The sequence below is a fragment of the Ambystoma mexicanum genome, chromosome 4p (assembly GCF_040938575.1).
Source record: "Ambystoma mexicanum isolate Mex_15411 chromosome 4p, UKY_AmexF1_1, whole genome shotgun sequence".
NCBI classification, from domain to species: domain Eukaryota; kingdom Metazoa; phylum Chordata; class Amphibia; order Caudata; family Ambystomatidae; genus Ambystoma; species Ambystoma mexicanum.
The window spans coordinates 381,655,936-382,681,594 of record NC_090927.1 but is presented as its reverse complement, the minus strand read 5'-3'; the positions used below and the strand labels follow the sequence as shown (position 1 = coordinate 382,681,594).

Genomic DNA, 1,025,659 nt, shown 5'->3' with positions numbered 1-1,025,659 from the left:
CCTTCTCGTGCCAATATTTAGCCTTAGATGGAGTTTACCACATGCTTTGGGATGCATTCCCAAGCAACCTGACTCCAAGAAGACCTGATCCCGGCGTACCAGAGGCTGTCCCCATCAAACCCAAACACGGATGCACCATCCCTCCCTGCAGACCAACACCAATGTGTCCCCATCCATTGCAGACCCCACCAAGATGCAACCATCCCTCCATCCACAAGGCAAGATGCCCCCATCCTGCCCTCCAGACCCACACCTGGATGAACCATCCCTCCCTCAGACACAGACCAATGTTCCCCCACCCCTCCCATCAAACCCACACCAATGTGCCCCCATCCCTCCCTCAGACCCACCACTGTACCCCAACCCTCCCTCCAGACCCACACCACTCTGTCCCTATCCCTCCCAGCCCACACCACCGTTTCCATATCCCTCCCTCCAGACCTACACCACTGTGTCCCTATCCCTCCAGACCCACACCACGGTGAACCTATCCCTCCCTCCAGACCCACACTAGTGTCCCTAACCCTCCCTCCAGACCCACACCAGTGTGTCCCTATCCCTCCCTCCAGACCACACCACTGTGTCTCTATCCCTCCCTCCAGACCACACCAGTGTCCCTATCCCTCCCTCCAGACCCACACCACTGTGTCCCTGTCCCTCTCTCCAGACCCACACCACTGTGTCCTTGTCCCTCCCTCCAGATCCACACCACTGTACCCCAACCCTCCCTCCAGACCCACACCAATGTGCCCCAACCCTCCTGTTGCCCGGATGTGCCCTTAAATAAATAGGCAGGTCTTCTTTATTCAACATTAACTTGGAACTGGCTTGTTCCACTAACCTTCCTCACTATCCCCTTATGTCACTGAACACTCCCCCTCTTACTCAGTGTGCCTGCTGCCTTAAAGAGGCAGAGGCCAGTAACACAACCCCCGGACAAAATGTTCGCACTTCGGGATTAACACTCTTGAAGTGAGCTGGAAGTGAGGTGCTGTTGGGCTGGCGCCCTCATATGCTGTAAGGAGCTGTAAAGAGGAGAGGAAGTGTGGGCTGAATTACAGAGGCAAAACGTCTGGTGGACTTTTGTTTGCATGCTTTGGACTCTGTTAACAAAAATTCTGTGCGCATTTTGGCGACGCCCCTAGGCTCCCAGACTCTCGCCTTGTCCTACTAAGGCTGCAGGTCTCGCGCATGGCGTGCGTGCACGAAGTGAGCTGCAAGTGAGGTGCTGTTGGGCTGGAGGCTCTGCTCTGTGTGTTATTCGCTGGCGCCCTCATATTTTGTGACAAGCTGTAAGGAGCTGTAGGGAGGAGAGGAAGTGTGGGCTGAATTACAGAGGCGAAATGTCTGGTGGACTTTTGTTCGCATGCTTTGGACTCCGTTAACAAGAGTAAATATCCTGGACACGGGGAGCCTTTCTGTCACATTGCTATTGGGAGAGTGTGGTTTGGGCTCTGCACTAGTGGGTTGGGCTCTAGAGAACAGAGGAGGGACTGCCAAAGCAAGTGCCGAACAAGAGCTTTTGTTTCTCTTTCTGTTGCCGCAGATTCTGTGCATGTTTTGGTCACGCCCCCAGGCTCCCGCCTTCTCCTACTAAGGCTGCGGATCTTGCGCATGGCGTGCGTGCACGAAGTGAGCTGCAAGTGAGGTGCTGTTGGGCTGGAGGCTCTGCTCTGTGTGTTATTCGCTGGCGCCCTCATATTTTGTGACAAGCTGTAAGGCGCTCTAAGGAGGAGAGTAAACGAGGGCTGAATTACAGGGGCAAAACGTCTGGTGCACTTTTGTTCGCGTGCTTTGGACTCCGTTAACAAGAGTAAATATCCTGGACACAGGGAGCCTTTCTGTCGCATTGCTATTGGGAGAGTGAGGGTTGGGCTCTGCATGAGTGGGTTGGGCTCTAGAGACCAGAGGAGGGACTGCCAAAGCAAGTGCCTAACAAGGGCTTTTGTTTCTCTTTCTGTTGCCGCAGAGATTGTGTGCATTTTGGCCAAGCCACCAGAACCCCCGCCTTCTACTAAGGCTGCGGGTCTCACGCATGGCGCACGCTCATGAAGTGAGCTGGAAGTGAGGCGCTGTTGGGCTGAGAGGGTGAGTGGGTGTGGGGGGGGGGACCGACTCATAGCTACTTTTGGGGTCTGCTGTACCTATTGTTTCTACATTTTTGAGCTTGAAAGAGGCTGGGAAATATCAGTGATATATACGCAGGAGCCTGTGCTTATATCCGCTGTATTTCTTTCATTCAGTAACGGCGGTAACCATTGCTGTCGCCCCTGTGTTCCCTGTCTCAGATATACTGCGCCATTCACTACTCACTACTGAGTTTAGACCTGCCCCCACCTGTGGATTGAAGAGTTCTTTCCAGGTTTGGGGGAGTCGGGTTGGAAGTTTTGATGTTAAAAACCCGGAGGAACCTGCGATTCTAGGCAAAATGGCAACAGTGCTAAAGAATGGAAAAATTTGCAGATCAACTTCCACCATTGTAAAGCGCTCAGGCGAAGCCCTGAGTGAGGATTTACATTTTCCCTGTCCCAAGAACGTGGTGGGGGTTGAGGTGTCGAAAGAGAACTTAGATGCCCCATGTAGTTTGGATGGGGGCGCTGTAGTCCTGGATGTGAGTGAGGTGGAGAATATAAAAAAATCAGAAATTATACAGGAGCTTGAGTTCTCGCATCTGTACTCCCAAATACACGCAAGGAATAATGGCCATGAGTCGGGCGATGATGACATCTTCTTAACCCCGGTAGGCCTCTCATTGGAATCCCAGGCTCCACCACAGTCCAGTTTTTTGAGTATACGAGTGTCATGTCTCGGCGAGGGTGGCGGATTTGGAACCGCTGGCGCTATGGTCCGCCATAGATCATTCGATCACGTTCTCCCTCTTGAGGGTGGTACAGGTCTAGTTGCCTTGCACGCGCACGTAACCGGAGGTATTTATTCAACCACTTCCGGGTTACGGGCACGTTGCAACGTTGCCTGGTTACCCACCTGTGTTGCTGTCACTCTCACTGTGTTGTTTTTTCCGCTTCGGACCCTGCGGCTGTCACACATCGGGGTCTGAATGACCCGCTCGCCTCCTCATCACGTCAGGCGAAACAGAACACTTTCAAGGCACCTACCAAAGTCGTGACGCTTCGTCACAGTATCTGACGTTTCTCAGCTCCTTACTTCTCTCGGTGGCGGTTACCCAGGAGATTGGGGTCAACAACATCAAAAGTATCAACAACCCAGCCTTTGCCTACAACTCCCAGGAAACCTACCTTTTGCGTGTAGTTCCGACTATGCGGAACGTGAGCTCTGTCGGGTTTACGGTGCTCCGCCTCCTGGGTAATATTAGGCACTGCAGCGGGAAGGACGCAGCTTCTGATTAATGTTGCAACCGGCATCCGAAGTTTCGTCTCCTGTGCCTTTCCTAATCATTGCCCTCCCGTGTACCATTTCCTGTTTTCCATTTACGGACTGCCTTGAGATTTCTCAATTCTTCTGCCTACCTGTGTACCAGACCTTTGCCTGCTTTACGGTTTGCCTTTTGGATTGTGTTACTTCGTTTGTTGTGCCGCCAGTGTACCGAACCCCATCGCTTGTCTACGATTTTCTTGCATCCTGATTCTGTACTGTCTTTTGCCCGCCTGTATACCAGACCCCGCTGCCTGTCTACTGGATTGCCTTTCGTTGTTCTTCCAGTACAGAAACTTCTGTCCTGAATTACTCAACCACTGCCTACACCTGGTTTTCCTCACCTTCCCAGCTGACTCCAACTCCTCTGCTTCAACCTCTCAAAATCGAGGGTGAGTTCTTCCTGTTACTATTCCTATTTGGAACATTTGAGCTACTGAAACATGGCTACCTTATTTTATGTAGCCGCCTGCTATACTTCACCTTAGGTATACTGTGAACTGTACCCTTCTTCAATTCAAGTGTCCTTTTTTGGATTCCGACTCCATACAGTTGTTTTGGATTTATTTCCTCAAGTGTACGCAGGGACGCTTTGCTGATTGTACACAAGGACTCATTGCTGAAAGTGCACACAGGGACGCCTTGCTGAGAAGTGCACCTACCCGTATCTAGTGCGCTCCTCGTGCCGCCCGGGTATAGCATCCCTACTAACCTTCCTGTTTATTGTTTTGTACTTCCGTTGTTTTCTAGCTTGGATTGATTAGGTTATTTCATATCCTGTTCTGGTAAGAACTCCTTAACTCTTATTTATTATATCCTATCTGAAAACATCAAAATAGAATCTAATATCTTTTCTATACTTACAGGGGAAATTCCATTCTTGTTCCTTTCAGTTACAAGGGGAGTGGGTGACCCAGGTACTTCCCGCTTTTGTGAGGGTTTTCTTGTGGTGGTCTTTGCTCTCACCAAGTATTTACCAATTGTTTTTTTCTTTCAGCTGGGTCCGTGGCGGTGTGTTCTCCCCACTCTTTTGGGTGATCGGTCTCTCTGTCTGCGATTAAGCGCAGCAGAGAGTCATATCATCAAAAAGAGCTTATTTCCCTCAACAGAGAGGAGGCTCAGGTGGAGGTTCCATCTCGAGCTCTTCAAGCAACATCCAGTACAACCATCCTGGTCGCTTGCCCAGCTTACTCTCCGGCCGGTGAGTAACAAAATAAGAAGCCATGGAAGAGACGGACCCTCTGAACGCTTTGGTTCGATTCATGTCCGAACTCCGTACGGATATGACGGCAGCACATGATGCATTGAATCACAGGATTGACAGCCTGCAGAGGTTTCCAGCTTCTCAGACTCTGGGCATAGATTCCTCTAGTGCTATGGCTTTGGGTTCTGGCGCTTCTACGGCTGCCGCCTCCGGGTTTTCTGCAACCCCTGTGCTCATGGCTACACAGTTTCCGTTGGCCCCCCGGAGCGCTTCACAGGTGACCCAAAACAATACCGTACGTTCATTAATTAATGTAAACTACACTTTCTTTGCCGCCCAACTGCGTTCCCCAATTCTACGACAAAGGCGGCTTTCATTCTTTCTCATCTGGGGGGGAAGGCAGCTGCTTGGGCTAACCCTTTACTTGAATCTAACAGTTACGTTCTATACGACTGTGATGCTCTTATCACAGCCATGAACAGGGTCTTTGATACCCGCTACAAGTCACAGGCCACAGACATGGAATTTTTGAACCTGCGCCAGGGCACTTCCTCTTTGTTTACCTACCTCACCCGTTTCAACCAATTGGCGGCTGAAACAGATTGGCCTGAGGAGAGGAAATCGGCAGTATTCTATAAAGGGTTGTCTGAGGAATTAAAAGACACCCTAGCTACTGTCCCCGTGGTTCCTACTGTCTTTGGGGAACTTTTGGATTTAGTCTTGCAGATAGACGCCAGAAGGTCCAAAAGGAAGGGGGAACGTAAACCACAAGCAAACATAACTCCCCCCTTTGACCCTGTTCCCACGCACTCTTCTGCTCCAGAGCCAATGCAAGTGGGGGCGGTGCGGGGCCCTCTAACCCCTGCGCAACGTGAGTATCGACGATCTCACAATCTATGCATGTACTGCAGCTCAGCCGAACACCCGCTGAAAGACTGTCCAAAGAAACCCAACAAGAAGGCGGGAAACGCCAAATCCCGGCGATAGACAGAGTCCCTACCCCAGGAATCTTATCATTGGACTCTCATGGTACAGCCTCTGCCCCTGTCACTTTGCCAGTAGTATTTACTGCAACTACTGACAATTCTTTTTCTTCTCTGGCTATCATCGACTCTGGGGCAACGGGGAATTATATGGACTATGATTATGCCATCAGTAACAAGGTTCCTATATTAGATAAGGCCCAACCAGAGGCAGTCCACGCTGTGGACGGTACTTCTCTGGTCTCTGGGTTGGGAACCCAATACACATCTCTTGTCCGCATGCAAACAGAAGACAGACATGTGGAGACAATCTCCTTCGATTTGATCAAAGCACCCCAGTTTCGGGTCATCCTGGGAGTTCCATGGTTACGCTATCACAACCCGGCCATTGATTGGGCTGCTAAAACTGTCAAATCTCCTTCCCCGGTCTGCAATGAGAAATGTTTTCAGGACTCAAACGTGTGTCCGGTGTCTTCTTGTCAGGCATTGGCAGCCTCCAATGCACTTATCGGTGCCATTACTACTGTCAAGGAAGTCCATGTTCCCTCAGAATACAGTGCCTTCCGGGATGTCTTTGACAAAGGGGGTGCAAATGTTCTGCCCCCTCATAGACCCTATGACTGCCCTATCGATTTAGTGCCAGGAGCTAAGATACCAGCAGGAAGGGTGTACTCGCTTACTCTGCCCGAAGACAAGGTACGTAAGGCCTTGAGCACTGGGTTCATCAGACCATCTAGATCTCCTGTGGCATCTCCCCTCTTTTTCGTCCCTAAGAAAGAAGGCGATCTTTGCCCGTGGATTGATTACAGGGCCTTGAACGCTATAACTGTAAAAAACCAATACCCTCTTCCGCTGATATCTGTTCTTTTGGATCAGCTTGGTTCTTCGGTAGTTTTCACTAAACTGGACCTTCGAGGTGCATATAGTCTTGTTCGAATAGGAAAGGGGGATGAGTGGAAGACAGCCTTTAAGACCCGTTATGGACTGTTTGAGTACCTGGTGATGCCCTTTGGGCTGTGTAATGCGCCTGCTACGTTCCAGGCATTCATGAATTATATTTTTCATGACTGTCTGGATCAATATGTCATTGTCTACTTAGACGACATTTTGATATACTCCTCTTCCATAGAGGAACACAGTGACCATGTACGCTTTGTGCTTCAGAGACTACAAGACAATCATTTATTTGTTAAAGCAGAAAAATGCGTGTTAAACTCTACTGAAGTGGAGTTCTTGGGGTACGACCTTACTAATCACGGAATTAGAATGAGCCGTTCTAAAGTTAGAGCTGTTCCTGACTAGCCTGTGCCTACTACGACCAAGGCTTTACAATCCTTTTTTGGGTTTTTCAAACTTTTACAGGCGCTTCATTCACCCATTCTCATCCATTTCAGCTCCTCTGACAGCATTGACCAGCTCTAAACGGGCATTTCAATGGAGTCCGGAGGCGCAACAGTCCTTTGAAGCTTTGAAAGCCGCCTTCTCAACTGCTCCAGTACTGTAGCATCCTAATCCGCTTTTACCATACCTAGTGGAGGCCAATGCCTCAGGCTCCGCCATAGGGGCAGTACTATCCCAGTGTTGTCCCGATTCAGGAGAGATCCATCCGGTTGCTTTTCATTCACGGAAATTGACTCAGTATGAACAGAATTATCCAATTACGGAAAGAGAGCTGTTGGCCATCAAGGACGCCTTTTCTGAATGGAGACATCATTTACTGGGTGCGCGTCATCCTGTCACGGTCTTTTCAGATCATCGGAGTCTCCTTGCGTTCAAATCCATGAAATGTCTTACCGCTAGACAGGCTCGCTGGCTTCTCTTCTTTTCACAATTTAACTTCACCATTACTTATCGGCCAGCCAGGTTCAATACTTGTGCTGACGCCTTGTCCCGTTTGTCTTCCAATCCCGGTGGTAAAACGAACGACCACTCTCTCTCCTGCTACCCTGTAGAGTTGTCTGTGGGTGCACCCCTCAGCCTCCACTACGCTCCCTGATATCTGATTGGATTTCCTCGCACGCAGGGGATTGTGAGGCTCTCAACCTCGATATAGTGCAGGGTTTGCCCTACATTCAGGGCAGATTGTTTCTACCTCCTGGTGATACACGTTTACGCGCACTTGCCTGGTCTCATAATTCACTGATGGCGGCTCACCCAGGACAACAAAAAACCCTTGACTCTTTGCGCCGTTGGGCTTGGTGGCCTTCTATGTCCAGCGACGTAATTGATTACTTGGCCTCCTGTTCTGTATGCTCTCAATCTAAAACCTCTAAATCTAAACCTGTGGGTTTGTTGCAGCCTCTTCCGGTACCACAAACCATGGTATGTGGTCTCTATGGATTTTATAGTCAATCTGCCCTCTGTGGATGGTTTTGATACTATTTGGGTTGTCATCGATTATTATTATTGAACATCGCCCCCCAACCTGATCGGGGGAGGACGAGCAGGCAAACGAGTAGAAGACGGGCACGGCTTTACCAGGGAAACATGAAAAACAGGATGCACTTTCCAAGATGAAGGCAGAGAAAGCCGCACAGCAACCGGACTAATCACCTCAGTGATGGCATACGGACCCACGAACTTGGGAAGGAGCAAGTGCTTTCCAGGGATCTTCAGGTTGCGAGTAGACAACCAAACCTTTGCACCCACTTTATAACTGGGATCAGGAATCCTATGCTGATCCGCATACTTTTTTGCTTTAACCTGAGCATGGAGGAGATGTTCCAGAACAGATTTGCGAACAGATTTGAGATCCCGAATACAAGATCGTGCAGCCGGGTTGTCAATGGGAAGCGTAGGATCCAGCGGCAAAGACCGTGGATTGTAGCCATACAAAGCGAAGAAAGGAGAAACACGAGAAGCCGAATGTTGCGAGTTGTTACAGGCGAATTAGGCGGGTGGCAACATTGCCAACCAAGATGACTGGAAATGAAGACAGAGACAACGCAGGTATTGTTCAAGAGTTGCATTGACCCTCTCGGTTTGCCCGTCTGTCTGCAGATGATAAGCAGAACTGAACCTGTCATCAACACCAAGAGACGATGTCAACACCCTACAGAAGCGGGACGTAAATTGAGGGCCGCGGTCCAAAACCACAATGGAAGGGAGCCCAAAAAAATCGGAAAACATGCTTCAGAAACATGGAGGCCAATATAGGTGCAGAAGGCAGCTCGGAACATGGGATGAACAGTGCCATCTTGGTGAAATAATCAATGACAACCCAAATAGTATCAAAACCATCCACAGAGGGCAGATCGACTATAAAATCCATAGAGACCATATACCATGGTTTGTGGTACCGGAAGAGGCTGCAACAAACCCACAGGTTTAGATCTAGAGGTTTTAGACTAAGAGCATACAGAACAGGAGGCCAAGTAATCAATTACGTCGCTGGACATAGAAGGCCACCAAGCCCAACGGCGCAAAGAGTCAAGGGTTTTTTGTTGTCCCGGGTGAGCCGCCATCAGTGAATCATGAGACCAGGCAAGTGCGCGTAAACGTGCCTCACCAGGAGGTAGAAACAATCTGCCCTGAATGTAGGGCAAACCCTGCACTATATTGAGGTTGAGAGCCTCACAATCCCCTGTGTGCGAGGAAATCCAATCAGATATCAGGGAGCGAAGTGGTGGCTGAGGGGTGCACCCACAGACCACTCTACAGGGTAGCAGGAGAGAGTGGTACACAAGGACTCATTGCTGAAAGTGCACACCGGGACGCCTTGCTGAGAAGTGCACCTACCCGTATCTAGTGCGCTCCTCATGCCGCCCGGGTATAGCATCCCTACTAACCTTCCTGTTTATTGTTTTGAACTTCCGTTGTTTTCTAGCTTGGATTGATTAGGTTATTTCATATCCTGTTCTGGTAAGACCTCCTTAACTCTTATTTATTATATCCTATCTGAAAACATCAAAATAGAATCCAATATATTTTCTATACTTACAGGGGAAATTCCATTCTTGTTCCTTTCAATTACAAGGGGAGTGGGTGACCCAGGTACTTCCCGCTTTTGTGAGGGTTTTCTTGTGGTGGTCTTTGCTCTCACCAAGTATTTAACATTTGTCTTTTTTTTCAGCTGGGTCTGTGGCGGTGTGTTCTCCTCACTCATTTGGGTGATCGGTCTCTCTGTCTGCGATTAAGCGCAGCAGAGAGTCAGATCATCAAAAAGAGTTTATTTCTCTCAACAGACAGGAGGCTCAGGTGGAGGCTCCATCTCGAGCTCTTCAAGCAACATCCAGTACAACCATCCTGGTCGCTTGCCCAGCTTACTCGCCGGCCGGTGAGTAACTGCGTCCGTCCTTCTCCTCCTACTTCCCGTTTTTTCCTCCGGGAGTCCTTCCTAGCCTTTGTTTCCACCCGCTTGCTCCTCCTGCTTTCGCGCTTTCTTTCTCTCCCTCTTCCTCGTACCGCTTCTTCCCTCTCCTCCCACTTCCTTGCCCTGTGTCCCTTCTTCTTTTCTCTTCCTGTTTTCATACCTCTGCCTGCCTTGTGGATTGCCTATACCACTCACCTTGCTTGTACTTATCAGCCAGCCAGTGTACCAGACCTCTGCCTGCCTTTTCGGATTGCCTCTGCCACTCGCCTTGTAGTCAACAGCCCGCCAGTGTACCAGACCTCAGCCTACCTTTTGGATTGCCTTGCCGCCTTCATACCACCGTCTGCTCCACGTTCTTCATCTCGTCTACCTGTCCACTCAAGCCTGCTCCACTAGCACTGTGTGGAAGTCTCTCAGGGTTTTTTTGTGCCGTTGGCTTTTTCCCCTCTCTTGACGCACACGGACGATTAACCCCCTTCACACCTGTTACGGTGGCACAGTGGCATCCTTCCGTGGACGTCCCTATCTCCACAAAAAAAAGGAGAGACCCAGAAGCAAAGAGGAGAGAACCAAGAAGGACGAAGGTGAGGAGCTTGGGGAGGGTGGTGAAACGGAGTCTTCTTGTGAAGAAGAGGATATTACTGACCCTAGTGACAGTTTGCAACGCCACCAAGTAACCACTATGGCAACCCCAGAAGTCCAGGAACTTGTTGCTGCAGTGCAGAGCCTGAACTTGGAAGTACAGAATCACAAGGCCGCAAATACAGCTTTACAGCAACGAATGACGGAGAGAGAACGACCCTCTACGGACCTACCTTCACTCCCTTTAGTGTCGGGCAACTTTGATGGCTCACCAAAGAGAGTTAAAGAATTTTTGGATGCTTGTAACCTTCACTTCTCTTTCCGTTCCCAAACCTTTGCCTCAGACCACGCCAAAGTGGGGTTTATGATTACCCATATGATGGGTAACGCTCTGGCATGGGCCACCCCTCTAGTTAATCAGCACGATCCAGTTCTACAAGATTATAGCACCTTCAAGACCCTCTTACAGCAAACCTTTTTGCGCACAGAAAGTACGTTTCTTGCATCAGAAGACCTTCTAGACATCCGACAGGGAAATTCCGACCTATTGACAAATATATCCGCCTTTAAATAAGTAGCAGCTGAAGCGGGTTGGCAGGAGCAGGCTAAGTATGCCATCTTCCGGCGTGGATAGAGAGAGGATCTCAAGGATGAGCTGGCCCGTATCGCTCGGCCAACAACCTTTGCCGACCTCATCACTGCTACCCTCTGGATAGACTTCCGACTGTCAGAGCGCTGTGCGGAAAAAAAAAGAAGAGCAAGTTCTATGGCCCCCCCTCCCTTGGAAGCCCATCCTCCTACATCTTTGCCTTCCTCACACCAAAGTAAAGAAGAACCAATGCAAATAGGTACAACTCGAGCTCCGCTCACCCCGGAAGAACGTAAGAGATGTAGGGATGGCTGTTTATGTATGTATGTATTGTGAGGCATCCACCCATTTGTTACGGGATTGTCCTGAAGTCCCTCCCAGACGATCGGGAAGCGATCGCCCTCGGTGAGTGTTAGGACTCACTTCCGAGGGGCCATCCCAAGTCCTTACGCAACCCTTTCGGTATCCTTCTCGTAGATACCTGAAGATTCCCACCTTATGGTACTTACAGTAAGCCTTAAACTAGGAGGCACCGAGGTAACCTCCCAAGCCTTACTCGACTGCGGAGCAGCCGGTAACTTTATTGATACCCATTGGGCTGAACAGAAGGGTATTAATCGTGTCGCCAAACAAGAAGACCAGAAGGTGGAAGGTGTCGATGGTGAACCTTTAAGTTCTGGTATGATTACCGACACCACAGAAGAACTCACCCTGTCCATACAGCAGCATTCTGAAAAGATTTGTCTTTGACATCATCCATGCAGCCCACTTTCCCCTCATTTTGGGGATAGGTTGGCTATGAAAGCACAACCCTCACATCGACTGGACTAAGAACCTACTAAGCTTCCAATCTACATTCTGTAAGACGGAATGTCTACCGGAGCCAAGATTTGAAACCGTTAAAACCGCAAGTAGCTGCGAACCCAGAGCCATTCATTGTCTACCGCACCATCTCAAGGAATTTACTGAGGTAGTTACCTAGAAGATTCCCATAGAACTACCTCCACACCGACCGGAGGATTGTTGCATCGACCTCAATCCCAGAGGCCTGTTGCCCTTCTGTAGGATGTTTCCTCTATCTCTGGATGAAAGACGCTATCTCAGAGAGTACCTGGATAACAATTTAGCCAATGGGCTGATCAGGCCTTCGAAGTCCCCAGCCGGGGCCTCATTATTCTTTATCCCTAAGAAAGAATCACAGGAATTGCGACCCTGTATAGACTTATCGGGGCTTGAACAAGGTGACCATTAAGGACCGTTACCTGATGCCCCTGATAACGGAGATTATTCAAGCAGTCAATGGTGCCACCGTGTTCACCAAACTTGATCTACGGAATGCCTATCATCTGCTCCGTATTCAGACAGGAGACGAGTGGAAGACGGCCTTTAGGACTCCATTTGGGCTTTTTGAGTATCAGGTGATGCCCTTTGGATTAGTCAACGGGCCTTTAATCTTCCAACGCTTTATGGACCGTCTTTTTTTGGATTTACTGTGCCATAATACCATTGTATATACCAATGACATTCTGGTGTTTTCTAAACACACCAGAAAAAACACCAAGTTCATGTTAAGGAAGTCTTCCGAAGATTAAGAGACAATCACCTCTCTGTCAAACTCAACAAATGCGTATTCTCAGCCACGTCCATTCCGTATTTGGAATTCATCCTTTCCAGCCAAGGGATTTCTATGGACCCCCGCAAGGTGGCTTCTATATTGGAGTGGCCATCACCTAAGTCTGTCAAGGAGATCCAAAGGTTTCTTGGCTTGTCGAACTTTTATCGAAAGTTCATCTCAAATTTTTCTCAGAAGATCGTACCTATCACGACTCTACTCAAGAAGTTTTCGGTCACGTTCAGATGGTCTGCTGAAGCAGAAGACAGTTTTCGCAGTCTTAAAGTAGCCTTTTGTACAGCTCCCATCCTTCTTCAGCCGGATCAAAGTCGTCCCTTCATCTTAGAGACGGATGCATCTGCTGCTGCTATTGGGGCGGTCTTATTACAGGAACATCAAGGCATAGAGCACCCCATTTCGTATTTTTCTAAAACCCTCAATGCAAGTCAAAGAATTTATTCCGTCATAGAACGCAAATTATTAGCCATGAAATCCGCCTGTCTGGAGTGGCGCCATTTTCTGCAGGGAGGCGAACACCCATTCACAATCCGGACCGATCACAAAAGTCCTAAGGCAGTTTTAATGCTACAATACTCGTCAAGCACGATGGGCCCACTTTTTTGCCCAATTTGATTTTGTCAACACATACATAACCGGAAACCAGAACTTGGTGGCAGATTCCCCTTCTCATCGATGAGACTACATGTCCGAATCAGAAGCCTCTCGAGAACTGACGTTTCCCCTAACCAAGCGTATCGGAGTGCTCTCCACATTTTTGCGGCAAGTGAGAGATGCTTCGGGAGGACAATTTGAAATGGACAAACATCCTAGGGACATCATTTATGACATCAGAGATGGCCTCTATCTAGTAAGAGGTAAGCTTTATTTATCCATGCAAACATTTCAGAAGACGGCTTTAACTTGGTGTCATGATTCCAAGATAGCAGGACATAGAGGCGGCAAGGGCACCTTAGAATATCTACAAAGACATTTCTACTGGCCTGGTATGAGAGAAGATGTCGATCACTATGTACAGTCCTGTGCAGTCTGTTTTCGCAACAAGGTTTCACACCAAAAGCCTGTAGGGTTACTTGAACCCTGTGCTGTTCCTGTCGGTCCTTGGAGTACCATTTCGACCGATTTCATCGTTGAGTTGCCCCTATCACAAGGATGTACATGTACCATGGTGGTGGTAGATTCCTTTACCAAACTGGCTCACTTCTCCCCTTTGCCGGGGGTTCCTTCTGCAGCCGAAATGGCAGAAGTGTTCCTTAAAGACATCTTCCATCTCCACGGGATACCTACGAAAATTATCTCAGATCGGGGAAGTCAATATACTTCCCGGTTTTGGAAAGACTTCTGTGGAAGATTGGGAGTGGAGAGAGCTTTGACATCTGGGTTCCACCCTCAATCCAATGGACAGACTGAATGCCTCAATGGAACCCTTGAGCAATATCTGCAATGCTTTGTAAACCTCCAGCAGGACAATTGGTTCTCACTATTACCCATAGCTGAGTTTTTTTTATAATAACTCTATTCACTCTGCTCCTGGTATCAGTCCTTTTTTCTGCACTTATGGCTATCACCCACGTTCTATTTTGTCCATTTCTGACTTACCCACCAACCTGCCCTCGGTTGATTCTTCTCTCACCCTTCTTCGAGAAATCCATTAGAGGGCTAAGAAAAGTCTCAGTGAGGCACAAGAGCGCTACAAGACACAAGCCGACAAACACCGCCGACCTGTTCCTGGGTGGGAAGTTGGATCTCAGGTTATGCTGTCCACAAGATACTTACCTCGATGGACTCACCCCTCCAAGCTTTCCCATAGGTTCATAGGACCGTACAAGATCACACACATTATCAATCCGGTGGCATTTCGGTTAAAATTTCCCATAGGCCTTCGTAGGGTACACCCCGTCTTTCATGCTTCTCAATTGAAGCCTTTCCACCAGGATACTTGGTCTCGCCATCCATAGAAAACTCCTTTACCCACAGATTCCACCCAGGATGAGTTTGAAGTTGCCCAGATCTGCGATTCTAGATATCGCAGAGGTAGATTGGAGTATCTTGTACGGTGGGAAGGATATCCCTGGTCAGAAAATTCTTGTGAACCTACATCTCATATCAATGTCCCTCCCCTGGTACGCAAATTCCATTACCATCATCCAGGCAAGCCTGGGGGAGGGCACCTTAGGAGGGTACATACTATCATGTCTCGGCGAGGGTGGCGGATTTGGAACCGCTGGTGCTATGGTCCACCATAGATCATTCCATCACATTCTCCCTCTTGCAGGTGGTACAGATCTAGTTGCCTTGCACGCGCACGTATCCAGAGGTATTTATTCAGCCACTTCTGGGTTACGGGCTCTTTGCAACGTTGCCTGGTTACCCACCTGTGTTGCCGTCGCTCTCACTGTGTTGTTTTTTCCGCTTCGGACCCTGTGTCTGTCGTCCTCCTCCTGCCTCTCGTTTTTCCCTCCGGGAGTCGTTCCTAGCCTTTGTTTCCGCCCGCTTGCTCCTCCTGCTTTCGTGCTTTCCTTCTCTCCCTCTTCCTCGTACCGCTTCTTCCCTATCCTCCCGCTTCCTTGCCCTGTGTACCTTCTTTTCTCTTCCTGTTTTCATACCTCTGTCTGCCTTGTGGATTGCCTCTGCCACTCACCTTGTACTCAATAGCCCGCCTGTGTACCAGACCTCAACCTACCTTTTGGATTGCCTTGCCGCCTTGATACCACTGTCTGCTCCACGTTCTTCATCTCGTCTACCTGTCCACTCAAGCCTGCTCCTCTACCACTATGTGGAAGTCTCTCAGGGGTTTTTTGTGCCGTTGGCTTTTTCCCCCTCTCTTGACGCTCACGGAAGATTAACCCCATCACACCTGTTACGGTGGCACGGTGGCATCCTTCCATGGACGTCCCTATCTCCACAAAAAAAAGGAGAGACACAGAAGCAAAGAGGAGAGGAGAACCAAGAAGAAACACGAAGGTGAGGAGCTTGGAGAGGGTGGTGAAAGGGAGTCTTCTTGTGAAGAAGAGGATATTACTGACCCTAGTGACAACGAGAGACACAAAACCAACATGTCAGCGATGAGGTAAATGACATAAATCTGGACGTCTCTATGATGTTGCAAGCTGTGAAGTTGGAACTGGGCAAACGCACCAAACTTTCCCGGGGTCCCTCTACTCTGGTGAATGCTGCGCATAATGGTATAGATAATGTACACCTCTTTAAACACCTTGCCCCGAATGGGGACTTTTTCTCCCCACAGAGTATTTTCTGAAAATGCCAAATTTCCTCTCCCATCGGCCTCACTCTTTACTGAGGCCCAAAATATGTAAGTATGTGATGGGAAATGTGTGCCAGGTCTGCAGGATGGGTCACTGAGTTCTGAGAAACAGGGCGATGTAGATTTACCACTGTCTGTTACTCAGCCCCCTATTCCTCACAGACTAGTTCCCCTATGCCCGAAAATAAGGAATATTTTGAGGAATCACTACCAGAATAGTAAATCTCCTGGACAAGGGGCATGAGCTAACCCACTGGGAAGTGTGAGGGCTCAAACAAATTTCTTTGGATACCCAATCCAAACTCAATAGGGTGGAAGGTTTCCTATTGGGCATGTCATATGGATATGGCCCACAGGAGCCTAGGTCCTCTGCCCCCCAATGCATGATATTAAAATCTCAAGGACCCCAAACACTAGAGGGTGAGGGTCCTAGCTTTGGTGGGGTTCCATCCTTACAAACTATGCCTAATAAGATTGATGGGACAGCTGGGAATAGTGTTCTGAAACTTGAAGGAGAAGGGGAAAAAACAATTCTTGAAGCAATTGAAGAGCTTTCTTTGAAAATTACTCAATTGGAACAGGGGCTTTTCGAGCCTGGTATCAAACTCTTCTTTCTTACCAACCTCTGGGGTGTCGGTGCAGGTGCCCCAAAAAGGAAAATGCCCAGTCAGTCCTTCTGCTTTAACTGACATCATAGAAAAGGCCACTCTTGCAAGGGGACCGTTAATTAGTATCCAAATTCCGGAAGATGAACAAAGCTCCGGCTGTGAAGGCTAGTCACTGTCAAGGCGTCAAAAACGCTTGGCTTTGAAAGCAAAAAATAGGTTGCTAAAGAAAAGCCTGACGTCCAATAAGGCTCAAATAAAAATAAAAGAATCCAAGGCTTTGACAAATGAAGTTGCTTTTTCAGACTTGATTCAATTGAATGAAGAAAGCCGTGTGGCGTCGTAGCTTCATAATACCAACGCCAATACCATTTCACCCTGTGCAACCTTGGCAAACAAAAAAATTAAAAAGTCTAAAAAAACAAAATGTGGGCCTCACTGCATTTTCAGACGTCGATGCAGGAGCAGAGACTGAGAAATGTACTTTACCCCCTAATATGACAGGGTGGGACTGTAAGGAAGTGAGGCAATTACAACTGTCAAACTTCGATAGGGTACTAGAGAAATCGACCTCTCGACAAATTATGTCACGGGTAACCCCGCAGCAGCTGGCGGATGTCCCTATGACATCTACTGAATCAAACAGATTAGGCTTTTCCTTGCACCATGGGATGGAAATCAGGACCCTCTTCTTACAGGGGAACTAAACCATTCTGGCCCTCCTTGTAATGATGGTAAAACACAGTTGAATATAGGGGCGTCTAGTAACAGGGATGCCCTTGTTCATGACTTAGTATTATCTACAAATCCCACACTGCATTTAACTGGGGAGGCGGCGGGGGACCAAAACAAACAGGATCTGTTAAAGATCATTAAAAAAAACTATAATGAAACTTCTGCCAGATATATCTTGGCTTAGACAATCCGTGCACCCTGCCAACTCCCGCAAAATAAATGGAGTCTCTCCTCCGGAGCGGATGGAGTGTCCCCGCAAAACGATCGACCCGGCTGGTAGGAGCCAAATACACCAGGCACAGGCAGGCTCGTTGGGCCCAGGGGACAAATGTGAAAAGGAACAGGAGATGACCACAGTACCTTCCACCAATTCCCGAGTCATTGCCCAAGCAAAGGAACCATTGGACGTGGAGGTTCAGGGGTCTTATGGACCCCTTATGCAAGCTCATATTAAGGACAGTGACTTACGGAATGTAAAGTGGCGGAAAATAGCCTTCCCTGATTATCTCAGAATATTATTGTACAATCTGTGTGATATTGGAGGTCCGCCATCCCTACATAGATCACGTGTCCTGTCACTGTTTAATGAGGTACCAAGATTGAGGTTGATTTCCTCGGCAGACATCTGCTTGGTGGACTTTGTTCACCCAACAAAACTTGATCATTTGCGAATTGTTCCCAAATCTCAGAGGTTTTTTGATCTTATCCTGCAAGAGAGTGAGCAATTCAACAGGATGGGTTACGACATACGTATCTTCAATAATGGGTGGGAGAAAGGAAGGGACATGATGGACCTGCAGAACAATTCTCATCCTGCCAGGCAGGACTTGCAGGAATACAAGGAAGGCAAAGTTTCAATTAAGGGGGAGGACGAACAGGACTGGAGATGGCTTGCGCTATCCCTGAGAGAGTCTATCTCCCAAATTAAAACCATGCATCAGAAACTTTAGTCGCCCAAATACCACTCAATATTGGCGACTTTTATCATGGAACTCCAGGGGCCATTCAAACTTGATGGCCTCTAAAGCTTTGTGTACCAAATTTAAATCTTTGAATCTGATATGCATTTAAGAATCATGGATGACTGCCCCACTCTAACTGGATGGTTTTGATTGCAGACATCAATTTGCCAGGTCAGGGCACCATGGAAGGCCTGCCGGAGGCCTTCTAATTGCAGTTAAAGTAGCGATCGGCACGAGAATTCTGGAATCAATCTCAATATTGTGTGGGGTATTAGCGGTGGTTTTGGAATGTTTTAATGTCCACCACTCGATCCTTATATTGGTGCTTAATATTTATTGGAACCCTCAACTATCCCTGGGTAATGCAATGATGTCTTTGAACACCTGCCTCTCGACCATGTTGCTTAAATACAGAGGATTAAATATATAGTAGCGGGGGATCTCAATACACAAATCAAATATGGATTAGGCCTGAAAAAAAAAGATGGGCTCTTCATCTATTAGATCTATGGGGAATTCCGGGGTGATCGAAGGGGCGCCATTTGCCGCTACAAGTAAATCCACTCATGGGCAGATTTGGCGCAAGTTATTTGATTCATGGGGTCTCACCCACATGAATGTTTATCTTAACTCCTCTGAAAACGAGTTTACATGGTCGAATGGGCTTTATAAATCCACCATTGAGCATATATTTATGTCAAATAGCCTCTCGGCTGCATGTGTTGAAATCTCAGTGAACGACTCTAATATGCGTAATCACAGATTCCTAGAGGCTAAATTAGTGTGGAATTTCAGCACTATCAACCAAGGTAAAATACCCATAGCTTCAACTGTCTCTTGTGGAGGCAACCGCATAAAATGGTATGAAGGTAATATAAGCAAATTGAATGCTATTTTTGTACACGACTACCAGTGCACTGTGCTGCCCATCAGATCACTTATTTACTGTGCCTTTTTTTCAGATTATGTTAGTTGTCTGATTGATAGCTCTGTGAAATGCACAAATAATGGGGTCTTTAGATATCCTCGCACATGTCTATGATCCAATGGTAAGATTAAAAAAAAAAACTCACAAATCGCAGTATCCGTGCAATCTTAAATTCCAATTTAGATCAGGACGCAAAATTGAAGCAAATTCGTTCGATTAAACAAGCAAAAAAAAACTGGCTAAAGAACCATAAGATGGCCATGTTATAAAAAGATAATATCTCCATGTTAACAGCCTTAAGAGATGTTTCTAGCCGTCAGTTCTGGTCTTTAATCAACTCAATGGAGAACTCACAGGTGGAGGTGGAATCAGACTATGTACAGGAGGGTGCCTGGGCAATGCACTTTTTTTCTCTATATGTGGGGAAATTTGCATTGACAAATCCACTTGTTGAAATTAAAAAGAGTCCTTGGAAATGTAATATTACTATCGCTTCTATTGAAAAACAGATTACAGCAGCTAATAATTCAAGGGCAGCAGGCCCAAATGGGCTCACAAATAGTACATTTAAGAGAAACTCAGAATTCTGGGCGAAAGTACCTCATCCTATTCTCTGATATTTTAATGACCCGCACCATTCCGTGTTCTTGGAGGGTCTCATATATCATTCCAGTATATACAAAAGGGGACAGAAGGTGTCCGGATAACTACCGTCCTATATCAATCATGGACGCAGACTCTAGAATATTTGCAGGAATAGTGCAGAGGAGTATAGTGGAATGGACTGAGGCAAATCACATCCTGTCGGATCGACAGTTCGTCTTTCGAAAGGGCATGGGCACGGAAATAGGCGGTCTGCTCTTCACCCTATTACTCGAAAAGGCTGGCAGGAAATCAGCGAGTCCTATCTATCTTGCTTCCATTGACCTCTCCCTTGCCTTTGACAAGGTAGATAGGGTCAGACTTTGGACGAAGTTGGCCCTGATGGGAATACCATCCAGACCTCTGACTATTCTCATACATCTGCATGAGGAATCAGCCATTCAGATCCAGATAAACACGGCTGGCGATCTTTCGCAGCAAATTCAAACTAGTAATGGATTGAGACAAGGGTGTCTATTTGCAACTACACTTTTCAATTTATAAATGTCTGATGTGGTTGCGCCATTGATGGAAGCCTCCTTGATTTCACCAGAGGTAGAGGGGATAAAAATCTGTTGGAGTGCCTATGCCGACGATCTTCTACTCATTAATGGCACCCCGATTGGGCTTCAGCGAAAATTGGTGGCCCTATTAACCTATGTCGGGGTAAATGGTCTAATCATCAATGAAAAGAAATCAGTAGTAATTTGCCTTACAAATAGGAAAAAAGTATCTACCTTTAAATGGAAGGTTAATGCCTGCATTCTAACTAAGGTAAGATCTCTATGCTATTTGGGGTTTCCATTATTTAGTAGACCCTCAACTTATATGTATTGGAATTACTACTTGGACAAAGCGGATAAATTGATCTCACAGATGATAAAGGTGTCTAATGAATATTGTAAACACTCGGTTATTCCACTAATCAGGTTCTACAACTCCAAAATAGTGCAGGAACTTTCTTATGGTTTCGAAATTCTACCGTTTGCCACTCTACGATTGGCAGATAAGTTGGAATCGAAAATATGGCGTAAAATCCTTTACTATTTACCAAAGGGGGTTCCTATTAGTGCCATATGTTTCGAACTGGGCCTTCTATCTCTGAATTGTAGAGTATGCTGGAGAAGACTGGCTCTCTATCGAAACCTAATAATGCCCCGAGAACACTCTTTTTATGCCCTCCCGGGAAATAGATTAAGAAATTGCACCAATGTATCTAAATGGTTGTTGACCCTTCAGATGGACTGTGTGAAATCTCTTGACACTATCTGCCTAACACATGAAACCCTTATATTAAATCCAGAGAGGGTGAAGTCCCGGCTACACTGCATGGATTGGATGAAATCTAGGGAGACTGTTAGGGCATCTAGGATATTTAGTCACCTTTTATATGATGGGAAGAAAATGGGTGCTCCTGAATCATATCTTATTAAATTTCCGGACCAAGTGAGGAGGGCCATATATCTGAGATTTCGCTTTAATGTTCTACTCACGGGTGAAATTCTAGAAATGTGTACTGGAGCGATACAAAAAATCCCATGCTGCTTTTGTCGCTGTAGTAAATCCACAGAGTCATTAAAACATCTATTGCTGGAATCCGATATGCTGATAACTTAACGCTTAGCAGCCTTTGGCAGATTTGTTCATGATCCTTTCAGGGTGGACACTGAGGATCTATGGTGGAACATGCTACATGGGAAACTGATTGCATTAAAATAGGCTGTAGTCAAATTTCTATCTTAAGTGTGTGGGCTACTAGTAACCTGTCACCAATAAAGCCGTAGACCATGGGCAGGCTACGAGGCCAACTTGATGGGAAAAGGACAATAATCTGCTGATTTATGGAAATCTTTCTTGGGGTTGTCAGACTTGTTTCTCTGTAAAAGCATATCCTTGATGAAGTGTTTTTTGTTTGGAATTGTCGAATCCTTTGTCTTTTTCTTTTATGTTTAAATACTAAAATGCTGTCAGGTAAATAATGACTGTGAAATATGTTTTATTGGTATTTTTATCATTCATGAGTTTTATCTGGTCTTCCTTTTATTGTAAAAATTTGTTTTTTTATAAAGGTTTATTATGTGTAAACCAAATACAAATAAATCAATAATTAACACTCTTTGACCAAGTGGGTGGTCTTCCGTGTCACACACTGGGGTCTGGCACTTCCGGCGCATGCTTCTCCTGGCACCGACGTCTCAGCCACCACCAGCCTTCGCTGGTGTGTCTCTCTAGGAGGAACCCATAGGTCATTGTGTGGCTCCTTTGGTTCTGGGTCAGGTACTGGCGGGAGCAGCTCTCTCGGCCCTCTCTTTCCCTTCAGTGTCTCTTCGGATAACCTCTGCATTGTGTTTGTATGCACTGGAGTCTCTCACAATGTGGGTGTGGACATCATACCGTACCATCAGTTCTGCTGGGGCCTTGTTGGTGGCCTCGTGCAGTGTGTTCCGGTAGTCACGCAACAGTCTGCACAGAGCTTGATGGGGGCTGGTGCCCTCTATTCAGGCTCTTTGCATTGTGTTCCGTCATGCCATTGGCCTGTGGCCGCCTGGGGGTTATCTTCAGGTGTTTGAAACCTAGATGCTTTGCGAAAGCCACAAACTCATGGCTGTTGAATGATGGGCCCTTGTCCGATTTGATTACCCTCGGATGCCCCACTCTCTGAGGACTTCGTCAAATGTTTCCACTACGTGGGAGAATGCCTTTGTGGCTACTTTCTTGACAATGAGGAATAGAGAATATGTGTCTATCAATAGCAGGAGATACTCCTCTGACTCCATTGGTCTGTAGAAATCAACAGCCACCCTTTCCCAGGGCAGCTCCAGGATGTGTCTCAGTTGCAACGGTATCAGGGCCTCTGCTCGCGCTGTGCATTGGAACGCTAGACAGTTCTTAACCCAGGTGTCGGCCAGTGTGCCGAGGAAAAGGAACCATAGATTTTTTTTTAGATTTTTTTTCCAAAGTATTTTATTGGTTTTGTGATAAAAGCGAGACAATACAAACTTATGGATTAAAGCAAACAAAGAGAAAAACAACTTAAACAACAATAGTCTTTGTGTGATGTAACATGTAGGGTTCGAGATGGTGGTTCAGTCCAGGTTATGACTTCTCAGGAAGTGGAGGGGAACAGTTGCAGGGGACATCTGCATTGTGCTAATGCAAGGAACCTGTTACTACAGTGGTGTCCCCACTGGATGTAGTTCCTTCCTGCCAGGCTCTGGTTTCTGCAGCTGTCCATCTCGCCATTTCGTTTAACCAACGTTCGTGCCTGGGGCCTGCGGGTGTCTTCCAGGCCATCGCTATGGTCCTTTTAACGAGTATACATGAGATGTCCATTAGCTTCACAAGGTGTTTGAATTTGCATGGTCTGGGGTATGTACCCAGTAGGCATTCTCCGGGTGACCATTCGTATCTCTCCATTCCGGCGTCTCTGCAGGACTGCTTGGCTTTTGACCAGAGTGTCATCGCTTTAGTGCAGGTCCAGAACATGTGAATCATGTCTGCCCTGTCGTTCCCGCACCATGGGCACACCGGTGGGACCTTCGCGTTGAACGAGGCAACTCTGTGGGGAGTCATGTAGGTTCGGTAAAGGACATTCAGCTGTATTTGGCCAAATCTGGAATTTCTTAACACTTTCTTGGGGAATATTAATGCTCTTTCCCATTCCTTATCAGTGAGTGGGGCTACGAGGTCTGCTTCCCATTTTGCCCTCAGCGCCGCTCCCTTAGGGTTAGGTTTGTCGATGAGCTTGTTGTAGAACCTGGAGACCGGTCTCCATCCATCGGAGAGGTCATACATTTCCTGTAGTAGAGGGTCAGAGGTGGGTTCCTCTGGCCAGGAGTGCCACTGCTTCTTAGCGGTTTGTTTGAGCCTATGGTACCAGAGAAACTGGCCTTTGGATAGTCCTTCGATAACTTGTATCGACTCAAAGTCCCTGAACACTCCACCTTCAAACAAGTCTCCCCATGTATATATAGCAGCTTCCTCCCACCTCCTTGCTATGGGAAGGTCTGCCTCCGTTTTGCACACGTCTACCATTATGGGATGGTCTGGAGAGTACGGGTGGTGCACCTTCCTAATGTAGCAAGTCCTGGCCCATATCTGTCTGCCGAGCTCCACAACTAAAGGGATTTCCGGGGAGCGGCAAGGGGGGTTCCATAGGGTTTCTTTAGGAATTAGGTTGGTGTGAGGTTGCTTCAGTAGCCTCAGTTCAGCTGAAGGTTCGTCTGACAGCCACTTCGTGATGTGACTGAGCTGGGCAGCCAGGTAATAGAGCTGGAGATCTGGAAGTTTTATGCCACCTTCTTTATGCGGCAGGGTTAACGTAGCTAGTGACAGAGTTAAGTCCTTAATGATGGCCTCCAATTTCTTGAAGAAGGGAGGCCGTACATAGTGGCAAATGTTCACAAAGAAATACAAGAAACGGGGGAGGATTATCATCTTGACAATCGCCGCTCTCCCCACCATTGCCAGTGGGAGTTTGGACCAGAATTTTATAGATCGCCGGAGGTTGGTGATAGCGACTTCTGTGTTGTGCTCATGTGTGAGCTGTGGGGTGTGGCTGACATCAATCCCCAAATACCTGAACTTCTCGGGTTGCCATTTTATCCCTATATTTGGGAGGTCTTCTGCTAAAACGTCTCTCAATCCAGCTAGGGGGAATGCTGAGGATTTGTGTCTGCTAAATTGGATTCCAGAGTATCTCGCGTAGTTGTCGAGTACCTCCAGTGTTGTCGGTGCGTTGATCTCGGGGTCTTTTAAATACAGGAGAACGTCATCTGCGTACAATGATATTATGTTATAAACGTTGCCCACCTTAATGCCGGCGTCGAAGAGCTGTTGACGGAAGTATATGGCAATCGGTTCCAGTCCCAGTATGTACAGCATGGGCGAAAGTGGGCATCCTTGTCTCGTGCCTCTCTGTATTTCCCAAGGTTCCGAGACTATTCCGCCTGTCTTGACCCTGGCCACTGGAGAGTTGTAGAGAACCTGGACCCATCTGATGAAGCCATTTCCGAAGCCAAAAGCCCGCAAGGCCTCCACTAGCCACTCCCAGTAGATGGAGTCGAAGGCCTTGATGGCGTCAAGCGACAATATCGCTAGGTCTTCCACAGAATCATGAGTTTCAGCCATGATGTGTTGAAGCCTCCTCAAATTAGCTGTGGTGTTGCGCCCTGGAACAAATCCGTTCTGATCTTCGTGTATTATAGACCCTATCACTCTAGCAAGTCTGCCGGCCAGTATTGAGGTGAGGATCTTGCTATCGTAGTTGAGCATGGCCAGGGGTCGGTATGAGTCACAATCAGTGGGCGGTTTGTGGGGCTTAAGCATGGGGCTGATTATAGTTTCTCTCATGGTGTTGGGGAGGATCCCGTTTGCGTAAGCTTCCTGGTAGACTTCGTGTAGGATGGGGATGAGGATGGGCTCGTATGCTTTATAAAATTCCGGCGTAAGTCCGTCGCTGCCAGGGGTCTTGCTGGTAGCAAGCGACCTGATGGCCCATCTTACATCGTCGAGAGTGATTTCCATGTCCAGTTCAGTTCTCCGTTCGCTGGATATTTGGGGTAGACCAATCTCTTCCAGGGTATCTATTATTTCTGTGGTGGGGATCTGGGCTTCATGAGCGTATAGTTTTGAGTAGAACTTAGCAAATGCTTTATTGATCCCCATCTGTGTCCTGTGGGATACACCTTCTGTGTCTATTATTTCCGTTGGTAGGTGTTTAGGGTGCTCTCTTCTGCACAACCAGGCCAACAGCCTACCTGGTTTGTCTGATTCCCTGTGGGATCGGGCGATGTACGTGGCAAAGTCAAATTTTTCCAGCCTGTCCCAGGAGAGCTGACATTTTTCTCGGGCTGCTTTCAGTTTCATTTCGACCTCTGTGGAGGCGTCAGAAGTGGACTCCAGACGAGTGATCTCTGATTCTTGGGCCTCAAGTGACGTCTTTAGTTGCCTGCGGGTGCCACCAGCTCTTGATATGATTTCTCCTCTGGTAACCACCTTCATGGCTTCCCACAGTGTGCTCCAGGTGGACACGGATCCTTTGTTGATTTCGACGTACTCCTCTAGTCTCTCGGCAAGGTCTTCTCTGAACTGTGAGTCCTCTAATGTCGCGGAAGGCATTCTCCACATGGGGATTGGGGGTCTGGGTCCCCTCTGCCGCCATTGCATGGTTAACGGAGAGTGGTCGGAGATAGATCTCCCCAGGTACTCTGTGGCTATCACCAGCGGGACCTGGTCCCGATCAATGAACAAATAATCTATTCTTGTATAGACGCTGTGTGGGGCTCAGTAATGTGAGTAGATCCTGTCAGCTGGGTGTTGTATCCTCCAGATGTCCACTAGATTGAGTTGGTCTAGTGTCTCCGCCATAGTGCGGGTTGCGGGATTGTTCGGTTAGGGGGGAGGGAGTGATCTGTCCATAGCTGTATCCATGACACAATTAAAGTCTCCTCCCCATATGAAGGTTTGGCCTCGGTGGTGTGCCAGCTTGGGGCTCAGTGTACTGAGGTAAGACGGGATTCCATGTTGTGGGAAGTATGTGTTAGCCAAGCAGATCGGGGTCTGTTCTATAGTTCCCCACATTATTACGTATCTTCCGTCCTTATCAGATTCACATCCGTGTAACTGGAAAGGCACATTCAGGTTTACCCATATTAGCACACCCCTCGCGTATTTGGAGTATGGGGATCCTCTCACAGTCCCATCCCATCGGTCTGCCAATTTGGACAGAGCGTCCTCGGTGAGGTGCGTCTCCTGTAGCATCGCAATCGAGACTTTCTTCCTCCTAAGATAAGACTGTATGCGGTTCCTCCTGAGGTACGAGCCCATTCCCCTTACGTTCCATGTCATCACGTTGAGTTGTGATGCCATTGGTTCAGTGTTCTGGGTTTGGCGTGAGGCACAATCACGATGGCCTGGTGCGGCATCAAGGCGTGGTTGGTAGGCTGTAGGCGATGGACCTCTGATTCGTCAATTCCTGGAGCGTATTTTGTGACCATCTCGATTTTTTCAAGCATCAATGGGGCGAAGACTGTAAAACTAACTAAACTAATAACATAACTCAAACTGGTGCGCCCAGCGACTACAACACTGTCGCGGTGCTCAGGCGCTCCCGCGCCGTCTAAACCCATCCGGGAATCGGGCGCGAGTTGGGTCGGGCAAAAAAGACCGAACTAGCCCGGTTGGATTTTTCGCTGGGGGCGGGCTGCTGTGAGGCGGCGAGGCCGAACGAGGGTCGTTTCCATACGATATACTGTTAATTGGATTACCTTCTTGGGTCCGGCTGTTTATGCTTCATGTGTGGGTGGTGAGGAGGGTCCCTGGGGTCCAGTTTTCCTCCCCCGGGGTTCAGTCTTCCTCCCCTAGGTTATCCCCACCGTCGGCGAGGTTATTGTCCTCTAGCCACATGTTGGCTGCTTCCGGGTTTTTGAGAAATATTGCTCGCCCTTTGTGGATGACTTTCAGGCGGGACGGGTACAGCAACCTATATTTAAGGTTCAGTTGGCGAAGCCTTGCTTTAATCGAACAAACGAGTTCCTCTCCCTCTGCACTTTCTGGGTATAGTCAGGGTATATGGAAATCTTAGAGTCGCCCTGTACGATAGGGCCTGTTTCCCTGGAGTATCTTAATATAGTTTCTCTGTCTTGGAAATTCAGTATCTTGGCTATTATTGGCCGTGGATGCGAGCCGGGGGGAGGTCGTTTCTGGAGGGACCTGTGGGCCCGCTCCACCGCAAATCCCTGAGTCAACTTGCCGGCCCCAATCTCCTGTAGCAGCAGGGTTTCGACATAGGACGTAGTATTCAGGCCTTCATTTCCCTCCGGGATACCCAGGATCCTGATGTTCCCCCGTCTAGCCCGACCTTCGGCTTCCTCTGCCCTTTCTTCTAGGAATGCGACCTTCCTTTTCAGGTTCGAGACTTCGGATTGTAGGGCTGTTGTGGCCCCGGACTTTTCCTCTGTAAATTTCTCCATGGCCGTCACCCTCTCCGTTAAGTTGCGGGCATCTTGGCTAATGAGTTGTATGTCTATTTTGAACCCGTCTATCTTGGAGTCTATATGAGTCTTTAATGAGGCAATAGCGTCCATTATCTGGGAGTGATTATCATTGGGCTCCGTCTCATGCGAGCGAATGATTTCAGTGGAGCCGGCCCTGGCTTGGGTGGGAGTCTTTGCCCGGGCTGAGACGAAGGAGTCCATGGTGGCAGCTCTGGTTTTGTTTTTAGCGGCCATGTTATAGGCGCAATAGCGGTTGCCCTGGAGCTCTGAAACTGGTGGGGTGGGAGTCAGGGCCACTCGCTTATGTGGCCTAGAATGGAGTTCTAGAGTGGGCTGTGCCCCAAAAGTATAATATTGTCAGTGGTTAGGAGCTGTCCGGGGCGCAGCTCTCTGGAGTTATGTATTCCACTGTATTCCACTGTGCGTTCGGATGCTTTATCCGCTACCTTGGCGCCTATGTCGCTGCCCCTGGACTCGGGGGTGTTAGTGTTGGAGCGCTCAGGGCTCAGCCGTGTGCCGCAACCAGAGGGCAGGAGTTGTCACCCCTTGGAGTGTGAGTCTTATTGGGTGGCCCAGCCACAGAGTTAATGGAGGCTGTAGCTGGGGGGAGCAACAGGGGCCGCACTCACAGCTGTTCCGTGGTTTGACGCACCTCGTCTCCCAGGGCTCCGCCGTCGCAGCTTTCCGAGTCGTTTCTGGTTTCTGAGCCGGAATCCGATCCTTTGGATAAGGCGGCGGATCGCAGCGACCCAGCGGCTGTTGCTCCTCCGGCGCTGCTTCCCGGCTGCGGCCTCGTTGCAGTTGGATGTGGGCCCGGGGGGCAGAGGCTGGTGGTGCCTCCGCGTGATCCCGTCCTCGGGATGTGTGCCGTGCTTTTTTGTAGGTCGCCGGCGGAGGGGAGGAAGAACGAGAGAGTCTGGTGTGGGCTGTGGTCTGATGTTACGTAGAGACCCTCTCCGCCGTCTCCGGGATGTGTGTTGTGCCGCAGTGGAGCTCCGGGGATACAGCGGCTCTCGCTGTGCGAGGTTCCGGCACGTAGTGTCGACCGGAGCCGTCCGGCGTGGTGAGGGGGGAGAAGGGCGAGGGTCTGGTGCCGACCACAGTCGGATGTTGCGAGGAGGCCAGCACCGCTGTGATACTCCTCCTCAGTGTTCCCAGCCGAGTGTGCTGGTGGGGGTACTCCGCACGGAAGCCCCGCTAAGCTGTGTGGGGCGCCATCTTGGGTCCAGGCACGGCAGGGGGAGGGAGCGCGTTCCAGGACCTGCGCTGCCGTCCAGGGGGCCGGAGATTCCGACCCCTCGAGCAGGTTTTATGCGGGATCGCCTCTCGCACCGCTGCGTGCTTCTCAGCGGGCTGCTGTCCCACTTAAGCCGGAGAAAAAAGATTCGGAAACGGCGTCTCGGCCGGAGCTCGGCGAATCAGCCTCTGCACGCCATCGGCTCCAGGCCACGCCCCCCAAAAGGGAACCATATATGGCACCGTAGTTTTCCGCTCCTCAATGCCCTTCATGTGCTGTTTTGACAACTTCCACTCTGAGCATTGCAAGGATGTCTGCACCCTCTCAACAGGACGGTGTGATCTTTTACAGCCAGCTCGTTGTGAATTCTTGCTAGTCTTTCAAGCTCCTCCTTGCACGCTCCGGGATGGCTTAGCATCGCACGTCGGTAGTCCTTCCACTTGTTATTGGTTGTTAGACTGATGGCCAGTGCCATCATTGGGTCAGCTGCAGATGCTGCAGCAACCGCCTCAAGGGACAGTGCAGAGGGCAATAAGGAGGTGGCAACGTAGGTAATGTATTCGACGTCACCGGCACGGGTAGTAGGGGAGCTCACTGGATGGCGAGACAAGTAGTCAACTGGATTTAGATCGTAGTTGTACTCTTGTAGTCTGATGCCCCATCCCCATTATTACAGGAGATGTGGCTGACCTCTCAGCCGGTGTTGGACAACTATGATATTCATTTAAATCCTGCGCTTAAGGCAATCCGAGGAAGACCATCATCTGGTCTCCTAATTGCCATAAAAACAAACTCTGGGTTAAGTTCGAAATTTTGGGCCAACCCTAATGCATATATGCAAATAATGAAACTTCATACTCAATCTTGTTCACTTGCTGTGATCAATCTTTATTGAAACCCAGTGGGGATATCTACTACCACCTTCCTTAAGGATTTAAGCAGCTTAATGGAACTTATTGTTCTTGATAAATCTATTCTTCAGGTTGTTCTAGCAAGAGACTTGAATCTGAAATGCTTACAAAAAGAGAGTTCATCTGATAGGGTTTGGTTGAAATGATGGAACTACTTTTTCAAATCACGTGGAATGCACATGTTGAATGGAGCATATACATTTGACACTCCTGCCCATCCAACCTGGCGCAGAGGTACAAGTGTAGCCATATTGGAGTTCATCTGTCATGCCTGCCACCCCAGGATCCGTTACTTACCCCAAACGCTCCTATTTTCCGGCATTCTCAGCCTTCAGAACGGCCAGGCCGTTCTATACTCAATGGAAATTGGCCAGGAGACGACACTGAAAGAGCTCGCGTCACATGACCAATGTACGCGTCATTGCGTTGGTCAGGTGTACGTCAGCTGACATCATTTAATGAGGCGGATGCCTTACAGCTGCGCTTCTGATCGTTTTCGGTATCTGCGTTCCAGAGCTTGCTTCTGCTGTTCTTCGCAGAGGCTCATCTTTCCATCGCAAGGAGCGGTTGCCTTCCCCCACGTTCCTACGCAGTTTCAGGCAACGTCCCAGCTCGTCTCAGAGCTACCCTTTCTTCCGTGTTCTTATGCAGCTTTCTACAAACTTTCACTCTATTTTCATACGGAGCCGCGTTGCGTTCCTACGCAACGCTCTTCATCCTGTTGCTTCGTTCCAAGACGGAGTCCCGCCGCTTTCTTACGCGATTCAGCAATTTCCTGGTCTGTTGATTACAGAGGCCCCAGCTGCCCGCCGCGTTCCTACGTGACACAGCAATTTTCCACAGACTGAAATCAACACCCTGCAAAGTCCCGCTCCATATCCATCCAGTTCGGCAAAACTATTAACCTCATTACTCTTTGTCACTCTCTGTAGACATTTACTTCCATTGTGGGTATACACCCTCTGCTAAATCCCATCCTACTTGCAGGAGAGTTTAGTTTGACAGTCTCTGTACTCACCCCTGGTCAGGACTCAACTGGACCTTCAACTTCTGTAAAAGTCTCGTCTTCCTGGATCAAGGTTTTCTTCTTCTCCTACAAAGTGCACAGAACTTTGGACGCTTACCTGTGTGCACCAACCTGACTCTAGTGCAGCCCTCGTTCCGCCCGGGTTAGATTCCTCACTACCCTCTCCTTGTCATTGTTTTCCTTGGATTCATCGGACATTGTTGGGACTTACCTGTGGCTGTAAATCCAGGTTAGTCTATATAACACAGGTTCTTACTGTCCTTTTGTACCAATAGACTTCTAATTAGTCCACTCTCTATTGACAGCCTGGTGAATCTTGGTCCACTCCTGCCCTTTCCACTAATGGCTCTCTTTGACTGTGGTTTTTACTAGTCGGAGAGTGACATTAATTAGAAGATTTCTCTTGACACACTATGTTCTACCTCTGACAACAGTAGATGGGAGAAGACATCGAGTGTATCCTTTGCAACTACCAGTCTGTATCCTTTAAGTGAACCTTAGACATATCCTTCTGTATCTGTTGTGTTTCATTGTCACAAACCTGGTTATAACAACATCTATGTGAATGCCAATATAGTTCCTTATGTTTGTGATTTTCGTATCCTGGAAACTAATATCAGTGATCATGACATGCTTCTAGTGAAATGGGATCAGGGAGCCGAATCTAAAAACAATAATATAGGACATATGCAAGGTCACATGATAGTCAGTAGTCAACAGACTAGACTATGATGGTCTGAGGACACAGTCAAGGCATTTAGCGAGTTTCTCCCTATGGAGCTTTATAAAGAAAAACTGGGTATCACCAAAGATAATATAGTATATAGCGACATGATGCAGATTTTCCAAAATAATACACAATCAATCCAAACACACATTAAAGCTCCATGTGTATGACCATGAGGTTAAGATGAGGAAAGGCTTGTTTAGGTCACAAAAACAAACGCCTTAAAGCAACTTCCTGAGATAAGAGCAAAGCTGCTTACACAATTTCCAACCCAGTATAAAAACTGGCTACGTAGCAAGAAATCTCAATTATATCAGAACGATGGGGCCAAAACGTTAAGTGCCTTACATACTAAGAACACTAACTGCGGATATATGGGCCATATTGAATTACACTACTAATGGTCCCCAAAGTATAATTCAACTAAATAGTGTATCCGAGAAAAATCAGATGGAACATTTTTCCCATTTGTATACAATTCCTGTGGGTGGGGGTGATCTAGCTCTAGTTAATGTTGAAAAAGCATTTTATCTAGATTTCCAATTGGAAGATATTCGATTCTATATTGACAAGAGAAGTCGCTCCAGAGCACCTGGACCAGATGGTCTATCTAATTATACATTTAAACAGCATCTAGAGCACTGGGCAAACATTTTGTTTGACATATTTATGTCTATAAATCATAGACACAAATGTTAAACCGCTCTTGGAAACATTCAATTTTGATACCTCTATACAAAAAGGGAGATCGGCAGCTACCATCTAGCTATCGTCCAATCAGCCTTTTAGAGGCCCCAGGAAAATTTTGCAGTTGTCTCATGTTGAAAGAACATAATGGATGGACTCTTAGAGCTAACTTCCGAGATCCTTTTCATGCCGGATTTGTTGTTGCTCTAGGAACCACGCCTGAAATCATTACCCTGAACATGATTAAGGCTCTATATGCCCATGAGAAACGCCCATTATACCTAGCCTTTGTGGATTTTAGGATGGCATTTGACTCCACTGATCGGCTCCTTTTGTATAATAAGCCAAACATGTATAAATGCCCTCCCTCCTTGCTTGCACTGATTATGCACCTCCATACTAACACTACAATGCAAGTCAGGTTATCACTTGATGGTCACATATCCTCCCCTTTTTGCACCTCGCGTGGCCTTAAGGAGGTGTGCATATTGGCCTCCACTTTGTTTAATTTGTTTATTTTGCATTTAGGAGAATCATTTGTAGATGCTATAAGGGATGAACCTAAGATTGGACACCAAAATGTTACTTGGCTATTGTATGCAGACGATTTGGTCCTCTTGTCCCAGACCCCAAGTGGTCTTCAAAATCTGTTGACTAGACTTGATAATTATGCATGTGAGAACAATTTGGGATTAATACTGATAAAATGTAAATTCTTGTTTGTAGAAATGGTACTGAATCGAAGAAATCCAGATTCAAGTGGCATTTGTACAATACTGAATTATTGTTTGCAACCTATTATAAGTATTTAGGAGTGACTATGACTTGTACCACCACTAATGACACATATAACATGGATTTAGCTAATAAATTGCAGACCCTAAAATCACAAGCAAAAATTCTAGATTTCAAATATGGGAAATGTTTTCATATAAGCATATTATCACTTTTTATCAACAAAACGGACTCCCATTTTACTTTATGGGTCAGAAAGGAGGGTTCCTAGAGACTGTGTATATTGGAAAAGATTGGAGTCTCGATTTTGAAAACAAGTGCTACGTTTACCTAGTTGTACTCCTTTGCCGATTATACGGGTTTGAACTAGGTCTACTGTCAATTCACTCCCACGTTTTGTGGCACGTGTGCACTCTGTTGAGACCAGGTGGAATCAGTTACCTCAAGAGCAAAACTAGTGTCACTTTTGCAAGAACTTATTAGAAAAAGAAACCTTGCAACACGTAATTGTGTCATGTCCAATGCTGGATCTGAAAGGACTCGATTATTTCAAAAAGTATATTTGCAATTTCAATTTGGTTGAAAGTGAGGTAAATGAGTAGCTGGGTTTTGCACCGATTTATGAAATGTACTGTAAAATCTTTCACAAAATTTGTGTGGAGATATGAAATGTTAAATTTAAGTTTTAAGAATATACTTTAATGTAGTTGTATATAATAATTTCTTTGGTATATTGTGTTTTATCTTTGTATTTCCATTTATCATATCAGTACAGTTTTTCTTAATTTTGATGCTTATAAGTTTTTGATATTTGAAAGGTTGATTTTATCAACTAACCAAATAAAAACATTTAAAATATGAAATCTCTCGTAGTCCCTGTTGGGTTCAATCACGAGCTTCCTGTTCAGGGCGTCTCTCAGGGATGTAAAATCTGGCTGGTCAGCTACAGGAATGGTCTTAACAATGGTCTTTATCTTGCTGCCCACTAAATTAATGAACATATCCTTCATGTGGGGGTGAGTCCCCTTCCCCTGGTGCTCTTACAAAGTGGTGGAAGTCTTCCATCCATTCCGTCCACCTGGGACCCTTGTCCGCCTGGGAGGGTCATGGAAAAGGGGAGCTGCATGCGCAGCGTAACTGCCATAACTCTGTGGACAGGAGGAGGCAAGGCCTGGTCGCTCATGTTAGCTGAGGTGTCTTGCGACGCTATGGATTAGGCCTGGTGAGTATGCAGGTACTTGCTTGTGCTTAGAGTTTAAGGCATGGGTACGTGGGCCGATGACTCACCAATGTTAATGGTGTCTTGCTTGTGTGCTTCTTTGCCACAGTCTCCTTGGTGTTGGAAACCAGGGCAGTTCCAGTTTGGAACACACACGCTACGGTGGCTGGTAATCAGAAGAAACACCGTCCAGCACTATCTCCTTGGACAAACCAACACAAAAAGGCAGAATCACTCCCCAGGGACCCACAATAGCCCCTCCAATATCCACGCTTTCTCTCCCTAATCACCCTCTGCACCACCGCCTTAGCCTTCTTATATGCCACCAGATCCACCAACATTCCCGATCTCACTGCCCTCGCCCTAGCCTTCTTCCGCGCCGCCACTGCTCTTGAACATTCCACCGACCACCAAGGAACCTCGACCTTCCCAATCTCCGGAATTGCTGCCACAGATGCTGCCCTCATTCCCTGCACCAGATGTTCATTCCATTCATCCACCCCCCCCATCCCTTGCTCGAGGAACAATCAATTCCCGACACACTCCCTTATACACCTCCTAATCAGCCTTCCTAAAATTCAACCGACTCCCAGACATACGTGGCCTGATCCCTACCTCACCCCTCACAGTCACCAAAACAGCAGAATGATCGCTCCCCATGTTCCCATCCTCACGCACCTCCCAATCACATTCTCCCGCAATCGCAGCAGACACCCAGGTCAAATCCAAACACGACAACTTCCCAGTCCTCACATCCAACCGCGTGTTAGGAATCCACCTACCACTAGGCTCCGTTCACGCACACGGGGTTTAAGGGGCTCTGCTAAGCTACAAGATAGCAGAAAGCAGAAGCTTGCAATATAGCAGAAAACATACGTGAGACCTTGGTGCGAAGAGAGTAACTGCCAAACGCCTCGTTCTGCATAAGAACCTGCGCCGTTTTACACATAGTTCTAACGTACACTACATTTCCCAGAAGGCTCAGCATATGGGACGTTACGGGCATTCCTGGCGGTTGGCCTGGAAACTGTGGCCCCCGTGATGTTTTCGTCATCACGTTCGAATTCCTGTCATGTGACTTGGTCTTATTTAGTCCCCGTTTGCCTTGGATTCAGCACTTCTGATTAACGCGGAAGTGCGCCTTGTTTCCTGCTTCATAAACCGTTTGGATTTCTGCTGCCTTGACCTTGGATTTCGTTTTTTGGATTGTCCCTGCCTTGTCCTTGTCTGCCTTGTTTGCCTGGATTATTTTGGATCTATGGTTCCTCAACCTCGGAACGTTTTCCTGGACTGCCTGGCTACTTCCTTGTCTGCTTCCTGTGCTGCTCGTACTGTGCAGTGTTTTCTGTGTTTCCTACGGATCAAGTGTATTGGACCTGTTTGACCTTCTCTTCACTACGACCTTTCAAGCAAGGTGCCTGTATCCCAGCGTTACTTCAGCCCTTACCGTTTTCCCCCAGACACACACCTTGGACTAGAGACTTCTTTGGGTGTATTTTCTGTGCGTCCTCGTTTCGTCGGGTTCCCAATCTGGAACTAGTGACTCTACGAAGGCGTCCTCGTGTCGTCGGGCACAGTTGGGCTGTTGCTACCTGCGTATGGCATCTCTTGATTAACCGCTCTTGCCGACTTCCAGAGGTCCATGGTAAGGTACATCATACACTATACACACTGTTCTCTCGAAGGTTTAGGATTTCCTCCTCTTATCATATTTGTCTTTGCTTACTTTGTCACAGAATTTTGGAGGATAGATTTCCTTGTACTTCTTACCGGCTCCTGTGTTCCTACCTTATAAGGTTGGTTCTAATACTTAGTACCCATTGTGCTGATAATTAATCGGGGTTTTTTTCTATAGGTTACCAGGTTTTTTTCTATAGGTTACCGGAGTTGGCTGACATCCTTTGCTGTTCAACCCTCGGGCGTCTTCTGGTTTTCCTCCGGATTTTCGTGGATTTCCATCTTTCAAAGAATGTCTCAGTCTGGCTGATATTTGGCGGCCAGTCAGTGACATTGTTGGGAAGATATCCAAATGGAAATCCAAGAGACCCCAGCACAACTCATGCAGCTGGTTGCGGAGTTATGCAATGATATGGCTACAGCTCAAGCTAATACGGAACAGCGTATTAACGCCTTGCAAGCAGGGTTGCAACCCCCTGTCGCTATGCCTTCAGGTTCTGGCCAACCCGCGGCTTCTGGGTTCCAGCCACAGAACCCGGGCCCAGTTATGACCCCGCAATTCCCGCTGGCTCCTCCAGAAAGGTTTACAGGAGATCCGAAGTCATTCAGGTCTTTTCTAAATCAATGTTGATTGCATTTTTTGTGCCGACCCACGTCCTTTCCGGATCCCACAACTAAAGCTGCGTTTCTCCTCTCCCATCTTGGTGGAACGGCAGCATCTTGGGCCAATCCGCTTTTGGAGTCGGGAAGCCCACTCTTGTTTGATTGCGACGCCCTTATCCAGGCCATGAGCAGAGTGTTTGACACAAGGTACAAGACCCAGGACACGGATCTAGAATTATTGGGGTTACAACAAGGAACCTTACCTCTTCTATCATATCTAGCCAAGTTCAATCAGTTAGTTGCTGAGACTGGCTGGCCAGAGGAAAAGAAGGGGGCTCTTTTTTACAAAGGGCTATCTGACTCCCTGAAGGACGTTCTTGCCACTGTGCCAGTTGTGCCGGTTGCCTTTCCAGAACTCGTGGATTTAGTTCTTCAGATCGATGCCAGGAGAGCGGAATGTAAAGGGGAACGCAGAACTCCGTTACCCCCCTTCTACGATTACTTCTGCTTCTCCAATCACGGAAAGCGAGCCTATGCAAATTGGGGCCGTCAGGGGTCCATTATTACAAGAAGAAAGGGAGAACAGGAGAAAAAATAATCTCCGTTTTTATTGTGGCTCCCCCGATCACATTTTGAAAGCCTGTACTAAGAAACCGAAGAAGTCGGGAAATGCCAAAGCTCGGCAGTAGAAGGGGTCCGACTCCCGAGCAATGGCCTTTTGGATCCAGTTATCACAGCTCCTTTCTTGGTATCCACAAGGTGCTCCATACCTTCTGGTGCAAAATGGGATATTACGGCTGTTCTTGAATCAGGTGCTTCTGGCAATTATATTGATGCTGAATATGCCAAGGCCTTGGGTATCCCTGTTGTCTCTAAGTCCCATCCTGAAAAGGTCAATACTGTTGACGGTTCCACACTGGCCTCTGGACTAGTGACCGAACGAACAGTGGACTTACATACGATTATGAATCACGTACATTCTGAGACCATTCATTTTGATTTGATAGCCGCACCTCAATATTTAATGATCTTAGGTCTACCTTGGTTGGTGCGGCATAACCCTATTGTGGACTGGGGGGTTGGGCACCATTGAATTTGTCTTGGTTCATTGTGAAAAATCATGTTTGGGGTTTTCTACCACAGTGAACAGTCCTTGTCGACCCTTGTTGCTTCATGGTTCAGCTATTGGAGCAATCTTGCCTTCTTGTTTACCCCCTGAATATGAATCTTACAGGGACGTGTTTGATGTGAAGGGTGCGGAGACGCTGCCTCCTCACAAGGCTTACGACTGCCCTATCGATCTAGTTCCAGGAGCCAAAATACCTACGGGAAGAATCCGCAGCTATTAACTAACGATGAATTTCAGGTCGTTCACTCCCTTCCTTATGTTCAGGGAAAACTTTATCTTCCGGACACCCCTACAAGACAAAAGGCTCTGGCGTGGCGTCACGATTCCAATCTGGCCGCACACCCGGGTATAAAGAAAACATTTGAGCTCCTCCATTGCTGGTGTTGGTGGCCAGGGATGCTCAAAGATGTTGAACTTCATGTTTCCTCTTGTGCCGTTTGTGCCCAAGTTAAGTGTTTACGCAGTAAACCAGTGGGTCTATTGCATCCACTACCGATCCCTGAACATCCTTGGTCCATGATCTCTATGGATTTTATAGTCGAATTGCCGTCCGTACAAGGCCATGATATCATATGGGTGGTTATTGACTATTTCACGAAATACGCCTTGTTTGTTCCATGTTGTGGTCTCCCGACAGCTCCTGTTTTAGCGGACTTGTTTCTGAAGCACGTATTTCGTCCCTTTGGATTACCGTCCATTATAATGACGGATCGTGGTTCACAGTTCACTTCTCGATTTTGGCGAGCTCTGACAGGTTGTTTTGGAATTGAAGACCGGTACTCGAGCGCCTATCACCCCCAAACGGATGGGCAAACGGAGAGATTGAACGCTACTCTGGAACAGTATCTCCGTTGTTTGATGATTCATCATCAAGATTCCTGGTTGTCGGCCCTACCATTGGCTGAGTTTGCCTACAATAACGCAGTTCATACGGCCACTGGTACCTCTCCTTTCTTCGCTACTTATGGTCGTCATCCTCGGGCCTTTCCAAGTCTTTTGACAATGACACCTTGCAACCCTGCCGCGGCTACTTGTGCCAACGGATTAAAAAGGACCCATGAGCTCATCAAGCAGCATCTTGTGGAAGCTCAGGCTCGTAGCAAGTCTTACGCTGATACTCATCGTTCTGCCTCTCCCTCTTATTCAGTTGGGATGAAAGTTTGGTTGGTTACTAAACATCTCCGCCTACCTGGACGTGCGTCTTTACAACCACGCTACGTCGGTCCTTATGAAATTACCGCCATAATCAATCCTGTGGTCGTTCGGCTTGCTTTGCCTAGTTCCTGGAAAATTCACCCTGTGTTTTATGTGTCCTTGCTCAAACCTGTACATGCTTATCTTCGGCTACTTCCTCGTTCTAGCCCAGTGGCAGTTGGGAATTCTGATGAGTATGAGGTTAGTGGCATTTTGGACACCAAGGTCAAGAGGGGTGTGAGGATGTATTTGGTGGATTGGAAGGGTTATGGGCCGGAGGACCACACATGGGAACCAGCTGGGAATATACATGCATCTGCTCTTCTTTCTGATTTCTGGTCTATCCGTAGAGTGAGGCGCTCTTTGGGAGAGGGTACTGTTAGGAATCCACCTACCACTAGGCTCCGTTCACGCACACAGGGTTTAAGGGGCTCTGCTAAGCTACAAGATACCTCGCAATATAGCAGAAAACATACTCTCTTCGCACCAAGGTCTCACGTAACAGCCAAACGCCTCGTTCTGCATAAGAACCTGTGCCGTTTTACACATAGTGCTAACGTACACTACATTTCCCAGAAGGCTCAGCATATGGGACGTTACGGGCGTTCCTGGCGGTTGGCCTGGAAACTGTGGCGCCCGTGATGTTTTCGTTATCACGCTCGAATTCCTGTCATGCGACTTGGTCTTATTTAGTCCCTGTTTGCCTTGGATTCAGCGCTTCTGATTAACACGGAAGTGCGCCTCGTTTCCTGCTTCGTAAACCGTTTGGATTTCTGCTGCCTTGACCTTGGATTTCGTTTTTTGGATTTGTCCCTGCCTTGTCCTTGTTTGCCTGGATTATTTTGGATCTCTGGTTCCTCGACCTCGGAACGTTTTCCTGGACTGCCTGGCTACTTCCTTGTCTGCTGCTCGTACTGTGCAGTGTTTTCTGTGTTTTCTACAGATCAAGTGTACCGGATCTGTATGACCTTCTCTTCACTACGACCTTTCAAGCAAGGTGCCTGTATCCCAGCGTTACTTCAGCCCCTTACCGTTTTACCCCAGACATACACCTTGGACTAGAGACTTCTTTGGGTGTATTTTCTGTGCGTCCTCGTTTCGTCTGGTTCCCAATCTGGAACTAGTGACTCTACGAAGGCGTCCTTGTGTCGTCAGGCACAGTTGGGCTGTTGCTACCTGGGTATGGCATCTCTGGATTAACCTCTCTTGCTGACTTCCTCGGGTCCATGGTAAGGTACATCATACACTATACACATTGTTCTCTCAAAGGTTTAGGATTTCCTCCTCTTATCATATTTGTCTTTGCTTACTTTGTCACAGAATTTTGGAGGATAGATTTCCTTGTACTTCTTACCGGCTCCTGTGTACCTACCTTATAAGGTTGGTTCTAATACTTAGTACTCTACGACTGTTGCCTTGCATTGTGCTGATAATTAATCAGGTTTTTTTTCTATAGGTTACCGGAGTTGGCTGACATCCCTTGGTGTTCAACCCTCGGGGCGTCTTCTGGTTTTCCTCCGGATTTTCGTGGATTTCCATCTTTCAAAGAATGTCTCAGTCTGTCCGATATTTAGCGGCCAGTCAGTGACATTGTTGGGAAGATATCTTCGGCTACACTACGTGGTCAAGCATTTGCCGAGGATATCTGACACCGCGTACCCGAACCATCGTTCAGCAATACCAGACTCAATTAATCTGCCATGTCCTCCAACAGTTCCCCATTCGCATCTGTCCGATCACTACCCCACAACGTGTTGGCACTGTTAAAATCGCCATACAAAACACTAGGTCCCACATGTCCCCTTATCACTCCAGACAGCACACCCACTTCCACCACCTCACACGGATTATAATAATTCAACACCAATACTTCCGATCCCCCTACCCGAATCCCCGCCCCAATCACCTCCACTGCTCCATCCACCACAATCTCCTTTGCAACCAACCCCTTCCGAAATGCTAGAGCCACACCCCCATCCACCCCCCCCCCCCATCTCCCCTCCAACCTATCCTTACGAAACAACTCAAAACCCGGAATCACAAACCTCAGATCACCCCTTAACCACGTCTCTTGAATACAAACCACGTCAACATTCAATTCCCCACACAACACCGCTTTCAACTCCTGTCCATTCCTCAACAAACCCCTCGCATTCCACTGCAAAATCCTCAAGCCGACACCCCACTCTGCTTCCGCACTTTAGCAACCATACTAAACACATCCTGTTCCACCACATCCACAACACTCAAAAACCTCCTCCCCGCTTCCACCACTCCTTTCGTAAGATCCGACACACTGACAGACAAATTCCCCTGAACCAGCTCCAGCACACTCACTATGAAGCACATAAACTCAGTTTTCGGGACAACCACCATTTCTACGCCTTTCACCTCTCCCACCACTCTCTTCCTTCCCACAGCCTCATCCACCACCGGCTCTTTCACACTCACCTCACTCACTACCCGTACCGGATTCACCTTTGCTACAGCCTCCGCATAAGACAAACCTTCCGCCGCCCTCACTTGCACTACCTCTCTCGCCACCCTGTGACTCTCACACCCCCTAAACGCGGTAGAATGCCCCCCCACAATTCACACACTTCTCCGGGATCTCCACCTTGCATTCCTTAATATCGTGATCTCCACCACACCTCCCACAGTGTCTCTCATTCCTCTCGCCACATGTCCAAACTGCTGACACTTATAACATCTCAAAGGCAACGCTACATAAACTTTCACACGGAACCTCCGGTATCTCAACTCCACCACTTCCGGACACTCCGTCCTCGCAAACCTCACTGCCACAGTCGTAGACACCACATTCCCCTGTGCATCTCTCCTCCCCAACCTCCACGCCTCCACCACCCCCACATCCGCCAATTTCTCTTCCACCTCAGACATATTCACAGACACTGGCACTCTGTTAGGGAGAATTCTCTGGTTAGGCTGAATTTCCCTACCTAGTGAGTCCCCCAGCAGCTTTGCTGGATTTCTGGGGTTTAATTTTTTTTCTCCTGCCAAGAGTGAGACTCTTTTACCCTCACTCTTGGACATGTTGAAGTGTGTTTTCTTGGTTAAACCTTGTGTTGAATGGGCTATGGGGTCTTTTACTCCATAGGGCCTCATGTATTTTTGTGATATGGGTCACACAGCACCCTCTGTGCCGTGACCCAGGGGTGTCCTAGGGACTCCCCAACATAGACTCCATACCCTGGGACTGACTACTGTCTCCCAGGGCATGTAAAGTCACCAAAGACTTTGCTAGTCTTAAATCCTGAACAGAACCAGTACAAACCATCATATTGTGGACGTACTGGCTGGGGCAATTCGATTGCCCCAGGGTCTGTTAGTCGAGGGGGCACGTCTCCGTCCCCCCTGATCGAGTTTTGGCTGGTGGCAGTGGAAACTACTTTTTATATTCGACCGCGAATATTTCCCTATGGGATTTCCCATTGTTTTAGGCTAACACATTTAATTATTTATTTACGGTAGCCTTAAACATACCGCCGGTTTATATATTTATTTTTATAACTCCGGTTGGGACTTTTTGCCAAAACTTGATTCTAAAATGGCGTTGGTGTTCGCCTCTGTAACTCTGACCCAAAGTGGAGCCCTTTGTTCCACTTTTGGCGGGCTTCTCCACAGAAGCCCTCCAAAGTGGTGCCACTCTGTCTGGGGTACTTAGGAGGGGTGGAGGGGGATTTAGGCACCCTGGACTGAGTTACCTTGGTAACTCAAGTCGCACTCCGTCCTGATTGGCCCAAGTGGTGAGCCGCCCGGCTCACCACTTAGCATGTTTGAGTGACAGCTAGGCTGGGTGAATGGGGGTTTGCTGCATAAAAGCAGGGCTTTGGGGACTGGGACTTCAGAAGTCGCCACAGGACCAAGAATCCGACGAGGGAAGAGCTGAGCCGACCTGCTTCGACGACACCACCCGGTGGAGCCCTGCTGAACCGTCTCACCACTTTTTCCCGACGACCGAGGAGAACTCTTAACGGAGTGGCTCCTTCCCTTGACTGGTGGGGACAACCAGTTTTCGCCTTCTTTCCGTTCTTTGAGGTATCTCGTGGCCGCCTTGCCTGTGCCAAGCACCCCGGCAACCGGAATACCACACTTTACCCCCATACCGCGAAAGTCGGTACCAACCCTTTAACCGGAGGACTCCGCGGCTGGTTTCTTCCCGGGCAGTGCAACGACCCTCTTCTTCTGCTCTTCAGCGAGAACTTCTTCTCCCCTGACCGACGTCGAGCCCTGCTGCCACTGCCTGGAACAACTGCCACCGCTGGAGGATCCTTTCCGCTTAAGGTACCGTGTTCTGCCTGGCTTCCCTTGCTACCGACTGTACGGGGTAGATTTAGTCCCCGGCTTTCGAACCTGGGAGTGCCTGGGACACTTTGGCTAAACTTTCTGAGCCACTCTAACCTCTTTTTGACTCTTTGCAAGACTTTGAATCTCTAACTAACCGTGTGATCTTGGGCACATTTTCGCTCCGGCTACTCTAAGAGTGGGCCCTGCCTAGTGACTTTTGCTCACCTGTGACTTTATTCTTCGTTAAGCCTATTGCAAGTGTTCTGGACCTTAGAGTGGTGTGTCTAACCTATTTCTGCTTTTTCTCTCCCTTTCTTGGAAACTACTAGAGTGTCATCTAACGTTAAGCACTCACCTCTGTTTTAATTAAGTGGTGTTAACCTAGAGTTGTCTAGATAGGAGAAAGGATTGAATTTACTTTCAGTATAACTGTGTTGAAGTGCTTTTACTATATTTTTGCTAGAGTGTTTTTAACTTATGTGTATTTTAAATAAATAACTATATACTTTTGAAACCAAGCTCTGGTCAGTGTTTGCTTGTGCTATTGTGTTTTGGTACATATTGTGTATACTTTACATACTGCCTAACTCTTCTTGAGAGAAGTCTGACTGCTCAGCCACAGCTACCAGGTAAATCTGGGTGGTGCGGACTGCTACCAAAGGGGTTTACTGCTCTACCTGTAGTCTTAAATCTTTTGCAGTGTTCCCCAAGGGAACTGCACAGGTTTCTGCCTAACACTGGTGTACAGCGGTGGGATTTGTATTGAGTATACATTTTATTGTGCTTTAGATACCTTAGTGCAACTAACCACAAAGCTTAGCACTGAAAAAGTAAAACCTCTAACATGTCAGTTATAGAAAGCTATAGTCAAGAGTCCCTTGCAGCCAAAACTGCTGATTGTTTAAGAGTGCTCTGTAAACATAAGGATCTCCTGACTAAGGGCAAGAAAATGGAGCTGATTGAAAGATTGTTAGCTAACCAAAGTCTGGGTGATGGTTCAGAGGAGCCTACCACTCCAGCAACTGTAGATGACAGTATTGAAGTTAACATGGAGCAAAATGTTGATGTTTCTGAGGAAGAGTCAGAAGAGGAGGGTGAGGCTGTTGTAACTGTCCCCCCTAGGCCTCTGCCTGCTCTACCTGCTGTGCCTACTGGACCTTTACCAGGTCCCACATTTAGTCCTCAGTACTTTGAACTGGAGAAAATGAAGCTAGAATTGGAGTATAAGAAACTTAATGCTCAAACTGACAAAGAACTAAGGCTAAGGGAAATGGAGCTCAAGTATGACTTAGAAATGAAGAAATTATCTGTTGAGAATGTTTCTCTCTCTGGCTCCTCTAGAAGTTCCAGTCCTAAAAGACCCCGGATGCCTAAAGAATTGGTTGGTATGTATGAGCCTAAGTTGGATGTGTTGGATTGGTTGTCTCTGTTTGAATATAATCATGGGCTCCAGAACATCACAGGAAATGACTTACTCACCTGGTTGTTCTCTAGGCTTCCCCCTGTTGCAACTGATGTGGTAATGGAGATGGGGGAGGAGGATAGGAAGGACTATGAATGTGTGAAACTAGCTTTGATAGCTAGGTTTGGGAAGACCCCTTCCCAGTATCTTAAGAGGTTTAGGAACCTCAAAAAGCATGATGGTACCCCTTGGGCTACCTGGGTGAGTGAATGTTTGAAAAACTTAGAGGGATGGATTAAGGGTTACAAGGTGAACACTTATGAGGGGATGAGAAATCTCTTTATGTTGGAGTCAATTTATGATGCCTGCTCTCCTGAGCTCAGACAGCACTTGGCTGATTCACAGGAATTGGATCCTAGGAAGCTAGCTAAGGCTGCTGACTTGTGGGTTGCCAACAGGGCCACTCACAAGGATTCTGGGGTAACTCAGAAGAAGGATGGGGAGAAACAGCCTAAAAAGGACTCCAAAGAGAATTCTAATAATTCCTATCCCAAAGAGGGCCCCAAACCACAAAATAACCAGGGTAAGCCACATGGGAAACCGAGTCAGACTACTGTACCTTCTGGCCACAAGCCAGAAGGAGGTCAGAACAAGCCACCCTTCCAGAGAGCATTTGGACAATGCTATGTCTGTCAGGGTACTGATCATATCAAAGGAGATCCCAAGTGCAAGGGTAAACCTGCAGGGATCAGCACAGTCTCCTTAGCCTTCACTCCTGAGGATGAAGTACAGATGGCTAGTGCCCACTTTGAACTCTTTGCTGAAGAACCCTTGGGTCTTCAAGCAACTGTAAACTTAGAGCCTATGGGTCTGGTTAGTCCCCAGAATAGGGTTGTGTATAACTCCCTACCTGTTAACTCTAAGGTGTATTATGTGGACAGTGTTCTTGTCAATGGCCAGGATACTCCTGCCAGGAGAGACACTGGGGCCAGCAGAACAGTAGTGGATGAAAGCTTCTTTCAACCTGAGGATGTGGCCAAAGCACCCAAAGGTCCCACTAAAATGTCTGGAGGCCCTGTCCAAATGGTTCCTATTCTACCAGCCCTCATTCAGTGTAACAACATGACAGTGAGGATCCCTGTCAGTGTTCAGACTGAGGTACCTGGGAAGGTCCTGTTGGGGAATGACCTAAGAACTCTAGGAGTAGTGTCACATACCCCCAGGCCTCCCAGTATGGAGAAGCAGAACTTAACCAAATTGGCTAGACAGGCTACCTTGAAGGACCCTTCTAAGCCTGTGGGACCCTCTACTGAGAACCCCACTACAAGCCCTGGTGTTAGTAAGTTGACCTCTAATCCAGGCACATTTCAGGATAGTATGCTAGGAACATGGGAGCCCCAACCAAGCTCCACCCTTGTTCCCCTAGTTTCCGAGTCTCTGACCCCCCCTGCTTCTGAGGAAGAGGTGGATAGACCAACTAGGCCCCTATCTGAACCTGAGAGAACTGGTAATTCTCAGTGCTGGTGGAAAACCAGAAAAGCAAAGTCTAAGGCCAAAAACCTTCAGACTGTTGGACCTTCTACTGAAGACCCCAACTCAAATCCTAATATTAGGGGGGAAACTCCTAAAATAGGGAAGGGTAGATCTAAGAGGAAGGGGAAGCAGGTACATTGCCTAACCCCAACCCCTCCAACCAAGAGGCCTAAGACCCAACCTGCTCCCACAAGAGAGGTGGTGAGGAACCTTGGAGGCCCCTCTAGATCTAAGGGAATCCTTTATAAGGACCCCTTCAAAAAGCCTAACATAGGTTCAGAAGTTGTACCAACTTCTGAGGGACTGGTCAACCAGATCCCCTATAACAAAAAGACTGATGTTCCTCAAAGGGTCTGTAGGTCCGTTAGCTTGCAAAAGAAAACCTTTGAGTTCTCCATTGAACATAGGTCAAGGTGTCACCATCAAAATGCTGATGGACTCTCTAGGATGTATATCATCGACTAGAGGTATGAGGTTCATCCAGGAGTGGATTAAATCCTCCTGTCCCTTAGTCTGGGGGGGGCGAGTGTTAGGGAGAATTCTCTGGTTAGGCTGAATTTCCCTACCTAGTGAGTCCCCCAGCAGCTTTGCTGGATTTCTGGGGTTTAATTTTTTTTCTCCTGCCAAGAGTGAGACTCTTTTACCCTCACTCTTGGACATGTTGAAGTGTGTTTTCTTGGTTAAACCTTGTGTTGAATGGGCTATGGGGTCTTTTACTCCATAGGGCCTCATGTATTTTTGTGATATGGGTCACACAGCACCCTCTGTGCCGTGACCCAGGGGTGTCCTAGGGACTCCCCAACATAGACTCCATACCCTGGGACTGACTACTGTCTCCCAGGGCATGTAAAGTCACCAAAGACTTTGCTAGTCTTAAATCCTGAACAGAACCAGTACAAACCATCATATTGTGGACGTACTGGCTGGGGCAATTCGATTGCCCCAGGGTCTGTTAGTCGAGGGGGCACGTCTCCGTCCCCCCTGATCGAGTTTTGGCTGGTGGCAGTGGAAACTACTTTTTATATTCGACCGCGAATATTTCCCTATGGGATTTCCCATTGTTTTAGGCTAACACATTTAATTATTTATTTACGGTAGCCTTAAACATACCGCCGGTTTATATATTTATTTTTATAACTCCGGTTGGGACTTTTTGCCAAAACTTGATTCTAAAATGGCGTTGGTGTTCGCCTCTGTAACTCTGACCCAAAGTGGAGCCCTTTGTTCCACTTTTGGCGGGCTTCTCCACAGAAGCCCTCCAAAGTGGTGCCACTCTGTCTGGGGTACTTAGGAGGGGTGGAGGGGGATTTAGGCACCCTGGACTGAGTTACCTTGGTAACTCAAGTCGCACTCCGTCCTGATTGGCCCAAGTGGTGAGCCGCCCGGCTCACCACTTAGCATGTTTGAGTGACAGCTAGGCTGGGTGAATGGGGGTTTGCTGCATAAAAGCAGGGCTTTGGGGACTGGGACTTCAGAAGTCGCCACAGGACCAAGAATCCGACGAGGGAAGAGCTGAGCCGACCTGCTTCGACGACACCACCCGGTGGAGCCCTGCTGAACCGTCTCACCACTTTTTCCCGACGACCGAGGAGAACTCTTAACGGAGTGGCTCCTTCCCTTGACTGGTGGGGACAACCAGTTTTCGCCTTCTTTCCGTTCTTTGAGGTATCTCGTGGCCGCCTTGCCTGTGCCAAGCACCCCGGCAACCGGAATACCACACTTTACCCCCATACCGCGAAAGTCGGTACCAACCCTTTAACCGGAGGACTCCGCGGCTGGTTTCTTCCCGGGCAGTGCAACGACCCTCTTCTTCTGCTCTTCAGCGAGAACTTCTTCTCCCCTGACCGACGTCGAGCCCTGCTGCCACTGCCTGGAACAACTGCCACCGCTGGAGGATCCTTTCCGCTTAAGGTACCGTGTTCTGCCTGGCTTCCCTTGCTACCGACTGTACGGGGTAGATTTAGTCCCCGGCTTTCGAACCTGGGAGTGCCTGGGACACTTTGGCTAAACTTTCTGAGCCACTCTAACCTCTTTTTGACTCTTTGCAAGACTTTGAATCTCTAACTAACCGTGTGATCTTGGGCACATTTTCGCTCCGGCTACTCTAAGAGTGGGCCCTGCCTAGTGACTTTTGCTCACCTGTGACTTTATTCTTCGTTAAGCCTATTGCAAGTGTTCTGGACCTTAGAGTGGTGTGTCTAACCTATTTCTGCTTTTTCTCTCCCTTTCTTGGAAACTACTAGAGTGTCATCTAACGTTAAGCACTCACCTCTGTTTTAATTAAGTGGTGTTAACCTAGAGTTGTCTAGATAGGAGAAAGGATTGAATTTACTTTCAGTATAACTGTGTTGAAGTGCTTTTACTATATTTTTGCTAGAGTGTTTTTAACTTATGTGTATTTTAAATAAATAACTATATACTTTTGAAACCAAGCTCTGGTCAGTGTTTGCTTGTGCTATTGTGTTTTGGTACATATTGTGTATACTTTACATACTGCCTAACTCTTCTTGAGAGAAGTCTGACTGCTCAGCCACAGCTACCAGGTAAATCTGGGTGGTGCGGACTGCTACCAAAGGGGTTTACTGCTCTACCTGTAGTCTTAAATCTTTTGCAGTGTTCCCCAAGGGAACTGCACAGGTTTCTGCCTAACACACTCCATACAGCACCCCCTTACACGACACACCACTTTGATCAAACACTCGCACTGCATGCCTACCCAGACAACGCACCTCCAGAATCTTAGCCTTGCTACCAGCATCCGTCCCCTCCACCAACAACCGGCCCCCAGCCACCACTAGCACCCGAGTAACATCCCCCACAGCCGCCTCCACCCATCTAGCAATTTCCAATCGAGTCACCCCCAGAAACGTCTTCTCTCGACTCTCAGGCTTCAACACCACCTTCCACACACTGTCACCCAGCATCTTCTCCTCCCCAGACACACTTCTCCCTGAGGCCCCCAGCCCTTTCAAAACGCACTTTTCCTGAGTTACCGATCCAGAGTTACCCCGGTCCAGCCCCCCCCCCTCCATCATCTCTCTGTGGAGACCTGCTACGATGGCGCTCTTCGCTTTCCTCTTTTCCCCCGTCCACAGGAGTAGACTTCAGTCGGCATCCTCCCCCTCTTCGCCTCCTCCTCCACCCCTCCCTTCTTTCCAACCTTCCCTTTCCCCTTACCCATTCTTACCGCCTCCTCCAAGCACACTCACTCCTTGCATCCGCCTCGAGAATCCGCTCCACCTCCTCGAGCCCAGCACCCTCCTCCCAGTCACCGATCCGCCCTGCCTGGGTCCGCCTCCTCTGCGGGTCTGTAAGCGCATGCGACCGCCGACGCCTTCCTCATGGGGAAGCGCTCAGTCGTCCAAACTTAAACTTTTTGCTAGGGAACCACCTTCTTCTTAATTAACAGATGCGTGGGCGGACCCACGCAGGCGCTTCCCCATCCTAAAGGATGATGTGCACCAGACCCACCAATCAGAACTTAGCTCACATAAACTCATAACTCCTCCCACCTCCCAGTCTGCTTCACAAAATCCAACATCACACTGTTCCTTCTCCTGCCTCTCACCCAGTCACCTCCCAGCAAAGCCTTCCCACTCAGCTCAGCCACAGCCAGCGCAGACAACCGAACCCTCATCAATTCTCTCTCCTCAACATGTCTCTCACACCTAAGCAGAAAATGTCCCACAGTCTCAGGCACATAAACACACCGCACAATCCCTCGACTCACACTTCCCTACTCGAAACAGACAGTCATTCAGCCCCACATGTCCTATCCTCACCCGATTCAGCATCACCTCCTCCCCCCTCCTCCATTCCAGGCTCCCCGCATCCACCTTCACCGACACATTCCCATGAACACCGAACATCCACCTGCCCTTCACCCCACTCTCCCACCTCTCCTGCCACTCTTCCATGACCCGTCTCACCACCACAGCATTTACCTCACCACACTCAAAGGCAGCCTCACATCAATCGCTCCCCTTCTCATACCCTCACCCGCCGCCCGATCCACCAACTCATTACCCAAAATGCCACTGTGACTGGGAACCCACGCCAACTCCAAATCCATTCCCCCATGCACACACCGATCAATCTTCCTCCTGATGTCCATAATCACATCCTTCCTATCACCATCCCCTGCCACAATCGCCTGCAACCCACTCAATGAATCTGAAAACATCACCACCTTCTCTAACCCCAACTCGCACACCCTATCAATCGCCAATGCAATCGCCACCAACTCAGCCGTACAAATCGACACATCATTCGTCCCACTTTATACTCCCCAGTACTTTCCAGATAATACGCCATACCCACTCTCCCAGACACAGGATCCTTCGAACCATCCGTGAACACCTTGCTTCCTTCCTTTCCTGCCACATGCGCCTGACCCAAAGCTTTGATCTCACCCCAAATCCTCTTCTTCGACACCACATTCGCCAACTCCAAACACACCTTTGGAGACCCCATCATCCACCTCGGCCATCTCTCCAAATCTGTACCGTCACAGTCATCAAATCGCCCACACCCCACTGCACTCCTTTCTCCCACATGTGAAACCCAAAAGTGCCCCCCTTCCACCTCCACCGGTCCCTATAATAGTCAAACCTCCAATTATACTTCAAACATTCATGCACCGGATGAGCCACACTCTTCGCACTGCTTTTCACCCACCATCTCATATTCAACTCATCCCTCCTCAACCCCAACGGCATCTCTCCCACAAGCACCTGAACTGCATTCACTGGAGAGGACCTCATCACACTCGAACACACCCTCAATGCCCTCGCCTGTACCCTATCCAACCGCAACTTCTGACTCGCGGTGAAACCCACCGACACCTGGCATCCAAAATCCATCACACTCAAAATCAACCCCTTATACAAAATTCGTAGACACTTCTGCTGCGCACCTCACTCTTTGCCAGTCACCGCCCGCAACAAATTCAATCTACGTTTACACTTATCCACCATGCCATTCACCTGCAAATTCCAATTTAACTTCTTATCCAAAATCACCGCCAAGTACCGAAACTCTTCCACGCTTTTCACCCTCTCACCTTTCAAAACCAAGTCCAACCCTTACTGCACTCTTTTCCTTGAGAAAACCATACTCACACTTTTATCTACAGGCACCGAAAAGTCCCATTTCCCACACCACTCCTCCATACACACTATCGCAGCTTGCAGCCGACTCTGCACCAACAACAAACTCCGCCCTCTTACCCAGACCACACCATCATCTGCAAAGAAATCCACCTGACACCCAAAACCCGCCAAAGCTCGAATCAACCCATCCACCATCACATTAAACAACATTGCACTAATCACACTCCCCTGCGGCGTCCCATTCTCCATCTTCCAAACCTCAGACAACACCCCCCTCACGCTCACCTGAAAGGTCCTGTCAGCCAGAAAGGCCTTAATCCACCGAAACATCCTCCCCTTCACACCCATCTCCAACAGTCTCACCAGCAACCCATTCTTCCACACCATATCATAAGCCTTTTCCAAATCCAAAAAGAACGCCCCCACCATCTCCCCATCACACAACGCCTCCTCCATTCCAGTCACCAACCTCACTAACGGATCTGCCACCGACCGATTCTTCCTGAACCCACTCTGAAAATTACTCAAACACCTATTTGACTCCAAATAAAACCCCAAACACTCAACTACCATCCGTTCCATAACCTTACACATCACAACAGTCAGCGCAATCGGCCTATAAGACTTACACTCTGTCGGGACCTTGCCATTCTTTAGAATCGCTACCACAATCGCTCTCTTCCATAACCTCGGTAAAACTCCACTCTTCCAGATCTCATTGAACAATGCTAACACCTCCAACTTACATTCCACTGACAACTTCTCCAAAAATACATACATGACTCCATCCACCCCTGGGCTAGACCACTTCCCTTTCCGAATCGCCCCATCCAACTCCACCATAGAAAAGGGAACCTCATACTGCTCTTCCCAAGGCCCAACATTCGCCAACAACTCCCGCTTCTCCTCCTCAACCACTCCCATACTTAGTCTCACCGCCTCTGGAAAGTTCTCTGAACTGTGCACTCCCACAAAATGCTCCCCCAACAAATTCGCCTTCCCCCCCCCCCCATCTTCAATGACCACCTCCACCCCTTTCAACAACACAGACATACCACCCTGAGGCCTCATCAACCCAGACATCTGCTTGAACTGCTTCCAAACCTCACCCACACCAGAATTACTCCCCAGAGACCCACAATAGCCCCTCCAATATCCGCGCTTTCTTTCCCTAATCACCCTCTGTACCACCGCCTTCGCCTTCTTATAAGCTAACAAATCCTCCAACCTTGCCGTTCTCACCGCCCTGGCCCTCACTTTCTTACGCGCTGCCACAGCCCTTGAACATTCCACCGACCACCAAGGAACCTCCACCTTCCCACCCTTCCCCTTCTCAACCTCCGGAACTGCTGCCACCGACGCCGCTCTCATTCCCTGCACCAAATGCTCATTCCATTCATCCACCCCCCATCTCTATCTCGAGGAATAATCAATTCCTGACATAATCTTTTATACAACTCCCAATCAGCCTTCCTAAAATTCAATCGACTCCCAAGCATCCGAGATCTGACCCCTACCTCACCCCTCACAGTCACCAAAATGCCAGAATGATCACTCCCCATATCCCCATCTCGCGCACCGTCCAGTCACATTCAACCGCAATCGCAGCAGACACCCAGGTCAAATCTAAACACGACAACTTCCCAGTCCTCACATCCAACCGCGTGCCCGAACCGTCATTCAGCAAAAACAGACTCAATTCATCCGCCATACCCTCCAGCAGTTCCCCATTCGCATCCGTTCGATCACTACCCCACAACGTATTGGCACTGTTGAAATCGCCACATAAAACACAAGGTCCCACATGTCCCCTTATCACTCCAGACAGCACATCCACCTCCACCACCTCACACGGATTATAATAATTCAACACCAAAACTTCCGATCCCCCTACCCGAATCCCCGCCCCGATAACCTCCACAGTTCCATCTACCACAATCTCCCTTGCAACCAACCCCTTCCGAACTGCCAGAGCTACACCGCCCCCTGTCCCCTCCATCCTATCCTTACGAAACAACTCAAAACCCGGAATCACAAACCTCAGATCACCCCTTAACCATGTTTCCTGAATACAAACCACATCAACATTCAATTCCCCACACAACACCGCTTTCAACTCCTGCCCATTCCTCAACAAGCTCCTCGCATTCCACTGCAAAATTCTCAGGCCGACACCACACTCAGTTTCCGCACTTTGGCCACCTTCTTAAACACATCAAGTTCCAACACATCCACAACATTCAAAAACCTTCTCATTGCTTCCACCACTCCTTTCGTAATATCCGACACACTGACAGACAAATTCCCCTGAACCAGCTCCAGCACACTCACTATAAAGCACATAAACTCAGTTTACGGGACAACCACCATTTCTACGCCTTTCACCTCTCCCACCACTCTCTTCCTTCCCGCAGCCTCATCCACCACCGACTCTCTCCCACACACCTCGTTCACTACTCGTACCGGTTTCACCCTTGCCACTGCCTCCGCATATGACAAACCTTCTGCCGCCCTCACCTGCACCACCTCTCTTGCCACCCTGTGACTCTCACACCCCCTAAACGCAGTAGAGTGCCCCCCTCCACAATTCACACACTTCTCCGGGGTCTCCCCCTTGCATTCCTTAATATCATGATCTCCACCACACCTCCCACAGTGCCTCTCATTCCTGCATACTCTCGCCACATGTCCAAACTGCTGACACTTGTAACATCTCAAAGGCAACGCTACATAAGCTTTCACACGGAACCTCTGATAACCCAACACTACTACCTCCGGACACTCCGCCCTCGCAAACCTCACTGCCACAGTTGTTGACACCACATCCCCTTGTGCATCTCTCCTCCCCAGCCTCCACTACCCCCACATCCGCCAGCTGCTCCAACACCTCAGACATATTCACGGACACCGGTACTCCATACAACACCCCCTTACACGGCACACCACTTTGATCAAACACTCGCACCGCATGTCTACCCAGACAACCCACCTCCTTATTGCCAGCATCCATCCCCTCCACCAACAACCGACCCACAGCCACCACTTGCACCCGAGTGACATCCCGCACAGCCTCTTTCACCCATTCAGCAATCACCATCGGATTCACTCCCTGAAACGTCTTTACCCGACTTTCAGGCTTCGATACCACCTTCCACACACTTTTATACTGCATCTGCTCCTCCCCAGACATACCGCTCCCTGAGGCCCCCAGCCCCTCCAAAACGCACTTTTCCTGGATCCCTGACCCTGAGATGTTCGGGACCAGCCCCCTCCATCATTCCTCAGTGGAGATTTGCTGCGATGCAGTCCCTCACTCGCCCCCTTTCCCCCCCCACAGGTGTAGGGTTCACAGACTGTGTCTTCTCCCTCTTCTCCCCTTCCTCCACCCCTCCTTTCTTGTCAGCCTTCCCACCCCCCTTTGCCATCCTTACCTCCTCCTCCAGGCACACTCTCCCCCTGCACCCGCCTAGAGAGACCGCACCGGCTCCTCAAGCCCAGCACCCTCCTCCCAGGCACCGCCCTGCCTGAGTACGCCCGGATCTAGTTCCCATCTGAGGAACGGACCCTACTAACCGGACACCATGCTCACTACACCAGTGCGCATAGCTCTCAACTCACACGCTTTTGGCGGGTGTCACCCGCCTTGCTGACTCACCCGCCAAGCCTCATGCACGCCCATTCGTTTCAATGGGCCTCTCACCCGCCAAAAATAAAATCGGGTGTTTTCACCCGCCTTTGCGACATAAATGGTTGAGAGCTATGAGTGCGTCCAAGCATTGAAGTCTTTCGGTCTGTAGCCGCTAGGGAACCACTTCATTGCTTCGGAGAAATCACAATGATGACGTAGGACGTCACGTAAAAAATATGGGCGGGCCGTTGCTATGGTCAGTTTCTCGGATGGGAACTAGTTGCTACTTACTTGCACAGCACCGGCAGCCGAAGCCGAACCCTTCGCGCTTCCTGCTAACTGAAATTGCTCACGAAAATAACAGTGATGACTTCGGAGGTCACGGAAGAAGAGTAGGCGGACCGTTGCTATGGTCCGTTTCTCGGTGGGAACTAGACACTACCCTACCTAAAGTCTATGGTACGCTTTGAGGAACGTAACGTGAACAGCACGTGATAGGGCCACGTTGCTATGTCCGTTCCTCTCTTTAGGCAACTAATCAAAATTTGAATTCTCAGCGGGACATGCAGGATTTGTGATTGACTTGTGCAATCTCTTCTATGTACTCTACAAAGAAGTTTCGCTCACAACGAGCGTAATCATTGAGCAGACTCGTAGAAGCAGGACTGTGCAGTAGAGAACATCAGATGAAAGATAGTGAAATACGCATTTTCCCAGTGAGAATAGATGCTAGATGGGGATAGTCGAATTGGGTTCAGTCCAATTCTGTTACTAAAATGCTGTGAGGACTGTCACGTTTTTATAGCTAGCCTGGTAAAGGGCGGTGTGGGCTTGCTGACTGGCGTTAGACACGGCATAGACGGGCATATATTATAACTACTTTGCGGGATTGCCATTAGGTGCTGAGAGGGGCATAAATTGATAGCAGAGGGGGCCCCCCAATAGCCCGCATAGAGGTAGGACTGGAAGCGCTCAAAGGATTGAGATCTGCACATCAAAGGACAACTGGACTCAGAATGGTGAAGGCATTCTCTATTGCTTGTCCTTACAGCTTCTAAGTGGCAGTTTAAGGTAAGTACATGATCCATCATATTACCATGTACACCAGATAAACGGGACAACCCCTCCTAGCAAGCATCTGCTTTCATCACTCCTGCAAACATACCTTACACAAACAGGCCGCTCCATACTGCATCACCCGTTCCTTTTATGCAAGCATACTGCTCACCTACAAGCTAGTTATCGCTTAGCGATCTAGGGTTAGTAGAATGAGATCGGGGCATTGTTGGCTTGCAAAGCAAGCTTAAGGGCATCTGGGATGTGGTAATAAGTGATCATAGGGTTAACAATGTCATGTGGGAAATGGCTTGTTAAGACTGGATGTGAGTTCTCAGAGTTTAGCTTATTGCTGGCAGAGGGAATCTGATTGCTGCCAAAGGTGAGCTGAGGTTGGCCTGATGCCAGCAGGGAGGTTAGACCCTCATTGACCCTACTCCACGAAACTCCTCGTGTCTCCCCTTCACCCTTGATTTGCAAATATGATATGATAGGTTATTTATAACGCGCTTAATACCCGTAGGTTTGTCACATTAATATCACGCGTCTGTGACCCCTCCCTCCTACCCAATCGCTAACAAAATGTTATCACTAACCTGATGGAACGAGGTGCACATCTTGTCGAAATACATGTTGACAAGCTCCCATTAAATTCATCCGGACTTCTCCTGTTTGATAACTACATGGAAGCGGTGAGAGGCATAAATGCGCCATTAGTACACTTTTGATGGAAGGCCAGAGGATTGTTGCCATTTTTAAAGAAGTGCCACGCAACCATATGTGAAGTATAAGGTATTCACAAAGAGGCGGAAGGATGAAACGATATATGTATTTATTATATCTTACATGTAGGGCAAATGCTAAGTTAATCTATCGGGCTCTATCGGCTGCCGAGCACTACTGTTAACATTTGAATCCTCGCTCGCTCCCAGCACACGTATGTCATGCATTATGACATCCTCCAGTAGATCGCTTCTCGTGCTTGCTTCACGTGGCGAGCCCTGAAGTCCTGAGATAGGTTAACAATACTACACATCTACCCTTCTTAATTTATTTGATAACACAACTAAACTGACTCTTTATAAATTGTCCTGAGTTTAGTGCTCCCACACAAAGTCTTTCAATCCACAGGGATCATGAATGACTCTTCCTCTTCTTGATGTGCGTGAGATATCTGTTTTAGGTTTTGGCAAGGAAATTATTGATGAGTCTTTCTCATGTACCACTTCTCTCTGACATTTCTCAATATCATTTGATGAGTCTTTCTCATGTACTACATCTCTCTGACATTTCTCAACATCACCAGTACCATTTACATTCATTCCCCTTCTTGACTCACTATGACCATCATGCGTCGGTGCATTCACTAAAGGTGTATCCCACACACATACTCTTTCCATATTCCAGACTCTTCCATCTTCAACCCTCACCGCATGTTTAAACACTTCAATGACCCCAACAGGTTTGGACCATTTACATGGACCATCTCTCAATACAGGTGGGAGTTTGATTCTCACCCGTCCCCCAACCATCAATGGTGATCTTTTTATTTTTAAGTACCTACAGACACATCATGAGCTCTTTTATTTCTCAACTGCATAGTTTTGATGTTCTGACAAGCATCTCCAAAATCCTTCCTTATCACGGTCATTCTTTTCAACCAAGATGGTGTTAACTTAGTGTTTGCTTTCCGGCCTCTACTCATTTCGAATGGCGACAGGCCAGTCGTACAGTGTGTTGTGAAGTGGTGTGCATTAATCTTTTGTCTAACAGCTTCTTCCCATTTCACGCCATTGGCCCAAGCCCATCGCACAGCATCTTTAAGTACCCTGTTAAAACGCTCGACCACTCCGTTTGTTTGCAGGTGATATATGGCGCTTTTCTTGTTTACAATGGAATTTTCCACACAAAACCTTTGCATTTCTTTTGAACGGAATTGAACTCCATTGTCTGTTAGTATATTTTTTGGTAAACCTTCCCTTCCACATACTTCTTTTAAGAAATCAACCACCATTTTTGCAGTCATGCATGGTTTAATCATGACTTCAACCCATCTAGTTAAAAGATCAATGATTACTAGACAATATTGTTGTTTACCCTCACTGTAGATTGGGACTACTATGTCCATACCAAGGTCTTCCCAAATGTTACCTGGGAGTTCAGTAACTACCATGAGGTATTTCTCATCCACACATCCTCTATCACTCTCTTTACAAAGGATACAGTCACGTATGACTCTCTCAGCCTGTAGATCATATCCTGGCCACCAGAATTCATCTCGTATTCTTCTTTTCGTCTTTACAATTCCTTGGTGGCCCTCATGACCTAACGCAATGATCTTTTGGCGCAGACTGACAGGTGGAACAATTCTGTCACTCCTCATAATTCTGTTATTCTCCACCTTCAGTTCATTCGCAACTTTCCAATAGTCCATTTTCTTCATATTTAGTCTTGGTCAAAGAATTACCACTTAAAATGATGTATTTCAACTTATTGAACGTGTCGTCCAACTCCTCTGCTTCTTTCCATTCTTTTTCTGATATAGACAATCCTTCAATATTCAATACAACTTCGGATTCCATATCTTCAACATCATCTACTTCTGAGACATTAGTGAGCCTTGAAAGACAGTCGGCAGCACGATTTTTCTTGCCTGGTACATATTTCAATATACAATTATATTCTTGCATAAGTATGACCCATCTTTTCATGTGATTCGAGACATTGTCCAAACCTTTATTCATTATAACATGGACCAATGGTTTGTGGTCCGTGCGGAACTCCACCTCTGCACCCCAAATGAAATTCCTAAACTTTTCTGCAGCCCATTTAATGGCCAACATTTCTTTTTCAATGGCTGCATATGTTTTTTCAGCTCCTTTCAACAATCTGGACGCAAAGGCTATCAACCTCTCTTTCCCATCAATTTCTTGCGTGACGACTGCACCAAGGCCTACATTACTAGCGTCTGTCGTGACAACGTTTTTTTTTCCACTTTTGAAGTTTCTCAATGACGGTGCTTTGTTTAGTTCATGTTTTATCCATACAAATTCTATTTCACATTCTGTGTCCCATGCAAATATTTTCTTCTTCAGTAACTCTCGGAGAGGAACAGTATGCATAGCAAAATTACGCATGAATTTCGAATAGTACTCTGCCATGCCAATGACAGATTCCTCTTTAGATTTGGGCCTTCGCATATTTTCTATCGCATCTAACAGTTGTTTCTTGGGTCGTACTCCTTCAGCTGATATGGTATGCCCTAAGTATTTTTCCTTACTCCTAGTCATGCCGGTATCAATATATCATCCTGGAAACATATACCACCATGGTCTCCTTCAAACAGTTTATGCATGATCTTCAGAAAGACGGATGTGGCTAAAACAAGCCCAAAAGGTAGTCTCTTATATTGATATAAACCATCTGGCATAATAAATGCTGTCCTGCACCTGGATTTTTTATGTAAATTCACTTGATGGTATGCTGAAGTCAAATCAAGTGTAGAGAACCGCTTCGATGGACCAATCGTGGAAACTATTTCTTGAATATTTGGAAGCGGATGTCTGTCAGGAATTACACATTTATTCAGCTCTCGCATGTCGACACATATTCTCAATTTCCCAGATTTCTTTCTCAGGACAACCAACGGGGATACCCATTCGCTGGCATCAATGCTTTCTAGGACACATTGCTCAACTAAATTTTTTATTTCTTTCTTTACTTCTTCTCTCATAGAAAGAGGGACATTGCGCATTTTCTGCGCCACTGGAACACATCCTGGTTTCATGTGAATATCCACGTAAACATCCAATCTCATTCTTGAAAACTTTCTTCATCACTTCCTCTATTCTTTCATATGTTACATGTTTTATTGCTTCATCATTTTCAATATTCATTACTGACTCATTAGCACTGGCATCCAACTTAACTTTGAGTTTGCTTTGACGACTCCAGCTCAACAAAGGAATTCTCCCAGTTTTTGTAATGTAAATCTTCCCATTTGCTTTTCTGTCTTTAAATTTGAATGTACCCCAAAACCATCCGATGATATCTATTTTAATCCCACCATAGGCTCTGGGTCGAATGTCAGGTTCATGCAAATATTCATGTTTCCTTTTGTCCCAGATCTCTTGTGGTATGAGTGTGTATTTGGCACCAGAATCAACCATCATGTGCATATTCACCCCATCTATACACACTGTGGCTTTGGGGCTCTCCATTTCTTCCTCATGTTCTTCATCAGATATAACAAACACACATTCATCATCATCATCATCACTGTAATTATCGCTGCCGATCCAATTCATGGAGGTATTTGATGCTTTGCAATATCTGGCATAGTGGCCTTTGCCCTTGCATTTACCACATATGATTTTCAAAACTGGACATTATCAGCCCAATGGTCAGTACCGTCACATCTAAAACATTTTCCTTCATTTCTTCTTCTTGGGTTGCCTCTTTGTCTGCGTGGACTCCTTCTCTTCTCATATGTCCTGGGTCCACCTCTGCTCTTTCTATTCTCATTCCAAGATGATCTACGAGACCTTTCTGGTTTGTCTTTGTTGTTAGTTACGTTTATCACTTGGGCTATTGATTCATTGCTTTTATTTGCGTTCATATTGCTATTGCTCTTAGGAGTTTCCTGTTTAATTTCCACGAATTGCATTCTGTTCTCTAGTTCTTGAACACATTTTTCTGTATGTTCAAACTCTTTGGCTATCCTCAGAACTATGTCAAGAGGTGGATCATCTTCAGCCCATAACCTCTCCCTCACTTTACTGCTTCTGCATTCCAACATGAATTGGTCTCGTAGTCTCTCGTCCAATTGTGCATTAAATTTACATGTTCTGGCTAATTTTCTTAGATTAGTTATGTATTGTTCGACGCTTTCGCCTTCGTCTTGAACATTCTTTCCAAATTTGTATCGCTCCAGTATAGTGCTTAATTTCTTTTCATAATGTTTGCCCATTTTTTTTACTGAACATTCATAGTCATTCAAATCTGCACTCTCTTTGGGTGATAGTTCTGGTAAATCTTCACATTTTTCTTGTCCAGATGGTCCTAGGCAGTGCAACAAAAGAGATTTCCTTTTATCTACACTACAATTTTGGCCACACACTACTCCTGCATAGTGCTCGAAGGCTTTGATCCATCTCTTCCATGGTATTGACGGTTCCCGCACATCTGTCAAAAAAAAATATGGGAGGTGGAACACCACTGAATGCCATGGTGAATGGTTCCTTGAAACTTGGCTTTAATTATGGGTGTACACAGCAATGTTGGTGTGCTCTTGTGAATTTGTAAAATTGGGATCCTGTTCACATCCACAATTCAATATTGCTACTCCCATTGAATAGCATTGTACTTCGTGTCATGCATTCTTTGAGACTTGCCACTTAACAACGTGAAATGTAATGAATCCCTTGCACATCTATACTGTGGTACACGGTAGCTATGTTCCTGTATGCAGGAATTATGGGTTGGCTGTACAAAGCAGAGTTCCAGTCTTTTGAGACTTACCAACTTATAACATGTAATGCATCAAGTTCCTTGCACATCTATACTGTGGTATATGGTAGCTGTGTCTCTGTAGACAGGAAATATGGGCTGGCTGTGCAGGGAAGAGTTTTAGCCCGAGACTGTTTCACTGTGACACGACTTAAAAGCACTTACTTGCTTGTTCGTAGGCTCGGCGGCGGTGAGGTTATGTGGTGGCCGCTGCTACGTTCACGGAGCGGCCACAACCATAGATGGGCCACTGCCACGCTCGGGGAAGCACAGCGGAGCTGCCCGTTTTCTCCGGGAATCGTCCTTCGCGAGGCAGCAAAGTGGATGCGCTTCGGGAGGCAGCAAACTGGATGCGCGGGTTGAAGGAGGCGGTGGAGCCCGAAACCTCATCGCCACGTGAAGTATAAGGTATTCACAAAGAGGCGGAAGGATGAAACGATATATGTATTTATTATATCTTACATGTAGAGCAAATGCTAAGTTAATCTATCGGGCTCCACCGGCTGCCGAGCACTACTGTTAACATTTGAATCCTCGCTCGCTCCCAGCACATGTACGTCATATGCATTATGACATCCTCCAGTAGATCTCTTCTCGTGCTTGCTTCACGTGACGAGCCCTGTATTCCTGAGATAGGTTAACAATACTACACATTGCCATTTTTAAAGAAGTGCCACGCAACCATATGCTCAAGACGACAGTCTACGAAGAAACAATGAGGAGCTGGAATAGACAATTTATGGCATGGCAAGGCTGCCATCTCCCCATGTTGAAGTTATACACCTGACCCCAAAGTGTAAAAATCAGATGACTATGCAGTTGGCCTCCCCGAGTTATCTGTTACCATGATCATTTTAAAGATTACACTAATACCATGGTGGGTGACATGCTGTTGGACACAAATTATGTCAAGCACTAGAAGAAAAACCGTACAAACCAAAGATGTATCATTTGTTCACCATTCCTCGAGCAAGTGAAGAAACCAGTGCACCAAAGAAAGTAACAGCAGATTGACAGCATGCTGATTCGTTCAACACAATGTACTGTACTGTGAGACGAAAAACAGAGCGAAAGAAGAAAGTGCCCAGAGCAAAAGGGCTAGAAGATAGGTCTGTCAACAGGAGAGCTTATTTCCTGCGCAACTGTTAATTTCACGTAGGAAATGATTGCTAATTTCCTGCTAGAGCTGCCATGGTTACTTTGCCAAAGTGTGCCGCCGGGGGCCGCTCAAAGTGTGACCACACTGGTGGATGCAGGAGTTGATTGATGAGACAACAAAGAAGCTTGCACCAAAGTGAAGACTAATAACAGTGAGACAACCAAAAGGGTGAAACGACATTGTGTGGTGAGACTTAGCGGGAATGAAGCCCAGTTGATAACGCTCAGACTTCGCTGTGATCCCATTTGACTTGTAAAAGAACATGCTGCATCAATACAAAGGTTAGTGTTCAATCTGTGAGCCTAAAGCGTTTTGTGGTGCCCATGCAAATCGTCTAGGCTACAGGCACAGTGACAGAGTTCAAAAGGCTCATGGAAAAATGTACTATTCAAAGTACAGCCTGGCTGTTCTCGCAAGGCACAAACACAGAAGCCTCAAATTAAAGCTGGATCCCTCCAGCATAGAAAAAGTGACGAGCCCGGGTCAGTGGTGTTTTTTTTAAAAAATGTTCTTTTTTTAAACAAGGGTTGTGTATTTTTCATGGCAAATAGTTACGAGTGATCAAGCGTGTAGCGAGGGATCCTCAGTCAACGGAGCCCCTGCCAATCCAGGAGACAACTGGGAGGTTCTCCTCCCAGGGAAATTATTTTTAAAAAATGGTTCAAAATGGTGTTTTTTGCAGCACACATGTTGTGGAAAATGTGGCTAAAACCCATGTATATAGACTGTTTTGTAGGGTAACTCATGAAAAAGAACCAGAAGATGCTGGTAGGTAGATGCCAAAAGTACAATGGAGTTTTTTTCAACACATTTTATTGATGCCTTTGCCCCTAACGTTTTTTTTGTAGTATGTTCTAAGGCTTTTCTATTGCACCAAATCACAAACAATGTAGTCTCAGAACATCTAGGCGTATTAATGTATGCCAGTATAAGTGGACATTTTCATGCTTGCGGTGTCAATATAAGCCAGCATTGCCACATAAGAACGCACTCATGTTGGCTTCGCTCTGCATGCATTAGTGCCACGGTAGAAGGCAAATCTATGTTGGCTGTGCCAGTGCATCCTAGTGTTCCCATGTTTGCAAGGGCCCCCATATAATAAAGCTTTTTTTTTTTGCTTTGTCCATAATGCCAACAAAATGCACTGAAAGAAACACGGTCTACGCAGGTTGTGCTAATGTTGCAAACCATCTTCTTGAAATCTATGCTAGTCTGCACTTGAGAACATTCATGTTATGCCTAAATAAAAAAAATAAAAAATGATATTGGACATTTGTAAGGTGCCTATACACAGGTGTTTCTAGGCGCCACAAGACAGGATGGGGGAGGAGAACTTGGTAATCATAAGAATACAACCAAGAAACGGTTATATTGGCCTTTTGACAATCCAACCATGCACGTGCATGGCAAAGTGATAAGTGCAAAGGGGTGGGGGAAGAGGGAGAAGTGCAAGAGTGGTGTACCGGCAAGTGCTGGTCAGGACATGGTGACAAGTGCCAGGGGGAAGAGGAGGGGCTGGGGGGGAGAGTGCAGTGGTCAGGAGGACTGGGTTGGGATAGTTCGTGAAAGGGCGCCCGAAGGCAAGTGCTGACAAAGACTGCTGGGAGGGACTGGTGTGGGGTGGTCTGGTTCCTGCATGACTCTGAAGGAACCAGGCCCCAGTCGCAGCGGCAGGTGGAGAGTTTAGCACTGGAGGGGGAGAGTGAAGGAGAAGGAGAATAGGAAGGTCATCAGAAGTTTCCGGAACTTGCAAAGATCCGGTGCACGTTTGAGGGGAGGAGGGAGGCTGTTTGGATGGAGGCACCAGCTGTGGTGGGGCATCCACCTCCCACTCTCTGCTTGGAGAAACGTTTGACCTGCAGAGAGTTGGAGCCAGAAGACCGAAGGGTTCTGGCTAGGAGGTACCCGGAGGGAAAGCTGGATGTAGAGAGGTCCGAGGCCCCAGACAGCCTTGCGGATGATGCAAAGGGTTTTGAATTTTAATACAAATTACAGGCCTTTTCTTCTTTTGCTTTTGATCATAATTTACGTCCCAAGGTAGGAAAATCAAAGATATTAATTTTGTCAGGAGAAAAAAAAAATCCACGCTTCTTCTGGACAATCAACAATATCACGTTGGAAAGAATATCTGTGCTCAAGTATCTAGGCTTTGATTTCACAAATGACTTTTCTAAAAAACACTGGCACGATTCCTTAGTAGCAAAAATGAGACCCTTGATTTCCCAATTAAGGATAGTCTATCTCAAATACTGCAAATTCTCTTTAAGTCCTGCGATTCAATTTTATTTATTTAAGATTGAAGTGGTACTTCTATATAACATAGAAATATGTCTTCATGATATTGACTGTATTCTTAACTCTCTTCAAGCTCGCCTATGGAAGCAAATTTTGGGGTTGGCTAACTCTCTGCCAAACACATGCATACGCAAGGAACTTGGTCTCTCAAGCTTATCAGCTCGATTCTTGTGGCGTCAATTAAATGCATATGCTAAAATGTTGGATCCAATTCTCTAGGATGCTGGCTACACAGAATCCACATTCAGTCAATCTTTTCAAAAAAAGAATGGATTATGCGTTACAACGCATTAACATCATGAAAGAAGATCTGATCACACGTGCGGGGTATTCCAAAAAAAAGTTAGATCAGATGGATTGGGTTGATTCTCAGGAAGAAATTGGCTCTTACTTGTCTTACCAGGAATTTGCTTTACACACGCATAAAAGCTTACCAAGATTGATGTATGTTGAGTGTTTTCCCGATGCAAAAATATGTGACATATACATGCGGTTTCGCATGAATCAGTTACATTGCAAAGAATGCATTAGCCAGTGGCTTTCCTTTAATTTAGAGGGATGTTGCTTTTGCAATATAACGTCACAAAAAGAATCCATGAAGCATTTGGTCATTTATTGCAATCATTTTGAGAATGACAGAATTGCTTTTTTGGGGGACAAAAATGTGATGAATACGGAGACATCACAGGAAATGTTATGGGACAAATGTATGAATAATCCTCACAAATCATTTGTGTTCTTTGCGCCGGCTACTCTTTAAAATCAAAAATGAATTATTACAAAGAATGAACTGTGTTGTAGCTGAGTAAAATTTACATTTTGTCATGTGTCATCCAATCGGGCAAAAAGAGTGGGCTTTTAGTTGTTTAAGAAGCGTGTATACTGATATGACACTTTGTCCATGAATTACACGGGCTGATTTGAAGACTCTTTCCTTTCAATTAAATGTTTCTGTCAAGGTGAATAGCTGCTAAGTGTTTTGCTTAGTGATTCATGTCATGAATGATTTTAAATTGAGATGGTGGACATTTTGTATTGTTTTTTGTTTAGCTGGGTGTATTTGCTTTGTGATAGGTTTTTATTCTGTACGTTATTTTCTTTGATGGTGTGAAACTTTTTTTGTAAACTAACGCACACATTACTAATAAAAAAAAGGGTTTTGAATTTGATTCTTGTAGCCACTGAGTGCCAGTCGAGAGATTATAGGGCTGGAGAGATGCGGTCCGTGGGCTTGAGACCAAGGCTAAGTCTCCCAGTCCTATTCTGGATTAGTTTGAGGGGGCAAAGGGAGGAAAGGGGAAGGTTGAGGAAGTGGCTATTGTAGTAGTCCAGCCTAGAGAGAACCAGGGTGACATTGAGCTTTTGGGGGAAGGTGAGGTAATATGGAATCCCCCTGAGGAGATGAAGCTGAAAAGTGGATTTCGTGGCAAGGTCTGTGATGTGTGGAGAGAAAGAAAGAGAGGAATCCAAATGTCCCAAGACTTTTTGCCCCACAAGTGGATGAGGGGAGGGTACCCAAGAAATCTGGCCAAAGAGTGAGGGGGAAACTAGGAGCAGGCGCCCTGATGAGAAGGATCTCTGTCATGCTGGTGTTGAGGCAGAGCTCATTGGCAGAGCACCGTGCCTGACTGGCAGTCAGTCAGTCGGGTATAAGGCAGGAAGAGGAGTGGAGGTACTAGGGGAAGGCCGCCAGAAAGAGAGCTGTGTGTAGTCTGCGTAACACTGAAAATGAAGGGAGTAGGTGGAGATTAGAGGGGCCAGGTAGATGTTGAAGAGCCATAGTGATAGGCTAGATCCCTGAGGGATGCCACAGGTAGAGAGTGAAATGGAGGAGAGAAAAGGACCAATTTGAACTTGGGAGGGATTGTTAGAGAGGAATGATGTAAGCCACGCCATTGCCCTGTCTGTGATGCCTAGGGTGTCACAGAGACGGTTTATGAGGATGGTGTGGTTGACCTGGTCCAAAGTAGAGGAAAGCTCGAGGAGGATCAGAACAGAAGGACTGTTAGAGGCCAGATTAGAGAGTAGATCTTCTCGAGTATTCAGGAGAGCAGTTTCAGTGCCTCTTGCTGCCCTAAAACCACACTGGTGATCATGGAGGCAGCCAGCCAATTCGGTGTGGAGGGTCAGTTGGGGAATGACAAGCTTCTCCATGAGTTTTCCCAAGAAAGGGGTGATGGAGATGGGTTGATAGTTAGCCGGCCAAGAGGGGTCAGCAGACAGCTTTTTTAGGAGAGGGTGCACACGAGAGTGCTTGAAGGGTTGAGGGTAAGAGCCTGTGGCAAGCGAGTAGTTGCAGAGGTAAGCCAAGGCAGTTGCGAGTGTCAATATTGTCCTTGGTGATTCTGGAGGAGCAGTTTAGCACCTGTTTAGAGGAGACTTTCATAGAGCGGTCAACTCTGGAGATCTCATCTGGTGCAATGGGATAGAGGGATGAGAGTATGGGGGGGGCAGACAGGGGTCCGAAGATGTGAAAGAAGCAGGGAGGTGGGGGGGGCAGATGACAGAGGACAGGATGTCAAGAGTTTTGGAGAAAAAGTGGGAGGCCAGTGCAGAGCATAATGCCTGGGAGGGAGGAGAAGAGGAGTATGTGGTAGGATTGGCAAGTTCCTTGCAGATTTGAGAGTTCAGCTGTGTTATTTGTGGCTCCAGAGATGCGAGGTTCGACATGAGCTGTTTTCTCGGAGCACATCGAAAGTCGGTATTGCCTTTGGAGTAGACGGCAGGCCAGTTTGTCGGGGGGATGAGCTAGATGTCTGCCACTTCCACTCTGCCGCTTTGCACTTTTGGTTTCAAAGCGGCTAAATTGGAGTCATACCAAGAGTTGCATTTGGTGGCAGGCTTCATGTGGATCCTCATGACAGGGGCAAAGATCCAAGATGTCCAGGGTGCTAGTGAGAGATGTAAGTTAGTTAGGGCAGAGTCAGGAGAGCCCGAAGAAGGGGGCAGGGGAGGGATGAATGAGAAAGCAAAGGCAGCGACTGACGCACGCTTCATCGGACAGATGACGGAGAAGGAGACTGGCCGTGCGGGGGAGGGAGACTGGGGCCAGGGGAGGTCAATTAAGGAAAAGAGGAGAGACTGGTCGGACCAGGAGAGAGGGGCAGTGAGGGGGTTGTAGAGAGGGAGGTCTGACGAGATGAGGGCCTCCACGGTGTGCACCGCAGAGTGGGTTGGGCCAGAGGGGCGCATATTGAGGGACAGAGTATTGCAAAGGTCACCAAAGAGAACGGTGGCCACATCAGGGGAGTCGAGATGGATGTTGAAGTCCCCAAGGAAGATACGTTTGGGAGGGGAGGCAAGAAGAGAGGAGGAGAGGTCGCCCCATTCAGAGAGAAAGAGGGAGGAAGGACAGGGGAAATTACAGAAATAATGCCACTGTAAGAAACCGTGTACACACTGGCTGTGCCAATGTAGGTCAGTATCCGTGCACAAAAACAGTCAATGTTGCTGTGCCCTTAATTCAAGCAATAAGGCCTGTGAAATAACTTTAAAAAAAAAAATACAGCAGCCAGCGTTGTTTGTTCTGATATTTTGCCTGTCGTTCAGCTCAATTTCTAAATCCCATGGTAGCCAAGAATTTTGAAATGGGGTTGAATGTAAAGCGAAATATGACGGCGTTCATTCATACACATATGCCTTCACATACACGTGCACACATAATTACATGCTACAGCCATGTGCACATACTCTCTCTCACTCAGAAATGCTCTCTCTGATGCACACAAACATGGATTCAGCCTTCTATACACGTTTTTCATTTTTTAACATTTTTGTTAAGCATTTACCCGGGCCGCAGTGCGGAAATAGTTTTGTTCAACTTTGTTTCCATTTAAGCGCAGACTCCACGTTCATGCAGGGCGCCAAGGGTTATAAGCCTCTTTTCACCTAGCCTTTTTGTCAGGAAGGAGGCTGGGTAAGTATTCTGGACCAGCCCCTATTACGAGATGAGGAGTGCATGTTTGTCCTCTAAGGGTCAGATTGCCGCTCTCTTGGGGGAGAAACAATACAATGATGTATTTTTTATTTATTAATTGATTTGGATTTGTATAGCGCACATCTGCCCAGGGGCATAGTGGCGCTGGTCAGGTAGGCTCACTTAGTACATGTAATTTCAAGATGCATACTTTACAACAGGTAGGTGGTTTCTGCGCATTACATACAATAGTTACAAGTGTAATTGATACATACTATTGTCACAAAAAACAATATGTAAGTTGTTGTACACAGATGTCACATACCATCAATATGGAGAGTACAGATCCGAGTTAGTTGAAGGCAAGTCTTTAGAATGCTTTTTAGAGCACTCTGTATATGATAGGGCCTGGGCTATGGTTACCTTCTCACCCCTGTCCCTATCCCATGGACAACCCTTGGAAGTGTTAGAAATATCACCCGTTTTTGCATTTGCAGTGTTTAGATTATTTGCAGTTCCAAAGACTACATTTGCATTCTAAAGCCAGTGAAAGGCACATGCCCCATGATGCAAAGTAAGTAAAGCTTTTTTTTTTCTTTGTTAAATCCACCACACTCCTTTTCAGAACCAAGATGGTCACAGAAGGAGGAGTGGTGCCCCGGTACTCCACTTTTGACGAGCCTGCACGGAAGGACATTGTAGAATAGCAGAAAAAACTGTGCTATATAAGAGTATGAAGAAAGTTGTTCACAAGATGCAGACACAAAGGAGTTGTGAAACATAAAGTTAGACCTCTGACAACACTGCCAGCAGGCTCCCAAATATCTACCCTATGGCCCGGAGACAGATGGGACAATTAACCAGTTGAAGACAATAAATGGAAGAGCCCAGGGGTTCCTATAAAGAAAGCAGACTCCAACTACAACTGTACGTGGACCTCTGCGGTCTCAACAGAGAAGTTATCAACCAATATCCCTTACTATCTCCTTGTTGGCACTGAAGCTAAGTAATGCCACTGTCTTCCCCAACCTTGAAAAGAAGAATGCATATCGTTAGATTGCATGAACAATTAAAATCACCCGCAGCGTTCATCACTCTGTTTGGAGTATATATATATCTATACATATGTCTTTCAGAGGAAGATTGCCACGTTGCTGACAAATGTCGGAAACGTCCCACACTTATATCTCAACATTCTGATCTACAGAGAGAATGAGCAGAGTAATAATGATGCTTTGAAGGGAATATTGTACAGGTTGCAAGGGGTAGGTGTTAACATTTGAAAGGGAAAGTGTATATTCATGATGTACACAGTGTAATGCTTGGGCTATACCATCTTTAGCAAAGGAACCAGGCCTGTGATTTATCCCTTGCCAGCAGTTACTCATGTCCCACTTTAACACTCTAAAGAAAAGATCAAATCCTTTTAAGGTCTCTGATTACTACACATTTTATCCCAAACCTTTATGAGTAATGCCCGGCTTCTAAAGTAAGTCTAATCCTGATGGGCACAATCTCAAAAAGTTGTTTTTGGAACACACCATGTCTCAGACCATTCATTATCAAGTTGAAGATGTGCTTCACTGTAGTTGCCAGTGCCCAAGGCAGGGATCTGCAACATTTGGCTCTCCAGATGTTTTGGACTAAAACTCACATCAACCCTAGCCAGCATAGTCAATGAAGAGGGATTGTGGGAGTCATAGTTCAAAACATCTTTAAGGCCACAGGTTGCAGACCCCTAGCCAAAGGAATAGGACCAAGCCTAACCCAGGATAAACGGAACAAAAGCAGTCACCTTTGCATCCAAAATTCTGCCTGCCTCAGATAGACAGGTTTTGGCCTGGTCATGGTCAGTTCCATACCTTTGAAGATATACTTGGGGCTTGTGATGGGTCAGGAGAAGGACACAGACTCTGAGGACATTTTTAAGTAAGGTTTATTAAATTAAAGTCAGAAATGCCTAGCCATCCTTATACCTATGGGGTTTTCCCTATCTAAGGAATAACTAAGGTGCTTGTCAGTCCCCTTTTCCTCAGTGTCCAAAATGAAATCTGTCCACTATCCTAAACTATTTCTATCAGACCCTATCACTTATTGTAACTAAAACAAAGGTAGGAGAAGGACTCCCTTCTTCTGCTTTGTGCTTCTAGCACTTGTTTTCTTTTGCAACTCTTTTTCAGTTCAGATAGTTCATTCTTCACACTACCCAATTTGCATTCCACTTTAGGCAAGTCTTTGTTTTGTTCAAATTGTTTGGTTATATAGGCTACGTGGTCCATTAACTCATGATATTCTCTTTCTTCTTTCACACTCTTTTATTTTGGCCGTCTCACGTTTTCCTTTTTTCCAGGATAGAAATATATTCCATGGTTCATCGCCTCTTTTGAGGATGTCTGTATCTATTTCTACTACGCAATATATTCTCATTCAGAAAGGTTGACCTTGGGCTTCTCTCACTTTCATGCACATCCCTCTATGGGAACATATAGTATTTCTACTTTCATCCCCTCTAGGGAACACTCTTGTTCTTTTCCTCATTATCACAGTTCATATGTAACAATGATAATTCACTTGTATTCAACTCTCTCCATCAATGAGCTTTATGGGTTTCATGCTCATTTCATCACAGTTCCAATATGGTAACTCTTCTTTCTTATGCGTTTTACATTGTACTCTTATTTTTCCTGTGAAGCGCCCTTCCGGACCACTACACACAATTAAGACTACAAGTAGTAATACAAGTTCACCTTTGGTACAAGCCTGTACTACTATGTTAAAGTGGTAGCAGTGGCGGAGCAGCCAGGCTTATCTCAAGAGTATACGAGCAGTAGCAGAGATTACACAAAGGCACCACAATTGCTGTGACTCAAGCAAACACTGACTCAAGGTTTCATGTAAAAAATATAAGTACATTTATTTTTAAACCATCCTTTATAAAACACAGCACTTCTATAAATTCAAAACCACACGTAAAATACACTACACACAACCAATTCACCTGGTACAGTATAACTCAAGGTAAGTACCCTATGTTTTAACAGACCGTTATGAAACAAAAGACGTTACCAGGAATACATATGCGGTCACTTTTTGACAGTAATGACAGTTCGGTCTTACTAAAGATACGCGTATCTGTGGCAAGAAATGTTACCGGGGCAAAAACACACTAAACACCTGAGTTAACCACAGAGAGTTGGGGGCAAAAATCATATAACAATACTTTTGTCAGGGCAGACAGAATCGGAGAACACTTGCTGACAGAAATACAAGAGTCAATAGGCCGGGGCCAGTGTCAAGTGGAACCGGGTACCTGTTGTCGAGGATCACACAGTCGGACAGTTCAAGATTCAACATTGCCAGGAGTACTTGGATATTGTCAACAGAGGAAGCAAAAGTTATAAGAAGGAGGGAAGACGAGGGCAAACCTTGGATGAAGAGAAAAGGGATTCACCCTAGCTCCTCAAAGCAGAACACAGTACCTTATTCAAGGAAGAAGCTGGTGCCACGGCAGTTCCTGGTAGTTTCCTGCAGACCCACGGTTCCTGGTACTTCGGTCGTGGTGACGAGAAGGCCCTCTGGAGGGGTCTGCTCTACGCAGGGATGAAGCCAGCAGCAACGACGGTGAATAAAAGGTGCGCTCCTTAAAAACAGGAGAGGCTCTTCAGATGGCAGTGTGCAGCGATTTCAACCCAGAAGAGGATCCTCTGGCTGTGGAAGATGAGCTGGTTGACCCCACCAAGCTCAAGGGAAGAAGACTCCGGACTGGATCTTCTCTGGTTGTCGAAGGGTAGATAGCTCAGTACTGCAGCAGGGCTTCACCGGGACAGGGTAGTTGCAGCAGCCATCTTCTTCTCCGCTTCTCTTCGGTTCCTTGTAGTTCCAGTGGCGACTCTGACTTCCAGCCCAAGAGTCCTGCCTTTTATGCGAAAATCCTCCATTCACAGAGCCTGGCTGTCAATGACGCATCAAGGGGGTTGCCCAACCTGGACAACCACCTCAGCCAATCATGGCAAAGTGCGACTTGGGTTTCCTAGGATACCCTGTGCAGGGGGTGACTACACCCCTCCCTAACATTCAGACCACCTAGACACCCAGGCGCCTAGAGGAGGGCTTCTTGGCAGAAGTCCGCCAAAAGACAGTGAACAAAGAAGGCAAACCTGGTTTGCCGCGCAAAGTAAAACACAAGAAGGACTTTCCCAAAAAGAAATGGCGAATAAACCCGACCGGAGCCAAAAGAAAAAGTATTTGATCAAGCGGGTTTATGTTCGAGGCTAATATAATAGCCTAAAACAGTACCACGTTTATATAGCATAAAAGCGGTAGAAAAGTTAGGGTAGATACCACTGCCACTAGCCAAGTCTAAATGTTAAGAGAGCAAAACAAGGCTTTAGGAGGTACAGATAAAAAGGGCTAAGAAGTAACCCTTTCCAATAGTCCATGTAAGATGGGGTGTACTGAATCTGTGGTTAAATGACTATGTAAAGTTAATGGCAACTTTACCCTTTTCTGGGGGACAGTAGTCAGCGCCAGAAATGGAGTCGGTGGGAAATCTAAAAGACAACCCTGTGTCACTGCACTGAAAATGGTTACTCCAGAGTCCACAATCACAAAAACAGATGAAAACCACATGGCAAAACATGGGTAGGAGTGGGGGAAAAGCTCACACTCTTACCAAGTGAAAAAAATAAACTCCGGAAATCCAGCAAAGCTGCTGGGGGACTCAATAGGTAAGGGAAATTAGCCATTGAATGAGAATTCTCCCTAACACCTCCCCCGTTCCCCGTTACCTTCATTCTTCTTAGGAAATGGTCCTGGGACTCCTACACATTTTGTCACAAGTCTCTCCCCTTCTCACCTGTTTCTCCTTGCTTGCGACTTTCTTGGATGTGTTCTTTCGCACGGTCCCGGATTTGTACAGGCCCGTGTGCAGGTCTTTGGATTCCATTGTGAGGATAGCAGTCCTATGCCAAGTAGCGTTCAGATATCCAGGACTGGGAACCAGGAAGGAAGCAATGTCCGAACTCTGAGGCACGGAACGCTGTGACCCGAGCACAGTAGAAGGTCCAGGAAGAATGCTCGGTAGGGTAAGTTCGAGGAAGGGGAAAAATAGAAAAGGAAGTGAATTCAAGGATTCGGAAAACAGGACTCGGAAGGAATCCCCAAGCGAACTCTGGCGACACACGTCTGACTACACTGAGCAGTAGCGTTGAGACGCGCAGAGCTGTGGGGGCGTGACTGTTTTGTAGGAAGTTGAACATAGCGCGTAAAGGCTGGTAAACTGCGTTCCTCACCAAACGGCCATGTTGGAAGGATCACGGAATTCAGTCCTCTATGGGTCAGGGACCACGATGTCTGGAATAGACGCAATCGGCGGTACATGACAGTATGCCTCCTCTGAAGCCGTCACCTCCGGGTTTGCCTGGGTGGATGAGATGATATCTTCGTATCAGCTGGGGGGCATTCATATTTGAGATTGGTTCCCAAGTGCGTTCACTGGGAGGATACCCTTTCCACTCGACCAAATGCTGCAGTTGACCTCATCGGTACCTAGTCACAAATTCGAGAGACCTCATATTGGAGTTGGTTATCGACAATCACTGGGGTAGATCTTGGAGCAGTTCGAGAGGGCTGCACATATGGTTTTAACAGAGAAGTGTGGAAGACTGGATGGATCCTTTTCCATGACTCTGGTAGTCGGAGTCGAAAGGCCACTGGATTAACAATTTCCTTTATAGAAAAAGGTCTGTAATACCTGGGAGCCAATTTATTTGGTCGTAGGTGACGAAGGAGTTTTGAGGATAACCAGACCTTATCGCCTTTTGAATAGGAAGGACCAGGCCTTCTTTTGGAGTCTGCATATTGTTTAACGTCTCTTTGGGCCTTTTCTAGGTGTTCCTTTGCTTCTTTGTGTACATTGATTAGTGTTTCAATCCAGGAAATAACCGCAGGAACTGGGGTAGGATGTGGGAGAACGGATGGTAGGACTGAAGGATGAAATCCCTGGCTACAGAAGAAAGGACTGGTCTTGATAGCAGAATGATCCGAATTGTTGTATGCGAATTCGGCCACAGGTATCAAGAGTGACCAATCATCCTGGTCTTTGGTGGCGAAGCAGCGAAGATACTGTTTCAGGGTTTGGTTTACTCTTTCAGTAGCTCCATTGGTCTGTGGATGATAGCCGAAGACAAAGCACGTTGAATCCCCAATATCCAACATAGCTGTTTCTAAACCTGGGACATGTATTGGGGTCCTCTGTAGGAAATGATTTTGGAAGGTAGTCCATGAAGCCGGAATATGTGTTCTAGGAAAATCCCAGCAAGTTCAGATGAGGATGGTAGTTTGTATAGAGGTGTAAAATGAACCATATGTGTGAACAAATCAATGGTAACCATTATAGTTGTGTAGCCTCTGGAAGAAGGTAGTTCCACGATAAAATCCGTGGCAATGATTTCCCAGAGTTTTGTTGGTAGTGCTGGTTGGTGTAGGAGACCTGCTGGTTTTTTATTGTCATGTTTATTCTGATTACAGACTGCACAAGTCTGGACATAGGTCTTTACGTCATCCTTCATCCTTGGCCGCCAACATTGTCTTTGTATAAGACGGAGGGTGTTGGTGATGCCACAGTGTCCTGAGTGGAGAGTATCATGGCATAGGTTTGTGATCTTTTGTCTCAACCCTGGAGTGGGAATGACCAGCCGAATATCCTTGAATAGGTATCCGTCTTTTATTTTAAGATTCCACCGATTGTCTCTCTTAAACTCCTTCCAGAGTTCAGGGGACTGAGTTTGGGCTGGAATATCCTCCAGAAGTTACGCTCACCTGGTATCCACGGGGACGCCACCCAGCCAGTTGGTCGTTGGTGCCCTTCCCAATGATTCCCTGGTGTGATCTCTGTGTCGATGGGATTCCGCCTGGAAATGAAGACTATATTAGGACTGGGCGACCAAGCTAAGTTTTCTCCCACCTCCCTTGTGTTTCCAGCCCCTCCAGGTTCTCTTCGCACCTGGTTGTCGGAATCGGTGGGCTTTCCGTCCTGCTCTCTGGGCAGGGGCATGTTGTCTTTTGTGGGCGCGGGTGGTCCAGTTACTTCACTGACTGCTGCCCTTGTAGTGTCTTTCAGGTAGGTCTTATTGCGATTGGTGTCGTAATTCTTGCATACCTTTTCTCTGTTCTAAATGTCTCTTTTTTTATCTCCCTAGGAGCGCGGAGTGTCCGCTTGGAGAACTGTATATGCTGGTTCTCACCGGGAGATGATGGCGCGCTATAGAGCTATGATGCGGTAAGGAGGCGCTTTGCGTAGCGCAGCAATGTCTTGTCCTCACTGACCTGTGCTTTTCTCTTTTCGTAGGTCGCAGTGAGTTCCCAGCGCAGATGGAGTTCCGGAACTATGCCGGCTGAAAAGCAACCAACCAGGTAAGTCTTTAAGCTCTTTGTGGTTGTAATGTCTCCACTACCTCCTTTAATGATGTCTTCCTCCTTTTCTCAGGTCCTTCGATCCGTGCGGTGAACTCCACCAACAGAGCTGCTCAGGAGCTGCGAGCAGTGAAGGATGATGAATGCAGGTAAGATTCTGCTGCTAACGATGTTCTTGGTTTTTCTGCAGGTCCGGAATTCACCAGGCTCGTGAGAAAGCTGGACACGGTGAGCATCACATTGCTAGAAGCAAAGTAACGCGAAGCATGTTGTCTTGTTCGGGTGTGGTTTAAATAGCCACTGTAAAGTAGTCCAGGTAAAGTAGTCCCTAGGCCACCACACCCAAAACACTAGACTGCATAGCTTGCTTCTAGGAATCAAGCTATGTGGATGCCTCCATGTTGGCTGAAAGCCTAAATAAAGTAGTTCCTCAAGCAGATCTCTTTCCTTACTGATGAGCCTGGCGCCAAAGGCGCCAAGACTGGCCCCAAGAGGGCCTGAGAAGTGGATGCCAGGCCTTATTAGTGATCCAAGCCCTGATTCCACCTGGCCAATGGGCTTGCCAGTGAGGATCACGGCTAAGGGTCGTGACTCCAGGAGAGTAACTGCTTGAGCTACGAATATTGTGTTGGGAAACATCTTGGGAAAGGTCAGGTCCTCAAGGGGTTCATAATCAGGACGTCTGGATAAGGCATCGGCTATGATGTTATGTGTTGCAGGAAAATGATGGATTTGAAATTGGTATTGGGCAAAAAAGAAGGCCCAACGGGCTTGGCGGCTGTTTATGCACTCCAGGGATTGTAGGACTTGAAGATTCCGATGGTCCGTACGGACTTGTACCGGGTGTTTGGCTCCCAGAAGGAGATGACGCCAATCAGTGAAGCCTTGACGAATGGCTAACAATTCCTTCTCCAGAACGGAATAATGAGATTCACTGGGAGTCAAGGTGCGGGAGAGATAGGCAATGGGGTGTTCTAACTTGTCGCCAAATTCCTGTTGCAGGACTGCTCCGATGGCGTAGTTTGATGCATCAGTCTCCACAAGGAAGGGATGGTCAGTGTCGGGTTGAGCTAGGATGGGAGCTTGTGTGAACTCCGACTTCAACCGTTGAAAAGTTTTGAGCTGCGGTCCACTGAAAGGGGGTATCTTTCTTTAATAGTGTGACAATGGGATGCACAATCTCAGAAAATGCGGGTATGAATTTCCTGTAGAAGTTAGCAAGCCCCAGGAAGGATTGAATTTGTTTTACAGTGGTTGGAGCAGGCCAAGATAGAATGCAGTCAATCTTGGAAGAATCCATTCCGATCCCCTTTGGGCTAAGAACGAATCTGAGATAGTGAACAGTTGATACATGGAAAAGACATTTCTCAGGTTTGGCTAGGAGCTTATGTTTTCGTAAACGTTGTAAAACTGCCTTAACATGTTCTTCATGTTTCCGATGATACTTGGAGTAAATCAGTATGTCGTCTAGGTATACAATGACGAAGAGGAACAACATGTCAGAAAAGACCCGATCCATGAAACGTTGGAAAATTGCGGGGGCATTAGCAAGTCCAAAGGGCATGACCAGGTATTCAAAATGGCCAAAGGGTGTTATGAAGGCTGTTTTCCATTCATCACCTTCTTTTATACGAATAAGATGGTAGGCACCCATGGGATCTAGTTTTGTGAAGATGACTGCACATCTCACTGCTTCCAGGATGTCCGAGATGAGAGGCAATGGGTAACGGTCCTTGAGAGTGCATTGGTTAAGGCCACGGTAATCCAAACATGGCCTAAGCTCCTTGGAATCCTTCTTAGGAACGAAGAAGAGGGAAGCTCCCGCTGGTGACTTGGATGGTTGAATAGTTCCATTTTCTAAGTTGGTGCCCGGGTATTCCTGGCGGGCCCTTTTTTCAGGTTCGGATAGAATAAACATTCTTCTGAAGGGAATCACTGCTGAAGGCTCAGTGTCAATGGCACAATCATCAGGTCTGTGGGGTGGTAGAGCTTGAACAATAGCTGTTGAGAAACACATCTGAGTATGCCTGGTAGGCCTGGGGAATCCGGATAACGTTAGAGACCGTTACTGGAAATTGCTGGGTTTCTTGGGAGTCTCCGAAGGGACTTGGTAAGGTGGTTGGTGGCAAACAATGGGACATACAATGTTCTGAACCAAGAAACGAGCCTGCTGCCCAATTGAGTAGGTGTTGTGCTTCTGCAGCCAGGGCATGCCTAGAACCATAGGATAGTGGGCAGATCTTATACCACCATATTTAATCCTCTCTTGGTGGTGGTTTATTGAAAGAAGAATCTCTTTGGTTTGAAGGGTTATGGGTCTTGAAGATAAGGGTCTCCCATCAATGGCTTCAGCAGGTTGCATAGTCTCTCGTGTCTCGTGGGGAATGTTATGACTAGTGACCCAATCATGATCTATGAATATGCCCATGACTCCGCAGTCCATTAATGCCAGGATGGGGTAGGATTCTTTCTTAGAAGGCGATAGAAATGCCTGTAGAATCACAAGATTGTTCTGTCCAGGAGAGTTCAAGGAAAGAATTGATGAGGAGCAGACCTCTTTCTCCCGAAACTGTGCCTCACCTAGGATCGGGAGCTGGCGTTTCCCGGACGCCGTGGTGGAGCGATAGGGCACTCTCTCACAAGGTATTTATCGGAGGCACAGTGCATGCACAGTCCAGTATGAATCCGACGCATCCTTTCTTGTGGGGTAATGGGTCCACGGAAGGCCCCTAGTTACATGGGTTCTGGGTCCGAGGTTGGAGATGCAGCGGGCTCTGGTTTGTATGGGTGGTCCATGGCAGCCTTTTGGGATGTTGACTTAGACTTTCTTTTCTCTGCCTTTCTTTCCTGGATCCGAAAATCGATTTGTAGGGAGAGGTTCATGAGGGCTTTGAAGGAGCTTGGGCGAGCTACCCAGGCTAACTCGCCCTTTATTTCTTCATTTAGGCCTCTTCGAAAGAGGGTGGAGCTGGCTTCTTGGGACCAATCAGCCTCTTTTACTAGTTGTTTAAAGCGGGTCACATAAGTAAGCATATCTTGGGATCCTTGTTGAAATTCAAGTAGTCTTTCTTGAGCGCTGTAAACAAACAAGCTCTGGGCGATCGAACATGGCTTTTAGGGCTTCCACGAACCCATCATAATCATCCAGGAGTGCGTCGCCCGTATTGACTAGGGGGGTTGCCCAGGTCAGGGCGTTGCCAGTGAGATGTGAGATCATGAATCCCACCTTTGCTCTTGGGGTGGAAAGTAGTATGGCTTCAAGGTAAAATGCACCAAACATGAATCAAGGAAGGCACGGAGGGTTTTTGAAGAGCCATCGTATTTGTCCACTACTCCTCCCAACAAGACAGTTTCTTTGGCTGCAAAGTCGCGAGACAAGACTAGCTGCTTTAATTCAGCGTTCTCTGGTTCTGGACTTCAGTGGTTAGTTCCTGCATACCTCGCATGAGGTCTTGAACCGCGGCTTCCATCCCTGTATTTGTATCGGTTTTAAGTCTCTCCCCTTCTCACCTGTTTCTCCTTGCTTGCGACTTTCTTGGATGTGTTCTTTCGCACGGTCCGGGATTTGTACAGGCCCGTGTGCAGGTCTTCGGATTCCAGCGTGAGGATAGCAGTCCTACGCCAAGTAGCGTTCAGATATCCAGGACCGGGAACCAGGAAGGAAACAATGTCCGAACTCGAAGGCACGGAATGCTGTGACCCGAGCACAGTAGAAGGTCCAGGAAGAATGCTCGGTAGGGTAAGTTCGAGGAAGGGAAAAATAGTAAAGGAAGTGAATTCAAGGATTTGGAAAACAGGACTCGGAAGGAAGCCCCGAGCGAACTCTGGCGACACATGTCTCTGAGCGGTATCGTTGAGACGCGCAGAGCCGCGGGGGCGTGACTGTTTTGTAGGAAGTTGAACGTAGCGCGTAAAGGCTGGTAAGTTGCGTTCCTCACCAAACGGCCATGATGGAAGGATCACAGAATTCAGTCATCTATCGGTCAGGGACCACGATGTCCAGAATGGACGCAATCGGCAGTTCATGACACATTTAGCATCTGTTCGATTTCTTCGTTGTATCTGCGAGTCGACTGCATCAGCGTCCCTCGAAAGCGATCCTCGCAAGGGAGTCGTGTCACTTGTAGTGGCTTCCCTCGGATGGTCTCAGCGTTTTTGCATGGGCCAGCTGCCCATCCTGACTCTCTCAAGGTCATGCCACCACCAATTCTTATCCTCTCAGGCTCTCTGGTACCCTGACAGTTTGTTCCCTTTCTTCCCAGCAAGTTTGGAATTTGTGAGTTCCGCGTTCCGCAAAAGCTCTGCCTCTTCACAGGCTCACATCCGCAGAGAACCTCCCCTGCGCGAAGATGTACTGCTCTCTCGCTATTCGTTTTCGGCGTCTACATGACGAATGTTCTCCTTTCAATCCTATCGTCTCAATGGATTGGTTCGCTTTCCTTAAAGATATCTTTTCTCTTTCTCTTGAAGAAAAGCATCCCTCAGCCTTTTCTTCGGTGCAGTCTCGATACTTGACAAGGTTTGGTAGTCCCATGTATGCCATTATATTTACTGGTGAATGCAGGGAGTCCTTGTCCCCAAAGAGGTAGTCTCTCCCGTTGAGGTCCCACTTGCCTCGGCCCCCCCTCGGGAGATTGTTGAGGAGTGGGCTAACCTCCCTAGCCTGACGGGGCGGGGGGCTCCCCTCCTTGGGGAGAAGGGATGAATTCCCTCGATTCATTACAGGCTGCAAACTCTGCCTCCTGACTGACACACCTCTAGTGGTAGACATGCCCAGACTAGTAGGCAGGAAATTCTCCATGCAGAGATTGGCAAGACCAAAATTTGTAAGAGTATACTTTTGCCATTGAACACCACCCTGGTTTGAAAAACAACCATACTCAAGGTCACGCCTGCCCTGGAAGGAACCTTCGTCCACTAGGATCCTAAAAGATATATTATCAGACCTGGAAGAAACAGCCGATATAATAGCAGATGGAATTAACATTGACATTATGACATTGCCAACTGACCCTTTAATAATGGCATTGTAGGTTGGCCAGATTAAATATTTCTGCCACAGACGCCACAACCTTGAAGGCAAATCTCTCCTGAAATCGGGGACAGAGTGTGATATTCTGAGGAAACCGAGGCTTTCAGTCAGAGAGACATACTTCTGTCCTCAAATGGATATCGTTCTTGAAAGAGGAATTGGTCAGTACAACGAGTGTCACACTGGTGACAGGAGCTATACAGCAGTCAGGGTTCCCTACAGAGCGACTAAGCTCCCGACATAACCTGGGACAAAATAGGGTAGGATTTTATTTGCCCTTTGGTTTTCAATGAACATGATGACCCCTATGACCTCATTATGCTCGATTACCTGTTCAAATAGATGGAACACAGCAAGGAAAATTCCGGAGACCACATAGTCGGTACACTGTTAAAAGATGATCCAATTTTTAATAAATAACCATACATTATTCAATAACGCTTAATAGAAGTTGATATAAATGTGTTTAAATAATACCCTTTAAACATTGTTGTCACGAACATAAAAAACAAAGTTCAACTGTGCTAACTCGCAGATCACTGTAACATACCACATCTACCAAAACGGAAACACTCGCCATCAGTGACCACTAACTAATAACCACCCCACTACCACCCCAATTAAACAATATGGACACAACCTAGTACACAACAACCCTAAAATTATCTATACTTGTGTAGACCAGTATATATATATATATATATATATATATATATATATATATATATATATATTTTGTTCTACTCCAGAGAAATGCCGCCAACTTTGGCCTTTATGGGAAAGATTTTATACGGCCAGACCATCTTCTAGGCAAAGTGTAGTTGATTAGGGATGTTACTTTCATACAGTTTACTTATCATCCATTCTGTACTGGAGAAACTGCGTCTTGCCCAACAGCACATGCTCTCTAGCAACATGTGTGGCCCCAGTCAACAATGCTTTGCTTCATCATTTTGATAGCTTTTCTGCGGAGACCAATTTGGTTTCAAGTGATTTTTTTCATGCATTCACCTCTTCATCCGCGAGCGCCCGAGCTCGGTGACTCTCAAAAGCTTTCAGGGTATAATGTCAAGCAGGGCGAGAGATATAGACATTTGCTGTATGTTAAAGGCTGCATCAAGCTTTTCGAATAAACCACACGTTTGATTTGCTTTGTGCATACAAAGCAGTACCCTAAAAAGAAAACATAGAGGACTAGTCCATGGTGACTTCTAATTTAAAGGGCAAATCGGTCGTTTTATTGGAGAAGCTAACCATCGTTTTCATAGATTCTTATCTGTTTAACAGCTATACGATAAAACTAAAATGTTAACAAATAACACCACAGTACGATCTGGTGTGGACAATTGTTGCACAAAACTCTTACCTAATTAAGGTTTCTAAACACAATAAGTCCAATAATAACTCAATAGTTTGTTGCTTTCAATTATTATTTAAAGTAAAAAAACAATGTAGAAAATAATGAGAAGTTCTCTAAGAACAACTTTGTTCTTCTTCTTGATGAATTTCACAAAGCCACTTGAAGTTTAATTTTACAAATGATGACATGCAGAATGACTAAGCTTTCGATTCGTTTTGAGTTTATGCAATTCTTATTCAGGAATTACCATTTATATACATATAAATTAAACAACAGAAAAGCCAATAACTGGCCATTAAATACATTAAAACTCGCCAGCCGAGGTCTAAACATGTTAATAGATTATGGCTGTTCTACAGTTCTTCATTTAGGCCAGTAGTATTTGAGTTTAATCTGTGGATCCATGGACACGCTCATTTATGTAGCCTGTTCAGTATGCAAAAAATGATTACTATCTGGTTTTAGGGTATCAGTGATACTCCATTACCTGCACGACCCTCTTCCTCGTCCCATAACTTATCTTTCAGTGCGTTCTGTGCTCACAGGAACTCTTTTTCTTTTCTTTTTTGTTCTCTTTTTTTTCAAGCTGACATCCTATACCCCTTCCCCTCCCAGGAGGTATGACCTCCTACTCACCCACCACACAGCAGTTCTTTTGTTCCTGCCGGAACTGCTGGATCCTCTCTGCGCTGGGCATGTGAGGGGCAATGGCTGGTGGACCCCGCTCGGCGGCTCCACTGCGGGGCTTTGATGCTGGCCGGGGTAAAGATGCCTGCCGGACCCCCTGCAGGGTTGTGGGGTCCTGCGGATGTAATCCGGTGTCCTTGGGCAAGTGGGGTTTGTCTGTTGTCCTCCGGACGTGGGTTCTTCCACGACTGGTCCTGCGGTCGGGGATTTCTGATGGACACAGCACTTCAAGATGGAGACTCTGCAGGGCGTATATTACCATGTCCCAATCTTCCGGATTCATCGGCGCTTCCTGCGTTCACCATGGATCAGGACCATTTTCCATTCCATGTTCTCCCCTTCAGTCTCATATCTGCTCTGCAGGTCTTCACAAAGTTGTTGGCTCCCCTGGTGGCTTCATTGCACCTGGCCAGGATTCAGGTGTACCCCTACTTGGATGATTGACTGATCCTGGCTCAGGTGTTGGCCCATCTTTGCATTGTCTACAGGGCACTGGTCTAATGGGTTTTTTTGCTCAATCTACCGAAGTCCCACGTGTCCCCTTCTCAGACTGTACAGTTCTTCAGTGCCGAAATTCTGAACCTGGGAGGGGAGGATTCGCCTCCTGGTTCTATCGTTCTTGAAGGGTTTTTTGTGCAAGGACTGGACTACGGCCAGGGGACTGTTGTGTCTCCAGGGTCACATGGCTACCTGTGTCTTTTTGGTCCCCTGGGTGCGTCTGCATTTGAGACCATTGTTGTCGCCTTCTGTCCTATTGGCACCCGGCGCCCCTTCAGTACGACTCTTTGATCCTGGTCAAGCCTTCTGTCCGGAAGTCTCTTTGCTGGTGGTTGGTCGGGTCCCAACTCAGGAGGGGTGTGCCCTTGTCCCCGGCCTTGCTGATCATTCTTACTACCAAAGCCAGCTGCCTGGGTTGGGGGCAACTCTCCAGGACTTGTCTCATCAGGCGAGGTGGTGTCTTCAGGACAGGGGAGGTCCTCCAATTGGAAGGAGTTGGCTGCCGTCCTGAGGGCTTTGTTGGTCTTCAGCCCTCGATCCAGGTAAAGGCTGTTCTAGTTTGGATGGACAATAACGCTGCTCTGTCATATATCAACCATCGGGTGGGTACGCAATCCCTCTCTCTGGAGGATCTGGCATTGTCCATCGGGGCCTGGGCTGAAGTTCACCTGATCTCCCTGCGGGCAGTCTATATCTGGGGGTGTGGACAGTGTTCTTGCGGACCGGCTCAGCAGGATGATTACGGTCTCGGGAGAGATGTCCCTTCGCCCCAAGGTTTTTCGGAACGTGTGTCGGTGTGTGCGTCCCTGGATGGACCTCTTTGCCTCCCCCTGCAATGCTCGGCTTCCCTGTTTCTGTTTCCGCACTCCGTCGCCTGGGCAGTGGATGCTCTTATCTTAGCCTGGCCGCTGGAACTTCTTTATGCCTTTGCCCCAGTTACCATGATTCCCTGGGTCATCAGCAGGATCAGGGTTTCTCCGGGGTGTTTATCCTGGTGGTCCCTTCCTTGCTTCGAAGGGGGTGGTTCCTGAGTCTTCGGGAGATGCGGTTGGCACCTCCTTGGGTGTTGCCGAGCTGGCCGTCTCTGTTGCGGAGGGTCGGACTTCCTCCCATCTCTCTCATCCATTGGGGGGGGCGGGGTGTCTGTGAACTGAGAGGAGGGGTGTGCAGGCGTTGGGCCTTTTGGCCACAGTGGCTGGGACGGTCCAGAGGGCGCATCAGTCCTCTACGCTTAAACATATGACCTTCATTGGGCTAATATTCAGGCGTGTTGTTCCCCAAGTGGTGTCCAGGTGCTGGGGTGTGGTCTTACGGACATTTTGCAATTCTTCCATGAAGGGGCTGGCAGTCTCTACTCTCTGTTCTCAATGGGCAACCATTCGGGCATTTCGGGTTTCCTGGTGCCCTGCGGCGGTGGGGGGGAAGGGGTACTGGTCTCGAGGCTGTTGAATGAGGTGGCAGATTCTCATCCTTTGGGCCCGGTTGTGGATATCCTTTGGGACCTTGGTCCTGTCTATGTTGCAGAGGTCTCTCTCTGAGCCCCTTTAGAGTGTGGAGCTAAAATTGTTGACGCTGAAGACTTAACTTGTTGATTGCGATGACTTCAGCTCAGCGTTTGGGGGAAATTGAGGCCCTCTTGTGTCTGCCTCTGTTTCGGGGAGAAGGCTCTGATCCTGCAGTGTGACCCTTGCTTTGTTCCTTAAAATCTCCTCTCAGTTCCATCGGTCCCAGAAAGTGGTTCTTCCGGCTTTCTATTCTGCTCCGTCCTCTCCTGAGGAGTAGGCTTGGCATTGTCTGGATGTCAATCGGGCAGTCTTGCAGTATGTTTCCCAGATGGAGTCCTTTCGTCTCACTGATCATCTCTTGGTCACCATTGGGCAGGGGGTTGTGTCTGCTGGGCTTCTCCTCCTACGATCAGCCGATGGATTAAGTCTTTGATTCTGCAGAGCTATGACGTCTGTGGACCTATGCCCTGTGGGGCGGGTCTAAGGTTGGTCGACGAGAGGGGTGGCTGCTGTGTCGACGTGCTTACGGGGGGGGTCCCTTTATGGACATCTCCCGGGCTGCCACCTGGGCTACTCCTAACACCTTCATTAGACATTACCAACTCAACATGGAGGGGTCCCGGTCTACTTCCTTTGGTGTGGGGGTTCTGGGGCTGTGTCTGGTTGATGTGGTGGCAGGGATCTTTGATCTGCCTGCATCCTTTCTGCAGTACCTTGATGTTACACTTCAGACTTCCCCGCTGGCATCCTTGCAGAATACAACTTCTTTACAGGCTCCTCTATGGTCCAGGTACAAGCTACCATGGCGTCTGTACAAATGTCGACGCACTCCAGGTCACCTGACACGTCTTGTACGTGGAAGACGTACAGCAAGCCACGCCCCTCTTACGACTATAAAACCACCGTCTTCCAAGGGGCTTGTTGCTGCTAATTAGCGTTACCAGCTACACGCGGTTTCATCCGTTTCCTCTTCGTGTCTCCCTACACGAATCCTTATCTGAACTCCTGGTTTTGACCTTTTGCCTGAATTTTGGATTGCTTCGTCTCCTCCCTTATTCTTGTCGTGATCGTCTGGTTGTTGGACTCGGAACACTACTGGATACGGCTCTCTTCTGTGTCTCGCGGTTCTTTCCTGGTTGCCGCTCTGCACATCAATTTGCTGTCTACATCTGGATCATCTGAACAGCTACTCAACTATACTCTTGTACTCAGGTACATACCTATTGTCTTCCATGGATATTGTCTTCTGTTGGATTCTGGGACATTGAGTGACTTTCCTGTGAGATTGCTCTTTAGTGCATACGAACGCTCTCCTGAACTGCACCAACCCGGCACTAGTGCGTCCCTCGTGCCGTTCGGTGTAACTTACCTATACTAACTTCCCTGTTTGTTATTTTCTCCTGTCGTTGTCTTCAGAATCCTGGACTCCTCTTACTCCATTTATCTTTACTGAGGTCAGTTGTTACCAATTCTATAGCTAAAGTGGGAACCGATACTGATTTAGTTCAATTCCACTCATTTGTGTTATTCTTTGTAGATTATCCCGGGGAAACGCAACTCCACTCCAATATCTATATAGGTAGTTGTCCAATCATTTCAACTGTTCTAATCACCTGTATAATATCAACCCTGTCTAATATCTTGGTATTCTTTTTGCAGCATTGGTATTGGCGGTGTGTGTTCTCCCCGCTCTTTTATTCAATTGACATCTCTGTCTGTTCTAACTGAAACAGCAGAGATGTACATTGTGGAAAAGAGCCCCTCCTTGAGGAAGCCTGAGTCTTGTACTCAGGGGAGCTGGGATGGAAGGCTGAATTCGGAATCCTATACCACCAACACCTCCAAGGTCATTTTCTCTGCATCTTCGGCCTATTCGGAGTGGTGAGTAACAGAATTAGCAGCCTTAAAAATGTCCACAGAGGCCAGTGATGCTTTGAATCAAATCGTGCAAATGGTCACGGATCTACGTACCGACTTGACCAATGCACAAGAAGCACTGCGCCAACGCATGGATGTCATTCAGTCTTTGGTTACCACACCAGCGTCGCAGATGGCTGGTGCCGGAGCTACAGCATCCGGTTCAGGGTTTCCACCTCCACAGCAGGAACCAAATCCGATCATGCTTACAACCCAGTTCCCGCTAGCTCCTCCTGAACGCTTCCTAGGCGACCCTAAACAATACCGAACCTTCATCAATCAATGCAAATTGCATTTTCTGTGTCGCCCCGCCTCATTTCCCACATCTACAACCTAGCGGCTTTTGTTTTGTCTCATTTGGGAGGCACTGCAGCCGCATGGGCTAACCCGTTGTTGGAATCTAATAGTCATGTTCTTTACAATTGTGATGCCCTTCTTGCTATGATGAGTAAAGTATTTGATACACGTTATACTGCTCAAGCTACTGATCTGGAACTCTTAAAACATCGACAAGGAAACAATTCTTTATTGGTTTATTTGGCACGATTCAGTCAGTTGGCAGCAGAGACTGACTGGCCTGAAGAAAAGAAGACAGCTGTCTTCTATCAAGGCCTCTCAGATGAACTAAAGGACATCCTCTCCACTGTTCCTGTAGTTCCCGCGGCATTCGGGGAACTGCTAGATTTAGTCCTTCAGATTGATGCTCGTAAGTCCGAAGGACGCGGCGAAAAGAAAACAGCATTGTTCAGCACGGTTTCAGCAGAGGTCTCATCTTCGTCATCTCCTGCGCCTGAACCTATGCAGATTGAGGTGGTTAGGGGACCGCTTACCCCTGCTCAACGAGAATATCGTCGATCACACAATCTCTGCATGTATTGTGGGGCCTCTGATCACTTGTTACCTGAGTGTACCAAAAAACCTAAAAGAAAGGCGGGAAACGCCAAATCCCGACAGTAGACAGAGTCCCTATGTCGGGAAACTCACCCTTGGACTCTACATTACAGAATCCGAGTAATTTAGTTCGCCTACCTGTTACATTTTCTTTAGATCATGGTGTTTCATTCCAGACAACAGCTGTGATCGATTCAGGTGCAACAGGTAATTATGTTGATCAATGTTTTGCCACCATGTCAAGAATACCACTAGTTCGCAAAACTATACCTGAAACAGTGAATGCAGTGGATGGTTCACTTCTTGTCTCAGGAATGGTAACTCACCAAACAGTTCCACTTCATATGAGTACTGATGAAGGCCATACTGAAGACCTATCATTTGATATCATTAAAGCACCATCTTACAAAGTCATTCTGGGCATTCCATGGTTGAAACTTCATAATCCTGCCATCGACTGGTCGACATCTCAGATTCAGTTCCCTTCCAATATGTGCAATACTCGATGTACTACATTACTCGGTATTACCCATGATAGTCCAGTCAGGGCGCTAGTTTCACCTAAGATGCATATCGGAGCTGTCTCTAAAAACGTAACCTCTGTGATACCTTCGCAATATGCAGATTATACAGATGTTTTTGAGAAAGGGATGGCGGAGACTCTACCCCCACATAGAGCTTATGATTGTCCAATAGACCTAATTCCGGGAGTAAAAATGCCATCCGGCAGAGTGTACTCCCTCACTCTCAAAGAAGACGAAGTTCTTAAAGATTACATAGACAAGGCTTTGACCATGGGATTTATTCGTTCTTCCAAATCACCTATTTCATCACCACTTTTCTTTGTCCCTAAGAAGGAAGGGGATCTACGTCCTTGTATAGATTATCGTGCTTTGAATGCAGCAACCATAAAAAAACAGTATCCTCTTCCTCTGATTTCTGTCCTTCTTGATCAATTGGGTTCTTCCAAAATATTCACTAAGCTTGATCTCAGAGGAGCTTATAATCTCGTCCGTATGAGAGAGGGGGACGAATGGAAGACCGCATTTAAAACATGTTACAGTCTATTTGAATATCTTGTCATGCCTTTTGGGTTATGTAATGCCCCGGCCACCTTTCAAGCTTTCATGAACGATCTGTTTTACGACATTCTTGAGCAATTTGTTGTTGTCTACCTGGATGACATTTTGATTTACTCTCAAAACCAGGAAGACCACGAAAAACATGTCAAGACAGTACTCCAACATCTGAGGGAACATAGATTGTTTGTTAAAGCCGAAAAGTGCATATTTCATGCCTCAGAGGTGGAATTTCTGGGATATGACCTTACTAACAATGGTGTGTGCATGAGTCAATCCAAAATGAGTGCGATCCTGGAATGGCCTGTGCCCAATTCAGTCAAATCATCACAATCATTCCTTGGATTTGCAAGCTTTTATAGACGCTTCATCAATGGGTTTTCTGAAATATCTGCACCACTTACCTCTCTGACAAGTGCCAAAGTACCATTCGTATGGTCTTCAGAAGCTCAGAGAGCCTTTGATCAATTAAAATCAGCCTTCACATCCGCTCCTGTCCTCAAACATCCTGATCCCGAGCTTCCTTTTTTTGTTGAAGCTGATGCTTCAGGTTATGCCATTGGGGCGGTATTGTCTCAAACCTGTCCGCATTCGGGAGAGATTCATCCTGTTGCCTATTTTTCTCGTAAATTGACAGTTTACGAAAAGAATTATTCCATCACAGAACGCAAACTTTTAGCCATCAGAGATGCATTCTTGGAATGGAGGCATCATCTTTTGGGGGCCAAACACCTTGTAAATGTACACTCTTGTTAGGGAGAATTCTCTGTTTAGGCTGAATTTCCTAACCTAGTGAGTCCCCCAGCAGCTTTGCTGGATTTCTGGAGTTTGTTTTTTTCCATCCTGCCAAGAGTGAGACTCTTTTCCTCCCACTCTTGGACATGAATGTGTGTAATTCCTTTGAATGTCAATGTGTTCTATGGGCTATGGGGTCTTCTATTCCATAGGGTCTCATATGTTTTTCTATGTGTGTTACACCGCACCCTCCGTGCCGTAACACTGGGGCGTCCTAGCGGACCTCCATCATAGACTCCATACCCGGGGACTGACTACTGTCTTCCCGGGCATGTAAAGTCACCATTGGCTTTACTAGACCTAAATTTACTAACAGAACTAGTACAAACCATCCTATTGTGGACGTACTAGTAGGGGTAATTCGATTACCCCTGGGTCTGTTATTCGAGGGGGCACTATCCCGTCCCCCCTCGTCGAGTTTTGGCTGGTGGCAGTGGAAACTACTTGTTATATTCGACCCCGAATATAACCCTATGGGATTCTTCCCATTGTTGGAGATTAATACCTTTTCTCGTTAATCTCTAACATACCACTGGTTTACTTATCTTAAATAAGTCTATCGAGTGGTATTTTCTGCCAGAACTCGGTTTTTAAAATGGCGTCTGTGTTCGTCTCTGTGACTCCTAAACCAAAGGTTGAGCCCTTTGTTCCACTTTTGGCGGGCTTCTGTACAGAGACCCTCCAAAGTGGTGCCATTCTGTCTGGGTTACCACAGGGGTGTGGGAGGGTGTTTAGGCACGCTAGACTGAGTTGCCTTGCCAACTCACGTCGCACTCTGGTGTGATTGGCCCAAGTGGTGAGCCACCCTGCTCACCACTTAGCGTGTTTTGATTGACAGCTAGGCTGAATGAATGGGGATTCTCTGCATAAAAGCATGGCTTTTGGGACTGGATCTTCAGAAGTCGCCACAGGACCTAAGAATCCGACGAGGGTAAAGCTGAGCCGACCTGCAACGACGACACCTCCGGTGGAGCCCTGCTGAACCGACTCACCACTTCCCGACGACAGAGGAGATCTCCCTGCTGGAGAGTCTCTTCCCCTGACTGGTGGGAACAACCAGTCCCCTTTGCTTTTTCTTCGCTCCAGGACGCAGTGGTCGAATTGCCCGTGCAGGGCACCTCGGCAACCGGATAGCCACTACCCCTGTACCGCGACCAAAAGGTGGTGCCTTGTGACGGAGCACTCCGCGGCTGGTCTCTTCCCTGGTGGTGCAACGATCTTCAACTTTCCTTCGACGACGAGATCATCTCTTCTCTTGGCAAAGACCCGACGTGCATCCACCACCAGGAACAACTGCCCCCGCCGGAGCTGTCTCTCCACAAACAAGGTACCGTGTCCGCCTGGCTTCCCTTTCTGCCGGATAGAGTGAGGTGTCTTAATCCTCGCCTTTCCATTGGGTCGCCTCCAAGCTTTCGTTAACTTTCTGTTCTGAACTGGTCCAATCTTTCCATAACAATTTGCGATAAAGACTTGAAGCGCATTTCCACGGAGACACTTTTTGGGACATATCGCCTTGCCTCTCTCCGAGTGGGCCTGGCCTCTGAACTTTGTGATCTGCAGTAGACCCTGCCTTACTTGCCTTACTTGCCTTGCATTTGTCCGTAAAGTATTGGTACCGAGTTGATTTCATAACCTGCCTTATTTTTCTCTCCCGACCTAACGAATACTAGAGTGCCATCTAGGTTAAAGCATACACCTCTGTCTGCAAATAAGTGATGCCGGTGAACCTAGACTTGTCGAACTATTGTTAGGGGGATTGATCTTTTTCTTCGTATAGTAATTGTGATTGAAGTTGTTTGCCGTATTAGTGCCAGAGTGTTTGCCATAGATGTGTTGTTCTAAATAAATACTTTTATATCTTTACACCGAAGCCTTGTTCCGTGTTTGCTTGTTCTACTGTGTAAAGTGCCCTGTATTGTATACTCCACATACTGCCTAACTCTTCTTGAGGGAAGTCTGACTGCTCAGCCACAGCTACCAAGTGAATCTGTGTGGTACAGACTGCTACCAAGTGGGTTTACTGCCAAACACCTGTAGTCCTAAATCTTCTGTAGTGGTCCCAGAGGGAACTGCACAGGTTTCCGCCTAACAACTCTGATCACCGCAGTCTGTTAGCCTTCAAATCTATGAAATATTTTACGGCTAGACAGGCGCAGTGGCATTTATTCTTTTCACAATACCAATTTGTTATTACATACCATCCTGCTAAAGCTCAAGTTCCGGCTGATACTCTCCCGCTCTTACATGCGTATGGTCAGTCTCAACAGATCGAAGCTCTTCCTCTTCTACCAAACAAGGTTGTTTGTGGTTGTTCGGTTCAGCCCTCTTTGCGTTCAATCATCCTTGATTGGGTTTCAAAACATCCAAAAGAGATCATTGACCTCAATCTGGAAATCATTCAGGGTATGCCATTCATTCAAGGGCGCGTCTATATACCCTCAGGTCAAGCTAGAGATTTAGCTCTTCAGTGGTCTCACGATTCCTTGATTGCTGCACTTTCAGGAAGTCAAAAAACTCTTGAAGCCTTACGGCGTTGGGCTTGGTGGCCTTCTATGGTTTGTGATGTAAAGGATTACATTTTGACTTGTTCTATATGCACTCGGTGTAAAACTTCTAGAGCCAAACCAGTTGGGTTGTTACAACCTCTTCCTGTGCCGTACAAACCTTGGCAGATGCTGTCTATGGATTTCACTGTGGAACTTCCTGACGTTCAGGGCTATGACACTATTTGGGTAATTGTTGATTACTTCACTAAATACGCATTGTTCATACCTTGTTCTGGTTTGCCTGCAGCTCCAGAATTGGCGAAACTGTTCTTGACGAATGTGTTTCGTTTCTTTGGTTTACGCTCGGTTATTGTTTCCGATCGTGGCACGCAATTTACGTCACGATTCTGGAAGGCTCTTACAGCTTCTTTGGGTATTGAGGACAGGTATTCCTCGGCTTACCATCCTCAAACGGATGGGTAGGCTGAGAGAACTAATGCTACCATCGAACAGTATCTACTCTGTTTATGCCTTCAGTACCAACAGTCTTGGTTTACCTCTTTACCTTATGCAGAATTTGCATATAACAACTCTATGCATATACATCAACTGGAGTTTCTCCCTTTTTTGCCCTGTATGGTGGTCATCCTAGGGCACTTCCACTTGATCCGGTATTACCGGCCATTAATCCTGCAGCAAAGGATTGCATCACAGATCTCGATAAGATTCATCGGGATGTACGCTGCCATTTACTCCGAGCTCAAGATCGTGCCAAGAAGTATGCCGATGTGCATCGATCACCTGCTCCAGTCTATCGCAGTGGCATGAAGGTGTGGTTATCGTCCCGCAATTTGCGAATTGCAGGTAAACGCTCCCTTCTGCCCAAATTTGTGGGACCCTATGTCATTACTGATGTCATCAATCCTGTGGCAGTTAAGCTTTCTCTGCCGCGATCATGGCGCATACATCCAGTCTTTCACGTCTCCTTGATCAAGCCTTTCATCCCTGGGACCCGTCTGCCTACTCGTCCTTCGCCGATCTTGGTGGATGGTGAGGAGGAATATGAGGTCTCGCGTATCCTGGACTGCAGGGTGTCTAGGGGTACGTTGTTTTACCTCGTGGATTGGAAGGGGTATGGGCCTGAGGACCGTACTTGGGAGCCACTCTCCAATTTGCATTGTCCGGTTCTTCTGAGGAGCTTCCATTCCGCCAGGGGGTTCCCGGTGTCTTTGGGGGAGGATGCTGTTACACTTCAGACTTCCCCGCCGGCATCCTTGCAGAATGCAACTTCTTTACAGGCTCCTCTATGGTCCAGGTACAAGCTACCATGGCGTCTGTACAAACGTCGACGCACTCCAGGTCACCTGACACGTCTTGTACGTGGAAGACATATAGCAAGCCACGCCCCTCTTACGACTATAAAACCACAGTCTTCCAAGGGGCTCGTTGCTGCTAATTAGCGTTACCAGCTACATGCGGTTTCATCCGTTTCCTCTTCGTGTCTCCCTACACGAATCCTTATCTGAACTCCTGGTTTTGACCTTTTGCCTGAATTTTGGATTGCTTCGTCTCCTCCCTTATTCTTGTTGTGATCATCTGGTTGTTGGACTCGGAACGCTACTGGATACGGCTCTCTTCTGTGTCTCGCGGTTCTTTCCTGGTTGCCGCTCTGCACATTAATTTGCTGTCTACATCCGGATCATCTCAACAACTATTATACTTGTGTACTCAGGTACTCAGGTACATACCTATTGTCTTCTATGGATATTGTCTTCTGTTGGATTCTGGGACATTGAGTGACTTTCCTGTGAGATTGCTCTTTAGTGCATATGAACGCTCTCCTGAACTGCACCAACCCGGCACTAGTGCGTCCCTCTTGCCGTTCAGGGTTACTTACCTATACTAACTTCCCTGTTTGTTCTTTTCTCCTGTCGTCGTCTTCAGAATCCTGGACTCCTCTTACTCCATTTATCTTTACTCAGGTCAGTTGTTACCAATTCTATAGCTAAAGTGGGAACCGATACTGATTTAGTTCAATTCCACTAATTTGTGTTATTCTTTGTAGATTATCCTGGGGAAACGCAACGCAACTCCACTCCAATATCTATATAGGTAGTTGTCCAATCATTTCAACTGTTCTAATCACCTGTATAATATCAACCCCGTCTAATATCTTGATATTCTTTTTGCAGCATTGGTATTGGCGGTGTGTGTTCTCCCCGCTCTTTTATTCAATTGACATCTCTGTCTGTTCTAACTGAAACAGCAGAGCGGTACATTGTGGAAAAGAGCCCCTCTTTGAGGAAGCCTGAGTCTTGTACTCAGGGGAGCTGGGATGGAAGGCTGAATTCGGAATCCTATACCACCAACACCTCCAAGCTCATTTTCTCTGCATCTTCGGCCTATTCGGAGTGGTGAGTAACACTTGAATACATCGGTGTTGGGGTGGTTTTGCATTACCCTTGGTGACTGTGTCTTTTGTGGTGGGCATGGGCATCTTTCTGTTTCTGCTTTGGTACAACTCAAAGGTAAGCACTGGGACGAAGAAGAGGGACTTGGAGGTAATGGTCGGATTACTTACCGGTAATGTTCATTACTCCTACTTTTCCTCGTCCCACTACCGACTTCCCTTCTCTCCTGCCCATGGGCAGAAGGCGTCCATGTTTTGGCTTTGGATTTCCTGCCGTGTGGTGGGTCAGTAGGAGGTTATGCCCCCTGGGAGGGGATGGGCCAGAGCTGGTCAGCTTGAATTTACATTAAAAAGAGAGTTCCTGTGAGCACGGAACGTCCAGATCATTCTTGCTTTACTGAAATTGACTAAATTGTTTAACCACAATGGTGCTTGTGTTGTTTTGTTCCAGATTTTAGATCAATTTTCAGTGGCCCTAGTGGACACTGATCTAGTCATCATGCCAATATGTTTTTTAGTGCATGGACATCATATTGCATATATAGCGGTTTTGGTGTTGTAGTTATAAAAATGATTCAACTGCCAAGTAAATGAACCATGTTGAATCAATGTTTACTTATTAATTATTGGTTTGTCCCCCTTTTCCTGTGGAAGATCATGCAGCACATTTTCAGCACGGGAAATGGCCTACTCTGGAAGGAGTGGTGTTCTGTAGGCTCCAAAAGGTAGTGATTGTTTTACTCTGTTTTGGTGCATAACATTTGGCATAGACCAAGGTTCGTAACCCTTTTGAGCGCAAAAACAGTCACATTTGGAAAGCTATCACATGCTTTTACTGTGGGCCAATACCTTTAAACGTGTTGCTTAATTCTTAGGGTATGTCTAGAGTATGTGGACTTTTTATGGCTGGCTAGTAGCTTGCAACTTGAAATTTTGTACCCTCGTCTTTGTATGTACAATTTAGTCTAATCCTCAGAAATTTGCAGTACAGCAGGTTGTCTCTTAGTGCTTTTGGGTGCTGACTAGAATTTAACAACACATAGTTCTGATCTGTCGGTTTTTGGATTAAAGTTGTTTTTAGTTTGCCTTGTCTATAGTTTATATATGTTATGATATGATAGTTTATTTCTAATGCGCTTCATGCTTCATACCCAGAGGTTTATAAGCGCAGACCCGGGGATCGAACCGGTGTTGCTCCATGTCATCTTGCTTCCAAGGCAAGCACGTTGCCACTGGGCTATCCTCCCGAGACAATGGTATCGTCTAGGAAGACTATCCATTCTCTGTCATAGGTCATAATAATTTGGATCATCTCTTTATGCCAGACATCGCCACTGAAAGAGTGGTTGATATGTTTTATTTTTTTTGTTGGTAAATTTATTTTCAGTTTCCTTATAATACATGTTTTACACACGATAAAAAACAACAAAGCGGTTGGTGCAGCCAATCTCAACAATGTCACAATCATCAATCAATTCCGTGTATCCTAGGCATTTCTCCAGCCGGAATACCCCACCCTCTATTTCCTCTCGCTTCCGAATCCTCCCGCCTCCCCACACATCCCTACGTTCTCATCCCAATTGTTCACATGCAAGGCGGTCGCAAGTCCGGTGTTGACATCAGTTAATTGAGCATCTGACCCCAGTCTAAACCTCTCCCCTCTTCCCCTTCTGTTCCTGCCCCTCCTCTCAGAATTTGTGTCAGCCAGCCCCCAGCGATGTGCATCTCTTACCCAGGATTGTAATGAGGGACCCCCGTACACTTCCAAGATATCGCTATTCTGCTTTTAGCCAATATTAATAAAGATTGTACTGTTGCCTTCCTTGTTTTGACCCCCCCACCCCCACAAGCATACCTCCAGGGAGCACCCATATGCACTATTCGTCCATGAGTTTGATTTCGCCACTGCCTCCTCCCAGAATGTTTTAATCAATGGGCAGTCCCAAGTCATATGTCAGAACCCTGCCGATGCTCCACCACAGCGAGGGCGACTGTGTGGATGCTGTGGGTTTATCATATGCACTTTAGCCAGAGTCATGTATACCCTGTGCAAAATATTATACTGAATTAATCGGAATCTAGCATTCCTAGACACCCTCTTCATCTGCTCCCAGCCCCGTGTCCATTGCTCCTTAGCTAACTTTTGTCCCATGTCTCTCTCCCATTTCTCTTTGATGCCAAGCTCCGGTCTCTGTTTCAATTCCCCTATCTCCGTATAAAGAGTCAAGATCGCTCCTCTACTCCCGCCCACCTCTAACATCCGCTGTGGTAGGGGATTCACCACTGGTTCCTCGGGGGTCTCGCTCGACAACTCCGCCAAGCGTTTCACCAATCGAGCATATCTCAAGAAAACACCTCTTGGCATGTCAATTTACTTACTTATAGTGCATTTCTGAGGTGCTTATACATCAACTAAATTGTTTCAAAGCGCCCACAGGGTAACTGGGAGGGAGCATGGGAATGAAAGGCAAATATAACAATGAAAGAAAGAGGCAGTCCTACTAGGCATTGTGAGCATTCAGAGCGTGCAAGTGCAGAAAAAGAAGGGATGGGGGGGTGGGGTAAGTGCTAGGAGTACCACAGAGAGGTTTTAGGGAGTAAGTTGCAAACAGCTGTTAAGTGACTTGGTAAGAGTGGTCAACTGTCAGTACATAAGTGTAGGACTGTGATGGCACAGGCCAGTGGGCGCCAAGGCAAGTGCTGGTAGTGGGTAGAGGATGAAGGTGATTGGGGGTAGGAGGCCAGGACCCAGGTGGACACATAAGGGCTCTGGTCCCCAATCTCAGCGACCGTGGGGTTTATCGAGGAAGGGAGGGAGGGAGGGAGGGAAAGAGGAGGTGAAAAGGAAGGTCTTGAGGAGCTTTCGGAATTTGGGGAGAGCCGGCTTAAGAGGAAGGGGGAGGCTGTTCCACAGGATGGAGCCAGCCGAGAAAAGAGATCGACCACCAGCTTGCTGTTTAGCGAAGTGCTTGACACACAGAGAGTTGGTGCTGGAGGAAGAGTATTTAGTGAGAGCTAGTTGTAGGTAGCGTGGTCCCCAGACAACTTTATGGATGATGCAGAGGGACCTTGCCAATTAACTCTGCTCCCAACTAATAAATCTGAAATCAGCAAATGCATCTACGCTGTTAGTTGGTCATTTCAACTATTGTAGAGGGACTGGGAAAGATAAAGAAGCTATCGCATTGGAGAATACACAACAAAATTTAGATTTTGGTGTAGTCAACCAAGAGCCCACGACACCACAAGGAAACCAATTGGACTGAGTTTTAACGCAAAACCTTCAGGTCCAGTTGGTAACTACAGAACCCTGTATATGGAGTGACCACTTCTTGGTCTCTTTTCAAGTAATGTTGGAGATTCCCAAACAACAGCATAACCCACACATTAAAGTAGTGAGTAGAAATCTTTTAAATCTGGGTGCCGAACAATTGCAACCCTGCTTAGATAAAATTCTGTTATCTCTGCCGGATCAAGATAGCTGTGAAACAATGCTAAGCAAATATCTAACACAAATCCAAGTCTTGGTGGAACAAGTAGCACCACTGAAAACCAAAACAGCTAGGAAAGATAGTAAGCACCACAAATGGTTTAAAATAGAAAAAAGAGCACTCGAAAGAAAGTCGCATCAAGACCGTACAAAGGAAAACAAGGATAACTGGAAGTTGGCAAATAAAAAATATAGAGATAGCATAAGAGCGGCTAAAGCCAACTTTTACAATAAGGAAATTGAAGCAGCATCTAATGCGACGAGCAAGATATTTGAAATCCTTAAGTGTTGAGAAACCCAAAACTCCTACCCCACCGTTCTCACCTACTAAAGAAGACTGTGATGTAGTGCAAAATGCCTTTGCAGCCAAAATATTAAAGGCTAGGCAAAATTTAATTAAGGCCAGAGAACTCGCAGGTAGATCAACACAGAGGAAAGACGTTGTTAAACAGGGTGGGATTGATACATTTAACTTTACATCTATCTCCGAAATAGAAATGATTGAAGTCTTAAAACACATGAAACCCACCTCACGTGCGGAAAATATTCTGCCATCAAAAATCATTTTGGAAAATCAAGAACTGTTTGCCCCAGTTTTTGTGAAAATAATCAACTCTTTGTTTAAAGAAGGCTCAGTACTGAAAGAAATAAAAAAAAAGTGACTATTGCGCCCCTGGTTAAAAAGGCCAGCCTTGATCCAAAGGATCCTGACAATCTTCGCCCGATCACGAATTCTAATTTTATCCTCCAAAATACTAGATAAAATCACAACCAATCAACTACAGAAACATATAGAAAAACAGGCTTCCCTACACAAACAACAATCAGGCTTCAGGGCTGTTCACAGTATAGAAACAGCAATGTTGGACCATTAAAGCCACATGTTGGAATTAGTTGATAGAGGTAAAGCAGGAATGCTAATGTTGCTGGATCTTAGTGCGGCTTTGGACTTGGTAGAGCACCAACTATTGGTAAATGCGCTGAAATGCACAGCAGGGCGTTCTACGGTAGCACTGGATTGGCTCGTATCATTCTTAACAGAGCGCCAAGCCAGAGTGCACTGGGGGGGGGTTTGTTCTCTGAGGCTATCGCAATCATGTTCGGAGTCCCTCAGGGAGCTAGTCTCTCACCATTGTTATTTTATATATACATGAGAAGCTTATGTGATGTGTTGGATGACGTTGGCGTGTTTTTTACAAATTACGCCGATGACACGCAGCTGATCATTGAAATAGAGGGAAATTACATCAGGGACAGTAATAAGATAGCAAAAGTGTCCAGTAAAATAGAAACATGGATGCAGCAAAATTGGATGGGTCTTAATGACACGAAAACAAAGCTCATGATTTTTTTTAACTAAAGCTAAGCTAGGAGAAGAGTATAAGACATTCTCAATAAATGATGCGAAAATTCAAGTATCAAATCAGTTCAAGACACTGGGGATGATGGTCAATGCCTCAGTTAGTTCAGAGGCGCAGGTGAATTACCTGCATAAAAACACGGTATATTATCTACGGCTCATGAGGGCAATTGGACCATACTTGAAACGAGGCGAACACAGCTACAATCGCAAGGGCAATTGTATTGTCCAGACTGGATTACGGCAATGCACTACTGATAGGAGCCACTAAAAAACATTTCGCAAGGTGCCAAGTCTTAGAAAATGACGCAGTGCAGATTGTGAAGGAATTAAAGAGCAGAGATCATGTAACAATGGCGAGAAGATCTCTGCATTGGCTCAAAGTGGAGGAGAGAATGAATTTCAAAGCTATGACAATTGTCCATAGGTGCCTGTTTGGAGAGACCCCCCCCCAGTACCTCAAGAATCAATTTGTGCTACACATCCCACAGAGACATCTACGCTCAGCTGGAAAAGGTTTGCTCACTGTGCCAAAACAGAAATAAAGGCAGGTTTGGGCAAATCATTTGCAGTATTGGCTGCGCAGCAGTGGAATAGCCTCCCACTCATGCTGAGACTGGAAGAAAACATCCTTCTTTTTAGGAAGAGTTTAAAGCCATATCTCTGTTTAGGTGAAATTTGATAGGTAGAACTTTTTCCGAGCCGCAGTAGGGACTATGGCTGTGTCCTTCTTAGTTATAGTTTGTGTTGTTCTGTGTCAACCGCCCTGAGGCCCGCGGGCTGCCTGCGCTCTACAGGATTACATACATACATACATACATACATTTGAACCTGATCCTTGCAGCAACTGGGAGCCAGTGGAGAGATTATAGGGCTGGAGAGATGCGGTACCTGTGCTTGAGACCAAGGATAAATCCTGCAGCACTATTCTGGATTAGCTGGAGGGGTCGTAGAGATGAAGAGGGTAGATTACGGAAGAGGCAATTGCACTAGTCTAACCTAGAGAGAACCAGAGCCCTAGAGACATTGAGCTTCTGTGGGAAAGTGAGAAAAGGAAGGATTCCTTTGAGGAGGGGGAGTTGAAAGTGGGCCTTCTTGGCAAGGTCCTGGATGTGAGGGAGGAAGGAACGAGAGTAATCGAAGATGACTACAAGGTTTCTGGCTTCAGAAGAAGGGGGTGAGCCCATAGAGGGTGGCCAAAGTGAGGGGAAGAAAGAGGGAGCAGATGTCCCAATGTAAAAGATCTCAGTCTTGCTTGCATTTAGGCAGAGATCATCGGAGGCCTACCAGGACTGGATGGCAGAAAGGCAGTCAGGAATTATGGAGGAAGTACGGAGAGGATCAGAGGGAAGTATGAAGAAGAGTTGTGTGTCATCTGCATAACACTAGAAGTAAGGGGAGAAGGTGGAGGGAGAAAGGGTGAAGCCCTAGGGGACACCGCTGGTGGAGATGGAGCTTGGGGAGGATGAAGAGCCCAGGATAACCTGTGAGGGACGGTCATTGAGGAAGGAGGTCGGCCAGTCCAGTGCCCGCTCTGAGATACCTAGGGTATTGTAGAGCTGTTTTATGAGGATGGAGTGGTTGACCGTGTCAAATGCAGAGGAGAGAGATCAAGTACAATAAGAACAGCGGTAGAGTTAGAATCAAGAGTTGGAAGCAGTTCTTCACGGGTGTTCAGAAGAGCAGTTTCAGTGCCTCTAGATGCTTGGAGTCCAGATCGATGGTCGTGTAGGCAACCAACAAGCTCATTGTGCTGGGTCAGTTGGGGGAATACCAGCTTCTCCAAGAGTTTCCCAAGGAAGGGGCTGATAGAGATGGGGTGGTAGTTAGCCGGCCAAGACTGGTCTGCAGAAGGCTTTTTCAGGAAGGGGCGCACAAGATTGCTTGAAGGAAGGGGGAAATATTTATTAGCAAAAAGAGTGATTGCAAAAATCAGCAAACGCAGGGGCAAGAGAGACAAAATTGTCCTTGATGGTTCTGATAAACCTGGATGATGAGAAGCCTGCCAAGAGTACTTTCCAGCTAGTGCCACCATTAATGGGTGAAGATGTGAGAGGAGAGAGAGTACAGATAAGACGAGGAGTCCAAAGATTTGGAGAAGGGACAGAAAACGGGATATTAGTGAAAATGTGCCTGGGAGCTGGCTGACATAGGTGTCTGCAATGGGTAGTCTGGGGTTATTGGTCAGGATGTCCTTTTTTTTAAAGCTTTTTCCTTCCATTCCAGACTGGAAGTCTGGAGAGAGGGAGGATATGAGATGGTATAGCAGTTAGAGTAGATAGGGGAGATGGTGAGTGGCATAGGGGGTGGCGGAGGAAAGGAAGGAAGATAGCAGGGGTGAAAACATGTACAGAAATGCGTTAAGGAGAGAGGATTTGGTTGTTAGGCAGAAACCTGTGCAGTTCCCTTAGGGACCACTGCAAAAAGTTTAAGACCACAGGAATAAGCAGTAAACCCAATTGGTAGCAGTCTGCAGCACCCAGATTTACCTGGTAGCTGTGGCTGAGCAATCGGACTTCTCTAAAGAAGAGTTAGGCAGTATATAGAGTATACACAATAGGGCTAAAAATACAGTAGAACAAGCAAACACTGACCAGAGCTTTGGTATAAAAGTATATAATTATTTATTTAAAAACACACTTTTGAAAATACACTGGCACTAATATATCAAGCAAGTTCAAACACAGTCACTATAAGTATAGACACCTCCCTAGTTAATTATTCGACAAGTCTAGGTTAAGACACCACTTATTAGCAAAACAGAGGTGAGCGTGTAACCTTAGATGGCACTCCAATAATTTGTTTAAAAAGGGAGATTGCTTGACGGAAGGGGGGAAATATTTATTAGCAAAAAGAGTGATTGCAAAAATCAGCAAACGCAGGGGCAAGAGAGACAAAATTGTCCTTAATGGTTCTGAAAGAACAGGGGGAGACCTGTTTGGAGGAGACCTTCATAGACAACTCTAGTGACCTCATCAGGTGTGATAGGAGAGAAGGAGGAGAGAAAGGAAGAGGGGGGATAGGAGGCCATATGAGGCAGAGGGGTGGGGACAGGGAATGGGTAAAGGGAAGCATGGGTGCTCAGGGTGTCCTAAGTGAGTGTCCATTGTATTTCAGGGGGCCTGGGAGGGAAGAGGTGAGGTGAAGACTGTGGAAGAGTTGACTAGTTCCCTTCAGATTTTAAAGAATTTAATTGATATTTAATTTGTATTGCGCTCGTACACAAGTGTTTCATAGCGCGATAGGACAAGCGAGGGGAACAAGGGAGAACAAAAACAATGATCTTACTAGGTCCAGTGACATTGAAAACGTGCAAGTGCATGGGAGAGGGAAAGGGGAAAAGTGCATGGATGGGGAGGAGAAGTGGAAAGTGCAGAGCAAAGGAAAAACAGATACATAATAAATAAATAATAAAAAGCAACAAAGAGTGGTAGTGCAGCCAGCAAGTGGCAAGTGCTGGGATTAAGGCAACAGACAGGGTGTGTCTGGTAAGTGCAGGGGTGGGGGACTGTATGGTTACAAATACAGACCCCAGTGCAAGGTATTGCCTGGAGGCAGTGCGGGTGTGTGGCAGAGTGAGCAGGTACCTGGACCCGGAAGTCACAGGGTAGGCCAGGTGCACAGTGCAGAGAGAGAGCAGATCAGCAGGGGAGAGGAGGTGCAAAGGCAGAAGCAAAGAGGAAGGTCTTGAGATGCTTCTGGAACCGGAAATGGTTCGCCTCAAGTTTCAGAGTGGGAGGGAGGCCGTTCCAGAGGAAGGCCCAAGCCGAAGACAAAAATCTACCCCAGTTTGTTTCTTTGAAAAACGTCTGACCCTGAGGGAGTTGGAGGTAGAGGAGCGAAGAGTTCGAGAGGGGAGGTATTTACGGAGGGACAGCTGAAGGTATTTTGGACCCAGGCCCCAGAATGCAAAGGGTTTTGAATTTAATCCTTGCATCCACTGTGAGCCAATGGAGAGATTTCAGGGCTGGAGAGATACGATCCCATGGCTTGAGGCCAAGGACAAGTCTCGCAGTCCTGTTCTGGATGAGTTGCAAAGGGCACAGACTAGAGGCAGGTAGATTTAGAAAGAGGCTGTTTACAATAGTCCAACCTAGAGAGAACCAGAGTTCGGGAGACAGTGAGCTTCTGGGGGAAGGAAAGGAATGGCAGAGTACCTCTGAGCAGGTGCAGTAGGAAGTTTGACTTTTTAAAGACATCCGAGATGTGGGCAGAGAAGCAAAGTGTGAAATCAAAGATGACCCTGAGGTTCTTAGCCTCGCAGGTGGGGGTAGGAGGAGGGCCAATGGAGGCCGGCCAGAGAGTGAGGGGAAAGGAGGGTGAAGGTGTGCGATGAGGAGGCTCTCCGTCTTGCTGGCATTCAGGCAGAGATCGTTGATGGCGCACCCGAATGGCAGATAGGCAATCAGAGATGAGAGAAGGAGAGGAGTGTAAGAGGATTCAATTCAACACTACAGCTAAGTCAACGCCTAGTCTATAATACTGAATGAAAACCCTTATTGATATATCTTTATGTCCAGTTCATGCGTTCTGGATGACTACCCCTATATAACACCCCTCTGTTGGAATCCCCCTGACCCCACTGAGCCAAGAAGTAGTTCTGTTTTGCAAGTTAAAAGGTTTATTTGAGACTTTAAACAATATAGATATATATGTCACACTTTATAATAAATTAATAATTGAATATCACACTTAATCTGATATGATAAAGATTAACAACGGAGAATCTGGCACTAGCACACTTCTTTATAATCACTAAGGAGTTGACATGAAATGGATAAGGTAGCACACTGGTAAATAGGGACAGAAGAATAATGTGGTAGAGAATGCTTTATAGATTTCAGATGGATGCAATGTTGAATGAAATGCAGTACAGAAAATACTCAATATGATTTCAACAAAACAATGTAATCACTTTTCTCTGGCAATTCACCCCCCCCCCCCTTTTATGCAATGCAAGGAAATGGATGGAAAAGCACACAGTTCTCAGAAATGCAATCAAATGTGATTCAGTTCACCCCAGCAAGCTTAGACAACAGAAGTTTAAAACACAGCCCAAAATGCTTCTATATGTGCTGGCAATGGAGTGAAAAATATACTAAAATGCTGTAGAGGTTCAGGGTGAGTGGTATCTAGTTAATATTTTTTTTTTTGTTTTTTTTTTTTATTGAAACATCAGTCTGACATGTCTCAATGCAAGCATTGTGACATCAGACTTTTATTACAATGTGGTCCTATGTATCCAAAAAGAAGGAAGAAGAAGAAAAAGAGAAGAGGACTTCTCCAAAACAAGCAAAGGTCCATCAGACTATTACCGTCCGCTCGAGCCACTTCTGAAAATCCTGGATGAAACGTTGTTTCAAATAAAGTTTGTGTCGAGACGTAGAGAGTCCAAGTAGTCAACTACGGCACAGCTTAATTTTATACAGTGTCCGGCTGCCGCATATGACCACCAATCTCGACTAATACAGTCCACAGGAATGAAGTCTCCCAGATGCGTCATCCGTTTGGCGGTGGTATCTTTGCATCTAGTGAGGAGATGTTCAGAAGTTTCGGTTTCACAGTGACAGAAACGACATATATTGTTACTCACTTCTTTAAAGTGACGACTCCACATCATTTCTTTCGTTTTTATGGCATTTAAACGAAACCTTAGAAACTGCTCACGATGATGTCGAGACGGGCAGTGTTTTAGGTAGTTGCTTGTAACATTTAGCTTAAGTGCCCCAACTCCAGCGTCTAAGGTGGTCGGTTTCAAGAGACGTGAATCATTGTTCGAAATCCAGAACCATTGTTCGAACTTTTTTTTTGCTAGTTGTGGTCTCTCTAGTAGATCGTTCAGGTTGAGATCAGAAGTGGCTAAGATTCTCAGCATGATTTGCTTCCACTCATCGAGAAGTTTCGAATTCCCTGTGTTACTTGTCGCAGAGAAAATTTGGAATGCAGGGGCTGTCGAAGACAAATTCATCTTTCGCATTACTGTTAAGGACTTCCACATTACATGCGAATGTAGAGAATTCAGTGAAAGTTCGTATCTGATTTGGGTCATTGATATGTAGGTTGGAAGCTTCAGAACACGCCGCCAGAAGATTCCTTCCAATTTTTGCCAAAACGAGACATCTATGTTCCAACCGGATTCTGATCCAAAGGTGATTGCTGGAACTACCTTTTGGGTATAGAAAATCAAGACCGGTGTTAAAGTGAACTTGCCAAACGTTTTGTTCAGCAACTGTCCCTGAATGCCAAATTGAGTCATACGATTGACCATGTCAACTTTCCAGTGATGTTCATGGACTGAGTTGTTAAAGATGATTCCCAAATATCTGATTGAATTGACTGTTTCAAGACAGATGTCATCAATTTTCCACTTGAAGATTTTTTGTCTTTTCGGACGATTTTGGCTAATAATAATGATCTTAGTTTTTTCAATATTTAGCTCCAGGTCATTTTTGTGCAGGTAGTCATGAAGGTTTGTTAATTGGCGTTGCAAGCCTATCTCGGTTCTGTCCAGTAAAACCACATCATCAGCATATATTATGCATCCTACTTCGATGTTATTCAGTTTTGGTGGAAAACATCGCACATCTTTGCGATGAGCAGGGATGTCAGAAATAAACAATTTAAAGAGTTCAGTAGCTAATGGGCATCCCTGTTTCACACCTATGCTGGTTGGTATCCGCTTGGATAGGGTGCCTTCGTTGTTTAGTCTTATGCTGACGGTGGTTTGCGTATATAGTGCTCTAATTGGCTCGATGAGGTTTCTTGGACAGTTCCAATTTGCCAGTTTTTGCCACAGTTTGTTTCGGTTTACACTGTCGAAAGCACCCCTCAGATCTATGAAGGCGAGAAATAGTCTTGTCTTTGCCTTTTGGCTTTCTAATTTGAGAATGTTTAGGAGCAACAGGTTCACCTCCACCCCCACGCCTTTGGTAAAACCTGTTTGCCGGATATCAGGGATTTGTTCTGACATAGACCACGCAGCCAGCCTTTGACGTAAAAAAGATGCAAAGATTTTACCTATAGTGTCCAGCAGGGCAATCGGGCGATAGTTGATTGGATCTGCCCGATTGCCCTTTTTGTAGATTGGCACTATGATTGCGTCCCGCCAGGAGTCGGGTATCGTTGCTGATGTAAGCACACGGGCGAATAATAGTTCGATGAAGATTGCCCATTGCTCCTCGTTCTTTTTCAACATCATGTTTGATATTAAATCTGGGCCTGCTGCGTGGGAATTTTTCAGGGATCGTATGGCGAGTCTTATGTCTGGTCCTGTTATTCGAGGTTCCCAAGATATTGTCTCTTGTGCAGGTTTTCTAGCGTCCTCATTAGCTGTTTTACAAAAGATGTTGCCATAATGCTGTTCCCATGAGTCGGCATCAATCTCGTTTGATGGTAGTGACTGGTGCTTCGAGTTTCCTGCGTTCAAAATTGCCCAGATTTCTCGGGAATTCTTTTGGACTAAATGCCTCATCAGGTACTCAGCTTGATCTTGCTCAATTATCGATTTTTGCGATTTTAGCCAGTTACGGTATTTTTGGCGACGTATGCGTATGGCGTTGTTGATTGCATTTGTGTCACTGTCCGATTTGTGGGACTTCTTTAGGGTTCTTATATCTCGTCTCATAACTTGTTTTGCTTGTGTCAGGATTGAAGATGAGAGGTGTTTATGTTTGGAGCCCATTGTACGATCAGTGGATTTGACTGTGATGAAATCAAATAGTAACGGTGCGTAGTTTACAGACTGTTCAGAGGTCCGCCGTAATTTCTGGCTTATTTTCTCTATCGTTGGTCTATCCATCTTCAGCCGGTTTCCGCCACTGTTTACGGAAATTACGAGATCGTATTTTCTTTGCTCAATCGTCCATTCTACCATACAGGCCAACCGAAGCAGATTGTGATCACTACTTGACATTGAGCTTATTGGTAGTCTTATGTCACTTTCAAAGAAACTTTTTGATACCCAAAAGTAATCAATTATTGATTGGGCGTATGGGGATGACCAGGTTTTTTGGGGTGGTTTGTCGCCCGGAACTTGTCCATTTACCATATTGCAATTTCTATTGCGTAGCGCCTGCCTCCATTTGGACTCCCGACTTTTTACTTCATCGTATGATGATAATTTGAACTGCTTGGTTGCATGATCGAATTTGAACCAGGAGCAGTTTAAGTCGCCTGCACAGATTATTGATAGATTCTTGTAGTTTAGCAATGTCTGATCAATGCAGGTTGTTATTGAGTCTATGAATTTTTTGGTGCTTATTTTTGCCGGATTCCAGTAACTATTTATAATAAGCAAGTGTTTCCTTGTTTCTTGGTCTTCGTCTGTAGTTCCGAGCAGTGCACTTTGTACGAACGGATGAGGACTGGAGGAATCAACAAGGCGCCACCTGGTGTTTATTTTGATCATAATGACCAAACCAGAAGAGGGTCGCCCCTTTACATTTTTTATTGCAGGATTTAATAGAGTCTGGAATCCGTCCCTCGATGGTGGCTCGCACAACCATGTCTCCTGAAGACAAATGACAAAGACCCTTTCCAGGTCAGTCTCAAATTTGTTGAATAGGTGAGTGAATCCTCTAGTATTCCATGAAATAAATTCACGAGTACACTTTTTACTGCTGATTGATGGCTAACGTCGATCAGAGATGTTAGTGTGGCTGCCATTTTTCACTGGATGATTAAGATTTGTACATGAGGTTACTGAGATTGCCATTTCTCTACGAAGCTCAGCACGTCGTTGTTCTTGGGTCCCTTGAAAGGTGTCTTTTGTATTGGACATTTCGATGTCGGACCTGAAGCTCGTCGGTTCCACCGATATGTCGAACCCAAATGTTAACAATTCCTCTAGTGCATTCAGAATTGTATTTCGAACTGATCCTGAGGAAATGTGTAGCAGTACCTGGTCACAACACTTTTCAGAAGCATACACAACTATTTGAATGTCCTCCGACAAAATCGTTCTGAGGGATGGAATGCAAGAAAATAGTTTCAGTACGTTTTTGCAGTTCAGGTTCAAATCATGGTCTTCTCGATGTAGATTTTGTAGTTTCAATTTGCAGATTAGCGAGTTAGCTCCAGATCTCGAAGATGTGGATGCTTTTGATGAGTATCGGACCTGCTTTTTTTCATGCTGTCGGGGATTTTTTGGGTTAAGGCATATAGGCAGATTTAGACAGTCCTCAGGCTTTGTCCACCTATTATCATAGGTTGCCTCCTGTCCCGCTCTTGGATTTAGCCTATGCGAGGATTCATGTTGGATGTCATCGGTGGCCATATTGGAAGGGACGATTAAGCGATCGGCTGTGCCTTCATCAGAGTAAGTAGAAAAGTTGGATATATCGATTGCTGATCCCGGTGACTTGCACATGGGACTTTCACGGTCTGCATCAACTCTTTGTCTCTTGCTTGTCGGAGAGACATGACGGCCTCCTCTACTGTGGTTTGTGACTTCCTGAACAATTTTTTGGTCATCAATTTTTGGCTGTTCAGCTCTTTCGAATAAGCCAACTCTACAGTCGTGTGTTACGTTTCTGATGAATTTCTGTGACTTTGAATGCTGTACATGTTTTTCAGGGTCTGGCAATTTTTTCCCAGGCTCTGACTGCCTGTCTTTCGGTTTCTGGGTTGTTTGAACTTGCCTCGTGGAAACCTTTAGTGATTTTGCCGGACCTTCGAAGATTCCAAATGAGGCTGTAGATATTTTGGAAGTCCGTTTTGGATTGAAACAGATTGCTTGTTCGTTCGGGAAAGACACAGAACCACACTCGGGGGGGTTGCACGACCTGGACTCTAACTTCTTGCTGGCCGGTCGTAGTTGAAGATTCACTAGCTGCATCAGTGTTGTTCGAAATTAAAACATTTGCATTTGTGTTCTGTGTTTGAACTTGCTGGTTGTGAGGATCTTTGCTCGATCGTGAGGGCACTTGAAGCTTTGTAGTTTCGATGCTTGGGTTCATCATGGCTGAATGTCTCATCCATTTTACGGCTTCAAGCAAACCGTCGGCTAAAGAGTCATTCTGGCAGTGGTGACGCGCTGCGAGCTCACTTAGGCGCTCTTGCCATCTTAATGTTTGTTCTGCTTCTTGTGTCGACCGTAATTGCAGGAAGTGTGTCACAGAGTCGAATTTATCCATTTTTTCTTTTAGAGTTATTATGAGTGACGTCTGGTCTTTGTAGGCCTCGTGGAGTGACTCATACATTTTCAAAAACGGAAGGAGTGCCGCAGACGAGGCTGCTAGAACATTATTGTAGATCTGCATTGCAGCTGCTGAGGACAAACTTGGTTTTGACTCAGTGCTGGTTTTGTCTGACAGACTTAAATGTGAACTGTTTGAATTCTCCAAATTGGGATCTTTTGCCAGCGTCGAGGTAGCGGCCGTGGTAATAGGTAATTCCTGAGAAGATTGTAATGTTGTAGACTTTAAATTCTCATTTCTCGATTTACTGGAGGGGTCCATGTTAAATGTTGGACCTCTTGGCTTGACGTGAGGTGTACTTGAGGTACTTTCTCCTGTACCACCGCCATTTTGTTTGTCACGTATTGGCGAACAAATTTTATTGAAGTTCCCCATCTGCATGTGTCCCATGTTGTCACACAATCTATGAAGGAGATCAGCATGGTCGATGTGATTGCGACTGTATCGTTGGAATGTATGTTGCTGACTGCCTTTTGCAGTTGTGTAGCCATAGAGAGACTGAATGGTGTTAGACGTCGTATATTCCTTGGATTGTAGAAACCGAGGAGCTCTCCGCGGTGTGTCAACAGTTGCCGGAATGGTTCTTACAGTTGCGTGGTCTGTGTCTAAGGTCTGTGTAGTTAATATTATTTCATCAGATTCAAGTAGGCGCCCGTTTCCCTCCTCATCTTGTGAGGCTTCCATTAGTTCTGCATCCGTAAGTTCAAAAGGGGAAAAAAATTCATCAGCTGTTTCTGAGGTGATCTGGTTAGGCGTGGCTTGAGATGTATTGTTGAATGAAAATGTTCTTGACAAGTTTAGGCCAATCGGAAGTAAGTTGTCAAGAGTTAGTAGTGGCCTTTGTTGAGGTACATTTATGTGTGGAACAGCCTTCTCTAATGAATCATTTGTTTCGGCGTCCCAAGGCGTGAGTGCCGGCACAGATCCCTCAGACCCCGCAGCTCCCACTGCCCCCTTTAGGATGGCGTCAGACGTAGTGTGTGCGCCTCCGTCAACTATCTGATTACCAATGGTTTGTAGTGGCGATATGGGCAGCGCAGGAGGTGGCACAGGAGCAGTAGGATTAGCTTGAGCAAAACTTGTCAGGGTAAGAGGATTTTCGGAATTTCCTGGTGACAACCGACAGTCATTTGTTACTCGTTCTGACACCTCTTTGCTGCCTGCTGCGCACGTTGTGTTCGTTGTTGGGGCATCAAAGGATTTATCGTGCGAGGGAGAAGTCATAGAGGGGTCGGAAGGGGACACAGCAATTAACAGTGATTGCTTTGTTCCTGTTAAATCAACCGTTTCAGGTTGCACTTTAGACGCGTGTTTTCGTGAAGCAGTGCTTACCTTTGAAGTGTCTGAAGCTGCTTCTGCCTTCAAGGCTGTCCACGGATTCTGCATCCGTCGTTGTTGAATCGTTTTCCTCCTTGTTTGGGGGCCTCCCTGGCCTGATTGGGCAGTCATTGCAGAGAGTACAATAATGCTAGCCGTAGGCAGACTAGCTGGAACCACCTAAAGTACTCAATATGTGGCCTGTGTGCACTGCACAGAGGGAGTGGGCGCTCAGAAGGGATCAAAGAGGTAGTTCCTCCGCAGTCTCCCTGATTATCGCGCCACCAGCGCCAAACAGCCGCTCAACAGCCGTTGGCCTTTACGCCTGTCGGGCTTAACGCCGCAAGGGTGTGCTGAGCTCCGTTTTATGTGCCTGGATAGGTCAGGTGATCAGTCACGTGACGGCACAGCGCTCCGCCTCCTCCTGGAAGCGAGCGAGCAGGCGAGATGGAAATGCGAAATGCGCGAGTTCTTAGAACTCCCAGCGCACGTTGACAAAATACAGCAGCAGCAGCAGCAAGAAAGTGTCTTCTCCTCACGGGAATTGCATTAATATTAGTCCAGGCTCACACTAGCAATGATTCAGGGATGATTAGCAGGTTAAACTAATTTCTGGCAATGAAACTGCTGTTTTCACACGTGGAGAAATTTGCAAATCGCGGTAAAATTCGCGAATGCGTGTTCCGCGATTGCGGTAAAACTATAAGGGGTAGGAATGTGGTTCTTGGTGCGATTAAAAGCTAAGATTCTAAGCTTTTAGATGAAAGTTACTGCAAGTCTCTAGCCCAAACGGTTACAGAGTTATGACCGATTTAGTAGAGGTCGTTTTGGTTTTGCAAATTTTAAACGCAACACTTTTTCAGCTTTAAAAATGATGGCAGAATAACACAATTTCTAAGCTGCAGTTCTACTTAGATTAAAAATGGATTGAATTATATGATTTTAACTAAGAGATGTGTTCTGAGTTTTGCTGAGTACTCACAAGAGATTTTGAACCGGAAAGCGACTTGGTCACGGACTTCAGTCTGGTCAGGTCTTCCCGAGTTCCGCTCACAGCGCCTGGCCTCTGGAACTGCTCACAGCATCGGGGTCAGCACTCTCTCTCTCTGGGTACAGCACTGCTTCTGGATTCTGGAGATTGAGGGATTTGAAGTCTCTGTTTATCTTGGAGTCTAAGTGTTGGCTCTTTGAAGGTTGATGGAGGTAAGTATGGATTTTTCCGGCAGAGCTTCCAGCTGCAGATGGAAATGAAGGTCTCTACCTAAGTTTCAGTGGTCCATTTATATGTTCTGCAAGTGGGTGTGTGTGTTGGTCATAACTAAACTTGCCCCTCTCACTTGTCATTGGTCCAGCTTTCATTTCTCCCCTGATTGGGGGAGCTAAGTTGTGTCAGAGTGATGTCAGCCATTTATGATCTCTTAAAAAAAAAACTCCCCTGTCATCTGTGCACCCAAATCTATATATGATCAAAATACATATTTCACAGTTACACAGTTGTTTGAAATTACATACCCATGTCACATATCACATGAGGTATACTCTGTCCCAAATCTGCTGTTTCTAAGAGTTTGCATTCAAAAATGGCAACTTTTAGCACTTTTTAATGTGCTAAACAACATTGGATCTTCATTAAATTTTATACAACTGTTCCTCACATATCTACCCACATACCAATGCATTTTCGTTTGTCTAGCTGAAACACAATGTCGGTAATATTAACAATTAGCAGGGTTTTGCCCCAGAACATCACACAAATTGGAGTTTGGGCTTGAATTAAAGGTACATTTTTTAAATTAAGGCTCTCAAAGTTATACATTTCTGTCATTCGATTACAAAGAGTTATCAGTGTTTTTGTAAAATATATATTTTACTTTCAATTCAGTCCTCAGAGTGTTGGAGTCCGCCTCCAAGACTTGGGTGGGTCAGTCACATGTCTTCTGGCAGGCAGGCCTTTGTTGACAGTAAAACAGTCAAAATCAACATATTCCTTTCAGAGGAAAGGGTCCTTTGTGTGGTGTCCGGCAAGCTGACATCAGGAGGCCAGGGAGCCACTTTGCATTTAATTAACAGAACCCTGTGATTTCCTGGCTTCTTGTGTTGAGTTCTGAAGTGTCAAGAGTTCTCAGGACAGGCAACCCCTTTGAACTTTTAATGACATGAGACCCCTTTCTTTGCACTTAGACAGTTTTGCAAGACAGCTCTGCTCTCCTGTCAGAGTTTAGACCGCTAGCGCCACCATCAGGATTTTGTGGTTACTGCATCCATCCTTGGGATTTTTTTTTTAGATTGATTCATTTCAGCAAGTGATATTACATGGAGTATATTGTCCATGTCCAGGACATGGCATTGGTGTGTTTCTGCAGTAAAGTAATTCTGTGCCCATGATTTTGCCATATTTGACATTCAAGAAAAATGAATTCCCAACAGTATGGGTTTGCTTTTGGCAATCAGCATTGCCTCTCTGAGCTCACAACATAGGCGACGTGGGATTTTCCTGTGCATTTTCTGGGAATCTCTGGCCATCATGATGTTTTCCATGTCAGTACTGCACAGTTTTGAGGTAGGGCTCGGATGCATGGGTAAATACATCCCACAGGAGGTGGCAGTGGGAAGCCTGAAAATGAGTTGAGGGTCGTCAGCATAGTACTGGCAATTGGAGCAGAATATGGCAATGCGGTGGGCGAGAGTTGCCAGGTATTGGTTGAAGAGCCAGGGTGAGGGGTTAGACCCCTGGGGAACACTGCAGGTAGACAGGGAGATAGATTAAAGGAAGGACCCATGTTGGACCTGGGAGGGTCGATCAGAGAGGAAAGAGATAAGCCAGACCAGGGCCTGATCGGTGATACCATGTTGTTGAGCAGGATGGTATGGTTGACCGTGTCGAAGGCAGAAGAGAGATCAAGTAGGACGAGGGCAGAGGGGATGTTAGAGTCAAGGATGGAGAGCAGATCTTCACAGATGATCAGGAGAACATTTCAGTCGTGTTGTTGGATGCACCACAGATGCGAGTTTGGATGTGCGCCCTTTTCTTGGTGTGAATTGAAAGTCGGTATTGCCTTTGGAGAAGGTGACAGGCCAGTTTGTCAGAGGGTGAGCCCGAGGTCTGCCACATCCGTTCTGCAGCCCTGCACTTGCATTTCAGGACTGCAAGTTCAGAGTCATACCAGGTGTTAAGCTTGGAGGCATTTTTCAGGCGGATCCTCATGACTGCAGCAAAAATGTTTTTGTGATGGCAAGATGGAGGTTGCTGAGAGCAGAGTCAGAGGTAGAGTCTGGATTGGGTGGAGAGGGGGGGTGAAGGTAGATGAGAAGACTGCAGGTGACACTCGTTTCATCAGACTCAGGTTCCTGAACGAGGTTGACAGGGCTGGGAGAGGTGTGCTCCGACGGCAGAGAGGACCCAGGTGAGAGAAGAGGAGGGAATGGTCTGTCCAGGAGAGTGGGTGGTGAGAGGGGAGGACAGCAAAAGATCAATGTGGATTATGGCATCGAGAGTGAGTCCCGCCAGGTGGGGTAGGACCACAGGGGAGAATGGAGAGGGAGAGCGAGGTGCAGTGGTCCCAGAAGAGAGTGTATTCCATGATTGAGGAGTCAAGGTGTATGTTGAAGTCACCCAGGAGGAGGAGCTTAGAGGTGGGTGTGAGGAGAGAAGAGGAGATATCAGCCCATTCAGAGAGGAACAGGGTGGTCGAGCCAGGTGGCTTGTAGATATTGGCATTGGCCAGGGAGGAAATGGGAGAGATGACCGGCTTGCAGACCAGGCTCTCAAAGGTAGAGTAAGGCTGGGTGGGTCTGAGGGAAGAAGGGGCTCACTCGGGAAAGATCAGGGCAAACCCCACCGCCAGCACGGTTCGGGTGAGGCTTTGATATGCTCTTATAGCCATCAGGGAGGAGGGAGTCAAAAGCAGTGACTGAGCTGGCATTGAACCACGTTGCAGTAATACCGAGGATATTGAGGTCAGGGTCTTCAAGGAGAATGGAGATGTCAGCAGAGTATTTGATAGCAGAGCGGGCATTAAGCGTGGGTAGATGCAAGAGGTCACTGCCTTTGAAGGTTTTTCGAGGAGGGGTACAGGGGCGAGGCACCAGTCAGAGGAGGGGGGGACAGAAAGAGAGGAAGGAGGAGTAGCAGGTGTAGGAAGGAAATTGACGAGGGACCGCAAGCGCTGGTCAAAGAGGAGGAGGTTGGGTTGTGGACCCTGAGCCATGATAGTGCCATTGCGATAGACATTAATGATAAACCTGGATGATGAGAAGGCTAGTGCCACCATTAATGGGTGAAGATGTGAGAGGAGAGAGAGTACAGATAAGACGAGGAGTCCAAAGATTTGGAGAAGGGACAGAAAACAGGATATTAGTGAAAATGTGCCTGGGAGCTGGCTGACATAGGTGTCTGCAATGGGTAGTCTGGGGTTATTGGTCAGGATGTCCTTTTTTTTAAAGCTTTTTCCTTCCATTCCAGACTTCGTGAGAGAGGGAGGATATGAGATGGTATAGCAGTTAGAGTAGATAGGGGAGATGGTGAGTGGCATAGGGGGTGGCGGAGGAAAGGAAGGAAGATAGCAGGGGTGAAAACATGTACAGAAATGCGTTAAGGAGAGAGGATTTGGTTGTTAGGCAGAAACCTGTGCAGTTCCCTTAGGGACCACTGCAAACATTTTAAGACCACAGGAGTAAGCAGTAAACCCAATTGGTAGCAGTCTGCAGCACCCAGATTTACCTGGTAGCTGTGGCTGAGCAGTCGGACTTCTCTAAAGAAGAGTTAGGCAGTATATAGAGTATACACAATAGGGCTAAAAATACAGTAGAACAAGCAAACACTGACCAGAGCTTTGGTATAAAAGTATATAATAATTTATTTAAAAACACACTTTTGAAAATACACTGGCACTAATATATCAAGCAAGTTCAAACACAGTCATTATAAGTATAGACACCTCCCTAGTTAATTATTCGACAAGTCTAGGTTAAGACACCACTTATTAGCAAAACAGAGGTGAGCGTGTAACCTTAGATGGCACTCCAATAATTCATTTAAAAAGGGAGAGAAAAGGCAGAGTATGGACATAACACAGTACCAACCCTTTTAAGAAACCACTGCAAGTAAAGAAAGGCAGGGTCTACTGTGGAGCCAAAGGTTCACAGGCCAGGCCCACTCTTGGAGCGAGCAAGGCAGAATGTGCCCAAGATCACACAATGGAAATGCACTCAAAGTCGTTGCAGAAAAGTCAAAAAGAGGTTGGATCAGTTCAGAAAGGCAAAGTTAGCCGCTCTGAGGTCAAACCAGTTGGAGAGTCAAGGATTTACGGGACACGTTGGACAATCCGTTGCAAGGGAGACCAGGCGGGACACAGTACCTGAAATGGTGAGAAAGCTCCAGTTGTGGCAGTTGTTCCTGGCAGCGCGTGCAAGTCGTGGCTTCGACCAGTGGAAGAGATGATCTCGACGTGGAAGAAAGCTGGAGGTCGTTGCACTGCCAGGGAAGAAACCAGCCGCGGAGTTCCCGATTAAAAGGTACAACCCTTTTATTTGCGGTAGTGGTGAAGCATGGCTATCCGGCTGCCGGGGTGCTTGCCACGGGCGATTCGACCATGAGACGTCCAGGAAGGCGAAAAAAGGCGAACTGGTTGGTCCCACCAGCTCAAAGGGAAGAAGACTCTCCTGGAAGAAGATCTCCTCTGTCGTCGGGGAAGTGGCGAGTTCGTACAGCAGGGCTCCACCAGTGGTGTCGTTGTTGTAGATGGCTCAGCTTCTCCCCTCTTCGGATTCTTTAGGTCCTGTGTCGACTTCTGAAGTTCCAGTCCCCAAAGCCCTGCTTTTATTCAGAAAAACCCCCATTCAACAGCCTAGCTGTCACTCGCACATGCTAAGTGGTGAGCCGGGCGGCTCACCACTGGGCCAATCACACAAGAGTGCGACTTGAGTTGCCAAGGCAACTCAGTCCAGGGTGCCTAATCCCCCTCCCACACATCCTGTAGATTCCAGATAGAATCGCACCAGTTGGAGGGCTTCTGTGCAGAAGCCCGCCAAACAGTGGAACAAAGGGCTCGGCTTGGGTTAGAGTTTCAGAGGCGAACACAAACGCAATTTTAAAACAGAGTCCTGGCAAAAAGACACAACCGCGAAATAAATATTAAATAAATAAACCGGCGGTATCTTTAACATTGCACCAAAAAGTGGTGTGTTAAAAATCAATGGGAAAATCCCATAAGAAATATTCTGGTGGAATATTTCGCGTGGTATCCACTGCCACCAGCCAGAAACTCGACAAGGGGGACTGGACAGTGCCCCCTTGGAAAACAGACCCAGGGGCAATCGAATTATCCCTACCAGTACTTCCACAATATGATGGTTTGTACTGGTTCTGTTCACAATTTGAGACTAGTAAAGCCAATGGTGACTTTACATGCCCTGGGAGACAGTAGTCAGTCCCAGGGTATGGAGTCTATGTTTGGGGGTCACTATGACACCCCTTTGTTACTGCACTGAGGGTGCTGTGTAACACGCACACAAAAAACACATGAAGCCCCATAGAGTAAAAGACCCCATAGCCCATAAAACACAATCACAGTCAAAGGACATTCTCAAATCATGCCTAAGAGTGGGAGAAAAAGTGTCTCACTCTTAGCAGGAGAAAAAAATAAACCCCAAAAATCCAGCAAAGCTGCTGGGGGACCCACTAGGTTTGGGAAATTAGCCTTAGCAGAGAATTCTCCCTAACATTGGTTCAGAATGAAAGCAGAATGGAAAAGACACACCCAGGTTCAGACAACTGTGTGTGTTAGTTAAAAGGCATAACAGTGTCCAGGACAAGACTCACAGGTATTTGTGATGGTAGAACAAAGTTCCAGAGCACAAGTACGTGGGGGAGTAGAATGCATGCTGGCGGGCTGTTCCATGGGGTTGATAAGTCATGGAGCGCGAGGTGTTTTGGTGGAAATGGGTTGGGAGGCCCCGTGCCCTCGCATTGGCCCGAACAGGCACAGGCCTTAGTTGTGGGCCTTGAGTGGGGGCCCGGCATTAGCCTGCCTGCTCCCGTGATGGGTCGAAGTGGGGAAAGGTTCCCAATCACTGCGAGGCTGGTAAGGGAAGGCAGGCACTCTGGTGCAAGCCATCCATTGCGGCCATGTTGGAAAATCCGGCCAGGCCCAGGAAAGTAAAGCGCAACTGGGCTTTGCAATGTGAAAAAGCTCACTATGTGCACTCACAGCTGACACCAGTGCTCAATCGGTAACTTCCCTCCCATGTAGAGATCCCCAACCCTGGAGCAGCATTTGCCAGCCCCCAGATCAGTTAGTATCCCTTTTATGACTGGGTCAAACCCTAGCGGAAGATTCTGGCTGTACATACTCGACTGATGTAGTTTCCCAGGAAGATTCCTCCAAATTTCCCTTGGGACTGCGTGTATTCTGCCCTCTCCTACTTACCATATAGGTCTGACCCTTTGAGTCCCCCTTGGTCATTGCTATCTGTACCTGAAGCTTGTTCTTTATCCAGATCAGTACCTCTCCTGGGTAGGACTAGTATGCAGGTCCCACTACTATGTCCCCGTAGCTACTTCAAATCTCCTCTATGCCCTCTCCTGTCAAATGTGTTTCTTGCAGCAGTGCCACCTGAACACCATGGAGATGCAGAAACCTCTGCACCTTAGCTTTTCTGCCAAGACCTCACACGTTCCACATCCAAATCTTGATCATCCTCATCCGACCACTACTACATTTTGTCTGACTCCGGCCCTAACCCAGGCCTTCTGAGCATCAATCCTTCTACCCCCATCCCTTGTGGTCGAATTCCTACATAAGGACTCCCAGCCCGCCTCCCAACTAGGTGACTGCACCAACAATAATAACTGTGCCCCCCTTGCCCCTTTCTGCCAATTCCTGTCCCATTCCCCCAACTCCCCTGTCCCCCACCCTCCCACCCCCATAGTTCTCATCCTCCTCAACCGTAACTCCCCAACAGTACTTGCATAACATGAGCTTCCCACTTTAAACCGTGGCATACCCCTGCCACCGACACTCGTCAAAAACTGTAACATGTCCATTCGTTCCATCCAGCCTCCCAGCTTTGGTCTCCAGGGCCAATGGACCTGCGGTCCGGTTGTGGTCCCAACATCGGCCCAATTTCCATTTGTCCTACATCTTCACCTCGCGTCTAGCCGTCCAGGCCCATATGTCCAGAGTCCTGTCTCCTCTCAATGTCACCAACTCGGCATAGATTGCTAGTGTCGTACTCCCATCACTCTGGCTGTGTTTCTCCCCCCCTTTTTAAAAACTTTCTTTACTCATTTTTCTTTTTTTTCTTACAACTGTCACTGTGGAACAAAGAAGTGTATATACAGTTCCGCAACCCCCCACGAGCCCACACCCAAACAGACTTACCTTAACACTACAAAACCTGAGAGCATGTCAAAACAGATGTAGTGGTTATGTATATTACAGTACAACTTCTTTATATTGCTTGGAGTACCTTGGGATGCTTGGGTATTGATTGGGTTATTCATTTCATAGTACAACATGATCAATGGGGGACATTCATGGTGTAACTACACAGTCTTGGTTCATATATCCTCTGAAAGGGATCCAATAGTCTGGAGGTCTGCTTCCCTCTGGGAGTGCCATAGCATATTGAGTTTCCCTCTTTTCACACATGCTCATGTTTTTTATCGATTCCTGCAAACATGGTGCCCATGACCTGGGTATTATGGATCTGGATACCACAGAGGCCATCGCCTTTAGGTTCATCTCAACCCTTGATTCCTGCTCTGTTAAGGCTAGTAGCCAAATTTTGGGGTGTATTGTGTTTGAATATCCTGTATCCGGGACACGATATTCTCTATATCACTCCAAAAAGAGCGTATTAATGGGTAGCTCCAGGAGACCTGAAAGAAATAGGTGGAGTCAAATCTGCATCAAACACATTGGGGGGGATCTATCTGGATAGAAATGATGTAGGCAGCTGGGGAGTGGTACATCTGGTGAATGAATTTAAAATGTATCAGACAAAGGTGATTGCACATGGATATTTTGTGTGTGTGAATGCCGATCTTCCTCCACTGTATTCCTGTTAGTTCTTTCCCCAGTGCGGTTTCCCAATTAACCTTAAAGTTATATACATGGGTTGCTTTCCGGGATTGGATACATTTATATAAGGATGAGACAGGTTTCTTTGTAGTAGGGGGAGATATAATATATTGAAGTATTGGTGAGGGGGGTTAGGGGTGCCAGGAAGTTCGGCCATTTACTCCTAAGTACTTCACATAGTCGAAAGTATAACAGCATAGTGACTGCTGTACATTCCCCTCTACACTTCAGGGTTTCCCATGTGATAAAGTTACGTTCCTGAAGAAGTTTGACTAGTGTGTCAATCCCTAGTTTCTCGAAGTGTTGTAGAAAAATGTTCTCATGGGTAAGAGGCATGCAGTTTATCTGGTATAAGGCCAACTCAGGGAAGAACCTAACCTCCTGACCAGTTTCGTGCAGTAGCTTGTCCCACGCTTTGCGGGTGATGCCTACCGGTTGTATCTCAGATTTATCCACCCCAGATACGGAGCCCCAGAGTAGGCCTTTCATGTTATTTTGGTGAGTGTTTACTTTTTCAAGTAGGACATTTTGGAGTTTGGACGATGGAGACCACCACCATATCGAGTACTGGATTTGGGCCGTAAGGTAGTAGGACCACAGGTCAGGGTATTCCAAGCCACCCTGTTCATATGGCAAAGTCAAGGAGTCGTCGGAGTTCCTAGCCTGTCTTCCCGCCCAAACTGGGCGATTCATAGGATTCCTGTTAAGAATTACCATCTTTTCCAGTGACATAGGGGCCGCCTGGGACATGGGCAAGAGAATCCACATGTCCACCCTGGTTTTCTAGGCTTTCCAAGTAATTGACCTTTTACAGTTCCATCAGGGAAGGTGTCACTAGTATGCCCAAACATCAGATGCCACTGGGGCGCCAGCGAAAGGCTTTTCCAATATCGGAGCAGACTACCCTCTGCGTCAGGGGGGAGCGGGAGAGTACCTCTGACTTGGACCAGTTGATCTTTAGACCAGATAGGTCTCCGAACCGGGCTAATTCCTCCCCTAAGGGTGGCAGATTATGTTTGGGATGTTTTACATACAGCATCATATCATCTGCATAGAGGGAGAATATAGAGTGATGGTAGTATATTTTGACCCCTCTGTGAGCGTGGTATTCCCGTATGGCGCAGGCCAGGGGTTCGGTCGCCAAAGCAAATAGAATGGGGGACAAGGGGCAGCCCTGGCAAGTGCCCCGGATTGGATGAATATAATCGGATACCACGCAGTTAGTTTATATTTTTGCCTTTGGGGCTGTGTACAATAATTGTACCCATTGGAGAAATGATTTTCCGATACCCAGACGCCGAAGAACTTCCAAAAGAAATGGCCTTTCTACCACGTCAAAAGCTTTCTCGGTGTCTAATGCTGCTACATCAATTGGTATCTTGGGGTTCACATTATGTATGAGGGAAAATAAATGCAAGTTGTTCTGGGCGGAGTGGCCTGGAATGAAGCCGGCTTGGTCGAGGAGGACCATTGCCGCCATATGTGGTAGAAGCTTGTCGGCCAGGATCTTCGCAAGGATCTTATTGTCCGTGTTGACTAGGGATAATGGCCTATAAGAGGTGCATTTACTGGGATCTTTGGAGGGTTTCAGTAATAAAGTGATGAGGGCCATTCTTGTGAATTCAGGAAGTACACCCATTGATCTGGCAGTTTCATAGATGCGGAATCAAAAGATTGGCATATGCTTTATATAATTCTGCTGTGATCCTGTCTGAACCAGGTACTTTCCCATTAGGGAGTGAGAGAATCACTTTATGGAACTCTTCGTCTATGGGTGGGGGTCATTTAGGGTCATCCTTAGAGCGGGGTCTAGCCAACCCAAGGCTACCCTATCCAGGTATTGCAAAATGATATTGTATTCGGGCTGTGTCTGAGATGTATATAGTCTTTCATAGTAGGCACAGTTTACGTTATTGATTCCCGTGCAGTCTCTAGTTGAGTTTCCCTCTGAGTCTTCGGTTTACATTATGGGTCCCAACTGGTGCTCGTGTTTGATCGTCCAAGCCAGTGTTCGGCTCGGGCGATCACCCTCGGCGTATAAAGCCGCCGCAATGAGGTCGCCTAGGTATCGCTCCTCTCTAGCTGTCAGATTAGACATTTCTTCTCTAGCTATATGGAGTAAGTACCACACCTCCTGGGAGTCATTACAGATTTTTTTATCTCCTGTTCGAGGGAGGATATGGAATTTCGTATGCATTTCAGGACACTTCCCTCTTTTGCTAGGCAGCATCCTCTATCCTCCTAAATATAGTTTAAAGGTTTCCCATCCAACCCTAGTGTCCGATACTGTGCCCACATTTACTTTAAGAAAGGTTGGATATAATGCCTGATTTCGTCACGGAATATTGCATCTTCCAGAGCGCGTGCCCTGAAATGCCATTGCATGTGTCTAGGGGGCCGAGTTGGACCCAGAAATCCTACTAGCACTGGGGAGTGGTTGGATAGGGTTCGGGAGAGTAACTGGGTGCTCATGATATCACGGGCCAAGTCGGAAGTCACCATAACATAGATAATCCTTGAGGAGCTGCTGTGGACCCCTGTGTAGTATGAATATTCCCTGGTTGTGGGGTGCAGTAGTCGCCAGGAGTCGTGGAGGTCATGATATTCGGCTATGGCTGCCCATTTCTGAGCTGCCTTTGGGAGGGAGAGTTGGGCCGATGAGGATCTATCTAGGTCCAGGGAAATGGCTACAAAGTCTCCCGCCCACATGATCTTGTGTGTTGGGAATGTATGTAGAAGAACAGCACAGCGCTGAACAAATTCTTGATTGTCATTATTTGGGGCATATATGTTCATGATGAGAACCCGCCAGCCCGCTATTTCCTGCGGAAGCAGTAGGTAACATCCCTCTTCATCCCCAATCTGAATAGGCAGTTTGAATTCTAGTGATTGATCTAAGTGGCCATGCCACAAGAGTGAGTCGAATAGGATGAGCCGTATCTATGGACACCGCATACTACTAGGGTGGGAACAGTGCTCCAGATAAGATTTCGAGGTGGGAGTATTTTACGCATGATTTTTCAAATTGGAGATTAAATGCAATTTCAAGAGAGTAAAAATTAGTTTTCTCCTCTGCAAGAGAGTAAAACGTATCCAACATACACCCAATGCATACGTAAAATCAAACCCGTAGCCCAAAAGAGTTGTAGATCAAAGTTGTCTGGCTTGGCTTTAACCATTTTATTACACTTGTGGAAAATATTCTGCCATAAAATATCTTACAAGTACCTGGTACTTACACAGCTTCATTTTCAAAACTCTAGAGCCTAGAAACTCTGTTAAGAACTACTATAGATTGAGACTGATGTATTGCCTGCAGAGGGAGTGCGAGTAAGCAATTGTTGGCATATGATTTACTTACAGGAACTTGCACACATAATCTTAGCCGAAGTCACAAACTGCTCATCTACCTTTCCCGCTGTCTGCTGCAGGAAATTAATGTGGATCGCCAGACACTAGTTAAGCAATATCACTTCAAATAACCAAAAAGTGCATGCAAGCTGAATTGCATTATGGTAGGCATATTTATAGTTTTACTGGTTTATTGTTTGTGTACAAAGCCAAAAACATAATTCTGACAATTACAGTTAGGAAGAAATGCAGGCAAGTGCATAAATTGAAGACTGGTCCAAAAGCCCTGCTTCAACACTAAAGTGTGTGATCCCGGACAAATAATTTTGCCACTGTGCCTTTTTAGCAAAAATAGAAATTGCTACTACAAGCGATTTATTTACAACTAGTTACTACTCAAAAAGCCTGACTGGCCCCTGTTCCACTGTTCGACCTGTAGCATTAATAGTAGTGACCATTTATATAATGCACATGACAACGTTTATGTCTCTTGGCTTACTCCTTGCTGCTTGTTTAATATAACTTCACATGAACTCCTCGAGTATTAAAGACTTGTCTGTACCTTCCCCCATCTTCTGCTTCCATCCTAGGAGAGCAGTCTTGATTGCCCGATAGGTTTCCTCCTAGATAGTCAAGAATCTGCATCTTGGACATAACACGCATCACAGCAAATTCAGCCCATGACCGCTAATCACATCACTGGTGGAAGTGGAAAAAAGTAACTAGTGGTCCTCTGGTTGCATCCAAAAAGGAGGGAGTAGGATGGTCGGGCAGATGGGGTGGGAGGCAGGGTGGAGTATGGGGACAGGAGACCAGGATCACAAACCTTGACTGAACAGTGAAGCAGGGATTTTAATCCACTCTGAAAATTTGACGACATACCTTCCAAGAGTTACTCGGTAACAATAGTTTGGATTTCAAGCCCTACAGTAATGATGTCTTAAAGAGTTTACTTCCAAAAACACAAATTGCATAATAACACCACATGGCAACATGTAAATCCTTACATCAACATGTTAAGCCTGAATGGTAAACTAGAAGTCCCAAAAATCTAGTTAACCCCACTGTACTTTCAATGATTTAATAAAAGAAGTTGTGTATTACACTCAGTTATGGAGATTATTGTCCTCTACTGCCATCTAGTGGAGGAAAGTATGCTTTTTAATGAAAATAAATACAGCGTAAACGGTACACAGAAGAAAATTAAATGCTCCGTAATAGCCATAATTGCATGCGTATAAAGGCAAGATACGCACCTTATCTGTAGGGCTGGGTGGGAAGTTTGTTTTCCCGTGCCAGGTGAGTCTCCTGTAGACATAGGATGTTCGCCCTGTGGTTTCTGGCATAGTTTGAGATCAGCCGTACTTTTGTCCCATTAGTAAAACCCTGTATGTTCCATGACAACAATGTCAAATTCATGTTGTGTCCTCGAATTGTATCAGGGGTACCCATGCTGTGAGTTAGTCAGATACTCCTGTGAGTGATCAGGCAAGGTCCCTGAACCACATTGGGATGTATTTAAACGTGGCTTGAACTTCTGCTCCATCGAAGTGCTAACTATAATCGCATACTTCGTAGGTCGGCACAACGTATCCCCCCCCAACCAGAACAAGGAACAAAATTAACTTGCAAATGGTACTCTGATTCCATACTTCTCCCCCTCTCCCACGCCAGAAACTGCAACTTCCCGGACCTGTGGAACGACCACCACCCCATTCATACCCCAAAAAGCACTAACAAAAAACTGTGAGAACATTTGCATCAGGCACAGGGAGCTAGTGTTGGCCGGGATCACTCCATGTGACACAGGCCAAGTACTGTATTTGTTGCTTTATCACCCAATATAGGGTTCTGTGTGTGTTACTTCCGGTATTTAGGATTGTGTGTAACCCCCGGTATTAGTCGCCTTGGGAAGAGAGCATTAGCAAATGTAATCCTTGATGTAGGTCGCTACAGTGGTCTGCAGGGTGAACCTCTTGTGTCTGGGATTTCCCTTGCAAAGCGTACCGCGGCCTCGGGGGATGTAGAGAAGGTCACCCTGCCGTTATGGACAACCCTAGTCTTGGCCGGGAACAGCATAGAGTAGTGCACCTCCTTTTTTCTTAGGATATTTTTCACTGCCTGGAATGTTTTCCTTAGGTCCTGTACTTGCGGGCTACAGTCTGGTAACAGACGAATAGTGGCAGAGCCCCAGCTCAACTCCTTAATTTCTATGGCTGCCCGAAGTAGGATATCTCTGTCCCAGTTGCTGAAGATTCTAGCTATGATTGATCTTTCTGGTGCCCTTGGGGGGGGGGGAAGTTAGCTGCCAGAGATCTGTGAGCCCGTTCCACCATAAACATGTTTGTGACTGGTGGGTTATCCAGGACCTCCATAAGTAGTTTCTCAGTGAATGTCTCCATATTGTCTACGGGGGGTAGATCAGGATATACCTGTTATACAGATATTATTCCTCCTGGATCTTCGTTCAAGATCTTCATTCTTGGCCACTATTTTCTTGACAGTTTGTTGAAGTGTCGACACCTCTCGTTGAAGGGTCTCCACTCGGTCCTCCCCATTACCGATTCTCTGCTCTGCTTCTGACTTTCGGCTGCATAGTTTGTCAATCTGGACTGCAGAGATATCTACCTTGCAGGTCAGTGTTTCTATTTTTGACCCTAGATTGTCAGTAGTGTTCTACGGGGCTAATAGTGTTGGTTTAATGCAGAGACGTCCATTTGGGATGGTCCTGGGATCTCAGCGGGGGGAGGAAGCATCTGATCCGATCTGGCAAATTGGTCAATTTTGGCTTGTCCCTTAGGGTTGCCCATAGCAGGTCATCAGGATGTAGACCCCCTTCTGCGACTCCCAATAGGATTCAGAGTTGGTGTGCGTTGTTCTTTCAGCTGAACCAATGGGGGGACCTTGAGGAGCGTTTAACTCGTGCTGTCCTCGGGGGCTTGAGTGTTTCGCCGCCACAAGTGGATGTATGCAAAGTGCTGAGTAGAGAACCTGCACGACTGTGAGTGTTCAGAGCTATGGGGCTGCTCTCCGACTTGCTGATTGGAATAGTGTGGAGGCCTCCCACTCACCATGCCCAGGTAAAGACCTCGGATGGAGGGAGACTTTAGTCCAGGTGCTGCATGTTATGGCCTGAGATTCCGCTATTTTTGGGAGGGAAGCAATAGTGGTGGCTAGAGTAGGTTCCCAGTGCAGGTGAGGGTGGTGTGAGCTTCGTGATTGGAATGGGGAAGGTCACAGCGCTGAGCGTGAGAGCAGGACACCCCCCCCCCCCCCGCCTGGCGTCATTGAACACAAAAGGTAAGGTGAGCCTAAGCGTTCTTCCCACCATAGGTTAGTGTATGAAGAGCGGGGAGTGGAGGGGGCGCACAACTAAGGGTGCACAGGGCTATGGGGATAACCCTTCATATTCTGTTTGGTGTCTGTTTCTCGCTGATGACCCCCCCCCGCACTGCTCCGCTTGAGGGATGCCTTGTGACCATTCAGTGCAGGGTATGGCATGGAGTACCGCTGTGTTGCCGAGAACGGGAGCGGAGAGTGCAGTCTGTGCTAAAGTTAGGTAGGAAGGTCACAGTCTTCATAGTTGGGGCAGAGTGATGCTCTGCACTGTGTTTGGAGGCAGTCCTCCCCTCCCGCCTGGTGTTGATGGTCACAGGAGACAAAGGAGGGAGAGGGGTTATGGTGCGTTGGAGGTTGTGGAGCTTTGCGAGTAATTAGGAAAGGTCAATATGTCCCACTCAACCCCATGTCTGGCAGGCAGTTGAGGATTCTGCAGCCTGTCCGGTCCCCCAGATCACCCAGATGGGGGAACAGTCCAGCTCGGGGTGCCGGGCCAGGGCAAAGGGTGTCGGCCCGGGTCTGGTAACTTCAGATTGCAGCTATGGTGATCGTTGTTATTAGATGCTGGAGTCGTTGTGATGTCCGGGCCCGGCTAGGCTCCGATGGGCTCAGAGCTGAGCAGGGCAGCGGGGGATGGGTTCCCACATATTTTCATCGAGATAGCAGTTCTCATAGGTGGCCGCTGAAGCCACCGCGAAGTGTGTGGGCCGTTAGGCCAGAGGGGTTGATCGGTGCTTCTAGGAATCTGGAGCAGATCCGGTCTGCAGGCTCTCTCCCACACCCTGGGCAGTCGGGCAGTGTATTTTACCGGGAAGAACAGTCTCTGTGAGGGTGGGTGGGTGAGGGCTAGCGCATCGGAGCCACCCGATGGCGACTCACTGCCACCTCCAATTTGGAGAGCGCTGCAGCCGCGCTATGGGTAGAGACTCGGCCTGCACCGTCGAACAGCAGGGTTGTTGGAGGCTGGGAACCTTGTCACCTCACCAACGCAGCAAGGTGCCCAGTCCTCCAAGTTATATTCGGCGATGAGGTCGCAAAGCAGGATATCACGCAGGATTAATTCAGCCTGTTTCAGAGCTCTCCCGGGCAGCGGCCATGTTCCCAGCCGTGCACCAGCGCCCCCCTGTGTTCCCCTCCTTGTTGCTCTCTTGGCACGCCATTCTGTCCATTTTTAGTTTCCAACCAGGACCCTGCTTCCTTGGCTGAAAGGAAAAAATCAACTTCGCCGGGAAGAACATCATGCATTTCAAATTGCGTTCCTGGAGCTTTCGTTTCACTGAGTCAAAGGATCATCTCTGTTTCTGCACTTCTTGTGTGAAATCAGGAAATATCACGATCTTCGCATTGCCTCTTTGAATACTAGCGATTTTTCTTGCCTCCTGCAGGATAACATCACGGTCCCTGAAATTAAGCCGTCTAGCCACTATTGCTATGGGGGGTGCAGCTGGCGGCAGCGAGTGTCATGATATTCTATGAGCTCTTTCAGGAGTGTGAAGTGTACAGCACCACCCTCTCCACATACAGTTTTGTGCTATCGTCCTCCTCCAGTTCAGGTACCCCTATCAGCCGGATGTTGCATCTCCTAGAGCGATCCTCAGCATCCTCCGCTCTGTCCTCAAGGACCCTTGTCGCCCCAACCAGGCCCTTGATATGGTTCCTCACGGACTCCACAATGTGCTCCAGGTCGCTTACTCGTTGTTCCACCGCCGACACTCTATAATTCACCTTCTTCAGGTCGGCCCGTACCAGCGACACATCTACACCAGCTTCCTGTATTTTGGTCTCCATCACCTTCTGTGAATCTTGTACCGCACCCATAGGATTCTCCATCATAACTCTTCCTGTCTCCGTCGTCATGCCTACATCTCCTCCTTGCTGGTCCAGAGTTTGCTTGGTTGATTTCGGTTTCGCCACCACATACACCTCCATCTTCTGTGGCCCCTTAACCATCGTCCTGCTGTTATTTTATGTATATTTAGGGGGGGACGCATGGCTCTTCCTCTGCCAGCTCGTTGGTTACGCCGTCAATATACAGACTGGATCAACTATGGGAAAGGATTCCAGGGTGATGCTGCAAGGCCAAAGATTGTTGTGGTAGCCCGGCTGTTCCCTCTGCAAGTCGGTGCCTCCTTCCTTTCCACCGTACCTGTGGGAGTGCTATGATTGTCAGTCTCTGTAGCGGGTCCGTTGATGTTCGCCACCCACCCCCACTGTCTCAGGAGAGCAGGAGATGAACCCCTTCACCCGTCTCACTCGCTTCTTGCTAGTGTTCAGGCACAATAGACCTAAGCTAACTGTTCAATAACTCGCTCCACGAGGCTCCGCTGGCTCCTCGTGATGTGCGTCAGGCCCTGCACCGTCCACCAGAAATGATCGGCTTCCAGCAGCCTCTCGTCACGCCCGCCAGCTGCCCCTACTCCTAATCTCTGCTGCTGACCGGTGCTCCGTCAGGTCTTCGGCTCGACATCCAACCTCATCCAAAATGGCACTTCGTTCCACATCGGCACCAACCGGGCAGTCATGCAGGTGATCCCCGACTCCAATTCTGGCCGGCGGCAGACCGGGCTGTAGCAGCTAATTTCCACTGTCGGGGAGTATGATACTTTCAGTAACTTGCAGCCGATAAGGATTTTTCAGCAGGATTTCCTAGGCCACAACGGAGCAGCAGAGGCTTAGGACCTCATCCGCTTGCTGCTCAACAGCGCCCCCCCATGGTTGATATGTTGAGATTTTTCCAGGAGAGGCGGTTTTCCCAAAGAGTTGGTAACCAACAGCAGAGTTTAGTTGGTAGCTTTTATAAGGCAATGCAGTATATAGCGGCTTAAAGCAGATCTCTGTCAACCAAAGGCCAGCAGACAAATGGAAAATGGTAATAGGTATATTAAGTTGGCAGTGTCTCACAAGAACCCCAAAATCTCTGATCTAGAGGTGAATGTGGCACATAGTCTGGCACCCAAAGTAGTCGTGGTAGTGTAATTCCAGTTAAGTGAGCACTTTGAATCTGCCTTGATTGCCTGACTCGGTAGACATACCTTGTTATAAGAAGACAAATCAGATAACACCAAAGCGCTTATATGGCCAAAGCACGATAAAGGCCCCCGACATAGATCTAGGTGATTGGGTCTATGTGAGGTCCTGCTCAAAGAACAGGGATTACTTATCCAAGTAGTCAGCCACTGCAGATGCTCTGCTCAGGTGTTTTGCCGTCCCCAATCTCAATACTTTCGATATATTTTGCACTTATGGGGTTCCACAATGCTCTTAATAAGGTAGGAATGCAATGTTTTTTCTAGAACACAAGAATTCATTCACACTCCATTTAGATTTTGAAATAGGCGCTTATCTGCCCCTTTTTGTTCATTCTTACAAATGTTACAAAAGCAAAATACAGATAGAAATAAAGCAGAATTACTTCACTGTTAACGTTCGTCTAAAACACCTCATCTCTGCCAAGCGCTTCATTGGAAACCCCAGGTTGGAAGAGAGCCCCTTGCCAACAGGAACAGGCTGAAGGAGCAAGTCTGCTTCTGTCACCCCAGCTGAAGTCCAAAAAAAGAGTGACTCGATTTTACTCTGTCTGATGTCTTTCACTCTAATGTTAACCTAGTATTTTTCCAGAGAAGTTAACTGTCCTTAAAATTCCACAGCTGCTCGGCCGGTGCAACCACTGAACCTCACTGATTTTTAAAGAACTCCTGTTTTCTCATGCAAGCCGACAAGACTTGCTTTCGGTTTCTTCTAAAATCCGCAACTAACTTGGTCTGAACACAAAAACAGGCTGTTTCCACGGCTTAAGCAAACGCGCACTGTTCAGAAATGTTCACATGATGCATTTCATCTAGATTCCATATTGGAATCAAAGAAATAACTTTTTTTAAATGCATTACATCAGGGTAGGAATAATGTCCACACAGATGATGGGCGAGTCTGAAACATGGAAAGAGTAGTCGTGTACAAAAGGAGAATGTCTAAAGAACAAACCTATCTAAGTAAACAGGCTAGCATCAACCCCAACAAGAGTCCTCAGTGCTCTGCAGAACTGGAAGAGCAAAGACCTGATAACACTGACCAAGTGTAACAGAGATAAACCTTGCAGCTTCCCAAAAATACTGGAGTTAATGGTTGTGGTAGTCCCACAGTGCAGCATCATTCTTCTGCGATTAGTATGAGAAAGGAGAATACCAGGAGGGTTCAGAGACTATAAACTTTGTGAACTGGACTCACTGTTGTTGATTTATGTGGAATGAACATCCCATGCTGGGGATCCTGCTAGGATTGACACACAGCACCCAGATGTTTCCTTTACATTCCTGCTCGAGAGTGAGAGCTGGCCACATTGCCCTTTTTGGTTTTGGTTCAAAGCTGGCATAATCCACCCAATGAGCTAGAAGCATAGGTGTTGGTGTTCCGGGACCATAGAAGTTGGTTTTGGAGGAGGAGCCGACATTGTGGATGTTCACAGGCGTACTTTAAATGGGACTCCTACCTGCTACATACCCATAGCTATTAAAATGGCCATGAATTGCTCCACCCATGCACGGTATCGGGTAATAATGTCCCCAAACCTAATGTCCCATACATAATGTTGCCAGGGAAAAGCCATTGGCGACATTATATATGGTGACATTATGTATGGGGATGGGTTGCAGGGATGTCCCCTGCTCCCCTTGTTAAAAGAAAAAAAAACTTTTTTTGTCAGGAGACATTTTTGCAGAGACATGATTACATGGTACCCCATGCATTCCCATCCCTGCCCAGAAATCACTCACCAAGGGTTTGCCTTTGCTGGGGTGGTCAGGAAAGGTCCACATGATTACGAGGGGTTCATGTTGCACAAAGTGTATTGCTAACTGTGGGTGGCAGCAAGCTGGGCGCCATGTTGCCATTTCATTTGTATCAAACTGTAGTTAATTATGGATGGGATTTGTTACTTTAGTGCTCCTGTTGGTCTAGAAATTGATACATATTAGCTTGCATGCGTGCATAAAGATAAAATGTTAAACCCACCAAATGTTAAAACCTACATGTACAATAAAACAAACACATGAATATCACAAATGAATCAGAAACACTGTAGCTGGGACCCTTTTTGCAAAATGCTCTTTGACATTTAAACTAACTTTGCCAGGTTTTCAGAAAGCAGAGGGCAGGTGAATGATTAGCTTCCCAAACTTTGCGGTCAGTACAGCTGTAGAAAATAGCCATGAGTGTTTATGGTCTGATACATATCATAGATGACAGAAGCAGTTTGGTTATTTATTTTGGTCAGTAGTAAAATGCAGGGTAAGCCAGTGCCTAAGGCTATTCAGGAGTTTCTATTGTGCGATGAAGTGGGAGTTTTGGAGAGTGGAAAGTTTCAATGGAACGGTGACCTGGGCAATGAGATAGCATCACTAGCTCAAAGAGAAATCATTCACCCAGCCTTTCTCATATTGCGTGGAATATTCATGCAAGCCATGTGCAAATCAAGAGTTTGGGTTTAAAAGGCTAAGACCTACTACGGACAAGCCCTCAGAAGAGGCGTGTTAGGAGTATGATCGGAGGATGACTACTAAGATAAAACTAGCCAATGAAAACATAGGAATTGGGGAAAAAATGGGATTTCTTTAAAGAGAGTTTTGTGGCAGCTTTTTGCATTGTGACAGAATACATCTTTCATTTATTTCACTAAGGTACGGTCGTTTGATCTCTGCTGTATATATTTACATGTTGAAAACACAAAAACCTAGCCAATTACATAGTAAAGCAAGCATTAATTGTATTGTGTGTTTTGAGGTTCGATGGCAGAATTGTCTCTTGAGGTTTAATGAAAGTCCTCGTTTCCTGGAGCTAATTCTATCTAATGGTATGCCAATATTATGATACAAAGCGCTCTACATAGAACATATTTATCACAATTATCACCAAACTACTTTATCAACCTTGAAAGGATGAAAAACTGAGTTGGCCTTGCCGGGATTTGAACCTGCAACCTACAGATCATGCACATATCGCAGCAACTAGTGCTCAACCAGCTGAGCTATCTTATTGGCTAACATCCTTCAGAGGTTGGTTAACTGAGTATCGACTGAGGTATAATAATCACAGTGCCTAGATGTTGGACAAACCATGTATGAAGCGCTCCATAAAGTTAAATACCTATCTGGATTATCACAGGCATAGGTTTTGCTGAGTTTCTATTTCAATTACAAATGTAACTTTCATTTGTTTGTTCTTGAGCAGTGCTTGCACTTCCTGGAGAGTCAGGCTTTGGATGTTTTAATTATAGTCTTGAAGATTTGCGAGGGTATAACACCTGTGATTGGGGTAACTCACCTTTGAGCCAATGCTCTGCTTCCACTGACCATTTATAGTAATGTACCCCATTGACTGCAAGGTTGAATGGATGTAAACTAGATTGTGGATAGTCACCATTTTACACACTGTTTTTATAATTAGAGTGTAAATTAAAATAGAATTGTAAAATGATCTGCCTTAGCATGATTATGCACACAGCACAGGATCTCTGAACAATACAATTGTGCAATATTGGTTTGCTTTCCCTGGGGAAAAAAAGCATAATTTGTTAGAAAATATTAATTATCAATTGCAACTTAGTTTTCCATCTTATTAATTGTACATTCCTAAAATGCTATGAAAATAAACATGCACAGTGCTTCTGGTTGCTCCATGAGCAGCAACACAGCAGAAGCGGAATGGAAACAAACAATTCCTTTGATCAGTGTGGTTTCTTTTTTTGAAAGGCTTCAGAGAAATGCTTTGTTTCAGAGGCTTTTATCCATGGCTTGCAATTACATCCATGTAGATAATCAAAAGAAGCCTTCTGGTTTCTGTCAAGTAACGTGACCTTTGCACTGCCCTCTGCTCTAAACATGTGTGTATATGTACACAGGAAAAGAACAAAGCTGTCGTGTTTACAAGATTTTCATGCCTAAAAAGGCCTAGTGCGCACCTTATCTGGAGGCCTGGCTATAAAACAATCCAATTGAGAGGTGCACTTTCATTCCCTTAAAATCATTTTGCTCCTAACTTCGAGAACACAGAGACAAAATGCTGCTACTTCGATTATTATTTTGGCCTCCTGTAGGTCAGTGTAGTTGATGTTGTGGAAATTAAACAGTTTTTGTGTATCGGGTGGTGAAGAACAGCTTCAAATCTAATACGAAGCCAATATATTTTATATAGTAAATCTATAATTGGGGGATGTAATTTATGGAAATGTCAGAGTGCCAGTTTTGGATGGAAATTTTTCAGGTATTTGAGGCCATTTGAGTTTAGAACCGTGACATTCCACTAGCCCAATCGGTTAGGTAAAAGATAAAATGTCGGCTATTTTACACAGAGGATAAATGTAGTTCGAAATGGTGTACCAATGTGCAAAACATGTGTAGGCCATTTTAGGATTCTCTTTGGTGCTGTGTGAGTGTGACCCAGCCTTGAAACTTTCAGAAAGGTCACAAAATAATATTTAAGTAGTTTGCATTTATAGAGTGAGTCTGCCTCTTTATGGGGGTGATGGAAATGGATGGGTTGGTCGATGTGTCCGAGGTGCTAGGCAGTATGATAAAGTTCCCTATCCAGGGGCATAGGAGACGCATAACATCTGTGGGGACAGGGGACATCTAGGGGACTTTGCGTTTTCTTTTTATTTGTTGTGTAGGACTCGAGGCATCCCCTCGCCTGGCACAGTGTCTATTGGGTGTCGCAGCAGGCCATGCAGAGTGGGCACTCTGGGTGTGTTCTCTGTCCTTGACGACTGTACATTTAGAGTAAGATTACAGCCAGTGTGTACAATTCATTGCTGACTGGTTCACAGTTACAGGTGGAAATTATCTGTGCATTAAATGCAAACACAGGTGTCGCGCTCTATTAGTCAGAGTGAACACAGAACCGAACAAATGCATGGTCCTGAGCGTGACAGAAGCCATTTTGCAAATATAGGGTGGCATGTGAGAGGATAAAGGGAAAGGGAAGATGGTAAGGAGAGGAAGCAAAAAGGGTGAGAAGAATGGTGAGAGAGTGCCATGGCCGCCAGGAGATTATGTTGGGGACTCTGAGTGGGAGAGGCCACAAGAGACACTCTGCACGAGATGTGAATCACTGAAGAGTGGAAGTGGAGCAAGAGAATGTGAAATTAGGAGAACAAATTATGATGAGGATTGAGGAATACTTTTTGATGTAACATTTGCCACATTCTAGAAAATGAAACAAATATGCAAACCTTATAAAGGAAGGCGCCAAAACTATGGGGAAAGGGCAGGGAAAGAAGAAAAAGAGAGGTTAAAAGGGAGATGTTAGGAAGGAAGAGAATGTGGCGCTAGCTCCTACTGCACCTCCAGCCAGCTGTCCCCCAGTGCTGCCTCTGGTGTCCCCAGTGCCCAGGCTGCTGACGACTGAAGCAAGTGGCGCAGTCTACACAGAACACAAAAGAAAAAGCTCCCCAAGCCCACACCAGGCTCCAGAGGGGCTGACTGCCACCGTCAGGCAGCCAAGGGCTCCTGTCACAAGTTTAAGCCTCATACCTATACTCACTGGTAGAGTTTCCTCAGATGACCACTAGAGCCAAACTTGCCTCACATCCCTTCTGTGATGCTGCACAGTGCGCACCTTTTTCAGTCTTCAGCTTGAAAGTCGCTACCTACACTTGATACTGCCAGTGTTGCCTGTTATATTTCTGGACAGTTTGCCACATTGTGAGAGACTTCATGATTGACGTGGAACTGTCTCAAGAGGGCCTGAACATCACAATGTTCACAGTATTTGGTTGAAATGGCTGCAACTGACATCACAAAGAATGTTCTAGTAACCTTGTCTCTGTAAATCTTGCTTTGGTTAAGTTTTTAAGTCTGGGTCATTAGCCCACCCCCCTATCCCGTGTCCAGATCAGTGCATTTGTCTAGGGAGGCTCCTAGTGTTCTCTCCGTATCCTGTGCCCCGGAGATGATGCGATTAGTGACGATGTCGATTGGGTACGCCCAGGAGTAAGGCTCCCGGGTTCAGTGATATGGTGCATCCCAGGACCTTGGTGAGTTCATTACAGCATGCGGTCCAGAAGGATTGTATCCGGGGGCATGTCCATAGGATGTGTATGAAAGTGCCCACTTCCCCCTTACACCTGCATGTCTGCTTCTTTGACAAGCATAAACCATGTTTACTTTTTTGTGTAAATGAAAAGTTTTGCACATTAAGCATATCTGCAAGATACATGTCTGAGCCAAACAATGCTCCCAGGCAAGTGACTTTATCACAGTTCCTTCCAGGGTGTGTATATGTCTTGAAGGTAGGGCAGCTTGCACAGATGCCACGTTGCCCTATGTTAAGTGTAAAATCATAAACATGTCACGTTTTATGTTAACATCGTATTGCATTGTATTAACATCTGAAGTGGCCCTGATTCTGTGGCCTGCCGGGTCGAGAGCGGGTGCATTAAGAAAGCAATGAGACAAGGATTTAAAACCGTCAGTTAACAACAGATCTTTGATGTCGTTACTTAACCCAATGAGGTAGGCTGGGGTAATACACGTGTGGAGTTCTGTTCATTTTGCAAGAGAACATGGGCACGGGAGCCAATGCCTACACCTTTCACTGAGTAGAATTCCCTACCTGACGGACAAGAAGCCGCTTCCTTGGGTGCGTAGACAGGTAGCTTTCAGAACTGGCCTGGGAGGCGCACAAAAAGTACTGCTAGCATATTTGCCAGTCAATTTAGCAGTGAGGCTGTTCGGAGCACCCTCAATGATAAATTGAATGGCAGGCTCGGTTTGCCTATGAGCCAATGCAGCATTGCACTGAAGGACACCTCCACAGGACACACACATATATATATATATCTTTACAAGCCATTACACACAAATAAGTAGTGAATACTGAAATGTGGGCTACTTATTTGCTGTGGCGAGCAGCAAAATAAAAGAAAGTAGGCCTCATTGCACCTACTTTTGTGTGAGTGTACCCTGTGTGAATTGTTTGTTCTGGGGGCCATGACTCTGCTTCATTAGGAGCCGAGTTAGTACTTAAAATGCTACACATACAAGATTTTCTTTGAAGTGTACTTTAAAATGTACTGTTTCCTTCCTATCGGACAAGTGGATAAGTTAATAGTTAATATTAGCAGGTGTGGTAACCTATTTTATTTCCTCATAGGAAAATGGTTGAACTTTCTGAAAATGTATAATATGGGGCCACTTTGAACATTATTTCCAGGGCCTCTTTTGGTTCACAGTCCACCCCTGAATATTATTAAGCCTCCAGTTTTGTCAAAGAATAATAACTTTTTTTTTTTTTTTATTTGCATTTAGTTCATTTACAAGAATAATTTCGAGTAGAACCTTTGCAAAAGAACAAGTTAAAATCCATGTAAAAAGAAAGAAAAATTTAAACATTTGAAATTACATTATTTTACATTAACACACAATACTTAAAATACTATTTAAAATACAGGTGCAAGAGAAAATAAACCAATCAATTTACCAACTAGGCATTTCATTCTCCACTCAAAATAAGTTCTTTTTCTATATGCTTACAAAAACTTACTAATTCATAAATTAAACGGTTGTGAGCTCCTTGCATCATCCGAGACCATGAAAACTCAAGGCAGTCCTCAAATCCTATATCAACAAATTTCATAAATCTTGCTGTACGTATTTTGTTAAAATGGGGACAATAAAGTACGAGATGCTTCAATGTTTCGTGTGGTTCATTGCACTCATCGAATCGACATCCCACAGCAAATGTGGTGGCATTTGTTCGCCAGTTCTTTGTTCTATCTCTAGTATGGTAAAGATTAAATCTAAATCGAATATATGCCTTCCTGGTAGTTTCACAGGGGAATAAAGTGATATGTGCAGAGCGAGGGATGCGCTGTTTAACAAAGGCACCATATTCTTCATAAGATTTGTATGTCATAATCCGATCAATAGTTACACACCAGTCTAAATCAAAAATTTTTATTTTTGCATGGCACGGGCGAAGATGGACATCATTCACTGTAATATTCACTTCACTTAAAAGTTGTTGCATTTTCAGTTGATAATTATAAAAGGAAGGAAGACAGTGGGTACCCAGCATCTTATTCAAATCCGCATATAGTGAATTAGTCGGTGGGTAATTCATTTTTGCAAAATGAGATAACTGTCTCCATTTCCATCTAGACGATAGTGCCACCAACCCCAATTCATGACGTATGATGGCATTTGGAATGGACATAGGCAAGAACATTGCTGCTTTTAAAAGTGAACCTTGTAAACAATCCAACATATTAGACATATCACACAAACAAATATCCAGTGCATAAAGAATGATACTCTCAGTCTTCAAGGACATAAATTCAATTAACGGAGTTAATGAAAATTTGCAGAACCGGGTATAAATCCTTTTCATTTGTGAAAGGAGTGTCCTGGTTTTGCATTTAATAATGTCTGTCCATGCCTTGATGGAATTCTGAATAATAATAAAAACTCCTTGTTTTTTTGGAAACATATTTAACACTTGGATATGTTTGCAGAACCGGATGAAAGCACCCCTTTCCTAGTAAAGTGCATTGCATTTGTAATATTGAAGGTCAACATGATGATATACTGATATCAAATTCCAGTTGAGCTGGCAGCGCTGGTACGCTTGTCTCCCCTTGAGTGGGTGCTGAAGCTGCTCTGGAATCCATTTAAACAAATAGGGGGACTTGAACTAGACCAGGGGAACCCCCAAGACTGTCAGCCCGCAGCTTGGAGAACAAAGAGTAGTTGGCAACTTCAATATGGTAAACGTGCTTCTTGATGCAGCAGTCCGGATCCATCCAGGCTCCGAGAACAACAGCTCCAAAGATTTCTATTCCAACACACTGCACCTGATTCCCCTTCTACCAGAGGGGGCTGAAAGGGGTGGGGGGCAAAGCTCTTTAGAACCTCAAGGACTCAGTTAATAGGTGATGAAGGAAGAACAGCCCATTCAGTCCTGGCTGCAAAGCAGAAGAAAAGAAGCTGAGAAGGAGGTGAAGGCAGCTGATTGGATCAGAACCCCTGGAGCCAAGGGGGAGCTGGGGACAGGCGAATGAAGCAGAGCCTCTGGAGTCAACGGAGATCAGGATACAAGAGAGACACATAAGGCTGGAGTAAGGAGGCAGGTGGCTGCAGGGAGTTCCTAGCAGGCTGGGTAAAGGCAGACCCAAAAGGGGTGAATTAGGAGACCAGTGGGTTGGGCGAAGGAGGACCCAGGAAGCTAGGTAAAGAAAGGCCCATAAAGTGGCAGAAATAGAGGAGAAGTGGAAAATAGTAGTGGATATGATAGAAGTGCCCATTGGAGTGAAGAAGGGGCCCAAAAGCGTTAAGAATGTGAGCGGACAGGCCACCAGGGGGCGCACAGGCAATGGCTGCCTGAGTGCACAGCTCCCGTCTTGACCGGGCTATCTCAGGGGATTGAGCCCCTCCCGACCCCCCCGGCAGGCTCACCTCGACGGATTCGGCTGGCGACCCCCCCCCCCCCCCCCCGGGTACCCACCAGGCGAAAGAGCGGCGTCCCGGGTCCCTGGGGATCCGGAGATCAGGACCCGGGACTCCTGGGCAGCTTGCAGAGCGCGGCCTAGGCGGCCACAGAGCCAGAGGAGAGGCAAACCCCTCCCGCGTCCTTTTGGTCCCGCGACTCGGCCTGCCCCCCCTCACGACCGGCCTCCTTCTCTGGATCGGAGGACCGGCCTGGACGGGGACCGGCCTCCCGACAGCCCGGAGACACCAAAGCGGACCGGGAAATCGCAAGGGGCAGCGGGGGCACGAGCCTCAAGAGGACCTGGCCCATTCGGAGGGGGCAGCCCCGTCCTCGGCTGCAATGGAAAGGGGCTTTGCCTCGATCTTACAGGAAATCAGGGATATGCGGTCCGACATAGCCCAGAAATTTGAGAAAATGGACCAAAGGGTGGACAAGGTCGAGGACAGACTGTTACAGGTTGAGACCAACCAATCGTCAACAGCAGCCCAGGACGTACAAATATACATGAGGCTGGAGGCCCTGGAGAAGAGGGACGAGGAAAGGGTTCGGCAGATGGACGATTTCAAAAACAGGGAGAGGAGAAACAACCTCGGAATTTTTGGTGTGCCCGAAATGGAAGGGGAAACGGAGAGGGACGTCACCCGAGTGGTGCGCGAGATCATCACTCTCTTGTTCGCAGAAGAGATGACAACTGAACCCACCTTCGACAGGGTACATAGAGCGGGGGGCAGGGCGGGAGTCCCCCCTGATCGATTTTGGTCGGGTTTCACTACTACATGGAGAAAATGAAAGTGCTGGAGGAGGCCAGAAAGGCCAGAGAAATCACCTACAATAACGCCCAGGTCTCCATACACCAGGACCTCTCGGCCTACACGCTGGCTAAGCGTAGAATGTGCCACCCCCTCACGCAACTGCTCATGGAGAAGTGCATACGCTACAGATGGGGCTACCCGTTTTCCCTAACTTTTGAATACATGGGTCAACGTTCGACCCTGACCACGGAAGAAGACATAAGGGGGGCTATTCAGGAGTACACAGTGGACTCGAACCCCAGGAGGGGCCCAACGGGGCCGGAGCATGGCAGACCTAATGGCCCTGGCCCGTCCGGTGAAAGAAGGAGCACCGGCGCGAGGAAATTCAGGAAAATGAATACCCCCTCCCCAGCGAAAGACAGAGAACGGAATGACTCGGAGGATTGAAAACGGGGACGACCAGTCGGGTCCTTGACAGATGGGCGCAGATTCTGAGATTTCACTACTTACATCGTCCCACCGAACAGCAAGTATGATGGGTTCACACACGGGACACAGCCGAGGGGGGGTTCTGGGGGGCTCAAGGGGATGAGCTTCTTACGTGGATTTCCTGGCCGAGGCGGGCAGGCTGGTGGTTCGGCCAAAAGCCAGCAATGGCGGAACTAATTGGCTGGACGCCGGGGTGGGGGTGGGGGGTACACAAAAGTTGGGGTTGTTCAGTTAGGGTTTGGGGAAGGGGGGCAGTTGGGGATTGGTTCTAGGCCCACCCGAGGGGTAGCGGAGGGGGCGCAGGGAAACAAAAAGCTATCCAAAGGGAGCATGCAGGGAAGAGCTATGGGAAGAAGTTGACCATGAGAGAGGAAATTCTAGATTATGGCTGATAGTCTTCCCGCCCTGGGGGTAGGCTCCCTTAATGTACGAGGCTTAAACACCCCTACGAAGAGATCCCTGGTTTGCAGGGAATTTAGAAGGGCAAACCTCATTTTTCTCTTCGTGCAAGACACTCACTGGCCACGGGGGAAGGAGCCCAAGATGCGGGGAGGAGGGATCGGGGAGGTCTTCAGTGCTTCCCACAAATGTAAGAAGAGGGGGGTCGCCATCTTAGTAGCGAGGAATGTGGGTTTTGAAAACGAGGCCACGCTGAAAGACCCAGAGGGCCGCTATCTGCTAGTACGGGGGTCCCTGCAGGGGGCCCCACTTACCCTGGCCGTTATCTACGGCCCAAATGAGGGCCAAGCGCAATTTTGGGAGGAGGTGAGTGATAAACTCAAGCATTTCATACAGGGCACGGTAGTGGTGGGGCGGGGGGGACTTCAACATGGTCCTGGACCCTGCCCGAGATAGGAAAAGTGCTGGACCCCAGCCCTCCAGGGCGGCAGACAAGATCATCGCTCGTAGCTTCCAAAGGGTCAACTCAGAAATGGGTCTGATGGACACGATTCCGACCCCCAGAACGGACGCCCCTTCTTTCACATATTACTCAGCTGTCCAGACGTCATTTTCCAGGATAGACTACATTCTGGTGGACGAGATCCTGCACCCATTAATTTCTGGCCACAGGGTTGACCCCGTCCCCTGGTCCGACCATGATCTCGTCCGCGTCATTATAGCGAGGGGAGGGTTAAGCGATCGCAGGGGGAGGTGGAAGTGCAACGACTCACTGTTGAAAGACGAGGTCCTAGCCCAGGAGGTTCTCGAGGCCATCACGGATTTCTTTGAACTCAATGATAATGGGGAGGTAGGTTCGCATACCTTATGGGGACGCCTTCAAGGCAACCCTTCGGGGAGTCCTGATCAAAATGGAAGCCCAGAAAAAAAGGGAAAGGGAGACCAAGGAAAGGGTTTTGAGGGAGAAGATTGCCCAACTCCAACCGGGGGGCCCTCCCACGGCCCCCTTGGACCGTGCTCAGGTGGCCGCTCTGGCTGACTACAGGCTCCAGCTGAGGGATCTCCTCCTCCACAAGACGGAGAGAAGTCTCCAACTGGTCAAACAAAAGTATTACGAAAAGGGGGACAGGGCGGACAGGATCCTGGCTTGGAAACTGAGGGAGGTTCAGAGAAGTAGATTGGTGAAGGCAGTGAAGAACGAGGCGGGTGAGGTAGGCCACGATACTCCCCACATTGGCGAGGCCTTCCGCCGATACTATGAGAAGTTATACTCCTCGGAATACAATGGGGGTGAGGCGGAGATTGAGGGGTTCCTAAACTCTTTACAGATCCCGGCCCTGACCAGAGAGATGGCGGAGGGGTTGGAGGGTCCGGTGAACGAGGATGAGGTGGAACGTGTGATCCGAGGTATGAAAGTGGGCACTTTCAAAGTGGGAAGACGGTTATTCGGTCTACTTCTATAAAAGAGGTTCCGTTCGACCCTTTCCCCCCATTTGGTGAAGGTGTTTAATGCGGTGCTGGAGGGGGGCTCCCTCCCGGATTCCATGATGGAGGCAATCATAGTGGTTCTCCCCAAGGAGGGCAGGGACCCCGTGGAGTGTTCCTCTTACCGCCCAATTTCTCTGTTGAATATTGACGTAAAAATCCTGGCCAAGGTGATTGGGGGGCGAATGGAGGGGATCCTGCCGAAACTGGTCCACGGGGACCAGGTGGGGTTCAGCAGGGGAATACAGGGCTTAGATAACATCCGTAAAACTATTGACCTGCTCCACTATGCCCAGGTGTCTGACCTAGATGCAAGCGTCATGTCCCTCGATTCGGAAAAGGCGTTCGATAGGGTGGAGTGGAGATTCATGGAACTCACCCTCCGGAAAATGGGCTTTGGGACACACATTAGGGAATGGGTGGCGGCGCTATACAGGGCCCCAAAGGCCAGGGTTCAAGTGAACGGCAAGTTGTCAGAACCATTCCCCCCCTCGCGGGGAACAAGGCAGGGTTGTCCATTGTCCCCTTTGATCTAAGTCCTCTCCATGGAACCCCTGGCTTTTGCGGTCAGAGCTCACCCGGACATAAGGGGGATAAGGAGAGGCGAAGTGGAATTCAAACTCTCCCTGTTCGCGGACGATATCCTGGCTTATCTGGTGGACCCGGTATCTTCGCTTCCCCCCCTCCTGTCCCTGATGGCAGCCTTTGGGCGCCTCTCGGGCCTTAAGATTAATGCTTCCAAATCAGTCCTGCTCCCCATGAGATCCCTGGACCCGGTCTTGGACCCCCTGGTCAGCCTGGAAGGGATAACAGTAGGGAAGGTCTCCATCCGATACCTGGGAGTCCTTCTCACCCGGGACCTGTCCAACCTCGCCCAGGCCAATTACGATCCCGTTGTGTCGAGGGTCACTGCAGATCTTAGGAGGTGGGGGGCAATGATTCTGTCATGGTACGGTCGTATGACGGCGGTGAAGATGAACATACTCCCGCGCTTACTTTACCTCTTTACCGCCCTCCCGACTAACGTCCCCGACCAAACCTTCAGGGTCCTTCAGAACGCGGTGCGTGAATTTATATGGCAGGGTAGGACCCCGAGAACCGCAAAGGCTATCTTGACCTTACCGAGGGAGAAGGGAGGTCTTGGGCTGCCAGACTTTCAACTCTACTTCCGCGCTGCCCAGCTGCGCGTACTTCTGGAACACAAGAAAGAGGGAATGGGCACATATTGGTCGTACTTGGAGGACATGGATGCTCACCCGCTTAAGGTTCGGGACCTCCTTTGGGCCCCAAGCAAATTCATCCTGAATAGACTTAAATCTCACCCAACTTTGGGAGTCCTCTGGGCGATCTGGACGGAAAGCCCCCAGACGGCTCACTTAAAGTCATGGCCGTCACTGATGTCCTCGCTGTGGGGTCACCCACTCAAACTGGGAAGCAGGGGGTTCCGCAACGCACAGTCCTGGTCCGACTCGGGGTTGGAGTGGGCGGGGCAAATGTTTAGGGAAGGAGAGTTTCTGCCTTATGAGGATTTGAGAGGGGCCCTGGGGCAGGGGTCCCTCACCATATTTGAATATCTCCGCTTGAAGGGAATACTATGCGACCAATCCTGGGGCCAGAATTTGAAAAGACAGCTGACCCCCTTTGAGAAATTACTGGATTCAGCGACCACCAGGAAGGGGGCGGTATCAGGGATGTATAGAATACTGAACACTGTTAACCTGGGGGAAAGGAGGAGATTCCATACTTTTTGGAATGACTTGGCGGGGGAGGAGATCTCTGTAGACGCCTGGGCAAGGATATTTAAAATAGCCTTCCATGGGAACCTATTTACAGCAGACATGGAACACAACCTCAAGATCCTTCAGGGGTGGCATAGAGATCCCGCGAAGTTGTCGAAGATGTTTACGGGAGTGTCCCCCGCATGCCCGAGGGGTTGCGACCAGGTCGGTACGAGAGGGCACATGTGGTGGCACTGCCCGAAAGCACAGGCGTATTGGGTGGAGGTTAGAGGCTGGATCGCTGAAGTTTCGGAGGAACTACTCCCCCTAAACCCTCTAACAATGCTATTGGGCCTCCCCCCTGAGGACACGGACATAGCCAGATACCCAAGAATGTGGGAAACCATGCTGAGGGCGGGGAGGGTGGCCCTGGCCCAGAAATGGAAGAGCCTGGAGACCCCCACAGAGGAGGACTGGCTAAAAAAGGTTAAAAACATGTTCCTGATGGATAAACTCACGGCAATGATGAACAATGATCTGGGCACATTCCAAGCAAACTGGTACGGGGTACAGCAGACCTGGGGATGGGACGTTCACTGATCCACAAGGTGGTGACATGGAAGGAACGGGCGCCTACGCCCCGGGGGACGGCGGACGTTATACAGCCACACAAGCAGTCAACGCTCAGGCTCTTTCTCAAGCTCCGGACACATTGAGCTTTCTACGCGTCTCCTTAAAAGAAGTAGGCGTAAATGGGACTAAGTTTGTTTGGGGGGGGGTACGTCTGCGGGGGGAGTTGGTGGGGGGGGGTTATTGGGCCTGCCATAAGTATAATTTTTCTGCTGTAAATGTTTCATGCCCGTTTGTTATATTATGAAAATGCCAATAAAACAAAGTTAAAAAAAAAGAATGTTAGCGGTAAGGAGTGATATGGTATTATAGATGGCCCAAAGAATACTCAATTTTCAGAGATGGTTCAAGGGTTTTTATCGAACCTTTGAGCAGGGCACTAAAGCATAAGGCATATGGCTACAAGGCATAAAATAAGCGTTATTGCAGTTTGCGCTGGAATAAAGTAAAGTAAATTGCTTTTGATTTTATTGAATGTGTCGCAGTAACTGTGACCCAAATTTCAATATGGCATTGCCCTGTTAATTATGAGGGTGTATTAATGCACAACAAAAAAACAGTCCATTAACAAAAATAAGGAAGTTCACCAGGTACAAGAAAAAACAGCTTTTTTCTCTTTATTAACAAACAAAGTGTCGGCTGGGAGTGAAGCAAGATACAAAAAACTCAGAAAAGCCCACATTGGGCTAAGGGGGGGGGGGTTATAGGGCAAGAAAGCAAAAGTATGAATAGTTGCAAAAAATAAGACGTGACATTTTCTAAAGTAGTAATTGGCTACACCAATCAAAACCCTATGGTTCCCTATACATTGGAGTCTACCATTGGCTATTCCGTTAACTACAACCCCACCCAGGTCCATCCCTCCAAGTATAGTCGTCATTACAATCACTTCACTAGCACATAATTCGGTTATTTGGCAAACTGCATACACACTGACAGTGATGAGAATACTTCGCTGCCATTGACTGGCACCTCTTAAGTTGGCCTTGAATGGCGCAACTGTCCTAGATAGACCAATTCTTTTTGATTTACTGACCGGGAATAGAGAGACCAGATCCCTGCTTCCAAGAGCAAAAAGATACTCCCATGGGGGGCATGGCCAGCAGCCATGCGGTAAAGACGTGACCGCTTTGCGCTCCGACTGGATCCGTTAAAAGATGAGCTCCACACAACTTTAAATCGAGCAAAGACGTAGAGAACTGCCGAAACTGCTGCCCGGCGTGAGAGGCCAGCCCGGAAAGCTGCGGCTGCTGTGCAGTGGAGAGCGGCCTCAGGCTGATGGGCTCATGAGAAGGGGGATAAGGGTGCCGGTTGCCCTGGGGACCCGGTGCTGATGGAGGCGCTGTAACTATTTAAACCGCACCCAAACAGAAGAACATGCTTTGCGTTATTCTGCTGTGGGCAGCGTAACGCTCACCGTGTCCAGTTCTTTGATGCCAGTTTACCTGAAACCAAGGACCTGCAGAGAAAGAACACTACGAAACATATCTAGAACAGTGTCCTGTCTTCAATCCATCGCCGACTTCAGTTCCACTCACCTGAAGGTACGAACTCCATCATCCGGCACCGCATGCATCCTGGAATACCATAACCTGAAGAGAGGAAAAAGAAAGACTGCATTAGTAAGCGTTTACTCACGTTTCCTGCTGAATGAAGAAAGCTACACAATTCTTACCTGGGTAGTCATCTCCTGGTCAGTATCATTGCTAGAACATTACGGCGCTCGGCAAGGAACATCGCAACCTGCAAGGAGAGAAAAGACACAGGTTAGCAATATAAAAGGCGAAACAGCGCCGCGCTTCGCGCATTACTCACCGGACCGCATCGCATACACCTCGCTTTCGCCTACCGGCCCATGCTCATCTTCAAACTGCATGACAACACCAAAATACCTTTCCATACCTAAAAGGAAAGAAGCAAGACATTATTATTCGAACTAAGAGAAACATAAGAACAGCATGTAAAGACTGTAAAGCGGCAAACCTATGGAGTCGCTGCAGGCCTGGATTCCCACAGGGGGGCTTGCACCAGTGAAGTAACTTGGTCGCTGCTCGCCCCCCACATCTACGCGCCACTGCCACGAGGAGCAGAACGGAGAATCCACCCTTTACAATATTAAGGTAAGGAGAAGGCCCAAGGTGGAGGAAGGAGTTGAGGCCAAGGGAGGTGGGAAACCATAAAGACAATCTGGTATTGAATCCCGCTCTCCTATATTGCAGACCCATCTTTAATCAGAGGCCTTACCAAGGGACCGAGAGAGGATTTGAAAGTGCAAATCATCCAACCAGGGCTACGTTGCGTCCCCGTGGATACCAGGTGAGCGTTACACTAGGGCTGGGGGACATCTGGAGATGGGAGCTGCCTCCAGATGGGGGACATCTGGAGGCAGCTGCAAGGGGATATGCCTACTACTCCAGCCTGCACGGGGTGCACACACGTATTGACTACATGTTTCCTGGCACCGAATCACTTGGCAAATTTGTAGCGGCCGAATACAAAACAAGGGTTCTCTCATTTGCCATTGATTGCGACGTGGCAAAGGATGGCGGGCAGGCCCCCTGTCCCCACATGGAAACTAAGGGTGGAAGCCCTGCTGTATGAGCTGTTCAGAGTGCATATGGGGGACAGGATTGAGGAGTTTTTCCCACTAAATGCTGGCAGCGTGGACAGTACAGGGACCCTGCGGGAAACATTCAAGGTGGTGATGAGGGGCGAGGCCATAGGCAAAATGGGCGGCACAAGGAGAGATCAGTTAAACAGCATCTCCAGAACAGAGTCGGAGATGAAGGAACTGGAAAATGAGGGGAGGGGACAAACTGCGGGACAGGAGAGACAGCTTATTGAGCTTCAGCAGTCATGCATATCTGACTGGGAGCGACTATGATAGGTGTGTGGATAAACTTCATGGAAGGGGTGATAAACCAGAGAGAGTACTGGCCTGGTTAAATCGGGCGGAGGAGAAGAGGGAAATGATTAGCTCGATCAAAGATGAATGCGGGATGGAGTGGCGGGCCCAGAGCGAGATCAACCTAGTCTTTGGCAGGTTTTACCAGCAGCTAAAGCTGGCCCGTTTGGAACAGGAGCAGGTCGAAATGCTTGACGCCCCGCTTACTGAAGAGGAATTGAAGGCGGCATTACTCTCACTGACTTCGGGTAAAACACTGAGGACAGACAGCTTCCCGGCAGAATTCTACAAAGGGTATGCAAATGAGCGTGTCCCCAAACATCTGCAGATGCTAGAGTTGGCATTTGAGGTGAGCCGGCTGCCCGCAAGCCTGAGGGAGTCCATCATAGTAACAATACTTAAGCCTAATAAGCCTGCGCTGGACTGTGTCTCATATAGACTGCTCTCAAAGATTAACCAGGACTGCAAAATACTTGCAGCGCTCCTGGCGAACCGATTACGGAATGTGATAGGAGTCCTTATTCATCCTGACCAAACGTGGTGTGTCCCGGTCAGAAACACGTCCTGGAACCTGCACAGGTTGCACCACATAATAGAGAGGACTAAAATTTCACATTTAGATTACGCTGTGGCTCTGCATGTCACTCCGTGCAGCGGGATTGGCTGTATGCTGTCCTGCAGCGTTTTGGGATGGGTCAGATATTCTCGCAGTGGGTCAAACCAATATACAGAGCTGACGGCCCGAGTACGAACCGGGATTCAGGTCTCAGAGAAGTGGGACTTACGCAAGGGAACCAAGCAGGGGTGCCCACTTTCTCCCATGTTGTTTAATCTGGCACTGGATCCCCTTGCGGCTTTCCTCCGGGCTGACTTTGTGGCGGCAGGCATAACCGTGGGGACTAACACGCACGTGGTCTCTCTATCTACGGACAAAATGTTGCTTTACTTACAAAATACAGAGACCAATTTACCAAATATACTTGAGATTCTAGAGAGCTTCGTACAGCTTTCTGGCATAACTATTAGTGAAGATAAGGCAAGGCTGTTCCCACTGGTGGGTCTGGTAGGGGTGGAGCAACAATGTCTGCCAAACTAATAATTAGTGGTCAGTGGATACTTTCCGGTACTTGGGGTAATCATGACCCCAAGAAGCAGCACAAAATGAACACGCTGAGGGAATACCAGGGGATAGAGAAATCCATGGAACTCTGGCAGAAGGTGCCCCTGTCGATGATGGTTAGAGTAGCGCTACTCAAGATGGTGGTGTTGCTGTGTCTACTGTACCACTTTGCGAATATACCCTATGATCTGTCTAAGCCGTTTTTCTGTGGACTTGATAGCAGAATAAGGGGGTTGATTTGGGGGGGGGGGCAAGATGTGGAGGATATCGCTAGACACATCATGCAGGAATTATGAGGACGGTGGAATGAAGCTGCCGCACTTCGAATCCTACTACCTCTCAGGGCAGTTAAAGTTTGGAGGCCGGCCTATTGCAAGAAGAGATTAGGCAGTATTATCTGAGGGAAGTACTCTGGGCGAGGGACAGTAGCCTACGTGGAAGGCCTAGGGCGTAAGATATCACACAGACTCTGGAAGCTTTTGGGGAAGCCGGACCCGTACTTCACCAACATACCCCTGGCAGCGATATGTGGGAGAAACCAAAGTGAGATCTCTAGCATTAGACTCCACTGGGAACCCACAGGATAATCGCCTTCGGGGGGACTTGTTCTCTTTTTTTTTTTTTTTTTTGATTAAACACTTTTATTGGTTTTGTTGCATGATACACAAAAATCAATGCCCTGAAGGGGTCCAGCAACCAAAAACATCACAAAAGAACATAAGGTCCAGATCTCACCAATGTAAGGTTATGTTAGCGATTACATGTACACTCTTACATTTCATTTACATTCCGGCCACAGGCCTGTGTTGTACAAAGTTCTTATTGTGCGTTCTCCCGCTTTTCCCAGATTTTCCATGCTTTCCCAGGACATCCTCTGGCCGCATATACTCTTCGCTCCATCGCAATGCTTGCATCTACATCATCTATCCATTGTGCATGCTCAGGGGTAACACCCAAACCCCATAGCTTGGCAATGTTGCGTTTGATCAGTGCCGTGGTGGTTGCAAACAGTAGTTTATCAGTGCGAGACATCTCACCCTCGTCCTCGACACCCAGCAACATCAATTTCGGATCTCTGGGCACGATCCGACCCAGTACCTTAGTAAGTGTGTTGCAGCAGTGTTGCCAGTATAGCGTGATGTGCAGACAGTCCCATATGATGTGGAAAAAGGTGTCCTCTTCCTGGCGGCAGCGCAGGCAATTTGGGTCTGTGTTTTTACCCCATCGGTACAATGCGACCCTTGGATAGTAAATTCTATGCAGGATTTTGAGCTGGACAAGGCGTAATCTGGCTGAAATGGCAGTTTCTCTCGGGTACATTAGGATCGTTATCCAGTCTTCAGGCAGTATCTCTCCCACATCTCTTTCCCACTTAGACTTTAGACTCGATAGCTCCGGTGTGGCAAATGAGGTGAGAACATTATGCCTCACTGAGGTGATTTTGGTGTCTATGCTATCTAGGACCAGGTTCCTCTATATAGGGGTGCAGTCTGCCATGTCACGCAGGTCAGGCAAGTGCCGCTGTAGGGCATGACTTAATTGCGTATGTCGGTATCGGTCAGTGACAGGGAGGTTGAACTCATTAACCAACCCCTCAAATGGCACAATTCCCCCATCCCGAATCACATCCCCCACTTTTGTTATTCCCGCAGTTATCCAATTCCGCCATTTTGGGAGCCTGTCTAGCTCAGGGATATGTTTATTTGCCCACAGTGGCTGTACCGGTGTGGTTTTCCCTTCCCAGTTTATATGTTTATGCGCCTCTGCCCAGATTAGTGCCCGGTGAGCAGCCATTGTTTTGGTGGTGTTGGTATTAGTTTTCCGGTATAGGGACGCTAGTGGGGTTATGTTCGCTCCATCTAGGGTGTCGGATTTAATGTGAGGTAGCGAGGGATTGCCGTGTAATAGGTCATTTATTACTGCCATCTGACTCGCCCAATAGTACGTCTGTATACGCGGCAATCCTATGCCTCCCTCCCAGATGGAACGCTGCAGGGTGTGGAGCGCTATTCTCGGCTGTCCATTGTTCCAAAGGAGTTTCCGGAGGATTCTGTCGATTCTGTGAAACTCCCATCTGGGGATGTGTAACGGGACATTTTGGACTATGTACAGGAATCTAGGCAGTGCCATCATTTTAAATAGTGCTGCTCTCCCCAGTAGGGTCAGTGGAAGGGCGTTCCAATGTTTGACGTCCTCTGCAAAGCGATTTATGATTGGGTGGAGTTTTTTCTCTACGTAATCGTTTGTATGTTGTTATCTGAACCCCCAGGTATCGAGATTGGTTAACTTCTATACGAAAGGGGCAATTCTGTATCCCTATGCTACCCATCTCTTTCAATGGAAACAGTATGGATTTCGACCAGTTTACCCTCAAACCACTAAAAGATTTGTATTCCTTCAGTAAGCGTATTACTGTAGGACAAGAGGTTATGGGGTCTGATAGATACAGGAGCAGGTCATCTGCATATAATGAGACCTTATCCTCACAATCATCTGTCCACCGGAAACCCTTCCACATTTGTGATTCTCTTAACAGAATCGCCAATGGTTCTATGGCAAGCGCAAAAGGCATTGCAGACAAGGGGCAGCCCTGTCGTGTCCCCTTGCCCAATCCAAATGGCTGCGAGAGCCACCCATTTACTCTGGTCATGGCCTCTGGGGACTTGTATAGCAGCTGCACCCATCCCAGGAATTGGTCACCGAAACCCATTCAATGCATTATTTCCCACAGTGCTGGCCAGTGCACCGAGTCGAAGGCTTTCTCAAAGTCTATTGTTAATAGCGCCAAGGGACCCTGCAGGAGGGAGGATTTTTCGAGTGCAGCGTGCAGTCTGTGTATATTCATACGCGTAGACCTCTGGGGCATAAAGCCGCACTGGTCTGGATGTATCAGTGACAGGATAACTTTCTGCAATCGATTTGCTAATGCTTTCGCCAGGATCTTGGTTTCAGTGTTGATTAGCGAAATCGGCCTGTACGAACTACATTTCTCTGGGGGCCTATCTGGTTTGGGGATCACTATTTTGGTTGCTCTCCGTAGGTCTGGGGGGAGCTGTCCCTGCTCCCTCGAGTGTGTGTACATCTGCAGGAGATGTGGAAGTATCGCACTTGGTTCTATCCTTTTCCATGTCTCCACCGGGAAATCGTTCGGCCCAGGTGTTTTCCCAGGGTGTAGTTGTGACATGGCCAACCCTAGCTCCTCTTCAGTAATGGTTGCCTCCAGAAGTTCTCTCTGTGCGCCCGTTAGGCTAGGCAGGGTAATCCCATTTAATACGGAGAGGTTGGTGGGGGCTTCCGGTGACCCATAGAGTGTCGCTTAGTAAACTGCGAAACCTTCTGCAATATCCTGATCTGTCCACAGCGGTTCCGAATTATCGGCTTTGATCATCCTGACCTGTTTATGCCCTTCATCCCTGTGCTCCAGCCAGGCTAACATTTTACCCGCCTTATCTCCAGTCTCATATACTCTGGCATGCATCATAGTGTGTGCCTGTTTAGCGTTGTCTAGGGCTACATTGTGCTTTTTTTTTTTTGGGCAAGGACCAGTGCTCGGTTCGTTTCAGGCAGGTCTCGCGCCAGATGTGCGCGCTTTGCGCATTCCACCTGTTCTTCAGCCCCTTTTACTTTTTGTATTTGAGCTTTTTTGTGCGCCGTTGTCCAGGAGATAATCTCTCCCCGCAACACTGGCTTATACGCTTCCCATAACAATCCTGGATTATCGATTGACCCTGTGTTTAGTTCAAAGTAACTGGTTGTAGTTTCTTGAATGCGTTCTACAAGCTCCGGGAAGCCTAAGTAATAGTTGTTAAGGCGCCATGAAGGTGGAGGGATTGGCCTTGTCGTTGATAGTTCTATTAGTAGGGGAGAGTGGTCAGAGATGCCACGCGGGAGTAGGGTGGCGTTAAGTACTCTATGCTCCTCTGTGGTTGGAACAAAAAAGTAGTCCAGTCTAGAGAGGGATGCATGGACGCCCGAGTGGAATGAGTATTCTCGATTCTCGGGTGAAGGTCGCGCCACACATCCTTCAGCCCCAGTGCTGATGTGAAGGGAGCTATCTCTCCTATGAGATTTGGCAACAACGTGGGTGGTGCGTAAATGGCTAGTATTGTTATGGTTTGATTCCATAGGGTTCCTGTCATGTGCATGAATCTGCCTCCTCTGTCCTGTGACACACTGGAAAGTGTGAGCGGCAGCTTCTTGTGGATCAGTATGAGGACCCCTCTTGAGCCTGAAGTAAAACCTGAGTGCAGTGCTGTGCGATAGTTACCACGTTTAAATAGATTGCATGTGGTGCTCGCCAGGTGTGTTTCTGTGAGCAACGCCACATCCGGCGCTTGCCTGTTTAACGCTTGGGTGACCAATCTGCGTTTAATCCCACTACCCAACCCATTGACATTCCATGTCAGGAGACGTAGTGATTTTGTATCAGATCCAGCTCTCGTCATCTCGGTGGGGGGCAGGTTACTGTTGGGCAGTATACGTAGGATTCCGGGAAGAAACTCAGTCTGTTGTTTCGCCGTGTAGTGCGGATTCGTAGGAGTGAGTGTTTAGTGTTGTCGGACCATACATGAACAGAGATAAAAACAAAACCCAAAGCAAAAACAAGAACTCCCTCTCCCCCCAGCTCTGTCCCTCGTTCCCCTGGAGGCATCTACTGCCTGGAGGCATCTACTGCCTCGGTAGTATGTAGTGTTACCTGACCCCCCTCCCTATACTCCCACCAAACCTGGAGTATCTGTTGCCCGAAATTTAAACAAAACAAGTAAACCTTAACTAAGCCACCCTCAGTGGCACATGAACTTCGTAGACTTCACAGCACCTGTCCGTGGTGCCGTCGCAGTCTTCTTAGTTTTAGTCTTAGCTCGTGGGGCGGGTGGCTGTTCGGCCACTGGCCAGATTGTATTCCGAGAGTAGATTGGCGTGGGGAGCGAGAAATTTGTGGTGCTCCTAGGTTTAGTAGCCTTGGCATTCTGCCCAAAACTGCACCCATTTCATATTTCTTCCTGCAGCGGATTTCCTGGTTGTGGCCATTGCTGTTGGCCCTGTTCTGGCGGTCGTTCTGGGCGAGGACTATTGAGTCTATCCCTCCCTCTTCCCTCTGTGTTCCAGTTCCCTTCTATGTGCCGTTCGGGCCAGTTCCACGCCTCTCTGGGGTCGGTGAAGTGCACGGTCATGCCCCCATGGAATATCTTGAGTTGGGCAGGGAAAAGCAGTCCATATTTGACACCCATTGATTGCAGGCATTTCTTGAGCGGGTACCTCCCTGGTGAAATCGGGGAAAAAGGCTATTTTCGATCCGTTGAATGTGACCGTGCCCTTCGATCTTGCCAGTTGGAGTACAGTGTCCCTATCTCTATAGTTCAAAAATCTGGCAATTACTGTATGTGGTGGAGCTACTGGTGTCACATTGCCAGCTGGGATGCGGTGGGCCCGCTCGATAGAGAGGAATTTAGAGAATGACTCTCCGTCATAGATATTCGCCGACCAATCCTCAAGGAAGAGTTCCATGCATTCCCCTTCGGCTTTTTCCGGCAGGCCGATTATGCGGATATTATTGCGCCGGGATCTACCCTCGCTATCGTCCACTCTTGCTTCCATGGTCTTTATCCGTGCTAACATACTCATCACTTGCCGATTTACACCTCGCACGCCATCCTCGGTTTCAGAGATTCGTGTCTCTGCCTCTCCCATACGCGAGGTCATCTTTTGCAGATCATGTCGCAACAGGGACACGTCTGCACCAATACTATCCATCTTTTTTTCCATCGAGGTCCTGGAGTTGGTAATGGCGCTCATAATGTCTCTTCGGGAAATATTGTCCACATGATCTGGGTCGACCGACGGTGGCCTCTCTGATGAGCGGGGTGCTGGCATGGCTGCATATTGCTCGATCCTGCTCTATGTGGATGTTTTCCTGGGCTTATCCTTACCCATTTTCTGCTTGTTGGGGTACTAGTGTAGTATGCTGATGTCTGGTCCCAGAGGAGGGGGGTCCGCCACGCGCTGGGGGTCGATACTATTGGTAAGTTATTGATGGTGGCGCCGGGCAAGTTGCGACCAGCAGGTATTTATGCTCGTGCTAACTTTACAGTTCCCTTGTCCAAACAATGTCTATTAGCCACACATTCAGCAGCTCTGAAGGTCAAGACGGTGTAGGTGCGCATATTTGTGAAATGCGAATCGGTCACAGCTTTATAGCACCCACCGGGGCCCTGTGGTTCTGTCCCTTGGTAGCAGCCACACGCACTGGGCAGCACGCCGCTGTGGCAGGGTGTCGCAGGCTGGGCGCCAGTCTGCGTCGTACTCCGCTGGGTGATCTCTCTAAAGGGAAGGATGGTTTTCAAAGGGGTCGCTTTCAGAGTTCCAGTAGGAGTTTACGACTTTTCCTTCGTTGTCAGTGCTGGGGCACTTGTTCGTAACAATGTGGGGTCGCCTGTTGTGTCCCAGAAGTGAGAGGAGGTTCACAGCCCAGGTTGTCAGCAGGCGCCGGTAGGGATCGCGGCCCCGGCTGGAGGGCCTGGCGCCCATGGGGGGAGGAGGGGCGGGTCGCCAGCACTCTCTATCCCACCTTCCCCACTCCTTACCACATCGCCGAATGTTCCAGGTCTCGAGTAGCGGGTCCGCGTCTCCGGTTGCAGGGGGCACGCTAGTCGGATCGCCCGCCTGTGCGCAGTGGGTCTTCTTCAGCGCCAACACTGACACGCCAAGCGTCCCACTCCGGGCCCGCTCCAGGTCCCCGGATCGAAAGGGTTCCCGTGCAGGCAGAGGCGCTCGCCACGATCTCGCGGCGAGCTGCACCTGCGATCGCCGCACCGCCTTGCCGCCGTGGTCAGGATATTGTCTGCAGAGCCCGCTAGAGCTGTTTCTGGTGTGCGCCCACGCCGGAGGAGATCGTTGTGTCCCTCTCGGCCGTCAGCTAGTGCGCGGTTGCAATTCTGGCGGCCATCTTGGGCTCCGCGCTTGTTACGGTTCCTGTAACTTCCACTCGATCGGGACGGCGATTCCCTTTACGGATTTGCGTCGGAGCACCGCGATTCGGTGCAGGAAAGTCTCACACACCGCTGGAGTGTTTCAGGGTTCATCAAGGATATATATTTAAGCAGGATTTCGGCAGGATAAGGCCAGTGGCGCGGGAGCAGCACGGGCTCACGTCCTCATCGGATGGCTGCTGGCCACCCCCGGGGGGGACTTGTTCAATGAAGGAGAGCTGATGGGTTTCTGTGACTTAACTGAAAGATATGACATCCCTAGTGGTCAGTTTCTAACATACCTTAGGGTATTTCAGGGCAGTCATCAATGCAAGATGGACAGAACTCTGGAGCGGAGGTGAGCACAGTATTGGACTCCCTATATGATTTATCGGGGGCAGGGGAGGTCATGTGGTCTCCAGGCTCTACAAAATGCTAATGGACACATTCAAGACGAAGGAACTCAGGACACTGGCTAAGTGTGAGAAGGACATTCGGTGGAAATTGACCGGCGGGGAGTGGGCTGGAATAGCAGATTTAAATTGACGCTGCTATATATTACACATGGAGCATTTATGACCCCATACGCAATTTCACAGTTCTGGGGAGCGGGGAGAGCAGAAGTGTCCCATATGCGCAAGCATGATGGCGGGCATGTTGCACATGATCTGGTCTTGCCCAGTGATCAGGGTGTTTTGGCAGGACATCATAGGCAGGGTAGCGAGTGCAGGATTGCCATGCATGATTGGCCGCCTGAGGCATGCTTGCCGGAAATGTTCCCCCATAGACAGGCAGTGGCGCACCTCACCAGAATGAAAGACCTTATATGCGTATTGGCCAAGTGCAGGATTGTGCTAGCGTGGAGGTCTGCTGGGGGCCGCCGAATAGGGGCCTGGTGGGGAGACTTTAGGAAATGGGCAGAGACCAAGATGGTGGTTTGGCACCGAGAGTTGTACAGGGGGCAGAGGGCACTGACTTCATGGCCTAGAACGCTTTAACCGAGCCATTGTTTGCCCCCTCAGATGACATTCCTCCTTGAGGTCCTCAGAGCGGCCCATTATTGTGGGCATCAGGACATGATACAGCGTTGGAGGTTATCTGGGAGCAGGCACACTGGGGGGGACGGCGGGTTGGGCAGGCGCATGCAGGAGTTTTTGGTTTGTTTGTTAATAAGTTGAGGTCCCAGGATCAGGTTCTGTTATGTACATGTGGGTTACATAGGGGGGGGACTTGGGGTGGGAGGGGCTCATGCATCAAATGGATGCATCAGACATGAACATCCATGGTTTTAATGTGTTGGGACATTGGGGTTGATCAGGGCAACGATGCAATTTCTGTTTACCTTCATGCAGGAAGTTTGATTTGCTGTAATGTCTCTTGATTTTCATCTCCCTATGGTTGGGAAGACTAAGTACAAGCTCGAGTCCTACGCCCAGATTTTGATATGCACATGAGGTGAGGACAGGTGCTCCGTGGCACAGTAAATTGTGCTCTCTGTCCTATTGTTGTCACCTCCCTTGCTTACTTAAGCACCGACTTGTGCACCCCCTTCTTAAGAAGCCATCTGCCGATCCTTTTTCTCCAGTTAACTATCGCCTCATCTGCATCACTCCTTTCCTGTGCAAACACCTGGAAAAGCTGGTTATCTCCAAGCTTAATCTGCATAATGAATCTGTTGGTTGTCTCCACGACCACCAGTCTGGCAGAGCTGCCAGAAGCACAGGAACTGTTCTATGAACACCCGTGAAGACTTGATCTCTAATCTTCCTTCTGTCCTCATTCTCCTCAATCTATCCTCTGCTTTTGGCATGGTCAAACATGCCATCCTGCTCAATTGCCTCCGTGACAACCTGGGTATCACTAGTCAGTACCTGTCCTGGTTGACCTCCTTTCTCACTCAATGACCCTCCCATGCCCAACTGGGGTCTTTCCTCTCTATCTCTCTCTCTACTTGTGCTGTCCCACAGGGGTCTAACCTTTCAACCACTACCTGGCACCTTTGGCCCACCGCATCGCTACCTTCTGTTCTAACTTTCAGTGTTATGCGGATGGCACCTAGCTCTCCTTCAGGCTCCCCTCAGCCACCTCTGCTCCTTCTCTCATACCTGACTGTTTGGCTGCAATTCAGGAATGGTGTGCTGCCAATGATCTCTGCCTTAATGCCAGTAAGACCGAGATCCTCCTCATCGGGACACCTGCTCCCTCCTTTCCTCTCTCACTCTGGCCGCCCACCCTGGGGCCTCTTCCTGCTCTTTCCTGTGAGGCTAATAACCTTGGTGTCATCTTCAACTCCACCCTCTCCTTCTCTCCTCACATCTCTGACGTCTCTAAGAAGTCACACTTTTTCAGCTGCACCTCCTCAGAGGTATTCTGCCAAATCTCACTTTACCCCAGAAGCTCACTGTCTTTTAGAGCCCTGGTCCTCTCCAGGCTGGACTATTGCAACAGCCTTTTTCTAAATCTGCCTGTCTCTACTCTTCAACCTTTATAACTCATCCAGCATAGGACTGCAAGACTTGTCCTTGGCTTCAAGCCCAGGGATCGTATCTTTACAGCTCTGAAATCTCTGCACTGGCTCCCTGTGGCTGCAAGGATCAAATTCAAGACCCTTTGCACCGTCCACAAGGCTTTCTGGGACCTGGGACCACACTACCTCCAACTTTTTCTTCCCAAACATTTTCCTTCTTGAGCTCTCCGCTCATCCACCTCCAATTCTCTGAGGGTCAGACGCTTTTCCAAGCAGAGAATTGGGAGCAGACCTTTCCTCGGCTGGGGCCTCCCTTGGGAACAGCCTCCCTGACTCTTTTAAACTTGAGCAGAACCAGCTCCGGTTCCGGAAGCAACATGGATTGCCACATCTTGGGGAGTCTATATTTCTCCCTGTTTTTCTCCAGGACCCCCAAGAGTATCTGAAAGGGGTCCAGGCTTAGCTTAACTCCTATGTTTTCCTCCATCCAATGCAGGTATTTCCGCCCAGAACACCTGTACTCTGGGGGAACGCCACCACATATGGCCCAGGGACCCCCTCTGACCACAAAACCTGGGACACATTGGAGAGGCCCCTGCGAACATTCTGGACAGTTTCAGGGGATCTATATGCCAGCCCATCAATAATTTAAAATTGTGCTCTATCGTGGAGGTGATCAAGTTACCTTGGAAGATAACTTTTTATACATTCGCGCCCAGTCCTCTTCCGTGACCACCTCCCCTCCAGATCCACCCAGTACCACTGAAATGTCTGTCTCCCCTCTAGGCAGGACTCATTCAAAACTGTATACAATCTGGACAAGATACCCCTTCTTGTTATAGAAACCTCAATTACCTTCACTACCATTGTTTTTTTTTTTAAATCAAAGATTTTATTGATTTTCAAATTTAAGCAACATTACATTCATCTCTCTACGCTCCTGGTATGGGACATGGGAGGGGAAAAAACAAGGGGGGGGGGAGGGAGGAGGGAAAGGAGGGGGATGGCAGGGGAGAGCGCAGCAGACAAGAAAAAACAATAACATTAACAATTCAGCTTCAGGGATCATGGTACAACATTACGTCGAGATTGACATCGGATGCCGTTGTGATATAGGGTGCATTTAGTAGGTTCAGTATTTCCCCTTTAGTGGACCTCCCACAGTCTTATCAGCTACAGTACTCGCTCATGACTCTCAGTCATCTTCCTCCCACCTTTTCCATATTTTCTCTGCTTTTTTCGGGCAAACTCTTGCTTTGTACTCACGGTGCTCCATTACGGCACATATGTCCACATCCGTAACCCATTGCTCGTAACTGGGTGTTCGTTCCGAGCCCCACAATTGTGCAATGTTCCGCCTGAGGATCGCCATCGCAGTGGACCATAGCAGCTTCTCATAGCGGGAGAGGACAGATTCACCGGAGATCCCTAATAGCAATTGCTTCGGGCACTTCTGTATAGGTTTACCCAAGACTCTGGATAGTTTGTCACAGCATTTCTGCCAGAGCTGCTGGATATTACCACACTCCCATAGTATATGAAAAAAGGTACCTTCCTCTCGCTTGCAGCGCAGGCATCTTGCATCCGAAGCCCTGCCCCAGCGGAAGAGGGCCACTCTCGGGTAGTAGGTGCGGTGCAGGATCTTCAGCTGGACCAATCGGTGCTTTGAGGAGATAGTTGTTTCTCGCGGGTACATCATGGCCTCTACCCAGTCCTCTGGCAGTAGCTGGCCTACATCACATTCCCACTTTGCTTTTAGACTGGAAAGTTCCGATGTCGCGAATGAGGTTATTACATTGTACATTGTGGAGGTAACCTTCCGCTCTACCTGATCTAGGACTATGTTGCGTTCTAGAGGGGAGCTTTCCGGCAGATCTTGTATGGTCTGGCGATGGGCCGACCAAGCATGGCTCAGTTGCATATGGTGGAACCTTTCTGTGTCCGGCAGGGAGAATTTTTCTTGCAATGTCTCGAACGTCGCTAGGTTGTCCTCATGCACGACATCTCTGACATTGGAGACACCGCGTTGGGTCCACTCGGGCCATCTTGGCAGCTTTCTTACTTCAGGGAGATTGCAGTTGTTCCACAACGGTTGGGCCATAGTTATTTTCCCTCCCCAGCCCAAGTATCGAAGCGCTTCCTTCCAAACTCTCACTATGTGGGATGCCATGTCTGGTTTCGGAGGTCGGTCCAGGTCCCTGTAGAGGAGCTCTATTGGTTTCATCGTGGTGTTACAGTGGAGGCCCCTGATGTGTGGTAGGCCCCTGTCGCCATGAAGCATATCATTCACCACTTCCATTTGGCCGGCCCAATAGTATGATTGCAGTCTGGGCAGCCCAATCCCCCCTTCCCAGATGGACCTCTGAAGGGTGGCAAGCGCGATCCTCGGGTGTCCACCCTTCCAGAGCAATTTCCGGAGGATGCATTCAATTTTGTGGAAGTCCTGGTGGTGAATGTACAAAGGTGCGTTTTGCAGAATGTAAAGGAACTTGGGAAGGGCAATCATTTTGAACAGCGCTGCCCTTCCCAGCAGCGTCAGCGGCAAGGAGATCCAGTGGCGAGTGTCATCCGCAAATCTTGTTATCAAGGGAGAGAGGTTCAGTGTTGTGTACTCCGTGATTTGCTTCGTGACACGTACACGCAAGTATTTGAACTGCTCCTTCTCGATCTGGTAGGGGCCCGGCGCTAGATCCTCCACCGGGGTGCCCCCTATAGGGAAAAGAATGGATTTGGACCAGTTCACGCGTAGTCCGCAAAATACCTTGTATTGCCTCAGTAATTGAACAACCTTGGGGCACGATGCGTTCGGGTCCTTCAAGTAGATGAGTAGGTCATCCGCGTAAAGAGATATTCTGTCTTCCCAGCTCTCGGACCATCGGAAGCCCTCCCAGGTTTGAGTGTTTCGCAGCAGGATTGCCAGGGGTTCGATGGCAATGGCGAAGATCATAGCTGATAATGGGCAGCCCTGCCTTGTTCCTCTTCCGAGCCTGAAGGGTTCCGATCTCCAACCGTTGACCCTGGTCCTAGCAATCGGTGCTTCATACAGCAGTCTCACCCAACTCATGAAGGTTTCGCCGAAGCCCATTCGGCGCATTATGGTTCAGACGGCTTCCCATCTCACCGTGTCGAAGGCCTTTTTAAAATCAATTGCTAACAGGGCTAGTGGCCCCTGTATGCTGTTGGCTCTTTCCAGCGCTGAAAATAGCCTGCGGAGGTTCATGCGAGTTGATCTTTGTGGCATGAAGCCGCATTGGTCCGGGTGTATCGGGGTGGGAATTACCTTTTGTAATCGGTCTAATAGTTTTGCAAGTATTTTGGTCTCAGAGTTAATGAGTGAAATGGGCCTGTACGAACTGCATCTCTCTGGGGGCTTGTCTGGTTTGGGTATCACTACTATTGTTGCTTCTCGCAGATCTGGAGGGAGTATGCCCTTTTCTCGTGCATGGAGGTACATTTGCCGCAGTCGGGACGCTACCACATTAGTGCCTACCTTACGCCATATCTCCACCGGGAAGCAATTTGGGCCAGGGGTCTTGCCGGATTGTAGACCGGAGATGGCACCCAAGATCTCATCCTCTGTGATCTCCCGCTCCAGCTGCTGCCGTTGCGCCTCATTTAAGGCAGGGGTGTCGATGTGATCCATGACCGTGGCGTCCATCGGAGTTGTGGGTTCACTGTATAACTCAGCATAGTATTCCGCGAAGCCTTGGGTTATTTCCTGATCTGTTGCTCCTGTATTCAATCCTTTTGCTTCGAGTCTCTGGACATGGTTGCGTCCCGCTCCTTCCTTTCCAGCCACGCCAGCATCTTGCTTGCCTTATCGCCTGTGTCGTAGATCCTTGCTCTCATCGCGGTGTGTGCCTGTCTGGCATTATCCATCGCGATGCTTTGCAATCTTTTTTGTGCTAACAGCAGTGCCCGGTTAGTGGCTGGCGTATTTTCATTTATGTGGTCCTCTTCTGCCTGTTTGACTTGAGTCTCTGCTTCAAGGGTCTTGCTCAAGTGCTGCCTCTTTTGGGCCGCTCTCCATGATATTAACTCGCCTCTTAGGACCGTTTTATAGGCTTCCCACAGCGTTTCAGGGTTTGTTCCTGCCTGTGTGTTCTGCTCGAAATAGTTGTTAGTAGTTTCTTGCAGTTTATCAACCAGCTCAGGGTCTCCCAAATGATAGCTGTTTAGGCGCCAGCACGGCGGAGGGGTCTTCCGGGATGTTGTGAGTAACATTTCAATCGGAGAGTGATCGGAGATGCCTCTAGGCAGTATGTTTATTTCCCGTGCTCTGTAAAGGTCGGTTGCGGGGGTGAAGAAGTAATCCAATCTGGAGAGCGAGGCATGTGCCCCCGAATGGAAGGAGTTCGCTCTAGTGTCTGGGTGGAGTTCTCTCCACACGTCGCAAAGGTCGAGTGCGTTGGCGAACGTGGCCAGTCTGGTGGGGATGTTGGGATTCCTGTTGCGTATGTGTGATCTATCCAGGGTAACATTCATGACTTCGTTAAAATCGCCACCTAGTATCATGCAGTTGGAGGTATCATTAGCGATTAGTGGGGTAATGTCGGTGAGTAGTGGTTCTAGGAGGGTTGGTGGTGCATAGATTGCTATTAGTGCCACGGATTGTCCCCACAACTCACCCGTCGCATATATGTACCTGCCGCCTGTATCATGTGTCACTGTTTAAAGTTGGAGGGGGAGATTTTTCTGCGCCAGGATCATGACGCCTTTTGAGCCCATCGTGAAGCCCGAGTGGAATGCTATCTTGTAATTCGTACGTCTGAATAGGGTACATTCTGTGCCTGCAAGGTGTGTCTCAGATAGGAACACTATATCTGCTCCCCGTCTATTCAGGAATTGGCGCACCAAGCGACGCTTGATGGCATTGCCCAGGCCATTTACGTTCCAAGACATGAGCTTTAGTGTTCTGAGGGCGTCCGCCTTACTATTGTCATCTGCCATGTGCATGTGTATTAGTCTTGGCCCTCATAGCCTCCGGTGGCGATATACGCCTGTTGGAGCCATGCCCATGGGGTCCTAACATCCATTCCAGCCACATGCCCCTATGAGTTCGATTGGTCCCTGTTGAAGCTGTCCTTAACAAACCCTTAACCCCCCACCCCATACTCCTCCCAACTAGAAGCATCGGTCGCCCAAACAACGGAACTATGGTGTCAACCGGACACTTAACATGCACTAAACTGAATGTCAGGTGAAAGTAATCGTCCCCTGGATGGGTGGGGCCTAAAGGGAGGGCGTTACTTCTCTAAAGGTGGTCCCTACGGGGAGTTACCAGTGTGCAACACCTGGGGTTTATTGCACTTTACTTCTACTGTAGGGCTCGGGGCTCCCCGCGGCTGCTACAGGTGGGTGTATGGTGCCTATTGTTACATGTCTGTGTGTGCTGTAGGTAGGATCTATTGCCTGCTTTGGGTATCATAGTGTGGGCAGGGAGTATTGGCAGGCATTGCATGGGAGCGGGGGCTGGAGGGTTCATCCCCCCATGTCTTCCGGCAGGGCCTGCGCTGGTCGTCGTCGGGGTCCTCGCTGTTGGTCTGGCTGAGATCTGCGGTTTCTCCCCCTGTTTTCGCGGGGGGACGACCAGTCCCCATCTATTCACTACCATTGTTAGTTCTGTCACCACTTTTCCTTCCCACGTTTTCTCGGTCATTATGCCTTTGACATGGAGGTACTCGAAAACTGAGACCAAATCCCTCCCCAACATCTCCCGCATGGATTCAAAGTCCAGAAGAACCCTGTTGTTGAACAATTGTCCTGCCCGCTCAAGACCCATGTCTGCCCATTTCTGCGAGAATGTCAGCCCCTGGAGTGCAAAGTCAAATGGGGTCTCCATACTGATGAAAAGGGGGAGGGCCATGTCGAAAATGTCTGGTTACCCTCTGTGTCACGCCAAACAGACAAGAACACCCCGAGGGTGGAGTGCAACATGAGGCGTTGAGGTACGGACCTGAGGGGGGACCAAAGTTAGTCTTGCACTTTCAAAGGATGGGGCGTTCCGTCTGCCCGGTAGGTCCTCAGGTCTTCCGTCATTTGTTTGAGCATCAACCTTAGTTGGGCCACCTTATCATATAGTAGAAAAAGTCCTGGTTACTTTGCAATGAGTGATTGTTAGAATGACCCTTTAATAAAGGTTCTGATGCTTGTTGCTGTGTTGAAAAGGTGTTTATTTTTATTTGTAATGTAGACTTGTCTAGAAAGAGTGGTCAGCCGACACGGGTTTCAACCCATACGGGTCTTTCTCAAGGCAGGTCGGGTATATGGGGAGGGTGATCTCCCATTAAGGGTAATTGCTGCCGAATGGCATGGGGTCTGTATTTACCAGCAAATAGTCCATGAGGCTCCTGCCTGCTCGTAGCGAGTGCTGCAGTGACTGCGCGATTACGAGTAAGGGGGTCCCACCTTTTCAGGTCGGCTGTTAATTGCGCTTGGAAGTGGTTATAGTTCTCTGGAACTAGCTTGTCTAAGTCTCCAGTCACTTGGATACCCAGGTAGCGTATACCCCTATCCTCCACTCTCATGCCCTGGTATCTTGTTCTTGAGTCTAGGGGGTGGCTGGGCCCAGGTATAGGCATAATGCACAATTTCTCAACATTGATCTTCAGCCCCGAGAGGCGGCTGTACTCCAGGATATGTGCCATAAGCAGAGTGAGTGCTGGATGTTAGTGAGGTATCCCAATATGTCTGCAAATAGCGACAGCTTGAACTCTATTCCCCCCGCCCCCAGGTATGCCCCGAATCTGCTTGTTAGCATGCAGACCTCCGACAGCCCCCTGTTGGCACGCACCCTGGGTTTATTGTAAAGCTCTGCCACCCATCCCAGGAAATGTGTATCCAGTCCCATCTTCGTCAGAACCTTCATCATGAAGGGCCATTCAACCCTGTCGAACGCTTTCTCTGAGTCTTGGGATACTAAACAGACCTATTATCCGAACCCTGTATCCCCCTAATGATGCTAACCTGGTCACCATGCACTAGCTTAGGCAGTCCCTCCTTCAGTCTCGTCCCAGGATTTTCACCAGAATTTTTACATCGCTGTTTAAGAGGGAGATAGATCTGTATGAAGAGCACCTTGTGGGGTCTTTCCCCTCCTTCGGGATTGCTACAATCGTTGCTAACAGCATTGTGGGGGGCAAGGCCTCACCCTTACTGAGCATGGGGCAAGCCATGACCTAAACCGTTTATAGAACTTCACAGAGAAACCATCCTCCCCCGGGGCTGTCCCTGATTTCATGCCCTTAATGGCCTGCAGAACCTCTTCAGTCGTAATCGGGCGCTCGGGATTCTCCACCATCTCCTGGGCAAGCCATGGGAGGGGGAGCCCATCCTAAAACATTTCTATCTGACTCTCGACTCCCTTCCAATGCGTAGAGGTTGCTATAGTACTTAACAAACTCCTCTCCAATACCTTTGAGATCAAGACTGACTCACCCTCCCCAGTCACTATACTAGCAATAGTTCTCAGCTTTCTCTCCTCCCTCAGTCTCCATGGAAGGATTTTGACGACCGTACCCTCCTTTTCATGATATTTCTGTTTCAAGAACATACGTTTATTTTCTGTATCCTGAATAAGGATGGCCGTTATGATATGATATTTTATTTAGACCACACTCGTACACAGGTGTTTCAGAGTGTGACCAGGCAAAGGCAGGGGAACAAGGGAGTAAACAAAAACAACGATCTTACTAGGCCCAGTGACATTGAGAACACGCAAGTGCATGGGGAAGGGAAAAGTGGGGAAAGTGCATGGGAAGGGGGAGAAATTGGAAAGTGCAGAGCATAGGAGAGAACAAGATAAATAAAAAGTAAATAAATAAATAAGGTGATCAGACAGTGATAGTGCAGCCTGTGATTGGCAAATTGCAAGGTTAGTCAGATAGGGTGTATCTGATAAGTGCAGAAAGAGAATGGGGGGGGGCTGTATGGGTACAGATACAGGCCTCAGTGCAAGGGGTGGCCAGGAGGCAGTGCAGTAGGGTGGCAGGGTGAGCCCGAAGGACAGAGGGTGGCCAGATGCAACAATGTCGAGAGAGAAAGCAGATCAGCAGGGGAGAAGAGGGGCAAAGGCAGAGGCGAAGAGAAAGGTCTTGCGAAGCTTCCAGAGCCGTTGATGGTTCTCTTCAAGTTTCAAGGTGGCGGGGAGGCAGTTCCAAAGGGAGGCCCCAGCCGAAGACCGAGATCTACCCCCAGCTTGTTTCTTTGAAAAACGACTGACCCTGAGGGAGTTGGAGGTAGAGGAGCGAAGGGCTCGACAGGGGAGGTATTTGCAGAGGGATAGCTGAAGGTATTTTGAACCCAGGCCCCAGAAAGCCTTGTGGACAATGCAAAGGGTTTTTAATTTAATCCTTGCATCCACTGGGAGCCAATAAAGGGATTTCAGAGCTGGAGAAATACGATCCCAGGGCTTGAAGCCAAGGACAAGTCTCGCAATCCTGTTCTGGATTAGTTGCAAAGGGCGGAGAGTGGAGGCAGGTAGATTAAGAACAAGGCTGTTACAGTAGTCCAACCTACAGAGAATCAGAGCTTGGAAAACAGTGAGCTTCTGAGGGAAGGAGAGGAAAGGAAGAGTACCTTTAAGGAGGTGCAGTAAGAAGTTTGACTTTTTAGATATGTCAGAGATGTGTGCGGAGAAGGAAAGTGTGGAATCAAAGATGACCCTGAGGTTCTTAGCTTCACAGGTAGGGGCAGGAGGGGGGCCAAGGGAGGCCGGCCAGAGAGTGAGGGGAAAGTATGGAGAGGATGTACCAATGAGGAGGATCTCAGTCTTGTTGGCATTTAAACAAAGATCATTGGCGGCACACCAATTTTGAATGACGATTAGACAGTCTGAGATGAGGGAAGGAGAGGAGGTGGCTGAAGGAAGCCTGAAAATGAGTTGGGTGTCGTCAGCATAGCACTGGAAACTTGAGCAGAAAATGGAAATGCAGTAGGCAAGAGTTGCCAGGTATTGGTTGAAAAGCCAGGGCGATAGGTTAGACCCCTGGGAAACACCACAGGTCGAGAGGGAGACAGAAGATAGGAAGGACCAAAGTTGTACCTGGGAGGGTTGATCAGAGAGAAAAGAGGTCAGCCAGGCCAGAGCCTAATCAGACCCAGGTTGTCACAGAGACAATTGAGCAGGGTGGTATGGTTGACCGTGTCGAAAGCAGAGGAGAGATCAAGTAGGATGAGGACCGAGGGAATGTTAGAGTCGAGGTTGGAGAGCAGGTCTTCACGGATGTTCAGGAGAGCAGTTTCCGTACTTATGGCAGCTCTGAAGCTGGATTGGTGGTCATGGAGAGAGCCAATAGAGTCAAAATGAAGGTTAAGATGAGAGATGGCAAGCTTTTCCAGGAGCTTACCCAGAAAGGGAGTAATGGAAATTGGGCGATAATTAGCTGGACAAGAAGGATCAGCTGTGGGTTTCTTGAGGAGAGGATGCACAAGCGAGTGCTTCAGAGGTGAGGGGAAAGATCCAGAAGCAAAGTAGAGGTTGCAGAGAGATCGGCAAGGGCCGGAGCGAGGGTATCAATGTGGTCCTTAATGGTTTTAGAGGAACAGGGATAGACCTGTTTTGATGAGGCTTTCATAGATCGGACTTGTCTAGTGACCTCATCCAGGGAGAAAAGAGGAAAGGCAGAGAAAAAGGGGGGGGGGTAGCTGAGGGTGTGTCGACAAGTAGAGAGGAGGAGAGTGTGGACAGGATGTCCTTGGTTTTAGAGATGAAGTAAGAGGCAAGGTCATTGCAAGGAGCCTGAGAGGTGAGAGGAGGGGTGGATACTGCAGCAGGGTTGGCCAGCTCCTTGCAGATTTTAAAGAGTTCAGCCGAGTTGTTCGATGCCGCAGAGACACTGGCTTGAATATGGGCTTGCTTCTTGGTGCGTACAGAGAGTCGGTATTGCCTTTGGAGCAGGCGGCAAGCCAGTTTGTCAGAGGATGAGCAAGAGGCCCTCCATTTCCCCTCAGCCGCCCTACACTTAAATTTAAGTGTAGCTAGGTCAGAGTCATACCAAGAATTGCACTTGACTTTGGGCTTCAAACGGATCCTCATGACAGGGGCAAGAGCATCAAGAGTAGCAGAGGTAGAGGAGTAGAGCAGCGACTGGGCTGTGTCAGGGTTTGAGTCAGCCTCGAGTGAAGGACGGGGTGAGAAGGTGGCAGCGAAAGCCTCGACTGGCACACGCTTCAATGGCCGGATGTCCGAGAAGGTGGATGGAAGTCTTGCGGTACGCTTGGCTTGAGGGGAGGAGATGGGAAGATGAGAGGAGAGGAGGCAGTGATCACTCCAGGAGAGAGTAGTGGTGAGGGGAGTAGATAGGGGGAGGCCAGAGGAGATCAAGACATCAAGTGTGTGGCCAGCAGAGTGAGTCGGGCCAGAGGGGAGGATAGAGAGGGAGAGTGAATCGCAGAGGTCGCGAAAGAGCGCAGGTGAGGAACATGGAGAATCAAGATGGATGGATATTGAGGTCACCAAGGAGGAGGAGTTGAGAGGTAGAGACCACGAGGGCAGAGGTGAGGTCTGCCCACTCAGAGAGAAAAGAGGTGACTTGACCAGGGGGCTGGTAGAGAGTAGCAACAGTAAGGGAGTGGCTAGGAGAGAGGCGGAGCCTACAGACAAGGCATTCGAAAGAGGAGTAAGTCTGAGTGGGGATGATAGAGGCAGGAATCCACTCGGGGAAGATATGGGCTACACTCCTTCTGGGCCGGGTGGATCTGGGGGCGGAGAGGATCTTGTAGCCGTCAGGGAGGGGAGTGTCAAAGCTCGTGACAGAGCTGGCCGTGAACCAAGTCTCGGTAAAACCAAGGATAATCGAGGTCAAGATCTCCAAGGAGGTGGCAGATGTCAGAGGAGTGTTTGACAGCGGAGCGAGGATTGAGGGTGGCAAGATAAAGGTTACCTGCCTTAAAGACCTTCTGGGGAGGGGTGCAAATCAGAGGTACGCCCTGCAAAAGTTTGGAGGGAGTATGAGTTTGGGCAAAGGAGGAATGTGAAAAGGGCACGGTAGCCAAGGGAGGGGAGTAGGGGACAGCTGGAGATGAGAGGAATTTGATGAGGTGAGGGAACCGCCTATCAAAAAGACGGAGATTGGCCTGAGGGCGTTGCACGAAGACAGTGCCATTTAGGTAGATATTAATGGTGACTCTGGAGGAGTCGAAGGAATCCATACAGACTTCCCAGTGTGTGCCACCATTAATGGGAGAGGAGGATACAGGACAGAGCACAGCGATCATATGAGGGGTCCAAAGATCTGGCGAAGGAACAACAAGAGGATGCCGGTGAGGGTTTGTCTGGCAGAAGCGCTGGAATAGGTATCCGCAATGGGGAGACCTGGATGGGAGGCCAAGATATCCTTTTTAAATTTCTTCTTACCAGACTTAGTGAGAAGGGAGGGATAGTTGATAGTGAAGCAGTTTGAGTAGATGGGATAAAACCGATAGCACCACGGTCAGGTAAAGAGGGGGTAGTGGGAGAAATATGCAAGTGCAACGATATGGAACACTCACTGGGCTAGCAGGTTACAATTGAGGGCCAAAGTGAAAAGAGAAAAAAAAAGAAACACACCCAAAATTTGCTTACAGAAACACACCCAAAATTTGCTTACAGAAACGCACCCAAATTTGATTTTCTAAAACACACCCAAAATTAGCGTACAGAAACACACCCAAATTTTAATTGTTTTATATCGGTGAAGTTCTTTTGCTTTTCCTGGAGACATATTTCTTCCCTAATTTGGCCTGGCTGTAGCTGTGCTATCTTTCTGTGGAGGGTGTTTTCTCCCCCCTCCCTCTTTTTCAGCCAGCCTATCTTTATCAGTACCCCCCAAATTGTTGCCTTAAAGCCCTCCCAAAGGGATTGAACTCTCACCTCCCCGGTGTCATTGTAAATGAAGTAGTCTTCGATTCCCGAGATGAGTTCCTGTTGCACCTCGTTTTCCTTCAACAGGAAATCATTACACCTCTAGCTCCCACCCTGGCCCAGGGTTTGTCTCATGCCCACTGAAATCCTCACCATGTTGTGGTCCGACCATGGGATTGGGGCGACCTGTGTGTCTAAAACTGTCTACCAAGATCAGGTCTATGCGTGAGAATGAGTCGTGCACAGTTGAAAAATAAATGAATGGCCTATCCCCCTCCACAGGGGGTGGGGGGGGTCAACCAAGCCCAAAAATGTGTTCACTTGTCCAAAACGTACGGAGTCCCTAGCCCCCCACCCTGGAGGCCAGTCCCTCCCCCATCGTCTTACGGGCTCTCACTGGGTCTAACACCATTTTAAAATCCACCTCCCCAAAAAAACAGTTGATCCTCCATGAACGTAATCAGTGTCCCTCACCTCCTCCCAAAATTCGTATTGGCCCACATTTGGTGCTTAAACAGAGCCCAGGGTGAGTCAGGATCCCTGTAGGTGGCCCCTAACAAACACGTATCTCCCGTTCGGGTCAGACAGAACCGATTCCACCAAAAAACCTACTCTGGCTGAAACCAGGATTGCCACCCCCATCTTTTTCCTCACATAGGATGCCACAAATACCTCCCCCACCTCCTGAGACCGCAGTCAGGGTTCTTTGTTCCTCAGCCAGTGCGCCTCCTGAAGGCACATCCAGTCCAGTTGAGCCTTTTTAAATTTACGAAGCACCATTAACCTCTTGTTTGGTGAGTGGAGGCCTCGTACGTTGAGGGAGCTGATGCACATTTCACCCATTTCGGACATTACTTCGCTGTTTGAGCTCCACATAACTTTCAACTTCACCAAGACTGTTCCATCGATGGGCCTCCATCCCTTGGGCCCACCAGATATTAAACCAATGTTGAATCAGCACACTCTGAACTATGTAAAAAGTTAACTACCCAGAGTCCGCCCAAACCCCACCCTCTGTATGTCGTCTTCCGTAACAGGTCTGTACGGGTAGTCCTCTTGCTCAAAGGAAATGGAGAAGGGGAAGCACCAGCAGTACCGCAATCCTTTATCTGTGAGCCATTTCGTAAGGGGATCACATTGCTTTCTTCTGGCTTGCATGAAAGCCGAGAGATCCTGATAGATTGTTATTTTGGTGGTGCCATAAACCACTGGGCCTACTTTCCTTGCCTTCTGCAGTATCTTCACCTTTTCTGTGAAGTAATGGAACCTCGCCAGCACTGTCCTAGGGCCCCCTGCTTCTCCCCCTGCACTGTTGGTCCTATTGATTGTAGGTTCATAGAGTACATCTGAGCCGAACAGGAGCCTCATTACCTCCATGATTGACGGCTTTATGTCCCCCTTGGTTTCACGTTCTTTCCGGAAGTCCAAAAAAACAAAGATTGTTCTTTTGTTCCCTATTCCCGAAGTCATCAATTTTTAGCTTCACATCAGACTCCCTTATCTCCAATTTCGATAGCCTCATGTCCGTTTACGTCTCAGCGTGTCCAGAGAAGTTTGATTGACTTCCAGGACTTGTACTCTTTCATCTATTGAGTCCATTCTCTGTTCCATTTGTCCAGTCAGAGACCCAGTGCCGAGCGCATGCCCCTGATTTCAGCTATGTCCTTCTTGGTGGACACTGGGTCCTCCTCCATTATTCTAGCAGGGGTGGGTATAGTCGGGCACGCACCCATAAGGGGGGAGGGTAGGAATTGAAATTTCTCAAGTGCTGCCAACTCTATTTCTTGGCTCATCGGGCCCTCCCTGTCCCCCCCCCCCCCCTAGAACACCTGGCTTGGTCTCCCGGGCCAGTAGCTAGGAGCTGCTGTTGCCCACCTCTGTTAGGCCCTCCTGACGGTCTTGTCTTAATTGTGCCTTCCGGGCCGTCAAACCTCTGCGACCCCGCCCCACCTTGTTTGCTGGCCACCCCTTCCACTCTCCAGCTAAGTTAAAGGGATGGGATTCGTCGCTGATTGCTCCTTGCTTTGTCCAGGGAGCTCTATTTTATTTTCGAGGCTCTGAGTGGACGGGCTGCCGTCCCTCAACGTCCAGGAAATCAAGCCCTTTCCCTCATTTTCCCTGCAGCATTCTCCAGTGGTAATTAATCTAGTGGTGTGGCGAGGCGGGCACACTCCCCTGTTCAGTCCAAGGGGCCCCACGCCGCACCACTAGTGTCTTATGTCCTGCACCCACACCAGACTTGCCCAACAAGGCAGCTGTCTCCACCTCCAGTTAGTACTGTGCTTCGGCCCTTTCGGTGGGCCTCTTTTGCCAGGTCAGTGGCCCCCGGTGTGCCCGACCAGCTCATGAGTGACAATCTTGACCCCTACTGGCTTAGCCTCATCAGGGGACTCAAGATGTAAATGAAATATTAGTAAACGTACTAGAGGCAGAGAAAACTTATATGAAAATGCGGACATTATGGCACCACAACACAAGAGAGTCCAAATAAGCAAAACACAATACTAAAGCAACTAATAAGTATTTTTAGTAGCATTGTGTTTTGCTTATTTATATGACATCTGACATCAGGTCTCCTTTTAATAGGATAACGTTGTTTATACCTTAACTAGATCCTGCTATGGTAAGCGTGTCTTGGTTTCTTTATTTTACTACCCACTCTTAATTGGGTTACGTTATTTCACCATATATGGGTGTATTTGCAATTTTGCAATCCTTGAGTCTCTTTCAGACTTTGTGCTTGGAATCTCTTGTGTTGTGGTGCCATAATGTCCGCATTTTCATATAGGGTATCGGTGATGAACTCTACACTATCTTTTTGGTTTTCTCTGCCTCTAGTACGTTTACTAATATTTCATTTACATCTTGATTCTATCCAACTTATCCTCTCGTTTTTACTGGTGGTTGTTTAACATGGTGGAGGTCAGGAGCGTTTTGAGGCATACTCAGTACACCGTTGTGTATTTAATGACATATATGTGCATGCAATTGTATTTATGGACAGTTCACCTAATTTTTTGTACCTTCTGTTGTATGCCTTCATTTCTTCCTTTTCTGCAACTGCTGTTCTTCCCTCCCAACCTGACATGGTATGTCTTTTGATTTTTGGTTTCCTCACACCAAATTGTATTCATCATGTTGCACTTTTTTCATTTTTTGAACACCTATGTGTGATTTATGTCAATGTATGACAATGTTATGTTTCACATTACTGCTACTTTACTTTGTAAATTCGGTTTCATTATTCAGCCTTGAAGACAACCCGAGTGTCGAAACACGTGTCGGCTGTTTTCTACATGATTAAAAATACTATACTTTGAATGTAGTGGCTTACTCTAATGGTGTAAACGCGCAACTCCGCCCCCTCCTTTTATTTAAACATTGTATTTGTACCAACTTGTGTGGGTAGGTTGGTGGGAGCTGGACTGCTGCGTACACCTCCTTTCTTATGTACTTCATTACTCGGCCCATTTTTGATAGTGATAAATAGCGCACAGGCACATAGTTGCGAATCCACAACTCTTGTATACTCATCAGGGGACTCCACAGGCCTCCACCGGGGGGATCTCTCGTACCTCGCTCCTCAACCTCCAAGTGCTGTTCTATTGGGGTTTCTCCAGCTCTACCCCTCTCCACCCCTTACAACCTGGTCACCTTGTGGGAAGCTGCAGCCTCTGCACCCCCACCTGCAGGTCACTGGTGGCCCTCAAGATGGATTTCCAGGGGAGCGGCAGGCTCTATGTTCCCCTGCGTGGCCCACCACACTCACCGCAGGTCTAGCTGGGCCTCTGCTTGTCTCTGGTGGGGCATCAGCTAGGCTCCAGACCCGTTCCTCACTCCGCTCTCCAGGGGGATTCACTGCCTCACAGGGGGTCACTCCCTCTGCGCTGTGGCCCTCATTCAGGGCCTCCTTACTGTGGTGGGGCCTGCACGGGACTCGCATGGTCGGTCTCCCCAGTTCACCGCTCCTTTGTGCTTTCTACGTGTCAACGTGGATAACTCTGCCGTCCCACGTCGCAATTATTCCAAATTTTGCACAGGGGTGACCCCAGGCTTCTCTCCTGTGGTGGGGGCGGGAGTCTAGGGGCAAAAGGGGGGGAGCCGAGGAGACTCAAAGCTGAAGCCACAGCAAACATAAATACAATGTTGAATTTAAATATGCTGCAGTATGCTGCAGTTTTCTTTCTACGTTTCCCGGAGCCGGGGGAAACGTAGAAAGAAAACCGCAGAATTTACAAATACAACAACGTTGTATTTCTGAACGCGGCATCTTCAGCTTTGAGTCTCCTGGGCTCCCCGGCCTCGGGCCGCCCCCGCCTCGGGGGAGCCCAGGAGACTCCAAGCTGAAGCCACAGCAAACCTAAATGTAATGTTGTTGTATTTAAAAATACTGCGGTTTTCTTTCTACATTTCCCAGAGCCCGAGAAACATAGCAAGAAAACCGCAGCATATTTAAACAACAACAAGGTATTTCTGACTGCGGCCGCCTTCGCTTTGTGTCTCCTGGACTCCCCCGACCCGGGGGAGCCCAGGAGACTTGAAGCGAAAGCCAGCACAGTCAGAAATACATAGTTGTATTTGTAAATACTGCAGCATTTACAAATACAACAACATTGTATTTTGAAGGGATTGGTTCCTCCGACGTATTCCACATCTATGACAGGTAATCACCACAGCTGTGCTGCTTCGGAAAAGTTTCGGCTCCTGCGTCGATGACGTCGATACGCCGTCCTCGAGGGCCTCCGTCGAGCCGACGTCACCGGATGTTATAAGTAGGAAGCACAACGCCTGTAGCCTCAGTTCTGTTTTTTCCGTGAACATGTTCGCTTCGGAGATCTCGGCGCCTCGGTTCTTCTGAGTATTCTATCGGTTTTTCAAACTTGTTTGTTTGCGAAGATATCATGTCTTCGTCGTCTTCTTCTCCGCTGCCGGGTTTCAAGAAGTGTACCGACTGCGGTTCCAAGATGTCACTGACGGACCCGCACAACGCCTGCTTCTGGTGCCTCGGTGAGGACCACGTCACGGATGATTGTGATGATTGCCAGTCGTTGACATTGAAGGCCTTGCGGGAGCGGAAGAAGAAGCTTTCTGTCGGTAGGGTGTCCAAGCCCCGAAAGTCGAAATCCGCTGGGGTTTCGACTGACGATTCGAGAGGCGACTCTCCGTGTCGTCGGCGTAAGTCCAGGGGGTCTTGGTCCCGGAGTGGTTCCCGCCATTCCTCTGCCTTTTCGAGGCACTCGCAGAAGCACCGTCACCGTTCACCTTACCCATCGTCGACCAAGGACTCCGCCCTTCTGCGGTTTGCTTGTCCCAACAAGCACTCTTCTCCTGCGGAATGGGATGCATTTCGTACAGAGATGATGGCGATTTTTCAATCGCAGGGCTTCGTTCCGTCCGCGCCTTTGAAAGAAGCCGGCAGGGAATGTGGTAGGGCCACCGCTCGCACGCCTTCGGGCTCAGGTGGTTGGCGCGATCATCGGGAGCCTTCGAGGTCCCGATCGGACAAGGTGGATCGCTCTAGCCATGCCTGCTCCAGGTCCCGGCCCTCGACGCCCTCAAGACCGTCAGAGCCTGTGAGGTCTTCGAAGAAGACGTCAACGCCATTGGCGCCATGTCTGTCGAGGGACTCTCTCGGGGCTCCGCCTCCGAGGAAGTCATCGACGCCATCAGAGCTGAGACCTTCGAAGGACACGCTCGGAGCTTCGCCCTCGAGGACTGTATCGAAGCCATCAACACCACGCTCTACGTCGACGCCGAATCCGTCGATGCCCTCAACGCCTAGGTGCTTGGACTGCTCCGGAGAGTCTCCCGGCAGTGGGTAAGTCGAAAAAGTACCGCCCATCCAGTGGTGACCCCAGCTACTTGTCCATGCACCCTACTCCGGAGAGTTTGGTGGTGCAGACGGCCACGGCCCCAGCAAAACCAGCGTCGTACCCTACCATCCCTCTTGATAGGGATGACAAACGTTTTGATGGTTGGGCAAAGAAAGCCTTTTCTTCAGGGGGTATGGCTTTGAAAGCAGCCAACGCCGTGTGTGTCTTAGCACATTTCGCTCACACTCTGTGGAATTGTGTTTCGTTATCAACTGAACATATTCCCGAAGGGGAGGAACGGGATGGCTTTTTTGCCCTTGTACAGGATGGCAAGGATGCCATGTGTGAACCTGTTCAATCGGGTCTGGACGTGGCAGACTGTGTCAGCCGGTCCATGGCGGCGAGCACCGTGATGCGCAGATTTGCGTGGTTACGGAAGTCGGGGTTTGCTCCTGATGTGCAAGCCCGACTTCTCAACATGCCCCTTGATGGTGAACATCTTTATGGCAGCAAGGCTGACGAGAGCCTTGAGAGGTTGCAGACCTCGATGGCTGCAGCAAAGTCGTTGAGCGCTGCAGTCCGCCAACTTCCGCCTTTTCGTCCTGGGGGACAGCAATGGAGGGGAGGTTCCTTTCGATACTACTCTACCTTTGATAAATCGAGGGGAGCTGCAAGTCAAAGGGGTCAACGTAAGAGTACCAGAGGTGGAAAACAGGGTATTCGAGGTGCCGCAGCCGCCCAAGCAGTTGCCTCTTTGCCCTCCGGCACTGCCGCAGCCGCTTCAGCTCAGTCTTGAGGCTGTATCCCTTGGTTCGCCGGTTGGGGGAAGGCTGGCGCAGCATCTTGTAGAATGGCGTGCCATTACTTCAGATGTGTGGGTTCTGGAGATCATAGCCCACGGCTATTGTCTTCCTTTCTGGCAGAAGCCTCATGGCAATCCACCAGGGAATCTCTCTTTGAAGAGTCCGGATCCGCTCCTTGTGCAGGAAATCGAATCCCTGCCTGGAGAAAGGTGCCATAGAACTGGTGCCTGTAGCAGAGAGGAACAAGGGATGGTATTCCCCATATTTTTTGATCCCAAAAAAAAGACAGTGGATTGAGACCCATCATGGACTTGCGTGCTTTGAACAAGCTCCTCAGGAAGGACAAGTTCTAGATGGTTACTCTCTCTCAAGTCCTCCAGGCCCTTCCACTTCAGGACTGGTTGGTGTCTCTCGACCTCAAGGACGCTTACTTTCATGTGCCGATTCATCCCAAGCACAAGAAGTACCTGAGGTTCGCTGTTGGCGACTCGCACTTTCAGTTTCAGGTCCTGCCGTTCGAATTGACCTCCGCCCCGAGGGTTTTCACCAAGCTCATGGTGGTGGTGGCAGCGTATCTCAGGAAAGTGGGGATTCACATCTACCCCTACCTGGACGATTGGTTGATCAGGGCACGCTCTCCCGAGCAAGTCCTGGATCATCTGTCAGTCACCTGCCACTCCCTTCACAGGCTGGGCTTCTCCCTGAACTTAAAGAAGTCCCACTTGACACCAACCCAGCGGCTCCAGTACATAGGAGCAGTGCTCAACACATCCCTGGGGTAGTGTTTCCCGGTGTTCGAGTTCTAGGCCTCATGGCATCCTGCATTCTTCTGGTGCCAGAGGCCAGGCTGCGGATGAGGTCTCTGCAGTGGGCTCTCAAGATGCTGTGGTCACAGTCCTCCGGCAGGATGTCGGATCCCGTTCAGGTGCTGCCTTCGGTCGCCCAGGATCTCCTGTGGTGGGCTGTCGAAGGCAATCTGATTAAGGGGGCTCCATTTTGGCTACCCTGGCCGGAGGTGACGATCGTGACGGATGCATCCCTGACTGGATGGGGAGCTCATGCCAATGAGTTGACAGTCAGTGGTCGTTGGTCTCCGTCAGAGTCCAGACACCATATCAATCTGTTGGAGCTGAGGGCCATTAGGCTAGCTCTGAAAGCTTTTCTGCCAACTGTGCAAGGGAAAACTGTCCTGATTCTGACGGACAACACAGTGGCCATGCACTACCTCAACAAAAGGGGGAGGCAGGGTCACTTCCTCTGTGCAGAGAGGCGATGCAGCTCTGGTTCTGGGCCATCCAGCAAGAGAAATTTTTATCTCGGCAGTTCATCTGGCCGGAAATGAAAACGTGGCGGCGGACGCTCTGAGCAGGCAGAGCATGTTGTCTTACGAGTGGGGGCTGGCTCAGGAGATTCTCCTGGAGGTCTTCGCCCTCTGGGGGACCGCACAAGTGGATCTCTTCGCCACCAGTGCCAACCGGAAGTGCGAAAGATTCTGCTCGCGGGAATGTCCTCCAAGAGGAGCCTTGGGGGACGCGTTCATAGTGGAGTGGTCCTTCTCACTGCTGTACGCATTTCCTCCAGTCCCCTTCATTCCGCAAGTGCTGCAGAGGTTACGGAGGTTCGGTTCCCGAATGATCCTCATTGCTCCGGCATGGGCCCAGAGAACGTGGTACCGGGACCTTCTCGACATGTCCATCTGCCCTCCACGCCGTCTTCCCTACCGTGACGATCTGCTGTCACGGGAGGGGGGTCAGGTTCTCCATCCAGAGGTCAAGTCCCTCCACCTTCATGCTTGGCTTCTGAACGGTTGAGGTATAAGGATTGGGACCTCCCTGAAGACGTGATGGAGGTGTTGCTTTCGGCCAGAAGGCCTGCAACAAAGTCCCTGTACCGTTGCCATTGGAGAAAGTCCTGCGACTGGTGCAGGGTCAAGAATGTGGATCCTTTTTCATGTGCCATTCCTGTGGTTCTGTCTTTTTTGCTTTCATTAGGCCACAAGGGCCTGCAAGTGGGTACCATTAACGGTTACCTGGCTGCGCTGTCTATATTTAAGCGGTCATCAGAGGAGTGTTCTTATTTTAAAATTCCTTTTTCTTACCTGGTAATGTTCTTTCGATGGGATGTTCCGACGACGTATTCCACATCGTACCCTCACAGCCTGCCCCACTACAGAATTTCTTATGCGATTGCAGCTTACATTTCTGCAAGGCTTTCTGTGGTCATACTGGCAGAAGATTGGTGCCAAACGTTCTGGGAAAAAACTACAACTGAGGCTACGGGCGTTGTGCGTCCTACTTATAACATCCAGTGACGTTGGCTCGACGGAGGCCCTCGAGGACGGTGTATCAACGTCATCGATGCAGGACGCAGAAAATTTTCCAATGCAGCACAGCTGTGGTGATTACCTGTCATAGATGTGGAATACGTCGTCGGAACATCCCATCGAAAGAACGTTACCAGGTAAGAAAGTAACTTGTTCTTGTGACTGCAGCGGCTTTCACTTTGCGTCTCCTGGACTCCGCCCTGGGGGAGCCCAGGAGACTCAAAGCGAAAGCCGCCGCAGTCAGCAATACACCGTTGTATTTGTGATTGCTGTGGTTTTCCAACCACGGCAATCACAAATACAACAACGTTGTATTTATAATTTCTGCGCCTTTGCTTTTTGCCTTTTTACGATTTCTGTGCTTCCCTGGGCTTGGACAGCACCGAAAACGTTAAAGTGAGAGCCTCATCAGCTCATGTACAGCTCTGCTCTGGCTGCAGTAAGCAAAATCTGCCAGAAGCGGGCTTTTGCTGCTTGTTTAGTCCCGCCAGGTCAGAGCTTAACATGAGCTGAGGAGGCTGCCTGAAATGGCAAAATGGATGCTCCCTTGTAAACGCGTTGAGCCTCGTTTGCTCAAATGTTTACTTAGGAACTTACTTTAAAATTATGTTTAATGCATGTTTTTGATTATTGCTCATCTTTTGGGACAATAATATTTTTGAGCCCACTATTCCTTTAACTGTACCACTGGGCATAAGTGAACACTTAAGGAAAGAATGTGTCCATCTGACCCTAACATCCACCCCTCTGACTCTCCCTAAAACAAGAATACAAAGGCGACGTCCAAAAGGGAACTTTTCATTACATAGAGGAGAATCTTCACACCCACGTTTTCATTTTCCATCTCCCCTGCCCCTCATTTGTCATGGGTTACTTATACTCAAAACCCCTCGCTCTCGCCCCAATCACTGGGACGAACAACATCATGCTGGGAATAATGAGGATTACCCATAGGAATCCATGGGCAATGGATTCCTATGGGCATTCTCCATTTTGTCCCTTTAACAAGGACAGGCAGAGTCAGGCTGACTATCCACACATGACTCCAATTAACTTTCAAGGCAGGTATAAAAGATGTGGTTCGACGCAAAGGGTGGAGTGAGTTGGGAAAAAGGTCCAGAGCAGAGAAGCCATGGTGCAGGGAGTTGCTGGAATGACCTCAGGGAGGATTGCATGCTGCAGCATCAATATGGTGAGCGGAGCAAACCGCTATCAGTTGGGGAAGCTTGCGTTCCCAACAGCCAGATCCCTGCTGGCGCTAAAGGGACCAATGTTCCTTCCCTTTGGGCTCGAACCAACCCCAAGGATGTTCGAGGGGCAGGTGGTGAGACCCTGAACCTGGCCTCACACTGTAGCAGGAAGCCGCTGCCTCGCAATGCCACCCAGTGAGTCGTGTGAAAAAGAGAGACTCGGGTAAGCGTGTGAGCAGACCTATCAGTGTTTGAGGAATGGCACTGGCAAGTGAAGACAAGTGAAAGAAAGCGGAGTGTAGCACGAGAGTGGTGCTGAAAGAGGAAACTCAAGGAAGAGTGAAAGATGAAATTGAAACGGGCAAGCAACCTGGATTTGAGAGAAAGAGGAAAGTAAAAGTGAAGAAGCAAAGCGGGTAAGAGGTCCAAGCACCAAGGGAAGAGGAAAGTGGAAAGCCGGACTGGCAAGTGGCCTGGTCCAGCGGAGAAAGGAATACAAAGGTGCAGGAGTGCACGAACAAGTAAAGATGGACAAGTGGCCCGAAAGAAGAAAAAAGATGTAGGAAGCACCGGAGTAAAAACAGGCAAAAGAGAGGTGAATAACCTGGGGCAAGCTGTCACAGTGGTCGTGCAGGAAGGAAAAGAAATGCCCTGCGTTCTCAAAAGTCTTTGACAAGACAATGTCCTCCACGAACTGTATGCTGTATGAATTTGAGTTGAATAAGCTGAGACCTGGGAAAGGGAACCCATGAGACAGTCTGAACTTGTGGCTAATAAAATTTCTTTTAACAACTTTGAATATTTTCTTTATTGAATAAGCTGAGACTTGGGGAAGGGAACCCTGAGGGGTCCAAATATATCATTTAAAACAACAGTGTATTGTTTTGGGAACTTTGGACATATTGCAAAAACCTCGTATACTTAAAGTGAACTGTTATGGTGATATATTTTGGTCAAGAGCTGGAAAGCTAGAGAAAGCTGACCTGGGCGATCTAAGAGCCAACAGCTCGCTGAGACTAGGAGAACCACACCTCAAAAGTAAGACATTGCTGGGCCAGAACTGGTACCTGCCTTGTTTTTGCATCACTATTTTTCTTTTATCAGAGACCCCCCTTTTCACACTTTGTTAGTTTGTGAGGGCAAGCGTAGGTTGAGACACAGACAGACTTTGCTGAGGGACCTTTTCCTATAGAGTTAGGGCCAGGTAGCAGTTCTACCAACCCCAACCTTTTGTTTAATAAAGGTTTTCAAACTTTAGATGACAAGTCTGTGTCTCTCTTGATGCCTGTCTCGCACTTGATCAAGGCTGTGAGGGAACGATTTACTTTCACCCAAGTGTACATCTAAGTCTGAGAGAAACAGGTGGCCTCGGGGAGGGCTGCCTATTGGCCCCCTGCCTATTCAACTTTCTGTGGTATTCCAAAAGTCATACTAGAGATTTGTTGATTGGGGCAAGGGTACACATGGAGAGTTCAGGATCATTGTGGGCTGGTGTCTGGACCTTACAAGGATCGTGGGAGTGCTCCTGTGTGGCACAATAACATGACTTTCTCATTACAATAGTTATCGATGCATTTGTAATCTTCCCCAGCCAGCTACTATTTCTTCTCCCATTATGCACATGCATTATTGTTGCATATGAGGAACTGCGGTTTTACAATATAGTACAGACACATTTCAAACTGTAACATGCAATGGTTGTATCTCCTAGTATGGACATTTTTGTCTCGTAAAGCATTTGTAAGAGTGGTAATGTCTGTTTGCATTTTAGCCATATTGTAAAAGTTTATTTCAATTGTTTTGTATGCTCTTCTGTCATTTTGCCACGACTACTGTGCTCTTTCTCTTGCTGTAATATTGTAAAAGCCTTTATTGTGCTATCTTTCAGTCACTCGTTCCCTTTGGAATATCGATTAAAACATTTGGCTCAATGGGGGTCGCGTATCTATGGCACATCCTGCAACCTGTAAAGCAACATGTCCCTCTGAACAGTCTCAGTGGAAAAACCCTGGCTGTGGATTTGAGTCTATGGGTGTGTGAGGCCCAGATGGTTAAGAACATGATTGGAGTGGTCACTAAACCCCATCTTAGGTAAGACAAAGACATGTTGAATTACGTGTGTACCAAATGTTATCACGATAAATTGAAACCGTAAAATACAATATTCGTTTTTTCTGAAAAATCAATTCCCTCATCTGAACACACAGAGCTCTAGTTTAGTCTCGGAAATGTGTCGAGGGCTCTGCAGGAAAATAATCTTTGTTCTCGGCTTGCCAATGTGTGTATCACTCATAAGGTGGGAGATCAAATGAAAATGTGTCCTTATCAATGGATGAATTCTTTGTATTGCACTTCTAACCCCCCACCCCCCTGTGATCCGTGCTCACTCTCAGTAGTATTTCCTCATCATGAGTTAGTAACAAGTCATGTTACTCAATAGCTTAGGCATTACAACAAACCCAACAGGTAATGCAGTAATGAGTCCAGATCATGGCCACCCCCTAGTTTCGAATCCCCAGCTCATAAGTCAGTAACTAGGAATTCATGAAAATGGGAGGATGGCACTGGTTCTCAGACCATGGCCCTATCTACTTCTTCTTTCCACCAACCCCCGGATCATTAAGAAATTGAGTTTCTGTATCTGTGGTAAGTCAGAAGCAGGAGATGGACAAAGGAACCATGAACCTCACAAGTTTTTGTTTTTGTTTAAAAAAAAAAAACGGGAAAAAAAGACCCATTCTGTCCCTAAACTGGTGCTACTAATCCCTACTCTATACAAAAGAGAGGCAAAACAAATGCTTGTCAGGATGTAAAGGTGGCTAAACAGAAATGCAGTCCTCTTTACCGAATCCTATTCTAGCCTATTTTCTTTCCCTATTTCTTATGAAAACCTAAATCAACCAAGAAAAATCTTCAGCCACTGCCCGGACAAAGGGTGGCTGCAGGTTTCTGACCCCCACTCTTCTGTTTCTTTGCCATAGGTCCTTGCCTGTGAACAGTCCCAAGTGTGCAGTTCTTGTACTGCTGGAGTGCCATTCCGGGGCACCAGCCAGGTCTCTCGCTCTCTCTCGCTCTCTCGCACAAATCAGTCCCTTTCTCCCCACTCCAAGGCTCTTCTCCTTTTGATTCCCCACGCTGGGCCACTGCTCTTTCATTCTACCTACTCTGGGGTTTCTTGTTTGTTTCCCCATTCTGGGGCTTGTCTCACCCTCCCTTCCCACTCTGGGGTTTTGGGGTCTCTTCCCGCTTTGGGGCTTTTCTCACTTCCCTCCCCACTTAATTAGGACAATGTCAGTGCCTGGCCGTTTTCCCTGCAATAACACAAGTCTAACGCACAGGTGCATTAGAGGGGAGGGCCTCCAACTACCATTCACCTAGTTGGTAACTGGGGGTGCCGCCCACATCGTGAAGCGTTCGAGGAGGCACCCCTCAAGGGCATGCCCAAAGGGAAACAGGCAGACATCGTTGTGGCCCCAACTGGCCGCATTGGTCCAAGATCTTCATTGCCGTTCACTGCGGACTGCGGTCTAGTCACTTGCTGCCGGCCAGCTACGGCACCACCAGCAGCGGTCTTAGGGTGCCACCAGAACAGCCTTCGAACGGGAGTGGTCCCACCCACCAGCAGGAGAGGCTACATCAGGTCCCGCTCACCGGGCCACCTCATTAATGTAGGTGGCCAGCGCCATTGCTCCCACCCGCCGCAGCGGTATCATCCGTGACCTGCAGGGGCTCAGGGAGTCCAACTCCAGAGCGGAGGATCTTCGCTCCTTGTTCACCTCAGGTCATGGCCCTCGATGCCAACTGTCCCACCAAGCATGGCAGCAAGGGGAGGGCTCCATCCACCACCTTCCACAGTGTCTGGGTTGTGTAGTGGCTCCACAGTCCGTGCCTCTGCATCCCTCAGAGTGAGGAGACGCTCCACAGGGCCCCACTCACCAGGCCGCCTCAGGGATCTAGTCAGCAGCGCCATGGCCCTGACTAGATGTAGCAGCCCCCTCCACAGCCCATAGGAAGACAAAATCTAGTGCCCCTCACTAAGCCTCGGGAGTGAGAACCACCACTGGCCTCTTGGTCATGAGGCGACGCAGTTCTCAGCCTGCCAAACGTGTTGACGGTATGTGCCCAGGCAGGAATGCAGGGGGCAGACAACAGAACTGCGTGACCCCACTGGGTCTCGGGAGTGCATGCAAGAGCTCTGAGGTGATGCGTGGAGCCTAGAGCCCAGGATTACAGAAATGATTTCTTTTGTCAGAGCTTCGTGATCAAGTGGCCATCTTGGTTGCTGCTCAACAGCGCGCCCCTTTATTGTCTTTTCTGTGGGTTCAAAGCAAGCTAAAAGAATCCGATGTCATTAAGCATTGTGAATTCCTACACAATAATAAACCAGAGACCAGACCCGACCATCCCACTAGTCGTGTGTATAACCATTCAGCACTGCCCTCAAACCACCTAGATGCGGTCCTGAACTTGCCAGGCCTAAAAACCCAAGCTGCACCTCACTGATGATGCCCAGAGAGGCTAAAATATGTGTGTCCTATCATGTGGTCTTGTGGAGAAGGGATGTGACCTGGCAGTTAAGGCTGGACTTCCTCTTTTGTAGTGGGACCAATTTTGATTGGAAATTGTCTTTTCCCTTTCTGTGATCGCTTGGTAGGATTAATAATGATGACCTAAAGCGTTGCCCAGAGCAATCAGTTTCAGAATAATTCAAAGCATTCCAGCATCACCTCTTGTTTTGCCAGTTTCATCTTCTGACGGTAAGAGATATTCCGTTCAATTTTCCTTTCCGTGGTGTAACAGCCAAGAGTGAGCTATCGGGATTAGCATCATCTCTTCAAAATGGATTGTAGGTTTTTTACACTTCTGAGCTTCCATGTGCTACAGATTTCTAAGATTTCTTTTTAAGAGGACCAAACCAAGCAAAGCGACTTTACCGTGGAAGTGCTTTTACTAGTAAACATCTACAAAAGCACTACTTCAACTATGGGGTTATTGCTCCAGCACTTCACCTCAAGAGGTAATACTGTGAAATTGCCAGCCAGTTGAAAAAAGGTTGTAGAATCTCTTCAGTGTGTTAGGCTCCTGAAGTTAACTATGTTTTTGTAACAATACGCCAAAATGTCTTGTGCCTAAGGAATCATGGCATACAACCCACACACCAATCGACTCAAGTGGGAAGAGGCAAGAGGTTCCCTTCCCCTAGACTATATTGGGGTCCAGTATCTTATAGCAGAATGTGGCGTGTAGGTCCTCCGCTATCAAGCCGAGGGCAGACCGGACACATGGGAGTATCCACCTGTTGATGTTCTAGTCTGCCTAAAGGGTATAAAGCAGGCATAGTATGAATTAATATACCAAGGCAGCACCACCAGAACGTTGTTGATGGAGGTGCCTCTTGGAAGCTCCCCTTCAGGCCCGACACCCTCCGGAGTTGTTCATTCAGGGGAGATATGAGAGAGATACTTCAATACAAGTGGCTTTGCCATCTTACTATATAGCTTGTTTCTGTATTGTAAGAGTGTGTAGCGAAAATACCTCGGCGCCTGCAGCGCTTGAGGCTTCGGTTACCACACCAGTGTTTTGCTCACAGTTCAGTCACTCTTGTGTGTGGGTGTGTAGAGTAAGGAATTAAACTTGTTGGCCATATTTTTGGTTAAAGACTTTTATTGAAAATAAAAGGGGTGGGGAAAGGTGCTTTGGCCCTACCTAACCCAAAACTAAGGATCTGTCTGTGTCGGGATGTCAAAATCAAAACTGTCCTCGTGTCCAAAAGTTCTATTCTGACCCTCACACTATAAGTCAATCTAAAAGGTGAAAAAGGGATGATGTATTTTAACTTTTGATGCTTTTTGAAAAAGTGTTCATAAAGGAAGAATAAATAGTTCCAACAAAACAGTTCTCCAAGGCTAAAGAGTCCTTGTTGCAGAGTTGAGCTCCTTTCCCCTGGATTATTCTTGTAATACAAATAGTTATTTATACAACAGTTCCTTGTGTCTTTCTTGGCCCACAATAGCACTGTCGCATACAAAGCGGTTTAGCCTTATGATTCTGTTCCTCTCAGAATTCCTGGTTTTCTATTCTGCAAGGATTTTAATCGTTCTTGTCTAGGTCAACGCATGTCTAATATTCTTTCTTAATATTTCTTGTATCCACACACTTGCAATTGCCTTCTATCCTCTTCTGCCAGGGCTTCTTTCATTGATGCAATTGTAATTGCCTGGAATACTCTTTTGCCAGGACTTCTTGTATTCACCCGGTGCTTCTATCCACTTGCACAGTTGCACATTCACTTGGTTGGGTATTCTATCCTCTTGATATATTATTTGATTTGATGTCCCCATGTATTTACATTCCATGCATTTACATACTGATGAGGGCCTTGATTGCAATTCACGTCCTCTTTTTACAATCAGTCTGCTTTCTCTCTTTCTTCTGTTTTGTTTATTATCATTTGCATTTGGCGCGGTCGCCCAAATGCCCTGGTGTCCCCACTATCCTTGGGTTGACTCACCAGCTCTTGTTCGTGTTCTCGGGCTCGTTCACAGTAAACCGGCTAAGTTACACTGCCTGGTTTCCACTTGTGATTGCTTTCCCTTCGTTCTACCGTCTCCTGCGACTTTTCTTGAGCACGTCCGCTTTGCTTCTGACTCAGGTAAGCAAGGTGCTGTCTTCTGCGGTCGGCAAATGACCAGGAGTCTTTCGTTCACCTTCTCAGGGCGTGTCAAGTTTACTCAGCTCTTGCGCGGAGGTTTTGCGTACACCTGCCTCCCTGTTGGGTCTTTGTGCCTGGAAGATATACTAACACAGGCCTCCATGACCCGCTGGGGAAAGCGGGTTGGGGTCTGCTGGATTGGATAGGTAGGGGAATTTCAGAGCACCGGATTGAGGGGTAGGAAGAGGTAGTGGATAGGTTAGGGGGTTTTGGGAAAAGATGCAGCTTGTTACCTCTTTCTGGGGTTCCTGAGGTTGTAGATGCTCCGCCCACTCACTCTTAACACACATGCATTCATTGCCCCCAAACCCTACCTAATCTGGCCCGCAGGAGCTAAAAGAACCGCCTTGAAATGCTTTTGCACAATTCTCTTATGAACTTCTGGTGCATCAGTTGTACACATAATAACTTGCATGCAATGTGCTAATTAAAGAAAACCTATGCAACGTGCCGGTTGTTGGAGGAACTCGCAACCAGCACATAGTACTAGAAACAAGATGAGGGCACTTAGCCTTGTGTCGTGCAGCAGGGCACTCCTGTCATGAGCTGCTGTCCAAAGTTCTAATCCATGTCGAAACAGCGGAGCGCCGCTACAAAGAAACCAGACATATGTGAGATTACTTAGCAAAACGAATCTGCACATATACACGTGGCAATGACTGATCCGCTCCTTGGCGGGTTATTGCTAATAATGTCCTGCAATCAGTTTATGGTGCCGGTTCTTCGACACCCAATAATGCTCAGTAGCTGCCTTCAGCTGTGAGCTACTTCGCCCCTCAAGCGTCTTCCTGTCCTGTAATCTGTGGAAGAGCCGCGTAGTCTGAACGCTGCCTGCGTTCACTTAACGCCCCTGTTCACAATCTCTTAAAGAGGAGCTGTCTTGCCCGAACGTTCTATCAAAGGTTATGCCCGTAAAACACGCTGTAAGCAAAAGCATTTATCTGTTGGTATACCTGGGACCTGCAGTTGTCACAGGCGGGGAATGACCCCGCGGATGGCAGCCTGCAGGAGCCCTCTGAATACACGTCTTCACTCTCTCGTGTTCTCCAGCACAAGCTGCGTGGTCCGTGCACGTCGCGCGCATGCGCAATGCTTTGTGCGTTGTCCTGGAAGACCCAGTAGTTTCCTGGTATTCCTTAGGCTCAGGAGCGCATTTTTATAGCTCACCAATCTCCTGCCCTGCATGTAACACAAAGAAGTTTCTTGAAATAAAGATCTCATTCTTTTAGTCTTTGTTTTGCCACATACCTGTTTATCCCTGGAATTGTCTGTTTGGGTCTTGCTGCCACAGCCACAAGTGAGTTCCTGACAGTACTCCCCCCCCCCCCCCCTCCCAACTGGTCCTGGATTAGATGGGTAGTTTTCATGGAACATACAGAGAAGACGTGGGGCATGAATGTTCAAAGCTGGTTCCCAAGAACGTTCTTCAGGCCCATACCCCAACCAATCCAAATCCACCAGATAATACATTTGCCCTATTCGGTGATGTGAGTCTAGTATCGCTTTCACCTCAAACTCGGGAACCCCATCCACTAATATGGGTGGCGGTTTTTGTTGGCGTATGGCGGCTGGGGCAGGTTTGAGTAACACCACGTGGAACACTGGATGCATACGCATCTGAAGTGGGAGATGAGTGAGTATACTGCACCACACTCCTTTTAAGTGTTCTTTATGTTTCAAGGCAGCTGGTACAGTGTCTGTTTGCGTGCAGGACAAGCTGGAATCGCGGGTGATAACCATAGGTGCCATAAAAGGTGGTTACTTTAGTGGAAGAATGTAAAACATTGTTGTATGCCAGTTCGGCTAGCCAAATTGTATCTGCCCATGTGGATTCATTATTATATGTCATACAGTGTAAGTACTGGTCTAGGGGTTTGGTTCACTCACCGATTCACAAAAGGCCCGCCAGAAGCATGATGTAAATTGCGAACCCCGGTCTGATATGATGTGTTGGGGAATGCCGTGAAGGTGCACGATGTTCTGAAGGAAGAGATCCACCAATGCTTTGGCTGTTGGGATCTCTTTGCAAGGTATGAAATGCAATAATTTGGTCAGTGAATCAACTACTACGAGAATGGTGGTGAAACCATGACTTGCTGGTAAATCTACTATTAAATCTAAGGACACAGTATGCCAGGGCACCGGTGGTGTGGGAAGGGCTGTAGCATTCCGGCGGCTTATTTCTTAAACAACACTTGCATGTGAGGATATACTGAAGGATATCTTGTTTCATCTGAGGCCATCAAAAATGACGTCTCACCAGTTCACAGGTTTTAGCAACCCCAGGATGACCCACAAATGGTGAGTCATGACAGCACATTATGGCTTGTTCGCGGATGGCCGAGGTAGGGAGGTACAGCGCAGTGCCACGAAAAGGGAGTCTGTCCTTCACAGTTTGTTCCTTACTTGGTTCACTTCATCGGGCTAATTCTTGGGCGGTCATCGCTTTCCTAATATTGTCAAACATGTTGTCTACTGTGTTGCTGCCAATGAAGCACGTAGGTGGTACTATGGGTTTTGGTTCTTCCTCCTTGTTAGACTTGATGTTTGGCTCTGAATAGCGAGATAGTGTGTCGGCTTTTTTGTTCTCCGCTCCCAGACGGTAAGTCACTACGAAATCAAAATCAGATAAAATACATGGCCCATCGCAGCTGTCTGGGACTTAAGGCTTTAGCGGATTTCAAGAATCGTAAATTCTGATGATCCATCAGTATGGTTATACTATGCCGGGCACCCATCAGATAATGGCGCCACTCGCCAAACGCTGCCTTGATGGCCAGAAGCTCCCGATCAGCTATCAGGTAGTAAAGAGTGTGAGTAGTAATGCAACTGGATGCAGCTGCCCAGAGTCATCTCGCTGAGATAGAATTGCCCCAAGGGCATAGCTAGAGGCATCGGTTTCTACAATGTAAGAGCGAGTGGGGTCAGGGTGTAGTAACACAGGAGCCGTTATAAATGCGTTTTTCAAAGCCTGAAAGCCCGCTTCCGCTGCTGCGTCCCACTGGAATGTTACACCCTTTTTAAAAAGGCGAGTGATTGGTTGCACTGTCCTGGCAAACCCTTCTATGAAGCGCCGATAAAAGTTAGCAAAACCTAACGGTTTGTACGTCCTTTACTGATGTGGGCGATGGCCACTCTGTAATGGCTTGCACATTCATTGTGTCCATGGCCACCCTTTCTGGGGAAAGAATGAACCACAAAAACTCTACTGTGGTCTGGTGGAATTTGCACTTTTCGTGTTTGCCGTATAATTGGGGTTCCCTCAGGCGTTGCAAGACCGCTTTCACGTGTTCCTGATGTTCCTCCAGACTCCAAGAATAGATAAGAATTTCATCTATGTAGACAACAGCAAAAACGTCTAGTTAACCTCGTAAAACTTCATCCAGGAAGTGCTGGAAGGCGGCGGGTGCGTTAGAGTCCGAATGGCATTACCTGGTATTCATAAAGTCTGAATTTCGTCCTGAAAGTAGTTTTCCATTCGTCCCCTTTACGCACCCACACCAGATGGTATAGATTTTAGCATCCCGTACCTGATCCAATAGGGTGGGGATTAAGGGTAGAGGATATCGGTTTTTAACTGTTTTGCGGTTGATTGCTCGGTAATCAAAACAGGTTCTCAAGTCCCCTGTCTTCTTTGGGGACGATGAACAACGGCAATGACACCGGTGAGGTGAAATGACGTATAAATCCGTTAGCTAAATTTGTCTCGATATATTCCAGCAATTGTTCGTTCTCCGTAGCTCCAACTGCATGGCAAAACGGCTCTTGGTTCCAAGTCGATTCTGCAATCGAACGTCCTGTGTGGTGGTAAAGTTTCAGCAGCAGCTTTACTGAAAACTAATCTTGGTAATCAGCTGACAGGACCTTCTCCGCACTCCCTACTACGTGTTCGTGCCTTTGTGTTGTCTGTACTTCAAGGCTCCTGTTAGAGACAAGATGTCAACGTTCTGAGCAATGCCTAGAAGAAAAAAACGCAGCGAAGCCTGGGTCCAGTCCACCTCGGTTTTATGAACACCTAGCCAGGGTAGCCCTAAGATCACTCCAAACGCTGCAATAATGTTGAATCTGATGTCCTCATGATGATGTGGGTCGCACTCAAGATGCACACACCGGTTTGTTTTGTGATCTGCCCTGAGATCAATGGTGACCCATCCACAGATCTTACATCTTCATTCTCCAACATTGGGGTCTGGCATGGATTCACATGCTCATGAATATTCCCCGTCAGGCTGGGAATCCTCGGTAAAGAAAAAATCAGTTTCAGTTTCGTTTCTGAACTGTCTTTCTACTAGTAACCAATCGCTGGTCTCTGGGTCATACTGCCCCCAGCCAATGACTGCCCTCTACCCAAGCCCCCTCCTCTGGCAGCCATCTTCAGATTTTACCACACGTTCAAGTGTTGGGAGTCCTCGTGCTATAGCTCTCGCGCTTTTACTGAGTTTTGCGATTTTCAAAGAGTTTACTTGTATTTTTTTTGTTCAATCGAGCCTCGGGCTCCACCGATTCTACTTCTGATCAACGGGGACCCGTTTTGGAATTTTCTATGCCCCTCAAGGGTGAATTTTCATCGAGTTTTCGCTTCTTGGAGGATTCCAGAAGATCTTGGAGGCCTACCCCGCGTGGACATGGCCTAGGACAAAGGAACCACGACACCTGGATCCAAGCTGTTCACGAGCTGCCCTGGATGCGGATTACAGAATGTCTTCAAGGAAGATGAGCACTCTTGGTGCCTCTACTGCCTTCACGACGACAAATCACACGTGGAGAAGGACTGTGCGTTTTGTAAGAACATGTCCGAGTGGACAATGAGGGATCATTGTACCCGACTCATCAACTGGCTGGAGGGGAAAAGCCCAGCAGCAGGTGAGAAGAAGAGGAAATCCGAGCGGTCTTCTAAGACGTCTCCGGCGACGAGGGCCCAACAAAAGGCAAAGCACCGCGAGTCCGCGGGCACTAGGAGTGCCGATGGTTCGGGCTCCTTGGCTGCCAGGCAGGGTGCGATGTCACCGACGCCATCAACCACGAGCCAACGCTCTGGCTCGGTGAAGAGGAATTCGGAGAACCCGGGTAAGCTTCGGGAGAAGCCCCGGTCGATCCCGACGGCGGCAGCGGAGGGGAGCGAGGCAGAGACCCCCCCCCCCCCCAAGGTGAAGGCCTCAGACGCGCCCAAAGTCACGAAGGCCCTGATTCACCCAGCTAAGGCCTTGATCGAAGGCGTTGGAGGCTACCCCAGTGGAGATGACTTCCGGGCCTAGAGTTTCCCTGCCACCCCGGAGGGAATCCTCTTTTCAGCCTATCAATAAGACCCCAGTGAAACACCGGGTGGAGGAAGAGGGGGGGCACGGTAGCCATAAAGGACACAGATACAACCTCTGAAGATGAGCTGGCTAGCATCGCAAATATCCTGGACAAGAGGTTCAAGGAATTCCGGTCTTACGGGAGGGATGCCGACGAGGCGGACGTAGAAAGCGACGGTGGAGCCGACGAGGAGCCGTGGACTGTGGAGGAGACGGAGGACCCTACTCCCCAGCCGTCGCTCCCGTCGCAACCGGTGCCTATGCCACAGGACAACTCGGGAGCAATCTTGATGGCTATCCAGGCCCTGTGTACGGAGATCAGGACAAGGTTGCCCTTAACCCCAGCGGACGATCCAGCGGCGCCTGGACCGTCGAGAATCCCACCGAACAAGCGGAGGCAAATCCATCCTTCACCTCCTTCACCTCCACCAAGGGATGAGACGGGAACGGAGATGGCGACGACGGGTCGGATGACGACGGGACGGATCTCCCATCACCTCCTGCCCGGGCCTCCCCTCCCCACGAAATTGGCTCTTTCCACGCCATTATCGCCAGGGCTTCGGAGCTCTTCCAACTTTGTCCTGAAGAACTGAAGGAGGGTTTCCTCGATCAGCGACGGGAGGCCAAAAGGAAGATGGTCCTCTCAGTACCGTTACTAGACGACATCTGGGACGAAGGACTGTCACTACTCAAGAACTCGTCCATGGCTCCTGCGAAGAGGGACCGGTATGAGAAGTAGTACCGGGTCCCAGATTCCGCCCGATATGCCTCAGAGCTCAGCCGTCCCCGGATTCGGTGATCTCCGCAGCGGCCAAGAAGAAATCGGCAGGGGCGACGGGGATCAACTTTCACTTCCCCATCGGACAGCGAGGGGAAGAAGCTGGATGCCATGGGGCGACGAGTCATCTGTCGGCGGCGACGAGCATCAAAGCGGCCAATGCCCTTGCGATAGTGGCGCGCTGAGACAGGGAGCTATGGTTCAAGATCGCTCCCCTCCTGGATCTCCTCCCAGACGACAAGAGGGCGGAAGCCCTTGAAATCCTGCAGGAAGGCAAGGTGGCTTCGGCCCACGCCATCACGGTGGCCACGGACATCGCTGACACCTTCTTTCGCCAGATGGGCAACAGCGTTTGCCTTTGCCGGCGTGGTTGGCTTAAGGCCACCGATTTCCATCAGGACGTGCAGACCAGGGTACTGGACATGCCTTTTGACGGGAACAACCTGTTCGGCAAGGCAGTGGACGAGTCACTGCAGGCCATCAAGGCGGACACCGAGACGGCCGAGACCTTGGGTTCTCTCCACCAACGACGGCCGCCCTTTCGGACCTCCGGAGGCAAGACTCAAGGTGCCTCCAAAGGATTTGGTGGCGGTTCCTCGTCGTACCGCCAAGCGGCCCGTTCATCGTCGCAGGAGGCGTAGACAGGCCACAGCAAGGCCGGAGGACGTCGTTGTCGCCAAGGCGCCAAGGCCTCGGCGAAGCAGGATTGAACTGGCCGTGGCATCGGGCCCCCACCGAAGCACCCCGGTGGGAGGCCGGCTGGCGAAATTCATCAGCGTGTGGGAGTCCATCTCCACTGACCGTTGGGTGCTGGACACGCTGGCCCACGAGCACACTCTGGAATTCCAAAGAAAGTGTCCCCGTCTACCACCTGTGGCCAGGAAGGAAAACCACATCCCACAGCTAGTTCTGGAGGTACGAGCAATGCTGAAAAAGGGCACGATGGTACCCGTCCCGATGAGGCTCTGGGGCTCCGGAGTGTACTCGCGGTACTTCCTCGTCCGAAAGAAGACTGGTGGTTGGCGACCCATCCTGGACCTTCGTCGTCTAAACAAATAACTTCAAGTCCCAGAAATTCCGGATGGTCGCCCTCTAGCACGTGCTGGGACAGCTGGAGGAAGGCGACTTCCTATCGTCGCTGGACTTGGAGAATGCCTACTTCCACATGCCCATTCTCAAAGGACATTGAAAGTTCCTACGATTCGTGGTCCAAGGGCGACACTATCAGTTCAATGCCCTTCCCTTCGGATTGAAGTCGGCGCTCAGGGTCTTCACCAAGTGCCTGGCACCAGTGGCGGCGTGGCTGCGCCTGCAGGGGATCCACGTTTACCCCTACCTGGACGATTGGCTCATCTGAGCAAAGTCAAGGGAACTCGCCGTCGATCACACACCGAAGACGGTCCAACTGCTCACGGATCTGGGATTCTCGATCAACTTCGTGAAATCACACTTGGTACTGTCGCAAGACGCCCTGTTCCTGGGAGCCAGCCTCGACACAGTGGCGCGATTGGGTTCGCCGTCAGAGGAAAGGACGAAGGCCATCCTGGGCAAGATAGAACGGCTGTTGACCATGGACGTGGCCAGGGTGAGGTCCATCAAGTCCCTACTCGTCATGATGTCCTTGTGCATCTACCTCGTGTGCCTATGCAGGTTGCGGGATGTGACCACTGCAGGTGTTCCTCGACGCCCGTTGGATGCAAGCGGCCGGCAACTTCAAAGACAGGATCTCACTCAACAAGACTTTCCATCAAGCAATCCGGTGGTGGGGCACCCGCACGCATCTAGGCATCTAGCGGTGGGCATGGACTTCCAGACCCCGGCACATCAGGAAACGGTGACGACGGACGCCTCCCTGGAAGGATGGGGAGCGCACACCGGAGATCTCCACACAAGAGGCCTTTGGCTTCCGGAGGAGAGGTCACTACACATCAACGTCCTGGAGCTCCGAGCTGTGTTCTGGGCCCTCAGGTCGTTCCTTCCATCGCTCAAGGGCAAGGTGGTAAGGGTCTTCACCGACAACACCACCACGATGTTCTACATCAGGAAGCAAGGGTGCACCAGATCCTCAGCCCTATCCAAGGAAGCGCAGGATCTGTGGCACTGGGCCATTGCCCAAGGGATGTTCCTGGTGCCCTTTCATCTCGCAGGAATAAAGAACACCATTGCCGACTCACTCAGCAGGGAGCTGCGCTCGTGCCACGAGTGGGAACTTCAGCAGGATCAAGTGGATCTCCTATTCTGACAATGGGGCAATCCCCAGATCGACCTATTCGCGACGGCGACGAACACCAAGTGCCGGAGGTGCGCCAGCAGGTTGCCCCAGCCGGGGAGCATGGGCGATGCCTTCTCATTCCCCTGGGACAGCCTGTTCCTGAATGCGTTACCCCCGCTGCCGTTGCTCCTGCGACTCATCAGTGCAGGATGAGCCTTGTCGCACCGGCGTGACTGAGGCAGATCTGGTTCTCGGACTTCTGGACATGTCAGCGTCCCCCCCCCCCCCCCCCGGTCAAACTACCGACGGACGTGGATCTTCACGCCAGGGAAGGAGGCGCCATCTTCCATCACAACCCAGGATTACTGAACCTGCAGGCCTGGCTCCTGCAGCACTAGAGTTCAGAGGATACGATATCCCGGCAGACTGCAAAGAGGTGCTTGCAAAGGCCAGCATCCTCGACTCTCAAGTGCTATGGACACAAATGGAAGAGGTTCTCTGTCTGGTGCCGTGTATGGCCCCGGCGTGGGAGCTCAACGTGGTGCTGACCAGGCTCATGGGGCCGCCCTTCGAACCTCTGCATTCGGCACCATTGAAGTTCCTGTCGTGGAAGACAGCATTTCTTGTGGCCATCACCTCCGCACGACGAGTGGGAGAGATCAAGGCCCTCTCCTGTAAACCTCCATACCTGACATTCCACAAGACGAGGGTAGTGCTGAGGACGCACCCCTCCTTCATGGCCAAGGTGCCGTCGGACTTCCATCTCAATGAGCCCTTGGTGTTACCTGTTTTCTTCCCGTCGCCTTCGTCGCCGGCTGAGAGGAATTTGCACTCGCTGGATGTGGCTAGAGCGCTGAAGTTCTACGTGGACCGCACAAAGAGTGTTCGGTAGACATCACAGCTGTTTGTAAACTTTGGACCTGTGAACCAAGGGGAGGGCCCTCTCGAAGGCTTCCATTTCCAGATGGCTCTCTGGCTGCAGCATGCAATGTCACTGGTTGGCAAACCAACTGTTGCCCGGTCGTCCGAGAGCCCATTCAACCAGAGCGACCGCTGTTACCACAGCGTTCTTGTCTGGTTTGCCCCTGCTGGACATCTGCAGGGCTGCAACGTGGAGGTCGACGCACACCTTCACGAGATTCTACTACGTCGACCGGGATTCCAGGGAGGAGTCCAGAGTCGGCCAGGCAGTGCTGCGCAACCTGTTCGCTTGAAGGTGAGCCTGGTGAGGAGGTAAGAGATGCTTAATGTTGAGCCTTGCCACCTCCCGTGGTTGTACATGTGTGTACTGCTATGTATTCTTGTATTCATGAGCATGTGAATCCATGTCAGACCCCATGCTGGAGAAGGAACAAGTTACTTGTCAGGATTCCATGGTATATTTCTAGAGTTTCAAAGGTTCACAACCTTAAAAGACACACTGTTATCATTCCAAGATAATTCTCATAGTCATCAATTACTTACACACTTAATTTAGAAATCATCATTTAGCAATAAGACCTTTGGATGTAATTCTATTTAGAAGTGTGATGTTCAAGTTTTATTATAAAAGAATTGTACAAAAAATTCCTTAATAAGATTTCAGGAATCACTTCTTTCCCCAAGGCAAGATGGAGGGTTAGTACTGCAGCAGTGATTGGAGGAAACCATTGATGAGGTAGTTTGGAATGTTGAACAGAGTTCTAAACTGCCTTTCATTTTAGTTGCCTTTGTGGCATGTTGCAGTCTCTTTAGCTCTGAGAGAAGTTTTAAGAAAAATCTATAGTTTATTTAATTTAGAGGAGTTATGAATTCCTGACTTCAGTAAAGAAAGACTATATTCAAGAATTCTTAGAAGATAAGAAGTTACAGAAGAAGTAAGCGAAGTTATTCAAATATTGAAGCATGGGTCTGACATGGATTCACATGCAAACCCTCCCTCCTACCCCTCTGGGGCTCTTCCCTTGGTCCTACTGCCACTTTACATGCTACCAAATCTGAAGATGGCTGCCAGAGGAGGGGTTTAGGTAGAGGGCAGTCATTGGCTGGGGGCAGTCTGACCAAGAGACCAGTGATTGGTCACTAGTAGAAAGATAGTTCAGAAACGAAACTGAAACAGATTTTTTCTTTACCGAGGAGTCCCAGCCTGATGACGGGGAATATTCATGAGCATGTGAATCCATGCCAGACCCATGCAGGAGAACAACAGTTACAGGTAAGTGACTTATTCCTTTACTTTCTTTATCCTCACGGGGTAATCCCAACTGAGATACTAACCCTCTGTCGATATAATTCCCAGTGGCCCCCGAATCTACCATCAAAGACACAGACACCCGCTGGTCTTGCCAACTGATGAAGCCTGAAACTGTTACATGCGCCACCCGCTCCTGTAAAGTGTTTGCCAAATACGTTGGGTGTCTTCTGGTTGCTCGCCCGGGCCACCCTTACTGGCGAGCTTTCGCGCTTCCCGGCTTTTCCCCTTTAGGCTTTACTGGATACTCTTGAATGAAATGTCCACCTTTTTCACAATAGAGGCATAACGTCTCTCGTTGCTTCTTATCCTTCTCTTTTGTCAGGGGCACACAGACGGTCACTATCTGCATAGGTTCTTCTGATGGTTTCTCGTTCTTGCTGGATTTCTGTTGCTGCTGATCTAACTGAACCATCGGCCTTGGGTCCCACTTTCGGCGGTCTTGTCGCTTGTCGCTCTGCATCCGATCCAATCTTAATGCTAAGTCTATCATGGACGAGCAAGTGCTAGGTTGTGGGTCTACCTCCGCTATAAGGTCCTTCATCTCATCTCTTAAACCCTGATAGAATAGGGCCAAGCGTTTCTCCTGCGGCCAGTCCGTCTCGACCGCTAGCCTCCTTGGCCTAAAGTGAGCAGTTCCCTGTCTTTTATCAATGTTGCTGCTCTACGGTTGAAGATCTTGCCAAACTCTTCTAGGAATGTATCCCAGCTGTACAGGAGTGCATCGTTTTTCGCCACCAGAGGCGTGGCCCAAGACGCTGCATCTCCACACAGATAAGAGATCAAAAAGGCGGTGCGTGCTTGGGCTGTATGAAATACCTGTGGTTTTGTTATAAAATGCCGCTGACACTGCATCACGAACTGGTTATACTTTTGTGGGTCCCCATGGTATCTTTAAGGCGGCGCTAATGGATGTGGGGTGTCTGTGGAAACCTGAACCTGTACGGGCGTGGATGGTACATGGTCTCTGGGCAAAGGGGTAGCCTGAGAGGTAGTCTGTACAGTTAGTGTGTGCACCTGACCTGCCAAACTGACATAATCTTGCCTTGTTGCTTGTAACTCTGTTTTGAGTTCCTGTAATGCTGCCAATATATCCTCCATGGTGTCGTGCTACCCTGGCACCTGACAATACTTGGGCTTGTGCTTCTGTCAGGTTTACTCAGATCTTGTGCGGAGGTAGCACGTACACCTGCCTCCTCGTTGGGTCTTGGTGCCTGGAAGATATACTAACACAGGCCTTCGTGACCTGCTGGGGAAAGAGGGTTAGGGTCCGCTGGATTGGATAGGTAGGGGAATTTAGGAACATCGGATTGAGGGGTAGGAAGAGGTAGTGGATAGGTTAGGGGGTTTTGGGAAAAGATGCAGCTTGTTACCCCATTCTGGGGTTCCTGAGGTTGTAGATGCTCCGCCCACTCACTCTAACACACATGCATTCATTGCCCCCAAACCCTACCTAGTCTGTCCTCCAGGAGCTAAAAGAACTGCCTTGAAATGCTTTTGCACAATTCTCTTATGCACTTCTGGTGCATCAGTTGTACACATAATAACTTGCATGCAATGTGCTAATTAAAGAAAACCGGTAGTTGGAGGAACTCACAACCAGCACACAGTACTACAGTACTAGAAACAAGATGAGGGCACTTATCTTTGTGTAGTGCAGCAGGGCACTCCTGTCATGGGCTGCTGTCCAAAGTTCTAATCCGTGTTGAATAGGCGGAGCGCCGCTACAAAGAAACCAAAGACATGTGTGAGATTACTTTGCAAAACAAATCCGCACATATACACGTGGCAATGACTGATCCGCTCTCCGGCGGGTTATTACTTATAACATGCTACAATCAGTTTATGGTGCCGGTTCTCCGACACCCAACAATGCTCAGTAGCTGCCTTCAGATGTGAGCTATTTCGCCCCTCAAGCGTCTTCCTGTCCTGTAATCTGTGGAAGAGCCGCGTAGTCTGAATGCTGCCTGCGTTCACTTAAACACCCCCGTTCACAATTACTTAAAGAGGAGCTGTCTTGTCCGAACGCTACGTGCACGAGCTTTCTATCAAAGGTAATGCCCGTAAAACATGCTGTAAGCGAAGCATTACATGCTGTTGGTATACGCAGGGCCTGCAGTTGTCACAGGCGAGGAATGGTCCGGCGGATGGCGGGCTGCAGGAGCTCTCTGAATACACATCCTCACTCTCTCGTGTTCTTCAGCACAAGCGGCGTAGTCTGTGCACGTCACGCGCATGCGCAATGCTTTGGGCGTTGTCCTGGAGGACCCAGAGAGCTTGTGTCCACGCGAGCCTTCTGGGTAATGTAGTTTCCAGGTCTTCCTTAGGCTCAGGAGCGTTTTTAGAGCTCGCCAAGCTCCTGCACTGCATGTACCGCAAAGTAGTTTCTTGAAATAAAGATGTCTCATTCTTTTAGTCTTTGTTTTGTCACATAATTTTTTATCGCTGGAATTGTCTGTTTGGATGCTGCTGCTCACCCCAGCCACAAGTGAGTTCCTGACATGGCGTTTCTGCAGTGAGTCCCGTTCTCGCAAACGTGTCCCTTCTTCCTGGATGGTGAGCTGCATGGCTCCACTGCACGTGTCTGTGCCTTTCACCTCTACGAGAGGCATGAGGACCTGAAATGTTCACTCTCCAACAGGAGTCTCTATCAATTTGCTTCTGACCTTAACATTTCTCGGGCACAGGTATTTTCGGCAAACAACTACAATGCTCGCTGGGCTTATGGCTTCTTCTGTTCTGCACTGCTCTTTTCCTCTTTCTCGTCACAGTATTCGGGTGATTCTGGGAAAATAATTCCATTGTTGATAGTTGGTTTAGAAATCTTGAATAGCCACATTCAACAGTTCTACATGGTAAATCAGTTTTGGATGATGGATAAACGGAACTGGAGAAGGCGGTCTTGTAATTTCCACACAGTGGACCAAAGATGGAAAGTTTGGTTTCTGTGATTTGGGGAAGGTTTCCCCTATTCTACCTAGGGGGAGGTGTTGCTGTATGACAATAGGCCACGAGGGTATTGGGTATTAGAGGATTATCTTCAAGGGCAAAGGGGGGATACCATGTCTCATCCAATGCAGCCATAGCATCTCCTCCCATGTGATCCTCACTCATATAGCCATCCCCAGAGTCCGGATCAGGTAGCGGCTGCCGTCCCCTGGCAAGATGGGAGGAGGTCACCGCCAGGAGATCAGTGATCACTCCATTGGATTCATCACATGGGGCACACTCCACTGTGTGACCCCAGGTTGGGCTCTCCTGTGCTTCAGCTTGCTCCCCCACCTGGGCATCATGTTAGCACTCTTCGCTGCTATTGAAGATTCATCCTCCCCCATGTGCGGGTTGCCAGCTTCTTTACATTTAAGGGTAGCCAGTGCTCACACTCTAGGCTTCTTTTTGGGATACTGCTGGGTATGTCCCCCTTTCACATTTCATTCTATCCGGGGAACTGACATTCCCCTACACCCTATGCACAAAGCAAAACATGACTGGTTACCTCTTGTAAGAAATACAGGGTAGATGCAAACATAGGAAAACATTGGTCCAATATACGCTACACCTGGTCCAAAGGATACTGATGTAAAACCACAGTATTAGAGACACAGATGCCCCTTCTCATCCCTCCCATTTCCCCCATATCTTCTGTGTTTTGTCGGCTGTGCAGCCCCATGCATTGTACGCTCCCTTTTCCAGGGATATGCATGTCAACCGCAGAGATCCACTTACGCAATCGGGGGCGCTCTACAGTCCCCCATTTAGCTGCAATAATACATTTGATCACACCTATTGCAGTGGATAGTGAGACTTTGGCATCATGGAAGGAGACGCAGACAACAGATTCAATGTAACAAAAATACCTTTATTAACTTAAATGTCAGGATGGTGTAAGTCTTAACTTGCCCTATGGGATTCCCCTACCTAAAGGAACGGAGGATAGTCTGCGTCAGTGAGTTCAACTTAAAAGTCTAAAACCTATGCTTGCCCTCACAACTAACATCCAAACAATGTGTAGGGATGTGAACCATAAATTAAACAGTGTTCCGAAAGTAAAGTTCTGAACTATTTCCAGCTCATGCTTATTCTTTAACTTCTCCTCAAATATCAACAAGTTCACCCCAATGTTCAAGTTCTCTTCTCTTAGATTTAAGGTAGTAGCTCCACTTCTTTTTGAATGTCAGGATTCCTTCCCCAAGTTCAATTTAAGTTTCATGGTAGCAAGTTTTGGGGTTCCCTTCCCTAAGTTCAATATCAAGGTTGTCACAAAAGGAAGTATATTTAGGCTTCGTTGTTAAGCTAAGTTCCAACAATTCTTCAAAAATCCGGCTTCCCTTCGCCAAGCTTTATATGCACCAATAGTAGTTTTCCTTTTGACACAATAGTAGGTTTCTTTTTTTCAATATAGGGGTTCTCTGATCTTGGCGCAGTTGTTGGACCAAACGATCCAGCCATCACAGGTCGCTCAACCAGGAAACTTTAGTTTTCCTTTTAGCAGTTGGATATTCAACAATAGTTTCTCAAAGGCAACTCCAAAAACAAAGTTTCTCAGACTTTACTTCAACTCTGCAGTGATGGTTCTTAATTCATTTGTTTCCCATTTTCTTTCAATGCGTGATTCAACATTAGCAGGTTTGCTATTTGCATTCAGGTCATTATTCAATATTAGCACTTTTCCTGTTTTCATTCAATTTGTTAATCCATATTAGAAGATGTGCTTCTGTCATTCAGTTTGTCATTCAATATTGGCAGATTTGCTGCTTTCATTCAGTGCTTTATTCAGTATTAGCAGTTTTACTGTCTCTCGTGCCACTTGCTTTTCGGTTATTCGGATAACTTCACAGTTCCATTGGTAACTGAAGTATTTACTCCCTCTGTGCTGTTTGAGACTTTCGCAGTCTGCCCGGAGCGCCCCAGACTCTGGGTAAATTCCCCAGCACTCACCGATTTGTAGGCACCTTCCTCCAGCGGTCCTTGCTGCTTTCCTCCATCCCTCTGACTGCTGCTTTGCATTCCGCTGGCACGGCGTGCATGGTGACGGGAGCTTGGCTGGCATAATCGGCTTCAGTACATCTGCAAGGCCGGACATGGCGTCCTCATTGCTCGTGCCTCGCTGCAGCTCCTTTTGCTCCCACTTCACACAGGAGTCTTTCTTCTGCATAAGGGAGGCTTCCCTCAGTTTGGGAATGTCGGCCGATGTTCCGTCTTGTCCTCGGGTCCCACAACGGCTGCCTCGAGACTCCCGGGGTTTTCTGTTGATCTCTGCCCAACTTCCCCAGGTCTCTCTCTCATCACTCCACGGCTTCGCCTTTTATACATCTGTGGTCCTTCAATAGGCTGCAGGTGTATTCCATTATTCAATTCTGCCTGACTCTGATTAAGTGGACATGCCTGTCCTTCATACCTTGCAGGCATCTTCTTCGTCCCAGTACCTAAGTGGTGAAAGTGAATGGTGTTAATCACTCTGTTGCTTCTTCCTCGTCTCAGTACTGTCAGGTGTCCTAAGAGGGGAAAGAAGGGGAGGTGACCTACAATAACCCATAAAGGTTGGGGGAGGGTTAAGTTGGTTGTCATTATGATAAGGGGGATACCCTTTCTCGCCTAAAGGCATTCCACTCTAAATCCCTATGGGCCCTCCACCCAGGTGATTCTCCCTTGCTTGTCCACCCCCAGGGTGAGGATCCAAAAGCGATGGCCTTTCCCGGGCCACCTGCATATAGGATCCAAGGGGAGTAGGAGTGAGAATACCCTTGGGGTTCTCACAATAGGATAACATTTTCGTATCAGTTGTACGCGGTGTCCCCCCAAATCCCCAGCAACAGAAATTTTGGATCTTCAGGAATTAGTATCCAGAAGCATGTCTAACCTGTCCAGACACTTACCCCAAAAGCGACAGACCTGGATACATTCCCACAAAATATGAAAAAAGGTTCCCTCGTTACCCCCACATCTTGCAGGGACAGCCCTCCTCATTTGAATAATAGTGTATGGGGTAATACACTCTCTGGAGTCTCTTGGGTTGTATTAGCCGCAACTTGGCTGGGATTCCTACTTCTCTGGGGAACATCAAAGCTTCTACCCACTCTTCAGCTTCAAGCACACCCACATCCGCCTCCTATCTTGCCTTGAGGCTACACAATTCCCTGGTTCCAAAGGCAGCAATAACGTGATAAAGGGTCGATGTAACCTTAGTAGCAATATGCTCGAATCTAAGTGAGTTTACCAAACCCAAAGGTTCGACTTTCCAAAAGTTCGACTTTTTATTTTTTTTATTTCCAGCAAATATATATGTACGGGGAGACCCCACACAGCCCCCCCACCTTAACCCTATACATTATTTATATACTTTACCCCCCCACATATATATATGCAGGAAATTGGGAGTCGAACTTTTGGGGTTAGGTAAAATTGTTCTAAACCTTATTCTCCAAAGAGGACGTTTGCCTCAAGAGGGGTTTCCTGGAAGTTCTGCATCTATGTAACTAGGTCGTGCGCAAACTGTATGTAGTGGTAACGTTTGGTGTTGAGCAGTCCAAAAGCAAGTTGCAAATCTCAAAAGACGTTAGGCTACCCTCCTTCACCATGTCTGACGGTGCAAAATTATTTCACAGAGCATACCTCTTGAAATTGCCAATCTTTCTTTACCTCTGGCAAGTGTGCATTATCCCACAAGGACTCGACTAGGGTCACCCTGCCCCCCACCCGATGGAGTGGTGTGCTTCCCTCAACACCTGCAAGGTGTGCCGTGTCATGACTGGTAATTTGGTTCCCCTGCCCCCGGTACAACATACAGCGCTAGAGTTGGGGAGTGCCCCTCTACCCAGCCCAATTTGGCTTTCATGTGCGGAAGCCAAGGGTTTCCATGCAACTAGTCATTTGCCGTCGCCATTTGACTTGCCCAATAATATCGCTGCATGCCCCCCTACCACATTGAGCGTTGCAACTTGGCCAGAGCGATAAGAGGTTGTTTCCCCACCGCAAAATAATTCTTTGAGAGCTGTATCGATCTTATCAAATTCCGATTTGCGGATCGGGAGCGAAGCATTCTGAAGTGTGTAGTGATATCTGGGTAATGTTGACATTTTGAACGGGCCGCCCTCCTGAGCAGGTTCAGTGGAAGGGATTCCAGTGTGTCACGTTTTTGTGAAATCTGTCAGTGACAGGGGAGAGATTCCTCTGCAGGAATCCTGTAGGATTTAGTCCAACTTAAATGCCTAGGTATGTGAAACCGACGCTTGACATGTGATAGGGGCATCGAGGCGGGATATCCCCATCCGCCGGTCAATTTGTCTGGCATGAATCCACACTGATCCGGATGAACTAGGAATGATATTGCTTCAATCAGGTGGTTAGTGAGCACCCAGGCCAGAATCTTAACCTCTTTGATGTAACCACTCCTTGCCCTCCACTTCACTACTAACCGCAGTGAAATCTCCAATTGTGCCTTATGAAATTATCGAACTGCGTGCTTGGCAACTGACCACCTAGCAGTACTAATGAGCCACCCAGCTCTTAAAATTGCATGTATTATCGATGTCTTCTTGGGTCCATCAAACTACTTGACTTGTTGCGGCCTGCACTCTAATCCATATGTGCCACACTTGTTGTGGAGCTGTCTCATGTACTCCCATTAATGCAATTTCTTTCTACCTGATTGCTTCGCAACTTCTAAATGCTGAATTAAATTGCTCCCCACTGCATTTTGTGTGCGCCATATTCTATTGCAATACTCAATTGGTCTGAATTGAATTGACCCCACTGTATTCTATATGTGCCATATTCGATTGCACCGCAGTCTCTTGAACTCCCATTTATCGAATTTACATGGCAACCTTTAAACGCCCCTGATCTTGTCACCAACTGCTCTGAATTGAATTGCGCCTACTGCATCTCAGGTTATATGCCCCAGTTAAACTGCTGCTGAATGCACGATTTGTACTACCTGCTCCAAGTGCCCTACACGCCTACTGTCCAACATCTCCCCGCTCAACCATCAGCCTGAGCTCGATATCTCATCGCTAGATTACTAAGACTTCACTATGTACATGCTCTACACAATACGCAATATAATACTTCTATCTGGCAACTTACTATCGCCTACCTTGACCCCTCCCAACACCAGCAGTGACATACCAACTCAGCCCACCATGATACTGAATAATATGCTCAAAATGTCCTGCACAACACTTGCCACTAGCATCAGGCTCCTGCCAGCAGATGGCATTCCTTCTTCAACCTTCCGGCCTTCTTGCCTACAACCCATCACTAGTACCACTCCCACCACTACTTTACTTACCTGCCTTTTGGCTCGAACACTTTGCCACCAAACCCTACCTAATCAACCATGCACTTTGCATCTCAGGAATTCTAGATTAGGCACTAGATTCCCAATTGCAGCCTTGCAACTATACAATCCGACCACCACTACCAAAACACACAATACCTCTATCAAACATGCCCAAGATAATATATACCAAGAATACTCTACCCAAAGTTCTTTCTACCATCACCGATATTAATCACTCCGTTGACAAAGCTACCACTATTAAGGGTGCTTTAATTGATGCAAGGTCACTCCCAGCACATGCATTAGATATTGCAGACTATATCACTGCTCAAGACCTTGATTTCTTAGCCATTACTGAGACCTGGCTACACGCAGCAGCAGGACCATCCCTCTAACTCACCATTCCCAACGACTATACCATTACAAGATGTGATTGAGACTAACTAATCCAAAGGTTGGGGTGTCGCTTTCATTTCCAGAAGCTCCTTAGGCCTTAGACCGATTCCAAGTCAGTATCTTCCATCAGCTGAGCTACTGTCAGTCAAGATTCCTGTCTCAGCTACCCAAACCATTACCATGCTCCTCATTTATAGGCCACTTGGACCAGTTTCCACCTTCGCAGAAGACATTACCACCCTCCTATCAGCCAACACCAAGCCTAGCTCACAAAGCATTCTATTGGGTGACCTTAATCCTGGCTTCCAAGATGCCAAGGATCATAAAGCTCTAGACATCGGCAGCACTATAACCAAACTGGGCTTCACCCATTGCATCCAGGAACCAACCCACATCAAAGGAAGAACCACTGACTGGCTGGTAGAGCTCAGCTGCAGCATCAACATAGTGTCCAATACTCCCTGTGCCTGGTCAGATCACCATATGATAACATTCACTATTAAATCTGATAGCCACTGCTCCAAACAGAACATTGCACCACCCATCAGCACGAGAAACAAAAGGGACATAATTAGCGAGAAACTGCTCGCATTGATATTACCCATTCTAAACATTGCCACTGTGTCGTGCGTTGACCCATGCTGTTAGTTGATAACTACAATCAAACTATACTCATTAATACCATTGCCCCACTTAAGCTATGGAAATCCAAACCATGTGCACACCTTAACTCTTGGTTTACGCCACATCTTAGAACACTACGTAAGGAAAAAAGAAATGCAGAGGCCTGTTGGAAAAGCCTACCTTCGGCCTTAAATAAGGATAGCCTTATATTAGCACACCTCAACTACAAAGAGGCAATCCTGCAAGATAAAAAAAGACACTTATAACAATCGGATCTCGCAAGCTAAGTCGAGTACTAAGAACTCTTTAAGATACTTAAAGAACTAGAATCTCCATCAGCTCCCCCCCCCCGATACCTGTGTTAAAGATAGCACAGGAGTGCTCTAATATTCAAAAAGCACTCCTAGATAAAATGACCATGCTCCAAAACAAAATCAACACCAAAAAAGCAGTCTGTCTCTTGACTCACATCATAGTACACCTATCAAAGTTTCTGACCTGCCTCAACACACCCACAAACCATTTAACTTCTCACCACTCTCCATCAAAGGGGTAGAAAATATCCTCAAACTTAAACCATCTAATTGCCAGGGAGATGGCGCATGTCCAGCCCCCATCATTAAGGAGGCTACTAATGAACTAGCACCATTCATCACCGCCCTAATAAATGCCTCATTCAACACTGGCATCGTGCCTAACAGCCTCAAAGATGCCTGGGTTCTCCCCTGACTTAAGAAACCGTCATTAGACCCGTGCACCCCCACTTATTACAGGCCTATCACCATCGTCCCCTTCATACTCAAAATCCTTGACAGAGCAGATTATCTGCAGATCCAGGTCTATCTAGAATCTAATAACCTCCTTGGTCTTAGACAATCTGGCTTCTGACCTAGGCATGGAACCGAAACGGCCTTAATCGATTTAAAAACCTAAATCGAAGACCTTAAAGATGACGGCAAGCTGGCCCTCCTCCGACTGCTCGATCTATCGCCGGCATTTGATCTGGTCAATCATCAAATACTTTGCAACCATCTCAAATCCGCAGCTCACTTCTCTGACAAAGCCACCACCTGGATCAGATCCTTCCTGGAGAATAGATCAATGATGGTCTTTTCCCCGTCGGCCTCCGCTGAACCGTCACCTGTTCTGTATGGGGACCCCCAAGGATCATGTGTATCACCAACACTCTATAATGTGTTTATGAAGCCCCTCTTAGATATTCTTGACTATTTGCGTATCACCTACACTAATTATGCAGATGACATCCAAATACTCATCCCCATCACTGGAGACCACAAAGCTGACTCCAAAGCACTAAACAACGTCTATCTGGTCATTCAGGCCTGGATGGCCCAACGGGCTCTGTCTTAACGACGATAAGACAGAGCTACTCCTCATTAGATCTCAACTGAGACTCAATAAATTAGATCCTGTCTCAAACTCATTCATCATCGATGGCAACACCATTAAGGAATACGATGACAATAAAACCCTTGGCATATATCTAGATTCTACACTATCATTATCAAGACAAACTAATGCCATAATCTCCTCAACGGCCTACACATGTGAACTCATCAGCGCCGGTTGACAGTTGCTAACCACCGCCGACCGCATTACCCTAGCTAGAACCCTTATCCTGTCGAAACTCGACTATTGCATCGTGCTCTATCTAGGGGCCAGCCAACGGAATTTAAACAAATTACAAGTAACACAAACCAACGCCATCAGGGTAGCACTGAATATTCCTAGAACTCATCATATTTCTGACACTAGACGTAGTTTACAATGGCTATCTGTCATCCAAAGAATCACTCTCAAATCACTGTCAGGCATAAATGCCTTGCCAATCAGGCACCGAAATACCTGTCTAATCGATTCACACACAACACTTCTGATCGCCCTCATAGAGCGGCCCAATTACATTGCCTCCTATTACCAAGGTTCAAGCTTCAGAAAGCAGGGGGCAGCAGTTTCCTGGTGCTTGCTGCTAGTCTATGGAACTCTCTACCCAACCCACTCAGATTCGAACCCCCCGAAACCTGGCTTTTATCGCAGGACCACTAGCTCCGATAGCAGATACCTCGCTCATAACAACTTAAGTCTGTTATGCTTCCTCTGGAACACCATTGTAAATATCTACTGTATTTAAATGTCTATGTATCATTGTGTAAATATATGTAACTGTAACCTTTAAAAAATCTGCCCAGATGCCCCGGGTTCTAGGCGCGCTAAACAAATAAACAAAATACAAATACTCCTCTTCCACACACTCCTGCATTTCTTCTCTTGCTCGTGCATTCCTCCTCTTGCTCCTGCATTCCTCCTCACTCCTGTATTCCTTCTCACACTCCTGCATTCCTCCTTCTACGTCTACACTCCTCCTCCCACTACTACACAGACACCATACTTTCACCCAGTATCAGTCACTTTAAATTCACTCCTTGCACTAACTCCTTCTACTTACACGCAACCCAAACATGCACGCTTTTTACCTCCTTAACCAATACCTCACCTACCCCAACAATCTCCTCAAGCCACTGCTCCTTCCTACCTCCTGTTGGTCTCTTGGTCATCCTCCACTTCTGACCTCACCCGATAAACCCACACACACTTTCTGTTCCTCCTTTAAACCTTCTTTTCGGGTTGGTTTTCTTTCCCAAGTCCTGGTTACTGGTATTGTCACCTCACACTCCCCACATAGGATCGTATTACAGTGAAAGAGAATTTCATTTGAGAAGAAATGGTAGGGACTGGTTGGTAGGGAAGGGTAGAACCTGCCACAGCTCAGTTTAAGTAATCTTTCAAGAGAATCCTCTAGTTACTGGGCTTGGATCGCATCTTCAGTGCATGACATTTTGAGTATGGTACAGACAACTTTTTTCTTTGGTGAAACTGCAGGGATTCCTAAACAAAGTGTATGTTTCCAAATCTTTATCTCCTGCAGGAACCTGTTTTTTAGAGTCTCCTCTTTAATGTTAATGGGTGTGAAACTGGTCTTTGTCATGGAAGGGGAAGCTCCTAAGGTGAAGGCGGAAACTATGAGGATGAGGAATGAGATGAGGTATGGGCCAACGAAGAGCACAGGACCCGCAAGGACTGGAAGATCATATTTCAACTCTGTTCTTAAGGAGGTTAGTGTATTTCAGATGAATATAGTCACAACTCCCATATCCGTTTCACGTTTTCAAAAAGTTGCATTGATGTTTTGCATCTGCATTTTCTGTTTCACTGAATCTTGATTTTCTACATATCTCGGTTTTCAATTTTGCATTTTTTTTTAACCACCCTAAAGATATTCATTCTTTTTTTTTTTTTTTTTTTATTATTTATTGTTTGGCTGTATGGAACAACCTTTCAACAATTACAAAATGAATAAAAACATATCATAAACACATTACAATTCAATTCATCAATATATAACACATTTCAAAATTTTGCACCTGACACCCAATATATAAAAGATCTTAGTAGCAGCAGCATTCTTTTTCTTCCTTTTTTTCTCATTTTTTTTCCTTTCTTTCTTTCCCTTCTATCACCGTTCCCTCATGACAGCATTCACAATCACTTTGGGTATAATTCATTTAAAAAGCCTGTTGTAGCTAATGGTGGTGGACCATATGGCCATTCATATGGATGATTCCGATTCAATTACAGTGTCCGAGCAGAGCGAGCCCTCTGCAGAAAGATATTCATTCTCCTGTCGCCATCCCTAAATTATACCGTCCCCTATGTCCCTTGTAACTTGTACAGTTTTGAAATGGGATTTTGTAATCACATTTCAAAATGCTGGAGTTTTGCTTATTTTACATTGAACCCCATTCTGTGAAAAGACCTATTCTGATCATTAGCTGCTTGGCTTATTTTCCTCTGCCTTCGATTGTGGGCCTGTTTATGAAAATCAAGTGAACAGCACTAATCAGATTATTTTCACATTGCAAAATAGTGATTTTATATGCTGAAAACCGTGAACACCCTGTGAGAAACATACATTCTATTATTGAAGAATACACACCATTTTATTATTCTTAGTATATTATGTTCATCTGTTCATTTCAACTTTAAGCACATTAAATGTATCACAATTTGCCCTTTTTAGTCAGTGATTTGAACACATATGAAACCTTTCTTCTCATCATTATACATAAACCCATTCCTCTTCTAGTCTTCTTAAAAACAGTTACTCACAACTACTCCCGATTTTGTTGCAGCAGAGATGTTTTATGAGTGAATCCCACCAGGAGTCCAGAGTGCCTGTTGGAAACGCTACTCTGTGTACCCAACCCTCACAGGGGATAAAACCCCGAAGTTGAAAGTGAGGCCAGTACAATAGGCAGTACAATGAAGGTATGATTGGTGTTGTAGTCCAAATTGTATGAAACTTTTCCAAAGACAGAGAGATGAATACATCAGTACAAATAGATCTTTGTGGCTTCTGGAGTATGAGCAAACCAGAAGGTATAACACAAGGAAAAGGAATACAGGAAGAACAAGGAGAATGAAGAAAAGTAGGAAGAGCAGTGTTTGAAGCCACGCAAAGGAGACGGAACAGAGCGGAGCGGGTTGACCGTGTAGAGCGTACAAGAGGCGGAGCAAAAAGTGCAGAGCATTAAAGAGGCAGCGCAGAGTCTTGGAATGCTGAACAGAGCTGGCAAGGCAGCGTAGAGGAAAAGACGGCTGAACGGCGAATCTTACGGGTAGTGCAGAGTACGTAAGAACTGCGTGTAACTAATGGGGCACAACCGTCTCAAAGGAAGAAACAGAATTACGTGACACAAGAACAAGGAGCTCCAAGGGAATAGGTCAAGTGGCAGATAACATTAGCCAGGAAGTGACAACTTAGTAACGCACCGCAGTAACCTGTGCCTCAGTAAAAATAGCTGTCGGGAAGAATGCCAGGTGCCATCTTAGAAAATACTAGAACGCTCAGTGAAGATATGAATGGCATGTAGCAGTCGCTATCTTGAATGAAGTCTATAAGAAAGTGGATGGCACTTTCTCCATTTATTCCATTAAGCGCAAGTTGTTTGTTTCCTAACAAGTCTAGTCACGTTTCAATGGGTTACAATGGTAACACTTAAATCTGTTACCCCATCCTCTAGCTTGATCATGACCAATATGTTTAAAAGCCTGTCAGTTCAGTCTTCATGGACCGTCCCTGAAAGAAATAACAAACTAATTGTATTGTTTGCTGAATTCCATCATGTTTCCTCCTTGATTAGTAAAGAATATCAAAATGGCAGAAGAGCCTGGATATTCGCTATTGCTCCACTCGTCCATTTGCAACGGTAGGATGTGTGTGCATTTCGGGATTGCTCCCTTAAACATAGTCTGTCCTCGGCTGCAGAACTTTATTCTGCAATCCCTGTGGTGACAAATGGCCCTCATTATCCACATTATTATTGAAAATTGATTTGTCCTTGCACATTGTGACGAATCATTAGATGCTGTCACTTCTCCGAGAGGGAAACCCCTTCCCATGAAGCCAGGGAGGTAAGTCTGCTACCCAATAGCCCCCCTGGGGGTGGTATAATGCGGGAGCATCTAATGAGGATGAGTGTGACCATATCTGGTGCAGCCCTTGTAACATCAGCACCCCCACACACTCGAACCTCTTTCCTCTATTAACCTCTTCGTAGAGAGTAAATCTATGTACTGTTATCAGGTTGAGAACTATAGGGAACTGTGACGAATCCCGAGGTATCTTCACTGCTTTAGATGGGGAAGCCCTTTCTCATGAGGCCAGGGGGATGAGGCCACTACCCAAAATTCCCCCTGAGGGTGGTGCTCAGCCGGAGGATCTCATAGGGAGGGAGGACCGAGTACTGACCATTCCAGGATAATCTGTACCCCTTTGACCCTCCCACATTCCCTCAAACACCCTCCTATTCCTCAGTACCTAATGCCACCATGTGTTTTTGAAGCATATTCCAGGTAATAACTACTGTGTCAAACCTGGGAGGGAGGTCTGATAACTCCTCCTTAACCACGGAAGCTGAATGGAGTATGACCCTCCAACCGTGGTTGGCACTGGTGCCTGATGTAATGAAAACAGGACACCATGCGGCAACTAGTGGGGGGAAGAGGGTTAGGGAGAAGTTGTGGACGGGTATGGGGGAGATTAGGGAAACCGTAAAGAGGTTTAGGACACATGATTGGTTAGGTAGGGGGTTATGTGGAAAGGTACGAACAAATACATACACTTCTATATCCTATCTATATTCTATATCCTATTACTCCTACCTATTCCCCTAGCTAGAAACGCAACCCTACAGGGCTACCATGTTCTCACTCTACTGCCAACGCAAATTCTCTGCTCCCAGAGATGAAACATAACACATAGGAGGAAGCTTAAACAAACATAAGGCAGCACAATAATGGAAGCTTCATAAACGTAATACAGTGCATGAAATGAAAGCTTAACAAACATAATGTGTTCCCTATGCACCACAGGAATGAGGAAGCATGAACAAACATAATGCACAGCATGTGGCACAAAAGCATGAAGGGAAACACATAAAGTCATGGGTCGTTGAGGAACCTATCTTCCAACCACCAGGTATGACCTAATGGAATTCAAGCAAGTGTACTATTGTCCTGCAACCCTGTTACATCACAGTGTAATGCCCCTACAGTAGTTTGTCATGCTCCATCAGAATTCTTAATCATACTTGAGCGCCATGAAATGGACACACACAGAGATACTTATCTCAGGCCCGGGGCGCCCTTGGCCACCCCAGCGGCTGTAATGCAGGCAAAGAGAAATTGCGGTATCGGCTCTCGAGGCAGCTCTTGGTCACAATGCGCGCTGCTCCAAGCTCCCCGTGGGTATCCTAAGGGGATCCTAAGAACTTCTGTGCAGTAACGCTGGTAACTGCTGCAGCCCCGATGAAAGAAGCCTCACTGCACACGGCGCTCGTCTGGTGCCTCATCGGGAAGAATTATCAGCACCTGGCACAGACGAGTGGTGTCGGTGTGCATGCCCATGCTGTTGCCCAAGTCCTCATGGGATGTTTAGTTTTATGCCAACACGGTCCGGGGCCCCAGCGCAATACACCTAACATACTGGGTTGAGGAAGAGGCCTGGCGTATTGAAGATCACTGACAAGAACGAACACACACGCTCTAGTCTTCTGGATGATTCTATTAGCTGTCATTCAGAAGCAAAGAAGGAAGAGAATGATGGCGTCTTCGTTTTCGGCTCGGCATGGGCCGAGAGTCTGACAACATATGTGCAGACCAGCAAAGCAGAGAAGCAGACGGTGTCCGGGAAAAGGAAGGCAGACCAGAGAAGAGGAAGGATACCCTCTGGTGACGGAGGCTGTAGCAAGGCCGAGAAGCACCATCAGAACCGCAGAGGAGACGTGCAGAAGATCGGGGAAGGCCCCTGTGAGCCCGAGAGGTGGCTGAAGCTGCTGGGAGACCCGCAAATAACTGGAGGGTGGTGGCCGAGACACTGCCAGTACTAGGGCGGCTAATCTCAGGGTTGGGGAGACCAAGAGGGTGCAGAAGGCCTGAAATGAAGAACAGAAGGAATCTTCACAGGGGCAGAGTAACCAAGGGAAGGGGGTACGGGACCCATATTGGGGAAACCCATAACCTAAAAGTAATTAAGAGGAATACAAACTTTGCATATACTCTCAGACCTTGGCAGGGAGTAAATCAAGGATGTGGTTTGAAGAGGGATCAGATAAAGATACATACCTTAAATATACAAGTGATATTCTCAGACCTTGTCAGGGGAGTACACAAGGCTGTGGCTTAAAGAAAGGTCAGATAAAGAGAACTGTGAGAGCAAATAAGTGCTGGGGGTCTGGGACCCAGGCTGGGGAAATGCACCCCACACGGTAATAAAGAGGAATACAAAGCGTACACACACAATTGGCACTCGGAGACATTAGCAGGAGCGTAAACCAAGGCTTTGGGTGGAAGTGAAGACAGTGAGAAAGAACGCTGAGAACGAGAATGTTGTGTACCCTATTTGGCAGGAGAGTGGACCAAAAAGAAGGTATGGATAACACAAGCTAGGACCCATAGCAATTGAGAGGAAGATCCGAGCACAGCTTTGGAGAGAACCAGGCTATTCTTCCTTGTTGCAGCACTTGTGAACTGGGTCTGCTCAGAAAGGGTCTGGACCCTCAGCACAGCTTGCGAAAGAGAGCCAGGCAATTCTTCCTTGTCGCAGTACCTGGGAACTGGTTCTGCTCAGAAAGGGTTGGGAAAGCATCTCGATAAAAATCTCTTTACAAAAAAACGATTTAAAAGACCGCTCCATGACCGCACGGAGCAGTCTTTCTAAATCGAACGGTTACGCCACTGCCGCACACAAGTGCGCACTGGGGCTGATGGGCTCAGCAGGACCGGGAAGCGCAGGAAAAGGAGAACGGGTAAGTGTGTGGGTGGGTGCGTTTGTGTGTGTGTTGTGCGTATGTAGGTGTTTTGGATTAGGGGAGTCTTGGGTGGGGTGGGGGGGCGAGGTAATGTGGGGTATGGAGGGTGGGGTAGAGCAAAGGGGCGCTCCGGGGGTGAAACCCCTCAAATGTATTTTTAAAAAAGGGGTGTTTTGTGTGAAAAGACCTCAATATTAAGGTCTCGGGATCTACGGGCAATAAGAATCTGTCTTTTCCTCATGAGACCTTAATAATGAGGTCTTTTCACATAGAACCTGGGAAAGCGAACCAGACTATTCTTCCTTGTTGCAGTACCTGGAAACCGGGTCTGCTCAGAAAGGGTCAGGGACCCTCTGCACAGCTTGTGGAGCGAGAGCCAGGCTATTCCTCCTCATCACAGTACCTGGGAGCCAGGTCTGCTCAGAAACGATCAGGGTCCCTCAGCACAGCTTGTAGAGCGAGAGCCAGGCTATTCCTCCTCGTCGCAGTACCTGAAAACCAGGTCCACCGCTTGGGAAAGAGAACCAGGCTATTCCGCCTTGTCGCAGGAACTGGGAGCTGGGTCTGTTCAGAAATGGTCAGGGCCCTCAGCACAGTATGGCGAGAGGGAGAGAACCAGGCTATTCCTCCTGGTCGCAGTACCTGGGACTAGGGTCTGCTCAGAAAGGGCCAGGCACCCTCCACCGCTTGGGAAAGAGAACCAGGCTATTCCGCCTTGTCGCAGGAACTGGGAGCTGGGTCTGTTCAGAAAGGGTCAGGGCCCTCAGCGCAGTATGGCGAGAGGGAGAGAACCAGGCTATCCTTCCTTGTTGCAGGGCCTGGGAGCCGGGTCTGCTCACAAAGGGTCTGGGACCTTCAAGACGTCTTGTAAAAGTTGTCCAGGCCATCCTTCCTTGTTGCAGGGCCTGGGAGCCAGGCCTGCCAAGTAAAGTTAAGGGCCTATCGTGTCCACTAAAGACACTGAGACAATTCTGTATAATGTTGGAAAGACTCCAGGGAAAGGGAATCGACCCCTTCAGTATAGTGGAACTTTGTCTTGCTTTTATACACCTTTTTGAAACTTTTGTTTTGAACTGCAAAGCTGGGCTAAAGGCTGACAGCCAAGAGACATTTCCCTTGTCACCTATGTTGAGTTTAGCTTGTGAGGGACAGTTTAGGATTTGGACACAGGACGGCGAACTTTACTTTGGACATTCTGACACCAACTGTTTCATTATCTATTTTTGTTAAGGCAGCGAAACCCCTGTGTTATTTAGAATGTCCTCCAAACCCCCTCTTTGTTTTTATTATTAATAAATGTCTTTGCCAATCAACATACAGCCCTTGTGTCCGAGTATTACTCCTACACCACGAGTGAATAACATTCGGCCCGCGGGCCAAGTGCGGCCTGGCGTGCTGTTGCACCCAGCCCAGCAGGGTTGAATACTTGCTAATGGAGGGCGGCCTGCAAGCAGCAACGGCTGCCCTCCACTAGGAAAGCTTTGTTTCCCTTGCACAATGGCGATCCTGCCTCAAGCGGCTGATTTAAGTCATCAAAAAAGGGAACGTTTTTCTAAGAAGGGATGCCCAAAAGTTTGCAGTTAGGTGATCCCCGCGATTCTGCATGCGTTTGTTGAGCCTCGGGTCGGTTGGCCGGCGATTCTTTCATCGGATTATTACATTGGAAGAAAAATGCATGCATTTTGCATTGTTGTTTTGATAAGATAAATGCTCAAAATAATTGTATTACATTATTGATTTGAGATTTGTCAGTGAGCTATAAAATATTTATATTCGATCATAATAATTTACAACTTAATAATTTATTTGAAATCTCAACTCATAGTTATGATAGTCGACAATAGTTGATTTACTGTAAGCCCCCGAAATCACCATCCTCAAAGCAGCTTTGAGAAAAAAGGATCATATTAAATCCTTTTTAAAGCATTTAGGAGCAGTAAGAAGGAACATATTATGCATTGTAAACTGGGCTCCTGGTGTTGACCAACGGGCTGAGGCAAACGTTTGTGTCCATATTTGCGAAAAAGCAGCACTTATTTTCCGCTCTTGTATAAATGGATTTAAATAAACATGGTGGGTATACAGCAGAAAAGGAGGCCTTCCAGGGCCGCTGTGGGATTCAGACGTCCTCGGGTTAGTTACTGCCACTAGTCCCAAGTATCCCAGAAGGGCTTCTTCTCGGTGGGCCAATCAAAAGTGCACCCAGCAGCGAGGGCCGGGTCTAGGACTAAGTATTTCTGGAAAGAAGTGGGGGCTTGGTGGGGGAAGGGCATACAGAAACTAGTAAAATTAAAAGGGACCCATCATTTCAAGGTGTGCAGTTAGACACCCCTCTAAGCGCTGCCTCCCAAACCTGGGCGAAGACGGGCGTTTAATGAATGTGGCGCTGCCATTAAAGTCCATGGTAGCACATCACTTTTCTCAAAATGATCAAGGAATGCCTATTCAAGCTGACGGAGACCTTTTTCTTTTGAGTTGAATGTGAAACTCCATCTACCAAATGCATAGCGAGTTCAGAAATACACTGGTTTTCGTTAGCAGAAAATAAAAACTGCACAACCAATTCCAAAGGAATATGTGGGGGGACTCATGGGGATGGTGTTTTGGTGGGGGTCCATGGAGATGGCCTTTTGTTTGGGGGGGGCATATTTCAATTTTAAGATCTTCTGTTGATATTGGTTGTTTTCAGTATGCTTTGCATAGTGTTTGCTGTGGGGGACATGGGGCATATTGTTTGCTGTGGGGGACATGGGGCATATTGTTTGCTGTGGGGGACATGGGGCATATTGTTTGCTGTGGGGCTCATGGGGCATAGTATTTGCGTGTGGGGTGGGGGTCATAGGGCATAGTGTTTGCTGGGGTGGTGGTTCATGGGACATAGTGTTTGCTTGGGGGTGGAGGTCATGAGGCATAGTGTTTGCTTGGGGTGGGGTCATGGGGCATAGTGTTTGCTTGGAGTGTGGGGGTCATGGGGATGGCATTTGCATGAGGGGCTAAAACACTACTCAATCTTCATACTCTAAGAGTGTCCCCAATCCTAAAGCTAACCCAACGAAGGCCATACTCTCAAGAGTATGGCCAACCAAAATATCAAAGTATAGCAGTCCAAAATAACGGAATGTCCAATCAAGGGTCTATAAAATATATATACTTTAATCAGACCATATGTAATAACTAAATAGAAAAAACTACAAAAACCCACCCCTGTAGAAAGAACATAGATTATGCAGAATAGCAAGATGCAGCACTCGTGTAATGAGGCAGGGGGAGAAAATGCAATAAAACCACCAATGTTAATGTGAAATACAAAGACTGCTACACCTCAAAAAGGTATTCTTTTCCATGTGTTTAATAAGAATTGTTTAATGAAAAAGCCTCATGCCACCCTTGCCTACCACACCGCCTACCGCCCCTCCCACATTTACGTTTTGGCCCTCTATAGGCATGCATGTAAGGTGCATTCGGCCCTCTTTCAAAATCAGGTGTGCACCCTTGTCCTACACCCTCGCAGAACCTGAAAGTACTATGACGAGGAAGAGTGTAGGAAAGCTGAAGATCACTTACCACACAAGTACTGTTACAAGTTGGCTCTGTGCCAGTATCAAGAACAAAAGAGATGAAGGACTTGTATGACGAGCTAATTGGGAACAAGCAACATTGTATAAATACTAAAGAGGGACAAAGATACTTGTTGACTCCAGCCGAGATAGAGAGCAGCTGTGGAAACTCTGACGTGGGAGTTTCAAAGCCGCTTGGGGGACCAGAGAAGAAGGAGCACTGAGGACACTTAGGAGCCGCTGTAGCCTTTCCTCTTGGGTGCCACAGGAGCGGTCCCGAAGGCCAGAAGAAAGCTCAACCGCGCAATGAAGTACTGCGTTGATGTGACCGACACAGAGAGAAACCCAACAAAGCCTAGCTGTGGAGCGGGAGACTGTGCTTCCGTTGCAGATGCGTAGAGAAGCAGAGCTGCGCAGAGGGAAGCTGCATTGTCGTCATAGACGCGGAGAGAAGCCTGGAGCGGTAGAGCGGCATACCCTTGTCCCTGGAAGCCCCAGCAATGTACTGACATCCCTATAAATTTAAAGGGAGGTACAGGAGACTCTGAGGGCACTTGGGGTTAGAAGGGTGGCAGGTCTTAAATATTCTCCCTTGCCTTAATAGTTGGGACACCCAGATTGGCTCTTTTGTGTGTTAGACCTACCTAAAAGCTCCTCTTCTTCGTGTTAGTGGATGGGGGAATCCCACTGACCATCAGAGACCCATACCCAAGAAGAATTAGAGAAACCAGGGTCGGTAACCCTTACCAAGAGAATAATATGAGTCATCTTCCTTGTCGCAGTACTTGGCAGGGTAGTGGGAGGGGTCAGCAATGCGAGGTGGATAACCGTTTGCTGATGGTTCAAATTCTGCCATTTTTTAATAGATCCATAAAGTAAAAATGCCTCCCTATCCCTACACTGCTGAGGACTTAAAACAGAATGTCTGGCCGTCACACTAAACAACAAATACAAAAGAAAATGTATGGCAATTTCAAAAGGGGCAGCCTCTTTGCCTTGTCTGTCTGCCACAATGATAACCTATGTTTGTCTTTATGACTTGCTACTCTCTTCCTTCCACAGTCTTAGGCAGCATAGGCTGCTTCCACTTAAAATGATCAGTTTCCCCATACACAACTTTGTCTTCACCTTTCTGCCAACTGTGAGCCCAGTACGCGAGTGATCCTACTGGATACATTTGCCTGCCTGTATTCGTGCAAGTGTTCAGAACGCTCAATTTCACTCACTGACTTCTGTGTTACTCCCTTCGCATCACACAGGACAAACTGCTTCAGGCTTCTCTGGGGCATACAGGTGTCCTCTGCAAAGGTGCCTCTGACCCCCACCGTGCAGTCGCAGAGCTTGTCTTGCTTTCAGGACCCTCAGCTGCAAAACTCTTCGCAGTCACAGTCTCCAGCACACCTTCCGCTGTGCAATCTCTGCACCTCGGAGTGGTTATAGGTCAAAGGTTCAAATGAAAAGGATCGAAGGACAAAAGGGTCGAATTAAAAGGACCAAAAACAAAAGGGTCGTTTTTTTTTGTTTTTTTTTTTTGGGGGGGGGGGTCCCTCCCCAAAGCCCCTTTTTGTGGTAAAAAACACTTTTTTTTCCTATATGGAAACCCCCAAAAAATATATATTTTAAAAAAAATACATTCAACCCTTTTGTTTTAGGTCCTATTAACTCGACCCTATGGCATTCAATCCTTTTGGATTCGAACCTTTGACCGGACACCCCTCAGAGTTTGGGGGATCAAGACCCTCTCAGGACAGGCAGCTGAAATCTGTTGGTCAAAGTCCTTCCATCTCTTCTGTTCATCCACTTCTGCCTGGATTGCCAACACTGTGCTCTCTTCTTTCTGCTACAACTGCTGCTGCACTGACTCCAGCTACAGCTCTATTTCCCTGCCCCGAGGGGGCCTTTTAAGGCTCTCAGCTTCCTTCAGGTGTAGGTTGTTAGGATTAATTACCTGACTACTGCTGCAACATTGCTCTTCAACGCTCTTCCTCATCCCAGTATTCATGGGATTATGGGACTTTTAGTCCCAATTAATAACATTTTTTTTTTTTATTTACTTCTTAGTTTTAAATGCAGATCTAGTTTAAAGAAGAAACATTAGGATTTCTTTGGAAAGAGGAAAGCCGTTTGTTCAAATAATTATACGTTTCCTTTCAGTGTACTTTGGGAGAAAGGGGAATGTGCAAAAACGACACCTATCAACTCTTACTCGTCACTACTTGCATACACACATTCATTCTTTTTTTTGTTGTTTAATCATCTTTATTAAGATTATAAGAAGTAAGGACAGTACATATTGATAACATTGCAGAAATTCATGAAGAAAAACATTAATCACAATTCAATCAAGGGGAATATGAAAATATATTCGCAGAATTAGTAGCTAAATGAGTAGGGCCAAAAGAATAGTTAATGAGGGAGGTTCAACAACATTGAGATCTGCAATCGATTTGAGGATCATATACAAAAGACTTACGGGGGGACAAACGAGGGGACAGACTAAATACAAACACGGGAACAGAGGGAAGGAGGGAGGAGATATCTATAGCAATATGATAATTGGCATTTTGATACATCGCAATGGGAAAATCTGATGAAAAGATAAAAGGAATCAGGCGATTCCAAAAGGAAAGAAGATAAAGATCAAATACCAAAGCTCAAGTACCATGTGATGACACATTAAAACAGTCTAGAGCACGAATAAAAAAAAGCCCATTTGGTGTTATACTTGGGAATAGTATCCAGACAAGTGGCCATACATTCTTTGCACATGACAGATGTTGTACCACCAACCCCTGGTGGAAAGGTTGTGCAAGTTTTTCCAGTTGGTGGTGATGAGCTTCAGAGCAAGAGCAATGAACAAATCGTATAGTTTGGCAGAGGTATGTAATTTAATGTTCGTGACTGCCAGGCTTCCCAAAAATAAATATTCAGAAAATATAGTGGACCATCCACTATAAAAATATATTTGAGGAATTTCCAAACTTCCTGCCAGAACTTAAAAACTTATGGACAGTCAAAAAACATGTGTTTACAGGAGGCAGGCGCACCACCACACGACCAACATTTATCATCTGCTTCTTTCTTGGATTTGGATAATTTCAAGGGGGTAATGCATTCTCTGTAAATGAAGAACAGATGTTGTGTTATGCTGGCTGAAGCAGATATGCTGCGGATGCTAGAGTACAATAGAGACCACGTGTGGTCATTCAGAGCGCTGCACAGGTCTTTTTCCCATGTCAAGCGCACAGGCCATACAACAATCTCAGAAGTCAATGCATTATAAAACTTAGAGGCTTTGATATCGGAAACCATGGTTAGCAGCAAAAGTCTAGAGGCATCAGGCGAAAGGATGATGCTCGAGACATGATGGAGTGCATCAAGGCACACATTTACCAAGTTATTATAAACAGAAACAGGGATGGAAAAGAGATTTCTCAGTTGTTGGAAAGAGAGCATGGAAGATCCATTGACATTTTGCTGAACAAATCTGATGCCTCTTTTTAACCAGGATTTGCGATATAAAGCTCTGTTGTTAATACTAATATATTTATTGTGCCAAAGCAACCGGAAGAGGTTCTTGGAAGGGGTCTTAGTATGAGGAAAGAGAACCAGTTTTAGAGCACAAATAGAGGCCTTAATGGGGATAGACAAGGCCGTAGAACAGTAGTTAAATACATAAGTAAGGTTGGCTACATCACAGGAATATATCGGGTGTTTTTCTAACACACACCAGGAGGGAATGTCTGAGGAATTGGGAGGAGCAAACCAGCAGCGGGATTGTCGACGAAGAAATGCTGAATGATATAATTTGAAGTCCGGAAACCTAATCCCTCCCATGTCATATGGGCCTTTTAACTTGGCAACAACAATTGTCTTACATTTATCCGGACCCCATAAGAAATTGAGAAGAATAGAGCAGATAGACTTGAAAAATGAAGGAGACAATGGGACCGGGAGGGGGGGTTGCAGGTAATATAAAACAATGGGGGACATCATCATCTTAATGGTGTCAAGCCGACCCCACCAGGAGAGGGAAAGGGGAGACCACATTGAGGTTAATTTGCGATGTCTGTCTTACAATATGTGCATGTTAAGTTTGACAGTATCACATATTGAGGAGGCAAAATGAATACCAAGATATTTAATTGACTCATTACACCATTTGAAACAGAAGACGTCGAAGACATGCTTGATACAAAAGGAGTTGAGGGGTAAAATCTCAGATTTATCTTTTAGTTTGTAGCCAGACACTAAGCAAATTTGATGGAGTCTATTGAGCAGATGGGGAAGGTGAAGTTTGGGTTTCTTAATAAGCATAAAATCATCTGCATAAGCTGCAATTTTAATAATTGGATTTCCACAGGGGATTCCGGGAATGTTTCTGTCAGATCTGATGAGTTCTAGCAAGGGTTTAAGAGAAAGAATGTAAAGAATGGGGGAGAGGGGACAGCCTTGTCTAGTTCCTCTATGCAAGGGAAAGGATGAGGATTGACCATTAATACTAAAAGATGATTTGGGACAAGACTAGAGAAGTTTAACAAGCGAAATAAACTGCTTGCCAAAGCCATGCCATCGGAGAGATTAAAACAAAGTCCCAGTTGACCCGGTCGTAAGCTTTTTCCGCGTCAAGCGCAACTGCTGTGTGGCCCTGTCTATATTTCTAGTCCTTAGGCATTTGCAGAGATGTTCTGCCCCTTCACATAACCAACTTGGTCGGATTTGATCAACGCGGGAAGAACCGATTCAATTCTGTCGTCGAGAATTTTAGCAAAGATTTTGCTTTCAACATTGAGAGAAATTGGTCTATAGTTGCTGGAAAGTGTGGTGTCTTTATCAGCTTTGGGGAATAAGATGAGGCTCCGAGAAGGAGCCTGAAGATGATTTCTGGGAGATACAGTGGGAGAATAATAATTTAACTTTAGGGCTAAGGGAATGGGCCAAGCTATCGTAAAATTCGGTAGAAAGACCGTCTGGCCTGACGGGATTGATTTTGGGTAGTAAAATATCACCTCTAAATAAGACAGGTCAATTTGGGGATAAGAATGTCTATTGATGTTGCAGAGAAAGGAATCAATATTCTCGGAGGGGACAGTGGTTTCAGGAGTGTATAAGTCTGAATAGAATTGTTTAAAACAGTTTAAGATCTCATCGGGGTGATTAAGGGAGGTGCCAGATTTATCTTTAATGTGTGATATATATGTTTTTTCCATCCTTGTTTTGAGATCAAGAAGCAAGAGACTTCCCAGCTTTGTTGGAAGTCTGGTAAATCTTGGTTTTATAATTTAGTAGAGTCCCAGCAGCTAATTGAGTGAGCTCATTGTTCATTTGGAAGCATAAGGCCATGACCAGACGAAGGTTTGTTGCATTGGAGTCTTCATAGTAATGTTTTTCAGCGTTGGACAGTTGGATATAAAGCTCATCGAGATGTTTTCTACGTAGCCTCTTTTTATTACCAGAATAAGCCATGATATGGCCTCTAAGCGCGGTTTTAAACGCGTCCCAATTGATAACAACTGAAGTATCACAATGGAGGTTTACAGCAAAGAATTGTTGTAGACTAATTGTATGGATTGAATAAACTGCTGGTCTTGTAACAATTAGTTATTGTTTTTCCATCTGGACGATGGCTTTTTGATGTCCTCAAAATTGAAAGAAGTGCAAACAGGGGCGTGATCAGAAATAATAATATTAGAGATCGAAGAGTCAATAATAGTGTCCGTAAGAGATTTGGAAGAGAAAATGTAATCTAGGCGGGAGTGTTTCATGTGGAGGCGAGTGAAATGTGTAATCTAACTGCGTAGGATGGGAGAGCCTCCATGAATCAACTAGGCCAGTCTCGGCAAGACAATTTACAAAGGATTTGTGGGTTTTAGATGTTTTGAACACACATTTAGATTTCCGATATAGGAACGGGTCAAGGTCTTGATTAACATCGCCACACACAATACGATTGGTGAAATCTTTTTTGAGAATCATTTGTTTCATGGAAACCCAGAAGCCAGGATCAGGTAGGGTAGGACCATAGATGTTCAGAATGGAAACATGAACAGACCCAATCAAAAGCTTGACCCCCACCCATCGCCTGTTGGTTTCAGCATCTTGGCCCACAATCTTAAATGATAATTTCTTGTTGAGAAGTATAGCAATTCCATTTTTCTTGCCCTCCGCAGGACTTGCAATAACTTCTTTGATCCAAAGTGATTTGAGTTTCATCGTTTCGGCACTTGATATGCAAGTTTCTTATATGCCAGTGATGGCTTGAGTTTATTGAGATGGGAAATAATCTTGCACCTCTTTATTGGATTATTGCAACCCTTAACGTTCCAAGTAACACACTTAAATACCATGGAAACAATTAGAGAACTGTAGAGTCAGAGTATAAACCTATAATGAGCACAAAATGCGAGCAAACCAGAATAAAATGTGCAATACCAGAAAAATATGAATCAATGAAGTAAAGATACGGTTGGGACCACCCATAACGTGGACAAGACATAAATGTAAAACACAGAAGGATGAGGGGATAGAGAAGTGAAGTTTGATAAAGGACTGCTTTTTTGGAGTCAAAAAGTGAGGAAAAAAAACCTCAGATTCAGGAGGAATAAAATAAATCAACAGCATATATGACTTAGGAACAAAAAGATGATCAGACCGGGAAGCGGGAAAAAAAGGAAGAAAAAGGCAAAAAGGAGTAGATGACACTTACCGAGCCGTCAAAAGAAAAAAGACAACTCACAGCAGGAGAGGGATGCCACAACAGTGCCCGACTCACCAATGTTATAATATAAAGTTAGTAACAGCACTGAATAAAGCCCGAAGTGGGCGAGATAACAAGAACCTCATGTTCCGAAAGAGGTAGTGGCATTAACAGGTGACGATGTGTCCATGCCCTCAATCTTGATGGAACAAATAAATGCTTTCAGGTCAGCAGGATCGTCAAACATAGCAGTACGCCCCTCGTGAGTAAATTTGAAGGAGCATGGGTTATATAAACATATCTAATATTGAGCTGCTTTAATGCAAGGCGGAAGGATAAGAATTATTTTCTGCATAGAGGTGTACTCTGCAACATCCTGTGAAATATGTAATTTACTTCCATGCCAAGTGAGAGAGTTTTTCTCCTTGATTGTTGAGATAATTAGCTGGAGCTGAGTATATTCAAGCAAGTAGAATATAAGAGTTTGGGGAGGAGGGCGAGGGGATGCAGAGTTTCTTAATGGACCAATATGATGAGCTTGCTGCATATTGAAAGATATTTCCATAGGTAGATGAAGTATGGCAGGTAGTACCTTCTGTATAAATGGGATGGGGTCCGAGCCTTCCCAACCTTCAGGCAGGCTTGAGATGTGTAGATTGTTGCTTCTGCTTCTATTCTCCAAATCCTCATTATGTCTCTGGAGGTCTTTAATAGTTTTTTCAAGCTGCGCCACCCTAGCCGAAACATCCTTCACAAGACCTACCCTTCTCTCCACCTCTTCCATTCTATCTTTAAAGCCCTCCATCTATCCAATTGTTTAAGTTTTTGATTAGTTGTCTCGATGAAGGGCTTTAGTGCTCTAATTTCTTGTAGAATGGTCTCAATGGCTGGGTCTACCAAGCTGAGCGGAGGTGGTGAATCAATCTTTGGCATTTTGCAAGGACACGTCGAGAAAACAAACAGGTGAGTTAAAGAAGTGCTGTGATAATTATGAGGCGAGTCGGAGCGGTGGTCTTAGGTAGCCATCTTCCACAGTGCTTGGCCACGCCCCTCACACATTCATTCTTAAAGTGTCTAGTGCACAACAATTGAGGAAAAAGACCCCTTTGATATGAGATATGACTACAATTAAATTACACTCCAGAATATAATCATATCAAAAATGGTTCACAAGTTCAATTAATAAATGTTTGAAAGTCCTCAAGGCATGCCCACCACCCTGCCACCCTTTGTGTCAGTCTCCTTAATCTGCACCCTTATAACATACTTTAACTGATTATTTACTCTTCTTTTTATTTTTTTTACTTTCTTTATTAGTTTTCAAGTAACATACAACCAACAGTTCCTCAACTTGTTCCCTCAGCTCCACTGCCCCCCCCAAACCGCCTGCACGACTCATATTATATTAAGTCCAGGATCTGTTTTTTCCATTGCAGTTGTTGGTATCACGTTGGTAAGTGCGTAGGTTTCTTGTTGGGATGCTTGGTCATGCCCATTTCGCCGCGATTGTCACTTATTGGCTAGTCAAAGTCTAGCATCATGTACTAGCTGCTGGGGACTGAGCTGCCGGGGTGGCATCCCATTGGTATTGACGAAAAGAAGGCCAATAGTCAAATGGGCGGCTAGTGATTGGGAGCGTTGCAGCGTATCTGGTTTCCCCAAGTTCGCGCAAACTCATGTTATCCAACCAATTCTTAAACGTGAGGCGGGGGAGGGGGTTATTCTTACCCCATCTACTTGCAACCAGGTACCTGTCGATCCCTGAGGCCATTCCCAACAGCTTATTTTCAGTGCGGGATCCCTCCTCTATCAGTGCTAGAAGCCATAGAGCGGGTGTACAGACCCATGTCAAGGGCAGCAGCTCAGACATTGCCTTCTCAATGTTCTCCCAGAAGGTTCTCATATGGGGACAGGCCCATGCTATATGACAAAAGTCTGCAAGCTCTGCACCACTTCTTTTGCAAGCCATGGAGCTCTCAGGAAAGATTCTGCGTAGTTTCAGGGGAGAGTAGTAGACTTGATGTATGAATTTGTAATTAATCAATCTGTGTCTAGTGTTTAGTGAGAGGTAGCGGATTTGCATACAGATAAGTTACCATTGACCCTCACTCAGTGAGCTACCCAGCGAGGCCTCCCATATGTTCCTATATGTTTGTCTCTTCACCCCTCTCCCGCTTCTGATCATATTGTAAATGGTTGAAACCAGTTTGCTGGTAGATGGAGGTTTGACCACCTGTTGTTGGTCTGGGTGGAGTGCTGGGGCCCTTGGAAAGTCAGGCCATTTGGTTTTTAGTATCCCTCTGAGTCCATAGTAATGGAGCAGAGTCACTGCGTTGTGGTCACCTCTGAATTGTGTTTCTTCCCATTGTTCCAACCGCCCGTCCTGAACCATGTCACCCAAGGTCTGTACACCTAGTGTTTTGAAGTGTTCCCTAAAGGATCTTTCATGTGTAAGAGGGATGCGAACTACATTGTATATCGGTAAGTCGGGGTGGTAGCGTGGGGCGGGTGTCCAGTAGTTGATTGACCTGTTCCCACGCTTTGCATGTCACAGCTAGGGGTTGGATCTCATTCCTCGGGATAGTGTCTCTATTGCCCCAGATCATACCCATCAGCTCATCCGGGCTGGTGACTGCTTTTGCCATTTGGGAGTCTGATTGTTCATTCTTCAATGGCTGTGTCCGGCGTACATAGTGAAATACTAATTTTCTTCATTTCCCAGACATTGAAAGCAATTAATATGATACCTCCTTCTGTCCTCTGGCATCCAAGTTCCATAACAATGGAGCTTCAGGTAAGACCAGCCAACTGTAGATGGGTCCTCTCTGACTTAACAGCTATTTTCTTGGGTCATGTTTTATTTAGGCAGTCGGACGTGATTGGCGGATCCTTGCTTAAGTATGAGCTGCCATCTTAGTAGAAAAGTGTCAATTATAAGTACCCCCAGGGGAGATAATATCCTGTCACTTAGGCAGTAGACTGATTCACTGCCTTTGGTACCAAAATACTGCTGTGATTAAATTTCACATACAAAACTCTGTTTTGTTCTATTTGGGAAATTCACTTGTTAAGGTCGGACCATGCAGTAACCGTTCCCTCACTCAAGTATGGTTCACGTTTGCTTAGTAAAGAGTCAGAATTCTGTCACATGTCTGGTGGGGGTTGATCTTTTCAATTGCACTCCACAGTAAACCCAAGTGTTTGTAATAAGTGAAATGTGCTACACCTTCTGTAGTGCCCATTCCATTGCAGATCCAGGATCTGTGCTCCCCTATGCGATTGTTGACTTTCTGTGATATTCCACCCACATAAATAAGCCGGCATGGTCAATGCAGATGATAGCTTGCATTTTTCCCTTTTGCAATTTCCCAATTGCAGATTAAAAGTTCTCCACCCATGTCAAATTACAATGCTTGAAATGTTGTAACTAAACGTTAAAGGGCAAACCATACAAGGAAAATGCCACCAATATTTTGTTTAATATTCTTCTGTTTCTTATATGCAAAATATGGTATTGCAGTTGACAGCATTTTGTCTTTAATTAGCGGATAATGTTTCTTTACTTATCCACATAAATTGTTACTCAATGTGTTCAATGGTGTAAAACTCTATTCCTTTTGCAGGAGATTCTAAGACTCCATATAGGGTTCAAGCCATATTGCATACCTTTTCCAGGGTCTCTTTTTCACAAGATATTTAGGGTAATGTCTTCAGCATAGAATTTGTAATTAAAACTACCTTGTTCAAAATCATAACTTTTCTTACAGTTTCTGCAAATGTGCAGGAATTGACCAAAGGGGTGCCCTCTCTTCAATCCTTGTGGATGAAAACTATCTGTAACAATGTGTTCCTGTCCGTGGATTTGGGACTCGAACCTGTGACCTGCAGATGGATATATGTGACACCCAAATTGCAGGAGTGAGTGCTCAACCCGCGGAGCTATTTTACCGGCACGGAATGAATGTCTCTAAATTCATCTTTGGGCAGTGTACAGTAAAGTACCTTGTCACTTAGGTTCTTGTAATCTTAGCCTTATGTTTGGAGGTATCCTGTATTACATCGACAATGTTTGCACCTTTATCGTGCATGTTTTTTTAATTATCTAACGACGGCTAGCTAATTTAATTTTGCTATTGTCTAATATAATCGACAAAAGCCAGCAGACCTCCTTTACCAAACGCCAGCCTGCCGGGAACAGTGCATGGCCGAATTTTCACATGATGGGGCAGACCTGGAATCGTTGGCAGGCTGACACGGTTAAGAGCGGAACAGGGGGCGATGCCAGGTGGTTGGAAAGGACTGGGCACGGTCGGGAGTAAAGGATGGCTAGGGTGTTGAGGCTGGGGAGTTAGGGCGAAGGGGAAAGGGGAGCGGAGACCAGGGGTATACCTCACCTGTGACAAGGGAGTTAGGTGGTGTAGCCATGGTTGCTTGTTGTACTCTCCCTCAGAAAAGGGGGCGGGGAGCAGCATTCCATGTCAAAGTTTTTCCTCTGCTGCGCCAATGCTGGACCAGGGAAACTGGTATTCAGTGAGCCTGGCCTTTGGGTAATAAACACAAAGCCTTCATTTTGTGACATGTTGGACTTCATTCACCTTTTTTTCATAATCTTTCCCTCCCTCCAAAATAACATTTTCTAAAGTTAAAATCTCCAGACTAAAACTATTTTATCAAAAGAATTACAAAGGACTCTTAAAGCCAGACCCAGTATCGTCCCTGCAATCCAGATGTTTTGAGAAAAAGTATTATCTTAACTACTTTTAAAAAAAGTTCTGTGCACATCCAATTTCACATCTTTAATAATTAGCGTCTCCCTTTTCTTCTGTTACATACTGACACTCTCAACTGCCTGAAGTGCAACTTCTTTATGATGTAGCAATCTTTTAATTACTTTGCATAGTTTTCTTCCATACATGATTCTCAAAGCTAAAAACTGGAGCTCACTTATGACCCTTGTGCAAGTGTTTGTGATTCCCATTTGCACATAACCACCGCAACATTGGTTGAGGAGTGTGGTATGAGGTAGCGGCTGCAAATCCACGATGGATCTCCTTTTTTGCTTCAATGCAAGTCTTTTTTCATTAATAAGGACAAAAAGGTTAATTCCTCTCCAACAGGTGTAAAAAGCCATTTCAAGGAAGTCATCCAGCTTAAAACACACCACTGTGTGTCCCCAACTGAAACTTCAAACCCCATTGGAGAGTGGCAGTAGAATGTAGGGGAAGTATCAAACACATAGATACTATATGATAGAGAGATTGCGAAATGAGCCATAGACGATTCTCGAGAAGTTGTCATGGACCGATGAATAGTGAGCATATTTCTAATCATGCTTCCTGTACCAGAGGGCACCTGTATGCTGTCGGTCAGATGGTGTTTGTGGATGATGACTTAAAACTTCTTTGAAGTGAGTGGCTGTTTTGGACCCAGTGTCTAAGAGCCTAGAGTGTATTGATTGCATTCTACGAACCAATGGCACTTCTAGATGACGCTACACGACTATTCTAAAGCAATTGGTTATTTTAACATCGTGCCTGAGAACTCAGAGCTGGTGATTCGGTACCTGATCTTGTAAATATAGATCTTCATTTACCTTGAAACGAGTTGAGGTTATCATGCTGTAACGATATTGCAGACCTCTACAGGAAGTTCAATTTTTGTCATTTATGTTTTGTAAAAATCATGACCTCACCCTTGGAAAACTTTAGTTGGCATTAGAACACGTTTTCTTGAATCACTCATATTAGTCTTTTTGCTGATTTAATATTCGCTGTACTTCGAACATTGATCATTTGATTTGTATTTTGAATTTGTTTACACGAAAAAGATTGCCAATTATTTATTACTGAATTAAACAGTATCATTAATTATCAATGCTTTGTTCTTTGTTTTGGAATATCTGTTTTGAATGTTTGGCGAAGATGCTTGCGTCTCGTACGTGAGTGCAACACTACTCCCTTAGATTTGACTGGAGGTGCTTGTTTATTAAGTGGCATTTTGGGCAGTGAACCAATAAGTGTGTGCACAGATTATTTATAATAAATATCATTCAAATGGATTGAGTCCTCCCACATATTCCTTATCTTATGATATTTCCAATATCCGGCTTAGCTGCTTCAGAAACTTTTTTTCAGCAGAGGGCTCTGCGTCTCGATGCCTGTCGACTCGATGTCCCTCGGAGGCCTCCGTCTCGATGTCAAAGTCAACTAAGGTAATATACTGCGCACTTCGGATATGGTACGCTTCGTTCCTTATTGAAAGAAATCTTCAAAAATGGCTCTGTCATCAGCATCTTCTACTCCAAAGTCGGGTTTGAGAAAATGCTGTGACTGCGGGTCGAAGTTGTCGTTATGGACCCCCACAGAATATGCTTGTGGTGTCTGGGGATCTGCTCATCCTTCATCAGAGTGTGAGGTCTGCCTGTCCATGACTTCGAGAGCGCACTTGCGGCAAGTAGGACCCATAATTCCTCATCGACTCCGTCAAAAAGATAGACTTCAGATGAGTCGAGAACTGTTTTTCCTCACAGTAAAAAAAACAAAAACAATCCTGATCACAAAGTGGTTCCCACCATTCGTCATCGTCAAGGCACTCGAAGAAACGGCACCATAGGTCACCATCTTCGACGTCTTTGAGTTCCTCTCCGAAACCGGTTGTAAGTCCTACAAAAACAGCCTGCCCAGCTGAGGGGGAAGAGTTTAAACTCAATGATGAAAGTAGTTGAGAATGCTGCCTTGCCCCCCCCCCCTCTAGCACTGTCAAAAGCCATGCTCGTGTCGAAAGATCCGATAAGCATAAAAACTGTGCGCCTTTGGGCCCGGCAGGCAAAACTCCTCGAGAGCGGTCTAAGGATCCCTCGAGTCGAGTAAAAGTCCCGTCGAGGACTAAGTCGTTGACGCCATCGGCGCCAAAAGCCCATCAAAAGTCACTGATGCATCGGGCTTCGAGCTCCTCCATGCTACATACGTCGACGTCCTCGCAGGCATCGAAGCCCTCGACATCTTTGGCATCGACAATTTTGTCACCTTTGTCGACGAATATCATGACATCGGGTATTATTGAAAAAACATATACCCTTTTACCTAAGTCTGACTTTTTCAAGTCTCTTTCTTCAATTTATGAGGACGCAGAGCCATCGTCAGATTAATCAAGACCTTTTGGCCTCCAATACGCCATCAGTCCTTGGGGCCCTAATTTCTGATGAATCCAGAATAAAGGATCTCCAAGATTGCCTACATGATGCCAGTGGTTTGGACACCTCACCAGAGGTAGAGTTTGGCAGATCAGATCCATCTGATCATGCAGAAGTTACCCATCAGCAGTTGATGTTGAGGGTAGTTGAGTACATGGGATGGACTAGACCAAGTCCAGTTTTCGAACAGGATAACCTGACCGACACGGGACCTCAGGAAGACCCAATTGTTCCATTCCATGCAGCATTACAAAAGCGCGTAACTACCAATTGGGAGGCGCCTGAATTGAATCCGGCAGTCAACAAGAAGCTGACTTCTAAATATGGGGTGTCAAGCAGTGATCCCTATTATTTGTCTAAACACCCAACTCCGGAGAGTCTGGTGGTAAAAGTACAAGCTGCTACCTCAACCACTAGACAAAATCCTTACCCTACTATCCCTCCTGATAGGGATGATGAGCGTTACTACGCTCTAACAGCAAAATGTTTATTCGGCTGGAAGTGTGGCCCTGAAGTCAGAAAATGCCACGTGCACATTGGCTAGGTTCACTCATACCCATTGGGAGTGTATATCCATGGCGGTTGACCATATCCCTGAAGGGGAAGAACAAGACTGTTTTTTGAACCTAGTCAAGGATGGAAAGGACGCTATATGTGAATCCCTCCATACTGGTCTCGACTCCGCTGACCGTATCAGCAGAACAATGGTGGCTAGTACAGTTATGCACATGTTTGCCTGGTTAAGGAAGTAAGAATTTTCTACAGATGTACAATCCAGACTGCTTAACATGCCCTTTGACGGCACACATTTGTTCGGGAGCAAGGTTGAGGAAAGTCTGGAGAAACTGCAAACTTCAAAGGCAGCAGCCAAATCCCTTGGTGCTGTGATTAGACAACCTCCAAATCGCCCCACAGGTACGCCCTGGAGGGATAGGTACTTTCGTCACTACTGCACATTTGGAAGAGGCTGAGGACAGGCAGCTCAAAGAGGCAAAAGAAGATTCCCCCGTGGTGGACATGGAAGAGGTACTAAGACCGCCTCAGCAGCAGCTACTTTGCCTTAAGCCACTCCGTCAGCCGCCCCGAAACCTCTGAGAACTTAGTTCACAAGACTGCAGTCGGAGGCAGACTGTCACAGCATCTGAAAGAATGGCAGGCTATTACTTCAGATGCATGGGCATTGGAAACAGTTGCCCAGGGATACTGCCTTCCCTTTCTAAAAAGCCTCAGAGTCATCCACCGGGGAACAGCTCTTTCAAAGTTCCAGATCCTCTCCTTATGCAGTAAATATTAACCCTACTAGAGAAAGGTGCTATAGAACCAGTACCTGTAGTGGAGAGGAACAAGGGTTGGTACTCCCCGTACTTTCTAATTCCAAAAAAAGGACGGAGGATTGACACTCATCTTGGACTTAGGAGACTTGAACAATTTACTCAAGACGGACAAGTTCAAGATGGTTACCCTTTCGCAGATATTTCAGGCCCTCCCACCTCAGGACTGGATGGTATCATTGGACCTTCAGGATGCTTACTTTTAGGTGCCAATCCATCTCAAGCACAGAAGGTACTATGGTTCTCCATTGGCAATTCTCAATATCAGTTTCAAGTTCTGCCATTTGGGCTGACCTCGGCCTGAGGGTTTTCACCAAGCTAATGGAGGTGGTGACAGGGAGTCTCAGGAGTGGGGGGGGGGGTATTCACGTGTACACCTACCTGGACGATTGGCTGATCAGGGCCAGTTCCCCCGAACAGATCCTGGAACATCTCAGCTCCACGTGTCACTCCCTTCACAGACTGGGTTTCACCCTCCACTTGAAGTCTCATATGATACCATCTCAAAGGCTCCAATTCATTGGCACAGTCCTGGATGCATCCCTGGGAAAAGCCTCGCCGCCAGAGATGAGGGCTCAAGACATTGTCATGATCACCAGTAAAACAACCCCACAGGCACACACCCCCTCATCCTTCAGGTACAGATTGCTCGGGTATCTCTACATTCATGGCGCTTTCAGGCCTCAGAGGCCTGGGGTTGGGACAAGCTGGGTTCATGCTTGGTGCATTTGGCACTTATCTCATAAACGGTAGACATGGGCAAAGTGGGGAGGTTAGAGACTTCTTGGTTCCCCCCAAGATGGCCGTTCAGTGGGCCATAGAACTCGGTAATCTGCCTTCCTGTTCCTGGGAGTGCCTGGCTATCTAAGCCATGCCCAGACTGCCAGCCGTGCTTAGCGTTATTCTGTCAATGCAGGCAGTGTAACGCTTACCGGCGATCCGACCTGGAAAAGTAAAGGAAAAGCACGTCAGCTGGAGAAGAATGCAGCTGCAGTACGGACATAGAACTCAAACTCCAGACTCAATGCCGAAGTTGCAGCGCTCTATTCAACAGCCAGCTTGTGTGTCTCTGCTTCTTCGCTCCTCCGCTAGTGAAGCTCCGGACCCGCTCTCAGCTGCTCTGGTTCTTCAGCCTTCACCGCGCTCGAACGCCTGGAAGAGAATAGGACAAGTGTTAACAGGAAGTTGCTTACCAAGAGTACAACGCAAACTGTGCGCCCTCATTGGGTCTCACGTACTGCAGATCTCTGCAAACAGCAAAACACATGCAGTGCTCTGAACTAAAGTGAACCCACGAAACTGAATCCACATAAACAAGCATGCAGCGGATCACTTCAGTCAGCAAACCACACGCAGTGCATAGAACTCACACGAGAACAAGCAAACTGCGTGCAGTGTATGCAAACGGTCATACACTGCAAGATCCACCGCAACCCTAGGAAGTGCGAGATCGGTACTCCCAGGCAGCAGCAAGTTTGTCCCCTCATGGACAATACCTCCACCACGTATTGCAGCACAGAGCTGTGAAACCTTTGAGATGCGGTTTAGGACGTTTTCCCCGCATCTAAAGGTTCGCATGAACCAAAAGTTCTAAAAATGCTACGACCAAAGGTTCGAACACCAAAAGATCGAATCATTGGTGGTAGCATTTTTATTTTTTTAAACGGGGGCTGCGGCGGTGTCCCTCGCATCGCCCCGCTCACCATACTTTATGGTATAGTGAGCGGGGGCTGCAGAGGACACCCCCGCAGCCTTCCGTTAGGAAAAAAAAAGATCTTGCAGCCCAGTTCCTGATCACAGAAGTGAAAGGGAACTGGCGCTGCAGGGAACCAGCGTGAAGATGAAAGTAAGTGTGGTTTGTTTATGTGGGGTGTGTGTTGTGGGTGTGGTGTGTGTCTGTGTGGGTGTGAGAATGTATGTGTGTTCGCATGAGAAAGGTGCAAACTTTTGGTAGTTCGACCTTTCTCATGTGAACGATTTGCCTGCGGTACTTTCAGCCGCGGGAATGATTCTTGAGATGCACCTCTAAGTTGCAGCCGGACTGGACGTGAGCACCAGTGAAGAAACTGGTAGAGCATCATATAGCTGCACATATGTTTTGCGCCCCTGCAAGTGTTAGCAGAACGGAGAGCCCATCAATACTAATCTTCATGTGAGCTGAACCCCCAGAAGGACACCAGGGAACCAAGGGAGAACAGGGAGGAGGCAAGAAGTACAGAGGTGCCCAAGGGTAATATCTTTTCTCTCACGCTAGGTGCAGTCCCACAGACAGTGCCAACCCACGCGCCAGCTGTGACACCATTCTTGAGGCAGCAGGCGCTCCTGCAGAGACAAGGTAAGCGTAACAGACATTCTGCAGATGGTCACCAAATTCCAGAGTCCCCAGCATCTCCCAGCCTTCGACTTTCTAAGGTTGCTCGGCCTCATGGCATCCTCCATTTTTTTTGGGTGCCAGAGGCTCGCCTGAGATGGAGATATCTCCAAAGGAGTCAGTGATCCCAATTTTCAAAAAGGATGTCAGACCTTCTACATATTCCGACCAGCGTCTCACAGGACCTTCAGTGGTGGGCCTTCCAGGAGAACATTCTAAAAGGAGAAGCTTTTTGGCAACCGTGGCCAGAGATAAAAAGTAGTGGCGGACACCTCACTCACGGGGTGGGGAGCCCACGCCAATGATCTGACAATCAGCGGTCGTTGGTCTCCATCGGAGTCCAAACTCCACATCATCCTTTTGGAGCTGAGGGCAATCAGAGTAGCGTTGAATGCCTTTCTGCCCTCTATACGGGGAAAGAATGTCCTGATAATGACAGACAACATATGTACTACCTCAACAAAAGAAAGAGGAGGTGTAGGGTCACTACCACTGTGCAGAGAGGCAATGCAGCTCTGGTACTGGGCAATCCGAGAAGGGATCTCCTTATCGGCAGTTCACCTAGCCGGAGTAGAGAATACGTCGGCAGATGCTCTGAGCAGGCAGAGCACAGTCTCCTACGAGTGGGAAATAGTTCAGGAAGTCCTTCGAGAGATCTTTACCCTTTGGGGAACCCCTCAAGTGCATTTGGTCGCGACCAATGTCAACCAGAAGTGCAAACTATTTTGAATTTCCTCCAAGAGGAGATGCATTTGTAGTGGTCTGGGTATTTCCACTCCTGTATGCGTTTCCTCCAGTCCCTGTCATTCCTCAAGTCATCAGGCGGTTCAAAAGGTTTGGGAAATCCATGATCCTAATTGCTCCAGATTGGGCCAGGAGGACATGGTACCCAGACCTTCTGGACATGTCCATCTGCCCTCCAATATATCTTCCACAAGGACCTTTTCTCGCGAGAGGAGGGTTGGTTTCTGTTACGCTCACCTGGTCTCTGCAGAGGCGTTGGGGCATGGTTGCAGCCCTCCCGGGGGTGAGGTTGCTCGGGTCCGTCTTCGCCCTCTGTGCTTCTGTGGTGACTGGTGGTAATAGGTGATGCTGCTCTGTACTGCTCCTGCATGGCGAATAGGGGGCGTGAGTATGCCAGCTTGTGCGCCAGATCCCCTTCCAGACCCTGTCTCCCAATCCGTGGTACCCCGGGGGATGTGCTGTCCCTGGAAAGCTCATCTATTGATTAGTTTTGGCGAGCACTCCGTCCTGCTGCTTCTGGCAGGGGCGGTTGTATGATCTGGACCGAGTTCCTTCACTGGTCCCTTGCACGTGGTAGTCAAGTCCTGCTGCGACTAAACCACTATATTTCAGGTAAGCATTCCTGTTTGCCTTTGTCTTTCCTCGTCTGTTTTCGTTGTATTGTAAAGTTTGTTGTCTTGTATTGCTGTCTGTTCGACTTTTGATGTTTGCTCTTTTGCTTTCTTCCCTTGCAGGTGATGTTGCCGGCTGCTCAGAAGCTCCGGAGCTCGAGGCGACAGCTGGAGGGAATGAGGAACGAATCTGCAGCGGTACAGTAGCTGGTAAGTTGTTAACTAGGGGGCGCACAGGGTTCAAATGCAGCGCGGCCCTAGGATGGATGTTCTAACCTTGTCTTTCTTCTTCTTCACAGGGTCCAAGTTCGTGGATGCGGAGTGCAGTACTGTGGCGTCGGGATCAAGATCACTGGATGTCAGGAGATGAGTCTGCAGATGAATCGATGAAGCACCGGTTTCCTGGAGGTGAGTATGCAGGAGAACGCCTGGTTTTAAAGGTAAGTAAACTGGTCCAAGCAGCGGCGAGCATCACGTTGCACGCGAGTGCACAGTAACGCGAAGCACTGGCCTTAAGGTTGGAGCATATATCTAGCTGAGCTTCTGAAGCCACGCCCACCAGGTTCAGCCTAACTGCCTGCCACACCCGATGAGTCAGCACATGAAGACCAGGCCTAGGGAGCCACACCCGATGAGTCAGCAGATGAGGATGTTCTCTGGAATAAAGGCTTTTAGCTCCTGGAAAGTTCTTAAAAATAAAATAAAAGCACTCGTGCACTGAAATAAGGTGTTCCTGCTCACATCGCTATATGAGCCTGGCGCCAAAGGCGCCAGCACAGAGTCCAACCAGGGCCCCTGTGTTTATAGCTTCCAAAGGGACATAAGTGAGTCAAGTGACCCATTGCCCCCATCACTAGATGGTGTGGTTTTTGTGTTCTGGGGCCTGTGGCCATCACAGTTTCTCCATCCAGAGATCAAGACACTCAGCCTTCACGCATGGTTTCTGAAGACTGCGATACAAGTATTGGGACCTCCCGGATGACGTAATGAAGATTTTGCTTCCGGCCAGAAGGCCAGCAACTAAATCTTTGTACCGGTGCAGTTGGAACACATTGTCTGCATTGTCCACAAGGCCGTCTGGGGCCTTGGGCCAAAATACCTTCAACTCTCTCTTCCTAAATATCTTCCTTCTCGAGCTCTTCGCTCATCAGGGTCAGCCGCTTCTCCAAACGATGAGTTGGGGGCAGATCTCTCTCCGCTGCAGGGGCCTCCCTCTGGAACAGCGTTCCTGCCTCCCTGAAACTTGAGGAGAACCATCTCCGGTTCCGGAAGCACCTCAAAACATTCCTCTTTGCCTCCGCTTTCTATCCCCCTCTCCCCTGGTAATACTACTGAAACTGCACTGAATCTGCAACTGGTCCACTCACCGTTCTCGGTCCTTGGCCCAGCCACTCTCCCCTGCACTGCCTCCCCGGCAACCCCTGCACTGCGGGACTGTGTCTGTATCCCTACAGCCCCTTTTCCCAGCACTTGTCTGCACTTACCTCGCACTTGCCACCAGCTGGCCCTTGTTATTTATCCTGTATGCTGTATGCTAATAACCCTGTACTGCACTTTCCCCTCTCCCTTTCCCCCATGAACTTTTCCCTTCCCCTCTGCCCTTGCACTTGCGCGATCTGAATGACACCTGGCCTAGTAGGATCGTTGTCTGTCTCCCCTTGTTCCCCCCCGCTTCGTCGCGCCTTGAAACACTTGTGTATAGGCGCGTTACAAATGACATATCATATATCATATCATATCATATAATTCTGCAGCTGGTGTAGATATAAGACTGTTGATCCATGTACATGTAATACACCTATGGTGTTATCCTTTTTGTTACACCTAGCTAATCTGGGGCTCCAGATTGGTACTATTAAAGGATATGTTGCAGCGCTTTCTATATTCACGCGCACTTTGGAGGAGGTATCTTACTTCAAAATTCCTCTACTACAATTCCTAAAAGGATTGACACATTTTTTCCCTCCAATCTATTTTCAAGTCCCAGTTTGGGATTTCAACTTGGTGTTGAAATTCATGATGTGTGTTCCTTTTCGAGCCTATACACTCCTGTCCTTTGAGGCTGCTAACCTTAAAAACCATCTTCTTAGTAGCCATTACATCAGCCCGAAGGGTAAGTGAGCTTCAGGCTTTATCCTGCAATCCTCCATACACTATTTTTTTTTAAGGACCTTAAGGTGAAATCCCACCTTTTTACCCAAAATCGTATCTGAATTCCATCTGACTCACAAAATAACATTACCATCATTTTACCCTCCTCCGCACCCTGGGTAGGAAGCGGAGAGGCTACACAGGCTTGATCCTAAATGTGCATTAAGTTTCTCGATCACCAGAATGGCAAAAATAAGACAAGATGACCATCTGTTGATTGGCTACTCAGGCCACAAGTTGGGTATGGCTATCACTAAACAAATATCCAGATGGATAATACTGGCAATATCTAAATGCTACAGACTGGTGGGAAAAGATCCTCCAGCAGGCCTTTGGGCTCATTTGACGAGGGGCATGGCGATTTCCACTGCATTACAGAGGGGAGTACTGGTAAAAGAAATGTGTGCGACTGCCACATGGTCATCCGTACATACTTTCACCAAACATTAGTTTGGATTCTTCTTCGGGCTTGGAAAGCTCATTTGGTAAGGCAGTGTTACATTCTGTGCACACAGACCTTTGAGAACTACTAAATTGTCATGAAAAATTCTGACTCCCTCCTCCACAAATACTAGAAACTGCTTTGGGAGTCTGTCATAGGATAAGGAATACGTGGGAGCACACAATCCAATCGAAGAACACATTTCTTACCCCCCTGGTAATGTTCTTTTGACTGGATGTTCCTCCCACTTCTTCCTTATCGACCCACCCAACCTACCCCGCAGTAGAATTTCCTTTGCTATTGCAGTCTGCGCTCTCTCAGGAGGAGTAACTGTCAGGTATGAGATAGATCCTACATTCGGATAACTGAACTGAAGCCAACGCACGCTGCGCGCTCTGTATATACCTTCAGTGACGTCGATATCGAGACGGGAGCCTCCGAGGGACATCAAGTCGACAGGCACCGATGCGCAGCGCCCTCTGCTGAAATTATTTTCCGAAGCTGGATATTGGAAATATCATAAATTAAGGAATACGTGGGAGGAACAGCCAGTCGAAAGAAAGTTACCAGGGGTAAGTAACTTGTTCTTCTTATGAACATTATATTTATTTTCTAGCTCAAAAAAAGAAACAATTAATTGAATAAATGAGTACAACCCTATATACAGATTTCCTCCTATTTCTAGTCGAGCCATGCTGCTTGCATCGGGTGTCGGTTAGGCCAAAAATGTTCATACAAAGGACTAAGGCCCTGGCTGGCTATGATGGTGCATGAGAGCTCAGGAGCATTCTCTTGAGAGTGGCGTTGAGGACTAAATCAACATGCCTCCTCTCCCTTCCCCCTCACGAGGACCACTAAATATATTCACTCCTAACATTCGGTAAACACTTGATGAAAGAATTCAGTGGAGTCATAATTTGGGCCATTCATATTGAGCTGAGGTAGTCTTGTACCATATAACGAGACCACACTATCATATATCTGTCCCCTGGTTTGGAAACCGCCCTAATGCAATGAAATTGTACATCACAATGTATCGGCATCAAGAACCCTGTAGAATGTGAAGTAAAGCTAGAGTACCAGTGCAATCTACCAAAGCTCTTCACAAAAGAACCTACATTGGATAGGTGCGTCTCTTGTAGAAACGCTATGTTAATGTTGTGTTGATTCAAATAAGCTAGTATTTTTCTGGCTTTAATGGTGTTATTAATGCCTCTCACCTTCCAGGAGATCATACAAATCCTGTTGGGATCCATTTTCAGAGATCACATGTAATTGTGGCTGATAGAGTGGCCCCTCTGCCATATCAAACCCCAACAACGGACAGCTGTTAGTAGCTGCTGCCACATACCTAGATATCGCTTTGTGCTCTGCATATAAAAAATGAAGAAACTCACATGAACTTCCACTCCTACCTACACTGGTAGAACCCCAACTTCCAGTGCATGGGCTGCAACCACCAAATTATTTGGAATTAAGTAAACTCAGAATAATAGTAGTTGTTGCAAAATTTGCGATGGGATTGGCAGTATTGCATGAAGGTCGGCAAAGCCATATTAAAAGATAGATGTCTCCCTTTTCCGCTGTTGCCGGCCAACCCTGTGTATCTCAAGTAGCAGCCCAGTAAACCAGATGCGATCACATCAATGATGAAAGTTTGGAAAAATGCTTAATGGAACAAGTCCCAGGCAATCCGAGATCCCACCATGTGCATGGATGAGCTAGTAATAACTCTTTGGTTAAGATAGAAGAGGCAATGCAATACTCATGTGGTAGAACAGGAACGAGGCAGCTGAAATAAATACATGCAACATTCATTCTTCTTGAAGTTGATATTTATAAAGGTGAACACCTCCTTCGGGAGTCCTGAAATGGCCTTTAGCTCTTTGGACTGTGGGACGGTAGTCGGGGAAAGATCAATATTTTAGTCGGTTGATATTTCAAGTCACCTTTTCCTCTGGCTTCACGCAGTATTATATTCTGATTGCAATAAAGATGTGTGCAATTACTGGCTAGGTAGGAAGACCTGGAGCAGGTCAAGGGCCAAGGGATCTATGTACTCTTTCCGCTTGAAAATGGGATGAGAATATAGGGTTTCCCAGTAATTCAGGGAGCATTTGCTCCAGGAAGATTGCAGTTGGGCTGGTTGGCGTTGATTCTAGCAGTCGCATAATGCGGATGTTGTTTCTCCTGGAACCATTTTTTTGCTGCCTTTTTTATAGCTCGTAGTGTGTTAAGATTCTTACCACACAATGTTCAACAGAGTCTTTGAAAAACTGTACTGAGTACTCAGCTTCATTTAGATGCTTCTCAGGCTCCGTCATCAGCCTACAGGGTTGCTAAACCTTGAGCTATGATGCCTCCACTTTTGAAGTAAGATTGCTTAAGTTGTGGTCAATGCCGGCCATCTTTTGGTGCAGCTGTTGCAGTACAGCCATGTGGCATTCCCTACCTTTGTCAGGTGCTCTTTGATCCTCACATTCACCCGCCTTTGACGATTGATCTGACCATCCAGATGAGTCTTTCTTGGTGAAGCCATCCACCTTTGACAGCCTCTTACAAACTCTCGTCCTCATGGGCAGAACACCAGTAGATTCCTCACAGAGGAACGTCTGTGTAAACCATTATCTGCAGCAAGTCTAGGGGAATGTCACAGGGAACTTGAGATGGAGAGTCTCAAATTAGGATCTTTGTCTCATTCAAGTCTATCTATAGCTTCCAACTAGTCCAGTGTGTACACAACGAGACAGATCTCGCCCTATTGAAGAACACACTGAATAAATACACACCATTTAATTCTGTGCAATTAGGCAAGATTATGTTTCACACTAGGAGATGCTCTTAATAGCCCAAAGTATAAATTAGCAGCACAACCTCAGGATAAAAAGATATCCTACCTGGGAGAAATTGCTCTAAAAAGAAATGGAGCCCTGGCATTTTACATCATGAGCTAGTATGAGGAGGACTGCCCTCTGCTGATTGTCAGCTGCAGTACCACTTCAAATGGATTGTCTCCTCTCACCTTTCGGGAAAACAAATTTCCCAGTGCAGGACGCTGCACGTCGACGCCTGTCGAGTCTGTCCCTCGGAGGCCTCCATCGCGGTGTCGACGTCAGCATGGGTATAATAGCGCGCAAAGTGTCCGTTGCTCAGTTCCGTTTTTCCACGCTTCATGAGCTTCGGGAATGCAAGGCTCGGTTCTGTGAGAAATTCGAAATTCATCAGGTCTTTCTGTCAAAATCTTCTAATCTTCGATACGAAATGGCCACTTCATTGGCTCCATCTACGCCCCGGTGCAGTTTGAAAAAATGTCGTGACTGTGGGGCTAAGATGTCCATGACGGATCCACACAGGGTCTGTCTGTGGTGCCTTGGGGCAGAGCGTCCTTGTCAGAATGTGCCAAGTGTATGTCCATGAGGGAGCGCAGAGGGAAGCTGGAGTGAGGTAAGCCCCAAAAGTCCATTACCCCTTCCAAGCGCACTTCCGATAAGTCAAGACCGTCGTCTCCTCATCGCAAAAAACACTGCCTGCCACGTTCTCAGAGCAGGTCACACCATTCATCTGCTTCAGAACCTAGTAAGAAAAGGCGTCACAGATCGCCATCCACCTCATCCTCCAGTTCAGCGGAGAGAGTAATATGTCCTACCAAATACAGTTCCCCGGCAGAGTGGGCAGAATTCTGCAAAAATATGATAAAGGCGTTCGAGAACACGGCTTGCCCCCCTCGAAGACACGTAGAGGCGATACCCCAGGAGAAAAGCCTGGCAAACATAAAAGCCGTGAGTCTTCAACCTTAGCGAGAGATACTCCCTGAGGGCGTGAAAAACCCTTGAGTTGAGAAAAAGCCTCTGTGACGCCCAAGACGTCGTCACTATCGACTCATTTGTCGTAGCCGTCAAAGCCAAAAACTGCATAATCAACGCCATCAGCAATTCCGTCAAAGGAAAGGTAATTGACGCTGCAAGCGTCAACCCCCTCGATGCCGTTCAGGACATTACCCTCGACAACTTTGTCGAAAACGTCGACATCACAGTCGATTTTGTCGACCATCTCGTAGCCTTTAATGGTTTCATCGAGGCCACTGACGTCTGCGTCGACGATTTTGACTATTTCTGCACCAATAGTGACTTCAGTATCTCCTACTTCATTCGAAAAAACATATGTTCCTAAATCTCGTTCAGGTTTTTTCAAAACTCTATCCTCTATTTATGAGGAAGGTGAAACATCTGATGATGAAAGATCTTTTGGTCTGGAGTATGGAACACCTATCCCAGAAGAACTGGTCTCAGAAGAGTCCAGAATGAAACTTCTGCAGGACTTCTTGCATGATGCTTCCCCGGAGATTGACTTCGGTAAGCCTGATACAGGAGATCATGCAGAAGTCAATTACAGATTGCTTATGAATAGAGTGATGGAATATTTGGGGTGGTCTAGGCCCATACCTGTGTACGAGCAAGATGACCTAACTGTTATACTTGACAAGAGACCACAGGAGGACCCTATTATCCCTTTTCACAAGGCTTTGCATAAAAGGTGTCTTCCAACTGGGAGACACCAGATGTCCTCCCTGCAGACATGTAAAAGACTGACTGCTAAGTGTAAGGCATCAACTGCAAATCCTCTATATCTGTCAAAGCACCCAACTCCAGAGAGTTTGGTTCTACAAGCTGCAACTTTTTCTGGAAAGCACAACACATACCTCACAATCCCGCAGGATCGTGATGATAAAAAGTTTGATGCCATGGCCAAGAAAGTTTTCTTGGCATGCAGAATGGCCTTAAAGTCAGCTAATGCAGCATGCAGGCTGGCAAGGTTTAGCTACACCCTTTGGGATTGTATTTCAATGGCGGCTGACCATATCCCCAAAGGGGAAGAAAGGGACAGTTTCTTGAACCATATCAAGGATGGAAAGGACACCATGTGCGAGTTCCTCGAAACTAGTCTTGACTCTGTTGACAGCATCAGCAGAGCCATGGCGGCTAGTAGAACAATTCGCAGATTTGCGTGGTTGGGGAAGTCTGGATTTTCCCCAGATACACAGTCCAGGCTTCTTAATATGCCTTTTGACGACACTCATCTATTTGGTTAGAAAGCTGGTGACAGTTTGGAGAAGTTGCAAACTTCCAAGGCAGCAGCCAAATCCACTGGAGCTGCGATAAGACAAACTCTGAACCGCCTCACAGGTACGCCCTGGAGGGGCTGGTCCTTTCGCTATTCTGCATTTGGAAAAGGCAGAGGACAACCGTCTCAAAGAGGCCAGAGATGATTTCCCCATGGTGGACGGGGCAGAAGTACTTAAGCCGCAGGGGCTACCTTACCCTCATCCTCTGCGTCAGCCGCCTCAAAACCTCTCTGAGGTCTTATATCACCAAAACAGCAGCGTGAAGCAGATTAACTCAACATCTGACAGAATGGCAGGCTATTAGTTCAGATGCTTGGGCATTGGAGACAATTGCCCAGGGTTACTGCCTGCCTTTTCTACGCACACCTAGAGTCATAAACCGGGGAACAACTTTTTGAAGTTTCCAGACCCGCTTCCTTTGCAGGAGATCCTGGACCTACTAGAGAAAGGTGCTATAGAACCGGTAGCGGAGAGGAACAAGGGTTGGTACTCCTTATTTTCTAATTCCGAAAAAGGACCGAGGAATGAGACCCATCTTGGACTTACGAGAATTGAACAAATTCCTCGGGAAGGACAAGTTCAAGATGGTTACCCTTTCTCAGATTCTTCAGGCCCTCCAGCTTCAGTATTGGTTATCATCTCTGGACCTTCAGGATGCTTACTTTCATATGCCAATCCATCACAAGCACAGAAAGTACCTGAGTTTCGCCATTGACAGCTCTCACTATCCGTTTCGGGTTCCGCCATTTGGACTAACCTCTGCCCGAGGGTTTTCACCAAGCTAATGGCGGTTTTGGCAGCGAGTCTCAGGAGAAGGGGGATTCACGTCTACCCCTACCTGGAACATTGGTTGATCAGGGCCAGTTCTCCGGAACAAGCCCTGGATCATCTAAACCATACCTGCCACTCCCTCCACAGGCTGGGCTTCTCCCTCAACTTCAAGAATTCCCACATGATACCATCACAAAGACTCAAGTTTATCGGAGCAGTCCTGGATGCATCCCTGGGAAAAGCCTCGCCACCAAAGGTGAGGGCTCAAGACATTCTACAGATGGTGACAAAATTCCAAAATGCTCAACATCTCCTGGCCTTCGATTTTCTGACTTTGCTCGGCCTGATGGCATCCTGCATCTTTCTGGTGCCACAGGCTCGCCTGAGAATGAGATCTCTTCAATGAGCTCTCAGGACCCAGTGGTCACAGTTCTCAGGAAGGATGTCTGATCTTTTACAAATCCCAAACAGTCTGACTGGACCTTCAGTGGTGGGCCTGTCGGGAAAACCTCTTGAAAGGAGAACCTTTTTGGCAACCATGGTCGAGATAACGGTAGTGACGGATGTCTCACTCACGGGGTGGGGAGCCCATAACAACGATTTGACCATCAGGTGTCGTTGGTCTCCATCGGAGTCCAAACTACGTATCAACCTTTTAGAGCTGAGAGCAATCAGACTAGCGCTGAAGGCCTTTTCTGCCTTCCGTTCGGGGAAAGAATGTCCTGATAATGACAGACAACACAGTGGCCATGTACTACCTCAACAAAAGAGAGTTGTAAGGTCTCTCTGTGCAAAGAGGCAATGAGCTCTGGTTCTGGACAATACAAGAAGGAATCTTTCTGTTGGCAGTTTACCTAGCCGGAGAGAAGAACACAGCGGCAGACGCTCTGAGCAGGCAGAGCACAGTCTCCCACGAGTGGGAACTAGCTTGGGAAGTCCTTCAAGAGATTTTCACCCTTTGGGGAACCCCTCAAGTGAACCTGTTCGTGACCAGTGTCAACAGAAAATGCGAACTATTCTGCTCAAGGGAATTAACCCCGAGAGGAGCTCTAGGAGACTTGTTTGTGGTGGACTGGAAATTTTCACTCCTGTATGCGTTTCCTCCAGTCCCTGTAATTCCTCACGTAATAAGGAGGTTGAGGAGGTTCAGGAAATCCATGATCTTAATTGCCTCGGATTGGGCCAGGAGAACGTGAGACCCGGACCTTCTACACATTTCCATCTGTCCTCCGATTTGTCTTCCACAAAGAGCGGATCTTCTCTCGCAAGAGGAGGGTCAGCTTCTCCATCCAGATATCAGGACTCTCAGCCTTCACGCATGGTTTCTGAGAGGCTGAGATGCAAAGATTGGGACCTCCCGGACGATGTAATGGAGGCTTTGCTTTCGGCCAGAAGGCCAGCAACCAAATCTTTATACTGCTGCCGTCGGAACAACTTCTGCAGCTGGTGTAGAGATTAGAATGCTGACCCTTTCACATGTAATACACCAATGGTGTTATCCTTCCTTTTGCACTTAGCAAATCTTGGACTCCAGATTGGCACAATAAAAGGTTGCCTAGCAGCACTGTCCATCTTCAAGCGCACTGCTGAGGAACCCTCTTACTTTAAAATACCCTTGGTAATTCAATTTTTGAAGGGGCAAATTAATGTATACCCCCCAATTCCTTTTCAAGTCCCCTTGTGGGACCTAAATTTGGTCTTAAAATGTCTAATGGGTACTCCTTTTAAACCCCTTCATTCGTGCCCATTGAGTCTTCTTACTCTCAAAACTGTCTTTTTGGTGGCAACATCTGCCCGAAGGGTGAGTGAGCTACAGGCTTTATCCTGCAAGCCTCCTCACACTGTCTTTCACAAGGACAAGGTGGTTTTACAAGTCAAACCTAACTTCCTCCCTAAGGTTTTTTCGGAATTTCATTCCACCCAAAAAATAACCTTGCCTTCCTTTTACCCTCCTCCTCATCCGGGGAAAGAGGAAGAAAGGCTGCACAGGCTTGATCCAAGGCACGCCTTGACTTTCTATATTATCAGACTGGCAAAATTAAGGCAAACTGACCAATTATTTGTCGATTACACAGGTCATAAGCTGCGCCTAGCGATCACCAAGCAAAAGATTATTCAAACTATTGTAGAATTGTACAAGTTGGCCGGTAAAGACCCTCCAGAGCACTTAAGGGCTCATTCAACCACGGGTATCGCAGCTTTGTCAGCTCTTCAAAGGGGAGCTCAATTAAAAGACATCTGTGAGGCTGCCACATGGTCGTCTGCACACACCTTTACAAAATGTTATAGGTTGGATTCTTCCAGTAGACAAGAGACTACATTTGGAAAGGCAGTATTGCATTCTGTGCATACTTAAAATAAATTCATTTTTTACTCCCTCCTCAGATATACATTTCTGCTTTGTGAGTCTATCAAAGATAAGGAATACGTGGGAGGACACAATCCATTCGACTAACAAGTTTCTTACCGATTGTAATGTTCTTTCGACTGGATGTGCCTCCCACGTATTCCTTATCGCCCCTCCCATCCTTCCCTGCAATAAACTTCCCTTGTGCTTACATTCTGCTATACCTCAAGAGTAGTAACAATCTTATCCTGGACAGTGCATAATACTTCAGAACGGAACTGAGCAACGGATGCTGGGCACGCTACTTATACCCATGATGACATTGACCATGCGACAGAGTCCTCCGAGGGACATCGACTCGACATGCGTCGACATGCAGCACCCTCTACTGGGATTTATTTTTCCGAAGCAGCAAGCTGGATATTGGAAATATCAAAGATAAGGAATACGTGGGAGGAACATCCAGTCGAAAGAACGTTACCCTGGGTAAGTAACTTGTTCTTCTTATGGACCTCAATTCTGCTGCCAAATCCCATGAAGCAAATGGGAGATGCTGATGACCACTTGAGCAAACAGACGGACCGCGATTGCCAGTCCTGATGGCTGCCTATCCACCTGACTGACCCACTCCGTGGATCATACTGGTAAGATGAGCATGATTGCTCTTTTTAACAGTGATTCGTTGGCTACTTATTTTTCTATTGTAGCTTACCATTATTGTAGCATCTCCCATCTTTGACTTGCACACAATATTGGTTAGGCTGTCAGTTGGTTAGACAGAGGCCTTCCACACACTCGTCCCGCAAAGACCCTTTCCAGAACATCCTCATAGACTTTACGCAGCTCCCAAAAACGTATCCTATAAACACTGGTCATTGTTGATGCATTTTCAGGGTGAGTATAAGTCAACCCCAGCAGAACGGCAGACTCTGCGGCGAAAAGGCCATTGATCAAATGTATTCCCCGCTTTGGTCTCCTAGTTAAAATATAAAGTAATACGGCACTGATTCTACTGGTCAGGTTATTAGGGATATAGAAGGCCCTAAATATCATGCAGAATTTAGACTCTGCGATTCACCCTCACTCCAAGCATATTGTAGAGCAGTGATCACCAAGGTGTAGCTCGCGAGCAACATGTTACTCTCCTGACCCTAAAATGTTGCTCACCAGTTGCTCTGGGCCATTATGTTGAGGCTTAGAAGAAGGGTATTCAGGGATGAGACATCAATGGCAGTGTACACTGAGCCAGAACTGCGCAGGAAGGCTAGCCAATCAGCCTGCTCTATTTGTCAGGCATGGCATACTGTTTGTTGTTGAAGCATTAGCTGTGGAGTCAACATTAGAGTGGTCTGAGTGGTGGGGGGCAGGCCAGATGAGGCAGTTCCCAGTGATTGAAGAGAACCCGAAGCACAGAAACTAGGATGGCCTTGCCATCCATGCGAATACACATTGTACTGCTCTGTAATCAGAAGTAACAATTACTCCCAACTGAACCCACCCTTATTGACACAATCCCTGTTTTACCACTTTTTTTTTCTTTTATTTATTTAGCTTGACAACACCAAGGAGAAGCGAGTGACATCAGAGGTAGGTAAAATCATATACAGTGCATACAGTTCAGGTACAGAAATGTACATATGCTTTGTAATTATAAACATGGGGACAATCAACAGTACGGATGAGGGAACTGGGAACCATGAATTCAAGAAGTGGTTGCAGGGGGGGTTGGGGGAATGGGAGATGCAACATCAGAGTCAGTGTTTGTAGAGGCCATATAGGATCGGAACTTCACCCAAATGGTTCTGGGTCTCGAGTGTGTTGGCTGTTGATTAGACCAGGATTCTTCTGTATCCGAGGCCCATGTAACTGCCCTGAGCCATTGCACGTGTGTGGGTGCTCTGGGCTGGAGCCAGTGTAGTAAGATGCAGCGCACAGCGAGTAGCATGCAGAGGCAAGCTAATTTTTTGGAGTCGCGGCCCAGTTCAGGGAAGTCATGAAGGAGACACCGTGTTGGGGACAGGGCGATAGTGTGATCTAGAATAGTAGACATGGTGGAACATATCTCCCTCCAGAACTGCGTCAGATGAGGACAGGACCAGATCATGTGGATGTATGTAGCACTATCAGAGCCACACCTGGGGCATCTTGGGGAGTGCTCCTTTGACATATGGTGCAGCCTGCTCGGAGTGTAGTGATATTTGTGCAATACTTTGAATTGGATTAACTTGATTCGTAAGTTGAAGGATACATTATGAGTGCGTGCACACATGAGGGTCCAACGCACGTCGGTCATTTCCACCACCAGGTCTTATTCCCATGTGTGTTTCAGTTTAGCAAATAGGGGGGTAGATCTGATTTGTAGCAAGGCAGATAGTATAGATACCTTTCCCCTCGAGGAGTTGAAGCTGCATAACTCTGTGACTACAGGGTCATCGGGTAGTATCGTGGGGAAATTGGGGTACTTAATTTAAAGAATTTTCCGGAAAGATGAGTATTGGAGCCACGCAGATGGTTTCCGTCTCAGGGAGAGTGGAAGGTCCGACCATTCGTGAAAGTTTCCCTGCCCAAAGATGTCTCAGATCAATTCATAGCCTGCTTCAGCCCACCGGCGTATGATAGGTGGTGGTACGCGTGGGACCTCTGGGAGGAAGTTCCACAGTGGTAGGTCGCCATGGAAAGGATGGGGCATGTCTAATAGTTTCCAGGTTTTATAAAGGGCGAGGGATGTACTTACAAGAGGGTCTAATGAATCTAGGACAGCCGGCATGGGCGTGAGAATTAGGGAGCGGATATTTTGTTCACTGACTGCCAATCTCTCAAGTCTGACGTGAGGGGGAGGGTCCAATGTATTGAACCAGTGTGAGGCAAATTGGGCTTGCGCCACTAACCAGTATCTCAGGAAATCGTGGCCGCTGAACCCGCCACTCTCCATAGGAGGGGTCAATGCCCTTAGTTTAAGTCGAACCTCGCCTGAGTGCCACAGAAAAGAGTTGGCAGTACGGGTTAACGCTTGGGAGAAGCCATCACCCGGCCACAGGGGTAGATTGATGAACCTATATAGGAATTGGGGGGGGAAGTACAACCATATTTAGTACCGCTATCCGGCCCGCTAGGGGGATTGGGAGTCTCACCCAGCCCAAGGTCTTTGCAGCAAGATTTGTGAGGTATTCCTGATAGTTGTCCTCAAATAGCAACTCGGAACGGCGAGCCACTTCTATACCGAGGTAAGTGAATTTCCACTGGGTCCATGTGAACCCCATAAGGTCAGGAGGGGGACGTGTGCAGTCAGTAAGTGGGTAAAAGTGTGGATTTGGAGCAGTTTACCCTAAGTCCGGCGATGCGCCTGAAGTGGACAACATCCTCCAGTCTTGGGGCGCGGTTGATAGCAGGGGATCGAATATAAAGCAGGGCATCATCAGCATACAAAGAGATAATGTCAGATTGGCCGGCTGTTCTTAAACCACTATGTGAATGGGACTGACGCATCATGTCCGCAAACGGTTCCGTAGCGATGGCAAAGATTAAGGGAGAGAAGGGGCAGCCCTGTCTAGTCCCTCTGGCGATTTGAAAGCGGGGTGAGCATCTGTCCTCGGTGTGGACCCTAGCCACGGAGTTGGAGTAAAGCAGCCTAACCCAGGAAAGGAAACTGGGTCCAAATGTACATTTTTCGAGGACCCGCCAGAGGTACTTCCATGACACAGAGTCACATTTATTTTTGCATATCCAGCGTGGCAGCCACCGCTTGTACGTTCGGGTTAATTCTACTAATTATGTTAAACGGACGTCTCGGGTTCAAGGAGTTGGAACAACCCCGAATAAATCCCGCTTGATCCGGGTGAATGATGTGTGGCATAAAGAGGGCTAAGCGTAGAGCTAATAGTTTGGCGTAGATTTTGACGTCACAGTTAATAAGTGAGAGGGGACGGTACGAACCGCATTGGGGAGGGGGCTTGCCGGGCTTAAGTACGACCGTTTTGGCCTCACAGAGAGAGGGGAGGAAGCCTGCCCTCTTGCCCACTTCATCGGCTTCCTCCCACAGGGCCATCAAGTGAGGGATTAGGAGGGATTTGAAATGTTGGAAAATTCGATTGGGAGGCCGTCTGAGCCCGGGGATTTACCTGACGACAGTGAGTCGATGGCTTCTGAAAATTCCTCAGAAGTGAATAGCTTCTCAAGAGAACTGATAGTTTCAGCGGAGAGGACTGAAAGGGGAAGGCTGTCTAGGTAGGAATCGATCTCTCCTGTCGGGACACTCTCCACATTTGAATAAAGGGATTCGTAAAAAGCCAGGAATGTGGAGTTAATTTCCTGCGGTAGTGTGGCTAGGGTGCCATCGGGTCACTCCACAGCCGGTTTGTTTGGGGATCCAAACTCTCGGTGGAGAAGCCTAGCTAGATTTCGACCTGGCCGTTCACCCTCCCCATATTTTCTTGCGAGGCTGGGTTGTCAAGGAATTTCACCTCACGCTGCGCAAGGGAGTGAAACGTGTCTAGTTCAGTGCCTAAGGATGCCAGGGTTTCGAGGATTGATATAGAGCGTATTGGGACCCGAGGGTGGCATCACTTTTCAGGATATCTCCTCGAATCACTTTCAGGATACCGTTTTTTTTGGAGATAGCAATAGCCCTGGTGTAGGCTTTAAATGATTCCCAAAGGGTGGCCTGTGACGATACCGAATTAATGTTGATTTCAAAGTCGTCGATGGCGGCCTCCAGTTCGGAACTAAAGGCTGTGTCAAGTAGGGAGTGAGGTTTCATTTTCCAATGCCTAATTCTGTTGTGGTCTTGACCCCAGCAGAGGGCGATGGTCACCGGGAAATGGTCGGAGAGGGTACTAGGGAGAATCGATAAGTGTGACACGTTCCTTATTAATATATCTTATATGAGCCATCTGTCAATCCTAGAGTGGGTCGTGTACAGAGGAGAAAAAGGAATATGTGCGGGAATCGGGGTACATAAGTCTCCATACGTCTACGATCGCCAGTCGGGGAAGTGATGTCAAAATAGAGTGGGCTGCTTTGGAGAGTTGACGGGGTCTGGAGCCCGATCTATCAAGGTTCACGTCCAGTATTGTGTTAAAATCGCCACCCCATAGGATCGGGATCAGAGGGAAGCTTTCTAAGAGGGAGGCTAGGTGTTGGTAAAATTCAGGATCATCAACATTAGGACCATAAATATTTAATTGAACCACCTCTTTATTTTGTAGGGTGCCCTGGAGCAACACATATCTGCCCTGAGGGTCGACCCGCGAGGACTTGCAGATACATTTAAGGCTTCTATGGATCAGGATCATAACTCCCCGGCTTTGGGTAGAATAGTTGGTGAAGTATCTTTGGGGGCCCCACATTTTAGCAAATGTTTCAGTGCTCGGTGCAAGCGTGCATTTCTTGTAGAAAAAGGATTTTAACGCCATGACGCTCAGCATGAAGTTGTAACTGTCTCATTTTCTTATAGTTAACCAACCCCCGCACATTCCAGCTCATGAAACGTTAAACTGTTATCACCCATCAGTATAGAGGTACTGATTAGGCTTTAACATCTGGCGGGGTGGTAGCCAACGATCCCGAGATAACAGTCGAGCCCCCACCAGTATGCGACTGACCTGGCACTGTCTCATGCTCTACTTCATTCATGAACGTCAAGCCTTTTTTAACATGACACCCAGCCGTCCCTTCCCCACCCACATCTCTGCCCCAATCAGAGGAATGATAACCCATACCCCAATAACCAAATCCAACTGGCCTGGCAGCGATGATCCGGGCTAGGGGCAATTGTGAATAAGTATGGTGCCTGGAAAAATGAACCATGTGTAGCATAAGTATGGCCTTATGGAGGGGAGACCAACATGCCATTGAAACAGGTTAAACAATTTGCACATGACTGAAAGAATAGATCTCCTGTACGTTTGGGCCAGGAAGGCGTCCCGTCCGGTAAGAGTTCAAAAGAGCAACATAACACTAACAGAGAGGTGTAGCAATAAGTAGTCAACCAGGGAAATGGTCATCTATGAATTTGGAGGCCTCTTACGGAATTGTGAAGAACGCCTCCTGGTTCTTAATCGCCTGGAAGGTTTTGCGTTCCTGTTGGACAGCCACAGAGAAGTCGGGGTACAGGTGGATCCTAGCGGACCCCAGGAATAATTCACCTTTGGCTCTCGCTGCCCTGAGGAGGGCGTCTCAATCATGAAATGTAGGACCCTGGCTATAATCAGAGGATTCTCTATCAGGGTTTTTACCGTTGAGTCGGCTCCTTCTAGATTTCTTTTGGCTTTTATGGCCAGCTGATGGAGGATCTTAGAGCTGTCCTTTTGGAAATGTTTAACATCTTCATAAAGAGTCTTTTTGTGGAGTTATTATTAACCTGTAGAGAGATGGCAATCTCCAAGTTACCTGTTGCTGCAATGATTTCAGGCCGAGCTCAAAACTTAAGAACTGAATGGGAAGACAGCTGGGCAGGCCCAACAAGCTCTTCCAAATTTGACCCTCCACCTTGGCTCTTTTGAGGATTCTTCTCCTATTGTATTTTTTGGTTCCTCAGCTGCTTCTGACATGGGGCATATTTTTTCCCTTTCGTAAAGGAGCTTCCGCTTCTGGCGCCTCCTCTCCATTTGGTATCTATCTTTCAGGCATTGCAATTTTTTGTACGGGAGTTTGTGGGGAGGGTCTACTATGGATGAACAGTCATTTGTCATTTCCTAAAAATTCTGTACCGTTACTACATGTACCATCTCCATTAACCCAACGTTTTTTCTTGCCAAAGTGTTCGTCGATTTTCCTTTGGATCTTATTTGTGGGGATAGTGTATTCCAAACCCTTTCTCCACAACTGTACCGTGTCAGAGGGGGTACTACTGGCTGGCAGTGATCCCATGGAACCAAGATGCACCTGCCAAATAGTTGTATTCACTGGATGCTGACTTGTAGAGGGTGCATTATTCAAGGGTAGCTCTTTATCTTGATTCTGCGGCTCCTCAAAATAGGATCCATCCCATTCTGGGCACCTAGTGTCATCCTGCAATGCTTTACTTCTCAGTTTCATTGTCCCCGCACTCCACTATACACAGCACACGCAAGAAACTGGAAATCCCCACGTTTCACTGCTCACAGCGCAGGCTCAGTGCTAGGTTTCTCCGTGCTCCACTGCTCAAACAACGGCAGTCAAGCCACACTGCCGTGAAGGACGCTTAGCCACTGCTACCCACTGTCAAGTGTCAAATGTATAGCAGTGGGCAGGGCACAACAGCTGCATGTTGCAAAATCAAGCTACCCTACTAGAAAGGCCCAGCCACTTCCAGCCTCACAGCAAAGTATGCAGCGAAGAAGCAACCAGGCTATACAGGCTATACCAGGCTGTACAAAATGCTCAGGTATGCTTATTCCCCCCTGCCCCCAGATGATTCATTCCTGCTTATAGTATGCCCAGCAGTATGCCCGGCAGCACAGCAGTTCAATACAGCCCAATCCAGCATAGTATTATCACTGCACTAGCACTAGCAGCACTAGCACAGACAAACCAGTGGGACAACACCAGGTGGACAGGGTGGGAAACAAGGTACAAAATAAGGCAGCACGTCTTTCACAGCCTCTTACCGAAGATTAGCTGTAGTTTCACTCTAGTCCACCCAGAACCTCGGGGGTAGAAAGTAAAAAATGTTGGTGTCCAAAGGCGAAAAGGCGGCAGCTCAGCTCAAATCCGGCAGCTTGCCCGGACCACTCCACTCCACTCCTGCTCCCGCTTCCGCTCTGCACCTTCAACATCTCCTCTCCTGGTGCCCGGTGCCAAGCTCCCGGTGCGTCTCAAACGCCTCAAGCGCCTCAGGCTCCTTGGGTCCTGGAGTCCTGACCAGCTCCCTGAGCTTACCCGAGCGGGGTGGAACGGGGTGGATCAGGTAATGATATGATCTGCGGTTCGCTTTGTTTTTTCCGGGACGCTGCTTTGCTTCACTTCGCCGGCTACAAGGCCTCCAGTAAAGGACCCTACAAACTACTCGCTGCACGCAGACTCAAGCCGCACCTCGTGTATGCCGTACGTTTCTCAGACAAAGAGAGGCCGCTTCTGAGACTGAGATTCGCAATGGAGTAATGCAAACCGAGGAGTTGTGGACTCAGGAACACCAGAGAGGGTAGGGGGAGGGGGACTCCTTATGTCCAATAGCAGGGCAGCTGGTAATCCCGGTGATAAGGGAGTCGATGGGTGGTTGAAGCAGAGTGGGCAGCTGGGATTCAGTTGTGGTGTCCCAGGATTGCCGGCAGATGGTGAGCGCCGGTTGGCTGCACTAGTGACCGCCTTCTGAGCTGTAGGCAGAGTAGGTGATGCGGGTAGTTTAGGTGCAGCGCTTCGTGGGCAGCCGATGTCTCACTCTGCACATCTTCAGCCACTCTATTGAGCTATAAGTAGTGGGCTCCCAGTAGCTGAGTAAAGGGGGGGGGGCCGGCAACCAGAGACACCCAACAGCATCCCCTATACGGACCACCTCAGTCCGGGCCAGTGTGATGAGGTAGGGATCTTTAGGTAGTGTATCAATTCGAATTGAGCTGAGGATTATCAAGGCTATTTACCCACCAGAATGGGTTGTGATCTTCCATGTAAGGCAAGTGTTAGGATGCCCATCCACTAGAAAACTGAAGTATTTGTGGCCATACAGTACAAGCCCCTCATGGCCCTTGCCAACACTCGACAGGTGTAACGCTCACCTGATTCCCACGGAGGCGCAGGTCTGGCTTTGAGTGCTGATGCTTCTTCAATGGTGAAGCGCAGGACTCTGAAGATGGACAGGAAGGGCCCCTCTACTCTGGCTTCTCTGGCTCGCAGGAATATTCCCTTGTGCGTGAAAAGGGAGTATTACCTACTGACTGAGTTATGCTCAAGCCTCCCACTCTCTTCCAACCCTCCACGATACCCTTCCACGATTCCCCGTGAAGTCTCACCTTAGGGTCAGGAAGGATGAGCTCTCCATCCTGCTTCTGATGCAGGGGCGCGTTGAAACCCAGTTACTTCACTGGATTGAGGATTGATGGGAGTTCAGGTAGGCTTGACTATTCAGGTAAGGCGCTGTAAAAGTTCTGCTGCAAGTTCAAAAGTCCAAGCTTAAAAATAATGTTCATTGTCGTGCTTCAGCAAGCGCTAATGCTTATGTCTTTTTCCCCTTAGGGGCCGGGGTTCGGAATGCCGGAGATATGGCGCCGACCCGAAGTGAAACGTGCAGTTCCAGTAAATGACAGGTAAGTTCTGGATGAGCGCTCGGGTAATGTCTTTGCATTCGCTCATTCAATGTCTTTGTCTTTTTTCCCCATAGGGGCCGGGGTCCGGAAAATGCCTGGAAGCGGCAAGACCCGAAATGAAATGGGAATGACCCAACAGGTAAGTCTTAGAAGGAAACTGAGCTTTTCCTATTCCTTTCCTTCTCTCACCTTGTTCTTGTCTTTTTCTCTCTAGGCTCTGGGAAGTGGCTGTGGATCCGGATGATCGCTGCTGAAGATGGAGGCGTCCAGGATAGGTGAGAGAAATGCAGCGCTGCAGCGATCGTAGGGAAATGCTTTTAAAAATGATGTCTTCCTTTTCAGGATCGTCGGTGTGATGTCTCCGTGGTGCTGATTTAGCAGGTAAGGTCTTTTGTCTCCCTTTGCAGGTGACCCAGGATACTGACAGGCGTGGCTGAGGTCCAGATGCAGGAGCTGACACGGTGAGCGTCCAGCTGCGAGGAGCAGAACAACGCGAAGCGTGAGTTGCTGATCGGGTGTGGTTTAAATAGCTTTGGAAGGAGTTCCAAGTGTGTATCCTTCCACCGATCAGGTATGTATCCTTCCCCGACCACACCCGGGTGGAAAGTAGTCCCACAGGTAAAGCAGTTCCATTCAGGCCTCAAGAGGGCCTGGATGTAGCAGCATGGTCTGCATCAGGTAAGTGCACATTAAAACACTTGAACACATGTCTAGCTTTATGAGCCTGGCGCCTAAGGCGCCAGGACAGGGGTCCAACATGAGTCTGGCGCCTAAGGCGCCAGGACTGCGTCCAAAGGGCCCCAGTTTGGACCCGCTGGCACTCCCCTGGGGGAAATGATGCCTGCCTCTGGGGTTGCTGGGTCGGACCTGGCTCCTTGGAGGTAGGCATCATGACAACAGGTTCCATGGGGGAGCACAGCTCCCATGCAGCTACAATGGAGGATAGATGGTGGGGGGGTGGGTGAAGACACAGCCCCCGTCGCGTGGCGGCCTGTGAGGGAGGATAGTTTGAGATCAGGCCCAGTTAGCCGTGTTCCCGAGGAGGGGGACAACCAAAATGGATGAACTGTCACTGTGGGGGGAGGATCAAGGCCCCTGAACCCCCGGGGACTCACCGTTGCTGCCACAGGCCCAGGGCGCCACCCAGCCGGACCCGCAGCGGGAGCCACCCGCCCCAGCACGCCACCACAGGAGAGGCGGCGGAGCTGGCCCGCTCAATGTCCAGCACGGGTCGTGTGATCCGGCGTCAGGGAGCCGGCGCGGTGGTCAGAGGGAGGATGCCACTCCCCCGCAGCGCCCGGCGGTCTCCAGCAGGGAAGGAAAGAGGCTGCAACCGAGCGGGCTCAGCGCCCCTCCCCCACAGCAGGCCCCAGATCTCAGGAGTCGGAGACAGTCCCCTCTGGAAGCGAGGGGCGGATCGGGTTAGTGCAGTCCTCCGGTCCAACTTGGGAAGGCTAGATCTCTGTGATGAAGTCGATTCAAGGCTCAAGGCTCGGACAGAGCCTAGCTCGGGTCTGAAGCAGTAATTTCTAGATGTCGGCTCAGGGGTTTATTGCGCACCACAGCAGATTTCAAGAAGGATAGTGCCTCCCAGCTTCGAGCTCTTACTCAGACGTGCATCTTCTGCAAGCGCAACAGCGCCCCCCCTGTCTTAGCACTCTTAACATTTCTATGCCACTTGGAGGTCTGGTACACTTGAGGTGCATCGCTGGCTGGATTAAGTACACAATCTACGAAGATAATGTTGCCACCAACTGAGCCTTCCCCTGCCGCACTCTGCTAGAGAGCAAAGGGGTTAGTCGCCGAATAATATGAAAATAAGTAAGAAAATAAGTGACTTGAATGCCCAACTGTCAAGGAAGTCCCAATAAGCTTCTTTTGTGCATGTACGTTTGTTTATTATTTATTATGCGCACCAGACCCGGAGGTATCAGGGCGCAGGAAATAAGTCTTGAAGATTAGTACAAGGTTACATATTATGATACAATACAATAGTACAATAATACAGAAGTTGCAATAAACAGTGATTTCTAAGACTAGGAATATATACAAGCAGTCTATATACAAACATATATATGTACAATTGTAAGCAGATGTAGTCACATTATAGAGGTTCATTTCTCATTGTTTTCTAAGAGCCAGGCGATCATGTTGTGCCTGAATTTGGCAAAGGTTTGATCCATTCTTAGTGGTGTGGGTAGTGAGTTCCACAGTTGGGCAGCTTTGACTGGGAAACTAGTACCACCGATAGTGGATAGTTTGTAGTGTGGAACTTGAAGGCAGTTGGAATTAGCTAGTCTCGTAGGCCTATTAGAGGTCTTTCTAGAGATTGTATTGATCAAATAGCATGGTGCTTTATTGTTTAAGCATTTGTGGGTAAGGGAAGCAGTTTTTAGTCAGATTTTCTCAAATGTGTATAGCCACTTGTGTTTTTTTTCTAGTTTCAGAGATGTGTTCTTTCCTAGAGATACTAAGGGCAGCTCTAAGGGCATTGTTTTGAAGTATCTGAATTTTGTTTATGGCATATTTATTGACCCCAATGTATAGGGCATTTCAGTAGTCGAGTTTGGATAAGATGAGGGCTCTCGCTAAGGTTAAGCAACTGTTGGAAGATAGGAATTGTTTGCCAGCTCTGATTAGTTTGCATGTATATGCTGTATAGGAGGCTAGGGAATTTACCTGTTAATTGAAAGTTAAGGTGGAATCTAAGTAGAAACCAAGAGTTTTTACTTCTTTAGCTCCCCTGATAGAGTTCCCATCAATGATGAGTGATGTGTAATCATTACTTAATTTGGAGAGATGCGGATCCCAAGATAAGGAGTTCTGTTTTATCATCGTTCAGGCAAAGGCCATGGGTAGCCATCCATGCCTGAACGATGCTGTAAATACCATTCACCAGGTCCTTGTCATAATCCCCAGTGAGTGTTAGGGAGGATCTGGGTGTCATCTGCATAATTAGTGTAGATGACACCCAGATCATCAAGATTGTCAAACAAGGGCTTGGTGAATATGTTGTATAGTGTTGGAGAGATGCAAGATCCTTGGTGTCCGCAGCTGTAGAGGGCGAGAAAACCCTCATAGTTCGGTCGCTAAGAAAGGATTGTATCCAAGCTATAGCCTCTGTGGAGAAATGGGCAGCTGAATCCAGGTGGCTGCATAGGACTTTGTGGTCTACTAAGTCAAATGCTGGCGATAGGTCGAGGAGAAGGAGTAAAGCTAGTTGTCCAATGTCTCTCATTTTATCTATTTGGCCTTTAAGATCAATAAGTGCTGTTTCGAAGGGATTGTGTCCTCTGACGTATTCCTTATCTTTGATAATTCGTCTCCAGCTTGCTGGCCTCGGATATTTTTTCTCTGTAGAGGGCGCAGCGCGTCGACGTCCGCCGAGTCGATGTATCTCGACAGCCACCGTATCGGCGCCGACGTCACCATGCCCATAAATATCCACGCGCGGCGTCCGTTGCTCAGTTCCTTTTTTCCACGCTTCGTGGGGCCTCGGAATATCGTTGCTCAGTTCAGTGAGATAAACCTTCTACATTTACTCGAATATACCAACTCGTTCTCGATGGCATCTTCATCGGAAACGACAACGCCGCGATCTGGCTTCAAGAAATGTCGAGACTGCGGTAAACAAATGTCGATAACGGATCCACACAGGATCTGCTTGTGGTGCCTGGGAGCCGAGCACCATTGTTCGGAGTGTGAGGACTGCATGTCCATGACGGCGAAAGCCTTGAAAGAGCGCAAGGGGAAGCTCGAGAGAGGTAAATCGGTCAAAACCTCCTCGAAAGTTTCTTCGGCTGAGTCGAGGCATTCGTCTCCTCGCCGTCGAAATCATTCCCATTCTAGATCTCGAAGTAGCTTGCACCATTCGTCGAGATCGAGACACTCAAAGAAGAGATGTCGAAGATCCCCTTCCTCGTCATCTTCTGTTTCCCCCAGAAAGGGTGTCCTACACCAAAAAACACAGCTCTCAGGCTGAGTGGGAGGAATTCAGGAAGAAAATGCTAAGCGTCTTCGGGAAAGCGCCCTCGACTCCCTCGAAGACAGCTGAGGGTGATACCCTGGGTGAAAAACCCAAAAAATCGAAACTCCGCGAGTCGCTGCACCCGGCGAAAGATTCCAACCGAGAGCGCCACGGGCCATCGGGTAAGAAGGCACCGTCTTCGACGCCGTTGTCGAAGATCCCTTCAACGCATGGATCGGCGCCATCGACGCCGGTGTCAAAGGGTTCTTCGACTTATCGGTCGATTGACTCGACGCCGATGAAAGAGAAAACCACGGCTACGTCACAGCCAACGGTGATACCAAGAGCCTCCGGCACGACGCCGAGACCGTCGTCGACATCCTCGAGTAGGATCCCGATCCTCTCGAGTTCTTCGAGGCCTCTTCCAGTTTTCTCGACGCCGTTCTCGGCGCCTTCGAAGCCTGTCACATCGGCGTCGACAACATCAACGTTTTCTCGCCCAATAATGACGAGTTTGGCTCCTTCTGCCTTAGAAATGGGTTTTACACCATTTCCGAGGTCAGAGTACCCCAGATTATCTTCAATTTATGAAGAAGGGGAGGATTCTGACCAGGAAACCTTTGGGTTGCAGAGGACCACACTACCTGTTTCAGAGGATTTCACCTCTGAGGAAAGAAGGTTGAAAGACCTACAGGAGTCATTACATGAGGCAAGTGGGCTGGACACTTCCCCAGAAGTGGAATTTGTTAAACCAGACCCAGGGGAACATGCCGAAACACCCTATAGAACCCTGATGGCAAGGATTATTGAATGTATGGGTTGGTCTGCGCCTTCGCCTGTTTTTCTACAGGATGACCTGACAGACATATTAGACAAAGGTCCACAGGAGGATCCTGTGGTCCCCTTCCATGCAGCCTTACAAAGAAAGATTTCATCTAATTGGGATACTCCTGAAGTAATCCCTGCAGTCAAAAGATTGTCAGCCAAGTATAGGGTAGCTGCGACTGACCCTGAATACTTATCAAAACACCCGACTCCAGAGAGCCTGGTGGTCCAAGCAGCAACTTCATCAAGCAGCAGGTCCGCTTACCCTACTGTCCCACAGGATAGAGATGACAAGAGGTACGATTCTATGGCAAAAAAAGTATTTTCTGCTTGTAGTATGGCGTTGAAGTCCATCAACGCCACCTGTACGCTCGCCAGGTTCAGTCACACACTGGGAGTGTGCTTCATCAGCGGTTGAATGCATACCCGAAGGAGAGGAAAGAGAAGCCTTCCTTAACATTATTAAAGATGTGCGAGTCACTTCAAGCTGACATTGATTCCGCTGACAGTATCAGCAGGGCCATGGCAGCAAGTACAACAATCCGCAGGCATGCGTGGTTGCGAAAGTATGGCTTTGCTCCAGATGTACAGACTTTTGAATATGCCCTTTGACGGCTCTTCTTTATTCGGTAAAAAGGTTGATGACAGTCTGGAAAAGTTGCAGACATCTAAAGCAGCGGCAAAATCGTTAGGAGCTGCAATCCGCCAAACCCCTTTTCGCCCCTCAGGAACCTCTGGAAGAGGAAAGTCCTTTTGCTTTTATTCCGCATTCAGGAAAGGCAGAGGACAGCCGGCTCAAAGAGGCCAAAGGAGATCCACCTGAGGTGGACGAGTCAAAAGTACTAAAGCCGCAGCAGCAGCAGGTGCCTCTTTACCCTCGGCATCTGCATCAGCCGCCCCCAAACCACTTTGAGGTCTTTCCACACAAAACACCTGTAAGGGGCAGGTTAACTCACCATCTGACGGAATGGCAGGCTATAACATCAGATGCTTGGGCATTGGAGACAGTTGCCCAGGGTTACTGCCTACCCTTTCTACACATCCCTCAGTCATCCACTGGGGCCCAGCTCTCTAAAAGTTCCAGATCCGGTCCTCTTGCAGGAAATTATAAACATGCTAGAGAAAGGTGCCATAGAACCGGTACCTGTAGCGGACAGGAACAAGGGCTGGTACTCCCCCTACTTTCCCATACCAAAGAAGGACGGAGGACTGAGACCCATCCTGGACTTAAGAGAATTGAACAAGTTCCTCAGGAAGGACAAGTTCAAGATGTTAACTCTCTCTCAGATCCTTCAGGCCCTCGAGCTCAAGGACTGGCTGGTATCTCTGGACCTTCAGGATGCTTATTTCCATGTGCCAATCCATCTCAAACACAGGAAATACCTGAGGTTCGCAATTGGCGACTCTCATTATCAATTTCGAGTTCTGCCATTTGGGCTGACCTCCGCCCAGAGGGTCTTCACCAAGCTAATGTCGGTAGTGGCTCTGAGTCTAAGGAGGGAAGGGATCCACGTCTACCCCTACCTGGACGATTGGCTGATCAGGGCTGTATCTTCGGAACAAGCTCAGATTCAGCTAGATTATGTCTGCCACTTCCTTCACAAACTGGGCTTCTCCCTCAATTTAAAGAAATCAGAGATGATACCATCACAGAGACTCCAGTTCATTGGAGCGGTCCTGGACGCTTCCCTGGGAAAAGCCTCGCCACCAGAGGTGAGGGCTCAAGATATTCTGCAGATGGTCATCAAGTTCCAAAATGCCCAACGTCTCCCAGCCTTCGACTTTTTGAGGTTGCTAGGCCTCATGGCATCCTGCATCTTCTTTGTGCCAGAGGCTCGCCTGAGAATGAGATCCCTTCAGTGGGCACTGAGAACTCAGTGGTCGCAATTCTCAGGGAGAATGACAGACAACCTCGGGATTCCGGACAAGGTAGCCCACAACCTTCAATGGTGGGCCTATCCAGAGAACATCTTGAAAGGAGAACTGTTTTGGCAACCATGGCCGGAGATAACAGTAGTCACAGACGCCTCACTCACGGGGTGGGGAGCCCATGCCAACGACTTGACCATCAGCGGTCGTTGGTCTCCATCGGAGTCCAGACTACACATCAACCTATTGGAGCTGAGAGCGATCAGACTAGCGCTGAAAGCTTTCCTGCCATCAGTACAGGGGAGAAATGTCCTGATAATGACGGACAACACGGTGGCCATGCACTACCTCAACAAAAGAGGAGGGGTAGGGTCACTGCCACTGTGCAGAGAGGCAATGCAGCTCTGGTTTTGGGCAATTCAGGAAGGAATCTCTCTATCGGCAGTCCACCTAGCCGGAGAGAAGAACTTGACAGCGGAAACTCTGAGCAGGCAGAGCACAGTCTCCCACGAGTGGGAGCTAGCTCAGGAAGTCCTTCAAGAGATGTTTGCCCTTTGGGGAACCCCTCAGGTGCATCTGTTCGCTACAAGCACTAACAGGAAGTGCGATCTGTTATGTTCAAGGGAATTTCCCCCAAGAATAGCTCTAGGAGATGCGTTCGTAGTGGACTGGGAGTTCCCACTCCTTTACGCGTTTCCACCAGTCCCTGTTATTCCTAAAATGATCAGGAGGTTGAGAAGGTTCCGGAAAACCATGATCCTAATTGCCCCGGACTGGGCCAGGAGAACGTGGTACCCGGACCTTCTAGATAAGTCCATCTGCCCTCCAATCCGTCTTCCACTCAGAGAATCTTCTCTCGCAGAAGGGAGGTCAGGTTCTCCATCCAGACATCAGAACCCTCAACCTTCACGCTTGGCTTCTGAAAGGGTGAGGTACAAGGATTGGGACCTCCCTGATGATGTCATGGAGGTGTTGCTTTCGGCCAGAAGGCCAGCAACAAAGTCTTTATACCGCTGCCGTTGGAATAAATTTTGCAGCTAGTGTAGAGAAGGGAATATCAACCCTTTTTCATGTGGTACACCAACGGTGTTATCGTTTCTACTCTACTTGGCAAACTCAGGCCTTCAAGTTGGCACTGTAAAAGGTTATCTCGCAGCGCTTTCAATCTTCAAGTGCACTGCGGAGGAACCATCGTATTTCAAACTACCTCTAGTAATACAATTTCTCAAGGGATTAACTAATGTTTATCCTCCAAGACCATTCCAAGTTCCCTTATGGGACTTAAATTTAGTCTTAAAGTTCGTAATAGGTACTCCATTCGAACCACTCCACTCTTGTTCGCTGAGATTTCTCACGCTTAAAACTGTCCTATTGGTAGCACTAACATCTGCTAGGAGGGTGAGCGAGCTACAAGCTTTCTTGTAAAGCCCCCCATACAATTTTCCATAAGGACAAAGTTGTCCTACAGGTGAAGCCTAATTTCCTCCCAAAGGTGGTTTCTGAATTTCATATTACTCAGAAAATGACCTTACCTTCGTTCTACCCTCCTCCCCATCCAGGGAAAGAGGAAGAAAGGCTGCATAGGCTGGACTCAAGGCGAGCTCTGAGCTTTTACATCAGCAGACTGGCTAGGATTAGGCAAGCAGACCAACTGTTTGTAGGATACTCAGGTCACAAGTTGGGACTACCCATAACAAAACAGACCATTTCCAGGTGGATTATTTTGGCCATTCTGGAATGTTACAAACTGGCAGGGAAAGAGCCACCCCAAAATCTCAGGGCTCATTCAACCAGGGGTATTGTAGCCTCTTCGGCCCTCCAAAGAGGGGTACCGGTCCGAGACATATGTGCGCCTGCCACATGGTCGTCCGCACATACGTTCACAAAATTTTACAACCTGGATTCCTCCGCTAGTCAAGATACCAGATTTGGAAAAGCCGTATTACATGCGGTTCATTCCTAAAGGGGATACATGACATTATTACTCCCACCTCCAATTACATGCCACTGCTATGGGAGTCTATCAAAGATAAGGAATACGTCGGAGGACACAATCCCTTCGAAGAACAAGTTACTTCCTTGTAACGTTCTTTCAATGGGATGTTCCTCCGACGTATTCCTTATCGCCCCTCCCATCCATCCTCGCAGTAATACTTCCCTTGTGGTTGCAGCTTACGCTCCTTCAAGGTCAATAACCAATTCAGGCATGACTTATCTTATGCTACAAAACGGAACTGAGCAACGGACGCCGCGCGTGGCTATTTATGGGCATGGTGACGTCGGCGCTGATACGGTGGCTGTCGAGGGACATCGACTCTGCGGATGTCGACGCGCAGCGCCCTCTACAGAGAAAAAATTTGCGAGGCCAGCAAGCTGGAGACGAATTATCAAAGATAAGGAATACGTCGGAGGAACATCCCATCGAAAGAAAGTTACAAGGTAACAAGTAACTTGTTCTTCTGTGCCATGTAATGGCTGGAAACCAGATTGGCGAGACCTTAAGAGTTGATTTGCTTCTAAGAAGCTCTGAATTTGGACATATGCTACCTTATATAGGATTTCTAGCAGGAATGGCACAGTAGTGATAGGCCTGTAGTTAGTAGGAATAGAAGGGTCTAAAGTTTGCTTTTTACGGAGCGGGAGTACTCAAAATTCCTTAAGATTACTGGGAATGGTGCCGGATGTGAAGGATGCGTTAATAAATGTAGTTATGAACGGTGCTAGATCCTTAGCAGCGTCCTTAATTGGTTGTGCTGGGCATTGGTCTCCCTTGCAATTGGATGATTTGAGAGTCAGTATAGCTTTCTCAACCTCTATAGTGGAGACTTTGGAGAAGTTAAATTGCGTAGTGTTTTATTTTGGGCTGATGTAATTTGTTAGGAGGTGTCATCGAAGTTAGTGAAGCCTTCTTTTGAGCAATTTTATTTTGCAGGTTGGATACTTTGTTAACTAGGGCGTGCTGAATGTCAGAGCACCATGTAAAAAGGTTAAAGGTGTTGATCGGGCCAGGGGGCCTGTAGACTAGATGGATATTCAGTGTTTGCGAGTTGGCAGTAGGTATTTTAATTGACATGGCTTTGCATGATTTTATATTAGGCACAGATGTTAATCTCATGGAGAGATTAGATTTGGCTATGACTGTTAGTCCTCCGCCTCGAGCATCACATCTTTCAGCTCTGAGGATAGTGTAATCATTGGGTACAGCTAAAGTCAGCGCTGGGCCTGCAGCCTCATGTAGTGTCATGACCACTGTGAGGGGGCACAAGTTGTGCCACAAGCAGGCTCCCACCAGAACCCAGAGGGCCTTCAAACCACTGCAAAAAGGCTCCTGGGGCCAGTCCTGGCGCCTTTGGCACCAGGCTCATATGTAGGAAGGAAGGGCTGTTCAAACTAGGTCCCATTTATGTACATGGATTTTAAATCCAACATGGAAGCACCCACACTGTCTAGTTCTAAGAACCAAGCCATGCGGTCTATTGTTTTGGGTGTGGCAGGCCTGGAACTACTTTCCCTGGTACTACTTTACCTGGGCTATATAAACCACACCCTGACTGCAAAACATGCTTCGTGTTATTCTGCAACCAGCAGCGTGACACTCACCGTGTCCAGCTCCTGGTTTTCAGCATCTTCCTGTAATCCTGCACGATCAAGAACAAGATTATTATGTTTTACCTGAGAAAACACCATCCAGCACTCAGCATCTCAACTGGGCTCCAATCTGTGGAAACCGAGAGAAGGAGGAACATCACTCACCTGTGAGTACTAGCTTAAGGACTTCCGGCGAACCACTACCACAGCTGCTGTTTGCACATTGCGACCTGCAATAACAAGAAAGGGAAAAACAATATTAGAGCGCGCGTTTCCAAAACATCGAATTCCATTGCCCTGCGCCACGCTTCCATCCGGAGCACCACAGAAACATCTGCAAAGGAAAAGAGACATATTTCAGGTTCGCTTTCAATATTAAACCACCGCACAACGCTGTACTTACCTTAACGGATTCCGGGGGCCTGTTTTTCATCGCGCTCTCATCCACTCGCAGCACCACAGCAGCCTGTGAGGAGAAGAAGAAAACACAGGTTAGCTTTAAGACAATAAAGGCGTTGCGCTTCGTGCTTTCTCTTACCTAGAAAGGTGCCTCTCCATCCGGCACGCCAGCATCAAGACCTTCGAACCTGAAAAGCAGATAAAGACATTAACGAATTCCAACCATAAACAGAACAAAGACTTACAATTAACAAACCTACCTGCGTACCAGCAGATTCGGGGTCACAGCAGGGCTGGGCCCAAAGAAGGCGTACTGCACCAGTGAAGCAACTCGGGCAGCTCGCCAACAAACGTCAAGCGCCCCTGCACAAGAAACGCCGGACGGATAGCTCACCCTACAAATAACTAAGGAGAGAAAAGAACCCAGTAGGAAGGGAATCGGTCAGAGGGAGGTGGGAGATTCACCCATTAGAGAATGGATGCAGTCAGGTGGTTATGCTGACATACTATGGAAAGTGGGCCATATACGCTGTGGCAAATAGAGATAGTCGGAAAGCATATTATCGTGAGTCAGCACAAATAAACAATATGAATAGGGCGGCGTGCTCAGAGTAATGCAGTAAACATAACTGCAGGACGTTTGTGTTAGGAACTTGTCAAAGCGAGGGAGATAATGGGACCATTGTGTTATAGTATTTAAGATGCGCTGCCAGTGAAGTCTTACCGCCTGTGTGGGCGTTAGGGCAAGGTTTAGCGTAGGGTACTGCAGGGTTGGGTTGCGACCCGACATCAATGTTGCATGAGAAAGGTACCGTTTCCTCTCCGCCGTCTCCGGACAGGCTCCAGACAGGAGGAGCCTTGGTAGGCTGGCCTTAGGAGGCGGGCCGGCTTTTCGCCTGCCGGCGAATGGATGCGGGCAAAAAGGAAGGCTCCAGCCAATCCAGTGGCCTCTCTGGCAGGAGACTGGTTGTTTTGGGTGTGAGGCCCTCTAGGAAAGCAGGGCGGCCATTTTTGAGAGTGTGATCCTCGTGGTAGGATCAACACAGTGGATATAAAAACGGCCCAAATGTGCACTCTGGGGTCAAGATAGCACTATCAGAGGCTTATGACAGAGTCATGCAGATAATTGTAGTAGGCGCAGATTACGCTTTTCTTCTGTTTTCAGTCCTCGTTCTAGGGGCTAGTAAGGGGGCCTACTGGCTTACCGTGTGGTTGGGGGGCACATTCTGGGTGTGGACACTGCTCTGGCAGTGGGGAATGAGCTCCTGCTCCTCAAGTTTCAGATCAGGTGTTATTTGTGTTTGTTGCCAAAAATTCTATTTTTGCTCCAAAATGTTCCACACTAATTGCATAATCTTTAAGACATTTTCATCTTCTGATTCTTCTTTCCAGTACGGAAGTGCATTAATGGGAAAATAATTAACCAAATGCCCATCTTTTTGTTCTGGTGACAATTGCCAACTTCTGTACCTTTACACTGCTGGTACCTGCATATTGGACAAATAAGTGGCATGTATGCTTAAACTTTCAGTCTTAAATAATTTGCTTATGCCAATGTCTTTACATGTGAAGTTTGTTTGTGGCTCCCATGCGTCATAATTGGCGCAAATGTTACATATTACTTGTATTGCAGTGCCTGGTGGGAAAATTCACATTGTATGTTGCTTTGCTTATGTAGCATGTGGCTAATGGGTTGCCAAGGGGAATGAGTTCCAAATTGTGCACAATTAATTAGTGTATCTACCAATTGCAATACACTTAAGTTACTGAAAATAATGTCTTAGTGACATAGTAATTATTTTTACTTTAGTACTGTTTCTTGCTAGATTCTTCCTGCTTTTATTTAAGAACAGATATTACCTGATGTAATGTACTGAATTCATCAACCTCGAGAGATGAATGGCTAAGTCGACCCTGACACCCCTTATGTACAGTGGTCTTCAAAAGTTCCAATTTGTGAACAATGTTACTGGCCCACTAGCATGCTTACAAATGCACCACTTACAACTTTATTTCCCAGGTGATTTCTTGGGGAACGAGTGGCCAAATCCATCAGACATTTTTTTTGTTATTCTTAATCACTTGTCTTAAATGTATCAGACCTTGAGTGCTTTAAAAAGCACTATTTTCCACTAGATTTCTTAGGTGGATAACCCTCCCCTCACACAAAGCCTGGTTGAAATGATCTTTAAATATTACCATAATACTACTTTAATACTACCATATTATTTACAGTAATGCTCATCCTGTTCTCCTAAAAATGCACAATTTTGACCCTAAAGATCCTGCCAATCCCTTGGGAGGGATGGGAAGGGCAGCACCAAAATAAGCCTTTATATTTTGGAGTAAATGCTACTGTTGAAACGTGCTTAGAAAAACATTTGCCATTACATCGCTCGAACATTTCCTGGGAGAGAACTTCAAGTACTCAAATATGTTGTTACATCCTGCAATGTTTCTGAATAATTTTGCTGGCCATGTGCCTAGAAATGCACTGTTTGCCACTTACTTTACTAAAGATTGTACATCTATACCAATTTAATGTCAAATGATGTTTAAGGCCATTATGAATTGCCTGGACTAGGCTTACACCTGGATGAGATTACTGTTAATGATAATTAACAGTGCTATTAGCAGTATTGAGCTTAGTACAGTTTTGATTTGTTCCAATCATTTTATCACCGACTGAATGCTGATAAATTACATCAAAGTACTGAAGTTGCTCACCATTTCATCTGACACTCAAATGTTGCTCATTGCTAAGAAAAGGTTGGGGACCCCTGTTGTAGAGTGTCAAAACTAAGTATTAAAATCGGATTCCAAGATCTGCCAAGCGACTTGCATAAAGTGGCCTGGGGCGACCCATGCATATGGTCACTGCACTTCCAGAAGTCTTATGTGAAATGAACTCTCATCTTGATGATGATAGGATTTTGAATTACTGTAAATTCCTTGTTAAGACTGTTCAATCTATCTATTCTCAGGAAAAGGAGGTCCTTCCCAAAATCCCTGACAGCCTCTGCCATTTGCTTAAGCCAGGAGACTGGGTCTACACCAGTGCGCACCAAGGGAAGCCGGCCTTCTAGCCAAGGTAGCAAGGCCTGCATCTGTTTCTCCTCCTAACCAAAACAGCAGTCAGGGGTCGAAGATATTCTCCTGGACACATACCTTCATGTGCAAGAACATTTTGGTTCTGCCTGAACCCTACTTGCAAGCCTGGCATACTCCCTCAATCATACTGGATCAACCTCCCCACCAGCTCTGCAGCAACAACTGATTTTTCTCTGTTGACTGCTGCGGACATTGCCACTGATGCGCCTTACCTGTGGTTGAGTCAAGGTTCAGGGCGCAAAGAGATAGGATCTGTTACTTTGGGATGACACTTCATCTGAGATGAACAGGAGCAACAATGGCTCTGAGAAGGGCATCACCCCTAGAGAAAAATAACAAGTGAGAAAAAACCTCTTTGAAGCAGATGACCTGGTCACAGGCTGTCTTGAAGCACATGATATGGTGGTATGGTGAGCCGGGAGCGAATGGCAGCAACAAATGTCAAAGGAGAAGATTGCAGGACAAACCAAGAAGAGGTACCTTACTAGTCAATGACCGGAGAAAGGGCACTATACACAGGAGGAGTGTCATAGTAGAGGAAAGCAGAATGGGCAGAAGCAGCGCCAAACAAGGACAGAGTGCCGGGTAGGCATGGAATGCACAGTTACAAACAAGAGGAAGGAGCAGGCAGGCAGGGAAAAGTCTGCGGGAAGGAACCTGCAACGGGCGAGAGGGACTTGCAAGGCAGTTTTGATGCAACAAAGGTTGCCGACGGGGACTCAAAAATGCTGTTGAGTGCTTCTCTTTGAACTGGAAGAGGCTGTCCGCTATTTTAGTAAGGGTACACACGGCAGACACATCTGCCATATTTGATTGGGCCGGCAGTACCACACTGGACAGCCTTCTTGGATTTTGGGCTCCCTCCTGACAGATGCATTTTGAGCCGATTCTCCAGCCTTGAATTCAAACACTACAGTGAATTCAAACACTAGTGAAGAAAGTAAACCCCGGCAGAGTCCTGTTGGTCGAGGCATAGAGACAAGTCTTGCATAGGCACCACCTCAAACCCTGCAGCACACTGTAATTTGCATGCATTTGTGAGTCCAGCAAAAGGTGCAGATTGAACCAAACAGCACACTCTTACTACTAATATTGTTTGTTTAAGAAGTAACTGAATGTGTGACTCGAAGAAACTGCTTCAGCAAAGAGCTAATCTCTTCACCCTATTTCTACATCACTTTTTACAACATTGTGATTGGAGCGTGTCTGTTAGTTGTTGGAATTCTTATCCTTGTACACATTGAGTTTCCTGTAATGCAGAAAAACAGCAAGACACCCACTCTGTCAGTTGTGCATTCTGATGGCTACTATTGCTTTGTGCCTGACTCTTTTATTCTTCACGCTGCCTGCCAGCTCCTTAAAACAAAGTGTAAAACTGGTGTTGGCCAGCAAACTATCTGAACTGAACCAGTCCCACAACAAGACTTTATTTCATCTCATTGTTCTGCTCATAGTACTGACTGTAGACACCTTTACCACTACTTGTCATGAGCCCACATAAACGGCGTTCACCCATGCATGGAAGCAAGAACAGGTATCAACATGCGACTTGTCAGCACTCCTGTATCCAGAACATATCTTACTGCTGGATATGTGCACACCTTCCCCCCTCATATTGACTCTGGATTCCCCAATCGCACCACTTCCCTTAGATTGGTGGGACATCTGTGATGATCTGAGACTTGTTTCTGAGTCAGACGATCCTGATTGCTGTATGGAACATGGGGTCCTCATTTGGGTTTATTGAATCTCCAGACCACCCCCACTTCCTGTGTTAAATTAAGATACCTACTGTTGTCAATGTGTCCTCCTGTAAAAGGTCTCCTTTGTTAGGTAAACTAGGGCACACTATCTACAGGTATTATCAAGTGTAGATGTACTTGATCAACTGCAGAAAGTGTCACTATGAAAGGTGTCCCTTTCTATAAAAGAGGATTCTTTTTTTGCTGAATCAGGTTACACCAGATATGTTTTATTTATTTGTTTTTCTTTTTATAACGCACATAATACCATACCTGAGCTCGGTTTCTAAGCACGGATCTGGGATTCGAACCTCTGTTGCTTTGCGTGGTCTTGTTTCGAAAAACAGTGCGTTGATGGTACTTACTTTATTTGCAGGGCTTCTGCTTACGGTTTGGCTCCCAATTTATTGGTCAGGCTCTTTTTACATGGGTTGTCTTCTTGCCATCAGAAAATATGTTACGCTACTGTCACCTCCATGACATAAGAGAGGATCGGGTGGGAACAGTTTGCTGAAGGCTTGGGTTATCTAATAGGAATCAAACTAAACTGATGTAAGATATGTGAAGTGTCCCTGTTGTTAGAAAAAGGGCACAGTGATGCCTCTGATCCTATTGAACCATGAGAAAGCAGTCTTGCACACTATGGTTTTGCAAATTTGTGTGACCCTGGTCACCATCTTGGCATCCCAAGGATTTGTATGGTCTCCATTTGGTTCTGAATGGTGTTTTTCCCTAATCATTCAAGCAATAAATCTGACATAATATTCCATATCGGAAATTCTCCTGTGACCCTAAAGAGAGAAAACGAAGACAATGGCTAGTCCCTGTGGCGTTGGTTTACAGGGCAGATTAGATCTTTGTAGTTCCATAATCTGTGAAATTCTGATTCTATGTGCAATTCTGATTACGATTTGCTGTGTTTTTCTACTTGTGAAGTATGCACTCTGTTGCACCTGTAAAAGATTTCCAACAGTATGGAGATTCAATAGAAATTGATGCTAATGAATGTATCGGAATAATTCTCCACAGGGAGTAACGATTGCTACTTGGAAATGTCTATTCAGTATGCTTGTGTTATATGATGTGGTTTTGAAAAACTCTCAAAGGAGGGGTAACTGTAAGAAAAAAACAGAATTTGAAGTACAACATAATGCTAGTAGTTGTGGCTCTTGTAGTTTAAAGTACAAAGCCCGACTGAGCCAGAGTTAATTTTAGACTGGTATATGCCCAAGCAAAGAGAAAGGAAAAAATGTTTTTAGTGCATGATTTATATTCTGTCGCGTTAGCACAATTACGTTGTAGACTGCACTGCTTGCTGTGGAACTAAGGGGTACGTATACTAATAAGCCTTTAGTTTCTTTTAGTTTGCAGGGATGGGCTTCAAAGCCCTTGCTCAGCAGAACGTTCTTATCTATCCTTTAACTGTGTGTCCAACCTTAGTGCTTCTTGGTCTGATTGTAACACACAAAGCTCTAATAGGGATGAGTTTCACTTTGATGAGAATATAGAACCTTCCACTGACTGTGGATTGAAACCTATACAATTGCAAATGTTTTAAAGCTTGTGGAATTGGAATTCTGAAGGAAGGGGATTTACTCTCAACCGTTACAGGATTTCCCTGTTGTTTTCTTCGAATTTTCTTTTTTTCCTGCAGCGATTTGCAATCGTTTTCTTTTTGCATCGACCTAACCTAAATTGATCTCTGTGTCTGTTTTATGCATCATCAGAAATGATTATACATCAAAAGAACAGAAAAGCATAAAGTTGGGGTAGAGGGGGCGGAATGCCAACACAGCCATAATTAAATATACAAATAGTCAATTAGTATTTTTAGATTTCTTTTGGACGAGTGTCTGATCCTTTGTGGATTTAGTTATAGATGTTCCTTAGGTGCATCTCCTAATTTAATATCCCCTGATATCCACTCCCAACCAACAATTCTGGGACAAAAAACAGGCTGTATTATCTATCAAAATTTCACTTCATTTGATTAAAATAACTTGAAAGGTAGCCTATGTGATGAATCAACAGAGATCATCCCTGGGAACCCAGTAGGAGTTCCCCCTATAATTCCTGAAATACTGTTGGCTTATTTTAAAATGGAGCAAACCAATATCACACAATCTTCTATGGACTTCAGGTCACATAATGCTAAAAGTACTGAGACGAGGAAGAAGAGCTCAGAGGCATTGAAGATTCCGAATGATGAATATTTCAAAGCTGTGGTCTAGTGTTAGTGCTCGAAATACCTAACCGGAGGCTCGCAGATGTGGGGAAGTAAGCAGACTGAACACTGAAGGACCGGCGCAAGGCCAGACAGCAAGAGGGAGCCGGCGCATAGAACTGGTGAGTTGTCTGAGTGTGAATACTGACCCCGGGGCACTCCCAACACTAAAGCTGTCACGAAGCAACAATTTTGAATACCGAACAATTGACAATACAAAGCAGAGACTATTTTCTGAATATCGAATAATTAAAGAAAACAAAACAAAGCAGCAAATGTGAAAACATTCCATAGTAAGGAAGGGAAAGCTTGTAACCAGCATTATAAACAAACAAGAGGCTGTTGCAAGACCTTAGGAGAATTAACAGTGGAGAAAGCCTCTAAACGGTAATACCCAAAGCCAAGAGGCTATGAAAAACCTCCACGAAGCAATCAAGCTATTAAAAACCTTGGCAAAAGATATACTTTTGTGAGAGCTCATATCTTACATTGCCAACCGTCAAGAGATTGTGAAACCATACCAAAAGATTTGTGTGGGAAATACTCAAATGAATATTGCCATATAGTTTGAAAAGTAGTTGTAGGGGATTTTCTTCCTGGCAGGCGAATACACCAGCAAAGGGCTTACAGTAGTTAGTCCTGGCAGGTGAGTGGACCCGGAAAGAAGATGATGGTTTGATCAAATATCTTTGTGGCAGAAGAAGTGTTGAAAGAACCTTTTGTTGAATTAAGAATGCATATACTTCATTTTGACAAGCAGTGGCATCACTAAAACAAGTTGTTTTGCTAACCTGACAAGTGTTCTTATTTCAAGAAGTAGTACGCAACATATTGTAGTACTATTTTGACAAGAAGTGGCTCCTTTTGAAGAAGGTGTTACATGGTAACAGGACAATTGCATTATTTTGAGCTTGTGGTTGTGGAAAATGATATCAACCAAACATTGTGGAAGAGACATTTGGTATGTCCCAGGAACCAACACAGTGGTTGACAAAGACTTGTATATCACCTTGAACAGAACTTTGTTGAACTGTAGCCTAAGTGGTCCTGGATTTATACAGGGGAAGGTCATCAACCCTGGTTGCAAGGATTGCTTACAAGAACTTTTGAGTTTGAAGTACAGAATTGTTTTGTTAAACTAAAGTTGGCCATCATTTACTTGTATGATTTTATTGTGTGGATTAGTGTGAGGGACAGAGATATTTTGGACACTAGGTCATTTTTTCTTTAGTTTTATTTTGCTAGGCAGAGATCTCTATATTAGATTAGGGAAAGTTAGGAGTTTATCCAAACCCCCTTTTATTTTGTAAAAATTGCAAATCGTGAGCAAACTTTACTTTTTTGTCCATCTCCCATTTCTGAGCCCTCACACCTGCCAGCTATATGCCGGGAAAGTCACTGTAATAAGATATCGATAATTCTCCCGTATGGGGTCTGGCATGGAGGTTCCATGTGTTAAAATCGCAGCAAAAATAGCAGTGGACACAAAATATCGCGGCAAAAAGGCTGTGGTTTTGCTGCCGCAATCCATGTAAAGGATTCGGGGGACACCCCCGCAACCCATGGACCCATTATTCCATTTAAGAGGAGTGGGGGACACCCCCGCAACCGGCGTCCCCTTAAATGGGGTACATCTTTAACGGGTCAAACCACAGCATTTTTGCCGTGATGTTTTGTACCAGCGACATTTCTGCCAAGATTTTATCACTGCATACCGGCATGGATTCATATGCTCATATTCTCCGTACTCTGGCTAGGAATACTTGGTAAAAAGAAAAACAGTTTCACTTTCACTTACAAACTGTATTTCTCCTCTAAACCAATCACTGTCCTCTGGGTCATACTGCCCCCATCCAATGACAGTCCTTTCCCTAAACCCCTCCTCTGGCAGCCATCTTCAGATTTCTACTGCACGCTTCAGTCCTCGAGTGTGCTCTGCGAGCTACATCTGCATTTTGTCATGTTTATCTGTGGAAAAGGGTTCTATTTTTGTTCTGAAAGAGCCTGTATGCTCTTCTCTCCATCTTGTTGACCGAGGGATCCGTTGTCAGTGAAGTTCAGTGCCCCTCAAGGGCAAAGATTGTCAAAGTTTCCAGAAGGCCATCAGGCCTACCTGGCGCCCTCCGACCATGACCGAGGAGAAGGAAGGAAGGTCCCTTTTCAAGTCCTGCACCAAGTGCGGGCTTCGAAATATGTTTTTGTGGAGGACAAGCACCTGCAATGCCTCTACTGCCTGCATTCGGACCACAATGAAGGAGATTGCGAGATGTGCCGCAGATTCTCCAAGAAGACAAAAAAGGACAGGCACAGTAGAGTGGCGGCATGGCTGAACGCCAAGGCCTCTGCCCCATGCTGTGAGCAGGGGCATGCCTCACCCAAGGTCGGTCAGTCAGAGGAGCAGGCTTCTAAGTCCTGTGAGGGCGCCTCATCCACAGGGGCTCAAGTTAAGGCCAAGCACCGCAAGTCTTGGTCCACCAGGGTCGCCTTGGAAGCGGGTCCCACAGCAGACAGGGCGCGATCGATATCACCCTCCACCTCCATTGCCAGAATGCAATCTAGCTCCTCCTCGAAGAGAAAGTCGTCCAACCTGGCTAAACTGCGGGAGAAGTCATGGACGGAGGAGAAGGCCGAGCTGCACAAGAAGGCCCAGGCGGCACAGGATAATTCTTAGTCAGCGGTAGAGCTCGTGGCAGCTGCTCTCTCTCGAAAGCTAAAGGGGCTAACCCTGAGAAGGTAGGCCCCACGGTGCTGAAAGTATTCCTTCCTCCAAGGTACAAGGCCACCATGGTGACTTTGACAAGGTCTGCCAGCACACCAGAGAAGGGGACACCATCTCAGAATCTGGTTCCTGCCCCTCAGGGTGGAAAAGGGGGGGCAAGGAGGCTCGGTATCAGTCCCAGGCCGGGGCCCAAGCCATGGAAATTTCGTCCACGGACGACTATGAACTGGAGTCCCTACACATGGTCCACGTGGAAGAGGATGACAGTGACTGCACAGAGCCTAGTGTTCCGATCATGCCAGTTCTGCCGGGGGATGTGCTTCTGGACATCCTATCAACCCTCCAAACCTTGGTGTCGGAGATCCAGAAGAGGATGCAGCAAGGGCCTGTTCCAACGGTCCCCTAAGCCCCAGACCAACCGCAGACAGAGAAGGCACCATCCGACGCCCCCATTTCAGCCTCCACATCGGGCCCCTCTGTCCCCCGGTAGACCCAGACACGGGGACGGCGACGGATACGGCCATGACGACGGATGAGGATATCGTCGGAGCGGGCAGGGGGAATCCCCTCAGCCTAGAGCGTCCCCACCGGACGTGGTGGGTTCATTCCATTTCATGATCACCAGAGCCTCTGAGCTGTTCCAGCTTGTGCCCGAAGAAACTAGGAAGGAGAGTTTCCTCTACCAGAGGCACAAGGCCAAGAGGAAGACAATCATGGCGGTGCCCCTTCTGGACAACATGTGGGAGGAGGGCCTGGCCATTTCGAAGAACCCTTGCACGGCTCCAGCCAAGCGGGATAGGCTGGAGAAGAAGTACCGGGTACCGGAATCCGCACCCAAGTGACTGCGGTCGCAACCATCGCCGGATCAGTCGTTTCGGCAGCTGCGATGAAACAGTCATCCAACCCGTCCTTGTTGTCTTCAGTCCCTCTGGAGAGCGAGGCTAAGAAGATGGACTCCATGGTGAGGAAAGTGATTTACCCCACAGCGTCCACCATCAAGGCAGCCAACGTACTGGTGATCCTAGCCAGGTATGACGGGGAGTTGTGGTACAAGCTGGGTCCAATCTTGGAGTTCCTTCCGGATGACAATAGGATGGAGGCGATCACCCTGTTCCAGGAGGGAACGGTAGAGTCAGATCACGCCATCACAGTGGCGCTGGACGTTGCCGACACAGGGTTCCGGGAGATGGGGAATGTTGTCTGCCTTCGTCGCCAAGGCTGGATGAAGGCCACAAATTTCTGCTAAGAGGCCCAGACGAAGGTGCTGGATATGCCTTTTGATGGAGATAACCTTTTCGGGAAGGTCGTCGACGAGTCCCTACATGCCATCAAGGCAGATACAGAGACGGCCTGCTCCCTGGGCACTCTGCAGCAGCACCACTCTTCCTTTCACTCCTACAGAGGAAAGTTTCTTCTCCTCATACCATCAGCCTTCCAGATCCACGACCCAGGAAGACCACAAAGGCCGGTCCCTGGCCTACGGTGGGGGAGGACAGCGTTGCAGTCTCACGGAGATCAGGGCAGGGCGCTGGCTCCGAAGCAAGCCTGAACAAGCCAAGATATTGAGCCCCCACCCGTGCACCCCGAGGGGAGGCTGGCTGACAATGTTCATCAGCGACTGGAGAAAAGATCACCACCGACAGATGGGTGCTGGACATACCCTGGAGTTTCAGCACCGGTGTCCGCGGATCCCTCTGGTGGCCCGTCGGGAGCAGCACATTCCTCAGCTCTTGGAGGCGGTACGGGCCATTCTACGAAAAGGGGCGATAGAGCTGCACCCCCAGCAACTCCGGGGCTCCAGAGTACATTCCAGAAACTTCTTGGTAAGAAAAGTCGTGGGGGGCTGGAGGCCCATTCTGGACCTGCGACGTTTGAACAAGTAACTCAAGTCTCCGAAATTCTTGATGGTCACGTTGCAGCACGTGCTCGGCCAACTGGAAAGGGGGGATTTCTTGACGTTGCTGGACCTTGAGGACGCCTGCTTCCACATCCCCATTCACATGAAACCTCAGAAGTTTCTACGCTTCGTAGTGCAGGGACAGCACTACCAGTTCAAGGCCCTACCTTTTGGCTTCAAGTCGACCCCCAAAGTGTTCACGAAGTGCCTGGCACCGGTGGTGGCCTATCTGCATCTACGAGGGATTCACGTATACCTGTACCTCGATGACTGGCTCATCCGGGCCCACTCGCGAGAGTTGGCCATCAGACACACTGAGGTGGCCGTCAAGCTGCTGACGGATCTGGGAATCTCCAACAGTTATCCAACATCCTGCTTGACCCCATCGCAGAGCGCGCTGTTCCTGGGGGCCATACTCCATACAGTGTCCTGCCTAGCATCACCCTCGGAGGAGAGGGTAGTGGCCATTCAGGGAGAAGGTTCAGTGGCTGTTGTCGATGCGGATGGCCATGATGCAGACCATCAGGTTGTTGCTCAGCATTATGTCGTCCTGCATCTACTTCATTCGGCTCTGCAGGTTACAGATGCAACCTCTTCAAGAGCTCCTGGTCACTCGCTGGGTACAAGTGTCCGGAAACTCAGTGGACAAGATCATTCTGGATGACTAGTTCTGTCGGGCGATAAGGTGGTGGTGCGTCTGCTGCAACATCACCCAGGGCAACGGGTTTCAGAGCCCTCCATTCCAGGAAATGGTCACCACGGACACTTAACTGGAAGGCTGGGGAGCCCACACCGGATGTTTGTGTTAGGGAGAATTCTCATAAATGGTTAATTTCCCTTACCTACTGAGTCCCTCAGCAGCTTTGCTGGATTTCTAGGATTTATTTTTTTCACCTGGTAAGAGTGTGAGCATTTTTTCCACTCTTGCATGTGTTTTGCTATGTGTGTTTCTACTTTTTGTATGATCTTGTGCACTGGAGCCTCACCTACTCCATGGCACCATATTCTTCCATGTGTGTTACACAGCACCTTCAGTGCAGTGACACAGGGTTGTCTTTTAGACTTCCCCCGACTCCAGTTTCTGGGGCTGACTACTGTCCCCCAGAAAAGATAAGTTGCCATTAACTTTATTTAGTCACTTTTACCACAGACCCAGTACACCCCATTTTACATGGAGTATTGGAAAGGGTTAAAGCTTATCCATTTTTGTCTGTGCCTCTTGGAGCGTTGTTTCGTTCCCTTTACATCAAGACTTGGCTGGTGCCAGTGGTATCTACCTTATTTTTTATACCGCGGTTATCTTAAATAACCATGGTATTGTTTTAGGATATCATAGTAGCCATAAACATAAACCCGCTTGACCATATATATTTTATTACGGTTCCGGCTGGGTTTATTCACCATTTCTTTTTGTAAATGTCTTTCTTGTGTTTTTCTCTGCGCCCTAATCCAGGTTTGGCCCCTTTGTTCACCGCCTTTTCGCGGGCTTCCACACAGAAGCCCTCCTTTAGGCGCCTGAGAGTCTGGGTAGGCAGGATGTGAGGGAGGGGTTTTAGAACCCCTGCCATGGGTTCCCTTGGTAACCCAAGTCGCACTCCTGTTTGATTGGCTGGGTGACTGTCCTTGCCAGGACAGCCACCCTGCTGTGTGATTGACAGCCAGGCTGTATGAATGGGGGAAAACTGCATAAAAAGCAGATCTCTGGGACTGGAAGAGCAGAGTCGCCACTGGAACGAAAGAACCAACGAGGAACTGACGGAAGAGGATCCCTACAACGACTGAACCGCCCGGTGAAGCCCTGCTGCAGGTCCGAATCTTCAGAATCCGACGACAGAGAAGATCCTCCAGGAAACTTCTTCCCTTGAGCTGGTGGGACCAACCAGTTTGCCCAGACTGCAAGCCAGGACCCCTCCTCTGGTCGAATTCGCTGTACAGAGCTACAGTGGGCCGGATAGCCAGGAAGGTCGGACCCTTTTATTTGTTGCTTTGCTCTGCTGCTGGTTTCTTCCCTGGGTAGTGCAGGACCCTCCAGTCTTCCTACTCCTGATCAGTCCGACAGTCGCTTCAGGAACCGTGAGCTTGCAGGAACTACCTGGAACGTCTGCCTCAGCTACAGCTCCCTCTCCGTTTTAAGGTATTGTGCAAATCCAGTTGTTCGTTTCGTTCAGCCGCGATGAAAGTATTTGAAATCTTTATCCAATCCGAGGGCTTGTCCTTCTCTTCTCTTTGAACTATCTTTTCTACCAGCCAACCTCGTCCGGAAACCGTGCCATGAACTTTACCGCGAACTACCCTGAATTGTATTATCTTGAGCAAAAGACTTTTGACCTATTGACTTTGGCCCCTAGCCTTTTCTATCTGATTTTATCATTGTAGTTCCTCTTGTTCGATTACTCTGAGTACTTACCTGTTGGTATGATTCAATTTCAGTTAACTTTCTTTCCCTCCCTTTTTTAATTGCTGGAGTGCCATTTTGCTCCCACTTCATTTTGTGTGCTTAACTTGTCTGGAACTTATTGGGAGTTGTGTGGTGTATTAAGAGTGTGATTTTTATACTGCTTATAATAGCGTAATGTTGTACAACTGAAGAGTGAAATAAATGTGTATTCTTTTACTTGAAAACCTTGAGTCAGTGTTTGCCTGAATCATAGTAATTGCTGTCCTTTTTGTAGCTATTTGATACTGCTCGCTTACTCTTGATATAAGTCTGGCTGCTGTGCTACTGCTACCACTTTAACTGTGTAGTACAGGCTTGTACCAAAGGTGAAATTGTACTGTCACTTGTAGTCTTAATTGTGTGTGGTGTTCCCAAAGGGTACTGCATATAATTCTGCCTAACAGTCTGCACGCCAGAGGCCTGTGGCTGCGGGAGAAGGATCTCCATATATATATCCTGGAGCTATGGGTAGTGTTCTGGGCCCTCAAATCATTCCTTACGTCTCTGAAGGGCAAGGTGGTGAAGATCTTTACGGACACCACCACCACAATGTTCTACATCAGGAAACAAGGGGGTACTTCATCCTTGGAAGCGCAGGACTTGTAGCGCTGGGCCGTCGGACACGAAATGTACCTCATCCCTCTTCACCAGGTGGAGTCAAGAACACCATTGTGGATTCCCTCAGTAGGAAATTGCGCTCCTGCCATGAGTGGGAACGTTGCCAGGACCAGGTGGACCACAACTTCGCCAAATGTGGGGCAAGCCCCAAATCGATCTGTTTGCGACAGCGGCAAACTCCTAATGCCTGCAGTTTGCCAGCAGATTCCACCAGCCGAGGAGCTTGAGGGACGCGTTCTACTTCCCGTGGGAAGGGATGTTTCTGTATGCGTTTCCTCTGTTACCTCGCCTCCTACACGTCATCAATACACTCGGACAGTGTCAGTGCCGCATGATACTCATCACCCTGGCCTGGCCGATTCAGATTTGTTACCCGGACCTTCTCAGCCTGTCAGCGTTGCCTCCGGTCAAGCTATCAGTGGTCCCGGATCTTCTCGCCAGAGAAGGAGGCACAATCCTGCATCACGACCCAGGATCACTCAACCTGCGGGCTTGGCTCCTACATCCCTAGAGTTTGGAGGATACGAGTTGCCTCTGTCTGCAGAGAGATCCTCAACAAGGCCAGGGTGTCGTCTACTTTGAAGTGCTACGGCCCCAAGTGGAAGCGCTTCGCTACGTGGTGCTCGTCGCAGAAGATTACCCTTCTGAAGATCACGGCCTTGCAAAGTCTTCCATATTTGCTATCCTTGGTTAAGCCGGACCGGCGCACACCTCGATCAAGGTACATCTGGTGGCTATATCCCACTACACCAGGTCTCTAGGAAGGTCTTCACTTTGGTCTCATCGACTCGTTGAGGAATTCCTCATAGGACTGTTTATATTCTTTCCTGCCGGTGAAGGCTCCTGCCCCGGCATGGGAAATCAACGTGGAGCTGATATGGTTCATGGGGGTTGCCCCCTTCGAGCCTATGCATCAGGCCCCTCTCGGGTTCCTCTCGTGGAAAATGCTTTCCTGGCGGCAATCGCCTACGCCAGGAGGGTGGGTGCCATACAGGCCCTATCTTGCAAGCAGGCATACCTGACTTTCCACGAATCGAGGGTGGTCCTGCGGATGCACCCCTCTTTCAAGCCGAAGGTTCCATCGGAATTCCACCTCAACAAACCTTTGATGTTGCCCGTTTTTTCCCCAAAACCTTAGTCACCGGCTGAAAGGGCCTTGCACTCGCTGGATGTTGCTCGTGCCCTGAAGTTCTACGTGGCACGCACAAAGAGTTTTCACAAAAGGCTTCACAGCTGTTTGTGAATTGTGGTCCTGTGAACCATGGGAAGGCCTTGTCCAAGGCTTCTACTCAAGGTGGTTTTCTGGCTGCATCATGCACGGTCATTGGTTGGAGAATCGACCGCTGCCTGGCTGTTGAGAGCCCACTCCACCAGAGTAATTGCTGCGACGACAGCGTTCCTAGCTGGTGTGTCCCTGCTGGACATCTGCAGGGCTGCTATGTGGAGTTACACGCACACCTTCACAAGGTTCTACTGCGTCGACAGGGATTCCTGGGAGGATTCCAGAGTCGGCCAAGCAGTGCTACGCAACCTGTTTGCTTGAGGTGAGTCTGTTCCAGAGTTAAGAGTTGATTGCTTCTGTTGTCTTGCCACCTCACGTGGTTGTGCAGTGTTGTACTGCTGTGTATTCGTTATTCATGAGCATGTGAATCCATGCCAGACCCCATGCTGGATAAGGGACAAGTTACCTGTAACTATTGTTCTCCAGCATGGGTCTGGCATGTATTCACATGCGAACCCTCCATTTGTCCCCTCTGCGGCTCTGCTTGGTCATACTGCCCCATTTACCAAATCTGAAGATGGCTGCCAGAGGAGGGGCTTAGGGAGAGGACTGTTATTGGATGGGGGCAATATGACCCAGAGGACAGTGATTGGTCTAGAGGAGAAATACAGTTTGTAAGTGAAAGTTAAACTGTTTTTCTTTTTACCAAGGATTCCCAGCCTGATGACAGGGAGTATGAGCATGTGAATCCATGCCAGACCCATGCTGGACAATAATAGTTACAGGTAAGTAACTTGTTCCATGTGTAACTTGTTTGTAGAAACAGGAATTAGCCTGCCTGTATGGTTCTCACTAATAAACTGTGCACATATTCAGTCACTCCATATATAAATGAATATATATATATTTTTTTTATTTGTTTTTTTAATCTAAAAGATTTTTTAACAAACGGCAGCAAGAACTGCCCGTCAAATTTGGCGGTCAGATTGGTGGAGCGTTTCCTGAAGCCTGTCGTGGGAGCAGCACGTTGAAGATGTGGGTCATGATGTTTATTGTTGCGAGCTGCCATGACTGTTTGTCGCCGTCTATCAGTTTGTTCCAGCACGATTCTTCGTCTTGTAAGGTAAAGTTTGTGAAAATGTCTTTCAAATAGGTGCGTCGAATGTCTGTCGTTGACGGACAGGTCAGAAGAAGATGACGTATGGATTCCTTTGCCGAAGTTGATTTGCAAAGCCGGCAACTGCTGGTAGTAGATAGGTGTCTGATCGATAGAATTTCGTTAGTTTCCAAAAGATTTAGTCTTATTCTTAGGTAGTAGTTTCGCGCCAATCTGTTCGGAAATAGTTTCAAGTATGGTTGGACACTATCAAGTTTCTTGCAAAAGACTGGTAGATGGTTGGTGAGTTTGTATCGCATAGCCGTATCGGTGGTGAGAATCCAATCCAGTTCTTTGATTTTTTTGGTGACTCTGACTGGATTGTTGATAAGGTCCTCCGTGCTACAAGCCACTGAGTCTAGGATGGATAAGATTTTTTTTTTGTTTCCCAGTGAGAGAGCATTCGACAAGTTCCAAGACGAAGTTCTTCACTTATCAACTTGTAGGCGTATGGGGCGTCGTTCTGGATGCACTTCCGATAGAGCAGGACGCTATGTAAAACGTTCTAATCCGAAATATAACAATGCAACCTCTAAGCAGGGCATTTCAATTATGACAACATTGGTGGTTATCTGCTAGTGTATTCAAAACTCTCTTCAGATAACCTCAATTGAATACCCTTTATATTAAATTACCATTTTCAAAATAATTTATTTTCTCTGATATGAATAACAAATATTGGTGTCTGAGAAGGTTACACAGTAAACCAACATCATGCTATATGAATCATATGTATTATGCATTTCCCCTTAGTAATGCAATCCCATCTAAATATGGCACTGTGGGTACTGAATATGTAAGGAAGGTGAATGCAAGTTTCGTTCAGTTGCATTAAACTTTTTAGGCATGTGTTTAAAAACACTGCTCTCCATTTAGAACGCACATTCAACGTTGGAATATAGTGTTATGATTTTCAAATAAAGGGATAAACACCCCACCCGCTTTACTACATACATCGGGTCCCACCGCAAGACGGTCTTTCCCCTACTGTGATGATGATGATGTGACTGAGAAGTTAATGTAATTTGCTTTGGCATCATTTTCAGTGGAAATGGAAGTGACACAGCTAAGCTCCTATTCATCCCCAATCTTTCTTTTTTAACAAATCGTGCTTGATTTTGAATTCAGTGAGAAAGTAAAGTGCAGTTTCATTTTTACATGCTCAAGCATTCTATTTGTTAGGAGCTCTCCTTAGTGGAAGTCCCTACCAGCCCCCCGCATCCCCAATCCTGGGACCTAGCCGAGAAATGGTTCTACAGGGCCTATGTTCAGTTACATTGGGACATTTTCATACCTACTTTTGAATAATTAATTCTTTAAGGCACAGTACAGCAGAGACCATCAAGTGTTCTCGGGGAATTCCCAGTCAGCTGTCCCCTTCTGGTCTATTTCTCCCTTATAGCAAAACAGGTCTGCCTCTGGTACAAGTTTCCTGCTCGAGTCCCAATCGGCTCTCATCCATTTCAAACAAATGTTCACCTTCTCTGCAGCCTTCAATTCTAGAGCTCTCTTCTACTCATTGTGACGTCACACATTTTGGTTGGTCAAGTCTTTTCATTTATTTGTTTTACATGTATATAGCACACAAACAGCCCTTGGCCATTGAGGCGCTGTTACTTGTGAAGAGCCTAGTTACATGAGTCATGGCAATACAGGTTTGACACATTATACATTATAGGCAGGCAATATGTAATACATACAGGAGGGGGTAACAGCATTACATGTAGTGCATGGTTGGTAATGATTAAGTGAAAAGTAACGTTTTGACTGCTTTGCGGAAGGCCAAGTATGAGTTTTCAGCTCGTAGGGGAGGTGGCAGGGCATTCCATTGCAGTGCTGCTAGGTAGAGGAAACTGGCGCCTCCTGCTCCGACTCGCTTCATTTTGGGCCCTGTGAGCAAGTTCGAGTAGGGAGTTCTGGTTGGTCTTGTGGATGCTGACAGGTGTATTCTTTGGGACAGGTAGGGCGGGGCAGTTTCGTTGACACATTTGTGGGTCATGGCAAGGGCTTTGAAGAGGACGTACTCTTTAAATGGAAGCCAGTGCACTTGTTTTCTGGCGGCAGGTATGTGTTCCCTTTTGGGGATGCCAATGGCTGCACGAAGGGTGCTGTTTTGGATAACCTGCAGCTTCTCCATGGTTTTTGCTGACGTGCCCAGGAAAAGGGCAGAACAGTAGTCGAGTCTTGATCCTGTTGTAGCTCTTGCTATGGTAATGCAGTTGTCCTTGGATAAGAAGGGTCTGGCTGTGTTTAAGAGCTTGGCATGGTAAGCCACGGCAGAGGTGATGGCATTGACTTGCCTAGTCCTGGATAAGTTTGAGTCAAGGTATACTCCAAGGGTTTTCACTGAGTCAGATACTGGGATTATGATGTTATCAATGGTGAAGTGGCTGAATTGAGAATTGAGATTCTTAAGTGTTTAAGTGGATCCTATCAAGAGAAGCTCAGTTTTGTCTGTGTTTAGGCACAGTCTGTTCACAGCCATTCAGGCCTGTATCGTGGTGTAGATGGCATTAAGGGCTCTGGAATCAGACTCGTAGTCACATGTTAGTGGAAGGAGAACTTGAGTATTGTCTAACTAGTTAGTGTAGGAGATACCTAATGAGTCCAAAATGTAGAAGAGGGGTTGTGCAAAAATATTGTAGAGGGTGGGCGAGATGCAGGACCCTTGTGGCACGCTGTATAGGATGATGGTGGGTGAGGCTGAGGCTAGGTCAGAGAAGAATTGCATGGTCCTTCCTTGTAAGTAGGATGTGATCCAGGCGGTGGCATTAGGTGAGACCTTGGCTGTTGAGGTCAGGTGGTGGCAGAGGACATTGTGATCAGTGAGATCAAATGCCGCAGAGAGATCAAGGAGTAGGAGTAGCGCAGGTTTTCCCGAGTCTCTTGCATCATCCATCTGATTCTTAAGGTCGAGTAGGGCTGTTTCAGTACTGTGCCCTGGGCAGAACCCAGATTGACGCAGACCTAGGAGTTAGTTCTTGGGTTACATGGGGACAAAAGTGTTTTTTTTTTAAGAGGGCTGCCCCAGGCTTCCTTTAGGCAGGAGGGTACTGTCCCAGTGGAGAAGGATGCGTTAACAAAAGCCAGGAATGGGGCAAAAGTGCTGGTACAGTCCTTGATAATCGCTGAATAGCAGATGTCCCCTTTGCAATTGGAGGGTTTGATGGATTTCATGATAATGATTATATCATGTTCCTAAATTTCTTTGAAGGAGAACATGGTGGTTGCTCCTGTAGTTTGTGGTGTTTTTGGGTGGGGCGAATTAGTCAGGGTTTGTTGAGTTGTTTTGATTTTGTTTTGGAGGGTGTTCAGCTTGTCGAGTATGGCTGCTTGTATTCTGTCGCACCAGGTCTTATCTTTTGGTGATGGTCTGGGGGGAGGTAGGGATCTCTTGGTCCCTGAAGATAGAGAAGAACTATTTGATGTCTGATTCTGCTTCCTAGATCCTAGTTTCGAATGAGCTAGCTTTGACTCGGATGATGGCTTTTTTGTATTCTCTAGAACAGTTTTGTAATTCCAGCTTTGCTGCGTCCGAGTGGGTGGTTTGCCATAGGCATACGCCTGCACTTTTTTTCGACCGAAGTTCAAGGATCTCAGTGGCTAACCAGGCATTGGTGTTGCTAGTGGGTTTAGCTTTCCGGGCTTGACAGGGGCAATAGCGTCCACTGCTAGTTTCATAGCATTGTTGTAGGATTGTGCAAGAATCTCTGAGTCGGTAGAGAAAGAGGGCCTGGAGTCTGGCACTAGTAGGTGAGGTAGTATCCTTTCAGTAGTGAGCATACTGGCGAGAGCTTCTGGAGATTGCTTGAGGAAGTGAATGGTGTGGGATGTTGTCTAATCCTTACGGTAGAGATGCCAAACTGGATGACTTGGTGATCGGACCATGAGGTGGGTGCGTTTCCAGTAATCGTGAGAGGTCAATTGTGTTGGGCTATCCAGTCCAATGTACGGCCTTGAGTGCGAGTAGGGTCAGTAATGGAGTTGCTGAATCCTAGGGTCTTGAGCGCAGTGTTTAGTGACTTTGCTGTGGGCTCTTTGGCACCATTTAGGTCCAGGTTGAGGTCCCCTTAAGCGGATGGCTTTGGTTGATTTCTTCAGGTTGTTCTAGAGGAGGTGAGTATAGGCTTGTCTAGAAGTTACCCAAGGGTCCTGGGGAGTGGTAGACAAGGTGCAGGGAGATGGTGCAGTTGTGGGACAGCCTGTGATCCCCAGGCATTGGGTTTGCTAGGAGCACTGTTAAGGGGCTTGGTGATGGGATGTGTGGATGTTGATGGGGGTGGGGGGACGTCAAGACTCATGCGGGTCTAGCGTGGTGTGCAGTATCGAAACAGTAGTGTGATTCGCACGGTATGCACGCATGGATAGCCTGCAGCAGTGGTGCTTGTTTCTGAAATCCAGAGGGGCAGCGCGAGCGGGGTGAGGCACAGTGATGGTGCATGCCTGGAGGTGCGCGTGCCTATTAAATAAAGTATGGTGTGTTGCTGGTATGGATGAGGCAGGATTGGGTGTGAAAGGCAGAGGTGTAGTGCATGAGACGTGAGGCAGTGTACAACACTCATCTTGTACTCTCGGGAGAGCTAGCTGCGTCGTACCAGCATCGGAGGGCAGGCATGGCAGTGTCGAGCAGCGGAGAGCTGCAGAGAGCGGGTTTGGCCTTTTCCTCAGGCCTTCTCCGCACAGCTTTGACTGCCGGCGCTCTTCCTCTCCGGCAATAGGGGAGGAGCGGGCAGGGTGGGGAAGCTAATCCGGGCTCGGGCCTGCAGCAGTGATGCTTCTTGAGTCATTGATGTTGGTGGTGGTTGCTGTAGCAACCGCGTCAGCCATCTTGGGGGCTATTGAGGCTGCGTGGAGTGCGGCAGACGCAGTGCACAGACGAGAATACTGTGGTGATCCTCTTTCCTTCGGATCAGCTATTTCTTCAATCAGCTGATGTAACGCTCGCAGCAGAGCTGCAGAGAACGTGTTCTGCATTTTCCTTAGGCATTCTCTGCATTGCTTCGCCTGCTGGCACCCTCCCTCTCCCTTTAAGACAGGAGGGGAGGAGCAGGAAGGGTGGGGAAGCCAATCCAGGCACGGGGCTGCAGCGGTGATGCTTCTTGAGTCAATGATGATGTTGGCAGTTGCTGTAGCAACCGCGTCGGCCATCTTGGTGGCTATTGAGGCCGCGTGGAGTGCGGCAGACAATGCACACGCAGGTTTGCTTAATAGGCAGTGTGAGGGGTCAGTAATGCGAGGCGGACAACTGTTTGAAGCTCTTTTAAGATCGAGGAGTTCCCTGCCTATTCTAAAAGCTAAGGGAACACACTCTAACACAGTATAACTAACCCTCACACTAAAAAATAAACACATAAATAAAACATATGACAATTTAATGTAACATGAACAATATGTACATTTCCTAAATGACATTCTGAAGTCCTGAATGATTTCCCTTCCCCAGGATTTAGTCATTTCACCAAAATGTTCACCCTTGGAAAGGAAATGTCTCAACTCTGTTCTTAAAGATATAAAGTCAAAGCAAATGTTAATCAACAAAAGTTCCAATGGTAACAAATCTCCTCCTTTTAAACATAAGTTCGAGGGGAATGGGTCCTCCGACGTATTCCATATCTATGACATGTAATCACCACAGCTGTGCTGCTTCGGAAACTTTTTTTTTTGTCCTGCGTCGATGACGTCGATGCGCCGTCGTCGAGGACCTCCTCCGACGTCATCCGATGTGATAAATAGGACGCACGACGCCCGTAGCCTCAGTTCCGTTTTTTCCGCGAACGTGTTGCTTCGTGAATCTCGGTTAACGCCTCGGCTCTTTGTAGTTCTGTTCTTCTCGGTTCTTCGAACCTGTTCATTTTGTGAAAATCCTTTGTGTGAAGATGTCTTCTACTTCGTCTTCGACCCCGCGTCCGGGCTTCAAGAAGTGCGGGGAGTGTGGGTCCAAGATGTCGGTGACGGACTCGCATGACGCCTGCCTCTGGTGCCTCGAGGAGGGCCACGACACGGATGACTGTATCGACTGCCAGTCGCTCACGTCCAAAGCCTTACGCAAACGTAAGAAGAAGTTGTCGGTAGGTCGGGTGTCCAAGCCCCGGAAGTCGAAGTCTGCAGGGCTTTCGACGGTTGATTCGAGAGGTGACTCTCCGTGTCATCGTCGGAAGTCTCGTGGGTCTCCTTCTAGGACTCGGTCTCGCCACTCCTCAGCCTCTTCGAGGCATTCTCGGAAGCACCGACAACAGTTGTCTTCCAGGTCCTCTTCGGAGGACTCTGCCCGGCACGTCGCTTACCCCACCAGCTGTGCGACACCGGAGGAATGGGCTTCCTTCGGGAAGAAAATGCTGGCGATTCTCGAGTCGCAGGGTACTAAGCCGTCCGCGCCCCCGAGTGGGGTCGGTCGTGAGAGGTCTAGAGACACCGCTCGCAAGAGTGGTCGGCACGAGTCACGGGAGAGGTCCCGTTCCGACAAGGAGACTCGTTCTCGACGTACCCGTTCCAGGTCCCGGTCCTCGACGCGTTCGAGACTGTGTGCACCTTCGAGGAAGACGTCGACGTCTGAGGCGTCGAGGGCGTCGACAGGCTTTCTCAAGGCTCAGGCTCCGAAGTTGTCGTCGAAGCCGTCGACGCTCAGGTCGTCGAAGGACACGCTCAGGGCTCCGGCTTAGAGGGCTGTGTCGACGCCGCCGATGCTGGCGGCGCTGCATCTGACGTCGACGCTGATTTCGTCGACGCCTGTTCTCTCGACGCCGGCGCCGATTTGCTCCACGCCATGGACGCCTTTCGTGTCGGAGGTGCCCTGTGGCACGGGGGAACCCCCTAGGAAGGCTCTGGTTAAGAGCAAGCACTCTCGGGTGCCTTCTTTTCGCCACCTGGAATATATTTCAGAGGCGGATGAGGATTCTGATGGCCTGGTTCCTAGTCAGGGTCCAGATGAAATTGTCTCGGGCCATAGTCAGTTTGACAATTTGAGGCAGTCATTGCATGATGCCAGTGGACTGGACACCTCTCCGGAGGTGGAGTTTTGTAGGCCTGAGCCTGGCTCTCATGCCGATTCCTCGTACCGGCGCCTTATGGCTGGGGTTTCTGAGTACTTGGGATGGTCTGCTCCCCCAGGGGAGTTTGTGCAGGATGATCTAACGGACATCCTTGATGTTGGTCCCCCAACTGACCGGGTACTGCCGTTCCATATGGCTTTACAGAGAAGGGTGGTGGCGGCTTGGACTGCTCCGGAGAGTCTCCCGGCGGTGGGCAGATCCTTGTAGCGAAAATACCGTCCAGCCAGTTAGGGACCCCTGCTACTTGACCAGGCACCTCACTCCGGAGAGTTTGGTGGTGCAGGCGCGCCACAGCCCCGGCAAAGCAGGCGTCGTACCCTACCATCCCTCCTGATAGGGACGACAAACGTTTTGATGGCTGGGCGAAGAAAGTGTTTTCTTCTGGTGGTATGGCGCTTCAGGCGGCCAACTCCATTTGTGCCTTGTCTCGTTTCACACACAATCTGTGGAACTGTGTTGCGTTAGCGGCTGAACATATTCCCGAAGAGGACGAACGGGATGGTTTCCTTGCTGTGGTCCAGGATGGTAAGGATGCCATGTGTGAGTCCGTTCAGTCGGGTTTGGATTTAGCTGAATGCGTCAGTAGGTCCATGGCGGCGAGCACCGTGATACGCAGGTTTGCGTGGTTGCGGAAGTCGGAGTTTGCTCCTGATGTGCAGTCCCGGCTCCTCAACATGCCCTTTGACGGCGAACACCTTTTTGGCAGCAAAGCTGACGAGAGCCTTGAGAGGTTGCAGACCTCAAAAGCTGCAGTGAAATCGTTGGGCGCTGCAGTTCGCCAACCTCTGCCTTTTCGTCATAGGGGACAGCAGTGGAGGGGTGGTTCCTTTCGCTATTACTCGTCCTTCAGTAAAGCGAGAGGAGCTGGCAGTCAAAGAGGCCAACGCAGGGGTATCAGAGGTGGACGACAGGGTACCCGTGGTGCCAAGGCCGCTCGGGCAGTTGCCTCTTTGCCCTCAGGTAACGCCGCAGCCGCTCCCACTCAGTCATGAGGCCATGTCCCATGGTTCGCCGGTTGGGGGAAGACTGGCGCAGCATCTTGTAGAGTGGCAAGCCATTGCTTCAGATGTGTGGGTTCTGGAGATCATAACCCACGGCTACTGTCTTCCCTTTCGGCACAGGCCTCGCGACAATCCACTGGGGAACCTCTCTTTGCAGAGTCCGGATCCGCTCCTTGCGCAGGAAATTCAAGCCCTGCTGGAGAAAGGCACCATAGAACTGGTGCCTGTAGCGGAGAGGAACAAGGGATGGTATTCCCCTTATTTTTTGATTTCGAAGAAAGACGGGGGGGATTGAGACCCATCATGGACTTGCGCGGTTTGAACAACCTCCTCAGGAAGGACAAGTTCAAGATGGTTACTCTCTCTCAAGTCCTACAGGCCCTTCAGCTTCAGGACTGGTTGGTGTCACTCGACCTCAAGGATGCTTACTTCCATGTGCCGATCCATCCCAAGCACAAGAAGTACCTGAGGTTCACGGTTGGCGACTCGCACTTTCAGTTTCGGGTCCTGCCGTTCGGATTGACCTCCGCCCCGAGGGTTTTCACCAAGCTCATGGTGGTGGTGGCAGCGCATCTCAGGCAAGGGGGGATTCACGTCTACCCCTACCTGGACGATTGGTTGATCAGGGGGAGCTCTCCCGAGCAAGTTCTGGATCATCTGTCCGTCACCTGCCACTCCCTTCACAGGATGGGCTTCTCCATCAATTTAAAGAAGTCCCATTTGACGCCAACACAGCGGCTCCAGTACATCGGAGCAGTGCTCGACACTTCCCTGGGGCAGTGTTTTCCTCCCCAGGTGAGGGCTCTTCACATTCAGCAGATGGTGCACAAGTTTCAGCAGGCCCAGACGCTCCCAGCGTTCGAGTTCTTGAGGTTGCTCGGCCTCATGGCATCCTGCATTCGTCTGGTGCCAGAGGCTCGCCTGCGGATGAGATCTTTGCAGTGGGCACTCAAGACGCAATGGTCGCAGTCCTCCGGCAGGATGTCGGACCCGGTTCAGGTGCCGCCCTCGGTCGCCCGGGACCTTCTATGGTGGGCCGTCGAAGGCAACTTGATGAAGGGGGCTCCATTTTGGCTTCCCTGGCCGGAGGTGACGATCGTGACGGATGCATCCCTCACGGGATGGGGAGCTCATGCCAACGGGCTGACAGTCAGCGGTCGTTGGTCTCCGTCGGAGTCCAGACTCCATATCAATCTGTTGGAGCTGAGGGCCGTCAGGCTAGCCCTGAAGGCTTTTCTGCCGACTGTGCGAGGAAAGAGTGTCCTGATCCTGACGGACAACACAGTGGCCATGCACTACCTCAACAAAAAGGGGGGGGCAGGGTCACTTCCTCTGTGCAGGGAGGCGATGCAGCTCGAGTTCTGAGCCATCCAGCAGGAAGTTTCGATCTCGGCAGTTCATCTGGCCGGAGACGAAAACGTGACGGCGGACGCTCTGAGCAGGCAGAGCGCGATCTCTCACGAGTGGGAGTTGGCACAGGAGATTCTCCTGGAGATCCTCGCCCTTTGGGGGACCCCTCAAGTGGATCTCTTCGCCTCCAGTGTCAACCGGAAGTGCAAGAGGTTCTGCTCGCGGGAATTTCCTCCAAAAGGAGCCTTAGGAGACGCGTTCGTGGTGGAGTGGTCATTCCCGCTGCTGTACGCGTTTCCTCCAGTCCCCGTCATCCCGCAAGTGCTGCGGACGTTACGGAAGTTCGGTTCCCGGATGATCCTCATTGCTCCGGCGTGGGCTCGGAGGACGTGGTTCCCGGACCTTCTCGACTTGTCCATCTGCCCTCCACGTCGTCTTCCCTACCGAGACGATCTGCTCTCACGGGAGGGGGGTCAGGTTCTCTATCCAGAGGTCAGATCCCTCAACCTTCACGCTTGGCTTCTGAAAGGTTGAGGTATAAGGATTGGGACCTCTCTGAAGACGTGATGGAGGTGTTGCTTTCGGCCCGAAGGCCAGCAACAAAGTCTCTGTACCGTTGCCGTTGGCGTAAGTTCTGCGACTGGTGCAGAGTTCAGAATGTGGATCCTTTTGCATGTGACATCCCCATGGTTCTGTCCTTTTTACTTTCTTTGGCCCACAGGGCCTTGCAAGTGGGTACCATTGAAGGTTACCTGGTGGCGCTGTCCATCTTGAAGCGCTCGTCTGAAGAGTGTTCTTACTTTAAAATCCCTTTAATTTCACAGTTTCTGAAAGGGCTCACTGATGTGTTCCCTCCGTCACCTTTCCTGGTGCCCGGTTGGGATTTAAACCTTGTTCTTAAGTTTCTTATGGGTACTCCGTTTGAGCCTTTACATTCTTGCCCTTTGAGGCTGTTAACTCTGAAAACTGTGTTTTTAGTTGCGGTTACTTCCGCTCGCAGAGTGAGTGAGTTACAGGCACTTTCAGTTAAGCCACCCTTCACTGTATTTCACGAGGACAGGGTTGTCCTTCGAGTTCGTCCTTCTTTTCTTCTGAAGGTAGTGACGGAATTTCATTTGGCCCAGAAGGTTGTTCTTCCGGCATTCTATCCTCCTCCGCATCCTGGTAAGGAAGAGGAGAGGCTCCATAGGCTTGCTCCTAGGAGAGCTTTAAGCTTTTATGTTTCACGGATGTCCCGGGTCAGAGTGGACGATCAACTCTTTATTGGTTACGCTGGAAAGCGTTTGGGGCAAGCTGTGACGAAACAGACTTTGTCTCGCTGGATTATTTTGGCCATCTCGGAGTGTTACCGCTTGGCGGGTAAGGACCCACCGGCTGGCTTGCGGGCCCATCTTACCAGGGGTATGGCTGCATCTACTGCCCTGCAGAGGGGTGTTCCTATTCGCAACATCTGTGATGCAGCCACCTGGACTTCAGTACATACATTTGTACGTCCCTATTCCTTCGATTCCATCCGAGGACAGGATCTGGCCTTTGGCAAGGCGGTCCTTTGCTCTGCTATTTGATTGGCTATTCTAAATTTTGATTCTAAATTCTTTCCCTCCTCCTTGCTCTGGTACTGCTTTGGGAGTCTGTCATAGATATGGAATACGTCGGAGAACCCAATCCCCTCGAAGAACAAGTTACTTTCTTACCTGGTAACGGTCTTTCGATGGGATGGTCCGACAACGTATTCCATATCGCTCCCTCCCTGCCTTCCCCGCTGCAAAAGAATTTCTTTTGCGATTGCAGCTTACGTTCCGCAAGGCTTTGTGTCTGACTGGCAGTTGACTAATGTCACACGTTCTGGGGGAAAAAACTACAACTGAGGCTACGGGCGTCGTGCGTCCTACTTATCACATCGGATGACGTCGGACGTCGGAGGAGGTCCTCGACGACGGCGCATCGACGTCATCGACGCAGGACGCAGACGCCGAAAAAAAAAAAGTTTCCGAAGCCGCACAGCTGTGGTGATTACATGTCATAGATATGGAATACGTCATCGGACCATCCCATCGAAAGAACGTTACCAGGTAAGAAAGTAACTTGTTCTTTACCTTGTCAAGAATTTACACGGTAGGATTGTCACAAGGTCAATATATAACCGTTTTTGTTGGTTTACTTTTGTGATTCCCCATAATCCCCCACCCCCCAAACCCTCTGCCATCTTGTGGTGCCTGGAAACACTTGTGTATAGGTAGCATGCAAATGTCCAATAAAATAAAATGACAACACCTTTTGGGTGAAGTTTTCCACTTTTCACTTCAAGCAAAATTGCTCCAATGGTAATCATGACCACTATGATTCATCAATCGCACAGGAAGATTTGTCACCATTCAAAAGAAAATGCAATATTCAATGTTAATGATAGTTATTTTAACAGTTAGGATTCCTAGAATAATGGTTTCAACAGTCAAAAATTGTATATCTGTCAGGATGACTTCTTAATACTGCTGCTTCTACTTCAACAGCTATATTTCTTCTTATTTTACCATGAGAACAGTCACCCTTGTCCCACAGTAGTTCACTTTGGTTTCAACAACTGCAATGTGGCATCTACTGACAACCAGATATACCTCTGGAATTTCTATCAATGACTTTGGACTACTGCTACAACTTCATGACCTTTAGAAAGGATTGGACAAGATGCAATAATTCAATCTCTCCAGGCAGGCCAAGCAGTTTTCCTTCAAGCTGCTTTCTTCAAAGGGGCAGCATCTTAACCTCTCTTGTCTGTCAGAAATTATAACCTGTGGTTGCCTTCAAGACTCCCTTCTCTCTGGCCTCCACCGTCTTGGGTATTACAGGTTGAGTCTACTTCAAAATGTTCTTCACAAGCAGCCAATTTCACATGCCCAACTTTACCTGCACCTTTCTGCCAGCTTTCAGCCCAACAGTTACCCAGAAGACTTGTGCCAATCTCTTAGCCCCGGGTTATAATTGTGTACTTATTGGATTAGGCCAATAAACTGTATTGCTGGATTGTTTTAAACTTTGCGTAAGGTTCAGCTTCACAATTAGTATGGGGTACCTTTTGGCTTTAGGCAATGCTTGTTCTCTTCAGTCTTTTATACTCTTATGAATGGAAGGTATGTCAATTATATACAAAGTATAAGGTTCAGTCTTTCAGGAGAAACCACAATTAGGCACACATGACCACTCTTTGATGTAATTTTCAAGCGTTAAAGGTGGTTGTGTAATTGTGTTCCTATAGAAATAAATGATTGAGTTCAGGCCTCCTCGGGGGAATCACAATAAGGCACACGTGACCATTCATAATGTCGTTTTCCCACGGTAAAGATTGCACCTGTTAATGGAACAAAGGGTTGTAACAGCATTGGCTTCCTACGCGAGCAAAAAGCCTTTTCCTTAATACGCGTGTGTTAGATTTCCATTGTTTAAAGAATCTTTAATACAGCGGCCCACTGCTACTCGCTGAAAATCTTACACGGGTGGAAAGGGAGCTGGTACTGTTACCGGCAAGGCTCGCCCAGTGCTTTAGAATGCTGTGTTTCACTCACAGCTTCTGAAGCATTTTCTCTGTGGGTCGCACTGCTTTCCCGCCTTATACTACAACTTCTACTGCTTCTGGTTCGCTGGCGACCCACACCCTTGTCCTGAACAGGTGTGTCTAGTCCGGCCACACGTCTTGTGAGTCTCCTCTACTCCTGAGACCTTCGACTTGGTAATTTCTTCTTGTCTCAGTGTTCGACGTGCCATCAGCTCGGTAACCACAGCAATCGGTCTCACATGGCAAATACTGTTTCTTCAGCACGTTTTCTGCTGCGCATCCCCTACACTTCAGAGTTTGGGAGGACAGTACTCTCTCCGAACATGCAGGTGAAATCTGTTGTCTCCACGTTCCGGCATGCCTCTTGTTCTCCCACTTCTATTTGGTTTGCCAGCCTTGTGTCTTCCTTCTGCTTCCTCTGCTACAGCCTGCACTCCAACCAACGCTCCAGCTCCTTCGACTCCTTCTTCCTTTCTAACACCAAAGGGGGACGTTTATGCGTCCCAGTTTCTGTGATCATCTTCAGATGTGGGCTATTAGCCTTAATTGCCTGACTGCTGCCATTGCTACTAGGCTTAATTGCCTGACCTTGGCAACTGCCTGCCTCCTCAGCCCTCCCCCTCGTCTCAGTCCCTCTCAGATTCTGGGACTTGTATTTTCTTCCAGCAAAGTTAGATTTGAGCATATTTGAACTACTTTTATGGATAGGTTTAATTCCTTTAAAGTTCTTGAGAGGGGCTATTAAGATTAGCCTTTATAGAGGAAGCTAGTTTATTGAAGACATTTCCACATTCCTTTATAGGGTACCCTTGGGTTTGAGGAAGGGGTTTAGTTTGGGATGCCAAAAAGGATCTTTCTTTTGGTACAGTTTGCTCTGATGTTACAGCATTCAGGTCCACAACTCAAGCTCTAATGTGAGGGTTAGGGACATTAAAGTAACAATACGCCATTACCTCTCTAGGTACTTTAGGAAGATTCTTCCTTCCAGAGGAAAAATACTGCGTCTCATCCCCCGGAATCTACTCACGACTCTGGGCCCTGTCTCCTCCCAGGTGATCCTTCCACAATACACTACCCCCATGGTTAGGGTCAGGAAGTGTCTGCCTTCCCCTGGCCACCTGGGTGGAGACTTTAGGCAGGGTTTCAGTGAGAGATCAGCAAGATTCTTCACAGAAGACACTTCCAGAGAATACACTGCTTAATCTTCATAGGTTTATCATGTTTCTAAACTTGTGACAGGGAGCAGCTTTATGCTGTGGACACTTTTTAATTCATAATACTATTTCATTCCATATTTCATCTTAGCAACATGTCACATCGATGACATGTGCATTTATGGATTCCTACAGTCCTCACAAATGCTGGGATATGTGGCATACATTTGTGGAATTAGTTTCAATGGAATTATTACTAATAGCAATGTTTAAGTAGGTCGAATTTGGACTCATTTGGTTGAGGACCTCACGGTTTCAAATTGCATTTCTTTGTAAGACATATACTCTTAAAGTTATGCATGATGTAGTGTTTTTGATCAGAAAGGTCATAGTGTAATAGAGCACCTTTGTCTTCAACATGGGGAGGTACAAATGTGTCTGGGCTTGTCTGCAGTTAATGGTTGATCTAGATCAGATGACTGGTGCTTCTTTTGTTTGCAAAGCATTTCATGAAATCAAGCTGAAGAATTCTGTGGGAGGCCTAGTTTTAAAGTTCAAATCTGAAGTACAATAATGTTCCTATAGAGCTTGAGAATTTGGATTTATGGGCTTCTACCATGTGATCAATCCTGATTCCTGATTCTTATCTGCTCAGAACACCATGTCTGTGCCTTTGCTGGAATATATTTGAATATATTTGCTGAGAATATAATCTTGGGTGGGAACATCCCATTACCCAGAGGCCTTGCACAGGTGGCTTGCGTAAGTAAAACATTGACTGTCCATAATGGATCAAATACAGTCTCAAATCCTATGGACGAACAAAACTCAAAAGTAAAATCAAAATAGACAGTACAAAAACAAAAGGAATTTCCCCAGGGTATTCTTCTAATCACTTGGATTCTACTGTATGGTACATAAGTATCAAAGAATTGTACTGGCAATAATTGGCCACCTCTCTACCAATTTTCCACTCCTCTCCTTGGAGGGGAGTGAGTATTGACCAACCCTTATTTCTCCTCCCATCGTGTTTAATGAACATACATCAGTTGGTACCCTTTAGTAGGAGATTTCCATGGCCAGAATTATACTTTGCCGTAAAGACCCCCCATCTTCCATAAACATAGTTAAGTCATCATGCACCACATAAGTTGGCTTTTCATTACGTAAACATCCTATACCTTTTGCAGCCAATCTGATTCATCAGGAATGGATGTTTGTTTCCACTTTCATGCAACAGCTATTCTCCCTGCACGCAGGAGAGCCTCGCACATCCTGGGGATCCTATAGGTGTCAGTCTTTAGGCGGGATACCCAGGTGGACCATAAGGGGATCTACATGGAGGGGGGCACCACTGTAATATCCTTGATCCCACTCAATAGTTCCAACCATAATATCTGAATCTGGTGGCACGTCCATCACATGTGAATAGATGTCCCAATTTCTCCCCACCTCCTGGTACACATAGGCGAAGAAGCTGGAAACATCTTGGATGTTTTAAAGGGGGTCCCGATGCCAGCTGTGCAGGACTTTAAAGTTCTGTTCAATGGCGTAAGTGGAGAGATTACCTTGAATTATAACTCTATATATCTTTTCCAACAGACCATCCGCTATGGTATCATCCAACGCTTGGTCCCAGTATATTTTAAAAAAGAATTCTCTCAACTGTGGTCGAAATCAGGGCTCTATCCCTTTTCTCGTCTGTGCCATGCCATGGACCTGCTGAAATCGTGTGAGATAGCGGACCAAATTCTCATTTTACACAGGGTTCAAAACCATACCCTTAACTATAAGGTATTCAATTATCTCTATATTTTCCTTTCCCAACATCTCCTGTACCTCCTCAGAACCTTAAAATGTTTCAATGCAGACGAGTTGTCTGTCTCCCTCTCCCTCCACCTCTCCCCTCAACAGCCCATTTCAGGGGGATGGGGCCATGATGACACATCCCTATTTGCTCTGTTGCTTTTCTAAAGACCCCAGAGCACCTCCAGGGTAAAGTTATCCTGGACCTCCCTGGGGATGGATCTGCCAGGTGCCCACAAGAAATCCCTGACCTTTTTTGGATATGTGATAGTCCTCCGGATAAGTGCAATATGTTCTCTGGTTATCCCACACGTGCTCCAACGTAACCCTCAATTGGGTTGCCTTGTAGTATAGAAAAAGGTCTGGGACTTCAAGGCCAACCCCTCCACCCCCCACCCTCCTCTTCAAAGGTCCCACAGGCCACTCGGGCTCTTTTGGAACACCAAATATAGCTGTAGCAAATATAGTCAAAGTGTTCAACAAATATGTTTGGTAGGATGGTATGGAGCATCATGAATAGGAAGAGCAACCGAGGGAGCACAATCATTTTAATTGGCATCATTATGCCTACCCAGCAAAGAATCATGTCTGACCATCTCGTCAAATCACGCATCAGAGTTGCCACAGTAGGGCCATAAGTTTATATAGGGTTTCCCAATATCTTTAATTCCGAGGTATGTTATGACTGTATCTGCTAGGGTCATTCCATACAAGTTCTGACCGACATCAAACATAGCCCTGTTATTCCCAATTGGGAGGATAAGAGATTTAGTGTAGCTAATCTTGAAACCTGATGGGGTTCCATAGGCATCCAAGATTGCCATTGTCTCTCGTAGGGATTCTCCCAAATCCACTATACTCAGGATGTCATACCCAAACAATGACCGCTTAAATTCCACAATGACAAGGGTAACGTAATGATACGTAGAGGGGCCCTCCAGTGTGTTATTTGTAGTGGTGATCTGTGTGTCTATTTTATTTGGAATTCTCTGACCTCTGGTGCAAGAGGGTATTGTCTCCTGGCCCTAGGAGCTTAAATTCCACCCCAACACATCTAATGCCCCTTATTCGAGGGTTCATTCCAATAGCTACCGCAAGGGGCTCAATCACCAGGGCAAAGAGCAGGGCGGCCAGTGGGCAACCCTTTTTTTGTCCCTCTATGCAGGGGGAAGTCACCTGACATAACTCCATTGACAACCACTCTAGCCTTGGGATATTTATAGAGAGATGCTTCTCCCCAAATTACATCAGGACGTCACTCCTAAATGCCCTTACAACACAGTCGAATGTTTTTTTAACACCCAGGGAGACTGTCAGCATCCGCTTTTCGTTTCTGGGTGAGGTATATTAGATTCAGGATTTTCCTGTTTTTATCAGGACCCTGTCTTTCCTTAATAAATCCAACCTGTTCCCCATGAACTAGTGATGGGAGTATCCCCTCCAGCCTGGTCCCAACAATTTTGGCCAGGATCTTTCCATCCGTGTTTAGGAGTGAGATGGGCCTGTATGCTGTGCACGCTGTCGGACCCTTCCCTTCTTTATGAATTACATAAATAGTCTCCCTCAACATGGATTTAGGCAGCGTTTTCCCCTCAGAACCTCATTGAATATGGCCAGAGTAGGAGCCGCCCTAGACCAGAAAATGTTAAAGATCCTAACTGTGAACCTCTCTCTCCTGGGGGATTTACCACTTTCCATACCTCTTTGTTGCTATCACCTCTTCCACCGTAATGGGTGAATCCAAGAGGGCTGCAGTATCTGAGGTAATTTTGGGGAAATCAAACCTCCCAATAAAAGTCCTAATCTGCACAAACTCTCTTCTCCAATTTGAAGTGGACAATAGGGTGTAGTATATTTTTAATGCTTCCGCAATGTCCTGGCTACCCCGTCTAATCGAGCCACCCTTCAGGTGTAGCACTGAACTCCCAAACATCAATCAATCCCAAAGTCAAGTTAATTTCTTTAAATCTATCGGACTGCCAAATTCGATCCCCCTCTTTTCGGGGCTCTTTTGTCCTCAGTCTATCATTATGAGGGTCGAGGGCCATGTTGAAATCCCCACCCACCAACAGAGCTCCCTTGATTTCTTCAGGCGTTGCCCCACCTCACCCCAGAAGGTGCCCTGACCCCCTATTAGTGCAGTAGATTGAAGCCAATGTGTGCTTTGCACCTTGACCTATCCCTTCATGAAATTAAATATTCCCCTTTTGGTCACACTCATTCTTCAAATCTACTTGAACAGATTATTCACCAACCCCAAAGAGAAGTACACTTTCCTTATCCCGCCACCCGTAAAAGTTGGTTTGGAGCCCCTGACCAAGTGCATTTCCTGGATGCAAAGCTATCAAGCTTCAATGTCGTATACTCCCTTTTCACAAGTGATGTCTTAGAGGGGGAATTCAATCCACTTACTCTCAACTTGTCTATTTTAAGGCAAACCTCAGGGTCTGTCACCTCCATGAACTAGACACTCCCTCAACCTCCACTCTTTGGTAAAGAATCCCCCTCACATTTGAGCCAACGCTCCCTGTCAGGGTTACCATTGTCCAGGGTGAACTATCTGGGACAAATATGAGGGTGATAGGACACTTGATAAACAAAAATATAAATGTCAAACATGAAATAGTTAATGTGCCCCGACCGTTTCCTCCTTTCTGTGGGCTTCCCCCACCCACCTCTCAAATCCTAATGTCTTTTGGCCCTGCATTTTCACCTCCACCATGCAGGTATGAACCACCAGGACCTCTCCTCCCCTGAACCCCTATAGTGTTATCAAGCACATGACTGTGACTAAACTGCACAAACCTTTAAACCTCTACATGTGTTGCAACAAAGAACTCCAGCAAAAACAACTATTACCACTTTTACGCTTACTCCCATGGAACCCCTGAGGCACACCCTCCAGCCCCCAAAGGCTGGTTCCATGAACTTCTAAATACCAGTGTAGCACACCATAGCCAAGATGGGATAATCGGTTGCCAACGAACATCTCTTCAGGCCCTGTTCATCTCTCCAATCAAATTAGTTTGTCATCATTGCAATACCTAAACCTTTCCATAGGCTGCATCAATGCCCAGTCCATCAGGTATATTTTCTTGGGGATGAAGTATTTTGTTATAAAAATGTTCTTGGACCCTGGGCTCTAAGCTGGCCATGCCCCCCGTCAATGTCCTGCAATGACATCCGCTGTTGGCTCCGAGCTTCATTTCGGTTCTCACTCTTTTGTCAGTTCCTCCATAACGGTCTGGATGTAGTCCTCGGGAACAAGATGGTACTTCATACACTCCCATTCAAAGTAGTGTGAATGGGTAACACCATCTGTATTTCATTGCACCCAAGACTTAACCTTTGTGTAAGGGTTGCACTGTGTTATGCCTTGACAAGGAATATGAGGAAAGGTGTTGATAAATTGAGATCTTGGAGTTTACATAGTCGAGAGGCCCCAGGCCTTTTGCCCTAGTGACAATCGGTTCCTTTTGGGAGTAGTAGTGGAACCTAACAAGGACTGATGAAGGGTCCCAACCACCACCTGCTCTGTGTGCCCTGTGTTAGGAAACCCCATAAGTATCGATTCCCTACTTACTACTCCAGTGCGCACTGCCTTCCTTGACAAGTGCGATCGCAGCACCGGCCGATTCCGCGTCCTTGTCCCCACTCCATTGACTAATTGCAATCCTGCAACGAACATGATAGTCTCGGACTGTTCAAATTCTCTTCCTACTTCTGGACTCGCGCACCTGATGCCACAGGGTCCTTTCCTCGAAAGCAACGGTGGTCACATGATTGAGTGTACAAGTCAGCAGGACTATTTAAAGCATTGCGAAACGCAGTACTCGCCTTCTCGCAACAGTTCCAGAACCCTATGGACCCCAGACCCCAGGCATTGGATTGTAAAGTATCTTTCACGATTACTTTTCAGTTTCTTAGGTATTTAGTTCTTTTGTTTCAAGACATTGCTATATGGATTTCTATGTTGGCAAACTGGCATTGGATTTATTGTTTTTCTTCAGACCTTTTCATTACAAATTTCCAGTTGTTGTTCTTTCTGTTAAGGATTTCAATCGGGCGACACACACCTTGGCCTCGGCCTAGTATGAAGCGCACAACTGAGATGCTTTTCTCCTTGTTTTATGCAGAGTCAATTTGAGATGGTAACCAACTCGTATCACACCCTCTTTTCAAATACCCCGGGTCATAATGGACCATGAACCAGGCTGGTTGGTAAAATGCAATATTTATTTATTTAAAAAATCAAAAATCTAACAATTTTTAATATGGGGCAGCAATCGCCAATGGTTTTTGGGCTGGGGGTTGATCTATATCATAGGTACAACATAGAGGTGAAAATAGGTCTCTAGCTGGTGAATTGAGAGATTTAAAAGGTAGAGTGAGGTTCGTTTTTAGGAAAATATAGCAGTGAAAAAGAGAAAATCGGTTTTAAAAGTGAAAGGCAAATTTTACTTAAACTAGATTTAATGGCTAAGAAAAGGGAAACGCCACCAGTGAATATAAAGGTTACGCTGCAGTTGTAACCCTTCACGCAGTGTACCACTTTTCTCTTAGGGAAAATTAATTTATTTAAACACAATATCGCTAATGACTTATGATCTATGCAAGACAGAAATGAAGATAAATGTGGCGGTAATGCTTGGAGATCAAGGGCAAGAACACAGAGAATTCTGACAGTTTTAACAAGTTACCAGAATAAGGATAGGATGGCTTAGATAGTGGGATAAGATTGTCCCGGGAGGATAGCTCAGCGGCAACGTGCTCGCCTTGGAAGCAAGATGACACAAAGCAACACAGGTTCGATTCCTGGGTCCACGCTTAGAAACCTCTGGGTATTTAAGCGCGTTATGAATACGCAACTAAGACAAACAACTACGCAACTAAGAAAAACCACTCCTGTAACAGTGCCTCGATGCCCCCGGGCTTTGTGAGCGCTTTAAAAATGGAAAATAAATTAAATTAAATAAGGACAAATGCAAGACAAGGTAGAATATGGATTTCTATGGGGTAGGGATTATACTTACAGTCCACTTTTAGTTTGGGATTTTTGGACCGTCAACAGGTTCTGGTTGCCACATGGCAGCACGCCTTGCCAAGGACAGCTGGGCTAGAAACAGCTGGGCAGGGTCGGGTCACCGGATGGTAATTCTGGTCACTGGATGGCACAGGTACCACTGGATGCAGTTAGTGGGCAGCAAGCCAGGCTGGTTCAGGATGCAAATGGTACCACAGCTTTTCCCATTTTAATGGGAGATTAGTGGGTTGATTCTGGATCAATGGCCTTGCTTGGAAATCGGATCAGCACTGCTTGGGTTTTGCAGTGGGCTCTGGGGTAGGGTCAGCAATGCTTTGGCCTTGTAGTTGGAATCTGGACTCCGCAGAATGAATGGAACAGGAACGCTGTTGCATGAAAATCAGGAAGAGTGTGTGTCCAGAGTCTTGTCAGGAACTCTTATTTATAATGCATCGTGACATAATCAAAGTATATGGCTGGGCAGGCTTAGCTAAGCACATCTCTAGCCCACGGGATTGGTCAGGGGTGCTATTCTCTGCCTCACTCTCAACTGGTTGGATTTCAAAGCAGGAGGGCAGATTTATGATGTGAGGTTACAATGTTCAAAAAACCTCCTACAGTTATTTTAGCCAAAATCAGATTTTGCCACAAACTGTACATTTATACAATGTAAATCTCTAAGCAAATTATATACACAGGTTCCATATTTTGTCTAGAGCATAGAACTCCAACTCTGCAATCCGTGAGTCATTATTTTGCCCTTCTAATACTTAGTTGATAATTTTGAGTATGAACGATTCAGCCTAAAATTCCATAACTTGATACACATGTGTGGATTACCATAAGGGATGTAAGTATACTAATTTGAATTGGCATCATGGATACTTTCCTTGTAATCCCTGATTCTTTGTTATTTCTATTCCCGAGGGGTCAGTGAATTCTACCATGTCTTAAATGAAAGCCCAAGAAATCACTTTTAAACTGTGAAGTTTTTACATTTTTACTAAGTCTTGCTGCAGAGATGAAAGTTTTTACATTTTTATTCATAAATAGTCTTTGGGAACAATTGGCAGTCCTTTGTCTGTCACTGGACCATTTTTTCTTTCTTCAGCTGCCACCAACTGTCATTTCTTCCAGAGCAAGTTGGGAGTTTCCCATCTGGATTGAAGATTTATTGCCCCTTCCCCACTTCACACTTCCTTATCCTGGAAATTCCATTGTCATTGTTGAGAGAGGCCCTCCTGTTGGTAGCATCCCCCGCAGGCAGAAACCTATTTTTCTTTTGGAACTTGCAAAATCCAGCCAATATAGTTTAACAGTTTTACTTTCTCATATTTGGTCCTGAATTAAACAAGCCAGTCGAATAAAATAAGCCATGTGTGTATTTTCCTCAGCAACAAACCCCATTCACATTGCTAGATACTGGCAGGCTTTCAATCAACAGTTTACTTTTTAACATGGGCCTTTTTCTCCTTGAGTTTGGAAAGCCCATTTTACATGTGTGGTGAAAAGCTGGCATTTATTTTTAAATTCGGCTTTGCATCTCCCTCTGGATTCCCACACTGTCTTGCAGCTATAGTTATTTTCTTGTATGCAGGAGTTTTGTTTGAAGCACAGATGCATAGAAATTGACATGGCTCAGATAGCTGGAGTTTCTTTGAACTACTGAGCTTTGATACATTGTAAAGAAAATGAACGTGTTTTCCTGTGCGGGAAAATTGAAGCTCTTTGTTGATTTTTCTCAAAGTACATTTGACAGGGCCTGTCATTCAGAAATCATGCCGGGTTTTGCTGAAGCACAATGACATATACTGGGCATGGCATGGCCTTATTAATCACAGTGGTATAAGGAAGAACAGATGGAAATAGCATCAGAGCATCATTTTTTAAAGGTGAAAGAAGATTCCTTTTTAATGGGGATTTTGGGCTATCAGCAAAGCAACGCTGCTTTTTCACTTTATTCCATTGGTATGTCAGAACACACTGGCACGCTCCCTCAGTGTGTCCCCTTGTTCCATCCTGCCCAATGCATGCTGGGTAAGACCGTGCAGCCATCTTTTTGTTGCTGCAAAACACAGTTTTAAGGCCATGGTGCTCACAGGAGCCAGCGCAACCATTTTGCTATTTCTGCTGAAAGGCAGCTTGGTTTTGGCGAAATTCTGTTCAGTGGGTCAATGTAGCCCACATTTCCTCCTTTCTTTTGCATTACCTCCTCCACTACTACCTTTACTGTTATCCTTGTATTTATCCCTTTGCATTGCCCTCCTCTGCAGCTCCTGTCTCCCAGACTCCCTACCAAGATACCAATAGGAGGTGTGTTACGTAGCACTTCCATCAGTGGGAAGCCACTCCATTGTGTAGTAGAACACCTACCAATGGATTGTGTTCCTACTGGTGGACAGTATACTTCTTCATGCTCCAGAGAGATCCTCGGCTCATCGTGTTCCTTGATAGCCCTGTCCATGGTGGCTGCAGATTTTCAACCTATTTTTCCAGTAATCTAAGAAATCTAAGATTGTTGCGCCCTTCCCTGTTCTCAATGTCATCCAGCTTGAGATGCAACTCCTTGCTTTGCCTCTCCATCTCCGAAATTCTTTTACTATGTAGGTTTCGAGCATCTCCATCGAAGATTGATTAGTTTCCAGGCCTTGCAGTCTAACCAACATCCTGTCCACTTTTTCATTAATCCCCACCACTTTGGTCCCAATATTGGCTCTCATTCCTCTAATCTCTGTAAGGGTAGCCCAACTTACAGGGGTACCCCTTAATTATAAGGGTGCCCCTAATCACGCTCATACCAGAGTAAATGCACCCCTTTAGGGAAGTAAGGCCAAGAGTTTATCTTGCAAGGATAACACATTTATGCTTTACAGAAATGAGGATGGGGCAAAAAACTCTGCTCCCTGAATGGCCTTCTATCCCTCTTCCGTTCCTTGCTCCTCCAAACTGGTGCCAGGCAGGAGCTTTTATACTCATGACTTGCTGTAGTGGCATCACTGGATATGGGCATGGCTTTATGAAGCAAACTCGTTCTGCTTCCATTCAAGGCATGCTCCAGTCTCCCTTTCTTCGTTATCGGCGATTTCTGTTTAGGACATGCTACTTTACATATTGCTACCTTACATAGACACACACTGCAGCCCTGCAGACTTTTACAAACCTTGAGGCCTAGCCCCAGGACAAACTAAAGATTTCTCTAACTAATTTTCATTCATACTCCTCATCCTACTCATATTTTTATCTCGTCCTGTAATTTCTTTTAAACCTGGTTTTTATAATTCTGTATGTTGTGCATGGAGAATGTTAAAATCCCCTTTTAGCATGCGTGGGTTTTTGACAGGCAGTAGACAGCTGCTGAGTTACTTTGTGCTGCTCTGCCAGCCTTAGTGACGCAACACTGCATGATCCATTTTTAGCACCTGCTGCATTCTTTCCGGCAGAGAGCCTGCTTGCATCTACCGTGCTTTAAGATTTTAGAACTGCATAGAATTTTACATTTACAAATGTATTCAGCTAATAGTTATTTGCACCTTATATTTAAATAACTGCCTTCTTTTAGTGCCTGCCCATGTCTGTGTATCTGATTTATATTTGCATGAAAAGAACTTCCCAGTGCCCCTCCTCCCCCCTGGTCTCTTGTAGTGCCTAGAAGAAGTAAAAAGAAGCCTTGCCTAATTCAAAAGTGCTTGGGCGTCCAGGAAGGCTCTAGCTCCTTCCTAATGTTTCTCCTAGGATGGCCTTGATTTCGCTCCTGGTAGAGCCTGCGTCTTCCACTGGGGAATCGTTTGTAGGTGCATCGGACATCGCCTTAAGCCATTCCATCTAGTCAGTGCACAGATTCCTAAATTGCTGGAATCTTTCCATCCAGTTAATTTGGTGATCTAGTTCGGGATCTAATAAGCACCCGGCTTCCACTCCTTTTTCCCTGGGAGCCCCAGGACCGTACAACTGGGAAGCGTATCAAAATTCCCAAAAAGCAGCCTTGCTGACCTGTCTAGGATCCACTAGCGGATTAGAACTGGGAGTGCACTAAAATCTATGCTCTTGCCAAACTTCCAACACCTCTTCTGCCTGGGCATGTTCTATTTGCCTCTGCCCGTTGGCCCCCTGGTCCCATGTCTCACCCAGTGGGTCAGCAAATGTCCCTACCTGATGCCTGCCTCTGTCTCTCCTGCAGTGTCCCCAGCGACTTCCTTCCCTGGGAGGACTGGTTCTCCTCCGTTCGCTTGCCTTGGGGAAGGGGCACTACTGCAGGCTGGTCCTGGCCCGGGGGGGGGGACTGTTACAACTCACTTTTCAATTGGATATATGCTCCACACAGTGTTCCACAGTGCGTCTTCCAACACTACTCCGAATGCTCCTGCCTCCTCAGCTGCAATCTGCACCGTCCGAGGGGCCCGAGTGCCTCTTTATCGGCACCCTCCAAGCAGAGCCGGGAGCCCACTGACTTTGTGGCCGCCTCTTCACAGCACCAGCGCTTGTCAGGAGTGCCAGCCGGTGCTGCAGCCCCGCAGGAAAAGATCCCAGCGGACGATCCCTGCTACCCTTTCTGGCCACCTCGAGCTCCACTAGGATCGCCAAGTCACCTACAGTAGGCACTTCTCAGGTGATGCACCTAACTAGTGACCTGGGGGTGCGCTCACAGTCCAGGGCATTTCCAGGGTAGTCTAAGCTTCATACAAGGTCCCCTCTCTGCTTTTCATGTCTCGTGGGTGCACACAGCTGCCATTCTCCTGGACCCGCAGGGAAGAAGAAACGGAGCACACGGCTGAAGGGCAGCTATCTTGCCCATGCACAGTGGCGGCTTCTCCGGCTGAACAACTTTTTAAGCCTTCCCCCTATCAATAATATGGACAGGGTTCACAAAAATGTACTTCTTGTCGTGTCCACAACTCTGAAAGTCATATGATTTCCTATATATGATGGGGTTGTTTACTTCTGTTGTATTGATGGGGCACGTCTCAAAGTAATCACAGTGAATTACAGGTCAGTAATTGTGGTGGTACATGTAACAAATACCGCAGCCATTACCTGTAGAACATGCACTTTTAGTAGAAATAGAAAACCCCCTTTTTAAAACACTAATACTTTTGATCTCTTTTTAGATCGAAAATTGGGAAGCATTGCACTTGGGGAAGAATAGCATCCTTATTTAAACCAGCTCCATTGTCCCGAGACGGCCTATATTTACCAGACCAACAGAATTTGAGAGCATACTGTATGAGTCTAGACGGCCGAAACATATGTCGACAATACAAAAGGAAACTGTCATCAAATGTTCCTTTCTCTCCATCTACACTTACACCTTTGGGGAGTCTGATACAAGTTGTAATATCATTCACACCCCAAAATAACGTTGTGCAGTAATGTAGAGAGGCTGTATGGAAGAAACAGCTATCTCTTTAGACAACGGATGTATTCAAGTACAAGGGAGTCACTATAGATACTGATGTTAGACCTTGATTCCTATAGCGCCAGATAATAGTAGTCCCAAATAGAAGTTCTGCCTTTTTAAACATATCGTAGTATTTTTTTGTATTTTGACTAACGTTACATTATGTTTTATGTTTGATTTGAGAATGAAGGTGACAACTGTACAGTTTTGACTGTCTTTAAAAATGTATACCATGTAAGATCCCCCGCCCCCCCCCCCCCGAGAACAAAAAATAGGGTGTACCCAATTTCAAGCATTGATGGGGCATACGCCATTATTCATGAATGATTCACATTGATTTCTCTCCTTTAAATTGCAATGTGATTCTTATTTGGGATATGTTGAATAAAAACATTGTCATTTTTCCATTACTTCATATTTAAATGTTAATGTTAAAGGACATTTGTACTGCGCACCGAAGTGGTCCCCTGGCGCTCTGGCGGCTCTGAAAAAGGGGAGCAGAGGGGTGGGTTAGTGAAAAACATTTCTAAAGGACAAGAGGGCTAATTTTACAATTGGTTACATTTACTGTATCCATGAATAATGCACATTAACTTTTATTTTGTACTTTAACAACATTTGTCAAAACGGGAGTGTTTAAGTTCTAATATGCACGTCCTTTTCTTAATTTGTAGCAGGAAGCAGAAAGTTTTTATTTAGGAAAGGATTTTTCTCACATTTGTGCCTTACATTCCGGGAATATTCATGGTGTGTGGCAAAATCCAGGTTCTGTGTCGGGGCTATCCTTCAGGGGAGCAGGTAACTAACTACCTGCATCCCCCAGTGCACCCTTTTCGTGGTAATTAAAGAACACCACCATAAGTGAATGAAGCAAGGCATTATTCTGGCACCCCTCACTTTAGATTCACTTTTTTATGTATGGGATGACTAGAACAATTCTGTCAATTTACTGGGCCAAGGCAACACAAGTGTTGTAAAAGTGGCAGCTCTGCCCTTATTAGCCAAACGCAATGCAAGTGTGTGTTTATATTGGTGGTCCTGGCATATATATTGGCAGAGCCAGCATGACGTTGTCCTCTTAGTGTGGCAGTCCTAGTACTGGGCAAAACCAACACGTGTGTTCATGCAATGGCATGTGACTAAGTCAACGGGACTGAGGGACACCCACCTTCTTTGTTATGTAGGCCCTAGACATATACATGACGAATCACCAGGTTCCCCACTCTAGAAAATATCTCATGTGTGTTCCCCACCCTAATGTTGCCAAACCCCCTTGGCAGCATACGATCAGACAACAATGTCATCTCCCTAGCTGAATGACAAGCAAGTGCCGTGTAGAAACATTTCAAAACCAGCCATGTTACAGGGCAAGGAATGGTCCAGTAAGTCAGACCCGCCATCAGGGGCGTGCATGGATTGTGTAAGAACTGACCCTGGTTTGTTCAAAGACTGCAGCTAGCAAGTGCAGCTCAACCTCTGTTCTGGCACTTTTGTGTGTGCTTGCACAGTTCGCAAGCTGCCAACATTGGCATAGAAAAGAACAGATCAGTGGAAGAGAAATCTTAGGTGGCCATCCTGTAGTTCAAAAGAATTCACCAATCGTTCCCCACACTTTATACACAGCTGAGCACGCTTGTACCCTTGACCTACTGCAGGGCCCTTTGAGTACTCATACAGTGTGTGAGTTAGGAATATGGGATGCAGAGAATCAGTGTGGCAAGGAGGCAGGAGAGCAAGGTGGAGACTAAGGGTTGGGAGAAGGCAATGGAGGAAGGAGAACTAGGAGTTTGGAGAATTTGGAGAGACAGAAGAAGATAGCGGAGGTGGTGGAGAAAAGAGCGAACGAAGGAGAGAGAAAGACCTATGATGGAAGAAACTTGTGCAGAGCTGGAACCATTAAAAGCCGAGGAGAAAGCGGAGGAAATGTATGGAGGGAGAAATCGAGGTGGAGAAAGGAGGGTGGGAACAAGAGGAGGTGTCAGAATGATGAGAGAATAAGAAGGTTAAGGAGGCCAAGAAAGAGAACTGTGGATGGGAGCAAGAGGGCACCAGAATAAGAGTAGAGGCAAGAGGGCACCAGAATAAGAGTAGAGCAAAGAAATCTAAAAAAGATCAGTATGGACGTAAAGGAAGTGGTGAAGAATGGAGGTGAAGAAACAGACTGTGTGATGGAACTGTAAGGAGGCCAGCAAAGGGGAAGGAAGCAGGCATGTAGGCAGGAGATAGAAAGGAAGCAACAAGAGGAGGATATTGGTGAAGTGAAGTGTTAGGTGGGTTGTTCCACAACCCTTTGGTGAGCGGTGTGAGGAAACCTATCCTGAATGGTAGAATAGGATATCTACCAAGGTAGATCTAAATTCTCTCAATTTGTAACCTAGCAGCGCAGTCAGGCTTCACTTTTCCGAGAGGGGTGGCTTGGTACTAAATTCAGTCCTATACTCCATACATAACATGCTGTAAAATATATATGCATTTATTTAGTATTGCATTGAGATAAAGACACTCCAAAATATGTAGGTTAAAATATACCAACAAAGCAAATATACAGTAAAGCGATACATCATTGGCACCACTGAACTCCATTAAACACAATGTAGAAGATTAACCTAACCAGTAAGTACTAAGCCTACCCAGAACGTTCCTGGCTGTCTTGAGGTGCGCTGCCCAGAGAATCAACCAGTTGGGTGCTGACAAATCACCACCTAATTTAACTGCACCCTCCCTTTGAGGAAGAACATAAGCCATCCTGTCGACACCTTCCGTGATGAAGCCTATCAAAAGGTACTGCCACCACCCAGACTGGCTTTGTGCTGTGATGAGAACTAAATCTTGATGTGCGTTTTAACAGATGTTTCACTAAACAATTTCGGCTTTCCTGAGATAATACTTATCGCCTGCCAAGAAAGACAAGCTGAATAATTATAATTCATTATAATTGTTCTTTTATAACTCGCTTAACTCGCGAGTTGTTTTTAAGCACGGGATCGGGATTCGAGTTAGCCTTACATTGGAATTGAGCACATTTTTTAGCTAGTGTGTCCTTATTGTGCGCTTCGTGGGTTGGGCTAAACCCCTTCTAGGAAATAGTGGATATACAGCCTCTAGTGACAGTATATTTTATTTGTGTTCGGGGAAGTGGTGACCCAACCTTGGGTAACTAAGATGTATTATTGCGGCAACGTGTGTCCTCTCTGGCATGATCAACGTTCCACTATGGCTAAAAAGTACATAAATGCCAGCAGCAACTGTTTTGCTATTTATATGAATTGATACTTTTCTGAATAATTTGCAACCTTGTTTTTGCTTTTTTTCCCCCGTCGGGCAGAAATAATTCTGATTGGGTTATCTTGATAGACTATTATTAATTAATTCTTTCTTGTGATTTTTGGCTGAAACTAGTCAACCTTACACAAAAAGTTATCTGATGGACTATTGCATCGAAAACTAATCTTGAAACCTTGTATGCAACAAGAACAGTGCCCTCCGACCTTGCAGAGTTCCTAACAATGGCTGTATGAATTCTTTTAAACCGTTGCTTTATCAGACATAATTTCAAGCACTATTCTGGTGTTTGCGAGCACTAACTGACCTCTTTTTTTGTGGTTTCCTTGCTCCTTGTTCTATAGTGCCTTACCTTGCTGGAGTGCTTGGGAATCCCCTGGGTGCAGGCAGCTGGAGAGGCGGAGGCCATGTGTGCCTACCTGGACGCCAATGGCCTTGTGGATGGATGTATCACCAATGATGGAGACGTCTTCCTCTACGGTGCCTGCACGGTGTACAGGAATTTCACGATGAACGTCAAGGTGGGATGTGTTTCCTGTCCGAGGTTTTGCGTAAATGATCCGCGTCTGGATTCATAGCGCTCACACTGCAAAGTGAATGGTTTTCTATTTTAACTGAAGGAGAACTAAGGGCTAGGTGAGCCTTATGTTGTGTAGTGCAAACTTTGAGACTTGTGCACAATCTATACTACTCTTGAAGTGCAATCCACAGGTGCCTCTGAAGTGTACTTCCTCTTCAGTACACACACAATGCATACCGTTTAAAGCTAGTCCTTGATCTACTTGTGGCAGATGCAGGTAGAAAGAGCAGTCTAATGTACACTTGTATATTTGTGATGAATACAAAAGAAAATGGAGGCTTCTACAGAGCTGTTTTGTTGCTTAATGAATACACACTTTTATAGACTGTACACATTTCTTTGCTTACTTATTACTTTTGGAGGTAGTAGTGAAACCGAATAATACATTTGGAAACTGTTCAACCCATCCCATAACCGTTTATATGCTTTTTAAAACACAAAACCGACCATAATCTCTTAATTTTTTGGGGGGCAAATTATTTTCATCAATCAAGTGAAGGCATTCTCACAAGTTCTTTCCTCAGCTAAGCATTTGCCAACACCACCCTCCAAACAACTTCTACTTTTCAAGCAAAAACGCCTTCTAAAAAGCCAATAACAACTCCACGCCAAGTGCCCTTGAAGATAAACCAGCAACATTTGGCGATACAGTGAATATAGTATAGAACAGAGCGAAGTAGAAGGGAAACACCTTATCCTTTTATGGTGGGTCAGGTAAGTCAAAGAACACGAAAAACTGCGAATCTTTTCCCGGTCGGTGTGCTGAGTGACCACGTGGTGGCAGCATTTCTTCCCACCTTGTGGATAGAACTTAGAGATTTGGCTAACTCGGTGATCGACGGCAGCCGAGAGCATTATGTAATATGCATATGAAGCATTTATACCGCGCTGTTAAAATAAACTTTCTAAAGCCTCTCAAATAATTCGCTCTGAGCAAACAACAAAAGTGTGCCCCCCTCATGCATTTGGGGCACATTCCCATGACGAAAACTTTGACTCTGCAGCACAAGCTGTGTGCAACACACAATGCTCAAGATTAGCGTGCCCAGTGGAGTAACTTTGCTGAAAATGTTGGGGGGGACATGACAATTGAAGGAGAGGGGTGGGGTGAAGGGAGGGCGGATGGTGGCTCTGAGGGATCGTTTTGGCCAAATTGTAAAAAAAAAATTGGTTGAATGGTATATATGACCGAATTTGGTCACTACGTCACTACCCTTAGATTGAAGCCGAAGATACTGAACTTGAAGAGCAGTGGTTGCAGGGGTGGCCCCTCAGCCTATGTTCGGTATTTTTGGCTTCGGCGGTTGCAGGGGTGTCACGCGCTTCCTCAGCATTGGTGGCAGCGTCAGATCCAACCCGCGTTAAAGGGATGGATATGACGCTGCAGGTTACAGGAGAGGCAGCGGATGGAGAAAAGGTAAGTGGGGGGTTTATGGGTGTACTGGCGGTTTGAGGGGACATGGGTTTGGTTTTTTGTTTCGAGGTAAAAACGTATTCGCAGCAAAAATGAGTACGGTTAATTCTGCCGTCATTTTGTATGTTGGTCAAACAACCTAAATCCCTGAGGGATAACACTAAACTACTACACCACAAGAGTCCATTGCTGGCACTCTGTTATAACTTTCATAAGACTGGTGGCGTATCTTTAAAATTCAATTGGTCCCCCAGACATCTTCAGCCGGCCTGCCATGCACCCAGTGACACAACATAACATTCACAAACTTAATTCCACTAGAACATAAAAACAATGCATTATTTATCATTCAATTCAGACACAAAAGTCAACACTCATAAGCTTGCACACACTCTCACTCACACAGAAATGCAACCAGCACCTCCACTGACATACACTATGTGCACACAACATTTATATGTACATTTGCAATAACACATGGAAGCAGTGGTGCCATGTCCATTGAGCAGACCAGACTTTATCACCCCCTGATACCTGAAATTTTGGGCTATGTTGACTTGACCTAGCTGAACTATGAAGCCATGGCCGAAAGGACCAGATTCACTGTAATGTCAGCAATTTGCCTGATTTTTACTTTCATTCAAAGGCAGAAACCATTGCTTAATGCAGTGCAGTGTGTGACCAATTATAATTGGTATAGATTTTTGGGTCTTGAGTTCCGCATAGCACCATATATGTCTACGTGCTGATAGATTCTTTTCTACAAGATTCTGACTGATTAAAATTAAGGTATGTTTTCCTGTGCTCAAATGGCTCCAAGCAGTGGAGTACTGAGTAGGAGAGTTGCAAGGGGGGGGGGGGGATCAAGCTGCCCCACGTAGCTCTTTTAAGTGCCAGACAGGAACATTTGTCATTGGGACACCTCTCCCATTCGGCATCTCCAAGAGAGTGCCCAACGGCAAAAGTGTCCCGCTGGCAGGACAATGTGTGCTGAGCAATTCCTGCTCAGCATGCTCATTGTACTGGCAGCAGGACACCTTACCCGTTCCGAATGGTAGAGGTGTCCCGCTGCCAGGACAATGTTCCAAGGAACGCCGGGCAGCAGAGGGGCCTCATCATGCTCTGTATCAACAGAGTATTACAATGTGAGTCATTAGGAACTGACTGGAGGGAGGGGGGAACTATTAGCAGGGACTTTTGTCCCTTTAGAAATGTGAAAGGGAGGGAGTGCTCAGAAGTGAGACAGGTGCATAATGTTGCATGCTTTATGAAATAATGACTATGGCTTTAAAACCCACAGAGGATTTGTTAGGCTCACATTATTCTGCATGATGCCATTGTGACTTTGCATGCAGAATAGGGAGAATGAAACAAAAGCCATAATCCCATTGCGTAACATATTTCTATGACAATGTATATAGTGTATGTTTAGTTTACTATGAACTAGTTTATTATGTAATGTGGTTTGCTTACAATGCATTGCTATAAATAATTAAATGTTATATGTATTATATAAATAATAAGCACATGAAATGTAAAGCATAACCTTAATGCATATCTATATCAACTAAGCCTGGAAAGATGTTCACAGTCGCTTAAATTGTCCACATCCTAGTTTCACCATTTAACCGAGTGTGTGATCCTGAGCAAATTATTTAATCGCATTGTGCCTTATCTGCAGCTCTGTAAGTGATTCTGATACACTTCAAAGCTTATGTTAATTTATCATGCTATTATAATAAAAACGCCTAATGACTATGGAGTTGCGCTACATATAACAATAGTGCAATTTAGGTATTTTGCACCACAAGGTTATTTGTCACTTGGCTTATTTATGGCAACTTATTCTAACGTCACTTCCATGGTGCCTCCAAGCATCAAAGACTGGTGATGCACCTTGCAATGTCCTTTTCTGTGAAGTCACTTCTGTTGGTGCAATCCATATGCCAATCAGGAAGTTTGCAGTTATTTAGCCTCGAGGGCTTGGACAGAGCTCCCCAAAAAACATACACAAACACAATTAAATATTATTATTTTTTTAAAAGTACGTCTGCTCTGCTTTTAAATGCTGCCCGGTCCACGTCTCATGTTACACCGACCTAACGTCTTTGCACTCGGGCGCCTCCAGACAGAAACCAGGAAACTGAATGAGCTTTCCAGTTCCTGTCTTTGTGTCGCACAAACACAAAGCCGGAAAGCGATGCTCTGTGCCGCTGGCCCCTGGAAGTGCTGCTGCTAGCATGACTGCACAGGCTCCAGGCCCTGCAACACCCAGTTCAGAACCCTGGCTGGTGACTGAGTCAGGCCAGCCAGGGTGAGGGACTAAGCCACGCAGGGCATCCTGGCCCTGAATGTGATGCAGCGCGGCTGCTAGGCATCTCTGCATTATGTAATGAGACAACACAAGCCTTGCTAAGCACCCCAGCCAGGCTTGCGCTGTCCAATTACATAATTTATGATTGCGGCCCCACTGCCCTTCCTCCAAAAGATGGGGGCGACAAAAGGCATGCCACAGAAGTTGGGGGGACAAAACACCCTGCCCCCCCTAAAATTACGCCCATGAGCGTGCCCCTCTTGTCCCAGGCAACCCCCTCAGCTACAGGTCGAAAGGTCTGGGTACTGGCAAAAGCAATTGTGTAGTGTGGCGAGTCAGAAGAAGGACACAGACTTTATGAGGACATGGTGTACGATATTTTCTTACAGTAAAACTGTAAAGCCTAACTTCCCCTTACACTATGGGTGGTCCCTAACAATGTTACTAACAAAGGTTTGTCAGTCGTGAATGCCCACAGATATAAGTCCACTGTCCAAAACCCCCCTAGCTGGCCCTACCACTATGAAAACTAACTTAGGTCAGGAAAATGACTAACTTTTCCTGAGGGTACTTCTAGTAGCAGTCTCGGTTTCTCTTAAATATGCACTCCATAAATAGTCTCCCAGGACTTCTTGTATCCATCTCTTTAGTTCTTTAATTGGGCTATTGAGTGTTCTCTCTTCTTTAATACTCCCTTTTGGGAATCTCTTATAGACTCTGTTCTTGGCTGTTTATCTCAATGTATCCTGTGAAGGTATTATTGAAGGTATTATTGCTCTTGTGGGCTTTCCCTCCTGGATGATTACAGTTCAATTGATGTTGGTCTACTTGACCTTGTTTGTGGGTAAATTGCCTCGTTCCTATAAACTCTGGCTCATATCTTTCTTTCTCTTTACCTTTGTCTTGTACAACATATCTGGTTACTTCCTCCTTCTCCCAGGATACAATTATCCACTGGTCTTCTCTCATTCAGCTTTTCAATGCTTCTTTCATTTAATTATTCACAATATTTGCAGTTCATTTGTTTCCAGGTTAACTCTGTTTTATAGCCTCTCTTGAGACGAGTTGCTTGTGCGGTATGATGATTCCCTTGGGGCCTTCAGCACTTCCCGTTCTCCCCGTTATCTTTGTTCTTGAAGGCGAACGCCTTCGGGAGCCTTCCTCGGTGAGCTTTGCTCTCGTCATAGACCACCGATGCCCTCTTCTCTCTGGCGTGTCTCTCCTCGCACTCTCTTCTCCGCGGTGTCCCGGTGCTTCTCTGTGCAACCGGACACAATGTGACCCTCTATTGCTGGTGGTATCTGTGAGGGTTTGTGGACACGCGGTCCACCACAGAGTCTCCCTCGTGGTCTCGACACCACCTTCTCCTGGGCTCCTGGCCCGTCGGATTCTCATGCTTCGGTTTCTCCGTAGCTCTGGCGTCCTGTGCTGCAATGTCGAGCGAGCTTGAAACTCTCGGGCTTCCTGGTTTTTGCCTCCTCCAGGTGGTACGCTGCTTGGGACCTTCCCAGGTTTGCATATTAGTTCCCCTTTCTCCTCGCTGAGTGCCCGCCTTTCCACGTACTCGTTGCAGTGGATTGTATATACGGATTTAAAGGTACATGTTCTTTTTCCCTAACATAACATCTATTGGGAGTTTCTTCGTCCCATCTTGGTACTTCATAGTTTAAGGTATTTTCCAACATCCATTGTAGGCCACAGTATGTGAAGCTTCAGGGAGTTCCTCTCGGGAATGATATATGATATGATATATTATTTATATCACGCTCATACACAAGTGTTTGAGAGTGCGACCAAGCAAAAGTAGGGGAACAAGGAAGAACAAAAACAACAATCTTACTAGCCCCAGTGAGACTAAGAACGTGCAACTGCACGGAAGAGGGAAGAAGGGGGGAAAGTGCGTGGAAGGGGGAAAAGTGGAAAGTGCAGAAAAAAGGGGAGAACAGAATACATAGTAAATAGAGTCCTTGTCCTCAAAGGGGGAGTCTCTCTTGGTGAGGTCCCACTTGGCTCTACACCTAGTGAGGGCCTGGTATGCTCTTTCTGTTTACCTCTCTCACAGTATCTCCTATTCAATAATATCTCAGGGTTGTCTCCTTGATCTTCTGGATTACAAACTTTCCAGGAAGGTTTATCATTCCACATTAATGTCTTATCTTGAATGGGACGAGTATGAGCTTTTCAGTAATGATTCTCTTTTCCTTCTTTCAATCTTGATATTTCATTTTGACTGGGGCAAATACGAGTGTGCCAGTAATGATTCTCATCAGTCCCCCTCCCGGGTCCTGTTTTGCCAGTTAGCTCTTATGCCCAGGGGTGTCGTCACCGGGACTTTCTTCTACGCTTGTCAGGTTGGCAGGTTGGCCTATTGAAGTTCTTGCAGTTTCATACATGGTTGCTGTGGTTTTTGCGTTATCTGTTTGTTTTCTTCCATTCAACAAAGTAGTATTGTGTTGTTCACGGACTGGCTGGTCCACCTCTGCTTCCCTTCGGTCACTCCACTGCTTAGCTCTTGTTCTGGACTAGGATGCCTCGTATTCGGAAACTTCAGCTGGATTCCACCTACGCCTAGGATGCTGCACATTCAGCTTTCCTTCAGTATACTTCTGAAAGCAAATTTGTAACTCATGGGTTCTCGGACTCCTCTCCCAGTCTCCACCTACTTAATTTATTACGCTGTCCTATGACCTCCCCAGCGTAATGTCACAGTCCTTTCTCTGTTTGTTTCATGATCTGTATTCCTCCACAGGTCTTTTCCCTTAGAGGACACTGGTGACAATAACAGATTTTAGCATTGTCATCATACCCTTATTCACTGGATGTTTTGAGAGGTATGTTGGTTGTGTGTTTCCTAGGAACTTCATCAGAACAAATGTCCTTGTCCCCAAATGGGGAGTTTCTCCCGGTGAGGTCCCGTTTGCCTCTCCCGTTAGGGAGGGTATTGCGCAGCGGGCTCACCTCCCTAGCTTCACAGGGAAAGGCTTCTCCTTGGGGAGAAGTGACGGATTCCCGTGATTTGTCATAGCCGACTCCTTCAGAAAGTTAAGGACTGGGAAGAGGAGGACGTGGAGGCAATGGATGATTGCAATGATTATTTATTTTATTATATCTATTGACAAGGGACACAGTAGGGGCCTCTTTGTCTCTCCCCCAAGTTTACATGCAAAGTGTAAAGTCACATAGTTCTATTAGCTCAGTTGGTGAGCTGGTGCAACTGGATCTAGGCCACGTGATCTAAACTCGACTCTCCCGCTTAGGCATACCCCTTCCGTTCCCTTCTTAACTGTTAGTTCATAGGGATTCTCTTGCCTTGGTGTCCGAAGGGAAGAGCAAAACCTGTTTGGGCCTGGCAAGGGTCAAGTGCCATTTAGTCTGCTTGTGCCACACCAGGTAAGACTGTGTCTCCACATTTAACCCCCTTGCCAAAGAACTAGTGGATGCCCATACATCTCTAAAGTCTAGTTGTATCAAAGTCAAAGCATCTGCATCCAGGAACACACCCAAGCTCACTGAAAACTGATCCCTTGAAAAGCGGTGGCGCAAGAACCGCATCCTAGTGGATCACTCATCCCTCAAATCCCTTCATACCCAGCACAGACACATTATCTCTGAGGCTAAGTCGACTTACTACACTTCCACCTTTGAATCAGCCTCTAACAGGAGCAAATCCTTATTCAAAGTAGTCCAGCACTGCTCCAAGCCCACACCTGTCCAGGAGGTGGATTGTTGGGAGGGGGTTGGGGGGAGGGTATGAAATATGTCCCACTTAGATGGTTTATTGGGGATGGGAAATGCGCTGCACTTAAATGGATTGTTGGGGGTAGGAAATGTATCGCACTTGGATGTTTTGCTGCGGGGGGGTGATATGTTTCTCCTAACTAACCATACTTCTACGTCGTGTCCCCTTTCCTCCATATTTTTGGGACATTCCGTCCAGTGGGACGTCACCGGAGCACTTTTGTAAAAAAGCATCAAATTGAAAAATGTGTCCTTTTCTTTTTACGCGGGGTACCGCATGTAGCCGTAACCCCTGTGATGCTGGAAATGCATCGGAGGGACAGGGCCTCCGTATCCTTGTCCTTTACTGTTTTTTATCGTGTGTTCTGTCGTTTTTTCCACACAGGATTTCATTTGGGACTCCTGGCGGTGCAGCTCTCTCTTTTGGTTTGGTGAACAGAGCCATGGGATACCCTTATGGCACCCATGGGTGGGGGTACAACATTGTGCCCCTAGTGTATGTTTTTTGGGCACCTGTGTATGGCCCACAGAGCAGGGTATGGGCTGGTGGCAGCTCCATGCTGAATTTGACAGGAGTATCCTCCATTTTGGGATACCCAGGCCCTGGCATTGGAATCAGTTGATTCCTGATAGGAAACAAGATGGCCCATGTGGCGTCTTGCTTTCTATTGCCTGTTACCTTGTTTTCCCAAAGTCCTGGGAAGCCCTGACTCTGTCCCTTCCCCCTGACTGGCTGTTGGGTGGAAGTTCCATATATGGTGTTGTTGTGAAGTCCAGGCCAGACTGGCTGGAGCCTTCCCAGTGACTGTATGTTGTGGGTACACCCTGTGGGTGGGACCTGGGTGAATGGGGCGTGTGACGAATATGCACTTCTTGTTGTGGATGTCTAGTTTCTGGTGTTTGACAATTATGACTGAGACATCCCTGCCCGAAACTGGTATGAATGCAGTGTGGAGTGTTGAATGGCTGGGTAATTGTCCCAATACACGTAACTTGTTGTGGGTGTCTGGAGAGAAGTAAATAGCCTGAATGCACTATGCACCTGATTGGCTGCCTGCCTGCATGAATGCCCTTCTGACCGATTGGTTGCCTGAGTGTGACCCAGCAGAATGAATAGGAGATCAACTAGTATATCTGGGGGCCTCACTGCTAGAATTCGTGTTTAGAAGCTGAAGAGAAACTGGAGTTGAAACTGAAGCTTAACCTTGAAGCCCTGCTGGAAGAGAAGTCTTGCTGCTGCTCTACTTAACCAATCTAAAAGCTGCTGTGTCTCCAAGGACTGACCCTTAGAGGACCTGGTTAGGCACCCTCTTCCCGAGCTACGAGGGACCATCGTGCATTGCTAATCTTTGCCAGCGCTCCCTGGTAGACAGACCTACGACAGGCTGCCGACCGGCGATGGGGACCGCCGCGGAATCACAAAGAGAAGCGCCCGGACCCTGGTGTCCATCACCGTTGACGACCGCCGTAGCCGACCGGAGCCGCCGTGCTCCCTTTGCCTAAGTAATATTTGATCCAAGGACGCTCTCGCCTGCACCGTCAACCACTTTGTCCCGCCGGAGAAAACCGAGGCCGCCGAGGAGCATCCGCCGGTGGATTTCCCGCCACCTAAAGACCACAGACGCCGACGACTCGACGCCCTTGCTGAGCCACAGTTCTTCAAACTCTTTGCGGTCCTGAACTATCGTCACCGAAGTGCCCCGTATGCTTCTTCCTTGCAGGATGCCAACGCTTCATCGTCGACGAGCACCGCTCGGAACGAAGCTGCCACCTCACCGTTGTCGTTCAACCCTGTTCCTCGTGGGATGTCGACGATCCGTGACTCCTGCCTTAAAGGGAGCCGCTCAAGAAGGATCCGTCGACGACCCGACGACAAACTCTGCTATTCCAGGTACATTGGGGTGGTTGAACTATTTTAGAAGGAAATAAGATTCTTGTGAACAATATATGGACTGGGCTTGTATGATATATTTATTTACAGGTTGCCCAGGTGGGGGGGATCTCCAGACAGAACTGTGTCTAGGTAACAGGGCCAGTATTCTGCCAATTGTTCTAGCCATCTGCTTTCCTCCTATGTCTATTGTTGGTTACCTCTATTAATTGATTTGTGTGACATTTAACCAGAATACAGTTGATGGACTTTAAAGGAATCTAATAATAATTGTGGTACCACTTAGAACTGTATATATTTTCCATTGTAGATTCACTGTGCACAAAGTGAGTTATTGTGATTGTGTACATAACCTTGAACTTAATTATATAAAGACTGTGTTTTAACTTATACAGTGTGTGGGCATTCCTTTGTGGGGATTGGGGACTACACTGTACTTAAGAACCAGCCTGCATCACCTCCTGAAACGCTAGGCCTTGATTGCTCGTCCATTGCTACCGTAATAGAGAATCTTGGCTGGGGTCCTCTACCATATAGAGAGCAGAAGTACAGACCCCCCCTCCAGTCTTTACAACCCCGCCCTCCTGAGCTCCACCCTGCGCATCGCCCTTCAGTCCTTTTCTCTGCGTGGTCAGGGCTGGACGCACTTGCATCACTTGAAAGACATTTTTCTTTTTTCTGTTGTCCTTCTCTCCTGCTCCGGTTCTGCAGTCCCGTAGTCTTCCGTCTATGCCGGATCGTTTGGGATTTGTCTCTTGTTCCTCTTGCGAACGTTGCTTCGCTAGGACGGATCCCCATTCTCTCTGTTTTGAGTGTCTGGGACTGGATCACCGTTGGGACTCGTGTTTCTACTGCGACTCACTTTCGGTCCGGGCACGTCAACGTCGTCTTCGTCGGTGTGAGGGGGTCTTCCCGTGTGTTCCTCCACCACATTTTCAACTCTTCATCGAAAGAGACGCCCGGTAAGTTCCTTACTTATTAGGGCACCCCGGCCGGGGGACTCCTTCCCGGGGTACACCATTTCCGGAGGGGCTACAACAGCTCTGCTACCAGGGTTTCCCCTAAGGTGACTCGCAGGCCTAATAGGCGTACCTGGGATTTTTCTCCGAGAGTTCCCGCGAGGGGTCTGCCGAGGTTCACCAGTCAGGTGCTAATAGTCAGCCCAGTCTTGCTGAGGCTTTGGGTTCCCGAGTCCGCTCCGAGGTCTCTTGTCTGGAGCTTCCCATACAGACACTGGGGTGTGCCCTGAGGCCTCTGTTGAGGTTTTTCTGTACCGAACCACGGTTCGAGGCCACTCCCGGGGGAGCTGTACGTACCAGATGCTGTTCCCAGTTTCCTCTCTTTGAGGCTAAGGTGTGTACCGACAGAACTGAGAGACCTGCTAGGGTCTTGTCTGTGAGGCACCCTCTTCCCGAGCTACGAGGGACCATCGTGCATTGCTAATCTTTGCCAGCGCTCCCTGGTAGACAGACCTACGACAGGCTGCCGACCGGCGATGGGGACCGCCGCGGAATCACAAAGAGAAGCGCCCGGACCCTGGTGTCCATCACCGTTGACGACCGCCGTAGCCGACCGGAGCCGCCGTGCTCCCTTTGCCTAAGTAATATTTGATCCAAGGACGCTCTCGCCTGCACCGTCAACCACTTTGTCCCGCCGGAGAAAACCGAGGCCGCCGAGGAGCATCCGCCGGTGGATTTCCCGCCACCTAAAGACCACAGACGCCGACGACTCGACGCCCTTGCTGAGCCACAGTTCTTCAAACTCTTTGCGGTCCTGAACTATCGTCACCGAAGTGCCCCGTATGCTTCTTCCTTGCAGGATGCCAACGCTTCATCGTCGACGAGCACCGCTCGGAACGAAGCTGCCACCTCACCGTTGTCGTTCAACCCTGTTCCTCGTGGGATGTCGACGATCCGTGACTCCTGCCTTAAAGGGAGCCGCTCAAGAAGGATCCGTCGACGACCCGACGACAAACTCTGCTATTCCAGGTACATTGGGGTGGTTGAACTATTTTAGAAGGAAATAAGATTCTTGTGAACAATATATGGACTGGGCTTGTATGATATATTTATTTACAGGTTGCCCAGGTGGGGGGGATCTCCAGACAGAACTGTGTCTAGGTAACAGGGCCAGTATTCTGCCAATTGTTCTAGCCATCTGCTTTCCTCCTATGTCTATTGTTGGTTACCTCTATTAATTGATTTGTGTGACATTTAACCAGAATACAGTTGATGGACTTTAAAGGAATCTAATAATAATTGTGGTACCACTTAGAACTGTATATATTTTCCATTGTAGATTCACTGTGCACAAAGTGAGTTATTGTGATTGTGTACATAACCTTGAACTTAATTATATAAAGACTGTGTTTTAACTTATACAGTGTGTGGGCATTCCTTTGTGGGGATTGGGGACTACACTGTACTTAAGAACCAGCCTGCATCACCTCCTGAAACGCTAGGCCTTGATTGCTCGTCCATTGCTACCGTAATAGAGAATCTTGGCTGGAGTCCTCTACCATATAGAGAGCAGAAGTACAGACCCCCCCTCCAGTCTTTACAACCCCGCCCTCCTGAGCTCCACCCTGCGCATCGCCCTTCAGTCCTTTTCTCTGCGTGGTCAGGGCTGGACGCACTTGCATCACTTGAAAGACATTTTTCTTTTTTCTGTTGTCCTTCTCTCCTGCTCCGGTTCTGCAGTCCCGTAGTCTTCCGTCTATGCCGGATCGTTTGGGATTTGTCTCTTGTTCCTCTTGCGAACGTTGCTTCGCTAGGACGGATCCCCATTCTCTCTGTTTTGAGTGTCTGGGACTGGATCACCGTTGGGACTCGTGTTTCTACTGCGACTCACTTTCGGTCCGGGCACGTCAACGTCGTCTTCGTCGGTGTGAGGGGGTCTTCCCGTGTGTTCCTCCACCACATTTTCAACTCTTCATCGAAAGAGACGCCCGGTAAGTTCCTTACTTATTAGGGCACCCCGGCCGGGGGACTCCTTCCCGGGGTACACCATTTCCGGAGGGGCTACAACAGCTCTGCTACCAGGGTTTCCCCTAAGGTGACTCGCAGGCCTAATAGGCGTACCTGGGATTTTTCTCCGAGAGTTCCCGCGAGGGGTCTGCCGAGGTTCACCAGTCAGGTGCTAATAGTCAGCCCAGTCTTGCTGAGGCTTTGGGTTCCCGAGTCCGCTCCGAGGTCTCTTGTCTGGAGCTTCCCATACAGACACTGGGGTGTGCCCTGAGGCCTCTGTTGAGGTTTTTCTGTACCGAACCACGGTTCGAGGCCACTCCCGGGGGAGCTGTACGTACCAGATGCTGTTCCCAGTTTCCTCTCTTTGAGGCTAAGGTGTGTACCGACAGAACTGAGAGACCTGCTAGGGTCTTGTCTGTGAGGTGGATTCCTCTCATTCCCATGCTTGCGGTGATACCGGTTCTGTCGAGGGGGCAAAGGGAGAGGTCTCTGGCCGTGTCTCCTCTGTTACCGGCTTTGCCGAGGTTCCTCTCTTGGAGGCTCATTCAAGGGGCCCCTTTCAGGATGTCAGTAAACATCTGAGGCCCCACAGTACCGGCTCTGCCGAGGATCCTTGTGTCAAGGTTAAAGTTTTGTCAAGTCCCCTGACCATCCTGTGGTGATACCTGCTTCATCCACACATGTGTCGCAGTGCTGTTCGGGTGGGGACTAAATGGCGGGCCTTCCCTTGTGGTCTGTGGAGGCCATTTTGGATTCTTCCCTTAGACCCACGATATCTACGACGGGTGCTGGCAACCTTCTTTTTGGTGAACAACCTTTTCCGCAGGTTGGTGCAAATTCATTCCAACCTTCTTATGGCTGGCAGGCTCGGATGCCACTACCGCATATGGCCTCGCTTCCTGAAAGCCTTCCTCATTACGTTCGTGGGGGTATGCCCCTTCTGAGCGGCCCCTACCCACCCGAGTGTCTAAATCATCGTCGGAGGATGCCTTTTCGGGAAGTTTCAGAGACTTAAAAGTACTCCCTCATGGGGTCAGAGTGCATAAGTGCCTTTTCTTGTAGCTCTGTCACCAGGGTTTCCCCTGAGGTGCTTCAAGGGCCTAACAGGCATATGGGAGATTCCTCCGAGGGTTCTGACGGACCTACCAGTACCGGACATTGTTCCGAGGTTCACCATCACAGTGCTAATGTTAAGCCCAGTTGGGCTGGGTGTTGGGATACCAGGGTTCTCCCAGAGGGCTCCATTTCTGGAGCTTTCCCCGCTGTAACCAGGTTGAAACCTGAGGTTCCTCGTGTGGAGGCTAAAGTCTATATCGACAGATCCGAGAGTCCTTCTTAGAGGGTCTTGTCGGTGAGGTATTGTCCTCAACCGTCCCACGCTCAGGGTCGTGGTGGTACCGGTTCTGTCGAGGGGGGTCACGGACCGCATTCCTTCTGGTACCGGCTTATCTGAGGTTCCTCCGTTGGAGGCTTATTTTGAGACGGGTTCGAAGATGTCGACTAACATCCGAGACTACCCAGTAGTCTGCCGAGGATCCTTGTAAGGCTAAAGTGTTACTTAAGTCCCCCGACTCTCCTGAGGAGAAAGTTGCCTCACCAACGCATGTGACGCAGTTCTCTCAAATTGGCAACAAAATGGCGGCCCAACCTGCGTGGCCTACGGAGGCCATTTTGGATACATCTAGTGCTGGGAGCATTCATTTCGGCAATAGTAACCCGTTCCGCCCTTCTTTTGACCGGCGTGCGTGGGCTTCGCTGACTCATACTGTCTCGCTCCCTCCTGCTTTTGCTCCACTGATCTATGTGGACCTGGCCGGTGGCGGACCCTCCTGGCAACCATCCTCGTTGTGTTCGGGGGGTGGGTCCCTTACGAGCGGTTTGTTCCTCTTCGACACGGAATCCCTCGGCTGTGGATGAGTTTTTGGGAAGTTTCAAATGCTCATGCACTATGAGGACATATTTCAAGCGTCTTTTCACTCCAGTTCCACCCCGGCTCTGGCTGCTCCGATTCAGTTTTCTTTTAAAACCTGAGGCGGTAGACGTGGAGGACCAGTCTTTTGTTCCCGCCTCGTTGGTATGCGCCTTAAGCGGATGAGGACGGCGATGAGTAGTCCTGCTGGGTGAGAGCTTTCCATGACCGGTAGGGGCTTGTGTAGCTCCGTTACCAGGGTTTCCCCTGAGGTGCCTCTAGGGCCTAATAGGCGCACCAGAATGTTCTCTGAGGTTCCCTCAGAGGACCTGCCAAAACCGGACGTGGTTCCGAAGTTCACCATTTGGGTGCTAAGGTTCAGCTCAGTTTATCTGTGGCTCTGGATACCGGGGTACACCCTGAAGTCTCCTTTTCTGGTGCTTGTCACACTGAGCCACGGCTTGAGGCCCCTCTTGAGGGAGCTTTATGTCCCGGGTTAAAACCCCAGGTTCCTTTAAATACAGTACTGATGGAGTTGAGGGATCCTCTAGGGGTACATTCCTCAACCGTCCCACGCTTGGGGTTGTGGTGGTACCGATTCTGTCGAGTGGTGAAAGAAGGTGATCAACAACAGGCCTTCCAGTATCGGCTCTGCCGAGGTTCTTCCATTGGAAGCTAATTCTGGGTCAGTTCCTAGGATGTCTGCCAACACCGGCCGAAGATCCTTGTTTCAAGGCTGTGTTTAAGTCCCCTGAGGGAACAGTTGCCTCAGTTTCTCCATTGACGCAGTTCTCTTCAGGTGTTGACATTCTGCATATTCAACCTCCTTGGTCCACGGCCGCCATTTTGGATACCTCCCTTATACCGACTTTCATGACGACTCGTGCTGGGAGCTTTCCTTTTGGGGCTGCGCAGCTTTTCACGCTTTGTAGGCAGCAAAGCCCCGTTTGTCGGTCCTGGCAACAACTTCAGCTAAGGCCCCTTGTACACAGAGGTCAGGGTCCCAGACTTGGTCCTTCTCTGGGATCAGGTAGTTTCAGGGTTGCCTTGGTAGCCCCGACTGCAGCGGCAAGGCGTTTGGTTTTTCTCTCGGACATCAGCCTCCTCTACAGGGACAGGTAATCTCCCAGCCGACAAATCACCAAATGATATTTTTTGTTGGTCACTCTACACTTCTGTGGGAGGACGAATCTAGTCTCAGCTGGATGCGTGGCAAACCATCACCGAAGACTGGTGGGGTTTGTCCATCGTTTAGGCAGGTTTCGCTTGCCTTTTCCTCCTACCTCACTCTTCAAACCTCTCTTGTAACAGATCGGGATGCCCTCCCTCAGAGCAGGGGTACAGAAACTTCTATACCTCAGAGCGGTGGAACCTGTTCCTCTCATGGAGCAAGGGAAGGGCTTGTACGGCTGTCCTTTCACAGTGCTCAACCAGGCTGGCCTGCACGCTATCTTAGATCTTTCCGAGAGAAATTCAAGTTTATCACGTTCTGCCAAATAAAGTCCTCTCTTCAGAAGGGCGATTGGCTCAGTGTGGTGGTCTTCCAGGAAGCGTAAATGCACATTCTGACTTGGAGCCCGCATATGAAATATCTGCGGTTCTCCGTGGGACAGAGCACTTCAGATTCGGGTAGTCCTTTTGGTCTCGGCTCAGCGAGATGCACCGGAAACTCCACAGAGGGGCCTCGCAGCCGTCTCCCAATACCGGATCGTCTTCCAAGGTTCCCCATTTGGTGCTAAGGCTGGCCTCAGTTCTGCTGTGGCTTTGGATACCAGGTTTCGCCCTGAGGCTTCTCCATCTGGAGCCAACTGTACCGAGTCTTGGCTCGAGGCCCCTCTCGGGGTGGCTATAAAACCACAGTTAAACCTGAGGTTCCCCTGTTTGGGACTAAATTGGTCACCAACAGAATTGAGAGTCCATCTTCGAGGGCCCCGGCCGTAAGGTATGTCCCCAAGCCTTTCCGCGCGCATGCCGCTGTGCTGATATCATTTCTGTTGAGGGGGCGAAAGAAGGCTGTCATGCACCACTGACCTTCCAGTACTGGCTCTGCCGAGGATCCTCCACTAGAGGCTAATTCGGGGGAAGTTCCTGACGTGTCCAGTAAACACCCTAGTTCTGCCAGTACCGGCTCTGCCCAGGTTTCTTGTTTCAAGGCTAGGATGGCACGCATGGCCACTGACTCCCCTGGGGAGACTATTGCTCTACTTCCTCCTGTGACGCAGTTCGCCCGTGGTGTGTGATAATGGTGGCCCAACCTCTGCGGGCCACGGCGGCCATTTTGAATACCTCCCCTAAAGCGAGGTTTTACATCAACAAGCAGCGCGACACAGACTCTCCTCTCCTTGTGGATCTTGCCATACAAATATGGGCTGGGCCATCCTGTATATTGTTTGGCTCCAGGCTCCACACATACCGGGTCACCTCAATGTGACCCCAGATTAATTCGCTCGCCAGTCGGTTTCGTTTACGAGTGTGAGATGAACAGCAATATCATCTCCAACTTTTTCCAGCAATGAGGCACGCCAGAGGTGGTCATCTTTACAGCTTGTGGGTCAACATTAAAGCTTATGCTTTCCCCTCATGGCCTCAAATTTATTGGTTGCTCTGTAAGCACATCAAAGCGTTGCCAAAGCAGCTACGTGGGCTTGCCCATCAGCTTTTGGTAAGCATTATTGCTTAGACCTGAGCTCCAGTGCCGATGCTCAATTCGGTCAGGCTGTTCTTAAGAACCTTTTTCAGTGAGGGAATTCCATCCACCCGTTTCCTGTGAGGAGTGCTTGGTAATCTCCCAAAAGTATGGAGGAAAGGGGACAGGACGTAGGAGTATAACGAAGTTACTCACTGTAGTGACCATGTTACACCTAGTCTATAGTGCCCTTTCCTCCATACGCCCGCCTGCCGTCCCCTCTAATAAGTATCCTCTATTATTGCTTAAAGGTCTCAGACCTGGCAATAGAAAAGGACTGAAGGGCGATGCGCGGGGCGGAGCTCAGGAGGGCAGGGTTACGGCCACGTGCAGTACCCGCATAAAAAGAGGACGACTCATTTTTCAATTTGATGCTTTTTTACAAAAGTGCTCCGGTCCCGTCCCACTGGATGGAATGTCCCAAAAGTATGGAGGAAAGGGGACTATGGAATTAGGAGTAAGATAGTCACTATGGTGAGTAACTTTGTTATACTAAAATCTCACCATACTGCATATTCAACCTCAAATTCTGAACTAAACACCACTATACCTCTAGCGCACCACAAGCCAAATGCAATTCACAACAGCCAACATGAAACTAAACCACACACAATCGTACATCAACACCACATGACTGTTACAAACCGAATACGCACCTACGCTCAGTGACTGGTTTCTCCAAACTGAAGCTGCCAACAGCACATCAAAACTCTTTTGCACTTTTCCCTCTCAATACCACTAACTGCCTGAGCGTCAAGAGCCCCCACGCAAGTGGCAACAGTGCGCAGTACAAGACTCATTAACATTAACAAGAGAAATGCAATGGAATAAACGCCTTCATTAACAAAATTGATCAAATCAGAAGCCTCAAAACCAGACACAGCCCTGCTACCCTACCTCACCCCCTACCCCACCTCGCGGGGCACTGCCATCCTGGACAGACTTCACCCTCCTCTCTCCAAAGGAGCTCTGGCACACTTGCTTCACTCAAACTATTAACTGTGAGGGGTCAGGAATGAAACTCGGACACAAGTTTGCTATGTTTTTTGTTAAAGACTTTTATTAAAAATAAAAGAATTGGGAAAAGGCCTCGCTGACCCTGCTCTAAGAGAAATGTCCCTACCTAAACCAAAACTAAGGATCTGTCTGTGTCAGGATGTCAAAATCAAAACTGCCCTTGTGTTCAAAAGTTCTCTTCTGACCCTCACACTATAATTCAAACCATAAGGTGAAAAAGTGTGTTTAACATTTGATGCTTTTTGGAAAAAGTGTTTGTAAAGGAAGAATACATTGTCCAACAAAACAAACAGTTCTCCATGGATAAGGAGTCCTTGGTCCAGAGGGTATCTCCCTTCCCCTGGATTCCTCTTTAACGAAAGTAGTTCTTTATACAACAGTTCCTTGTGTCTTTCTTGGCCCACAAGAACACTCCCATACAACGCTGTTTAGCCTTATAATTCTGTTTTTCTCTGAATTCCTGTCTTTCCTTTCTGCTAGGATTGTGTTCCTTCTTGTCTTGGTTAACATAGTTCTAATATTCCTTCTTGTGATTTCTTGTATCCGTACACTTGTAATTGCCTGGTATACTCTCTTGCCAGGGCTTCTTATGTTCACTCAGTATTTCTATCCACTTCCACAATTGCACATTTACTTGGTTGGATAATATATCCTCTTGATTTTATTTTAAAATATTTTTATTGAGATTATAAGTAAACAATATATACATTAATAAACACCAAACAGTTGGCTAATAAACAGGGCATCATAGGCATCAAAAAGGCACATTCCTTAATTACAGAAACAAAAGAAGTGACAAAATGCACAGGATTATCCCAGGAATACCATATATAGGCTCATACGCAGGAGAAGTTTTAAGACCATCAACAAATCAGTTGACAAAACACCAAAGGCAGACACTTATACGTCATTGGTCACTCTAGGGGCTTACCAGATCTGGACAAGATCATCTGCAGGAGGGCTTTCCACACCTCAAAGTTCACAGATGGCTCATTTGTGCCATTTCTCAAGGTCCTGCACCATTCCGCCGTCTCTGCTGTGGACTACCTCAACCAATCTCTCCACCACACAGTGTAACTGGGGCCTGCGACCACCCCCAGGAGATAGCAATTCTGCACTTAGTAAGACTACATGCCAGGCCCATAACTATGACAATTTAGACTTATCTGGTCGTGAGTACACACCCAGCATTCCATAGAGGTTCACCTGTACCTGCAAACACCCCCCCGCTCCCCTGAACCCCCCACCCCCCGTGTCCAGTGTGTATTGAATCTGGAGCCAGAGATAGCAAACCTTTGGGCACAGCCAAAACATATGCAGGCTCATTTCGACACCACGGACAACCAGGGGTAGCTTGCTTATTAAAACATGCAACCTTTTGCAAAGTCATATATGTCCTATACAAGATATTCAACTGTGCTGCATCCCACTCCCAATTCTCAAAGACACAGTCTAGGTCTTTTTCGCATAACTATGTTATATGCATAACTCCGACACTCCCATCAGCAAGCAGGCTTTGGTATATGCGTGCTACAGGTTTCCATTCATCATCTAATCTCTACAATGTGGATAATACCCCCATCGCTTTTGGGCTCCTCCGGCCACTTCATCTTATCGAAATTATTAAGTCTCATGTACATCCAAAAGTGTCCTCTGTTTATCCCATATTCATCTGCCACCTCATTAAAATCCCTGAACACCCCTTTCTTGTAGGTGTCCCACCAAGTGGCCAGACCCAGCCCTCTCATCTCCGAAACAAGTGTAAGTCACAACTCTACTGGCATATGCTCGCAGCCAATGGTATATTTGCAGAGTATGCATATCTTAAACCCAGTATCTTTGTTATCCTATGCCAAATAATGCTTTCCAGACCTAAGATGTATGGCTTATGTAGCAAGCAATCATCCTTTCCCCAGATAGCCTCTTTAAGAACAACCGGCCTCAGAGCACCACACATCAGCTAGGTATTCAGCGTTAAATTGTCTGCCAGCCATTTGGCCAAGTATTGCGCTTGGGCTGCCAAGTAGTACAGTTCGAACTGTGGTAGTTGGACTCCACTATCCATATGTCGCAGCCTTAGCATAGATAATGCAATCTTATGCCTCTTCACATTCCAGAGAAATCCACTTACAAGGGAATCCAATGATTTTAAAAACGAGTGAGGAGAAATGTAATATTAGCAAAGAAATACAACAAAAGAGGCAGCACCACCATTTTAACTAGTGCAACCCTCCCCATCATTGAAAGTGGCAGTCACTTCCAGAAGTTCACAGACTACGAGATCCCCCGTACAGCCCTCACTGTTTTATCCTCATGCATACGGCTAGCCTGGTGCCAGATATTGACTGCTAAATACCGAAAACTGAGTTTCCCATCGGGTCCCCAGTTCCGGAAAGCTAGATGGATCAAAAGTACGGAGTCCAGCAAGCGGGAAAATACAGGACTTCTCTTTACTAAAAGAAATGCCAGTGAGGTTTACAAAATTATCTAATACCTCCTTCACCATAGGGAGGTTAGGCACAGGATCATGTTTATATAAAAGACAGCATACAGCAAGATCAGGTGGCGCGTCTCATCAATCAATATTCCGGCTTCCGTAAACTCAGAGCGTAGAAATACTGCAAGCGGCTCCACTGCCAATATGTATAACATTGGCGACAGAGGGCAGCCCTGTTTGGTACCACTGCGTATGTTCCAGGCAGTAGCTATGTTTACCAGTACATACCCTAGCCATTGGAGACAAATTCATCAGTCAAACCCATCTCTTGAACCCTGCGCATAGCCTAAAGCTTTCCAACACAGCATACATCCACTGCCAATAAACTGAGTCAAAAGCCTTAACGGCATCCAACAAGACCACTCTGTCGGGAGCATCATGCCTCTGTGATCTGTCAATAACGTATTGGAGCCTATGTAGATTTAGTGATGTACTCCTATTTGTACTCCTGTTTGGGATGAAACCGGTCTGGTCACAATGTACAATGAACCCAATGACTCGTTTTAGATGACCAGCCAATAACGCAGTTAGAATCTTATAGGCCTATAAGAGTCACACAGTCAGTGTGGCTTCCTGGGCTTAAGAACCAAGACATTCACGGATTTGCACATGCTATCAGGCAGGTGGCCCATCTCATCGCCCTCCTCAAATACATGAGTGAGGCTTTATAAAACTCAGGTGGTATTCCATCCCCGCCAGCAGTCCTACCAGATTGCAATGATCCTATAGCACTCTGCAACTCCTCCTCTGTTATGGCCGCCTCCAGTGCTCTGGCTTGCTCCGCCGTGATCTTGGGGAGGTTAATGCGTGCCCACGTGTATTGGATCTCTGCCTCATCCACTTTCTCATTCATACCATAAAGTCTCTTATAGGATCTGCTAAAGACATCATTAATTGCCGACTGAGACTTCCATGTTTCACCACATTCATTGCAAATTTCAGCAATTACATGTCTGTGTTTTTCATTCTTACAAGCCATGCTAACATCGACCAGTCTTATCCCACTCTCCATGCATTCTAGAAGTGTATATACAGTAATCAAATGTATGCAGTCGTTGGCTTCGTACATGTTATACGTAGGGGCAATAGGATTTCTTCATTTGAGGCCCTCTTCATTGTCCCTCCCCTCAATCTCCTGAATGTCATCCTCTACTCTACTGAAGTCAGAGGTCAGGGTTTTCCTAATGCCCCCAGCCTTAGCAATCGCTCTCCCCTCATCACAACATTAAAGGCCTCCCATACTGTGCTCCAATTATCCACACTGCCTATGTTAACATCCAAGTATTGCTGTAGCACTTCTGCCAGGTGACCCCGAAACATATCATCAGAGAGGGCATTCACAGGCATACGTCAAGTCTGGATCAGAGCGTTCGCACCTGGAAGGCCCATTTAAAGAATCTGAGTGATTTGTCTGCGGCTGAAATTACTGTGGGCAAATTGTTTGCATGAGAAAGGTGCGAACTACCAAATGTTTGCACCTTTCTCATGCGAACACACTTCCATGCTACGGGGCTGCAGGGGCTTCCCCCGCAACTCCCGCACACTATACTGTAAAGTATACTGTGTGGTATAGTGAGCGGGGTGTTGCGGGGGACACCCCTGCAGCCCCTGTGTTTTTTTTGCGGGTGTTGCAAGGATGTCCCTGCAAAACCCTGCTCACTATACCACATAGTATGCATGCGGTCAAAATGTCCTAAACCCATTTAAAGATCAATGGAGAGTAATGAAATGGTCTTCCTAGCGTATGTTGCACTTAAAAACTCAATCAAACACTGACTCCCCGTAAATTGGTAGTCAATCCGTGTGTGGACCCTGTGTAGTGCAGAGTAATTTCGGCTGTCCCCATTGAGGGATCTCCAAATGCCAACTAAATAGCGGCCCTGCAGTATGGTGCGCAGAGTACTCGCCGCTGGGGAAGGTTGGGTATATTTGCAGTCTGATCTATATAGTGTAGGATTTAGTACACAATTCAAATCACCACCCCATATCCAGAAAAGTCCCCTGAGCTGTGTCAGCCTCTTGTACAAAGAGCGAAAGTAGGCAGAAGCACCCCCGTTTGGGGCGTATCAATTCACTATGCAGACCTCTCTATACTCAATGAAGCCCGGTACAATTATTAATCTGCCCTGGTCATCAGATTCAACCTTTGTTAACTCAAACGGCACAGACCCTGCAACCCACTTCAGGACACCCCTAGTATATTTGGAGTATGATGGACCATATCCTACCCCCTTCAACCCCACTTGGAGATTATTTTAGGGAGCTCCTCACCTATCAGTTGTTTCTTGTAACAAGGCTATGGAGATCTGTTTCCTTTGTAGATGGGAAGCAATCCGGAGACGTCTCAAATATGAGGTCACATCCCGAATGTTCCATGATATAATCTTAAGTGTAGACTTCTCTCCAGAAACAATAGGTCTAATCTCCACTCGTCCCCAATCTACCACGCATGGAGAGATACCATCTTCTCATCGCCCCCAGTCGCTGGCTTGTCCCGGCTAGTTTTGTCCCCGCTCCCATCCCATCCTCATACATCACCCATAACCTCATTGAATGCCCACATCCGATCTTCCTCGTTGTGTCAGTGCCCATGACCACTAAAGATGAACTTGAATAATAACAACGCTTAACAGTAAATAGAAACAATGGGATCAGCAGTGTAATACCGCTCAAGCCTTCCTGACCCTCAAGAACAAGTAAGTTCCAGAAGCAGGCGGGTATAGGGGAGACCCCCCCCAAGGCGGGCTCACCTTGTTGCCCTTCTGCCCCAGGGTCGAAGGCTGCTTGTGCCATATCAGAGTGGCCAGGTTTAGGTCAGGAGATCACACATCCGGCTCCCGAAATGTCATTTAGGCTTTACCATACAGCACCATGTGTTCATAAATTAAATTGGAGTCCTGCAGTTGGGCAAGGCATATTACAGTCTATATGATACAATAGGATGCTCATCGGTCAGTCGCAGGTCCTCCCATCTTCTCGGGCCCAGCGGGCTTGCCTTGTTAGTCCGTCCATTGGCTTAATTCACTGGGGTGTTCAAAGAATAGGCATCTGCCCTTATGAATCGCCTTGAGCTTAGCCCGGTATATAAGCATGTATTTAAGCCCCATACCGCGTAGGCGCTCCTTAGTTGGGCCAAACATGTTCCTCTGCCTTTGTACTAGAGGGGTATAGTCCGGCTAAATAGCCAATGATGATGTACCGCGTTTGATCATGCCCCCTTCTCTCTGTCTTGAAAATGAAGGATCCATGCAATAACAGGGCGAGGGGGCGCACCCCGGGGCGGGCGGCAGGCTAATGATCTATGCGCCCTCTCGACAGTGAAGGCCTGAGATAGCTTGCCTGGGCCAATTTTTTATAGCAGGTGGTTTTCAATTTAGTACATGGGGTCGGGTCCCTCCATTCCCTCCTCAAGACCCAGTACGCGAACATTGTTGCGGCGAGACCTGCATCCCTAGCACGTGGTTCCAAAACCCTGTTTCTGCTGACCAGCTCCTCCACTGTGACCTTCAGCGTCTCCACATCTCACTTTGTGGTCGAGATCCGTTCCTCGTCGGTCACTCGAGAGGAGAGTGACCTTACATCTTGGCGCAAAAGGTTCACATCTATCTTGACCTCATCTATTTTATATTCAATTGCGTAGTGCCGCAATCACTGCCAACACTTTATCCTCCTGTTCCTGAGGACGAGGGGCATCAGTTTGTAAAGCACCCTCAGATTTCTGAGTGGGCTCTCTTTGGGGCCCCTTGGGCCTGCACAAGTCCATAATAGTCTTCTTTTGGCCTCCCATCATCTTAGATTCCAGCATGACCACTAAGAGGCAGTCTTTGTATGCCGCTTGGCCATTTCAGGCAATCCAGGTAGGTACCGAGCCATCCCCAGCTTCCTTCAGCATAGTTACGTAGCAATGTGTCAGCCCCCAGAAGTGTATGTAGTTATGCCGACCATATGTTGGTGCGAAGTTCCACAGTGAGCCTGCAAAGGAATTACCCTACCAGTATATGGGGGTAGGCTTGAGGTGCAAGGAGATTCAGCGCAGGCGGGTGCAGTCAGTGTTATAAGCAGTGGGAGTCTCAACCAGTGTTGGATTATGACAGCCTCCCACAAAGGAATCTGTTTAGTGTTAGTAGGTCAACACACTATTCCTTACAATAAGAAGTGGTCACTGGGGAAAATTCCCAATCGTGTCCTTCAGAGTTCAATTAGTTATCTTGAGTGCCCCCGTTCACTGGGGTCTCACTGTAAGTTTGAGGCAAACCAAATCTCAGCATCTAGATTGGCACACTGGATCAGTTTAGTTTGGTTATCTTCTTGGGGCACTGGCAGCATCCGGATCAAGGCACCCTCCCCCTTCTGTCCTGCATGCTGTGGGCGGCTGTTCAGCAAGCGGGCCCGCTCCTGTCTTATGCTACGGGCAGTGCAGGTTCACTCCGGTTGTGTGTTTTAGAGAGCAGTGTTTCTTGGTGTCAACGGCAGTTTCTCACTAGAAAAGTCATGCAACAGTGGGTAGCGGGCCCCCAGCGTGTCTTCGGGTGGAAGTTAGGCAGATTGCCCAGGTTATTATAGCCGGTCACACCGCTCCGTCACTCACCTCTGGAATATGATGACACACGACCAATGCGCGTCGGTCCTGTGCGCCTCTCCCCGATAGGTGTGTGGGCCAGCTCTGCCACTTTCTGCCCTCACAAAGGGTCAGGACATCCACAGGCACCCCCACCAGGATGTGCCACGCACCTTCTTTCAGGGTGCTGGAGCGCTGGTCTCGGCCGCCATCTTGGCCACAGTCGCGGCTGCGTGTTTTCACCAGTATTAGTCAAATGGCTGAATCAAACGGCCCAGGAGTAAGCCAAGTCATGTAGCACACCCTCTGGCGCACTGCAGTAAAAATCAGCTGTTGGGATCAGGCGGAGAGGATTCATTAAAAGTTGTCTCTGGAGCTCTGGGCAGTCACTCCTCATCGCATTGTGGCAAGCCATGCCCCCATATCCTCTTGATATATTGATTCAATGTCCCCATCTATTTGTATTGCATGCATTTACATACTGATAAGGACCTTGATTGCAATTCACTTCCCCTTTTTACAATCAGTTTATTTGCTTTCTTCCTTTCTTCTGTTTTGTTTAGTATCATCCGAATTTGGTGCAGTCGCCGAAATGCCCCGGTGTCCCCATTATCCTTGGGTTGACTTACCAGCTCTTGCAGGCAACCGACAAAAGTACACCGCCTGGTTTCCACTTGTGACTGCTTTCCCTTCGTCGTTCTGTCTCCCGTGGCTTTTCTTCCGCACGCCTGCTCAGGTTCAACCTCAGATAAGTCGCTGCCTTCCGCGTGCAGCAAACGCTCAGGAGTCTCACCTGCTCCTGGCGTTTCTGCAGTGCGTCCCGTTCTCGCAGCGTCTCCCTTCTTCCTGGATGGTGAGCTGCACGGCTCCGCCACACGTATTTGTGCCTTTCAGATCCTCAAACCCTGCAGAGCGGTAACATGTTCTCTCGCCAGCAGCAGCCTCTAACAGTTTGATTCTGATCATTACATTTCCTGGGCATAGGTGTTTTCGGCAAACAACTAGAGCACTCGCTGAGCTTGCGGGTTCTTCCCTTTTGCACTGCTCTTTCCCTCTTCCTCGTCACAGTATTCGGGTGATTAATGGACACAAAGCCCATTGTTGGTGGTTGGTTTAAAAATCTTGAATGACCACTTTCAACAGTTCTACATGATAAATCAGTTTTGGATGATGGAAAAACGGAACTGGAAAAGACGGTCTTGTAATTTCCACACAGTGTACCAAAGTTGGAAGTTTGGTTTCTGTGATTTGGGGAAATGTTTAACTTATTCTTCCTAGGGGCGGGGTTGTAGCCGTATATCAATAGGCCATGAGGGTATTGGGTATTCAAGGGCAAATGGGGAATGCCATGTCTCATCCAACGAAGCCATGACCTCTCCCTGGAGGGTGTCTCCTCCCATGTGAACCTCCCTCATATAGGCGCCCCCAGGGCCAGGATGAGGTAGCGGCTGCCGTCCCCTGGCGACATGGGAGGAAGTCATAGCCGAGAAATTTGTGATGACTCCATTGGATTCATCACATTACACACAGGACTTCCTCCCTCATTACGCAAATCACTGGGCCAGCACTTAATGTACTCCTCGATATTGTGAACGCCTCCCTCAGTGAAGGTGCATTCCCAGACATGTTGAAGACAGGTGTCATACGACCCCTTCTATAAAAAACAACTTGCCTGCCTGAGAGGACCTAGCCAACTATAGAGACATCACAAGCCTCCTTTTCATGGGGAAGCTGATCGATAAAGTATTTGCAACCCAACTGCTTGCCGAAATCAACCAGCCTCGACCTCATCCTTCGATTACCGGTCTGGCTTCTGCCGAAATGCAGCCCTGAGACTACAACCATCCAAGTGGTGGACGATGCACTCAGAATCACCAATACTGGGGACTCTTGTCTCCTAGTCCTCTTAGCTGCCTTTGACACAGTTGATCACCAAATACTCCTCTTCCCTCCTCGCTGACAGGATGGGCTTCTCTGCAACTGTCCTAAAATGGTATGCATCCTACTTATCCGATCGGCAGCAGATTCAGATGCAACGGACTCCCAATCATGTGTGGGTCCCCCAAGTTTCCATTCTCCCGCCAATGTATTTATTTATATTGATGTATTTATTTGCTTACTAGCTGAGGGTACCCAGCGTTGCCTGTGCACTGGTCGAGGGTTGTCTCATGTGCCCTGGAGGATGATGCTCTTGTCCTCTTGTCTGCAAGTCTTGCTTCAGTTTGCTCTGGCATCTCATTTGCCCTGGAAAAAGTTGCTATTGTCCTCTGGTCAGAAAGTTGTGCTGCTGTTTGTTGTGTTTCAGAAGCTCTTGCTATTGTTCTTTCCTTGTGTTAGCTATGTGCTCCCTTCTTGGGATGTTACTAACAATCCTGATAGCCTCGTTTTGAATCATTTGGAGCTTTTGAATGCATTCTTGCTTGCGCCGCTGCAGTAATATAGTGTTGGCATGATAATAGCCCTAACAAGGCAAGGGTCTCACAATTCCTGCGTTTTACCAGTGGTTTGATCTGTCTTAGTAGTCTCAGGTGATAGTGAATGTTTTTTAACGGCACCGTCCACATGTGATCCTGCACCAAGGTCGGCTTACATGAAGACTCCAAGGGTCTTTACTTTATCCGACACAGGAATATGACTGCCTTCCAAATCTAAGTTTGTGTACTCAAGCCCCAATTAGGCCCTCGCTTGCCTAGATCCATAGATTCTAAGTTCTGTTTTGGCACTGTTCAAACACATCCAGCTTATAGTCATCCAGCTCTTAATGGATCCATAAATGTTATACAGCTTTTCTGCGTCTTTTGCGTGATTCCCACTCAGCTCCATCAACAGCTGGTTGTCATCCGCGTTTTTGGTAAACTGTATCTCCATGTGTTCCAGCTAATTACACAGGGGTCTGATATTAAAACTAAACAGGGCTGGGGATAAACATGCACCCTGCGGAACCCCACATTGTATTTGTGTGGATTCTGAGGTGGCATTACCCCAGCAGACTCTGGACATTCTATTACTCAAGAATGAGCTAATCTAATCAGTGATGCCCTCTGAACAGTTACCTGCTACTGCTAATGTTTTTAACAAACGTTTGTGGTCTAATGAATCGAAAGCTGCTGATATGTCCGATAAAATCATCAGCCCTGTCTTGCTTCTGTGAAGGGTGCCCAGCATCTGTGTTTGCAGGTCTAAGAGGGCACATTCAACCCTGTGGTTACCTCGAAAGCATGATTGTTTTGGTTGAAAGATACCAGAGGCTTCTAGGTGTTCTTGCAATTCTGAGGGTGCGATTTTCTCCACAATCTTTAAAAGAAAGAGTGTTGGTAACAGGCCTCAAGTTTGATGCCTAGGATTTAAACCAGTTTTTTTTCAGTGTTGTCACCTGATTTCCTTGATAGTCAGAGACAGATTTATAAGCAAAGGAGGCATTAACCAATCTTATGAGAAAGGGGGTAAACGATTGTATATTTCCCAAGATGATTTCAGATGGTCAGATGTCCCCTGGGCAGGAGGTGGGGTGCATATTCTTGAGTGCTCTTTCCATCTCTACCATAGCAATCGGTTTGAAATGAAATTTGGGTTGTTTATATTAATTCTCTCCAGCTGTTCTAGGTTCCCTTCTCTACTTAACTGTTGTGATCTTATTGCGTACTGAGTTGAAGGCTTGTTCGACTCTAGCGCAGCCCTCTTTATCTGGTATAAACGGTTGTGACTGTACATTGGGGTTTTCCAAATTCTTTTTAATAAACTTTATTTAATTCTGCTTGACATTACAGTGGGAAGCTAAGCCGCGGGTAACACATGTAGTTACAGCGACAGCATAGACAAATTGTGCACAACAATAACAGATGGAACCAAGAGAGTATCGTAGCAGTTACTATTTGCAGGGCATACATGGCATGACAGACAGTGCAAACTTTCAGGTAGAATTGGTGCAAGGAAAGGATGGTACTGAGGGAGAGTCGTTGGACTCAGTGGAAACAGCTGCGAGGTAGGAGCGGAACCGGAGCCATACATCTCTAGGTCTAGTCGTTGGCGGCAATTGAGTTGCTCTCGTCTCTTCCGTATCGGAGGCCCAGGTAACTGCAGCCAGCCACTGTGCATGTGTAGGTACCTGGGGGCGGAGCCAACACAACAGAATACATCGTACTGCAAGTAACATACATATACAAGCAAGTTTACGGGAGTCTCGGCGGAGGCCGGGGAAGTCATGGAAGAGACACCTTAACACTTTAATGGGGAAGGGCGAACTCGTGGTCCAGGATAGAGGAGCGTGTGGAGCAGACATCTGACCAGAATTGGGTAAGGCAGGGGCAGGTCCAAATCATGTGGATATAGGTTGCATTGTCGGACCTACATCTGGGACAGGAGGAGGAATGGTCTGGGAACATTCAGTGTAATCGAATTGGCGTGCAGTGGTACCTATGTAAAATTTTAAATTGTATTAACTTAAAACGGGAGTTGAACGAGACTTCATGAGTGCGGGCTAACATCAGTTTCCAGCACTGGTCGGTCAGCTCCAGTTCCAGGTCCCTTGTCCAAGACTGTCTTAGCGCATCAAACACGGGGAAGGTTTTAGATTGTAATAGAGAGTATAATCTGGAGATTTTCCCTCTGGTATTTACAGTATTCATTATTTCGGTCAAGATTGGATCGTCAGGGGGTATGACTGGGAAGCTGGGGTATCTCTTTTTAAGAATGCGACGAAGGGCTGAAGTCCCCAAGCCCCCACAAACAAATGGTCACACACTGTATTAGTTAAAACAGTCTTTATATAATTAAGAATATATACAGTTCTAAGTGGTACCACAATTATTATTAGATTCCTTTAAAGTGCATCAACTGTACTCTGGTTAAATGTCATACAAATCAATTAATCGTGGTAACCAACAATAGACATAGGAGGAAAGCAGTTGGTTAGAACAATTGGCAGAATACTGGCCCTGTTACCTAGACACAGTTCTGTGTGGAGATCCCCCCACTTGGGCAACCTGTAAATAAAGATATCTTGCAAGCCCAGTCCATATATTGTTCACAAGAGTCTTATTTCCTTCTAAAATAGTTCTAGCACCCCAATGTACCTGGAATAGCAGAGTTTGTCGTCGGGTCGTTGACTGATCCTTCTTGAGCGGCTCCCTTTAAGGCAGGAGCCAAGGATCGTTGAGATCCCACGAGCAAAAAGGGTTGAATGACGACGGTGAGGTGGCAGCTTCGTTCCTAGCGGTGCTCGTCGACGAGGGAGCGTTGCCGTCCTGCAAGGAAGAGGCGTCGGGGCACTTTAGTGACAATAGTTCAGGAACGCAAAGAGTTTGAAGAACTGTGGCCCAGCAAGGGCGTCGAGTCGTCGGCGTCTCTTTGGTCTTTAGGTGGCGGGAAACCCACCGGCGGATGCTCCTTGGCACGTCAGCGGCCTCGGCTTTCTCCGGCAGGACAAAGTGGTCGACGGTGCAGGCGAGAGAGTCCTTGGATCAAATATTACTTGGGCAAAGGGAGCACGGCGGCTCTGGTCGGCGACAGAGGTTGTCGACGGTGATGGAAAACAGTTTCCGGGCGCTTCTCCTTGTGATTCCGCGGCGGTCCCAGTCTCCGGTCGGCAGCCTGTCGTAGGTCTGTCTACCAGGGAGCGCTGGCAAAGATTAGCAATGCACGATGGTCGCTTGTAGCTCGGGAAGAGGGCGCCTAACCAGTTCCTCTCTAGGTCAGTCCTTGGAGACACAGCAGCTTTCAGATTGGTGAAGTAGAGCAGCAGCAAGACTTCTCTTCCAGCAGGGCTTCAAGGTTAAGCTTCAGTTTCAACTCCAGTTTCTCTTCAGCTTCTAAACACGAATTCTAGCAGTGAGAAGCCCTCAGATATACTAGTTTGTCTTCCATTTATTCTGCTGGGTCACACTCGGGCAACCAATCGGTCAGAAGGGCATTCATGCATGCAGGCAGCCAATCAGGTGCATAGTGCATTCAAGCCATTCACTTCCCTCCAGACACTCACAACAAGTTATGTGTATTGGGACAAGTACCCAGCCATTCAACACTCCACACTGCATTCATACCAGTTTCGGGCAGGGCTGTCTCAGTCATTGTGTCAAACACCAGAAACCAGATCTCCACAACAAGAAGTGCATTTTGGTCACACACTCCATTCACCCAGGTCCCACCCACAGGGTGTACCCACAACATACAGTCACTGGAAAGGCTCCAGCCAGTCTGGCCTGGACTTCACAACAACACCATATATGGAACTTCCACCCAACAGCCAGTCAGGGGGAAGGGACTTTGGGAAAACAAGGTAACAGGCAATAGAAAGCGATAGGCCACAGGGGCCATCTTGTTTCCTACAGGAATCAACTGATTCCAATGCCAGGGCCTCGGTATCCCCAAAATAGAAGATACTCAGAGCACCTGTCAAATTCAGCATGGAGCTGCCATCAGCCCGACCCTGCTCTTTGGTCCACACACAGGTGCCCAAAAACATACACTAGGGGCACAAGGTTGCACCCCACCCATGGGTCCCATAAGGGTATCCCATGGGTCTGTACACCAAACCAAAAGAGAGCTGCACCACCAGGAGTCCCACATGAACTCCTGCACGGAAAACACGACAGAACACACGATAAAAAGCAGTAAATGACAAGGATACGGAGGCCCTTTCCCTCCGATGCATTTCCAGCATCACAACGAGCAGCCAATATTTTTCAAAATTAGGGGCACCAAAACCACTGTATTCTACGGGGGTGGCTATAGTATCGTATTTGAGACGGACTGCTCCGGAGTGTACAGGAATTCATTAAGTGTACGGGTCAATGATCGAAAGAATTCTCTACCTGGCCACAGGGGAAGATTAAGAAAGTGATAGAAAAGTTGGGGGGGTACCACCATTTTTAAGACACCAAGCTTACCCGCTAGAGACAATGGAAGTTTGGCTCAGCCCTGGCATTTCCTTGTGAGCGTGGTTAAAATATTCAGGTAGTTAAGTTGGCTTCAATTACTTTGTCGTGCGTGCAAGCTAACACTGCTCCTAGAGAGGTGATTTCCGCTTGTGCCCAGGTAAAGCCCATGAGGTCAGGGGGAAAGGGAGTGGTGTCAGTTAGCGGGAAAAGTATTGATTTGGTACAATTGACTTTAAGACCGGAAAGTTCACCAAAGTGTATGACATCCTCAAGGATCGGGGCAAGATTACGTTCAGGGGAGCGGACGAATAGCAGGGTGTCGTCTGCATATAAAGAAATAATATCAGGTGTGTCTAGTAAACGTAAACCCCGGTGTGTGTGTGCCTGCCGTATTCTATCCGCCAGCGGTTCGATGGCAATGGCGAAGATTAGGGGAAAAAAGGGGCATCCCTGTCTCATGCCTCGGGATATACAAAAGGGGGAGGAATATCTGTCTTCTGTGCAAACCCTGGCTACAGGGTCCGAGTATAGTAGTTTGACCCACGAGAGGAATCGAGGCCCAAAGTTGCATTTTACAAGTACCCGCCAGAGGTAGTTCCAAAAGACAGAATCAAACGCCTTCTGAATGTCAAGGGCCGCTGCCACAGCATGAGTGTCAGGGTTGATCCTGCTGATGACATTGAAGAGACGACGCAGGTTGAGAGAAGTGGAACGGCCGGGATGAATCCCGATTGATCTGGATGCATAATGTGAGGCATGTAGGAAGTTGGTCGCGTGGCCAGTACCTTAGCATAGATCTTAACATCGCAGTTTATGAGCGAAAGAGGCCGATATGACCCGCATTGGGTGGGAGGCTTGCCAGGCTTCAGTAATATGGTTATAATAGCTTCACGGAGAGTGGGAGGGAGTGTGCCTGATGTGCAGGATTCTGTCCATAATGCCAAGAGGTAGGGGACCAAACGTGATATATACTGCTTATAGAATTCAATAGGGAAACCATCTGAACCAGGGGTTTTACCCGAGGCCAAAGAATCGATGGCCTCAGATATTTCCTCGGGAGAGATGGGTAAATCTAGGGCAATGCTAGTGTCTTCTGATAGAATAGAAAGTGGGAGGTTGTCCAGATATGCCTCTGTCTGACTCCGGGGTGGTATCAGTGTTCATATACAGGGAGGTGTAGAACTATCGAAACTGTTCATTAATGTCTTGTGCGAGAAGGGCCAGAGCGCCGTCAGGTCTTTCAATGGCAGGGATGTGTGGCGGGCCCGTCTCCCGTCGAAGGAGCCTGGCAAGCATGCGGGCAGGCCGTTCACCATCCCCGTAACGTCTCGCCAGTCCGGGAGTGTCTATGAATTTCCGCTTCCTTTTCCGCATTGGCACAAAAAGTGTCCAGTTCGGGGCTGATGCTGGAGAGGATGGTTGGGGAATGGTGTAGGGCATATTGGGCCTCGAGGGAGGAGAGAGTAGCTTTGCTTATTAATATGTCTCTACGGATGGTCCTAAGGATCCCCGACTCTTTAGAGATAGCTATTCCCCTGATGAAGGCCTTAAATGACTCCCAAAGAGTGGCTTGTGGTTAGTGTTTTTTTTTTTGTATTTTTATCTGCATTTTGAATTTGCTCATTATAAAAACTTTATTTGTTTTTTCCAGCAATTTCTAAGCTGTCTTGTTTACGTCAGACTTATTTTTCAACCAAGTCCGCTGAGCATGTCTTTTTCACTTTTTAAGGTTGATCAAAGCTGTGGTGAACCAGTTCTGATGGCATGGTCTGTCTCTTATAATTTTGGACTTCATGAGGGCAACTGTATCCAAAAGTGGGTTTAAATGTGATCCCTAGACATCTGTCAGTCTGAGGTATCTTGATCTGTGGTTGAGTCCATGATTGTTTTAAGACAACTTAAGCCCCCTGTTTTTACCTTGTTCAGATTTCTACTAGTGACTCTCTTGTCCATACAATTTTTGTCCATCACACCTAGCTGCACTTCAGTTCGCATACCCACATTTACTAAGTGGGTCTGTTACCCTGATCATCCGTCACCCCTGAGTACAACAGGGGCACCCCGGCGCAACTAGCGTACAGGCACGTAAGTAGACATCTCCTCTTCGTGCACCCCAACATGGCTGCCCGGCACTATTTCACCCCAGCGGTTTTTAAACAGACGCCGCACACAGCGAGAGACCGCGGACGCCTACAGCTTGATCTGCAGTCATTCCTTTCTGACACCGCCGGTGAGTACCTGTGATTCTAGCAACGTTAGGCTCCTCACTCTCGGTGCTACTGCATGTCCTCCTCATTCGGGCAGCACTATCTTTCTGTCACCATTGTGATACCACTCCACCTACGATTGACCGAACCGTACTAGCATATGTGAATTCACCATTAGATGCGGTTTTCACCAAACGTACCCCACCAATCTTGAATGTCGCGGGTTGTGTATCCCACAGCTGGCATGCCCACACCCCCACAGAGACGACTGGTTGGGACTCCTCACACCCTCCCCGCCACGCGGTGCCACTTACACACTGCAATTTCACCCAAGGCGCGCGCACTCAGCCCCTTGTGTTTTTTCCTTTTCCGCAGCCTCTGAGCCTGCGGTATTTCTCACGTACTCAACACGCCAGCCTGCTTCACCCATTTTCGGGCGTTTACAGGCTTGAGTAAGGTAAGCTTTGCTCTTACCGTCACAATACCTGTTTGCACCTCAACTTTGTGCAGACTCTTATAGCCCCATTGTCATCCCTATCTCTACAGGAATGACTGCTTCCAGGATCCAAAAAATCCTACAGTGTACTCATGACACTGCCTCTAGCTGATCCTAAGTGCTCCCAAGTCCTGGTAAGCACCTGCGCTTTGTACCTATACCCATACCTGTGCTAGATACTTACGTATAGTGCCCACTCCTAATATACCCTGTCTGTTTATCTCTACAAGACCCCACAAGATACTCCCCGTTTTGGAATATCCTGTCCTGATGAAGGCCATACCATCAGAGCTCAATCTAGCTCACCTTCTGGCCGAAACACAGTCGTGTAGACCGTTATATTGTTACATGTTGTCCTTGTTTAACTCTACATTGTTCAGATGTAATTTTGCTGATTACCACATGTTATCACTTCACTAAATCCACTGGCATCCTTCCCAAGGATCTTTCAGTGGACGTGTATGCATTGTCAGGACGATGCAAATATTCAGCATTTGCTCTGTACCAAATTGGTTACTATACCATATATGTGTAAATACTATTGTATCTTGTGTAAAACCCAGTCAAGTGTATCTATTAACACACACTACAGTTTCATTAAATTCCAACTGCAGTACTTTACCCTGTCCTGATTTTTCTGTGTTGGGAGTCATTGATACCCCGATAGGAGTGGGATCTTTTCTCGTTCATCAGCCAGGTACCCTATGACCTTGCTCAATTTTTCTCATATACGTTATTACCCACCTGGGCAGAGCAAGGCATCAACCAGATGCTCTTTTGTCAAACATCTCTTGGGGGTGTTACATGTGTGTCATGATTGCTCTGGCAGATGTAGGAGGCATTCTATGAAGCAGTGATCTGACCAGATACATGTTTTTTTTTTCGACCCCCTCTTTAGTGATGATCCGCGATGCCACCCAGTCAAGAATGTTTCCTTTCATGTGTGTGTGTTCTTTATTTTGTATTTTAATGCCCATGTTGCTGAGGTGTTGCTCTAAGCTTAGACCCTCCTTATCAGAGGTTTTTCCCTGCTACCGGTTAAGATCCCCCAACACTATGGTGGCGCAGTTTGGTCTGTTAAGGGGGGGGGGGGCAAAAGATGTACCAATTCCTTGTTGAAGGTGGGCATGTCTGCGGGTTGACGGTATGTTAATACGAAATTCATGCAGTTATTTTCATTTGGTGCAAGTTTTATGTGGATGATTTCACATCCTTCGCACTCCATATTAGATTCAAAGAGGCCAAGCTCCTTTTTTTGCCAGTATGGCTACACACAGCGCCCTCTCTGCGTTTTTTTAAAAGTAGTAGTAGCCTTTAGGGGTTGCTAAGTCTACCTTGGGGCCATTTGAGTCTTTAAACCATGTCTCCATTATGCAAATGACGTCAATCTCTTTGTCTGATATAATCGTGTATGTCAATGGTGTGTTTGGCTAACAAACGTGTATTCAGCTGGGATATGGTATCTATATTTTTTATAGAATGGGGATTTATACATGAGTTTCCGTCCCAGTAGGATTCCCCTCAGCAAGAATGTTATTCCTGCTCGGGAGGCGGGATGTGTGGTGCTATGTCGTCCATATTCATGAATTTTTCATCGGGTCCGAAACACTGAGTCTCGGGGTTTATATCTGCCACTTTATTTCACATGTCTTTAGTTGCTAGATTAATGATCATGAATTGTTCCTCAGCCTTCTGCTCTCTACCTTGAGCTAAGCCCTGAGCGGGGAGGGGAGACTTTTGATTCTTTTCATGGGCATCAGGGCATGTCTCGTGTGAGTTTTGTCCAGTGGAATCATTTGCAGGTGGCAATATAGGGGAGATGATCTCAGTAGAAATAATATCCTCAAAGTCACCAATAGGGGAACCCCTTCCTGCCTTTTGTGTCCTTACTAAGGTCGTAATGCTGTCAGAGTGAATTTCATCAACATAACTGCGAACTATCTCTTCACGTCTTAATTACTGAGCTGCCAGAAGCAGAGCGAGCTCAGGATGCAGCTCCATGATACGCAATAATTGTCAGACGCTTTAAGTATGCAAAGGACACGTAGTACATGGTGCACACTTTTTCTCCTTATTGCTTTCGCACATGTCCAACGCGGACCAGCGCAGACCTGCCCAGACGGGGAAATGTAGTTCTTAGGAACTACCAGCCGAGCGCAACGTGAAGTATCGGTGAGGACTTCAGTAGTCACGGCAATAGTGTACTTTGCACAACATTTAAATGACATTACTATCTCGAATTTAGGCTGGATGGCGGAATAAAGCACAGCGTGTCCTAGTATAATTTCAGGAATGTTCTTTTTTTTTTAATGCAACTTCTCTTACACAATCTCTTCTACAATGCGGCTACTAGTGTCAAATACGTTTTTGAAAAGCATGCAAGCTCACACAACATGCAGTCATACCAGAAAGGACAGTCATTTGGAGACTGCAGTGATCCTGTTGTTATGGGTGCAGACCAGCCGAAATGCACTGGTGCTAGCGCGCTGACAACAGGATAAAATACCCTGTGCTTGCAGGGAAATGTATTTCTTAGGAACTGCCAGCAGATCGCAACGTGACTGGTAGTATTGGTAAGTACTTCAGTAGTCACGGTAATCGTGTACGTTGCACAATATTTCAATTAAACTACAATTTCGAATTTAGGCAGGATCGAGGAATGAAGCACATTGTGTGCTAGTATAATTGCAGCAATGAAACTTCTCTTACACAATGAGGCTAGAGTTAAAAACAGTTAAGAAAAGCATACAAACTCACAGAACATGCAGGCATACCAGAAAGGACAGTCATCTTCAATATATACACGGAATCCTTGAGAAGTCTCCTAAATAACCCCTACATAGCCATCAATCTGTATGCCGATGGCACTCCGCTGTACCTTATGGTCCGTCGTCCCCACGACATTGCTCGCCCCGCCATTGCCTGGCTACTATCCAAACATGGATTTCAAATGCTTACCTTAATCAGAACACGACCAAGACCCAATTTCTCCTCATTTGGTCCACCCACCAAACGGCACGTGCAGCAATGGCTGGAAGACATATCCCTGGAAGGATTCACCCCTCCGCTGTCAAACCCAGCCAAATCCTTGAGCTTCATTGTTGACAGTGGCCTTTCCTTCCAAAAGCAGACAGCTAAAAAGGCACAAACCGCATGGCTGCATATCCACACACTCTGCAAAATGAAACCCATCATTCCCCCGAAAGAATTCCATACAGTGTTCCAAGCCCTTGGTGTCTCACAGATTGATGGGGGAAATACCCTTCTTATTGGGCTTCCAGCTGCACCACTGACCCTCCCCTGCCCCCTCAAAGCAGCACACCTCATTACAGGTGTCAGCAAATTCGACCGTCTCCCTCTAACACTGCGCACGCTTCACTGGCTCCACCTCCCCGCCAAGATCATATTAAAAACTGTTTGTATCACCTGCAAAGCAGTTTCAAACTGAACACCAATATATTTAGTGGCTAAATTCCACACCTCTGGAGGCTCTCACACCTCACATAGCAAAACTAACAAAAGGTTGGAGTCAAAGCTAGCCTGCAAAGAGAAGGCTTGCAAGCAATCCTTCTCCCGCCATGCCCTGACCATCTGGAACTCAATCCGATAGAGGCTAGAAATGCCCCTACCATCCTCCAGTTCCGTAAAAAACACTAAAAGCCAGACGAATACAAATCTCTCTCTCTCGCCACCAACAGTACTGCATTACTGTATGAAATGCCACACCCAGTTATGGCACAATCCTGTTGTAAAGCACTCCCCTGCTTTTGAGCTAGGTATGCGATATAAGCAATAAAATATAAAAAATTACAAATGTTGACAGGTCATGGACAGGCAAAATAGTTGCCCCTTTACCATATCAGTGCTGCATTAACTAACATTTTGGCATGATTTTAAAAGCTCACTGCTAATCAAAAGTGCAGAGTTCTCTAGTTTCCCACTGCCGTGCATGAGAAGTGCTTGGAATTTCAGGACTCTTAAAGGGAAAAATCTACCAGATCTAGAATCCAAAGGAAATAAACCAGACGGCATGGCCCTATCACTCATGGCCAGGTCAAACTTGTGATCACAAAGAGATGATGTATGTATTTTCGATCCTGCATGTATTTTTGATCCTACTTTTTGCACTCTTCTATTTGATATGTGTGCTGAAGAGGCTTTGAGGACCCGACCTGCAGAAATGCTTGGTTTTTATCAGGTGCATGAAAAAAGAAACTGTTAATCAAGAACTTCCAAAGCCGGAAGACTCCTGTCAAGACAGTTAATGAGGCATAGATTATCAGCTGCTGAGCATGTCACCATTTTGTTCCCCCGTGCGGCTTAACTTTTGGCCTCAAAGCGCACATGCTTGCTTACTTTTTGTGTCTTCTGCCTGCAACCTCCTCAAAGTGGGAGGGCCGAATCCCTCCGAAGCTTGGGCTGCGGCCGCCCTTCGGAGCAGGAGAAGAACATGTCCATTTCCCTTCAACATTCTGACACCCGACACACCAGAATCGAGACACTGGCGCATAATGTGCAGCTTACACGTTTACACTGTTTTAAATACTTGGGTCGAACATTATTTAAATGCATTTCAAATACATTTGAAACATTTGCCAGTTGTTCTGGGAGTTGCTTGGTTCCACACACTTAGGTTCTATACAAAATCTGGTCTGCAATACTTTTCTTATAAACATTCGAGGTTGTTGTGACGTGTGACATTCATAACGCAATCATTTGGTCATTGCTATTGGCGTGAAAATGGATTTGCCACTGTTCTACACAAACAACTGGAATAGTTTCGTTGGTAGAAGGATCTGATACTGATTTGGACTCGGTTTCCCAACATGCAATTGTTCAGTAGAATTAAAGTATTTGAACGACTGGTTGGTTTTAAGAGTCACGTTGATAAGGCACTTCAGTTCATTATCCCAAGTCTTCATTTATAGTTGAGTGCTTATGAGACACGTTCCCAACTGTCAACATGCCCCTGATATTAATTTTCTATGGGACATGGATGCAGTACTTGTAATTAACATTTTTGGTTTTGGCGCTTTGGTGGCGTAAACATTGGTACTGTATGTACTGTAAAAGAGAAAGGAAAAAGAGGACTTCGGGAGCAGTGTATGGCGTTGGCATGGCAACCTGCCAAAGCTTGGTGATGAAAGGACCGAAGCACCTGCTGGGCCTTGGTTTTTCCATTTGTTTCCCTTGGCTTCGGTTTTAATCCATGTGCTTCCGCCGCTGGTGCTTTAATGAGTGTGTCGAACTCACAGGTAACCACCGCTGCCTATCGCACCCTATGCCTGTCTCTCTGTAAACGCATAGGCGGGAGATCCCCATTGGTCACCTCCACCTCCTGTGGCAGTATATCACACATACATCAAGAAATAACAGACAACTTTTGTAACGTCATTTGGAATATACACGGTCACAGTATATTTGGAGCAACAATAAACTTGGGACGTCCCAGCCACACCATTACATTACATCGGCTAAGGGTGAACCGTGTCACCCTATCTGCCACCGGCAAAAACTGAACACACTTCTGGTTACTACCAGGCAAACACTGGTTACTACCAGTAGGACAATTTGGAGTACTGACAAGGAGGTTGTTGGTGTAAAGCCCTAAAAACGAGAGTCAGTGCCTTACATGGATTTGGCTCGAGCCCGGCCAATCCTGCAGCGTGAAACTCCCTCATTGGCTAGGACTGCCCCGATACTCCGCCACGCTCTTGGGGTGGTTTTCGATGCCCACAATGCCCCCACACCTTTGCTCACACCTTAAACCCCTCATCTACTTTATCCCAGCCTCCATGTCAACCAGTTCTAAGACGGCTGTCTCCTAAGGCTGTACCATAATTTCACTTAGATGACACCTGGAGGTCAGTCCCCGAAGTGCCCAGCTGCCTGCGGGTGGCACATGCTCGACTTCCAAGTCCAGAGTTTACTTTGTTAAAAGCCCCCCCACACTAGGGGGCTCGGACCGGGGAAGTGCCCCATAACACTTGCCGGTGGCTCTATGACTACATGGTCACTGGTAACCAGTGGCCCTAGACTACATAGTCACTGGTACCATTGGAGGCCAATGTGTCCCACCTGACCCTGGCACCGTCTACCGGTCTGTTAGTCCAGACCCTCAAATCACACATCTCTGTAATTACAATTATCAGAGCACCTGCGCCATCATCCGGTCTTACCATATGCGTATACCTATGTGGCAGTGTCACCAGCTTGGCCATCAACATGTTCTGTTACGTTGCTGGCCGGATATACAAGCTGTACTAACGTCACAATTTCAATTTGTCAGTGCCAGTTTATCAGTGCGTGTATGCCATAACCTTGCATGTTTGCTGAAATATCTACAAGTTGCAGCATAAATTAAACTCTCAGAACGTGTACCATCATTGGAAGTTTTACCACGGCCTGTACTTTGCCTGTGTATCTTCCAGCTTACCTTTTCCAACTTTACAGGGCCGTTATGTCACGTTCCTGGCCATACCCCTTACTTGCACCTAAGCCACAGTTTCCATTATCAAGGGGCCTATGCCATCGTCCAGTCTTAAGACATGCATGTACCTTGTGGGAAGTCCCACAGCTTAACGAACCTTCCAAGGTCCGAGTGCCATGTCAATGACAAAAACCTTAACTTGCACACAAACCAGAATTTCCAATTGTCAGGGAACGAATGCCACCATCAAGTCTTACCATGGCATGTACCTTATGGGAGTGTCCCACTGCTTACCAACCTGTCGGTCTCCAAGCCGCGTTCCTGGCCTTCCTGGGGCCAGACCAAGGTGGTCATGGACATCCTCAATTACCTATGATAATACATAATCACAAGCCGTTATTCCCATCGTTAATGTGCAGATCAGTGTCCCTAGCTAGCTATACCTATGTACGAATGCCTGGCCAGTCATCATCTGCGACCTGTCGCTCGACCCAGCTGAATACTGTGGTCTAGTGATTCCATTATGTCTAGCCATTACAATTTCCCTGATATTGGAGCGAGCTCTTGAGTGATACAAATCTGCCTGGCATTACTTGAAGACACGAATTCCACCATCCCCTCCTACAGAGGGTCAAATGTTACAACCAACCTATAATAAATGCTGTGGCTCAGAGGCCCTCCCCGAAACCATGATTGGAAAACCACAAGTTTTGTAGAAAACGCATTAGCTAAGGACTGCACTGCCTGGGTTCCAACAGGATGTTTGGGCAGCCAACTTATACCTACTCATCTTTGGGTTCTACCGTACACCTTGTATCGTGCAGTGTCATCCTGCGCCACTTGTTCCGGCTGGGCCATAAAGTAGTGTTGTGCCCAATGTGAAGTGGCACACCTAGCAGGTGGCCGTCCTTAGCTTATGTGGCACTGTTTCAGTATCAGCCATCTCGTTGCAGAGTGATGCAAATTTACTAAGTCTAAGGAAATTCCTTCTACATAATGGCCGTCACTACAAGGTAGTCCGACATAAGCCTTAAATGCACCGCACGGCGCTAGAACAACCCGTGGTAACCGGCACGTGGCCTCTACCGATTGTGGGGCCACACAAACGTTTTGAGCGCTGTGGAGCACTCCTTAAAGCAGGTATAGTCAATGATTACTCGCCTGCAACATTCGTCCTGCACACCATAAAAAACTTTGTGCTTCAACTTGACAGTAAAAATAAAAAGTTAGCTTCCTGCATATGAAGCTTGGGCCATAACTCACCCGCAAAATTTGTACCGCACTCGGCACCTGATACCGCCCGAGGAACCTACAACCTCCTGAAGAATGCTGTGCCCTGTGGTGCAGGGACCATGCAAACATCTACAGCTAAACCAGCCTTAAACACTAACCATGCTGACCACTTGGGACAGGGTGGCTACTGCGTCCTTGTAAGGAGATATAGCATGCCAGTGTACTTGGCTACATGATTCAAAGCAGCGCAGAATTTACCACTGTTTTGCAGTGACCAAAAAGACACACAGCGTAGGTAATTCAAGATAATGCACTGGGTGCCGTATTTACCATTAATTTCCAAGTAGATGCTACACATTGTATACAGCGGCGCACTGTACAAGTGTGCCCCTTATGGTAGCGATAAACCCCCTGTATCTTCTTTAAGTCATCAATTTGTTCGCCAAGTAGTGTGTTAATTACGGTATGTAACTCCCTTTATGAGCCCATAACCCCATCTTTGTTTAATCCCAACAGCTGGCCAGTAAGGTGACCGGCCTGCCTGAAGTTATTGCTCAGCCATAATACCTTGCCGGTCGGCGGCCAGCCAAAGTCACCAATGTAAAATTGTAAGCCCATCCAATATCCAAAGACCATAAGGGATGCTGCACATAAATTGGTGTCCAAGGCGACAGAGCTGCTGCCTGATCCCTTGCTACCTAACAGCAAAACTGCTTCCTAGACACACAACACCAAAGCGACATCAACTGCAGGACAAAGTTGTGAAACTCGGTGCTGCACCATGTAGGTTGTGAAACTCGGCGCTGCCCCATTGAAGGCCGTAGCTGCAAGCCCCCGCAGCAAGGCAGCCACATACCCCTACCATCAACCTCATGCCAGATGGTGGCGGTTTTTAGTTCCTGAAACGTATTTCAGCTCTTTAGGCCTGAAACCGTATTCTCCCACAAAAGGTTCTCTAATCGTCAACTTTGAACAGATGTTGCATGGCGGCAGCAACGTGATCCGTCTGTCCAACTTTACATTTCCAAAATCAACTTCCATTTTGTTTGAAAAACCCGAAGCTCTGGCCGAAAGTAAAAGTGAATGAAGAAAAATTAAGATAACTTGCCCCACCAGTGCCCATGCGGCGTGGCGGCAATACTTGGAGCGGTGTGAAACAAAGCGAGAGCACACCTTGGAAATCGCCCTTGCCGTAACCAGCCATATCCTGCTACAGTAGTGATGAGACTCCCATTTATATCGTTCAGGACCTTAAAAGCACACCCATGGCAGACCCATAAAGAGGCCCCAGCGTCACTTGCTGTGTGGCTCAACGAACACCAAGAAACCCATAAACCTTAATTGCGCGCTGCGCTTCAATAGCCTTGTCATTAGTGGGCGCTGGTCAACGGCCTACCTCGTGCCGGGTACAAAGATACCTGGTCGTAAACATAGAACTGCAACTTAACCCAGCTTGTAAGACCTGGTAACCAGGAAAACACATGGCACAGAGGCCATGAACAACATGCTGGAATGGCCAATGTTTTCTTAAAAATTGGTGCCTGCATTGAACCATAAAGAACGTGTGTGGCAAGGACCACTAAGCGAGCCCTGTGCTAAAAAGACAATTTAAAACCATACAAGCGTAATTCACCCCAACACATCCCTCACAAGCTGTGGCCCTGCACCTTCCAGCTGAGGCCCCACAAACCGCATGTACGGGGGAAAGAAACCCATGGAGCACCACTCCTATCATCCCCCCGATCTACCATCCACTCCTAACACGGGAAAACATGCGACCAAGGGAAATTACCTGTGGGATGCCTAAAGTTTGTTAAATCATGGACCTGACATTGCACTCCCTTTTGCGGCGCTCGGGACGATGTGCCTGTAATGAGTGGCTAGGACACCTTCTCATGGCACACAAATGCAGTAACTCACACCCGTCCATGCCAATGACACTTTTTTATTGGAACCCAGTGTCTCTAGCCGATGCAGCATATGTGGGCATGAAACCAACCATTCACCCTTACGGCGTGGTTGAAATATACCGATGAAAATAGGGGGGGGGGGAAAGGGAGGCACTGGTATATGTTACAAATACATGTTCAATGGAACAACCGTGTGAATGTATAGGGTGGTACACTAATATGTTTAATAAAGTAAAATAGTATTTCAGGTGCAGCTGGGAAAATTTCGAGGCCACTCGAGATCCAAAATACAAAGGCACAAAACACACCCTGGACGTTGCTGCTCAGGTGCCCAATGCTGCACTCCTAACGGGATAGTATCCCAGGTCAGTTAGCTCAACTAGAGCAGGAAAGAAGACTCAACTGAGTCAGTTATCCACAATAGTTGGGGTGATAAAGTTGCAATTTACGTGGCGAGTACCATGTCAAGGTGCTTCACAATTTAACAAAATCTTATAGCCATTCAGGTATACACTTCTTTCAATATTTCTGTCTGTCTGCTAGAGTAGAGAAAGGAAAATAACCAGACTAACTCAAGGCAGGTTCAACAGAAAGCTTCAAATGTTTATATTTAAAAGGCTCTGTGCGTTGCACTGTTAATTTCCACAGTGCAGTGTATAAACTGTAGAAAATAGTAAAAAATTGTTGCAAGACAGTGATTAAAAAAACAACTATGGTACAGTTTGCGCTGTAAAAGATCGTGTAAACCAAAATAAGGTCAATCCAATGGGTGTTAGAAGTTGTATCACAATTACATCATTGATGATAACTTTTAGAACTTCCCACATCAATCTTTTCAAGTTTTCAACATAGAATAAGCACTCCTAGGTGGTGCTGGGTGTCAACGCGTTTCGGATTACATTAATCAATCTTCAGGACTGGATGTGCTCATGTTTCAAAATATATTCAAAGTGTAGTCTCGGGTTGGGTCCTAAATAAAAATGTAGATAAACTCATCAATGGGTGTTGTATATAATATTCCAGAATAAAAAATTAACTGGAAGATATACTAACCTAATGGGTCCAGAAGGCAGGACTCATGAGGTATTATCGGGTCTGGAGTGAGTCTCCTAACCGCCAGACCGCAGGTGAGTGGTGGCAGGATGCAGGTCCCTAGCAGGAATCTGCAAGAGAATGAAAAGCCCCTGTCATGGGAGGTAGAGGACCTGTTGTAAACAAGTTACTGTGTTCAAAATGATGTACTGACGAATTGCTCACAAATATGGGGTAGACGGACAAGGGTCCCTGAAATTCTTACATAATGGAGAAAATTCGAACGCAATTCAGTAGTTTAAAACGTATCTCTAGTGTAAAAAATATATGTTAAAGTAAAAGGTGATCGTAGCTATTGTAAATAGGACACGGTATCGTGTCTGTGACAGAGATCGTAACCGGCTGGGTAAAATGCACTTACTTGTTTACTGCATGGAGAATGAATCCACAAGCGTCCCGTCACCAAGACGGGTCGCTCGCAAGTGATCACTAATAAAGTGGGCGTTTCACGGACTATGCCTGAATGATGACAAAACTGAAATCATCATCCTGGGCACACCCCCCACCCTAAAAAAACTGGGCCCCAACTACTCCCCTTTTAACATTGACAACAACCAAATTACAACCGCCCACGCGGTAAAAACCCTGGGCTTCTACCTGGACTCCACCCTCTCTTTCAACAAGCAGGTCAATGCGATGGCTTCCGTAACCGCCTATACCTGTAAATTGATAAGAGCAGGCAAACCCTTCCTATCGAACAACAGCTGCATCACTCTCGCGAGAGCGCTCGTGTTATCAAAGCTGGACTACTGCAACTCGCTCTATATTGGGGCTAATAAGGAAGTTATCAAAAGAATTAACATTTTGCAGAACAATGTGCTTAGAGCAGCACTTAGTATTCCCAGGAGAGCCCACATCACCGAATTTAGACGAGCCAATAACTGGCTTTCTACTCAGGAGAAACTCCAACTAAAAGTCGCCTCTTTTGTCCACAAATGCCTAAACGCCGCACTGCAGTACCTCTCTGCGAGATTCACGAGATTAAAACCTACAAGACTCACCAGATCCGCTAACTCCAACAACATATCTATACCTAGAGTTAAATTGACTGAAGTTGGTGGCTGCAGCTTTCAGGTGAAAGCAGCTCAACTCTGGAACTCCCTACCACCCTCCCTGAAGACAGATCAACCCTTCCTCACTTTCCTACACAACCTCATAACGTGGATCAAAAATGTAGACACACAATAGATCATCCACTGCCTAGACTTATTTAATCCCTAGGAGCTTCAGATTAGGACTGTAAATACATGCATCCTCATTTTCGCCTGTTGTATATTCCTGTATATTTTGTATATTATTACTTTATATGTTTCCTGTTTGCTTTATTTGCCATGTGATCTTGTAACCAAGCTTTGAGTTGTCTTATAAAATGCGCCCGGTTACCTCTCGGTCTGGTGCGCAATATAAGTAATAAAAACCAATAAAAAAAAATAATACGCATGCGCGTAAGCGCAGCGGGTGCCATGTTGGTATGGGCATATAGCCGGCCGGAACGTACGGGATGCAGTGTTGCAAGCGAGGCCGCAACAATGCTACATATTCCACACACAGGCGAGTCGCGCCTGTCAATGTAATAATAACGATCCTGAAGAGACCATGCCGGATCGAGAGGATCAAAGTAAATGGAAACAGGGGGAGGGGGGTAAGAGAACAGAGAATTGTAGACATGGGCTGTCATGTTTAAAAATGTTAGGGGGCAGGAGGGGGGCATCACAGTACAAAATAGACTGTGCTTGTCCCATTGCCTACTTATAAAACTGTTTTCCAAACAGAGAAACAAAAGTGTTGCACGCCGTCCTGCTAAAGTACTTGAAGTCAAAACGTTGTGTGGAGGCCCCTTATCGTACCTCATCGAGCGCTTCCTACCACCCAAAAGTGTGCCCCTGCAAAAACACAAAACCATAAAAAACACAATTCAGTATGTGCAATACCCTTCTAACCCAACTCCTAACACGACAAAGACCGATTGCCCGCAGCTCCCGCCTTATAAGCGTCCCCCAAGGACCAGGCCGGAAGTCAGGCCCTGTGGGACGCCTCTTCCGCCTCCATTGGGGAGGAAGAGTAGACACTCGCCACCCCCCGGAAGGTGGCGGCCAGAGGGGACAACCCGCTATGTAGGCTGTCCCTCTAGCGCCCCCTGCGGGGCTGGTCCGCCTCTCAAACATTTCTGTACAGGAGTCTTGCAATCTGACTTTTACAACTTCCTCTGGGCAGCAGTCTTTCAGATTTGCAATAATGGGGGTGGGGTTGTGGGAAGGGTGAAGGGGGATCGAGCCAGCAATGCAAATTACACGTTTTAGATTTAAAACGTTTTCTCAGTTCCTAGAGAATAAATAACGAATGTGCTCTATTTTGCCCTTGTGCAAAATTATATAATTCAGAATTATGTTTATACTTTGAAATGCGTTCACTTGAAACACTGCAGTTCACAGTAATGGTTATATTACTCGTCTAAATGAATGAACAATTTTGGGGATTTGTAATATTTGAATGCAGTGGTTGTCTGAATGGCTTTTACAGTGAATGTAAATGTTTAAAAATGAAACTTCTCTGTCGTAATTGTCACAACGAAGGTCGTAGCACCATTCAAAGTGCAATTCTGGCTGATTGCCTCATTTAGCCACATGTGTTTCATTTGAATACACCAATACCCGAACGGGATTTGAGAGTTGTGTAAAGTTTATAGCAGGAAGGTTGCAGCAAGAAATTCACTCTAGTGCAACATGCACCGTGAAGACTTGAGTGTTGCCCTTGTGCCCAGTAAGTGTCAGGCGGCTCAGCCACCTTACATGCGGCTCTTTTGTGCCGGCAAAGTTTATTTATTATCACTATTAAACTCCATCAAGAGTGTCCTCTTGTATTTCCTGCTACTTGTGCACAATCGGGGCAGTTCATGATGCAACCCAGTGCACTCTGGTATTTGTATTTTTGTGTATGGCTGTTAGCTGTGGGGCCTGAATGCGCTTTGGATGTCCTTGCAGCGCAAGTGCCTGATCGTAAAGGGGGTTTGCCTTTGTTGCAAAAGAGGGTCCGATTAAAATATGGCGTATGTTTAAAGCTTTATCAAAAGTTAGCAGAAGGTGAAGCAGGGGCAGTTCCCACCTTAGGCACCCATCATGTACTCACTGCAGGTACCAGGGTTGTAACACCGGAATACTTACAGCTACAGATCACTTGGGGGGGGGGGGGGGGGGGGGGGGTTGGGACAGCGGAGCAGGGCTGTACATGGAATGTGACAAAGATTAGTTCTGATGAGATTTGTGGGATTTTACTTTTAGATTAAGCCCTGGTTCTCTACTCATAAACAAACCGGTTTTAATTGGTGAGCAGAGAATGTGCTTGTCTTGACTACCACTTTAATTGTTTCATGAGGTTTAATACCGCTTTAAAACTCGCATGCTTTACAACTTATATAGGGTTTTTAGGCTATATATGTCTCACAACAAGGCCGCTGGCATGCTGCTCAGTGGTGCGGGGGCAGGGTTCCAGGTCTTTCGATCCGGGGTCAGCTTAATATTTCTGTCTGCCGTTTAATATTTATGTTGGACTCCTTAAGGCACGATTCTTGGTGATTTGATGGCTACTTTAATTTTATATGCATAATGAGAGGGGACACAAGGTATTTAGTTAAAGATGGATTGCATTGTCCAGAAGGTATTGGTTTGCTTTGGAATGATAGTAGAATGTGTCTGTGTATTATGCACCTGTGCACCACTGAAGGTCTTTATGCACAGAGAGGTAATATACACTTCCCGTTTTACGAGGGCATATATGGTAGTGCAACAGTGTATTCTGGGATATATGTCACTGTGTGCGGGAAGGAGGGAGACCGAGGAAATGCATTTGGTACACTGTTTTGTGGTACATGTAGTCATGGCCGGCTGAAGGTGAGCAGGGCCCCCATTTCAAAGGTCTGCTGGAGGGGCCCCAAATGACATTTATACTGCTCCACGCACAGTAACTTAATTACAGTAATACTATTAATGATTAGACCATGTATAAGTTAGACTTTCCAGGGGATTGGGTCCTCCGACGTATTCCATATCTATGACAGTAATCACCACAGCTGTGCTGCTTCAGAAAATCTTTCTGCGTCTTGTGTCGATACGCCGCCCTCGAGGACCTCCTCCAACGGCCGACGTCACTGGATGTTGTAAGTAGGACGCACAACGCCCGTAGCCTCAGTTCCGTTTTTTCTGCAAACGTGGTCGCTTCGGGAATCTCGGCGTGCCCTGACTCTTTGGAGTTTCTGCTCTTTCTCGGTTCTTGGAACCTGTTCGTTTTGTGAAGTTTCTTCTTCGTGAAGGATGTCTACCTCGTCTTCCACCCCGCGTCCGGGATTTAAGTAGTGCAGGGACTGTGAGTCCAAGATGTTGGTTACGGACTCGCACAACGCCTGCCTCTGGTTCCTCGGGGAGGCCCATGACACGGATGACTGTGTCGACTGCCAGTCGCTCACGTCTAAAGCCTTGCGGGAGTGCAAGAAGAAGTTATCAGTAGGTAAGGTGTCTAAGCCACGGAAGTCGAGGTCTGCGGGGCTTTCGACGGATGATTCGAGAGGCGAGACTCTGCGTCGTCATCGGAAGTCCAGTGGGTCTCGGTCCCAGAGTCGGTCCCGCCACTCCTCTGCCTCTTCGAGGCACTCCCGGAAGCGTTGTCATCGGTCGCCTTCCCCGTCCTCTACTGAGGACTCCGGAGGAATGGGCTTCCTTTGGGAAGAAAATGTTAGCAATTCTCGAATCGCACGGCACCGGTCTGTCCGCGCCTCCGAGTGGGGTCGGTCGTGATCGGTCAAGAGACACCGCTCGCATGCCTTTGGGCTCGGGTAGTTGCCACGATTCGCGGTAGAGGTCCCGCTCGGACAAGGGGAATCGTTCTCGTCATGCCCGGTCCAGGTCCCGGTCCTCGATGCGCTCGAGATCGTGTGAACCTGTGACGTCTTCGAGGAAGATGTCGTCGCCGAGGTCGTCGACGGACTCTTTTGAGGCCCCGCCTCCGAAGAAGTCATCAGCGCTATCGGTGCCCAGGCTGTCGAAGGACACGCTCGGTGCTCCGGCCTCGAGGCCTGTGTCGACGCCATTGATGCTGTCGGCGCCGCGTTCAGCGTCAACGCCGATTCACTCGACGCCTTTCGAGGCTGTATCGGCGGGGGTACCCCGAGGCTCGATGGAACCCCCTAGAAAGGCTCTGGCCAAGGTCAAGCATGGCTTTGGTTCTCATTCTGTGCCTTCTTACCACCATCTTGAATTTATTTCAGAGGTGAATGAGTGCTCTGACAATGGCATGGTTCCTAATACGGTGCCAGACGAGATTCTCTCGGGCCATAGCCAATTTGAGGACCTGAGGCAGTCCCTGCACGATGCTAGTGGGCTGGACACCTCTCCGGAGGTGGAGTTTTGTAGGCTTGAGCCTGGCACTCATGCCGACTCCTTGTACCGGCGCTTTATGTCGAGAGTCACAGAGTACTTGGGATGGTGTGCTCCCCCGGGGGAGTTTCTTCAGGATGACATTACGGATATCCTCAACCTTGGTCCACCAACTGACCCGGTACTGCCGTTTCATATGGCTCTACAGAGGAGGGTGGCGGAGGTTGGACTGCTCCGGAGAGTCTCCCGGCAGTGGGCAAGTCTTTGCCGCGAAAATACCGCCCAGCCAGTAACAACCCCTGCTACTTGTCCAAGCACCCCACTCCGGAGAGTTTGGTGGTGCAGGCGGCTACGGCCCCGGTAAAGCAGGCGTCGTATCCTACTATCCCTCCGGATAGGGACGACAAGCGTTTTGACGGTTGGGCGAAAAAAGTGTTTTCTTCAAGGGCTATGGCGCTTCAGGCGGCCAACTCCATATGTGCCTTGTCATGTTTCACGCACACTCTGTGGAACTGTGTTTCCTTAGCGACTGAAATATTCCCGAAGGGGATGAACGGGATGGTTTCCTTGCCATGCTTCAGGATGGCAAGGATGCCATGTGTGAGGCCGTTCAGTCGGATTTGGACATGGCAGATTGCGTCAGCCGGTCCATGGAGGCGAGCACCGTGATACGCAGGTTTGCGTGGTTGTGGAAGTCGGGGTTTGCTCCTGATGTTCAGGCCCGGCTCCTCAACATGCCCTTTGACGGGGAACATCTTTTTGGCAGCAAGGCTGACGAGAGCCTTGAGAGGTTGCAGACCTCAAAAGCTGCAGCAAAGTCGTTGGGCGCTGCAGTTCGACAACCTCCGCCTTTTTGTCCTAGGGGACAGCAATGGAGGGGAGGTTCCTTTCGTTATTACTCATGCTTTGGTAAAGCGAAAGGGGCACTGTAGGAGTGCCAGAGGTGGAAAACAAGGTACTTGAGGTGCCAAGGCCGCTAGGGCTGTTGCCTCTTTGCCCTCAGGCAACGCCGCAGCCGCTTCAGCTCAGTCATGAGGCCATGTCCTATGGTTCGCCGGTTGGGGGAAGGCTGGCGCAGCATCTTGCAAAGTGGTGCGCCATTACTTCAGATGTGTGGGTTCTGGAGATCATAACCCACAGCTACTGTCTTCCTTTCCGGCAGAGGCCTCAAGACAATCCACCGGGGAATCTCTCTTTGAAGAGTCTGGATCCGCTCCTTGAGCAGGAAATCAAATCCCTGCTGGAGAAAGGCGCCATAGAACTGGTGCCTGTAGCGGAGAGGAACAAGGGATGGTATTCCCCTTATTTTTTGATTTCCAAGAAAGACGGGGGATTGTGACCCATCATGGACTTGCGCGGTTTGAACAAACTCCTCAGGAAGTACAAGTTCAAGATGGTTACTCTCTCAAGTCCTCCAGGCCCTTCAACTTCAGGACTGGTTGGTGTCTCTCCACCTCAAGGACGCTTATTTTCATGTGCCGATACATCCAAAGCACAAGAAGTACCTGAGGTTCCCGGTTGGCGACTCGCACTTTCAGTTTCGGGTCCTGCCGTTCGGATTGACCTCCGCCCCGAGGGTCTTCACCAAGCTCATGGTAGTGGTGGCAGCGCACCTCAGGAAAGGGGCGGATTCACGTCTACCCCTACATGGACGATTGGTTGATCAGGGCGCGCTCTCCCGAGCAAGTCCTGGATCATCTGTCAGTCACCTGCCACTCCCTCCACAAGCTGGGCTTCTCCCTCAACTTAAAGAAGTCCCATTTGACACCAACTCAGAGGCTCCAGTACATCGGAGCAGTGCTCGACACGTCCCTGGGGCAGTGTTTTCCTCCCCAGGTGAGGGCTCATCACATTTAGAAGATGGTGCACAAGTTTCAGCTTGCCCAGAGTCTCCCAGCGTTCAAGTTCTTGAGATTGCTCGGCCTCATGGCATCCTGCATTCTTCTGGTGCCGGAGGCCAGGTTGCGGATGAGATCTTTGCAATGGGCACTGAAGCCCCAGTGGTCTCAGTCCTCCGGCAGGATGTCGTACCCTGTTCAGGTGCCGTCCTCGGTCGCCCAGGACCTTCTGTGGTGGGCCGTCGAAGACAATCTGATGAAGGGGGCTCCATTTTGGCTACCATGGCCGAAGGTGACGATCGTGACGGATGCATCCCTTACGGGATGGGGAGCTCATACCAACGAGTTGACAGTCAGCGGTCATTGGTCTCCGTCGGAGTCCAGACTCCATATCATTCTGTTGGAGCTGAAGGCCGTCAGGCTAGCCCTGAAGGCTTTTCTGCCGACTGTACGAGGGAAGAATGTCCTGATCCTGACGGACAACACGGTGGCCATGCACTACCTCAACAAAAAGGGGGGGGGCAGCGTGACTTCCTCTGTGCATGGAGGCGATGCAGCTCTGGTTCTGGGCAATCCAGCAGGAAGTTTCGATCTCGGCAGTTCATCTGGCCGGAGACGTAAACGAGACAGCGGATGCTCTGAGTAGGCAGAGCGCGATCTCTCACAAGTGGGAGTTGGCTCAAGAGATTCTCCTGGAGATCTTCATCCTTTGGGGGACCCCTCAAGTGGATCTCTTCGCCTCCAGTGTCAACCGGAAGTGCGAGAGGTTCTGCTTGCGGGAATTTCCTCCGAAATGAGCCTTAGGAGACACGTTTGTGGTGGAGTGGTCATACCCACTGCTGTACGCGTTTCCTCCAGTCCCCGTCATTCTGCAAGTGCTGCAGAGGTTACGGAGATTCGGTTCCCGGATGATCCTCATTGCTCCGGCGTGGGCCCGGAGGACGTGGTACCTGGACCTTCTCGACTTGTCCATCTGCCCTCCACGACGTCTTCCCTACCGAGACGATCTGCTCTCACGGGAGTGGGGTCAGGTTCTACATCCAGAGGTCAGATCCCTCAACCTTCACGCCTGGTTTCTGCAAGGTTGAGGTATAAGGATTGGGACCTCCCTGAAGACGTGATGGAGGTGTTGCTCTCGGCCAGATGGCCAGCAACAAAGTCCCAGTACGGTTGCCATTGGCGTAAGTTCTGCGACTGGTGCAGGGTTAAGAATGTGGATCCTTTTTCATGTGACCTTCCTGTAGCTCTGTCTTTTTTGCTTTCTTTGGCCCACAGGGGGCCTGCAAGTGGGTACCGTTAAAGGTTACCTGGCGGCGCTGTCCATATTTAAGCGCTCGTCTGAAGAGTGTTCCTATTTAAAAATTCCTTTAATTTCTCAGTTTCTGAAAGGGCTCACTATTGTGTTCCCTCCGTCACCTTTCCAGGTGCCCGGTTGGGATTTGAACCGGGTTCTCAAATTTCTGATGGGTGCTCCGTTTGAGCCTTTGCATTCATGCCCCTTGAGACGGTTAACTCTTAAAACTGTATTTTTGGTTGCAGTCACTTCCGCTCGCAGAGTGAGTGAGTGAGTTAGAGGCACTTTCAGTTGAGCCACCCTTCACTGTGTTTCATAAGGACAGGGTTGTCCTTAGCATTCGTCCTTCCTTTCTTCCGAAGGTGGTGTCGGAATTTCATTTAGGTCAGAAGGTTGTTCTTCCTGCGTTTTATCCTCCTCCACATCCTGGTAAGGAAGAGGAGAGGCTCCATAGGCTTGATCCTAGGAGAGTGTTAAGCTTTTATATTTCACGGATGTCCCGGGTCAGATGGACGATCAGCTCTTCATTGGTTACGCTGGAAAGCGTTTGTGACAAGCTGTGACGAAACAGACTTTGTCTCGCTGGATTATTTTGGCTATCTCTGAGTGTTACCGCTTGGCGGGTAAGGACCCACCGGTCGGCTTACGGGCCCATTCTACCAGGGTATGGCTCCCTCTACTGCCCTAAGAGGGGTCTTCCTATTCATAACATCTGTGATGCAGCCACCTGGGCTTCAGTACATACTTTTGTACGTCACTACTCCCTCGATTCCATCCGGGGGCAGGATCTGGCCTTTCGCAAGGCGGTCCTTTACTCCGCAATTTGATTGGGCATTCTAAATTTCTGTTTTCTAAATTCTTTTCCCACCTCCTTGCATTGGTACTGCTTTGCGAGTCTGTCATAGATATGGAATACGTCGGAGGACCCATTCCCCTCGAAGAACAAGTTACTCTCTTACCTGGTAACGTTCTTTCAATGGGTTGGTCCGACGACCTATTCCATATCGCTCCCTCCTGAGGCTACAGGCGTCGTGCGTGCTACTTATAACATCCAGTGACGTCGGCCGTCGGAGGAGGTCCTCAAGGGCAGCGTATCGACGTCATCGACGCAGGACGCAGACACCGAAAGATTTTCCGAAGCAGCACAGCTGTGGTGATTACTGTCATAGATATGGAATACGTCGTCGGACCATCCCATCGAAAGAACGTTACCAGGTAAGAGAGTAACTTGTTCTTCTCTATAGTACATAGTGGCCTAGATGTATATGATGCTACTGTGAAAGTGTAAGTGCTCAGAATTAAATGTTAAGTGGGGAAGCAAAACATGTAAATACTTGTTTTCCAGTTGCTTTAAAGATGTCTCCTTTGTTTTATTGCTCATCACGGCATTCGAGGGCTAAGGATAATACATCCGCATTAATTTTATCTTCTTGCCTTTTATCTCTGGTTTCTGGTGCATTATCACCTTGTTGAGAAAGAGGCTACGAGGCTTTGTTGCCATGGCCACTAAATTGGGATAAGGAAGTGGCCTTTTGGTAAATTGTGCATCCTCCTTTAAAACTTTGCACTCTCCTCCTTGCAGTCATGTGTCTATAAATGCAACATGCAAAGAACATCAGTAAACGACAAATCACAAGTCCCCCGACCTCTAGGGTTGAAAAATATTTTGAGAACGGGCTGCATGTGTGGGTGCGGCCTGTCCTCTTCTGTGCGCCCAGGCCGCATGCTCTGAGCAGCCTGGGCACTCATGGGGTCATGCGTGCAGTCTGCCTGCCCAACAGCAAAGATGCTGTGAAAACCGTCGCTCCCGCTGAGTACGGTGCAGTGAAGCACGAATCCCAGCCCAACTGGGTGAAGGGTAATGGAGCTAAAGCTCGCGCCTGGTGCTCGAAAGAGTGATGGCCTGCCTAATTGCGCAATGCCAGTGCAGAAAAGACTTGGTGCAGAGCCGCGGTCTACTACGAGCCAGAGCACGGCCATGATGACAGCGTTTTCCTCTTGACAACTCGTACGCTGCCTGAAAAATATCGAGAGCGCCATGGGAGCGATGTAGTCATTGGTGGCACCCCAGGGCACGGGGCCGCCACAGAAGATCTGTGGCTGTGTGGAACGTGCTGGGGAGTAGGCAGCCCCATGTGGTGTACGGAGTCGCCTGAAAGGTATTCATTCAAGCTTAGGTGGCACATGATGTGGTGGAGGGGCACTACCAATGAAAGTACAAAGGACATGGGTGGCAGCCCCATTTCCCAGAAAGTGGCAGACCCCCACCACTAAAGTCGGCACCACAAGAAAGGTACTAAGAAGGGATAGCTGACTGCAGCAGCCACCCACATGCAATATAAGATATATTTGCTTTTCATTGTCAGTAATATATTTACATTTATGTTTATATTTGTATGTTCATAGCTATTCATAGTTGTTAGTAATAAAGTGATAGTCCTGTTATGAATTAAGTAGGAGATTAGAGATGGGTAGAATGTTAGGTAAGTGGGTGTACATAGATTTGGGTAGGATGTTACCTAAAGTTTGAGGATAGTGTGAAGGCATCATGAAGCACAACACACACAACAGACTTAAAGTTCAACGTAAAATACTTTATTAAATCAAATGTCAGGATGGTAGAAGGTCTAACGTGCCCTATGCTAAAGTGGGTTTTCCCTACCTGAATGAAATAAAGGAAAGTCTGAGTCAAAGAATTCAACTTAAAAGTCTCTCTGTGTCCAAAACCTATACTTGCCCTCACAATTAAAGCTAACCAATGTGATGGGTATCAAAATTAAAAGAAATAGTGTTCTACTTAAAGTTCTGAGCTTCTTCCAGGCCGCAGCTTTCTCTGAGCTCTCCTTCCCCAAGTATAAACAAGTTCCACGAAAAGTCTCAGGATTACCTTTCTCCAGTTCAAGGTGATCAAGTTCAAAACCAATCCTCTGGGTTTCCTTACCCAAGTTTCAAGCGGCACGGTTCACAGAAAACAAGAGGTTTTAAGGTTGTGTTCTCATGACCACACAAGGTATCTCCTCAAGTCTCAGGGTTCCCTTCCCCAGGACTTTAACTGCACCATCACAATGTCTTTGGGTTTTCAACATTTAGGGCACACTGGTCATGGGGCAGTTGTCAGACCAAACTGTCCACCCATCAAAGGTCGCGTAAGCAGGATCCCTGACTCTCGGGCCTCTTGGCTTTGTGTAGATTTAGTTTTCTGGCTTTTCCTTGTAAGCGTCTTGGCTCTGCCATCACTTGTCATACATCCTTTCCAGTCTTTGGTCTTGTCACACTGCATTCATTTATAAAGGTTCATAAACCTTCGGGGCCGAGGCTGGGTGGAATATAAGTGAGCAAACATGGCATGTATTGGAAGGTCGCTTCTGGCGAAAAGTACTGAGGCTGCCACAATCAACTTCGATGACTATCCTGAGACATGAATTAGCTATAAATTCACTGCACATCAGAGTGGTTTTGAATTCAATTGCCACAATCCGTAAAATGGCTCTAAAAGCACCAGCATATAAATCTTTGCAAATGAATATGCTCCAAACAACCAAAACGTACTTAATATAAGGTTTCATAAGTTATTGTCATTCTTAGCGGCTGCACACATAAATAATCAAGATCTTTTAAATCGCCCGAAGCTTGCCAAAAAGAAATTTGAAAATTGGGCTTGGATTGTCAACTATGAATCACGACAAAAGCTGAAATTAACAAAATTGGTGGGAGGCGATCACAGGAAATTAAATGAACCAGCACGCTATCTACTGTATTGTCCATCTCATCATCGAGAGCAATTTCTTAGGTTTCGGGCGAATATTTTAAAAACCAAAGAAATTCTTTGGCAAAGAAATGATAAATCTATAAAAGATAACCTTTGCCGCTTCTGTGGTCTGGCTATTGAAACATCTAAACATCTAATAATCAAATGCAAACAGATAGTCAATCAACGCTCATTACACCTTGGAAAGTTTGCCCCCTTGGATGAAGATGTGGATAGGTGGTGGGCTAGGATCATCTCTGGAAATAATATAAAACTTGTGTGCGCAATTGTGAATTATCTTGACATGATTTTGAAAGCAGATGCTTAACACTCTTGATTAGTTTTTCGTGCTGGTTTTTCTGGAGGGCTTGTGGAGTTTTCTTTTCTTTGCTCTCTGTTGTCTCTTTTCTTGAAACAAAAGTTTGAATTTTGTGTCCAAACTGTAGATTTTTATTTAAAAAAAAAAGGTTCAGTTCAAGGGTTTTTTACTCGCACCCCCCTTCTTATGACCCTCTGTCAAACTCTGTAATTCATTTGCACCTGGGCATTTGAGTTATTCATTTTATATGTTTGGCCCATGAAGGTTTTTATTCCATTCAACACTTAGAATGCTTAATTTCAGAGTTGCGTTCAATTCAGTTTTCAATAAGAATTCATGCCGCTTAATTGTAAAGTTCCATTCAGTTTGGTGTTCAATATGCATTGATTTCACTGAATTTTAAAGTTCTGTTCGTTTGAGTATTAAAATAGCATTGGTTTTGCTTAATTTTAAAGTTCCATTCATTCGGTATTAAATATATATATAGCTGTAGAAGCGCTCAGGTGGTCTAGCGTCCTCCTTGACACTGAACGCCTTGTTGTGTCTTCCCTCCGGCGGTCCCCTCCACTTCTTCAGCACTGAAGGCCATAAACTCAGCTCTCACATGCCGGTCAGCCACCGCGTGTCTCTCTGCACTTTGGCACCCAGAATGCTGCTTTCTGGACGGGGACGGCGACCTTTCTTCTTGGTGCTTGTTCGCATCTCCTGCTGCTGATCCTTTGTCACAGAGGCTCCCAGACTGGCAGTACTTAACCGGCCCCCTGAATATCAGCTGTTTAAGTCTTCTTGGCAGTTTGCCAACGTCCCGGCTCCTCGTCCGGTCCCACCAGGCTGCCTCCTCTGAAACAAGGTCCTGAGGTGGTCTCTCCCACACAGGACTTGCTGTTGCTCTCTGTTCTTCTCCACTGGTCTCTCTTTGTACACCTGCAGCCCCCTGACAGGCTGCAGGTGTGGATCTCTAATCAGACTTGCCTGACCATAGTTAAAGGGAGATGCCTGACCCTCATAGCTCCTAGTCAGCATTTTCCTCGTCCCAGTACTAAAGTGGTGAAATGGTATAGTGTTCATTACTCTGTCGCCTTTTCTTCACCCCAGTACTGTTGAGTGTCAGATATGGGGAAATGAGGGGTACAGCTTTACAATAATCTATAAAGGGTGGGAAATGGTTTGGTTGAGTCTCAACAGGATAAGGGGGATACCATGACACTCTTAAAGGTACCCCACTCCCGGTTCCCAAGGACCCTCCACCCAGGTGATCCTCCCTCGCTTCTCCACCCCCAGGGTCGAGAAACAAGAGCAATGGCCTTTCCCTGGCCACCTGAGAAGAGGATAGAAGGGTCCTAGGAGTAAGAATACCCTAGAGTTTCTCACAATAGTTATAAAGGTGTTTTGGTGCAAAGTCTGCCTAGAGGACGAAACCTGGCACAGCCCACTGTGAGGAACGGCCAAGAGATGGCCCCAGTGGGAGGCGCCAGGTAGGAATTTGGGGGGGGGTCCATCAGTTCCACGCCAAGGGTCTACTACTTTTGATCCCTCTAAGGCAGGGTCGGTAACCTTTGTCTCTCCAGATGTTTTGAACTACACCTCCCATCAGCCATAATCCTTTTCAATGGTGCGGGTTCATGGGAGTTGTACTCTAAAACATCTGGAGGGCCACAGGTTTGCAGACCCTGCTCTCAGGGAGGATGGGCTGACTGAGCAGATTCCTTAGAGGGAAATCATGATGGGGTGCAGAGAAGTGTTTTTGAGCAAATAAGAGTTATATAGTTATTATGTATAGCTTTTTAAATAAGTAAAACGGGGTCCTTGGGATCCCTTAAGAATCCATCTTCGTGTCTGTGTCCCGTTGAAGGCTGTGTCCTCTTCTAACATCCATTTTATTTGTAGTTGGTGCAGCACACCTTCCTATCTAGCTGGTCTGTGGAATGCGGGTGGTTATCGGGTTTGTTCATCTTTGGTCTAGGGTAAGAAAGGCGCACCCCCTTACCCAGGCTAGGGCCAGAAAACGAGTGGCTACATATTGCTTACAAATCTGGTGACTGAAGACACACTTGGTTAATATATAATTATTACAGCAGGAGCTGATTTACAACTGCAATGAATCTGTCACCTTTCAGAAGACTCCTCAGAAATAACAATAGGAGTCCCTTTATAGCCCATAGTCTGATGGCAATGTGCAACAGAGCCAGCTCAATGATTTTAGGGTGTTTATCAGGCGGAAAGTAGCTGGTAGTGGGAGGGAATGGCATTGGATTAGCATGGTCATTGGCAGTCAATGGGAGGTAGAATAGCCATAAACCCATAGACTGTGTGTCCATCTTCCCATCTAATATGTACTTCTATGCCGATAGTTGTGACTTCAGAGGTCGCACTGAAGCACCTCCTAATAGCCAAAACTAAAAAGGGGTCAGCCTTTTGAGTTGGGTTTGAATATTTTGATTTTTAATGCATACTTTCATGACCTAAATAGCTTCTACTTAACTGGTTCAGTGAAATGCATACTATTGTTTTTTTTTAACAGATTTAGTGTTTTTTCTAAAAAAAAAATAATGGGTTCATTAGTCGAGCTATAAAGTTGTAGCCATGGGAGCTGGGTTCAAATTTCTCTGCCAGCACTTCACACTGTATATCGCATTCATATGGCTGTCGCCCATGTTGTGCATGACTGGACAGTGTGATGTGTTCTCTCAAAGCCAGAATGCTTTGCAGTGATGTCTTTCTCATATGGTATTAAGAATACTGACTGGGGCGTAGGTAATTCAAACATGGGACATGGACAAATGTCATATTTACAGCTGGTCAGTTATATTAATGGAAAAAAGGCCTGTCCTGACCCTACTTCTAAGAAGCCGGTGTTGCATATTCTACAAAATAAATTAACTAAATAAATTAACCTGTGCCAGTCAGTAGGTCTTAAAATCAATTCAGTCCTCTGTCCAAAAACCTAATCTACCTAGAGTCTATCCCTACCACTATTACAAAAAAAGTATTTAAATTTGGCCCTAAAATCGTCTCTCCCGTAAGTTGGAGAAATGGCAGCTGGTTTCTGATCCCCATCAAAATGTTTTTATGTCTTACCCCAATCAGTGTGCCTGGCTGTGCAATTCACATATCGGGGTTCTCCAATGCCTGTGCATTTCTCCTTCCCTTATAGGGTAACAGATGTTCCCTGTCTCAGGTTGTCTTTCACCCCCAACTTGGGGTATCTTGGGGTTCAATACAGTTTCTGCTATTCAGTCTCTCATCCTTTTGTGGGCTATGGGGATTCTCACCCCTTTGTGGGGTCTTTTGCTTTTCAGTCCAGTTTAACGGACACCTGTATCTCTCATCCCTGCATGGGGTGTCTTGACTTTCACCCTTGCTCAGATATCTGTCTCTTGTGCCCCTTCTTGGACTTACTCGACTTTCACTGTGGTTTTGGTATCTGTTTCGCTTGCCTCTTCTTTGGGTGGATTTGATGTCACCCTGGTTCTGTTGTCTGCTTCTCTCTCTCCGGCTTGGACTCTCTTGAGTTACACACAGACTCGAGAATCTGTTTCTCTTTCTCCAGTTTGTGTTACTCCATGTCTCTGTCAGTATGTGTGGCTGTGCAGACTAACGCAGGAAGTCGCAGGAGTCAAAGAAGCAATACTCTCCAAACCCAAAAAGTAAAAGCCCCATAGGCTGTATGAATAACTCTGTGTGACCTTTCCCCCCAAAGGCGGGAGTGCTTCTGTAAACCCACCCTCCCCCTTTATATCTTGACTGATGGATTCAGGAGCTGCAGTAATGGGGAGACGTGGAACAAGAGAAAAATACAGGGATTGGAGATACAGCATGTCCAAATATAAGGAAGGAGAGGGTAAGTTACCTGGAAAGAGGATCCTAATGCCTATGGATAGAAGTTCCTTAAAGATCTGTGTAGTGCAGGAGCTGAACAAGGTATGGAGACGGGAAAAAGTAGTAGCTTGGTTCTACACCAAAAAGTGACTGGCTACCTAAGGAGCAGGAACGGAACGACTGACCCGAAAGGCTGTCCATTCCCTGTGCTTGCAATTCAGACTGTTGCAAGAACATCCCTTTGCTGTTCCTCTGAATTTCTTCCGACGATGTTAAACGCGGTGCATGACTGTGAGATTAGAGGAAAGGAACTCTTCACATGGTCATACACTAGCTCCATCTCCAGGCTAGGAAAGGGCGTAACTTGATTTGCTCTGAAGGCGACCGAATGTCCTCTGACCATGGGCACCCAGCCTCAGAGACTTTATTCTCTCAGCAGCCTGTTAAGTGTGAAAGAACGGCTGGGACGCAGGTGTTGGGGGAGTTTTGCTAAAGTGTACTTGTATGTGAGACTCGATAAAAAATATCCCTTACTATACAGGCCGCAACTCGTAGTATAAGTCTGTATTACCCAAAAGTTTGGTAGAATATTACCCTAAGGTTTGGTAGAAAGGCAGAGCAGCCAGGCCTATTTTATGAAGAGGATGTGAGCTGTAGGTAAGTACATTGAACCCAGTCATTACATTAACGCAAAGAAACACTTGCACAGTGGAACGTATGATAAAATATACATTTATTTTATATACACTGGGTAAGGTAAGTAAATACTGTTTTAGATTAACCAACAATCATAGAAACATTAGCTACACTTTTTCAAGTGACTGCTTCAATAGTAGTGGCTTGCACCAGCAATTGTTACAGTTCCATTCATTTGTAAAGCCACTCAAAGTCACTCAAAGGTCTGTTGGAAGAAAAAAGGGTTATTCAGCAATTGCAACAGCAATATACTTATTAGCAACACTTTTCAATGATCCTAATGCTTTAGCAGTCCAATCCCTAACTAGTCAATAGTTGATCAAAGTCAGTTGAGGAGGGGTGCAAAAGTCTTATGCAGCAGCAGAAAAGGCAAAGTTCCACTTTAGTTATTTTAAGTAAAATGCTTCAGTGGAATACAGACGTTAATAGGGACCTTGGAAAGGACCCCCTATAGGAACACAAGCTTTTAAGCCTGGGCAAGAGGTATGGGTGAACATTTAAACACCTGGTATCGCACTCGAGTCATACTGGAGCGACTATTCGGCTTGAGTTAAGTTTTACCTTGAGCCTCACAGTACCTTAGGTGAAGAAAACAGAGCTGGATTCTTTTTCTGTGCAGCAGCAATGGACCCGCTCTCCTGATTCCTCGGTCTGGTGACATGGGAAGGACTCTGAAAAGGATGTCGCGTGAAAGGACCCTCAGCAAGGAGTTATTTGGTCTCCCATGTTGATCTGTGGTTTTGGCATCTTTTTATCAGCTCCAACAGTAAAGGGTTGTCGCCTGGTCGATCTGCCTAGATTCTGCAGTCCTGCACTGTAGTGAGGGGACTTGAGGAGTGGGATTGTGCATCTGGAGGTCCAACTGGAGCTTACCAAAGTTCTGGGAGGATTCGTTCACGCAGATGTTGCACGTCACTTGGTATTCGCAGAAGGTCACAGCATGTCTGGGATGGCTTGTTCTTCAGCTTGTCTTATGGCTAGTTGGTCCCATCAGCCAAAGGGAAGGAATCGTCCTCTTTGGGGCGCCTCTGTTGATAGGAAAACAGGGTCAGGACAGTAGCGGTCTCTTCATGGTTACTTGAAGGGTCTGCTGGCGTCTCTGGTAGTCTTCTGCTTCGGATATTCTGTTCCAGTGGTCGACTTGCCTTCTGCCTCCGGAACCTGACCTTGTAATAGGATTTCCCATTCACTCCTCTGCAAACTCTCCCAGCAGTTTATAGAAAGGGGGGGTGACTGTCCAATCAGCACAGCCAGCCCCCCAGTTGCAACTGGGTCCATTAAGGCACATCAGCAGACAAAGGACAGGGTAGTGCCAAACTCCTCACCTGCTTCCTGTCCTCACAGACACACTGGAGCATAGGTGGGGGACACAAAGGCAAAACTCACATTCAGACCTCCACCTTCCAGAATGTTAGAAGAAGGGCTAACAGAGGAGAAGAAATGGTGAAAAAGGAAGGAGTTACCATGCTAGAACATAGGTTACCCTGGTCTGTATAGCCCGGGCTGGGGATACAGCCTGCAGTGAAAAATAGCACAAAGGTTGGTAGAACATGTCCACTGCCACAGCTTTAGGGTTGTCACTGTAACCAAAATGTTACAGGAGCAGAGAGAAGGGGTCTACTAGGTAACCCCTTAGCACTCCACATACGGTGGGGTGTGCTAATCTCTCAAGTTAAAGTTTTAGGAAGGATACAAAGTATCCCTCTTTCCTTAAGAAGAGTAGTTCTTAGGGAAAATTAAAGAATATAAAAGGAGAACCCAAAGGGTTCCCAGCAACACTGCACATCGGGTTCTATGTGCTGTAAAACTGTAACACAGATACCTTTAAGATATATGGAGGAAGGCAAGACTCCATAAAATTAGGTAAAACATAAAGAACAGAGTTCCCATGATTCGAGCACGTAAGAATGAATGAGCGGGGGGAAAAAGGTCCAGAGGACAACAAAAAGTGCTGGGCGTCTCACTAGGAGAGGGATTAAGCATAAAACTGATACATCTCCCGAACAGCTGGTGCAAACTGTTTTATTGTAGGCCTTGAATCTGGGCCGGCCCTAACAATCTCAGGGTTTTGTTAGACCTGGCCAAACCCAAAGCAGGAACAAGAAAGACTCTCTCCTGGGAACCACTGCGTACATGATCCGTTAATGCAGCGTTCTTCAGGGGAGGTGTTCTCCTCTGCAGTTGTGTAACCCCTTTGAAGTTTCTTCTGCGCTCTTCAGTGCCTTGGAGTTCACTGCTTCCGGCACTAGGCAACCACGCTTGTCTCTGTCGGGATCTTTCCATGGGAGCAGGCAAGGTTTTGCTACACTGTACCGGGTAGGAGTGGCCAGCCTCTTGCCGGCTGTTTGTCATCTCCATGCACATTGGCTGCTCGCTGCTGCCTCCTGGCTCTGCCCCTTGGGAGGGCTTCCACTCCAGTGGCTGGCTTCGCTGGATCTCCTCCTCCCTCTTATGTCGATCTCACCAATCCTTTCTATTCGTCTCTGTTAGAAGATTGGACCCTCATTTGTGCAGGTAATTCATAAGAATTGTGTTAATTATCACGCATCAGAAACAATATCTGCCATTATAAAAGGGTCACCCACAGTACCCATATATATGTATTTTTTAAAACCTTTTTCATTTGATGGTTACAATACATCAAACACATCGTACATGACCGTTTTAAGCAAATTGTAATGATACAGAACAACCAAGGAAATAGCTGACTTCGGTTTTAACCTAACCAGGACTGGATGATAAGGACCGCTCTCTGCTCCGTCTTGGGTGACTTTGAGGAAGCGGCATAGTGGTTCCCAAATGTCTTTTCCCCTGCATGCGTGTGAGATTCCCCTCACATAGCACTCTTCACAGTTTTGTACCGCAATCGGGTCCCTGAGCCATGTCTGGATAGTAAGGGCGTTCTTCGCCTTGCAACATTTAAGTATGTTCCGTTTGGCGACCGCGCCTGCTACCAAGAAGAGTTTGCGCGATTTAACTGATATCTTCCCGGTATCACATAGCAGATATTTTAGAGGGGTCCCAAAATTGTCTGATCGGGGCATTCCCATTACATATGGAACGAGCTAGCTCCCGGGGCGCTGCACTTGGGACAGAGTACTTGGTTGGACTGAGCAAATATATTCACCTTGCTAGGTGTAATGTACAGGTTGTTCAACTCTTTAAATTGTGTCAACCTAAAGTTGGCGCAGAGGGAGTTGGACTAGGTGAAGTGGCAGTGTTTCGCCCATTTAGTATCATCTATGGTTATGTTCAAATCTTTTTCCCATTTGTTCCTCAGATTGTTTCTGGATGGGGTGTGCGCCTGTGCCGCCCTATATAGCTAGGAGATATTGCCTTGAACCCCGATTGCATCATGGTGCTGGTCAGAGGAGGATGCAGGATTGGGGCCATTGGAGAAGTTGCCCATTAGTATTTGCATGCTGCCCTTAGGCGGTGATATTGCAGCGTTGTGGTCAGACCACCCCAACCTTCTCATGGACCTCCTTCAAGTGGACGAATCTTCCCTCGGGGAACAGATCTCCCAGACCCATTTCCTTGTGCGGGTCCCGTCTTTTCTGTAATATCGTGTCAAATGTTGGGGACATGTCTGGAAAGTGCCATAGTGGGGTGTGCGGCCAATATAGTTCAGAGCAACCAACTTCACGAAAAAGGGCTGCCAGGCTTGAATTGTGGTAGCTACGTGGTCAACCTCAACATTGTCCTTCCCTGCCCTCGGAAAGATCATAGACTGTAAGGAAGTGGGGACAACCACACATTTCTCTGCCTTAATATGGGCGTATTGTTCTGTGTCGTGGCACCAATATTTCGTAAAGTGTGCCTCTGCAGTATGGTAATAAAGTAGGAAGTCTGGGGCAGCCAGACCGCCTGTGTCATATGGTTCTCAGAGTTTTGGCCAGCTTAGCCTCACCGAGCCCCCCATATTAAATTGGAGACGCTCCGGTTGGGTATTTTGTGTAGATTTGGGGCCTAGCAGTATTTTCTTACCGCCAAAAATAAGTAATTCAGTAATAATCACTCATTGCATTCAGATTGTGTTTGGTATTATAGTAATATAGTGGATATGCATTATTACAGTACACAGATATATTTAGTTAGCATACATTTTGTTGGTGGTATGCGTCGTTGTGGTATTTTTGGTGAGCATAATTCCTTTGTTTTATTTTTGGCCCCAATATCCAGATTCGCTTATTTTGCTTAGATTGTTCGTGTGATCACTAGAGAGACCTCAGGCTTACATTTCAGAAACACCACATTTTCATATGGAGTGCCAACTAGGGCTGTTATCACTGATTTATCTACAACAGTGATCTAACATGTGGTATAATCACTAACTTATTTACATTAGTGAACTATTTCCAGAGGCCTCTCTCTCTGCTGACTCATGTTCCTCCAGCAGACTATTTCATTATGCCCCACTCAGGAGTCACACACACATATATACGCTGAGTGGAACCGTGCACACAGCTATTTTACTGCCAAGTCTTATTTTTAGCTACCTTATTCTTTCTGTGGTTTTAACTACATGACAAATGACAAATGCACTGTCTAAACATCTTCCCCATATTACCAGTGCTATAATGGTAGGTGCACTAAGAAAAGAGAAACAAAAACACACTACCCGTCTGTTTTCAGATATTTTTGTGTATTATAAACAATTGCATTTCAACACCATTTTACCCATTTTACAGAAATAAATGGAAACTGCACAGCAGCAGAGATATTCACTTTACATTATCTGTAACAATATGAAAAGAGACATGGCAAGAGAACATTCAATTTGCAACATTACATTATGTTAATTAAACACAGGAATTCCCTCTTCTACTCTGCCTGAATAGATTTCACACACACACACACACCGCCCCCACACTCTGCAAGATAATTACCGGCAAACTGTAGCTTGTTCAGCACGCAAATTCTCTGGGCTGGTCGCTTTCTGGAAATAGCTCAGGGCTCCCTCTTAAAGCACCCCAGCAAGGACATGCATTCCAGATCTGCAGTCTCTCAAGCCGGTGCTTATTGACTGGAATCTCCAGTCTGTGCAGCAGTGCACTGGGACCTTCTTCTTAATCAGGAAACTGTCATGATGCCTACCCCCGAGCATCTGGATCAAGCCCATCAGCCCTGGGAGCAGGCTTCCAGACATTTACAAAAACCCCAGCAGCCCCAGCTAGGGGCTGTCTGGGTTCAGTCCTGGCGCCTTAGGCGCCAGGCTCATAGACATTACTTAGCTCATGCAGACCATGCTGCAAATAAATCCAAGCCAACGTGAGACCTGGATGGGACTATTTTACTACAGGGACTATTTTTTACTCGGGTGTGGTCCTGGGGAACTTCTTTCCTGGGACTACTTTGGAGGCTATTTAAACCACGCCCGAACAGCAGCACATGCTTCGTGTTAGACTGCATCCAGCAGCGTGACTCTCACCGTGCCTGCAGCCAGCATCCAGTCTTCTGCCACGCCCGCGTGCCTGCAGCCAGCATCCAGTCTTCAGCCACGCACGCCTCGAATCCGGAGCTCCTAGAATAAAGAGGAAGAAAAGAACAAGGTTAGAAAACGAACTTATTTCAAATTCCTCACGCGATTCCGGATCCATTTCATCTCCCAACCTGGAAAGTACATCAGTCCTGCACGCGTCGCTTTGCCAGCTCCAGCACAGCGCCATACTCGCCAGTTCTCGCAGCATCTTTTGATCCGGCACTGTCTCCATCATTTCTTCGCCGTACTCCGGCACCTAGGGGCACAAGAATAACAAGGTGAGCCAAGGGAATCAACCAATACCTCTTACCACTATAGACTTACCTGATTCACCACCGGCGGTATTATTCTCCATATCTTCATATGCCGCATCTGTAAAGAAGAGAAAAACAACACGTTAACGCATGCAATAGTTACTGGACAGCGTTGGGTAACACAGACTCTTACCTGAACGCCAGCAGCAGCTACGAGACCTTCTTCTCACGAACTCAGTTGCAACTTAAGGAAGGAAGGGGAGAAGAGTGATCATCGGGCACATTGAACTCTTTGAACTTGATACTTACCAATCCCGCCTGGGACTTCAGAGTCAATGCTTACCGGAACTCTCCCAACGCCTTCAAACCAGTGAAGTAACTGGTATCTACGCGCCCCTGCAAGACACACAGGATGGAGCTCATCTTTTACAAACTTAAGGTGAGGTTACTAAGGGGAAATCGGAGGTGATTAGTGGGGGAGAGCGTGAACAGTGGAGGCCATCACTAAAACCCACAGGTGGCTAATCCCTGTCTCCACTTGCAGGAAAATACTTCTTCGGATCCAACAGACAAGACTAGGCAGGCCGGGCCAGTCCAGACAGTCATCTCTGCACTACGCATCATGTTGATGAAGACCGCAGCTGTCCGGGTTCGATCGACATCCCTGTGGGGTCCAGGTGAGCGTAACAAAACTCCCCAGCCACATCAGCCAAGTCTTTCCCCAAGCTGTACAAGATGTCCACTAACACTCTCCTTCCCCGAGATTCTACAGGAAACCTCTGCTACCGCCTACAAAATGATGTGCAACCAATAAAATTCTATCATGTCCTATCCTCCTTCTTTAAACAATGGCTTGGCTTATACAGTTTAGAAACTGTATCTACTCATTTCCTGGTATGCATATTTTGCATCCTGCAAATACTGAGGACAGAGCACAGAAAGAGAAAAGAAAAAAAAAATCTGCACACAGTCTAAAGTGAGTTCAGCCTGCCTCATTTTGCACTGGAGAACACATTACAATATTAGAAGTTAGGATCATGTTAGTACTGTTAATTTGATTAGTTAATTAATCCTCTAATGTGTCTCCTGCAACAGAGGCATTTCAGATGAGAAGAAAAATGTGTGCATTTTGAATGTGGAAAAATTGAGTTTTTGACTGAGTAGCCCGTCTTCATTTACATGTCCATGTCACACTGGCAACTCATGGCTTGCTGTACCACGTTATATCAATACATTAAACCCATGCAGTGGGGCTGCATAAAAATGCCAAATAATCCTACACGTCTCTGTATTTTGTCAAAGAACTGGTGGCCCGGCCATATTGGGATGCTGCTAAATAAGTACAATCATTTGGGCACCACAACCATTTTTAGCAGGGCAACCCGGCCATTCATGGATATTGGGAGCTTGTTCGAGAAGCTTAGTTTAATCTCCAGTGTCATTATATATGGATCATAGTTCGTGACGTGTAGGATGTGTTTGTCAGCGGGCAGAATAATGCTGAGGTAGTGGGCTGTGTTCGGGGACCAGCGGAATTGCGCTGTGACTGCCTATCTCATCGTACCCGGCGTCAGGGAAATGATTTCAGTTTTGGTTCAATTGATCTTTTAGCCTGAAAAATGTAGCGATTTTGTCAATTGCCTGCATTACTGGGGGGGAGATTGGTCTCAGGGTTTCTTAGGTATAACATTGTATCATCTACATAGAGAGATATAAATTGGGGGGGGACCCCCCTAATGCGAATTCCTCGCTACAAATGTTTGTCGTAAGTTTGCTGCCATGCCTTCTATGGTGAAGGCGAAAGTGAGGGGAGATTAAGGGCATCCCTGCCTAGTCCACCCGTGTAATGAGAATACGAGTGAAAGGGTTTTTATTGGATCTAATTCTGGCCTTCGGGTCTTTATACAACACTTGGATGAATCTTAGGCATCTGGGACCGAAACCCATCTTCCGCAGTATTGTGTACATGTAGTTCCAGGAAACTGAGTCAAATGCTTTGTCAGCATCAAGCGCAATCGCCACTGCTTCAACTTTTGGGTCTAATTGTGAGTGTTAGGCAGAAACCTGTGCAGTTCCCTTAGGGACCACTGCAAAAGATTTAAGACTACAGGTGTTGGCAGTAAACCCACTTGGTCGCAGTCTGTACCACCAAGATGTACCTGGTAGCTGTGGCTGAGCAGTCAAACTTCCCTCAAGAAGAGTTAGGCAGTATGCAAAGTATACTCAATAGGCACTCAGATACAATAATACAAGCAAACACTGACCAGAGCTTTGGTATCAAAGTATATAATTATTTATTTAAAAACACACAGTTGAAACACTCCAGCACTCTTATTGTAAATGTATCCTAAACACAATTACTATTAGGATATATATATACCCCTTTTTCCCTATTAGAAAAATCACAGTAAAACACCACTTATTTTCAAACAGAGGTGAGCACTTAACTAGATTGCACTCTAATAAGTTTGTGAAAAAGGGAGGGAAAAAGACAGAATATGAAGAGGTACACCACTCTACGATTCAGGAACAATATTAGCAAGGCAGAGAGCAAAAAGTCACTGGTGAGCCAAAGGCTGAGCCCACTCTTAAAGAGAGCAGAGCACAAATGCGCCCAAGATCACACAGTTACACTAGGCTTAGAAAGTCTTGCAGAGGGTTCAGAAAGAGTTAGAGAGGTTTATAAAAGTTTAGCCAGGGTGTCCCAGCCTAACCCAGGTTCGAAAGCCGGGGGCTAAATCTACCCCGTACAGTCGGTAGCAAGGGAAGCCAGGCGGGACACGGTACCTTAAGTGGGAAGGATCCTCCAGCGGTGGCACTTGTTCCTGGTAGTGGGTGCAAGTTGCGTCGTCGTCCAGGAGAAGAGAAGATCTTGACTTGGAGGAAAGATGAAGGTCGTTGCACTACCAGGGCAGAAACCAGCCGCTGAGTTTTCCGGTTAAAGGTGGTACCCCTTTCTCGCGGTCGTGGTAAAACGTGGTATACCGGTTGCCGGGGTGCTTGGCACGGGCAAGGCGGCCACGAGATATGTCGGGAAAGCGAAAAGACGGGGAAACTGGTTATCCCCACCAGTTAAAGGAAGAAGACTCTCCGGCGGGAGATCTCCTCTGTCGTTGGGAAAAAGTGGTGAGACGGTCCAGCAGGGCTCCACCGGTAGTGGTGTCGTGGCAGGTCGGCTCAGCTTCTCCCTCGCCGGATTCTTAGGTCCTGTGGCGACCTCTGAAGTTCCAGTACCCAAAGCCCTGCTTTTATGCAGCAAACCCCCATTCCCTCAGCCTAGCTGTCACTCAAACATGCTAAGTGGTGAGCCGGCCGGCTCACCACTTGGGCCAATCAGGACGGAGTGCGACTTGAGTTGCCTAGGCAACTCAGTCCAGGGTGCCTAAATTCCCCTCCACCCCTCCTAAGTACCCCAGACATAGTGGCACCACTCTGGAGGGCTTCTGTGGAGAAGCCCGCCAAAAAGTGGAACAAAGGGCTCGACTTGGGTTGGAGTCACAGAAGAGAACACAAATGCCATTTTAGAATCAAGTTTTGGCAAAAAATACCAACCAGAGACTTAATATTAATTAAATAAACCGGCGGTATGTTCGAGGCTACCGTAAATAATTAAATAAAGATAGTAGCCTAAAACAATCGGAAATCCCATAGGAAAATATTTGCGGTTGAATATAAAAAGTAGTACCCACTGCCACGAGCCAAAACTCGATCAGGGGGGACGGAGACGTGCCCCCCTAGACTAACAGACCCTGGGGCAATCGAATTGCCCCAGCCAGTACGTCCACAATATGATGGTTTGTACTGGTTCTGTTCAGAATTTATGACTAGTAAAGTCAATGGTGACTTTATATGCCCTGGGAGACAGTAGTCAGTCCCACGGTATGGAGTCTATACTGGGGGGTCACTATGACACCCCTGTGTGACTGCACTGAGGGTGCTGTGTAACAAACATCACAAAAATACATGAAGCCCTATGGGGTAAAAGACCCCATAGCCCATTAAACACATCTAGATCCAAAGAAACACACTCAAATCATGTCCAAGAGTGAGGGTAAAAGAGTCTCACTCTTGGCAGGAGAAAAAAATAAACCCCAAAAAATCCAGCAAAGCTGCTGGGGGACTCACTAGGTTAGGAAATTCAGCCTAAACAGAGAATTCTCCATAACAGTGAGGTTATGGTGAAGAATCTGTGGAGATTCAGGGCTGTGGATCGTGAGTGTATCAATTTTATTCATATATGGTAGGAGACTGTTGGCGATCGCCTTGGTGAATATTTTGGTGTCTGAGTTTATTAAGGGAAGGGGGTGATATGATGTGGGCTTGTGTTTATGCGGTTTGCGTAGGACTGATATGATGGCCTCTCTCATGGAATCTGGGAGTTTGCCTGATCCCAGGGCCTCTTCCCACATTTCCAGCATTTTGGGGGCTATTTTCGAGCTAAAGCATTTGTACAGGTCAGCTGGAAGCCCGTCAGGTCCGGGCGCTTTGCTGGCTGTTAGGTCTTTGATCGCCTGCTCAATCTCCTCATGGGTGAGAGGGAGATCCAAGAGGTCTCTCTTGTCTCTTTCTAGTAGGGGTAGGGGGAATGACGACCGATATTGTTCGAGTTCATCCACAGTTACCTGATCTGCGTTTTGCGTATAACTTGGTGTAGAACTTCATGAACACCTCATTGATCTCCTGGGCCTCTGTATGCACTGTGTCGTCTGTGCCTTTCACCCCCGTGATAGGTCTCACCCCATGTTCAGATTTGATAAGGTTGGCCAGGGTCTTACTCGCTTTGTTTCCCTCCCCATACCTTCTAGCACAGGATGGCTGTGTGATGTATAGTATCTCCCGGTCTGCTAGGGCTCTAAACCTCGTGAGTTGGGCCTGCAGGGGTTTGAGCGTCTCAATCCCGGGTGTCTGGGAGTGAGCCACTTCTAGGGTCTTCAGCCTGACCTCCGTTTGGTCTAGATCCCTCCTTATCTGTAGTAGTATTCCCATCGAAAGGGACATCCGGTGTCCTCTGAGCCAAATTTAAAATGTTTCCCACACCAATGTCATGGACCCCACCGAGCCGACATTACGATCAAAAAAGTCAGTTATGTCTGCCCATAGGGTTTCAATCAGTGAGTTGTCTTTCAGCATTGCCGGCGGCATGCGCCATCAACGGGGGGGTTCTGGTCAGTGTTTGCTGATTGAATTTCTAATAGGACTGGGGAGTGGTCAGACATTGTGTGAGCCAGTATGACGCAATCTCTCACCTGGGGTATACATTCCAGAGAGCAGAGCCAATCGTCTATGCGAGAACTGGAGTTATGCACATGTGAGTGGAACGTGTTTTCCTCGTGGGTGGGATGGACCTCTCTCCATGGGGAATTGTGGACATACCTTGTAGCATGGTCAATGCTGATTTGGTATGACTTCTATGGCCCCTGGAAGTTCTATCTTTCAGCGGATCCAAAATTGTATTCGGGTCCCCGCCCCAAAATATCTTGGCTTCCCTCAGTGGTGTAATTTGCAAAACAATCTGCAGATAAAATTCCAGGGTGTCCATGTTCGTGCCGTAGGAGTTGACCAGAACTGGCTCTAGGTTTCTAAGCACTTCCCACACGATAACATATCTGCCCTCTGTATCAATCCGTGATTTAGTGAGCTGGAAGCCTATGCAGTGGTGGATAAGGGTCAAAACCTCCCTAGTTTGTGATGGGTAGTCTGTGCCAGTTCGGATTAGTCCCCAGTCCCGGGCAAACGATTCCGTTACTTTACTGGCGGCGTGTGTTTCTTGTAAGAGATGGATATCGATCCTATGTCTTTTGGTGTAAGCAAGGAGTTTTTTTTAGCTTTAATAGGATTTACCAGCCCTCTTATGTTCCATGATAGGCATCTAATCCCCTGACTTGTCCTGTGCATTGCAATTTACGCCCAGAAACCTTTCTATGCACTTTTCATGCATCTGGCTGTCAATATTAATTCCTTTGTAGCAGTCAGTTTTTTCAAATAATCATAACCCCTCCCACTCACCCAACCTTTCTCTGTTAAGGCAGCTATCCTCTCCCTCCTCTGATATCCCTCCCTCAGCATCTCCCCAACTAGACAGTGTATACCCAAAACTAGTGCACAAACGCTGCAACTGTGGGTGTTACTCTGTGGCCAGAACTGGTTGTTTCTTTTCAAGCCACCCATGGAGGGCTGCTGCACTGGTTACTTGCGGTTTGTGTGAACATTAAACTGTGTTTGCATCTCTGCCTTACAAAGTTCATTCATGTTTTGTCTGGGGAGGTGGGGTCGGTTTGGCCAGATGGGGCCGGTATATTGTGTTCTATGGCCATGGCCTCATCAGGCATCTCAAAAAAATGGGCCCTTCTGGCGTGTTGCAGGCAGAGCTTTGCTGGGAATAGCATGGCCTAGGGGATAGACCTTGCACTGAGTGCCTTCTTAGCTTGGCCAAAGTTGTGTCTGGCTGCCTGCACCCCGTTTGCAAAATCCAGATGAATGTCGTAGGTTAGAGTGCCTTTCTATCGGGAGAGGCAGAGGATCTGATCTCTGTCCCAATAATTGAGGAGGTGTGCAATGTCTGTGTGGCGGGGCACCAGGTTTAGGTGCGGGGCAAGGGATCTGTGGGCTTGTTTGATGAGGAATTGTTGAGAGAATCGTGTCTGTCAACATCACGTGTGTTGCCTCTTCCAGAAATATTTCCAATGTGGTATTTAGGGGTTTCTCTGGTAAGCCCACCACCCGAATGTTATTTTTGTCGCGATCTGGATTCCAAGTCCTCGCATTTGGATTGTTCTGCTTTCAGGGTTTTCTTAATGGTATCAATGTCTTTGGCGTGCGCCATAGTGATATCTTCAAGTGTACTCACTCTTGTCTCTGTCTCAGTAACTCTATTGTTAACCTTCTGGGGGTTGGCTATAATGGAGGAGATGTTACTCCCATTGTCATCTGGTCTGCTAGTGACTGCCGCAAAGTCAGCCTGTAATGCAGTCATGTACGGATCCATGTGATCTTCCGCTTGTTTTTGGTTGGATGACTGGTTTGGTTGGGGGGACCCAGAGCCTTCCTCCCCTGCACGGGTACTCGTATAAGCATCCATGGGACTTTTTTTTGTGTCTTTTAGCACCCCGTGTCATGACCACACTTGATGGGGCCATCCTTAGGTGGGTGGCGTGGCCCTGGTGCCTGTGCTGTGTAGTAGACCTTATGTGGCATTGGGAGCAAATGGGCCAGGACACTTGTGTCGGGTATAGGCTCAGACCATCCTTTATGGGTTTTTTCTGGAGTACGGGAGCAAAACTAGTCCTGTGCTGTGGTGTCGCAGGGTAGATCGCCCCACTGATTCTGTGGTAGCTAGGTGTCGCCGGATCGATCTGGTCTGTGGAGGGGCCAGGTCCTTTGAAAGTTTATTTACTTGCTTGTTCACAGGTCGAACCCCCTGTAGACTTGGGTTTGTTTCTGGATCTGGTGAAGGTGAGTTAGCAGGTCTGTGTAGTTGCAGGCTTACTTGTCATACGGTGTGTGTTAATGTCCCAGCATTTTCCCAATTTCTTGATGGGGAGCGTCCGCCCTACGGTACAAAGATTGGGGTGGTTTCATTGTGCTTAGTCGTGCATGTGCCATGCCGCTGGGTTGCTACCTGCACCCCTCGGTCCGTGTGTCTGAGCCGACTCTGTTATTCAGATTGTTGCTGTGGGGGGAGAGGGAGCCGCCGCTCACCGCCTCCCAGGATTGTGTCTTGATTAATGACCTGCGGTCGCGGATGACCGTATCCCTGGGCCCCAGCCCTGTGGGCAGACGGTGTGTTGACTGTGGGGGGCCACCCCCTGCGGCAGCTTCACCTCGGCTCGCCTCGATCAGTATCTCTTGAGACAAGGCGTCCCCTTCCTTTCCTGCTGTGCTATTGCGGGTATGTTAGTGGACTGGTGGCTGCCGTCTAGGTGGCCTCGAATAATTAGGAGGGCTCGTACCTTCTAACGTTGATTGTCAGTGGGCCCCGATCTGTCCCACATCTCACAATGTTTCGCCGTAGATGCAGGGGAGGCTCCGCTCAGCTCGGCATTGGCCTGGTCTGCGTCAATCAGGAGCCCCCACCACTCAGCCTGGACGGGGTCTAGTGGATGCAGACACCCGTTTTTGCTGGCGGGTGGCGGGCTGCAGGGGATGCAGGGGCACTAACTTCAACGGTCCGAACTGCACAGGAATCAGAATGGCATGGGATATGCTTGAGGGTCAAATTGCAGGTTCCGTTCTGCATTTCCCTTGGGATTTGCACTGCTGGCTCCCCATATATTTTGATACCGGCTCCTAGATTAGCTCCTAACTGCAGGATATTGCTATAAGGATTACACTTGCAGCGCAGCACCACAACTAGGCGGCCATCTTTGTCGGAGCACAACAGAGCCCCTGCAGTACCCATATTTGTAACACCCACGTAGCAAACAAACAATAAAGGCACTGTTTTAAAGGGAGGTTGATTATAATTCCTGCCTGGGCAATACTTATCCCCCAAGGGGGAGGGTGGAATCATTCTCAATGTGATCCTGCTTGCCCTATACCATAGGGGGTGTAGAGGGTAGCAAGCCTCACCTCCCTAATCCCAAAGGTGGCTAGGGAAAGGCCTTTGTGTTTGGATCCTGACCTTGGCGGTGTACAACTGAGGGAGCATCCCCTGGGTGGAGGGTCCTTGTGGATTGGGAGCGAGTTACCTGCAGACGAAACATGGCACCACCCTTTTGCTTCGGAAAGTCAATCCCAACCTTACCCAAGCCTTTATGGGCTATTACAAGTCATCTCCCGTCATTTTCCCACCTTTGTCCTTTAACAGTACCGTGATGAGATGACTAGGAATAATGATCACTATCAACTCTGATGCCCACTTTAACACTGGGACGAGGAAGATGCTTGCTAAAAGCTAAGGGGTACGGGGGGCGTCAGGCATGTCCTCTTGAAGTCAGGCAGAATTGAACAATGGTACACACCTGCAATCTATTGAAGGATTATAGGTGTATAAAATGAGAAACCAAGAAGTGAACGGAGAGAGACAGACCTGGGGAACTGTCGAGGCAGAGAGCAGCAGGAAACTCTGGAAGACTGGAGGCAGCCATGCTGTGACCCGAGGTGGAGTCGGGGCGCTGGGCAACATCCCCAAGCCGTGGGGAGCCTCTGATGCATAGTGGGAGCATATGGAGCTGTGGCGAAGCCAGAGCTAATAGGACGCTGTGTCCCTCCTTGCAGAAGCAGAGGAGTCTCCTGCGCCAGCTGAGCACCAGGCGATCAGGGCTTGCAGAAACAGAAGCAGCAACCAGAGCAGGGGAGAAAAGCAGTGTGAGATGCCGGATGAGGAAGCCGACGACCGGTGAGTGCTGGGAAAAACACTACCAGACCATGGCGCTCTGGACGGGCTGCAAAAGCGTAGAGCAGCGCTAAAGAAATAAATGCTTCAGTTACAGCTAAATCTGTGATACTAAGTGAATGCAAGAAAAGCAAGTTGCGCGAGACACAGTAATTGCCAATATTGAATAGCGAACTGATTGAACTCTAAAACCGTGCTTAAAGGACAGTAACCTACATACTTGAAAGAAGCTAAGCACGAAGGGGGGAAAAAGGGTCACCAAAAGAGAAGTTGAATGTGTACAGGACAAGGAAGCGAAGTTAAGAACACTGAAACACAGAGGCAAGCTACTAAGGAGCCTATGTGTGAGTTGGAGAACTAAGAGTTTCTGTTTGTGTGACCTGTGATGGGTGGACTGTATGCTCTGACAACTGCGCTTAGACCAGTGAATCCGTACGAGTTGGGAAAGTAAACCCTGATAAAGGTGTGGAACTGTATTACCTTGACTCCAAGAGAAAGTAACTTGAAAACTGTTGTGAACGTGTTTGTACTTGGGGAAGGGCAGCTGAAGAAGCAGCCCCGATCTGGAAATAGCTCAGATCTTTTAATTTTGGAACACTGTTCAGTTTATGGTTGACATCCCTACACATTGTTTTACTTAAGGTGTGAGGGCAAGCATAGGTTTTGGACGCAGGCAGACATTTAAGTTGAACTTACTGACGTGGACTATCCTTAGTTTCTTTAGGTAGGGAAATCCCACCTTAGAATAGGGCAAGTTAAGCCTTGCACCATCCTGACATTTAAGTAGAATAAAGGTATTCTTGTTAATATTGAATCTGTGTGAATTGTCTGTGTCGTACTTCAGGATGCCTTCACAATGTCCACGATGGAAAAGCCAATTGGCCCTGATTGGGGTGGCCAAACTTCGATTGCTTTATTTAGCTATGTGCCCCATTACATTGTTAAACTCCAGACTTCAGCAGTGAGTCTTGGTCCCCATTCTCCTGCCGCAATGGGCTCAGATGAATTCAGAGCCCCAAGAACTGAGGACGACTATGGAGGGGGGTGGGAGATGAGGAAAGACTGGCTGTCGGCACCCTTAGGATTAACGAGAGCAAATACCTAGTTAACCTAGTTCAATATCATTACATAGGTGCAAGACCACAAGCTAATTTAATTAGGTAGTCCTTATCTTTTCATAATTCTTGTATTTCTTTTATATGTAGAATGATTTCCAGAAAAGATGAGACATATCATACAAATGTGCATCCAAAACATTTGACCTTTACATTGGGGCAGGTATCCTAAACTAAACACAGTGGTTGGCTTCCATCACCACTTAAACATTTTTCATCCTCATTGTGCAAAGATACAAAGTGCAAAATCGCATATATACATTACAAGACATTTGTGCAAATAAACAATGTTGTATGCTTAAAAGTGCAAACTGTGTTGGAGACTGTTTAATATTTGAGTCCAATTACAAAGGCTCACAATTCATACTGGATCACGTGTTGAGTCAAGCACGCACTGTATATACCTGTTCGTGCTCATCTCATGGAAAACAACGATTCAGCAAGTGCAATCAAACAGTACATGAAACCTCAAACTGCAAGATTACATTGACCCTTATAGTGCAACAAGAAGAGACAGCTCATGTAATGCTATACATAAACTCTCTGCCCATCAGTTCTAATATTAATCCTATCTTCAGGGTCATTCCCTAGTACGGTAACCACTGTATTATATCGAGTCAGCACCTCTAGGCCAGTGCTGTGAACTACCTTAGGCGGGCAGATATGAGATTCCCAGCCAGACTGGTCTGCCCACCCCCGACCCCCCAGTGATAAACTGATTGCACCTGGTTCAATGGTTGACCAGAGGAAGGTCCCTTTAACCCAAACCGGTCCAAAATGTATTTACAGGGCCATTTATAGTGCTGCTCTACCACCAGACAGAGAGCCAATAGCAGAATCATTAAAACACCTGAAACATACGAACAAGTGCCAGCTTTCACCCGCAGAGCCCTGAGTCCATAGGAGACTTCGAACAACTGGACCAGAACCCAGCCCATCTCCAGGATCTGCATGAAATTTCCTTCGTGGAAAAGTCAGTGACTGAAAAGTTTGCATGGGAAATGTACGCACTACAAATATTTGTATATTTCCCATGCGAACATGCAATAGAAACCATGCATACATACACCCACACCCACACCACACCCCCACCACCCTACTTACCTTTCCTTCCTTCGCGCTGTGTCCCTGCGGCGCCGTTTCCTTTTCACTTCCGTGATCAGGAACTGGCGCTGCAGGGTCCTTTTTTTTCGGGTTTTTTTTTGTTTTTTGGTTCTTTTTTTTATATTTGGGCAGCTGTTGTGGTTTCCCCCGCAACCCCCGCTCACTATACTGCATAGTATAGTGAGCGGGGTGTTGCAGGGGACACCCCCGCAGCCCCCAGGTTTATTATTTTTTTTTCAGGCAGGGGGCTGGAGGGGTGTCACTGTAGTAGTGAGACCCCATCTCCACTAAGGTCTGGTCCCTGTTTTTTCTCCATGGGTTGCATTACATAGCTGCACTGGCTGGATGGCTTGCACTGGCCATCATAGTTGCCTTCTCCCCCCATCCACCTTCCATGGGCTATTCAAGTGGGATTTTTTCGTCCTTGATCCTCATCAGGTAGACGAGGAAACCAGCAGGGTGAGACTATTGTGAAACTGTGCCAAGGGCTTTTACTGGGAATAAACATCCTGAGCATCACAACTGCAGCGTCCGGACCATGGTACCCCATGCAACCTGTCACCTGAAAGCTTCATTTCCAATTAGAAATAACAGCTGCATTTGAGGGAAAATGGGTCCTGAGACTTGACACATTTTGGATAACCTTCTGAGGTCACACGCTAGTGACCACACAAATACCAGCAACTTTTAAAGGCTATTCATACCTGCTAAATGTGCATCCAATATTTACTTGCATGCAACTCTGGATTGACATATAGAGCCTCATTACGACCCGGGCAGTAAGTACCGGTCATTACCGGCATGGAGCAACTACAGCCATGACAATAATGACCCCACCGCCATGCCGTAAAAGGGTGAAAAATCTCCCTTTCCGGCATCGTTCAAAGTGCAAATAGCTCCACCGGCATCCAAGCCATCGGCATTAGCGGTGACCGCTAATAGCGGTCACCGCTAATAAGCGGAACCGGAAGTAGCGTCATCGCACAGGAACGGGAAAGAGCACAGCGGCCATCTTCAAAAACACAATCCATTGCCATCCACCACAACCAGGAGCCTTCTGACCCCCAGATCTCTACCACACAACCACCACTACCTGCTGCATCTCACCATGCCAAAAGCTAGAAAAGCACAGATCGCCTGCACAAGGATCGCTTCTCCCGAGAGGAGTTGACCATGCTGGCGGAGACGCTGCAGGAACATGCAGATGTTGTCTTCTCCTCCGGCATGTCCCGCCCTGCAGTGCAGCGCAAGAAACAGATAGGGGCGGAGGTTGCCCAGAAAGTAAGTGCCGTTGGCACCACACCCCGCACGACCAAAGATGTCCGTAAGCGCTGGGACGATCTGTGTTTACACGTGCAGAGCATCCTCTCTGCCAACCCCAACCTGGGGATGGCGACAGGCGGAGGTGCAGACTCCCCCATCAAGTTGCAACCATGGGAGGAGATCTGCGCCAGCACCATAGGGGCAGAGGCAATTGAGGGAGTGGGGGACATGGAGCGAGGAGCCCCGTCATCGGCCGATACAGGTATGTGTCCCAAATGAAACAATGCTAATACCAACACGATGTCCACCTGAACTGACAGTGCAATGATGTAGAGCAGGGTCAACCTACAGGCAGTGCACAGCATCACCTTGGCCACATGCATAATGCACCCCATATGTGTTTCAACCCGACGCTTCCATGCATCACCCACCCAAAAGCCAGGCAACCCGTATGTCACTCCCGCAGAGTTAATCAACTGCCATTCCACATGAATTCAGCCACCCCAATGCATACCTGATGCCTGTAGACCCATCACTAACCCTCTCCCTCTATTGGTCCCCCACAGGCACGCATTCAGACAGCGGTGACGAGGACACTAGGGAGGATGATGCCACACCACAAAAGAAGGCCAGGGGCGAGGAGGGAGAACACCGCCCCTCGACTTCAAGGGGTAGAGGCCAACCTGCACCACTGCGGGAGGCCAAGAAAACCCCAAAGGCCAAAGCACCAATGTGCACTACGGCCCCCACAACAGCACCCACACCAGCCACCAGCACCCAGGAGCCAGTGGCAGAAGGCACTGTATCAGCTGCCAACAACACAATGGGTGAGACAGCTGCCACAGCAGCCATGTCGGACGATGAGGCATATGTCCAGCTGCATGGCGCAACTACTGCCACAGGCCCCCTGGATTCACCACAACTCTCCCCATGCAGCTTGCACAACAGCAGCTGCATGGGGATTCTCCTGGTGATTCATGGCCCGCAAGTTCCAGCCCCACACCAACTGTGCATGAGGAACAAAGCATGTTGGAAACCCCTCACACATCCACCACAGTTCCAACCAGCCAAGAGGGGATCAGGGCTATTCAGAAGCGCCAGGAGGAGCTGGCAGGGCTGTTCACACAGCATATATCGGAATCTGGCAAGGGATGACATTGGGGAATGTGCTCCATCCCTGAAAACAGCAATCGAGACCACCTCAAAGGACATTTGCGCCAAATTGGCAGCAGTGCGGCAGGTCCTCTCTGAAATGGTAGCAGCAATGCAGGCCATGCGTCCACCACAGTTGCCAGACCAACCTGGTACATCTTCCAATGTAAGCTGAACCAGGACCAGCACCGTGTGTAGGTCGGCCCGGAACCTGCGCAGATCAGACAGGGGTGCACCTGGTGTTGGAAGAGGGGGAGGGCTGTAGGTACAGCCAAGCATACTGGTGCCATGTCGACTAATGGCGCACGCTACTGCACACCATGTGTGGGGAAGTCAAGGGGGGGGGGGAAGGGTGGAGAAGGTGTGTGGGGGAGTTGAGGGGGGAGAGGGTGTGTGGGGGAGTTGAGGGGGAGGGGGGAGAGAGTGTGTGGGGGAGTTGAGTGGAGAGGGGGGGTGTGTGGGGGAGTTGAGGGGGGTAGGTGGAGAGGGTGTGTGGGGTGGAGGGCTTGTGCACATTGTTATATTTCTTTAATACACCTTTTGGGAAATCATAATTCACATGTGCGGACATTGCTTATTGTGTACGTGTGCTTTATTGGTGAACAGTCTACAGTGACATGTCCCTGACGCACCCAGTGCCCTGAGTGCCACCTCCATGTCACACTCCCCGTCCATGTGTGCTCGAAACATTGGTTGATCAGAGTCTGACGCATGGCACCTCCCTCCTGTGCATCGCTGCCTCCCTGAAGTGCAGCCCCATCTTCACCCACCTCATCCTCATCGTCAGGTGGTTGCAGTTCAGCATCAGGGGGCAGAGGCACATTCCGTCTGATGCACATATTGTGTAGTATGACACATGCCATGACGATCTTGGCCACCTTCTCATGGCGGTCCAGGAGTGCCCCACCAGACCTGCTGAGGCAGCGAAACCGTGCCTTCAAGAGGCCAAATGTCTGCTCAATCACCACACGGGTACGTGTATGCGCACGATTGTAGTCCTCCTCGTGCCTGTTCTGTGGGTTCCGGACTGGGGTAAGGAGCCACCTCTTCAAGGGATAGCCTGCATCACCTGCATGTGGGCAACAATGTATATGTGTAAGTAATCACATCATATGGTACGTGTGTCAATGACACCATAGCATGCATTTATTTCCTGATTGTAACCACATTTTCATGCATGAATGGAGACACACGATGTGACTGCTATGTGTGTATTCCTCTTATGGACCGGTGTGCGTGCCATCGTCTAGTGGGCGCAGGGGGGGTCCTGTTCCTTGTGAGTGCTCATGCACTGTGTTAGTCCACGCCGTTGTTTGCATGATTTGGCTGATATGCAGTACTTTGTATCCTTTCATCCTGTCAACGTTGATATCAGCCTCATGATGATCTCACTATGCACAACAAATGGTGACATGCAGTTTTGTTGGACCTCTGTGTCAGTGTAGTGGTGTATTAATGTATTTGGCCCTCATGTGACTCCTTTGTACGCAGTAATGGGGGGACAGTCCTTTCTGTTGATGGTATTTGGTGCTGTGTATTGGGCATACTAATTGCTTGTAGCTGCATTGTGTTGCGGGGGATACGGTCTGATTGAGTACAGTGCACATGTAGATGAGTATGGTATGGTTGTGACACTGCATCATTTACATGGTCGGGCTGCTTGCATCTTGCATTATGTGGTCAGGTGTCAGGTCCGGTCTGGCCTGCTTTGGGGTATGAGCATGGTCCATTCTCTCAGGCACTCGCAGCCAGGTGAAGTATGCATCACTGCCCCCCCAACCCCCCATCTCAGCCAGGTGAAGTATGCATCTCTCCCCCATTCACCTACCCACATCGCATTTCCATGAGCCTAACATGGAACTCACCGAGAAGCCAGGATCTCTGCCCTGCATGTCACTCCATGTAGCGTGGTATCGTGGAGTTCTGCATGACCATTGAATCACGGGTTGATCCGGGGAATCGGGCACAACAATGTGTGATGATCTTGTTTGAGTCAGATACCATTTGCACGTTGATGGAGTGGTATAACTTACGGTTGCGGTACGCTACCTGCATGGCATGTGGAACAACCAGTTCCACATGGGTGCAGTCGATAGCGCCAATGCAACCAGGGATGCCGGCCAGTGAATGGAAACCAACTTTGGTGTTTGAGATCTCCTGGCCAGTCCGTGGTAAGTAAATGTGGTCGCCTGTGTACTTCAGGAGGGCATCAAGCACCTGGTTCAGCGTACGTGAGAATAATGGTTGTGATATGCCATTCATGTTCCCCACTGTGTGCTGGTAGGTGCCTGCGGCAAGGAAGTGGAGCACTGACACTAACTTCAGTAGGGGTGGGATGGCGGTGCGTGTTTCAATCAGGCTGACAATGTCGTCATGTATCATGTCCACAATCGTGGTGATGGTGTCGCAGTCCAGACGGTACAGGGTATGGATCTGCTCAGGGGTTAGGTTGAATGGACTGGCTCTGATGCGAGGGATTGGGGCCTGCCTGCGTGGTGCCACTGGCTGCACTGGTGGGGCATGCTGGGCCTGCCTCACTCTCCTTCTCCTCCTGCTTCTCCTCTGTGCTGCCTGTTGTTATTGTTGCAGCAGTTCCACTGCAATCATGTCCTCCAGCCCCAGCATTGCTAGTAGTATTGGAATCATTTTGGTGTGTGACTGGGTATGGGAAGGGGTGGGGTGTGCTCATTTTGTGCTGGCCCAGTTTGTATTGCCTCCACCTGTGCTGATTGTGTGCACCTGTGGCAGTTGGGAACACTGCACATGGCCGTTTACGGGTGGTCCGCGATGCCGGTGTTTGCTCCATGCCGGTAAGGTACTTTTCGGGCTTCAGTAGGGCGTTATTTGCATGTTCCCCTGTTTACGCCATGCCGATATTTCTGGTATGAATGGTCGCGTGCCCTTCCTCCTGCCGCTATTAGCGGCACCGTTAATTGCGGTGCTGCTAATAGCGGGTTGGCGTATCATAATCGTGCAGAGCGTTAAGCGATGCCGGTAATCCTTTACCGGCATCTTTATTCACTTCCCGCCCGGGTCGTAATGAGGCCCCTAGTGTTGTAACTTATTAGAACCCAATGTTCTACTCTATTTTTTCGGTCAGTCGAGCCTCAAGCTCCATCGATCTACCTTCCGATTAATGGGGACCCATTTTTTGGATTCCTCAGCGCCCCTCAAGGGGCCAATTTCATCGAGTTTACTTCTTGGAGGATTCCAGAATCTTCTTCAAGGCCTATGCCGCGTGGAAATGGCAGATGAGAAGAAGGACTCTGCGCCCCTGTTCAGGATTTGGCCATGCTGCGGCCTGCTGAGCATCTTTTCGGACGACGGACATTCCCTGTGCCTCTACTGCCTGCACATGGACCCAACGTACGTGGAAGATGACTGTGCTTTTTGTCAGGACATGGTGCCCCGCTTGCTGAGCGATCGGCGCAGGCGTCTCAACAAGTGGCTACAGGCCAAGGCCCCTGCTCTGGGTGGGTCCCGACAGCATGTCTCTCCTTACCGGAAGAAAGTTGAGCGGTCTTCTAAGACCTCTGAAGGCACCCCTCCCACAGTGCCCCAACATAAGGCTATGCACCGCAAGTTTACTGTCATCGGGAGCACAGTTGCGACAGGCTCCTTGGCGGCCAAGGCGAGTACAGCGTATCCAACGGCTTCGACCACGAGCCAACGCTCAGGATCTTCAAAGAAGAGGAAGTCGGGCAATCCGGGCAAGCTCTTAGAGAAGACCCAGACAGGCCCTCCAGAAAAGGCCATGGGACAGCAGAGCTCAGGCCCTCCCCCTAAGGTGAAGGTTGGGGGCTCAACCAAGGCCGTGAAGGCCCGGGTACATCTGACGAAGGCCCAACCTTCCATCGGAATGGTGGTGTCCCTCGTGAAGACCGCCATGGCAGACTAGCAGAGCACGGCCCCAAAAACAAGAGTATCCCTGCCTGCCAGGAGGGAGTCCTCTTTTCAGCCCATCGAAAAGACACCGGAGAAGATGCCAATCTTTTCACCGAAACAGTCTCCCTTGGTCGCAGAGAAGGGGGGGCACGGTAGCCCTCCAGGGCATGGATATCTCTTCAGAGGAGGAGCTTACCAACCTCCAGACCTTCCAGGATGAACGATGCATCGAGAGCAGGCCCTACGGCAAGGATCCCGACGAGGGCGATGATGAAGGTGACCATAAGGAGACTTATGAGGAGCAGCAGGGCGCTGAGGGCTTGGAGGACCAGCATAAGCCACAGCCACCTCAGCAACCACCTGGAGATATCTCGGTGGACATTCGCGCTGCTCTGCGTACCCTATGCTCGGAGATCCGGCCGAGGATGCCTCTTGAGCCGACAGCCCCTCCGGTGGCACCTGTACCATCAGGGGAACCACCATCCAAGAAGAGGAGAGTTCACCGTCTGCATCCTTGCCACCCTTTGCCTCCATCTCCCCCCATCCTGAGGGATGAGACGGATCCTGACACGGTGACGACGGGCACTGGCATGGACGGCGACAGCGGACTGGGGGGGGACCTCCCGTCTCCGCCTCCCAGATCTTCGCCACCTGACGAGATAGGCTTGTTCCACGCCATGATCTCCAGGGCCTCTGAGCTGTTCCAGCTTGTCCCTGAGGAGAAGAGGAGAAGAATAAAGAGGGTTTCCTATACCAGCGCCGCGAGGCGAAGAGGAAGATTGTACTTTCGATCCCGCTCTTGGATGACATTTGGGACGAGGGGTTGTCCCTCATGAAGAACCCTTCCTCGGCCCTGGCAAAGAGGGACCGTTATGAGAAGAAATACAGGGTGCTGGACTCTGTGCCCAAGTGCTTGCAGTCTCAACCGTCTCTGGACTCTGTGGTTTTGGTGGCAGCCAAGAAGTCATCTTCGGGCTCCTCCTCTTCGGCAGCCTCATCCCACACCGGACAGTGAGGGGAAGAAGTTAGATGCCACGGGGCAAAGAGTTACCACGTTGGCAGCGACTACCATCAGGGCCGCCAACGCCCTCGCCATTGTGGTACGTTACGACAGGGAGCTTTGGTTCAAGATCGCTCCCATCCTGGAATTCCTTCCCGACGACAAGAGGGCAGTAGCTTTGGAGATTCTACAGGAATGCGAGGTGGCATCGGACGACACCATTATGGTGGCCACGGACATCGCCAACACTGGGTTCCGCCAGGTGGGCAACAGCGTTTGCCTTTGTCGGTGGGGCTGGCTGAGGGCCACAAATGTTCGTCAGGATGTTCAGTCGAAGGTGTTGGACATGTCCTTCGACGGGGACAATTTGTTCAGGAAGACCAGAGTCTCTTCAGGCCATCAAGGCGCACTCTGAGGCGGCTCGTGCCTTGGGCACACTTCAACAGCGACGGCTGTCCTTTTGGACTTCCGGCAGAAAATCCCACGGTTCTTCCAAAGGATTCGGTGGAGGGGCTTCGTCCTACCGTCAACCCTCTTGCTTGTCAGCCCAAAAGACCTACAGGGGCCGTGCCAAATCTGGAGGAGGATCTCCTCGTCGCCAAGGCGGCGATTCGACGTCAAAACAGGATTGAACTGGCGGCGTGTCGGGCTCTAACCCGTGCACCCCGGTGGGAGGCCGGCTGGCGAACTTCGTCAGCGTGTGGAAGACCATTTCCATCGACCGTTGGGTACTGGACGCTCTCGCCCATGGACACACGCTGGCGTTCCCACAGAAGTGTCCCCATATACCACCTGTGACCCGGCAGGAAAACCACGTCCCACAGCTTCTGCTGGCGGTGCGGGCCATGCTAAAAAAGGGTGCGATAGAGCTTGTGCCAAAGAGGCTCCGGGGCTCTGGAGTGTACTCTCGTTAATTCCTAATCAAAAAGACGACTGGCGGTTGAAGGTCCATCCTAGTCCTCCGCCGTCAGAACAAGTACATCAAGTCTCAAAAGTTCCGGATGGTGACTCTGCAGCACGTGCTAGGACAGCTAGAAGAGGGGGATTCTCTATCATCGCTGGACTTGGAAGATTCCTGTTTTCACATACCCATCCACAAGGGCCACCGCCAGTTCCTGTGCTTTGTAGTTTAAGGGCAACATTATCAGTTCAAGGCTCTTCCCTTCGGATTGAAGTCAGCGCCAAGAGTTTTCACCAAGTGCCTGGTGCCAGTGATGGCGCAGCTGTGTCTGCGAGGGATCCACGTGTACCCTTACCTGGATGACTGGCTCATGCAGGCAAGCTCAAGGGACATCGCCGTCGAACCCACAGTGAGGACCGTCCAACTCCTGACGGATCTGGTGTTCTCGGTGACCTATGCAAAGTCCTGCTCGACTCCATTTTAGGACGCGCTGTTTCTGGTATCCCGGCTCAACACGGTGTCGTGCCTGGTGTCTCCGTCGGAGGAAAGGATAGCGGCCATTTTGGGCAAGGTGCAATGGCTGTTGGCCCTAAAGGTTGCCACCGTGAGATCCATCAAGTCTCTGCTTGGCAAGATGCCGTCATGCATTTACCTCATCCGACTATGCAGGCTGCGGATGCGTCTACTACAGGAGTTCCTTGACGGAAGTTGGATACACGTGTCGGGAAGCTTCCACGACAAGATCAAGCTCGACGAGAGCTTCCGTCAAGCGATACGATGGTGGGGAGTCCGCTTACATCTGTCCGGAGGTGCGGATTTCCAGACCCCACCGTACCAGGAGATGGTCACGACGGACGCCTCACTGGAAGGTTGGGGTGCTCACACCAGAGGTCTTCTCGCAAGAGGCCTGTGGCTGCTGAAGGAGATGACGTTGCACATCAACGTGCTGGAGTTGCGAGCAGTGTTTTGGGCCCTCAAGTCCTTCCTGCCGTCCCTCAAGGGCAAGGTGGTGCGGGTCTTCAGGGACAATACTACCACAATGTTTTACATCAGGAGGCAGGGGGGCACCAGATCCCCAGCGCTCTCCAAAGAGGCGTAGGACCTATGGTACTGGGCCGTAGCCCAGAGGATGTCCCTCATCCCATTTCATCTGGCAGGAGTGAAGAACACTGTCGCCGACTCTCTCAGCAGGGAGCTGCGCTCTTGCCATGAGTGGGAACTTCGGCAGGACCAAGTGAATCACCTCTTCCACGGTGCCGGAGGTTCGCCAGCAGGTTTCCCCAGCCGGGGAGCATGGGGGACGCTTTCTCTTTCCCCTGGGACCGCCTGTTTCAGTATGCATTCCCTCCATTGCCGTTGTTTCTCTGACTAGTCAATCAACAGATGGTACCGGTGTAGGATGATACTCGTCGCACCATCGTGGATAGCTCTGACCTTCTGGACATGTCAGCATCCCCTCCAGTCAAGCTTCCGTCGGTCGCAAATTTTCTCGCCTGGGAAGGTGTGATTTTGCACCACGACCCAGGATTGCTGAACCTGAAGGCCTGGCTCCTGCGGCACTAGAATTTGGGGGACACGATCCCCCAGCGGATTGTAAGGAGGTGCTTGCCAAGGCCGGAGCTTCATCTATTCTCAAATGCTATGGGCACAAGTGGAAGAGGTTCGCCATTTGGTGCCATACTCTGAGGATCGACCCTCTACGAGTCACTGCTCTGCAGGTGCTTCCGTATTTGTTGTCGTTGGCCAAGGCAGGACTGGCCCTTGCTTCCATCAAAGTTCATCTGACGGCTATATCCCGCTACACCAGATCTCCTGGATGATCATCCCTATGGTTGCATCGATTGGTCAAGGAGTTTGTCAAAGGACTATTTTGCTCGTTCCCGCAGATGAAGGCTATGGCCCCGGCGTGGGAGCTCAATGTGGTGCTTACTAGGCTCATGGGTCCTCCGTTCGAGCCTATGCATTTGGTGCCACTGACATTTTTGTCGTGGCAAACAGATTTTCTTGTGGCCATCTCCTCCGCACGACGAGTGGGAGAGATCCATGCCCTCTCTTGTAAACTACCTTATTTGACATTCCACGAGATGAGGGTAGTGCTGCGGATGCACCCTTCCTTCATGCCCAAGGTGCCGTTGTACTTTCATCTAAACAAGCCCTTGGTGTTAACTGTATTCTTCCAGACGCCTTTGTTGCCGGCTGAGAGGACTTTGCACTCTCTGGATGTGGCTAGAGCGCTGAAGTTCTATGTGGACCGCACAAAGAGTTTCCTGAAGATGTCGCAACTTTTTGTGAACTTTGGCTCTGTGAACCATAGGAAGGCCCTCTCCAAGGCTTCCATTTCCAGGTGGTGTTGTGGCTGCATCACCCATTGCCACGGGTTGGCAAACCGACCGTTGCCTGACCGCCCGAGAGCCCATTCGACCAGAGCGATCGCTGCAACTACGGCATTCCTGTCTGGTGTGCCCCTGCTTGACATCTGCAGAGCTGCTACGTGGAGGTCGACGCACACCTTCACGAAGTTCTACTGCGTCGACAGGGATTCCAGGGAGGAGTCCAGAGTCGGCCAAGTAGTGCTGCACAACCTGTTCGCTTGAAGGTGAGCCTGGTGAGGAGGTAAGAGATGCTTAATGTTGAGCCTTGCCACCTCCCGTGGTTGTGCATGTGTGTATTGCTATGTTTTCTTTATTCATGAGCATTTGAATCGCTGCCAGATGCCATGCTGGAGAAGGAACAAGTTACTTACCTCTAACTGTTGTTCGAAGGGATTGTGTCCTCCGACGTATTCCTCATCTTAGATATCTCCTTCCAGCTCTGCTGGCCTCGGAAATTTTTTTCTCTAGAGGGCGCTGCGCGTCGACGTCCTCCGAGTCGATGTCCTTCGACAGCTGCCGTATCGACGTCATCCTGCCTATAAAGGCCGCGCGCAGCGTCCGTTGCTCAGTTCCGTTTTTACGCGCTTACTCAGTGCCTCGGAATACCGTTGCTCAGTTCTTAGTCAGATTAATCCTATTTACCTCGAGTTATTCGATCCGTACTCGATGGCTTCCTCGTCGGAACCGACAACTCCTCGATCCGGCTTCAAGAAATGTCGAGATTGTGGGAAAAAGATGTCGTTGACCGATCCTCACAGAATTTGTCTGTGGTGTTTGGGAGCTGAACACCATTGTTCGGAGTGCGAGGACTGTATGTCCATGACAGCTAAGGCCCTGAAGGAGCGTAGGGGGAAGCTGGAGAAAGGTAAGACTTTTAAAGCTTCTTCTTCGTCGACGAAGTCGAGACATTCGTCTCCTCGTCACCATTCGCGCTCCAGGTCTCGGAGTGGGTCTCATCACTCCTCGAGATCAAAGCACTCGAAGAGGAGACGTCGAAGATCCCCTTCTCCGTCTTCCTCTTCCTCTGTTTCGCCAAAAAGATTCCCTTGCCCCACGAAACATAGTTCCCGGGCTGAATGGGAGGAATTCCGAAAAAATATGATGAGCGTCTTCGAGAACGCGGCCTCGACCCCCTCGAAGACTGCCGAGAGCGATGCTCTGGTCGAAAGACCCGAAGGTCAAAAACGCTGCGAGTCGCAGTACCCGGCGAAAGAAACCTCTCGAGCGCGTCTCGAACCCTCGAGCAGGACTATGACCTCCAAACCTTCCTCGAAGGTTCCGTCGACGCCGTCGACAAAGGTTCTGTCGACGTCGAGGTCGATGTCTTCGACGCCGTTGTCGAAGGGACCTTCGACACACGGGTCTGTCGACTCGACGCCGGCTTCGACACCGGCGTCGACGCCAAGAAAAGTCACGGTTACCACTCATCCAGTGACTATCCCCAGGCCCTCGACGTCGATGGCTTCGATATTGTCGAGTAGAATTCCAATTCTGTCGAGGTCTTCGAGGACTCCGCCTCTGTTTTCGACGCCACGCTCGAAGCCTTCGGCATCGACGACATCGACGTTTTCGAGGCCAATAATGACAAGTTCGGCACCCTCTGCCTTGGAAATGGGATTTACTCCCTTTGAGTTCAGAACAATTGAGAACTATATCCTCAATTTTAGAAGGGGGTGATTTGTCTGAACAGGAAGACACATTTGAGTTACAGGGACCTGTAACCCCAGTTAGAGAGGAATTTTCCTCTGTAGAGCGCAGATTAAAGGATCTTCATGATTCTTTACATGAGGCAAGTGGGTTAGACACTTCCCCTGAGGTGGAGTTTGCTAAGCCAGACCCGGGGGAGCATGCTGAAACCCCCTACAGAGCCTTAATGGCCAGGATTACAGAGTTCATGGGGTGGTCTGCACCTTCACAATCTTTCCAACAAGATGACCTCACGGATATTCTTGACAAAGGCCCACAGGAGGATCCTGTGGTGCCTTTTCATAAAGCTCTTCAGAGAAAGATAATGACAAACTGGGAAACCCCAGATGTAGTACCAGCAGTAAATAAAAAACTGTCTACAAAGTACAGGGTATCTTCTACAGACCCAGAGTTTTTGTCTAAACACCCATCCCCAGAAAGTCTGGTGGTACAGGCAGCATCCTCTACCGATGTCAAGACGGCTTATCCTACCGTCCCACAGGACAGGGACGATAAAAAATATGATGCTATGGCAAAGAAAGTCTTTTCAGCATGTAGCATGGCGTTAAAATCTGTTAATGCTACTTGCACCCTTGCTAGGTTCAGCCATACACTTTGGGAGTGTGCTTCTACAGCGGCTGACTGCATCCCGGAGGGAGAAGAAAGGGATGCTTTCCTGAATATTATACAGGACGGTAAAGACGCTATGTGCGAATCCCTCCAGACGGGCATTGATTCGGCTGACAGTATCAGCAGAGCAATGGCGGCAAGTACATCAACCAGGAGATTCTGTAACGCTCACCTGGTTCCCACGGAGGCGCGGCGTCGAAGGCGCAGAACTCTGAAGATGGACAGGAAGGGCCCCTCTATTCTGGCTTCCCTGGCTCGTTGGATACCCTCCTGTGCGTGAAAAGGGAGTATTACCAACTGTGGAACAATGCTCGAGCCTCCCACTCCCTTCCAACCCTCCACGATACCTCCTCCACGATTCCCGGTGAAGCCTCACCTTAGGGTTTGGAAGGATGAGCTCTCCATCCTGCTTCTGATGCAGGGGCGCGTTGAAACCCAGTTACTTCACTGGATTGAGGATTGATGGGAGTTCAGGTAAGCTTGACTGTTCAGGTAAGGCGCTGTAAAAGTTCTGTTCAAAAGTTCAAGCTTAATAATAATGTTCGTTGTCTAATTGCAGCAAGCGCCTAATGCTTATGTCTTTTTCCCCTTAGGGGCCGGGGTTCGGAGTGCCGGAGATATGGCGCCGACCCGAAGTGAAACAGTTCTGGATGAGCGCTCAGGTAATGTCTTTGCATTCGCTCATTCAATGTCTTTGTCTTTTTTCCCCATAGGGGCCGGGGTCCGGAGATGCCAGGAAGCGGCAGAACCCGAAATGCAGTGGGAATAATCCAACAGGTAAGACTTAAAAGGAAACTGAGCTTTCCTTATTCCTTTTCTCCCTCTCACCTTTGTTCTTGTCTTTTTTCCTCTAGGCGCCGGGGCATAGCTGAATCCGGAAGATCGCTGCTGAAGATGGAAGCGCCTTGCAAAGGTGAGTAAAATGCAGCGCTGCAGCAATCGAAACAAAATGCCTTTAAAATGATGTCTTCCTTTTCAGGGCCGTTGGAGAAATGACTCCGGGATGCAGATTTAGCAGGTAAGGGCTTTTCTTCTCCTATTCTCTTCCTTTCTCCCCTTGCAGGTGTTCCAGGGTGCTGGCAGGCGTGGCTGAAGTCAGGATGCAGGAGCTGACACGGTGAGCGTCCAGCTGCTAGGTGCAGAACAACGCGAAGCACGTGTGGCTGTTCGGGTGGGGTTTAAATAGCCTTGGAAGAAGTTCCTGGTATGTATCCTTCCACCAATCAGGTATGTATCCTTCCCCAACCACACCCGGGTGGTGAAGTAGTCCTACAGGTAAAGTAGTCCCATTCAGGCCTCAAGAGGGCCTGGATGAAGCAGCAAGGTCTGCATCAGGTAGGTGTGCACCCAAGCACTTAAACACATATCCTCTTCTATGAGCCTGGCGCCTAAGGCGCCAGGACTGGGGTCCGCTATGAGCCTGGCGCCTAAGGCGCCAGGACTGAGTCCAAAGGGCCCCGACTTGGGCCCGCTGAGACTTCCCTGGGGAAAATGATGTCTGCCTCTGGGGTTGCTGGGCCCGGCCTGGCTCCTTGGAGGTAGGCATCATGACAGATTCGCTTGGTTGAGAAAGTCGGGTTTTGCCCCAGATGTGCAAGCCAGGCTCTTGAACATGCCATTTGATGGCTCTTCTTTGTTCGGGAAAAAGGCGGATGACAGTTTAGAGAAACTTCAAAAGCAGCAGCAAAATCCCTAGGAGCTGCAATCCGTCAGACTCCTTTTCGTCCCACAGGAACCTCTGCGAGGGGCAAGTCCTTTCGCTTCTACTCCGCATTCGGAAGAGGTAGAGGACGACCGGCTCAAAGGGGTCAAAGAAGAACTACCCGAGGTGGATGGGGTAGATATTCAAAAGCCGCAGCAACAGCAGGTGCCTCTTTACCATCGGCATCTGCATCAGCCGCCCCAAAACCACTCTGAGGACTTCCCTCACAGGACACCTGTAGGAGGCAGGTTGACTCAACATCTGACGGTATGGCAGGCTATCACGTCAGATGCTTGGGCATTGGAAACAGTTGCCCAAGGTTACTGCCTGCCATTCCTACATATACCTCAGAGTCATCCACCGGGGATCAGCTCTCAGAAAGCTCCAGATCCGCTCCTCTTGCAGGAAATTTGGGACCTGCTAGAGAAAGGTGCCATAGAACCGGTACCTGTAGCGGAGAGGAACAAGGGCTGGTACTCCCCTTACTTTCTCATTCCAAAGAAAGACGGAGGAATGAGACCCATCTTGGACTTGCGAGAATTGAACAAATTCCTCAGGAAAGACAAATTCAAGATGGTCACTCTTTCTCAGATCCTCCAGGCCCTTCAGTTCCAGGACTGGTTGGTATCTCTGGACCTTCAGGACGCTTATTTCCATGTGCCTATCCATCTCAAACACAGGAAATACCTGAGGTTCGCAATTGGCAACTCTCACTATCAATTTCGAGTGCTGCCATTTGGGCTGACCTCCGCCCCGAGGGTTTTCACCAAGTTAATGTCGGTAGTGGCTGCAAGTCTAAGGAGGGAAGGGATTCACGTCTACCCCTACCTGGACGATTGGGTGATCAGGGCTGTTTCTCCGGAACAAGCTCAGATCCAGCTACATCACGTGTGCCACTTCCTTCACAGACTGGGCTTCTCCCTCAATTTAAAGAAGTCACAAATGATACCATCGCAGAGACTCCAGTTCATAGGAGCGATCCTGGATACTTCCCTGGGAAAAGCCTCGCCACCAGAGGTGAGGGCTCAAGATATTCTACAGATGGTTACCAAGTTCCAGCATGCCCAAAGTCTCCCAGCCTTCGACTTTTTGAGGTTGCTAGGCCTCATGGCATCCTGCATTTTCCTAGTGCCAGAGGCTCGCCTGAGAATGAGATCCCTCCAGTGGGCACTGAGGACTCAGTGGTCACAATTCTCAGGGAGAATGACAGATCTTCTTCAGGTTCCCGGCAGGGTGGCTCGAGACCTTCAGTGATGGGCCTGTCAGGAGAACATTCTGAAAGGAGAACAGTTTTGGCAACCCTGGCCGGAGATAACAGTAGTCACGGATGCCTCACTCACGGGGTGGGGAGCCCACGCCAACGACTTGACCATCAGCGGTCGTTGGTCTCCATCGGAGTCCAGACTACACATCAACCTGTTAGAGCTGAGAGCCATCAGACTTGCGCTGAAGGCGTTCCTGCCAGCTGTACAAGGGAAGAACCTCCTGATAATGACGGACAACACGGTGGCCATGCATTACCTCAACAAAAGAGGAGGCGTAGGATCACTACCCCTGTGCAGAGAGGCGATGCAGCTCTGGTTTTGGGCAATCCAAGAAGGAATCTCTCTATCGGCAGTTCACCTAGCCGGAGAGAAGAACTTGACAACGGGCGCTCTGAGCAGGCAGAACACAGTCTCCCACGAGTGGGAGCTAGCTCAGGAAGTCCTTCAAGAGATCTTCGCCCTTTGGGGAACCCCTCAGGTAGATCTGTTCGCCACCAGCCTAAACAGGAAATGCGACCTGTTCTGCTCAAGGGAATTTCCCCCGAGAGGAGCTCTGGGAGACGCGGTCATAGTGGACTGGGAGTTTCCGCTTCTGTACGCGTTTCCACCGGTCCCTGTCATTCCTCAAATGATCAGGAGGTTGAGAAGATTCCGGCGAACTATGATCCTAATTGCCCCGGAGAACGTGGTACCTGGACCTTCTAGACTTGTCCATCTGCCCTCCAATTCGACTTCCACTCAGAGAGAACCTACTCTCACAGAAGGGAGGTCAGGTTCTCCATCCAGACATCAAAACCCTCAACCTTCACGCTTGGCTTTTGAAAGGCTGAGGTACAAGTATTGGGACCTCCCTGATGATATTATGGAGGTGTTGCTTTCGGCAAGGAGGCCAGCAACAAAGTCTTTATACCGCTGCCGTTGGAACAGATTTTGCAGCTGGTGTAGAGAACAGAATATCGATCCTTTTTCATGTGGTACACCAATGGTTCTGTCCTTCCTACTATATTTGGCAAATTCAGGCCTTCAAGTTGGCACCATTAAGGGCTATCTCGCAGCGCTATCCATCTTTAAGCGTACTGCGGAAGAACATCCTATTTCAAATTACCCTTGGTAATACAGTTTCTAAAGGGGTTAACCAATGTTTATCCCCCAAGACCATTCCAAGTTCCCCTATGGGATTTAAACTTAGTACTAACTTTCCTGATGGGTACACCTTTCGAACCTCTCCATTCTTGTTCGTTAAGATTCCTTACCCTTAAAACTGTTTTATTAATAGCACTTACATCTGCTAGAAGGGTGAGCGAATTACAAGCTCTTTCTTGTAAACCCCCTCATACTATATTTCACAAAGACAAAGTTGTCCTGCAAGTGAAGCCTAATGTCCTCCCAAAGGTGGTTTCTGAATTCCATATCACTCAGAAGATTACCCCACCATCTTTCTATCCTCCTCCTCACCCGGGTAAAGAGGAAGAGAGGTTACACAGGCTAGACCCTAGGAGTTTTTTAAGTTTTTACATTAGTAGACTAGCCAGGATAAGACAGGCAGACCAGCTGTTTGTAGGTTACACAGGTCACAAGCTGGGGTTACCAATAACTAAGCAGACCATTTCCAGATGGATCATTCTAGCCATTCTGGAATGTTATAAACTGGCAGGGAAGGAGCCCCCTCAAAACCTTAGGGCTCACTCGACCAGAGGTATTGCAGCTTCATCGGCCCTCAAAAGAGCCGTGCCGGTTAAAGACATATGTGCGGCCGCTACATGGTCGTCTGTCCATACCTTTACACGTTTTTACAATCTGGATTCCTCCTCCAGTCAAGAGACTAGGTTTGGAAGGGCTGTACTGCATTCTATTCATCAATAGAAGACAGCGTGAAGTCAGTACTCCCTCCTCCGATAATAGAATACTGCTATGGGAGCCTATCTAAGATGAGGAATACGTCGGAGGACACAATCCCTTCGAACAACAAGTTACTTCTTACCTTGTAACGTTCTTTCGACGGGATGTTCCTCCGACGTATTCCTCATCGACCCTCCCATCCATCCCCGCAGTTCTACTTCCCTTGTTGTTGCAGCTTACGCTCCTTCAGGGTGATTAGTTAGTCCAGAAAGTATTATTGTGGGCTACAAAACGGAACTGAGCAACGGACGCTGCGCGCAGCCTTTATAGGCAGGATGACGTCGATACGGCGGCTGTCGAAGGACATCAACTCTGAGGACATCGACGCGCAGCGCCCTCTAGAGAAAACATTTTCCGAGGCCAGCAGAGCTGGAAGGAGATATCTAAGATGAGGAATACGTCGGAGGAACATCCCGTCGAAAGAACGTTACAAGGTAAGAAGTAACTTGTTCTTCTCCAGCATGGGTCTGGCATGGATTCACATGCAAACCCTCCTGCCTACCCCTCTGTGGCTCTTCTCTTGGTCCCACTGCCACTTAACGTGCTACCAAATCTGAAGATGGCTGCCAGAGTAGGGGCTTAGGTAGATGGCAGTCATTGGCTGGGGGCAGTGTGACCCAGAGACCAGTGTTTGGTTGTTAGGAGAAAGACAGTTCAGAAATGAAACTGAAACTGATTTTTTCTTTACCAAGGATTCCCAGCCTGACGACGCGGAATTTTCATGAGCATGTGAAATGTGAATCCATGCCAGACCCATGCTGGAGAACAACATTTACAGGTAAGTAGCTTGTTCCATATCCAAGCTTAAAATAGTCTCTGGGCACCTTCTGTACTAACTCTTGTAATTCTCTCAGAATATTTGATTTTTTCTTTTTTTTAATAATGTACTGTCTTCCTATAAGTCTTTTCTTGAACTCTGATCTTTTCTTGTTTCCAGGCTATTTGGTCTCCCGGAAAGCCTTGTAATGCTGGCAGCTTCATCCACATCAAGAAAGGCGGCTGACCCTACTATCCCTCCAGATAGGGACGAGAAGCGTTTTGATGCACTAGCTAAAAACATTTTTTCAGACAGTAGTATGGCTTTAAAGTCCATCAATGCCACTTGCGTTCTGGACATATTTACCCACACCTTGTTGGACTGTATTGCAATGGCAGCTGAGCATATCACTGAAGGAGAGAAAAGGGAAGGCTTCATGAATATTGTGAAAGATGGAAAGGCCGCAATGTGCAAATCCTTCCAGAGAGGTTTGTAGTCTGCTGATGGTTTTGGCAGAGCCATGACAGTGAGCACGGTAATGCGCAAGTTTGCGTGGTTGAGAAAGTCAGGCTTTGCACCAGATGTGCAGTCCAGGCTACTTAACATGCCCTTTGAGGGCACACAATTGTTTGGCAGCAAGGCTGATGAAAGCCTTGAGAAATTGCAGACCTCAAAAGCAGCGGCCAAAGCACTTGTTGTCGTGTTAAGACAGCCTCAACCTTCTCACCCCACTGCACAGGCTTGGAGGGGTAGGTCCTTTCGCTACTATTCCTCACTTGGAGGAGCGAGAGGCCAGGCCAGTCAAAGATGCCAGAGAAAATTCCCGCGTGGTGGACCAGGAAGAGGTGTGATGTCTGCCCAAGCAACGGCTATTTTACCCTCAGCTGCTGCTTCAGCTGCCTCAAAACCCACCACTCCAAGGCCTTAGTTCACAGGACTGCGGTGGGAGGCAGGCTCAGTCAGGATCTGGAAGAGTGGCGGGGCATAACTTCCAATGCTTGGGCCTTGCAAACCAGGGTTACTGCCTCCCCTTACTCCCCTTTTTAAAAAGGCCTCTGAATCATCCACCAGGGAACCACTCCCACAACATTTCTGATCCGTTCCTCTTGCAGGAAATGTCCAGTCTGCTAGAGAAAAGTGCTATAGAACCAGTACCTGTGATGGAGAGGAACAGGGGGGTGGTATTCCCCTGACTTTTTGATCCCCAAAAAAGGACGGTGCATTTTGGACTTGATACTTGAACACGTTACCCAGGAAGGACAAGTTCAAAATGGTTACCCTTTCTCAGATCCTTCGGGCCCTTCATCTCCAGGATTGGATGGTGTCATTGGACCTTCAGGATGCTTATTTTCATGTGCCCATTCATCACAGGTACAGGAAGTACCTGAGGTCTGCCGTTGGCAGATCTCATTATCGAGTTCTGCCATTCGGGCTGACCTCTGCCCCGAGGGTTTTCACCAATTTGATGGCGGTGGTGGCAGCGAGTCTCAGGGGAGGGGATTTGTGTCTACCCCTACAAGGATGATTGGCTGGTCAGGGCCCGTTCTGCCGAACAGATCCGGGAACCTCTCTACATCACCTGCCACTCTCTCACAGACTGGACTTCGTCCCCATCAATTTCAAGAAGTCCCGTATGATACCTTCCCAGAAGCTCCAATTCATCTGGGCGGTCCTAGATGCGTCCTCAGGAAAATCCTTGCCACCCGAGGTGAGGGCTCAACACATTCAGCATATGGTCACCAAATTCCAGAATGCCCAGCGTCTTCTGGCCTTCGATTTCCTAAGGTTGCTCGGTCTCATGGCATTCTGCATTTTTCTGTTGCCAGAGGCTCGTCTGCGAATGAGATCCCTCCAGTTGGCCCTCAGGTCCCAGTGGTCTCAGTTCTCAGGCAAGATGTCGGATCTACTTCAGGTTCTGAGCAGGTTCGTGCAGGATATCCTGTGGTGGGCCTGCGAGGACAACATTCTGAAGGAGGAACCTTTTTGGCAGCCATGGCCTAAGATAACGGTAGTTACGGACGCCTCAGTCACAGGGTGGAGAGCCCACACCAATGATCGTCAGCGGTTGTTGTTCTCCATCGGGGTCCAAACTACATATCAACCTTTTGGAGCTGAGGAAAATCAGAATAGCGCTGAAGGCCTTTCTGCCCTCTGTACGGGGAAGGAATGGCCTGATAATGACTGGCAACACAGTGGCCACATACTACCTCAACAAGAAAGGAGGTGTAGGGTCACTCGCTACCACTGTGCAGAGATGCAATGCAGCTTTCGTTCTGGGCAATTCAAGAGGAATCTCTCTATCGGCAGTTCATCTAGCCAGAGAGGAGAACACGGCGGCGGACGCTCTTAGCAGGCAGAGCACAGTTTACCATGCGTGAGAACTAGCTTAGGAAGTCCTTCAAGATATCTTCACCCTTTGGGGAACCCCTCAAGTAGATCTGTTTGCCTCCAGTGTCAATCGGGGGTGCAAATTGTTCTGATTCAGGGAATTTCCTCAGAGAGGAGCTCTAGGGAAAGCTTTCCTAGTGGACTGGGAGTTTCCACTCATGTGTGCGTTTCCTCCATTCCCTGTCATTCCTCATGTGATCAGGAGGTTAAGAATGTTCGGGAGATCCATTATCCCAATTGCTGCGGATTGGGCCAGCAGAACGTGTTACCCGGACCTTCGAGACATCTCCATCTGCCCTCCAATACGTCTTCTGAAAAGTGAGGACCTTCTCTCGCAAGAGGAGGGCCGTGTTCTTCTTTCAGATTTTAAGACTCAACTTTTGCTGTTTTTTTTCTGAGGGGATGAGATACTAGGATTAGGACCTCCCGGAAGACGTGATGGAGACTTTGCTTTCGGCCAGAAGGCCAGCAACAATATCTTTGTATCGCTGCCATTAGAACAATTTCTTCACTGGTGCAGAGAGAAAAAATGTGGATTCTTTTCTATGTGACACACCTATGCTATTATCATTCCTACTGCATCTGGCTAATCTGGGGCTCCAGGTTGGCACTGTCCAGGGATACTTGGTGGCGCTTTCTATTTTTAAGCGAACATCTGAGCAAACATTTTACCTTAATTACCTTGAATTACCAATTGTAATTCAATTCTTAAAAGGGCTCACAAATGTTTTCCTTCCAGTCCCATTTGTGGTTCCCGTGGATTTCAATCTGGTGTAAAAATTCCTCATGTGTGCTCCATTTGAGCTGCTCCATTCTTGCCCATTAAGGTTGCTGACATTGAAAGTAAGGATGTTCCTGTCAGCTTGCAGCATCATTCACAAGGAGCGTGGCCCCTCACATCTTCCTTGCAAAGGGGGCGGTGCCGATACAGCACATATGTGCGGCAACCACTTGGTCATCTATGCACACTTTTACAAAACATTATTGTCTAGAATCTTCTTCGGGACAGGAACCAGGTTTTGGAAAAGTTGTACTTCACAGCGTTAATGACAAACCTTGAAAATGTGTACTCCCTCGTCCAATACCATACTGCTTTGGGAGGCTAGCATAGGATGAGGAGAACTTGGGAGGACACAATCCATTCGAAGAACAAATGACTTGCTCCTGGTAATGTTCTTTCGATTGGATGTTCCTCCCACGTATTCCTCATCACCCCTCCCAACCTACCCCTCAGTAGAATGTTCATGCATTACACCTTTCGTTTTTGAGTGTCTGGTCTCTTTGACCTCATGAATGCTGAGAATTCTGTAAAGATGGGGGCAAAAAAAACTGGGAGCTGAAGTAACAGGCGCAGTGCATGCTATTTATACTGTCGATGACGTCAGCATCAAGGGGGGACGAAGGCCTTCGAGGGAAATCGAGTCGATGACGACGCACAGCACCCTCTACCGCAAAAATTATTCCAAAGCAGCTGACACTGGATTGAGCTATCATAAGATGAGGAATACGTGGGAGGAACATCCAGTCAAAAAGGAATATCACCAGGGGTAAGTAACTTGTTCTGCTTGCATAAGAGGGTCTCATCCCCTCTTCCCATGGTACCTTTATCCCGTTTTGATGACCTCTTTCTTAGGACCACTCTGGATTCTCTTTCTCAAACTAATCTAGTTTAATCTCATATATTTTGAGTTTAATCAATTTCACTTGAATGAGTTTCTTTCCGTGTTATATTCAAACGTTTGTCAATTTTGCTGGGACAAGTTCCTTTCGAATTATAACGAATCCTCTGCGGCCTTGCGTTCCTACCGTTGCCTCTGTTATTACAGGGGAATGTCTGTGGGGCCTGCAGTCTCTTGCGACCGTTCGTTTCCTCCTCCTCCACCTTTGCCAGCTTGTTCTCGGTAGCGTTCTTTTATATCTCCACCCAGCGTCCCGGTATCACTTCTGATACATGGACAGGGTGGTGTTGGTGCTGTTAATGTGGCAGTCTGCCGACCACGAAGCGTCCATGGTTGCTCCACCACCAGAATCTGGGTTCTCTTCCCTTCGGCTTCACGTGTTGCGTTTCCAGCAGGCCTTCCCAGCTGGCGTACGTGCCTCTCGTTCTCCCTTGTTCTGCATGGCCTCTATTTTCAACAACCTTGTCGCAGTCAATTGGAGGTTTTTTCTTAAAGTGACATTCTTTCTTTTGATGAGAATGGCATACTTTGTTCGTCTTCTGCCAATCTCTAAATGTAGTTGGGTTTTGCACATCCGTTGGCCCCATTTATGCCCACACGGACTGGTTTAGAGAGTTCCTCAGCAGAATGTGAGTCCTTGTCTGCAAAGAGGGAGTCTCTCAGTGAGGTCCCATTTTCCCAGTCCCCTAGTGGGAGGGTTTTGCGGAGCAGGCCAACCTCCCTAGCCTAAAAGGGGGAGGTTTCCCCTTGTGGAGAAGCGACAAATTCCCTAAATTCAATGCATAGTCCTGTACCTGTTGAATGCATTTCCTTATCCAATAAGCAGGTTAGAAACCCAATAATGTAATCTAATTAGGATGTTGGTCACCTCCTGGACACTACATTCCCAGTGCTGAGGACGTGACATGCACTAACTTCACGTATTTTATGTTACACGCAAATTGTGCTACAGAAGGTGGTCTGCAGCAGAAGTTGATAAAACGAGATAGATTGAAGCCACACCTCCTGTTTGCTTCCCTGGTGAAAGTTTTACGATGTCCGGATGCCCTGACAATGACACGTTCCTGAGCACATAGAAACCTGCTTTTAGCCCAAGAGCCATACACTTATCGTGGACGAAACGTGCACGTGAAACCGTGTCTTTGTCAATGTCAATTCAGGTGAAGAAAAAGGGGTGATATGTGCACATTTCGGATTAAAGTACAGTATGGCTCTGGTGTTCCCACCAGGCCTGGCTCCAGGAATGTTCATCTGGGTGGGCCAGGTTTGTGATCAGGGGGGCCCAATTTCTATTCTGTGTGGGCGTTTGAGTACTCTAAAGAAAGGGCTGGTATTAATCCAGATTTCCCAGATCCGTGATCCAGAAGAAAATGTCTTCCCAGATCCGGACAAAAATAAATGTGCACCACTCTATAAAAACAGCACAGAGCAAAAGAGAAACTAGGAAAATAGTGTTGCAACATCAATCTACCTATCTTCACTTGTCATCTGCTCCTCCTGTTTCTATTATATCCACTTCTCCTTCACCTTGCAAATCCAATCACCTTCCATCAGGTCAGGTCCCCCTGACCACCATTCCCATTTACCTCCAATCCCACCTACCCCAAAAACCCACACCATGGTCATCATTACAAGTTTGCCGGTCCGGAAATAATGGTGCCGGTAAGCTTACCAGCACTGTTGTTTCCAGACTGGCAAACTACGAGTCTGCCTGCCAGAGCCGCTGTGTCTGACAGGGCAGACCCTGGCGGACACATCGGCCACGGTAGGCAGACCGTCATGGAAGCACCAGCACCGTTAACAACGGTGCCGGTGCTTCCCTGGTCCCCATTCCCATGGAGTCTTAAGGGACTCCATGGGAATGGGGACTTACAATTTACCGGCGCCTGACTTTCCGGAACACCTGGGTTGTAATACCCCGGTCTTTCCTGCAAGTGTGGCACCGGTTAATCATCAAGGGTCTGGCGGCAACCTGCCGGTAGTACCAGCACGGTTATCGCCAGACTCTTAATGAGCCCCCCATGTCTTTCTTGGCCTGGCTGTGGAGAATCAACGGTGATGCTGCCTCTTCCTCTGCAAGGACTGGGCAGCGAGGCCCCCAGTCTTTGTTCCATTTCAGTTGGTGCGTGCCCAACAATGCCATCCTAAACACTGTGGCTACTCCCAGCAGGCCCAGAAGGAGGTGCTTTTTGTCCCGCCATCTAGTTGTAAAAGACAGTCCCCCCCTCTCCAGAATACTGAAGCAAGGAATAGGACATCTTGTTTCTTACAAAATGACATTTCGCAGAAAAACATAATTTTTTTGTTCCATTTTTGAAGAACACTTTAATTGAGTTGAGTGCACGAGGGAGTGGTAGCATGTAGGAGAGAGAGTTTAGGGTTGGGGGAGTGGGATCAATAGGCAGACAGTACAGGTCAAGGGATTTCCAGCTGCCTGGTATCGCTCCCAGTTGGGCTTGGCAGGGAGGAGAGGTGCTTCCTCCCTGCCATCCCCCTGTACATCAATGTCTAGTACATACTGTTTACATGCTGGTTAGAAAATATGCAATTGTCCATGATGGGTTTTTGTTTGATCCATTTACTTTGATTTGCTATTCAATTTCACAATTTTGTTCAATATATGTGGCCTGATATTTTCAAAGAATGGTGCGTGTGTGTTCTTGGCAGGTCCTCACACATGCGCTGCTCATCTATTAAACCGCGAGTGAGGCTTTTTTGAAATAGCTTATACTGTGAACTGAATGATTACATTATTGCCCAGGATCACACACTTTGGTTAAGCGGGAAAGTCAGAATTTGAAACTTGATTGAAATTTAGATAGTTGACTACGCATCCTCCAAGCTCAAGTTGGTACAAATGTTTGAAATTTGGTTTTGAATATCTAAAATAATACTCAATTTTATACAATTGCTTGGAAAAAAGTCACATGTTAAACCAACCGGACAAGGTTATCGTAGAAACGTGTTGTTGAAAAAGAGTAATGAAGTAATTTTGTTTGCAATACTAAATTGCACCACTCCTGTTTTCAGTTTTTGGCAAAAGTACTCCTCCATGCAATTGTAATTGTTTCCACCAAGTGCTGGTAAAGTAAAGCATAAAACACTGGTAAATATTGCCTTTGATCTTCCCTTTTCCTCTATGTGTCTGGAAAAGTGTAAATACCTCCCACAATTGTTAATTGTGGGAGCCATCCACAATGTTTTCTTTTGGAATGTGCCTGCTTTTACCAGTGCAAAAAAAGTCAGGCGGATTCCATAGGAATCCATTGGTTTTGCAGCAACATAAAAATACATTCTGGTGGAAAACCAATCGGATTCGGCAAAGGGACCCAAAGAGTACGCGCTCTATAGATTTTTTATAGGTGATGGTGCTTGTTTTTGTTTGGACCGAGTGCGGGAGGTGTCGTGCTGTCCGGAAATGTCGGCCGTGGTGTGTTGGATTGGTGGATGCGTGTGACCGGCTACTGTTGACGCACATTTGAGGTAAGGCGTAGTGGCGGGTTCTCCTTTGGGGCCGCAGCACGCGTGTTCCGGGCAATGTGCCTTGCTGCATGCTCAGGTGTTTGGGGGGCACAGTGGGTGTAGAGGCTGGGGTGCATGTGTTGTGGCTGAGGGGAGGGGAATGCTCTTTGCACGGCTTTATCCCGGACTGCTGCGGTACGTTGATCACATTGTAATGTGTTTCCATAGCCAGAATTAGATGAAGGAATGCCACGTTTGCGAGTATGCTGCCCAATGCTAATCCCCTGCATATGTAACAGTTGTTCTTGTCCTGGTTGCACACCCCTGACATGCTGAGTGAGGTATATTTGACATGTACTTGTACTGTAATAACGAAGCCAACTGTATGCCATTACCATCACTGCGTAAAGAAGGTGAGAGTTGTCACTATTGGGTACCTGGGGTTCCACTGTAGTCTACACCTTTTACTTTGCATGGGTATGTTTCCTTTCGTGCAGTAACGAAATCAGCTGTGAGAATGTAATAGTGCTGTCATCTAATGTGAACACTGACGAGGCCTATGGTTAAGATATGACTGTGCACCTCTATCTACTTACCAAATCACAGACAGAATTTTCTATTAGGTTTTTTTTGCAGTAATGCTTACGTTGGAGAGGGTTTGATTCCATTCTCAAAGCGCAATGAGTGATGTGCCAACACGTTATATCTGGAGTGCCCAGTTATACAGTACATTTGGATTAACACGGTGGGGGTTGCAGTTTTGTGCCATGGAAGTCACATGGGGGAATGTAGTGTCCAGGAAATACCGGAGATTCTGATTTTTATGCTTGGCAAGGTGAGTGGTAAGGCCACCGGGATAGTCATGGATTGGTGTGTGAATGCCATGGAAAAGTTTAATGCTGTATCTGGCTTCTAATCCCATTTGGTAGGGTGCAGGGACACAGGTATTTTGCAACTCTCTGTACACTTGCTCACACTTTCTAGTGATGATTCACGCTCAATTGCTCAGCATGCCCGCAGTAGTTGGGATTTGTGATGTTTACACTGATGGTTGTGACGGTAGGTGGATTAGTGTGATTCGTTGATGGTTATAATAAGAGAATTCAGGTTTTGTCTAGGCATGTGATTGACACATGGTGTGGTATTTAGCGTTTTTGAGTAGGGGGTGTTGCATCTATTCAGGAATGCTCTTATTTGTGCTTTCATTTGCTGGAGAGTTGTGGGAATTCCTTTAGACCAAATTCTATTTTCAACTTCATTTGAATTTGACCAAATGTGGTCTGTGACACCCTTTATGGGCTTGCTATAGGCTGACCTAAGGGAGGGAGGGGGGTAGTCCCTTTCAGCGTGTAGCTGGAAGGGATGTTCTGGATGGTTGGGTGGTTCAAGCCCAGGAGTGTGTTTTTTTTATTTTTTATTTTATTTCTTTACTTGACTATAGGTTTAGGTAGTATTGTGTCTTGTGAATTCATTGCAAGGATTGGGAAACGGGATCTAGCAATGTCTTACACTTATCAGAGGAATTTCAGAGTGGTATCTTGGAATGTGAATGGTGCACATTGTGCTGTCAAGTGGAAGGTGATTTTGAGTAAACTAGGGGAGATGGGGGTGGATGTCGCGATGCTTCAGGAGACTCATTTGTTAGATGCGGATATAGATAAGTGGAAAAAGGAGTGGGTTGGTGATGTTTATGGTTCATCGTTCACTACTGGTTCTAGGGGTGTGTGTATTCTTTTTAGGAAGAATCTCCAGATCACTGGGGTGAAGTGTGTGAAGGATAGGGATGGAAGGATAGTATGTGTCACTGCACATATTCAGGATGCTCAGTATTGTTTCTGCAATATATATGCTCCGAATGGGGGTGATGGTAGTTTTTTTGTAGCTTTAACGCAAATGTTGCAGAATGTAAATGCGATTAATGTGATTTTGGGAGGGGACTTCAATGTGGTTTTAGAACCTGGACTTTATAAAAGTGTGGGGGGTGTGGACAATGCCAACGCTCTGAAAAGAACAGCATTAAAGAGACTAATTGATGAATGGAACCTCACAGATGTTTGGAGATTGCAAAACTCTTCTACGAGACAATATACTTTCTTCTCTGCAAGGCATAATGCTTATTCGAGAATTGACCTCTTTATGACCTCTGGCCTCTGTACACAATCATTCCAAAGGGGTAACATCGGATCACTACTTGTTTCGGACCATGCTCCAATCTCCATAGACTTGCGATTGACCTTCCCGGTTCCTAGGTCTAACACCTGGCGGATGAATGTCTCCCTCTTGGACGACGATGAAATTGTGGACAAAATTGTTCAAGAAGCGAGATTCTTTATATCTGTGAATTGGACTGGTGAAGTCAGGGTGGAGTTTGTGTGGGAAGCCTTCAAATCATATATGCGAGGATTGTTGATTGGTTTGTCCAGCAAAAAGAAAAAAATGAGAGATGCAGAAGTGAAAAAGCTTATTGTGGACATTCAGGATCTTGAGAGAAATAATAGGCAAAACTTTTCAGATGAGACTATTAAAATATTGAAGCAGAAAAGGAGACGATTGGAAGATTTGTATTCTTCGAAGGCTGAGTGGTTGCTTTTTAGAACCTAAAGCAACTACTATGAAAAAGGAGAAAAATGTGATCGACTTCTGGCACATTGGTTGAGGGTTATGGACAGTGGCAGATCTGTCAATGCAGTGGAAAGACAGGATGGGTTGGTGACTTTTGATCCTGTGGAGATTAATGCAGCATTTCTGTCGTATTATAAAACCCTGTACTCTTCAGAGATCAACTTATCTGAGCGTACAATTGGTCAATTCATTGATGACTGCCATCTGAAGAAAGTGAGTTTGGAATCCTTGGAGTGTATGGAAAGAGATTTGAACGTGGAGGATCTCAGGTTGGCTGCTTATGCGCTGAATTCTGGGAAGTGTCCAGGCCCGGATGGGCTACCAGCTGAACTTTTCAAAATTTTCCCAGAAGAGGTGTTTGCTTTGATGCTAGAGATGCTGCGCGCCTCTTTGAGGAATGGGTGCCTTCCAAGTTCAACAAGACATGCTTCAATCTCCGTTTTTCTGAAGGAGGGACGATCACCAGTGAAAACTGGCAGCTATAGGCCGATCAGTTTATTGAACACGGACAACAAGATTTTCGCCAAGGCGTTAGCTTTGAGGATTGAGAATGCACTGATGGATATCATAGATGTAGGCCAATCTGGATTTGTAAAAGGCAGACATGTTTCAGAAAATGTGAGAAGATTGTTGCTGACACTGTATGAAAGCAAAGAACACCATAATGATGTGGTGACGTTGTCCTTGGATGCTGAGAAAGCTTTCGACCGTATTGAATGGACATATCTTTTAAGTACATTGAAAGGCTTTGGTTTTGGAGATACCATGATCGGATGGATAAGACTGCTGTATTCCCGGCCGACTGCTTGTGTTCGGACTAATGGCATGGACTCGGGCATTTTTGAACTTGGGAGAGGGACGAGGCAAGGCTGTCCACTGTCGCCAATTCTGTTTGTGATCGCCATGGAATTGCTGGCTGTGAGGATAAGAGAAGAGGATAGAATTGAGGGCGTACGCTTTGGTGCAGCCTCCCAGAAAGTTTGGTTGTATGCGGATGACATGCTGGTGGTGGTTCAGAATGTGGAGAGCTCCATTCCTGTGCTGATGGAGTTGATCGATGTGTTCAACAAGGTTTCTGGATACAAGATCAATTGGACCAAGTCGGAAGCGCTGCCGGCATCAACCACTTGCACTGTTTTGAAGATGCAGGGTTTTCCCTTTAAGTGGTGTCCGAATAAGATGAGAAACCTTGGGATTTGGCTAACAAATGATGTCTCGAAAATAATGGATGTCAATATTACACATGTGATTCAATCTTTGGAGGTGGACCTGAAGAGATGGAATGCACTTAAATTGAGTCTCTGGGGGAGAGTGAATGCCATCAAAATGACATCAACACCGCGAATCAACTATGTGCTCAGTGTGCTTCCCCTGGACGTAAAGAAGGGCCATTGGCGGAAAATTGAGAGTTTAATCCAGTCTTTTCTCTGGGAGAACAAACAGCCACGCCTCAGCTTGTGGAAATTGCAGCTGCCCCAAGACTGTGGAGGTTTGGGGGTTCCTGACTTTGAGAATTATCATTTGGCCTTTGGAGCCAGGCATCTGGTTCCATTTATTGAAGATTCGGAGGATGTTTGGACGCTGGCGGAATCAAGTAGTTCTTCTCTGTTGCCGCCTAGGGCCATACTGTCCACGGTGGATGGATCTGGTTATCGCTCATTTCCGCCGACAAGATTCCTGAGAACTTGTTGGAGGGAACTATGGAAGAAAAGTAAGCGTAAGGTATGTGATAATGATTACATCCCTATCTGGTTGAACCCAGGTATTTTGCTGAATGGGAGGCCGCTATTGTGGTTGAACTGGCTCCTGAGTGGTGTACTATGGTTGAGTGATCTGATGGAAGACGGCAAATGGATCAGCTATAGAAGACTTTCACAAATTAAAGATCTCAGAGACTGTACAGTGGGTGAATACAGAAAATTGAGAGGTTTGCTGCGGAACCAGAGAACTGTTGATGGCGGTGGTTGGCAGTTATGGCTACCTGAATATAAGACATTAGGTGGTATGGCGTCCAAAGTATATAGAAATCTGAGCCATCAGTACACGCCAGCAGAGGGGTTGTTAACTAAGTGGTCTGAGGTCCTTGGCTCTGATATGACTGTGGAGAGGTGGAGGTGTCTTTGTAAAAACGTAACTCTGACATCCATTAATCTTGGAGCACAATGCCGCCAAATCAAAATTCTTAATAGAGTGTTTTGGACTCCCCAGAGACTTTATGCGAGAGGGATGATTGACTCAGAGTCCTGTTGGAGGTGTAAGCATGATGTCGGCTCCTTTTGAACACTTGATCTGGGACTGTTATGAACTGAGGACATTTTGGAGGAGTGTCACTGAAAAGATTAATGAGGTTCTATTACTGCAAGAGGATTTTGATTATAACACTATCATCTTGGGTGAGGATGATAAAGTGGAAGATCTCACTTATCCATAGAAATGCTGTTTTTTTAGGGCTACAAATTCTGCGAAAAAAATTGTTTTGAGAAAATGGAAATGTGATGAGAGACCGACCTGTTCAGAATGGGTGGAGGACTTGAGGCAAGTGGCCAGAATTGAGAAGGTTATCCTTCGCAGGAACAAAAAGTTGAAATTGTTTGATGATATGTGTGGTGGGTTTTTGGATGACAGGTGATAATAAGTTGGCCTGTTTTGCTTTTTAGATTCTGTGAAGGTTGGGGATGGATATGGGGTGTGGATTCTATGCAATGAGTTCTACGATTACAATGCTGATAAGTTTGTTGCTTGTATGTTTTCTATAAAATTCAATAAACTTAATAATAAAAAAAAAAAGAGCAGGCAAACTTGTTAAATTCGATCTGCTCTCCAACTTCGCCTACCACACCATCCAAATTCCTGTAGTGAACAAAAAGTTGTGATAAATGCTTTTAGCGCAACTTTTTCCACTTCGCTTGACTTGGGAAATGATTCACAATGATTGTAGCTTTATTTTCCCCATCCTGAATGATAGCCTACAAACTCCAGCATAAAAGTTAATGAGAATTTAAAAGAAATCTGATAAGAGTACCAACATCACCCCCAGACAAGTGTTTGTCTGGTTGGACCTCATCAGTATGGTGGTGCCTCTCTAAGAATAGTGAGGAAAGGGTCCACGTCTGGGGCTGCTGCTGGTACTCTTGTTCAGAGGAGAATTGCTTAGCATTTCGGTGCTGGACTGCCCTAGGGCAGGACAAAAACTGATATGTTTTAGATATTTCTCCTTTGTGAAGGATAGTGAGCTAAAGACTCTGGGTAAGTCTATCATAACCGGGACTAATGTCCAGCAGAGGTACTCCCAGGTCCCCCCTTGTTTTTTTTCATATTAAGTAACTTTGGGTCTCACCCTAAGTTACTAGGGGAATCCAGACCTGGACCCCTTGCTCACTATTCTTAGAGAGACACAGCTCCACCCTACTGATGAGGTCCAACTAGACCAAAACACGTGTCTGGGGTTGCTGTTGGTACTCTTGTTCAGAGGAGAATTGCTTAGTATTTCAGTACTAGACTGCCCGAGGGCAAGACAAAGACTGATATGTTTTAGATATTTCTCATCTGTGAAAGATAGTGAGCTAAAGACTCTGGGTAAGTCTCTCGTAACTGGGACTAATGTCCGACAGAGGGACTCCCAGGGCCCCCATGGTTTTTTTCACTTTTTGATTTTACTCCTCTCCGCTCCAGAATTACATCTTTGTTACTACCAACCTTATTTTTTCACTTATACTTAAGTTGTTATTACAGCAGAATATATATTTTCAATGTAATTTGTAAAGGACCCCAGTTGATTGATGCACCTTCTGTAGACATCTGTGTGAATGCAACATCATGGGGGTCATTACGAGATAGGCGGTAGCCTATTAGCACCATGGCTGCCTCCCATACCGTGACCGAGTCCGGTCTTGTTCAAGTCCATTGTCCAGTCCATTCCGCCCAAGAGGGACCGGTAAATCCCCATTGAACAAACCATTCCCCATTCCCATTTGAGCCACCATAGGGCTCAATAGGAATGGTGAGGGTGCTAATAACGGGCTCGCGACTAGCAAGCCTGTTATTAGCGCCCTGGTCCCTTAGCGGGACCCGTAAAGGACGTGTGGTCCGACCCCACGTCCCTTACGGTTCCCGCTAAGGGACCTCGGAACTGGGCGGTAGGGGATTACCAGCACCGGTCTCCTTACCGGTGCCGGTAATCCCTTACCGCCCAACTCATAATGACCCCCCATGTGTCATTTATTGTTTGATATAGTTAAATATTTAATAAAGCATGATGTGAAAAAATGCAATATTCCCACAACAAAATAGACATGCTTTAAATGACAGAAAACAACTTTGTGATTTTAGGTTTGAGAAAATAGTTGTAGGCCTGCTTAAGTAAGTGTGATTGAGTATGCTTAGTGGTGTTTAATGGCCCTCCATCTCCGTGGTTGCTTGTGCTTTCATGTCTGTGAGGCATAGATCATTGTCCAGGGCAAGCAAACAAATCCTGGCTGGGCCTCCTGCAGTGCAGCCTTTCAGAATGATAATCTCTCAGAGGTTCCTTCTGCACATTTAGGGCCTGATTCACAGAACGCTTTCCTATGGGATGCGCCATTTTAAAACACTTCTGTGAATCAGGCCCTTTGAGTGAAATGCCCAGTGCTGGCGACTGAGCCGGCTCTCGCCAGAACCGAGATCCGGCACCAGATGTGTAGCTGGATCTCGGGATCCGGCCAGAGCCAGCGCTGGGGGAAAAAAAAAGGAAGCGCCTGTGAGCAAACTGTAACTTCCTCTGGTGACCGTGCGCAAGGGGTCACAAGAGGGAGTTACAGTCCTCAGCCACAACCCGGTTCATTTATTTATTTATGCAATGTTTGTCGGATACATGGACCCAGATTATTTATTTCTATAATGTTTGTAAAATACCTGTATCCGACAAACATTGCATAAATAAATAAATATGCAGGTATCCGACAAATATTGCATGAATACATAAATACCCCATTAACATTGAAACTATCACACATGATGCAGCCACCCAACTGCTTTCAGAGGGGAGCTGCAGGAGCTGTGCCGGGTGTGGTTCAAGTAAAAGAAAACCTTGATTATAGCAACAGAAATCACCCTGTTGGAATAGTCCCGAAGGGGAAGTTTAAAAAAAAAATGGGGTGCAAACTGTGCATTTTAAAGAATATTTACTCAGCAACACTGGACAAAACTATTTTTCCACATAGTGAAGTAACTCATCACCAGTGCCATGGAAGTGGTTTAAAGTGGAATTGATATATAGTTTAGAAAAGAAGCAGCATGAAAGTAATAGCGCTGTTTAAAACTATTATTTTTGACATTTCCTTTGATCGGAGGTCAACTGCTAACTACGCTCCCCTAAACCCTTCCTCCTCGGGCACCGTCCCCCCAAACCACTGCCCCCACCCGGCCCTTGTGGAATCCCCCACCAATTACTTTCCATTTCCACCACTCTAAATGCCCCCCACACCCCAAATTCCACACTCCCTTGGGTCCCACATTGAAGTCCTCCTTTCTAGGTGGGGCCAGGGAGTGGCCTTGGGGGGGGGCTGGCCCCCCCGGACCCCCTGCTGGAGCCGGGCCTGGTTCCCACCATGCAGCGTTTCTTTTGATTGACCCTATCTCAAAGTTGTTTTGTCCAAAGTGCTCTCGGGTCGGGATTCTCAGGCCCAACTTCCAGCATTACTCTGTGGCTTTATATTACAATTCACAGTACTACCATTCAGTGAGTTCAAGATCAGCCTCCTCCGATCAAACGTTGCCAGCCAAGGTGCTTTGGGTCATGCCTCCGACAGTATTTCCCACCCCCTTCCTGTTCTTTCATTTAACGCCATTGCTTGCTCATCTTCGTCTTGGTGCCTCTCTGGCTCACTTTGGTGTCTGGCAAGTTACTGAGCCCCTTTTCAGGTCTTAGCATATTTCATTGACAATGTGGATTTGATATGACCCTTGTAGTACAGCATTTTCTCCTCTGCTTCCGAAGCCGTCATTCTTTACTCTTACAGGCTTTGGTTGGGGATTGGTTCTCCTCTTCCTCTCCCCATACGGCTGCAGCTTCTGATATATCCCAGGATTTGGGTCTCCATCTGGGCTTCTAGGGCTCCTATGCTCTCGGTTGTAGGATCAGGTTGCCTGAGTTTTGAATCTGTTCGCCTGTCCTGTACCTCAGGTCCACAGCACGACTGGTACATACAGTTCACTGCACCTTGAAAGCTCTTGCCTTTCTTCTCTTGGGACCTTTTTTGCTGGATGCAGTGTCTCACTGCCTTTTTGTATACCTGAAAAGGGGAAGAAACTGGAGTACATTTTTTTTCTCAGTTTCTGTAATGCTAATCCATCACATAATGAACCACCTCAGCCCCTACCTTGCTGGAGTAACCCTGTGATATCGGTAATGATTCCACTATACTTAGCATAAGCCGTTTTACCCCACCATTTGAGATGCAGTGATTTTATACCAAAAATCACAATGCGGCTTTTTGTCTCTGTTAAGCAAGGGATCATTTTCAAGACTTTGTATTACCAAAGTTTCAGTTGCATGCTGTAATTCGATTGGGATCTGCTCAAACAAGCCATGTCTGCATATGTAAGCAGTGCACCATGATGCGTCCTATGTTTTTGGGAGGAAAATCTGCTTTAAGTATGAGGGGAGATTCACTATGTCTGAAATGATATGGCATTTATGTAGCGATGAAATGGCAGTGGTGCAAATATGCACCCTTCTTTAATCTAATACATATTTGCCAATAGTGGCTCCCAAATGTTAGTCTGCCTTTTCTCTTGGTTAGCTGTACAGGTTTTACTTTTGAAAGTATGATCCACCTAGCATGAGCAGGCTAGCCTTGAGCGACTAAATGAAATATGTGTATTGGAGAGCCCCTGGTGATGGAGCGAAGTGCTGGGGGAGCGAGGGTCTGGCTCCCTGGTGTGGAGAATTTGAAAAACTGAACAAGGAATAATGGAGACCATTAGTTGGAGCCACGGGTCTCAATCATAGCTAGTGCAATCCTACCCCTGTATTGTTTAGCAGGCCAGTGTGAGCAGGAGGTACACTAATTGCTCTTGTTTTGACTGGAAATTGGGGTTAAAAATGAAAATGTCCCTGGGATTTAAAATGTTTACCAGCGGCAAGAGAGCCTCTGACTTGTTCATGCCTAAAAGAGGTCACTGAGGGGACGATTCCCCAGGAGTTGGATCAACCGGGTCTTCCTCTCACTCTAAACTTGCTGTGAAAGTGATACTGCAAAAGATGGGAAGAACCCAATCACATATCGGTGCTAACTAGTGTGAAGTATGACTACAATAGCAGTCGTGCAAAATAACACACGACAGCAGATCGAAACCATGAAACCAGCTGTTCATGTAAAGAACACTAAACAATATAACCTTGCAGTCATAGCAGAGAAATAATTACAGCCCAATCTCGCACAGTGACTTGAGAATTATGTTTGGGCGATGTTCCGGGGATCAATCTTATTTTCCGTGCGATGGAGGGCTTGGAAGGGTAACTAACAATTTTTCGAAGATTAACATGTTCTGGCTTAGGAAGGCTTGAATCATGAGTCCTGGTAATGCCACTGAATTGAGAAAAAGAGTACGTGAAAAGAGGTGGGTGATGGCCAAGGATCCAGATTTAAATTAGCAGTCAAGATGCATGTGAGAAGCTTCATTTGCACAGTTGGTGAGAAATTAAGAAATATGTTCAATTTGTGCCATATGCAAGTCCTGCAGAAGAAAAGGTGCAATGAGTTTGTCCCAGTGAAAAAAAGCCTCTCAATAAATAGGAATAAAGGCATGGATATCGTTTTCTGGAAAACCCAGCGTCCTAGCCAAACGAAACAAGGTTATATGTTTTGATCAACAAGCTGCTGAGGCACTGCTTGGAGCGGAGTAAAGATCTAGTGAGACAGTGAGGTAGACTGAAGAAAGGCTATGTAGGAAGCTTGACCTAAAACAAGAGAACATAGTGCATGAGCGCAAGGCGCAATTAACTAGTAATACTATAGAATGAGAAAGGTCTTTAACAATATATATATGTAAGTATAGGTATTTGGTCATCGATATCTTGTGGGTTTCCAGATGATGACCTGGGGCTCGTGGGTGGATTGCTGTCATTTTCTACTCCATTGATGATGATGAAATCCAGAGAATGCTGGGGAGAATCGCTTTGAAAAGAGACTAGAGCTGAATCAGTGGGTAAAGCTATAACCCACATGAAATCAGTAGCATAGAAGGTGGTTTGACGATTCGAAGAATGTTATCGCTGCTCCCCATGGGGGAACCCTCTACTGTCAGTGCGGTGTGACCGCTTTGCAATATTACCCCGAGGGGGGTGGCGTTACGTGGGAGGATCTGCAGGGGTAGAATTTCCCTCATGGAGATAGGGGCTCTCATGCTACACGATCACACCCTTTTTCCGTTACGCACACATCCCGACTTCACCTATGTTTTGTTGTGACGCCTGTCCGGTCCCAACTACTGAGATGAGCAAGAACCAAGGAGTGAAGAGGATTACGTCTGGTAAACAACAAGAGAAACTGGGCCTTGTTTTCATCCAGCGGGCCCTATACAAATTGAAAACAGACCAACACGGCCATCGAACTGGCCCAGCCAGAATGAGAAGGACGACAAGGCGAAGAGCCATCAACAGTGGTGTCCAGGAGGCCGAATCGACCAGAGGGCAGAGGACCCTCAAGCTGATGAGAATATTCCTGGACGGTCCTGTGGTGGCAACACCAAAATTGGAGAGAAGTTGGTGAGGCAGGAATGGCACGATCTCCGGGGGAAGGTGTACAGGAAGGTCGGACACCGTAGTCTGAGATCTCCAAAGGTAACTGGGAGTACGAGCAGTCCAGCAGGGGCGGGAACATGAGGGACTGGTCCTTACTTCAGGCCTGGTCAAACGACCATAGAAACCAAGTGCACTATAAACAGAAGTATGAAGCGCCGGAAGAGAGAGCCTCTCTATGTAATGGCAGACATAAGTCCACTGCATTGCTGAAGGTAGAAATATGTCACTACAGCCAAGCAAGTAACCCTGGAAGCTATAGAATACCCTTACAAAAAGGTACAAAAGAACTGAGTCAAATGATTAGCAGTATGAGAGCAAACTGGGGGGTTAGGAGGAAGACATTTTCTCAAGTAGACAAACAACTCTCAGTACGGAAGAATGTAAAAGAACACCAAATGTCTCGGCGTGAGAGAAAAAGGGAGACAAGGTATTGATGAGTAAGAATTTGTGGCACTATATTATCTTGTTAATTTTAAGCAGGAGGCGGGAGCCATCCTCCTAAACAAACTCATACAATCCTTCTTTGTGGTGTTGGACTGGGCACTGGTATAATCATCAAGACACTGGACATCTTGACAATTGGTGGTGGTTATGAAACAAAAAACTTTCCAACTAAAACCTCTACGAGGTAGCTTGACTGCCAACTGGAACCTCAGACAGCCGGTAAACGCGAGTTACGCTATCACACCCCAGTCAAACTGAAGAGCAGCTGTGACATGCTGAGGGCCAAAGCCAGTTATGCTCTCCTTTCTATCCAAATACACTGGAAGGGAGGAGGCTCTTTTCTCCAGCATGGAGTCTGGCATGGATTCATATGCTCATGAATATTCCCTGTCGTCAGGCTGGGAATCCTCAGTAAAAGGAAAAACAGTTGCACTTTGACTTAAAAACTGTATTTCTCCTCTAAACCAATCACTGTCCTCTGGGTCATAGTGCCCCCATCCAATGACATTCCTCTCCCTAAGCACCTCCGCTGGCAGCCATCTTCAGATTGGTTAAGCAAGTAAAGTGGCAATATGACCAAGAAGAGCAGCAGAGGGGATGGAGGAAGGGTGCACATGTGAATCCATGCCAGGCCCATGCTGGAGAACAATAGTTACAGGTAAGTCACTGAAACCTTATTAAGGGAAGGGCCGAGCCACGCCACATCAAGCCCCCACCAGGAGGATAACTTAGATTGGAAAAGGCCTTAAAGAACCAGAAGACTAGTAAAATCTTGTGATGTGAGCTTGACTGGTCCTAACCATTAGTTTTCGTTGGAACTCGAGGGAGTCATCCTCCTAGCAGTGACTTATCCTTTTCTTTTGTTATAAGTGTTGCACAGAGTGCAAGGGATACAATAGGGGTATCTGGACGGTAGACTTTGAGCATTTATTTGGACATTCTGAGGATGTGCACCCAAGCTTTCATTTCTCTTTTAGGGTCAACCCCTTTAGAAATGGGAATAGGTGGTTGTTTTCATTGTTTTAATAAAATACTCGAACTCAACACTCTGTCTCCGACTCCTGCTGTGCGTGACAGTGGACAGGCTGTTAGTAAGGTGTTTACACCGTTCGTTTAGTGACATAGCTCACTTGATATTAGCTGTACTCAGCAAACACATTCTATAACAAAAAAGTCCAGTCTTTTCATCTTTTCATTAGGCATTTTCAAACATTATACATGGCTATAATGAGAGCTGGAATTCATAAGACATAAAATGTTCTTTTTCGCAGGACCCTCATGTGGATTGCTATACAACGAGCTCGGTTAAAGCAAGACTAGGTCTGGACAGAGATTCTCTAGTGGGAATAGCAGTTCTTCTTGGCTGTGATTACCTTCCAAAAGTAAGTTTTCTTTTTTTTTTCTCTAATTTGCAATGTATCCTATTTCCGACTGTGAGATGGAATCTCCATTGAATACTTTTGAATGATTGCATCCTCTTTAATATGAGGGTTTACAGCACCAGGATACGTCTCCTAATGTCTCTCATTCTACTGGCCTACTGTTGTGCTCAAAGTCTTCAAACTGACTGAGGCCATTCATTGTTGCTTTAGAAGCCATGGTGCAAAACTAAATCTGAGGCAGGGACATCCCAATACCCTATAGAACAGCTAACCGCCGGATAGAGTAGGGACAGTTTAGGAAGTCCCTGAGGGAGCATAGATCTAGAAGGGTATACAGTCTTTAGGACTTCAGCTCCAGCGAAGTCAGAACGTAGACAGCAGGAGTCGGTATTCGTTATCGACTGACCTGCGGTCAGGGGGCTCTTGGATTAAGGAGGAGGTGCTTTATTAGACAGATAAATGGACGGCCAAAAGGCCCATTAGAAAACAAATAAAAACCCTGGAACCGTCACAGAGTGTATTGTGTGCTGTTTTATATTTGTGTTCTCTTTAAACCACCTTAAACCCCCTTAGTAAAATGTTCTTGTGAAGGAGTTGACATAAAGCAACACGAGACACCTCTTGCGTCTTTTGGCTTCTAAAGGATTATTTTTTATGCCATTTCTTTGGTTTCCTGAAGGGCATTCCAGGAGTTGGGAAAGATCAAGTTTTGAAACTAATTAAGAATCTGAACGGGCAGAGTGTACTTCAGAGGTAAATATTCCTATCCTCTTTGAGTTGCTGAATGTATTAATTTGCTTTTGTTTTTGTGTGGAATTTATTTTATTGCAATTCACTTATTTTCCAATTGTGCTGACTTAATGTACTGTACCGTTTACTGGTTTCTAAAAGATACGGATCTTCCACTGATTCCTCACCTTTTGGAATAGAGGCTCCGTAAGTCTGGATCCCAAAACAGCCACCCCGTGGCACAGGTTAACCCCATGGCCTGCTTCCTGGCAGCAGTGTTTGATTTATTTTCTTCATGTCACTGCCGCTTCTTTGGGAACATGCCACTCAGTGCTTTACCGAAATTGTTAATATGATTCCTCAGCAACATTGTGGTTGAAGCCTTGCAAATATTGCAAGAGGCCAATGTATTTGTGGGATCCACACTTAGCTGTGTCTGGTGATTGAGCGTGGATTAGGACGCAGTGCCTGGGGTCATGCCAGACGATGTAGCAAAAGACCTTGAGGGGAACCTTCTCCAAAATGGTATGAGCAGGAGGAGCACTCCTTTGTGTCCTATACATTGATGCACATTCTTACCTTTGTATCCCTTTGACACCCGGCTGAAGGACTGGCAAAGGGTATGCACCGACCTCATCACAGCCGTTTCACTGCATTTAGTGAAACTGTCATTTTTCTGCATTTTTTCCAGCATTTATTTTTCTGTGAGGGGGGGGGGCTAAGGGTATCTTTTTAATATTGCTTTTTAGGTATATTTTCTAATGACGATGAATCTGGGACTGACTAAGCGATTGATGACCAGAATGTACCCCTGGTGACTTAGGAACCAGATCCTGATGTTGAGACGTGGCCTTAGGCCTATTAGGAGGTCAGCAGGGAGTCTGCCTTGCCTGAGCTGCATTTTTGATCATGTGTAGACTAGCCTTTTAGAGAACACGTTCTCTTTTAATATGTGCACAAGGCAGCTGACAATAACCCTCTGGCGACCAGTATGGGTACTGGCATAAACGCCTATAGGTTCTAGTGTGTTCTCTATAAAGACAAGCATTGGCAAAGCCAACAGTTTGGGATTTTTTTGTGTGAATGGAATATATATTTTCTAAGGACTGCCATAATTTTACTTCCCGCCATAAGGTGCAACAGCTGGAAAATAATGTCAGTGTCCGCCAAATAACTAAGTGTACTCACACCATTTTCCAGCTATTCCCACCTTATGGCGGGGTTTACCATTATGGCACTGCTTAGAAAGTATATATTCCATTCACACGAAAAAGCCCAAACTGTTCAGTGTGGAAGCCAGGCTTTTGGATTGTTATTGGTTGTCAAATTTGCATTGGCTAAGGCTGGACAAAACCTGCTCCTGTTGTAACTTTAGTTTTTCATCAACAGAAAATGTTTCTACATAATTGCATGGCAGACTTAAAATTGCAGTTTAGGCAAAGGTGCCAACATCTTGATTTTCTGTATTAAGGAAGACGCGCAAGAGCAGTTTTAAGGTGCAATCGTTGATAGATCCAGAAGTGCCGGTAAAACATACATGCCGACGTGTCTCATGTCATTAGAAAGCTGCTCATCCTGTTCCGATTTTTCTCTTTGCATTCTGGCCTCGTAGAGCAAGTCCTATGATTAAAAAAATAATAATAATAATTGGGACTGGATGACCATCTCCCAGATGACACTCGGTATGCCGGATTGTAGGGAAAAGAAAAAGAGGAGCAGCGCAATACAAGGAAAGAAAGGTGGGTCGTATTGTGCCTAGGTTTCAAACCGTTTCCGTTTTAACAAAAAAAACCTCTCTGCTCTTTCATTCTTTTTGTGTCAGTCACAAATAACGCAGTAGTCTGGAGAAAGCAGAACTGTCCCACTAAAAGTGCTGCATATTAACACTACTTTTAAAAGATGTACATAAAGAAAGCTTGCATGTTGTCTATGTAAGGGCAAGTCCAGGCATATTTTCTGAAATCATTCTTTTTTATTGCACACTAGTTGGAGGTTTATTTTCCCAGTGCAAAGGTGGAATTACACGCACCAGAATGCAAAGAGATGTGGCCTTGAAAGCACTGCTTTAAATGTGCCGGCTTTAACCGACCCTCAGTACCTGCCCTTGTTATTTTTAGGCATAAGGAGTGCCGGGACTTCCCCTAGCTTGAGGAGAGTACAGGTACTCATTGCCAACATTGTTTATTTCCTTATTTGGTTTCAGCGTTCACACGTTTCTTCTGTGAAAAGTCTAAGTGCAAGAAAGCACAGCGGCTCTCCCTGAAGTTTCGCTTTGTGCAAACATAGTGTCACAATAAGGGCAATTAGGGGTTGCTAGCCCAGGCACAGGAGGACTTCTGTCCATTAAGAGGTGATGATAAATGGAAGGGGTGCATAAGATTGCATGTTGTGTGAAATAAAGACTTTAGCAGGTGACGTTGCGTTGCGTAGGCTTTTTACCGTGATAAAGTCAAGATCAAAGGTCAAATAAAGCCTAGTCCTATTTTTGCTCAACGTGTTTTTTTAACGATTTATGTAATGTCAGGTTAGTGTTTTTACATAATTTCCATACTTTTAAATATATTAATATGACCATAATATTTTATCTTTTGAATCCCAAACGTTAACAAATACTTATATCAACTGTAGACGGAAAGAGATGTGGCCAAGTGCTTAAATGGCCGGCTGGGCTAGAATGTTGCTTTCACCACTTCAGCAAAGTGTGTCATCCCCTGGGCAAACCATTCGATGGCACTCACTCAAGCAAATGTAGCCTGGGAAAAGAAAGTTGATATTGCGCGTTTTGCAAAGCTTTTCTTGTCAGAGAGCTCAGTATGTAGTGTGCGCTTGGTAAACAGATTTAGGACACAGCCACGGTGGGAATTAAATGAACATGTGAGCATAACACGAGGCTGCCGCATGTGTCTCAGCCTCTATTAGCAGAGGATGAATCTGCCACTGCCGAGAACTTGAGTTGAGAGCCTTTCACTACAGCTGGCTCGGAGAATGACCGGGGAGGAACACGCATCGCCGCTTTGACACTTCATACAGGTGCAGAAGAGCGGTGCAGCACTCGGGCTCACACAGCCTCTTGCTCCTAAGCAAGCCTACTGAAGCTCTGTGGAGAAACAACCAGAGTCTCCCATCCACTTCCAGGAACGCCCAAAAGAGGGGCCTGTCTTGCGCACCTTTTTATGCTATGGTGAGAATTGTGAAAAAAATAAAGCAAAGAGCCCAACTGCCGTTACTTGCTCAGAGGGGTTTCATGCGACTTACTAATCAGGTGCTCATTCTTACTCCATTTTTGCATAAACGGAAAATGCTCTTTCCATTTATGCAAATGAGCGGCCTTGCATCAATTTCCTTCCAGCACTGGTCTGTCTCTGGATGCAGGGCTGCTGGAAGTTGTAATGTCTCTGTGGCAAACCTCCGTGAATAAGATGAGACTACATCTCAAAGTATCAAAGTACAACCCCTCATCAATCAAACTACTTATCAAGCTGGATATTCCTCAGATCGGACATAATGCTCGGCAAGTTGCTCTGGAAAGAGGAGCTAACGAAGCTCAAGGCAAGAGTAGCACCAGCGCTTTAAGTGGGGTGGGAAATCGAGGGTGTGTGTGATCTAAATGGTGGGCGAGACCTGGAGTGTGCTGTGCATGTCATGCAAGCAGCAGAAGGAGCTGGAAGAACATGCATATAAATGACCAGCATACGTGTGTCGTAGGGGAGACTGCATGAAATTGCATGTTGTGGGGTACAAATGACACACTAATGGTGAGCATTTAAATGCATGTTAAATATAATAACCCACCACTCCCAATCGCATGAAATTTCTTTTTTTTTCCTTTTCCCCAGCTCGGGATCCAAAACGGAGACCTTTTGGTAACCAGCCACTGCCACAGGCTACTGTGTTATTCGGTAAGGTGAAGACTTCATTTGTTTTATTCAATAGACTGCTTGCCACATACAGGCCTTATGTGGCAAACAGTCTATTAAATGAAACAAAGGCAGTCCAACAAGTTCCAAATAGCGCAGTGGTTATGATTCTGGCTTGTAATGGGCTCAGCTTGCGTTCGAGACCCGGCAGTGTAGCCGGAAATCAAAATATATATATACGAAAAAAGTGGATTGCAGAGCCCTGCAGAGGGAGCCCTGCCCGACTCGAGGGAGGTTTTGCGAGACTGCCGGGGCGAGCAGCGGGCTGGCGCTTCTGGCTGACACTGTGCTCAGCTCATACTGCTGCTGCCAAATAGGGCCCTAGCGGACTTACAAGATGGTGTCCATTAGTAATGCTATGAGCTGCCACAAAACAGGGCTTCAGAAAGATTATTTAAAGTTGACTATTGGCTTTTGGAAAATGATTGTGCCCGTTGGTGCAAAGAATTTTAGGAATAGGTGAATACATCAACCACATAGTAAGTTAATACAAATAATACCATTTTCTGCTGCAGTTCGGGACACATTATTTTACACAGAATTCTTTTGAACGAATCTTCATTATTGTATGCAATACTGGAAATAAATAACTATGTAACCAGTTGCACAGTAGTTACCACACAGCGTGCATGTGCAAGGCATAAATTAGTTTTCAAAAATTGATTAGCAGAGTTTGCTAATTATTATTTTCTTTATTAGCAAACAAACCCATTTTATTAGCAATGGTATACTAATATTTTTAATGTCACCAGAAGTTGTTTTTACCGAAGACCTTAAAACGAGCAGCAATACAGCATTTTTATGTACAGCTGAAGTAATACATTAGTGAAAGAGTCAAGCCTGGCAAATTCTTTACAATTCGTCTAGACCTGTAGGTCCAGAAACTTAGTCTATCTACTCGACCAAAGAAAAATGCACTCGACCCTTGGGAACAGATGACAAAAAATGTAAATACGCTTTCTGTAAAATGGTGCTCGTCACCAAAAACCCACTTTGCTTGGCATGCTGCTGCTGCCACCCAGAGGCCAGTCATGCATCATTGAAACTTTTATTTTACATTTACTGCAAACAAAGTAAATATGAAATAAGTTTCCAACGTTCCCTGCAAATGGTACTCGCCTTCATAAAATCTACTCGATTATGTGAGTGGGTGAGTAGACTTTGCATGCTCTGCATTAGTGGCATTGAAATATTAGCTGCATGAATGGACACAAATAGATATGATAAAAAGGCTCTGAAAACAGTTTTGGCACCTCTAAATTGTGCTATTATACAAGGTAATGAAGATTCCCCCTGCTAATAGCGCAGGGAGCTCTTGATTCTATTAAAAACAAGGAGGCGAGCATTAAGCTTTCATCTTCTTTATTTTCCACTCTCCAGCAGTTTTAACAAATATAAACTTTGTAAAACTTTTTCTTTTAAAATGTAACTTTTTTTCTTTTTTTTTTTTAACAAAGAAACTTCAAGTTCCATCATTCCTGTAGTCCCGCAGTCTCTGGCCATGTGACCTAGTCCTTCCTGTTCCTCTGCCCTTCCTCTTCTTTGACTGCTTGAATTGCAATCCTTCTTAACTGCGTAACTAACTGTCCAACATGCTCTGATCTTCCTGCTTCGTGCCTGATTGGACTCTCACATTCGAACTTGCGAGCTTGTTCCAGAAAACTGATCTAATTGGGATCTTCAGCTGTTCTTTTGCTCATCCCCTAATGCCAGGAAGAAACAAAATTGTATATGTTAGGGCGGGGAATACACACCCTATTCTGGAAGCAATAGTCATGTTAATTATCAACAATGCATTACATCATTTACTTTATTAATTTGTGTATTCGGGACGGGAATTTAATGCTCGCCTCCTTGTCTTTAATAGAATCAAGAGCTCCCTGCGCTATTAGCAGGGGGAATCTTCATTCTATGTCAAGACGGAGGTGAGCATTAAGCTTGTTCAAAGCTTTGTGCTACCTTCTCTGCTATTGCGTTTATTGGTCTAAAATAAAATGTCCTGAACGTTGAATCGCTAGCCCAGTCTGCTGCTTTCATGTCTTGCAACGCTGCGCCTTGCCCTAATGCTTTCAAGGCCATAGCTCCTCTGACTGAATGCGCACCGAATGTGGACATGTCAATGCCTGCCAGATTCATGAAGTCTCTGACCCATCTCGCTATAGTGGCTCTTGCTACTCCTCTATGTGGTTTCCTACGCGCTATTAATAGCTGGGTTATTCCCGCAGGCCTCACTTCCGCCGTTCTATTCTCGTATTCCTTAATACATGATGCCACGCACCACTTAGGATGATCTTGCATATACAGGTAAGTGATAGTAGCAGAATCTGTCTTTGTCCTTCTGGCTATGATGAATGTCACTCCCTCGGGGCCATAAGTCTTCTGATTGATCTCTAATGCTCTAACGTCTGCTACTCTCCTGCATGATATCATTCACAGAAGCATAGCAAGCTTACCGGACAACTGCGCCAGGGACAGATACCTATTGTTTGGCCAGTCTGCCAGAAATCTTAACACTATCGACACGTCCCATAGTGCGTCGTACTTTGGTTGCGGGGGTTTCCTAAATCTTATCCCTTTCAAAAGCCTTATCACAGCTATGTTTTCTCCCACTGGAACCCCTTCTATAGGCAGATGTCCTGTTGAGATTGAGGACCTATACACTCCTATAGCCCTGTAAGCTTTACCGTCTTGGAGCAGCTCTGCTAAGAAATTATTATTTCGACTAGAGGGGCAGAAACGGGATGAATATTTCTCCTTTTGCACCACGACGCCCCCTTATTCCAAGCCGCGTCGTAGCTCCTTCTGGCAGAGGGTGCCCAGGACTCAGCGATGAGGCTCGCAGCCTGCGCCGAAATTCCTGGGAGATTCCAGCGTCTCCTGCTATCCTGCACGCCATCAGCGGCAGTGTCCCCTTCACCCTCAGAGGGTGATATGACCCAGCTGGGTCCGTGAGCAGGCTCACCTCTTGAGGTAGTAATCTCGGGCAGTCTATTAACAGCTCCATTAGCGTCGGAAACCACACTTGCGATTTCCAGATCGGAGCTACTACTATGAGGTTTGCCGCCTCTCTGCGTACTTTCGCTAGTACCCTGCTCAACATTATAAATGGCGGGAAAGCGTAGAGTACTTATTCTCTCCAGTCCTGCAGGAAAGCATCCGCTCCCGCTGGGTCTAATCTCCAGCTGAAGAATCTCTCTTTCTGTGCGTTCAGTCTGGACGCAAACAGATCTGTGTTAATCGGTCCCCACAGTTCTTCCAGCTGTCGGAATATGCCCTTCTCCAGCATCCAATCGCTAGAGTCTGATAGGTATCTGGAGTTCCAGTCCGCTATAACATTCAGCGATCCTGGGAGGTACTCGGCTACCACTGAAATCCTCGATTCCAGGCAGGTGTGCCAAAAATCTTTGGCTATTTCCGCCAGTAATCTGGATCTCGTTCCGCCTAAATGATTTATGTATTTGACTGCTGAAATGTTGTCCATTTTCAGCAGGATACAGGAATTCGCTCTCCCTTTGGTAAAAGCCTTGATCGCAAAAGATCCGGCTAATAGTTCCAGACAGTTGATGTGCAGCTGGAGTTCTTCCGCGCTCCACCTCCCCCCTGTCTGGAGATCCCTGCATCGGGCACCCCAGCCTGCTCGGCTGGCATCCGACTCTATTATCAGATCGGGGCGGTCGCCGAAATGGCTCGTCCGTTCCATGCTTCCATATTTGCCAGCCACCACTGTAACTCTTGGTCGATGTGTACTAAGTGGTGATACTGGAGGCCCTGTTGCAAATGTCTTATTTTTAATCTTTGCAGGGCTCGATAGTGAAGCGGACCCAGAAAAATTGCTTGTATCGAGGCTGCTAACAAGCCTACCACTCGTGCCACTGTGCGGAGGGATATAACTGTTTTGTTGAGGCATGCTCTCAATTCTCTTTTTATGTCTCTTATCTTCCTGCCTGGAAGCTCTAGAGTTTCTGTTCTGGTATCTAACATAAATCCTAGGAATTCTAGCCTCTTGGTTGGTGTCATCTCCGACTTCTCCTTGTTCACTAGGAATCCTAGAGATGTCAGGAGTTTCGCCACCCAGTCGGCTTGGTAGAGGAGTGTTTCTTTGCAGCCGGCCATCAGTAGGATATCGTCTAGATATATGATCATACAAATCCCCTTCTCCCTGATCGCTACTGCTACTGGTATCATGATCTTCGTAAAAAACACCCATGGCGCTGATGCCAGCCCAAAAGACATTGTGGCGAATTGCCATAATTGCCCATCCCAGTCGAATGCTAGGAAGGGACGAAACTCCTTGTGGACCGGTACTGTCAGATATGCATCTTTTAAATCTATCCTTATTAGCCAGTCGTCTTGCCTGAGTGTATCCCTGAGCTGATGGGTCCCTTCCATCTTGAAATGGTTGTAAACTACCCATCTGTTCATGCTCTTTAGATTTATTACAGGTCTTACTTTGTCCTTTCGATGGACTAAGAACATATTGCTTATGAATTTTGGGCGTGTGACGCATCGCTCTATCGCTCGCTTCTCTGCTAGCTTCTGCAATTCTGCGTATAATAGCTTTTACTCTATCTGTGTTGCGACGATAGGATGGGGTGTTTGGCTTTGGATGGGGGTCCCTATGAGCTCTATGTGCATGCCTTGTACTGTCTGAAGGACCCAGGCGTCGTTGGAAAGCGAGCGCCAGTTTTCCCAGAACATCGCTGTTCTCCCCCCAACCGGTGGGTATGCGGAAACTCTCACCTGTGGGGAAGTTGTGTCCTCTTCCCTGTCCTCTGCCTCTCCTCCCTCTCGGGAAGCGACTTCTTGGTGGGAAGAATGAGTCTGGTTGTCGGCTCTCCCAGTAGTTTCTATTCCCTTGAGGCCTTCTGTACGATTGGAAGCGACCGGCCACTCGGCCTCTGAACCGACCGGTCCCACTAAAAACTCTTTCCTGGAAAGATTTTCTTCATTGAGGCTTGCGCCTTTTCTAGGGAGGCGTAAGTTCCCACGAACCTCCCCATTTCTTTGCCGAATGTGTCGCCAAATAGGAGGCTTTGCGCTGCCTCGCCTGCTTCATAAAACGACAGATCTCCTAGTTTCTTGTCTATTTTCAGCAGGAGGCCTCTTCTGCGCTCCGAAGAAATTGCGCAGTTCGTGTTGTCTAGAAGGCATACGTCTCTTTGCGCCCAGTTTGCTAGGACTCCTGGGTCCACCTCTTCTCCGGTGTCCTTAGCTCGTTCTGCTAGATCCATTATTTTCGCTAATGGACCCGCTATGTCCAGGATCTTTTCCTAGCAGCTTTTCCAGGAGCGGTCTATCCCTTTCCTGGGGTCTCTATTTGATTTTGCGACAAAGGAGAGCATCTTCGGATCGAGTTCCGGGGCTTCTGCCACCTTACCCGGCAAGTCTGGTCTCGGACACTCCGCTCTCATCCTCTTACTTCCTTCTTCAATGCTTTACGAAGTCTCTGCGTCATATATTTCGCTACCCTCGGGGAGGGCACCCATTCTGATGATCTGGGATTTCTTATTTCTTCAGGCTGGAACATATCAGAGGTTTCATCCTCTTCTAGATTGTTAATTTTCCTAAGCCTTTTCTTCGGAGGGGGCTGACTCTCCTCGTCTTCCTCATTGTCTGCATCCTCCTGAGAGGAATTCAGGGATTCTAGTGTTTCCTCCTCTAGGAAACCTTCCTCTATGTTGCCCATATTATCGTCCCCTGGGTACGGGGTCTCGTGGCTCGGCACCTGCGGTTTTCTCATGAACGCTTCCCTTAGTTTGCTGAAAGCGTCAGAAGCCTCTGGGACCTGTGATCCTGCCCCTTCAGTGTGGCCTGGGGGGGTCAGAAGAGTCTTCGCTCTTCCGGGCCTTGTTACACCCCTTTGGGCCCTTTATTGAGACCCTTGTGGACGTGCTATCTTCGGTGCTTACTTTTTTCTGGCTCAAAAATTGCTCGATGGTCTGGATTCTCTCTTGCAGGGGTCGAACTCCCTGAGCCACTGCCTCTGTCAGCGAATCGCCCAGCACTTCTCTGAAGCTATAGGCTAGGTCCTCATGCGAGACCGCCTCCTGTTCTTCCTCACTCCATTCGTAATGAGACATATTAGTGCTGTGAGGTGCCTTAAATACCTTAGCAAGGTGTAGTGGCGCGTCCACTGATTCACTCTCTGAGGCTGCACCAAATCTGCACCTGGAATATGTTGTGCAGTAAATTTCTGGGACTTTTGCACTGTCCCTCGTGTAAATTATCACTTCAAAGTGCCTTATTCAGCTTAAAACTGGTAATTATGCAGACAATAGGAGCTTGTCACTGCTCCGTAGCGAGGCGATCGCTACCTCAGCCTCAGAATCTCTCTCCACACGGAGTTTCCTGTGAGAGGCCCCGCCTACACAAGGGTGGGGGCTCCTCTGCGTGAACGCAATGCTCACATTCAGCTGAGGGGAAACCCTCTGTCCGCGTGTCGTGCGTGAACGTTGGCTCCGCCCCCCCTAAGGGTGGGGGCTGGAGCACACAGTCTATGCTGCGCGCGCGCAGGGGGAGGTTTCCGCTCACGCTGCAGCTGGCTCGCGAGCGGGAGGAAAACCCAGGGTTTCCCCGCTCGCGCTAGGCCCCACCTTCCCAAGGGTGGAGGCTCACTCGCTCCAAGCGCGAAAGCGCGCTATGCAGCTGCCGTGTTATGAGAGGAAATCTGCAGGCCCCTGAGGTGCCGATAGTACAGCACGGGGTCGCAGAAATCCTCACAATCAATTCATTCTATTCAGTATGGAAATGAAACGCTGCGCGCGCCTGCGCTTCAATAATATACCATAAATATACAATTAACCCTAGACACGTTAAATCACTCAGATTAATGCACAGTGTCACGCAGCATATGAAAACGTTACTTATCTCTTGGAGAGCAGGAAAAGAAGAGGAAGGACAGAGGAACAGGAAGGACTAGGTCACATGGCCAGAGACTGTGGGACTACAGGAATGATGGGACTTGAAGTTTCTTTGTTAAAAAAAAAAAGTTTAATTTTAAAAGTAAAGTTTTACAAAGTTTATATTTGTTGAAACTGCTGGAGAGTGGAAAATAAAGAAGATGAATGCTTAATGCTCGCCTCCATCTTGACATAGAATCATAATCAACAAGGCAATCGTAGAGCAAAGTGAGCTCTGGAGGCTAACTACAGTGGATGGTATTGCAGCAGATCTGTAGACAGACTGGATTCAACTATTGATCACTACTTTGCATACATATCTAGTTCGTTTTGTGTATTAATTATGTAAGAGGAAGGAAAGTAAGAGACTAAGCAGAGTGGATGACTTTGCAGGCAGTGAGCGGGACAAACTAGTTGAAAAATTGTAGTTTGTCGCCTTCTCACTTTCAGGGTAGCTGGTATAAAGCAGGGTGATGAGATAGAACGTCCAGGAGTATGGGTCAGCTCGTGGGTTGAGCACCAGTTGCAGATGTATGCAACCAGTAGGTCACCAAACTAGTTTTACCATCAAAAGTATTTAGCCGTGTAATCATGCACATTTTTAAAAGTGTTCACTCCTCAATATGATGCATCTTCCCCCAATAAAATCTAGTTGACAATAAGATTTAGATATACTAACCTAAACTTTACTGTAAAGCATGAAGATACTGCAATGTTTTACAGTAGGAATACTGCAATTATGCAAGGAATACAATTAAATGACTATCTTTAAAAAAATGTAAAGTTAACGAATACTGGTCTTTGCCAGACAGGATATAGTTGGCTTAATAAGTGTCTTTCCGATTACTTCTGGCTTGCAATAATTTGGGGAAAAAAAATCTTGACTAGGGCCTTTCTCACTTAAGAGCAGAGGAGATGATTACTGCAGTGAACAGAGGGAAAAAGGGTGGAGAGAGGCCAGAGGGCAAGAGGAATGCAGGGCTATCTGTGCTTTCATTGACAGGGTAACTTAAATACCTTTCTTTGCAACGCAAGTGTCAATTTAATTAGCAAACCTACAGAACTGCATATCGAATTGCTATACGACACTGCTTATTTTATGCCTTAATGTGCAAACTTTATCCAACATGGCCATCAGCATGGAAGAGCTGAAAGAATTCTGAGATGGGCAAGACTGGGTGGGATTAGCCATATGGATTAGCAAAGCTAGGGGCAGGGATCAATAACCAAACACCTAATATACTATGTGTCCCTTCTCAAATGTCATTCTGGTGTATTCTTTGTCCAAAGCCCTCTTCCCTACATACACATGAGTCAGTATTTGAATGCAATTGTTTGGTAATTATAAGGTGTCGCAAGCGACACCTAATCCGCCAAACTAAAAACGGATAAAGTATAGTGCATAAGGGATTCTCAGTCTAATAGGGAGTATCTGCTTTGAACAATCTCAGGGTTTTATTTGATTTATTTTTACAATTCTAGCAGCATGCCAAACCCTCAGGTATCGGGGTAATAGTTACTTTGAACCCACAGTGAACATTCTTCAAAGTGCAAGACCACTTAAACAGGTTACAACATACAAGTGGTTCTTAAAAAGCATAATCTGGCCGGGCCCCTCCTCATGGTATGGGGGCTATATCAGGTATACAGACAGGCAAAATCAGGTAGGCATACAGTCTGGCAAAGCCACGCCTCATGGTGCTGGGGACTACATCAGGTGCAAGACCTCATCTCATGGTGCGGGGGGGCTACATCAGTTATACAGACAGGCAAAATCAGGTAGGAATACAGACTGGCAAAGCCATGCCACATGGTGCCGGGGGCTGCACCAGCTGCAAAACCTCAACTCATGGTGCGGGAGGCTACTCCAGGTGTGGAAACAAGTATAGGAGAAAACATATGGCCAAATTTGGCTAGGCATCTCCCAATGGTGCATGGGGCAACATTGGGATACGGGTGGGCATAAAGTCAAACTTAGAGTAGATGGCAATACGTAAATACAAGAGCACCGAGGCATCTAGATACAAATAATAGTTACCAGGGTTACAGGTTCCATTGGTGCAGTAGTCACATGCTTAAAGGACGTAGATGGAATAAGTCAATTCAAAGTCAAAGAAGCACAGAAATGTAAGGAAATCGTGGTGTTGATGCAGGGGCTACGCTGGTAGTGCTAGCCAGTAAAACAAATCAGGGGTGAGAGGTAGCCGCATAGTGGGATTTCAGGACAGGTCTTGAAGAAATAGACAGGGTGCAGCCCAGTAAGAACAGAGAATGCAAAACTGCAACAGTCAGGCCTGTGGCAAATGACGAGTTTCGAGAAGAGGGTGGTCCCCTCAAGGAGTGAAGATCATGCAGCAAATCCAGACACGAAGAGTCATCAAAGCTGCTGGATGTCTAATGGCAGAAAAGAGTAGTACAGCAAGAGGAAGTGCTGATAACGTTATTAGCAATCGGTGTGGCAGAAGGGCTCTCTGTGTGCATGAAGTAGGGTAGGCAATGCGGGTGCTAAGGTGAGAAGGCAGGAAGGGTGTGAGGAAAAGATAGTATGCGGACAGCTAACAGCCAATGCAGGAAACTTGGGAGTGAAAGTTTAACAAGACAGTAGGGCCCCGCCAGATGTGACTTAGCTTCTTATTCTGTGTTAGCAGGTCCGTCAGCTGGTGCAGGGAGAGGAGAACAGTGTGAAGCGGCCTGGCTGCGTCATCGGCAGAGATTGGTAGAGATGGAAGGAAATGCTAGCCTTTGTAATGCAAAGTTTGAATCTTTATACGCTCAGCACCGTCATCGGATATCACGATCAGCTTGTCTGATATTCTTGTCATTCAATCTCCTGCAATATAGTGCCCAGGGCTCACTCTCAGGATATAGTGACCACTCACTCTGCCTACAGGTTATCTCTCTCCTAGCTCTTCTCTACCCAGTATCAGATATTCTCATGCTCTGGTCAGGTCTCCCACCTGACCCAGGGTGGCCTCACTGATGTCTCTGGACTCCCGGCACTCCTCACCTGCCTTCCTCTCAGATCTCGTAGCTCTTTCAGCTCTCCCTGGTCTCCAGGACTTCATCTCCTTTGGACCTCTCCTCTATTGGGCTTCTCAGCTTGCCCACCTCCTTCAGGTCTCCCAATTTTGTCCACACTTTCAGCCAGCTGTTTGGCAACTCTGTCTTGTCAGCTGTCTGAGGCTTCCTAACTCTCAGCTATCGCCGGTATCAACGCTTTGTTACTCCTCTCATATCTCTGGGCTTTCTGCTTGATAAGCTTGGTTATGTTCTCTGGGATAATTCGTGCTGTCTTTGTGCTGGTTTCTATTCAGTGCCAGACCAGGTGCTAGATTAACTGAACTGTGCCCTGGTTCTAACAATTGAGCTAATGCTTAAATGATCACACCAGTTTTGTCCCACTCAGCTCTTGGTCTGCTTTCCTCCAACATCTCTGTATAGCCTTATTTCCCCAACAAATGTTTGCATTAGTTCTTCTCTGTTGCTCTTTCTCAGTGTCCCTGATTGGTCTGGGGTTTTAATTGGCCAATGTTTCTCACCTGTATGCTATAAATGTACTTAAAACTGAATTAGGACTTGGGTTTTTATTTAAACTGACGACAGGACCGTGCCCCTCACTCACAAATGAAATTTACAAAAAGGGTCCTGCTACCTCTCTATTCTCTCTTTTCTATGAGATAATTACTCACAATACCACCATGAGGATATGCAACAACACTGCTAAACCAAATTACTGATTACAACCCAAAGGTTAGGAAAAAAAAAAATATATTTATTTATTTTAATATACCAAATATCATTCTGTTCATAAAATTCATGAAGCCTTGATAGGTTGACGATATTTATTTTTTAAAAAGTCATCACATTAGTGCGCTAACACAAAAGAACAGATAAACAACAACATACAAAAACAGGAAAGTGAAGGAAAAAATTATTATGTTGTAATACACCAAAATGCACAAAAATCAAACCTCTAACTTAATTTTATCACTAAAGAGGGTGCAAATTGCAAAATCACAAACTTGTAAAGTTATCAAAGAAAATAACAATACACAATCATTTAATAAAAACACAATTAGAAACTACCATATAGATCAAAAAAACTACTTTTAGTACTAGCAAAGCTATACAGGTGTAATAATTAGCTGACTAGTACTTCATTCTTGTGTTTATTAATAGGATTTCTAAGTATCTAACAATAGCTACAAGCTCGGAGTGCTCTATTAAACACGTGTCGGCAGTCACACGATATCATTAACCCAACATGTTTCTTTCCCGGAGTATGTAAATCTTGTCGAGGGAAATTCTTCAGGGGATTGCTTCAAAAAACAGACAGTGTAGCATTAGCCAAACTTGTATAGTGTAGATTCTATTTTTATAAACACTCTTTGGTTAGACCGGAGTTGCAGACCTCATGGGGTGCCTTTTTGTTATGAATTAACTATAACCTGAAGGAGAAGGGGGGAAAACCACACACAACGTGCTTAGTCAGTTGTGTTGTACTCAGAACTATTGCTGAGCTACCATCTCAACCTGAGTATTAAATACTCCAGGGGAGGCTTACCACACTTCAAACTTGGTTGTTAGCGGGTGAAGTAGTGGGCGCTTCTCATTAGTAGAGCGCTGATCCCTAGGGTGGAAAAAAAGGAAATCACACCACTTCAGTGCAATGTACGAACAACTCCGGCATATATTACAATTAACTTATGCGTTGTTAATAATCTTATCAAACTTATAAACGTGTATGGCATGGGAAATTCTCTGATTTTAACATGTCGAGCCACCGGTTTAGCCCTGTGCCTGTTTAGAATTTTCTCAAAAGTTACACCAAGTTGTTAAACTACACATAAAGTAGTTACCACTCACTCCCCCAGAGTAGAAGGGGGTTCTGTAAGGGAACTTATTGTTGTTCTAAAATAAAGTAATTGTTCTATAATGGCACCATTTTCTTACTATAGTAAAACAGATACACGACGCGCTTTTTGCGCACAAATTAAAAATATACTTGCCAGTTAACGCAAAACCAGGTTGTTTACTCATTCACATACTTGATTATGGATGGCGGAGACCTGCCTTGGCGGGGCCTTCTTGTTAGTCCCTGTGGCCACGTTAGAAGTATTTTGATTGCGATTAATTAAGCTGGTGAAGGCACACTTATTGAGCTTCTTAAGTATAGCTGTATTGAAAAAACACACATAGCTCCGCGTTAAGCGCCATCTCTTAATTTAGGTGGCTCAATGTTAGTTACGTTTGTTATTTAAACACGCGTGTTTATAAAAAATTTCATTAGCGTGTCGCCTAAGTGATTTTTATACAGCCGGCTGCATGCCGGCTCTCTTAGGTCTTTTTTGTGTCAAACGTGGGTGTTAAATAAAACGGAACAGCCCACCTGGACTCGCTACATCGTTTGGAATTCTGATGCAGACGACTCCTTAGCGTACGTGTATTTTGAAAGAAATAGTGCAGCAGTACGTGCGCTTTCAAATTTAATGGCACTCCAGCTGCCCCCTGTTGGAAACGGTCATAAATCCTGCCAATGTTGTTGTTCATCTAGGGCGCCGCGGGCACATGCGAACAGAAGTTCAAAGCATGCGATTGCTTACCTCTTTTACGAGTAACTGTATGCTAGAGCTGCCGGCGTCCTCTGAATCTGGCCGCACTCCCGGTCGAATCTTCTCTGTTGTGTTCCTGCGGGAAGTTCCATTTAGATCTTACCCCATACCCGGAAGTAGAACTCACATACCGACTAGTCAGACGGAGCACTAAAATGTATTCAAGAGTATGTGCTTCAAGCTTTACGTAGCGCCATAGGGAGAACAGAGTACCAGTGTTAATCGGTGGTGACAAACAGAGTCGGGACCAGATCTATACTGAAGATGACATCTTCTATTAACAGTCCTGGACTAGTTTTTGCATAATAAAAATGCATAACACTTTCAGATTGTACCAAATAAATGCAGCTGGTATACTGGTACTCTGTGAGTCTAAAATCTCATTCAGACGAGGTGCATGCTCGAGTACTCTACTGAGCTGCACACCCTCACACTAAGGCACCTAGTTCGCCAAGAGGAGTATACACGGAATAATAGTGTATATGGTGGTTACATTCAGAAGGAGTGCTGAAAAGTGTATCGCTCGATATAAAACGAGAACAATGATATTTTCTTAAGACATGGACCACTGCTCATTTACAAAGATGTCCAGTCTATTCATTCATTTAGACCGGTCTCTACTGAATTGCAAAGATAAATTAGTCTTTGTTCTTGAGTGAGTAGTCTCTTCTTATTGGCTGATGTGTTTTCCACTGAATTTAGCTGTAATAGCACGCTCCACGTGAGTGACTCAGGTGTGTGGTTCATGGCTAAAAAATGGCCTACCATAGGAGCAGTTAAATTCCGATTCCGTATACAGCTTTTGTGCTCTGTGATTCTCTGCTTGACTTTTCTTTCTGTCATACCAATGTAGATTTTGCGGCAAGGGCACCAAATGACAAATGACAATTTTTTAATTACAGTTTTTAAATTGACGTTGGAGCCACGGTTTCATCAGGCCCAAATCAACCTCTTTTTTACGTTTGGAGCTGGCACAACAGCTACATGTCCCACAAGGAGTATGGCCTGTGGGTCTACTCAAGCCCCAAGGTTCGGTAAGCGTCTTCTGGACTTGTTTCAATGAAATATCATTCTTGGTCACAAGGTCTTTGATATTAGGACCTCTTTTAAACGCGCATAACAGACTTTTAAGGGGGCATTCACCTCCACTTAGTATATGCCAATTGCATTTAATAATGGCTTTTACTTTATTAGATAACGAGTTGAAAGTGCTGACGAAAACTATTTGGTCTTTCGGTCTTGGGTTTTGTTCTGTACTCCAATAGAGCTTCTCTATTGTTGTTCCTTGCGCGCTTCCAGGCTGTCTTTACGATCTTCTAAGGATAGCATCTCGCTGTTAGTTTTGCACCTAAGGTTGTAGCTTCTTGTTCGAACGTGTTGATATCGGAGCTATTCAGTTTTAATCTGAAAAATTGGCCTACCGGAAGATTTTTTTGTGTATGCCTCGGATGGCAACTATCGAATTTAAGCAAATAATTTTGATCTGTAGTTTTATGATATGGTTTGACTTTAAGGGTGTGGTCGATGGTATCGGCCCAGATAGTTAAATCGAGAAGATTAATCTCTGTCACACTACTTGTTGCTGTGAATTGCAGAAATGTATTCTGTGCATTAAGCCAATTTAAGAATGTTTCTAGCTCTAAAGCATTCCCGTCCCAAATCAGTAAAATGTCATCTATGAACCTCAATTCTGTAGATGTGACAAAAATGGATTGGAGGGGTCATAGATAACACTCTTCTCGAAGTGTTTGACAAATAAGTTAGCTGCCGATGGGGCCACCGAGGGCCCCATGGCCGTTCCATGAATTTGGTGGAACAGCTCTTGGTTAAAACTAAAGAAATTCTCTTTGAGGGCCATCGAAGCGCACCACAGGATCAAACTGTTGGGACAATCGCCCGTTCTTTTAGTTAACAGAACCTCTTCTAGCACTTCTAAAGTTAGATCTTGGGGAATACATGTGTATAAAGATACGATATCAAGACCAACTAATATTTGAGTCTGAGCGTTAAATGCTAGTTCTCAATCAATATAATGACCTCAGTGGTATCTTGGATATACAAATACATTTCCTGTACAAAAGGTTTGAAGTAGGAGTCGGCAAACTTAGACAAAGGTTCGAAAAGCAAACCTAAATCTGACACAATGGGGGGGGGGTTGGATAATGACTTATGAATTTTAGGTAAGATGTAGAACTGAGGTGTGGTCGTTTTTTTTTAAAGTAAAAATTCATGTTCTTGTTTGCATATTCAACCTCTAGCGAGCGCTTTGTTAATTTTTTCTTCTATGATTGATTTTAATCGTGGTGTCGGATCTTCTCGAATCTTATAAAATGTTTGATCATCTAGTTGGCGTCTGCATTCTCGAATATAAGAGTCTCGATCTAGAAGCACTATTGCTCCGCCTTTGTCTGCTTTCCGCACTACTATATCGACATTATTCTTCAATTGTTGTAGGGCTAAACGTTCTACTTGTGTGAGGTTTTGAAATTGGTGCATGGGAATATTGTTCTGTTCTGTCAACTGACAGAACTCTTTTCTCAAAAACTTGGGCCTCAGGAGTCAAACTTGTTGAAGGTGGACAAAAATTGGAAGGGTTCTTTAAACCACTTTTTTTCTCTTGGTCATAAGATTTGTCGTAGACACAACCGGAGCGGCCGGAGGGCGCATTAAACCAACAGCTGGGAAGGAAGGGGGCCCGTGGAGTGAAGGGCAGGTTGTGACGAATGGGCTATGTAGTGTGCAATACCCTGAGGAGGAAGCGTCACAAGAGGGATAACCATCACAGAGAGCAGAGATTGCACCTGCAGGGAGGTGCTGGCGCACAGAACGTAACGCACACGCTCACTTTAGCCCGAGGCAAGCCGCCAGCACCAGTAGAAGCAGCTGCACCCACCAAGCTGGTTGGGCCCGAGAGGCAGCAAGAGACACCATAGAAAGGGTGCAGACACCAAGACAAGGCCTTGAGAAAAGTTCCAAGACAGGTGGGAGAGTGAGGAGTGGCTGACCCAACTCTAATAATAAACTATCAAAAGGGGTCCCAGCTTCTGGAACAACTAGCAGGGCACTGAGATATGGCGGGATAACTTCCCCTATAAGCACCTGAAACCCACATTAAGAAGGCACCACCGAAGCAAGTTGAGAATACTGAACACCTATATTGCTCTGCAGGCCACACAGGTAACGATCCAAATGTCGGACAAGGCACACAAGAGCAAATGCAAACAAATGCTGATGGAAGCATGCGCCCAGAAGGGAGACAATGAGGCATCCTGGTCATTAGCTAGTAGCAGTGGTATAGGAAACTCGCAGGTCAGCCTGCAGGAAGAAGGCCCGGTTCTGGCGGCAACAGCCGCGCTGAAAACAGCACTCGAACACCAGATAGACGCTGTAATCGTGGATGTGGCGCTACTGCGCCAGGATGTTCACGAGCTAGCAGACCGGATGGCTACGGCAGAAGTGAGAGTGCAGGAGAACCCTACCAACATAGCCAGCACACGAACCCAGATGGCTGAGGTATTGGAGAGAGTGTGGACACTAGAACACAGAGTAGAAGATTCTGAGGGGAGAGCCAGAATAAACAACATTGGAAAACTGGAGAGGAATGTAAAGATCCAGTGAGCTATGTGGAAGACCTTTTGCTGCAGGAAATACTGACTCAAGGATTCAGTCTCCTGTCCAGGGATCTGTGTGGCCTTTCGACTGCCGCCCAGAGCACCCCAGAGGCCCGTGATAGTGAAGATAATGAATTTTAAGGACCGGGAAAGGATCTTGACCTTCTAGAGGGAAGGAGGTACGATCACGTGCAATTCCTCCAAACTGGCAATCTATCAAGACTACACGGCCCAGGTGCAGAAACAAAGAGCAATATTTGGAAGGACTAAGGAGAGGACCAACCTACAATATATGCTAATATACCCGGCCAAGTTAAAAGTCCTGCATAACGGCAGATTGCACTTCTTTGAGAATACGCAGGAGGCGCACTCTTGGATGGACGAACAAGGACTTCCACAACTGCCTGGCAGTAACAACGATGGACCCTGAAGCGCAACTGCCATAGCATAGGAGCTACCGAAGAGTCCAATGGACAAATACAAATGACGACAACTGATAAACTAAAGGCGGGAGTCTCATGCTGGAAACACCGGACTTAAACACCAGTGTCCAGATGGCTACCTCCATGGGTGGTTATCGGTCTCCCCCACATAGGTACTAGATGCCTGTGGGAGGCATCGAGCTGCTACACGCCACCCAAAGGGGGGGGAAGGGAGGTAGGAGAAGCGGCTGCGCCAGAGTATGCGTTATACGGCTAGGAAAGTTATCCACAATTTATAAAAGGTTATTGTTGGTAGTGTTTTTTTGGAGTTGGGAGGGTGGGGGGGGGAGTGGGCCGACGACCTGGATGAATGGTCTCCAAATAGGGGTTGTTGGGGTAACTAGTGGTCTAAACTGTGACATGTGTGATGTAAAGGATGTGACGGGAGTAAAGGCAACAGAGGGTTGTCAGAATGACATATGGGGGGAGCAACTACAAACTCCCTTCTGGGCAAGAGATATACACATGGAGGGGCAGGGACCTCAATGGCGACTGGGCGACCAACAGGGGGAAAGGGTGGGCGAACAGGAGGACGGGGCAGTGGGAAGGGTGCAGCCTTGCAAGATCGTCCAAGGTGGGAGTTAATGGCCTGGGTGTAGTCTCATGGAATGTCAGGGGACTGAACAACTACATAAAGAGACTGCGGGTACATGCATACTTGAAAAGGAAGGGGATACAAATAGCGATGCTATAGGAAACGCACCTCACAGCGGAAAAGCAGACCGTGATTGGCAGGAAATGGGGGGGGGGACTGTATGTCTCAACGTTCTCAGTATACACTACAGGGGTCCTGGTGTGGATAGCTCCCACAGTCCCCTTCCAGTTGCTGGACTTCAAGAAGGATGATGAGGGAAGGATGGTAGTGGTGCGGCCTTCCTAAGAACAGAAATGCGAAATAGAGATAGATGGGGTGGCACACACCGTGTTCATGTACGCGAATGACATGCTACTGTATGTCAGCCAACCAGAGGATAACCTACTGCACTTACTGGACACGGTAGACCAATTTTCCAGGCTCTCGGGTATCCAAATAAATAGGGAAAAATCTAGTCTGTTCCCACTGGGGAGAATAAGAGGCCTAGCTAGAGACCAATTGCCAGTCCTGGGGCTGAGATGGACAGAGGAAAACCATCAGATACATGGAAATAAACGTGTGGCACGACCCAGCCTCCGCACACACAGACAACTGTGAGAAACCTGCAGGTGTCTCACTTACTAGTCCCCAGGCATGTGTCATCCAGGTCGCCAGCACATGGCCATCGCTATTGGATCCAGTTGCCGGAGGTGGACTAGTGAGGGAGGATAACCTGGATGGGGGGTCCTCAGGGAGTGCAAGTGTACCGACGGGTGAGGCGTGGTATCCTCCTTCCAATAATACCTTTTCCCCATCCTACCACGCAAGATACTCAAAACCTCTATCCACCGCCCCCTTTTCCGACACAAACACTTTCGCACACCACGAAAGACGGACTAACACCAGAGCCATTTAGCTGACATGTCCCAACACAAGGGTCAGGCAAAGTCGGGCAATTGACCAGAATCTCACACACACACCGGACAGCCCTTTCCCTTCCTAACAGGGATGAAAGATGGAGTACAAGAGCGCACGACTAGCAAGGCAGATGGCATGACGAGACTGCTATCCAAACACAGCATTTCAAGAGGAGGAGAAAGGCGACGAGAATCGAAAGGGTGACGAGAAGAGACACAACCTTGCTCTGTCTGACCCATACCCGCAAAACATCCATGGAAGGAATCCTAAAACCGGGAACAATAGCCAGCATGTGTTGCAGCAGATGTCAATGGTACACTGAACATGCCTATGCTGATAAGCAGGACAGAGAGATGCCTGCTACCGTGGTACCGTCCTTGACTCCAGATACAAGGAAAGCCAAGCGGTTCATCACAGCCGGTGAGTCGAGGGGAGAACCGATAAGAAACTGAACTGTGTTGAATGAAAGTCACATAGTGGCAAATTAAGAAATGTCCAAAGAACTGTGAACATTAAGGGAAAACCAGTTGCAGAGGGGTTCGGCACTCGAGAGCCACAAAGGAACAGGTCAAAGTGGTCATACAGGGGTCTAGCAAAACCCCATGTACAGTCGAAACTCTTTGACCTACCCATAATTGGAAAGCTAAGGGAGATGAATCCTGCATAGGGAGTTCAAGAGACAGAACTGTCTAGTTGGCAAGAGTGAACCTGATGGAGGGATGCCGATGGAGTGGGGCAAAGCCTGAAGTCCCATAGAACAGTGTGTTGACAAGCGTGAACCCGACAGAGGGATGTCCACAGTGAACTGTTTTAAAAGACATTAAGATTTGTGAATGCCACAAGTGAAATAGATTTGACAAAAGCCGTAGTGAACCGGACGGAGGGAGGCCCACCTTCGAGAAGCATCTGAGCCCGGAAGAGGGGAATCCAGGGTTGAAAAACCACCACCCCACCGACATGTGAATGCAACAGAGGAATCTTTTGAATACAAGCCAGAGTGAACCTGACGGAGGGAGGCTGACATCCGAGAGGGGTCTGAGCCCGGAAGAGGGGGGACCCTGAGGTGAAGAATCAGCACCCAAGTATAATAAGAAAGGAACTATTGTTTATGATTTTAACATAAAAGGCCCTCAGAAGCAAGAGATCTAACCACCGAAGGTCCGGGTATCACTAAGACCTTTTTGTGGATCTGAGCCCGGAAGAGAGGGATCCAGGGGTGAAAGGTCTTTACCCAACGTGCATACAGAAAGGAACTTTTTGTTTGTTATTTTGAATGCTTCAGGTCCTCGGAGGCAAGAGACTTTGTGTAGAAAAGAGACTTAGCCACCGAAGATCCTGATAGCTGAGTGCAGAACTGTTGTCTCGTGCTGAGAAAGCTCGAACGTGTTCTGTGCTTGGGAGTCCTGCCTTGTCCCGTGCTCAAAATGTGGGGGAGACCCCCGGCTATGCCACCTAACTTATCATTTGTGAACACTTCTTTCTTTTTTTCATTTGAACCCTATCCCACACTCTTTTTGTATTTAGTTGTAAGGATTGGCAATAGTTTTTTTTTTTTTAGTATAGGCCCTTTTATTTGACAAACAGAACCAAGGAAGGTCAATTCAATTGGAAAAGTACTTAAATGGTAAGTTATTCGGTTCGTGTACCAGCAAGGTATCGCTGAATTATAGGCTACTGTAAACTCAAAAAGCAATCGAGGTAGTCTCCAGTTAAAAAACATTAAACATGTTTATTTTGGAAGAAAGTATTATAAACACAAGGTGCATAAGTAATTAGAGAAGTATTTCTTATATATATATTTTTTAAGGGTATGCTCAAATGAAGAATACACATGAAAAGAGGCACAAAAGCAATAATCATAATTCAAAAACTGTGAAAAACAAACAAGAAATTAGTAAAACTGAGTGGTGACCACAATTTAAGCCAACACTCTCCATTTTGACTTGGATTCAGCCATAACGTTTTTAGGTTAACAAATTCCTTTAATTGACAGGTCTGCCTTTTATTTGACAAGACACCCCTAGGACTGCCTTATTATTATTTGATGTTTGTAGCTTGCGCCCGTCTTAGATTTAGGTTTAGATTAGGCGTTTTTCCAACAGACTTATGCAGTTTAATAAACACCCTTGAACTGTAATCACGTGTCTGTCTTTATCGTTGCCACCATGCATTCCTTACACAAGATACAGAGAGTCTTTGAGGTAGTGGAAAGATATGAGGTTCTGGGAGAAACTACCCCTTGGAGTACCGGGAAAGGCATCATTGTGTTGAAAATGGTGGCACTCCTGCGCCTCCTGTACCACCTCATTAATGTGCCTAATGCCATCTATCTGGTACCTTATGCATATAATCTAGGGGATTCTTCAGGCGGCTGGATGGGCTGACACGCGGGGCTGACACCTATGGGTGGCGGGGATGAACAGAATAGCACTAAGCACGCTACAAAGGGACTATCGCAATGGTGGGATGAGAGTGCCTAATTTGGAACTGTACTACCTGGCCGGGAAACTGCAGTTGGTAGCGAATTGGCTCGGGGACAACGTGATCCTAGACACCCAGAAGTGTTATGGGTGAGGGATTTAGAGTTACCAAGACCCCCCGGTCTGCTGAAACTAGGTCGGACCTATGGAAAAGAATTTGGAGACTCCTAGGAACCCTGGGCCCATACTCTGGAGGCATAGCAGGGATCATAGGACCTCAACAAGGCAAAGTGAAGCAGATTCAGAAGTGTTGGGAGACCAAAGGGATAGCAATGTTAGGCAACCTCTTTGAAGACGATAAGATGCTGGAATCCTTGTCCCTGGAGAGATAACATGGGATACACATGGGAGAGTTCCTGATGTACTTGGGAATAGTGGGCAGGATAGACAGGAGATGGCCGGTACAGGGCGAGAAACCAATCCAATACTGGACACCCTTTATGATGTATCAGAGGGGGAACACATGGTCTCCAGGATTTAAGACCTACTACTGGAAGGTATGGGTACCAGGGATCTGGAAGTGCGCAGACAGTAGGAACGGGATGTGGAGAGGGACTTCACACACTGAATGGCGGAGAGTGCTGCTGTATTCTAAGAAAGTCTCCAGGAATGCCAGATTTGAAGTCATCCAAACAAACATGACACATAGGGCGTACCTAACACCACATAGAATGTCACACATATATAGAGACACTGCCCAGGTCTGCCCTAGATGCACCCAGGAGAATGAGGACGTGATGCACATGTTAGATTCTGGCAGGACGTAGCGGAAAGGGCGAAAATAGGAGGGATCCTCATGCATGGCCCTCTGAGTTTTACCTGTTGGGACTGTTTCTTAGAGGAGAGAGGCTGGCTGCTCACCTATCCAAAATGAAGAACCTGGTCTGTATCCTGGCCAAACACAGGATAGGAATGGCCTGGAAATCGGCTGAGGGATCCAGGATAGAGGCTTGGTGGGCAGACCTGAAATGTTAGTCATTGGCAGAGACGACAGTGTGGCACAGGGCGCTGCAAAAGGGAATGAATGAGGGGAGCGAAGGTGTGGAAGCATGGAATGAACTGATGCAGAGGATATTTAAAGCAGCAAACATAAAAATCCCCTGCACGGGAACTGGAGAGGGCATCTAGCAGCCACACATTGGCACGAGCTTAGGTAGGTACAACATTTTTCAACAGAGGTGCGCACATATGCTGCACTAAAGGAAGGCTGCAACATTGAGCAAAATGTGAAGATATATAATGCCCATGCGAAAATGTATCTGACAATGCATTGTCAGAGTGAAGACACTTGGTGTTTATTTTTCTGTTTGTAACTTTAAATTTAAAATAAAAATGGTTTATAAACTAAACAAACGTGGTGCTGAGTGCACTGCCATGCTCTTTTGATTATGTGAGTGAGTGTAAATATTGTGTTCACAGTACAGTTGCTCTTGCAAAACCCTGTCTGATTGTTGGATATGATGGGTATGATGTTAAGGGCCACGGGCCATGTGCTCAAATCCATTAGGAGAATACAAGCAAATATGTTGTCAGGTGCATCTAACATGGCCAAGATTCTATAATGTTTCTATAACGATTTGGATGAGTACGAGGGCCTCAATTATACACTGGGACAATGATGCTCTCGCACCAGCTTTTGCGTAAGCTGCCTCTAACACTAATTGCCAAAAAAAAGCCTGAAAAGTAAGCCCAGGATCTATGATTCTTTTTTAGAATGTTACAGAGACCATCAGGACCTGGGCATGTGAGTATTTAATGGATTTAATGGTAGAATCTAAGTCCTGGTCAAAGCTTTAAGTATTGTTGTTTACTGTGGCATTTAATTCATCTAAAGAATTCAGACCAACATTTTTCCCAATGTACTCTTCCCAAGTAGCCTTCCAGGCATGCAATAAAGAATTAGTGTTGGGTCCGTTTACTAATTTCCAATTAAATTCCTCGACTCCAAGTGTGCACAGGACGGTTTCAGGGAAGCACAGACATGAAAGTCTGGCCTTCCAGGAATTCAGTGCCAGATCCAAGACAAATGCTTTCCTGGCCATCTAGAAAGGTTTGTATTTACAGCAATTACATTTTTCTATGCTTTTTACATCCATGGACATAGTCCCACATTTTGTGGGCTGTGATCCATGAAGCTGCCTAGTAGATACAAGGGTAATTCCAGACACCACTGCTTGAGGTGGTGTCTGTTGTTAAGACTGCTACTAAGTATACCCAGAGGTCTGCTTTGACAATAATAGTTGTTTGGCCAGAGCAGTAGGTTCAGGATAGTCATTAGATGAAACTCTGTGTGCACATCAGGATTTCCTTTGGGCATACACAATAGACTGAATCATTTTCTGGGTGGTGGAGATCAAGGAAGATGACCATTTGGAAATCAAAATTCAACACCTTTAGAAAGACCGTACAGTCTCTTGGTCTGTTGGCTCTGCAGAATTCTCACCCTTCTATGTATTTCTAATTTCCAAGACCGTCTTTCCCCTGTGATAGACAGCTGGTTCCCCAACACCAGCAGTGCTTTCAATCTGGCACAGGCTCTGGCCACGGGCATAACCCAAGAAGGACATACATGCTTTTGGGGTCATCCAACCCCTTTATTGAGAGGTACATTTAAAATCATTCACCTGTAGGGAATGGGTTCAAGAATTCCTAAGATAATTAGAGCCGAGTACAGCAGTCGAGGCTTTCTTGAAGACAGGTTTGTTTGAGTAATAGCACTACTTCAACACACAACCGCTCTCAAACCTTCCATTATGCTAGGTTCCTTCCATCCGATAAACACTTATCTGATGTATGTTGTGGCGGGTCGGAAGAAGGAGTCGGACCCTCTGAAGACATAGTTCAAGTTCTTTTAATGTAAATTATAAGCCAAAGTCCTAACTTGCCCTATCACTAGAGGGATCGTACCTATCTAAAGAAAGTAATAGTACTTGTCCCTTGTCATGAAGTCCAAAAGAAAATATGTCCTCCGTCCAAACTCTTGTGAGGGGTCAGAAATGATAGGCGGATGCAAAGTTGTAGTTTTAATGCTGGAAATACATTAGAGGGACATGACCTCCATGTCCTTGTCCTGTACTCCCTAATCACGTGTGTTCTGTGTTTCCTTTCCTCCACAGGAGCCCAGTTGGGACCCCTGGTAGTGCAGCTCTTCCTCTTTTTGGTCATGGTGAATAGAGACGCTTGGGATACCCTTATGGCACCCATGGGTCAGGGTACAACTCTGTACCCCTGGTGTATGTTTTTGGGCACCTGTGTGTTGCCCACAGAGTGGGTTATGGGCTGGTGGCAGCTTCATGCTGATGCGACAAGTGCTCTCAGTATCCTCTATTTTGGGATACCCAGGCCCTGCCATTGGAATCTGTGGATATCTGATAGAAGGCAAGATGGCCCCTGGGGCCTCTTGGTTTCTATTGCCTGTTACCTTATTTTGCCAAAGTCATGGGAAGCCCTGACTTTGTCCCTTCCTCTGACTGGCTGTTGGGGGGATGCACCATATATGGTATTGTGGGGGAAGTCCAGGCTGGCTGGAGCCTTTCCAGTGACTGTATGTTATGGGTACATCCTTGGGGTGGGACCTGTGCGAATAGAGTGTGTGACCAATATGCATTCTATGTTATGGGTGTCTGGTTTCTGTGTGTGTGACACAATGAATGAGACATCCCTGCTGAAAACTGACATGAATGCAGTGTGGTGTGCTGAAAGGCTGGGGATCTATGTGATGTGTCTGCAGGTAAATTACCTGCGACAGAAATGTTTGCATGGGAAATGTACGCAATACAGAATGTTTGTATATTTCCCATGCAAACATTTCCATTACAAATCGCACAGATTCAAACAAACACCCTCACTCACACCCCCAACATACCCCTCCAGACCCTCACACCCCTACTTACCTTTCCTTCAGACGCGCTGTATCCCTGCAGCGCCGGTTCCCTTTCACTTCCGTGATCGGGAACCGGCGATGCAGGGTCCCTTTTTTCTTTCTTTTTTACATTTGCTCGGGTGAGATGTATAGTATACAGTATAGTGAGCAGGGTGTTGCGAGGGACACCCCCGCAGCCTCAGGTTTTTCTTTTTCTTTTGCTCGGGTGTGCTGCGTGGTTCTCCCCGCAACACCCGGCTCACTATACTGTATACTATAGTGAGCGGGGTGTTGCAGGGGACACCAACCCCAAGCCCCATACCGACCCCACCTAAACACATACCACGAAGCCAGAGTGAATGAGGGACAGATGTGTATATCTGGGGACCTCTCACCAATTTGTTCAGAAGCTGAAGTTGGAACTTGAAGTTCATCCTTGAGGCCTAGCTGGAAGAAGAATTGCTGCTGCATTTCCTTCATCGAAATCTAAAAGCTGTTGAGACTGATCCGAGAGAGGACCTGGCTAGGAGACCGCTCCCTGAGCTACGAGGGACCATCTGTCACGATGAGCAGACCAGATCGCCCCAGCCCAGCAGCAATAGGAAACATTGGGGCACATTAAGGGCCCTGGCTGGATCAAACCTCAAAGAAGGGCCACCTGGACCCAGTTCTGGCGCCTCTGGCACCAGGCTCATGGAGCTAACCGCAAGGAAAACACGGGTATAATTGGTCTGCCACTGTGTGATTGACTTCAATGCTAATTGCAGTTAAGGGCGTGGCTCTAAGCCATTAGCTTGTGCGTTAGTCTGCAATCATGGGTGTGGCAGAGAGCTTCTAGAATTGATTGCACAATGGGAGTGGCAAGGCATGGTTGGCTATATAAGCCCCACCCAAGCCCTAAGGCATGCTTCGCATTATTCTGCAGTTAGCAGCGTAACGCTCTCCGAGGAACTCATGCCAGCAATCTTCTACAAACCTGCAAAGAAAAGCCGGAGACCATCGGGCCTCGCATACTCACCTGTTCTGACTTACCTGTGCCTCCAGCAAAGACCCGGTTGTTCATCAAGGACCCCAGCTTTCATCGAGGACTCCAGCTTTCATCAGTCGCCGGCACCTGCAGAAGCAAGAGAAGGAAAACCAGGTTAACTGCTGTCGCCGCTGCGCATTACTCACTGATTCTGTCACTATTGACCGGATTCATTCATCACGCCGGCTCACAGGTACCTGGAAAAGGGAGAGAAAGAACAGGTTAGATCACACAAACCACACCTGAGTTTGCGCTGTGCCCTAGACACAAGGCAGGCCACCCTGAGCCACTGGCTCAGCCGCTCACACGCGTTGCACCAAACCAACGCACACCGAGGAGGGCTTAGTGCCACAACAGCGACACGAGTCACAACAGTGAAACCAGCACGGGCTGCGGCACGCAGCAAATGACAACACAGATAACTGGACACGGACAACATACAACGGATTACACGGACAATAACAAGCAGAGCAACACAAGCAGTACGAGTTGCGACCATTGCAGTTCTGGGTTGCCACTCGACTTCAAGGGTCAGTGAAGTAACTGGATCCTACAGGACATTACGCCCCTGCTGAGACTAAGTAGGAATGAGAGCCCGCCAACCAAATACACAAGGTGAGAGCTCCCCGGAGTGGGGAACACGTGTGGAAGGAGCAGGGTGGGGTCACAGGAACAGACAGTCTCACTCACCACCCTTTCCCCTGTCGTATGAGCTGACCCAATGCCAGTCCAGGGAACAAAAAGACACGCAGCGACTCTAACCAGGGAAGCAGACACTCCACGCATCAGCGCCCGACGTCCCTGCAGAGACAAGGTGAGCGTAACACCATTGTGCAAAACCTGCTGTTCTTCATCGAAGTACCCTGGAAGCCAGTCCCGAAAGGCTGTCTACCGCAGAAGGGATCAGCCGAGAATCCTGAAGAGAAGCGCCTGGCCATCGGGGCCATCGCAGTCCATTGCCATCAACCAGGCTTCGAAAGATTTCCGTAACAGCTGGAAGCCAGTCGAATCGTGGCGCCCAGAAGCGGGGACACCTTGACGCTGTGCTGCTCGACGACCGGAGTCACAAAAGCTCCACCTTTGCCTAAGAACATTTGACAGAGGGTTCCCTTGCCATCACCATCGACCACTTTGTCTCGCTGGAGAAAGTTGAGGTCACTGTCTACCGAGGAAAGTCTGCCTTTGAGTTTCCCACCACCCAAAGCCGACCAGGACCTCGCAAGGACATTGACGGAATGAAAATCCGAGGTCAAGCCTGTGGTCGAGTCCCCATCGCCAAAGCTATCCTGAGGTTCGTGCTGCGGCTGCAGCACCGACAGGCCACAGGGCCGCCGAAGCAACTCCCGACACCCGCTGCGGGCCGACATCCATCACTGAGTCTTCTTTGCAGCACCAAACACTTTGCTTCGAGGTGGACCACACGCCTCATCTTCCCAGGACTTCCACGAACAATCGTCAAAGAGCACCGCGAAGGTCGAAGCCGCTGTCTCGATGCCAGTGTTCCACTTTTCTTCAAGGATCTCAACGCCCTGTGGCTCCTGCTTTAAAGGGAGTCCACCCTTAAGGGATCAGTCGACGAACCGTCGAAGAAGCTCTTCCATCTCAGGTACATTGGATTGGTTGAACTTTTTGGCTAGGATTCCAGACTTATTAAACATGAATCTACTGGGCTTGTTAATCCTTTTATTACAGGTTGTCCAGATGGGGGGAATCCTCACTCAGAATTGTGTCTCTATAGCTAAAGAAAGTATTCTGCCATTGTTTCACTTAACCTGCCTTCCTTCCTTAGGATCTATGTTGAGACACCTTGCTGCATGATTTGTATGCAACATAACTGTCAGCAGTTGATGCATTTTTTATTTTAAACTTCATTTATAAAGGACGGCAGAGAAAGATTACAACATGAAAATCATCAAAACATACTTTACGCCCCCATCCCCACCCCAGCGTAATCTCCCTCCCCGCCCCAACCTGCTCAACAGTATAATGGCTCTACCCTGTTCACTTAAACCTCAAAACCATCTCCAAGGGGGTCTGCAGTCTCTATGATTAATGTGGTGTTCAGTTCATGCATGGTGGCCCATTAATCAACATGATGTACAGTCCTAGCTCCATCCCCCTCCGTGGGCTGTACAATCCCCAGGCTCATCTAGAGCCAGTACTTCTCACAGAAATCAGCCCATTCCCTTTGGAGAAACTCCAAATCCCCATGTATTGTGGCCATTAGTCGTTCCATCCGATAGAAGTTCTTAGCTTTGTTAACCCATTCTTTCTTAGAAGGAAGTAGCTCTCTCTTGAACTGTGTGGCCCGGAATGCCCTCCCTGCAAGAAGTAGACTGTACCGTTTTCGGTAATTGTATATACTTCCCCTCCTGCTCCTCTACCCCAAACAATATCCGCATCAGGGTATTCCGTCTTGTGATCCCATCCAAGTCCTTGATCCAGCTAAGGAATTCATCCCAGTAGGACTGGACCACTTCACAACCCCACCACATATGCCATAATCGGCTTTCTTGCCACACCCGTGCCAACCCATAGGGCTCACACTCTGGAACATTTTGGCCGGCCTGACCGGATTGTACTGCCACCTGTGTAATAAATTAATAGCATGCAATTTGCACTGGCCGGAGATTGAAGCCTGTGAGGCTTCCCGTCACATTCTCGGGCACATCTGGGAGGAAAGAACCACCCCAAGGTCTCCCTCCCATCTCTGTCTCAACCTGCTGGAGGATTCTCGTGTCCACCAGGGCCCTGTATAGAGAAACGATCAATCACTTAGCAGTATCTAGGATCTTCTCAAGTGGCGTGAGATCCCTCTGAATCTTCTATCTCCAGACCTCCCTTGTGAGAACACCCTTAAATTGCAGATACACGAAGATGGAGAGCTTGCCCAAACCCAGGGCCTCCTCCAACTCCTGTAGCGTGATAAACCTACCTATTCTTCCACAGTTGTCCAACCCTTTCCAATCCCGCCTCATACCACAGTTGAAACCTCTCTGGGTTCGGGATGGCGTCTCTGACCCCTGTGACCCAAGGTGCCCAAGGGGCGAAGGTCACGTCGTGGCATCACCCATTCCAGCTCCTTTTCGCCAGACACTCCATATGATGCCCATAAAGGGGTGTTCGCTAATCCTGCTCAGTAATTTACCCCTGGGGACCCACAGCCATTCCCCCACCATCGAATCGCTGGTCGTAAATGATAGTAATCCAGGCCCACCCATTGTAAATCGTCCCCTCTTCTGAGGTGTGGGATCAGAACCCTAAACTAGGAGGCCTTGTAGTACAGTTGTAGGTTCAGGAGACCCACTGCCCCCCCCTGCCCCCCATAGCCTTAGAAAGACTCTGCGTCGCACTAGAGACCCTCAGTTGCTTCCCTTGCTAGAGGAACCGTGTGAGAGTACCCTTGGTCATTCTAAAGAAGGCGTTGGGGATCTGTATCAGGAGCATTTAAAATAAATAGAGGAACCTGGGGAGTACAACCTTTTTAATTGCGTTTAGCCTGCCCATCCACAATATGGTCAACTTGTTCCATATCCCTAGGTCTCTCTCCACTTTCGTTGTCACGGGAGGGGGGGGGGAATATGCCTCGTAGAGGCTTCTTAGCTCTCTCGTGACGTTAATCCTCAGGTACCTTAATGTTCCCAAGCTCACCTTAATGCCCGGGGGGGAGGAGGAACTGCCCCCCCCCCCTCGCCATCCCTGCTTCTATCCAATAGGAAGAAGACTGACTTGCCAGTATTAATTTTGAACCCTGCCAAACGGCCGTACCCTTCAATCACGTCCACTGCCGTGGGACTGAGGTCAGTGCGTTCACTACATGTAGTAACATGTCATCCGCATAGAGACCCAGTTTACAGGTCATGCCTCCCAGGATAAACCCCTCAATTTGGCGGGTCCTGTTTCAGTCTCTGAGCCGGGGGGTCCAGCGATAGCACAAAGACCGCGGGGGAAAGCGGGCAACCCTGTCTCGATCTGCTCCCCAGATGAAACCACCTCGAGTATCCTCCATTTACTGCTACACAGGCCCTCTGGGAGGAATAGATAGCCCTGTTGCCCTTTAAACATCTCTTGCCCAACTCTATTTTAATTGGTACCGCTTCCAAGTAGTGCCACTTAACCCTATCAAAGGCCTTTTCTGCATCCACTGACACCCTGCGGTGCCTGGGCCTCACTGATCAAATTGAGTGTTTTACTCATAGTATTACCCCCTGGCGCCCCGTCACAAACCCCACTTGGTCTGAATGTACCAGATTTAGAAGATGCCCCTCCAGTCTGGCCACCAGAACCCTAGCAAAGATCTTGGCATCTATGTTTAGGAGTGAGATTGGGCGGTATGAGCTGCAGGAGCTGGGATCCCTGCCTTCCTTTGGTATCACCGAAATAAGGGCCTGGGTGAATGGGTTTGGTGCTCTCACCGCATCTAGGATACATTGAAGAGTAGCGTCTGCAAGGGGATGAGGACCGGTGAGAAGGTCTTGTAGAAACCCAGTGTAAACCCGTCCTGCCCAGGTGCTTTTCCCAGCCGGAGACGCCCTATGGCATTCTGAATTTTCTCACCCGACATTTGGGCATCCATGCTCCCCGCGTCAGCCCAAGACAGAGACGGGGGTGAAGCTCCCTCCAGGTACTCATTGATCTCCCCAATCATGGCCTTCCCTTCACATAGGGGCCTCATAGAATGCTGCAAATGTCTCCTACATCCCTTCTGCCATGCTCTCACTAGCCCCCCTACCTTTGACCTCCACAACCTACCTGTCTGCCCGCTCTCCCCTTAGACTTGCGGCGAAGAGGGCATCCACCTTCTCTCCCTTATCGTAACATTTTTGCTTAAGGAACTGCAGAGTACAAACCACCTTCCCTTCCTCCAGCAACTTCAACTTTTCCCTCAGACCCCTCGCCTCCTGGATAATGATCCTCCCTATCCGCAAGGGAAGACTGAGCATGTCTCTCGAGTGGCTATTTTGTCCCTGAGTTTTTTCTCAATTAGTGTATGTTCCCTCTTCCTGTGGGCAAACCCATCCATGAGGCCTTAGCTGTGTGCCATACCATACCATCCCCCTCCCCACTTCACCAATGTCGTTGATGGTAAAGAATTCTTTAATTCCATTCTCAAGATCCTCTCTGAAGACCGGATCCTTCAGGAGTGAATCATTGCACCTCTACCTGGAGTTCCTTGGGCACTGCCCTCCCCAATAAATGTCAATGGGCACCATGTTGTGGTCAGACCACGATATCAGGAGGGAATCCCTGAATCCCTTGACACCTCCCAGAGACATACATGTAGTCTATTCTCGTCAGGATGCCATTGGGTACCGAGTATAAAGTGAATCCCCCTCTCATGTGGAAGGAGGTGCCGCCATATATCCCTTAACCCATACAGTTCCATGGCCAATCCCAACTCAACATCTCCCTGTCTCTGTGGATCCTTGTCACCTGCCCGTCTGGTCTGTCTGTCCAGACTTGCATCCATTCACACATTAAAATCCCCTCCCAGGATGAGGTGTCTCTGGCCTTCACTCATAATTTTCTCTAACATTCTCTGCAGAAATCTCTTCTGTCCTTGATTTGGGGCATAAATCTTTGCGAAGGTGACCCTTATTTTATGAATCAAACCGGAAATCAACACTGATTTCCCTTCTGCGTCAGACCAAACCTTCATTACTTCCATATGTAGATCTTTCCCAACCAAAATCCCCACCCCTCTCTTCTGGCAATAGCCGACCCCCAGTGTTCGCATCCAATTTGCCCACCCGGGATTCTCTGTTCTTCACCTCTCTGGAATCTGGTTTCTTGGAGGAACATAATATCAATGCCCGACCTTTGTGAATTCCCTGGCAACCAACAACCTTTTAGTGGGGTAGTTGAGCCCCTTAACATTTAATGTACACACACGCAAACTGTCCCCGAACCCTGCCTTGTCTCCATCAACCATATTCAAGTCCTGTATCCTGCCTCCAGCACCAAGCAAAAGCACCCACCTGTCCCCCACACTGATCAGCTCCAGCGAACCAACCGATCCTCGCCTCAAGGACTTGCCTCCCCCCCGGGCAATCCCAAAGCGGGCGTGGGTGTCCCTGTACCTATGTGGGGGGGTACAGGGGCAGAACGCTGCAAGTGGTCCTGGGTGCCAGGGGGCAGGCAGGCCCTCCTTTTCACCTTTAGCCCAGGTGGGTCCCAGAACCTGGTGTCCTGCTTTTGTGGGGCTTCCCCGATTTCATATGGGTCCCAGGCTGCATGCTGTATCCAGGCACTTGTTTTTATGTGTGTTTTTGCTACTTATACCAATGTACTGGTATGAGGGGAATGGGCTGCTTCACTCTCCCCAACTGCCTCATTCGGTGGTCTTTAGCTCCACCACCCACTATGGTAACCCAGGAACCTCTTGTGGCGTTACTGGCTTTTTCGGGCAGCTTTGCTGAACTGCTTTTTCCCACTGCTGGCTTCTGCCCGCCTGCCAGCAGTCTCTGCGTTCCCAGGGCTGGTCCCTCTCAGCTGGAGTCTCTTGGTCCGATCGCGTGGTCCAACTCCCAGTGTCCTCTGGGCTTCCGATTCTCCAGCCTGGGCAATGTCTGACACAGTGTGTGTTTGGTGAGGCTCTGACAGCCCTTCCTGCCCTCTGTGGTGAGCCTCCAGCCGGCTCTCGGTTCCTCCAGGGAGGAACTGTCAAAAAGCATAGTCCTTCATAACTGATTCCCCGGTGTCTGTCTCTTCCCGCATGGCCGGGGAAAGGCAGAAGCTACCTGATCTGGACCTTGGGAGGTAGAGATGAACACCTGGGGTGGGGGGACCGCTGGTGCCGGTGGGAGAGACTCATTATTTTCCCCCTTCATGTGAGGAGGAAACCCTAATACCAGAGTTTTTGCTGGCGTATTGTTGTGTGAAATCGGATTTATTTATTTATTGTTTGCTTGTTAGGCGCTTATACAGCAAATACATTATGTTTCAAAGCGAAAACAGGGAGGGAACATGGGATTGCAGTACTATTAACACAAAAAATAAAGTGAGGGAAGGGACGGCCGAACCTACTTTGCCTTGTGTGTATTCAGAACGTGCAAATGCAGCACTGAAGAAGGCAATGGGGTAGGTGCTGGGGCGTCTGTGCTAGAGGGTGAGCCACAGATGAAGTGCAAGGTAACGTTGGTGCTATGCGGCCAGGAGCCTCATTAGGTAAAAAAGTGTGATTCTTCTGTGCGGATGGTGTGCTGAGGCAAGTGCTGAAGGTAGACAGAAGCTGGGGAGATTGGGTGAGAATGGTCAGGGGCCCCAAGGATGCTTAAGGGTCCAAGACACCAATCACAGCAACTGTGAGATTAGCAGAGGAGGGAGGAAGGGAAGGAGGAGGAAAAGACGAGAGTCTGGTGGTTGGTGATAATTGTATTTCAAATACAACTGGTCAACAATGTGATCCAGAATCATTTGAAACTTATGGGACTCCAAGTCCCAGAAAGATCGAAGTACTGTGACGAGGAGGAGGCACAAGGAGTTCATGTGGAGGAAATGTGACTGAAAACAATGTGCAGTCTAGTTGTTGTCAGCCCATTCAATTGCATGGGGCATTTAAATCCCCCGATCAGCTTTGGAATGGGAGATCGCAAGGAAATGTCAGGAACTAAGAGAGAAAAAGAAGGCTTCAGAGGGCACGGAGAGGAAAACGTGACCCGTGGCAAAGGAAGACCTATGGGTGATAGTGGGGCGAACGAGAGACGCTGGCCGGTGCAGTTCGGCGTCGCTCGGGTCTGGAGGGGAAGTCTGGGAGAGAGCGAGAGAGAGCGAGAGAGCGAGCGAGGGAGAGCGCGAGGGAGAGAGCGCGAGAGAGAGCGAGACAGAGTCAGAAGACGTGCAGCAGGACTGGGTGAGAAGCGGTCCTGCAAAGCAGTGCACGTCTTGGCAGACAAAGTCAGAAGAGTCGACACAGAGACCCAGAGAGACTCTGTCCAGACAGGGAAGCTGGCCCCTCGCAAGCACATCTCAGCAGCTGCACTGTGAACCGGTAAGTCAGCCTGGTATTGAAGGGGGCCCTGGGATGTGCAAACATGCAAAACAGCATTGTGAAAGTACTTTAGAATACCGACCAAATGTAATTGAACGAAACAAGCGAATATGGTGCAATTCTCCAGACATGAAATGTCGGTTGGGAGAAACCTATGACCAGCATTGTCTAAGCCAAAAGACATTGCCTAAAGAACAACATGGGCAAATATGGTGCAATTCTTCTGACATGGAATGTCAGTTGGGTGAAACCTGGAACCAACATTGCCAAGAGCCGAAAGATGTTCTAAGAGAAATAGAGGCACAATTTGTACAATTCTCCTGGCATCAGATGTCAGTTGTGGAAAACATGTAACAAGCATTGCCAAAAGCAAAGAGACTATATGAGAGGTTGACAGAAGGAGCTTGAACAAACCCTCCTATAAGGGATGCCAGTGTGAGGGAAATTGGTGCATGTGCTACCTGAAGACAACAAGGGTTGTCCCACTGGAGAGGTGCAACTGTAAGAATATCTAAGAGGAGAGTGAATGTTGCAGAGAAGCCTTATAAGGGTTTCAGAAAGTGAAACCATTTTGGAAAGCGATACCTGGCAGGAGAGTTCATCAGGGGATGTAAGTGAACCAAAAGGGGGATATTCCTGGCAGGATAGTAAACCAGGATATCAAGAGTTTTTTTTTGTTGAAATTGAGAAGATTCCTGGCAGGAGAGTGTACCGGGAAACTTTTTTCGAGTTGGTGCTTTACAAAGAGACTTGGTCACATAAAGTTTGTGTTTCAATTGAACTTTTAGTCAACCAGAGGTTTTGAAAAGACATGCCTTTTGCCATACTTGAAACACTGTTCTGAAAAAGCCATTTGCTTTGCTATTCTGAAAAGCAATAAAGACTTTTCCTTGCTTTATCTGAACTGATGTTATTAAAACAACAATTATTTTGTTATCCAAAGGAATGTGTTAGGTGAAAAAGACATTTGTAATGCCTTTAAGGGACTGGTCTTGATAAACAAACATTTTTCTTCTTTTTTTAAAACTTTGTTCTATTAGCATTTTCATAATATAACAAATGGGCTGAAAGCTTTACCATAGAGTATACAAGTACACAGCCCAAAAAGGAAAAGAAAAAGAGCCCCTCACCCCCCTCATCCTCCCAAGAAGACAAACCCCCCCCCCCAATAACTTAGTCCCAGTAGAACCCCCTTTACAAGGAGACGCGTTGCACACTTTGTGTGACCGGAGCTCGGGAAAGAGCGAGAATTTCGTCTGCATGTTCGGCTGTGTGTCATCCGCTGTCCCCCGGGCCGTGGGCGCCCTTTTCCATCCATGTTCCCTCCCGTAGAATCAGTGGACCTCCCATCCCCAGATTTGCTGCACCCCGTACCAGTTAGCCTGGAAAGAATTCATGTCATTGTTCATCATCGCCGTTAATTTGTCCATCAAGAACATGTTTTTAACCTTTAGTAGCCAGTCCTCCTTTGCGGGGGTCTCCTTGCTTTTCCATTTCTGGGCCAAGGCCACCCTCCCAGCCCTCAGCATTGTTTTCCACATTCTCGGGTATCTGTATACATCAGTGTCCTCTGGGGGAACGCCCAGCAGCACTGTCAGGGGATTATGGGGAAGCAGTTCCTCCGTGACTTCAGCGAACCAACCCCTTACCCTCTCCCAGTATGCTTGCACTTTCGGGCAGTGCCACCACATGTGGCCCCTCGTGCCTACTTGGTCACATCCCCTCGGGCAGGCGGGGGATTTTCCAGTGAAAACTTTTGACAGTTTGACGGGGTCTCTGTGCCACCCCTGTAGGATCTTAAAGTTGTGCTCCATGTCTGCTGTGAACAGGTTCCCGTGGAATGCTATTTTAAATATCCTCGACCAGGAGTCCTCCGAGATTTCTTCCCCAGCTAGTTCGTTCCAAAAAGTGCGGAACCCCCTCCTTCTCCCCAGGTCAACAGTGTTCAAAATGTTATACATTGCAGATACCGCCCCCTTCCTGGAGGTCGCAGTATCGAGTAGTTTCTCAAAGGGGGTCATCTGTCTCTTTAGACTTTGGCCCCATGATTGATCACATAAGATTCCCTTCAAGCGGAGGTACTCAAATATGGAGATTGACTCCCATCCGAGGGCGTCCCTCAAATCTTCACATGGCAGGAATTCTCCCTCTTTAAACATTTGTACAGCCCATTCCATACCTGAATCTGACCAGGACTGTGCATTACGGAACCCCCTGCTTCCCAGTCTAAGGGGGTGACCCCAAAGGGATGACATTGGGGACGGCCATGATGTCAGATGTGCCGTCTGGGGGCCCTCCCTCCAGATTGCCCAGAGAACTCCCAGTGTTGGGTGAGATTTGAGTCTGTTCGGGATGAATTTGTGTGGGGCCCGTAGGAGGTCGCGTACCTTGAGTGGGTGCGCATCCATGTCCTCCAGGTACGACCAGTATGTGCCCATCCCTTCCCTCATGTGTCCAGGAGGACGCGCAATTGGGCAGTGCGGAAGTAAAGGTGGAAGTCTAAACAAACATTTTGAATAACTTAACTGAAGTAATCCAGGCGAAGGCAGTCAACCCTGAATACAAGAAATTTTTTGTTGAAGTTATATATTTGAGTTGTTGAACTTTTCTATTAGGTTGAACTTTGAATTATTTACCTTACACTGTTTGCTTTTAAATGTTAGTGTGAGGGTCAGATTGAGTTTGGACGCAAGGTCATCCTACTTTCGTAGGAAGGGACACTCTCGTTAGGATAGGGAAAGTTATGACTTCATCCCTATCCCTTTTTATTTTAATAAAATGACTAATAGTGAGATAAGTATCTCTTTGTGTCCGCCTCTTCTCCAGCATGAGGTCTGGCATGGATTCACATGCTCATGAATATTCCCCGTCGTCAGGCTGGGAATCCTCGGTAAAGAAGAAATCAGTATCGGTTTCGTTTCTGATCTGTCTTTCTTAGTAGTAACCAATCACTGGTCTCTGGGTCATACTGCCCCCAGCCAATGACTGCCCTCTCCCTAAGCCCCGCCCCTGGAAGCCATCCTCAGATTTTACCACACGTTCAAGTGTTGGCAGTCCTTGTGCTATAGCTCAAGCTTTTACTGCGTTTTGCGTTTTTTTTTTTCAAGAGATTTATCATTTTTTTCGGTCAATCGAGCCTCAAGCTCCACCGTTTCTAATTCCGATCAACGGGGACCCGTTTCGGAATTTTCTATGCCCCTCAAGGGTGAAGTTTTCGTCGAGTTATGCTTCTCGGAGGATTCTAGAAGTTTCTGAGGCCTACCTCGTGGACATGGCTCAGGAGAAAGGAAGCTCGACACCCGGATCCAAGCTGTTTAGGAACTGCCCTGGATGCAGATTACAGAATATGTTCAAGGAGGACGAGCATTCGAGATGCCTCTGCTGCCTTCACGGAGACAAAACGCACGTGGAGAAGGACTGTGCGTTTTGCATGAACATGACGGATCGGACTATGAGGGATCGTCGGACCAGTCTTGCCAGCTGGCTGGAAGGAAAGGGCCCAGCAGGCGAGAAGAAGAAGAAGTCCGAGTGGTCTTCTAAGTCCTGTGAGGGCACTCCAGCGACGGGAGCCCAACAGCAGGCAAAGCACCGCGAATCCACGGGCACCGGGAGCGCCGAACGGTCGGGCTCCTCGGCTGCCTGGCAGGGCGCACCTTCACCTGTGCCATCAACCACGAGCCAACGCTCCGGCTTGGGGAAGAGAAAGTCTGAGAACCCGGCTAAGCTTCTGGAGAGGCCCCGGTCGATCTCGAAGGAACCAGCCGAGGGGGAGCGAGGCGGTGACCCTCCCCCCAAGGTGAAGGCCTCAAGCGCACCCAAGGTGGTGAAGGCCTTGATTCACCTGGCTAAGGCATCTACCGAGGTAGTCACGACGGCCCTGGTGAAGGGTGTGGAGGCGACCTCTGGGCTCAGAGTTTCCCTGCCACCGCGGAGGGAATCCCTTTTCAGCCCATAGAGAAGACCCCCGTGAAGACCCCGGTGGAAAAAGAGGGGCGGTGGCGGTTACGGACATGGACACAGCCTCTGAGGAGGAGTTGGTGGAAGTCGTGGAGGGCCTCAACAGGAGGTTTGGGGAGGCCCCGTCCCACGGGAGGAATCTCGACGAAGGGGAAGAAGAAAGTGACAGTGGCGCCGACGAGGCTCCCATGGAGGAGGAGCCACCATCGCGCCCGTCGCAACCCGAGCCACAAGACAACTCGGCCATTTTGATGGCAATCCCAACCTTATGCACGGTGATAAGGTCGAGATTGCCCCTACCCCCCAAAGGACGACCCAGCGGAACCGGGCCCGTCGGGAAGCCCTCCAAACAAGAGGAGGAGAGTTCATCCACCCCCACCCTTCCAGCCCTCACGGCCTTCTCAGTCGTTGTCTCCTTCTCCTTCCCCTATCCCTGGGGATGACACTGGAACAGATACGGCCACGATGGGGACGGATGACGACGGTGGTGACGACTGGACGGACCTCCCACCACCACCACCACCTCCTCGGGCCTCCCCGCCCAACGAAATTGGCTCCTTTCACGCCATGATTGCCAGGGCATCCAAGCCTTTCCAGCTCTGCCCCGAAGAACAAAAGTAGGAAGGATTCCTCTACCAACGGCGCAAGGCCAAAAGGAAGACGGTCCTCGCTGTGCCGTTGCTGGATGACATCTGGGACGAGGGACTTTTTCTTTTGAAGAACCCGTCCACGACACCTGCCAAGAGGGACCGGTACGAGAAGAAGTACCGGGTCCCCGAGGCCGCCCCCTTGTGCCTTAGGGCACAACCGACCCCGGATTCGGTCGTCTCGGCGGCAGCCAAGAAGAAAGCAGGGGGGGCGTCGGCCTCAACTTCTACTTCCCCACCGGTCGGCGAGGGAAAGAAACTTGATGCCATGGGACGACGAATCATCTCGCCGGCGGCGACGACGCTTAAGGCAGCCAACGCCCTAGCTATTGTGGCCCGCTACGACAGGGATTTGTGGTGCAAGATCGCACCCCTCCGGACGACAAGAGGGCAGAGTCCCTGGCGATCCTACAGAAAGGTGAGGAGGCGTCGGACCACGGCGTAACGATAGCCACGGACATTGCCGGCACCGGTTCCCGCCAGTTGGGCAACAGCGCTTGCCTTCGACGGTGGGGGTGGCTCAAGGCGACAGATTTCCACCAAAACGGGCAAGCCAAGGTTTTGGACATGCCCTTCGACGGGAACAATCTGTTTGGAAAGACAGTGGATGAGTCACTGCAGGCCATCAAGACCGACACGGAGACGGCTCGGGCTTTGGGAGTTCTGCAGCAAAGATGGCTGCCCTTTCGGAACTCCAGAGGCAAGCAAGGTGACTCCAAGGGATTCGGCGGCGGATCCTCGACATACTGCCAGGCGGCCCGCTCCTCGTCGCAGGAAGCCTACAGGGGATGAGGCAAGTCAGGTGGATCTTGCTGTCGTCGCCAGGGAGGCAAGGCGGCAAGGCCGCTGCCAAGCAAGATTGAACCGGTCGTTGCGTCGGGCCCCCACCGGCACACTCCGGTGGGAGGCCGGCTGATGAACATCGTCAGCGCGTGGGAGTCCATCTCCACCGACCGTTGGGTGCTGGATGCCCTGGCCCACGGGCACACTCTCGAATTTCTAAAGAAGTGTCCCTGCATTCCTCTAGTGGCCAGGAAGGAAAACCATGTCTCTCAACTGCTGTTAGAGGTAAGGGCGATGCTCAAGAATGGAGCCATCAAGCTCGTCCCAAGGAGGCTCTGGGACTCCGGAGTATACTGACTATCGTCGTTGGATTTGGAGGATGCGTACTTTCACATCCCCATTCTAAACGGACACCGAAAGTTTCTCAGGTTCGTAGTCCAAGGACGGCACTACCAGTTCAAGGCCCTCCCATTCGGATTGAAGTCGGCACCCAGGGTATTCACTGAGTGCCTAACACCAGTGGCGGCGCGGCTGCGCCTGCAGGGGATCCACGTCTACCTCTACCTGAACGATGGGCTCATCCGAACAAGGACAAGGAACTCGCCGTCAAACACACAGCGAAGACTGTCCGGCTGCTCACGGACCTGGGATTCTCCATCAACTTCCCCAAATCCCACCTGGTCCCGTCGCAGGTCGCACTGTTTCTGGGAGCCAAGCTCGACACAGTAGCGCGATTGGCCTCGCCATCGGAGGAAAGGACTAAGGCCATCCTGGGCAACGTGCAGTGTCTGCTGGCCACGGACGTGGCCACGGAGAGGTCCATCAAGTCCCTTCTCGGAATGATGTCCTCGTGCATCTATCTGGTGCGCCTGTACAGGCTTCAGATGCGTCCCCTTCAGTAGTTCCTCAATGACAGTTGAATGCAAGCGGCAGGCAGCTTCGAGGACAGGATCTCGCTCAACAATGTTTTCCGCCAAGCAATCCGGTGGTGGGGCACCCGCGCGCATCTCGCAGCGGGCACAGACTTTCAGACCCAGCACACCAGGTGACGGTTACGACGGATGCCTCCCTGGAGGGGTGGGGAGCGCACACCGGAGATCTTCACGCGAGAGGCCTTTGGCTCCCGGATGAGAGGCCGCTCCACATCAACATACTGGAGCTCCGAGCAGTGTTCTGGGCCCTCAGGTCATTCCTCCCGTCCCTCAAGGACAAGGTAGTGAGGATCTTCACCGACAACACCACCATGATGTTCTATATCCGGAAGCAGGGAGGAACCAGATCCCCAGCCCTATCTAAGGAAGCCCAGCATCTGTGGCATTGGGCCGTTGCCCAGGGGATGTTTCTGGGGCCCTTTCATCTAGCAGGTATAAAAAACATCATCGCCGACTCACTCAGCAGGGAGCTGCGCTCGTGCCACGAGTGGGAACTACACCAGGATCAAGTGGATCTACTCTTCCAGAGATGGGGCAAACCCCAGATCGACCTGTTCGCGACGGCGATGAACTCCGAGTGCCAGAGATTCGCCAGCAGGTTTCCCCAGCCGAGGAGCATGGGCGATGCTTTCTCGTTCCCCTGGGACAGCCTGTTCCTGTATGCTTTCCCTCTGTTGCCGTTGCTGCTCCGACTCGTCAACCAACTCAAGAGGTCCCGGTGCAGGATGATCCTCGTCGTACCGGCGTGGCCGAGACAGATCTGGTTCCCAGACCTTCTGGACTTGTCAGCGTCCCCACCAGTAAAACTGTCGACGGACGCAGATCTTCTCTCCAAAGAGGGAGGCGCCATCCTTCATCACGACCCGGAGTAGCTGAACTTGCAGGCCTGGCTCCTGCAACACTAGAGTTTGGAGGGTACGATATCCCGGCGGACTGCAAGAAGGTTCTTGCAAAGGCCAGGGCGTCCTCAACTCTCAAGTGCTACGGACACAAGTGGAAGAGGTTCTCTGTCTGGTGCCGTGCACAGAAGATTAACCCTCTACGGATTATGGCCCCTTATGGTACCTACTGTCGCTGGCTAAGGCGGGACTAGCGCATGCTTCCATCAAGATACACCTGGCAGAGATTTCCCGATACACCAGAACTACAGGACGGCCATCCCTGTGGTCTCATCGCCTGCTGATGGAATTTATGAAAGGATTGTTCCGTTCGTTCCCGCCGGTGAAGGCTCCGGCCCCGGCGTCGGAGCTCAACGTGGTGCTAACCAGGCTCATGGGGCTGTCATTCGAGCCTCTGCATTCGGCACCGTTGAAGTTCCTGTCATGGAAGACAGCATTTCTTGTGGCCATCACCTCGGCACGATGAGTGGGAGAGATCCAGGCCCTATCCTGCAAGCCTCCATCCTTGACTTTTCACGAGATGAGGGTGGTGCTGAGGACGCACCCCTCCTTTATGCCCAAGGTGCCGTCGGACTTCCACCTCAATGAGCCCTTGGTGTTACCAGTTTTCTTCTCGTCGCCTTCGTTGCCGGCCGAGAGGACTTTGCACTCGCTGGATGTAGCTAGAGCGCTGAAGTTCTATGTGGACCGCACGAAGAGTTTTCGGAAGACGTCACAGCTGTTTGTGAACTTTGGATCTGTGAACCAAGGGAAGGCCCTCTCGTAGGCTTCCATTTCCAGATGGCTCTCCGGCTGCATCATGCACTGTCACCGTTTGGTAAACCGACTGTTGCCCGGCCGTCCGAGAGCCCATTCGACCAGAGCGATCGCTGCTACCACGGCGTTCTTGTCTGGTGTGCCCCTGATGGACATCTGCAGGGCTGCTACGTGGAGGTCGACGCACACCTTCACGAGATTCTACTGCGTCGACCGGGATTCCAGGGAGGAGTCCAGATTCGGCCAATGAGTGCTGCGCAACCTGTTCGCCTGAAAGTGGGCCTGGTGAGGAGGTAAGAGTTGCTTAATGTTGAGTTTATGTGATGCTTAATATTGAGCCTTTGCCACCTCCCGTGGTTGTGCATGTGTGTACTGCTATGTATTCTTATATTCATGAGCATGTGAATCCATGCCAGACCCATGCTGGAGAAGGAACAAGTTACTTACCTGTAACTGTTGTTCTCCAGCATGGGTCTGGCATGGATTCACATGCAAACCCTCCCTCCTACCTCTCTGCGGCTCTTCACTTGGTCATACTGCCACTTTACGTGCTACCAAATCTGAGGATGGCTTCCAGGGGCAGGGCTTAGGGAGAGGGCAGTCATTGGCTGGGGGCAGTATGACCCAGAGACCAGTGATTGGTTACTACTAAGAAAGACAGATCAGAAACGAAACTGATACTGATTTTTTCTTTACTGAGGATTCCCAGCCTGACTGGGAATATTCATGAGCATGTGAATCCATGCCAGACCCATGCTGGAGAACAACAGTTACAGGTAAGTAACTTGTTCCTTATTGCTGACCACTCACAGTATATTTTCTCGTATTGGCTATACAACAGCTGTGTGGATTAAGCCCCTCTCTTCTAGGCTTTTCACTTCTTGGTTGACTCTGTTGCTTATTTGATAACTTGGCCTGTGAGGTTCTAGCTTCTTACAATAACTCTCTTCCCTCTCTGGATTACTCTTTATTTGCCTCCAACTCCCATCAGATAACTTTTTAGCCCTGCTTTCTCGTTCTTGTGACTGGGACGAGTTTCTCTGATTGATGACGATCTCGTGGTCCCCCAGGTACCTCTTTCTTGGTACGGGCCAGTGTTTGGGCTGTGCTCTTGCTTGGGATAGGTTTCTCTCTCTCGCTCAGCTTCTCGTCTTCACGTTCTCTGGTCCGCGTTAGACTGCTGCTTCGGAGTGGTACTGCTGATTGTAAGCAACCCACGCTTCCCACATGGGCTTTATCAGCATTGTTCCTGGGGCGTCCTGCCCACCACATCCAGCTTGTTGTCATGTCACCATTGGGTTGCTTGTCCCTCTCTCGGTCGACCTGAGACTCTTCTTGCATCTTGTTCTCTTGCGTCTCGTACTTACATTCTCTCTCTCCCTCCAAGTCGCAGGATCCCCGATTTGCGCTCTGCCTCCAGGAGTCAAAATGATGTCTGAGGGCTTCCCCTGCACATCAAGCTCCTCTCCTTGCTTCGTCCTCGTCACAGTGAAATATGCATCTTGTATTAAAGAGTGCCATTTATGCAACTAAATTAGTGGAGTGTAGTCACTCCTGGTGAGGTCCCACTTGCCTAGGGTGTGATTTGCAGAGCGGGATCACCTCCCGAACCTCACAGGAGGGAGCTCCCCCTTGGGGAGATGGGTGAATACCTGTGATCCCTCACCATGCACAGTTGTACTCCAGTAGATTCCTCATGATCCTCATTTTTAGAGTAATGTGGTTAATGTAGTTCTACCATTCCTTTTGACCTCTGTGAACCAGTAGAAATTACGTGAAACTGTAGTATGGAAGAATGTGCTGAATGTCTATAATCTTCCCGATGTCACATGCAACACCGCCACCTATGATGGAAACTTGCCCTGGAGAAATAGCTATTCCTCCTGTTGGCTGTTTGAAAATGTCTGGCTCAAGACCTCACCTGGAGCTACTTCAGAAGATGGAGATTCTGTGAGCGGAAGATCTTATACATCAGACGCACCGTTACTTGTTGTAAGTTGTTTGTTATTCTCAATCATTTGCTTGATCTCTTGTCTGTTGTTGAGCTCTCCCTCGCACACACTGGGCAAACCCCTGTAACCGGAAGAGAAGATTCTTGGAGTAAATAAAAAAAATAAAAAATAAATCAAAATAAATAACTAAGGGGGGGAAATACTGCAGATTGGAACTTGACATTGTCAAAAATCTAATTTAACGTGATCAAGAGGCAAGCTCCTCTTGCTGGAATGTAGGGGAAAAAAGAATGGGAGGAGCATAATGAGAAGTAATAAAAGGAGAGTGTTTCCAGTTTGGAACCCAGATATATGTTTGAAACATTTATGAACACTGATAACTACAAGAAGGAGTTCATGTTGGGGTGTGCTGTTAAATTACCTGGTACTGGTAAAGAAAGGGATAACTAAGGGGAAACAAGCTTGCTTGGACTTGAAGTCTTTGTTTCTAAATACTTATAAACAAAGGATCCATAAAAGAGGCTGTGACAAATCCTTAAACAAGCTATAGAGTTCTCGGCCATCTAACAACCTGTACTTGAACATTTTAACTCCCATTGTGGGTTTAACTCCCATTTTGGGTTTGCACCATAATATTTGTAGAGACTGGCCTTCCATAGTTTCCTATGGAACCCTATTCTTTTTGCTCGTTTTTTGATCCTGTCCTGACTTTTTGAAGGGAAGCCAAGCCTTCAGCTTCAAGTCCTTTGCCCTTTGCCCATTTATTATGGGGGAACCGACTAGTCTTTCAGTCTATCAGTACTAGAAAACTTTGTTTCCCTTTTGAATTATTGTATTTTTATATTGCACACAGTACCTTACAGTGCTCGTTTATCACCGTAGCTTTTTACACATGGTATTTTTGGTTACCTTTATATGTGCCTAAAGACAAGCTGGTGGGCGCAGTTACATTTTCATTGTTTTTGCATTATTTTTAGTGTGCACATTTGTGTCTGCTGCACATGGCTACTGTGTGGCAGACTACCAGACACAGAATAAATGCAACCCTCTAAGGAAAAAAGCTCAGAAGAAAAAAGCTCAGAACACCTTTTGCGGGGATAACAAAGGTTCTTTACTTCCAAAAAGAAAAATTCATGTCAGCAGGGGCATTCACGCCCTACTGCCATGGAGCGCACTGGTTCGTTCAAGACAAAGCATTTTAAGGTTAAACAGCGTCACTCATGACGAAAACAGTATACAGTGTCATTTCTTCATTATTATTGGTGAGGCTCCTATGCACATTCAGTTGGCCCCTTATCGACCATCTGATGATTGGCTGCTGTTGCCGTGCCAATGTTTTTCCACGTGGACCTTGGCAGCGATAAGTTCACTCCCTTATAATTCAATTGGTTCATTAGATGAATAGACCTTTCTTTACACATTTCGGCCATGTGATGTGCACCTGGCAATTTAGACATGAGCGCAGTGGATACTCTCGAGTTCACAATAACCCTCAGAAATGTGAGATGCTTAGCTTGATCCCAGATGATCTGGCGCACATGCCATGCCTCCCCATTGTTGGCCTAAACTTGTTATTGTCATCCTGCGCACCTAGTGGTACAAATCACAGGACCTGGTCTTTGTACTCCACCCCCCTCCTTTGGCATCTGCCCCCTCCTCGGGGGTCGCATAGGGCGGGCACACTAATCAATCATATGTTAGGGCTCGGGATGGTGGGCCTCTGCTTCTTCAAACAGAGAGGCTGTAGGGTTGGGGATGTGGGGGCTTTAATTCTGGGATCCATGTTTTGGCAGCTTCAGACCTCTTCCCTGCTTCTCCTGGTATTGCCATTCAACGCCAAGCACATCCCTACCCAAGCTTCTTCATCCACATTCCTTTCCATTGACCATGTGGTGTGCACACTGGACAGTTGTATCTTGTGAGCAAAAATAACCTCCTTCCTCCCTGCCTGGAAGGGGAATGAGGATAAAAATGTGTGCTGTAGCTGAACAACTGTCAATTTTCTGATAGTACTGGGCCCTTTCAATGTTAGGCCTATCTACCAAAAAAGGGGGCAGGTCAGCATGTTCCCCACTGAAGGTACCTCCCACCCCCATTCTGCACTCCTACATCTATCATACTATCCCTTACATAAACCCCCCCACCCCCGTTCTACCTTGTGATATCCATTGCAGCTCTATTCACTGCTTGTGTTCATTTCATTTATTGTTCATTTATAATGCGCTTAATACCAGCAAGTGGTTTTTAAGCTCAGGATTGGGATTCCAACCTGTATTGCCCTGCATCGTCTTGCTTCCAAGACAAACGTGTTGCCCCTGAGCTATCCTTCATCCCCATAGAATAGCTCTTAGTCAGAACTGCTTGGGCGGGTAAAGGGAGCAGGACCTGCATCCTAACACTACTAAATATGGCCAGTGACCTAAAATGTCTGTGCCACAAGATTATTGCTTGTTCTTTGGCCATATTGTAGTTTGGCCTTCTTTCTGCACTCTCAGGCCAGGCAAGTCCTCATAGGTTCATGACTTGTCTGGGAAAGCTGCTACTTTCGTGGGCTAGTGATAGTGTGTGTGCGTGTATCTGTCTCTGTCCAAGGAATGGGGCTGGGTCTGTCCAGTCCCAGTCCACATTACCGGTGCCAGAAAGTCTGCTACTGGGGTGGATGTGAAACCAGAAGTTGTCCTTTTTGGACAACTACTGGCTGTTTGAAGTGGGCAGATACTTAGCATTGTTTGGCTTGGACTTGCTTCCAGCTACGATTTTGCATAAGAGGACTCCTGCAGCCATTATTCAGATCTACATTGGAGCCAAGAATCCCTCAAAGAAGAGCAGCCTGTTGATGACCTGAAGACTTCTTCTGCAGTGGCCCAGCTACCTCCAGTGACCGGTCCCGTAAAGACCTGCTCCTCTCCCTGATCTCCAAAGACTCTCATCTGTGCTTCAGCACTTGAACTAGTGAGACCAATTAGTCTCAATGCCTTCTCGAGGATCCAGCCACTCGGAGCCTTCAGAAGTGACTCTGGACAGCCCAGTGGGCTGACCAATTCCCTCATGGGCTTTCTCGCCAGAGCAGACTCCATTCATTGTTCCAGCCCTGAACTTTGGTGGCTGCTAGCTTGTGCAACAAGTTGTCTTCTGCCCGAATATCAGCTTCATATCTTCAAGGGAACCCGTCCTGGAGCACCTTATCTGACCCAGACTGGAAGGACGCCTCTCGTTGCCTTGAAACAGTGACGCTTGTGGTGAATCAGAAGGAAGAGTCGGACTAGAGCTTTAACATTTCAAGGGTGTTTATTTGAAATAAAGAGAAAACGTCTCTACTGCTAGAAGATGTTTCCCCTTACTAAAAAAACAAAACTAAGGGTGCTTGTTAATTGTCCAAATCAAAATAGTCCTCGTTCCGAAATCTAACTCCTATCTAGCCCTACCACTTTTAGAAGAAAAGAAAATTCAAATTAGCCAGAGCTGTAGTCTTTCCACTGTGGTCTTTTCTGGCTAAAGCTTCTTGGGTTGCTCCCAAATACTATTCATCAGTCTAACATGGGTGTTCAATAGTTTAATGCGATTCCACCAACTTGTACATTCTTTAAAATTCTTCTTGATTTAGGATTGAGTAATTGATCCCTCCTGGCTCGGCAGTGGTTACACTTCTCGTACGGAGATCGAAGATTTGGTTTTTCGAATGGATTGTGTCCTTCAACGTATTCCACATCTTTGACATGTAATGTCCACAGCTGTTCACTTCAGAAACTTTTTCGGCAGAGGGCGTCCTGCGTCAATGGCGTCGGGTCGATTTCCCTCGAAGGCCTCCGTCGAGGGCGACGTCACCAGATGTTATAAATAGGATGCACGGTGCCCTTAGCCTCTGGAGACTCACCGCGCCTCTTGTAGTCCTTGTGAATATGTCTTCTTCAACCCCTCCGACTCTGCGGTCTGGCTTCAAGACTTGCCGGGACTGCATGTCTAAAATGTCGATTACCGACCCGCATCACACTTGTTTGTGGTGCTTGGGTGAGAGTCACGACACTGATGACTGTTCCAAATGCCAGTCCCTAACTGCTAAGGCCTTGCAGGAGTGTAAGGGAAAGCTTCAGGTAGGTAGGGGTTTGAAACCCAGTAGGTCCTCTAAATCCAAGTCCACGGGGGTGTCCACCGATGATTCGAGGGGCCACTCTCTGCGTCGGGAGGAGTTCCGGGGGTCTCGGTCCCGGAGTGGTTTCTGTCATTCGTCCACCTTGTCTCGGCATTCTAGGAAACAATGTCACCGGTCGCCTTTCCAGTCCCAGGTGCCGCAAGGAAAGTGGCTTGCCTGACGAAGTCCTCGAATCAGGAGGAATGGGCTGCCTTTAGAGAGCAGATGTTAGCGATTTTTCAATTGCAGGCACAGTTTCGTCCGCGCCTTCTGATGAAGCCGGCAAGGAACGGTCTCGTACTGTGGCTTGCATGCCTTCGGGCTCGGTTCCTCGACACAACACTCATCGGGAACCTTCGAGGTCCCGTTCAGAAAAGGCTAAGGATGGTGGCAAGAGACGTGCTTCCAGGCTTCGGTCCTCGTCTCCAGCGAGACCGCAGAAACCTGGTATGGACACAAGGTCGGCGTTGACCCTGTCGGCGCTGTGTCCGTCTGATACAGATGCCAAAACTTTGCCCTTGTTCCAGCCCTCAGCGCCGATACCGACGCCTAAGCCGTCGGCGCACTCAACGCCGAAGCCTTCGGCAGCCACGACACATTCGGGGCTTTTTGGGCGAAATGTACTGTTGGAGATCCCTGATACTGTGGATTCTCCAAGGACGGCTACTTCTAAGTCTGTGAGGCCGGTGGTGGACACCAGATCCTCTTTTGTCCCGAGGCAGGGCTTTTTCCTCCCTTTGGATGACATATATGAGGAGGAGGAAAGGTCAGACTTTGATATGGACCCTGTTGAGCCTGATGTGGTTCCTGTCTTTTCTGGAGACAGTGTCATGATGCCTGCCCCCGGGAAGCCAGACCAGGCCCAGCAACCCCGGAAGCAGGCATCATGCCATTTAGAGCATGCCCAAAAACCCCAGTTAGGGGCTGTTTGGGTGCAGTCCTGGCGCCTATGGCGCCAGGCTCATAAGGATAAAGTCAGTCCTGGCGCCATGGGCGCCAGGCTCATTTCAGAAAACTTACCTAATGCAGACCATGCTGCACACTCACCTGGTGCAGACCATGCTGCACGAAGCCACAAGCCAAATGGGTCTTAGGGGGGACTATTTACTTAAGGGACTACTTTTTTCTCGGGTGGGGGATGTGGAAGAATACTTACCTGGGACTTCTTCCTAGGCTATTTAAACCACGCCCGGACAGCCACACGTGCTTTGCGTTATTCTGCATCCAGCAGCGTAACGCTCACTGTGCCTGCAGCAGCTTCCAGTCTTCTGCCACGCCCGCTTCAAGCCCAGAGCTTCTAGAAATAAGAAGAAAGAAGAGGTTAGAACAGGAGTATCACAGTAATCCTTACCTGAATCCTTGATCCATCACACACTCGAGCTGGAAGCAAGAAGGCACACGTGCGTCGCCTCGCATCTCGCGGCGCCGCGCTGATCTCACCGGCCTTCGCTGCATCTCTGCATTCCATCGCGATCTACAGCATCTCCCGGCCGCTCGCCTACACCTAGGGAGACAAGAACAACAAGGTGAGCTAAGGGAAAACAAAAGGACAAGTAAGCAAGCTACCCCCAAAAACGTACCGGATTACCACGGGGGAACTCACCTCATATCGGGTCGGCGCAGTTAACTCTGCATCATCGCCCCTAAGGGGAAAACCACTATAGACTTACCTGACTCTCACCAACTGCCCTTTGGACTCTCCGTGGTGGTTAAGTTGGCAACCTACAAGGAATCGGAAAGAGTGAAGATCAGACATTTGAACTCTTACAAACTATTGGATCCTATAGTCAATACTGGAACTCACCAATTCCTCCACGCCAGTGAAGTAACTGGTCATCTACGCGCCCCTGCGCTCGATGCAGGATGGAGAGCCCACCTTTCTAAACCATCGGGTGAGAACAAGAGGGAACATCGGGAGTGGTCTGTGGGCAGACAACGGGAGTGGAAGGTGGGTTAACGCTCGAATTACGGGAGGTTAATTCCCTTTCTCTTTTGCAGAAAGATATTCATACGAGCCGACAAACGAAGTAAGTGGGGGTGTCCAGTCAGTCATATCGGCTCTACGTGGCACCAGGCCGGTCCAGATCGACGTCCCCGTGGGAACCAGGTGAGCGTAACAGAATGCGAAGCCTACCCACAAATACCCACCTGGGCGTCATGGAGACCTCGGAAACGGATCAGTTGGCCCAATCATTAGGGGAATTAAGGGCCGAAGTGCATTCCGCCCGTCAAGAAACTAATGCCCTCAGGAGAGAACTGATAGTATCATAAGAACGAACCGATGATTTGGCCAGACAACTATTGCAAAGCCAGGCTGGACAAACTCCTCTACCAGGACTTGTGACAAGTCCAGCTCCTGTATCACTGAGTAACCTGGTGCAGATAAATCTACCTGGAGCCGTTCCCTTGGCTCCGCCTGAACGCTTTGCCGGAGACCCAAAAAGGTTTGCTATATTCATGAATCAATGCTGCTTGCACTTTCTATGTAGACCTGGAGCCTTCCCGAACGATCAGACCAAGGTGGCCTTTGTCCTGTCATATCTCAGCGGCAAGTGCAGCGGATTGGTCCATTCCACTAGTCAATCAGGATGACCCGATTCTTCGAGATTTCCAGGGTTTTCGAACAAGCATGGAAAGACTGTTCGCCCGACACTCCCAAGGACAGGCTTTGGATAACGAACTTTTATCCTTACGGCAAGGCAATCGGGACCTTTTATCTTACATTGCAACCTTTAACAGATTAGTAGTGGAAACCGAATGGCCTGAAGCCAAGCGAATCACATTATTCCATCGAGGGCTTTGAGGAGAACTCAAAGATGTTTTAGCCCAAATAGTGAGCCCGCCTCAGGACTGTGCTGAATATATAGATTTAGTGGTCCAGTTGGATCACAGACTTCAAACCAGAAAGGCTGACCGAACCAAGTTTGAGAATAGGGTGTTGATTAAAACCCACGTAAGCTCCAAGGGAGTAGATGCCCCAGAACCTATGCAACTTGGGGGGGTTAGAGGACCCCTAACGCAGAAGGAAAGAGAAAGAAGACGACAACTGCAATTATGTCTTTATTGCGAGCTACCGGTCATTTCCTTCGGAACTGCCCAGTAAAACCACCCAAGAAAACTATAGGAGCAGCAGACGAAAGCCATTTAGAACCTGACTCGGGAAACGATCAAGCCCGGCAAGTGTAGAGGTCCGTTTGCTGAGCCTAAAGAAGGACACTCTGACCTCGCATTTCATCATACCTATGGTCCTTGTAGATCCAGAGCAACCATCACGCATGCACGCGGTAAGGGCATACGTTGATAGTGGAGCCATAGGTAACTATTTGGACTGTGAATTGGCTTCCAGGATGAATCTATCTCTCACCCGAAAGACCACTGCCGATGTCGTCACCACAGTGGATGGAACAGAAATTGTCTCTGGGCCCGTAACTCATTCCACTGCAGAAATGACATTGCTGGGTCAATATGGGCACCGAGAGGTTATTGTGTTTGATTTGATCAAGGCCCCACATTTCCAACTAATACTAGGAATACCTTGGTTAGAAAAACATAATCCCTGCATTGATTGGCAAGAGAAGAGACTAACCTTCCCAGAATGTGCTCACACCTGCTACCCTAAGAAAACTCAAAACTCAGTCCTGGCCCCAGTAATCCCAGTTGCCACGCAATTACCTGCTGAATACCAAGACTTTCAGGATGTCTTCCAAAAGGAACAGGCAAACACTTTACCACCTCACAGATCGTATGATTGTCAAATAGATCTTGTACCGGGAGCACAACCACCTTGCAGCAGAATATATGCCCTTACGGAACCCGAAAACCTTCACTTGCGTCAGTACCTTGACCAGTACCTTGCTAATGGTTTCATTCGCCCGTTCAAATCTCCAGCATCTTCAGCTTTGTTTGTGGTACCAAAAAAGGAAGGCGACCTTAGAACATGCATAGACTACCGCGCTCTGAATCAGATAAACATCAAGAATCGATACCCATTGCCTTTGATACCTGAACTACTAGACCAGGTGAAGGACACTTGTATATACACTAAACTAGACCTTCGGGGGGCATATCATCTGGTACGTATCAAAGAGGGCGATGAATGGAAGACTGCTTTTCGCACCAAGTACAGATTGTTTGAGTACCAGGTGATGCCTTTCGGACTATGCAATGCACCAGCAGCCTTCCAATTCTTCATGAACGATGTCCTTCGAGAGCTCATCGATGTTTGTGTGGTCGTTTACATCGACGATATCTTAGTATACTCCTTATCAGAATCTGATCATGTAAAACACGTCCGAGTAGTCCTAGAGAAGTTACGCCAGCATAAACTATATGCTAAACTGGAAAAGTGCGTCTTTCACACTACGGAAGTGGAATTCCTTGGATTTATTCTGACCCCGAGGGGAATCAGGATGGATACACGTAAGGTGGACGCAATTCTTAATTGGCCTTCGCCAACTTCAGTCAAAGGTGTCCAAAGCATGCTTGGCTTTGCCAATTTCTACCGCAGGTTTATCCCGGACTTCTTACACATTGTGCATCCCATTACGCTATTGCGAAAAAATAAACGCTTTGTGTGGACAGAGGAAGCCGAAAACGCCTTCCAAGAGTTAAAAGCAAAATTCACATCTGCCCCTGTATTAAGACACCCGCGCCCTGAGCTTCCATACATAGTGGAAACGGATGCATCCAGTTCAGCCATGGGAGCAGTGCTCTCCCAAAGGGATCCCGAAACCAATCAGCTTCATCCAGTGGCATTCTGGTCAAGGAAGTTTTCGGCTCCCGAATTAAAATATGCCATTACCGACAAGGAGCTATTAGCCATCAAGTCCGCCTTCAAGGCTTAGCAGCACTATCTGCTGGGTGCCAGACATACCATCACGGTCGTCACCGATCACCGAAACTTGCAATACCTAAAGACAGCTAAGGCCCAACCATCGCGCCAACTCCGTTGGGCATTATTCTTCGCCGAGTTTGATTTTGTAATAACCTATCGACCAGGTTGTAAAAATGGTAAAGCAGACGCCTTGTCCCGAATTGGAATGGGAGAAACAGAAATAGCCTTAGAACCAGTACCCATAATTCCCGAACAAAGGATCCTTGGCCTGACGTCCATACATTCACTGGAGGACATTAAAGAAAAGATTCACCAGCTCTTTGATTCAGTTGCCTTACAGGACTGGGCCAAGAAAGGTCCAGAGTATTCTGTCACCGATGATTTACCTTATTACCAAGGCCGGCTATTTCTGCCAAAAAAGGAACTACAAGAACTTGTCATTTCCCGGTACCATGACACCTTACTGGAAGGACATCCTGGTATTGCAAAAACTGAAGCCAAAATTAAGAAACAATTCTGGTGGCCCACCTGGCACAACGACATTAAATTGTTTGTCATGTCTTGTGGCATTTGCGCCCAAAATAAAAGTCAAAAGAAAAGACCCGCTGGACTACTACAATCTCTGGATATCCCACCCACTCCTTGGCATACTTTGTCATTAGACTTTATAACAGATCTACCCCCGTGCAATGGCTTAACACCATTTTAGTTATTGTAGACCTTTTTTCCAAAATGGCTCACTTTATTCCTTTAAAAGGGATACCTTCAGCTTTAGTCCTGGCCAAAGAGTTCCTTGAAAACATTGTTCGCCTACACGGCTTTCCATCCGTGTTGATTTCGGACCGGGGCAGTCAATTCATTTCGCATTTCTGGAGAAAATGTTGCCAATTGGCGCAGATAGATGTTAGGCTTTCCACCAGTCACCACCCTCAGACCGACGGTCAAACAGAGAGGACCAACCAGACTCTAGAGCAGTACTTGCGTTGTATGCTACATCAGTCTGAGGGTACTTGGAAAGACATTCTTTGGATTGGCGAGTATGCGTACAATAATTCCGTACACTCGGGAACCGGACAAAGTCCTTTTTTTTTACCATCTATGGACACCATCCTCGAACCTCGGACCTTGATTCGCCCCAACACTTGGAGATGCCTGCGGTGGACCATCTCCACACTGTTATTACACAAGCCTTTAAGGAAGCAACTGCACATTTGCGAAAGGCTAAGGAAAAATACAAGAAAGATGCGGATCTGCACAGGAGTGAAGCACCGCAATACCAGATAGGGGACCAAGTATGGTTGGCAACTAAGCACATCCCACTCAAGGGAACACGGACCTTTAACCCTAGGTATTTAGGACCTTACTCCATCAAGGCCATCATTAACCCGGTGGCTGTCAAGTTGGACCTACCTGCTCATATGCGGATTCATCCCGTTTTTCACGTGTCCCTTTTGAAGCCAGTACAACCAGGAACAAGACTAACCAAACCTCCGGACCCCATCCTCATAGACGGAGAGCCCGAATTTGAGGTTAAGAGCATATTGGACTCAAAAAAAGTGAGATCAAAAATCTTTTATCTAATCGACTGGAAAGGCTACGGTCCTCAGGAAAGGTCTTGGGAACCTAGTGACCACGTGCATGCACCTCAATTAGTGAAGAGGTTCCACCGAGAATTTCCTAACAAACCAAGGCCAGGGGGGAAGAACGACTTTAGGAGGGTCCTTGAGGGGGAGTGCTGCCATGATGCCTGCCCCCGGGAAGCCAGACCAGGCCCAGCATCCCCAGAAGCAGGCATCATGCCATTTAGAGCATGCCCAAAAACCCCAGTTAGGGGCTGTTTGGGTGCAGTCCTGGCGCCTATGGCGCCAGGCTCATAAGGATTAAGTCAGTCCTGGCGCCATGGGCGCCAGGCTCATTTCAGAAAACTTACCTAATGCAGACCATGCTGCATACTCACCTGGTGCAGACCATGCTGCACGAAGCCACAAGCCAAATGGGGCTTAGGGGGGACTATTTACTTAAGGGACTACTTTTTTCTCGGGTGGGGGATTTGGAAGAATACTTACCTGGGACTTCTTCCTAGGCTATTTAAACCACGCCCGGACAGCCACACGTGCTTCGCGTTATTCTGCATCCAGCAGCGTAACGCTCACCGTGCCTGCAGCAGCTTCCAGTCTTCTGCCACGCCCGCTTCAATCCCGGAGCTTCTAGAAATAAGAAGAAAGAAGGAGAAGAGGTTAGAACAGGAGTATCACAGTAATCCTTACCTGAATCCTTGATCCATCACGCACTCGAGCTGGAAGCAAGAAGTCACACGTGCGTCGCCTCGCATCTTGCGGCGCCGCACTGATCTCACCGGCCTTCGCTGCATCTCCGCATTCCATCACGATCTTCAGCATCTCCCGGCCGCTCGCCTACACCTAGGGAGACAAGAACAACAAGGTGAGCTAAGGGAAAACAAAAGGACAAGTAAGCAAGCTACCCCCAAAAACGTACCGGATTACCACGGGGGAACTCACCTCATATCGGGTCGGTGCAGTTAACTCTGCATCATCGCCGTACCCCGGCCCCTAAGGGGAAAACCACTATAGACTTACCTGACTCTCACCAACTGCCCTTTGGACTCTCCGTGGTGGTTAAGTTGGTAAGCTACAGGGAATCGGAAAGAGTGAAGATCAGACATTTGAATTCTTACAAACTATTGGATCCTATAGTCAACACTGGAACTCACCAATTCCTCCACGCCAGTGAAGTAACTGGTCATCTACGCGCCCCTGCGCTCGTTGCAGGATGGAGAGCCCACCTTTCTAAACCATCAGGTGAGAACAAGAGGGAACGTCGGGAGTGGTCTGTGGGCAGACAACGGGAGTGGGAGGTGGGTTAACGCTCGAATTACGGGAGGTTAATTCCCTTTCTCCTTTGCAGAAAGATATTCATACGAGCCGACAAACGAAGTAAGTGGGGGTGTCCAGTCAGTCATCTCGGCTCTACGTGGCACCAGGCCGGTCCAGATCGACGTCCCCGTGGGAACCAGGTGAGCGTAACAGACAGTCAATTGGAAGAGTTGAGGCAAACTCTTCATGATGCCAGTGGGTTGGACACTTCTCCGGAAGTGGAGTTTGGCAGACCTGAGGCTGGGGCTCACGCAGAGTCGTCCTACAGGCGGCTCATGGCCAGGGTCACGGAGTATCTGGGCTGGTCCAGTCCTCCTGAAGCTTTTGTGCAAGATGATCTAACAGACATTTTAGATCAAGGTCCGTCCTCTGACCCGGTGTTACCTTTTCATCTGACATTACAGAAAAGGGTGACGGCTGCTTGGCAGTCACCAGATTCTTTTCCGGCTGTTAACAAATCGTTGACCAAAAAATACCGCCCTTCTGGTAACGACCCCAGCTACCTTTCGTCTAACCCTCTCCCAAAGATTTGGTGGTTCAGACAGCTATGGCCACCTCGAGGCAGGCGACGTACCCTACCATCTTTCCTGATGGGGACGACAAACGCTTTGACGGTTGGGCACACAAGGTGTTTTCTACTGGGAGTATGGCGTTGAAGTCCGCCAACTCCACTTGTGCCTTGGCACGATTTTCACACTCTGTGGAACTGTGCTACTCTTGCGGCTGAGCATATTCCCGAGCGGGAAGAAAGGGATGGGTTCCTTGCTCTAGTGCAAGATGGCAAGGATGCCATGTGTGAATCCCTCCAGTCGGGTTTGGATTCGGCCGACAGTGTTAGACACTCCATGGCTGCGAGCACAGTTCTACACAGATTTGTGTAGTTGCAGAAGTCTGGTTTTGCTCCGGATTTGCGAGCCCGTCTTTTGAACATGCCCTGTGATGGCACGCATTTGTTTGGCAGCAAGGCTGACAAGAGCCTTGAGAGGTTGCAGACCTCAAAAGCTGAGGCGAAATCTTTAAGCGCAGCCGTGCGTCAACCTCCGCCTTTTCGTCCTAGGCGACAGCAGTGGACGGGAGGTTCTTTTTATTACTACTCCTCCTTTGGTAGAACGAGAGGAGCCGCCAGTCAAAGGGGTCAGCGTAAAAGTACCTGTGGTGGTCATGGAAATCGAGGTGCCAAAGCCGCTCATGCAGCTGCCTCTTTGTATTCAGGTGCTGCCGCAGCCTCTCCAAAACAGTCATGAGGCCATGTCCCATGGTTCGCTGGTTGGGGGCAGACTGTCTCAGCATCTGGAAGAGTGGCGAGCCATTACTTCGGATGCGTGGGTTCTGGATACAATCTCCCACGGCTACTGTCTTCCGTTCCTAAAGCGGCCTCACAACAATCCACCAGGGAATCTCTCTTTGAAGCTTCCGGATCCACTCCTTGTGCAGGACATCTTGACCCTGCTAGAGAAAGGTGCTATAGAACTGGTGCCTGTAGCGGAGAGGAACAAGGGATGGTATTCCCCTTATTTTTTTGATCCCAAAGATGAACAGGGGATTGAGACCCATCCTGCACTTGCGTTGGTTGAACAAACTTCTCAGGAAGGACAAGTTCAAGATGGTCATTCTTTCTCAAGTCCTCCAGGCCCTTCAACTTCAGGATTGGTTGGTGTCTCTGGACCTACAGGATGCTTACTTTCATGTGCCGATTCATCCCAAGCACAGAAAGTACCTGAGGTTTGCGACTAGCGACTCACACTTTCAGTATCGGGTCCTACCATTCGGATTGACCTCCGTCCAGAGGGTCTTCACCAAGCTAATGGTGGTGGTGGCAGCGTATCTCAGGCGAGGGGGGGATTCACGTCAACCCCTACCTGGACGACTGGCTGATCTGTGCGTGCTCTCCTGAGCAAGCATTGGCTCACCTCGGTCTCACCTGCCGCTCCCTCCACAAGCTGGGCTTCTCCCTCAATTTCAAGAAGTTGCATCTGACACCTTCCCAACAGCTCCAGTACATCGGTCCTGTGTTGGACACGTCATTGGGGAAGTGCTCGCCTCCCAATGTGAGGGCTCATCACATTGTGCAGATGGTGGACAAGTTTCAACATGCCCAGAGTCTCCTGTCTTTCGAATTCTTAAGGTTGCTCGGCCTCATGGCATCCTGCATTTTTCTGGTGTCAGAAGCCAGGCTGAGGATGAGATCCCTGCAATGGATCCTCAAGATGCAGTGGTTGCAGTTCTCAGGCAAGATGTCGGATCCCGTTCAGATTCCAATCTATGTCTCCCAGGATCTTCTGTGATGGGTCGACGAAGGGGAAGCCGTTTTGGCAACCATGGCCAGAGGTGGCTGCAGTGACGGATGCTTCTCCTCACAGGAAGGGGCGCTCATGCCGATGACTTGACCGCCAGTGGTCGTTGGTCTCCGTCGGAGTCCAAACTCCACATCAACCTGTTAGAGCTGAGGGCCATCAGGCTAGCCCTGAAGGCTTTTCTGCCATCTGTGCAGGGGAAGAATGTCCTGATCATGACGGACAACTTAGTGGCCCTGATTACCTCAACAACAAAGGGGGGGAGTAGGGTCTCTCCCGTTGTGCAGAGAGGCATTGCAGCTCTGGTTCTGGGCCATTCAGCAGGGAATTTCGCTCTCGGCAGTTCATCTGGCCGGAGACGAAAATGCAGCGGCGGATGCTCTGAGCAGGCAGAGCAAGATCTCTCACGAGTGGTTGTTGGCTCAGGAAGTCCTTCTGAAGGTCTTCGCCCTTTGGGTAACCCCAGAAGTGGATCTCTTCCCCACCAGTGCCAACCAGACGTGTGAGAGATTCTGTTCAAGGGAATTTCCTCAGAGAGGACCCTTATGAGACACATTCATAGTGGATTGGTCATTACCACTGCTGTATGTTTTCTCCAGTCCCCGTCGTTCCTCAAGTGTTAAGGAGGTTCAGATCCCACATGATCCTCATTGCTCTGGATTGGGCCAGGAGAGCGTGGTACCCGGACCTTCTAGAAATGTCCATCTGCCCTCCACGCCGTCTTCCCTACCGAGAGGATCTGCTCTTGCGAGTGAGAGGTTGGGTTCTCCATCCAGAGGTCAGGACTCTCAACCTTCATGCTTGGTATCTGAAAGGTTGAGATATAAGGATTGGGACCTCCCGGATGATGTGATGGAGGTGTTGCTTTCGGCCAGAAGGCCAGCAATGAAATCCCTGTACCATTGGTGTACGTTTTGCAACTGGTGCAGAGGACAGAATGTTGATCCTTTTCAGTGTTCCAATCCTATGGTTTTGTCTTTCTTACTTTCTTTGGCCCACAGGGGCCTTCAAGTGGGTACCATTAAGGGTTATCTGGTGGCGCTGTCTATATTTAATCGCTCATCTGAAGACTGTTCTTACTTTAAAATTAGTTTGATTTCTCAAATTCTTAAAGGACTGACTAATGTGTTCCCACCGTCCCCTTTCCAGGTGCCGGTTTGGGATTTGAATTTGGTTTTGAAATTTCTAATGGTGGGTGCTCTGTTTAAACCTTTGCACTCTTGTCCTTTGAGATTATTTTCCTTCAAGACAGTGTTCTTGGTTGCGGTTACGTCCGCTCGCATAGTGAGTGAATTGCAGGCACTTTCATCTAAGCAGCCCTTTACTGTGTTCCACGAGGACAGGGTCCTTCCAGTCTACCTAAGGTAGTGTCTGAATTTCATTTGAGTCAGAAGGTGGTTCTTCCTTCTTTCTATCCCCCTCTCATCCTGGTAACGAAGAGGAGCGACTCCATAGGTTGGATCCTTGGAGAGCTCTGAGCTTTTATATTTTTTGGATGTCCAGGGTCAGAGGGGACGATCAACTCTTTGTGGGATATGCTGGACACCGTTTGGGCCAGGCTGTTACAAAACAGAACTTGTCCAGGTGGATTATCTTCACCATTACTCAGTGGATGATAAACTTGTCGCCTTACAGCCATATACATTTAACCAAACTTTCGGGAGTGGGGTGAGACGAAAGGTAGCTGGGGTCGCTATCGGAAGGGTGGTATTTTTTGGTCAACAATTTGTTAACAGCCGGAAGAGATTCCGGTGACTGCCAAGCAGCCTCCACCCTTTTCTGTAATGTCAGATGAAAAGTTAACACCGGGTCAGAGGACTGACCTTGATCTAACATGTCAGTTAGATCATCTTGCACAAAAGCTTCAGGAGGACTGGACCAGCCCGATACTCTGTGACCCTGGCCATGAGCCGCCTGTAAGACGACTCTCCGGGAGCCCCAGGCTCAGGCCTGCCAAACTCCACTTCCGGAGAAGTGTCCAACCCACTGCAATGGCATAGGAAATTCTTCAGAGGGGCAGGCTGGGAGGGCGATGTGGAATACGTTGTTGGAACATCAAATCGAAAGAACGTTTCCAGTTGGTAAATAACTTGTTCTTCGAATGGATTGTGTCCTCCAACGTATTTCACATCTTTGACAGACTCCAAAAGCAGTACCAGAAAATGGAGGAGGGAAAAGAATTGAGTATCCAATCAGGTAGCCTCTCGAGAGGGCAGGAGCCCTTCTCGCACCGAGAGGATCCAGATCTGTTGCCTCTCCCACCCTGATCGACCGCCTCACCAACAACACGGTCTGCAGGAGCAGCCGTGCACACAGTTACAGCGCTGCTGGAGCAGTCGCTGTGAAGCACTCCCTGTGCCATACTAGGTGAGCCCCTCACCCACGAGTGCGCCGTGCATCCCTCCCTCAGGCACCCGAAGCCCATTGCCTGCACGCCGCCCAAAGAGCAAAGAGCCTCCCAAAATGGCCACCACCATTGGCGTTTACCGCGTTGCCTAGCAACGCAATTAGTTTTTGCCAGGAAGCCCGCCGGCAGGCGGAAGCCGGCCCAATCGAGGAAGGCCCAGAGAATAAGACTGTAACGCTCACCTGATTCCCACAGAGGCGCGGGTCTTGGCAGGAACCTGTCTGTGACTCGAAAAGTGATGTGCAGGACTCGATTGGCTTCTGGGGTCGAACCTCTTCGCACTGTGTGTCGGACTCGAAGAGTGAGGTTTCTGCAGGTGAAAGAATATGGGGGTTAATGGTCTGGGTAGTTGCATGTCCCTCTCTCCCTCTCTCTTCCCAGCTTTTTCGTAGAGCCCCCAGGTCAACGTGCTCACCTTATATAGGTGAATGCTGGGCTCTCCATCTGCGTCTGGTGCAGGGTGCCGTTGCCAGTTCCTTCACTGGTGAAACATAGGCCTCTTGAATTCAGAGGATGGTTACCGTCGTCTGCACGAGCGGTGAGTTTCTGGACACCTTTTGTCTTTATAGTCTTTAAATGCGTGGCACTTTTATATGCAGACTCTATATAATGCTTTTCCCTTATGTATTGCAGGGCTCTTGAGATGGAAAATGAAGTATCGCGCCTGGAAGTTTGTAAGTATGGCAAGTGCTCTAATTGTCTCTTTCCTTGCAGCTTAGTTCGTGTTAAAGAGACGCCGGAGTATTTGCAGGCGTTTTATTGCGACGAGCGGGATGGACGTAAGTAAATACCTGCTTAATGTCTTTTCTTTTGCCTTTCAGATGTTGGTTTGCAGCACCGGAGTCCGCCGAATGCCAGTAAGTTGTTAACGATGCTTTGTCTTTACAGGCGGCGATGCAGAACGAAGAAATCCGGAATCCACAGCGTGCCGGTAAGTATGGCAATGCTTTTGCCTTTGCAGGTGGAGATGCGGCGTGACGAAGCGGCCGCAGCCGATGGATCAGGTGAGTAAATACTGCGTGTAAAGTTCGCCTTGCTAACCTGTTGTTTCTGTTCTTTGCAGGTGCTGATGATGTCTGGATACTGAAATGGTAAGTAGGATTCTTGCAGGTCCAGGATCAGAAGAAGAAAAGCCGGCGCAGACTCAGTGAGCGTTCTGCTGCAGATGCAGAATAACGCGAAGCACGCTTCATCTATCGGGTGCGGTTTAAATAGCCCTGGAGTGATGAGGCGTCTTCTTCCACGGCCCCGCCTAGGTAAGAAAAAAGTTCCAGTTTCCAGAAGAGTTCCAGTGCTGTATCCAGGGAGTGGTGCTGCCCCACCCAGGTAAGAAAGTAGTTCCTGTTCTTAGATAGCTTCTAAGTGGCTGGTAAGTAAGCAGCATGGTCTGCTGCAGGTAAGTCCACCCAAGCATCCTCACACCTATTATGAGCCCGGCGCTTCCAGTGCCGGGACCAATGGTTTTGATGAGCCTGGTGCCACCGGCGCCAGGACAAGGTCCAAAAGCTCCCAGTGGGGACCGGCTGGTGCCTAGGATTAGGGTTAGGGGCCTGCTTCCAAGGACGTTGGGCTGGTCCTGGCAAGCAGTGATCATGACAAAGACCCCTTCCTGTTTGCCTCTATTCGCCTCTTGAGTCGCTGGCTCAGTGCTCTTTACTGCCGTATGTTAAGGACTCTAACCCATTGTGAGTAATGTATACCAGCTCGAGACTATGCCTCTGTGTTCATAGAAACCCCCTTGCCGACTACTAAATGCCATCCTAACTGTCATTTCTAGTCTATGCACCATTGCCCATTGCTTACTGCACATGTATATGCTCTAATGCCATTGTTTACATGTGTTAACACCGATACTTCCTTTTAAGACGTACCTTGATATCTTTTAGTACTGTTAATTCGTATATTGAAGTAACCTAGCTCGCATATTTCTAATGCATTGTAGCTACCTATTTTAATCAAATGATTGTTCACAGCATATATCTTCACACTGATACTGTTTAGGCGGTTAGCACCACACCTCATCTAAGCTACCTCTACTCTAGCCCGCCACCTAGCACGCCATCAACCCAGCACACTACTATGTGGCCAGGACCCTACCACCCGATGAATAAGCTACTCCTTATATTCACATTTCTCGCCACAGAGCTACATGAAAGGCAAATTCTACCTTCTTGCCTATTCAACCAACCTCAGCAACATGACTCCTATTTACACCAACCCTACACCCACTTACTCCACACTCTACACCTTGCATTCTATTACCTATACACCTAACGGCAGCTGCAGACTCAGTAGACTTAGAATGCGCAATCTACCTATGATTCTCACCACCCACACTACTTTAACCTCACAAGAAACTTCAGACTAGCATCCCGTACAGCTGTTAAATACAACATTCCACATAGCAGTCCACACACTCTCCTCCCGTGTACTAATACAACACCTACTCCTAAAGCACCTTCCAACTGTAAGCCTAAAATAACAATACAGCAACGCCCAAATAAAAACCATCTAGCACTACTTAACACCTGCTCCCTCACGGCCCATGCCCTTGAAATAAATGACCTCTCTACTCATGACCTAGACATACTAGGCATCACAGAGACTTGGCTAAATGAGGCATCAGGCCCATCCATAACTTTAGCCGTTCCCGAAGGCTACTCTATCCTCAGGCAAGATAGACCCAATAAACCAGGAGGAGAGGTTGCCTTAATCTACAAAGAGATCTATCAACCTAGACTTACTCCCCATACATGGGAAGGTAATGCTGACATACTATCAGTCAAACTACCTCTCTCCCATAATAACACAATCAACATTCACGTCATCTATCAGCCCCCAGGACTCCCTTCTGATTTTCAAGGGCAAATCATTAACCTGCTCAGCAACATCTTAGAAAAATCCACCAAACTATACTCCTAGGTGATCTCAATCTAGGTTATAATGACCCCATTGACAAAACAGCTATCCTCTTCCTTAAGGACCTCTCCAACTTAACCTTCGCACAAAAAATTGTGTCTCCCACCCATTCCAAAGGCAGAACTTTGGACTGGTTGGTAGACCATAATTGCAACTTCACCATCACTTCCAACACCTTCCTCCCATGGACAGACCATAGCTGCATACAATTCACAATCCCCACAACACCTACTACAAAAAACACAATACGTAAACCTGCAACCTTAACAAGAAGCTCCAAAAAATGTACTGCAGACAACCTACGGTCCCTTCTTAACTTACCGTGCCTTGCCCCTCCATTTTCACAAGACCCAAATATCTTAGCAGATATTCTTAAGGTCATGCTCACCAACGTAATCAACGCTATTGCGCCCCTAGAAGAAAAAAAAGAAAAAAGTCCTTCCATTTGAACTTATGGTCCACAGATGACCTCTTAGCTCTACGCAATATCAAACGACAGGTGCAAAAAAACTGGCAGGCCAACCCCTGCGACGCCACTACAGTTTTATTCAGAGACACTGCTAAAAAATAGAAAGCTGCCATTTTTAAGGCCAAATCAGATGCCTACAATGCCTACAACCGACGCAAAGTCGCATTCGAAAGAAATCTTTACCATCTTTAAAGATCTCACAGTGCCTCCCATCTCTGCTGACGAGATCATCAAAGATGAAGCCTGGCGCAACAGTATCCAAGCCGCTATGCTCAACAAAATAGACCTCCTACAAAATAAAATCCTTGACCACTACAATACCCTACCTAAACTGAATCAGCCTACACCATGAACTTCCACAAATTTGCCTTTAATGACGTCTCGGAACTAGAAGTCATAGACATTCTGAAACATCTGAAACCTTCAATTTGCAAAAGCGATGCTTGCCCTCCTCAGTTAATCAAAGACTGCGCTGAACCACTTGCTCCACTTATTACCGCCTTCATTAATGCCTCCTTTAAGATATGCTCTGTCCCTGACAGCCTTAAAGAAGCGTGGGTTTGCCCCCTTCTAAAAAAAAAAACTCCTCTAGACCCTGCGTTGCCCAACAACTACAGACCCATAACGACAGTCCCTTTCCTTCTCAAAATACTAGACAAAGTGGCACACAGCCAAATCCAAATCTACTTGGAATCAAACTCCTTCTTAGGCAACAGACATTCAGGCTTCCGTAAAGGCCACGGAACTGAGACTGCTCTGCTGGACTTAAAAAAAAAAACAAATAACAAAGATCTTGTACAGCACCCACGCTGTATAACCTCTTTACAAAGCCTCTTTTTGACAAACTTAATGCACTTGGGATCGCACATACCAACTGTGCAGACGATACCCAAGTGCTCCTCTCTCTAACTGGCTCATATCACACGGACGCCTTAGCTCTACAACACATACGCCACCATCCAAGCCTGGATGGCCACAAATGGCTTATGTCTTAATGCGGACAAGACGGAGATCCTTATCCTGGGCCAAAAGTCCACACTTGCTAAACTAGATAGTCTTTACGTCAATTTTAACATTGACAACTGCAACATACCAGTTTCATCTTCTGTAAAAACCCTAGGAGTCCACATTGATGCAACTCTGCCATGAATAAACAGGTCAGCGCCCTTGTCTCCGCTTCTGCATTGAGCGCCAAATGCATCAATGCAATCAAACCATTCTTAACTAAAGAAAACTGTCTATCAATAGCAAGAGCTACCATAGGTGCAAAACTTGACCATTGTAACACTCTCGTAGCCGGCACCTCTAAATAAAACTTCAGATCACTCAAAATAACGCACTGAGTGCAGCCCTAAGCATCTCTAAAAGGGAGCAGATCTCACAAGAAAGGCAATCTGTTCACTGGCTCCCTGTCAAAGAACATATCACCTTCAAGATCCTTACTACTACTCAAAAATGCCTCCATCACACAGCACCGCCTTATCTATCAGACACCCTCCACATACCTGCTTCCTTCAGACCCATCAGACTAGGTTATACCAACCAATTTACCGTACCACGAATTAATAAAGCTACAGCGGGAGGCCTAGGATTCCCATACATAGCACCTAGACTCTGTAGCAAGCTCCCCCACACTTTAAGAGCTGAAAACTCTTAGTCTTTAGAAAAAATCTCAAAACATTTCTCTTTAACTAAACCTCACTACCCACTACCAGATTATTACACACTTCCAATGTCTTTTAATCTTGCAATTATGTATCTCCAGGTTGTAACTAAGTTCCTTCTTGTATGTAACCTTGTGTAACTAAGTCCTCCTCTTCTGTAACCAGTGCCACGATGCCCCAGGGCTGTTTTTGTGCGCTTAACAAATACGAATAAATAAATAAATAAATCAGATTACGGCATGAAGAACCGCCTTTCCAAAGGCCATATCTTGACCATGGATCGTATCCAGGGAATAATGTTTAACAAAGGTGTGGATAGAAGCCCATGTGGCTGCATCACAAATATTCCTAATAGGAACCCCCTGTTGTAGAGTTGTGGAAGTAGCCACGCCCCTAGTGGAGTGAGCTTGCAACCCTCCAGGAGGGTCTTTGCCTGCCAAATCTGTAACATTCAGTAATGGTGAGGATAATCCACCTGGACAAGGTCAGTTTGGTAACAGCCTGGCCCAAACGGTGTCCAGCATATCCCACAAAGAGTTGATCATCCACTCTGACCCTGGACATCCTAGAAATATAAAAGCTCAGAGCTCTCCTAGGATCCAACCTATGGAGTCGCCCCTCTTCCTTACCAGGATGAGAGTCAGATAGAAATAAGGAAGAACCACCTTCTGGCTCAAATGAAATTCAGACACTACCTTAGGTAGAAAGAAAGGACGTACCATAGTACAACCCTGACCTTGTGGAACACAGTAAAGGGCAGCTTTGATGAAAGTACCTGCAATTCACTCACTATGCGAGCGGAAGTAACCGGATGTAGATGTGAGATTCATGGAATAGTAAGGTGCATATTTTGTGGGTAGAGGGTTGTTATACCATGTTCTCCCGAGATGGTCCCCCTTGTCCTCAGAGGGGAAGTCCCTTTCTATGAAATCCTCCCTCTGAATACCACCTCCAGGGGTCTATCTGGGAAGGGGCTCCACCTTGGGGAGAAGTGATGACATCTGGAGATTCATCACAATCCCTTGAGCAAATAGATAACTGTGAACATCCTTGTGTTGGACCCTGTGACGTGTGGGCATCTGACATATAAAGAATTCTACTTTTGACTGATTCTCATCATTTGAACTGCATCTGCATGACCTACCTGTTTTTACATGGAAAGTTATTTGATGATATATAGTGAATGGACATAATGGTGACTGTATATATTTGTATTATAGAGCATTGTCTGATAATGCTAACTTCTAATTTCTTTGTTCAGTGTATCCTAAAGGCCGAAAATAAATAAATGTGTTTTTATAACTCGCTCTCTCAGCTGAATTGTGTATTGTCTTGTGTGGGCTCATTGAGGGTCCATGACAGCGATTACACTCTCCAGAGACTAAGCCTTGACTGTTCTTCACACTACCTTGATTTGACTACACTCTGAGCTCCCTATTCACCATCACTAGTGCGGCCTCCTAAAATCTGCCCCCAGGCCTGATTTTTAGAAATCCATCTTAACAGAGACCATCACAAAGTTGTTGCAGTCGTGCAGCTCTTTCGAATTTGCCTTATCATATATAGTTTATTGATTCATTTATTTTATGTCCAAATGATGTATCGTAAAACTCTATTGTGCCCTTTTAGGTTCGAACATTGGGCTGAGCAGTTTCAGAATAGCAGGAATTCTGCTGCATCTTCCAAGAAGGTCGCCCATTGTTCCTTATGTTGCCATCCAGGTCAGTTAAGCTCTTGGCAATAGCGCCACATTAGTGACTCGTCAGTCATCTGGTCTCTCTTTAGCTCTCGTTGAATTTACCTTTGGCTTATAATTCAGATGTGTCAGCGGTCCCTTAAGTGCGTTCTGTAAGTGATTGCAGATTTGATCACCTTTAATATAATACTTGCTGCTCCACGTTGCTGAGAAATTTTGATTGCTCACTGGGTTGTTGCGCCTGCATGTGTCACATGTTTTTATTCTGGTGGGGCTCTTCAGCCTTTCTTCATCAAAATGCATACTATTGAGTTTACTGTTACCCCATGGTGCACATAAGCACGATCGTAAGGCCCTGTATTGCAGGGTCCACAGTTGCTAGTAGCCATCTAAACTGTTACTCATTTGGAAGTCAAGTAATTTTCACACAAAAGCCTTCACCGTATTGCATACATGACAGGTGATGTGTGATTTAACTCTGTGAAAGGATGCATGCTTTTCCTTAGCTAAACAATGGATTTGGTTTGCATCTTAAACTTAAGTAATGTGCTCATGACTGAAAAAATGAAAGTCCTTTTCTGAATATGCTTTGTCATCCCCCAGGTTTCTCAGGCCAACCGTCTTAAAACAAAAATATTTAGTGGTTTTTTATTTTAGGTATTTGATGTAATGCCAGGCTAGCTCCAAGGAGCTGTAACAGAGTATACACGTTTACAATTGATGGCAATCCTTTACAAATTGATTTCCCCAGAATTGTACATTTTTTGATCAAGTGCTGAAGCGGGCATTGGAATCCATGTTGCAAGCTCAGCAGCGTAGCCACTACATCACACATCCTTCCTTTTATGCACCAAAAATAAACGGTGAACACCTGCTTTTAGTGAACACTGGTGTATCACACGCATAGATTCAGATTTTGGTATTCAAGGTGTGCTTACTCTGAACACCTTCTTTTGTTCTTTTCGTTCATTCCTTTCTTTCAATCACTCCAGTCACAGTCACATTGTCTCCAAGGCTGCCTTACCCGTAGGTTATGGTGAGAAAAGCAGTCTGCAGTAGGTGATGAAGGGACTGCATTGCAGTGCAGCCTTGTCATCTTGGAAAACATGAAACCTGTTGTGCGTGCTTATGTTCGACTTGAAGGCGTTACCTCAGTTACCTTACCTAGTCAAATTAGCACTCTCTTCAAATAGCACAATAAATATTCATAGCATATACCGTCCTCCCGGCCCAACCACCAACTTCATAGATCAAGTCAATCACCTCTTAGGAAACAACCTTAAAAAATCTACTAAATCACTTCTTATAGGTGACCTTAACCTAGGACTCATTGACCCTAAGGACAAAACTGCTATCTCCCTAGCCAAAGACCTCCAAAACCTAGGCTTCTCTCAAAAGATCACATCGCCTACTCGTGCTAAAGGACGCACCCTAGATTGGATTATAGACCCCCAACTGTAACACAGCCATCACCTCAAACACTATCCTCCCATGGACAGACCACAACCTTCTCCTATTTGACATCCCTGTCTCACTAAGTGCTAAAGTGCCTACTAAAGCACCGGCGACCCAAGCCAGAAGTGCCACAAAACTTACCAGAGACATCAGTGCACTCCTCATTCTGCCATGCCTAGCGCCTCAGTTCTCCGCTGACCCAAACATCCTCACAGAAATATTCAAAGACACCATCACATGGGCTGTCAACACCGTTGCCCCATTGGAAAACAAAAAAGAAAAAAAATCCTTCCACTCCAATTCCTGGTTCACAGAGGAACTCCAGACTTTGCGCAAAGACAAAAGCATAGCGCTAAAAAATTGGCAGCTTAACCCCTGCGATACCACAAAAGCTAACTTCAAATCCATAGCAAAAAAATACAAAGACGCAATCTTCCTTGCTAAATCTGAAGCCTACAATCACCGCATCTCCAATGCTAACTCCCGCTCCAAAGAACTTTTCAATATATTCAAAGAACTAACCGTTCCACCCACTTGCCCTGATGAAATCGTCAAAGACAAGGCATGGTGTACAGGCATTCAAACAGCCACGCTAACAAAAATAAACCTCCTCCAAAACAAAATATCCCACCACTTCAATACCCTACCAAAGCAAACTGCACATGCACAGATAAAACCCAATGTAAAAGCAAGAAACGTGCCCAAATTTGCATTTACCCAAATCTCCGAAGCGGAGGTCACTGACATCCTCAGATACCTCAAACCTTCACAATGCAAGGGCGATGTATGCCCCCCTAAAATCATCAAAGACTGCGCAGAACCACTTGCCCCTTCTCACTGCCTTCATCAATACAACCTTCAAAACGGGCATAGTCCCAGACAGCCTTAAAGAGGCCTGGGTACACCCCCTCTTAAAAAAAACAACATTAGACCCTACTAACCCCAAAAACTACCGACCCATAACCACAGTCCCATTCCTCCTGAAACTACTTGACAAGGCCGCCCAGAAACAGATTCAACTATACCTTGAATCCAACGCAATTCTAGGAAAAAGACAATCGGGATTCCGCAAGGGACACGGAACTGAAACTGCCCTTCTAGACTTAAAAAACGAAATTACCAACATCCTAGATAAAGGCAAGCCCGTCCTCCTCCTCCTCCTCCTCCTCCTCCTCCTTGACCTCTCAGCCGCGTTTGATCTAGTAGACCACACTACTCTTACCAGTCACCTGACACACGCTGCACACTTCTCAAATGACGCAGCATCCTGGGTAACATCATTCTTAGAGGGAAGAGCTATGAAAGTGTTCTCTAGCACAGCACATGCAGCACCCTCCATCATGCACTGTGGTGTACCACAAGGCTCCTGCACTGCCCCTACGCTCTATAATCTTTTTACCAAGCCACTATTTGAGAAACTAAACGCACTGGGGATCACATACACAAACTACGCCGACGACACCCAGGTTCTTCTCCCACTGACAGGAAATTACCACTAAGACGCGGCTACCCTAAAGCAAATCTACTCTACCATACAAGCTTGGATGGCTACCAACGGCCTCTGCTTGAACGGGACAAGACCGAAATCCTCATTCTAGGACAGAAATCCAACCTCAATCCACTGTACATTAATTTCAACATAGACAATTGTATCATCCCAGTCCTATCTTCAGTCAAAACCCTAGGGGTTCACGTAGACGCCACGCTATCCATGGACAAACAAGTTAGCGCCATAGTCTCGGCTTCAGCACTGAGTACCAAACTCGTTAATGCAACAAAACCATTCCTAACCAAGGATAACTGCCTTTCCATCGCCCGAGCAACTATAGGAGCCAAACTAGACTAGGTCAGTGGGGGGACCAAGATCAAGGATGTCCGTGAGATCATCCTAAACGAACTCCCCTGGGGGAGCTGACCAACCCAAGTACTCGGTGACCCGAGACATAAGGCGCCGGTATGAAGAATCGGCATGAGTGCCAGGCTCCGGCCTACAAAACTCCACCTCCGGAGAGGTGTGCAGTCCACTGGCATCCTGCAGTGACTGCCCCAGGTCATCAAACTGGCTATGGCCCAAGATAAGCTCTTCTGGTACCGTAACCGGAGCCAAGCCTTCATCAGAGCCTTCATCACCCTCTGAAATGTACTCCAGGCGGTGAGAGGAGACCTCCGCCCGAGGGTTTTCACCAAGCTCATGGTGGTGGTGGCAGCGCATCTCAGGAAAGGGGGGATTCACGTCCACCCCTACCTGGACGATTGGTTGATCAGGGGGAGCTCTCCCGAGCAAGTCCTGGATCATCTATCTGTCACCTGCCACTCCCTTCACAAGCTGGGCTTCTCCCTCAATTTAAAGAAGTCCCATTTGACGCCAACACAGCGGTTCCAGTACATTGGAGCAGTGCTCGACACATCCCTGGGGCAGTGTTTTCCTCCCCAGCTGAGGCCTCTTCACATTCAGCAGATGGTGCACAAGTTTCAACTTGCCCAGAATCTCCCAGCGTCCGAGTTCTTGAGACTGCTTGGCCTCATGGCATCCTGCATTCTTCTGTTGCCAGAGGCTTGTATGCGGATGAGATCTTTGCAGTGGGCACTCAAGCTCCAGTGGTCTGTCCTCCGGCAGGCTGTCGGACCCTGTTCAGGTGCCGCCCTCGGTCGCCCAGGACCTTCTGTGGTGGGCCGTCAAAGGCAATCTGATGAAGGGGGCCCCATTTTGGCTGCCCTGGCCGGAGGTGACGATCGTGACGGACGCATCCCTCATGGGATGGGGAGCTCATGCCAACGAGTTGAGTCAGCAGTCGTTGGTCTCTGTCGGAGTCCAGACTCCATATCAATCTGTTGGAGCTGAGGGCCGTCGGGCTTGCCCTGAAGGCTTTTCTGCCGACTGTGCGAGGAAAGGGTGTCCTGATTCTAACAGACAACACGGTGGCCATGCACTACCTCAACAAAAAGGGGGGGGGGCAGGGTCACTTCCTCTGTGAAGGGAGGCGATGCAGCTCGAGTTCTGGGCCATCCAGCAGGAAGTTTCGATCTCGGCGGTTCATCTGGCCGGAGACGACAACGAGACGGCGGACACTCTGAGCAGGCAGAGCACGATCTCTCACGAGTGGGAGCTGGCTCAGGAGATTCTCCTGGAGATCTTCGCCTTTGGGGGACCCCTCAAGTGGATCTCTTTGCCTCCAGTGTCAACTGGAAGTGCGAAAGGTTCTGCTCGCGGGAATTTCCTCCAAAAGGAGCCTTAGGAGACGCGTTCGTGGTGGAGTGGTCATTCCCACTGCTGTACGCATTTCCTCCAGTCCCCGTCATTCCGCAAGTACTGCAGAGGTTACGGAGGTTCGGTTCCCAGATGATCCTCATTGCTCCGGCGTGGGCCCGGAGGACGCGGTACTCGGACCGTCTCGACTTGTCCAACTGCCCTCCACGTCGTCTTCCCTACCGAGACGATCTGCTCTCACGGGAGGGGGGGGGTCAGGTTCTCCATCCAGAGGTCGGATCCCTCAACCTTCATGCTTGGCTTCTGAAAGGTTGAGGTATAAGGATTGGGACCTCCCTGAAGACGTGATGGAGGTGTTGGCACCAGATAAATTCCGGCAGGAACCAGATAAATTTCGTAAAGGTCCCAAGTATGGGGTGTTCGCAGCCAAGTCTCCTGGAGAACAATGTCATATTGTAAAAGATCCCTACTGTTATTAATAAGATGTCTAAAACCCCTAGTATTCCAGGAGACAAGGCTAACAAAGTAAGTCATCTGTGATTGTTAAGATATTCCACCATGGCTTCGATTCACCCACGCCTCATTAGGATTTGGTTCAGAATTCATTTGAGTGACGGTTTTATCCCCATAGATTCTAGATTGGGGCAAAATTGGTCTATCCATCGTCTGCTCTTTCATATACACATCTTGACTCAAGATAAAGCCTAGATTATAAAAGGCTGTCCGGGCTAACCATAAGGTGTTGAATATCACGCCCGACCGAATATATAGTCGGGCCTCAGAAAGGTCAGGAAGATTTGTAAATTCAACAAGATCAATGTCATCTGAGGTGAGGTCCTCTAAAGCCGTTATTTCCGCACAAATGTTTAGCACACTGGCGCGGTTCAAATAGTACTTGGTGAAAGGATATCCTCGACATTTAATCAATAAGCGGTGGTGCTTTTTAAATTGCGCTTGGTTCTTACTGATAAGAGGAGAGGTTCTGGACTCATCATTAGCCACTATAGTTGGCCTACCATCTATTGGTTTAGAGATTGCCATATGAGAACTCATAGTCACCTGAGATTCATGGCCTCGACATAGCAAACCCGGTCCTTTCAGAAGTGGTTTAACATTTGGGTAAGTGTTTTGGGGCATGTGACTAGCATCATTGGTCAAACCTTGCTGCGATAACAACATAAACTGTTTGATGTTTTCATTTTCCCGGTTGTAATTTGCAAAAGAGGCATGTATTTCATTTCGAAGCTCTTGCAAAGTACACTCTGTATTTAAAGCTGCCGTTTCTTGTAACTGATGACTATCAATGGGCAATCTAGCTCCTTGCTTTAGAGTGGTGTCTGTAATAACTGGTATCGGTTGGGTACATGTAGACACTTTTATTTGTGACTTTTTTATCATATCTGTTGATGATGTAGAAGCTATTGAATTCGGATTAGGGGTGAAAATTGGAACTTTCAAGAAGGATGTCGAGGCTGAAACCGCCAGTAAATCATCCAGCGGTTTGTACGCTAGGGACTCCTTCATTTGCAACTGAATGCCTTGTTTAAGGTGCAAGTGTCTTTTTTTTTCGCTGCTGTAAGTAATCTTGAGGCCGCCTTATGTTTAATTGTAGTAGGCAACTCACTGGTAATGTGTACTGAATTGGACGTTTCATTAAAATTTGTAGTATTTAAAGAAACACTTTTGGAGCTGAGGAACATTGGAGCCAAAGTGGTTGCCAATTTTATTTTGGGAATTACAACTATTGTTGATGGACCATCTTTCGGAGTTAACTGTGGAGCTTCTTGGGGACCATCAATAACAACAATATCAGGGTCAGAGGCAGATGGTGTGAGCTCTTTTGGGACAGGATGAATTGAAATAACCTTGTCCGCTAAATTCGTTTGAGTACCCTGACTACTGTAGTTATGTGAGCAATTAGGAGCAGATTGCACCTTTATACCTATCTCACAAATGATATGTTCATGAGATTGCTGCATAAAGTCATTTTGATTTTCTCATCTAACGTTTTCATATAGTATTGCCAGTGTAAGTAGAGCCGTATTCATGGCAGTTAGGGTGTTATTAAGGGCTGGCTCTTCGGGGAAAGAAAACCTATTGTCATTGTACGTAGCCTGTGGATCTCGGATGAAGTATGGATGGTTACCAATGGGTTCATGAAATTGAGTGCGTCTGGGCTTGGGAGCTACAAAGGAAAGAGACCGATTTGACACGCTAGGGGGTGATTTATCAAACATGACTGGTGATTTGTACAGCTCTTGTTTGTCCTTATCCTCCTGTTTATCCTGCAAGACTGAATTAGAGACATTAATGGGTGGACTCGATCTGTGAGATCTATCATTGAGTTGTATCAAGTCACCAGTATTAGAGAAAATATATTGCACATCAGGAGTAGCATGTTCATGAGGACTTGATGAGTTCATAAATTCAATCGCCTCTGCATCACTTTCACCAACTATTGTAAGTTTCTCATATTCTTTCCTTAACAAATGCTGTGCCTGTACGGAGCACAAGGGAGGATTTTGTGGTGGTAATCCAACTGAGATCTGTGGTAGTTCAGCACCAATTTCAGGTATTTGAGTAACACATATCTCGCCTGATTTACATGCTAGGGCGATAGAGGCATCATCTATTTCCTTACTGGGCACGTTCACAGAATTCTCGTTCTGCTCATAAGCCTTCCCCTGGACTGAGGCTTCCTTAGGAGGTACAGCAACAGACAAGGAGCACAGTGCTTTTAACTTTGGAACAGTGGTTAAGTCAGCGGAAATTGCCTTTTGATTTTTCACACCATCAGTTTGACAAAAGGTGCGAATATCAACATTCAAAGAAATAGATCGTTTTTTTAAGTCTTTTTGCAAGAGGGGTAACCATAGAAAAGAGAGGAAACAGTAAATCAGTACCTTTGAAACAAATGTAGCAGCACCAACTGCACGTTAAACAATGAAATATAAGGCTGAGCAGGAGAAAATAAATTAGTGGGAAGCGTTGCGGCTGCCACCACGCGGCTAAGCAGGACTTGCACGGGGCTTCCAAGGGTGCGCACGAGTCCAATTTTATATGTACGCCCACTTGGTGTAAACCACAATGAGTAGTTACAAGAAGAAGAATAGAATAGAAGTCCATATATAATTGTATAGTCAGTATATATACTCTTCTTTGTAGCAAATTTCACCTTCTGGGGCTTAGAGTTCTTTTCTCCTTAAGTACAACACGAACAGCCGTGGAACAAATCCAAAGGACAACAGCGGCAGCAGGAGTCAGCAGCAAAGCGGGACTTGCACGGGACTTCCAGGGGTGCGCATATTCATAAGTCACAAAAACCGAAATTCAATCATAATTGAAGCCATAATGAGAAAATACAGATTGGGCCACAGATAAAAAACATACAAACGAAAAACATGTAAACAAAAACAAAAGAACATCAACAGAATAAGTATAAAACTGCATTTCTCATGTCTATCCAACCAATGAAATGACACGTCGAAGAGTGGATATAAGAGACTCTAAGAAAACACCTGCATGCACAATGTATGAATGTGTAAGACCTTGTAACTTAAAAGGCAGGTTCAAGGCATGGTGTAGGTGAGATATTTCAAAAGTGTAGCGTATGAGTAACCTTAGAATGGTGACACATGTAGTGCAACTGGGTGCCAAAAAAGTAATAATACTCGGAGTACATAGTACCTGCTTAATTCGAATAGTGACAAATACGATCCCTGCCACCTAAACATCATGTTCCTAGGGCTGCAAAGATATATCATAGAATCGGACAATTCTTATGTTCAAAATGGTCTGTTAATGTCTAAAATAAATCAAAATAGGAGTGCGTTTACATGTTCAAAATGTTCCTCTGCGAGTAGGTTGACTTTAAACGTCTTATAAGACAGTGGCCTGGTCCAAATCGGTGTCCTGATTCACGTACCTAGCAAAGTAACGCATCCGTTTTACCTAATGTTTCTAATTGTAGTCAGTGCTGGAAATTGAAAACATTTATTGGGGGAACTGTCACTTCTTAGGAGAGGCAGAGTTTTGGGAAGGATGGGGCAGTGCCAAGTGACATGGCCTTGGCCAAGCTGCGCAACACACTACCTTTTTATAGACAACCGATTCCTGGTGTTTTTCATAAAAGCAAAGAGAATAATAAGATCATAATAATGTCCACGATTTGGAATTTTAAACAAGTCTTCAAGTGATTCAGTAAGAGACATGATCTCAGAGAGTCGTGTCTGGGAGTCACTGGGTCAGCGGACAGAGCATCGCTCCGGCAAGACGTTTTTTGCCAGACCACCTCTCGGTCTTGTTTCCGGCCCATTGCCTGCGCTGATTGTAGTTGATAACTTGCATCATGTTTGCCTTTCATGATGCAAGTTTCATGTTCGCCAAGAGTTAGATAATCCATCAAAATAACCATCCGAAAATGTGAAAAAACTAGTTCCCAAAAATAATCCATCAATCCAAACAGTCTCCAAAGAAAGCATTCCAATATCCAAAGATTACAAGATAAAATCCATCCCAAAACGTGAAAAAATGCAAGTTCACAAAAGTAATCTTTAGATACAAACACTGTGTCCAGATAAAAATAATTTTAAAAAACGGGAAAAGCAGATCTCAAAACGTGAAAAAATGAAGTTCCCAAAAAGTAATAAAAAAATAAATAGAATGATCCAAAAATGGATTACCAAAACAATATTTAAAAAAGTCACGAATCTGGGAACAAAAGCCATCTGAAAAAGTAAAAAGAAAACCAGAAAAAAAAAAAACAGCCATCGCCCGAAACACTGAAGAATGAAAATGGCATGTGTGGGTAACCAGAAACCAAAAATTGAGAAAACGTCTAGTGGACAAAAACGGAACTACATTGGATTGAACTTCAACAGCATCATCCAACGGTGAAAATAGTGAACTACAGACATTTTAATAATACATTAATAAAAGAACTATAGAGGCCATTTTATATATATTTTAAGGTATTATATAGGATTACATTACATTGTTGATGACATTTTTAGATATTTAGGTATTTTGTTGAATATTCAACACTGTTTTAAGCATCTTTTTTTTCATATCAATATTATCACTGGTTACCGATCATACAAGTGTCAACACTCGGAGTGCTGGGCAACTATAGAAAGGTTGTGTGTATTTTAGTCTGACAGCCTGTCCCTGTCGGCCAACAAGGCAAGAGTGGAAAAAAGTGCTTCTGTTTACATCCTTTGTGAGGTCAGGTAACACCTCTCAAGCAAGACAGTCCTTCAGCAGGAGCTGTTGGGGAAACTGCAATCAAAGGTCACAGCCTACATAAAAGGACAAGCCTCACACCAGGGTGTTGCATATCAGAGGGCCTTTGATGCCATAGGTCTGGGAAGGGGGCAGGCTTTGTGAGCCAGAGGGACCTCTGAACAGTTGAGGCTTCCCCCAACTCATCATCATCTTGTTTCTCTCTGTACCTTTCCTTCCTTCCAGTCTCTTTCACATTCTTTTGCACTGAGTACTTTGGATATGATGTAAGAAGGCAAATAAGACTTGGCACAAGGACAGTGATTTTATCCCTTAAAACAGGCATGCTTTTATCCTATCACCTGTGGCATTTTGCCTACTACTTCCTCTTTGATCCATTTTGGGATTCATTTTGGGATTTACTTGGACCTCTATTGGTAGAGTTGATGTTTCCAGAGCCCTGTGCCAGTGAGTGTTTTAAGGAAGAGGCAAGCTAACCATCCCCAGGGCACATTGTGGGTGCCTTGCTGCTGGAGCAAAACCTGCCTCTTTGCCAGCCACACTGGCAACCAGAACTTGACCGAAGGTGAAGAGCTCCTGCAGGTATTTGCCAGACTCTGCTGTATTTGGAGAAACTATCCCAGGATTAGGAATCAAAGCATCTTGAGAGCAAGGACAGCTTTGAGCTAACTTCAAACGATGTTTGGCAACCATTGCACCAATGGAACCCACCTGTTCTTCTTTTGCACTCTCTCCACTTCGAATTGCTGCTGTTTGTAACTTCAAACCAGCTAGACGGTGCATTGTGCCAAGCCAGTCACCTGTTCGCCTCGAACCAACTACTCCTCTCCAGACCTCGTCTTGAAACAGTGGAAGTATTGTGTTATGCATCAACCCGAACCAGTGGTTACCAATGGCTCACACCGACTTGGCATCAAATTGCAGCGGTGTTGAACCGCAGTTGGACCATCCGGATCATATCTTCAGACCCCCAGGATCACTGCTTCGAGCTATCACCCGACCTTGACTTGATCTGCTGGAGCGTCACTCGTCGACCCTAACCAGCAGTTATCCCATCTTGAACGGGCCCGATCTTCGAACGGGCCCAGGCTAGCCCTCTGAACAGCATCAATTGAACGCTGCACTCTTAACTGCTCTCAACTTCTGCTTTCAACTGGCTCTTTTCCCACTTGCAGGTTGGATGTGCATGTCTAGGTGCACCCGAACCTTATTCGATCTGCTTTTAATACATTTTCTCGCACAAGATCTATCCTTTTTGAACATTGTGGTACTTTATTGCCTCTTTTTGCCCTGCTAAACATCCAGAGTGCTTTCATCTCATACATTCTGCATGTCTCTGCCTTCCGTTACATGTGCCTTTTATATAGTGTTTTAATTGTCAGTTGTACATTGGTGTGTTTGTTCAAAGCATACATATTTTTTGTAAACCTTGAGTGGATATTCTTTTTATTTTGGACTGTTGTACTTTGCTGTCTGGATTACTACTGTAATCGCATTCAACCCCTTCTGAGAGTATAGCCTTCTCTCGGCTGGCGTTACCACAAAATGCAAAGGAGGTTTATCGCTTAGCTGTGCCTATTTTACCTTTATGATTGGGAACACTGTTGGTTTGTAGAAGTGTGGGGCACTGAGTGATCAGTTTCTCCAGCATGGGGTCTGGCATGGATTCACATGCTCATGAATATTCCCCGTCGTCAGGCTGGGAATCCTCGGTAAAGAAAAAACCAGTATCAGTTTCGTTTCTGATCTGTCTTTCGTAGTAATAACCAATCACTGGTCTCTGCGTCATACTGACCACAGCCAATGACTGCCCTCTACCTAAGCACCGCCTCTGGCAGCCATCTTCAGATTTTTACCGCACGTTCATGTGTTGGGATCCTCGTGCTATTGCTCTCGAGCGTTAGTGCTATTTTTTCGCGCTTTTTACAAAAAACTTCGATTCTTTCGGTCAAAAGAGCCTCAAGCTCCACCGATCCTACATCCGATCAACGGGGACCCGTGTCGGATTCATCTGTGCCCCTCAAGGGTGAAGATTTCGTCGAGCTACACTTCGGAGGACTCCAGAAGCTTCTCAGGCCCTGTCTCGGAGATGGCCCAGGAGAAGGGAAGCTCGACGCCCGGAAAGCTGTTCAGGGTCTGCCCTGGATGCCAGCTGCAGAACGTCTTCAAGGAGGACGAACACTCTTTCTGCCTTTACTGCCTTCATGAGGACAAGACGCACGTGGAGAAGGACTGTGCGTTTTGCGGCAACATGTCGGAACGGACCATGAAGGACCGCCATCAACGTCTCGCCAACTGGCTGGAGGGTAAGAGCCCGTCTGGCGAGAAGAAGAAGAAATCCGAGCGGTCTTCTAAGACCTTTGAGGGCGCCCCGGCGACGGGGGCCCAACATAAGGCCAAGCACCGCGAGTCCGCTGGCACCGGGAGCGCCGAACGGTCGGGCTCTGCGGGCGCCAGGCAGGGCGCGCCCTCCCCGGCACCATCAACCACGAGCCAACGCTCTGGGTCGGGTAAGAGGAAGGCCGAGCACCCGGCGAAGCTCCTGGAGAGGCCCCGGTCGAGCTCTAAGGCAGAGGAGGAGCGTGGCAGTGCCCCCTCCCTCAAGGATAAGGCGGTGAGCGCACCTAAGGTGGTGAAGGCCTTGATCCATCCGACCAAGCCCTCTATCGAAACGGTCGCGGCGGCCCTGGCTCAGCCTGTGGTGGCTGCACCAGTGGTGGCGACCTCAGGGCCCAGAATCTCCCTGCCTCCTCGGAGGGAGTCTTCCTTTGTGCCCATCGATAGGACCCCCGTGAAACCCTCCGTGGGGAAGAAGGGGGGGCAGGGCGTCGTCGTAGAGTCGGCCTCAACCTCAGAAGAGGAACTGATCGAGGTCTTAAGCCACGGCCTAGGCGTGGAAGAAGGCCAGCCCGTCGGAATGGACCCCGACGCAGGTGACGACGACGACATCGTCGAGGATACCGACGGGGCCCCTGCTCGCCCGTCGGATTCCCCTCTGCCAGCGCCGCAAGACAACTCGGCGGCCATTTTGTTGGCCATACAGTCCTTATGCTCCGAGATAAGGACGAGGCTACCGTTACCGACGGAGGAACCTCTCCCGTCGGGGGATCCAGAACCGGGACCTTCTGGTGTTCCCCCTACCAAGAAAAGAAGGATCCATCCACCACCTCCTTTTCAACCGTCGCGCCCCTTCCAGCCCTCCTCCCCGTCCACCCGAGGGGATGATACGGGGACTGACACGGCAGCGACGGGTACGGACGACGAGGCATACGACGAGGATTTTCCGTCGTCGCCTCCCACCAGGGCCTCTCCGCCCGACGAGATCGGATCTTTCCACTCCATGATCTCCAGGGCTTCCGAGCTTTTCCAACTCTGCCCTGAGGAGAAGAAAAAGGAAGGCTTCCTTTATCAGCGGCGCGAGGCCAAGAGGAAGACGGTCCTCGCAGTGCCTCTGTTGGACGACATTTGGGATGAGGGCCTTTCCCTCCTCAAGAACCCTTCCACGACGCCAGCTAGAAGAGACCGGTACGAGAAAAAGTACCGGGTCCCGGACACGGCCCCCCTATGCCTCCGGGCGCAGCCTACCCCGGACTCCGTCGTCTCCGCGGCAGCCAGGAAGAAAGCGGGGGGGGGGTGCGGCCTCCACATCGACTTCCCCGCCGGACGGCGAGGGAAAGAAATTGGATACTATGGGGCGTAGAGTCATCTCGTCGGCAGCGACGACGATTAAAGCGGCCAACGCCTTGGCTATCGTGGCCCGCTACGACAGGGAGCTCTGGTACAAGATGGCTCCCCTGCTGGATTTTCTGCCGGACGACAAGAGGGCGGAGGCCCTTGAGATCCTGCAGGAAGGTGAGGTGGCCTCGGACCACGCCATCACCGTGGCGACGGACATCGCCGACACTGGATTCCGCCAGCTGGGCAACGGTGTTTGCCTTCGACGTCGTGGATGGCTCAAAGCTACGGACTTCCGGCAGGACGTCCAGACCAGAGTCCTGGACATGCCCTTCGACGGGAACAACCTGTTTGGGAAGACAGTGGACGATTCCCTTCAGGCCATCAAGGCGGATACTGAGACGGCCCGGGCCCTTGGAGTCCTGCAACGACAGACGCCCTTTCGGAGCGGCGGAGGCAAGGGCGCCTCCAAAGGTTCCGGCGGCGGTTTCGCTTCCTACCGTCAAGCGGCCCGCTCGTCGTCGCAAGAGGCCTACAGAAGACGAGGCAAGTCTAGCGGACCCCGCCGTCGTCGCCAAGGAGGTCAAGGCGGCAAGGCCGCGTCCAAGCAGGATTGAACCGGCCTTGGGGTCGGGCCCCCACCGAAGCACCCCGGTGGGAGGCCGGCTGGCGGGCTTCGTCAGCGTGTGGGAGTCCATCTCCACCGACCGTTGGGTGCTGGACGCCCTGGCCCGGGGCCACGCGCTCGAGTTTCAAGGAAGGTGCCCGCGCGTCCCCCCCGTGGCCAGGAAAGAACTTCACGTCCCTCAACTTCTCCTGGAGGTAAAGGCGATGCTCAGAAAGGGCGCCATCGAACTCGTCCCAAAGAGGCTTCGGGGCTCCGGAGTCTACTCGAGATACTTCCTCGTGAAGAAGAAGACGGGAGGATGGCGCCCCATCCTGGACCTGCGACGTCTGAACAAGTTCATCAAGGCGCAGAAGTTCCGGATGGTCACCCTCCAGCACGTCCTGGGTCAGCTGGAGGAAGGAGACTTCCTATCGTCATTGGATTTGGAGGATGCCTACTTCCACATTCCCATCCTAAAGGGGCACCGCAAATTCCTCAGATTCGTGGTCCAAGGGCGTCATTACCAGTTCAAAGCCCTTCCCTTCGGACTACGGTCGGCACCCAGGGTATTCACCAAGTGCCTTGCACCGGTGGCGGCGCAGCTGCGCCGCGAGGGGATCCACGTCTACCCCTACCTGGACGACTGGCTCATCCGCGCCAAGACGAGGGAGCTCGCCGTGGTCCACACGGCAAGGACCGTCCAACTCCTCACGGACCTGGGATTCTCCGTGAACTACGCCAAATCCCACCTGGTGCCCGCGCAAGTCGCACTGTTTCTGGGAGCGAGGCTCGACACAGTGTCCCTTCTGGCCTCCCCGTCGGAGGAGAGGACCAGGACCATCTTGGGCAAGGTGCAACGGATGTTGGTGGCCGACGCGGCCAAAGTGAGGTCCATCAAGTCCCTCCTCGGGATGATGTCTTCCTGCATCTACCTCATTCCCATGTGCAGGCTCCGGATGCGCCCGTTGCAAGAATTCCTGGATGCGCGCTGGATCCAGACGACGGGCAGCTTCGAGGAAAGGATCAAGCTCGACGAGAGTTTCCGACGAGCGATACGGTGGTGGGGCACCCGCGCGCATCTGACGGCGGGCATGGACTTCCAGACCCCAGCCCACCAGGAGACTGTGACCACGGATGCCTCCCTGGAAGGGTGGGGAGCGCACACCGAAAATCTGCACGCAAGGGGACTCTGGCTCCCGACGGAGAAGTCCCTACATATCAACGTCCTGGAGCTCCGTGCAGTGTTTTGGGCCCTCAGGTCCTTCCTTCCGTCCCTCAAGGGCAAGGTGGTGAGGATCTTCACCGACAACACCACCACCATGTTTTACATCAGGAAACAGGGCGGAACCAGGTCCCCAGCGCTGTCCAAGGAGGCGCAGGACCTGTGGCATTGGGCCGTCGCCCAAGGGATTTTTCTGGTGCCGTTTCATCTGGCAGGGATAAAAAACACCATCGCCGACTCACTCAGCAGGGAGCTGCGCTCGTGCCACGAGTGGGAACTACGGCAGGATCTGGTGGATCGCCTCTTCCGACGGTGGGGCACACCCCAGATCGACCTGTTCGCGACGGCGACGAACACCAAGTGCCGGAGGTTCGCCAGCAGGTTTCCCCAGACGAGGAGCATGGGCGATGCTTTCTCGTTCCCCTGGGAGGGCCTGTTCCTCTACGCGTTCCCTCCCTTGCCTCTGCTAATCCGGCTCGTCAACCAGCTCAAGAGGTCACGGTGCAGGATGATCCTCGTCGCACCTGCGTGGCCGAGGCAGATATGGTTCCCGGACCTTCTGGACTTGTCAGCGTCCCCGCCGATCAAGCTGCCGGCGGACGCGGATCTACTCTCCAGGGAAGGAGGCGCCATCCTCCACCACGACCCGAAGTCGCTGAACTTGCAGGCCTGGCTCCTGCAGCACTAGAGTTTGGAGGATACGACATACCGGCCGATTGCAGAGAGGTTCTTGCAAAGGCCAGGGCGTCCTCGACTCTTAAATGCTACGGACACAAATGGAAGAGGTTCTCTGTCTGGTGCCACGCACAGAAGATTAACCCTCTACGGATTACGGCTCCCCAAGTACTGCCGTACCTGCTGACGCTGGCCAAAGCTGGTCTGGCACATGCGTCCATCAAGATTCATCTTGCTGCGATCTCCCGATACACCAGAACCACGGGCCGGACGTCCTTGTGGTCTCATCGTCTGGTGAAAGAGTTCATGAAGGGACTGTTCAGATCGTTCCCGCCGGTGAAGGCTCCGGCCCCGGCGTGGGAGCTCAACGTGGTGCTGACCAAGCTCATGGGACCTCCGTTCGAGCCTCTGCACTCGGCCCCGTTGAAGTTTCTATCGTGGAAAACAGCTTTTCTTGTGGCCATCACCTCCGCACGACGAGTGGGAGAGATCCAGGCCCTTTCCTGCAAGGCCCCGTACTTGACTTTCCACGACACGAGGGTAGTGCTCAGGACGCACCCCTCCTTCATGCCCAAGGTACCGTCGGACTTCCATCTCAACGAACCCTTGGTGTTACCTGTGTTCTTCCCGTCGCCTTCGTCGCCGGCTGAGAGGACTTTGCACTCGCTGGATGTAGCTAGAGCGCTGAAGTTCTACGTGGACCGCACGAAGGGTTTTCGGAAGACGTCACAACTCTTTGTGAACTTTGGACCTGTCAATCAGGGGAAGGCTCTCTCGAAGGCTTCCATCTCCAGATGGCTCTCCGGCTGTATCATGTGCTGTCACCGGTTGGCAAACCGACCGCTGCCTGGCCGTCCGAGAGCCCATTCCACCAGAGCGATCGCAGCTACCACGGCGTTCCTATCTGGTGTGCCCCTGCTGGACATATGCAGGGCTGCTACGTGGAGGTCGACGCACACCTTCACGAAATTCTACTGTGTCGACCGGGATTCCAGGGAGGAGTCCAGGGTCGGCCAAGCAGTGCTGCGCAACCTGTTCGCCTGAGGTGAGCCTGGTGAGGAGGTAAGATGCTTAATGTTGAGTTGATGTGATGCTTAATGTTGAGCCTTTGCCACCTCCCGTGGTTGTGCATGTGTGTACTGCTATGTATTCTTTATTCATGAGCATGTGAATCCATGCCAGACCCCATGCTGGAGAAGGAACAAGTTACTTACCTGTAACTGTTGTTCTCCAGCATGGGTCTGGCATGGATTCAAATGCGAACCCTCCCGCCTACCCCTCTGCGGCTCTTCACTTGGTCATACTGCCACTTCACGTGCTTCCAAATCTGAAGATGGCTGCCAGAGGCGGTGCTTAGGTAGAGGGCAGTCATTGGCTGTGGTCAGTATGACGCAGAGACCAGTGATTGGTTATTACTACGAAAGACAGATCAGAAACGAAACTGATACTGGTTTTTTCTTTACCGAGGATTCCCAGCCTGACGACGGGGAATATTCATGAGCATGTGAATCCATGCCAGACCCATGCTGGAGAACAACAGTTACAGGTAAGTAACTTGTTCCTTAGCCACTATCCCTCCTTGTATCCGTGCAGAGCAGAAATCATTTTGTCATAGGCATCCAAGAGCAAAATTAAGTGTACACTGAAAAGTGATAAAACATTATAATGAATGTCCTAAAAGCAAATTTGACTTGGTTCCCGAAAGGAGGCTTGTTTGCCATTCTTTCCTAAGTTTGCCATCTTTGTGAATAATTAGAATACAAACAAGGCTCATGGGCCGCATCACACTGTCATACTACGATATTCGAGATGTGAGGTTTCTTATCTAAAGCAAACTATAAACTTCCCTCGAGAATGCATTATCAGTATTGGGCTTCTAAATGGAGTTTCCTTTTTCCTGCCTATTAGGCAGTGCAGTTATGTCTCTTTGATCCCATTTCAGTCCAAAATAAAACTGACCCCCACTATCTGCTTAGAAGCCCAAGCAATCCCTTACAAATCATCAGTTTAGAAAATTCCCATTATCTTCTTGTTTGTAGGTACTACCAAGGACCATGAGAAGCGTGGCTGCAAGCTGTGTGGGAGTACCCAATACTGTGAGCCCCATGATTACACCTACCTCTGCCCTTGCCCTTGGCACCAGACACAGCGAGAGAAGAAAGCCAATGCTTTCGAGTATAACATTAAAAGGTAAGCTCAATATGTACAACAGCATTGCAGAGTTAAGTGTAACATTTGTAGCCTTTTATAAGGCGAGGGGCACAGCAGTAGGCAATTGCTCTTGTTCTATAGGAGGTAGTTGACTTGATAACCTATGCATTTCTCTCAAATGCTTGGTTACTCTTAACAGTTATTGAGGTCCTTTACTTCTTATTTGTAGGGCGATGTACAACTATGATTTTGTGATGAATAAACGATAATAACATTGTTCAGTTCCTTTTCACGATGGGGAATGCTTACACTGGTAAAGAGCACCAGAACCATAAAGATTTAAGACCCAAGCAATGGCTCCTGCAAAAGTGTTGCTCTTCATGTCTGCCCACAGCGCATCTCTTGTGCACCATTTTCTCAGTTGTTTTAACAACTGATAAGTCCTCTTTTCTGATTCCTTGCATGTTCTGTTGTGATGCATTATTTTGTTACTACCTTAGGTAGTGCAAACCGTGGCACTTTATTCGAGGGTTTAAGCAATGCATGTGAGCGTACAATTCCCTTTACTTGCTATCGCAGGCCCAGACTCCTATGTCTGGATTTAAAGCACCTGGTCTGCTATTGGATGCTTAGCAGATCAAAGCCAGCTGGCCATTCCTTCCATTCCTCTTTAAAGGAGCTGATTTACATGTTTTTGATGCATGGATTAGTACCAACGATTTGGAATGAATAACTACTGCAATTAAAGGACTACGATCATCAAATGTTACCTACCAATATCTTGGACAACAAGGACATTTTCGTCTCATTTGTCGTTTTCCCTCTCACTTGTCCCTTTCCTTGCGGAAAAGTAGTTCCAATTCAAACTGGTAACACCACTGCCACGTCTTAGGAAATAGGCTGATGCCCATTTGCTTTCTTAGTATTGGTTCGCCATAGGTCGTTGGCAGTAGGCTCTGGTTAACTGCACCTTTTTAGTTGCTGTTAATCTCCCCTCTCCAATTAAACCTAACAGCAGACATGATCCGTCGTCATCATTTGAAATGTAACTGAGTTTGTGACATGTCTCCTTTCTCCGCTAGTGTTTTCCCCAAGGAGATCTTTTTTTGACACCATCTATACTAGATTTACATCTAGTAATCAATTTAAGGAGGTGGGCTAGGCGAGGCATGGGGCTGCTTTAATTGTGCCTCTCAAAACCACTTGTATTAATTGATACTCGTTGCATTCATCTGGAAGCACCCGATCCGCTATTCAGACCTTTTCTTTCGGGGAATGCCAGACCTAGTAATCGGGGGCTTAATCTTAATCCTTAGATCGCCCTGTGTTTTCAGACATTAAAACGGACTCTTGAAAGTGTTGATGTTTTCCATTGAGGAGCAATTGGAATTTTCTTGAGGACTCCTTATTGGAGAACCCAGAGCTACAGCAATTTATTTTTGGTGCTCTGCACAGGCTATTTTGTCATTTGAGCCTTCTTACCGACAAAAACGAATTCCTAGTGATCACTGCATTACCTTTAGTCATAGTGTTGAACTTGATACCAATTTTTTCAGGCGATAATTGGAATCCAGAAATGGTCTGAGGAACTTCTCTATATACTCGATTCTCGCAACTATTTGATTCTTACTGGCCAAAGCATTGCATTTCCATCTATAGGTTAATCTTTTTGTTGCTTGCAGAGGCAATTTCCAAATTCCTATCCTTCTGTATTGCCTCCTGCATCAAGGAGTGCTACCTCATTGATGACTCTACAACTCTGGCTACAGTTTTGACTCCCTCTAGCTGACATTGTCGACAGCCATCCACAGGCAAGGTTCCATCTCTGGGAATGTTTGGCTCCTACATGGGCGTCTCTTATGACGTTTGCCTCTTTGTATCTCTATCCATGGCACATACACATTTTGGACAGGTTTATGTCCACAGCTTGGTAACCTGACACTGCCAGTAACCTATGCTTTAGGTTTCCTGATTTCATTGTTTATTTTTCGATTCTGGTGTTTTTTCCAGAGTTTTGAAAGTGTTTCAAAATCTGTGTTATCATTATTTACCCATTGCATATCACTCAACGAAATTAGACAACTGTGTTTTCTCCAGCATTGGATGCACGTGGTTTCACGTGGTTAGAATATTCCCTACCGTCAGGCTGGGAACCCTGAGTCTTTTTTTTTAAAAAGCGTTTTCCCTTGGAAAACTTTGACACTTTAGCGTCCTATCGACATCCTTTTAGGACGCTTACGCACCACCCAATAGGATGTAGGGTATAAATAGACCTGCCCCCGCGGCTTCTCCTCAGATTTCAACCGTCTCCAAAGTGTCAGGATCACCTTGTGTTTCTACGCTTTTGTGGGTTGTAGTCATTCTTTCCTGATGTCGGGGAAAGCGCTGTTTCGCCCATGTGCTACGTGCAGAATGAAAAAGGTTTATGAAGGGGACGGGCACATGGACTGCCTTTTTTCCTCTACCCTCATCACTCCGTGGATACCTGTGACATCTGCAAAGGTTTCTCGCAGAAAGCATTGAAGGACCGCAACAGGCGTCTGATATCGTGACTGAACGAGGGGGCCTACCCTCCATCTGAGGTAGGGTCGGTGCACAGTCTAGCGTCGGCAAGGCCTTCCCCCGTGGTTCGTCGCTGATCGGTGTCGGGTGAGCCTCTGGCAAAGAAGCCACGGCCTACAGAAAAGAGTCGTCCCTCTTCGGGGAAACATCTGACGAAAGGGGCTCCTTCATCGTCAAAACATGGTCAAACTGACCACTCCCGAAAGCCTGAAAAATCTTCTACCACTTCGAAAAAGGACAAGAAGGACTCTTCGTGATGCCCCTTCTCAGGAGACCATCATAGGTCTTCCTCGAGTAGAGAATCGTTGAAGCACCTGTCCAGAGACTTAAAAAAGGCGGGATCGCCTGACAAGTCTACGCCACAACTGCCAGCACCGTCAACGGGAGTCCCGTTGTCGACGGCTTCACTGCCGGCTACACTATCGTCTCTACAGGGGTGTTGTTGGCACCAGTGGCGGCAATTGACAAGGGCCCCACGTTTTCATTGTCGCTGGTCGATGTGCCAGTGTCTTGGCAGCCTTCAGCGTATGACGCCATTCTACCGGATACCCTACTGCAACAGGAGTCGGCCCTCTCTGTGCCGACGATGGAGGAGGAGCAAGAGCCCGTAGTTCATCCTACAAATCTTGGCTTACAATGCGTGGGCCCTTCGACGGCGGGAGCGCAGGATGTACCACCTGTGTCTCCTCTGTTGAATCCGCAGTCGCTGCTCTCTCTTCAGGTGTTATCTACTCTGCAGTTCCTTTTTAAGTCAGCTGGATGCCAGACTGCCTTTTGGAGTACGCCTCCGGTAGCACCTATCGTCGACGCGGCAGGTGCCCCTTCGCGTTCAGCGTCCACGGCGGAGTTGCCAGCTTCCCGGCCGATGGGCACAGAACCTCCTCGTTCCCACCCGGAGGAGGGTGAGCTACAGGACTCTGAGTCGGACCTAGGTCCTAGAGACTCCATCTCGGACATTTCATCATCGCCATCAAGTGACCCAACGTGCGAGTCTGACGGAGAAATAGAGGCTCCTAGGAGTCTGGCGCAACCGTCTTCCCCCGGATGACATTGGGGCTTTTCATGTCATGATGGCAAAAGCCTGTGAGTTTGGTCTGACCCCAGAGGAAGAACCGAAAGAATGTTTATTTGACCAAATGGGAATGAGAAGAAAAGTAGTTTTCTCCGTTGTGATCCTGGACCACGTTTGGCAAGAAGGCTTACGTACCATGCGCCATCCATTTTCGGAGCCTGCAGTTAAGGGCAGGTTAGATAAAAAAATTCAAGGCCCCGGACTCTACGCCAACGTGTTTGCTTGCACAACCTTCTGCTGAAACAGTGGTGTTGGCGCCGGCTAGCAGGAAAGCCAGAACACAACACAACACCTCCTGACAGTGAAGCTAGGAGGCAAGATGCTTTTGGAAAGAAGGTCTTAACAGTGGGGGCGACGACAGTCAAGGCCATCTCCTTGGCGATTATGGCACGCTATGACCGCGAAATGTGGCATCGCCTTGCCCCCATATTAGAACATCTGCCCGAAGAACACCGAAAGGCAGCCATGCTATTGGTGCGTGAAGGTGAGGAGGCATCAAATCACAGCATTAGCATTGCCGTAGATTTAGCAGAATCGGGGTTCAAGCAGATAAACAATGGTGGGGTATTAAGGAGGCAACCATGGATAAAATGCACAGACTTTAGGCCTGAGGTCCATTATAAGGTTCTGGGCATGACTTGTGAGGGTGAACAACTGTTTTGGGAAAAAAATAGATGAAGCCCTCAAAGGCATGAAAGAAGACTCCGATACGGCAAGGTCACTGGGAGCTTTATAAAGGGGGCGAATGTTTCAGCCCTTTCGTCCCTTCCGTGGAGCTTCAGGGAACACTCGATTTGCCGCATCCAGAGACCAAAACTACAATCGGTCTGGATACTCCTCACAGGGATACAGACGAGCAGTTCAGGCTACACGAAGAAGCTGTGATTTTCCAACATCCAGAAGGAGAGGAGGACCGTCGTCTTCCACCAAGAGTAAGCAATCGAAATCGCAGCAATGACGGTCTTCGAGATGTCCTGGGAGGCAGAGTGGCCCTACACGTCAACGAATGGGAGAAAATTACATTGGACCATTGGGTATTGGACACGGTCAGACTGGGCCACTCTCTAGAATTCAAGGACCCACCACTTCCCATCCCTCCTGTGTATTCTGCGCAACCTCATCTTCACATCTTACAGCAGGAGGTTGTACTTATGCTGCAGAAAGTTGCTATAGAATTGGTTCCAGTAGCTGAGAGGTGTCGGGGGTGGGGGGGATGGGGGGGTTTACTCCTGTTACTTTGTAGTCAAAAAACCCAACGGCAAGTGGCGACCCATTCTGGACCTTCAGGCCCTGAACAAAACTCTGCAACGCCTGAAGTTCAAAATGCTTACACTTCAGGAAGTCATCCGGTTGGTGCAGCCAGGAGAATTTCTGGCATTGTTGGATTTGCAAGACGCGTATTTCCACATACCTATGCATCGACAACACAGAAAATTCCTACGGTTTGTGGTGGGTCAGAATCCTTGCCAATTCCGAGTGCTCTCATTCGGTCTAAAGTCGTCTTCCAGGATGTTTACGAAATGTTTAGCGCTGGTGGTGGCGTGGCTCCGACGAGAAGGTCATCACGTCTATCCTTATCTGGACGACTGGCTGATACGGGTCTCGGCCCCGACGGCGACGCAGGCAAGTCTCAACGTTACCATGCAGCTGTTGCAACGGTTGGGCTTTGTGGTCAACTTCGAAAAATCATTTCTGTCTCCCTCCAGGAGCTTGGTATTTTTGGGCGCGGAATGCCAGACTCAGTCTGGTCTGGTGAAGCCTTCGGTCGAAAGAATTAAAAATACTCAAGCAGAAAGCGGCAGAGTGGAGAGTCGGAACGAGAGTCTCGGTCAGGAACTACATGTCACTGCTGGGAGCCAAACGTGTTTCAAAATCTGTGTTATCATTGTTTACCCATTGCATATCACTCAACGAAATCAGACAACTGTGTTTTCCATTTTAGGGAAAAAGTACCTTATTACTGCTGTGTGGATGTTATGCATAATTGTTTCAAAGCTAAAAATAAATTGCAGATTATGCAGATGCAGTCCTTGCATTCTTGAAGCTGTAGTTCTGAATTTATAATGGAAAAGGAAAGCTGTACATACAAACATGCAAGGAATCAAATAAGGACTTGATGAGCTCCAGTTCCCTGACATGGCGCAATGTTAGAGCCTGAATACATTTTTCAGTGAACCCTAAGATATGTAATACCCAAAAGATAATATAAATCATGGTGTTCAAGAAAGGGTGGAAGATGCATGAGCGACATAGGCAGGTTTGTTGAATATTGTGATGAATCCAATGGAGTCATCACAGATTCCCCGGTGGTGACCTCCTCTCCTGTGGCCAGGGAACGGCAACCGCTTCCTGATCCTGACCCTGGGGGCGGCTATATGAGGGAGTATCACATGGAAGTTAACAACTAGCGGGGAGATGTTATGACTTAATTGCCTATTTACAGCTGTTGGTTCCCCCTTGTAGAGGAAGTAAAGAAACCTCTTGCCAATATTCTTTAGGTCAAGAATAAAAGCTCCAACAACAACTTTTTTTGCTTCTGGTGCACCTTTATGTGAAACTGTTCTCTCATGTAAAACCACTGAGAGAGACTATATAAATACTGTATGTCCAATGACAACCATGGACTCCAACTCCCATAACCACCTAAGTACTGAGACAAGGAGGATGAAGGAGTTGGTACAAAGTAACAGGAGCCCGAAGCTCAATGTGCAGACTAGTTGTTCAACAAAACCACCTGTGCGCTGGACATTTAAAGATGGCAATGAAGATGTTGGTTCCTCGGCAGGGCCTTACGAGCGCTGGAGACATGAACCAGTGTGGCGGAGCAGTGGAGTTCACTGAGACAGAAAGAGAGAAGCAGTGCACGAGCAGGGCATGCCGTGGAGACGCTGGGAACCATGAGAGAGTTCCTGGGCGCTTGGCAGCTCGAAGAGGCAGTGTTCCCCTTACCGGGACCTGTAGGGAAGCTGGCGCGTGTCAGCAGAGCCACGAAGGAAGCCGGAAGGATGCTTGCACAATCCAGAGTGGGAAGCAAGAGGCAGAGTCACGCCGCAGAAGCACAAACAGGACCAGAGATGCTGGAGAACTGGTGAGTCAGGCCAGAGCAAGTGGGGGTCCCCAGGGCATTCCGGTGACCGCGCCAACGGCAATTTCAATGTTATGAGAATGCTAATACAGAAACCACAAGAAGATTGTTTGAAAGCAGAAAAGGCAAAGTACAGATCCAAACCCCAATAGGATACGAATGCATGAGATGCAGATGTGGGTCAAGGTTTGAACGAACATTAAAGCAGGCTAAGAACAGGATATGCAGTTTTGGTAATACAGAGGAACTGTGAAAACACATGAGAAGTCCTGGCAAGGGACGAATACCAGGCAATTGAAACACAAGAGTAGTCCTGGCAGGTATTGCCTAGTGTACTCTCCTGCCAGGTCTTCTCTTGTGTTTCATAAGTGCATAAAGAGTCCTGGCAGTGGACAAAGAAGAAACTTGTATTAAAGAAAGACTGTTACAGAACTTGTTGCCTAACATGAGTATTGTGAATCAAGGAGTGACGCAAAGGAACTGTTCGCAAAGAGAGATTGCCATCCCATTTAAGAATCCAGGGGAAGGGAACCACCCTCTGGATCCAAGGTATTTTCACCTTGTAGAAGATTTGGGTTGGAGCTGTTCTATTTTTTTCATTTATGAACACTTTTGTGGTGCGAGGGGCAGGATAGTATGTTTTGGACACGAGGACGGCTTTTCAGTTTGTGACATCCTGACGCAGAAGGATCCTTTTGGTTTTTAGGTAGGGAATCTCCTCTTTAGAATAGAGTCAGAATGGCATTTTTCCAATAATTTTTAATTTAAGTAAATGTCCAGCAGATGGCAGTGCTGACCTTATATTTAATTGTCATGTGTAGCAAAGTCAGTGGTGCTATGGAGTGGACTTTTTCGAACATTTTCGGATAAACCCCTAATAGAGAAACTATTCTTGGGGCGTAAATTGGATGACTTCAAATTTTACTGATGTCGAATTATACTCAACTCCCTACTGTTTCTATGTAATCTACTCCAACCCGAGTTTAGAATATATATATATGATCAGATTTTATGTTAGAGTAAATAAAGGTTTTTGTTGACACGAATTTGCGTATATGTCATGTAACTCTAATACATTTGTCGCTCACATTTTCAATTTGATATTTTGTCCTTCTAAAAGATGAAAACTGTGTTAGAGCTCAGTTGATAGAGGAGGTGGCCAGCCACAAGAAGGAATAGACATGCAGAGCAACTGTTCACATAACCATTGTTTTGAGAACTTGGAAAAGCAGTTTTCCAGTCCTGCCACCAGGTGGCAGTTATGCACTCCCACAGTGGTGAATGAGCAGTGACTGAGCTAAAGTTTCCTTGAATTTATTTCAAAACGCATTGTCTAATCAAAATGATTTCTTCTAAATTCTGTGTTTAATCCATTTAAAGTCTGTATTCTTTTTTTGGCTTTTAGGAAAGCTCAAGCCTGTGCAGGATTCCCTTTCCGTGAGGTAAGTGAAAAGGGCACATTTTTAAAATCCGTTTGAATTTGAGCCAAAAACATTTCAATGCGTTTTTGTTTCTTTTTTTTTGTTCAAAGGTTATTGAAGAATTTCTGATTTCTAAAGACAAGCGGGTGAAGAATATTAGCTGGTTGAGGCCAAACATATTGTCTTTTCAGGTAATGTTTTTTTTCTGCAAGGTTTATTATGTAGCATGCACATTCATTTAGGATATGTGCATATAGCAACACATAATAGAAGAGGAAAAATGAACGCCGAAAGGCAGTGAAGTTAATGAAGAAATGTGTTTAAAGTGCGCAGTATTAAGTGCAATCCATGCAAATGATATCATTTAAAGTTACACCTTTCAGGCCCATGGCTCTTCATCAGGATCAAATGCTTAGTGAATAGTTGAAAACAACAATATAGTATCCTACATGGAGCAAGGCTCTTGTATACTTTTTTGTCTTTTCACTTTTTCCTCTGATGGCCCATTCGAATGCCATGTTGAGTGTGAAAATGTTACTTTATTCACTATTGTACATTGTTCACTATGCACCTTTAAATCTCACAAGCCATTTTAATGAACCTTTATATGAATTTAGAAAAGCTAATACCATAAAGTGAAGTCAGTAGAATATGTGCAAATAATTTAAAATCAAATGTGATGGTATGTTGCTGCTTTTTACGTAGCACAACTGCAGCCCTTTCCATGGTCTCCTGGTGCTGTAGGAAGAAAGAGCTAGTTAGTAACACAACAGGGATAATGATGTGTTATTTATGTAGCGCCTTTATCCAAAGCGCTTATCAGTGCAAGATTGCGTTGTTGTGCTGATGGCTAATTTTGGAAGCAAAACCGTTCTTGTGCAGGGTAATCTTCTAAGCGTTTTGGCACATAGTCAGTTAAGACGTCATTTGGGTGTACCCTGAGGTAGATATGTTTATTGCGTATTAGGTCGATATCTGTGGTGATGTGTTTGAGCTTCATAGTTTTGTGGTTGGCTCCGGGTTGTTTAACGCCACACACATTTGGAGCTACATCAGGTCATGCATAGCCTGTTCCATGCGTTTGTGGTTGTTATTCATATTGCGTTTGCTGGAGGGTGTTCAGTGGTGTGGTCAGATGTGATGTAAGTTATGGTGCAAGATCTAGCAAGGTTATTTGGAAGCAATTTAGATATCTAATATCAATAGAAGAACAATATCACCGGGTCTATGTTGTACAGGGTAGAATCATGTGGCAGTAAATCAATCAGGAATCGGGAGCAGAATATTCAGCATTCCAAGCAGCCAGACTTTGAGGATCAAAACATTCAATGTCGCACACAAGGAGCAGAAATATTGTGCACATTAGATATTTAAGGAGCATGCATCACTCAAGGGCAAGGCACCAACAGGCGAGATCGGGGACCATGAGGCACAAATTTAACAAGATCCCTTCTAAGGAACACAATATTTAGGAAATCAAGTGTTTGGGTTTTTAGACTTTGTGGATCCAGAGCTTTCGGGCAGAGAAGATTTAGTGTGACTGACTTCCTACGGTTTGGTAAATAGCAATACCTTCAGTGATTTTCGAGGTCGAGGTCCCTAGTTAAGCCGTCGTGTTTGTGAAAGTGAGTTTTGCGTGCCTCCTTTCTTATGTAACATGAAACTGTCAAGCATACATTGCAGCTGGATCTTAGCGTTATTTTTGGGTGATATTTGGGATTTTACTTTGCATACCTTACTGGTAACCATTGGAGATTTCAAGTGCAGGTATTCTACGGTCTCTTCTGTTGAGTCTTAGCGGCTCTCTTGCAGCTGTGCTCTAAATTCTCTGCAGTTTCTTTTGTAGTTGTACTAGGATGCTAAGGTATATGCTGTTAACATACTAGAGAGATTACCGGACAATGGATATGACCACGAGAACCCCATGTGGTAAAGCGAGAGAGGGCATGATGCATCTTATAAAATCAGGAAATTATGGATTCATTAATTGCTTTCGAAATCCAGCAAGAAACATTTCTCAAGTTGTGTGAAGGGTTTAGTGCAAGTTAAAGCCCATGGGTTTGCTTTGATATATACACACGGATGGTCATCAAAAACCTTTTCATCTTTAGTGGCAAGAGATTTAATATCTCTATCTATAGGCACACAAAAGATGGAAATAAAATATAAACATAAAAATATGTTTTCTCGAAATAAACCATGCATATTGCAGCATTAAATAAACATCTTCAGCACAAATATACATTAAAATGAGTACAATTTGTAATTGCCAATACTTTACAAATAGCAAAAATGCCTGTTACGTATAGTACTGATAATCATTTTTTCCACCAGAACCAGTATGTCATAAGAGATCAATGAGATGACAAAATGCCTTCCTTAAATCTACAAGAACACTGATAGAATGACTCTTGAGCCATGGGGAAATTCTCCTTCAACTTTTGGCAGGCTGTGGCCAATGCGGCTGAATACGTCCCGGAACCAGAGATGAGGGTCGGTTTGCTGTCCTTGGTCACTGATGGTGTTGAGGGCTGCGCACCAGATGTTGCAATCAGGACTGGATGCTGCAGACTGGGTGAGCGGATCCATGGACACGAGCACTGTTGTCAGATACCACTCTTTGCTGAGGACATCTCGGTTTGCAGCTGATGTTCAGGCCAAGCTGTTGGACATGCCCTTCGAAGGACAAAACCTTTTTGGTGCTATGGCTGAGGACGCCCTCCAGAAGGTTGTCTTCAAAGGTAACAGCGAAGTCCTGGGGGATTGTCACAATGGCTCAATGATATGTGCATAGAAGGATTTGATCCACAACTCTCAGACTCAGCCAAATCCTTAGGCTTGACAGCAATCTGTCCTTCCAGAAAAACATAGCGAAGAAGGCCCTAATAGACTAGCTCAGAATCGCTACCCTTTGAAAAATGAAACCCTTCATCCTGCTGCAGGACGTCCATACCATATTGTAGGCCCTTGTGATCTCGCACATCGATGGGGGAAATGCTCTACTGACAGGGCTCCCAGCTGCTCACTTGGCTCCCCTAAAAGCAGTCCACCACACTGCAGCACGTCTTAATACAGGAGCACGAGCACGGAAATCTGACTGAAATTACCCCCATCCTACGTGAACTACATTGGCTTCCACTCCAAGCCAGGATACTGGTGAAGACTGCATGTGTCATCTAAAAAACAGCCACGAGTTGCACATCAGCGTACCTGGCGGCTAAGCTCCACATATTTGGTGGCACACTCCTCGTGCAGCAAATCGACCAACCGGCTTGAATCACAACTTGTCTGCAAAAAGTGGACCGGCAAACAATTCTTCTCTTGTCATGCACCCACCCTCTGGAATTCAATCTGTGATGGCTCGGAATGCCCCCACAATTCTCCAAGTTTGCAAATCTCTCAAAACATGGCTCTTTGAACAACACCTGACCAAGGACTAATTCCAATGGATGCAGATAACGACACATAGACCACACAGTTAAAAGATTCCATCCCAAATGCCGGCTATGCACACAGCACTCCACTGCTCTCGAGCTAGGTCCATGCTTTAAGCAATAAAACAAAAAATAAAATTTGCCCCAAGAGGCCGTGGTCAGTTTGCCCCAGGAAGAATCCAGGGCAGATGCTTGCTGCGTGGTTGAGGTTCAGGTGCCCAGAGTGGTGGTGCGACCATAGCCCCCCCCCCTCAACCCCACCAAACCTCAGGGTGCAAAACCTCAGTGACGGGCTATGGCACTCAATACCAGTGTGGGGGAGGCTTTCACTGTTTTTATTTTATTTATTTTTTTAAGATTTTTATTTTGAAAACAAACAATACAAACCAAACTTGCAGCATTATTTACAACAGACTCGTGAACATCAATTAACGCTCATTACTGCTCCCCAGGGGAGGCTTTCACTGTTCATCCTGGAATGGTCAGGACAACGTCCAAATCTTTGACTTTACAGGTCATCCTTCTGGGATATTGCCTCCTGTTCCTCCAGCGCTCACAGGACCACGGCCAACAGGCCACCTCCTTGTCTCTGGACCCCATCCTCTTGGAGGTGATCTGTAGGCTTTTATTGAAAAATGCGGTCAAGCGGGTACCGCGATTGGAATGAGGCAGGGGGTGGTACTCCACATATTTTCTTGTTCCGAAGTAGCATGGGGCTTGCGCTCCATTCATGACCTGCGGCTGCTGAACCTGTTCCTGCGCAAGGACACTCTCATGGTTATTCTGACTCAGATACTGCAAGTCCTCGATCTGCAGGAATTGTTGGTATCACTGGACCTTTAGTATGCCTACTTCCTGTGCTTTTGATGAATCAGCACGTGGAAGTACCTGAGGCTCATGGAAGGCCAACATCACTACCAGTTTAGAGTCCTGTCATCTGGTCTTTCTTCCGGCCCAGGGTTTTCACCAAGTTGCTAGCGGTGATGGTGGCTTGCCTCCGGAGGGAGGGCATTCATGTCTTTCTCTACCTGGAGGACTGACTTGTTAGAGATCGCTCCCCAGCTCTAGTGTCAGAACATCTATTCCACAAATGCACACTATTGCACAGCCTGGGCTTTTCCCTGAACTTCAAAAAGTCTCAGGTTTTGCCGTTCCAGTCCCTCCGATTTATTAGAGTAGTCTCGGACACATGAACAAAATCATTTTCACTGTTTTACCTGAACTATTTGCTATAAAGTGCAAAAAAGTAGGTAATTCGTGAATATTAAAGAGTGCTTTTTGGGAAAGAAAAATTCTTTATTTTCCTTGCGTATAGACATGAAAAAGGTTGGAATGAAAGTGTGGAATGGCATAAAATAACATGATCTCCAAGTAATGTAACTTCAGTTGTTCTGACTAATCCTCATAGACGTTGTAAACTCCCGCTGTTTTTGGCATAACAGGTAAAACAGTGAAAGGAAGCGCCCCCAATTTCAGCACGATCCTCCCCGCAATGAGAGACAATAAGGGACTCTCCCGTAGTGGGAATAAGACCAAGACAGAGTGCGGGTGAGCGTAAGTGGGAGTTTATCCAAAGAATAGGGCATGCAAAGAACTCTGCAACTCCCGAGAGCGCTCTGTCTGACAATAGCAAAGACAGGCGTATTTCTAATACAAAAAACGTCATCAGAACCTACACACTATAGGGGGCACAAGTTAATTGGGATTGGGTGGCGTCGACTAACTATAGGTGTTGCTGCAGCGTGGTTGGTCTTGGCGTGAGGACGTCACTGGTCAGCCTCGTGGGTTGGGTTGGGCCTGGCAGGCCAGCTTGAGGTCATCCGAGCGGTGTTGGTATGCTGGGGCAGCCTGTGACAAAGATGAATACCTTTCCTGACTCGTTTGCCCTAGGCCATGCACACTGCAGTTATTCAAGAAACGACATCTAAGTTCATCAATAAATCGCTCAGCAGTTTGTCTTATAAAATAAACGCAACACATGAGGAATGCACCTCGTGAGAGGTCCGGTGGTTGTCGGTTGGGGTGAGATTTACCTGTGTCCTATTGACCGGTATTTTAGGTCGAGGGGCTGGGCTCTGGGGCCTGAGCCGAATGATACATGTCTGTCTGCCGCGTTAGAAGTTATTATATAAATGGGTCTCTGTGTCTTGTCCCAGTGATGGGGGTCGTCTTTGCACGGGGTCATGATTCTTGGGGTGGTCTAGGGGGGGTTGTGGGATTTACGAGAGGGTGCTGGTAGATCAGTAGATTCAAACGTGGGTTTATTACCGTGCTGTAAATAACACAGGTGGCGGGCTGTGGCCTTGGGTGCGGTACCGGGGCCTCTGACTCTCTGAAGCGGCTCCAGCTTGTTTGGGGGAGGTGAGGGAGCGCGGCACATGCCTTAGCTTCTTTATCTGGCAGGCTTGGTAGGGTGGGAGGGAGAATGGCCTTGCATATATTCACAAAGGTTTTTTCCTCGTGCGTTGCTAACTTTTGAATGCAGAACTTTTATAATGTTCCGCCTTATTTCGATGTTATTTAAACACACATATATATTTCAATTTCGTTACACATTTCTTTAATACAGTCGGTCCGAGTACCTTTTCATTACCTAACATTATATTTACTACATGGTGTGATTATTTTATGTACATTAGACGTTACACGAGGTAGTTCTAGGTTATGGCCTACAGAGATTGATGCTCGCTGCTTTAGGTGATTAAGAAAGCATATATGAGTTCAGGTTTCTACATAAAATTGTAAGAACACTTATACAGATAAAGGCTATACATTTGGTCGACATCTTTCTCGGTGGTTATAGCAGCACTAGTCCAGACCTGGGGTGGTATCATGTAACGTTACATCTTTATGGTTTATTCACAGTTTACAGGATCTGTTTAAACAGAGGTAGTTCGTTAATACCAATACTTGAATTATTTTCTACTTTCTTCAGATAGTGATGCTTCAGCTTTTTTCCCGTCACCCTGGCCTCGCGGACCAGGTCGTGCGGGGTGCAATATTACATTGTGAACGATAAAATGTTACAGTGTTAGCATCTCGGGTTAGCTCATACCCGACTTTCTCATGGGAACGCGCTCGCAGCGGATCTACCAGGGCTACTGCGGCGGCAGAGATGCATGAAAGGCCCTCCAAAGGTGGGGGCCTCGTTACAGTGTGCTGAACTCACGCCATGTTTGCTAGACAAGATGGCTTCTAGGCCTAACTGAATTTTGGTATATGCAGGGAACGGATACGTGTGGGCAATGTCGTCGGCGGGTGAACCCTCCTCCACCTGGGCCCGGGTGGCATGAGGGGACGGCCACCGAGTCATGGTCCTCACCTGGGGAGAAGGCTGCAGGTGAGGAGGGCCTCGCGGCCAGTCCTCCCCTACAACAGGACCATAAGTGGTAAGTGTAATTAGAGGGTCAACTGCACTTAGGGTCATGTTGGGTGAACATGGAATTTTGTATGGGGAAATTAAGCCATTGTGAGCAATTGAAATACTTAAAGTAAAGCACCCGACATCGTGTACGCATTGGCATTGTATTCTGCGGGTGCAATCAGGCATTGAGTTGTCTTTTGAACACTTGAGTCTACATTAGTAAGTATGATGGGTGTAGCTTGTTAATCTGTGTCAATAGGAACAGGTCAAAACATATTTTTGGGACTGGCTGGTGATGTTTTTTCGAATGTTGGAGTAAAAATTTATTTTCATTTTAGACTTTATATAACTGTTTAAAGATGGGTGTTTATATCATTAATTGGAGAAATATATTACTTGTAGGTGGCATTTCAAAGCATATCTGGAATACAAAAGAATAATTGTAATGTCTGAAGCAAAAAAAGTACGGTTGGAATGAAGTGCAGTAATTTACAAGCCAAAAGAATGGACACATGGAGATGATGGATATTATTAATTTCTAAAGGAACAAAAGAAGGGTGAATTATAATAGCTAATGCAGAATGCTAGTGAGGAACGCCATATAAAGATTGGGACTAGAAGATGCGGGCAATGTGCAATACAGTCATTAGTTTTGAAGTGGAATAGGAACTAATTGTGTGTAACTTTGTAATATGGATACATCTTGCTTAAATTGGCAGTTTGCAGTGTTCTGATTTGTTGTTTGTTGTGAGGAACTGAGGTGGTAGCCATCTTCTCCAGCATGGGGTCTGGCATGGATTCACATGCTCATGAATATTCCCCGTCGTCAGGCTGGGAATCCTCGGTAAAGAAAAAAACCAGTATCAGTTTCGTTTCTGATCTGTCTTTCGTAGTAATAACCAATCACTGGTCTCTGCGTCATACTGACCACAGCCAATGACTGCCCTCTACCTAAGCACCGCCTCTGGCAGCCATCTTCAGATTTTTACCGCACGTTCATGTGTTGGGATCCTCGTGCTATTGCTCTCGAGCGTTAGTGCTATTTTTTCGCGCTTTTCACAAAAAACTTCGATTCTTTCGGTCAAAAGAGCCTCAAGCTCCACCGATCCTACATCCGATCAACGGGGACCCGTGTCGGATTCATCTGTGCCCCTCAAGGGTGAAGATTTCGTCGAGCTACACTTCGGAGGACTCCAGAAGCTTCTCAGGCCCGGTCTCGGAGATGGCCCAGGAGAAGGGAAGCTCGACGCCCGGAAAGCTGTTCAGGGTCTGCCCTGGATGCCAGCTGCAGAACGTCTTCAAGGAGGACGAACACTCTTTCTGCCTTTACTGCCTTCATGAGGACAAGACGCACGTGGAGAAGGACTGTGCGTTTTGCGGCAACATGTCGGAACGGACCATGAAGGACCGCCATCAACGTCTCGCCAACTGGCTGGAGGGTAAGAGCCCGTCTGGCGAGAAGAAGAAGAAATCCGAGCGGTCTTCTAAGACCTTTGAGGGCGCCCCGGCGACGGGGGCCCAACATAAGGCCAAGCACCGCGAGTCCGCTGGCACCGGGAGCGCCGAACGGTCGGGCTCTACGGGCGCCAGGCAGGGCGCACCCTCCCCGGCACCATCAACCACGAGCCAACGCTCTGGGTCGGGTAAGAGGAAGGCCGAGCACCCGGCGAAGCTCCTGGAGAGGCCCCGGTCGAGCTCTAAGGCAGAGGAGGAGCGTGGCAGTGCCCCCTCCCTCAAGGATAAGGCGGTGAGCGCACCTAAGGTGGTGAAGGCCTTGATCCATCCGACCAAGCCCTCTATCGAAACGGTCGCGGCGGCCCTGGCTCAGCCTGTGGTGGCTGCACCAGTGGTGGCGACCTCAGGGCCCAGAATCTCCCTGCCTCCTCGGAGGGAGTCTTCCTTTGTGCCCATCGATAGGACCCCCGTGAAACCCTCCGTGGGGAAGAAGAAGGGGGGGCAGGGCGTCGTCGTAGAGTCGGCCTCAACCTCAGAAGAGGAGCTGATCGAGGTCTTAAGCCACGGCCTAGGCGTGGAAGAAGGCCAGCCCGTCGGAATGGACCCCGACGCAGGTGACGACGACGACATCGTCGAGGATACCGACGGGGCCCCTGCTCGCCCGTCGGATTCCCCTCTGCCAGCGCCGCAAGACAACTCGGCGGCCATTTTGTTGGCCATACAGTCCTTATGCTCCGAGATAAGGACGAGGCTACCGTTACCGACGGAGGAACCTCTCCCGTCGGGGGATCCTGAACCGGGACCTTCTGGTGTTCCCCCTACCAAGAAAAGAAGGATCCATCCACCACCTCCTTTTCAACCGTCGCGCCCCTTCTAGCCCTCCTCCCCGTCCACCCGAGGGGATGATACGGGGACTGACACGGCAGCGACGGGTACGGACGACGAGGCATACGACGAGGATTTTCCGTCGTCGCCTCCCACCAGGGCCTCTCCGCCCGACGAGATCGGATCTTTCCACTCCATGATCTCCCGGGCCTCCGAGCTTTTCCAACTCTGCCCTGAGGAGAAGAAAAAGGAAGGCTTCCTTTATCAGCGGCGCGAGGCCAAGAGGAAGACGGTCCTCGCAGTGCCTCTGTTGGACGACATTTGGGATGAGGGCCTTTCCCTCCTCAAGAACCCTTCCACGACGCCAGCTAGAAGAGACCGGTACGAGAAAAAGTACCGGGTCCCGGACACGGCCCCCCTATGCCTCCGGGCGCAGCCTACCCCGGACTCCGTCGTCTCCGCGGCAGCCAGGAAGAAAGCGGGGGGGGGTGCGGCCTCCACATCGACTTCCCCGCCGGATGGCGAGGGAAAGAAATTGGATACTATGGGACGTAGAGTCATCTCGTCGGCAGCGACGACGATTAAAGCGGCCAACGCCTTGGCTATCGTGGCCCGCTACGACAGGGAGCTCTGGTACAAGATAGCTCCCCTGCTGGATTTTCTGCCGGACGACAAGAGGGCGGAGGCCCTTGAGATCCTGCAGGAAGGTGAGGTGGCCTCGGACCACGCCATCACCGTGGCGACGGACATCGCCGACACTGGGTTCCGCCAGCTGGGCAACGGCGTTTGCCTTCGACGTCGTGGATGGCTCAAAGCTACGGACTTCCGGCAGGACGTCCAGACCAGAGTCCTGGACATGCCCTTCGACGGGAACAACCTGTTTGGGAAGACAGTGGACGATTCCCTTCAGGCCATCAAGGCGGATACTGAGACGGCCCGGGCCCTTGGAGTCCTGCAACGACGGACGCCCTTTCGGAGCGGCGGAGGCAAGGGCGCCTCCAAAGGTTCCGGCGGCGGTTTCGCTTCCTACCGTCAAGCGGCCCGCTTGTCGTCGCAAGAGGCCTACAGAGGACGAGGCAAGTCTAGCGGACCCCGCCGTCGTCGCCAAGGAGGTCAAGGCGGCAAGGCCGCGTCCAAGCAGGATTGAACCGGCCGTGGGGTCGGGCCCCCACCGAAGCACCCCGGTGGGAGGCCGGCTGGCGGGCTTCGTCAGCGTGTGGGAGTCCATCTCCACCGACCGTTGGGTGCTGGACGCCCTGGCCCGGGCCCACGCGCTCGAGTTTCAAAGAAGGTGCCCGCGCGTCCCCCCCGTGGCCAGGAAAGAACTTCACGTCCCTCAACTTCTCCTGGAGGTAAAGGCGATGCTCAGAAAGGGCGCCATCGAACTCGTCCCAAAGAGGCTTCGGGGCTCCGGAGTCTACTCGAGATACTTCCTCGTGAAGAAGAAGACGGGAGGATGGCGCCCCATCCTAGACCTGCGACGTCTGAACAAGTTCATCAAGGCGCAGAAGTTCCGGATGGTCACCCTCCAGCACGTCCTGGGTCAGCTGGAGGAAGGAGACTTCCTATCGTCGTTGGATTTGGAGGATGCCTACTTCCACATTCCCATCCTAAAGGGGCACCGCAAATTCCTCAGATTCGTGGTCCAAGGGCGTCATTACCAGTTCAAAGCCCTTCCCTTCGGACTACGGTCGGCACCCAGGGTATTCACCAAGTGCCTCGCACCGGTGGCGGCGCAGCTGCGCCGCGAAGGGATTCACGTCTACCCCTACCTGGACGACTGGCTCATCCGCGCCAAGACGAGGGAGCTCGCCGTGGTCCACACGGCAAGGACCGTCCAACTCCTCACGGACCTGGGATTCTCCGTGAACTACGCCAAATCCCACCTGGTGCCCGCGCAAGTCGCACTGTTTCTGGGAGCGAGGCTCGACACAGTGTCCCTTCTGGCCTCCCCGTCGGAGGAGAGGACCAGGACCATCTTGGGCAAGGTGCAACGGATGTTGGTGGCCGACGCGGCCAAAGTGAGGTCCATCAATTCCCTCCTCGGGATGATGTCTTCCTGCATCTACCTCATTCCCATGTGCAGGCTCCGGATGCGCCCGTTGCAAGAATTCCTGGATGCGCGCTGGATCCAGACGACGGGCAGCTTCGAGGAAAGGATCAAGCTCGACGAGAGTTTCCGACGAGCGATACGGTGGTGGGGCACCCGCGCGCATCTGACGGCGGGCATGGACTTCCAGACCCCAGCCCACCAGGAGACTGTGACCACGGATGCCTCCCTGGAAGGGTGGGGAGCGCACACCGAAAATCTGCACGCAAGGGGACTCTGGCTCCCGACGGAGAAGTCCCTACATATCAACGTCCTGGAGCTCCGTGCAGTGTTTTGGGCCCTCAGGTCCTTCCTTCCGTCCCTCAAGGGCAAGGTGGTGAGGATCTTCACCGACAACACCACCACCATGTTTTACATCAGGAAACAGGGCGGAACCAGGTCCCCAGCGCTGTCCAAGGAGGCGCAGGACCTGTGGCATTGGGCCGTCGCCCAAGGGATTTTTCTGGTGCCGTTTCATCTGGCAGGGATAAAAAACACCATCGCCGACTCACTCAGCAGGGAGCTGCGCTCGTGCCACGAGTGGGAACTACGGCAGGATCTGGTGGATCGCCTCTTCCGACGGTGGGGCACACCCCAGATCGACCTGTTCGCGACGGCGACGAACAACAAGTGCCGGAGGTTCGCCAGCAGGTTTCCCCAGGCGAGGAGCATGGGCGATGCTTTCTCGTTCCCCTGGGAGGGCCTGTTCCTCTACGCGTTCCCTCCCTTGCCTCTGCTAATCCGGCTCGTCAACCAGCTCAAGAGGTCACGGTGCAGGATGATCCTCGTCGCACCTGCGTGGCCGAGGCAGATATGGTTCCCGGACCTTCTGGACTTGTCAGCGTCCCCGCCGATCAAGCTGCCGGCGGACGCGGATCTACTCTCCAGGGAAGGAGGCGCCATCCTCCACCACGACCCGAAGTCGCTGAACTTGCAGGCCTGGCTCCTGCAGCGCTAGAGTTTGGAGGATACGACATACCGGCCGATTGCAGAGAGGTTCTTGCAAAGGCCAGGGCGTCCTCGACTCTTAAATGCTACGGACACAAATAGAAGAGGTTCTCTGTCTGGTGCCACGCACAGAAGATTAACCCTCTACGGATTACGGCTCCCCAAGTACTGCCGTACCTGCTGACGCTGGCCAAAGCTGGTCTGGCACACGCGTCCATCAAGATTCATCTTGCTGCGATCTCCCGATACACCAGAACCACGGGGCGGACGTCCTTGTGGTCTCATCGTCTGGTGAAAGAGTTCATGAAGGGACTGTTCAGATCGTTCCCGCCGGTGAAGGCTCCGGCCCCGGCGTGGGAGCTCAACGTGGTGCTGACCAAGCTCATGGGACCTCCTTTCGAGCCTCTGCACTCGGCCCCGTTGAAGTTTCTATCGTGGAAAACAGCTTTTCTTGTGGCCATCACCTCCGCACGACGAGTGGGAGAGATCCAGGCCCTTTCCTGCAAGGCCCCGTACTTGACTTTCCACGATACGAGGGTAGTGCTCAGGACGCACCCCTCCTTCATGCCCAAGGTACCGTCGGACTTCCATCTCAACGAACCCTTGGTGTTACCTGTGTTCTTCCCGTCGCCTTCGTCGCCGGCTGAGAGGACTTTGCACTCGCTGGATGTAGCTAGAGCGCTGAAGTTTTACGTGGACCGCACGAAGGGTTTTCGGAAGACGTCACAACTCTTTGTGAACTTTGGACCTGTCAATCAGGGGAAGGCTCTCTCGAAGGCTTCCATCTCCAGATGGCTCTCCGGCTGTATCATGCACTGTCACCGGTTGGCAAACCGACCGCTGCCTGGCCGTCCGAGAGCCCATTCCACCAGAGCGATCGCAGCTACCACGGCGTTCTTATCTGGTGTGCCCCTGCTGGACATATGCAGGGCTGCTACGTGGAGGTCGACGCACACCTTCACGAAATTCTACTGCGTCGACCGGGATTCCAGGGAGGAGTCCAGGGTCGGCCAAGCAGTGCTGCGCAACCTGTTCGCCTGAGGTGAGCCTGGTGAGGAGGTAAGATGCTTAATGTTGAGTTGATGTGATGCTTAATGTTGAGCCTTTGCCACCTCCCGTGGTTGTGCATGTGTGTACTGCTATGTATTCTTTATTCATGAGCATGTGAATCCATGCCAGACCCCATGCTGGAGAAGGAACAAGTTACTTACCTGTAACTGTTGTTCTCCAGCATGGGTCTGGCATGGATTCACATGCGAACCCTCCCGCCTACCCCTCTGCGGCTCTTCACTTGGTCATACTGCTACTTCACGTGCTTCCAAATCTGAAGATGGTTGCCAGAGGCGGTGCTTAGGTAGAGGGCAGTCATTGGCTGTGGTCAGTATGACGCAGAGACCAGTGATTGGTTATTACTACGAAAGACAGATCAGAAACGAAACTGATACTGGTTTTTTTCTTTACCGAGGATTCCCAGCCTGACGACGGGGAATATTCATGAGCATGTGAATCCATGCCAGACCCATGCTGGAGAACAACAGTTACAGGTAAGTAACTTGTTCCTTATGTCGAAGTATTTAGTGTAAGAGTTGGTGTGCAAACTGCAATTGAGGTGTTGTTGCTTACAGAGTGTGAGTGATGTAGTGGATAATTGAGATTGCGGAATCGGAGCGATAAATGCTTAAATGGTGCCTTGATGCGTTTACTTATGATGGATTTTTTTCTAAACATGGACAGAAAGTTTGATACTTTAAGTTTGATAAGTTGGTACTTTACTGTACTAAACATAATGCACTTTAAACAAGAAATATGGAGCCTGTGATATGCAGACCAACACTTCCTCTAGACAAAATAGAACGCCATTCCTTCCAGACAGTGTGGAGCAAAATGTGAGAAAGCCAAAGGACTGGCGTTGTGTTACACATCAGCTGGACATGTTGCCATTTACTTCAATGAAAGTGTTGCGCTGTACGTTAAACATGAAGAAAATGAAAGTATTCAGTTTACAAAGATGAATATTTAAAAATTGGATATGTTTTCAACTTGATAATGTGCATTTCATTCAGAGTATGTGCCGACATAGTAAACACAAAGTATTACTTTTCCCAGCAGCAATGATATTTACAAAGTGTAATATTTTCCATAAACATATGGGAGAGAAATCACTGTAATGCAATTGCAAAATGAAGATTTGCCCGCTGCAAATACATCATATGCAAATTAAATGTATTGAATATATTGGAACTTCCTTTCACAGCACGTTTCCAATTGAAAATAGTATTGTTCTAATTTTTGCTTTGCTTAAAAGTTGCTTCTTCCGTAGTTCATATGGTAGAGTAACTTGAATTTACAGTACTTTAAAAGTTAAAAAAGGTGTTGTTGATCACAAGATGGGCCGTCTGGCAGATCATATCATGATTAATGGGCTGCACATATCCACATGGGCCCATTTGAAGAGAAATACTCCCAATATTTGATCCTCCGAGCTGATGAAATCTAGGATTTAGTCACATGATGGAAAGTCCTGCTCTCAGAAGCAATACATCTAAGGAGTTAACATTAGTCTTGTAAACTGTGTGCACTCTGCCTGCCCATAAAATGCACTATCTGCGAGCTAATGGAAATCAAACAAATTGGCCCGTCAACTATTCATATGAATCATTACTTGAAAGCAAGCATTGACATGACGTTTTCACATACAAAAACCGGACCACAATATCTTCAAGACAAAATAAAACCGTGTCACCCTGCACTTACTCTAAGATCTAGCACAACTGGCCTCCTAGTCATACCAAAAACAAACTCAGTCAGGCTAGGTGGATCATCTTTCTCAGCCTTGGCCCCCACGCTGTGGAACGCACTCCCGCCCCACATCCGACTCACTGAAGACCTTATGTCGTTCCGCAAATTGCTGAAAACTTGGCTTTTCCCCTAAACCCGACCCCGAACGCAATCTAACTTAAACTCGATAACAGCACCTCAATGACGTTGCCAAAATACTTGATCATAAATATCAATGCAGTTTCACGATTCCGAGCATGAAATCGTAAACTAATAACCTCTACCGATTAGCTAAAATGGGCAAACAAAACTGATAGAGTGAAAACGATCATACCTGTAAGTAAATAATAAGAATAAGTTGTATGAAGAAAGTAATGCGACTGAAATTAATGAAATAAACCAATGAATGCAATGGACAAAAGGATCGATGTGGACGTGAGGAATAAAGTAGATAACTTGTGAACTAACCCAAACAACTAGATTTAATTAACACTAAAACAAATGAGCGGTACAACATCATGAACAATGGGAGAAATCAAAACAAATAACCTCTAATGTAATCTAAAAAGGACATGCATAATGCAATAAATAAACCAGATCAAAGCAATGAAACGGTAAAAAAGAAAAAAAATAGATTGTGGGGAGAGATCAGTGCAAAGACTGATGGCATGGCTTTTGTGAGTGCATGGTATGAATGGAAAGTAGAATATAGTCGATTTGAATGGATGAGACGGGTATAGAGCATGAGACTAATCGAAAACTCGGAACAAATTGAATGCGTACGACAAGTGGCATCGACTGAACCGATAATATAGGATTAATGAATGAAGTGAATGGAGCGGATGAAGTAGGTGGAGCGGATGAGTGCATTAAACGCTGCCCTGTGCAGATGAGTGTGTAGAATGGATGAGTGCGCAGAGCGGATGAATGCGCAGAGCGGATGAGTGTATGGAACCAATGTGTGTAGAGCGGCTGGGTGTGTAGAGCGGTTGAGCGCATTGAGCGAATGAGTGTCTAGTGCGGATCAGTGCCAGAACGGATGGGTGCTTAGAGCAAATGGGTGCGTAGAGCTGATGAGTGCATAGTTTGAATGAACGCGTAGAGGAGTGCGCAGAGCTGAGGAATGCGTAGAGGTGGTGAGTGCATAGTTTGAATTAATGCGTAGAGGTGAGGAGTGCGCAGAGCTGAGGAATGCATAGAGGTGGTGAGTGCATAGTTTGAATAAATGCGCAGAGGTGGTGAGTGTGCGGAGTGGGTGAATGTGTAAAACGGATGAAGCCGTAGAGCAGTTGAGTACCTAGAACCGATGAGTGAGTTGAATGGATGATTGCTTAGAACGGATGATTGTGTAGAGCAGATGATTGCACAGAGTAGTTGAGTGTGTAAGAGCAGGTGAATGCGTAGAGCAGATGAGCCCCTGAGCGGATGAGAGCGGATGAGTGCGGAGAGCAGATGAGTGTGAAAAGTAATGAGTGCGTAGAGCGGACGAGTATATTGAGTGGATGAGTGTGTAGTGCGGATAAGCGCGTAGTGCGGTTGGCTAATACAAATGGTTTTAAGCACCTGAAACGGTCGTAAAACACTTAGAACAGTCAGAGTACATGGAACGGATGGCATACATGAACCTTTGGAGTGAGCGCGACCGCAAGCACCTAAGATAAACCACCTTATCACATCTCCACGCTTACTCTCCTCCTTACACCACCATTCATCTAGAACGCAGCGATACTATGACACCATTCGGTATAGTTGTTCTCATACCATCATTCTACCTCATACTTCCCATCACCCTATCTAATTCACTGCTGCTTATACACCTCCCAGCCTAGGTGTTCTCTTCAGGCCTAATGTAGCCAGTATCGGCCTGGATAAAAACCTGCCAGAACGAACACATACTATTGATCCCTCCCCACCACACCTACCACTAAGAAGCAGCTATCACACGACTACCTCACCGGCTGCACACATAACTGGTGCTCACACGTGCCTTTTGACTCCCTCTATTTCTCTCTACTGACTTGAACTTCGGTTCCCGAGGGCGTTCAACCTACCAGCGCCTTGAGACCATACCAATGGTACATAAGGCGCTATATAAATGCAAAAATAACATAAAATAACATAACAAAGTTCAACAGAAATTAACCTGACTAGATAAATTGCATTATTTGGTCTTAGAAATGATGACCATATCTTTCCAATGAATAGGTATTTTTTTATAAAGGGCAATTGTTCTGACCTCGTGAGAGTCTCTTCTGTAAAATGAGACCACATACAATAAATTAATATTTATTAACAATTGATAAATTATATACATATTAACAACTTTCACTGCACAAATTCAAGTCATATATCCATGAATTCAGCTTCATCATGCAAATCTAAACATAGTTCATTGATTGGGAAACCTTCCTGTCAGGACATAGGGAAAAATATGAATGAGCCCAAAAGTGTCCAGAACACATGGCTGACACATGTTCAGAATATCTAGCCTGTTTAAAAGGAGGAGTGTATTTTCTGGAAGTGTCAACCTTTTCATCCAGTCAATTAGAAGATTGGACCAATCAGAAATTTTAATGTAAATATGACGGTGTGGGAAAAAGAATGCCTATTGAAGTTCAAACCCACAGGAAGTAGGGAGAGAGCTCTGGGATTTTGAATGCTACAGAAAGAGTAATCTCTGTCCAACTGGATGAGCTCTGACGTCCATGAGGAACCCTGAAGCAGAAGTTGTTACCTGGAGTGAGACCCGATTTCCCTGAGAAAGATCTGATTTGTGGTGACAGAAAATGATGACAGTGGATAGGCCTAGCAGACCCGGCAGATTATCTGGAGGCTGTCTGGGTCCATGCTGACTCTGTTCCTTAAAATAATTTAAAGTGAGTCCAAAAAGCACCTATACATTTAGATATATCCCTCTATAATCATATTGCTACTAATTCCCTGGAATGGGTGTAACTGGGCCAGGGAGACATTAAGAGGCAACTGATGCCAAATGGAATAATTCATTTGTTTTATCAGTTTAGTGTGAAATGCAACTTGCTTTCTCACTGTGTTCAAAGCCAAGTGGGATCTCATTCAGTGTAGAACAGTTAGCATGTTCCTGTGCACAGTGTCTGGAAAACTATAACCAATTTGAATGCAAGTAGAATGTTGTAGCATTTTGGTGTGGACTGTATCCAGCTTTCTGAGCATATACAACGCAAAGGGAAGACTAATTTAAACTGGAACCCAATAGCATGTTTGCACAATGCATGCAGTCCCTTTTAAACAAAGCCAAGTAAATTTAACTCTGTGTTTTTTCACCGGAATAATCAATAACTGGAGCTGTGATGGTTGCCAACTCTCCATAGTGTAACAGAGAATTTATAAATGAAAATCTGTGAAGGACTAGTCTTTTAAAAATAAATATTGTGATTTAAGAGAGCTTATCTGGGACATTTCCATTCCACAGAGAAGCCATTTTAAATTCGCAGTCCCATCTTACTCCCTCATCACACTCCAAAAAAAGGGGAGAACACAATCTGCGTAGTGGGAGAGATACCCTATTACACTGTCAGAAAATACTAAACTTGTATTCTTATGCACCATAGAAATGGAAATATTCTGTGCATTCTAAATAATGGATAGCACAGCTTCCCTAAACTCATGCCTATAGATCTTGATGCAACCTATTGAAGGCAAGTCCCTGTTTACGCTCACGCCAGAAAGAATTCAACCCTCTAGGGAAAAAAGGGACAAGAGATTGCTTGCATGGATAACATTGTTTAACTGTACAGAATACAAAGGTATCACCAAAGAGCTCTGCTGCTCGAGAACGTTCTGGTCTAACTTGGTACAAGCAGAGGTTTAAAAGACCATGTGGCGTCATCAATATACAGTACAAACTAGCTCCACTGATTGGGGAGACCATATACATGGGCCTGCTCCATAGGTAATGGCAGGCTACGATTGGTTCGTATTTCCGCCGTCTGTCAGTTCCCACCTGGGTCAGCTGGACTCATCTCTTCGAGGAGTAAAGTTCAGGTTCCTCATAAGTTACAATATCAGAACTGCTATGATACACTAAGCCTACTACTATATCACTGTGGCATGCACCTGGGAGGCTCGGGGACTGGTGCCAGGGGGAAGGTTGGAAGAAATAGTCATGCTGACACACCCATTCTGTACTTTGTTGATATCGTACCCCTCACACCCAAGGCCTCCACCTTTGTTTTGGAGCTCTTCGTTTTGGTCTATAATGTATCCCTCCCTGTATGTATTGATGTGGAGAGGTGAAATGGCTGCGAATGCTTAGATATTTGATGGCCATTTGTTTTATGGTTGGGGCTGGGGTCACTCACTTATAGAATGCAGGGGTCTGTGGATCGGGTCAGTGGTGTGGACCATGGCTCGGGGTAGGCTGGGTGAGGGTTAGAGGACTGCTGGCAGTTTGGCTGTGATGAATGGGCATGGCAAGGAGCCTGGTGTCTCACAGCCTTGAAGGGCGCATTCCTTCTGGTCATACTAAGTAATTGCAACAGTGAAGGGACAAGGGGAAGCTTCCGTAAGAACTGGCCGTGCGGCCTCATCCCGTCTTAATGACCTTGGCCTAGTTGAGTTCTTCCATGGATCTAAAGTTGTGCCGCACGGCCAGTAAACACTATGCATCTACCAAAAGTACAAAATGGCGTTCCTTTCTCTGCGCGAACTGGATCTATGGGTCTGTCGTTCCCACTATATTATGTTTGTGCTGCGTTGCATGGCACAGCCCCCCACTACCCCTGCACATTACACGGCTTTGTATGGGATTCGCCTCACTTTAAAGGGCCTAAATGTCAAAAGAAGTGATCAAAATGGCTATCAGACTCTCACCTGCTCACCGCCGGCTATTTACCTGTCGAATGCTGAGACCATGTGACCGCGAGTAGAAAAACAGACTAAACTGCAGGACAACTGCACCTAGAAACCCTGAATGGTGAACCAGCTGTAAGGAACTGTGAAACAATTGGTGTAACAAACCTGAAGGTGGGTCAAACTGATCCAGTGTTTTCTTTTGTACTTTTGAACGTATGAAACCAGCGCGAGTTCTATGTTAAAGTCTTTGGGAAAGGAACCCTGAGAATACAACAAGAGAATGCTGTCTTGGGGAAGGGAGCCCCAGGACCTCCCCTCTCTGTAAATTGTGGTACAGTGGAACTTGGAGAAGGTAATTTCCGAACTTGACAAACACTATTGAAGTAAACCTCTATTGGAACTGTATTGAACTCGGGATAGGTAACCCAAGAAGAACTCAAGCTGAAAGTAGCTTAGCCTTTACATTTGAACACTTATATTTTTGCTGAGAAGATTCCCACACCATGTTTAGTTATAATTGTGAGGGCAAGCATAGGTTTTGACACAACAGACTTTTACGTTGGACTTTCAGACACAGACCTTCCTTAGTTTCTTTAGGCAGGGAAAATCCCACTATATCATAGGGCAAGTTAGGCGTTACACCATGCTGATCATTAATAATGTTTTGTTTAGAACTGCACATCTGTTGTCTGTGTCATCTCTCTTGATACCACGCCTGTCTCACAATGTCCACTAAGTCAGATTTACAAGACCTGTTAGTGAAATCCGGAAGGAAATTGACAGAAGTACAGGGGAGCTCTCCCACAAGATCTTGGCATTAGATAAGAATCTTCGATGCGGAACAGCGGGTCTCGTAGGTGGAGGGCATGCTATGTGAAAAGTTGTGTGAGGTGGGGGGAGTGCTCCAACAGGTTGGAAGCTTTGGAGAGGCACTGTAGCACCTTAGACGATAAACAGGAAGAAACGCAGAAACAACATCTGGATCTAAGGTATCCCCCCAACAGTGCAGGACAATGACCTTCCAGACATCATGCTGGACCTCTTTCGCTTCATCTTGGATCTTTTGGAGGAGTCTGCAATTGAATATCCCGGACTTCGTCACCCAAAGACAGGCCCTTAGATGTCCTCTCCCGAGTGCACTTCTTTAAGTTGAAAGAACTCATAACTGCAGCAAGGTCCTCACCAGCTATTGTCTTCTGAAACATGTCTCTACTTATACCAGGATCTCACCTCCACCACTCTTGCAAAACGAAGAGCTCTGTGGCCATTGATGGAGTGGTTGCAGAGCAAAGAGGTTAACTATATGGGGGTTTCCACTGCACTCCACTTCTCGTACCAGGGGAGGAGATGGGCTGCTTGTACGCTGAAGGAAGCAGAGGGAGGGAGGGAGGGAGGGGGAGGTGACTGGCGAGGAGGCCGAGGCAGAGTTGCTGATCTCTGGTCCCAACCAGGGCGGTTCAAGGAAATGACTGAGGTGGGCGGAGGGAGGAAAGTGAAGGGTTCATCCCGGAAGACCAGAGGAGTGCTTAAGCCAGTGCTGCTGGTGGTAAAAGATATGGTTGGATCCATGGGCGGACTCTCTTGATTCATTCTAGAGGAGTTTTCTTTTATTTGAGCTCAGGGTGGGTGCTGTTGCTGGGGGATTTGGGTCTATCCGTTGGGGTGGGCGGGGTGAGTTGGGGTATAGTTTAAAGCTGCTTGAATTGCCTTCCAAGTCGGATTCCCGTACCAACTCTCTGATTGGTGTATTCACATTTTGACATGAACAGCGTATGCTTGATTTGGTTGGGATGTGGAGGGAGGAGTGGCGAGTAGTCAAGTTACAAAGTTTACTGTGGTGATGGTATTGAACACACTACACATGGGGGGATATTTTGGTGCACGACGGAGGGGGGAGTCAGCCTGGATCTGGGGGAGAGTCATGGCTGAGGGTGTCAGAGACCCGGGGGTTGGGGACTGTATTCAATGGGTATGTGGAATGTGCAAGGGCTTAACTCCCCAGTGAAAAGGAAATCAGTCCTTGGGAAGCTAGGGGAGATGTCCTTGTCTATAGTCTTTCTTGCAGTCTTTCGTCCTCAGGATGAGAAGCGGCTGCATACAAGATCATTCCCGAAGCGGTTCTTCGCCCCCCTGGACCAAGAAGTGGGGAGTAGTAATATTACTGAGTGAGCAGACCCCTCTCCCGAGGGTTAAGGTTTTAAGAGATCCCCAGGGGAGGTATTTGTGCGTGCTGCTTTGGAAGAGCATGTTTACTTTGATATCTCTATATGCTCCAAACCTAGGGCAGGATGCTTTCCTGGAGGACTTCCTATTACAAGCGCTTCCCTTCAAAGAAGAACACTTTTTATTGGGGGGCGACTTTAGTCTGGTGCCTAATCCGTTGCTGGACAAGACCATGCTTGCCACCAGGCTGGACTTTAAGCACGCTATATCCTTTGTCTCTTGTTCGCGAGCTGGGTCTGGTCGATGCCTGGCTATTATTTCATGGAGAGGATAAGGACTTCTCATTTCACTCGCATGTACATGGGGAGAGCTGGCTCAGAACAGGCTAGAGAGCGAGGTGATAAAGGCCAAACAGGCACACAAAAGGACAGGGCCACTGGCGACGTTGCGTGCATTGAAAGTGGCACGCAAAAGTTGGAAGAACACTTAGGACAGCCCAAGCAATGCTAAAGACCAGGCAATACTACTGTGCTAATGGAAATGGAGCCAATCGGCTCCTGGTAGCCAAATTAAGAAAGCTTCTAAATCGCAGTACAGTACTGGCCTTGTGCGATAACTAGGGAGTGATGAGGCAGGACAAGGCTGACAAATTGGTGTTATTTGAGGCCCACTTTAGTAACTTATTTTGGGAGGATGCTGGTGTGGCTGATGCCCAGGTCACCTACTTGGAGTCCTTGCACTTTACAAGGTTGTCTGCAGAGGGCCTTGTTTTGCTGGGAAAAGTAAAATGGTCATTTAAGTCTCTGAAAAGCAAGGCCCTTGGTCCGGATGGGTTTGCGGCTACCTTTTTATAAAAGTTTTGCTCTTTTTCTGGTTCCCCCCCCAGTGGAACTCTTCAATTCATTCCTGGCTACAGGTACAACTACTCCACCCATGGGCATGTCCTCTATTGTGTTGATCCCTAAACCGGGGAAGGATATGACATTGTGCTACTTATATCGCCCCATCACTCTTACCAACATAGACTCGAAGTTATATTTTAAGATTTTGGCACGTCGCCTGATGGAAGTCCTTCATAAACGTACTCCCAGTGACCAGACGGGATATATCACTGGGTGTAGCACCCATGAATAATGTAAGGCGAGTTCTGAACCTGTTTGAGGTGGGGATAATTGCTCATGATGCCCATAAAGCTTTTGACAGGGCAGGCTAGGGGTATCTCCAGGGGGTTGTGGAACAGTTTAGCTTTGGGCCGGGGGCTCATTAGACCGGTCATGGCCATCTATCAGGACCAGTCAACCTGTCGGCGTGTCAACGGTCGATACTCATCTGGTCTGTGGATAGCCAGAGGGACAAGACTGGGCTTCCCGCTGTCCCCACTGATGTTTGCACTGAGCATGGAACCGCAGGCTTGCCACATTTGGAACGATGCAGCCATTGAAGGGATCGTGGTTGGGTGCCTGGACTATAAGGTTTCTCTCTGAGGACAGCGTTCTGCTCCCCTGTTACTCCTTGGCCGTAGGTCTGCGTGAACTGGTGGATTTTGGCAGAGTCTCTGGCTTCAAAAGTCAGTTATGGGCTGGATGTGTCGGCTGCTGCAGAATAGATTTTTGATGTCTTCTCTGGCCTCGATACAGTGGTCCCGGGAGCTTATCCCCTACCTGAGTGTGCAAATTGCGAGCAAGACCTCAGAGGTTTTCCGTCGTAATTGTTCGCCCATATTCCAGGAGCTGACTGAGGTACTGACTAGATGGTGGGGGCAGGACATATCCTCTTTTGGCAGTTAAAATGAACCTAATCCTGAGGTTAGTTTTATCTATGTTTGGCGTTGCCTTTCAGGGTCCCGGACTTGGAGCTCTGCACATTACAGGGTAAGATTCTCAAATTTACATTGGGGAACAAGCAGGCTAGGATCTCTAGCAGGGTGTTGTTGAAACCAATAAGGTTGGGTTGCTTAGGGGGGGGTCACAGACGTTTCGCTATAACCTGGCCACTCAGGTGTCTTATACGGTGTCCTGGGGTGATGCTAGCAAAAAGCCAAAATGGAAAACGATTGAACAGGCCCACTCGCCGTTGGTGTTGGCACATCTCCCATATGTTCAGAGGGTGAGCATGACTGGTGCCTCTGGTTTCTCCTTATTGACAGCAACCAGGACTACGCTCTATTACATGGGGAAGAACGTTCTGCAGATGGGGCACAGGGCTGGGTGCAGGAGCACTTACACCTGTCTGACATAAGCCAGACTTCCAACCAGGGTGTCGCAAAAGGGGGTTTGGTGCCTGGGGGGCTGGGTGGCTGGTTAGTGTGCAACAACTATATAGGGATGCTGGCCCGCTGACCTTTAACAAGTACAAGGAGGCTTTTGCCTTGTCTGAAAAATAGCGATTTCGCTACACTCAACTGCAGCACTGTGCTTCTCATCCTCTCGTGAAGCGGGGGCACAATAGGCTGTGGAACGCACTTGAATTGACGCTGCAGGCAAGGCTTTCAAGGGGCCAGATTGCTCACGTATACAAGCTATTGGACATAGGGGACCAAGTGGTGCACCTGCTGTATATGCGTAAGTGGGAAGATGACCTGGGTGGAGCATCTTGGTTGGCTGAGAATATGGTGCGGATGCAGAAATCCTCTAGATATGTGGCATACAGGGAATGCTCCTATAAATTTTGCTATAGATATCTAACGATGGAAAGACTGCACCACATATCGGCGGAATACTCAGTAAATTGCTGGCATGATTGACCCACTGTGGGGTCACTTTATCATATGGTGTGGACGTTTGGGAAGGTGGGTCTCTTTTGGAAGGAGATTTTGGGAATCGGCCAAAAAGACTGTTTAAAAGCCTGAATGTGTGATTTCGGCCATTCGAAAATTCTGAGTGGCCGAAAAGTTTGACAAAATCACAAATTCGGTGGTGGGGGCTGCGGGGGTATCCTACACACCCTGGCTCATTATATTGTGAGCGGAGATGGCGGGGGTGACCACTGAAGCCGATCACCCCCAAAAAAAAGGAAAGTACCCTGCAGCACCGGTTACCGGTCACAGAAGTGAAAGGGAGCAGGCGTCGCAGGGACACAGCAAGTTGGCCACGGCAAGATAAGTAGGGGTTTGGGGGTGTTGATGGGGGTGTGGGTGGGGCTGCGGGGCCAAGGTGGATATGTTCAGGGGAGAAAAGACCGAAGGTTATTTCAGTAAAATAAATCTTCAGTCTTTTCCTGCTTGAACATTTCCATATTGGGCTTTGAACCCCGATCCAGATATTATCTAAAATCAAGGATGTCACAGGTTTGTCATTACCAATGGATCCCCTGGTGATATTGTTGGGGTAAACAGGGGAAAGCGGCTTTTCCTTTGTCGGGTCCCATGTCTACGCTGATTGGGCACCACCTCTTGGCAACCAAATTGACCGTTGTCTGTAACTGGAAATCAGTGGAGGGCCCAGTAGTCCAGTTGTGGTGGGTGAAAGTATGGGATATCTTGGTCGCAGATAAAATCACTGCATTAAGTAAGTGGAGATCACCACCTCGGGACCTTTTATCGACTTTGCAGAGACATACCCAGGCTTTGTGGCAAAACCGCTGCTTATTCGACATTTCTCATTCTTGTAAAACTGATGGTGTGGGGCGGTGGAAAACTTTGTGGGTGCCAATGTTGCGTGGGGAGAGTGCCTTGTATCACGCTGTGAATATGACGTTCTGTAAATGGGACCACTGTGCTTATGTAAAATGTGCCTCATGTGTTCATGCCATTTCCCACAAAATGTTAAATAAAGGTTTTAGGAAAAAAAAGAAAAAGTGTCTAGATATACGATTGCTTGATTCACATAATTATGTATGTGTGTGAAAGAGATTTCACAGGCAGGTAAACTCTTCTTTGTGTAGACAATGTTTGTTTGTTTATTTATTTGTAATACAATGTGATGAATAATTGGATGTCGTCACTTCTCCCAAGAGGGAGCGGGGAGACACCTTCCAATGAGGCCTGCGAGGTGAGGCGGCTACCAGATAGTTTCCCTGGGGGTGGTTTAATGTGGGAGGATCTCGTGGGGACGGACTCCTCCCTCTAGGGATGTTTACGCCCATCTAGGGTGCAGCCCTTGTAACATCAGCACACTACCACACACTCTAACCTCTCTACTCGAATAATCTCTTAGTAGAGAGTAAACCTATGTACTTTTAGCAGATAGCGAACTATAGAGAACCTGAAAGTACTATGACAAGTAAGAGTGCTGGAATCATGAAGATCACTTGACACGTAAGTACTGGTATGAGGTGACCCAGCACCAGCGCCAGTATCAAGAACTAAACAACAAAAGAAATGAAGGACTTATACAACGACCCGATTGGGAGCCGGCTACATTGTATAAAAGCTGAAGAGGGACAAAGATATACGTTGACTCCAGCTGAGGCAGACTGTAGCTGTGGAAACTCTCAGGTGCTGGAGTTTCAAAGCCTCCTGGGGGACCCGAGAAGAAAGAGCATTGAGGACGCTGGGGAGCCGCTGCAGCCTTTCTTCTCTGGTGACTCAGGATCGGTCCCAAGGGCGCTGAACCGCGTGAGGAAGAACCATGCTGACGTGACAGACGCAGAGAGAAACCCAATGAAGCTGAGCTGCAGAGAGGGCGACCGTGTTGCCATCGCAGACGTGGAAAGAGCTGCTGAGAAGCTGACCCACGCAGAATGAAGCCCCACTGTGCCACACTTCGTTCATCATCCCTCGCGGAGAGGGTCGGAGCCCTGCTCACCCATGACTGCAGGAGTAGTCCTCACTGCATCTTGGCCAGCCTGACCAACGGTACATCCTGCAAGCCCCCGCTACAACAACACTGTGTTACCTTTGGATGCCAGTATATTGTATGCTTTGCGATCAGACCCCTGTAATCAGCTGTTGATCACCGTACTTACTACAGCGTGCATCGCCTGACCTGAAAATGGCCAGCGCGATGCAGGATGAAACCGAGGCTCTCCTCGGTTTCTAAGCAACAGCGTTGCTTTTATTGAATCACCCGCCTCCAGTAGGCGGAAGCCGGCCTTGTGGAAGAAGGCCTAAGGAAAAAGGCCAAGTTCCTGTTTGCCGTCTGTGCACACTTCGTTCATCGTCGCTCGAAGAGAGGGTCGGAGCCCTGTTCACCCTTGACTGCAGGAGCAGTCCTCCTCATTGCATCTTGAACAGCTTACTAGATAGTATGCATTGCACTAAACCTTGCTCAGCACTAGACTTCTGTACTGGAATGCCTCGGTTTTTATTCCACATTTGTCCTGCTTAGCCCACTGCTAACATGCCCTGCAATTACTGCATGATTGATCTATCATGAGTATTAGTCCTCACCTTTAGGCCCATTACTGCCAATTTTAGTAGTGTTATGCTTTGCCACTAGGCACTGTGCCACAATCTGAGGATCAGCCGAGGTACCTTACTACTAGACTACATTGTATGCCAGCCTAGCCGTGACACTAGATGGTTGTATGCACTTGCATTTTGCCTCCTATTACCAGACCTCCACTGCTTACCTAGTTTACTGCTAAGCAGGCCTGACACCGCATTACTGTTGCCTCACCATATGCAATAGGCCGTATTGATAGACTTGCATACTTCACTAACGATTGAGCTAGTACTTGTATCTTGCTCATTACCATTAGACTTACTGTTGCATCTTGGAACTTGCCCCTGCACCTAACCTACTATACTACAATATACAGCGAGGACCTACCCTTGCTACCCAGCACCAACTAGTACCGAAACTCACCAGGCTTAATCTCCCACTTGATTATATTGGTCACCTGTCTACCTACAGTACACTATTTACCGTGCACATCAAACATTTGGACTACTCCCAATACTGTGCCTTATCACTATACTCACATGCTCCATATTAAGCACTAAACTTAACTGGCCCTGTGCAACACACCCTCCCCCTATGGCATCTGCAATTAATATGACCGGATCTAATCAATACTTGAATAACCCAGCTTTATGGATCAAACACTTAACAACCACACCTACACCTAGCCAACCCTGCTGCACTAACTACAGGAACCTAAGATTATAAGATTAGGTTCTAGACTCACCCTGAGACCACCACACATTTCCTCTCCATTGTTGGGTGTCCTGACCCACGTTTGGACTATTATGCTGCAACATTTGGTGCTGTGGGCTTAGGAAATCCAAGAGTGCGGAAAAGCCCACATTTGCGCCAGAATCCTAGAGAACTGTGCAGTTTTGCGCACAGCAAAGTGGTCCCCTGACCTGCCACCCACCAGTGCAAGCATGATGGGCCAGGAGTGCCATGAGTGAGATGTGTGCCAAAGGAAAAACAGCAGTGCCGGTTGGCTAAAAAAAGCGCTTTAAAATCACCTTTGTTTCCCTGAATGCAAGCTCAAAATGCCTATTTTAAACATCACAAGATATTCAAAAATCTCAATGAACACTAGCAGACATTTGGCAGAATGTATTCTTGTGTGCATACAAAATCTGGAAAGATGAAGAGCCCAAAACAATGTTCATAACAAAACTGGCTGAGCTGTGGATGTCAGCAGCTTAAGTTAAATGGACAGAAAGCCACTAAAATCGAAATGTTTAAAATAAATGAGTGACCTACTTTTGAGTGTAACATAGGTTGCAACTGTTAAATGTCATAGTTTTGAACTTAGAATCAGCATTCTAGCTGCATGTGCAAAAATTGTGAGTTTGATTTGAATGAAGAAAAACTGGGAACAAAAGTGACATTTAGCTGAAGCCTGGCTTAATGAAACTGTATTCTGCCTGACAACTACCCCCGACAGGAGAGGGAATTCAGCAGCTGTGTTCCCAGGCCTGGCTGCATCCTGCTGCCCCTGCCAAAAGGAGATGACACCTCTCTGATTGAATTAGGGGAGTGGCACCTGGGGACTACAGAAAACTAAACAAAGCCATGTCCCTGGCTCAAGCAATTGTTATATTGGGGGGGTCGTAAATGGCTTCCTATTGGAAGGAGAAGTGGGACAGGCAGTGCCTGTGAGAGCAAGCTGAGCTTGGGGGAAGTGGATAAACCAGAAATTCCACCATGTGCTTTGGAAAACCACACCCCTTTGGGGCCAGAGCATGATTTTAAAAAGATGGATAATTCATAGTGCGGACTTGTAAAAATTATATAAATAACATCATCATTCTTGTGATTTTTCTGTGCACATTTTAAGAGGTGTTAGGACCCTGTGGTATGTTCTTGGGGATAGTAGCGGGAAAAAAGGTTGTTACTCCAAATGTATGCATGTTAAAAATCTGACACTTTATCATCTGAAACCCATATCCCTGGTGCACATTTGTGTAAAATCTGGAAAGGTTTAGAGGTCGTTATCTGGATGAAAAGGGGAGAATTCTGTCATACGTGGACACAACATCGTACAAAGACAGGGATCGGATGGTTTGGTGCTACAGAAAATATGTTAACTGGACCTATAATATTAGAAAAATGGTACATAGATAAATATGTATTTGGGTCAGAAATAGATTTGTGTGCAATTTGACAAGGGGAGGTTCCTCTGACCATAAAACCTACAGCATCACTCTGACACTCAATTTCCTTCCCCCAGTCAAGGGAGAGAGGAAAGCTTGGCCAATGATAAGTGAGAGGGGCAGGCTTAGCTAGGCCCAGGCACACACCCATTTTCAAAACACATAAAAGGAACATTGAAACCCAGGTAGAGACATTCACTTTCCACTTTCTTGCGGGACGCTTTGCCGGGAGACTCCAGACTTCAAATCCAGAACTCCAGGGATCCAGAACTTTACTTCAGAACTTGTAGCAGAGAGGCTAACCCACAAGCTGAGTTCTCTTCAGCAGGCCTCAAAAATCATTTGCAAACTATTCAACCGCCGGGCTGTGCGGTTTGCGGCTTGCTAGGAATCCACTTGATCCAGACCCGCAGAACCAGAGACTGCTGTATCCGGAACCGCTAGCGGAACCGATAACAGAACCGGAGACCCAGAGACCAGATCGCTGTGAAGAACCGCTAGCAGAAGTCCAGCCAATCCTGACCCGATCGGTGACGAAGTCGCATTCCTGTCCAAAATCTAGTGTGAGTACCCAGCTAGCACTGTGCCAAAAACCAATCTCTTAGTTTAAAATAATCTAATCCAAACTATTTTAGCCTATTAGAACTGCCTCCTAGAATCGTTTCATTCTGTCATCTTTAAAACTGAAAACTGCCATCTGTCATTCTGAGCTTTAAAATTTCAAATCCGAAAAACTACCTTTACTAAATCGGCTGTATCTCCGGAACCGTTTGTGCTAGGAGCGAGTTTTAACTGTCATTTTAAAGCTAAGATTCTATGCTTTCCAACGAGCCTAGAACCGGCTCCTCATACTCCCTTCGTAATTGCGCTCGACTAAATATGCTGCGATTTGACATTTTGCTTAATTTCAGCCACGTGTAAAAAGATTTGTCCTTGCTTTCCTTTGCTGAAATTCGTTTGCAACCTGACAATCATTCATAGAGCATTGCTAAAGTGATCCTGAACTAATACAAAGTAGCTGTCACCCACCCTGAACCTCTAGAGGGAATTAAAATCATTTTAGCATATTTCTCACTTCTTTGCATCCCACATTAGAGTATATTGCCTGTGTTTAAAACTCCTACCTGTTTTCCTCTAAGCTTGCTAGGGGGGAACTGAATTATATTTGATTGCATTCCTGAGAACTCTGTGCTTTCCTTCCATCTCTTTACCTTGCATAAAGGGGGGGGGGGGTGAATTGTCAAAGAAAAGTGATTACATTGTCTTTTGTTGAAGTCATATCAAGTTTATTTCCTGTATTGCATTTTCATTCATCATTGCATTGTCCTTGAAGCCATGAAAGCATTCTCAGCTACTTTATCCTCTCTGTATCACTTCTAAGCCATCAAAAAGAGTCTCCCACTGTAACATTATCCATTGTTGATCACTATCATCCTCACAAGTGTGCTATCAAATATTAATTTACTATAAAAGTGTGATGGATATATATTGTTTAATTTTCAAATAAACCTTTTAATTTGCAAAACAAACCTACATCTTGGCTCAGTGGGGTCAGGGGGATTCTAAGAAAGGGGTGTTATATAAGGGTCATCATCCAGAGTAAACGAACTGGACATAAAAATATATCAATAAGGGTTTCCCTCAGCATCCCAGACTAGGCATTGACTTAGCTGTAGTGTTGAATTGAATCCGCTTACACCATCCACCTTTAAACCCTGTCATTACTCAAGCGCACCCACTCCTACTGTCACGCATAAATAACCTGAGACTCATAACAATACTCTGCACCAGGCTAAAGACACCCTGATCAAATGTGCCCTTATGAACACACATATTGACTCTGCTGAGCTATTAACAGTCAAACTGCAGCTATCTCCTAATCAAACAGCCACAATGCACCTTATCTACAGGCCACCGGGCCCAATCGCCACCTTTGCTGAAGATATATTAGCCCTCCTCACAGCTAATACAAAGCCTAACTCTCAAATGATCTTACTTGGTGTCCTCAATCTAAGTTATCAAGATCCTAAGGACTTGACAGCTCAAGACTTAGCCAACTCACAAACAGACTCAGGATTCACCCAACACATCCATGAATCTACCCACAGCCAAGGAAGAACATTGGATTGGCTCATCGATCTGAATTGCTCCATCAATCTTGGATCTATCACACCATGTACTTGGTCTGATCATCATAAAATAACTTTCACCATCATATCCAATCCACACAGTCTCAAATCTAATCCTGCACCACCTGTCCACACCAGAAATAAGGAGGACATTTCCAAGGCGAAACTTCTCACCCTAATCCTCCCCCTTCTTAACAAAGCCTCTGCAACATACTTTGACCCTACAGCCCTAGTAGACACTTACAACCAAACCATACTGAAGGCATTAAATTCTATAGCCCCTCTCAAATTAAGGAAATCTAAACCTCGGGCCCACCTGAACTCTTGGTTAACCCCTCAACTAAGAGATTTACGCAAAGCCAAGACAAACGCAGAGGCACACTGGAACGCCCACCCTACAGAAACCAACAAAAATATCTTAAATACGGCATCAACTGCATACAAAGATACTATATTCCTTGCTAAAAAGATTTATACAATAAGCACATTTCTCAGGCTGAATCTAACACCAAAGAGCTCTTCAAGATCCTCAAATAACTTGAATCTCCAATAGCCCCGACCGACAATTGTATTACTGATACCTCATGGTGTATTAACATCCAAAAAGCGCTCCTTGAGAAAATGTCCACCTTACAAACTAAAATCAACACCAAAAAATGCAGCCTTCCTACAGACCACCTTTACAACCCCTTCACCAACAACCCCACCACTCATGTACACACGATCAAACCTTTTAACTTCTCTCCACTTTCCACCTGTGAAGTGGAAAACATTATCAGAAAGATCAAACCATCCAACTGCCAAGGCGATACATGTCCGGCACCAATCATTAAAGAGGGCGCACACAAACTAGCTCCCTTTATTACTTAATTTATTAATGCTTTCTTTAAATCAGGGTCGGTCCTTGACAACCTTAAGGACACCTGGGTCATCCCTCTAATCAAAAAACCTACCCTTGACCCTAACAACCCTGCCACCTACAGACCCATTACAACCGTGCCCTTTTTACTGAAAATTCTGGACCGCGCAGCATATTTCCTAATACAGGCCTATCTAGAAGCGAACAATCTCCTGGGCTTCCGGGTTTCCGACCTAGACAAGGAACAGGAACTGCCGTAATTGATTTAAAAACACAAATCGAGGATCTAAAAGATAAGGACAAACTGGCCCTACTACTCCTGCTTGATTTATCAGCAGCTTTTGATTTGGTGGACCATCAAATTCTCTGTCACCACCTCAAAACTGCTGCACATTTTTCAAAGGAAGCCACCTCCTGGATTAAATCCTTCCTAGTCAACAGAACCATGAGGGTTTTCTCACCCACTGCGTCTGCAGAACCATTACCTGTACTATGTGGGGTTCCGCAAGGGTCTTGCATTTTCCCACCCTTTACAACGTATACAAAGCCACTCTTTGATATCCTTGACTATCTGGGTTCCACCTACACGAATTATGCGGATGATACCCAGATCCTCATCCCTATCACAGGTGACCATGTATCTGATTCAAACGCGCTCAACAAGGTTTATGCGATTATCTAGGCTTGGATGAACCCACCACAGGATTTGTTTGAACGATGAAAAAACTGAGCTACTTATTCTAGGCTCTCACTTTAGAATGAACAAATTACACCCAGCCTTCAAGGCATTCAGTATCGATGGGAACACTATTAATGTGTTCAATGATACCAAAACCCTTGGTATCTATCTTGATTCCACATTATCCTTCAATAGACAAACTAATGCTGTGGCCTCAGCAGCTGCTTATACATGCAAACTTATAACAGCTTGCATACCCTTCCTCTCTACCACTAATTGCATCACCCTCCTCATAATGTCTAAGATAGAGTATTCCAATGCTCTTTACCTTGGTACTAGCCTCAGGAACATCAATAAATTACACGCAACTCAAAACAACGCCATTAGGACTGCCTTTAACATCCCCAGGAAATCAAATATATCAGACGCAACCTCTGTTGGCTCCCTATTGATCAAAGAAAACACTTACCTTGACTCATAAGTGCCAAGCAAACTGCCCACCTGAATACCTATCAGACCGCTTCTTTTCTCACACATCTACACAACCCTTGAGATCCACCCAAATCCACTCTCTGCGCATACACAGATTTAAGTTGCAAAAAGCAGGTGGGCCAGCTTCCCAGTCCTGGCAGCAAAATTATGGAACACCCTGCCTACTACACTGAGATGTGCCTTCCTTCTACTCCTTCAAGCACAAAGTCAAGAATTTGCTCTTTGGCCAGGATTTAGCTGCTGCTCACCCATAACGTCCTTGCTGCATTTCATACTCCTCTAACATAGGGATGCCACTGTTGGAAAATATGCAACTGTACTACTGTATATATTTTATGTATATTGCATTTCTGTAAATTGGTTACTATATAACTGTATATATCTACATGTGAATTGAATTGTTTCTGTGCGTACGTACCACTAAGAACTGTTCATTATTGTAATGTATGTAACCGCTTCAACTACAGTATGCGCCCAGATGCCCACGGGCCCGGATGCGCTATACAAATAATACAAATACAAAATCAAATAGATGCTGTGATGATTCCAATGGAGTCATCACAGATTCCCTGGTGGGGACAACCTCCCATATGGCTACGGTACGGGAGCCGCTCACTGATCCTGACCCTGGGGGTGGCTATGTGAGGGAGATGACATGGGAGGAGACGACTACTGGGGCAATGTCGTGACTTCATTGGACGAGCCTCTGTACCCGCCCTTTCCCATGAGGAAGACCATTGAATTCCCAAGACCTTAATGGCCTATTGTCAGCTGTTTGTTCCCCCTTGTAGTGGAAGTAAAGAAACATCTACCCAATACTCTTTAGGTCAAACCCCCATCTACGACCTAAACACACAAAGCTCCAACAAAACTCTTTTTGTTCCTGATGTACCATTTATGTAAAACTGTTCTCTCATGTAAAACCACTGAGAAAAACGATCTAACCACTATATGTCCAATGACAATGGACTCCAACTCCCATAATCACCTAAGTACTGGGACGAGGAGGAGGAAGTAGGTGGTACAAGGTAAAAGGAACCCGAAGCTCAATGTGTAGACTAGTTCTACAGAATTACCTGTGCATGGGACATTCAAAGATGGCAACCGCACTACTGAGTGTGGCAGTGCAGGTGAAGACATCGGTTCCTATGCAAAGGCTTACGAGCGTGTAAAACATGTACTTGTGTGGCGGAGCAGAGGAGACCGCTGAGACAGAAGGAGAAATGCAGTGCAAGAGCAGGATGTGCTGTGGAGACATCAGGAGCCGCAAGAGTTACAGAGCGCTCGGCAGCTTGAAGAGGCAACATTCTCCATACCGAGACCTGAAGGGAAGCATGTGTGTGACTGCAGAGCGACGAAGGAAGCTGGAAGGGCATCTGCACAATCCAAAGTGGAAAGCGAGTGACGGAGCGACACCGCAGTAGCGCAAACAAGACCGGAGATGCTAGAGAGAACCGGCGAGTCAAGCCAAAACAAGTGGGGACCCGTGCCAACGGCAATTTGAATGTTATGAGATTGCTAATTAAGAACTACAAGAAGATTGTTTGAATGCTGAAGTGCAGATTCAGACTCCAATAAGATAGTAATGCATGGGATGCAAGTGTGGGGCACAGTTTTAACAAACATTAAAGCAGAGAGATATTCTGAGGCGGTGGCACATAAGAAAACCATACAAAAACAGAAGTAGCATCACCATTTTCACTGCAAGATCCCACCATATCGATTAAGGGGAATCCCCATCCATATCTCAACCACCACCCTGGCCTGTTCCAACACCATCTTGTAGTTAGGCTGGTATGGAACCGCCGGGGCACGAGCCACTTCAATCCCTAAGTATCTGCATATACTCCATGTGCCACTGAATCTCCAGCCCTTTATCAAACTGCACAGTGAGTGGAAAGAACACTGATTTTGAAGTGTTGATCTTCAATCCGGAAAAAGTTCCTGCACCCCCTCACATCCGCCATAATCAGAGTGTATCTCGCAGGTTCCTAACAAAAAGCACCATGTCGTCCGCATGTAGAGATACCAAAACCCTGTGATTATAAAGCTGTATCCCTCTATGCGTGTGGCTATCTCTTAACAATTTGGCTAAAGGCTCAATTGCTAATACAAACTATAAAGGTAGGAGAGGACACCCCTGCCTGGTGCCCTTCTCCAGGGATATCTCGGACATCAACTGACCATTCACTCTGATTTTGGCATTAGACAAGGTGTAAAGCAACAATACCATGGATATAAACACATCCCCAACCCCATCCTTCGTAAAACGGTGAAAAGGAAGGGCCACTCAACAGAGTCAAACACCTTCTCAGCGTCTGGCACCATGGAATCATCCCGATTAACCAAACGTGCAACGCAACCCATAAGAGGTAGAGCATCATGAGATAAACCCAGCTTGATCCGACTTAACAGACTTGTGCATCGGTGGGGGGGGAATCAGCCTTGCAGCTAGCCATTTTGCTAGTATTTTATTATGTAAATTAATACATGAGATTGGGTGATACGATGAACAACCATCAGGGGTCTTCCCAGGTTTCAACAATACTGTGACTACCGCCTCTCTCATGGTGTCCGACAGGCACACATCTCGCAACACCTGTTGGTATACCCTCAAAAGTTGCAAGACCAGTCAGGGTGCAAAGTACTTGTAGAATTTGGATGTAAAACGATCCGGCCCAGGGGCATTCCCAGACACCAATGCCTTAATTGCCACAAGAATTTCCTGTTCTGTAATGGGCCGGCACAGCCATTCCCTTTCTGTCGCCTCACACCAATAGAGTGACACCCTGTCAAGGAATTCATGCAACTGTGTTCGTAACACCCGTGTCTGCGAGCCTTGAGCCATACAATCTGGTTTAGAAAGCGTAGAAAGCTTGTACAGTATACCTGTCTGTAACCGCAGGCTCCCTTGTCCATGCTTAATAGAGGGGATATGTGATCTAGGTGCGTCGATCATGGCTGCCTTCCCAAGTAATTTTCTGGGGCGCTGACCTTCCCCGTATAGTCGAACAACCACTTTCCTAGATAGAAACTTCACCTCACTTTGAGCTGCATCCCTAAATTTCCCCAGTGCCTCTCGAACCTCATTCTGCTTACCCAGGTCATGTAGCAAACCTGTGTCTCCCTGTAGAGTCTGAATACGCACCTTGCTATCTGCTAGTTCGCCTCGGATCAATTTTAACATCCCAGACAATACATTCCCCTTACACCGCACATTCAAAGGCATCCCACATGATCGAGTATGAAGATACCAACCCTATGTTTTCAGCAAAATAATTATCAATAGCCTCCCAAAAACACAGTATCAGACAACATCTCACTCTTGAACACCCAAGCCTGTCTCCTACTCATCCTCCCCGGCACCTCGAGCACCAACACCGCTGGTGCGTGATCCGACAATGTACCTCCCCAAAATCAGGAAATAATCCAGATGGGAGGCAGACTGAGGAACCGAGGAACTAAAGGTATACCCTTGCGTATCCCCATGCCAAGTCCTTCAAACATAGTTGAACTCCCATTCCTAACACAAATTCTGTAGCCTACTAGTCGACTTCTGGGGGGGGATCGCACAGCCCCACCAGTCCTATCAAGGTCTGGTTCTATTACTGCATTAAATTCTCCTGCCCAAATAACCACCCCGAGGGGCCTTGATCTAGTTGTAGAGCTACCCATTCCAATGTATCCACAGTGTCCAGATTGGGACCATAGTAATTAACTAAACTAACCTCCTGACCGTGCACGACCCCCATTACCACTAGCGCCTGTCCTTCTTGGTCCTTGACCACACGCCGCAGGCAGATCGCCGGACCTATGCATTAATGTGCCAACTCCCCTCGAGTAAGAGAAGTAAGAAGAGTAATAGCGATGGCATCCCTATCCCTGGCCAAAGCTTGTTTCCCCTGACGTAGTCAAGGGTCTCCTGCAAAAATACCACATCAATGTGATGACGCTTCATGTATAATAGTACCTTACGGGTCTTGGTTGTACAGTTCAACCCCCTAATGTTCCACGTCATGAATCTAAGCCCTCTAGCCATCCCAATACAAGCTATTCACATAAATAGCAGGCATGCTGCGAGACAATTCCTCATCTCCCCTCGAAGTCTAGCCCCATCCCCTCCCAGTTTGACAGCAGTCACCACCATCTTTGCCTTATTGCATGTGAATTGAGACCCGAGCACCAATCGAGGACAACCCCCCCAAACCACTGCTCTGCCCCCCATACAATCCCAATCCCTTCCCAATGACAACCCCAACAAGCCAGCCTTGACACTTCCCTCCCCCCATGAACAAACGTAGGCTTCCGCATGAGAGGCAGCTCAGCACCCAGCCACCCCTTGTGTCTCTACTACGATAATAAACGCTCACCAGTCACCACCAGCTTACATACCACCTCATTAGTCAACCGCCAATAGTAGATAATTATTTAGCACATCAAGTACACCATTGCTCATTATTCCCTCGCCATGTGGGAAGCCTTGGCAGCGATTCCAGAAAGGTATTGGCTACATCTGGGGTATGGAAAACTAGTACTCGCTCCTCATGTTCCACCCTAAGCTTTGCAGGAAACCGCATAGCATATCTTATGCCTCTCTTCCGTAAACACCTCTTCACATCAGTGTAAGTCTGCCTGGATGCTTGCACTTTGTCCAGAAACAACTTGATTGCATCCCCTTTATATGTCACAGTTCCTTTCTCTCTAGCATTATGAAGATCCAGATCCCTGTCCCGATAGTTGAGCATCCTGGCTGTAATCGGACGGGGTGGTGCCACGGGTATTGGTTTCCTGCTGCTTGGTATTCGGTGTGCCCTCTCCACTATGAACACCGCCGAAAAGACCTCATTGCCCAGCGCTTCACGCAATTTAGCCTCCACCAAAGGTTCAATGGTTCTCTGTTCCACCGACTCCAGAACGCCCACAATTCCAAGTTGTTCCTGTTTGACCTCGACTCGAGAACCTCCTGCTTATCCGCCAACTACTTCAGTGTTCTTTTCACTTGAACCATCTCCCTGGACGTGGACTCATCCTCTACCGTGGAGACGCACCCTTCAACCTCGTCTAGCCGCTCCCCATGTTTATCCAGGCGGACCTGCATGTGATCTACTTTACACGTCAGCGTATCCATCTTCCTATCTAACTATTGTATGCTGGCCTGTAGCTGATTGAACATCACCTTAATGTCTTGAAATGCCCCAGAGGCATCCTGTGACGGAGGCTGGGAGCTTTCACCCGGAGAATCCACCATTATCTTATGACTTTTGGTCTGGGCAGCTGTGTCAAATTGTAGTTTAGACTACTGCTGCCCACCTTTACTAGCCTTGGACATTGTGCTATGTTCCCAACCCTAATGTCAATGGGTCACCTTCAGCCCACCACTGAGGTTACACAGGATTTGACCCTAAATATGCAAGCACAAGTTGTGGCACTCACTGTTGCAACCCACTGGTTCCCTACAAGTATTCATGTCTGGCCGTCCCTCCCTCTCACAATGTCTGGGTTAGTCTGCCCAGAGGTACCCCACCTCAGATCTGCCACCTTCCGTGCATCTCACTTCGCCAGCCTCTTCACCCAGGCAGGTGGTACCTTAGTCCATACACCAGGAGGTCCCTAATAGAAAGTCTTCTCCCGTATGTATTCCACAACACCCGGTCCCCTGCAGCACACTAAAAGCCACTGGCAGACACACAGCTGCACTCCCCCTATGGCACACTCAAAGCGCAGGGATCATCCGAGACTTCTCCTAGCCCCCTGAGTATCCGGGGGACTTATCCTTGATCCAGTGACATCCAAGGGTTCCATGTCCTAGAAATGCGGGATATGCTGGGAGGGGGAAAGAAGGGGTACAGGTTCTCAGTAGTCACTGAGTATATTACAGTTGCCCCGGCTTTCACATCAAAACCGCAACATGAGCCAGGAGACCGAGAAACCCCATCTCAGGCAGTAGCAGTACTGGATTGCAAAGTCCCTGTCCCACACACCTGATGCTCGAAGAATTGTCCATGGGTTAAGGGTACTTGTAGTCACATAGGTGGCCTTGTCTTAAAATTCTCACAGCAAGTGAGATGTGTATGGCCTGCCACCCTCGTGGAGCCCCCAGCAACTCAGCAATCCACATGGCCCAGCAGGGTGATGGTCTCACACAGCATACACAGACCTCACCTGGGTCACAGCAGAGGCCCACTGCAGGCCGGTCCTCGTGCAAGGACCATGCACCAACCTACAGAGACAAGGCCCCCCAAACCCTGGCGCAGACTAAAATGGCTGTCCTGTGCCACTGCCTCAGATCAGCAGCAGCGGGTCACAATCCACCGGCAGGGCTTCTCCGGCAGACTCTAACTAAGGCCAGCAAGCAGGCCGCCAACTGCAATGGCAGCCGCGATCCACCGACACCCCAGCCAGATCCTGGGCAGCTCCAGTGAGCCCGATGCAGTTCTCCTTACTCAGTTCAGTGTTGGCGTTGCAATGCGCCCAGGCGCTGTGAGTCTCATCTCCCAGAGGGGCACCACGTCTTGCAGCATGCTGTCACTCGCTCCAGGAGCTGCCAGCCCGGCACTCCCGAGGTGTCCTCCGGTCTGGCAGCCCTCGTAGACTAGGGGTGACCTCCGAGGCCAGACATGAATACACTCTCAGCCACTATGTTCTTGCGTGTTCCGCACACACCATTCAAGGCCCTTCTTCCTCCTGAGTCAGCACTGCAGAGTACAGGCCATCCGGATCCTGCCGCCTTTATCTCGCCCCTGCCTCCAAGTAGGGGTTGCTGACTCCACTGACGTGTTGGCTACTCCTTCTCACAGCGGATGTGCCTATTTCAAGGCTCTGATGGGCCTGGAAGCACAGGATCATAACTGGGTTTATCTGAGGCACTTAGGAGCTTACAGCCCGTGGCCTTCTTGGCTGGGCTCTCTAGAGTGTCTCCTGGAGGCTGTCTTTTACGTGTTGAGTGACTGCAATCTTAGAACTGACCCTACCAGAGCTTTCTTTACAAGATCGGAAGAAACAGCTAGGAGGAATCACCTTAAGTGCCGGGCAAAACAAAGTGGGCTGGACAGATCATAATGTTTAGGCCATTAGTGACTATGTACAGAACCTACCTCCATAGGTTGATATTCCACTGGTAGGTCTCTGTACCCAGGATATTGAAAATTGGGTCAAACAACTAACAATGACTTTTATTCCCCTGGGTAAGGGCATAATACACCATGACCAAGGAAAGAAGTTCACATATTATCCTGAAATTGCAGGCCGCAATAGAAAGTTGAGGAACAATATAAGAACACTTAGAAATAGCAACTTGGAATGGCCAACCTACTATTTAAAACTTAAACGGACCAAAAATATATTTAACAATCGGATAAAGGGCTATTAAATATTAAATCTCCCAAAATAATAAGCCCTGGCAGGAAATGTATAGTCTTTTAAAAAGTGGAAAGAGCAAACCGTGTGGAAGCTATTTAGGAATATTGGAAGTGGCACATCCCCAGGTCTCATTAGTAGCGTGCAGGACGTTACATGGTCCCAGTTTATCTTAAACCAGTTTGAGGCAACCGAGGAAGAGGACATAGGATGGCCTCCTTTCACATTAGAGAGAGTATTAGGATATAGTGGAGATTATTAAGACCTTAAAAGTATTGATGTCCCCCAGGCCAGATGGCTTGACCAATGTCATGTTAAGAAAAGATCCAGAGAAATGGGCTAGAATCCTCACAACATTATTGAGGTCTGTGCTAGAATATAGCGAAATCCTTAACTCTTGGAGGATGTCCCATATTATCCCGATCTCCAAAAATGGATAAAGAAGAGACCAAAATAATTATAGGCTGATCTCCCTTTTAGATGTGCCCAGTACGATTTATTTCTTCTATTTTATTGCATGAAATTGAAAAGTGGGAATCTTATGCAAAGGTGATATAGATCTTTCAGAGAGGATTCTGCCGAAGGATTTCCACTATGTTTAACATATGTTTATTAACCTCACTTATTAATAATAATAATAATTTGGCACTTATATAGCGCTACGAACCCTCAGGTATCCGAGCAATTATTACCCATGGTGTGTGGTGCTCATTTATCGACCTCGGAAGGATGAAAGGCTGAGTTTGGCCCCGCCGGGATTCGAACCTGCGTTAGCGGACGCTGCACAGATGTCAAAGCGAGGGCTCTACTCGCTGTGCCACTTGACCGGCTAAACAGTCAAAACAGAAAAATAAACCCCCTTGGTGGTTTTTGTTGATTTCTCAGCACCACTTGATTCAGTTAATCGGACCACCCTTTGGAACATGCTAGCACTGCTAGGAATGCCCTTGATGGTGTTAAACTTGATAAGAGCTCTCCACGTAGCAATGATGGCAAGAGTTAAGTTGAATAGCACAGGGTATTTTTCAAGGGAGATTCCCTTGAGAAAGGCGGTTAAGTAAGGGTGCATCTTGGCCCTGTGCTATTCAACTTGTACCTGTCTGATTCGGAGGCAGCCCTTCGAAAGGCAAAGATTATTCTACCTGTGGTAGGTACCGTGCATGCTTTACGCAGATGATGTCGTCCGATTGGATTACACTTGGGTTGGTATTAAAAGAAGTGTTTGGGCATTAATGCACTATGCCAAACAAAATGATCCGATTGTAAATATGAATAAACCAAAGCTGATGTGTTTTGGCAGTAGGAGACTCCCGCCAGCACCAATTAAAGTCGTAGGTGGAAGGATTGAGAGTGTTAACAGCTACACCTACTTGGGTTATGAGGTCAAGAATAGGGGTAAGCTGATGAAGTAGCTCCAATCCCAGAGGACAAAGGCCCTGACTATTGCAGCATTGATAAAAACATTTGCCACAAGATACATGGGATAGAGCTTGCTAGGAATAATAAAGGTTTATAAGCAGAAACCAGTGCCTAGTATTGTATATGCCCTAGAGACGTTCTCTGGGAATTGGGATAAATGGCTGGCCAAATTAGAAGGCGTCCTTTTTTAACAAAGTATTAGCATTGCCAATGGGAGCACTAATAAAAGCAATTATAGTGGAACAGGGCCTTACCTTGCTGTCAGTGTTAGTGAAGCTAAATAGGGGGAAGTTTTATATCAAGATAAGAAAGTATACAGAGCTTTCAGTCCTGTCGGGCTTTCAGAAAGCCATGGTATAGGAGGGGCTCCCATTTATTGAGCAACTTTAAGACAACTAATACCATTTTTTTAACCAAATTGTATGGGATCCTAATTGGGATTACCCTATAAGGGTTGTGGGGTCCTCAATAACTTGAAGAATTGGGTGCAACTGTTGGACTGGGCAAGGAACTTCAACCACATTGAGAAGTTGGGAAGCCTAAATACATTTTCGAAATTAACATTTTATTACTTAAAGCCGCAACCCTATATTATTAATTTCCTGAACCCTACATTTAGTCGAATACTGTTGCTGTTCAGACTAAACCAAGTGAAGGAGAGCGATTTGGGAGGCATGGTTTAAGGTCCCAGTGGTGGAAAGATTTGGCAGGCTTTGCAATAAGCGGGAGGCCCTGGAAATGGCTACTCATTTGATCATGGCATGCGAGGCATTAGTTAAAAATCGTTCTTACCATTTAGGCCCCTTCGTTGAAGGCGTAATATGTCTGCAGAATTTCTGGGTTAGGTTCCTGAATGGGACGAGCGTCTCCCTCTCGTTGGCGGTTATTACACTTTGGAGATAAATAGAAAAAGGGCTGTCTAAATATGCAATTTTTGCACAAGTCGTATAATGGGAAGAGAAATTGTGGACAAGGTATTTTTGACTTATTAGGGCAAATTATTAACAATGGTCACTGATTGATGTTGAGTCTATTGAAAGTATGAAGAAGTAATGCAGTCTTTTTCTGAACTGTATTTGTGTGAAATGTTTTTGTAACTGAAGTACACTAAAAAAAAAAATAGAAAATGTTTTAAACGATTTCAAACTAACTTAAATATACCAAGGGAAGCCTTCTCTTCACCTCTCCAGTTCATTCACCAGTTAAGGTTTATGTATTTACTCTGTCGGACAGAAAGTCCCTTTGAGTTCCTGTAGCTCTTCAAACAAACCTTTATCTCTCTTGTTTTCTATTTCTCTCCGGTTACAGGCTCCTCCACTGCAACCTTTCTTGGCACTCAGTTTCTGTTGTATATTCTTTACCCAGGTCTTCCTTTTAATAGCACTTGTCTGGGGTATTATTTTGCCCTCTTCTAGGCTATCCTCAGCACCAATTCTCAACCTTATAATGTCTCTTCCTTCACTGCTTGAATCCCAGAGATATGAATTCATCTCCTCTCTTCCAGGCTGTTTGCTTCTATTCTGACTTTGGCTGTTATTCAGGACCCTGTCTCGTCTACTGGGACGATGCTTCATCTTCATAGAATAGTTCTCTTTCCCATTGGGCATCTCTGTTATTTGATTACAACACAGTTTTAGTCCCCCTTTCTCATTCTCGTGGTTGGGACGAGTTTTCACTGATTCCTAAAAATATCCTACATACCTCGCACTTCTCCCCATTCTCCAGATACCTTTCTCTTGATGGGGGCCGGTGGTTGGGATTGACACTCACTCTGGATGGTTCCCTCTCATTTTCTCTGCTTCATTTCCTTGGTTATACATCGGATTCCTGCTCTGCTCTGTCATGGTGGCTCAAAAGCGACACACGCTTCCAATTCGGGCGATCTCGTCTTCGTTCCTTTGGCGTCCTGCCTTACCACTTCCACGTTGTGGTCATGCCACCAACGGGTTACTGATTGCTCTCTCGGTTTTGCCGACACTCCTCTTGTGTCTGCACACTCTGACCTTCCAGCGTTTTGCATTCACCTTCTCTCTCTCTCCACAAGTCGTGGGCACCGCTTCTCGTTGAGGTAATGATGTCGGGGGCTTCCCCTGCGCATCAGCTTCTCCTCCTCTCTTCCTCCTTGGTGCAGCTGCATATACATTTTGTATTAAAGGGACATCTTCCTTTTCTTGTGCACTTGACTTTATTCTTGCATTGCCTTAAGTGAAAGATGACAGTGGCCTATTCTTTAGCTTACCAGATAGTCCCATATAGGCAATGGTATTGGTTTGTCTGGGGAGTTCCTCACAGGAACGGGAGTCCTTGTCCCCAAAGAGGGTTTGGGGGGGGATCTCTTCCAGCGATGTCCCACTTGCCTGGACCCCTAGGGAGGTTGTTGAACTGGGGGGAGGTAGGCGCTCCCCCTTGTGGAGAAGAGGCAAATACCTGCGATTCATCACTTTCCAGAGAATAAAGGGGAATCTCGGCCAAGCCCACGTTTGTTCGAGGTGAAACTCCAGGGCCAGATGCACTACACAAATGGCTGTGCAGCTATGGGTCATAGTGGAAACCAAGTGTATAATTTAAAGAAGACATCAGATTGGCTTTTGGTAATTTCAACTGTGTTTCCTAAATTGTACTATATCTAGTAGGGGTAGCTTATGTTTAATTCATATTTAACCAAAGAACTGCCACCAGGCAATGAAAAGATTGAGTTGATGGTATTTGAAAAACATGGGAGCCAGTATATTTGAAGGCAGCCTTTGGCTGTTAATATTAATTTGATTTGCGCAAGCTGTTTTGGGAAGGCACTTGTTACTTTGTAGATGCCGTCTTTCTAATTCACGTAGGAGTTTCTGGTCTTCCTAGACATGGCCCATGGTGCTTTACAACATGGAGCAGTTGAAAGTGGGGCCTGTTGAGCAGAGCCTACTTTCTGGGAGTGAAGATCGCCATCATTTCACATGGCAAAAAGAAAAAACTCAGGATTGCGCACCCTCACAAATGGCATTGTTTCTAAGCTGTTTATACAACAGGTGAACCCAAACTTGTTTTTCACGAGGGGTTTGTGTTGCAATTGGGTTAACGTAACTATGGGGGAACGGGGAACACAAACTGTCTCCTGCTCCTGCTATATGTGCAAACGATCGACTGTCGTTCAGTCTCTAGAAATCATGTCAGTGAAGACCCGACACGTTGCGGGTTCAAAAAACTACTTTTTTTTTATCCAAAAACATCCTGGCCTTTTGTACATACAATAAGAACAAGTTATGTGAATCGTAGGAGCCTGCAGGTTACAACATTGTTTTAATTATCCTGTCTTCATTTGGTTCGCATTCATCAAAAGATTTAAAAAAGTGACTCACTCTTTGGGTCACTATTCCACATACACAACAATTAAAAAAATGTTGTAACCTGCAGGCTCCTACGATTCACTTAACTGTTCTTATTGTATGTACAAAAGGCCAGGGTGTTTTTGGTCAAGAAAAGTTGTTTTTTGTACCCGCAATGTGTCGGGTCTTCACTGACATGATTTCTAGAGACTGAACGACGGTCGATCGTTTGCACATATAGCAGGAGCAGGAGGCAGTTTGTGTTCCCCGTTCCCCCATTGTTTCTAAGCTGGCAGACTTACAGAAAGATTACCTGCTTTTTGTTAGCTTTGCTGGACAGGAAGGGCTGTCACAGAATAATTTCTGTCCAGGTGGACTGTGCCTTGCATAGTGTCATTTTCTGAATTTGGGTACCAACAATGCTGGGGCTAAGCTGCAGTGCACCCCTAGTGGCTATGCAAAAAGTGTCCGTTCTGGTCTGCCCCTGGTGAGGTTATTTCAAAGATGAGAAATATGTGGAAGAATCGACATCAGCAAGAACATTACTGAGGTCAAATATGTTCTTTACTGCTACGTTTCTCCTTTCATGTGTAAAAGTAATTACTACTACCAATACCCCATTGCTTCATTTTATTTTGAGATTACAAGGCAGAAAGTGAAACTGTATATCTTGTCAGTTTGATTTATTTGACCTTTGATGTGAAATTACTCTTGGTGAATCGAGTAAGATCCAACTCATGCAAGGATGGTGTTCTTTAAGCAAAGTGAGTCTGCATGAATGATCATCAGTGTCTAAGGCAGCAGAGAGGTTAAGAAGAGCGAGTATGGATAGAGGTAATCCTGATGTGTGATGGTAAGGCAGTTGGATGTGTCTGGTTTCATTAATTCATTTTGTCATTTGTTCTAGCGCCTTTCACCATAATTATGGTCCCAATGTGCTTTTGGTTGAACACCCTCAGAGGGAGCAGAGTCCAAAACTTTGGGAGAATTGGGAGGTGCTATTATGCCTGTGTGCATTTCGGCCATTAAAGTTAGGCCAGGGTGGCCAAGACCTTGATAGTCACTCATGTCTAAATGGAATGTGTATGGGTGCAGCAGAGGTGTACTATGAGCTAAGGGGGGGGATTGAATTTAAGGAGATAGTTATGTGGGAAGCTACAGTTCGAATTGTTGTCGTTAAAAGTAGCTTTGCTCTTATGGCAGAGGTGATGTGCAATAGTGTTGGTGTTATATGTAAGTGCAGGGGGTGTGGCGTGAGCCCATGCCTTCCGCTAATTTGAGAAGGTGTGGTGTGCAAGGAGAGGAGAAATGGGTTAGCTGTACAAGCAACAATGTCTACTTCCTGGGTTCCATCCAAGTACAAGGAGCAGTGCTACGTTTCACAGGCCATCTAAGTGCTATACAAATGCATGATTATCACCCTCCGAATGGTTCTTAGAGTGAGAGATTGCCATCCCTAGTTCCTTCTAGTACAGAACATGTTCCCCATTTCATGAATGCATGCAGCGGCATAGCCCACCCTCCTGTGCTTTAGAGTTACATGCACTGCCAATCATGAGCGAGGGGTCCGAGGTGCCTGACTGTCCTCCTCCGGGATGTTCAGCCTGATTTTCCCAGGGTGTGTTTTAATTGCAATGCATTGTCCACCCTCCAAGCCCATATGTATAGAATACCTGGCCCACTGTCAGGATTCGTTCCAAGTGCAAGTTACTGGAGTGACTACATGAGTCCTCCATGTGTTCTTGGCGTCCCACAAGGAGGGTTGGGTGGCAGAGCAGAGTGGTTGAAAGGAAATAGAAGGCTAGTAGCTGACAGAGGGACATGAGGTGGGTGTCGGTGGTTAAGGTGGGGCGGGGGGAGTACTGTAGGATGAAACGTGTGTGCAGGTGACAGGGAGTGGACGCGGGGAATCAGGAAGTTGGGGGGGGGGGGGCAACAGCCAGGTTTTGAGGGGTTTCCTAAAAGGCCCTGTGATCCTCTGAGGCAGAGGGCGAAGGGGGGTTATGGAAAGTGGGTGCGAGGACAGAGAAACAAGCACCTTCTAGTCTGGAGAATTTGAAAGGAGGGACTACCAGGAGGTTCATTCACTACCATGAATTTGAGGCTTCTGGTGGGGCGTAAGCATGTGAGCTTGTTTTAGAGGAATTCCACGCCTTTCTGGGGAATTGCACGGTGGGTAATGCACATGGCTTAAATGGAGGCCCGTTGGCTGATGGGCAGCAAGTAGAGTGTCCTGAGTGCGGGGGAGATGTGTTCTCTGGGGAGAGTGCCAGGAGGACCCTTGCTGGGAGGTTTTGAATCTGTTGGAGCTTTGAGGTGGTATGTAGGTGCGCCTAGGTAGAGGTAGAGGGAGTGGGAGTAGTCTAGGTGCAAGAGGAGGATGTCCATGATTGCAGAAACTCTATGGCGGTAGGAGAGATTAGGAACAATCTGCTTGAGGATGCATAGGTGGAAGGTGTACGATCTGAAGGCTATTGATGTGACAGGAGAAGGTCAGGTCTGAGCTAAATGTGCATTCTAGTTTTTTGACTGCAGGGGATTGAGAGGGGTCAGAAATGTGAGGCGGACAACTTTGTAATGTTTTTTCAAAATTTGCCATTTTATTAAATAAAAAGGTTGGATAAACGCCCCACTATCCCTACACAAACGAGGATTTCCCTGCCTAAAATAAACTAAAGGAAACACTCTAACAAAGGATATCTATCACTCACACTTATACATTCAACAAATCAGTAAGGAAATGCATGGCAATTCAAAACAACACAATATAACAGTTAAGTTTGTAATACGAACACAGTTCCTTTGCATTATGTGGGGGAGTTCCCCTTCCCCAGATTCAAGCTGGATTCTTCTCCGAAAATAAGCAAATCCTGGTTTGTACCAAAGTTCCAAAACAAGTCTTTGTAGCATCAACTTGACAACTGAAAGTTATTGCACATCAATGAGACACAAAATAAAATAGAATGTGCCTTCTCCTCTTTGAGCAAGACTGAGCCTTAGAATTCACTGCTTCACATGGGCAACAATAATTGTCTTTGTCGGGATGATTTGTCACAACTGAATACTTTTGAAGAAATGTAACTCCTCGACAGCAGGTTTATACAGTTCTTCCTTCAGCAGCACAAACATCATACACTTACTTTCTTAGGACCACTGTACAGCACTTCAGCAACTGCTACCTGGTTTACTACCATGCCAGGCCTGCTACTTTAAAGGTTTGCCATCGGGGTATACTCCCCTTCCTGAACAGCGTTTCACAAAACAGTACATGGTTTAGTGGTAACTTCAACTTATAACAGCTTTACAACTCCACAATGTTCGTTATTTTGCAGTATTAGAATTTTATTAACTTATCAGGGAGACCAGATTCACTTTGGTGCTCTTTACTACTCCTCTGCAAATTATGCTCCACTCCCTCTGAATAACCTTTTCCAGAAGGGCAGCCTTTTTGCCACTTTTGATCTCCCACTGCACAAGTTACCAAATACTGATATGGAAAGAGTCTTTGCCTGTTTCTTTCTGGGCTTTGGTAATGTGTGCTTATATCAGCTGTTATACATTTCACAAAACATGAATAGCAAATTTCAGAACCCTTGGGTTTTCCATTCCTCTCTTTTCGCCTTTCGCAATATCTATTGGGCTTGTATTGCTTAGGTTTTAGTTTCTCTTGGCTTGGGTAATGGTTGTATGCATTAGCTTTTAACAAGGTTACCCCACCGTGTTGTTGGATTTTCCATAAACGTACTTGCCTGAATTTACAGTCATTTGGTTTCACAGAATAAAACTTTTGCTGCTTTATGTTGGTTCGCTATTCAAAAGTACTGTTAATACTTCTTCCACTCATAAACAAGTGAAACTGCCTGCTTGGAATATGCAAGCAGTCTCAGAGCCCTTCAGAGTCGCATGCAACTTGTGAACTCGCTGGGTAAGTCACGCTTTTCTGTTCCTCTCGCCGCTCACAGGTCTTCTGCTGCAGTTGCTCCTTGCAACCCAGCGAACAACTCCTCCTGGTCCGCCTTCGTCCGCACCACTCATTATTGGAGCTTTCTTTGCTCCTGAGAGTTTCTGGTGCATGCCAGCCACCAGAGAGCTCTTGAGAGGGAAAACTTCCCTCCTGTTTTCACTTACTGCTGCGCAGCCTCTGCACACCAGATCCTTAAAGGGCAAGCGTCCCTTCCACACGCTTCCTGCTGCACGACCTCTACGATTGGGACAACTGGAGGAATAGACCCTTTTCGGACACGCCACTGTCTTTGTCTTCACAATTGTCCTAGTGTCTTCTTGCTCTCCTCCAGTCCCTACCTCTGTTGCATACACGGTCTGCACTGCTCTTCCTGCTCGCTCTGACAACAGCTCCTTCCTTCCTTCTCTCTCTCATACTGCCTGCACCTGAGGGGCCTTTTTAAGCCCCACAGTGTCCCTCAGGTGTGGGTCATTTACATTAATGAATTGACCACTCCTGCAGTATTGTTCCTGTGTAGCCCTCTACTTCATCCCAGTACTTAGGGAATTATGGGACTTGAAGTCCCTAGTAACAAAGTTCGTTTTTATGACATTTTTGGTTTTGCAATAAGCCATTAGAAGACTGGGGTAAACAGAAAGGCAGGAGTCCTTGTCTAACAGATTGTGGAAACAAAAATCTCAAAACTGAAACAACAAATCTGGCACAATGGATGAATAAAACTATTGGATCAAAGTTTACATGAAATTTAATGTACAATAAATTAACACAAAATTACATCAATGCATACAACAGCAACAATTGAATCATTAAAGCCTAGAACCTTATCACATACATTTAACCAAATCACACCATATACACAAGCATCACAGCCACAAGATACTGTGTATATCAACTAACTCAAACAAAGAGTGGAAAAATGTAAATTACATAAAGACAAAAATCCCAATTCCAACAATTAGCGTAGTTTAAACAGATGTGTAGCCAATTGGAGACCAAGTAAATCACAATAGTCTTGTTGTCTTCCAGCTACTTCCAAACATCACTGACCGTTTTTTTTATGTTAATACATTATTTTGAACGTCTTCATCAGGGGAAAAAACAAAACCGTTTCAAGGCCAAACACTTCAAAAGCCCTCTACTTCCACAGGAGACCAACCAAAATTATGGGCACTTCTTTGATTTTACAAAATGTATCTGTCAAATGCAAAGCAATGGGCTTACACAATCAATTATGCAGTACGCAGCTCGTGCCCGAATGCTTTTCCCCACAATAGCAATAGGTGGTGCTGGAGTGGGCACAGGCAAGGGATTAAGCGCACATAGACACAAGTTGACCAATTTGCAACGTGACAAACAAATCTACACGCTACAAGTAGCCTCTCATTCCCAAATTTCAAGCAGTCGCTCCGTAAAGATGTGCGACGGCATCAAGCGTATAAGACCAGCACAGGAAGTGAATACAGACGTGCCGCAATTCGAAATAGCGGACAGACTTTCAATCTTAATGGGTGGCCTTCAAGTCTCTAGTAACAAACTTGGTTTTTATGACGGAGTGAGGAAGGCGAGGCGCGCACTGCAGTTCCCAGTCAGAATATACCTGATGCAAAAAGTAACTGGGTTAAATCCCAAGCATGTCCCAAGTATTAACAGGGTTGAATCCCAGGTTCAGTTGTTATGACGTTTTTGGTTTTGCAATGAGCCATTAGAAGATTGGGGTCTCGGGGAAAGTTGAAGAAGGGGGTTTCCCATTCCTCCTGACCTGCCACCCCTCACCCATGTGATCCTCCTGCAGAACACCACTCCCAGGCTCAGGATCAGAAAGCGTCTGTTTTCCCCTGGCCACATGAGAAGGATCGCAGGCCAGGTTTTCTGTTGTAATCATTGCTGATTCATCACAGGATGCAGTGGGCGCAGGCCCTAATAAATGCGTCAAAGAGATACACTTGCAAGCTTTCCCTGGGCTGATCCTCCACACCAGTGGCTTGGCTGGCCGTTTCTTCTAATTTCTACATGCCCCAGAGAGCAGAACAGCCTGCAGGGTAAGCCCTAAAAATCAGTGTGCATTTAAGCATGTCAAGCGTGATTTTTGAGGGAAAAAAACACAATTTTATTTTTGAATTTTGCTGTGCTGGCAGTGGATTGCACACTGTAGCTCCCCTGATTCCTTGTGCACCCAGCTTGTGGGTTAAACAGTGTCCCTGCTACTTTCTGACCTGCTCACATTGGATTTGGGCCCCTCCAAGATGGCATCACTTTTTCTTCATCTGCCTGATGTCCTCTAGCCCTGCCTGACTCCCACCCCCATTGCTTGCCTGGGCCTTCATTGCCCAACCGGAGCAAACGAGAGGCGGGAGCCGTTACCCTCTACAAAGGCCCACTTCTAAGGCCCTGTCAGCTTCCCCGTCTGCTGTACAGGTAGCTAAATGAGACTCCTGCTTCTGCCACAGCCCAACCCTCCCTGAGGCTGCTACCCCTGGACTATTCGGACTATCATGACTCTTACCACATTCTGCATGGGTTAGTTTCCCTCCCTCCCTCTTATGTACTCATCTGAAGCCGTTTCCATACTCACCCTCACACTACCATTTTAATTTCACTGGGCCCTCTTTTAAATTGGACTTGGTTGTGTTTTTGCATTTGACTGGAAAGTCAGACTTGGGTGTGTTTTTGCATTTGACTGGAAAGTCAAACTTGGGTGTGTTTTTGCCTTTAACTGGAAAGTCAAACTTGGGTGTGTGTTTGCATTTAACTGGAAAGTCAAACTTGGGTGGGTTTTGCATTTAACTGGAAAGTCAAACTTGGGTGTGTTTTTGCATTTAACTATGGCCACTGATTGTTACCTGGTAGCCCAGTGACTTCTCTATACCGCTGTACTTGCTTACTCCTCCCTCTGTCTCCTCTCTTCCCACTCATGGCACTTTCTGTTTCTCCCATCTATTCTAGCTACTTCTCTATCAACTATACTTCCCTTCTCACTAAGTCTGGAAAGAAGAAGTTTAAAAAGGATATCTTGGCCTCAAACCCTGGTCTCCCTATCGCTGATACTTATACCAGCCCCTCTTCCAGACAGACCCTCACCGACATCCTCTTTGTTGTTCCTTCGCCAAATCTATGGACCCCCCATATGATCTCTGTGCTCTGTCCTGTCTCCTCCTCTCCCATTAATGGTGGCACTTGCTGGGAAGTCCTCATAGCCTCAATAGACTCCTCCACAGTCATCCTTAATGTCTACCTAAACGGCACTGTAATGGTCCAAGGTCCTCGGGCCAATCTCCTCCTCTTTTATAGGTGGTTCCCTTGCCTCATCAACTTCCTTTCATCTCTGGCTGTCGCCTCCTCTCATTCCTTCGCTACCCCGCCCACTCTTCGCTCCTCCTCTGCCCCTCTTCAGGCTAACTCCACAACTCTGCAGGGCGTTCCTCTGATTTGTACCCGTCCCCGGAAGGTCTTTAAGGCCGGCAACCTTCTTCACCTTGCCACACTCAACTCTCGCTCTGCTGGCAAACACTCCTCTGACATCTGCCACCTCCTTAAAGAACTTGACCTTGATGTCCTCAGTCTTACGGAGACATGGTTCACGGCCAGCTCTGTCACGAGCTTTGACACTCTCCTCCCTGATGGTTACAAGATCCTCTCCGCACCCAGAACCCCCTGGCCCTGGAGGGGGTGTAGCCCTGATCTTTCCAGAATGGATTCCTGCCACTATCATTCCCACTCAGATTTAGTCCTCCTTTGAATGCCTTGTCTGCAGGCTCTCAATCTCTCCTAGCCACTCTTACTGTTGCTACTCTCTACAGGCCCCATGGGCAAATCAACTCTTTTCTTTCTGAGTGGGCTGACCTCGCCTCCTCCCTCCTGACCTCTACCACTCCACTCCTCCTTGGTGACCTCAACATCCACCTCGATTCTCCCTGTCCATCATCTCTGCTCTTTCGCGACCTTTTCAATTCCCTCTCACTCTATCCTCCTCTCTGGCCTGACACACACTGCTGGACACACACTCAATGTCCTGATCTCCTCAAGCCTCCCCCTCTCTTTCCCTCTGACCTCTCCTCTCTCCTAGAGTGACCACTGCCTTCTCTCCTTGCATCTCTCGCTCTCTTCCCCCTAAGCCAAGCTCACACCTACACTGCCACCTACCTTCTCGGACATCCGTCCTATGAAGCGTGTGTCAGTTGAGGCTTTCGCTGCCACCGTCTCAAACCCCCCCCCCCTCTCCTCCGGCTGACTCATACCCAGACACAACCCTTTCCCTTCTCTATGCTTCCATTTATGTTACTCTTGATGCTCTTGCCCTTGTCATGAGGATCTGCTTGAAGTCGAAAGCCAAGTGTAATTCCTGGTATGACTCCCACCTTGCTACACTTAAACATAAGTGTAGGGCGGCTGAGAGAAAATGGAGGGCTTCTCGTTCATCCTCTGACAAACTGGCCTGCCTCCTGCTCCAAAGCCAATACAGACTCTCTGTCTGCACCAAGAAGAGAGTCCACATTCAAGCCTGTGTCTCTGTGGCATCTAACAACTTGGTCAAACTCTTTAAAATCTGCATGGAGCTTGCCAACCCTGCTGCAGTCTCTACCCCTCCTCTTGCCTCCCAGGCTCTCTGCAATGATCTTGCCTCTCACTTTATCTCAAAAATCCAGGAAATCTTGTCCACCCTCTCCGCTCCCCCCTCCCCTTACTATTTCCTCTGTCTGCGCTTGCGAACCCCCCTTTAACCACCCCCCCTTCTCTTCCTTTCCTCTCTTCTCCCCTGATGAGGTCACTAGACAAGTCCGATCTATGAAAGCCTCATCAAAACAGGTCCATCCCTGTTCCTCTAAAACCATCAAGGACCACATTGACACCCTTGCTCCGTCCCTGGCTGATTTCTGCAACCATTCCTTTGCCTTAGGATCCTTCCCCTCCACTCTGAAACACTCCCTTGTGCATCCTCTGCTCATCCTTCCTGTCCTGCTAACTATCACCCAATCTCCATCACTCCCTTTCTAGGCAAACTCCCGGAAAAGCTGGCCATCTCTCAGCTTAACCTTCATTCTGATTCTGTTGGCTGTCTCCATGACCACCAGTCTGGTTTCAGAGCGGCCAGAAGTACGAAACTGCTCTCCTGAACATCTGCGAAGATCTGCTCTCCAACCTTGACTCTAACATTCCCTTTGTCCTCATCCTACTCGATCTCTCTTCTGCCTTTGACACGGCCAACCATACCATCCTGCTCAACCGTCTCTGTGACAACCTGGGTATCACCGATCAGGCTCTGGCCTGACTGACCTCTTTCCTTTCTGATCGACCTTCCCAGGTCCAACTGGGGTCCTTCCTTTCATCTATCTTCCTCTCTACCTGTGGTGTTCCCTAGGGGTCTAACCTCTCGCCCTGGCTTTTCAACCAATACCTGGCAACTCTCGCCCACTGCATTGCCACTCTATGCTCAAATTTCCAGTGCTATGCTGACGACTCAACTCATTTTCAGGCAGACCTCGGCCACCTCCTCTCCCGCTCTCATCTAGGATTGCCTAACTGCCATTCAAGATTGGTGTGCTGCCAATGATCTTTGCCTGAATGCCAGCAAGACTGAGATTCTCCTCATGAGCACACCTTCTCCATCCTTTCTCCTCTCCCTCTGGCCGGGCTTGCTTGGCTCTCCTCCCATTCCCACCTGCAAGCCTAAGAACATGGGGGTCATCTTTGACTCCACACTTTCCTTCTCCTCCCACATCTCGGAGGTCTCTTGAAAAGTCAAACTTCCTACTGCACCTCCTCAGAGGTATTCTTCCTTTCCTCTCCTTCCCCCAGAAGCTCACTGTCTCCCAAGCTCTGGTTCTCTCTAGGTTGGACTATTGTAACAGCCTCTTTCTAAATTTACCTGCCTCTACTATTTGCCCTCTGCAACTAATCCAGAACAGGACTGCGAGACTGGGCCTTGGCCTCAAGCCCTCGGATTGTATCTCTCCAGCTCTGAAATCTCTCAATTGGCTCCCAGTGGATGCAAGAATTAAATCTAAAACCCTCTGCATTGCCCACAAGGCTTTCTGGGGCCTGGGCCCAAAATACCTTAAGCTATCCCTCCACAAATACCTCCCCTCTCGAGCCCTTCTCTCCTCTACCTCTAACTCCCTCAGGGTCAGTCGTTTTTCAAAGAAACAAGCTCGTGGGAGATCTCTGTCTTCGGCTGGGGCCTCCCTCTGGAATAGCGTCCCTGCCACTCTAAAATTTGAGGAGAACCATCTCCGGTTCCGGAAGCACCTCAAGACCTTCCTCTTTGCATCTGCCTTTGCTCCCCCTCTGCCCTGCTGATCTGTTCTCTTGGCACTGTGCACCTCGCCACCCTCTGTCCCCCGGGCCCAGGTACCTGCTCACCCTACCACCCCTCCGCACTGCCTCCCGGCCACCCCTCGCACTGGGGACTGTATCTGTAACCCCTACAGTCCCCCACGCCCCATTTTTCTTTTATGCACTTATCAGACTTACCCAGTTCTGCTGGCGTAAACACAGCTCTTGCCACTTGCTGACCGCACTACCCCAGTTTATCGCTTCATTATCGAATTATTTGTATTTATTATTATTTATCTGTTCTCCTCTGTTCTGCGCTTTCCACTCTCCCCCTTCCATGCACTGCTCCCCTTTCCCTTTTCCATGCACTTGCACGTGCTCATTGTCACTGGGCCTAGTAAGATTGTTGTTTTGTTCTCCCCTGTTTCCCCTCCCTTGCCTTGTCTCGCTCTGCAACACTTGTGTACGAGCGCGATACAAATAAAATATATCAAATCATATGTTGGTGAAGGAGAACAGTTTTGCTGCAGATTAGGATTTCGGTTTTTCTGGGGATGAGGAGTAGGTGATTGTTCGTCATCCAGAGGTCAATGTATGAGCGGCAGGATGTCAGGTCTGGGTGGGGTGAAGAGCGGTAGTTGGGAATCTTGAGGATGATCTGAGTGTCGTCAGCATAGTTGTAACATGTGAGATAATGGTTTGAAAGGGCCAAATTTGGCAGAGGATAGGTTTGTGGATGAGATAATGGCTACCCGTTCAACTAAATTGGTTGGAGAGAAGTAAGAACGAGAGAAGAGGGGCGAAACTGAATTTGTGGCTTAGAGCTAGGGAGGTGGCTAGTCAGATGTGTCTTAGAGTTCCCGGAGTAGTAGTTGGAAAAAGTCATCAGGTGAGAGGGAGTAGGGGAATGAGCGAGTACAAGGTGAAGAACATGAACTGGAGACTTATGGATATCCTGCAGGGAATGGGGAAGAGGTTGTCATATGAATCCTAGCAGAATCCAATTTAGAGACACTGATTCTTTGGATGAAGGCAGTCAAGGGGGACAGCTGGGTATCGCATATGGAGATGTCTTCATTTCCTCAGCCATTGAATGGCTGTGGAGAACCAGAATTGATCCCAAGATGGAATGAAGGAGGGAATAGGGTAATTATGCGCAAAGAGAGATGCAAGTGTTAAAATTGATATCAAGAAAGGCTGGATCACTGGAATCCACACGCGATAAAACAGAATCTTAATTGGCAGGTCTCACCTGAATTAAAGGGAGCGGGGGTTCTGGTTTGACTTGCTCTTGTTCTTAATGTAGGGGAGGGAAGCACCGTGAAATGTTTTGTAGCTAGCGGTGAGAGGGAAATTGGGTGTTGGCGGGTTTATTGGAAGGACAAGATCAAGAGTATGGCTGTGGAAAGTGGGTCCTTTAGTAATGGACAATGACCGAGTAGTCCATAGGAAGCTGGTCCATATGTACTTCATGTACCTTTGGGATATTTCAGTGGTTATCAATGAATACCTTTTGGACTGAATGGGAAGAGATTTATGTTGAAGGTTACGGTTGTGAAAGATGATATTGAGTTAGCTGGGTTGCTGGTAGATAAGAATAATAGTGATAAAAGGTAGTCTGAGAAGTCAAAAACATGTCTTTGACAGCACAATGCGTGGCCGTGGGGATATAAGTTAGAGTGCAAGATTCCAAGGTGGTGCAGCTGCTGTCCTGGGAAATCCATGTTTTTGTGACAGACACAATGCAGTGGTGAGGTTGGTGGGGTTCAGTGATCAGTCAAGACAGAAGTCCCACAGTGCTATCAGTGGGGGTGAGAGGGGCAGAAGTAGAGAGATGGAAGAGCAGCATAAATAAGGATGGAGTCGTGTGAATAGGGTGACCAAAATGATATTTAGGAGAGATAAGGTGGATAGGAATGGGGGAGGAGGAGTGGGAAGTGACAGTAGAGAACCCTGCAAGGGCAGTTTGTGGAGTCCCCAGGAAAATGATAGTGTGAGGCTGTTTAGGTGGTGGAAGGAGTGCAGGAGGTGCAGTAGCACCTGGTAGGGCTTGGGAGGGAGCAGAGGATGACCGTTGTTAGGCAGAAACCTGTGCAGTTCCCTCTGGGACCACTGCAAAAGATTTAAGTCTACATGTGTTGGCAGTAAACCCACTTGGTAGCAGTCTGTACCACACAGATTCACTGTGGTAGCTGTGGCTGAGCAGTCAGACTTCCCTCAAGAAGAGTTAGGCAGTATACAGAGGATACATAATAGGTACAGAGGCACAGTAGCACAAGCAAACACTGACCAGAGCTAGGTGTAAAAGTATAGACTTATTTATTAAAGGTACACTCATAAATTACACTAGCACAATAGAAAAGATAAGAAAGTCAAACACAGTTACTATTACTCATATGTACATCCCTAATCATTTGTTGGACAATTCTAAGTTAACCCCACTTATTTCCAAACAGAGGTGAGCGCTTAACGTTAGATGACACTCCAACAAGTATTACCAAAAGGGAGGGAAAAGGCAGAAATAAAGAGAGCAGTAAGGTAAAACACTTTTCACATAAGGTTAGCAAAGACAGTCAATGGTGGAACAAGGAGAATTAGTTCGGGGCCCGCTTTAGAGGGAGCCAGGCGAAAAATATGCCCAAGATCACACAATGTCATCAGTCTTTGCAGGTGAGAGAAAAAAAAGGTTTTACTACGGTTCTGGAAAGTTTAGTTAGGGTGTCCCAGACCTACCCAGGTTCGAGAGCCGAGGGCTAAATCTACCCCTTACAATCGGTGGCAAGGGAGGCCGGGCGGAACACAGTACCTTTAAAAGTGGAAAGGATCCTCCAGCGGTGGTAGTTGTTCCTGGTAGTGGGTGTAAGTCGCGGCGTCGTCCAGGGGAAGAGGTGATCCCGGCGTGGAGGAAAGCTGCAGATCGTTGCACTACCAGGGAAGAGACCAGCCGTGGAGTTTTCCGGTCTCAAAGGATTTGTACCCCTCTTTCGCGGTTGAGGTAAAAAGTGGTATCCCGGTTGCCAGGGTGCTTGGCACAGGCAAGGCGGCCACGAGATGCTTCGGGACGGCGAAAAGAAGGCAGCAACTGGTTGTCCCCACCAGTTAAGGGAAGAAGACTCTCCGGTGGGAGATCTCCTCTGTCGTCGGGAAAAGTGGTGAGACGGTTCTGCAGGGCTTCACCGGTGGTGTCGTCTCGGCAGGTCGGCTCGGCTTCTCCCTCTTTGGCTTCTTAGGTCCTGTGGCGACTTCTGAAGAACCAGTCCCAAAAACCCTGCTTTTATGCAGCAAACCCCCATTCATACAGCCTAGCTGTCACTCAAACATGCTAAGTGGTGAGCGGGGTGGCTCACCACTTGGGCCAATCACACTAGAGTGTAACATGAGTTGGCAAGGCAACTCAGTCCAGGGTGCCTAAACCCCCTCCCACACCCCCTGTGGTACCCAGACAGAATGGCACCACTTTGGAGGGCTTCTGTGCAGAAGCCCGCCAAAAGTGGAACAAAGGCTCGACTCGGGTTCAGGGTTACTGAAGTGAACCTAGACGCCATTTTGGCGGCGAGTTCTGGCAAAAAATCCCAACCGGTGAATTTATATTAAATAAATAACCCGGCGGTATCTTTAACATTGCACCAAAAAGTGGTGCATTAAAAACAATAGGAAATCCCATTGGGAAATATTCTGGTGGAATATTTCCGTGGTATCCACTGCCACCAGCCAGAACTCGGCGAGGGGGGACGGGACAGTACCCCCTCGACAACAGACCCAGGGGCAATCTAATTGCCCCTACCAGTACTTCCACAGTAAAATGGTTTGTACTGGTTAAGTTCCTAAGTTAAGACTAGTAAAGTCAATGGTAACTTTACAGACCCAGGGAGACAGTAGTCAGTCCCAGGGTGTGGAGTCTATGTTTGGGGGTCTCTAGGACACCCCTGTGCTACTGCACTGAGGGTGCTGTGTAACACACATTCAAAAACCAATGATGGCCTATGGGGAAAATTACCCCCTAGCCCATAAGCACACAGCAAGTCACAGAAACACTCTCAAGTCACGTCCAAGAGTGAGGGTAAAAGAGTCTCACTCTTGGCAGGAGAAAAAAATAAACCCCAAAAATCCAGCAAAGCTGCTGGGGGACTCACTAGGTTAGGAAATTCAGCCTAAACAGAGAATTCTTCCTAACACTCGCCCCCCCCAGACTAAGGGGCAGGAGGATTTAATCCACTCCTGGATGAACCTCATACCTCTAGTCGATGACATACATCCTAGAGAGTCCATCAGCATTTTGATGGTGACACCCTGACCTGTGCTCAATGGTGAAATCAAACCCTTGGAGGCGGATTGACCATCTCAATAGTTTTGGATTTTCCCCTTTCATTTGCATTAACCATCTCAAGGGTTGGTGGTCAGTCTGAATGACAAAAGTAGAACCATACAAGTATGGCCTAAACGTCTTCAGTGCCCACACAATAGCAAAGCATTCTCTTTCGATTGTTGCCCACCTTGTTTCAGGATCCTTCAGTTTTCTACTGATGAAGCAAATGGGGTGTTCCCTACCCTTCTCATCCAGTTGGCTAAGAACTGCACCTATACCTACATTGGAAGCATCAGTTTGTACAATGAAAGTTTGGTGGTAGTCAGGAGCTCTGAGTACTGGAGCTTGGCAGAGAGCTTTCTTCAGGTTTTCAAAGGCCTGATTGCATTCCTCATTCCATTTGACCTTCTTAGGGAATTTTGGAGAGGAGATCACATTCAGGGGAGAAGCTATGGTCCCATAGTTCTCAATGAAATTCCTGTAGTACCCAGTGAGGCCCAAGAAGGCTCTCACCTGGGTCTGAGTAGTAGGTGTTGTCCAATTTTGCACAGCTTCAATCTTGCTGAGCCAAAGGCCTTATTTCTCCACCTCCTACCTCATGTCCAAGGTAGACCACTTTACTCTGACCAATTTGGCACTTGCTTGCCTTTATGGTCAGATTGGCCTGCTCAGGAGCCTGCAAAACATGTCCTAAGTGGGTTGCATGTTCTTCCCAGGAGTGGCTGAAGACTGCAATGTCATCCAAGTATGCCATGCAGAAGTCCTCCATCCCAGCTAGAACTTGGTTCACCATCCTCTGGAATGTTGCAGGTGCATTTTTCAGTCCAAAAGGCATAACCTTGAATTGGTATAGGCCAACTGGGGTAGAAAATGCAGTTTTCTCCTTGGCATGGTCTGTCAGGGCTATTTGCCAGTAGCCTGACGTAAGGTCCAGTGTGCTGAGGTACTTGGCTGCACCAAGTTTATCCACCAACTCATCTGTCCTTGGCAAAGGGTGGGCATCAGTCTTGGTGACTGCATTAAGAGCTCTATAATCCACACAGAATCTCAACTCTTTGGATCCTGCCTTTGGTACTAACACTACTGGGCTAGACCATGGACTAGTAGAGTGCTCTATTACCCCGAGATCAAGCATCTTCTTGACCTCCCCTTTGATGTGGGTTCTGACATGTTCTGACATTCTATATCCCCTGCTTTTGACTGGCAGGCAGTCACCAGTGAGTATCTCATGCTGTCCCCAAGGGGTCAAGCCTGGTGAAAGTGAGAACAGGGGGGCAAACTGATTTAACATAGCTTTGCACTCCTCCTATTGCTCAGGGGTCAGATCTGAAGAGAGATTAACTCCTTCAACCTTTTCGTCCAAAGGTAAGCCTCTCAGGAGGTCAGGTAGAGCTTCACTCTCCTCCTCCTCTTCTGATGAAGCTAGAAGCAATGCTCCTACTTCTGGTCTAGAGACATAGGCTTTGAGGCGGTTGGTGTGGAAGACTCTGGGAGCTTCCCTGGGTTTGCCCAGATCCACCAGATAGTTGACCTCTCCAAGTTTTCCCACAACCTTGAAGGGTCCCATCCATTTGTCTTGCAAGGCCCTCTGCCTTGTTGGAAGCATAACTAGAACTAGCTGGTCTTGAGTAAACTCAACCATGTTAGCCTTCTGATCATGCCAATGTTTGATCAGAGCTTGGCCAGCTTTCAAGTTGTCACTTGCTTCTGCCATCATGTGTGACATTCTCCTTCGGAGACCTATCACATAGTCAGTCACTCTGACTGGCTTGGGGGAAGGAGCACTCTCCAACCCCTCCTTAATCAGGGCCAAGGGGCCGCTGACGGGATGGCCATAGAGAAGTTCAAAGGGAGAATAACCCACTCCCTCCTGAGGGACTTCCCTATAAGCAAATAGAAGGCATGGCAGTAGAAGGTCCCACTTCTTCTTAAGGGGTTCTTCTAAGGCACCTATCATGCTCTTCATGGTTCTGTTAAATCTTTCTACCAACCCGTTTGTCTGAGGGTGGTAGGCGGTTGAGAACTTGTAGGTGACTCCGCAGGTTTTCCACATGGCCTTCATGTAGTTGGACATAAAATTTGTCCCCCTGTCAGAGATCACCTCCTTAGGAAACCCAACCCGGGTAAAGATACCAAGGAGGGCCTTAGCCACAGCCTGAGCTGTAACAGTCCTCATAGGAATTGCCTCAGGGTACCTAGTAGCATGGTCTACTACAACAAGGATAAACCTGTTGCCTGAGGAGGTTGGGGGATCAAGGGGACCAACAATGTCAATCCCTACCCTCTCAAATGGGACTCCCACAACTGGGAGAGGCACTAAAGGTGCCACATTCTTGGAACCAACCTTACCAGAAGTCTGGCAGGTATGGCAGCTCCTGCAATATCTATCTACTTCAGCCCCCATCTTTGGCCAATAAAAGTAGAGAGAGAGCCTTTCCTTGGTCTTCTTGAAACTCAAGTGACCAGCCAAAGGAATCTCGTGGGCTAGTTGCAAGAACTGTTGTCTGTTCTCTTGGGGCACTACCAGGCGTTGGTAGGCTCCAGGTTCAGATTCAGTTGGTTCACTGTAGAAGAGGCCATCTTCCCAGTGTAACCTATACTTCCCAGGCTCTTGCCCATCAGCCTGAGAAGCTGCCTGTTGGCGAAGGCCCTCCAGAGTTGGACATTCTCTTTGTCCCTTACGAAAAGCTGTCCTGCTGGGTCCACCTTCTGCCAGTAAAGACTGCAGCTCAGGATGGTCAGCCGGGTCCAGGTCTCCAATAAGTTCTGGGCCTCCTACTAGCTCTTCTTCAGAGTCTAGTTCAACCAAACAGGGTTGTACCTCCCTCTCAGCCTCAGCTGGAGGTGGAGTTACAGGTGTAACTTTGGACAACCTCGGGGAAGTCCTTGTTGGAAGCACTGGAGTGCTTGCTGTAGGCTTTTTCCTAGGAGTCTTGGGTGGCCCCTTTGCTCCTGATCTGGTAGTTACTGCAGTAAGTTGTTCCAGTGGGAGAGGAGTGATTTCTGTCATCATCTCCTGAGATAAACCTTGCAGGGTTTGCTCTCTTGCAGATTTGGTGAGCTCCTGTAACCTTTTACTAGGAGGTCTGGGGGTATGTGACACAACTCCCAGAGCTTTCAGGTCATTTCCTAGCAGAACTCTTCCTGGCACTTCAGATTGTATACTGACAGGTATCTTCACAGCCATATCATTACACTGGATGAGAACTGGTAACTGGGGACACATCTGCACAAGCCCTCCAGCTAACTTGGTGATGCATTTGGGTGCCTTAGCAACATCCTCTGCCTTGAAAAATGATTCATCCACCACAGTTATGCTGGCCCCAGTGTCCCTGATGGCAGGAGTCTCCTGACCATTCACGTGGACAATGTCCTTATAATACTCTTTAGTATTATCTGGGATAGAATTATACACATCTAAATGTTGTTGTTCCCACAACCCCAGAGAGACTAAAGAAACACTGGCTGAGACTCCAGTGGGTTCATCAGCCAGTAGTAGAAAGTTTCCACTTGCCATAGTGACTTCCTCCTCTGGAGCAAAGGCTAAGGAGACAAGTTGGACCCCTGAAGGTTTACCCTTACATCTGGGATCTCCTTTCACATGGTCAGTAGCCTTACAAACATAAGAGGCCCCAAAGGTCCTTTGGAATGGAGGCTTGTTCTGACCTCCTTTTGGTTTAGCACAAGAAGGTATACTACTCTGCTGTGGTTTCCCAGGTGGCTTACCCTTATGGTTTTGTTTGGGGCCCTCTTTGGAATTAGGATTATTAGAATTCTCTTTGGAGTCTTTCTTAGGCTGTCTTCCCTCATCCTTCTTCTGAGTTACCCCAGAATCCTTGTGAGTGGCCCTGTTGACAACCCACAAGTCAGCAGCCTTAGCTAGTTTCCTATTATCTAATTCATGTGAATCAGCCAAGTGCTGTCTGAGCTCAGGAGAGCAGGCATCATAAATTGACTCCATCATGACCAGAGTTCTCATTCCTTCATAAGTGTTCACCTTGTAACCCTTAATCCATCCCTCTAAGTTTTTCAGCCCTTCACACACCTAGGTAGCCCAACGGGTACCATCATGCTTTTTGAGGCTCCTAAACCTCTTAAGATACTGGGAAGGGGTCTTCCCAAACCTAGCTATCAAAGCTAGTTTCACACATTCATACTCTTTCCTATCCTCCTCCCCCAACTCCATTACCACATCAGTTGCAACAGGGGGAAGCCTAGAGAACAACCAGGTGAGTAACTCATTACCTGTGATGTTCTGGAGCCCATGATTATACTCAAACATAGACAACCAATCCAACACATCCAACTTAGGCTCATACATACCAATCAATTCCTTAGGCATCCGGGGTCTTTTAGGACTGGAACTTCTAGAGGAGCCAGAGAGAAGCATTCTCAACAGACAATTTCTTCATTTCTAGCTCATACTTGAGATCCATTTCCCTTAGCCTCAGTTCTTTGTCAGTTTGAGCATTAAGTTTCCTGTACTCTAATTCAACTTTCATTTTCTCTAGTTCAAAGTATTGAGGGCTAAATGTGGGACCTGGCAAAGGTCCAGTAGGTACAGCTGGTAGAGCAGACAGAGGCCGAGAGGGACTATCTACAACAGTTTCATCCTCCTCTTCTGGTTCTGACCCAAGATCATCAATACTTTGTGCCATATCGATATCATTGCTGCTTTCTACATTTGCTGGAGTGATAGGTTCCTCTGGACCATCCTCCAGACTTTGGTTTTCTAACAACCTTTCTATTAGCTCTATTTTCTTTCCTTTAGTCATGAGATTCTTATGCTTACAGAGAAGTCTTAGACAATCAGCAGTTTTTGTAGCAAGGGACTCTTGACTATAACTTTCCATAGTAGACAGGTTAAAAATGACTTTTTCTTTCTTGTGCTTAAGCTTTGTGGTTAGTTGCACTAAGGTATCTCAAAAGTACTCTAAAGTGTATACTCAATACAGATCCCACCGCTGTACACCAGTGTTAGGCAGAAACCTGTGCAGTTCCCTCTGGGACCACTGCAAAAGATTTAAGTCTACAGGTGTTGGCGGTAAACCCACTTGGTAGCAGTCTGTACCACACAGATTCACTGTGGTAGCTGTGGCTGAGCAGTCAGACTTCCCTCAAGAAGAGTTAGGCAGTATACAGAGGATACATAATAGGTACAGAGGCACAGTAGCACAAGCAAACACTGACCAGAGCTAGGTGTAAAAGTATAGACTTATTTATTAAAGGTACACTCATAAATTACACTAGCACAATAGAAAAGATAAGAAAGTCAAACACAGTTACTATTACTCATATGTACATCCCTAATCATTTGTTGGACAATTCTAAGTTAACCCCACTTATTTCCAAACAGAGGTGAGCGCTTAACTTTAGATGACACTCCAACAAGTATTACCAAAAGGGAGGGAAAAGGCAGAAATAAAGAGAGCAGTAAGGTAAAACACTTTTCACATAAGGTTAGCAAAGACAGTCAATGGTGGAACAAGGAGAATTAGTTTGGGGCCCGCTTTAGAGGGAGCCAGGCGAAAAATATGCCCAAGATCACACAATGTCATCAGTCTTTGCAGGTGAGAGAAAAAGGTTTTACTACGGTTCTGGAAAGTTTAGTTAGGGTGTCCCAGACCTACCCAGGTTCGAGAGCCGAGGGCTAAATCTACCCCGTACAATCGGTGGCAAGGGAGGCCGGGCGGAACACAGTACCTTTAAAAGTGGAAAGGATCCTCCAGCGGTGGTAGTTGTTCCTGGTAGTGGGCGTAAGTCGCGGCGTCGTCCAGGGGAAGAGGTGATCCCGGCGTGGAGGAAAGCTGCAGATCGTTGCACTACCAGGGAAGAGACCAGCCGTGGAGTTTTCCGGTCACAAAGGATTTGTACTCCTCTTTCGCGGTTGAGGTAAAAAGTGGTATCCCGGTTGCCAGGGTGCTTGGCACAGGCAAGGCGGCCACGAGATGCTTCGGGACGGCGAAAAGAAGGCAGCAACTGGTTGTCCCCACCAGTTAAGAGAAGAAGACTCTCCGGTGGGAGATCTCCTCTGTCGTCGGGAAAAGTGGTGAGACGGTTCTGCAGGGCTTCACCGGTGGTGTCGTCTCGGCAGGTCGGCTCGGCTTCTCCCTCTTCGGCTTCTTAGGTCCTGTGGCGACTTCTGAAGAACCAGTCCCAAAAACCCTGCTTTTATGCAGCAAACCCCCATTCATACAGCCTAGCTGTCACTCAAACATGCTAAGTGGTGAGCGGGGTGGCTCACCACTTGGGCCAATCACACTAGAGTGCGACATGAGTTGGCAAGGCAACTCAGTCCAGGGTGCCTAAACCCCCTCCCACACCCCCTGTGGTACCCAGACAGAATGGCACCACTTTGGAGGGCTTCTGTGCAGAAGCCCGCCAAAAGTGGAACAAAGGCTCGACTCGGGTTCAGGGTTACTGAAGTGAACCTAGACGCCATTTTGGCGGCGAGTTCTGGCAAAAAATCCCAACCGGTGAATTTATATTAAATAAATAACCCGGCGGTATCTTTAACATTGCACCAAAAAGTGGTGCATTAAAAACAATGGGAAATCCCATTGGGAAATATTCTGGTGGAATATTTCCGTGGTATCCACTGCCACCAGCCAGAACTCGGCGAGGGGGGACGGGACAGTACCCCCTCGACAACAGACCCAGGGGCAATCTAATTGCCCCTACCAGTACTTCCACAGTAAGATGGTTTGTACTAGTTAAGTTCCTAAGTTAACACTAGTAAAGTCAATGGTAACTTTACAGACCCAGGGAGACAGTAGTCAGTCCCAGGGTGTGGAGTCTATGTTTGGGGGTCTCTAGGACACCCCTGTGCTACTGCACTGAGGGTGCTGTGTAACACACATTCAAAAACCAATGATGGCCTATGGGGAAAATTACCCCCTAGCCCATAAGCACATAGCAAGTCACAGAAACACTCTCAAGTCATGTCCAAGAGTGAGGGTAAAAGAGTCTCACTCTTGGCAGGAGAAAAAAATAAACCCCAAAAATCCAGCAAAGCTGCTGGGGGACTCACTAGGTTAGGAAATTCAGCCTAAACAGAGAATTCTTCCTAACAACCGTGTTATGTCGGTAATGTCTCTGGGTGCAGGTAGAAAGGCAGTAAGGCACCAAACGTGCTGGTAGGGGCAAAGACTACAGGCATGCAGAGACCAAAAGTACAATAAGGCATGGTGGGGCAGAAATAGTTTCACGTAAAGTATTCTGTATTACCTATAAAGCCTCGCAGGGTATCACCCCTTTTCTTAGCCACTCACCTTTACCAATACTGCATTTCCACCCCGCAAGATTCCCAAATGCTAGGCTCCTCATTGTGTTCAAAGGCTTGAAAGATGTCGGCTTCTTTCTTCAATTTGCAAAGATCTGGCATTATCTACACAGTGGACAACAGAGCAACCCCTCGTCTTATTGAAAGGACCTCAATACCCGACCATTTGTGCATTAACCTTGTTAATCTGTATCACGCACTGCCTAGTGTCCCTGTATTGCATCCTGAATCTTGGGGTACAACAATGGCCTGCGTGCCGTGCGATATAATGGCTTTTAGGTAATGTTTTGGCTCCCTTGTAGCTAGTGGCGTCCCTGATGACATCCAGTCAGGCAGCTGCAGACTGAGTGAAAGGAACACTGCAAATAAATGATCACTATATGCAGAGTTGTAAGTTATGTAACTACCGGTCGTTCTATCAGACCCATAGAACAGTCCTCAGTATGTGGCACGACGTGGCAAATGTGTACAATTAAGCACTCTATTCGTGTGTATTTTTCTTATGCCTTAAATGACGGCAGCGTACGTACATTTCCGAGTGGCACAATAGGGCTCGCGCAAAGGCATGGCTTCATTTAGAACCCCCCGAATCGATCATCCACATTGGACATCACGCCTAGAGCTCTGGGCGGGCTCCGTACTGGCAGTTGAAGACGGTTATGACTTCGGCGTCTCTCGGTACAGCATATGTTATTCCAGTAGCTGAGTAACGCCCCATATACATTGGCAAATAGACGAGGATGAGCTTGAAGGCTACACCGAAGGAATACTTTATAATGGACTCTTCGTTATTAAATAGTGCCTAGTTCTGATCGACTTCCGTTTGGGCGGGCGAAGGGAGAAGCCCAGAGACGAGGTAAAAGGTGCTTAGTCGCATGCCCCTTCGCGCCCATTCTCACCCAGTGAATTAATTCAGTGCTGCCCCCGCCCCATGCCCGCACCTCTGTATAGCGGAAATGGGACTCTGCTCTCTATAGGCCTACCATTCAAAGTGGGCTGTGTAAGGAATCCCCGCATTGCCTTTAAGGTTGACCTCAACATCGGGAGAACTGGTCTGCACATTAATCTACACTCGTGTGATTTTGTAGCAATGGGGAACGACATCCGTATCCACTCTGCTTTTCCTGCAAATGCTCCGTCTATACGGCTTGTTTGACTCTTTTTATCAGAGTGATGCGCGCGCGTGTCCATTCCCTTCATTGCTCACATGCACAATTCTAGTTTGCTAATCTGAGTCGCATGACGTTTAGCTGGGCCGAAATCTTCGGCGAAAACTCCCTGTGTATCAAAAACGATTGCCAATGTTTAGATTGTGATATCGTGTCCAGGCATAGCATGCGTGGCTGCGCGCATCTGGTGTGGACCGGCAGCTAGCGACTTTAAGGTCTAGCAGCCCCACCTGCCCCTTCTCTCCCATGCCACATCTCTCACTCGCATGCCAAACACGGCCTTCTGTCAGAAAGGGCCAGGTCATGTGTAGGTGGCACAGAGGTGGTTTCTCACTTTCAAATTTCCTGCTCTAATTAGGTTGCCTGGGACAGGTGTGGCTGCGTCACCTTCCACTGTGGGTCACAGTCGCGCCTCTCAGTCTGGCTGGCAGTGTGAGGGTGAAAGGTAACACCCACTTACTATTTCTTCTCTAGTAAGTGTCTCTATTGCTCCAACTCTTGCGTTTTTAAAAGCGGAACGTGCCCGACGGCACCGAGCCACAGAGACTTCTGACCCTATTATCTGAAGTTGTCCGGGCTCGAAGTTATTTGGCCGTGAGCAAGCTTTAAAGGACTTTAAAAAATTACGATTTAGTGACAGGTTTTGCTCGTTACATAGTTCGTGTAACTCTTATTCATAGTGCTTCGCGACGGATTTAACTCGCTTCTACTAAAACAGTCGTTATTCGTGACCCAATTATTGCATTCGTTTGCAGCTCTGATGTGATATCAAATGTTAGCTGAACACAGGATTTCGACACTATTGGTACATACGTTGGAAAATAGCTTCCTACACTACTGAAAGATATACAGCTTTAGACTAGGGTATAATAGTCGCATGCTATGTACGTCATCCAACCAGAGACTGGTCCGTTTGCACTAAATCTTACTGTCGCTCCCCATGTCCCTTACAGTCGCGTCTGGCTTAAGCATGAGTTGCATAAAGGCAGTTGCACAGTAGGGCTCTCGTAATGGGCAACGTGGTAGCAAAAGCAAGAAGTTCACATTTTCACCCTGGTCATGAGCAGGACTTTCATGCAGTAAATATAATACAAACCAATAAATACAGAATGAGGAAATTACCACACGGGGCAAGGACTGCATGCTTGAGTTCAAATACCTTATGAAAAATGATTGTTCTTTCTCATATTTTTGTGTCTACCCTAATGGTGCTGGTAATTTCCGTCCAACACGTTCATGAACATTGTTGGACCCTGTAACTGATGCGTGCCCTATACCTACAATTTATGCATTGTTTATTTGCAAGTGGAACTAAAAAAGTAATTAACTTTTTTTTCTTATCAATTCAGCCTTCAAATTGCTCATGAAAGTGGCGAGACTGGACATCTCGCGCTGGCGCTCTGAAGTGCGTCGCAGTATTTCTCAATGGTTCCTAATTGGTTTACCCAACAGTTTCCCTGATGAGGCCTCATGAAATAATCAAATACTATATTCACACAAAGCCACACAGGACTAGGACAGTCCTCTGGTTGTCAGCAGCCTCTTTGCGATTTTAGGGGGCTCAGCCTGCTGTAGCTTGGATGAGTGTCTACAAGGGATCTCCCTATGAAATCCAGTCCAGAGTTCAACAACCAGACGCGCTTCTTATAAGAGTGAATGGTATGGTAAGGTAATGTTTATTTATAAAGCACCTATACACAGTCAAGTGTTTCAAAGCGCTGAAGGAGGGTGGGAACAGGGGAAAAACAGTCGCTCAGAGCCCTAGAATTTCAGAGACGATAATGGTCTGCATAGGCAGATTCAGTGAATATGATACATTTAACAGTTTAAATACAGCAAATAGGCCTGACGGCGATTCAGCGTTTTTTTTCAAGTGCACATTAAGGGGTGAAGACAAGGGAGAACAGACAGAACGATATCCAGGCAAGGCTGTATACAGATCGTACACGTGCGGGCAGGCTAAAGGAGGGACAGGGGACCAAGTGCACCCAGTCGGTACAGATTGGTGAAGTGCGGCGAGAGAAGCTCTCAAGGATTTATTACAAGTGCAGTGAGGGGGTGGAGTGCAGGGCCCTGAGGCAAGTGCAGAAGGACTGCCAGGGGTGCCTGGGATCTGTGAGACTCTGAGGTACACAAGGCGGCCCATCAGTAAGCTGTATGGAAAGGAGGGAGGGAAGGAAGAACAGAGAGCTAGGTTATCGCGGTAGGGTGAGAGAGAAGGAAGAGGAGAAGAGGAAAGTCTTGAGGAGTTTCCGGAACTTAAGAATATCAGGTTCAAGACGGAGGCTCGCAGAGAGGCTGTTCCAGAGGGAGGTGTCTGCTGAGGAAAGGGATCTCCCTCCAAATCTCTTCTTGGAGAACCAGCTCACTCGCAGAAGGTTGGAGGTAGATGAGCACAGGGCTCGAGAGGGACAGTATTTAGGAAGGCAACGTTGAAGGTAAGTAGCTCCAAGGCCCCAGAAAGCCTTGTGGACAATGCAGAGGGTCTTGAATTTGATCCTTGCAGCCACGGGGAGCCAGTAAAGGGATCTCAGCGCTGGAGAGATGCAGTCCCTGGGCTTGAGGCCAAGGATAAGTCTTGCGGTTTTCTGTTCTGGATGAGTTGCAGGGACGCAGGGCAGAAGCAGGGAGGTTGAGGAAGAGGCTGTTGCAGTAATCCAGCCCAGAGGGAACCAGGGCTCTGGAGCCTGTGAGCTGCTGAAGGAAAGTGAGAAAAGGTAGAGTGCCTCTGAGGAGGTGAAGTTGATGGACCTTTTTGAGATGTCAGAAATGTGAGAGGAGAAGGAGAGAGCGGAGTCGAAGATGACCCCAAAGGTTTTTGGCCTCACAGGTGAGGATGGGCGCTGGACCAAGGGAGGCCAGCCAGAGTGAGGGGGGGGGAAGCGGGAGCAGGGGTCCCAATGTGAACATTCTCAGTTTTACTGGCATTGAGACAAAGGTTGTTAGCAGCACACCATGACTGAATAGCGGACAGTCAGTCAGGTAAGAGTGTGAGGAGGAGGAGGCATCGCAGGGTAGCCTGAAGGATAGATGCGCATCATCAGCATAACACTAGAATTTAGAGATGAAAGTGGCAATCACACTTGCCAGGGTAGCCATGTAGACCTTGAAGAATCAACGGGATAGGTTAGAACCCTGGGGAACGCCACATGTTGAGAGGATGATAGTCGAGAGAAAGGCACCAAGTTCGACCTGCAATGGCCGGTCGGAGAGAAAAGAGGTTAACCAAGCCTGACCTGTGATTCCCAGGGTGTCACGAAGCCGTGAGATCAGGATGTTGTGGTTAACCATGTCAAAGGGGGAGGAGAGATGGAGGAGAATGAAGACAGAGGGAGTGTTAGTGTCAAGATTTGAGAGCAGGTCTTCACGGGTGTTCAGAAGAGCAGCTTCCGTGCCTATGGATGCTCTAAAGCCAGACTGATGGTCGTGGAAACAACTGATTGATTCAGTATGGAGGTTTAGCTGAGAGATAGCCAGCCTCTTCAGGAGTTTGCCCAGGAAAGGAGTGATAGAGATCGGGTGGTAGTCTGCTGGAATGGAGGGTTCAACAGAGGGTTTCTTGAGCAGCGGGTGCACAAGGGATTGCTTGAGAGCAGTTGGGAAAACTCCAGTGGAGCAAGTGGTAAGGGTGGCAATGTGGAACAGCTTGCCATCCTTAAAGGTCTTCTGCGGGGGCGGAGTGGCGCATGGTACAGTGTTCCTCCCCCCGATGGTGGCAAGAGGGCCAGATGGATACTAGTGGATGGAGGAGGAGTCCAGGCCGAAAAGGGACAATAGGGCAGTAAGGCAAGGCCCAGGTGCCTGTACAGAAGAGGAGGCGGAAAGTGTAGTCAGCAAGGGGGCCATTGTAAAGGAGGAAGGCACAGTGGGTGAGTGAGCCTGGCCGTAGTGGGAGGTAAGATCAGAGACGCCAGGGAGGAGCCTATCAAAGAGGAGGAGGTTTGGTTGAGGACCCTGAACCATGATGGTTCTGTTCAAAATAGACATTAATGATGACTCTGGAAATGTTGAAGAGGTCAAGAAGGACCTCCCAGCAAGTGCCACCATTAATGGGAGAAGAGGCGATAGGAGAGAGAATGCCGACCGTGTAGTGAGTCCATAGGTCAGGTGAGTTAACGAAGAAGAGGATGTCAGTGACGGTCTCTTTGGCGGAAGCCGTGACATAGATGTCTGCAATAGGAAGGCCTGGGTTGGAGCCCATAGTGTCCTTCTTAAGTTTCTTCCGGACAGATTTAACGATAGAAGAAGGATAGGTGATTGTGAATCAGTTGGAGAGGCTAGGAGAAACAACATGTTAGGCTGAAGTGGAGGTGGGGGGAAAAGGTACTTGCCAGGCTGAAACACTGTGCACTTGGAGATGGGGGAGGAGACAGAGGGAGGTGCGCCTTGTTGGAACACAAAAAGCCGCAAAGCACAGCTAAAATCGATTATCTAGCAGGGCAGGTGAAATGCACAACACTAGACGGGCTAAATTTGATTTTTAAACAGGGCATGTGACACATTCAGTTAATAGCATGGCTAGATAGGATGAAGACCAGATCAGGTAAAGTGAGAGGTAGCCAGACCCGGTGTGGAGGACAGGATTTAAGTAGCTAGTAAAAGGAGCTGACCTTCAGAAGAGTGTTCGGAGTCCATACCTCACCGTGAGACCAAGGAACATGGTGGTTTCCTCAGCGTCCATGTGTATGTGGGCGGGGATGTAGCAAAGGACCCACAGACCTGGTCAGACAGCAGACAGGGAGCAAACAGGGGCTTTAGGAAATGGGCCTTTGGAAGGGGTGGGCCGGCTAAAGCCTGCCTGTCCATCATAGGCCAATATGAATTGTGCTGAGCTAATTAGCAGGCAGAGTAGCAGTATGGCTGCAATATGCCTTCACTGGAAGAAAAATGTGGCAGCCATATTTGAGTGCCACAAGGCCGTAGGCAAGGGGCTACAGATATGCATCCCACTTGGCAATGAGCATGGTGGCCAGGAAACAGGAATATGGATGTAACCACCGTGGAATATGGATGTGGCCACATATGGTCATGACTTCTGCCTCATTAGGCGAGTACGGAACGCATTTGCTAGGACCAATTTGTAAATGGTGTTTGATATATGATATGGCATTTATAACGTTCCTATACACAAGTGTTTCAAGGCACAAGTTTGGAATTTAACCTTGAATACAAACCTGAGAAAAAAAATCAAGGGAGGAGCATTTGAAAGTTGAATGTGGCAACAGAATATTTGAAATGTGCCCGAGTTCTATCCTCATCCCAATTCTCCATAAACGTTAAAGGCAAGCCTTGTTACCTTATATGACCGAGAGGTCGCAAAGCCAGAATGTGATGCCAATCCAAAAGTAACACTTGAGGAAGCCCTCCCTGAAAACTTCCAAAACCCTTCTTACTTAATGCTCTGTTCCTGCCCCAGACTTTGAAAGTGAGACCAAGTTTGGTGCTTGTTTCCCCTGAACCCATGGGGACAAGCTGGTTTGAATGACACAACGGAACGCTACTGCCTTCTTGGAGAAGTTACACACTGTACTCACAGCACTGATTAAGATAAGATAATATGGAACAAAGACCTACCTAGCTCCATGGGGCATAGGAATACCCACCTGTTGAATAAAATAGGTGGACATTACTAATAACCACTTAGAGGACTCCCGAAATACAACTATGAACTTTGCTCGCAAGAATACATTGATGAACCATGTCGCATGAAGACTAACACGGATTGTACTGTGATCTAAATTTCTAAGCATTAAATGTAATGAAACTGTAACCAAAGATAGGATATTCCAACCAAATGTTATGAATTATCTTGGTAAATAGCCAGATGTTTTGTAACTAGCCTAGAGGAAGCCATAGTTTGGCAAAAGAAGAGGCACATCCACCAAGAGGTATTTTTTTTTCTTTTTGAAAGGAATTGTATTGAAAGTGAGTTAATTCAAACGATTGTGTACAATGGCGGGGTGCCCTGTATTTACACGTGTTTTGGCTTCACAAGAGCCTTTCTCAAAAAAATAGGGCATATGTTCTAATCACATTTCCAGTCTTGTGATTGTTAATGTGTGGATATAATCCACCTTGCTTGCTGCAAAATCACAGATTATAATCCCATGACCCAACTGCAGATCGGAACGCACAATTGTATTTTTTAAAAACAATTTTTATTAGTTTTCACAACAACCAATCAACAAAAACAAACCTAACAGTGCATGTCATATAACTTCAAGCATCATATACAGTATCGTGAAACGTCCTCTGCCTCCTCATTACCCTCCCCCTTAAATCAAGCCTACTCCACTTCGCCCTCCGCCGTTGTTTCCTCTAGGGTTACCTCTCCCTCTGTATTCCCAGAGGAATCATGTTCACTTAGGCAGGCCTGGGTGGACCCAGTCAGTGTGGCCACCAAGTGGCTCCAGGCCATCAGAGCTTCTGCTTCCCCATGTTCCCCCCTATTGGCCGCTTCATTCCATACTGCCTCTGCCCATTTCTGGAGATCATGTCACCAGACCTCTACTTTTGGCCTGTTACTTGCTTTCCATGCCATGGCAATTCTGCGCTTGGCAAGTAGGTAGGCCAAATCCTTGAGTTTGCTCGCGTGTCTCAGTTTGCGTGGTCTAGAAAACCCCCCTACCATGCATGCCTACACAGACTCTACATCTAGCGTGATCCCTTTCTCGGTTAGGCAGTGGGCCACTTCTCCCCAGAATTTTCCAATTTCCGGGCATGCCCAGAACATATGTATCATCCCTGCGTTCACTTCCCCGCATTTGGGACATTTTTGTATTTCTGCGCTCTTGAATCGATCAATCCTTTGGGGGTCATGTACGCTCTGTGGGTAACATATAGCTGGACCTGTTGCAGCCTTGCATTCCTAGACACTTTTTTATGGTATCTCTGGGCCCTCTCCTACAACCCATCATTCATGGGTTCCCCGGCTTCCCCTTCCCAGTCCCGTCTCAGCTGGGTCACTTCCTTTCCCGCCATGGACATCAGCCGTTCATATATTCGAGAGACTTCGTGCGCCCCCTCTGAGATATCATAAATAGTTTATATGGCCGTGTCGGGTTGGTCTTCCAGCACTATTTCTGACCATGTCTCTTTCACCCGCCGTACCAATCTGGTGTAGGTAATATACTGCCCTGAGTGTAGGCCTGTTTCTTCTACCAATACGTTAAATTCCATTACCTTCCCATCATGCCATACATCTCACATCTCCCAGCGTTGCAATGCCCACCGATTCCCAATGCGTACGTATCGTTTCCTCAGTTGCACATCCCCTCCGGTCAATGCCACTAGCGGCACTTGCGGAGAGCACGGGGTCTCCATGGCCTGGCAAGCCGTAGGCCACATCTTCCATCCCAGTTCTAGCATCCATGTGCACCCTTTTAGCTCTGGTTTTGGCAGCCATAGCCATTCTTTCAAAAAGAAAGGGACATATTCAGATCTCAAAAATCTGGACTCCGACGTTGAGTCTTCTGTTAACCACTTAGCCACATTTTGTAATTGGCTGGCCAGATAATAGACCTCGGATTTGGGCAATTTTATGCCCCCTTTATCATACGTGTTTTGCAGTTTCCACAGGGCTATTCTATTCCTAGTATTGTGCCATATGAATTCTCTACATATGCTCTGAAATTTAACAAAGAATCGCTTGGTTATCATGTATGGTATGTTCCCCAAACATTTTTAAAACCTCGGAAATACTACCATCTTCAATAGTGCCACCCTCCCTACCATGGCCAGAGGGAGCTTGGCCCAGAATCTCATGCTATTCTCAATGTTTGCCACTGCTATCTCTGTGTTGTGTTTATATTCAGCCTCCACCGTGTGATAGATATCAATACCCAGGTATCTAAAGGTTCTAGTCTCCCAAGGTATTTGTAAAACTAGTAGATTTTCTAGCGGAATCCCTTTATATCTCCTTAAGGAGAATATGCACGACTTCCCAGGGTTAACCTTGATGCCCGAGAGCATCGAAAATCGCTCCATTACTTCTAAGATATATTGCAGGTTCTCCTCCGGATACCTCAAGTAAAACAGCATATTGTTGGCATACATTGATATTTGATGTGGCCCTCCTTTCGTGTAGATTCCCACCTCTTCGTATTGTTGCCTCAGATATATCGCTAAGGGTTCTAGTGCGAGGATAAACGGCATCGGAGACCACAGGCAGCCCTGTCTGGTCCCCTACTGAGTAGCCACCTCTCTGAAATGATTGCTCCCATCTTGACTCTGGCTAGTGGCGAACTGCACAGTAATTCGACCCACTTCAGGTACCTGGGCCCTATTCCATATTCTTTAAGGGCTGCCATCAGCCAAGGCCATTTGACAGAGTCGAAGACCTTCACTGCATCTAATGAGACAAGCGCAACTTCTTGCAAGTCTCCTTCCGTTTGATCTATGACCCAGTGGAGCCTTCTGAGATTGTCAGACATGCTTCTGTGCGGAACATGTCCGGTCTGGTCAGGGTGTATACGTTTGTTAATAACCTGTCTCAATCTGTTCGCCAACACAGCTGTGAGTATCTTGCTGTCCTGGTTCAGCATGGATAGCGGTCTATACCACCTGCAGTACTTGCTCGGCTTGTTAGGTTTGAGAATCGGGACAATAGTTGCCTCTCTCAGGGATTCCGGCAGTAACCCTATTTCTAACGCTTCATTCAACATTGCCAGAAACTGGGGGTGGGGGAAACTTCCATCTTGTACATTTTGTAGAACTCACTGGGGAGTTCGTCCGTTCCCGGGGCCTTATTAGTGGGTAATGGCCTAATTACTGCTTCTAGTTCCTCCAATGTGATTGAGGCCTTTAGGTTTTCTCTCTCTTCAGTATTCAATTTAGATAAGCCAATATCTTCTGATGTTCCCATCATCTCGCTCCGTTCACCCCCTTCCACTTTTCCATACAGTTGTTGATAGAACTCAAGGAACCCTCTGTACACATCCTCTTGGGTATCGAGTGTTTGTCCATTCTCCCCCTTTATCGCTCTGATCATTGGCCTGGGTGTCTCATTTTTATATAACCCAACCTCCCCGGCTTGTCCCCGCCAGCATACTGCCTCTTTATGTATTTCTTGTAATTTAGGTTGCATAATCTCTCCCAGTGCCTTCCACAGTTTGTTGCAATTGGCTCATGGTTTCAGTGTCTTCTAGGGAGTTGTCTCCTTCCCGCATAATTGCCTCTAGTTTCGCCTCTGCCTTTTGCAACGCCTGCGTTGTGCCTCCTTGTAGTCCTTTAGATTTAGATATGGCTGCTCCCCTCACCACCACCTTGAATACCTCCCATAGAGTGCCAGCTGATTCTACGCTTCCAGTGTTGTTTTCAAAGTATTCTACAATTTCCTCTCTCAGGTCCTCCCTGAACACTGCCTCCCTTGGCCCGCCTCCTACCCCCACCTGCGAGGCTAAGAACCTCGGGTCATTTTTGACTCCACACTTTCCTTCTCTGCCCACATCTCTAAGGTCTCTAAAAGGTCAAATTACCTACTGCACCTCCTAAGAGGTACTCTGCCTTTCCTCTCCTTCCCCCTGAAGCTCACTGTCTCCCAAGCTCTGGTTCTCTCTGGGCTGGACTATTGTAACAGCCTCTTTCTAAGTCTACCTGCCTCTACTCTCCACCCTCTGCAACAAATCCAGAACAGGACTGCAAGACTTGTCCTTGGGCTCAAGCCCTGGGATCGTATCTCTCCAGCTCTGAAATCTCTCCACTGGCTCCCAGTGGACGCTAGGATTAAATTCAAAACCCTCTGCATTGTCCAGAAGGCTTTTTGGGGCCTGGGTCCAAAATACCATCAGCTATCCCTGCGCAAATACCTCCCCTCTCGAGCTCTTCGCTCATCTACTTCTAACTCCCTCAGGGTCAATCGTTTTTCAAAGAAACAAGCTGGGGGTAGATCTGTCTTCGGCTGGGACCTCCCTCTGGAACAGCCTCCCTGCCACTCTAAAACTTGAGGAGAATCATCTCCGGTTCCGGAAGCTCAAGACCTTCCTCTTTGCTTCCGCTCTCCCTCTCCCCTGCTGAACTGCTCTCTTGGCACCGTGCACCTGGCCACCCGCTGTCCCCTGGGCCCAGGTACCTGTTCACCCTGCCACCCTCCTGCACTGCCTCCTGGCCACCCCTTGCACTGGTGGACTGTATCTGTACCCATACAGTTCCCCACACCCCCATTTCTTCTTTTTTCTGGACTTATCAGACTTACCCAGTCTGCTGCCTTAAACACAGCACTTTCTGACTGCACTACCACTGTTTATTGCCTCTATTTATTTTTATTTATTATTATTTATATGTTTCTTCTCTGCTCCGCACTTTCCACTCTCCCCCTTCCATGCACTTTTCCCCTTTCCCATGCACTTGTGCGTTCTCAATGTCGCTGGGCCTAGTAAGATCGTTTTGTTCTCCCCTGTTTCCCCCCCTTGCCTTGTCGCGCTCTGAAACACTTTGTGTACGAGCGCGATATAAATAAATTTCATATCATATCACTGTGTCCTTCAATGCTTCGGCTCTAAGCCGCCATGTTGGGATCATTGCTTTAGGAGGTGCATGTTGCCATGTTAAGATTAGTGGCAAATGGTCTGAGAGGACCGTATTCCGACCGCACTAGCCCTCCCGTCAGCTCCAGAGTAACAAACATATAATCCAGCCATGTATACAAGTTTTGTGGGGCCGAGTAATGAGAATATTGTCTCTCATGTGGATGGTGTAGCCTCCATAATCCTCCAGATGAAGGTCTCCCAACAGGGTCCTCAAGGTCTTGGCTGCAGGGGTAGGTTTGTCTAACTTCCCTTCTGATCTGTCCACCCTGGGGTCCAGCGTGCAATTAAAGTCACCTCCCCATATCTCTGCACCCCCAAGGTATGGGCTAACTTTGCTATATATGGTCTTGAAATAGGCCACGGTATCTTGGTTCGGGGCATATGTATTAATGACGCACAACTCTCTATTTTCTATCAATCCCTGTATCGCCACCATCCTCCCATCTGATTCCACAGTGGACTGTAATAACTGAAAGGGGACATGTGGTGCTATCCAAGTAATCGCCCCTCGAGCGTATGCAGAGTACGTTGCCCCTATAGTGGTCCCCTTCCATTTCCTCCTTATCAAATCCTGTTTTCTCTTGTGAGGTGAGTTTCTTGTAATAGGGCTATGTCTATCTTCTGCCTCCTTAGATACCTCTTGATCTAATTCCTCTTCAAGTAACTAGTGAGCCCCCTGATATTCCAGGTCACTATCTTCCCATCTCTCATCCATACCCAGTCCCGCCTCTGTCCTCCCTTGTCTTCCGTGCCATGTTCCCTGTCCCAAACTTCCCCTCCCTCCCCCCACACACCCCGCAAACAACCCCAACCCCCCATAACCCCTTCCAACTTCCCCAAACTGTTGCCCAGCTCCATCCCTGGATCTCAGGCTACCCCGCAGCTAACCTTTCTCTCGGTATAACCGACCGATACTCGGTACTCGGCAGGGGGATACCTTCCTAAAGGTATACCAACTAAACTACCTCTGGGGGGGTCGGTAGTGTGTTTCCTGGTAATACCTCCTGCTATGTGCTGACAGCTCGTCGTAGTGTAAGCCCCATACTCTGAACCAACACTCCCATGTGCAATCCGCTATAATCTAGTCCCAGCGTCGACATATCTGACGTACTTATTGCTTTGTATAGTCCTCTGATGTCTCCGTGCGGCGTGTATAGGCTCCGGCTTACATCCCTGTCTCACTCTCCTTCTGATCTGCCGCTCCTGTCGGACAATCCCTCGAGTCCAGCCATGTCGTCACATCCTCTGGTGTATCAAAGAATAGAGCTTTGTTCTTTAGGAGCACCTTCATTTTTGCTGGGTATAGCAGCATCATCCTCTTCACAGCCACATAATTCAGGCGTTGTCTCTGTACCATTAGTGTGTAGTGGCGGTAGGTACGCGGGGTGCGCGGTGACAGTTGCTGATGCTCTGCTTATTGTTCCTCCCTTATGGAAGTGTTCCAGGACCTTCTCCCTGTCTTTATAGTTCAGGATCTTTGCAATTATCGGCTGCGGTGAGGCCGCCGGGGGCGGTTTTCTTGACAGGGCTCTGTGCGCTCTTTCTGTTGCGAACCCTTGGCTTAATGCTCTGTCCAGTATTTCCTGCAGCAACATGTTTTCAATCTAGTTCGTCGGGTCCGATCCCTCCTCCCCCTCCGGAGTCCCCACAATGAGCACGTTGTTTCTGCGAGCCCTCCCTTCTGCTTCTTCAGATCTATTTTCGAGGTTTCGCACCTGTTGTTGCAACACGTGGACATCCATTGTGTTGGCCTTACATGAGCTTGCATTGTCTTTCACTTTCCTTTCCAGGGTCCCTGTGCGCTTGGCCAGTGCACGTACATCTTGCCGCAGTAAATTCACATCGATACTCGCAGCGTCAATCTTAGATTCCAGCGCAGACCGTAGGTCCGAAATGGCTGTGATCAGCCTACTCCCCATCAATACTTTAAGTTCCGCTATGGCGTCCAGTATCTGTTGGTTGTTGAGCGCCATCTTCTCGTTATCTTTAATGCTTTGTTCTTTCCCACTGGCCCCTGCCATGGCCTGCAGTGATTTGGCATACACCTCGATGGTAGATTGTTTCCCCCTGACTTTGGGCAATTTGGACGCCATCTCCTTTTTTTGAACGAGCTACAAGCAGAAAAATGCCTTTTTACCTTGGCACACTCTGTTGTATAGAGCCCTTCTTCCCCGCACCAGGGCTGTCTCCCTTCGCTTGTTTTCTCATTACGCTAGGGTGTCCCTGGCTCCCCTTACCACAGGGGTACATATGCTTCGGGAGTACATATAGTCTTAGGTGTCTGTCCGACTCGGTTCTACCCGTCTGGTTGGTGTACGTGCCCTTGGTCAGACAGGGTTATCATCTTCAATCTCTGTTGTGAACCACCTCTTGCTGCTGGGGGGGTACCACAAGCTCAATCTTCGTGTGTTATAGAGTTAGGGACAGCCAGTAGTGCTGTTTTCACCTTACTGCACCTCAGCATGGGTGGCCCCCATGTGTAGGGCATTCCCGTGCATCCTCGTGTTTATTTTGTGCTTTGGTGTCTCCCTGGCAGCACATGTTATGTCTTATTATGGGCACATCTGCTATCCATTCCGTTCTCACGTCGCGGCCTCGTGGCTGCTACATAGTATCCTCAACAGAATGTTGAGTCAGCTCCGTTCTGCTTGCCGGCCTCCGTTGGTGCATGTCGTGTCCTTGCAGCCTCCTCATGCACGCCTCTGCGTTCGCTCGTTCTGCAGATTGCTAGGGTGGACTAGGATGTACTAGGGTGGAGCCTGTTGAGCCGTCCTCATTGTGTGCTGTCTTGCATGTTACTGCCTCTGATTATTCCGCAGGTTGTGCAGGGCGGACCGCAGTGGAGCCCATCAGGCTGTCTTTGTTGTGCACTGTCTCTTGCGCTTTACTGCTTCTAACTACTCTGCAGTTATACAGGGTGGACCTCAGTGAGCACCGTGCAGACGAGACTTGCTCCCCCCCTGGACTGTGCTCACGATTGTGGAGCGGACCACACTGGAAGCGTTCTGCAGTGCCCTAGCCCTCGCGCTACTACATTCTCTCGTTCTGTAGATTGCCAGGGCGGACTGTTAATATTGGCCGGTGGTACTGTTCAGTCGTGCGTTGTTGAGCGGGTGGTCTGTACCTCTTGGCCCCCCGTTGTGGCTGCTCGTTGTCGTTACACTGGTGCTCCCGCCAGGGTGGGCACCTGTGCGGCTACCTCCCTTGCAGATGCAATCATCAGCCCCTCCACTACAGAGCGAGCTGCCTACCTTGAGGGCTTTCATTCCGCCTATGCCGTGGCCCGGGCAAGTCTACAGTACCTTCCAACTTTGCCGCACAGGATGTTGCGACCTCCGGTACCTCGCTGCCGTTATTGCGCTCGTATCGGCGGCCTCGTCCTTTGTTAGGCTGCGTCCGCCATTAGGTTCTTTCATTACAGCCTTCGACTTTCCGCAGCTCAGAAGTCCTTCAACCTTCCATCTTTCCATCCGCTGCTTTGACTGCTGACTGCACGGCCCCTTCACCTGCACAGGCTTCAGTTTGTGCACAAACACACCTTCCAGCTATGATTTCCACTCAGGATCATGTCGGATCCGCAGGAGCTTCCCAGATACACGTCCTACTGCATGGCTCTGTAGCCACACACCCCTGACATCCACCAAGAGGTTATTGTTGGCTATTGACCACTACATCTGTATGCTATGGCTGAATAAGATTGCACATGAATGCACCCACCGTAAATGATGTATGTTAGGGAGAATTCTCTGTTTAGGCTGAATTTCCTAACCTAGTGAGTCCCCCAGCAGCTTTGCTGGATTTTTGTTTTTTTTTTCTCCTGCCAAGAGTGAGACTCTTTTACCCCCACTCTTGGGCATGATTTGAGTGTGTTTATTTGACTCTAGATGTGTTTAATGGGCTATGGGGTCTTTCACTCCATAGGGCTTTGTGTGTTTTTGTGATGTGTGTTACACAGCACCCTCAGTGCAGTAACACAGGGGTGTCATAGTGACTCCCCAGTATAGACTCCATACCCTGGGACTGACTACTGTCTCCCAGGGCCTGTAAAGTCACCATTGACTTTACTAGTCTTAAATTCTGAACAGAACCAGTACAAACCATCATATTGTGGACGTACTGGCTGGGGCAATTCAATCGCCCCGGGGTCCATTAGTCGAGGGGGCACGTCTCCGCCCCCCCTGATCGAGTTTTGGCTGGTGGCAGTAGATACTACTTTTTATATTCAACCGCAAATATTTCTCTATGGGATTTTCCCATTGTTCGAGGCTACTATCTTTATTTATTTAATTACGATAGCCTCGAACATGCCGCCGGTTTATTTAACCCTTTAAGTGCCATGGGTATTTCTCCCCAGTGCCAGGGCCTTTTTTGGTGATTTTGGTATGTGGCCATTCAATGGCTTGTAACTTTTTTGTTACATGAGATATCTCGGCCAAATTTGGCTCCTTTTTTTCCCACATGTAGGCGGTCGTAACGCCACCGAGGAATCCCAGGTTGCTGTAGGGGGGTGAGAGAAAATAAGGAAAAAGTGAAAAGTTTGGGTTTTTTCAAAAAATGCCAATAAAATGATGTACAAAGAAGCCTGTGGTTTTTTCCTTGTAAGAGCTAGGAACAAATGGTTTGCTGTGCTGAGTTCCCCAATGTGTTGGCTTTCAGGAACAGGTTGATTGGAAATGGAAAAAAAATATTTTGATGTGGTTATCAACCGTTTTGTGAGAGGTAGGCGATTTTTGCCATTTTTGCCAATTGGACATGCATGGACGGAATGGAAGAAAAGGGCAGGAAAGCCAAATTGGAGGACAGAAAGGCATATATTTCTGAAAAGTAGACAAAATTCCAAGTTTAGGAAGGGGTGATTTGCATAGGTCAGGCAACAACTAGGTAGGGGAAACTGCCATCGAATGGGGGAAAAGCGGGAAAATGACTGAAAAAAAAGGTATGTGTTGGACATGGTTGGCTTGGTACGGCAATGGCTTCTATGAATTTTGAGAAAAGCAATGCTCCTCTACATTCCCCCGACTCTTGCAGTTAGGAGAGCATACTATTTCTGTAGTGTTTTTACAAAACAAGCAATACCACAAGCCAAACACTGAGCCATGGTACACAGGAGTTTTATGCTCACGGCCTGACCAGACGCACTTACCATGTGTAAATTGGGAAAACCAATGTGGTGAGGAACGGCAGCCATACATTTCTTGAAAGAGCACAGGCAGACCTTTTCAAGGGTAGGTGACTTGTGCAGGTTACAAAAGTGTATGGTGGCTAAAGCAGCGACTAAATGTAGGTCACATTTGGGAAAAGAAAGGGTTGTGAGACAAAGGGCACCAGCAAATGGGTCAAAACGTTATGAAAACCACACGAACACAACACATGGCCTACCGTCCCGCGTTCCCACAGGTGTCCCGATGAAAACGGTACCCCACATGTGTGGGTGCACCTACCTGGCCGCCAAGGGGAAAGCCTAAAACACAAGTAACCCCAAGTCTGTTTTCAGAGCGAAATCTCAGACATTCTGCCGACCGGCACAACGTACAGATATGGGCCTCGGATGTCCAAGCCACCGAGGAAAACAGGGAACCCCATGCATTTCCGAAAAGAGGACACCCGTGGAAATCCGCAGAGGTATGATTTGCGCACATCGCCCCAGAATTTTTTACCCAGACAGCCCCGCAAAGTCCGAAATGTCAGGAAAAAAACACTTTTTCTGCACATTTCGCTCGACGCACCCATCGAAACACGCCCCCAACAACACATGGCCTACCGTCCCGCGTTCCCACAGGTGTCCCGATGAAAACGGTACCTCACATGTGTGGGTGCACCTACCTGGCCGCCAAGGGGAAAGCCTAAAACACAAGTAACCCCAAGTCTGTTTTCACACCGGAAATGTCACACTCTCACATCATACAGATATGGGCCTCGGGTGTCCAAGCCACCAAGGAAAACAGGGAACCCCATGCATTTCCGAAAAGAGGACACCCGTGGGAATCCACAGAGGTATGATATGCCCAAATCGCCCCAGAATTTATTACCCAGACACCCCCGCAAAGTCCGAAATGTGGGAAAAAATATGCATTTTCCGCACATTTCGCTCGACTCACCCATCGAAACACGCCCCCAACAACACATGGCCTACTGTCCCGCGTTCCCTCAGGTGTCCCGATGAAAACGGTACCTCACATGTGTGGGTGCACCTACCTACCTGGCTGGCAAGGGGCAAGCCGAAAACGCAAGCAACCCCCAGCCTGTTTGCAGAGGGTAATCTCAGCCATTCTGCCGACCGGCACAACTTACAGATATGGGCCTCTGGTGTCCAAGCCACCGAGGAAAACAGGGAACCCCATGCATTTCCGAAAAGAGGACACCCGTGGGAATCCGCAGAGGTATGATATGCCCAAATCGCCCCAGAATTTATTACCCAGACACCCCCGCAAAGTACGAAATGTGGGAAAAAATACGCATTTTCCGCACATTTCGCTCCGCTCACCCATCGAAACACGCCCCCAACAACACATGGCCTACCGTCCCGCATTCCCACAGGTGTCCCGATGAAAACGGAACCTCACATGTGTGGGTGCACCTACCTGGCCGCCTAGGGGAAAGCCGAAAACACAAGTAACCCCAAGTCTGTTTTCAGAGCGGAATCTCAGACATTCTGCCGACCGGCACAACATACAGATATGGGCCTCGGGTGTCCAAGCAACCAAGGAAAACAGGGAACCCCATGCATTTCCGAAAAGAAGACACCCGTGGGAATCTGCAGAGGTATGATATGCCCAAATCGCCCCAGAACTTATTACCCAGACACCCCCGCAAAGTACGAAATGTGGGAAAAAATATGCATTTTCCGCACATTTCGCTCCGCTCACCCATCGAAACACGCCCCCAACAACACATGGCCTACCGTCCCGAGTTCCCACAGGTGTCCCGATGAAAACGGTACCTCACATGTGTGGGTGCACCTACCTGGCCGCCAAGGGGAAAGCCAAAAACACAAGTAACCCCAAGTCTGTTTTCACACCTGAAATGTCACACTCTCACATCATACAGATATGGGCCTCGGGTGTCCAAGCCACCAAGGAAAACAGGGAACCCCATGCATTTCCAAAAAGAGGACACCCGTGGGAATCCGCAGTGGTATGATATGCCCAAATCGCCCCAGAATTTATTACCCAGACACCCCCGCAAAATCCGAAATGTGGGAAAAAATATGCATTTTCCGCACATTTCGCTCGGCTCATCCATCGAAACATGCCCCCAACAACACATGGCCTACCGTCCCGCGTTCCCACAGGTGTCCCGATGAAAACTGTGCCTCACATGTGTGGGTGCACCTATCTGGCTGGCAAGGGGCAAGCTGAAAACGCAAGCAACCCCCAGTCTGTTTGCAGAGGGGAATCTCGGCCATTCTGCCGACCGGCACAACATACAGATATGGGCCTCGGGTGTCCAAGCCACCAAGGAAAACAGGGAACCCCATGCATTTCCGAAAAGAGGACACCCGTGGGAATCCGCAGAGGTATGATTTGCGCACATCGCCCCAGAATTTATTACCCAGACAGCCCCGCAAAGTCAGAAATGTGGGGGAAAAAATGCTTTTTCCGCACATTTCGCTCGGCTCACCCATCGAAACACGCCCCCAACAACACATGGCCTACCGTCCCACATTCCCACAGGTGTCCTGATGAAAACGGTACCTCACATGTGTGGGTGCACCTACCTGGCTGGCAAGGGGCAAGCCGAAAACGCAAGCAACCCCCAGCCTGTTTGCAGAGGGGAATCTCAGCCATTCTGCCGACCGGCACAACGTACAGATATGGGCCTCGGGTGTCCAAGCCACCGAGGAAAACAGGGAACCCCATGCAGACTGGGTAATAAATTCTGGGGCGATGTGCGCAAATCATACCTCTGCGGATTCCCACGGGTGTCCTCTTTTCGGAAATGCATGGGATTCCCTGTTTTCCTTGGTGGCTTGGACACCCGAGGCCCATATCTGTATGTTGTGCCGGTCGGCAGAATGGCTGAGTTTCCCCTCTGCAAACAGACTTGGGGTTGTATTTTAGGCTTTCCCCTTGGCGGCCAGGTAGGTGCACCCACGCATGTGAGGTCCCGTTTTCATCGGGAAACCTTTGGGAACACGGGACGGTAGGCCATGTGTTGTTGGGGGCGTGTTTCGATGGGTGCGCCGAGCGAAATGTGCGGAAAATGTGTTTTTTTCCCCACATTTCGGACTTTGCGGGGGTGTCTGGGTAATAAATTCTGGGGCGATGTGCGCAAATCATACCTCTGCGGATTCCCACCGGTGTCCACTGTCAGGATTAGTCAGGCGAGTATAAAGGCAGCGAATATGGCAAGGGAAATGTGCACCCAGGAACTATGACTCAGGTATGCTAGAACCCAGGAGTGCAGATAGAGTGTGACATCAAAACCAATATATTAAAAGGGATGTGGGGTAAGCACCTGACCGCGAGGAAAGTCGGCAAGCGCCTTACCCCCAATTGCTGTTACAGGTACTGACAGCGCTAAACCCACGTGGAGGGCAAGCAATGACAGGATCTGTGTACTAACACTCTTGATGGTATTACATAAGGGAACTTAAGAACTGTACTCACGAGGACGAGATAAACCTCTTGAATGTCAGCTAGCCCACGAATCCTGTTGAAGAAACTGGGACCCCGAAAGGCTAGAACAGCAATGGAAGGAAAACTAAATACCTAAGTGGGAATAGTGTTTACAAAATAGTGAGGAAAACATAAGCATTCACACAGGAGCTGGCTACTACCGCACACCACACCTAATAATCAAAGGGAAAATAAATGTAGAAGTGCAGTGGAAAACATGGAATGGATCCTCTAGAAAGTAAGGATCAGGAGCAGGGAAAAACGAAATAACCTATGCAAACTTCTCCCTACCCCTCCATGGAAAAGACAGGAAATTAAACTAAGAGGAAGGCTAAGGCAAATGGGTAACAGCAGCAAAGGACAGAGTCAAAGAAATATAGAACACAGACAAACTGGGCTGCATCTAAAAGGGGAAAGCACTGAGAATTGCTGCCTGCAAACAGAGGAAGACAAAAAGGGAAATCAAGGGAGCAGAAATCAATTAGCGCATGAATCCGAAATTCAGGGCGGAGGAAACAAGAAAACAGGAACAAGGAAGTAGGTACAAAGGCAAGGAACCAGGAACAAGGGACTAGTCAAAAACAGGAACACTGCGATCGATGACCAGCGCTGGACTGAAGTAAGACTGAGGCTTTTAAAGCTGCTTAACGAGCACACGCCTCGGGTGTGCTGATTGCTGCACCTGCCGCCACAGCTGTTACCTATCCTCCACCCAACCTTGTGTTGCAAGGGTGGAGGTGGAGCAGTGGGCCAGGCATTCTGGGAAGCATAGTCATTTGGTTAAAGAAGCATGCTGGCTGCCAAAAACCTGGAATGGATCCGGAAGGGAAGTAGCTGGGAAAATAGGGATTTAGCGCTCCCAAATCATCACAGCACTGTAGCATAAAGTTCGGAGGAAAAGTCCAGTAGGGAATAAACCCCAAATCATGCCCCCAAATGGTGGGAACGGGAGCGAAGGGAGCGAGTCGTGACATCCTCTTTCCGGAAATGCATGAGGTTCCCTGTTTTCCTCGGTGGCTTGGACACGCGAGGCCCATATCTGTACGTTCTGCCGGTCGGCAGAATGGCTGAGATTCTCCAGCATGGGGTCTGGCATGGATTCACATGCTCATGAATATTCCCCGTCGTCAGGCTGGGAATCCTCGGTAAAGAAAAAACCAGTATCAGTTTCGTTTCTGATCTGTCTTTCGTAGTAATAACCAATCACTGGTCTCTGCGTCATACTGACCACAGCCAATGACTGCCCTCTACCTAAGCACCGCCTCTGGCAGCCATCTTCAGATTTTTACCGCACGTTCATGTGTTGGGATCCTCGTGCTATTGCTCTCGAGCGTTAGTGCTATTTTTTCACGTTTTTTCTCAAAAACTTCGTTTTTTCGGTCAAAAGAGCCTCAAGCTCCACCGACTCTCCATCCGATCAACGGGGACCCGTGTCGGATTCGTCTGCGCCCCTCAAGGGTGAAGATTTCGTCGAGCTACGCTTTTGGAGGACTCCAGAAGTTTCTCAGGCCCGGACATGGCCCAGGAGAAGGGAAGCTCGACGCCCGGAAAGCTGTTCAGGATCTGCCCTGGATGCCAGCTCCAGAACATCTTTAAGGAGGACGAACACTCCTTTTGTCTCTACTGCTTACATGAGGACAAGACGCACGTGGAGAAGGACTGTGCGTTTTGCGGCAACATGTCGGAGCGGACCATAAAGGACCGCCATCAACGTCTCGCCAACTGGCTGGAAGGGAAGAGCCCGTCCGGCGAGAAGAAGAGGAAGAAATCCGAGCGGTCTTCTAAGACCTTTGAGGACGCCCCGGCGACGGGGGTCCAACATAAGGCCAAGCACCGCGAGTCCGCTGGCACCGGGAGCGCCGAACGGTCGGGCTCTACGGGCGCCAGGCTGGGCGCACCCTCCCCGGCACCATCAACCACGAGCCAACGCTCTGGGTCGGGTAAGAGGAAGGCCGAGCACCCGGCGAGGCTCCTGGAGAGGCCCCGGTCGAGCTCGAAGGCGGAGGGGGAGCGAGGCAGTGTCCCCCCCCTCAAGGATAAGGCGGTGAGCGCACCTAAGGTGGTGAAGGCCTTAATCCATCCGGCCAAGCCCTCTATCGAAGCTGTCGCGGCGGCCCTGGCTCAGCCTGTGGAGGCTACACCAGTGGTGGCGACCTCGGGGCTCAGAGTCTCCCTGCCACCTCGGAGGGAGTCCTCTTTTGTGCCCATCGATATGACCCCCGTGAAATCCCGCGTGGGGAAGAAAAAGGGGGGGCAGGGCGTCGTCGTAGATTCGGCCTCAACCTCGGAGGAGGAGCTGGTCGAGGTCTTAAGCCATGGCCTCGGCGTGGAAGAAGACCGGCCCGTCGGGATGGATCCCGACGCAGGTGACGACAACATCGTCGAGGGTACCGACGGGGCCCCTGATCGCCCGCCGGATTCCCCTCTGCCAGCGCCGCGAGACAGCTCGGCGGCCATTTTGTTGGCTATACAGTCCTTATGCTCAGAGATAAGGACGAGACTACCGTTGCCGACGGAACCTCTCCCGTCGGGGGACCCAGAACCGGGACCTTCTGGGGTTCCCCCTACCAAGAAAAGGATGATCCACCCTCCTCCTCCTTTTCAGCCGTCGCGCCCCTTCCAGCCCTCCTCCCCGTCCACCCGAGGGGATGATACGGGGACTGACACGGCAGCGACGGGTACGGACGACGAGGTATACGACGAGGATGTACCGTCTTCACCTCCCACCAGGGCTTCTCCGCCCGACGAGATTGGATCGTTCCACTCCATGATCGCCAGGGCATCCGAGCTTTTCCAACTCTGCCCTGAGGAGAAGAAGAAGGAAGGTTTCCTTTATCAGCGGCGCGAGGGCAAGAGGAAGACGGTCCTCGCAGTGCCTCTATTGGACGACATTTGGGATGAGGGCCTCACCCTCCTCAAGAACCCTTCCACGACGCCAGCTAGAAGAGACCGGTACGAGAAAAAGTACCGGGTCCCGGACACGGCCCCCCTGTGGCTCCGGGCAAAGCCTACCCCGGACTCCGTCGTCTCCGCGGCGGCCAGGAAGAAAGCGGGGGGGGGGGTGCGGCCTCCACATCGACTTCCCCACCGGACGGCGAGGGAAAGAAATTGGACGCTATGGGACGCAGGGTCATCTCGTCTGCAGCAACGACGATTAAAGCTGCCAACGCCTTGGCTATCGTGGCCCGATACGACAGGGAGCTCTGGTACAAACTGGCTCCCCTGCTGGACTTCTTGCCGGACGACAAGAGGGCAGAGGCCCTGGAGATCCTGCAGGAAGGTGAGGTGGCTTCGGACCACGCCATTACCGTTGCGACGGACATCGCCGACACTGGGTTCCGCCAGTTGGGCAACGGCGTTTGCCTTAGGCGGCGTGGATGGCTCAAGGCTACGGACTTCCGTCAAGACGTTCAGACCAGAGTCCTGGACATGCCCTTCGATGGGAACAACCTGTTTGGGAAAACAGTGGACGATTCCCTTCAGGCCATTAAAGCGGACACCGAGACGGCCCGGGCCCTTGGAGTTCTGCAACAACGACGGACGCCCTTTCGGAGCAGCGGAGGCAAGGGCGCCTCCAAAGGTTCCGGCGACGGTTTCTCCTCCTACCGTCAAGTGGCCCGCTCGTCATCTCAGGAGGCCTACAGAGGACGAGGCAAGTCTGGCGGACCCCGCCGTCGTCGCCAAGGACAAGGCGGCAAAGCCTCGTCGAAGCAGGATTGAACCGGCCGTGGGGTCGGGCCCCCACCGAAGCACCCCGGTGGGAGGCCGGCTGGCGAGCTTCGTCAGCGTGTGGGAGTCCATCTCCACCGACCGTTGGGTGCTGCACGCCTTGGCCCGGGGCCACGCGCTCGAGTTTCAAAGAAAGTGCCCGCGCGTCCCCCCCGTGGCCAGGAAAGAACTTCACGTCCCTCAACTTCTCCTGGAGGTAAAGGCGATGCTCAGGAAGGGCGCCATCGAACTCGTCCCAAAGAGGCTTCGGGGCTCCGGAGTTTACTCGAGATACTTCCTCGTGAAGAAGAAGACGGGGGGATGGCGCCCCATCCTGGACCTGCGACGTCTGAACAAGTTCATCAAGGCGCAAAAGTTCCAGATGGTCACCCTCCAGCACGTCCTGGGTCAGCTGGAGGAAGGAGACTTCCTGTCGTCGTTGGATTTGGAGGATGCCTACTTCCATGTTCCCATCCTGAAGGGGCACCGAAAATTCCTCAGGTTTGTGGTCCAAGGGCGTCATTACCAGTTCAAAGACCTCCCCTTCGGACTACGGTCGGCACCCAGGGTGTTCACCAAGTGCCTTGCACCGGTGGCGGCGCAGCTGCGCCGCGAAGGGATCCACATCTACCCCTACCTGGACGACTGGCTCATCCGAGCCAAGACAAGGGAGCTCGCCGTGGTTCACACGGCAAGGACCGTCCAACTTCTGACGGACCTGGGATTTTCCGTGAACTACGCCAAATCCCACCTGGTACCCGCGCAAGACGCTCTGTTTCTGGGAGCGAGGCTCAACACAGTGTCCCTTCTGGCCTCCCCGTCGGAGGAGAGGACCAGGACCATCCTGGGCAAGGTGCAGCGGATGTTGGTGGCCGACGCGGCCAAGGTGAGGTCCATCAAGTCCCTCCTCGGAATGATGTCTTCCTGCATCTACCTCATTCCCATGTGCAGGCTCTGGATGCGCCCGTTGCAGGAGTTCCTGGACGCGCGCTGGATCCAAACAACGGGCAGCTTCGAGGAAAGAATCACACTTGACGAGAGTTTCCGACGAGCGATCCGGTGGTGGGGCACCCGCGCGCATCTGACGGCGGGCATGGACTTCCAGACCCCAGCCCACCAGGAGACAGTGACCACGGATGCCTCCCTGGAAGGGTGGGGAGCGCACACCGAAAATCTGCACGCAAGAGGCCTTTGGCTCCCGACGGAGAAATCCTTACATATCAACGTCCTGGAGCTCCGTGCAGTGTTTTGGGCCCTCAGGTCCTTCCTTCCGTCCCTCAAGGGCAAGGTGGTGAGGATCTTCACCGACAACACCACCACCATGTTTTACATCAGGAAACAGGGCGGAACCAGGTCCCCAGCACTGTCCAAGGAGGCGCAGGACCTGTGGCATTGGGCAGTCGCCCAAGGGATGTTTCTGGTGCCGTTTCATCTGGCAGGGATAAAAAACACCATTGCCGACTCACTCAGCAGGGAGCTGCGCTCGTGCCACGAGTGGGAACTACGGCAGGATCTAGTGGATTGCCTCTTCCGACGGTGGGGCACACCCCAGATCGACCTGTTCGCGACGGCGACGAACTCCAAGTGCCGGAGGTTCGCCAGCAGGTTTCCCCAGGCGAGGAGCATGGGCGATGCTTTCTCGTTCCCCTGGGAGGGCCTGTTCCTCTACGCGTTCCCTCCTTTGCCACTGCTAATCCGGCTCGTCAACCAGCTCAAGAGGTCACGGTGCAGGATGATCCTCGTCGCACCTGCGTGGCCGAGGCAGATATGGTTCCCGGACCTTCTGGACTTGTCAGCATCCCCGCCAATCAAACTGCCGGTGGACGCGGATCTGCTCTCCAGGGAAGGAGGCGCCATCCTCCACCACGACCCGAAATCGCTGAACTTGCAGGCCTGGCTACTGCAGCGCTAGAGTTTGGAGGATACGACATACCGGCCGACTGCAGAGAGGTTCTTGCAAAGGCCAGGGCGTCCTCGACTCTTAAATGCTACGGACACAAATGGAAGAGGTTCTCTGTCTGGTGCCACGCACAGAAGATTAACCCTCTACGGATTACGGCTCCCCAAGTACTGCCGTACCTGCTGACGCTGGCCAAAGCTGGACTGGCACACGCGTCCATCAAGATTCATCTTGCTGCGATCTTCCGATACACCAGAACCACGGGGCGGATGTCCTTGTGGTCTCATCGTCTGGTGAAAGAGTTCATGAAGGGACTGTTCAGATCGTTCCCGCCGGTGAAGGCTCCGGCCCCGGCGTGGGAGCTCAACGTGGTGCTGACCAAGCTCAAGGGACCTCCGTTCGAGCCTCTGCACTCCGCCCCGTTGAAGTTTGTCGTGGAAAACAGCGTTTCTTGTGGCCATCACCTCTGCACGACGGGTGGGAGAGATCCAGGCCCTTTCCTGCAAGGCCCCGTACTTGACTTTTCACGACACGAGGGTAGTGCTCAGGACGCACCCCTCCTTCATGCCCAAGGTACCGTCGGACTTCCACCTCAACGAACCCTTGGTGTTGCCTGTATTCTTCCCGTCGCCTTCGTCGCCGGCTGAGAGAACTTTGCACTCGCTGGATGTGGCTAGAGCGCTGAAGTTCTACGTGGACCGCACTAAGTGTTTTCGGAAGACGTCACAACTCTTTGTGAACTTTGGACCTGTCAATCAGGGGAAGGCTCTCTCGAAGGCTTCCATTTCCAGATGGCTCTCCGGCTGTATCATGTACTGTCATCTGTTGGCAAACCGACCGCTGCCTGGCCGTCCGAGAGCCCATTCCACCAGAGCGATCGCAGCTACCACGGCGTTCCTTTCTGGTGTGCCCCTGCTGGACATATGCAGGGCTGCTACGTGGAGGTCAACGCACACCTTCACGAAGTTCTACTGCGTCGATCGGGATTCCAGGGAGGAGTCCAGGGTCGGCCAAGCAGTGCTGCGCAACCTGTTTGCCTGAGGTGAGCCTGGTGGGGAGGTAAGATGCTTAATGTTGAGTTTGATGCAATGTTTAATGTTGAGCCTTTGCCACCTCCCGTGGTTGTGCATGTGTGTACTGCTATGTATTCTTTATTTATGAGCATGTGAATCCATGCCAGACTCCATGCTGGAGAAGGAACAAGTTACTTACCTGTAACTGTTGTTCTCCAGCATGGGTCTGGCATGGATTCACATGCAAACCCTCCCGCCTACCCCTCTGCGGCTCTTCACTTGGTCATACTGCCACTTCACGTGCTTCCAAATCTGAAGATGGCTGCCAGAGGCGGTGCTTAGGTAGAGGGCAGTCATTGGCTGTGGTCAGTATGACGCAGAGACCAGTGATTGGTTATTACTACGAAAGACAGATCAGAAACGAAACTGATATTGGTTTTTTCTTTACCGAGGATTCCCAGCCTGACGACGGGGAATATTCATGAGCATGTGAATCCATGCCAGACCCATGCTGGAGAACAACAGTTACAGGTAAGTAACTTGTTCCTTCCCCTCTGAAAACAGACTTGGAGTTACTTGTGTTTTAGGCTTTCCCCTTGGCGGCCAGGTAGGTGCACCCACACATGTGAGGTACCGTTTTCATCGGGACACCTGTGGGAACGCGTGACGGTAGGCCATGTATTGTTGGGGGCGTGTTTCGATGGGTGCGTCAAGCGAAATGTGCGGAAAAGGTGTTTTTTCCCCCACATTTTGGAATTTGCGGGGGTGTCTGGGTAATAAATTCTGGGGCGATGTGCGCAAATCATACCTCTGCGGATTCCCACGGGTGTCCTCTTTACGGAAATGCATGGGGTTCCCTGTTTTCCTCGGTGGCTTGTACACCCGAGGCCCATATCTGTACGTTGTGCCGGTCGGCAGAATGGCTGAGATTCCCCTCTGCAAACAGGCTGGGGGTTGCTTGCGTTTTCGGCTTGCCCCTTGCCAGCCAAGTAGGTGCACCCACACATGCGAGGTACCTTTTTCGTCGGGACACCTGTGGGAACACGAGAAGGTATGACATCTGCTGTTGGCGACGTGTTTCGGTGAGTGGCCACAGGGAAATGTCTCTGAAATTGGCCGGAAATTAAGATAATTCTCAGACATTTCGCTCTGGCCAACCACCGAAACACACCGCTAACAACACGTGGCCTACCTTCCCGCGTCCCCACACGTGTCCCGATGAAAACGGTACCTCACATGTGTGGGTGCACCTACCGGGGGCGCAAAATGAAAAGGGTAACCGACTGGGAACCCCAAGCCATTCGCCACTGCCCATTTTGTTCATGTGGGCAACCTACAGATTTGGGCCTAGGGTGTCGAAGCCAGCAAGGGAAACGGGGAACCCCATGCATTTCCCAAAAGAGGACACCCGTGGGAATCCACAGAGGTCTGACTTACGCAAATCGGCCCAGAATGTAATACCCAGAACCACCAGCAAAGACCCACATGGGAGAAGGGTGCCCAAGGCCAGGGATATTACTGCCGACTTTGCTGGAGCCCTGGCTGCCCTGCGTTACAGCTTCTCCCCACCAAGGAGTCTCGGCAGTGTGCCAATACCTCCCCGAAGGGAAAAGCTGTAATGCAGCCCAGCCGCAACTCCAGGACATTTGGAGGTGATCTGCCCAGACGGGCCATTCCCACCCACACCACCAACAATCCAGCCCCGGTCTCACCCACCCCACTGACAGTGGGCCCTAACCATAGAATAATAAAAAACAGTACTCACATAACATTGCAGCTGCTCGGGTAGAAAAAGCTGTAAACAAAACAAAGAACATGTGTTACCTACGGTCACACCAGCAAAATGTAGCCCTCCCCGTGGGCAGATAAGGAGGGAGGCTGTCCTGCACTCCTCCCTGGGCTCAGACGTCCGTTCCTAGGAGCAGATATCTGGTCCCAGGGAGGGCTGCATGACTTGGCACCCACTCCATTGCGGGTCGGGGGGAGGGGGTCAACGCCTCATCCCATTAGAAAATTCCCTGACCCTTTGGGGTGCCCCACCACCCCCCCCCCTAAAAAGCGTTCCACCATTTTCATTTTTTTTCCTTTGGTAACCCAACTCCCCTTGGTGCAGAGGGTCACATTTGTATGCCAATCTGGCGCCGGGGTGCCCAAACCTTACTGCCCTCCCACTGGGGGGGCCTGTCCCACCATTTTTGGGGGCCCTCTCCCCCCTCACCCCAAATGGCTGGCGGGGGCACCTCATGCAGGCCTCCCCGGGCCTCCTACAAACAGCTGCGTGAGGTACACCCCACCTCCATTTGGGGTGGGGGGAGAGGGCCACCCCAAAAGGTGGAGCAGGACCCCCAATAGATGGGGCAGTAGGGTTTGGGCACCCTGGGGGCAGATTGCCACACTAATGTGGCCATCTGCACCAAGCGAAGTTGGGTAAACAAAAAAAATAATACAAATTCATAGGCTGCTTTTTAGGGGGGGCTGAGGGGCACCCTAAATTGGCAGCGAATGATGTACCGCAACGGGGGGTGGCCCTCAGCCCCCGCCACCCCAAATGGAGGGCCCCACCTCATGCAACCCTCCCTGGGGGCTGATATCGCTCCTAGGAAGGGGCATCTGACCCCAGGGAGGGATGCAAGAGGTGGGGCCCCCCTATCTTTGCCCAAACCCTACTGTCCCATCTATTGGGGGTCCTGCCCCACCTTTTGGGGTGCCTGGGGGCAGAACAACGCGAAGCATGAGCTGCTGTCTGGGCGTGGCTTAAATAGCCTCCAAAGAAGTCCCAGGTATGTATCCTTCCCTGGCCACGCCCGAGTGAAAAAATAGTCCCTATGAAAAAATAGTCCCTTTCAGGTCTCAGGGAGGCCTGAAGCGTGCAGCATGGTCTGCATCAGGTAAGTGCACAAAACACCTCCCTTTATGAGCCTGGCGCCTATGGCGCCAGGACTGATGTCCAACATGAGCCCCTATAAGGGGCCGCTGGGCTTTTACCCGAGGGCATGATGCCTGCTTCTGGGGGTGCTGGGCCTGGCGCTCCAGGGGTAGGCATCATGACAGTGATTTTTTATATTTTCTTTTGTTTACCCAACATCGCTTGGTGCAGATGGGCACATTAGTGTGGCTATCTGCCCCCAGGGTGCCCAAACCCTACTGCCCCATCAATTGGGGGTCCTGCCCCACCTTTTGGGGTGCCCCCCCTGCCCTCAATGGCTGGGGGGCGCACCTCATGCAGGCCTCCCTGGGCCTCCTCCAAACGGCTGCGTGAGGTACACCCCACCTCCATTTGGGGTGAGGGGGGGAGAGGGCCACCCCAAAAGGTGGGGCAGGACCCCCAATAGATGGGGCAGTAGGGTTTGGGCACCCTGGGGGCAGATAGCCACACTAATGTGGCCATCTGCACCAAGCAAAGTAGGGAAAACAAAAAAAATACAAATTCATAGGCTTCTTTTTAGGGGGGCTGAGGGCCACCCTAAATTGGCAGCGAATGATGTACCGCAATGGGGGGTGGCCCTCAACCCCCCCACCCCTACCCCAAATGGAGGGCCCCACCTCATGCAACCCACCCTGGGGGCAGATAGGGGGGCCCCACCTCATGCATCCCTCCCTGGGGTCAGATACCCCTTCCTAGGAGCAGATATCTGCCCCCAGGGAGGGTTACAAGGGGTGTCCCTTTCTACTTCAGTTGGGGGGGGCATCCCCCCCCCCTTCATTCAATAAAAATTCCATGGTGGCTAGTGGCCCCCCACCCCTTCCCCCACCCCCTTTCCACATAATTTCAATTTATTTTTTTTCATCTGCCACAGGGTTCTCATGCATGTGCCCCCATGCTTTGGGGGCCGGGAGGGGGGAAGAGGGCTGCTTACTTGAGGCAGCCCCCTCCCAAACGGATCCATGGTGGTCTAGTGGGTTGCTGGTCACGGATCGAGCGCTCTGCGCCGATCCGTGACCAGCAATGCCTCATATATGTGGTGTCCTTGGAAAGGGGGGAACCCCCCCCTTTCCAAGGACACCATTTTTTACAAAATCCCTGGTGGTCTAGTGGGCCCCAGGGCCCCAACCCCCTCCCACCTCCCCCTTCCCTCTGATTTTTTTTTTCCCTCCCCACCCGTATTCACCCCTGGGGGCAGTGATCATCTGCCCCCAGGGGTCTCTGCCGCTGTGGCCCCATGCCTTGGGGCCACGGGGAGGGTGGGCGCTTACCTAGTAAGCAGCCCCCTCCTCCCCCTGCGTCACAAATGGATCTGTATTGATCCGGTGGCATTGTTGCCCGCGGATTGCGTGCCCTGCGCCCGATCCGCGGGCAGCAATGCCACACAATGGGTATCGTTGGAAAGGGGAGAATCTCCCCTTTCCAACGATACCCGCCTCGATCTCCAGCTTGAAATACAGCCGGAGATCGAGGCGGACAAAGAAGGTCTCTTACCTTCTCTCTTCCCTCAGCAGCCGAAAATGGCTGCTGCGGGGAATTTACTTTCAGGTAATCCAGCCCCCTGGCAGTGAGGGGGGACCTCCCCCTCACATAGCCTGGGGGTTGGATTACAGTTTTGAGCGATCCCTGCTTTGCAGGGATCGCTCAAAACAAGGTGCCGAAAAGGACAAGCTATCTCGTCCTTGGCACTGCGTGTGCACTGTCAAGGACGAGATACCTTGTCCTTGGCACTTAAAGGGTTAATTAATATTAATTCTCCGGTTGGTATTTTTTTGCCAAAACTCGGTTCTAAAATGGCGTTTTTGTTCTCTTCTGTGACTCCAACCCAAGTCGAGCCCTTTGTTCCACTTTTTGGCGGGCTTCTCCACAGAAGCCCTCCAAAGTGGTGTCACTCTGTCTGGGGTACTTAGGAGGGGTGGAGGGGGATTTAGGCACCCTGGACTGAGTTGCCTAGGCAACTCAAGTCGCACTCCGTCCTGATTGGCCCAAGTGGTTAGCCGGCCGGCTCACCACTTAGCATGCTTGAGTGACAGCTAGGCTGAGTGAATGGGGGTTTTCTGCATAAAAGCAGGGCTTTGGGAACTGGAACTTCAGAAGTCGCCACAGGACTTAAGAATCCGACGAGGGAGAAGCTGACCCGACCTGGCACGACAACAACACCGGTGGAGCCCTGCTGGACCGTCTCACCACTTTTCCCAACAACAGAGGAGATCTCCCGCCGGAGAGTCTTGTTCCTTTGACTGGTGGGGATAACCAGTTTCCCTGTCTTTTCGCCTTCCCGACGTATCTCGTGGCCGCCTTGCCTGTGCCAAGCACCCCGGCAATCGGAATACCACGTTTTACCACGACCGCGAATTAAAGGGTAATACCTTTAACCGGAAAACTCCACGGCTGGTTTCTTCCCTGGCAGTGCAACGACCTTCATCTTTCCTCCAAGTCGAGATCTTCTCTTCCCCTGGACGACGACGAGACTTGCACCCGCTCCCAGGAACAACTGCCACCGCTGGAGGATCCTTCCCACTTAAGGTACCGTGTCCCGCTGTCATGATGCCCACTCCCAGGGAGCCGGTTCAAGCCCTGCGTCCCCGAAAGCGGACATCCAGTCCCCAAGGAAGGACCCAGCAACCCCATTTAGGGGCCCTTTGGACAGTGTCCTGGCGCCTATGGCGCCAGGCTCATAAAAGACATCAGTCCTGGCGCCATAGGCTCCAGGCTCATTATGGGAGTGCTTGGGTGCACTTACCTGATGCAGACCATGCTGCAGGATACCGGCCTCCTTGAGGCCTGAAAGGAACTACTTTACCTGTGGGACTAATTTACCATCCAGGCGTGGTCGGGGAAGGATACATACCTGATTGGAGGAAGGATACATACCTGGAACTTCTTCCAAGGCTATTTAAACCCCACCCGAACAGCCACACGTGCTTCGTGTTGTTCTGCATCTAGCAGCTGGACGCTCACCGTGTCTGCTCCTGCATCCTGACTTCTGCCATGCCTGCCAGCCTCCTGGATCACCTGCAAAGGAAGAGAAGAAGAGAACAGAAGAAGGAAAAGTCCTAACTCCAAAATCCGCATCCCGGAGACATCTCGCCGACAATCCTGAAAAGGAAGACTTTTATTTAAAAGCTCACCGCGTCGATCGCTGCAGCGCCGCATTCCACTCACCTTTACAGGGCGCCTCCATGTTCAGCAGCGATCATCCGGATTCGCAGTCACGCCCCAGCGCCTAGGGAGAAAAAGACCAGAACAAAAGGTGAGAGAGAGAAGGGAATAAGGAAAGCTAAATCTCCATTTTAAGACTTACCTGTTGATTCATTCCCTCTTCATTTCGGGTCCGCGCCGCATCCTGGCATTTCCGGACCCCGGCCCCTAAGGGGAAAAAGAGACATCAGCGTTAATGATCGAATGAAAAGACATTACCAAAAAACGCTTACCTGATTTCTACAAGGATTTCAACTCTCATCTCGGGTCGGTGCCTGTTCCCCGGCATTCCGTACCCCGGCCCCTATGGGGAAAAAGAGACATCAGCGTTAATGATCGAATGAAAAGACATTACCAAAAAACGCTTACCTGATTTCTACAAGGATTTCACCTCTCATCTCGGGTCGGTGTCTGTTCCCCGGCATTCCGTACCCCGGCCCCTATGGGGAAAAAGACACTCGCATTAGTACGTTAATGCATGGACACAAGGGGAACCTCTTATCAAAAAACTTACCTGGAAGCCAAGCAAGTTTGGTTCTCACCAATCCGAAAATCCAGTGAAGTAACTGGATACCAACGCGCCCCTGCATCAGAAGCAGGATGGAGAGCTCGTCCTTCCAGACCCTAAGGTGAGACGCTACGAGGAATCTCAGAAGGGTTTCGAGGAGGGTGAGAGGGGAAAGTGGGAGGCCGATTGCATTACCCCGCAGACAGTTAATCCCCTATTTTCGCCTACAGAAGGATACTTCTGCGAGCTAGACAAGCCAGATTTGGGGGCCCGGTCCAGTCGTCTTCCAAACCCTGCGCATCACCTTAGAAGAGGTCACAGCAGTGCGAACCAGGCCAGCGCCTCCGTGGGAGTCAGGTGAGCGTTACACCTGCCCGGCTTCCCTTGCCACCGACTGTACAGGGTAGATTTAGCCCCCGGCTTTCGAACCTGGGTTAGCCTGGGACACCCTGGCTAAACTTTTCTGAGCCTCTCTAAACTCTTTTCGAACTCTCTGCAAGACTTTCTAAGCCTAGTTTAACTGTGTGATCTTGGGCGCATTTGTGCTCTGCTCTCTCTAAGAGTGGGCCCAGCCTATGGACTTTGGCTCACAAGTGACTTTTGCTCTTCTGCCTTGCTAATAGTGTTCCTAAATCGTAGAGTGGTGTACCTTCCCATATACTGTCTTTTTCCCTCCCTTCTTCATAAACTTATTGGAGTGCCATCTGTAGTTAAGCGCTCACCTCTGTATGGAAATAAGTGCTGTTAACTAAAACTTCTCTGATAAGGAACAAGGGTTGTATATATTATAATAGTAACTGTGTTTAGAGTGTTTTTACCATAAGAGTGCTGGAGTGTTTCAAACAGTGCGTTTTTAAATAAATAATTATATACTTTGATACCAGAGTTTGATTGTATTGTTGTATCTGAGTGCCTGTTGTGTACACTTTGCATACTGCCTAACGCTTCTTGAGGGAAGTCTGACTGCTCAAGCCACAGCTACCTGGTAAATCTGGGTGGTACAGACTGCTACCAAGTGGGTTTACTGCTAACACCTGTAGTCCTAAATCTTTTGCAGTGTTCCCAAAGGGAACTGCACAGGTTTCTGCGTAACAATGTAACCTTCACATAGTTATTCATCTAATTAAAGCACCTCTAGATAAAACCAACAAGGAATAGAACTATTATTTGAATGACTGATCGCAGGCATTGAGCGCACAAGTGTTTGAGGGTCAACTAGGTTTGCAATCGACCAGGATCCTTGCCCTCGAGAAGCCTTTTTGCCTGTTGTTCCTGTGTATAACCGAATATAAGGTCAGACTTTAGCCGGGCACAGGAGACCTAGATTTACCGTCTCCTTCACTCACACTCCCATAGTGTGTTCCTTTTTTCCAATGTCAGGGGACATTTTATTTTTAAGATGTTGTTCACATGTATAAATGATTAATCCACATCTCATGTCATTCACAACTATTTGTCTAGAGTGAATTTTCAACTATGTATGTTATTTCATGAATGGACATCATGGATTGTTATGCAAAGAAATAACTTTGAATTGCTGTACAAAAAAGTAAAAAAGCTTACAATAGAAAGCTAAATGAAAAAGTAAAAATTTGTTTTATATTTTTTGAGTCATGTGTTTAGCATCAGCAAGTATGTTACTTTTCTCAATGGTTGCCCAGAATGATATGTGCTCTCATTAGGGTCAATATAAACAAGTGTACACTTAATTTCTTTCGTACACCTCTTAGATTTACAGAGGGTAGGACAACCCCCTTGTTATAGCTGTTTTTCCTGTGTAGACACACAGAGGTGAGAATACCGAAAACTGAGCACACCAACAGCATCTGTGATATGCAGCTGTTAAAGATCATTGCATTCCAATTCGGTTACTACCAAGTTCCTGTGTGGTAGTGCTGGAAATCGGCACAATCAAAACAGAGTGCGCCCCTTTTGGTTCAGCAACCCCCCAAAATCTACCCTTTTCCCAACACAGTCCAATTCATTAATGTTCAGTAGGCTAACCACTTGGGAGAAACTCCAACTTATGAGTTGATTTTGGTTCTTCAAGCCAGCTGTAATGATTTTTTTCAGAGAAAGTGATACCACCTTTTTAATACCAGAAACATCTTGGTTACACACCCTGATGGCATCGTTGTCATTCCTTTTCCGAGACTGGATGTGTCAAACGCAACTCGACCTTTTGGGACTAAGAGGCTGTGTTGTAGTCGGATCTATTATGAGTCACTTAAGAAGTATTAGAGGGTTTGCTGCCATGGTCCAAGTGGTACAATATAAAATGTGGAGTGCCTTTCAAGGATTCCGAGTGTGCTGTGATTCTTACAATGGATACCTCCTCATATGGATAGGAGCAAACCTTGGAACACAAGAGGTTTGAAGATCTATGGAGCCCCCCCGGATAGGAAAGGTCACATACATTTTCTGGAACTGAAACCAATTTCCCTGTTATTCAGAGCTTTTCTTTCTCCCATATGGGTCTCAGAGTATTGATCCGAACAGAAGCACTACAACACTGTTTTGCAGGTGGAATCCTATCTCCATGCCTGTACGTCTGTGCGGGCAAAGTATTCCTTACAAGATAACTTCAACTGCCAGTTCCCTTACCTGTCTCCTCATTCCAATACAGATTCCCTGAGTCCACTAACTCCTACTCATCACAGATGGGAACTCTGCCCTCAATTTAGTTTATCAGATCTTGCAAGAGTGGATGTTCCCTTTGGTGGATCTTTGTGCAACACAGGACAACAACAAATGCCCTCTTTCTTGTGTCCCGAAACGTTCTGGTGGAAGAATCAATGGGGGAAGCTTTTCATCTTCCCTTCCACAGCCATTTTCTCTACACCTTCCCTCTGACTCAGTTACTGGCAAAGGTCCTACTCAGACTGAGTACTGTCAGATGATTCTCAGTCCTCCCCTCTGATAGAACCATTACTGTGAGTCAGACCTTGAGTTCAGTTACCTTGTCACAGCAACATGGGATGGCCTCCACCAGTTCCCTGAATCGATTTCCTTAGTAGCATATTTCCTGTAGACTGAGTTCTTGGCCACTTGGGCTTATTTGCTGGAAATGCGAAAGCTATTTAGGCAGCAGTAAAAGCTTCCAAATGTAAACAGTACACAAGTCAATTGATGTGATTTGCATGGATAATGTATCAGGGTCTCTAATAGAACTTTTAGAGAGTTGTTAAAAAATCTTGTGGGAACTAAATTTGTCAAACAAGCTCTTTATCTGTAATCCCAGCATAGTAAAAGAAAAATTGCGGAATTATGATTGGGCTAGTCTGTTGCATCTAGTTAAATCGTTCAAATTATATGCACGCCGTTCTCAGGAGGTTGTGAGATTTGAGACGATTCTGAAGTACTTAATGAAGTTCCCCAGTCCTAACAATCTGAGAACAGTATTCAAGATTCTGCCTAAACTTAATACCTATTCAATAAATTATAGGACTAATAATGGTTTGTTAGTGGAAGGGCAAATGTGCAGGTTAGGTGCAATGGAAAAAGAAGTGGAAACTTTGCACCATCTAAGTTGAAATTGCCTGGAGTTGGTAGGGCTGAAGCTAAAATATTTTAACAGCTTTTTATATAATGTAAACATGCTCATAATATGCTCATTGCAGTATTGAACCCAAGAAAGAAAGTCTGTCCCATTGATTATTGCGACAATTACATTTTTTTAGGTGAGGTTTTAGAGAAATTAAATATAAATTTGATTCAGAACAAATTAGACTGAATGAATTGAAAGTTTTTTATGAAATTGGTATAATGTTACTATATTTTGTTTATGTATATATGTGAAGAATGTAATTTTGTATTGAAATGTATTTATCGTGAAGGGGTTTTTGATAAGGATTCTAAATTAGGGGCTTTCCTAATTCTGTCTCCCCTTGTAGATTTCAATTAATTCTCTAAATCAACCAAAGGACTTGACAACACATGTTTTGTTAGTCTATTACAATTTGTTGTCTGTTTAAGGTGTGCACTTTCTTTAATTGATTTAGAACAAATCTCATCCACGGTGTAAACTGTCTTTTATCAGATTTTAACAAATTACTCAAAAGCAGTTGAGTTAATTTGTTGTACGTTTTATTTGCTTATATAGCGCACCGAGCCCGTATGTATATAGGCGCTTTGTCTTACGGTAAATGGTTACATAGATTATATACAGTGCAAATATAAAATACAATGCATTATACAATGGGAAGTTAGCAATACATATATACAGGTCATGAATATTTACAGGATTTACAGAGTTTTACAGAATAAACAAAGAGCAAGTTCGAGAAGAGCGCTTAGGTAGGAATACACCTGGCCACAGTTGGCCTAAGTGAGAATCTTACAAAGGCACATGGCAGAAGTCAGGGGAGTTGCTAAGGTCCTAATCTTGCTTTCTGATTTGCTAGGCCTTAGAAACAAAGACACTGGCGTTAACTTGATTTCGTCCTCTATCTATCACAGACCGACTTCTCTATGGGATGCAGTAGTCCGAACAGAAACTGGGAGGCCTCTTGTGGAATTTGTTTTGCATCTTCTTCCGGTGGTCAGCATGCTGAAAACCTAAAACTCCATTTCAAATATAGCGACTGTTTATAACTTTCGTTTTATAAACTCATACAAGTTGTCATAGTTTCCTAAATTTGGTGCCATATGGAAATAACACCCCCAGTAGCCTGTGACATTTTAATGGATTGTTTCTCCACATGAGCAGCATGATTTAATATTCCCAAAAAGGACACCTCATTAAGTAACTCTCTCGCATAAAAACTCTAGATTATTTCCACATGTCTTGTCCCAAAAACGAATACTGATGATTTATTGGTATTCACACTCAACCCAACTTGTTTATATACAGAGTATGTGTGTCTAGTAATTTTTGGAGAGCGAGTACGCCATAATCTGTTGATGTTTCACACAATGCCCTATACAAATCATTTGTAAATAGATTGATATCAAGAGAGGGAAGAGGATACTCCCTTGCCTCACTCCGCCTTGATTGAAACAGGAGAAGTAACTACCATCTCTGCTGTACCAAAACCTCATGTTTATTTCTAAATACTGTGATTTCATAAAACAACAAATCCATACATCATGAAAACATTCAGTAAATACACACGGATATATATATATATATATATATCAATAATAAAAGACCCCAAAATAAACAATCATTGCAGAGTTTTTATTTAATTAGTCTGAGTCAACCATGCATGCTTTAAAAAATGTTGCACAGACACACTTGTAAAATCAGTAGCCACATATAGCAAAACTATCATGACTTAAACACAGGTATAATTAAGACTGGCTCTCAACACTGGGAAAAGTCATCACTGGAGAGATGTCTCATATAGCCTACAGAAAATCACAAAGTGCAATAAATTCTGCAACAGGTAGTTATTTAAGACACATTGTTATACCACTGTGAAGCCACTTGCCAGTGACGTCGCAAGTGTTAATGTTGCCAATCTCATTCTAGTAGCAAGTGCTGTACCGTAGCCCGGCTCTAGGGCTTGGAGATAGTTCTCTAGTCCAGAATTAGGCTTGTGCAACACATAATACAGGCCATTCTTTGGGGCCAGAAATTAATCCCACTTGGTCTCCATTATTTTAGAGACTACCTGCTCTTTAAGAAATTGTTTTGTAGATGGCCCTATATTGGCTGGATTCTTAAAAATATCATGATCTCCCAAAAATCTTAAGAGTGATTAAAGCATGTCAAAACCAAGTAAAGTAGACTACTGACATCTCAGACACAATCACTGAATTTAGTTAAATGGGGGCACTCCATAGTTTTAACCAATAGAAAACTGGTTTAAAATATGCAACCTGATCGACCCCTTTGCTGCCCAGTTCTATTCTTGAAGGAGCATTTAAAGTTGAATTGGGTAATTTCAAAAGCTCTTTAAAAAAGGTTGACCTGTCACCATAACTCTGCCCCATACAGGGCTGATGCTGTGGTCTTGACTGTATGCACTTTAATTGATAATTCGACCAGAGTGTTGCCATACGATTTCGAGAATTTGATAAAACCTCCACTGTAACAAACCACTTTACTGTTCTCGTGAACATGCACAATGATTCAGAGTACTTCCCTTGGAGCTCCCATATACACCAGCACAAGCCAGAATTCCTGGTGGTCCACATAATCAAAAGCTGATGCACTCACCATGAATGTAATGCCACCTATAGGTTTTCCTTCAAGACAAGCATGGATCTGGCTTCAGGCAAGTGCAGATTCAGGACTTTGTTCGGTCCCTAAATTTGCTCTAAAACCCAGCTATATGGGAAGGAAACATTGTTGCAGAACCAGAACCATGTATTACTACACAGTGAGCCCAAATGCACTCCTCAGGGAACCTATGTCCCAATTGTAAAAAAAACTATTATTCTTATGTCTTTTGGCCCTAGGGGCTACCATGTAAGTCAAAAAAACACTTTAACTTTGGTTCATTTCAGTTGGTGTATTCTTCAACACGTGACATTCAACAAGTTAATTAATTGAATCCCACTACACTATAAAACATATACAAAATTATAATTTTGATTTGTGAACAAAGTTTTTAATTGTCAGAATCCAACATAACACAGTTAATATCATCAGGCTGGTCTTAGTTTATCAATACAATGTGCAGCAAGCACATAAGGTACAGACACATACAATGCCTCATGTAATGTGTAGAACAACTCCAGTCTTTACCAACTTTCACAACATCAGTCTCTTTATACAACATATATCTCCAAAAAAGCCCCTTCTGGGTTTAACAAGTAACCAACGCGTTTCGGATCATAGTTCCATCTTCAAGGTTAGGGCTTCAATGTTCCTAATCACGGTTAGAATTTCAAAGTTCATATTCAGAATCACTTTCTCTATGTGAACCCTGTGGGGTAATGAAAATAAACATCTATTTTAGTAATTGCCTTCAGTAAAGTGAATTTGAGGCATGAAGGAGATTGAAAAACACTGACCTCTCCAAGGTCGCAGAGGGGGTCCAGCAATTGACCTAACAACGATATGGGGAAATACAGCGTCAGAACCTTATAGCATATGCGAATACAATTTTAAATAGCATCAGTGAGGAAGCACTGATCAACTCACTCAGTCTTCTTGAATTGGTCCTCAAAGGCTGAGCCACGGCAATTGGCGGTTAGAGACAATCCTACAATGAGCAAGATAACTAGATTGACGTATATGTATAAATGTAGGCTCACCAGAGTTAACCTTCAGTGGCCCCTTTTAATACATCATGAGTCGATTATCTGATAATCACGATGGTAAGCAATAGGCATTCATTTGTCATAGGTTCAAGTTGTCAGATTTAATGATCTAAAGTGGGACTGCATAAATAGAATATTCATGAATTTAAAGTTAGATATACCAGGCCCTTATTTTAAGATAACATGAACGTTCTGAAAGAACTATAATGCCGCCATTCATTAAACACTGCACAGAGCAGTGTGAACTATTCACCGGGTGATGTGAATTTTCTTTCTCCGTCCAACCGCGACCAAATGCGCAGTGCGAGTGAGGAAAACATATGACGTCGTCCTGGCAACCCCGCGCATGCGCACGGGGCGCCAGGACGGTGGCCATCTTTGTGTGGGCACACCGCCACAGCGTCGTTGTCAAGGCGACAGTGAGCGGATACTCTTTCACTAGGAGCGCGTCTATGCTGCCTATCAGCAGAGACTGGTGCTGATGTTAGGGACATATGTTAATCAGAAGGCCTCGAAGGGCCGCAGTAGAGATCTCGCTACCAGTGCATAGACCACCATAAGAAGGTAATAGGACGACTACCAGAAGGCAGCGGGCGACGCGCATGTGGGCACAGCCGCGGTTCAAGAAGAATCCACGGGGTGCACCCATGGCGTGTCACATTTTCAAAAGAACTCAAGATTACGGAATTAAAATGCCTAAATCATGTTATAGGGTCAACACCACCTCAAATCAGATGGCGAACATAGAATATGTCACCCAATGTTCTGATTTCTAATTACATATGAACGCCCAATTTTCCTTCAGTGCCTCAATACCTATTAAAAATTAACCATTGGAATTCGGACTCCAGTCTGCCCACTGTGGCTTTCTAAAGTCCATCACAGATCCAATTGAATGTTTCTCGCAAGGAATATGGGCATACTAAATTGAGGGGAGCCTTTAAGTAAAAAAGTATACGACTACTATTATTGTTGTGAGTGTAAATCCTCTTTGTGACCATTCGGCCAAGGTACCCCACTCCTAGAATATTTGGCTATAGACCACATCTACAGGGTAATTCATAGAATTTCGCACAAAAGTGGCGCACGTGGCTGGCGCAGAGTGTCCCTGTGCGATACACTGCGCCAGCCGTGTACGATAAAATCCTTTTCATCGCACAGCGTATTCATGGCTTTTAGCCTCAAAAACCAGCCGTGGCGCAGAGTGGCGCAGCGACCCTGCAGCAGCGCCAGTTACGCCCCCAAGAACACCCTTGCGCAAGGAAAAGCCTTCAAAATTCCCAAATCATCGCAAAGGGCTGTGCTAACCCTGGACCAGTTCACAGGGCAGCCAAACGGCAAACGCCAAGCGGGGAACGTGTATTTCTGTGGTTCGCGGGAAGTTTCACACGCGATTGTCCTGGGTACGTGTACATCAGGGGTGCGCGGGAAGTAACACACGCAATTCCATCAGGGCACGTGTATTCCAGGGGTGCGCGGGAAGTATCACACGCAAAAACAGCAGGGTACGTGCATTTCAGGGGTGCGCAGTAAATATCACACGCGATTCCATCAGGGTACGTGTATTCCAGGGGTGCGCGGGAAGTATCACACGCAAAAGCAGCAGGGTACGTGTATTTCAGGGGTGCGCGGGAAGTATCACACGCGATTCCATCAGGGTACGTGTATTTCAGTGGTGCGCGGGAAGTATCACACGCAAAATCAGCAGGGTACGTGTATTTCAGGGGTGCGCGGGAAGTATCACACGCGATTCCATCAGGGTACGTGTATTCCAGGGGTGCGCGGGAAGTATCACACGCAAAAGCAGCAGGGAACGTGTATTTCAGGGGTGCGCAGGAAGTATCACACGCGATTCCATCAGGGCACGTGTATTTCAGGGGTGCGCGGGAAGCACTACTGGTGAATTGCCTGTGTGGGTCCTCCCAGGTGTTCCCTCTACACCCTCTGCAGGCGGCCCACACCACAGGGGACTACCCTCCACATCTCCCGCAGGTAGCCCATCCACCATGCACCCCAGCCAACCCTCATGTCACCTTGCACTTCTGCCCACCAACGCATGCCCCCCTGCACCCCCACCCCCCAGCATCCAGGGGCACCCTCCACCAGGCCCCCATGCATGTCTCCCAGCACCCCCATCCCCCAGCACTGTGGGGCACCCTCCACCAGGCCCCCACTCATGTCTCCCAGCACCCCCACCCCCCAGCATCCAGGGGCACCCTCCACCAGGCCCCACTCAAGTCTCCCAGCACCCCCACCCCCAGCACTGTGGGGTACCCTCCACCAGGCCCCCACTCATGTCCCCCTGCACCCCCACTCCCCCAGCATCCAGGGGCACCCTCCACCAGGCCCCCACTCATGTCTCCCACCACCCCCACCCCCCAGCACTGTGGGGCACCCTCCACCAGGCCCCCACTAATGTCTCCCAGCACCCCACCCCCCAGCATCCAGGGGCACCCTCCACCAGGCCCCCACTCATGTCTCCCAGCACCCCCATCCCCCAGCACTGTGGGGCACCCTCCGCCAGGTCCCCACTCATGTCTCCCAGCACCCCCACCCCCCAGCACCCTCTACCAGGCCCCCACTCATGTCTCCCTGCACCCCCACCCCCTGCATCCAGGGGCACCCTCCACCAGGCCCCCACTCATGTCTCCCTGCACCCCCACCCCCAGCATCCAAGGGCACCCTCCACCAGGCCCCCACTCATGTCCAACTCATGTCTCCCTGCACCCCCACCCCCCTGCATCCAGGGGCACCCTCCACCAGGCCCCCACTGATGTCGCCCTGCACCCCCAACCCCCAGCACTGTGGGGCACCCTCCACCAGGCCCACACTCATGTCCCCCTGCACCCCCACCCCCCTGCATCCAGGGGCACCCTCCACCAGGCCCCCACTCATGTCTCCCTGCACCCCCACCCCCCTGCATCCAGGGGCACCCTCCACCAGGCCCACACTCATGTCTCCCTGCACCCCCACTCCCCAGCATCCAGGGGTACCCTCCACCAGGCCCCCACTCATGTCTCCCTGCACCCCCACCAGTCGGTGGCACCCTCCACCAGGCCCCCACTCATGTCCAACTCATGTCTTCCAGCACCCCCAGCCCCCTGCATCCAGGGGCACCCTCCACCAGGCCCCCACTCATGTCCCCCTGCATCCTCACCCCCCAGCATCCAGGGGCACCCTCCACCAGGCCCCCACTCATGTCCAACTCATGTCTCCCAGCACCCCCACCCCCCTGCATCCAGGGGCACCCTCCACCAGCCCCCCACTCATGTCCCCCTGCACCCCCACCATCCAGGGGCACCCTCCACCAGGCCCCCACTCATGTCTCCCAGCACCCCCACCCCCCAGCACTGTGGGGCACCCTCCACCAGGCCCCCACTCATGTCCCCCAGCACCCCCACCCCCCTGCATCCAGGGGCACCCTCCACCAGGCCCCCACTCATGTCTCCCTGCACCCCCACCCCCCTGCATCCAGGGGCACCCTCCACCAGGCCCCCACTCATGTCCCCCTGCACCCCCACCCCCCAGCATCCAGGGGCACCCTCCACCAGTCCCCCACTCATGTCCCCCTGCACCCCCGCCCCCCAGCATCCAGGGGCACCCTCCACCAGGCCCCCACTCATGTCCAACTCATGTCTCCCAGCACCCCCACCCCCCTGCATCCAGGGGCACCCTCCACCAGGCCCCCACTCATGTCCCCCTGCACCCCCACCCCCCAGCATCCAGGGGCACCCTCCACCAGGCCCCCACTCATGTCCCCCTGCAACCTGACCCCCCACCAGTCAGGGGCACCCTCCACCAGGCCCCCACTCATGTCTCCCTGCACCCCCACCCCCAGCACTGTGGGGCACCCTCCACCAGGCCCACACTCATGTCCCCCTGCACCCCCACCCCCCTGCATCCAGGGGCACCCTCCACCAGGCCCCCACTCATGTCCCCCTGCACCCCCACCCCCCTGCATCCAGGGGCACCCTCCACCAGGCCCCCACTCATGTCTCCCTGCACCCCCACCCCCCAGCACTGTGGGGCACCCTCCACCAGGCCCACATTCATGTCCCCCTGCACCCCGACCCCCCACCAGTCAGGGGCACCCTCCACCAGGCCCACACTCATGTCCCCCAGCCAACATGTCATCACAATCTAGATCCCAGGCCCTCATGGTCAGCCTCCAAATGCCAAACACCCACCCGAGTATTGCATCCACCCACTTAGAAATGGCAATAACATGATAGAACCCCAATTGCAAGTTTGGAAATGAACACATGTCCCTCACATACACCCAATGGGTGTCAGTGAATGTCAAAACCCATATCATGATATGCATGAAACCAATGAGATGATACTACACATTGAATCAAAAATAAACAAACAAAAATGGCAATTTAAAAAATGAAAACCAGCATGTCCGTGAAATAATGCAAAACCACAAATCATAATCCAAAGGAAAGGTGTCCAAAGTCACAGTCCACAAAAGTAAATCCAATGGAAAATTAAAATTGAAAACCATTGCTCCATGGGTAAATCATACAAAAAATGAAAATCCAACAGTCAACTATATACAGATAAACAATCCAGGGTCCAAGATCCCAACAGAAGAAATGAAACTTATCTAATAACACCACCTAATAAAAAAAAAACTATATACAAAAATGTGGCCCATTGTCCAAAAGGTCCAAAAAAAATGCAAAACCAAAGGAAACTTAACACTAACTACAGAACTATTTACAAGGGCAGCGGGCTAGTCTGACGGCTCACTTCGGGATGTTCCGGGCCTGGGCATCAACGAACTCCTGCTCAATGTCCCGGAGGCGGTCCTCCTCCATGGCCCCGAGGGTCCGCAGGGCCGTCGACATGTTCACCTCCAACTCCCTGCGGATTGCCTCGAGGCACTCAGCCCACCTCAGGGCCCTCCGCATGGAGTTCTCTGCCCTGACCATCGTGAACCGTGCCTCTTCCGCCCGGTGCCGCTCCGCATCTATGGCGTGGCCCAACCGCTACCACACGGAAGACACTTCCCGTCCTGGGTCCTCCTGCCCTCCGGCCGATGCCTGCCCCTCTGATGTCGAAGGCCCCGAGCCATCATGGCTCCCACCACGTTGCTGCTGCTGCTGTGCCTCTGCCCGTGCACTGCCTCCTGCTGCCCGTGCACTGCCTCCACTGGCTGGGGTGCAGTCGTTGATGTGGCCACCCCTGCTGGACGTCCGACTCCCGACTGTGGCAGGGATGCCTCCTCCACCGGCCTGGCCGCACCGTCAGAGGCAGCTCCACTGGGCACCCAGGTGACTAATGGGTGGGAAGATGGCACGGAGGACGACTGGCGCATAGGGGGTTCAGTTGAGGAGGGGGTCTGAACAAGCCCCATCAAACGGAGGAATCCGGCCTGGGTGACCTGTCCCAGTAGGCCGACGCGGTCAACGAGCCATTCGAGATGACGTGCAGTCTCCTCATGAAAAGACTGCAGGTCACCTCGCATGGCCCGTTGACGCAACGCCACACCAGTCAGGACAGGCTCAACCCGGACCCGGATAGCCACGTCCGCAGGCAGAGGAAGGCCAGTTGTTGTGAGCTCATCCCCTGCCTGAAAACGGGTCTGGACGTATGCATCCCTGCTGGTGCAAGATGATGCAGTGACAGGATCAGGGACAGGATTGCACACAGGCACCTCGGCGGCGGACTGTGCTGCCTCCTGTCCCTGGTCCGGCACTGCACCACTAGCACCAGTGGAATCCCCACCTCCAGACCCCATCTCTGTTGCTTGCACGGTCTCCTCCTCCACCAAACCCCCCTACCAACCTGGATGACTCCGTGCCATCTTCCCCCGTTGGGCCCTGTGGGGTCCCAGCTGCCCCTTCTGCTGCGAGGAGTCCAACTCCAACCTCCGCCTCTTGGACCTCCCCCCGGCAGCTGCGGCCTGGGACGCGGCACCGGACTCCTCACTCCCCGACGAGATCACAACCTGGGAGGGGAGCCGGGCCTTGAGTCTCCAGCTGGCGGTGCGATCCCTGCCGCTGTGCTCCACAGCACCTTCTCCGCCCTCTTCATCGCTTGACGCTGCAGACAGGGAGAAATAAAACACAGGCATCAGGGCACTGTACAGTGGACACATACACACATGACAGTTTGTACATGAGTGGCATTGGCAAACCTCAGACATGGCATCACAATTGCCAACACACATGTCATTTCAACTTGCACACATGAGCCATACCACAGCCATATCGCAACTGCCAGCACCATCCATAAACATACAACAGCATGAGCAGGCAAAGGTGAGCCAGACATCACATGCAACACAGGGAGTGCACTACACCTGCACACACACCACCACACTTGCATGCATGTGTACACCTCTGCCAACTGTTGCAGTGTTCAGATGGGCATCCATGTCACATCTGCCAATCGGGCTTCCACATCCCGCTGTCACATGCATCCATGTTGCATCACTGTTGCACCCTTGTCAAATACACACACATGCACATGTACGCAGTGCTGATACATGCAGCTGAAAACAACATACATGCGTGACATCACGAACATGCCTACTTACATACACATTCATCCAAACATGTGTGCCCACACAACTGCATTTGGCATGCAAGCCTACACACACAAGCACCATCCATGTCTCACACATGACAGCCCTCGCATGTTTGCCTCTCGGCCCTGTACACCCCCACCCATACTCGGCCCCATACAAACAGATGTGCAACCTGCACACTACTGGAACATCACCACACGCACAGCTTACAATCATGATGCATGTACACTTACCGCTCGACTTCAGACGGGTCTGCCTCTCAAGGACCTGGACGTGGAGCGCTGGGGATATACGTTCCAAGACCCTCATCTGATCTTCCGAAAAGTGGCCCCGGCACCCATTATCATCCGCTGCCTTCAAGAGGCGCCGGGCCTTGTTGAGGGTCCTGGACCTGAAGTCCTCCCAGCGCTTCTTGACATGTTGGAAGTCGCGGACTGCCACCCCCTCCGCGTTGACGGCAGTCACGATGTCCGTCCAGATCCGAGTCCGTCCTTCCTTGTCGGCACGGGAACCTCCGAAGAGGGCATCATACTGCCCCAGGACTTGCTCCAGCAGGACACCAACTTCCCTGGCACTGAAGCTGGTGCCCCTCTGCCTCTCTGGCCGGGGGTTGTCAGTGGTGCCAGATGTTGCAGTGCCCGACATGACAACCCCAGAGGCAGGAGTGGGTGGGCAACTGGGTCCTGGGGCTGGGCTGTGGAGCGATGGAATCCCAGTCGGGAGTCTTCAGTTCCAGCAGGGGTGGTCACAGCAACAGCACCCCTGGCTGATGTGCAGGCAGCAAATGGCATGGCACGTGGGCAGCAGGCAATCAGGCAGCAGCAGATGGCAGGTGGGAGCGTGCTCGGGGCTCTGGGGGGCAGCAATTCGGCCTTCTGGGCAGGAGCGTGGTCTTCCGTGTGCTTACGCGTGGCCAGCTTGATACGGAGTGATTTGGCACATGAAAATCCAGCACGTCTGCGTGTAATTCGAGGAAAGGGCCTTAGCGCGTAAGCGCGTCAGCACACGTACACGAATTCATTGGCCCAAAGGCCAACAGCACGTAAGCGTGTCTGTGACGTGCGTACGCGGGCGTTTCCCTGTACTCGGGGGGCATGTTACACGTCCAATGACTGCACGTCAGAGTGTCAGCGCGTGTAATTGGAGGATGGGGCCTTAGCGCGTACACGCGGAAGTGATGCTGGACGTGTGGGCATGTTTAAAAAGTACGTGTAGAACGGCATTTCCTTGTATGTGCTTTTCGTGGAGAGCGAGTGGGTGAAATCTGTACTTCTTGTCGGTTCACACGCGATTTACTTCACGGCGTTCCAAGTTCGTACTCCCTGTTACCTCTGACAGCTTTTTCTCTTCTTGTTTTTTTCCTGGGCCTGTTTCCTCAAACAGCGTTCACTTCTCCTGTTGTCCTGTCTCCTCAGACAGCGTACAATTCTTCTTTAGGCGGGGGTGTTGCCAACGAGCACACACGCGCATTTTACGCGTGATTTTTCCTGGCAGACTGTGAGTTGCGCACGTATTTGATATCTGTGCTTGCCCCGTGTGTTGCCTACCCCTTCAGAGGTCAGTCTAGGCTGCGTGTGACACGCATACGTTCATTTTTGTGCTTCTGGGTGCCACAGCGTAGTGCAGGTTTATTTTTCCAGGCACGTGGTCTAGGAAGGCCCCCAGCGTGTAGGCACGTCTATGACGTTTCGCGCACGTGCGTTTTCCATGGCGCATAGAAAAAATAAGCACGTCAGAGTGTCATAGCGTGTAATTGGTGGAAATTACACGCTATGACCTCAGCGCGTATGCGCGTCTGTGACGTGCGTGGGCGTTTCCCTGTACACTGGGTGCATGTTACACGTCCAAGGGCTGCACGTCAGAGTGTCAGCTCGTGTAATTGGAGGATAGGGCCTTAGCGCGTACACGCGGAAGTGACGCTGGACGTGTGGGCATGTTTAAAAGGTACGTGTAGAACGCCATTTCTTTGTACGTGCTTTTCGTGGAGAGCGAGTGGGTGAAATCTGTACTTCTTGTCGGTTCACACGCGATTTACTTCACGGCGTTCCAAGTTTCCTCAAACAGGGTTCACTTCTTCTGTTGTCCTGTCTCCTCAGACAGCGTACAATTCTTCTTTTGGCGGGGGTGTTGCCAACGCGCGTATTTTTCACGCGATGTTTCCAGGCAGACGGTGAGTCGCGCACGTATTTAACATATGTGCTTGCCCCTTGTGTTGTGTACCCCTTCAGAGGTCATTCTAGGCTGCGTGTGACGCGCATATGTTCATTTTTGTGTTTCTGGGTGCCACAGCGTAGTGCAGGTTTATTTTTCCACGCACGTGGTCTAGGAGGGCTTGCGTGCACATTATCTCCCTTTTTTGGGGTGCTTGTGCGTTGCGTGACCCGTCATCTTCCCCCAGGGGTCACATACAGCCTTGCTAGAGCACTACGGTACGAATTCCATCTAGTACCCTACCCCTTTGACCCCCAATTGCCCAGGACAATAGTTTACTGCAACTCCCATACGCACAACATCAGTGCCATGGTTGGGAGGCGAGCATGCGGTAAGGGTGGCAAAGGTGGGCGAGCCACAAGAGTTGGCCGTGGTGGATACGGTAGGGGACGTGGCCAGGACTTGCAGGGTGCCCCTAGCCCCCCATGTGTGGGTGACCAGTCAGGGACACCCATGCCCCCCCCCCGGTTGAGGGTAACGTAGCTGACACCATCCCTGCTCAGCCCTTGCTGGACCAGCCCATTGTGGCACCAGACCTGGCACTGGGTGACTCCATGGCTGACTTCCAGGTCAGCAGGTCTAGGCCACGTGTGGCGGTGCACGTTGGTGTCACCAGCCCACGTGGATCAGGGGCAGCTATGTCATCTGCTGCCCCGAGTAGGCAGGGTGGGGAGGCTGCAGGGGCAGCTGCGGCTCCATCCACCCCAGCTCTGAGTCTCTCAGCCAGGACAGTGTCGGTCCTAGTCCATCCTGCTGACGTTCCCCCTGACCACATCACACTTCAGCTAATGCCTGCACCAACTCCCATGGTGAGTATTCATTCCCACACTCCTAGTCCACAGTCCACCGGGGCCCCTGCCCCTAGTGTCCAGAGCGGCGTAGGACTCTCAGTATCACCACCACCTTCCAAGCGGAAGAGGAAGAGTGCTCGTTCAGTACAGGCTGATGCCCCAGACACGGCTACACAGTCCGGCCCAGCAAGGAAGCCCTGCTTCAATCGGGTCGAACTTGATGCACTTGTGGAGTATGTGTCCGCACATGACAGTGAAATGGTGATTACTGCAGCATGCAAGACCACACCTGCACAACTTCAGGCACACTGGCAGACCATTGCGGAACTCATAAGTGGCCCTTGGATTCGTGAGGCGCACAGCTAATGATTGCTACAAGCGCTGGAATGACCTTAAGCGCAGGGCAAAGAAAAAGCTGGCTTCAAGTCATGCCGCAACTCTAGTGACTGGAGGTGGGTCTCCGGCAGAGGACATAGAACTCACTCCACATGAGTATGTTGCTGGGACCTACGTCACGGAGGAACAGATCCAAGGCGTGGGAGACCAGATTACGAGGCATTGTCCGGTGAGTGCACATGCATGTGTGTGTCATCCATGTGCATGGCGTGTGTGTGAGTGCTTCTGATTGAGTGCCAGGTGAGGGGGTGTGTGCCTGAGTGGTTTGGGTCACCCATGTGCTTCATCCAAAACACTCTGCGCACCAGGATTTGGGTGTTGCAGTATCCCTTCTGGCAACAGTAGACATTCAGCCCAACCTCACGCCAGTTGCCCTTGAATTGTCATCTTGCCACAACATAGTTGCATGTTATTCTGTGTTCATTCAGGCTGATTGTCTGCATTCCACCACTTTCACTAGGCATTTCTCAGTCCTATTGTCACATGTGTGACATGGCTAGGGTACATGCCATCTGTGTGATGGCATGTGTCATGTGTGTGTATTGGACATGCCAATCACAGGCCAATGTGTGATGGCACTGCTAGGCAGCATGCAGCAAATTTGTTGGTCTTCCATCTTGGTGTCATCAACAATGTGCCATTTGCCTCCCCTTCATACGCAGTGACAGTGCATGCATGGGAGGGTTATAGTCATGTGGGACATGTGTCAATGAAGTACTGTTTCTGTTGCTTCTCAGCCCTAATTGTGTTCCATGTTGCTAATGCCTGTTCCCATTTCTTTTCTTTCATGTCTTTGCAGGGGATGACGCACTTGATACTACTGGGGTTGTGGAGATGGTGCAGACCCAGGAGGGGTCTCGGGCCCGACCGGGCACCAGTGAGGCACGTGGTGTGGTGGTGGGTGAGAACCCACACTTGCTGCAGGCCGTCATCTCAAGGGGTGTCTTTGGGTGCACCTCCCCCAAGCTCTATTCAGGTGTCGATTCGGATGATGAGACCTGTGTGCCGTCGCAGGTAAGTGTCTCTGGGAGGGATTCTGTACTGTCCAACCCACCTGCACCAGGGGTCGAACCCTCAATGGGGATGTCAGTGTTGGTAGGTCAACCTTTGGTGGTTACGGATGCAGGGTCACACTCCGCTACATCTGATCCTGTTCCTGGGCCAGCAGATCAAAGGGGGAATGCAGTCCTGCAGCCTCAGGCAGTGCCGGCACAGCAAGGCGCAGTTCACCTTGCCCCAGACAGGTGTGGTGCCTGCCGACGCAGTGGCCGTACGCCACCAGGCAATACCTCATGGGAGCAATCCATATACGGTATGGCAAACCAACAGGCAACATCAACTGAGGTGATGGCTCAGGCCATGGATAGGGTGGCCACTTCCATTGTCCCCCAAGAAAGGCTAATTGAACAACTACAGCAGGCAACAGACTCCATTAGCCAGTCACACAGGGAGGACATGTTGGCGTCCAACAGGGACAGGCGGGCGGCACTGGAGACTCTGCGGGAAGCCATTTCCATTGAGTCCCAGGGCCACAGGGAAGCCCTGAGGGTGGAACTCCATCAGCTCAGGGCAACTCTGGTTGAGCTTGAGGCTTCAGCTAACACGAGGACAGAACAGCAGCTGGAGCGGCTCACACGTACGCTCTCAGCTGAGATGCAGGCCACTAGGGCGGCGGTCCGGGCATCCCGTGAGTTGTTGCATGGGGACCTCCGCACAATTATCCTCCAGAACCAGACCTTCCACACCCGCATGCTTGCTGCCATGGAGGACCAGACTAGGGCTTTGCGTGGGCTGCCTCCCATAGTGCCACCACCTCCTGATGCAGCTGCAGAGGGTGAGGAGAGCGACAGCAGCGAATCTCTCACAATAGGGTAGCCGTGCAGGCCATGAACCCATGGAGGTGTTTTTTTTTTCAAGATCCACACAGGTGGGTTTTGGTGTGCACCCTGTCCTCGGACCTCCTGGGTGGCCTCAGCCACTCCCTGCCCCCGGCCCAATAATGGCCATTTTTTTTTTTGATTTATGATTTTTTGGACAGTGTGTTGCCTTGTGTGGCTCCCGTGGGCATACGCTGTATTGTGGCTGGGCACATGCAGGCTTGTCCTGAATTTGGGTCAGATGCTTGAGTTTGTGTGACACACACCCCTCCTGCTTACCGTTTCCATGGGCTTGCAAAGGGTGTGCCCAAGTGACATTGACGTACACAGTGACGTTGGACTCCCATTTGATGTGTGGGCAGTCTGTAGTCAATACTGTGTATACATTCCTAGTGCATATTGTTGTTGTATTGTACACTATGTGCCTCTGCATCCATCTCATCCTCCTAATTTGCAGGTCCATTTCTCATGTCTTCACAAGGCGGTCTACTTTGGGACTGGAGTCCATGTTGTAAGCAGTGCACCTACACTCTTGCGTGGCGCTAACACTGTATACTTGGAAGTGTTCGAAGTGCTGCCATTATCAGGTAGTGAGGCTACCAATATTTTAAGTCTGTACTGTCATGTTTATGGTAGGTTGGAGGTTGTGTAGGTGATTGGTATTCTTGGTAAGTATTTGGTAATGTGTGTTGTTGGTCCTGCATTACTGTGAGCATTTCATGTGTGGCCAGTTTCCATTAGGGACACTGTAGTTGGTGACACTTGGGGCATGTTGTGGGGATTAATTTGTTTGCTCTCACATTGCATGACATGCCATGGTGTGTTGTGTGGCCGTGTCGGGGAGGGGTTGGGTGACATGGCACTGTTCTCATGTTGTATTTTGCAAGTGGGTATTCATTTTTGCTGCGTGGAAGTGTCTTTTGATGACACTGCATTGGTGGTGGTTGTGTAGGTAGGGATGCACACATTGTGACACTACCAGATGAACAATCTCAGGCTGCTATGGTTCTGACAGTTGACTGTCCCTTTGTTCATCATAATTGTCAGATTGAGTCATCATTGATTGTCAGATGGTATGTGCCAGGGCTGTGTGCACTCCACAGGGGTGTGCTTTCTATGTGAAGTAATTAGCCACCAGCTGCGTACGGGCTGCCTCACCCCGTGCCCTTTCCCCTCCCATGCGCAGCGGGCATGCATGTGGTTGGGGATGTGGGGGCCACCCCCATGTCCACAGCCAGGCCCCGGCGTGTTGCAACATTGTGCAGGACACATGCTGCCACTATGATCCTGCACACTACTGGGGGAGCGTATAACAGCTGCCCGCCAGAACGGTCAAGGGAGCGAAAGCGTGACTTGAGCACTCCGAATGTGCGCTCCACTATGCCCCGTGTTGCAATATGGGCTGTGTTGTATCTTACCTCGGGAGGCGTGATGGGGTTCCGAATTGACGTCATCATGTGTGTGCTCAGAGGGTAGGCACTGTCCCCTGGGGAGGTGGTGATGGGGATCATTAGTGGGGTATTGGCATTACTCTGTATCTGTCATGCATGCGTGTGCTGTGGCATTTCTACTCACCAAGCAGCCATGCATCGCCATGCCGCCCAGCTTCCATGTCCCGGTTTAGGGTTGACATCCTGTAAATTAAGCTGTCGTGGGTGGACCCTGGATAGTTGGCATATACTGAGGTGATGATTCCCTTGGCATCACATACTACCTGGACGTTGATGGAATGCCTGTGCTTGCGGTTTCTATAGATGTGCTCAGATGCCCTGGGGGGGGACGTAGAGCCACATGGGTGCAATCAGTGGCACCAAGCACTTTAGGGAATTGTGCCACCCTGTAGAAATCCTGGCTGACAGCCTGCCTTTCTGCAGGTGTTCTGGGCAGGTATATGTGCCTGCGGACTGATGGGCGTGCAGTGATGATGGCCAACACCTGGTGTAGGCACTGTGACTGTTTGGCCTGTGACACCCCCCCACTATGGCACTTGTCTGCTGAAATGATCTGGTAGCCAAGAAGTGCAGTACATTGAGGACCTTCTCCAGGGGGCTGAGTGCTTGGGAGCACAGGGTGGGTGATGTGAGGTCATCCTCCCACTCACTGACCAGGTCGAGTATTGTGGTGGAAACCTGTACCTCCCATACACCTGGTCATCTGGCATACCAAATAGGCTGGTTGTGGGTGTGAAGTTTCTGGCCCCGACTATCCTTCTCCTTCTCCCCCTCCTGCGGTATCCCACGGCCACTGCTGCTAGGAACGGTATATTCATCCTGGCGTCTGAGCTTGTTTGTTGTTTGCGCACTCTTTTATGCTGCGCGTGACGTGTGCCTGCTTCATGCTGGCGTACGTGTTTCAGGATTGGTCCTTTTATATTTTGGCGCGTTGTAGGCGAGCGTGTAAATCTTCCCACCCACCCCAGGAATACACGTAACACGCTCTCCCAGGCCCAGTCGCGAGTAAATAATCCCAGCCACCCCAGGAATACACGTACCCCACTCTCACAGGCACAGTCGTGTGTGTAACTTCACGCGCACACACCGAAATACACGTACCCTGCTGATATCGCGTGTGGAACTTCCCGCGAACCCCGTAATACACGTACCCTGCTGATATCGCGTGTCAGACTACACGCGCAACCCTGATATACACGTACACAGGCGAGTCGCACTGCTGGGGGGTGGAGGGGGTGGTAGGAAGGAGTGGGGGCCTGGTGGAGGGTGCCCCTGGATGCAGGGGGGTGGGGGTGCAGAGGGAGATGAGTGGGGGCCTGGTGGAGGGTGCCCCTGGATGCTGTGGGGGTGGGGGTGCAAGGAGACATGAGTTGGACATGAGTGGGGGCCTGGTGGAGGGTGCCCCTGGCTGGTGGGGGGTGGGGGTGCAAGGAGACATGAGTTGGACATGAGTGGGGGCCTGGTGGAGGGTGCCCCTGGATGCTGGGGGGTGGGGGTGCAAGGAGACATGAGTTGGACATGAGTGGGGGCCTGGTGGAGGGTGCCCCTGGATGCAGGGGGGTGGGGTGCTGGGAGACATGAGTGGGCGCCTGGTGGAGGGTGCCCCACAGTGCTGGGGGGTGGGGGTGCAGGGAGACATGAGTGGGGGCCTGGTGGAGGGTGCCCCTGGATGCTGGGGGGTGGGGGTGCAAGGAGACATGAGTTGGACATGAGTGGGGGCCTGGTGGAGGGTGCCCCTGACTGGTGGGGGGTGGGGGTGCAAGGAGACATGGGTTGGACATGAGTGGGCGCCTGGTGGAGGGTGCCCCACAGTGCTGGGGGGTGGGGGTGCAGGGAGACATGAGTGGGGGCCTGGTGGAGGGTGACCCTGACTGGTGGGGTGTGGGGGTGCAGGGGGACATGAGTGGGGGCCTGGTGGAGGGTGCCCCTGGATGCAGGGGGGTGGGAGTGCAGGGGGACATGAGTGGGGGCCTGGTGGAGGGTGCCCCTGGATGCAGGGGGGTGGGAGTGCAGGGGGACATGAGTGGGGGCCTGGTGGAGGGTGCCCCTGGATGCAGGGGGGTGGGAGTGCAGGGGGACATGAGTGGGGGCCTGGTGGAGGGTGCCCCTGGATGCAGGGGGTGGGGGAGCTGGGAGACATGGGTGGGGGCCTGGTGGAGGGTGCCCCTGACTGGTGGGGCTGGGGGTTCAGGGGGACATGAGTTGGACATGAGTGGGGGCTTGGTGGAGGGTGCCCCACAGTGCTGGGGGGTGGGGGTGCAGGGGGACATGAGTGGGGGCCTGGTGGAGGGTGCCCCTGGATGCAGGGGGTGGGGGTGCTGGGAGACATGAGTGGGGGCATGGTGGAGGGTGCCCCACAGTGCTGGGGGGTGGGGGTGCTGGGAGACATGAGTGGGGGCCTGGTGGTGGGCGCCCCACAGTGCTGGGGGGTGGGGGTGCTGGGATACATGAGTGGGGGCCTGGTGGAGGGTGCCCCTGGATGCTGGGGGGTGGGGGTGCTGGGAGACATGAGTGGGGGGCTGGTGGAGGGTGCCCCTGGATGCTGGGAGGGTGCGGGTGCTGGGAGACATGCGTTGGTGGGCAGTAGTGCAGGGTGACATGCGGGTTGGCTGGGGGGCATGGCCATGGTGGATGGGCTGCCTGCGGGACATGTTCAGGGGTGCAGGGTAGTCCCCTGTGGTGTGGGCCGCCTGCAGGGGCCGTGGAGGGTGTAGAGGGAACAGCTGGGAGGACCCACACGGCCAATTCACGTGTGGTACTCCCCGGCACCCCAGAAATACACGTAGGCTGCTGGATTTGCATGTCGAATTTGCCACGCACCCGAAATACACGTACCCTGCTAATTTGCGTGTGTAACTTCCCCCGCACACCGAAATACACGTACCCTTCCAATTCGCATGTGAAACTTCCCGCGAACCCCGTAATACACGTACCCTGCAAATTTGCGTGTGAAACTTCCCACGCACCCCGGAATACACGTGCCCAGGCCAATCTCGTGTGTAACTTCCCACGAACCCCGTAATACACGCACACGCTAATTTTCACACAGCGGGTGTCTGTGTTTGTCGGTACCCCTTTGCACCTCATTTGTCCTAGAGGGCCACTGTATGGACCATTCATCATGGCTGTATATGGGTGCTTTTTGTTAGCGCACATTTTGGCGCACATTTATTTCAGGTGCATGGACGCTACCGCCTGCTTTCTTGTGGTGTACTTGTTTGGCCCTGTGCGGGTCTTTCACCGTGCGCTGGTTTGCGCTATTCGATTCCATGAATACGGGTTGTAGGCTAGCGTGTGGGCGTTCCGCGCACTTGCCTCCTGTGCTTCCCCCATGACACCCATATTTTCACGCGTTGTTCCCCATTCCAAGTGTTACGCCCCGTGTTCCGCCTACTTTTGTGATGTGCGCCGCGCTATGTGCGATTTCGCAGTGGCTGTGGCGCACGCTGTTGGATGACCTGTGCGCCGGCATGCGCCGCGCACATCCAATGTTTTTCTCACGCACGGACTTCCATGAATCGATGTGCGCTGGTTTCCCTGCGATTTTCGCAGTTGCACTGCGATTTTCACACTTTTACTGCGATTTGCACGTTTTGGCACCTCTGCGCGGGAATTTTCGGCGCACATTAATTCCATGAATCGACCAGCTAATTCGTTCCAAATTGGAATAGAAGAGAAAACAATTAATAAACTTGACATGAGATACAAAAGTACACATTGTAAATTCGCAAAATACAAAATCACATCAAAAACAAGTTGAATGGCCTCAAGTCAACAAGAACCAACCTCCATTATGTCATTGACATATATACCATCCCCTATGATTAGAGCATTTATGTAAAGCACAGGATGTGTCTTAAGTCATTCGCTTCTCGGGCAAACTAGATATTTTCACACAAAGCCCATCAAGTCGAATTCAGTGTTCATGCCTCGAGGGCTCAGTGAGTCCAAAAGGTCAATCCATAGGATTTCTCGTTGTAGCAATTTGCACTGCAAATCCCCCCTCTGCTGCCAGTCGTAATTTGCTCCAAGATGACACATTTCAATTGTGCAATGGTATGTCGTGCTTCCTCAAAATGGACTCCTACTGGGGACTTCTGACTCTTAGTGCGAATATTGGACTTATGTTCAGTCCATCTCGTTTTCACTTTTCTGGTTGTCATCCCAACATAGTAGAGTCTGCATGGACATTTCAGTGCATAAACTACATTCTGAGCATCACAAGCACATGAGTGTCTCAGCATGATGGGTTTCCCGGAGTGAGGGTGTGATATGTTGTTACCTTTAATAACATTGCCACAGTGCTAACAGTTGTAGCATGGAATTGTACCCTTGAATTGACCTTGTTTTTGGAGGGATGGAATCTCAACTTTGACCAGGCTCTTACGGAGAGACCTACTGTTTCTATATGCGAATGTTGGGAGTGTCTGAAATAGTTGTTGTAGCTGTGGGTCCATTCCCAGCATTGGCCAGTTCTTTTGTATTACGTGACATATACAATACATACATATACTTCCTAAAATATATACACTTAATCTTGAGTTCTTTTGAAAATATGACGCGCCATGGGGGCACCCCACGGATTCTTCTTGAACCGCGGTTGTGCCCCCATGCGCGTCGCCCGCTGCCTTCTGGTAGTCCTCTTACCTTCTTATGGTGGTCTATTCACTGGTAGCGAGATCTCTACTGCGGCCCTTGGAGGCCTTCTGGTTAACATATGTCCCTAACATCAGCACCGGTCTCTGCTGATAGGCAGCATAGACGGCACTCCTAGTGAAAGAGAGTATCCACTCACTGTCGCCTTGACAACAATGCTGTTGCGGTGTGCCCACACAAAGATGGCCACCGTCCAGGTGCCCGTGCGCATGCGCGGGGTTGCCAGGACGACGTCATATGTTTTCCTCACTCGCACTGCGCGTTTGGTTGCGGTTGGAGGGAGAAAGAAAACTTGCTTCACCTGGTGAGTAGTTCACACTGCTCTGTGCAGTGTTTAATGAATGGCAGCATTATAGTTATTTCAGAACTTTCTGTCAAGGAGTTCCCCCCCCTTCTCACCTGAGTCCGATCTTTGCTGGATTTCTTGGTCGATGCCTTCTTGCGGATGGATCGGGTCTTGAATAAGGCTGCACGAGTCTCTTCCGACTCGAGCGTGCGTTCAAAGTTCTGGGATGCAACCATCCAGGAATCCGAGAAAGTAAGAGGGTGCACTACAAAGCACACGAGTCCAGGAAGTAAGAAGGAAAGGAGAGGGACCAGAAAAGGAGTTTAGAAGGGACACAATCAAAGAAAACAATACCACGAGCTACGGAGCACACGTCTGGTCGCTACTTCGCAATACCATTGAGACGCACAGAGCCGCGGGGGCGTGGTCTATAAATAGAACACGCTATGTCCAACGTGTGGCGAGAGGAAGGTGTTTCACATTGGACGGCCATGTTGGGAGTACCAGGGAGTGTAAGCCCCGCTCAGACAAGGACCAGGAAGTCCAAAAGGGGCACGTTCTGTAGGTCATGACAGCATACCGCCTCCGAAGACCCGTTCCTCCAGGTTTGCCCGGGTGTATGAGGTGAAATTTTCTGAGCAGTCGAGGGGTCTTGTGATTAGAAAGTGGTTCCCAGTTTCTTTCACTAGGAGGATATCCCTTCCATTCAACCAGGTATTGAAGCTGACCCCATTTATACCTGGATTTGCATATTCTGGACACTTCATATTCAAGTTGGTTGTCGACCAGTAGAGGAGGGGGTCTGCAGGATTTCCGGGAGGATTGGATGTAGGGTTTTAATAAGGACGTGCGAAAAACTGGGTGAATTTTCTTCCAGGAGTCTGGTAGTTTGATCCGGTATGAGACTGGATTTATAATTTCTTTGATGGAAAATGGACCAAAGTGCCGAGGGGCCAATTTGTTTGGCCGTAGATGTCGGGGTAGTAATTTCGAGGACAACCAGACTTGATCACCAATTGCATAAGAAGGCGCTGGTCTTCTTTTGGAATCCGCATACCTCTTAGTCTGTGTTCTGGCCTTCTCTAAGTTTTCTTTGGCCTCCTGGTGTACGTTGATGAGGGTTTCGATCCAGGAGTCAACAGTAGGTACCGGCGTGGGATGAGGGACAACAGAGAGTAGAACCGATGGATGGAAACCTTGGCTACAATTAAAGGGACTGGTCTTAAGTGTTGAATGATCGGAATTGTTGTAGGCGAATTCAGCCACGGGTATCAGGAGCGACCAGTCATCCTGAACCTTGGTGGCGAAACATCGAAGACACTGTTCCAGGGTCTGATTAGCACGTTCTGTGGCCCTGTTGGTTTCGGGATGATAACCTGATGAGAGGGCGCGTTGGATTCCCAAAATGCGACAACTATGTTTCCAGAATTGTGAGACGTGTTGAGGTCCTCGATCTGAAATGATCTTGGAAGGAAGTCCATGCAGACGGAATATGTGTTCCAGAAAGATTCCAGCAAGTTCGGACGAGGATGGTAACTTACACAGGGGTGTAAAATGAGCCATATGAGTGAACAAGTCAATGGTAACCATGATGGTCGTGTATCCTCGGGAAGGTGGTAATTCCACAATGAAGTCTGTAGCAATGAATTCCCATGGCCTTGTTGGCAGTGTAGGTTGCAGTAGAAGACCCGCCGGTCTCTTGTTATCATGTTTATTTTGACTACAGATAACATAAACTTGGACGTACTGCTGTACGTCGGTCATCATTCCAGGCCACCAAAACTGTCTTTGTATGAGGCGGAGGATGTTGGTTATGCCACGATGTCTGAAGTGAAGGGTATCATGACAGAGGTTTATTATTATTTGTTGTACTTTCTGTGTGGGAATGACCAGTGCATTGTCCTTAAATAAATATCCTTCCTTGACTCTTAGATTCCATTGATTCTTCCTTGAAATATCCTTCCACAAATCAGAGGATTGGGTTTGCACTCAAATTTCTTCCAGGAGATTGACTGCTTGAGCTACAAAGATCGTGTGGGGAAACATCTTAGGGTAGGCCCTATCTTCAGCAGTTACGTAGTCAGGACGTCGAGATAAGGCGTCAGCAATCAGGTTTTGTGATCCCGAAACATGAGTGATGTGGAACTGGTACTGGGCAAAGAAGTATGCCCAACGCGCCTGACGACTGTTCCTACACTCCAATCACTGTAGAATTTGAAGATTCCGATGGTCCGTGCGGACCTGAACTGGATGTCTAGCACCCAGAAGTAGATGTCGCCATTCAGTGAAGGCTTGGCGGATGGCTAACAGTTCCTTTTCCAGGACAGAGTAGTGTGTCTCTCTGGGGAGTCAGTGTTTGTGAAAGGTAAGCAATGGGGTGTTCCAGTTTATCCTCAAATTCCTGCTTCAACACTGCTCCTATGGTGTAGTTAGAGGCATCCATTTACACTAGGAATGGTCGATTTATGTCGGGTTGGGCTAAGATGGGGGCTTGCGTAAACTCTGCCTTTAAACATTGTAATGCCTTATCTTGCGGTGTAGACCAGATAAAGGGGGTGTCTTTCTTCAAGAGAGCAACGATCGGATAAACGATCTCGGAAAAGGTGGATATGAACTTCCGGTAGAAATTGGCAAGCCCCAGGAAGGATTGAACTGCTTTCACAGACGTGGGAGCGGGCCATGCCAGTATGGCCTTTACCTTTTGAAGGGTCCATCCCAATTGCTTCTGGGCTAAGGATGAATCCTAGGTAGTGAACAGAAGTAACGTGAAACAAGCATTTTTCGGGTTTGGCTAAAAGTTTGTGTTCACAGAGTCGTTGCAATACTGCCTTTACATGTTCTTCATGCTTTAGAAGGTCCTTGGAAAAGATCAATATGTCGTCCAGATAGACAATGACGAAGAGGAATAACATATCTGAGAACACCCTATCCATGAAACACTGAAAAACTGTGGGGGCATTAGCTAGTCCAAAGGGCATGACTAGATATTCATAGTGACCAAAGGGTGTTCTAAAAGCTGTTTTCCATTCGTCTCCTACCCGGACACGGATCAAATGGTAGGCACCCCAGAGATCCAACTTTGTGAGTATTACGGCGCCTCTCACAGCTTCCAGGATATCCGAGATCAAGGGCAATGGGTACCGGTCTTTGAGGGTGCATTGATTTAGGCCACGATAGTCGAAGCAAGGTCTGAGTTCCTTGGTGTCCTTCTTGGGAACAAAGAACAACGAAGCACCCGCTGGAGATTTAGAAGGTCTTATGGTGCCATTTTCGAGGTTGGTATCCAGGTATTCTTGGAGGGCCTCCTTTTCAGGTTCAGAAAGGATGAACATTCTGCCGAAGGGAATCACTGCTGAGGGATCTGTATCTATGGCGCAGTCTTCAGGTCTGTGAGGGGGTAAGGCATGGACTACGGCAGTTGAAAATACATCAGCATATCCTTGATAGGTCTCAGGGACTTGTATAATAATGATATTGGAAACCATGAGTGGTGTTTGCTGGTCTCTTGGTGGTCCCTTAGGGGGTGTCAAGGGGGGATCCAGGAATAGACAGTGAGACATACAAAACTCTGAGCCTAGAAATAGTGATCCTGCTGTCCAGTTGATATATACGGATTTTGCTTCTGTAACCAGGGCATACCCAATACCATGGGGTAGTGAGCTGATTTAAAGATGTCGAATCTGATCCGCTCTTGATGATGGTTATAGAAAGCTGAATCTCTTTAGTCTGCAGGCTCATGGGCCCTGAAGTGAGGGGTCTTCCGTCGATTGCTTCCACCGGCTGCATGGTGCTTCGTGTCTCGTATGGAATATGACGACTAACAACCCAATCTTGATCAATGAAAATTCCCATAGCTCCGCAGTCTACCAAGGCCAAGATGGATAGGTCTTATTCTTGGAGGGCGATAGGAAGGCCTGCAGTATCACCAAATTGGTTTGTCCAGGAGAGTTCAAGGATGGAATTGATGCAGAGCAAACATCTCTCTCCCGAAGCTCTGCTCCATCTAGGATCGGAAGCTGGCGTTTCCCGAACACCGAGGAGGGGCTAGAGGACACTCCCTAACCAAGTGTTTATCTGAGGCGCACAATACATGCACAACCCCGTATGGATCCTTTCTTGCGGGAATATAGGTCCACGGAAGGCTCCTATCTGCATGGGTTCTGGTTCAGTGACTGAGCCTGGGTTTGTGTCCGTCTTGGTGGTACTCTCAAAGGACACTTTCTGAGGATTTCCTCTGGATTTCTTCTTCTCTGCCTTCCTTTCCAGGATTCGAAAGTCTATTTGCATGGCAAGGTCCATTAGTGCCTGGAATGAGTTTGGGCGAGCCACTCGGGCCAACTCATCCTTAATCTCCTCATTCAGTCCTCTCCTGAAAAGGGTAAAACTCGCCTCAGGAGACCAATCAGCTTCCTTGGCTAATTGCTTGAATCGGGTTACAAAGGTGAGCATATCCCTGTATCCCTGCTGGAAGTCTAACAGACATTCCTGGGCACTATAGGCCTGCTCTGGGCGATCAAACATGGTTTTAAGGGCCTGAATGAAACCATCATAGTCATCTAGAAGGGCATCGCCAGAATTAACGAGGGGCGTAGCCCAGGTTAATGCATTTCCTGAAAGGAGAGACATTATGAAACCCACTTTAGCTCTCGGAGTCAAAAAGTAGTAGGGTTTAAAGGTAAAATGGACCAAACATGAATCCAGGTATGCACGAAGGGTTTTTGCCGACCCATCGTATTTGTCAACTATGCCGCCCAGCAACACACTTTCTTTTGTGGCAGAATCACGGGATAGAACCAATTCTTAAGAGCAGCGTTTTCCGCTTTGAGATTCTGTACCTCGGTTGATAGTTCTTGCATGCCACGCATCAGGAACTGAACGGCCGCTTCCATGTCCACATCAAGTTCTGTCGGGTGTCGTCTCAAACTGTCAAGGAGTCCCCCCCCCCCCTTCTCACCTGAGTCCGATCTTTGCTGGATTTCTTGGTCGATGCCTTCTTGCGGACGGATCAGGTCTTGAATAAGGCTGCACGAGTCTCTTCCGACTCCAGCGTGCGTTCAGAGTTCCGGGATGCAACGATCCAGGAATCCGGGAAAGTAAGAGGGTGCACTACACAGCACACAAGTCCAGGAAGTAAGAAGGAAAGGAGAGGGACCAGAAAAGGAGTTTAGAAGGGACAGAATCAGGGAAAACAATACCACGAGCTACGGAGCACACGTCTGGTCGCTACTTCCCAATAGCATTGAGACGCGCGGAGCCACGGGGGGCGTGGTCTATAAATAGAACACGCTACGTCCAACTTGTGGAGCGAGGAAGGTGTTTCACGCTGGACGACCATGTTGGGAGTACCAGGGAGTGTAAGCCCCGCTGAAACAAGGATCCGGAAGTCCAAAAGGGGTACGTTCTGTAGGTCATGACACTTTCATGTTATCTTAAAATAAGGGCCTAGTATATCTAACTTTAAATTCATGAATATTCTATTGACGCAGTCCCACTTTAGATCATTAAATCTGACTACTTGAACCCATGACAAATTAATGCCTATTGCTTACCACCGTGATTATCAGATAATTGATTCATGATGTATTAAAAGGGGCCACTGAAGGTTAACTCTGGTGAGCCTCCATTTATACATATACGTCGATCTAGTTATCTTCCCCATTGTAGGATTGTCTCTAACCGCCAGTTACTGTGGGTCAGCCTTTGAGGACCAATTCAAGAAGACTGAGTGAGTTGATCAGCGCTTCCTCACTGATGCTATTTCAAATTGTATTCGCATATACTATAAGGTTCTGACACTGTGTATTTCTCTATATCCTTGTTAGGTCAATTGCTGGACCCCTCTGCGACCTTGGAGAGGTCAGTGTTGTTTCAATCTCCTTCCTGTCTGAAATTCACTTTACTGAAGGCAATTAATAAAATAGATGTTTATTTTCATTACCCCACAGGGTTCACATAGAGAAAGTGATTCTAAATATGAACTTTGACATTCTAACTGTGATTAGGAACATTGAAGCCCTAACCTTGAATATGGATCTATGATCTGAAACGCGTTGCTTACTTGTTAAACCCAGAAGGGGCTTTTTTGGAGATATATGTTGTATAAAGAGACTGATGTTGTGAAAGTTGGTAAACAGTGAAGTTGTTGTTCTACACATTACATGAGGCATTGTATGTGTCTGTAATTTATGTGTTTGCTGCACATTGTATTGATGAACTAAGACCAGTCTGATGATATTAACTGTGTTATGTTGGATTCTGATTTTGACAATTAAAAACGTAATGTTTTTTGTTCACAAATCAAATTTATAATTTTGTATATGTTTTATAGTGTAGTGGGATTCAATTAATTAACTTGTTGAATGTCATGTGTTGAAGAATACACCAATTGAAATTAACCAAAGTTAGTGTTTTTTGACTTGCGTGGTAGCCCCTACGGCCAAAAGACATAAGAATAATAGTTATTTACAATTGGGACATAGGTTCCCTGAGGAGTGCATTTGGGCTCACCGTGTAGTGTAGTAATACATAGTTCTGCTCGATTGTTTTGTCCCAAGTGGCCTTGTGACGTTAGCCCGTTTGCACCTTAAATAACATTACATATTGATTGAACCCAGTAGGGACATATCATTGAAAGAATCATTTATATAGAGTAAAATGTTTTTACTAGACAGCTCTCTGCACCCCTACCTTCTACCTTCTATTTGTTCTTTAAGGAAACATTGTTCTCATCAACCCAACCTTGCAGTCTCTCTAATACAACCTTCCCAAAGATCTTAAATGTGCTATCAAGGAGCAAAGTTATCAACTGAACAGAAAAATGTCACCCCTGTGGGGTTAAAAATAGAAAACATTTTCTGCCAAATTTATTTTTAAACCTGTTTTTTGTGGGTTGCTGTATGATGGATTGATTTATTTCTTTTATTGTACAGTGGGAGGGGGAGCGTTGAGGAATGAGCAAAATAAAAAATAAATCTTACTATGCATGAAAGAGCGTAATAATGAAAAGAAAACACGAATCAATTCCTCGTCATGATTTTGTGACATGGAGATTTTGCTTACATTAAAGGCTTTCAATTCTGTTATTTTTTCAGAACTTTGCTTACAATAAAATGGAGTGGCCTAGGCACTATTCCTGTGAGAAGGTGTTTGCGCTGTTGACGTACTACGATATGACTGAAAGAGCGGCAGGCATTGTGAATTCAAGGCAGCTGAAAGCAACACGGTAACTTTGTTGAGTCTCTTTGATTTCACTTGTTGGAGCTTCATGTTTGCACAAAGGCACAAGATTCATTAGTCTTGATGTATATGTCGAGACGCAAACTATTGTAGAATTCTAACATAGATGCTCAGCAAATGTATGTCGTCTTTGGTTCTCTTACATCTCTTCCCCTTTCCTCAACGTTTATGAGTATCTGCCCCATCAGGATGGGATGGGCGCCTTCTGCACAGCAAAGTCCTTTAAACTAAATTTGAACATGGATGCAGTGTATGCAAGTGGGCATGGCCTCGTTGCACGTTTCTTCCACCTCAGACAATGTCCGCTAGTCCTTTTGTCCATGGAGACAACATTGGTTGTATGCGCAGCAGCAGTTCGTTTTTATTTTTCTTCCGCTAATCTTTGGCTTTTAATCTGCTTTTTTCTTTGGGGTGCCTCCTGGGTTTCCTCCACTGTTTGTCTGGGCAAACTGTTTTTCCTACCTTCAAGTCCTGCACATGCCTGTCCTCAGCACGTGATCCCATACACTCTGCATGGGATGTCTGAGACCTGATCATTGTTGGGACACATATAACACAGGGGATGTGTAATTTCTATAATCCCACTCCCAGGACAATGTATTTGTTTTCAAGAACAAGAAGATTTCATAAACATATCCCCTGGGGAAGTAGTCAGTAGGCAAGTTCTGTATTAGATCTTTGGACTTGTTTTGAACTTGTGTACCTGGGAACATCATGGCTACAAAATGTTCCTTGTTGACTCTGCTGCAGAGTTCCAGCAAATATGTGTTGGTTTCATTGTGGTGGGAGAATAAAGATTTTCCATAATAACTTACTAGAAAGTCTTAATTCTATTAGCATTATGTTTCTCTTTCTTTATTATAACATATGAAAGAAGCTCAGCAGCAAGAATTATTGTGCACCTGGCTGCGAGCACATAGTATGCATAATGAAGGTGCAGTAAAATATCAATATGAAGGAAGAAAAACTCAATTTCCCATGAGACACTCCATAGATCACCAACATGTGACACTAGTCCACCAATAGACACACAGATGTCCTCATAAACAGTCCTGAATGTGATGAAACGTCCTCTTTCGAGGCTGCGAACTTGGCTGCTTGTAAACCAGTAGAGCAAAACTGTGCCAGAATCTGTCTTGTGTAAGGAGAATCGGAGTCGAGCCGGAGATCAGACGGGCTTGTCTGTAGGCGCTGTCATGGAAAAAACAAATAATCAGAATTACTTCATGTGTATGAAAACCCTAGTTCCCCTAGCGGGGGTAGGAGAGAAAATAGGTGTCTTATGTAAACATTAGGCATAACATAAAAATAAATGTCAACTATCCCCCCGCAATTCAAACGATAATCGATCTCAAGTGTGGCGTGCACCGTTATTTCTCTCACCGGGTGGGGTAATGCTTGCCTCTGTGTCTTTAATAGAATTAAGACTTTCTAGTAAGTTATTATGGAAAATCTTTATTCTATGTCAAGACCGGAGGCCCACATTGTGCTTGTTTAAAGCTTACTTGCCACAATCGAAGCAGGCTGTTCTACCGGTTTCAGGTAAAATTGCTTAAAAATCGACTCACCTGCCCAATCGGCCCTCCTCATGATGTCCTCTAAACGGACTCCGATCCGAAAGGCTTTTGAAGCCATGGCCCCTCTCACGGAGAGAGCGCCGAAAGTGGGTAGTATCTATGCCTGCTTGTGTCAAAGTCCAACGCACCCAGCATGCCAATGTTGGGGCGGAAACTACTTTGTGAGGCTTACGCAAGGCTATTAATAGTTGCCCATTTTGGGAGCTTCTAAGAGGAAGTGTAGCCTCTTCGTAGACTTTCAAACATCTGACCAGGCAAAGCTTGGGCTGCTCTCTGAAGGCGGGGTAAGATATCACCCTCGAGTTGCATTTAGTCTCCTGTGTATGTGAAACACTATACCGTCAGGAGAAAAAGTCCTGCCTTCTAGGTCGAGAGCTCTGACGTCCGAAACCCTCCTGCAGGAGACCAAGCAGAGCAGCGTAGTCAGCTTGCCGAAGAGAGCGGTACGTGATCACTCCTCATTAGGTGGCCATGAAAGAAAAAGATTGAGAACTTTATTGACGTCTCACAGCTTGTTATAGCAGGATGGAGGCGGCACCGTAAGCCTAACGCCTTTCAGTAATCTGCAAACGAGGCGATGCTCGCCCGCTAGGAACCCCTGAATGAGGTTGTGGCCGGCGGAAATTGCATTGCAGTAAGCGTTGACCGTCCTGTAGGCGAGACCCCTCTCAACTAATGATGCTAGAAATTTGAAGATCTCCTCTATAGGTGCTGAAACTGGATGAAACCCTTAATCTTGGCATCAGGTCCTCCAGGTTCTACAAGAGTTGGAGTACCGTCTGAGGGTAGCAGGGGCCCAGCTCTCCTCGATGAGGCTGACTGCCTTGAGTGACATACCTGGGACTCTCCACCTTGACCTGAAATCCTCCAGGCTGCTAGTATCAGTGACCCGCTGAGGTGAAGGGGATGATGCTGACCTGACAGATGCAGCAGGAGATCCGGAAAGTGGGGTAGAAGGATTGAGAAGCCGTGGAAAGTTCCAGAAGAACTGGATACCAGGTCTGAGAGGTCCAGACCGGAGCTATGAGGACCAACTCTGTTTGCTCCTAACGGGCCGTCGCCAAGGTCCTCGCTATCATGTTAAAGGGAGGGAAGGCATAGTGGATCCCCCTGGTCCAGCGCTGCAGGAACGCATTTGTCGCAGTCGCTGCTGGATCGGTCCTCCAGCTGTAAAACACTGGTAATTGTGTGTTGAGGCGGGAGGCAAAGAGATCCTTGGACATGGAGCCCCAAACTTGTTGGAGGCGAAGAAAGATATCTCTGTTGAGCCTCTGGTCGCTGTAATTGATCGAGTGGCGGGAGTGCCAGTGTGCCACCACGTTTGTGAGACCCGGAAGATACTATGGCGTGACGGAGAGCTGGTGCTCTAGACAGAAATGCCAAAACTCTTTTGGCTAACTCCGCCAGAGGCTGGGATTTTGTGCCACTGAGATGATTGATGTATCTTACTGCAGAAATGTTGTCCATTTTTAGCAAGATACAACAGCTTGCTCTGTCTCTGGCAAAGGAGCGCACTGCGAAAGAGCCTGCGAGGAGCTCTAGGCAGTTTATATGCATTTGTATTTCCTGGGGGGACCAGGTTCCCCCTGTGGCTATTGGACCGCATCTCGCTCCCCAACCGGAGCGGCTGGCATCCGATTCGATTACGATATCTGGGGTGGATCCGAAGATGACTCTACCATTCCAGGCTTCCATGTGAGTGAGCCACCAATTGAGTTCCGTTCTCGCCTGCGGCGAGAGCGTCAGACGCTGGGAGTAAGAGAGACTGCGCTTTAAATGTTGACCTTTTAGCCTCTGCAGTTCTCGGTAGTGAAGAGGACCAGGAAATATTGCTTGGATGGAAGAGGATAGGAGACCTATTACTCTCACTAGTTCTCCAAGAGATATGAAGTTCCTTTGCAGAAGTCTGTGAATCTCCCGTCGGGTGGAATGTATCTTGTCCGCCGGGAGACGGAGTTGAGAAACCTGGGTGTCCACCACAAATCCCAGAAACTCTGTTTCTGGATGGACAAAGGATCGATTTTTCCCAGTTTATAAGAAAACCTAGACTGTGTAACAGGTCTATGGCTAGCCTGGTCTGCTCTTCCACTAATGCTTGAGATTGAGCCATGAAAATAATGTCGTCCAGGTAATTATTAGCCTGACACCTTGCTCTCTCAAAAGAGCCACTACGGGCCTCAGAAGCTTGGTAAAAGCCCAAGGTGCTGAAGAGAGCTGAACGGTAAACTTGTGAACACCCAATCTCGAGTTTTCCTTGAAAACCTCAGATAACTTACATGGGCCTGATGTATGGGCACCACGAGGTAAGCGTCCATCAGATCTAAACCCATAAGCCAGTCGTTTGGGCTCAAGATGTCCCTTAGCATGTGGCTGCCTTCCATCTTGAAATGACGGTAGAGCCCTTACATTTATCACTTGGCATACTTTGTTTCCTGCGTACTAAAAATAGAACTGTACTGTAGAAGGCGCTCTGGCTTGAGCAGGGGTGAATTGCCTGTTTCAGGTATAAGCTTTGTATTACGCTGTCTAGTGCTACCTCGTCTGCTATGGACATTGCTATTGGGGTGGGGCGACAAGCCTGAAAGGGTTGCGCGAAGAATTCCAGGCGCAAACCGCGAGCTGCGTCCCTGACCCAAGCACCTCCTGATGAGAAGTCCCATGCACGCGCAAAGAGAGCTAGTCTCCCTCCTGTGGGCACTTGCAGCGCTGTTATAAATGTACTGACCTGTGGATTGTTGCTAGGCTGGATATCTGGCGGCTCTTCTCCAACCGAGACCCCTTCCTCGCACCCTTGAAGGAAAGAAGGTGTCCGAGCAGTCTTGCCAGGCATTGTGTTGGTCCCTAGACTGTTGAGGTCTTCTATCGAAGGAGTAACGGCCGAAAGAGCGACCTCTACCTCGTCCGGCCCTGGAGAACATTTTTGAAGAAAAAACTCTTTTGATGGAAGCTTGAGCCTTATCCAAGGCGGTAAAAGTACAGCCAAATTTTGACATCTCCTTCATGAAGGTATCGCCGAAGAGCAGACCTTGGGCTGTGCACCTGACTCGGTGTCCGCTAGCTCACTCAGCTTATTCTCAATTTTGAATAGGATGCCTATCCGGCGCTTGCAGCTGACATTTCCCAGCAGACAAATTGCTATTTGGGCTCAGCCTGAGAGAATTACCAGGTCAATGGGGACGCCTGTGTCGATGGCAGCTTCAGCTAGGTCCATTATTTTTGCCAGGGGACCAGTGACATCCAGGACTCTGTCCTGGCAGGATCTCCAGGCCCGGTGAATGCTGTTTCTTGGATCTTTCATGCTCTTGCCCAGGAAGGTGATCATTTTGGAATCTAGCTCCGGAGTTAAGGCTACCTTCCCTGGAATCTCAGGTTGAGGGCATTCTGCTTTGAGTCTGGCTCTAACCTCTTTATCCAGAGGCTTGCGCAGCCTGGTTTTGATATACTCCGTTGTTCTGGTCGATGGTTCCCAGTCGGTAGATCTGGGATGTACTAGATCTTCCAGCGCGAACATCCCTCTAGAAGGAGACTGTTCACCGGCTGACATCTTAGGGATGGGGGCTGCCGCAATCCCTGAAGTTGAGGGTCATGACCCTATGGTCTGAACCTCCTCATCTGAGTAAATGGGAAACTGATCATCAATATCATATACTCCTTTGACTTGTTTGTCTTCAGTGCCCTGTCGGTATCCCTCTGGGCTTATCCCCCTGTTGTCTTCCTTTGGGTAAGAGGGTCCATCGACGCATCGACGAAAGGGGGTTCCTTCCTGTTCATAAAGGCCCTTTTCAGCCTGGAGAAGGCGTCCGAGACGGCAGCAGTGGCAGGTTCAGGCTCGCTCGGGGGGGTCGAAGAGTTCTTACTCAAACGAGCCGGAGTACATCCCCCATCTGAAAGGTGCTTTCTCTTGTAGGTGCTCCTCCATGCTGTCCAGCCGCTGCTGGATTGGTAGGAGTATCTCTGATACAGCCTTTTTGATACTGGTCTCCACAGAGGATCTCAGTACCTTTTTTAGGCTGTTAGCCATAGCCACTTCATCTATCTGGTAATCATCCTTCTCATACTCAGACCAATCCTGGACTGTCTGAGGGGAGTACTGCGCTGCCATAATTGCAAAGATGTATAGCACCTTTCTTAGACAGAAATGAAGACAAGGCTGCTTCCCCAAGCCTTCGGAGACTCGCGCCGGGCTGTGGAAGCAAGCGGAATGAAACGCGCGGGTCCGATGCCGGCAGGAAACAGCTGGCGTCGGAGACGTTTCCACAGGCTGAAGGGGATGCAAAAGGCATACCCCATGAGAAAAAAGTGCCCCAATGCATGAAAGGTAACGCGAAGATCGCGTCAAACAGCAAGTTATTTAGCTATAAAAAGCATTCAAGTTAAATATACCTAAGCAGAAATATGCAAAGTAAATTACGTTGTAAATACAGTCTAGAACATAAATGTGCTTATCTCTTGCTGTGAGCAGCAAAACGAGAGGAAGTTGCATCATGTTCAGGACTGTTTATGAGGACATATGTGTCTCTATTGGTGGACTAGTGTCACATGTTGGTGACCTTGGGTGAACTATGGAGTGTCTCATGGGAAATTGAGTTTTTCTTCCTTCAGAGACTGTTATAAACGGAACCTTGGTACTTTGATGTTTTTTGTTGATATTTGACTGCACCTTCATTATGCATACTATGTGCTCACAGCCAGGTGCACAAAAATACTTGCTGCTGAGCTTCTTTCATATGTTATAATAAAGCGAAGCATAATGTGAGCCTCCGGTCTTGACATAGAATTCTATTACCAGATTGGATACGATTGCCAACCGGAGCGCAACCTCACACACAGTCAATCCATTCACTTCATTTGCTTTTGATGGGATTCACATCAGGCGATGGTGTTCCTCATTCAGGAGAATTGCAGACCTGTAGAAGCAGTCTGGTATTTCCTCCTCAGGAATCAGACACTGGCATGGTGGTTTAAGGGTTCTGTGCCTCATGGCTTGCTGTGTGTTACCAGTTCTCTTCGTCAGGTTCAGAATGAGGTGTGCGCTGCCTCATCTAATAGCAGCCTCATGCAACTAGATACAAGATTCCCAATCATCCAAGGTCAGCATCCCTACCTCTCTTCAGGCTGATCTATCATGGTGGTCGTCTAAGGACAATCTTCTGAGGGGCTCTCTGTTTGCAGAGCACTTGCATAAGGTTGTTGTTAGAATGGATTCATGTCTCTTGAACTGGAGAGCAACCCTTCAGGATCTCTCTGTCGAAGACCTATGGTCTGAGTTAGAGCAACCATACTACCTAAACATTCTGGAGTTGCAGGCAATTTGCTTTGGCACTGAAGGCTTGCCTGCCCTCCTTTTCATGGAAAGCAGCATTTATTCAACGGACAAAATCACCTGCATGTTTTACATCAGGAAACTGGGAGGCTCCAAGTCTCCTCCCACTCGTGTGCTTTGGCTGCTGAGATTTGGGAGTGGGCGCTGGCCACAACCTATCTGACAGCAGTGCACCAAGTGGGTCAGGACAGTGTAGAGATGGACAGACTGAGCAAACTAGAATGGGCGAGCCACACGTGGGGAGCTTCACTAGAGGTTATTGCTCCGAAGTTCCCTCCATGTAGATACCACAGGTGAATCTTTTTACATCCCTCAGCCACAACAAGCATGAGAACTTTGTAACCAGGGGAGGTGTCGGTCCTTGCTCTCTCAGGGAAGCCCTGCATATCTCTTGGTCGGGCATCAAAGAATATGCCTCCCCCCATTTCCTTTAATCAATAAGATGATCAACTGCAAGTGTTCCTGCAGGGCCATCTTGATCCTGTTGACTCCTCACTGGTTCCGTTTTTCGGATCTCAGTGCTGTTAATCAAGGCCTGACTTTGTCCCAGTATTTCCTCAGATTCTCTCCTAGACAGGTGGCTGTGGGGAGTTCTGCACCCCACCTTTTTATCACTTTTCTTGGTGGTCTGGTTCCTGTGGAGCTGACCCAGGGGCACAAGGGCCCCTCATCCAAGAAAACATGAGTAATTTAGGTTGCCAGAAAGGTGTCTACTAAGGTCCAATATAGGAGTGCCACTGGATACGAAATTGACCAAGCCAATCCTTCATTGCTTATTTGACAGAATCAGGTCTTCAGATCGATTCCTGTCGTGCATGTCTGGCTGCAATTGGAGAATATAGTAATTTATTTTTCTACTGCAAAGCTTATGATCAGGAGATATTCTGATGGGCTGACTAGGCTATTTCCAGCAGTGCAAACATTGCTTTGAATTTGGGTTCTGAATATGGTACTTGCACTCTCTGCCCAGTAAGCGTTTTCAGTTCATGGCTCCCTTGGATCCTGGTCTCTTGTTAGACAACTTTCCTGGTGATGGTAAAAGTCAGCAAGCCACATCAGTGAGGTGCTTCTCTGATCTATCTCTTAGCCTTATAAAGTCTCCCTCAGGGAGAACAAGGTGGTCATACATAACCATCTCACCTTCGTAGAGTCTTCCGTTTATATAAACCAGGAAGTGGTCCTGCCCATGTTTTTTGTGACCTCTCAATCAGAGGCTGAGCTGACGTTATATGCCTTGGATGTTTATATTGACAAGATAAAACCTTATAGAAAGCATGACAATCTTTGTGACATTTTAATTGTTCTCAGCTGGGCAAGAAGACTTCCTTTCGCTTGGTGGGTCAATGACAGCATTTCTGTATCTTTCAGACTCCAAGGTAAGGTCTCCCGAAGGGTTTAGATGCCCACGTGGTCAGTGTAAAGGCAATGGCTTTGGCTTTCGATAGACCTGTCCTTTGAGAAGTAATTAGCAAAGCGGCCACTTGGGCTTGTCCACAGTTTGTTCTATGCTTTTTAAAAAATGTTAGTAAAATGATTCAGGTAATTCTATTTAATATCTCAGAAAGGGTGGTCTGCTAATCGGACCCCCTTTCAGAAAACTCTATGCCAAAAGCACAGTGACACCTGTGCCCTGCTACGTCAGTCTCCTGAACTGCAGACAGGTTGCATTTAAATCTGCTCATGTGATCCCAAACCATAATAATTATTTCAAACTATCGCCTAGTGGCACGAGAATATTGAAATCTAAGCGATGTCTAGGATTGGTATGGTGTTTTATGGGTCACATAATCATTAAAGCCTCATCTTATTTGTAGCATACACATATCAACACTGTCACCTACACCACCTGTAGAGGGTATGTGTGTATTTCAGTCAAACTGCCTCCTCTGCTCATTCAGCAGGACAAGGAGCAGGAAGTCTGTGCCTTTTTTTGATCCTTTGTGAGGTCTGGTAACACCTCTCCTCAGCCCAGCAAACACTCAGCAGGGGATTCCTGGGAATGAGTTTCAAAGGGCACACCTTAATCAAAAGTACTAGCTTCACTTCAGGGTGTTGCATACCAAAGAGCATTTGAGGTTACACGCTTGGGAAGGGGTGGATTTAGACATCCAAGATGGAGCAGAACAGAATGGAGGAAGGATTCCTCCATCTTGATATTCTGCATGCTTCTCTTTCCTTCTGGTCTCTTACACTTCTGCACAGGAAAGCACTCTGGGTATGTTGCCAGAAGGCACACTTTCTGTGTTACCTGTACAGGGCTTGGACCCCTTAAGTCAGGCAAGCTTTTGTCAAATCCTGGGTGGACTTTTCCTTTATAAGGAAGGGGTCTTCCACTTCTTTGATTTACTTTTGGATCTTCAGGAAAATCAGGAAGAAATTATTTGGACCTCTTGGATTTGATTTTGAATTATTTGTAACGCGCACTGGATGAACTAAATCCTATTTAGGCGCTGATGAAAACAGTAGATCGCTTAAGGTGACCAGGATTAGCAGACTGAGCAACGGCAAGTGTGCCCAGAAGGTCAATTTAAAGTAGTGTGACCCCCAGTCGGTCATTTCAACAGGTGGGTTCTTTAAGGCTTTGCGAAAGGGCATGAACGATTTGAAAGCCTTGATTGCTACTAGCAACCTGTTCCACAATTGGGGCCATACACTTCAAATCTTCGGTCGCCCCTGAAAACACATGCAGACGATGGGACTACTAACAGCAGTTTATCCCCTGAGTACAGCCGATGTAGGGGTAAATATCTGCAGATTTTATTTGATCATCGTGGAGGAGCAAGGTCATTTAGATATTTAAAAATGAGACAAGGACTTTATTTAAAGTAAATTCTGTCTTTTATGCAGAGTCAGTGAAGGAAACGCCTTAATCCTGAAATAGGGGAGGACTTCCTTACTCTGAATACCAGTCTTAATTCAGCATTTTGCGCTCTTTGCAGCCATTGGTATTGCTTGGATGGAATACCTGCAAGAAGGCCATTGCAGTAATCAAGTTGAGAGTTCACCAGGGCTCCTACCACACTGCATGGTCATCCACAGTGACAAACTGGAGTGCCTGTTGCAAAAGACACAGAGTGTAAAACACAGACTGTACCTTGGAACCCATCTCGGGAGGATAGCTCAAGTGCTCCGTGCTCATCTTGGAAGTAATACAACACTAGCCCTACAGGTTCGATACCCGGTTCCGCGTTTAGAAGCATCTAGGTATTAAGCGCGTTATAAATAACCTATCACATCATATCTGGGCTACCGTGCCAGGGTGTGCCTGCTAGATACAGCTGAGGTTCCTCACTTTAGTAGCAAACAGTTCCGTACCCAGAAAGCAAGGTGGGTGGGGATGCCCCGTGGGGTCAAGGCGATGTTTGGGTCCAAACAGTGCTACTTCCGTTTTGTTTGCGTTAAGTTGAAGCCAGTTGGTGGACAACCAGCCACTGTCTCATCCATGCACTGTTTGACCCTTAAAAAGGACTTGTCCACATTACCAATTTTGATGAACACCTGTGTGTCATCAATGTAGGAATTGGAAATTCACCTTATGTCTCCTCATAATGTCCATAAGAGGATGCAAATATAGGTTAGAAAGAAGAGGGGATAATGAGGATCCCTGAGGGACTCTGCAGTTCTGCAGAAGGGGGTCTGAAATTAACCCTCCCATTTTCACCTGTTGTTGCCGGTCAATTAGAAATGAATGAAGCCATTTAATGGCCAATTCTGATATATTTCCATTCTCTCAGAGGCAATTGAGATTGATAAAGTGGTCCAACAGATCAAACGCTGCAGAGAGATCCAACATAATCAGAAGGGATAGTTCCCCGTGATCAGCCACTTCCATGAGATCATCCCAAACATCCAACAGTGCAGTCTCCCAGCTACACTTTGACCGAAATCCAGATTGAATTGTCTCCAGAAGGTGCTCTTTCTCAACAGAATGCTGCAATTGAGATGCAACTATTTTCTCCAACACTTTGCTTGGCCACTGAAGGCTGGCTATTGGGAGATAATTCTGGAGGGTCTCAGTGTTCAGATTAGATTTTTTAGCAGGGGAGTGAGAATAGATCTTTTCAGTTCCAGTGCTGCTGGGCCCCATGCCAGAGATTTATTTATAAATTGGGTCACAAATGGTGCGATCTCAGGAGCCAACAGTATTGCCACAATTGCTGGTAAAGGAAAAAGCACATTGTGGGCTTCAAGTTCTCCAATAGCGACCGAAAAACATCCTCAGATACCACTGAGAATTCAACCGGCAACACTCCAGAAGGCTTTCCGAGTTTGGTAGCCAAGGACAATTCCCTCCCAGCTGTATCAGAATGTGGATTCTGGTGTATGTTGACACTAATTCATTCCTGAATTAGTTGAATTTCTTTCATGGAAGAAAGCATTGAATGCATTAGCCTGTGCTAAGGAGGGTACCAAGGAGGGAAATATGTGTTTCGGCTGGATAAAGTTAGACTTAATAGAGAAAGGTTATCTGGGTTGATTTTTCATGACCGCCTATCTTTCTAACCAGAAAGTCAGGTTTGGCTTTAAGAATTGCATTTTGATATTGTTTCTGTGCTTTTTTAACCATGATACCATGGTTTGGCGTTCTATATTTCCTCCACGTCTGTTCTGTGGCTCTAACTTGCTTACGTAAGGGAGAGAGAGATTCAGGAAAAACCAAGGTTTAGGTGTTGTCACTCTTGTGTAAATACTGTTCATGCAGGAATCGATACTCGTACAGAGTCAGGCGGCCGAAGCAAACACTTGCTCCCAATAAATAGATCCATATTTAGATCACCGCCATTGGAAACGGGAGGCTTCTTTGGAAAGTGAAGTCTTTTCCCGAACGACGGCCAACAACCATCGGGCTCGGGCTTAGCCCTAGCATATACTCCTGCCCAAAGAGGTTTGGGGGTATCTACACCCAACAATTTGACTTCGAAGCATTGCTTATCTCTAAATCAGGATTACATTCTTACAGCCACATTGATCAAAAATACAATCCTGAACTATTTTTCTTGGCAGCATGATTTTTTTAGATCATGTGCAAGTGAAATGATGTGATGGGGAAGAAGGCCCACTCCCCAGTGATGTTCCTGCAACAGAACCCGGTCCAGGATGTTTATTTATTTATGTATTTATTTATTATGGATTGACCTGCCAGAGGAAGATCTGGTGAATTCTGACAATCCCCCCAAATCTAGATTTGTCGTTCGGATTGAATGCAATCTCAGCATTGTTGGAGGTGTCTAGAGTGGCAAAAGACTTTCAGGAGAAAGCCTCTGGGAGAGAGCAGAATGTTGTGGACGACGAAAGGAGGGGAAAGAGCCCCCAGCAATGGGCACAACATTTATAAACAATGACAGCCCTCAATTGTGTTTTGGGTTCCCTCGTGAAGGTCTTTGTAAACATTAAATCCGAGGTCCAACAACATTCGGGATGTCTGTTGGAAATCAAGAAGGACCTGGAAATAAATGGTTATCTCCTTGGTGGCACTAAAATCTGCCGTGAACGATTCAATTAAAGAGACTTTCTCTGAATTATGCAAGGAATCCACAATCCAATGACAAAAACTGTATGCATTAACCTCTAAATGGGAGGATGTGAGGGAAACTATGGGAAATCTGAATCGGAATCTATTGAAAGTCCATAGTGACTTACTCCTAGGACAATGCCGGAGATGCTCTAAGCAGTCTGAGGCTACCTCGGCAAATCAGGAAATGGATGACACTCCACTCTCAATTTCAACTATGGACAAATTTAAATGGCTAGCCCAACTGGTCGAGAATGAAGAGGCTGCCCGGTCCCAGGTTGAACAGCCCTTGGAGAAAGAGGTCTCGACCATAGATATATCAAAAGCTTGTTCCTAAAAAAGATCAAAGAAAAGCAATGGAAAGTCTAAAAGAAAACGACTCCAACCAACCGGTGAAGTTATAGAGCCAGAAATAACAACCAATGTTCTCGAAAAAGATGGCCCTATAGTGAATAAGAAAAAGAACCAATCAGGAGCCACTAATCGACTTATTCGTAACCTCAAATGACAAGTTGACTCTTCAGAGAAAAATAAAAGCAAAAATAAAAAGAAGATTTTAAGGTCTGAAGGGAGGAAGGAACGTAAGACACCTCTAAAAGAAGCTCAGTTGATTTCCCCTGCCCTTAACTCCTCTAAAAATGAGCAAGAAGTAAGAAAGCTTACAGTGGGGGTTCAAACGGATCCGATTAAACCTCCCCTAAGAATAGCTCTCATTTTGATAAAGGTCAAGCCTGCTGTAAAGATTGCTCCAATCTTTCTAAAAACCAAACCAAGAGGGGCATGTAATGACAAGACAATGCATGCTGCAACGGGAGTCCAAACTGATTTGGTTAATTCAGAGGGAGTGGCGCCACATCAACCTGTGGACATAGAATCTAACCACATGAAATCTAAATCCCAGCACGAAAAACCTCTATTTGCAGGGATAGTTCAGAGAGAGAAGAAAGGTGAATAGCGGGGGATTGCATGGAGTAGAAATATGGAGCCGTAAGGGGATCAGAAAATGGAAAAACGTGAGATGGCACCACAGGGTCTGACTTTATATTTATCCCGCTCTACGTCTAACAACAAGGGAAAAGCTCTGCTGAATCGATCAGCGATCCTGGCGGAGATTAATGCTATCCCAAGTTTAAAATACATCACAGCGGCAAACATTGACCTAGTTGGATTTCCATGCTTGCCCAATATTGACATTGCAGAACTTGCATTGAAATCTAGGCTAGGATGGACCTCCATCCTGGGAGCGACTTTGGAGTGGACTCTGAGAGGGTTCTCGATTTCAGATGTCCGGCCAGACGGATATGTTCCAACTTTAACTTCTCAGAGAAACACAGATCAATGCCCTCAATCCAATAAAACGACTAAAGCCTCAAATTCACCATCAACGGTATTGGAGATGGTCCCAGAAGTCTCCCAGATCTTGCATAAACTGGGTGTTGTCACCACCTCCACCTCACTTACCTGTCGGAGGGGGCGCGGTTATGGGTTCCGACGCGCCCCATCCTGGCGCTGTTATCCCCGATACCGGTTGGGGGGTCCGCGGTTGTCCGCGACACCCAGCGCTTCCGGGGTTTCTGTGTCCCGGGGCCTGCGCATGCGCGGAAGTCCGCGTCTTGGTCTTCGCGCATGCGCAGTCCTCGAGGCGCTTGGGAAGCCACAAGCTTGCTTCCCAAGCCTCGTTTCGGACGCGGCAGCACTCGGGGATAACACGGCTTGCGTTCCAAGCCTCCCGAGTGCTGCCGGTCTTATTTAAGGCGCATGATCCTGAAACTCACCGCGTCTCAATGCGGTTTGTTTCACGGATCGTGTCTTCGCTCCTGAAGCCTCGTTGCTTCAGCTCCAGTCCTTGCCAGCTCCAGCTTGCTCTCCTGTCCTCGCCTGCTCCAGCCTGCCCTTCAGTCCTTGCCTGCTCCAGCCTGCCCTTCAGTCCTTGCCTGCTCCAGCCTGCCCTTCAGTCCTCACCTGCTCCAGCCTGCCCTTCAGTCCTTGCCTGCTCCAGCCTTCTCCAGCCTTGTTCTACTGTTGTGCCCGCTACGGTCTTGCTCTTCTACCTTGCCTTCCAAGACCTGCCTGCCTCCTCCAGTCTTTTTGCATCCTCTGGAAACACCACAGCATTCCGTCCGCAATTCTAGCTTCCTACACTGCTCCAACACTGCAAGAACCAGGAAGGTGCACTTTTGTGGCGTTGGGAGCTGGCCCACCTCTAACCCTGTTGACTCTAGGGGAAGGGGTGTGCTGGTTTCTCGCGTTTCATATTCTTCAATCACCTGTCGGACAGCCTGGCGACCTCACCAAGAACAACTACCGGAAGCCCAGGTACTCAGCGCCCAAGAGACGCCATCTTTAACAGGTGTGGTGGACAGCACCTCTAACCAACTCCACGATTAGAACTCTTTCATGGAATTCAAAGGGTTGTCACTCAATCTGTAATAAGGCTATGAGATCCCATATATTTGAGTCTTTTGATTTGATTTTTTTTGCAGGAAACTTGGCTGACAAGATCGTTTGATATAGATGCTTTCTCATCCTATCATCAACTGGCAAGAGCGGGGGAGGTCGGTCGTGCCACTGGGAGTCTGTCTATGATGTGCTGAAATGAGGTTTTTGGGGGTTCAGGTCTACTCCCAAGAGAAGTTCTCAGAGCTGTACGGAGGGAGAATGTGGGGAGAAAGTTTGGTTATTGGTAAACATTTACTGGAACCCAGTCCATTTTCCAATAATTGCTTTTATGCAGAGATTGTGGGATTTATTCATTACATGCACAACACAATATCTGAGGGAAGACATAATAGTTATGGGGGACTTTAATGCTCACTGTGTGGGAGAGGGTCCACTGCAGACTGCCCAAGGAAAGCGAAAGATAGCAGACGGTAAAATGTGGTGTCAATTCATGAATGATTAGGAAATGATGGCCCTAAATGGCAACTCACGTGGAGATATTCTGGCAGCATCAACGTGGAAAAGAGGCTCCTCACATTCTATCATTGATTATGTCTTTGTTACTCGGAATTTGTTTGAAAGTTGCATGCAATTCAGAATAATAGAGGAAAACTTAAGTGATCATGCTATGTTGACTGCAACATTCAAGATTTCTTGGAACTTTAGAAGCTCAAGCCTGACACAGAGTTTGCTATCTATTGCTGTGGCAAATAGGCTGGTGAGATTTGGAAGATGGGGACAAACTCTAAACAACAATCTAGAGAGAACCACTAATGAATGGACTGACCAAGAACATTCCTACCATTCTGACCCAGGCCATTTTGTGGAGCTTCTATGGAAACTTGATACACCGGACCTACGATCCTTAAAAAATAAACAACTTCATATGCATTGTTTTGCTATTCAAATTCTGGAACAGAAGAGGGAAAGGAGAAAGCTCTATGCATTAAAAAAGCCCAAGATAAGTAAACCTCAGCGCTCTCAAGAGACCAGGATAATTAACAATGCGTTTAGGAATTGGATGAGGTCTCAAAGATCTTTGAGGCTACAGAAAGATGGGGAAGATATGCTAATACGATTTCCCCTAATAATTCAATAATAATAATTCAATAATAATAATAACAAGTGTCCTTGATATATAAGAAAACAGCTCAGGATCAGGACTCGATCATACAGAAACAGTCATGGGTTGACCATTTTTGCAAAATCTGAGGCCCCCCTAGATCCTAAGACTATTGTCCACTGACTGGGCCCTCAATTACTCCTTGGAAGAGATTCGGAGACTGATAATTAAATCATCTGTTTCCCGGGCAGCCGGCCCGAATGGACTCTCAACCGCAATTTTAAAATCTAACTCCGGATTATGTGCCAGGGTGTTAAAGGCATTATTTGATGAAGTAATAAAAACAGGAAGAATCCCAGACTCGTGGCAAAGCTCCGTGATCATTCCCATCTATAAGCACGGTGATCGTTAGGCAGCTGCAAATTACCGTCCAATATCCTTATTGGACACCGACAAAGTCTTTGCGGGTTGGGTACTTGAAGATCTAGAAGATTGGGCCAAAGCCAACCGAATTATCAGAAAATTCCAAACAGGATTTCGGAGAGGCCTTTCCATCTCAGTCAATAATCTGGTCCTTTGCGGTTTAAGTTCAGGAGTACTGCCAAGGGGGAGGCCCTTTGTTCTGGGCCTGGGTGTATTTATCCCAGGCCTTTGACACAATAAACAGAGATCGTCTACGGGGTAGATTGAAGAGCTGGGGAGTTCCGGAAAACCTTTTGGCAATCCTGATAGAACTTCATTATAATACAACTCTTCGTGTTAGACTCTCCAGAGCTGGGAATCAATCACAAGTAGTTAATATACAGAGAGGTGTTCGTCAAGGTTGTCTGCTGGCCCCTTTTCTATTTAATTTATACTTGTCTGATCTGTACAGGTGGTTACTAACATTGTTACTGGCAAGTCCCAAGATTGGAGAGACTAGGATATACTGGCTAGATTATGCCGACAATATTGTTATTCTTGATTACACACACATTGGCCTGCAAATGCTGGCCAATGCTCTGGGTGAATATGCAAAACGTAATGGTCTCAAAATAAGCTCAGAAAAAGCCAGAATAATGGCATTGAAACATCCACAGGTAAAGACGGAATACTTTATTGGGCAATTGACAGTCAAGCTATTATTTTAGTAAATGAAATTACGTATTTGGGCTCTAAGATTAGTGCATGTCCATCTAAAATAGAGTTAACTAACAATCTCAACACAGAGATAGTAAAATTACGATCGCAAATTATTAAGATCCACATCAAATTCTGTAAATTTTCCACCCTTCCCATTATAAAGTACTATATTGGAAAAGTGGTACCGACTCTGTTATTTAGCCATGAGTGCAATATTCAAAGTTTTGGAATTAACTGGGAAACTATTGAGGCCAAACTATGGAAAAGAATTTTGAATCTTCCAAACTCGGTCCCTATGGCTTTTATCCGGTATGAGTTGGGGTTAACTTCTCTCTTATCCTGGATGTTATGGAGATGGGTCTTGCTCTATAGATTAATTGTAGAACCACCATTGGACTCCCTATATGTAGATGTTTCTTTCCAGCTAATGAAGGGTGATGATACATTTTTAAAATCCTTAAATCTAGATGTATCGAAATTCTCGCTAAAGCAGACTAGGACCTAGATACTCTGATCCAAAATCCCCTAAAATCCGAAAAATGTATGTAGAGATGGGACTGGATTCGAACGATAGACAAAGTGAGAGCAGCCACACTTTCCCCGTATTTGTCAATTTGTGATCAACCCAGATCGCCACCCACCTATCTAAGAAATTTACCTGACCCGAGGATTAGAGCGACTGTTCTTAGACTCAAACTAAATATTCTACCTTCGCTGGAAATCTTACACATCAGAGATGGTGCTGCTTATCCTAGCGACACTTGCAAGGAGTGTGAGATGAATACAAAACACTCAACCAAACATCTGTTATCGGTATGTCCAGGGACAAGGGAATTGAGGTGGGGTAGATTGCATACATTTGTTCACAAAGTTGAATGTTTGGATTCTGGTATGTTATGGGAAAGAATGGTCTCTGGAAACAAAGTGTTTTTGACTGTAGAAGTTGTAAAGATTCTGAAAGCCTTAAATCTAGTTGACGGGGACGTTACTTCTAAGAACTCCTAAAGATTGAAATGTGAAATATCTAGATTGATCTTAATCCTTTTAAATGAATCATTTTAATGTACTGAATCATGATATTAATATTCTTTTGCTGTTCATTTTGTTAACTTGTTTGATTCAAGACATTTTTCTGTCTTAATTGTAAATTTTGTGTAAAAAGTCAATTTCTTTTTGGCTGCATCACAATAAAAAAAAATACTGTTCATGTCTTCTACTCCCTTACAAAAATGTTCATTGCAACGGAAAGAGGAGTTTAAAGTACCCAATGCGCTTTCTATCTCTATCCTGTATATTTTATCCACGTCTCTGACCCTATGTGATTGAAGGAGGGAGATGTCATTGGAAACTGTAGCCCCCCTCACGAGGTGACTGATCGTAAACATCCTCGCAGAATTATCTGACCAAGAGACAGGCATGGTGCTGATCAGATTGATATTGCATGTCAAAGCAGTGCTTATGATTGTGAGACTGGGGACACTGTCAGAGGTTTCAGATTGTGATTACCTAAAATGCCCCATACCTCCCTAGAATCCGGAATGGAGGAGTCATCCAACCAAATATTAGTCTCCAAGACATATTTTTCTGTGTTTACTCCCTGTCTCAGTCAAAAATAAGTGCAGTTGGTCAGCAAAACTTACCAAAAGTTCTCTGCCAATTAGGTGAAAATAGTGTTCCAAGACAGAGGTAAGCTCTTCTCCTTACTCATCCCTAGGGCACATTGGGAATGAACTGCTTCAGGAGAAATACCTGCCTCTCCCTGCCTGCTGCCTTGGTACACAGGCTGCTCACTGGATGTGAGGTGAAGGACTCCTGCAGGTGCTAGCTAGCCTCCCTCTGTTGGAAGTGTGGACGGCAAGGACCTGCATTTTACAACGTCAAACCAAATTCTTTGACTTCATTTGAACACTTTCAAACCACTAGGATCTGCGGTATCGCGTTTGACAGTTATTCGAACCGCTGTTGTTACTTCTTGAACCAATTTGCTACTGCACCACACCAACTTAGTACGTCACTTGCTCCAGCTGAAAAAAGAAGCTTGCTACTGAATATGCTTTTGAAGCGCCACATCTTGAACACTGCTTCAAAACACCAAAATCTAAGTCTTCAACCCTACCCCGGTTCTCCCATCAACCCCCATTGTTCAAATACTGCATCAAAATGCAGGGAGCTTAATCTTGAACCTAACTTGATGCTGGCTTCTCATCTGGATTACTGCGACTCGCCACATCAGAACCAGTTTCAACCCTCTCGTGCAAGCAATGTTGAGCAGTCTAGTTCGACCCTGTCAAGCCATTCAAAGACTTTAATCAATTCGGTTGTGAGGCCCCATTCCCTTGATACATTTTTAGGGCTTAGTGACCGGTTAAAGCCCTTGTTGCGCCTTTTCCCTGAAGGAAAGTGTCTGCAAATCACAAAGGCTTCCATCACAAAGCCTCTGGTTGAGCTCCTCTTCCCGAGCAGTGTGGCTCTCATTATTCTATATAAGTGGCTGCAAATCCACCATCAGTGGCGGGGGTGGTGGTGACAACTTATTAAAATAGTTTTCGATCATATTCAGGCCATCTGTACATGGCCTACTAGCATAGTTGCTCGATCTCTTTATGATTAAGGCCTGCTTTCCTGCAGCAGACAAGAGGCTATATTTAAGCCGGCTACATTGCAAAGACTGTACAAGGATCCTTACATACACAAACCACTCTCCAAAATGCAGGTCAGATGTCATAGAGGGTGGGGACGGCCTTCCAGGGTCAAGGTTCAAAGAGGGTTGTTCAGAGTTTCTGTTCAGAGGCCAAAGAGGATCAGGAAATGACTTGAGGGATTAAGGTCAACAGGGCTCAGGGCAAGAACCTCTGCGTTGGGGGTCAGGGTTAAAAGGGTTCAGGGCATTGGCTTCCAAGGCTAGAGTTCAGTAGTTGCTTGGGGCAAGGACTTTCAGACATCAAGAAGTCAAAAAGTGGGATAGAGCTATGCAGGGCTCATCGGAGAGGACCCGGAGTGGTCACTCCTCAGGCAGATAGTACAAGAGCCCAGCTGATATCACATCAAGGGGGCAAGACGTCCGGATCAGGAGACTGTTAGTACAGTTTTTCTAAAGTCCTACCAAGACTTTATAAAAACCTTATCTGAGGCAGTACATAAACTCCTCTCTTAGTATAAGGCTGTACCACCTGAAAATGTGGTAGCATGAACAGAGCAACCAGGCTTATATTAGGATGGAGAGAGGGATGTATCTTAGTATAAAGAAATTGTAGCTTACATATGGTCCAAAGAAACCATGATTTGTATTGTAAAAATAGTTATTTTTTTTTAAATACAAGTAGACCAAGATAATTCTTGGGTAAGTAAGTTCTATAATATCATATAAACACAATCATTAAAAACAACTCAATACCTATGGTATGCAAACCAAGGTACAACCTTATTTAGAGGAGCAAGAAGCAAGTCAAGGATAGTAATTTACTATTCTTGGGGAATGCGACCAGGTTAGATATACTTTTAGAATATAATCAGTATTTCAAGGGTTGTAGACCCTGTCAGTCATGCATTGACACTCGGTTATGAAATCACATAAAAAACCAAACCTGTTACAAATCTACTCCTTGCAGCATTACTTTTTAGAACTCAGTTCAGAGCTAGTAAAAGAACTCAGAAATGTTCTGCTTTAAGCTACTCAATGATAAGTATAAATACTCAATAACTATTTTAGAATGCACTAAGCAAATTGAGGAAGCACAACCCATGGTTACAAGTTTAGATGAGCAGCCGCTAATCCAGGGGATTAAGACCTATATACTTTGTAAAGGAGCTTCCAGCTACTTACAGGTAGATATAAACCCTAAGACTGTTTTAGAATCTGTATAAAGCAGACCAGGGAAAGCCAAACCCAAGGTTACACTTGAAGAAAGAGACAGTGTATTTTAAGGCAGGTAGACCCTATTGGTAAGCTTTTACACTCATTCATTTAAGCAGTGATGAAAAACAGTACCAACACTTATTACTTTGTAGAAGTGGGAAAGCCCCATTCAAAGTTAACTTATACACGTTTTAGAGGGGCAGAATGCAACTCAAAAGTAAGCATAAACTTAATGACACTTTATAACTTCTTTCACAGATATACAGTTACCACACTAACTTCTTTAGCAAGTAAGTACTTTTACACACTTTATACTTTCAAGGCAGAATCCTTTTCATATCCAGTTCTTCCCTAGACTATAGGTTGCGAGAGGTGTCGTGTTTCGCAGCCCCAAAACATAAAATGACAGCCACGGACTGTGAAACGGGGTCCGTTCTCCATTTCCGTGGCGGCTATAATAAACAAAGGAAACGGCTGCCATGGAATGGGAGAAGGGACTACGTTTAGTCACTTCCCCCTTTCAGTGGTGCACTGAAGAAAAAAGAAAAAGGAAGATGGGTGCTAGGGACACGCTTCAACGTGTGCAGGTTTACCATACGGTAAGGCTCTCAAACGCACCAATCAGAGCATTTGTTACATTTCTTAAACGTGCCCTGGGTACTAATGAGACATAGAATGGAATTTGAAACTGGTTTTATTTCCGGTGTTCAAGAGAAAAGTGTTCAGCTGCAACTCAAACATTAAGCGACATATCTACAAAGCAAACACATGCCTGATTGCTCCACTTAGGGATATAATGAAAATCAGTCTGTCAATAGCCTCAACGTCCAGCTCTCACGACCCGGCAATCCACTGGCTTGTCCAGTGTGCATAGTCTGAACCCTTGAGGGGTGCATGATTTATATTCCTTTGAGGCTGGCGTGTAGTTTCGTTTTGCGACTCTAACTCCGCCCCTAATGCCTTTACTTGGGGATGCACCATCTTGAAATCTTACCATCGGTGTAAGCGCAAAGGGGGTATTCTGTAGCTGAAAAGCCCATCATTCTCTCCTGGCTGTTAAGTTTGTGGATTTCCTTGGCCATGAACATGTTTACTTGGGTGCAGAGTCAGCACTGGGTGATCACCCCTCTGCAAGTCTCTGGTTGATGCAATGGCACTTTCCACGACTATTCCACGAGTTTGTTTCTGTACCTCTGCTGGCAAGCGTAACTTAATTAAAGGCACCATGTTGTCTCGGCCCTAGCGCCAAGTACCTGCCAAGCTCTCAGATGGTTCCTCCCCATGCTGCTCTCAGGCCCCACATCACATAGTGGGTGGTTACAGCTGGCAAGGCAGGTGCTTTGTCACATATGGACCAAGATTGCTGGAACCTAACTAATGCATAAATAATGTGCGTGCCCAACTGTGGGGATCTATGGCCCTAACTAAACAGATTTGAATGCATCTCCTAGTCTACTTGCATACAGCTTATGTTAAGCTGTGAAAGACTCGTAATGTCCTAGGTAGCCAGTTATATTCTCCCATACCTGTCCATTCTTAACCAACCAAAGCGGCCCAGACTGCAATAGTGGTGTACAACTCTGCAGTAAATGAATGGCCACATGGCAGTATTTAAATGTGTGGGTGTGTGTGGGGTAGTGAATGTGGTAGCGTATGCCTCTTTGTGCTTGATTGAATCTAATAACCCCAACACCCCTATCAAAGGAGTACTTATCAATGCCAGATCATTGACGGCACACACCCTAGACATTGCTGACCACATCATCTCTAATCAGCTTGACTTCCTGGCTACATACTGCAGCTGGACCCACACTATCCCTAGCCATCCCAGAGAGTTACACCATCACTAGGCTTGATAGAGAAACTTCTAAAGGTGGTGGAGTCACAATTATCTCCAAGACTCACCTAGGACTAAGAGCATTGCCCTTTCCCATCAGAGGAACTAGTATCCCTGAAGCTCCCACTCTGAGATACGCACCGTAAAATTCACCTCTTATACAGGCCTCTAGGTCCTGTTCTGACCTTTTGAAGAAGATATCTTACAACTCCTTTCTACTAATACAAAACCTAGTTCACAAATCTTCCGTCTTGGCGACTTCAACCTAGGCTTCTTAGATGCCAATGATAACACTGCCATCACCATTGGCTCATCTATAGCAGAACTAGGGCTTTCTCATCGTATAACCAAACCCACACATAAACGAGGCAGAATCCTGGATTGGATTGCTGACCTCAACTGTGAGACACACATCCTCTGGAACTCACCATGTGCCTGCACAGACCACTACTTTGTCTCATTTACCCTACAGTCTAGACTGTCCTAAACCGGCCTACTGCCATAGCACCACTGGCACTAACTAGGAAGAAAAAAAAACATTACAACAGAGAATTTACTTCCTCTTGTACGACCTATCATTAATTACCCAACTACCAACATGGACCCCTCAACATTTGCAGACCTTTACAATTCAACACTTATCTAAGCCGTTGCCACCTTAGCTCCTCTGAAATGGTGTAAAGCTAAGCCTCAAACTCACTTATTTATTTATTAGGATTTATAGAGCGCACAGCAGCCCAGAGGAATCGTGGCGCTGTTACAAGGAGACTTGCTGGTTACATATGGAAGCAAACTTAGTTACAGGTGGTTACATAGGCACATGTATTTGGTTGTGGGACCTTAATTCTTGGTTTACCCCCAAGTCTCAAAATTCTATATAATAACAAAAGAAAAGCAGAAACAGCCTGGAAAAACCATCCTTCTGCTACCACAAAGACCTATATGCTAAAATGGCCAGTTGCTACAAGTTTGCCATCCTCCAAGCTAAAAGTGACACATATAACCGAATTACTAATGCCAAATCCGGCACTAGAGAGCTGGTCACTATCCTTAGAGAGCTTGAGTCACCTAAACCTGCTCTAAAGATAAGTTTGAGGGGATTGTGTCCTCTGACGTATTCCACATCTATGACGGGTAATGTCCACAGCTGTGCTGCTTGGGAAATTTTTCGGCAGAGGGCGTCCTGCATCGATGTCATCAATCCGTTGTCCCTCGAGGGCCTCCGTCGCGGGTCGACGTCACCGGATGTTATTTATAGGACGCACGGTGCCCATAGCCTCTGTCCGTTTTTTTCCGCAAACGTGTTTGCTTCGGTATCTCGGCGCGCTCGTTTCTTTCTTCTTCTACCACCCCGAAGTCGGGCTTTAAAAAACGTCGGGACTGTGGTTCGAAGATGTCCATCAGGGACCTGCACGACATCTGCCTTTTGGTGCCTCAGCGATAGCCACGCCACGACGACTGCGAGGATTGCCAGTTCCCGACGTCTAAGGCCTTGTGGGAACGGAAGGGGAAATTGAAGGTAGGTAGGGTGTCTAAGCCCCTTAAATCGAAGTCCGCTGGGCTTTCGATCGAGTCATCACTCGAGGGGCAACTGTGTCAGTGAAAATCCATGGGTCTTGGTCTAGGAGTGGTTCCCGCCATTCCTCTGCCTCATCGAGGCATTCTAGGAAGCGCAGTCACCGGTCGCCTTTCCCGTCCTCGTCGGAGGACGACTCCTCGAGGCGGTTGACTTGTCCCACCAGGTCTTCGTCACCGGCCGAATGGGATGCATTCCACCAGCAGATGATAGCGATTTTTGAGTTGCAAGGCACAGTTGCAGCCGCGCCTTCGAAAGGAGCTGGCGGGCAACAGACTCGGTCCACCACTCGCACGCCTTTGGGCTCGGGCGTTTGGCGCAATCATCGGGAGCCGTCAAGGTCCCGCTCGAACAAGGGAGATTGCCATAGCCGTGCCAGGTCCTGGTCCTTGACACCATCGAGACCGTCAGAACCTGTGAAGCCATCCAAGAAGGCGTCAACGCCATCGGCGCATGTCCGTTGAGGGGCTCTCTCAAGACTCCGACCTCGAAGAAGTCGTCATCGCCTATTGGCGCCGTGTCCGTGGAGGGACACTCTTGGGGCTCCGTCCTCGAAGAAGTCTTCGATGCCGTTGGTGCCTCGGTCGACACTGATTCCTTCGGCGCCCTTGACGCCCTTTGTGGAGGATTTGACGGGGTGCCCCTGAGGGCTGTGGAACCTCCGAGGAAGGCTACAAGTAAGTCTTTGAGGCCTGTTTTTGAGCCCTTTTCTGTTCCTCCTACTAGATTGGAGTTTTTCCAACCTTTACAGGATATTTCAGAGGTTGAGGAACTGTCTGATGAGGAGATGCCTGTGCCTCCTGATGTCCCTGATGACCTTTTGTCTGGGCATAGTCAGATGGAGGAACTCCGTCAGTCATTGCATGACGCTAGTGGCCTTGACACCTCTCTGGAGGTGGAGTTTGGCCGACCTGAGCCTGGGGCTCATGCGGATTCCTCCTATCGGCGTCCCATGTCAAGGGTGACAGAATACTTGAAGTGGTCTGCGCCACCTGTTCATTTTACTCAGGATGATTTGATGGACATCCTGGATCAAGGTCCGCCCACTGTCCCGGTGTTGCCGTTTCACATGGCTTTGCAAAGGAGGGTGGCGGCGGCTTGGACTGCTCCGGAGAGTGTAACGGCAGTTAATAAGTCGCTTCCGAAGAAATACTGCCCATCCAGTAGTGATCCCTGCTACTTATCGACGCACCCTACTCCAGAGAGTTTGGTGATGCTGGCCGCTACGACCACCTCGAAGCAGGCTGCGTACCCTACCATCCCTCTTGATAGGGACGATAAGCGATTTGATGGTTGGGCGAAGAAGGTATTTTCGGCTGGGGGTATGGCGTTGAAGTCGGCCAACTCCACTTGTGCCTTAGCAAGATTTACACACACTCTGTGGAACTGTGCGTCTTTGGCGGCTGAGCATATTCCCGAAGGGGAAGAAAGGGATGGTTTTCTAGCCCTCGTGCAAGACGGCAAGGATTCCATGTGCGAATCCCTGCAGTCGGGTCAGCCGGTCCATGGCTGCGCGCACCGTGATAAGCAGGTTTGCGTGGTTGCGGCAGTCAGGGTTTGCTCCTGATGTGCAATCCTGTCTTCTGAACATGCCCTTTGAAGGTGTTCATCTGTTTGGCAGCAAGGCTGACGAGAGCCTTGAGAGGTTGCAGACGTCCAAAGCTGCAGCAAAGTCTTTGAGTGCTGAAAATCCATGAGTTCTCGGTCTAGGAGTGGTTCCCGCCATTCCTCTGCCTCATCTAGGCATTCTAGGAAGCGCAGTCACCGGCCGCCTTCCCCGTCCTCGGAGGACGACTCCTCGAGGCGATTGACTTGTCCCACCAGGTCTTCGTCACCGGCCGAATTGGATGCATTCCGCCAGCAGATGATAGTCAACCTCCGCCTTTTCGTCCTAGGGGACAGCAATGGAGGGGACGTTCCTTTCGGTATTACTCTTCCTTTGGTAGATCGAGAGGAGCTGCCAGTCAAAGGGGCCACTGTAGGAGTACCCGGGGTGGAAAGCAAGGTACTCAGGGTGCCAAAGCCGCTCGGGCAGTTGCCTCTTTGCCGTCAGGCACTGCCGCAGCCGCGTCCGCTCAGTCATGAGGCTATGTCCCATGGTTCGCCGGTTGGGGGCAGACTTGCGCAGCATCTTGGAGAATGGCGTGCCATTACTTCAGATGTGTTGGTTCTGGAGATCATAGCCCACGGCTACTGTCTTCCCTTCCGGCAGAGGTCTCACGACAATCCACCGGGGAAGCTCTGTGCAGGAAATCCTGTCCCTGCTGGAGAAAGATGCCATACAACTGGTGCCTGTAGCGGAGAGGAACCAGGGATGGTATTCCCCTTATTTTTTTATCCCGAAAAAAGACGGGGGATTGACACCCATCACGGACTTGGGTTCGTTGAACAAGCTCCTCAGGAAGGACAAGTTCAAGATGGTAACTCTTTCTCAAGTCCTCCAGGCCCTTCAACTTCAGGATTGGTTGGTGTCTCTAGACCTCAAGGATGCTTACTTACATGTGCCGATTCATCCCAAGCACAGGAAGTATCTGAGGTGCGCGGTTGGCAACTCGCATTTACAGTTTCGGGTCCTGTCGTTCGGATTGACCTCCACCCCGAGGGTCTTCACCAAGCTGATGGTGGTGGTGGCAGCGTATCTCAGGAAAGGGGGGATTCACATCTACCCCTACCTGGATGATTGGTTGATCAGGGCGCGCTCTCCCGAGCAAGCCCTGGATCATCTGTCCGTCACCTGCCACTCCCTTCACAAGCTGGGCTTCTCCCTCAAATTAAAGAAATCATATTTGACACCTACCCAGCGGCTCCAATACATCGGAGCAGTGCTCGGCAAATCCCTGGGGCACTGTTCGCCTCCCCAGGTGAGTGCTCATCACAATGTGTAGATGGTGGACAAGTTTCAACGTGCCCAGAGTCGCCCGGCGTTCGAGTTCTTGAGGTTGCTCAGCCTCATGGCATCCTGCATTTTCCTGGTGCCAGAGGCCAGGCTGCAGATGAGATCCCTGCAGTGGGCTCTCAAGATGCAGTGGTCGCAGTTCTCCGGCAGGATGTCTGATCCTGTTCAGATTCCGACCTCTGTCGCCCAGGATCTTCTATGGTGGGCCGACGAAGGCAATTTGATGAAGGGAGCGCCATTTTGGCAACCATGGCCGGAGGTGATGATCGTGACGGAAAACCCTCACAGGTTGGGGCGCTCATGCCAACGAGTTGACAGCAAGCGGACGTTGGTCTCCGTCGAAGTCCAGACTCCACATCAATCTGGTAGAGCTGAGGGCCGTCAGGCTAGTCCGGAAGGCTTTTGTGCCGCCTGTGCGTGGGAAGAATGTCCTGATTGTGACAGACAATACTGTGGCCATCCACTACCTCAACAAAAAGGGGGGGCGGGGTCACTCCCGTTGTGCAGGGAGGCGATGCAGCTCTGGTTCTGGGCCAACCAGCAGGAAATTTCGATCTCGGCAGTTCATCTGGCTGGAGACGAAAACGCGGCGGTGGACACTCTGAGCAGGCAGAGCACGGTCTCTCACGAGTGAGAGCTGGCTCTGGAAGTTCTTTTGGAGCTCTTTGCCCTTTGGGGAACCCCACAAGTGGATCTCTTCGCCACCAGTGTCAACCGGAATTTCCCCCAAGAGGAGCCTTTGGGGACGTGTTCGTAGTGGAGTGGTCCTTCCCACTGCTGTATGCGTTTCCTCCAGTCCCCGTCATTCAGCAAGTGTTGCGGAGGTTACAGAGGTTCGGTTCCTGAATGATCCTCATTGCTCCAGCATGGGCCCGGAGGGCGTGGTACCCGGACCTTCTAGACATGTCCATCTGCCCTCCACGCCGTCTTCCCTACCGAGAAGATCTGCTCTCACAGGAAGGGGGTCGGGTTCTCCATCCAGAGGTCAAGTCTCTCAGCCTTCATGCTTGGTATCTGAAAGGTTGAGGTATAAGGATTGGGACCTCCCCGAAGACGTGATGGAGGTGTTGCTTTCGGCCAGAAGACCCGCAACGAAATCCCTGTACCGTTGCCATTGGAGAAAGTTCTGTGACTGGTGCAGGGTACGGAATGTGGATCCTTTCCAATCTTCCATTCCTTTGATTTTGTCTTTTTTGCTTTATTTAGCCCAGAAGAGCGTGCAAGTGAGTACCATCAGGGGTTACCTGGCGGCGCTGTATATTTAAGCGCTCGTCTGAGGAATGCTCTTATTTTAAGATTCCTTTGATTTCCCAATTTCTAAAAGGGCTAACTAATGTGTTTCCACCGTCGCCTTTCCAGGTGCCGGGATGGAATTTGAATTTGGTTTTAAAGTTCCTAATGGGAGCTCTGTTTGAGCCCTTACATTCTTGTCTGTTTCGACTGTTGTCCTTTAAAACTGTGTTTTCAGTTGCGGTTACTTCCGCACGCAGAGTGAGTGAATTGCAGGCACTTTTCGCCAAGCCACCCTTTACTGTTTTCCATAAGGACAGGGTTGTCCTGCCGGTACGGCCTTCTTTTCTTCCGAAGGTTGTGTCTGAATTCTATTTGAGCCAGAAGGTGATTCTTCTGGCGTTTTATCCTCCCCCAAATCCTGGTAAGGAAGAGGAGAGGCTCCATAGGTTGGATCCTAGGAGAGCTTTGAGTTTCTATCTCTCACGGATGTCCCGGGTCACAGTGGACAATCAGCTCTTTGTTGGTTATGCTGGAAGGTGCTTGGGTCAGGCTGTTTCCAAACAGACCTTGTCCAGATGGATCATTTTGACGATCTCTTAGTGTTACTGTTTGGCGGGAAAGGACCCTCCAGTAGGCTTACGGGCTCACTCTACTAGGGGTGTGGCTGCCTCCACTGCTCTACAGAGGGGCGTTCCTATTTGCAATATTTGCAAAGCAGCCGCATGGGCCTCTGTCCATACTTTTGTGAGACAGTTTTCCTTGGATTCCATCCATGGGCAGGATTTGGCCTTGAGTCTGTCATAGATGTGGAATACGTCGGAGGACACAATCCCCTCGAAGAACAAGTTAATTACCATATCTGGTAACGTTCTTTCGATGGGATGTTTCTCCGACGTATTCCACATCGCCCTTCCAGCCTGCCCCTCTACTGAATTTCCTATGCGATTGCAGCTCACATTTCCGCAAGGCTTTCTGCAGTCATACTGGCAGGAGATTGGGGCCACACGTTCTGGGGAAAAAACTATAACTGAGGCTACGGGTATCGTGCGTCCTATATATAAAATCCGGTGATGTCGACCCTCAACGGAGGCCCTCGAGGGACAACGGATCGACGCCATTGACGCAGGACGCCCTCCGCCGACAATTTTCCAAAGCAGCACAGCTGTGGACATTAGCTGTCATAGATGTGGAATACGTTGGAGGAACAGCCCATCGAAAGAACGTTATCAGATATAGTAAGTAACTTGTTCACCTTGTGCACTAAGATTCAAGAACCACTACTAGATAAAATATCGATGCTTTAATCCAAAATTGAAAAGAAAAAAATCCAGTATCGCCTCCGAACTTGCCCCTCCTAAGCTTGATCCTTCTACTACCAAACTTGGTAGCCCATTTAACTTTACCCCTCTGTCTATAAAAGAGGTTGAAAACATAATTTCAAGCCTTAAACCTTCTCGTTGTCAGGGTGACATTTGCCCAGCTAACATCATTAAAGATGCAGCAAAAGAACTTGCACCATACATCGCCACCTTTTTATAAACGCCTCATTTGAAATGAGCACGGTCCCATCAACTTAAAGGATGCCTGGGTACCTCTGTTGCTCAAAAAACATAACCTTGACCCCGATATCCCTAAAAATTACAGACCTATTACCACTATGCCATTTTTGCTGAACATTCTAGATAAGGCTGCTTATTTACAAATACAAGCACATCTAGAAACCAAAAACCTCCTAGGCCTGCAACAATCTGGGTTCTGACCTAGACATGGCACCAAAACTGCATTATTAGACCTGAAAACTCAACTAGATGAACAAAAATACAAAGGTATTATATTATTCCTTCTGCTGTTAGATTTATCAGCCGCCTTTGGCCTCGTCAGCCATGAAGTTCTTTGCAACCACGTACAATCTTTCCTTAACAGTAGAACAATGCAAGTCTTCTACCCTACAGCATGGGCAGATCCAGTGTAAAACCTGATAGTATGGAGAAGCCTGGTTTGTTATCATTACAGAATCATTACCCATTATTAGAGAATCATTACCCATTTAGGGATCCAGTTATCCATCATTGCATCCTATTTAGTTATCCATCATACATTCTGATTAGTTTTGATTAGTATTGACATGAAGTAGTAACATTAGACTATCCACATTATTCTGCCACTTTGTATGCATTTGCAAAGAGCTATAGAATGAGGCCTGTTATATTTGAAGTGCCATGTAGAGACACGTTATATTTGTAGAGATATGGTGTTATGTATTGTGTGCATTGTAGAGACACACACATTGAGAGTGCACTTAGAATATGCATTGAGCTATGAGTATAGTGCTTGGTATGAATGAATGTGTTAGGCACTACATTCGAAGAATAGAGAAAGCATAAAGCCATTCCAATGAGACACACAGAAGCGCCGCTGAGTGCGAAGATTGTTATGAGTTACAGTGTACAAGTATGCGAAACAGTTTGCTTGGCAGACAGATAACATGACATTTGTCCAAGAGGGAGAAGGTATTGTGCTTTATCAGCCTGGCTGGTGCTTCACACACAGAGAGAAGGTGGGCGTAGGCAGCGTCATGGAGGAAGAGCTGTGTAGGCAGAGACATGCAAGGAGGATAGAGGGATTTGAATGGAGAAATATGAGGAGATGGTGTTTGGTAAGGCAGGCAGAAGATAGATATGGTATAGATATGTAGAAAATGTCACAATGCCCAGAACATGCAGTGATTGAAAAGTAAAGTACATGCATCACAGACATTTAGGCACTGCTCATATTTAGAGGTGCTGATAGACAGAAAGAGAGGCATTTTAGCAGAGAGAGAGAACAAGGGTAGCCATGGATATGTATACGTCATTGAACAGTATAATGCAAGGTGAGGCTCTGAGATTTGAGGTGGTTGCTGCTCTCTGCTGGTCTGCTCTATGGGATGTAGTTGGAGATGTAGTTCTGACATCGAGGGAGCTGACACTGAGATGGAAGAGAGATGTTTGGCGGTGGCATAGGAGAGACTTTGGATGACTCTGAGAGAGAGGAAGCATTGGGGAAGCATTCTGAGCAAAGCTGATGTGATCTGGCAGGAATCTGGCAGAGAGAGGCCTGGCCCTGACTGACTGACTGGCTGTTTGAGTTAGCGGCAGAGGAGAGACAGAGCGACACAAAGAGAAAAAGGGGAGTATTGCTGAATAAGACACTTACATGGGGAATTAGAACAGACACTGACACAGAGCTATAGATGGGTTAATCGGACAGGGGTTGTCTTAGAGACAGAGAGTGAAGTATGGTGTGGAATGGAGAGGAATGGTGTGGCTATGAGATCGCTTGCATTAGAAGCCTGTAAGGCTTATAGTAATTTTGTTGCATGGTAGATTTGCACCAAATATAAAAGGTGCAAATTCGAGATTTGCATTATAGTAGTGTTTCCATCATGCATAGCTATGTATGAATAAGTGTTTCTATTGTTGAATCGATTCATGTGTTTTCTTTGTGTCTTATATTAGTGTGTCCATTGGAGTAAGATAGGAGTAATCTAGGAGTAACACAGTGCACAAAGGCTCTTAGATACAAGAGTGGGGGGGCCTAGTGATCCACACCACCCTAGGAGATTGTCTAAGACTGATGCATGGTCGCCCACTAGAGGCTAGGCCAGAGGTAGATTTTTATCACATTCTCGCACCAGCACCAGTAATATGTGGAGTCCCACAAGGGTCTTGCGTATCCCCAATGTTGTACACTATTTTTACTAAGCCTTTGTTCGATTATTTGGACCACTTGAGTGTCACCTACACTGATTATGCAGATGACACCCAAGTCCTCATTCTAATCACTGGGAACTACGACCTGGACTTAAAACTACTAAACAAAATATACCTCATCATTCAGGCATGGATGGCCACTCACGGACCAACTTCTTACAAGCTCCCAAGCCAAACTCTACAAACTTGACAAAGGATACAAATCCTTTAATATGTGACGGCATTAACATCTGTCTGCAAGGAAGTCAAGACATTAGGATTCTATCTTGACTCAACCTTAACCTCCGCTACTGCCTACACTTGCAAGCTCATAAATGCTAGTAGGCCTTTCCTTTCAACAACAAGCTACTTCACTCTAGCTAGAGCACTTATTCTATCTAAAATGGAGTACTGTAACACACTTTACATAGGTACCAATAAGCGAAACCTGAGCAAACTTCAAGTATTGCAAAACAATGCGCTTATATCTGCCCATAACATACCAAGGTCACACCAAATATCAGAAACTAGAGGTAATGCAAGCTGGCTTGCAGTCAAGAATAGAATCGCCTTTAAAACTCTGCCACTGACTCAAAAGTGCCTGTCTAATTCAGCGCCGAAATATCTGTTGGATAGATTCACCAAAAACCAATCAGACCGGCCTACCAGAGCTGCTTAACTACATTGCCTTAGAGTCCCGAGATTTAACTTCTACAAATCTGGGAGTAGTAGCTTCCCTGTCCTAGCCTCCAAATTATGGAACTCCTTACCGACAGCTCTAAGAGCAGAACCTTCATTCTCCCTATTCAGGACTCATGTAAAAAATTGGCTCACCTCTCAGGAGAGCCAATACATTTCGTATCCTCCTGATGAATTCCAGTTTGTCCCTACCGTATTATATCCATAACTATATTGTTAATAATGTATCCACACTCACTCTACTGTAAATTGCTTGCTTGCTGTTTACTTTGATGTATCGCTCTGTATATATCTGCTATGTCTTCTACTTCCGTATTCATGTATTATCTTGTATCTTGTTATTATTCTGTGACCTTGTTATATATCTTAAGCAATGTGCCCAGTTACACAAGGGTTGGGCGCGCTATACAAATAAACAATTTGTGTGTGTGTGTGTGTGTGTGTGTGTGTGTGTGTGTTACTTTTTTTTGGTAACTTCTGTTTATTGAAAGTTTTTTCACAGAAACAGCATTCAACATGGTACAGAGCGCAATCATGTGTACTTTCTCCATCCCCTATCCCAATCTTCCCCCAAGCTCTGCCCCATACTTCAGCAGTCCTGATTCGAGGTCTTGCAATGATCTTGTATTGTCTATTGTGGCATAAGTCGGTTGGCTCGATGCTGAGTCCATGCTCCTTTAAACCAAAAACCCCATCACCATCCCTGCCCTCCCCATATCTAACAACGCCAAACCCAACTATAACTATTTTGGAATCCAGGGTGGTCCTTATGATGAGTGTACGTGGCACGGATGATGTATGGGTGTGTTCATGTACCAGGTGCCGTGGTGGATTTAAGGTAGGGGATGAGCTAGAGATAGATATCTATATGTACATATGGGACCTACCAGCTTTCGGCCGGCATGTTTGGGGCTGCATGCTCGTGGGATGGATGCATCGTCTCAGTGTTAACGATCGCCCCCGTGTGGGATGAGCCTATTTGGGAGGGGGCAAAGAGGTCCCAGACTTTGCGTGCGAGTTCCGCCTTGGCCGGATTCGTTGTTCTTTGTGCGCTGCACTCTAGAGAACATATCTTACATAGGAAGGCGTTCAGTTGTAGTTCAGTGGGCGGTGCTGCTGCCTTCCAGTTCACAATTAACAGTTTGCGGGGAGCAAACACTATTATATTCAGGGTTCTGCAGACTAGGGTCTCGGTATACCAGTCTTTGTAATTTGCCCCAAATAGTAGCTCTTCCGGAGACTGAGCTATATCAGCGTCTGGAATGCGAGTGGACACTAGTCTCTGCACCATTCCACAGTATGGTTGTATCTTTGGGCATGACCACAATATGTGCCCTATAGTGCCAGTTGCTCAGCAGCTGCGCCAACATGCGGTGGTGGGAGTCAGTCCCATTTTATAAATTTTGGACAGTGTATTACAAAGGCGTTGAATGATTTCGAACTGGATCTCCCTGTTTTTTAAGTTAGCTGTCATCCCTGGGATTATTGCAAAGAATTGGTAAATGTCACCTGTCTCTATCGGGGTGTCATGGTGTTGTGTCCAAGCTGCTGCTAAGGCTGAGTTCCTTCCCACATTGTTCGAAATGGCCATGGAGTAGAAGACCCAAAGACGTGGGCGTGTGTTTGTCTGGTGTTCGAGTTCTAATTCGCAGGGGCCCGGGGGTGCTTGTCTAGATGTCGCTGTAGTGCATCGTGTGATTTCCGCACATATAGTGCCATACTGTAACCAGTGTCTAGCGTGAATGTCTAGAATCCCGGACGCCTCATGGAGGGTGGCCACTTTTGGCCCATCACACAGGTCTAGTATTCTGACCTGGACCCAACGGGAATCATGCAGTGGATGTAGGGAAGTGATGTGGCAGAAAGTGGTGCATAAAGCACAGAGAATTGAAAAACCCCTCACTCCTCTGCCCTAGGGATAGATTGAATGAATATTGTCACATACAACAAAACCATGCTAGTGATACCAAGGTAAATAAAGAAAAATATATATCACTTTAATAATGAATATTAAAAACAGAACATATTCATACATCACAGAAAACACAAAAGGTATCTGTCTAAACAATAAGACATACAATACGGAAAGTGGAAGTTTAATGAATCCTACTTTCACATAAAGAGATTTCGACTATCACGACTATATTTAGACGCTGTTAGAGATAAAAAGTGTCGACATGTTTCGGGTCAGAGCTAGCGCGTGTGCCAGATGAGAAGTCTTGGAGACTAGCCAGTATCCGGAGTGGACGAGGCGTTCTGAACCACCGAGGCTAAGGCTGTTAGTCTTCGTGCCCTTGCTTCTCATCTGGCACACGCGCTAGCTCTGACCCGACGCTCATATGCTCCGCGTTCAAGCCTGATTAATATGAGAAACGATAGTGTTTTCCTGCTCACGGCACACATTTGTAAGCCGCTCGAGAGGGGCGGCCCCCCTACCCCCACCTTCTTTGTGGGTACTTTTGGCCCATCTGTGCGTGACTTCTGTGGACACAGAGATGCTTTGTCAACATACAGTGTAAAGTGCCCGGGTGACTAAACGAATTGACGAGGTGAACCTTGCCATAGAACCTCAATCCATGCCACCCATGTACCACTAGATGTATTTAAATTATTTCCGAGACAGATGAATTTTTACATCTACTCCATCACACCCGACCCAGTGGAAATAAATACATGATGTCTCATCTAAACTACACACAAGCTTCACTATAAAGAAATCCTCTGTCCTGAAGATGGCCACTATACTTGTTTCCGAATGGACACCTGAGAACATGTCCAATCTGGTTTTTGGCCGAAACATGTCGACATTTTTTATCTCTAACAGTGTCTAAATATAGTCATGATAGTCGAAATCTCTTTATGTGAAAGTAGGATTCATTAAACTTCCACTTTCCGTATTGTATGTCTTATTGTTTAGTCAGATGCCTTTTGTGTTTTCTATGATGTATGAATATGTTCTGTTTTTAATATTTATTATTAAAGTGATATATATTTTTCTTTATTTACCTTGGTATCACTAGCATGGTTTTGTTAAATTGTATGTGACGATATTCATTCAATCTCTACTATCCCTAGGGCGGAGGAGTGAGGGGTTTTTCAATTCTCTGTGCTTTATGCACCACTTTCTGCTACTTGACTAATGTCCCATTTGAGAATTGTTCCCCAATAACAAAAAGTTGGGATTTTGCCCTTTTTTTGTATACTGGGAAGGGATGTGGCCTAGTGTCAGGAGGCCCTTTATAGTCATCCATGTAGGAGCCACTTAGATGTTGATGCCGTGTTGGGCCCGAAGTCTGTGCCACTTGGCCACCATCGGCCCTACTACTGGGTGCGATTTAAGGTGTCTTACTAACTTCGCTGGGGGGGTGACTGGAACATCCGATGGGGATGCGGGGGCCATCAACGCAAGCTCCATCGCCCTCCAGCTGGAGTGGTTGTCAGTATTCAGCCAGCCTTTGGCCCAACAGATTTGAGCTGAAATGTAGGGAGTGCGAGGCCTCCATCCTGTTAGGAAGCAGTCAGGATCCCTTTGCGAATTCGTGCCCTCTTGCCCTGCCAGATAAACTTCGAGAATGCGATATCCACAGATTTATACATCTTTGGGCTATGGGCACACGGTATCATCATCGCCATATATATAAGCTTAGGCATAGAGTTTGACTGTACTGATTCTGCTGGTCATGGATAGCGGTAAGGTGTCCCATTTGGTGGGAATCTGAGCGGATCTGTTCGACCATGCATGGGTAATTGAGCTCTCGGAGATCACTGATACATGCGCTAATGTTAACTCTGAGATACTTAATATGGCCCGTTTGCAGCCTGAAGCGCGCTACCCCTCCCGGATCCCAGGGAATATCTGTCCTTTTTTGTGAAACACTACAATGTTCGCAGTCATCATTGACCTCGGTAGGTGGCCGGTTTCGGCTGCTTCTGAAAACACAGCGTGGAGTTTTGGAGCTATATCGTCGACCATTGCCTTGTAAAGATCTATCGGGATCCCGTCCGGACCCGTGGATTTACCTGGGTTCAGGGCGAGGCTCGGACGTCAGCCTCGGTCAAAGGGGTATTTAGCGCCTCATATTAGGCCTGAGTGATTTTAGGTAAGCTGATAGCCTTCAGGAATCCCAGCATTGCCTGCAGTGGGAGTGCCTCCGGCTTTGCGTATAGTTGCGCATAGAACTCTGCAAATCTAGAATTGATGCCCTCATCTCCCTCAATTTTATTTCCTCCCCTGTCCCGTATGGAGGCGATAGCCGTGTCCACCTGTCTCTGTTTCAGAGCGAGCGCCATATGGCGGAGGGGCCGGTCGTTTTCTACATCATACTTTTGGGTCCAACTTGAGAAGGACTTCTGGACCCTAGTGTTCGTGATTTCTTTAATGTCTGCCCGTATTTTGTGGAGCTGAAGGAGAGTCTGCTGATCCGGTGATGATTTGTGTCGCTTCTCTAGAGCTCTTACAGCGAGTGTCAACTGGCTTTCTTGGTCATGCCACTGCTTGAGTTTATATGCCCATCTGGAGATGCATTGGCCTCTCACGAAGGCCTTGAACGCGTCCCAGCATAAGTGGATGGAGTGTGAGGGGTTGATGTTGGTGTCCCAGAATATATCTAGATCCCCCTTAACATGGTCTACAAAATCGAGGTACGGCAGGGCTTTTAGGTTGAGTCGCCATTTTGGGATGCTTGGTGGCGCACCTGGGAGGGTTAGTCTGATTTTGACAGATGCGTAGTCTGAAATAGTGATGGGGAGTATCGAGCATTCATCCAGGGAGTGTCACAATGCACTGTGCTAGCCAGTAGTCGATTCTGGAGTAACTTTGGTGGCTAAAGGAGTAGAAAGTGTAGTCTCTACTGGACCATGTTTAACTCTCCATACATCCTCCAGGCCCAGTTCTGCGAGAAGTGAGGTGAGGGTGGCTTGTTTCTTCGGTCTACCAGTGGGGGAGTGGGTCGTGGCGTGCCTGTCGAGGTCTGGATCCAATACTACGTTCCAGTCCCCTCTAATCAGTGTGATTCGCCTCATATATGGTGCACATGTAGCAACGGTATGTTTAAAAAATAAATAGATAAATAAATAATTAAAAAATAAAAAAGGCGGGGGTATCAGTCGTTGGGGTGTATAGATTGACGAGTGTGACTGGATGTTGGTGGAGCAGCCCCTGCACCAGAACACATCTTCCATCTACATCAGCTAACATGTTTTGGATCAGGAGGGGTACCCGTCTATGTATCAGGATCGAGACTCCTCGCTTCCCCCAACATGGGGCATGTACGGCCGCCCCCACCCAGCTCCTCTCCAATTTCTTTGATTCCCCTTCATTGAGATGAGTTTCCTGAAAGAATAGGATGTCCCCTTGGAGGTCTCTAAGGTGGTTCAGTATGCGTCTGCGCTTAATGGGGTGCCCCCAACCATTGCACATTTAAGGATATCAATGTGATTCTAGCCATCTCCCTGTCTCAACAAGTCTGTCTGGCGATCGCAGAAGGAGGGCCAGGTTCCGTGATGTCCCCTGGGGCTCAATATGTTGGGGTTGCCTAGCATAATCCCCTAGTGGCCACCCTTACTTGTTGGACCCGAAGTGTAAACTAAACATTGAACCTTAACTAGATCAATAACTAAAAACCATTCAATTATAACATTGGGCATGGAGTTTCCATGCCCAATACTAGGCCAAAAAAGCCCTTGCATGGTTTCTATGAGCGCAAACTCTCGGGTCCGCACTTGTTGCCATGCATGACGAAGAGCCCTCTACCTAAGGCCAGTTGTCTCGTGGGGCATCCGGGGTGTCATGTCCGAACGGTAGTTGTTGTTTTGCCGATGGTTGGCTCGTGTTTCGGACTAGTTGGCACCAGCAGGGCTTCGCTAGCGTTGGTGATGAGGTCAGGGGATTCGTCGGCGTAGTGTTCATGGGGGGGTCGAAAGCCACGGGCTGCTCGATCCGCGCGGGCCTGCAGTGCCTCTGCAACCCACAGTTCACGTTGCTCCCCCCGGGAGATGCAGAGATGGCAGCAATCTTTGGATGAGATTTGTTTCGGTGAGCGGCCTCCCAATGATGAGGCAGGTGCGTTATGTCCCAGTCGTGGGCCCGGGTGCCATGAGGATCAGATATTGGCACAGTGGGCTCAAGTCCCCTTTTTTGTGAGAGTTCACGTCGTAGGCTCCCTCCGGCCTTGATCGGGACCCCTTAGGCTTTTCCCTAATTTTTGCCTCCTGCCTTTATTTCGTGGTAAGCGGAATTCGGTTGAGGTCGCTTGTGATGCCTGTGCCTTCATTTCAGTTTCCCTTGGGAAATCTGTGGAGACCAGGTTTAGGAGTTGCAAAAATATCCAGGCCTCCACCGGGCCATCGTATGTGTGCCTTTGGCAATCTATCTGGACGCACCACACCGCTGGGAATTTCAGGTAGTGCCTCAGTTCCTCTAACAGGGGGTTAAACTCCTACCTCCAGGGGAACACCTCTGCAGAATAGTCGTTGAAGAGCCTTATAGGGACTCCGTCGATGTTCGCCTGCCCCACCGCTCTGCACACCTTTAGTATCGCCATCTTGTGTTAGAAATTTAAGAGTCTGAACGTTATTGGCCTCGGGCGTTCACCGGCCGCTGGTTTTTGTATAGGAGCACAATGGATTCTTTCCATTGTCAGTTCTCTCGGATTGTCTATATGGAGGATGTCTTGCATGAAATTATACATGAAGGACTCCAGGTTGGGCCCCTCTGCATTCTCTGGGAGGCCAATCATCCTCAGATTGTTTCCGCCTGGATTTATTTTCCTGGTCTTCCAATTTAGCGCTGAGGCATTGGACCTCTTAGATAACACTGTCGAGTTCGGTAGCTGTTGAATCCTGGTTGTCCTCAAAGGAGCTGATAGGTTGCTCGTTGTTAGTCATCCTCTTGGCTTGGATGGTGAGCCACTCTTGGACGTCCTGTAGTTTTCATTTAATATCTTGGAGGGTAGTATTAGTTTAATGGGTGCGCTGACCTATGACCTTCATCTCAGCTAAAATGGCTTGTAGTTGCAATGGGACATTCATGTTTGCCTTGCGTCTGGGGGAGCATCTAGGGGTGGGTGCTGCGGTGCCTGTATCTTCGTAGGAGCTTGGCTGGCTGTCTAGAATCTCTTTGATCATAGCTCTCTAGGAGGCTCCCATCGACATTCGTGTATGTGCAACTTGCCCTGTGGTGAATAGAGGCCAGGTGATGTAACTGCCCCCTTAATGATTGGGCAGGGACCGGTTCGGCGTTATATTGTCTTGTACGTGGGCCAGGAATCGACCTCCAGCGGTTTCTGTCCAGCCAGGTCGGATCTATGCGATTTAGTAGTGTTGCGGTTCCCCTTGGATTAGTGCAGAGTAGGGTTGATGGCTGCGACAGGTGATGGTAGTAGGGCGGGTCACCCCATCAGAGCTAGTTTAAATGCTAGGGTGGCGACACGCCAATCCTGGGGTCAGTGCGCAATGACTCTGGGGTTGTTAATCTTGCTTCTCCTAGTTTGTTTGTTTCCCGCCCTAGGGGTGCGTTGGCACAGGGAGAAGTGTCCAATTGGGCGCGGGGCACCCCTCAGGCTGCACGGAGATCCTGCCTCTTCTTTGCACTGAGCAGCGTGATTCTCGTCGGAGAGAGATCCCAGCGTTGCCTCGGGTGAATAGTGGGTGACTCTGTGTCCGCTGTCTTACCCGCTCGCTGTACCCTGGGTTCCTCCTGGGCCCCGGCTCCGTGATCTGTGCCTGTGCAACTTCAGATTACGGAATACTATGGTCTCCCCTGAGGCAATGTATGTGGTTATCAGCCGTGCCTGCAGTAGTCGTAGGTCTAGCTGTCCAAGTGGAGTTAGCCCGGCAGTGGAGTGGAGAATCCGCCGGCCGGGACATCACTCCTCGGCTGGTCTTCCGAAGCTGGATGCCTCGAGTGGGTCACCAATCCGGGGCACAATCTGCAGCCCCCTGCTCAGGAACCAGTACCGCACCGAGACTTGGTGCTGATAATTTTTCCCTCGTCCCCCGTCAGCCCTTACTTGCGAGCGGGAGTGCTCCAGCGCAGCCCTCAACTGGTAGGATTACTTTAAGATATATCCCATCAATACATGGCATTTGAGGGACTATTTGGATTTATGATGGAAATACCTGGACAAATCATGGAAATACTTAACAAATGAGGCAACTATGAAGGCATTAGATGGTTGGCTGTCATGTGCTGGGATTATTTTGCAGTATGAAACGAATACCTGTATGTGATAGGAGTACCTGGAATATATAGTCATATCATTGGAGTGCAGGTCTTAGCCATTTGATATTACTTCCAGGCCATGTGGAACCATTCCTGTACCGCAATACGGATATACCCGTTTAAACACTCCAGCCACCCATATATAGTCACTCATACATTCTTTCATATTTAATTCATATAACTCGGCGCCCATTCAAACATGCTGAATCACACATCCATCCATGCTTCATTAATACATCAATTTGTTCACTACGCAAAAATGCACTTACTGAAAATGTTACTCATCCAGATCTGTTGCATCTTCAGGTGTCTGGTTGCGTCTATTAAAACCATGTTTTACCAAAATATATGATGTTCAAACTAATGTAAATACCTTATTTGCTTACAATTGAAGGCAGTAACTAAGCACTATTTATGTCAGCGGAAAAGGGAATAGTTTGATTTGCACAAAATGGCTATAAAAATGGCAGACACAAAATGGTTCCCGTTATCTTACAAGAGCTAACCTGTTATGTGATATTGCTATTTAGATATTTTGTACTGCATTCCTTTAAGTTTTGTACTTCTTTGACAGCATTGTGAAGATGCGAGTGAGAAATGGAAATCCTTGTTTTGAAATTCAGTGGGAAACGCCAGGTTTGTAAATTTCTCTTTTCAGTACCTTGCTTTATTTTAAAAATAAAAATGTACAATAATATCAAGAGTCTACGTTCAATGAATTCTTAAAAGCCATGTGAAATAATGCCTTCAATTCTATAGAAGGCAAAGGGCTTCAAGGGTCATGTGTGCTGCAGCCTTAAACCCAACTTCCAATCACACGGCCATGATTCCACCAAATGCTTCTTTTTTTGTTTGTTATATAATGCCACGCTCTTTATTGAAGGGTGCATTGATGTCTTACCTATCACATATCGGGCTCCTATCAACTACTACTGTTTGTCTAAAGAGCAACTGAGATACAAATGGCAGTGTACCTTTCCAACCATTGTGCTGCCAATAACATACACTTAAACATCATAGCTGCAAAGTGATCCTCCTTTACCTTCACTTTTAGCCAAGAATAACATTATTTCTGCTGTCTCTACATAATATTCATCAAACCCAATATATTTCAGTAGGGATTTCTTTGTCTGGGAAGACTTATCATAACAGCGATAGGTTAAGAGCTAGGCGTGATTACTATTCTGTTAAGTGAAGTTATAGATCTTAACACCAACACTGACATTTATTTTTCATTTTGTTTGTGTATTAACAGCATTTTGAAAAGTGTTTGAGGCAAATATGTGATTGTTGGCAGTCTATTGAAATACCTCAAACACTGCAGTGATCTGAAGTAGGAGAGGATTGTAATTCCTTCATGCCAATTACAGGTGTCCTTCAAAGGCAATCTGTGCTGTATTTGTATCTCTTGTAAAGTTGCATTCATCCAACAGCACAATGTGTGATTGCTGTATTAAGTCTCTGAGGAAAATATGTTTGCAAAGCAGGATCTTGCACTTGAAATTGTATAGCAAATGGCATATGCAAGAGTGTAAACCAATGGAGTCGGATTAGGAATTTGAAAAAGATATGCGACTAATTCTCCTCTGACGCCTCAGTTGAAAGAATAACACTGCAGAAGTACACTGAACTTATACAAAATCGCTATATGTTATGCATCAGGAGATACTAATGTGGTTTTAAATAGGTTTTCACAACATTTTAACTATATTTTTGTATATATTATGATTAAAAATGAAATAAATGTTTGTATTGAAACAGTTTTGTTTGAAAGGTATCAGTGATGGAGTTATTAGAACTCATTCCATAGGAAGTACCAGCAATGCCAAGAAATAAAACGGTAGGGTTATAATAGTTATGTAGGTTTGTGTTTCCTGAAACATAACCCCCTAGGGTTGAAAAAATGTTCAAATCTTTTATTGGTTAAGTCTTTTCCCGGAACCACGGGTGTTGTAATTATAATTGTTTTTTCACACATCTAAACGGACTAAAGAGCATTCTCTCATGCATATGGCGTGGTTGACTGCTTTCCTCTCTGATCGACCCTCCCAGGTTCAACTTGGGTCCTTCCTCTCCTCCATCTCTATTTCTACCTGTGGTGTTCCCCAGGGGTCTAACCTCTCTCCCTGGCTGTTCAACCAATACCTGGCACTTCTTGCCTACCGCATTGCCACGCTCTGCCCCAACTTCCAGTGCTATGCGGATGAGACTTAGCTCATTTTCAGGCTACCCTCATCCACCTCTTCTCGCTCTCTCATTTCTGACTGTCTGTCCACCATCCAGGAGTGGTGTGCCGCCAACAATCTCTGTCTTAATGCCAGCAAGATCGAAATTCTCCTCATCAGCACACCCGCTCCCTCCTTTCCTGCCACTCTCTGGCCGGCCTCTCTTGGCCCTCTTCCTGCTCCTAACTGTGAGACTAAGAACCTCAGGGTCAACTTCGACTCCACACTCTCCTTCTCTCCTCACATCTCTGACATCTCTAAGAAGTCACACTACCAGCTGCACTGCCTCATAGGTATTCTTCCTTTCCTCTCCTTCCCCCAGAAGCTCACTGTCTCCGGAGCTCTGGTTCTCTCCAGGCTGGATTACTGCAACAGCCTCTTTCTAAATCTGCCTGCTTCTACCTTCTGCAGCTCATCCAATACAGGACTGCGAGACTTATCTTTGGCCTCAAACCCCGGATCGTATCTCTCCAGGACTGAAATCTCTCCATTGGCTCCCAGTGGCTGAGAGGATTAAGTTCAAAACCCTCTGCGTTGTCCACAAGGACTTCTGGGGCCGGGGACCTCAATACCTTCAACTCTCTCTTCCTAAATATCTTCCTTCTCGAGCTCTTCGCTCATCCGTCTCCAACTCCCTCAGGGTCAGTCGCTTCTCCAAGCAACGAGTTGGCGGTAGATCTCTCTCTTCGGCTGTGGCCTCCCTCTGGAACAGTCTCCCTGAAACTTGAGGAGAATCATCTCCGAATCCGGAAGCACCTCAAAACCTTTCTCTTTGTTTCTGCCTTTTCTCCTCCTCTCCCCTGCTGACTTTGTGGCCGAAACTGAAACTGCACTAGTAACCAGGCCACCTTCTGATCTTGGACTCAGGTCCCCTACCCCGCCAGTCGCACACCTGCACTGCCTTCCTGGCAACCCCTGCACTTGGGGACTGTTTATGTATCCCTACAGTCCCACTACCAGCACTTGACACCTGTTGTCTGCACTTACCCTTGCACTTGCCACATGCTGGCCATACTTTTATTTACTGTTATTTATTCTATTATGTACTGCACTGTCCCCTCTCCCCCCCCGCACTTTCCCACTTCCCCCTTCCCATGCACTTGCGCGATCTGAATGACACCTGGCCTAGTAGGATCGTTGTCTGTCTTCCCTCTTTTCCCTCCCCCCTTCCCTCATCGCGCCTTGAAACACTTGTGTATAGGCGTGGTATAAATGCCATATCATATCATATCTTTCCATTGTCAGGCACAGAAAACTGTGTGTAAACCACTAACACTGACCCTCAACGAGAAGCACACCCTGACCTTGTCAAGTGGTTCTGTCTCCAGGTTGACAGTGGTGTGCCGCTTATCTAAAAGGGAAAGGGGGAGGGGGCTGTCCCTGCTAACTAAAATGACACAATGGATGAGTTCAAACACTAAAAATCCTAACGGAGTGCACCAGGACAGCTGTGTGACTTTAACCCTGTCTAGTATATGTTTGCAAGATGCATTCTGCCTCGGGTAATTTCACATGCCTTTATTCATCAACTGGACAGGACGCTCTTAGAGCGGTCACTCCTGGATCCTAAAAGAGAGGTCCTACCTCGGGGATCCCAATAAAAGGATGCTCACAGTAATCCTGTCACCATACACAAGTGTGAGCCAAATCTAAAACATGTATCTTGACAAAACTGCAAGTATATAATCAAGGTAACACTATGTCGACCGGTTTTGATGACTGCGATTATTGATGTCATCTTCTTCAGGACCTGGTCTCTCACACTTCGGCGTTTCTCTGTTTGAAATCCCCAAATCCGGATTAGGGAAACCCCTCCGTCCCCTATGAGAAAAGGGTTAGACCAGAAATCAACCCTTAAGCTAAGCATGTGAGCCAAAACCAAGTATTGGAGTACAGAAATGGTCATTCTCCTGCAGTTAATGCTCATGTCTAATTAAAGGGACACTCCATGTCATGATTCCTGCCCCTCATGTCCCCAGCCCTCCAAGATGTCAGGCTGGAGCCAGGCCACAATCACCTACATGGCCCTGAAGGGCCTCTCCATCCCTCCAAAGACCCACTTGGAGTCAGACTTGGCGCTTGTGGCACCTGACTCGCTCACTCCCATAGGATAACATTGGGGATTAGCCTTGTAGTGCATTGATGGGGACAAGATGGATGCCCCCACATATTTCGGTTCCCAGAACTGCATGTGCAGTCTAGTCTTTTGGGTGTGGTTCAGCCCAGAGACACCTGGGATACACAGAGACTATTTAAGCCATGCCCAGGCAGAGAAATATGCTTTGTGTTTTCTGCACCTGCAGCCTGACACTCACCGTGTTCGGATCGGTGTCCAGTAGGCCTGCAACTTTCTTCTGTGCTCTGCTCCTGCAAGCACAAGAACACTGTTGGGAACAGCCTTACCTTTCGGCGCTTCTGCCCATCATTCATCGCTCCTTCTGTTCTGCGGGCATCTTCAGCGGTGTCACTCCCATCCCGGCACGCCGCTTCCTAAGGAAAAGGGAAAAGAACAGAAAAAAGGCATGAGTAAGCATTCTGCAAATCTTCGCTTGTTTTTAAATACTGTACGAGCTTCAAACGCTTACCTGAATCCCAGCCGCTCTGGGGTGAGCTCTGTCTCCGGAACTTCTCATCCATCTGAAAAAAAGACACTCCAGGTTAGCGTGGAAACATCTAGAGTCGCTGCATACCGCGCTTACTCACTGCATTTGTTCTTCATAACCGGCATCTACGCTGAAAATGTCGTGGCACCTAAAAGACACAGGAAAATAACTCAGTTCAATACAAATACTCATCTCAGCAGCACGCTGCCATCCCGGACGCCGGCCATCATCTAAGGAAGGAAAGGAACGAAGTTAGAGAACTGTTCAAAAGACTCATTATACTTACCTGTCGGATTCTTGCCAGTGAAGTAACTAGGCAGCAACGAGCCTGCATCAATCAACGCGCCCCTGCAAAAAAGCAGGACGGAGATCACACTATCCAAGAAAACAAGGCCCAGTCTCCAGTCGAATAACCTCCAGGAAAGGGTTCGAGGTCGTAAGAGGTCAGAACAGGATGAGTGACATCCCCCTGGATACCAGGTGAGTGTTGCACTCAAGCTGTCATCATTGTTGACTGAAAAAGGGGGGAGGGGCAAGAAGAACATGCGATCTCCCTCTTAAAGTGTGTAATCACCAATGTCATCAAGTCCTCACAACAAATAGTCTAATCCACCGTACAATATACAATATGTGCTACTAACACAAGGCGAGGAGGCTGCATTAATAAAGAAACTGTGCTGCTACATACCTCAGGTCTTAGGGCGTGGGTGGTGTGGAAATGGTAGGAGGACATGAGTGGAAGACTTGATCACTTTGTGCCTATGCAGCATGTTAATGCCTCGCAACTGCGAGAGAACAAAGGTACAAGAACAAGCATGTTAAATGATTGGACTCCATGCCGTGGGAGAAGTCCTGTCAGATATGTATCTAAACAAATCTTCCCTTGTGTCATAAGCCGAGGGCAGACACAGGGTACACGCTCAGCATTTGAATAACCCACTCTGCTCTTAACAGTTTGCAGCCTTTGGCGTCTCCTTCGTACGAACAGCTGCTCCATTACAGTAGCTGGCGACGGGATAGGGAAAAAACAAGCGTGATGGATGTTTATTCAGTGCCGCAGGGACAGGGCCGTGGCCATCCAAAATGCTTGACAAGTGATCGAAAAAACAGTCGGCCATCTTAGCCTATGCTGCAAATTACGCGATCAAGGTGATATGGGCCGGTGTTGATCGTTGCACCAATAACTGAATCAAAAATGCATAGAAAAAGTAACATATTTGGTACTAAACATGTGTGAAACACGTTCCGCACCGGTTGCATATTTGTTAGCGAATTGTTAAGCGGGTATTAGTCATGGACACTGAAAATGCATATTCGTGGTCATACACCATAGTTTTAGAGTATGATTCAAGCTGTGTCGATTGGCACCGCCGGATGTTTTAAAAATGCTCCCTGATGATATTTTAGGTCAGGTCGCAGTGCAGGCAGTAACATGGGTAATAATAGGACCCAAAGCAGAGTAAACCAATTCAAGGGGAATACATTGGCTCAAGATCCCACTGGTGAGTGGTGCCAATGAGTTGTTGACTGACCAGATCACATAAGCACAATCATGGGGATTTGTCATAGATGTACTGGTTGGCCCAGATCTGCTGTCTTAGAGCATGGGTCACCAGTGTCTGACCACATTGGAAATGCTAGTCCTAACGGGGTAAGACCTCCAGGTCATGCCATTGTACCGTCTCATTTAGACCACTTGTACACGTGTCAAGGTGAAATATCCAGTGTTTCTCTCTCCTAAGTAACATGTTGGAAACATTGCCCCCCCCCCCCGGTGCACTTTTTCAATGATGGTCCACGGGAAATCTTCAGGGCCATGGCCTTCTGCCAAAAAATTAGATACCAAAAGAAGCTATAAGTTTCCCTGTCCTTAGGCATGACTTGTGCTCAATTAACCTTTTTATGACTGGTTGTGTCATCATACCCACATAATGAAAATTGCACGAGCATGTGATGAGATAAACCACCCCTGTGCTATTGCATTTTGGTGAAGGACTTCTGTACCCATGGGGTGTTCCACCCTATGTCTATGGTCAAACTGCATTTAGTCTGTGCACATTGGAGCACCTCCCACAAGGTGCATGACCCGTGGGGGGGCGTACTAGTCCATAACATTGGCTGGCTCTGATTGAAAAAGGCTTCATTATTGGCTTGTGGCAGTGTTTTGACAAGCCTATCCCTGATGTTTTACCTGCGTTTCAGGGAAAAGAAGGGAGATGGAAGAGGATGTTCGCCATTGTTTAGAATCGGTTATATTTTCCCTCATAGGAGGTTTAAGGGGTTTAGGTAGCTGCTGTAAAGTTATCTCTCCAGGGATTTTTTAGCTCGCTTGTATGTTGTATTCACAAGCTTTCTAGGATACCCTGCTGACCAATTTCTTTTTTAGTGTCTTAGCCTGTATGGCATAATTGGTCATCTGCGTGCATGTACGCCTGTACCTCAAAAACTGCCCGAATGGGAGGTTATCTCGTAGCGCTTGTGGATGATAACTTGAATAGGCTAGCAAGAAATTGCGGTCCGTTGGTTTTCTATACACCCTGGACAGTAACGGGCCATCTTTCAAGATGATATGTAAATCTAGAAAATGGGTCTCCTCCTTGTTTGGATCAAGAGTGAATCTGAGGTGTGGATTACAGGCATAAAGCTATATGTGGAAGGATTGCAGTTCTTCCATGTTGCCTTCGAAAATCAGGAAAATGTCATCTATATACCGTCGCCACACCTTTATATGTTCTTTAAATGGGTTGGTAGCTGGGTATATGTGACTTTTTTCAAACTGATCTACATACATGTTTGCTAAACTGGGACCAACAGTAGCCCCCATAGCTGTTCCTGACGTCTGCTGATAGGTTTCATTAAACAGAGGAATAAAATGTGTCAATGCAATCTCTGCCAGCTGTGTTATGAATTGTACAGGCACATTAAACAGTTCTATGCCTGACTCCAGGAGGTTCTGTATTGTGGAGAGTGTTACCTGTTGTGGGATCTTGGTGTACAGGTACTCAATATCCAAAGTCACTAGCCATTGCTTCTCTCGGTCAACATTGAGTGTGTTCAGTAGATTAAGTATGGCAGTGGAATCTTTAATATACGATTGCATCTTGGGAATTTCATCCTTAATGAAAAAATCTACGGACTGTGACGTGGTTCCAGTATTTAATTAATGCCCGATACAATTGGGCGTACAAGTGGTGGATTAAGGCCTTTGTGGATCTTAGGGAGGTCATAGAAGGCCGGTAAGCGCAGATGCAGAGGAGTGAGAAAAGCTGCTTCTCTTGAGCTTATAAAGCCTTCTGCTACTATGGGCCCTATCAGAGCACTCAAATTGCTCGTGGGATCTGTTGGTAGTGCTTGGTAGCTCCCATAGTCTTGTAGCAGCGAGTTGGCCATGTTATTATAGTCCTCTGTGTTCCTCAATACAGTGGCCGCTACTTTATCAGCTGGTTTGATTACAATGGTATTGTTAGCCAAATCCGATAGGGCCGTCAATTGTGCTTTAGTACAATTGTTATGACAAAGGGAATCTCTTTCAATAACAGTGATCCTTCCCGCGGGGTGGTATCCTCACTATACAAACTCCTCCTAACTTCTGCCCCACCGCAGCCTTCTGGGACCCGGGGCGACTGGGCATCCGAACTGGAGTTGGATCTCACCGACCAACTGTGGACGAAAATGTGCTCCCACACCAATAGTCTCCTTGAACTTCTGCTACCGCACCATTCAGTACAAACTGTTGAACAGGTTATATTACACCCTGCGCAAGATCCCCAGGTTTGCTCGCTCCGACCCAAGGCTTTGTCCTCGCTGCGGTGCAGAGGATGCGGGCCATCTGCCTATGTTCTGGGCCTGTCCGAGGCTAGCTGCATTTTGGGACGAGATCCTGAAAACTCTGTCGGAAATCTGTGACACTGATATTGAGCCTCACCCACTGGGGGTACTGTTTGGGGCATGGGGGGCTGAGGGAGCCAGAAGTGCTGCTAAATTCTTAAACGTGAGTTGTATAATTGCTAAGAAGCGTGTATTGCAGAGCTGGAAGTCCCCCTACCCCCCACATTCCAGAAATGGTTGAACTTATTAACATGGTCTCGGAACTGTGAGGAGGAGTACCTCACTACCCTCCCGGCCCACTCCCAGCCTAAAACTTCTGGTTTTCCTTTAATACCTATCTTAACAGCCTAGACTCACCTTTCTCTGGGGACAACTCATCGCAATCATCCCTATAAAGTGCCACAGCTTTGGATGCTTCAAGAGGCTGCATTCCCGACTGTCTTTATGTTACCGTTCATGTGCACCACTGTATTCAGTTAAATATGTATTTTGTCACTCCTGGCTGTTCTGATGTATGTGTAAGCTATTCACCTCTGCCAACAAAAATAAAAGTTAAAAAAATAAAATAACAGTGATCCTTTTCAGGAGCGCTTGTTCAAAAGTGATAGATTCTGCTGAATTGGCACATGACGGTGGAAAGAACTGGAAGGGGGGGCGCAGGCCTGTAGTGTCTTGATGTTCTTGTTTGTTCTCACGGAACAACTGTTTAAGCCTAATTTTGCACATCATCTGTGTCACCTCAATCCTTGTCTAGAATGGATCGTATCTTGCCCTGGGGATAAATGAGAGGCCTTTCTACAGGTCTCCTTTTCCGCAGTCATAACTATATGTGTCAAAAGATTCATATTAGAGAGGGTTCGGTTGTAATAATCCCTGCCCTCTGCTGTGCGTCACCTGTGGTTATTGATTCTGCCACTGTGGTCTTCCTCTGCCGCTCCCTCCTTGTCCTAAAAAAGGAAGAGAACCTGAGGAGACACCTCCTCGTGGTTGCCCGCTAAAATTCACTTGTTGGCTAAGCCCAACTGTGATGTGCACAGCTGATGTGCAAAATAAGGCTTAAACAATTCTTCAGTTAGAAAAAACAAGACCATCAAGACGCTACAGTACTGCGGCCTACCTCACAGTTCTTGCTGGCCTTTGGCATTTGTTTCCCATGTGGTAGTCCAGGGAGGGTCCCCGTCCTTTCCCGGAGGGAGAAGCTGTAACGCAGGCCAGCCAGAGCTCCAGGAATGCTCAAAGAGTATTGACGCGACAAAGGACAGGTTCATAGAACTATACAAGCAACAGTTCAGATGTTGACCAACGGCTGTCCAGGAAAGTTAGGAGTTATGTCGCCGGCCCTGGGCATTCGTGTCAATCCCTCCCCAGAGGGAAACGCTGTAACGCAGGCCAGCCATAGCTCCAGGATAGTCCGGGGTGATGTCCCTGGCCTTGGGCACCCGTCTCCCATGTGGGTCGACCATCCTCAACTGCAGCGGCAGTCCCAGGGAGCCTCCACCGGTTCCCTGAGGGAAATTCTATAACGCAGCCAGAGCTCCAGGATGGTCGGGGGTGATATCCCTGGCTATGGGTGGCTGTCTCCCATGTGGGTTGACCGTCCCCAAGCCCAGCAGCGGTTCCAGGGAGTCTCGGCAGGGTGCCAATACCTCCCCAGAGGGAATAGCTGTAACGCGGCACAGCCAGAACCACAGGACGGTTGGCAGTGATGGCCTTGGGCATCCATCTCCCATGTGGGTGTACTGTCCCCAAGCACAGCGGCAGTTCCAGGGAGCCTCGGCAGGGTCCACATCCATTCCCGGCGGGAAATTCTTTAACACAGCCAAGCCAGAGCACCAGGATGGTCGGGGGTGATGTCCCAGGCCTTTGGTAACCGTCTTCCATGTGGGTCGACCATCCCCAAGCCCAGTCTGGAGCTCTAGCTGGGCTGCGTTAGAGCTTTTCTTTTCGCCGAAGAATGGGGACCCTCTCGGGGCTCCCCGGAACTGCCGCTGGACTTGGGGATGATAGACCCACTTGGGAGACAGGTGCCGAAGGCATGAGACATCGCCCCGACCATCCTGGAGCTTTGGTGGGCCTGTGTTGCAGCTTTTCCCCACCAGGGAGCCCCGGCAGTATGTCAATACCTCCCCAGAGGGAAAAGCTGTAACGCAGCCCAGCCAGAACTCCAGGACGGTTGGAGGTGATGTCCCTGGCCTTGGGCCTCCATCTCCCATGTGGGTTGACCATCCCCAAGTACAGCGGCAGTCGCAGCGAGCCCCGGCAGGTTCCCGCTGTGATGCAGCCCAGCCAGATCTCCAGGATGGACGGGGTAATGTCCCTGGCCTTGGGCAGCTGTCCCCCATGTGAGTTGACCGTCCACAAGCCCAGCGACCGTTCCAGGGAGCCTCGACAGGGTCCCCGTCCTTTCCTGGAGTGAGAATCTGTAACGCTGGCCAGCCAGAGCTGCAGGATGGTCCCGGGTGATATCCCTGGCCTTTGGTGCCTGTCTTCCATGTGGGTCGACTGTCTCCAAGCCCATCCTCGAGCTCTGGCTGGGCTGTGTTATAGCTTTTCCCTCTGGGGAGGGATGGGGACCCTGCCGGGGCTCCCTGGGACTGCCGCTGCACTTGTGGATGGTCGATCCACATGGGAGACTGCCGCTCCCAGTGAAACACCAATGTTCTGCTGGCATGGGGAAATTTGTGCCCTGACCCTGCAATTGTGTTCCAGCCCACTGAAATAACGCCCCAGACCACCCACTCACACCACCAACAATCCAGCCCCAGTCCCACCTACTCCACTGACAATGGGCCCTAACTGTAGAAGAAAAACACGACTTGCATAACAACGTAGATGCTTCTAGCGTAAAAAAAACATGTAAACAAAACCAAAAAACATCCAATCACCGCCCATCCCTTTCAAGCCATCCGTGGTGGTCTAGTGACCTTCATCCCCAGTAAATACATATTTGCCCCTTTCTAGGGGCAGATTGGCATATTACACTGCCAATCTGCCCCCAGGGAGGGCTACATGACATGCCCCCTATCCATTTGGGGTGGGGGGAGAGGACCACACCTATTTTACGAAAAAGAAATCCCTAGTGGTCCAGTAGGCACCCACCCCCCAAAACCAACCCCAACAAAAAGTGTACTTATTTTATTTATTTCGTTTGCCCCTTCCCTAGGGGCAGATGGGCATTAGTGTGCCCATCTGCCCCCAGTGTGGGCTAAAAGTACTGCTCCATGCTTTAGGGGCAGAAGGCGGACGCTTATATACTAAGCAGCCTCCTCACCCCCCAATTAAAAAAAGGATCCCTGGTGGTCTAGGGGCATTGCTGGGCGCAGATGGAGCGATCCGCGCCCAGCAATGCTTCACGAAAGGTGTTGTTGGAAAGGGGAGAGTCTCCCCTTTACAACAACACCTCCCTCGTTTTAAATGGCATAGAAATGCTGGAGATCAAGGGAGGTATGTACCTTCCATTTCACTGCTGCAGCCAGTAATGTCACATTGGTGCGCATTATGCACGCTGACGTGAAACTGAAGGAAATCCAACCCCCGGGGAATGAGGAGAAACCTCCTCCTCACATAGCCCAGGGGTTGGATGTCAAGTTTGTGCGAGCACTGCAAACGTAGTGCTGAGGATGAGAGCTTGTCCTTACCACTTGAAGGGTTAAGAAAGCTCTCACTCATTTAAGTTAAGTATTTATTAATATGTATTCTCTTGTACAGATATTTGAGCATTAAACATAGTATAGAATATGCAGCTTCAAATATTCACAGTATTTTTGAATATAGTCCCATCGTATTCTTCCACTCACTTCTAGAATGTTATAGCAATCTACAATCAATCAGCAATAGCCATCTAAAATTGTGGCAAAGTAAAACAGAAGTTTATACTTGGAATAGTGCTATTAAGATTGGTGAGCCAGAGTACAGGTGAGATTATACCAGTGCTTGTAAATCCACTAAATGGAAAGGGTTAAAAAAAACTCTGTCAAACGCACATGGTTCCCACAGCATTTACCTAAAAACAATCTAAAAGCAAACTAAAGACCTCGACACCCATGAGCCACACCCACAGGCAACACACATCAGTCCCCTTTTCCGCATGGATAGGTCGAGATGCTCAGCACCACACTGCATTTTTGTTTCCTCACAATTGTTTACCAGGCCTCTGCTTTCCCTTCTCCGGATGATTCCAGGGGGAGGTAGAGATTTCAGTTTGTAGGTCGTACATAAAGCAATACTCAGAGTGCCACCTGCTCTCCCTCTTTAACATTTTTTTTCCCTGATCACTGCTGGGATATGTAAGTGACTCCCTGTTTTACAGGGTCTTGAAGGCGAGACCTGCCCGGAGGCAGGAGATCCTCCACTCGGTGTCTCCGGAAAACACCTGAGAAGCTTTGTGGAGCCAATTTTAAAGCACCACAGTGCTCTGACTCCTTTCAGGGAGTAGTCCCATCTGGGAGGGATCAAATGGATCCTATATCTGGCGGGATCAGTAGCGTGGCTCCAGTGGCTGTTACCAGCAATCGCACCAAGGACCCTTCTAGGTCTTAACTGGTCGTAACACAGAGACACCATTCCCACGACTTGGATCTCTTCAGAGTCTTCTGACAGGTCTGCTAGCCGGACACATCCTGATAGCTGGGCACCTCACAGCACCAGCAAAACGTCTTTTACTGCTATTAACCCTTTACGTGCCAAGGACGAGTATGCTCGTCCTTTTTGCATAGACTTGCATAATAGAACCCGTCCCAAAGGCAAGAAGCCTTTGGTAATGGACTCTGCCAGTGTGTCATCGTTTTCAGTTTACAGGAGTCAAAGTTTCTAAAATGACAGTTTAAGGGCATCAAGGTGCCATTTTGATGAGGTCGGACTCAACCTCTGCTCCGTCATCTCTGCAGGAGTCAGGAGACTTGCATTAGGAGGTGGGTCATATGCTTCATCAAGGTTGGTGCTTTTACCACCAATTCTGTCAAAGGGCTCATTTAGACTAAGTATGGATTGGTCTCCAATGTCGACTCCCCCAGTGTCAATGTCTCAAATATTTGGAAACCCGGTCAGCTCCATCTTGGCAGCCAGCTGCCTGGACCCAAATGTCGTTAGCACTCCAATGTCAGCCTCTACTTCCCATGCTGCTTGTGATGATCCTTCCTTCAAACAATTCTAGTTGCTTTTGAGTTCTCTGACCATGACGGCCTATTTCAAAAGCGTACTTAAGGACCTCCTACAGCCTGAGCCAGTTGCTCCACCTTCTCACCCTGCTCTCTCACTGTCGCCTCTGCCGGAGACCATACCAGCACTTCTCCTAGTTGCTCCATCCATTGAACTGCTTGGGCCAGTGCATAACCCAGTCCTGCGCCTGATGCCTGATATTCCTCCTCCAGATTCTGGGAATGGGTCAGGTACACTTGATCCAGGTTTAGGGAGTGACTGTTACGCTCACCTGGTGTCCACGGGGGCGTCAATCTGAACTGGGCTGTTGTTACCTCTTCCAGCGACAGACGGGGTGCCGAAATGATGGACTGGACCGGACCACCCAGCTTAGCTTGTTTTGCCCGTGTGAATATTCTTCTGTAATGGAGAAAAGGGAATTAGCCAACTACGGGGACTGGGCGCCAACCCCACCTTCCCCCACTCCTGCGATCTCTTCCCACAAATTACTTCCGAACTCTTGCTATGTTCTCTCCTGATAGTTTGGAAAGAGGAGCTCTCCATCCTGCCTCGAGCGCAGAGGCGCGTAGATGACCGGTTACTTCACTGGTGTGGGATGTTGGAGAGTTGCAGAACGGTATTGACTCCGTAAGGAAATAGTTTGAAAAAGAGTTCAAAAACGTCTGGCCTTCACTCTGTCCAAATTCCCTAGGTTGCCTTAATAGTTCTTGAGAAGAGTTCCAAGTGGCAACCAGTAAGATACAGGTAAGTTTTATGGATTCTGTTCAGTTCGATAATGAGGACCTGGTCTAACCTTTGACCCTTTCCTTTTGCAGGCGCTGAATCGGTGGAGGTTCCGGTGATTGCGGCCTCAGGCAGTAACCAGGTAAGTCTGTAGCGGAATTCGGTTTCCCCTACTTGCGCTTTTGTATTGCTTTTGTTTCCCCTTTGGGGCCGGGGTACGGCGGAGAAGCTGTGGAGGCCGCGCCGACCCGAGATGAGGTAAGTACCCCCTGTGGTATCAGGTAAGTCCTGGGGATTGCCTTTATTGTCTGGGAATGCTCCCTTGCTCACCTTATTGTCTTTATTTCCACAGGTGTTGGAGAGCGGCCGCTGGATGCTGAAAAGCGCAATGGAATGTGGAGGATTGCTTCAGGTGAGTTCCCGCGCGGCGCTGCAGGATGCGAAGCGGCGCGCGTCTGATGATTTCTTCCTTCTAGGTCAGAGCCAAGAAGTTTCAGGATTCAGGTAAGGATTGCAGGTAAAACTCCGGTCCTAACCTTCATGGAAGTAGTTCCAGGTAAGTATCCTTCACGGCCCCACCCGAGTAAAAAATAGTTCCTAGGGAAAAATAGTCCCTCCTAGGCCTCATTTGACTTCTGGTCACTGGCAGCATGGTCTGCCTCAGGTAAATTAGCAGCATGGTATGCTTCAGGTAAGTCCTTGACCATGAGCCTGGCGCCCATGGCGCCAGGACTGATTCTGAACTTATGAGCCTGGCGCCATAGGCGCCAGGACTGCACCCAAATAGCCCCTAATTGGGGTTCATGGGCTTGCATTAAATGGCATGATGCCTGCTTCCGGGGTAGCTGGGCCAAACCTGGTTTCCCGGGGGCAGGCATCGTGACAGCGACGACCCTCCTCAAGATGCACCTGAGGGGGTGGGGGGGGCAAGGAGCTATCTTGCTTCGCTTTAACTTTTCATGAGAGGCTTGGAGGTGTGGAAGAATTTCTAAGCATGGCAGTGCCTCCATAACCTCCCCTGGAAGCAAGGGTTTTCACAAGTGCATTTGGTCTCCGACCCTTAGACAAAACCGGTGTTACTGCTAGAGGAGGATGTTCTTGTGGAAACTGGGATGATCTGGAGTAAGTCCCATTCCATCGCCTGCACCAACAAGAAGTTTGAGTATGGCAAAAGCAGCCATACTCAGACTATTGTCATAGTGACTCGTCCCATACCTTCAACCTCAGTTGTGGCCTCTGTGTCCTTCTTTCACAAGGGTGGTTCTGCCTCAACCTCTGCACGAGCTTCATCAATTGTAATTGGTTATTTATAACACTCTTAATACCCAGAGGTTTCTAAGCGTGGACACAGGGATCGAACCTGTGTTGCTCCGCGTCTTGCTTCCAAGGCTAGCGCGTTGCCCATGCGCTATCCTCCAAACAAAGAAGACCGGCTGCTCAACGCATGTGGTTTATTCAAACTCTTCGCTACAGTTGAGATAATCGAATGCTACGGTCTTGCTGCTTGCCACCAAGAAGATGACTGCATTTCAGACAGGCTTACTGCAGGAGATGTTCAATGCGTGCATGGCAGATGACAGGGTTATTGCACAGGATCTAATGGAAGGATCTGCACACCATCTTGACACATCAGCTAGAGAAATGTGCATTGGTGCAGACGTGCAGATCAGCGTGCCTTGAGTCCCGTACAGGACCTGCAGGATAACATTTTGACCGCCCTTTCAAGGTGGCCAAATTATTCCAATGCTTGTCATCGGACCAAGAAAAAGACATCTGAACTGGTGAATTTCCAGCCCTTTAAGACGACGTAGCAATACTGAGATGAATGGGGATTCAGAGATTACTCAAAACATCAATAATCATAACGACTCAGAAAGTAGGCAAAAAGATAACTGTTTTAATGTCAACTATCTAAAACAATGAGTACAACGAACGTCATTCGGACATGACATATAGCAAGGTCTCAACGAGCTTCACAAAAAAGCACTCTTTTATACTAAAATCTCGTCATAGGTGATTTACAACCTGCGTATTACTAACATCACCCTATGTGGCAAACTACAAAAACCTACTGAAGAGAGTGATAGCGTTTAAGGGGACATCTAAGTATATAATCCATACTCGTTTAATGGGCGTGAGAAAGGTGATAGGTTTCTAAACATTTGCCTCCCACCAATTAGAACATCATCACTTCAGTGGGCGGCTGTCAATTAGGCCTTTTGAACTTGTCCTTGAAAATGTTCTCTGATCCTGAAGAATGCAGGGGAGTAGAGATACTCATTTCTCGTGCGTAGGTGTGACCATTATGTTCGTCTAACTTCCTCCCTCCACGTCACTTAAGACTACAAAATCGAGCTAAGGCGTATTAAAAAAGACTATTTTCCAATGAGCCCCTGATGTCTTCTTTTTTCTTATCCACGCCTTCAGAACAGGTGGTTAATTCCTGACAGATTGCAACTAATTCCTGTTCCTTCCAGCCGGTAACGACCTTGGCTTCTTGGCTCATTCAACCTCGCCTTTCTGAAATTCGACTGTAATTTACTTATTTTCCTACTGCGACACACTAGGAAAATGTCTTTATTCCTTCTTTTGGTCCAGCTCTGAAACTTAGCCTCATGAAAACTTTGTCTGCTTGCGTTACTTTGCATCTGTACACGTGTGAACTGGCTTTAGCAATTTTATTGTTTCTTCAGCATAAGCCTCTTAATCTTGAGCCCAAGATGTTGCTTATCTTTGATATGTTCTTGATGCCTTGTAGAATATCCGCATTGTCTCGTCTCTGCATCTCTTCTATGTACGTCAGCTCGACTCTCGCATGATGTCCCCAATCTGCTCTCTAATGCATTTGTCCTTTTCCTTCTGGGTTTTCATTCAAATAGCCATCATACCATTGTGGATGCAGGTATGGTTTTCTCAACAGGAACATTGCCTCCAGGATTCTCTTGGATATAGGCACTTCCCCTGGTACTGCTAGAGTTTCACACTCTGGTACCCAACATATAGGCAGTATGGGCGAGGTGGTTGAGATGGGGGTACTTAGCTCCTTCTCTACACTTTTACATTTACAGCTAAGTTACTAACAAGCCTTACTAGAGCCCCTCAAAAACAGTTTGATTCTGGGGCCTCTAGAGAAGATTTTAAATTGAGTTCTCCAGCCTGGGGTCTGGCATGGATTCACATGCTCATGAATATTCCCCGTCGTCAGGCTGGGAATCCTCGGTAAAGAAAAAACCAGTATCAGTTTAGTTTCTGATCTGTCTTTCGTAGTAGTAACCAATCACTGGTCTCTGCGTCATACTGACCACAGCCAATGACTGCCCTCTACCTAAGCCCCGCCTCTGGCAGCCATCTTCAGATTTTTACCGCACGTTCATGTGTTGGGATCCTCGTGCTATTGCTCTCGAGCGTTAGTGCTATTTTTCACGTTTTTTCTCAAAAAACTTCGTTTTTTTTTCGGTCAAAAGAGCCTCAAGCTCCACCGACTCTCCATCCGATCAACGGGGACCCGTGTGGGATTCGTCTACGCCCCTCAAGGGTGAAGATTCGTCGAGCTATGCTTTTGGAGGATTCCAGAAGTTTCTCAGGCCCATCTCAGTCATGGCCCAGGAGAAGGGAAGCTCGACGCCCGGAAAGCTGTTCAGCGTCTGCCCTGGATGCCAGCTACAGAATGTCTTTAAGGAAGACGAACACTCCTTTTTGTCTTTACTGCCTACATGAGGACAAGACGCACGTGGAGAAGGACTGTGCGTTTTGCGGCAACATGTCTGAGCGGACCATGAAGGACCGCCATCAACGTCTCGCCAACTGGCTGGAAGGGAAGAGCCCGTCCAGCGAGAAAAGGAGGAAGAAATCCGAGCGGTCTTCTAAGACCTTTGAGGACGCCCCGGCGACGGGGGTCCAACACAAGGCCAAGCACCGCGAGTCCGCTGGCACCGGGAGCGCCGAACTGTCGGGCTCTACGGGCGCCAGGCAGGGTGCACCCTCCCCGGCACCATCAACCACGAGCCAACGCTCTGGGTCCGGTAAGAGGAAGGCCGAGCACCCGGCGAAGCTCCTGGAGAGGCCCTGGTCGAGCTCTAAGGCGGAGGGGGAGCGAGGCAGTGTCCCCCCCCCAAGGAGAAGGCGGTGAGCGCACCTAAGGTGGTGAAAGCCTTAATCCATCCGGCCAAGGCCTCTATCGAGACAGTTGCGGCGGCCCTGGCTCAGCCTGTGGAGGCTACACCAGTGGTGGCGACCTCGGGGCTCAGAGTCTCCCTGCCACCGCGGAGGGAGTCCTCTTTTATGCCCATCGACAGGACCCCCGTGAAACCTCCGACGGAGAAGAAAAAGGGGGGGGCAGGAGGTCGTCGTGGATTCGGCCTCAACCTCTGAGGAAGAACTGGTCGAGGTCTTAAGCCACGGCGTTGGCGTGGAAGAAGACCAGCCCGTCGGGAGGGATCCCGATGCAGGAGACAACGACATCGTCGAGGGTACCGACGGGGCCCCTGACCGCCCGTCGGACTTCCCTCTACCAGCGCCGCAAGACAACTTGGCGGCCATTTTGTTGGCTATACAGTCCTTATGCTCAGAGATAAGGACGAGACTGCCGTTGCCAGTGGAGATCCCGTCGGGGGACCCGGAACCAGGCCCTTCGGGCAGCCCCCCTCCTAAGAAAAGAAGGATTCACCCTCCACCTCCTTTTCAGCCGTCGCGCCCCGTTCAGCCCTCCTCCCCGTCCACGACTCGAGGGGATGACACGGGGACTGACACGGCCGCGACGGGTACGGACGACGAGGTGTACGACGAGGATCTGCCGTCGTCACCTCCCACACGGGCTTCCCCGCCCGACGAGATTGGATCTTTTCACTCCATGATCGCCAGGGCGTCCGAGCTCTTCCAGCTCTGCCCTGAGGAGAAGAAGAAGGAAGGTTTCCTTTATCAGCGGCGCGAGGCCAAGAGGAAGACGGTCCTCTCTGTATCTCTGCTGGACGATATGTGGGATGAGGGCCTTGCCCTCCTCAAGAACCCATCCACGACGCCGGCTAGAAGAGACCGGTACGAGAAGAAGTACCGGGTCCCGGACGCGGCCCCCTTGTGCCTCCGGGCACAGCCTACCCCGGACTCCGTCGTCTCCGCGGCGGCCAGGAAGAAAGCGGGGGGGTGCGGTCTCCACGTCGACTTCCCCGCCGGACGGCGAGGGAAAGAAATTGGACACGATGGGGCGCAGGGTCATCTCGTCTGCAGCGACGACGATTAAGGCGGCCAACGCCTTGGCTATCGTAGCCCGCTACGACAGGGAGCTGTGGTACAAACTGGCTCCCCTGCTGGACTTCCTACCGGACGACAAGAGGGCGGATGGCCTGGAGATCTTGCAGGAATGTGAGGTGGCATCGGACCACGCCATCACGATTTCGACGGACATCGCCGACACTGGATTTCACCAGTTGGGCAACGGCGTGTGCCTTAGGCGGCGTGGATGGCTCAGGGCTACTGACTTCCGTCAAGACGTGCAGACCAGAGTCCTGGACATGCCGTTCGATGGGAACAACCTGTTTGGGAAAACAGTGGACGATTCCCTTCAAGCCATTAAAGCGGACACGGAGACGGCCCAGGCTCTCGGGGTTCTCCAGCAACGGCGGCCGCCCTTTCGGAGCGGCGGAGGCAAGGGTGCCTCCAAAGGTTCCGGCGGCGGATTTTCCACCTACCGTGAAGCGGCCCGTTCGTCGTCTCAAGAAGCTTACAGGGGACGAGGCAAGTCAGGCGGACCCCGCCGTCGTCGCCAAGGAGGTCAAGGCGGCAAAGCCTCGTCTAAGCAGGATTGAACCGGCCGTGGGGTCGGGCCCCCACCGAAGCACCCCGGTGGGAGGCCGGCTGGCGAGCTTCGTCAGCGTGTGGGAGTCCATTTCCACCGACCGTTGGGTGCTGGAAGCCCTGGCCCAGGGCCACGCGCTCGAGTTTCAAAGAAGGTGCCCGCGCGTCTCCCCGTGGCCAGGAAAGAGCTTCACGTCCCTCAGCTTCTCCGGGAGGTAAAGGCGATGCTCAGGAAGGGCGCCATCAAACTCGTCCTAAAGAGGCTTCGGGGCTCCGGAGTTTACTCAAGATACTTCCTCGTGAAGAAGAAGACGGGAGGATGGCGCCCCATCCTAGACCTACGACGGCTGAACAAGTTCATCAAGGCGCAGAAGTTCCGGATGGTCACCCTCCAGCACGTCCTGGGTCAGCTGGAGGAGGGCGACTTCCTGTCGTCGTTGGATTTGGAGGATGCCTACTTCCATATTCCCATCCTAAAGGGGCACCGAAAATTTCTCAGGTTCATGGTCCAATGGCGTCACTATCAGTTCAGAGCCCTTCCCTTCGGTCTGCGGTCGGCGCCCAGGGTATTCACCAAGTGCCTTGCACCAGTGGCGGCACAGCTGCGCCGAGAGGGGATCCACGTCTACCCTTACCTGGACGACTGGCTCATCCGAGTCAAGACGAGGGAGCTCGCCGTGGAGCACACGGCAAGGACCGTCCAACTTCTCACGGACCTGGGATTCGCCGTGAACTACGCCAAGTCCCACCTGGTACCCGCGCAAGACGCACTGTTTCTGGGAGCGAAGCTCGACACAGTGTCCCTTCTGGCCTCCCCGTCGGAGGAAAGGACCAGGGCCATCCTGGGCAAGGTACAGCAGATGTTGGTTGCCGACGCAGCCAAGGTGAGGTCCATCAAGTCCCTCCTCGGAATTATGTCTTCTTGCATCTACCTCATTCCCATGTGCAGGCTCCGGATGCGCCCGTTGCAGGAGTTCCTGGACGCGCGCTGGATCCAAACGACGGGCAACTTCGAGGAGAGGATCACACTCGACGAGAGTTTCCGACGAGCGATCCGGTGGTGGGGCACCCGCGCGCATCTGACGGCGGGCATGGACTTCCAGACCCGAGGCCACCAGGAGACAGTGACCACGGATGCCTCCCTGGAAGGGTGGGGAGCGCAGACCGGAAATCTGCACGCGAGAGGCCTTTGGCTCCCGACGGAGAAGTCCCTCCATATCAACGTCCTGGAGCTCCGTGCAGTGTTTTGGGCCCTCAGGTCCTTCCTTCCGTCCCTCAAGGGCAAGGTGGTGAGGATCTTCACCGACAACACCACCACCATGTTTTACATCAGGAAACAGGGCGGAACCAGGTCCCCAGCACTGTCCAAGGAGGCGCAGGACCTGTGGCATTGGGCCGTCGCCCAAAGGATGTTTCTGGTGCCGTTTCATCTGGCAGGGATAAAAAACACCATCGCCGACTCACTCAGCAGGGAGCTGCGCTCGTGCCACGAGTGGGAACTACGGCAGGATCTAGTGGATCGCCTCTTCCGATGGTGGGGCACACCCCAGATCGACCTGTTCACGACAGCGATGAACTCCAAGTGCCGGAGGTTCGCCAGCAGGTTTCCCCAGACGAGGAGCATGGGCGATGCTTTCTCGTTCCCCTGGGAAGGCCTGTTCATATACGCGTTCCCTCCTCTGCCACTGCTGATCCGGCTCATCAACCAGCTCAAGAGGTCACGGTGCAGGATGATCCTCGTCGCACCTGCGTGGCCGAGGCAGATATGGTTCCCGGACCTTCTGGACTGGTCAGCGTCCCCGTCAATCAAGCTGCCAGTGGACGCGGATCTGCTCTCCAGGGAAGGAGGCGCCATCCTCCACCACGACCCGAATTCGCTGAACTTGCAGGCCTGGCTCCTGCAGCGCTAGAGTTTGGAGGATACAACATACCGGCCGACTGCAGAGAGGTTCTTGCAAAGGCCAGGGCGTCCTCGACTCTTAAATGCTACGGACACAAATGGAAGAGGTTCTCTGTCTGGTGCCATACACAGAAGATTAACCCTCTAAGGATTACGGCTCCCCAAGTGCTGCCGTACCTGTTGACGCTGGCCAAGGCTGGACTGGCACACGTGTCCATCAAGATTCATCTTGCTGCAATCTCCCGATACACCAGACCCACGGGGCGGACGTCCTTGTGGTCTCATCGTCTGGTGAAAGAGTTCATGAAGGGACTGTTCAGATCGTTCCCTCCGGTGAAGGCTCCGGCCCCGGCGTGGGAGCTCAACGTGGTGCTGACCAAGCTCATGGGACCTCCGTTCGAGCCTCTGCACTCGGCCCCGTTGAAGTTTCTGTCGTGGAAAACAGCGTTTCTTGTGGCCATCACCTCCGCACGACGAGTGGGAGAGATCCAGGCCCTATCTTGCAAGCCACCATACTTGACTTTTCACGACACGAGGGTGGTGCTCAGGACGCACCCCTCCTTCATGCCCAAGGTGCCGTCGGACTTCCACCTCAACGAACCCTTGGTGTTGCCTGTGTTTTTCCCGTCGCCTTCGTCGCGGCTGAGAGGACTTTGCACTCGCTGGATGTGGCTAGAGCGCTGAAGTTCTACGTGGACCGCACAAAGTGTTTTCGGAAGACGTCACAACTCTTTGTGAACTTTGGACCTGTCAATCAGGGGAAGGCTCTCTCGAAGGCTTCCATTTCCAGATGGCTCTCCGGCTGTATCATGTACTGTCATTGGTTGGCAAACCGACCGCTGCCTGGCCGTCCGAGAGCCCATTCCACCAGAGCGATCGCAGCTACCACGGCGTTCCTTTCTGGTGTACCCCTGTTGGACATATGCAGGGCTGCTACGTGGAGGTCGACGCACACCTTCACGAAATTCTACTGCGTCGATCGGGATTCCAGGGAGGAGTCCAGGGTCGGCCAAGCAGTGCTGCGCAACCTGTTCGCCTGAGGTGAGCCTGGTGAGGAGGTAAGATTGCTTGATGTTGAGTTTGATGTAATGCTTAATGTTGAGCCTTTGCCACCTCCCGTGGTTGTGCATGTGTGTACTTCTATGTATTCTTTATTCATGAGCATGTGAATCCATGCCAGACCCCATGCTGGAGAAGGAACAAGTTACTTACCTGTAACTGTTGTTCTCCAGCATGGGTCTGGCATGGATTCACATGCGAACCCTCCCGCCTACCCCTCTGCGGCTCTTCACTTGGTCATACTGCCACTTCACGTGCTTCCAAATCTGAAGATGGCTGTCAGAGGCGGGGCTTAGGTAGAGGGCAGTCATTGGCTGTGGTCAGTATGATGCAGAGACCAGTGATTGGTTACTACTACGAAAGACAGATCAGAAACGAAACTGATACTGGTTTTTTCTTTACCGAGGATTCCCAGCCTGACGACGGGGAATATTCATGAGCATGTGAATCCATGCCAGACCCATGCTGGAGAACAACAGTTACAGGTAAGTAACTTGTTCCTTCTTACTTGGGCTTCAGAGTATTTCTCGAGTGGGATCCAATACAAGGCGAGTGCTCCGTGGTTCCCCAGGAAGAACCAAAGAATCAGCAGCAGTAAGGGATTCTTCAGGCTATCCCCTCATCGCCACCTCCTAGGCTCAGGAGAAACAACATGATGACATTGTTGAGGTCCACACATATCCTGTTGGAGGCATGATCTTGGAGTTTCTGACGGAGTGTTCTTGTATTTATGAGGATTCGGGGGATTCGTGGGTCAGGTTGGTAGTCTCAAGGGGGTTTCATTTTCTCCCTTGAGACAGGTTTGGTGTGCAGTTATTCATGAAGAGGTGCACACACTTTGTTATGAAGGTCCTAGGTCCAATTGTCCCTTTAGAACTGTGCCAGGGTTTTATTCCAGGATCTGTACAGTTCCAAAATGAACCTGGCGGGCCTGCAAACCATACTGGCCTCTCTCCCCTCATTCCCTTCCTCTGCCTAGAGAAATTCAAGAGGATTACAGCAGCACACATTCTGTCCTTGTTGACGCAGGGAGATTGGTTACCTATAGTTAGGGACACATACTTACACATGCCAATATGGCCTTGTAAGGGTGCCAAAGTACAAGTCTGATACAGTGGAGGCATGCTTGTTAGCAAATACTTTTATTATCAAAAATAAAGAAAAGGAAAAGCCTATTTTATCCTATATCTGAGGAGCTTCCCTACCTCAACAAAAATACTAACAAGTCTGTCAGGATTTTGTTTGTCAAATAATATGCCCACAGTCCTGTGTTCAAACCTATTTTCGACCCTTACACTAAAACTAACTAAAGAACACTAGATGTCTTTTTGATCCAAAAGGAGGTCTTTCGTTCTGGATTCTGATGTTAATGTTCAGTTCTTGATTACAAAATATAATGTGCAACTTTCAAATACAGTTCCCAAATGTTTTGGGGGAGTTCTTCACCTTGTTCCTTTCTTCCTCTAGCAAACCTGTGATCTCAAGTCTGGTCATCCACCCAGGCAGACTTGTCTGTTGAACATTCAATTGCAAAAAGTATTTCTTCCTTTTACTATGGGTCCTCAACCCCTTATTTTAACTTCTTGTAATTCTCCTTCTTTGGCCCATGAGTTCCTGATCCCTGTGGGTTGTTTTGGGATCTTCCCAACTTGTTTTGAGATTTCTTTCACCTTCTTATGGGTCCCTTTATACTCTCGTGGGTTCGCCCTTATGCAAGGGGTCAGAAATGAGACAGACACTGTTGTGATTTTCTGAACATTTGCAATGTTTATAAAAACATAAAAAAGAGGATGAGATAAAGACCTAGCTATCCCTATCCAAACAGGGATGTTCCTGCCGATCAAACGAAAGCTAAAGAAAATTGATCTTGGGTCCAAATATATCTGACGCTCAAACTAAAATATGCAACCAAATTGTGCAAGGTAAATTAATCTGTTTCCAGTGCAACAGAAATGTGCAAAAGTTATAATTCCAACAAAGTAATCCTTGTGTCCAGGGTTTGATTCCCTTCCCCTGAATCAATTCGGGAAGACCTTTTGTATTCAGTTCAATGGAAAAGAAAATGTTTCTTTAAAAACAGATGTCCATAAAACAAATGTAACAACAGTCTTTTCCGTAGAATAATATTCTCAAAATGTTAATACAAGTGTTTCTTTCATAACCCCCGCTCTGAGCTCTGGGGTGGGGCAGGCACGCTCTGTGCGTGATTCCTGCAGGCCACGGCCGCTCAAGCCCAGTCAGATGTTCCCCTTCTCGGCCGCGCTCCGCTGCTGCCGCCTCCTTCAACGCCCGGGGACGTTGCGCTCACCTACTCTCGCTCAAACCCTCCTGCAGGTTCACCGGAAGCGTTGCTAAGTCGCCATACACATTGCTTTACTATCTGCTACGGATGCAGGCCGGTGGGGGAAGGAGACGTTAAAGGAGAGTTCCGGGACTTTTTTTTTATTGTCCCTACGGGTCGGCCATGTGTTTGTAAGCATAAATCGGTAGATCGTAGGAAACTTTCCTATGGACCTTACCCGACTTTTCGCCCCTTATCGCACTCGAAATCAGCCTCCATTTTGTGATAATCCTATCATTCCGCCGCATCGACCTGGCTCACCTGCCTTTGCGGCACTAAATCAAATCCCCCGCCCCTGAGCCTGACATCAGCAGACGCGTACTGCCCATTTCAAGCACGTCTCGTGTCAACAATCGCTGCGCCTCAGCTATTGACGTGTTGCCATGGAAATGGCAGGACGCCTCTTTCCCCAATAAGTATAAACAGACCGTTTCACAACATACAGCAGCAGATTTTCGATTCCATTCCTCTCTCTGTGTTACTTTGAGTATTCTGTGACTCGTTTCAGTGCTCTGGTCAGCTACCTTCGCCGCTTGTAGCCCGTGTGAACAGATACCAGTACCACCGCTATAAATTATTTTACTATCTTTACCGCACAATGGCCACAATAATGCCGTATATGTACGAGCCCGAGTACACCGAGGAAGAACTACTGGAAAGGCAAGCACGCGAAAACGATGGGGATTCGGACGGCAGTTGGGAGGACCAGTCAACGGATGAAGAGCCTGGACCATGTCGCATGGACGGCGTCTCCACCTGGTGCACGTGCAATCGGTGCGAGCTAATGCCAACTGAGGAGGAGAACTGCTGCTGCCGTGAAAATTCCGGGTGCTTGGCCTACATTTCGGAAAGCGAGCAAAGTCAGCAGGAAGGCGAGCAAAGTCCGCAATGCATCACCGAGCTGCCAGAGTTCAGGGAAGCCTGCCTCTCACGGACAGTGTTGAGGATGATGATGGTGCTTATGCACGAACTTCGTGGCACTGTTCGTCCGCGTAATCCGAGTAACGAGTAAGTATACTCTGTTTGTGATGTCAGTGATGCCACCACTATTTCATGGTCGTCTCCCACATATAAAATTACATTTACATATCATTGGAACGCATGTAAATTGGTTCCATATAGTGCATTTTCTAGATATAATTTTTTTCTAAGAAAAATGACATGTGTTACCTGAATCGACATTGATAAGAAAGTTTGGTCAGTTTAATACAGTTTGCATCTTTTTTTTTCACAGGTGGTACAGGCTGGTGGCCTATCGTTGCTTCACTTGGTGGCTTCACGGGAGGCTCGGACACCGCGTTCGGAGAGTAATACCTGCCTGTGCGGTACTTGCCATTAGACAACATTTCCCCAGTGACAGTGGACAATACCGCGGATTTTCCCTCGATGTGCTGCAACCTCAACTTTACAATGTGTAATGTTTATTATTTATGTTTAATTAAAATCTAAAATAAAGCCCAACATATATTTTAACAATGGTTGTTTTGATTTTTTAAATGAATCTAGTGTATATTCTCCTGGGAGGGTGAGGTATTTATAAACTCACCCCCCTGCCTTCCATGTAGTAGATCCTGCAGCCATCCTCTTACATTCAGTTAGATGGCCTCTCCTTGGTGAGGCCCTGCGGCAAACGGGTCTTGTCTGCACGACCACCGCCCCGATCCACCCCCCGCCCTATCAAAGGCAGTTCGCACCGGGGTACTTGAGCTGCTGGCAAGTGGAGCTGTCAGGGAGCGATAAAGGCCAAGAGGTGCCAAAGACCATGTACACTTCAAAGTGGTCTATAGAGCATGGGTTTGTTGTTCCCATGTCTACCTCCAGACCCCGTGTCTCCTGCCAAGCATCCCCCTCACGCTGGACGGCCCCCTGCAATCCACATAAGTGTGTCTCCATTCACGAGTCTTCCTGTGTCTTGTCTGCACGACCACCGCCCCGATCCACCCCCCGCCCTATCAAAGGCAGTTCGCACCGGGGTACTTGAGCTGCTGGCAAGTGGAGCTGTCAGGGAGCGATAAAGGCCAAGAGGTGCCAAAGACCATGTACACTTCAAAGTGGTCTATAGAGCATGGGTTTGTTGTTCCCATGTCTACCTCCAGACCCCGTGTCTCCTGCCAAGCATCCCCCTCACGCTGGACGGCCCCCTGCAATCCACATAAGTGTGTCTCCATTCACGAGTCTTCCTGTGTCTTGTCTGCACGACCACCGCCCCGATCCACCCCCCGCCCTATCAAAGGCAGTTCGCACCGGGGTACTTGAGCTGCTGGCAAGTGGAGCTGTCAGGGAGCGATAAAGGCCAAGAGGTGCCAAAGACCATGTACACTTCAAAGTGGTCTATAGAGCATGGGTTTGTTGTTCCCATGTCTACCTCCAGACCCCGTGTCTCCTGCCAAGCATCCCCCTCACGCTGGACGGCCCCCTGCAATCCACATAAGTGTGTCTCCATTCACGAGTCTTCCTGTGTCTTGTCTGCACGACCACCGCCCCGATCCACCCCCCGCCCTATCAAAGGCAGTTCGCACCGGGGTACTTGAGCTGCTGGCAAGTGGAGCTGTCAGGGAGCGATAAAGGCCAAGAGGTGCCAAAGACCATGTACACTTCAAAGTGGTCTATAGAGCATGGGTTTGTTGTTCCCATGTCTACCTCCAGACCCCGTGTCTCCTGCCAAGCATCCCCCTCACGCTGGACGGCCCCCTGCAATCCACATAATGCCACGACATATACACGTCATTCATTCACAAACACACCCCTGGTTCGAATTCTTTATAACCCACCTCATATTTCTAATGAGAACTTCTTTGCGCTTTGCTAGTCAACCCGTGAAGGTGCTGGTTATCTGCTCTTCGTCTCTGTGAACTTCCGTGACCACTTTGAGCAAACTCGTCAGTTTGCAACCTGTGAACTGCTCCCTGTTCTACGACAAGAAACTACTCTGATCCCTGCATCTAACTGTTTGTTCGTCAAGGTAAGTCCATGTACCATAATCATTTTGCGTCCAATTTTTTAATTTATATCTATTTGCTAGTAGTCATCAAATTGCATCCATGTTTTCTTTTCGTTCACGACAGTACATGCAAGGAACTAGTCACATGTTCTGAGTTTAGTCAAATTACTTTTTCTATTTTTTGAAAGTTATTGAAATACTTATCCGCATGTGAATAACGTGTATAGTTCCAAGAACCAAAACGGACCTTGCATTGAACCTTTTATGTGTCATTTACTGTTTTAACACATTGGTATTCATAGAGAATTGTTGATCTTTACTTTTCAGAACTTTCCATAATGCCTGCCTGTTCCATTGGCGGTTGCCCTTCGAAGACCCATAACAAATCTGAAGGTACTATAATGCATGTTTTCCCTAAGACAATAGATCAGATAAGAGGATGGGTCCGATATTGCGGATATCCAGCCTCTGAGCTAGAAAGTAGAGTCCTAGAAGTCTTTGCGGACAAGAGGGGTGATCGATACCGCATCTGCAGCAGGCACTTTAGCCCAGACATGTACTCCACATCATTGCTAATAAAGAAGAAAACACCGCGAGCGAGGCGAAAATTGCTCTCAACCGCTATTCCCACTCTATTCGTCCACATGCCTCCACTGGTGAGTCAAGTTTACGGATCTAGTTCTCGGCCTTGCGGTAGTGTGTAGCAGTAGCTAACAATAATTTCCCCATTTATGTATCCACTCAATATGAAGGCGGAAGATTCTCCATCCGTGTCGTTATTGCAGTCATCAGCCACTTCAAGCGCCTATCGGGTAATCTTACTTAGCTATTCTGACACTGACTTGTTTTAGGCATGTAAATCAATAGTTTTAATTGATCGTGTAATTATTTTACCTAATGGTACACCCTTGTACTCGTCCTCTAGTCTTTGTTTTCAGTTATAATTATTGTTATCCAAAATAATGCAAGTACTGTCTTTCAGGGAGATGCTGAGGAGTCCAACGCATTGACGACAACCGTAGATGTCACTCAGATGCTCGAGGTACGTTTCTTTCGTTTTTAGCCATTGATATGTCCTTCTGTCGTCGCCCTCCTATTTGTCTTCTTTTTTCAATATTGTGTTCATTACTAATGAAAGTCCTATGTTTCAGGGAGTCGATGGAGCATTAGTCCAAGTAGAAGGGGGAGCATGCAGTTACGGGTCGGCGCAACAGCTTGCAGAAGTGTGCACCGCAGTTACATCGTCCCTTGATGTTCTTATGCATTTCGAGGTATGGATACTGACAGTTCGATCAAGCGAAATCATATGACGTGATTACATCCGCTATACTTCCTTCTTTATTAACGCAAGTACTATGTTTCAGGGAGATGACGGAGCTTCTTCTACAAGAACATCACCCCTAGTAGTTGATGCAGATCTCTGGGTGGTGACACTTCCAACGATCGAGCAAATCGAATCATATTTACATATCCATTATTTATTTTAGACAACTGATCATTTGTGCAGGTCTATTTAGATGAGCCGTTGACGCCTGCTCAAAGTTTATGTTCTTTTTAACAAAATAGAAAAGCATACTAATGCAATTACTGTGTTTCAGGGAGTTGCTGAAGCGTCATCTTCAATAATATCATCAATGGAAGTCTATGCGGAGCCCGAGGTATGGATCTTGACAGTTCAATCTAACTAGATCAACAATGCGTGAACTATTGTCGTTTGAATGTTCTACACAATGCGTTCATTCGTGTTTTGCTATTGAGATGTACGTATGGGTATTGGTCCCCAAGTACATTTTGTGTTTTCAATATTATTATACATACTAATGAAAGTTCTATGTTTCAGGGAGTCGATGGAGCCTCAGTGAGTGATGGATGTGCTTATCATGAAAATATAGTCGTTGCAGCGCGAGAGGAAGTGGAGACATGCACACACGAGTCGGAGCAACAGCGTCCAGATGTTGAAGTTCGAGGCAAGAAAGTTTCAAAGAAAAGAAAGCAAAAGAAGGTTAGTGTCCTGTTCACTATATTATGTTGTCTTTCACTGTCAATAGTTCAATACTGTAAGTTGTGTTTAAACTGAACATCCCTTTTCTAATCTGTCCTCTAGTTGCGAGTGGGTGTAAGAACTAAATCTACACAGACAGTGAAGCGAACGAGAGATGTTGCTTGTCAAACCTTTTGGCAGGGACTTGAGACTGGAGATGCATCGTGCCAATGGGAAGAATATGAAGTGATTGACAACGGAGCTATACCACCACCAGCCATTGATAGTGAATGTCCTCCTGGTAGTTTGGATGCAGTCGGAGATCAATTCACAGAATCCACACCCGCAAAAAATAAGAGCGCGCGAAAGTTGAAGACATTGTTTTTTTCTCCCATCTCCGGACAAGGAACAGATGTTGCAATGGAAGAGAATGACGTGGACGACAATGAAACACCATCAATATCACTCAGCATAGCGGAAGACGATATCAGAGATTGTACCTTTCATGCGAGTGACATGTCCTCAACGTTACAGGCCGAACCAGCTGGGATGCAGAGTGAAAGTATAAGGAAAGAGGCCAAATTCATTGTATTCGATAGCTGTTTGATGGATATTATTATGATGATGAAATGTGGGCATTCGGTTGGTGGGGAAGTATGTGGGGAGCCATTGATTAATGTGACTCGTGCAATTCGAGGCACTAACCTTAAAATACATGCCACCTGTACACAATATCATCCGTTCGCATGGTCTGCACAACCCATGCTGGGGCAACTGCCAGCAGGCAATCTACTTTGTGCAGCGGCCGCACTTTTTAGTGGTTCAAGTTTTAAAAAGTTACAGTATTTCTTTCAGTTTGTGGGAATCCATTTCATTGCGAAAAGTCAGTTCTACAAATACCAAACCGATTATCTATTTCCAGCCATCAGCGAAGCTTGGAGAATGGAAAAAATGTCAATGGAAAGTACATTCGCGGGCAAACGCTTCAGGCTAGCCGGTGATGGACAGTGCGACAGCCCAGGATTTTCAGCCAAGTACTGCACCTACCACTTTCAGGACATGGAAAGTAAGAAAATTGTGAGTTCGGTGGTCGTGCAGGTGTCACAAAGTACATCCTCAGTGGCCATGGAGAAAGTTGGCTTTGTAGCATCATTGCAAGAACTACAATCGCGGGGAATGGTGATCGACCTGATAGCCACGGACAGACACGTTTCAATTGCCAAGACAATGAGAGAACAGTACAAAAATATAAATCACCAATTTGACGTTTGGCATCTTGCAAAATCAATCAATAAAAAATTGTCTGCTGCAGGTAAAAAAAAAGAATTGCAAGGTATTTCACAGTGGTCCAAGTCAATCAGCAACCATCTTTGGTGGAGCTCAAAAACATGTGAAGGGTCGTTGGAAATTCTACTGGAAAAATGGCGGTCAGTAATGTTGCACTGTAGCAACGTACATCGATGGTCGACAAATGAGCATTTCCACAAATGTGAACATGGCCATTTGTCCACAGAGGAGGCACGGAAGAAGAAGTGGTTGATTCCTTCATCACCCACTCACAAAGCCATTGAAAAGATTGTATTTGATAAAACTATAACAAAAGCTTTGAGGGGACTCACGGAATTCTGCCACACAGGAGATTTGGAGGTGTTCCACAATATGTGCCTCAAGTACAGGCCCAAAAGATTGCATTTTGGCATGGAAGGCATGATAAATCGGACTCTTTTAGCGGTCTTGGCACATAACCATAATGTTGGCCGTCAACAAAGTAGGACGACCGGAACTTTAGGGACGCTTCGCTACAATAAGGCCTTCACTAAAAGAAGTAAACAATGGGTGATCAAACCAGTGTTTGAGGATATGCAATATGAGTTTATTGAGAGACTTATCGTAGATGTCCTCGATAGGCACATACATGGAGTGGTGAACGAACCTATGCAGGGGACAACTGCATTGCCACCCAACATTGCCTCTGTTCCATGTCCACCTAAAGCAGAGCTCATTGAGAAATACACATCACGGTTTAAATGATTGTAATTTGATTGTCTGTTCTCTCGAGTCTCCTCATGTTGCAGGCCCATTGCAATTAAACCAAACAGTAATATAAATCATTTTTACAAAAATTATAGAATGTTTCCGTATTGCAAAAACATGGCCGACCCATAGGGACAATAAAAAAAAAGGCACGCAGACAAGATGTCCCTAAAACTAACTGCAGCTAACTAGAAATGTGTGCTCGCTCAAAGTGAAGGTCAGCTGCTTTGATGTTTTGCTCGGGTGGCGGAACGGCCCACGACCCAATATAAGGTTCTATTGTGATTTGACCTTGACAGGCCGGGACCATCCTGAAAGACTAAGAAAAGATAATGAATAAAATTTCAGAAACGAAACGATGAGCCACGTTCATTAGAAGAAGTAACGTCGGCAAAGAAGGAGTGGTGTTTCGGGTCTGCCCTACACAGAGACACAATGGAAAATGCAAATATAATGTAAGTAACTTTTGATGAGTTTATACCGCAATTTCATTACTATACAGTGGCTTTAAAGACGGGTTCAGTTGTACTTGTTCGTTCTATGTGGCATATTGTTTTCTACCGCGCACTATCTTGAGGAGAAACATCTGCTTTTACTGAAGCACCTCAAAACCTTCCTCTTTGCTTCTGCTTTCTCTCTCCCTCTCCCCTGCTACAACTGGTCCACTGTCTGCGACCTCAGTCCTGGGCCCTTCCACTCTCCACCTGCACTCCCCCCCCCCTCCATGCCTCGCCACGCCTTTAAACACTTGTGTACACCCAGTAGCGCTGTCCTCGCTATGAAATGAATAATTTTAATAAGGATCTGATGGTGAGACTAATTTCATTTTTTATGTTTTTAGGTACATCATTCACTACTGTCTGTGTCACGAGTACCAGACACCGGCGGACGGCTTCTACAGCCGCCAGTTGCTTCTCCGCGTGAACAACGTTACCACCCTGACCATTTTATGGGACGATCGCCAAGTACAAGTATGCCCTTACGCGGTACTAACGGTTAGATGCAACATACCTACCATTGTGGTGGCCTAGCGCCTCGTTGTTGGAACAGCCATGCGATTATCAGTGCGACAGAAGAGCTTATTTTTATCGTAAACCAACACCCTGTGTACTGCACACGAACATCGCTTCCCTCAAGACGAACTAATTTGGATCGAGAGCAAAGAAAAATGCAAATCGCTGAATATTCTCTAAACATTTGATGTCCAATAAACGTACTTTGCCAAATGTACAATCTTGCCGTTTGCTTTTAAACCACGGTTTCACATTCCGAATTGTGGTGCTGTATTGTGAGATGCTCTAAGACCCTGTGTACAGCAAAGGACCATCGCGTTCCTCAATACGAACTTTTTGGAACATGAGCAAATAAAAATGCAAATCGCTGAATATTCTCTAAACATTTGATGTCAAATAAATGTACTTTACCACATTTACAATCTTGCGGTTTGATTTCAAAGTACAGTTTCATATTCCGAATTGTGGTGCGCTGTATTGTGAGCTGATCTGTGTTGATTTCCGGGGTCTGTGTGGAGTCGCGTAGAAGACGCCTGGGCGCGTTTGCCTACGCAGCACAGTCACGTCACGGATAGAGGCGGGGAATATGAATGTTTTGATAAAGTCTGTTTCAGGGGCGGGGGATTTGATTTAGTGCCGCAAAGGCAGGTGAGCCAGGTCGATGCGGCGGAATGATAGGATTATCACAAAATGGAGGCTGATTTCGAGTGCGATAAGGGGCGAAAAGTCGGGTAAGGTCCATAGGAAAGTTTCCTACGATCTACCGATTTATGCTTACAAACACATGGCCGACCCGTAGGGACAATAAAAAAAAAGTCCCGGAACTCTCCTTTAAAACGCGTCCGCATCTACCGGCCACCATCTTGGAATCCATATATAACTGGTATTTGCACCACAAAAGATTTTGGTAGAAAATGGCAGTTTTTATAATCCTCTTTTAAAGCTCACTTTCCAAAGTTCCATTTACTTGGATAGTAATGTACATTGGGTTTGTTGCCCTTGTTAAAGTTGCATTCACTTTATAGTTCATTATTCATTGGTTTCTTGGCATTAACACTTAATTGTTCTGTGAAAATAATATATATGAAAGGTGCTTGCACTGTGAGTTTCATTCACTTTATGAATCGGCACACGGATTTAGTTATATGGAAAAAACTTCATTCAGTTTATTTTCTTCATAAGTGATGGATTTCCTTCAGTTCAGTATTCAGAATTTTGCAAATTCATTGTTTAAATATTGTTTTACGATCGGCGTTCAAGAATGTTTAAAGACTTTAAAATGGGCAACACTTGTCATTTTCAATTTGGTTTGCGTTGCAATGTGTCTTTAAATATGCCCAGCGTTTGGAGACCTTCAACAACGTGCTTTCGTCTTCACACATCTACTCTGTAACAAAGTATCAATGCTAATTCCCAAATTAACAAGTCTTATCGTTCGCTGGTTTACAAAGATTCGTCTCAGAGACCTTCGTTAATGTACCACCATTTACGCGAACACTCCGCTAAAAAATATCCTTGTGCGTATCTTCAAACACTTGCTTACCAGGTTTTTGTTTGTATAGAAACTCACTGGTTGCTTTGATACAAGTTCCTGCAGCGCAGGTCTCCCAGCCTTCTGGTCTTTGCTTCAGTACTCCACTGCCTGCCCCTCAGGCACTCCTGGGTCGGCTTCTGGTCCCAGGAGAACGACCACCTTGAGCAATACAAAAAAAGGCAGCCTTCCAGCACGGCTCCCCTTTCACGCTTCATTTCGTTCCACAGAGTCCCAGCTCCCGGCCTGCTCTTCTCTGAGCCATATGTGCGCTCCACTCGGAATGCTCTTTGCTGTTCTTCTTGGCCTCTTTGCTGCTGCAATTTCACTGCCACTGCTGTTTGCACCACTCCTCCTCTCTCTCATTTGGTGTGGCTTTTTATACACCAGCAGCCCTTTAACCGGCTGCAGGTGCAAGTTCACAATTAGCCCTGCCTAACAATCATTAAGGGGACATGACTGACATCTACTGCTCTCAGCAGGCCTCTTCTTTGTCCCAGTACCAAAGTGGTGAAAGTAGCTAGTCTTCACTGCTCCCAGTTGTTTCTTCCTCGTCTCAGTACTTTTTGTACTCATGTATGAAGAATTCAAGGAAGTTGGTTTCTAATACCCCATGAAGACAGGGGAATGGTTGGTTTGGTCATTATTAGGAACTATGTCACACTAAAGGGCATCCCCTCCTCTTAGACCCTCCACCCAAACGATCTTCCCTCACTTTTCCAACCCCAAGGTCAGGATCCAACAGCCATGGCCTTTCCCTGACCACCTGTGCAGAGTATCCATTGGGAACAGGAGTGAGGATACCCTCTGGTTTCTCACACAGAGCGGACCCTGTAATGCCATTGCGCACATATATATATATATATATATATATATCGATTCAAACATTGCTTAAAAGCATATGATGAAGATAACATCAATGTAAACTTGGCTACAAAAGTAAATAGTTTTCAATTTTTGGAATACATGCAAATAAGGCGGAGTTGGCAGCAGAGTTGAGTAGCTGCAGTCTGTGGCGGTCTACTCTGGTCTTCCCTACAGAGACCCGAGTCTCTCTTCAGTTGCAGTTCCAGTGTGTGTGGGAGGTGCATAAAACCCCTTCAGAACCGCGGAGCGGCCGCAGAGTTGGCAGCAGAGTTGAGTAGCTGCAGTCTGTGGCAGTCTACTCTGGCCTTCCCTACAGAGACCCGGGTCTCTCTTCAGTTGCAGTTCCAGTGCGTGTGGGAGGTGCATAAAACCCCTTCAGAACCGCGGAGCTGCCGCAGAGTTGGCAGCAGAGTTGAGTAGCTGCAGTCTGTGGCAGTCTACTCTGGCCTTCCCTACATAGACCCGGGTCTCTCTTCAGTTGCAGTTCCAGTGTGTGTGGGAGGTGCATAAAACCCCTTCAGAACCGCGGAGCGGCCGCGGCGTTGGCAGCAGAGTTGAGTAGCTGCAGTCTGTGGCAGTCTACTCTGGTCTTCCCTACAGAGACCAGAGTCTCTCTTCAGTTGCAGTTCCAGTGTGTGTGGGAGGTGCATAAAACCCCTTCAGAACCGCGGAGCTGGCAGCAGAGTTGAGTAGCTGCAGTCTGTGGCAGTCCGTGAGCAGGACGAGCAGCTTCCCAACTATGGTCCTGAAACCCCCTTTGGATCAGGAGGAAGACCGGCGTTGGATGCGGAGCACCATCGTTTCACACAACAGACCAGAGCCTTCCAGTGGCTCTTCGACCCGATTGACCACAGGCTCTCGAGGTTGCCCGCCTCTAATTCTATCTCTCACCAAAGCCCCCAAGGGTACCAGCGCCTCAGGGACCATTAGCGGGCTTTCACCACCAGTAACTTCGATGCTACGAGTGGGGTCTCCTACCCCCCTTAGCCAGGTGACATTCACTTCAGCCGTCCCGGGTACGGTAGAGTCTACCAATTTAAGCAGCCCGGAAGAGGCCGAAGACTCCTCGAGAGGCTCACAGACACCTGCAAAGGATGTGCCTCATCAGCCGGCGCAACCTGTGGCGGGGCAAACTCCCGGCTCGCCCCCAGTGCAGCCTGCCGAAGGGCGCACTGCGAGGGACTCGCCTGCCGGTTTGAGTTGCTTCCCAGGGTCCGCGCACGAGCCGTGTAAGGATCACATCTCAGAGCCCAGGAACCGACTTCCACCTACCGTTTCCTCGCCGCCATTTACGGACGCTCTTCACTCGCCGTGCAAATCCAAGCATCTCCCGGTCGATGTATCGGGCTTGAACTTCCCCGCCGGACAAGAGGGTGTGGAGGGCCAAGGATCGTCATCAGAACAGAGGCGGATGGCGGCTTTATTGCACGCCTCCGGAAATGCGACCCCGCCCCCAAGTAAAGGCGGAGTAAAGCGGTGCCCAGCAGAAGAAAATTTGACGTCGTCTGAGGGGCTAAGGCTGCAAGCCCTGTCCTCGGAATCTAGTGTCCAAATAGATGACTCGATCGTGGAATTAGACATTACGGAGTCCTCCACCTCGCCTTCAATGACTCCTCCTCTTAAACAAAAAACTACAAACCAAGACCAGGTCTTAAGGCGGCACATCCAGCAGTGTTAAAAAAAATCAAAACTCATTCAGCAAACCGCCCAAAACAAAAAAAAATACCATCTGCCCTGAAATCTTTGTCCAACATGGTGATATGCAATTCCCTGAAGGAATACTTTGTGAGCCAAGGGAAAAGGAAATACGACGTCCTAAAAGAACTCACGGACGCAGAGATATTAGAAGTAACCATCGAGCACCCAACAGCACAAATTCAAAGCATGCCTGCCCAAATTGACTTCAGAAACTACCATAAAGGAAAAGACCCGTCTAATCTTCCTTGTACAGGAGAGGCAACCCAGGCGCCCCCGCGTCCGTTAACCTCACCAGTCCCTGAAAATCCAGCATTTCCTATCAACTATACGGACCCTATTAACTGTGAAGCTCTGGAACCAGTCACCCCAACTCCACCACACCGAACCCATTGCTTACTCCAAGAGTACTGTTGCTGTCGGAATTTCTCTCCCCTAATATGGGTCAAGCGAAGATTTCCAAGGAACCTCTTCCTCAAACAGAACACCCCTCAGCGTCCTTAAATCAGGGAAAAGGAAACCAGACCAGCTCCCCCATCAACCTTTCCGCACAACAAGTGAACCTATCTCCAATCGCGAGGGACTCGAGTTGGAGAGACAGGATAAAGAGTCGGGAGCAAAATCCATCCCCTCTCTTGACACCGCCCGTGGGAACATCAAGAAGAAAAAGCAAATCAGGGGAGCGGCAACAGGACGAAACTCAGAGTCATCTCCCAAGCGGCTTGACATAGCAAACCTAATGTCTGCAATTACCATCTCACTTGCCCCGTTTGGCAAATCATACGAGGCAATAAGTGACTCACTCAAAGATCATACTACCTTGCTTGCAATGACCATCCGAAACTGATTTACCTGGAAGGGTACATTGCAGCAAAAGAAAAACTGGACTCAACTTTTCAATAAAATCTTGCTCACGACCACCAGAGTGACCCCTACATCGACGCAGCCAAGTCAGAGACCCATCGAGATCAAAGATTCCGCAGATCAAGGCTCCCAAACAGAAAACGGCTTCCCACTTGGGCAACAGTTGACTTCCCACCAGCAAGGGCCGGGGAACAAGCAGTCTTCTGTCAACTCTCCGGCTCTTCTGAACAAAAAAAAAAGAGAGCCTGTCCTTCCCGGCTCTTCCGGCCCTAACCAACGTACTTCTGACAGTAAACGGGTCACAAGAGCCCTCTACCCCGCACCTACAACCTAAAGGGCAACGTACAAAGCTGCAGGAATTCCAGAACCAGAGGAAAACTTTGGACGTTGTGTCAACGTCCCCAAAGAGGGTGGAGACAGCAAAGGCATCACTACAGACAGACAAAACCTCAGAGTGTGGTGCACACATGGCCTTAAATCTCCAACCGCTTCAAACCGGCCCTTCAGCCAGGCCCAAAAAATAAAATAACTTCCGAGACTAACATCATCGGGTGCGCCTCAGAAAGAATCCTTGAGTCCAGCCAACTCAAGATAGTCCCCAATAACAAAGGAGGACTTTATGAGAGACGACAACCTCATGAACCTAACAATCCACCTGTCACCGACGAGTGCGGCCGAACCACAGAATTGGCACTTTGGTTACCAAAAAAGCCAATCCAAAAGCAACAAGCCCGTCCTCTCCTCTCCAGAAAAAACGTAGACGACAGAGCGGCCCTCGCAAGGACGAGTTCCAAGCTAATACCCCCAGAAACCCGAGAGGCCCACAAGAAATAAGAAACCGCCTATCGCCAACAAAAAACCGCCAAAGAGAAGCGGAAGTAAAGGATAACGACTATCACAAAAAAAGAAGCAGAAGCAGTCCGGACAGCCCAAGAAGACTCTACAGCCCAAAAAGGCAAATTAGTCCGAACAGACTAAAATTCTCTTTACGAGTCCACAGACCTAAGAAAAACTACCCGCCGTCTATTATTCTCAAGATTGAACAGACTCCACAAAATTCAGAAGCTATAACATTGAACAGAGGAACGGTCTTAAAAATCCTGAAACACTCCAAAACCTTAAACCACTTGACAACGGCAGACCTTACGCTAGTGGAACCTTACCATAAAGGGCATAGGGCTAAGGCCTTCCTCCACGTCAAAATTCACGCGGTGAGAAGGGGTTCAAGAGCCGACTCCAGCGATCTCCTCAAATGCGGGTACACCATCACAGAATGGACAAGTACTGCTGAAAAGGAAACCAATTCTGCGACGAACGCGCAGTCCACCAAATACCAACCCACAACAGAAACAAACTGTAGCACCTATGATCAAGTCAAACCTTCAAGCCAACGGACGGCTCACTCACATGATCTTGCCAAAGAGGGCTCAGGTCCTAAAAGGAAAGCAAACCTAAATCCATCAGAGTTAGAAGGAGAAGGAAGTAACACAAGCCCAGTTCCAAAAGGCTTTCCTAAAACATCAAGAAATGAAATGAACGCCACCTCAAACGAAGAGACGAGCGCGAGGTTAGCCCCGCAAGCCTCAAACTCTGCATCATCATTCGCGCCTATAAAACAACTCCTAGCGTGGTTGCCTAAAGCGCCGAAGTTCTCGACGACAAAATAGCAATCAACAGCAGTGAGTCTGCTAAACAGAGAAACGACCCAACTTTCAATTTCAGCAGCCTCACAACACACGATGACTCAAGTCCGCTCAGACATCACAATGATGTCCTGGAACACAAGAGGTTTCAGTCACCTTACAAGACCGGGTGAAGTCAATCTGGCGGAATATGACATTATAACGCTACAAGAAACATGGCTGCTTGACAAACCAGGTATCGATGGCTTTTCTGTCATGGTTGCCCCTGCCAGCAAGGGTCGTCTGGGTCGCCCGTCCTCTGGTCTCTTGATAGCAGTCCGGAACGGTGTGGGTCTTTCAATCAAGAAACGACTGGCCGCTGCTCAAAACCACCTAGCAGTCCTTGTTGAATGGGCTCCCTCTTTCGATGCAAAAGCCGAGAAATACAAGAACAGAAACAAAAACCAAAAAGTGGCCCAATGGTTGGCCATAATCACTGCGTACTGGAACCCGCAGTCGATCACGGACGAGAAATTCCTTAACATCATCGAAACAGAGATGGATGGAATTTTGGCAGCCAAAGAAGTGCAAATAATAAGCGGCGACTTAAACGCGACGTGCCCAAAAAAGAGACAAAAAACCATCTACCTGAGAGAAAAAACCAAGGCTGAGTCACGAGGAGAGAAATGGCAGACACTGATGAATACCAGAAACCTCCATAACATCGAAGAGGCCCTCCTCTCATCAAACCCCATCCCGTCTTGGGAAAGAGGCGCGCAAAAGAGGACTATAGATTACATCTTTACATCCGAGGAGATGGTAGCCATGATGACCTCATTCGAGATACTGAGGACCGTTGAGAGTGATCACAACATCCTGAAAGCCAGCTGGCCGGTGGAGCATAGCACAAGAGTATTCCTGCCTGAAGCCCCGGAACCCACAGCTCAAGGAAACCGACTCAGACTTACAAGCGAAAGAATCAGAGAACTGATGAAAAAATACAGAAGTCAACAGTACAGAGAATCTGGGCCTCCTAACCATCTAGCAGACTATCAACCTCTGCTAATTCCATACTACGTGAAACCACACAAAAAAAAAAACTGGCCTGCAACCAGCCCGCTGCACAGTATAACTCAGAGCTAGTACTCAGAAGGCGAGAACTTCGGCAACTGAAGGGACAAGCGGCAAACTTAAAAACAAGTGACGCAGTGAAAATTTACTTGCAAGAGCAAAAAAGCTACAAATCCTGGCTAAGATTCCATCGATCGGCCTTATACCAACATGACGCTGAAGAAATGCTAAAGAAATTGGCAGACAAAAATTCCTGAGCCTTTTGGCAGCTGATAAAAAAAAAGTATGACAACCGAACATCCTCCTCAACATCAAACTGTGTCGGCGAGGTTGCCTGGACAACTCATTTCTCCTCTATTTTCAAACTCCCCGAGCCGAATGCTCCCAGTACAACCCCGCCATCGGTTCACAATATTTGGGAGGACTTCTCCGACATCGAAGACATTAAATCAGCCATAAGAAGGCTAAAATCCTCAAGAGCCCCGGGTCCCGATGGAATTACCAACATCGATTTGAAAAATCACCCATCAGAATAGGCCTCCTTCATCAGTCAAGTCTTTCAGAATTGTACCCTGTCCAACTCGATTCCAGTCTCTTGGTCCACCTACAAAGGAGCTTTCAAACTTGGGCAAAATCGGCTGACTGCAACGACCCGTTCCAAGCGGGCTTCATGAAAAACTGCGGAACTCAAGTCAACAACTTGATCCTTAGCATTCTGAAGAGCAAAATCATGGAAGGTTCTGGGAAGGTCTGTTTAGCTTTCATAGACCTTACCCAGGCTTTCAACCAAGTCGACAGAGAGAGGTTATGGTCCAAATTGTCCGCTTGGAATTGCCCGCCATCGCTACTGGAACCCATCAAAGCCCTTCACAAAGAAACCTCAATGCGAGTTAAACTGAACCACCAAGGCTTATTCTCGGAAGTCATTCCAACATTTCGAGGAGTCAAGCAGGGATGCCCCCTGGCCCCGGCCTTATTTATCTCCTTTCTGGGCGACTACAAAGAAAGTGCAAACCGAATAAGATCTTTCCCTCCAGAAATAGGCCAAACACCACTGGGTCGACTTATCTACGCTGATGACATCATCCTCCTTGACCAGACAGAAATAGGACTACGACAACTAGACAATCTGGCTTCATTTATATCCGCTAACAATCTGGAGATTAACAAAGAAAAGACAAAAATCCTGATAATGGAAAAACCAACAGGGAAGAAGTCAAAAAAGAAATTGAGTTGGCACATCGAAAAAGCAGCCTTGGAGGTTGCCAAAAACTTAAAATACCTCGGTGTGATGATGGATGGCTCCAAATCAGAAGTCTCAATGCAGAAACATCTGTGGGAAAAAACACGAAAGCTAACACAAGCGCAGATCATGGACAGGAAGTATGGACGATTCTCTCTGTTACCGGTCCTGAAATTCTACAAAGGAAAAGTTGTCCCCTGTCTGGTCTATGGAGGAGATGCCCTGCCCACTCTTCCCACGGCAATTTGGGGAAAATTGGAGGGGTACTTCTGGCGGAAGGTACTCCAATTTCCTAATTCGACGCCGATCGCAGGGCTCAGACGAGAACTAGGCCTCAGATCCCTGAAAGCAGCCAAAGAGGCTGGGGAAATGTCACTCTTCAGGAAAATTCTCATGCCTGAATCTCCTCCGCTCTATAACCTGATGAACACAGAAATGAACAACGAGACCTGCAAAATGCTGACCACATGGGCATGCAAACAAAGAATTTCCCTAGAAAACATTGCATGCACATAAGCGACTCTGATCAGAAATCCAATAAAAAAGAAAATGGACCAGGAAGACTGGATCGAAACCCACACAATTGCAGAAAAAAACAAACTTCTAAAACACCTACCTGCCCAACCGAAAAAAACTGGATGCGACTCTCGAATTATTCAAAAGATTTCCAGACAGAGTCTTACATGCAACTCTCCTAATGGCAAGGCTGAACTTAATGCCAACTAACGAGGTCCGGGCCATAAGGGGCCTCTCTGCTACAAACCATTGTCGTCTGTGCAAGAGCCAATCTGAAAAAGAATCAGTAAAACACCTCCTCTTAAGCTGCCCAAAGACCATCATATGGAGAAGATCCTTTCTCGGCCCCCTATTGGAACCTTTTTCTCAATACGACGAAGAAGTGTGGTGGTCTCGCTTAATGAGTGGGTCTAGGACTTCGTGGTCCATAGCGACGGCAAAAATTCTAAAAGCCGCCCTGGATGAATGCGCAAAGAAGGTCCCAGAACGCCTGAAAGAAAACTGAACTGCATAAAGTAATGGTGGGAAACAAAACGATAAACAGAAACTAAAAGAACACAGAAAAAGAAAGGACACAAAGCAAACTACTTTGCAAAATCAAAAGATTGATAAAAGCAAAAAATAAAAATAAAAAAAATAAGGCACCAGTTCCCTTTCTATATAACAGTTTTTCCCACTAGTTACACTGTGTTTGAGTATTTGAAGTCAAATTTTACTCTCTGAACTCTCTTGAGATTATTGGTCTGAGAATTGGTATTCCCCACAATCGAAGATTATGCAGACTGTGTGGTGAGGAAGTACTGAAATTGATAAAGCATCTGATCATTGATTGTGAGAGTCTAAGCAAAACAAGAAGTTATGCTTGGAAGGTTTAGAATTAATCTTATCCTCTGGCATTGTTCTAGGTAACTCTCCAGACCATCATTCTTCGCCTGCCAAGCCATTACAAAAGGGGAAAGACCATATGCAAATCAGGCTTGGTCCCACCCCAAAAGGGGCAGTCCAGTCCGAACTGCTTGGTCAAATCCTTTCTGCACGAGATCACAAGCATCACCAGACATGTTTCAGCATCATTGGGCCTCATCAGTGAGGAATAGCTTGGGTCTCTAGGCCCAGTAGGCACGAGATCCACATCTGGGCTGAAACAAGACTGACGATGCTTGTGGTCTCTTGCAGAAGGGATGTGATCTAGCAGTTTGGGCTGGACAACACTTTTTGGGCTGGGACCAAGCCTCATTTGAATATGGGGTTTCCCCTTCTGTAATGGCTTAGCAGGCTGAAAACAATGGTCTGGAGGGTTGCCCAGAGCTGTGCCCGCGGTTATTATTTATTCAAACCTTCCAGCTGTCAACTTTTGGTTTTGCTTGTGAGAGTCTAGACACGATGTGTATTTGTTTTAATAGGTCTTATACCAATGAGTTGGATATATTAACAAAGAATAGTGTATGGGAAGCTTTTATGGATGGGTAGGATGTTAATTTATTGTATTACATGGTAGCATTTTGTAATAAGGTAATGAGGATGTTGAGCACTCTCTACTTTTTAAAAAGGTTTAGGAAAAGTATGTTTGTAGGGCGCTCGCTTTCTTTTTCTCCAATCTTTTCTTACCAATGGATTACAGTTGTATTGTATTGATGTTTTGTCTAAAGAATTGTGTTTCTAGTGCCTATTTATGTAGACTATAAATATACTAGGAGAAAAATTTAAAAAAAACTACTGCAAGTTACTGACACCGTTTGGGGAAAGGCAGAAGAACAGATAGGCTGTTTTGTCCTGTAGCAGAAAGGGCCCTATAAAATGGAAATGTAAGTATTATGTTGGCTTTACACAATGCTCTGGTTTAGAGAAAAAAAAGTCTCTAATATCGTTTTATTTGTATGCTTATTCCAACTAGTTTTCCTTTGTAATTGACTATTAAGCTTGTTATCGTTTGTAATTGACTATGATCTTGTTTTTCAGAGCACTACGTTTTTGCAAATGATCAGCCTTTGGATGCTTTTACAGTGTCTGTAGAAGAAGAATCTCTTTTTCAGACTGCATATCCTGACATCGTTGCTCTGTTTAGGAAAGAAAGGATAGAAACTGAGGAAAAGAAACTTAAAAGTAAGATTTTATTTAAATTCCTAATTCGGTCCCCTATCGGTTACTGTCACTAAATATTCCATTAATTTTAGGAGCTCAAGTTTGCTTTGAGGTATGTAATTTCCATTGCACTCACTTGAATAGTGTAAAAAAAGGTTTTACTTTTAGGTTATCACTTTGGCTTATATTGTTTTAGTGGCTGTGTTCATCAAAGGTGCCAGATCGAAAACGCCAGAAACAAAAGCCTTCAAGAACAGGGCAATCTTCCTACATTACCCACCAATGAGCATGAACAATAATTCAGCGGGTGGGAAGGTTGTTTTGATTCCTCTGCTTAATTAAACCTTAATCTCTCTACAAGAACTGTCACCAACTGAGCTAGATCGTACTAACTTTTTATTCTCCAGAGTCGTGGTACCACTTTCCTCATACTTACTGTTAGGCCACAATTCCTATTTGGGAGATTATAAAGCCACTTTTGGGACCGCTTGATTTTTGCACCCCCAAACCCCCACACCACTGTCTTTTTTTGGTACCTTTACATCTTTTTGGTAGCCAGAGACACTTATCTTGGAGTCCCCCTGCCGTTATGTCCCTTACTCTTAGGTCCTGTCCCCTTTCCTCCATACTGTATGGCCGTCCCTCGCTAGGGACGGGAACAGAACTTTTTTTCACCAGAAAAATGTCTTTCCCCTTTAAATGTAGTTGCTTGCTGGGGCGCAGCCCCGGGAGCATTTGCTACCTTGACTCAGCCACCTCAGTCCTCTTTTCCGCATCGACTGGAGCAGACCTGCTTCACCAACGCTGTGGTTGGGTCTCCTTGGTTACGAATAGCCGACCAGGTTGACACCTGAGGTGCAGGCCATGTCCGAGCCTACACGATCAAGTGTTTTATTGTGCGCCACATTCATTGTAGGGGAAGGAGTTCCCTGGCGTGTGTGTGCCGTGTAATAAGCCGTGACGGTATCAAAAAGGTGATGAATAATAGTAATAAACTAGCAAATAATAAATTGAAAATTTAAATAATACTCAACAATTAAGGGACATACGAAGGAAAACAATTGACGCAATAGGCCGGGGACAAAAGAAAGAGGTTGCTGAGGTCAGTATAGTAAGGCAAAAAAGGTTTTACGTAGGTTTCCCAAGTTTTGTAACAAAAAGGAGTGGACAGTTATTACACAAGCTTTGAAGAGATAGCATGGGGTTAAACAGCTTTAAAAAAGTCATTTCGATGAGTTGTGTTAGGGAGAATTCTCTGTTTAGGCTGAATTTCCTAACCTAGTGAGTCCCGAGCAGCTTTGCTGGATTTTTGGGGTTTATTTTTGTCTCCTGCCAAGAGTGAGACTCTTTTACCCTCACTCTTGGGCATGATTTGAGTGTGTTTCTTTGTGTTTATGGGCTATGGGGTCTTTTACTCCATAGGGCGTCATGTGTTTTTGTGATGTGTGTTACACAGCACCCTCAGTGCAGTGACACAGGGGTGTCATAGTGACCCCCCAGTATAGACTCCATACCCTGGGACTGACTACTGTCTCCCAGGGCATGTAAAGTCACCATTGACTTTACTAGTCTTAAATTCTGAACAGAACCAGTACAAACCATCATATTGTGGACGTACTGGCTGGGGCAATTCAATTGCCTCGGGGTCTGTTAGTCGAGGGGGCACGTCTCCGTCCCCCCTGATCGAGTTTTGGCTGGTGGCAGTGGATACTACTTTTTATATTCAACCGCAAATATTTTCCTATGGGATTTCCCATTGTTTTAGGCTACTATCTTTATTTAATTATTTACGGTAGCCTCGAACATACCGCCGGTTTATTTAATTAATATTAATTCTCCGGTTGGTATTTTTTGCCAAAACTTGATTCTAAAATGGCGTTTGTGTTCTCTTCTGTGACTCCAACCCAAGTCGAGCCCTTTGTTCCACTTTTTGGCGGGCTTCTCCACAGAAGCCCTCCAAAGTGGTGCCACTCTGTCTGGGGTACTTAGGAGGGGTGGAGGGGGATTTAGGCACCCTGGACTGAGTTTCCAAGGCAACTCAAGTCGCACTCCATCCTGATTGGCCCAAGTGGTGAGCCGGCCGGCTCACCACTTAGCATGTTTGAGTGACAGCTAGTCTGAGTGAATGGGGGTTTTCTGCATAAAAGCAGGGCTTTGGGGACTGGAACTTCAGAAGTCGCCACAGGACCTAAGAATCCGACGAGGGAGAAGCTGAGCCGACCTGCCACGACGCCACCACCAGTGGAGCCCTGCTGGACCGTCTCACCACTTTTCCCAACGACAGAGGAGATCTCCCGCCGGAGAGTCTTTTTCCTTTGACTGGTGGGGATAACCAGTTGCCCCGTCTTTTCGCCTTCCCGACGTACCTCGTGGCTGCCTTGCCTGTGCCAAGCACCCCGGCAACCGGGATAGCACGTTTTACCGCGAACAAAGGTACCACCTTTAACCGGAAAACTCTGTGGCTGGTTTCTTCCCTGGTAGTGCAACGACCTTCATCTTTCCTCCAAGTCGAGATCTTCTCTTCCCCTGGACGACGACGCGGCTTGCACCCACTGCCAGGAACAACTGCCACCGCTGGAGGATCCTTCCCACTTAAGGTACCGTGTCCCGCCAGGCTTCCCTTGCTACCGACTGTACGGGGTAGATTTAGCCCCCAGCTTTCGAACCTGGGTTAGCCTGGGACACCCTGGCTAAACTTTCCTAAGCCTCTCTAAACTCTTTTTGAACTCTCTGCAAGACTTTCTAAGCCTAGTGTAACTGTGTGATCTTGGGCGCATTTGTGCTCTGCTCTCTCTAACAATGGGCCCAGCCTTTGGACTTTGGCTCACCAGTGACTTTTGCTCTTCTGCCTTGCTAACAGTGTTCCTAAATCTTAGAGTGGTGTACCTTTCCATATTCTGTCTTTTTCCCTCCCTTTCTCACAAACTTATTGGAGTGCCATCTAGTTAAGCGCTCACCTCTGTATGAAAATAAGTGGTGTTTTACTGAGATTTATCTGATAAGGAAAAAGGAGTGTATATATTACAATAGTAACTGTGTGTAGAATATTTTACAACAAGAGTGCTGGAGTGTTTCAAACAGTGTGTTTTTAAATAAATAATTATATACTTTGATACCAAAGCTCTGGTCAGTGTTTGCTTGTATTATTGTGTCTGAGTGCCTATTGTGTATACTTTGCATACTGCCTAACTCATCTTGAGAGAAGTCTGCTCAGCCACAGCTACCAGGTAAATTTGGGTAGTACAGATTGCTACCAAGTGGGTTTACTGCCAACACCTGTAGTCTTAAATCTTTTGCAGTGTTTACTAAGGGAACTGCACAGGTTTCTGCCTAACAGCTGACGACATGCTTTTGTATCTGGGCTTCCCAGAAGAGAATACACAATACATCCTGGAGGTGATGGAACGTTATGCTGCCCTTTCCGGGATAGCGGTAAACCCCAAAAAATCTAGCATGTTCCCCCTGGGGAGATACAGACATGTCCCACCAGGGGGTTTGCCGGTACTGCCAATACCCTGGCGAACCAAGTCGTTCCGGTATCTCAGAATTTACATATACCATATGACAGTAAAAGAACATAAACAAAACACAGTGAAGGCAATGGAAGGTATCAAAAATAGCATGGGATTCTGGTCCAGATTGCCCCTGGCCATGATGGGGGAGAGCAGCTCTAATCAAGATGGTAGTCCTGCCCAGACTGTTACATTTCTTCGCAAATATCCCGCATGTGATCCATAGGCGCTTTTCTTCATTGGTCTCCACAGCTTGTGCAGGGGCTTTATATGGCATAACTCCAGGAACAGGGTGGCTCTTTGGAAATTACAGAATTCATGTGATAGGGGGGGAATAAACCTGCCGAATTTTGAGTTATACTATCTAGCGGGACAATTGCAATATGTGGCCAGGTGGCTGTCTGAGGAAGAAACAGATGGAACCGGCTCCCTACTTCCTTAGAGAGGTGGTGTGGCTGTCTAAGCCTAAGATACTAGAGATGGCGCGGCTGTTGGCGCTCGGCTGGGAGGTTTGGCATAGAGCATGGCAGATGGTGGGATACCCAGCTCCATTTTCTATCCCAGTGCCGTTGGCGGCGCTATGTAGAGAGGATCCCCAATTGATACAAGGGGTCCGTAGATACTGGGTACCGATGGGCCTGGCAAGAAGGGGAGGCGTTAGAATTCCAGAAATTGGTGGAGGACACCGGGGTGCACAAAGGGCAGCATATAACCTACTCCAGGATTGTTAAGCGGGTGCAGGAAAAATGGCCGGCAGTGGTGCTCACGGAACAGCTGGATGCCACCATGGAGATGATATGACATTTCGTAAGGTGGGCACGAGATATCCCGCATATACGAGCTACTGGGGTCCAAGGTGGGGAAGGAATTGTCCCTTTTGAGACCGCTCTGGGAGGAAGAGGTGGGAGAGACTATGTCGGATGGGTTATGGGTTAGAGCCCAGAGATGATATAAGAAAGTGTCCCGAAACGCGAGGCTCCAATAGATCCAATTATACGTCACACATAGGGCATATTTGACCCCTAGTAAGATTGCTAAGTTCGGGGGCCAGACGATTCAGAGATGCCCCAGGTGCGGGGAGGAGGAAGCCGGGATGTTACATATGTTCTGGGCTTGTCTGGAGGTGGGCAGATTTTGGTCTGAACTAAAGATACGCCTGGCGGAGAAAGGCATTATGCTGGAGGTGGAGTCGGCCTGGGCATGCATGCTAGGAGGTTTCCCTAGGCCACGTCATCTGAGGCACATTAGCAAGATGAAGGACCTGGCATACATCCTGGCCAAAAGGAGGATTGCAATGTGCTGGAAGGCAGCTCACAGGCCCAGGATGGAGTTGTGGTGGGCTGACCTCCTGAAGTGGGCCGAGGCTGAAACGGCTGTTTGGTTCAAAGCGATCAGCCGGGGTGGTCAGGAGGAGGTAAGACCCCTAATCGAATGGAGGTAATTGGTGGCCACCATGGTGGGCCCTCCCAAGTCCGATCACAGTGATGATGATACGGATGAGATGAGGAAAATAGACCCCCCTGAGGATGTACAGGCTGATGATACAGACATTATGGCTCAAGTTGGGGGGGGGGGAGCGGGACTGAAGAACATAGTTTGTAATGTTACCTTGTTAGACCTGAACATGGAAGTCGTAGTTATTGTATTGTTTGGTGTGTTATAAAATAATAAAAAATGTTTTATAAAAAAAAAAATTGACATCCGATTGGTCACTATTAAAACAGCATTCCTGGTGGTTCGTACTTGTAACTTGACAGGACCACGTGCTTCTGCAAATCGGATGCCTGTTTATTACTTTCGGCGGATCAAAGCCAGGGTGTCAGGACTCAAAGGCCTCTATAGCTAGGTGGATGGTTATGACCATCCAGGAAGCCTACATACGGCAACGTGTGAAGCTACCAGCAAACATGCACGCTCATGCGGTCAGAGCCACAGCGATAAGCAGTGGCCTTCCAAAGACACCTGTCATGGCAGACAATCAGCATGGCAGCCACTTGGGCTACCCCCTCAGCCTTCTGCAAGCGTTATTGTTTGGACATCAGTGCTAGATCAGACGTGGGCTTCGGCCAACCGGTTCTGGAAAACCTGGTTTCTTAGGAGTTGCATCATCTCTCCTCCCCGGGCTTCATCCAGTGGTTATCGCCCATACATTATGGAGGAAAGAGTATGGTATGTAGGAGTAAATTTAAGTTGCACAGTGACTAACGTACTCCTAGTCCATAGTCCCCTTTCCTCCTTACGTCCCACCATCTTTCCCTCACAAAAAGGTGTGTCATTAGGCAGATATGACATAGCCGATGTGTCAAAGTGGACTGAGGTGTGGCACCGGTGGGCTGAGTAAAGGGAGTGCTGGCTCCCGGGGCTGCGCCCCCCCCCCCCGCACACAATGTAATTTAAAGGGGAAAAACACATTTTTCTGGTGAAAAAAGGCCCTGTTCCTGTCCCTAGCGAGTGAATCCTATGCTGTGTGGTTGAAAGGGGACTGTGGACTAGGAGTATGTTAGTCACTATGGTGAATAATGTATCATTTATACCTTATCTAAGGAATATCTTACTGTGTCGTCCCTAAGGTGCCCAGTCCTACAGGTGCCTATCAGGTACCCCATTTCTGCCCTAGTGTGATGGTTTCACTAAAACGTGGTTTAGGGTAATAGATTGGTGCACACTGTGCTTTAATTTTAGCTTTGCCAAGGTTGCAAGCCATTTTACTGCATTGTTAGCCCAATGTACCTTTTTGGTAGCCATTGGAGTATCAGTGTTTTTGTTTTTAGCCTTCTTTTGGCCATTTTGTTTTCTAGACCTTCCCTTTGTCTAGGTGACCACAAGGTAGGCTCAAAATAGCCTTTCTGACCATGTGGGATCTTTGTGAGCCTATGATGGTAGCCTCCATATTGGTCCTATCTGTATTAGGTCGCTGGACTAGCCCTCTCACTTCCTCTGGGGGTGGTTTTGGCTGAGTGGCATACCCAGCGACCAATGAGTATGGTTGGTCATCTGACCTTATGCCCCCAGCCCTTTTTTGTGAATGGCTGGCTTGCCTGTGGCCAAGCCCCCTTCACTGGGTTATTTAGGTTGTGCCCAACCCTCAACTCTCTCTCACTGCTGCCGTGTACCTGGAACTTGGAGGTGGCAGATCTACCGACCTGCTGAAGGAGTTTTCGCGCCATTTGTTAAAGCCCTCAATTGGCAATACTTGCTAAGTGCAGTGGCTTTGCCAAATGCTGGTTTGTTTTTTTTGCTGCTAGAAGTACTGTCAGGATTTCTTGTAGACTTTAGGTAACTCCCCCACAGCTTCAGGATTGAGTCTTCTGCATTGGACTGTTTCTGTGCAGTTTTACCGGAATTGTATCATAATGTAGCTATGATTGTGGCGATATTACTAAAACTGCGCCTGAGCGCGGTACAAAAATCCTGACCACCATTACTGCGCCCAAGCACAGTAACTGGGGTCAGTTGTTGTGGGGGTGTCCCCAGTTTACCATTACGGTAATCAGGGGATAAGATTAAAAAAAGGACCCTGCAGTGTCAGCACCACACCACGTAAGTAGGAGGGGCCGACGCCGCAGGGGTCCAAGGATGTGGGCGGCGCACACAGGAGTGTGCCATAGTAAAGGTAAGTGGGGGGAGGGGAAGGTTTTCAGGATTGCGGGCCAGGGTAGGTGAGCCGAGGTGATCTATCTGATCGCCGTGCTGTAATTGCAGTCAATGCAGTGATCATATAGATATGTTTATCATCAATGACATTTTTGATGTCATCTTTGATGTCCTGGGTGCTAGTGTTAGCAGTGAACAGTGGTGGCGCGAGTTATGGTTGCTTAGCTTACCATAACTGGCGAATTTAAAGGATTTTTCGGTTTTACTTCGAACATAACGTTCCGTTAACGTTTTTTTAGTGAATTCCATAGGTTTTTAGTAGCGCAACGTAACCATAACGTCCCTTTAACAAAGTTTTTTTTAACTGAATTTCACAGTTTTTTAGTAGGGCAACTTAATCATAACATCCCTTTTAACGACGTTTTTTCACTGAATATACATTTTCCTCATGTGAAATTGGTAGATTATTACTAGGATTCCCTTACTTTGTGTACATGTAACATAGAACATAGTGAACCTCCTTCGCTAATGATATTTGAAGGGCACGGACTGAGCGTCTGTCCGCGGACGAGAGCAACACTACCCAACCAGTCGGGGGGGTTTGAAATTGTTCTATCATGCCATATAAAACTGCACATGTTTAAAAAGCAGCACATAAACACATTATAAGTAGTAATAAATAACCATTGGAACCTACACATCTCACACATAACCCACCCATTTAAATACCATGTGTAATGAAATGGATTATACCATAACAAATATGCCTCCAACATAATTACCTCACAGAAACTGTACAGCTAGGAGCGACAGTAGACTAACACAACACAACAAATACAAATTACAAGAAAGTAATAAGCGAACTTCATTTTTCGTGTATGTTGGTACACTTTTTGTATGAGGTGCAGAACAAATAATGTATTTCTGTTGTTTTCACACAGAAATGTGCAGTACTTTGGACTGGCTGGAGGAGAATTGTCCACATGGCGAAATGTCGGAAGATAGCGATAATAATGGTACACACTTCTCTGCATAAGAAAATTAATAGTCAGTACTTTATGGATACTTAACATATATATATTTATTTTTAACAGACCAGGTAAAAAATGAACAAAGTCCACCAAAAGACACAGTGCAAGACACCTTGAAACACATACCTGTCCGTACCGTCCACAGCGAAGATGGAACTGTCTGTAGAACAGGTTCGGTGTCCGGCATGTCCGTAGTCAAACAAAATGGAGGTGCCATAAGGACACTATACCTGGCCGTACAGTCAGCAGAACATCTACGCACATGCGCACCACACCCGTAAGTCCTGCAAACATGGCACCTGTCTAACTGTCCTTCTCACTTGTGTCGCACTTTTAATTAGTTTCAGGACCCGAACACTGTCCGTAGAACACTCGCGCGCATGCGCACGACCGTTCCTGTGCATTTGGTGTCCTGCGGGCACCCATTACCTTCGCGGATGTGTTCACGACGTCATCATGTGACCGCACACATGCTGAGCGTGTGCTCTAATTTGCGCACGTTGTCTGCTTTCGCAACATTTCAAAATAACTTATGCAGAGAAGCCAAAATATTTTACAATACAAAATCACCATTTCACATGTCCCTTACAATGGCCCTTTCACATATTGTTTGGAACTTTTTCAATGCTTTTGAGTGATCGATATGGTTGCGAGGCACACCCCTCCACCCCTATAAAAGGCCACACCCCCGAGCTCATCTTCATTGTACTTCTGGCAATTGTAGATTGAGATTTGCTACCTTTAGTGCTCTAGCAGAGATTATCTCACCAACCCTAATGGCATCCATGGCTGCTGTTGCTACATTAGCCTCAGCACCACCCCCAATCCCCTCACCGCCATCACCTCCCCAAGGGCCTGCAGAGGGAAATATGCTTGAGGATGTAGAGAGCGAGGAAGAATAGGATGAAGAGAATGAGGTGGGGGAACCCTTTACTACCACCACTCGCTGGGAGTCGTGGGTGTGGCGGTTGTTTACCGTTTTTGGTAACGTACCAAAAGCATGTGCGAACCTGGTCACCTTTAAAAAGTGCATTTTGGTGCTGAGTCGTGGGAGACCTCGTGCGTACAGCTTTGGTATGACAACCATGAAGCGACATCTAACTTTGTTCCACGGTGCGGACATAGTAGGTTGAGTTCGTCCGCAGCATCCTCCGTTTCCGATCCTCTCACCACAAGAGACACTCCTGTGGGAGAGCGTATCCCTCCAGCTGCCTCACAGGCCATTCGCGATGCTGTTGACCCTTACCTTTCGAAGGTCACAATATTGTGTATGTACTGCGACACAGTACTCTGCAGGAGGCAGAGTCTTCGAAGTGCTTTCGAGACTTCGGACACGGAGCACCAGAAGACCTGCTACCTACCTAAATAAGGCCCACCCTACATCTTTCTCTCTCCACCTGCCCTTTCATATCCCCGTGGTTGGTGCCCCTTCCTTACCCTCCTTTCCCCTCCTCTCCTAGTGTGTCGTGTGTAAAAAATCCAAGAAAATATAAAACAACAAAAATAAAAAAAGGCTCTTTTCAGAGCCGCCTTTCTCAGTTTGAAAAAGGAACTATCAAGTAAACGGTGTAGGCCTCCGCGCATTTTTCAAAAAGTCTGAGGACAGTCCTAGGACAGACAAAATAACTGTAGCAAAACCAATGCACTTTTCTCTGGGAGTTAAGTGGTGGCTCTTAAAAGAGCCTTTTGGTGGTGTTGTGTGTGTTTGAAAAACTTGGATTCCTCAACATGTAATGCAAAATAGGTGACTATAATGGCAAAAAAGGTTGCACTGCATTTTGTACATGTGGAAGAAAAATCTGATTGCCAGCATATGTAAGATGGACTCCATCTCTGTGAAAAATTAATGTGCTCCGAAACATAATATTTTCATTGTGGAAAGAGGACATGCCAACATCTCTTAGAAAGGCACAAATAGCCTTATTGACATTGCGCCTCGCTTTCTCCATTTGTGGACCATATAAAGAAGAACGCAGCCACATTTGTCTTTGTGCAATACATGAAAAAATTACTTTGCAATTTGGAAACATGTCCATGACCTTCTCAAGTCCTTCCTTCATTGCAAATTGCAAAGAAATTCCAGACACATGCCCTAAACTGTTTCCTCCACAATGAATGATAATTATATCAGGATGACGCTCTGTCTGTAAAGTAGCACAGAGAGGTACCAAGTCCTGCCACTTCATTCCACGCACTCCATGCCAGTGCACTTCCACATGAGGGAAACGCCATCTGCTTCAAAATAAGCCACATTACTGGAAACAATGAAAAAAACGAACTGTTGTCCCATTTTGCTTGAGGGAGTAAGCCAGAAAAAATTACTTTAGCAGTTGACAAGATGTTGATGACTGCTTGAACCAACTGTTCCAAATTTCCCAACAAAGTAGTTGAACTCACGTAGCCCAAATGGAAAGCACTATAGTGCAAAACTACCACATGGGGACTGTTCATCCTACGCATATCTCTGCAAACTTGGAGAATTGCCTCTACATTGCAATCCGTCGCAGCGCTCCACACCACCTCCACTCCTCGTACATCGAAATTGTTTGCCACATGCCTACATTCAGAATAGTGCTGTAAACCATGGACACAAATATCTCAGAGCAACAGCACCCTGACTGTCTCCACCTCTGCCATCTTCACTACACATACTCTCTTTCTACACAAATCAACAATGTCAACATCTGGAGTGGCTGATCCCTACAGTCCTCTTTCCATGCTGGATTTGCTGGAAAACCCTGTATGTGGCCCGCCCTACCCGCGGACAAGCGCGGTGTCCGTGCAGCATGTTACTTTTAGCCAGCCCTTCTACCATTTCCACATCACTCGCGAATCCATTCCCTCATTGGACACAGCTAAGCAGTCGCACATCCATCCACCAATCACATCTACATCTAACTCCATCATCAGAGTTCTGCACTTCAAATGTACTGTTGATCACTCTGAATACAAGTCTCATATCATTGCAAAGCACCTACTACAAAAACTACTGTGCAAGTTTCGAGGATTTCTACCTACAGCTCCATGCATACCCACATGCATGATTACAAAGTACAGGTATGCATATATTATTCAGAGTACATGTGCAACTCTTAGGAATCTTTTTAAACAAATTAATGCCCCTAAATCTGCATAGCCAATACATACATAGCAATGCTTCCGCTTTAAGCGCGAGAAGTCCGATTTGTCTTGAAAAATCGCACTACTTCTTACTATCTCCCACATAACCTATACATACATGCCAACCCTCCCGATATACGTGCGAAACTCAATTTTTCATTAAAAAAATGTTTTACTGTCTTCCGCCTAAATTAATGCTACTTCCAATGCGATCATACGAGAAAAATAAATGTTCCCGATTGCTGTGGTGACATCTCCCTCTCAGGTGCTCCCGATTTTTCACATTCCTACTTATAATATGAAAGTATTCGAATTTTTCCATCTACTAAAATAACCTGTCACTTCAAAACCTCTCTGCTATCTACAACACAGCTGCAAAAAAACAAGGGCATTCATGAAGCAGGTTCAACTAACATATTTCAAATAACATACAAAGGCTGCACATAGTCAAATGAAATGCACGCATACACTGTGCCGAGATATCAAATGAGAATACTTCCACAGAAGCTGAAAAATGAACGTGCACATTAACATCAGTGCTATAAACACTCAACATTACGAACTTCTTCCTTTTACAATTGCAGTGAAGACCACTCTCCTGAAAATCAACAGCATCTACACTACACACAACATATCTGAAGAAATCTGGTCATTGCACAAAAAAAGTAAGTACAAAACTACCTTTATATTCTTACTGTTCCTCAGAGATTGTGTGAGTTATGTATGTATTTTGCGCACCAAAAAAAAATCGATTTCTGAACCATTCTGCCCACAAATACCCATTTATTAAACGGAGATTAGCAGGCAGAATGGCGCACAAATCCCCGTTTTTTTGGAACACAAATAACATAGCCATCCTTTTAGAATGTTAGTACTAGAAAACAAAGAACTGTTTTAATTTTATACCATTACGATTACTATTAATGCTTCTCCTCACCACTAGCTCACTTTCTACTCTCATCTGAACCGCAGTGTACTAACATACAAACAGAAGAATAGCCTTCCGAGCTCATTGTAACTGCCCAATGCACATTCACACACCACCACATATATATTCCCCATCAAACTCATACACGCATGCACACAGCACACATACATTGTAAAACAGACCAACCCATACGTTCTTTTTTTTCAACAGACCCCAAAGAATGCCTACCAAAAAGCAAGTCCGTAGAAAGGAACGCAGAAATAGAGCAAATGAAAATAAAAGTGTCTAAAGTAAGCATCCATCTCGACCAGAGTTGGTACAAAACATTAAAACAAAACAGTTAATGCAGTCCTTTAGCGAAACAAATGAATCTTCAACTACAGAAACTTTGCCTCCTCTATCAAAATGTGGCACGAAACAGAAAATGCTTAACAAGAATTCGGCTACCACTACTGCGAACACTGCTCCTATAAATCCTGATATAGTAGCAAGAAACCATAGTAAAAAAAAAGTATTTTAGCAAAAATGTTCCGCCACAGAGTCCTTCGGAATCTAATAAGAAGAGGAGTGAAATCATCCACAACCCTTAAAACGTATCGTAGAAAATGTATCCTAGAAGCTCTCGTAGACAGTGCAATCCTTCTCAAAAGAAAGTTATTTATTTTAGTTATAAACAGGATGAAACCACTAACAAAATTAAGGACTAAACTACAAAAGAAACTTCTCAATGAATGGAATGTTAACAAAAATAATGTATTAAATGTGTAGAGGTGAATGGAGTCACACCACGACCACAGAACCATATTTTAATGAAGAAGCATACAAAAAAATCAAACAAACAAAATTGCCATCCATAGCAGTGGACGAGGATATGAAAAAATCATTAATACCATCATGGAACAAGAAACACTGCTTACCAAAGTTCCCCCAGAAAACTTAGAATTACCTCTCCATTCGACTGAACCAGACCGTCCAGTATACAAATGGCCGTGCACGTCAATGTGTAACATTCGTAACAAATCTTTCAAATCTTTACACCAGTTCCTCAATCAGTATGTGGAAGGTAAAGAAAAAATCAAAATGAAAGTTTTGCAATATATGGATACCTGTCCAATGCGCAAACACACAGGACTACAAGGGCATTCATTAGCCCGCATTTCAGGCCCTCTTTGCAAAAGCAGCTTCCATGATATCAAAATGATATGAACACATCATTCAAATGTAAGAAATCTAGTGTATAAACTGTACTATGCTAAAGGTCCAGCTTTAGAACTAGCCAATTTAAATTACACTCTTATGCATGGTACGACTGTATCCAGAGAAAATATTTTGGAAGTGAAAGCCACGTACAAAATGCAATAGTTTCGGAACAGACTAGCAACAATTCTGCTCATGGCAACTTTCTATTACACACATGCAAAAAAGAATTGCTAAAATTTAAACATACATCCGCTGAAGTACCAAACCATGTGTGTGTGTTTTCGCAGAATTTTTTACAGAAGTAACACAAAAACTATAGACGTAGCATACAAAATTGAAGACAATGAACATTCCAATTGGTTTGAATTAGCTCTGTACCTTTTAACAGAAAACAAATACCAAATAAGTGAACCCCTAATATGTTGCAGTTACTGCACTACAAAACTTGACAACAACCAAACTCCTTCACGTGCTATCACAAATAATTTGGAATTATTCCCACTACCAAAACCCCTGCAACAACTCAATTTGTATGAGAGCATCATAATTCAAACAGTACACCCATTTCAAGCAATAATACGCCTTCAACCAAAAACAGTAAAATTACCTCCCTCTGAATTGGGAAAAAGGCATTTGTGGCAAAGTAGTTTATTTGCCATTAGATCTGACCGAAAATGTGCAACTCTAGGAGTGCAACGTCCAGTAGAGCATTCTTTAATTGTCTTAGTAAATGGTGTACCAACAAAAGACAAAAAAATGTGGCAACAACTCGTGGACTTGCATAAAGGTAGACAAGCCTTGCAATATCTGAAACACAATAATGAATACTACAAAGACATAAATATTGGAGCAAGCTTAAGGGGAAACAACTGAAATAATTCAAGACTCCTCAGAAACTGGTCAATTTGAACTTCTGGATCCTGCTGCAGTATCCACTCTTTTAGACCATTCTACAATGCATACATTGCACTCTGAGAGCATAGATGATGCACTAGAAACTTACCAAATGCGACAAACCAAAGGGTCACCAATCGGCATATGGGAAAGTATAGAAGCACATGCTTTTCCACTACTATTTCCTACTGGCAAAGGAGGAAGATACAATGATAGACCCACTCAGATAACAGCATCAGAATAACGCTCATTATGAATGCATTCTGAAGATCCCAGATTTAGACAAAATGTGGAATACATATTCCACCTACTCTTTGAAAGTGAACCAGCAACCCTATGTTACGGAGTTGCACACATATTGAAATCTGGAACCCACTTTCAAAATATGTCAGCTACGCAATTAATACAAAAAGTGCAAGAAAAAGATGAGGTTTTACAATCAAGCATAACAAATCTGTTTGCAAACATGCGCGGTACGAAAGAATACTGGTTCCGACATCACGGAGATGTACGTTGTATGATCAGAAACCTTGGACCACCCACTTGGTTTGTTACATTAAGTTGTGCAGAATATGCATGGGAAGATTTCCATGATTTCCTACGCATATCAAACAACAACAATTTCAAGATGGATATACTAACATCCGGAGAACTTTGCTCTCTAGATCCTGTTAATGTTTCAAGATATTTCCACCATCGTTTCATTGCTATGCTACACTTTATTTGTAATAAAACTGTTCCTCCCCTCGGAGAAGTGCAACACTTCTTTTGGAGAAAAGAATACCAAGCCAGAGGAGCACCACAAATCCACATGCTTTTATGGATTAAAGGTGCACCTAAATTTGGTCAGGACAGTGATGCCACTGTTTGGCAGTTCATCCAAAAAATGTCACTTGTGAATAGTGACTTTCATGGACAAATTGTACAATTTCAAAGACACAAATGTGGCAAATATTGTCGTCGCAAATACAAATGCAAAGAGAAATACTACACCAAATGCTGCTTTGGTTTCCCTAGACCAGTTACAGAAACAGGTGTAGTGAACAACTTCATGTCTTCAGTTCGACATAGTGTTAAAGCTAAATCACCTAAGAACACATATTACATAAAAAGAACAGAAGAATCAAAATATATCAATGATTACAATGCAATCATTGCCCATTGGAATGCAAACATAGATGTGCAGTACATTGCAGACAATTCCACTGCAGTTGTACAATATGTTACAGCCTACTTAACAAAAGCAGAAAAAACAGAGCTTCAAGACCTCTGGAATGACCTATCAGACAAAATACTCTCTCAGAAATTGTACAGCCTAGGCATAGAAATGCTCTCTCATAGAGAATGTGGCGCCTATGAAGCTGCAGATCGTTTAACCAGTACTTCTTTGTATTGAAAATCTGAAAATACAGTATGGCTAAGTCTTGGTCCTGATAAATCTAGAAAGCGTTCTCAAATCATATGAGGACATAGAAACAATAGCCAAAAATGATCCCAACAGCCAAGACATTCTAAAGAACAATTTACTAGACACATACTACCCGAGCAGGAGTACCACTTTGGAAACCATGTGTCTATACCACATAGCCCAAAACTTTGCATACAAAAATAATATAAAACCTGATGAAAGCAAAGTTAGATATAGAGGGACAGATTGTGAAGGCAGCTTAGTGAAACTTAACAAACGAAGCTTAATTAATCATGTCAAATTGTCATTAAAAACTCCTCAACAGAAAGAACTATATTACATGTCCCTGCTACAACTTTTTAAACCATGGAGAAAAGAGGAGGAAGAGATACTAGATAACTATGACTGCTAAAGAGGCTTTCAAAGCAAATGAAAGCGCCATCACCGATGTGAACTTTACACAGTACAAAACAATGTTGCACAATGAACAGCAACACAGAGAAGAACTCCAGGCCCAACTAGATAAGGACACTTCCGACAGTAGTCAACCTTCTGTAGCAGGAAGTCAAGAACGACTAGGACAGCCACTAATAGCAAATGAGGCAGAATTAGCTATGACAGAAATAGAAAACACCATGTGTCACTATGAAGAACATACAGAAGACTTGACTCTACTACAATCAAAACTTAACAAAGACCAGCGCACCATTTTTGAAGAAGTAACAAAAGAAATTGCACATGGTGTAGAGCATGAAAATAAAGAATGTACCTGCCAAAATTACAAACCTTTACTGCTGTACGTCAAACAAACTGTCAGCTGTTGTAACAGCCCCCACAGGTTTAGCAGCCTTCAACATAGGCGGTGTGACTTTACACTGATTACTACTGCTTCCAGTAGAGCATCAAAATAAGTTAGACTACTACAAACTTTCTGCAGAAGCTGCAATGGAATTACAGAGAGTATTGAAGCAAATGAAAATGCTACTTATAGATGAAGTGAGCATGGTCTCCAATCTAATGTTGGCTTTGATTCATCTCAGATTGCAAGAAGTACTTAAAAGTAATAAGGAAGAGCTCTTTGCTGGAAAACACATTATCGTTTTCAGAGATCTTCTTCAATTGACACCAGTGAAAGGTGAACCTGTTTTTAAAACCTTAGGACGCAAACTCTGCCGTAAAACTGTTGGCAGCATAGGAAATGGCAACCTTTGGCAACATTTTCAATAACGAGAATTAACAGAAAACATGCGCAAATCTGCAGACCTCACTTAAGCCAACATTTTTAAAAGTATTAGAATTGGTGTACTTTCTGAAGAAGCACAAGCAATATTGAAAAACCAGCACATCCATGCACTTTATGGCGATAATGCAAGTGCTACTGATGTTATGGAACAATTAGCACACAAAAATGTCAATTGTATGGCCTTAATGCCAACTCTTGCAAGCTGTTCCAAATTCAATGAAACAATGTTAAAAAAAGAAATGCAACCAATAATTGAAATTAACTCCACAGACAAACTGGACGTACATTGTATGACACTAGCCATGTGTCAGCAAGCCATAACAAGACTAAATACCTTAGAAAATTCAATCTCCAACACAGCTGGGTTGGAATAAATATTAAAATTGTCCTTAAATTATAGAGCTTAAACGTAACCTAGACGTGGAGCAAGGACTACTTAATGGGGCACTGGGTACAGTTGTTTGCTTTCAAACATACCCACGTGACAACAACATTCAGTTTGTCAATATTCTCTTTGACAAACTTTCAGAAGTAAAACGGATAGGGCGCTCAACAGCTCGATTCCTTCTCTTCAAAGACATGTATGTACGTAGAGAACAATTTTCTCTAACTCTTGCATATGCAGTCACCATTCATAAATCCCAAGGTCTTACCCTAGACAAAGCATTGATAGATATTGGAAACAGTCTTTAAAGAAGGCATGAGCTACGTAGCACTATCATGCTTACGTACAATTGATGGTCTATTTCTATTCAACTTTGATGCAAGTAAAGTGAACGCTGATATTCCTTGCATTTTAGAATACAATAGACTGCTTTCACTGTACACCCCCCATCTGAAATCCTATCCTGTTCCAGAAAAAGGAAAACGTGTAAAAGAAAACTAATTCAAACAGAAATGCAACAGGATCTGATGCAGATCCTTCAAAGAAATCAAAAGAAGCTAATACTTCATCAATTACCACATGCAAAGAAGAACCTATTAGTGAAAGTAAATCAGGTACTTCTTCAAAAAGGGAACACAAACTCTGAAAAAATCACTTGGACGCAGAACTATTAGGTCCATTCAAATTTTCAAATGAAACTGGTGTAAATTGCTATGCAAATGTAGCAGTGAATATTCTATTTCAATTGCCACCAATTGTTAACAACATTTACTTACACAGTACAGACCAATTGTGTTTGCAAATGTTAGTCCTTCAGTGAAACGCAACAAATAATCCTGACAACACGTATAGTGTTCACGGAATAAGACAAGAATTGGACTACTGTGCTGGAATGGTGAGGTTCACTATAAACTCACAAGAAGATCCACAAGAATTTCTAATGTACTTACTACAAGTACTTCAAAACAAAAACATACCTATAAATGAAATCTTCCAGATTTCATACATGTGGAAACATACATGCACTCTCTGTAACAATATGACACAGGAACAAATCCCTGAGCGATTTGTGTATGTATCCATACCTAATTGTGAATCCATTCCGTTTCAGCAACTTCTACAAAATGCAAACCATGGCAGATTATGTACTATCTGCAATTCAGATAATCGCTCCACCTTACTGATACAAACACATAGTAACTACATAATACTAATGCTTCTACGTTACAATGCAGATGGTACCAAAAACAACTGCAAGCTAACTGGATACACACACGGTCAAGTGTCACTTGGTAAGAAACCCTTCACAACAACAGGTATAATCTACTACGCAGGAGCCACAACCAATGCAGGTCACTACACTGCATATAATAAAAAGAAAAGTGGATGGTTCGAATGTAATGATAGTAGCATTACTCTAAAGCAGAGATTACCAGCAAATCTTACAAACGCGTATTTAATCTTCTTAAAGCCAAAATGTAATAACTAATGTGTAAGTCAACATTAACAAAAATTCAATTAAAAAACTATAAACGGAATACGCCAACAGGTATCTAACTGCCCAAGATTGTACAACAACCACACACATAAATCAATACCACTGATTTGCAACAAAAAATACAGTTTGAATACGTCAACAGGTATGTTTAAAAAATCTACAGGAAGCCAACATATAGGACATTAATCAGAAATAACAAGTGAACACTCAAAGGCAACAAAGAAATCGTTTGTAGCATAGCAAAGAAAGGTTTTTTTTAATCCGACAAGGATTTTTTTTCCCCCAGACCCAATGATTTGAAAAACAAACACAGAAACTGAGCAAAATGCACAGTACACTGGTTTGTAAACTAAATATGAGGGTAAAAAAAAGCTAAAATGTCTATTATACAATGTAATAAGTCTTTATAAAATACAAACACTAACATGCTCCTTTTCTTTTATCACAGAAATTGAAAAAGAATATTTTCTCCAAGTACTAAAGTCATGTAAGAAATATATGGAATCTCAACAAATTAAACAGGAAGTATAATTTCACACATTTCTTACATATTCAAATCTATACGTGTGATCTATGGTTGTAATATGGTGCAGTGGCTGTGGGCAGGGCCTATAGTCTTGGATGTATAACCTACGGCCTACACCCTGCAGCCATGCACCTGAAACTCTAGGTCGTGCACACAACTACCGCACCACAGCATACCCATGCTGACTTACAACTTCAGTGCTTTTAACTTCAGTCTTGGGAGCATGGCCTTCGGCCATGCATTCAAGACTCTACATCCTGCCCACAACCAGCACATTACATAAAATGCATGGTGGCTTATAACATTGGTCCTGGGTGCATGGCCTTTGGCCATGCACCCTACTTCAATGCTTATAACTGCACTGCTTATAACATTGGTATTGTGTCCATGGCCTTTGGCTATGCATCGAAGACTGTAGGTCCTGGCCAGAACCACTGCAACATATCACACCCATTGTGGCTTATAACTTTAGTACCTAGAATTTTGGTCTTGTGTGCATGGCCTTCGACCATGCACCCAAGACTGTAGGTCCTCGACACAACCACCGCAGTATATGAAACCCATGGTGGCTTATAACGTCAGTGCTTATAACTTCGGTCTTGTGTGCATGGCCTTTGGCCCTGCACCCAAGACTTTAGGCCCTGGCCACAACCACCTGATAGATATTGAATTCTATGGATGTATCTATGGGTGTGATATGCTGAGGCGGTTGTGGCCAGGGCCTAGAGTCTTGGGTGTGTGGCCATAGATAATCGAATCTATGGGCGTGCAATATATAAAACACATGGTGGCTTATAACTCCAGTGCTTATGGCCACAACCACTACAGCATATCACACCCATTGTGGCTTATAACTTCACTACGTATAAATTTGGTCTTGTGTGCATGGCCTTTGGCCACCCAACACTCTAGGCCCTCCCCACAACCACCTGATTGATATTCAATACTACGGATGTATCTATTGCGGTGATATGCTGCAGTGGTTGTGGCCAGGGCCTAGAGTCTTGGGAGTATGGCCTACGGCCATGCACCCTAGACTCTAGGCCCTGGCCATAACCACCGCAGCATATCACACCCATAGCGGCTTATAAGTCAGTACCACAGCCATAGAAACAAAAATTTTAACTGTGGCATGTAGTCAATTTTAACATTCGCTAACACCATGCGTGTCTTTAGAACAGTTTCAACTTACCTGCGCACAGCACGGACGGAAGTACTATCCTTATGAGACCCCTCATTTTCAGTAATTACAAACATCCCAGACAGCGCGGGCATGGCGAATACATCATTAGCACCTGCTGCCTAAACAAATACAGTATTTCACCCATCTCTTACTCTCTGAACCTGCCCAAGCACTGCGACACACCAAAACACTCCTCAAAACAGCATTTTGCCTCTGGTCGGTGTCGCGCTGTCGGCGGATCCAAGATGTCGGGTACATCCAAACAAACTGGCGCACATCACGCCTCACTCCAGCCAATCGGAGGACACGTCGCGTGTCCGCGGTCATGACGCGAGCCCCTTAGCCAATCGGTATCTTGTCCGCTGAGCGAACAGGGAAGTGTGACCGCGGAGCGGACATAGATATCACTAATTTTTTGAGACGTACTTTTTGGTCGTTTTCAAGAAAACTACTGGATGGATTAGCACCAAATTTACAAAAGCACGCGTTCGGGACCAAGCTCCTGCAGCAGATTTGGTGAAAATCCGTCCCGCGGTTTGCGCTGTAGACATGTGCAAAGTTTTTCCCCTATTCAGTCTATGGGAAAAAAAGACGCCTCCTTTACTTCACGGATCTCCGGGTCACAAGTCTCCTGGGTCTTTCCCTCTTTGGTCGCGGCAGCAGGACCACGTGGGTCTCGAGACTCGCACTGCTACTGCTGCCCCCCAGGACCCGCGCTGGTGGGATTATCAGACCCACTCGCCTCCACTGGTATCGCCGCTCTGATTCGCAGTGTTGTCCGCTTTCGACCCGGTCCTCTGCCGCTTACGCCACACACATCGCCATTTTCTGCTCGCCTCTGCCGGCTCAGTTTAGCACAGTGTATCTTGGTTCTTGCTTGCGCCTGGGGCAAACTTCTTCCTTTCAAGCCTTTCAGGCATTCTTATATTGCTGTAGTTCTGTTTTTTAGTAGGATTTACGCTGTATTTCTCGCATCCTTTCACGGATCCGCAGGAGCTTCTAGTGAGCACGTCTGCCTCGCATGGCTGCTGGCCACACCCCCTCTTTGTGCTATACTTGTCTGAACAGTGTACTGATTCCTATTTATTCTGTCCACTTAGGCTGCACTGGGTTAATGATGCCCATGAATGCAAATGAATATCAGTATTCAGTGTTTGTTTACACTGGAACAGTGTGAAGCTATTGTGCATTAGTAAGCAAAAAATTAATACTTGAGTGTATATCATGATGTATGTGCATTGACTAAATGCTAATCAAAGGGTGCACTTAGCATCCCATGGCATTTTATTGATATGTTTTTAACAAGATCACTTTCCTCGTTTGCACATTACTCATGCGTTTTCCCACAGTCGTTTTTGTTGATTTGTTTCGTATATTTGTTTAATGTGGAGTTACCCCGTCATCCCCATCTAACCCACCACCTCATCCTGACACCCACCACCCCCTTAGCCCCAAACACACAACATATATAAAAGAAATTGGATGAAAACGACCAGGGGAAAAGATACAAATGTGCAAACGGACCTTGTTAAAAACACTGCATGCGGTCCAGAACATTCATGGCCTGCGTTTTGAGAAAGTCTTTCAAACGGGGACATTGTGGCAAAGTGCCTTTAATTGGAAACCGCTTTAGAACATCTTGAAATTCTCACCGAGTATATAGTCCTTGACGTATAAGATGAGGGCTACAGTAAAACGCAGAGAGATTATGGACTCTAGTAAGATGCAACCGCACTCAGTCCGGCACCCATCTCCTTTGGGGGTGGATTATCAGTGGACACCCCAACTATTTGAATGCAGGAGACTGTACCAATGCTTCCCCATAAGTTATCTGGTTGCAGCCCAAGTATGTAAAAGGCTTTCTGTCACCAGTAATGTCTCTGAACTCATTCATGCAGAAAAGTGTGTTCATAGTGGCTAAGATGCCGACAAAAAATTTAAATGGTAATGTTAATATCACTCTGAAGGTAACGATAAGCACTGGATTTGTAGTAGAAGAAAACACAAAAAACACTGTTATAAGAGCGTCCTGCTCAGACCATGAACTGTGTCAGCTGTAGAGGGAACTGAGTGGAAGCTTAACTCAAAACTATTTGGATGAAAATAGTTAAATGCTCTATTATGCAATCTAATATCTTCTTGTCTGGGTCGCTATTGCCATTTTGGTGTACTTGATGCACATGGCCTTACAGAACATGGTGGATGGGATTGTTAATGGGATTGGGAAGGGCAGATATGAATCCTGTGGTGTTGATGCTTGCAAGCCTGAAGTAGCTGAGTACTGAGTGTTAGTGTGATACTAGGTGGTTAACAGCCAAGATAACTTTGAACTAGGGCTCTCTTTTCTGGATAAACCCAATCAGTTGGAGTCAGCAATCTGAGGACCTAGTTAGCTGCTGGCATCGGTAGAGGGGGACAGAGCTAGAGAAGTGAGCGGTTATGTTGCTCATTTAGTATGATGTACATGTAGGCAGTTGCTGTTGCGTATAATGGTTGTGTGAGTAGTGTACGGTGGCGAGAGATGATGTGAGTCAGTTAAAGAGGAAGAGTGGTTATCGTGAAGCAAGTGGGAACCTCTAGGTTCAAGACTGGTGTTTTTTGGAGCTTTTTATTATCTTGTCTATTAACAAGAGTTCTTACTCTTCTGGATTCTTTAACGGGCAAGAGGAGACCGACCGAATGAGTCAGATCTGCTGCTTAGCTGGACTGTTGTATATTGGCGCATTGTATATTCCAGAGAATGTTGGTCTGATTCTATTTAAAGGATGCAGGGACAACGTCCCAATTGAGTCCCGTCTCCCATAGTGCTTGGCTGATTAGTTGTATGCCGATTTGTGAAATGTTTGTGTAATTTTAGAGAGAGTAGGAGGAGTCTGATACTACCAAGAATGGGCATCTGTTGATTGAGGATTTTATGCTGCACTCATGCTGGTGGCAGTATTGTGTGTGCAGTCATTAAAACATGGAATTCTAGAGTTTTGGCTAAGAGGAACAAGGAAGATCCTCTGTCACTGTTGAAGCTTGACACACCGTTGCAAGGGCCATGTTGCTGGATCCAAGTGTTCTCAATGGGTTGTAGTGGATGAATTTCTTCTTAGTGGATTCTGGGCCCTGCTCTGGGAGCATCAGTGCACTATGCAAATCATTTTGAAGTGAATCCTCTGTTTGATTGTTAGCCAGTGGAGTGTTCGGTGGTCTGGGATCATGTTTTTTTAAAATCTTTAAAGTCTCCAAAGAAGTGTAAATGCCCCGTTTCGATGTGTTCCAGTAGCAGTAGATGAATATGTTTCTCCAGCATTGATTCTTCCACACATTCACATGCTTTCAATGTTCCTGGTAGGCTGGAAATCCTCGGTTAAATGCTTCCCCACTTTTATGTTAACGAAAAAAGCATTAAATACAGCAGCTTTTTCACCTATTTTTGGGTAATTTCACCCTCAGCCAGTGTAATTTCAAGTGCTCAGCTCCGTCCCCCAAGCCTTGTTCAGGTTCAAATCGCTCTGCATACTGAGAGGAGTGCTCCATCTTCACCAAAGCAAAGCAAAACAAGATTTTGCCTACTGGAAAAAGTATTTTCTTCTTTTCAGATAAGTTCATTTTCAGAAGATGGGGTTTCTTCTTTCTGAAGGGGTTTATGCCATTGGATGTGAATCCTTTTAGGGTACAAACATCATACTTCTGGTTACTGAATGTCACAATTAAACAAGAACTCAATTTTTAGAGCATGCGCTGCACGTGGTCTAACAACCTTCGTGGGAGACGGACATTAATATTGCATTTACTACCCCCATTGTATTATGGAGGACTGCGAAATGTCAAGGATTCAGCCCAAAACACTTGAAAGGCATAGGCACCTGGTATGCTGGCTAAATGCGTACCCTTCTGGATAGCTTGCTTTAGAGGCAGTCTTCCAGAAGTGCAGACCTACCTTCCCTCAAGGAATAAATGCTTCTGAGTAAAAAATTATCCAGATCGGAATAAAGGCCATCTCGGGGCTATAAAAGGGTCAAAGGCTCTGTTCTGGCCCGGACTATGGGAACATCACTCTCCTCTAAGGCCGGAAGCCTCATTGTTCTGAAGTAATTGGTATGCCTGCACAGAAAACAATGATTCCGTTGATGGCAGCTTTGTGTACAGGAGCAAAGTATACGCCCACTCCATGGCAAAAGACTCCAAGAAACCACAATACTCTGAAATTATGCTGGGAACGAGCGGAAGAGGTTGCAGCTCCAAGAAATCTGCATGCTTGTTGATGACCATCTACAAACAATGCTAAACACACCAAAACATCCTTGTTGACTTCTCCTTTGAAGACAACCCTGTCAGTGGGGGAACACCATCATCAACGATAACCGCGTATTTGACAATGGAACAATCAGCAGCCACTTCATTGACAAGGACCCTATTGTCAACGAGTTAATCGTTGATGAAGGATAAGCAAACAAGTGAGCAACATATTATTGACACCTCAAGCTAAAAGGGTCACTTGAAAGCCCCTTCTCTTTAAACGTCAGGGAATGAACCAACTGGGAAAGGAGCCAATCCAGCAGGAATTCCAGCAGCTGCTGGTCCTGCTGCTGATGATGCTCACCATGAAGTACTTACTTTGCTTCAAACGCTGGTGTATGAAGTGAACAGGCAGATACAATAACCACAAGGAACCAGCCCATCTGCAGGGCCCCAGCAGCCAGCAACCACTGACTTTTTTTAGGCCAAACTCCTTGCTACGCTTACCGGCACTAAGGCCAAGATCCCTTTTGGCATCCCTACAAAGGGTAAAGAACCCTTTTTCCATGGGCCCCACATCGCAATTTACCAGAGCGTATAGAGCAGGAGGAAAGAGAGCCACCCCAAACAGAATCTGACGACGACCGCGGGACACAAGGTACTTGTCGAACATGCCACAACATACAGACTGTGAGAAAGACACAGGCACAAAGGAGGACCCTCCGAAGTACCCTCCTAAGTGTTCACAATCAGACAAGGCTGAATCCCCCCCCCCCAATGATGACAAAGGCATGTGAGGTTTTTGGGTTTAACCCTATGGAAGATAAAACAGAGAATTTCCTCTTTAACCACATGAATAAAAGAATAAAGTCTGTGGTGTCTATTCCAATACTAGATCCCATGCAAAGAATTGGCCATCAAAGTTTAATCCACCTGGATGTTACAGCCATGCTTCTAAAGGGCACGTGAGACAGGCACGGTATCAAGAGAGACAACACAGACAACGGAACTCCAGTTTCAGAGAACTTTATTAAAATGTCAGGATGGTGTAAACCTAACTTCCCTATGACTAAGCTAGGGATTTCTCCTGCCTGAAGAAAACTAAGTGAGGTCTGTGTCTGTAAATCCAAATCAAAGGTTTGTCTGTGTCAAAACCTATGCTTGCTCTCATATCTAGAAATAAACATGGTGTGGGGTTTCTTCTTAAACAAAAAGTAGTGTTCAAAAGTAAAGTCTCAGCTGCTCTCAGCCTAAGTCTTTCTTGGGCTTTCTATTTCAGGCTCAATACAGATCAAATAGCTGTTTGTCTCACCAATGCTCAACCATGCCTTGAGGTTCCCTTCCCCAATTTCAATATGGTACAGTTGACACAAAAAGATCTTGAGGTTCCCTTCCCCAAGACGACACTTCCTAGTACCTTCGATTCTCAGGGATTCCTTCCGCAAGATTTCAAGGTAGTATTTATTCAAACGTCACTTGCTCAATGTTCAATATAAGAAAACAGGTTCACTTAATCTGCCATCTGGCTTGCTTTACCAATTTGTTCACAGTTTTCAGTGGCTCACTCACAATATCCTTTGCCTGTCATCATTTAGGGCTCCCTGGTTTAGGCGCAGCTATCAGACTACATGGTCCACTCATCACAGGTCAGGCAACCAGGAACCCTATGCTTCTGCCTGGCTTTATGCAGGATGCCTGTGATTTTCACAGTAGGGAGCACTTTAGTCTAGGCGCAGTTGTCAGACTGCATAGTCCACCCATTACAGGTCATGCAATCATAAGTCTCCCCCTCACAGGCTCTTTTGCTTTGGGATTTGGGTTTTCCACACTTGTATTCCTTTTTGGTTAGCATAACGCTTTTGTGCATAAGTCTTTTTTTTGCCACAGGTTTATAAATCTTCCTCACATTTGTAGTTCAAATACAAGTGTTTGTTCAATTTGCCACATGCTTTAGTTCTGTTCACAATGCTGCTGATATATTTGTTCTTTTATAACGCGCTTAATACTGGGGACCATTTTCTAAGGGTGAGCCCGGAATTCAAACCTGTGTTGCTATGCGTTGTCTCACCTCCAAGACTGTTTGCCCCTGAGCAATTCTTCCGGCCCAATTTGACATTCACTATGCCAGTTTAACTTTTCAATGTTCATTTTGGTATTCACTATAACTGGTTCTTAATCACACACTAGTTTCCATTAAGTTTGGTATTCAGTATGATGTGATTTTACTCAAATAGCAATATCCATTCAGTTCAGTATTCATTATAGTTCTCATTCACTTGTGCTTATGGACCGTTACTTGCCTGTGGTCCCATGGGAGCGCTTCGGTCTTTCCGTGTCCTCTGACACTCACTGGCTCTACGTGTCTCCCCAGCGGCGGTTCCTGTTGCTCCTGCTCACCATCTCCGTAGACTGGGAGCAGACTGCATATGCTCTGCTCACTTGCTGGGCACGTCCTAGCACATGCTTCCCAGTTCATCGTAATGGATGCTGACCGCTTCCTCTCTGCTCCCAACTCCTTTCAGCAGCTTAGCTGTTTGGCTGCTCCGACTGCCCGCCTTCCACTTTGAAGGCTCCCGGTCCTGCACACACCACATGACCCATTCTCTCCGGATCCTGCAGATCCTCCAGGATCGTTGCCGGTCTTCAGACCTCCTGGTCTTGTTCCAACACGACAGCTCTCCTTCTCTGACTTGTTCGCATTTCCTCCCTTTATACACCTGAGCCCTATTAAGCGGCCTTGGGTGTGAGCCGTTGGTTTGACTTGCCTGGCCATAATGAACCCAATTTAAGGGACATGCCTGACCTTCAGTACTGCATGCTTTTACACCTCTCATATTCATCTCAGTACTAGAGTGGTGTTTGTAATAGGAAATGTGCATCACACCTAGTTGCTTCTTCCTCTTCTGAGTACTTGGTGGGCTTTTACAGGGTAAAATAGGGCATGAGTGGAAGTAGCCCAAAGGCTGAAGGAAGGCAGGATAAGTCTGTATTAGGGAGGGGAGGGGGGGTACCATGTCTCACCATCCAGAATGCTCTCCCCAATCCCCAGGGAACCTCCCCCCAGGTGATCCTCTCGCGCTTGTCCACCCCTAGGATCGGAATGCAAAAGCAGTGGCCCTTCCCTGGCCACCTGAGCAAAAGATCCCTGGCCAGTGGCTGTGAGATTGCCTTCTGGTTTTTCACAGGCACCATTGATAAAACACCAAAGAAGTGACAGAGCAGGGGAGCATATTCCAGACACTTTCTCGTCAAGAAAACAGACGGGAAGTGGAATCTCATCTCAGACATAAGGAAAGTGAACCAATTCATCAAAAAACTAAAGTTCAAAATGATCACCCTGCGAGACATTGCCTCAGTTCAAAGCAAGGAATGTTTGGTGTTGCTCGACCTAAAGGACGCTAATTTCCATATACCAATCCACAATACAGATGGGAAATAAGGTTGCTTTGTGGTGCACAGAAAGCACTATCAGTTCAAAGTACTACCATTCGGATTCAGGTGGGCTCACAGATTATTCACAAAATGCCTGGCGCCAGTGGTGGCCCACCGCAGACGCAACATTTATTTTCTGTATTTATTTTTTGCATTTGTATAGCGCGTGCAAGCCCTCAGGCATCAGGACGCTGTGGACAACAGGTTACATGAGGCCAATTAGGCACAGAAAGCAGTTACAGGTTACATTGATGCAGTGGTTACATTGTTGCATATAGTCATAAAAAGTATAAATAGTGCCTACATATTGCTGCAAGGGTCCGGAAGTGGTGGCAGGCCAAAATCATTCGAGTTAATTGAAGAGCCAGGTTTTGGAGGACTTTATGGAAAGCCCAGTAATGAGCCTGCTTTTTTTTTGTTAAACCTTTATTTAACTTGCACAGGGATACAGCGTTACAACATATGCATGTTCATTGAGTGAGAAACGTACAGAATTGGTAGAACAGAAAACATCTGCTGACATTCACATTCATGTACATGGTGTTCTTCACGGTTCAGTTACATCAACTTCCACCTCCACACTTTGACGCTCCAAGCATTGTCGAAAGCTGCCCCAAATGTCTCTTGGGCGATTTATCGGCGGTACCAAGCCGGCGTATACCTCCTTTTTTTTAAAAATCATTTTCCCATATCATGCCTCGGAGCCAGTTGTCATATGCGGGGCCCTCCCTGCACTTCCATCGCATTAAAGTAGCTTTTTTGCCAGCATAAGACCCAGGTTAACCACTTTGCACTTCAATGGGTTCAGCCTATTCACATATCCCAATATACATGTCACGGGTTCCCACACCACTGGTTGCTCCACTCTCTCCTGCAGTGTATGGCACACCCTATCCCAGTAACCCGACAATGCCTGACATGCCCACAACATATGTGTTATATCTGCGTCCAACATTTCACATCTGGCACACTTCCCCTCCAAGGTAGGATACATCCTCTTGAGGTGGGCCGGGGTGGGATGTGTTCTATTTAGGATCTTGAAGTGTATCAACTTGTGCCTGGAGTTTAGTGATATCTGCCTTGTTAATCTACATATTTGCAGCCAATGAGTGTCTGCGAGAGTGACATCCAAGTCCCTCTCCCAAGCGCCCCTAATGTCCGCTGTTTGCACCCCCCACGACATCTGTGCCAGTTTAAACAGTGCTGAGGCAGTCTTTTTCCTCGCATCTAAGGCCAGTACATAATTAAGACATGGATGTGACGCCGGCACCTGTGGGTTATTGAGACCACACCGAAGTTACAGCTGAGCGAATCCGGCAAAACTGGAGTTTCTGAAGCGGCCTGTCTCCCACATGAGTCTTAATCAAGTCCCATGATACAAATGACCCCTCATAGAACAAGTCCCCTAGGTTCAGTATGCCTGCCTTAAGCCAGTGTGCTGCCAATAGTTTATCCTTTGCTGGACCTAGGAAAGGCATGCCCCAGATCGGCGTGGAGCGTTTGACCAGCCTCCTGTGTAACTGTCACTGGGTCTAGTTTATTGGTATTGCACTGTGTTCCCCCAGCCAGCATGTGCATCAGAGTTGCCGGTGCAGCACCCTGTCTTTCCAATCTAATATATATGTGCGGCCCTCTCTCGACCCAGTAAACCGCATAATATCCCTGGCCAGCAAGGTAGTACAACTCGAAGTCAGGTGCCGATAACCCTCCTAGCTTGTACGGTAGTGTGATGCGCCTCCAGCTAACCCTTACCTGTCCCTTCCATACAAAAGAGGAGCACGCTCTGGCCACTGTAGCAAAAAAGGATCTGCCCGGCCATAGCGGAACATTGCTAAATAGATAAAAAAAAAGCTTGGCCAGGATGACCATTTTTATTAACGCAACCCGTCCCAACAATGAAATGGGGAGCTGGTTCCACCGCTCCGGTTTAGTACACAGCTTGGTTACCAGGCAGTCGTAATTAAGGGATTTAACAAGGGCAGGTGATCGGGCAATCTTAACGCCTATGTATCTTATATGTAAATGCGCCCATCTCAGCCCAAACATGTTCCTGGGTTTTAAAGTGGTATCCGTTAGCAGGAAGACCTCAGACTTGTTGCTATTCAGGCACAGGCCAGGGTATTTCCCAAACTCATGAACCACGGCTAGTATCCTCTGCAGGTATTTCCCAGGATCTCTTATATACATCATTATATCGTCTATGTATAGTGTTATGAGTTCCACTTGCCCAGCGATGTTAATGGCTAACTAATGCAAACAACCAGGGTGACAGCGGGCATCCCTGCCTGGTAACTTCTGCCAACATCAATATTGGTGAGAGTACCCCGTCCACAAACACCCTGGCATATGGCTGTGTGTATAAAATCTGTTCCCACTTCACAAAATTTGGCCCAAACCCATAATTGCATAGAACCTGAAACAGGAATGGCCAATACACTGTATCGAACGATTTTTGCATGTCTAAAGACACAGCAACCCCCTCAGCATCCTGCGCCATTACATTATACATCCAGGGAAAGTTGATCTCCCTACTATGAACCCCGCCTGGTCCTCATGTACCATATAACGCATGAGCGGGTTTAGCCTAGATGCCAAAATCTTTGCAAACACTTTTGCGTCTGTTTATTAGGCACAGTGGGCGGTATGACCCGCAATCGTCCGGGGGCTTACCCGGTTTTAGTAGCAGAATAAGAACTGCTTCGTGCAGTGACTCAGGTAGAATTCTGAGTTTCAGTGCTTCCGACCACACCGATAGTAGTCGGGTGGGGGGGGGAGCGGGGGTAATAACACATTAACACACCTATGAATTCTTTATAGAATTCTGTCCCATGGGCCTTCCCGCCTGGAAGGTCTTTAATCGCTTCATTAATTTTGCTCAACTTTATCGGCTCTTCCCGAACATTACATGTTTCCGTCAAGTGTCGTGGGGATTTTTGCTAAATATTTGTCTGTCTTGGCGTTTGAGGCTGCACTCTGTGGGGTATATAAGCTCTTGTAAAAGTCATAAAATACCTTGCTCACCTTTTCCACTTTGCTGGCCATTGTACCGTCCTCCCTGATTATGCGCTGGATATTGGTGCTGCGCCTCTCACTGCGGACTGTCGGCACCAGCAATCTCCCTGCTCTCTCCTGTTCCCCATAGCGAAGCGCTGCAGCTGGCCTGATAAAATATTGCAACTCCCTATCTGCAGTGTCCTGGTATTTATCTAGATGTGCCTTAATGTCTTTGTTGATCCGTGGCGATGGGTCACCGGTTCTTTCTGTTTGTAATCACGCCAGAGACTCCTCACCTCTCTTTAATTCTCTCCTAATGTTGTGCAATACCCCAAATTAATTTGACATTGGTCAGTGTATACTAATGTATACTTTAAACGCCTGCCAGAGAATAGCATGTGTGCTTAACGACCCTTTGTTATTTTCAAAGAAACTATCTATGTGTTACGCCATATTTGACTGGAAAACCGGGTCCCCCAGGGATGTAGCCTTGAAGCGCCACTGTGGTCGCTGAGCTGTGCCTCCAGGAATACTTAGCGAAAGCAGTAACGGGGAGAGGTCAGATAAAGTTCAAGGCAGTATACGGCACTCGGTCACCCACTTCAATAGCTTTTGTGATGTCAGCCAGAAGTCAATGTGCAAGTGCATACCATGCACCGACAAATAGAAAGTAAAAGCACGCTGCGTATTGTTGAGCGTATGCCACACAACCCTCAACCCCAAATCCTCTGTGTGTGTGTGTATAGTGCTGTTAGGGAGAATTTGCATAAATGTGCTAATTCCCTTCACCTTAGAGACAAACCCCCAGCAACTTTGCTGGATTTTGAGGACTTGATTTTTTACCTGGAAAGAGTGTGTACCTTTTTTCCCCACTCTTTCATGTATATTGATGTATGTTTTACTCTTGTGTTCTTTGATTATGGAGTTTTAAGATGACTCCATAGGCATCTTTTCATGTGTGTTACACAGCACCCTCAGTGCAGTGACGCAGGGATGTCTTTTAGACTTCCCAAAAGTTTAAATACCTTCTCTGGGATAAACGACTGTTTCCTAGAGAATGTAAAGTGAAATTGACTTTACTAGTCTTTCCAAATTCCTAGAGCCAGCACACACCATCTTACAGTTGAGTGCTGGAGGGGTTACATAGTATCCCCTGTGTCTAAATACTCATGTAGCAGTGAAATGCTACCCTTTCCTATTGAAAAGGCTTCTGGCAGTGGTTTTACAATGAACTACCATGATTTTCCCTGACCGCGAACACTGGTAAATAAAAATCACGGGAGCCATGTTTTTCAAGATGGCGCCTTAAGCCCCTTTATTTAAACAGGTCCCGGTCTTCTTTTTTTGCTGTTTCTTTTTGGAAAGGTCCTACTAGAGTTTGTCTCTGCGCACCAAACCAGGTTTGGTCCCTTTGTTTGTGTGCCTTTGGCGGGCTTCAGGAATGAAGACCGCCTCTGGCATCTGAGTGTCTGGGGTGGGCAGTAAGTGAGGGAGGTGTCCGAAACTCCCTGTGCTTAGTCTCCTAGGAGACCCAAATGCACTCTGGCGTGATTGGCTGGCTGACTGTCCGGCAAGGACAGCCACCCTGATGGGTGAGTGACAGCTAGGATGGAATGAAAGGGAGAGAACTGTTTAAAAGGCGAGTGTCTTGGACTGGAAATCAGAGTCGACCACTCGACCACTGGAACGAAAAGAACCGAAGAGCAGCTGGAAGAGGGCAGCTGCTGCAACTCTGGGACTGTTAGTTTGCCCGGTGAAGCCCTGCTGCAGGTCCGAATTGCCAAGTTCATCTCGACAGAGGAGCCTATTCAAGGACGACTTCTTCCTTTGAGTTGGTGGGACCAATCAACTCGTAAGCCACCTGGATACCATTCTCAAGGCTGGTTTGGATTAACCAGGGAGAGGGATACCAGCTTGTGCGCTTGAAGCTACTGGAACTGAAGTGACTCAATCGTGTTTGCTTTTTTGACAATCGCGTGCAGTGCAGGAGTCCCCCGACGGCCCCCCCACCTCTTGTCCCCACGACTGAGGCTAAAGAACAGTGAGATCTGCAGGAACTGCCAGGAACTAACGTCTTCAGCTACATTTTGTTCTTCATACTAAGTTACTGTGCCAACCCGATTGAGAGAACGCCACTCACGCGGCGAACGTTGGTGAAACTTACTCAACTTGCAGGCCTAATCAGCTTGTGACCCGACCTATGATTCTTTTTCGCCTGAACTACTACTAAGAACTTTTGCAAAGGCTTTACTGTTTGATACCAGAACTGCTCTGCCCTATCCAGAACACTAGCCCACTGACTTTGAACTGAAATGATTTGCACTGTCTAACAAGTATGTGTAATCTATTCTACTTACCTTGTCCCTTTTGCTCACTTCTAAGTAACTGAACTGCCATTTTGCTCCTATTTCAGGAGAGCTCAAACTGTCTCAAAATCTTAGAGTTTTGTGTTGAAGTGTATTTGTATATAATATTAAGTTGCCTCCTTCTAGTGAAATGTTTTCTAAATAATTGTGTAATAAATTAATAATTGTTTTACCAAGAAACCTTGTGTATAAGTGTCTACTTGAACCACTGTGATTGAAAGTCCTCTGTGTAATTATTTGTACTGCTCACATTCACTCTTGAGATGAGCCTGGCTGCTCAGCTCGCTACCAGAAACTGTGTGGTAAAAACTTATACCAAAGGTTGGTTTGGCTAACACCTGTAATCCTAATTGTGTGTAGTGGTCCCAGAGGGTACTGCGTGCCGCATTTGTTAAAGATCTGCGTGCAGTGGACGTGCGCTCAAGCTGTACATCTAGTATCATGTTAAAATCTCCTCCACAAATTACTGATGTGGTGGGATACCTAGCACACCTTTGGAATAGTGTGTCATAGAATTCAGGGTCATCCACATTAGGTCCATAAATATTTATCAAAAGAACTTCTGCACTCCCCTATTTCCCATGGGCAAACACGAACCTGCCACAGTCATCTCGCTCAGTGGCATAGTGGATAAATGGTAGTGCTAGTATACCAAAATCATGACCGCCGCGCTCTTGTAGAATAAGACGTATAATAACATTGATCTCCCCACCCAGGGGTTACCTTGCACGCCTGGCACTCCATCAAGTGTGTTTCTTGCAAAAATAGGAGCTTGACCCCCAGCCTGTTAGCATATGGCATTACCATGTGCATCTTCATCAGGACGCCCAGGCCGTAACATTCCAGCTTAAGAGCTTTACATCAGCAGGATCGTTCCCTGCCATTCTCCCATGTATGCATCTGACCACATCACCCTGCCCTACACCTCTTCATGTCCAGTCCATAATATACAATACATACCTTGTACAATTTTATAATAGTTTCAACCCAACATCCCCCAACCCCTCCTCCCCACCCTCATAGTACCCCGAACTTTGACTATGCTTGTCCCCTCCTCTCCATCCCCCCCTATACTACCCTGCCCAACAGATATATGCACTCGCATTGGGGGGCGACTGCTACCGTGGTGAGTGGAGATCCACGCTCCAATAATATGTTGCCTTGACGCATGACTTAAAGAATCAAAACAAGCGTTGCCATTAACACATCCATATTACATAGTTATGAGTGAGATACTCAGATGCTTTCACATGTTATTTTGCCCCCAGGGCCTGCACTCTCGGAAGCAGAATATTAGCCTCTACAAACAACGTGGCTAGATAGAGCATAGCATAGGGTATACCCCCGTTCCCGGAGTAGTTTCTTAACACCAACAAATGTGTGTCTCTTTTGTTGTACCGCCAGAGTCAGGGAAAATGTGGCCCACGCTAGAACCAATCCTCAACTCCTGTTCCTCTCACGCAGCCTTCAAGGCTAGATCTCTGTCCCTGTAGTTCATCAGGCGTGCAATTATAGGTATGGGGTATCCCCCGGCCTTGGCTTCACTATCCGCGCCCTATGTGCACGCTCCACCACAAACATCTGGGACCAGGCAGCATCCCCCAGCAATTCTTTCAGCAGCTCCTCCATCGCGACCTCCATTGATCCTTTCGAGGCATCCTTCGGTACCCCTATAGTGCGGATATTATTCCGCCTCAATCTCACCTCTAAATCCTCATATTTTGTCTTGATGCTGCCCAGATCCTTAGCCAGGTTCGTCACCGTCTCCTGTAATGCTGTTATAGCGTCCTCCCACTGCTAATCTGCGTTTCAGTCTCTGTAAGTTGTTGCGTAGCTTTTTCCAGCTGCGCTTGGATTGTAGAAACATTATCAGTGATGTCATCCAGCTTGTCATTGATAGCAGTGAATCCTTGTTGGTTAATGGCCATGGCACCTTGGAGGTCGACAGGCGGCTGTGGCGCTGAACCCTCTGCATGCACCTGGCTGCTTGTCCCTTTGCACGCTGCTCCCACTTAATTTGGGGTGGGCTTTGCGTACTTGTTCATGGTGCCACTTTTCGTGGGACCAACCCCTTAAGGCATAGTGCTGCACCCTCCGGTCTGCACACCCTACCTGCAGCTTAATGGATGCGAGGCCTCAGAAGCAGCAGAATGCAGTATGTCCAGTCAGGAGGGATAATAACCGGGCTGTGGGGCAACAGCGCGACAATACTCCTGTGTCGCCACCAATCAGCAACCAGCTATGCCCTGGGTGCTTGTTTAACAGTCCCTTCGGAAGTTGCCCATTCAATCTGCTCCCATAACTGTGTTTAAATGTGTCCTGGGGCCACCAAACCATGTAGCCCTTCAAACCACCCGCTGAAGTTCCCAGTCTAGGACTCAGTAGAGAACGGTGGGAGCAGGAGAGATACATATCTGGTAGGTTCAGCAGCACCCTTTGGCCCACACTCCCAGCTTGCAGCCCGATAGCTACCAATCCACAGGGCAGGCAGAAAGTGCAATATGCCCAAACAGGGAGGATGTTAGCTGGGCAGTGAAGCAGCAGCGTATCAATTCTCCAGTGCCACCACCAGACAATTGCCAGTTCTGTTCACTGTGCTTGTTTGGCAATCCCTTCAGAAGTTGCTCAATCAGTCCACCCCTGCTGCAGCATTCAATTGTCTCTTGGGGCCGTTAGCGCACTCAACCCCACAATCCTCTCCCAACAGTGCCTGGTTGTGAATGAGGTCGCTCCAGTGGCTACTTCAGTGTCTGTGGTCTCAATTCCAGGGTGACATGTCTGACCTTTTGTGGGTCTTGGACAATGTGTCTCAGGATCTTGTATGGTGGTTCCTGCGAGACAACCTACTGAGAGCTGTGTTTCTCTGGCAACCCTGGCCCCAACTGTTGGTAGTCACAGATAGGTTTGTGAAGGGCTAGGATGCTCACTTGTTAGAGCTTATGGGGAGCAGACTCTGGTTTCTAACGAGCGATCAAGCTGTCCCTGATTACCTTCTCTACTCTGTAAAGGGCAAAACTGTGCTCATCCTGATGGACAACAATGGCCATGTACTACCTCAAAAATTGGGTTGATGCAGGGGTCATTGCTTCTGTGCAGTGAAGCGATGGGATTATAGTTCTGGTCTCTGGAGAAAGATGTGTCCCTGATGGAGGACTATAGTGAATGCTACTGACCACTGCCTCCCACATGTGGAGAGCTCTGTCGTGAAGTTGTGGACATCTCCTTATGTGGGACTCCTCAAGTGGACCCCTTTTCTTCGAATGTGAACAAGAAGTGTGAATTCCTGTCATTCTGCTAGACGTCAGGAGAACGGTAGTTATTTTTTCTCTGATCGCTCCTAACTGGGCATGGAGAATGTGGTACCCAGAATGTCTGGACATATCCATTTGCAATCCCTAGTGCATCCCTGCAAGGGTGGACCTGCTGTCCGGCTCAGGAAGGCAGGTTCTCCATCCGAACCTCAGCCGTCTGAACTTTCATGCTTGGCTGCTGAGAGACTTAGATATAAGGAATGGGGCTTGTCGGATGATGTCCTGAATGCCACCCCTCCCTTTCCCCCCCACCCCCTTGGCCTCTTTGCCCCCTCTGAGGGTTGTATCCCACCCCTGTACCTCTCCTCGGAAGATCTTCAAAGGTGGCAACCAGCTACACTTAGCTACCCTTAATTCACACTCTTCTTTCAAACACTCATCTGGCATCTATCACCTCCATGACCTTGACGTCCTCGTAGTCACTGAGATGTGGTTCAAGGTCAGCTCTGTCACTGCTTTTGACACTCTTCTGCCTGAGGGCTTCACAATTCTTTACAATCCCAGGTCCAACCACTCTGGGGTTGAATGGCCCTGATTTTCCTTGAATGGGTCCCTGCTACTATCATACCCTCTCAATCCTACTCTTCCTTTTGTATGCCTCGTCTGTAGGCTTGGTGTCTCTCCTATCCTCTCCCTCACTCTCGCCACTGTCTATAGGCCCCCTGGACCTATCTCCCTCTTCCTCTCAGAATGGGCTGATCTCTCCTCTTCTCTCCTGGCCTCCTCCACAAAGCATCTCCTCCTCTGAGCCAACATTCATCTTGATTCTCCTGATGCGACCACTGTACTCTTCTGGGACCTCTGTGACTTTCCCTCACCATTCTTCCCTCTGGTCCGACCCACTCAGCCGGACACACCTTGGATGCGCTCATCTCCGCAGACATCCCCATCTCTAACCCACTGACTACACATCTCTCCTGGTCAGACCATTCCCTCCTGTCCTCCCACCTGGAGCTCTCTGGCCCACCGGCCATGCATCTGCCCGCGCTGCCAGTCTCCTCCATTATTTGACCGATGAAGCGAGTGTCAGTCACTGCATTTACTGCCACCTTCATTCCTCCTCCCACCCCCGCCATTGACTCTCATACCGACTCAGCTCTTGCTAACCTTCATCTCTCCATCTCCAACACCCTGGACATCCTTGCCCCTGTCATGAGGATCTGCATGAATCCTGCATTCAAGCGCAACCCTTGGTATGTCTCTGACCTGGCTGCTCTAAAACGCAAGTGCAGAGTTGCTGAGCAGAAGTGACAGGCCTCAAGCACATCCTCTGACAAACTAGCCTGCCGCCTGCTCCAAAGGCAATACTGACTCTCCATCCACTGTAAGAAGAGGGCCTATGTCCAAGCTCGCATCTCTGGGGCCAACAACACAGCAGAACTTTTCAAAATCTGCAAGGAACTTGCCAATCCTACTGCAGTTTCCACTTCCCCTCTTCGCTCCCAGGCTCTCTGTACCACACTGGCCTCCCACTTCACTACTAAAAGCCAGGACATACTGCCCTCACTCTACTCTACTCTGTCCCCCACCTCTCTTGCCTCCCTTGGCCCCCCTCTCTCCCTCCCCCATACTCTCCTCCTTCTCTGCCATTGCACCGGATGAGGTCTCTAAAGTAGTCTGTTCTATGAAAGTCTCCTCCAAACAGGTGCTCCCCTGCTCTTCCAGAATTATCAAGGACAATATCTCCTCTCTCGCCCCTGCTTTGGCCGACTTCACTAACCACTCATTTGCCACTGGCTCTTTCCCGCTACCCTTCAAGCAAACCTGTGTGCACCTTCTCTTAAAAAAGCAGTCTGCTGACCATTCGTGCCCGGCTAGCTATCGTCCTATCTCCATCACCCCTTTCCTGACCAAACTCCCGGAGAAGTTGGTTATCCCCAAGCTGATCCTCCACACTGAATATGTTGGCTGTCTTAACGACCACCAATCTGACTTCAGAGCTTCCAAAGGTACGGGAACTGCTGTCCTGAAAACCCATGATGACCTGCTCTCAAATCTTGATTCCAACTCTCCCTCTGTTCTCATCCTCCTCGACCTTTCCTTTGCCTTTGACATGGTCAATCATGCCACTCCCATAAACTGTCTTTGTAATACCTTTGGCTTCACGGACCTGGCACTGGCTTAGCTGACCTCCTTCCTATCTAACGGACCTTCCCAGATGCAACTGAGCCCTTTCCTCCCCTCCACATCACACTCTACCTGCGGCGTCCCTCCAGACTCTAGCCTATCGCCGTGGTTCTTCACTATCTACATTGCCCCACTGCCCCGTTTGATCTCCACCTTCTCTCCTCACTTCCAGTGTTATGCTGTTGAAACACAGCTCTCCTTCAAACTTCCCTCCACTACCTCCTCTTCTTCCTCTCATACCTGACTGCCTGACTGCTATTCAGGCATGGAGCATGGCTAATGGTCGCTGCCTTAATGTCAGTAAGACCGAGATCCTTCCCATTGGGGAGCCTGCTCCCTGTTTGCCACCCACTGTCTGGCTACCCTCCTTGGGTCCCCTCCCCTCTCCTTTTTGTGAGGCAAAAAACCGTGGCGTCATCTTAGACTCCTCTCTCTCCTCCTCCCACTCACATCACGGACCTTGCCAAGAATGCCAACTTTCAGCTTCACCTCCTCAGAGGTATTCTCTCTTTCCTCACCTTCCCCCAGAAGCTCAATGTCTCCAGGGCTCTGGTCCTCTCTAGGCTGGACTACTGCAGCAGCCTCTTCCTCCATCTGCCTCTTTCTTCTCTTCACCCGCTCCAACTAATCCACAATAGGACAGCATCTTTCCAGCCCTAATATCTCTCCACTGGCTCCCGCTGGCTGCAAGGATCCAATTCAAGACCCTTTGCATCATCCACAAGGCCTTCTGGGTCCTGGGACCCTGCTACATCCAGCTTTCTCCCCCTAAATACATCCCAGCTAGAGCTCTTCGATCCTCTAGCTCCAACTCACTGCTGATCCGATGTTTCTCCAAGCAGAGAGGGGGGCACATCTCTATATTCGACAGGAGCCTCCCCCTGGAATGGCCTCCCTGCCTATCTCTGGCTTGAGCTGGATCTCCTTAAGTTCCAGAAGCTGCTGAAGGCCCAGGTCTTCTAGACATCCTTCCCCCTTGCCCTGCCTTCTAATGCCCCCATCTCCCTGCTGTGGCTGGTAGCCTTGTCCCTTATGAATCTTACACGACACCAGGCCACTCTTGTGCAGTCTACCCGACCACCGGTCCTACTAGCACTGCCTTTGGGCCCCCTCCCTGACAAGCCTGCATGCTTGGTACCCCTCCCGAGTCCTGTCCATCCCAATCCCCACACTTGACGGTGATCCCTGTCACCCCCTGGCTCTTGCCCTCCTGGTTTCCCCTTAGCACATGCCTAGCCCTGTGCCATCTCCTTGTTTCAACCTCCCCTTTTTTCTGCCTTGTGGCACCTGGAAACACTTCTGTATAGGCACCTTATAAATATGCAATAAATAAATAAGTAAAAACTATGTGCTCCTTTTTGCTCAGAGGCTGGCCACCAAGTCCATATATAGCAGCAAGTGATGCAAATTGTCAGAAGTGTGGCGGGGACCCATTCATATGTCTTACCTCTTCTGTACTGGATTTTCTGCTCGTTTTTGCCCTAACTGACCTGCAGATTGGCACTGTGAAGGGGTACCTGGCTGCAGTTTTGGTCTTAAAAAAGAATTATTTGATCTAGCTAGGAAGGGTTTGCCTTTGGGTCTCAGGCCTCATTCACCCAGAGGCCTGGATGCCACGTCTGCCCTTCAGAGGGTGGACCCTGTCTTGGAGATATGTCAAGTGGATATATGGACTTTGCTGCAAATGTATGCCAAGCAATACTGCTTGATTCTGTACCAGGCCAGGCCAGGCCACTTGCTGAGATTTCTGTTTTAGGTGATGTCTTCTCGCTCTTCTTGCCTCCGTAACTACATACACCTATGGGAGTCAGTCTATCCTAGATGAGGAATCTGTGTGAGGAAGGTATCCATCAGCAGTACAAATTACTTACCTCTCGGTAATGTTCTTCCCACTGCTTCCTCATCGGCCTGCCATCCTGGCCCACTTGGCAGATAGCCTGGGCACCTCCTCTGTTCAGCTGTTCATCAGCAGGTGAGTGCTAGGCAATAAGGAAAAACTCAGATGATGAGGCTTGTTGGCTCTGTTTATTGGCCTCGGCGTCAAGTCCAGCATGGGGTGCGTAACACCACTGTGCAGAGCAGCACTATGCCCCATGGCAGTCTGAAGTCTGCTGGAGATAGAATGTCAAAGATGAGAAATCTGTGGGGTGAACAGAAAGAACATTACAGAGAGGTAAGTAATGTGTTCTTCCGTGCTCCCTCATTGGCTCCCAAATAGCAGTTTACTAATTACTCTTAATCCTGGTTTTCCATCTTGGGAATCTTCATTGACTTCATAAATAGCTTGGAACCCACCTGCCTTTAGTGATCAGAACTGAAAGAATAATAAAGAAAGATTGCTTTCTCTGTACATTTTATAAAAAAGAAATTAGGCAAACTGTCCTAACAATACATGCTGTAGCTCATGTGTATTGGTGTGGATTGTAAAATTGGCAAAAACAAAAAAAAATAAGCCAGATGTGCAATATTGATTGTTCTTCTCTCTACCTGTTGCAAGAGTTCCGGGATTCTTCACATAAACCAAGGCATTCCATGTTTGTGAATTTAATTCAGGTACCCATTGTGGAGAAACACGATTACAAATACTTCAATTGCTTTCTGTTATTGAATTCTCTGTGGTACTACAGAAGGATAGGGGTGTCCTTGAGTCGTATCCCATATGAATTAGTCCGTTCTTGTCCAGCTCCCTTATTGATCAAGTAGTTCATTTAATGTATGCCTTTTTTCCAGGATCTGCTTGTGTACACCTTGAAATTAATTAATAATTTAGATATGAGAAGGCCACTCGGGTTAAGCGTATAATGGGTACAGGGGTATGTCCTTTACTTTTTGAGCATTTTGTTAATGACTAGTAGTAGTTCAAATCAAGAGTACCAAAGGTTTCTGTAGCTGAAATGCTAGTTGCCAGTGTTTTTGAATGCCACTCTGCATTTAGGCATGGTGTCTGCCGGAGGCTACACAGTTCAGGTGAAGGTAATGATAGTAGTGTGCCAACAGCACTTTCCCCTTTGGTTGAAATGGGAAGTAGCCAATTGAGCTACAGCACATGCTTTCGGTATTCACTCATTGTAGGATATTCACTCTAGGCTTGATGGTTGGTTTGATCGAGCCATGCTGAAGGAGGTTTATTAGTGGGAACCTCATTTAGATGGTGCAGGTGATTTTGTAGTAGTTGCCCTTTACTATTCTCATCCCATTTTATAAGTACAGAATTGTCAACCATCTATGAATATAGATCAGAGCAAGAACGCTGAAACCACTAAAGTGACTTGCGTTTTTAGTCTTCTATGCTTTGAGAACACGTGCTCCTCTGGAGTCTGCTTAGCTATACCATCCGGGTAGATGAGATAGGGTTTCAGTGCTCACAGCTTAGTGCAAGGGCGTCCACATGTTTGGACATTAAGGGCCGAATTCAGAGTTCCTTGTAAAATAAGAAAAGTACAATTTCATAATGGAGCAATACTTATCTTATTTGCTCCCTAATATGTGACGATATTTTTTCGAAAATTGAAGCCACGTGCAAAAAAAAGGCTGTTTGTTTTCCGGGCGATTTGCACCCTCAATATTCCTGCCGATCCTCCCCCCCCCCCGCTTTCCCCCTTCTTACTGTTTATCCCCCCCCACCTGCCCACTGACGCACTGGTGGAAATGTCTGTTAAACTGAGGGTGGGGGGGTTCACCCACCAATTCTCATCACTCACCTGCCCCCTCCATTTCCCTTAGCATTCAGTCCTCTTCACAGGCCCATGGTGGTCTTTTGTGAAAAATTATTTTGTCTTACACTGTACGTCATGTTGTCGCGTGTCAATGTAAGATGCCCATGGGAAGGGGGGCAGAGGGATGTAAGAATAAGAGTACAAGTGTCTCCATGGTGAAGCACTTGTAATTAGAAAGAAATATTCACAAATAACTCATTGAAGTAAAATAGACTTGATCAGGAAAATTGAACTACCCTAAAAAAATATCGGCCTGCATTTTTCCATATAAAGAATTAGAATAGCAATTCCCCATGGATTGTCCCCATCCTTCCTTTAGTTTTCAAAAGTGGACTTTGGCAAAATATGTTCTGATTCATTAACCCTGCTTGAAATGTTGCATTTTTAACATGTATTTAATTGATATGCATATTTCATTTCAGGTAAGAAAACCAAACCTAAAGGCAAGGAATTGTCTAATCCAGATGAAATTGCTGACCTCATTTTGCAGCTAACTTTGGATCCTAAAGTTGAAACCTGTGAAGAGTCTACCTTGGATTTGAAAGAGCTGCATGAATCCTGCTCTGATTTTATGATTGAAATGAAGCCTCTTTGCGATCGCATAAAGCTGCAACATGGATCTCCGTCCCCAAAAGAATCTTCCTCAGAAGAGGTGTTTCTTCCACCCACAAAAGAGAGCCCTTGTTATGCATTCTTAACCGGTAATACTGCTGAGAAAATTCCTGCTTCTGGCAACTTGCTGACATCACCATACCATGTTAACAAACCGTACCTGGAGGCTCCCTCACCATACGTCTCTTCTCTGATTTCTGAGCTGCAGCTGAGTAATATAGATTGGGAAGCAGAAGTGTTTGTCCCCAATGCTGAAGGAGTCACTTCACATTCATGCAATACCACCAAGACTGAGGAGCAACGTTATCTGTCTAGCCATTTGTTGGCATCGCCACACCACAGTACTCTACAGTGTCTTGAAGCACCTTCACCAAATGTCATGTCTGTGATTTCTGAGCTACAGTTGAGTCACATTGATTGGCAAGACGAAGTGATTGTTTCGGATGCAGATGTGAGAAACCGCCAGTTGATGCCAGTCAATAGTGCGGAGCAAGTTCATGCCAGTGGTACCTCTTTGCTTTTGCTTGCCCAGGTTAGCAAACCAGGTCTTGAAGCACCATCGCCAAGCGTCACCAAAGTGATTTCCGAGCTAGAATTGAGTAACATTGATTGGGATGCATCCTCCTTTTGTAGTTCTCCACAGGTGGAAGCTACTCCTAGGCTTAGCTTTAAAGCTTTGGCTACTAAGCCACAGATCTTGAGTTGTGGTAATTCAACAATACAGCTACAAAGCGGTGTAGTAAGAACTAACGCAGAAAATATGGTTCCGCCTTCAATTCAACATGACTCAGCAGACCGCAGTTGTGTTCCTGAGGGTGTCTTTGTGCCTGTCCAACTTCCAAGGAGACCTCTGGAAGAACGAGTCCTTCTAAAGAATGGTTGTCAACCTAGTGAACCACGGATCCAACGAAAAACTGCTTTCCATGAACGCCGACCACAACCTTTGCCTCTAGTCGAGTGCAGAAAGCAAGCAAGCAATTCTTGGAGTGGACATGCTTCTAAACTTCACTCAGCTTGCACAAGAGAAACTGAAAAAATACCATCAGCCAAACATTGGCAGAAATCAGCGACCACGACTCAAGTGAGAGTTCTGACAAAGTCGACAACTACTGCTCAGAACTTGGAGAAAAAGACCAAAACAAATATGTCAAAGGCAATAGTTAGGAGTGTCGAGACGAAGAGTGCGAAGGCCTCTGTAAGCAGTGTGCTTAAGACATCTGTGATACAGGATAAAGTGGACTCTGCTGTCCACACAGCTGGAAAAGTGTTCAGTAAATCTGGTTTTAATGTTGTGGCTAAGAAAAGTGTATGCCGTAGTCCTCTGTGCTCCTCCGGTGAAGACGATGACAATGGGGATATCAGGGGTAACAAGCAGCCCCTTACCCTTAAGCATCACAGAGGAAAGTGTTCGTCTGCTCCATTGTTATTAAATCATTGTGCGGACAAAATGGTGGGCAGCAGTTCAGAGATGAAAGTTGATGAATACAAAGAAAATAATTGTGCGGTGGTTTCTAGAAATCATTTTGTATTTGATGATGCCGCTTTATTGTCCTCTGGCAGCACTTCTGTAGCTTGCAGTTCAAAAGATATTGCCCTGCTGGTGAAGCCCCACAGAGCTCCCTTCATGGAACTGTCGTGTTCGCCTGGGCCGCACATCGCTGGTGACGATTCCTTCATTTCCGATAGTCCCCTTCCTTTGTCTGAAAGAATAAAGATGAGAATGCTACAGATCGCTTGAAATATGTTGATGTTCACAAACGGTGTGCCCACCTCTTACTTCCATTATGCCTTCTCAAACGTCTGTGTGCCAGTATGCACTCACTGCTTGTTTTGCTGAAACAATCTTTGAGTTAGTCAACTGACATTTCATGTAAACTGCACTTATACAAGACATTACGATGGCGCTTTCCCCAGGACTGTTTTCATACAAACTAAATCGAACAGCAAATGCAGTTGTTAAACCCTTTTACTGTCTCTGGTCTAACCCAGTGTTGATAAACAATGGCACGTTTTTCACTCAAACCCATATTTGATACCTCATTTGCTGCAGGTAAAAGTCGATCGATGGTAGAAGTACTGCAAAAAATAACCATTACTGTTTTCTGTATCCATTTTAATGTCCTTAGGTAGGAATAGATTTTAACATGGTAAATGCATGCACCAATAATGTTCCCTAAACCTCAATGGTCATGGGGTACTGGCATAACTGTGGAACAAAAACTGGGCGAAGCTGGCCTCAGTTCTGGCATTTCCTTATTTTGCATTTACTAACTAAACATGGGTGACTTAGGAAAGGTAGATGCCAGTTAGCACTGTGTGGTGGCGGGCAGTGGGTGGGGTGTGCACATTATGAACCATCTTTCAGGGGCCCTGTGTATAGTCAAAGACTCCATATTATTAATAGCGCTTTTTATCTTTTCTTCTTAATAACCTGCACTGCAAAGTCAAGGTACGTTATGACCCCAAAAATACACTGGGTGTGAATGTTTTTGTGTACATTGATACTCGCAGATCTAGAAAGAGTAAGGTGATGTTTGCCCAGGCATGCTGTAATTTGTAATGGCTAGTAAGAATATGAATGTTCTCATTTTTAAACATTATTGTTTTTTAGTCTTTCTGTATGTAAATGTATTTTTATATTATTCGTTCCTAATTTGTCAGTCGTCGATCATGTGTGCATCTGATAACCTTCCGTTGCTTCATACAGATATTGGATAGGCCCTGCGATACCCACCTGCATCAATCCACCATCACAGACTTGTATGTGGATCACAGAATTTTGATTCCAGAAAACCCCAAATTTGAAGTGTTTAAGAACAGCCCCTACTATTTCCTCATAGATTAAGCGCATCATATACACCCTAGACTGTCAGTTAATGTGACCTACCGTGCAGGAGCACTGAGGTTGAGCGTGTAGATCAATTCTTGGTAATCCGTTCTTGGCTCTCTTGCAGTGAGCATTATTAACACTAAGGGCCTTTGCCCGGTTATGATAGTCAATATCAGACTGCTACCTGAATGAAGACCAATAATCACTTTCACAGATGTTCCCCTTATTCCACTACTGACCATTGCTGTTTAAATGAGCCTAGAAGTAATATGACTTGTCAGCAATAGACATTTCTTAAAAATGTATAGCTGTGATCATTTTCTTTACTGTTTATATATTTTTAATCGAGGTCCTATTTTGCTTTGATGTTGCGTTACTTCGCTTGTCGAGAGAATGCCAGTATAAATATGATGTGATTTACTGAGTTTTGTATGTACTCTTTCTATTTTCTTTCTGATTCCCATCCATATGTATTTATGATATGAAATCTGTAATAAAATTGCTTTATTTAAAATAAGGTTAACAAGAGTGATATAATCATAAAAATGTGACAATGTTAATAAAAGATGATCCTGTATCTTAGAATGTTCTTTAAACCGGTGTTTGTTGCAGATATTTGTAATTAAGAATATATACATCATTAAGACAAAACCTCTCAATATTTGGTATGGCTAGAAACTGGAGTGCAAAGATCAAATTGCAACCCAAATCATCATTCAACCTAGTATTATCAAATTGCCGCAGATTTAATTTTTTGGGAACTTGTAGAGTATCTTACAAAAATGAGAATATCTAAAACTAATGCCAGTAGAAACAACAACCTGCATAAACATGACTGGTAGACACTTAAGAAATTAGAGGATACTATCATCGTTGAACTATTAAATAAGGGTGGATATTTATTACTGATGAATACTGATGCATGTACAGCAAATAAAGAGGGAACTTAATAACAATAAACTGCGTCATCAAACTTAAGAACAATCTGACTGAAAAACGCAAATAAAGCAATAAAATATGCTAGATAAATAGCACATGGAAGAATGTATACACTATTAGGAGATAACATTATTTATTAAGTGTGGGAAACCTCATAATCCCCTCAATCGACTGTCTTCCTAAAACTCATAAGTCCATGGTCTGACCCCCCCGGGTAGACCTATAGTCGCATCATATGGGTCACTGTTGGCAAACCCATCAAGTTCCTAGATTCATAACTTTTTGCATTTGTATCAAATCTCCCTACCTAAGGTACACAATCCATCTCCTATGCAATTTAAGACATTCTGAGGGAAGAGACATTTCTGCTAGAAACATAGGATGATTTGCTATGCACACCCCAACAGCACACCATCAATATTGAGGCATGCCCTTATTTACTACAAACTAAATTTGTTTCTTGGGAGATTCAGAAATTCATTAAATGCTAATTTGCTGTTGAACAGCGTATTCGTTGTTCATGCAATACATTATATAACAAATAATTGTACTCTTGGTTCTACGTTTGCGCCAGATATGCATATTTAACAGTAGGATAATTGGAGCGAGAAATAAGTTGAGTTAACATTTATCAACTGTAGTGAATATCTAATTGTTTGGTTACATTTTCTGGATGATTTATGTATTGTCTGGAATGGCGGTGAATCTGAAGTATTTCAATTTGGTGGCATCCTAAACAAGAAGCTGAAAACATCAATAGTTTAGCTAGAAACAAGAATTTTCACTGATTGCAAGACTTTGATAAGCAAACTGTACATGATGCAACCCTTTTACACATTTCGCAATTAGCCATCTGATAAAACATAATAGCATCCCCAATGGTAAATGTATTGGACTGAGGAATTTCTCTGCTATTGATGACCTTAAAGAACATGTGAAATTTGTTGAAAAATGTTTGCATCAAGGAGATACGAGAAATGAATAATTGACAATGTCTTCCACAAGGCAGATGCCCATCCAAGGGAAAAAGTACTAACTCACTGAATCCGAGGGATGGCAAAAGCAAAAATCCAAGAATAACATGAGAAATGAGAAAAATAAAGAAGACCTTGAACAAACATTAGTGTTTTAAATTTTTTTTTAATAAAAACAAACCAAGTCCTTGCACCTAAGCTGACAAATTCATGTTAATGTTGAGCTGGCAAATAGTGGTCCTTGGCCTCACTCTTTGCACAGTCTAAACTCATTTACATAGAGTTCTTATGATAGGTTATCTATGCCATGAATCTGTTATTTTACAACATTTAAGTGTTGGCTTGACTCACATGGTTGATTTTTGATATATTCACATTTCTGTATAATGTTTTTTGTTTTTGTTTTTAGCATCATAATTGACCGTATGCATTGACAAATGAATTACGTTCAATGATATACAATATGTCTATGTGAAAAAAAATTGGATTAAATATGAACATTCATGTTTTGAAAAAATTGCAATAATGTAGATTGGTGTTTATTTTTACTTTCAGCTACTATATTCTTCAGAAAATTGATATATTGGTAAGAGTATTTTTTTTGCATGACCTAATTGGAATATAGGTCTTAAGTCTCTCCTGTTTTTTTCATTTTGAAGGTTGGGGATGGGGAGCTTTACACCTAAGCCTAAGTTCACGTCCTGCTTTGAAGCATGTTTCCTTTATTGAAACGTGTAGATACATGTTGGGAACCCACCCTCGGTTCACGCTTGCACCTAAGCTGGACAGCACGACTAGAGCAACTTTTCACAAAACATTTTCTCCGTCCTTGTACCAAGTTTCTTTACAAACAAGCCCAAATATGTTCCCTACTGCAAATCTTGGATGACTACAGATAATAAAGGATGGTCCTAGTTTGATTTATTGAACAACCATTGGTTGGTCATGTTAACTGGACCGAGTAAGGGGGATATCCCTGCTGACTATAATAGGGTTTACAACAATACAGCTTCTATATTGGATTACATCTTTATAAATATTGATGGCGTCTGCCTTATTAATGAATTAAATGTTGTTCATCAGGATAAAAGTGATACGTTTCCCATTGTTAGTGGGTGTGCTTGCAGTAATGGGGGGCTGATAATATGACAATGCTGGCCCTGTAGTTGCTGTTAATCAGGCTAACCTGATCAAATGGAATATTCACAACGCAAGACATGCTAATGATTTGATCAAAAGACAGGGATCAAAGTGAATAATTAATTATGATCAGTTAATATAAGAAGACGTGCCAGAAGGATGATCTTGGTGACAATGGGAATATGAAGATTTATAATATTACCCAATACGAAAATCTAGTTAATTGTGTCATGTGCTTTATCCAGGTGACTAGAGATCAATATGAAAATATGGATTAACAAAAAGTGGTAGGAATGCCAAGGTACGTTTTGCTAAGAGGTCCCTTAGGAAAGACTCAAGAAAGATACTTAAGGGTCAAAGTGATATGAGTGACAAGATCGAGTTGCTTGACGAGAGAAACTATATACAGAAAATGGCTGAAAGTACACTTGATCTTATCTAGAATTGAATGCTGGCAATCGAAGTGTTAGAAAACGGACGCTGGGGTTTCTGGTGAGACCTGGGTTACCCATATAAAAGAAACAAAAGGCTTGGAGCCGATGAATCCTCTTATGCCAGATCTGAGTTGCATTAGATGGAGGTTTAATGGCATTGCTATGGACATTATTAATATTGCTGTGGACATTATAAATATTATGAACACAATCCGCAACTCCCGAGCCCAGATGGTGTGTTAGACATTACTGAAGGATAATAATATTTTAAAGAAATATTCGCATGTCAAGTCAAACTGCTGATATCTGGCAGAACAGCATTATTATACTGGTGTATAAACGTGGCCCACAACAACTCCACACGAGCTACCGGATATTGGCAATGCTGGATGTAACTGCTATGACCTTTGATAGGCGCCTCCTAACTTAGTTACAGTAATGGTCTGACAATAAGGAAATCATACCAATCAATCAAACTGGGTTTAGAAAGAGACAATCTACACTTCTCCAGCATGGGGTCTGGCATGGATTGACATGCTCATGAATATTCCCCGTCGTCAGGCTGGGAATCCTCGGTAAAGAAAAAATCAGTTTGTTTTGTTTCTGAACTGTCTTTCTACTAATCACCAATCACTGGTCTCTGGGTCATACTGCCCCCAGCCAATGACTGCCCTCTACCTAAACCCCTTCTCTGGCAGCCATTTTCAGATTTTTACCGCACGTTGAAGTGTTGGGAGTCCTCGTGCTTAGCTCTCGAGCATTTACTGCATGTTGCATTTTTCCAAAGAGTTTACTCTTTATTTTTCAGTCAAATCGAGCCTCAAGCTCCAGCGTTTTATCTTCCGATTAACAGGGACCTGTTTTGGAAATTTCTACGCCCCTCTAGGGCGAATTTTCATCTAAGTTAACTTCTTGGAGGATTCCGGAAGACCTTTGAGGCCTACCTTGCGTGGACATGGCCCAGGACAAAGGATACTCGACGCCCGTTGGATCCAAGCTGTTTAGAATCTGCCCAGGATGTGGACTACAGAACGTCTTCAAGGAAGATGAGCACTCCCGTCTGCGTTCTGCAAGAACATGCCCTCCCGGACCATGAAGGACTGTCGTACACGACTCGCTAACTGGCTGGAGGCGAAGAGCCCAGCAGCAGGTGAGAAGCAGAAGTCCGAGCAGTCTTCTAAGACCTTTGAGGGTACTCCGACGGGGGCCCAACAGAAGGCAAAGCACAGCGAGTCGGCGAGCACCGGGAGTGCCATTGGTTCAGGCAACTTGGCTGCCAGTCAGAGCGCAATGTCTCCAATGCCGTCATCCTCGAGCCAACGCTCCAGATCGGTGAAGAGGAAGTCGGACAACCCGAGTAAGCTTCGGGAGAGGCCCCGGCAGGCCCCGACGGAGAAAGCCAAGGGGGAGCGAGGCTGTGACACTCTCCCCACGTTGAAGGTCTCAGACGCGCCCAAGGTCATGAAGGCCCTGATTCACCCGGCTAAGGGAGTCGTGGCGTCCCTGACGAAGCATACGGAGGCGACCCCAGTGGAGGTGACTTCCAGGCCTAGAGTTTCCCTGCCGTCCTGGAGGGAATCGTCTTTCCAGCCTATCGAAAGGACCCCCCTGAATCCTCTGGATGAGAAAAGGGGGGGCAAGGTAGTCCGAACAGACTCAGATACCTCTTCTCAGGACGAGCTGTCTGTCGTCAAAGCAACCCTCGACAAGAAGTTCGAGGAGAGGGCCCGCGGGAAGGATCCCGAGGAGGTGGACGTAGAGAGCGAGGGAGCCGACGAAGAACGGCAGGTCGACAAGGAACCGGACACCACGCTGGTGTTCCCGTCGCATCCGATGCAACCGCTGACGGACAGGCAGAATGACATTTTGCTGGCACTGCAAACCCTGTGCACCGAGATAAGGACGAAGCTACCCTTGCCTCCGGTGGACGATCCAGCGGCACCTGGATCGTCGGGGAGTCCTACACCCAAACGCAGGAGAGTCCATCCTTCTCCACCCTTCCAGCCTTTACCTCCATCACCCCCTCCGAGGGATGAGACGGAGACCGCGGGGACGGACGATGGTGGTGACGATGGAATGGATCTCCAGTTACCCCCTCCCCGGACTTCCCCTCCTGACAAAATTGGCTCCTTTGACGCCATGATCGCCAGAGCATCGGAGCTCTTCCAGCTATGCCCTGAGGAGCAGAAAAAGGAGGGGTTCCTTTACCAACCACGGGAGGCCAAGAGGAAGACCGTCCTCTCAGTCCCGTTACTGGACGACATCTGGGACGAAGGACTGTCCCTTCTGAAGAACCAGTCCACAGCGCCTGCAAAGAGAGACCGGTATGAGAAGTAGTACCGGGTCCCGGACTCCGCTCCTATGTGCCTCAGGGTGCAACTGACCCCGGATTCAGTGGTCTCCACGGCGACGGCATCATCTTCCACTTCCACACAGGACAGCAAGGGGAAGAAGCTAGATGCCATGGGACGTCGGGTCATTTCGTCGGCAGCTACGACCATCAAGGCGGCCAACGCCCTCGCGATCGTGGCCCACTATGATAGGGAGCTGTGGTTCAAGATCGCTCCCCTCCTGGACTTCCTTCCAGGTGACAAGAGGGCGGAAGCCCTTGAAATCCTGCAAGAGGGCGAGATGGCTTCGGATCATGCCATCACGGTAGCCACGGATATCGCCGACACCGGATTTCGTCAGATGAGCAACAGCGTTTGCCTTTGTCGGCCCGGTTGGCTCAGGGCCACCAACTTCCATCAGGATGTGCAGACCAGGGTTTTGGACATGCCCTTCGATGGAAACAACCTGTTCGGCAAGGCAGTGGATGAGTCACTGCAGGCCATCAAGGCAGACACTGAGACGGCCCATGCCTTGGGCACTCCATCAGCGAATGCTGTCCTTTCGGACCTCCAGAGGCAAGTCTCAAGGTGCCTCCAAAGGATTCGGGGGCAGTTCCTCGTCATACCGTCAGGCGGCCCGCTCTTCATCGCAAGAAGCCTACAAAGGCTGCAGCAAGGCCGGTGGATATCGTCGTCTTTGCCAAGGAGCACAAAAGGACGCGATAGAACTCGTCCCAAAGAGGGTCCGAGGCTCCGGAGTATACTCGCGGTACTTCATCGTCCAAAAGAAGAACAGCGGCTGGCGGCCCATCCTAGACCTTCGCCAACCTCAACAAATACATCAAATCCCGAAGTTCTGGATGGTCATCCTTCAGCACGTGCTGGGACAACTGGAGGAAGGCGACTTCCTGTAGTCACTGGACTTGGAGAATGCTGACTTCCACATCCTCATACACAAAGGACATTGAAAGTTTCTAAGATTCGTGGTCCAAGGGCGGCAGTACCAGTTCAAGGCACTGCCCTTCGGGTTGAAGTCGGCGCCAAGGGTCTTTACCAAGTGCCTGGCAACGGTGGCAGCGTGGCTGAGCCTGCAGGGGATCCACGTATACCCCTATCTGGACGATTGGCTCATCCGATCAAAGTCAAGAGAACTTGCTGTCGACCACACAGCGAAGACTGTCGCCTGCTCACGGAACTGGGGTTCTCGATCAACTTTGCGATTCTTGCTTGGTACCGAAAGAAGTTGGTACTCCTGGTGCGATCCCCAGAACAAATGATAGTCAATGGTGTAAATAATTCAATTTATTCCATGTATTTGTTCCATACATTCATCATCCTTCTGACATTGGTTAATCTCCTAACACGTGTTTCCCCATAGCTTTGGCTATGGTTCTTCAGGAGAGATTTCTAAATAAACAAAAAAACACAATGTTTTTTTCCTATATAAATATTCAGAAGTATTCTCTATTTTTAGTTAGCAGTTGCATAAAACAGAAATACCACATATGTCAAATCTATATGGAAGAGGACAACTCACCCTTATTGTTTTTTTCTTTTTCACAATCGTGTTCAGTATTGTTGGTTGTTTGTATTTATCTTCCACTTATACGGGAAAATTCAGATTTTCATTCTGATATCTGAAAAAATGTGTGCACAGAGTGTTTTTAGTATATTATGTTTAGATTCTGGATTTTTTCTTTTTTGAATGTCTAAAAATGACCTAATTTATAGTGTGCACAGAGCTTTTTACAATAATCACTTTTCTTTGATTCCGTTTGGCTGGAGGTTATTACATTTCAGTACTTCAGATTGCATATAATTACTTTGGTTGAATGTAAAGTACCACTTGCCAGGTTTAACAAAGTCCAGGCTGCAGTGGCCATTAGTTTTTAGAAACTAATAATTAAGGCATACAAGATTCTGGATTCAAAAAATGGGGTGGATAAATCTACAGTCGAAGTATTACCTTGTGCTTAGGTTGGTGCAGGTCCATCTACAAGGTGCGATTGCCTTGATTCCTCCACGATTCTGGATGGATCAGGTACTGACAAATCCTTTCATTTAAATTAATAAATCGTTCATATATTCAACAAACAATGTTCCCAAAAGCAACTTCAGTACTGAACATCGGCGGAAATATTACACCCAGCTCCACAAAACCAAGAGGGGGAAGAGAGGAGGATCAAACAAATATAGGCACAGGACAAAGAGGAATGCAAACGAGATCCAAGAACAAGGAAAACAGAGGAAATCAGAGAATCTGGTCCTGAATCTGTCGAAACAAGATGTAGACAAAACACTCATTACAGCATTGAATAGAGGACTAAACTTCAGTGCCACCAACAGAGCAGACTACTTTTAAATACAAGTAGACCTCTTTAAATTCTGTCAAATTGAAACTCAAAAAATACTTTGCAGAAACTCCAATGAAATCTAAAGAACGCAACAATAAAGATATTTCACCCCGAACTGTGGAACTAGTGGAAGGGATCAGTCAACATTATGAATTTAACAGAGGTAGATTACTCGATGGACAACTTTATGGCAGAACAAAACATTGATCCCTTCCAGACAGAGGAAACATATTTGAAACCGAAATCTAAATTCATACCAACTTTAATGGAAAACAATGCTATAGATGTTTTTCATAAAGCTGTAAGCACAGACCTAAGGAAGAAATATTTAGACAATAAAAACCAAATATTAGACACAACTTGACGAAAGCAGAGACAAAAGCGATCGATTTATTATCCAAAAATGAAGATATTGTTGTAAAATCAGCAGATAAAGGTGGGAACATTGTCCTTATGCAAAAATCAGATTATATTGCTGAAGGCACAAAACAGCTGAAAGATATCAAATGCTATTCAGTGCTACAAAATAATCCTATCAAAACCTTACAAGCAGAATGGCATCAGATGGTAAAACATTGGGAAGAAATAGGCTTATTATCAGAAGAAGAAACAAACTACTTGTCCATCATCTATTTTCTTCCCAAGATACATAAAAATTATAAGACTTTTCCACCTTGCAGACCTATCATAAATGGGATAGGCTCCTTAACGGAAAGAATTTCACAGTACATAGATCTACATTTACAGCCTCTAACAACAGGACTAGCTTCATACCTACGTGACACCAAACATGTGATATAGCAAATGTAAAGTATCCCTTGGGAGACGGATTACTTATTTGTGACACTGGATGTTGTGTCATTGTACACCAGTATCCAAGGGACTGGAGACAACAGAATTTTTTCTAAAAACAAGATCTATTTCATTCCTTTATCAAAATAACATGATCTTACAGTTGTTAAATTTTGTTCCATCAAATAACATCTTTCTGTTTAATAAGACTATCTACAGACAAGAACAGGGGACGGCCATGGGTGCCAAATTTGCCCCTCATATGCGAATCTATTCATGGGCCATTTCGAACTGAATCATGCTTGGCAGCACCAAGCATTTAGTGAAAACAAAATTGTGTATTGGGGCCGCTACATTGATGATGTACTTGTAATATGGAATGGGAACAAATTGAGTCTCAACAACTATATTTCCTACCTTAACGATAACAAGTACAACATCAAATTTACAGAAAAAATGAGCTCCAAAGAAATAGAATTTCTAGATCTACTATTTTACACAGATGGGGAAAAGATACTAATGGATTTATACATCAAACCAACAGCAGTTAACAACAAGCTACATGCACAGAGCAACCATGCAAAACACACTATAAAGAATGTACCATATGGAGAGATACTCAGAGTTAAACGAAACTGTAGTCTGGACATAAAGTATCAAAAACACCTAACTGAGTTAAAAGAAAACTTCTTACAGAGAGGATACAATGAAGACTCTTTAAATCATGCCATAAGGAAAGCAGAATGTATTACAACATTCAGCAGTGAAATTACTAGTGTGAAGAAAATACTCAAACATTGGAATATTTTACAAATAGACGACACATTGAATACCTTTTATTGAAGAGAAACCTACAATGGTATACAGAAAGGCGCCAACTTTAAAGAAAAACTGAGTCTCAGTCACCTAAGGAATCCAGTGAATAATAATCTCAGTGGCTTTTTGAAAGTGCCGGCACTAACGGTTTCATATAAATGCAGTAAGTGCACTATCTGCCCTCAAATGCTTAATGGTACTGAACAATTCAAGCTACCAACTGGGAAAATGCAAGACATAAAACAATTCATAAATTGCAGAAGCAAATACGTAATTTATGTAATACAATGCATCTGTGAAAAGAAATACATAGGCAGTACAATAAGGGAACTCAAGACACGTATATCGGAACATTTCAGAGCAATCAAAAATGGAGATGCCAGATACCCCATGGCTACTCATTTCACTAAAGAACATAGTCAATCAGATTTCAAGGACATCAGATTTTTTGGAATTTAAAAAATAGACCAACCAGAGAGAGGAGGAGATAGAGAACTTCTATTACGGAGAATGGAATCGAAATGGAACTGCATTGTGGACACATGCCATACTGGACTCAACACGGAACCTGAGATGGCATATTGGCTTTAAAAACAAAAACCTGCACGACTAAACTAGAACTTTAAAGAAGAAAATATTTATTGAAAACAAAAATATGTTTTTGTTTTCATTCTTTTTCTCCTCCTTGCACTGTTGATATGCAATAGCAGCTACTTGCAGGTTAGACTGCCACAATCTTTGAGGTTTTGCATATATATATTTTTCAGTATATTGTTTCTTTATGTTCATTTTTTGGAATGCCATAATAATTTATTTTCAACAAATAATGAGATGTTAAAAAATGTAGAAAACTGCTAGTCTATCTAAAGTCAGTAATGTTTAAGTATAAATGGAATAACATGCCCCCTCAAGATGGCCGTTACTCGTGTACAGACGAGTTTGATGTTACCATGGTTACTTCATGGTAACACACTGATTGGTGCCGAAACACACAACATCATGAAGCCAATTAATATTCATTCACACATTCTAAAAGTAGATATAAATATATGTTACTTATGAATTGGCCACTTTTAATAAAGAATAAAGGAAGAACACAAACACAGTTCGTTGAAAGTACCATTACCCCAAAAAGGCCGCCGCACCTTTCCACGCGTATGATGTCATCGCGGCACGCTAACGCGATGACATCATCATGCACGATGCGGAACGGCATATAAATGAAGGGATTTGTCAGTACCTGATCCATCCAGAATCGTGGAGGAATCAAGGCAATCGCACCTTGTAGATGGACATGCACCAACCTAAGCACAAGGTAATATTTAGACTGTAGATTTATCCACCCTATTTTTTGAATCCAGAATCTTGTGTTCCTTAATTATTAGTTCCTAAACACTAATGGCCACTACAGCCTGGACTTTGTTAAACCTGGCAAGTGGTACTTTACATTCAACCAAGTAATTATTATATGCAATCTGAAGAACAGAAATGTAATAACCTCCAGCCAAACGGAATCAAAGAAAAGTGATTATTGGAAAAAGCTCTGTGCACACTATACTTGTATAGAAATGAGGTCATTTTTAGACATTCAAAAAAGAAAGAATCCAGAATCTAAACATAATATACTAAAAAAAACTCTGTGCACACATTTTTTCAGATATCAGAATGAAAATCTGAATTTTCCCATATAAGTGGAAGATAAATACAAATAACCAACAATACTGAACAAGATTGTGAAAAAGAAAAAAAACAATAAGGGTGAGTTGTCCTCTTCCATATAGATATGACATATATGGTATTTCCGTTTTATGCAACTGCTAACTAAAAATAGAGAATACTTCTGAATATTTATATAGGAAAAAACATTGTGTTTTTTTTGTTTATTTAGAAATCTCTCCTGAAGAACCATAGCCAAAGTTATGGGGAAACATGTGTTGGGAGATTAACCAATGTAAGAAGGATGATGAATGTATGGAACAAATACATGGAATAAATTGAATTGGGAGATTAACCAATGTCAGAAGGATGATGAATGTATGGAACAAATACATGGAATAAATTGAATTATTTACACCATTGACTATCGTTTGTTCTGGGGATCGCACCAGGAGTACCAACTTCTTTCTCTACTTATTTGGTTTACATATTGTCTCAGCCACAATATAGGCACTCCAAGTGCAGACCCTGGAATCCTAAAAAACTAAAAGTAAGTAACATAGGATTCGCTCTGGAGAGGTGGTATAGCTGGAATTGGCTGAAAAATTGGATTTTCATCTTGCTTGATACCGTAGCAGGACGCCCTGTTCCTGGGAGCCAGACTCGACACAATGGCGTGGTTGGCTTCACCGTCGGAGGAGAGGACTAAGGCCATCCTGGGCAAGGTACAATGGCTGTTGACCATAAAAGTGGCCAGTGTGAGGTCTATCAAGTCCCTGCTCGGCACGGTGTCGTCATGCATCTATCTCGTGCGTCTGTGCAGGTTTGCGGATGCGGCCACTGCAGGCGTTCCTCGACGCCCGTTGAATGCAAGTGGCGGGAAGCTTCGAAGACAAGATCTCCCTCAACGCGACTTTCCGTCAAGTGATCCGGTGGTGGGACACCCGTGCGCATCTCGCGGCGGGCTTGGACTTCCAGACCCCAACGCATCAGGAGACAGTGATGACGGACACCTCCCTGGAGGGATGGGGAGTGCACACCTTTGGCTCCCGGAGGAGAGGTCACTGCACATCAACGTCCTGGAGCTCCAGGCCGTGTTCTGGGCCCTCAGGTCTTTCCTTCCGTCCCTCAAGGGCAAAGTGGTACGGGTCTTCACTGACAACACCACCACGATGTTCTACGTCCAGAAGTAGGGCGGCACCAGATCCCCAGCCCTATCTGAGGAAGCGCAGGATCTGTAGCACTGGGACATCACCCAGGGGATGTTCTGGTACCCTTTCATCTGGCAGGAGGGAAGAACACCGTTGCCGACTCACTCAGCAGGGAGCTGCGTTCTTGCCACAAGTGGGAGCTTTGGCCGGATCAAGTGGATCTCCTATTCCGACGATGGGGCACTCCCCAGATCTATCTGTTCACAACGGCGACTGACACCAAGTGCCAGAGGTTCGCCAGCAAGTTTCCCCAGCCGGGGAGCATGGGCGATGCATTCTCCTTCCCCTGGGACGGCCTGTTCCTTTATGCGTTCCCACCGTTGCTTCTGCGACTCATCAGTCAACTCCTCGTCACACCAGCGTGGCTGAGGCAGATATGGTTCCCAGACCTTCTGGACATGTCAGCGTCCCCCCCCCCCAGTCAAACTGGCGACAGACGCGGCTCTTCTCGCCTGGGAAGGAGGCGATATACTACATCACGACCCAGGATCGCTGAACCTGCAGGCCTGGCTCCTACAGCACTAGAGTTCGGAGGCTACGATATCCCGGCGGACAGCAAGGAAGTACTTGCAAAGGCCAGAGCGTCCTCGACTCTTAAGTGCTATGGACATAAATGGAAGAGGTTCTCTGTCCAGTGCCGTGCACAGAAGATCAAACCTCTACGGATTACAGACCCTCAAGTGCTTCCGTACTTGCTGTCGCTGGCCAAGGCGGGGCTGGCTCATGCCTCCATCAAAATCCATTTGGCGGCTATCTCCCGCTACACAAGAACTCCGGGGCAGTCGTCGCTGTGGTCTCACTGCCTGGTGAAGGAGTTCATGAAAGGACTGTTCCGCTCATTCCCGCCGGTGAAGGCTCCGGCCCCGACGTGGGAGCTCAACGTGGTGCTGACCAGGCTCATGGGCCCACCATTCGAGCCTTTGCATGCGGCACCGCTGAAGTTCCTATCGTGGAAGATGGCGTTTCTTGTGGCCATCAGCTCAGCACGACGAGTGGGAGAGATCCATGCCCTCTCCTGTAAGCCTCCATATCTGACATTCCACAAGATGAGGGTAGGGCTGAGGACGCACCCCTCCTTCATGCCCAAGGTGCCGTTGGACTTCCATCTCAACGAGCCCTTGTTGTTACCTGTTTTCTTCCCATCGCCTTCATCGCCGGCTGAGAGGACTTTGCACTCGCTGGACATGGCTAGAGCGCTGAAGTTATACGTGGACCGCACTAGGTGTTTTCGGAAGACATCACAGCTATTTGTAAACTTTGGCCCTGTGAACTAAGGGAAGGCCCTTTCGAAGGCTTCCATTTCCAGATGGCTCTCCGGCTGCATCATGCAGTGTCACCGGTTGGCAAACCGACCGTCGCCCGGCCGTCCAAGAGCCCATTCAACCAGAGCAATCGCTGCTACTACGGTGTTCCTGTCTGGTGTGCCCCTGCTGGACGTCTGCTGGGCTGCTACATGGAGGTCGACACACACCTTCACGAAATTCTACTGCGTCGACCGGGATTCCAGGGAGGAGTCCAGAGTCGGCCAGGCAGTGCTGCGCAACCTGTTCGCTTGAAGGTGAGCCTGGTGAGGAGGTAAGAGATGCTTAATGTTGAGTTGTTGAAATGCTTTATGTTGAGCCTTGCCATCTCCCGTGGTTGTGCATGTGTGTACTGCTATGTATTCTTCTATTCATGAGCATGTGAATCCATGCCAGACCCCATGCTGGAGAAGCAACAAGTTACTTACCTGTAACTGTTGTTCTCCAGCTTGGATCTGGCATAGATTCACATGCGAACCCTCCCTCCATTCCCTCTGCGGCTCTTCTCTTGGTCCTACTGCCACTTTATGTGCTACCAGGGAAACTCTAGGCCTGGAAGGCACCTCCACTGGGGTGCCCTCCGTAGGCTTCGCCAGGGCCGCCACGACTCCCTCAATCGAGGCCTTAGCCGGGTGAATCAGGGCCTTCATGTCCTTGGGCGCGTCTGAGGCTTTCAACGTGGGGAGAGGGTCACAGCATCGATCCCCCTTGGCTTTCTCTGTCGGGGGCCTGCTGGTGCTTCTCCCGAAGCTTACTCAGGTTGTCCGACTTCTTCTTCACCAAGCCGCAGCGTTGGCTCGTGGATGACGGCATCGGTGATCTCGCGGCCTACCTGGCAGCCGAGGAGCCCGAACCAATGGCACTCCCGGTGCCCGCAGACACGCGGTGCTTTGCCTTCAGTTGGGTCCCCGGTCGTCGGAGTACCCTCAAAGGTCTAAGAAGACCACTCAGACTTTTTCTTATCACCTGCTGCTGGGCTCTTCACCTCCAGCCAGTTAGCGAGTCATGTACGACGGTCTTTCATGGTCCGGGAGGACATGTTCTTGCAGAACGCAGACGGGAGTGCTCATCTTCCTTGAAGATGTTCTGTAGTCCACATCCTGGGCAGATCCTAAACAGCTTGGATCCAACGGGCATCGAGTATCCTTTGTCCTGGGCCATGTCCACGCAGGATAGGCCTCAAAGGTCTTCCAGAATCCTCCAAGAAGTTAACTTTGATGAAAATTCGCCCTAAAGGGGCGTAGAAATTTCCGAAACAGGTCCCAATTAATCGAAAGATGAAACGGTGGAGCTTGAGGCTCGATTCTACCAAAAAATAGAGAGTAAACTCTTTGGAAAAACGCAACACGAAGTAAAAGCTCGAGAGCTAAGTACGAGGACTCCCAACACTTGACGTGCATTAAAAATCTGAAGATGGCTGCCAGAGGAGGGGCTTAGGTAGAGGGCAGTCATTGGCTGGGGGCAGTATGACCCAGAGACCAGTGATTGGTTATTAGTAGAAAGACAGTTCAAAAACTAAATGGAAACTGAGTTTTTCGTTACCGAGGATTCCCAGCCTGATGACGGGGAATATTCATGAGCATGTGAATCCATGCCAGACCCATGCTGGAGAACAGTTACAGGTAAGTAACTTGTTCCTTATTAATATTATTGCCCTGGTACCTGTAACTGAACAAGGGAGAGCTAAGTATAAATAGGTGATTTATGCAGCTTTTCTAGTTTTTAGGGCCACCTTCGATACTAATAATCGGAAAATGCTGTGGCGCAAACATCCAGTTGGGAAATACCACCTGGTTTGCTGAGAAACATCATTGCACTGCATGATAACACTAAGGTGAGCGTGAGATATACCGATGATGGCCAGCTTAGCTGACATTCACACTTATGAGGGATTCCAACAGGGTTGCGTGCTTGAGACTACCCTCTTGAATGTCTATTTAGCAGATCTGTCTGCTGCCCTTGACTGCCCTGCTGCTTATCCCCCCCAAATTAGGTGCAGAGATGATAAATTGACTTAGGTACGTGATGATTTAAAGTTATTGGACACTACTCCAAGAGGCCTGCATATCCAGTTGGGTTTTCACACTATTTATGCTTTTGTTAACCAACTTGTTATCAATGTGGCTAAACAAAGATCATGTGCTTCATGGAAAACAGTAAAAACAGCGTAAGTTATAATTGGACCCTAAATAGCAGTACCATTGAGGTTGTTGACAAGTTTAAGTACTTAAGAAGAATGATTGATTATAGTCTGACATGGGCACTGCTGATTTAGAAAAGGGATATAATGGCTTCTGTTTAAGAGCAGTCCACGTATGTTCAATGCGATGCAGGCTACACCGTAAAAGGTCTGAGAGAGATCCATCACCAAATTACCCCTACGATTCTATGTGGCACTGAAATGCAGTTGCCTAGTAAACAGAAAGATCTGGTTAAAATGGAAGGTTGTTTTGAGAGCAATTGCTTGTCTTGCCATGAGCCTAACCTGAGGGCTGAATTAATGTTGACCTCTGTTACGTCACTGGTAATACAGCATTGTTCTATGTTGGTCAGAAAATATTAAACTTTGGATCCTGTTATACTAGCGCACATCAATTATGTGGGATGCCTTAATCAGACACAGGGGTTTAAGAATACCACCATTTATTTATTGGGTATTTATGGGGGAGCGAGGGGAGGCCAAGTGCAGAGGTAGACTGGATGAGTAGGCCCTGGTACCATGTAATAGTCTGAAGGAAACAGGCAGCCAGTCAGGAGGCAGAGGGAGGCATTAGCATGGGAGGGGGAGAGGGAAGGAGGATGAAAAAAGGAGGATCTTAATAAGCTTCTGGAACTTAAGGAGATTCAAGTCTGAGAGGCGCAGGGAGGACATTCCAGGGGGAGGCACCTGCAGAGGAGAGAGATCTAACCCCACTCACTGCTTGGAAAAGCGTCTGATCGGCAGAGAGGTGGAACTAGAAGACCGAAGGGCTCTAGCAGGGAGGTATTTATGGAGAGAGAGTTGAATGCAGCAGGGTCCCAGGCCCCAGAAAGCCTTGTAGATGATGCAGAGGGTCTTGAACTTGATCCTCGCAGCAACCGGGAGCCATTGGAGAGATTTTAGGGCTGGAGAGATGCGATCCCTGAGCTTAAAGCCAAGGATAAATCCTGCAGTCCTATTCCAGATTAGTTGAAGGGGGATGTCGGATGATTAGAGAACTTGCCTTTGGAAGCAGTATATTGACCCCCAATGATGCTATCGTACATTTGATCAACAGCACTGCTAGAATCTGGATTAAAAGAACTATTAAGATTATCGATTACGAACAGAACAAGGTAGATTTGGCCACTAAAGCACTATCTACAGAATACCTAGACTTATTCCGGCATTAGGATTTCAGCCGTGCTATAAATGGGTGTTTCCCAATCCAGACCTTTGAAGAGATTATCTGAGGATTGAGTTTAATGTGGTAGACTCAGGGAAAGTTATTGGGGCCAGGCAAAATATTGAAAGAACCAGAAGAATGGGCCGTCAACATATGCGTGACCTTGAGCACTAGATAGCCGTTGACTGAGTGCAGCTTTTTGAATGTACTGCAAAGAAAACATATAATGGCATATGGTGGGGAGGAGGGTACCCATTTGAACCCTACAAGGCTCTGTTCTAGGTTCATGACAGGGTATTGGGTCGTTTTGCCAGCACCCATTTTTACGACTGGTGTTTTACCGCTGGGTTTTTTATGAAAAATTCCATCGACATTTTCTGGAGGGGTGGGAAAGGGCAAATAAAAGGTTGGGGGGGAGTTTAAAAAATAGTCAAATGAAGGGGAGGTTGGGGGAACCACCCCAAAAATGATGTTAAAAAAAATGTAGATGTTTTTCATAAAAACTCCCGCAGGGAAACACCTGTCGAAAAAAATGGGTGTCGACGAAATGACACGGAACCCATGACAGGGGAAACATTGATTCTGTCACCGGACTCAATTGTAGCGAGGTATTGAAAAATATCTACTCACTATTAAAAGTTCGAGTATAAGCTGTTTTAGGGAGGGATTTAAATAACCTAGAAATGTATTGTTTCTTCTGATTTAGTGACTATTAATGTGTAAATGCTGACAACTGACACAAATTGGAATTATTTTCCCTTTTTTAAATTTTTCTTTGTGAATTATAGTGTATGAAAGATCTTAATATTTATAACCATTATACACACAAAACATACTAGCCCAAATGAGAAATGGTTTCCATAAATAAAGCGCAAAGCATGCAGATATGCAAAGGACACTGTTAAATATGTAAATCCAAAGCCCTTTGTGCTTATGTCCTTCACTGTACCTCTTAAAAATGTCTAAAGCACTACAAGCAGCCTTAAAGTCAGAATTTTACAGCACATTGTGGCGATCAAAACAAAGACCCCCCCTATACTTTAACATGATATAACCACAACCTAGATGATTTCTCTTCCTTTGACATAATCCCTGCCCCAGGACATCCTCTTGGAGGTGATCTCAAGAGGAAGCTAAGACAATTGCAGTGAAAGAGGCACAAAATATGAACACCAAACTGCCAATGGGCCTTTGCTATCTTCAGTGGGCTGGTTCTAAAGTTTGTCGTAGCCGTTATATTTATGTTTCCTCGTTCCCATATAAGCTTGGTATTCATCACTAATAAATGTCCACACTTATTTAATTTTTTAACAATGATTGTATTATCCTCTTAATTTCCTAAGTGCCTACCACTCATGTTTATGCAGTTTGTTATTTTTCATGGCATTATTTTTGGATTTTATCATTTTAAGATTCGGTATGAGTTCCTGAAAAATCTCATTGTGACTATTTGATGATAATACAGAATTGAATGTTAATTTTGTTTTCAATTTAATCTTTGTGCTCCAAACCCTATATATATATATATATATATATACACACTCCAAAGATTGAGCAGGTTCATATTAATGTATATATTTGTTGATGGGGACGAAGACCTTTACGCTCCAGTTTGAAATGACTGATAGTTCGAAAAACTAAAAATTGAACAAGATATATAGATCTCTGATGTAAATCAGGGACTCATAATGTGATGCCCTCTCTTCTCCATTGCTTTGACAACTCAGAGAATGTATCTCTTTCTTCCCAATGTCTAAGGTATTGCATAGTCGGACGTTCGCATTATAACCAAACATAATTTGCTCTGGCCATATTTTATGACTTTTATGAATCGAACATCTTAAAAATACCACCTGACCTGAGGCGATCATGTTTAGATGCAGGCATGCATGTAAATTACATGTGTATATACACTGCACAGTTGCTGACTCTGTACCTGCAATATAACATTTGATTTATGGGTCATATTTACGGCAATGCCTTGCTTTCTTGCATGCGCGTTATCGAATATGACATTTTCCCCCCAATGGGAAAATGGGAAATGTTCATATTTGGTGAATGTCAGGATTAGCGTAGCCAGGCGACGTCAGAGGCCAAACATGGAACAGGGGTGGCCCAGAGCAAGGTAAAGGGGAAAGAGAACAACATGTGGATGCTGGGGGTAGGGAGGTTGGGTGTGTCTTAGTCACACATATGAAGAAAGACGATCCTGATGAAGGAGATCGCAGAGGCCTCCCCCACATTAGGAGTCAGGTGGTGTGGGAAGCAAGAACGGGGAATGGTTGGTGAGGGTCCACATAAAAATGTACTCTGGAAACCTACTGCACTAACTTTAATTCTCTCTCTCTCTCTGCCTGGCCAGAAGCCACCTAAGAGGCCTGTAGTCTTATTGGAGTGTGAAAAGCGACCCATATACTGCCCAAACTACCTGCAAAAGCCGCCTTTTCATTTTTATTTCTTTTTTCTCTTTATTTAGTTTTATTCCATGAATATCACAATCAATACATACACAGGTATGAAAAAACAAGTTATCTATCCATACTAGAATAATAATTGATAAGAAACCAGCATAACAATACCCACCCTCGAGACTCAATAAATAACACACAAGACTACATATATCACAAAGACAAAACATAAATGCCACCATCCTCTCCCATGCCCCCAACCTCCAACTAACATCTACCAGAAGGCTATAATTCCCTCACCTACAACTACCCACACAGATCATTAAAGTTTCCCCTTCTTTCCAAATATTCACTCTCCCGATTGAGTCTAATTGATTGAGATTTCTCAAAATGCAAAAGTAATAGCATGTTCTCCAGTTGTGGCTTTTTTCTAGTTTTCCACACTTTCATAATTTGTTTAATTGCCATCAATAAAGCTCTATCAATCCAATATGAAGAGTCGCAAGCATTTTCACATCTACCCTCACTTGAAAGAAAGAGCTGCCATAAATGTATTCTCCACCAAACCAATCCTGTCTAGTACGTCTCACCAAGAATCCACCAATCTCCTACACTCCCAAAGGATATGTAATGACGTTCCCCTCGTACAATGACAGCCCCAACAAAGATCATTATCAATCAAACCTCTAGAACACATCCTCTATGGTGTCCAATATACCCGACCCAATACCCGTTGAGGTACAAAGCACAATTTCAGATCTACCTTAGCCTTTCCTGCACCCTCTAAACACTTTCCCATACTTTTACTGGCAAATCTCTTGTCATGATGCCTACCCCCAGGCATCCGGACCAAGCCCATCAGCCCCGGGAGCAGGCATCCAGACATTTAGTAAAACCTCAGCAGCCCCGGCTAGGGGCTATCTGGGTTCAGTCCTGGCGCCTTAGGCGCCAGGCTCATAGTAGAAATCAGTCCTGGCGCCTAAGGCGCCAGGCTCATAGTCATTACTTACCTCAGGCAGACCATGCTGCAAATGACTCCAATCCAACATGAAGCCTGAAAGGGACTATTTTTCTACAGGGACTATTTTTTACTCGGGTGTGGTTCTAGGGACTTCTTACCTGGGACTACTTTTGAGGCTATTTAAACCACGCCCGACCAGCAACACACGCTTCGCGTTATTCTGCATCCAGCAGCGTAATGCTCACCGTGCCTGCAGCCTGCATCCAGTCTTCTGCCACGCCCGCCTCGAATCTGGAGCTCCTAAAACATAGAGGAAAGAAAGGGACAAGGTTAGTAAACAAACTTATTTCTATTCCACACCTGATTCTGGATCGATCTCGTCTCCGGACCTGTAAAGAACATCATTTCTGCACGCGCCGCGCCTCCAGCTGCAGCGCCGCGCCATACTCACCAGTCTTCACAGCATCCTTCGGGTCGGCGATGCCTCCATCATTTCTTCGCCGAACTTCGGCACCTAGGAGACAAAAGAAAACCACAAGGTGAGCCGAGGGAACCAACAAATATAATTCTTACCACCATAGACTTACCTGATTTACCACCGGAGGCATCCTTTTGTGACTCTCCATATTTTCACGTGCCGCATCTGTAAAGAGAGACAAAACAACACGTTTTCCACGTGCAACATTTACCGGACAGCGCCGGGTAATACAGACTCTTACCTGAGCGCCACCAGCTGCCACAAGAGCATCTTTTCACGAGCCAGCTGCAAGACAAGAAAGGAAGGGGGGAACAAGAGTGAACATCGGACATTTTGAACTCTATGAACTTAATACTTACTGGTCCTCACCAGGAACCTCAGAGTCAATACTCTCCGGAACTCTCCCGAGCCTTCAAACCAGTGAAGTACCTGGAATCAACGCACCCCTGCAAATCCACGCAGGATGGAGAGCTCATCTTTCAAGAATATAAGGTGAGATTGCTGTGAGGGCATTTCAGAGGTGATTAGTTGGAGAGGACTGTGGGGGTGCCATCACTTGAATCCGCAAGTGGCTAAATCCATCTCTCCACTTGCAGGAGAATATTTCTACGGGTTAAGCAGACAAGATTAGGAGGGCAGATCCAGTCAGTCATCGCTGCACTACGCATCATGTGGGTGGAGACCGCAGCTGTCCGGGTCCGACCGACGCCCCTGTGGGAGCCAGGTGAGCGTAACAGAACGCGAAGCCTATCTACAAATCTCCACCCGGGCGTTATGGAAACTAGCCCTATTCCTTTAGCTCCACCCGAACGTTTTACTGGGGACCCAAAAAAGTTTGCCGTGTTTATGAACCAATGCCGCTGACACTTTTTATGCAGGCCTGGAGCTTTTCCGAACAACCAAACCAAAGTAGCATTTGTACTATCCAGGCCCGGCTCCAGCAGGGGGGCCAGGGGGGCCAGGCCCCCCCAAGGCCACTCCCTGGCCCCCCCTAGAAAGGAGGACTTCAATGTGGGACCCAAGGGAGTGTGGAATTTGGGGTGTGGGGGGCATTTAGAGTGGTGGAAATGGAAAGAAATTGGTGGGGGATCCCACAAGGGCCGGGTGGGGGCAGTGGTTTGGGGGGACGGTGCCCAAGGAGGAAGGGTTTAGGGGAGCGTAGTTAGCAGTTGACCTCCGATCAAAGGAAATGTCAAAAATAATAGTTTTAAACAGCGCTATTACTTTCATGCTGCTTCTTTTCTAAACTATATATCAATTCCACTTTAAACCACTTCCATGGCACTGGTGATGAGTTACTTCACTATGTGGAAAAATAGTTTTGACCAGTGTTGCTGAGTAAATATTCTTTAAAATGCACAGTTTGCACCCCATTTTTTTTTTAAACTTCCCCTTCGGGACTATTCAAACAGGGTGATTTCTGTTGCTATAAGCAAGGTTTTCTTTTACTTGAACCACACCCGGCACAGCTCCTGCAGCTCCCCTCTGAAAGCAGTTGGGTGGCTGCATCATGTGTGATAGTTTCAATGTTAATGGGGTATTTATGTATTCATGCAATATTTGTCGGATACCTGCATATTTATTTATTTATTTATGCAATGTTTGTCGGATACAGGTATTTTACAAACATTATAGAAATAAATAATGTGGGTCCATGTATCCGACAAACATTGCATAAATAAATAAATGAACCGGGTTGTGGCTGAGGACTGTAACTCCCTCCTGTGCCCCCTTGCACGCGGTCACCAGAGGAAGTTACAGTTTGCTCACGGGCGCTTCATTTTTTTTCCCCCCAGCGCTGGCTCTGGCCGGATCCCGAGATCCAGCTACACATCTGGTGCCGGATCTCGGTTCTGGCGAGAGCCGGCTCAGTCGCCAGCACTGGGCATTTCACTCGAAGGGCCTGATTCACAGAAGTGTTTTAAAATGGCGCAATCCCATAGAAAAGCGTTCTGTGAATCAGGCCCTAAATGTGCAGAAGGAACCTCTGAGAGATTATCATTCTGAAAGGCTGCACTGCAGGAGGCCCAGCCAGGATTTGTTTGCTTGCCCTGGACAATGATCTATGCCTCACAGACATGAAAGCACAAACAACCAGGGAGATGGAGGGCCATTAAACATCACTAAGCATACTCAATCACACTTACTTAAGCAGGCCTACAACTATTTTCTCAAACCTAAAATCACAAAGTTGTTTTCTGTCATTTAAAGCATGTCTATTTTGTTGTGGGAATATAGCATTTTTTCACATCGTGCTTTATTAAATGTTTAACTATATCAAACAATAAATGACACATGGGGGGTCATTATGAGTTGGGCGGTAAGGGATTACCGGCAACGGTAAGGAGACCGGTGCTGGTAATCCCCTACCGCCCAGTTCCGAGGTCCCTTAGCGGGAACCGTAAGGGATGTGTGGTCGGACCACACGTCCTTTACGGGTCCCGCTAAGGGACCAGGGCGCTAATAACAGGCTTGCTAATCGCGAGCCCGTTATTAGCACCCTCACCATTCCTATTGAGCCCTATGGTGGCTCAAATGGGAATGGGGAATGGTTTGTTCAATGGGGATTTACCGGTCCCTCTGGGGTGGAATGGACTGGACAATGGACTTGAACAAGACCGGACTCGGTCACGGTATGGGAGGCAGCCATGGTGCTAATAGGCTACCGCCTATCTCGTAATGACCCCCATGATGTTGCTTTCACACAGATGTCTACAGAAGGTGCATCAATCAACTGGGGTCCTTTACAAATTACATTGAAAATATATATTCTGCTGCAATAACAACTTAAGTATAAGTGAAAAAATAAGGTTGGTAGTAACAAAAATGTAATTCTGGCGCGAAGAGGAGTAAAATCAAAAAGTGAAAAAAACCATGGGGGCCCTGGGAGTCCCTCTGTCGGACATTAGTCCCAGTTACGAGAGACTTACCCGGAGTCTTTAGCTCACTATCTTTCACAGATGAGAAATATCTAAAACATATCAGTCTTTGTCTTGCCCTCGGGCAGTCTAGTACTGAAATACTAAGCAATTCTCCTCTGAACAAGAGTACCAACAGCAACCCCAGACACGTGTTTTGGTCTAGTTGGACCTCATCAGTAGGGTGGAGCTGTGTCTCTCTAAGAATAGTGAGCAAGGGGTCCAGGTCTGGATTCCCCTAGTAACTTAGGGTGAGACCCAAAGTTACTTAATATGAAAAAAAACAAGGGGGGACCTGGGAGTACCTCTGCTGGACATTAGTCCCGGTTATGATAGACTTACCCAGAGTCTTTAGCTCACTATCCTTCACAAAGGAGAAATATCTAAAACATATCAGTTTTTGTCCTGCCCTAGGGCAGTCCAGCACCGAAATGCTAAGCAATTCTCCTCTGAACAAGAGTACCAGCAGCAGCCCCAGACGTGGCCCCTTTCCTCACTATTCTTAGAGAGGCACCACCATACTGATGAGGTCCAACCAGACTGAAACACTTGTCTGGGGTTGATGTTGGTACTCATATCAGATTTCTTTTAAATTCTCATTAACTTTTATGCTGGAGTTTGTAGGCTATCATTCAGGATGGGGAAAATAAAGCTACAATCATTGTGGATCATTTCCCAAGTCAAGCGAAGTGGAAAAAGTTGCGCTAAAAGCATTTATCACAACTTTTTGTTCACTACAGGAATTTGGATGGTGTGGTAGGCGAAGTTGGAGAGCAGATCGAATTTAACAAGTTTGCCTGCTCTTAAAGGTCCCTTTGCCGAATCCGATTGGTTTTCCACCAGAATGTATTTTTATGTTGCTGCAAAACCAATGGATTCCTATGGAATCCGCCTGACTTTTTTTACACTGGTAAAAGCAGGCATATTCCAAAAGAAAACATTGTGGATGGCTCCCACAATTAACAATTGTGGGAGGTATTTACACTTTTCCAGACACATAGAGGAAAAGGGAAGATCAAAGGCGATATTTACCAGTGTTTTATGCTTTACTTTACCAGCACTTGGTGGAAACAATTACAATTGCATGGAGGTGTACTTTTGCCAAAAACTGAAAACAGGAGTGGTGCAATTTAGGATTGCAAACAAAATTACTCCTTTACTCTTTCATCAACACGTTTCTACAATGATAACCTTGTCAGGTTGGCTTATCATGTGACTTTTTAAAGCAATTGTATAAAATTGAGTATTATTTTAGATATTCAAAACCAAATTTCAACACATATTTGTACCAACTTGAGCTTGGAGGATGCGTAGTCAACTATCTAAATTTCAATCAAGTTTCAAATTCTGACTTTCCCACTTAACCAAAGTGTGTGATCCTGGGCAATAATGTAATCATTCAGTTCACAGTATAAGCTATTTCAAAAAAGCCTCACTCGCGGTTTAATAGATGAGCAGCGCATGTGTGAGGACCTGCCAAGAACACACACGCACCATTCTTTGAAAATATCAGGCCACATATATTGAACAAAATTGTGAAATTGAATAGCAAATCAAAGTAAACACATCAAACAAAAACCCATCATGGACAATTGCATATTTTCTAACCAGCATGTAAACAGTATGTACTAGACATTGATGTACAGGGGGATGGCAGGGAGGAAGCACCTCTCCTCCCTGCCAAGCCCAACCGGGAGCGATACCAGGCAGCTGGAAACCCCTTAACCTGTACTGTCTGCCTATTGATCCCACTCCCCCCAACCCTAAACTCTCTCTCCTACATGCTACCACTCCCTCGTGCACTCAACTCAATTAAAGTGTTCTTCAAAAATGTAACAAAAAAATAAAATGTTTTTCTGCGAAATGTCATTTTGTAAGAAACAAGATGTCCTATTCCTTGCTTCAGTATTCTGGAGAGGGGGGGACTGTCTTTTACAACTAGATGGCGGGACAAAAAGCACCTCCTTCTGGGCCTGCTGGGAGTAGCCACAGTGTTTAGGATGGCATTGTTGGGCACGCACCAACTGAAATGGAACAAAGACTGGGGGCCTCGCTGCCCAGTCCTTGCAGAGGAAGAGGCAGCATCACCGTTGATTCTCCACAGCCAGGCCAAGAAAGACATGGGGGGCTCATTAAGAGTCTGGCGATAACCGTGCTGGTACTACCGGCAGGTTGCCGCCAGACCCTTGATGATTAACCGGTGCCACACTTGCAGGAAAGACTGGGGTATTACAACCCAGGTGTTCCGGAAAGTCAGGTGCCGGTAAATTGTAAGTCCCCATTCCCATGGAGTCTCGTAAGACTCCATGGGAATGGGGACCAAGGAAGCACCGGCACCGTTGTTAACAGTGCTGGTGCTTCCATGACGGTCTGCCTACCGTGGCCGATGTGTCCGCCAGGGTCTGCCCTGTCAGACACAGCGGCTCTGGCAGGCAGACTCGTAGTTTGCCAGTCCAGAAACAACAGTGCTGGTAAGCTTACCGGCACCATTATTTCCGGACCGGCAAACTTGTAATGATGACCATGGTGTGGGTTTTCGGGGTAGGTGGGATTGGAGGTAAATGGGAATGGTGGTCAGGGGGACCTGACCTGATGGAAGGTGATTGAATGTGCAAGGTGAAGGAGAAGTGGATATAATAGAAACGGGAGGAGCAGATGACAAGTGAAGATAGGTAGATTGATGTTGCAACACTATTTTCCTAGTTTCTCTTTTGCTCTGTGCTGTTTATATAGAGTGGTGCACATTTATTTTTGTCCGGATCTGGGAAGACATTTTCTTCTGGATCACGGATCTGGGAAATCTGGATTAATACCAGCCCTTTCTTTAGAGTACTCAAACGCCCACACAGAATAGAAATTGGGCCCCCCTGATCACAAACCTGGCCCACCCAGATGAACATTCCTGGAGTCGGGCCTGGTACTATCATATCTTAGTGGCAGCGCAGCAGATTGGTCAATTCCATTAGTTAACCAGGATGACCCTCTTCTTCGGGATTTTCAAGGTTTTCAATTGAGCGTGGAAAGACTATTTGCCAGACATTCACTGGGACAGGCCCTGGATAACAAACTTTTATCATTACGACAAGGTAACCAGGATCTACTAACCTATATCGCCACTTTCAATAGGTTAGTGGTGGAAACCGGATGGCCAGAGGTAAAACTAATTACATTATTTCATCCTGGACTTCGGGGTGAACTCAAAGACGTTTTGGCCCAAGTTGTGAACCCACCTCAGGATTGTGCAGAATATATAGACTTAGTGGTCCAGTTAGACCACCGACTTCAGAATAGAAAGGCTGATCGAGCTAAGTTTGAGAATCGGGTTTTGGTTAAACCCAATGTTACCCTCAAAGGAACAGATGTATCAGAACCAATGCAGATCGGGGGGGTCAAGGGACCCTTAACTCAAAAGGAAAGAGAAAGAAGACGGCAGATGCAATTGTGTCTGTACTGTGGGGCCTCAGGACATTTTCTACGGGATTGCCCTATAAAAACATCTAAAAGAGTAGTCGGAGTTGCTGATAAAAATCAAACGGAGCCTGATTCGGGAAACGACCACGCCCGACAAGCGTAGAGGTCCACTTGCCGAGCTTGAAGAACGATACTCAGACCTCGCACTTCATCATACCAATGGTCCTTATAGATCCAAGACAGCTATCACGTATGCACGCAGTGAGGGCATACATTGATAGCGGGGCCATAGGAAACTATGTGGACCACGAGTTGGCTTCTAGGATGAATCTATCTCTCTGCAAAAAGACCACTTTGGATGTCATCACCACAGTCGATGGAACTGAAATTGCCTCTGGGCCTGTAACTCATTCCACCGCAGAGATGACACTATTGGGTCAGGATGGGCATCGAGAGACTATTGTGTTTGATTTAATCAAAGCCCCGCAGTTCCAAATAATACTGGGGATATCTTGGTTGGAAACACATAATCCTTGTATTGATTGGCGAGAGAAGAGAATAACCTTCCCGGATTGTGCACATACTTGTTACCCGAAAAAGCCCTTGAACCAAGGCCTGGCCACAGTCACTACTCCAGTCGTGCAGTTACCTCAGAAATATCAAGAATTTCAGGATGTTTTCCAAAAGGAACAGGCAAACACCCTACCACCTCACAGATCATACGATTGTCAAATCAATCTCGTACCCGGTGCACAACCTCCATGTAGTAGGATCTACGCCCTTACGGAACCCGAAAACCTTCACCTACGATAATACTTGGACCAATACCTTGCTAATGGCTTCATTCGTCCATCCAAGTCCCCTGCATCTTCAGCTTTGTTCTTCGTGCCTAAAAAGGAAGTTGACCTCAGAACGTGCATAGACTACCGCGCATTAAATCAGATCACGGTTAAGAACCGATACCCATTTCCTCTGATCCCTGAATTACTAGACCAAGTAAAGGACGCTTGCATCTACACTAAATTAGATCTCCGAGGGGCATATCATCTGGTACGTGTAAAGAAAGGCGACGAATGGAAGACTGATTTTCGCACTAAGTACTGGTTATTCGAATACCAGCTGATGCCCTTCGGGTTGTGCAATGCACCAGCAGCCTTCCAGTATTTTATGAACAATGTCCTTCGTGAACTCATTGACGTCTGTGTTGTTGTATACATAGACGATATTCTAGTGTAGTTATATGCAAAATTGGAAAAATGTGTTTTTCATGCTATGGAAGTTGAATCCCTTGGATTTATCCTGACTCCAAAAGGAGTCCGAATGGACTCTCGAAAGGTGGATGCGATCCTCAAGTGGCCATCACCCAGTTCAGTTAAAGGGGTACAAAGCATGCTCGGATTTGCTAATTTCTACTGCAGATTCATTCCGGATTTCTCACATGTGGTACACCCTATCACAGCACTTTTGCGAAAAAAACAAATGCTTCTTGTGGACCGAAGAAGCTGAAAAGGCCTTCCAAGAGCTGAAAGCAAAATTCACGTCTGCACCTGTCTTAAAGCATCCACGACCCGAACTTCCATACATAGTTGAAACTGATGCATCCAGTTTAGCCATGGGAGCTGTCCTGTCCCAGAAGGATCCTGAAACCGGTCAACTTCACCCAGTAGCATTTTGGTCCAGAAAGTTCTCGGCATCCGAGTTAAACTATGCGGTTACCGATAAAGAATTATTAGCCATCAAATCCGCCTTCAAGGCTTGGTGGCATTATCTTCTCGGTGCCAGGCATACCATTATGGTAATCACCTATCACCGGAACTTGCAGTATTTAAAAACAGCCAAGGCCCAATCGTCGCGTCAACTTCGATGGGCATTGTTCTTTGCCGAGTTCGATTTCGTGATCACTTATCGACCAGGTTGTAAAAATGGCAAGGCAGATGCCTTATCCCGAATAGGGATGGGAGAAGCATATGCGAACCCGGAACCAGTGCCTATAATTTCGGAACAAAGAATTCTTGGCATAACCACTCTACAGACACTAGAGGATATTCAAGTAAAGATCCAACAACTCTTCGATCCAACAGCCCTGCAGGACTGGGTGAAGAAAGGCTCGGACTACTCAGTCATCAATGACCTACCTTATTATCAAGGGCGACTATTTCTACCACACAAGGAACTACAAGAACTAGTCATCTCCAATTATCATGAGACCCTGATGGAAGGACACCCAGGTATCGCAAAAACTGAAGCTGAAATTAAAAGACAATTCTGGTGGCCCACCTGGCGAAAAGACATAAAGTCATTTGTAATGTCTTGTGGCATTTGCGCCCAAAACAAAAGTCAGAAGAAAAACCAGCTGGCCTCTTACAACCTTTGGATATTCCACCTACACCATGGCACACCTTATCGTTAGACTTTATTACAGATCTACCTCCATGTAATGGATGTAACACCATTCTAGTTATTGTGGATCTTTTTTCCAAGATGGCCCACTTTATTCCTCTAAAGGGATTACCTTCTGCTTCAATTCTGGCCAAGGAGTTCCTCGAAAACATTGTTCGAATACACAGATTTCCTTCCGTATTGGTCTCTGACCGAGGTAGTCAATTCATTTCACATTTTTGGAAGAAATGTTGTCAACTGGCGCAAATCGACGTGAGGTTATCAACCACTCACCATCCCCAGACCGATGGTCAGACGGAGAGGACCAACCAGACCCTTGTACAGTACCTACGTTGCATGCTACACCAGACCGAAAGTAATTGGAAAGATATTTTATGGATTTCCGAGTATGCATACAATAACTCTGTACATTCAGGAACCGGACAAAGCCCCTTTTATACCATATATGGACATCACCCTCGAACCTCAGAACTAGATTCGCCTCAGCATTTAGAAATGCCTGCAGTTAGTCATTTTCATTCTACTATTACACAAGCCTTTAAAGAGGCAACAGAACATTTGAAACAAGCAAAAGAGAAATATAAGAAAAAGGCTGATCAACATAGAAGTGAAACTACACAATACCAGATTGGGGATCAAGTTTGGCTGGCTACAAAACACATACCTCTGAAGGGAACTCAGACTTTTAACCCTAGATATTTGGGACCTTACATTGTTAAGGCCATTATCAACCCAATAGCCGTCAAATTGGAATTACCCTCTAATATGCGCATTCATCCTGTCTTTCATGTTTCACTTTTAAAACCAGTTCAACCAGGAACAAGATTAACCAAACCACCCAACCCCATCTTGGTAGATGGAGAACCTGAGGTCGAGGTAAAAAATATCCTGGACTCCAAGATGGTTAAATCAAAACTTTTTTATTTATTCGATTGGAAGGGCTACGGACCACAAGAAAGGTCATGGGAACCTAGTGACCACGTCCATGCACCTCGGTTGGTGAAAAGATTCCATCGGAACTTCCCAGACAAACCAGGGCCCAGGGGAAGAACAACTTTAGGAGGGGCCTTTGGGGGGGGGAGTGCTGTCATGATGCCTACCCCCAGGCATCTGGACCAAGCCCATCAGCCCTGGGAGCAGGCATCTAGACATTTAGTAAAACCTCAGCAGCCCCGGCTAGGGGCTATCTGGGTTCAGTCCTGGTGCCTTAGGCGCCAGGCTCATAGTCATTACTTAACCCAGGCAGACCATGCTGCAAATGACTCCAATCCAACATGAAGCCTGAAAGGGACTATTTTTCTACAGGGACTATTTTTTACTCGGGTGTGGTTCTAGGGACTTCTTACCTGGGACTACTTTTGAGGCTATTTAAACCACGCCCGACCAGCAACACACGCTTCGCGTTATTCTGCATCCAGCAGCGTAATGCTCGCCGTGCCTGCAGCCTGCATCCAGTCTTCTGCCACGCCCGCCTTGAATCTGGAGCTCCTAAAACAAAGAGGAAAGAAAGGGACAAGGTTAGAAAACAAACTTATTTCTATTCCACACCTGATTCTGGATCCATCCCGTCTCTGGACCTGTAAAGAACATAATTTCTGCACGCGCCGCACCTCCAGCTGCAGCGCAGCGCCATACTCACCAGTCTTCACAGCATCCTTCGGCTCGGCGCTGCCTCCATCATTTCTTCGCTGAACTTCGGCACCTAGGAGACAAAAGAAAACCACAAGGTGAGCCGAGGGAACCAACAAATATAATTCTTACCACCATAGACTTACCTGATTTACCACCGGAGGCATCCTTTTGTGACTCTCCATATCTTCACGTGCCGCATCTGTAAAGAGAGACAAAACAACACGTTTTCAACGTGCAACATTTACCGGACAGCGCCGGGTAATACAGACTCTTACCTGAGCGCCACCAGCTGCCACAAGAGCATCTTTTCACGAGCCAGCTGCAAGACAAGAAAGGAAGGGGGGAACAAGAGTGAACATCTGACATATTGAACTCTATGAACTTAATACTTACTGGTCCTCACCAGGAACCTCAGAGTCAATACTCTCCGGAACTCTCCTGAGCCTTCCAACCAGTGAAGTAATTGGAATCGACGCACCCCTGCAAATCTACGCAGGATGGAGAGCTCATCTTTCAAGAATATAAGGTGAGATTGCTGTGAGGGCATTTCGGAGGTGATTAGTTGGGAGGACTGTGGGTGTGCCATCACTTGAATCCACAAGTGGCTAAATCCATCTCTCCACTTGCAGGAGAATATTTCTATGGGTTAAGCAGACAAGATTAGGAGGGCAGATCCAGTCAGTCATCGCTGCACTACGCATCACGTGGGTGGAGACCACAGCTGTCTGGGTCCGACCGACGCCCCTGTGGGAGCCAGGTGAGCGTAACATCTCTCCCCATTTCCGAAGCCCAAGCCAGGCGTAACTTCTCCCATGACTCCTTCATGTATCTCTCCAATGGCATTAACTTTATAAAAGTTGATACCATACAGGGTGGAGTATCGAACAAGCCACATATATTGGGTTTCCCATTCATCGGTACGCCTAACATCCGTTGCCTTTCAGTCATTAATTGTGCTAAAGATCAATACCTTATATATTCTCTTTTTCCCAAACCGTATTGCTAAACCAGATCAATAAAGGAAACCATTTTCTCATCTTTCCATATATCTTCAATTTGTAGAATACCCCTATTAGCTCAGCTCCTCCAATTGAACGTTTTGTTATCAATTTGCAACCCTGGAGTAAGCCAAATGGACATTCCTCCATACATAAATAACTCCTGTTCACATCCCAGAATCCATTCCACTAAAGCAGTTTTAGTAACCGCAATAGATTCCAGTTTTACCCCGAAATTAGGTAACTTTCTCAAAGAATATAAACAATCTAAAGAACAGGGTTTAAGTCTCTCTCTTTCTATAGTAAGCCAAAATGGTTCAGTTCTCCCCTCCATGAAATAAAAAGAAGCCTTCTTAAGAAGAAAACCTCTGTGATAATTTTCCAGCACAGGATATCCAAAACCCCCCTCTCTAACGTGGCGAATCATGATAAAGCAGGCCATTTTTGGCCTTTACCCTACACCCCATAAATACTCTGTCAATGCGTTTGAGCCCATTTTTGGTAGATTTGATAGAGAGCAATTGTATATAATATACAACTTTAGGCAGGAGCATCATTTTTATAGCATGAACCTTAGCCCAAATGTTCAAAATTAGTCGATCCCACTTACGTAAATCCTTTACCAATACCTTAATCAGCTTGTCAATATTAAAATCCACCATCATCTTTGTGTCACATACCAGATAAATCCCCAAATATTTCACAAAAGAATTTGCCCATTGACAGTCCCAGTCTAATAACCCCCTACTGAATGGATTAACATTAAGTGCGAATACAACCGTTTTCCCCCAATCGACTTTACAACCGGACAAAGATCCCAGCCTCTTCTAACATACATTTTAGAAGATTGCCCCCTTCTATTGGATTTGCTAACACAATAGTCAAGTCATCAGCATACGCGAAGACTTTAACTTCTCTATCACCCACCCTCCAACCATGAAGGCCCTGTTCCTGTCTTATGAATGCTAATAACGGTTCAATGGCCAAGTTAAATAGAAAGGGCAAAAGTGGACAACCTTGCCTAGTTCCCCTGAACAACTGAAATGCTAGAAACAACTCATCATTAACCCATAACTTAGCCGAGATCCCAAATTGCAAGGCTCCGTTAGCATTTAAGAATTATAGACCAAACCCCATTTGAATTAGAGTGTAATTCAAAAATGACCAGTTAACACAGTCGAAGGCCTTCTACGCATCTAAAAAAATAGAAGTATCAGCCTTAGAGGTAGGTATGGGTATGATAACATTAGGACCTTGTTGGATATAATGGGGTTGTCTGTCTCCCATGAATACCACTCATGAGTACTCTATCAGTTCTACTATATATTTACGTACCTGAGCAGCCAAAACCTTTGTGAACATTTTTACATCAACATTGAGTAAAGAAATAGGCTTGTAGTTGCTGCATTTCGAAGTATCCTTTCCTGGTTGCGGAATCAAGGTAATTACCGCTTCTCGCATAGATGGACATACAATTCTTCCCAAAAGAAACTGATTATACAAATTACATAATTCTGGTGCTAAAGTGGTTCTAAAGGGTCTATAAAACCCAACCGGTAGTCCATCCATGCTTGGAGATTTCCCCAAATTTAGTTGTTTAATAGCTGCCCCAGCCTCAAATGCGGAAATTGGCGCATCCAGTGCCCCTCTCCCCTCGTTAGATAAACATGGAATTTCTATTTTAGCAAAACATTTTGCTAACTCACTTTCTTCAGTATTTAATTCTTCTGAATACAGGGAAGCATAAAATGTTCAAAAACATTAACACATTTCTTTCCTTCTAAACTTGATTTCATCCCTCTCATTCTCAATCTTTTGAATATATGACCTTTCAGTCAAATTCTTTAATTTATTTGCCAGTAAACGCCCTCCTCGTTCCCCTTCCTCCTAAAATGTTTGTTTCATGAAATATAAACCTTTTTCAGCTTCTCTTTCTATTTTATCTTTAAGTTTCTCTCTTGTCCTATCCACACTAATTTTATCTTTCCCCTTCTTGGATAAGGCATATTGTCTTTGCCTAACTCGTAGCTACATCTCTAGATGCATAACTTTTTCTTCTCTGGTTTTTCTTGCCCTCTTGAGGTCCAATTAATCAATTCCCCCTTACAGTTGCTTTAAAAGCATCCCACACAATTAAGTTATCAGCAGAATACTTATTTTCCTGAAAAAAATTAACAATACAAGTATTTTTTGCCTCACACACTTTCTCATCTTTCAAAATGAATATTTTAAGCCACCATTCGGTACCGTTTGGCCTACGTTTATCCTGATTTAATTTTAGCGCAACCAAAGAATGATCCGAAAGGCAATGCTCCCCCATAGTAGCCTCAGACGCATCATCAATCAACCTATCTGAGAATAAAATGTAATCAATTCTTGAATAAGAATCATGAACTGCAGAATAAAACAAAAAATCTATCATTAGGATGAAATGTTCTCCAAACATCAATCAAACCAAAAGTTTAAATAAAATCCTGGGAAGCTTTACTTATTCTTTGGCCTGTAAAACTACAATCAGAGGATCTATCCAATTTGCAATCCAATATGCAATTAAAATCACCCCCAATCATAATATAATACCCTTTCATACTCTGTAAGCTTTTGACGAAATCTGTAAAAAATCCAACCATATTTGAACATGGTCCATATATCGAACCAAGAGTCATTAGCCTTACCTCATATCTCTCATCAGCCAGAATAATACGACCTTCATCATCCATGAACACATTTTCTATTGCCATACTTAACCTCTTACGAAATAGAATTCCCACCCCTCTTGACTTCCCAGAGTAACAATTCAGCAGGACTTTCATACATTTAGAATTATTAAAAAGATTCTCAAGATGCTCTATCAGATGTGTTTCCTGAAGAAAAATGTCTGCCTTTTCCCTCCACAGTCTGGCCAAGACATCCTTTGTTTTCTTGGGACAATTTAGTTTTTTTACATTCCATGAGACTATTTTAAGTGACCCCATCATAAGGCATTTATAAAAAGCAAATCCCAAACTATCTGTCCTACTTCCTTTAAGCCTATACTAAACCTTCGAGGTACACCTAAAGATTAATTCAGAGAAAAAATAGTGTAAGTTATTCCTTTCTTCCCCCACATATAGACAATACAAAAATGACACCACATAAACACACTAACACACTTTGATTGAAAACCATCCACCTAAACATGGACCACTTAAGAAGACTATTATATACAAAGCTCATACGAGGCCGAACACTCCCATTTCATTACACCAAAATAAATTGTACTATTCCCAGATTGCACCAATAAAATTACAGTTCTAGAACCTCCAAAGTAATGACATTTAGATTCTGTGGGTGCAAATGACAACAAGAAGCTCTCCCCGTCAGTGCAATGGAGAAAACATATTGCTGCCTCTTCACTCCACTAACAAACATCTAGGGGACAGATCCAGCTTCGGCCTATTAAGGACTCAGTTGAGTAATGACAAGAGACCAGCAAGAGTTGTGACATAGAGAGGTGTGCGAGCTCCCAACACAGATTCGGTAGACAGCAGGCAGGGAGACAATATGGAAGCCAGGGCCACACGATTTTTAATGGTGAGGGACTGTAAAAGGGCTGTGCTGGCAGTCAAGATCTTGAACCTAAATCTACATTAACAACCTCTGAGGTTCATCCCCATAGAAGAGACCATTCTCAACAAGGGCAGACGAAGAGGAGATGCTCATCAGTCGAAGGAACAGCACCACAACACCATAATCGATTAGTTAGGGCAACCCTGCTTCATATTGTCAGCAGCAATACTAGACAATTAGGAGGCACACAAGTTGTAAACTGTGACACAATAATGTACCCCATGGCTTGGAGCTCCTGAGTGAAGCGGAACAATGGTCTTCCCAGGTATGGCCAGCACAGCCTCTAGGTAGGCAACCCTGAAGTCCTCTAGTCCTGATAAGACCTGATTCACCATACCCTGAAAGGTAGCAGGGGCATTCTTTAATCCATAGCCAGTAAGATAGCTCAGCGGATTGAGTGCTTATTGCTGTGACCCGTCTGTAATTTGCATGTTGCAGGCTCTTATCCCAGCAAGGCCACTCAGCCTTTCATCCTTCTGAGTTCGCTAAATGAGTACTAACTTCGGTTGGATTATATTATTTGTAAATATGTTCTATGTTGTGTGTTTTGGCAAAAGTGCTATATAAATAACACATCATTTTCAAAAGGCATAACGGTGAGCCGCTAATGCCCGTCTGGAGTGGAAAATGCAGACCTTGTTTTGGCCTTGTCAGTTAGGCCAACCTACCAGTTCCTTGCTGTGCGGTCAAAGGTACTCAGGAAAACTTGCCAGTGCCTAATCTTTCAATAAGCTCATTCGCCGTAGCAGTGTGGTGTACATCCGTCTTGGTGACAGAACTGAGCCCTCTGAAGTCCACAAGAAAGCAGACTTCAGTCTTCCCACTACTGGACTTTTCGGTACCAGTATCACACAACTGGCCCATGCACTTTAGGAAGGTTCAATCACCCATGAGGTCCAACATCTTGGACCTTTTCTTGATGGTGTCCTTTTGCTTGTTGGACATCCAGTGACTTCTGCTCTTCACCGGCTTACTGTCTCCAATGTCAATATCATGGATGCACTAATCAATTTTCCCTAGAGTCAGTGAGAACAGACTCACATACTGGCCCAGCAGTGGCTGGCATCCCCTAATTGCTGTTCGCTTGGGTTTTTGGAGTGAGTTCAGACCTTTCTGTGGACTCTGCGTGTTGCAAGACCGGGAGGGGGCTCTGTCTCCCCCCCTCAGTCTCGTCATCAGTCACAAGAGCCAACACTAAGTCATCCCTGCGGTAGTGATGTTCCAGCTGCTTCACATGAAAGACCCTGTGTGTCTGCCTTGGGATCTTTGCATCTACGAGGTAGTTAACGTCCCTGACCTTTCCATACCCAAATAAGGCACAGTCCACTTATCATGTAGGGCGCTAGGCTTGACACGCTTCATAATCTAGATTATCTGTCCTGGATTGTACTCTCTCACTGTGGCCTTCTGGCCATGCCAGTGCTCCATGAGCTCCTGGCTGACCGAACTTTAGATTCTCGGTGCTCTGTTCTCTGTACTTGGCCATTCTCAATCTGAGGCCCAAGAACATTTTCCACTATCCCTATCAAAGCCTTTGCCTTTGATGCTTTTCAAGAGTACACCCTCTGGGTACTGAGTGTGGTATGGTCTGTAACAACCAAAATCAGGTAGTTTGAGGATCCAAACGACGAATAATCATTTATTTGGCATTTGTATAGTGCACCAAGCCCAAAGACATCCATCCTTTCTCTCAACTATCACCCTCTCAACCTGTGGCGTTCCCCAGGGTTCTAACCTATCCCCCTGGTTCTTCGTCTACATGGCTGCCCAGGCACGTGTGATTGCCACTTAATTCCCAGTGTTATGCGGCTGACGCACAGCTATCCTTCAGGCTACCCTCAGCCGCCTCCTTCTCACTCATACCTGACTGTCTGTCTGCTATTCAGTCATGGTGTGCTGCAAACGACCTTTGTCTCAATCAATACCAGTAAAACTGAGATTGTTCGCATTGGGACACCTGCTCCCGCTTTGCCCCTCTCACTCTGGCCGGCATCCCTTGGCCCTACGTCTACCCCCACCTGTGAGGCCAAAAACCTAGGGGTCATCTTTGACTCCACTCTCTCCTTCGCTTCTCACATTTCTTGCATTTCAAAAACGTCTATCAACTACACCTCCTTGGAGGCACTTTACCTTTTCTCACTTTCCCTTAGTGGCTCACTGTCTCCAGAGCCCTAGTTCTCTCCAGGCTGGACTACTGCAACAGCCTCTTCCTAAACCTCCCTGCACCCTCTTCAACTCATCTAGAACAGAACCGCAAGACTTATCCTTGGGCTCAAGCCCAGGGACCACATCTCTCCGGTGCTGAAATCCCTTCACTGGCTCCCAATGGCTGCAAGGATCAAATTCAAGACCCTCTGCATTGTCCACAAGGCTTTCTGGAGCCTGGGACCTACTTACCTTCAACGTTGCCTTCCTAAATACGGCCCTCTCGAGCTCTACGCTCTTTTACCTCCAACCTTCTGCGCGTGCGCGGGTTCTCCAAGCAGAGATTTGGAGGAAAATCCCTTTCCTCAGCAGGTGCCTCCCTCTGGAACAGCCTCCCTGCCACCCTCTGTCATGAGCCTGAAATTCTCAAGTGCCGGAAACTCCTCAAGACTTCCACTTCTCATCTTCCTTCACTCTCACCCTACCCTGCTAACCTAGCCCTCTGCTCTTCCTTCTCTCCCTCCTTCCATAAAGGGTATTGACTGTCGCCTGGTGTACCTCAGAGTCTCACAGGTCCCAGGCACCCCTGCCAGTCCTTCTGCACTTGGTGCAAGGCCCCACCCCCACTGCACATGTAATAAAACCATGATAGCTTCTCTCTCTGCACTTCATCAGTCTCTACTAACTGGGCGCACTTGGTCCCCCTGCCTTGCCCTCCCGCACTTGCACGATCTGTATACAGCCCTGCCTGAAAATCGTTCTGTCTGTTGTCCCTTGTCTTTCATCCCTCAATGTGCGCTTGAAAAAAAATGCTGAATCGCCAGCAGGCCTATTTGGTGTATCTAAACGGTTAAATGTATAATATTCACTTAATCTGCCTGTGCAGACCGTTATCGTCTCAGAAAATCAAGGGCTCTGATCGACTTGTTTTTCCCCTGTTCCGTCCCTCCTTTTGGTGCTTTGAAACGCTTGCCTGTGTATAGGCGCTATACAAATAAAAATTACCATACCAATCCAGGCGCTGTTTACAGATATGATATGGCATTTATAACACGCCTATACACAAGTGTTTCAAGGCGCGACAAGGCAAGGGAGGGGGAACAGAGGGAAGACAGACAACAATCTTACTAGACCAGGTGACATTGAGTTTGCACAAGTGCAGGGGAGGGGGAGGGGGCAGTGCAGTGCAGTGCAGTACATAGGATAACAGTAAAATAAATAATAATACAGACCATAAATAAAAGTGCGGCCAGCTGGTGGCAAGTGCAAGGCTAAGGGCAGACAACAAGGTGTCAAGTGCTGGTAGGGGCTGTATGGATACAGAAACACTCCCTGCGTGCAAGGGATGCCAGGGGGCAGTGCAGGTGTGAAACTGGCGGGGAGATAGCAACACTTAAGCAGTACATACAGTTGTGGTTGCTGGGTCTTATGGCATCCTGCATTTTCCTGGTGCTGGGGGCCAGACCAAGCAAGAGGTCACTGCAGTGGACCCGCAGATCTCTGTGGTCACAGTTCCCCATAATGTACCTCCTTCAGCTGCCAAACAAAATCACACATGATCTTTTGTGGTGAACCTGCACAGAGAACTTGATGGTAGTAGAACCATTTTGGCAACCACGGTTTACGGATGTTTCTCTCAAGGGCTGGGGTGCACATCTGAGCGAGCGGATTGTGAGCCGGCGGTGGTCCCCAAAAGATTGGAAAATTCACCTAAATGTACTGGAGCTCAGCGCCATCTGACTGGTAGAGGCAATGCCGCTCTGTTTTTGGAAGATACAGGACAGGATCTCATTGTTGGATGTCCTCCTGGCCAGGAAGGAGAAGGCTGACAGGGGCCCTGAGCAGGCAGGGCTCGGTCTGCCATGGATGGGAGCAGTGGCAGGAAAATCATGCAGAGATCTTCGCCCTCTGGGGAACCCCTCAAGTGGATCTATTCGCAAATCCTGCTCCAATAGGAACTGGGAGCTGTTATGCCCTTTTGAATTTCTTTTAAGTGGATTACTGGGAGACGTTTGATGTAGACTAGAAATGTCCACTTCTATACACGTTCCTGCCGATTCCAGTCATTCTTTGTGACATCATGAGGTTCTGAACAACCATGATCCTGATTGCTCTGGATTGGACCAGGAGGATATGGAACGCATACCTTCTGCACATGGCCATCTGCCCTCCACAAAGTCTTCCCAAGCGGGTGGACTTACTTTCATAAGAGGGAGGCCCAGTTCTTTGCCCGCTCATTAACACCCTCAATCTCCACACTTGGTTACTGAGAGGTTAAGGTGTATAGGGACCTTTACAAAGTGTCATGGAGGTGTTCCTTTTTGCAAGCGACACATTTTCTGTAGCAGCTGTGTTGGAGCCAAAGATTTTCACACTTTTTTGTGCAATACTGCAGTGGTACTCTTCTGCTATACCTGCACAGGTCCCTTCTATCCCATTCCCATCATACTACAATTCTTGAAAGGGATGGTAAACACCTTTCTCCTACTGCCGTTAGTTGTGCTAACTTGGGTTGTAAACGTAGTCCTTACTTTCTTGATGGGAGCCTCGTTCAAGCCAATGCATTCCTGCCCACTCGGGCTCCATACTTGGAAATCTATCTTTCTGGTGGCAATCACCTCTACTCAGAGAGTGAACAAATTGCAAGCTCTCTTTTGTAAGCCACCGTTCACTGGTCACTCAAGGGTCAGTGAAGCGAAAGGTGTCACTAGCTTTTCTCCCTAAGGTGGTGTCTGAATTTCACCTTGCACAGAAAATTCATGTACCACATTTTTATCCCTCTCCTCACCCCATCATGGAGGAGGACCAGCCCGTTTAGGAAAGATGATCAGCTACTTGTCGGTTATACCAGATCATGACTAGGGAAAGATGTATCAAATCAAATGCTGTCAATGTGGCCATCTGAGTGTTACGCTGTAGCAGGCAAAGGCATACCAGAAGGGGTTGGTGCCCACTCCACCAGAGGAGTAACTGGCTCTTCAGCACTCACTCCAGAGAGGAATGGAAAATCTGGATATATGCCAAGCAGCAATATGATAATCAATTGCGAAAAATGACTGCCTAGACACTATCAAGCCAGAATGTCAGCTTTGGTAGGGTCTTGCAGAATGTTTTGAGTATGCTCTTATTCCTCCTCCTCCTGTAAAGAGGATACTGCTATGGGAGTCTATTTAAGATGAGGAATTCATGGGCGGTGTAAGGGTGCAGAAGTAAGATTCTGACGTGAAGGGGGTCATAGTGTTTGCTATAAACATTTATTCAAAGCTAAAAAGGAAAGGAAAACCCTATCTTACCCGAACTCTAGGAGTGGTTTCCCTGCCTCAACTCAAATAACTAATGTCAGACTGTCCAAAGCATGGGTCCCAATGCCCAGTGTCAAAATCCTAACTGTCCCTTACGCACTAAGCTAACTAAATCAAAGTGATATTTTCTTGGTAGGATTTACCCAATATGGGTTCAGCCACTCATTGGCTGTTGGTGGAAGTGTCTCGCTTTCCTCAGCCTTCCTCAGGTTTACAACGTAATTCATTAGGTCCCCATTCTCTGGCAGCTTTGGCTTCCTCTCGCTATATACTATGCTACAGAACGGCCTAGGTACACTCCCCAAGCTGTAGTGGGCCCCTGACCCTGGTGTGCAGACCTGGTTCCCTCTCACCAGGTACTGCCACGAAGAAAGGTAGCCTGGATGCAGTTTCCAAGCTGTATTGGCTCCCTGCCCCTGGTGTGCAGAACTGGTTCCCTCTTGTTAGGAAAGTTTTTCCCAAGTCCAACTAAGGGCTTAGTAAAACCATTCAACTCAGGCAGTACAAGACTTCACTCTTAGTATAAGGCTGTACCACCTGAGTTCAGGGTAGCGTAGACAGAGCAGCCAGGCTTATCTTAGGAGGGAGAGAGGGATGTAGAATCAGTACTAAGAAATTGTAGTACACATATGGCCAAAGAAACACTGACACACTACTTATTCTAAAAATAAAGGGTTTAAGCAGACCAAGGTAAATCTTGGGTAAATAAGTACTATAACATGATATATAAACACGTTATTAAAACACAACATTATACTTTAAAGTACACAGACCAAAGCATAGAACCTATTTAGAAAGCTAACAGTATTTCTAGGTAAGTCAGGCCTTTTGTTACTTTGAGATTACCTTCAGTAATTCAAGGGTAGTAGACTCTAGCAGTTGTACCGTGACGCTCAGCGAGAAATCACATAGTAATTCAACAGGACAGTACATTTTTCTGCTCTAGTGAAACACAGATTCTAGCAGTATCAACCTTTCACTAGGTTTTGGATAACACAGTTATACCAGGTTAGTTAGACCCTTTTTGTGTAATATTCAATTACAGTTGCTTTTCAGTTCACAGACTAAGGGAAGCAATAACTTGTTAACTTAATTTGCGATGGCACACAGCTATGCAAGCTAAGTAAAACCTATATACTGTTGTAATATCAAAATAACTCTCGAGCGCAAACAGCGAGCATCTAAAACCAATCTCAGCAGATCTATGTTCGACCTCCACCACCATAATTACAAATCTGAGATCCGAAAGGCCAAAAAAGGCCTATTACAATAAACACATTCTGACCTGTGGCAGCAGCAGCAAAGAACGCCATAAGATCTCTCTGAATTTGTGAAACCTACTTGCACCTCTGCCCAAATCACTCTCACGCAAATGCTCTGCACCTTCCTCTCGCTACATTTCTACACCACCGCACTTGACAGGATGGCAACCCACAACACCAAACTTTCCACCCTCACCCCTGCCCTACAGCTACCCCTCCTGATCCTGTTGCCCCGACAACCACTATACCAACTTTTGACTCCTTCCAACCCATTTCGCGAGACAAGTTCCTAGATCTACTACCTGGCAGCAGACCCACCAGATCCCCCCTCCACCCATACCCCACCTCTCTTCTGAAAGAAATATTCTCCTCTACTTGCGCAGGAGAACATGCAAGATCCATACTAAATTACTCCCTCACCTCTGGCACCTTTCCAGAATCCTTTAAAATAGTCCATGTCAAACCGCTTCTAAAAAAGCCATCCCTTGACCCTAAGAATTACAGGCCGATCTCCAACACAGCTTTTCTTGTGAAACTCATTGACCGGGCTGCATGCTCCCAGCTCAACTGCTTCGTAGAATCCAACAAACTACTCAACCCCGCACAACCACGCTTCAGACCGCGACATGAAACAGAAACCACTCTGATCTCGATCTGGGATGATCTCAAGGTTGCGGCAGACTCTGAGGATTCAATCCACCTTGACCACCTCCACTCCCTAGGAATCCGTGGCTCTGCGCTCAAATGGATTGCCTCCTTCCTCAGCAACAGGAAACAAATCACCTTCCTCTCCCCTTTTGTCTCATCTGCTCACGCTGTGAACACTGGAGTACCCCAAGGCACCTGCCTCTCTGCTCTCCTTTTCAACCTCTATCTGACCACTCTACCAGGAATCATCCGTGTGCACAACCTCTCCTGTTTCAACTACGCCAACGATACCCAAATTATTCTAAGAATTCCCAAAACCAGCATCAACTCACGTCCCGACCTTGAAGCATGTCTCAGTGATATTGACCGGTGGATGACAAGAAACCACCTTCTTCTGAACCCAATTAAAACTGAAATCATGGTGTGCGGCAATACTGCACTTCTCCCACAACCACTCCAAAGGCCCCCCTCCATTGGCACCCCCCCTCCTTCCAAAATAGTCAAACCTTGGCTGCACTATGGACTCAGGCCTAACCCTCTCCCGTCATATCAATCATGTATCAAAATCCTGTCACTACCACCTCAAACTCCTTAGATGCATTTTCCCTTACCTCACCTATCCCATCAGATGCGCCGCTGTTAAGTCTATTGTTATGTTGAGACTGGACACTGCCGACTCCTTATACCTGGGAGCACCAGCATACCAATTTAACAAACTCCAAAGAGCCCAAAACGCTGCCACCAAACTCCTCCTTGCCCTGGGACACAGAGACCACATCTCCCCTGCTCTCTGCACCCTCCACTGGCTCGGTATCTGGTCATATTTTCGAAAACATATTTTCGAATGACCATTATGTCTAAAACATTTTGCTGAAAAAAAAAGTGAATGTTTTTTTTTTATTTTATGTTTTTTGGGTGTTTCGTTAGTAAAAAAAAAGTGTAAATAAAAACAAAACAGAGGTTTGGGGGAACCCCCATTTTAAAAATAAAATTTAAAAAACCATTTGAAAAAAAACACATTTTCTGCAAATTTGGTGTTGAGAAAATGCATTCGAAAATATGGGTTTTGAAAATATCACTATAAACCCACTGGCTCCCTGTTAGACGAAGGTCCACCTTCAAAACCCTATGCATTATCCACCCAGCAGCGCTCAAGACAGGCGCAACATACCTACAAGAGAAGATAAAACCCTACCTCCCATCACAAACCCTAAGATGAAGCACTGCCCCCTTCCAACCTCCAATTTAGGCAGGATTGGAGGATCTGCCTTCTCAACCTTGGCTCCAACTCTGTGGAACTCACTCCCCCCACACATTTGACACACCCAAGACTATATGGCCTTCTGCAAAGATCTTTTAAAAAAACAGGCTCTTTCTATAAACCCGATTAAGACCATCTAGGGCCGCTGACACCCTGCAACCTGCGGACAAATGTTCGAGCAGAGACTGAGCAATGACGCCACTGAAAACAACTAATAAGTCACTCTAAACGCAGCTATCGTGAAACATGTAAATGAAATCCAGAACAGTGGGCTCGTAAGAATAGAACCTCCACTCCAGATACTCACCTCTCCTATCGCTATGCTCACTCCCTACTCTACACCAACACACAATAGAGCGCAGCTACACCTTTTGATCAATGATCTAGCTGCTCACATACGAACAATACTCCATGAACACCTCAACATCCTGCTAGAATGCAGCTATAATCCATGAAAACCAGCCTAGCTGCAGAAATAAGCGTCCTACACAGGCCTAACGCCGCCAGAATCCAGTCTCGGAGACCAACCTCCAGACTGCACACAATCAACTGATCTCAATACCACCACACCTAATGTTAGGATGCAACTACCATCAGGCAATCGCATCAGCTGCTCACATATTGAGTGCAGCCAAACACCCTATGATACTCTACTCTCTCAACTGACCTGGACTACGGTCCCGGAGTGCTTTGAGGTCATACCAAAGATCTATTGAGCGCTATATAAATGCCAAATAACATAACATACAAAAAGCATAGTTGGAACCGACCTTGATTACAATTGAGTGGTCATGTCCTCAATCACGCAAGCTGAATGAGTAAGATTAAAGGTCTTGCGAAAAGAGCCAGATTTTGAGACCTTCGTGGAATGCCCAGAGTGGGAGCTCTGCTCTTAGACGGAGCGGTAGTGTGTTGCATTGCTTTGCTACCACTACTGGGAACCTGCAGCCCCCTGCTCTTTGTATTCTGTATCTTGGAGTTGAGATGAGGTGTGCATGAGTGCACCGTGTAGGTCTAGAGGATTGTGGTCTGGAGAATTATTGGGTGAGGTATCTAGGAGCTGTGTTGAAGAGGCATTTGAAGGTTATGGAAAGGGTTTAAAACCGAATACACTCTTGCATAGGTAACAAGTGAAGGTTTCTTCTGGCTGGAGAGATGTGGTCTTTCTTCAGGATGTTTAGGGCCGCTCTTATAGCATTATTTTGTATGATCTGGAGCTTATTGATATTACTGCTTGAAGTTCCAGCAAAGAGAATGTTACAATAGTCTAATCTGGAGACTATAAGAGCTCTGGCAATTGTGATGCAGCTCTCTTTAGAGAGGAAAGGTCTGCTGGTGTTAATCAGATTAGTGGTGTATGCTGCAGCAGAGGCGATAGCGTTTACCTGTCTACTTGGGGATAATGAGGCATCCAAGTACACCACCAGGGTTTTGACAACTTTGGAGACTGGGATGGTGTTGCCGTCAATAACAAAGGATATGTATGCTTTATCTAGTTTGTTTAGTAGTGGCTGTGATCCGATCAAGAGACGTTGTCTTGTCATTGTTCAATCACAATGTGTGCTGGGCCATCCAGGCCTGAATAGTTCGGTAGATCATACCTAATGTATTGGACTCTGTGTTGTAGGAACCTGATATGGGTAGGAGGATTTGTGTATCGTCTGCATAGTTCGTGTATGAGATACCCAATTAATCTAGGAGGTTGAATAGTGGTTTAGTGAATATATTGTATAAAGTTGGAGGGATGAAAGTGCCTTGCGGAACTCCACAAGTGACAGGGGCTGGGAGGGCAGAGGCGGATGAGGAGAACACTCTCATCGTTCTCGTTTAGAAAGGATGAGATCCAAGTTGTGGCTTTGTGGGAGAAGTGGCCTGCCAACAAAAGATGTTGGCAGAGGATTTTATGAACAACCAATTCAAAGGCCGCTGACCGGTCCAATAAGAGGAGAAGGGCAAGTTTGCCTTTGTCTTTAAACTCATCTATTTTGATTTTTAGGTCCAAGAGGGCCGATTCAGTGCCGTGGTCAGAGCGGAACCCAGATTGGGGGGTTGATGATCATGCTTTTTCTGTCAAAATGCCACCCACCACCTACTGGTAGCAGAGTTAAGGAGGCCTTTGTTGCCCTGCCAGACTTATGGGATGCTTGGCAAATATGCTAAGACCTTACAAATACCTTGGTTTTTGCACCCATCTCAGGCCAGTAAAAATGGGTAGCCAGCCTGTCAACTGTCTTAGTCACTCCTAAGTGACCTGCCAAAAGAATGTCATGAGCCAAGTCCAGTAGGAACCTCCTGTGACATATATTTTATTTATAGCGCGCCTATACACAAGTGTCTCAAGGCGCAATGAGACCGGTGAGAGGGACAAGACGACAATCTTACTAGGCCCAGTGACATTGAGATCGCACAAGTGCAGGGGAGAAGTGCCAGGGCAAGGGGAGGAGGAGGAGGAAGTGCAAGCATACGATCAAACATTGAAAAACAAGAAGTGTGGCAGTGCAGGGTTAAGTGCAGAAAACAGGTGGTTAGAGAAGTGCAGGTAGTGGGGTTGTAGGGTTGCAGATACAGCCCCAATTGCAGGGCTGCCAGGAGGCAGTGCAGGTTTGCGACTGGGAGGGCAGGGACCTGGGCCCGTGATTCAAAGAGTAGCCAGGTAACCAGTGTAGTATCAGACAGGAGATCAGCAAGGTTGCGGAAGAGAGAAGGCAGAAGCAAAGAGGAAAGTCTTCCGCAACCAGAGATGGTTCTGCTCAAGTTTCAGAGAGGCAGGGAGGCTGTTCCAGAGGGAGGAGCCAGCCGAAGAGAGAGATCTGTCCCCTTGTTGCTTGGAAAAGCAGCTGACCCTCAAGGAGTTGGAGGTGGAGGAGCAAGAGCTCGAGTAGGAAGATACTTCAGAAGAGAAAGCTGGATATATTTTGGTCCCAGCCCCAGGAAGGCCTTGTGGACAATGCAAAGGGTCTTAAACTTGATCCTTTCAGCCAATTTAGAGATTTCAGTGCTGGAGAGATACGATCCCTGGGCTTCAGGCCAAGGACAAGTCTTGCAGTCCTATTCTGGATGAAAGCAGAGGACGGAGAGTAGAGGCAGGCAGATTGAAAAAGAGGCTGTTACAGTAGTCAAGCCTACAGAGAACCAGAGCTCTAGATACAGTAAGTTTCTGGGGGAAGGAGAGGAAAGGCAGAATACCTCTGAGGAAGTGCAGTTGGTAGTTTGACTTCTTACAGACATCGGAAATATGAAGATAGAAGGAGAGTGAGGAGTCGAAGATGACCCTGAGTTTCTTAGCCTCACAGGTGGGAGCAGGAGGAGGCCCAAGGGAGGCCGGTTAGAGAGTGGCGGGCAAGGGCTGCAGGGGTGCCGATGAGGAGGATCTCTGTCTTGCTGGCATTTAGGCAGAGATCATTGGCGGCTCACCACTCCTGGATTGCAGACAGACAATACGGGAGGAGAGAACTAGAAGAGGTGGCGGAGGGGAGCCTGAAAGCGAGCTGTGTGTCATCCGCATAGCAGTGGAAGTTGGAGCACAGAGCAGCAATGTGGTGGGCGACAGGTGCTAGGGAGAAAGGTTAGACCCCTGGGGAGCACTGCAGGTGGGAAGAGAGTGAGAGGAGAGGAAGGAACCAAGTTGGACCTGAGAGGGTCGGTCAGAGAGGAAGGATGTCAGTCAGGCCAGAGCCTGATCAGTGATACCCAGGATATCATGGAGCCGGTTCAGCAGGATGGCATGGTTGACCGTGTCAAAGGCAGACGAGAGATCAAGTAGGATGAAGACAGAGGGGCGATTAGAATCAAGGTTAGAAAGCAGGTCTTGACAGATGTTCAGGGGAGCAGTTTCTGTTCTTCTGGCTGCTCTGAAGCCAGACTGATGGTCATGGAGAGAGCCAACAGATTCAGTGTGAAGGTTAAGCTGGGGGTTGGCCAGCCTTTCCAGGAGTATGCCCAAGAAAGGAGTGAAAGAAATCGGGCGATAGCTAGCTAGAAGTGACGGGTCGGCTGAGGGTTTCTTGAGAAGAGGTTGCACAAGAGAGTGCTTGGGGGGAAAGGGGTTCCGGAGGCGAAAGAGTGGTTGCAGAAGTCAGCCTGGGCTGGCGCGAGGGTGTGAATGTGGTCCTTGATGGTTTTGGAAGAACAGGGAAGAACCTGCTTTGATGAGGTTTTCATAGATCAAACTTGTCTAAAAACCTTGTCATGTCAGAACAGCGGGAAGGCAGACTATTGAGGGGGGTTGGCCTCAGGGTGGGGCTGAGGAAGGTGAGAGAATGGAGGGTGAAACAGGAGAGGCTGAGAGGGTGGACAGGATGTCCTGGGTTTTAGAGATGAAGTGGGAGGCCCGGGCCGAGCAGAGCACCTAGGAAGGGACAGGAGAGGTAGACACTGCAGCAGGATTGGCCAGCTCCTTGCAGATTTTAGAGAGTTCGGCCGAGTTAGATGCTGCAGAAACGCAGGCTTGGATGTGTGATCTCTTCTTAGTGAGGACAGAGAGTTGGTATTGCCTTTGGATCAGGCAACAGGCCAGTTTGCCAGAGGATGTACAAGATGCCAACCATTTCCTCTCAGCCACCCTACACTTGCGTTTAAGGGTGACAAGGTCTGAGTCATACCAGGAGTTGCATTTGATTTTAGGCTTCAAGCGGATCCTCATGACAGGGGCAAGTGCATCGAGAGTATCAGAGATAGCAGAGTGGAGCATGGAAAGGGCTGTGTCAGGGTGTGAGTCAGCCAGTGAGTTCATTAGTGCACTGCTGACCTCGGACTACCTCAGAATTCTTGGGCTCACTGTACAGAACAGCATTCTCCCAGTACACACTGAACATCCCAGGGGCTTCCCCATGAATTTCATTCTCTGCTTTGAGGAGAACGGATGAGAGCTGGTGAATCTTCACAAAGGGGAGCCCTTTCCTATGAGGCTACAGAGGTGAGTCGCTACCCAATATTGTCCCTTGGGGTGGTAAAATGCAGGAGGACTTTATAGGGAGGGACTCGCCTCCTGGGGATAAGGACATCCAGCTTGGGAAAAGCCTCCCTAAAACCCTATCACGTAACCCCATACCCTCGTGGTCACCCTTTTCTCACACCATTGATAGTGAAGCCATGTGTTACTGTAAATCCCTGACTTTGTCAAATGTAAAACATACTGGGACGAAGAAGAACATGAGAAGCATATGGAATGGACCATATGCAGAGCCAGCCAAGAACTGTAACGAGGTGGCTCCCTGGAGGCATGAGAAGTGCCAAAGAGACTTTCCAAGATGGTGTGGACGTTACGCCAGGGCGGCCTCAACAGCAGAAAGTAGAAAGCAAGAACAGGCTAAGAAGATTTCACCGCGGAAGCCAGCAATTATGCGAACGAAGCCCGGGACGTTCAAACATGGAATGCTGCAGCTAAAGCAGTCGTGTCTCTCCAGGAGGGGGACAAGAAGATCAGGACCTTGCTGGAGCGTCCTGGGAGCCGGCAGAAATCCGACTCACTTTGTGGTTTTGTGACTGCAGAAAGGTAGACCAACGGGTCCAGAAACAACGCTAAAACCAACAGCTTGCTGCAGAAATGCACAGGAAGCAAGAAGAAGCAGAGGCACTCTTAACCCCATCAAGAACCAGAGACGTGTCCCTGAGGTACGCAGTTAAACAGGAATGGCAGGAAGACCCAGTGAGGTCCGGGAAGAGGCCCAACTCAATTAGAAGGTATCAGGAGTTATCTCCCTTGTCACAGTGGTCAGCCCAATGCCACTGCACAAGCAGAATGCATTGCAAGTCCTCTCTGGCTGAGTGGAACAGAAGCCATCTCCCTCGTCGCAGTGGCCAGCCCAGTACCACTTTGCCAGCAGAAGGCATTGGGTGTCCTCTCCCTCATCACAGTGGTTCATCCAATACCACTGATTAAATAGTCTGGGTCTGGAGCCATCTCCTTCGTTGCAGTGGTCCACTGAATACCACTGCCCAAGAAGAGTGGAATGCGAACCATCCCCCTCATAACAGTGACTAGCTCAGAGATTATTTGAAAGAGTGATGTTGCCTATCCGTAGGGAAGAGGTTGAGAAAGATGCTACTGAAAGAGGGACATTAGGCTTTGGGAAGCTGATGCTCAAGCTAGTTGTACCCAAACTTCAGCCATCCAGGATGAAAGCTCTGATATGTTCCCCAACTTGACATTTGCTCAGTGGAACAGTCCTCTACTCGCTGAAGCCTTTCTACAAGTTGTCTCGGAGTCTGAGGGTCAGAAGGGAGGAGGGCTGTTTTTCTTTTTAAAGAAATGACTCCTGTATAGAGGGGATGTTACTTCTGAAGGGATGCCGAGAACGCAGCTAGTGGTTTCCCAAAGTCACAAAGAAATAGTGCTTGAGATTGCACACTCACATCTCACAGAAGGGCATTTAGGTCAAGCCAAGACTCAGGCTCACTTGGCCAACTAGTTCTATTGGCCAGGGATACAAGTCGACAGAAAACATTTCATCCAAACCTGTGAGTTATGTCAATGCACCACTACTCATTTACCACCATAAACCCCCTTAAATCCATTACTGATCGAAGTGCCCTCCTCGAGGATTGGAATGGACATCATTGGGCCCCTCGAAAAGTCTAAACTAGGGAACAAATATGTGTTGGTGATGCTTGCCTATGCCACTGGTACCCAGAGGCATTTCCCTTGCGTAAAAACACCACCCCGCAGATACTCAAACATTACTTCCATTTTTTTTCTATAGTGGATTTCCCGCAGGAAATTCTAATAGACCAGGGCCCCACCTTTATGAGTAAACTCGTGGGTGAAGTAAAAGAGCTGCTTCATATAACCAACTTGAGAATGTCCATTTACTGCACCAGATGGACGGATTAGTTGAAAGGTTTAATAATCCCCTAAAACCATTCTTCAAAAAAGCTTTTTGACAAGGACGGTCCCAATTGGAATCAAATGATTCCATGGGCTCTCTTTGCCATAAGGAAACCTTCTCAAGCCTCCACTGGTTTATCACCCTTTGAGCTATTGTATGTGCGAGAAGCCAGAGATGTTTTAGATATGCATCGAGAAACATGGGAGGAGAAAGAAGATGCTCCAATACCATTGTCCCAGACAGCCTCTTGGTTAAAAGAGCATATGGCAACCGTCCAGTCCTTAGTTCAACATCACCTTGGTAAAGCTCAGTCAACAGAACGCGTCCTATGACAAGAAGGTGTTACTTGAGTCCGTTTCCATCGGGCAAAACGTTGTTGTCTTTCTCCCTACCTCAGATAATAAGCTCATTTCTAAGTGGTATGGGTCATATGACGTATTAGACAGGACAGGACATTGTAATTATAAAATCGCCCAGCCAGACCGTCGCCAGAAGACTCACATCTACCATGTCAATCTATTAAAAGAGTGGAAGGAAAACACCTCTGACTCTAATGCCACAATATTATCTTGTCTAATACCAGAAGAGGTGAATAACAATACCCTAATTCCTTCTGATATCACTGAAACACAATCAAAAGCTCTTCTTGAATTGCTAGATCAATTCCATGATAATTATTAATCTTTTTTGTGCTTTCAGCTTTAAAATCCATTAAAGCATTACACAAATGCATTAATACACAGTAAAAAGAAAAGTAACAATACAGACTAAACCTTAAAAAGAAAAGTAACAATACAGAATAAACATTACCTTTTAAAATGTGGTTAAAAACCATCGACAATATTATTGATCTATTTCTTTATATTCATTTAAAACCATGGTTTAGTCATACTAAAATACAATGAAATCAGTTTGTCAGCTAATCGTACCACACCTCTATTCCGTCAACCCAATTAACATTAAAAATGGAAACAAGCATTTGCTTAAATGGTAAGGGATCCTAGACCAACACATATTACAGAGCCTCAGACCAGTATTGCTGCCATAGCGTACTATGTATTTCTTTAAACATATTAAACCTTGAGTTTTAAGTGCTTCACATTGCAAAAATAAGTGTTGTAACATTTCATTTGGGGCATAACAAAATCTACAACAATCATTGGTTTCCTCTATTTTTTCCCATTTTACCCAGTTTGCCCGTAGGTAGTATATCAAATCTGAATCTCATTAACGTATAAGCCACCTTCTAGGACGGGCATTTGCATAGATACTGAGCGCAAATACCCAATTGTTTATGGATTAGGGTGGTGTTCCGGTATTTCTTGTATTTCCCCAAAGAGTTGCAAGTTCTGCACCAGTCTGCCTGCCACACCCTGTGCTTGTATGTACCAGGAGGCTGATGTATTAAATTTCCTTCCAACCCCCAATCATCCAATATTTGTTCGGCATAGTCTAAAAGACTGTTTCTTAACGCTACCTGATCCTTTCTAAATTCTGCATATAATGTTTTTGCATATAATACATGTTTAACAAAGCACAATTTGCTTCCATGTTATATGTGTTTACAGGGGCAGTATAGACTGGGGGAGTCTTAAAGCTTTCTTCCAGATTAGACCCTCAAGATGACAAAAGCCTTCCTTCAGTAAGCTATGATGGATTTCTGCTCCATAGGGCAACATGGGTAACATTTTTACTTTGTAAAGGTTCAATAGGGGGATTATGGAGAACTTGCCATATTTGTAGTTGAAATACCTCATCTGTGCCACTGCTTTGGATGCCTTTAGATAAAAACCTGCCAACATTGCTTTCTTGCCCAGAGTGCTATGGATGTCAAAGCCCAGATATTTAATGTTATCAATTTTCATTATTCGTTACTCTCCTAACCAGAACGATTTCTTTGTTCTACGTTTCCCTGCTGTCCGAGTCATTAAATGTGTTTTTTTAGTATTTCTAATCGATTCCTTTTCATCACCATAAGCATAAAGAGCATTCAGCAATCTTTGAATACCCACCCAAGTGCAGTTCACCAGGATAATATCTGCATGTGAGCCAGAAGATACTTTAGGGGCAATAAAGGACACTCTCTACCAGATCCACCATACATGCATTAAATAGAATGGTGCAAGGATACAGCCTTGATGTAGGCCGTTGTTAGGATATATCCTTTCTGAGAAGAGGCCTTCCTGGTTTAATCTGGTCCTAATAAATGAGTGTTCATGCAAATGGATCAATGGCGCCAGCAATCCCTTCGACTGTCCCCACGTTTTTTTCATAAAATTTCCGTTTACACGGTCAAAGGCTAGGGAGAGGTCCACCAATACCAAGTAGACCTCTTGGTGTATGCCTTCCCATACCAGACGTTGGACGTGGTGAATCACCCATCCCACCAGGCTAGTACCAACATCAGGCTGGAATCCCACTTGATTGGGTTTCAAGATATCATTTAGTTTGGCCCATTCTTCTAAGGAGGAAAGTCAGAATCCAGCTGGGCAACTGGTCTGTAGTTTTCAGGAGCCTCCCTGTTGCCTTTCTTATAAATAGGGACTATGTACGCTTCCTTCAAGGATTCAGGCATATATTTTAATTGTATAATTGACTGGAAGTAGCTATATAGAATATTTGCCCAGAGTTCGGGACCTCCTTCATCACTTTATTGCTGAATCCATTAGGACCGTGGGCCCTGGAATTGCTTTTGCTACGAATTATTGATTCAATACCTTCAACAGACAATATCAGGGACCGGCCCCCTGCATCTAGTCTATCCCATTTCTTCAATGCCTCTAACAGACGATTATACAAAAGCGAGAAGTGTGAAGACCATGTGTGCTCAGTTATAGGATTAGCTTGTACTTTATTTCTGGAAGTTCTTTGTTTAATCAACTTCCAATAGTTTTTCACTTTTTCACAACAAAGCAGGTGAGCATCCTTTCCCCTTCTTTTTGGTAATTCGATGTCTTAAGGGCCTTCCCTTTAAAAAATTCTAATGGAATTGTTGAAAAATATTATTGAGTCTATGTACTTTACTGAGAAATGTAACGTAGATGGAGTCTAAAAGATTTTTCTTAGTTCTATTTTTTAACTGTGAAAGGTGGTTTTTTGATGTATTTTATTTGCAGGAGAGGTTAGAACCAAAGGTGGGGAGGGAAATGAGGGAAGAGGCACCAAGCACTAATATGGAGGGGTAGGTGGACAAGGGAATATGTTGCGCGTGTGTTATATCTAAGGTAGGGGGCAGTGTTTCTCATGCTCCTTGATTACAGCTTCAAAAGCACTTTGAAATTGCTTCCCCTGCAGAGTGGTGTGTTGCAGTATAAGCAGAGGACTGTTGTCTTGTAAAGATATGGATCAACAGTGAAGAGGGAAAATCCGAATATGCCTTCCGCCCTGAAAGACCCCACCCAACTGGAAGAAGCACCAACGGCAACATGACCGGCAATCGTAGGAACTTACATCAATTCCCAGTGCTCCTATGATGGACAACTACCACGAAAGGTACCTGGCAAGCAGGCCATACAGCCCTGTAGGCCATTTGTTTGTTTAAATCTGGGGCAGATAACCAGCGCCAGGCTAGATAAGTTCCATTAGGCTTATGTCGGTACACCCGGGTTTTCATGTATGCTGGAGCTCTCCCATGTAGGTATCTGTGAACAAGGGTGGTTGCCTTAAACTGTATGCGTGCAGGAACGGGAAGCCAGTGTAATGCTTGTCTGGTGGTGGAGATATGTTCTTTCCGGGACATCCCCTTTATGATACGGATAGTATAATTCTGGAGGACTTGTTTTTTTTTTTTAAGGCATTTGTTATTAGCGCCGATCAGTAGGGCATTACAATAGTCTAGCCTGGATAGTATAATGGCTCCTTCTATGGTTACATAATTTGTCTCAGAGATAAAAGGTTTTAATATTTTTTAGCAGTCTGAGGTAATGTTGACAATTTCTGGTGGTCTGGTTCACATGGGCTTCTGCACCCAGGGATGATTCCAAGTGGATACCTAAGGTCTTGTCTTTCCCTAGTACAGTAATATTACAGTCCTTGTTTTTAAAACTAAGTTTGTCGGCATTAATTTTTGACCGGGCCTGGGAAGACCCAAAGATCAATAGCTCTGTCATTCCTCCATTCATACACATCCAATTGTTAGTTATCCATAGTTCAATCGTACTGTATAGGTTGGCTGTGTCAAGGTCATACTCTCCACTGATTTCAAGAATCAGCTGAGTGTCATCAGCATAATTAGTGATAAAGAACCCCATTCCCTCCAAAAGACTACAAAGTGGTCTGATGTAGAGATTGAAAAGGGTGTGGGATAAGCAAGCTCCCTTTAGGTCTGTCTAAGTCGCTTCATTTCTATTTCAAGAGGGGTTCCTGAATCACTCTCACGAAGGGCTCTTCTTAAATTTCGTCTGAATTCTTTATTTTTTGGATGAATGGGTTGTAGTTAGGCCTATTGTTCTGCTGCCTAAATTTCCTAGGGCACAAAAGATTTTCTAAAAGCTCTGGGTGTTGGTGAACCGCACAGATATATGTATAAAGCTCTCCCTGAGGCATTAAAAGATTTCACACAGGTTTCTCATTGAACTCATAGATGTCCAAATTAATCCGTTTTTGCCCTCTGAAACAGTGACTTCATTCATTTTGTTAAATATACCTATTTTTAAATCAAGCCGTAGGACCACGGAGAGTATTGCATGGTCACTATAAAGGCCACATTTAACTTCAAAGCTGGTACTCTTAGTTTCCCATTCTTCGGACATAAAAATGAAATCAATAAGAGAGGACCTGACAACATTTTGTGTTATGCTAATGAGAATTATGTGGTGTTCATCCCCCCTTCCAGGGACTGGAACAGGGGAGAATGACCCGGCAGCCCAAGTTATTGCCCCAAGCGAAGCGAGGGTGGATAATGAGGGCTACGGACCGTTATCTCCAATTCCAGCCCCTGCAATGGGGGATGAAAGCCATTAGCAAGGCGGGAAATCAGGGTGCTAAAAAAAAAAAATTCTTCCTACACTGGGCTCCCGCTGTAGGAAGGAAAATCCTTTTCCAAGATGGCCACCATGGAAAGGGAAGGGGGGCTCTGTATAGAGCCCCCCTTCCCTTTTCATGACAGCCTGCAGAAGGTGAAGAGAGAACCCTTTGACCATATTACCACAAGAACATTTTTATTCCCTTTCAAACCTATCCCACTTTCAAATAACTTTACCACATAGCCAGTCCTAGGTGTACATAGCCACTTTAACCCCATTTGTCGTCCATCGTGGCCATGGCCAGTAGCCAGATTGTCCGGGTCATGACCTTATACCATGACCCAGACAATCTGGCCACTGCCCATGGCCACAGGCTATACCTCAGTCACCAAAAGTATATCACCATTTTTTGTACCTACATTATGACACTTGTCAAAAAATAAAACACGGGCACATTTTCAAAACCATGCTTTAAGGTCCTTGCCAATGCTCCTTACACACGTTTGCTGGAAATCCAGCCATGTTTTATTTTTTTAAAGTGTCAAAATGTATGTACATACAATAGTCATATAACTTAGCCCCCACTTGTCAAAATCCATTCAGACCTTATACAAACATTCAAGGTTGCGTCTATAATGTTTCTGAAAAGATTTGTCCACCATCGTCAAACGTCAACAAAGTTATAAACCATCTAAAAATGCTGAGAACCCCCTCTAACTTGGTCCCCTCTCACCAAACTTTACAAATACATGTATATCTAGATCTAAAAAATGTTTGCTAACTTTTGTGTATATTCGTCAAATGGCACCACATTTATAAGCCTTTACAATATTTTGGTACCCCCCTCTAATTTTGTTCCCTCTTGACAAAACAGCTCCACACTTTCAAAGCCCATTCAAATTCAAGTCCAGAATAAAATTCCAGAGTTTCATGCATATTCATTCAGTAGTGCCAAAGTTATAAGCCATCCAAAAACAGCTTTTTACCAACCGAGTAATGCAGAAATAGGCATAGACGCCCCCGAACATCTGAAGTGTTTGAGGACATCACAGGGCTGTCCCCGAACATCTGGACTGCTTGCGGACTTTGGGGATGAAAAACACCTGTTTTTTGGCTTCCCACAGCCATATCCCAGCCCATCCTCATCACCGCCCACTTGCCCAGAGATGGTTTGATAAGTGCAATGTTGCATTTTTTAATAGGTTTCTACCGCGATGTCCGTGAACACCGGCGAAAGTCTGTGAATCCAACATTGTGGGTGCGTACTTTGGGGATGAAAAACACACTTTTTTGGTTTCTCACGACCATATGCCAACCCATCCCATCCTCATCACCCCCACCTCTGCAGAGATTGTTTGATGAGTTTGACAAGTGCAATGATGCGTTTTTTTAATAGGTTTCTACTGCGATGTCCGCAGACACCGGCGGAAGTCCGCAAATCCAACATGGAGGGCATTTTGAAACATCTGACACACTTCACACTTTTCAGCAGCCAGTCAGTGGGCGTGCCCGATGTCCGCTGACCTCACGTCGGCTTCTAAACCAATCAGAGGCCTGTACATGGTCTGAACAGGGAAATGAGTCCGTAGACCGAACCCAAATATCAATTTTTGTTGTAATATATTACAGGGCCTGCGTTAGCAGCCCTGTAGTTATGGTTAAGTTGCTCAACTCATAGGAATAGCACTTTTTGGGCAGCTTATAACTTTGCTACCCCTGGACGAATCCTTAAGAATCTTTGCATACAAAGTATATGGCCCAGTCGGAATGCATCTGCTAAGTTCGTTGAGGTTTCATCTGGGGGGGCAAAGATATAGGGAGGGCACAACCTTTTTTTTCCAAAGATGCAATGGAAAGGAATTTGTGCTCACGCCTACAGCCCAATCCGCTGGACGGATTTTCACCAAATTTGCGGCAGGAGCGGCAGCTTGGTCCCGAAAGTGCACTTTTGTAAATTCGGTCTTAATCCGTCCAGTAGTTTTCTTTAAAACGGGTGAAAAGTAGGTAACAAAAAATTAGTGATATCTGTGTCCGGTGCGTGGACTCACTTCCCTGTTTGCTCCGTGGATAGGCTTCTGATTGGTCCAGAGGGAAGCGTGATGTCTGCGGACATCTGACGTGCCCGCTGATTCGTTGGTGAAAAGCATGAGGTGCATCATATTTTCCCAAAACGCCCGCCATGTTCTATCTGCGGACACCCACGGCTGTCTGCGGACAGCGTGGTGGGCAACAGGGCTGGGAATCCTATTTTGGGTCATTTGGTGTTGGAAAGAGGGTTCCATGTCATTTCATCGCGCAACGTTTTTTTGCAGGGTTTTGTACTGCAGATTTTTTTATGAAAAAACTAATTGAATGTTTTATTTTTTTATTTTTGGAGGGGTTACCCCTTAACCCCCATCCCCTTTAATTTTGTTTATATCCCTGTACACCCACACCCAATTTATATACATTTTTTAACCCCCCCAAAAAAATCTGCAGTAAAAAAACCCGCAAAAAAACATCCGGCGATGAAAGGATGTCATACTGGAAAGAGGGGCTGGGACGGGTGGGGGAGTGAAAAAAAGATGATGTGGGATTATTTGTTTAGGTGGAAGAAGAGCGTGCGGGCACGGCAGTCTGCGGACACCGCGGCAGTCTGTGGACTGGGTCTTGGCCGGGCAGCTTATTTGGTGACTGCAAGTTGGCTTGGTTAGGCTAGGGGAGTGGAATGTAGATTATATGGGGATGTTTGCATAGGTGAAAAATAGGCCATGTAGCCGAGAATCTATGCACTGGCACAACCACCACAGCATAATACGGCCATGCACCCAAGAATCTGGCCACTGACCACAGCCATTGTAATAATATGTGGACAGAAATGGAATTCGGCCATTGGAAACAACCATTATAATGATATGTGTATAGTAATTATGCATAGTGTGTGGGCAGTGTATAGTTTTTGTAACATGGTGACACAATACCATTGAAGTGCAAATGGTACTTATGATTGATGTACCATTGGGTGTACAGGTTAACTTTGTTGTACATGGTAATGCAGGGGTAATGTTTTCTCCTTTCTCTGTGAAAAAACGTAGCATAATATGGTAGGTAGGATAGTTCACAATGTCGCATTGCATACAATCTCACATATTCATGTACTTTTTAGATCCTCATAATTAGTACATTCCAAGTATTATGTTTCAAACAAGATTACTGTGCGTTTTGCACAGTTGCTGTTTTTGTTTGCATATTCATTGTGCCATTGAGAATAAAATCCATGTAGGATTTAAAAAAACCTAATACATTTATTTGACGTTACGTGTCACACTATGTTTGTTTGAAGTGTGCAGTACTTAAGGGAATGTTTAAGTTGCACAAATAAGTGTATTTGTTGTTAAAAGCAGTGTTGCAGTAAGAAAAAGTGTAATCGTGTAAGTGTTTTGCTTTTCAAAAGTGCTGGTGGCCTCTTTTTTAAAAGGAATTTTTGAAGTATTTAGATATCCTTTGGCGTATTGAAACTGTTTTCTATTTGAAAAGAAACATTGCAGAACTATAGATGTCGTTAGAGACCAGCTGGTGTATTCTAACCGTTGATACTTTTGTAATTCTGAAGGGCTTTTTTAAAACCGTTCAATACTTGTTGGTGTATTCGAACTATTTTTCTACTAACATACAGTATTATGGCTGCAGTTAGATGCTAGTTGCTGTATTCTACCTGTTGATAGTTTTGCAGTTTTGAAGGGTATGTTTTTAAGCAGTTTGATTGCTGTTGGTGGATTCTAACTATTTCACTATTGGAAAGTAACATTGCAATATTGTGGGTGCGCTTAGATACCAGTTGGCGTATTCTAACTGTTGATAGTTTTACAGTTTTTAAGGGTATATTTTGAAGTACTTTGATTCCTGTTGGTGTATTCTAGCTATTTTGCTATTCAAAAGTAGTATTGGAGTAGTATGGCTGCAGTTAGATACCAGGTGGTGTATTCTAACTGTTGATACTTCTACAGGTTAGTGACTAAACTTAGACCCTCATAATCAGTACATTCTAAGTGCTATGGGTGAAATAACATTTGTGTGTGTTTTCCATAGTTGTTGTTTCTATTTGCATTATCATTGGGTCATTGGGGAAAAAAGAACTATATAGCATTACCAAAAATGTACTAAATGTACATCTGTTGCCATATTGAAATTGTTTTCCATTTGAAAAACAGCATTGCAGCACTATGGATGTAGATAGATACCAGTTGGTGTATTCTAACTGTTTATGGTTTTACAATTCTGAAGGGTATTTTTGAAGCTGTTAGATTCCTGTTGGTGTCTAAAGTGCACTAACTTGTGATAGTTTCACAGGTCAGTGACTATATTTAGGTTTAAGGAATATTAAGTAGGCATTTGCTGGTAATCTATGTTTTAGAGTAATGGAAGTGTCATTGCATTCAAACCAACCACATCTGTTTTTAATGTATGCAGTATAGTGACCTGCAGTGGTTGTGGCACCAGTGTGGTATATTATGCCTACTGTTGTGAACGTTTTCTTGCCAAGAGATACTTGCCCGTGTGTGAAGCTAGTAAGCTTGCAGTTGTTTTTGGTACCATCTACGCTGTACCTTAAAAGCATTAGTATTACATATTGGCTATGTGAGTTTATGTGTAAGGTGGAACGATTGTCTGAATTACACACAGTGCATAATATGGCTTGATTTGCATTTTGCACCAGCTGATGAAATGGGGTGGATTAAAAATGAGATATAGATACATATATAAATTGTTCATTAGGGATGTGCTCTTGTGCAACATGGTTGCAGAGAGTGCACGTATGTATGAAATCTGGAAGATTTCATTTATAGGTATATTTCTGCTTTCTAATACTTGCAGTAAGTACATTAGAAATTCTCGTGGATCTTCCTGTGTATTTATGGTGACTTTTACCATTCCTGCACAGTAGTCCAATTCTTGCCTTATTCCTGAGACACTAAGGGCCTGATTTACAAAAGGGTTTTCAATGGCAATTTCCCATTTAAAACCATTTGTGTGAATCAGGCCCTAAGTGGTGTCAGGATTATTTGTTGCATTTCTATGAAGGATGTGCATTTGTAAACACAACTGGTCTGAGCCGTTTAAGTACATGTTTTCAACAATTGGTGGCAATTGGAACAGAAGATTGATTGCTACATTTGCATAACAATTTACACCAGTTGTGTTGGAAATTTTAAATGGACCGGAGAGTTCTGTCTCTGTGTCATTTGCTGGACCTCCACTTGTTTTTTTTAGAAGAAATATTTCTTTTAATATCTGCTGATGGATGCGCACTTGCATTTGCACTAGATAGTTTTGTGGTTGTACTTCTTGATGGAGTAGCAGTTGTTTTTGGTTTCTTTGGTGGTATTGTTGGGAGATCTCATAAATTCTGTTTGCATTCATTTTCTTTTAAAATGTTTACCTTTTTCAGGGCCAGGGTACATATCGAAATGGGGTCTGTAGAGTGCACATAGTCTGTTGTACTCTACGATGCAAGTAATGTCAGCCTTGACTTTGTTTGCATCACAATTTACTAGAAATAGTCCTTCAAGTGTATGTAAATGTGACAGTGCTACATAACTCATACCTTCTTTAAAGACTGTGCTGCCAATGTCAACCAATGCCTGATCTAGGGTTAGACCTCGTGATTTGTGAATAGTGACTGCATATGCAGGAGACAGAGAGAATTGCTCTCTGCGTACATGGTTGGCTGTGAAAAGACGGAATTGTTCTGTTGAGTGTCCTATCCTTTTGACTTCTGAAAGTTTGTCAAAGTGGATGTTGACAAACTGAATGTTGTTGCTATGTGGATATGTGGATATGTCTGGAAGCCAACCACTGTACCAATTGCTCCATTGACTAAACCTTGCTCCACGTCAAGGTTACATTTCAGATTTACTCTGCAGTTTAAACACAACATTAACATTTTCTCCAAACCAGCTGTTTTGGAGATACATTTTTCTAAGCTATTTAGTGATGCTGTTGCTTGTTGACACATAGGGAGTGTCATGCCGTGCACTGCCAGTTTGTCTGTGGAGCTAATATGCACTATTGGTTGCATTTTATTTTTTTAACATTGTCTCATTGAATTGCGTACAGCTTCCTAGGATTGGCATTAAGGACATACATTTTACATTTTTTGTGCTAATTGTTCCATGGTATCCACGTGTAGAACCAAAAAAGGGGGGTCTAACACCAGAATCTTCCCATAGTGGTTATGATATCACACTCTGATTCAGATGAGTTTATTTAGTGATCATTTTGTGTGCTGTAGTCAATCACTTTTTTATTCCTTTTGCCTTTTTTTTTAGATTAAAATGTTGGTTGCTTTCCAAATGAAACTTAGTCTATTTTATTCGGTTTCTATGGAATGCAGCTCTATTTTAAAAAGAAAAAATATTTTTTAGAATTTCAGAAGAAAACGTTTTTTGGCTAATGGAAAAAATATATAGAAGCCAAAGAACAAAGATGATGTGTTTTACTAATAACACAATTTAAAAAAGGTGTCTGGACCGAGATGGCTCGGTGATGACTCCTATTTTCTGAGATAAGGAGTAATGAACATTTCTTTCACTCCATTCCAGAGCATAAAAATGTGTGGTCCTTTCTCTTGATTTTTTGGGAGAGGATCATTCTGGAGCCTGGATTACGATTACGATTCGTTCGCTTTTGTTATGCCAGGGTACAGAGCATTGTTCCATGACATCAGGAGCAGATGTGTCATTGCCATATAGCTCATGGATGAGTCTACTATTTAAGATAGATTGTGCATCTTTAGAAAGAATGACCAGTCCTAATGCTTTTTAAAATGTTAGCATAGGTGAGGTCTGCAGACTGATGCATGTTTTGAGTTAGTTCTCTGTATTGGAAATGTTGCCAGAGATTTATATTTCCTAAGCTGCCAAGTGTGTTGCGGCACTGTTTGTGTCCTAACATTTTAAAAATAGGTTCCTCTTTCACTGGTGTTAATTGTAGGAGATCTCCAAAAACAATAATGTATTTTCCTCCAAAGAGTTCTTCGTAGTCTGTTTTAAGGACTTCTTGTAATCTGAGGTGAATTAAAACCAACATTAGGTTGGAGACAATGCTTACCTCATCTATTAGGAGCATTTTCACTTGTTTGAGAATTCTGCGTACTTCAGTAACAGCTTCTGTTGATAGTTTGTAGTACTCTCATTTGGTTTGGTGTTCTACTGGAAGGAGCAGTAGTTGATGTAAAGTAACACTTTCTATGTTGTTGGCAGCTTAACCTGTGGGAACAGTTTCAACAGCTGAAAGGTTGTTGTTTAAATTTTGTAGGAATTTGTTGATGATTTTTTATTAAGAATGTTTTTCCAGAACCAGCTTCACCACTTACATAGAGGAGTACAGGTTTATAATTTTGACAGTTACAGGTTTTACTTTCATACTGCAAACCATGCTCAATTTCTTTTGTCACTTCTAGGAAAATGCTAAATTGTTCATCATTTAGTTGCGATTTGAGCAGTGCCAAGTTTTCTTCTGATTTCTCATATTTGATACATGGTATTCTCTACTTCAGTGAAGGCTAATTCTGCTTCATTTACTATGAGTGGTTCTTGGGTTCCTGTAACAGAAGGTTGACTGCCCTCAGGAATGTCTTCATTTAGTTGTGCTTGAACTTGTTCCTCTTGCTGGCGTTCATTGTCCAACATGTTTTTGTATTGCTTGAAATTGGCATTTGTTATACTGCTTTCATTTGCATTGAATGCAGCTTCAAATGAGTAATGGGTGCCTAATAAATCTTCTTCTTGTCTACAGGGTTTAAAAAGTTGTAGGGCCATGTAGTAAAGTTCTCTATGTTGAGGAGTTTTAAATTACAACTTCATATGATTAATTAGGCTGGGTTTGGTAAGTTTGAGGGGGCTGCCTTCACAAGCTGAGACCAAGTATTTTCCCCTTTTTTCATCTGGTTTAACATTATTCTTGTAGGTGAAATGTTGGGCTATGTGGTACAGGCAAATGTTTTCCAAAGCAGTACTTCTGTTTGGGTATTATGTGTCTAATAAATTGTTTTTCGAAATGTCCTGGCTGTTGGGATCATTTTTGGCTATTGTTTGTATGTCTTGGTACGATTTCAGCACTCTTTTTCTGGATGCAGCTGGACCAAGGCTTAGCCAGACTATGGCCCTCATAACAAGTTTGCCGGTCTGAAATAAACGGTGCCTGGCAGGTCTGGCCTGGCAGGCAGAACGGCACCCGCCCGCATCGGTGCACGAAAACACTGCACCATTACGACATGGTGCCAGTGTTTCCGCAGTCCCCATTCCCGTGGAGTCCTATGGGACTCCACGGGAATAGGGATTAACAGAATTGTTGGCGCTGGATTTACCAGACCACTGTGGTTGTAATGCCCCAGTAAATCCGGCGTGTCCAGCGCTGGTAATTCACTATGGGTCCGGCGGCAGCCTGCCGGTTTTACCGGCCCAGCTACTGCCGGACTTGTAATGAGGGCCTATGTGTTCAGATTTGCCATATGAGACTGTGCCTGGTAAATGGTCTCCAGCTTCGTAGCATCCACATTCCCTATGGGAGAGCATTTTTATGCCAAAGCTGTACAATTTTTGGGACAGTGTTTTGTCAGATGATATGTCATACCAGAGGTCTTTTAGCTTGGTTTTCTCAGCTTTGGTTAGGTAGGCCGTGACATATCTTGCAACAGCAATGGAATTGTCTGCAATATAATGTATATATTTGTTTGCTTTGTAATCATGGATGAACATTGAAGCTTTGTTTCTTTTAATGCAGTACTTCTCCTTTTGCTGAAACGGGTCTAGGGAAACTAAAGCGGCATTTGGTGCAGTATTTACCTTTGTTTTCATATCTGCGTTGGCAGTATTTGCCACACTTATGTGTTTGGAAGCGTAAAATTTGTGTATGTAGCTCACTATGTGTGGTTTATGAAAGGATGTCGCAGGTTATGTATTTGTGAATAAACTATAAAACAGTGGCATCATTGTCATTACCAAATTTAGGAGCATCTTTTATCCACAAAAGCATGTGGATGTGTGGTGCTCCTCTGGACTAATATTTTGTTCTCCAAAAGAAGTGTTCGACTACTCCGGGGGAATGAATATTTTTATTACAGGTGAAGTGCAGCATGGCAATAAAACGGTGGTGAAAGTATCTTGATACATTTACAGGGTCAAGAGAGCAGAGTTCTCCCAGTGTTTTTATGTCTATCCCTTCTTTGCTTTGGTTTGCTATGCATAGGAAGTCGTGCAAGCCTCCCATGCATATTCTGCACAACTTAGTGACAAACCATGTGGGTGGGTCAAGGTTCTTTAGCATGCACCGTACATCAGCGTGACATCATAACCAGTATTCTTTTCTACCACGCATGTTTTCTAAGAGATTTGTGATACTTGACTTCAAAACTTCATCTTTGTCTTTTATCTTTTGATGTAGTTGGGTAACAGACATGTTTAAAAAATTGGAACCTGTTTTCAATGTGTGTGCAACTCCGTAACAGAGTTGCTAGTTCACTTTCAAACAGGAGGTGGAATATGTATTCAACATTTTGTCTGAATCTGGGGTCTTCAGAATACATTAGTAAAAAGCGGTATTCTGATGCTGTTATTTGTGTGCATCTTTCATCATATCTTCCCCCTTTTCCTGTAGGAAAGTGTAGAGGAAAGACTCATGCTTCCACACTTTTCTCCCATATGCTGATTGGAGACCGTTTGGCTTGACGTATTTGATATGTTTCTAATGCATCGTCTATGGTGTCTTTGGAATGTGTGGGTGAAATGTATACTGGTATAAAATATTGGATGCCGTAATAGGATACACAAATTCAAATTGGCCAGTTGGTGAGGAATCCTGAATTATTTGGGCGGTTTCCCTTAAGTTTTGTTCAATGTTTATATCTTTGTAGTACTCATTGTTTTCTTATAGATATTGTAAGGCTTTTCTAACCTTAAGCCTACTAGTTGTTGCCAAACATTTTTGTCTTTCGTTGGTACACCATTAACTAGACTAATCAAAGAGTGATCTATTGGCCGTTGCACTCCTAGAGTTTCTACATTTTCGGTAAGATCTAATGGCAAATAAACTACTTTGCCCCAAATGCCTTTTAGTAATTCAGAAGGAGGCAATTTGGCTGTTTTGTGTTGAAGGCGTATTATAGCTTGAAATGGGTGTACTGTTTGGATTATAATGCTCTCATACAAATTAAACTGCTGGAGAGATTTGGGAAGTGGGAATATTTCCAAGTTATTAGTGATTGCCCGTGAAGGTATTTGGTTATTATCAAGCTTTGTATTGCAGTATGTGCAAAGTACTGACTGGTCTGTTATTTTGTATTTGTTTTCTGTTATGAGATATACAGCTAATTGGAACCATTGGGATATCTCATTGTCGTCTATTTTGTAAGTGATATCTACAGTTTTTGTGCTCTTTTTATAAAAAGTTCTGCGACAACACACACATACTTGGTTTGGTAGTTCAGCAGATGTGCTTTTAAACTTTGCTATTTCTTTTTTGTATGTGTTTATTAGGAGATTGGCATTTGGAGGTTTTTGCTAATGTTTTCTACAGTTACTGAATTTTCTAAGTGATCGTCACTTCCAAAATATTTACTTTGGATGTGGTCTGTTTGCTGAAGGAGTTCTTTAGCTGTCCCATGTAGGAGAAGATTATTATACTGTTGCAGTTTTACAGCAGCACGTTTTGCATAGTACAGTCTCTGCAGAAGATTCCTTATAGTGGAATGGTGTGTTGCTAACATTTTGATGTGTTGGAAGGTGCTTTTGCAAGCAGCTCCCAAAATACAGGCTAATGAATGTCCTCGCAGTCCAGTGTAATTGCGCACTGGACAGGAGTCCATGGTTAGCAAAGTTTTTATTCTAATTTTGTTTTTTACTTTCACATAGTAATTGAGGAATTGTCGTGAATATTTGAAGGGTTGTTTCCATACGTCACACATTGTGGTGCATGGCCATTTGACAACTGGACGGATTGGTTGGGTGGAAGGAACAGTTGATTACAAGTTTGTTGGGGACATTTTTTCAATAAGGGTTTCTTGTACCATAATGGTGTTATATACCATTTCATAGCCTCGGCCATAACTATGTATGGCAATTGCGTTTTTCTGTTCTTATTTATAAGCCTCTTCATTGAAATATGGTTCTGTGCTGCTTCTGTGAATCCATTCACCTGCACAGAAGTTCATAAATAGGTTCTATGTTGACATTGCGCATGTTTAGAAGTAGTTTTTGTAGTTTACTGATTAATTTTGTTAGTGGTTTCATTTTGGTTAAAATTAATATAAACAATTTTCTTTTGAGGAGCATTGCGCTGTCAATGAAAGCTTCCAGGATTAGTCATCTGTGGTAATTTTTAAGGGTCGAGCGTGACTTTCTGCTATTTTTATTAGATTTTGAAGTACTCTACGTTGGACTTGTTTTGTGAATTTAATTTTTGGGAATGCTTAACTGTGGCTACGTTAACATTGGTAAATATAGTGGTAGCGTTATTAGCAGTTTTATTCTTATTTATACATTTGTTTTTCTTTTTTCTTTTTAGAACAGGGGCCCTAGTTTCTTTTGTGCTAGCTGGTTGCTTTGTTGACTGACTGTATTAGCAGTTTTGTTTGAACATTTGCTATGCATTCTGCTAGAGGTGGATGAGTATTTTGCATGCTTTTATTTTATCTGCTCCATTTGTTCTTTGTTTTCTATGGAGTTGCTTTTGCAAACTGTTCTGTGTGTTGGAGAAAAAAGGAAAGTGTGGGTTTGAAAGTTGTGGAATATATTTGTGTGCATTGTGAATGAATGTGTGAATATGAGGGCAGACATAGATAGAGGGCTGTGTGATTGTGAAATGGGTTGCTAGTCTGGTTGGGAAGGTTGTAAAAGTAGCTGTGTCTGTAGATGTGTGAAGGGCTTGGTTAGTGCGTATGAGAGTGCTGGTGTGCATGAATAAATAAGGTCATTATGACGTTTTCTCGATAATAGTGGGTGTTAAGCTAATGGTGTTCAAATGAGAATACAGAGAGTGTACCTGCTGAGGTGCAATGAATAAGAGTGAAGTAAATGTTGTTGGTTTGAAAGCAATTGTATAGGCTAGTATGTGGCTACACTGTCCTGCATGAGTTACAGAAAGAAAACTACTACAGTAGTACACTTTGTAGGATGTGAAGTATATTTTTCTTCAGGTGGTTGTCTTCTAGGAGGTAGGTTGTCGTCTTCCAGGAGGTTGTTTTTCACTGCAATTGGGAAAGATGAAACTTAGTCTGTATATATGGTAATGGTCAAGTAATTGTAGTCCAAGAAGGCATTATTGTACATTGTAGGAGTTGTTGTTGGGAAGAAGTGTTAGTAACATTGCACATGATTACGAGTATGGTGGTAACCCTGCTGTTGCTGCAGACGGGTTGCCACCAGATTCCTAATAATTGTTTGCCAGCTAGCTTCTCATTGGCACCAGGACATTTCAGGTCATTTTGGCCTGGAAAGTCAGGTGGTGGAAAATGTTAGTGCCTCTATTTCTGTGGAGTTGCATATCACTGTATGGGAAAGGGGACATGGCAGCACTGGCAGCGTTGCTAATGGGGCTGGGGGTTGTGTGATAAGTATGCCCCACTGGGCCGTAGGAGGAAAGTGTGACATATTTATACAATTGAAAATGGAAAATGTTGAGTGTTTAAAAAGTTGTCATTTTTGGAGGCTGGACATCAACGGTAAAAAGTGGTTTTGTGCCTTTATAGCAGCACTGTGCATAACTTATTTCTAAAAAAAAAAAGAAATGGCTATTGAAAATATTTTTAGAACACTTAAATGGCACTTGTGTGAAGGTTATGTTGTTAGTACATGCATACTTGCGAATGGGATGTACTGTAATATGTACTTGTTTATTAAATGATGGTTGTATTGTGGGAGTTGTGGTTGCAATTGTAATTGGTTATTGATAAGGCGCTTAATACCCAGAGGTTTTTAAGCGCGGACCCGGGGATCGAACCTGTGTTGCTTCGCGTTGTTTTGCTTCCAAGGCGAGCATGTTGCCCCTGAGCTATCCTCCCGTTGCAGTATTTGCATTAGAGATGGTCCACCGCAAGTCCCAGAATGCAGAGAAAAATCGAGAAGGCCATAAGCATGTACAGATGAGAAAGCAGAATGTTAGCAAGTATGCATGTGTGGGAAAGTTAATGAAATAAGACACACTGGGCCTCATTACGAGTCCGGTGTTAGCCGTGCCGGAAAAACCGGCAGGCTGCTGCTGGACCCAAAATACCATTCCGCCTCTGTGATTGCCAGATTCACTGGGGCATTACAACCCCAGTGACCCGGTAATTCATGAGGCGTAAATCCTCATAGCCATGTAGTCCCATAGGACTCCATGGGGATGGGGACAATAGAAAAACCGGCTCTGTCTATGACAGAGCCGGTGTTTCCATTTCTGCCTGCGTTGGGTGGCATTACTCCCGCCAGGCCAGACCTGGTGGGAGTGACACCTCCCGCCTGCAGAACTCAGAATCAGTCAGTCCGGAAACAACGGTAGCGGTGGATTTACCGCCACTCTTGTTTCCGGACTGGCTGACTCGTAATGAGGCCCACTGAGTGTTATTGCAATATGCTGGAGAAATTGTTACCATTTTCTTTCATTTATTTATTATAAATTACACACAGCAATGCATTTATTTGTTTTACTTGAAATGGTGCAGAAATTAATAGTTTTAAACGTATTTCATTTTGCCATTTTTCATCCCATGTATATGACATGCTTTAGTAACATCCTTGCAGTTTTCGTTTTCACTTTGCATTGTGGGAGTTTTAATGTAACTTTGTTAGTGGGAGAAGTGCTGTTAAAAGTGACAGAATGAAAGAAGAAAATAGCAGTTTGTACATTATAATAGGCAATATGGGCAAGAATGTATGTCCTGGTAATATATTGAACTTTCACACAGGATCTGGCACTTAAACATGCTGTGAAAATGTTTTGAATGTGGTTCACAAAAGACATAAACAGTGCTGCAGAAATTGCAAACATGTGCTTTGAAACGGTTATGAAAAACTTCATTAAAAGAAAGTTTGCAACCAGGCACCATTGTGAGTACCATTTGATGTCAAGGTGGGACAAACGAGAGTATGATTATTGAGAAGGTTATGCAGGGTAAGTGGCAGGAACCCTGTTTAAATGCATTTGTAAAAGATTAGGAAATGTACTTTTCAAAATATATGCGTACCTGCACTTTGTGTTGATGGATGGAGATGCGGTTAAATCTGCAAATAGAAATCTTGGAGATTTGTATAGTAGTTTTTGATGCGGGTGCTTGGGAGTAACAGGAGACATGTACTCTGAGTGTTCAACAGTACATCTGAAGTGTTGAACTGAGATGACAGAGTTGGATGCAGATCTCCTGGATGTGATTGGTGGATGGGTGTGTGACTGCTTGACACTAGCCAATGAGGAAGTGTTGAAAGATTGAAGTGGAAAGGGAAAAAGGGCTGCCCTGTGTTACAGGGTCCGCAGACACTGTGGTAGTCCACGGACAGGGCCTGTCACATCCACGTCTTTTAAGGCTACCTGGCATGGAAATGGGACTGCAGTATTAGCCAATCAGGACTTCAAGTTGTGCTTTATAGGGAGAGAGGGTAATAGTTTTTTCATTGCTGTGTGTAGTGAAGATGGCTGTGGTTGCAGGATGATGAGGCTCACTGTGTGGATGGTGTGAGATTGTTTTATGGTTAATTTGCAGAGGTACACAGAAATATGTGGCATTTCTGCCAACCTTGGATTGGAGAGAGTGGATGCTTTCTGGTGTGGTGTGTCTGGGAGAAACTTGAAAGGTCTATTTGCACTTTGTAAAAATATGGCTGTTTTCAACACTCCAGATGTGATTGTGGTGCATTGTGCAGGACGGTATTTGGGGTGCATTAGTGCAATAACTTTGCAGAGTCCAGTGAAGGAGTTGCTGAAGGCACTAATGGAGCTCTTTCAATGTGGAAAGGTGACCTGCCCCAATGTATTTTGTCCTCAGCAAGACACAGGAAGGCGTCTTGTCAACAAAGGCATATCTTCATTTTTGTGCAGTGTTGGGATGTCATCATTCCCAAATGACAATGTCCTGGAGGATGGTGGAAGTCCCTTGTCTAGTGATGGCATCACTTTCATGGATTGTGGCAATGCAATCTGTCTTGCTAATATTCAGAATGCACTTAGAAAGTTATTATAAAATGATGTAGAGTGCATGTGAGTTGGTATAGGAAACAAAATCTGAAAATCCTCCCAAATAAAAAAAGGTTTATTTCAGAGACACTCCTAAAGAGTACATAACTTATCTTGTGTTTAATTTCCCTCCTCACCCCCTTGAATTGGACGATATGTCTGCAGACACTGCAGTAGTCCGCAGACAGCACGTACCACATCCGGGTCTTTTGAGGATGCCAGGAATGGAAATGGGACTGTGCAGTTCAGGGGATTAGCCAATCAGGCTTCCTGTGTGTGGTATGCAAGCAGAGAGTATGGCAGAAGGTCTGTTTGCTGAGAGGAGTGCAGATGGCTATGGCTGTGCTTTTCAGGAGGCAGAGTGTGTGGATTTTGGGTGACTCGTAGATCCATTGGTTGCAGGTGTATGCAGAGCAGTGTGGAGTGGCTGAACATCTTAGATTTCATCATGTTGATGTTGATGTTGATGTGAAGTGGTATGGCGTGCCCTGCATGAAGTGGGTGGACTTGCTCCCATTTTGGGTCAATTTGGTCATACTGCAAAATCCGGACATTATCATTGTTCATTGTGGAGGGAACAGTTTAGGGTATCTCACTGGAATTTCACTGCAGTTTGCAATGAAGGAGACATTTGGGAAATTGAAGGAAATGCTTCCGATTTCTAGACTGACTTTCTCGCATTGCCCAGAGATGCTCAAGTTCATTTGGTCCGCAAATGGAGAAGGCAAGGCGCAATGTCAACAAGGCTGTGTGTGCATTTTTGAGAGATGTTGGCATGACGTCTTTCCATAATGAAAATATTAAATTTGACACTGCTAATATTTTCTGCAGAGATGGAGTACATCTGAGTGATGCTGGTAATCTGCTTTTTTTTGGAAAAAAATGAAATGCTTTGAAGTACTTTTTGTAAATATAGAAAGCATTTTGGCAGTAGGTGAAACAAAAATGCATGGAAGCACGGCAAAAACAGAAAGTTTAGTTCAGTAATATGTTGCTTAGTTTACTTCAAAACTTGAAAAAAGTTTTGAAAACAAAAAATACAAAAAAAGGTTATTTTCAGAGCATCACTTTCCCACGCAAAATAGTGCAATGGTTTAGATGCTGCCACCAACTACATTTTTTAGATGTCTGCCTACTACTGCGCTATCTGCGGACTTCGCAGGCTGTGTAGGGACCTGCACCTTTTTTTGGTACTTCTGTTTTTGAACTGTGAAAGGTGGCTCTGAAAAGAACCTTTTTTGTTTTTTGTGTTTTATAATTCTTTGGGGCTTTTTTTCACAGGAGACACATGGGAGGAAATGGAAGGGGCACCAACCACAGGGACGAAGGGGCAGGTGGAGAGAGGAAGATGTTGGGTGGGTATTAATTAGGTAGGCGACAGTGTTTCTCATGCTCCCTGACCACAGCCTCGAAAGCAGTTCGAAACTACTCCCCCCTACAGAGCGGTGTGTCACAGTACATACAGAGCACTGCCACCCTCGAAAGATAATTGTCAATTGTGTCATGTATGGCCTGCGAGGCTTCCGGAGGGATCCTCTGCCCCACAGGAGTGTCTCTTGTGGTGGCAGGAGCAGATGATGAGGGTGTGATGGTGGATGTCAACCTACTCGCCCCTTCGAAAGGTATGACCTTTCACACTACTCCTTCATGATTGGACCTGAGGTGGCGCTGCATGGACGTGGCCCTTTAGCTATACAGACCTGGTTTCCTACGACTGAGTACAACCTTGCACTCAGTGCGTCTAACCTAGTCCACATGAGTATAACCTTGCACTCAGAGCATCTAACCTAGTCCGCACATGCCTTAGGTTACCCCCCCAATGGTGGTAAAAAGCTTGCACACCCAAGATTCACGCTGGGAGCCAGTGAGAGGGATTTCCACTACCTCATCCTCTTGATCTGCCTCTGTACCACCACGCTTGTTCCCCTCGCAAGGCCCTCCAAATGGTGGTGGTGGTGGTGGGGCAGCTGCAGTGGCCATGGATGCCATTATCTCCAAGTACAAAGTTGAGATAAAAAAAATAAGACTAACACCCACGACATCAAAGATGACATGACAATTATCACATCCTTACCAAGGTTTGTGTTTATAATGTTGGTAACAAGGTGTTGCAGGTGATTGTGAGATCTATGCAAAATTACTTCACATATGAACGAATGTACTTATGCAAAGAAAACATTATATTAAAGTGTTCTTCTGAATACAAGAAGGTACTCGTACATACACATAAGAAATGGCTGCAGCATACACTGTAGAAGTAGAATATTTTAATTTTGCTATTTTTGCTTTGTGACTGCAGAGTTTTCAGTGCTGTTAACCACGGAAAACATAGTAATACGTCAAGACCTACTACATATGTGTCTTAGTACAAACAATACAGACAAAGACCCACAATGCATACAAATTAGAGGCATATACTGGCACACTACAGTAAAGAAGACAGAAACAATATCAATACAAAATGTCAATAACATTACAGTTCATTATAAAGTAGTCATATTAATTGTGTTTGTATGGCCTGGTTATTGCTTTATATCTGTGCAGCATGTGCTGGCTGACAGCAAACCCTAACCCAAGTACTTGTACAATATACAAGAAGGTTAACGTCTTTTGCATATATTGCAACTTTTCCATTTAAAGATTTCTGCAGTCAGTAACCAAAACCAAGTAGCCCAGATTTCTGAGGTTATCAGTGATGTCATCAATGAAAATTGTCATGTCATCTTTGATGTTGTGGGTGGTAGTCTTAGCAGTGCACAATGGTGGCACGCGTCATGGTTGCTTATCTTAACATAACTGGTGAATTTCTGGGGTTTTTCGATTTCATTTGTAACCATAATAACCCTTTAAGAAAGTTTTTCCACTGATTTTGTTAGGTTTTCATTAGTGCAATTTAACTATAACAACCCTTTAACAAAGTCTTTTCACTGAATTTGATTGTTTTTTTATTAGTGCAGCTTAACCATAACGTCCCTTCAACAAAGATTTTTCACTGAAAAAAAATAAAATATATATATATATATATATATATATATTCAGTGAAAAAAACTTTGTTAAAGGGACGTTATGGTTAAGGTGCGCTACTAAAAACCTATGAAATTCAGTGAAAAAACTTTGTTAAAGGGACTTTATGGTTCCAAGTAAAACCGAAAAACCCTTGAAATTTGCCAGTTATGGTAAGCTAAGCAACCATAACTCGTGCCACCACCGTGCACTGCTAAGACTAACACCCACAACATCAAAGATGACATCACAAATGTCATTGATGACATCACTGATGACATCACATGTGTATGTACTTTTCATGAGATATGTGTACAAGGGATTCTTATTATAATGTTGCAAAAAAAGTGTCAAGGATCATTGTAATAAATATCATACCCTAATTAGTGCATTGAACGATGCATTGATATAATAGCATTCTATTATGGGGTTCTATCTAGTATACTAAGCTACTCATGCAGAAACATAGCATTGTGTGCAGCGTACAAGATGAAGGTATAATATTCGTAATGTTAATATGTTGAATAATGAAATGATAATTGTTTTCTTAATAGATTTTTGTGTACTGTGAAATATGTAATAAGTAGCTAATAAAACCCATGTATTACATAATTGCATTACTATAGACAAAACACAAAGAGACAAGAACTCATACCAATATGGGTATATACAGGGAAAGTGAAGTTAGCAAAAAAGCACAAGTAGTAGCAGAAACAATTCATAACCTAACTGATTATTTTCATGCAAATAAATGATTGCTGTTTCAAAGCTGCTATTTACCCTATGTATATGTATCACTTGATGTGATTGGACCCTAAGGAAAGTAGTGTGAGTACAATGTATACAAATATGACCATATACAGGGAAAGTACAGCCATAAAAAAACAACAGAACTATCAGAAAGTGCTGATAAGTCTATTGATTATCTTTATGCACAAAAAGGATTGCTGTCTTTCAAGCTTGTGTCTTCCCCTATCTATATGTTTCATATGATGTGACTGGACTCTAAGGGAATTACTGTAAGAACCTACTTGAAGCATACGTCTACAAATAAAATATTTTTTTTAGTTTCTGACTGTTACTGAAGAAAACCATGTGGCCTAGATATGTCAGCAAAAGAAAAAAGAGTGAGCCAGACATGTGATGTCATCAGAGATGTCATCAATGACATTTGTGATGTCATCTTTGATGTCGTGGGTGTTAGTCTTAGCAGTGCACAGTTGTAAGAGTATTCAATTCAACACTACATCTAAGTCAACGCCTAGTCTAGAATACTGAATGAAACCCTTATTGATATATCTTTATGCCCAGTTCATACGTTCTGGATGACTACCCCTGTATAACACCCCTCTCTTAGAATCCCCCTGACTCCACTGAGTCAAGAAGTAGGTTTGTTTTTCAAATGTAAAAGATTTATTTGAGAAATTAACAATTTATAGATATATCACACTTTATAATAAATTAATAATTGAATATCACACTTAATCTGAGCAGTAATCAATAATGGATAGTCCGGCACTAGCACACTTCTTTATAATCAATGATGAGTGGTTATAGGAGGGATACGATAGCAACAATACTTTTATGGTTTCAAATGGATGCAATGTGGAATGAAATGCAGTACAGAAAATAACTTGATAGGATTTCAGCAAAAGACAATGTAATCACTTTCTTGGACAATTCACCCCCCCCCTTTTATGCAATGCAAGGAAATGGAAGGAAAGCACACAGTTCTCAGAAATGCAATCAAATGTAATTCAGTTCACCCCAGCAAGCTTAGACTACAGGTATGAGTTTGAAATACAGGCAAAAGTGCTTTGATATGTGCTGGCAATGAAGTGAGGAATATGCTGAAAATGGTTTTAATTCCCTTTAGGAGGTTCAGGGTGAGTGAAATATACTTGGGATGAGTTCAGGCTCACTTTAGCAATGATTCAGGGATGGTTCTTAAGAGGCAAACGAAATTTAGCACTTCAGGCAAAGGCAGCTATCTTTTTACAAGTAAAGAAATCGGGCCAAATCGCAAATCGCGGCAAAATTCGCGAATGCGTGAATCGTGATTACGGCAAAAGTATGAGGAGTAGCCAGTCGGTTCTAAGCTTGTTGAAACGCTGAGATTCTAAGCTTTCAGAGGAAAGTTAAACCAAGTTCCTAGCACAAACGGTTACGGAGTTATGAACGATTTTGTGAAGGTTGTATTTCGGATTTGAAATTTTAAAAGTTCAAAGCGACAGGTTACAGCTTGCAGCTAGAAAATGACAGGTGACAGCTTTGCAAAATAACAAGTGACAACTTCTAGGAGGCAGTTCTGGTTAGATTAAAATAGTTTGGATTAGATTATTTTAACTAAGAGATTGGTTCTGCACAGTTCTGCTAGGTACTCACAATATATTTAGAAATAGGCCTCGCCACGGATCTGGTCAGGTTTTGGACTGGACTCCGGTACTGGTCTCGGCACTTCACAGTGATCTGGGTCAGCTCTCTGGTTCTGCGAACAGCGGTCTGGGTCAGCTCTGGATCTCTGGCCTCTGGTTCTGGATACTGCTCTGCTTTCTCTGGGTACTGCTACAGGTTCTGGAGATTGATGGATTTGAAGTCTCTGTGTTGGCTCTCTGGAGGTTGATGGAGGTAAAGTATGGATTTTCCCGGCAGAGCGTCCCACAGCAGATGGAATAGAATGTCCCTATCTGTCCTGACTGTCTGCTTTTATGTGTTTTGAAAGTGGGTGGAGAGGCTAGCTTTCTAGGCCCTACCCCTCTCCACTTGTCATTGGCCACTTCCTCCTCTTCCCCTTGATTGGGGGAATGAAATGAAGTGTCATCATGATGAGGTCTGTTTATGATACAGAGAACCCACCCCTGTCAACTTTACACACAATCTATATCTGATCCAAATACATACTTCCCCGATAGACAGTTGTTTGGCATTGCATACACACATCATGCATTTACTGATGGTAGCCCCTGTTCCAATTCTGTCGTTTCTAGGAGCCTGGGTTCAAAAATGGCAACATATTTCACTTTTTGGTCGGGTTACCAATATTGGATTTGTCCCCGCATTTACACAAATGTTAGCAAAGCATGTGGGTATTAGGTGGTGGAGTGTCAGATTTTTAACATACATACATTTAGAGTAATAACCTCTTTTCCGCTAAAAACCCCCCTGAACATACCACCGGGTCCTAACACGTCTTCAAATGTGCACAGAAAAATCACAAGAATAATGATATCACTTATAAAATTTTCACAAGTCGGCTCTATGAATGATCCATCTTTTTAGATTTATGTTCTGGCCCCAAAGGGGTGTGGTTTCCCCCCAGCACAAGGTTGAATTTCTGGTTTTTCCAGTTCTGCCAAGCCAGCTTGCTCTCACAGGCAGTGCTCCTCCCCTTTAGTTCCAGGAGGAAGCCACTTTTACGACCCCCCCCCAATAAAACATTTGCCTGAGTCAGGACAGGGCTTTGTTCAATTTCCTGCAGAGCCCAGGTAATTCAATCAGAGAAGTGTCATATCCCTTTTGGTGGGAACAGCAAAAGGCAGTTAGGCCTGGGAACACAGCTGTTGTGCAAGTCTCAAATCCTGTCGGGGGTAGCTGGTGGGCAAAATTCCCTCTCTTTTTAAGCCAGGCCTCAGCTAAATGTCTCTTTGGCTGCCAGTTTTCCTGTCCAAATCAAACTTCCAATTTTTACGCATGCTGCTAGAATGCTGATTCTAAGTTTAAAACTATGACATTTAAACAATTGCAACCTATGTGACACTCAAAAGTAGGTCACTCATTTCTTTTAAACATTTACAGGGTAATCCATAGAATTTCGCAGAAAAGTGTCGCAAGCGGCTGGCGCAGAGTGTCCGCGTGCGATTGTCTGCGCCAGGCACGTGCGCTAAAACCGATTTCCGCGCACAGCGTATTCATGGACTTTAGGCTCCCAAACCAGCCGTGGCGCAGAGTATCGCAGCGACCCTGCAGCAGTGCCAGTACCGCCCCCAAGAACGCCCTCGCGCAAGGAAAAGCCATCAAAATCGCAAAATCATCGCAAAGGGCTGCGCTAACCCTGCACCAGTTTACAGGGCTGCCAAACAAGGAACGCAAAGCGGGTAACGTTCATATCAGGGGTACGCGTGAAGTTATACACGCGATTAGCCAGGGTACGTGTATTACAGGGGTACGTGGGAAGTTTAACACGCGATTGGCCAGGGTACGTGTATTACAGGGGTACGCGTGAAGTTTTACACGCGATTAGCCAGGGCACGTGTATTACAGGGGTACGCGGGAATTATCACACGCGATTTGGCTGGGTACGTGTATTACAGGGGTACACGGGAAGTTTTACACGCGATTCGGCTGGGTACGTGTATTACAGGGGTGCGCGGGAATTCTCACACGCGATTTGGCCAGGTACGTGTATTACAGGGGTGCGCGGGAATTATCACACGCGATTTGGCTGGGTACGTGTATTACAGGGGTGCGTGGGAAGTTATACACGCGATTAGGCTGGGTTGGTCCTCACAGGTGTTCCCTGTACACCCTCCACGGCCCCTGCAGGCAGCCCACAAAACAGGGGACTACCCTGCACACCTGCTCATGTCCCCCTGCACCCCCACCCCCCAGCAGTGCAGGGGCACCCTCCACCAGGCCCCCACTCATGTCCCCTATCACCCCCACCCCCCAGCAGTGCAGGGGCAGCCTCCACCAGGCCCCCACCCATGTCTCACACCACCCCCACCCCCCAGCCACCAGGGGCACCCTCCACCAGGCCCCCACTCATGTCTCCCACCACCCCCACCCCCCAGCAGTGCAGGGGCACCCTCCACCAGGCCCCCACTCATGTCCCCTATCACCCCCACCCCCCGCCACTAGGGGCAGCCTCCACCAGGCCCCCACCCATGTCTCCCACCACCCCCACCCCCCAGCAGTGCAGGGGCACCCTCCACCAGGCCCCCACTCATGTCCCCTATCACCCCCACCCCCCCGCCACCAGAGGCAGCCTCCACCAGGCCCCCACCCATGTCTCCCACCACCCCCACCCCCAGCAGTGCAGGGGCACCCTCCACCAGGCCCCCACTCATGTCCCCTATCACCCCCACCCTCCCGCCACCAGGGGCAGCCTCCACCAGGCCCCCACTCATGTCCCCTATCACCCCCACCCTCCCGCCACCAGGGGCAGCCTCCACCAGGCCCCCACTCATGTCCCCTATCACCCCCACCCCCCCGCCACCAGGGGCACCCTCCACCAGGCACCCACTCATGTCCCCTATCACCCCCACCCCCCAGCCACCAGGGGCAGCCTCCACCAGGCCCCCACCCATGTCTCCCACCACCCCCACCCCCCAGCAGTGCATGGGCACCCTCCACCAGGCCCCCACTCATGTCTCCCACCACCCCCACCCCCCAGCCACCAGGGGCACCCTCCACCAGGCCCCCACTCATGTCTCCCACCACCCCCACCCCCCAGCCACCAGGGGCACCCTCCACCAGGCCCCCACTCATGTCTCCCACCCTCCCCACCCCCCAGCCACCAGGGGCACCCTCCACCAGGCCCCCACTCATGTCTCCCACCACCCCCACCACCCAGCAGTGCAGGGGCACCCTCCACCAGGCCCCCACTCATGTCTCCCACCACCCCCACCCCCCAGCCACCAGGGGCACCCTCCACCAGGCCCCCACTCATGTCTCCCACCATCCCCACTCCCCAGCCACCAGGGGCACCCTCCACCAGGCACCCACTCATGTCCCCTATCACCCCTACCCCCCAGCCACCAGGGGCACCCTCCACCAGGCCCCCACTCATGTCTCCCCCCACCCCCACCCCTCAGCCACCAGGGGCAGCCTCCACCAGGACCCCACCCATGTCTCCCACCACCCCCACCCCCCAGCAGTGCAGGGGCAGCCTCCACCAGGCCCCCACTCATGTCCCCTATCACCCCCACCCCCCAGCCACCAGGGGCAGCCTCCACCAGGCCCCCACTCATGTCTCCCACCACCCCCACCCCCCAGCAGTGCAGGGGCACCCTCCACCAGGCCCCCACTCATGTCCCCTATCACCCCCGCCACCAGGGGCAGCCTCCACCAGGCCCCCACTCATGTCTCCTATCACCCCCACCCCCCAGCCACCAGGGGCAGCCTCCACCAGGCCCCCACTCATGTCTCCCACCACCCCCACCCCCCAGCCACCAGGGGCACCCTCCACCAGGCCCCCACCCATGTCTACCACCACCCCCACCCCCCAGCAGTGCAGGGGCAGCCTCCACCAGGCCCCCACCCATGTCTACCACCACCCCCACCCCCCAGCAGTGCAGGGGCACCCTCCACCAGGCCCCCACTCATGTCCCCTATCACCCCCACCCCCCCGCCACCAGAGGCAGCCTCCACCAGGCCCCCACCCATGTCTCCCACCACCCCCACCCCCAGCAGTGCAGGGGCACCCTCCACCAGGCCCCCACTCATGTCCCCTATCACCCCCACCCTCCCGCCACCAGGGGCAGCCTCCACCAGGCCCCCACTCATGTCCCCTATCACCCCCACCCTCCCGCCACCAGGGGCAGCCTCCACCAGGCCCCCACTCATGTCCCCTATCACCCCCACCCCCCCGCCACCAGGGGCACCCTCCACCAGGCACCCACTCATGTCCCCTATCACCCCCACCCCCCAGCCACCAGGGGCAGCCTCCACCAGGCCCCCACCCATGTCTCCCACCACCCCCACCCCCCAGCAGTGCATGGGCACCCTCCACCAGGCCCCCACTCATGTCTCCCACCACCCCCACCCCCCAGCCACCAGGGGCACCCTCCACCAGGCCCCCACTCATGTCTCCCACCACCCCCACCCCCCAGCCACCAGGGGCACCCTCCACCAGGCCCCCACTCATGTCTCCCACCCTCCCCACCCCCCAGCCACCAGGGGCACCCTCCACCAGGCCCCCACTCATGTCTCCCACCACCCCCACCACCCAGCAGTGCAGGGGCACCCTCCACCAGGCCCCCACTCATGTCTCCCACCACCCCCACCCCCCAGCCACCAGGGGCACCCTCCACCAGGCCCCCACTCATGTCTCCCACCATCCCCACTCCCCAGCCACCAGGGGCACCCTCCACCAGGCACCCACTCATGTCCCCTATCACCCCTACCCCCCAGCCACCAGGGGCACCCTCCACCAGGCCCCCACTCATGTCTCCCCCCACCCCCACCCCTCAGCCACCAGGGGCAGCCTCCACCAGGACCCCACCCATGTCTCCCACCACCCCCACCCCCCAGCAGTGCAGGGGCAGCCTCCACCAGGCCCCCACTCATGTCCCCTATCACCCCCACCCCCCAGCCACCAGGGGCAGCCTCCACCAGGCCCCCACTCATGTCTCCCACCACCCCCACCCCCCAGCAGTGCAGGGGCACCCTCCACCAGGCCCCCACTCATGTCCCCTATCACCCCCGCCACCAGGGGCAGCCTCCACCAGGCCCCCACTCATGTCTCCTATCACCCCCACCCCCCAGCCACCAGGGGCAGCCTCCACCAGGCCCCCACTCATGTCTCCCACCACCCCCACCCCCCAGCCACCAGGGGCACCCTCCACCAGGCCCCCACCCATGTCTACCACCACCCCCACCCCCCAGCAGTGCAGGGGCAGCCTCCACCAGGCCCCCACCCATGTCTACCACCACCCCCACCCCCCAGCAGTGCAGGGGCACCCTCCACCAGGCCCCCACCCATGTCCCCTATCACCCCCACCCCCCAGCCACCAGGGGCAGCCTCCACCAGGCCCCCACTCATGTCCCCCTGCACCCCCACCCCCCAGCAGTGCAGGGGCACCCTCCACCAGGCCCCCACCCATGTCCCCTATCACCCCCACCCCCCAGCCACCAGGGGCAGCCTCCACCAGGCCCCCACCCATGTCCCCTATCACCCCCACCCCCCAGCCACCAGGGGCAGCCTCCACCAGGCCCCCACCCATGTCTACCACCACCCCCACCCCCCAGCAATGCAGGGGCACCCTCCACCAGGCCCCCACTCATGTCCCCTATCACCCCCACCCCCCAGCCACCAGGGGCAGCCTCCACCAGGCCCCCACTCATGTCCCCCTGCACCCCCACCCCCCAGCAGTGCAGGGGCACCCTCCACCAGGCCCCCACCCATGTCCCCTATCACCCCCACCCCCCAGCCACCAGGGGCAGCCTCCACCAGGCCCCCACTCATGTCCCCCTGCACCCCCACCCCCCAGCAGTGCAGGGGCACCCTCCACCAGGCCCCCACCCATGTCCCCTATCACCCCCACCCCCCAGCAGTGCAGGGGCAGCCTCTGTTGTGTACGTGGTACACGAAGCGCGCATGCGCGGCCCGAGAGCCGGCGCATGCGCGCGAGTTAATAAAGGCGGCGCCCGGGGCAGTTCGCGCCGGAGCGCCGGAACAGGCGGACGTCTCCAGTGTCCGTTCTTGCGCGACCCAACTGCGCACAGGGGCTCAGATCTGGGGAGGGCCCGCACTCCACCACAGTGGCCCCTCCGATCACAACACTGGCGACGAGGAGGTACGGTCCATTTCCATACCCGATGACCTCGGAGTGACGGAAGTCTGCCGTATTACGGACCCACGGAGCGCCGGCGGCCATTTTCTCTTCCACCCGCTCCCCGTCACACGTGGCGACAGTGGTTGCGGCCCGACTGGGTGCTCGTGCGCCACTCGCCAACGGCGTCGGAAGACACCGGAGAGTAATTTTTGGAAGGCCCACAGTCCTGCAGGCGCAGGGCTGTGGAAATTGAGAAGAAAGAAGGGGATCTCGCACCCAACCCTGCCACGAGGCCGAGACAAGCCATCCTCTCCCGAGACAGCCAACTGTGAGTACGTGGCGCTGAGATGGGTGAAGGAGCTGACGATGAGGGTGCCGCAGCCCCAATCCCCCGCAGAGCTTGCAGCTCCCTAGCCCCCATGCCGGAATTCGATGCCACTGGCCCCCCTTCCAAGCTAGGCCCGAAGTGGCTATTGTGGGTCAAAAGACTAGATATGTTCTTTAGGGCATCTGGGGTGGACGATGATGACGAAAAAATTGCAACCATGATCTATTCGGCAGGCGCAGAAGTCCACAAGATCTACGACTCCCTCGTCATCCCCGTGGTCACATATGACGCAGTCAAGCAGGCACTCAAAGACCACTTTCTACCCATGGCCAATGTAGACTTTGACAGGTTTGTCATGGGCGCTGAGAGACAATTGGACGATGAGCCCCTAGACAAATTCTGCGCCCGCCTGAGACACCTGGCGACCTCCTGCAGATGGGCCGACGAGGAGGAAATGGTCCGCAACCAACTACTACAGGGGTGCAGCTCCGGAAAACTTCGGAGGCAAGTATTGAGGGAGCCTGGCCTGACCCTCCAGCAGATTCTAGACCTGGGCAGAGCACATGAGCTAGCGGATGCCAGAGGCGCGAAAATGGACGCTGCCTCGCGACCAGGACAAAACGAAGACGCATTCGCAGTAGGACGGTCAGCTGCGGGTAGGTCCAGATGGGCGCCGAAAAGGCCTGACGCCACGTCCACACCAAGCAACGCCCGATCGTGCTCATACTGTGGGTATGACCTCCCCCACAGCGGTGACTGCCCGGCAAAGTCGAGAACATGCGCCCGGTGCGGCCCACCGGGACACTTTGCCAGAATGTGCCGTGCGGCTTCCCCCGTTGCAGCAGCGAGAGGACCGGAGAGAGTGGGACGAGGAGGTGCTCGCAGAGTGAGAGGCATCTCCTCGATTGATCAGGGCCTGCAGGACCTGGATCTCGCGGAAGAAGAAGAGGAGGAAGAAGAAGTCTTCTTCATCTCCAGCATCGCGAAAGGTCCCGGCACGAGGCGCCAACCCACATGCACCGTCAACATCAATGACGTTCCCACCCCCATTCTTATTGACACCGGAGCTTCAGTCTGCGTGCTAGCCACCGAACATTATGTAGCCCTACCAGGCCCACCGGAACTGTCAACATCCACAGCAAGAATATATGCATTCGGTGGAGAAACCCCCTTACCCATCCAGGGTGCATTTGTCGCCCCAGTCTCTCATGGACAAAACTCCATCAAAGCAAGATTCTTCGTCACCGACGTCAGCCCACATTCCTTGCTGAGCTGTGCAGCGTCAGAAGCGCTCAACATTGTCCATTTCACATTTGGGGTTTACCACGCCGACCTGAAAAGTATGCTACACAAATTCGAGAGTCTCTTCAAGGGCATCGGCAAACTGAAAGCAGACCCCATCCGCCTGCACATCGACAAGTCTGTAAGGCCGACAGCCCTCAAACACCGCCGAATTCCCTTTCACCTGAGGGCCCAGGAGGAGGAGGAGCTGCAACAGTTGGTTGACCGAGACATCATCGAACGGGTGGAAGGCGCCACCCCTTGGGTTTCGCCCATCGTAGTAGCCCCAAAGCCGAAACAACCAGGGGCTGTACGCATCTGCGTGGACATGAGGCTCCCAAATGCCGCCATCAAAAGGGAGCGCCACCTTACACCCACCCTAGATGATATCGTCGGTGAACTCCAAGGCGCCAAAGTCTTCTCCAAACTGGACCTCAGATCCGGCTACCATCAACTGGAACTGCACCCCGAGTCGAGGTACATTACGACGTTCACGACGCACGAGGGGTTGTACCAGTACAAGAGACTTAACTTTGGAATCTCATCCGCGGCTGAGGTCTTCCAGAACGCCATTAGAGGAGCATTGTCCGGTCTGAAGGGTGTCATTAACATGTCCGACGACATCTTAGTCTTCGCCAAGTCGGAAAGCGAACACCTTAAAAGGCTAGAGCGCACATTTGAGAGGCTCCAGGCGGTGGGCCTAACCCTGCACCAAGAAAAGTGCGAATTCCTTAAAGACCGGCTGGAATTCTTCGGGTTCACTTTTCATGCGGGTGGCATATCCCCAGACCCTGGAAAAGTAAAGGACATAAGAGATGCGCCTCCACCAACATCTCCGGCAGAAGTTCGGAGCTTCTTAGGAATGGTCAATTACTGCGGCCGATTCATCAAAGACCTGGCCTCCCTATCAGAACCACTGAGGGCACTTACCAGGAATGACGTGCGTGCCCTGGCAATGGACGGCGACTGAACAAAGATCCTTCATTGCCATCAAAGAGGCCCTGTCAGAGCAGGAGACAATGGCCTTTTTCCACCCCAGCCGGGAATCAGAGATCGTAGTCGACGCCAGCCCTGTAGGACTAGGGGCAGTCCTCATGCAGGCCGACGAACTAGGGGCCATGAGACCCATAGCGTACGCCAGCAAGGCCCTCACCGACACGGAAAGGCGATACTCACAAATTGAAAGAGAAGCCCTTGCCATCCTATGGGGGTGCAAACACTTCAGGATATACATCCTCGGCAAACCTGTTGTCGTGGTCACGGATCATAAACCCCTGATTCCCATCCTGTCTGGCACATCTTCCAAGCCGCCTCCCCGTATCGAGAGATGGATGCTGTCCCTCATCGAATACGGCGTCAAGTTGGTGTACCGCCCGGGCACTCATAACCCCGCGGACTACCTGTCCCGCCACCCAGGCACGAGGAACGCCCAGAATCCCGTAGAGGTGTCTGACGCCGGTGACGCAGTGCATCTCGTCGTTGAATCAGCCCTGCCAGTGGCCCTGTCAAGAGAGGACATTGCGGATGACTCGAACTCTGACGAGGCATTCCTGCGAGTGAAAAGAGCGGTAGCCACGGGGGAATGGCGGGACGTCCTCCTAAATAATGCCAGAAGAAACCCAGAGGTGCAGAGAGACCTACAACTACTGTGGAAGGCTCGACACAAACTCTCGGTGTCCACGGACGGCCTGCTGCTGCGTGGAGACCAGATCGTGATCCCCAGGTCCCTGGTCATGAGAATCCTCCAGTTAGCCCACACAGGGCATCAAGGCATAGCTAAAATGAAGGCGCGCCTAAGGCTGAAGGTCTGGTTCCCCGACCTGGAACACAGGGTGACCGAATTCGTGAGGACCTGCATCCCCTGCCAGGCCGCGAGTCCGGCGGAAAAGGGCCCGCCCATTCGAACCATGGAACGGAGCGACGTGCCGTGGGGTACTGTCCACGCTGACTTCGGCTCGACCGGTAGAGGCCTATACTTCTTGGTAGTAACAGACCAGTGGTCGAGGTACCCGGAGGTAGAACTCGTGGAATCCACCGCCAGCGATCACACCATCCTGGCCATGGACAAGATTTTCGCCACCCATGGCTTCCCACTTGAGATCTGCTCAGACAATGGAGCGCCGTTCCAAGGGCAGCGTTTTGCCAGATACTGCGCAGAACGAGGCATCAAGCACCGGAAGGTGACCCCGCTGTGGCCGAGGGCCAATGGAGAGGTTGAGCGTTTCATGCGGACGCTCAACAAAATCTTTCGCATCTCTGTCAATGGTGGGGAAGACCTGCGCCACAACTTAATCGACTTTCTCCGTGAGTACCGGTCCACCCCACATCGGTCCACCGGAATCGCGCCCGCCGAGGCACTGTTCAAGCGAATACCCAGAGGGTTGATACCAGAAGCGGGAGAACGACGCCCAGGAGTGATCGATGACGCACAGGTGGCAGCTGACAGAGCCGCGAGAAACGAGAGTGAGACAACAAGGCGGAGGCTGCCGGAGAAAGAGATAGCAGTAGGAGACACCGTCCTTGTCCGGAACAGGAAACCGGAAGGGAAACTCTCAATGACTTATGAAACCCAACCGATGGGAGTAACTCACGTCAAAGGATCCATGATCACGGCGGCGAACGCGCGTGGGACAGTGACCAGAAATGTGTCATTCTTCAAACGCATAGGACCAATGGCCTCAGAAGAAGAACCTGATCCCGGCCAAAGGTTGGCGGCAGAGGCGCCGCCGGAAAACGCTGAACCGGCCGGAGATCCTGGGATGCCAGAGAACCTCGGAAGGAGCCCGCCCAGATACCCCCGCAGGGAAGGGCGCCGCCCCCCAGGAAGGTTCCAAGACTTCATTATGGACTCGGCAGCCTGAGCAACCAAGTCTGTTAAGTATAAAATGTTTCGAGCCACGTTGGCTCCCCATGTTTAATGTATTTGTTGTTTGAGGGGAAAAAGGAGGGATGTTGTGTACGTGGTACACGAAGCGCGCATGCGCGGCCCGAGAGCCGGCGCATGCGCGCGAGTTAATAAAGGCGGCACCCGGGGCAGTTCGCGCCAGAGCGCCGGAACAGGCGGACGTCTCCAGTGTCCGTTCTTGCGCGACCCAACTGCGCACAGGGGCTCAGATCTGGGGAGGGCCCGCACTCCACCACAGTGGCCCCTCCGATCACAACAGCCTCCACCAGGCCCCCACTCATGTCCCCCTGCACCCCCACCCCCCAGCAGTGCGGGGGCACCCTCCACCAGGCCCCCACTCATGTCCCCTATCACCCCCACCCCCCAGCCACCAGGGGCAGCCTCCACCAGGCCCCCACCCATGTCCCCCTGCCCACAGGCCCTGACAATCCTCAAGCATGTGCCTCATGGCCAGCCACCACAGCCCAAAGACACAACCAAGTATTACATGTGCCCATGATACTACTCCAATGGAAAAAATGTAAATCAACACATGTGTCTCACACACACACAATGGTTGCAAGTGAACCTGAAAACCCATATCATGACATGCATGAAAACAATGAGATGAAACAACACATTGAAGAATGAAAAAATCCAAATAATGTATTAAAAACAACAGCAATGGCAATCAAAATCAACACAAATACACAAGTAAAAAAAGTAAAAAATTAAGCAGGCTGTCCCTTTTCAAAATGAAATCAAAAAATGACAATCAGAAAAAATATCTTCCAAAGTTCAAGTCCATGAAAAGTAAATGAAGCTAAAAAAGAAATAGAAAACCACTGCTCCATGGCAAAAAATATTAATATTCAAAAAAATATCAAAATCCAAACTCCAACTATGTATAAAGTATTCAGGGTCCATGATCCCAAGAGAAGAAATGAAACCTACCAAAAAACATATCTAAAATGGAACTATATACAAAAGGTGGAGCAGTGTCCGTCGACTCCAAAGAAAAATAAACTGCAAAGGAAACCTATCACTAAATAACTATATACAATGGCGGCAGGCCAGTCCAGCGGCTCACTTAGTGGTGTTACGGGCCAGGGCATCATCGAACTCCTCGTCTATGTCCCGGAGGCGGTCCTGTTCCATGGCCCCGAGGGTCCGCAGGGACGCCGACATGTTCACCTCCAACTCCCTGCGGATTGCCTCGAGGCACTCGGCCCGCCTCAGGGCCCTCCGCATGGAGTTCTCCGCCCTGACCATCGTGAGCCACGCCTCTTCTGCCTGCCGACGCTCCGCATCTATGGCGTGGCACAACCGCTGCCACGCGGAAGACACTTCCCATCCAGGGTCCTCCTGCCCTCCGGCCGATGCCTGCCCCTCCGATGTTGAAGGCCCCGAGCTATCGTGGCTCCCACCTACAGCCTCCTGCTGCTGTCCATGTGCCCTGTCCGATGGTGCCTGCACATCCTCCTCCAGCTGGGGTGCAGTCGTTGACGTGGCCACCCCTGCTGGACGTCCAACTCCCGACTGTGGCAGGGATCTGTTGTCCACCAGCCTGGCCGCACGGTCGGAGGCAGCTCCACAGGGCACCCAGGTGACACATGGGTGGGAAGATGGTATGGAGGACGACTGGGGCATAAGGGGTTCTGTGGAGAAGGGGGTCGGAACAAGGTCCAGGAAACGGAGGAATCCAGCCCTGGTGAGCTGTCCCAGTGGGTCAACGCGGTCAACGAGCCATGCGAGAAGACATGCAGACTCATCATGAAAAGACTGCAGGTCAGCTCGCATGGCCCGTTGACGCAACGCCACCCCACCCTGGACAGGCACAACCTGGTGCAGGATAGCCACATCGGCAGGGAGAGGAAGGCCAGGTGTCGTAAGCCAATCCTCTCCCTGAGAACGGGTCTGGAGGTAGGCATCCCCGCTGGTGCAAGATGATGCAGTGACAGGAGCAGGGACAGGATTGCACACAGGCACCTCTGCGGCGGCCTGTGCTGCCTCCTGTCCCTGATCCTGCACTGCACCACTAGCACCAGTGGAATCCCCACCTCCAGACCCCGCCACTGTCGCTTGCACGGCCTCCTCCTCCACCAAACCCCCCACCAACCTGGATGACTCCGTGCCATCTTCCTCCGTTGGGCCCTGTGGGGTCCCAGCTGCCCCTTCTGCTGCCGAGGAGTCCAACTCCAACCTCCGCCTCTTGGACCTCCCCTCGGCAGCTGCGGCCTGGGACGCGGCACCGGACTCCTCACTCCCCGACGAGATCACAACCTGGGAGGGGATCCGGGCCTTGCGTCTCCGGCTGGTGGTGCGACCCCTGCCGCTGTGCTCCACAGCACCTTCTCCGCCCTCTTCATCAGTTGACGCTGCAGACAGGGAGAAAGAAAACACAGGCATCAGGGCACTGTACAATGGACTCATACACACATGACAGTTATACATGAGTGGCATTGGTAAACCTCAGACATGGCATCACAATCCCCAACACACATGTCATTTCAACTTGCACACATGAGCCATACCACAGCCATAATGCAACAGCCAGCACCATTCATTCACATACAACAGCATGAGCAGCCAAAGGTCATCCACACATCACATGCAACATAGGGAGTACACTACACATGCACACACAACACCAAACTTGCATGCATGTGTACACCTCTGCCAACTGTCGCAGTGTTTTGATCGACATCCATGTCACACCTGACAATCATTCCTCCACATCTTGTGCCATGCAAGCCCACACACACAAGCACCATCCATGTGTCACACATGAGACCCCTCGCATGTGTCACCCTCACGGCCCTCTACACCCCCCCTACTTGGCCACATAAAAATACATGTTCAACCTGCACACTCCTGGCACACCACCACACGCACAGCTTACAATCAGTATGCATGTACACTTACCGCTCGACTCCAGACGGGTCTGCTTCTCAAGGACCTGGATGTGGAGTGCTGGGGATATGCGTTCCAGGACCCTCATCTGATCTTCCGACAAGTGGCCCCGGCGCCCCTTAGCATCCGCTGCCTTCAGGAGGCGCCGGCCCTTGTTGAGGGTCCTGTACCTGAAGTCCTCCCATCGCTTCCTGACACGTTCGTAGTCACGGACTGCTACCTCCTCCGCGTTGATGGCAGTCACGATGTCCATCCAGATCCGAGTCCGTCCTTCCTTGTCGGCGCGCAACCTTCCGAAGAAGGCATCATACTGCCCCAGGACATGCTCCACCAGGACACCAACTTCGGTGGCAGTGAAGCTGGTGCCCCTCTGCCTCCTTGGCCGGGGGTTGCCACTGGTGCCAGATGTTGCAGTGCCAGACATGGCAACCCCAGAGGCAGGAGTGGGTGGGCAACTGGGTCCTGGGGCTGGGCTGTGGGGCGATGGAAAAGCAGTCGGGAGTCTTCTGTTCCAGCAGGGGTGGTCACAGCAACAGCACCCCTGGCTGATGTGCAGGCAGCAAATGGCAGGGCATGTGGGTAGCAGGCAGTCAGGCAGCAGCAGATGGCAGGTGGGAGCGTGCTCAGGGCTCTGGGGGGCAGTAATTTGGCCTTCTGGGCAGGAGCGTGGTCTTCCGTGTGTGAACGCATGGCCAGCTTGATACGGAGTGATTTGGCACGTGAAAATCCAACACGTCTGCGTGTAATTCGAGGAAAGGCCCTTAGCGCTTAAACTCGTCACCAGTGTATGCGCGTCTATGAAGTCACGTGCACGTTGAATTGTGCACACGTAGGAAAATGTTGCGTGTGAAAAAAATGAAAGACCCGTCCGAGTGTCAAAGCGTGTAATTGGTGGAAATGGCCCTACACGCAGAAGTGACAAAGCGTGTAATTGGTGAAAATGGCCCTACACGCAGAAGTGACAAAGCGTGTAATTGGTGAAAATGGCCCTACACGCAGAAGTGACAAAGCGTGTAATTGGTGGAAATGGCCCTACACGCAGAAGTGACAAAGCGTGTAATTGGTGGGAATGGGCCTAGCGCGTACACGCGGCAGTGACAAAGCGTGTAATTGGTGAAAATGGCCCTACACGCAGAAGTGACAAAGCGTGTAATTGGTGGAAATGGCCCTACACGCAGAAGTGACAAAGCGTGTAATTGGTGGAAATGGCCCTAGCGCGTACATGCCGCGTAAGTGACGCTGGACGTGTGGGCCTGCATAAAAGGTACGTGTAGAACACCATTTCCTTGCACGTGCTTTTCGTGGAGAGCGAGTGGGTGAATTCTGTACTTCTTGTCGTTTCACACGCGATTTACTTCACGGCGTTTCAAGTTCGTACTCCCTGTTACCTCTGACAGCTTTTTCTCTTTTTTCTCTTTTACTGGTTTACCTGGGCCTGTTCCCTCAAACAGTGTTCCCTTCTACTGTTGTCCTGTCTCCTCAGACAGCGTACAAATCTTCTTTTGGCGGGGGTGTTGCCAACCAAACGCGCTCCTTTTTCACGCTCTTTTACCTGGCAGACGGTGAGTCACGCACGTATCTAACATCTGTGCTTGCCCCGTGTGTAGCCTACCCCTTCAGAGGTCATTCTAGGCTGCGTGTGACACGCATACGTTCATTCTTGTGTTACTGGGTGCCACAGCGCAGTGCAGGTTTTTCTTTCTGCACACGTGGTCTAGGAGGGGTTGCGTGCACGTCATCTCCCTTTTTTGGGCCTCCTGTGCGTTGCGTGACCCGTCATCTTTCCCCAGGGGTTACATTCAGCCTTGCTAGAGCACTAGGGTACAGTTACCATCTGGTACCCAACCCCTTTGACCCCCAACTGCCCAGGACAATAGTTTACAGCCACTCCCATACGCACATTAACATCAGTGCCATGGCTGGGAGGCGAGGATTCCGTAAGGGTGGCAAAGGTGGAAGAGCCACAAGTGGTGGCAGTGGTGGATCCAGTAGGGGACGTGGTCGTTACTTGCAGGGTGAGCCTGTCCCCCCATGTGTGGAGGACCAGTCAAGGGCACCCATAATCCCCCCCCCTCCGGTTGAGGCTGATGTGGCTGACACCATCCATGCTCAGCCCTTGTTGGACCAGCCCATTGTGGCACCAGACCTGGCTGACTCCATGGCTGACTTCCAGGTCAGCAGGCCTATGACACGTGCGCTGGTGCACGTTGATGTCATCATGCCACGTGGATCTGGGGCAGCAAGGTCATCTGCTGCCCCAAGTAGGCAGGGCGGAGAGGCTGCAGGGGCAGCTGCGGCTCCATCCACCCCAGCTCTCACACACCCAGCCAGGAGAGTGTCGGTCCTAGTCCATCCTGCTGACATCCCCCCTGACACCATTACACTTGAGCCAATGCCTGCACCAACTCCCATGCTGAGTGTGCAACCCCACACTCCTGATACAGAGTCCACCAGGGCTCCTGCCCCTAGTGTCCAGAGCGGCGCAGGACACTCAGGATCACCACCACCTTCCAAGCGGAAGAGGAAGAGTGCTCGTCCGGCACAGGCTGATGCCCCAGACACGGCTACACAGTCCGGCCCGTCGAGGAAGCCCAGCTTCACGGATGACGAACTGAATGCACTTGTCGAGTATGTGTCCGGACATGATAACGAGATGGTCATTGTTGCAGGATCCAAGACCACACCTGCACAACGCCAGGCACACTGGCAGACCGTTGCGGACATCGTAAGTGCCCTTGGAATCGTGAGGCGCACAGCCAATGATTGCTATAAGCGCTGGAATGACCTAAAGCGCAGGGCAAAGAATAAGCTGGCCTCAAGTCATGCCGCAACTCTAGTGACTGGAGGTGGGTCTCCAGTAGTAGACATGGAACTCACTCCACATGAGTCAGTCGCTGGGACCTACGTCACGGAGGAACAGATCCAAGGCATGGGAGATCTGCCTGATTACGAGGCATTGTCCGGTGAGTGCACATGCATGTGTGTGTCATCCATGTGCATGGTGTGTGTGTGAGGGCTTCTGTTTGTGTGCCAGGTGAGAGTGTGTGCGCCTGAGTCGTATGGGTCAGCCATGTGCTTCATGCAATACATCCTGGTGTGCTATCTAGCCCAATAGCACGCCAGTTGCCCTTGAAGTGTCACCTTGCCACAACATTGTTGCTTATTTTTCTCTGTTCATTCAGGCAGATTGTCTGCATTCCACCACTTTTACTAGGCATTTATCAGTCCTCTAGTCACATGTCTGACATGGCTATGGTAAAGTGGAGTGACTTTGTTACCTGGATATCATTTGTTCACACATGTCCCTGTGCAATTGGACCATTTTGGACTGGCAGCTCCAGGTGAAAAATCAGACCTGTTGAATTAGAAAAGCTATTACATGCGGGAACTGGACTGAATGAATAAGTGCTGCCCTCCTCTCCATCTTCACTCAATAGCAATGGTACATGCCATCTGTGTGATGGCATGTGTGTTTCACCTGGCAATCACAGGCCAATGTGTGATGCCACTGCCAGGCAGCATGCAGAAAATGTGTTCATCTTCCATCTTGGTGTCATCAGTGTGTGCCATTTGCCTGCCCTTCATACGCAGTGAGGGTGCATGCATGGGAGGGTTTTAGTCATGTGGGACATGTGTCAATCAAGTACTGGTTCTCTTGCTTCTCAGCCCTCATTGTGTGCCATGGTGCTAATGCCTGTTTCCATTTCTTTGTTTTTATGTCTTTGCAGGGGAAGACGCACCTGATACTGCTGGGTTTGTGGAGATGGTGCAGACCCAGGAGGGGTCCGAGGGCCGACCAACCACCAGTGAGGGACGTGGTGTGGTGGTGGGTGAGAACCCACAAGTGCTGCAGGTCGTGCTCTCAAGGGGTGTCTCTGGCTGCACCTCCCCCGAGCTGTACTCAGGTGTTGATTCGGATGATGAGACCTACGTGCCGTCGTAGGTGAGTGTTCCAGGGAGGGATTCTGTTCTGTCCCACCCACCTGCACCAGGGTCAGAACCCTCAATGGGGATGTCAGTGTTGGCAGCTACGCCTTTGGTGGTTATGGATGCAGGGTCACACTCCGCGACATCTGATCCTGTTCCTGGGCCAGCAGATCAGAGGGGGAATGCAGTCCTGCAGCCTCAGGCAGTGCCGGCACAGCAAGGCGCAGTTCGCCTTGCCCCAGACAGGTGTGGTGCCCGCCGACGTGGTGGCCGTACGCCACCTGGCAATACCGCATGGGAGCAATCCATTTACGGTATGGCAACCCAACAGGCAGCATCATACGAGATGATGGCTCAGGCCATGGATAGGGTGGCCACTTCCATTGTCCCCCCTGAAAGGCTGATGGAGCGACTACAGCAGGCAACCGACTCCATCTGCCAGTCACACAGGGAGGACATGTTGGCGTCCAACAGGGACAGGCGGGCGGCACTGGCGACTCTGCAGGAGGCCATCTCCATAGAGTCCCAGGGCCACAGGGAAGCCCTGAGGCAGGAGCTCCTTCACCTCAGGACGACTCTTGTTGAGCTTGAGGCTTCAACACACCAAAGGACAGAACAGCAGCTGGAGCGTCTCACCCGTACGCTCTCAGCTGAGATGCAGGCAACGAGGGCGGAGGTCCGGGCATCCCGTGAGTTGTTGCATGGGGACCTCCGCACACTCATCCTCCAGAACGAGACCTACCACACCCGCATGCTTGCAGCCATGGAGGAATAGACTAGGGCCTTGCGTGGGCTGCCTCCCATAGTGCAACCACCTCCGGATGCAGCTGCACAGGGTGATAATAGCGACAGCAGTGATACTCCCACAATAGGGTAGCCGTGTGGGCCATGAGCCCATGGAGATGTTTTTTTTCCCAGGATCCACACAGGTGGGTTTTGGTGTACACCCTGTCCTCGGACCTCCTGGGTGGCCTCCCCAACGCCCCCGGGCCCATCAATGGCCATTTTTGATTTTTTTTTATTTTTATTTTTATTTTTCCCAATTTTTTTGGGACAATTTGTTGCCTTCCGTGGTTCCTGTGGGCATACGCTGCATTGTGGCTGGGCACATGCAGGCTTGTCATGTATTTGGTTCAGATGCTTGGGTTTGAGTCACACACACCCCTCCTGCTTCCCGTTTCCATGGGCTTGCAAAGGGTGTGCCCAAGTGATATTGACGTACATGGTGACATTGGACTCCCACTACATGTGTGGGTAGTCTAGTCAATACTGTGTATACATTCCTAGTGCATATTGCTGTTGTGTTGTACACTGCATGTTGCATTGATGTGTAACTCATCATCTGTGTCTACCTCCCAATTTGCAGGTCCCTTCCTCATGTCTACACAAGGCCCTCTAGTTTGGAGATGGGGTCCATGTTGGCAGCAGTGCACCTACAACTCTACATGGCGCCAACACTGTACAGTTGGAAGTGGTGGGAGTGCAGGCATTTCCGGGTGGTGAGACTACTAATTTATTACATTTGTGATGTCATGTTAATGGTAGTACCTGCTCAAGTTTGTTGTTGATCCTGCATTACTGTGAGCATTTCAGGTGTTGCAGGTTTCAATTAGGGACACTGTACATTGTGACACTTATGTCATGTTGTGGGGATTACTTTGTTTACCTGCACATAGCATGACATGGCACGGTGTGTCGTGTGGCGGTGCTGGGGATGGGTTGGGTGACATGGCACTGTCCTCTTGTTGCATTTTGCAAGTGGGTATTCATTTTAGCTGCTTGAATGTGTTTCTTCACAAAACTGCATTGGTGGTGTCTGTGTGGGTAGGGATGCACACATTGTAACACTTCCAGGTGAACAATCTCAGGCTGATATGGTTTTCACGGTTGATTCTCCAGACATTCAGGATCAGTGTCAGGTTGAGTCATCATTGATTGTCAGATGGAATGTGCCATGGCAGTGTGCACTCCACAGGGGTGTGATTTCTATGTGAAGTAATTAGCCACTAGCTGTGTACGGGCTGCCTCCCCCGTGCCCTTTCCCCTCCCATGCGCAGCGGCTGTGCATGTGGTTGGGGATGTGGGGCCACCACCATGTCCACGGCCAGGCCCCGGCGTGTTGCAACGTTGTGCAGGACACATGCTGCCACTATGATCCTGCACACTACTGGGGGAGCGTATAACAGCTGCCCGCCAGAACGGTCAAGGGAGCGAAAGCGTGACTTTAGCACTCTGAATGTGCGCTCCACTATGCCCCGGGTTGTAATGTGGGCTGTGTTATATCTTACCTCAGGTGGCGTGGTGGGGTTCCGAATTGGCGTCATCATGTGGGGGCTGAGAGGGTAGGCACTGTCCCCTGTGGAGGTGGTGATTGGTATCATTGGTGGGGTTGTGACCTTTCTCAGTATCTGACATGCATGCATGTGCAGTGGCATTCATACTCACCAAGCAGCCATGTATCGCCATGCCGCCCAGCTTCTAGGTCCGGCTTAGGGTGGACATTCGGTAAATGAAGCTGTCGTGGGTGGACCCGGGATAGTTGGCATATACTGAGGTGATGATTCCCTTGGCATTACATACTACCTGCACGTTGATGGAATGCCAGTGCTTGCGGTTCCTATAGATGTGCTCTGATGCCCTGGGGGGACGTAGAGCCACATGGGTGCAGTCGATGGCACCTAGCACTTTGGGGAATCGTGCCACACCGTAAAAATCCAGGGCGGCAGCATGCCTTTCTGCAGGTGTTCTGGGCAGGTATATGTGCCTGCGGACTGATGGGCGTGCAGTGATGATGTTCAAGACCTGGTGTAGGCAGCGTGACTGGGTGGCCTGTGACACCCCACCCACTATGGCACTTGTCCGCTGAAATGATCCAGTGGCTAAGAAGTGCAGTACATTGAGGACCTTCTCCAGGGGGCTGAGTGCTTGGGAGCACAGGGTGGGTGATGTGAGGTCATCCTCCCACTCACTCACCAGGTCCAGTATTATGTGTGGTGGAAACTTGTACCTCCCATACACCTGGTCATCAGGCATCCCGAAAAGGCTGGTTCTGGGTGTGAATATTCTGGCCCTGACTATCCTCCTCCTCCTCCTTTGGTAGCCCACGGCCACTGCTGCTAGGAACGGTATGTTCATCCTGGCGTCTGAGCTTGTTATTTTGTTAGCGCGCAAATTTATGCGTTGCGCGTGTTGTAGGCGAGCGTGTGACCCGTGCACCCCTGAAATCCAGTACCCAGTCCAATAGCGTGTGGAAATTCCCACGCACCCCGGGATACAGGTGCGCTGACGTACTTGCGTGTGTAAGTGCCCGCGCACCCCTGAAATACACGTACATAGGCCAATCGCGTGTACGCGCACTTTTGTCCAATTACACGCGATGACACTCTGACGTGCAGTCTTTCCACGTGTGCTCCGTCATCACGTGCTGTGTGGGAAACACCCGTGCGGGTCACGTCACAGACGCGCTTACGCGCTGAGGGCCTTTGGTCCAATAGAATCGCGTATGCGTGCTGACGCGCTTACGCGCTAAGGGCCTTTCCTCGAATTTCACGCTGACGTGCAGGATTTTCACATGCCAAATCACTCCGTATCAAGCTGGCCACGCGAAAACACACGGAAGACCACGCTCCTGCCCAGAAGGCCGAATTACTGCCCCCCCAGTGCCCCGAGCAGCCTCCCACGTGCCATCTGCTGCTGCCTGCCTGCTGCCACCGTGCCCTGCCATTTGGTGCCTGCACATCAGCCATCTGCAGGGGTCCAGTTGCTGTGTCCACCCCTGCTGGAACTGAAGACTCCCGACTGGGATAACATCGCTCCACAGCCCAGCCCCAGGACCCAGTTGCCCACCCACACCTGCCTCTGGGGTTGCCATGTCGGGCACTTCCACATCTGGCACTAGTGGCAACCCCAGGCCAGAGGGGCAGAGGGGCACCAGCTTCACTGCCACCGAAGTTGGTGTCCTGGTGGAGCATGTCCTGGGGCAGTATGATGCCCTCTTTGGATCGTCCCGCGCCAGCAAGGAAGGACGGAAGAGGATCTGGGCCGACTGTGTGGTTGCCATCAACGCGGAGGGGGTGGCAACCCGCGACGTCCAGAAGATCAAGAAGCGCTGGGAGGACTTGAGGTCCAGAACCCTTGTGAAGGCCCGGCGCCTCGTGGAGGGGGGCCGGGGCCGCATGAGTTCAATCCAGATGAGGGTCCTGGAACGCGTACGCCCAGCGCTCCACGCCCAGATCCTTGAGAGGGAGACCCGTCTGGAGTTGAGCGGTAAGTGTCCAAGCATTGCTGTGTGAGACAGGGCATGTTGCGGTGTGCTGGTTCTCTGATACTTGCCTGTATGTGTGACATAGGCCATGTATGCATGTATGTGTGCAGGGACATCATGGTAATGCATGTGCGACCAGTGATGTGTGAACCACATGGTTGTTGCATGTGTTTAAATGCCACATGGGGAGCCCTATGCAGATTTTAAACATGAGAGCATGCCAGTCTCTGTTCCTGGACATGGGTGGGGGTGAGGGATGGGTGCTGATGCCAGGTACATATATGGTAGCCATGTCTGTGTGCCTGACCTGCGTGTCTGTGCCTTGTGAATGCCATGGATGCATGACACATGTGTGTGACAATGCACAGATTCACTGATGCGGCCTAGTTACCCTTGTATCCGCTGTCTTTGGAGTGTATGAGGCCAGATGGATGTGACTGAGTTGAAGTGTGTGCATGTGATAGGCATGACCCATGATGCATGTGAGTTCCATATCATTGTATGTTTCAAGAGTCCATTGGACATGTATGGAAATGTCCATGGCATGCACCATGCCTGTTACTGTGTGTGTTTTGCCTGGACTGTCCCATGTGTTGTGGAGGGACATGATGGAAGTGTACTTTGACAGTGGTACTCATCTGCTATTGCTTCCTGTCTAGGGGACCATTGTACAGTACCCTGATGCTTGTGTTCTATGTCTCCCTCTACGCAGCGGCTAGTGAAGAAGAGGGCGGAGACGGCGCTGTGGAGCAAGGCGGCGGGGATGCCCCCACGGCTGCAGCGGAAGGGGTGGGTGAGCCCCCCCAGGGGCTTGCTACGGTGGAAGACGGTGAGGAGCCATCCAGGTTGGTGGTTTCCACAGAGGAGGAGGAGGCCGCCACTGAGGCACACATGGGGCCTGGTGGGGGCATCCCTGTTGGTGCAAGTGGTGCAGTCCAGGGGCAGGGGCAGGAGGCAGCACAGGTCACCGTGGAGGGGCCTGTGCATGTCGCTGTCCCTGACCCTGTGAGTGCACCACCATGCACCAGCAGGGATGCCCCGTCCCAGGCCCGTCCGCAGGTAGAGGGGATGTCCATGTCACCTGACTCCCCTCCACCTGCGGACGAGGGGACCCGTGTCCGTATGGAGAAGGTCCTGATTGGGGTTGCGATGCGCGCGGGTGCAATTCGTGATGACGTGCGTGCTTCCCGGGAGGAGCACGCACATCATCACGAAGAGCACCGTGCCGACGTGGCCCAATTGGGATCTTCCATGTTCGGGGGTTTCCTGCATGTGTCGGCCAATCTGGCGGCCCTCTCCTCCTCTGTGGAGGCTATACGCCGGTCGTTCTCCTTGCCGTCTTCCGGCCCAGATGCCACCAGGGCCCCCTGTGGACCTGCCCTGACCTATGCAGCCAGCTCGGTGGGGATCCCATCCCTGCCACAGTCGGGAGTCGGAGGTCAAGCAGGGGTGGACACCACAGCAACTGTACCCCAGCAGATGGAGGATGTGCCGGCATCATCAGGCAGGGCACGTGCACGACGGCGTCGGTGGATTCCATCAGCCTGGATGCCGTCGTGCTGGCAGAGGCAGTTGCGTCGGAGGCAGCAGCAGAGTCAACGTGGGAGGCATCATGGCTCGGGGCCATCAACATCGGAGGGGCAGGCATCGGCCGGAGGGCAGGAGGACCCAGGACAGGAAGTGTCTTCCGTGTGGCTGCGGTTGGGCCAGCAGATAGGTGCGGAGCGGCGGCGGGCGGAAAAGGAGCGGCTCACGATGGTCAGGGCGGAGAACTCCATGCGGAGGGCCCTGAGGCGGGCCGAGTGCCTCGAGGCAATCCGCAGGGGGTTGGAGGAGCAGATGGCGTTGTCCCTGCGGACCCTCGGGGCCATGGAACAGGACCGCCTCCGGGACATAGACGAGGAGTTTGATGATGCCCTGGCCTGGAACACTACGGAGTGAGCCGCTGGACTTGCCCGCCGCCTTTGTATATAGTTCTTTAGTTTTAGGTTTCATTTGTTTCTTCTTATGATTTGGAGTCGACGGACACAGCTCCACTTTTTGTATATAGTTGCATTTTTGTTAGGGTTTTTTATAGGTTTCCTTTGTTCAGTTGGGCTCATGGACCCTTGGATGTTTTGTACATAGTTCTTCTTTGGATTTTTGTATTTTTTAATTTTTTATTTCTTCTCCATGGAGCAATGGTGTTTGGATTTTTTTTTTTCTGTCGGATTGATTTCATTTTTAATGTGACTTTGAAGTACATTTTTTTTGGCTTTGGTGTTTTTAATTTTTTTGGACGGACATGCACCTTTTCTTTTTTTCATTGGCATTGTAGTTTGTTTCATTTCATTTGCATTCATATTTTTTTAATACAATTTTATTTTCATACTTCACTGTGTGGTATCATCTCATTGGTTTCATGCATGTCATGTTGGGTGTTTTCCAATTCATTTGCAACCATTGTGTGTGACAGACATGGGTTCATTTGCTTTATGTACGTTGGGGGTGTAACATGTAATTTCCATTTCCATGTGGGTGAATGGGTTACTTGGTAGGGCCTTTTGGCTGTGGAGGCTGACCATTACGCACATGGTTGGTGATTGTGAGGACCTGGGTGCAGGGGGACATGAGTGGGGGCCTGGTGGAGGCTGCCCCTGCACTGCTGGGGGGTGGGGGTGGTGGGAGACATGAGTGGGGGCCTGGTGGAGGCTGCCCCTGCACTGCTGGGGGGTGGGGGTGGTGGGAGACATGGGTGGGGGCCTGGTGGAGGGTGCCCCTGCACTGCTGGGGGGTGGGGGTGGTGGGAGACATGAATGGGGGCCAGGTGGAGGGTGCCCCTGCACTGCTGGGGGGTGTGGGTGGTGGGAGACATGAGTGGGGGCCTGGTGGAGGCTGCCCCTGCACTGCTGGGGGGTGGGGGTGGTGGGAGACATGGGTGGGAGCCTGGTGGAGGGTGCCCCTGCACTGCTGGGGGGTGGGGGGGGAGGGAGACATGAGTGGGGGCCTGGTGGAGGCTGCCCCTGCACTGCTGGGGGGTGGGGGTGGTGGGAGACATGAGTGGGGGCCTGGTGGAGGCTGCCCCTGAGTGGGGGCCTGGTGGAGGCTGCCCCTGCACTGCTGGGGGGTGGGGGTGGTGGGAGACATGGGTGGGGGCCTGGTGGAGGGTGCCCCTGCACTGCTGGGGGGTGGGGGTGGTGGGAGACATGAGTGGGGGCCTGGTGGAGGGTGCCCCTGCACTGCTGGGGGGTGGGGGTGGTGGGAGACATGAGTGGGGGCCAACAGCAGGGAGACACGGGGCATGCGCGGGGGGAGGAGGGAAAACGAGGGAGACACGGGGCATGAGAGGGGGGTGGGGGGTAACAGAAGAGAGATACAGGGCATGACCGGGGGGGTGGGGGGGCAACAGGAGAGAGACACGTGGCATGAGCGGGGGTAACATGAGAGAGACACGGGGCATGAGCGGGGGGCAACAGCAGGGAGACACGGGGCATGAGCGGGGGGTGGGGGGAGGGGGAGAGACACACGGGGCATGAGCGGGGGGCGGCCAGGAGGGGATAGAGACACACGGGGCATGAGCGGGGGGTGGGGAGAGGGGGAGAGACACACGGGGCATGAGCGGGGGGCGGCCAGGAGGGGATAGACACACGGGGCATGAGCGGGGGGTGGGCGGGAGGTGATAGACACACGGGGCATGAGCGGGGGGTGGGTGGGAGGGATACAGACACACGGGGCATGAGCGGGGGTGGGTGGGAGGTTCTAGAGACACACGGGGCATGAGCGGGGGTGGGTGGGAGGGATAGAGACACACGGGGCATGAGCGGGTGGTGGGCGGGAGGTTATAGAGACACACGGGGCATGAGCGGGGGGGTGGGCGGGAGGGATAGAGACACACGGGGCATGAGCGAGCGGGGGGTGGGCGGGAGGGATAGAGACACACGGGGCATGAGCGGGGGGTGGGCGGGAAGGAGAGAGACACACGGAGCATGAGCGGGGGGTGGGCGGGAGGGATAGAGACACACGGGGCATGAGCAGGGGGTGGGGGGGAGGAGAGAGACACACGGGGCATGAGCGGGGGGTGGGTGGGAGGGGGAGAGACACACGGGGCATGAGCGGGGGGTGGATGGGAGGGGGAGAGACACACGGGGCATGAGTGGGGGGTGGGTGGGAGGGATAGAGACTCACGGGGCATGAGCGGGGGGTGGGGGGGACAAACAAAAACACGGACATGCCGCACGGACATGAGTTTGTGCGGCAGATCCTGCTCCTCGGCCCTCCGCTGGCCACCGTGTGCGATGGCGTGAGCAGGGGGCTGGAGGAACAGGGGACACACGGAGCATGAGCGGGGGTGGGGGTACAGGAAGGACACACGGGGCATGAGCGGGGGTGGGGGGGACAGAAAGGACACACAGGGCTTGAGTGGGGTGTGGGGCAGACACGGGCCATGAGCGGGGGTGGGACCAACAGGAGACAGACACGCTCCTGCTGACCTGACAAAGCCTCTCATGCGGGAAAGAAAGATGGCGGGCGTCTCTGAAGCCAGACGCACTGCACGCTTTCACTGCATCCAATGAGCGAGCACGTCAGATGCCCGCAGACATCACGCAAGCTGCTGGCCCAATCACCGTCCTGTCCACGGAGCAAACAGGGAAGTCCGTCCGCGGACCGAACACAGATATCACAAATTTTTTTTGCCCTACTTTTTGGTCATTTTTTAAAAAACTACTGGACGAATTTTCACCAAATTTGCAAAAGCACACTTTCGGGACCAAGCCGCTGCTCCTGGTCCAAATTTGGTGAAACTCCGTCCAGCGGTTTGGGCTGTAGGCGCGAGCAAAATATTTTTCCCATTCAGTCTATGGGAAAAACAGAAATTTTGGACCACCCCTATAACTTTGAGCACTTTCTGATAGTTCTATTTTTTTTTATGGCTGTACTTTCCCTGTATATGGTCATATTTGTATACATTGTACTCACACTACTTTCCTTAAATTTGTTTGCAAAGTTTGGTGAGGATTCGTGCAGGGGGGGCTATTGATTATCTTTATGCACAAAAAGGATAGCTGTCTTTCAAACTTGTGTCTTCCTCTATGTATATGTTTCATATGATGTGACTGGACTCTAAGGGAATTACTGTAAGAACCTACTCGAAGGATACGAATACAAATAAAATAAAATGTTTAGTTTCTGACTGTTACTGAAGAAAACCATGTGGCCTAGATATGTCAGCAAAAGAAAAAAAGAGTGAGCCAGACATGTGATGTCATCAGTGATGTCATCAATGACATTTGTGATGTCATCTTTGATGTCCTGGGTGTTAGTCTTAGCAGTGCACGGTGGTGGCGCGAGTTATGGTTGCTTAGCTTACCATAACTGGCGAATTTCAAGGGTTTTTCGGTTTTACTTGGAACCATAATGTCCCTTTAACAAAGTTTTTTCACTGAATTTCATAGGTTTTTAGTAGCGCAACTTAACCATAACGTCCTTTTAATAAAGTTTTTTCACTGATATATATATATATATATACACATACCCCCACACCCACCACCACCACCACACATTGCTGATGATTCACTATTAGTAGAGAGCATGGCAGGTTCTTGAAATTGACACCCCTACTTTGGAGCGGTAATTTCAAAAGCCCTGAATGTTAGAGATTTAGATTTGATATTAATACGAGATGAAATACCGAAACATCCTATAATATAACTTAGCCTAACACGACCTTGCCAGCTAGTATAACAAAAGTGGCATCATGTCACAAACAATACAATACAGGGGTGCCTAAATACATTTTAAAAATAAATGAAAACAGGCACACACCCTCCAGACCGTCTGCTTCTAGATGTGATGTTTTCTACTCTGGAAGTTGACTGTGTAAATGGGATTGGAGAGCAGTAGCATAGGACAAGACCCAGAAATCAAAAAGGACTCACCCCATGTCACATTTCCTTAATCGAAGTGTTATATTGTCCAGTGGATTTTCACCCTTATTTATTATGTTTTCTGAAAGTCCAAGTATGAACTAAACCTATTCTTTTCATCAATCCTTTTTCTGCGTATTCCGGGAAATGTTGGTCGTTCCCAGATGAATTGGACTTAACTTGTTAATTTAACTATCTTTCTTTAGTGTAAATAATTTGATAAGATTGGAGTCTCGGGATAGTTCTAATTGCACTCCTGTGTACCTTTTGGCATAATGATGGACTTCTTGGGGATGTGTTGCTAAGTGTGTGTTAGGCAGAATCCTGTGCAGTTCCCTTAGGTAGCACTACAGAAGATTAAGACTACAGGTATGAGCAATAAATCCCCTTTGGTATCAGTCTGTACCACAAAGATTTAGTTGGTAGCTGTGGCTAAGCAGTCAGACTTATCTCAAGAGGGAGATGAGCAGTATTCAGGGTTTACACAATAGGACTACAGTACCATGGCACTGACCAAAGCTTTGTATTAAAAAGAATATATATATATTTATTTTACACACTTCTAGTTCAACACATTAATTACAGTTATTCAAGCAAGTTAAAATCAGTCAAGAAAAGTATACACAACTCCCTAGTTAAATTGTAGACAAGTTTGAGCAAGAGTGAAAACTGAGCAAAACGGCACAGTGCAAACCAACCACAAATGGCACTCTAGCAATTTCTCACAAGGGAGGGAAAGCACAAGTTATACAGAAATATCTTCTTACATGCCCTAGCAACACTTCCCAGAAGTTTGTGAACAAGTTTAGGCAAGGCAGTACTTTAGCATGTAGAATACTTAAATGAAAACCGAGCAAAATGGCACTTCACAAGTTTTAAAAGTGGGAAGGAAAGGGGGTTATAAAAAGTAGGTGCACCAACACAGTTCTAGTTGAGAAGCAATCTCGAGAAGGCAGTTCTAACAAATTTAGCTAGAGTCAATAGGCCTGTGCCAGAGTCAGTGGTACAGGGCAAAGGGCCCAGGAGCAAAATGTTCTTGTAGCTGCAGTCAAGTCTTTGGTTAATAATTTCGAAAAGGTGGATGCAGAAGTTGAAAGACAACATTAGAAGATCAGGGCGGCCAACCCAACAGGTAGGTAAAGGATTTAAAACACCTTTTGCACTACCTTGCGAAAAGGGCGGCCTGGCAGAACAATGTACCTTAAAATGAAGAAGTGGCTCCTGTGGTGGCGGTTGTTCCTGGTAGTTCCTGCAGTTTGGGGGATCTAGCAGAGGAAGAGAGGCTCTCATCGTGGAGGAAGGTTCCAGTTTCTGCACTACCCAGGGATGAAACCAGCCGCAGTGCTGCCCGATGAATAAAAGGTACGCACCTTTAAATCGCGGTCCGGGAGGACGGGTGCCTGGCAATCCTGTCTCCGAGTACAGGGTACTGGTGATTCGACCAAGGCAGGTCCAGGAAGGCGATTGGCAAACTGGTTGGCCCCACCAGCTCAAGGGAGGAAGGCTCTTGCAGATGAAGATCTTCTCTTGTCGTGTGGAGAAAAGTAGTGAGACGCTGCAGCAGGGCTTCACCGGGGATTCAGTTGTTGCAGATGTCTTTGGCTTCTCTCCTCTTTGGCTTCTTAGTTCCAGTGGCGATGTCTTGCTCTTCCAGTCCTCAGGACCCTGCTTTTATGCAAAAAGATCCCCATTCATACAGCCTAGCTGTCACTCACACAGTGAAGTGTTCATCTTGGCGGGAGACCCTCCAGCCTATCAGGATATAGTGCGACATGGGTTGCTGAGGCAACCCTGTCCAGGGGTCCTACTCCCCCTCCCACACAATAGACCCACCCCAGACTCAGTGGCGTCGAAAGGAGGACTTCTTGGCAGAAGCCTGCCAAAAGGACTAACAAAGGATCCCCGACCTGGGTTAGGAGTTTAGAGAAAGACACGAGAAAGAAGTTATATTAAAGTTCTCGCAAATAAAACCTACTGGAGTAAAGTTAATATTAAAATACATTGGCGGTATGTTAGAGGCTGTCAGAAAATGTGGCAGCCTCGAACAATGGGAAAATCCCATAGGGAAATATTCGCAGTCGAATATTTACGGTAGTAACCACTGCCACCAGTCAGAAACTTTTGAGAGAGGGACTGTACGGTACCCTCTCGAAAATGAACACTAGGGAAAAACTATTAACCCTTCCCAGTACCTCCATAATAAGATGGGTTGTACTGGTTTAGTTCACAAAAATGGACTAGTAAAGTCAATGGCGACTTTACATGCCCTGGGAGACAGTAGCCAGTGTGTTACCTTGAGCAATTGCTCACACCATTGTTTTGTACGGTACATTCAATGTTAATTGGAACTACTGATACTTTTTCCTTAAATCATAATGCATGAGTGGCCAGTTGACTGTGGTCACCTCCATCTGCATATAATTGATGTAGCTTTGATGAAGAACATAATTATCAATGCAGTGACTTGTTCATCTCTTTACATGAATGGTACCGGCACACACGATTAATTGGTATAACAACGGCGAGTTCGTCGTTAGGTGACACTTGGTGCGCTTCACAATTAAATATTCTTTGTAATTAACGATTATGTGATAATTGGTCTTCGAGAAGGAGCACCCGCTTCACACCTACTTAGAACACTTATTTAAGTTTCACACTACTGTTTACTGAAGATTGCTCGTCACAAGATGGACCTCGGACTTGAACATCCAGTTTTGTTTAGTCCGCTTTTTATCTTCATCACTCCCTTAGTCTTACGTGCTCATTAGTGTATCACGATCATCATCACGTGATTCGCTGACTTGAATTTCTATGGCAACCACTACGCTTCCCTGAGCGTAACCTGTTTTGGAAACGACGAACGCCGCTTGGAGACAGGTAATTTTTCCGTTCTCACGGAGCATCCAGAATCACTTTTTGAGCGAATTCGCCAATGACGTTATGTGTCCACTTGTCCACAGATAACCCACACGGGCCACTGTATGGAACAACGCTCCATTCTATATTTAGCTACTAACGCTTCCTGCGACCAATGTTGAAGCGACAAGCATGTTCTATGCTATTACCCTTGACTAGTCTCCTTCAGTCCACACCAGGTAATGAATGTAAACACTCATGTTTTGTGCTTTATCTAAACATTTAGTTTCTACGAAAATGTAATGCACATTTATATCACATTTTCACTAGGGAGCGCATGCCGCTTTTCACTGAAATGAAAATATAGAAGCTCCACATATTGACGTCCCATAGATCTGTGGTCACTCATACTTCCCTGCATTTGAATGCCCGCTGGGACATTTGCATGAGTAAGTCTCTATTTTCACTACTTTGGTCAAACGAGTTCTAGAAAGTCTATTCCTCATCACCCTTAGTTCAACAGGATTTTCCACCTAATTAGTGTTCTATTGAGTTGGTGCTCACCGGGTCCTCCTTCTCCATAACAGTGGCTAGTAGAAATATGTGATTTAGGAACTATGCATTGAATGTATAGTTCGGTAGAGAATTATCACTTGACCAATTCTTTAAAGCATTGCATTTTAATTAGCGGCACTGGTTTTATTTCTCTTCTAACATGTGTTATGTGATGCTCGTTATACAGAATTATGGAAAATATCCATTTCGCCTTTTTTTTTTTTTAAAAAACCCTTTTCTTTTCTCCACTTTCTGTTGAACAGTTCATTTGTGTCAGAGTGCTAATAGGCTCAAGAAGAAGAGGATTTCACCTCGAAACGCGTCAGCCAAGCACAGTCTGTTCTATGGATACTTTCCTTTGCTATGTTTTGCATTTTTGATGCCTATTGACCGACAGTCAATAATGACTATTGTACATTGTTCTTGTCAAAATTAAATTTCTCTACCTTCTTCATATTGAGATTTCTTTTGATTATTATTGATCATACTGCATATGCAAAATTGTACGTAATTTATTGAATGTCTTTGTTGACAATATTATACAGTGTGCAGGGGACGGGAGGGCTCCCAATCTGGATCCTCTTACTTCCTCTTCTTTCAGCAATTCTGGTTTTGTGCCAAGACCATTTTTTCTCCCCTGCACCTCAAGTTTCAAAAACACATTACCTATTAAGTGTCAAGCAGTTACGTACCCTGAACCATTAGTGTGCACTGTCAATGACAAATACTCTTAGACAGTAGTCAGTCCCAGGGTATGGAGTCTATGTTCGGGGGTCACTATGACACCCCTGTGTTACGGCACTGAGGGTGCTGTGTAACACGTGTATAAACATGGTTCCTATGAGGGTGAGAAAAACCCCATAGAAATTAAACATAAAAAATAGCCTAGAACACACATAGCAAAAATGCCTAAGAGTGGGGAAAAGAGTCTCACTCTTAGCAGGAGAAAAAAACAAACCCTTCAAATCCAGAAAAGCTGCTGGGGGACACTAAAGGTAATGGAAATTAGCCATAAGATGAGAATTCTCCCTAACAGTGTGTTTTGGTCCTCATCCTCCCATCCTAAATGGTGTTCTTATAGAACTCACAAGTGGTAGCTCTATGAACACAATTTCTTCAGGATTCAGTTTTCACTAATCTGAATTTCATACCTCCTAAGTAATACTTACGTATCAGTAGATGGGCTTCCTTTCAAAGGCCAAGTGAATTGAAACCAGAGAATGGCAAATGCAGAATTCAGTCAGCTCTATGCCAGAGGCTAGACACTAATATGGCATGTGTATGTTGACTATTTTAGTAAGAGTGGGGTTGAGTCTGTTGGAAAGAGCCTCAGTGTTTGTTGTGGGGTTAGGAGTGGATGTCTGTTGTGGATATATGGCCCCTTCTAGTGCACCTTAGATGATGCTTTGTCAAAGGAAGTTGTGGTTTCTTTGTTGTATTTTATTGGCTGCAGTGTTTGAAGGATGTGTGGTGATGGTGCATATGTGTGACATTGATGTCAGTCCATTCCAGGGGAGGAAGGCAGTGTATATTTTTAAGTGTGTATCGTAGCAGGTGAAAGCAAGCGTCCCCAAAAGGCAGTACCCTCCCCACAATGACAGGCAATAAGGACACACCCCAGGAGGGAATGAGACCAAGAACAAGTGCGGGTGATGTAAAAGGGTTTTATATAATCAAAATAGGGCATGCAAAGGACTCTACAAGCTCCGAGAGCGCTCTGTATGACAATAGCAAAGACAGTCATATTTATTACAAGATTATGTAATAAATCCTGTAAGCTATAGGGGGCACATCGTCTCAGGGATTAGGTGGCGTCGACTAAGCTATGGATGGTACAATGATGAGCTGCTCCAGGATTGGTGGACATCAACGTGGGGTGGGCGGGTCAGCTGGGCTTGTCGGGGTGGAGCTGCCAGGCGCGGTCTGTGTCGATGATTGATGGCTGCACTAACACTTTGCCCTTGTAGCCACAGACACACAAACACTCATCCCTTAGACGATTCCAGTTGTCCTGTAAATCCTACAATGTTACTCTAAGAAATAATAAGAGACTGGAAAAACAACATGTAATGTGAAGCTTCACCAATACATCAGTGCACTATTACGTTTGACCTGTTGACCAGGTGTCATAAGTCTGGGTGTCTTGTCAGAGGGCATAAGGTGAGCTGCCTTGTTGTTCTGTTCTGTTAGATGTGGTAAGGAATTGCTTTATGATATGTTAGGGGTTGAATACCTATCTTCAAGGCCCATTAACTTGGGGTGAACTAGAGTATATCTGGATCAGCGAGGGCACACCTCTGGCCCCTCAAGGCGGTGGGGTTTAGGACCAGGTTGTACATAATTAATTTGGCTGACTATGGCGGCCTCGACCATGGGGGAGGTGAATACTTGATGCGGGTCCAGCAGAACGAGGGGAGGAGAGGCAGTGCTGCTCGAGCACCAGCAAGCCGTGGCAGGCCTTGGCGGGAGGAGGGGGAGATGGGCTTGCGGCTCTAAGCGATTCTCTGTGCTGGGCTGCACAATATATCATACGGGGGAACAGTTAGTAAAATTAGCATCATTAGGATGAGTACATATTTCTATCATTTATAAATTTGTTTACTTCTTCATACATGGCTATGATAGTCTGGTGGTGGCACATGCATTACATAACATTAGTTGCACACGTATTGGTAATTCATAAGGCGACAGATAGATAACACGTGAGGTAGCATCAGGTTGGATTGTGTACTCAGGAGCATAGAAGCAATACGTTCATATATAATCGTGCATTCGCATTCTTGGTTATAACAACTTAAATGTGTTTCACTGTATTACACACAAGTATTCTTAGTAATGCTTTTTCGCCTTCCTTTGTACACTAGCAGCAATCATTAGTTAGCATTAGGTGGGGCTCTATCAAGCCCTTACATTAAGTCTTCAAGGCACATGGTATCTTGCAATGGGCGGAGGTCATTCTTACTTTATTAACGTTATAAGCTTCATCCCTTCCCAACACCAGTATTATAATTTACAAACAACCCTGTGAATCGATGGGCTTTGGTGTGTAGTCAACACTTCGTCTGGGGGATGTGGGCAGGGGTTCATACAGGAAGGTTATTGACACCATATATTTTAACTGTTAGGGGTTAGATGCTGGGTCGAGGCCTGTTCAATTGGGATGGTTCTTGGTATTTTCCAGACACGAACCACGAGTCAGGTCACTTCGGGGACAGTGATGTACTGCGGAAGGTAAATGATACAGTGTTTGTTCTGATACTCGTTTGTGTCTGGTTGCTCGTGGGAATGGGCCTTTAGCGGATCTGCCATGGGGTGGAGGCGCAGGTGGAGTGCATGGATCCCTGCGCGCAGTGAGCGGGGGCCAAGCTGCGGCTCTCGCAGGCAACCTGTCTCATTGGGGTTTTGGTCATTTATATCTAAAATGGAGTCTTGAAGCTTTCAAAATGGTGCCTATGGTATGTTACAATACAAGTCGATTGGCCTTGCATATCGATCAGCAGTCCTCCTGCCTCCCGAGCACAGGTGCATGGAGGGCCAACGACGAGCCACGAGCCTCACGTAGGTGGAGTATGCCAGGGAGAGGGTCCTATAGACCTGTCCTCCCATACACAGGTGAAGAGAGATGTCACTGAAACCACCCATAAAAGGCCAAGTTTTCCTATGATCATGGTGTCTAGTAAGTCTAAGATTGCTTTTCTAGCTTGTGTTTCAGGCAGGTTGAAGTCTATAAGAGACCCATTGCAGTCTTCCCTAAATAATACACTTGTGTTGCAGTGTTACACAGATGATATTCAGGTATTATTCACGTTTAATAATGACCCGAAAGTGTGTGATATATATCAGCATACTTAGCACAAATTCTTAACAGAATTATCGACAAGAGCCTCTCTCTTCAAGGAGTGGGGACAGAAAACACCATGGTGGGATACCATCACCATTCGATCAGACTTTCAAATGGCTGGAGGGTCTCGGTAAACCTCTTTGTATAGCAGACCACCAAGTAAAAACTTAGGTGATCATATGTTTTGCTAATTTAACCTTGATCGCCAAATAAAGATATAACTTGTGAAGCCCATGTCCAACCACGCTTGATGAAAAAGTTTCTACCTTATCTGGGGAAGGGGAACGGAATAAAGTTAACAAGGTTGCCTGGTTGCCTGTTTCCTTTGTGCTTGGAGTACTGTAATGGTCTCTACAGTGGCTAAAGAAGAAACCTTTAAATCAACTAACGTTGTCCAAAGTGGTGCCACAAGACCTAACATTCGTGAACACATCCAGTCTCTACATTGGCTCGCTATTGAAAAGAGAATACTGTTTCATTAAATGTATAACACAAGATGCTTTTTGAGTCTCGGGCACACATATCTGTCAAACCACGTTGAACACTAGCACCTCCTGATCTGATCAGGTCCTCATCAACAAAAGAGCGCCAATCAGCAGGAGGAAACAAAGCAAAAATAAGAACTAGGATGTTAGCCACAAAAGGCCCTATTGTCTGGAATTATCTACCTTCGGAGCCAAAAGCCCAAGGAAACTTGTCAAAATTGGGAAAGATCATTAAGATAGAACATTTCAAATGAGGATTCAACTAATTTGCTATTTATTGTTACCCCACCCAAATGTAGGGATCACCATGCCATACTCTCCAGTGCAATATATGGGATAAAGTACCCTCTTCCATACATTATAAGGATATTTCAAAACACCAAGGATTTCCATAACCAAATGGAGGAATGAGGCCAAAGGCTGAGTATATAAACTTGTGCTATCTGTTTTTACTTACTGTAGGGCGTATTTTATTCCTTATAATACATTGCCGCACACTGTCATCCCCTGCAGTCTCTGCCGGTCTCATTGTGAGACAAGTCCCCCTTCCTTACAAGGAGGCCTGCACCTCCATCTACCCAGGAAGAAGCACTGGGTTCAGACACCCACTTGAACCTTCCAAGATGGCTGCCACCATGCCTTGATGCTCACCAGGCTCCAGTCTGCTATGGGCCTGCAGCACCATGATTTTGTCAAGCTTAGCATGCAAGGAACTGACCTGACGACAGCAGCACTTCAATTGTAGATAGCGAGAGAAGGTCCCTAGCAGTGCTCTATATCGACAATTTGAAGTGTGGTCTACGAGTGCTGCATGGGCAGAGCCCAAAGGGAAAAACTCACACGTGGGAAAAAACCTTATACTGCTACAAAGATTGCCAGAGGAGATTCCCATCGAGGATGCAGGAATCCAAGGAATGTAAAGGATCCATCGGAAGATGAATCAATCAGGGAACCAGCATAAAAACAATGAGGGAAGTCCAGCACAAGAGAAATCAAGAAGCCAGGGAAGGCAGACAGGAAGGAAGGCAGCAACAGCAGCGACCGGGCAGGCCGCGAGACAGAGCAAGAGGCGGAATCGTGAGCTGAAGCAAGGTGAGAAGCAGGTAATTCAGAGAAGAAACACACTACGGAGCGTCAGGTTCAAGGAAAGAAGAGACGCAGAGAACATACCAGTCTCATCCGTAATATGGGGCTGATCTGTTCAGTTCCTACCGTGGAAACATGCACTGCGCATGTCAGTCCTGGAAAGACTAGTCTGCGTTCCGCGGAACGGCAATGGAATGGACCGAACGCTATCTTGTGGAGAGAACGCGGCCTAGCGGATGTCTGTGTCTCCAGCGTTGCCAACGAGACCAGGAGGTTGAAGGAAGCCTAACAGTATGCCCCCTCCTAGGGGGCAAAGGACCAAGCTTCCATGGTTGACTCCTGTGGAAACGTTGCAGAAGACTGGGCTTAGAATTCCAGAAGTGGGTTCCCAAGACCAGTCAGAAGAGCCATAACCTTTCCAGTCAACCAGCTACTGCAATCCACTTCTGCGATAGCGGGAATCGCAGATCTCCTTGACTTCATACTCTGCATCTGACATGGTGTGCGGGGGAGGAGGATGTCCGTGATCCTTCCTGTGGAAACGGTCCTGGAGGTAGGGCTTGAGCTGCGAAAGGTGAAAGACCAGATGAATCCTTGATCAGGATGGCAGTAGCTGAATCCTGAAAGCTACTTCCCCCACCAGCTGCAGAATTGGGAAAGGCCCAGAAAAGCGAGGTGACAACTTGGAAGGCACCAAAAGGCGAGGTAGGTAGCGAGAAGAGAGCCAAACTTGGTCCCCTATCTTAAGGTCAGGACCCGCCAAGCGTTTGCGATCAGCAGTACGTTTAGTCCTGATTCTTGACTCAGTACCTTCATGGCAAGAGCCCTAGCTGAGTGAATCTTGTCTACATGGTCATCAACCAAAGCACTTTGGATCCAGTAGGAGAAACAGAAGGCATGCAAACAGGATGACATCCGTAGGAACAAAAAAAGGGGCTGTTCCAATAGTGCTGTGAAAAGAGTTGTTATAGACAAATTCGGCGTAGGGAAGCAATTCAGCCCATTTGTCCTGAGCAGCCAAGGAAAAAGATTGTAGGTATTGCTCTACAAATTGGTTCAATCTCTCAGTTTGCCTGTTTGACTGTGGATGGTAACCAGACTTGAGAGCCCTTTGAACTCCTAGAGCTTTACACAGGTGTTTCAAATAGTTGGAAGTGTACTGAGGCCCCTGTCGGATAGGATAGTAGTGGGTACACCATGTAAGTGGAAAATAGTCTGGAGAAAGATGTTTGCCATCTGTTGAGCTGAGGGAACTTGGGGTAAGGCGATTAAGTGTGCCCTTTTGGAGAATGAAAGTGACCATAATAGTGGTCATGTTTTTGGATGGTGGTAACTCAACAATGAAATCCATACTGATTTGCTGCCAGGGATCGGTAGGTAATGCAGGTTGAACCAACTTTCCTAACGGAAGTCTACAAGGCATCTTACTCTGTTGGCAGATGATACATGCCGCCACGTAATCATGTACATCTTGTGACAAGCTCTGCCACCAACAATGACGGGTTGTATTTTCTGTTGTCACTCGGACTCTGCGTTGTCCTGCTGTTTTTGCATCATGGCACAATCGCAATACCTCCTGCTGCAGAGAAGATGTTGGCACATACATCCTTCCCCAAGAAAGAGGAAACCATGTTCTTCTTGAAGGGTGTTCTTCCTCGTCATTTCTTTGATTTCGGGATCTAGGGAATGAGTGACTTCTCATACCCTTTGCAGAAATGTAGTGATTGCAAATAGGAAGGATGCCTTTGGCAACAGCATCATCTTCAGTTTGGATCTTTCTGTGTCCGCATTAATGCGTGATAAGGCGTCTGCCATATAGTATTTCACTCCCGGAAGGAAAGTAAAGAGAAGGTCACAGGAGGCAAACAAATAGGCCCAGTGAGCCTGTCTGCTGTTTTGGCAATCCTGCTGTTGGAGAACCTTCGCATTCCGGTTATCCGTGCGGACCGTGACTTGATGAGTGGAGCCAAAGAACAGATGTCTCCATTCAGTAAAGGCTTTTTCTGATGGCCAACAATTCCTTCTCCAGGACAGTATATTTCCTTTCCGAAGGCAATAGTGTTTTCGACATGTAGGCAATGGGATGTTCATGACCATCTTCAAACCTTTGTTTAATACAGCTCCAATGGCGGCATTCGAGGCATCAGTCTCCAAGATAAATGGTAAGTTTTGATCAGGAAGACGCAAGCTGGGGTCTCAAATAAAATCGTTCTTTAATTCCCAAAATGCTCTCATCACTGACTCATTCCAAATGAACAACCTCCCTTTCTTAAGAAGCGAGATTAAGGGCAAAATCTTTTTGTAGGAGTTTGGAATTAACTTGCGATAGAAATTGGAAAAGCCTAGAAACTGCTGGATATCCTTTACTGGGGTTGGTTCATTCCAATCGGCAATAGCTTGGACTTTCCTAGGATCCATGGCAGCACCTGCTGCGGAAAGTACAAAGCTGAGGTAGCTTATGGAGGATTGATGAAATTGACACTTCTCGAGTTTGGCACCAAGATTGTTTTGTGAGAGATGGAAGAGGACCTCTGTAATATGAAGCCGATGTTCTTGGGTTGTCCTGGAGAATATCAAGATATCATCCAAATATACTACCATAGAATGTAACAGAAGGTCAGAGAACAGATGATCCATGAAGCGTTGGAAAACTGCAGGGGCATTGGCCAGACCAAAAGGCATTACACAGTATTCGTAATGGCCAAAGGAAGTGCGGAAAGCAGTCTTCCATTCATCACCACTACGAATCCAGAGCAGCTGGTAAGCCCCCCTAACGTCTGGATTAGTGAAGATGGTTGCCTCTCGAACGGCTTCTAGGATGTCGGGTATCAGGGGAAGTGGGTACTTGTCCTTGAGAGTGATCTTATTTAAACCACAGTAATCGATACAAGGGCGTAGTTCTACAGTGTCTTTCTTAGGAATGAAGAACATAGAAGCACTGGCCGGCGATTTGGACTCTGTGATCAACCCATTTTCGTTGGACTGTAAATACTGTCTTAAGGCTTCCTTCCTGGGATCTGATAAGAAATACATCCTTCCAAATGACACAGACATATCGGGTTGCAAATCGATGGCACAATCGTCGGACCGATGTGGTGGTAGTTCCTTGAATTCATCCTCAGAAAACACTGCCTGATAGGCCGGGTACACTGGGGGCAACAACTGGAGTTCAGAAACCACTATCTTCTCCTCAAGACCTTTTGGAGTGTGAAAACCGATAGCACCATGACTCAAACAATGAGTGAGACAATACTCCAAACCTAAAATGAAGGTGCCAGCTGTCCAGTTAATGAAGCGATTGTGCTGCCGGAGCCACGGAAGACCCATCAACCCCTTTTACCGGAATGAGCACTTGAGTGGGTTCACAAGTGATGCCATGTTTAGAAGCCCAATGATCATCGAGGAAATTCCCAGCTGCTCCACAATCAATAAGGGCTGGAACCTCTGTAATCACTCTGATTCCATTGTACAATTCCACTTTTAAGACTATCATGATGTTGTCTTAATGTTTTGAAGCATGGGAAGAAATGTAGTCTCATCGATCCTTTGTTCCCCTTAGGGTCGAGGTTTGGCGTTTCCCACCTGCATAGGCAGAGCAATGGGACAATCACTTACTAAATGTTTATCGGAAGCACGGTACATGCATAACCCCATGCTTCTCCTGTGATTGCGTTCCTCATGAGTAAGAGGACCTCTTGCGGCACCGATTTGCATAGGCTCATCTTCTGGAAGGTTTTGGGCATTGGGTCGTGAAGGCTCAAAAGACCTTTGACTTCGCCCACTTCTCTTTTCAGCTGACCGCTCCTGTGGCTCCTGTGGACAGAAGTCTAATGAAGAACCAATCCAATCATTTACTTAAGATTGGGCAATTTGTGGACCCTGGAATTCTCATCCTTAAGCTCTTCCGACAATCCCTGATGGAAAAGAGTCAACAGGGCATCGTCGGGCCATGCTAGCTCTGATGCCATTTGCTTAAAGTTGGTGATATAGGTTAACACATCGTGTATCCCTTGTCGAATGTCCAAGAGATGTTCTTGAGACGTAATGGTCACTTCTTGATGGGTAAACATAGCTTGCAGACTGTTCACAAATGCAGAATAGGAATCCAGATTCTGGTTGTTTGTAACCACTAAAGGAGTTGCCCAGGCTAAGGCACCCCCCACCAGGTTAGACACCATAGAACTGACCTTTGACTGATCAGATGGAAAATACGATCGTTTTAGAGTGTACTGTACCATACAGGACTCTAGGAACTCCTTACATTTTTGGGGATTGCCATTGAATTTCCCAGAACTAAGGGCTGCAGGTGGCAACTCCGAGCTGGCTCCACCTGCTGCAATAATCTGTCTCAGAGTTACGTTTTCACTCTTTAAGTGTTGCACCTCCTGAGTGAGGTCTTGTAAGGCGGCCATTGGTTGCTGTATTTGTTGTTCCATGTTGCCGTCAATCTTTTTATTTTTTGGGCATCGCTTAGTGTCAGGATTTGCATGCAAGGAACTGACCTGATGCAGCAGCACTTCAATTGTAGATTGCGAGACAAGCCCTAGCAACACTTTGGTGCCACAATTGGAAGTGTGGTCTACGAGCGCTGCATGGGGAGAGCCCAAAGGGAAAAACCCACGCATGGGAAAAAACCTTACACTGCTACGAAGACTGACAGATGAGATTTCTGTCGAGGACGCAGGAATCCAAGGAATGTGAAGGATCCGTCGGACGATGAATCAAGCAGGGAAGCAGCAGAAAAACAATGAGGGAAGTCCAGCAAAAGAGAAATCAAGAAGCCAGGGAAGGCAGACAGGAAGGAAGGCAGCAACAGCAGCATTCGGGCAGACCGTGAGACAAAGCAAAAGCAAAAGGCGTGATCTAGAGCTAAAGCAAGGCGGGAAACAGGTAATTCAGAGAAGAAATTAATTATGGAGCATCAGGTTCAAGGAAAGAAACGACGCAGCAAACCTACCGCTCTAATCTGTAATATGGAGCTGATTTGTTCAGTTCCTGCGCATGTCAGACTACGAAAGACTAGTCAGTGTGCCGAGGACCCGGCAATGGCATGGACCGAATGCCATCTTGTGGAGAGAACATGTCCTTGCGGATGTCTGTGTCTCCAGACTGACTGGTGGACCAATTTCAACCTTACAACCTCCTGCGCCGGCCCCCACAGAAGGCCAACACACAAGGCCTAAACCAGCAGTTTCTGCCAACTTCATTGTGACACAGGTCCCCCTTCCTTACAGGGAGGCCTGCACCTCAATCTACCCAGGAAGGAACACTGGGTTCGGAGGCCCACTCGAACCTTCCAAGATGGCACCACCATGCCTCGATGCTCACCAGGCTGCTCTGGGACTGCAGCACCATGATTGGCTGGTGGATCAACTTGAACCCTCCAACCCCCCTGCACCAGCCGGCGAAGAAGGGCCCCACAGAAGGCCAACACACAAGGCCTCAACCAGTAATCTCCACCGGTCGCGTTGAACGTGATGCTACACATGTTGCGCAACTGCATATTCACCCTCCAAGAGGTAATCCCATAGTCATCAGCATTGCCTGCATAGAATAAATTGTCAGCACTGTTTCGGTGTGTAACCCTGTGTCTAGACAAATATACAGTGCTACCAATATAGCCGTGCCAGCCCCAAGGTTGTTTCTCAGTGCTGAAATCCCCTTTGGAAGCAGATCCGCTGTGATTGGCATTGCAGCATCGGGACGACCGTCATGCAGAGGCTGAAAAAAGTATCTTTTGTACTTAATCCTCTGACTAGAAATCCTATCCACACCTGTATGAAGGTACAAGCCTCGATTGTGTGGCAAGCACAACTTGGCGCAAGCATGTATTCGTGGCCTACAGAGGCGTGGGGAACACAAGTCCCATCGGACTTCAGTCCGTGCATGTGGGGAAAGTTGTTGTTGTCTACGGCAGTGCTGACAGATTCTTCTTTTGTTTGACTGATACCATCAGCCCGGATTGTAAGGGTTCGGGCAACCATACTTCATCTCATTGCTGGCCCGCTCCTCCGGAACCAGCAGCAACTACATCGGCGTTGTGTTGCCTGGAAACACCAGGCAATGATCTTGGCGATGCCACCTGCCTCACTCCCAATCCACCCTCGGCTCTGACATTCGCCTGGAGGCGAAGCCGGGGCGTAGTTTGGGGAAAGTTGTTGCTGTCTACGGCTGTCGACGGCTGAAATGCAGGGCTGTAGCCATGACACCTTGTATCCTCTCTCCTTCCCCAGTGTACCCAGGAAAATCATCCCCTGGCATCAGGTTCTCCATCGAGGTACTGGTTTCACTATTCATGACTCTATCAATATCCACGTTGTCATCTCTTGAAAGCCTTCACTGAGATGTCAGGCCTACGAGCACCCATGTTATAGCCAATATCATCTATCCTTTGATTTGCAATACTACCGCCACTACTGACCTGGCCATCTGGAATGCCAGGTCACTATACAATAAATCCACTTCGGTCCTGGAAATGTTCCATAGGTTAAACTTTCACTACTTATGTATCACCGAAACCTGGATTTTACCCCATTATACTACTATTGCTGATTCTCTTACTACATCTCTGTCCTCTTTTGCGCATGTCCCCCGAGCCACTGGTCATGGGAGTGGGCACTGGCATACTCTATTGTTCGTCTTTCTTGTCTATTCCCCCTTCCCGTTGATATTTCTTCTTACTCTGCCTTTGAATTTATATACAAAATCTTTACTTCACCGCACGCTATCTAATTTATTATTGTCTATGGTCCTCCTGGACCGGTTGGCTCTTTCTGTAATGATATTGATCATCTCCTATCCCATATCTTGCCTAGTCCCACTCCTCTTGTATTACTAGGGGACTTTAATCTCCACCTCTCCTCTGTACACTCCACTAAGCCCTTTCTTTCTGTTCTTGATTCCCACCTACTTTCGCCTCTTGGGACCCCTCGTATGCACATATCTGATTCTTTTTGCGATTTAATTTTCCTCTCAACCTTTACTGCCTCCTCTGTATTAGCTCTACCTGTTTACTTATCAGATCACTATCTACTTTCAGTTTCAGTTCTGTCCTCCAATTCCTCAGAGCTCCCTCCTTCCCTCTCTTCCTAAAAAATGTTTTGGCGTGACCTACGCAGCTTTAACTCTAACACTTTTCTTTGATACCTGTTACCTGTTCTGCGAGACTTCCTTCTCCTTCATCTTTCTCTGCTCTTAATACTGATGAGGCAGCTTCTGCCATTTCCTCATCTCTTTCTCTCTGTCTAGATCAACTCTATCCTTCATCTGCTTTCCATCCTACACGAAAACCCTCTCAACCTTGGCTTTCCCCTTACCTTCGCTCTATGTGACGCTTTTTTCGCCGACTCGAAAGGCGGTGGCTCAATCTGGACCTGATCGCCTCTTATTTCTCTTATCGCACTCTCTACAATGACTGTCTACTCTCTGCTAAGCGTGTGTACTTTTCTGATCTTCATACTCAATCTGCCGATCCTAGGCATCTTTTTCAAACTCTTGCACGCCTTCTCCCTCCCCTCCCACACCTGATTACTCCCTTAACTCTACTGTCTCTGCTCTTGACTTCGCTCATTTCTTCTCATCAAAGGTTCTCTCTCTCCAACAAGATATTGAAGACTCCCTTCCTCTAGGCACATCACCTCCCTCCTTACCTACCCCTTCTGCCTTTATCTCTCACTTTGCTCCTATTTCCAACACTGATGTTCTTTTCCTACTTAATAAAGCCCACCCTACTGCTACCTCTACCAATCCAATTCCCTCTGCTCTCATCCCTATCTTGTCTCCTTCTTTAACACCTGCCTCTCTACATCTGTTTTTCCTGTCTCCTTTAAACATGCAACTATTATTCCCATCTTAAAAAAAACCTACAGCGAATCCTATGACTGTGTCCAATTTCCGCCCCATCTCTCTTCTACCCTATCTTTCCAAGCTCCTAGAGCGTCTTGTGTATTATCAGATCTCATCTTTTCTTACTGATCTCTCTCTTCTCCCTCGATTTGAATCTGGCTTTTGTCCTCTCCACTCTACCGAAACTGCCCTGATTTCTGTCCTCAACTCCCTTCTCTCAGCTCGATATTCGAAACATTCTTTTTTTCTTATTATTCTTGATTTATCTGCTGCATTTGACACCATGGATCACTCTTTGCTCTTGGCCTTGCTCTCTTCTTTTGGTCTTAAGGGTTCTGATCTATCTTTTTTAAGCTCTTATCTTTCCAATCAGACTTTCTCTGTTTCATGGACGTGCAAAACCTCTGCAGCTTTCCCTCTTGACCATGGGGTACTCCAAGGGTCAGTCCTAGGCCCCTCCCTTTTTTCATTGTACACTTCGCAACTTGCGGCTATTATCTCTTCCTTTGGTCTTTCATATCACTTCTACGCGGATGATACACAGATTTTCTATCCTTCTGTTCCTTTACTCTTGAAATCTACCACACCGTCACAGCCTGTCTCACTGTTAAATCCTGGATGTCCTCTCACTTTCTCACTCTTAATGCTGGGAAGACAGAGGTTCTATTCTTCGCTGCTAACACTCTTCCCCACCATCCTCCACCCCCTCATATCCTTTCCTCCCTCTAATCTTCCAATCTCTACTACTGCTCGTAATCTTGGTCTTCACTTTGATTCCAATCTCTCCTTCTCTCACCATATTTCTCTCACTTCCCGCTCATGCCGTTTTCACCTTCATAATATTCGTAAAGCTCGCCCCTTCCTTACCTTCTAGGCATCTCAACTCCTAATCTCTTCACTGATTTTCTTTCGACTCTTTTACTGTTCTACTAATCACTTTGGCCTTCCAAACTCTCGTCTTGCCCCACTAAAGTCAGGCTTTAACCCTTCTATTAGTTTACTCTGTCTTCTTCCCTATCGCGACTTCATCTCCTCCTCTCTTGCTACACTCGGTTGGCTTCCGTTCTATTCCCAAATCAAATTTCACTTTCTTTTTCTTGTCTTTAAATCTCTCTATGGACTTGCACCTAACTACCTGACTGTGCTTCTATCTTTCTACACCCGACCCAATCTCTCTGGTCTTCCTCTCTCTTTGGACTTGTGGCTCCGTGTCCTCCTTGTACTCAATCTCGCTTATGCTCTTTTCAGCTTCTTGCTCCCCTCAACTGGAATGCTCTTCCACTTTCACTTCGATCTATCACTGAATATTCTCTCTTTCGTGCTTTTTTGAAATTCCACCTTCTTCAACACCCCTGAATGATTGCTATCTGAATTTGATTGTTAACTGTTTAACCATTTTTTATTGTACCGTATTCTGTTTTAAAATGTGCACCGCTTTGGATTAAGGCGCTTTATAAAACATAAATAAAATACAAAAAATACAAATACAAATGTGCGCTACCTTCCAGCAGAGCCACGCCTTCAAACCGAGGCTGTCGGGCACAACTTTGCTTGTCTCAAGTTTGGTAATAAAAGCATGCACGCCGCCTCCTCAGCACTACGGTGCACACTATAATAACACACACCCTCGGCGCTTATCACTGAGCGCAAGGAATCAGGCATCTCGCTTACAGCGGGGAATCCTTAATCTGTCGGCAAACAATGCTCACGCATCCATCCCTCACCTCATAGTCCCCTCACTGCATGCTGCCTTGCTGCTTACTGGGCTGATAAAAGATACGCTGAGGGTTTGCAACCTCAGATGAGGGTACACACCAGACTCCAACTGCACCCATCACACCCATTACAAACATCTGCATGCAATCTACACTTGCAAGCACGCACTCAGCCAGCTATGACCAAGAAGTTACTCTGAACAACCTGCACACCTGGACCTATGGACTAACCTCAGGATGTCCCTTGCAGCAGAGACAAGGCAAGTGCACATATGGTAGCCCACCCCAGCAGCCACCTTGCTTGGAACCCCCCTCTGCAGCAGTACGTAATGTGGAAATGCCTAATGCCTGTGATGCTAGCTGCTTAATGCCCTCTGCAGCAGCGCCCAGTGTGGAAATGCCTAATGCCTGTAATGCTAGCTGCTTAATGCCCTCTGCAGCAGTACCTAATGTGGAAATGCCTAATGCCTGTAATGCTAGCTGCTTAATGCCCTCTGCAGCAAAGCCTAGTATGGAAATGTTCAATGTCTGTAATGTTAGCTGTTCATTGTCCTCTGTAGCAGTGCCTAGTGTGGAAATGCCCAATGCCTGCAATGTTATTGCCACCCATAATTGCTTCACTTACAACCCTACAACCACACGTATCACTGCGATTACTCTGCCTGTAATCCTTGCATCTACAGAGACTATCATGGCCAACACTATCCATCTGCCCCTGATGCACCCCAGGCACACCATGTCGACATCAATATGAAACCTCCCCATGCCCCCCCACTAGGCTGTGCACTCTCCATAACACAAGCCCACAGTAATGCTCACGCCAGCTTGCACCACAACAAGCACATCCACCCCTCAGCCTGCCCCCAACAGGCAACCACTGCATCGCTGCCACCCCTACCTAAACTGATCACACATACCAATACACACACACCACAGCCACCAGACCTCAACCCTTCATGACCTGCGCACTTATCATCAGACGCTTTTTAACTGCCTATGCTCTAGAAATAAATAATCTCATCACCCACCATAACCTGGATGCCTTGGCCATTTCAGCGCTATACAAATGAAATAAATAAATAAATGCATACAAATCTTGGCCTCTTGCTTGGTTTAATGTAAAGGAGCTTTTGTTTGTTGATCAATACAATATAGAATCTGTATGGACTTGTCTGTAAAAGCTAATATGCAGCTTCTTATGTGTTGCACAAAAAGAGTTTAACAAGTTCAATAAAATGCATTAAAAAACTTTCATTTTATGCTTTAAAATAAGTGATAACATTCAGATTCTTGCTCCCATGTGTTGACGAATTGAGCACGCTACCATTAACAGTTCCTTGTGAATTCATGTCTGTAAAGTGTAACAGAAAACTAATTTAAAATCGAGGAATTTGAAAAGCTTGTCACAGCTTTAATTAAAGTGTTGCAGTGACAGCTTTGATTCGGGCCTGTGCTGGGTCAAGATCGGGCATTGTGTTGTCACAACCCAAGCTTAATTACTGATCACAGAGCAGTTGTGGTGTCATTTTTTTATTACAGGTCCGTTGTGAAGTCACAGCTAGCCTGTAATAATAATTTTTTCCATGTTTTTAAATGATATTGCAGGCTGTAAAGTACTATATATGTATAATATGGGAGCGCTTAACATTTCCATGTATAATGACCCAGAAACAGTGCAAACTGTTAAAACATCTTATTGCATATACGTTGTAAATGTAATAACCTTTGTTTATGTAGGAATTATTTTGGTGTGTTTTGCAGTGTTCAAGTAGCATTATTATGTTCTAAATAAATACATTACCTATTAGTTATAAAGCATTGTTTCCTGTAAATATATATATATATATAAGTGTGAACATGGCTGCCATTGTTTCTTACCTGAATATCAGCTACATCTAACGGCAGCTTATGGATGTGTCCCAGCTGGGGGACACAGGGCCATGGTATTTGAAAGTCATGCCTCTGGGGAAGGGATAATGGTACAGTCCCTGCTGTACATGAAAAGTGATTCACCTGCCAAAAAAGAGAGAGTGGTTGAGGCTACCCTAAAGAAGAATGCTGTCCCCAGCGTTATACCAGTCAGCCCAGCTTAAGGCCTTCCTGTAATGTGTTGCCCCTTTAAACGGGGCGTGTTTGGTCACGACTAGAAACGTGTCATGACCGCGTCATACATGTTAATTAAAGGGGCCACTGCAGGCACGTGCAGCACTGCAGTGGAGACCCAGTTAGTGGCAACTCCTGTCTCCTTTCGTTATTGGTATGCTTGATTGCTGTGTGATCACGCCCTGGGTTTAACCTTGGCCTGTGTGCCCACAGTGAGGGGCATCATCGTGCTGGGTGACTCTAGTGCAGGAACACCCGCTAGTGATCCAGTTGATAGAGGGTCCCCCCTGCGTGTCCGCAGTAGACCCAGGTGATCCTGGGACTCGTGTCCCGCTCCGGTGCCCCGGAAGTGGAACACAACACTTCCCTAAGCCTGTTTATGTGGACCTATTGGGGATGTACCTTCCTCTGAGGGAGACTCGTTTCCTCCGCCGCTGTGATTTGTCTAATCTAGTTACGAACATTTGGCACTTACATTCTGGGCCACTAGTCTGACAAGAGCTCAGGTGAAGCATCTCAGTGCCCAAGGACAGTTCCATCCATGTTTTTTGTGAGCCGTTCAAGAAAACATAAATAAAGAAGGATAGGCTGCTGTGTTTTACAGGTCCCCTTTACCCGGAGGGGAGAGGGGCGTGTTTAGCCTTCATCCGCAAACACTCTCCTCAGTCGACAGAAGATTGCCCAGGTGAGCTGGGGGCTGTTATGTCCCAGCCCTCGGCGTGCGCGCCCGAGGGCTGGAGGAGTAGGCTAGGCCGCACGGCCTGTGGCGCAGCGGGAGCTCCAATAACTTGCACGCACACGCGGGTGGATGGTCTGCCCCGGAACTGCCTCCCGAGTGCGGGGGCGGGGCTTTTATTCAGCACGCCCTGCGTCACCGCGTAGCGGGACGCAGGCGGAACATAACATTCCTCCTTTATTATAAAACAAACACACATAACACTAACTGGCATCAACTGTGAGTGCAAACGTTTGCTCACGCTATTAACCAAATAATTGTCCGGCCCTATGGGCCAAAGTCCAGGCCCCTCACACTACCACACATAGTCATTTAGCTTGGCCGGCAGTCTCGTAGCTGCTCTCAGACCGTACCGCCCTTCTCGGGGCCTGCACCCCCCCGGCTCCTGATCTGGCTCACCTTCATTGGTCATGTCCTCGAGGCCGGGGGCCTCCAGCGGCTCCCAGGTTCCATCCGCCGCTCTGGTTTCATCCGGGATGGACCCAGGCTCGTCTTCGCTGGGCTGAGCGTCCTCCTCTTCCACATGGCACTCACTGTCAGTCCACAGGTTGCGAGGCACCGCCTTGAACCATGAAGAGTTCCTCGTCACTCAACGGTGTCCTCGGGTCACAGTCACCATGGTTCCGTGCCGATCGCTGACGGTCCATGGCAGTTCCTCGTATCTGGTGTCGAGTTTCGATTTGGTGGGGTTTCGTAGCATGACGACTTGGTCCCCCACTTGGTGATCAGACTGCCTCGCTCTTCTCTTGCCGCTCATGTGGGCATTGGCACTCCTTCTCCTCATTTCCGTGCGCTCTTCATTGACCTCATCCGGGGTCCTGCTTGGGTGGTGCGGAATCGAGGACCGGATGACGGTGCCGAACATGAGATCCGCCGGCGGTATGCCGGTTGTGCTGTGGGGTGTAACCCGATAGTTTCTGAGGAATCGGTAGAGGTCGATCTTCCATGGGCTGGCGTTCGCCTTCGATACCCGTAGCACCTTGTTAATGGTTCTCATGAAGCGCTCGGCATCCCCGTTGGCCTGGGGCCACCTCGGCATGATGTGGTGATACTTTATGTTGAGGTCCTGCAGATAGTTCTTGAATTCCTCCCCGGTAAACGGTGGCCCATTGTCACTTTTGATGGAGGTTGGTAGTCCGTGAATTGCGAACATTTTTTCTATGGCTGGAATGACCACTTCCGCTGCTGTGGATTCAACTATTTCAACCTCTGGATATTGGGAGTGGTCGTCAACAGCTACCAAGAGGTGGAGGCCTTCCCATAGCTTGTAGAAGTCAATGCTGATGGCCTCCCACCGAGAGCGGCCGCGTGCCGCCGATAGAATTGGTTCTGGTTCTGGCGGGGCTCCTGTTATCTGACATGGTAGGCACGTGCTGACGAGCGTCTCCACCCTTTCCTCGATTTGGGGAAACCATACCCTGTGCCGTATGCGGGCCTTCGTCCTTGCCAGCCGTTGGTGTCCTTCATGTGCTAGGGCCACTATCCTGTCTTGCATTCTGAGAGGGATCGTTATGCGGTTGCCTCTTAGTATCACTCCACCTTCTGTGATTGACAAGTCTTGCCGGACGGTGAACATGCCGGACAGAAACCCTTTTGCTTCCGCTGTTCTGTTGTGTGTGTGTCTCATGAAGGTTTTCCAGTCCCCTAAGATTATGGCATATTTCACTAGATTGCAGCAGGGATCCTTGTTGGTTTCTGCCTCGATATCTTCGATGCTCACCGCTTTTAGCCTCATTGCCCGAACCACTTGGCATATGTGTTCCTCTGTCTCTTCGGCCACTTGGATCTCGTGTTGGGTTGCCGCTTGCGGGTGCCTCGACAGGAAATCTGCAGGGTTTCCACTGCCTGGTTGGTAGATGAGATCAAAGTCGTATTGCTGGAGATGTAGTAGCCATTTGGTGATCCGTGCCGGAGGGTGTGACGACGTTCCCATGAAGATGGGTAGTAGGGGCTTGTGGTCGGTGACTGCTGTGACCCGCCGCCCATATAGGTACAGATGAAAGTGCCTGCACCCCCACAGCACTGCGATGGCCTCTTTCTCGATGTGGGAGTACCTCTGTTCGGTTTCCGTGAGGGCTCTCGAGGCGTATGCTATCGGTCTTTTCTCCCCTTCTCTCGTCACCTGCATCAGGATGGCACCGAGCCCAACGGGGCTTGCATCCACGAATAGTTCTGTGGGCAGCTCGGTGTTGTAATACGCCATCTTGGTGTCGACGGACAGGGACTCTTTGATACTTTCAAACGAGTCTTGGCACTTCTGCCCCCAGTCCCACTTGGTGTTTGCTTTCGTCAGCTCCCGTAGTGGCTCAGATAGGGTGGCCAGGTTTCGAATGAACCTCCCGCAGTAGGTTGCCATCCCTAGGAAACTGCGTACTTCTGTAGGGGTCATCGGTGGGCTTGCCGCCTGGATGTCTGCGACCTTCTGGGGATCAGGGGAGATACCCGTGCTGCCAAACTTGTAACCAAAGAAAGTGATTTCCGATCTGAGGAACTCGCACTTCTCCCTGTGTATGGTCAGTCCAGCCTCTTGTAGTCTGCCCAGTAGGGTATGAAGCCTCTTGAGGTGCTCCTTCTTGTCGGGGGTGTGAATCAGAATGTCGTCGCTCACGTTGAGGACCCCCGGGATGCCCCTGATGACCTCCTGGATAGTTTGCTGGAATACTTCAGCCGCAGACGAGATTCCGAAGCTCAGGCGTTTGTATCTCCTTAGCCCCAGGTGCGTTGAGAATGTTGTAATGTAGCGCGAGTCTCTGTGGAGTTTGAGTTGATGATACCCCGCTTTCAAGTCAACTTTCAAGAAAACACAAGACCCTGTGAGGTCCGCCACGATTTCGTCGATCGTTGGGGTGATGTGGCATTCTCGTTTGATGGCAGTGTTAGGTAGACGCATATCAATGCAAATCCGGACCTTTCCAGGCTGTTTAGGCTTTCGTGTGACGACCATCGGGGAGACCCATGGTGTGGGCCCAGTAACCGCCTCTATGATGCCGGCTTCCTCCAGAGCCTTGAGCTCCTGCTCCACTTGTTCGCTCATGTGGAAAGGTGTCCTCCGATGTCGTACGGCCTTCGGTTGTACTGTTTCGTCGATGTGCAGCCGGATGGTTTTGCCCTTCAAACAGCCTATTTCATCCTGCAGCTTGGGGTATTGACTTAGCATTTTCTCCACCTCTTCGGCCTCATCAATGTGGCAGATGAATTTGACCACTCCTAGATCTTCTGCGGCATCTCCACTCAGGAGGCTTTCGATTCCTGCCTTTACGACATATACTTTCGACCACAGTCTGTTTTCGCCGTGCTCCAGCGTGGTGCGGAACCTGCCCATGACTGGTAGGGGCTTTCGGCTGCCGTAAGCATACAACAGCGTATCCGTGCTTTTCAGGACCGGTTGAGGCTTCAGAGTCTGAAATATGCTTGTGGGCATCACGTTCACCGAAGCGCCGGTGTCAATGGTCATGAGAATGCGCTGGTCTTGGACAGTGACCATGCACTTGCGCCTTCGGACAGATTTTCTTTGTGTTTCTGAGCCTTGGCTTAGTGCGGACACGAGGTATATCTTTCTTCCTTTCTTCTCGTTGTCCTTGCCGGGATCTAGCTGCCCTGTCGAGATGTCATCCCCTTCTTCCTCCGTGGAAGAGTTGGCCACTGCAACCCTCCTTGCACTGGCCTGCTTCTTTTTCTTGGTCGCGTTTTTGTCTGAAGTGTTCTGTGGGGGCTGCGTGTGGGCGCCCGATGATCTGCACACCTTTGCATAATGATCCTTCCTGCCGCAGGCGCCGCAAGTGGTGCCTTGCGCAGGACAGTTGCGGTGGCCATGTCGTGGGCCACCACACCAGCCACACTCTGTGGGCCCAGGAATGCGTGGTTGCCACCTGTTCTGGCCATAGCCCCCACTGTATTCATCCTTCGAGGATTGTTTGTTGGTGATCTGGGCCACCATGGCTGTGTTGAGGACCGGTTGCAGTCTGTGCAGAGTGGCCTCCATGTTGGCCGCTCTGGTGTGGGCTAGTTCCCTTTGTCGTCCTAATTCAAGGATTCGTTGCAGGGGGATGTCTCTCTCGCTGAGAATTAGGCGCCTTAGTTTTTCTGAGTGTACGCCGTTAATGATTTGCCTCCTGATCTCCCTCTCAACATTAGTAAACTCGCAGGACATGGCCAATTTTCTTAACCGAGTGTGGTAGGCATCCAGGGTCTCCTCTGCTGGCTGTATGGTGGTGCAGAAGATGAATGTCTCATAGTCCGGGTTCAGTTGGGGGAGAAAATGAGCAGTTAGGGCATCTCTTGCGTTTTGGTACGCATCTTGGCCATCGGCCACGTCCAAGGAGTTGAAGATGCGCAGTACCTCGTCACCCACACTGAGGAGTAGGTGCGCCTTCATTTTCCTGGCCGACGTCACATCTTTGCACTCCATCGCCATCTCGAATTTCCGGATCCAGAGCTGCCATCTGGGTCCACTCGAAGATGGGTCGGTAAAGGGGTCAAATGGCTGGACCAGTGTCGATGAACCTCCTTGTGTGCGAGGCTGTGGGGATGTCAGGGATAGGTTTGCCGCAATTCTGGACGGCGTGGTGGGCCCAGGGGTGGACGTGCCGGCCGCCATGTCGACGTGTACCTGTTCAGTGCTGTCGTGATCACTTCAGGCACCCACTAGCGTGGTGAAGTTGGGCCTTCCCTGGCGGTGCCTTGGTGTCCAAACGCTGTGTCGAAGAGTTTGGGTGCTGGTTTTTCCATGTGGTTCCGATGTCACGACGTGATGGGGCCCCTGGTGTGCGATACCAGATGTGAGATGGCTCCACACCACCCAGTCATCACTTGTAGGGCGAGTGATGATGAGACGATTGAAGGCGAGAGAGAAAAAAAAAAAAATTTCTTTTTGTTTTTTTTTGGGGTGGGTCACGTGTGCAATCCCCCCCCCCCCCCCCCCCCACCGGGTGTCCAAAAATGTGGCCGCGATGGCTGCAGGCCATCTAGGTGCCGTGAACGTCGAGCGCGTGTTTGTCCTCGTTTCACCTCGTTGCCATTGTTATGTCCCAGCCCTCGGCGTGCGCGCCCGAGGGCTGGAGGAGTAGGCTAGGCCGCACGGCCTGTGGCGCAGCGCCAGCGGGAGCTCCAATAACTTGCACGCACACGCGGGTGGATGGTCTGCCCCGGAACTGCCTCCCGAGCGCGGGGGCGGGGCTTTTATTCAGCATGCCCTGCGTCACCGCGTAGCGGGACGCAGGGCGGAACATAACAGGGGCCAGTGTCCTACCAGGATCCAGGTCCTGCCTCACAGAAAGAGACTGCTTTGCCAAGGAAGAAGACAGCAACCCACCACGGCAGTCTTTTCCTGCAGTCTGGCATTTGGAACAATATAGCAACCAAGGTCCTCTGCGCACTACCACCTCTGATGCCCCAATGTGTGACTCGGCAGGCATTTTTCATCCATGCTTACACAGGAAGGAAGCTATATTACGCTAGCACCGACGCAAGCTCTGGCACCAGCTCTGCTACAGAAGAAGAGAGAAGGTACTTCGCTGGACGCTGTTCCTGCACCTCTACTTTTTGCTCTGCATCAGTCTACACGTCCCCCATCAGAAGGCACCAGCCGCCGATATGGGCCCCACAGGCACCACAGGCACCAGAAGGCAACAGCCGCCTGTACCGGCCCCACAGGCATCAGAAGGCAACAGCCGCCTTTACGGGAATCAGAAGGCAACCGCCACCAGTACAGGCCCAGAAGCCTTCATTCACTGCCAGCCTGCAAAATTGCCTAGCAGACCTTAAAGGGTGCAGTGTGCAGTGGCAGACATTGCTGGAGGACACGTGATCCTACTTATTTGTTTCTATTTTCCATTTTTGGGGTATTCTAAGGATTATCTTATTTTCTGTTCCATAGTTTTTTGGGAGTCTGCAGCTGCCGTTTAGTTTGCACGGACTTTTAGGAGCATCCAATGCCATCTGCATTTAAAATCATATTTATTGGAATTGGAGTTACCTTGAACAACCCATAGTTTGGGAGGAGTTATGTATTGATCTCTATAAATGTTACCTTAAAAAGGGATTTTGAAACATGTTATGCGTGGAAGTGTTTAAAGACCATTCATAGACTGGCATCTGTGTTTATCTATTGCATGCCAACTTTATATCACTCCCACTGGAGGCTCTACATTTCCACAGGTGACAATACTTGGTACATGGCCCGGATGCAAAAGCACACTCAGGTCGCACAGTGAACCCATCTCCTGTCATGCACCCACAAGTTCCTTGCTGACCCCAATTTGTCCTCAGATCTATACACCTGCGAGGGAGCCTGCACAGTGCCATTCACAAGGAGAAAGGAAAGGGCTACATTCAGTGGTCGAAGTTTACGAAAAGAAGTAGTCCAACACGTCACTACGACCCCACGAACGCCTTGCGCGAGACTCCAAGCAAAGGGCGTGGACAGCCACCTAAAAAGGGAGCGGAACACGTGGAATGAGGAAGAACAAGCGAAAATGTGGGCGTTACAAGGGACGTTCCACAGTCAAACAATTGCACCGCCCATATGCATGCAAAACAACCATATTCATGGAATTGAACCGGGATTGCCGGCGTGCGAAAAACCAAGCGCAACTCCCGCAACACCTATGCCACACGATAGCAGGCGTAAATGTCAACACGCTCACAAACAAATGCATAAAAAGTAAGCACGATCAACAAATGCACGTATACAGCCACAATGAATGCACCATTTGTTGCAGCAGTCATCCTGGGACACCGCAGTAGGAGGAGGATGGCCAGGTCCAAGATCTCCCACCCAAGGACCAGCCTTTTTGGGATGCCTGACGACCAAGTGTATGCCAGGTATAGGTGCCCTCCACCCCATATCATCCTAGACCTGGTCAAGGAGTGGCAAGATTACCTCACATCACCCACCCTGTGCTCTCAGGCACTGAGCCCCTTGCAAAAGGTGCTCACTGTACTACATTTTTTGGGCACTGGCTCATTCCAGCAGACCACCTCCATAGTCGGTGGCATCTCATAGGCCACGCAGTCACGCTGCCTACACCAGGTGTTGGCAATAATAGCTGCACGTCCTTCTGTCCGCCGGCATATCTATATGCCCAGAACACCTGTAGAAATTCAAGCAGTGGTCCAGGATTTGTGTGGGGTGGAGCACTTCCCAAAGGTGCTAGGTGCCATTGATTGCACACTTGTTGCTCTACGTCCACCTCGAGCAACAGAACACATCTACCGCAACCAGAAACACTGGCATTCCATGAATGTTCAGTAATGATGCCCTATGCATCACACACAACCTGAAGTGTATGCCAACTATCCTGGCAGCACCCATGATAGTTACATCTTCAGGATGTCCCCTCTACACCAGGCCCTGGAAGCTGGGAAGCATGACAACACATGGCTCATTGGTGAGTATGAATGGCCATGCACATCCATGCATGTTGCACACAGACCAATCGACACTGTCAACAAATGACAATTACAACCATTCTCACCTCTACATGGGACAGTGCCTACCCTCTGAGCACATACATGATGTCGCCGATACGGAACCCCAACACACCTGCCAAGGTAAGCTACAACACTGCCTATATTGCACCTCGGCGCATAGTGGAGCGCAAATTCGGAATGCTCAAGTCACGTTTCCGCCCCCTTGACCTCTACGGTGGTGAGTTGCTATATGCACCACCAGTAGTCTGCAGGATCATTGTGGCAGCATGTGTCCTGCACAATGTTGCAACACGGCGTGGCATCCTGGTGGACATGGGGGTAGCACCCCATCCACACCCACAGGTCCACCGCTTTTGTATGGCTGGGCAAAGGGCACGTTGAGAGGCTGCACGTACCCAGCTTGTGCATTCATATTTCACGTAAAATCCATCCCCTGTGGAGTGCACACGAACCCGCTACATCCCAGGTGCCATTCAGTGATGACAATGGCCCATCCACTGTGCCCACAAAACCACCCTGAGAAAGTGGCACCACCATCCTGGGTTGAATCAAAAGCTGGTAGTGGTGCTTGATCTGACCACGCAGTGCCCTGGCCTGGTCCTCAGTGGCAGCAACCAGGCGTGACACCTATGAATGCACCAGCACTCTGAGGGCTTAGAGGTCACTATGCACAACATCACGGTATACACGGAGTTCCGTCGAGATATCCTGCCTCAATGTTAGCATCTCCTGTTGGAACAGTCTCCTGGTGGCTGCCTCTTACTCACGGATTGCAGCTCTGTGGGCCAACAACTCTTGCCTCAGGGCTTCCCTGTGTGCCCGACCTTCTTCAAGTAGGGATGCCTGCAGATGTCAGATCTGCCCGTCGGCTCCTGATGTTGGCCTCCATGCATAGCCTGTGGGAGCGGCATGTGGACCGCATTACCTGCGGCTGATGCTCTACCTGTGTTGCTGGTGGGATCATGGAACTGGCCACCCTATCCATGCCCTCAGCCAGACTCTCAAAGGTAGCACCCTGTTGGTGTGTGGAACGCAACATCTGCTGCTCCCACTCAGTCTGCCGAAGCTGCACACGTCCCCCATGTGTGCAGGGCCCACGGCTGCCTGACCCAAGGGAGCATGGCCCTTGCTGTGATGCCACGGTCTCTGGCTGCAGGACTGCAACCCTCCCTTGGAAATCTGCCCCAGGACCACAAACCAATACATGGGAGCATGGCCTTGCACCCGTAACCACCACAGATGGCACTGACACCACTGACTGGCCTTGTGAAGGCACCTGACCCCCTGCAGACTCACAGGCCCCACTGCGCCAGGAATTGGTGCACTTACCTCTGCCAGCATTGAGGACTGCACATCCGATTCGGCATCAGAGCTACTGGAGTCCAAAGAGTCCGAATTGTATGCAGAAAGGCACAGGATGGTCTGCAGCACCAGTGGATTCTCACGGCCTGCCATGCCACGTCCTCCACTGGTGGTCTGAACTGCCACAGACTCTTCTTCCTCCTCTTCCTCCTCCTCTGCATCTGGTGCCTCCTTTACCTGCACATGGACAGAAAAAGACATGAGGAGTCCTGTGCAACGTGTCTACAGTAAACATGTGTATCACATTGCTGTCATGCAACAAAATGCAGGGCATTTCACCATGAGAGGAACTGCATCCACACATTATGTACAAGAAGCCATCTGATCATGACATATGCAGACTGGCAACAACGTTCCCTGCTCAGGGCCATGCATCCAGTGGACACATTGCCAACAAACATGGCCGTTAGCAAGCAAATCATGGCACAGGGCACATCAAACTATTGACTAATATCAGTGAAATGGGCATGGTCATGTGGCTCTGTGACACGCTATTACATGACATGTCAACAGGCAGACACACATATTCACATCCAAGTCTGCATCTATCACATGCCACACCAGTGTTGACCTGGTACAAGGACTGCACACAATGGGAACATGCCATAAGTGTGGAAAAAAGGAAACAGTCCCAGTTGAAGTATGACTGTAAGAGTAACACCTAGCCAAGGTCTGTGAAGTGGAGAGAGTAAGTAAATGGAGTTGGAGATAGGAAGGAGGTACAGTAACCCACAATAGGAACAGGGGCATGGACCCATGGAGTGTGTGCTAAGTGTGGGAGGGTAACAAGGATCAGGCCTCACAACGATTTGACTCGAGTCATTGCCATAGCAGCAGCAGGGATGTGCACAGTCTACACATATGCACACTCACTAATGGCATGCCGTGAGGCGTGTTGGTTGTCATCTTGCATGTTCTATGTACCATGGAAGCACCTAGGTACATGTGTGAATAGAGAATCTATACCCTGCAGTGCATAAAGTGTAACTCATGTTTCAGACACAAGCACATGTCTAGTAGACATCAAGGATGCAACTAACAAGAGGGCACGTTATAGTATCATGTTGTAGATGTTGGGTGGGTATGCTAGTGGGAGATGAGTACTGTCACACGGCCATGTTCAACTGATGTACAACACATGGGTTGTATCCACTCTTCAATACACTGGACCGGAGTCAATATACCACAACATAGTTCACCCAGGGCAGTCAATCAAAGGCAGCCAGATGCACAACACAATCATACATCTTGGTTATGCTTCACTAGACATACTCAGGGTGCAAAATCTTGGTCACTCACCGGACATGCCCTCGTAATTTGGCAGACCTCCTGCGCCTTGCACCTGCTCCATTGGAATGAATTGGCTCATAGTTTCTTCATGCTGGGTGAGCTCCTCCTCCTCTGGTGACCCCCCCCTCTAGTTGCCATAGCAGAGGCGAGGTTGGCACCCAGCTTTGACTTGGTGCAACGGGTGAGGTCATTCCAGCACCTCACTACCTGAGCAGCAGTGCGCCTCTCAAACCCTAAGGTGTTGATCTCATCCGTGAAATGCTGCCAATGCACCATACGATGGGCAGGTGGATCTATGCTCCCCGGTTGTCATGGTGGTACTTGGTCACGTAGACCATGAGGATCTGGGGTTCTTCATCATTGAAGTGCCTCTTCCTCAACGTGCCAGTTTCCTGTGCCGTGCCTTGGGGTTGAGCCTATTCCTGCTGTGCAGGCTTTGCCTTTTTGCCACGTGGTGTTGACCCTCTGTGGCTGGGACCACTCTGGGCTCCAGATGCCAGACCACTAGTGGCCTAGGGTATGGCATTACCCACTGGGGCTGGGACAGCCGCTTCGGCTGCACATCCCTTAACATTCTGGGCTGGGACAGCTGCTTCAGCTGCACGTCCCTTACCCTTCTGGGCTGGGACAGCTGCTTTAGCTGCACATCCCTTCCCCTTTGGGGCTGGGACAGCAGCTTCAGCTGCACGTCACTGGACCCTTGGGCCTGGGACAGCTGCTTCCCCTGCACGTCCCTGGACCTTTGGGCTTGGGACAGCTGCTTCCGCTGTACCTCCCTGGACCCTTGGGCCTGGGACAGCTGCTTCCGCTGCACGTCCCTGGGCCCTTGGGAGTGGGACAGCTGCATCCACAGCATGTCCCTGACCCCGGCCACCTCTGTCACCTTTCCCTCTTGGGGCTTTTCCACTCATGTTCCAGGTTTAAGTGAACAATGGAAGGCACACCAAGCAATTGTCCTGGGCAATTAGAGTGAGGGGGCAGTGCACGTGATGGAAGACATACTTCTGTGGTCCAGCAAGGCTCAAAAGTACCCATACTGGATGCGTAACGCACAGGCACCCCAAAAAATGAAACATTTTGCACGTGAGACCAGGATAGCTTCCGTAAAAAAGAAAAGGCATTAGCAGATATGCATTGGTACCCAGCAACACAAAAAATGCATATGTGAACCCCTGAAAAGCTACACTAAAGGTAAGAATAGAGGTGCGTGATACACAGGGGCACCCAGAGTACGAAAAATGCGTACACGACTCATCCTTAGCCTCTGAAAATACAAAAGTACATGCGTGTATGTGTGGAGGCAAATCCCCCAACATAATAAGAGGTTTGCACGGTTCCGGAAATGAATGAATTGCGTAGAACCCAAAATTTGCAGTATTCCACTCGTCCATCTCCTTACTTGGCACGTATGGTTAGAGTTTTTTCTACACGTACTTATGTATCCCCGATTCTGGCCTGCTCAATGCCAGCGCGCAGCACGTGTCATGTAATTTACTCGCCGAGGACCTTTCCTCGTATTTCACGTGCCCACGATCATTTTTTTAAGCACAGTCACGTCACTCTGTTTCCAGCTGCCCTCAGATTAATTGTATTTGTATTGTATTGTATTGAATTTTGTTATTTATATAGCGCTCTTTCCCCAATTGTGTGGCCTCAATGCGCTTTTTCCTTGGTTGAATGCCCTTGGTGACCGTAGTTGAAGTGGTAGATATTCTAGGGGATTATCTTAGATGCATGTGTGCATGTTTGCCATTCTAAGACTTGGATGGCTGGCAAGGCTCGACTAAGCAGCCCAGTATAGGTCAGACACGTGGGTGGGTGCTCTTGAAGTTAGAGATAGATTGCTGATGTTGAGAGAGTCTATGTAAGGCCAGCTATAGTGGGTTCTTTCGGGTGGTGGCCGCTGTATGCTAGTGGCAGAGGTGTTGTGGTACGTCAGGTGTTTCAGTCTGAACGACTATGTATGAAACTAGGCCGGATGTGCTTAGCCGTAGACGTGTTATATTGTGCATGAATGTTTGGCCCTGCCTGCGGCCTGTGTCCATGCTAGTGGTGTGAGAATACGTACCGTAGCTTGCGAGATTGCCCAATTTTCCAGGTCTAGAATTGAGAGTCCTGTCGTGATGGTCCCTAGGCTTTTGTCTGTAGCTGGCATCAGCACATGATAAGCAGAGACGGCGTCAGAGCCTAGATTAGAGGATCCAGTGATCCATTGATCATCAGTGAATACGCAGAAGACCCACGCTCCTTCCTCCATGCCATTTTACCTGCCTCCTACTGCCCTGAGCTGCCTCTTACCTAGCCACCTGCTGCTGCCTGCCCAGTGTGTACCTGCTGCCCACCTGCACTACGTTTGGAGTGCCTGCTGTCCAGCCATTGTCAGTGTTCCTGTCCATGGCCCTGTGACCACTTCCGCTGTTTCACTGGACTCCCACCGTGCCATACCACCACCAGCGCTCCACAGCCCAGCTCCAGGACCACCTTTCCCACCCACACCTGCCTCGGGGGTTGCCATGTCTGCACCGTCATCTTCAAACCAGAGCGGCAACCACATGGCAGCGTTGCAGAGGGCTATCAACTTCACTGCCAGGGAAGTTGACATCTTAGTGGAGAAGGTCCTGGAGAATGATGGTGCCCTCTTCAACCCAGTGATCCAACGCGGCAAGGAAGGACTTCAGATCTGGGATGGGATAACGAATGCCATCAACGCGGAGGACGTGACATCCTGGACCTTCAAGACTGCGTACAAGCGCTGGGAGGGCCTGAAATCCAGGACCCACAGCAAGGCCCTACCCTACATCCAGGTCGGTGCCACTGCAGAGGAGTACCGTGCTTGCAGGTGTTGGCTGTCCAATACCAACATGTGGGTCCTGGAGAAGTTTTACCCGATGCTGCACGCCCAGGTCTGTGAGTTGCATGAATATCTGGAGTTGACTGATGAGTAGCCATGTGTTGCTATGCTCTACAGTGCATGTGCATGTTGCTGCATGTTGGCAGTGAGCTGCAGACGTTGCTCTCCATGTGTGCATCGGACCATATGTATTTGGAATGAGATGTCACTTGCATTGTGTGTTGTACTGCTGCCTTTCAGACCGTGCACATGTTTTGTTACTTGTGTCTGAGACGTGTCCGTGTGAAAAGTGTGACAGTTGAGGTAGTGTTGCCCGTTTCATGTGCATGCATGATGTTCATGTGTATGTGCCAAAGATGGAAATGTGTGATTGGCCATCACTCATTTCAGGATGCAACACATGCATTTGGATGTCTGCCGTAGTCTTGTAGAGGGATTACAGGGACTCTGATGTGATTGCTCATCACACTGCTTGTGGCCTCTCAGTTGATGTGTGTGCATGACATGTGCATGTGCTTATTGATGTGGCATGCTGACATGTGCATATACAAATGATGCATGTGTGTGGAGCATACGCTATTGATTGGTCGTGACAGTGGCAACTAGCCTGATGTGAATGTCTGGAGTGATGGCCAGGCATGTATCTGCATGGATGTGGATTGTATGTCCATGTACGTGGAGGTTGATTGTTGTTGATTTGACTAGTCATGTTCATGTGAATGTTGGTATTGCCAAGCACTAATTGGTGCAGTACACTGATGTTTCTGTTCTGTGTCTCCTTTTCCACAGTTGCATCTGATGAAGAGGGCAGAACCAGTGCTGTGGAGCAGGGCAGCAGGGATGCCTCCAACAGGTAGAAGTGTAAAGCCCAGCCAAGCCCCCATGAAAGCACATCTTCGGTGAGCGGTGTGGCTGTGGTCACGCCTGGGAGATCGGGCATGGCTGCTGGGGGTAGGTTCAAGAAGGTGAAGGTGGGAGTGGACTCCTCAGCAGCGGGGGCGGGGGGATAGGTGATGCCACACAGGGGCCATCCATGGCAGAAGACGCCCCAGAGTCATCCAGGTTGGCAGGGGGAGGAGGTGGCCATTGCAGCCCAGCCCATGGGGTCAGGTGGGGGTGTTGAGGTGGGTGTGCCTACTGCAGTCATGTCCCAGGGGCATGAGGCTGTGCAGACCACCATCGAGGTGCCTGTGCAAAATGTAGTCCCTGGGCCATCTGATGCAGTTGTATGCGCCTGTCGGAATTCCTCCACCCAGACCCACTACCCAGTGTCGGCTGATGTGTCCACCCAGACCGACACCCCCTTACCATCTGGTGTTGCCATCTGGGACTATGTGCTACCCATGGCAGGCTGGTGTGGTGAGGCGTACAGCCGTCATCCGTGATGATGTGCAGGCTACACGTAGTTTGCTTGCACATCATCACAGTGAGGTATGCCGCCTCATCACCTGGTTTGCAACATGCCTGTTCTGTGTTATGCTCCATGGGCTGTTCAGGGATGCAGCCCCCTCCTTGTCTTCCTCCTCTGTGCGGCAGTCGTCCTCTGGGATATATTTGGCAAAGATACCAGCAGGGCCCCCTGTGCAACAGACCCACCCACATTGCCCAGTCTGGTGGAGCCAACATCCCTGCCCGAGTTGGGAGTACAAGATCAATCAGCTGAGGTGATCACCATGCCTACCCAGGCACCGACAGGGTCACCGGCAATGGAGGGATAGCCGGCTCCCAGAAGCAGGGCACGGCCCGTACGCCCCCGGGTAGCGTCATCAGCCCAGAGGGCGTACACACGAAGCAGGCACCGGGCACTGTTAGAAGCTGGCAACCAGGAGGAGGCTACATTTCTCAGGGCAGAAAATCCAAAGGGGTCAGGTACGCAGTGTGAGGTGGGAGCAACACGTGGACCTGAGGGACAGGATGTCTTCGGTGTTCCAGATATATGGGCAGCAGATCGGAGCAGAGAGGCAGCGGGCTCGGGAAGCAAGGATTGTGTTGGCCAGGGCTGGGATTGCGCTACCATCTTGGAAGCCACTTGCAGGGAGCCGAGGTGATAGAGACACAGGTGCTGGAGACCCTGCAAGCCCTCCAGGCAAGAAAGGGGGCCCGCCTGAGGAGTGAGGATGTGGCGCGGGACTCAGCCATGGAAGAGAGCCTAAGTGAGATTGGAGAATTGGAGTTGGACTAGCCCGCTGCCTGTGTAAATAGTTATTTAGGTGTAGGTTTCCTTTATTATTTTACCCAGACTTTTCAGACATTCCTTCCCCAATTTTATTGTATATAGCTGTTTAGGCTTAAGGAAATGCTTTTTGTACATATTTTACATGGAATACTTTTACCTTCATTCGAAGTTTCTTTTTGTACATATTTCTTTAAAATATACATGATTCTGTTTGTTACATTCCACGCTTCGTACAGTTCATTTTTGTGTCGGCCTGTTTGCTAGTTCTATTTTCAGCCAGTGCTTCTCTCCATTGCAAGTCATGTGTCTTGTTGCATGCATGCTTGTGTATTGTTGCAGGGATGGTTGTTGATGGCAGGATGCACATGTACCTGTCTATCACACGACTGGGTCTGCACTGTATTTTTGGATTAGCATTTACCTGTGCTGCATCACTCTGTGTTTGGCATCAGTGTGGTTGGGGTGGACGGAGGTGGGCTCAGTGTGGGAGTGTTCCATGGTCATGTTCATAGCACATTAATGTGTCATTGCTGTGCAAAACACATGTCGTGCATACACCTTGACCAGCATGTTCAGTCACACAATGCCTTCTCTCATATGATGCTCAACCTGTACCACTGGAATGCTTTAGTGGCCCGTATTTGATCCTCCTGAGTGGCAGCACAATTCACCAGTCTCTGTGAATCATGCTTTCTCTGACTTTCCTATCATCACACATGTATGGAGCTGTCATGTGATTGTTCCCTGGCAGGTATTTTGCAACTCAGCTCACGCATGCTCAGGCTGTGACACGCCTGGCCATTGTTTGTGGATTTTGCAACAACTTTTGGTATGTTTGCTTCTATTGTGGGCACACATTCGGTCACTGCTTTGATGCCTTGGCAATGTGCCATGGACAGCATGCACATATTTTTGCACTCACTTGTCACATGCGTATGTTAGGGGATGATTAAGGCAGGTGATTCCAGTTGGTCGGATTGGCAGAATAGATGTGCTGTCAGACCACAGACGTTAAGGTGCGCAACAGACATGCATTGATCTGCTAATGTGTCAGACTGTCGGGTTGCTGCCTGTGGGTGGTGTCACAGTTGTGTGCGGCTGGTGGGTTGTGTCAAGTCTGGAGGGGGCTGCCTGTAGGGGGTGTCCCGTCTGGAGGGGGCTGCTGCTGGGGGGTGTCACAGGTGAAGGGGGCTGGGGTGGTGTCAAGTCTGGAGGGGGCTGCCTGTGGGGGGTGTCACAGGTGAAGGGGGCTGGGGTGGTGTCAAGTCTGGAGGGGGCTGCCTGTGGGAGGTGTCCAGTGTGGATTGGGCTGCCTGTTGGCGGTGTCACAGGTGAGGGATGTGGGAGGATAGTGTCCCATCTGGAGGGGGCTGCCTGTGGAGTTGTCACAGGTGAGGGGGCTGGATGGGTGGTGTTAAGTCTGGAGGGGGCTGTCAGTGGGGGGTCATGGGTGAGGGGGTGGTGTCCCATCTGGAGGGGGCTACCTGTGGGTGGTGTCACAGGTGAAGGGGGCTGGGGGTGGTGTCAAGTCTGGAGGGGGCTGCCTGTGGGGGGTGTCCCATCTGGAGGGAGCTGCCTGTGGAGGAGTGTACCATCTGGAGGGGGCTGTCTGTGGGGGGGGGTGTACAGTCTGGAGGGGGCTGCTGCTGGGGGGTGTCACAGGTGAAGGGGGCTGGGGTGGTGTCAAGTCTGGAGGGGGCTGCCTGTGGGGGGTGTCACAGGTGAAGGGGGCTGGGGTGGTGTCAAGTCTGGAGGGGGCTGCCTGTGGGAGGTGTCCAGTGTGGAGGGGGCTGCCTGTTGGCGGTGCCACAGGTGAGGGGTGTGGGAGGATAGTGTCCCATCTGGAGGGGGCTGCCTGTGGAGTTGTCACAGGTGAGGGGGCTGGATGGGTGGTGTTAAGTCTGGAGGGGGCTGTCAGTGGGGGGTCATGGGTGAGGGGGTGGTGTCCCATCTGGAGGGGGCTACCTGTGGGTGGTGTCACAGGTGAAGGGGGCTGGGGTGGTGTCAAGTCTGGAGGGGGCTGCCTGTGGGGGGTGTCACAGGTGAAGGGGGCTGGGGTGGTGTCAAGTCTGGAGGGGGCTGCCTGTGGGAGGTGTCCAGTGTGGAGGGGGCTGCCTGTTGGCGGTGTCACAGGTGAGGGGTGTGGGAGGATAGTGTCCCATCTGGAGGGGGCTGCCTGTGGAGTTGTCACAGGTGAGGGGGCTGGATGGGTGGTGTTAAGTCTGGAGGGGGCTGTCAGTGGGGGGTCATGGGTGAGGGGGTGGTGTCCCATCTGGAGGGGGCTACCTGTGGGTGGTGTCACAGGTGAAGGGGGCTGGGGGTGGTGTCAAGTCTGGAGGGGGCTGCCTGTGTGTGGTGTCCCACCTGGAGAAGGCTGCCTGTGGGGGGTGTCTTGTCTGGAAGGGGCTGCCTGTGGGGAGTGTCCTGTCTGGAAGGGGCTGCCTGTGGGGGGTGTCACAGGTGAGGGGGGCGGGGGTTGGTGTCCCATCTGGAGGGGGCTGCCTATGGAGGGTGTCCCACCTGGAGGGGGCTGCCTGTGGGTGGTGTCACAGTTGAGGGGTGCTGGGGGTAGTGTCAAGTCTCGAGGGGGCTCCCTGTGGAGATGGTCACGGGTGAGGGGCCTGGGGGTGGTGTCCTGTCTGGAGGGGGCTGCCTGTGGGGGGTCACGGGTGAGGGGGCTAGGGTGTGGTGTCCCGTCTGGAGGAGGCTGTCTGTGGGTGGTGTCGCAGGTGAGGGGGTGGTGTCAAGTCTGGGAGGGTCACGGGTGAGAGGGGCTGTGGGTTGGATCCCGTCTGGAGCAGGCTGCCTGTGGGGTGTGTCCTGGGGGCGAGGGCTGCCTGTGGGTGGTGTCCAGTCTGGAGTGGACTGTCTATAGGTGGTGTCACAGGTGAGGGGGGCTGGGGTGGTCTCAAGTCTGGAGGGGTTGCCTGTGGGGGTGTCCCATCTGGAGGGGGCTGATTGTGGGGGGGTGTCCAGACTGGAGGGGGCTGCCTGAGGGGGGTGTGACATGTGAGGGGGATATGGGGTGGTTTCCCATCTGGAGGGGGCTGCCTGAGGGGGTGTCACAGGTGAGGTTGGCTGTCTGTGGGGGGTGTCCCATCTGGAGGGGTCTGCCTGTGGGGGGTATCCCGTCTGGTGGGGGCTGCCTGTGGGGGGTGTCATAGATGAGGGGGGCTGGGCAGGTGGTGTCAATTCTGGAGGGGGCTACCTGTGGGGGGTCATGGGTGAGGTGGGTTGGTGTCCCTTCTGGAGGGGGCTGCCTCTGGGTGGTGTCACAGGTGAGGGGGGCTGGGTGGGTGGTGTCAAGTCTGGAGGGGCTGCCTGTGGGGGGTCATGGGGGAGGGGGTGGTGTCCCAAATGGAGAGGGCTGCCTGTGGGTGGTGTCACAGGTGAGGGGGGCTAAGGTGGTGTCCGGTCTGGAGGGGGCTGCCTGTGGGGGGTGTCCCATCTAGAGGGGGCTGCCTGTGGGGCGGGTGTCCCGTTTGGAGGGGGCTGCCTGTGGGGGTGTCCTGTCTGGAGGAGGCTGCCTGTGGGTGGTGTCCTGTCTGGAGCGGGCTGCTTGTGGGGGGTGTCCTGTCTGGAGGGGGCTGCCTGTGGGCGGTGTCGTGTCTGGAAGGAGCTGCCTGGGGGGTGTCACAGGTGAGGAGGGGCTGGGGTTGGTGTCCCATCTGGAGTGTGCTGCCTATTAGGTGTGTCTCATCTGGAGGGGGATGCCTGTGGGGGTTGTCCCAGCTGGAGGGGGCTGCCTGTGGGTGGTGTCACAGGTGAGGGGGGCTGGTGGTTGGTGTTCCGTCTGGAGGGGGCTGCCTGTATGGGGTGTCACAGGTGAGGGGGGCTGTTGTCCAGTCTACATGGGGATGCCTGTGGGTGGTGACCAGTCTGGAGGGGGCTGCCTGTGGGTGGTGTCACAGGTGAGGGGGCTGAGGGGTAGTGTTCTGTCTGGAGGGGGGTGGCGGTGGGGGGTGTCCCATCTGTAGAGGGCTACCTGTGGGGGCTGTCCTGTCTGGAGGGGGCTGCCTGTGGGGGGTGTCACAAATGATGGGGGCTGGGTGGGTGGTGTCAAGTCTGGAGGGCGCTGCCTGTGGGGGGTCATGGGTAAGGGGGGGGTTGGTGTCCCCTCTGGAGGGGGCTGCCTGTGGGTGGTGTCACGGGTGAGGGGGGCTGGGTGGGTGGTGTCAAGTCTGGAGGGGGCTGCCTGTGGGAGGTCATTGGTGAGGGGGGTTGGTGTCCCATCTGGATGGGGCTGCCTGTAGGTGGTGTCACAGGTGAGGGGGGCTGGGTGGATGGTGTTAAGTCTGGAGGGGGCTGCCTGAGGGGGTCATGGGTGAGGGGGGGTGGTGTCCCATATGGAGGGGGCTACCTGTGGGTGGTGTCACAGGTGAGGGGAGCTGGGTTGGTGCAAGGTCTGGAGAGGGCTGCCTCTGTGGGGGTGTCCCATCTGGAGGAGGCTTCCTGTGGTGGGGGGACCAAACTGGGGGGACATCCAAACTGGAGGTGGCTGCCTGTGGGTGGTGTCACAGGTGAGGGGGATAGGGGGTGGTTTCCCATTTGGAGGGGGCTGCCTGTGGGGGGTGTCACAGGTGAGGGGGGTGGTGTCAAGTCTGGGGGGTCATGGGTGAGGGGGGCTGTGGGTGTGGTCCCATCTGGAGCGGGCCGCCTGTGGGTGGTGTCCAGTCTGGAGGGGGCTGCCTGTGGGGGTGTCCCATCTGAAGGGGGCTGCCTGTGGGGGGGTGTCCAGTCTGGAGGGGGCTGCCCGTGGGTGTTGTCACAGGTGAGGGGGATAGGGGATGGTTTCCCATCTGGAGGGGGCTGCCTGTGGGTGGTGTCACAGGTGAGGGGGATAGGGGGTGGTTTCCCATTTGGAGGGGGCTGCCTGTGGGGGGTGTCACAGGTGAGGGGGGTGGTGTCAAGTCTGGGGGGTCATGGGTGAGGGGGGCTGTGGGTGTGGTCCCATCTGGAGCGGGCCGCCTGTGGGTGGTGTCCAGTCTGGAGGGGGCTGCCTGTGGGGGTGTCCCATCTGAAGGGGGCTGCCTGTGGGGGGGTGTCCAGTCTGGAGGGGGCTGCCCGTGGGTGTTGTCACAGGTGAGGGGGATAGGGGATGGTTTCCCATCTGGAGGGGGCTGCCTGTGGGGGGTGTCACAGGTGAGGGGGTGGTGTCAAGTCTGGGGGGTCATGGGTGAGGGGGGCTGTGGGTGGGGTCCCCTCTGGAGCGGCGTGCCTGTGGGTGGTGTTCCGTCTGCAGGGGTCTGCCTGTTGGTGGTGTCCAGTCTGGAGGGGACTTCCTGTGGGTGGTGTCACAGGTGAGGGGGGTTTGGGGTTGGTGTCCAGTCTAGAGGGGGCTGTCTGTGGGGGGTCATGGGTGAGAGGGGTGGTGTCCCATCTGGAGGGGGCTGCCTGTGGGTGGTGTCACAGGTGAAGGGGCTGGGGTGGTGTCTGTTCTGGAGGGGGCTGCCTGTGGGGGGTGTCCCATCTGGAGAGGGCTGCCTGTGTGTGGGGGGGGGCGTCCCGTCTGGGGGACGCTGCCTGTGGGTGGTGTCCTATCTGGAGAGGGCTGCTTGTGGGGGGGTGTCCCATCCGAAGGGCGCTGCCTGTGGGGGTGTCCCATCCGGAGGGGGCTCCCTGTGGGTGGTGTCCTGTCTGGAGGGGGCTGCTTGTGGGGATGTCCAGTATGGAGGGGGCTGCCTGTGGTTGGTGTCCCGTCTGGAGGGGGCTGCCTGTGGGGGTGTCACAGGTGAGGGGGGCTGGGGTTGGTGTCCCGTCTGGAGGGGGCTGCCCATGGGTGATGTCCCGTCTGGAGGGGGCTGCCTGTGGGTGGTGTCTTGTCTCGAGGGGGCTGCCTGTGGGGGGTGTCACAGGTGAGGGGTGCTGGGGTGGTGTGAAATCTGGAGGTAGCTTCCTGTGGGGGGGTCATGGGTGAGGGGGCTGGGGGCGATGACCCGTCTGGAGGGGGCTGCATGTAGGAGGTCACGGGTGAGTGGTCTGGGGGGTGGTGTCCCATCTGGAGAAGGCTGCCTGTGGGTGCTGTCATAGGTGAGGGGGGCTGGGGATTGGTGTCAAGTCTGGAGGGGGCTTCCTGTGGGTTGTGTCCAGTCTGGAGGGGGCTGCCTGTGGGTGGTGTCACAGATGAGGGGTTAGGGGGTGGTTTCTGGAGGGGGCTGCCTGTGGGTTGTGTCACAGGTGAGGGGGTGGTGTCAAATCTGGGGGGGTTCATGGCTGAGGGATGCTGGGGTGGTGTCAAGTCTGGAGGTGGCTGTCTGTGGGGGGGTCATGGGTGAGGGGGCTGGGGGTGGTGACCCGTCTGGAGGGGGCTGCATGTAGGAGGTCACGGGTGAGTGGTCTGGGGGGTGGTGTCCCATCTGGAGAAGGCTGCCTGTGGGTGCTGTCATAGGTGAGGGTGGCTGGGGATTGGTGTCAAGTCTGGAGGGGGCTGCCTGTGGGTTGTGTCCAGTCTGGAGGGGGCTGCCTGTGGGTGGTGTCACGGATGAGGGGTTAGGGGGCGGTTTCTGGAGGGGGCTGCCTGTGGGTTGTGTCACAGGTGAGGGGGTGGTGTCAAATCTGGGGGGGTTCATGGCTGAGGGATGCTGGGGTGGTGTCAAGTCTGGAGGTGGCTGCCTGTGGGGGGGTCATGGGTGAGGGGGCTGGGGGGTGGTGTCCCATCTGGAGGAGGCTCCCGGTGGGTGTTGTCATAGGTGAGGGGGGCTGGGGAGTGGTGTCAAGTCTGGAGGGGGCTGCCTGTGGGTAGTGTCTCAGGTGAGGGGGCTAGGGGTGGCTTCCCATCTGGAGGGGGCTGCCTGTGGGGGGTGTCACGGGTGAGGGGGGCTGTGGGTGGGATCCCGTCTGGAGCGGGCTGCCTGTGGGGGGTTTCCCGGCTGGAGGGGGCTGCCTGTGGGTGGTGTCCAGTCAGGAGTGCACTGCCTATGGGTGGTGTCACAGGTGAGTGGGTGTTAGGGAGATTTCTCACACAAGTGCTAAATTCCTTCTACCTTAGAGCCTTCCAGCTCTTTTGATATATTTTGGGGCTTTGAATTTTTCATTTTCAGTGTGTTTTACTTATGTGTTCTTTGGTTATGGAGTTTTACAACAACTTCAATGGCATCATCTTTTTCTGTGTGTCACACCGCACCTTCAGTGCAGTGGCACGGGGATGTCTTTCAGACGTCCCAAGGTTTAAATACCTTCTCTGGGACTGACTACTGTCTCCCAGAGCAGGTAAAGTTAAATTGACATTAATAGTCTCTTTAAATGTACTGACCCAGCACACAATTTCTTACTACAGAGTGCTGGAGGGGTTGCTTAGCTTCCCCTGAGTCAAAACACTCATGTAACAGTAAAATCTTACCTTTTCCTACTTTAAATGGCTGGTGGCAGTGGTTTAGATCAACAACTGTGATTTTTCCCGACCGCTAATAATGGTAGCTCAAAATCGGGTCAGCCATGTTTTTCTATATGGCGCCCCAGACCTGTCTGTAAAAACAGACTCTGGTCATCTTTTGTCGCCATTTCTTTTAGGAAAAGTCCCTATTGTGTTTGTCTTTGCACGCCAAACCAGGTTTGGTCCCTTTGTTCGTTGGCCTTTGGCAGGCTTCAGTGCTGAAGCCCTCCTCTAGCGCCTGATTGTTTGGGGTGGACAGGATGTGAGGGAGGTGCCCGAAACATCCTGTGCTTAGTCTCCTAGGAGACCTGAATGCACACTGGTGTGATTGGCCAGCTGGCTGTCCCGCAAGGACAGCCACCCTGCTGTGACAATGTCAGCCAGGCTGGAATGAATGGGGGAAAACTGTTTAAAAGCAGGTCTCTCGGACTTGGAACACAGAGTCGACCACTGGAACGAAATAACCGAAGACGAGCTGAAGGAATAGGACTGCTGCAACTCCTGGACGACCGGTGAAGCCCTGCTGCAGGTCCGAATTGCCTGAAACTCCATCGACAGAGAAGGCCTTCAAGGTTAACTTCTTCCCTTGAGTTTGGTGGGAACAACCAACTCGCAAGCCACCTGGACACGTCCCCATCTGGTCGAATTTTGATCAGAGTGCTGTTGAAAACCAGATAGCCAGAGGGAAGGAAACCAGCTCGTGGACTTTAAGGCACTCACACCTTAAACCGACGTCTTGCTACAGCTTTTGTCCTCTTTCCTGGGCAGTGCAGGAACCTCCCGACATACTCCTTCTTGTCCCCACGACTGAAGCTCAGGAACAGCGAGATCTGCTCGAACTGCCAGGAACAACTGCCTCAGTTACAGCTTTCTTCTTTAACAAGGTACTGTGCAAACGCAGTTCGGAAATCTTTTCGGCCATCGAGAAAATGCGTGAAACTTTCCTCAACTTCGAAGTCTTGTTCTTCCCTAAACATTCGTCAAACCTTTCGCCTAGCCACATTCTTCTAAACTCCGTGGCAAAGACTTAACCGTTACTACAAGAACTGTGCTATCCTATACAAAGACTCTGAACCATAGACTTTGCCCCAGGCCTATGAGGAGAATTGCTGGTTGTAGATAACTGAAACCCTTTGCCCTGCCTATGAATGTCTTTGGGCTGTCTATTCTTATGACCTTCTCTTTTTACTCCTTTAATAAGTATTTGTAGTGCCATTTTGCTCCCACTTCGTTGGAACTAAACTTGTTCATTTACTTACTGGTTGTATTTTTGTGGTTTATTAGTGTGTGATATTGAGCTGCTTATGCTAGTGTAATGTTTACTAACTGACTGAGTAAATAAATGTATATTCTTTTACCAAGAAACCTTGAGTAAGTGTGTGTTTGAATCACTGTATTAGTTGATCCTTTGTGTAACTTGTTCTACTGCTCACTTAAACTCTTGAGATAAGTCTGGCTGCTCAGCCATCGTTACCACTTTTTTTTTTAAACTTTAGTTTTTATTTGCATATTTATACAACAAACAACATTGAGAGAACTGAACGCCCTTTCCCCCCCCCACCCTTAGTAGCCCGCCCGGACCCCTCCCCCCCCCGTGTCCGTTCCGGTGATTTGTCTTTGGGGGACTTCCTATGTGGCTCCGTCTCTTGAGCCTCGAGGTCGATGCGTTTTGTGACCGCTTCTTTGGTTGGCTTAATGCCTCCGTTCCCCGGGTCGTGGGGGCCCAGCCCTTATTGTTCTGGCTTGCTGGGCTCAGCCCGTCCTCTACTACAGAGGAACCATCCCTTGTGTTCAGTGGACATCCCATCCCCAGGACTGCTGCACCCCATACCACTTTACTGTGTCCTTCAGGCTTGAACCAACGGTGAAATTGTGCTTACACTTGTAGTCTTAATTGCCTGTAGTGTTCCCAAAGGGTACTGCAGGTGATTCTGCCTAACAGTGGGGCTGGTGGTTGGAGTTCCGTCTGGAGGGGGCTGTCTGTGGGGGTGTCACAGATGAGGGGGGCTGGTGTCCAGTCTAGAGGGGGCTGCCTGTGGGTGGTGTCCAGTCTGGAGTGGGCTGCCTGTGGGTGGTGTCCAGTCTGGAGGGGGCTGCCTGTGGGCAGTGTAACAGGTGAGGGGGCTGAAGGGTGGTGTCCAGTCTGAAGGGGGCTGCCTGTGGGTGGTGTCACAGGTGAGGGGGACTTGGGGGGCGCTGTCCAGTCTGGAGGGGGCGGTCTGTGGGGGGCGTCCCACCTGGAGGGAGCTGCCTCACCTGGATGGGGCTGCCTGTGGGGGGTGTCCCATCTGGAGAGGTCTGCCTGTTGGGGGTGTCACAGGTGAGGGCAGCTGGGGGGGTGTTGTACCGTCTGGAGGGGCTGCCTGTGGGAGGTCATAGGTGAGGGGATGGTGTCCCATATTGAGGGGGCTGCCTTTGGGTGGTGTCAGAGGTGAGGGGGGCTGGTGTGGTGTGAAGTCTGGAGGGGGCTGCCTGTGGGGGTGTCCCATCTGAAGGGGGCTACCTGTGGGGGGAGTGTCCAGTCTGGAGGATGCTACCTGTGGGTGTTGTCACAGGTGAGGGGGCTAGGTGTTAAGCTCACCTGGTTCCCACAGGGGCGTCGATCGGACCCGGACAGCTGCGGTCTCCACCAACGTGATGCGTGAAGAGATGGCAGTCTGGACTGGCCCGCCTAATCTTGTCTGCTGGACTCGTAGAAGTATTCTCCTGCAAGTGGAAAAAGGGATTTAGCCACCCGTGGACTTTAGTGATGGCCCCTCCAACTGTTCTCGTTCTCCCCACTAATCACCTCCGATATCCCCTCTTGGTAACCTCACCTTATGTTTTTAAATGATGAGCTCTCCATCCTGCATGGCATGAAGGGGCACGTAGATACCAGTTACTTCACTGGTTTGAAGGTACTGGAGGAGTTCCGGAGGAATATTGACTCAAGTGTCTATAAAGTTCAAAGAGTTCAATATGTCCGATGTTCACTCTTGTTCCATTCCCTCGTTAGGTTGCAGCTGGGTCCAAAAGAATATTGCCTGGAGGCAGCTGATGGCGTTCAGGTAAGAGTCTGTATTACCAAACACTGTCCGGTAAAAGTTGCATGAGTTTAACTTGCTGTTTTCTCTCCCTTTATAGGTGCGGCATAGAAAGATGCAGCGAATTAAAGGATAATACCTCCGGTGGTAAAGCAGGTAAGCAATTGGTGGCAAAGAGATTGTCTTTGTCGGTTTTCTCGGCTCACCTTGTTATTCCTTTTGTTTTCCCCCCAGGTGCTGGGTTTCGACGAAGAAAATGATGGAGGCAGCACCGAGTTGAAAGATGCGGTGGACTGGTGAGTATAACGCAGCGCTGCTGCTGGCGAAGCGACGAGTGCTGAAATAATGTCCTTTCCAGGCTCGGAGATGTACTGGGTCCGGAATCAGGTAAGGAATCAAATAATGTCCGTGATCTAACCTCTTCTCCTTTCTTTTCCTTTTGTCTAGGAGCTCCGGGTTCGAGGCGGGCGTGGCAGAAGACTGGATGCTGACTTGCAGACACGGTGAGCGTTACGCTGCTGGATGCAGAATAACACGAAGCATGAGCTGCTGTTCGGGCGTGGTTTAAATAGCCTGCAAAGTAGTCCCAGGTAAGAAGTTCCCCAGAACCACACCCGAGTAAAAAATAGTCCCTGTAATAAAATAGTCCCATCCAGGCCTCACGTTGGCTTGGACTCATTTGCAGCATGGTCTGCATAAGGTAAGTAAAGTCTATGAGCCTGGCGCCTATGGCGCCTATGGCGCCAGGACTGATTTCTATAATGAGCCTGGCGCCTAAGGCGCCAGGACTGAATCCAAACAGCCCCCAGCCGGGCTGTTGGGGTTTTAATGAGTATCTGGATGCCTGCTCCCGGGGCTGATGGACTCGATCCGGATGCCCGGGGGTAGGCATCATGACACTAGGGGGAGGTTTCCCATCTGGAGGGGGCTGCCCGTGGGAGGTGACACAGGTGAGGGGGTGGTGTCAAGTCTGGGGCCGTCATGGGTGAGGGGGGCCGTGGGTGGGGTCCTGTCTGGAGCGGGCTGCCTTTGGGTGGTGTCACAGGTGAGGGGGGCTGGGGTGGTGTCAAGTCTGGAGGGGGCTGCCTGTGGGGGCTGTCCCATCGGAAGGGGGCTGCCTGTGGGGGGGTGTCCATTCAGGAGGGGGCTGCCTGTGGGTCATGTCACAGGTGAGGGGGTGGTGTCAAGTCTGGGGGGGTCATGGGTGAGGGGGGCTGTGGGTGGGGTTCCGTCTGGCGTGGGCTGGCTGTGGGTGGTGTTCTGTCTGGAGGGGGCTGCCTGTGGATGGTGTCCAGTCTGAGGGGACTGCCTGTGGGTGGTGTCACAGGTGAGGGGGGTTTGGGGTTCGTGTCCAGTCTGGAGGGGGCTGTCTGTGGGGGGTCATGGGTGAGGGGGTGGTGTCCCATCTGGAGGGGGCTGCCTGTGGGTGTTGTCACAGTTGAGGGGGCTGAGGTGGTGTCTGGTCTGGAGGGGGCTGCCTGTAGGGGGTGTCCCATCTGGAGGGGGGGGGGTGTCCCGTCTGGAGGGGGCTGCCTGTGGGGGTGTCCGGTCTGGAGGGGGCTGCCTGTGGGGGTGTCCTATCTGGAGGGGGCTGCTTGTGGGGGGTGTCCTGTCTGGCAGGGGCTGCCTGTGGGTGGTGTCCCATCTGGAGGGGGATGCCTGTGGGGAGTGTCACAGGTGAGGGGGGCTGGGGTAGGTGTCCCATCTGGAGGGGGCTGCCTATGGGGGGGTGTCCCATCTGGAGGGGGTTGCCTGTAGGGGGTGTCCCGGCTGGAGGTGGCTGCCTGTGGGTGGTGTCCAGTCTGGAGGCGACTGCCTGTGGGTGGTGTCACAGGTGAGGGGGGCTGGTGGTCGGTGTTCCGTCTGGAGGGGGCTGCCTGTGGGGGGGTGTCACAGGTGAGGGGGTGGTGTCAAGTCTGGGGGGGACTGCCTGTTGGTGGTGTCACAGGTGAGGGGGGCTGGTGGTTGGTGTTCCATCTGGAGGGGGCTGTCTGTGTGGGGTGTCACAGGTGAGGGGGGATGTTGTCCAGTCTACATGGGGCTTCCTGTGGGTGGTGTCCAGTCTGGAAGGGTCTGCCTGTGGGTGGTGTCACAGGTGAGCGGGCTGAGAGGTGGTGTCCAGTCTGAAAGGGGCTGCCTGTGGGTGGTGTCACAGTTGGGGGGGTTTGGTGGTGGTGTCCAGTCTGGAGGGGCTGGCTGTGGGGGGTGTCCCATCTGTAGGGGGGTGTCCTGTATGGAGGGGTCTGCCTGTGGGGGGTGTCACAGGTGAGGGCGGCTGTGGGGTGGTGTACCATCTGGAGGGGGCTGCCTGTGGGGGGTGTCACAAATGAGGGGCTGGGCGGTGGTGTCAAGTCTGGAGGGCGCGGCCTGTGGGGGATCATGGGTGAGGTGGGGGTTGGTGTCCCATCTGGAGGAGGCTACCTGTGGGGGGTGTCACAGGTGAGGGGGGATGGACGGGTGGTGTCAAGTCTGTGGGGGGCTGCCTGTTGGTGGTGTCACAGGTGAGGGGGACTGATGGTTGGTGTCCAGTCTGGAAGGGTCTGCCTGTGGGTGGTGTCACAGGTGAGGGGGGCTGAGAGGTGGTGTCCAGTCTGAAAGGGGCTGCCTGTGGGTGGTGTCACAGGTGAGGGGGGATGGGCGGGTGGTGTCAAGTCTGGAGGTGGCTGCCTGTGGGAGTTCATGGGTGAGGGGGGTTGGTGTCCCATCTGGAGGGGGCTGCTGTGGGTGGTGTCACAGGTGATGGGGGCTGGGCCGGTGGTGTCAAGTTTGGAGGTGGCTGCCTGTGGGGGTTCATGGGTGAGGGGGTGGTGTCCCATCTAGAGGGGGCTGCCTGTGGGAGGTGTCACAGGTGAGGGGAGCTGGCGTGGTGTCAGGTCTGGAGGGGGCTGCCGGTGGGGGGTGTCCCATTTGGAGGGGGCTGCCTGTGGGTGGTGTCACAGGTGAGGGGGATAGGGGGTGGTTTCCCATCTGGAGGGGGCTGCCTATGGGGGGTGTCACAGGTGAGGGGGGTGGTGTCAAGTCTGGAGGGGGCTGCCTCTGGGGGGTGTCACAGGTGAGGGGGGTGATGTCAAGTCTGGAGGGGGCTGCCTGTGGGGGTTGTCCCATCTGAAGGGGGCTGCCTGTGGGGGGGTGTCCATTCACAGGTGAGGGGGTGGTGTCAAGTCTGGGGGGGGTCATGGGTGAGGGGGGCTGTGGGTGGTGTTCCGTCTGGAGGGGACTGCCTGTGGGTGGTGTCACAGGTGAGGGGGGTTTGGGGTTCGTGTCCAGTCTGGAGGGGGCTGTCTGTGGAGGGTCATGGGTGAGGGGGGTGGTGTCCCATCTGGAGGGGGCTGCCTGTGGGTGTTGTCACAGGTGAGGGGACTGGGGTGGTGCCTGGTCTTGAGGAGGCTGCCTGTGGGGGGTGTCCCATCTGGAGGGGGCTTCCTGTGGGGGTGTCCGGTCTGGAGGGGGCTGCCTGTGGGTGGTGTCCCATCTGGAGGAGGCTGCCTGTGTGGGTGTCATATCTGGAAGGGGCTGCCTGTGGGGAGTGTCACAGGTGAGGGGGGCTGGGGTAGGTGTCCCATCTGGAGGGGGGCTGCCTGTGGGGGGGTGTCCCATCGGGAGGGGGCTGCCTGTGGGGGGGGGTCCAGTCTGGAGGCGGCTGCCTGTGGGTGGTGTCACAGGTGAGGGGGGCTGGTGGTCAGTGTTCCGTCTGGAGGGAGCTGCCTGTGGGGGGGTGTCACAGGTGAGGGGGGCTGTTGTCCAGTCTACATGGGGCTTCCTGTGGGTGGTGTCCAGTCTGGAAGGGGCTGCCTGTGGGTGGTGTCACAGGTGAGTGGGCTGAGAGGTGGTGTCCAGTCTGAAAGGGGCTGCCTGTGGGTGGTGTCACAGTTGGGGGGGTTTGGTGGTGGTGTCCAGTCTGGAGGGGCTGGCTGTGGGGGGTGTCCCATCTGTAGGGGGATGCCTGTGGGGGGTGTCCCGTATGGAGGGGTCTGCCTGTGGGGGGTGTCACAGGTGAGGGCGGCTGCGGGGTAGTGTACCATCTGGAGGGGGCTGCCTGTGGGGGGTGTCACAAATGAGGGGGGCTGGGCGGTGGTGTCAAGTCTGGAGGGCGCGGCCTGTGGGGGATCATGGGTGAGGGGGTTTGGTGTCCCATCTGGAGGGGGCTACCTGTGGGTGGTGTCACAGGTGAGGGGGGATGCGCGGGTGGTGTCAAGTCTCGAGGGACCTGCCTGTGGGAGTTCATGGGTGAGGGGGGGTTGGTGTCCCATCTGGAGAGGGCTGCCTGTGGGTAGTGTCACAGGTGAGGGGGGCTGGGCAGGTGGTGTCAGGTTTGGAGGGGGCTGCCTGTGGGGGGTCATGGGTGGGGGGATGGTGTCCCATCTAGAGGGGGCTGCCTGTGGGTGGTGTCACAGGTGAGGGGAGCTGGGGTGGTGTCAGGTCTGGAGGGGGCTGCCGGTGGGGGGTGTCCCATCTGGTGGGGGCTGTCTGTGGGTGGTGTCACAGGTGAGGGGGATAGGGGGTGGTTTCCCATCTGGAGGGGGCTGCCTGTGGGGGGTGTCACAGGTGAGGGGGTGGTGTCAAGTCTGGGGGTCATGGGTGCGGGGGGCTGTGGGTGGGGTCCCGTCTGGAGCGGACTGCCTGTGGGTGGTGTCCAGTCTGGAAGGGACTGCATGTGGGTGGTGTCAAGTCTGGATGGGACAGCCTGTGGGTGGAGTCCAGTCTGGAAGGGACTGCATGTGGGTGGTGTCAAGTCTGGCGGGGACTGCCTGTGGGTGGAGTCCAGTCTGGAGCGGCCTGCCTGTTGGTGGTGTCACAGGTGAGGGGGCTGAGGGGTGGTGTCCAGTCTGAAGAGGGCTGCCTGTGGTTGGTGTCACAAGTGAGGGGGGTTGAGGGGTGGTGTTCAGTCTGGAGGGGTCTGTCTGTGGGGGGGTCCCATCTGGAGGGGCTTGCCTGTGGGGGGTGTCCCATCTGGAGGGGGCTGCCTGTGGGTGGGTGTCCCATCTGGAGGGGGATGCCTATGGGGGTGTCCCTTCTGGAGGGGGCTGCCTGTGGGTGGTGTTGTGTCTGGAGGGGGCTGCTTGTGGGGGTGTCCTGTATGGAGGGGGCTGTCTGTGGGTGGTGTCCCGTCTGGAGGGGGCTGCCTGTGGGGGTGTCCTGTCTGGAAAGGGCTACCTGTTGTGGGTGTCACAGGTGAGGGGAGCTGGGGTTGGTGTCCTGTCTGGAGGGGGCTGCCTATGAGGGGGGGTGTCCCGTCTGGAGAGGGCTGCCTGTGGGTGGTGTCCCATCTGGAGGGGGCCGCCTATGGGTGGTGTCACAGGTGAGGGGTGCTGGGATGGTGTCAAGTCTTGAGGTGGATGCCTGTGGGGGGGTCATGGGTGAGGGGGCTTGGGGGTGGTGTCCCATCTGGAGGGAGCTGCCTGTGGGAGGTCATGGGTGAGGGGGGGTGGTATCCCATCTGGAGGGGGCTGCCTGTGGGTGGTGTCACAGGTGAGGGGAGCTGGGGTGGTGTCAGGTCTTGAGGGGGCTGCCAGTGGGGGATTTCCCATCTGGAGGGGGCTGCCTGTGGGGGGTGTCCAAACTGGAGGGGGTTGCCTGTGGGTGGTGTCACAGGTGAGGGGGAGAGGGGGTGGTTTACCATCTGGAGGGGGCTGCCTGTGGGGGGTGTCACAGGTGAGGGGGGTGGTGTCAAGTCTGGGGGGTCATGGGTGAGGGGGGCTGTGGGTGGGGTCCCATCTGGATCGGGCTGCCTGTGGGTGTTGTCCCGTCTGGAGGGGCTGCTTGTGGGTGGTGTCCAGAATGGAGGGGACTGCGTGTGGGTGGTGTCACAGGTGAGAGGGGCTGGTGGTTGGTGTTCTGTCTTCAGGGAGCCACCTGTGGGGGGTGTCACAGGTAAGGGGGGCTGGTGTCCAGTATGGAGGGGGCTGCCTGTGGTTGGTGTCCAGTCTGGAGGGGCCTGCCTGTGGTTGGTGTCCAGTCTGGAGGGGCCTGCCTGTTGGTGGTGTCACAGGTGAGGGGGCTGAGGGGTGGTGTCCAGTCTGAAGGGGGCTGCCTGTGGTTGGTGTCACAGGTGAGGGGGGTTGAGGGGTGGTGTCCAGTCTCAAGGGGTCTGTCTGTGAGGGGTGTTCCATCTGGAGGGGGCTGCCTGTGGAGTGTGTCCCGTCTGGACGGGTCTGCCTGTGGGGGTGTCACAGGTGAGAGCGGCTTGGGGGTGGTGTCCCGTCTGGAGGGTGATGCTTGTGGGGGGTCACAGGTGAGGGGGCTGGTGTCCCGTCTGGAGGAGGCTGCCTGTGGATGCTGTCATAGGTGAGGGTGGCTGGGGATTAGTGTCAAGTCTGGAGGGGGCTGCCTGTGGGTGGTGTCCAGTCTGGAAGGGGCTGCCTGTGGGTGGTGTCACAGGTGAGGGAGATAAGGGGTGGTTTGCCATCTGGAGGGGGCGGCCTGTGGGTTGTGTCACAGGTGAGGGGGGTGGTGTCAAATCTGGGTTCAAGGGTGAGGGATGCTGGGGTGGTATCACGTCTGGAGGTGGCTGCCTGTGGGGGGGTCATGGGTGAGGGGGATGGGGGGTGGTGTCCTGTCTGGAGGGGGCTCCCTTTGGGGGGGTCACGGGTGAGTGGGCTGGGGGTAGAGTCCTGTCTGGAGGGGGCTGCCAGTGGGTGCTGTCATAGGTGAGGGAGCTGGGGAGTGGTGTCAAGTCTGGAGGGGGCTGTCTGTGGGGGGAGTCCCATCGGGAGGGGCCTGCCTGTAGGGGGGGTCATGGGTGAGGGGTTGTTGGTGTCCCATCTGAGGGGGCTGCCTGTGGGTGGTGTCACAGGTGAGGGGGGCTGGGTGGGTGGTGTCAAATCTGTAGGGGGCTGCCTGTGGGGAATCATGGGTGAGGGGGGTGGTGTCCCATCTGGAGTGGGCTGCCTGTGGGTGGTGTCACAGGTGAGGGGGGCTGGGGTGGTGTCCGGTCTGGAGTGGGCTGCCTGTGAGGGGTGTCCCATCTAGAAGGGGCTGCCTATGGGAGGGTGTCACGTCCGGAGGGGGCTGCCTGTGGGGGTGTCCTGTCTGGAGGGGGCTACCCATGGGTAGAGTCCTGTCTGGAGGGGGCTGCTTATGGGGGGTGTCCTGTCTGGAGGGGGCTGCCTGTGGGTGGTGTCCCATCTGGAGGGGGGTGTCGTGTCCAGAAGGGGCTGCCTGTGGGGGGTGTCACAAATGAGGGGGCTGGGCCGGTGGTGTCCAGTCTGGAGGGGGCTACCTGTGGGGGTCATGGGTTGGGGGTGGTGTCCCATCTGAGGGGGTTGCCTGTGGGTAGTGTCACAGGTGAGGGGAGCTGGGGTGGTGTCAGGTCGGGAGCAGGCTGCCTCTAGGGGGTGGCCCACCTGGAGGGGGCTGCCTGTGGGGTGGGTGTCCAAACAGGAGGGGGCTGCCTGTGGGGGTGTCCTATCTGGAGGGGGCTGCTTGTGGGGGGTGTCCTGTCTGGCAGGGGCTGTCTGTGGGTGGTGTCCCATCTGGAGGGGGCTGCCTGTGGGGAGTGTCACAGGTGAGGGGGGCTGGGGTAGGTGTCCCATCTGGAGGGGGCTGCCTATGGGGGGGTGTCCCATCTGGAGGGGGTTGCCTGTAGGGGGTGTCCCGGCTGGAGGTGGCTGCCTGTGGGTGGTGTCCAGTCTGGAGGCGACTGCCTGTGGGTGGTGTCACAGGTGAGGGGGGCTGGTGGTCGGTGTTCCGTCTGGAGGGGGCTGCCTGTGGGGGGTGTCACAGGTGAGGGGGTGGTGTCAAGTCTGGGGGGGACTGCCTGTTGGTGGTGTCACAGGTGAGGGGGGCTGGTGGTTGGTGTTCCATCTGGAGGGGGCTGCCTGTGTGGGGTGTCACAGGTGAGGGGGGATGTTGTCCAGTCTACATGGGGCTTCCTGTGGGTGGTGTCCATCTGGAAGGGTCTGCCTGTGGGTGGTGTCACAGGTGAGCGGGCTGAGAGGTGGTGTCCAGTCTGAAAGGGGCTGCCTGTGGGTGGTGTCGCAGTTGGGGGGGGGTTTGGTGGTGGTGTCCAGTCTGGAGGGGCTGGCTGTGGGGGGTGTCCCATCTGTAGGGGGCTGCCTGTGGGGGGTGTCCTGTATGGAGGGGGCTGCCTGTGGATGGTGTCACAGGTGAGGGGGATAGGGTGGTTTCCCATCTGGAGGGAGCTGCCTGTAGGGGGGTCACGGGTGAGGGGGCTGGGGGTGATGTCCTGTCTGGAGGGGCTGATTTCTCACACAAGCGCTAAATTCCCTCTACCTTAGAGCCCTCCAGCTCTTTTGATATATTTTGTGGCTTTGAATTTTTCATTTTCAGTGTGTTTTACTTATGTGTTCTTTGGTTATGGAGTTTTAAAACAACTTCAATGGCATCGTCTTTTTCTGTGTGTCACACAGCACCTTCAGTGCAGTGGCACGGGGATGTCTTCCCGACGTCCCACGGTTTAAATACCTTCTCTGGGACTGACTACTGTCTTCCAGAGCATGTATAGTTAAATTGACTTTACTAGTCTCTTTAAATTTACTGACCCAGCACACAATATCTTACTACAGAGTGCTGGAGGGGTTGCTTAGTTTCCCCTGAGTCAAAACACTCATATAACAGTAACATCTTACCTTTTCCTACTTTAAATGGCTGGTGGCAGTGGTTTAGATGAACTATTGTTATTTTTCCCAATCCGCTAATAATGGTAGCTCAAAATCGGTTCAGCCATGTTTTTCTATACAGTGTCCCAGACCTGTCTGTAAAAACAGACTCCGGTCATCTTTTGTCGCCATTTCTTTTAGGAAAAGTCCTTCTTGTGTTTGTCTCTGTGCGCAAAACCAGGTTTGGTCCCTTTGTTCGTTGGCCTTTGGCAGGCTTCAGTGCTGAAGCCCTCCTCTAGCGCCTGATTGTCTGGGGTGGACAGGATGTGAGGGAGGTGCCGGAAACTTCCTCTGCTTAGTCTCCTCTTAGACCTGAATGCACACTGGTGTGATTGGCCAGCTGGCTGTCCAGCAAGGACAGCCACCCAGCTGTGTGAGTGTCAGCCAGCCTGGAATGAATGGGAGAAAACTGTTTAAAAGCAGGTCTCTCGGACTTGGAACACAGAGTCGACCACTGGAACGAAAGAACCAAAGACAAGCTGAAGGAAGAGGACTGCTGCAACTCCTGGACGACAGGTGAAGCCCTGCTACAGGTCCGAATTGCCTGAAACTCCATCGACAGAGAAGCCCTTCAAGGTTAACTTCTTCCCTTGAGTTTGGTGGCAACAAGCAACTCGCAGGCCACCTGGACACCGTCCCCATCTAGTCGAATTTTGATCAGAGTGCTGTTGAAAACCGGATAGCCAGAGGGAAGGAAACCAGCTTGTGGTCTTTAAGGCACTCGCACCTTAAACCGACATCTTGATGCAGCTTTTGGCCTCTTCCCTGGGCAGTGCAGGAACCTCCCGACGTCCTCCTTCTTGTGCCCACGACTGAAGCTCAGGAACAGCGAGATCTGCTCAAACTGCCTAGAACAACTGCCTCAGCTACAGCTTTCTTCTTTAACAAGGTACTGTGCAAACGCGGTCCGGAAATCTTTTCGGCCATCGAGAAAGTGTGTGAAACTTTCCTCAACTTTGAAGTCTTGTCCTTCCCTAAACATTCGTCAAAACTTTCGCCTAGCCAAATTCTTCTAATCTCTGTGGCAAAGACTTAACCGTTACTACAAGAACTGTGCTATCAGGTGGGTGGTCATAATTTCGAAAAAAAAATGTCGACAGACAAAAATGTCGACAAAGAAATGTCGAAAAAAAAATGTCGACAAAGAAATGTCGAAAAAAAAATGTCGACTTTCGTTTTTTTTAATTATATATTTATTTTAGGGGTTCGGGAGTTAAAAAAAAGGGAAAAATTAAAAAAAAATTTTTAAAAGGGGGGTTGGGGGGGAACCTCCCCATTTAAAAAAAAAATGCATTGAAAAAAAAGTCGACATTTTTTTTTTCGACATTTTTTTTTTCGATATTTTGACTTTCGACATTTTTGTTGTCGAAATTATCACTGTAAACCGTGCTATCATATACAAAGACTCTGAACCATTGATTTTGGCCCAGGCCTATGAGAAGAATTGCTGGTTGTAGATAACTGAAATCCTTTGACCTGCCTATGAATGTCTTTGGGCTGTCTATTCTTATAACCTTGTCTTTTTACTCCTTTAATTAAGTATTTGAAGTGCCATTTTGCTCCCACTTCGTTGGAACTAAACTTGTTCATTTACTTACCGGTTGTATTTTTGTGGTTTATTAGTGTTTGATATTGAGCTGCTTATGCTAGTGTAGTGTTTTCTAACTGACTGAGTAAATACATGTATATTCTTTTACCAAGAAACCTTGAGTAGGTGTCTGTTTGAATCACTGTATTAATTGGTCCTTTGTGTAACTTGTTCTACTGCTCACTTAAACTCTTGAGATAAGTCTGGCTGCTCAGCCATCGCTACCACTTTACTGTGTCCTACAGGCTTGAACCAACAGTGAAATTGTGCTTACACTTGTAGTCTTAATTGCCTGTAGTGTTCCCAAAGGGTAATGCAGGCGATTCTGCCCAACAGTGGGGCTGCTGGTTTGTGTTCCGTCGGGAGGGGGCTGCCTGTGGGGGGTGTCACAGATGAGGGGGGCTGGTGTCCAGTCTAGAGGGGGCTGCCTGTGGGTGCTGTCCAGTCTGGAGAGGGCTGCCTGTGGGCAGTGTCACAGGTGAGGGGGCTGAGGGGTGGTGTCCATTCTGAAGGGGGCTGCCTGTGGGTGGTATCACAGGCGAGGTGGGTTTGGGGGTAGTGTCCAGTCTGGAGGGGGCTGGCTGTGGGGGTTGTCCCATCTGGACGGGTCTGCCTGTGGGAGCTGTCACAGGTGAGGGCAGCTGGGGGGTGTTGTTCCGTCTGGAGGGGCCTGCCTGTGGGGGGTCATGGGTGAGGGGGGTGGTGTCCCATTTGGAGGGGGCTGCCTGTGGGGTGTGTCCCATCTGAAGGGGGCTGCCTGTGGGGGGGTGTCCAGTCTGGAGTGGGCTGCCTGTGGGGGGTGTCACAGGTGAGGGGGTGGTGTCAAGTCTAGGGGGGTCATGGGTGAGGGAGGCTGTGGGTGGGGTCCCATCTCGAGCGGGCTGCCTGTAGGTGGTGTTCCGTCTGGAGGGGGCTGCCTTTGGGTGGTGTCCAGTCTGGAGGGGGCTGCCTCTGGATGGTGTCACAGGTGAGGGGGCTGGTGGTTGGTGTTCCATCTGGAAGTGCTGTCTTTGGGTGGTCATGGGTGAGGGGGAGGTGTCCCATCTGGAGGGGGCTGCCTGTGGGGGGTGTCACAGGTGAGAGGGCTGGGGTGGTGTCCGGTCTGGGGGTGTCCGGTCTGGAGGGGGCTGCCTGTGGGGGGGTGTCCCATCTGGAGGGGGCTGCTTATGGGGGGTGTCCTGTCTGGAGGGCTCTGCCTGTGTGTTGTGTCCCATCTGGAGGGGGCTGCCTGTGGGGGGTGTCACATGTGGGGGGGCTGGGTTTGGTGTCCCATCTGGAGGGGGCTGCCTGTGGGGGGTGTCCCGGCTGGAGGCGACTGCCTGCGGGTGGTGTCACAGGTGAGGGGGGCTAGTGGTCGGTGTTCTGTCTGGAGGGGGCTGCCTGTGGGGGGTGTCACAGGTGAGGGGGTGGTGTCAAGTCTGGAGGGGTCTGCCTGTGGGGGGTGTCCCGTATGGAGCGGGCTGCCTATGAGGGGTGTCCCATCTGGAGGGGGCTGCCTGTGGGTGGTGTCCTGTCTGGAGGGGGCTGCCTGTGGGTGGTGTCACAGGTGAGGGGGTGGTGTCAAGTCTGGGGGTGTCACGGACGAGGGGGGCTGTGGGTGGTGTCCCATCTGGAATGGGCTGCCTGTGGGGGGTGTCCAGTCTGGAGGGGACTGCCTGTGGGGGGTGTCCCGTATGGAGCGGGCTGCCTATGGGGGGTGTCCCATCTGGAGGGGGCTGCCTGTGGGTGGTGTCCCGTCTGGAGGGGGCTGCCTGTGGGTGGTGTCACAGGTGAGGGGGTGGTGTCAAGTCTGGGGGTGTCACGGACGAGGGGGCTGTGGGTGGTGTCCCATCTGGAATGGGCTCCCTGTGGGGGGTGTCCCGTCTGGAGGGGGCTGCCTGTGGGTGGTGTCCAGTCTGGAGGGGACTGCCTTTGGGTGGTGTCACAGGTCAGGGGACTGGTGTCCAGTCTAGAGGGGGCTGCCTGTGTGGGGTGTCACAGGTCAGGGGCCTGGTGTCCAGTCTAGAGGGGGCTGCCTGTGGGTGGTGTCCAGTCTGGAGGGGGCTGCCTGTGGGTGGTGTCACAGGTGAGGGGTGGTGTCCAGTCTGAATGTGGCTGCCTGTGGGTAGTGTCACAGGTGAGGGGGCTGGTGGTTGGTGTTCCATCTGGAGGGGCTGTCTGTGGCGGGTCATGGGTGAGGGGGTGGTGTCCAGTCTGGAGGGGGCTGCCTGTGTGGGGTGTCACAGGTCAGGGGCCTGGTGTCCAGTCGAGAGGGGGCTGCCTGTGGGTGGTGTCCAGTCTGGAGGGGGCTGCCTGTGGGTGGTGTCACAGGTGAGGGGTGCTGTCCAGTCTGAATTTGGCTGCCTGTGGGTAGTGTCACAGGTGAGGGGGCTGGTGGTTGGTGTTCCATTTGGAGGGGCTGTCTGTGGCGGGTAATGGGTGAGGAGGTGGTGTCCCATCTGGAGGGGGCTGCCTGTGGGTGGTGTCACAGGTGAGGGGGGCTGGGGTGGTGTCCCGGCTGGAGGGGGCTGCCTGTGGGTGGTGTCCAGTCTGGAGGCGACTGCCTGTGGGTAATGTCACAGGTGAGGGGGGCTAGTGGTCGGTGTTCTGTCTGGAGGGGGCTGCCTGTGGGGGGTGTCACAGGTGAGAGGGTGGTGTCAAGTCTGGGGGGGGACTGCCTGTGGGTGGTGTCACAGGTGAGGGGGGCCTGGTGGTCGGTGTTCCGTCTGGAGGGGGCTGCCTGTGTGGGGTGTCACAGGTGAGGGGGGCTGTTGTTCTAGTCTACATGGGGCTGCCTGTGGGTGGTGTCCAGTCTGGAGGGGTCTGCCTGTGGGGGGTGTCCCGTATGGAGCGGGCTGCCTATGGGGGGTGTCCCATCTGGAAGGGGCTGCCTGTGGGTGGTGTTCCGTCTGGAGGGGGCTGCCTGTGGGTGGTGTCACAGGTGAGGGGTGGTGTCAAGTCTGGTGGTGTCACGGACGAGGGGGGCTGTGGGTGGTGTCCCATCTGGAATGGGCTGCCTGTGGGTGGTGTCCAGTCTGGAGGGGACTGCCTTTGGGTGGTGTCACAGGTCAGGGGCCTGGAGTCCAGTCTAGAGGGGGCTGCCTGTGGGTGGTGTCCAGTCTGGTGGGGGCTGCCTGTGGGTGGTGTCACAGGTGAGGGGTGGTGTCCAGTCTGAAGGTGGCTGCCTGTGGGTAGTGTCACAGGTGAGGGGGCTGGTGGTTGGTGTTCCATCTGGAGGGGCTGTCTGTGGGTGGTCATGGGTGAGGGGGAGGTGTCCCATCTGGAGGGGGCTGCCTGTGGGTGGTGTCACAGGTGAGGGGGCTGGTGTGGTGTCCGGTCTGGGGGTGTCCGGTCTGGAGGGGGCTGCCTGTGGGGGGGGTGTCCCATCTGGAGAGGGCTGCCTTTGGGGGGGGGTCCCATCTGGAGTGGGCTGCCTGTGGGTGGTGTCCTGTCTGGAGGGGTCTGCTTGTGGGGGGTGTCCTGTCTAGAGGGTTCGGCCTGTGTGTGGTGTCCCATCTGGAGGGGGCTGCCTGTGGGGGGGCTGGGGTTGGTGTCCCATCTGGAGGGGGCTGCCTATGGGGGGTGTCCCATCTGGAGGGCGCTGCCTGTGGGGGGTGTCCCGGCTGGAGGGGGTTGCCTGTGGGTCGTGTCCAGTCTGGAGGTGACTGCCTTTGGGTGATGTCACAGGTGAGGGGGGCTGGTGGTCGGTGTTCTGTCTGGAGGGGGCTGCCTGTGGGGGGTGTCACAGGTGAGGGGGTGGTGTCAAATCTGGAGGGGACTGCCTGTGGGTGGTGTCACAGGTGAGGGGGGCCTGGTGGTTGGTGTTCCGTCTGGAGGGGGCTGCCTGTGTGGGGTGTCACAGGTGAGGGGGGCTGTTGTTCTAGTCTACATGGGGCTGCCTGTGGGTGGTGTCCAGTCTGGAGGGGTCTGCCTGTGGGGGGTTTCCTGTATGGAGCGGGCTGCCTATGGGGGGTGTCCCATCTGGAGGGGGCTCGCTGTGGGTGGTGTCCCGTCTGGAGGGGGCTGCCTGTGGGTGGTGTCACAAGTGAGGGGGCGGTGTCAAGTCTGGGGGTGGTGTCATCTGGAATGAGCTGCCTGTGGGGGGGGTGTCCCATCTGCAGGGGGCTGCCTGTGGGTGGTTTCCAGTCTGGAGGGGACTGCCTGTGGGTGGTGTCACAGGTGAGGGGTGGTGTCCAGTCTGAAGGTGGCTGCCTGTGGGTAGTGTCACAGGTGAGGGGGGGTGGTGTCAAGTCTGCAAGGGGCTGTCTGTGGGGGGAGTCCCGTCTGGAGGGGGCTGTGTGTGGGTGGTGTCACAGGTGAGGGGATGGTGTTAAGTCTTGGGGGGGTCACGGGTGAGGGCGGCTGGGGGTGGTGGTGTGGACTACAGTGGTTCATGTGCAGTAGGAGTATATGCGGACAGGATGGGTGCCGAGGGTGTAGGGGGGAACTCACATTTTTGTAAGGAGTGTAGCCTACACTTACGAGGGGGTGTGCGATTTTGTTGGGGTACAGCTGGGCTTGTGAGGGAGGGCACGTGCTTTCTCTGGGGTGTGGCCTGGGATTGCGAGGTTAGGTGTGCTATTTTGCTGGGGTACTGGATGTTGGTCCAGGGGTGGCGCTGAGGCTTGCGCCGTGATAGTCCTTTGGCTTGCTTTTTGGTGTGGGGGTGTGTTGTAGGCGTTCCTCGCTCAGCTTGTTGTGACTTGCGTGACGGCTAGTAATGCGTCTTGGAATCCATGAATACGCGCAATATTTTTTCTGCACCACGGCTCGTTCTCGGCGTGCAGACCTTGCACCTTTTCTGCTCCGGATTATATTTATTTATTTATTTATATTTATATAGCGCGCAAGAAGCCCAGGGGCATTGAGGCGCTGTTACTTGCAATAACTTAGTTACATGGTACAGGCATGAAAGCGATTGTTAACACATTATGAATACTATAAGATATCGTACTGTTGTTACAGATATTGCATTGGGACGTATATTACAACATATATGATAAGTATTCGTGCTTGTGTGTCGGGTCTTATGTGAAGAGGGTAGTTTTCAGAGTTTTGCGGAAGGTGGTGAGGGAGGCCTCCCCTCAGATAGTGGGAGGTAGGGCATTCCAGTGAGTGGGCGCGAGATAGGGGAAGCTGGATCCGCCCGCTTTTACTCTTTTTACTAGTGGCACCGAGAGCATGTTGGTGTACGGTGATCTGGTTGGCCTGGTAGTGGAGACGGGGTGGATCCTTTGAGAGAGGTATGCTGGAGCAGTGAGGTGAATGCACTTGTGGGTCAGTGTCAGGGCTTTGAATACAATCCTTTCCTTTATTGGGAGCCAGTGGGCTAGTTTTCTGGCTTCAGAGATGTGTTCTCTTTTAGCAATGCCTTGGGCTGCCCGGAGAGCATTGTTCTGTATTACTTGTAGTCTCTCTAAGTTTTTGTTGGAGGTTGCTAGAAAGGGTATGTTGCAGTAGTCTAGCCTAGAGCCGGTGATGGCTCTGGCTATGTTGGTTCAGTTCTCTTTGGAGAGAAAGGGTCTGACTGCGTTGATAAGTTTGGCATGATATGCAGCTGCTGAGCTATTGCGCTGACTTGTCTATCCATGGATAGGCTGGAATCCAGGTAGACTCCCAGAGTTTTGAATCGGGCCCTTTGTTACCTGTGTGTCACCCTTGATTCAATGTAATCAGCACTCGTGCAATGCTACTATTAGCAATTGATGTTAGACCATTTTGGTTTATCTGTGGGTTTGAAGGCTTCCTTTGCCCCCTTCTTCATCTGAACACTTTCCCTACGATTGGCTACCCTGCCTACTTTCCTTCCCCAAACTATAGGTTGGATCTGTGTGGGAGCCCTTGTGAAACTCTGGTGACTGAGACAAATGTACAAAGCAACAAGTCACTGAGAAAGATACTGTTGAAGTGGTTGACAGCTGCTGTTGTGGCGAGGTCTGTGGGTTCCATGGGCAAGGTATTGTTACTCGAAGCTGTCAACAGATTGGGTGGATGCTGCTCGTCTGTGTGTGTGGATGCATGAGTGAGAGGTGACAGGTGAGTAGCTCAATGGAGTTGAGCCGACTATGTTCCTGGACTGTGCCTTCTCCATGTTTCCCTATACAGTTCATGTTCTGTGAGCTTATAGCTGTAGAAAGGAGGAATGGACTGGTTGGTTGTTTGTGAGCGGAAGTGAGCATGGGAGGGGGGTGTGTGTATATATATATGCTGGTACTGTGCATTCCATTGATTGTCTTTTTGTTTAAACAACTCCTGCTCTGAAATGGCATTACCGTTGTGTTTCTGTGATTCTGAATTGGCTGAGAGGCCAATAATGACCTCCAGCTGGCAATGTGTGTAAGTGCAAGTGTGGCAACATCCAAGCGGGTGTGAATAGACATGTTTTTACTGTGTGGCAGTCAGGCTCGGACTAGACAAAGTGTAGTGCCAACATGCCAACTGTTTGTTGTCCAAAGTAGGGTAGCTTCTTAAGTTACTGCATGTTACAGGTTATAGTTTTGACCAGTGTTATTGAACAAATATTGTTTAAAATGCAAAATGTGCAACACATTTGATGCAAAAATTCCCCCTTGGCTACTACTCAAACAGTCCGTCACAACAGTAATGAATTGCCATGTGCCCCTGTGGGACCCCTTTGTATTGGTGCTGAGCACATTGTATGCCCCGGTCTGACCCTGGTGGCAGTGTATTTGTGGTATGTTTGTTTGAGTGCTTGCTTCTATGCGACTGATTGCGGTAAGGGAGTGTGTCTGAGCCCGTGTGCTGTGCACCCTTAACTAGTGTACATGGGGATATTGTGCAATACTTGACACATCAAGATACTCTCTTATATATGGTGTGAAGACCTGGCCACATGACGATACCCACATAACAGCACCGGGGAATATGAGTGCACAAAAGCGGAGCGAGTACCTGGGCACATTATTTCAGTACCTGTGGAATGATATTGTTACTAGGCCTTGCATAGCATCATTTCTGCCATTTGTAAAGCTTCTGGGCACTTCGGTACTTGGCACGATATTGGCGATATCCACTCAAATAATCACACACACACAAGTCATTCACCAAACCCCGAAAGCTCTATCTAAATGAACTGCCCGAGCCCCACACGACAGAAGGTACCCCTCCTGGCCTTGGCAGGGCTGGCCTCGACTAGCGAATGAGGGTCCGTGGCGGCCTTCCCCGTGGGTAGCAAAGGCTCGCTCCTGGCTCCTGTGCTCCTTCTGGGAAGTGGACCACGCCTAGGAAGTGGCAGGGCAAGGGTTGGCTGCAGAGCAGAGAGGGGAAGAACAGCGGGGGAGCTTCACGGCACTTAGATTGTTCAAGTCCAGCTGCAAAATGTTGGCGAGGGATTAATTGGGGAAGTGAGTAGGGGGTGGAAGAACGTATGTGTGGATAGAGTGAAGGGGTGGGTGCAGAAATATAGCATTGTATATTCAGAGGTAACTGTGTCTAAAACGCCTGAAACCAGACGCCTGGGTCTTCCACCTGGGCAGGGAACTCCAGGTTCCTTCTGATTCAGCGACCAACACGGGGATGGGGGTAAAGGGAGGGGGCACCGTCGCCCGCCCTCTCCCCCCCCCCTCCCACACACAAGCAATATGGCAACAGGGATAGTTTAGACTGGGTTGTGTTTCGAATTGTCGCAGGGAAATCTGCAAATAGCCGAACTGAACATTCGAAATTGTGGATGCTATTGTTCTCCTAAGACTAATGTATTCGAAAAAAAAGTACCCACCCATATCCGCTAAATACTGCTTCCAAGTTTGCTTTATTTTGCCACCAGGACTCAGAATTAATATTTTGCATGTATGTAGCTCAGTGGGTTAATGCGCGTTCATATGTAAGAGTAAGGCGTTTTATACAGCTCCATGGATCAGATGGCATTCCTTCACAAGGGGACTGTGGAAGTTGCGGTGTCGCAGGACGTTAATGGCAGTGTTTGTGGCTGTCACTTGAGGCCAGATGAACGTCGCTGGGAAGCAAGGAGCGGTCATGGGATAAACGCTACAGTCTTCTGTATTTTTGTACTTTAAGTTAAGATGGAGATACGCGTTATGTCGTCAAGAATCGTAATTTTTGGAGGAAGGAGGTGTTAGGGTTAGAAGCGGTGTCTTTTAGGTTTTAAACGCATGCACGTGGCCATTTGAACGTATCCCCTCCACATTAGCCCACTGAGTTGTCTAACCGAAGTACGAGAGAATGTTCGGTCGCATTTTAGAAGGTCAGAACCCAATCCAACCAGAAGCAGAAACACGGGAACCCCTGGCCTGGGGCAGAGGGGCCATCACACACCCAGCCCCTCCTCGCCCAAGGCCCTCCCCGCACATGACTGAGCCGGCCCGAGTGCATCTGTCCCTCCCGACCCTATTTCCGCAGCCTCTGCATCCCCTCGCTCCATATTGTAACTATACCCTTAATAGTTTGTTCTTCTAATTGTATCGATGTTATTGGGACGGGTCTGGCTGTGGGACGTTTTGAAACACCCCAGCACAAGATGCATTATTGTAGCTCCTTGTACGCGGAGCCCTGCTGCGTCACAGCTGGGTTACCACATGCAGCTCAATGCAATTCATACAAACGACCACCGTAAAAGGACCCTCAAATCTAGAGAAATAGAAATTAAATTACTTTATTCGCAGGCTGCCGTACACAGCTTGATAAATATGTACAAATAATGAACGAGAAGATTTTGGAGTTCTTCGTGCGGCAAGACGGCGAGCAATTCAATATTTACATTCTTGTGACTGCAAAATGCAAACAAACAGCGTTTTAAATAGTCTTTAAAAAAAAAGTCAAAATTCCGAAAAAACGGAATAAGGCGGCATGGCTCTCGGACGTTGCTGGGCAACTTCCGTCACTACCCTCAAGCGTCAGCATTTTATTAAACTTACAGCACAATATATATACAGAGACATACGCATATGACAACGCGGAGTATAGACCTACTGGGGGTTTGGGGGGTCTCTTCCATGGGAGAGGGGCATATTATTGTCGGTTACGTCAGTACAATGCATCTTTGACTTCATGACTCCAGGTCGGAGCCACCTTGGGGTGAACAGAAGGAGGAGACACGCCAGGGTGACCGCACACTAAAATCACAACGAGCTCGGGCTAGAACAGTGGAAAGTGTCTGTCTGTTGCTTCTTGTAATAAAGAAGGCACTTTAGAACATCCATCTCAGTGCTGCAGGCTTTGAGGAGGGAACCCCCTGCACCAGTGCTCGGGGGCACAGTCTCGCCCGTTGGTCTCTAGTCTTTGGGGGAAAGGGGGCTCTCCAGGCTGTGGGGTTCTGCTGCTCCCGGTCTAAAGGCCCTGCTGGAGAAAGACGTGGCCGCTGCCCACTGCCGCGTCGTGGGGACAACGCCTCTGCCACTTGGTACCAGATTGTCTCTTCTTGGAGTGTGTCTCTGAACCGCTTGGTACCAGTGCTCCCAGAAGGTCTCTCGGAAGTGTCTCTTGAGTCCAGTGGCCCCCAGTGGCCGGGCTGCGGGTCTGAGGGCCCCGCTGGTGCTGCCCCCTACCTGCGGACTTCCGGGTCCTCTAAAGCATTCCTTGCGCGCCACAGCCACCTCTTACAGGAGTTTCTTGGTAACACTCGCCTCTGAGGATGGGACCAAGCTCTGAGGAGGGGCCAAGCAGGGTCCCGGCAGTCCTAGGGGCCATGTGGTCGAGGCTGCTGGTCTGAGCGGAGGGGGCACTGGGGCTGCAAGTGTTTTATGTGCCGGGGCCCTGCCCTCCCCCGGCCCTCTGCTCGGCCCCGAGCTGCGCCGTGAGCTCCTTGATGTAGCGTATGCAGCAGCGCAGGGTCTGCACCTTGGTGAGGCTGTGGCCCCCGGCGCTGTAGCCCGGGGGCAGGTACTCCCGCAGCGTGTGCATGGCTTCGGCCAGGGTCCGCATACGCATCTTCTCCCTCTCGCTGGCGTTGCGCCGGCTCTGGCAGGACATGGGCAACTTGCGGCCTCGCCTTTGCCCTCTGCTCTGCGCCGGGCTCAGAGGCTGGCCAGGCCCCAAGTCACTGTGACTCTGCTCCGTCTCGGCCAGGCCTGGCAGCCGAGGCCCCGGGCACGATGGCAGGAATTCCGTGGACGAGGAGGGAGAGCAGGAGAAGGAAGGGGAACAGGAGGAGGAAGAGCGGGATTCCGAAGTGGGGGGAGAGCAGGACCCGGAATAGGCTGCCGCGGACATGCTTTGCGGGGCCGGCTGCTCGCTCAGCACATAGAAGCCCGAAATGCCTCTATAGTCCCAGGAGGCGGAAAGATAGCCCGGGTCAAACGGCGGGTCAGAGTCCATGCCAAATTCAAGTTCCTGCATGGCAAGGCTCATGCCCTCCATGCGGGCAGCGTTGCAGGCAGGCGTTGCTTGGTGGACAGCAGTGTTCATCACGGCGGAGAACATAGGCGGTGCTGTGCAGAGGGGCGACCCCGAGCCCAGCAAGTCAGGTCCGCGAGGTAGTGGCGCCGATGCGGCGTGCTATAAAGCGCCTCTATCCCAGCAGAGTCCGAATGTGCGCTACAGCGCTTAGAAGATCACAGCGCAGTACCCATTCTTCGTGTCGATATTATACCGTGGAAAGGGGCCCGTAGGATGCAGCCGGGGAACCCCCAGGTGCGCCAGAGTAGCAGCTTGGTCTGAACCCCACAGCGCAGGGAAGCGCTTTTATGAAAGCTCTGGGACCCGGTACAGTCTGGGGGTCCTTGAGTTCAAAGGGAAGATCAAAGGGCCAAGGTGCAGAACGACCCTTTAGTGTGAATTTCTCGCCACTGAGAATTATCGACCTCCAGCTAAAATGTCTTCACATGATCTAGCCAGGCAGATAAACCTCGCCCCCCTCCCCCACCCGCCTCTATGCACCGGGAGACCGGGCCCCGGCGCCAGCTTCCCTCCTCTACTTTATGGACTGCAAATGCATATTTTTTTTTACCAAACACGTGGGCGGCCAATGTGCGCTGGACTCAGGCACTGTTTTTTTTAAAAAAAATGCGCCCGTTCTAAACGTAGCGCATCTTCCCACGCGACTTACAACGCATCTGCATCTGTACACATGACTAGAACGAATGTATACCAACTACAGGCGCGTGTACACTTGGCAGTCGCCAATCCACTGTTAGAGACTCGCTTTATTATGAAAGAAAACCTTACACGTCAATATTAAACTTACTATAAACCAACACATACATACAACAAAATCAATAGATCAATATAATCATATTCGTCCATTAACATAGCCAATTCCATATTAATGATTGTAAAAAGAAGTATATCGGATTTTACACTCCTCAATATTTAAATTAGCATAATACCACACACCTACGAAAATTGTAGAACATTAAAGTAAATCGTAATAACACATCCAGTGAAAATCCCTCAATTGTCATAAATATCTCTTGTATGCTTCTTAAAACTGCAATTGGCAGTGACATTGCTGCGCCAACCAGGGCCCTGTTCCTAAAACACTCGTTCTCGTGAAGTGTTTGATGATCCAGACATGTTACCTTTAATGAGGCCGACCGTTCTGTAAGCAAATGCTGTAATGTTTCCGATGGCTCTTTCCTCTTCCACAGTCTACACATCTCACTGATTTTTCAATTCCGGTCACCCCGAACCTCCATAATTCGCATGAGATTGAGTTGTAGCCTAGAAATGTTATCCCCATTTTCGGGCAAGCAAACTGATTTATATACGGTTTGACTTTATTAAATATTGTTTCCCCATACAGCACCCCAGAAAAAGTCTATGGTTAGTAATTACCCCTCTCGTCCTGCACCACTCAGTCTCCCAGAGTTCCCCAGGACGATTGCATTCAGACAAGGTGACATTACACCCCACAAGCCAGTCCTGAAGGGAGGGAACACTCACTTTTTAGCATGGCATTTCACCCAATCATGGAGGGATCCGGCAGGCACATGATCTTATGCAGGAGGGCTGGGCACTTCCATTGGGTTTCAGCTGCAATTGACACTAATCCAAATTCATGTCTAATGACCGATACCGGTACAGAGCAGGTAAGGCCCAAAACCTCTCTCAACATTCGCCCTTCTAAAGCCTACCAATCTTTCCCCTTATAATCACACAGTAAATCAGTATCATACCGTGGCCCTATATTATTTCACCAGCTGGGGCCTATGAAAATGTACCCAATTTTGATGTAAGCCTTTTTCATTTGGGGCTGTAGAGAAGCCCCTTAACGCTCACACTGTGACAAATCAACTTCTGGGGCACCAGTGGTCTAGGGATGAATATCGGTTTCTAAACCATCAATCAGCCTCACAACTCTAGTACACCAGAAGGGATCCGAACAGATTGGAAACACGAGTAAATTATAAACCTCCTTCTCCAGGGTCGGAATGGGGCATAACATTGTCTCGGGCACCAATGAAAAAGTGGCCCGCAGATGGAAATGGGAATTCATTCCTTTTGTGACGCTGTTTGAATAGTACCCAGGGGGGAGGTTTTTGATAAAATGTGATGCAAATTGTACATTTTAAAGAATATTCAGCAACACTGGTCAAAACTATTAGCCGCATAGGGAAGTAACTCATCAAATTGGCCCACATTGCCCAAAAATGTGGCCCACTTTGTAGGGTGACCAGATGTCCCGGTTTTGCCGGGACTGTCCCGGTTTTTGGTGCTCTCTCCCCCTTTCTGAAGATTATGTTCCCATTGGAAACTGCAGTGGTCCCGGTTTCTGGTAGTCAGTCTTCATAGCTGACAGGCATGAATGCACAATCTGACACAGAAGACATGCTGCATTTTACAACTGAAGATAGTGTTTGTTTGTGATAAATCAGTTATAATATGTGTTTATTTGAACAGTAACACTTAAACCCCCTTCTCTTCCAACCGCTATTGGAGTGTAGTGCCTTGACAGCCACTTTCAAGAGTTAGTCCTATGTTTATGTTAGTTGCCCTGTCCCGGTTTTTTACTTTTTAGATCTGGTCACCCTACCACGTTGACCCAAAAAACTGGCCCACACAAGCATTTTGCGTTTTTGGTTTGGCCATGGGCCTATTGCCCTACAGGCCAGTCCGAGCCTGTCTTGTTAAATGTTAGTAACAAATGGCAGGGTCATCTCCGCAAGGTCGTGGATTTCAACACAGCGAAAATACAATTATTACCCAAGGATAAAGGGGACCGTCCAGTCAAGGTTGTATACAAATATCTACTTTATTATTGTTACAACAAGCAGTTCTAAAATACAACCCACCCTGTAAAGGAGCACAGAGGACAGACAGTTTCACGAAGGAAAGGGATTGCCCCCTGGATACTGACAGGAGGGTAGTCGGTAAAGCAATCAGTCGTAACTGTTCCAGGTTATTTGATTTCAGCACCAAGGGAGCAGGGGGTCATAAATGTCTCTAGGGGCCTTCGGAGACGGACCAGGGGGATGGAACCACAAAGTACCTGGTGCTTGACATAATCTTGATGCTTGACAGTGTCGAGTCGATTCCAGGACGCTTTGCAGCTCCTGCGACAGAGTTCAAGACGGGAGACAGCTGCAGGTATCAGACAGCAGGCAGTTCGGCAAACGAGGCTGGATGGACGGCTTCATGCTAGCCTACATGGCAGCTCAGGGTCAAGAATCATTGTCTCTGTGCTGGTTGGCAGATCTGGAACGCTGGTCAAGGCATCTCGGACGGTTTTAGTGACTGCCGGGTGACAACAGTCAGTGGTGCAGCCGGTCACGGTTCAAGGGCTCAACTGTCTCGAAAATGTCCTTAAAAGATGGAAGCTGGTTGATGCTTGTTGTGGCACTCCTGCTAGCTTCTTCACAGGGCTTGTGTCGTCCTTTAGGGCAGACAGCCCAAAGCCGAGGAGAGTGTTTGCAGGCAATGACCATCTAGAAGTGCACCGGAAGTGCTGTTTGGGCTGGATGTACTGCCAGTCATGGTGCAGCAGAGAATGAGCAGATTACAAAGCTTGGGCGAATATCTTTTCCATATCGTGTCTCTTGACTTTCTTCTTGTTGGTATGCAGAAACATGAACACTACTGACTTTTAAGTGGGCTCCAAGTGGCTGTTGGGCTGCCTGGAATTGTTCGCATGCAGTGGATTGTCAGAAAGCTCCAAACTGCTTCTTCATCCTACGCGCCGTGCGCAAGAGGAAGCACCTTGTCGGCGAAACACTGTTATTGGACTCCCTACCAATCACTCCCTGACTGGCTCCGCCCCCCTGCCTCCGCGCACGGCCCCCAGCCGGCTTCCACTTCCTTTTTAGCTTTAGACGCACGCACATCGCGCGTGTGCATCTAAGTGGGCTCCAAGTGGCTGTTGGGCTGCCTGGAATTATTCGCATGCAGTGGATTGTCAGGAAGCTCCAAACTGCTTCTTCATCCTACGCGCCGTGCGCAAGAGGAAGCACCTTGTCGGCGAAACGCCATTATTGGACTCCCTACCAAGTAATGGACTAGTCAATACCAATACCTGAACATATTCTCTTTGTGTTTTTGTTTAAGAGTGTGCTGCGGCTTTGCCGCGGCTTTCCTAATAGGTTGTGTATGCTTGCACATTCAACTTCTTCTGGAGGGTAACTGCATCTTTTTTCTTTTTCTTTTTAGTCACTCCCTGACTGGCTTCGCCCCCCTCCCTACGCGCACTGCCCCCAGCCGGCTTCCACTTCCTATTTAGATTTATACGCACGCGCATCGCAGTGGGCTCCAAGTGGCTGTTGGGCTGTTAGGGTGTGGAGGTGTGGAGGTGAGCATGGTCTTATTTTAGGTTGTGGTCTAGCCTTGTAATACGTCACTGTGTAAAGTGGTTGATTCAGTGGGGGATTGAGGCTGTTTTTGCTTGTTCATAGTACAACAATCTTAAATGGTCTCTAGTTTGTGTAGTGGTCGCTCTCTAAAATCACCTCCTCCTAAAACAGTGACCACGAAAAAAAAGACTTAAAAATAAACGCATGTTGTTGTCAAAGAGTACTGTGAAGAGTGGCGCTCTTGTGCCCTGCAAGGGCACTGGCTTAGCTGCACCATGGGGTCCTGTCACCGATTAGGACCTGGTAGGCACGAGGTAGCATTTTCCTATGCGCGTGCTCAAGCACTTGCGGCGGCTACTAACGGGTCTGCATCTACTTCTTCTAGTCCGACCCAAAGTAATGTTTCTCCAAAGCCGCCCCGAAAGAGTTTTCTTAGTATGCGTATGGATGACTTAAACCCTGTTCCAGACCGTTCAAATGATGATCTTCCCTCCTCACCCTCAGACAACTCTATATTAGCACCAGTCGTACTTGCTGCCCTCGAAAAACGGGTGCGGCTATCGGTTGGTCCCTCCACTCGGTCACTTATCCCAGTTGCAAAAGAGCTGACGTGCACATTCATTGTAAAGATGTGGCAAATATGGCTGACTTAAACATCTCTCCAGCACCTGATATACACTTAACTAAGCCATGTAACTTTCCTTCTTCTAGCTCTTGTCCTCCCTCGCCAACCACAAATCCAACTGTTGCTCTAGAGCCTGCCCTAGGTCCCTTGTTTTTCGCCACTAAAAAAACGACGAATCATCCCTTGGGATTTGACATTCTAGAACCCATCGAGGATATGCAATCCCTTGAAGCATCATATCCTGTATTAACAAGGATACTTAATCTACTAGATTGTGGCCATGAATACACACATTGTGAGTTAAGGGATTGCAAGTCTTCGTTGACAGAAATTCTTATAAAAAATCAACAAACTGGAGGGTTTCATTTTTGCTGATAGTCTTAGACGGGAATCAGTGGCCCACCTGCCGCTGAAAATAGATGTGCCTTGTTATACCTCTGTGACTACGCAAACAGACAATCTAGCTGCCCCTCAGAATGGATCACAAGCCATGAATGTGCGCTGTGCTACTTATTCATTCCCCCAATCATTTGCTCAAACTGTGCTTGCCCTTCGAGCGACGCCTCCTGCCACATTCTCACACATGCTCAACAGTGTTTGGAAGTTGCTTCACATGCTGAAAAGCTGGAACAGGTCCTATTTTTTTACAACCTGGACCTGGGGAAGAGAAGGAGGAAGCTCCTCTTGGCAACACAGAGGGGAGTCAAGTCTTCCATCCTGACAGTCCTTCAGCATTAACCAAATTGTTGGATGCAAATGATCAAACTGATCTAATTGCTAATCATATTGCACCTGCATCTGCTGAAAGTACCTCGATTAACTCAGAGCGCACTTTTATTTCAAGGAAGGAAAAAAGACTTTTCTTCCGTGCCCTGAAAAGGAAAATAGACAGACAGAAAGCGGTCCAAATTTCTCATGTAGAACCAACTAAACAAGTTAAATTAAGTGGAAAATCAAAAAAAATTGTTAAGAGCAATGAAGCCTTAGCATCGATGGGTATTGATGGACAGCCATCTAACAAGCAACAAATAGGCAGTAACTCAGAAGAAGAACCGCCTGAAAACCCTAAAAAAGCAGCCGCACGCATGGGTTCTGATGAACCGAGAACTATTAAAGGTAATTTGGTCCCCTGGTGAAACCTATTCCAAAAAAAATTCCAAACATCTGCTGAACCAGCAGACGCACTCCCATATAGACGAGAAAGTGCACTCGTCTTCTCAGACCCAATTACCTAACTTTTTAAAATCCCTTGACAATAAAACCACTCACGTAGGGAAGGTGGCAGACTCACCACCCGCTACCAGTAAGACGGAGCTGGTCAATGATCCGGCTCTTAGAACCTTGTCATCTAATGATGGGCCTCACCAGCCTTAGTACCCTGAGAGTCGTTGTGAGTCCGGAAAGAATCTTCCTTTTTCGCAGGGTCCTAAGGGAGAGGGCACAAAGAAAAGGCAGCGGTCTCAATTTCCAAACCACTCTGGGAGGGAAGATGAAGTGATGGGAGAAATGAGTAAACACTCAACAACCATCATAGGATGGGAAATCATCTCTGACAAAAATGGTATAAAGCGACTAAATCGATCTGCATTGTTGCAAGCATTCAGTAGAATCCCAGCTCTTCGAACACTGAACACGACAGACATTGAGTGGATTACTCTGCCCCCAATTCAGAACCATCGAATGGTATGTAAGGTGGAATCGGCCATTATTACGAACCTGCTGTTACAATACACGGAAGAACTGCATTTTATTGGCCTGATGCCTCACCCTTTCGATTCCATCGATGATGCCATCTGTTTCAATGAAACGCCTATGGTGTCTACTTCTACGCAGTTGCCAAATATAGCCGCTGGCGATGCTCAGAGTGGTGTAAATGCGGAAGTAATTGCTCAATTAGTAGGTTTATCCAACATCAGTAGGGACTGGTCATGGTTATCTGCTCTACATAATACTCTAAACCCAGCAATGGATAACACTCCCCACTAACCAGCCTTCCACCTTATCAATCTTGTCTTGGAACTCGTATGGTTTTAGAAATTTGCACTCATGGATCACCAACGCACAAGTAGGCATAGTATGCTACATTCTGTTATGCCAAGAAACTATGTGCGAGCATGAACATTTGTTGCCTGGCTATATTGTCTATCATAAAAAAGCGAAACGAGGCCTAACTGGAAGGCCATATGGTGGACTAGCAATGTGTTTAAATACCAACTTGAATGTACTTATTTTAGATGTTTACAATGCCTTAGCAACTCTGGCCTTACTGATCGTACTTAATGACAACCAGTCTAACCCAATGCTCATTGTATGTATATATCACAACCCTGCAACTCTTAAGCTATCACTTGTTTTTCAAGAGCTGGATACTCTATTTGATGACATTTTATCAGCACATCCCACTTGTGATATAGTTTTAGGAGGAGACTTTAATGCCTATTGTTTGAAATCAAATAATTACAACGTGAATTCTGGGGTTCTTCAGCAAGCGGGGTATAGAGGTCAGTTATGGAAAGAGTATGTGGCATCTTAGGAACTCGATTTTATTCCTTTTGAGATCAGCAATGGTTGCTACACATGGAGGAGAGGTGCCATCTCCACCTGGATTGATTACTTTGCTGTATCTCGGGGATTGCAGTCTATCTCCAGTAAAATTGCAACTTATGTTCCCGGCTATAGTGACCATTGCATGATTCATTTGAAACTAGAGGTAGTTGTGCCAACACTACACAAAGACCTTCAACAGGCGTTGCTTGAAGGAGATCGGCCTGGGTTGTCCATTCGATGGGCCACGAAACTCTGTGACAAAGTGAACGATTTGATTTCTGCACGTCTTATGTACTACTATAATTTTCACCATCAGCAAGTTTTGCCGAAAGACGAACTCGGCTGTTTCTCCAAAATCATAACTGAGGTAATAAATACCTTGCGGGTAAACTCTACTCATTGTCCCACTGTATCCAGTAATCAAAACTCTAATATAATTCTTGAAGCAAAGAGAACCAAGAATATGGCTCTCCGTGAACTTTGTAAAAACTCTCCCTCTTGGGGGGGTTTTGTGAAGGAAAAAAAAGGATTTTAAATGTTTATCGAAATAAATGCAGAAATCATAAACATTTTATACATAACTTGACAAACCAACAAATGTTTAGTACACTTTGCCACAGGGACAGACGATCCACATGGGCCATGCTCAGGGCTGGTACAACCACACTCCCCACGGATCAGACATCTATGATCTCTGCACATGCTTGGAAAATATTCTTTGAAAAAAATGTTTCACTCTCTGCGGCCTTTGTAAAAATAGGGTTGCAATGTGCTGTTTTAGCCACTCCTTCCTTTTCTCCATGGTCAGTGTGTAGCATAGAAAATATGATACATGCATTGAAGTACTCAAAAGCAGCTGGCCCGGATGGGATTCCTGCTTGTGTTCTCAAACGGAATCCAGCTATGTGGGCTCAGATCTTTAAAAAACTATTTGATAATATTCTAACAAGCGCCTTTATCTGCCCTTCTTGGTTAAATTCCATCATTGTGCCAATATATAAAAAGCGAGCAAGATCTGACCCCTCACTTTCGACCCATCGCGCTAATTGACACTGCTGCAAAAGATTTTGCTATATTAATTTTGGGAGAACTACAATCAGTGATTAGACAGATTAAGATCCTGTCTCGGTATCAAATTGGATTTCGGGCAAGGATGGGCACTGCACTTAATGCAACAATTATGGCGCACTTGCTAGAGAAAACCAAAGTGCGGAACTCTGGTCCCTTGTACATGGCATTGTTAAGTGACTTCAATTCAGCACTCCAACTAAGTCAATGCCGAGTCTGGGATGCCCAGGGGAAGCCCTTAATTATATATTTTTATGACAAGTTCATAGATCTGGATGATAAACCCTTAATATTTGATAGCACACTTATGAATATGACAGTGATCAACAATGGATAATATTACCCTAGCACACTTTTTTCTAATTTAGGAGTTGGTATAGAGAGGATAAAGTAGCTGAGAATGCTTTTATGGTTTCAAGGAAATGCAATGGTGGAAAAGAATGCAGCACAGAAATAACTGAGATGGTTTCCACAAGAGATAATATGATCACTTTTTCTTTTGACAATTCACTCCACCCCTATGCAATATAAGGAGATGGAAGGAGAGGACACAATTTTTCAGGAATACAATCAAATGCAATACCAATTCAGTTCCCCCCTAGCAAGCTTAGAGCAACAGGGATGATTTTAAAACACAGGCAAAAATACTTTAATGTGATGTGCGGTTTTGATGATGTGATGTGTGATGTATGATGAATGTGATGTGAACACGTGGTTCAAAAGATACGGACGGTTTTGTGGAGGTAGATTTTCAGAAATGAAGTAAGATTCAAATGGCAAATGACACTTTCACAGGTTTGAAATCACAGAATGGACACACAATTTCTATGCAGTTCTAAATATGTGGAAATTGTTTGAATTAAATTATTTTAAACTAAAAGATTGGTTTGCACAGCTCTGTGGGTACTCACACTATAAATTTTAAATAGGCCGTCAAGATCTGGTCATGTTTGGGCTTCACTCGCCACGACGGTCTCTGGTACCGTTTCTGCTCACAGCGATCTGGTCTGGGTGTCTGGTTTTGGCAAAAGTTCTGGCACTGCACAGTTGTCTGGTCTGGGTCTGGTCTTCTATCGGCCCTGCACGGCGGTCTGGATACAGCTCTGCTTTCTGGGTTCTGGCACAGGGTTCTAGGCCAGAATCAAACAGCTCGCCCGGCTGTTGAATAGTTTGGTTAGGTTGCTGGATTCTGAGGCCTCTGAAGGATTCAGCTTGTGGACTAGGCCTCTCTGCTACAAGTTCTGAAGTCTGGATTCTAAGTTCTGGTTCTGGAGTCTTCTGGATTTGAAGTCTGGATTCTAAGTTCTGGTTCTCGGTCTTCTGGCAAAGCGCTTCGCAAAAAATCAGTTTGAAGTGTGAAGTGAATGTCCCTATCTGGGTTTCAGTGGTCCTTTTTATGTCTTTTGAAAGTGGGTGGGAAGGCTGACTTTCTATGCCCAACCCTCTGAAGATCCTGATAGGTTAGCGGATTTTCTGTGCTCTCACTGGAGAACAGAGTTGTGGGTCATCCAGTGTCATTTTTATGGCATACAGAAAGAACACCCCCCCTTGTCACTTTGCACAAAAATCTATTTTTGATCCAAATGCGTATTAATCTATGTACAATTTTTCTAATGTTATATGTCCAGTTAACATATTTTCTGTAGCACCAAACCATCCGATCCCTGTCTTTGTAAGATGTTGTGTCCACTTCTGACAGAATTCTGCCCTTTTCATCCAGACCACAACCTCTAAACTTTTCCAGAATTTACACAAATGTGAGCAAGGAATATGGGCATCAGATGATGAAGTGTCAGATTTTTAACATACAGACCCTTGGAGTAACACCCTATTTTCCGCTACTACTCCCCAGAACATACCACAGAGTCCTAACACCTCTTAAAATGTGCACAGAAAAATCACAGGAATAATGATATTATTTACATAATTTTGACATTTCCGTACTATGAATTATCCATCTTTTTAAAATTATGCTGTGGCCCAGATGGGTGTGGTTTAGGTTCCAAAGCACAGGGGGGAAATTTCTGTCTGTCCCCGCCTGCAGCTCAGGTGGCTCCCAGAGGCAACGCCCCTCCCATTTCCTTACAAGAGGAAGCCATTTACGTCCCCTGATTTAGCATTTGTCTGAGCCAAGGAAAGTTCATTGTTCTGTTTTCCTGCAGCCCCAGGTACCCCTCCCCTAATTCAATCAGAGAGGTGTAATCTCCTTCTGGTGGGGGCAGGAGAAGACAGGCCAGGCCTGGGAATGCAGTTGCTGGGCAAGTTTCAACTTCTGTTGGGGGTAGTTGCTGGGCAGAATTCAATCTCTTTAAGCCAGGCTTCAGCCAAATGTCACTTTTGTTCCCATTTTTCTTCATTCAAATCAAACTTACAATGTTGACACATGCAGCTAGAACGCTGATTCTAAGTTCAAAACTATGACATTTAAACAGTTGCAACCTATGTGACACTCCAAAGTAAATCACTCATTTATTTTAAACATTTCGATTTTAGTGGCTTTAAGTCCAATTTCACTTAAGCTGCTGACATCCACAGCTCAGCCAGTTTTGTTATGAACATTATTTTAGGCTCTTCATCTTTCCAGATTTGGTATGCAGACAAGACTTCATTCTACCAGACGTCTGCTGGTCTTCAGTAAGATTTTTGAATATCTTGCAATGTTTGAAATAGGCATTTTGAGCTTGCATTCAGAGAAACAAAGGTGATTTCAAAGTGCTCTTTGAGCTAACAGGCACTGCTGTTTTTCCTTTGGCACCACGTTTCACTCATGGCGCTTCTGGCCCCTCGCGCTCGCACTGGTGGGTGGCAGGTCAGGCAACCATTTTGGGGTGCGCAAGAACTGTGCGGTTTTCCTGGATTCTGTCGCAAATGTGGGCTTTCCGGCCATCTTGGATTTTCTAAGACCACAGCACCAAATGTTGCAGCATAATAACTTGAACGTGGGTCGATACACCTGACAGCATCAATAGATCTTACATCTGCCTTTGATTGTGTTATACGGCACTACTCTGGGAAAAAATGGCTGTTATGAATATACCCCAGTTTATTATACAGTTGGTATCTAAACTTCATGCAAACACCACCTATCTTGTAAGAGTTAACAATGAAGGTGCTACAACAAATGCGATAAATATTGATGTTGGTGTGAAGCAGGGAAGCAACCTAGCGGCCACCCTCTTCAATCTTTATGTGGCATAAACGATATTTGGGACAAGCAGACCTCTTACCCGGCAAGGCTTGGTCCCCTAAAAATACAATGGCTAGCTTTTGCCAATGACATAGATATCTTTGATCGCACACCTAAAGGCTTGCAAGTTAAATTAGCTTTGTTTGCCTCTTACTGTCACAGCTACAATCTAAAATGTAATGTAGAAAAATCACATATTGTGGTTTTTAGGAATTTCAAGAGAAAATGCATCACTCACAAATGGACAATTGAAAACTTTCCCATTACCATAGTTCCTGCCATTCGCTATCTTGGCTACACAATATCCGATTCCAACTCCTTGGCAATGTGGAAAGAGGTACTGAATAAGAAAGTTTCTCCGCTTGCCACCCAAATGCGGATGCTTTATATCAAGTTCTGCAAATTTTCTTTGTTGCCACTCCTGCAATTCTATATATTGAAAGTGGAATCAGTGCTCCTTTTTGCTTTGGACATGTGCCTTGCGAATATTAACAGCTTTCTTGATCAACTGCACGGTCGTATATGGAAGGGGGCGTTGCATTTGGCCAATTCCATTCCCAACATGGTAGTAAGGGAGGAACTTGGTCTAACTGCATTATCTGCACGCTACAACTGGCGGCTATTGTCTAACTTAGCCAGAATGTTATATCCTCTGGATAATTGCTTATATGAAGATCTTGGTCAATTAATGGTTGCCCCTGAACCTTCCTCTATCACAAGATACTATGCACAAATGGTCCGTCTACTAGATGAAATTGCACCTAAACCATCAGATTTGGAATCTAGACCAACTTATGTTAAATTGCATATATTTGAGCATGACTGGTGCAAAACGTTAAATGGAATAGCTGAACTTAAATTGTTACAAAGAAGCTGCCAGATTCAGCACCCCAAGACGTCCATACAAACCTTATGTAATGCAATTTCCATGTAACAAAGCCAGGGAAACTTATTTTCGATTTAAATTGAACCAATCACTAACTCTAGAAAGAATTCGTTGTTGGAACCCTCTCTCAAAAGCTGATAGTGGTTTGGGATGTAGGTTCTGTAATGACGGGTCTATTATAGAATCTTTGAAACATTTAGTTATACTTTGTCCCCACTTTGAGGCAACTCGTCTATTAACATTTGACATAGATGGTGTAGGCTTGGATATTAACAAAAGGGAATGGCTTTGGATAGCCTGCATGTGGGGTAACAGATTGAGTCTTGTATTATCCCTTTGCAAATTTCTAATAATCATAAACCGAGAATTTGAGATTATGTATCAAAATCTTGAAGGGGTGAACTAACATGCTGGAGTGAATATTACATTATCTACACTGCTTCCTCTATAGCGAGTGGTAATTGCTTGTTGATTTACTTGTTATGTGGATCTTTTGTTTGTATTTTATTATATTGCTTTTCCATTTATGATAAGTTACGCTCGACTGTAAATTGCAGTTCTCATAACTTGCCAAACGATATTCAAGTGGACCTATTGAAGTTCTAACACAGATTTATTATATTATCCTTGGTTTTAATTATGTACATATGTAGAAAAATAACTTGTCATGTTTCATAGCACATGAAAGAGTTTCAATTGTTAAATTACATAATTCACATTAAATTGTATAAAGAAATAAAAGTGAATAGAATCGAAAGATAATAAACTTAAGTATTGTACATATTTAATTGTAAAAAACAAGAAACATATAACAAAAAAGTTGTAAAAGTTTGTTGATCGAACTAATAAACAACGGTTTGAATAATAAAAAAAAAAAACCTAGAAAGGACTTTAAAAGGACCTTATATTCATTACTTTATTCTTAGGTTGGCCCCTCCCACCTCAGAAAAGACAGTTACAAAAGGGATGGTCACGCGCATCTGCGCACGTGGATATAGAAGTGCAACGGAAGTGCTGTTTGGCTGTTTGCTGGGTGTGGGGTGAGGAGGTGAGCCTGAGTTTTAACAAGCACTGTAAGCCTACGTGTCTGAGTAGATTTAGGAGTAGTTTTATTTCTGACTAACATCAGCGGAAAAACTGAAGTCTATTAGAAGCTGTGATTGAATCTGATTGAAGCTTACTGTTGCTAGTTCTTGTGGAAATGGACATGACCACACTAGATGTAAGTGCAAATGATGCCGTTAACACTAACACCAACATCAACACCAACTTATCATGTGAAACGGGGACTCCGGAGTTGGCGAGAAATGACAACAAGCTTGTATTAACTCCTAAGCTGAAATCCCCCTCTGCAGGTGCATACCCCCATTGGGGGAACCGCACCTGCATACCGAAAACTATAACAAAATGTGGCCGTGGGAGCGGGAAAAAGTTGCGGTAATGACCAACTACTATCCCAAAAAAGACATTACAGAGGTGTAAAATGATAGAGATGCTATTGATGCTATTAATGCCATTGATAAAGGTATTGTGGCACAAGACATTGTGAGTGATTTAAGTGCGCTCTTACCGTGCCTTGGAACAAAGCTGATTGAAAGGGTCATCCGCCCTAGCCCTAGCATTATTGAGGATACATTAGGCCAGCTAATAGAAAATTGTCCGGATGGAGAGGAAATCATGAAGACAAGACCATGCGGCAGCAAGAATCAATGTTAACAATGTTACCAATGTTACTTGCATCAAACTGGTAATGGAAGCAGAGAATGAAAACATCTGCCCTCCCAGTGCATCTATGAATGACACATCCCAGGCTGACCGGTTGTGAGACCAGACATCAGTCGTGTTTCCTGCGATGCAGCCGACTGTGTTGACTACTCCTGATGACACGGTAGCTGATACTGGAGTACCCTTTAGATGAAGAGTGGGTATAGAATTGGGAGTTGACCCTTTGACCATGCCAATATTTGAATGTAACACACAACATCATATGAGTACACCTTTTGAGGTCGAAATTGGGAGGAAAAATGGTGGCCATTTGTATATTGATGCAAGGGAAGATGACCAGTTCCCTGAGCTATCTGATGAAGCATTAAAATCTTGTGCAATGATACGCACACGAGGAAAATCTAAAGAATCTAGATGAAATACATGCCAACATGACGAGCATCTCATCCATTGCTGTTTGAGATATTCGAAAACCTATTGACTAACCTGGTTACAAAATGCAAACGAATGGAAAAAAACTGGATGTCCAGTCAGTATTACTGCATTAGAGTATAAATCGAACCAGAAGAGTGTATAAAGATTGTGGCATGAACACCGAAAAGGCGACAGTAGATAAACAAATACATACAAACACTGAAGTACTTCCTGAGTTAATAGCACGACTAGAAGTGCAAGATAATCAGGAAAATGCTGTTCACGCATTAGGATCTGCAACTATTGTTATTTCTAGCACCATAGTCGAAAAAAACAGTGATGACTATAATATAGCAGAGACCAATAAAGACCAAATACAACACATACCTCCAAAAAAGAAAGGGAAAACTAAGCAGAAAACAAAAAAGAAGGTAATATCACAGGCAGCAATGTACAGTCTGAAAGAAAAAACGAGACTGGTGAATGGGTGCATCACCCACAACGATGCACATTCACTCAATATCGTACGGGACTCAGGGTATGATAGGCCTGAAAAATCAATGATAGCCCCCGACCAGGGTGCCTATAGCAGTACGCAAACCCAGGCTGTAGCCACTTCTCACACAGCAATTGAGATACACCATAATGGATGTACATCCGGCACTAACTACACCAAAGAATTGTCTCATCCCAATGATATTGGTAAATATCTCTGTAACCCGATAGGCAAGTCTCGATGCCAGAAGAGTAAGAAATATACTAGTAGTCCAGTTGACCGGCCGGCGTAAAAAGAAAAAACAAAATCCGACTCTAGATGTAAGAGATTGGGCCTCATTACAAGTGTGCCGGTCCGGTAACAACGGCGCCGGTAAGCATATCGGCACCGTTATTACCGGACCGGCACACTACTAGTCTGCCTGTCGCTGTTGCTGTGCCTGGCAGGTCTGACCCTGCTGGGAACAGCGGCCACAGTAGGCAGATTTGCACGGAAGCACCGGCACTGTTATTAACCATGCCAGTGTTTCCGTGGTCTCCATTTTCATTGAGTCCTATGGGACTCAATGGGAATGGGGATTTACCATTTAGCAGAGCCTGACTTCCCAACCCGCTGGGGGTAGTGGTCGAAGTGGGCGGGAGTGGTGCTCCTAATCCTTTTATTTTTAAGTTTCACTGTTCCTATACTTTTATTTGAAAAAGAAACCGTTCTGGAATGGTTTTGTTTTAAAATAAAAGTGTAGGAAGAAGTTGAAGCTTGTACTTCAGTGCACTGCACTGAACGTTCCCTTAAACAGCAGGTGTGTTTGTTTGGGGGTTTGGATTGTGTGAGGGAGGGGGCACAGTGATGGGGCTTTGTGGAGAGCGGGAGCAGGCCAGCAGGGAGCATTGTTCCACCACTTCTTTTCTTACACTTAGACCACTGGCTGGGGCTGTAATGCCCCGGTGTTTCTGGCAAGCCAGGCACTGGTAAAATTCGGAACTACGGCAGCAACCTGCCGGTTATACCGTCACGATTACCGCCAGACTTGTAATGAGGCCCATTGTGTCTTAGAAGCTGTCAAGTGTATGTTTGTAGAGCTAGAAGACCAAGGGAAAAGTGATACTAATGCACTTGGCAGGGATCCACACATTGGGCCTCATTACGACTCAGGCGGTAAGGGTTTTACGGCGGCGTAAACAGCGCCGACCCTTACCGCCTGAGTACGAGGTCCCTTAGCGCCATGGCGGACTTAACACCTGCTTTTAGCAGGTGTTAAAATCCATGGCGCTAAGGGACCATGGAGTTAATTACGCCACCGTAATTTACGGTGGCGTAATTAACGCCTTCCCCACTCCCATTATGCCCTATGGGGCAAAATGGGAATGGGGAAGGGAAAATGGGAAAATGGGGATTTACCGCCCCGCCAAGGTTGGAATGGGGCGGTAAGTCCGCCTACCACCATGGCGTAAACATAGTTTACGCCATGGTGGTAAAGTCACGGCCCAGGCGGTAACTTACCGCCTGGGTCGTAATGAGGCCCATTGCCACTAGCCTGATTGAAAACGCTTAGCAATTACGGGCCCTGTTGGAGGACCACAAGGGGGTCTCCTAGTCACCATCTAACACCCATGGTGCCTTGTAGACACCCAATGGTCTACCTCCATGATACAAGCAGTAATCATTAATTGTAATTTGCAAGGACATGATTTGATTAATTTGTATGACCCTCCAAATGCAGTGGCCACCAAATCTAACATTGCGACAGTAAGAACCATCCTGCAAATGTCCAACTTTGAGATACATATCTTATTCCTGGGGGCGATTTTAATGCAAGAATGAGCACACATAATGATTTCCCGCTAGAGCAGAGAAAGTCCGGTCCTCACAATTCTGCTGATACTAACAAGCAAGGTATAGGTTGGATGGAGCTGTTCAATCTCTTTAACATCACTATGTTCTATGGGCACTGTGAGGGTGATGCAGCGAAGACACACACTCGTGTTAGTGGGAAGCACACCTTGGCTCTTGATTATGCATTTGCTAAAGAGGTGGGACTTAGTATCGTTAAAGACATGGGGGGTCATTCTGAGTAGGGCGCAAAGGGATACCGGGCACGGTTAAGGACATCGGTGCCAGTAAACCCTTTGCGCCCTACTACGAGGTCCCTTTGCATCCCCGTTCTTAACGCCTGCTTTTACCAGGCATTACGGTAGCGTTATTAGCACCCTCCCCATTCCCATTGACCCCTATGGGGACTCAAATGGGAATGGGGATTGACATTTTCAATGGGGACTTACCGGTCCCGCAAAGGCCGGACTAGACCGGTAAGTCCCCATTGAACGAGGGTGGACACAGTACCGGTAATGGTGCTAGTCATGGCGCTAATAGCGCCATGACTATCACCAACCTCGGAATGAGGGCCGTGGCCTTATTACCACAGGAAGAAAGTGATCATTTTCCTGTCTGTGTCTTACTGAATGCATGTGTGAGTGACAATTGCTTTGAATTGAACGGTGAAATCCTTTTGAATGCGGATGCAAATCGAATATGTTGCCACTCAGTTAATCTAGAAATAGCAAGAGAAGTAGCAGAAAAAGTCCTCCCTTGCTTTGTAAAAAGATGGCACAATAAGAGTGAAACTAACGGCCTAGCGATGTTGGCGGATTTTACTAAAGTGATTGCTTCGATCAAAGCGGTCACTCAGAAAAAAGGTAGCCTTAAGAGCCCTAGAGAGTGTTGGAATAGAACCCATAATGGTAGACGACAGTATGAATACACAATACAAGCTGCAAAAAAACAACTGCGGCAGGATATTGCCCAGGTATTGAATCGTGGAGACAGAGATGCCGAGTGTCGATAACCCCAAATATATTAAAGCCCTTAAAACTAAGTATTGTGGATGGTTGAGAAGGCACCGAGCAAAGAACAAGTGTGAGTTGTGGATGCGCCTAGTGCATCATGCCAGGACTAATAATAATACAGGTATTTGGTCCACCATGAGAAGGGCTGCTAAGAAAAATCTACCTTTTAATAGTGTGCCTGAAGAGAGCTGGTGTACCCATATTCACTACACATTGGGGTCTATGACACCCAGTGATGAGAAACATCTTCAGACCAATCAGAGCTGGGTCTGTGAATCCACAATTAATGAAATCACCCAGATGATAACTAAATGATCTACATCTCGTGCAATTGGCCCCGATGGTACGTGTAACGGTCTACTGAAGATATCCCCAAGTATCAGAGCACAAAGACACCCGCTCGGTTAAGCTCTTGCGGCATGGGTAGAAACACAGTGGCAGATAATTCAGCTTTGGAACAGAAAAGTATACAAGACCAGAATGCAGCAGTTAAATATGATACTATAAAGGCACTGCAGATGAGGTTTGTGTCTGGAATTGACCGACATCTGCCTTTGAGTTCCCACCATGCCTCCCAGAAGAGCTGAAAATGTGTCACAACATGAAGAAGAGAGTGACAACGCTGGGGATTGGCAATGGCTCCCAAATGACTTTAAGGCTCACTTTTCGGAAATAACTCAATAACATTAGTGTAGTGTGCTCCTGGAACACCCAAGGTTTCACCCATCTATCTGCAACAGATGGTCTACTGGCAAATATTGATTTGTTTGGCACAGTGGCATTGCAGGAGACCTGAATGACTGAGTCCTGCGAGATAGGTGGTCGAAGTACATTACATGCTTTAGCAATTACGGGCCCTGTTGGAGGACCACAAGGGGGTCTCCTAGTCACCATCTAACACCCATGGTGCCTTGTAGACACCCAATGGTCTACCTCCATGATACAAGCAGTAATAATTAATTGTTATTTGCAAGGACATGATTTGATTAATTTGTATGACCCTCCCAATGCAGTGGCCACCAAATCTAACATTGCGACAGTAAGAACCATCCTGCAAATGTCCAACTTTGAGATACCTATCTTAGTCCTGGGGGCGATTTTAATGCAAGAATGAGCACAAATAGTGATTTCCCGCTACAACAGAGAAAGTCCGGTCCTCACAATTCTGCTGATACTAACAAGCAGGGTATAGGTTGGATGGAGCTGTTCAATCTCTTTAACATCACTATGTTCTATGGGCACTGTGAGGGTGATACAGGGAAGACACACACCCGTGTTAGTGGGAAGAACACCTTGACTCTTGATTATGCATTTGCTAAAGAGGTGGTACCTAGTATCGTTAAAGACATGGGGGGTCATTCTGAGTAGGGCGCAAAGGGATACCGGGCACGGTTAAGGACATCGGTGCCAGTAAACCCTTTGCGCCCTACTACGAGGTCCCTTTGCATCCCCGTCCTTAACACCTGCTTTTACCAGACGTTATGGAAGTGATCCACAAAGGGGCTTCAGAGCTAATAACGGTCCCGTAATTTACGGTACTGTTATTAGCACCCTCCCCATTCCCATTGACCCCTGTGGGGACTCAAATGGGAATGGGGATTGACATTTTCAATGGGGACTTACTGGTCCCGCAAAGGCCGGACTAGACCGGTAAGTCCCCATTGAACGAGGGTGGACACGGTACCGGTAATGGTGCTAGTCATGGCGCTAATAGCGCCATGACTATCACCAACCTCGGAATGAGGGCCATGGCCTTATTACCACAGGAAGAAAGTGATAATTTTCCTCTCTGTGTGTTACTGAATGCATGTGTGAGTGACAATTGCTTTGAATTGAACAGTGAAATCCTTTTGAATGCGGGTGCAAATCGAATATGTTGCCACCCAGTTAATCTAGAAATAGCAAGAGAAGTAGCTGAAAAAGTCCTCCCTTGCTTTGTAAAAAGATGGCACAATAAGAGTGAAATTAATGGCCTAGCGATGTTGGCGGATTTTACTAAAGTGATTGCTTCGATCAAAGTGGTCACTCAGAAAAAAGGTAGCCTTAAGACCCCTAGGTAGTGTTGGAATAGAACCCATAATGGTAGTCGACAGTACGACTACACAATACAAGCTGCAAAAAAACAACTGCAGCAGGATATTGCCCAGATATTGAATCGTGGCGACAGAGAGATGCCGAGTGTCGATATCCCTAAATATATTAAAGCCCTTAAAACTAAGTATCGTGGATGGTTGAGAAGGCACAGAGCAAAGAACAAGTGTGAGTTGTGGATGCGTCTAGCGCATCATGCCAGGACTAATAATAATACAGGTATTTGGTCCACCATGAGAAGGGCTGCTAAGAAAAATCTACCTATTAATAGTGTGCCTGAAGAGAGTTGATGTACCCATATTAAGAACACATTGGGGTCTATGACACCCAGTGACGAGAAACATCTTCAGACCAATCAGAGCTGGGACTGTAAATCCACAATTACTGAAATAACCCAGATGATAACTAAATTACCTACATCCCGGGCAATTGGCCCCGATGGTACGTGTAACGGTCTACTGAAGTTATCCCCAAGTATCTGGGCTTATGCATTACACCCCGTATTTGTATCCATTAGCACCCACAGTGAGTTAAATGCTTCCTGGAAAGAGAGCACTGCCCTCCCTGTCTATAAAAAAGGCTGTTGGAAAACCACATCTAATTACCGCATGTTGGCCATGCTGGATATACCGGCAAAAGTACTGTTAAATGAACTGAATAAATGGATCACTGAAAATAAGATCCTACCCCTTTATCAGACCGGCTTGCGAGCCAAATTCAGTACTACACACAACCTTCTAACCTTGACCACCTCCACCGAATATACCTGGAATAGACGCCAACTGCAAGTGTATGGCGAATTTATCGACTTTAGCGCACCATTTGACACGGTCAAGAGGAAAAGGCTCTGGAACAAAATTGTCTCGTGGAAAATTCTGATGGCCTGTTAAACATGATCAGGCTGTTACACACCGACACAAAGGCTAGAGTGTGACTGAACAGTGAGGGCTGGGTGTCTGACTTCTTCTCAACAACGCGTGGAGTTAAACAGGGTTGTATCCTTGCTGCCACCCTCTTTAATGTATATCTCACTGATCTAGCCGAGGCTCTAAATTTGGTGGAAGCATGCGCAGTGAAAATTGGGGCACTTAAAATTGGATGGCTTAGGTATGCGGACGATCTTCAGCTTCTTGAGTACACTCCAAAAGAGCTGCAACTTATGTTGGATGCCCTAGGCAGGTATGCCAGTGAAAACAGTTGCCCCAGACATGATGTTCACTGCCCTTCATACAGAGGGGTGGGAGCTAGCTTCAAGCTGACACATTGCATATCAAAGAGGTGTTGGTGTTTCCTGTCCCTTGTGTTAGGTCTGCGTAGAGACCTGGTCACAGAACTGTTTTCATAAAACTCACCAGTATGCGCTGCCACCACACAGAACTTTGGCAATAGAACAGGACAGTTTCATGGAGCATTTGATATTTTAATTAGGCTGGCCATGGCCGGAGGTAGGTGTTGCCTTCCCCCTTCAGAGATGCTTTGATGCACCTGTGGCTGTCACATTCCAGCTAAATGTGACAGGGTGGACTGCGCCTGTAGGCTGTGTCCCCCGGAGTACACCTGACTATGGGCCTCATTACGACCCTGGCGGTAAGGGGTTAACGCCAGCGTTAGCTGCGCCGACCCCTTACCGCCAACTACGAGGTCCCTTAGCGCCATGGCGCTTTTAACACCTGCTTTTAGCAGGTGTTAAAATCCATGGCGCTAAGGGACCATGGAGTTAATTACGCCACCGTAATTTACGGTGGCGTAATTAACGCCTTCCCCACTCCCATTATGCCCTATGGGGCAAAAATGGGAATGGGGAAGGGTAAATGGGGATTGGGGACTTACCGCCCCGCCGACCTCGGAATGGGGCGGTAAGTCCGCCAACCACCATGGCGTAAACGTAGTTTACGCCATGGTGGTAAAGTCACGGCCCAGGCGGTAACTTACCGCCTGGGTCGTAATGAGGCCCTATGTGTTTGTTGTGCGGCGAGCATAGGAAAATGTGTGTGGATTAGCCCCACACATTTTCTGAGGTTGATCTCCTATCAGCGCACACTCTTCATCCGGATGGTTGAATTCCTCACACAAAACAGAAAAAATGTAACCCACTAGGCACAAAATCCCAGCACAACTTTTGCAAAGAGAACAATGTGTTATTTCTACAAAAATAGAAATGCACCAACATAGAGCTCTGCTGCCACTGAACGTTCTGGCAAAATTGGTACGAGCAACAGTTTATAAAGACACACAGCATCATCAGTGATGTAATTTACATAGGGTACAAATCCAAATGGCTGGTTGGTGCGACACTATACATAGGCTACCTGTTACATATGGGATGCCAGCCTATTGGTCCAAGCCCCGTTGATCCATCTTCTTCCACGTGGCCTCCTCCTCACATGTCAGCAGGCACAAAGTTACAGTGAATTGCTCGTTTGGCAAAAAAGAAAAAACAATACATTCTCTATCTCTGGCCGAACGTGCACCTGGTACTGCAGACATGGGCCAAGAAGAGCCCTTGAGGTCATTGCTTCTACCTAACTACAGCTTGATTCCAGACATGTTGACACCCTCCCAAAGCTTCCCATCCTCATTTTGGCTATGTTGTTTTATTCCTCCCAGCACCTCGCAGCACAAATCACGTGACCTATGGTGAAGGCAACTGCTCCCTGTTTTCTTAACAATCGTGGGTCTAACAGTTTTATGGTTAGTGGTCTGGGACTGGCTGGTACTTTGGTATGCTAGGGCTCTTGGGTTGGGGCATTTGAATACTATTACTTAGAGTTGAAACGGGGAAGGTCGGAGGCTCGTGCCCTACTTCTCGAGGGATAGCTTGTTGCAGAGAGCTCTCAACCCCCTTGTTGCCTTGCAGGGCAAATTCTTTCTGGGATGCAAACATTGACAACATGAGACAATGGAAGGCCTCTGAATCTCTGCAGCTCTGGCCTTTCTCACCGGTAACCATGCTGCGACCCATTCTCGCATGTAATCTCCTACCTCCCCATGTGTGCCTTGGTGCCTGCGGTCCTAACTGAAGTGCAACGCTAGGCCTCGATTTTAATATGGCTGCTGTTAGCCACAATGGCGTTTGGTTCTCCATGTATACCAGAGTAGAAAGTACACTATCCTCCCCACATAATGGTCCCTAGCGGTACCCTCCACCCCATTTACCCTCCCCAAACCCTTGCTGCACAGACCCAGGCCTCTGTCTCATCTGAAAGTGCTGGGGGGACTGTGACGAGCGTCCCTCCTTCCCAACAGGGCACAAAAGGATCACATCTCTCTTTCAGATTATCCATGCAGAGTTTTTTGCTCAGACCATTCTGGATTGTGATCCCTAAGTATGTGTTTCCATCACACTACAGTCAGACTCCCAATAAGCAATCAGAAACAACCCTACCCACAGGAATACAACTCCAATGGAACAAAAAGTATTAGAACCAGGCTACAGACCCCACCAACCCTACTTTCAAATTTCTGCATACCCACCCAACCCAAAACTCACACAACCATCTCTCACCCAGCAATCCGCACACACTTTACCACACTGCACCAACAACATACAAACAACACATAAACAGCACCTAGAGCACACGAGGTCTCGCCCAGTCCGATACTCGCACCAAAGCTCAGCGCACGGTGTATACCGAACTGAAGCCGCCAACAGCACACCACTTCTCCCACTCTCCTACTCCCCCTCCACCCGTCTAACCCTACCCACCTTCCTTTTTGTTACAGATCCGCCAGAGCACCTGGGGACCAATTCTGTTGTTGATGGTGCGCTATATAAGTACCTTTAACATAACATAACACAACGTCCAATTTGTTACCTTTCATTCTAAGTGTAAAGGGGATCTTAGATACGCACTTAAACATTTTGTTCATCTTTAACGTAAAAACATGTGACTTAGCAGTAGCAACCTCTGTATTTCTTTATTGTAAGACTTTATTTCATAAAAAATAAGCAATTATTTCAATTTTATAGGTTGCGTCACGGCCATCGCAGCTCCAAGGCGCTTAAACAAATATAATCAACTGTCACTCTACCCCCCCATAATCAACTGTCACTCTACCCCCCCACAACAAACACCCATAATAATGACTATTTATATCACGTTCACGGCAAACTGATTTGCCTTTAGGAGCTTAAATACTAGGTATTATTAACAGAAAAATAGTATAGTTGACAGATAACGGAAATTCTAAGACACTAGAAATTACAAAACATAACCTGTTAGGCAGGCACTTAGCCCACACAGCTGCACTATTTTACAAACAAATAACCACATTTAAGTACTCTAGGATAAAAACTCGAGGGACATATATACTTATTATATAGGGCAAGGCGACCATATAGCTAAAGGGAAACGTACGAGCCATTACATTTTTTAAACCAGCGTATAACTTATGACCTGTTGGACACATGAGTACAAACTATTCCCAAAACGTTGTTTGGCTCGGGACCCCCAACATTGGAAAGCTTGGCACCAATACGTCGAACAGTTCAAAAGCTATACAGTATGAAAAAAGCTGTGTTTTATAACTTTTGCCATTTTCTCCGTAAAGAAACGCACACTTTTGTAGGACAGCCAGCTAATCCAAACTGTTGAAAGGATTTTCATCAAGTTTCTTTTGACAGTGGTAGGAAGTGCATTCCTTGGCTGGTTTAGTGAACATTCCTCTAGTAGTTTATTAAACATTTGGTGACTATTGCTATGCCTGTGGCACCAAAAGTATTGTCCTATTTCCCATGAATCCCCCCCGGTCAGGAAGCAGGCTGGTTTGCAAAGTTAAAAATATTTATTTATGATTTGCACAATATATGTCACACTATTTTAATGGTTATACAATACTCACCAATGGGGTGATGTCCCACTACACAATCTCTTTAATCAGAAGGAGGAATAATGAGCAAAAATAATGCAGCACAGAAATAATACTTTTGTGGGTTTGTTCAATCAAATGGCAATATGGTTACTATTTCCCCCTGCACACTCTTCAATCCCCCCCCCAAAATGCTATATAAAGAAATGAAAGGAGAGAGCACATGCTTCAGGAATGCAAAACTCAACAAAATAGTATCAATCCCAATTTCCCCCAGCAAACACAAGAGCGAAACAGGAATGATGGGTTCAGACAGACACTAGCAATGATTAGAAAGTGACAAGCAAGTAGAAAACTTAATTTTGAGGTCGGATGCAATGAACAGCTATTTCACATGTTATAGATTTGAGCCAAACGAAAAATATAAGGAGTTGAGATGCGGATTTGGATTATTTAGAACGCTTAGGATGTTAGCTTCAAGTAGACACTTAAAGTTCGTTTCTAGCATAAATAATGAAGACGTTATGAACGTTTTCGTGGAGGTCGTGTTTTCAGACAGAGGCAAAATTGCAAAACAAGAATGCGCTTTTAAAATTACAAACAAGGTTTCTTTACACTAGGGGTAGACTATGAAGAAACAAACTACATGACAGCACAGCCACCAGCCCAGGATATCTCTAGATGGTTTGCCTGCCAAGTCGCTCGCCTTCTTCAGAAAATATATCAGCGCAAAGATGATTTTAACACTACTAGTACAGAATATAATAGGGATGAAATGGAGAGTTCAGGCAAGACGAAAAGGATTTCTCACAATACCGTTCTGGATATAATATGGGATGGATTTGGATAGGCATGACTATAGACACTACATATGCTAGTGACAGTCCTATACTAAGGATACTCACTACACAGGTTTGGACAGAACTGTCAGGGATTCAGGTCAGTCAAAATTTCTGGAGAGGAATTCTGCTGGGCGCTCTGGTCTGCAATCAGCAAGGCGCACTGGTCTGCAATCAGCAAGGTGCTCTGGACACCGCACGGTGGGACTGGACTGGACCTCACGGGCTCTGGTTCACAGCTATCTGGTCACAGCATGGCTCTACTGGGTTGGATCTTTGGATTCTGGCAATAATTCTTAGCAGGAAAGCAGCACAGCACAGCCTGGCTGTTCTTTGGTTCCCCTTAGAGGTCTGGGGTAAAATCTGGTTTCTGGATTTTTAAAGGCCAAGCTGAGAATGGTTCAGCTTCAGAAATGGGCCTTTCTGCTTTCCAAGTTTCTGGAGTCTGGAATATGGATTTCTCTTGCAAAGTGCTCCGCCAACAATCGGTTGGTAGGTGAATGTGGGTGTCTTTGAGCCCTCAGCTGTCTCTATTTATGCATTTACTAAAGGGGTGGGTATGCTGAATTATCCTAAGCGCACCCCCTAGGTATTCGATTGGCTAGGGTCTTTCCACTCCCTTGATTGGAGAAGAAAACAGAGTGTCATCATGATGAGGTGGTTTATGAGGCACCTCCCCTTTGTTTTTGCACATGAAATCTACTTTTCATATAATAGATATTTACAATTTTACAATCTTGATAGCAATAGCATATCTAGATCACATATTTTGTGGAGCAAGTATTCTTCCAAGCCCCGTCTCTGTAGGATCTTGGGTCTGGATTTGACAAATTTTCACCCTTTTTTTCCAGGATACAAATCTATGGTACACATGTGCGCATTGCACGGGCCCGATAAAATCGACTTGTAAATCTGACCAAGGCAGTGTCATCCCCCTCTTTTGGAGAGGCGCACGGTGTGTGAGGGATGTCGGCTGAAATTGTGCACACACAAGACACCCCTTCAAGTATTGGTCGAGGTCCTGCCCCATGTGTGGCCAGTATGCAACCTCTCTTAAGATTTCAAATGTTGTATGAAACCCCCGGTGACCGGCTGTGGCCGCATCATGGGCGTGACCTAGCATCAGGCTTCGGAATGAGGTGGGGACCACCCACTAATCATGGCCAGCTAGGGATCTCCTCACCAACAAACCGTCTTGGATTCGGAACATTTTTGAACATTTCATCAACACTCTGAGGTCCTCTTGCCCTATGTAATCGGTATCCGTCAGGGGAAAGTTCTCAGGGTCCTCAATGTGTTGATAAAACGTACCAATTATTGGATCCCCTTTTTGAGTCGTAATCAAATCAGCATCTGGGGTCTCCTTACTCCATTGTGCAGTTGAATGTTTATTGTGAGCATTTGTCTGGGACCTAGTGATCGCAGTGACCTGGATTTCCCCCAACAGGGACTCGATCTCAAGTAGATCCCCTTGGATGGCTTCGGTTTTGGCCAGCTGATCAGATAGGTAATTTCCAGTTTTGTCTGGTCCCTCTACTTTAGAATTACCCTTTATCTTTTTTCAGTAGATGGTCATCCCGTTCAAGGTGACCAGATCATCAATGTTTTGAATTCATTTCCATGTTTCAATGGTTTGTTCTTAGCACATAGCATGCCTCTGGTTTTCCAGTTAACCAGGTGCTCCACAAACCTGTTCCGTACATAATCCAAATCTGTGATTATGACCAGTTCGTGGAGTTGGTGTTGGACAGCAGTGAGGATGGCTTGATGCACAGCCATCCACTCTGCCACTTGACTACTTCAGGCACCAATCTTGTACCCCGCGGAAGGTTCTGGGGCATCATTCACCCATTCATTCCCTACGCAGGCCATAAGTTCTTTTTCCCTGTTGTTGTCAACATGGCAGGAGCACCCATCCACATAGACAGTGGGCATTCCCTCACACTTGTCTTCTTCAAAGACTTTGTGTGGGGAATTAAGGTATGCCTCCATGTTGTCCTTGATTTTAAGACTTTCGTCCTTGAGACAGTTTTCTCTGGCACAATCATGCAAGTCAGCCAGACCTTGCGCGAGGGGACTCTTCTTGGTTTGGCCATATCTGACCTGCACAGGAAAGTCTTGCATTGACAGAATCCAGGAAGTAATTTGGGAATTACTCACATTTCCGGCCCGGATTCTGTCACTTTGGAGATATTGCAGAGGCTGGTGTGGAGTCTCCACTATGATGTGTTCCCCCTGGATAAACGGGCGGTAATTCTTCAATGCCTACACCGTTGCCAGGAATGCCTTCTCACAATCGTTGAATTTTTCCTCCACAGAAGATAAAGTCTTACTCGTATAGGAGATTACTTTATTGACCTTGTCATGCTTTTGATATAATACTGCAGTCAAGCATGCATTTGAGAAACCTGTCTCGAAGAAGAACTCCTTGTATTGGACAGGGTAAGCTAGGCAAGGCGCTTGTGAGAGGCTTCTTTTGAGTTGTCTTACTGCCTTGGCTTGTTCTGGACCCCACTCCCACTTGACGCCCCCCTTCAAAAGATGGATCAGGGGTCTTGTGATATCTGCGTAGTCCTCACTGAACTTTCTGCTGTAATTAGTCAGTCCCAGGAGGCTCCTTAGTTCCCGCAGAGCTGTGGGGTCTTTTAATTTCTGGAGTGCTTCCACTTTCTTTTCCTGGGGACAGACACCCTGAGGAGTAATCTCATGCCCCAAGAAATTGACACAGGTTCTGCACCACTGTGCCTTTTGAAAGGAGAGTTTTGCTCCGGCAGCCCTCAACTGTGTCAGAACATAACCAATGTGTTCCCCCACAGTTGAGCTTTTAACTAAAACATCATCTACATAGGCCAGGTTACCCCTTTCACCCAGGTCGGGCATGGCCTTGTGTAGAACATTTTTAAATTAATCGCCGGAGTTGATGTATCCGAAGGGAGTCCGGGTCCATGTGTACTGCTGGCCCCCAAAGGTAAAAGCCAGCTTGTATTGTTCCTCCCTACTGACAGGTACAGTCCAGTACCCATTTGTCAGGTCTATTGCAGTGCATACCTGTGACCCCTGCATCTGGGCTAGCCCTTGATCAATGTAGTGAAGAGGCCATCGGGAAGTATGGACCCGTTTACGCCGACCTTAGGATGCTCAACAGAGTCTCCACTGTCTGTTTGGCTTCAGAATCCCCAGCACCGGATTATTGAAGGTGCTGTGGGCTGGACGAATTATCCCACGGGACCCAAGGTTCTTAATTATTTCAGTAAAGGACTCCATTGATGCGAGAGGCAAGCAATAATGCTTCACAAACACTGGAGTCATGCCAGGGTCCGTGGGAATTGTTGTTGTGTAGATGTCGGTGCGACCAGAGTCATATGAGTCCACCACAAAGAGATCTTGAAAATCCAAGAAAACTTGTTTCAATTTTTGCCTTTGCTCCAGAGTCTCACAGGCATCAGCTAGGTTGACTCTCTCTTCAACCATCTGCCTGAAGCCTGGAAAGACTTCCGGTTTTGCTATCTCAGCGGCCTCCTCCAGCTGGGTGGAGAAGTCCCTGGTCAAAGTGCTGATTTGGACTGGTGGCTTCAGGTGGGGGAAGGCAGTTCTCGTGGACTTGGAATATCGCCTTATCCCTCCTGAACTCACAGGTCACATCTTCCTTACAATAAGGGCAGGAAGTGTACACCAGGAAATCCCCCCCCCCTGCCGGGTGTAAATTGTGTCTGGTGTTGTGTTGTCGTCACTATCACTGTCAAAACAGTCCTTGGGGATGGGTCCTAACAGTTCATGGCTTAAATCTATGGAAAAATGTCGGTCATCAACCGCCATTCCAATAATGGTGCCTGCGGCTAGAGTGATACTCTTTAAGTTGCTGTTATCCACCTCTATTGGAATGGTGTCATGTTCTATGTTGACTAGTGGTGTCGTGTTTACCCCCAACCCTTGCGGTTGGAAAAGAGCATTGAGATGAATATAGGCGTCAGGGTTTTTCAGTTTCTGTCCTCTTTTAACTTTCACTTCCAGTGAGAATTGTCGGGTCCGTTCTGGGATTGTGGCTTCCTCTCCAATCTGAATTTCAACTGCATAAGGCAGCAGTTGAGCTGACCTAAAGGCCCATGGGATTATCCGCTAATCGGGACCAAGCTTTGAAGTTTATTAGGTCCAAACTAATGGCAAAGCGATTGAGAATGTCACTGCCTAAGTAAAATGCGGCAGGGACATCTCGTACGACCCAACAATTATGGACTATGCTCTTATTGCCTATGGAAATTCTGAGCATACACCTGCTAGGTGTTTTTCCAGGTCCATTTCCCATTTGTCTAACAGTTTCAATGTGGGAATGGCTGGATCTTTTGGGAGTTTGCAGAACATGGCTTCGCTGATGAAGCTCTTAACGTTGTTCACACACACTAGGGAGAGAACAGAGTCCTTCCCTTCATTTAACTGAATAGGGATGAACAACTGCTCTCCAATTTTCTGAATATCAGCCAGGCTATAAGAGTGGGACTTTCTGATTGTGAATTTGTAAAGAATTTCAGAGTGTTTCCTTCCAGTGTGGAATGCCACCTTAGACTGGAAGGAAGGTTGATTTTCAGAAATAGAGAGGACCCCCCATCACCAGTTTGTTGTCCTACTGCTATTACCGCTATTACCGTCACGTCTGGGATTTGGTTGTTCTGGAAGTGAAATTCTATTTGGTCAGGTTTTTGTTCAACCATGTGGCATGTGCCGTTTAAACTAACATGGTTGACACTCCGTTTCAATTTTATAGGTCGGTAAATCTGAGTCCAGAGGACCTTGTTTACACAATCTATTAGGGGGGACAACCTTCGCAGGATGTCATTCCCCAGTAAACAAGGGGTGTCCTCTGGAGTCACCACTATGACCGGGTGCTTCACCTTGTGTCGCCCAATTTTAATATCCAAATCTTCAGTCCCATCGACGGGAATTTCCTACCCGTCGAAGTTCTGAAGTTGTCCAGGAAGAGGGGTGAGAGGAATTTGGTATTTCTCCCCCCTTCCCGAATTCAGTTGGTCAAAGGCCCTTTTTGACAGAAGGGTAGCTTGGGATACAGTGTCCACCAGTGCCATAATTGTACACTGCCCCTGTATTTGGACCAGGGCATGGAGTCTTCCCTCCTTCTCCTCAAGGGGGCAAAGATAATGTACATTTTTGGACAACTGGTGGGTTAGTTTCTTGGTTTTGGACACTGATAGAGAGGTGATTTGGGCAGGATTCTGTTTGGAATCTTGGGAATCTGAAAGAAAAAGGTGACAGCTAGATATGGGGGACGTTTTGGGTTCCCCTGGTTCTGGGCCACCCCCGCCCCCCTTTTTGGAGGCAGTCACCAGGATGGGTTTGAACCAGGGGATTTTCATGCTGACGATTCTGGGGTTTGATGATGGGCGGTGCTAACCCAGTCCCCACATCTGCCCAGTCGGGATTTGGATCCTTTAGGACCCATTTTTCTTTGGGAGGAGTTCCCCTGTCTCTGAAGGAGAAGATTCTTTTCCCAGAATCCTCTGAGGACCCCTCTCCTTCAAACTGAAAGACTTGTACCTCCTCCTCAAAATGGGTCTTTTTGGGCTCTTTATTTCTCCTACCCGCCCTCTGCTCCTTGGGTTGCAGACTTCCAGGGGCAGGAGATTTTGGTTCCGGTTCCTGGGTTTCCCAGGCCTTTTTACAAGTGTGGAAGGAAGCTTCCTCAAAGGCTTTACATCCCCCTTCCCCTTGTGCCTCTGCCCTGGGAACCAGTGGGTTGTCGGGGTTCTTCCCCCGTCATTGCTCTGGAGCACCAGGTCCTGGATTTGAGGCATTCTGCGCCACCATGCTCATCTGAGGGTTCTGTTTAGCCCTCAGCATGTGACCCAGATCCTGTGCCATGTTTTGGACCTGGTGCTCGTGTTGTGACACCCACTCAGGCTGATACAGCGTTCTCATGTCTCCCCGGGGCGGATCCCGGGAGGGGTAGCTATCCCTTCCCCCAAAATACCCTGGGTTAGGAAAATTTGGGTACCCCTCTAACCTTGGCCTCCCCTCTCCCGGATTGGGTTGTCTGGGCTCAGGAAAGTGGGGAAAGAAGGATGGATTGTTTTGGGGGTTGAAGTTTTGCAGGTACCTTGGAAGGAAATGTTGTCCAGTATTTGGGGGATTACTGCCCTCCTGGGGAAGTGAGGAGGGAAGTTCCCTGGGTTAGCTGCTGGCTGGTTGGACCTCCCCCTCCCCCCTTGGGCTGGAGGAGTCCACACATAACCTAGGATGGGTCTATTCCCCTTGTAGCGGAGGCTGATGTAGTCTGGGGAGTTAGGGGTCCCATTGGTGGGGTTGCCTCCCTGACTCCCTATTTGTGATTGGCCCGAGGGCTTTCTGGGCTTGGGGTTGCTTTGATTCTGTGCAGGCAGGTTTTTAGCCCCCCCCCCATCTCCAAATCTAAAATGGGGCCAACCTTCACCTCTGCCACTTTGGCAGCAGCAGGGGTGTTGGTTGTTTTGGGGCTTTTTGGATTGTTTTTATTTTACACAGGCTTTTGCACCTCATAAATGTGCGTGGCTTGTTCAATGACTCAGTCTAGTGATAATTTCTCATGAAAGTCTCTCACTTGCTGGGTCATGATGTACTTGGGGAGAGCGTGGAATAAAGCATTTACAAACACTTTGCTGTCAGTGCGCACCCTTCTAGTAGTCTGCGCAAAGGCATGCTTTAATTCTTGAACACATTCTTGTGGGGCCTGATCCTCCCCACATTGCAAGTTGTAGGCTGCCTTGCGAGCCTCCTGAGGATTCCTGTGCACAGAGAAGTGTTTCAAGACGGCCACCTTATAGGTGGACCATCTGGAATGATTCTGATCCTCCAGCCCCGCAAAGAAGCTGGAGTACTCGGGAGAGAATGTCCATTTCACATATTGAATACAGCTTTGGCTGGCCTTCAAATGGAAAGTTTCCATCATTTGTTCAAAGAGCTCAAGGTGCTCCCAAACTGAATATTTTGCATTCTTATGATAGGGTGTGATGACGCTCCTAATGGCCTTTATTTGTTTTAGGGGATCCTTGAGCAAGGCCCTCTTGACCTTGTTGGCTTTTTTGGTTCGGGTGACCGTGGTCACCTCTTCCTCTGACTCAGAGGCACTGCTACCAGAGGTGCCTGTCTGGTCTTCCAGGCTCTCCCAGATTCTGCGAGCTTGGGAATGGCTGGCAGAATGTGGGGGCCTAGTTTCATGAGTCCTGTGGCACTCAGAAGAGTCTTCTGATTCCTCCTTGCTCCCAGATTTGCTGAGGACCCCCCCCAACTGTCCTAGCTGGGCAGAGGTTTTCAGGATGCCCTTAGTGGGCCTACTCTCATGGAGTTCCCCACTATATTTTACCATCTGGTCTCTGGGTACATGGTTTTTTGAGGATCCATTTCTCTGACCCCCCCCCCTCATTGGAGTCTCCCTGATCAGAGAATATGGCCCTAGCACTTGTGAACCCATACCCAGATGCCCGCCCATCCATTCCTGGGAGGTGCTGATCTATGAGCGCCATACTCCTCATTGGATTGCAGTCTGCCATCCCCGTTGCCCTGGGCTCATGTGCGCCAGTGGACATGGGGATAGCAGAGTCCGTGGGGTTGAAGAGATGAAAGCCTCTGGTACTAGGGTTCCTGAGGCTATGCTCAGGTGTTTCACTTTCCCAGCAGCCCTCATCTCTCTCCGCCTCTGCTCCCTGTTGCCATCCAAGAAACTGACCTTTTTGTTCCTCTATCAGGGCCTTGCTAGTCTCTATCAGTTGTTCTTGCATAGCTACCTGTCTGTGGAGCCTGTTGTTTTTCTCACAGAGAGCCTCATTGTCTCTCTGTGCTTCCTGTGTCATCTTAGAGTCGTGGGCCAATTTTTGCTGCAGGAGGGTTACCTCCCGAGTTCTGTCCTTACTGGCCTGGTCACTTTTTGCCAGAGCATCTTCCATCCTCCTGGAGTGCTCTAACAGTTTTGTATAATCTTTTTGGAGCTCACCCAGTGCCTGGAGGGCCAGGTGATTTTCTTCCATCTTATCTTTTAAATAACTGACCTCCTGGCCTAAGGTGTCCCTTTCCTGAATAAGAGTATGCCTCTGTGCAGCCACGTCATCCCTCTGTCTTTGGAGCGCACCAGCTTTCTGGCGCTCTCCATCAAATTCTGTCTGGGTATCAAGGTCTTTCAGGATTAATTTATTATTCTCTTCTTTTTCTTGGTCTAGGCGGTTTTGCAGGGCGACTACCTGCTCTGCGCAAGCCCTGTTAAAATGTATTTGCTGTTCCAGCTTTGTCTGGCTCTGCAATGCCAGCGCTTTGGTATCCTGCTCTACCTTCTCCTGCTGCAATATATCCATATCTTCTTTTATTTTTATCAGGTACTGCCTGGTTTCATTTTCTGATTCATGGCTCCTATGTAGCCTTTTGCTCGGCAGAGTCCAGATCAGTTTGGGCCTTTTCTAGTGATTGTAGTTGCTTCTTTGCCAAAATAGCGCCATTTCTGTACCTCCACATTGGAGCAATACAGGACAAATATGCCGAAAACCTATATCTGGCAATCTTACTTTGCTCTTCTTTTACCTTAGGGGCCCTATACAGTTCACTCAGTGCCATATGTAATAGACCCTAATCTTGCCATATGTCTAATCCTGTTGCAGTGGTCTGTTCTTTAATTTCCTGCAACCACACATTCTGATCCTGTTCTGTCCATTCACCCCTGACAAATAGTTTGTGCAGTAGGTGTTCTTTTGCCATATTGATTTCTACCAAGGTCGCCATTTTGGAAATATTACTTTCCTTTCTGACTTACAGAAGTTATTTTATTTTTGCAAAACAGACCAATTCCTAGACCGTTCCTATTGAGGGGTGCTTTTCACAGTGTAACACAGCGTGGCAGCCCAGCAGGGTTTATGTACCCCGTTAGTTAGCACACTGTATTAGACTGTCACAAGTGGTATGTCTAAATCAGAAATCCCAGACACGAGCCCCCAATCTTGTAAGTGATTTCAACCCGACACTTCACCTGTCAATGCCTAGTGTGTGATGCACAGCTGAAACCCTTCATTATTTATATATGTCTATAAGTTCTTTTATTTCTGAACGATGTACCACTTATATCACGCCCCTCTCTTTGAATCCCCCTGGTCACACTGAACCAGGAAGCACGCTGGTTTGCAAAGTTAGAAATATTTATTTATGATTTGCACAATATAAATCACACTATTTTAATGGTTATACAATAATCACCAATGGGGTGATGTCACACTACACAATCACTTTAATCAAAAGGAGGAATAATGAGCAAAAATAATGCAGCACAGAAATAATACTTTTGTGGGTTTGTTCAATCAAATAGCTATATGGTTACTATTTCCACCTGCACACTCTTCAATCCCCCAAGATGCAATATAAAGAAATGGAAGGGGAGAGCACATGCTTCAGGAATGCAAAACTAGACAAAATAGTATCAATCCCAAATTCCCCCAGCAAACACAAGAGCGAAACAGGAATGATTGCAAACTTGTCAAAAATTATTTGAATTTGGCTTTGAATGGGATGGTAAAACCCTAAAAATGGATTTAATTCACTGAAATTGTTTCAATACTAGTGGGAGCCGCTTTGTATGGGTTCAGACAAATACTAGCAATGATTAGAAAGTGACAAGCAAGTAGAAAACTTAATTTTGAGGTCAGATGCAATGAACAGCTATTTCACACATTATAGATTTGAGCCAAACAAAAAGATTTGCGGCAAACTTTTCTCCACGCGGTAAGCGCGATTGCGGAAATATTATAAGGGGTTGAGATGCGGATTTGGATTCTTTAGAAAGCTTAGGACGTTAGCTTCAGGTAGACACCTTTTCTAGCATAAATGGTGAAGAAGTTATGAACGTTTTCGTGGAGGTCGTGTTTTCAGACAGAGGCAAAATTACAAAACAAGAATGCGCTTTTAAAATTACAAACAAGGTTTCTTTACACTAGGGGTAGACTATGAAGAAACAAACTACACGACAGCACAGCCACCAGCCCAGGATATCTCTGGATGGTTTTGCCTGCCAAGACGCTCGCCTTCTTCAGAAAATATATCAGGGCAAAGATGATTTTAACACTACTAGTACAGAAGATAATAGGGATGAAATGGAGAGTTCAGGTAAGACAAAAAGGATTTCTCACAATACCGTTCTGGATATAATATGGGATGGATTTGGATAGGGGTGACTATGGACAATACATATGCTAGTGACAGTCCCATACTAAGGATACTCACTACATAGGTTTGGACAGAACCGTCAGGGATTCAGGTCAGTCAAAATTTCTGGACAGCAATTCTGCTGGGCACACCAGACTGAACAGCAAGGTGCTCTGGTCTGCAATCAGCAAGGCGCTCTGTACACCGCACGGTGGGACTGGACTGGATCTTACGGGCTCTGGTTCACAGCTATCTGGTCATAGCACGGCTCTACTGGGTTGGATATTTGGATTCTGGCAATAATGCTTAGCAGGAAAAGCAGCACAGCCTGGCTCTTCTTTGGTTCCCCTTAAAGGTCTGGGGTAAAATCTGCTTTCTGGATTTTTAAAGGCCAAGCTGAGAATGGTTCAGCTTTGGAAAGGGGCCTTCCTGCTTTCCAAGTTTCTGGAGTCTGGAATATGGATTTCTCTTGCAAAGTGCTCCGCCAGCAATCGGTTGGTGGGGGAATGTGGGTGTCTGTGAGCCCTCAGCTGTCTCTATTTATGCATTTACTAAAGGGGTGGGTATGCTGAATTATCCTAAGCGCACCCCCTAGGTATTCGATTGGCTAGGGTCTTTCCTCTCCCTTGATTGGAGAAGAAAACAGAGTGTCATCATGATGAGGTGGTTTATGAGGCAGGGAAAACCTCCCCTTTGTTTTTGCACATGAAATCTACTTTTCATATAATACATATTTACAATTTTACAAACTTGATAGCAATAGCATATCTAGATTACATATTTTGTGGAGCAAGTATTCATCCAAGCCCTGTCTCTGTAGGATCTTGGGTCTGGATTTGACAAATTTGCGCACTTTTTGTCCAGGATACAATATCTATGGTACACATGTGCGCATTGCATAGGGGCATAAGTGTGTGAAGTTTCATATTTCTGACATCAATGCATTTGCTATAAAACCACAATTTCTACAGTTGTGTCCCAGAACAAAGGAGTTTTGGCACATCTTAAAATGTGCACCCAAAATTTAGATTCAGAAGTCCGGGGTTTCTATATTTTTAACAATTGTCCACAATAAATGATCAGTCTTATTAGAAATCTGCTTTTTGTCCATTTGTGAATCAACAAAAATGTCTGTCCCCGCCTCCAAAGTTTCTTGTAGCTCAAGAGCAATCCCCGCCTTCTTCCTCTGGCAGAGGCCACTGTTGATACTTACAATCTGCATATTCTTTCAGCCCAAAAAGGTCCTTTGTCTCTCCCAGGAGCAGCAGCCCAAATATCCTCCCCTCTTCATCAACACCTGAATGTGAGTTCCTTGCCTTTTGGTGGGAAGCAGAAGGGAGGTGCCTTTTGTTGGGGGAAGCTTGTTTGTAGTTTTGCTGAATCCGGCTTACTTTAAAGTCAATTGTTACATTTTTCTTTGTTGAAAATAAACGTACAATTTTTAAAACCAACATCTAGAACACTGATTCTAGGCTCCAAACCATGAAGTTTAAATAGTGACAACCTAGTTTGCTCTTGATAGCAAGTCACTTAGATTTCAGACATTAGATCTTAGTAGTACAACTTTTACAGTTTTAAAACAGGGTTTTGAAACAGTCACAGGCGGCTGCTGGTACTGCGCCCAGATTTTGACAGCTTTCCCAGGCAGGCAAACTGGGTGTGGATGTTTTTGTGACAAATTCAACTTGCCTGGATGTTGCAAATGCACAATAATTCCTTGAATTCCATAGCATGGGACACCCCGCAAGAAGATTGGATGTTTGCGGGTGTTTGGGACCAGCATTCTGTATTTTTTAGGAACCCAGAAAAAAAATTGAAAAGCAGATTTCGGATTTCTTTCAGCAAGCACTGCTTTTCATCTGTGCTCCATTTTTACATGTTGGACAGCCCAATGACATGTTTCAGAAGTGCGGTCTCCATTCCTCCACTGACAACATGCATGGTAAGTTTGGCAGCCATCTTTTTGTGCTCGGTAGAGCGCATTTCCTTAGGTTTTGGCGCACATGGGATTTTCGCAGCCATTTTGCTGATTCTGGTGCCACCAGCACACAGAGATGTCGCAGGGCAGAGCCTAGTGGGTCAATACATCCCACACTATCTACGGTCTCTAACCAGGGCCTGAACATCTGGCTAAAAGGGCGAGGGATTCCTGGCAAGAACATACCTCACCTATCAGGAGGAAGATCCCAATGAACTAATGATACCAGTGAAAGAGGCAGTCTATAATTACCTGAAAACATTAATGAAGAACAGAGGTAAAATCATGATTACCTTTTTGAAAGAGGTCCAGAATGTATTTTCTGACCATTCCTGAAGGGGTATCGTTATCCAGCATAGAATACAAACTCCTCCAGGTAAAGAAAGTCAACAAAGCTCGTGTTGACTCTTGAATGCCCACTGGGTCATCATTCGCCCATGTGCTATCCTAAAATGTCTTTTCTGTATAGACTTCTGAAAGGCAAAAGCCATTTCCGAGTTGGATGACTATGCAATTCTGAGGATCCATTAGCTCATAGCACACCTTGTCAAGGTTTATACGCACCCTAGATTTGATTAAGTGGTATTTGCACATGCCCCTTCACCCAATACATAAAGAGAAAACTAGGTTCACATCACCTTGTGGCAAGAACATCAAGAACATTTAACAAGAGCATGCTAAACTTTACAGGAAGCAGGTCTCATAACCAATGCAGCAACATGTACCGTGGCAACCAACACTGTTAAATATCTTGGGTATCCCATCAGAAACGAAATTATCCAGCCCCAAGGCAACAAGGTAACGGCCATATAAACTATAAAGCTACCAGAGGGGAAACAAAAATGTGTGCTCCTTTCTTTGGACCTCGTCCAATACTATGGGTGGATTATCCCTCTATTTTCTGTTCAGGCAACTCCTCTAACTGACGTGTTGGCCAATAATAATCCCAATGACCTCATTTGGAATACATTGGGCCTCATTACGAGGTGGCCGGTAAGGGATTACCGGCACCGGTAAGGACACCGGTGCTGGTATGGAAGGCACCCGTTAAGGGACTTCAGAGCTAATAACGGGCCCGTTATTAGCTCCATCCCCATTCCCATTGAGCCCTATGGGGATGGGGATGGGGATGGAGCTAATAATGGGGAATGGTTCCCGGAATGGGGACTTACCGGGTCCTCCAAGGTCGGAATGACCCGGTAAGTCCCTATTCCGGGAACACGGATCTGGAATGCAGTGAGGGGGTAGCCATGGTGCTAATAGCACCATGGCTACCTCCTACCTCGTAATGAGGCCCATTGTCTGAGGATGGCTTTCTTGAGCTGAAGATGTCCCAATGCGAACAGAATCCGCCTTCAACCAACCATTCATCCTTCAAACAGATGTGCCTCTGATAGGTTTGGGAGTGGTTTTGCGTCGGGTGGCGATGAAGAGGCAAAACACATGCTTTAAATCGGCTAGATGTTCCCAATGTAACCCAATATGCAACCATCGAGCAGGAGGAACTGACAAACAAATGGGCCATCGAGGTGATTCAATATTATCTCGCTAGGAGAAAGTATACTCTTGTCACTGACTATCCCCACCTTACAGTAGGAGATCACTGGAAGAGAAGCTGAGCCGTGAGAAACTTGAAGAATCTAACTTTTACTGCAGCAAGAGGAATGTCCTGAAAAGACACAAATTAAGAGAAACGGATCCAGCAAAATTCCTGCATGAGGTCAGATGGGAAAACCGCAGACTTGCAATCGCTTCTAAAAGAAAAGAGACAAGAAGCCCCCATTGGAATGGAGGAGTTACCATAGCACAAGGAGTACCACTGACTATTGTGGCTGAATGAGACAGGCAGGAGAACCCCAGCAAGTAACGTTTTGAACATTGATTAGAAACTGAGTGTCTGCTCACATAGCAAACTGGAAAGGCTGGTATCTTCATGCAGAAATTGTAGTCTCAAATCCCCTATCGAATTGAGAAAGCAGGCATTTATAGGCACCTGTATTACAATACACAGCACACTGTCACACATCTAGCACACAGAGAATGTCCATCTAAGTAAGCAACGTATGCTGGGAAATGAGTTCCAAGTTTCACCTCAAACTTCAAAAATAATTGTCTAAAAACGTTTCATTTTGGGAACCTGAGCTATAAGGCCCACAACAAATTGACGTACTGTTAATCTAGAGGAGTCGTGTATGTAGGCAAACCATGTCACAGCTTAGAAAACAATCGCACGGAAACACTGAATATATAAACATTTCAAGGTTTTGGTGGAATAAGTCATTTTGGCACTGGGCCCTGTGCATGGAACCCGGGAGGAGGTACTCAGCCATTTAGGATTGGGGCAGTGACCACGGTTGCCAGTCTCTGTATGGCTCCTGATCACGTCCAGGGACTTGGTAGGTGTAAATTAAATCTTTGTGTGTCATATATTAATATTCATCCTTTGTAATTTTCTTGGCTGGTCTTGGTTCCCCGGTGTTACATTATTTTTTGTTTTCAGCTTTAATCAATATTGGGAAGATGTCAAAGGGAAGAGATTTGTGGTACCTAGACAATTCTTCATCAGATTGGTTGTGATACAGTTGCACTAGATTGTCTCAAGCAGTGGTCTGACTCATGTAGCTGAAGCAGTAAATGATTATTGGTGCGACATGAGGCTGTCATAGTTTTGTGTGATGATGCTTGAGATGTGATGTGTCAAGGGATGAGAACCTCCAGCCGTCATAGTGATACATATGGGTGGCAACGTCACTGTTAATTTGGGGAGCGGGATTTTGTATGATTGGCTTGTTGGCAAACTGGTGTAGTTGCATCATTAGCCACAATGTTTTATTGGATGGTTCCACACCCTTCCCCTGATGTTTTGTTATAAATAGGCTCAACCAAATTCAAAAAATCACTCTGTATGGAAGCTAAATGCAATTATCTCTAAAATGACTCAAGATTGTAATAGGATCCAGATTATTCAGCTTAACCTGCGTGATAAGTATCAAAGGAGTGCACTGGGAGTGCAGTTCCGTGCAGCGGATACCTTGCTCCTGGTAGTTCACTCCTAAGCGTTATACTTTGGATTGTATACAATTGTGAAAAAAAAAAAATCTTCCATTTTTACTTCATTACTGCGACATTTGATTGGGTCCCACCCCTTGCTACCTACTTCCTATATAAACACTGGGCCACCCGCAACTGCGCGCATGAATCAATGAGTCCACTGAGAGTGCAGTTACATGCAGCGGATACCTTGCTCCTGATCGTTCACTCCTACGGTATGCTGGAGGGACTTTTTTTTTTACTTACTACAAGACTCTGCTAAAGACTTCACATTTACAGCTTGCTTTCAAACTTGAACAAGTTTCATTTGTTCCCTGTTGCGTGCAGCAGATACCTTGCTCCCGGTAGTTCACTCCTAAGCCTTATACTTTGTATTGTATACAATTGTGAAAAAAGAAAGAATATTCCTTCAATTTTTACTTCATTACTGCAACATTTGATTGGCGTCACCCCCTTGCTACCAACTTCCTATATAAACACTGGGCCACGCGCTTCTGCGCGCGCGCGCGCGCGCATCATGGAGTGCAGTTACGCAGTTGTCCAGGGGAGCAGTGAGCAGCTGAGCATTTTGACTCCAATGTATCACGAATAAGCGGTCACGTTCATTTAATTTGTATTTTCTTTTATCATATGACTTTCTGTTTCTCTTTTTTTTTTTATAAAACCTTTTTCATTTCTGTATGCCACATGTATACACTTTGAAAACTGACATACCTAAACGCATCAAGCCTGTGAAATTAATGTGCACACCGAACGCTATGTGTTTGCGGAGAGCAGTGCCCGAGCTGCTCAATCGCAAAAGAGCTCAGCTCGCGACTGCTGACATCAGGGATTTTTGTAATCTCAAAGTGAATTCAGGAACAACAAGTGAGCTGGCACCTTTGGACACTCTGAAATCAGTAAAAGATTGCATAGTAACCGACACTAATAACCGAAACGTTTGCATGACAGACGGTATTGAAATATTGGATTTACAAATGATTGTTGTTCTGCCAGTTAGCGCAGTGTCTCTTCATTCACAAAATTGCTAGCAGGTATTGCCTCGAGCATTGAATCTGGGCCAATTACCATCGAACTACAGAATGAACAGCAAACTTGCCTAGCACAGCTCCATTCAAATACTGGTTCCACTTTACGTACACCAGCAACTCAAACAATAAATCACATGAAAGACAGCACAAAAAAATATTTATTGAAGGCCCCTTACTCAAAACAGGTTGTGGCATTCGCCCCTCCTGAAATGTGCATGTCTCCCTCCCATTCTTTATGTAGAATTAGTTGAACACTGCACGCCCGCTCTCTCCTGTGAGGCAGGGTACAGAACGGACACTCATGTCTCCTACAAGATAAACGTCTAATTCTCGAGAGCATGCGTTGCCGGTTTCACGTTCTCCCAGTGATGTACTCTGGGTTGCTGATACCCAATCTCTGCATGCAAACAAGTTTCCAATTTTGAATTTGTCACATCCTCCGATATTATACCCTGCCTCACATACGTCCACGCACGTCAGTTTCCTTTGCTCAGCCAACACTGCGTAAGACTATGGGCCTCATTACACGGTAGGCGGTAAGGGCCTCATTACACGGTAGGCGGTAAACCCTTACCGCCTTACTACGAGGTCCATTTGCGGGTTGGGGAATTTAACGCCTGCTTTTTGCAGGCGTTAAAAACCAATCCGCAAAGGGACCAGGGAGCTAATTACGGTACCGCAATTTGCGGTGGCGTAATTAGCACCTTCCCCATTCCCATTATGCCCTATGGGGCAAAAATGGGAATGGGGAAGGGCAATGGGGGAAGGGGGAATTACCGCCCCACCAACCTTGGAATAGGGCGGTAATTCCCCTTTCCTCCAAGGCGGTGCCAGTATTTTACCGGCATGGACCAAGGTGCTAATAGCACCTCGGTCCACCACCGTCCGTGCAATGAGGCCCTATGTCAAAATTGCAAGAGCACACCCCTATGCCTGATTTAACACTAGCGGCCAAGAACACCGCTTCAATGTCACTAGATAAGCTTAATGAGACTTTTGACACTAGACTTGCACATCAAACAGAATTGTTAACTACATTAATGACTAAATTATTGTACCTGCAAGAATTCAATCCGACAGTTCCTCATATCTTGGAGGATGAACCATCTATCATCGTACTTAAAGATACAATAGCCTCTAATTCCAATTTAGGTGACAAAGCACCTTTACCGCATAGATTATCTCAGTCCTCCAAAGTGGCGCGAAAATAATCTTTGCAAGCGATAGTGTCAAATCTACCGGCTCAGAATCCTGAGAGAACCGAATCCCCAAATGTATCAACGAAGTTAACTTTTGATATATTCACCAAAAGTAAAAACGTATCTAAATACTCCAAAATGGCAAAAAAGGCCAAAGAATCAGACTCCACCATTCAAAGCCTTGCATAATGGAGCAAGAGATTCCCCTATTTCTTAACAACACCTTTAAAAGAATCAGTGAGTGTTGCTCAAACAGCTATTACTAAGCAAAATAAAAAGCGCTTACTTCCAAATAAGCAGAAATCAAGGATCATCAAAATTGTGGACTCTGACACTGAAGAATACTTTTCATCCCAACAGGAACCCTTGGATGATCTCATACAAGCTGCACAGTCTCTAAGCATTACAACTGATCAGAAAAAAAATCAGGTTAACCCTTTGAAGCAGAACAATGCATCAAAATGAATTAGCATCGAACATATTGACACCTTGGGCTGTAATGTGGACAAGACATCATGTCCTACTTCGCAGTCTAAGGAAGATAATTTTCTCACGCTCGAACAACGGTGGCACGAAATTGAAGAAACCCTCAGACTAAATAATGTGCTTGCAAGACCTCTGACTTCAAAGCCCAGAATCCAAGCTCAATTCGACTCGACAGACGTGATGATTGCAGCCCAACGAACGGCTGCTCCAAATTCCAACTCACAACGAGATGCTCACATGAGATCTGCCCCCAAGTCTAGCATAAAGCCACATGGTTTGACTGAGCTAGGTGACAAGCAAGGGCCGCTCTTTCCCTAGTCAGTAAAACCTAATGTTACAATGTAGAAGAGAGCCTTACTACACATATGTCCTTAACAGGTCTAGTGTCCTCAACCTTTTTGGAGATATTCCGTCATTAGAAGATCTACAATCTTCTGACATAACCTGGCTCGAATTTATCAACGATGACGAACCGGGAATGGTCAGAATTTGGGTGCAATCAGGGCTGGTGCTAAATGCTCTGTGGAAAGCCAGAGTCAATGTTTTCAATTTAGGTTTTGTTTTAAACCAGCAGAAAAGACCTTTGCAACCAAAATTAAATTAAATTACATTAACTCTCATCACGCTGCAGAATATAAGGACAATTCTTCTCCAACAATTATCTGTGATAGAGGTAGCTATAGTGCAAACAGACAAGTAACTCCACAGAACAAGAATCTTCCACCTCAAGCTTATCTCTCCAGTGGCTCAGGCGGGATTGAAAATATAAATCATAATTAGCTATCCACCTCCAAACTCTTGCATCACCCTCAACTTGGCCTCTTGGAATACAAGAGGTTTCAAGCACCTTCTAGCTCTTGAAACTAAACCTCTGGTGCACATGGACATTGTGATGCTCCAAGAGACGTGGCTCATTGAACCCCACCTGCCCCCATGGGAGTCCCATTTTGTGATTCTGTCGCAAGCTGTAAAAGCACATCAAGGTTGCCCTTCAGCAGACTAACAGGCCGATTCATGGAATAATTAGCGCGGCGCAAGTGGGCAAAAACGTGCGAATCGCAGTGGAATAGCGAAAATCGCAGTGCAAGTGCGAAAATCGCACGAAAAGCAGCGCACATCGATTCATGGAAGTCCGTGCGCGAGAAAACCAGCGGATGTGTGATAAAAAAGTGCGCGGCGCACGTTGGCGCACAGGCCATCTAACAGCGTGCGCCAGGTCACAGCGAAAATCGCACATAGCGCGGCGCACGCAACAAAAGTAGGCGGAACACGGGCGTAACACTCGGAATGGGGAACAACTTGCCAAAACGTGGGCGTCACGGGGGAAGTACAGGGCACAAGTGCGCGGAACGCCCACACGCTCGCCTACAACACGTATTCATGGAATAGAATAGGGCAAAAAAGCGCACGCTCAAACCAGCGCACAGGCACAAACACGACCGCCACAAGAAAGCAGGCGGTAGCGTCTCTGCGGCTGTAAGAAATGTGCGCCAAAAGGTGCGCCAACAAATAGCACCTATATACTGCCATGATGAATGTCCTATACTGTGGCCCTCCAGGACAAATGACGTGCAAAGGGGTACCCACAAACAAGGACACCCGCTGACAAAAAATACGTGTGCGTGTATACCGGGGTGCGCGGGAAGTCTCACACGCGATTTGGCCGGGTATGTGGATTTCAGGGGTGCGCGGGAAGTTCCACACGCGATTTCAGCAGGGTACGTGTATTTCAGGGGTGCGCGTGAAGTTCCACACGCGATTTCATCAGGGTACGTGTATTTCAGGGGTGCACAGGAATTTCCACACGCGATTTCAGCAGGGTACGTGTATTTCAGGGGTGCGCGGGAAGTTCCACACGCGATTTCATCAGGGTACGTGTATTTCAGGGGTGCGCGGGACGTTCCACACGCGATTGGCCCAGTGCGAGCAGGGTACGTGTATTTCAGGGGTGCGCGGAAATTTCCACACGCGATTTCAGCAAGGTATGTGTATTTCAGGGGTGCGCGGGAAGTTCCACACGCGATTTCATCAGGGTACGTGTATTTCAGGGGTGCGCGGGAAGTTCCACACGCGATTGGCCCAGTGCGAGCAAGGTATGTGTATTTCAGGGGTGCGCGGGAAGTTCCACACGCGATTTCAGCAAGGTACGTGTATTTCAGGGGTGCGCGGGAAGTTCCACACGCGATTTCAGCAAGGTATGTGTATTTCAGGGGTGCGCGGCAAGTTCCACACGTGATTTCAGCAGGGTACGTGTATTTCAGGGGTGCGCTGGAAGTTCCACACGCGATTGGCCCAGTGCGAGCAAGGTATGTGTATTTCAGGGGTGCGCGGGAAGTTCCACACGCGATTTCAGCAGGGTATGTGTATTTCAGGGGTTCTGGGGAGTACCACACGTGAATTGGCCGTGTGGGCCCTCCCAGGTGTACGCTCCACAACCTCCACGGACCCTGCAGGCAGCCCACACCACGGGGGACTACCCTGCACCCATGCTCATGTCCCGCAGGCAGCCCATCCACCATGGGCATGCCCCCCAGCCAACCCACATGTCACCTTGCACTACTGATCAACAATGCATGTCTACCACCACCCCCACCCCCCTGCCACCATGGGCATCCTCCACCAGGCCCCCACTCATGTCTCCCACCACCCCCACCCCCCTGCCACCATGGGCAGCCTCCACCAGGCCCCCACTCATGTCTCCCACCACCCCCACCCCCCAGCCACCAGGGGCAGCCCCCACCAGGCCCCCACTCATGTCTCCCACCCCCCCCCACCCCCCAGCAGTGCAGGGGCAGCCTCCACCAGGCCCCCACTCATGTCTACCACCACCCCCACCCCCCTGCCACCATGGCCACCCTCCACCAGGCCCCCACTCATGTCCCCCTGCAACCCCACCCCCCAGCATCCAGGGTCACCCTCCACCAGGCCCCCACTCATGTCTACCACCACCCCCACCCCCCTGCCACCATGGGCAGCCTCCACCAGGCCCCCACTCATGTCTCCCACCACCCCACCCCCCAGCCACCAGGGGCAGCCCCCACCAGGCCCCCACCCATGTCTCCCACCACCCCCACCCCCCAGCAGTGCAGGGGCAGCCTCCACCAGGCCCCCACTCATGTCTCCCACCACCCCCACCCCCTGCCACCATGGGCAGCCTCCACCAGGCCCCCACTCATGTCTCCCACCACCCCCACCCCGTGCCACTACGGGCAGCCCTCACCAGGCCCCCACTCATGTCTCCCACCACCCCCACCCCCCAGCCACCAGGGGCAGCCCCCACCAGGCCCCCACCCATGTCTCTCACCACCCCCACCCCCCAGACACCAGGGGCAGCCTCCACCAGGCCCCCACTCATGTCTCCCACCACCCCCACCCCCCAGCAGTGCAGGGGCAGCCCCCACCAGGCCCCCACTCATGTCTCCCACCACCCCCACCCCCCAGTCACCAGGGGCAGCCTCCACCAGGCCCCCACCCATGTCTCCCACCACCCCCACCCCCCAGCAGTGCAGGGGCAGCCTCCACCAGGCCCCCACTCATGTCTCCCACCACCCCCACCCCCCAGCAGTGCAGGGGCAGCCTCCACCAGGCCCCCACTCATGTCTACCACCACCCCCACCCCCCTGCCACCATGGGCAGCCTCCACCAGGCCCCCACTCATGTCTCCCACCACCCCCACCCCCCAGCCACCAGGGGCAGCCCCCACCAGGCCCCCACCCATGTCTCCCACCACCCCCACCCCCCAGCAGTGCAGGGGCAGCCTCCACCAGGCCCCCACTCATGTCTCCCACCACCCCCACCCCCCTGCCACCATGGGCAGCCTCCACCAGGCCCCCACTCATGTCTCCCACCACCCCTACCCCCCAGCAGTGCAGGGGCAGCCTCCACCAGGCCCCCACTCATGTCTACCACCACCCCCACCCCCCAGCAGTGCAGGGGCAGCCTCCACCAGGCCCCCACTCATGTCTACCACCACCCCCACCCCCCAGCATCCAGGGTCACCCTCCACCAGGCCCCCACTCATGTCTCCCACCACCCCCACCCCCCTGCCACCATGGCCACCCTCCACCAGGCCCCCACTCATGTCCCCCTGCACCCCCATCCCCCAGCATCCAGGGTCACCCTCCACCAGGCCCCCACTCATGTCTACCACCACCCCCACCCCCCTGCCACCATGGGCAGCCTCCACCAGGCCCCCACTCATGTCTCCCACCACCCCCACCCCCCAGCCACCAGGGGCAGCCCCCACCAGGCCCCCACCCATGTCTCCCACCACCCCCACCCCCCTGCCACCATGGGCAGCCTCCACCAGGCCCCCACTCATGTCTCCCACCACCCCCACCCCCCTGCCACCATGGGCAGCCCCCACCAGGCCCCCACTCATGTCTCCCACCACCCCCACCCACCAGGGGCAGCCTCCAGCAGGCCCCCACCCATGTCTCCCACCACCCCCACCCCCCTGCCACCATGGCCACCCTCCACCAGGCCCCCACTCATGTCCCCCTGCACCCCCACCCCCCAGCATCCAGGGTCACCCTCCACCAGGCCCCCACTCATGTCTACCACCACCCCCACCCCCCTGCCACCATGGGCAGCCTCCACCAGGCCCCCACTCATGTCTCCCACCACCCCCACCCCCCTGCCACCATGGGCAGTTCCCACCAGGCCCCCACTCATGTCTCCCACCACCCCCACCCCCCAGCCACCAGGGGCAGCCCCCACCAGGCCCCCACCCATGTCTCCCACCCCCCCCCCCAGCAGTGCAGGGGCAGCCTCCACCAGGCCCCCACTCATGTCTCCCACCACCCCCACCCCCCTGCCACCATGGGCAGCCCCCACCAGCTCCTCACAATCCCCAATCATGTGCGTAATGGACAGCCTCCACAGCCAAAAAGCCCTACCAAGTAACCCATTCACCCACATGGAAATGGAAATCACATGTTACACCCCCAATGTTCATGAAGCTAATGAACCCATGTCCGTCACACACAATGGTTGCAATTGAATGGGAAAACACACAACATGACATGCATGAAACCAATGAGATGATACCACACAGTGAAGTATGGAAACAAAATTGTATTGAAAAAAATAAAGAATGCTAAAGAAAGAAAACAAACTACAATGTGAATGAGAAAAAAAAAGCTGCATGTCCGTATAAAAACACAAAACTGGAAATCAGAATCCAAAAAATATTTGGCCAAAGTCAAAACTAAAAAAATCTCAATGCAATAAAGAACTATGTAAAAAACTACCAAGGGTCCATGAGCCCAACTGAACAAAGGAAACCTACTAAAAAACCTACCTAAAAATCAACTATATACAAAAAGTGGAGCAGTGTCCGTCGACTCCAAATCTTAATAAGAAAGAAAGGAAACCTAAAACTAAAGAACTATATACAAAGGCGGCGGGCAAGTCCAGCGGCTCACTCCGTGGTGTCCCGGGCCAGGGCATCATCAAACTCCTGTTCGATGTCCCGGAGGCGGTCCAGTTCCATGGCCCCAAGGGTCCGCAGGGGACGACGCCGTGTCCTCCTCCAACCCCCTGCGGATTGCCTCGAGGCACTCGGCCCGCCTCAGGGCCCTCCGCATGGAGTTCTCCGCCATGACCATTGTGAGCCGCGCCTCTTCCGCCCGCCGCCGCTCCGCACCTATGGCGTGGCCCAACCGCTGCCACACGGAAGACACTCTCTGTCCTGGGTCCCCCTGCCCTCCGGCCGATGCCTGCCCCTCCGATGTCGAAAGCCCCGAGCCTTCATGTCTCCCACCATGTTGCTGCTGCTGCTGCTCTGCCTCTGCCCGTGCACTGCCTCCTGCTGCCTGCACATCCTCCGCCGGCTGGGGTGCACTTGTTGATGTGGCCACACCTGCTGGACCTCCGACTCCCGACTGTGGCAGGGATGCCTCCTCCACCAGCCTGGCCGCACCGTCAGAGGCAGCTCCACAGGGCACCCAGGTGACTGATGGGTGGGAAGATGGCACAGAGGACGACTGGCACGTAGGGGGTCCAGTTGAGGAGGGGGTCGGAGCAAGCCCCATCAGACGGAGGAATCCAGCCTGGGAGACCTGTCCCAGCAGGCTGACGTGGTCAACGAGCCATTCGAGATGACGTGCAGTCTCTCCATGAAAAGACTGCAGGTCACCTCGCATGGCCCGTTGACGCAACGCCACACAAGCCAGGACAGGCTCAACCCGGACCTGGATGGCCACGTCCGCAGGCAGAGGAAGGCCAGTTGACGTCAGCTCATCCCCTGCCTGAAAACGGGTCTGGACGTAGGCATCCCTGCTGGTGCAAGATGATGCAGGGACAGGATCGGGGACAGGATTGCACACAGGCACCTCCGCGGCCGCCTGTGCTGCCTCCTGTCCCTGGTCCTGCACTGCACCACTAGCACCAGTGGGATCCCCACCTCCAGACCCCGTCTCTGGTGCTTGCACGGCCCCCTGCTCCACCAAACCCCCCACCAACCTGGATGACTCCGTGCCATCTTCCCCTGTTGGGCCCTGTGGGGTCCCAGCTGCCCCTTCTGCTGCCGAGGAGTCCAACTGCAACCTCCGCCTCTTGGACCTCCTCCCGGCAGCTGCGGCCTGGGACGCGGCACCGGACTCCTCACTCCCCGACGAGATGACAACACGGGAGGGGAGCCGGGCCTTGCGTCTCCGGCTGGCGGTCGGATCCCTGCCGCTGTGCTCCACAGCACCTTCTCCGCCCTCTTCATCAGTTGACGCTGCAGACAGGGAGAAACAAAACACAGGCATCAGGGCCCTGTACAATGGACACATACACGCATGACAGTTGCACATGAGTGGCATTGGCAAACCTCAGACATGTCATCACAATCCCCAACACACATGTCATTGCAACTCGCACACATGAGCCATACCACAGCCATATCGCAACTGCCACCACCATCCCTACACATACAACAGCATCAGCAGCCAAAGGGGAGCCAGACATCACATGCAACACAGGAAGTGCACCACACATGTACACACACCACCACACTTGCATGCATGTGTACACCTCTGCCAAGTGTCGCACTGTTCAGACGGGCATCCATGTCACATCTGCCAATCAGGCTTCCACATACCGCTGTCACATGCATCCATGTTGCATCACTGTTGCACCCTTGACAAATACACACACATGCACATGTACACAGTGCTCATACATGCAGCCGAAAACAACATACATGCCTGACATCACGGACATGTCTACTTACATACACATTCATCCAAACATGTGTGCACGCACAACTGCATTTGCCATGCAAGCCCACACACACAAGCACCATCCATGTCTCTCACATTACAGCCCTCGCATGTGTCAGCCCCACGGCCCTGTACACCCCCACCCATACTCGACCCCATACAAACAGATGTGCAACCGGCACAATGCCGAATAATCACCACACGCACTGCTCACAATCAGGATGCATGTACACTCACCGCTCGACTCCAGACGGGTCTGCTTCTCTAGGACCTGGACGTGGAGCGCTGGGGATATGCGTTCCAGGACCCCCATCTGTTCTTCCGACAAGTGGCCCCGGCGCCCCTTGGCATCCGCTGCCTTCAAGAGGCGCCGGGCCTTGTTCAGGGTCCTGGACCTGAAGTCCTCCCAGCGCTTCCTGACATGTTGTAAGTCCCGGACTGCCACCCCCTCCGCGTTGATGGCAGTCACGATGTCAGTCCAGATCCGAGTCCGTCCTTCCTTGTCGGCGCGGGAACTTCCGAAGAGGGCATCATACTGCCCCAGGACTTGCTCCACCAGGACACCAACTTCGGTGGCACTGAAGCTGGTGCCCCTCTGCCTCTCTGGCCGGGGGTTGTCAGTGGTCACAGATGGTGTTTGCCCCGACATGACAACCCCAGAGACAGGAGTGGGTGGGCAACTGGGTCCTGGGGCTGGGCTGTGGAGCGATGGAATTCCAGTCGGGAGTCTTCGGTTCCAGCAGGGGTGGTCACAGCAACAGCACCCCTGGCTGATGTGCAGGCAGCAAATGGCAGTGCACGTGGGCAGCAGGCAGTCAGGCAGCAGCAGATGGCAGGTGGGAGCGTGCTCGGGGCTCTGGGGGGCAGTAGTTCGGCCTTCTGGGCAGGAGCGTGGTCTTCCGTGTGCTTACGCGTGGCCAGCTTGGTACGGAGTGATTTGGCACGTGAAAATCCTGCACGTCAGCGTGAAAACCGAGGAAAGGCCCTTAACGCGTAAGCGCGTCAGCACGCATACGCGAATCTATTGGACCAAAGGCCCTCAGCGCGTAAGCGCGTCTGTGACGTGACCCGCACGGGTGTTTCCCACACAGCACGTGATGACAGAGCACACGTGGAAAGACTGCACGTCAGAGTCTCATCGCGTGTAATTGGACAGCACGTCAGAGTCTCATCGCGTGTAATTGGACAGCATGGCAGAGTCTCATCGCGTGTAATTGGACAGCACGTCAGGGTGCCATCGCGTGTAATTGGACAAAAGTGCGCGTACACGCGATTGGCCTATGTACGTGTATATCAGGTGTGCGCGGACACTTACACACGCAAGTACGTCAGCGCACCTGTATCCCGGTGTGCGCGGGAATTTCCACACGCTATTGGACTGGGTACTGGATTTCAGGGGTGCGTGGGTCACACGCTCGCCTACAACACGCGCAACGCATTAATTTGCGCGCTAACAAAATAACAAGCTCAGACCCAGGATGAACATACCGTTCCTAGCAGCAGTGGGCGTGGCCTACCAAAGGAGGAGGAGGAGGATAGTCAGGGCCAGAATATTCACACCCAGAACCAGCCTTTTCGGGATGCCTGATGACCAGGTGCATGGGAGGTACAGGTTTCCACCACACATCATACTGGACCTGGTGAGTGAGTGGGAGGATGACCTCACATCACCCACCCTGTGCTCCCAAGCACTCAGCCCCCTGGAGAAGGTCCTCAATGTACTGCACTTCTTAGCCACTGGATCATTTCAGCGGACAAGTGCCATTGTGGGTGGTGTATCACAGGCCACCCAGTCACGCTGCCTACACCAGGTCTTGAACATCATCACTGCACGCCCATCAGTCCGCAGGCACATATACCTGCCCAGAACCCCTGCAGAAAGGCATGCTGCCGCCCTGGATTTTTACGCTGTGGCACGATTCCCCAAAGTGCTAGGTGCCATCGACTGCACCCATGTGGCTCTACGTCCCCCCAGGGCATCTGAGCACATCTATAGGAACCGCAAGCACTTGCATTCCATCAACGTGCAGGTAGTATGTAATGCCAAGGGAATCATCACCTCAGTATATGCCAACTATCCCGGGTCAACCCACGACAGCTTCATTTACCGAATGTCCACCCTAAGCCGGGACCTAGAAGCTGGGCGGCATGGCGATACATGGCTGCTTGGTGAGTATGAATGCCACTGCACATGCATGCATGTCAGATACTGAGCAAGGTCACAACCCCACCAATGATACCAATCACCACCTCCACAGGGGACAGTGCCTACCCTCTCAGCCCCCACATGATGATGCCAATTCGGAACCCCACCACGCCACCCCAGGTAAGATATAACGCAGCCCACATTACAACCCGGGGCATAGTGGAGCGCACATTCGGAGTGCTGAAGTCACGCTTTCGCTCCCTTGACCGTTCTGGCAGGCAGCTGTTGTACGCTCCCCCAGTAGTGTGCAGGATCATAGTGGCAGCATGTGTCCTGCACAACGTTGCAACACGCCGGGGCCTGGCCGTGGACATGGTGGTGCCCCCCCATCCCCAACCACATGCACAGCCGCTGCGCATGGGAGGGGAAAGGGCACGGGGGGAGGCAGCCCGTACACAGCTAGTGGCTAATTACTTCACATAGAAATCACACCCCTGTGGAGTGCACACTGCCCTGGCACATTCCATCTGACAATCAATGATGACTCAACCTGACACTGATCCTGAATGTCTGGAGAAAGAACCGTGAAAACCATATCAGCCTGAGATTGTTCACCTGGAAGTGTCACAATGTGTGCATCCCTACCCACACAGACACCACCAATGCAGTTTTGTGAAGTTACTCATTCAAGCAGCTAAAAAGAATACCCACTTGCAAAATGCAACAAGAGGACAGTGCCATGTCAGCCAACCCAACCCCAGCACCGCCACACGACACACCGTGCCATGTCATGCTATTTGCAGGTAAACAAAGTAATCCCCACAACATGACACTAGTGTCACAATGTACAGTGTCCCTATTAGAAACTTGCAACACCTGAAATGCTCACAGTAATGCCGGACCAACAACAAACTTGAGCACGTACTACCATTAACATGACATCACTAATGTTAAATATTAGTAGTCTCACCACCTGGAAATGCCTGCACTCCCACCACTACCAACTGTGCAGTGTTGGCGCCATGTAGAGTTGTAGGTGCACTGCTGCCAACATGGACCCCATCTCCAGACTAGAGGGCCTTGTGTAGACATGAGGAAGGGACCTGCAAATTGGGAGGTAGACACAGAAGAAGAGTTACACATTAATGCAACATGCAGTGTACAACACAACAGCAATATGCACTAGGAATGTATACACAGTATTGACTACAGACTGCCCACACAGCTCATGGGAGTCCAACGTCACTGTGTAATTCACTGTCACTTGGGCACACCCTTTGCAAGCCCATGGAAACGGGAAGCAGGAGGGGTGTGTGTGACTCAAACCCAAGCATCTGAACCAAATACATTACAAGCCTGCATGTGCCCAGCCACAATGCAGCGTATGCCCACAGGAACCACGGAAGCCAACAAATCGTCCCAAAAAAATTGGGAATAAAATAAATAAAAATAAAAATAAAAATAAAAAAAAATAAAAAATGGCCATTGAAGGGCCCGGGGGGGGGGGGGGGGGTTGGGGAGGCCACCCAGGAGGTCCGAGGACAGGATGCACACACCTCCATGGGCTCATGGCCCACACGGCTACCCTATTGTGGGAGTATCACTGCTGTCGCTATTATCACCCTGTGCAGCTGCATCCGGAGGTGGTTGCACTATGGGAGGCAGCCCACGCAAGGCCCTAGTCTGCTCCTCCATGGCTGCAAGCAGGCGGGTGTGGTAGGTCTGGTTCTGGAGGATGAGTGTGCGGAGGTCCCCATGCAACAACTCACGGGATGCCCGGACCTCCGCCCTCGTTGCCTGCATCTCAGCTGAGAGCGTACGGGTGAGACGCTCCAGCTGCTGTTCTGTCCTTTGGTGTGTTGAAGCCTCAAGCTCAACAAGAGTCGTCCTGAGGTGAAGGAGCTCCTGCCTCAGGGCTTCCCTGTGGCCCTGGGACTCAATGGAGATGGCCTCCTGCAGAGTCGCCAGTGCCGCCCGCCTGTCCCTGTTGGACCCCAACATGTCCTCCCTGTGTGACTGGCAGATGGAGTCGGTTGCCTGCTCTAGTCGCTCCATCAGCCTTTCA

General features: G+C 48.0%; 3 protein-coding genes and 1 long non-coding RNA gene across 4 annotated transcripts; 2 read left to right on the top strand and 2 right to left on the bottom strand.

The window, feature by feature from the left end:
* The first annotated feature begins 10,574 nt into the window (after window positions 1–10,574).
* LOC138452830 (protein LDOC1-like) lies at window positions 10,575–11,048 on the top strand. Its single transcript, XM_069605174.1, has one exon. It carries the CDS (start codon window positions 10,575–10,577, stop codon window positions 11,046–11,048), a length of 474 nt encoding a protein of 157 aa, XP_069461275.1.
* Window positions 11,049–55,217: 44,169 nt separating this feature from the next.
* GEN1 (GEN1 Holliday junction 5' flap endonuclease) lies at window positions 55,218–797,668 on the top strand. The gene is made up of 14 exons (XM_069605926.1): window positions 55,218–56,026; window positions 182,368–182,570; window positions 209,957–210,143; window positions 315,682–315,858; window positions 434,680–434,790; window positions 435,470–435,543; window positions 506,057–506,148; window positions 524,246–524,396; window positions 532,482–532,518; window positions 532,608–532,688; window positions 666,024–666,154; window positions 707,828–707,889; window positions 752,217–752,360; window positions 795,457–797,668. Exons 2-14 carry the CDS (start codon window positions 182,410–182,412, stop codon window positions 797,382–797,384), a joined length of 3,336 nt encoding a protein of 1,111 aa, XP_069462027.1. The 5' UTR covers window positions 55,218–56,026; window positions 182,368–182,409; the 3' UTR covers window positions 797,385–797,668.
* On the bottom strand, window positions 440,782–452,034 carry LOC138452586 (uncharacterized). Its single transcript, XR_011260237.1, has 2 exons — window positions 451,939–452,034; window positions 440,782–441,139 (listed from the first exon to the last, which is right to left on the bottom strand). It is a non-coding gene; the product is annotated as an uncharacterized lncRNA (long non-coding RNA).
* Window positions 797,669–969,822: 172,154 nt separating the features above from the next.
* Window positions 969,823–970,488, bottom strand: MSGN1 (mesogenin 1). The gene has a single exon (XM_069605173.1). The coding sequence runs from the start codon at window positions 970,486–970,488 to the stop codon at window positions 969,823–969,825; it is 666 nt and encodes a 221-aa protein (XP_069461274.1).
* Between the last annotated feature and the right edge of the window lie 55,171 nt (window positions 970,489–1,025,659).

Coding starts and splice junctions, on each gene's coding strand:
- LOC138452830 (XM_069605174.1), top strand. CDS start 10,575: ATGGCAACCCCAGAAGTCCAGGAACTTGTTGCTGCAGTGCAGAGCCTG.
- GEN1 (XM_069605926.1), top strand. CDS start 182,410: ATGGGGGTCGCGTATCTATGGCACATCCTGCAACCTGTAAAGCAACAT. Junction 524,397..532,481: donor TTCGAGTATAACATTAAAAG/GTAAGCTCAATA, acceptor TTTGGCTTTTAG/GAAAGCTCAAGCCTGTGCAG. Junction 532,689..666,023: donor CAAACATATTGTCTTTTCAG/GTAATGTTTTTT, acceptor TTATTTTTTCAG/AACTTTGCTTACAATAAAAT.
- MSGN1 (XM_069605173.1), bottom strand. CDS start 970,488: ATGAACACTGCTGTCCACCAAGCAACGCCTGCCTGCAACGCTGCCCGC.